The 1,094,313-nt window shown below is 42.5% G+C and overlaps 7 protein-coding genes across 10 annotated transcripts in view; all 7 read left to right on the forward strand.

Moving 5' to 3' along the window:
• Positions 1-21,925, forward strand: part of scly (selenocysteine lyase) — a 34,298-nt gene extending 12,373 nt beyond the window's left edge. Inside the window, exons 3-13 of the mRNA XM_034180687.1 lie at positions 1-14; positions 209-309; positions 4,589-4,766; positions 4,925-5,052; positions 9,284-9,439; positions 9,526-9,632; positions 9,728-9,764; positions 20,703-20,786; positions 21,219-21,318; positions 21,465-21,540; positions 21,629-21,925. The exon at positions 1-14 is cut by the window's left edge and continues 96 nt beyond it. Coding sequence (XP_034036578.1) covers positions 1-14; positions 209-309; positions 4,589-4,766; positions 4,925-5,052; positions 9,284-9,439; positions 9,526-9,632; positions 9,728-9,764; positions 20,703-20,786; positions 21,219-21,318; positions 21,465-21,540; positions 21,629-21,800 — 1,153 coding nt within the window. The 3' untranslated portion in view covers positions 21,801-21,925. The remainder of the gene's footprint in view (positions 15-208; positions 310-4,588; positions 4,767-4,924; positions 5,053-9,283; positions 9,440-9,525; positions 9,633-9,727; positions 9,765-20,702; positions 20,787-21,218; positions 21,319-21,464; positions 21,541-21,628) is intronic.
• Positions 21,926-22,054: 129 nt separating this feature from the next.
• On the forward strand, positions 22,055-106,280 carry LOC117519333 (espin-like protein). The gene is made up of 11 exons (XM_034180688.1): positions 22,055-22,751; positions 25,638-25,828; positions 31,491-31,677; positions 31,786-31,968; positions 32,056-32,187; positions 66,809-66,976; positions 80,082-80,232; positions 80,344-80,489; positions 80,572-80,736; positions 88,892-89,844; positions 105,736-106,280. The coding sequence occupies exons 1-11, from the start codon at positions 22,458-22,460 to the stop codon at positions 106,265-106,267; spliced, it is 3,102 nt and encodes a 1,033-aa protein (XP_034036579.1). The 5' UTR covers positions 22,055-22,457; the 3' UTR covers positions 106,268-106,280.
• Positions 106,281-110,990: 4,710 nt separating this feature from the next.
• Positions 110,991-122,380, forward strand: klhl30 (kelch-like family member 30). Of its 3 annotated transcripts, XM_034180691.1 has the most exons (9): positions 110,992-111,277; positions 111,625-111,763; positions 111,890-112,473; positions 112,553-112,745; positions 112,838-112,924; positions 113,049-113,204; positions 118,898-119,086; positions 120,961-121,106; positions 122,064-122,380. In XM_034180691.1, exons 2-9 carry the CDS (start codon positions 111,700-111,702, stop codon positions 122,310-122,312), a joined length of 1,668 nt encoding a protein of 555 aa, XP_034036582.1. In that variant the 5' UTR covers positions 110,992-111,277; positions 111,625-111,699; the 3' UTR covers positions 122,313-122,380. The 3 variants fall into 3 exon arrangements, with proteins under 3 accessions (XP_034036580.1, XP_034036582.1, XP_034036581.1); XM_034180689.1 differs by having other exon boundaries at positions 110,991-111,277; positions 111,625-112,473; XM_034180690.1 differs by having other exon boundaries at positions 111,625-112,473; positions 112,556-112,745.
• Positions 122,381-209,725: 87,345 nt separating this feature from the next.
• crocc2 (ciliary rootlet coiled-coil, rootletin family member 2) lies at positions 209,726-536,674 on the forward strand. The gene is made up of 35 exons (XM_034179233.1): positions 209,726-209,783; positions 210,029-210,144; positions 333,694-333,846; positions 333,948-334,031; positions 338,706-338,809; positions 342,736-342,867; positions 343,290-343,424; positions 349,610-349,816; positions 351,518-351,614; positions 352,989-353,078; positions 353,167-353,298; positions 370,550-370,749; positions 393,400-393,582; positions 394,027-394,171; positions 403,440-403,586; positions 403,662-403,892; positions 415,539-415,732; positions 417,471-417,598; positions 418,017-418,186; positions 418,272-418,451; positions 431,355-431,489; positions 471,970-472,113; positions 484,057-484,295; positions 489,768-489,927; positions 490,015-490,182; positions 491,492-491,876; positions 503,930-504,060; positions 514,694-514,814; positions 514,909-515,063; positions 515,164-515,604; positions 528,861-529,010; positions 529,081-529,281; positions 529,727-529,858; positions 532,345-532,524; positions 536,459-536,674. The coding sequence occupies exons 1-35, from the start codon at positions 209,726-209,728 to the stop codon at positions 536,513-536,515; spliced, it is 5,685 nt and encodes a 1,894-aa protein (XP_034035124.1). The 3' UTR covers positions 536,516-536,674.
• A 3,701-nt stretch (positions 536,675-540,375) lies between these two features.
• Positions 540,376-829,740, forward strand: sned1 (sushi, nidogen and EGF-like domains 1). The gene is made up of 34 exons (XM_034179234.1): positions 540,376-540,984; positions 611,513-611,800; positions 617,779-617,919; positions 618,029-618,191; positions 618,273-618,398; positions 618,647-618,760; positions 625,053-625,166; positions 634,716-634,829; positions 634,955-635,002; positions 638,854-638,946; positions 639,085-639,138; positions 661,572-661,754; positions 661,880-661,927; positions 665,782-665,874; positions 666,012-666,146; positions 693,480-693,599; positions 693,956-694,072; positions 700,811-700,954; positions 701,367-701,540; positions 701,686-701,799; positions 720,258-720,371; positions 720,488-720,604; positions 720,697-720,984; positions 721,082-721,265; positions 721,438-721,550; positions 763,982-764,260; positions 773,429-773,570; positions 773,671-773,753; positions 797,652-797,750; positions 800,417-800,536; positions 829,259-829,346; positions 829,423-829,502; positions 829,584-829,614; positions 829,693-829,740. The coding sequence occupies exons 1-33, from the start codon at positions 540,766-540,768 to the stop codon at positions 829,610-829,612; spliced, it is 4,338 nt and encodes a 1,445-aa protein (XP_034035125.1). The 5' UTR covers positions 540,376-540,765; the 3' UTR covers positions 829,613-829,614; positions 829,693-829,740.
• Positions 829,741-885,881: 56,141 nt separating this feature from the next.
• Positions 885,882-1,089,824, forward strand: ryk (receptor like tyrosine kinase). Its single transcript, XM_034180694.1, has 16 exons — positions 885,882-886,469; positions 954,061-954,182; positions 962,939-963,038; positions 963,503-963,634; positions 965,591-965,653; positions 972,764-972,905; positions 978,275-978,375; positions 990,596-990,604; positions 1,028,033-1,028,158; positions 1,045,607-1,045,693; positions 1,046,448-1,046,517; positions 1,046,982-1,047,114; positions 1,055,936-1,056,045; positions 1,077,852-1,078,011; positions 1,086,593-1,086,729; positions 1,088,910-1,089,824. Exons 1-16 carry the CDS (start codon positions 886,280-886,282, stop codon positions 1,089,019-1,089,021), a joined length of 1,794 nt encoding a protein of 597 aa, XP_034036585.1. The 5' UTR covers positions 885,882-886,279; the 3' UTR covers positions 1,089,022-1,089,824.
• Positions 1,006,342-1,019,113, forward strand: LOC117519335 (tyrosine-protein kinase RYK-like). Of its 2 annotated transcripts, none has more exons than XM_034180692.1 (3): positions 1,006,342-1,006,430; positions 1,013,503-1,013,644; positions 1,019,030-1,019,110. In XM_034180692.1, exons 1-3 carry the CDS (start codon positions 1,006,394-1,006,396, stop codon positions 1,019,091-1,019,093), a joined length of 243 nt encoding a protein of 80 aa, XP_034036583.1. In that variant the 5' UTR covers positions 1,006,342-1,006,393; the 3' UTR covers positions 1,019,094-1,019,110. The 2 variants fall into 2 exon arrangements, with proteins under 2 accessions (XP_034036583.1, XP_034036584.1); XM_034180693.1 differs by having other exon boundaries at positions 1,006,349-1,006,430; positions 1,013,506-1,013,644; positions 1,019,030-1,019,113.
• Positions 1,089,825-1,094,313: the final 4,489 nt, after the last annotated feature.

A 1,094,313-nucleotide genomic window follows, 5' to 3' on the forward strand; every position in this document is an offset into this window, starting at 1 on the left:
CAGCTATACTGCAGGTAAAAAAAAAAAACATAAAAAACTGAATTCTTTAAATTGTCATTGACTTGAATTTCATGTGGGCTATGGCATACAAAAGGAAGTTGTGTGTGTAATACTCTGGTGTTTGTTGGCTAATAAGTAGTTTTTTCCTTAAATGAGCTTTTTAAGCAGTCATTTTGATCATTATTTTTATGTTTTTATTTATTGCTAGGTACCAAGGCCAAATCAATCATTAATCATTCCAGAGAGAATGTAGCAAGAATGGTTGGAGGTAAAGCTGAAGATATTATTTTCACCTCAGGTGGAACAGAGGTACTCCTGCACCCAGTTGTCACTGTAGTAATTTTTTAAGAGCCAATTTTTCTTTTTTTTTCTCTCCTTTTTTTAATTCAGACAGATTATTATTCAAGGGTGATATATGACTCCCTCAGATTTGCTTGAATTTTTTTTTCGGTGGAAGGTCTATGGGTAGATGGAATAATCCGAAAATTGTAAGTCCCTAAACAAAACATTTTTTCTGCGGCCTCCAGAAGGGCCAGTTTGTTGAGAGCCAAAATTGGAATTTTTAAAAATTTGAGTTTTGAAGTTGAAATATTTCAGTGCACCAATGACTGCCCAGATTCATTTTCATTGGTATCAATCTGTGATAGGAGGAGTTCTGGAAAACTGCAAAAGTTTGGCAGGCAGTCGAGGGCACCACATATGGGTACTGTAAAACTCTACTTTTTGCTGAAGTGACGCTTATTTTTGAGGCATTTCTGGACTGTGCCCTCAACATCCCAAGCTAGTTCATGCATAATATGAATCCATTAGCAAGCCCAATACTATGCCACTTGAAATTAATGTGGGATAATGAAGGCACAAATGTCAAATTCTGTGTTTTTGTGGTTGCTTATCTCCATGCACCATCATCAGATTTGAATGATATCTTTTTAAACAGGCACCCCTGTATGTCTACTAACTGGTAGGAGTTTGTTTTTTTTTTATCTTCCATGAGTGCCAGAGTTTTCTGCTTTAATGTAAACTCTGTGCAAAATGTTTCAGTGAAGTAAATTATTGTCTGTGTGGTTAACATTGAAAACTGACCATGCACGTCGTGCCACCTTTTTTTTTTTTTTGCCCCACCACACATCAGCTGACAAGGAACATATTTAATAAATGACTAAAGGATAAGGGAAAAATAGACACAGACAAGTGGTTTATTCTTTATTTGTGAGGAAATCAGACATTTTATTGAAATGGCCATTCCAACAAACATAATTTTTGGAGTTTGTGCAAAGGCACACCCCTTCAGGTAGAATTATGCATGGAATGACCAGGGCACTCAGACATGTGACTGTGGTATGTTAAATTACACTGTCCGGATTGATCAACAGTCCAACGCTGGTAACTGTTGTTTAAAATGCATCGGCGCATTGTCTCTTGGTACTACATAGGGCACCGCAGTCTCGTTTGAACCCTGTGTGATGTCGCGGGAATTGACCACTTATGGGGACCTCTGTTCTCATTGTGCAGTATATACACAGCATGACATCACATGGACAAAAGGTGTGCTGGTTTGTTTTCGGCTGCAATCACAAAAGCATTCCAGAAAAGTGTTTTTTTTTCTTTTTTCGGTTCCCAGTGGAGAGAGGAAAATGAAGCGAGTGGGAGACGTGTCAGTAAGTGTTAGCCTACACAGCTAACCAGAGTAGCTACCTTCTTCGCTTGCAAAACCGCCTTGACATGTTTGTGCTCTGGGTCATAAACAAACTGCAACACATGTCCACTTTCCACCACATCATCACCTTTTCTTCGCATTTTCACTTTGTTTGCATGTAATTTTCCCAAAATATCACAGAAAATGTTTTTCCAAGAAAGATCAGAAATTACGTCATATGCGTCATATTTTACCCCTTTAGCGCCCACCCTCAAACGAGACTGCGGTGCCCTATTGTCTTTGGTAGTACTGTACTCAAGTTCATTTAATAAAATAAATGTTACCTGCAGAACTTTATGTAGAAACAAAATGTTCACTAAATGGTTAACTCCATGTTTGTTCAACCTGGGCTCCAAGTTATATGTTTTTGAGTTTATTATTTCACTTGAAGCAAAAATGATTTTAATTGGTGCAATGTAAATGGAGGTAAAAATATCCCCAGTGCAAAGAAACCTATAAAAAATGACCTATTGTGCAGTTTCCCCTCTGACCTTAAGTCCTGCTGCTTGCAAATTGATTGTTGATGAGGGGCTCATTCATTGTAAACATCTGTCATATTTAACATTAATCCGTGCTTGTTTCTTAAGGAACAAGTGTTTCTATGCATAACAGAGGTGGACTACACACAGAACACACAGCACATGAACTTTCGTCCTGTCCTAGGACATGTACTTCACTAAATCTAAATAACCTTTTCAGACAGACAATTTTACAGTTATCTGACATCGATGAGATGCTCGTTGATGTTGTAGGACATTTACTTCACTAAATTTCAAGAAACCTTTTAAAACAGATTATTTTACAGTGAGCTGATGTTGATGCGGTGCTGGTTCATGTTGAATAACATTTTCTTCACTCATTTCAAAGAAATTCTTAATTATTATTATTATTGCAAATAATTATTTTAAAACAGATCATTTTACAGTTTTCCTATGTTAATGAGAGTCCCATTCCTGTTGTAGAATGTTAACCTTATACAGTGCATCCGGAAAGTTTTCATAGCGCTTCACTTTTTCTTCATTTTTTTTATGTTGCAGCCCTATTCTGAAATGTATGAAATTCATTTTTTTTTTTTCCAACAAAATTGTACACACAATAACCCATAATAACAATGTGAAAAAAAAAATTGGGGGGATATTTTTGCAATTTAATTTATTAAAAATAAAAATACAGTGAAATAACATGTACATAAGTATTCACAGACTTTGCCATGAAGCTCGGGTGCATCCTGTATCCACTGATCACCCTTGGGATGTTTCTAAAGCTTAATTAGAGTCCAGCTGGGGTAAATTCAGTTGACTGGACATGATTTGGAAAGACACACACCTGTCTACAGTGTCTGACAGTGCATGTCAGATCACAAACCAAGCATGAAGTCCAAGGAATTGTCTGTAGACCTCTGACACAGGATAGTCTCGAGGCATAAATCTGGCAAATGTACAGAAACATTTCTGCCACTTTGAATGTCCCAATGAGCACAATGGCCTCCATCATTCATAAATGGAAGAAGTTCTAAGCCACCAGGACTCTTCTTAGAGCTTGCCACCCGTCTAAACTGAGCAAAGGGGCTTAGTCAGGGAGGTGATCATGAACCCGATGGTCACTCTGTCAGAGCTCCAGCATTCCTCTGTGGAGAGAGGAGAACCTTCCAGAAGGACAACTATCTCTGCAGCAACCCACCAATCAGGGCTGTTTAATAGAGTGGCCAGATGGAAGCAACTCCTTAGTAAAAGGCACATGGCAGCCCACCTGGAGTTTGTCAAATAAGGCACCTGAAGGACTCTCAGACCATGAGAAACAAAATGCTCTGGTCTGATGAGACAAAGATTGAACTCTTTGGCATGAATATCAGGCATCATGTCTCTGGGAAGCCAGGCACCATTCTTACAGTGAAGCATGGTGGTGGCAGCATCATGCTGTGGGGATGTTTTTCAGCAACAGGAACTGAGAGACTAGTCAGGATTGAGGGAAAGATGGACGCAGCAATGTACAGAGACATCCTGGATGAAAACCTGCTCCAGAGCGCTCTTGACCTCAGACTGGGGCAACGGTTCAGCTTTCAGCAGGACAGTGACCCTAAGGACACAGCCAAGATATCAAAGGAGTGGCTTCAGGACAACTCTGTGAATGTCCTTGAGTGATCCAGCCAGAGCCCAGACCTGAATCCAGTTGAACATCTCTGGAGAGATCTGAAAATGAATGTGCACTAATGCTCCCCATCCAACCTGATGGAGTTCAAAAGGTGCTGCAAAGAGGAATGGACCAAACTGCCCAAAGATAGGTGCGGCAACCTTGTGGCATCATATTCAAGTCGACTTGAGGCTGTAATTGCTGCCAAAAATACATTAAAGTATTGAGCAAAGGGTGTGAATGCTTATGTACATGTGATTTCATAGTTTTTTTTATTTTAAGAAATTTGTAAAACTTAAAAAAAAATCATGTTGTCATTATGGGGTGTTTTGAGTAGAATTTTGAGGGAAAAAATAATCTCCATTTTGAAATATGGCTAATGTAACAAAATGTGGAAAAAAATGAAGTGCTGTGAATACTTTCTGGATGCACTGTATATTGACTAGCTGTTTGGCCTGTGACAGTATTTTCCTAAAAAAAAAAAAACAGATTATAATCTGTTTTTTTTTTGTTTTTTTTGGCCTGAGTGAAACGATTAACCTAAAAACATGTAAAAAAAAAAAAAAATAGACTAGATTGAAAAATCCCACACCTCCCTTTTAACATAACACTAAATGTGATGAAAATCCACTGCCCAGTAGCTGAGATCCTCGCTCTGGACTGATGGATATACATACAAGTAGTTTTAATATCCGTTATGTTGCCTACTGTTTATTATGGATTAATAACTGTATTCTGACTGTAGCAGTGGTTTTCTTTCAGGCCAATAATCTTGTGCTCCACACTGCTGTGGAACACTTCAGGAGAAGCTCCAGGGACACAGACCAAGGTGATCTGCACCAGAATGGAGGTGCTGGACTTCCGCATATTATCACCTCAAATGTGGAGCATGATTCAGTCAAATTAGCAGCAGAGCACCTGCAGAGAGAAGGTTTGGCCGGTAGGAAAACATCTTGTACATATTTGGTCTGATTAATCTCAAAGTGCATTGGTTGCTTTGTTAAATTGTGTCAGGTAATTTGATGTTTCCACAATTTCTTGTTTGAAATTCCCCTTTTACTGAACGACATCTAAGTAGCCCACTATGTTTTTGCACAGATGTGACATTTGTGCCAGTCTGTAACATGACAGCTCGTGTTGAAGTGGAGGATGTTGTTGCTGTGATACGGCCTAACACTTGTCTCGTCTCCATCATGCTGGCCAACAATGAGACTGGAGTCATCATGGTATGAACAGAGAGAGGTCTGGAAAGCCGAAAATTCTGCCATTTTTATATTTTGCCTCAACAAGAAGCAGATAAAGGTTGTTGTAATGGCCATGTCTCATTGACTGTCTATAGCAGCATCTTCAAAATGCAGAAAGAACATTCAGTCAGACATTCAGTGGACAGTCCTCTCCAAACACATGTCATGTACAGGTCATAGGTATAAAACCATGGTCAAATCAGAGGTCATTGTTTAAAATACATTCTTCATTAGTTTGAAGAGAAAATAGAGGATATTAGGTCAAATATATCCCAGCATGCCCTAGTTCCATTGTTAGTTCTTGCTACTGATGTGGGTGCCATCTTTGATAAGATCTGAACTTACCGAATTTGCTGCTATTTCCACTGGGTTTGCTGATGAAACTTACGCTGAAAGCACACCCTGTCTTTTTGACACGAGCCAGTCTTAACTATTTAAGTACCTTTGGGCTACACTTGGGCCTGCTGTGTTGAAAATTATTAACCTGTCATTTGCCTCAGGTTCTGTTCCAAAACGCTTTAAATGTGCAGTGATTAAACCACTTAAGAAACCTAACCTGGATTCGGGTTTACTGAAAAACTATGAACAGATATGGAAATTGTCATTTTGTGTTAAAATCTTTGAGAAAGTAGTTTCACAGCAGCTTGTGGACCATCTCAATAACCTCTTTGATCCACTGCAGTCTACATTTAGAATGCATCATTCCATGGAAATAGCACTTAATAAAGCAGTGAATGATTTTCTGTTTGAAATGGATTCTGACTCCACTACAGCCCTGCTAGTGTGATATCTCAATGCTGCGTTTTACACGGTAAGTCATTGTATGCTACTGGATAGGCTTGAGAAGCACTTTGGGATTGCTAGTAATGTTCGAGCGTGATTGACACCCAACTTAACTGGTCAGTTTCATTGTGTTCTGTACAATAACATCACTTCAAATCTTGTTCCTATGAAATATGGGGTCCCACAAGGGTCCCTTTTAGGCCCCCTGCTTTTCTCCCTCTATATAGCACCCTTTGGGCAGTTATTGCAACATCATGGGATTACTTTTCACTGTTACGCTGACAGCACTCAGTTATATATACTGAAAACTGCATGTTATCTCACACACACACAAACACACACACACACACACACACACACACACACACACAAAGAATTTAGAGGACTGCCTGGCTTCAGTGAAAACCTGGATCTCTAGCAACTTTGGACAAGACCGAGATGATGGTCATTAGTCCTGTGAGGCACAGACATCAATTTGAACAGCTAATGCTAAACCGAGACTTGTGTGTTAAAAGTCACGGTGATAAAGTGAAAGACCTTGGGATGATCTTCGATCTCACACTGCCCTTTGAAATGCACATTACAGAACTGACTAGGACTGCTTTCTTCCAGCTCCATGATATTGTGAGGATTCATCTTATCCTGTCTATTGGTGATGCAGAGACTCTGATCCATGCCTTTGTCTCTTTTAGATTGGATTACTGCAATGTTCTATTCTCTGGGTTACCACAGTCTAGCATTAGAGGTCCTTAACTGGTTCAAAATGCTGCTGCTAGAACCTTGACTACAAGTAGAAGGTTTGACCATATAAACCAGATTTTGGCCTCCTTTCATTGGCTTCCTGACGCTGTGACGTTTGATGTTAAGGTTTTGCTACTAACTCACAAAATCCTTCATGAACTAGTGCCTCCCTACCTGGTTGACCTAATTAAACCTGATGTACCGGCCTACATTCTGCTTTCTTGGATGAACCTCGTGTAATTCTTTGCAAGTTTAAAAGAAGTCAGTAGGCCATAGAACTTTCTGTTGTTGTGCACTTTTTATATGGAACAACCTGTCTGCTCATATTAAACAGCCCAATTCCCTGGAGTCATTCAAGTCTAGATTCAAGACTCATCTGTTTTCCCTTTTGTATGGGTATGTATATTATCAAACCATTTTCCTCTCCCTTTAAATTATGCTATTAACAATGGGGCAGGTCTCAGCTTCATTATATCAAAATTCTGGGTCTGTTCGTGAAGTAAAGGGCCAACTGCCATTAATCACATTAGTATCCTTTCTGCTTCTCTGATTATTTACTGCTGTTAGCTCTGGCTGACTGATTCTCACCATCTGCTGGATGTTTGGATAACTACACACCCTCCCGAGATGGCTTGCCTGAAGGATACTGCAGAGAAACAACACTTCAAATTACCTTAAACATTTCTCAGATCTGGTCTGGACTTTGTTTTGTATGCTGTTTTTTCTGCATTGTACTTTGTTTCATGCACTCTTTTATTGTTAGAATGGCCAAAGCAGGGAGGCATCCCTTTGAGTCTGGTCTACTTGAGGTTTCTTCCTCAAAAAACATCAGTGGGAGTTCTTCCTTACCACTGTCACCTTTGTGCTTGCTGAAGCTCTATTGGTGGGCAAAATGTTTTATTGTTATTTACCCCCCAAATGATTGTGAGCGCAGTAACATTTGTGTGTAGCTTATTGTAACCAAACGTGGTATATATGCTTGGAAACCCAACTCCAAGAGCCCTTTTGAAGCAACCCATACTTCACTGTGGGTTCTTGTGCTCACTCTGTCATGTCTATTTCTTTATATCAAAGATGGAACTGTACCTCATGACTTATCTTATAAAATTCTGTAATTTTCTTGTACATAAAATGCCTTTACCAAAGTGTTAAATGCTCATATGCTATTGAATGTACAGTAGTGTTCAGAATAATAGTAGTGCTATGTGACTAAAAAGATTAATCCAGGTTTTGAGTATATTTCTTATTGTTACATGGGAAACAAGGTACCAGTACATTCAGTAGATTCTCACAAATCCAACAAGACCAAGCATTCATGATATGCACGCTCTTAAGGCTATGAAATGGGGCTATTAGTAAAAAAAGTAGAAAAGGGGGTGTTCACAATAATAGTAGTGTGGCATTCAGTCAGTGAGTTCATCAGTTTTGTTGAACAAACAGTTGTGAATCAGATGTCCCCTATTTAAGGATGAAGCCAGCACCCGTTGAACATGCTTTTCTCCTTGAAAGCCTGAGGACAATGGGAACGTTCAAGACATTGTTCAGAAGAACAGCGTAGTTTGATTAAAAAGTTGATTGTAGAGGGGGAAACCTATACGCAGGTGCAAAAAATTACAGGCTGTTCATCTACAATGATCTCCAATGCTTTAAAATGGACAAAAAAAAACAGAGACGCATGGAAGAAAATGGAAAACAACCATCAAAATGGATAGAAGAATAACCAGAATGGCAAAGGCTCACCCATTGATCAGCTCCAGGATGATCAAAGACAGTCTGGAGTTACCTGTAAGTGCTGTGACAGAAGACGCCTGTGTGAAGCTAATTTATTTGTAAGAATTCCCCGCAAAGTTCCTCTGTTAAATAAAAGATGTGCAGAAGAGGTTATAATTTGCCAAAGAACACACCAACTGGCCTAAAGAGAAATGGAGGAATATTTTGTGGACTGATGAGAGTAAAATTGTTCTTTTCGGGTCCAAGGGCCACAGTTTGTGAGATGACCCCCAAACTCTGAATTCAAGCCACAGTTCACAGTGAAGACAGTGAAGCATGGTGGTGCAAGCATCATGATATGGGCATGTTTCTCCTACTATGGTGTTGGGCTTATATATCGCATACCAGGTATCATGGATCAGTTTGGATATGTCAAAATACTTGAAGAGGTCATGTTGCCTTATGCTGAAGAGGACATGCCCTTGAAATGGGTGTTTCAACAAGACAATGACCCCAAGCACACTAATAAACGAGCAAAATCTTGGTTCCAAACCAACAAAATTAATCCCTCACAGATGTGAAGAAATCATGAAAAACTGTGGTTATACAACTAAATACTAGTTTAGTGATTCACAGGATTACTAAAAAAGCAGTTTGAACATAATAGTCTTGAGTTTGTAGCGTCAACAGCAGATGCTACTATTATTGTGAACACCCCCTTTTCTACTTTTTTTTAATAATAGCCCAATTTCATAGCCTTAAGAGTGTGCATATCATGAATGCTTGGTCTTGTTGGATTTGTGATAATCTACTGAATCTACTGGTACTTTGTTTCCCATGTAACAATAAGAAATATACTCAAAACCTGGATTAATCTTTTTAGTCACATAGCACTACTATTATTATGAACACTACTGTATGTACATTCTACTTTGCAAATCCGGTTTTCAAAAAATTTACATATTGTGTTTATTTTTAGCCCATCCAAGAGATCTGCCAGAGAATAAAATCTCTCAACAAGCAGCATCAGCGACTCAGGATCCTCCTCCACACTGACGCTGCCCAGGCTTTGGGCAAAATCAAAGTAGATGCCTGTGAGCTGGGTGTGGATTACCTTACTATTGTGGGACACAAGGTCAAAAGTCTGTTGTTTAAAAAAAAATGAAACAGAGTTTTTTGAAGAGAAAAAATTGTAATTTATAAGTTTTGTTCCCTTTTTAGTTCTGTGCACCACGGATTGGCGCCTTGTATGTGAATGGACCTGGTGCAAGAACACCATTATATCCCATGCTGTTTGGTGGTGGACAGGAGCGGAGCTTCAGGCCAGGGTAATGTTCTGTTCCATTAAAGTAATGAAGGCCAAAGCCATAAAGCTGAAAATTTAAGTATCAGAGTGTAATTTCTCTCTCCCTGAACCTTACAGCACAGAAAACACACCAATGATTGCTGGCCTAGGAATGGTAGGTCAACTGTTCCATAAACAAATTATTTGTTTGGAATCATTCATCAAGGAATGGTTCTTTTATTCAAAGATTTCTCTCTTCCTTTGTGAAAACTAAGACAAAAAATATCTTATGGAAAATGATCGCTATGGATCCTGGTGGTCAACAAGTATTACCTGTTCTTTGTAATTACACTGTTGTTGGTACGGAGTCTCTTTGTTGCATGTCTTTCTCACTGGCTCTGCAAACATTGAGGTGCAGTAAAGCATGACTCCAACCACTTAAGGCAAAAACTGACCAGAAACATTGTTCTGCAGAAATTATGAAAAATACACCTCAAGGTCAGGTTGTCCGAGTCGGATAACTTCCAATTTATAGTGTTGGTTTTTTTTTGTTTTGTTTTGTTTTTTGCAGCACTTGGATATGCCAGTTTAAAGGGTGATTTGATAGTTGGGCTAATCTCTGAGCTGAGTCTGGATATTTTCAAAAATGATTTTCTTTCATTTAGGTGAGCAGGGGTGGTGGCCAAGTGGTTAATGCGCTTGGTTTCAGTTCAGAAGGTTCCGGGTTCAAATCCCACCCCTGCCACATTTCTCCATGTAATGTGGAGTTGCGTCAGGAAGGGCATCCGGCGTAAAACTTGTGCCAATTCAACATGCAGATCCACCTTGGATTTGCTGTGGCGACCCCAAGTGCAAACAAGGGAGCAGCCGAAGGGACTTACTATTTTCTTTCATTTATGTGTGTCATGTTTGCTGTGACCATTTTGTGCCACTAGGTGATAGTGTTGCACAACTGACACCAGAATGAGAGAATAGGGCATGACTGTGTAATAGACAGTGAAGTGTCACTGATGCGTCAAACAGAGGCTTGTTAACCTGTCAGCAGTGAAATTTTAGTAAATGTTCTAATACAAGATAAACATCAAAACTAAGTTCTTAATATGTTTTAATGTTTGTTTACATAATTAATGTAGCATAAAAACAAGGTTAAAAAATAATGGGGTGCCATTGTAAGTTGTAATTTGCTTGGTTTGTCACAATAATGCAGTTCAGTAAGGATAAATGTCTGAAATTTGTGAATGCACTTGTTATTCCCCGCCCACTCAGTACCAAGCATCGGCAGGGCATGCTGACCCCCAAAATGTGAATCTGCTGCAAATCGTGAATTATCCGCAAACCATTAAGGAAAATGTACTCAAACAGTGACTATCCGCAAACCATTAATAATTTTGCTGCAAAACGTGAATGCAAGTCTCGCAAAATGTAAGTTGCAAAATGTGAAAATCATTCATGATAAATATTTTCTTTCCGTTTAAGTACTCAATAAATTTTGCTGAGTACAATATACTCTGCCGGGATATAATTTGGTGCCAGTCTAAATAGAGTAAAATACATTCTATTATAGAGTGAAATCAGCTCTACCGTCTGGTCAAATCAAGTGTTTCTACCCCAATAAAAGTTGATTTTCACTGTGATAGAGTTGATTTAGCACTGTGCTAGAGTATATTTAACTCGACTGGGGCGGTACACCTGTCAAACAGTAACAAAGTGTCCTAAGGTAAACTCAGAACAGAAACCTCCCATGGAGCGGAAGGGCTAAGGCTTACTTGATCTTGACTTTCAGTATGAATACAGACCATGAAAGCTGGGCCTTATGATCCTTCTGACGTTTTGGGTTTTAAGCAGGAGGTGTCAGAAAAGTTACCGAAAAGGGATAACTGGCTTGTGCCAGCCAAGCATTCATAGAGACGTCACTTTTTGATCCTTCGATGTTGACTCTTCCTATCATCATAAAGCTGAATTCACCAAACATTGGATTGTTCACCCACTAATACGGAACGTGAAAGAGTCTAACGCCCGTGAGAGTCGAGGGGTGGCACAAAGCCCCATGGTGCAATGAAAGTGAGAGGTGTGCAGTCATAGTCCCACAGATGGTAGCTTCACACCACTGGCTCCTCAGGCAAGCACACACAACAAATCATGAAGAAATTCATGCTTTGCGAGATTCCGTTCACATTTCGGGAGATATTTTTTCAGTATTTGCGTTGTGCGGATAATTCATGATTTGTAGCTGACTGACATTTTGGGGGTTAACAGGCATATACAGTGCTCGAGCACTGTATATACATACAGTGGGGTAAAAAACTAGTAAGTCCCTGACTGTGCAAGTTCCCCTACTTAGAAAGATGAGAGAGGTCTGTAATTTTCATCATAGGTACACTTCAACTATGAGAGACAAAATGAGAAAAATAAATCCAGGGAATAACATTGTAGAATTTTTAAAGAATTTATTTGTAAATTATGGTGGAAAATAAGTACAACCCCTGGCAAAAATTATGGAATCACCGGCCTCGGAGGATGTTCATTCAGTTGTTTAATTTTGTAGAAAAAAAGCAGATCACAGACATGACACAAAACTAAAGTCATTTCAAATGGCAACTTTCTGGCTTTAAGAAACACTATAAGAAATCAGGAAAAAAAATTGTGGCAGTCAGTATTATGGAATCATGAAAAACAAAAGAACGCTCCAACACATCACTAGTATTTTGTTGCACCACCTCTGGCTTTTATAACAGCTTGCAGTCTCTGAGGCATGGACTTAATGAGTGACAAACAGTACTCTTCATCAATCTGGCTCCAACTTTCTCTGATTGCTGTTGCCAGATCAGCTTTGCAGGTTGGTGCCTTGTCATGGACCATTTTCTTCAACTTCCACCAAAGATTTTCAATTGGATTAAGATCTGGACTGTTTGCAGGCCATGACATTGACCCTATGTGTCTTTTTGCAAGGAATGTTTTCACAGTTTTTGCTCTATGGCAAGATGCATTATCATCTTGAAAAATGATTTCATCATCCCCAAACATCCTTTCAATTGATGGGATAAGAAAAGTGTCTAAAATATCAATGTAAACTTGTGCATTTATTGATGATGTAATGACAGCCATCTCCCCAGTGCCATTACCTGACATGCAGCCCCATATCATCAATGACTGTGGAAATTTACATGTTCTCTTCAGGCAGTCATCTTTATAAATCTCATTGGAACGGCACCAAACAAAAGTTCCAGCATCATCACCTTGCCCAATGCAGATTCGAGATTCATCACTGAATATGACTTTCATCCAGTCATCCACAGTCCACGATTGCTTTTCCTTAGCCCATTGTAACCTTGTTTTTTTCTGTTTAGGTGTTAATGATGGCTTTCGTTTAGCTTTTCTGTATGTAAATCCCATTTCCTTTAGGTGGTTTCTTACAGTTCGGTCACAGACGTTGACTCCAGTTTCCTCCCATTGGTTCCTCATTTGTTTTGTTGTGCATTTTCGATTTTTGAGACATATTCCTTTAAGTTTTCTGTCTTGACGCTTTGATGTCTTCCTTGGTCTACCAGTATGTTTGCCTTTAACAACCTTCCCATGTTGTTTGTATTTGGTCCAGAGTTTAGACACAGCTGACTGTGAACAACCAACATCTTTTGCAACATTGCGTGATGATTTACCCTCTTAAGAGTTTGATAATCCTCTCCTTTGTTTCAATTGACATCTCTCGTGTTGGAGCCATGATTCATGTCAGTCCACTTGGTGCAACAGCTCTCTAAGGTGTGATCACTCCTTTTTAGATGCAGACTAACGAGCAGATCCGATTTGATGCAAGTGTTAGTTTTGGGGATGAAAATGTACAGGGTGATTCCATAATTTATTCCTCAGAATTGAGTGAGTCCATATTTTTTTTCCTCTGCTTGGTCTAAAAAAGTAACCATTACTGACTGCCATAATTTTTTTTTCTTGATTTCTTATAGTGTTTCTTAAAGGAAGAAAGTTGCCATTTGAAATGACTTTAGTTTTGTGTCACGTCTGTGATCTGCTTTTTTTCTACAAAATTAAACAAATGAATGAACATCCTCTGAGGCCGGTGATTCCATAATTATTGCCAGGGGTTGTATTTGGTCAATAACAAAAGTTCAACTTAATACTTTGTAACATAATCTTTGTTCTCAATGACAGAGGTCAAACATTTCCTGTAAGTTTTCACCAGGTTTGCACACACTGTAGCTGTAATTTTGGCCCATTCCTCCATGCAGATGTCCTCTATAGCAGTGATGTTTTGGGGCTGTCACTGGGCAACACGGATGTTCAACTCCCTCCACAAATTTTCTATGGGGTTGAGGTCTGGAGACTGGCTTGGCCACTCCAGGACCTTGAAACACTTTTTACAGAGCCACTCTTTCGTTGCCCGAGCAGTGTGTTTGGGATCATTGTCATGCTGGAAGACCCAGCCATGGTGCATCTTCAATGCCGTCACTGAAGGAAGGAGGTTTTGGCTTAAAATCTCATTATACATGGCCCCGTTGATTCTTCCCTTAACACGGATCAGTTGTCCTGTCCCCTTTGCAAAAAACAGCCCCAAAGCATGATGTTTCCACCCCCATGCTTCACAGTAGATATGGTGTTCTTGGGATGCAACTCAGCATTCTTCTTCCTCCAAATACAATGAGCTGAGTTTTTACCAAAAGGTTCTATTTTGGTTTCATCTGACCACATGAAAATTCAGTAAGGTATGTCTTATATATTATATTCCAATTCTAAGGTGGAACTATGCTAGTATATAAAGGTATATCTAACTATCTAAAAAGGAAGAGTAAAGTAGGAGAGTAGAAAAGAGTAGAGTAGAGCCACTAAGGTTCCTGGTCTTGAGAACCAGGGATGGTAGGTTGAAAAGCTTTTTTATCCCATGGGAACTCTCCCTACCCACCCAAGCGGCTCAAGAAAAAGGTATATATAATATAATAAATAATAAGACATAAGAAGGATAAGACATCACAGGAGAAGATTGTAGTATAGGTAATTTAGTATGTAGACTAGTAGTAAAATTAAATATAGTTAGTAGGCTAAGCTATAAATCTGGTATTTTATTGTAGAAACAGAAGCTTTGAGTGTGTGAGTGTACTGGTATCTATCTAAAGTAACTCTGTTAGCATACTATAGGGAAATAAAAAGTATAATCATTATGCTATCAAATGGAAACCTAAGAACTTAGGTACTACAACCCCTGGCAAAAATTATGGAATCACCGGCCTCGGAGGATGTTCATTCAGTTGTTTAATTTTGTAGAAAAAAGCAGATCACAGACATGACACAAAACTAAAGTCATTTCAAATGGCAACTTTCTGGCTTTAAGAAACACTATAAGAAATCAAGAAAAAAAGATTGTGGCAGTCAGTAACGGTTACTTTTTTAGACCAAGCAGAGGAAAAAAATATGGAATCACTCAATTCTGAGGAAAAAATTATGGAATCACCCTGTAAATTTTCATCCCCAAAACTAACACCTGCATCATATCAGATCTGCTCATTAGTCTGCATCTAAAAAGGAGTGAACACACCTTGGAGAGCTGTTGCACCAAGTAGACTGACATGAATCATGGCTCCAACACGAGAGATGTCAATTGAAAAAAAGGAGAGGATTATCAAACTCTTAAAAAAGGGTAAATCATCACGCAATGTTGCAAAAGATGTTGGTTGTTCACAGTCAGCTGTGTCTAAACTCTGGACCAAATACAAACAACATGGGAAGGTTGTTAAAGGCAAACATACTGGTAGACCAAGGAAGACATCAAAGCGTCAAGACAGAAAACTTAAAGCAATATGTCTCAAAAATCGAAAAATGTACAACAAAACAAATGAGGAACGAATGGGAGGAAACTGGAGTCAACGTCTGTGACCGAACTGTAAGAAACTGCCTAAAGGAAATGGGATTTACATACAGAAAAGCTAAACGAACGGCATCATTAACACCTAAACAGAAAAAAACAAGATTACAATGGGCTAAGGAAAAGCAATTGTGGACTGTGGATGACTGGATGAAAGTCATATTCAGTGATGAATCTCGAATCTGCATTGGGCAAGGTGATGATGCTGGAACTTTTGTTTGGTGCCTTTCCAATGAGATTTATAAAGATGACTGCCTGAAGAGAACATGTAAATTTCCACAGTCATTGATGATATGGGGCTGCATGTCAGGTAAAGGCACTGGGGAGATGGCTGTCATTACATCATCAATAAATGCACAAGTTTATGTTGATATTTTGGACAATTGAAAGGATGTTTGGGGATGATGAAATCATTTTTCAAGATGATAATGCATCTTGCCATAGAACAAAAACTGCAAAAACATTCCTTGCAAAAAGACACATAGGGTCAATGTCATGGCATAGGGTCAAGGTCAATGAGCAGATCTGATTTGATGCAGGTGTTAATTTGGGGGATGAAAATTTACAGGGTAATTCCATAATTTTTTCCTCAGAATTGAGTGATTCCATATTTTTTTCCTCTGCTTGGTCTAAAAAAGTAACTGTTACTGACTGCCACAATCTTTTTTTTCTTGATTTCTTATAGTGTTTCTTAAAGCCAGAAAGTTGCCATTTGAAATGACTTTAGTTTTGTGTCATGTCTGTGATCTGCTTTTTTTTCTACAAAATTAAACAACTGAATGAACATCCTCTGAGGCCGGTGATTCCATAATTTTTGCCAGGGGTTGTATATGTTGATATCTTTAAAGGAGCACATCAACTGATGAATCATTAAAAATCTACACCATGTAAAATAAAATTGTAAATAGCAAAAATAAGCTAGTTATTGTAGAAGAGCTAAATTAGCCGTTAATAAGCCAACCGTGTGTATAAAGTAAAGTAAAGTATAATAGCGTAGTTAAACCTACAGTAATGGTATTAACAAATACATATAAAATAAATGTGGACAAAAGTATGAGTTAATGTGGGTTATTAAACACAAAAGAACCAGCTATTTTGTAAGCTACGATGAACATTGCTATAGCCTGCTAGATAAGCTAACGTTAGCTGTTAGGTATAACTAATTGTACCCCACTCCTCCAATATTTACTTAAATATAATAATATTAAAAAGGGGGGAACAAGAAAAAGTAAAGTGTGTAGAAATGTATATGGAGACATAAGTACATATATTTGCAAAAAAGAGAAAAACGGTGGGCGTTTTAATGACCAAACCTGCAGCTGCCAGTGTTTTACACATTCTACCAGTCCTCTTCTGTATCATCCATATGCTCTCTGGCACACTTCAGGTAGGCCTGTACATGTACTGGCTTAAACAGGGGGACACACCTGGCACTGCAGGATTTGAGTCCCTTTCTGCGTAGTGTGTAGCCTTTGTTACTTTGATCCCAGCTCTCTGCAGGTCATTCATCAGGGCCCTCCGTGTAGTTCTGGGATTTTTGTTCACCGTTCTCATGATCATTTTGACCCCACGGGATGGATGGATGGATGGATGATGGATGGATGAGCTTTATTGTCATTGTCACTAAATGGACTGCATTTATATAGCGCTTTTCCATCTGCATCAGACGCTCAAAGCGCTTTACAATTATGCCTCACATTCACCCCGATGTCAGGGTGCTGCCATACAAGGCGCTCACTACACACCGGGAGCAATAGGGGATTAAGGACCTTGCCCAAGGGCCCTTAGTCATTACAAGTGCAACAACAATGAGATTACGTCCACACTCAAATTGCCACCGACAAGATACAGCAATTAATCCACAATTATTACTTGTTTACCGTAATAATGGCACACATCAGAATTAAGACAACACATATACATTTGACATTGTTTATGTGCACTAAACTTGAAACAGTCCGTTTTCTGAATTGAGGCTGTGAGTGTGTGGTAGCCGCTGCACCAGGAGTTGTGCCGCTGTCAGCTTGGGCGGAACGGGGACCTGCCACAGCTAAAACTGCGCAGCCCCCGGAGGGGAGAAGGGGTGGCATGAGCGGTGGCCGGGATGGGGTGTGTGATGGGGGCAAGAGGGGAGGTAGGGGGGAAAGTGGAGAGCATGCTTCAGTCTTTGTACATATGTGAGTCAGTTACTGTGCTTGTACTGGAGTTAGAGAGATAAGGAGGCAGCCAATGTTCCCCAAGGCCATAGGGATTCTTCTGGAGGAAAACAATGGGGCATTTTATCCTTCAAAGGCTGATAAGCCTGCCGTGTTTGTGGTTGAGCAGTGAAAAAACACTTTTACAGCTTCATATGAACAAACCAGATCCCAAATTATGAATATTCCCCGGTCTCTGAAATCTTCACCTTCTCCTGCAAGGTGCGCATTTGCTCTGAAATGTTGTCCAATTTGCATCTGAGTTCAAGGGTTAACGCAGTCTGAGAATGCATCACCGTGCCCAACTCATTAATCATGATGGACAAGCGAGGGGTCGTGGTTTTGGCGGCAGTCGTCTTGCCAATTTTCTGGTAGGTCAGGGCAGCACATAAGCCAGTAAGTACCAGCCATCCTACTGTGAAACCAAATATGAATAAATCCTTGACGTCCTCCACATAGAATCGTGCAAAGCATGCTACACGCCACATCTCCCAGGCATCGAGAACATAGCCCACAGGGTAAGTTCCATCTGGGCATGCAGGGTCCCCTGGCCCTGATCTTCTTGTAGAAAAAATGTGTCCAGCTGATTAATTCCAATATAGTTTGAAGAATTCACAGTCTGGTGAAGTAGGGACTTTGAAGGTTGGAGCAGAGATAGAGGAGAGAGGAGGAGATGCGGCCACCCTCGCCGGAATCCCAAGCTGATCATCTGCTTGGGACTCAAGGGATGACATCTTGCGTGGAGTCCCAGTTTGAGGGATATTATCAATGGTCAATGGTATGTGTTACATTTTCTTACAATTGCTCCCACAGTTGATTTATTCACACCAACTTGCTTGACTATTGTAGATTCACTCTTCCCAGCCTGGTGCAGGTCTACAATGTTCTTCCTGGTGTCCTTCCACAGCTCTTTTGTCTTGGCCATGGTTGAATTTGGAGTCTGATTGTTTGAGGCTGTGGACAAGTGTCTTTTATACAGATAACGAGTTCAAACAGATTCCATTAATACAGGTAACAGGTGGAGGACAGAAGAGCTTCTTAAAGAAGAAGTTACAGGTCTGTGAGAGCTAGAAATCTTGCGTGTTTGTGGGTGACCAAATACTTATATTCCACCATAATTTACAAATAAATCCTTTAAAAATGAAAAAAAAAAAATTATTTTATTTATTTTTTTAGAGTTTTGCAAATTTATTTAAAAAAAAAACACAAAACAAAGAAATCACACGTACATAAGTAATCACAGCCTTTGCCAAGAAGCACAAAACTGAGCTCAGGTGCATCCTTTTTTCCCACTGATCATCCTTGAGAGGTTTCTACAGCTTAATTAGAGTCCACCTGGGGTAAATTCAGTTGATTGCACATGATTTGGAAAGGAACACACCTGCCTACATATAAGGTCCCACAGTTGACAGTGCATGTCAGAGCACAAACCAAGCATGGAGTGAAAGGAATTGACTGTAGACCTCCGAGACAGGATTGTTTTGATGCACAAATCTGGGGAAGGGTACAGAAATATTTCTGCTTCTTTGAAGGTTCCAATGAGCACAGTGGCCTCCATCATCCATAAATGGAAGAAGTCAAGATCCACCAGGACTCTTCCTTAGAGCTGGCCGCCCTTTAGTGATCGAGGGAGAAGACCCTTAGGGAGGTGACTGAGACCTGATGGTCATTCTGTCAGTGCTCCATCTCTGCAGCAATCCACCAATCAGACCTGTATGGTAGAGCTGCCAGACAGAAGCCACTCCTCAGAAAAAGGCACATGGAAGCCCACCTGAAGTTTGCCAAAGGCACCTGAAGGTCTCTCAGACCATGAGAAACAGAATTCTCTGGTCTAATAAGACAAAGATTGAACACTTTGGTGTGAATGTCAGGCACCATGTTTGGAGGAAACCAGGCACCATCCCTACAGTGAAGCATGGTGGTGGCAGCATCATGCTGTGGGGATGTTTTTCAGCAGCAGGAACTGAGAGACTCGTCAGGATTGAGGGAAAGATGAATGCAGCAATGTACAGAGACATCCTGGATGAAAACCTGCTCCAGAGCACTCTTGACCTCAGTCTGGGGCAACATTTCATCTTTCAGCAGGACTATGACCCTAAGCACACAGCCAAGATATCAAAGGAGTGGCTACAAGACAAATCTGTGATGTGAAAGTCCTTGAGTGGCCCAGCCAGAGCCCAGACCTGAATCCAATTGAACATCTCTGGAGAGATCTGAAAATGGCTGTGCACCGACACTCCCCTTCCAACTGATGGGGCTTGAGAGGTGCTGCAAAGAGGAATGGGCAAAACTGCCCAAAGGTTGGTGTGCCAAGCTTGTGGCATCATACTCCAGAAGACTTGAGGCTGTAGTTGCTGCCAAAGGTGCATCAACAAAGTATGGAGCAAATGGTGTGAATACTTATGTGTGTGTGATTTCTTAGTTTTTTATTTTTAATAAATTTGCAAAACTTTTTTCATGTTGTCATTATGGGGTGTTGTGAGTAGAATTTTCAGGGGAAAATTAATTTCACTCCATTTTGGAATAAAGCTGTAACATAATAAAATGTGGAAAAAGTGAAGTGCTGTGAATACTTTCTGGATGCACTGTATACTAAAAATGAAATTAAGTTGACACACAACACATGATATTGGGTTCATGGTGTTTGCAATGAAGTAAATGTAAGGATCAGTGATTTGTCTTTTTGTTGTCGTTTTTTGTTGTTTGTTTGTTTTATTCCTCCCACATTTTCCATATCGTCCCTGTTTAGATATTTAGATATTTGTTGCTGTATCTCAAAGCCCTTGGCACATGCTTAGTCCTAAACAGGGAACAGTCACAGTTGCCAAAGGTGATATGATTTGAATGTTAATCAGGTCATGGGGTGAGTGAGTGCAGAATCATCATATTTTGAGGAATGGAGACTACATTACATGCAAAAAATGGAGAACCATACCCTACTTTTTCTGAGTCAGGTTCTAAACTTCTCAATCGGCCGTATTTCACTTCGAGATGGGTGGGGCGTTGGCTGTTCATGGCTTTTTGGTAGTTGATTGTGTCATTTATATGTTAGGCTGCTCAACTGGTGATGGCTAATCTGTCAGAATACGAATGCCATATGCGAAGTACCAGACACTATTTGGAAGAACGATTGAAGGTAAGCCAGATTTTATGTAGATTTACTTTTGATTTAAAAAAAAGTTGACGGTTTCTAAAGTTACACAGTAAAATAATAATGGGCATTTACAATGATTTTAATCATTGTAAATGCCCATTTTATCTGTGAACCATGTCAGTTGAATTTGTAAGTGTAATTATTTAAGGTGTAATTACAAATCATGAACTTGTCAAAAAATTCTATCACTGCTGGTCTGCGTGAGAAACTGAGTGTGTGACATGCAGCAGCTGCTTTACATTCAGAGTGACATACACACAAATGGTTCATTTTGCAGAAGTGGTATTTTTGACTCCAAATCTCAGTATTTACCTGATGATTGATCTGTTGTGTTTTGTACTGATTGAAAATGTGTATGGTATGACCCTTTATTCATTCAGGTGTATGTAAATTATTTAAATTTTATTTCGACAGGCAGTCTTCAAGGAGAAGATCCGCTTTAACAGCCATTACCCCAACTCTGATGTGCTTCCAAACACATGTAACATTTCCATCCTCGGCCCAGCGTTACAAGGTGATGCAATGATTCTGGACTACGTCTCATTTGACCTGCTGAGTCCAAAAGTGGCCTTTAACCCCACCGCAGTGTTTCATGACCTGCTCATGTCACTTTGTAAACTACAAAGGTTTTGAATGATTAATCTCTCTCTGCTGTTCCAGGCTGGAAGGTTTTGTCCAACTGTAAGAGGTTATTGGCCAGCGTTGGCGCTGCCTGCCACTCAGACCGTGGAAACAAGTAAGGAGTCATCTTTCACCTGTTGTGTTTGTGACATGAAATTGTGAATCAGTGAGTGACATAATGAGTCTGTTTATTTTTCCAATAGGCCATCCCACATCCTCTTGAACTGCGGCGTTCCCTCAGATGCAGCAGTGAATGCCTTGAGGCTGAGCGTGGGCAGGGGAACATCAAGAGCTGATGTGGATGTGGTTGTGGAGGACTTGAGGTGCGCTGTGCAAATTCTGGAAGAAATGGCTCGAACGCATTCATGTGAATAAAAAAGTTATTTCTGTAGTTCAAATTAGGATGTACAGAATTAAAATCTATCATCTATGGTGGTTGTGGTGTGAACTGATCATGTGAAATGGATGACATATTTAAAATAAATAAAGTGGGAAAACTAGTCATGACCTGATGATATTACACCCAGCATGCAAGTTTAGAATCACCCTCTTTTTTTAAATGTCAAATCAGTCGTTTTTAGTTCTAAATCAATTAATTTTTCTCACATATCCTCAACATCATGAAAATAAGACTAATTTTACAAAAATAGTGGAAATGATTGTAATCCACTGTTTGTCTGCCACTGCTTATGTTTCCATGCTGCTGTCTCTAGTGAAGCATGTGAACGTGTGCTGGCATATTGTCACTGCCACACAAAGGAGAGCAGGAGGCCACTAGTGCTGCGCCTCCACCCGTCTTTCATTACCTTTCTGTCTCACTGGCTCTGACCCCCTCCTCCTTTCTCCCCAACAGCTATGATGTGCAGCTGGCTGCTGCTCAGGTGTCACTTTTGTGCTTTGGGAGGAGACAGCAGGTGCACGTTTGTAATTGTAGCTATGAGAGTATGCTTGAAGTTGGGAGATGGTGAAATATTGGGATCCAAGAAGCTCCAGGGAAGCAGTTTTTCTGCTGTGCTCTCTTAGGCGCCAGTAATGACTCTTCATCCTGCCATCCTGGCAGCTAGATCGGGAGACCTTTCCACCCTGAGGGAGCTGGCATCTTCTGGTCACCTGTCATCTTCCATCAGTGATGCACAAGGTGCTGGCCCCGTGCACCATGCAGCACGATGTGGACGTCTGGAATGCCTGCGCCTTTTAGTGAGTGAGTTTGGGCTGGCGGGTGAAGCCCGGGCTTTGAACAGAGCCACACCAGCTCATGATGCAGCAGCTACAGGTCATATTCGAGAGCTGCAGTGGCTGGTGGAACAAGGTGGCTGTAAGACTTATGTAAGTATCCACTGAGACAAAAAGTGACTGAGATATCAAATCCCCTCATCCAGTACGTTTGAGTCTTTAGTTAGTTCGTTAAACCTGAATTGATCCAAGGCTGAGGTTATGTCACTAAAAACTTAGGGGCCTGTCCTATCATTTGTTATCAGCAAATTATACAGTAGTGTTCAGAATAATAGTAGTGCTCTGTGACTAAAAAGATTAATCCAGGTTTTTAGTATATTTCTTATTGTTACATGGGAAACAAGGTACCAGTAGATTCAGTAGATTCTCACAAATCCAACAAGACCAAGCATTCATGATATGCACACTCTTAAGGCTATGAAATTGGGCTATTAGTAAAAAAAAAAGTAGAAAAGGGGGTGTTCACAATAATAGTAGCATCTGCTGTTGACGCTACAAACTCAAAACTATTGTGTTCAAACTGTTTTTTTAGCAATCCTGTGAATCACAAAATTAGTATTTAGTTGTATAACCACAGTTTTTCATGATTTCACATCTGTGAGGCATTTTGTTGGTTTGGAACCAAGATTTTGCTCATTTACTAGTGTGCTTGGGGTCATTGTCTTGTTGAAACACCCATTTCAAGGGCATGTCCTCTTCAGCATAAGGCAACATGACCTCTTCAAGTATTTTGACATATCCAAACTGATCCATGATACCTGGTATGCAATATATAGGCCCAACACCATAGTAGGAGAAACATGCCCATATCATGATGCTTGCACCACCATGCTTCACTGTCTTCACTGTGAACTGTGGCTTGAATTCAGAGTTTGGGGGTCGTCTCACAAACTTTCTGCGGCCCTTGAACCCAAAAAGAACAATTTTACTCTCATCAGTCCACAAAATATTCCTCCATTTCTCTTTAGGCCAGTTGATGTGTTCTTTGGCAAATTGTAACCTCTTCTGCACGTCTTTTATTTAACAGAGGGACTTTGCGGGGGATTCTTGCAAATAAATTAGCTTCACACAGGCGTCTTCTAACTGTCACAGCACTTAACAGGTAAGTCCAGACTGTCTTTGATCATCTTGGAGCTGATCAATGGGCGAGCCTTTGCCATTCTGGTTATTCTTCTATCCATTTTGATTAGTGCAGCAGATAAGTGAATATTTACTGAGGGATCCTTCAAATGGTGATGCAACCACCAAATTTGGCACACATACTCCTTAGACATTACTCTTTTAAAAAATGCCGGGTACCCACGTGAACTTTCAATAGGCGGCCAAGAAGGGGTCAATTGAAGTATTACACAGGGGTCAAAATTTAAAAATGCTCCAATCATATTGAAAGGTATTCCACATTATTTGTCTGATCATAAAGATTCCAAAAAGGTATAGTTTGGACTATCTGTGAATGAATGTTCCGGAGTTATGGGGTAAAAACAGCAAGAACAGTGACAAAGGTCAATTTCAATTTGTACAGGGGTCAAAAGCTAAAGTTGCTCCAATTTTGGTAAAAGAGTAATGTCTAAGGAGTATGTGTGCCAAATTTGGTGCTTGCATCACCATTTGAAGCATTTTTTTCAGTTATCCGCTTCACTAGATGGTTGTTTTCCGTTTTCTTCCATGCGTCTGTTTTTTTGTCCAAATTAAAGCATTGGAGATCATTGTAGATGAACAGCCTATAATTTTTTGCACCTGCGTATAAGTTTTCCCCTCTACAATCAACTTTTTAATCAAACTACGCTGTTCTTCTGAACAATGTCTTGAACGTCCCATTTTCCTCAGGCTTTCAAAGAGAAAAGCATGTTCAACAGGTGCTGGCTTCATCCTTAAATAGGGGACACCTGAGTCACACCTGTTTGTTCCACAAAATTCAGGAACTCACTGACTGAATGCCACACTACTATTATTGTGAACACCCCCTTTTCTACTTTTTTTTACTAATCGCCCAATTTCATAGCCTTAAGAGTGTGCATATCATGAATGCTTGGGCTTGTTGGATTTGTGAGAATCTACTGAATGTACTGGTACCTTGTTTCCCATGTAACAATAAGAAATATACTCAAAACCTGGATTAATCTTTTTAGTCACATAGCACTACTACTATTCTGAACACTACTGTATGTTAATTTACTTGCTGTTGATTCATGTTATGTGTCGTTTAGATATGACGTGTTTACCTTCTTAGTGATTTCTTTAATGCCCCATTTACACCGGACTGAGACCCATATAAGACCTACAAGACTGACATGTTGTCAGCTCTCACAAGTCTTGGCTGGTCTCCAGTTTGATCTGTTATTTGCGTTTACACCAAGCGTGCATTGCGACTGATTTGTGCGAGTGAAAAACTTGTTAATGTCCGCGATCAGTGATGCAACTCCATGCAGAACCAATTGAGAGTCTTATTACGGCCAGTAGGATCAGATTGGGAGTGGTTTGGAACCTGTGAGAGATAACGAGACTGATTATAACACCCATTTATCCTTTAATTGGTCGCACAACTGCTGCGAGTGTTTTAAACAGTTCAATATACTTGTGTACCTGTTGGAGACCGATGGGTTGTGATGGAGTGTGATGGCGACCAGGAGGAATCTTTGTTCCGACCATGGAGACCCCACTGTGACCAGCCTCCAACCCCGGTGAGAGCTATTGAGAGTGACGGCGAGCAGAGGCCGTTTTTCGAATGCACATCGGTCGTGGACTTGGAGTAAATGTGGCGTTGGTTGTCTGATGCAGATTTGATTCATTTGCAGAACATGGCTTAAAATGTCTTTATTGTTTATCATTAAATTGCTAAAGACTCCAGCTGAGCTGACAGTCATAAGTCATGGTCTTCTTAAGAATCAATAGAAATGAAGCGTCTTGTTTCGTCTGTGAAGACTGCTTCCCTACAGTGTGTTGCATCCTTTTAACTTCCAATTTTGTGGATGATTCAAGGATAGGGATGCTGGTGGTGCCACTGTACTCCACCTGGCAGCGCGGTTTGGTTGTGTGGAGATCATAAAGTGGCTGCTTTCTGTTGGAGGAGTGGCTGAGGTGGAGACAGACTGTGGAGCTGTACCTGCTCACTATTCTGCTGCCAGCGGGGACCTCACCTGTTTAAAACTTCTTGTTCAACAAGCACCTGGGTATGTTGACAACAAACACCTGATAAACAGTCACATGCATAAATCCAGTATTTGGACAAGGACACAATTTTTGTAATTTCGCCTCACCACAGCACCACAGTGGATTTGAAATGAAGCAGTCAGTATGTTGTAATGTAGACCTACACCTCACGCAGACAAAAGTTTGGGGGCAAGGGGTAAACAGGAACCCTGCCCTTCTGTCAGGGAGACTTTTCAGCACAACTCTGAAAGCAGAATGTGGATTTCTGCATAACACACAGAGGCATGGGATAAGAAAAATCGTTTATGTTGACTTGGAAGAGTGTCCATGTTCACGTGATGGAAGCATCTTGGAGACCAAAATTTACCAATCATCAGTGGGGTCAGAACCAGTTTATGGTCTCCTTCCGAGTTGGTGCAGAGCAGCAGGGTCAATCTGTCCTTGGACTTGCACTTGATTCTTGTCTTACAGCAAGGGTAGTTGTAAGCAGCGCTGTGTAATAACGATCCCTCTCATCAACACTGTAAATCTGCAATGCTGACAAACTCTCTTCTTCAACCATGGCTTGAAGTTGAGGAAGAAATGCCTCAGCAGCTTTAGCATCCACTAACTGAATCTCCCCAGTGATGGTCTTCTTCACAATGGCGTGTTGTTTCTTCCAGCAGTGCAGCCACTCTCATGAATTTTTGCACTGAAGAACCTCCTATCACCTCACTGAGATGTTCAGCCTTGTACTGGATGATAGGGTCAGAGATGGGAATGCCCTCAGCACTGTGGCCTGTAAATCAGTTAAAGAGGGCCTTGTCCAGGGCTGGGTTCTACGTTTGGCAAACCCTCCTCCTTTTTAGCCCTTCATCACTGTCGACTTCTTGGACAAAACTCTTTAGATCGTCGTCGTCTTTCAGCCATCCACGGAAGGTTGACTCGGCCACCCCTTCTTCTTGACAAACTCTGGTTCTTAATTCAGCATCACAGACCCTCTGGATGATTCAAAGTTTTTCAGTAACAAATCTGGATGTGGCTTTCCTCTCTACATTCTTCCTGCAACTGGACAAGATGGCCACTTGTGCTCTTGCTTGCTTTAACAACCAACAACTTGCTTAAAATATTGTTTGCTTGCTTGCTTTAAAATCTTCGCTAAACTTGCTCGAGTTGATGTGGACGGTATGACAAAGAAACACTGATCTGATGCGGTTCAATTCCTCTCACACCTGAGGCACACTCGCACCCAAGGTGCTTGCACTCTTGCTTGCTTTAACAAACAACTTGCTTAAAGCCCCTTTCACACCTGGGCTAACGTAGAGTTGCGTATTGCGGCGTACCGACTATGCCGAGTTATGCAGCTCTAAGCAAGTTTAAGCAGCTCTCTGGACCCTCGAGTCACAGCTGGAGAACACTTAGTGTGTTTTGAAGGGCGGGACCTTACAACTGTACGCCATGAGGCGAGTGCGTGTGCCTGCTGTCCTCACGTGGAAATACATAAAAACATAGATCACTTTTGGCACAGGCTAGAGTGGTCACTCAGTGCGCACACCGGCAGGCTGCTCCATGTGAAAAGGACCATCTGATCATGTGAACACTCAGTTGGCGATCTGAATGTCACACCACCCATGTGAGCTGTGGTCCACATGATGCTGTGTCTCTCCTTCAGCGTGCTGCTCGCTGGACACACGTATGGGGCCAGCAGGTGTGGACATGATAAGTGCGCACTGCTTCATTCATGTCATTTCATGACTGTACATCTGTGACCATGGGTCATCTACAGAGGAACAGAAGGATCATACTTGTATTGTCCGCTCGATAAGAGGTATTCAATAAATTGTGGTGTTTTTATGAAGTGTGGTTTTTAGTTTTTTTCCCCACAACACTGATGTCTGCAGACAAAGGGAGGCGTGTCTCCCTGCAACCTGCAGCTGTTCAGATATCTGCGCTCACAAGTCACAGCCGGGGAGCACCTGTAGTGGCTGGTATAATATGACATCGCATAACTACACCGTGAAGCACGCATGTCAGCTTGCTGTCCTTACATGGGAATAAATTAACACATATCGCTTCAGCTGACCACGGCACCAGCGCACCACAATTTTGGTGAATATCATGCCATGCTGAGAATCACTGTGAGGCACGTCATTGTGGGATTTCCCCACATTGCAATAATTAAAACACATATCACATTTGCAAAGCGGTCACCAGCAGATCACTGCGCACTGGACACGCCATGCCGGCTGATGCGTTCATGAGACGGGACCCGGCTCTTCATGGGACGAGAGCCCGGCTGATGTCTTCATGAGCTGAGCACATTAGGTAATTCATGTGAAACATAAAAGGGAGAACAATAATCCACGTCATTTCAGTACATCCTGGCTAAACAGAGGCTAAGTCCGCTCTTTATAACAGGAAATAAGTATTATAAATTATGGTGTTTTATTAATTTTTTTGCTCCGCTGCTGTGTGCGCGACTTTCCACGTGCTCAGACTGTGTTCGTGCACGCGAACACGAGCGTCCACGAAACCGTCGCCGCAGTATCGTGTATGCCTGTCCAACCGTGTGTCGCTCCCGACAGGAAGTGGAATGTTTCGCGCTTCCCCATTTCGTTTTTTGTTCATGGATTTTCTTCCAGTTTCTGCGCCTTTCGTGTTATGTGTGAAGGGACCCTATTTGTGTTAGTGTCAATAATAAATAATTATACTTTTCTTTGTAAAGCAATTTCAGAGGAATTCAGAGTTGTGCAACAGAACCCATAATAGACACAACAGGTATATTAATATTAGATTAAAACTTAAAATCCTAAAAACTAGAAGTGAAGACATTGGAACGAAAAACAAAACAAAACAATACCTGGCAACCCTCAAAGGCTACATGCCTTAGAACAAAGTTAAGTTTTTGCCTTAAATTTTTTATCAGAAGTTGATTGCCTTACTTCAACTGGCAGAATGTTCTACAAAGTGATTTTCAGTACTTTGTATTTTTATTGTAGTATTTCAGCTAATTCTCACAGTGTTATGCTATTTTTAAAAATCCAAAACTGTTCCAGAATCAAATAATCTCTTCCTCGAGTCACCGCTCATCCCTGTACCAAGTTTTATTACAGTTTTACCTTTCATCATCACTTGGGCTTCTTTGCACATAAACTTTATTCACATCTTGAAATGTTTATTTTGCTTTAAGGAAAAAAAAATAAATAATTTTTGAATAATTGTATTTGTAGCAGGTGTGTATTGGAAAGCTTAAATTTACATGGTTAAACCCTTAAATATTTCTCTCTCCCATATCTTTTAACAATAACTTTATTTGTATAGCAATTTACAAAATGACCACTATTAAGTACTTTGTAACATCAGTACAACAGAACAATAAACACAGATTTTAAAACCCAAGAATTAAAAATGTTTAAAAAAATGTAGCCACTAAAAAAAACATTATTTTGCATGCTTTTTACTGGTACATGTTTAAAATACAAAAGCTAAAATGAGTACCAAAACAATGCATCATTCTTTAACTGCCAATAAACAAACAGCCCCTGAACCACTAGAATCCCTGCAGTCATGCAATATACACATGTGCCAAAAATGGTTTCTTTGTGGTTCATGTAATATGCAGAACAAAAAACAAACTAGGATCAAAAATCACAGTTTTTCACTTTCTCACCATGTACCATGATGATTCCAGCTGATCGTAGTGACATGTCATGCTGTGTTACTCATCAACATGTCAGTCTTTTAGAGGTCAGACTGAGACATTTTGTAACATTCAGTTTTTCATCCCAGATGGGCAAAGGGGAGTTTGTTGGTTTCTTATCAAAAACTGTTGAAGCCACATCTGAAATAAGTTTTGAATGAATGGATGAATTTAGTTGGCACACACAGGTCCAGAACAACAAAAACTTACAACAAAAGAGAGAAATTGTCCAACAATGCACCCATGTGCCCGAAAGGTGTAGGCAGAAGCAAAAGCTTGTAAATGCCTACCCCTTTAACTAAAATCAAAAATTACACATATGTATATAAAATTATACATATACCCATCATAACTACTACAAAGTATACATTGATCCATGAATTTGAATTTCAAAAAATACACAAACATGCAAGCAGGAGTGCACAACAAAATCAGAACACAATCAGTCACAAAACGACAGAATCAATAAACCTAGTTTAACATGCCACAGCAAGTAATCAAATAATTTTTATAGAGTCATTTAAAACCAGTCAAACCACAGTGATTTTATATTATCCAGGTAACCATTCAAAATATTTACACCTTTGACGGAAACACAATGACTTTTTACTTAGTTCGAATCTTTGGTTTCTGAAATAATAATGTTCCTTGTAAATTGTAACTGGAGTCCCTCATTTCAAACAGGTCCTGGATGTGTTGTGGCAGAATTCTGTTTTCACTTTGAACATAATTTGTATTTTAATGTAATCAATCAAGTCCCAAAATTTTAAAATATGCAAACGGACAAACAAAGGATTTGTTGGCTCACGATGAGGCTTTTTACTAATAATTCTTATAGCTTTCTTTTGAAGTAAAAATATGGGATTTGTGTTAGATTTGTAGGTGGTTCCCCAAACTTCAATATAGTAGGTCATCTACGGAACAAGTAATGAGTGATATAAAGTAACTGAGTGTTGGGGGAAGAAGTTTTGTGCTTTATACAAAATGGGAATGATCTTTGACATTTTAGATTTAACATAATTTATATGTGTTTTCCAACTTAAGTTATCATCAATAAAGAACCAAAGAAATGTAGTTTTGTTAACGATTTCAATTTCAACGCCGCGTATTTGTACATTTCTACATGCGTTCCTGGGCTTATTACCAAATATGATTCACTTTGTTTTAATAAAGTGAAGCAACAATTTGTTAGAATCAAAGTTGACTTTGGTATAGAACTGATTCAGCTAGTTTCTGGGGCTGATCTGGAGAAGACGACACATTCAGGTATTTTAGTTGGATAATTGATTTTATATATATATATATATATATATATATATATATATGAACACTGTTTTATTGAGATTTTACTCAGATACACTACCAGTACAATTCAACACCTTATCAAAAGTGCCAAAACATTATAGCGGTGCAACAGTCCAGTTCCATCCTGTGGCATACATTACCTAAGTATCTGTTGAATGCGTAGACAGAGCATCAAATTTAATAGAACTGTACTTAAAAAAAAAAAAAAAAAAGAAACACCAGAAAACCGACACGCATGCACTAAGAAACAAAATCCACAAAGCTTTCAGATGAAAGGTCCGTCATTGTTTCACATTGTGAAGCCATATAAGCCACCGTGAGAGGTTTATAACAGTTAATGCTCAGTCTTCTTCCACTAAATCCAGGTCTTTCACAAATAAAATAAATTGCCCCCAAATCTTCTCAAACAAGTCTGATTTCCCTCTCTGCATAGATGTTATTTTTTTTCCAACTGTAGAACTTGTAACATCTGCCTAATCCAACAGGTAACATTCGGTCTATACATTTTTTTCCAAAATAATGCGATCATTGTTTTGGCATTTAAAAGGCACAAATCTATCAATATTCTTTCATTTGGCATATACGTATGTGTGGCCCATATGTGTGACATGCATTGATAATATCTTACAAGAATTGGCAGCATTTATTATTATTTGTTGGGTTTGACGCTGATGAGCTGAGTGATACCTCTGGTACAGGTGTGTGAACCACCAAACAGGCATCGGTGCAACGCCTCTGTACCTGGCATGTCAGGAGGGACACCTGCACGTGGTGGAGTACCTTGTCAAGGACTGCAATGCTGACGTCCACCTCAGGGCCAATGATGGCATGACCTGTCTGCATGCTGCAGCCCACATGGGTCACCACGCTCTGGTGCATTGGCTGGTCTGTGCAGAGAAGCACAAACATTCAGAAAAGTTTCTGTTGCATTATTAAATAGTGCTTACTGTGTTTGTGTGTTCAGTCAACTCTTTTCTCTGTGTTCCCAAACAGGTGACTTCTACAGATGTTAGCCTGTTGTGCCAGGACAGAGATGGTGCAACTGCTCTGCACTTTGCTGCCAGCAGGGGGCATTATTGTATCTTGGAGATCCTGCTTCACATGGGTTCAAAGGTTGTGAAGGATTACTGGGGAGGAACTCCTCTTCATGATGCTGCAGAGAATGGAGAGCTGGAGGTTGGATATAAAAGGGGGGGGGAAATGTTGTTCACAAAGCAATGATTTATGTTGTTTACTGATCTGTTGTCTCATTTGTTCTGACAGTGCTGTAAATTGTTGTTGGCCTATCATTCAAACCCTTCAGACAGAGATATTGATGGGTTCACTGCAGCAGACCTGGCAGAGTACCACGGTCACTCTGAGTGTGCCAAATACCTCCGTGCCACAGAGGAACATGTAAGCTGTGCTTACCTATAGCAGAGCTTCTTTTTGTGTAAAGCCGTAGTTCATAGCCTCAGTGTTCATATATTGTTTTGACATAAAAATTCAAGCTGGAATGAGTAGTACAGTTAACCACAGACAACTGGAAGGGATTGAAGGGACAAAACTGAAGAAGCTTGAGCCTTACGTACCGACACATGCTGAACATTTAATTGCAGGGGTAATATCAGTTCAGTTTATTTTCACACGCACCAAATCATGGTATACATCATCCCAGAACTCTAAACATGTGCAAGGTCTAAACTTGACTCACCCTGTGAGCAAGCATAATTAGTGACTGGTAAGGAAAATTTCCCTCACCATTTCTTTGATTATAGGAAAAAACCGCAAGCTGAGCTGTGGCCGTACTAAAATTACAAACAAAAAGCACAACAAAAGATTGTTAGAACCTGTCAGGCATGTTGCACTTAAACAATAATATACAGTCAAGTTTTCACAATGATGGGATTGTTGAAAACACAGTCAGAAAGTGAAGGTTAGAATCAGTAAAATGACTGATGATTGTGATACCAAATCAGTCATTAAAATAGGATATCAAGACTTGAGCATTACATTTTCTTCTACTTTCACTTAGAATCTTAGACCCAATTGTAGAGATGAAAAATAACACTAATGCGGACATCATTTACTGAAACCATCTTGAGAGAGAGACTGAATGATATTCCACAATGTACAAATTTGAATATCGAGAACAACTTTAATAGTTTTTGTAAATTATTTCAGAAAGTCAAAAAATATATATGTATTCTAGATGCATTACATAAAACTAAAATGTTTCAAGCATTTTAATTCCAATTTTAATAATTATGGCCCTCCACTCCAAAATGGGGGGGGGGGTCCTCAAAATATTTAAATATTTCATAAAATGTATCCAAAAAATGATTTATAACACATAAGTGTTGAACTTGTGATAGGTATGTTCATTTATGGACTCAGTACTTGGGTGGGGTTCCTTTTGAATGAATTACTTCAGTGCAGTATGGCGTGGAGGCGATCAGCCTCTAGCACTGCTGAGGTGTTATGGAAGCCCAGAATGCTTTGATAGCAGCCTTAAGCTTGTCTGTATTGTTTGGTCTGGTGTCTTTCATTATACTCTTGGCAATACCCCATAGATTCTCAAGGTGGTTCAGGTCAGGCCGGTTGGCTGGCCCATCAAGTACAATAATACCATGGTCAGCAAACCAGTTACTTGTACTTTTGGCACAGTGGGCATGTGCCAAGTCCTGCTGGAAAAGAAAATTGACATCTCCATAAAGCTTGTCAACAGACTGTAGTGTGAAGTGCTGTAAAATCTCCTGGGAGAGGGATGCATTGACTTGAGAATTTTAAACACAGTGGACACTAACAGCAACACCAACAGGTGACATTTCAGCCCAAATCATCAGTGACTTTGGAAACTTCACACTGAACTTCAACAACTTCGATTCAGTGCCTCTCCACTCTTTCTCCAGACTCTGGGACCCTGATTAACAGCTAAAATGTTTAACTAAGTATTACTCTGGGCCTAAGTTTTACTATAGTTCTGGACTAAGTTTAATTGGTTGATGAACCATGTAAAGAGAAGTTGAGTTCATTTAACTTTTCTGCATAATTAAAGTGGGATGTGACGCAGTATCACTTTTTTATTTAATGTCTAACCTAGGCGTTACTGGGTCTGTTTGGGGTTCTACCTTCAAAATCAGGTCATTTAGGATGAGGGAAGCCAAAAATATGAAAATGATTAGAGCTCTTGTGGTTTGTAATCTTATCAAACAAACATGTAGGTTGTGATAGCAATTTTGTTTAAAGGCAAAGAAAAGGTGAAAAAGAAAATACAAATACAACACACATTAAACAGTACAACTACATTAGTGGGTGATCAGTAGGAGAAAATAGTAATCAACAAACCCTCTGGAATGCATCCCTGTGCATCAAAACCCCCATATTTTCTGGGGGCCTTGAGCAGACCCCCTACCAACAAAAGTCCATTTTCACTAAAAAGAACCCCCATTTTAGATCCTGGCTATAGGCCTGAGATTTTAATTTCTGTTGAATGAAGTAAAAGTGGGGGTGGTGGCCAAGTGGTTAGTGCACTTGGTTTCAGTGTGGAAGGTTCCCGGTTCAAACCCTGCCACATTTCTACATGTAATGTGGAGTTGCATCAAGAAGGGCTTCCGGCATAAAAATCGTGCTAAATCAACTTGCAGATACACCTCAGACGCAGCCGCCGCAACGCTCCGCCACAGGAAAAACACCTCGATTGGAAGCCTTAAGGAGAAGTTGGAACATGTCCTGCCTATTAAACAATTTCTCATATACTCACTCCACTGAAAGCCATCAAAAGCCGCCTGGATTTTACAAATGGTTATCAACACGGAGGTGTTTTTCCTGTGCCACCGCACCGCGTCGGCTGCGTCCCGACGCGCGGACCCGTCCGCACGTCTTTCATTAAAAAAATCTCCTTTAACAGTGGAATATCCGGATAAAATGCTGAAACCGACTTCTTCTGAAACTTCTCTGTTCTCTCACGACGTTCTGGATCAATAGAGCCTGAAATGTGGAGGTTTTCAGCTTGAACAGGCTGACGACGGCGGCTGAGAGCACTGAGCGACGTCTCGCACCATGAAAAGTCCTTAAAGCGACAGAATCACCTCAAAATCTCTCATCAGCCGTTAAAATTTTCACTGAAAACCATCTTAATTTTTCGAACCGTGTCCACTTCGATGTGTCTCACAGGTTTAGAAAAAATTTTGATCAAACAACGCGCCAGTCTCTCAGCAACGTCTCAGACAAAGGAATTCCGACGAGGGGCTGGACGACTCCTCCCACAAGGAGTGCTCACAGGCGAATGACGTCACCGACATGCGCACGAGTGTTCAAGCATGTCTGACGTAAAAACATATGAATGAAATACATATAGTTTTTGAAAAAAATAAAAAGGACCCTTACTTTATTGACAGCCCTCGTATATATATATATATATATATATATATATATATGTATATATATATATATATATATATATATATATACACTCAACAAAAATATAAACGCAACACTTTTGGTTTTGCTCCCATTTTGTATGAGATGAACTCAAAGATGTAAAACTTTTTCCACATACACAATATCGCCATTTCCCTCAAATATTGTTCACAAACCAGTCTAAATCTGTGATAGTGAGCACTTCTCCTTTGCTGAGCCTAATAATTCCCACCTCACAGGTGTGCCATATCAAGATGCTGATTAGACACCATGATTAGTGCACAGCTTGCCTAGACTGCCCACAATAAAGGCCACTCTGAAAGGTGCAGTTTTATCACAACAGCACAATGCCACAGATGTCGCAAGATTTGAGGGAGCGTGCAATTGGCATGCTGACAGCAGGAATGTCAACCAAGAGCTGTTGCTCATGTATTGAATGTCATTTCTCTACCATAAGCCGTCTCCAAAGGCGTTTCAGAGAATTTAGCAGTACATCCAACCAGCCTCACAACTGCAGACCACGTGTAAACCACACCAGCCCAGGACCTCCACATTCAGCATGTTCACCTCCAAGATCGTCTGAGACCAGCCACTCGGACAGCTGCTAAAACAATCGTTTGCAATAACAAAGAATTTCTGCACAAAACTGTCAGAAACCGTCTCAGGGAAGCTCATCTGCATGCTCGCATCCTCATCGGGTCTCGCCTGACTCCAGTTCGTCATCGTAACCAACTTGGGTGGGCAGAGCTCACATTCGCTGGCGTTCGGCACGTTGGAGAGGTGTTCTCTTCAACGGATGAATCCCAGTTTCACACTGTTCAGGGCAGATGGCAGACAGCGTGTGTGGCGTCGTGTGGGTGAGCGGTTTTTCTGATGTCAGTGTTGTGGATCAAGTGGCCCATGGTGGCGGTGGGTTATGGTATGGGCAGGCGTCTATTATGGACGAAGAACACAGGTGCATTTTATTGATGGCATTTTGAATGCACAGAGATACCGTGACGAGATCCTGAGGCCCATTGTTGTGCCATACATCCAAGAACATCAGCTCATGTTGCAGCAGGATAATGCACGGCCCCATGTTGCAAGGATCTGTACACAATTCTTGGAAGCTGAAAATGTCCCAGTTCTTGCATGGCCGGCATACTCACCAGGACATGTCACCCATTGAGCATGTTTGGGATGCTCTGGACCGGCGTATACGACAGCGTGTACCAGTTCCTGCCAATATCCAGCAACTTTCGCACAGCCATTGAAGAGGAAGTGGACCAACATTCCACAGGCCACAATTGACAACCTGAATCAACTCTATGTGAAGGAAATGTGTTGCACTGCCTGAGGGCAAATGGTGGGTCACACCAGATACTGACTGGTATCCCCCCCCCCCCCCCCCCCCAATAAAACAAAAACTGTACCTTTCAGAGTGGCCTTTTATTGTGGACAGTCCTAAGGCACACCTGTGCACTAATCATGGTGTCTAATCAGCATCTTGATATGGCACACCTGTGAGGTGGGATGGATTATCTCAGCAAAGGAGAAGTGCTCACTATCACAGATTTCGACTGGTTTGTGAACATTTTTTGAGGGAAATGGTGATATTGTGTATGTGGAAAAAGTTTTTAGATCTTTGAGTTCAGTCTCATACAAAATGGGAGCAAAACCAAAGTGTTGCGTTTATATTTTTTTTGAGTGTGTATATATCTATATATATATATATATATATATATATATATATATATATATATATATATATATATATATATATATATATATATATATATATATATGATTGTTGCTATTTAAAAAAAATTTTTTTTAAACATTTTGCTTTATAAGTAATGAGTCAAGAATATATAAAAATAACAAAAAAATAGCACTTTTTTCCACAAGTAAACAAAGCAACATGCTCATTGCTTACACTACAGAAGTAGCAGAAATGTTTGGGGAGGGGGATCCTGTCAGTGAAATGTTATGTGGATCTTTTAATGGGTTTATATACAAGATTTTTATTTATTTTTTTATTTTATTGGAGAGCAACAGTAGTTGGCACTGTTAACCCTGCATCAGTTCTCTCTGTCACAGTGTGTCTGTAACAGGAAATAATTTATTATTATGAATAATAATATTGATATATTACTTGGGTGAAATACTGTTAAAAATATAATTCAGGCTTGCAATGTATTAAAACTTTGAAATTGCGTGTGTTTAAAATAGAAGTAATAACAATAATAATAACAATCATAATAATGATAATAAATACATGTATTTATGTGACATATTCCAACCATATATACAAGTACTTACAAAACTAAAATGTTAAGAGTTTATAACACTTCTCTCCACCACCACACAAACCACCCAACCAAAACAGCTCTTTTGCAAAGTATTGTTCCTCATTCAGTGTATGGGGAACATATTAATTTAAATTTCTTTTTGGCTATCCTGTTTAATGTTACTTAAATGTAATCTCACTTGTGTCAATAGTTTTTCTGCTGGTGCACTATGCAGGTATTATGTTTGTTCTTTTTGTTTCCAATTGGCCACAGCTGCTAGATTGATTAAAAAAGACTTCAGATAGGAAATCAAGAACTGATTCCAGATGATAACAGTTTTAATTTTTTAAATCCATCACAATGATATTCCTCAGATGTTATCCTCTTATCAATGTCATCATGCATTTCCTGACTGATCTGTGTTGCAGATATGACATCATGACATCAAACTGACTGACATCAACTATACTGTTATGCTCATTAACACGTGCAGAATCCTCATTTACATACGACTGTCTATATCATGGTACTGCCCGCTATCAGTTCCATCTTTCTTTTAGTCAATCTAACACAAAACTCTCTCTACTCCAACATGAAAAAGTTTGGATTGCCCATGAAATTTAGCACTCAATATGTGGGATCTTAGTAAATCAGGCCCTAAATTTTACAAAGATCCCACATATTGAGTGATAAATTGCATGGACAATCCAGACTTTTGTGTGTTGGAGTTGGAGATCAGCCAAAGTTCAAAGATGTCAAAAATATTATCCAAAAAGCACATTTTACAAAATATCACTGCAAGTAGAAGGCCTTGTGAGATGATGTTCAACTCGTATCAATCAGTCAGTCATTTGTAATCAAATGGAATAGTGATGTTACAAAGACATTAAAGTTGTCCAGCCTTTCAAATTTCACAGAGCTGAAAAAATATAGTTTCTACAAAAGGCAAACATTTTAATTTAAGTTTCTTTTTGAAACGTGTTATAAAATTACAGCTCATTTTAAGGCCCCTTTACACATAGTCCGATTTTGGTTGAATTGCGCATAAAGTGTGCATGAAGCAGGAATTGTATGCAAAATGTGTAAAATCATAGCTGTATCCAACACCTCGTACACCCGTTGCTACAACTATTTGCGCACAGCAGCGGCTGAAAGACAGAAAGTGCACTGCGCAAACCCTTCGAACACTCTCGCAGCAGGTGTCGGCCAAATTCCAGGTGACACGCACGCACATCTAACACCACTCGCATGGCACTTAGAAAATGTGTGGCCAGTCGCACTTTAATATGACAACAGTCTGTAGACAATCACTGTTGGGCTGGATGTGAAATTTGTCTAAGTGCCCTCATGAGTGTGGCTGTGCAAACAGACACAGTGAGTTGGTGTGTGTGTGTTAAACTGATAGGAGGTGTGACTGCTGACAAGAGCAGCTGTGGGGAGCTGTGGATCTGGACATCAGGGCTGGAGAACACGTACTGTGTTTGGACAGACATGGACTAACAACTGCCCACTGTGATGCGCGTGTGTCTGCTTGCTGTCCTCACAGTGGACAAAAATAAAAACATATATCGCTGTGGCAACGGGCTACAGTGAGCGCGTGGACACACAGTGTGCACATTGACAGGCTGCCCCAGGTTGAAACGGACCATCAGATCATAACACACATTGGCCGATCTGACTGTCACATCACCCATGTGAGCTCTGTTCCACACAGTCCTGCGGTGCACTGTCCACAAGACGTGTGTCGGGCAGGACACGCCGCCAGCAGATGTGGACATGATCAGAGCACCCTGCTTCTCATTCATGTCATTTCATGACTGTACGTCTATGACCATGGGAACCATGGTTTCTACAGAGGAACAGGCGAATTACACTTGATAAGAGGGATTCAGTGAAATGCTTTAAATACGCCCATCTCTGTTGATTTCAGTCATTTTCCCGCAGTGTTTATAGGCCAGTGATGGTAGCTTAGAGGTAAAGTTTCGAGCTGGCAATCAGTAAAGTGCAGGTATGAATCCTGTGGGCGGCATGTATTTTTTTTTTCCTCAACAGCAACGCGATGTGATTCCACACGTACCAGCTGTTTTTTATTTATTCCACAGCAGCGGCGCAATGTAGTTCCACACATACCAGCTGGTTTTTATTTTTTATTTATTCCACAGCAGCGGTGCGATGTGGTCCACCTTGTCCCATGGAACTGTGTTCCATGCTCAAAAGACTGTGTTCCTGCTCGAAAGACACCATCGCGTGCATGAACTGTCGCACCGGGATCGTTCACGTCTGCCCGTCGCCGCAATGTTTCGTGGTTCGCTCATAGGAGCTGTTTTGCTGTGAGCCGCCCTGAGTTGTACTTATTTGCACTATGTGTGAAGGGGCCCTTAAGGAGGAGAGCATATTTAGCCTCGGGGGAACTCCATAGCAAATATTTTATTTTCCTTTTAACACTGTCTGCAAGAGGAAGTGTGTGTGCTCATGCATGTGGTTTTGAAAATGTTTATAAATGTTTGTCATAAAAATTCTCCAAAAGAACAGACAGAGTCTCCACTACCAGCTGCATCTAGCAGACACTGAGAGTCACTGGCTTCTCCTGCTGCCACTCAAAGCGACCGCACCCCAATTATACGGAACTTTATGGTTTAAAATGTCTTAAACTAAAAAGTTAGAAAAAAAAATTCACCCTCCTGTACAGTTGTCATGGAGGAGGAAACTGTATAGAAACTGTATAAAACTGTTTTTGTACCAGGCTGTAAACACGTTTATTTCTGCTGTAAAGGTGGACATATTAACACGGAGTCTTATGGGAAAGTGCTCTGTTTTGGAGCCAGCCTCAAGCAGCCAGTCAAGGAACTGCACTTTTCGCTTTGGCCTCTTTTCTATTGAACTCAGGTTGCTGATTGGTAATCAGTCATTTGGTAAAAAGTCAATCCAGTGGTAACCAAGTATACTTCAGTGACCTCGTACCAAAGACATCCTGTCATTGCCTTAAGTCGGTTGTTAAGTCTCACAACTTGGAGGAAGCAACAAGACCCAAAAGTCTTAGACCTTTGTTCTCCTGAAAAAGTATTGGCATTGACAGACACCTCTGTTCAATGACCTCATGACTTCAGAAGCTTTTCACAGGCACCAAGGCTGAGGACCGAGAGATAACAGCTGACTGCCAATATAACGGAATGTCTCAGATACACTTCTGATGACCGAGTCCAGGCAGTCTTTGGCAGCCTGGATCTTAGTCTTGAACCAGGACAATCATAAACCCCGAAATGACTACACTCAATAATGTGATTGGTGAATATTTTATTAAAACATTGTTTGTGCTGTTGTTGCATGTTCAAGTCGGGGGTCAGTTTACGAAAATATTTCTGAACGCCAGTGAATTTTGCTCTTGGCAACCTTTCATGATACATTATTTTTCTGTCTCTCATTCAAATGGCTGTATAATAATGGGACTACAATCACTGTAAATGGTCAACTTTGAGATGATGAAATTGTTTTTTTTTTTTCGTAGGAAGTGTCCTAAGTGGTCAGTTCTGGCGGTTGATTTGTTGAACCTGTCTGCCTCCAGGTTGTCGCTGTTTCTCTTTTTCACACTTTGCTCACTGCTTTTCATGCAGACAACACAACAACATACATAGAGCAACAAAAGCTGTGAGCCATAAATAAGTGAGCAGAGAAGAGCAGCAGTCATACATGAAGAGCCAGTGAGGCGTGGTGAATGATCTCCTGCAGAAATACTCCCCCCCCCAACAATAGAGAGCTAATTAGTGCAGGAGCCAATGCATCGTCGAATGTAGCCGGAGTCGCTGCCAGCTAGGAGCGTATCAGTTACCCCTCTCCAGCGGCTCAGGTGGTAAGCCCAGGGGCTGAGCCGGTTATGAGATCCACGATCTTAAGTTTCAGTGTTTTGGCCATTCTCATGCCTGGGACTGGCAACTCTATCCCTCTGTGGAGTTGGAAAGCAGGATGTCATTGGCTTCAAACACATGTTTGATTGTGCGTCATGTTTTTTTTTTCCAGTGGCTTTAAAGTGCAACAATTGTCACCTCTGTGTAATGTTGGTAGCACACAGGATGGAGAATCATGTTTCTTGGCAATCTGGGAGTTGAACAAAGGGGGTCATCTGACAGAGTATCTCTAATACCACATAACTGATTTAAGTCCTGCCCCATGATAGTCAAAGAACAGTCCTAATAAAGAGCTGTATCAGGAGTCATCGCTTTAATTACATTCCTCGACGTGTCTGACATTTGTAAATTGCTGCATAGCTCACAGGTTTCATTAGATCTAAAGTGTCAGTGAGATAATCTCATTTCCGAGCAGTGACCTAAATGGATCAGGATGCTGACCAGCAAGCTGCATGATTTGGCCTTTCTGAATGATTGGATTGTTGACAATGAGGTCAGGAGTCTCATCCTCATCTCAGTTCACACGAACAGCTGTAGTTAAATAAACAGAATGTGCTGTGAGGCTTACTTCACACACATTTGTAGTTTCAGCTGCTTATGCAGAGTAATCAGGCCAATATACCATTGTTGGACTAAGGTATTTTTAGAATTTTTGAACCCAGAAAACACATTGTTGTTCCATTTATCAGCAGTTCTTCAGAACATCATGTACGTTTTCCCCCCATCTTTTTCCCCTGGGAAACAAAACATTCTGTAATAGATTTAAAGTATCAGTACTGTTCAGTAATAGTATGATACAAGATAAAGGATCTTACAAAGACTGGCTGGATCTCATTTACTTGTTTGTCAGGCAATAAAAACATAATTGTTTCCATTTGTTAGCATGTTTCCATTTTTTAGACATGTCAGCCATGATGTACAACCCCAATTCTAATGAAGTTGGGATGTTGTGTAAAATGTAAATAAAAACAGAATACAATGATTTTTAATTCCTCTTCAACCTATATTCAATTGAATACACAAGACAAGATATTTAATGTTCAAACTGATAAACTTTATTGTTTTTGTGCAAATATTTGCTCATTTTGAAATGGATGCCTGCAACATGTTTCAAAAAAGCTGGGACAGTGGTATGTTTACCACTGTGTTACATCACCTTTCCTTCTAACAACACTCAATAAGCGTTTGGGAACTGAGGACACTAATTGTTGAAGCTTTGTAGGTGGATTCTTTCGCATTCTTGCTTGATGTACGACTTCAGTTATTCAACAGTCCGGGGTCTCCATTGTCGTATTTTGCGCTTCATAGTGCGCCGCATATTTTCAATGGGAGACAGGTCTGGACTGCAGGCAGGCCAGTCTAGTACCTGTACTCTTTTACTGCGAAGGCACACTGTTGTAACACGTACAGAATGTGGCTTGGCATTGTCTTGCTGAAATAAGCAGGGACGTCCCTGAAAATGACGTTGGTTGGATGGCAGCATGTGTTGCTCCAAAACCTGGATGTACCTTTCAGCATTGATGGTGCCATCACAGATGTGTAAGTTGCCCATGCCATGGGCAACTTACACACCCCCGTACCATCACATATGCTGGTAACAATCTGGATGGTCTTTTTCCTCTTTTGTCCAGAGGACACAGCATCCTTGATTTACAAAAACAATCTGAAATGTGGACTCATCAGACCACAGCATACTTTTCCACTTTGCCTCTTTGCATGCTAGAGTTTTAACTTGCACTTGTTGATGTAGCAACGAACTGTGTTAACTGACAATGGTTTTCTGAAGTGTTCCTGAGCCCACGCGGTAAGATCCTTTACATAATGATGTCGGTTTTTCATGCAGTGCTGCCTGAGGGATCAAAGGTCACGAGCATTCAATGTTGGTTTTTCGGCCTTGCCACTTACGTGTATAAAGTTCTCCAGATTCTCTGAATCTTCTGATTATATTATGGACTGTAGATGATGGAATCCCTAAATTCCTTGCAATAAACTGTTGGACTATTTTTTCACGCAGTTGTTCACAAAGTGGTGATCCTTGCCCCATTTTGCTTGTGAACAGCTGAGCCTTTTGGGGATGCTCCTTTTATACCCAATCATGACACTCACCTTTTTCCAATTAGGTGTTCTTTGAACATTCATCAACTTTCCCTGTCTTTTGTTGCCTTGTCCCAACTTTTTTGAAATGTGTTGCAGGCATCCATTTCAAAATGAGCAAATATTTGCACAAAAACAATAAAGTTTAACAGTTTGAAAATCATTGTATTCTGTTTTTATTTACATTTTACACAATGTCCCAACTTCACTGGAATTGGGGTTGTATATGTTGTTGTTTTTCAGTTTAAGTTGGAAAGATGAGTGTAAAAATAATTTTGACTGAGAAAACTTGTTTCACTTAAAATGGGAGCCTGTTGACCTTTTTTTGCTTCAGTGCATTATAAGATTTGTAATAAAAAAAAACAACCTAAGATTGCTTAGTGATGAAACCCCTGTTTAGTATACTGTAGTAACCAGGCGCAAGTTCAGGTGGGTGAAGATATTCTCCTGATGTTACAAGCAGTCTTTGCTTCCATTTGGGTGACAGATGACATTCTAGTTGATTGAAATAGAGGCAGTGTTGCCCCTCTCTGGAAAGGAAAGGGTGATTGTCTGGATCACTAATGTTACCTGCCTTGCCTGACACAGAGAGCACAGCTGCTTCTCCACAAGATTCAGTGCCTTATTTCCTACTCAACAACCAGAGCAGTCTTGACTTAGGCTCAAGGAGGCAATCTTGAGCACATCATATGAGGGGTGATTGAGAAGTTTTGAGCTTGACCCAGAAAAAGGAGGGCAGGGTTCTTTTTACATTTTGACTCACCAACATTTCTCAAGAGTGTGTGAAATTTTGACTGACTGGGTGCTATGTTGAGAAATGTTCATTTCTCAGAATGGAGAAATGGAGAACCACACCCTACTTTTTCTGGGTCAAGCTCGAAACTTCTTATTCACCCCTTGTAGCTCTGTAAGTACTCATGAATGCAAACGTGAGTTTCAACAGGGCATCTTTGCAGACTACTTTGACTTTCACAAAGTGTTTGACATTCTGATAATGTGTGTTATATCCTAATAAGTCCCTGGATATCATAGCTGACCTATACGCTGATACTGTCAGTGTTGTGCAAAGTGGAGGCAGAGTCTCTTGACTTCTTCTCCTTGAATTCTGTTTTTGTCAGGTATTTATTCTCCCTCCTATTCTGTTCAGTACTTGCATGGACTGGTTGTTGCGTTAACCAGTGGAGTAACTGAGAAAGATGATGTGGTCTTTGTGGAATTGGTGGATATCCTGATTACAGCACTTGAGAAGCTGAATGAGAAGTCTGAGTGTCTGGATTTGCATTTGCCCTGAATCAAGAGTGAAATCCAATCTTTCAGTGACTTCCTGGACTTAGCCATCAGTAATGCTGATGGGTTTGGAATGTACTCTTCCATGAGGACAGCTTGTGCTGTGGCTCACTCATGATGCGATGGATGGATGCTGGCCCTGCACCCTAGGGCGCTGGACTTGTATCACGAAGCCCTGCCTGTGGCCAATGACTACGTGCTTATTTCAGTAATGCACTTTGTTTTTGATGCTATTCTATTTTTTTCAGCTTGGTAAAAACTATAAAAACCTTGTAACTGTTAGAATGGCCTAGTCACCCCTCTGAGTTTGTCTGCTTGAGGTTTCTTCCTCAACATCATTAGAGGAAGTTTTTCCTTACCACTGTCGCCTGTGTGCTTGCTCTAGGGTTTTGACAAGGTTAGACTATGGCGTCAGATTGGCTATGGCCAGTACCAACCTCTGGTTCCCTCCCCCATAATACCAAAACCCTCCCCCAGGTTTCGCGTGAGACAGCAGAAATCCACTGCGCGTGAGCAGAAATCAACTTCAAGAGGGTGGAGGTGTGCTGGTCACATATTCCTCCTCGCTCGCAGGACCTTTTTCCTTGCTCAAGGAGCAGTTTCCTCTGAGTGCGCAAGCACACATAATTTACACGCTCGCAGTTAATATCTGCGCGTGTAAAATAATATAATACACCCGAATGCATGTTTTATCGCAAGAGTGGTTTTGGCACCGATCTGACGCCGTATTAGACCTTACTCGTGTGAAGCGCCTTGAGGCAGTTTTGTTGTGATTTGGCGCTATATAAATTGAAATTGAATTGATGGTGTAAAAAAAGTTGAAGAAACTTCCTGCAAAAGCCTATGGAATCTTGAAGATGCTGGACAGAGGTGTTTGCCAGGAGAACAAAACTTCCAACTCTTCATAGCCCCAGTGTTTACAGTCTCACTGTATGTGTTGTGTGGGCCGCCAGAAGAGGAGGTACTGCTGGCCCACCACCAGAGGGCGCCCTGCCTGAAGTGCGGGCTTCAGGCACGAGAGGGCGCTGCCGCCACAGACACAGCCGGGAGTGACAGCTGTTACTCATTACTTCCTGACAGCTGTCACCATTCTTCATCATCTCACTCCATAAAACCCAGATGTCATCTCCACCTCATCGCCGAGATATCATACTTCATTGGAGGTAATATCATCAGCCATTTGTGTTTATCTTAAGCTGTATATTGTGAGTGTTTGCAGGAGTACCAGTCCCTGAGTGAGTGCAGGACGGCACTCTTTTCCTCTGAGGGACTACTGTAAATACATCAGCATTCTGAGTGAGAGGTGGAGGTGGCATTCCCACCGTTGTTGTTACTGGGTGTACACACACCCACACTTGACTGTTCTCGCCAGCAGTACCAGATCCGACAGTCAGGGACGGTGATCACCTGGGAATTCAGGACTTGGTGGCTCCAGTATTCACCAGGTTCTGTGGCGGCGGAAATCGTGTGGTTCCGGCTCTTCTCAGGACAGACGTCTTCTATCCTCGAGCCTGCCCACACGTCACCTTTGTGGATTGACTGTAATTATATTCTGAGATTGTCTGTATATTCGTTGTGCACATTTCACAACATTAAATTGTTACTTTTTGGCTCATCTATTGGCCGTTCATTTGCGCCCCCTGTTGTGGGTCCGTGTCACTACACTTTCACAACAGTATGGTTGTGATACCTGTGAAACCTGGATGTTAACCACTGGTCTCAGATGTTAGGTCTCACTATAGAATCCCTGTGTACCACGTGACTTTCTTTGTGTCAGATGGGTGGCAACTTTGTGACACCCAGATGGAGTGTGCTATTTGGGGAGCATCCACTGCAACACATGATCCAGCAGATGGGTACCTCATTGCTGAGGACCGCAGTGACTGGACAAGGCCGAGGGGCTTCCGTATAACAGGAATTTGCAGACAGATATTGTAGATTGCTACTTTTGCGAAATAATGATAGATCATCTGTCTTCCAGGATCGAAAACAGTTCTGTGAGATGGTGGATATTGCATCCACCTGAACACATTGTGAGACCTGACCTGACCTTCCGGTAGTCAGGAGGATATGCTGATGTATTTTTATGTGTGGTGAAACAGAATAAAGGATAATGGATAACAAAGGATTCATAAAGGATTCCAGTTTCAGTCACCACTGTCGTAGGTCAGTGCAAATGTGCAAAGACATATATGAGAAATTGCTGACCTGAGGGAAAAATAAACACATACAGGATCAGTGGGATTTTTTTTTTTTATTCATTTATTTTTAATAAAGTCAGTTCCTCTACAACACAACTGTCATCTATTAATTATGTCAAGGCCATACAGTGTACAACCCCAAATTCCAATGAAGTTGGGACGTTGTGTAAAATGTAAATAAAAAAAGAATACAATGATTTGCAAATCGTCTTCAACCTATATTCAATTGAATACACCACAAAGACAACATATTTAATGTTGAAACTGATAAACTTTATTGTTTTTGTGCAAATTATTTGCTAATTTTGAAATGGATGCCTGCAACATGTTTCAAAAAAGCTGAGACAGTGGTATGTTTACCACTGTGTTACATCACATTTCCTTCTAACAACACTCACTAAGCATTTGGGAACTGAGGACACTGATTGTTGAAGCTTTGTAGGTGGAATTCTTTCCATTCTTGCTTGATGTACAACTTCAGTTGTTCAACAGTCCGGGGTCTCCATTGTATTTTGTACTTCATAATGCACCACACATTTTCAGTGGGCGACAGGTCTGGACTGCAGGCAGGCCAGTCTAGTACCCACACTCTTTTACTATGAAGCCACGCTGTTGTAACACGTGCAGAATGTGTCTTAGCATTGTCTTCCTGAAATAAGCAGGGACATCCCTGAAAAACACATTGCTTGGATGGTAGCATGTGTTGCTCAACACCTGGATGTACATTTCAGCATTGTTGGTGCCATCACAGATGTGTAAGTTGCCCATGCCATGGGCACTAACACACCCCCATACCATCACAGATGCTGGCTTTTGAACTTTGCGCTGGTAACAATCTGGATGGTGTTTTTCCTCTTTTGTCCGGAGGATACGACGTCCATGATTTCTAAAAACAATTTGAAATGTGGGCTCATTAGACCACAGCAAACTTTTCCACTTTGTGTCTGTCCATTTCAAATGAGCTTGGGCCCAAAGAAGGCGGCGGTGTTTCTGGATGTTGTTGATGTATGGCTTTCACTTTGCATGGTAGAGTTTTAACTTGCACTTGTCGATGCAGCGACGGACTGTATTAACTAACAATGGTTTTCTGAAGTGTTACTGAGACCACGCAGTAAGATCCTTTACACAATGATGTCTGTTTTTAATGCAGTGCTGCCTGAGCGATCGAAGGTCACGGGCATTCGATGTTGGTTTTCGGCCTTGCTGCTTATGTGCAGAAAGTTGTCCAGATTCTCTGAATCTTCTGATTATATTATGGACTGTAGAGGATGGAATCCCTAAATTCCTTGCAATTGAATGTTGAGAAACATTGTTCTTAAACTGTTGGACTATTTTTTCACATAGTTGTTCACAAAGTGGTGATCCTCGCCCCATCTTTGCTTGTGAACGGCTGAGCCTTTTGGGGATGCTCCTTTTATACCCAATCATGACACTCACAATTAGTGTCCTGAGTTCCCAAACGCTTATTGAGTGTTGTTAGAAGGAAAGGTGATGTAACACAGTGATAAACATACCACTGTCCCAGCTTTTTTTGAAATATGTTGCAGGCATCCATTTCAAAATTAGTAAATATTTGCACAAAAAAATAAAGTTTATCAGTTTGAACATTAAATATCTTGTCTCTGTGGTGTATTCAATTGAATATAGGTGGAGAGGCTTTCCAAATCATTGTATTCTGTTTTTATTCATGTTTTACACAACATCCCAACTTCAATGGAATTGGGGTTGTAGTTTCACCTGAGATTAAAAAATGCTATACTGTGTGTATTTCTTAATTTATGGAAATTAAGTCCAAGACTTATTCATTGACTTGGAAAAGTTAATGTGTCCATCCCCTAACCTTTATAAAGAAAACTGGCTGTAAAAGTGATAATTGCTTGTGTTTTACTAACCTATGCTTACAGATTACATTATTTTGGCTTTTAGATTTGCATTTAATTCATGTCATGTTGTGGCAGATTATTTTTGGTTTTATCTTAAAGGTGATATTTTTTTTAATAGAGACAAGATTGAGTTCTTTTTTAATGGCAGGAGAAAATTTAAATGTGTAAATTCTCAAGAATTAAGAAAATGCCATTTCATTTAATCATACCACTGGTCTTCAAACTGTCTCATGTGTTACACACAGACACTGCTGTCAGTGTCTTACATTAGCTGTGAAGCTTCTACCATCACGTTAAAATGATTGACACTTTTCCAAAGTCACATCACATTTGCACGTCATGCGAGGGCACTGTCGCAGAATAATCCCCGATATATTAGCTTCTTCTTTCAATCGAGGCCGAGTGGAAAAACCACTTGAATACACACGGATAAAATGTCTGTTTTCCACCTGCTTTGACAGTCTTCCGTTGATACCTCCTTTCTTCAACAACACGCCATTTGGTTTGTCCATGCATTAGTGACACTAGCGGCCATCCTATCCTTTCCCCTTAATTATTAACAGCATTCTCCGATCAGAGTTTATTGTTTATTGCCTGGTGGCCCTTGGTCTCTGGCAGAGATGCTGATGGTAGTGTCAAACGAGTGGTTGGTGATCCTGAGATAGTATCACGTCCTCAGTAACGGACTGGCTGTCTGGATGCCGGACGGTATGAGGCAGCGCTCCTGGACTTCAACTGTTAGCTGCACAGGGGGATTTTCACAAAGTCACGGTTAGAGCATTTGAAATTATTATTTATTTAATTGTTGTTAATGCTTTATATTCTCCCAGTGTTTGCCTTTACTTATTATGTTTTTTGGGTCATATGACCATATTTTGTTCTTTTGCCATTTGTGAACATGAAGGGTTAAATGGTGTAATAATTAGAGGAAAGAAAGGTTTTCTAAGTCCTGTACAAGCAGACATTTTGGCAGTATTTTCACTTTTACCCTAACGCTTTTACCAAACAGCTATATCCTTTTATGGCTGCCATGATATCGTAGGTATTTGGTAATTATTACAGACTGAATATAGCTCTTTTCTGGTTTTGTAAATCTTGCAACTTTCTTATACTCATTTCTTTTAAAACTGTCAGTAACATGAAGTAGAAGTATATGAGTGATTGTGTTGATTAGCTGCAGGAGGTGCGGCTATGCTGTGTTGCGTACGTGTATTTTCTGGAGAGCGTTGACTATTTACAGCTACTAGCCGTACATTCATTTACTCTCATGTACGAAACCTGAGAGTATTTTTACTTGTGAGTGGACATGTATTTACACTCTGCTTCTCACTGTGTACATTCCACATTGCACTGTATCTCCAAGAACATGATTTTTTCACATGGAAACGGGTTGTTTTGATGATTGATTCCAGAGCAGAGACTTAAAAGACATGCTTCCTAAATAAACAGTGTTCTGGAGTACTTTTAAGTCTCTTAGGACTTGGCTCACTGGGTCTGTGCATCGTGTTGTACGTCTGTCAGAGTGACAGCAGCGAATAGCTGTTTCTTAGCTCGTGTCTTCTAATCCGTTATGATCAGGGTTTTTGTGGGTGTAGGGGGAGGGAGAGTGGCTCCAGATCTGAGCTCAGTTTGGCCATCTATATCTGCGTGTCAAATGTGACGGGATGCTGATGAAAACCAAATGGTGCCTGTGGCCACTGGGTCTAATTAAATGCACACACGAGCAGCATTTCACTGCAGCTTTTAGGACACTGAACTGTTACGAGAAGGGTCACAAAGGCACTCGCTTTTCCCAAACCCCCTGTTTATCTATTTATGTATTGCACAACTTCTGGGAAGTTTATCCCTCCGCCTGTGTAGTGTCGCAGCATATTCGGCGCTGTTTGACATCAAAGTGCAGTGTGAGAGGAAATGGCACGGACCACCTTGTGCACACAAAGAGCACCGCATGCAGCAGCATATTACGCTTGCCTTTGATGTTTTGGTGACTAATCATGTCTTTGGAGAGCTGAATTTGATATGCATTCTGCATGGTGTGCATTAGGACAATACAGATTCATTAAAGAGGAGCTAAATGCTTCCATACATCCGACTTCCTTGGTGTGAAATGTTGCCAAACTCTTCAAAGCTGCTCTTGTTTTTGCCCTCTCACTGCGCATTCATTTAATATGCTCGAGTCAGTCTCTTACTTTCATTTTGTTATTCATTGAAATTATGTTTAAATACCCAATTTCATGTCACCTCCATTCTTAACACAATATAATAACCTGAAAAATACACGTTTCCCAAGTAAACCCAGCTTCAACAACATCCTAGTCCTGACTTACACTAAATTTAGTTTACAGTTATCATACCTGTGAGTTTTTAATGTTGAATAGCAGCAACTCTAAAATAAGCTTTTTACAGAGAATTATGCCCTTTCATTTTGAAGGGAAAACATGACCTAAATTAAATAACATGATCTATGTACCACTGAATGGATTGCATAGGTGTTCACACACCGGTACATGGAAATAACTTTTACAGCCAGTTGGCTTTGGACAGGTTGGGAGCAGTTACAACAACATTTCCAAGTCACCGAATATTTGTTGGAGGTCCTTAACTCAATTATAAAGAAAGTGAAACATGGTGGTACTTTGTAGTAAATCTGTGTATAGCAGACATCCTCAAAAAAGTTACCGTGCCTGACGGAAACAAAAATAGATGAAATCTAGGTTCCAGTTTCCAATGTGCTTTCAGACCAACTGCAGCTGAGATTTTACATTTCACATCAAGTCTTTTCTTGTTAACCCCCCCCCCCCCCCCCCCCCCCCCCCAACATGAAGCTGTATAACAGGTGATGCAACAGACAGAGGTTACACAGTTTCTCCAGTCACAGTCACAGTATCATATAACTCCTTCAGAGTTGTCATAGATGTGTTTTTGGCTTCCCTCACTAATCTTCTTCATGCAGAGTCCGTTTTGGAGAACAGCCTGCTCCAGATTGATTTACCATAAAGTACCACGGGGTTTGTATTTCTTACTGATTGATATAAATGATGGGGCACAGTGTATTATTGGTTAATACTGTTGCCTCATAGCAAGAAGGTCGTGGGATTGCTTCCCACCTGGGCCTTTCTGTGTGGAGTTTGCATGTTCTCCGCATGTTTGTGTGGGTTTCCTCTGGGTGCTCCAGCTTCCTCCCACTTCCAAAGACATGCAGAGTAGAAATTTGTGGTCCAGGGTGCAGCTTTTGTCTAAACGACAGACTGTAAATTAGATGTTCCATTCATTCATTGTTTTCAATGGCAGGATGACAGAAAATACCTCCACCAATGTGAAGCTGGCATCTCTTCAAGGCGATGGCGCAGCCTGTTAAAAGTTTTTATTTTTCAACTATTTTTGCCTGCTGCAGCGACAAACACAAACAGGGTGTTTTGTCTTTAATGATGGGGTAAGGTGGGCAGTAAGAAACAGAGTATTTAAGGCCAGAAACGCCCTGTTCTGTGTGCGCCCACTTGCCCTGTCTGTGCCTTTTGTTTTTGGATTTGTGTTCAGTCCTGTCCTTGTCTGTATATGGTTTATGTTCTGTCTGTTTCCCAAACCCCCTTTTGGTTTTCAGTGTGTGTGTATGCGTATGTATGTGTGTGGCCATGATTTGTGTCTGAGTCTTATGTGTGTGTGCGTGTATGGGTGTGCCCGTGGTTTGTGTCTGAGTCTTGTGTGCGAGTCTTCCATCATCTGTCATTCATATGGGTCCCAGTTATGTGTGTGTGTGTGTGTGTGTGTGTGTGTGTGTGTGTGTGTGTGTGTGTGTGTGTGTGTGTGTGTGTGTGTGTGTGTGTGTGTGTGTGTGTGTGTGTCTCCCGCTGATTGTCATCCATGTGATCAGTCTGCTGTCTGTGCATCTTTATGTTCCCCGGTTCCTAGTTCATCATGTCTTTGTGTTTTTGCTCCTGTTGTATTTTTGTTTCCCCCGTCTACAGTTCTCCATGTCGTTGAGGTTTTTACTAATCAGTTTCTTTATGTAGTTCTCTGTGACTTTTCACCTTGCACACTATTGAGTTCTACATTTATTGTTTGCATTTGTCTCTTGGTTTGTCATTTGATCAGTGTTTGAGTTGTTTATAATAACCTCCGCCAACTTTGGCGGAGGTTATGTTATCACTCCTGTTTGTTTCTTTGTTTGTCTGTTTGTGAACAGCCTGGAGCCCACAATTTGTCATATATCGTAATGAAATTTGTAATGAAGATTCATATCCTGATAATGAAGAAGTGATTCAATTTTCAAGGTCATAGTCAAAGGGCAAAGTCAGGAAAAATATTGGAAAAATCCCTATCTTTAACATTGAACAAATTTTCAGAAATTCATAACTGACAAAATAGATTAAATTTATTTCATATTTGAGAGCCATATGTAGGATGGTGTCTTTTATTGACTGACAAAGGTTGATCCAGATCTGATCCAGATTACAGATTTTGTGGCCATTTAAATTTACCAATGAAAACACATTTAATGTATATTTTACATTATATCTCAATCAAACTGGTAGTCACTATCGCCTGACAAAATTTGATCCGGATATGATCTGGATTGTGTATTTTGTGGTCATTTGAATTTAATATTTAAAAGCCCATTTGATATAGAATTTTGCATTATATCTCAATCAAAAGTGCCTCAATCACTCTCATTTGTGACAATGAGGTGCAGACCAGCACTCTCAATGACTAGACTGTTTGATCGGCATCTGATCCGTATTACGGATTTAGCAGATATTTGATTTTAATGTTGAAAACCCCTTTTGATCTATATTTTAACTTATGAAAAGCCACTTCTAACAGGACTTTGACCTTGAAATTTTTTTTCCAAAGTAAACAATTGTGGAATTAGAAACTAGTGTTGGCGGAGGTTTGTGCTCTATGAGCATGGTGTCAAATCAAATCAATTTTATTTATATAGCGCCAAATCACAACAAACAGTTGCCCCAAGGCGCTTTATATTGTAAGGCAAAAGCCATACAATAATTACAGAAAAACCCCAACGGTCAAAACGACCTCCTATGAGCAAGCACTTGGTGACAGTGGGAAGGAAAAACTCCCTTTTAACAGGAAGAAACCTCCAGCAGAACCAGGCTCAGGGAGGGGCAGTCTTCTGCTAGGACTGGTTGGGGCTGAGGGGAGAGAATCAGGAAAAAGACATGCTGTGGAAGAGAGCAGAGATCAATCACTAATGATTAAATGCAGAGTGGTGCATACAGAGCAAAAAGAGAAAGAAACAGTGCATCATGGGAACCCCCCAGCAGTCTAAGTCTATAGCAACATAACTAAGGGATGGTTCAGGGTCACCTGATCCAGCCCTAACTATAAGCTTTAGCAAAAAGGAAAGTTTTAAGCCTAATCTTAAAAGTAGAGAGGGTGTCTGTCTCCCTGATCTGAATTGGGAGCTGGTTCCACAGGAGAGGAGCCTGAAAGCTGAAGGCTCTGCCTCCCATTCTACTCTTACAAACCCTAGGAACTACAAGTAAGCCTGCAGTCTGAGAGCGAAGCGCTCTATTGGAGTGATATGGTACTAAGAGGTCCCTAAGATAAGATGGGACCTGATTATTCAAAACCTTATAAGTAAGAAGAAGAATTTTAAATTCTATTCTAGAATTAACAGGAAGCCAATGAAGAGAGGCCAATATGGGTGAAATATGCTCTCTCCTTCTAGTCCCCGTCAGTACTCTAGCTGCAGCATTTTGAATTAACTGAAGGCTTTTCAGGGAACTTTTAGGACAACCTGATAATAATGAATTACAATAGTCCAGCCTAGAGGAAATAAATGCATGAATTAGTTTTTCAGCATCACTCTGAGACAAGACCTTTCTAATTTAGAGATATTGCGCAAATGCAAAAAAGCAGTCCTACATATTTGCTTAATATGCGCATTGAAGGACATATCCTGATCAAAAACGACTCCAAGATTTCTCACAGTATTACTAGAGGTCAGGGTAATGCTATCCAGAGTAAGGATCTGGTTAGACACCATGTTTCTAAGATTTGTGGGGCCAAGTACAATAACTTCAGTTTTATCTGAATTTAAAAGCAGGAAATTAGAGGTCATCCATGTCTTTATGTCTTTTAGACATTCCTGCAGTTTAACTAATTGGTGTGTGTCCTCTGGCTTCATGGATAGATAAAGCTGGGTATCATCTGCGTAACAATGAAAATTTAAGCAATGGTTTCTAATGATACTGCCTAAGGGAAGCATGTATAAAGTGAATAAAATTGGTCCTAGCACAGAACCTTGTGGAACTCCATAATTAACCTTAGTCTGTGAAGAAGACTCCCTATTTACATGAACAAATTGTAATCTATTGGATAAATATGATTCAAACCACCGCTGCACAGTGCCTTTAATACCTATGGCATGCTCTAATCTCTGTAATAAAATTTTATGGTCAACAGTATCAAAAGCAGAACTGAGGTCTAACAGGACAAGCACAGAGATGAGTCCACTGTCTTAGGCCATAAGAACATAATTTGTAACCTTCACTAATGCTGTTTCTGTACTATGATGAATTCTAAAACCTGACTGAAACTCTTCAAATAGACCATTCCTCTGCAGATGATCAGTTAGCTGTTTTACAACTACCCTTTCAAGAATTTTTGAGAGAAAAGGAAGGTTGGAGATTGGCCTATAATTAGCTAAGATAGCTGGGTCAAGTGATGGCTTTTTAAGTAATGGTTTAATTACTGCCACCTTAATAGCCTGTGGTACATAGCCAACTAATAAAGATAGATTGATCATATTTAAGATCGAAGCATTAATTAATGGTAGGGCTTCCTTGAGCAGCCTGGTAGGAATGGGGTCTAATAGACATGTTGATGGTTTGGAGGAAGTAACTAATGAAAATAACTCAGACAGAACAATCGGAGAGAAAGAGTCTAACCAAATACCAGCATTACTGAAAGCAGCCAAAGATAACGATATGTCTTTGGGATGGTTATGAGTAATTTTTTCTCTAATAGTTAAAATTTTATTAGCAAAAAAGTCATGAAGTCATTACTAGTTAAAATTAAAGGAATACTTGGCTCAGTAGAGCTCTGACTCTTTGTCAGCCTGGCTACAGTGCTGAGAAGAAACCTGGGGTTGTTCTTATTTTCTTCAAATAGTGATGAGTAGTAAGATGTCCTAGCTTTACGGAGGGCTTTTTTATAGAGCAACAGACTCTTTTTCCAGGCTAAGTGAAGATCTTCTAAATTAGTGAGATGCCATTTCCTCTCCAACTTACGGGTCATCTGCTTTAAGCTGCAAGTTTGTGAGTTATACCACGGAGTCAGGCACTTCTGATTTGAGGCTCTCTTTTTCAGAGGAGCTGTGCTCAATGAGGATGTAAAACTATTGACAAGATAATCTATCTCACTCACAGAGTTTAGGTAGCTATTCTGCACTGTGTTGGTATATGGCATTGGTGAACATAACAAAGAAGGAATCATATCCTTAAACCTAGTTACAGCGCTTTCCGAAAGACTTCTACTGTAATGAAACTTATTCCCCACTGCTGGGTAGTCCATTAAAGTAAATGTAAATGTTATTAAGAAATGATCAGACAGAAGGGGGTTTTCAGGGAATACTGTTAAGTCTTCAATTTCCATACCATAAGTCAGAACAAGATCTAAAGTATGGTTAAAGTGGTGGGTGGACTCATTTACATTTTGAGTGAAGCCAACTGAGTCTAATAATAGATTAAATGTAGTGTTGAGGCTGTCATTCTCAGCATCTATGTGGATGTTAAAATTGCCCACTATAATTATCTTATCTGAGCTAAGCACTAAGTCAGACAAAAGGTCTGAAAATTCACAGAGAAACTCACAGTAACGACCAGGTGGACGATAGATAACAACAAATAAAACTGATTTTTGGGACTTCCAATTTAGATGGACAAGACTAAGAGTCAAGCTTTCAAATGAATTAAAGCTCTGTCTGGGTTTTTGATTAATTAATAAGCTGGAGTGAAAGATTGCTGCTAATCCTCCCCCTCGGCCCGTGCTACGAGCATTCTTTCAGTGTGACTCGGGGTTGTTGACTCATTTAAACTAACATATTCATCCAGGTTTCTGTAAGGCAGAATAAATCAATATGTTGATCAATTATTATATCATTTACTAACAGGGACTTAGAAGAGAGAGACCTAATGTTTAATAAACCACATTTAACTGTTTTAGTCTGTGGTGCAGTTGAAGGTGCTATATTATTTTTTCTTTTTGAATTTTTATGCTTAAATAGATTTTTACTGGTTGTTGGTGGTCTGGGAGCAGGCACCGTCTCTACGGGGATGGGGTATTGGGGGGATGGCAGGGGGAGAGAAGCTGCAGAGAGGTGTGTAAGACTACAACTCTGCTTCCTGGTCCCAACCCTGGATAGTCACGGTTTGGAGGGTTTAATAAAATTGACCAGATTTCTAGAAATGAGAGCTGCTCCATCCAAAGTGGGATGGATGCCGTCTCTCCTAACAAGACCAAGTTTTCCACAGAAGCTTTGCCAATTATTTATGAAGCCCACCTCATTTTTTGGACACCACTCAGACAGCCAGCAATTCAAGGAGAACATGCGGCTAAACATGTCACTCCCGGTCCGATTGGGGAGGGGCCCAGAGAAAACTACAGAGTCCGACATTGTTTTTGCAAAGTTACACACCGATTCAATGTTAATTTTAGTGACCTCCGATTGGCATAACCGGGTGTCATTACTGCCGATGTGAATTACAATCTTACCAAATTTACGCTTAGCCTTAGCCAGCAGTTTCAAATTTCCTTCAGTGTTGCCTGCTCTGGCCCCCGGAAGACAATTGACTATGGTTGCTGATGTCGCTAACTTCACATTTCTCAAAACAGAGTCGCCAATAACCAGACTTTGTTCCTCGGCGGGTGTGTCGCCGAGTGGGGAAAAACGGTTAGAGATGTGAACGGGTTGGTGGTGTATAGGGGGCTTCTGTTTAGGACTACGCTTCCTCCTGACAGTCACCCAGCCGGCCTGCTTTCCCGGCTCCTCGGGATCTGCTGGGGGACAGCTAACGGTGGCTAAGCTACCTTGGTCCGCACCAACTACAGGGGCCTGGCTAGCTGTAGGATTTTCCAAGGTGCAGAGCCGAATCTCCAATTCGCCCAGCCTGGCCTCCAAAGCTACGAATAAGCTTCACTTATTACAAGTACCATTGCTGCTAAAGGAGGCCGAGGAATAACTAAACATTCACACCCAGAGCAGAAAAGTGCGGGAGAGACAGGAGAAGCCACCATGCTAAACCGGCTAAGAGCTAGTAGCTGCGCTAAGCTAGCGGATTCCTAAAAACACACAAAGTGAATAATGTGTAAATAATTTAGAGGTGATTCAGCAGAGGGAGTGCTTTAGTTAAGGCACGTGAAGATTACACTGTGAAACAAATCCTTATCTAGTTATCTAGATCAATCTAACTACGCAGATTAAACAGCTAACAGATACAGCAAAACACTGCTGTGCTCCGGAACAGGAAGTGATACAATACCGCAGTGAGAGCCAACCACAAGTAGAGGTGTCCTAGTTTATTTATAGTGTTTTAGTTCCATGTTTTGTTTTGTTTTAGCATTTTTTCTTCTGGATGTTTTCATATCTGAGGTTTTGTTCAGGTTTTATTTTCCCCATATTGTTTGATGTCCATTTAGTCATCTTGTGCTCCTTTGGATTTCACGTGCACCTGTTGTTCATTAGTTCTTTTTACTTTTAAGCTGCCTCCGTTTGTTTGTTTGTTTGTTTGTTTGTCGGTCGATTAACGTTGTCTTTCATGTTTCATCGTGATATGTTCTCGTGATCCCTCCTGTGTTCTCTATGTTTCGTAAGTACCCCGTGTTGTTTATCGCACACCTTGTTTTCAGCTGTCGTTAGTTTGGTCCTCTCCTTCACACCTCCCGTTTGTTCTCCCCCCTCTGTTTACTATTGGACTCCTTTTTGTATTTATATTTCTGCACCTGCTTTGTTTGCATTTTGGTATATTCACGTGGATTATTAAAGCACCAGGGTTTTTTATTACCTGGCTGCCTGCTTATTGTGGTTCTATTTGACTCTGATTCCGCCCAAATTGTAAAACACCCAGGGCTATATCACATAAATGAGAACTATGAACTCTGATCTTTATTTCTTTCTATAGATTTTCTTTTGGATTCATGTCAAGTGATTGGCTTTGCCATAGTAGCTTTATTTTCATTTTCTGAAATCAACTAAGACTTTCCTTGGCTGTGTGTTTGGGATCATTGTTTTACTGAAATGTCCACCCTCATTTAATTTTTATCATCCTGGTAGATTTTTGTTAAGAATGTCTCTGTACATTTTTCCATTCATCCTTCCTTCCATTATATGAAGTTTGCCAGTGCCATATGCTTAAAAACAACCCCACGCGATGATGTTCCCACCTCTGTACTTCACTGTTGGTATGGTGTTTTGGGGGTGATGTGCAGTGCCATTTATGGTGTGTATTATGGCATCTAAAGAGTTCAGTTTTGGTCTCATCTGACCTGACCAGACTATATTCTCCCAGTATTTCATGGGCTTGTCTAAATGTTGTGCAGCAAACTTTAAACAAGCTTCAACATGCTTTTTCTTCAGCAGTGGAGTCTTGTGTGGTGAGCATGCATACAGGCCATGGTGGTTGAGTGCAATACTTATTGTTTTCTGTGAAACAATTGTACCTGCTAATTCCAGGTCTTTCTGAAGTGGTTCTTGGCTCTAGGACTGCTCTTGTGACAGGTCTTTTCATTCCTCTGTCAGAAATCTTGTGAGGAGCACCTGGTTGTGGTCGGTTTATGGTGAAATGGTGTTCTCTCCACTTTCAGATCATGGTCCCAACACAGGAACATTGCAGGAAGTTTAGAAATCTTTCTGTAACCAGCAACATCACTATGTTTTATAACAATAAGGTTGTGAAGATCTTGAGAGAACCATTTGCTTTTATCCATCATGAGATGTTCCTTGTGAGACACCTTTTTATAGGCCATCATTTTGGACTGAACCAGCTGATATTAATTTGCACTGAGAAGGTGCAGAATTACTTTCTAATTACTGATAGATTTCAGTTGGTGTCTTGGCTTTCTATGCTTAGTGCAATTGGTTTCAGTGTTGAAGGTTCCCAGTTCAAACCCCATGTAATGTGGAGTTGCATCAGGAAGGGCATCTGGCGTAAAACCTGTGCCAATTCAACATGCATCCACCTTGGATTTGCTGTGGTGACACCGAGTGCAAACAAGAGAGCATCCGAAGGGACTTATTTACCTTTCTCCAGGTGTTCAATCCTTTTTCCTGTGTAATTTCAAATCATTACACACAATTTATGGACATCTATCATTTGATTTCTCTGTATATGTGGCTTATTTGGGTTGTTGTCGACATCTGGTGAAAATTTCATGTCAATAGCAGCTTTAGAAATATATTTACTGAGAAGAATGGTGGCATGTTCAGGTCAGGTCCATCTGGATCTGCTCCTGGTAACCTGTAACCTGTCTCAGGGTCGGGCTATTGGCCATTAACCCTCTGGGGCTGACACCGTTGTATACGACAGCTAAGACCAAGCTTTACTAAATTATAAATAACTTTTTAATGATATGAGATACAAACTTGCTTTTTTTTTTGCTGAAAAGTTAACTCAGCGGACTTTCGAGCCAGCCATCGGCCATCTTTGTACTCCTCATAAAAGCTGTGTGATGACGTGCGCAATGTGAGTATCCAGTCGGAATTGGTTCACCATCACATGGTTTTACAAAATCCAATCGTAGGGCAGATTTACCTCACGTGAAAAGCCAAAGATTGTTTTCAGGAGTGATATGTTACTAGTTGGCCCATTTGAATAGCCCCCTGGGTGCTCCAATGAGTACATACTATTCCAATGCTCCCTGTGCCACTACACACAGCGAAAGTGAAAGCAGGAGCAGACCGAGAGCCTCTGATGACAATCTCACATGCTCAAACAAAGAGTGTGTAACTATCAGGATTGCTTCACTAGTTTGCATGTGAATGTTACTGGATAACTCTGTTGCTTTCTCTGCGTAAAGCACTCTTTACCATATCAATGGACAACAAAACGCATAGACCATTTTGTATATATTGTTCAAAATGTGCATTTGTGTTTATTGTTTGAACCTTTTGTTGTACAGTCTTTCACACAAGACCTCAAATTACCTTTATAAAGTGTCAAAACAGTTGTTTATTATAGTTTGCTGTGTGTTTTGAATAAATGTGTGTGGAAAATTATTTTTCGCTTTATCTTTATGCACCACTCTGCATTTAATCATTAGTGATCGATCTCTGCTCCTCTCCACAGCATGTCTTTTTCCTGGTTCTCTCCCTCAGCCCCAACCAGTCCCAGCAGAAGACTGCCCCTCCCTGAGCCTGGTTCTGCTGGAGGTTTCTTCCTGTTAAAAGGGAGTTTTTCCTTCCCACTGTAGCCAAGTGCTTGCTCACAGGGGGTCGTTTTGACCGTTGGGGTTTTACATAATTATTGTATGGCCTTGCCTTACAATATAAAGCGCCTTGGGGCAACTGTTTGTTGTGATTTGGCGCTATATAAAAAAAAAATTGATTGATTGATTGATCTTTTCCTTGCCTATTTTTTATTGTAAACCTTTATTACACTTATAAAACACAACAAAAACATATATATATTCTGGTAGCACAGGTTGTCCTGAAAAAAAAGAGACATAAAACTTCATTGTGGGATGCAGGGAGAGCTGTTAACAGCAATAATAAAACATTTATGCCAGGCAAGTGAACTGTCCAAAAAATACCGTCGGACCCCAGAGGGTTAACCGGGACCCCCGCCAGTTTCTCTAAGGGTTTCTGGTGAGGACCGTGGCTAGACACCCAGACAGAATTAAAACCAACATCTGTCAAAGGGCGCCGGATCAGGAGAGCAACGGCTGCCATCTAGCAACCTCCGCTGCCTTGCGGGTACCCGTCTATAGGAAGGCTTCAGGAGTCAACCTTGAGGAAAAATCTACGAGCTGAGGTCCTCATGGTCACCATCCCAGCTCGCTTTGCCATGGCAGATGAACGACGTCTGTAAAGGGTGGGGCCAGTACTGTGCACACTGCACTCCACCAAAAAGCTCCACTGTACAGACTCAAAGGTCACGTCCACATCTACGAACTATCAACCATTCCATGGCCTGTAGCGATGGGAAAGAGGCAAAAATGGCAGGTGGAAGATGACAATGGATGCTGCAGCCTCAATCCCGCATGCAAGCGGATCAGGATATTGGTCATCTTGATTGTTGACCTGAGATGACAATATCACCTGGCAGCACCCTGGATAACCTAGCAGCCTTCCTTAGGGCAGCACTGCTTGCACCACATGGAGAGGGGCCTAGAGAAGGTGGCCTAAACATAGCTTATCTTAAATTGACCCAGTTACCAACTGCAGTCAACAGGCATCTTCTCAAGCAGTCGAACAACAACAAAGAAGGAAAGGAACGCACCCTCCTCAAAGGGTGTAAAAGGATTGACACAGGCATAGTAGAACATCAGAACCATGCTAGACAAAGATGACAGCAGTCGCCCAGAACGTCATTCTGCCCTTATTGCATATGAGCAGTCATGGTTGAATATTTACATTGCTGCTCTCAGTGAAATCTGCTTCCCAGAGAAGGCTGTCTTCAAGAACAAGGTGCCAGATACACTCTCTACTGGTTGGGGGAAACTAACAACAGAAAAGCGCCTCTCTGGCATTGGCTTCATGGTCAGAAATTCTATCACCCTCAAATCATTTCCATGCACCTCCCACTGTGTAACCAACAGTGTGCTACAGTCTTCTGTGTGTACTCACAGACTCTTATCCTTTTCTGCAGGTTCTGCAGAAAAGGATAAGTTCTACTCAGACCTGCGCAGTCTCCTTCAAAGCACCCCTGCAGATGATAAGGTCATAAGGTCCTCAGCATGGTCAGCCAGTTGCATGAAGGTCAGAATGGTAAAGTTAGACTCAGTGGTGAGCTCTCAGGGCCCTTCTCAATTGTCAACGGAGTTAAACAGGGTTGTGTCGTGGGACCGACCCTCTTCACCATCTTCTTCAGCATGATACTTAAGTAAGCCACTGAGGACTTTGATGATGAAGATGCTGTCTACATCCACTATCACCTCAATGGCAGTCTATTCAACTTCAGGTGATTACAGGCCCATACAAAGACCCTGGAGCAACTGATCCATGACCTCCTCTTTGCCAATGAGGCTGCACTCATTGCCCACACAGAAAGAGCTTTGCAGCGGTTAACATCCTGCTTCGCAGAGGCTGCCTAGCTATTTGGGCTTGAGGTCTGCCTAAAGAAGACGGAAGTCCTCCACCAGCCAGCACCTCAGAAAGAATGCCCCTTCATATCACCATTGGTGAAACAGAACTTAAATCAGTCCAACAGTTCACCTACCTGGGGTGCACTGTTTCATCAAATGTCAAGATCGACAAGGAGATTAGTAACAGACTTGCCAAAGCAAACAGAGCATTCGGCAGATTGTACAAAGGGGTCTGGAACAACAGACACCTGAAAAAAGGCACAAAAATCAGAGTGTACAGAGCGGTGGGTCCCACCACACTACTCTATGGCTCTGAATCATGGGTATTTATTGCTATCACCTGCAACTTCTCAAGTGCTTCCATCAGCGCTGTCTCCACTCCATCCTCAAAATCTACTGGAGTGACTTCTTCAACAATGTCGAAGTCCTGGAGCAAACAAGGATTTCCAGCATTGAGGCCATGCTACTGAAGTCTCAGCTACCATGAGCAGGTCACCTCTTTAGAATGGAAGACCACCATCTGACTAAAATCGTTCTGTATATGGAAAGAAGAGGTACAAGGACTCCTTGAAAAGTCCCTTGGTGACTGCCACATGTTATGTGCCGACGCGGGTTGAGGAGCGGACCTGCGTCTGACTGAACCCAGCGCTAAATAACCAGAAAGCGGTTCCAAAAACAAAACCATTTTATTTTTCCCCTCTTGTGCAATAATTGTGTACAACATAAAATATGGTTTGTCTGGCGGAGTGAAGGACGGCGCGCTCTCCAGCGCCCAAAGGAATCGAAGCCCGGCGCTTCTGGACTCAAGTTCACCGCCAAACACCCCCCAGGTGGACACGACAAACTGACTCTGTGAAGGATAGAAGAGGTGAGGTAAGTAAACAGCTACAACTAATATCCCTCAAAGGCACACACTATCAGCAACACATTCAGGTCTGAATTTAAGCTTTATGTAAATGAGCAGCTTCTCACATCAGGTGGAGGATCATCAGTCCGCATGCCACAGCCGTGAGAAGCGAGCTGCACAATTCTCATCAATGTTCAAATATACTGCGTAACGAAATACCAAATTACTATTAACACTTATTCAGACAATCAATCACCTCTGATGTGTGCTGACAGCATGTGTCCCTCACCCGTCCTCCTTCACAGGCACGATGTCTCACAAACGAACGTCACAAGGTCGAGTTCCCGGCAATTCTGCTTGAATCACTCATGGCTTAAATGCAGAATGCCATCTCATTATCCGCTTCAGCTGAAAGTCTTTAAGTCTGCACGTGAGCATCATCCACAGGTGCTGCGAGTCATTAGGCCTGCACATGAACATCCTCCACAAGTGCAGCCAATAATGTTGATGAGGGTGAAGGATTCTTCTGCCAGCACCTTCTCCACAGACAAAAACCAGTTTGCATACCACCTGGAGAGCAAAGAAAAGAAAACAACACAAAAACATCCAGCCAAACCCCCCAACACACAACACCACATCAACCACCACCTTTGGTCAACCCTTGCTGCAAACAGCAAAGTCTGGCGTCACACTATCCACCAGGCTGTCTCCTCCTTTGAAGGCTCTCGCAGGGCTAGTTTAAAGAACAAGAGGCAGAGGAGAAAGAACCGCATGTCCTCAGCATCAAACCAGACTAGATCTCCTGCAGCTGCTGCGGCCGGACCTGCCTGTCCCGCATTGGCCTTGTCAGCCACGAGCATGCCTGTGGTCAACATGGACCACCCACTTGTTTAGGAAGCAAAGCCATGAAGATGAAGACTTGTACAAAAGTTGGGATGACATTGAAATTGCAAAAAAGACTAAAAAAGAATAAGTGGTATGTAAAAGTTTGGGCACCCCTGATGATTTCCATGAGAGGAAAATGCTCATAGGGTCATTACCAGGGCCCAAAAGATCATTGGTACTGGTTACCTTCTTCCCACGCTTGAAAAAATTCATAGCTTCTGCTGTCATCTAAAAGTCCATAACATCAAAAAGGACACTTGTCACTCAGATCATGCTCTGTTTGAACTGTTACCTTCAGGCAGACGCTACAGATCAATTAAAATGAGGATAAGCAGATTTAAGAACTGTTTTTATCCATCAACAATAGGTAAACTCAATACTGTTAGTATGTAAAGGGAAATGCAATAATGGCAATTGTGCAGTCAGTATGAATGTACACAGTAAAATCACCAGTGATAAACTAACACTGACCATGTTAAATTAACACTGCCAGTGTACATATGGTCCTACTCTGGTCAGAGGGGGACCATGTGTTTACTCAGTGTTAATTTAACACTGGTGATTTTACTGTGTATGTATGTGGGTTTGTGCTTCTATCAAACTGCTTTTATTTTTCTATTTTATTATTTCTTTATACTTTTATGCACTGACCAGATGGCTTTTCCAATATCATTTTACTTCTGACAATGACAATAAAGGTTATTCATTCATTCATAGCCACGACTTTGCAATGTGTGCCCAGAGCCTGGCTTTTGGACTTGTTGCTTTTAACAGTATGGATGGTCTTTTTCGTCTTCAGCATGGAGCTCACGGCGTCCATTCTTACACAAAAGAAATCTGAAATCCTGATTTATCTTACCACAATACATGTTTCCATTGTGTGATGGTCCAAGCCAGATGCCTTTGAGCCCAGAGACATTAATGTGGCTTCTGGACAAGGTGAACGTAAAGCTGTTTTTTTTTTTTTTTTTTTTTTTTTTTGCACAGTAAAGTTTTAAGTGGCATTTGTGAATGTACATCCATATTGCAATGCTTGGCAAAGATTAAAAAAAAATCCTCTGCCATGTGGCTATATCAGGTATTGATCAGTGATGCAGTGCCTGTTGTTTTATTGATCATGTGTTCACCTTAGGCTTCTATCTTTGCCCTTTATGTCCTGAAATTCCTCCAGATTACTGAAATTGTTTAATGATATTATGCACTGTAAATGGAAAAACATCCAAATGTCGTCCCATCTGTCTTTGAAGAACATTGTTTTTAAGTATTTTATTTTCTCATATATTTATTGACAAATGCTACCCATCTTTGCTCCTCAATGACTCAGCCAGGCATGGATGCTGCTTTTGTACCAGAACATGGTTACAATCACCTGTTGACATCACCTGTTGGAAATAGCATCATGATTACTACATTACTATTAACCCTAAATTGCCCAAGGTTTTTTGTAATGTGTTTCAGGCCTGAAATGCAGGAGTGGATGTATATTATTAAATTTCAGTGAAATTGACCATACAAAACATGAACTATCTTGACTTTACACTGTCTGCAATGAAGTAGAAATCAATGTAAATGTCAGAATCAGTTTTGTTTTCTTTCATTTGTGTTTTCCACACATCTCAACTTTTTCTGATTTGTACAAGTTTGTACAAGTTTTTACATTTACATTTTACATTTTTAGAATTTGATATGAAAAATTTTTTAAATCTATAAAAGCATGAAAACATGCAGTTTCCAGATCCACTGTGCCTTACATACTGCGCAACTTTTCTGAACAAAACACTGAAAATGATATATTTATTGTTTATTTATTTATTTATTTACAGCCAGTGGAAGGGAAAACACATTTCTCAGTTCTACCTCTGGATAATGGCATCAGTATTCAGCAGGCAAAAAAAAAAAAAACTCTCAAAAATGTATTTTTGTTCTAATCAAAACTAAGGAAATTAGCCCTTTTAGATACGAGTGTCTCTCTGATTTTTTGCAGACACTGTGTGGACATAACACCAGTGAGGTGATTATTTCAGCGGAGGAGGAAGTAAAGGTAAAGCCAGCTGTATCGTGGCAGTGCGACTGGAAGGACGACTACTACGGGTGCCTGAGTGGCTCATGCATAGACAGTCCCAGCAGTGACACTCCCATGGATCACTTAAAGGTAAACACAAACTTGTATTTTTAACATTTACTGTTGCTTAATCCCCCATCCCACATAGCAAGAATGTGCCGACACGGCAAATATTGCCATAATCCGATGCAGTCGGGAGGAAGGAGGTGCGGTCAGCCGTGTCAGAACGCATCTGGATTACCTCGTATGTAAACAACAGGTAGATGACACAGACTGTCGTCAGACGGCCATAAAAGGCGCTGTAGACTGCCTGATGTCCAAACGTCTGGATGGCAAACAAGGGACCGGACTGGGAGCAAGTGCTGTGTTCCTCACGCGCACGTGTTTGCGAGTGTGTAGTGCGCACATACACGTGGGGCTGCAGTTATCACTCAGCTGTGTGTGTGTGTGTGTGTGTGTGTGTGTGTGTGTGTGTGTGTGTGTGTGTGTGTGTGTGTGTGTGTGTGTGTGTGTGTGTGTGTGTGTATAAAACGCTGCATGAGCCAGTAAGTGCGCACGTGTGTCACTGGACAGCTTCGCTGAAAGTTTGCTGGCAGTTGGCCATGCTTTACAGGGAACATTCTTTTTTCTTGTTTGCTCACTTCAGGAGCACAATGCAACTCTGGACACCGCGATGGTTGGATTATCACATGGAATTAATTTTTTATTTTGGGTGAGAGGATTTTAACCACAGGCTGCGTCCTGGCTTCACATCCACGTCCGTGCTGTGAAACACTCCTGGACCGCTGTTAGAGGTGAGATTCATGTTTATTAATGCTGTCATGGCCTGGTACAGTTCCATGTCATATCTCCTACAGAGTTAGAAGCTGATCATATATTACAGCATGAGATCCGTTCAGCTCCGAGCCTGACAGGTGCAATGATGCATTACTGCGTACCATGGAGAGGGGCAGCTGCCCGTGTTATGATGGAGACAATATTTCACATTATTTAAGTTGTCCATGGGAAGGAATGGACAAATATCTGTACTGTAAGGTCTATTGTGGATATAACAGCCTGTTCAGATTTGCGGTGGTGTGCGCACAGTAGTACACGGTGCTTTCGATTTGATAGCCGCTGTTCACATTCACTGTACATGATGATAATTATAAATTATTATCATGATGAAGTGTGCCACATACATTTCAATAGTTCCTTTGTGCTCCGGGGGGGGGGGGGATTATTATGTGGCACGTGCAGGTCATACCGGCAGGCTGTGCTGTGGCAGGTGCATCTTGAGGTTCCCTCATATGCGCTCAAATCTATATGCAAATTGCAGTCAGATGGTGCTCAGACTGGACATGGATCGCTGCCAGATAGGTGTCCCATCGCAATGGCGCCCAGAGGGTTTTGAACATGTGCATCACACTTGGGGCCACCGGCCGATTTTGACAAACAGTGTGAACTTCTGCAGATGGCTGTCGGAATGTTTTGGAACTGAAATCTGACACTTTTCGGATGTGCGCCGATTTCTCATTCTCATGCCATTCTGCATGATTCTGGCTATGGTTGACGGAGGTATTACAGTTTCCTTCATCTGTTTGGTAGTTTTTGTTTTTGTAGAATTACTCCAAAATCAAGCAGGCTTTTTTTGTTGTTGTTGTTGTGGTGATGGGGTGAGGTAAAAGTACAACTAAATTTTTGCAGAGCTTACAAAAAATATGTAAAGTGATGAAATGTAAATCATTTTTTTTGCACTTCCAAAGTATTGCTCGCTAAGAAAGCAGGTATTATGATACTCTATGATTTGGTTGTTTTTTTTTTTTTTTACAGATCCTGGAATATATTCCAATTACACTGGTCAGCACAATTTTTCTTGCATGGAGTTTTTCAACAGATCTTGGGTAATTTGGGGGGAACTGAGTCCAAATCGGGTGTTAGCTTTTGCCAATTACATCACATTTTGAGATATGAAAAAAAAAATTATATTTTTGCTGAAAGTTAAAAAAATTACGTTGCATTTAAGCACCCATATATGGAATAATGTTTGCAGTGGAAGGCAGCTATTCCCTTTAGGGCCCGTTCACACATAGTGCAAATTTGGTTGAATTGCACATTAAGTGCAATTAAGTACGCATGAACATCTAACACCACTCACATGGCACTTAGAAAATGTGTGGCCATTCGCACGACTGGCATGACAACAGACTGCAGATAATCACTGTCGTACTCGCAGTGAAATTTGTCAAAGTGCCCCACGAGAATGGCTTTGGTGTGTGTGCTGAACTGACTGGAGGTGTGGCTATGACAGAAGCGGCTGTGTAAATCTGTCATTCTGGACATACCAGCTGGACAGTACTGTGTTTGGACGGACATGGACTAACAACTGACCACTGTGACGTGCATGTGTCTATTTGCTGTCATCAAGTGGACATAAATAAACACATATATCACTGTGGCGATGGGCTGCAGCAATTGAGCGTGCACGGCACGCACATGGACAGCCTGCCCCCAGGTTGAAACGGACCGTTAGATCATAACGCGCAGCAGGCGATCTGTCATGTCACCCAAGTGAGCACTGTTCCACATGATGCGGTGTCCTGCAGCACGCGATCCACAAGACACATGTCGGCAAGATGTAATAAAAAATAAAAATAGGTTATAAAAAAACTGCATTAGTAATAAATATGATAAAATAGTTATTGGTGATAATTAATTAATGCTTTGATGCGATAATAACTCGTTAACTTGCCCAGCCCTAATAATAGCAATAATTTATTCATTCATTCATTTGCTATACCTGATTATTCCAGTTAAGGGACACGTGAGGGCTGGAGTCTATTCCAGCGGTTAGAGAGGGAAAGGTGGGGTCCACCCTGGACAGGACGGCAGTCTGTGACAAGGCCACATGTAGATCGACAAAGGCATTCACACTTACAGCCAGTGTACAGTTTCCAATTCACCTAACCTGCAAAGAAAGGGGAGGAAGCCGGAGCACCCACAAGGAACTTGCACGAACACGGACAGAACGTGAAAACTCTACACAGAAAAGACCAGGTTGGAAGTGAACCCCAGACCTTGTTGCTGTAAGGCCACGTTGCCAAGGTTGGGTAGGATTACTTTGAAATGTAATCCAAAAGTAATCCAAATGTATATACATACATACATGTAATCCACATGTATTCTTTCAAAGTAATCCTACCCAACCTTGCACATTGCTAACCGCTAAGCTACTGTGCCCCATAATAACAATAATAATAATTTATTTTTGGTTTTGTATGTTAGAAATCTCTTTAAAAGTGAAGACAGAAAAAACAAACAGGGAGTGAGGGTGGCTTTTCACCCCTTACCTTTGTAGCTATGCACTACGTCAGCGCTCACGCCAGTACACGCGGTGCCTTTCGGCACGGCACACACACTGATCTGAAGGATCACAGCAAGAGCAGCACACCCATTTTGTCTTATTTTCCTGATATTTCTTCATAAATATCGAGATGCTGGACTAACTGAGCATGAGTAGTGCAGGGTGACGAAGCCTAGAGTGTTTTCTTTGCTCCGTTGATGCAAATATGCAACATTTTTAATTCTCAGGACTTTTATATTGATGAAACAATGTATTGCATATGGTGCTGTAACAGTAACACATTCATAACATGAATTTAAAATGCTTTCACAATACAGAATTACAATTTCTCAAATTTAGCTTTTCAACAGCACTGTCTTGCTTTTTCTCTCTTCCTTTTTTTCTTCTTTTTTTTCACTGGATACCTTCTCATCATTTTCTTTGATTACTTCTAAATCACTTGCAACAGGAGTAAGTGGAGTCAAGCCGCAAACTTTGCCCCGCTGTAGTTAAAGGGGCCGGCTGGGGCAAAGCAGTTGCTTACAGCACACTGTGCCTTTGTAAATGCGTATGTTAGTGAAATGCAACACAGATGCATCTTACTGTTGTCATATTATTATGTATTTTACCACAATGAATGTGTGTGTGAGAGTGAGTGAGATCTCTCTCTCTCTCTCTCACGCACACACATACTTCTCCTTTCGGTAAAATATACGGCTATTGACAACAGTAAGATGCAGCTGTGTTACATTTCAGTAACACACACACACACACACACACACACATTTGGCATGCCGTGTTTGTGGTATGATGAAATTCCAAAGCACATACACACGCAAGATGAGGTTTCTTTTTTCCTTCTTAAATTTGTGAATTTAACCTATCTATCACCAGTAACAGACTTGATGTAGTTTTCAGGATCCAGGTTTGGAGGTTCAGGGTCAAGAGAAGTATGGCAAAGAGCACATCTGAGGTTGGCTCATTGGAAGTTTTTGGAGGACTGGTGCTAAACTCTACTTGGTGTTACCAATTTTCCAAACATCACACCACCACACAGATGACATATCGTAAATGGACTGCATTTATATCGCGCTTCTCCATCTGCATCAGATGCTCAAAGCACTTTACAATAATGCCTCACATTCACCCCGATGTTAGGGTGCTGCCATACAAGGCACTCACTATACACCTGGAGCAACTAGGGGATTAAGGATCTTTCCCAAGGGCCCTTAGTGATTTTCTGGTCAGGCTGGGATTTGAAATGAGGATCCTCTGGTCACAAGCCAAACACTTTAACCACTAGATCATCACGTCTTTTGATGAATAACATGTAGGGAAGAATCTGTTGGCCTCCTCAATTACATCAACTCAAGATTATGCAGCTGCCAACCAGATTTCTAGGTATTAAGTGCTTTAATTTTGCCAATACCCCACACCAACAGAACGTGCTGTATCTCATCAATAGATGAGCTGGCAGTAGATGTGGCCCAGTAGAATCCTTATTACTAATTGTGGTGATGATGATGATGATGATGATGATGGAAGATCTTGCTTGGCTTGTGGCAGTCATGAATAAGTCATGAATAAGTCACATGCCAGATTCTACTGGTGGTAGAGATGCACGAGGAGTATCAACACATCATTATCATCTGAAATAACTTGAACACAAGAAGCTCCTTGAGATATCAGATGAACCATTTGTTGAACAATATTTACATCAGCTTTGTTGTGTGTTGTTCATAAATCATGTCTTGAATTGTGCCATTGTGATATAGGAACTGTATTTTGGCCTGTTAGTACTACAACCCCAATTCCAATGAAGTTAGGACTTTGTGTAAAATGTAAATAAAAACAGAATACAATGATTTGGAAATCCTCTTCAACCTATATTCAATTGAATACACCACAAAGACAAGATATTTAACTCTCTGGGGTCCGAGGGCATTTTTTTGGACAGTTCACTCGCCTGGCATAAATGTTTTATTATTGCTGTTAACAGCTCTCCCTGCATCCCACAATCAAGTTTTATGTCTCTTTTTTCAGGACAACCTGTGCTTTCAGAATATATATGTTTTTGTTGTGTTTCATAAGTGTAATAAAGGTTACACTTATTATTACTTATTACTTATTACTTAAATTAGTTCACCCTAAGGACAGGATCCCTAGTTATAAACAGAGCAATGTAGTGTATTCTGTCAGATGTCAGGAAAACTTCAACGAACACTACATGGGTGAGACTAAGCAACCTTTACACAAAAGGCTATACCAGCACCGCAGAGAGGGTGCCAGTGGACCTCAGTCTGCAGTTCTTCTCCACCTTAAAGACACTAACCACACGTTGAGGGACAAGGAAGTTAAAATATTAGCCAGAGAGAAGAAATGGTTTGAGAGAGGGGTCAAGGAGGCATTCTTTGTGAAACATTTGAAACCCAGCCTTAACCGGGGAGGGGGTCTGAGACATGCTTTATCCCCTGTTTACAATGGGGTACTCAGGTCAAAGCAGTTTCAGTCTTTTGTTCATGGTAATGACTCATTCATGTCATCAGCAGAGTCGTCAAGGGAGCAATCATGAGAGGGTCCGTCCCATCATTAGGAGGGACAGCTGCCCTGTCATTAGGAGGGTGCTAACTAGAGCACAATAGGTGCTAATTAGAGCTATTGTTTAGTCACTAGCCTATAGCAGTCTGCCTCTCGGTAGGAGGGGTCTGGTTAGGTTTAAAACTCCAACTTTTGTGACTTCTTGATGATTATTCTCTACAAGAGTCAAGACAGAAGTCAGACCACCAGAGCAAGAATTTTAGCTGAGGAAGCTTCTGCGATTTGAAGCGAAACATCCTCGCGTCAAGCAACCCAGTCCAGTCGAAGATTCAAGCTTCTCTACTATGGAAACCACCTGTACAACTGAGAGCCTACACAGAAACTCTTTGTTTGAGCACGTGAGATTGTCATCAGAGGCTCTCCGTGTGCTTCACTGATCGCTGTGTGTAATGGCACAGGGCACACTGAATATGTACTAAAAGTATGTACTCAATGGAGCACCCAGGGGGCTATTCAAACGGGCCAACTAGTAACGCATCACTGCTGAAAACGATCTTTGACTTTTCACGTTAGGTAAATCTGCCCTACGATTGGATTTTGGAAAACCATGTGACGGTGAACCAATTCCGATTGGACACTCACATTGCGCATGTCATCACACAGCTTCTATGAGGAGTACAAAGATGGCCGACGGCTGGCTCGAAAGTCCGCGGAGTTAACTTTTCAGCAAAAAAAAAAAAATTACGTTTCTATCTCATTTCATTAAAAAGTTATCTATAATTTAGTAAAGCTTGGTCTTAGCCATCGTATACGACGGCGTCGGCCCCAGACGGTTAATGTTCAAACTGATAAACTTTATTGTTTTTGTGCAAATATTGGCTTATTTTGAAATGGATGCCTGCAACACATTTCAAAACAGTTGGGACAGGGTAACAAAAGACTGGGAAAGTTGATGAATGCTCAAAGAACATCTAATTGGAAACAGGTGAGTGTCATGATTGGGTATAAAAGGAGCATCCCCAAAAGGCTCATCTGTTCACAAGCAAAGATGGGGCGAGGATCACCACTTTGTGAACAACTGTGTGAACAAATAGCAGTTTAAGAACAATGTATCTCAACATTCAATTGCAAGGAATTTAGGGATTTCATCATCTACAGTCCGTAATATAATCAGAAGATTCAGAGAATCTGGAGAACTTTCTACACTAAGCGGCAAGGCCGAAAACCAACATTGAATGCCTGCGACCTTTGATCCCTCAGGTGGCACTGCATTAAAAACTGACATCATTGTGTAAAGGATCTTACCACGTGGGCTCAGAAACACTTCAGAAAACTTTGTCAGTTAATACTTGTTATGGGCACCTTACACATCTGTGATGGCACCATCAGTGCTGAAAGGTACATCCTGGTTTTGGAGCAAAACATGCTGCCATCCAAGCAATGTCTTTTTCAGGGACGTCCCTGCTTATTTCAGTAAGACAATGCCAAGCCACATTCTGCACGTGTTACAACAGCATGGCTTCGTAGTAAAAGATTGCGGGTACTAGACTGGCCTGCCTGCAGTACAGACTTGTCAACCATTGAAAATGTGTGGCGCATTATGAAGCGCAAAATATGACAACGGAGACCCAGGACTGTTGAACAACTGAAGTCATACATCAAGCAAGAATGGGAAAGAATTCAATCAATCAGTCAATCAATCAATTTTTTTATATAGCGCCAAATCACAACAAACAGTTGCCCCAAGGCGCTTTATATTGTAAGGCAAGGCCATACAATAATTATGTAAAACCCCAACAGTCAAAACGACCCCCTGTGAGTAAGCACGTGGCTACAGTGGGAAGGAAAAGCTCCCTTTTAACAGGAAGAAACCTCTAGCAGAACCAGGCTCAGGGAGGGGCAGTCTTCTGCTGGGACTGGTTGGGGCTGAGGGAGAGAACCAGGAAAAAGACATGCTATGGAGGGGAGCAGAGATCGATCACTAATGATTAAATGCAGAGTGGTGCATACAGAGCAAAAAGAGAAAGAAACAGTGCATCATGGGAACCCCCCAGCAGTCTACGTCTATAGCAGCATAACTAAGGGATGGTTCAGGGTCACCTGATCCAGCCCTAACTATAAGCTTTAGCAAAAAGGAAAGTTTCCACCTACAAAGCTTCAACAATTCGTGTCCTCAGTTCCCAAATGCTTATTGAGTGTTGTTAGAAGGAAAGGTGATGTAACACAGTGGTAAACATACCACTGTCCCAGCTTTTTTGAAATGTGTTGCAGCCATCCATTTCAAAATGAGCATATATTTGCACAAAAACAATAAAGTTTATGTTTGAACATTAAATATCATGTCTTTGTAGTGTATTCAGTTGAATATAGGTTGAAGAGGATTTGCAAATCATTGTATTCTGTTTTTATTTACATTTTACACAATGTCCCAACTTCAATGGAATTGGGGTTGTAACTTTGCCTACATTGAAGGTGGTCCTGAAAGTGGTGGATATTCCCATATGTAGTCGCAAATCAATTTGATTAGTTCCAGCTTGTTCTGGGACACAGTCAACATGGCCTTCTGCGATGTAAGCAGTATTGTGAAGCTCGGCTGGTGTTTGTGACTTACCTTGGAACCTGCTGCGGCACACTCGGACCATAGCACTGTTCACTTATTATCTTCATACAGGACTGTATTAAAGAGCTCTAAGCCAAAGACAAAACGGGTAACATTATGGTCTAATGACAGCATTGAGACTCTAAAAGGTTGTTTTCTCAGTACAGACTGGAACATATTTCACAGCCAGGACCTTGACTGTGCTACAGAGGCAATTACAGACTATATTCATTTCTGTATTGAATGTGTTGTCATAAAAAAGGATGTTGTTATATATCCAAATAACAAACCCTTCATTACTAAGCAAATCAAAGACTGTATTAACAGAAAGAAAATTGCTTTTAAAACTCTTGATAAGGCTGCACTGATATCAGCACAAAAAGAACTTAATCAGCAATTGCGTGTAGCAAGGAGAAAACAGAAAGAGCTTTTAGAACTTAATATTTCAGACACCAAGAGAGTCTGGGATTCTATGAAGGCTATCACAAACATGAACCCTTATAAAAAGCATTTTATATCACTTGATGACTCCAAAATGGCCAGTGAGTTAAATGATTTTTATTTGAGATTTGAGACACATGATTTCTCTGAAAAGTGTAACAAGGAGCTGGACTCCCTACCCCCCTCTGATAATGCGTCACATAGACTGTGGATTGATCCACAACAGGTCAAACGTCTCTTTCAGCGTGCTCCGTTAAAAAAGGCTGCAGGGCCAGATGGGATTTCATCATTTTTGTTAAAAACATTTGCACAGGAGCTTACTGCAGCTTGGTGTCCTGTTTTTCAACAGTCTATAGACACCCATACAGTCCCTGCCCTGTGGAAACGTTCTATGATCATCCCGGTGCCCAAGAAGGCAAACCCCATCAAAGACAATGATTTTAGGCCCATAGCATTGACATCAGTTGTGATGAAATGTTTCGAGAAATACATTGTGAGCAGGCTGAAAATAGATGTAGATGGCAAATTAGATCCATTTCAGTTTGCTTACAGGTGAGGGCGATGCACAGATGATGCGATTTCCACCATCATGCATCTTGTTTTAAAACATCTTGATGACAAGTCATCATATGCCCGATTACTTTTTATTGACTTCAGCTCTGCCTTTAATGCGCTTCAGCCATACTTACTAATTCAGAAACTTAAAGCGTTGGATGTCAACCCGTCACTTATACGGTGGTTTCACTCTTTTTTGACAAACAGAACACAGTAGGTTAAGGTAAATTCTAGCCTGTCCCAAATCAAAGACATCAGTACTGGAGCACCACAGGGATGTGTGAGCTCACCTGTCCTTTTTACTTTATATACTAATGAGTGTTCAGCCAAGCACCCTGGGAACTATATTTTTAAATATTCAGACGACTCAGCACTTCTGTGCTTATACTTCAACAGAATGATGATTTGAATATCTATCATTCAGAGGTGAGGCAGTTTGTTGAGTGGTGTGATTCCAGTTACCTTACTTTAAATGTTAAAAAGACAGAGGAAGTCATTTTTGATCCAAAGTTAGTTGGCAATCACAACCCTGTAATTATACACCAGCAACCAATCACACAGGTGCAATTGTACAAATATCTTGGTGTCTGTATAGACAGTTCCCTTACATGGAACACTCATGTTGACTGGTTATGTTCCCGCTTGAATCAACGACTCTATTTTCTACGGCGTTTGCGTTTTAATGGAGTCGACCAAAAAATTATGTTACTGTTTTATCAGGCAGTTCTTGAAAGCATTCTAAGATATGGCATAACCACTTGGTTTGGGAACCTTCCTGTGTCCCTAAGATCAAAATTAAACTACCTTGTTCTCACAGCAATGAAAATCATTGGTTTGAAACAGTATAACAATCCTCAGTCAATTTTTGATCAGTGCGTGATGAAGCAAGCGGACAGAATTCTTTCTGACTCCTGCCATGTTCTGCACACGCAATACGAGTTGCTACCATCGGGCCGGTGTTTCAGAGTCCCCCATTGCAGACTGAATAGATATAGGAACTCTTTTGTTCCTATATCAATCATAGCCCTTAACAAATATCATAATAAACACCGCTAACAATCAGGCACATTAGGAGGTTTTAGTATTTGTATGTTTTTTAATTTATTTTATTCTTTATTTATGTATTTATTTATTTATTGTTATGAACTGTTTATGTCTTGTTCTGTATCTTTGTATGGGTCATGATTTTTGAGAAGTCCAAGACAAATTTCCCCATGGGGACATTAAAAGTATATATCTATCTATCTATCTTATAACATTCTTGATGTTGTGATAGTATTGATCAAAGACAAAGCAGGTATCTACATGATATGATCTTTATGATGCACAGCATCAGCTGCTTGAAGATCGATTATGGTAGCTTACAGCTGGACTTGTTCCTGGAAAGACCATTCATTACACAGCTCGCATGCTTGTCGATCAACATTGTTGAATGTGCTCTGGTTGGGACTACGATCAGCAGTTCTGCATTAGGCAGCTTTTTTCCATCGAGTGGGATTTTTTCGGTTCAGGTTTCAGTATCCACACTTCCCCACATATAAAACAATGGTCTTTGAAGCTGAATTCAAGTATGAGATCTACAAACTATTTTACTTCTGGTTCAGCTATTGTCTGACATACACAAGTTACAACCAACACAAATTACTGTAACGTGTGTGTGTGTGTGTTGGTGTTTACAAATAAATGTGCTTTTGTAAAATATGTCATTTTTTTTAATTTGTAAAAAAAAAAAAAAAAAAAGGCATTTGCAAAACCGAAAAACCTGTTTAAGTTGTGATTCAGGTCGACAGCCGTGTGTTGGTTTTTACATAGAATGAATGAATCAACCAGTCAGTGTGAGCAGAGGCTGAGTTTAACCATAATCCCTTTGGGCATTTTGTGTGTGTTAATGTTCAAAACTTCAGAATTAGTGCATTATTTTAAAAACAAAAGATATGTGTTATATTTTCATTTTGTACAAATGACAGCATTGACATTAATATAGTTATTCATTCAGATTAATTTGATTTCTAAATCAAAACCATAAATCAAACCTGCTTTCCTTTTCAAGATGTCTGCCTCACAGCTGGACCACTATATGCTGAGAAGGATAATGACTTTTGTTTTTGTTTTTTTGTTTGTTTGTTTTTTGTTTTGTTTTGTTTTTTTGTGGCAGCCTGGTAGCCAGGACCATTCTGTTGGGGTAGCAGCTCCTCTCAGCTGCTTGACTGCTGCAAAATACGTAGCAAACTGGAACCAATGTGTGATTTTAGGGTTTACAAATGTATTTCACTTTTACTAACTATGCAAAAAAATGTTAGTGGACTAACTTAGCAGAACTAAATTTAGTGGAAGCTAATTGGTCCACTGATGGTTTTTGAAGTTAGCTGGAAAGCTAATCCGCTAACAAAAAATTTAGCTTTGCTAATTAGCAGTTAGCCGATTAGTGGAACTGTGCCTACCACTGAAAATGATGTCCGATTGGCTTTTTCCAGCTACTGGGGTCCTCGACGCTCTGCATGCTAGATCATGCACAGAGAAATGGGCCACATGGCCAAAATGTCGGATCTGACACTCTCTCCCTCAGTAATCGCTCATTTGCTTCAAAGTAATTCCAGCGGTACCCGAGGTTCCTTCAAAGACACTTAATAACAAAGACATCCAGTCATCTCCTTAGGTCACTGGTTAGCGTCCAAGTCTCACATCCAAGACAGGCAGCACCAGGACCCTATCTACAACAATCTACAACACACAAGTATGCACTTTGAACTTACTCAGTCTTAAAACTAGTAGCACATTTCTCAAAATGTCCATTTTAACACAAAAATTAAGTAGACAGAGCAAATACTAACAGAGATGTATGGTAAAAAAAAAAAAAAAAACTTGATAATGGCACAGTGGCATCAAGTGGTTTTGAGATCTACAAGGTCCCTCCGACCAGAAACAACAATAAAATACTGGATGTACTCCAAATCCAACCCCAGCTGAAAAAGCCTATTCTGCAGCAGACTACTAGGGGGACATCCAGGGGCCTCTAATCTGAGTCCCTCCCAGATATTCAAGTTTCTCACATTGTCCCTGAGTATAGATCCAGATACATGATACACTGTCAAAGAGAGGTCTTCCGGAGCCGAGGCTGTGTGTGGAGGCGAGGGCCACTAGATCTAACTGATAGCGCTTCACCTCATGCACAGGCTCCGGCTCCTCCCCCCACAGTGAGGTGACGTTTGAGCCCAGAGCTAGCCAGTGCCACCTGGGTCTGGTCCGTCGAGGCCTTTGACTTTCACTGACACTCATGGGGCAGTGAACCCAACCCTAGCAATTCCCCCTGTGGGTGGTGAGCCCACTCGGTGGAGATGGGAAGTCCACGTTGCCTTTCGGGCTTTACTCAGCCAGGCTCCGTGGCAATCCCACCCACCAGGTGCTCGTTGACGAGCCCTCTGTCTAGGCCTGGCTCCAGACATGGGCTCTGGGCTTCCTCTGGGCTGGGTCACGTTTCCTCTGCCTCCTTTTTCCATGGAGTCATTGTGAACCATTCTTAGTCTGGCCACTCGCAATTTGATGTGACTGCCTGTTGTGTTTTCTGCTTTTGCTGTTGTTGTCTTAATTTGTAAGTGTTGCGGTCCCTATCAGCCACTGTAGGTTTGAGCCATGGTTGGGGGATGCACTCTAATGTAGCAAGTGTCCTTCTAGTTCTTCTGTATTTCATTTGATTTTTACAACCCACAGTCAAAGAAATTTGTCTTTATTTTGTCAATTAGCAACCACAAAGCGAGGAGGTGCCCCAGGCCAGATACCCTAAACCCTCTCCTGCACCTCCTCTGCCCTGCGGTTCATCTCCAGCCAACAAAACAGCCAAGCCATTGAAAACTGCTGTCACTAGAATACAACAGGTCCAAATGGCAACATCTGGTGAGATTTCTGTTTGTCTGAGCAGATGAAAAACTGTTTGAGTGTATTTGTCTAAAGAATATTGTGATGCAAAGTCATAGAAAGACTTTTTTATTAATGTTGTTATTAAAGGTTTCAGTCAGCGCAAAGCTCCAGAGACTGAGGTGAAAGTCCACGCAGAGAAGAAGATTTTGCCAGATGCAAACCTTCTTGGCAACATGAAGTCAATTACATCTTTGAAGCAATCAGGAATATCTGGTGCCTTCACTGGACAAGCCGTAAGCCTGTATTGTCAATCCTGACTGTTAGTTCTTCTCTTTTCTCCATAATATATTGATAAGGAAAATGCATTCTGTGCAGAATAAAATGGTTGTCTTGCCAACTGAGGAGGCCAACCTGTCCGATATTGACTATCTGGTGCCCACCCACGATGAGAAAGGTCGTCCCATTGCTGAGTGGAAGAGGCAAGTCATGGTTCGGCAGCTGCAGGCCAGGTTGTTGGACGAGGAGGATCAGAGAAGAAAGGTAACATTACTGTACGTTATACCATTTCTACCTGCACGTACGTGCAGCATTTCAACAGCATGTATGTGCAGTGATTGTAACCTTTAAATACATGGGTTTCTCCAAACTGCACAGTGAGCGGTGCACAGTTCTGAAACCCATTATTTTCAGTGGGGCAAAGCAACAGGTTTTGTTACTGCGAGTTGCTTCAATATGTATGTGCCACAACCGCTTGGCATTAGTGCAAACCAAATTTTGCTGTAGTATACTGTGATGAATACTCACACGGCCAATAGTTGTCAGGCACAGCAAGGAAGACAGCAAACCAAAGAAGCTGATGTGTGTGAGCAGAAAGAGCGCTCAAGCCAGTTTGACAAAGTGTAGTTTTATAAAGATTGTAAAAATCCATTCAAATATAGTCATCATTTGCTTTTTGTCCTTAAGGTTGAAGTTTGACTACAAATAAGTGTGTTTGAAGTAAGGAAACAGTGATCTGCAGACACCCATTAAGGTACAGTTTTATCATGGAAGGCAAAAGCGACTTTGGAAATCGTGTTCTTTACTATTTACAGTAGTGTTCAGAATAATAGTAGTGCTATGTGACTAAAAAGATTAATCCAGGTTTTGAATATATTTCTTATTGTTACATGTGAAACAAGGTACCAGTAGATTCAGTAGATTCTCACAAATCCAACAAGACCAAGCATTCATGATATGCACACTCTTAAGGCTATGAAATTGGGCTATTAGTAAAAAAAATAGAAAAGGGGGTGTTCACAATAATAGTAGTATCTGCTGTTGATGCTACAAACTCAAAACTATTATGTTCAAACTGCTTTTTTAGCAATCCTGTGAATCACTAAACTAGTATTTAGTTGTATAACCACAGTTTTTCATGATTTCTTCACATCTGCGAGGCATTAATTTTGTTGGTTTGGAACCAAGATTTTGCTCGTTTACTAGTGTACTTGGGGTCATTGTCTTGTTGAAACACCCATTTCAAGGGCACGTCCTCTTCAGCATAAGGCAACATGACCTCTTAAAGTATTTTGACATATCCAAAACTGATCCATGATACCTGGTATGGCATATACAACACCCTGGCAAAAATTATGGAATCACCGGCCTCGGAGGATGTTCATTCAGTTGTTTAATTTTGTAGAAAAAAAGCAGATCACAGACATGACACAAAACTAAAGTCATTTCAAATGGCAACTTTCTGGCTTTAAGAAACACTATAAGAAATCAGGAAAAAAAAATTGTGGCAGTCAGTAACGGTTACTTTTTTAGACCAAGCAGAGGAAAAAAAATATGGAATCACTCAATTCTGAGGAAAAAAATTATGGAATCATGAAAAACAAAAGAACGCTCCAGCACATCACTAGTATTTTGTTGCACCACCTCTGGCTTTTATAACAGCTTGCAGTCTCTGAGGCATGGACTTAATGAGTGACAAACAGTACTCTTCATCAATTTGGCTCCAACTTTCTCTGATTGCTGTTGCCAGATCAGCTTTGCAGGTTGGAGCCTTGTCATGGACCATTTTCTTCAACTTCCACCAAAGATTTTCAATTGGATTAAGATCCGGACTATTTGCAGGCCATGACATTGACCCTATGTGTCTTTTTGTAAGGAATGTTTTCACAGTTTTTGCTCTATGGCAAGATGCATTATCATCTTGAAAAATTATTTCATCATCCCCAAATATCCTTTCAATTGATGGGATAAGAAAAGTGTCCAAAATATCAGTGTAAACTTGTGCATTTATTGATGATGTAATGACAGCCATCTCCCCAGTGCCATTACCTGACATGCAGCCCCATATCATCGATGACTGTGGAAATTTACATGTTCTCTTCAGGCAGTCATCTTTATAAATCTCATTGGAATGGCACCAAACAAAAGTTCCAGCATCATCACCTTGCCCAATGCAGATTCGAGATTCATCACTGAATATGACTTTCATCCAGTCATCCACAGTCCACAATTGCTTTTCCTTAGCCCATTGTAACCTTGTTTTTTTACTGTTTAGGTGTTAATGGTGGCTTTCATTTAACTTTTCTGTATGTAAATCCCATTTCCTTTAGGCGGTTTCTTACAGTTTGGTCACAGACGTTGACTCCAGTTTCCTCCCATTCGTTCCTCATTTGTTTTGTTGTGCATTTTCGATTTTTGAGACATATTGCTTTAAGTTTTCTGTCTTGACGCTTTGACGCTTTCCTTGGTCTACCAGTATGTTTGCCTTTAACAACCTTCCCATGTTGTTTGTATTTGATCCAGAGTTTAGACACAGCTGACTGTGAACAACCAACATCTTTTGCAACATTGCGTGATGATTTACCCTCTTTTAAGAGTTTGATAATCCTCTCCTTTGTTTCAATTGACATCTCTCGTGTTGGAGCCATGATTCATATCAGTCCACTTGGTGCAACAGCTCTCCAAGGTGTGATCACTCCTTTTTAGATGCAGACTAACGAGCAGATCTGATTTGATGCAGGTGTTAGTTTTGGGGATGAAAATTTACAGGGTGATTCCATCATTTATTCCTCAGAATTGAGTGAGTCCATATTTTTTTCCCTCTTCTTGGTCTAAAAAAGTAACCGTTACTGACTGCCACAATTTTTTTTTCTTGATTTCTTATAGTGTTTCTTAAAGCCAGAAAGTTGCCATTTGAAATTACTTTAGTTTTGTGTCATGTCTGTGATCTGCTTTTTTTCTACAAAATTAAACAACTGAATGAACATCCTCCGAGGCCGGTGATTCCATAATTTTTGCCAGGGGTTGTATAGGCCCAACACCATAGTAGGAGAAACATGCCCCTATCACCATGCTTCACTGTCTTCACTGTGGCTTGAATTCAGAGTTTGCGGGTCGTCTCACAAACTGTCTGCGGCCCTTGGACCCAAAAAGAACAGTTTTACTCTCATCAGTCCACAAAATATTCCTCCATTTCTCTTTAGGCCAGTTGATGTGTTCTTTGGCAAATTGTAACCTCTTCTGCACATGTCTTTTATTTAACAGAGGGACTTTGCGGGGGATTCTTGCACATAACTTAGCTTCACACAGGCATCTTCTAACTGTCACAGCACTTACAGGTAACTCCAGACTGTCTTTGATCATCCTGGAGCTGATCAATGGGTGAGCCCTTGCCATTCTGGTTATTCTTCTATCCATTTTGATGGTTGTTTTCCGTTTTCTTCCACACGTCTGGTTTTTTTGTCCATTTTAAAGCATTGGAGATCATTGTAGATGAACAGCCTATAATTTTTTGCACCTGCGTATAAATTTTCCCCTCTCCAATCAACTTTTTAATCAAACTACGCTGTTCTTCTGAACAATGTCTTGAACATCCCATTTTCCTCAGGCTTTCAAAGAGAAAAGCATGTTCAACAGGTGCTGGCTTCATCCTTAAATAGGGGACACCTGATTCACAGTGGTGTAGTCTACGTGGAACGCAGGTAGACGCCGTCTACTCACCTAAAATGACCGGGAATTTCCGTCTACCCACTTCAAATTGCCCCGGGGAACGTGACAGTGTAAATAAAATAATTGACTAAAAATAAATTATTGACTGTAATTTTATTTTCTCCCTTTAAAAGACAGCCATCAGGCGTCCATCACTGCAGAGTGCACCGTATGTCCCACCCCCGCTCGCTCTGCTAGATAAGAGTTTTAAATTGGCTCATAGACAGATGGGGGCGGGGCTACCAGCTAATCAGCGCGAAAGCCGCACACAAACAAGAAGAATGCTGGAGAAAGTATCGATGGTGATTATTACCCGAAAAAATGAAAAGAAAACAGGCCTCGGTTTTAGATTTTTTTTTTTTTTTTTTTTCGAAAACGTCCACCTGCTGCTTCAGGGCCAATTGATGAAGTTTGCACCCTGAGTGGAGGAGATAAACCTTGCGCTGTCTGCATTGCTGGTAAGTGGGCTAGCCTACGACAGCTAGTTTTTTATTTGTTCACTAAGTTAATGGGCCTTTCACACTGAATACGTCAGATGCGTCAAAAAACGGTCTAAAAAGCATTATTTTCAATGAGACGCGTTGCTTTTTAGATGCTGATGGGAGCGCGCCTTGCCGCTTGTCGGCAGGCTGACGTGGACAAAGTTCAAGCCAATCCAACTTTCTGAGCTGTGACATACCTTTGCGTTGTCCAATAGGAACGACACGTCGGGCCAAAACACGGAAGACTAGTGGCAGAAACCACTGATCTGTACAAAATGGATCGGTACAGAAACCACTGATCTGTACAAAACAACCGTGTCACAGGACTGCTCATTTATGGAGCAGTTTTCTGAAGAAAAATCCGTGGAAATGTTTTTTGTTGTTGTTTGTTACCTCAGAATTTCTGATTACTGTTAAAAAAGTTTAGAACACTTGTAATTAAAATAGCTAAATAAATCCATAAATGGTTCTTTAGAAACCTTTCATCTGTAAATTAAAACCACCTGTTAATTCAGATCAGATAATTTCTTGTTTAACATAAGGAACCTCAGACATTTATTTTTAGACAAAATAACATGGAAATTTGTACTTTTTTTTTTAAGTCTGGTAGATTTTTTATATCTCATTTCAACCAGAAAAACAGACACTGTAAATAAATACAAATGTTTATTATAAATGCAACAGGAAATAATTTAACAATGACTGCAGTGATTGTAAAGTAGGATTTCTGTGACATAAACCTCTTGATGAATTTTTTTAATGGTCATTTCAACTTGTAATTTTGACAAAATATGTAATTGCCTTTTAATGTTGTTATCAGGACAGAGTCATTTCTAAAATATGAATTTGAGCACAATAAGTGGAGAGCTTCTACTTGTGCAAATGTCTTTTGACTTTGATTCGTGGACATTTTTAATGATCCGTTCATTTATTGTTAAAATATAAAATGAAACAGCTTTTTAAAAAAAATAATAGAGTTTTGCCGGTAATCTACAGATGTCTCTTGAGCTTGAGTCCCGTTGGCTATTGGATAGTGTAGTTTTAAAATGACTGGAATTGGTAAGTGGCATACTCTCAGTAGTTGCATGGTTGTCTTAGTTAGTTAGTTGGTTGTCTTCATACTATACTTTTGTGCCACTGATTTGGCCTACGATGTTTTTGTCATGGGTTGAAAAGGTTTCTGCAAAGTAAAGCATCTACCATATTTTCATTGTTGTATGTGAATTTTCTGGGAGCTAGCTTCTGTCCCGGCTTCTGTCCTTCAGCCTAGCTGCTGTTTTAGTGGAACTTAACGTATACTAATACTAGCTTGTTTATACTGGGTAGGTTTCCTTATGGACCACAAAGCCTACAGGTTCCAGTCCCCCGTCTGGACCTGGTGATGGACTGTCAACTTCAACAAAGATTGTGGTAGGAGGCGTGAGGCTCTGCAGCCAGTGCATGCTCATGTAGACCGGTGTGTTCTGTTTTGTTTTTGTTTATACGTCTAAACTGTCCACAAACAACGTGGGGCCATGCGGATTATATGAAGGGTGAATCTTGCAGCTGCTGAATTTGACAGTACAGGCTCATATACGATACTAAATAGAGGGAGGAAAAGTGAACTCTTGCAATATACAGTGGTCCCTCGCTATATCGCGGTTCACCTTTCGCGGTCTCACTGTTTCGCGGATTTTTTTTAGTGCAATTTTGCATGCTTCTTCTTTTTTTTAAACTGTCTGCTGTTGCAGCCAAAATCTGGCAACAGGTCCTCGCTGTTTTGATGCAGAGCGCTCCAGCAGCGAAGAAAAAACACGCGCATTGTGTTCTGCGTGTGTCTGTTTATAAGAATCTTCTCGCTCAGAAGAAAAAAAGAGCGCCAACAACTACCCATATCACTCGGAAAAAGACACCTGCCCCGAGGTGGAAAAACACGCTGCGGAGCGGCACCACGATGAAGGCGCAATCAGAGGAATACTGGTCAGTTACTATTAATAATTTCTTATGTGTCCAACCTCGTAGGTTGATCGTTAAAATTAAATTTGTTAGTTCTAAAAGCCATCATAATTATTTATAGGAAAACGTTCTATTTTTATTTCTCAAACAAATGTTTGGGCCTGAAAACAGGTTTTGATCTTTGGTTTCATTCTATAATACTGGACTTATTTTTCTACTAAGGTTTGAACTTTGAGAGTGTTTACACAGGAGAGAAAAGTGAGAAAATGTGTGTAGTGAAGGGTTTTACAGCCTTAAAACATCTATAATAATTGTAAAAAAATAACGCTGCTACTTCGCGGAATTCACCTATTGCGGGCTATTTTTAGAACGTAACTCCCGCGATAAAGGAGGGACCACTGTACTTAGTTGGGAGGCAATAATCTGCTCCTTATTATTGTTAAGAGAACTTTTCTTTCTTAATAACAAGGAGTCACAGTCACTTTTTTTTTTTGAGTGACTGTGACTTAAAGTTGTCTTATTTACTGTTAAACAATACACAGTAGCTTGCATATGATACTTTTGGCTGGATTTAAACAGTGTTTATTCCTGGTTTATGACCTGATTAAATTTCTTTGTTAAATTAGGTTTTCAGATGCCAAAAAATAAATGTATTTGATCTTTGTATTTTTTAATCACTCTTTTAGATTTACTGTTGTATACTGTATTTTGCAATTGGTGCAAATTACTTACTTACATTCTGACACATTTCTCACATTTATAGTGGCAAATATAGAATATAAATGATCAGATGGAAAGTATAGATCTATTTGTTGTTATGGTGTTAAAAATATTAATAACCGGGGGCGCAATGCACGAGGTTGATGACGGACAAAAAACACAGTCTACCACTTCAAAAATGTAGACTACACCCCTGCTGATTCACACCTGTTTGTTCCACAAAATTGACAAACTCACTGACTGAATGCCACACTACTATTATTGTGAACGCCCCCTTTTCTACTTTTTTTTACTAATAGCCCAGTTTCATAGCTTTAAGAGTGTGCATATCATGAATGCTTGGTCTTGTTGGATTTGTGAGAATCTACTGAATCTACTGGTACCTTGTTTCCCATGTAACAATAAGAAATATATTCAAAACCTGGATTCATCTTTTTAGTCACATAGCACTACTATTATTCTGAACACTACTGTATGTTATTTATGTTACTTGTATTATACTTGTGTTGTATCTTTATTTCTGCATAAAAGTTGAAACTCAATAAATATATTGGTTAAAAAGAAAAATAAATACAAAAGAACAACAATTTTCCCCATCCCTCAAATTTTCAAAAGTTCCGTACCGCAGACAATCCCCCACTTGCTGGCTTTGCTCCCTCGCCATCAGTATTGCCCTCACACTTATCCCTATACCCTCCGCCAAAGAAAAACCCTGTAAATATGTATTATCACAACAAACAGTTGCCCCAAGGCGCTTCATATTGTAAGGCAAAGCCATACAATAATTACGGAAAAGCCACAACTGTCAAAACGACCCCCTGTGAGCAAGCACTTGGCGACAGTGGGAAGGAAAAACTCCCTTTTAACAGGAAGAAACCTCCAGCAGAACCAGGCTTAGGGAGGGGCAGTCTTCTGCTGGGACTGGTTGGGGCTGAGGGAGAGAACCAGGAAAAAGACGTGCTGTGGAGGGAAGCAGAGATCAATCACTAATGATTAAATGCAGAGTGGTGCGTACAGAGCAAAAAGAGAAAGAAACACTCAGTGCATCATGGGAACCCCCCAGCAGTCTAAGTCTATAGCAGCATAACTAAGGGATGGTTCAGGGTCACCTGATCCAGCCCTAACTATAAGCTTTAGCAAAAAGGAAAGTTTTAAGCCTAATCTTAAAAGTAGAGAGGGTGTCTGTCTCCCTGATCCGAATTGGGAGCTGGTTCCAGAGGAGAGGAGCCTGAAAGCTGAAGGCTCTGCCTCCCATTCTACTCTTACAAACCCTAGGAACTACAAGTAAGCCTGCAGTCTCAGACACAAGACACTTTATTGTCTCCCAACGCATCTAGCTGTAAATGGGTTCCGGCCTTGGTTGGGGAAGTAACCTGTGATGGACTGGCATACTGCTAGGGGGAGTTACAGACATTTACACTACAGTATTCAGGGATAAACACTGGCCTCACGGGCTTCAGACCCTCTGTAGGATTTACTTCTACCTGGTGTAAATGATGTCCAAAATTGGGCAGCTGTCATATGAGCTATCACATTAGGTGCTTTTTTTTTTTTTTTTGCTTCTTCTCCTGCAGGAAAATGGGAGTAGATACAGCAACGTAAACTGGAGGTATTCTCAAGCTCACAATGCCATCCTCGGACCCTCTGGTGAGCTGCTGACTGAGGATGACCTCATCTACCTGGAAAAGCAAATTGCCAATGTTTCCATGCAGAGGAATTGTGAAGGATATGAGCTGGAACTTGCTCGTCTTGCTGAGGAGCTCAGGCACATCCTTCCAGCCCCCATCGTGAATATCACTGTCAATACTCAGTTCAGAAACTTTACAAGTCAGGTTCCTCTACCTCTGTGGTGCAGCCGTATCTCTAACATTGTGAAGAGCATGGCTCTCCTAATGACCAACCTTTCAGACCAGCCCTACTGCAAGATGCCCAACACCGAACTAATCAGTGTTTTTTCTCAAACACCAGAGAGACAAAATTCTACTAGAGGGCGCAGGGAGAGGATAAAAGATGAAATTCATCAGTTTGGCGTGTCTGTGAGGACTCTGAAGTCAAATTTTGAGAGTCAGAACTCACCTTTGACAGATGTTGCACATAACTCTCTCTTATTAAGTTCTTCCACACAGCTTGAGGATGGAAAGTCTGACCAACAGTGGAACAGTTCAGATCCAGCCCTAGAAACAGACCACAGTAGTCACTGTGGTACTGAATATGATGCAAAATTAGACAACGTACTTGAGACCACAAGCCTTAGAAAAGAGCGTATAGTTGTGCTGTTCTTAGGCCACTGGAAGAAATCAGCCTACAGTGTGACTGTGAAAAGCAAAAGTTCAGCAGAGAGGAAGAGCAGCAACCCAGTGATGGCTGACAACTCTGGACCAAATTGTACAGGCAGCATGGAGAGTGCCCAGTCCAAGATGATGAACAGTTCCTTGGGACATTTCTTCAAGCAGAGAAGTGCTGTCAACAAGATGTTGGGAAATTGGAGAAGTATGATCTCCAGTGTCCCATCCAGACAGATCCGCAGGTATGGATGGACAACTTTTTATGAATTTGTATCATAACTACTTAAGAACTAAAATTTTAGATTTGCTAAAGTAATTAGGTGGAGCAGGTAACAGAATATTTCAGGGCAATCTTTGAAATAGCGTTAAAAGCAGAAAAACTGGCCAAAAAATAAAAATATTCTAGGCAATACTCTTTTGAAAATGCCCTCTCAAATTTTCTACAGAAGAGATGGAGGACTTTATTTACATTTCTGTTAAGAATTACACAATGAACATTTAAACAGACAAAATACACAATTCGTTGAATAAAAAATATTTCAAAATATAAAACAGCCCAGGGTTTGGGATAAAATGTAAAGCTTTTAAAAAAAAACTTGTCAACTCGATTTTTGCAGTTGCATTTGTGATTTCTACACTGCTAATGTCAACGTTTAGCTCTTGTTTAATTGTCCTAGACTTCGAGCCTCTCAAGCATAATACTGCTGATCTTAGCAAGTTAAATGATAGCTTTGTTCTTAGCCAGTGGTTTACTATACTAGTTGTTTCTTGTCAGACAGTTTCAATGCAAGTTCAGCAATAAAGTGCTTAGCTTCTCTGCTGCTTCCCCAGTAAGGTGTGAAAACCAAAGGGCTGAAGGAACCACGCTCAACTCCTTTCACTTGTTGACTCTCACATTTTCTAAATGGCAGCCATTTTCCAAGATGGCTGCCATGCTTAATATAGAAACTCTTATCTGCAGTGGTGGGCACAGATAACCAAAAAATGAACTTCGATAACAGATAATCAGATAACTGAAAAGTTATCTTTGATAAAGATAAAATGATAAACCACCCAAAAATATATCAGAAGTTACAGATAACCGATAAATTCCAATATTGTCTCTGGTATATTTGCAACCACTAAAAAAATGAATTTGTGTTTTAACACCATAATAGCTTCTAGTAATATTAAAAGTGACAACAGACCCAAACAGTGAGGCCACACTTTAGTCTTTGAACATCCTGCCCCTGCAGCTCTTGTTTACTACACAGCTTCCAGCACAGAGGCACCCTGACAGCAGCCATAAAGCCAGCTCTCTATCAATCACAATGTTCCGGTCAGGCGGAGGTCTTGGCAGTGGCGGCTGTTGAAAAACAGTCTTGGTGGGGCTGCTGTGCCAATAGATTCCCTTGCCTTGTCCAGTACAGGCATTCAAGTGAACAGTCGGAAAATTACTACAATTCCACAATAATCATTTCATGTCCTTCTCAAAATCAGCAGTTTTACAGATAAAGTTAACCATTTACAGCTATATTAGGCCCCATTTCTACTTTGGAAAGGAACAGTATCAAATACAACACTCAAGTTCTTGAGCAAAGAACATTTTCACCATTTGACACACATAGTACACCAAACTGTACTGCACTGCCATTATCTTCAGACAAACAGATCCTGGGGTTCACAATGACACCGACCTTAACAAAATAGAAAATATCACCAAATTTACAGTCTTTAAAAACGTGGAAAAATTCTTCAATTGACAAAAGAACATTATGTACATACTACAATGTTCACACCACCTTCCGAGAGAGAGAGAGAGAGAGAGAATGTTTGTGTGTGTGTGTGTGTGTGTGTGTTCGTGTGTGAGAGAGAGAGAAAGTGTTCGTGTGTGAGAGAGAGAGAGAGAGAGAGAGAATGTTTGTGTGTGTGTGTGTGTGTGTGTGTGTGTGTGTGTGTGTGTGTGTGTGTTCGTGTGTGAGAGAGAGAGAAAGTGTTCGTGTGTGAGAGAGAGAGAGAGAGAGAGAGCGTGTGAGAGAGAGAGAGTGTGTGTGTGTGAGAGTGAGAGTGTGTGTGTGTGTGTGTGAGAGAGAGAGCGAGCGAGAGAAAATTAAGGTAATATTTTGCATGAACATTACTGAGTGGAATGGAGGCAAACTAAAGAAGCTAGAAAAACTTAAATAACTTGACTAACTAATAACACCAAAACCTTTAAATTAAATTGGTTAAAATTAATTAACAGTGTAGAGGACAAAGCAAATTAAGTATACAAAACCACTTAATTAAATGCGTTGCTAAACCTGGGTTTGTCTTACTATAAGTGTCTTGTGTGTACTCAGTGGCTGAGTTAGAATTTCTTTAAAAAACATGCAAATTGCTATTTTAGGGTTTTGTTTTGTTTTGTTTTGTTTTTAAACTGAGCAAATAATTTGTTTTAGAGTGTGGAATACTCCAAAGAATATTTCACTTCTGTGAACTGATCCTCATAACGTGTAAAGTGAAATCAAAATACCAGCATGGCTGCAGCTTTGAACACTGTTACAAACAGCCCCGGCCTCCCCTATTACCATTATAACTGGTCTGCTGTCCCAAAAAAGATCACAGCTTTGACCCCCTAAAACAAACAAAAACATCACTCATTCATTTTATCTTAAATTTTCATCCTCATTTCCACACCAGGAGCAACATTCGGGAATAAATCCGAGCAGCTCGTCAGCTCACCTGAACTGAAGTGGATCCAGAGGAGTCAGTCTGCAGCTGGCAGAGGTGGATGCGCTCCTTTCCACCCCGCAGTAAAGAGCGCAGATCAGCAGCCTCCGTGACGTGTGCACGCTGACAGTGTGAATGAAGCCTGACACGGTTTATAACGAGTCAGACAAACGACTCTCCTCCAACCGGGATGTGCAATTGTCATTAAACCACGAGAAAGATCTGATGTGCGCACCTCCATGCGCCTCCAAAAGGATCTCCGCGAAACTTTGGTGTCATTGATTTGATTAGTTTTGTCCCGTTTTAAACCTCTGAAGAATTCTTCAACTTACTCCAGCAAAACACACGGAGACAAAATAAAAATAAATAAATATAACCCAAACGTCGTCGTCACTATCATCTCTTCCTGACTGACTGACTGACTGACTGATTGACTGACAGCAGCAGCTGCAGCGTCACGTGTATCACTGACTGTAGCAATCTAACGTTCCCGCATTTTTGTAGCAAGGGCTAAAATTCCGGCGCCCCAAAGCCATTAATTTTGGCAATGTTGATTTGCCAAATATTTATTAATTTTCCCTAGCAACTACATACAATTGGTTATTTCGCTGCACTTCAAGGGCGCCTTGAATGACCGCCCAAGATGAGGAATGATACGTTCTCTGCTTCTGTCGGTGGAAATGCACTGTTGAATGAGAGTCAGTTGGAGGAAGTGTTGTTTTAATCATTCATATTACATGTAGGCACATACTATTAAGTAAAACTGACATTGATAATACTTTTTAAATATATATATATATATATATTATGACTTTTCCCCTCCACATCTAGGAGGGCAGCGCCCTAGTGCCCCCTATGGGCCAGCCACCACTGGGTCTTGGAAAATAAAGTCATGCTGACTTATGGTTTTGATTTATAAATCTGTCATTTGTACAAAGTTAAAATATAACATATATCTTTTAATGTTGAATAATGCACTAATTCTGAGGTTTTGTAACAAACACAGACAGATCGCAAAGGATTCTGGGTAAAAGTGCCTCTGCTAAACACTGATTGATTCAGTCATTCATTATGTAAACCAACACGTTAATGTGACGTGTGTCGTGTGTTGGTGTTTACAGATAAATGTGCTTTTGTAAAATATTCCATTTTTTATTTGTAAAAACAGACATTTTTATTGAGCCCTGGAAGTGTCATCGCAAAATGTTTTGCATGTGGAGAGAATGTGCACTCATTTTATTATATTGTGCTGTGCGCACGTTTGATGATGTTGTAAAACGTGCACTCAATTTTGTCTTGACACATAAATGTTTGCTTTACACTGTGCGAGTTTTGGCCCTTTTTCAGATGATTTTTCATTCGTGCGAGAATTTTTTGGACCGAGTTTCAGGTTAATCGCGCGTCCTGCATCGTGTAGTGTACATGGAGTAACAAGCTGCATTTAACATCTCACGACCACCTCCTGATTGCCGATCTTATGGTCGAATGAAAATGAAACCTGTTTGATATTATTCTGGTCGGCTGTCGTGAGGGTATCCTGCTGCTTAGGGGCTACAAGCGTCCAACCGCTCGCACTGTGCATGTGCAAACACAGCAGAGCTGTCTTGTAATGTTATTTTTTTTGTTGTTTTGTTTTTAAACTTAATTTGTAAAAAAAAAAAAAAAAGCCATTTGCAAAGCCAAAAAGTTGATTTGACAACCATCTGATATAAACGGGGTCAAAATAAGTAGAACACTGCCATCTACTGGTGCCCAGATGCTTAGTACTGAGGGCAAATACTGCCATGAACACTGCTGGCCAGTAGATGGCAGTAGAGGCCTGAAAAACTTGCCAAAACAAAATCCCAGATAATCCGTGTCTGCTACATTTAAGATGCGTGGAATTTAACAAACACAAATACAACGTCTATAAACCCAGAGAATATATTCATGAGAGTTTTAGGCACTAGAGTTTAATGCTGCTGTCTGTAGGAGCCTGAACAGAGCATCTGAAATGCATTTGTCCTGTCGTGAACATAATAAATTAGACTATCCTACCCATAATGCACTGCTGGGCACAGCATGTGCTCACTAAAACCTTAAAATTAGCACATTACTTTAAAACTAAAACATGGATCTGATATTTTCACTTTATAAAACGTCAGACATGACAGTAATTTTAAATAACTTGTCCAAAATTAGTTTGGTTAAAATTTGAACCATAAGTTAGAAATGTATGCCTCTGGATGACTTTGGTGATATTGCCAGCGTATCAGTATGGTGTTAAAGGAAATTATTTATTTATTTATTTATTTTTTGTGAGACCAGTTCTCTTTTGCCTGCAAAGGATAGAGTGGTTTCTTATGGAAACAGTTCTCTTCTGTTTGCAGAGGATAGAACTATGCATCTGTTAGGAAACTTTTAACAGGTAGGTGCTCAACTGATTTTAAATTTTAAAAGTGTTTGTCACTGTTCATCTTTGTTTACTATGTTATCTGTAAAAGTTATCGGACAATGTATCGGAAGATAATTAGTCCGATAATGGTTTTTAAAGTTATCTAAAAAGATAATCCGATAATGAAAACATTATCTTCGATAATTATCTGTTATCGGATTATCGGAACTGTGCCCATCACTGGTTATCTGTGATAAACATAAATGGACTGTTGAGGATCAGAGTATCAAATCACACCTTTTTAACCATGTAGAATCCAAATTTGGAATGCCACAAACAATTCCTCAGCTCAAGAAGCATTACTTCAGTATGACTGTTGTATACAGGTCTTTAGACCTAGGTTTGATTCCCATGTGCCGGCCTGTGTCCTTGTCATGACACTTTATCTGTGTCATTGCAGTCTAGCCAACTATAAATTGCTACCAGCCTTTGCTGTGGAAGTCTTTCTTGCTGTCCGTCTTGGTAGATGATGACTACTCCAGGTTGGGGTTTGGTTCGGGTACTGGGGTGTGTTTGCACAAGTGGCAAATAAGGTCAATTCTTGAATGGCAGGCTCAGCCACAGAAACTGCATGTGTAGAATTCAGGTTCCTGTACCTGTGGAAGTAACCTGTGATGGACTAACATCCTATTAATAGGGAGTTGTAGACTCTCAGCTACATCTTGCCATGATACACAGAGAGAAGCACTAGCCCGCTGACCCTCAGGGCCTATATAGTACTGACTTCTTCATGATCAAAAATCTACTTTTCGAGAGCAATGTCATCCAGTTTTGGTGTATGTGGCAGGATTCAATACAGTGGGGCAAATAAGTATTTGATCCACTGTTGATTTTGAAAGTTTTCCCACCTACAAAGAATGGAGAGATCTGTAATTTTTATCTAGGTACTCCTCAACTGTGACAGACAGAATCAGTACGTGCAGTTGTCCTGTCCCCTTTGCAGAAAAGCACCCCCAAAAATGATGTTTCCACCCCCATGCTTCATGGTTGGGATGGTGTTCTTGGGGTTCTTCTCATCCTTCAAACACAGCGAGTGGAGTTGATACCAAAAAGCTCTATTTTGGTCTCATTTGACCACATGACCTTCTCCCATGCCTCCTCTGGATCATCCAGATGGTCAGTGGTGGGCCTGGACATGTGCTGGCTTGAGCAAGGGGACCTCATGTGCCGTGTAGGATTTTAAACCATGACAGCATAGTGTGTTTCTAATGTAATCTTTGCGACTGTGGTCCCAGCTCTCTTCAGGTCATTGACCAGGTCATCCCATGTAGTTCTGGGCTTTCTCAGAATCATCCTTATTCCTTACCCCACGAGGTGAGATCTTTCATGGAGCTCCAGACTGAGGAAGATTGACAGTCATCTTGTGTTTCTTCTATCTTCTAATAATTACGCCAGCATTTGTTGTCTCCTCACCAAGCTGCCTGCTTATTGTTCTGTAGTCCATTCCAGCCTTGTGCATGTCTACAATTTTGTTCCTGGCGTCCTTTAACAGCTCTTTGGTCTTGGCCATGGTGGATATGTTGGAGTGTTGTGGACAGGTGTCTTTTATAAAGGTAACAAGTTCAAACAGGTACAGTTAATACAGGTAAAGAGTGCAGAATAAGAGGACTTCTTGAATGAATGAATGGATTTATTCAGCACACACACAAATCCGAAAGAACAGAAACATACAAATAACATGAATGTTATATAAAAGCCTGAGTCCGAAAGGGTGTGGGCAGAAGTAAAGCTTATCAACGCCCACCCCTGCTAGTACAAGTCCAACAATTATAACAGTCATAATAACATAAACACAAATTCACAACACACTACATATCAACACACAGACATACACTTCAATATTCAATTACACTTCAATTCATGTATAAGTATATTATGTATATATATATATATAAAGCGCCAAATCACAACAAACTTGGCCCAAGTCACTCCACTCAAATAAGGACCAACCTTGCCGACCCCTAGAGCAAGCACTAGGCAACTGTGGTGAGGAAAAACTCCCTCTTAGGAAGAAACCTCAAGCAGACCAGGCTCTTGGGGGTGACCCTCTGCTTGGGCCGTGCCATATCAAATCAAATCAAAATCAAATCAATTTTATTTATAAAGCGCCAAATCACAACAACAGTTGCCCCAAGGTGATATGCCCCATATATACCTATATATGTACATATATACATTAACATACATATATATATATATATATATATATATATATATATATATACACATTTATACACACACATATATCGTATACCTATATACATACCCACTAACACATAAATAAATAAATATATATATATATATATATATATATATATATACACACATACATTGATTGATTATTTATTTCAAGCTTTACAAAATAAGCTTTTCTTTCACATTTACATTTACCCACATTAGGTTGAAAGGAACAGGAAATACATACATACAAACATACATACGCGCGCATTTTGTTATATGGCTGGGGGGGCCGGGCTGCCGGTTTGTTTCTGTTTTTTTGGTTTTCCTCCCAGGTGGCGTGCGTTTGGGACTGAGTGGCTGTGTTGCTGAGGCTGTCAGGACCTCACCCTGATCACCTGCGACTCGTCAGGACTCACAGCTGTGGTGCATCTGGATGGATTGGAACATGTTGGCATTTAAGACTGGAGTGCACAGAGTGTATTTGCCAGAGACTCGACCTTGTGACCAGACGGGTGAGATCGTTGTCTCGGGAGCCATCTCATCAGCAGCGGATGCTGAGAACGTCCAGGTTTGATGCACAGTCTGTGAAAGAGGAGGGGGTGAGGTCTCACGCTCGTCAGCACACTTCCTGAGGTACGTTAGATTTTGTGACTAACAGTTATACAGTCAGTAAATGTGGTGTCCCTCACACCTTATTGTATTGAGCTGTTTGTTAGTCATGTATCAGCTTCCACTGCAGTGGAGTTTTGTGAACGGGATGTTCCATGCCTGCAGGTTGGGAAGCTGATCAGTAATCAAGCCAGGAAGTGTTTGCTGTTTGTACACCTTTAAGTGTTCTGTGTGTAGAGTGTGGACTCACATAATGGTTCCTTCTTTCACAGACTTGGTTGTTGCGGCCACCTGGGGGGTGTCGGCGGGGTCCTTGGGTCCGAAACAGCTTCTGGCTCCGGACCGTTAGCGCTGCTGGGAGCGCACCATGCCAGGCCGCACCTTTTTATCATATTATCACTGTTATGTATTAAATTCAGTTATCCTTTGAACCGTGCTCTGCTTATTTCATACTGGGTCCTTCAAACGCTGGTCGGTTCTCCGAGCTGCGTCCGACACATAACACATTTATCCCGAAAAGGAGTGGGAAGAAGACGAGCTTATTTAATCCCACCCCCAAACACCCATACATTATTATCACTACCGAGTGTGACCAATATTCCTTTTTTATTATTATGTAATTGATGTCATATATTAGTGATGAATATCTAGAATAATAATAATAATAATAAGAAGAAGAATTCCCACCATAATAGTTAGTAATAATGACAATAATAATATTATTATTGTCAGTCAATTTTTTTTATTGATATTGCTGGTGTCATTCCTTGAGTCATTTTCATATGTCAATAAGTTCCCCACATTTATTGAGAATGACTATTTAGAGAGAGAGAGAGAGAGAGAGAGAGACAGAATATATATATATATATATATATATATATATATATATATATATATACATACATACACAAAATACATGCATACACATACACACATATGTATCCAAATATGTTTCATTTATTTTATTATTTTATTAATTTTGTTACCTTAACTTTTTTTATTAATTTATTAATTTATTTATTGATGGATTGATTTTTCCTTCCCCTCCTTCCCCATTCATCTTGTGTGTGGTGCATTAAACAATGCAAAGTATTTTGTAAACCTGCTGCCAGAGAGGGGTCGCCCCCTGACACAGGTCCACCCTTTGCTGAATGTCCTAGGCTCTGCATTAAAAGACAAGGTTTTGGAGTCTGCTGGCAGAAGGGGGAGACCTTCGAGCAACAGACCACCACTTGCCGGCCCTGATCTGGTGATAGTGATGTAAGTGGGGGAAACAAGGAGGAAAGATAAAGAAAAGTATTTTTATGTATCAATAAATTTATATATGTACACATTTATATAAATGTAAATATAAATGTATATACATATACACATATATATACACACACACACACACACACACACATATATATATATATATATATATATGTGTGTGTGTGTGTGTGTGTGTGTATATATATATGTGTATATGTATATACACATATATATACACACACACACAAACATACATATATATATATATATATATATATATATATATATATATATATATATATATATATATATATATGCTTCTCAAAGAAAAAACTAACAGGTCTGTGAGAGACAGAATTCTTGCTGGTTGGTAGGTGTTCAAATACTTATTTCATGCAATAAAATGCAAATTAATTCCTTAAAAGTCATACAATGTTCTGATTTTTTTTTTTTTAAGATTCTGTCTCTCACAGTTGAAGTGTACCTACGATAAAAATTACAGACCTCTCCATTCTTTGTTGGTGGGAAAACTTGCAAAATTGACGGTGGATCAAATACTTATTTGCCTCACTGTATGTCAGAATGGCACCATTTTTTTCTTGAAAATTCAAGTGGTCGTGGGCTTTTTCAAAAAAGTAATGTCATAGGAGTGTTTTGTTTCTTGTAACAATGTTTTAAATATTATTTTGGGCTTTTTCTAAAGATTAATGAAAAAGGAGTATTTTGTTGCTTGTCCCAATGTTTGAAAGATTATTTGAGTTACCTGCTGCACTAGTTTACATTTTCTTAGTGTAAGATTCAGTTTTGCATTTTCTGTTGGTCTTATATTCTGATACACACACACACACACACATATCCATGTTTGTTTTATGTCCCATTTGCTTTGCATTATACAACCCCTGGCAAAAATTATGGAATGACCGGCCTCGGAGGATGTTCATTCAGTTGTTTAACTTTGTAGAAAAAAACTGGATGAAAGACTGGATGAAAGTCATATTCAGTGATGAATCTCGAATCTGCATTGGGCAAAGTGATGATGCTGGAACTTTTGTTTGGTGCCGTTCCAATGAGATTTATAAAGATGACTGCCTGAAGAGAACATGTAAATTTCCACAGTCATTGATGATATAGGGCTGCATGTCAGGTAAAGGCACTGGGGAGATGGCTGTCATTACATCATCAATAAATGCACAAGTTTACGTTGATATTTTGGACACTTTTCTTATCCCATCAATTGAAAGGATGTTTGGGGATGATGAAATCATTTTTCAAGATGATAATGCATCTTGCCATAGAGCAAAAACTGTGAAAACATTCCTTGCAAAAAGACACATAAGGTCAATGTCATGGCCTGCAAATAGTCCGGATCTTAATGCAATTGAAAATCTTTGGTGGAAGTTGAAGAAAATGGTCCATGACAAGGCTCCAACCTGCAAAGCTGATCTGGCAACAGCAATCAGAGAAAGTTGGAGCCAGATTGATGAAGAGTACTGTTTGTCACTCATTAAGTCCATGCCTCAGAGACTGCAAGCTGTTATAAAAGCCAGAGGTGGTGCAACAAAATACTAGTGATGTGTTGGAGCGTTCTTTTGTTTTTCATGATTCCATAATTTTTTCCTCAGAATTCACTGATTCCATATTTTTTTCCCTCTGCTTGGTCTAAAAAAGTAACTGTTACTGACTGCCACAATTTTTTTTTCCTGATTTCTTATAGTGTTTCTTAAAGCCAGAAAGTTGCCATTTGAAATGACTTTAGTTTTGTGTCATGTCTGTGATCTGCTTTTTTTTCTACAAAATTAAACAACTGAATGAACATCCTCCGAGGCCAGTGATTCCATAATTTTTGCCAGGGGTTGTATATCGCATACCAGGTATCATGGATCAGTTTGGATATGTCAGAATACTTTAAGAGGTCATGTTGCCTTATGCTGAAGAGGACATGCCCTTGAAATGGGTGTTTCAACAAGACAATGACCCCAAGTACACTAGTAAACGAGCAAAATCTTGGTTCCAAACCAACAAAATTAAAGCCTCGCATATGTGAAGAAATCATGAAAAACTGTGGTTATACAACTAAATACTAGTTTAGTGATTCACAGGATTGCTAAAAAAGCAGTTTGAACATAATAGTTTTGAGTTTGTAGCGTCAACAGCAGATGCTACTATTATTGTGAACACCCCCTTTTCTATTTTTTTTACTAATAGCCCAATTTCATAGCCTTAAGAGTGTGCATATCATGAATGCTTGGTCTTGTTGGATTTGTGAGAATCTACTGAATCTACTGGTACCTTGTTTCACATGTAACAATAAGAAATATATTCAAAACCTGAATTAATCTTTTTAGTCACATAGCACTACTATTATTCTGAACACTGCTGTAAATAGTAAAGAACATGATTTCCAAAGTTGCTTTTGCCTTCCATGATAAAACTGTACCTTAATGGGTGTCTGCAGATCATTCTTTCCTTACTTCAAACACACTTATTTGTAGTCAAACTTCAACCTTAAGGACAAAAAGCAAATGATCACTATATTTGAATGGATTTTTAGAATCTTTATAAAACTACACTTTGTCAAACTGGCTTGAGCGCTCTTTCTGCTCACACACATCAGCTTCTTCGGTTTGCTGTCTTCCTTGTTGTGCCTGACAACTATTGGCCGTGTGAGTATTCATCACAGTATACTACAGCAAAATTTGGTTTGCACTAATGCCAAGCGGTTGTGGCACATGCATATTGAAGCAACTCGCAGTAACAAAACCTGTTGCTTTGCCCCACTGAAAATAATGGGTTTCAGAACTGCGCACCGCTCACTGTGCAGTTTGGAGAAACCCATGTTTTACATCTTTGAGGAAAAAGACCAAAATTAACACACACAGTTAACAAATGTTTGTTGTAAAATTCCAACAGAACCTTAGGATTACAACTAAGGAACTAATGGAGAGGCATCCGAAAGAAATGTGTGCAAGTCGGATGAAAAGTTGTCTCAAACACAATGACGGTTTTTCAATAATGAGCAAAATATCGAAGTAAAATATTGGTACGAGAATAATCCTTGACTTATTGACTCTCGCTTCACTAAACGGTTTTTACCTGCAATTTCAGGCATGCACAGAAACACCTTTGACCTAACACTTGCACGCAGTAGTCAGTAAAAAATAGTGGTGTACATGGGTGTGCATTTGAAACAACAGTTGTTACTGAATTCCTCATGGTGGAGGGTTGTGCACCTGTGGACATTCATTGACAAATGCATGTTGTCTATGGCAACACCTGTGTGGATGTCAGTACAGTCAGGAGGTGAGTAAGCAGTTTTAAGGGCAAAAAGCCAGCAAGTCTGGTCATGCAGACTTGTTGCGGGCACCCCATAACAGTCACAGATGCACAGCATCAAGTGCAAGTGGAGAAGCTGCATTGTGCCCATCACTGTTTCAAGTAGAAAGATGAAATTCAGCTTGGGACTCCGACGAGGGCGGTCGCATCTCCTCTACTCTCCCTTATCTCTGCTCTCTGCTTTAACCTTCAAGTCCCTACTACTTAGAATTTTGAGAAAAGTGAAGGCTTACCTCCCAGCGTGTGATTTTGATCGAGTTATTCATTTGCTTATAACATCTCGTTTAGATTATTGTAACTCACTCTATTGTGGACTGGACCAGTTGTCTCTAAAGCATCTGCAGCAGGTTCAGAACGCTGCTGCACGACTGCTCACAGGGATGAGGAAACAAGAGCACATCACCCCTGTGTTAGCCTCGCTCCATTGGCTCCCAGTCTCATTTAGGATTGATTTTAAAATCCTGTTGCTTGTGTTCAAGTGTTTAAATGGTTTGGCTCCCGAATACCTCTCTGAGCATTTGACTCCTTATGTTCCGGTCAGATCAGTGAGGTCAGAAAGCCAGCTGTTATTAAATGTGCCCAGATCTCGATTAAAAACTCGAGGTGATCGGGCTTTTTCGGTGGCTGCGCCTAAACTCTGGAACAGTTTGCCTATGCACATCAGAGCTGCTCCATCTCTAGAGTCTTTTAAATCTGTTCTTAAGACTCATTTTTATGCTTTGGCTTTTAATACAATTTAAGCTGTGTGTGTCTGGTTTTATGTGTTTTTGTATATTTTGGAATTTTAATGCTCTGTTTTGGGGGTATGGTTTTTGATATTGTTTTTACTGTGAAGCACTTTGGGCAGCTGCTGTTGTTGTAAATGTGCTATATAAATAAAATTGACATTGACATTGACATCGACTTCACCAGACTATGAATTGAGTTTTTTGGATACTGGTTCTATTGAACTACTATTGGATTAACCATGGAATTGATCAGCTGGTCTCTGAATGCTATTGACACCATCTTTTCTCCAAGAAGGTCAGGACCGGGGGATCCTACCTGCCCAGATGGAATGTATCCTGCGGGCTATGTTCTCAACTCCTGGGGGTCTTGGCGTATTGCATGCTTGGCACCTTTCTCCATTGAGGATGTAGAGGATTTATTCCTATTTGGTCTTATGGTAGCAGGGCTGGTACTTTCTAGCTTATGTGCTGCCCTGATCTACCGGGAAAATTGGCAAGATGGTAGCATCAAGAACCACGGCTCCTCGCTTGTCTGTCATGATTACTGAGGTGGGCAAAGCAGTGCATTCTCAGACTGCGATGACTCTTGAACTCAGACGCAAATTGGATGACATCTTGGAGCAGATGCGTACCTTGCAGATGAAGATGAAGATTTCGGAGGCCGGGGAATATTCTTAATTTATAATTGGGAATATTCTTAATTCATAATTGGGATTTGGTTGTTCAAGTGAAGGTGTAAAAAGTGTTTTTCACTCCTCAAACCACAGCACGGCAGGCTTATCAGCCTGAAGGACAAATTACCCAACTGTTTTTCCTCCAGAGGAATGTCTTCAGGACTTGGTGATTATTTGGCTGTTTTCTTATCTCAACTCACAAAGACAATAAACTGTTTCACAGGACTGAAGCATGCCCCACTCCCTCTCCCCACCCCCCTCCTACCCCCCATCACACACACCCCACTCCGGGTTCTGCTCACGTTACCCTCTTCCCTTCTGCGGGGGCGGCGCGATTTTAGCTGCTGCTAACCCCCCCCCCCCAATCTGACAGTGGCACGTCTAAGGGTTGCTACGTGACCTTCACCCACTTGCCTCAATTTGGATAACAGACTTCTTCAAATTTAGTGCACATAAACAATGTCAAATGTGTATGTGCTGTCTTTAATTCTGATGTGTGCCATTATTATAGTAAACCAGTAATAATTGTGGACTAATTGTTGTCTGAGGTAACTGGAGTGTAAACATAATTTCTCCACTGTGAGATCAGTAAAGTATATCTCATCTCAAATGGTTGGGATTTCAAAAGAGCAAGTCCATTACATTATCCGTAATTTACTCAGTAAAAGAAAAGTGTACAAGATAGGGCCCACGGATGCTGACTTTTGAAATGAAACACAACTGAAAGCAAGTTTGTCATGAACTTCTGACTTCACATACACAGGATGTTGTCACTGGTGATGAGTCCCGGGTGCATCACTATGACCCAGAAAACAAGCAGCAGTCATTGGAGTACAGGCATAAGTAGTCACCTTGTCCAAAAGTTTCAAAGCTGACATGCTTTAAGCAGGTTTGTCCTGGAAAACACACAGTTCTTTAGATGCTCAGACACAGGAGTCAACAAACACGTCTCAAACTTCATGAGATCCTACAACACCAGCCATACAGTCTGGCTATTGTGCCCTCTGACTTTTTCCTTTTTCCCAAGCTGAAAACCTCTGGAGGAATACAGTTACACTAATGATGCAGAGGTATAAGCAGCTGTGCACCACTGGTGCTGGAAAGACACGTGATGTCTTTACTGACAGGATGCAAAAATCTGTCTGGTGTGGGCATGTGTGGAAAAGGAAGGCGGCTACTTGTAAAAGTAATGATCCTGCCTGACAGAGAACATTCCAAGCTTTAAGCAAATATACAATTCATTTGAGTATCAGATTAGATTAGATTAGATAGAACTTTATTGATCCCTTGGGATCAATAAAGTTTGGTGATTTGGCGCTATATAAAAAATAATTGAATTGAATTGAATTGAATTGGGAAGACTCCCTCAGGGAAATTGAAGTTCCAGCAGCATTGTATAGCAGCACACAGGGTAAGAAGCACACAGAGCATCAAAAGTGAAATTAAATAAACAATTTGCAAATGTAAATATAGATACACATACTGATCAATACTGGTTTACTGGCTAGTACTGTTCCTCTCTTTCCCGTCCTCTGTCTTCCTATTGCTCCTCCTCCCGCTGAGTGAGGAGTTGTACAGTCTGATGGCCTGAGAGACAAAAGAGGATTTCAGCCTGCTGGTCCTGCACTTAGGAAGGAGCCGTCTGTGGCTGTAGAGGCTCCTCTGGTTGCTGATGGCGGTGTGCAGAGGGTGACTGGCATTGTCCATTATGTCCAGCAGTTTATCCAGTGTTCTCTGCCACCGTCACCAGAGAGTCCAGCTTCATGCCAACCACAGAGCCAGCCCGTCTGATCAGTTCGTCCAACCTGGATCTTGCTTGTTATTGAAATAATCACGTAGGACACAGAACTTTACAGCTGACCCTTATAATATCACACACTTTTTAAAAGAGCACTTTTTAGTGGGTAAAATAGTGAAGAAGACTAAATTAATTTGCTGTTTTTTTTCTCCTTCCTACTTCTAAGCTAATTTCTAAAATGGATTGTGTTGCACACTTTTGAATGTGAAATGGCTTAAAAAAGACAATGGGAAGGCATTTCCTGTTTTTAGGCCGGACTCATTGCACCTTCCTTGACTGTAACATTACCATAATAAACAAATTTATTAAAAAAGGACGATGACACATTGCATAAGTAAATTAAGCTTGATAACAAAATGAGTTGTTTTAAAATATTCCTTCAAAATAAGTTTTTTTTATGAATATGTATTAAGCATGCAGCCTTGTATCAACAGGCTCCACAGGCAGCAGACACTCTACTCTCCAGAGCAGTTCCTGCCTCGTATTGATGGAGTACCAGTGGATTATGATAACCTGACCCTAGATCTCTTCATGCTGGGGTACTTTCACATCCTGGAACTGGAGCTGCCTGTGGATGAGCGTAAAATGAGGCACCTGCTGTGTTTTGAGGTGTTTGACCACATTGGGAGCTTTCCCTGGGAGCTGGTCAGAGACTTTCATAAAGCTGTCATACAGGACATTGAGGCTGGAAACCGAGAGTGGAAGGATGGCTTTGAGGACATCAAACTCAAGTTCTTTGGGAATGCAGTGAGTTACTCTGAATGTACGCCAGATGTGGAGAAGCACAGCCTTCCAGAAATTAGACAAGTCCCTAAAGTCATTGTTCAGACACCAACCCCTGATGAGGGGATGATGTACCCTGGAACTGACATCTCCAGTTTCAGTAATGAAGAGATTTGTAAATACATTGATCGTAGTTTTGCTTTTTGGAAGGAGAAAGAGGCAGAGATTTTTGATTTTGAGTAGTTAGTTGTCATTTATATATATATATATATATATATATATATATATATATATATATATATATATATATAAACTCTATTCTGCCTGCATTCATGGTAAATGTCCACCTGATGGCAATATTGCTCCATTTGAAGAACCTTGAGTGTAGGCTGCTGTGGGACACTGCCAGTGATGACCAACCTGTTGCTTATATTAGTAGATGTTTTGCAGTCAGTGACATTTTTGGCTTGGTGTTGAACTGCAGTACTTTAATGGATTCATTTCTGTGATGCAGTGTTTAACACTTAGATATGCTGAAAGTCTGTACCAAACACGAACATGGATTCTGAGAGGAATGTGTACTTTCTTTTGTTCAGATACTGTGTGATTGTATTTTTTTTTTTTTTTTGATATACTGAATTGTATTTAGACTGTTCTTGTGTATCTTTTAGTTTTAAGGCACTGATGCATTTCAAGAGATTTGATTTTTTGTTGCCTACCTTGTACTTGACAAAGTAATGTTTTGAAAAATACAGTGACGTGCAAGCATGCATTGAATTGGCAGCTGTACATTTGACCAATCAGCAGCCCTGACTGACATGGCCACAGATTACTGCTGCTTTTCATGTCTGTTTTTCCTCATCATTATTATCATTATTAGTAGTAGTAATACAAAAATAATTTAAGGTAATGATTGCCAACATGGCCAAGGGCCTGTGTCTCATTGGGAAGTCCACGTGTTCTAACAACCTTGCATCGCTCCTTCCACCATCCCATGGAACTGTTAATTTGTTGATTGGCTGATCTTCAAGGTCGTCATTACATTGCAGATAATCATCGGGACAAAGGCATTTTTTTAAAGTGTCAGTTTCTACCAACATGAACTGTGTAGAAACAATTCAGTTTGAAAGTTTGTAGCCAAGGTGTATTTAATCCTATGGCCTCGACTGTATGTCCGTTCAAATTTTTATTTTTATATGTATATTATATGCCACTGCTGGTGTAAACCTACATGCTTTGAGTAAAATGTCCAAAACAAGACTGACTTAATTTTTATGGACCTGATTGATATACTCATCAATTATTTAGTATAACTTGGTATAATTGTTTACAAATCCAAATCTGCAGTAACAAAATTAAAAAAAAAAGATTGAGGTGAAGTCACTTTTCCTATTCACGAAGCTTTTCTTAACTTCTTTTTTGTGGATCAGAATGAGTATTTGGAGAAGTAAAGGTGGGCCATTCAAATGCAAGAACATTGTCAGCTGTTAAGCATAATGGTAACATCTTTCTCTGAGGCTGGAAATAGTGCACTGAGAAAAGTGGACAGAATGACGGAGGATGGCTACCTGACTGTCTCAGTCGATCACCACCATCACCAAACTATGATTGGAGAAAGTGGCCAGTAACAGCATATGGATGTGAAGCCTGGACACTAAAGAAGGAGAAGGAGAAAGCTGCTGTGAATCTCACGGATGAAGCTCATGACCAATAAAACAAATTGGCATGATTACCACAGGATTCTTTAGCAGAAGTTCAAACCATCAGATATTTGAAATTTGTAAACAGTTGTTGTTCCACCAGGATTGTGACCCCAAACACATGGTTGTAGAATAATTAAGCAGTGCAACGTGAAGTTATTGGAGTGGCCTTCCAAAAGTCGTCACTTGAACCACTTTGGAAATCGATATACCCTCATGAAAAGTCAGGTCTGTGTGAGGAAATCAACTATATTTGAACTGTAAAAATTCTTGCATGAAGAATGTTCCAATTTGTCCAGAAGCTTTTTGATGGCTGCCACATTTGTGTGGTCAGTGTGAAACTAACTATGGGAAGGAGGAGAAGTACGTTCTATACAGACCCTGAGGCTCATTACTGCTGGTGTTTATTTCCAGATACTGTAGTGTGAAGCAAAAGAGAGTCTGTGACTCCCCGTGAATGGGGCTCTAGTCCATCACAGGTTATTATTTCCCCATCCACGGCTGATATCTGTTTACAGTTAGGTGGACTGGGACAATGGCAGTGAAATGTCTTGTCCAAGAACACAGATAGTGTGACCAGGAACCAAACCAGAGTCTATATATAGAAAGCTCAACTTCTATCCTACTGAGCTGCTGTGTCCTGTATTTACAGATAAGCCTAAATTAAAAGCAATTTGTGTGCCAAATATTTTTCTTCTTCTGTTAAATATGTACAGTCATTCTGCCCTAGAAAAACAACAGATCAAATAAATCATTGAAAGCCCAGTGGTGACAAGACATTTACTTCTAATGACGCCTGTTTATACTATGTGGGGAAAGATCATTTGCAAATACATCTACAATTGTATGCAAAAATTTGGGCACCCCTGATAATTTTCATGATTTTCCTTTATAAATCATTGGTTGTGTGGATCAGAAATTTCAGTTAAATATATCATATAGCAGACAAACATACTGATATTTGAGAAGTGAAATGAAATTTATAGTATTTACAGAAAGTGTGCAATAATTATTTAAACAAAATTAGGCAGGTGCATAAATTTGGGCACCCTTGTCATTTTATTGATTTTAATAGATTTAGCACTTATTATTGGAACACAAAATTGGTGTTGTGTGTGGGCCGCCAGAAGAGGAGGTACTGCTGGCCCACCACCAGTGGGCGCCCTGCCTGAAGTGCGGGCTTCAGGCACGAGAGGGCGCTGCCGCCACGGACACAGCCGGGGGTGACAGCTGTCACTCATTATCTCTTGACAGCTGTCACCCATCTACTCAACATCATCTCACTCCATAAAGACCAGACGTCATCTCCACCTCGTTGCCGAGATATCGTACTTCATTGGAGGTAATATACTCAGCCGTTTGTGTTTTACACATCAGTCTGTATATTGTGAGTCTTTGCAGGAGTACCTGTTATCCTCTGTCTGCGGGAGCTGATTGAGTGCTGGACTGCACTCTTTTCCCCTGAGGAATCACTGCGGTACTCAGCAAGATATTGAGTGAGAGGTGGAGGTGGCATTCCCACCGTTGTTGTTACGGGGTGTACACACACCCACACTTGACTGTCTTTGTTCTCGCCAGCAGTACCAGATCCGACAGTCGGGGACGGTGATCACCTGGGAATTCGGGACTTGGCGGCTCCAGTATTCACCAGGTTCGGTGGCGGCGGAAATCGTGTGGTTCCGGCTCTTCTCAGGACAGACGTCTTCTATCCTCGAGCCTGCCCACACGTCACCTTTGTGGATTGACTGTAATCATATTCTTAGATTGTCTGTATGTTCGTTGTGCTCCTTCACAACATTAAATTGTTAATTTTTGGCTCATCTATTGACCGTTCATTTGCGCCCCCTGTTGTGGGTCCGTGTCACTACACTTTCACAACAATTGGGTTTGGTAAGCTCATTGACCCTTGACCTCCATACACAGGTGAATCCAATCATGAGAAAGGGTATTTAAGGTTGCCATTTGCAAATGTTTCCCCTCTTTGCATCTCTTCTAATGAGTGGCAACATGGGTGTCTCTAAACAACTCTCAAATGACCTGAAAAAGATTGTTCAACATCATGGTTTAGGGGAAGGATACAAAAAAGCTATCTCAGAGATTTCAGCTGTCAGTTTCCACTGTGAGGAACATAGTGAGGAAATGGAAGACCACAGGCACAGTACTAGTTAATGCCCTGAAGTGGCAGGCCAAGAAAAGTCTCAGATAAGCTGAAGCGAAGGTGAGAACAGTCATAGTCAACCCACAGACCTGCTCCAAAGATCTACAACATGATCTTGCTGCAGATAGTGTCTCTGTGCATCGTTCAACTACACAGCGCACTTTGCACAAAGAGATGCTTTATGATGCTGTAATGTAGAGGAAGTCTTTTCTGCGTACATGCCACAAACAGAGTCACTTGAGGTATGCTAAATCACATTTGGACAAGCCAGCTTCATTTTGGAATAAGGTGCTGTGGACTGATGAAACTAAAATTGAGTTATTTGGACATAACAAGGGGCGGTATGCATGGTTGAAAAAGAACACAGCATTCCAAGAAAAACACTTGCTACCTACAGTAAAATTTGAAGGTGTTTCCATTATGCTGTGAGGCTGTGTAGCCAGTGCAGGTACTGGGAATCTTGTTAAAGTTGAGAGTCACATGGATTCTAGTCAATATCAGCAGATTCTTGAGGACAGTGTTCATGAATTAGTGACAAAGTTGAAGTTGCACCGGGGCTGGATCGTTTAACAAGACAACGACCCTAAACACTCAAAATCTGCTAAGACATTCATGCAGAGGAACAAGTTCAACGTTCTGGAATGGCCATCTCAGTCCCCAGACCTGAATAATATTGAAAATCTGTGGTGTGATTTTTAAGCAGGCTGTCCATGCTCGGAAACCAACAAACCTTAGATGTTTTGTAAAGAAGAATGGTCCAAAATACCTTCAAGCAGAATCCAGACTCTCATTTGAAGCTATTGGAGGCATTTAGAGGCTGTTATTTCTGCAAAAGGAAAATCTACTAAATATTGACTTTTTTTTTCTGTTGGGGTGCCCAAATGTATGCACCTGCCTAATTTTGTTTACAGAATTATTGCACACTTTCTGTAAATCCTATAAACTTCATTTCTCTTCTCAAATATCGCTGTGTTTGTCTGCTATATGATATATTTAACTGAAATTGCTGATCCAAACAACCAATGATTTATGAAGGAAAATCATGGAAATTATCAGGGGTGCCCAAACTTTTACATACAACTGTATTAATTAATAGATTCATTTATCAAAGTTAGAGATTCCTCCTTTTACATTGTCTGCAAACATTCAGAACTTCTAATAAAATGCTAAATTTGAGCCTTTAACGGCAGCTGCTGTGTGTTTGGAATCTGATTTCAGTAAAGCATCACCGTCAGTCCTAAAAATAACTGAGCGAATGGCAGGCAGTCTGTCCCAATGACACAGCAAAAACTTTTGGGCATGCTGTTTACTCCATGTTGATCCCATCAGCTGCTCGGCTACAGACGCACTTTTTACTGGAAGGATGAGCACTGGTTTCCATTCTCTGCTTCATTGGTGAGTGTGTTGTTTGGTCTTTACTTAATTTAATACTACTGATGACAGGAATTGTGGGTTGTTTTTGGGTTGAAAATGGTTTGTAGTCATCGTGAAGATTTTCATGTTCTGTTTTTAATAAGACACTACCATTGTCGCAGCTACAGGATTATTTATTTATTATTAAATGGAAACTCAAATGATGTGTTATGTACCCTGAACATTTTTGTTCCTTATGGAGTTTTCAAAAATTTTTTGTAAAGTATTTTGTAATGGGGACTTCATGGTAAGGTATGTACTAAAAAAGCAATACCTTTCAGGTTTTTACAAAGATTTCATCTGCACAAATGTTTTTATTTCATGTGCAGGTGAGCACTACGCTTGGTTGCTGATTATCGGATCAGTGCAAGACGGCTTGAACGGCATTTAAAAGATAGTTGACTATGGTACGTAATGTGGATGACCTGGACTTCTGCCTGTCCTCCCATCCTCAGAGCATCCTGGATGGTTTGCGTTCCCTCTGTTCTCACCCCAAACTAGTTGATGTCACGTTGAGCGCGGGTGGACGGGACTTCCCCTGTCACCGTGGTGTGTTGGCGCTCTGCAGCACGTACTTCCACTGCATGTTTTTAGGTGACTTTGTGGAGAGCATAGCTGCACGTGTGGAGCTTCACAGTGTTGATCCTGATATCCTGAGCTCCTTGCTGGACTTTGCCTACACAGGCAAACTAACAATCAACCAAAATAATGTGGAAGGTTTAATCCGCACATCTAGTCAGCTGCAGTTTCAGACGGTGAGAGCCGTCTGTAGCCGATACCTCCAGCACCAAATCGATGCAACCAACTGTTTAGGAATCCTTGAGTTTGGGGAGATCTACGGCTGTCCAGAGGTGGTAGCTAAAGCATGGGCTTTCCTCTTGGAGAATTTTGAGGGCGTACAGCAAGGTGAGGAGTTCCTTGAGTTAGAAAAAGACCGGTTGGTTGCCTGTTTGTCTAATGAAGGACTACAAATCCGGACAGAGTGCACTCGTGTAGAGGCCATCTTGAAATGGGTCAGGCACGATGCCGAGTCTCGGCTGTGCTACCTCCCTGACCTCCTGAACATGTCACACCTTGCTCTGCTCAGCTTGGATTATCTGGCTGACAAACTGCTGAAGGACAGTCTGATGCAGGCTTCTCCCGCCTGCAGGGCCGTGGTGGAAAGTATTCACAGAGAGGTCAGTGAGTTCACTAATTCTCCTGCTCACTGTTTTCTCTCTTAGTGTTATCTGCTATCAATGACTTTTGCTTTTCTAGAAGATGAATTTTGTGCCAGAATATATGGATCAAGTCAACTCTCAGAGTCCCCAACAGAACCTGCAAGAGGTTCTGTTTGTGATGGGAGGCCGTTCACTGGACGACTCCAATGACTCTGACGATGAAGACGAAGACCAGGACAGCGATCCAAGGCTGCCTCCTCAGAACTGTGGCTTCTACAACACCAAGACGAGTAAAAATATAATAAAGATGCACATTCTTTGGTGTCATTCTAAAATTTCTCATTTCATGTTGTGGATTATGCTTAAATCACCTCTTCTGCAGAGCAGTGGCATGTGCTGCCTAACTTCCCCAATCGTAACAAGTGGGGATACTCCATGGTCTCTCTCAACAATGATGTGTATGTAACAGGTGAGTCACACAGAACTATTGAATAGTAATGAGAAAAAAAAACTGTCAGATGAGAAGAGCACAGTTATCTTTGTGAAGAATGAAAAACATTTTCATACCGTTAACATTTTTTTTTCTGTGACAGGCGGCTCACGAGGTTCAAATACCAACACCTGGTCGACCACAGAGACCTGGAAGTTCATCACTCGAGAGGGGCGGTGGCTTACTGTGGCACCGATGCTCCGGCCTCGAACCAACCACACATGTGCAACGCTCAACGGAGAGATTTACGTCATTGGAGGTTAGAAAATATATTTATTTGTGACTGTGGTGCCTCAAAAGTAAAATACAATGGATTGCTGAAAAATCTCAGTGGCTGAGCTTCTCTTCAGGGGCATAGCACCATGCTCTACAGTTGATGTATAAGAATATGCTTGTTTGTTTGTGAAAACCAATTAAATGGGAGGCTTATGCGGACTGGGCAGCTCCTACATATGTTGTAAAAATAAGGGCTATATTGTAAATGTAACATGTTGTTTCTTTGTTTAAAAAAAAGAAGGAAACTTGGGAAGCTAATTGCAATATTTTTAAGAGGGTACATGACCCATTATTTTGCCTGTCTCCCCACCCAAAAACAATTATTGAACTATTATGATATATCACCACCACTGTGCCAGATGTGCAGAGACCTCCTTATTGTTAAGCAGGTGTTGACACACCTCCTTAGTTTGACGATATTGTGTCGTTCAGGAAATGTACATATAATTCTGGTCAAAATGGTTGCAAATGAATCCCTATGAGATCAGATTATATTTTTCATCAACCATAAACAGTTGCCAACAGGCAACTGTTTATGGTGTCAATCCTCAAGCCCTGGCCAATCGTGGCTTGTTATATGTCACAATGTAATTTATTTCAACTCCTCTATTAATTTTGCAAAAAGAAAGCAATTAATGAGCACTAATATACTCATAGAAACAGGGTTATCATTTCTGTACGTAGTAAATGGACAGGTGTGATGAGAAAGAATTATGGAACTTTATGGTCCATTTCTGCCCCTTAAATTCTTGGTTTGTACTGTCTCTTGTTTAATGAAATGTCTGAGGTGAGACCAATTACCTCAGGTATCAAAGTATTTTAAATATTTTGTCTTGTTCAAGAATACACTGCTGTATAACAATGAGGTACTTTCAATTTTTTGGTGATTCTTTGTACAATTTCTGGTTATTCTGTTACTAGATAGTGTCAACACACGGTAAATGCTGTGTGTCATACAGACAATAGCACTGTTGATTTCTCAAGTATAATCATTCATTCATTCATTTTCTGCCACTTATCCGGATCCGGGTCACAGTGGGAGTAGAACAAGAAACTCAATCCACACTTTCCTATACTTGCCCAAGTCCTCTAACTGTTCCTGGGCGATCCTAAGGCATTCCCAAGCCAGCTGGGAAGTATAATAATAATACTCTCCGGCATGTCCTGGGTCTTCCCTTGGACCCCACCCAGTGGGACCTGCCTGGAAGACCTTCCCAGGAGGCCTGGACATGTCTGAAGAAGGGCAGCGCCCGAAACGTCACTGGTGTCCAAATAAAGATTTTTGCATGGGAGCGCTCAGGCTGTGCAGATTTTTTTCTCAAAAGATATAGCTTGCCACAAAAGGCACCTGAAGGACTCTCAGACCATGAGAAACAAAATTCTCTGGTCTGATGAGACAAAGATTGAAGTCTTTGGTGTGAATACCAGGCATCATGTTTGGAGGAAACCAGGCACCATCCCTACAGTGAAGCATGGTGGTGGCAGCATCATGCTGTGGGGATGTTTTTCAGTAGCAGGAATTGGGAGACTAGTCAGGATTAAGGGAAAGATGAATGCAGCAATGTACAGAGACATCCTGGATGGAAACCTGCTCCAGAGCACTCTTGACCTCCGACTGGGGGACGGTTCCTCTTTCAGCAGGACAATGACCCTAAGCACACACCCAAGATATCAAAGGAGTGGCTTCAGGACAACTCTGTGAATGTCCTTGAATGGCCCAGCCAGAGCCCAGACCTGAATCCAATTGAACATCTCTGGAGAGATCTGAAAATGGCTGTGCACTGACACTCCTTATCCAACCTGATGGAGCTTGAGAAGCGCTGCAAAGAGGAATGGGCAAAACTGCCCAAAGACAGGTGCACCAAGCTTGTGGCATCATATTCAAGAAGACTTGAGGCTGTAACTGCTGCCAAAGGTGCATCAACAAAGTATTGAGCAAAGGGTGTGAATACTTAAACGTACAAGTGATTAATTACTTTGTTTGTTTTTTTTTGTGACCAATTTTTTATTTATTTAACTTTATAGCAAACAAAGCAACACCACGAACTAACAACATCGCCAAACAGAAATAAAACAAGCATAATAAACATACCCAAGCCCAATACAACCTCAGTAAAAATGGCACATCTGCACTCACAAAACATAACTCAAATTTTTGCCAACACATCACCAAAGGCCTCACATCAAAAAGTCTTTAAGGTCGGTCATTACTCGATTCCACAGAATGGTTCTTTCTTCCTTAGCATTGTGTAAATGTGCAGTAGACAACTCTGCTACATCTATAAAAGACAACACCCACTGACGGTGAGACAGAGAATGTGGGGGTTTCCACCTTTTTGCAACCATCTGCTTGGCAGCAGTTAGACCGGCCAGGAGGAACTTTTCTTGTGCTTTGCATAACTTAACTTGAGACATGAAAATTCAGTAAGGTATATCTTATATATTATATTCCAATTCTAAGGTAGAACCATGCCAGTATACAAAGGTATATCTAAATATCTAAAAAGGAAGAGTAAAATAGGAGAGTAGAAAAGAGTAGAGTAGAGCCACTTAGGTGCATGGTCTTGAGAACCAGGGATGGTAGGTTAAAAAGCTTTTTTATCCCATGGGGACTCTCCCTATCCACCCAAGCAGCTCAAGAAAAAGGTATATACGAGGTCTATTAGAAAACTAACCGGCAGTTTTATAAAAAAAAAAAAAAACTATATGGATTTGAATCACGTGCGATTACATCAGACATGCTTGAACCCTCGTGCGCATGCGTGAGTTTTTTTCACGCGTGTCGGTGATGTCATTCGCCTGTGGGCAGGCTTTGAGTGAGCACTGGTCCAGCCCTCTCGGCTGAAATCCTTCGTCTGAGATGCTGCTGGAGACGGCGCGCGTTGCTTTATCAAAATTCTTTCGGGACCTGTTAGGGATATCCGAGTGGACATTATTCAAGAAATTCAGGTGGTTCTCGGTGAAAAGTTTAACGGCTGATGAGAGATTGTGGAGTTTCTTTCGCTTTAAGGACAGCTCACAAAGCGGATCGGCGCGGCGCGGTCAGAGGTGGGGTACGTCTGGCTGTTTCAAGCTGAAAACTTCCACATTTCAGGCTCTGTTCACCCAGGTTGTCGTCAGAGAACAGAGAAGTTTCAGAAGACGTTGGCATGAGGAGTTTATGCGGACATTCCACTGTTAAAGGAGATTTTGTAATGAAAGAACGTGCGGGCAAATTTGCCGAGTCGGTTCCGTGACGACGACGCAAATCCGTCTGCGCCGCGACAGGAAAAACACCTCCGTGTTGAAAACCATTTGTAAAATTCAGGCGGCTTTTGATGGCTTTCAACAAGTGAGTATCTGAGAAATTGTTTAACAGCTGGGCATGTTCCAACTTGTCCGTTAAGGTTTCCAATGGAGGTGTTTTTCCTGTCGCGACCCCCCGCGGTCGGGTCTGGCCCAACATGCGAATCTGCCCGCACGTTCTTTCATTACAAAATCTCCTTTAACAGTGGAATGTCGGCATAAACTCCTCATGCCGACCTCTTCTGAAACTTCTCTGTTCTCTGACAACGACCTGGGTGAACAGAACCTGAAATATGGAAGTTTTCAGCTTGAAACAGCGAGACGCTGCCGCCTCGGAGCGCAGATCGCTGTCAGGTGCCGTGGGCCGTCCTTAAAGCGACACTACCAGACCAAAATCTCTCATCAGCTGTTAAAATTTTTACCGAAAACCAGCTGAATTTATCGAATGGTGTCCACTCAGTTGTGCCTTACAGTTTTTGAAAAAATTTTGATCAAACAAAGCAGCAGTCTCTGAGCCATTCCTAAACAATGAAAAAATCGACGAGAGGGTGGACGACTCCTCACTCAAAGACTGCCCACAGGCGAATGACGTAACCGACAGGCGTGAAAAAACTCTCGCATGCCCACGAGGGTTCAAGCATGTCTGATGTAATCACACGTGATTCAAATCCATATGGTTTTTGAAAAAAATAATAAGGTTGGATACTTTTCTAACAGACCTCGTATAATAGAATAAGTAATAAGACATAAGAAGGATAAGACATCACAGGAGAAGATTGTTATCAAACACAAAGGAACCAACTATTTTGTAAGCTACGATGAACGTTGCTAAGGCCGGCTAGATAAGCTAATGTTAGCTGTTAGGTATAACTAATTGTACCCCACTCCTCCAATATTTGCTTAAATATAATAATATTAAAAAGTTGGGAACAAGAAAAAGTAAAGCGTGTAGAAATGTAAGCAGGTATAAAAAATGTATTTACACTGAATACAAAAAGATACGTATGGTAATTTTATTTGTTAAGGCAGTGGTGTCCTAAGTATTCCAGAAAGGGCAGAGAGGGTGCAGGTTTTTTTTGCAGCCACTGACTCCAGCAGGTGATTTCTCTGATGAACTCATCCCGTCTGCTCAAAGTGATGTTAATCAGTGAAATCACCTGCTGGAGTCAGTGGCTGCAAAGAAAACCTGCACCCTCTTGGCCCTTTCTGGAAAAGTGATGACCTTTTCAGGAGACATAGTCAATCAGTGAAAATAAAAACTTGGTGGGTACTGAGTTCCCAATAGCACTTCAGTTTTCAGAGTCTACTGTGAGAGGATATAGAAACTTGCAAATACTAAGGGCCCTGTCCCACTGGCATACAAATTGGCCACGAATAAAGTGTTTTTATTACATCTGCTTTGCAGCTGATTTGCGGGCAATCTGTGAATGCATAACAAACACGTCACGTAAACCCAAAGTACTATATGTGGCAGAAAGCGACATACCTGCCAGTCAGTACCAGTCCAGCTGTGTAGATCCACAAAGACGTAATAGCTGCTGCGATTGGATCTCCTCCAGGACTTTTATTTAACACCAACAAAAGGAAGAGTTGCTGATTAGCCACAACTCACGCTGAAGTCTGTTTTCTGTGACACTCTCAAAAAAAAACAAAAAAAAAACAAAACACCATCTCACACCCCAAGCGGCTTACCCTCCCGCTCCCCAAACTCATGAACAGTTAACCCTCGCATGACAACATGAACAAACTCTGTGATCAACTTGTCCAAGTCCAGCACTTGCTCCAGAGCCTGTATTGTTGGTGTGAATAGTGATGCTGAAAGGAGCGAGTGCGCTTATTTTATGACCGCAATGCAGATGCTGTGCACGCGCAACACGTGCGCGATGCATTCATAATACACCCGTAATACTGCCATGATAATCTCAATGTGTCGGATCAGTTTCCTCACTACATGTGTTATATAACCATGATTGTTCATCATATATTTGCTATATATTATTAATATATCTATAATTCATACTGGGACATTTGTCATTTTTGGCCATTTTTGTTGCGGACGAACGCCTGCAATTTGTATACTCAATTCATGCACAATTAGTCCTCTCCCCAGTGGGACAGGGCCCTAAGCATGAAATGGTTGATGGATGGATGGACATGTACAATATAGCGCAATAATCTCCAGTGTATGGCTGTAAAATATTAACACAATTTTGTGCACCCCTCCTATTTTGACGATGCTCATAATTTAATTTAGGCCAATCAAATGTGACTTGGCTATCAACATGTCAGATATAGGAAGTTATAGCAGACATCTCAGTTTAAGTATAAGATGAGTGTATGTTCATAAGAACATAATCTAACCTTACGTTCCTTTTTTTATTACTATTTTAGGAACAACGTCGGACCGTGTCGAGGTTGAGCACTATGACCCTTACAGTGATTCGTGGGCTTTGGCATGTCCTGCCTTAAAATATGTGACAAACTTCACCGCTGCTGCTTCTCAAGGGAAACTCTATGTGATTGGCTCGTGTGCAGTGAAATACAACGCTTTGACCATGCAGTGCTACAACCCCGCCATAGGTAAGGAACCTCAAAGAACCACAAAACGGCTGTGAGATAAAAGCTCTTCTCTTCACATGTCTTCATTCTTTGAAGTGCAGCCAGGATTCATTTATCCATGTGTGAGAGATGTTTTTAAGACTCAGTGGTTCCCAGAGAGTGAGCAGACTCTCTGGGCAAGTGATGGTGGACTGCAAATACTGAATCTGATTGACATTGGAGCAATTAGTAAAATCTCTGATTCAAGACCCATCAGGTTTACAACAATGACTGACAGAAAAAAAAAAACCCAGCAGACAAAGGACAAGGAAAATAAAAAAAATATTACCGGTAATACACAGTGCTCAACAAGCAAGCATTAGTCAAACCAATTATAGGATTGGTCTAATGTTCTTGTTTGGTGCCTCATCACTGGTCACCTTGTACCAAGTTTTTTTTCTTAGTAACTTGTGCAAAGGAGAAAATAAATAAACAAACAACTAAAAAGGACAGCTCTGAGTATAGAAACAGCGCAATATGATCCTGAAGCTATGACTTTTTCCAAGAATGAAAGGGTTATCTGAGGAAATCTGAGGACACAAACCATCTGATACTTCATTAAGCATGGATGTTTCACTGCAAGTGGCATATGTGCTAATGCACATATAGACCCTGCACTGACAGAAGGCACACAGGTTTGTTTTGAGTGAACATCACAAATCGAAGTACTGACTAAACGTTTTGTATCATCCCTAGCCACACTGTGTACCTGTTCTTTAATTTCAGCTTCACTTACCAGTTCTGTTGTTATATATTTCATCTGTTTGTCCACATAATGGGCATCATGGTTGTCCTTGTGATTGCTCCTGTAGCTTAACTTATGAACTGGGCAGAGTGTAGTGACCAGCGCACAGTGCAGCCACTGCAGCAGTAGGAGCACAAACGGCACAAGTTCAACCACAGCAGGTGGCAGACATGTTGATGGGGTATTACATAGGCAAAGCAAGTTGTTTTTTCTATTGATATGGTGCAGCAATATTCACCATATGCAGGTGGATTTATCCTCAGTATATGTTCTTTTAATTTGGTGGCACCATTAAAGCATTTATTATTTTTGAGGTATTGTCTACACAGGCTGGCTAAGATGGATTAACTCACTCATCCGCTCACTCATTTGTCTTCATTTTTGCTATCCAAAGGCACCTTGACACTTGCACGAATTTGATCCCCGCACTGACATGCAATTTTGAATGTCAGCGAGTAAACTCATAAACTGTGCATGAAATGTGTGCGGCTGCGTGCTAGTGCACAAAGAAAATTTTGAAATGTTTGAAATGCATGAACTAGTCATTGACATTCCACAAACTATTTGAAAACACCGCGTGTCATTGCGTGTCACTGCGTGTCACTGCGCACAGGGCATCTGAACCTGAAATTAGATTATGAAGAGATGTTACACCTATAATAAACATAACTTTAATAAATATACATTATCTAACTCATAAGAAGGAATGAAAGTGCAGCTATTTTACTAATCCATTACAATATATATATTACAAATTATTACCTTTGAGACAAGATTCCAAATGCGTTCTCCACCACACGACGTGCACGGGACAGCCTGCAGCTGTAGATAATTTCTCTATGATTCTGGAAGCAATGAGAGAATGGTTTCTTCAGTCGAGTTCTGAGAGCAAATGGTTCATTGGTTACAAAAAGATATGGCACAGGCTTTATTTTATATAGTGTGGTGTCAAGTGGGACAAAGTGGGACACATTGGCACCATGAATTGCGCGGCAGTGCGGGGATCAAATTCGTGCAAGTGTCAAGGTGGCTTAAACCCAACAGTGTTAACAGCACTGGGAATAATATTTATTTTGACGTCATAATGTGTGTGTGTGTGTGTGTTTTCCAGATAACTGGAGCAGTATCTGCTCACCATTTATCCCAAAATATTTGTCCTCTCCTCGTTCCGTTTGTGTGGATGGGATTATATATGTGGTTGCAGACAACACTAAGAAAGTCTACTCCTATGATCCTGAGGCCAACATGTGGCAGAAGGTTGGTAAAGGAAACCAGTCGATGATTGTTGACAGCTATTGTAAAATAATAAACTGAGCAATTCCTCCATCACAACAATTAAAAATTAACTTGGATCATTTTGACACAAATTGACTATTGACTAGATTATAATACCTGTAAGCATAAAGACAGTAATGGTTACAGCAATCTGACATTGACATCAATGACCTTAACCTAAATGATTGCCATCTGGCTGACCTTGCCAGGGTAATTCTGGAATGCACCTAAGTTTGCACATTTTATCCAAATTGGGTTTGACATACCAAGTTCGACAGAAAAAGGCAAAAGGACCTGGGACAAATATGCCAACAGACCGGCAGACATAACCTTGATCCCAATAACTGACCTTTTGCAAATTTGAGCTTGCATGAGCAAAACTACAACTGACTTTCATATGTGTGAGAGGTTTGGAGGATTTTAGAATTCAAACTATAATTCAGTACCCCTAATTTTGAACATTGACCCCAATGATACTGGCCTTTGCCAAACCAACCCCTATAAGGACAATCATGGGGTTGACTGTCATCCACATATCAAGTTTGGTGGAAATCAGCTCAAAGACCAGTGAGACACATTGGGACAAGTGACCCTGACCTTTTCTGAAACAAACTTATGAAGGGTAATTTTGAGGTCAACCTACATGCACACAGCACGTTCAGTGGAAATTGGCCAAAGCACCTCAGAGTAGTGAAACAAACACACAAATATTTTTCAAATTATAATATGATTACAGTGTGAGGGTGAAAATATGTCCAAATAAATGACAAATCTATTATAGTAAATATGTAAGAACATCATGTTCATCAGTGTTGGAGGTGTTCTGTAAATACAATCAGTTATATAGATGGTATTTAACAGGAATAGTGGTAAGCTTGTATTGTTTTCCTGTTGAGTTCCTACTTAATCCGAGCACAGACCCACTGTGTTATCTCTCAGGTCCAGTTTCTTCACATGCTCCATGAATACGGTGGTCTGGTAACGCTGGACAGGAAGCTGTTTGTGACAGGAGGCCACTGGAAAGGTATGGAGGGTGACTATGGGGTGGAAGTGGAAGCATACAATCGAGTGTCCAACACCTGGGAAGTGGAGTCCTTCCTGCCAAGACTGTGGTTCTACAGTGGAGTCTGCACTGTCTTCTTAGACCCATTCCAGTGGCCTGAGCTTTTCTCCGTAGACTCAACGTGATGCCCTTCTATCCTGATGGACTTTATGCAGGGTTGAAGAGTTCACACGGACAAGGTCATGCTTTGTGTTGCAATACAAACAGGGTGTTAATCCCAGGACGTCATCGTCCCCCAGTATGGTGTTACATGATCCTCAGGTAATCCTGGTTTTTGTGGTGGTGCTTTGTGTAGCTGCTCCGTAGGTGGCTATCTTTGTACATGGTGTCATGTGAGATCTGAATTATTTTCTGTGCTACTGAATCTTTTTGGTTAATAATTAAGTCTTTGCAGGAACTAGAGTGATAGCTGATGATTATCTTCTAAAAATGTTTTGTTTTCACTCAGGGCTGTTGCTCAGGTGTGTGGATGGCGGTGTTTTTGTTTTTTTGTTTTTTTTGGCAGTGTTACTCAAAAATTCTTTTTGTTCATTTCCATAAAACCTGTCACACTGCTCAGTAAAATGAGGGGGAAAAGAAAAGAAAAAAGAAGCTAGAGGTGTTGGTGTTGATCTGGTGGATTCTAGCAAGTGTTTTTTTAATATTCAAATATTTATTATCTTTTCACACTCATGGTACATGGCATGCACAGAAAGATGCATTATGTATAGAAAATAAATTACAAGAATACATAGTCTGATCTAGGGGACAATGTTTTTAGTCATGTGGCTCTTCTACTTTCAGATAGTCCCAGAATGAGATGCTGTCTCTTTCGTTTCCACCCTCAGCTAACCTTCTTAGCATACATTCATATGAAACAGTTTCAGTCATTACATTGGCCCATTCTTGATTACTGGGTACGGTCAGAGTCTTCCAGTGTCTCAAAATAATTTGACAAGTTGTAATCAAGCTTACAGAAACCACTGAAAATTTTTTGAGACATTTGGAAGATAGCTTTTGGCTCCCAATAGACAAATCTCTGGACTGAGTGGTATATCTAAACCAAGCCAGCCACTTAAAATATATATGACCTTCTCTCAAAGAGGTGTGATGAGCGAGCAATCCCAAATACAATGAATAAAAGTTTCTCTTTCCTTCTACATTTCCAGCACAAATCATCGCCCAGCAGTTTCATTCTGAACATAGTCAAGTGTTAAAATTTGTTAAATTTAGGCATTGATGAGCAACTGGTTGTGGTTTCTAGATTGTTCCCTTGTGTCTTAATACAGTTGTATGCAAAAGTTTGGGCACTCCTGATAATTTTCATGATTTTCCTTTGTAAGTCACTGGTTGTCTGGATCAGAAATTTCAGTTAAATATATCATATAGCAGACAGAGTGATATTTGAGAAGTTAAATTAAGTTTATAGGATTTACAGAAAGTGTGTAATAATTATTTAAACAAAATTAGGCAAGTGCATAAATTTGGGCACCCCAGCAGAAAAAAATACATCAATACTTTGTAGATCCTCCTTTTGCAGAAATAACAGCCTCTAAATGCTTCCTATAGCTTCCAATGAGAGTCTAGATTCTGGTTGAAGGTATTTTGGACCATTCTTCTTTACAAAACATCTCAGGTTTGTTGGTTTCCGAGCATGGACAGCCCGTTTAAAATCACACCACAGATTTTCAATAATATTCAGGTCTGGGGACTAAGATGGCCATTCCAGAACATTGTAGTTGTTCCTCTGCATGAATGCCTTAGTAGATTTTGAGCAGTGTTTAGGGTCATTGTCTTGTTGAAAGATCCAGTGCAACTTCAACTTTGTCACCGATTCATAAACATTGTTCTCAAGAATCTGCTGATATTGACTGGAATCCATGTGACCCTCAACTTTAACAAGATTCCCAGTACCTGCACTGGCCACACAGCCACACAGCATGATGGAACCACCTCCAAATTTTACTGTAGGTAGGAGGTGTTTTTCTTGGAATGCTGTGTTCTTATTCAGCCATGCATACCGCCCCTTGTTATGTCTAAATAACTCAATTTTAGTTTCATCAGTCCACAGCACCTTATTCCAAAATGAAGCTGGCTTGTCCAAATGTGCTTTAGCATACCTCAAGCGACTCTGTTTGTGGTGTCTACGCAGAAAAGGCTTCCTCTGCATTTACAGCATCATACAGCATCTCTTTATGCAAAGTGCTGTTGGGAAAGTGTCAGTACACGGACCCACAACAGGGGGCGCAAATGAACGGACAATGAAGAAAGTCAAATAACAAGGCTTTACTGTTGTGAACACGCACAACAAATACAACAAATCACAATTTCGGTCTCAAGTTAAATTCCAACGGTGTCGTGTGGGCAGGCTCGACGATAGGAGACGTCTGTCCAAGACGAACCGGAACCACCCGATTTCCTCTGCCACCGAACCCCGGGAATACCGGAACCGCCAAGTCCCGAACTCCCAGGTGGTCTCTGCCTCCGCTCGTCGGATCCGGTACTGCTGGCGAGGAACAGACACAGTCAGACGTGGGTGCGGCTGCACCCAACAACACGTGGGGTGGAAAACACCACCTCCACCTCTAATCAGAAAACAACACTGTCTAGTAACTAGGATACTTATCAAATACGTTCCTTTCACAAATGATGAAGGGCTGGCTGAGTTCGTTACCTCCTTGGTAGAGCGATATCTCGGCAAATAAGGTGGAGATGCCGTCCTGCTGATATACCTCCTCAGTGATTGGGATCAGCTGTCTCCAGTGATAGATGACAGCTGTCATCCTGGCTGCTCCCGTAAGGCGGCAGCGCCCTCCGGTGCCTGGAGCCCGCACTCCAGGCAGGGCGCCCTCTAGTGGTGGTGGGCCAGCAGTACCTCCTCTTCAGCGGCCCACACAACAGGACCCCCCCCTCAACGGGCGCCTCCTGGCGCACGACCGGGTTTGTCAGGGTGGCGACGGTAGAAGTCGGCCAGGAGGGCTGGGTCCAGGATGAAGCCCTTCTTCACCCAGGAGCGTTCTTCGGGGCCGTACCCTTCCCAGTCCACCAGATACTGAAAACCCCGGCCCATCCGTCGGACGTCGAGGAGCCGGCGTACGGTCCAAGCCGGCCCTCCGTCGATGATCCGGGCAGGAGGTGGCGCCGGACCCGGAGTGCAGAGGGGTGAGGTGTGATGGGGTTTAATCCTGGAAACGTGGAATACTGGATGAATCCGCAGTGAGGCCGGAAGCTGGAGCCTCACTGCGGCGGGATTGATGACCTTGAGTATTTTGTACGGGCCGATGTATCGTTCTTGCAGTTTTGGGGAGTCCACTTGAAGGGGAATGTCCTTGGTGGACAACCACACTTCCTGCCCAGGACGATACGTGGGAGCCGGGGCCCGCCGCCGGTCTGCATGGTTCTTCGCCCTCGTCCGGGCCCTCCATCTCCTGGTTGGCCCGTTCTGCTTGTCCATTGGTCTGGGGGTGATACCCGGACGAGAGACTGACCGTGGCCCCCAGCTCCCGGCAAAAGCTCCTCCAAACATGCGAGGAGAACTGGGGACCGCGATCAGAGACGATGTCTGATGGTATCCCATGCAGACGGACGACGTGGTGGACTAGGAGGTCCGCTGTCTCCTGGGCCGTTGGTAGCTTCGGGAGGGCCACGAAGTGGGCCGCCTTGGAGAATCGGTCCACTATCGTGAGGATGACAGTGTTTCCCTGGGACGGCGGAAGACCCGTGACAAAATCCAGGCCGATGTGAGACCAGGGGCGATGAGGCACGGGCAGCGGCTGCAGCAACCCTGATGTCTTGCGGTGGTCGGCCTTGCCCCTGGCGCAGGTGGTGCAGGCCTGGATGTAACCCCGGACGTCGGCCTCCAGGGACGCCCACCAGAAGCGCTGCCGGACGACTGCCACGGTTCTTCGCACCCCAGGATGACAGGAGAGCTTAGAACCGTGACAGAAGTCCAAAACTGCAGCCCTGGCTTCTGGTGGGACGTAAAGTTTGTTCTTCGGTCCGGTTCCGGGGTCCGGGTCTCGTGTCAGGGCCTCCCGGACGGTCTTCTCCACGTCCCAGGTGAGGGCGGCCACGATAGCGGACTCCGGGATGATGGGATCCGGGGGATCCGACGGCTCCGTTTTGACCTCTTCTTCATGTACCCGGGACAAAGCATCCGATCTTTGATTTTTGGTCCCGGGACGGTAGGTGATCCGGAAGTCAAAACAGCCGAAGAACAGTGACCAGCTGGCTTGCCTGGGATTCAGCCGCTTGGCGATCCTGATATACTCCAGGTTCCGGTGGTCAGTGAAAACCGTGAATGGCACGGACGTTCCCTCCAACAGATGTCTCCACTCCTCAAGAGCCTCTTTCACCGCAAGGAGCTCTCGATTGCCGACGTCATAGTTCCGTTCGGCTGGGGTCAACCTGCGGGAAAAATAGGCACATGGGTGAAGGACCTTATCGGTCTTCCCGCTTTGGGACAGCACGGCTCCTATCCCTGAGTCCGAGGCGTCCACTTCAACCACTAACTGGCGACTAGGATCGGGCTGCACCAGAACAGGTGCAGACGAGAAGCGCCGTTTCAACTCCTTGAATGCGGCATCGCACCAATCCGACCAGGTGAAGGGGACTTTTGGTGAGGTCAGGGCTGTCAGGGGGCTAGCTACCTGACTGTAGCCCTTAATGAACCTCCTGTAGAAATTAGCAAAGCCTAGGAACTGTTGCAACTTCCTACGGCTTGTGGGTTGGGGCCAGTCTCTCACCGCCGCAACCTTGGCCGGATCAGGAGCGACGGAGTTGGAGGAGATGATGAACCCCAGGAAGGACAAAGAGGTGCGGTGGAACTCACACTTCTCGCCCTTCACAAACAGCCGGTTCTCCAACAACCGCTGCAGGACCTGACGTACATGCCGGACATGAGTCTCAGGATCCGGAGAAAAGATGAGCATATCGTCTAGATATACGAAGACGAACCGGTGCAGGAAATCCCGCAAGACATCATTAACTAATGCTTGGAACGTCGCGGGGGCGTTTGTGAGGCCGAACGGCATGACCAGGTACTCAAAGTGACCTAAGGGGGTGTTGAATGCCGTTTTCCACTCGTCTCCCTTCCGGATCCGAACCAGATGATACGCGTTTCTAAGATCGAGCTTGGTGAAAATTTGGGCTCCATGCAGGGGTGTGAACACCGAATCCAACAGGGGCAACGGGTATCGGTTGCAAACCGTGATCTCGTTCAGCCCCCTATAATCAATGCATGGACGGAGTCCGCCGTCTTTTTTGCCCACAAAAAAGAAACCTGCGCCCATCGGGGAGGTGGAATTCCGGATCAACCCGGCAGCTAAGGAGTCCCGGATGTAGGTCTCCATTGATTCGCGCTCAGGCCGGGAGAGGTTGTACAGCCTACTGGACGGAAACTCACTGCCCGGAACCAAATCAATGGCACAATCATACGGACGGTGGGGGGGAAGTGTGAGCGCCAGATCCTTGCTGAACACGTCGACAAGGTCGTGGTACTCCACCGGCACCGTCCCCAGATTGGGCGGGACTCTGACCTCCTCCTTAGCTTGGGAGCCGGGAGGAACCGAGGAACCTAAACACACCCGATGGCAGGTCTCGCTCCACTGAACCACTACCCCGGACGGCCAATCAATCCGGGGATTGTGCTTCAACATCCAGGGAAATCCTAAAACCACACGGGAGGTGGCCTGAGTCACAAAAAACTCGATCACCTCTCGGTGATTTCCCGACACCACCAGAGTTACAGGTGGTGTCTTATGCGTGATCGGAGGGAGTAGGGAGCCATCTAGTGCCTGAACCTGCACAGGCGAGGTAAGCGCCACCAGAGGGAGCCCTATCTCCCTAGCCCATCTGCTGTCCAGCAGATTCCCCTCAGAGCCCGTGTCCACCAGTGCTGGGGCCTTCAGGGTTACATCCTCATAAAAGATTGTAACTGGGAGTCGTGTGGCAATGTGGGTGTGTCCCACGTGAATGTCTCGGCCCACCCCTAGCCCAGTTTCTAGGGGCGGGCGTTGGAGTTTAACCGCTCGGGGCAGTCTCTCATATGGTGCTCTATTGCACCACAAACAAAACAAGCTCCATGGGCCCGTCTCCTCTGTGCATCTGGTGCCCTAAATGTTGCCCTACTCGTGTCCATAGCTTCGTCAGCAGGGGGAGCTGTGGCCCCACGGAGCGCAGGGGCCGTGGAGCGTGGGGAAGGCGGAGCGCGGTCGGAACCGGAAGGGAGAGGGACGGCGCGTGCCCGGCCACGCCCTTCGTCTCGTTCCCGCCGACGTTCTTCTAACCGGTTGTCTAACCGTATGACGAGATCGATGAGCCCATCTAAATCCCGCGGTTCGTCCTTAGCCACCAGGTGCTCCTTGAGAACCAAAGACAGTCCGTTTACAAAGGCGGCGTGGAGGGCAGTGCTATTCCAGCTGGACCTCGCAGCTGCAATGCGGAAGTCGACTGCATAGGCAGCTGCGCTCCGACGCCCCTGTCTCAATGACAGTAGCACGGTTGAAGCTGTCTCGCCCCTATTAGGGTGATCGAACACGGTTCTGAGCTCCCTTACAAACCCATCGTATGTCAGAAGGAGCCGTGAATTCTGCTCCCAGAGCGCTGTAGCCCAAGCGCGTGCCTCACCGCGAAGCAGGTTTATTACATAAGCTACTTTACTAGCATCGGTCGCGTACATGACGGGATGCTGTGCGAAGATGAGCGAGCACTGCATCAGAAAATCCGCGCACGTCTCCACACAGCCTCCGTACGGCTCTGGGGGGCTTATGTATGCTTCCGGGGAAGGTGGGAGAGGTCGTTGAACAACCAGTGGAACGTCTATGTTACGCACAGGGTCTACGGGAGGGAGAGCTGCTTCCACCTGCGCGGCGAGAGCCTCCACCCTGCGGTTCAGGAGGACGTTCTGCTCGGTCATCAAATCTAACCGAGTCGTGAAAGCGGTGAGGATCCGCTGCAACTCACCGATTACCCCTCCTGCGGACGCCTGCGCGTCCTGTTCTTCCATTGGCCGTTCAACAGCCGGTTGACGCCCCTCGGGATCCATGACGTTGGCCGAGATATCCTGTTGGGAAAGTGTCAGTACACGGACCCACAACAGGGGGCGCAAATGAACGGACAATGAAGAAAGTCAAATAACAAGGCTTTACTGTTGTGAACACGCACAACAAATACAACAAATCACAATTTCGGTCTCAAGTTAAATTCCAACGGTGTCGTGTGGGCAGGCTCGACGATAGGAGACGTCTGTCCAAGACGAACCGGAACCACCCGATTTCCTCTGCCACCGAACCCCGGGAATACCGGAACCGCCAAGTCCCGAACTCCCAGGTGGTCTCTGCCTCCGCTCGTCGGATCCGGTACTGCTGGCGAGGAACAGACACAGTCAGACGTGGGTGCGGCTGCACCCAACAACACGTGGGGTGGAAAACACCACCTCCACCTCTAATCAGAAAACAACACTGTCTAGTAACTAGGATACTTATCAAATATGTTCCTTTCACAAATGATGAAGGGCTGGCTGAGTTCGTTACCTCCTTGGTAGAGCGATATCTCGGCAAATGAGGTGGAGATGCTGTCCTGCTGATATACCTCCTCAGTGATTGGGATCAGCTGTCTCCAGTGATAGATGACAGCTGTCATCCTGGCTGCTCCCGTAAGGCGGCAGCGCCCTCCGGTGCCTGGAGCCCGCACTCCAGGCAGGGCGCCCTCTAGTGGTGGTGGGCCAGCAGTACCTCCTCTTCAGCGGCCCACACAACAAGTGCACTGTATAGTTGAACTATACACAGAGACACTATCTGCATCAAGATCATGTTGCAGGTCTTTGGAGCAGGTCTGTGGGTTGACTATGACTGTTCTCACCATCCTTTGCTTCAGCTTATCTGAGATTTTTCTTGCCCTGCCACTTCGGGCCTTAACTAGTACTGTGCCTGCAGTCTTCCATTTCCTCACTATGTTGCTCACAGTGGAAACTGCCAGCTGAAATCTCTGAGATAGCTTTTTGTATCCTTCCCCTAAACCATGATGTTGAACAATCTTTGTTTTCAGGTCATTTGAGAGTTGTTTAGAGGCTCCCATGTTGCCACTCATTAGAAGAGATGCAAAGAGGGGAAACATTTGCAAATCTCAACCTTAAATACCCTTTCTCATGATTGGATTCACCTGTGTAAGGAGCTTACCAAACCAATTTTGTGTTCCAATAATTAGTGCTTGTTGGGTTTGCACCCTGTTTTAAAGAAATGAGAGGCACAGACACTGTAAAGAAACCAGTCAGAGAGAGACAAATATATTTTATGCTCTGCGCAGAGGAGGAGGGCCAAGAGCGGGCAGTAGCAGCTTGTAAGTGGTCAGCTCCAAAGCTCTCCTAAAATCCCCTCCTCTGGCTCGGCTTTTTATTTAGTTCACCAACATGAGAAAAAACAAACAAGGACAGTCAGGGAGAGGTTACACATGAGTCATGTCTCCATGAGGGAGATAGCAAAGCAAGGTGGCAGCTGAAACCTTCCATTCCTGCGACATGAGCCTTGTGGCTCATCAAAAGCAGGATAAGGCACTTATGCAAAATGAAAAATAGTTTGCTCAATCATGAAGAATGCAGACAACAAGTCTTTCTTTTTAAAACCTCCTCTTCTCACAAAGAGGAAAAGTACACGTAGTCATAAAAGGAAACAAATAATATAAGCATGAACTATATAAAATAAATGATAATATAAGCATGAACTATATAAAATCCTTGACAGTGCTACATACCGTATATTCAAATCAACAAAAATGACAAGGGTGCCCAAATTTATGCACCTGCTCAATTTTGTTTAAATAATTATTGCACACTTTCTGTAGATACAAGAAACTTCATTTCACTTCTCAGATATAAGTGTGTTTGTCTGCTATGTGATATATTTAACTGAAATGTCTGATCCAGACAACCAATGATATATAAAAGAAAAATCATGAAAATTATCAGGGGTACCCAAACTATTGCATACAACTGTAAATCATGAAGTAGGGCATTTTTTTTTTCTTCTGAAGAATTGAATCAGTTTTTCAAAAACTAATCCACTGATTTCTGTCATACAAACATATTCCACGTGATAATCAAATTTTTGAGCAGACCCAGGTAAGGTTCTAGATTTCTTGCAGTGAAATATTTTGACAGGTGTGATGCATAATGAAGTAAATTTGCTGCAAACTCACAATGATATTATGATGCAAATTTCCACTAATAGTTCTGTGCCAAGGTTTTACATACCCACAGTTTTTGAGGGGAATGTGTGTGGTGTTTCTTTGTCTTAATAAAAATTATTTGAAATATAGTACAATTATTCACATACAACAAAATTCATGTGGGTAATTTAATACATCATTCAACAAATGAATCGCTGATTAAATAAAATAATAATTCTAAAGGTGAAAAGGAAAAAAATGTTTAATTCATTTGTAGGTGTACTACTTGATATGAAATAACAGAAGCACTTATTGCTGATGATCCCTCAGCAATAAGAGGAAGTGTCTATGGGTCTGGACCTATGAACGATCCTATCCATCTGCAGCTGTACTATATCCACCCTTAAAATGGTGCAAGTGGCTGTTTTAAGACCACAATTTCAAATCCCCCTTATTTGTTTTTGCGTCTTAATATGAACATTTTTACATTTTAATTTCTTTATTTAAACACTCCAATTCTCACAGTTTGAAACCTTGTCTGTACCTTAAAACCTTAGGGCCCTGTGCCACTGGCGTTTAGGAGGATTTGCATATGGATTGCACACAAAATTGGCCCATATTCGCCAAACATCCGCAATATCCGTGTAACATGCCTGTATGAGTCGGCCGTCATCCGAACACGCCCATGATCATCCGCAGAGGCACTCATGTCCACAGCCAGGATTTTTGAGCTGTTCAAAAATCTGGATGCAGATGACATCTGCCTTACATACTCCATATACGAGGTCTATTAGAAAAGAAACCGTCCTTTTTATTTTTTTCAAAAACTATATGGATTTGAATCACGTGCGATTACATCAGACAAGCTTGAACTCTCGTGCGCATGCATGAGTTTTTTCACGCCTGTCGGTTGCGTCATTCGCCTGTGGGCAGGCTTTGAGTGAGCACTGGTCCACCCCTCCTGTCGAAATTCCTTTGTCTGAGAACTTCCTGAGAGACTGGCGCTTTGCTTGATCAAACTTTTTCAGAAACTGTAAGGCACATCCAAGTGGACACCATTCGAGAAATTCAGACGGTTTTCGGTGAAAATTTTAATGGCTGATGAGAGATTAAGGAGTGTTACTATCGCTTTAAGGACAGCCCATGGCGCCGGACGGTGCGCCGCGCCCCGAGCCGCCGTCGTCAGCCTGTTTAGAGCTGAAAACTTCCAAATTTAAGCCTCTGTTGACCCAGGACGTCGTGAGAGAGCAGAGAGGTTTCAGAAGAGGTCGGGATCAGCAGTTTATCCGGACATTCCACTGTTAAAAGAGATTTGTAATGAAAGACGTGCGGACGGATTCGCGCGTCGGCACACAGCCGCTCATCGCATGGCGCCACAGAAAAACACCTCCGTGTTGATAACCATTCGTAAGATTCAGGCGGTTTTCGATGGCTTTCAGTCAAGTGAGTATCCAAGAAATTGTTTAACAGCTGGGCATGTTCTAACTTGTCCTGTGAGACTTCGAACGGAGGTGTTTTGCTGTGGCGCCACGCCATGAGCTGCTGGGTGCCGACGCGCGAATCCGTCCTCGCCAAAACGCGTCCTTACATAGGAATTACATGGCAACCTGTGGCTGCAGTCGCTCGCGTCGCCCCCGGTGAACGCGGAGAACGTAACTCCCGCGATAAACGAGGGACCACTGTACATCATTAAACAGGAATTTGTACTCTATCTGGATTTGGTGTGACTAGTGTTATTAGGCCTACAATACATGCCCAGTTTATTTTCGGTGTGGCGCACAGTGTTGTTCGCAAGCCCCCCCCTCTTTTTTTTTCTGCACCGGAGTCACCCATCCTCTGCGCTCCGGGACCTCCCACTTTACAAATTAAGCACTGATTGTGAGGAAGGTTTCCCAGAAGTGCCAAGGTTATTACGGTTGAGGACCGGGTTTAGATGTTTGATCCAAATGCAGGAAGCAGTAAGGCAGGCAGAGTGACTTAAGAGTTTATTCGACAAAAACAAGGAACTGCGCAGTTGAAGGACATAAACCAGTAGGACCAGACCATGAGGACTTGACTGATGGGACAGACAGGATAGACAAAGGGAATCTGACCGACGGGACAGACAGGGCAACAGGACAGGGACTGGAACCAGGGAAGTGAGCCTACGGACCTGCTGGAATTGGATGAACTGCTGGGGAGAATGAAAGGGCAGGTGAGGTAGTGCAGGTGCACTTAGCACACATCTAGAAATAAAAGACAAAGCTAAGCTCAAATAGCTCATTCTGAGTTTTTCAAATCAGCGTTCAGTTCATTCCGAATTTCAGTTCACAATCAAAGTCTCGGGTCATTCTGGATTTGAGTTTAGATCAAAGTTCAGGATCACGGTCTTAGTTCATTCAGGAGTTCTGTTCAGATCAAAGTACATTTCATTCAGGAGTTCAGATCAAAGTTCAGGATCAAAGTCTTTGTTCGTTCAGGATTTCAGTTCTACATGACACACCCCAAAGACATGCACAAAATTGCACATGTGGCAGACAGAAGGGGTCAGAGGACAGCTTCAAGTGCCAAGGCTTCATACAGGAGAGATAGAATTCTCCGGGTCACAGCCCTCAGCGAAAACCACAGCTACATTCACTGAAGAACTTAGCCGCTAGCGTGTGGATCCACTCCAGACTATTAGTCAATCTGATCACTGACGAAAAGGTGTTGTGCTATGTTTTTTTTTTTTTTTTTTTTTTTTTAATAATAGTCCATGCGTGCTTTGATCATTAACCCATCGGAATGTACGAGCCCAGCTCTTGGCGTCTGTGCTACCAAGGAAACATCAAACACAGCATTATGTGTCCATGGCAACGGCCCGGGAGCGTGTGGTCGCCTTAGCAACAAGGACTGGGACTTGCATAGAGAGGCGGCAGTCAAGTTCTGAGATTTTCTTAACTCTTGCCCACTTTTTTCCCCTCCGTGTAGCATCCAGTTTAGTTTAGCTTTCTTAATTGGTATAGTTTTGAAGACATGCGCGTCTGACTCCAGCTTTGCGTTCTGTGTATTTATTAGCATTAGGTTTATTAGCTGGTGCTCGTGCGCAGTGTTAGCTAGCTATACAGCAGTGTTTGTGTGGTGACTCAATATCAATGAGTTTTCATCGACAACAAGAACTGGGCTCACCTGGACTGGAAGATGTAATTCAGGTTAGTAATGTTAAAGATAATATCAGCATATCTTGGTTTACGTGTCAGGTGCACAAACCTCCTGCATGTGTTTTCATTTAAAGCTGATACATTGCTGTGATTTCAATATCACCTGAACCTGAGCTTGAAGACGAGTTTTTCTTTGGCCCTGCAGCCATATTTGAAGAAATCATTATGCATAAGGTGACAAAATGACCTTTGCAATCCAGTCTCCATATATCATGAACCACAACTGCATGATAACAATCACTGTACATTTCCCTGTTAATTTAAAGTAAACTGTTTTACACTGGCATATCCAACAGTACAGTATTACTGATAGCCTACTCAAATCTAAATGGATATCTTTCAAAATAGTTCACATTAATATACAAATGCAGTAAAAGTGTGTAATTATATCAGTAGGCTACAACAGATGAGTTAAACTGACCCATACATTACTACAATGCACATTGACTCAGTTAGTGCTCTTGCCATCCAAACAGAATATCCCCCGTTCAAGGCTGGTTTTGTCCGATTATCCTTGTACAGTTGGCATTGCATTAGAAGTCAAATCAACATATGTTCCCAAACAAAAACAGCTTGACCCCACACAAATGGAAGAAACGTAATGAAATCTCTGTAATTTTTTTCCTGCTTTTTTTTTAAATAAACACTTACTATGGCAACCATTGCTGTTTACTGTAATTTAATAGTGGGGCAATCCACTGTAATCTAAGGTGTTTCATGTTACTGTAGGCACACTGAACTAACAATACAGTAAAGTGACAGTATAAAGCTGGAAACTAACTGCCAGTAATTTACTGTAAATTAACAGGGATTAGAGTTCCCTATAGCCAGGTGGGGTTCAATTCAGTACTAAAAGTTAAAAATGTTCCAGTCCAGTCATGTTAATAAGTACACTCATTTTATCTGATCATAAAGATTCCACATGTGTATGGTTTGTTCTATCTACTGCTTAAAATAGAGTTTTGGGGTAAAAACAAAAGAAATTTTGACAAAAAACGTTTTTGGACACTGGTCAAAAATTAAAGTTGCTTTGTTGCTACTTTGTTACTAATTCTTGATTTCAAATTATTGGTTGAGTGTATATGATTTTTTTTAAGTCTTGCATAACCTATTGTGCTTTTGTGGTAAAATACATCACAATGGACATTTACCTTGTTTGTCCTTTACTTTGGTGACCAAACATTCACAGCAGTCAATACTGTTGCTTTAAAAAAAAATCCAATAAGGTCAACCAATAATTTGCATAATTTGTTACCAAAATTGGAGCAACTTTAATTTGTGACCGCTGTACAAACTGAAATTGGTCTTTGTTGTAGCTTTTACTCTGTAACCCAAAAAGTTATGGCAATTCATTATACCACTTACACCAATTAAGGGTCACGGGGTGGGGGGAGCTGGAGCCTATCCCAGCAATTATAGGGTGTGAGGCAGGGTACACCCTGGAAAGGACACCAGTCTCTTGCAGGGCCACATATAGACAGACTAACTCATTCACACCTGCACGACACCTATGGTCAAAAGATTCACATTCGCTTAACCTGCATGTCTTTGGACTTGAAAGGAAGCCAGAGCACCCGGAGAGAACCCACACAAACACAGGGAGAACATGCAAACTCCACGTGAAAAGGCTCCAGATAGAAAGTGATCCCACGACCTTGCTGTGTGGAAATAGTGCTAACCACTAAGCCAATGTCCCCTCAACTTTAGGGCATAGATAGTACAAACAGCACTTTTTGGAAACTTTATGCTAAGACATAAATGTAAAATATTTTTAAACATGGTTACAGCATTTTTACATTTTGTTCCCTGGCTATACCCATACATAGCTATCACTCTGGGAAGTATATCATCCATTTTTGTGTATGCTATAGTATCCTGAGGCTGAATTGTGTCATTTTGTTACCTTAAGCAACATTGAAAACAAGTCATGTGTGAATAGCAGACACTAGAGGGTGATGATACACCACCAGTCTTTGGAAAAACTGTTCAGATCATAAAATAAACAATGTTGTGAATAGCTTCAGTATTTGTGTGTGAAATTAAGTCAGTAATGCTCAGCAATGTGCAATTTAAAAGAAAAATAACAGCAGGATATTCAGTTATTTCCTACTTCCTCTTTAAATGTAATCCGTAGGCATTCTGCCAGAAGCATTCAAACACTGAGCAGCATGGGAGCAGGTGAGGGGCGGATAGATAATTAAAGGGCAAGTGAGCTTCATGATCACAGATCCACTCAGGAAAGCTGTTCCATTCCAATAGCTGGTTCATGGTTCCATTTCAGAGAACAAATATGGCATCTCAGGGTTCTGTCCAGTGAGGAGCCAGGCCTTGCTCACAAGCTGTTGTTGATTTAGAGAATCTGAGCAAGTATGGAAATTGTTCTATGAAATATTCAGTTTAATGAGAACAGTTATTAACATGGCAAATCAACTGCTGCATATGCTGAGTTCATATTCAGTTGTGTTATAAAAAGAAACCTCAGTGCGAGAACACACACCATAAATAAACTGGTTTATTTCAAGGTAAGGGGCTATGTTTTGGGAAGAGGAGATGCAGTTGTGGAATGAGGTTTAAAATCTGACAAAAGATAAAAATAGAATAAAAAGTTCTTTAAAAACATGTTTAAAATGTTTGAAAAGGGTGTAAAATGTGTGAAAGAATAGAAAGTTCTTTAAAAACATGTTTAAAATGTTTACAAAGGCTGTAAAATGTGTAAATGCATAGACAGTTCCTTAAAAACACACAAATACTTTAAAATGTGTCAAGATGTGTAAAAGAATAAAGAGAAATGCAAAGATGTTGAAATTGTGTGTGTGTGTGGGGGGGGCGGCAGCTATTCATTTGTTCTCTGAGGGAGGCTCACTCATTTTATGGTTAACTAGAAGCACCCAGAGAGTGCAAACCTCCACCAAGGCCATGGGGTCACTGACGCCATAACATCTACACGCCGTGGAATCATTGAACCTAAAAAAGTCTAACAATGATGTTTGCTCAGTAGTAAAAAAAGTTTCATCTGCTGTGACTGGATAGCATGTATCCTTAGCGCTTGGCATCACAGTTTATTGCAACTTGCACCTTTCCCAGAAGCTACTGTCATCTGAGCACTGATATTGATATTGCATGTGCTTATAGACAAAAACAAATAAGAGACAAAATTCAATTTATTATTCAACTAAACTGCAAATATATGAATTTTTTAACATTTATGAAACACTTCTCTAAACAAGGCCATAGGGTCACTGACCCTAAAGAGATTCCCTCCTTGGCACACCTCCGTTTCGGAGTGCCAGAGGAGTTGGGACATGCCTATCTCGGCTTTCAGTGCTTACCAGTCGAGTGAGTATTAGAGAAATTGTGGAGAGCTGGGCATGTCCCAACTTGTCCTCTGGCACTCCGAAACGGAGGTGTTCTTTGTCTCGCTTCATCAGCGAATCGGTCGTGACGCGCGAAGCCTCCACGCGGCTTTCCATGACAAAATCTCTTGTTAAAAGTGAAATCTGCCGGAAAATAGCTGATGTCCAGCTCTTGTGATAACCAGAGAAATTGCACACGATGGTCCCGGCTCCACACAGCCATCCGTTTAGAAATGATGTGGTGGTTTCTGCCTCTCGATGGCGGCTCGGAGCGCGGCGCGCCGTGCGCCATTGTGGGCCGTTCTTAAAGCTGTAGTAACACTCATTATTCTCTGTGAAGCCCGTAAAATTTTCACCGAAAGCCAGATAAATTTTTCGAATGGTTTCCAGCTGCCTGTCTCTAACAGTTTCTGAAAAAATTCTGATGGAAAAAAAGCCCAAATCATTCCGCCATTTCCTCGCAATGAAACAACGACGAGAGGGGTGGACCAGTGCTCACTCAAAGCCTGCCCACAGGCAAATGACGCAACCGACAGGCGTGGAAAAACTCACGCATGCGCACGAAGGTTCAAGCTTGGCTGACGTAAAAACATATGAATCAAATCCATATAGTTTTTGAAAAAAATAAAAAGGTCCGTTACTTTTCTCACAGGCCTCGTATATAGCACTTTTCCAACTGCATCAGACACTCAAAGCGCTTTACAAATAATGCCTCACGTTCACCCCGATGTGCGGGTGCTGCCGTACAAGGCATTCACTGCACACCGGGAGCAATGGGGGATTAAAGACCTTGCTCAAGGACCCTTAGTGATTTTCCAGTCATGCTGGGATTTGAACCGAGGATCTTCTGGTCTCAAGCCCAATGCCTGAACCACTAGACCATCACCTCCAGTGCCTTTGCTTCCAAGCAGAGCAAAGCAAAGACTTCATGGAGTGATGTTGCATGCACCTTGCTATTTCAGCGGGAAGTGGGAAGGTGGATTTCACACATGAAATTTAAAATTTTATAAATTCATCAAATTATCCATTTATAGCATATTTGCTGTATTATTTGAGACTTAGTATATTTTACACAATTTTGCTATGTAAATCATAGCAAACCATGTCACTTGCACTTTAAAGTGCATAATACATCCTGCAAAATGTGGTTTACAGCATTCCCAGGTTTGAGCCCATGCCTGGGTGACTTTTGCTACATGTTTCTGCCCATTTCCTGTCTCTCTTTCCATCCATCCATTTTCTATACCCACTTAATCCCACAGACTGTTGTTACATTCTCAGTGCACATGCTCAGTAGTGCATAACTAATTGTGAGCTCCCACCTCTGCCGTCGGCATGGGGTCGCATTGAGTACCTTTTCGTCCAAAACACTTACTGTATGAGGAGCGGCTCTTGCAGCTTATTCCATAGGGTGCTGTTTTACTATGATCGTCCATGATCCAAAAAAGTTCTAAAACAGGATGAAACCGCTCAATTTGACTTGCCTCTCAACAGGCTGTTTTACAAAGTGGGGAGCTGCACGCAACTATACATTGATGAGACAGAGGTGGAGAGGGTGAAACCTTCAAATTCCTTGGCACTCAGTGATGATCTCACCTGGGCTTACAATACCTGACAGATCATCAAGAAGTCCCGACAGAGACTGTCTTTACCGAGAAGACTGAGAAAATTTGGTATATCAGCCAAAATTCTTAGCAACTTCTACAGATGTACGAATGAGAGTGTCCTCACCACTGCCATCACACTCTGGTATGGTAACTGTACAGTCCACGACAGGAATGCTCTCCTGTGTGTGATTAAGACCTCACACTACATCTCTGATGGAACCTTCCCCTCACTGCAGAACATTTACCAAACCAGAGTCCTACTGTTGTAGTTCCGCCCAGCGGCCCGCCTGACCGTGGTTTTTGGGTATGCCATAGCTTTGGGTCTTCATTTGTTTCGTGGCGCTGGGATGTCTTACGTTGTGTATGTATTCAGTTGCTGGTGAATCCTCTTAGTATGATTATCATCTGTATGTGTTCATTTAGTGATTTTGTCTGTATAGGCTTATTTGTGCATGTCTGATGATGATCCCTGTCTGATCCCTGGTGGTCTGCGTTCTCCATGCGTCTTCCATTTGCACTCCTTCACGTGTTTGAGTTCCATATTGCTTGCCTGTTTAAGTTCATTGGTTTTTGTTCAGTTCTTATTGTTGCTGATTGGCTCTTTTTATGCGTTAGTTTAATTAAGATGTTTAGCTTGTGAGTATTCTCTTATGTTATTCCGTTTGCACTTTAGAATTCCACGATGGTGTTTCCTTTTGTATGCTTGGATTTATAGTTTGGTTTTTGACTTCTTCATGATGATACTTATGTTTTTTCTTTAAGTTAAGTTTTTTTTGCCATTAGTTTTTTGCCAGCTTTTTTGTGATCTCTTAGGGTAAGTGTACCCATTAAGCCCACCAAAATTTAAGTTTTGCTATTTTTCCTATATATTGACATAATCTGTAAGTGACCTAATTTGTTAAAGGGCAAGATTTACCTCTCATTTGAGTATTTAGTAATTAGTTTACGTACAATTCAAAAGACGTAATTAAGAAATTTTAAGGAAAAAGTCAAAAGTCTGGAATAGGCTTAATTGGTACCATGGTACCATGTGTGTTCCAAATAAGCCCTTAACATCATTTATTGATCAAAAAACATGTTTAATGCAATAATTAATGCATAAAATATAATTAATGCAATATATTTTGTAAATGACAGTGAAAATGTTTTTTTAAATCCCTTTTGAACAAGATCATCATCTGAACAAATGACATGCATGACAAACAGTGCAGTACACAACACAAAACAATGAATCAGTTAATTTAGTTTCATTTCAGGCACTTCAGGCAATTCAATTAAAAATAAATAGCAATATATTTATTAGATAACAGTGAAAATGTCTTTCAAAAAAAAATTTACATCTATATTTACATATTAAAATGTACATTTTATCTGTCTATATATCTGTCTGTCTATCTAGTAAAGTAGATCGGTATTTAACTTGTAGTAGAGGAAATTCTTTATTGAAATACATGAGGTTGGCTTAAGGCCCGGTCACATGGCACTTAACGAGGGGCAACAAAGCCCTAACAAAACAAGAAATCTAGACTTTGGCTCCCGTTGGCATCGCTTAACCTTCGTGCAGCTTCGTTCTTGCAGCCGGTGCTTTGTCAAGATTTTAAACTGTTGAAAAATTTGAATGAATGCCACCGAAAACCTCAAATCGTCCATATTTCATTTTGCTGTACTTCTTGATGGTTTTTTATCATTTGCTTAGTTTTTGTAACGTTAGCGTTTAGTTTGAGTTTGTTTGTAGGCACTTTTGTGGAGGAGCTGCAGCTCCTCCGCAGCGGTGCTGGTGTGTGCGGTGTGGGGCTTCTCCTGCTGTGTGCGAGTGCTGCCGTGGTCATGGCGTGGTGCTAGCTGCTCAGGAAGAATTTGTCGGCTTCTCCGTCAGCGCACGGCAGCCCATGATCATCAAGTGTGAAAAAAGGTCCAGCAGCAGTGGACACTCATGTGTGAACAGCTTTGATCCACACAGGTGTGACATATAAAAACAGAAAACCCAATGTGATTTCAAATGGCTGCATTGTTTTTTGAACGTTTGAGTCCCTAAATCAGTCCTTTTGTGTGTGCGCGTACGTGCGCTGCAACACATCCAAATACTGAATACATTCATCCAGAGTGAATCAGCTGGAGAGAAGGTGATGCATGCGCGTGTGTGTACGAGGTCTATTAGAAAAGTATCCGACCTTATTATTTTTTTCAAAAACCATATGGATTTGAATCACGTGTGATTGCGTCAGACAAGCTTGAACCCTCGTGCGCATGCGTGAGTTTTTCCACGCCTGTCGGTTGCATCATTTGCCTGTGAGCAGGCTTTGAGTGAGGAGTGGTCCAGCCCCCTCGGCGGATTTTCATTGTCAGGAAATGGCGGAATGATTTGGGCTTTTTTTCCATCAGAATTTTTTCAGAAACTGTTAGAGACTGGCAGCTGGAAACCATTAGAAAAATTTATCTGGCTTTCGGTGAAAATGTTACGGGCTTGGTAGAGAATAAGGAGTGTTACTACAGCTTTAAGGACGGCTTTAAGGACGGCTTTAAGGACGGCTTTAAGGACGCTCGGCGCGCAGCGCTCCGTGCTGCCATCGAGAGCCACAAACCACCGGATCATTTCTAAATGGATGGCTCTGTGGATTTCACTTTTAACAAGAGATTTTGTCATGGAAAGCTGAGCGGAGGCTTCGCGCATCACGACCGATTTGCTGATGGAGCGAGACAAAGGAACACCTCCGTTTTGGTCTCACAGGACGGCTTTGAGATGGCGTTCAGACAGCTGTTGGTGGTTTTTCCATCGAGTGATTATCCGAGAAATTGTGGATGTGCCTGGCCATGCCAGAACATGTCCCGTGAGGCTTCATCATGGTGTTGCTGTGCGCCTTGCGGCACCGCCGCGACGCGTGAAGCCTCCGCTCCTCTTTCCATGACAAAAACTCCTGTAACAGTGGAATGTGCCTTTCATTTCCAAACTGGATGCTGTGTTTTATCCAGGACATCGTCTGACTAGCACAGGAATTGTGAAAAGACGTGGACATCAGCACTTTTTCGGCACATTGAGACAGACCTGCGGAGGAATTCCGCGCATCGTGGCGGTGTCGCATGGCGCACAGCAACCTTGTGGTAAATGGAGAATGTCCACAAAATGTTCATAACAGCAAGCTGCACACTCAGTCACCCAACCAGTTTGGTGCTCTACATACCCTCCGAGGTCTTGAAGAAGGAACAGAGTTCAGAAGGGGCCCCCGGCAGCAGGCGGGTCATGAGGCTGGTCCATGTGAGGCTGAACAGAGTGGTCGTGAGGCCAGCTGTTGCTTGGTGAAGCTGGTGGCGAAGAATTGGAACCGCTGAGAGCATCCACCACAGACTCTTCAGGCTCAGCTGGAGCATCCCAGAGGTTGAAGGGACCAATATCTGCGTCTGACATGAAGGGGGCAGCACCTCGACTGGGGCCAGCGCGCCCAGGACGTGGAAGACTGGAAGACCCAGCTGTTGTCCAGTAGTCCTGGAGTAGTAAGGCTTTAGCTTGTTGTGATGAACAACCTTATCATTGGACCTTGGACGCTCAGCAACTTTCCCCAGGCCTTCTCTTGCCAACTGGTGGGCGAGCTCGAACCGTTCTCTGATACGGGTTATAGCCCAAAGCAGGAGCTGAAGTCAGTCGCCTTTTCAGTTCTTCGAATGCCTCCTGGCATTCAGGCGTCCAGTTGAAACATGCATACTTTTTTGTGAGCTCATGAAGTGGTTTGGCAATGGTGACAAAATTTTCAACAAATCGGCGGTAATAAGAAGCCAGGCCAACAAACAGCCGCACTTCTGAGACATTTTGAGGTGTGGGCCACTCCTTCACTTGCTGAACCTTCTCTGGGTCTGTGGCAATGCCTTCGGCAGAGACGATGTGCCCCAGGTAAACTACCTGCTCCTGAAAAAGGCAGCACTTAAATGGTTTTACCTTTAGCTTAGCTTTCCGGAGTCTGATAAACATTTGTTCCAACCGCTCCAGCATTTCAGTGCTGTCCCACCCCAGAACAATGATGTCATCAAGGTACACCAAGCATATCTCTCACTGCAATCCTACCAGAACACGATCCATTAATCTTTGGAATGTGGCTCGTGCATTGCAAAGTCCAAAGGGCATCATATTCCACTCAAACAGCCACTTGCGTGTGCAAAATGCGAGCCCTGGGAATCATCTCTACCTGCCAGTACCCTGATGTCCAACGTGCTGAAGTAGTTGGCGTTGGACAGTGTGTCCAGGGTATCCTGGATGCGTGGTAGTGGATAAGGGTCTTTAATAGTGCGCTTGTTAAAGGCCTGTAATTGACACATAGTCGGGGGCTCTGGTCTTTCTTTTTCACCATGACAATTGGTGCAGCCCAGCTGCTGTTGCTGGGTTGAGCTACACCAGCCTCCAGGCTTTGCTGCACCTCCTGGTCTGTTGTGGTCTGTTTGTCTGCTGCGGTCTGCTTAGTAACAATGTCTTGCTGCGTGATGTTGGTGCGGCCAAAGTCAGCGTGGCCTGTGGAGAAGACATCACTGTAGAACAGGGGTGGGCAACGAGGGCCGAGACACTGCAGGTTTTCCTTGCAACCAATCACCTCACCAGGTGGGTTGCTGATGAGCTTCTCCCCTGCACATAAACACCTGGTCATCAATGAAATCACCTGCTGAGACACCTGAACATTAATGAAATCACCTGCGAAGGTGACTGGTAGCAAGGAAAACCTGCAATGTCTCGGCCCTTAATGGCACATGATTGCCCACCCCTGCTGTAGAACGACAGCAGATGCGCCAGTTGATAGCGAGCATCCATTGACAGGCTGGAGCAACTCTCAGCATGCAGTGCCTGTAGGTGGCTGTGTACAGAGGTGTAATTCAAACCAACAGACTCATGCTTTCCTGGGATCTTTGGGGCACAAGTCTCCACATCCCCCAACACCTGTGCTGGCTGAAGGACCCCAGCCACAGCTCCTCTTCTTAAGGTGACTGGTGTGGCGCCAGGGTTGAAGACTCTGATCGGTATGCATGTGGTTCGCTGCGGCTGCACAACAGCATGGGCCACTAAAACCTGGTGCTTTCAGTGAAACCTTTCCCCGGGCTCAGCATCATGGCTCTACCGGAAGCACAGCGGAAGGTGTCAGGCACGACATACTCACATCATGACTCCAAAACTGTAGTGCTTGCCACTCGAACAAGATGTGCCCTGGATTGTTGACTGACATCAAACTGAGACACCTTTTCACCAAACAGGGTTATTTCTTTGCAGCCATAGTCCAAACAAGCCTGAGCCTGTTGCAGGAACGGGTGCCTCAGGATAACTTCAGTATTCTGGGCAGTGTCAGCCATAATAAAGTTCACTTGGGTGATTCTGCCTCCCATGTGGACAGGGAGGGTAACTTCCCCTAAGACAGACAAACCCTCAGGACCGATGCCCTGCAGAACCTCTGCGATAGAGGGCTGTATCGGGGGTCTGAGCTCAGGGGAGAGTGAATTGAAATGGTGCAGAGGCAAGACATTCCTCCATGCATTGGAGTCTAGCAGAGCACAGATTTCTAGTCCATGCACCATAATCTGCACACACATCTCATCTTCCTGACTTTTGGTAGAGTCCACCACCATGCTCATGTCAAGGACTGAGGGTATGCCGCCACTTGAAGTACTCAGTGGGGGTCTTCGAGAGGAATGGCAGTTTCTCTTAAATGTGCTACACCCGAGCATTTGTGGCAGATAACTTGACCAAAGTTCATCTTTTTATATTTGCTTTTGTTGGATTGCTGCTTCTGGTGGAAACTGGCTATCTCCACTGGCTGTTCACACACTGGTGCATTGGCAGTTTCATGTAGTGTAGCTGCTCGGGCTCCCTGTACTGCCAAACCGTGCCTTCTTGGCTGCATGAGTTGTGTGATTGTTCTAGCAGCTCTCCTGGTGGTCTCATACCGGTGTGCAATGCCGTACGCTCTCACCAGGGTGCAGGGCTGTTCCTCCAGCAGCTTTTGGACCAGCTCAGCATCTGCTAAAGCGTTGATAAAGATCTCTACACTGATGCAGTCCTGTTCCATCTCAGTGTGATCAGCATACATGATGGAGACCTTTTCATATATATAATCTCTGAGTGCATGCAAAGCTTCGCCCGGTCTCCTGAACCGCTGTCTCAGTTCAGTACCAATGGCTGCAGCGTGTTCTGAGCATGGACCATAAGTAGCTCCAATCTCCTCCACTATCCGCTGGTAGCCCCAGTAAGCAGACTTGGGGTTTTTGTGGACAATGGCACCAGAGTGGGGATTCTCTTTCTGTCCACAATGTTCACCATCACTACTGTCCATATTGTCATTTGGCACTGTATGCGGAAAAACAGCAGCATGGTGCAGAGCCAGCTAGCCTCAAGCTCTGTTTAATATTTTCACACAGGTCATATCCTCTGTTTTGTAAGATCGCTGTACCACGGGCTGCATGGTGCTGGTCACTGTGGGTTGACCCCTCATGACTGACCTGAGCACGCTGGAGAATACATGGCATAGCATGTAACATAGACTGTTCAGTGCACTTGATTTGTGTGGGAGTGGATCGTGTGCTTGTGCAACAGTTACAGTTCATTGGAGTGGAAGGGGTAATAAACTGGCCACCAGCAGTACAGGCAGGTGCTTGAATCAGGTTTTCCTCCATCCCACAAAATGCAGCTGAAGCTGGGGTGGAGGCTACATGTCGGGCACTACCACACGGGGGCTGAGGAAGGGCCATGAACTCATCACACACTCCCGTTTTCTCCTCCGTTGGTGCTATGAAGGGGTTGGTGTGTGTTGATGGTGGAGGAGTGAGCTGCCACGCTGCTGCGTGGGGTGGTGTGGATGTGTGGCTTCCCATTTCACGTGTGGCTAACGCTGGCTCCATGCTAGCCACAAAGTGGTTACTCCTGTATCTGTCACCAACTGCTTCATTAATAAAGTCTCTTTTAATATTAATTGTCTCTATCACATTCATGAAGAATGGGTTAGTGCCAACGTTTGAATGCAGTCCTTTCATATGTCCCTTATTCTCTGCGGGGACGCTGCCTCCGGGTGTCACCTTTTTATTTAATCGATGCTGCAACACCGTCTTTTCTCTTTTTTTTGTCAGAAACTCCCGTGTCATGCAGAATTAATCCCGGACGAGCCCCCAGTGTTACCTTCTTCCAGACTCTGGTTCTGGACCGTGGTAGACAGACCTCTGGTTTATATGTTGAATCCGTGGCTCGTTGCAGCTGGTAACTGGCTTATCGGTCCAGTTAACTCTGATGTGTGGAGGCCGACAGACTTGCATGCACAATGCAGCTTCTCACTTGAACTTGGACTTTATTTCCAAACTTCAGCAACACAGACACTCTACAGCTTCAGGCTGATAACTAGCTGTAACTTTTCGAGGTTAAGTAAGCACTCATAAAACTGATCGCTGCAGGCTGGACATGCACTTGCATCGCTGACGCCCAAAAAAAAAAAACCTGCTCCCCCACACACTGCTTAACAGAGGAGGTGCTTAAGAGCACTTCATTTCCCATAATGCAACATGGCTTTATGCATACACTACCCACAAGGCCTACCTCTTAAAGTGACAGGCTAAGCCTGTAACACAATGCTTTCCTTTCAAAATGTAAGATATGTTTACAAAACTATGCATGGAGCCTAATGGCCCAGTCACACGGCACTTAACGGATGGCAACGAAGCCCTGACGAAACAAGAAATCTGGACTTTTGTTGAGTTTCGATGGCATCATTTAACCTTCGCGCAGCTTCGTTCCTGCAGCTGGCGCTTCGTCAGGATTTTTAAACTGTTGAAAAATTTGAACGAAGGGCAACGAAAACCTCAATTCATCTGTGTTTTGTTTTGCTGTCATTCTTGACGTTTTTTAATCATTTGTTTAGTTTTTGTAACGTTATTGTTTAATTTGACTTCATTGGAGCAGCTGAATGTTTTCACACCGTGCAGAAGCTGGTTTGTGAGCGCTGAGTCTGCTGCTGCTTCATGAACCGTCGGAAATTACAGGGCAAACAGCCTGTTTTCTTGGATTTTTTTAATCTGTGTTGAAGGTCAGCTTCAATGGTCTCAGGCAACCTTACATAGGCCAGAATTAATCTTTTGTGTGGATATAATTAATTATTTTGCCACAAGCAACTGTTGAATTTGAAACAACAAAAAAGTTGTGTAATTTCTGACGGTACTTGAATGCAGCATTAGCAGCAGCAGCAGCTCTTGGGTGCGCTTATTATTTTTATTAAATATAACAATATGAGAGTAGGAATGATAATCCAGTCCTTCTGTACATGTGGCAACGGGTAGATGAATCAAAATGATGATATAAAGAGCTGTTCTGGAAGGCAGAATTCACGTTGTGGATCAGTGATCAGCTGGTGGAATAACTGCACATGTGAGTCAGTGCGCGCGTTCACACGCACTGATTAATTTACTGCTCTGATATATTCAATCATCTTTACACTTATATTTATATTTACTCTCCCTTTTGACAGTTTTCTGTTATAAATAAATATATATGGCTTAGAACATAATACAGTGATACAGCAGTGACCACGGCACACTTTTTTTTTTTTATTGTAGCAAGACGGAGCACGCAGCGTGTTGACAGACAGTGTGGATTCTGATGATGAAGGACATGATCCCTCTTTTGTTCTGGATGAGGAACCAAAGCAGGTGGTCCCACTGACATGCACACAGATCTCCACAGCTTCGGTTTGCAGTTTCTCCAGGACTCAGGCACTATGAGCTCCGTCCCAATGCTGAGTCCTGGAACTCAGAGATGCAGACACACTCTGCTGCAGCTGTGGCTCCAGGCACGTTTCATTAAAGCGTCGAGATCGTGAGCTTCGGTTTTGTTAAGTTCCTCTTTCGTCTCTTTTGCACTCTTGCTTCACAGACTGTTCGGTGATAAAGCTCTTTCGTCCACCTTTTCTCAACGAATTGTGACTTTTTTTTTACTTTTTCCCTTCGTTCAGGAATTGTTGTGTGCCGTGTGACTGGGCCATAAATATAGTTTGCATCAAACATTACAGCAGTGACTACTGTGCACACATTCAGAAATATAAAGTTTTTTGTCATTGAATATAAGCATGTGCTTGCTGAAGTTTACATTTATTTTGATGGGATGTACCATTTAAGCCCACCTGTAAACAAAAGTTAATTTATGAAATTAGTCAGCTCCACAGAACAGTTTGTGATGCATTTATATAAATATCAATGTTAAATGAATAAAAAAATGCTTACTATTTATATAATGAGATCAGCTATGTTTGCTAGTTCATAAAACTAATCTTTCCATTTGAAGGGAAATTGTTCTGTGCTAGGACCGATTTTATTCACTTTATACATGCTTCCCTTAGGCAGTATTATTAGAAAGCATTGCTTAAATTTTCATTGTTACACAGATGATACCCAGCTTTATCTACCAATAAAGCCAGAGGACACACACCAATTAGTTAAACTGCAGGAATGTCTTTCAGACATAAAGACATGGATGACCTCTAATTTCCTGCTTTTAAATTCAGATAAAACTGAAGTTATTGTACTTGGCCCCACAAATCTTAGAAACATGGTGTCTAACCAGATTGTTACTCTGGATGGCATTACCCTGACCTCCAGTAATACTGTGAGAAATCTTGGAGTCATTTTTGATCAGGATATGTCCTTCAGTGCGCATATTAAGCAAATATGTAGGACTGCTTTTTTGCATTTGCACAATATCTCTAAAATTAGAAAGGTCTCAGAGTGATGCTGAAAAGCTAATTCATGCATTTATTTCTTCTAGGCTGGACTATTGTAATTCATTATCAGGTTGTCCTAAAAGTTCCCTGAAAAGCCTTCAGTTAATTCAAAATGCTGCAGCTAGAGTACTGACAGGGACAAGAAGGAGAGAGCATATTTCACCCATATTGGCTTCTCTTCATTGGCTCCCTGTTAATTCTAGAATAGAATTTAAAATTCTTCTTCTTACTTATAAGGTTTTGAATAATCAGGTCCCTTCTTATCTTAGGGACCTCATAGTACCATATCACCCCAATAGAGCGCTTCGCTCTCAGACTGCAGGCTTACTTGTAGTTCCTAGGGTTTGTAAGAGTAGAATGGGAGGCAGAGCCTTCAGCTTTCAGGTTCCTCTCCTGTGGAACCAGCTCCAAAATTTGGATTAGGGAGACAGACACCCTCTCTACTTTTAAGATTAAGCTTAAAATTTTCCTTTTTGAAAAAGCTTATAGTTAGGGCTGGATCAGGTGACCCTGAACCATCCCTTAGTTATGCTGCTATAGACTTAGACTGCTGGGGGGTTTCCCATGATGCACCCAGTGTTTCTTTTTATTCACCTCTTTTTGCTCTGTATGCACCACTCTGCTTTTAATCATTGGTGATTGATCTCTGCTCTCTTCCACAGTATGTCTTTTTCCTGATTCTCTCCCCTCAGCCCCAACCAGTCCCAGCAGAAGACTGCCCCTCCCTGAGCCTGGTTCTGCTGGAGGTTTCTTCCTGTTAAAAGGGAGTTTTCCTTCCCACTGTCGCCAAGTGCTTGCTCATAGGGGGTCGTTTTGACCGTTGGGGTTTTTCTGTTGTGATTTGGCGCTATATAAATAAAATTGATTTGATTTGATATTTTCCTGTTTTGGTAAATTGACATCAAAGTTGAAAGTGGGCTTACAGGGTGCATGGGCTTAATGGGTACACTTACCCTACCTTTGACTTGTTTACTTGCTTACCTTTGTTTTATCCTTTTTTCACCTTCTTAGGCTGTTTGTTTTTTCCAACTTCCTGTTGTCAGTTGACCTTTGACCTCTGCACACACCTATCTTCCATTCACACATCAGTTCATTTTGCATTTAGCGCACACATCTGTTAGTTTGCCAAATGTTTCACTTTGTGCCTTGGTTTGTGAGTATTCCACATTTACCTGCTTAACATTTTGTATTCCTGCGTGCTCCCTTGTTTGCTGACCTATTTTTCTAAGTGACTGTTTGTACCTTGCTTGTATGTTATTTTGGACTCTTTTTGTCACGCCTTGTTTTAGCTTGTTGGGAAGTTTGGTCACACTGTGGACAATAAATTACCTGTGTGTTTTCACCTACCGCTTGCCTCATCACTGCCTGCATTGTGGTTTCAAGCTCTCCTTAGTTATAACCTTACACCTATGTAGGACATACAACCTCATCAGGGACAGTAAAACACCCCAACACTCACTCTTCACACTCCTACCATCATGCAGACTCTCCAGGAGTCTGACGTCCAGGACTACTAGACTGGGGAAGAGCTTCTACCCACAGGCTATTAGGCTTCTCAATAACTCTCTTACATACTGACCCTTCCACCAGCTGAATGACTGTAATTTCACTGTCATTCTTCTCCTCATCATTATTACTATCATCCTCAAAGTATTTATTATAATAAATGTTCACTATTTATGCATTCATGCACCTTATGACTCCTGCAGAGCAGGAAATGTTGCTTAACTACACAATATTGCCAATACTGCATAAGTTGCACATCCTCAAAATGGTGTGTATAATCGCTACCTTCTTTGGTCTAATAGTAAGTCCTTTTGGCTGCTCCCAAGTTTGCACTTGGGGTCGCCACAGCAGATCGAAGGTGGACCTGTATGTTGATTCTGGCACAATTTTTATGCCACTTGCCCTTCCTGGCGCAACTCCACATTATATGGAGAAATGTGGCAGGGTGTGGTTTGAAACCCTGAAACCAAGCACACTAACCACTTGGCTACAACCCCTGCCATCTTTCTTCAGTCTAATAATGTGCATTTTATAATGTGTGTGTTTTTTTTTTTTTAAATCAGTCCCAAGTTTGGTCCTCGAGATCTACCTTCCTGGCACTCATTTTTGTCTCCCTGCTCCAACACACCTGAATCCAATGAAAGGCTCATTGACAGACTTTTAATGAACCTTTCATTGGATTCAGGTGTGTTGGAGCAGGGAGACAATTAAAAGTGTCAGGAAGGTAGATCTCGAGGACTGAACTTGGGTACCCCTGTTTTAAATCATCTGATGTGAACTTTCTATGGGGTTGGGTATCGAGAATCGGTTCTTTTCGGGTATCGTTAAGAAATGATTCGATCCACCGACATCAATAGCCTTTTGCTTAATGACTCCCTTATTGGTCCTTCAGAGTGGCCGTTGTTTTAGAGGGTGTTTGTCAGGAAAATGATCATTTCTCTACGTTGATGACAGACTCTGCAACGGGTCTGCCTGTTTTTATTGTGCACATGACAATAAAACCGCTTTGCTCTTAAAAGTGTAGATCTAACAAACCGCCCAAAAACTAAAGTAATGAAGTGCACCCTTGGCCAGAAGTTCAGCTGCTGTCAGTGCAGCTTTTGCTGTTTCTAAATGCTTAAAAAATATTGAAAAGTGTTGCCAACTCCTTAGTAAGAAAACTAGCTTTCGGCTGTCCTAGAAGTTGCTAAATGACGTCATAGTCTAATGTGCATTATATGATGTCATAACAGATGTTCTAAGGAAAAAAGAATAACCTCGTGGGAGAGACAAAAAAGTAAAGTGAGTAAAAACACCTTAATAATATTTAGAACTAGAAGCACTCGGAGAGCGCAAACCTCTGCCAAGGCCATAGGGTCACTGACGTCACATGGAATGCCCTTTGGCAAAGAGACTTATTCCACGTCGTTTCACGCATCTACCGTCATGTTTCAGATTCAGTGGTTAAATCCTGAGATCTTCAGCAAATGTATTTATAAAGAGAAACTGTATGAACTACACAGGTTTTTTTTTTTATTTTCTAATAAGTTTATTAATTGATCAGAAAAAAGTGGTAAATTATTATTGTGTCGTTACTTAATTTTTGTTCAGCCTTTGTGACCCTTCTTCATGAAGTTCGATGCAAAAATGTTGAAATTGGCCCTATCCTGCAATGATAAAGAATCCTTAAAAAAATTACTGGATCTGGATCGTGTTATGGATCATTACCAAAATTTAATGACTTCTAAATTAGGCCAAGATACACCCCTGGTAAAAATTTCATTAAAATCTGTTGAGGATTTTTTGAGTAATCCTGCTAACAAACCAACCAACAAACGGATGCAATCGAAAACATAACCTCCTTGGCAGAGGTAGCTACAAAATAAACTTGATTCTTGGTTTGTTTATTTTGCAATTAAAATTGGCCATAACGTCTCAAGTCCAGACTGTGCAGCAAATGAAGTACATAGGCTGTTTGAGTGAGGTTTGCGATTCAGTGATCAGATCATTACAGCAGCATTGATTTAGGTGAGAATTTTTTTTGTTTTAGATCCCGCTCTAAAACAGGGCAGGATTAGCTGTGACAGCATCGCACATGCGTGATTCATTTACACTTTGAATGCACAGGAGTGTAGATCTCCCTCTGCTATGCTCTTAGTGCTTTGCAGTTGCTGCGGAGCACACCATGTACTGACTGCTTTGGGCGAGTGGGGACCTCATGGCAGCAACTGCTGCCACTTGGTGAGAACAAAGCCTGTAGATCAGTATGTGCTTTCACTTTTGAGTCGCCATACACCAGAAGAACTTGAACTTCAGGTGCCTTTTGGCAAACTCCAGACAGGCTGCCATGTACCTTTTACTAAGGAGTGGCTTACGTCTGGCTACTCTACCATACAGGCCTGATTGGTGGATTGCTGCAGAGATGGTTGTCCTTCTGGAAGGTTCTCCAAAGAGGAATGTTGGACCTCTGACAGAGTGACCATTGGGTTCTTGGTCACCTCCCTGACTAATGCCCTTCTTCCCTGATTGCTCAGTTTAGATGGGCGGCCAGCTCTAGGAAGAGTCCTGGTGAATCTGAACTTCTTCCATTTACAGATGATGGAGGCCACCGTGCTCACTGGGACCTTCAAAGCAGCAGAAATGTTTCTGTACCCTTCCCCAGATTTGTGCCTCGACTCAATCAAGTCTCAGAGGTCTACAGACAATCCCTTTGACTTCATGCTTGGTTTGTGCTCTCGCATGCATTGTCAACTGTGGGACCTTATATGTAGACAGATGTGTGTCTTTCCAAATTGTGTCCAATCAACTGAATTTACCCCAGGGGGAATACAGTTAAACTGTAGAAACGGGGTCACGTGATGGTGGCGAGGTGAAAGCAGCGTTCCGGTGGAGGCTCCCTGCCACATGGCCACTTTTTTAATATCCTGACAATCCGTTCAGCTATCTCCCGGTTTTTTTTCTGGATAACATGGGTTATGTCCTTGGAAACATTTTGGCCACAATCCTTTAACGATATGGGGAAACCTAGGAGGGCAAAAAAAAGCAAACAATGCGCCCTCGCGGGATGACTCAACTCAACATGGCGAAGGGCCTTCTCACTCCGATGCTAGCACAGCCGATGCTAACCTTGACACTGCCATGGCCAAGGCCTTTGAGATTATGACTGCAAACATAACTAAAGTAATTGACGATAAGCTTGGTCCATTGTCGGAAACTGTTCGTCAGCATTCCGAAGATATTAAAGCCGCAAACACACAGCTTGATGAGGCGGAGGCTAGGATATTAGCATCTGAAGATACGGTATTGACATATGAAGTGAGGATTGGAGCTTTGGAGAGGCAAGTCTGTGTTTTGTCTGAGAAGGCAGATATGGCCGAAAATTACAGCAGACGTCTGAATATTAGACTGGTTGGTCTGGCTGAAGGCACCGAGACGAGTCAACTGGTTGATTGCCTGGAGTCCTGGCTACCCCAGTTTCTCAACATACCAACAGATACAGGACGGATTCGGCTGGAGAGAGCTCACCAGGCACCTGGGCCAGACCCACCAGCTGGAAACCGTCCCCGGTCGTTACTGCTAGGCTTCCAGGTATTTCAAGATCAACAACGAGTGATGGAGGCAGCGCGCAGGGCGAGCCAGCGTGGCGCGCTTGTTTTCAACGGGTCTCGTCTTTTCTTCTATAATGATTTCTCCTCATCCATCATGAAGAAGCGAAAGGCATTTGATGTGGTCAAACGTAAGCTACAAGAGCGAGGAATATCCTATGGTATGTACTTTCCAGCCATGTTACAAGTCTCTCATAACAACAAAGAAAAAATGTACGTCCCCGGAGGAGGTTGTGGCATTCCTAAACTCTCTGACGGATAAAAGTATTTATGTGCCGTATAGTTTGTGTTCTGTATAGTGATTGTCTACATTCTATTGCTTAAGCCATGTGACGTAGCTAGCTACATTTGTAAACAACGCTATATTCTGCTTGAGATTAATGGTAACTTATGGTAGTGTTATCCCTATTATTTTAGGGAAAGACCCCACTATCTCTTGTTTGTCTATTGTTTTTGTTCTATGGTTCATTTGTTTGTTCTTTTTATCTGATTGTTGCTCAGCTGTGGGACATTTTTCATTTGGTTCATTTAGTATTTGACATTTTCTTCTTCCTATTTTTGACGTGTGTTATGTCAGTATTGGTGCTTTTTATTTTTTATTTATGACCAGGTCAAATATAAATGTAAAACTTTGTTCTTGGAATGTGAGAGGCTTACAGAAATCTGCCAAGAGAGCAGCGGTTTATTCTTTTGTAAGGAGGGAGGATATCTCTATTGCATTTCTTCAAGAAACTCATTTTAAAAATAAGGATACAGCTATATTTTGTTAAAGCTGGGTTGGTCAGATTTTTGCTACTTCTTATTCTTCTTACTCTAGAGGGGCCGCTATTTTAGTCAGCAAAAAATTACCTTTCACTGCTTCAGATTGTATAAAAGATAATTTAGGACGCTTTGTAAGGGTCACAGGGACACTTTTTGGCCAGAGTATTTTACTTTTAAATTTATATTGTCCTCCTGGATATTCACATGACTTTCTTTCAAAAGTTTTTTCTGACTTTGTAACTCTGACATCTGATCATTTAATAATTGCTGGTGATTTTAATTGCATTCTCGATCCCTACATTGATAGGCTCCCAGTGAATGGGTTGTCTCTGTCCAAACAGGCCAAGATGCTTTTCTCTTTAAGTCAAAATATGGGTTACTCTGATGTTTGGAGATGCTTACATACTACAGACTTGGAGTTTACATTCTTCTCTTCCCCTCATAAAAGTTATTCTAGACTTGATTACTTTTTTGTTCCTTCTGTAAATATTGGTCGAGTTGTGGCATGCTCCATCTGAAATATTATACTTTCTGATCATGCTCCTGTATTTATGACTTACAATATCGCCAATAACTTTCCCATGTCCAAATTTTGGAGATTTCCCTCTTTTTTTCTGAAAGATGACCATTTTATTTCTTATCTAGCTTCTGAATTAAAGATTTTCTTGGACGTTAATTCCAAGTCTACTGATGACCCCTCAATTCTTTGGGAGACCTGTAAGGCCTACTGTAGGGGACTCATTATTTCATTTATGGCATCCAGGAAGCAACAAAAAAATGAACATATTAACCATCTTGTTGTGTGTGGGCCGCTGAAGAGGAGGTACTGCTGGCCCACCACCACCAGAGGGCGCCCTGCCTGGAGTGCGGGCTCCAGGCACCAGAGGGCGCTGCCGCCTGATGAGAGCAGCCAGGGTGACAGCTGTCACCCATTACTGGACACAGCTGACTCCACTCAGCACGGAGGTATATCAGCAGGACAGCGTCTCCACCTCAGTGCCGAGTTATCGCCTTGAGTTTAAGGTAATCACCTCTGCAGCATATTCTGTGTTTTTGACAATACTTGATAAACCTTTCAGGACAGCGGACTACTGAAGGCCAAGTGTTTTGGATAAGTACTCACCTTTCCTGCTTCAGTGTAACAAGAGGTGGAGGCGGCTTCGCCCCTCTCCATCTACTGGGTGCGGTCGCATCCCTACCTGTGTGTTTGTGCTCTTTTCCGCCAGCAGTACCGGATCCGACGAGCGAAGGCAGTGGCCACCTGGGAATTCGGGACTTGGCGGTTCCAGTACTTCTGGGTTTCGGTGGCAGAGGAGATCTGGGTGGTTCCGGTTCGACTAGGACGGACGTCTCCTACCTTCGGGCCTGCCCACACGACACCAGCAGATTTCGGCTTACACCTCCAAATTGTTAATTGTTGAATTAGTTGTGCTCTTCTCACAACAGTAAAACTTGTTCTTACTTTTCTCCATTGTCCGTTCATTGCGCCCCCTGTTGTGGGTCCGTGTACCTACACTTTCACAACACATCTCCAATGTAGATTGACTGATATGGAGAGGAGATATATATATATCTTCTCCTAGCCCTGACCTATTACAAGAAATTTTAGCTTCAAGGGCAGCACTGAATACTCTGTTAATTGAAAAAGCAGAATATTCTCTGAAACTTGCGAAGCAAAAGCTCTATGAATCTGGAGATAAACCTGGTAAATACCTTGCAAGTCTTGTTAAAAAGCGATCAGCAGCTCAGATTATTGTCTCTGTCAGCGGTTTAGATGGGTCTAGGTATTTAGATACAAAATCTATTAATGCAGAATTTGCTTCTTTTTATTCAAATTTGTATCTGTCTGAGCAACCTCATAATGCGTTAGATCTCATGCATTCTTTTTTTCGGATATTATACTTCCACAGATTACTGTGGCCCAGAAACAGAGTCTGAATGCCCCAGTCACAAGAGAGGAGGCTCTTGCAGCACTGAAATCTATGCCGTCAGGGAAAGCCCCAGGGCCAGATGGATATGGTTATGACTATTATAAGACATTTGCTGACACTATTATAGACCCCTTATTAGCCATGTTGGACCACTCATTCACAACAGGTATCCTTCCTCTTTCTTTAAGAGAGGCAAACATCTCTTATTCTTAAGAGTAAAGACCCTGAAAAATGTACTTCCTACAGACCCATTTCTTTACTTAATTCAGATTTAAAATGACTTTCTAAAATTTTGGCATTATGTTTGGAAAAGGTGCTTCCTGATATTGTTTGTGAAGATCAGACTGGCTTTATCAAAGGACGTCACTCCTGTGATGAGACGTCTACTTAATATCATTCAACTATTCAGAGGCTCTACTGACCCAGCTTTAGTGATTTCTTTAGATGCTGAAAAAGTGTTTGATCGTGCAGAATGGTCATATTTATTTTTTGTCCTCACTAGGTTTGGCTTGGGTAATAATTTTCTTCGTTGGATTCAGATTCTGTATAATTCCCCGTCTGCAGCTGTCATTACAAATGGTTGTAATCTAATAGTTTTCCTCTTTTCCGAGGAAACAGGCAGGGCGATCCTTTAAGTCCTCTGCTTTTCAATCTGGCCATTGAGCCATTAGCACAAGCAATCAGACAGAATAAATTAATTTCAGGCATCTATGTCTAATCCACAGCTTTCTATTTTGAATCTAATTGATACCATAGCTTTGTTTAGTGAGTTTTCAGGTTATAAAATTAATTTTTCTAAATCAGAAGCAATGCCTCTTGGATCTTTATCATCAGTTCAACAACTGTCTTGTCATTTTCCTTTCCGCTGGTCACCGTCTGGATTTGTTTACCTGGGTATAACTATAACACCATTATTTGATTTGTTATATAAAGCTAATTACCCATGTCTCCTGGATGCCATAAAAGTAGATTTAGATAGGTGGGCTCCTCTACCCTTATCTTGGCTTGGGAGGATTTCCCTTATTAAAATGTATATTTTACCCAGGTTACTTTACCCTATGCAGATGATACCTCTATTATTAACAAAAAAGGTAATTAAATTGCTTGAAGGTTGGCTGAGCTCTTTTATCTGGAGTAAAAGAAAACCTAGATTAAAAATGTCTAAACTCCAAAAACCATGTTCAGATGGGGGTCTTGATATGCCTAATTTTAGACATTATCAGTTAGCAGTGCACTTGCGTGCAATTACACATTGGTTTAAGAATAATCCCACATCAGTATGGATTAATGTTGAATCTTCTCAGTGTAGTTGTCCCCTCTGGAATCTCCTTTTTATAAACAGTCCTATCAGAAATATGTACTAATCCCATTTCATTAAATACTGTTAAAGCTTGGAAAATGGTCCGCAAAATAGAGGGTAGTCATGAGCGCACTTCTCCTCTCACTCCAATTCTGGATAATCCTGATTTTTTTACCAGGCTGTAGGGATTTGGGTTTCAAACTTTGGACTGAGAAAGGCATCATAAACTAGGGGACCTTTTTGAGAATCAATGCTTATTGTCTTTTAATCAAGCCCAGCGAAAATTTGGACTACACAGATCAGATTTTTTTTAGATACTTGCAAGTTAGACATTTTATCACTCGAGACACAGCACTATTAAGTAATGAGATGTCTACTGTTGAGAATGCAATACTTCTTCATGGTGGTAAAAAAAAATCTCTCTCTTTGTATTTTACAACGCTATACTTTCCACTATTCCCTCTATGTCAGTTTTGGTCAAAAAGGCATGGGAAAGGGATATGGGCATTTTGATAGATCCTGAACTTTCATCCCTCTCTTCACTTTGTTGGAAATGTAAGACCGAAATCGGTGATTATTTTCATTGTATGTGGTCATGTTATCTTCATTAATTACTTCATCCAAACCATCAACATGTTTATTAGACCCCATTCCTGCCAGGCTGCTCAAGGAAGCCCTACCATTATTTAATGCTTCGATCTTAAATATGATCAATCTATCTTTGTTAGTTGGCTATGTACCACAGGCTTTTAAGGTGGCAGTAATTAAACCATTACTTAAAAAGCCATCACTTGACCCAGCTATCTTAGCTAATTATAGGCCAATCTCCAACCTTCCTTTTCTCTCAAAAATTCTTGAAAGGGTAGTTGTAAAACAGCTAACTGATCATCTGCAGAGGAATGGTCTATTTGAAGAGTTTCAGTCAGGTTTTAGAATTCATCATAGTACAGAAACAGCATTAGTGAAGGTTACAAATGATCTTCTTATGGCCTCGGACAGTGGACTCATCTCTGTGCTTGTTCTGTTAGACCTCAGTGCTGCTTTTGATACTGTTGATCATAAAATTTTATTACAGAGATTAGAGCATGCCATAGGTATTAAAGGCACTGCGCTGCGGTGGTTTGAATCATATTTGTCTAATAGATTACAGTTTGTTCATGTAAATGGGGAATCTTCTTCACAGACTAAAGTTAATTATGGAGTTCCACAAGGTTCTGTGCTAGGACCAATTTTATTCACTTTATACATGCTTCCCTTAGGCAGTATTATTAGACGGTATTGCTTAAATTTTCATTGTTACGCAGATGATACCCAGCTTTATCTATCCATGAAGCCAGAGGACACACACCAATTAGCTAAACTGCAGGATTGTCTTACAGACATAAAGACATGGATGACCTCTAATTTCCTGCTTTTAAACTCAGATAAAACTGAAGTTATTGTACTTGGCCCCACAAATCTTAGAAACATGGTGTCTAACCAGATCCTTACTCTGGATGGCATTACCCTGACCTCTAGTAATACTGTGAGAAATCTTGGAGTCATTTTTGATCAGGATATGTCATTCAAAGCACATATTAAACAAATATGTAGGACTGCTTTTTTGCATTTATGCAATATCTCTAAAATCAGAAAGGTCTTGTCTCAGAGTGATGCTGAAAAACTAATTCATGCATTTATTTCCTCTAGGCTGGACTATTGTAATTCATTATTATCAGGTTGTCCTAAAAGTTCCCTAAAAAGCCTTCAGTTAATTCAAAATGCTGCAGCTAGAGTACTGACGGGGACTAGCAGGAGAGAGCATATCTCACCCATATTGGCCTCTCTTCATTGGCTTCCTGTTAATTCTAGAATAGAACTTAAAATTCTTCTTCTTACTTATAAGGTTTTGAATAATCAGGTCCCATCTTATCTTAGGGACCTCGTAGTACCATATCACCCCATTAGAGCGCTTCGCTGTCAGACTGCAGGCTTACTTGTAGTTCCTAGGGTTTGTAAGAGTAGAATGGGAGCTCTGCCTCCCATTCTACTATTTCAGGCTCCTCTCCTGTGGAACCAGCTCCCAATTCAGATCAGGGAGACAGACACCCTCTCTACTTTTAAGATTAGGCTTAAAACTTTCCTTTTTGCTAAAGCTTATAGTTAGGGCTGGATCAGGTGACCCTGAACCATCCCTTAGTTATGCTGCTATAGACGTAGACTGCTGGGGGGTTCCCATGATGCACTGTTTCTTTCTCTTTTTGCTCTGTATGCACCACTCTGCATTTAATCATTAGTGATCGATCTCTGCTCCCCTCCACAGCATGTCTTTTTCCCGGTTTTCTCCCTCAGCCCCAACCAGTCCCAGCAGAAGACTGTCCCTCCCTGAGCCTGGTTCTGCTGGAGGTTTCTTCCTGTTAAAAGGGAGTTTTTCCTTCCCACTGTAGCCAAGTGCTGGGGTTTTACATAATTGTTGTATGGCCTTGCCTTACAATATAAAGCGCCTTGGGGCAACTGTTTGTTGTGATTTGGCGCTATATAAAAAAAAAATTGATTGATTGATTGATTGATGTTCGAAGATACAAAATTATTGGTTTGATGTTGCTAAGGACTTAGTCTCTATTTTTAAAATAGCCATACCCTTGGATCCCAAGTATTTTCTGCTCGGTCTCTCATATCCACATATAAATTCCAAGGGTAATTGACTATTCAGTCTTTTGACTCTTATTGCAAGAAAGAACATTTTACATTTCTGGATCAAGGACTTTGCTCCCACAAAGAGGTCACGGCACAATTTAATCTTAGAATGCTTCCCGAGTGAATATATTTCGTGCATGCTCAGTGGTTCTTCAGATACATTTTATTCTACCTGGATCCCATACTTAAAATTTATTGGTCCAGACTTGGCCTGTCTTATCATGAAAGGTCTATCCTCTCATTATTAGATGGTTTGTCATTTGACATAGTACACTGTATTGTTGAAGCCCCACTTGTTCTGTCTGAGCAACTGTGTTTGTTTAAAATAGAATAAAATGGAGAAAAAAAAGTTGTGATTAAAAAGCAAAAGGTTACAGCCTTGTTAAAAAAAAGAACAAATAAATAAAAAATAAAAATGCTGACAGAAGCATCAAATAAATGTAGAACTGTGAAAAAAAAACAAACTGTAGAAACATCTCAAGTATGATCAGTGGGATCAAGATGCACCTGAGTTCAATTTTAATCTTGATGGCAAAGGTTGTGAATACTTATGTACTACATGTGATTTCTTTTAACATTTTTAATTAACTTGCAAAATATGTCATTTTTTTCACATTGTCATTATGGGGTATTGGGTGTAGAATTCTGAGGAAAAAAATGTATTTCATCCATTTTGGACTAAGGCTGTAACACAACAAAATGTAGGAAAAATGAAGCGCTGTGAAAATTTTCTGGAAGCACTGTATTTCTGATGTATGACTTGATTGTACGGACAGATACTAAAAACTAAGACAAATTTGAGAGAAGTTTATGAGAATGTCCTTGATTGAGTTCCTTGTACTCTTGGAGGACATCTGCTGCAGACATTGATGCATTGCGGTGATTGTAGAAGGATAAACACCAAAATGTAACAGATTCTTCCTTATGAAAAAAACATTAATCCACCAAGTTTTACTAAGATTCATTATTTTATTTTATTCTGTATTTTGCTGACATGAACTCGGTTATTACACAAACACTAGCAAAAGCACACCAGCTGTTTTCTCCTGACTGCCTGCTTTGTTTGGAAGAGGTCTTCTTTGACTTCTGTCTGAGTTCTCCTCCTGAGCTGCCAGCTCCATCCGGAAGCTGGTGTCTTTCACTTCCAGCATTTTTTGGAAGTCAGCCTCCTTAGGCTTCATGTCTTTGTGGAAGTTGTCTTCTTTGGCTTCCGGGATTTCAAGTAATCTGGTGTCCTTTTCTTCAAGTTTTTTTAAAAACAAAATCTGCTTGATTTCATTCTCTTCCCTGCAGCTGTCGGCAAACATCTGCTTGGCTTCCATTTCTTTTATAATAATAGATGCTCATTTTATACCTGATCCTTGCTTATTGGATCATCCTGTGAAATTTGCATCTTCTGAGATTTTTTTTTTTTTCAACTTGATCCATTTTTCAAAAACAATAGAACAACAACAAAATCAAAACAGAAAAACAACAAACTGGAGATGGGTAGCTGGAGATCCACGCGACAGGGGAGGGGTCCACTCACATCCTGTTCAGTTTGTCCTGGAGCACAAGGGACTGGATGGTGTTGAAGGTACTCTATGTCCAGGAAGAGAATCCTTGCTGTGCCTTTTCCCTTATCCAGAAGCGAGTGGGCGTGGTGTAGCAGGTAGAGGATGGCATCCACACCAACACCTGCCCTATATGCAAACTGCAGACAGCCCTGGGTGTGTTGGACCTGGGGTTTGAGGAAGTCAAAGAAGAGCCGCGCCAACGTCTTCATCACGTGTGAAGTGAGTGTCATTCAGTCACTGGGCCAGATCTTCTTAGGAACTGGAACAATGCTTGAAATCTTCCAGAGGGTGGGCACTCTCCCTAGCTGCAGACTAAAGCCCCTTTCACACCGGGACTGCTCCCAGTTGCTCCCTATGGTGTCATGACAATGCAGGAATTTCTGCATCAGGTGCGCGCAGCAGGGGGCCGAGAGGAGGTGAGAACGCAGCCTGCAGGTTCTCTGCACAGAGAAGTCAGAGTGCACCGTCACTCTGACTTCTCTTCTGCTTGTTGTGCTGAGCTGCAGGGCTGCGCTCTGAGTTCTGTTATAGTTTATCTTTCCTCCCTTGACCGCAAGATGCACGCGCACGGACAGTCCTTTAGCAAATGTGGAGATTGTTGGAGTTCTACTTGATGTTGACATGTCCTGGACTTTTGTCCTTTTTTAACTGTGATGAGAGAGTGAGGAGAGAAAGGAACTAACTACCTGCAGACAATTTTTTTTTCTTTTCTTTCCTCCTTTGACCGTGAGATGCGCACGCGAGCGAACCGTCAAGCAATGCGGAGATGTCTGGAGTTCTACTTGATGTTGACATGTCCTGTCTCAGGACTTATGTCCTTTTTTTTTTTAACTGTGATGTGAGAGTTTGAGCAGAGACTTTTTTTTTTCTTTTAATTGTTCACATGTGCGCGTGTGAACGAACGTCCATGAGTGGACTCGAGATGTCCGGACTTTTTACTGGATATTTCTGGCAATCAGTCTGCATTTTTTTTTTCAGCATGTAGTTTTTACTGCATTGAGTACACGGTATAAAAACAATCCTGTGTGATTTATACTGCGGGAACAATGGAACACAGCAGGAATCATAACTTGGCTCCGAGTCACGCCGGGTAACGCCTCTTTGCCCCGGCTTGCGCTGGAACCACTTTCTTTCTGCGTTGAGCACAGGACGCCAAAAAAATTAAACAGGTTTAATTTTTCGGCGCCCGACTTGCTTCCTCCTTTGCGCTGTTGTGGCGCAGAGCTGCATCGTCTCGGCACCGAGTTGCTTCCACGCAGCGTCATCATAATGACGCATGGCGCAACTGGGCGCAACCGCGTCATCATAATGACGCACGGCGCAACTGGGAGCAGCCCCGGTGTGGAAGGGGCTTTAAGGTTGAAGATGCATTGCAACGGTTCTCCCAGTTCAGTCACGCAGATTTTCAGTAGACAGGGACACGCCTTGTCTAGGCCTGCCGCTTTCCTGGGCTTAAGCTTCCTCAGCTGTCCTCTGACCTGGTCCACAGTGATGTACGGAGGAGGTGGTATTGAAGTGTTGGGGGAGGAGAATTGGGCTGCTGCTGTGGTGTCTGGGGGTAGGTTGTGTTGAGGGAAGGAGGAGAGATGTGCTCAGTGAGGGAGAGGGTGGCGGGGCATGGACTGGTTGAACCGGTTGAAGAAGAAGTTGTTAAGTCCCTTCGCCCTCTCCGTTGTCCCCCTGTGTCTCTGGACTTTGTTTTAGGGCCTGTGATGGTTTTCACACCTTCCCAGACCTGCCTCAGGTTATTTTGTTTCAGCTTGTGCTCCAAATTTCTCCTGTAGCTGTCCTTTGCTTCCCTCATGCAGTTTCACCCCCCGCTGTGCTGCCTTCTTCTGCAGGCGAGCTTCTTCCTGTTGAGGACAGCACATGGTTTGGGTAACAGTGGACACTCTTGGATGAACCATTGTCTTATTGAACTATTTATAAAGGAAAGACAAAGATGGACAGAAAGATTTCTTTAATTGAAGAGCAATAAGTTTAATTGATTGTTGCTGCTGGTGTGTTGTGAATGACATCTGTGGCCTGGACCTATGAGCTTTGCTGGAATCTGCTTTATTCTGATTGTTTTGTTTGTTGTTTTTTGCTTGGTTGGTTGAGTGAGTTAATGTGGCTGGTTGTGCAGTCAGTTTTCAACCAACTCCATTAAAACCTGTTACACATAAAGTAAAATAAAAGTTCGAGATGACGTGTTTAACGCCCCTTCACACATAGCATGAATGAGGCAGAATGGTGCACGGAGGAGGATTTGGATGACGGTCGTGCAAATTCGACAGTCATGCAGATTCGAACTGCACTCGAACGCCTCATACAGCCATCTCGCAGCAGTCGGCACATCCGTTTGGCCACAGCCTTGGAAACCCAATCGAATGACAGTTGAGATACAGTTGTACCGCCATTCCACATTTGTACTGCAAGTCGGACCATTCAGACTGCAGACAGGCCGTGCGAAATGTTCAGCCACATCAAATCCTGGCTGAATATCGTGATCGAACCAGCCTTCGCACTACAGGCCAAATGAGGCAAATGGTGGGCAAATGCCCACTCGGCCAAAGTCGATGTGCAAGCCAAATACCTCCAACAGCAGTCGCAGTGCACTTACAACAGCCAGGCCCATTCATGTAGCTAGCTCAAATGTTATGCACATGACACCACAATCGAGGTGCAGTCAAGGTGGCGAAGGTTTGCAGGGCAGTCCAGGTGCAGTGTGACGGCTGGCCAGAGTGCGTTTGAGGGATATTCGCCGTGGTCAGGCGCGCCAAATCCTGCTGACATGTCCAGCTTGTGCCGTACGTGCATCCCCCACTGGATCCCGTTCAGGAAGCACATGTCATGTAAACTATCAGTGGGACGCATTTGTCATGTGATCTATCAGGTGGATTCATCTTTCCATTTATTTATTGCAATGCAATTTCTGTTATAAGGAATGAAAGCCGTCAAATGATCACGGCTCACGCATGCACACTGAGGCGAACGGATCATGTCAGCGCACATAGGAGCCCTGAAGCTGTCATTTGAATGAACTCGTCCTAGGGATTTCATCCAATCGTCTTCAGATTTGGTGCATATCATCATGACCCAATGCTGAGAAGTTTGTGAATGTAGGCGATGACTGGCATGAAGTTACGAGTAATGGCATCCATGTGACGGCATGCTGAATATCTACCCTTCGCCATGAAATTACATTCTTCCTTTTGATGGCCTTAATTTTGTCATATCATCATGAAAATTGATACACAGGTCAAGCATGACAACCTCTTACAATTCATAGGGGTGTTGCGAGGCATAATGTCTCAAGAGCGCCCCCTTGCAACTTTCAAAAACCACTTCCCTTTGGGTTTTTATTCATTAGGGACATGAAAATTGGTACACGTGTGACTTGCATGGACATACAAAAAAGTCTCTTGCACCGTTGGTTTACTCCAAACAGGAAGTTGGCCATTTTGAATTTTCGTGTAATTTTGGCTTTGATGAACCATCAACTTGTGATGGGTGCCCCCTAGTGGATGAACAATCAACTTGTCATAACTCCATCATGCATTACATGATTGACTTGAAACGTCACATGTGTGATGAGGGTCAGTCCCTGAACACACCTGGCCCCTCTGTTTGTGCACTGTCCACCCCCTAGTGGATGAACCATCAACTTCTCATAACTCCTTCAAGCATTGACTGATTTGGTTGAAACTTGAACTGTGTGATGAGTGTTCACCCAGTACGCACATGACTCCTGTGTTTCTGCTCTGAGCGCCCCTAGTGAATGAGCCATCAACTTGTCATAACTCGTTCATGCATTGACTGATTTTCTTGAAACTTCAACTGTGTGATGAGTGTCTGCCCCTGTACACACCTGCCCACATCTGGTCACAAGGGGACATGGTGGCCTGGGGAGGCGGTGGCATGGACACGAGGGCCCGTATATGACCGCTTGCAGTCCTAGTTACACTCAGAAATATAAATGCAACACTTTTGGTTTTACTCCCATTTTGTATGAGATGAACTCAAAGATCTAAAACTTTTTCCACATACACAATATCACCATTTCCCTCAAATATTGTTCACAAACCAGTCTAAATCTGTGATAGTGAGCACTTCTCCTTTGCTGAGATAATCCATCCCACCTCACAGGTGTGCCATACCAAGATACTGATTAGACACCATGATTAGTGCACAGGTGTGCCTTAGACTGTCCACAATAAAAGGCCACTCTGAAAGGTGCAGTTTTGTTTTATTGGGGGGGATACCAGTCAGTATCTGGTGTGACCACCATTTGCCTCATGCAGTGCAACACATCTCTTTCACATAGAGTTGATCAGGTCATCAATTGTGACCTGTGGAATGTTGGTCAATCAATCAATCAATCAATCAATTTTTTTATATAGCGCCAAATCACAACAAAGAGTTGCCCCAAGGCGCTTTATATTGTAAGGCAAGGCCATACAATAATTATGTAAAACCCCAATGGTCAAAACGACCCCCTGTGAGCAAGCACTTGGCTACAGTGGGAAGGAAAAACTTCCTTTTAACAGGAAGAAACCTCCAGCAGAACCAGGCTCAGGGAGGGGCAGTCTTCTGCTGGGACTGGTTGGGGCTGAGGGAGAGAACCAGGAAAAAGACATGCTGTGGAGGGGAGCAGAGATCGATCACTAATGATTAAATGCAGAGTGGTGCATACAGAGCTAAAAGAGAAAGAAACAGTGTATCATGGGAACCCCCCAGCAGTCTACGTCCATAGCAGCATAACTAAGGGATGGTTCAGGGTCACCTGATCCAGCCCTAACTATAAGCTTTAGCAAAAAGGAAAGGAAAGCGGAAAGAGGAGTGGACCTCTTCAATGGCTGTGCGAAGTTGCTGGATATTGCCAGGAACTGGTACACGCTGTCGTATACGCCGGTCCAGAGCATCCAAACATGCTCAATGGGTGACATGTCCGGTGAGTATGCCGGCCATGCAAGAACTGGGACATTTTCAGCTTCCAAGAATTGTGTACAGATCCTTGCAACATGGGGCTGTGCATTATCCTGCTGCAACATGAGGTGATGTTCTTGGATGTATGGCACAACAATGGGCCTCAGGATCTCGTCACGGTATCTCTGTGCATTCAAAATGCCATCAATAAAATGCACCTGTGTTCTTCGTCCATAACAGACGCCTGCCCATACCATAACCCCACCGCCACCATGGGCCACTCGATCCACAACATTGACATCAGAAAACCGCTCACCCACACGACGCCACACATGCTGTCTCCCATCTGCCCTGAACAGCGTGACCGGGATTCATCCGTGAAGAGAACACCTCTCCAACATGCCAAACGCCAGCGAATGTGAGCATTTACCCACTCAAGTTGGTTACGATGACGACCTGGAGTCAGGTCGAGACCCCGATGAGGACGGCGAGCATGCAGATGAGCTTCCCTGAGACGGTTTCTGACAGTTTGTGCAGAGATTCTTTGGTTATGCAAACCGATTGTTTCAGCAGCTGTCCGAGTGGCTGGTCTCAGACGATCTTGGAGGTGAACATGCTGGATGTGGAGGTCCTGGGCTGGTGTGGTTACACGTGGTCTGCGGTTGTGAGGCTGGTTGGATGTACTGCCAATTCTCTGAAACTCCTTTGGAGACGGCTTATGGTAGAGAAATGAACATTCAATACACGAGCAACAGCTCTGGTTGACATTCCTGCTGTCAGCATGCCAATTGCAAGCTCCCTCAAATCTTGCGACATCTGTGGCATTGTGCTGTGTGATAAAACTGCACCTTTCAGAGTGGCCTTTTATTGTGGGCAGTCTAAGGCACACCTGTGCACTAATCATGGTGTCTAATCAGCATCTTGGTATGGCACACCTGTGAGGTGGGATGGATTATCTCAGCAAAGGAGAAGTGCTCACTATCACAGATTTAGACTGGTTTGTGAACAATATTTGAGGGAAATGGTGATATTGTGTATGTAGAAAAAGTTTTAGATCTTTGAGTTCATCTCATACAAAATGGGAGCAAAACCAAAAGTGTTGCGTTTATATTTTTGTTGAGTGTATTATTATTATTATTCACACTTTTGAAATCCAAATTTCGGACCCTTCTCATGCTCATAAACTCTCCAAACTTTGCAAAGGCATTTGGCCGGATCGGAAATTCGATATTTAGGGGGTCGAGCACATCTTCGCAGCGAAATTGCGAAATAGCGGCCCCTACAATTTTTTTAAAAACCCTCCCCATTTGGGTTTTATTTTGTCGTAGTCTCACAAAATTCGGTACACATATTTACCATGCAGGGACGCACAAAAAGTCTGACGTCATGGTGAAAGGTTGACATGAAGTCATCCATTTTGATTCTAAGTTTCGATTTTGAGGTAATTTTTTTTTGCCATTTTTAGCCATTTACACTACTTTAAACAAACTCGTCCTAGGGATTTCATCCAGTCATCTTCAAATTTGGTACACATCGTCATGATCCCATGCTGATCAAAAGTTATCAAAAGAATTTCTGTGGTCAAAAGGCATGGCTGCTTGGGTTCGTCAAACTTTGGGGAGCGTTTTGGAGCACGCCGTTTCACTTAGAACGGCTGTCATGCCCACATACTTCATTGTAGATCCTTCAAACCTGCTAGACATGATGAGGGCTCTGCCCTGAACATCTGCATATATTAACTTCCCACCTAACGCATAGCGCCCGGTGGTAACAGGAAATGTCTTATTTTTACTTTAACAGGTACTGATGTCACAGAGTTAACCTCATCAACTTCATTCCACTCCTAAAACATGCAGAACAAGTTGGTGAACATAGGCGATGATCGCCACAAAGCTATGAGTAATGGCGTCCATGTTGCGGCGTGCCGAAGATCGACTCTTCGCCATGAAATTACATTCTTCCTTTTGACGGCTTTAATTTTGTCATATCATCATGAAAATTGATACACAGATCAAGCATGACAACCTCTAACAATTCATAGGGCATTGCCCATGGCCAGGGCAAAATGCCTCAATAGCGCCCCCTTGCAACATTCAAAAACCCCTCCCCATAGGGTTTTTTTTTTTTTGGAGTAGGGAGATGAAAATTGGTACACATATGTGAATTGCATAGATGTACAAAAGTCTCTTGCACTGTTCGTTTACTACAAACAGGAAGTCGGCCATTTTGGATTTTCGGGTCATTTTGGCTTGATTCCCACACGTATTTGAACGAACTCCTCCTAGGATTTTGTCCAATGCATTTCAAATTTCTTTCAGATCATCCAGAGAGTGTACTGATCAAAAATTATGAAAGATTTTTTCTATGTTGAAGTATATGGCTGCTATGGCGCCGCCATTTTGACGCTTCACTATGGAACATTATGCTTTAACAGATACTGATGTCACCTAGTTAAGCCCATCAACTTCATTCCCCTTCTCAAACATGCAGAACAAGTTGGTGAGCATACACGATGATCACCTTGAAGCCATGAGTCTGTGTGGCGGTGTGCCGAATATGACCCTTTGCCATGAAATTACGTTCTTCCTTTTGACATCTTTAATTTTGTCATGTCATTATGAAAATTGATACACAGGTCAAGCACGACAACCTCTTTCAGGTCATCGGGGCATCACCCATGGGTGGTGCAAAATGCCTCGATAGCGGCCCCTTGCAACGTTCAAAAACCCCTCCCCATTGGGTTTTTTTTCAGTTGGGAGATGAAAATTGGTACACGTGTGATTTGCATAGATGTACAAAAAAAGCTTCAAACATTATTGGTCTACTCCAAACAGGAAGTCGGCCATTTTCAATTTTCATGTCATTTTGGCATGATTGAACTCCTCCGAGGGATTTTGTCCAATGCACTTCAAATTTAAACCTAATAAGTTAGTGATTAGAGACCACTCATGCAAGAGGCATGATGTCAATATATGTGGCAGCAATACCGCGTGCGAGAACCAAATCCAGAGTGGGAGTGTAACACACATGCTACAGCATGCTGAGAATTTGTGCGTATAATGGAGCTGCATTCATTCTGTGTCACCTCCCATCCCGCGGGGGAAAACGTGTCCTTTAGGCCATTAATAATGTGATTCATGTGTTTGATTGTTCCAATTCTCTGGCCTGTATGTCTTTTGGAGCACTGGTCATGAATAGCACAACTCGTGCAAGTAAATCTGTGTCAGTCAGTTCTGAAAAATTGGGTGACTGTGTTAGAAGGCCACTCGTGAGGGAAGCCACCAAGACTCCCAGACATCTCTGAAGCAGTCATAGGCTGCGGTTGCAGAAACCCTGCATATAGTTAAACTTTGTTTATTGCATCACCAGTTATACAGCTTCTTGATGAGGTGTTATATAGGAAGATTTCATTAATCAAATGAACGTGACATTGCACTTCAGTTTCCCAGATAGCACATTGGAATCCAAGGCTAGATTTGATCTGTTTTCCTGTTTTACAGTCTTTATCTACTGCACCCCAACATGAAGCTGTGAGGCAACAGGCAAATGTTCCACCATTGCCAGTTTCTCCACTTGCATCCCCAGAAGCCTGTAATTCTTTTAGAGCTGTCATGGGTGTCTTGGTGGCTTTCCACACCTGTCTCCTTTCAGGAGGACGCACACTTTTTTGAGAGCTACCTACTTTACAGTTCTCCAGTACAGTTCCATCATGTATGTATTTCTTAATGACTAATGTGAATGAAATCCAAGACACATACGGTGATTTGTAGCTGTGTGTATATATACACACTAAATTGTCACAAGAAAACTGACTGTAAAAGTGATGATTTAATCCTTATATTTTGAATAAATTGCCCTTTCGGCAACTTTCTGCTTTGCTCGTTCGGAGTTGGCTGGCAGTTTAGCAAAGCGCTGGTCAGTAGTCGTCAGAGACCACTGCTCCCATCTTTTAGCTCCGGGTGATAGCGTAGCATGTGGGCTTGTGGATTTGAAGTGTTTCTGAAGTACTTGACTTTCATTTTGCAGATTTTGCACACTGTATAAGTCATGTCAAGCTCCTTACACAGCAAATAAAATCCAAAATGCGCCCAAACATTTGCCTTCAGCAAAGATGGTGCTGGCTGAATTAGCTCTTCGTCCGCCATGCTAAGCTACAGCCACTGAACTCTGCAGCGCACGAGTGTTTAAAGCACGCCGAACCACCCCCCCTCACGGCACAGGGAGATACAAGATAATTTATTGATCATATGCAGGTTAACACAGAGTCAGCAGTGCAATGAAATGCTTAGAATGAGAAGGACTGTTCAAACTCGCAGGAAGTACTAATAGCATGCAATATAAATACCGAAAATATAAGCATATGTAAAAAATAAATAATAATAATAATAATAATAATCAGCAGTAGTCAGGTTGTAGTATTGTTCATATTGCACATAGTATTATTGCACATGACACATTGCACAGCTATGAAGCAGGTTATTGCACAGGTAATAATGGTAAATGGACTGCATTTATATAGCGCTTTTCCATCTGTATCAGACGCTCAAAGCGCTTTACAATTATGCCTCACATTCACCCCGATGGCCTTGCCCAAGGGCCCTTAGTGATTTTCCAGTCAGGCGGGGATTTGAACCCATGATCTTCTGGAGTCAAGCCCAACACCTTAACCACTAGACCATCACCTCCCCCTTATCACTATTTGTAATAACAAATAGTAAAAACTGAGATGAGTTATGAAAGGTAAGGTGGTGACATACAAGATACAGTCACATTGATAACAGCAATAGATATATAGTGTTAAAGAAGTGGCTTAGTGCAGTGTTATTACCATAGTTCTGTGTTATTTAGAGTTCAGTAGTCTGACAGCCTGTGGATAGTAACTGTTCCTGAGTCTTTTGGTATGGGCTGGTAGACTCCTATACCTCCTGCCAGAGGGTAACAGTTCGAATAGTCCTTTTGCGGGGTGAGTGTGATCCTTAATGATGCTGTGTGCCTTACGTTGGCACCGGCTGTGGTAAATGTCCTGGATGGTGGGAAGACTGCTGCCAGCGAGGTCCTCAGCTGTGCACACCACCCTCTGCAGTGCTTTCTGACTCTGGCTGGTGCAGCTCCCGTACCACACTGTGAGGCAGCCCGTCAGCACACTCTCGATGATGCACCTGTAGAAGTTCGTGAGGATGGTGGTGTTCATGCCAAACCTCTTCAGCCTTCTCAGGAAACAGAGTCTCTGTCGGGCTTTCTTAACCACAGTGTCTGCATGCAAGGTCCAGGATAAGTCCTCGGTGATGTGGACGCCGAGGAACTTGAAGCTGCTGACCTGCTCAACCTCTGTGTTATTGATGTGGATGGGGGAGTGCTGACCTCCGCGCTGTCTCCTGAAGTCCACTATCATCTCCTTAGTTTTACTGACGTTCAGAGAGAGGTTATTCTCCTGGCACCAGCTGGTCAGTGATTTCACCTCATCTCTGTAGGCAGTCTCGTAGTTGTCAGTGATGAGGCCCAAGATGGTGGTGTCGTCAGCAAACTTGGGGATCACGTTAGAGCAGTGCTTGGCTGTACAGTCATACGTGAAGAGGGAGTAGAGAAGTGGACTGAGAACACAGCCCTGAGGAGCACCTGTGCTGAGGACAAGTGTGGAGGAGAGGTGTCTGACGATTCTCACCGCCTGTGGTCTGTTAGTGAGGAAGTCCAAGATCCAGCAGCATATGGACTTCTCCAGGCCTAGGGCAGTGAGCTTGGTGACCAGTTTGGAGGGGGTTATGGTGTTGAATGCTGAGCTGTAATCAATGAAGAGCATTCTCACATACGTATTCCTTCTCCAGATGGCTGAGGGAGGTGTGAACTGCCAGAGCAATGGCGTCCTCTGTCGACCTGTTTGCTCTGTATGCGAACTGCAGGGCGTCTAGGGTGTTGGGGAGGGAGGCACAGATATGTTTCTTAATGATCCGCTCAAAGCACTTCATGATGACAGATGTGAGTGCTATGGGCCGAAAGTCATTTAGGCAGGTTGCTGTGGGGGTCTTTGGGATAGGAACAACGGTGGAGGTCTTGAGGGTGGTGGGCACAATAGACAAGCTCAGTGACAGATTGAAGATGTTGGTAAACACCTCGGCGAGTTGGTCAGTGCAGACTCTCAGCACCCGTCCTGGGATGCCGTCGGGCCCAGGAGCCTTACCGGGGTTTACTTTCTTGAACGCCGGTCTCACTGTAGCTATGTCTATGTGGAGTGTGGTGTCCTCACTGTCCACATGTGGTTTGGTGACAGGTGTGGTGTTGTCTGCATCAAACTGGGCGTAGAAGGTGTTGAGCTCGTCCGGGAATGATACACTGGACATCTCCACAGACCTGCTCCTCCCCCTGTAGTCTGTGATGCAGTGGAGGCCATACCACACCTGCCGCGCGTCGTTGCTCTGTTGGGCAGATACGACCCTCTTCCTATACTCCCGCTGTGATGTTCGTACAGTCTTTCTGAGGTCGTACTTGGCTGCTTTGTAGGCCTCAGGGTCTCCAGAATTAAAGGCAGCGGTGCGTGCTTTGAGTTTGGCACGGCATGGGCCCGACCCATGGTTTCTGGTTAGGGTAGGTGCAGATGGTTTTTGGTACAATATCCTCAATGCACTTCCCTATATAACCAATGACAGTCTGTGTACTCGTTGAGGTCTCCCTCTGCTGAGTCAGCAAACATCTGCCAGTCGGTTGTCTCGAAGCAGTCCTGGAAAGCTTCGTCTGCTGCAGTGTCCCATTTGAATATTTCCCTAGGAACCGGTTTTTCCGTTTCTGTCTGTAGGCAGGAAGGAGGACCATGTTGTGGTCCGACTTGCCTAGAGCGGGGCGGAGGAGGGGTTTGTAGCTGTCCTTAAAGGGTGTATAGCAGTGGTCTAGGGTCTGATCTCCCCTGGTGGCCATAGTAATATGCTGATAGTATTTGGGCAATACTTTTTTCATGTTTGGTCGATTAAAGTCTCCCAAAATAATGAAAGCAGCATCGGGGTGTGTGTTTAAGTCCATTTATAATCCCATACAGCTCGTCCAGGGCTTGGGTTTTAATAGCCTCGGATGTAGTAGGTGGAATATACGCTACACAAGGTATCACTGAGCTGAATTCTCTGGGCAGATAAAAGAGCCTTACTTTAATGGTGAGTAACTCTAGGACTGGTGTACAATGAGACGCTAGGATACGAACGTCTGTGGCCCATGAGGAGTTATTCAAAGCACACACCCCCTCCGCCCAGCTTGCCTGAGTTTTTGGTCCGGTCCAGCCGATGAATGGTGAAGTTATCTGGTGTTAACAAGCCGTCAGGCATGTCTGGCTCCAGCCAGGTCTCGCTAAAGGCGTAAACACAACAGCTTCTAGTGTCCTGTTCACAGCTAATCCGTGCATGCAAATCGTCCATTTTATTCCTCAAAGACTGCATGTTGGCGAGGAGGATAGAGGGAAGCGGAGGTTTATTAAGTCTCTGTCGAGTTCTGCACAGAATACCGGCTCTTTTTCCTCTGTGTCTTTTTCTTTGTCCCGCGGCGTTGCGAAGAACAAAGAAACACGAGCCTGTTTAGGACCAGGGGCAGCATGTCCGCTGCGCCGTCCTTGAAGAGCGGCTCCTCTCCCGCTATAAAAACGTAAATCCAAAAGTGTTGCACGGTCATACTCTGTAGAACGCTGTAGTACGGAAGCCGTTGCCTGACAAACAGTACACTCAGCGAGTAAGCAATATTATGGTTAAAAAATGCTTTTAAAAAATCTATTCTTGGATATTTTGGATCGATTCAGAATCGTAATAAATTAGAATCGCGATTCGGACGTGAATCTTTTTTTTTTTTTTTTTTTTCCCCGACACCCCTAACATTGAGAATACACCATGAAATATCTTGGGTTCATAGTATCAACAATGAAACAGAAGTCAAGGTAAATGTAAGAATTGCAGTTTTTGCATTTTCCCTATTGTCCTAAGTTTTTATAATTTGCGGTTGTAAATCTTTACCCTTGTGGTTGTGGTATTACACATGGACCCTTGTGGTTGTGATATTACACGTGGTTGTGTATGATTATTGCTGCATTGACAACTCTAACTGTGGAAAAAAGTGTCCTGCTCCTCACTTTTCAGTTAGCCTCACATAAGTTTTCCTTTGTCACTTCATGATGGGACTGCAGCAATAATCAATTATTCACAGGTTTTTTTTAAATGAACATTCGACTTGTCTGTTATGAAAATGGCCAAATATTATAGCTCAGTGCGATGGCTTACTGGAACATTTAAGTGGATCTGTGCCATTGTCAGTGTAAAGTGACAAATTTACAGTCTTTTTTCACTAGGAGTTCTGTATTTTTTATCCTCACAGTTTAGCCTAAATCCGTCTGACATTGTCTGCACTGCTAAGTGATGGGGTGGGTGATTGGTGTGATTGTAGAAATCGGAGGATACTCTGCTCCATTCTGAAGGTGATGCAGGAGAGAGAACTCCATTACAAAGTGCTGGACATGAATCCCGTGTAACGCCTGTGTTTACGTGTGTCCGCCAGATCATCACCCGCAACCTGGCTGACCCACCTTCTGGTAAGGATGTTTGTGGATTTGAAGACCAAATCAATGAACATATCAGTTATCTAACCATGCAGTACCGTTGACACAAGGCTTTTTTTGTAGCTTGTAGCCCTCTTGTGTGCTTATCCTGATTTCTAATCCCAGGTGACAGCTGTGAGGACAGTGAGCAGGAGGAGGTCAGGTCACTGCGCGAGCAGGTGTCTCAGAGCCAGTCTGACCCTGACCAGCTACCAGTCACACAGGCCAGCATCAGTGAAAGGGTAGGTGAGAATGACATAGCTGCAACACGTTCTCAGGTCAGGGTCATATGCTGTGCAATACTGTTGACAGTCATTGACCTTGTGAACTGACAAGCTGTCACTTGTTGCTGGATGAATTTGTTAAGGAGCAAAAGTAGCAGCTAAGGTACAATGAAGCTGAACAGGAAGATTTTGAAGACAAAATTTTACTTGTGTTTAGGAACTCAGTGGAGCACATGTGCACGCCACAGCATGTGCTATTACGTAACATTCTTCTTCATTGGCTGCATCCATTAGGGGGGACCACTGCAGATCATCTATTTCAATCTCACCCCTTCCTCTGCATCTTCCTCTGTCAGACCTGTCCTCGTTTACCACATCCATAAACCTCCTCTTTGGCTTTCCTCTTCTCCTACTGCCTCATGGCTCCATCCTCAGCATCCTACTCCCTATCTACCCCAGGCCCCTTCTCTGCCTGTTCACACCATGTCTGTCTCACTTTGTCACTAAACCAGCCAATCTGTCCTCTCCCTCTGATATGTTCATTCCTGATCCTGCCCATCCAAATGGCATTATCTTCAGCTCTGTCTCCTGTGTTTTTCTTAGTGCCACCAGGTCTAAAGCATACAACGTAGCTGCTCACTACAGTCTTCTAAACTTCCCCTTCACTCTTGCTGTTAGTTCTACTGCAGCGGATCTTTCACCACTCGCACCAGATGCACCCGAGCTCTGTGCTCATTCCTGTGCAGACATTTTATCAGTACAGAACGTTAGTAAGTTCACAACACCGGGGGCATTTTCTCTTTTAGGCTGCCATGAAGCGTCGCTCTGGCTCGTAACACAGCTCAGAGAGGGAGGGCTCCGCCTCTTTTATTAATTCACACCAGCGCCGTAACCTTGCGCATAACAAAATAGTGCCACAATAACAGGTGGCAGACATCGCACAACACTTGCAAATGTCCTTTTGTCAGAAATCACTCCTGCCACCGTTCCCTATCTGCTCCACCCTGCCTGCACTCCTTTTCACCTCTCTATCACACTCTCCATTACTTTGGACAGTTGACCAAGTATTTAAACTCATCTACCTTCACCACTGCTACTCCACGACACTGCTACACCACTACTTGCAGCCACATTATTCCACCCTCCTCCCTTTCATTCATCCACGTGTTGCTCCTATACTGACTTTCATTCTCCATCTTTCCAGAGTATATATCTACTTCTTTAGTCTCATCTCAGCCTGCTCTGTACACTCTAAAAAGGAACTGCTCTCTCAATGAGAAAAAATGATGTAACAATTTGCATAGATTTTTTTAAAGTTATTTAAACTTTCAACTGAGTTAATGCTACAAGACTAGTTAAGTTGAAATAACTTAAAAAATCTCTGCACCTTTTTCTCATTGAGACAGCGGTTCATTTTTTTAGAGTGTACTCTCACTACAGATCACAAGGTCACCTGCAAACATCATAGTTTATGGCAGCCCAGTCTCGTTTTTTTTTTTTTTTTTGTGCTCACTATTAAACTCACTATTACTAACACTACTCCTACCCCCAACCTAAAGCCTAACCATAACCTAACCCTACCCTTTCCCTCAACCTTAACCATACCACCCTGATCCCCCCGCTTCACTTTTAATTTCGTGCAGCCATCACGGAATGTATTAGAATGAATGTGCTGCCGTGCATATTTCGTGCTGCTGAATCACGACATGCTGTGAGACTGCATTGTTCATGGAGACTCCTGCCTGGTCTCGTTCATCACCCTGTCAATCACTGTAAATGAGGTAGGGTTCAGTATTAATGGTCCTACTTCTGTTACTACTAATAATAATGATAATAAATAATGATGAATGTATATTTTTCAGTATACAAGTGGCACACACTGGGGATAAGTTGCAGGACTTCCCAAACTAATAAAAAAAACCCTGTTATGTAAAACATTGGTATGCAATACACATATACAGGTGGGTTTACAACACATTCAATATTCTTGTACACACAACAAAACTGAATTGAAAAAGATAAACAAAATTAAACATTATTTGAAGAATGCAACAATACCTTACAGCCTCACCGCTGCACCTCATTAAGGGTGATTCTTAGACTACGGGCACTTATGTCCTTTGATCATATTGTATGAAAAACAGAAAAAAGGGGACATTTCACACTTTTATAGTTATCTTTACAATGAAAGTGTGTTAAAGAATTTGTTCTAGTAGTCTATGATGGCTTTTTCAACCTTTTTTCAGCATCATTATATGCAAATATTGCCGTTTGTGCTTGTCCCACACCCAGACTTTGATCTTCAGTGATAAAAATGAATGGTAAAGAAACGTTTTTTCTAATGTTTTAAAATCTCTCTGAATAAAATATCAGTAAAATAATCAAAACATAATTGGGGTATTCAATGTATAGTAATAGGCTTTATTGTCATTGTACAAGTAATACAACGAAATTACCAGAGACTCATCACAGTGGCATAACAACACACACACATACCCATCGCAGACACACACACACAACACAATAATAGTCGCAATAAATAATACAGCCTTAAATATCAATGCATGATTAAACATAGTAAAACTAATAGGTTAAAAAAAATTATTGCACAGTCCCTACTCTGTATTGTCCCAATGTTGTCAGTGTAATTATAATTTATTTAAATGTTGTATGGCTCTAGGATAAAAACTATTCAAAAGTCTATTCGTATGTGTTTTATGGCTCTGTACCGCCTACCTGAGGGCATAAGGTTAAATATTTTTTGTCCAGGATGTGAAGAGTCTTAAAATGTTTTTGGCTCTGGAAAGGTATCGAGCACCTGCGACTTCTTCCAGGGAGGGAAGAGGACAGCCAATAATCTTCTGTGCTGTTTCCACCATCCTTTGTAGAGTCCTTTCTGCTGCTGTACAAGCTGCATACCAGACTGTGACTCCGTAGGTCAAGATGTTCTCGATGACAGCGTGGTAGAAGGACTTCATTACTGCTCTGCTGAGATGATGTTTCCTTAGGATTCTGAGAAAGTGAAGGCGTTGCGATGCCTTCTTGATTAAATCAGTTGTGTGCACTGTCCAAGAGAGTGTGTTTGTGATGTGTATACCCAAAAATTTATAGCTTTGAACAATTTCCACTGAGTCAACCTTTTATAAAGAGGGGCGAGTAATCGATCCTGTTCTTCCTGAAGTCTATTATCAATTCTTTGTTTATGTTCAAGTTGAGGTTGTTCGCAGAGCACCACCTTGTCAGACCTTGGACTTCCTTGCGATATGATGTCGCATCCCCCCCTGAGATGAGGCCAATACAGTTGTATCGTCTGCAAACCTATTGTGTTGGCTGTGGAAGCAGACGTGCAGTCAAATGTATATAAGGAATACAGCAGAGGCTTAGCACACAGCCTTGAGGGGAGCCCGTGCTGAGAGTCAGTGAAGAGGAAAAATGAGAACCAAGTTTAACAGACCTGGGGACGGTGTGTAAGGAAGTCCAGGACAGAGATGTGAAGAGAAGCCAAGATGGAGAAGTCTCCTGATAAGAATGTCTGGAATGATAGTATTGAATGCTGAACTATAATCAATGAACAGCATCCGGGCATACGTGTGACTTCGTTCCAGGTGCTGTAAAACTGTGTAAAGGACTGTATTTATGGCATCCTCAGTGGATCTATTTTGTCTATATGCAAACCGATGGATATCACATGATGGAGGAAGGTTGGCTTTTATATGCTGTGCTATCAGTCTCTCTAGGCATTTGGTAACCACGGGTGTGAGAGCAACAGGTCTATAATCATTCAAGTTCTTTATGTTGTGTTTTTTTGGGGTACTGGAATGAATTGTAGCTGTTTTAAGACAGGAGGGGACTGTGGCACTGGCAACATGATCAAGTATATTGCTACCCCTGGTGGGACACTTAACATACTGTATGAATCTTAGAAGAACTGTTTTCAAGCAAGCCTTGTTAAAGTCACCAGCTATGATATGTGTCCCTTCAGGGTACGCCTTTTGCTGGAGGGTGATGTCACACAGATAACTAGAGCTGTGCTCACGTTGGCCTCAGGTGGAATTGTAAACAGCAGTGATAACTACAGCAGAAAATTCCCTTGGTAAATAGAATGGTCTGAATAATACAGTCAAATTTTCTATATCTGATGAGCAATGTTTATTAATGACACGGCTCTGCGAGCACCAATCGTTATGTGTGTACATGCAGAGACCGCCTCCCCTCTTCTTACCAGAGCTGCTGTCCTGGTCCTGTCGGTAAAGCGTGCGGCTAACTAGCTGCACACTGGTGTCCGGGATCGATGGATGAAGCCAGGTCTCAGTATAAGCACATTGCAGTCCCGCACAGTCTTAGTGGCGATAAGGAGTTCCAATTCATCCACTTTGTGCACCAATGGACTGAGCGTTAAGAAGAAACAGACTGGGAAGCGGGGTTTTTGCGGTTGTCTCCGTAGCCGTGCTAATAGGCCCGAACGACATCCCCGCTTTCTCTTTCTGTCCCTCCTCCGCCTGCCACGTTTGGTCGAGCCACCATAATCCAGGGATTGTTGTCATACAACTGTTGTGATTTTTTTTTTTTTTTAAATGTAGTTGTCCCACACTATTGCCGTAATTTCCACCACAACACTGTAATGTCCCTTTAATCAGTTTGTATGAAAGATTGTTTGGGTAGTTCCTATGGAGATAAACAGTGACATCGGAGCACATGTATATAGCACCAACACAACAAACAGTTGCCCCAAGGCTTTATATTGTAAGGCAATGGTGTGGTGGAAATTACATTTACAAGGCCAATAGTGCCCGTAGTTAAAGATCACCCTAAGGGCCCCTTCACACGTAGTGCGAATGACATGAATGAGAAGCAGTTCGCCCGTCTCATTCATGTCCACATGCTTGGGTCTCCAACCAGCCAAACGTGCGTCTTGGGACAACGCACCGTGACGTGGGTGATGTGACAATGAGATCACCTGCTGGTGTTCTGATGTGATGGTCCGTTTCAACCTGGGAGCAGCCTGTCCATGTTGTGCCGTGCCGTCGCTTGCTGCAGCAGTCGCCACAGTATATATGCTTTTATTTATGTCCACTTGATAACGCAAACAGACACATGCACGTCACAGTGGGCAGTTGTTTGTCCATGTCCCTCCAACAGTACGGTGTCCAGCTGGAATGTCCAGATCCACAGCCGCTTGAGTGGGAGGACACACCTCCTGTCATCTCAGCACACAGGCCAAAGCTTGTGTGGACTTAGACAAATTTCTCTGCGAGTGGGACAGTGATTGTCTGCAGTCTGTTATCGTGCCAAGAGTGTGACTGGCCACACATTTTCTACGTGCCATGTGAGCGGTGTTAGATCTTCGCGTCACCTGGAATTGGCTGGCACCTGCCATGAGAGGGTGCAATGGGTTTGCACAGTGCACACTTTGTCTTTCAGGCGCTTATGTACGCAGATAGTTGTAACAACAGCTGTACGAGGCGTTGGAGGCAGGGACGACATTACACGGTTTGCACATGCTTCCTGGATCATGCACACTAAGTGTGCACTTTGTCCAAACTTCGCACTATGTGAAGGGGCCCTAAACTTGGTGACTGGTGTCCTCTCACTTGTTTTGTTGCATTGCTTGCAGGTGCATTCACTGAGCAGAAAATGTCTTACTTGAGTATACAAATAAAATTGAGCCAGATTCTGGCACCCCAGTTGTTAAAGGGATGACAGGTGGCAATTTAATTGGTTTATTTCATGTTGTACGTAAACATCTCTGATTATGTGCCCTGTACTGTGCCCTGTAAAGAATAAGTTGAGTTGGAGAAGACCTACATGCACTTGCACTGTGTACTTTACACCAGTGGTTCACAGCCTCTTTCTTCAAGTTACCCTACGTGTACCTAAGAAAGGCTGAACCTGCCCCCAAATGAAAAAGTGATTATTTTTTCAAAAAATAAATGCTAGGTTTCTCTGTTTCTTATTGTTGCTCTTTTAGTTTTGAGAACATCAGGAAAGATAAAACCTCAGGCACCCCTTTTGGTACTCTAGGGAGACTTGCACCCCACATTGGGAACCAGAGCCCCCACGTTGGGAACCAGGGCCTGAGACGACATGCCACAGTTCATCAAGCCAGGGCCCTATGAGATACTGGTTTTATCTCATTCTTTAACAGTTTTGCCTGATGATATTATCAGTATCTGATCAGGACAATTTTTTTCCTCGCTGGTTGGTGGAGAAGGTGTATTTTTATTGATGTAGTCTGCTTTAATGTTCGGAAATGCTCAGCTGGACCCTGATGTCTTAGTGATTAAGTATGGTGATAAATTAATTTTTTTGTATTAATTTCACAAAAAAATATTACACAACTGATGTGATTGCATAAAAAAAAAAATCTTTGAAAAAAAATATATATTTGTGTCCATGTTGATAAAATGTGATGGACTGGTGATATGCCCAAGGTGAACTGTGCCTCTATTAAAAAAGTACCATATTCGTGTATCGGCGCCCCCCGAGCATTCCACACAAAATTCTACCGGGGGGGGGGGGGGGGGTTGTACAAACTTGGCCAAATATTACATTTGTCAGGCTGCGCATTTCAATGTCTGATTTCCTCACAAATAAAGAGTAAAACACTCTCTGTGTCTGTTTTTGTCCTGTACTTTTGTCATTTATTAAACCAAGTTCCTTGTCAAGTGATGTCTCTTACTCTAAACTGCTTTTCATCTCGGCAGAAAAAAGTGATGTGACGTGCACAGTCAGTTTTCAGTATCAACCACTTGGACAATTATTTACTTCACTGACATATTTTCCATACTGTTTATATTAAAGCAGACACTGGCAGTCATGGAAGTTTCCTACCTGTTTAAATCCAGGTGACTCTGCAGTTAAATCTGTTTGATGCTGTCCGTGATTCCTGCTCATTAAGATAAAATGTCCATAAAACAGTGAAACATTCAGACTGTCGCTGTCAACATGTGAAGTCAGTTTCTCCATGTTCACATCCAGAAACACGACATGTGCATATGTCCTTCTCTATGACTTAAAATGGCAAACATCCAGGCAGCAGAGAGCGCTCCATCTGAACTTCCCCTTAAAGTTTTGAATACACAACATACACAAAACTTTCTGACAAAATTTGTGGACATCAGCTGAAGGATCTCTTTTACTGGATGCAAAAAGGCCGAGGTGGGACGAAGTCACCATCAAGTCATGAATCAGAAAGCCCCAAGTCAAGTCTCAAGTCATAATGACCACCATTTTTTGCAAGCTGACTTTAGACTTGACTTGCAGATTGATGACTCCAGAATGACTTGACAGTGACTTCTTCCACCTCTGGAAAAAGGTCTTCTGTTGGACAAAAACAATCAAACTAATAGTAGGCCTTCATTGCTTGCCTCTACTGGGGTTGGCTCTCACTGCGGTATTGTATCACTTCCTGTTCCGGAGCACAGCGGTGTTTTTCTGTATCTGTTAGCTGTTTAATCTGCGCCGTTAGATTGATCTAGTTATCTAGATTACGATTGTTTCCCAGTGTAATCTTTACGTGCCTTAACTAAAGCACTCCTTCTGCTGAATCACCTCTAAATTATTACACATTATTCACTTTGCGTGTTTTTAGGAATCCGCTAGCTTAGCGTAGCTACTAGCTCTTAGCCGATTTAGCATGGCGGCTTCTCCTGTCTCTCCCCGCACTTTTCTGCTCTGGGTGTGAAATGTTTAGTTATTCCTCGGCCTCCTTTAGCAGTAACGGTACTTGTAATAAGTGTAGCTTATTCGTAGCTTTGGAGGCCAGGCTGGGTGAATTGGAGACTCGGCTCCGCACCGTGGAAAATTCTACAGCTAGCCGGCCCCTGTAGTCGGTGCGGACCAAGGTAGCTTAGCCGCGTTAGTTACCCCCTGGCAGATCCCGAGCAGCCGGGAAAGCAGGCTGACTGGGTGACTGTGAGGAGGAAGCGTAGCCCTAAACAGAAGCCCCGTGTACACCGCCAACCGTTCACATCTCTAACCATTTTTTCCCCACTCGACGACACACCCGCCGAGGATCAAACTCTGGTTATTGGCGACTCTGTTTTGCGAAATGTGAAGTTAGCACCACCAGCAACCATAGTCAATTGTCTTCCGGGGGCCAGAGCAGGCGACATTGAAGGAAATTTGAAACTGCTGGCTAAGGCTAAGCGTAAATTTGGTAAGATTGTAATTCACGTCGGCAGTAATGACACCCGGTTACGCCAATCGGAGGTCACTAAAATTAACATTAAATCGGTGTGTAACTTTGCAAAAACATGTCGGACTCTGTAGTTTTCTCTGGGCACCTCCCCAATCAGACCGGGAGTGACATGTTTAGCCGCATGTTCTCCTTGAATTGCTGGCTGTCTGAGTGGTGTCCAAAAAATAGGTGGGCTTCATAGATAATTGGCAAAGCTTCTGGGGAAAACCTGGTCTTGTTAGGAGAGACGGCATCCATCCCACTTTGGATGGAGCAGCTCTCATTTCTAGAAATCTGGCAATTTTCTTAAATCCTCCAACCGTGACTATCCAGGGTTGGGACCAGGAAGCAGAGTTGTAGTCTTACACACCTCTCTGCAGCTTCTCTCCCCCTGCCATCCCCTCATTACCCCATCCCAGTAGAGACGGTGCCTGCTCCCAGACTACCAATAACCAGTAAAAATCTATTTAAGCATAAAATTAAAAAAGAAAAAAATAATATAGCACCTTCAACTGCACCACAGACTAAAACAGTTAAATGTGGTCTATTAAACATTAGGTCTCTCTCTTCTAAGTCCCTGTTGGTAAATGATAATAATTGATCAACATATTGATTTATTCTGCCTTACAGAAACCTGGTTACAGCAGGATGAATATGTTAGTTTAATGAGTCAACACCCCCGAGTCACACTAACTGTCAGAATACTGTAGCACGGGCCGGGGCGGAGGATTAGCAGCAATCTTCCATTCCAGCTTATTAATTATCACAAACCCAGACAGAGCTTTAATTCATTTGAAAGCTTGACTCTTAGTCTTGTCCATCCAAATTGGAAGTCCCAAAAACCAGTTTTATTTGTTATTATCTATCGTCCACCTGGTCGTTACTGTGAGTTTCTCTGTGAATTTTCAGACCTTTTGTCTGACTTAGTGCTTAGCTCAGATAAGATAATTATAGTGGGCGATTTTAACATCCACAAGATGCTGAGAATGACAGCCTCAACACTGCATTTAATCTATTATTAGACTGTATTGGCTTTGCTCAAAAGTAAATGAGTCCACCCACCACTTTAATCATATCTAGATCTTGTTCTGACTTATGGTATGGAAATAGAAGACTTAACAGTATTCCCTGAAAACTCCCTTCTGTCTGATCATTTCTTAATAACATTTACATTTACTCTGATGGACTACCCAGCAGTGGGGAATAAGTTTCATTACACTAGAAGTCTTTCAGAAAGCGCTGTAACTAGGTTTAAGGATATGATTCCTTCTTTATGTTCTCTAATGCCATATACCAACACAGTGCAGAGTAGCTACCTAAACTCTGTAAGTGAGATAGAGTATCTCGTCAATAGTTTTACATCCTCATTGAAGACAACTTTGGATGCTGTAGCTCCTCTAAAAAAGAGAGCTTTAAATCAGAAGTGCCTGACTCCGTGGTATAACTCACAAACTCGTAGCTTAAAGCAGATAACCCGTAAGTTGGAGAGGAAATGGCGTCTCACTAATTTAGAAGATCTTCACTTAGCCTGGAAAAAGAGTCTGTTGCTCTATAAAAAAGCCCTCCGTAAAGCTAGGACATCTTTCTACTCATCACTAATTGAAGAAAATAAGAACAACCCCAGGTTTCTTTTCAGCACTGTAGCCAGGCTGGCAAGAGTCAGAGCTCTATTGAGCTGAGTATTCCATTAACTTTAACTAGTAATGACTTCATGACTTTCTTTGCTAACAAAATTTTAACTATTAGAGAAAAAATACTCATAACCATCCCAAAGACGTATCGTTATCTTTGGCTGCTTTCAGTGATGCCGGTATTTGGTTAGACTCTTTCTCTCCGATTGTTCTGTCTGAGTTATTTTCATTAGTTGCTTCATCCAAACCATCAACATGTTTATTAGACCCCATTCCTACCAGGCTGCTCAAGGAAGCCCTACCATTATTTAATGCTTCGATCTTAATATGATCAATCTATCTTTGTTAGTTGGCTATGTACCACAGGCTTTTAAGGTGGCAGTAATTAAACATTACTTAAAAAAGCATCACTTGACCCAGCTATCTTAGCTAATTATAGGCCAAGCTCCAACCTTCCTTTTCTCTCAAAAATTCTTGAAAGGGTAGTTGGAAAACAGCTAACTGATCATCTGCAGAGGAATGGTCTATTTGAAGAGTTTCAGTCAGGTTTTAGAATTCATCATAGTACAGAAACAGCATTAGTGAAGGTTACAAATGATCTTCTTATGGCCTCGGACAGTGGACTCATCTCTGTGCTTGTTCTGTTAGACCTCAGTGCTGGTTTTGATACTGTTGACCATAAAATTTATTACAGAGATTAGAGCATGCCATAGGTATTAAAGGCACTGCGCTGCGGTGGTTTGAATCATATTTGTCTAGTAGATTACAATTTGTTCATGTAAATGGGGAATCTTCTCACAGACTAAGTTAATTATGAGTTCCACAAGGTTCTGTGCTAGGACCAATTTTATTCACTTTATACATGCTTCCCTTAGGCAGTATTATTAGACGGTATTGCTTAAATTTTCATTGTTACGCAGATGATACCCAGCTTATCTATCCATGAAGCCAGAGGACACACACCACTTAGCTAAACTGCAGGATTGTCTTACAGACAAAGACATGGATGACCTCTAATTTCCTGCTTTTAAACTCAGATAAAACTGAAGTTATTGTACTTGGCCCCACAAATCTTAGAAACATGGTGTCTAACCAGATCCTTACTCTGGATGGCATTATCCTGCCTCTAGTAATACTGTGAGAAATCTTGGAGTCATTTTTGATCAGGATATGTCATTCAAAGCGCATATTAAACAAATATGTAGGACTGCTTTTTTGCATTTACCGCAATATCTCTAAAATCAGAAAGGTCTTGTCTCAGAGTGATGCTGAAACACTAATTCTGCATTTATTTCCGCTAGGCTGGACTATTGTAATTCATTATTATCAGGTTGTCCTAAAAGTTCCCTAAAAAGCCTTCAGTTAATTCAAAATGCTGCAGCTAGAGTACTGACGGGGACTAGAAGGGAGAGAGCATATCTCACCCATATTGGCCTCTCTTCATTGGCTTCCTGTTAATTCTAGAATAGAATCTAAAATTCTTCTTCTTACTTATAAGGTTTTGAATAATCAGGTCCCATCTTATCTTAGGGACCTCGTAGTACCATATCACCCCAATAGAGCGCTTCGCTCTCAGACTGCAGGCTACTTGTAGTTCCTAGGGTTGTAAGAGTAGAATGGGAGGCAGAGCCTTCAGCTTTCAGGCTCCTCTCCTGTGGAACCAGCTCCCAATTCAGATCAGGGAGACAGACACCCTCTCTACTTTTAAGATAGGCTTAAAACTTCCTTTTTGCTAAAGCTTATAGTTAGGGCTGGGATCAAGGGTGACCCTGAACCATCCCTTAGTTATGCGCTATAGATGTAGACTGCTGGGGGTTCCCATGATGCACTGTTTCTTTCTCTTTTGCTCTGTATGCACCACTCTGCATTTAATCATTAGTGATCGATCTCTGCTCCCCTCCACAGCATGTCTTTTTCCTGGTTCTCTCCCTCAGCCCCACCAGTCCCAGCAGAGACTGCCCCTCCCTGAGCCTGGTTCTGCTGGAGGGTTTCTTCCTGTTAAAAGGGAGTTTTTCCTTCCCACTGTAGCCAAGTGCTTGCTCACAGGGGGTCGTTTTGACCGTTGGGGGTTTTACATAATTATTGGATGGCCTTGCCTTACAATATAACGCGCCTGGGGCAACTGTTTGTTGTGATTTGGCGCTATATAAAACAAATTGATTGATTGATTGATTGATTGATTGAGTGACGTGGGCTTGTCCAAAGCTAGCCACCTGGCTCAGAGGCACTTCCTCTTTCTTGCACAAGAGTCTCACAATAAGAGCACAGGTCAAACGGATGACGTCACATCAGACGCGGAACAGGCAAGAAAAACACTGAAACTCATTAGTATTTGCTTTTTACAATGTGTGAGGGACACAGAATTAATTTTACAACCCCAATTCGAATGAAGTTGGGACATTGTGTGAAATGTAAATAAAAACAATACAATGATTTGCAAATCCTGTTCAACGTATATGCAATTAAATACACCACAAAGACAAGACACTTAATGTTCAAACTGATAAACATTGTTTTCTGCAAATATTTGCTGATTTTGAAGTGAATGCCTGCAACACATTTAAAAAAAAAGCTGGGACGGGGCAACAAAAGACTCGGAAAGTTGATGAATGCTCAAAGAATACCTGTTTGGAACATTCCACAGGTGACCAGGTTAATTGGAAACAGGTGAGTGTCATGATTGGACATAAATGGAGCATCCCCAAAAGGTTCAGACGTTCACAAGCAAAGATGGGGCGAGGATCACCACTTTGTGAACAACTGCGTGGAAAAAAAAAAAAGTCCAACAGTTTAAGAACAATGTTCTCAATGTTCAATTGCAAGGAATTTAGGGATTTAATCATCTACAGTCCATAATATAATCAGAAGATTCAGAGAATCTGGAGGACTTTCTACATGTAAGCGGCAATGCCCGTGACCTTCGATCCCTCAGGCAGCACTGCATTAAAAACCGACATTGTGTAAAGAATCTTACCGCGTGAGCTCAGGAACACTTAAAAAACCATTGTCAGTTAACACAATTCGTCAATACATCTACAAGTGCAAGTTAAAACTCTACCATGCAAAGTGAAAGCCATACATCAACAACATCCAGCAACGCTGCCGCCTTCTCTGGGCCCGAGCTCATTTGAAATCGACAGACGCAAAGTGGAAAACTGTTGTGGTCTGATGAGTCCACATTTCAAATTGTTTTTGAAAATCATGGGCGTCATGTCCTCTGGACAAAAGAGGAAAAGACCATCCAGATTGTTACCAGCGCAAAGTTCAAAAGCCAGCATCTGTGATGGTATGGGGGTGTGTTAGTGCCCATGGCATGGGCAACTTACAGATCTGTGATGACACCATCAATGCTGAAAGTTACATCCAGGTTTTGGAGGAACACATGGCCATCCAAGCAACGTCTTTTTTAGCGACGTCCCTGCTTATTTCAGCAAGCCACATTCTGCACGTGTTACAACAGCATGGCTTTGTAGTAAGAGTGCAGGTACTAAACTGGCCTGCCTGCAGTCCAGACCTGTCACCCATGTGTGGCACATTACGAAGTGCATAATACAGCAGCAGAGACCCCAGACTGTTGAACAACTGAAGTCGTACATCAACCAAGAATGGGAAAGAATTCCACCTACAAAGCTTCAGCAATTAGTGTCCTCAGTTTCCAAACGCTTATTGAGTGTTAGAAGGAAAGGTGATGTAACACAGTGGTAAACATACCACTGTCCCAGCTTTTTGAAACGTGTTGCAGGCATCCATTTCAAAATCAGCAAATATTTGCACAAAAACAAGTTATTAGTTTGAACATTAAATGTCTTGTCTTTGTGGTGTATTCAACTGAATATAGGTTGAAGAGGTTTTGCAAATCATTGTATTCAGTTTTTATTTACATTTTACACAATGTCCCAACTTCATTGGAATTGGGGTTGTAGAAGGGTGTTTAATAATCTTTAATTTAAAAATAATTCATTTTGGGGGGTATTTAATAGGGGTGTGAGGATACACAAAATCATGGTTAGGTACATACCTCGCTTTTGAGGTCACGGTTCGGTTCATTTTCGGTACAGTATGGGAACAAGATGCAAAACAGAAATTTGCTTGTTTAAAACGATTGTAACATTATACAAACAGGAAAATAAAATTGTAAAGTTCTGCCTGTTAATAAATTAAATCTTCTCAGACAACAAATGTATGAAATATTATAAAAATATAAATTCCTCCTAAACAACTTTTAACGAAACCGTTCCACAAGTAAAGCACAGCACAATGGTTCCAGCATGAAGCCCTCTTCAATTTTATTCAACCTTCATATTTTTGCCAGAAAAATTTACTTGTTCAAAACTGTCACACTCTATAAGGAATTTTTCAATAGAATTAATGTTGAAGAATTCCTTTACTTTTGTAAAATTTATTTTATTTCGCTTTCTATTTATAATACTGTGAGTGTTGTGGTCTTAACTGCTTGTTTAATATATCTTAAGTTTTGAAAAAAAAAACATTGTGGCAGAGGCAAAAAAGTGAGTAAACCACCTTAAAAAATTTCGAACCACAAATAAACTTGATTCTTGGTTTGTTTATTTATTTGCCATTAAAAGTGGCCATCAATTATTAAAATAACACAACTTCAAGGCCGGGGCTTCTCAAAGTCTGGGGATTATTTAATCACAGCGCAGCAAACGAGGTCAGTATGCTGAGAGAGTCCAAGTGAGGTTTGTGAGTGGAGATGTCCCTCCGATCAGCACTTTACAGGCTGCTACAGGTAGTGGAGGAGGAGGAGATCCGCTGCCGCTCGGTGACAGAGACTTTCACTTTCAGTCACCAAACATTAGAAAAGTCTCTGGTAACACCTGGAAAAGTAGCAAGATTTGTCGCTAGTTGCTTTTGAGAAAAAAGTCACCAAGAGGGTTTGGAAAGTCTCGAGATTTAGCAAGAAAGTCACCAAGTTGGCAACATCGAATGTAAACACACGCAACGCGAACTCACCTGTGAACAGCCCTGTACCGAACCAGAGGTCCTGTACCGAAACGGTTCAATACAAATACATATATCGTTACACCCTTAGTGTTTAACCACTTACTCAAAAAAGGGGATGGGCTCATGCTGGCACTGGCCAAGACAGGAGACAAGAAACACGGAGTCTCCATGGACTGTGTGTTTGCAGATGACATTGTGATCTGTTGAGTAGAGAGCAGGTTGAGTCTAGCCTGGAGAGGTGGAGATATGCTGTGGAGAAAAAGGGAAGAAAGTCAGGAACAAGCCTGAGTACATCCAGCCAGTTTATTTATAGAGCACATTTAAAAACAACAAAGTTGCCCAAGCACTGTACAAGGACATAAAATCAATCATAAACCGATTGGCAACAATAAAAGTTTTAAAACAAAATCATCAACCCTCTAGTCAAAAGCCATAGCAACGTATGTTTTAAGACGAGATTTAAAAACTAGAGGGTGACTCCACCTGCCTGATACAGAGAGGCAGGTCATTCCACAATCTGGGACCAACACAGAAAAAGCTCTATCACCTCTATGTTTGAGGTTTGTCTGAGGAACTACAAGCAAATCTTGATCTCGTGACCTAAGAGAACGTGATGAGGAATAAGACACGAGCAGGTCAGACAGATACCGTGGAGCAAGATCATTAAGACATTTAAAAACAATAAAATTTTAAAATCAATACGATAGCGAACAGGCAGCCAGTGAAGGGAAAAAAGAATGGGCGAAACATGGTCATACCTCCGGGATCCAGTCAAAATATGGGCTGCAGCATTCTGGACCAGCTGCAGCCGTGCAACTGAGGCCTGGCTAATACCAGCGTACAGTGCATTACAATAATCCAGCCGAGTCATAAAAGCATGGATTAAAATCTCCAAGTGATGCCTTGAAAGTGAGGACTTAATCTTAGCTAGCTGCCTCAGATGAAAGAAACTTGCCTTCACAACAGCACTGATTTGTTTATCAAGCTTAAATCTTTATCCGTTCTCACACCAAGGTTGCAAACTGTAGATTTAATACATTGTGTCGTGTGTGAATGAGAGGGAACCTGGTGGAATAGTGCAGTTACAAGGAGTAGAAGTGGTGAAGGATGATGCGTTTACATACTTGGGGTCACCTGTCCAAAGGAAGGGAGAGTGTGGTAGAGAGGTGAAGAAGAGAGTGCAGGCAGGGTGGAGTGGATGGAGAAAAGTGGCAGGAGTGATTTGTGACTGAAGAAAATCAGCAAGAGTGACGGGGAAAGTCTGCAAGACAGCAGTGAGACCAGCTACAGTGGGGCCAAAAAGTATTTAGTCACCCTGATTGTGCAAGTTCTCCTACTTAAAAAAGAGAGAGGTCTGTAATTTTCATGAGGTATACTTCAACTGTGAGAGACAAAATGAGAAAAAAAAAAATCCAGGAAATCACATTGTAGGATTTTTAACGAATTTATTTGTAAATTGTGGTGGAAAATAAGTATTTGGTCAATAACAAAAGTTCAACTCAGTACTTTGTAACATAATCTTTGTTGGCAATGACAGAGGTCAAACGTGTCCTGTAAGTCTTCACCAGGTTTGCACACACTGCAACTGGTATTTTGGCCATTCCTCCATGCAGATCTCCTCTAGAGCAGTGATGTTTTGGGGCTGTTGCTGGGCAACACGGACTTTCCACTCCCTCAACAAATTTTCTATGGGATTGAGGTCTCGAGACTGGCTCGGCCACTCCAGGACCTTGAAATGCTTTTTACGGAGCCCTTCGTTGCCTGAGTGGTGTGTTTGGGATCATTGTCATGCTTGACGACCCAGCCACGTTGCATCTTCAATGCTCTCACTGATGGAAGGAGGTTTTGGCTTAAAATCTAACGATACATGGCCACGTTCATTCTTCCCTGAACATGGATCAGTCGTCCTGTCCCCTTTGCAGAAAAACAGCCCCAAAGCATGATATTTCGACAGCTTTAGTCAGACAGGAAAGATTGTTTTACCTGCTTTACATGTTTCGGCTACTTCCTGTAGCCTTCCTCAGAAGCGTCACAAGATGGGGAAGTGACGTGTCTTATAGGCTGCTACTTCTTGATTTGGCCAGACAGCAGGGGGAACTTACGCCCCCTACTGTCTGACGTCTTCTCCAGGACGTTATCCCATGTATGTGATAGGGTGTAGGCCCCCTCATCCCGATTCATGCTTCTTGGACCTCGCTTGCGGATCTCGATGGCCTCTGATCCAGCGATGGTATTTGTTGCTTTCAGCACGTATGACCGCTTCTGAGGAAGGCTACAGGAAGTAGCCGAAACATGTAAAGCAGGTAAAACAATCTTTCCTGTCTGACTAAAACTGTCGAAATAGTTAACTTAAGAAGACAGTATGAAATTTCACAATTGTTTATGAAAGTTTTGGACCAAGCGGTGTCAAGGCATGCCGGGTGCTGGAACATCAATTTTTAAAGTTAGCGCGGTACAAGAACCACCTACGTTTCCATCTGAGGTGCCGGGACGAGGGAATAATCCCGAGGAGTTTATACATCAGAAACCCGATAAAGACCAAGAACTCTGAGGACATCGTACGCAAAGCATGTAAGGCCCTGGTTAAAGAACAGATACGGATTATTACACACCATCACACAAATCAACGTAGACATCGAGGAACAAAAGCAGGATTTTAAACGCATCTACAATCAGGCATTCTCAAAACCGCACACGAAACAAACAATAAAATAGCTTTTTTGGATTTAAAAATACACCACAACAGACGGCGGTATCAAACTTAAAATACACAGGAAACCCACACATACGGACCAATATTTGCTCTGGACATCAGAACACAAGCTGTCAGTAGTCAGAACACTGTACAACCGGGCCACTATAGTCACAGATATACAGGACAGGGAAGAGGAGACACACTACACAATGCCAGTATCCACAATGGGCAATAGAAAAAGGTAAAAAACAGGTACAAAACACAGAAAAACACGTACAAAAGAAGAAAAAGAACACTCAACAAAAACAAACTGGCCATAGTCACACTGCCATATATCGGGGGGGGGGGGTCACTGAACGCATCCAAAGAGTCATGAAAAAATACACTATCAATACACCGGTCAAACCACACACCAAACTCAGACAGCTTTTAGTTAGGCCCAAGGACAAAATAAAACCAGAACACAAATGTGATGTATATATGAAATACCATGCAACAACACATACATTGGGGAGACAGGGAGACAATTTGGAACAAGGAAAAATGAACATCAAAAAGAATGTGAAAAAGAGACAGCCAATAGACAAACAAGAGCAATAAAAGAACAAGCCGAGCAGGAAATCTCAAATCAGCCATAGCTGACCATTGCAAGAGGAAAAAAATCACATCATGGACTGGACCAATGCCAGGGTCATACGTGCTGAAAGCAACAAATACCATCGCTGGATCAGAGAGGCCATCGAGATCCGCAAGCGAGGTCCAAGAAGCATGAATCGGGATGAGGGGGCCTACACCCTATCACATACATGGGATGCCGTCCTGGTGAAGACGTCAGACAGTAGGGGGCGTAAGTTCCCCCTGCTGTCTGGCCAAATCAAGAAGTAGCAGCCTATAAGACACTTCACTTCCCCATCTTGTGACGCTCTGAGGAAGGCTACAGGAAGTAGCCGAAACATGTAAAGCAGGTAAAACAATCTTTCCTGTCTGACTAAAAAACTGTTGAAATAGTTAACTTAAGAAGACAGTATGAAATTTCACAAATGTATAGTTGAGTTTTTACTAAAAAGTTCTATTTTGGTTTCATCTGACCACATGATATTCTCCCAATCTTCTGGATCATCCATATGCTCTCTGGCAAACTTCAGACAGGTCTGGACATGTACTGGCTTAAGCAGGGGGACATGCCTGACACTGCAGGATTTGAGTCCCTCTCTGCATAGTGTGTAGCTAGCCTTTGTTTATTTGGTCCCAGCTCTCTGCAGGTCATTCATCAGGTCCCTCCGTGGAGTTCTGGAATTTTTGTTCACCGTTCTCATGATCATTTTGACCCCACTGGAGCCCAGATTGAGGGAGATTATCAGTGATCTTTTATGTCTTCCATTTTCTTATAAATGCTCCCACAGTTGATTTATTCACACCAACCTGCTTGCTAATTGTAGATTCACTCTTCCCAGCCTGGTGCACATCTGCAATTTTTTTCCCTGGTGTCCTTCGACAGCTCTTTGGTCTTGGCCATGGTTGAGTTTGGAGTCTGACTGTTTGAGGCTGTGGACAGGTGTCTTTTATAAAGATAACGAGTTCAAACAGGTGCCATTAATACAGGTAACAGGTGGAGGACAGAAGAGCTTCTTAAAGAAGTTACAAGTCTGTGAGAGCCAGAAATCTTGCTTGTTTGTGGGTGACCAAATACTTATTTTCCACCATAATTTACAAATAAATTCTTTAAAAATCCTACAATTTGATTTCCTGGATTTTTTTTCTCATTTTGTCTGTCATAGTTGAAGTGTACCTCTCATGAAAATCACAGACCTCTCTCTTTTTTTTAAGTAGGAGAACTTGCATAATCAGGGTGTGATTAAATACTTTTTGGCCCCACCGTATGTTGTATGGCTTAGAGATGGTGGTGCTAACAAAAAGACAAGATACAGAGCTGGAGATGTTGCAGTTCTTTGGGAGTGATGAGAATGGACAGGAATAGGAATGGACAGCTCAGGTGGGACAGTTTGGAGACGTCAGAGAGGCGAGATTGAGATGGTTTGGACATGTGCAGAGGAGGGACCCAGAGTATATAGGGAGATGGATGCTGAAGGTGGAGCCACCAGGCAGGAGGAGAAGAGGGAGGTTTGTGGATGCGATGAGGAAGGACATGCAGATGGCTGGTGTGACAGAGGAAGATACAGAGGACAGAGTGAGATGGAAACAATTGATCTGCTGTAGTGACCCCTAATGAGAGCAGCCAAGAGCAGAGAAGAGAGAAACGCAAGCAGTCAATTGTCTTGAGTTTGAAAGTTGAGTATTCTCTTTTTTGTTTTTTTTTTTACATGATGTTGCGTTAACTGCAAAGGAATGGAATAAATATTAGATGAAATATCAGTACACCACTGTTTCACCAGGTAAAGTGCAGAATATAAAGAATTTCAAATGAATAGCTGTAACTTGGCTCAAACCCATCAGCTCAGGGCATGCATTTTCCTTTAATTAAAGTCTGTGGAATTGCAGTTTACAAATTACAGCAAGCACTGTAAGTACAAGTATCCATTTTATGTGGTTGTGTGTCCGGCAGCTCTGCAGGGTGTTTGTACGTGTAAATAAGAGGGAGTGGGGGGTTCATGAAGGGTCTCCTTGTGGTTGTTCAGGAAGACTCAGACCCCCTGTGCTCACAAGCGCTGGCGTCCCCTCATAACCCCAGCACCTCCCCCACAGTTTACCCTTCCATGTAGTGGCTGCTGTTTGGGGGAAAATGCTGAAGGTCACCGGCCTCCCCCAGAGACTGTTGAAGAAAAAGCTCATTTTTCACGGTGCACAAAGCAGCCATTTGTGATCACACTGCTCTCATTCTGTTGCGTAAATCTAATGAACTTCCACTGCTTACTTGACTCTTGGAACCTATTTTAAAACCAAGGCTATAAATATAACTGAACTTGGCAGGTATATATATATATATATATATATATATATATATATATATATATATATATATATATATATATATATATATATATAGCTGAGAGTTTTGGGGTGTAAAGGGTGCTAAATCAAAAAAAAAAAAAAGAAAGCTGAAGTTGTTGATAGATGTTTACACCAGTGATTTGCTCAGTGGGCAGTCATCCAACTACAGGGTCAGGAGGTTGAAGTTTGATTCCCCATGACTGTATCAGAGCATTGAACCACAATTACTGAACCAAACGGCAATCTGTCCAAGTTATAATAATAAGATCTGTGTGTGGAGCTACATAAAACAACCAGTGCAGAGCGGTTTGATGACTGTAAAGGTGACCATACACTGTGATTTGAGTCTGATTTTGGGCTGGATTCTGAACCATACATTGTGACAATGCTTATTTCACACTTACTGTGTGAGCAGACAACTCGCAGTTGACCATCGGACCGTACAGTGTGAGCAAATAAAGGACGAGCTTTGGCTTTACATTTATTCGTACAGTTAGAGTAGAAATTCACCAAAAACATAACTAAAATATCACAGTGTATGTCCAGCTGAAGTGGGGCTAAAGTGTCATTTTGTGGGGATGCAAAAACACACCACACAGCACATGCTCCTCAACCTTCAGGTCGGGGATCAACCTAAGCCGGGGATTGGATCAGCCTAATACTTCAGATTAAAAATTTGAAAGATTTGCTTGTTTTTGAGAAAACAAACAGAAATTAAGCTGTTAGAACAACAAAATGCCTTTTTTCCCCAGCAGCGTCTCAAAAGTCAAGAGGTTCACGATAAGGCTCCTGTTGTGACACGTCTGTTCCGTTGAAAGCTCCAATCTCATCCTTCTACTCATCTGTGTCAGAATTATTTGGCAGCTGTGCTGTAAATTAGTCTATGTCCTGGAGCCAAATGTACTGCTTTAGATGTGACAGGTATGCAGAGGTAGTGTGTTTTCAATACTTCCTCAGAATTTACTGCCAAAGGGGTTATATCATTACTTGCGTGTGCGTGTTGCCCTTGGAATCAACGGGCTCTAGATTTGGTAGTGTTTCTAAAATAGATTACTGACATTTTTCATGGGTGGTAGTAAATTATGCAAAGTTATATATATATATATGTATACATACTAGCTGGGGTACCCGGCGCTGCCCGGGTAAACCTGTTTTAGACATAAGCCAAATGTCAGTCATTTTAATCAAAACAATTGCCCAACATTTGTTTTTGTAATGCTGATGTCTTATAAATATAATAATTAATGGCTAAAGTTTGTCCAGCAGAACTATAAGAGGGGACCAAACTAAGTGGAGGTACTTGGTTAAAAGACAAACACATTCGAAGTCCTTTATGCAGACTTTGTTTTGCAATCAAATTTATAACAAAATTACACACAAGGTAGGTAACACTAAATGTAAATATCAATGAATCAAATTGAGGTAGTGGTGTATTCACTATTTTTACATTGTAAAAAATGAATGTATTCAGACAGGAAGGCAAACTGGGTTGTACAGGACAGTCAGGTGCTTAACAGTTGAGAACATAAAGTAGCTGAAGGAAGGGATTAAATCAAGGAAAGAATCTGCCTGGTCATACCCACAGCCTCAGCCTAAGCATGTTGTTGTTTTGCTGAGTGTGCTGTGGCTGTGCTGTGCTGAGTGTGGTGTAGAAAGGGAATAAATAAACAGAGATGGCCAACATATATACAGGGCTGGAAATTTGAATCTGCCTGGTCATACCCACAGCCAGCTGTTTTGGGGATAATTTTCAGTTCAACTTTTTAAAAAATGGTTCCAGTTTGTTCCCCATGTCATGAGGAGTCAGAAAGTTTTTAGGGCTACATATTATAATTTGAGAGTTTATCTCAGACAGACAGAAAGACAGACAGAAGTGGCATTAAAAGCACATGGTACAACACGGTATGGTCTTACATAAATAGCTATTTTGGGGGTAATTTTCAGTTCAACTTTTAAAAATGGTAGTTGTTCCCCATGTCATGAGCAACTCCATTAAAACCTGTTACACATAAAGTAAAATAAAAGTTCGAGATGACGTGTTTAAGCCCCTTCACACATAGCATGAATGAGGCAGAATGGTGCACGGAGGAGGATTTGGATGACGGTCGTGCAAATTCGACAGTCATGCAGATTCGAACTGCACTCGAACGCCTCATACAGCCATCTCGCAGCAGTCGGCACATCCGTTTGGCCACAGCCTTGGAAACCCAATCGAATGACAGTTGAGATACAGTTGTACCGCCATTCCACATTTGTACTGCAAGTCGGACCATTCAGACTGCAGACAGGCCGTGCGAAATGTTCAGCCACATCAAATCCTGGCTGAATATCGTGATCGAACCAGCCTTCGCACTACAGGCCAAATGAGGCAAATGGTGGGCAAATGCCCACTCGGCCAAAGTCGATGTGCAAGCCAAATACCTCCAACAGCAGTCGCAGTGCACTTACAACAGCCAGGCCCATTCATGTAGCTAGCTCAAATGTTATGCACATGACACCACAATCGAGGTGCAGTCAAGGTGGCGAAGGTTTGCAGGGCAGTCCAGGTGCAGTGTGACGGCTGGCCAGAGTGCGTTTGAGGGATATTCGCCGTGGTCAGGCGCGCCAAATCCTGCTGACATGTCCAGCTTGTGCCGTACGTGCATCCCCCACTGGATCCCGTTCAGGAAGCACATGTCATGTAAACTATCAGTGGGACGCATTTGTCATGTGATCTATCAGGTGGATTCATCTTTCCATTTATTTATTGCAATGCAATTTCTTATAAGGAATGAAAGCCGTCAAATGATCACGGCTCACGCATGCACACTGAGGCGAACGGATCATGTCAGCGCACATAGGAGCCCTGAAGCTGTCATTTGAATGAACTCGTCCTAGGGATTTCATCCAATCGTCTTCAGATTTGGTGCATATCATCATGACCCAATGCTGAGAAGTTTGTGAATGTAGGCGATGACTGGCATGAAGTTACGAGTAATGGCATCCATGTGACGGCATGCTGAATATCTACCCTTCGCCATGAAATTACATTCTTCCTTTTGATGGCCTTAATTTTGTCATATCATCATGAAAATTGATACACAGGTCAAGCATGACAACCTCTTACAATTCATAGGGGTGTTGCGAGGCATAATGTCTCAAGAGCGCCCCCTTGCAACTTTCAAAAACCACTTCCCTTTGGGTTTTATTCATTAGGGACATGAAAATTGGTACACGTGTGACTTGCATGGACATACAAAAAAGTCTCTTGCACCGTTGGTTTACTCCAAACAGGAAGTTGGCCATTTTGAATTTTCGTGTAATTTTGGCTTTGATGAACCATCAACTTGTGATGGGTGCCCCCTAGTGGATGAACAATCAACTTGTCATAACTCCATCATGCATTACATGATTGACTTGAAACGTCACATGTGTGATGAGGGTCAGTCCCTGAACACACCTGGCCCCTCTGTTTGTGCACTGTCCACCCCCTAGTGGATGAACCATCAACTTCTCATAACTCCTTCAAGCATTGACTGATTTGGTTGAAACTTGAACTGTGTGATGAGTGTTCACCCAGTACGCACATGACTCCTGTGTTTCTGCTCTGAGCGCCCCTAGTGAATGAGCCATCAACTTGTCATAACTCGTTCATGCATTGACTGATTTTCTTGAAACTTCAACTGTGTGATGAGTGTCTGCCCCTGTACACACCTGCCCACATCTGGTCACAAGGGGACATGGTGGCCTGGGGAGGCGGTGGCATGGACACGAGGGCCCGTATATGACCGCTTGCAGTCCTAGTTACACTCAGAAATATAAATGCAACACTTTTGGTTTTACTCCCATTTTGTATGAGATGAACTCAAAGATCTAAAACTTTTTCCACATACACAATATCACCATTTCCCTCAAATATTGTTCACAAACCAGTCTAAATCTGTGATAGTGAGCACTTCTCCTTTGCTGAGATAATCCATCCCACCTCACAGGTGTGCCATACCAAGATACTGATTAGACACCATGATTAGTGCACAGGTGTGCCTTAGACTGTCCACAATAAAAGGCCACTCTGAAAGGTGCAGTTTTGTTTTATTGGGGGGGATACCAGTCAGTATCTGGTGTGACCACCATTTGCCTCATGCAGTGCAACACATCTCTTTCACATAGAGTTGATCAGGTCATCAATTGTGACCTGTGGAATGTTGGTCAATCAATCAATCAATCAATCAATTTTTTTATATAGCGCCAAATCACAACAAAGAGTTGCCCCAAGGCGCTTTATATTGTAAGGCAAGGCCATACATAATTATGTAAAACCCCAATGGTCAAAACGACCCCCTGTGAGCAAGCACTTGGCTACAGTGGGAAGGAAAAACTTCCTTTTAACAGGAAGAAACCTCCAGCAGAACCAGGCTCAGGGAGGGGCAGTCTTCTGCTGGGACTGGTTGGGGCTGAGGGAGAGAACCAGGAAAAAGACATGCTGTGGAGGGGAGCAGAGATCGATCACTAATGATTAAATGCAGAGTGGTGCATACAGAGCTAAAAGAGAAAGAAACAGTGTATCATGGGAACCCCCCAGCAGTCTACGTCCATAGCAGCATAACTAAGGGATGGTTCAGGGTCACCTGATCCAGCCCTAACTATAAGCTTTAGCAAAAAGGAAAGGAAAGCGGAAAGAGGAGTGGACCTCTTCAATGGCTGTGCGAAGTTGCTGGATATTGCCAGGAACTGGTACACGCTGTCGTATACGCCGGTCCAGAGCATCCCAAACATGCTCAATGGGTGACATGTCCGGTGAGTATGCCGGCCATGCAAGAACTGGGACATTTTCAGCTTCCAAGAATTGTGTACAGATCCTTGCAACATGGGGCTGTGCATTATCCTGCTGCAACATGAGGTGATGTTCTTGGATGTATGGCACAACAATGGGCCTCAGGATCTCGTCACGGTATCTCTGTGCATTCAAAATGCCATCAATAAAATGCACCTGTGTTCTTCGTCCATAACAGACGCCTGCCCATACCATAACCCCACCGCCACCATGGGCCACTCGATCCACAACATTGACATCAGAAAACCGCTCACCCACACGACGCCACACATGCTGTCTCCCATCTGCCCTGGACAGTGTGAACCGGGATTCATCCGTGAAGAGAACACCTCTCCAACATGCCAAACGCCAGCGAATGTGAGCATTTACCCACTCAAGTTGGTTACGATGACGACCTGGAGTCAGGTCGAGACCCCGATGAGGACGGCGAGCATGCAGATGAGCTTCCCTGAGACGGTTTCTGACAGTTTGTGCAGAGATTCTTTGGTTATGCAAACCGATTGTTTCAGCAGCTGTCCGAGTGGCTGGTCTCAGACGATCTTGGAGGTGAACATGCTGGATGTGGAGGTCCTGGGCTGGTGTGGTTACACGTGGTCTGCGGTTGTGAGGCTGGTTGGATGTACTGCCAATTCTCTGAAACTCCTTTGGAGACGGCTTATGGTAGAGAAATGAACATTCAATACACGAGCAACAGCTCTGGTTGACATTCCTGCTGTCAGCATGCCAATTGCAAGCTCCCTCAAATCTTGCGACATCTGTGGCATTGTGCTGTGTGATAAAACTGCACCTTTCAGAGTGGCCTTTTATTGTGGGCAGTCTAAGGCACACCTGTGCACTAATCATGGTGTCTAATCAGCATCTTGGTATGGCACACCTGTGAGGTGGGATGGATTATCTCAGCAAAGGAGAAGTGCTCACTATCACAGATTTAGACTGGTTTGTGAACAATATTTGAGGGAAATGGTGATATTGTGTATGTAGAAAAAGTTTTAGATCTTTGAGTTCATCTCATACAAAATGGGAGCAAAACCAAAAGTGTTGCGTTTATATTTTGTTGAGTGTATTATTATTATTATTCACACTTTTGAAATCCAAATTTCGGACCCTTCTCATGCTCATAAACTCTCCAAACTTTGCAAAGGCATTTGGCCGGATCGGAAATTCGATATTTAGGGGGTCGAGCACATCTTCGCAGCGAAATTGCGAAATAGCGGCCCCTACAATTTTTTTAAAAACCCTCCCCATTTGGGTTTTATTTTGTCGTAGTCTCACAAAATTCGGTACACATTTACCATGCAGGGACGCACAAAAAGTCTGACGTCATGGTGAAAGGTTGACATGAAGTCATCCATTTTGATTCTAAGTTTCGATTTTGAGGTAATTTTTTTTTGCCATTTTTAGCCATTTACACTACTTTAAACAAACTCGTCCTAGGGATTTCATCCAGTCATCTTCAAATTTGGTACACTCGTCATGATCCCATGCTGATCAAAAGTTATCAAAAGAATTTCTGTGGTCAAAAGGCATGGCTGCTTGGGTTCGTCAAACTTTGGGGAGCGTTTTGGAGCACGCCGTTTCACTTAGAACGGCTGTCATGCCCACATACTTCATTGTAGATCCTTCAAACCTGCTAGACATGATGAGGGCTCTGCCCTGAACATCTGCATATATTAACTTCCCACCTAACGCATAGCGCCCCGGTGGTAACAGGAAATGTCTTATTTTTACTTTAACAGGTACTGATGTCACAGAGTTAACCTCATCAACTTCATTCCACTCCTAAAACATGCAGAACAAGTTGGTGAACATAGGCGATGATCGCCACAAAGCTATGAGTAATGGCGTCCATGTTGCGGCGTGCCGAAGATCGACTCTTCGCCATGAAATTACATTCTTCCTTTTGACGGCTTTAATTTTGTCATATCATCATGAAAATTGATACACAGATCAAGCATGACAACCTCTAACAATTCATAGGGCATTGCCCATGGCCAGGGCAAAATGCCTCAATAGCGCCCCCTTGCAACATTCAAAAACCCCTCCCCATAGGGTTTTTTTTTTTTTGGAGTAGGGAGATGAAAATTGGTACACATATGTGAATTGCATAGATGTACAAAAAGTCTCTTGCACTGTTCGTTTACTACAAACAGGAAGTCGGCCATTTTGGATTTTCGGGTCATTTTGGCTTGATTCCCACACGTATTTGAACGAACTCCTCCTAGGGATTTTGTCCAATGCATTTCAAATTTCTTTCAGATCATCCAGAGAGTGTACTGATCAAAAATTATGAAAAGATTTTTTCTATGTTGAAGTATATGGCTGCTATGGCGCCGCCATTTTGACGCTTCACTATGGAACATTATGCTTTAACAGATACTGATGTCACCTAGTTAAGCCCATCAACTTCATTCCCCTTCTCAAACATGCAGAACAAGTTGGTGAGCATACACGATGATCACCTTGAAGCCATGAGTCTGTGTGGCGGTGTGCCGAATATGACCCTTTGCCATGAAATTACGTTCTTCCTTTTGACATCTTTAATTTTGTCATGTCATTATGAAAATTGATACACAGGTCAAGCACGACAACCTCTTTCAGGTCATCGGGGCATCACCCATGGGTGGTGCAAAATGCCTCGATAGCGGCCCCTTGCAACGTTCAAAAACCCCTCCCCATTGGGTTTTTTTTTCAGTTGGGAGATGAAAATTGGTACACGTGTGATTTGCATAGATGTACAAAAAAGCTTCAAACATTATTGGTCTACTCCAAACAGGAAGTCGGCCATTTTCAATTTTCATGTCATTTTGGCATGATTGAACTCCTCCGAGGGATTTTGTCCAATGCACTTCAAATTTAAACCTAATAAGTTAGTGATTAGAGACCACTCATGCAAGAGGCATGATGTCAATATATGTGGCAGCAATACCGCGTGCGAGAACCAAATCCAGAGTGGGAGTGTAACACACATGCTACAGCATGCTGAGAATTTGTGCGTATAATGGAGCTGCATTCATTCTGTGTCACCTCCCATCCCGCGGGGGAAAACGTGTCCTTTAGGCCATTAATAATGTGATTCATGTGTTTGATTGTTCCAATTCTCTGGCCTGTATGTCTTTTGGAGCACTGGTCATGAATAGCACAACTCGTGCAAGTAAATCTGTGTCAGTCAGTTCTGAAAAATTGGGTGACTGTGTTAGAAGGCCACTCGTGAGGGAAGCCACCAAGACTCCCAGACATCTCTGAAGCAGTCATAGGCTGCGGTTGCAGAAACCCTGCATATAGTTAAACTTTGTTTATTGCATCACCAGTTATACAGCTTCTTGATGAGGTGTTATATAGGAAGATTTCATTAATCAAATGAACGTGACATTGCACTTCAGTTTCCCAGATAGCACATTGGAATCCAAGGCTAGATTTGATCTGTTTTCCTGTTTTACAGTCTTTATCTACTGCACCCCAACATGAAGCTGTGAGGCAACAGGCAAATGTTCCACCATTGCCAGTTTCTCCACTTGCATCCCCAGAAGCCTGTAATTCTTTTAGAGCTGTCATGGGTGTCTTGGTGGCTTTCCACACCTGTCTCCTTTCAGGAGGACGCACACTTTTTTGAGAGCTACCTACTTTACAGTTCTCCAGTACAGTTCCATCATGTATGTATTTCTTAATGACTAATGTGAATGAAATCCAAGACACATACGGTGATTTGTAGCTGTGTGTATATATACACACTAAATTGTCACAAGAAAACTGACTGTAAAAGTGATGATTTAATCCTTATATTTTGAATAAATTGCCCTTTCGGCAACTTTCTGCTTTGCTCGTTCGGAGTTGGCTGGCAGTTTAGCAAAGCGCTGGTCAGTAGTCGTCAGAGACCACTGCTCCCATCTTTTAGCTCCGGGTGATAGCGTAGCATGTGGCTTGTGGATTTGAAGTGTTTCTGAAGTACTTGACTTTCATTTTGCAGATTTTGCACACTGTATAAGTCATGTCAAGCTCCTTACACAGCAAATAAAATCCAAAATGCGCCCAAACATTTGCCTTCAGCAAAGATGGTGCTGGCTGAATTAGCTCTTCGTCCGCCATGCTAAGCTACAGCCACTGAACTCTGCAGCGCACGAGTGTTTAAAGCACGCCGAACCACCCCCCCTCACGGCACAGGGAGATACAAGATAATTTATTGATCATATGCAGGTTAACACAGAGTCAGCAGTGCAATGAAATGCTTAGAATGAGAAGGACTGTTCAAACTCGCAGGAAGTACTAATAGCATGCAATATAAATACCGAAAATATAAGCATATGTAAAAAATAAATAATAATAATAATAATAATAATCAGCAGTAGTCAGGTTGTAGTATTGTTCATATTGCACATAGTATTATTGCACATGACACATTGCACAGCTATGAAGCAGGTTATTGCACAGGTATAATGGTAAATGGACTGCATTTATATAGCGCTTTTCCATCTGTATCAGACGCTCAAAGCGCTTTACAATTATGCCTCACATTCACCCGATGGCCTTGCCCAAGGGCCCTTAGTGATTTTCCAGTCAGGGGGGATTTGAACCCATGATCTTCTGGAGTCAAGCCCAACACCTTAACCACTAGACCATCACCTCCCCCTTATCACTATTTGTAATAACAAATAGTAAAAACTGAGATGAGTTATGAAAGGTAAGGTGGTGACATACAAGATACAGTCACATTGATAACAGCAATAGATATATAGTGTTAAAGAAGTGGCTTAGTGTAGTGTTATTACCATAGTTCTGTGTTATTTAGAGTTCAGTAGTCTGACAGCCTGTGGATAGTAACTGTTCCTGAGTCTTTTGGTATGGGCTGGTAGACTCCTATACCTCCTGCCAGAGGGTAACAGTTCGAATAGTCCTTTTGCGGGGTGAGTGTGATCCTTAATGATGCTGTGTGCCTTACGTTGGCACCGGCTGTGGTAAATGTCCTGGATGGTGGGAAGACTGCTGCCAGCGAGGTCCTCAGCTGTGCACACCACCCTCTGCAGTGCTTTCTGACTCTGGCTGGTGCAGCTCCCGTACCACACTGTGAGGCAGCCCGTCAGCACACTCTCGATGATGCACCTGTAGAAGTTCGTGAGGATGGTGGTGTTCATGCCAAACCTCTTCAGCCTTCTCAGGAAGCAGAGTCTCTGTCGGGCTTTCTTAACCACAGTGTCTGCATGCAAGGTCCAGGATAAGTCCTCGGTGATGTGGACGCCGAGGAACTTGAAGCTGCTGACCTGCTCAACTCTGTGTTATTGATGTGGATGGGGGAGTGCTGACCTCCGCGCTGTCTCCTGAAGTCCACTATCATCTCCTTAGTTTTACTGACGTTCAGAGAGAGGTTATTCTCCTGGCACCAGCTGGTCAGTGATTTCACCTCATCTCTGTAGGCAGTCTCGTAGTTGTCAGTGATGAGGCCCAAGATGGTGGTGTCGTCAGCAAACTTGGGGATCACGTTAGAGCAGTGCTTGGCTGTACAGTCATACGTGAAGAGGGAGTAGAGAAGTGGACTGGAACACAGCCCTGAGGAGCACCTGTGCTGAGGACAAGTGTGGAGGAGAGGTGTCTGACGATTCTCACCGCCTGTGGTCTGTTAGTGAGGAAGTCCAAGATCCAGCAGCATATGGACTTCTCCAGGCCTAGGGCAGTGAGCTTGGTGACCAGTTTGGAGGGGGTTATGGTGTTGAATGCTGAGCTGTAATCAATGAAGAGCATTCTCACATACGTATTCCTTCTCCAGATGGCTGAGGGAGGTGTGAACTGCCAGAGCAATGGCGTCCTCTGTCGACCTGTTTGCTCTGTATGCGAACTGCAGGGCGTCTAGGGTGTTGGGGAGGGAGGCACAGATATGTTTCTTAATGATCCGCTCAAAGCACTTCATGATGACAGATGTGAGTGCTATGGGCCGAAAGTCATTTAGGCAGGTTGCTGTGGGGGTCTTTGGGATAGGAACAACGGTGGAGGTCTTGAGGGTGGTGGGCACAATAGACAAGCTCAGTGACAGATTGAAGATGTTGGTAAACACCTCGGCGAGTTGGTCAGTGCAGACTCTCAGCACCCGTCCTGGGATGCCGTCGGGCCCAGGAGCCTTACCGGGGTTTACTTTCTTGAACGCCGGTCTCACTGTAGCTATGTCTATGTGGAGTGTGGTGTCCTCACTGTCCACATGTGGTTTGGTGACAGGTGTGGTGTTGTCTGCATCAAACTGGGCGTAGAAGGTGTTGAGCTCGTCCGGGAATGATACACTGGACATCTCCACAGACCTGCTCCTCCCCCTGTAGTCTGTGATGCAGTGGAGGCCATACCACACCTGCCGCGCGTCGTTGCTCTGTTGGGCAGATACGACCCTCTTCCTATACTCCCGCTGTGATGTTCGTACAGTCTTTCTGAGGTCGTACTTGGCTGCTTTGTAGGCCTCAGGGTCTCCAGAATTAAAGGCAGCGGTGCGTGCTTTGAGTTTGGCACGGCATGGGCCCGACCCATGGTTTCTGGTTAGGGTAGGTGCAGATGGTTTTTGGTACAATATCCTCAATGCACTTCCCTATATAACCAATGACAGTCTGTGTACTCGTTGAGGTCTCCCTCTGCTGAGTCAGCAAACATCTGCCAGTCGGTTGTCTCGAAGCAGTCCTGGAAAGCTTCGTCTGCTGCAGTGTCCCATTTGAATATTTCCCTAGGAACCGGTTTTTCCGTTTCTGTCTGTAGGCAGGAAGGAGGACCATGTTGTGGTCCGACTTGCCTAGAGCGGGGCGGAGGGGGGTTTGTAGCTGTCCTTAAAGGGTGTATAGCAGTGGTCTAGGGCTGGATCTCCCTGGTGGCCATAGTAATATGTGATAGTATTTGGGCAATACTTTTTTTTCATGTTTGGTCGATTAAAGTCTCCCAAAATAATGAAAGCAGCATCGGGGTGTGTGTTTAAGTCCATTTATAATCCCATACAGCTCGTCCAGGGCTTGGGTTGTAATAGCCTCGGATGTAGTAGGTGGAATATACGCTACACAAGGTATCACTGAGCTGAATTCTCTGGGCAGATAAAAGAGCCTTACTTTAATGGTGAGTAACTCTAGGACTGGTGTACAATGAGACGCTAGGATACGAACGTCTGTGGCCCATGAGGAGTATTCAAAGCACACACCCCCTCCGCCCAGCTTGCCTGAGTTTTTGGTCCGGTCGCCGCCGATGAATGGTGAAGTTATCTGGTGTTAACAAGCCGTCAGGCATGTCTGGCTCCAGCCAGTCTCGCTAAAGGCGTAAACCACAACAGCTTCTAGTGTCCTGTTCACAGCTAATCCGTGCATGCAAATCGTCCATTTATTCCTCAAAGACTGCATGTTGGCGAGGAGGATAGAGGAAGCGGAGGTTTATTAAGTCTCTGTCGAGTTCTGCACAGAATACCGGCTCTTTTTCCTCTGTGTCTTTTTCTTTGTCCCGCGGCGTTGCGAAGAACAAAGAACACGAGCCTGTTTAGGACCAGGGGCAGCATGTCCGCTGCGCCGTCCTTGAAGAGCGGCTCCTCTCCCGCTATAAAAACGTAAATCCAAAAGTGTTGCACGGTCATACTCTGTAGAACGCTGTAGTACGGAAGCCGTTGCCTGACAAACAGTACACTCAGCGAGTAAGCATATTATGGTTAAAAAATGCTTTTAAAAAATCTATTCTTGGATATTTTGGATCGATTCAGAATCGTAATAATTAGAATCGCGATTCGGACGTGAATCTTTTTTTTTTTTTTTTTTCCCCGACACCCCTAACATTGAGAATACACCATGAAATATCTTGGGTTCATAGTATCAACAATGAAACAGAAGTCAAGGTAAATGTAGAATTGCAGTTTTTGCATTTTTCCCTATTGTCCTAAGTTTTTATAATTTGCGGTTGTAATCTTACCCTTGTGGTTGTGGTATTACACATGGACCCTTGTGGTGTGATATTACACGTGGTTGTGTATGATTATTGCTGCATTGACAACTCTAACTGTGGAAAAAAAGTGTCCTGCTCCTCACTTTTCAGTTAGCCTCACATAAGTTTTCCTTTGTCACTTCATGATGGGACTGCAGCAATAATCAATTATTCACAGGTTTTTTTTAAATGAACATTCGACTTGTCTGTTATGAAAATGGCCAAATATTATAGCTCAGTGCGATGGCTTACTGGAACATTTAAGTGATCTGTGCCATTGTCAGTGTAAAGTGACAAATTTACAGTCTTTTTTCACTAGGAGTTCTGTATTTTTTATCCTCACAGTTTAGCCTAAATCCGTCTGACATTGTCTGCACTGCTAAGTGATGGGGTGGGTGATTGGTGTGATTGTAGAAACGGAGGATACTCTGCTCCATTCTGAAGGTGATGCAGGAGAGAGAACTCCATTACAAAGTGCTGGACATGAATCCCGTGTAACGCCTGTGTTTACGTGTGTCCGCCAGATCATCACCCGCAACCTGGCTGACCACCTTCTGGTAAGGATGTTTGTGGATTTGAAGACCAAATCAATGAACATATCAGTTATCTAACCATGCAGTACCGTTGACACAAGGCTTTTTTTGTAGCTTGTAGCCCTCTTGTGTGCTTATCCTGATTTCTAATCCCAGGTGACAGCTGTGAGGACAGTGAGCAGGAGGAGGTCAGGTCACTGCGCGAGCAGGTGTCTCAGAGCCAGTCTGACCCTGACCAGCTACCAGTCACACAGGCCAGCATCAGTGAAAGGGTAGGTGAGAATGACATAGCTGCAACACGTTCTCAGGTCAGGGTCATATGCTGTGCAATACTGTTGACAGTCATTGACCTTGTGAACTGACAAGCTGTCACTTGTTGCTGGATGAATTTGTTAAGGAGCAAAAGTAGCAGCTAAGGTACAATGAAGCTGAACAGGAAGATTTTGAAGACAAAATTTTACTTGTGTTTAGGAACTCAGTGGAGCACATGTGCACGCCACAGCATGTGCTATTACGTAACATTCTTCTTCATTGGCTGCATCCATTAGGGGGGACCACTGCAGATCATCTATTTCAATCTCACCCCTTCCTCTGCATCTTCCTCTGTCAGACCTGTCCTCGTTTACCACATCCATAAACCTCCTCTTTGGCTTTCCTCTTCTCCTACTGCCTCATGGCTCCATCCTCAGCATCCTACTCCCTATCTACCCCAGGCCCCTTCTCTGCCTGTTCACACCATGTCTGTCTCACTTTGTCACTAAACCAGCCAATCTGTCCTCTCCCTCTGATATGTTCATTCCTGATCCTGCCCATCCAAATGGCATTATCTTCAGCTCTGTCTCCTGTGTTTTTCTTAGTGCCACCAGGTCTAAAGCATACAACGTAGCTGCTCACTACAGTCTTCTAAACTTCCCCTTCACTCTTGCTGTTAGTTCTACTGCAGCGGATCTTTCACCACTCGCACCAGATGCACCCGAGCTCTGTGCTCATTCCTGTGCAGACATTTTATCAGTACAGAACGTTAGTAAGTTCACAACACCGGGGGCATTTTCTCTTTTAGGCTGCCATGAAGCGTCGCTCTGGCTCGTAACACAGCTCAGAGAGGGAGGGCTCCGCCTCTTTTATTAATTCACACCAGCGCCGTAACCTTGCGCATAACAAAATAGTGCCACAATAACAGGTGGCAGACATCGCACAACACTTGCAAATGTCCTTTTGTCAGAATCACTCCTGCCACCGTTCCCTATCTGCTCCACCCTGCCTGCACTCCTTTTCACCTCTCTATCACACTCTCCATTACTTTGGACAGTTGACCAAGTATTTAAACTCATCTACCTTCACCACTGCTACTCCACGACACTGCTACACCACTACTTGCAGCCACATTATTCCACCCTCCTCCCTTTCATTCATCCACGTGTTGCTCCTATACTGACTTTCATTCTCCATCTTTCCAGAGTATATATCTACTTCTTTAGTCTCATCTCAGCCTGCTCTGTACACTCTAAAAAAGGAACTGCTCTCTCAATGAGAAAAAATGATGTAACAATTTGCATAGATTTTTTTAAAGTTATTTAAACTTTCAACTGAGTTAATGCTACAAGACTAGTTAAGTTGAAATAACTTAAAAAATCTCTGCACCTTTTTCTCATTGAGACAGCGGTTCATTTTTTTAGAGTGTACTCTCACTACAGATCACAAGGTCACCTGCAAACATCATAGTTTATGGCAGCCCAGTCTCGTTTTTTTTTTTTTTTTTTTGTGCTCACTATTAAACTCACTATTACTAACACTACTCCTACCCCCAACCTAAAGCCTAACCATAACCTAACCCTACCCTTTCCCTCAACCTTAACCATAACCACCCTGATCCCCCCGCTTCACTTTTAATTTCGTGCAGCCATCACGGAATGTATTAGAATGAATGTGCTGCCGTGCATATTTCGTGCTGCTGAATCACGACATGCTGTGAGACTGCATTGTTCATGGAGACTCCTGCCTGGTCTCGTTCATCACCCTGTCAATCACTGTAAATGAGGTAGGGTTCAGTATTAATGGTCCTACTTCTGTTACTACTAATAATAATGATAATAAATAATGATGAATGTATATTTTTCAGTATACAAGTGGCACACACTGGGGATAAGTTGCAGGACTTCCCAAACTAATAAAAAAACCCTGTTATGTAAAACATTGGTATGCAATACACATATACAGGTGGGTTTACAACACATTCAATATTCTTGTACACACAACAAAACTGAATTGAAAAAGATAAACAAAATTAAACATTATTTGAAGAATGCAACAATACCTTACAGCCTCACCGCTGCACCTCATTAAGGGGTGATTCTTAGACTACGGGCACTTATGTCCTTTGATCATATTGTATGAAAAACAGAAAAAAGGGGACATTTCACACTTTTATAGTTATCTTTACAATGAAAGTGTGTTAAGAAATTTGTTCTAGTAGTCTATGATGGCTTTTTCACCTTTTTTCAGCATCATTATATGCAAATATTGCCGTTTTGTGCTTGTCCCACACCCAGACTTTTGATCTTCAGTGATAAAAATGAATGGTAAAGAAACGTTTTTTCTAATGTTTTAAAATCTCTCTGAATAAAATATCAGTAAAATAATCAAAACATAATTGGGGTATTCAATGTAATAGTAATAGGCTTTATTGTCATTGTACAAGTAATACAACGAAATTACCAGAGACTCATCACAGTGGCATAACAACACACACACATACCCATCGCAGACACACACACACAACACAATAATAGTCGCAATAAATAATACAGCCTTAAATATCAATGCATGATTAAACATAGTAAAACTAATAGGTTAAAAAAAAATTATTGCACAGTCCCTACTCTGTATTGTCCCAATGTTGTCAGTGTAATTATAATTTATTTAAATGTTGTATGGCTCTAGGATAAAAACTATTCAAAAGTCTATTCGTATGTGTTTTTATGGCTCTGTACCGCCTGCCTGAGGGCATAAGGTTAAATATTTTTTGTCCAGGATGTGAAGAGTCTTAAAATGTTTTTGGCTCTGGAAAGGTATCGAGCACCTGCGACTTCTTCCAGGGAGGGAAGAGGACAGCCAATAATCTTCTGTGCTGTTTCCACCATCCTTTGTAGAGTCCTTTCTGCTGCTGTACAAGCTGCATACCAGACTGTGACTCCGTAGGTCAAGATGTTCTCGATGACAGCGTGGTAGAAGGACTTCATTACTGCTCTGCTGAGATGATGTTTCCTTAGGATTCTGAGAAAGTGAAGGCGTTGCGATGCCTTCTTGATTAAATCAGTTGTGTGCACTGTCCAAGAGAGTGTGTTTGTGATGTGTATACCCAAAAATTTATAGCTTTGAACAATTTCCACTGAGTCACCTTTTATAAAGAGGGGCGAGTAATCGATCCTGTTCTTCCTGAAGTCTATTATCAATTCTTTTGTTTATGTTCAAGTTGAGGTTGTTCGCAGAGCACCACCTTGTCAGACCTTGGACTTCCTTGCGATATGATGTCTCATCCCCCCCTGAGATGAGGCCAATAACAGTTGTATCGTCTGCAAACCTATTGTGTTGGCTGTGGAAGCAGACGTGCAGTCAAATGTATATAAGGAATACAGCAGAGGGCTTAGCACACAGCCTTGAGGGGAGCCCGTGCTGAGAGTCAGTGAAGAGGAAAAATGAGAACCAAGTTTAACAGACTGGGGACGGTGTGTAAGGAAGTCCAGGAACAGAGATGTGAAGAGAAGCCAAGATGGAGAAGTCTCCTGATAAGAATGTCTGGAATGATAGTATTGAATGCTGAACTATAATCAATGAACAGCATCCGGGCATACGTGTGACTTCGTTCCAGGTGCTGTAAAACTGTGTAAAGGACTGTATTTATGGCATCCTCAGTGGATCTATTTTGTCTATATGCAAACCGATGGATATCAAATGATGGAGGAAGGTTGGCTTTTATATGCTGTGCTATCAGTCTCTCTAGGCATTTGGTAACCACGGGTGTGAGAGCAACAGGTCTATAATCATTCAAGTTCTTTATGTTGTGTTTTTTGGGTACTGGAATGATTGTAGCTGTTTTAAGACAGGAGGGGACTGTGGCACTGGCAACATGATCAAGTATATTGCTACCCCTGGTGGGACACTTAACATACTGTATGAATCTTAGAAGAACTGTTTTCAAGCAAGCCTTGTTAAAGTCACCAGCTATGATATGTGTCCCTTCAGGGTACGCCTTTTGCTGGAGGGTGATGTCACACAGATAACTCAGAGCTGTGCTCACGTTGGCCTCAGGTGGAATGTAAACAGCAGTGATAACTACAGCAGAAAATTCCCTTGGTAAATAGAATGGTCTGAATAATACAGTCAAATTTTCTATATCTGATGAGCAATGTTTATTAATGACACGGCTCTGCGAGCACCAATCGTTATGTGTGTACATGCAGAGACCGCCTCCCCTCTTCTTACCAGAGCTGCTGTCCTGGTCCTGTCGGTAAAGCGTGCGGCTAACTAGCTGCACACTGGTGTCCGGGATCGATGGATGAAGCCAGGTCTCAGTTATAAGCACATTGCAGTCCCGCACAGTCTTAGTGGCGATAAGGAGTTCCAATTCATCCACTTTGTGCACAATGGACTGAGCGTTAAGAAGAAACAGACTGGGAAGCAGGGGTTTTTGCGGTTGTCTCCGTAGCCGTGCTAATAGGCCCGAACGACATCCCCGCTTTCTCTTTCTGTCCCTCCTCCGCCTGCCACGTTTGGTCGAGCCACCAATAATCCAGGGATTGTTGTCATACAACTGTTGTGATTTTTTTTTTTTTTTAAATGTAGTTGTCCCACACTATTGCCGTAATTTCCACCACAACACTGTAATGTCCCTTTAATCAGTTTGTATGAAAGATTGTTTGGGTAGTTCCTATGGAGATAAACAGTGACATCGGAGCACATGTATATAGCACCAAATCACAACAAACAGTTGCCCCAAGGCTTTTATATTGTAAGGCAATGGTGTGGTGGAAATTACATTTACAAGGCCAATAGTGCCCGTAGTTAAAGAATCACCCTAAGGGCCCCTTCACACGTAGTGCGAATGACATGAATGAGAAGCAGTTCGCCCGTCTCATTCATGTCCACATGCTTGCAGGTCTCCAACCAGCCAAACGTGCGTCTTGTGGACAACGCACCGTGACGTGGGTGATGTGACAATGAGATCACCTGCTGCGTGTTCTGATGTGATGGTCCGTTTCAACCTGGGAGCAGCCTGTCCATGTGTGTGCCGTGCCGTCGCTTGCTGCAGCACGTCGCCACAGTAATATATGCTTTTATTTATGTCCACTTGATAACAGCAAACAGACACATGCACGTCACAGTGGGCAGTTGTTTGTCCATGTCCCTCCAAACAGTACGTGGTGTCCAGCTGGAATGTCCAGATCCACAGCCGCTTGAGTGGGAGGACACACCTCCTGTCATCTCAGCACACAGGCCAAAGCTTGTGTGGGACTTAGACAAATTTCTCTGCGAGTGGGACAGTGATTGTCTGCAGTCTGTTATCGTGCCAAGAGTGTGACTGGCCACACATTTTCTACGTGCCATGTGAGCGGTGTTAGATCTTCGTGCGTCACCTGGAATTTGGCTGGCACCTGCCATGAGAGGGTGCAATGGGTTTGCACAGTGCACACTTTGTCTTTCAGGCGCTTATGTACGCAGATAGTTGTAACAACAGCTGTACGAGGCGTTGGAGGCAGGGACGACATTACACGGTTTGCACATGCTTCCTGGATCATGCACACTAAGTGTGCACTTTGTCCAAACTTCGCACTATGTGTGAAGGGGCCCTAAACTTTGGTGACTGGTGTCCTCTCACTTGTTTTGTTGCATTGCTTGCAGGTGCATTCACTGAGCAGAAAATGTCTTACTTGAGTATACAAATAAAATTGAGCCAGATTCTGGCACCCCAGTTGTTAAAGGGATGACAGGTGGCAATTTAATTGGTTTATTTCATGTTGTACGTAAACACATCTATGATTATGTGCCCTGTACTGTGCCCTGTAAAGAATAAAGTTGAGTTGGAGAAGACCTACATGCACTTGCACTGTGTACTTTACACCAGTGGTTCACAGCCTCTTTCTTCAAAGTTACCCTACGTGTACCTAAGAAAGGCTGAACCTGCCCCCAAATGAAAAAAGTGATTATTTTTTCAAAAAATAAATGCTAGGTTTCTCTGTTTTCTTATTGTTGCTCTTTTAGTTTTGAGAACATCAGGAAAGATAAAACCTCAGGCACCCCTTTTGGTACTCTAGGGGAGACTTGCACCCCACATTGGGAACCAGAGCCCCCACGTTGGGAACCAGGGCCTGAGACGACATGCCACAGTTCATCAAGCCAGGGCCCTATGAGATACTGGTTTTATCTCATTCTTTAACAGTTTTGCCTGATGATATTATCAGTATCTGATCAGGACAATTTTTTCCTCTGCTGGTTGGTGGAGAAGGTGTATTTTTATTGATGTAGTCTGCTTTAATGTTCGGAAATGCTCAGCTGGACCCTGATGTCTTAGTGATTAAGTATGGTGATAAATTAATTTTTTTGTATTAATTTCACAAAAAAATATTACACAACTGATGTGATTGCATAAAAAAAAAATCTTTGAAAAAAAATATATATTTGTGTCCATGTTGATAAAATGTGATGGACTGGTGATATGCCCAAGGTGAACTGTGCCTCTATTAAAAAAGTACCATATTCGTGTATCGGCGCCCCCCGAGCATTCCACACAAAATTCTACCTGGGGGGGGGGGGGGGGGGGTTTGTACAAACTTGGCCAAATATTACATTTGTCAGGCTGCGCATTTCAATGTCTGATTTCCTCACAAATAAAGAGTAAAACAGCTCTCTGTGTCTGTTTTTGTCCTGTACTTTTGTCATTTATTAAACAAGTTCCTTGTCAAGTGATGTCTCTTACTCTTAAACTGCTTTTTCATCTCGGCAGAAAAAAAGTGATGTGACGTGCACAGTCAGTTTTCAGTATCAACCACTTGGACAATTATTTACTTCACTGACATATTTTCCATACTGTTTATATTAAAGCAGAACACTGGCAGTCATGGAAGTTTCCTACCTGTTTAAATCCAGGTGACTCTGCAGTTAAATCTGTTTGATGCTGTCCGTGATTCCTGCTCATTAAGATAAAATGTCCATAAAACAGTGAAACATTCAGACTGTCGCTGTCAACATGTGAAGTCAGTTTTCTCCATGTTCACATCCAGAAACACGACATGTGCATATGTCCTTCTCTATGACTTAAAATGGCAAACATCCAGGCAGCAGAGAAGCGCTCCATCTGAACTTCCCCTTAAAGTTTTGAATACACACACATACACAAAACTTTCTGACAAAATTTGTGGACATCAGCTGACAAGGATCTCATTTTACTGGATGCAAAAAGGCCGAGGTGGGACGAAGTCACCATCAAGTCATGAATCAGAAAGCCCCAAGTCAAGTCTCAAGTCATAATGACCACCAATTTTTTGCAAGCTGACTTTAGACTTGACTTGCAGATTGATGACTCCAGAATGACTTGACAGTGACTTCTTCCCACCTCTGGAAAAAGGTCTTCTGTTGGACAAAAACAATCAAACTAATAGTAGTGCCTTCATTGCTTGCCTCTACTGGTGGTTGGCTCTCACTGCGGTATTGTATCACTTCCTGTTCCGGAGCACAGCGGTGTTTTTCTGTATCTGTTAGCTGTTTAATCTGCGCCGTTAGATTGATCTAGTTATCTAGATTACGATTTGTTTCCCAGTGTAATCTTTACGTGCCTTAACTAAAGCACTCCTTCTGCTGAATCACCTCTAAATTATTTACACATTATTCACTTTGCGTGTTTTTAGGAATCCGCTAGCTTAGCGTAGCTACTAGCTCTTAGCCGATTTAGCATGGCGGCTTCTCCTGTCTCTCCCGCACTTTTCTGCTCTGGGTGTGAAATGTTTAGTTATTCCTCGGCCTCCTTTAGCAGTAACGGTACTTGTAATAAGTGTAGCTTATTCGTAGCTTTGGAGGCCAGGCTGGGTGAATTGGAGACTCGGCTCCGCACCGTGGAAAATTCTACAGCTAGCCAGGCCCCTGTAGTCGGTGCGGACCAAGGTAGCTTAGCCGCCGTTAGTTACCCCCTGGCAGATCCCGAGCAGCCGGGAAAGCAGGCTGACTGGGTGACTGTGAGGAGGAAGCGTAGCCCTAAACAGAAGCCCCGTGTACACCGCCAACCCGTTCACATCTCTAACCATTTTTCCCCACTCGACGACACACCCGCCGAGGATCAAACTCTGGTTATTGGCGACTCTGTTTTGCGAAATGTGAAGTTAGCAACACCAGCAACCATAGTCAATTGTCTTCCGGGGGCCAGAGCAGGCGACATTGAAGGAAATTTGAAACTGCTGGCTAAGGCTAAGCGTAAATTTGGTAAGATTGTAATTCACGTCGGCAGTAATGACACCCGGTTACGCCAATCGGAGGTCACTAAAATTAACATTAAATCGGTGTGTAACTTTGCAAAAACAATGTCGGACTCTGTAGTTTTCTCTGGGCCCCTCCCCAATCAGACCGGGAGTGACATGTTTAGCCGCATGTTCTCCTTGAATTGCTGGCTGTCTGAGTGGTGTCCAAAAAATAAGGTGGGCTTCATAGATAATTGGCAAAGCTTCTGGGGAAAACCTGGTCTTGTTAGGAGAGACGGCATCCATCCCACTTTGGATGGAGCAGCTCTCATTTCTAGAAATCTGGCCAATTTTCTTAAATCCTCCAAACCGTGACTATCCAGGGTTGGGACCAGGAAGCAGAGTTGTAGTCTTACACACCTCTCTGCAGCTTCTCTCCCCCTGCCATCCCCTCATTACCCCATCCCAGTAGAGACGGTGCCTGCTCCCAGACTACCAATAACCAGTAAAAATCTATTTAAGCATAAAAATTAAAAAAGAAAAAATAATATAGCACCTTCAACTGCACCACAGACTAAAACAGTTAAATGTGGTCTATTAAACATTAGGTCTCTCTCTTCTAAGTCCCTGTTGGTAAATGATAATAATTGATCAACATATTGATTTATTCTGCCTTACAGAAACCTGGTTACAGCAGGATGAATATGTTAGTTTAAATGAGTCAACACCCCCGAGTCACACTAACTGTCAGAATACTTGTAGCACGGGCCGGGGCGGAGGATTAGCAGCAATCTTCCATTCCAGCTTATTAATTATCACAAACCCAGACAGAGCTTTAATTCATTTGAAAGCTTGACTCTTAGTCTTGTCCATCCAAATTGGAAGTCCCAAAAACCAGTTTTATTTGTTATTATCTATCGTCCACCTGGTCGTTACTGTGAGTTTCTCTGTGAATTTTCAGACCTTTTGTCTGACTTAGTGCTTAGCTCAGATAAGATAATTATAGTGGGCGATTTTAACATCCACACAGATGCTGAGAATGACAGCCTCAACACTGCATTTAATCTATTATTAGACTGTATTGGCTTTGCTCAAAAAGTAAATGAGTCCACCCACCACTTTAATCATATCTTAGATCTTGTTCTGACTTATGGTATGGAAATAGAAGACTTAACAGTATTCCCTGAAAACTCCCTTCTGTCTGATCATTTCTTAATAACATTTACATTTACTCTGATGGACTACCCAGCAGTGGGGAATAAGTTTCATTACACTAGAAGTCTTTCAGAAAGCGCTGTAACTAGGTTTAAGGATATGATTCCTTCTTTATGTTCTCTAATGCCATATACCAACACAGTGCAGAGTAGCTACCTAAACTCTGTAAGTGAGATAGAGTATCTCGTCAATAGTTTTACATCCTCATTGAAGACAACTTTGGATGCTGTAGCTCCTCTAAAAAAGAGAGCTTTAAATCAGAAGTGCCTGACTCCGTGGTATAACTCACAAACTCGTAGCTTAAAGCAGATAACCCGTAAGTTGGAGAGGAAATGGCGTCTCACTAATTTAGAAGATCTTCACTTAGCCTGGAAAAAGAGTCTGTTGCTCTATAAAAAAGCCCTCCGTAAAGCTAGGACATCTTTCTACTCATCACTAATTGAAGAAAATAAGAACAACCCCAGGTTTCTTTTCAGCACTGTAGCCAGGCTGGCAAAGAGTCAGAGCTCTATTGAGCTGAGTATTCCATTAACTTTAACTAGTAATGACTTCATGACTTTCTTTGCTAACAAAATTTTAACTATTAGAGAAAAAATTACTCATAACCATCCCAAAGACGTATCGTTATCTTTGGCTGCTTTCAGTGATGCCGGTATTTGGTTAGACTCTTTCTCTCCGATTGTTCTGTCTGAGTTATTTTCATTAGTTGCTTCATCCAAACCATCAACATGTTTATTAGACCCCATTCCTACCAGGCTGCTCAAGGAAGCCCTACCATTATTTAATGCTTCGATCTTAAATATGATCAATCTATCTTTGTTAGTTGGCTATGTACCACAGGCTTTTAAGGTGGCAGTAATTAAACCATTACTTAAAAAGCCATCACTTGACCCAGCTATCTTAGCTAATTATAGGCCAATCTCCAACCTTCCTTTTCTCTCAAAAATTCTTGAAAGGGTAGTTGTAAAACAGCTAACTGATCATCTGCAGAGGAATGGTCTATTTGAAGAGTTTCAGTCAGGTTTTAGAATTCATCATAGTACAGAAACAGCATTAGTGAAGGTTACAAATGATCTTCTTATGGCCTCGGACAGTGGACTCATCTCTGTGCTTGTTCTGTTAGACCTCAGTGCTGCTTTTGATACTGTTGACCATAAAATTTTATTACAGAGATTAGAGCATGCCATAGGTATTAAAGGCACTGCGCTGCGGTGGTTTGAATCATATTTGTCTAGTAGATTACAATTTGTTCATGTAAATGGGGAATCTTCTTCACAGACTAAAGTTAATTATGGAGTTCCACAAGGTTCTGTGCTAGGACCAATTTTATTCACTTTATACATGCTTCCCTTAGGCAGTATTATTAGACGGTATTGCTTAAATTTTCATTGTTACGCAGATGATACCCAGCTTTATCTATCCATGAAGCCAGAGGACACACCAATTAGCTAAACTGCAGGATTGTCTTACAGACAAAGACATGGATGACCTCTAATTTCCTGCTTTTAAACTCAGATAAAACTGAAGTTATTGTACTTGGCCCCACAAATCTTAGAAACATGGTGTCTAACCAGATCCTTACTCTGGATGGCATTATCCTGACCTCTAGTAATACTGTGAGAAATCTTGGAGTCATTTTTGATCAGGATATGTCATTCAAAGCGCATATTAAACAAATATGTAGGACTGCTTTTTTGCATTTACGCAATCTCTAAAATCAGAAAGGTCTTGTCTCAGAGTGATGCTGAAACACTAATTCATGCATTTATTTCCGCTAGGCTGGACTATTGTAATTCATTATTATCAGGTTGTCCTAAAAGTTCCCTAAAAAGCCTTCAGTTAATTCAAAATGCTGCAGCTAGAGTACTGACGGGGACTAGAAGGAGAGAGCATATCTCACCCATATTGGCCTCTCTTCATTGGCTTCCTGTTAATTCTAGAATAGAATCTAAAATTCTTCTTCTTACTTATAAGGTTTTGAATAATCAGGTCCCATCTTATCTTAGGGACCTCGTAGTACCATATCACCCCAATAGAGCGCTTCGCTCTCAGACTGCAGGCTTACTTGTAGTTCCTAGGGTTTGTAAGAGTAGAATGGGAGGCAGAGCCTTCAGCTTTCAGGCTCCTCTCCTGTGGAACCAGCTCCCAATTCAGATCAGGGAGACAGACACCCTCTCTACTTTTAAGATTAGGCTTAAAACTTTCCTTTTTGCTAAAGCTTATAGTTAGGGCTGGATCAGGTGACCCTGAACCATCCCTTAGTTATGCTGCTATAGATGTAGACTGCTGGGGGGTTCCCATGATGCACTGTTTCTTTCTCTTTTTGCTCTGTATGCACCACTCTGCATTTAATCATTAGTGATCGATCTCTGCTCCCCTCCACAGCATGTCTTTTTCCTGGTTCTCTCCCTCAGCCCCAACCAGTCCCAGCAGAAGACTGCCCCTCCCTGAGCCTGGTTCTGCTGGAGGTTTCTTCCTGTTAAAAGGGAGTTTTTCCTTCCCACTGTAGCCAAGTGCTTGCTCACAGGGGGTCGTTTTGACCGTTGGGGTTTTACATAATTATTGTATGGCCTTGCCTTACAATATAAAGCGCCTTGGGGCAACTGTTTGTTGTGATTTGGCGCTATATAAAAAAATTGATTGATTGATTGATTGATTGATTGAGTGACTTGGGCTTGTCCAAAGCTAGCCACCTTGTCAGAGCACTTCCTCTTTCTTGCACAAGAGTCTCACAATAAGAGCACAGGTCAAACGGATGACGTCACATCAGACGCGGAACAGGCAAGAAAAACACTGAAACTCATTAGTATTTGCTTTTTACAATGTGTTGAGGGACACAGAATTAATTTTACAACCCCAATTCGAATGAAGTTGGGACATTGTGTGAAATGTAAATAAAAACAATACAATGATTTGCAAATCCTGTTCAACGTATATGCAATTAAATACACCACAAAGACAAGACACTTAATGTTCAAACTGATAAACATTGTTTTTCTGCAAATATTTGCTGATTTTGAAGTGAATGCCTGCAACACATTTAAAAAAAAAGCTGGGACGGGGCAACAAAAGACTCGGAAAGTTGATGAATGCTCAAAGAATACCTGTTTGGAACATTCCACAGGTGACCAGGTTAATTGGAAACAGGTGAGTGTCATGATTGGACATAAATGGAGCATCCCCAAAAGGTTCAGACGTTCACAAGCAAAGATGGGGCGAGGATCACCACTTTGTGAACAACTGCGTGGAAAAAAAAAAAAAGTCCAACAGTTTAAGAACAATGTTTCTCAATGTTCAATTGCAAGGAATTTAGGGATTTAATCATCTACAGTCCATAATATAATCAGAAGATTCAGAGAATCTGGAGGACTTTCTACATGTAAGCGGCAATGCCCGTGACCTTCGATCCCTCAGGCAGCACTGCATTAAAAACCGACATTGTGTAAAGAATCTTACCGCGTGAGCTCAGGAACACTTAAAAAACCATTGTCAGTTAACACAATTCGTCAATACATCTACAAGTGCAAGTTAAAACTCTACCATGCAAAGTGAAAGCCATACATCAACAACATCCAGCAACGCTGCCGCCTTCTCTGGGCCCGAGCTCATTTGAAATCGACAGACGCAAAGTGGAAAACTGTTGTGGTCTGATGAGTCCACATTTCAAATTGTTTTTGAAAATCATGGGCGTCATGTCCTCTGGACAAAAGAGGAAATAGACCATCCAGATTGTTACCAGCGCAAAGTTCAAAAGCCAGCATCTGTGATGGTATGGGGGTGTGTTAGTGCCCATGGCATGGGCAACTTACAGATCTGTGATGACACCATCAATGCTGAAAGTTACATCCAGGTTTTGGAGGAACACATGCTGCCATCCAAGCAACGTCTTTTTTAGCGACGTCCCTGCTTATTTCAGCAAGCCACATTCTGCACGTGTTACAACAGCATGGCTTTGTAGTAAGAGTGCAGGTACTAAACTGGCCTGCCTGCAGTCCAGACCTGTCACCCATGTGTGGCACATTACGAAGTGCATAATACAGCAGCAGAGACCCCAGACTGTTGAACAACTGAAGTCGTACATCAACCAAGAATGGGAAAGAATTCCACCTACAAAGCTTCAGCAATTAGTGTCCTCAGTTTCCAAACGCTTATTGAGTGTTAGAAGGAAAGGTGATGTAACACAGTGGTAAACATACCACTGTCCCAGCTTTTTTGAAACGTGTTGCAGGCATCCATTTCAAAATCAGCAAATATTTGCACAAAAACAAGTTTATTAGTTTGAACATTAAATGTCTTGTCTTTGTGGTGTATTCAACTGAATATAGGTTGAAGAGGTTTTGCAAATCATTGTATTCAGTTTTTATTTACATTTTACACAATGTCCCAACTTCATTGGAATTGGGGTTGTAGAAGGGTGTTTAATAATCTTTAATTTAAAAATAATTCATTTTGGGTGGGTATTTAATAGGGGTGTGAGGATACACAAAAATCATGGTTAGGTACATACCTCGCTTTTGAGGTCACGGTTCGGTTCATTTTCGGTACAGTATGGGAACAAGATGCAAAACAGAAATTTGCTTGTTTAAAACGATTGTAACATTATACAAACAGGAAAATAAAATTGTAAAGTTCTGCCTGTTAATAAATTAAATCTTCTCAGACAACAAATGTATGAAATATTATAAAAATATAAATTCCTCCTAAACAACTTTTAACGAAACCGTTCCACAAGTAAAGCACAGCACAATGGTTCCAGCATGAAGCCCTCTTCAATTTTATTCAACCTTCATATTTTTGCCAGAAAAATTTACTTGTTCAAAACTGTCACACTCTATAAGGAATTTTTCAATAGAATTAATGTTGAAGAATTCCTTTACTTTTGTAAAATTTATTTTATTTCGCTTTCTATTTATAATACTGTGAGTGTTGTGGTCTTAACTGCTTGTTTAATATATCTTAAGTTTTGAAAAAAAAAAACATTGTGGCAGAGGCAAAAAAAGTGAGTAAAGCCACCTTAAAAATATTTCGAACCACAAATAAACTTGATTCTTGGTTTGTTTATTTATTTTGCCATTAAAAGTGGCCATCAATTATTAAAATAACACAACTTCAAGGCCGGGGCTTCTCAAAGTCTGGGGATTATTTAATCACAGCGCAGCAAACGAGGTCAGTATGCTGAGAGAGTCCAAGTGAGGTTTGTGAGTGGAGATGTCCCTCCGATCAGCACTTTACAGGCTGCTACAGGTAGTGGAGGAGGAGGAGATCCGCTGCCGCTCGGTGACAGAGACTTTCACTTTCAGTCACCAAACATTAGAAAAGTCTCTGGTAACACCTGGAAAAGTAGCAAGATTTGTCGCTAGTTGCTTTTGAGAAAAAAGTCACCAAGAGGGTTTGGAAAGTCTCGAGATTTAGCAAGAAAGTCACCAAGTTGGCAACATCGAATGTAAACACACGCAACGCGAACTCACCTGTGAACAGCCCTGTACCGAACCAGAGGTCCTGTACCGAAACGGTTCAATACAAATACATATATCGTTACACCCTTAGTGTTTAACCAACTTACTTCAAAAAAGGGGATGGGCTCATGCCTGGCACTGGGCCAAGACAGGAGACAAGAAACAGGAGTCTCCATGGACTGTGGTGTTTGCAGATGACATTGTGATCTGTTGAGTAGAGAGCAGGTTGAGTCTAGCCTGGAGAGGTGGAGATATGCTGTGGAGAAAAAGGGAAGAAAGTCAGGAACAAGCCTGAGTACATCCAGTCCAGTTTATTTATAGAGCACATTTAAAAACAACAAAGTTGCCCAAAGCACTGTACAATGACATAAAATCAATCAATAAACAGATTGGCAACAATAAAAGTTTTTAAAAACAAAATCATCAACCCTCTAGTCAAAAGCCATAGCAAAGTATGTTTTAAGACGAGATTTAAAAACTAGAGGTGACTCCACCTGCCTGATACAGAGAGGCAGGTCATTCCACAATCTGGGACCAACAACAGAAAAAGCTCTATCACCTCTATGTTTGAGGTTTGTCTGAGGAACTACAAGCAAATCTTGATCTCGTGACCTAAGAGAACGTGATGAGGAATAAGACACGAGCAGGTCAGACAGATACCGTGGAGCAAGATCATTAAGACATTTAAAAACAATAAAATTTTAAAATCAATACGATAGCGAACAGGCAGCCAGTGAAGGGAAAAAAGAATGGGCGAAACATGGTCATACCTCCGGGATCCAGTCAAAATATGGGCTGCAGCATTCTGGACCAGCTGCAGCCGTGCAACTGAGGCCTGGCTAATACCAGCGTACAGTGCATTACAATAATCCAGCCGAGTCATAAAAGCATGGATTAAAATCTCCAAGTGATGCCTTGAAAGTGAGGACTTAATCTTAGCTAGCTGCCTCAGATGAAAGAAACTTGCCTTCACAACAGCACTGATTTGTTTATCAAGCTTAAAATCTTTATCCGTTCTCACACCAAGGTTGCAAACTGTAGATTTAATACATTGTGTCGTGTGTGAATGAGAGGGAACCTGGTGGAATAGTGCAGTTACAAGGAGTAGAAGTGGTGAAGGATGATGCGTTTACATACTTGGGGTCACCTGTCCAAAGGAAGGGAGAGTGTGGTAGAGAGGTGAAGAAGAGAGTGCAGGCAGGGTGGAGTGGATGGAGAAAAGTGGCAGGAGTGATTTGTGACTGAAGAAAATCAGCAAGAGTGACGGGGAAAGTCTGCAAGACAGCAGTGAGACCAGCTACAGTGGGGCCAAAAAGTATTTAGTCAGCCCCTGATTGTGCAAGTTCTCCTACTTAAAAAAGAGAGAGGTCTGTAATTTTCATGAGGTATACTTCAACTGTGAGAGACAAAATGAGAAAAAAAAAAATCCAGGAAATCACATTGTAGGATTTTTAACGAATTTATTTGTAAATTGTGGTGGAAAATAAGTATTTGGTCAATAACAAAAGTTCAACTCAGTACTTTGTAACATAATCTTTGTTGGCAATGACAGAGGTCAAACGTGTCCTGTAAGTCTTCACCAGGTTTGCACACACTGCAACTGGTATTTTGGCCATTCCTCCATGCAGATCTCCTCTAGAGCAGTGATGTTTTGGGGCTGTTGCTGGGCAACACGGACTTTCCACTCCCTCAACAAATTTTCTATGGGATTGAGGTCTCGAGACTGGCTCGGCCACTCCAGGACCTTGAAATGCTTTTTACGGAGCCCTTCGTTGCCTGAGTGGTGTGTTTGGGATCATTGTCATGCTTGACGACCCAGCCACGTTGCATCTTCAATGCTCTCACTGATGGAAGGAGGTTTTGGCTTAAAATCTAACGATACATGGCCACGTTCATTCTTCCCTGAACATGGATCAGTCGTCCTGTCCCCTTTGCAGAAAAACAGCCCCAAAGCATGATATTTCGACAGCTTTAGTCAGACAGGAAAGATTGTTTTACCTGCTTTACATGTTTCGGCTACTTCCTGTAGCCTTCCTCAGAAGCGTCACAAGATGGGGAAGTGACGTGTCTTATAGGCTGCTACTTCTTGATTTGGCCAGACAGCAGGGGGAACTTACGCCCCCTACTGTCTGACGTCTTCTCCAGGACGTTATCCCATGTATGTGATAGGGTGTAGGCCCCCTCATCCCGATTCATGCTTCTTGGACCTCGCTTGCGGATCTCGATGGCCTCTGATCCAGCGATGGTATTTGTTGCTTTCAGCACGTATGACCGCTTCTGAGGAAGGCTACAGGAAGTAGCCGAAACATGTAAAGCAGGTAAAACAATCTTTCCTGTCTGACTAAAACTGTCGAAATAGTTAACTTAAGAAGACAGTATGAAATTTCACAATTGTTTATGAAAGTTTTGGACCAAGCGGTGTCAAGGCATGCCGGGTGCTGGAACATCAATTTTTAAAGTTAGCGCGGTACAAGAACCACCTACGCTTCCATCTGAGGTGCCGGGACGAGGGAATAATCCCGAGGAGTTTATACATCAGAAACCCGATAAAGACCAAGAACTCTGAGGACATCGTACGCAAAGCATGTAAGGCCCTGGTTAAAGAACAGATACGGATTATTACACACCATCACACAAATCAACGTAGACATCGAGGAACAAAAGCAGGATTTTAAACGCATCTACAATCAGGCATTCTCAAAACCGCACACGAAACAAACAATAAAATAGCTTTTTTGGATTTAAAAATACACCACAACAGACGGCGGTATCAAACTTAAAATACACAGGAAACCCACACATACGGACCAATATTTGCTCTGGACATCAGAACACAAGCTGTCAGTAGTCAGAACACTGTACAACCGGGCCACTATAGTCACAGATATACAGGACAGGGAAGAGGAGACACACATACACAATGCCAGTATCCACAATGGGCAATAGAAAAAGGTAAAAAACAGGTACAAAACACAGAAAAACACGTACAAAAGAAGAAAAAGAACACTCAACAAAAACAAACTGGCCATAGTCACACTGCCATATATCGGGGGGGGGGGGGTCACTGAACGCATCCAAAGAGTCATGAAAAAATACACTATCAATACACCGGTCAAACCACACACCAAACTCAGACAGCTTTTAGTTAGGCCCAAGGACAAAATAAAACCAGAACACAAATGTGATGTAATATATGAAATACCATGCAACAACACATACATTGGGGAGACAGGGAGACAATTTGGAACAAGGAAAAATGAACATCAAAAAGAATGTGAAAAAGAGACAGCCAATAGACAAACAAGAGCAATAAAAGAACAAGCCGAGCAGGAAAATCTCAAATCAGCCATAGCTGACCATTGCAAGAGGAAAAAAATCACATCATGGACTGGACCAATGCCAGGGTCATACGTGCTGAAAGCAACAAATACCATCGCTGGATCAGAGAGGCCATCGAGATCCGCAAGCGAGGTCCAAGAAGCATGAATCGGGATGAGGGGGCCTACACCCTATCACATACATGGGATGCCGTCCTGGTGAAGACGTCAGACAGTAGGGGGCGTAAGTTCCCCCTGCTGTCTGGCCAAATCAAGAAGTAGCAGCCTATAAGACACTTCACTTCCCCATCTTGTGACGCTTCTGAGGAAGGCTACAGGAAGTAGCCGAAACATGTAAAGCAGGTAAAACAATCTTTCCTGTCTGACTAAAAGAACTGTTGAAATAGTTAACTTAAGAAGACAGTATGAAATTTCACAAATGTATAGTTGAGTTTTTACTAAAAAGTTCTATTTTGGTTTCATCTGACCACATGATATTCTCCCAATCTTCTTCTGGATCATCCATATGCTCTCTGGCAAACTTCAGACAGGTCTGGACATGTACTGGCTTAAGCAGGGGGACATGCCTGACACTGCAGGATTTGAGTCCCTCTCTGCATAGTGTGTAGCTAGCCTTTGTTTATTTGGTCCCAGCTCTCTGCAGGTCATTCATCAGGTCCCTCCGTGGAGTTCTGGAATTTTTGTTCACCGTTCTCATGATCATTTTGACCCCACTGGAGCCCCAGATTGAGGGAGATTATCAGTGATCTTTTATGTCTTCCATTTTCTTATAAATGCTCCCACAGTTGATTTATTCACACCAACCTGCTTGCTAATTGTAGATTCACTCTTCCCAGCCTGGTGCACATCTGCAATTTTTTTCCCTGGTGTCCTTCGACAGCTCTTTGGTCTTGGCCATGGTTGAGTTTGGAGTCTGACTGTTTGAGGCTGTGGACAGGTGTCTTTTATAAAGATAACGAGTTCAAACAGGTGCCATTAATACAGGTAACAGGTGGAGGACAGAAGAGCTTCTTAAAGAAGTTACAAGTCTGTGAGAGCCAGAAATCTTGCTTGTTTGTGGGTGACCAAATACTTATTTTCCACCATAATTTACAAATAAATTCTTTAAAAATCCTACAATTTGATTTCCTGGATTTTTTTTCTCATTTTGTCTGTCATAGTTGAAGTGTACCTCTCATGAAAATCACAGACCTCTCTCTTTTTTTTTTAAGTAGGAGAACTTGCATAATCAGGGTGTGATTAAATACTTTTTGGCCCCACCGTATGTTGTATGGCTTAGAGATGGTGGTGCTAACAAAAAGACAAGATACAGAGCTGGAGATGTTGCAGTTCTCTTTGGGAGTGATGAGAATGGACAGGAATAGGAATGGACAGCTCAGGTGGGACAGTTTGGAGACGTCAGAGAGGCGAGATTGAGATGGTTTGGACATGTGCAGAGGAGGGACCCAGAGTATATAGGGAGATGGATGCTGAAGGTGGAGCCACCAGGCAGGAGGAGAAGAGGGAGGTTTGTGGATGCGATGAGGAAGGACATGCAGATGGCTGGTGTGACAGAGGAAGATACAGAGGACAGAGTGAGATGGAAACAATTGATCTGCTGTAGTGACCCCTAATGAGAGCAGCCAAGAGCAGAAGAAGAAGAAACGCAAGCAGTCAATTGTCTTGAGTTTGAAAGTTGAGTATTCTCTTTTTTGTTTTTTTTTTACATGATGTTGCGTTAACTGCAAAGGAATGGAATAAATATTAGATGAAATATCAGTACACCACTGTTTCACCAGGTAAAGTGCAGAATATAAAGAATTTCAAATGAATAGCTGTAACTTGGCTCAAACCCATCAGCTCAGGGCATGCATTTTCCTTTAATTAAAGTCTGTGGAATTGCAGTTTACAAATTACAGCAAGCACTGTAAGTACAAGTATCCATTTTATGTGGTTGTGTGTCCGGCAGCTCTGCAGGGTGTTTGTACGTGTAAATAAGAGGGAGTGGGGGGTTCATGAAGGGTCTCCTTGTGGTTTGTTCAGGAAGACTCAGACCCCCTGTGCTCACAAGCGCTGGCGTCTCCCCTCATAACCCCAGCACCTCCCCCACAGTTTACCCTTCCATGTAGTGGCTGCTGTTTGGGGGAAAATGCTGAAGGTCACCGGCCTCCTCCCCAGAGACTGTTGAAGAAAAAGCTCATTTTTCACGGTGCACAAAGCAGCCATTTGTGATCACACTGCTCTCATTCTGTTGCGTAAATCTAATGAACTTCCACTGCTTACTTGACTCTTGGAACCTATTTTAAAACCAAGGCTATAAATATAACTGAACTTGGCAGGTATATATATATATATATATATATATATATATATATATATATATATATATATATATATATATATATATATATAGCTGAGAGTTTTGGGTGTGTAAAGGGTGCTAAATCAAAAAAAAAAAAAGAAAGCTGAAGTTGTTGATAGATGTTTACACCAGTGATTTGCTCAGTGGGCAGTCATCCAACTACAGGGTCAGGAGGTTGAAGTTTGATTCCCCATGACTGTATCAGAGCATTGAACCACAATTACTGAACCAAACGGCAATCTGTCCAAGTTATAATAATAAGATCTGTGTGTGGAGCTACATATAAACAACCAGTGCAGAGCGGTTTGATGACTGTAAAGGTGACCATACACTGTGATTTGAGTCTGATTTTGGGCTGGATTCTGAACCATACATTGTGACAATGCTTATTTCACACTTACTGTGTGAGCAGACAACTCGCAGTTGACCATCGGACCGTACAGTGTGAGCAAATAAAGGACGAGCTTTGGCTTTACATTTATTCGTACAGTTAGAGTAGAAATTCACCAAAAACATAACTAAAATATCACAGTGTATGTCCAGCTGAAGTGAGGGGCTAAAGTGTCATTTTGTGGGGATGCAAAAACACACCACACAGCACATGCTCCTCAACCTTCAGGTCGGGGATCAACCTAAGCCGGGGATTGGATCAGCCTAATACTTCAGATTAAAAATTTGAAAGATTTGCTTGTTTTTGAGAAAACAAACAGAAATTAAGCTGTTAGAACAACAAAATGCCTTTTTTCCCCAGCAGCGTCTCAAAAGTCAAGAGGTTCACGATAAGGCTCCTGTTGTGACACGTCTGTTCCGTTGAAAGCTCCAATCTCATCCTTCTACTCATCTGTGTCAGAATTATTTGGCAGCTGTGCTGTAAATTAGTCTATGTCCTGGAGCCAAATGTACTGCTTTAGATGTGACAGGTATGCAGAGGTAGTGTGTTTTCAATACTTCCTCAGAATTTACTGCCAAAGGGGTTATATCATTACTTGCGTGTGCGTGTTGCCCTTGGAATCAACGGGCTCTAGATTTGGTAGTGTTTCTAAAATAGATTACTGACATTTTTCATGGGTGGTAGTAAATTATGCAAAGTTATATATATATATAATATGTATACATACTAGCTGGGGTACCCGGCGCTGCCCGGGTAAACCTGTTTTAGACATAAGCCAAATGTCAGTCATTTTAATCAAAACAATTGCCCAACATTTGTTTTTGTAATGCTGATGTCTTATAAATATAATAATTAATGGGCTAAAGTTTGTCCAGCAGAACTATAAGAGGTGGACCAAACTAAGTGGAGGTACTTGGTTAAAAGACAAACACATTCGAAGTCCTTTATGCAGACTTTGTTTTGCAATCAAATTTATAACAAAATTACACACAAGGTAGGTAACACTAAATGTAAATATCAATGAATCAAAATTGAGGTAGTGGTGTATTTCACTATTTTTACATTGTAAAAAAATGAATGTATTCAGACAGGAAGGCAAACTGGGTTGTACAGGACAGTCAGGTGCTTAACAGTTGAGAACATAAAGTAGCTGAAGGAAGGGATTAAATAAACAGATGGCCAACACATATACAGGGCAGGAAATTTGAATCTGCCTGGTCATACCCACAGCCTCAGCCTAAGCATGTTGTTGTTTTGCTGAGTGTGCTGTGGCTGTGCTGTGCTGAGTGTGGTGTAGAAAGGGAATAAATAAACAGAGATGGCCAACATATATACAGGGCTGGAAATTTGAATCTGCCTGGTCATACCCACAGCCAGCTGTTTTGGGGATAATTTTCAGTTCAACTTTTTAAAAAATGGTTCCAGTTTGTTCCCCATGTCATGAGGAGTCAGAAAGTTTTTAGGGCTACATATTATAATTTGAGAGTTTATCTCAGACAGACAGAAAGACAGACAGAAGTGGCAGCATTAAAAGCACATGGTACAACACGGTATGGTCTTACATAAATAGCTATTTTGGGGGTAATTTTCAGTTCAACTTTTTAAAAAATGGTACCAGTTTGTTCCCCATGTCATGAGGATTCAGAATATATATAGTTTTTAGGGCTGCATATTATAGTTTGGGAATTTATTCCAGACAGACTATATATATATATATATATATATATATATATATATATATATATATATATATATATATATATATATATATATATATATATGTCATGCTCTGTGGTTGCTTGTTTCTTCTGCCATGTTTGATGTTAGTATTAATTTGGTGATTGTCTTCTGTGTGCCTTCCCTGTCTATTGGTGCTGGGTGGTGGGCGTGGCATGCCCACTTCTGGATCCTTCTGCACAGGTGTTTCCTATCAGCAGCTCATCACCTAGGTGTATATAAGTCTCACTGGTTGCACTAGTTATTCGCTGTGAGTTGTGTGTTTTTTCCAAGTCCTGTTTCCACGTAGTGTGTCTGACCACCTGCCTGTTTGTACCGATCATGCTTTTGCCTGATGATCCTGCTTTGTTTGCTTGTTTTGGACTGCCTTATTGTGTACCGAACCCCACTGAATGACTCAGTAAACGCCTTTCTCAACCAGAGCTATCGTGTCGAGTCCTGCACTTGTGTCCAGCCGTTCCTGTCTGACGCTCCTGATAATATATATATATATATATATGAGGTCTATTAGAAAAGTATCCGACCTTATTATTTTTTTCAAAAACCATATGGATTTGAATCACGTGTGATTACATCAGACATGCTTGAACCCTCGTGGGCATGCAAGAGTTTTTTCACACCTGTCGGTTACGTCATTCGCCTGTGGGCAGTCTTTGAGTGAGGAGTGGTCCACCCTCTCGTCGATTTTTTCATTGTTTAGGAATGGCTCAGAGACTGCTGCTTTGTTTGATCAAATTTTTTTCAAAACTGTAAGGCACAACTGAGTGGACACCATTCGATAAATTCAGCTGGTTTTCGGTAAAAATTTTAACGGCTGATGAGAGATTTTGGTCTGGTAGTGTCGCCGTAGGGACGGTCCACGGCGCCTGACGGCGATCTGCGCTTCAAGGCGGCAGCGTCTCGCCGTTTCAAGTTGAAAACTTCCACATTTCAGGCTCTGTTGACCCAGGAAGTCGTCAGAGAACAGAGAACTTTCAGAAGAAGTCGGCATGAGGAGTTTATTCGGACATTCCATTGTTAACGGACATTTTGTAATGAAAGAACGTGCGGGCAGAGTCGCATGTCGGGCTGGACCCAACTGCGGGGGTTCGCGACAGGAAAAACACCTCCGTTGGAAACCTTAACGGGCAAGTTGGAACATGCCCAAGCTGTTAAACAATTTCTCAGTTACTCACTTGTTGAAAGCCATCAAAAGCCGCCTGAATTTTACAAATGGGTTTCAACACGGAGGTGTTTTTCCGTGACGACTCGGCGAATTTGCGCGCATGTGTTTCATTACAAAATGTCCTTAAACAGTGGAATGTCCGCATAAAGTCCTTATGCCAGCCTCTTCTGAATCTTCTCTGTTCTCTCACGACGTCCTGGGTGAATTAAGCCTTAAATTAGGATGTTTTCAGGTCGAAACAGGCCGACGACGGCGCCTGGAAGCGCTGCACGACGTCCCTCTGCGTGGGAAGTCCTTACACCGACAGAAACACCCCATAATCTCTCATCAGCCGTTAAACTTTTCACCGAAAACCAGCTTAATTTCTCGAATAGTGTCCACTCGGATATTCCTCACAGGTCCAGAAAAAATTTTGATAAAGCAACGCGCGCCGTCTCGAGCAGCGTGTGAAACAAAGGAATTCAGCCGAGAGGGCGGGACCACATCTCACTCAAGGCCTGCCCACAGGGAAATGATGTCACCGACGCGTGAAAAAACTCACGCATGCGCACAAGGGTTCAAGCATGATTGGTGTAATCGCATGTCATTCAAATCCATATAGTAAAAAATAAATAAATAAAAGGGTCGGTTTATTATCTAATAGACCTCGTATATATAATTTGACACCCCTTGCTGGAATGGCGTGTGAGTCCAGAAAGCAATTTTAAACATCCATTGTTTACTGTTAGCTCATATGTATAGTTTCTCCAAAAGTATTTGTCCCATCAACATTCTGTTTTTATCAGGACGTGGCACAAACTGGGTGCACACAAATGCAAACTCTCACTGCAGGTACTGTTAGAAGTAGATTTAATTGTCAGACAGGCAGGGATTCGGTACACAGGTGGTCCAGCAGCGAGGCAAAGGTAGCAAAAGACGAGAGACTGAGACGTGGTACAATAAACAGGCACAGGTCAAAAAACACGGTGTAAGGGCTGTCAGAGGCAAGGCAAAATCAAGGTCAAAAAACGAGGCAGAGTCAAAACACATGCAGGCAAACACAGAGCAAAGAACTGGGCTGGAAAGTGTACAAAGACAACGATCTGGCGATGAGCTGTGAGACTGTGAGGGCTTAAATAACTGGTGGTGTAATTAGTGAAACAAGATGCAGGTGTCAGTGAAAGTTCTGGAAGGGGGCGTGACTAGTGAACAAAGATATGCATGGGGCAAGATAGTGAAGGCAGGAAAACAGAGTGGAGAGATGAAAGAGACAAAGACATGTGAGTAGGTGCAAGAATGGAAGTGGATGAAAACACAGAGCAAAAAAAGTCATAGTGACAGACAAAGACACAAGAGCTGGTGCAGGGGCAATCAAAACAGAAACCATGGACAGAATAAAATGCAACTATAACCAGGATCAGGAACAGAACATGAACATGAGAACTGAAAACAAAACCTGACATTAAAGCATAACTGATGAGATGAGCAAAAATAAACTACTGACAAACAGAGAATAAACAAACCAGATGACTACAGAATAATGTAATTAATGAAACAAGATAACTGATAAACAGAAAGTGCAATAAATAACGAATTGAACCTAAACACAAAAGAAGCACTGAAAATAAATAGTAACAAAACCCTGTGACTAAAGCACAATATAATAAATGTGATAAACAGAATGAACCTAAGACTAAAGCAACTAAGGGACCAACAGTGAAAGTAAATAATGAACAATAAAGCAAAACTAAATACGTGGAGAATAAATGAACCAAAACCAAACATAACATGAACATGACAATGATAATAAGACATGGTACAGACGCTCAGAATATGGAAAAAAGGTCCAAAATCATAACAGCTGGCCCTAAAAGGGCCAGACCACGACAGTTTTGGCACCGTTCATCCTTGACCCAAAATACATAAGCATGCCAAATGACAAATGTCAGGTCTCCCTAGTTTCTGTGTGATCGAAGGTACACACATGCCTGCATACATGTACACAGAGGCCACTTGCATTTTAATATATAGATGATTTACTGCCCCTCTGGAATGGTGTGTGAGTCCAGAATTTAATTATAAACGTTCATTGTTGAACTTGAACGTATTTATTTGGCACACAACTCGTCAATAACAAAAACTGATACACAAGACAATTCCACAGTGACGTGTCACCAAAAAGGGGGTGAGCAGAAGCAAAGCTTATAAATGCCCACCCCATATATACATACATACATACATATGTACATATTACCAACCCCCAGAGCAAGTACACGGGCGACAGTGGTAAGGAAAAACTCCCTCTGATGTATTGAGGAAGAAACCTCAAGCAGACCAGACTCTAAGGGGTGACCCTCTACTTGGGCCATGCTACAAACACATTTAACAACACAAACTCAAATCCCATTATCATAAACATATCAAGTGAACACTGTGTCTTCGTCTACATACATATTTACATACATATACAGTATACATGTATACACACACCAACATACACCTACACATACATACATAATTACACACACACACACATATATACATATACAACCCCTGGCAATAATTATGGAATCACTGGCCTCAGAGGATGTTCATTCAGTTGTTTAATTTTGTAGAAAAAAAGCAGATCACAGACATGGCACAAAACAAAAGAACGCTCCAACACATCACTAGTATTTTGTTGCACCACCTCTGGCTTTTATAACAGCTTGCAGTCTCTGAGGCATGGACTTAATGAGTGACAAACAGTACTCTTCATCAATCTGGCTCCAACTTTCTCTGATTGCTGTTGCCAGATCAGCTTTGCAGGTTGGAGCCTTGTCATGGACCATTTTCTTCAACTTCCACCAAAGATTTTCAGTTGGATTAAGATCCGGACTATTTGCAGGCCATGACATTGACCCTATGTGTCTTTTTGCAAGGAATGTTTTCACAGTTTTTGCTCTATGGCAAGATGCATTATCATCTTGAAAAATGATTTCATCATCCCCAAACATCCTTTCAATTGATGGGATAAGAAAAGTGTCCAAAATATCAACGTAAACTTGTGCATTTATTTATGATGTAATGACAGCCATCTCCCCAGTGCCTTTACCTGACATGCAGCCCCATATCATCAATGACTGTGGAAATTTACATGTTCTCTTCAGGCAGTCATCTTTATAAATCTCATTGGAACGGCACCAAACAAAAGTTCCAGCATCATCACCTTGCCCAATGCAGATTCGAGATTCATCACTGAATATGACTTTCATCCAGTCATCTACAGTCCAAGATTGCTTTTCCTTAGCCCATTGTAACCTTGTTTTTTTTCTGTTTAGGTGTTAATGATGGCTTTCGTTTAGCTTTTCTGTATGTAAATCCCATTTCCTTTGGGCGGTTTCTTACAGTTCGGTCACAGACGTTGACTCCAGTTTCCTCCCATTCCTTCCTCATTTGTTTTGTTGTGCATTTTCAATTTTTGAGACATATTGCTTTAAGTTTTCTGTCTTGACGCTTTGATGTCTTCCTTGGTCTACCAGTATGTTTGCCTTTAACAACCTTCCCATGTTGTTTGTATTTGGTCCAGAGTTTAGACACAGCTGACTGTAAACAACCAAGTTAGTTAGTTTTGGGGATGAAAATTTACAGGGTGATTCCATAATTTATTCCTCAGAATTGAGTGAGTCCATATTTTTTTTTCCCTCTGCTTGGTCTAAAAAAGTAACCGTTACTGACTGCCACAATTTTTTTTCCTGATTTCTTATAGTGTTTCTTAAAGCCAGAAAGTTGCCATTTGAAATGACTTTAGTTTTGTGTCATGTCTGTGATCTGTTTTTTTTTCTACAAAATTAAACAACTAGGCCGGTGATTCCATAATTTTTGCCAGGGGTTGTATATACACATACGAGGTCTCTTAGATAATAAACCGACCCTTTTATTTATTTTTTTAACTATATGGATTTGAATGACATGCGATTACACCAATCATGCTTGAACCCTCGTGCGCATGCGTGAGTTTTTTCACGCGTGTCGGTGACGTCATTTCCCTGTGGGCAGGCCTTGAGTGAGATGTGGTCCCGCCCTCTCGGCTGAATTCCTTTGTTTCACACGCTGCTCGAGACGGCGCGCGTTGCTTTATCAAAATTTTTTCTGGACCTGTGAGGAATATCCGAGTGGACACTATTCGAGAAATTAAGCTGGTTTTCTGTGAAAGTTTAACGGCTGATGAGAGATTATGGGGTGTTTCTGTCGGTGTAAGGACTTCCCACGGAGCGGGACGTCCTGCAGCGCTTCCAGGCGATGTCGTCGGCCTCTTTCGAGCTGAAAACATCCTAATTTAAGGCTTAATTCACCCAGGACATCGTGAGAGAACAGAGAAGATTCAGAAGATTCAGAATTTATGCGGACATTCCACTGTTTAAGGACATTTTTTTAATGAAAGACGTACGCGCAAATTCGCCGAGTCATTTCCGTGACGACTCGGCAAATCTGTGTGCGCCGCGACAGGAAAAACACCTCCGTGTTGAAAACCATTTGTAGAATTCAGGCGGCTTTTAATGGCTTTTCAACAAGTGGTAACTGAGAATTGTTTAACAGCTTGGGCATGTTCCAACTTGTCCGTTAAGATTTCCAACGGAGGTGTTTTTCCTGCCGCGACCCCCCCCGTGGTCGGGTCCAGCCCGACATGCGACTCTGCCCGCACGTTCTTTCATTACAAAATGACCGTTAACAATGGAATGTCCGAATAAACTCCTCATGCCGACTTCTTCTGAAAGTTCTCTGTTCTCTGACGACTTACTGCGTCAACAGAGCCTGAAATGTGGAAGTTTTCAACTTGAAACGGCGAGACGCTGCCGCCTCGAAGCGCAGATCGCCATCAGGCGCCGTGGACCGTCCTTAAAGCGACACTACCAGACCAAAATCTCTCATCAGCCGTTAAAATTTTTACCGAAAACCAGCTGAATTTATTGAATGGTGTCCACTCAGTTGTGCCTTACAGTTTTGAAAAAAATTTTTATCAAACAAAGCAACAGTCTCTGAGCCATTCCTAAACAATGAAAAAAATCGACGAGCGGGTGGACGACTCCTCACTCAAAGACTGCCCACAGGCGAATGACGTAACCGACAGGCGTGAAAAAACTCTCGCATGCCCACGAGGGTTCAAGCATGTCTGATGTAATCACACGTGATTCAAAAACCATATGGATTTGAAAAAAATAATAAGGTCGGATACTTTTCTAATAGACCTTGTATATACACACATACATATATACATATATAGATATACATACACATACACAAATGAATGTTACTGAACAAGTTCACAATTACAACTGACAACACAAAACTCATCGTACTTCATTAGATACATATCTTGAAAACATCATTTTTTTATATTGATTTTTAAAGTGATTGATATTTGGACATCGTTTGAGTTCATCCATCAAGTTATTCCATAATCTAGGGCCACACATGGAGACACAGAAACCTTTCCTGGTCGTCCGAGCTCCAGCAATTTTAAAATGATAAATGAATTGTCCTTAATGCTCTTTTTTCAAGAATAAATAATGGTTGCAATGTAGTTTTGTAATTGTTGCCCCAAACTTCAGCACAATAATTCAAGTAGGGTGCATCCAATGAACAATAGAGTATGTAGTGCTCTGCAATCAAGAACATGCTTTACTTTATTTAATACTGCAATACATTTTGATACCTTCATTTGAATATGCTGAATATGAGCTTTCCAATTAATTTTTTCATCAATAATGACACCTAAAAACTTATTCTCTTTGACACGCTCTATGTTTACCCCATGTATATATAACTGAATTTGTATGTCTTTTTTATAATTTCCAAATATATAGATGGGCATCACATGCAGCATGATCATGTTAATTTCTCTTTCTGTTCTGAGATCTATATCAAGTGTGATTTTCTCAGTAGGCACATGAAACATTAACAAAATCAAATTGCAGCACACATTGCAGGCTGTGTTCTGCCTATGTGCAGTGTATGCTGGGATAGAATACAGTGCATACTTGACTCTGAACAAGATAACTGCAAGAGGATAGATGGGTGAAATTGGTAGCTAGCCATTTTTATGGGCAAACTCCTTTTTTACAAGACTGCTCACTGGACGATGTAGTCATGGCCTGAATGTAGCTTTTACCAGCTTAGTGAACTCAATAGCTCCATTTATTCACAAATCACATCACATGAAACCACAGTTGCCCTGGTATCTTGAAGACTTAGGAATCATAAGGAATGAGTGTTATTGTTCACCTTTCAGGTGGTGCCATTTATTCATGGTCACCACAGCGGATCTGAGGTAGATCTGTATGATTAAAAGGGTTAAGAAGAGGTCAGCAGACCACAGAGCTTTTTTGTCTCATGCACTTATTCTTTGAAACAGTTCACTCAGGTGAGATTAGACAGTGTGATTCTGTGGAAGCTTTTAAATGAAGATGAAAGAATCAGTTGTTCTTTCTAATCAAACAATCAGGAGTAACACTGATAACTGTCAGCATTATGCTTAGTGGTTGCTGTATATGTTGTCGTTTTTTAATTCTGTTTTTTTAATACCAGTAATGGAGTGCAATTATTGTTGTGAGGCAACATTTACTTGATTATTTACTTGAACTAAAAGTGCCATACAATTAAATTTTTATTATTGTATATATACAATCTATATTATTATATGTGAAGAGCTGTATGCAGTTCTTTGCAATTGCCTTTAGTTTTATTTAAACCACCTAGGAAGTGGTGCCCTCAAGGATGAAGAAGCAGATAATCAGAGAGGTCTGGTCAGGTCAGGTCTGGTAACATGTACTGGTGCCGTGCGTCATTGCATCCACCACAATATGGAACTGCCTAGGGTCCTGAATAACAACCACCCAGGCTGACAGCGGGTTCATCTCCACCTCTCAAATGTAACCATCTATCTGCCACATCTCAGTGAAATGTGAGCGTCCTCTTGACAATCACACAGGAAAATCAAGGTACCAGTGATCTTAGTCCTTAATCCCAAGCTGCTCCTGGTGTGTTGTTGAGCAGCTTGCACTGCAGCATCCTGACAACTCTGTGTGTGTGTATGTGTGTGTGCGTGTGTGCCTGCCTGCATGTGAATTCTTTTCTTATGCTTTCCCCAAAACATAATAGAGCTAAAACTCAGATTTCTAATCATCCTTCTCTTGGTTGGCAGAGGTAACATTGGGTGGTCAGTCTTACTCTCGCTGAGGAATGTACTCTCTGTATCTTCTAAATTCTATACATCTCAGGCATTGACATTAAGCTTTTTAGTGTACTTGTCCATAGGAAAAGTAACCCTGGCAGTTTACTTGTCCTATAGGAAAACCTGGTTGTCCAGACAAACGAGTGCCACAGGCACGAGCTGCGTGAAGTGTGCCAAAGGCACACGATACACGCGCCAATGGCGTGTGTCACCTTGGGGTGTCCAGGGGCATGCTACTGTGGAAGTACTGAAATTACACTTTTTCATAAATTGCTTCTCTCCTGTGTGGGTGGTAAAATTCAAATTTCAATGGTTTTAGATGCATTGAAAGCAAGAATAATAGACAAAAAAAAAAAAAAAAAAAAAAAAAAAATTACACTTATGTTGTAATATCAAAGTTCTTTCTTGTATTTTTCTGTCTGTGTTAAGAAAAACAACAACATTGAAAAGTTTAAAAATACATTAATATTTCATGAACATAGCATTTGCTCTCTTCTTTAAAAATGACACACTGTACCTTTAGTCCAGTTTTTCTGTCATGTTAACAGTTTAGCTTTTTTTCCAATATTTTTGAATGGAACTGCATACTTATTAAAAAAAAAAAAAAAAAAAAAAAAAACAGTATAACCCCTAATTATCTTGTTTGAACAAGAGCTAAATCTGGACTGATTTGATTGTCAAATCAGAATCAAATTTATTACCAAGTTCTCACATACAAGTAATTTGATCGTGTGTCATTGGTGCATAAACAACAATAATAAAAAGAAAATGAAAAAAAAAATCTGGAAGAAGTAAAGGAGTAAATTTGCTCTTTTAATGATGAAATCATGGATGAAAAACTTTCTGAATCAGTTTTTCACACTTTACTGTTTCACTGAAGCTGTGTGGTGAAGATCATTAATTAAAACTGCTTCGCTGCTAGGGATGGGTGTCGAGAACCGGTTCCTTTCGGGTATCGTTAAGAAATGATTCGATCCACCGACATCAATAAGCTTTGTGCTTAACGATTCTGTTATCGGTCCTTCAGAGTGGCCGTTGTTTTGGCGGGTGTTTGTCAGGAAAATGATCATTTCTCTACATTGATTACAGACCCTGCAGCGGGTTCTTAATCAACTTTTCTGCAGCGCGGCTTTGCTTTGAACCTTGAACCAATCGAAGCGTGGTTCGCAGATTGAAGCAATGCTCGGCCGATTGCTTCGTTTATTTCTTTCTTTCGCTTAATTTCCCCCCGCTAAAACCCTAAAGAGCATACGTCTGTGAGTATTATTTACCTTTTCTATGTTAAACCGACCTGTTATGTTCTTCTGAAACAGTTGATAGATGTATTTTATAACTTAAAAACGGGAGCGATGCTAACGCGTTAGCATGTCTATGGCATTTTCAATGTTAAAAGTTAGCATTTAGCAATTGCAGCCGTCATCACGTTCGGGTGCATTTGTTTTCAGATTGTAATATTCCTTAAATTTATTTTTGCTTATATATTAATAATCTAATGATTATTATATACAATTTTAGAGAAAGAGACAAAAAGAACCTGAATAGAAACACAACAGAAAATATATAATAGCAACTAACATAAATAAATAAATACATACAGAAATAAATGTTTCCTGTGAACACCGAGTGACTCTTACACCTCCATTTCATCCCTGCCTTATTTAAGTTTAATGACAGTTTGTTTCGGTCAAACCATATTTTCAGTTTGTTAATTTCTTCAGTGATTTCCTCCATCTGCCAAACTAGAAAACTGCTGCATCCTAGTAAGAGCAGAATACTACTGGAATGAATTTGAATAAGGAAAGTTGTATTTTTTTTTCCCTCATCTAAATGGATGCTGCACTCAGTCCATCCAGTTTATTGTCTGGAGTAGTCCCATATTGCATTTCAGAGCTTCTAGAATTCAAACATTTTCGTGCAGGTGGTGTTGGGGGGTAATTTTGGGTTTCAGCTTTTTTTGTTTTCACTACTTTCATCCCTGAATATGAGTTGTGATTCACTTTTGTGCGGATTAAAGTTACTAACTGGGACTCCTGTCTTGTTGCGAGAAAGAAACGAGAATCATCCTCCGTTCTGTTCACACGTCTGTCAAACATTGCGCGGCTCTCTGACAAGTCAAGATAGCATGATAGAATTCAGTCTGAATTAATAACTTCAAAGCGAAACAGTTTTGTTTATTTTTATTCATGTCCAGAGATCAAGGATACAGTGACTAATTTCATATTTATTTACTTTAAGACTCAAGGAAATACATAGAAAACCTGTAAAGCCTACTTTTAGTACAAAATTCACGAGATATCGATAAGGGAATCGATAAGGAATCGGATTGATAAGCAGAATCGATAATGGCATCGATATCGATAAAACCTTATCAATACCCATCCCTATTCGCTGCTTTTTACAGCATGTAGCGTCTGCTGTTCACACTTTTTCTCTCTCTCTCAGGGAATGAGAGTCTCTTCAAGGCTTTCAACTGTAAAATAAAGCCTATAAATGAATTTCTGGAGCTATGCAAGCAGATCCTGCTCTTTTTATCTGAAGACTTTGACAGAGTTTTTTTCCACTGTGCTCTCTGAGCTGCAGTCTGCTGGCGGGGGAGGGACGAGCGGGCAGTTCAGCACAAACAGCCTGGCTGGATTTTAGAAAACTACCTGAGAGCAGAGCAGAGTGTGACAGCGCTGTCATAACACTGATGGTGTGGCGCCCTTGTTCCATTGTCTGGGGAGAACCCTGTGACATCATGTTTTCCGATTGTCCGCTGCGTGGAGAGTGGCAGGAAAACCAAAGTCACTTTCTTGCGAGGTGCGAGACAGACGTGATGTAAATAAGAAAACAAAAAGGCGGGGTCAGGTATTTTGGTTCCGAGTGATGAAAATCAAGAATTTGAATGTTTTAAACCTAAATAAATTCCACTTGTCCGGTCAGACAACGATTTAGAGCTATTGCTTTTCCGATCACATTTTCCACTTGTTCCGGACAATCAGACAAGCGTTAATGTCGATGATAGCATCTTCATTGTTCTTGTATAATATATCTAATGATGAATCCATCCATTTTCTGAACCTGCTCATTCCAGTTAAGCGTTGCGGGTGCTGGAGCCTATATCTCTGTCAATAAATTGTGACTGCTCCAAAGTAGCCGTTTGGCATCCTGTGGTACCAATCAGTCCTTCAGACTAGCATGGCATCTTGTCCTGTCTTCAGCTTTTTTCTTAAGAATGTTCAGGTGTGATTTTGAGTGCAGGGGCCCTATGCTAGCTTGTTTGATACCCACTTGGATTATTTCTAGGAGGTTGGTGCAGTGTCATCCCTGTGCTGCTTGACATTTGTTGCTGCCGACAACTGCAAATTCCAGGGTTTTCTGGGCTGTTCATGGTCCATGTGGAGAACATGACCGAGCACTGAGCCCTTTGTTTGCTCACCTTCTTAGGCAATGGTTCACATTAGCATTTTTTTGTACAAAACTTTGTTGGAGAGGAGGCTTTTTGGCCAGCTGTGTCCTGTGATGATGTGAAGGTATTTGTAATGATGTGCATGTACTCTATTGAAGCTATAGCTTTTGTCATGGAACAGCTTTTGTAATTGTACATCATGATGGACACACAACAAGCATTGTACAGACATAGACATTCTTATGGAATTTTTGACCTGTGGTTCCAGAGCTTCCAGAGGGAGTGGAATGTGATGTCTTCCAAAGTGCAGCATGACTGTACATCTGCAGAGCGACAGAGAAGTGACACTAATGCTCTGCTCTTCTGCCACTATTCATTGGCATGGTTGGAGCCTATCCCAGCAGTCACTGGATGAGAGGTGGAGTCCATTCTGGAGAGGCCACCAGTGTTAGAATGTAATGGATACTCATTAAAAATAAAATAAAATAAATTTATTTTACTATTCATTATTTTTTATACCTGCTTACTTCAATCAAGGGTCATGGGTCATAGAGTGTGAGGCAGGGTACACCCTGTACAGGACACCGGTCTGTTGCAGAGTCATATTTTAATACTACTATATTTACTTCAGGTGTCTTTCTGAGCTCTGAGTAGCTGAAATAATGTCTCTTCTTTTGTTAAAAATAACTCTTGGTGAATGTAGATTATTTGACAGTCTTTAAATTCAGTATTTGTTCCAGTTGCACAATTGACATGTATGCTGCTTTGTAGAGCCAAAAGATCACTATCTTTTCCATGAGATGTATTTCTGAAGGTAACCTTTCAGCTGAAGCAAGCCCACCATGGAATGTTCAGCACTCTCTAAAATCGCATATTTCCATTTTGCTGTACTTCAGTCCCTTGGACCTGACAGAACACCATTGGTGTAATGCAGTCAGAGTCACGGCTGGACTCTGAAAACCTCTCACTCTGTCTCTTAAGTCAGCATGACGTCTGGAAATCCCAGTAAATTGTACCTGAACCAGCATAAACCCAGACACAGTTTGTTGAGTTGGGAGGCTTCAGGAAGTTAGAGAATGTTTAAGTGAATTCTGAACCTCTGTGTTGCTTTTGGAGCTCGGCCAGTGTGCAGTTTCTCAGCAGGAGACATCCATACCCTACTGCCTAAACACTTGGCTAGTTGCTGCACATAACTGCAGTGTTGTAGTGATTTGGATACAGATAAACTCTTTTTCTAAATGAGGGCCAGTACTCTCTCAGTTTGAGGACAACCTTCAGCCGTATTAATCTAAGCCCATTCATTGTGAGGGAATTTCAGTTACACCATTTGTGGCCAGCATTCAGGGCGCCAGAGAGTGTAAATGGCCAAACTGGCCCACATTTCACCTGATTGCTGCTGCAGATACTACAGATGAGTACTTTGGAGAGGTGGGTATTGTCTGCACGAGTCAAAAAAAAATCAATAAACACTGTTGTGAGCCACATCTAGAGATGGATCTCTCTCATTCTCTCTCTCTCTCACACACACACATGCACACCAACATTGCAAGATCAGGCATGTTTCAACATTGAATTTCTGAAAATAAAATAATACATGCATCTCAGTATTTACAGCACTTCACTTTTTCCACATTTTCTTATGTTACAACCTTATTCCAAAATGGAGTAAGTTTTTATCAAATGTACATAAGTATTCAAATGTGCGAGTATTTGTTGTCTTTCTGCTGCCTAATTCTGTTTGAGGTGCGTCTCCATCCAAAGGTGGGAGTGGGTGTCTTCTTCTGCAGGCCTTCCATCCTGTAAACCAGCATGGACTCCCAAAATTTCCTGTATATTTGTATTGTCAATTGTGTTTGTATCATGGCCCAAGAAGAGGATAACCCCTTTGAGTCTGCTCTGCTTGAGGTTTCTTCCTCAAATCATCAGAGAGAGTTTTTCTGTACCACTGTCACTTGTGTGCTTGCGATAGGGGTTGGTAAGTTTAGACTTTACTTGTGTGAAGGGCCTTGAGGCAGCTTTGTTGTGATTTAGCATTATATGAATGAAATAAATTGAAATTGAATTATTCACACCTTTTGCTCAATACTTCGTTGATGCAGGTTTGGCAGCAATTACTGTCTCAAGTCTTCTTGAATATGATGCCACATGCTTGTTGCAACTATCTTTGGGCAGTTTTGCTCATTCCTCTTTGCAGCACCTCTCAGAATCCATCAGGTTGGATGGGGAGTGTCGGTGCACAGCCATTTTCAGATCTCTCCAGAGATGTTCAATCAGATTCAGGTCTGGCCTCAGGCTGGGCCACTCAAGTACATTCACAGAGTTGTCCTGAAACTTTGGTATCTTGGCTGTGTGCTTAGGGTCATTGTCCTGCTGAGAGATGGACTGTCAGGCCAGTCTGAGATCAAGAGCACTCTGGAACAGGTTTTTATCCAGGATGTCTCTGTATATTGCTGCATTCATTTTTCTCTCAATCCTGACTAGTCTTCCATTTCCTGCCACTGAAAATAATCCCCACAGCATGATACTTCCACCAACATGCTTCATGTAGGGATGGTGCCTGGTTTCCTCCAAATATGATGCCTGGCTTTCACGTCAAAAAGTTCAATCTTTGTCTCATCAGACCAGAGAATTTTGTTTCTATGGTCTGAGAGTCCTTTCAGGTACATTTGACAAACTCCAGGCAGGCTGCCATGTGCCTTTTACTAAGGAGATGCTTCCGTCTGGTCACTCTACCATACAGGCCTAATTGGTGGGTTGCTGCACAGATGGTTGTCCTTCTGGAAGGTTCTCCTCTCTCCACAGAGGAATGCTGGAGCTCTGACAGAGTGACCTTCCGGATCTTGTTTACCTCCCTGACTAAGGCCCTTCTCCCCCAATCACTCAGTTTAGATGGGTGCCCACCCTTAGGAAGAGTCCTTGTGAATCCGAACTTCATCCATTTATGGATGATGGAGGTCACTGTGTTCATTGGGACCTTCAAAGCAGCAGAAATGTTTCTGTACCCTTCCCCAGATGTGTGCCTCGATACAATTCTGTCTCAGAGGTCTACAGACAATTCCTTTGATTTCATGCTTGGTTTGTGCTCTGACATGTACAGTCAACTGTGGGACCTTATATGTAGACAGGTTGTGTCTTTACAAATCATGTCCCATCAACTGAATTTACCCCAGGTGGACTCTGATTAGGCTGTCGAAACATCTCAAGGATGATCAGTGGAAACAGGATGCACCTGAGCTCAATTTTGAGCCTCATGGCAAAGGCTGTGAATACTATGTGCATGTGATTTTTGTGTTTTTTTTTAATTTTTCATGAATCTAAAAAAACAAAAAACAAAACATTTTTCACATTGTCATTATGGGGAATTATGTGTAGAATTTTGAGGGAAAAAAAAAAAGAATTTCATCCATTTTGGAATAAGGCTGGAACATAACAAAATGTGGAAAAAGTGCTGTGAATACTTTCCGAATGCACTGTATAGGCTCAGTATAGGTCAGAGGTTTGGAATATAACTTACGGGTTAATATGGTGAATGACCTGCGGCTGTACTTTGGTAGAGGGTATGCACAAAGGCTGACCTCACCTGTTTCATGAAAATGTGGTGAAAATGCTGAATGAAGCCCTATCACACAATGTTGAGAAAAGGGGTGAACAAAAAAGAAATTCCTGGATCTGCCCCAAAAAATGTAATAGAATCTTTCTTGGCCCATGTGCCACCTCTCCATCAAGTTTTAGGAAACTTTGGTACAGGTTTTTGAATATTTCTAGTGGCAAACAAACAACCATCAAACCAACAGACATCACTGAAAACATAACTAGTATATTACAGCTCTTTAAAAATCTGTTAATTCAGGCACTTCCATCTGATATAAGAGAAAGTCTCCCCCTGACCCTGAGTAGATGTTATGCTTGCTGAAGCTAGTGTTAATTTTGTCACATGTTTTTTAAATTTAGTCTTAATCTTTGTCTTTTTTACTTTTAGTGATATTTAGTCATTCACATATTTTTATTTTGTCATGTTTTAGTCAACAAAGAGTTTGTTAATTTAGTCTAGTTTTAGTCAAAAGAGAACTGAATATTTTTTATTTCATTTCAGTCTTGTTGATAAAAAAAAAAAACATTATTTCTGTGTTCAATATAGTGTTTCACACATCTCAAATACTGAATGTTATCATTACCTGACAAAATATACTTGAAGGTTTGTGGTGTTTTTTCCCAATATATTAATTCTGCAAGGCTTCCCGTCAGAGATACATTTGGTTTTCTTGTTGTAGGGACATAGGTCTTTTGAAATGAAACAGGTGTTGGATTTAATTATTTTATGTGCAAATTCAGAATTGGCTAGAAATTTGTTAAAGAAAAGCAGAATAAAATAAAACAAATTTCAAAATTTGTAATGTTTTTATCTATTGTAAGAGCCACAGTTTGACCCTATTTAATTTAAATATGGTACATACTTTATGTTTCATTTAGTTATATGCATTCATCATAAATAATGTTAAAAACAAATTGATATTGAATGGGTGCAGGGCTTGCTGTTCTGTTCAAAAATCTACACACAGTAACTTTAATCTGATCCTCAGCGAGATGATCAGTCACTTTAACACTATGAGACAGAGTGTAAATATAAACTCTTCATCAAATATTTGTCATTGACGCTGGATGTATTTACTCCGCAGCACATTTATTATTTATTTATTTATTGATTAGTCTTATGACAAATAATGCAATTAGTGCCGTTGTCTTCTTAAAAGCACAGTTATTAAACACAAACATGTTGGCTTTTAGGTTCCCAGTTTGTAAGAAAAATGCTAGTAATGGCCCGGTCACACAGCATACGATGATTCCTGAACAAAAGAAAAAGTAACAGTCACAAATCGTTGAGAAAAGGTGGACGAATGAGCCTTTGACTTTTCCCATCACCGAATAGCCTGCGAATCAAGAGCGCAAAAGGAATGAAAGGGGAACAAAATGAAACCGAAGCTAACGTTGATCTCCACGCTTTAAATGTCCTGCTCTGCGTTAAAGCTGCAAACAGAAAGCACGCGATCCTGCTCTGGTTCCTCGTCCAGAACAAAAGAGGGATCGTCTCTTCATCATCAGAATCCCCACTGTCTGGTTCAGACTGATGACATGCTGTGCGCTCTGTCTTGCTCCAATAAAAAAAAAAAAAGAAAGAAAAATCTGGTGTGCTGTGGTGGTTGCTGTATCACCTTATTACGTTACTAAGCCATACATATTGATTTATAACAGAAAACTGTCAAAAAGGGGAATACATATAAGTGTAAAGATGATTGAATATGTCAGAGCAGTAAATTGATCAGTCTGTGTGAACGCCGTGCATTGACTCCCCATGTGCAGTTATTTCCACCAGCTGCCACTGATCCATAACGTGAATTCTACCTTCCACAACAGCTCTTATATAATCTTCTGAATCATCTACCTGTTGTCACATGTACAGAAATATTGTTATATTTAATAAAAAATAATAAGCGCACGCAGGAGGTGATGGCTGCTGCTGACGCTGCGTTCCAGTACCGTCAGAAATTACAAGACTTTTTTGTTGTTTCAAATTCAGCAGTTGCTTGTGGCAGGAGCATGGTTTTCAAATTTTTTTGGTAAAATAACTCATTGTATCCACACAAAAGATTAATTCTGGCCTACATAAGGTGCCTGAGCCCAGTGAAGCTGACCCTCCCACCCAGATAAAAAAAATCCAAGCAAACAGGCTGAGGTTGCCCTGTAGTTTCTGACAGTAGATGAATGCAGCAGCAGTAGCAGCGCTCACCAAATGGCTTCTGCACTGTATGAAAACATTCAGCGAGTCGAACGAAGTCAAACTAAATGCTAACATTACAAAAACGAAGCAAACGATAAAATACTGTCAAGAATTTCAGCAAAGCAAAATACGAACGAATTGAGGTTTTCGGCGGCATTCGTTCAAATTTTTCAACAGTTTAAAAATCCTGACGAAGCGCCGGCTGCAGGAACAAAGCTGCGCGAAGGCTAAACAATGCCAATAAAAGTCAATGAAAGTCCAGATTTCTTGTTTCATTTGGGCTTCATTAAGTGCCGTGTGACTGGGCCTTTAAAGGTCTGCAGACTGGTATCCACTCTATTGGCCTTTTCAGATCTAGGCTTAAACACACAGCAAGATGACCCTTGTGTTGCCAACTTAGCGACTTTCTCGCTATACCTGGTGACTTTCCAAACCCTCTTGACGACTTATTTTCTCAGAAGTGACCAGCGACAAATCTAGGTGTTTGGCAACTCAAAGGTGAAAGCACGTATTGAGCTACAGTCTCTGTTTTTGCAGCGCCAAAGCACAGAACGGACAGAGAGCTACACTCTTGCATTCAAAGTGCAAATGAATCACACGCTTGTGATGCCACCCTTCTTCTTCTTCGGCGTTTAACAGCAGCCGGCATCCTTTTTGGTGCATTGCATTTGAATCAGGCCGCTAAAGCTGCACAAAATCCTCTTGATGAGTCCAGTGTCTTTCAAGTATTTAACCCCCCCCCCACACACACACACTTGACCCTTTGTCTAAGATATTTTCTACAGACATGTCTTTCAGGCCTATCCTTCTAAATTATGAGAGAAGCTATTGCCTTTCTCTGGAAATATTTATTACAATGCATGAAAACATGCTGCACTGTCTCTGGCTGATGACACTCTGATCCCGCCCTGTTTTAGAGTGAGATCTACAACAAAAAAATTCTTTTCTCACCTAAATCACTGCTGCTGCAATGATCTAATCATTGAATTGCACATGCACACCCAGCATTATAAAAGTAGGCAGCGTTTAACATTGAGATTAAGTGGGAACAGATGAATGAACATGTGATGGGAGAGCGTCGTGTTAATAAGCTGCCAATGCGGATATAGGCCTAATTAGTCTTCTGACTTTGAGAAGCCCTGGCCTTGAGAAGTTATTATTTTATTTTAAGATAAGATCAATTTTATTCATCCCACAGGCTTAAATACACACAGGGGTGATGACACAAATGCATGACAGGTGAGGATAAGACAATCAACCACAGCTCAGAAAGAAAACACAGGGAGAAGTTATCTCAAACATACAAGCACAGTCAGATCACCAAAATAAAAAGGGAAGAACAAACTACAGTTGAAACTGAAACAACACCATGATCAAAATAATCCCAGGGAAGATGCACAATAGCAAAGGAAACTAAATTGCAGAACAGTGACAAAATAACCAAAGATAGATACGGATACACAGACATGAAAGCTCCAAGAGACTTAGACTCTGACAGCAATAGGAACAGTCACCAGGGGGAGTCAGCCGCGGACAAACCAGGGAGGAACACTCAAGTGACACATTCAAAAACACATTATTACACAAAGGGTTACATGGATGATTGACACCGAAGGCAGAGGTTGGAGGCCAGTTCGGGGGCCAGCAAGGGCTGATGACAGAGTCCAGTGGGTGTGTGAGCGGTCATTGGAATCCACCGGCTGGGTCTGGGTGCCGACCATGAGGCCGGCAGGAGTTCCCAGCGGAGATGTTTGGGCAGCAGAAGTTCTTGGTGGAGTCCAGAGTGCAGCTGTGCGGTTACCCAGAGTTCACACCAAAGTCAGCAGTGTAGCAGCACGGTCCAGAGGAGTTCACCGCCATATCAGAGACTGAGACGAATGGGCTGGAGGAATGGCCTTTGCGGATGCCCCGCGGTGGCATCCTCAAAGGCGTGGGTGAATGGCCCCGTGGTAATGTCCCCAGAGGTGGGGCAGACAGCCCCATGGTGACGAATTCAGAGGCAATGTCCTCAGAGGCAGGAGCGGACAGTTCTGTCACGATGGCCTCTGAGGTGGTGGGTGGACAGTTCTGTGGTGACGTCCTCAGAGGTAGGGGGCGGATGGCCCCACTGTGACATCCTCAGAGGCGGGGACGGACGTCCTCTCTGCAACATCCTGCGCAAAAGGGGCGGACAGCCCCGCGATGATGGCGGTGGAGGTGGACAGCCCTACTGCGACATCCTCAGAGGCAGACAGCCTCACGGCGACGTCTTCAGAAGCAGAGACAGACAGGCTCACGGCGACATCTTCAGAAGCAGGGGCGGACAGCCCCACAGCAACATCTTCAGAAGCAGGGGCAGACGGCCCCTCTGTGACATCCTCTGCGACGTCCTCTGTGATATCTTTTCCTCCTGGCCCCGTCCAAGCCACAGGTGGTGTCAGGCGAGGACAGTGACCGAGGAGTATCGGCCAGTTCCGTCAGCTGTGGTGGTTCTGGGCCCACCGGCGGTTGGAGAGGTAGAAGTAGGTGGCTGGCAGCAGAGTGACTGCAACGATGGAGCAGAGGTCCCCGAGTCTGGGACAGAGGTGGGTGAGCCGGAGTGTAGACCAGACAGCAGGAAGGGGGGGAACTGCTGGGTTTTGAGAGTGCCATGGTGTTGACTGTTAACTGGTAATGGTAATATGTTGAATGGTAACTGGATCCGGCGTGAAGGTGGGAGACTGGAGTCTGCATAATATGTCTTGTATGAAAGAGGGGTAAGTGTGAAGAGATGTTAGGTTTGTGATCTGGGATCGTAGTGTTAACAGGGAGTCCTGAGCGGAGGCAATACATGACTACAGGAAGGTTATGTCTTTTATGGCGGCTGTGGCTGTTGTCTCTGGTATGCCAGTTGATCAGTCTTGGTTGTGTGTGCTTGCTGTGGGTGGAGTGGAAGGCTGAAAAGCAGGAGTGTGAATGACAGGAAGAAATTCACTGTCCTGGGGCTTGTGGCTAGCAAGCTGGGTCTGAGTCTCCTTAGTGTCTGGACCCTCATGGTCTAGGTTACGTGAGCGTAAATATACCTCTGGTTGATGCACCCAGTTGGGGAGGCTACCCCTATCAAAAATATCTTCTAAAGAAAATAACTCTGGGAACCAGAAAAGCCTTGAATTTGTATCTACCAATCCCAAGCTTGTTTCAAGAAACCTGCCAGCTTGCTCAGGGTGTAGCAGCTGTGATAACAATTAAAGGTTATATTCAACTTAGAAAAAATGAATTTGAAGTTGTTAATGCCCAGGGTGTTTGGCTGGTTCGTCCTGTTTTAACATTGTTTGATTGAACCCAATATGAAGGCAGCAACAAGATGAAAGGGTAGTTGCAAAAAACCAAGGTGTTTTAATGTTCTAAAGTGACAAACTCGCCAGACAGGTGACATGAAAGAACGTGGGAAAAACAGTCCAAAGAACACATGACAAAGGAGTCCAATCAGGGAGTCTACACAAACACTAAATACAGCTGCTACAAGAGGTGACAAGGTGACAGAGACTTAGACACTGACAACACTAGGAACAGTCTCCAGGGGAGTCAGAGGACAAGGACCAGTACAGGAAAAACCCAAACACAAAACCAAGGACAGACAAAAGGGGGAGGCAGAGGATATGACAGGCAGACAGGGATCAAACACAGACACCAACATTTGGGCACAGACAATAATGCCATAGAGAAAAAGAGAGAGGACTAAACACCAAACCATACACAAAAGGCACAGATGTAGCTAACAAACGCATACACACAGCATTGTGGACAAAAAAGAGATTTTATTTCAGTTTTTATTTCATGCAAACATTTTAGTCTCTTTCATCAACAGTAATGCATGTTAATTTTGTCTTTGTGTTTTAGAGCACTGACGTAGTATCGTCATTGTCTCATTTTCGTCTTGAAAAAAATGGTGGTTGATGAATGAATATACAGTGAGGAAAATAAATATTTGAACACCCTGCAGTTTTGCAAGTTCTCCCACTTAGAAATCATGGAGGGGTCTGAAATTTTCATTTTAGGTGCATGTCCACTGTGAGAGACATAATCTAAAAAAAAAAAAAATCCGGAAATCACAATGTATGATTTTTTTAATAATTTATTTGTATGTTACTGCTGCAAATAAGTATTTGAACACCTGTGAAAATCAATGTTAATATTTGGTACAGTAGCCTTTGTTTGCAATCACAGAGGTCAAATGTTTCCTGTAGTTTTTCACCAGGTTTGCACACACTGCAGCAGGGATTTTGGTCCACTCCTCCACATAGATCTTCTCTAGATCTTTCAGGTTTGGAGTTTCAGCTCCCTCCAAAGATTTTCTATTGAGTTCAGGTCTGGAGACTGGCCAGGCCACTCCAGGACCTTGAAACGCTTCTTACGGAGCCCCTTCTTAGTTGCCCTGGCTATATGTTTGGGGTCATTGTCATGCTGGAAGACCCAGCCATGATCCATCTTCAATGCTCTTACTGAGGGAAGGAGGTTGTTTGCCAAAATCTTGCAATACATGACCCCATCCATCCTCCCTTCAATGTGGTGCAGTCCCCTTTGCAGAAGAGCACCCCCAGAGTATGATGTTTCCACCCCCATGTTTCACGGTTGAGATGGTTTTCTTGGGGTTGTTCTCATCCTCTAAACATGGTAAGTGGAGTTGATTCCAAAAAGCTCTATTCTGGTCTCATCTGATCACATGACCTTCTCCCATGTCTCCTCTGGATCATCCAGATGGTCACTGGTGAACTTCAAACGGGCCTGGACATGTGCTGGCTTGAGCAGGGGGACCTTGCTGCCCTGCAGGATTTTAAACCATGACAGCATGATGTGTTACTAATGTAATCTTTGTGACTGTGGTCCCAGCTCTCTTCAGGTCATTGACCAGGTCCTCTTGTGTAGTTCTGAGCTTTCTCAGAATCATCCTTACCCCACAAAGTGAGATCTTGCATGGAATCCCAGACCGAGGGAGATTGACAGTCATCTTGTGTTTCTTCCACTTTCTAATAAATAATCATAACAGTTATTGTCTTCTACCAAGCTGCTTGCCTGTTGTCCTGTTGTCCTGTAGTCCATCGCAGCCTTGTGCATGTCTACAGTTTTGTCCCTGGTGTCCTTAGACAGCTCTTTGGTCTTGGCTATGGTGGACAGGTTGGAGTGTGATTGATTGAGTGTGTGAACAGGTGTCTTTTATACAGGTAACAAGTTCAAACAGGTGCAATTAATACAGGTAAAGAGTGCAGAATAAGAGGGTTTCTTAAAGAAAAATTAACAGGTCTGTGTGAGCCAGAATTCTTGCTGGTTGGTAGGTGTTCAAATATTTATTTGCAGCAGTAACATACAAATAAATTATTAAAAAAAATCATACATTGTGATTTCCGGATTTTTATTTTTATTTTATTTTTTATTTTTTGATTGTCTCTCACAGTGGACATGCACCTAAAATGAAAATTTCAGACCCCTCTATGATTTCTAAGTGGGAGAACTTGCAAAACCGCAGGGTGTTCAAATACTTATTTTCCTCACTGTATTTCATCTTGTCTCATCTGATGAAATTAACACTAGCTGAAGTCCAGAGGGCTGTGTCGAGCAGAGGGAGCAAACCAAGCCTTTTGTGGAGGCCCATATTATTTTTCAGGTTATCATGTGACCAAGGACAAAGTAGGCCTCGCTTTGTAGAAATCATGTGACTGTGACATTTTGTGATTCTGTGCAGTATGTAGAAGTGCTGGATGTATCATCACTTTTGTGACTTGAATCCTCACATTTGATTTGACAGCATCTTTTTAGAAGTGAAAATTTTTAATCAATCACTTCCAATTAATTAGAAAGGATTTTTATTTTGAAATGCAATATTAAGAAATAAATATGTATGTTCTTGGGGAGAGAACATAAACACTTCCTCATTGCACTAATATAAATTGCTGAATGTGAAGTGTATGTTGTGCCAGAAGGAGCTCTGTTGTCATGTTTGTTGTTATTATGAGTTGTGACTGCACCTCGTGTATGTAGAAATATTATTGTATAGTTCAACAAAGCAATACCCCCGTCTCTTCAAACACAATAAACCTTTTATTAACATTTTGTCTTCAGAGTTGATGTATTTAGTCAGGCAGATAGGTGAAAAAACTGTGGGTTTGTACATAGAAGCATAAAATTTGGCACATGTCTAGACCAAGTCTAGAAAGGAAATAGCTGTGGAAATAGCTGTGGAGCCACTTGAAATAAAGCCTGTGTCAGCTTTGGCAGCCATTTTCCAAAATGGCTGCCAAAAGGGCGTTGACATAAGAAAATTTATTTTATGATGAAACAATCATTATTAATTAGACAATCCAAATCATCCAAATAACACCCTTTAATGCTAAACCATGAACATAAAGTGTATAAAACATCCTTCCTCCTTAATTCCAGTGGGCGTACATTGGTGTAGGACTCAGGCAGCTGAGCCAGTGTCTTGGTAAATGCTGTCTCTTCAAGGATGCAGTGTTCCCTGCAATCAGTTTCAGCATTCTGGAGAGTGGGGTACTGGAACAAAGAGATTCCTGTGCCATGGAAGGAATCTGTTGCAGTCATAGAGCTGGGATTGTGGTCTATGTTATCAAGGGCTGCTGTTGTGAATAGCCCCTGGCGAAGATTGGGAGGACACACACACTGGTCTCAGTGGTACTGCTCACACACCCTGTTACCCATTGCTGTGGAGATTGCTATCACTTGGTCATAGGAGATGGATAACCCAAGGTCAAACAGTGTCTCCACCAGGTCACGCTTCCGTGTTCTGGCATGAACAGTGAGGCCAACATAGATAGGCAGTGGTGTTTCTCTTGCTTTGTTGTGGCGGACACCAGTACTCTCAACCCGTCGTCGAGCAGAGCTGTTGTACTGCAGAAGCTGTGCAACACTGAGGGATGCTTGGTGTGCACCACTGCTTGACTGTGACTGGGACTGGATGTCGGGACCATCAAGGATCATTGCTACAATTGCCAGCAGTGACTGCGGTACAGAATTGACCTGACACGCCTTATCAAAGGAGCCTGTGAATCCTGCCTGCAGCTGGAACATGGCTCGCCTCACAATCTTAGCTGATTGTGCCAGGCAGATGGCTTCATCATCAAAATCTTCCTTGCAGAGCTTATGCAGAGCAGCTCCCAGGTCTTTGTCAAAGGCCAGTAGTATGTCACGTCCTTCTTTGTGGGCTTTCAGATCTGGGAAGTGATTAAGAATGTGATTTTTAAGTTCAGTGCTGTGTGAACGGGTATCTTGCTGAACTCCAAGCTGCTGAAGCCGTGCAGAATACAGTTTAACAAGCTTGAACACTGGAGCTACATCTTCATCCATCCTCGCTTCATCGAAGTATGCCAGCAACTCGGCGAGAGCAATGCCTTTACTTATGTTGTCAGTTCTATTATGCTGTCCTTTCCTTGCTTCCTGTGTGGCTGTAGCTTTGTTGTAAAGTGCTACTAAACAACGCAGGTGGTATTTTGCATCTTGTGCTATCAAGTCCCCAGCACTGAGTTTGGCAAGAAGTCCCTGGTCTTGAAGTTCTTTGGCACATTTTCTAACCTTCTCGTTGAAACCAAAAGTGCCTGCCTTATGGAGTGTGTCTTTGTCATCCTTCCCACAGAAGAAACAGACATCTTTTGTCACTGCTTCATGTTTTGCAGTTTGCCAGGTGAACTTCTTGGAAGCACCTGAAGTCGATTCACTGGTATTCTCAGAATGTCTCCTTTCTGCTCGCTCTAGCCTTGAACTGTTGAATTTTGCTTGGCAGGATTTGTGCCACCTGGCCATGTGTTTCAACATGGTAGCTTCTACGCCTTCACCATCATCAAGGCAGCTGAGGTTAATTGGCATGGGCATAGCTTGCAGTTCATCAAAACGTATGAGGTTTCTTGACGTAGTAGCATACCCTTGACCAACACGAACATCAGTTCGTTTTGCTTTCAGCTGGGCGCTGCATTGTTTCTCGAGTTACTGCTTGGCAAAGACAGCACAATGTCCATTCGGTTACAGGCATCGTCTTCTGAGAGGGACCAGCCTGCTGTGGATCAACAAACTTATACACCTTGGTTTTCGACATGGCTGTCTGTGGACATGTACCATCACCAATTAAGCACCAACACCTACAATGGGGATGGTTAGAGGAAACCTGCAAAAAACAAGGGATTATTTGGATTATTAATTTGCGTAAATGTAAGGACCAGAATGTTCTTACCAATATCCTTATCCTAAGCACCAGATGTGTCAAACATTCCTCCTGCTTCACCTCGCTGGCGGTAAATTGTGACATTTTGCTCAGGCAGCATATATTTTCGACACAGCCAGACATATGATGGACCCACAATAGTCTTTGCATCATAAGGAAGAATCTAAGGTTAGATAGCAACCAGAGGAGTCTCTCATTGCATTATAAATTCTATTTTATTATTATTGCCTATGCTCATTAGTCGCCATTTTGAAAAATGCCTGCCAAAGCATACAGAGGCCTAATTCTCTGTGGCTCCATAGCTGAAAAGTTAATTAGGGCCATGGTCTAGGCATGTGCCAAATTTCATGCTCTATGTAAAAACCCACAATTCTTTGCTGGATTTCACATATCTGCTAGACTAATTGGAAACAGGAAAAATTGAGATGCACAAATATTTAAATGACTTTGTCAAGGGTTGAATTGTGATGGCGAGATGACTGAGACAAGCATGTCTAAAACTGCTCCTCTTGTAGGATGTTCCAAGTCTGTATCTAACAAAAGTGGTCCAAGGAAGGAAAAACAGGGAACCAGAGGCTGGGTTATGAGTGGTCCAGGCTCATTGATGGGCATGGAGAGCAAAGGCTGCATGGTGTGGTCCAAACCAACAGAAGAGCTACTGTAGCTCAAACTGCTGAAAAGGTTAATGTTCGTTCTGATAGAAAGATGTTAGAACACAGCACAGTGCCTCCATGAGTCAAGGCTGTTTTAATGGATGAAGGGGGACCTATGCAATATTAGGCAGGTGGTCACAATGTTATGGCTGATCTGTTATTCTGGTGTCAGAGAGCCAAAAATGGACCTGAGTGGTAACTGGCTGGAATAGGTTGATTCTGATACAGAATTTCTTCAGCTTTTCGGTGACAATATTTTTGTTGTTCTACTGTATCTGGAGGCTATCTTGGTGAAAAATCATTACCTTGGCAACAAAAATGTTCAAATGAAACAAATTTGTGAAATATAGTAATTTCAATATCTCCGTGCCTATTTATCCAATAGGCATGATTTTTGTGTCAGAATATATGTTAAACTGCGTTTACACATAACGACGGCAAGTCACGAATGCCACGAAATATACATTCTTGGCCACTGATCACAAATGTGATGATTCGGGGCAGAGGCGTCAGGTGTCCTCAGGAACTGCTGCAACCTGTTACCACGCGTTCCGATTAATGGCACGTATTGCTGGAGAATTATCAGGAACCATTACGCATGGTCAAGAATAATGTTCCGCGTTGTAGCGCATCGTTAAGTTCTGTCACGTTGTGAATGAGGTGACTTGTCCCCACACACACCCATATTCATCCATCCTCAAAATCTGGATTAATCCACAGCAGAAGAACTTTGTGATTGCATGCTTAGTTGGGCTCTGCGCCATGGAGTGGCGCAGAGAGGAGAAGCAGATGGAGAGAGCCAGATGTGTGGCTTCATGTGGCTCTCGTCTCACTCGTTTTCCCAAACATCAGGCACGTACAGCAGGTGAAACACCTCCAGGAGCGCGCTGAGGAGCATTGGAACGAGACTTTTAGCCGACTTGGCATCACTGTCCTTCTTCAGCATATTGCAGCAATGAAACTGAATGCGGTGCAGCAGGGTTTAATTGTGTGCATGTCAGAGAAGAATGCTGTCACACTGTATTAAGGATCATCACTAATCAAGACAGATCAACATGCTCAGTTGCGACCTCCATGACATGAGGCGAAATGAGGGCGGTACGTGACATTCGTGGAAGATTTTTTGACAGCCAAAAACATGCTCCACGAAAATCACAAATATCACACCCCAACACACACTATTAAGAAACCTATTCAGATGCGTTAAGTCACGTTAAGAATGTCAGGAGTGTGCCAAGAATGACGCAAATATGACATTTGTAATGCATCTTGCCTATTTGTAAATGCAGCATTACCAAGTGCTCACAATACAGCACTTGGTACTTGGTACAGTACTCACAATAGAGCAATACAGGTTGAGGTCAGAGGTCAACTTCATTTGCATATGGACCATTTTGTCACAAAATTGACCTTTCAGATCAAGAAGGTTGGTGACATCTCTTGCGTTACTTTGCCAGTCATGGATATTATCATAAAATACAAATGGTAGTTTATCATGGCAACCTTCCCCCCAAAAATGAGAACAAAACTGTGATGTAGATGCGACTGAATTACAACACATTACCATGGAAACAGTGAAGTTGACTTCTCCTCTCATGTACAGTACACCTGATTGCAAATTTGAGGCTCATCTTGTATCCGCCACAGAGATCAGTTAACATCATCTTCGATTAGAAGCATCTCAGAGGATCAGTACTTCAAATTGTATCAAGCCTACAGAAGTAACCACACTCTTCATTCTGAAACAACCCTCTTCTGGATTTCATATCTTGATATGACCTTGTTGATGTTTGATTTCATCAGGGGTTCCAGATTAGGAGATTGGCCACTTCACATAGAATGCTTGAAGAAGGTGATCATTTGGTTTCATGCATATGATCACCAATGGTACGCCAGATATGCATCCATTTAGTTGGCAGACATGATTCAGCTTCTGAAAACACACCCTGCCATCTATGCATACCTGATGGATGGTCAGTTTTCGGTCCAACGCTTATGCCAGAACTTCTCTCGTGTTCCCTGTGACCAGACTCTGGAGCAGACTCTCAACAAAGATTCAAAGACACGTGGTGGAATGAAGAATTCCTTACTCCTTTCTTGTCCAGTATCATAAGCATTAAGGATGTCATCTCTCACTGTGTTCGTTGCGTTCACTCCAGATGAGAGATGCACCAGCTCATGAGTTCCTGAAAATGGATTTCTCATCCCCTCAATTGCAGCCATTGCTCTCCTCACTTCCTCTTCATCATGCTTGATCCTGGTCGGTTCAGCCTCTTTGTACTTCTGACAGTCATTAGTTTCCTAATATCAGCCGCATGTTCCACAAATCTGGCCATGGAAGATGTATCTGCAGCTGTTAGAGCCCATGTCTGTCTGGCCTTTTCATTGGTTGAGAAACCAGTCATTCCACCACATGTCTTCAAAGGTAGGCCTGGAACAGAATTAGGTGTGAGTGACTTTTATACTCCATTGTGCTAGCATGGGACATTTTCTTAAATTCTGAAAAAAAAAAAAAGAAAAAAAACAACAACAACAAAAAAAACCCCAGTATCATTGTTGTGAGTATTATAGCTTGTACATACTTACACAGATCATTTGCCATCAGAGCAGCTATCCTAAACAAAAAGATCATTCCATGGTAACACACTCTCACACTGCAACACCCCACCACCACCATTTCCACTCCACTTGTTTGTTATCCCACATTGTGTGATTACCGTCAGTGACGATACATAAACAACTTTCACAATCAGCTGGGGTTCTTTCACAAAGCTGTTCAGGGAAGAGGGGCATGGGGTTTGTTGTTGATGTAGGACAGTAAGTTTTAGGCAGCTTGGGGGTGATGGACATCCGCTCCAGCTGTGTTTGGGAATCTGACAGATAGTGCACTCCATTAATTCCCTTTATTAAGCCTCTGGGTGCAGGCCAAGCCAGTGAAAATGTTTGCAGCTGTAACCCTTCACATGCTGGCTGGTCTGACTATGGCCAGATGTTTCACTGGGAGAGAGAATGAAGGCTGATGGCTTGGTTGCTGTAACTCTGTGTGGCTTAACAAGTATGACTCAAAGTTACAACATTAGGAGAGCTGTAATGTCAAAAGTATCAAGCAAATTTTAAACATAAAAAGTACATTAAAAAAAATTGTGAATTAATGTATCAATTCCCAAGAGGTGACATTAGGTCATTGGGAGAATTTTGTAATCACAACTCTGTCACTTAGATTGTATTTTGATTGACCACATGGGCAAGACAGCAAGATTTGGCCCAAACACCAAAGCTCTCACAAGGGCCTTGAAAATTATTCTCTTGTTGCTTGTTGGCAGATGAATGAAAGTGGGTTTATCCCTTGATGTTTGAAATATTTATCAGAAGAGACAACAGAAGGAGTGGCACAAATCATAAATATCAAGAAATATAAAAAGCTAATTCAAAGCACATTTAATGGGTTGAAAAATGGCTCATTGTGGAAACAACCACAGTGAGTTATACATAATGATTTTCAGAAATATAAAGTGAACCTGAGCAGCCATATGGAGGTCTAAGCGCCCTGGGGGAACTGTTGTTGTGATTTGGCGCTGTATAAATAAAATTGATTTGATTTGAATTGATTTAAACCTTAAAATGACAACAACAAAAAAAAGGCTGCTATTATATAAATTGCATATTTGAACAATACTGCAAAATATTACTTGATGCCGTCAAAGCATCGAGCTGCATTGAGACTGGGCTCAGTCCACATTCAGGACTCCACAGGCTATTTGAAAGTGATTACACTCTTAGGCAGGTCATAAATAGCGAAGGTGTTCAGTGAACACACTTCTGGGTCCCCAGTAAGACCTGAAAGCCCCTGAGTTTAGGCACATAGAAGAGTGGGATTAGAATCTTCTTTTTTTCCTTTTTAACAGTCACAAATGGATGGGTGTGTTGTGAAGAACAAATGAGTTCAAGTTTACTTGGAGATGGGGTTGATGAGATTTAATGATGCATGTTGCACAAGGACATGGTGGTGAAGCGAGGGTCAGCAGAACAGACTGTTATGGCGCCCTCTGGGGAGCTTCCTGCACGAAGCATAGCTAATCCACAGCAGCCCCCAGTCTTCAGCTTTACAGCTGACTGGGGAGAAACCATAAAAAAGGCATCCTCTGTGGTGAGTGGAGCAGGGGTGAGGTGTTCGCAACAAGCCCACACACTGCAGCTATGCACAAAAAAAGAGCAAACAACCCTCCTTATGAGGGCAGGGTGGGGACGTCAGGACTAGTGTGCCTAGATAGAGAGAGTGGAATCAACTCGGAACATGGCACCATTTTGGGACCAACTACGCTGAACTACTGAATGAACCTTTAATGTTTTCAACATTTTTTAAAATCATTGAACCACATACAGAAACAAATCCAGGTACAGGTGCTATCAAAATAAATAAAAAAATAGTTAAGCTATCAATTTTACATAAATTTACAATTTATGATGATCTATTTAATTAATTTAAAGCCTGATTTATGCAGCTGCAGATCTGTAACGCCATGTCATGCAATGACGTGCGTGACAGTTTAAAGTTCTCTGTCTCTGGATTCTGCTTTGTTTTGGACTAATTTGACCCTCAACAAGCTTTTCTTTCTACAATCATCACCTCCAAATCAAAGATAAGCTGTACATTTTACTCTTTTATTGACTTTGTGCTGTAAAGTTGCAGACTGTGAGCAAAAATCTGTTGTACAGAATGCATTATATACGGTGTTTATTATATGGGAAACAATAGAAAAACTTTGGGCCTTTTTTTGCCCGGTGACTGGGAATGTCGATGACGGTTTAGGTGAGTTTTACTGTACATGGGACTGAACAATAAATTTACCTCTCAAAGCTTTGTCGATGAAGTTGCTTCCATCCTATACAGCTGACTTTATTTTCCCAAATTTTTCTTCTGTTCAGATCTGAAGGGAATCTGTCAGCGGTGGGACAAAGTCACTGTCAAGTCATTCTCAAGTCATGAATCGGCAAGTCTCAAGTCAAGTCTCAAGTCAGGTTGCAAACAGTCGGTGATCATTATGATTTAAGACTTGACTTGTGACTTGATTTGAGACCTGAGACTTGCCGATTCATGACTTGAGAGTGATTTGCTAGTGACTTCGTCTCACATCTGGAATCTGTACATCTTGAAGCCCTTGCTGTGTCTATTTGTGCCTCTAAATGCACAGCAACCAAGCATTTTCAGCAAATAAATAAATAAAATAGCAGGTTTACATGTAGACCCAAGCTGGCACCATGAGTCGCGTGACCGATTTTTTTCGACTTGTCTTCTTGCCACTCTCTCTATCTAGGCACACTAGTCAGGACTTACCAAGGACACTTGCACAGTTGCAAACTCTTGCGAGACAAATAAGCAACTGCGGCTTCAAAAACAAGCCCAGTGTTGCTGCAGCCTGCCACAGACTTAACATATATTAAACTGAAACCATTTAGAGTTTGAAAAACAAAAAATAGAATTTATTTTGCCAGCTCATCCAACAGCAGCCCAGTATGCCTCCATAGGGAGCACAGGCTTTCGTTACACTCAATTCAAATGCTAATATGCCTATTTGTTCTGTAAATCAGAGCATACAGAGATATAACCAATGCATTTTTATATGCACGCACAAGCTTGCGTGCGTGTACCGAGCAGTTGCATTCCATCACGCAGTGAAGATGCTCTCATTCCCTGTAGTCTTTTGTCGAAATTCTGAAAATATGGCTTAACTTCTATGAAAATCTGTGATGGAAACTAAGCTGCTGTTGTGTTAATCACAAATTAATGAAATCCATTTACATGTAATGTTTGAGGTCAAAAATGTAGATTTGCTCATTATGGACATGAATGCCATGGCAGTGTTGAGTTTTCAGTCATTTCTTTAAACAGTTTGAAGAAAGACTGTACATCTTAAATAGAAAATACCCCCAAGAATTTGGAGCACAAATTTGAATTTGTTTTGGATTTCTTTTAATCAACACAAGGTCAAATATATACAGTACACATGACATACCAAATATTTAGATGAATGTCCATGAGTACACTTCACCATGACCAGGCATTTGTAGCAGTCATTAACAAGCTTCTTACAAGCTTCTTCTTTGGTTGGTTCAATTAAATTTGTTGGTTTCTTGGCAGTGCCAGGACCTTGGGAAGGCCATTCCAAAAGTTTCATTTTTGATTGTTTTACTCATTCCACAACCAGCTTTGATGTGTGTTTGGGGTCATTGTCCAGTTGGTATTATGCCCACGTTTAAACCATCTTGCTGATGGTTTAAGGTTTTGCTAAGAATTTTGATTTGGTCCTCCTTCCTAATTATGTTATTCACTTCCATGGCAACACAACAGCCCCAGAGCATGATGAGTGATGACAAAACCAATCTGAATACTTTGTTTCGAAATATTGTTCTGGGGTTTGTACTGAAAGGAATAAGTAATGTGTCTTTGCTAAATGGGGACTGATTATATTACCAATTCTTCTGAAATGTTCCACTTAATTTCCCCTCTCTGGTGAATTCAAACACATGGACTGTGATCACAGTGTTTTGATCAGTGGTGGAAGACATACTCAGATATTTTACAAAATATGAAGTAATAATGCCATGCTATAGAAATACTTACAGATAAAAATCCTGCATTGAAAATGTGACTTACAGAAATGCACATAAGTATTTGCATCAAGATACACTTAACATGCCAAAAGGAACAGAAGAGAAACAGTGCTAAATGATGGTATATATCAAAAATTAATATCAGTATTGTTGTTGCCTTGTTGGCTGCTCCCGTTTGTTTGGGGTAACCACAGGGGATACAGCCAGATCCGCATTGGTATTTGGCACGGGTTTCACACCGGATGCCTTTCCTGATGCAACTCCAGTTTTACCTGGAGAAAGACACACAACCCCTGGTGTTTTAAGAGGTCTCCCATCCAAGTATGCTTAGCTTCTGAGATTTGAGAGGATCAGGCTTACCCAGAGAAGACTGGCTACAGTTTCAGTAATGTAATCACATAAATCTATTCTAACAGCAGTGTTTTTATAACAATATAAAACCACTAACACATACACACTCACACACTTTTCCATTGGGAAAATGTGTCCAAACCTTTGACTGATTGTACATTTGACTGTACATTTTGTTGCTGTCGAATCTCCAAAATGGGGTTTATTGAACTTGAGGTAGTTATTGCTGCTAATAATATTTATTTCTTCACCACCTGTTTCATTTTTTTTCTACCAAATTTGTTCTCAGAAATAACACAATAACTCTGAACAAAGTAATTAAGACGTGGTTGTGATGATATACCCTCTTTATAAATTAATGTTATTTTCAACCCAGTACATTAATCTATGGGTTTGTGACAGGGGTACGAAAATGGGGCGTTTTTGATAATGGGGGCACAAATTCATTTCATGATGGGGCGCACAACATGTGGGGTGAAAGGGGGGGTTCTGGTGGGGTCATGGTTAATGTTTGGGGAGGGTACACACTTACGCTATGGTTATGGCTAGAGTTACGAGAAGGGGAAGATTATAAAAAACAAAATAATAAAATGTGTCACGAAAAAAAAGTGAGACCAGGCTGTTATTTTCTGCAGACATCTTTTGACAACATTGTAAGAGGAATCAAAAGGACCCTTATGTGTCATGAGAGGGCTCAACAAGGCCTGTCAGAACAGCAACCATTTACTTTAAAATATACTGGTCTATAATTCAGAAGGCATTGTCTATGGGCACTACATAATACACTCAACAAAAATATAAATGCAACACTTTTGGTTTTGCTCCCAGTTTGTATGAGATGAACTCAAAGATCTAAAACTTTTTCCACATACACAATATCACCATTTCCCTCAAATATTGTTCACAAACCAGTCTAAATCTGTGATAGTGAGCACTTCTCCTTTGCTGAGATAATCCATCCCACCTTCTCACTGTGGGGCAACAGTGCTAACCACTAAGCTACTGTGCCAGCTGAGAAACGATATGATGATAATGATGAAATATATTATATAAGAGAAAAAGTGAAGTTGGTTGCAAAGAAGATGTCTCCTCTGCAGTTGCATATCGCAAACTCAAAGGACACCACTCAAATACTTTTGAAATGATATTTAGGATGACACTATTTGTCAATATTAAAATTAAATTAGTAATAATATCTCTGAAAGGGCAGCACAGTGGATTAGTGCTTAGCACTGTTGCCTCACAGCGAGAAGGTCATGGGTTTGATTCCCACCTGTGGTCTTTCTGTGTGGAGTTTGCGTGTTCTCCCTGTGTTTGTGTGGGTTCTCTCTGGGTGCTCTTTTATATGCACGCACAAGCGTCTATAGACATGCAGGTTAGGTGTAAAATTGTCCATAGGTGTGCGTTCGGGTGTGACTATGTTTGTTTGTCTATATTTGGGCCTGCGATAGACTGGCGTCCTGTCCAGGGTGTACCCCGCCTCGCGCTCTATGACTGCTGGTATAGGCTCCAGCCCCCATGACCCTTAATTGGACTAAGAGATTGAAGACGAATGAGTGATCTCTAAAAAATTCACAGTATCTGACAAAGATTTAACATTTTTCAGCTGCAGCAAAACTTTTGCAGATTTCACTTGAAAATAGGGACATAAAATTTAACAGATTTCGTGAGGCAAAAGCCATCAACACAAAGTTTTTGATGAGAGTTCATTTTGGGTAAGCTAGTATACCAAGCTAGTGTACCAAATACTGTCAACATCAAAACTGTTTGGAATAATTTTGATAAAAGCTGGCACACATTTTTTATTTTATAACTTCATGCATCTGATTGTGGACTACACAAGACACATGCTGACATATGAAAAAAACAACCCAAAACAGTGGCCTGGGATTCATTATGATGATGTGTATTCCTGCCTAATCAAGATGCCACCGGATGCTTTTCAGTGGCATGTGCATATCTTTGTATAACTGCAAATGGCAGTCGTGTCTGTGGTGTGAGGAAAGTGTAGTTTTGTGATAAGGAAAACAAAAATTCAGAGATATTTCTTTTAAACTTCTGCATCTAATCTCAGATTTTTTTTTTTTGCTTTGCAAGTGGCCTCTATGTGCATGTATGCATGCATGGGTGTGTATGGCTTTGATCACAGAGAAACTGGGGAGAACTGACATTTGCCATTTGGTATGCTTATGTATTTTGGGTCAAGGATGAACACTGCGAAAATGAAAAGTTGATAGGAGTGCCTCACGGCTGGGAGTCACAGATCTGGCAACTTGCTTCCAGCAGAATATTTGCTGTTGTGGCGCTCTTCTAATCTCTACATGGTTGAATTAATTTGTTTACGAGGTCTGTTAGAAAAGTATCCAACCTTATTATTTTTTTCAAAAACCATATGGATTTGAATCACGTGTGATTGCGTCAGATAAGCTTGAACCCTCGTGCATGTGCGTGAGTTTTTCCACGCCTGTCGGTTGCGTCATTCGCCTGTGAGCAGGCTTTGAGTGAGGAGTGGTCCACCCCCTTGGTGGATTTTCATTGTCAGGAAATGGCGGAATTATTTGGGCTTTTTTCCATCAGAATTTTTTCAGAAAACTGTTAGAGACTGGCAGCTGGAAACCATTCGAAAAATTTATCTGGCTTTCGGTGAAAATTTTACGGGCTTCACAGAGAATAAGGACTGTTACTACAGCTTTAAGGACGGCTTTAAGGACACTCGGCGTGCCGCGCCGCCATCGAGAGCCACAAACCACCGGATCATTTCTAAACGGATGGCTCTGTGGAGCCGGGACCGTCATGTGCACTTTCTCTGGTTATCACAAGAGCTGGACATCAACCATTTTCCGGCAGATTTCACTTTTAACAAGAGATTTTGTCATAGAAAGCCGAGCAGAGGCTTCGCGCGTCACGACCGATTTGCTGATGGAGCGAAACAAAGGAACACCTCCGTTTTGGTCTCACAGGACGGCTTTGAGAAGGCGTTCAGACAGCTGTCGGTGGTTTTTCCATCGAGTGATTATCCGAGAAATTGTGGATGTGCCTGGACATGCCAGAACATGTCCCGTGAGGCTTCATCACGGCGTTGCTGTGTGCCAAAAACAATGTCGGACTCTGTAGTTTTCTCTGGGCCCCTCCCCAATCGGACCGGGAGTGACATGTTTAGCCGCATGTTCTCCCTGAATTGCTGGCTGTCTGAGTGGTGTCCAAAAAATGAGGTGGGCTTCATAGATAATTGGCAAAGCTTCTGGGGAAAACCTGGTCTTGTTAGGAGAGACGGCACTTTGGATGGAGCAGCTCTCATTTCTAGAAATCTGGCCAATTTTCTTAAATCCTCCAAACCGTGACTATCCAGGGTTGGGAGCAGGAAGCAGAGTTGTAGTCTTACACACCTCTCTGCAGCTTCTCTCCCCCTGCCATCCCCTCATTACCCCATCCCCGTAGAGACGGTGCCTGCTCCCAGACCACCAATAACCAGCAAAAATCTATTTAAGCATAAAAATTCAAAAAGAAAAAATAATATAGCACCTTCAACTGCACCACAGACTAAAACAGTTAAATGTGGTCTATTAAACATTAGGTCTCTCTCTTCTAAGTCCCTGTTAGTAAATGATATAATAATTGATCAACATATTGATTTATTCTGCCTTACAGAAACCTGGTTACAGCAGGATGAATATTTTAGTTTAAATGAGTCAACACCCCCGAGTCACACTAACTGCCAGAACGCTCATAGCACGGGCCGAGGCGGAGGATTAGCAGCAATCTTCCATTCCAGCTTATTAATTAATCAAAAACCCAGACAGAGCTTTAATTCATTTGAAAGCTTGACTCTTAGTCTTGTCCATCCAAATTGGAAGTCCCAAAAACCAGTTTTATTTGTTGTTATCTATCGTCCTCCTGGTCGTTACTGTGAGTTTCTCTGTGAATTTTCAGAACTTTTGTCTGACTTAGTGCTTAGCTCAGATAAGATAATTATAGTGGGCGATTTTAACATCCACACAGATGCTGAGAATGACAGCCTCACCACTGCATTTAATCTATTATTAGACTCAATTGGCTTTGCTCAAAATGTAAATGAGTCCACCCACCACTTTAATCATATCTTAGATCTTGTTCTGACTTATGGTATGGAAATTGAAGACTTAACAGTATTCCCTGAAAACTCCCTTCTGTTTGATCATTTCTTAATAACATTTACATTTACTCTGATGGACTACCCAGCAGTGGGGAATAAGTTTCATTACACTAGAAGTCTTTCAGAAAGCGCTGTAACTAGGTTTAAGGATATGATTCCTTCTTTATGTTCTCTAATGCCATATACCAACACAGTGCAGAGTAGCTACCTAAACTCTGTAAGTGAGATGGAGTATCTCGTCAATAGTTTTACATCCTCATTGAAGACAACTTTGGATGCTGTAGCTCCTCTGAAAAAGAGAGCTTTAAATCAGAAGTGCCTGACTCCGTGGTATAACTCACAAACTCGCAGTTTAAAGCAGATAACCCGTAAGTTGGAGAGGAAATGGCGTCTCACTAATTTAGAAAATCTTCACTTAGCCTGGAAAAAGAGTCTGTTGCTCTATAAAAAAGCCCTCCGTAAAGCTAGGACATCTTACTACTCATCACTAATTGAAGAAAATAAGAACAACCCCAGGTTTCTTTTCAGCACTGTAGCCAGGCTGACAAAGAGTCAGAGCTCTATTGAGCCGAGTATTCCTTTAACTTTAACTAGTAATGACTTCATGACTTTCTTTGCTAATAAAATTTTAACTATTAGAGAAAAAATTACTCATAACCATCCCAAAGACGTATCGTTATCTTTGGCTGCTTTCAGTGATGCCGGTATTTGGTTAGACTCTTTCTCTCAGATTGTTCTGTCTGAGTTATTTTCATTAGTTACTTCATCCAAACCATCAACATGTCTATTAGACCCCATTCCTACCAGGCTGCTCAAGGAAGCCCTACCATTATTTAGTGCTTCGATCTTAAATATGATCAATCTGTCTTTATTAGTTGGCTATGTACCACAGGTTTTTAAGGTGGCAGTAATTAAACCATTACTTAATAAGCCATCACTTGACCCAGCTATCTTAGCTAATTATAGGCCAATCTCCAACCTTCCTTTTCTCTCACAAATTCTTGAAAGGGTAGTTGTAAAACAGCTAACTGATCATCTGCAGAGGAATGGTCTATTTGAAGAGTTTCAGTCAGGTTTTAGAATTCATCATAGTACAGAAACAGCATTAGTGAAGGTTACAAATGATCTTCTTATGGCCTCAGACAGTGGACTCATCTCTGTGCTTGTTTTGTTAGACCTCAGTGCTGCTTTTGATACTGTTGACCATAAAATTCTATTACAGAGATTAGAGCATGCCATAGGTATTAAAGGCACTGCGCTGCGGTGGTTTGAATCATATTTATCTAATAGATTACAATTTGTTCATGTAAATGGGGAATCTTCTTCACAGACTAAGGTTAATTATGGAGTTCCACAAGGTTCTGTGCTAGGACCAATTTTATTCACTTTATACATGCTTCCCTTAGGCAGTATTATTAGACGGCATTGCTTAAATTTTCATTGTTACGCAGATGATACCCAGCTTTATCTATCCATGAAGCCAGAGGACACACACCAATTAGCTAAACTGCAGGATTGTCTTACAGACATAAGGACATGGATGACCTCTAATTTCCTGCTTTTAAACTCAGATAAAACTGAAGTTATTGTACTTGGCCCCACAAATCTTAGAAACATGGTGTCTAACCAGATCCTTACTCTGGATGGCATTACCCTGACCTCTAGTAATACTGTGAGAAATCTTGGAGTCATTTTTGATCAGGATATGTCATTCAAAGCGCATATTAAACAAATATGTAAGACTGCTTTTTTGCATTTACGCAGTATCTCTAAAATTAGAAAGGTCTTGTCTCAGAGTGATGCTGAAAAACTAATTCATGCATTTATTTCCTCTAGGCTGGACTATTGTAATTCATTATTATCAGGTTGTCTTAAAAGTTCCCTGAAAAGCCTTCAGTTAATTCAAAATGCTGCAGCTAGAGTACTGACGGGGACTAGAAGGAGAGAGCATATCTCACCCATATTGGCCTCTCTTCATTGGCTTCCTGTTAATTCTAGAATAGAATTTAAAATTCTTCTTCTTACTTATAAGGTTTTCAATAATCAGGTCCCATCTTATCTTAGGGACCTCATAGTACCATATCACCCCAATAGAGCACTTCGCTCTCAGACTGCAGGCTTACTTGTAGTTCCTAGGGTTTGTAAGAGTAGAATGGGAGGCAGAGCCTTCAGCTTTCAGGCTCCTCTCCTGTGGAACCAGCTCCCAATTCGGATCAGGGAGACAGACACCCTCTCTACTTTTAAGATTAGGCTTAAAACTTTCCTTTTTGCTAAAGCTTATAGTTAGGGCTGGATCAGGTGACCCTGAACCATCCCTTAGTTATGCTGCTATAGAGTTAGACTGCTGGGGCGTTCCCATGATGCACTGAGTGTTTCTTTCTCTTTTTGCTCTGTATGAGTTTTTCCTTCCCACTGTCGCCAAGTGCTTGCTCACAGGGGGTCGTTTTGACCATTGGGGTTTTTACGTAATTATTGTATGGCCTTGCCTTACAATATAAAGCGCCTTGGGGCAACTGTTTGTTGTGATTTGGCGCTATATAAATTAAATTGATTGATTGATTGTTTGCCATGCGGCACCGCCGCTACGCGTGAAGCCTCCGCTCCTCTTTCCATGACAAAAACTCCTGTAACAGTGGAATGTGCCGTTCATTTCCAAACTGGACGCTGTGTTTTATCCGGGACGTCGTCTGACTAGGACAGGAATTGTGAAAAGACGTGGACATCAGCACTTTTTCGGCACATTGAGACAGACGTGCGGAGGAATTCCACGTGTCGCGGTGGTTCCGCATGGCGCAAAGCAACGCCGTGATGAAGCCTCACAGGGTATGGCCAGGCACATCCACAATTTCTCGGATAATCACTCGATGGAAAAACCACCGACAGCTGTCTGAACGCCATCTCAGAGCCGTCCTGTGAGACCAAAACGGAGGTGTTCCTTTGTCTCGCTCCATCAGCAAATCGGTCGTGACGCGCGAAGCCTCCGCTCGGCTTTCCATGACAAAATCTCTTGTTAAAAGTGAAATCTGCCGGAAAATGGTTGATGTCCAGCTCTTGTGATAACCAGAGAAAGTGCACACGACGGTCCTGGCTCCACAGAGCCATCCGTTTAGAAATGATTCGGTGATTTGTGGCTCTCGATGGCGGCACGGAGCGCGGCGCGCGAGTGTCCTTAAAGCCGTCCTTAAAGCTGTAGTAACAGTCCTTATTCTCTGTGAAGGCTGTAAAATTTTCACCGAAAGCCAGATACATTTTTTGAATGGTTTCCAGCTGCCAGTCTCTAACAGTTTCTGAAAAAATTCTGATGGAAAAAAAGCCCAAATCATTCCACCATTTCCTGACAATGAAAATCCGCCAAGGGGGCTGGACCACTCCTCACTCAAAGCCTGCTCACAGGCGAATGACGCAACCGACAGGCATGCGCACGAGGGTTCAAGCTTGTCTGACGCATTCACACGTGATTCAAATCCATATGGTTTTTGAAAAAAAATAATAAGGTTGGATACTTTTCTAATAGACCTCGTATATGCTACTCTGGAACCACCCCTAAATTCAAACAGTCCAACTGTCAACCGCACTGAGGTCCTTAGTCTGGGTCTCATTAACATAAGATCACTGTTAGGGATGCATCGACACCACTTTTACCCAGACTGAGGACAAGTATGAGAATTTAGAATTGGGTACTCGTTGATACCGAGTACTGATATAAATACTTAATAATACCATTACAGTTTTATGATGACTTTGAAAATGTTTTATTCATCAGTTGTTCCTGACTTTAACATTTCATTTAAATCATATAACTTAACTTTTTGACTACAGCAAATTATGCTTTAACATTAACCGTGTGTTTCTTAAAAATAACTTAGTTTACTGATTACTCAATTTTAAACGTGACTAAGTCATATTACTAGTTGCTTTATTAATTACTTTCAGCAGCTGCTGACAACACCCCCTACTACCTCAACATGAAAATGATAACTACGTAGTTTCGCCAATACTCACTTTATACAAGGTCTGTTAGAAAAGTATTGGACCTTTTTTATTTTTTGCTAAAACCTGATGGATTTGAATCACATGTGCTTGCATGAGCCAACCTTGAACCTTCATGCGCATGCGTGAACTTTTTCACGCCTGTCGATTGCGTCATTTCATGGTAAGCAGCCTTTGTGTGGGACGTGTGCAGTGTGTTCGGCAGATTTTCATTTCAAGGAAAAAGACGGAACAACTGGAGCAGCGCCGCATCTAATTTTGCCAGAAACTGAGCGACAGCCAAGTGGAAACCATTCGGATGATTCAGACAGTTTTCGGTGACTTTTCAGTCGTGTGACTCTCTGAGAAATTGTGGAAGAGTTGGGCATGTCACAGCATGTCCTGTGAGACTTCCAACACGGAGGCGCTTTTGCGCCGCCGTCAGCAGCAGCATGAATTTCACCACCAATCTTTTCATGGCCAAATCTTCTGTCACAGTGGAATGTACCGAAAAACTGCTGATGTCCACCTCTTCCGCAGTTTCTCGGATAGTCACACGACGGTCCCGCATCACCACAGCATTCACTTTGGAAATGATCTGGTCATTTCAGCATGTTGACGGCCAACCAGAGCGTGGCTCGCTCTCCACCGTGTTGCGGACGTCTTTAAACCGGTTGTACCGCTCCTTAATCTGTGTGATGCCCAAAGCTTCGTCACCAAAAGCCGTCTGAATCTTCCGAATGGTTTCCACCTGGCTGTCGCCCAGTTTCTGGCAAAATTTGATGCGGCGCTGCTCCAGTCGTTCCGTCTTTTTCCTTGAAATGAAAATCCGCAGAGCGCACTGCACACGTCCCACACAAAGGCTGCTTACCAGGAAATTACGCAATCGACAGGCATGTAAAAGTTCACGTATGCGCACGAAGGTTCAAGGTTTGCTCATGCAAATGCAAGCACACGTGATTCAAATCCATCAGGTTTTTGCAAAAAATAAAAAGGTCCAATACTTTTCTAACAGACCTCGTAGTTACCCTTTCTTGACTTCAATCAACATAAATACTTGTTTTATAAAAATAAAATAAAGACATCTTTCTTGACCTTATATTTAAATGTTGACAGCACTATAACAGTAAAACTTACAATTTATAATCTACATTGTTTATAAATGTAACTATTAAATTCTTTCTAGCATTTAAATTCTTTCTCAACATTTTAATTATTAAAATTATTATTATTGTAGTATTAGTAGTAGTAGTATGAAAAATTGTCTTCAAAAGTGGACCTTTAATCTATGGGTGTGGAGGGAGAGGCATGCCCCCCCCCCATCTGGATTCGCCCCTGGATGGCCGTCTGAGCAGGAAGAATTGACAGCTTGTATTTATGGAAAAAGCACAACCAGATTAACAGGTAGGGAATTTTTTTTTTTACCTTTTTCAGCATTTTTTTTTAACATTATGTCATCCTCAGAAAGAGACTTTAGGCACATTTGGGTGGAAAAAACAAGTGTTAGCACTTGTTAATGCGTGCTGATCAGCTGTTTTTAGCGAGGACACACACGGAGCAACACAGAGTTTTAAAGAAAAAAAACGTAAAAATGTCTTAGTAAAGTTCAGTGCAGGTGTGCTGCCGTCACCGCACTTTGAAAGACAACTGTTTTCAACTTGGAGCTGCGCTGCAGAAAACAGGTGGAAAGCTCGCAGCATCAAATGCTTCGTGGGCGAAGTGGGCAGTTCTGTTGAACCGCAACGTCTGCCTTCCCACAAGCTGCTGATCGAACCACGATACAAACACAATGCATTGAGAGGTTGACATCATGCTGCTGTAAAGGGATATCGGTTGTGTAGTATCGGAGCAGTTTTATGATTACAAGTACAATCAAATACATACGGGATCGGGTCAATACGTGATACTGTCGACCCTGGGATTTAGTTATACGCTTAGACAACCGTTTAAACGAGCATCGTCGGGAGCAGGCCGGGGGGCGTGACCGGGCACGAGCCGTCCCTCCCCCTTCCGGTTCCGAAAAGGTGACGTTGTCCCCACGCTTCACTGCCAGAGAGCTCCATGTGGCTACAGCTCCCCCTGCTGAGGAGGCTATGGACACGAGCAGGGCCAAAGTGAAAACAAACATTAGACAAAGGAGGCTGGCCCGCGGGGAGTGTTTTATCTGCGGCTCTTGTGAGCACCGGCAGAAGGACTGCCCCAAACGGTCAAACTACAACGCCCATCCTTAGAAACTGGGCTAAGGGTGGGCCATAACACGCACGCGGGGAAACCCCGCAAATCTGCACGAATCCCAGTAACAATCCTTTGTGGGGATTTAACCCTTCACGCCCCAGCACTGGTAGACACGGGGTCGGAAGGGAATCTGCTGGATAGCAGATGGGCAAAGGAAGTAGGGCTCCCCCTGGTGGCTCTGCCGGCACCATTGCAGGTGCGAGCACTAGATGGCACCCTGCTTCCATTAATCACACATCAGACACAACAAGTGACTTTGGTTGTGTCTGGGAATCACAGGGAGGAGATCGTGTTCCATGTAACACCATCTACCTCCCGAGTGATTTTGGGCTTTCCATGGATGGTGAAGCACAATCCCCGGATAGATTGGCCGTCTGGGGTTGTGAGGCAGTGGAGCGAAACCTGCCACCGGGAGTGTTTAGGATCCTCGGTTCCTCCCGGCACTACGGCTAATGAGGAGGTCAAAGTCCCCCCCAATGTATCGGCGGTGCTAAAGGAGTACCATGATCTTGCTGACGTTTTCAGCAAAGATCTGGCGCTCACTCTTCCCCTGCACCGACTGTATGATTGTGCCATCGATTTGGTCCCGGGCGCTGAGTACCCGTCCAGTAGGTTGTACAACCTCTCAGGTCCGGAACGCGAATCAATGGAGACCTACATCCGGGACTCCTTAGCTGCCGGGCTGGTCCGGAACTCCACCTCCCCGATGGGTGCTGGTTTCTTTTTTGTGGGTAAAAAAGACGGCGGACTCCGTCCATGCATTGATTACAGAGGGCTGAACAAGATCACGGTTCGCAACCGATACCCATTACCTCTGTTGGATTCAGTGTTCACGCCCCTGCATGGAGCCCAAATTTTTACGAAATTGGATCTTAGAAACGCGTACCACCTGGTTCGGATCCGGAAGGGAGACGAATGGAAGACGGCATTCAACACCCCGTTAGGTCACTTTGAGTACCTGGTCATGCCGTTCGGCCTCACTAACGCCCCCGCGACGTTCCAAGCTTTGGTAAATGACGTCTTGCGGGACTTCCTGCATCGGTTCGTCTTCGTATATCTGGACGATATACTCATCTTTTCCCCGGACCCTGAGACCCATGTCCAGCATGTACGTCAGGTCCTACAGCGGTTGTTGGAGAACTGGCTGTTTGTGAAGGGCGAGAAGTGCGAGTTCCACCGCACTTCTTTGTCCTTCCTGGGGTTCATCATCTCCTCCAACTCCGTCGCCCCTGATCCGGCTAAGGTTGCGGCGGTGAGAGATTGGCCCCAACCAACAAGCCGCAGGAAACTACAGCAGTTCCTCGGCTTTGCAAATTTCTACAGGAGGTTCATTAAAGGTTACAGTCAGGTAGTTAGCCCCCTGACTGCCCTGACCTCCACCAAGGTCCCCTTCGCCTGGTCGGATCGGTGCGAAGCCGCGTTCCAGGAGTTGAAACGCCGGTTCTCGACTGCACCAGTTCTGGTGCAGCCTGATCCTGATCGCCAGTACATAGTAGAAGTGGACGCCTCTGACTCAGGGATAGGAGCCGTGCTGTCCCAGAGCGTGGAGGCTGATAAAGTTCTCTATCCTTGTGCCTTGTTTTCCCGCAGGTTGACCCCAGCTGAACGGAACTATGACGTCGGCAATCGGGAGCTCCTCGCGGTGAAGGAGGCTCTTGAAGAGTGGAGACACCTGCTGGAGGGGGCATCGTTGCCCTTCACGGTTTTCACGGACCATCGGAACCTGGAGTACATCCGGACCGCCAAGCGGCTGAACCCCAGGCAAGCCCGCTGGTCTCTGTTCTTCGGGCGCTTTGACTTCCAGATCACGTACCGCCCCGGGACCAAGAACCAAAAATCCGATGCATTGTCCCGGGTGCACGAAGAAGAAGCCAAAGCGGGGCTGTCGAACCCCACCGAGACCATCATCCCCGAGTCCACTGTCGTGGCCACCCTCACCTGGGACGTGGAGAAGACCGTCCGGGAGGCCCTGACAAGGAGCCCGGACCCGTGGACTGGCCCCAAGAACAGACTGTACGTCCCACCAGAGGCAAGAGCTGCCGTATTGGACTTCTGTCACGGGTCCAAGCTCTCCTGTCATCCCGGAGTGCGTAGGACCGTGGCAGTAGTCCAGCAGCGCTTCTGGTGGGCTTCCCTGGAAACCGACGTCCGGGACTACGTCCAGGACTGTACCATCTGCGCCAGGGGCAAGGCAGACCATCGGAGGACTACGGGACTCCTCCAACCCCTGCCGGTGCCTCATCGCCCCTGGTCTCACATCGGCCTGGACTTCATCACGGGCCTCCCGCCGTCCCTGGGCAACACCGTGATTCTCATGATAGTGGACCGGTTCTCCAAGGCGGCCCACTTCGTGGCCCTCCCGAAGCTCCCGACGGCCCAGGAGACAGCAGACCTCCTGGTCCACCACGTCATGCGGCTGCATGGGATACCATCGGACATCGTTTCAGATCGTGGTCCCCAGTTCTCTTCGCAGGTGTGGAAGAGTTTCTGTAAGGAGCTGGGGGCCACCGTGAGTCTCTCGTCCGGGTACCACCCCCAGACAAACGGCCAGGCAGAGCGGGCCAACCAGGAGCTGGAGCAGGCCCTTCGATGCGTCACCTCCGCGCATCCGGCGGCCTGGAGTCACCATCTGGCCTGGATCGAGTATGCCCATAACAGCCAAGTTTCGTCTGCTACCGGCCTCTCCCCTTTTGAGGCATGTTTGGGGTACCAGCCCCCATTGTTCCCGCTGGTGGAGGGAGAGGTCGGTGTGCCCTCGGTCCAGTCCCACCTCAGGAGGTGCCGCCGGGTGTGGCGGGCCGCCCGCTCTGCCCTGTTAAAGGCCCGGACGAGGGCCAAGGCCCATGCGGACCGCCGGCGTTCCCCGGCCCCCACATACCAGCCCGGGCAGGAGGTGTGGCTCTCGACCAAGGACATCCCTTTTTGTGTCGACTCCCCGAAGTTGAAGGACAGGTTCATCAACCCGGCCGCAGTGAAGCTTCAACTCCCGGCTTCACTGCGGATTCACCCTGTTTTTCCACGTTTCCCGTCTCAATCCACACCACACCTCGCCCCTCTGTACTCCGGGACCTACGCCGCCTCCTGCCCAGCTCATTGAAGGGGAGCCTGCCTGGACAGTCCGCAGGCTCCTGGATGTCCGTCGTAAGGGCCGGGGGTTCCAATATCTGGTGGACTGGGAGGGGTATGGACCTGAAGAACGCTCCTGGGTGAAGAGGAGCTTCATCCTGGACCCGGCCCTCCTGGCCGATTTCTACGCAAGACATCCGGACAAGCCTGGTCGGACGCCAGGAGGCCGCCCGTTGAGGGGGGGGTCCTGTTATGTGGGCCGCTGAAGAGGAGGTACTGCTGGCCCAACCACCACCAGAGGGCGCCCTGCTTGGAGTGCGGGCTCCAGCACGATGAGGCGCCAGACCTAGAAGAAGTGACAGCTGTCATTCATCCCCTGCACCAGCTGTCACTCGTTCATCATCACCATCATAAAAGCCGGACTGCAACTCCACCTTCTCGCCGAGAAATCGACTACCATTAAAAAGGTAATTTCTCTGCTGACAGACACTTTGTGTGTTTAACCTGAACTTCTGTTACAGCCGTTTTCCTGGAGTGTTTCCTTGTCTGAGGGATTGGCGTTTGGTGTGACAGCGACGGCTTCGCCTCACATCCCAACCCAGATAAGTGGTTAAACCAGGAGCTGTACGAGTGTGTGATTGGAGGTGGAGGAGCTCCCTCCTAACTGTGTATGGACTGTGAATTACTGAGTGTGCGGACTCACACTCATACATCATATCTCTGCTTTCTGCCAGCAGTACCAGGGTCGACAGCCGAAGACAGAGGCAACCTGGGGACTCGGGACTTGGCGGCTCCGGTGTTCTTCAGACCGTTGGTGGTGGAAGCCGTGTGGGACGCGGCTTCTCGCTCGTCAGGGGTCTTCTATCTTCGAGCCTGCCCACATGTCACCTGGTGTTTATTGACTGTGCAAATTTCTGTACATTTAGTTGTGTATTATCACAACATTAAATTGTTACCTTTTGGCTTACTCATTGTCCGTTCATTTGCGCCCCCCTGTTGTGGGTCCGTGCTACGACACCTTCCCAACATACGGATTCGTATTTCCACACCATAGGTGTACATTACCGTAATGTGTAAGTCTTAAAGTTTTTGAAAATATGACACTTTACTGTAAAGAAGGTATTAAGGAGCCCAACTGTTACTAAAAATGTTTTACCGAAGTCATCATGGCTTCTGCCAGTTTATGTTACTTTAGCGAAATGTCATTCATTACCGTAATGAACAGCTTTCATTACCACGTAATATAGAGGCCTGTTGCGGTAATGAAGGCTAATATTACGGTTATGTGTATGAACAGTATCTTTTTTGAAAAAAGAACAAATGTATTTTACATATTGTCATAAATATATAATTAATGCTCATTTATATTTCTTAATATGAAGAGCACAGGGAAGGGAACTTAAGAAAGGTGCATCGAGAGCCAGGGTGCAGAAACAGAAGATTTACAATGACCCAGAACTTCTACAGGAGTATAGGAGAAAGGAAAGGGAAAGGTAGGCCTAAATAAGGGGTGAAATGAACAGATTATTTTGTATGTGACAATTCCTAACCCTCTACAATGTGCTCACAAACATATACACACACACACACAGCTGGACAAACACACAGCAGATATAGTTCATGGAATGAGTACACAGACAACTTCACATTTATGATGTTGTAGAAATGGTGAACTTTAAAAACAAAATGGCTGCCCTATGAATCTGAAAGTTTGTGGGCGGGGCCTCTTAAGTAGTGCAATTCATATAACAAAAGTTGGTACAGTGAACAACTTCAGGGTAAATATGTAAAGAAACACACACACACATATACTCAACAAAAATATAAACGCAACACTTTTGGTTTTGCTCCCATTTTGCATGAGATTAACTCAAAGATCTAAAACTTTTTCCACATACACAATATCACCATTTCCCTCAAATATTGTTCACAAACCAGTCTAAATCTGTGATAGTGAGCACTTCTCCTTTGCTGAGATAATCCATCCCACCTCACAGGTGTGCCATATCAAGATGCTGATTAGACATTAGTGCACAGGTGTGCCTTAGACTGCCCACAATAAAAGGCCACTCTGAAAGGTGCAGTTTTGTTTTACTGGGGGGGGGAAACCAGTCAGTATCTGGTGTGACCACCATTTGCCTCATGCAGTGCAACACATCTCCTTCGCATCATCCATGAAGAGAACACCTCTCCAACGTGCCAAACGGCAGCGAATGTGAGAATTTGCCCACTCAAATCAGTTACAACGACGAACTGGAGTCAGGTCGAGACCCAGATGAGGATGACGAGCATGCAGATGAGCTTCCCTGAGACAGTTTCTGACAGTTTGTGCAGAAATTCTTTGGTTATGCAAACCGATTGTTCCAGCAGCTGTCCGAGTGGCTGGTCTCAGACAATCTTGGAGGTGAACATGCTGGATGTGGAGGTCCTGGGCTGGTGTGGTTACACGTGGTCTGCGGTTGTGAGGCTGGTTGGATGTACTGCCAAATTCTCTGAAACGCCTTTGGAGACGGCTTACGGTAGAGAAATGAACATTCAATACACGAGCAACAGCTCTGGTTGACATTCCTGCTGTCAGCATGCCAATTGCACGCTCCCTCAAATCTTGCGACATCTGTGGCATTGTGCTGCGTGATAAAACTGCACCTTTCAGAGTGGCCTTTTATTGTGGGCAGTCTAAGGCACACCTGTGCACTAATCATGGTGTCTATATCAGCATCTTGATATGGCACACCTGTGAGGTGGGATGGATTATCTCAGCAAAGGAGATGTGCTCACTATCACAGATTTAGACTGGTTTATGAACAATATTTGAGGAGAAATGGTGATATTGTATATGTGGAAAAGTTTTAGATCTTTGAGTTCATCTCATGCAAAATGGGAGCAAAACCAAAAGTGTTGCGTTTATATTTTTGTTGAGTGTATATACACACACAATCACTGTTGTAGTAGGCCTGTTCCAGTAAAATAGATGGTTGAAAGAGAGCCGTTTCACAAGTTGTCACTTTCATTGTAGTATTAATACTGGTAATTTATCTTAACAGATACCGAAAGCGAAAAGAAAGACGATTGCTAAAGGCAGCAGCAGAGCTGCCATCCAGACATCTACAGAAAGACAAAAATGAAGAGGGAATTCAAACAGATGTAATGAAAAGAAAAGAACCCTCCAAAGAATTATGAATGAAACCCCACCCTCAGATGAATCAGTTGATGTAAGTGCCGTCAACATTCATACATCCCCTGTCCCTCTCCTTTTGCGTCTTTCTTTTTTGACATTTTCTATTTGTATTATTTATTTGAGTGCAAATTACAATATAAGATAAGGTAATCTATCTTCATGTTCTGCAATCAAACTAAAAACTTATACTCCACAGCTTGTTGCATGAGCCCAGGAGGGTCAGATTGCTTCTGTAGTCACTCTTGTGACTACTTCTCCCACAAGGAGTTTGTCTTCACTCACAACGATACAGGGGAGTCTGAAGAGACCATCAAGGATGGAACATGGGTCCTTGTAGACTATGACAGAGAGCTCTATCCTGGCACTATAACACAGGCATGTTCAAGACCCCTCATAGAGCAGAAAACATAGTAGGGAGTTCAAAATATTAAATATTCAGGAAATATTCTTTTGTAAGTACAGATGCAGGTTCATACAGGGATGTGATGCCAAAGGTCAGGGTCATGACCACTTCATAATTCTTAATGAAAGTATGCTGGACAGCATCTTACACTTAGTGCTGTTGATGTTCATTATTTTGCTTTTTTCTTCAGATTGTCAGCGGTCAGTATAAAGTTGATACCATGAGCTGTGTAGGTGACAGATTTCTACTTCCCCTCTGTATAATTCCCTAGCGAAAAGATTTGATGATATATGGAAGACATCATAGAAATAATTTCTGAACCACTGCCTGCAACATCCTGTGCCAGGTACTTCAGTGTGGTACCAGAGATCTGGGCCAGGTACAGAAAAAAAATAATTAGAATTTTGATTTGACAGTGCTAAGTACTAATCAAATACTCATTGATTTTTGTACTTCACGTAATAAGTTTGTTATATTACCCTTTACAGTCTTCTTGCACACCCTAATAATTACCATAGTTTGTCATACATCAGGGGCTTGTACTATGAAGCGGGGTTACTGGCTTATCAGGGTAACTTCGGGAGTAAGTTGATGACGTGTGGAGTAACTTCCCGGTTAACCCGTACTACGAAAGGTGGATAGGTTTTGATCGAGGTATGCTGCCATGGCAATTTATGCTGTGTGCCAAACCTGCTCCGAGCAGGTTATGTCGGTTAGCTTGAGGTTTTCGCTTAACCACTCCCTTTATAAGTACCGTCCATCCACCTTCAATCACTCCGAAGACAATGCCGGCCTACCTGGATGATCCGCTTGATATTGGGGCACAAATTGTGAGGGGCTCTCTTCGCACGGCGAGGGTTTTTAAAGACCGCCAGAATCCGCTGACATACCCGGACGATATTCTCTATGAAAGATATAGATTCTCAGCCGAGGGAATTCATTATCTTTGTCAGCTGATCGGGCCAGAAGTCTGTAACATCACCCATCGTACACTGTAAAAAAAGACTGTTGTTTTTACAGGAAAACACTGGCAGCTGTGGTTACCAGGGAATTCCTGTAAAAAATACAGCAGTTAAATGTACAAAAAAAGAGAGCTCTTGTTTGTAGATTTAACAGTTCTTTTAATGTGAGTCAGCCGTGGTTCATTCACTGTAAATCCATATACATATTATGTCTGTAATGTTATCTACTGTGCTGCTGTATGTTTTACAGGAATTCCCTGGTAACCACAGCTGCCAGCGTTTTCTTGTAAAAACAAGTTTTTTTTTTACAGTGTATCAATGCCCTGACGATTGAGCAGATAATGTGCCTTGTGCCTATTTTGCCAGTGGACAATTTATGTATTCCATCGGTGATACTGAACATCTGAGCAAGAATACTGTACGTCATATGATTCGCAAGGTGGTACTTGCTCTATCTAAACTGTTGGATGCATTTGTCGTTTTCCTTGGCCATTTATCCGCAATGCAAATCAAAGAAGGGTTTTATGCAATCGCGGGTGATTACTAATATCAAAATAGGTCTAATGCATGTCCATTAATTAGGCGAAGTGGGGCTTATCAAGCTATGAATATAAACCTACCGTTCTGAAGGATGTTTTTATATTTCATCTTCACCTGCTGCCAGGTGCGTTTGGCACTGCTATTACATCTGAAATATTGACAGGATTAGGAATAGCAATCATACAGTCAAGGTAGCCTATTTAGGAAACATTAAATTAACCTAACATTTATTAGTAGGCCTATGCCCACTTCTGAATCGTGTTGCATCTGGGCGTAATTAATGAAAGAAGGTCATTTTTTTTTACACATATTAGACATTCCACAGGTTAATCATCTGTAACAGATTTGGGGAACAATTGAATTGTACTTACGCATTTACCCAATCAGCAATATGTTGCCAACAAGCCTGTCTTGCTTTATTGGCAGATAATGTGTTCGATTTCCCCCTTAACATTAATTTAAATTCCTCATAGCTCCGCATAATAATCGTGCATTCTTCTTCGGTAAAGTAAGATGACCGCGCCATCATTGAAAAATGGTGACGTGTGCTGCAACCTGCCCCTTTTATGTGAACGTGCACAAACTCCAATTAGGTTAACACAGGTTCACATCAACATTCAGCGTCGTAGTACCGATTAACACCACTTGAGAAAACCAGGTTTTGTCAACCCCGGTTTAAGAGGTTGACCCTGGGTTACATCTGAGTAAGTTAACCCCGCTTCGTAGTACAGGCCCCAGATGATTTGTAACCAAAGCACTTCCACACTGAAGCCTCTCCTGTCTTGAAAGTCACCCATCCATTTTGGAGTCGGGAGCTATGTTACTTACATCTATACTTGTCTGAAGTTGTCTTGAAAGAACTGTATTGTTCATGAATTCATAAATTGGAGTTTTCATTTTTGTTATGAGTAAGTGTTCTCTTTAATCTCTTTAAGTGTTCACTACCGAAACCTGATTATACATCATTATTCCGCAATGTGTGACATTTCATGATTTATTGAAATTATATAAATAAATTCTCTTTAATATTTAATTCATTAATAATATATGTCACAGCGTTCATGCTGTACTGGAACTGTTTTTTCAATGCAGTCCTTTAAAACAAAATCAGTATGAAAATGAATGTGAAAAACTGCTGAAATGTTACGGTGATGAAATAATTGTTTACATTAAAATGTTTGTATGTGTTAATAATAAAAAATGCAGGTGATACTTACTACTACCTTTAAGAATATTTATATGTTTGCCATCAATAAAAAGTAAAAAATATAATTTTGCTGTGTCATAGTGCTAATGAAATATGTGTTATGGTAATTAAATTTTTTCCTCCCAGTGTCTCTAAAAATGCCTCAAAAATGTGCACGTGGATTATAAATTCAAATTTAATAGTGAAATTAGATCATACGAGGTCTGCGAGAAAAATAACGTACCTTTTTATTTTTTCCAAAACTATATGGATTTGAAACCTCCGTGTTGATAACCATTTGTAAAACCAGGCGGCTTTGATGGCTTTCAGTAGAGTGAGTATCTGAGAAATTGTTTAAACAGCTAGACATGTTCCAACTTGTCCTTAAGGCTTCCAACGGAGGTGTTTCTCCTGTGGTGGCGCGCCGCGCCGGCTGCCTGCCGACACGCCAATCCGTCCGCACGTCTTTCATTACATTTCATTCATTCAATTCATTTCATTGAATTTCTCGAATGGTGTCCACTTCGATCTGCCTCACAGGTTCTCAAAAAATTTTGATAAAGCAAAGCGCCAGTCTCTCAGGAAGAAGTCAGACAAAGGAATTCCGACGAGGGGGGGTGGGCCACTCCTCACTCAAAGCCTGTCCACAGGCTAATACTAACCGACAGGGCGTGAAAAAACTCTCGCATGCCCACGAGGGTTCAAGGCTTGTCTGATGTAATTGCACGTGATTCAAATCCATATAGTTTTTGAAAAAAATAAAAAGGTCTGATACTTTTCTCACAGACCTCGTATTTAATATAAAGGTGGAAAAACATCATGTGTGTAATGGTTTCTGATTTTTGCTATGAGTTGTACCACCTTTATGAGAATCACCCTGTAGGTTTAAGCCAGGTTTATTACAGCTGTAAATGAGGCCTGCCCGCCGGCGTAAACATTTAGTCACATCCCTCATGATGCGAAGCAAGGCAGAGGTGTTGCTCTTATTTATAAATCTAGGTTTAATTTAATAGCTGTTGGGGGTCACAAATATAACCTCGTTTGAATATCTGATTCTCCGCTCTGGCCACGATGCTACATATTAGCAGGTCAGAATAATAAAAATCATCCGTATTAACTTGTCACTGTATGTAGGCCCCCTGGCCCATACTCTGAATTCTTAGATGAATTTGGTGCATTCATCTCTAACTTGTCCACTAGTGCAGATAACATTCTGATTATTGGTGACTTTAACATTCATATAATAAGCCTTCTGATCCCCTCTGCAAATCATTTATGGAAATTGTGGATGCATTAGGATTTCAGCAATGCACTCAGGATTTGACACACATTAGTGGAAATACCCTGAATTTGGTTCTCGCACATTGTATTGCTGTCATGAATATTAACATTTTGCCTCTTGCATCGGTGGTCTCTGATCACTCACTTATTAGGTTTACAGTGTCACTGCCATGTTTAGTGGAACAACAACCTTATTTATCACTGCGGCGATGCATCAACTCCTCAACTATGACTGAACCTGAAGCTAGACTGCGTGATATCTTAGCGTCACATTTGGAAAATGCACAATCAGTAGACAGTCTTATGATAGTTTAAACTCAGTGCTCAAAACTACACTCGACATGATTGCGCCACCTTTATTAAAAACAAGCCCCCCCCCCCCCCCCAAAAAAAAAACAGTCACCTTGGTTCATTGATTACTTGCATGACCTCAAAAATAAGGCTAGAGGTCTAGAACAGAAATGGCGTAGTTCAGAATTAGAAATATTCCACCTTGCGTGGCGTGATACTATCTTAGACTGTAAGCATGCACTACTGGCTACAAAGCAGACCTATTACTCTAATTTGATCAACAAAAACAAGCATAACTCCAAGTTCTTGTTTGACACAGTGGCAACACTTATTCATGGACAGCCACCTATAAGTTGCTACCTATAGGATTTCTTGGCTTACTTCGAGAAGAAAATAGACAACATTAGGTTAAACATATCCCAGCATGCCTTAACCCAGTTATTACGCACCGCTATTGAGGTGAGTGCCATTACTGAATTTACAGCATTTGATAGTATCTCACTAGGCATGTTGATAAAACTCGTAACGTCTACAAAAAGCACAACCTGCTTATTTGGTCCTATACCAACAAAACTGTTTAAGAGCCTGTGACCCACTCTTGGGCCAACTGTGCTGGAAATTATTAATCTCTCATTAACCTCTGGATCGATTCCTAAATGTTTCAAATCTGCAGTGATTAAACCATTACTTAAGAAATATAATCCTGACATTAGTGTATTGAAAAACTATCAGCCTATATCAAATCTATCATTTTGCTCTAAAATTCTGGAAAAAGTAGTGTCATGGCAGCTCGTGGACTATCTTACTGAGAATAATCTTTTTGAACCACTGCAGTCTGCTTTTAGAAAATATCATTCCACAGAGACAGCTCTCACTAAAGTGGTGAATGATCTTCTGCTTGGAATGGATTCGGACACCACAACAGTTCTTGTGCTGTTAGATCTTAGTGCTGCGTTTGATACCGCGGATCATCATATTCTACTCGATAGGCTGGAGAATCATTTTGGGATTACTGGGAGTGCCCTTGCCTGGTTGATGTCATACCTGACCAGTCGTTCTCACTGTGTTTTGTACAGTTACACTTTGTGACATGAAATTTGTGGTTCTACAGGAGTCTGTCTTAGTCCCCCTGCTTTTCTCCTTTTATATAGTACCCCTTCAGCACAAATCAGGAAGTACAGCCCCTGGCAAAAATTATGGAATCACCGGCCTCAGAGGATGTTCATTCAGTTGTTTAATTTTGTAGAAAAAAAACCAGATCACAGACATGACACAAAACTAAAGTCATTTCAAATGGCAACTGCGTCCTGCTCTGCATTCCAGGACTCTGCTCTGGGATGGAGCTCTGTAGCGCCTGAGTCGTGGAGAGGCTGCAGCGCGTGATCCGACCCACTGTGGAGATCTGTGTGCATTGTCGGTGGATCCACCTGCTCTGGTTGCTTGTTCACAATAAAAGAGGGATCATCTCTTTCATCATCAGATTCCTCACTGTCTGGTTCAGATTCTGATGACATGTTGCACGCTCTGTCTTGAGAGAGAGAAAGAGAGAGAGGTAGCACTGTCTCTCTCTGCCTTTTTTTCAAAACCCTGGTGTTTCTGATCACCATGCGCTGTGGCTGTGTGATCATATTGTCAGTCACATGCATGCACGTGGGTTTGATTACCATTTCTGATCACTCACGCACCGAGTACGTGGATCAGACATACATGCATGCGCGTCACCTTTTCTCCAGCTGATTCACTCTGGATGAATGCATTCAGTGTTTGGATGTGTTGTAGCGCATGTACATGCGTGCACAAAAGCAAGGCTCGACATAGCCATTTGCCTGCTGGTCCGGCACCGATTTGGCTCACTTTCGGCCCACTATGGGCCAGTACAATTTATCAAATGATGGCCTGCTCAGGCCACTACAAAAGTATGCAAAATTCTATTTATTTTACCATATTTACCATAGTCATATTTCTTCACATCTTCATGTCATTAAACTTCACCGAGTCTACCATGTTTGTTTTGGTCTCACACCACGCTCCATGCTCTTGCAGAATCTCACACACATTGAAATGTATGTTGTTGATGCGTGGAGCATGCATTTGCCCATTTCCGTCACCGGCAATGCTCATTAGCATGTTTGAATGCGCGGGAAGCTGCAGGAAATGAAGAAGAACAAGATGCAAATCTAACAGAACCGTTGAAATTCGAATTGAAACATGTTTAAACTACATCCACCCAAACCCGGACAACAACCAGGAAAGAGTTTTGCTGAAGGAATTGGCCAGAAGAGGAAGCTTAGTGATGATGAGTTAAGGGAGAGAGACAGGCTATATGAAAGAAACAAGAGGAAGAGAGGTTTTGTCTCAACCTGGCCACAGAAATGGCCGTGGTTTGGTCATGACGAAGAGATGAATGAGGTTTTCTGCCAAATCTGCAGGGCCTAACCATCGTATGCTGACAAGTAAGTAACGTATATGCTTGGTTCTGGTAGACACTGGCCGTTTTGAAGCTAGTTTAAAAGTCAAGCCAGCTTGCCTTTGTGGAAACCCCACGGTGACAACATTAGCCAAGGAGCCAAGCATAATTTTTTTTTTCAATTTTTAGATCTGTAACTCCAATCCAGACAAGGCATACTTTTTAGATTTGATGTGGACCTACATCTGTATTTTACATTTCTGACTGTGAATTAGCCAACTTTGAGGGTTGCTAAAAAACATGCCCTCTAAATTTTATGGGAGTCACTTGATTTTTTTAAACTTGAGAATGCCCTCTGATAAATTCTATTTTTTTTAAAACTTCATGGTCCATAGACTAGTTTGTTTTGTTTTTTTTCTGGATTGGTTTATATTATACAGGCAGTTTTATTTGGAGGATTTCAGGGTGGAATATCATGAACTCTCGCACGCAAAACCATGGGCCAGTGCTCCTACACTGTGGGCCACTAACTTCTAAATTCTACTGGCACTGTGGGGCTAATTGGTTTATGTAAAGCCCTGACAAAAGGACTGTCTCATACATAATTCAGCGACTGAAACGTTCAGAAAAGAATGCAGCCATTTGCGATCACACTGGGTTTTCTGTTTTCATATGTCACACCTCTGTGGATCAATGCTGTTCACACGCGAATGTCCGCTGCTACTGGAACTTTTTCACACTTGATGCTCAAAGTCATGCTTCTGTAAACTACTGCCTCGTTTGCACAAACTGAGGTGCAGTTCGCTCTGAAGCCCCTTTCACATTGGCGTATTCGTAGAGCTGCTCATTACAGCGTATTGTCTACACTGCAATGAGCAGCTCTCCGCCCACTTTACTTGGAGTTTTTTCTCAATACGCAGCAGTATGTTGAGTGCTACGCGTGTAGGACAGAAGAAATTAAACATGTTTAATTTTCTTCGGCGTACAGCACAGCATGGAACCTTCACACGAGTACACGCAGCACCGTGCTACTGTCCGCTACTGTGAGCCCACCCACGCTGCAACACTGTACTGCACACCATTTCACACCTCCCGCCGGGCTCCATTGTTCTTCTGGAGCTATCCGGTTGTTAAGCACTGACGTAACGCATCATGTAATAAATCTGTTTCCGGGTCCAAAGACCTCCAAGTTTACAATTAAATAGAGGTCCACCGATCATTATCGGCCGATCACGCCTTGATCGGTTTGATCGGTGATCGGCAAATTGCGCCAATCAAAAGGACCGATCACAACAGTGCACAGTTGTTTTGGGGGGTGTTTTGTCAGGAAAATGATAATTTCTCTACATTGATTACAGACCCTGCACCGGGTCCGTGATCAACTTTTCTGCAGCGCGGCTTTGCTCTGAACCTTGAACCAATCGAAGCAGTGCTTCGCAGATTGAAGCAATGCTTCGATCTGTCTTCGTTTATACTTTCTTTCTTTCGCTTAATTTTCCCCCGCAAAAACCCTAAAGAGCATACGTCTGTGAGTATATTTACCTTTTCTATGTTAAACCGACCTGTTATGGTCTTCTGAAACAGTTGATAGATGTATTTTATAACTTAAAAACGGGAGCGATGCTAACGTGTTAGCATGTCTATGGCATTTTCAATGTTAAAAGTTAGCATTACGCATTTGCAGCTGTCATCACATTCGGGTGCATTTGTTTTCAAAATGTAATATTTCTTAAATGTATTTTTGTTTATATATTAATAATCTAATGCTTATTATATACAATTTTAAAGAAAGAGACAAAAAGAACTTGAATAGAAAAACAACATAAAATATAGCAACTAACAATGAACATACATAAATAAATACATACATACAGAAATAAATAAATAAGTGTTTCCTGTGAACACCTAGTGTCTCTTACACCTCCATTTCATCCCTGTCTTATTTAAGTTTAATGACAGTTTGTTTTCTCCAGAACTATCTGCCAAACTAGAAAACTGCTGCATCCTAGTAAGAGCAGAATACTACTGGAATTAATTTTAATAAGGAAAGTTGTTTGTTTTTTCTCACCTAAATGGATGCTGCACTCACTTCAATTTATTGTCTGGAATAGTCCCAGATTGCATTTCAGAGCTTCTAGAATTCAAACATTTTCGTGTGGGTGGTGTTGGGGGGTAATTTTGGGTTTCAGCTTTTTTTGTTTTTCACCACTTTCATCCCTGAATATGTCAATCGTGAGTCATGTTTGTGCAGATTAAAGTTACTAACTGGGACTCCTGTCTTGTTGCGAGAAAGAAATGAGAATCGTCCTCCGTTCTGTTCATACAGCTCCAAACACTGCGCGGCTCTCTGATGAGTCAAGTTAGAATGATAGAGTCCAGTCTGAATTAATAACTTCAAAGTGAAACACCGTTTTGTTTATTTTTGTTTTTGCTGTCCTCTGTGACGTAAACTCATTTTGACTTCTGATATGAGCTGGACGGACAAGGAGAGCAGTCGCCATCATCTAATGTAGTCCATGTCCGTCCAGCTCATATCAGAAGTCAAAATGAGTCAAATGGCTCTGAGAGATCTAAATAGACTGCTGTGTAATGAATGGAACCACACTGCCATCTAGTGGATATCCAGTGTGCGTAAGTGTGTATTTGTGAATCAGTAGGCATTTGTTTGTGGATCTGTGGATTTCACGAAAAGAATGTCTCAAAATTACATCACAGAGGAAAGCGATGAATGCATGTAATTGGTGATCCACAAATGCTGAAACTCAATTCACAAATACAATTTCTAGTTTTACAAATGTAATTTTTTTTTTTTTTACAATTAAGTTTATATTTGCAAATACAAACATTATTTGCAAAGACCAATTTACAAATATGAAATTTGCATTTGTGGATATCTGAACACATTTGCAAATCAGTGATTATTTGTAGATCACCCTGTGTGCATTTACAAATATTAATGAGACAATTTTAACCCCATAGAATGAGGGCTGTATTTTACATTCTCATCATTCTGTAGGCTGTAACTTGAGCAACATGAAACATGGAAAAAAAAAAGCTTGCTGGTAGAATAAAGTCAGTAATAAAACAAAAGTTGGCAGTTTATTCTAGTGTCTTTATTTGAATGCATGTTTTTTGTTTTCATCATTAAGTGTTAATGCAATAATAGTCCTATACATTAGACCTATATTCTTATTTTGGGCATGATCCAAATATGTACTTGATCGGTATCGGCCGATCAAAATTTCAGTGATTGGGTGATCGGTGATCGGCCTAAAAAATCCTGATTGGTGCACCTCTACAATTAAAGTTACGTCTGTTTGATCCTTTTAAGGATTTACAGTTTAAGTTTAGTTTGTGTTTACAGTGTGCGCAAACCTCCGTCCTTAATAAAACTTTTTTCTTATTTTTTTTCATATTTTTTCATTTTTTTTTCATATTTTATTATGCACAGGTAAAATATACGTCTGTTTGTTAATAAAGAATTATTTATTACAATAAACAGGACATTAAAGTGCAAACTTCACTTTCTCCCCGAACGACATGAACAGGAAGTGATCGCAGCTCGCAGCAACTCCCACTGAAAATAATGGAAAAACAACCTGAGCCTCTGACATTTTTACATAAAACAAACGCCTTAACAACGTCGAAAAACCCAGTTAATATATCCAGGAGAGGTTTAGGCACAATATACAAAGAGTTTTATGTTGCAATGTTAATGCTGTTGTCTGTGTGCAACGGTGTAAGTGCAGCCTGATCAGATCGTCTCAGTGCAGTTCTCAATGTTAATGACAGCGCGCCTTTTTTGTTTGGAGCCGGAAGTTGAAAATCACATGATGCGTTCTGTCACACTTAACAACCGGACAAATACTGCAAGATCGTTGCTTCACTTTATTATACTGGACTCATTATATGAGGACTGTTCACCGTGTAGCAAAGCTGACTGTTGTCGTTTCATAAAAGTGCTCTGTCTCTTGCGCGCGCGCGCTCTCTCTCTCTCTCTCTCTCTCTCTCTGTGTCTGACCAGACTTGTGGCTTTAAAATGAAAGCGCTCTCCCTCACACTGTCTCTCTCTCTCTCTGTGTCTGACAACTCCTTAAAATAAAGCGCTCTCTCACGCGCACTGCTCTCCCCTCACTCTCTCTCTCTCTCTCTGTGTGTCTAGTCAGACCTGTGACTCTTTAAAATAAAAGAGCACTCGCTGCATGTCGGTGCGATCATCAGACAACCTGATCGATCAGGTCTGATCAAATCAGCGGACCTGATCGGAGCAACCGCAGGGTTTAAAAGTTTAAGAGTCACAGCATTTTGGTCAGGGCAGCCTTACCACAGCCAGACTCAGCACCATCTGGACACAATGAAAGTGATCCACCAAGACAAAAAAAATAAAATAATAATAATAATAATGTTAAATGACTGTTTTTGAGACGCACGACACCTGCAGTAGAAAACAGAGCGCACCTCCACAGAAGCAGAAAATAGCACTGAACTGGTTTAATAGCAGCATGGTACATGCGACTGTGTGCACACATTAAAATGCGAACACACGCAGACTGCAAGTATGATTGAACACGGAAAAAGGGCTGAGTAACGCGCATATTTCGGGCGTATTTAAGATGAAACACAATGCCGCCCTGAGCAGCTCTACGAATACGGCAATGTGAAAGAGGCTTGAGAAATAACACAGACGACACAAAAATGTTATTATGTCGTGTCGGCCCTCAGCAGCTCCATGGCAACGAGGCTGATCGTGCTCTTTCAAAGCCCCCCCCCCCCCCCCCCCCCCCCCCCCCCCCGCTGTGAACAAATACTCAGCCCACCATTATCACCTCCTCAAAACCTTTAAACTGTCAGATGCTGAAAGGGCCAGCAGGCTCTTCTGTCTATATGGGCTGGAGGACAGCAAGCCCTCCAGAGTTCATGGACAGAATGCTGCAACTACACTGGCCTGACCTTTTGTGCAGCAACTCTCTCCTCAGGTGCGCGCAGCGCTGGCTAACACCACAATCACGGACTGCCGTGCACTGAGGGAGGAGGCAGACAAATCGTTCCTGGCTGGCAGGCGAGCACCACAGCAGGACAGCAACCACACTCGCCCCATCACACACAGCAGCAGAAGCCCCACACCACACGCCAGCACCGCCCATGGAGGAGCTGCATCTCTCCTCTCCACAGCAGCGCTCACAAACCGGCTTCTGCACTGTATGAAAACATTCAGCTGGTTGAATGAAGTCGAACTAAATGCTAACATTACAAAAATAAGCAAATGATAAGAAACCGTCAAGAACGACAGCAAAGAAAAATACAGATGAATTGAGGTTTTCGGTGGTATTTGTTCAAATTTGTTGACAGTTTAAAAATCCTGACGAAGCGTCAACTGCAGGAACAAAGCTGTGCAAAGGTTAAATGATGCCAGCGAAAGTCAACGAAAATCCATATTTCTTGTTTCATTTGGACTTCGTTGTCCTTAGTTAGTGCTGTGTGACCGGGCCTTCAGATGAGCTGCTGAGCTCCGAAATAACGCATTTCGGACCAATTTTTAGGGGGGCACTGTTCGGTCTGCCACACCGGATCTCAGTACAAGAAACAGTGGCATTAATGACCATCAGGACCATGCGATAAGCAACAAGGCATCACAAGCAACTTGACAGGCTTGTCTGTCTTTATTTTTGTTATGGTTACTGTACAAGTTAAAAGATGCTAACATGTCCCAAAGACGGAGGTCCACTGGTTCTCACCTATATGTATCAGAACCCAAAATTTAAGAACTGAATATGTAGTAGTTTGGCATAGTGATTGGCACTGTTGCCTCACAGTGAGACACTCCCACATTCACCTCTCACCTACTCCTTCCTGTGTGGAGTTTGCATGTTCTCTCTGTGTTTGTGTGGGTTCCATATGGCTGCTCTGGTGAATTGTGAACTGGAAACTTTAAGTGTGAATGTGTTTGTCTATATGTGACCCTACAATAGACCAGCAGCTTGTCCAGGGTGTACCTTGCCTGTTGCACAGTGCAAACGGATATAGAAAATTAATATGCAGTAGTGTTCTGGAAATTTGTGAACTTGTTGTCTTCATTATACATGCCCTGCTAATTCCAGGGATAAAGGAAAGAGCAGGACATTTTTTATATAAATTTTAGCATTAAAGGTTCAGCTCTTTTGAGAAAACAGATTTTTACATCGATAAAAGTTCTGAGTTAACTAGGCAGGAGAAATCTAGATGTTTAATGAAATATGTGCTGGACTAGACTCCATCTTTCTTCAGTCTGAATAAATGAACAGGTTTCTGTAATGCTGCGTTCACATCGGGCGCGACGTGAGCGACAGCAGCGACAGGTTGCCATGTAATCCCTATGGAACGACGCATTTTGGCGCCAAGTCACGCAGCGCGACGCGATGGACGCAAATGAAGCGACGTGAGTGAAGCAATTTTGAGCAGTTGGCGCGTTTGTGGCGCGATATTGCGTCGCATCACGTCGCGTTGCCCTCCTCCCCAAGTTGAAAAATCTGAACTTTTTCGTCTCATCGTGCCACGATGACCAATCAGAGACTGAATATGTAGTGATGTGGAGATGTCTGGAGTTTTACATGCGCGCGTGAGTGAATCATCTGTGGAGAATATTTTATTAGTTAATAATACACAGATGTATAATAAAACAAATGGTGACTGGTTTCTAAACACAATTATGACAGACTTTTGGGGGGAAGAGTGAGCTGCAGCCCCACAGCAGGCAGCAGAGCTTCTTTTTTTTTTTTTAATTGTTTACGTGTGCGCGTGAACAGGACAGGAGGTCCTCAAACTGGGTCCCGCAGAGGTGGAAGGACCACTGAAAGCGGCCGTCATCCAGACGCAGCTCCTGCAGCAAATAATGATACTCCCTGTATTGGGAGCTTTCCACAACAACTCGCTCCGTAAAATCAAGGTCCGTCATGTTAACTTGACTGACAACCGGACCTGGTGAGCGGAATGGAAGCTCCTCCTATTTGATGACGCGCCGGGGCGAATTTTCACAGCAAAAGCAGAGCGACACACCGGGCGATGGAGGTGTGTCCGTCGCCACGCGACCCCCGTGAATTTGTAGTGTCTGATCGTGCCCGGTGTGAACAGACGCTACAAATTCAAGACTTTTCTGAAAATGTTGAGCTTAGTCTCTAATAGCTTCTGTTACATTTTAAAACAGAGCCATTTCAAAGTCTGGGCAACAATGAAAATGCTGGGTCTGATCTGGAATACATGCCATTATATTTGGCAGAGGATCTGAGTAAAGAGAAACTTTAATTTCTTTTTTTTCACATGGCAAAAAGGGGCCTTTCAGACCTTGGCAGAAATAATGTCTGAACATGAATTCTGTTCTGATATGTTCACACGTTTTCAAAAAGTGTCAAAAACAACCCTGGAAATTCAAAAATAACAAAGTGCTTCTGATTTTGAGGTCGACTGGATGTGGTGATTTTGGTTGTTCCAGGGGTTGACAACAATAATTATCAGATTTGATTATGTCAAATAATGCACCTTTTTGAAATTTGTATGGGCTTTGCAAAAGCCCAGTAGTCCGTGGGTCCAATCAAAATAAGGTTCTAGTCAAGGAGTTGTTGCACCACCTTGTAACTTTAGTTTGATGGTACCAGCATGTTCCCAGGTCATATAAGATAACATTTTCACTTGCTGTCATTTGCACAACCTAGCAGGTCATTTTGGCAAAAGCCTTTTGTAAGACAGGGTCAGTCAAAAAAGGATGTCTTTACATCAGATCAGGTAGAAAATGGACTTGGTTGTTCCAAAATGTTGAAAATGGTTGAATAGCCACAATACAGAGTGTATTGACAAAACTGAACCAGTAAACACTTATATTTTTTCAGTTTGTAAAAGTTACTTTTTCTGCCAAATTATGCCCAATTTTTCACATATTCAGTGCTAAAAGTGCAGAATAATTAGTTATTCCTAAAATAATTGTCATTCATTGTTTTCTTTCATCTGTATTATATTAGCCAAGTGGCCTCTGTGTACATTATGCATGCGTGGGTGCATGCGTGTGTATTGCTTCTATCATGGAGAAACTGGGGAGAGCTGACATTTGCCTTTTGGTATGCTTATGTATTTTGGGTCAAGGATGAAAGCTGTGGAAATGGAAAGTTGATAGGACTAATATTTTTGGAGAAATTAGCTAACAACAGTGAACCATGGACATTGTGGTGCATTGCACTATGGGAGTTACAAACATGCTGCTCAGGGCAAAAAAAAAAAATCACCATTGTTTGTTAAACAAACATAATTCAAGAAAAGTGCGGGTTTATGGATCAAAGGCCAAACCCATTCAAAACTACAAGAGGAGGATGACTATTTATAGAAAATCCTACGTGTCTAGTCTGCTGAGTCTCAATTTCTACTGCAGTGTTTGGATAAAAGGATCAGAATATGAAGTAAACCATTGTGGTAAGGAAAGATTTACCAGTTAATTTATGGTTCTGTTCTCACCCATGGCCGTAAAAGAACCTGAAAGAACAAGGTTGCGGATACAAGTAGCAGAAATTCCTCTGTTGGGTATCTGGACTTACATTCAGGGGCAGGGTGAGAAGCTCAAATATCTGGGAGGGACTCAAAGTAGAGCCACTGCTCCTACCGGCCGAAAGGAGCCAGCTGATGTGTTCTGGGCATCTGGTGAGGTTGCCCCTGATTGTTTCCCAAGGATGTCTTCCAGGCACATCCAACTGTGAGGACGTTCTGGGGTACACCCAGGATGCGCTGGATGGGATTATATTTCTCAGATGGCTTGGGAAGGCCTTGGGATTCCCCAGGAAGAGTTAAAGGAATTGGACATGATTAGGAATGTGTGGGATGAGTTGCTTGGTCGACTGCCCCCCACAATCTAGACTCAGATAAGCCTCAGAAAATGAATGAATGAACGAAAGCATAAATGCATCATCGTGCCTTGTATCACCATCGCAGGCTGGTGGGGGGAGGAAATGCTGCAACAAATATATGATGATATTATGTCAATATGGACCAAAATCTCTTCTAGTTTGTCAACACTGTTGTTCACTAATGCCATACAAGTTGATAGTCAATGAAGGTCTTATACCTGTTGTTTAGCAGTGAAGCAGAAGAACAACAACAACATTGACAGTCAACTTGTATGGACATAGTGGAGAGCGGCATCGCCAAGAAGTCCAAGTCATTTAAAAAAGTTTCTTTACATTTACTGAGGTAAATATGCACATTTGTACCTCTGTAGTGATCCTCTCCATGCTACCAGACCACTTCTAATAACCTATTTGCCTTTTAAACAGTGTCAAGAAGTGGTTTACTTTGAGGGTTTTAGCTTCCTTTGTGTAGCTGTTTAGCTCTTGACGGTGTTCATGTTCTAAGTCAATACTGAAAAGAGGGCCCAAGAAAAAAGGATTTTGGCAATTGAGACAATTGTAAAGGTGAAAGAGGGTCAAACCCACTCTTCTTCATCCTAGTTGATGAAGACCTCAACTTCTGAGTTTGCAGTTGATGGTAGATGATGAGTTCTAAGTTGACTGGCCAATCCAATTCTGACACATAATCTTCTGGCACACGGATGGTAGACATAGCAGCTCAGTGGATGGTGCAGCGGTGGTTTTAGCTTTGTGCAGCTTCCTCACTTGGGTTTAGCTTCTGCGATGAGCTTTGCCCACGGCCTCTGCAGCGTTCCTCGATGCTGCTATACCATGCAGAGCAGTCTTGTGCTAGGATTTCCCAGGAGGCTACATTGATGATGAGGGATTTCAGTGAAGGTTTCAAGGTATTCTTGAAAGGTTTCTTTTGTCCACCTCTTGAACATTTTCCCTGTGAGACCTCCCCATAAAGCAGGTGCTTTGGAATACACTGATTAGACATCTTGAGGACCACCCGGTCTGAGCTCTTATCAACATGATGTGCGCAGTTTCCATTTTGGCTCTGTCCAGGTCAGTATCTGGCACCTTGGTTTGCCACTTGAGCTTCATGATCTTTCTAAAGAAGGTGAGATGGAAACGGTTCAGCTGTCTGGCATGCCTCATATACACAGTCCATGTTTTACAGGAATATAGTGGTAGGAGTACTACTGCATGGTAGATTTCAGCTTTCATTAGGTACGCAAGGTGTACCTAAAGAGGTAGTTGGTGAGTGAATGTAGATACACTCATGTAGTAGTAAATATGGTGTGTAGTGGTGATATATTTGTGGTGCATTTATAAAGTACATGCTTGTTAGTAAAGCCTCAGCCCCACCGAATAATAAACCATGAATAATGAGCCACGCATGGGTGTGTCAGCGATTATTCAAAGAATGAGCCACGTTTTAAGCTATCATGTATCTGTTATGAAGAAGCCTGTATGTGCCTCTCTGTACCTCACATGTGCCACGTATCATCCTCTAGTGAGCCATGACCCACCTGTCATTTGAGCCCCGTCCAGCCTCGAGTGGCTCATGTTGCCGCATATGATCCACGTTAAGCCACATATGATCCATGTAGCGCCATGTAATGTGACATTGGTGCACGTTTAGGCATGGGTTTGGTCCAAACCTCCAGCCCTCCCACACTTGGTCCCTTTAAAATGTGGGTTTTCAATTCACAGCATCCATTCAAGATATTGTCACATTGTTTAAACTAAGTCCAAAAGAAGATACTCCTGCACAGTCCAGCCTGTGTGCGCATCCGTGCACCAGGCTGCAGTTCACCTGTGTTCCAGAGTCATTAAATACGCTTCTTGTCGCTGGCTTTATTTCTTCTGCGGCTCAACGGTGATCCAGCTTTTAACTTTGTGTTCATCCATTATTGTCTCCAAAATCACTCTTTTACGTGCTCGCGTTCTGTGTAAATGGCCATCTTCATTTTGACACTGGTGAGCCAACTTTTACTTTGTGTTCATCCATTAATGTCTGCAAAATCACTGTTTTGCGTGCTCGTGTTCTGTGTAGAATGCTCGTCTTGAGCGCCAGTCATTGTGTCAGTGTGCACACACAGCTCACCTGATCCATTATAACAAGATGTTAAATCTACCATAAACATACTTTTACAGCTGCTTGAACATGCAACAGTTTTACCAAACCAAACCATGACAATATAAACATTACAAATACTTACATTTTAGGCTGTTCCAAATATGTTCTCCACCTCAGCACATGAGAGAGACAGAGAGAGAGGAAAAGGAAGAGTCCTGATGAAACAGTCCTCTGTGATTCCAGAAGCAATGAGAGGTGTTTTCAGCTGCCAGTGATTAATCTGCTACAAAAGAATTATTTTATATGCAGCGTCCAGTGCACAAAGCAGGGGAATGGTCATGACGAAGTGCGCGAGAGGGCAGAGCCAAAATAGCCTGTCCTGTCCTCGTAGCTGCCAGGTGATCGGATAATGGGCTTTTAACAGTCTTGTCCTCACAACAAACATGCCTCTAAAATCCTTGTTTGTCCTCGTAGTACCTCGTACACAAACTGCACCACTCTGTTGTTGCTAAATTTTGAACTTCTTGAAATTAGTGCCACGTTCAGAGATGAGCCTCATTAGCCGAATATTCTGCCTCTAAGAGCCTCTCAGAGCCACTATTCTCCCACGATTGTTGAATAACTGGACTCGTACAAAAAAGAACATGCTACGTGGCTCATTATTCATCCTTCATTATTCGGTGGGATCAGGGCTTAAGTTGGTGTCACTGCTCTGGTTGTGGCAAAATACTTGAAAAGATGCATAATCACTAATGTTCAATACACAGCTGGTTCCAGGAGTTCCTCAATACACAGCTGCTGCAGTTTGTGTGTTTTGAACCCTCCGCCCATGTTGTTCCTCCCTTCTCAGTCTCTAAAGCTGTCACCTCAACAACGGGCAGTTCAAAGAAGCTTTTGTGCTCTGCAGATCCTCAGAGGAAAAACTCCAAAAGCCCAGAGCCAAATGCATGATGGCTGTTTCTGTAGTTTGTAGTATAAACCTCAGAAAGCACATTTGAAAATGTGTTAATAATGGTGGCAAAGTGGCCAGGTCCAGTGTGAAACAGTAAGACTATTGTCTTGGCTCTGTTGGAGCCTGCTGGAGAGATTAAGCACCCAAAGAAGAGATGAGGTACACAGGAGAGGAGGGAGGAAGGGGGTCGCAGGGTTGATTTGAACGGCTTGGATGGTGGTTTGGAGTATGTTGTAGGGGAGGGGGGCTCCCTTGCTCTCACTCTTTCTTCTTCCTTTTTTTTAAAAAAATGAAAAGTCGGCAAGGGCAGTTGGAGTGTGTTGTAGTGCTCTCGGGCCATGTGGTTTGTATTAGTGAGGACAGGGTGTCTGGCACCAGCATACAGAGTGGGTGGTGCAGTGGGAGTTTCGGTTGTGTGAGGTTGGGGTTACAGGACATTTGGATTTCAGATATGGGAGCGAATATTCGATTCCGCAATGAGAAAGACCAGTGCAGTATTCCATCCATGTGTTTAGACAAATCTGACAGATGAACACACAAACATACTGTTACTCACACCACCTTTATGTCTCTTCCAACTGTAACCCTAAAATAATTCTTTACTTCTCTTGATGATGTTTTGCCAAACAATTGCTGCCCTGTTCTTGTGAAAGACATATTTCCAAAATAACTAGCTGCGTTGGTGTCAGTACTTCTGATGAAGATGATGATTTGCAGTGAGTCTGAAAGCCAGTTCAGGAAGCCACCTTGAGTCATGAAGCCACATTCACATAGCCTACACCACACAGGGCTGAACATATCTAATGCCCTCTTCTCATGTGAGCTTTATGAAACTCTTGGTCTCTTAGGCTGCTGTAAATTAAACTGCCTGCAAGAAACATTGCTGCGTGCTTCTGCTTGTTGGCATTTAAATCTGCGCTGACATCCATGGGTAAGCCGTATATTCTTTAGGGGGAAGAAATTGTACCATCACTCCTCAAAATATCTGAAATATCTAATGCAGTGAATGACCAGGTCAGAACAAGGTTGTCAAATTATGTATTGTAATAAATAAAATTAAGAGCGGTCTCCTTTTTCCAATTTTTCATAGGCGATCATGTACATTTGTGGCGCCTCAAATAATCAGATACCCAATTGGGGCCTGACACTGGATGTAATTGTGATAAAGTAGCATTGCAGAATATTGTGACAAAAGTTTTAAATATGTTTAAAAAAATTATATAGGGATGAATTGTGATTTACAAAAAAATGAATAGTTAGATGTAAATGGGTCAGATTGGGGCAAGATCTTGTGTAAAAGTAGATGAAATGGACTTTAAAGTACAATATGCAGTAATCGGGACCTGTTGTTTGAGCAGAAGCTTCCTTTTGATCCTCTTCTGCAATGTGAAACCAATGAAAAGTGTGTTGCAGTCTTCAATCGAAGACAGTTCTGAGATATTAACATACACATTTTAGCTTTTTGGAAAAATGTGTTAAAACTGTGGAATTAGGGTTTAGCACATACAGTAAAACTCGCCTAAACTGTCATCGCATAAGCCAGATATTTACTCTTACTGGAGAAAAGCAAAAATCTTAGTGCTTTTGTATGGTTTTCCATGTAATAAACACCGTATATACTGGATTATATAATGATATATAAGGGATTTTCGCTCACCTTGAACAAAACGTCCCGTCGGATCGCATGGCATTGCAAGTTCAGCACGGACACTCACAGATTCGAGGAAAGTGCAACATAATGCTGCTTGTTGCTTGCACTGTAATATGGTGTTAAGTTTCACACATATCCCTAGATGTGATGAACCAAAGAGCCCTCTGCTTGGATGCGAACCCTCCCCGTGACATGCTCCTGCTAAATGACTGAGACCGCAAAAGGCTGTGATTTGTCACTTTTAGTTTTTTTTTTTTGCATGCGCCGGCGCCCCTTTCATGTTCAGTCTGCACCAGTTAAAGACGAGTTTACTCTCCTGCAAGACACAGGTCGTGCAAGTGCGTGAATCAAAGTCATGCTCGTGTCAGTGCACCTTAAGTTGCCGGTTTTTGAGTAGTATGAGAGGTCCTGCGACTTATACTCCGGTGTGACTTATATACAGAAAAAATCATGATTCAGGACCATGAATTTTCTTTACCATTGAAATGAGAAACACACCATTAACCCTCTGGGGCCGACACCGTCGTATACAACGACTGAGACCAAGTTTTACTAATTTATAAATAACGTTTTAATGATATGAGATAGAAACTTACTTTTTTTGCTGAAAAGTTAACTCTGCGGACTTTCGAGCAGCCGTCCACCATCTTTGTACTCCTCATAGAAGCTGTATGATGACGTGTGCAATGTGAGTGTCCAATCAGAATTGGTTCACCGTCACATGGTTTTCCAAAATCCAATTGTAGGGCAGATTTAACGCACGTGATAAACCAAAGATTGTTTTTTAGGAGTGATGTGTTACTAGTTGGCCCGTTTGAATAGCCCCCTCCAATGCACCCTGCGCCATTACGCACAGCGATCAGTGAAAGTGAGCAGGTGGAGGGCCTCTCATACAATCTCACATGCTCAAACAAAGAGTGTGTGAGTATCAGAATTGCTCCACTAGTCTGCCTGTGAGTGTTATTGGATAAGCCTGTGGCAAGCTCTCCGGCGTAAAGCATGGTTTACCATATCAATGGAGCGAGGGGGAGGGGCTGTTCCTCAGAGTATAAATGGGCCTCGAAGTGTGAAAGCTGCTTTCAGAGCAGGAGAGAATAAACACACAGTCAGCTTCATAGAAGTAGAAGTTTGTGATGTGACCTTTGTGTAATAGCAGACAGAAATTGCTTTGAGATGAAGACAAACAAAATGCATAGACCATTTTGTATATCTTGTTCAAAATGTGCATTTGTGTTTATTGTTTGAACCTATTTGTTGTACAGTCTTTCACACAAGACCTCAAATTACCTTTATAAAGTGTCAAAACAGTTGTTTATTATAGTTTGCTGTGTGTTTTGAATAAATGTGTGTGGAAAATTATTTTCCGCTTTATTTTTTCCTTTCTTGTTTCTGATTGTAAACCTTTATTACACTTATAAAACATCACTCTAGCATATATATTCTGAAAGTACAGTTCTGAAAAAAAGAGACATAGAACTTGATGGATGCAGGGAGAGCTGTTAACAGCAATAATAAAATATTTATGCCAGGCGAGTGAACTGTCCAAAAAATGCCCTCAGACTCCAGAGAGTTAAACTACCTTTTTTGTTTTAATAAATGAGTGAGGTGGAAGCTTGAATATTTTCAGCATGCTTTAATGTCGAGTTGGGTCACATTTAAAGCATTCTTTGTATGAGAGATCATAATGGCATTATTATTTAGGGAATAACCCTGTGGTGTCTGATGATTTGTGGATGTTCATGCTGGATTTTACAGAAAGTTTTACCACCAACACATTAGCGGTGCCGGTAAACCGGATATTTGCGACTGTAATCCAGCATGAACCTCTGCAAATCATCAGACACAACAGGATTATTCCCATTCTAATCCAGTTCTATCCTTTGCACAATTTATTTTTCTGTAAGTAATTCGGTCGGCGAATCGTTGTGAAAGGGTGTGGTCGGCTCATCACAGCTTACCTTTGCAACAGCGTCTTCATGCCAAATGGAAATTCTGTGAGCAGACCCACAGAATTCTCCATGTCGTCAGCTGCATTGAGTTAAATCCACAGTAAATCCATCAATCAATCCAGTTAAATCCATTAAATCCACACATTTCGGGATTGTCATTGCTGCACACATTTCTGTCGGTCTCAGGTGACGGCATCATCGACACCTGCACAGCAATGCGGTCAGGGGCGGAGTAACACATCAAATGTGAAATGGTTTTAATATTTTGCCACCGTCCATGCAATATTTTATGGTCTGAAATCTCACACCATTAACCAATCAGATTCGCGGAAATAATGTAATTGATTAGAATTTAAGCTTTTCCTCATGTCGGGCTCTAGATAAAATACAATTTGCAGTCATGGTTACTTCAAGCAAAGAGGTTACTTCAAGCAAAACAGCAAAGAGTGCTGTCTAGTGACCCAAAGAACTGTGCCGTAACAACGCACAGGAACAGATGTATTTGTTGTTTTTGACTGTTGTCACATCGTCTCTGTGGATAGGGTGCATTGTAAGCCGCACAACAGATTCACATCTGCTGCCGTCCTGTGTAAAGGGGGGCTAAATTACATTGTACATTCACGTCACATATGATCATCTGTTCAGCTGCTTAAAGAAGCAGTTTGTGCTTGTAACAAAAACATTAATTAGCTCTTAGCTTCTGATAATTCCGACATTAATTACCTCTGTAACTGTGCTCCTTATACCCCCGGCACACTAGACTAGAGCATGAGTAGCACGAATCCCGTACAAATTGACATTCGAACAGCATTTGTGCAATTCGAGCTGTATTCACGTGGCCAGAGCACATGCACTCTACATTTGTGATGTGCACGTGTTGGAAAACATTCGACCTACAGTAGAGTTGCATTTGTACGACATTCTATGGCAATTCATATGCACTTGAAACATTGAACTGCATTTGAGGGGCTGTACAAATTGTTGGAGTATGTTGAATCCTGGCCGAATGTCTCCCCATCACACTAGAGCAAGAATTGCACGAATGCCGTACGAATGGACAATCAAACAACAATGATGCAATTTGAGCTGGATTTGAATTCCTCGTACAGAATTTGTGTGGTACTTAGCAAATGTGCCATCCAGCATGAATGTAGAGAGCATGCACATCACTGTTGTGCTGCATTTGAACTTGGGAATATTCGAATGGCGTTTGAAGGGCAGTCGTACCCCATTCATGCTGTATGAGAGTGGCATACAAAATGGCAACCAACCAGCTTTCGGAGCAGTCTGATCGCATCAGCATGTCCCAGTTATGCCCCCGATTAGCTGCTCCCCCCCATCCGGTTCAGGGAGCGCAAAGGAAATATTGTAATGTGCAAAGTCACTTCCTTATTTACTTTCCACATCATCCAGCCTTTTCTCTTTCTCATTTTCTTCTTTCATCAGCTACTCACAATATTCCTTTCACCTTCTTAACAAACTCTCTTCACTTGTCACCACATTACCATCTGCATCCTTTACCACCCTAAACTGCTACCAGTTAAGTCCCTTTGTCTGGCCAATCGATATAGGTCCTTTTCTCCTTCCTTACTGTTTAACTTCATGTACAGCTTGCTATATGCCTTTTCCATAGCTTTTCCCACCTCTCTTTTCACCTTATGCCACATTTCCTTATACTCCTGTTGACTTTATTCATCTCTCCGACTATCCCAATTTTTTCCCAACCTGTTTCTCCTTGTTTTCCTATATGTTCATTCCACTACCACGTATCCTTGTGTTCCTGCCACCGTCCAGACGTCACACACAGTACCTTCCTAGCTATCTCACTCACCACATCTGCAATACTTTTCCACTTGTCCAAAATTGTTTCCACTAGAGGTGCACCGATCGATCGGGCACTGATCATTATCGCCGATCACGCCTTGATCGGTTTGATCGGTGATCGGCAAAATGCGCCGATCAAAAGGACCGATCACAACAGTGCAGGCAGTAGCGCATGGAGCGCTTGGTCCTGTCATGACACGCTTTCCTCTGTGATGTAAGCTCATTTTGACTTCTGATATGAGCTGGACGGACAAGGAGAGCAGTCGCCATCATCTAATGTAGTCCATGTCCGTCCAGCTCATACCAGAAGTCAAAATGAGTCAAATGGCTCTGAGAGATCTAAATAGACTGCTGTGTAATGAATGGTACCACACTGCCATCTAGTGGATATCCAGTGTGCGTGAGTGTGTATTTGTGAATCAGTAGGCATTTTGATTTTGCTTATTTTTCATATGAGTGTAGAGGTATAGAGAGTACAAAGAAGCTTTGTTCATTTGATCTGCTTATATTGTGAACTGCCTTGATACTGGAATTGACAACTAAGTTCGAAAAAAAAATAGATTGAATTGATTGATTGATTTGTTTGTGGATCTGTGGATTTCACGAAAAGAATGTCTCAAAATTACGTCACAGAGGAAAGTGATGAATGCATGTAACTGGTGATCCACAAATGCTGAAACTCAATTCACAAATACAATTTCCAGTTTTACAAATGTAATTTTTTTTTTTTTTTTTTTTACAAATTAAGTTTTATATTTGCAAATACAACATTATTTGCAAAGACCAATTTACAAGTTACAAATATGAAATTTGTATTTGTGGATATCTGAACACATTTGCAAATCAATGATTATTTGTAGATCACCCTGTGTGCATTTACAAATATTAATGAGACAATTTTAACCCCATAGATATTTTACATTCTCAACATATTCTCTGTAGGCTGTAACCTGAGCAACATGAAACATGAAAAAAAAGCTTGCTGGTAGAACAAAGTCAGTGTAATAAAACAAAAGTTGGCAGTTTATTCTAGTGTCTTTATTTGAATGCATGTTTTTTGTTTTCATGATTAAGTTTTAATGCAAAAATAGTCCTATACATTAGACCTATATTCTTATTTTGGGCATGATCCAAATATGTACTTGATCGGTATCGTCCTTGATCGGTATCGGCAGATCAAAGTTTCGGTGATCCTGATCGGTGCACCTCTAGTTCCTACTCCATGTAGCACCTGTCTCACCTGTTCACTGAATTTCACACAAGTCTTCCTCCTTCATCTTCCACCATCTGATCCTTTATTGAGCACTCACTCTCTTCCTCTTCTTCACCTCTAAAGTCATCCCACAAACCACCATCTGATGCTGTCTAGTGACACTCTCCCCTGCCATCACCTTACAGTCTCCAGTTTATTTTAGGTTGCATCACCTACAAAACATGTAGTCCACTTTCCTCCACTGTGCTCCTCCCTTTTCTTAAAGTAGGTATTCACCACAGCCATTTCCGTCCTTTTTTGCAAAGTCTACTATCATCTACCCTTCCACATTCCTGTCCTTGATACCATATCTACCCATTAATTCATCATCACCTCTGTTCCCTTCATTAACATGCTCATTGAAGTCTTCTCCAATCACCACTCTTTCATGCTTGGGAACACTCTCCACCACCTCATTTAACTCACTCCAGAAATCTTCCTTCTCCTTTCTGGAGAAGGCCCATCCTACCTGTTGGGCATATGCACTGATGATATTTTCCAGCTTCACACTCATCACCCTGTCACACACTTGCTTAACCTCCAACACACTCTAAGCATACTCTTCTTTTAAAATGACCCCAACACAATTTCTCTTCCTATCCACACAATGATACAACTTGAATCCACCACCTATGCTCCTGCTTTTACTTCCCTTCCACTTGATTTCTTGCACACACAATATGTCTACCTTCCTCCTCTCCATCTTGTCATGAAGATCACTTCCTTTACCAGTCATGCTGCCAACATTCCAAGTCCTGACTCTCTCTTCCACCCATCTAGATTTCCTCTTCTCCCGCTGTGTATGGATGGGTTCTCCTCCTATTCTTCTTCTTCACACAGCAGTAGTTTTAAAGACTTCAAGCTACATCTACATCATATATCTAAAATTTAATATCTTCTACTGGTGAGGTTACAGATTGCATTATGCCATTTCAAATAACGATTTTGTTTCCCTTCACTTTTTAACTTCTTTGGCAAGAGACTGAGGCTCACTTAAATTCTGTTGTAGTCATATGTTTGAACCTCTGTTTAAAAAGATGAAGCGTTCTTAAACTTGTTAACATAGGCAGCGCGGTGGCATTGTGGTTAGCTCCGTTGTCTCACAGCAAGGAGGTTGTGGTATGGTTTTCCACCTGGGGCTTTTCTGTGTGGAGTTTGCATGTTCTCCTCATGTTTGTGTGAGTCTCTCTGGTTGCCCCAGCTTCCTCCCAACATCCAAAAGACGTAGGTTAGGTGAATTGGAAACTAAATTGACCGTAGGTGTGCCTGCGGATGTGAATGTGTTTGTCTGTCTATATGTGGCCCTGCGATAAAGTGGCATCTTGTACAGGGTGTACCCTGCCTTACAACCCATGATTGCTGAGATAGGCTTCAGCCCTCCCAATGACCATAAATTGGAGTAAACAGGTATAGAAAATGAATGGATGGAAACTTAACATGCATGAGCAACCACTAGACAGTGTATGGGGCAGCAATCACTGATTCAGCTTCTCTTCTAATCACTGTTCAAGCTATGTTGTAAAATGTGAAGGATGTACATGTGTCCCTCTTAGGCTACTGAGTCAACATAATGCTGTAATATGGTGGCCTCTATTAGATATGAAAGGCTCATTCTAAGGTTCTGAAAGCAAGGGAGGTCATCCCTACAAACAGTTATTGTATAATGGTATGGATATTTCATGGGGTGAAACATGGAATGGTATGGTCCAGCATACACCCAATTAAATATTCATTCCATTGAAACAATGTAAAAACAGTCATTATTTGTTTTATATAATTGCTAAAATAGATGCTTGTCATTTGATATTATATTAATTTATAAACAACAGAAAAGGGACTTACAGTTTGGTGTGCTGTTTTGACATCAGCAGTCCAAAATGGACTCCAAGGAGTCCAGAATTGTTCTGTCAACTTCGAAAAACAGTTAGTCCATGATACTTACAAAAAAAAAAAAAAGAAGAGTTTGTGTACTTCCTCAGTCCAGCTAAAAATTGCATCAGAAATTTCATGCCTCCAGATGGCTGATGGCGTAGTGGATTTGTTTTGTGTGCGTGTGTGTGTGTGTTTGTGTAAGAAGAATTAGCACCATCAATTAGCGCCTTCAAATCATCACCTGCAAAAACTCCGCCATGTTTAGCTAAACACCACCCCACTAGTGTGTGCGTGGGCAGGGTTTGTAGCGTGTGATGGTACAAAACGTATGAAACCATAATTGCACGCTAAATGTATGTGTGTGTGTGTGTGTGTGTGTGTGTGTGTGTGTGTGTGTGTGTGTATATATGTTGGGAAAGTGTAGTGACACGGACCCACAACAGGGGGTGTAAATGAACGGACAATGGGTGAGCCAAAAATACAACACTTTACTGTTGTGAAATGTGCACAACGAAATACAGACAAATGCAGAATTTGAATTATAGTCAGATATACAAAGGTGACGTGTGGGCAGGCTCGAGGATAGGAGACAACCGTCCAGAGAAGAGCCGGGTCCCACACGATTTCCACTGCCACCGGATCTGGAGCACACTGGAGCCGCCAAGTCCCGAGTCCCCAGGTGGCCACCATCTCCAGCTGTCAGATCTGGTACTGCTCCACCTCCTGATCACAATTACATGCAGCGTCTGTGTGAGTTACTTATCCGGTGAGGAGCGAAATCCGTCGTCTCCTCCACAGTTCCACCGACTCAGCCTCCAGCTGCGGATAAACTCTACGTACGCCTGCAAACAATCTCAAGAGTAACACGTATACGTTGTAATACTGAATTACGGCTGAGAGTTTACCTATTGGTTGTAGATATCTCTGCAGCGAGGTGGAGTTGCTGCCCGGCTTTTATGGTGATGTGGTTGTGGTGAAGATGAGTGACAGCTGGTGCTGTTGATGAGTGACAGCTGTCACTCCCGGTTGCTCCGACGCCCTCTCATGCCTGAAGCCCGCAATTCAGGCAGGGCACCCTCTGGTCGTGGGCCAGCAGTACCTCCTCTTCAGCGGCCCACACAACATATATATTTACTCAACAAAAATATAAACGCAACACTTTTGGTTTTGCTCCCATTTTTTATGAGATGAACTCAAAGATCTAAAATTTTTTCCACATACACAATATCACCATTTCCCTCAAATATTGTTCACAAACCAGTCTAAATCTGTGATAGTGAGCACTTCTCCTTTGCTGAGATAATCCATCCCACCTCACAGGTGTGCCATATCAAGATGCTGATTAGACACCATGATTAGTGCACAGGTGTGCCTTAGACTGCCCACAATAAAAGGCCACTCTGAAAGGTGCAGGATTATCACACAGCACAATGCCACAGATGTCGCAAGGTTTGAGGGAGCGTGCAATTGGCATGCTGACAGCAGGAATGTCAACCAGAGCTGTTGCTCATGTATTGAATGTTCATTTCTCTACCATAAGCCGTCTCCAAAGACGTTTAAGAGAATTTGGCAGTACATCCAACCAGGCTCACAACCGCAGACCACGTGTAACCACACCAGCCCAGGACCTCCACATCCAGCATGTTCACCTCCAAGATCGTCTGAGACCAGCCACTCGGACAGCTGCTGAAACAATCGGTTTGCATAACCAAAGAATTTCTGCACAAACTGTTAGAAACCGTCTCAGGGAAGCTCATCTTCATGCTCGTCGTCCTCATCGGGGTCTCGACCTGACTCCAGTTCGTCGTCGTAACCGACTTGAGTGGGCAAATGCTCACATTCGCTGGCGTTTGGCACGTTGGAGAGGTGTTCTCTTCACGAATGAATCCCGGTTCACACTGTTCAGGGCAGATGGCAGACAGCGTGTGTGGCATCATGTGGGTGAGTGGTTTTCTGATGTCAATGTTGTGGATCAAGTGGCCCATGGTGGCGGTGGGGTTATGGTATGGGCAGGCATCTGTTATCAACGACGAACACGTGCATTTTATTGGTGGCATTTTGAATGCACAGAGATACCATGACGAGACCCTGAGGCCCATTGTTGTGCCACATCCAAGAACATCACCTCATGTTGCAGCAGGATAATGCACGGCCCCATGTTACAAGGATCTGTACACAATTCTTGGAAGCTGAAATGTCCCAGTTCTTGCATGGCCGGCATACTCACCGGACATGTCACCCATTGAGCATGTTTGGGATGCTCTGGACCGGCGTATACGACAGCGTGTACCAGTTCCTGCCAATATCCAGCAACTTCGCACAGCCATTGAAGAGGGTGGACCAGCATTCCACAGGCCACAATTGACAACCTAATCAACTCTATGCGAAGGAGATGTGTTGCACTGCATGAGGCAAATGGTGGTCACACCAGATACTGACTGGTATCCCCCCCCCCAATAAAACAAAACTGCACCTTTCAGAGTGGCCTTTTATTGTGGACAGTCTAAGGCACACCTGTGCACTAATCATGGTGTCTAATCAGCATCTTGATATGGCACACCTGTGAGGTGGGATGGATTATCTCAGCAAAGGAGAAGTGCTCACTATCACAGATTTAGACTGGTTTGTGAACAATATTTGAGGGAAATGGTGATATTGTGTATGTAGAAAAAGTTTTAGATCTTTGAGTTCATCTCATACAAAATGGGAGCAAAACCAAAAGTGTTGCGTTTATATTTTTGTTGACTGTGTGTGTATATATATATATATATATATATATATATATATATATATATATATACGAGGTCTATTAGAAAAGTATCCGACCTTATTATTTTTTCAAAAATCATATGGATTTGAATCACGTGTGATTACATCAGACACGCTTGAACCCTCGTGGGCATGCGAGAGTTTTTTCACGCCTGTCGGTTACATCATTCGCCTGTGGGCAGTCTTTGAGTGAGGAGTCGTCCACCCGCTCGTCGATTTTTTTCATTGTTTAGGAATGGCTCAGAGACTGTTGCTTTGTTTGATAAAATTTTTTTCAAAACTGTAAGGCACAACTGAGTGGACACCATTCAATAAATTCAGCTGGTTTTCGGTAAAAATTTTAACGGCTGATGAGAGATTTTGGTCTGGTGTCGCTTTAAGGACGGCCCACGGTGCCTGATGGCGATCTGCGCTTCGAGGCGGCAGCGTCTCGCCGTTTCAAGTTGAAAACTTCCACATTTCAGGCTCTGTTGACGCAGTAAGTCGTCAGAGAACTTTCAGAAAAAGTCGGCATGAGGAGTTTATTCGGACATTCCATTGTTAACGGTCATTTTGTAATGAAAGAACGTGCGGGCAGAGTCGCATGTCGGGCTGGACCCGACCGCGGGGGGTCGCGGCAGGAAAAACACCTCCTGTTGGAAATCTTAACGGGCAAGTTGGAACATGCCCAAGCTGTTAAACAATTTCTCAGTTACTCACTTGTTGAAAGCCATTAAAAGCCGCCTGAATTCTACAAATGGTTTTCAACACGGAGGTGTTTTTCCTGTCGCGGCGCACACAGATTTGCCGAGTCGTCACGGAAATGACTCGGCGAATTTGCGCGTACGTCTTTCATTAAAAAAATGTCCTTAAACAGTGGAATGTCCGCATAAATTCCTCATGCCGGCCTCTTCTGAATCTTCTCTGTTCTCTCACGATGTCCTGGGTGAATTAAGCCTTAAATTAGGATGTTATCAGCTCGAAACAGGCCGACGACAGCGCCTGGAAGCGCTGCAGGACGTCCCGCTCCATGGGAAGTCCTTACACCGACAGAAACACCCCATAATCTCTCATCAGCCGTTAAACTTTTCACAGAAAACCAGCTTAATTTCTCGAATAGTGTCCACTCGGATATTCCTCACAGGTCCAGAAAAAATTTTGATAAAGCAACGCGCGCCGTCTCGAGCAGCGTGTGAAACAAAGGAATTCAGCCGAGAGGGCGGGACCACATCTCACTCAAGGCCTGCCCACAGGGAAATGACGTCAGCGACACGCGTGAAAAATCTCACGCATGCGCACGAGGGTTCAAGCATGATTGGTGTAATCGCATGTCATTCAAATCCATATAGTTAATAAACCGACCCTTTTATTTTTTTTTTTATCTAAGAGACCCCGTATATATATATATATATATATATATATATATATATATATATATATATATACACGAGGTCTGTTAGAAAAGTAACGGACCTTTTTATTTTTTTCAAAAACTATATGGATTTGATTCATATGTTTTTACGTCAGCCAAGCTTGAACCTTCGTGCGCATGCGTGAGTTTTTCCACGGCTGTCGGTTGCGTCATTTGCCTGTGGGCAGGCTTTGAGTGAGCACTGCTCCACCCCTCTCGTCGTTGTTTCATTGTGAGGAAATGGCGGAATGATTTGGGCTTTTTTTCCATCAGAATTTTTTCAGAAACTGTTAGAGACAGGCAGCTGGAAACCATTCTAAAAATTTATCTGGCTTTTGGTGAAAATTTTACAGGCTTCACAGAGAATGAGTGTTATTACAGCTTTAAGGACGGCCCACAATGGCGCACGGTGCGCCGCACTCCGAGCCACCATTGAGAGGCAGAAACCACCACATCATTTCTAAATGGATGGCTGTGTGGAGCCGGGACCGTCATGTGCAATTTCTGTGGTTATCACAAGAGCTGGACATCAGCCATTTTCCATCAGATTTCACTTTTAACAAGAGATTTTGTCATGGAAAGCCGCGCGGAGGCTTCGCGCATTACGACCGATTCGCTGATGAAGCGAGACAAAGAACACCTCCGTTTTGGAGTGTTAGAGGACAAGTTGGGACATGCCTATCTCGGCTTTCAGTGCTTACCAGTCGAGTGAGTATAAGAGAAATTGTGGAGAGCTGGGCATGTCCCAACTATATATATATATATATATATATATATATATATATATATATATATATATATATATATATATATATATATATATATATATATATATATATATATATATATATATATATATATATATATATATATATATATATATATATATATATATATAATATATACTATTTCTACCTCATTTTCTTATTTTATTGTACTGTTACAAGTATTATTATTATTGCTTATCCTTGCACACGCTGTTTGATGAGCATTTCCTCTACTTGCACCCATCTTCTGTGTTTTTTAAGAGCTGACGTAACGTGAATTTCTTCTCTGTGAGATCAATAAAGTTTTATCTCATCTTAAATGCGACACAACACAAATGGGACAAATAATCCATGTCAAGTGGCATACAAAGCACCAATTAAATGACAAGGATCCACTCAGCCATTATATAAACACTAATACGAGTGAAGCAGTGCGAAGCTGGCTCATGGTACACTGTCGCCCAAACAGGAAGCGCCAAATTCTTAATCCATAGTGAAACAGGAAATGTCAAATGTCAGACACTTCCTGCTTCAAACACTTCATGCTCTGTTTGTTGTGTGTTGGGGGGGTGTGGCTGGACATTTTGGTGTTCTTTTCTTTTCTCTGCTCTCCAGGTGGTATGAAAACTGATTTGTCTGTGGAGAAGGTGCTGACAGAAGAGTCCTTCACCCTCATCAACATTATGTGCAGCACCTGTGGATGGTGCTCACATGCAACCTTAAAGACTTTCAGCTGAAGCAGATAATTGGATGGCGTTCTGCATTTAAGCCATGTGTGATTCAAGCAGAATTGCCGGGAACTCGACCTTGTGATGTTTGTTTGTGAGACGCTGAGGACCGCGCCTGGGTTTGACACATCGAGCCTGTGAAGCAGGAAGGGTGAGGGACACATGCTGTCAGCACACATCAGAGGTGATTAATTGTTTGACTACTTGTTGACAGTAACTTGGTATTTTGTTACACAGTATATTTGAATTGTGATGAGAATTGTGCAGCTTGCTTCTCACTGCTGTGGCGTGCGGACAAGTGATCCTCCACCTGTTGTGAGAAGCTGCTCATTTGCATAAAGTTTAAAATACAGACCTGAATGTGTTGCTGATAGTGTGTGTCTTTTGAAGGATATTAGTTGTAACTGCTGACTTACCTCACCTCTTCTATCCTTCGCAGAGAGTAGGTTTGTCGTGTCCACCTGGGGGGTGTTTGGCGGTAACAGTTAGTCCAGAAGCGCCGGGCTTCGATCCTTTTGGGCGCTGGAGAGCATGCCATTCTTCACTCCACCAGAATGACGCTGTTTTAGTTTCTACACTTTATTATGCACCAGAGTGTGAAAAAATAAATTGTTTTTGTTATTGGAACCGCTTTCTGGTTATTTTAGCGCTGGGTTCCGTCAGACGCAGGTCCGCTCCTCAACCCGCGTCGACACATAACACTGTTGGCTTATTAGTGCAGCAGATAACTGAAACAGTCCTTCAAATGGTGATACAAGCATCAAATTCAGCACAAATGCAGCTTAGACAATACACTTTTAAATAAACCGACTGGCCACTTGAAGTTTCAATAGGCAGCCAGGTAGGGGTCAACTGAAGAATTACACAGGGGTCAAAATTTAAAAATGTGCCAGTCAAATTAAAAACTACATCATGTTACTTGTCTGATTGTATAGATTCCAAAAAGATATAGTGTGGACTATCTATGACTGAATGTTATGGAGTTTTGGGGTAAAACGGCAAGAATGGTGACAAAGTGTTGTGTGGGCTGCCAGAAGAGGAGGTACTGCTGGCCCACCACCAGAGGGCGCCCTGCCTGAAGTGCGGGCTTCAGGCATGAGAGGGCGCTGCCGCCCCACAAGAGCGGCCGGGGTGACAGCTGTCACTCATCGGCTATGACAGCTGTCACCAATCATCTACTCCTCACCCCTGATAAAAGCAGGACGACACCTCCACCACGTCGCCGAGATATCGTCCTACCAAGGAGGTAGTATTCTCAGCCGTTTTTGACTGTGCCGTTCGCACAAGTTCTCTCTTTTCTGAGTGTTGTAGGAGTTCCTGTCTACTACTGCCAGCTGGGAGCTGGGTTTGTGGTTAATGGAGGAGTGACGTCTTCACCCCTCACTCCAAACCGGCTAAGTAGTACTTTTCAGGCTCTTCACGAACTGTGTTTTTTGGTGTTAAGGTGGAGGTGTTTTTCCCACCTGACTAGTAGAAGACGAACTTGCTGACTGTTTTTTGCTCTTCGCCAGCAGTACCAGATACAACACGCAGAGACGGTGGCCACCTGGGGTACTCGGGACTTGGCGGCTCCAGTATTCTCCTGGTTCGGTGGCGGAGGAAATCGTGTGGTTCCGGTTCTTCTCCAGACGGACGTCTCCTATCGTCGAGCCTGCCCACACGACACCTTGATTGATTGACTTTGTATTCATTCTAAAAATCTGCTGTGTGTAGTTGTGGCATTCACAACAGTAAAGTGTTCATATTTGGCTTCTTCTATTGTCCGTTCATTTGCGCCCCCTGTTGTGGGTCCGTGTCACTACACTTTCACAACAGGATATCTCGGCCAGCATCATGGACTCCGAGGGGCGTCACCCAGCAGTTGAACAGCCAATGGGAGAGCAGGGTGCACAGGCGTCTGCAGGAGGCGTGATTGGTGAGTTGCAGCACATCCTCACCGCCTTTACTGCTCGGTTGGATCAGATGACCGAGCAAAACATCCTCCTGAACCGCAGGGTGGAGGCTCTCTCCGGTGGCAGCGAGCGCTCAGGGCGCTGCTGCAGCTCCTCCTCCTGCCGACCCTGTGCAGGATATAAACGTTCCATTGGTCGTTCAACGACCCCTCCCACCTTCCCCTGAAGCATACATAAGCCCCCCAGAGCCGTACGGGGGTTGTGTGGAGACATGCGCGGACTTTCTTATGCAGTGTTCGCTCGTCTTTGCACAACGTCCCGTCATGTACGCGTCTGATGCTAGTAAAATAGCTTATGTGATTAATCTGCTTCGGGGAGAGGCACGCGCTTGGGCTACGGCGCTTTGGGAGCAAAATTCATGGCTCCTTCGTACGTACACTGGGTTTGTGAGGGAGTTCAAAACCATGTTTGACCACCCTAACAGGGGAGAGACCGCTTCAACTGTGCTGCTGTCAATAAGACAGGGACGCCGGAGCGCAGCCGCTTATGCAGTCGACTTCCGCATTGCGGCTGCGAGGTCCGGCTGGAATAATGCTGCGCTCCGCGCCGCTTTCGTAAACGGACTGTCGTCGGTCCTGAAGGAGCACCTGGTGGCCAAGGACGAACCGCGGGAATTAGATGGGCTTATCGACCTCGTTATACGGTTAGACAATCGGTTGGAGGAACACCGTCGGGAACGAGATGAGGGGCGTGGCCGGGCACGCGCCGTCCCTCTTCCTTCCGGGTCCGAAAAAGGTCCGCCCTTCCCACGCCCCACGGCCTCTACACCCCGTGTGGCTACAGCTCCCCCTGCTGACGAAGCTATGGACACGAGCAGGGCCACATTCAGACCACCGAATAGACAGAGGAGGCTCCCCCGCGGGGCGTGCTTTGTTTGCGGCTCAATTGAGCATCAATTGAGAGACTGCCCCGAACGGTTAAACACCAACGCCCGCCCCTAGAAACTGGGCTTAGGGTGGGCCAAGAAATGCACGTGGGACACACACATATTTCCACACGACTCCCAGTTACAATCCTTAGCGGGGATTTAACCCTTCAGGCCCCAGCACTGGTAGACACAGGGTCAGAAGGGAATCTGCTAGACAGCAGATGGGCCAGGGAGGTAGGGCTCCCTCTGGTGGCACTTCCTTCGCCATTGCAGGTGCGAGCACTGGATGGCACCCTACTCCCTTTAATCACACACAGGACACAACCAGTAACTCTGGTGGTGTCAGGGAATCATCGGGAGGAGATAGAGTTTTTTGTGACTCCCTCTACCTCCCGTGTGATTCTGGGGTTCCCATGGATGTTGAAACACAATCCCCGGATTGATTGGCCGTCCGGGGTGGTGGTTCAGTGGAGCGAGACCTGCCATCGGGTGTGTTTAGGATCCTCGGTCCCTCCCGGTTCCCAGGCTAAGGAGCAGGTCAAAGTCTCTCCCAATCTGTCGGCTGTGCCGGTTGAGTACCACGATCTTGCTGACGTTTTCAGCAAGGATCTGGCACTCACCCTTCCCCCGCACCGTCCGTACGATTGTGCCATCGATTTGATTCCAGGCGTGGAGTTCCCGTCCAGCAGGCTGTACACCCTCTCACGACCTGAGCGCGAATCGATGGAGACCTACATCCGGGACTCCTTAGCTGCCGGGCTGATCCGGAACTCCACCTCCCCGATGGGAGCAGGTTTCTTTTTTGTGGGCAAGAAAGATGGCGGTCTTCGTCCATGCATTGATTATCAGGGGCTGAACGAGATCACGGTTCACAACCGATACCCGTTGCCTTTGTTAGATTCGGTGTTCACCCCCCTGCATGGAGCCAAAATATTCACAAAGCTGGATCTTAGGAACGCATATCACCTGGTTCGGGTCCGGAAGGGAGACTAGTGGAAGACGGCATTCAACACCCCGTTAGGTCATTTTGACTACCTGGTCATGCCGTTCGGCCTCACTAACGCCCCCGTGACGTTCCAAGCTTTGGTAAATGACGTCTTGCGGGACTTTCTGCACCGATTCGTCTTCGTATAGCTGGACGATTGTTGTGTGTTGGGGGGGGTTTGGCTGGACATTTTGGTGTTCTTTTCTTTTCTTTGCTCTCCAGGTGGTATGCAAACTGGTTTTTTTTTTTGTCTGTGGAGAAGGTGTTGGCAGAAGAGTCCTTCACCCTCATCAGCGTGATATGCAGCACCTGTGGATGATGCTCACGTGCAACCTTAAAGACTTTCAGCTGAGGCAGATAATGAGATGGCATTCTGCATTTAAACCATGTGTGATTCAAGCAGAATTGCCGGGAACTCGACCTTGTGATGTTCGTTTGTGAGACGCTGAGGACCGCGCCTGGGTTTGACACTTCGTGCCTGTGAAGGAGGACGGGTGAGGGACACATGCTGTCAGCACACATCAGAGGTGATTGATTGTCTGAATAAGTGTTAATAGTAATTTGGTATTTTGTTACGCAGTGTATTTGAACATTGATGAGAATTGTGCAGCTTGCTTCTCACGGCCGTGGCGTGCGGACAGATGATCCTCCACCTGTTGTGAGAGGCTGCTCATTTACATAAAGCTTAAATTCAGACCTGAATGTGTTGCTGATAGTGTGTGCCTTTGAAGGATATTAGTTGTAGCTGTTGACTTACCTCACCTCTTCTATCCTTCGCAGAGTAGGTTTGTCGTGTCCACCTGGGGGGTGTTTTGCGGTGAATGTGAGTCCAGAAGCGCCAGGGCTTCGATCCCTTTGGGCGCTGGAGAGTGCGCCGTCCTTCACTCTGCCAGATAAACGCACTTTTTGTTGTACACTGAGTATTGCACAAGAAGGGGAAAATAAAATTGTTTTGTTTTTTCTGGAACCGCTTTCTGGTTATTTAGCGCTGGGTTCAGTCAGACGCAGGTCCGCTCCTCAATCCGCGTCGGCACATAACAACGATATACTCATTTTTTCTCCGGACCCTGAGACTCATGTACGGCATGTACGTCAGGTCCTGCAGCGGTTGTTGGAGAACCGGCTGTTTGTGACGGGCGAGAAGTGTGAGTTCCACCGCACCTCTTTGTTCTTCCTGGGGTTTATCATCTCCTCCAACTCCGTCGCTCCGGATCCGGCCAAGGTCGCGGCGGTGAGAGACTGGCCCCAACCTACGAGCCGGAGGAAGCTGCAACAGTTCCTCGGCTTCGCAAATTTTTACAGGAGGTTCTTTAAGGGCTATAGTCAGGTAGTTAGCCCCCTGACAGCCCTGACCTCACCAAAGATCCCCTTCACCTGGTCGGATCGGTGCGATGCAGCGTTCAGGGAGTTGAAACCGTGTTGGTGCAGCCCGATCCCAGTCGCCAGTTTGTGGTTGAAGTGGACGCCTCTGACTCAGGGATAGGAGCCGTGCTATCCCAGAGTGGAGGGAACGATAAGGTTCTTCACCCGTGTGCCTATTTTTCCCACAGGTTGACCCCAGCAGAACGGAACTATGACGTGGGCAATCGAGAACTCCTAGCGGTGAAAGAGGCTCTTGAGGAGTGGAGACATCTGTTGGAGGGAGCATCAGTGCCATTCACGGTTTTTACTGACCACCGGAACCTGGAGTATATCAGGACCGCCAAGCGGCTGAACCCCAGGCAAGCCCGCTGGTCACTGTTCTTCGGCCGTTTTGACTTCCAGATCACCTACCGCCCCGGGACCAAGAACCAGAGGTCGGATGCCTTGTCCCGGGTGCATGAAAATGAAGTCAAAACTGAGCTGTCGGATCCACCGGAACCCATCGTACCGGAGTCCGCTATCATGGCCACCCTTACCTGGGATGTGGAGAAGACCATCTGGGAGGCCCTGGCACGGAGCCCGGACCCCGGAACAGGGCCAAAGAACAAACTGTACGTCCCACCAGAGACCATGGCTGCCGTCCTGGACTTCTGTCACAGTTCCAAGCTCTCCTGCCACCCAGGGGTGCGAAGGACCGTGGCAGTGGTCCGGCAGCGCTTCTGGTGGGCGTCCCTGGAGGCTGACATCCGGGAATACATCCAGGCCTGCACCACCTGCGCCAGGGGCAAGGCGGACCACCAAAAGGCACAGGGACTCCTTCAGCCGCTTCCTGTGCCTCATCGCCCCTGGTCCCACATCGGTCTGGATTTCGTCACGGGCCTCCCGCCGTCCCGGGGGCACACCACCATCCTCATGATAGTGGACCGGTTCTCCAAGGCGGCCCACTTCGTGGCCCTCCCGAAGCTCCCGTCGGCCCAGGAGACAGCGGACCTCCTGGTCCACCATGTCGTACGTCTGCATGGGATACCAACAGACATCGTCTCAGATCGTGGTCCCCAGTTTTCCTCGCAGGTTTGGAGGAGTTTCTGCCGGGAGCTGGGGGCCACCGTGAGCCTCTCGTCTGGGTATCACCCACAGACCAACGGACAGGCTGAACGGGCTAAGCAAGAGCTGGAGCAGGCCCTGCGCTGTACTACATCCGCACACCCGACGGCTTGGAGTGAACACCTGGCCTGGATTGAGTATGCGCATAACAGTCAAGTGTCCTCTGCCACCGGCCTCTCCCCATTCGAGGTGTGTCTGGGGTACCAGCCCCCTTTGTTTCCTGTGGTGGAGGGAGAGGTCGGTGTGCCCTCGGTCAAGGCCCACCTGCGGAGATGCCGTCGGGTGTGGCGCACCGCCCGTTCGGCCTTGTTGAGGGCCCGGACGAGGGCGAAGACCCATGCAGACCGTCGACGGTCCCCGGCCCCCGCATATCAGCCCGGGCAGGAGGTGTGGCTATCTACGAGGGACATCCCCCTCCGGGTCGAGTCCCCCAATCTCCAGGACAGGTACATTGGGCCCTTTAAAATCCTCAAGGTACTCAGTCCCGCCGCAGTGAGGCTCCAACTCCCGGCCTCACTGCGGATCCATCTGGTATTTCATGTGTCAAGACTGAAACCGCATCACAGCTCACCCCTCTGTACACCCTTGCCCGGCGCTGCCTCCTGCCCGTATCATCGATGTGGAGCCGGCTTGAACTGTACGCCGGCTCCTGGACGTCCGTCGAATGGGCCGGGGTTTCCAGTATTTGGTGGATTGGGAGGGGTATGGACCCGAAGAACGCTCCTGGGTGAAGAGGAGCTTCATCCTGGACCCGGCCCTCCTGGCCGATTTTCACCGTCGCCACCCGGACAAGCCTGGTCGGGCGCCCGTTGGGGGGGGGGGGGTGCTGTTGTGTGGGCCGCCAGAAGAGGAGGTACTGCTGGCCCACCACCAGAGGGCGCCCTGCCTGAAGTGCGGGCTTCAGGCACGAGAGGGCGCTGCCGCCCCACAAGAGCGGCCGGGGTGACAGCTGTCACTCATCGGCTATGACAGCTGTCACCAATCATCTACTCCTCACCCCTGATAAAAGCAGGACGACACCTCCACCACGTCGCCGAGATATCGTTCTACCAAGGAGGTAATATTCTCAGCCGTTCTTGACTGTGCCGTTCGCACAAGTTCTCTCTTTTCTGAGTGTTGTAGGAGTTCCTGTCTACTACTGCCAGCTGGGAGCTGGGTTTGTGGTTAATGGAGGAGTGACGTCTTCACCCCTCACTCCAAACCGGCTAAGTAGTACTTTTCAGGCTCTTCACGAACTGTGTTTTCTGGTGTTAAGGTGGAGGTGTTTTTCCCACCTGACTAGTAGAAGACGAACTTGCTGACTGTTTTTTGCTCTTCGCCAGCAGTACCAGATCCGACACGCGGAGACGGTGGCCACCTGGGGTACTCGGGACTTGGCGGCTCCAGTATTCTCCTGGTTCGGTGGCGGAGGAAATCGTGTGGTTCCGGTTCTTCTCCAGACGGACGTCTCCTATCGTCGAGCCTGCCCACACGACATCTTGATTGATTGACTTTGTATTCATTCTAAAAATCTGCTGTGTGTAGTTGTGGCATTCACAACAGTAAAGTGTTCATATTTGACTTTTTCTATTGTCCGTTCATTTGCGCCCCCTGTTGTGGGTCCGTGTCACTACACTTTCACAACTCAAAGGTCAATTTCAGTTTGTAAAGGGGTCAAAAGGTAAAGAGTTGCTCCAATTTTGGTAAAAAGTGATGTAAATTATTGGTTTAGTAAAATAGCATTAATAAATGGAATTGTTTTGACAGTGCTGAATGCTTGGTCTCCAGAGTAAAGGTCAAACAAGGTCAGTGTCCATTGAATTCTATGGCATGTGTCATATCAAATCAAATCAGTTTTATTTATATAGCGCCAAATCATAACAAACAGTTGCCCCAAGGCCCTTATATTGTAAGGCAAAAGCCATACAATAATTACAGAAAAACCCCAACGGTCAAAACGACCCCCTGTGAGCAAGCACTTGGCGACAGTGGGAAGGAAAAACTCCCTTTTAACAGGAAGAAACCTCCAGCAGAACCAGGCTCAGGGAGGGGCAATCTTCTGCTGGGACTGGTTGGGGCTGAGGGGAGAGAATCAGGAAAAAGACATGCTGTGGAAGACAGCAGAGATCAATCACTAATGATTAAATGCAGAGTGGTGCATACAGAGCAAAAAGAGAAAGAAACACTCAGTGCATCATGGGAACCCCCCAGCAGTCTGTCTATAGCAGCATAACTAAGGGATGGTTCAGGGTCACCTGATCCAGCCCTAACTATAAGCTTTAGCAAAAAGGAAAGTTTTAAGCCTAATCTTAAAAGTAGAGAGCGTGTCTGTCTCCCTGATCTGAATTGGGAGCTGGTTCCACAGCAGAGGAGCCTGAAAGCTGAAGGCTCTGCCTCCCATTCTACTCTTACAAACCCTAGGAACTACAAGTAAGCCTGCAGTCTGAGAGCGAAGCGCTCTATTGGGGTGATATGGTACTATGAGGTCCCTAAGATAAGATGGGACCTGATTATTCAAAACCTTATCAGTAAGAAGAAGAATTTTAAAGAAGAGAACCAGCTTGACCCAGCTAAGACAGCTCGGTCAAGTGATGGCTTTTTAAGTAATGGTTTAATTACTGCCACCTTAAAAGCCTGTGGTACATAGCCAACTAATAAAGATAGATTGATCATATTTAAGATCGAAGCATTAATTAATGGTAGGGCTTCCTTGAGCAGCCTGGTAGGAATGGGGTCCAATAGACATGTTGATGGTTTGGAGGAAGTAACTAATGAAAATAACTCAGACAGAACAATCGGAGAGAAAGAGTCTAAACAAATACCAGCATTACTGAAAGCAGCCAAAGATAACGATATTTCTTTGGGATGGTTATGAGTAATTTTTTCTCTAATAGTTAAAATTTTATTAGCAAAGAAAGTCATGAAGTCATTACTAGTTAAAGTTAAAGGAATACTCGGCTCAATAGAGCTCTGACTCTTTGTCAGCCTGGCTACAGTGCTGAAAAGAAACCTGGGGTTGTTCTTATTTTCTTCAATTAGTGATGAGTAGTAAGATGTCCTAGCTTTACGGAGGGCTTTTTTATAGAGCAACAGACTCTTTTTCCAGGCTAAGTGAAGATCTTCTAAATTAGTGAGATGCCATTTCCTCTCCAATGTATGGGTTATCTGCTTTAAGCTGCAAGTTTGAGTTATACCACAGAGTCAGGCACTTCTGATTTAAGGTTCTCTTTTTCAGAGGAGCTACAGCATCCAAAGTTGTGCTCAATGAGGATGTAAAACTATTGACGAGATAATCTATCTCACTCACAGAGTTTAGGTAGCTACTCTGCACTGTGTTGGTATATGGCATTGGAGAACATAACAAAGAAGGAATCATATCCTTAAACCTAGTTACAGCGCTTTCCGAAAGACTTCTACTGTAATGAAACTTATTCCCCACTGCTGGGTAGTCCATTAAAGTAAATGTAAATGTCATTAAGAAATAATCAGACAGAAGGGGGTTTTCAGGGAATACTGTTTTCCGGCAGATTTCACTTTTAACAAGAAATTTTGTCATGGAAAGCCGAGCGGAGGCTTCGCGCGTCATGATGGAATCGCTACTGGAGCGAGACAAAATCACCATGCCGCAACGCCACGACGCGCGAAGCCTCCGCTCCTCTTTCCATGACAAAAACCTGTAACAGTGGAATGTGCTGTTCATTTCCAAACTGGACGCTGTGTTTTATCTGGGACGTCGTCTGACTAGCACAGGAATTGTGAGAAGACGTGGACATCAGCACTTTTTCGGCACATTGCGGAGGAATTCCGCGCGTCGTGGCGGTGCCACGTGGTGCAAAGCAACGCCGTGATGAAGCCTCACAGGACATGTTCTGGCATGTCCAGGCACATCCACAATTTCTCGGATAATCACTCGATTGAAAAACCACCGACAGCTGTCTAAACGCCATCTCAAAGCCGTCCTGTGAGACCAAAACGGATGTGGTTTTGTCTCGCTCCAGTAGTGAATCCATCGTGACGCGCGAAGCCTCCGCTCGGCTTTCCATGACAAAATCTCTTGTTAAAAGTGAAATCTGCCGGAAAATGGTTGATGTCCAGCTCTTGTGATAATCAGAGAAATGGCACACGATGGTCACGGATCCAGACAGCCATCCGTTTAGAAATGAAATGGTTGTTCAGCCTGTCGATGGCGGCTTCGGAGCGCGGCGCGCCCCTCAGCCGCTGGGGGCCGTCCTTAAAGCGACAGTAACACTCCTTATTCTCTACCAAGCCCGTAACATTTTCACCGAAAGCCAGATAAATTTTTCTAATGGTTTCCAGCTGCCCGTCTCTAACAATTTCTGAAAAAATTCTGATGGAAAAAAAGCCCAAATCATTCCGCCATTTCCTGGCAATGAAACGACGACGAGGGTGCTGGACCACTCCTCACTGAAAGCCTGCTCACAGGCGAATGACGCAACCGACAGGCGTGGAAAAACTCACGCATGCGCACGAGGGTTCAAGCTTGTCTGACGCAATCACACGTGATTCAAATCCATATGGTTTTTGAAAAAAAATAATAAGGTCGTATACTTTTCTAATAGACCTCGTATGAAGCCCACCTCATGTTACCCTGTAACATGAACTAAGCATGACACATGATGTAAACTGTTACTTTTTAAAACCCGATTAACTCAACCAATAATTTGCATAATTTTTTTACCAAAACTGGAGCAACTTTAACTTTTGACTCCTGTACAAACTGAAACTTACCTTTGTCACCATTCTTGCTGCTTTTACCTCATAACTCCATAACATTCAGTTACAGATAGTCCAAACTATACCTTTTTGGAATCTTTATCATCAGGCAAATAATGTGATGTAGTTTTCTATATGATTGGAGCATCTTTTAACTTTGACCCCTGTGTAACTCTTCAATTGACCCCTACCTGGCCGCCTATTGAAAATTCAAGTGGCCAGTCGGTTTTTTGAAAAGAGTTCATGTCTATGGATTTGTGCCGAATTTGATGCTTGTATCCCCATTTCCAGGATTCCACTCTAAATATTCTCTTATCTGCTGCACTAGATGTAAGCAGCCCAGTCTCACGTTTTTTTTTTCATGCTCCCATCATGAAATGAGTCAAATTTTCGTGACTGGGTTTTTTTTTTAAACTCACTATTAATAACCCTACTCCTACCCCCAACCCTAACCTTAACCACCCCCGACTCCCCTGCTTCACTTTTAAGTTTGTGCAGCCATCACGGAATGAATTAGAATGAATTTGTGCTGCCGTGACGAAAATGAGATGCTTTTCATCACAATATCATGAACCAATAGATTCATGTATATTTCGTGCTGCTGAATCACGATTTGCTGTGAGACCAGGTTGTATGTAAAATGCTGGGCCTCAGTGTTTCTCAATTGCCCTCAAAAGTTTTGGAACACTTGGTATTTCACACATTTTAATTTGTTTATTCCATTTCAAATACATTTTTTTTTCTAAAATTATCTTCCTTAACTCAGACTGAAAGCAAATCTCTACAACTTGATATAAATTAATTAAAAATTTAAAATCCAGTTTTCTGATGAAGTGGTGTAGAGGAGGATTTTCTTAAAAAGAAGACCTGAAGGTTCAGCTACAATTTGATAGAAAGTACATCTGAGTTGAAAGCCTAGATTTGATGTTTTGGTGAAAGAAACTATTGTATTTCTTTATAATTGATGTAAATAAAGTCCAAGACATATTCAATGACTTGGAAATGTTCATGTTCTATCCCCTGACTTGTCTAAAGAAAACTGGCAATAAAAGTAATTATTATTTACAGGTATTATCCAGTTTTAGAGATTTGCTTTCAGTTTGAGTTTGAGGAAGATAATCTCATAAATTTTAATTCTTTATTTTTGTGTATTTCTTGTATTTAAAATGACATAAACAAATAAAAATGTGTGAAATTCCAAGTGTTCCAATACTTTTGGAGGGCACAGTATCCTAACCTTATGATGAGTGCAAAATGAGTATGGTTATTATTACTGTATTGTTTAAGAATGTTTAATTTTCACTGTTGCTGCACTTTGTGTCAAATCATAGTCATATCGTATATCATGTTGATATGACAGTATTGAGATACGATAATTTGGCCATATTGTACAGCACTACTGTCAACTAGCTGAAAACTTTGAATATTAATTTACATCTACATAAAAAAATGCTTAAAGTGGCAGGGGGTTAAGAGGGCTTTAATTAGGGGGGTCAGCTAAAAGGCAAAATAAGGGAAATGCTTAAAAAGGTGGGGGGAAGCTGAAAGGTTTTAACCATGCTGATGCTCCCCTGAAGAATTTACTCAAAAAAAAGTCTGAAGGACCTAAATGACATGGTGAGATCCTGAAGAGCTTTGCTCGTTCATGTCCATGACATACATATTAAACAAATGGTTATGAATGCTCTATTCTCTTTCTGCTAAAAAAAAAAAAAAAAAAAAAAAATAATAAATAAATATTAAATAAAAGCTCCAACAAATAATGAATGTTTCTCCATTCTTTTAATGGAACGAATATTTAATTCGGTGAAACATGGAACGTGTGTTCGTTCCATCTTCCACCTCATTAAATATCTGGATGTGGACCTATATATATATATATATATATATATATGTATATATATATACATATATATATATACGAGGTCTATTAGGAAAGTATCCGACCTTATTATTTTTTTAAAAAACCATATGGATTTGAATCACGTGTGATTGCGTCAGACAAGGTTGAACCTACATGCGCATGCGTGAGTTTTTTCATGCATGTCAGTTGCATCATTCGCCTGTGAGCAGGCTTTGAGTGAGGTGTGGTCCACCGCTCTCGTCTATTTTTTATTGCGAATAAATGTCTGAATGATTTGGAGCTTTGCTGCATCAATTTTTTTCCAGAAACTGTGAGAGACCTCCAGGTGGACACCGTTCGTTAAATTAATATGGCTTTCAGGGACGATTTTATGGGGATTAAACAGTTTACGGAGTGTTACTGCCGCTTTAAGGACTGCCCACAACTCCTGAGAGCGCGGTGGAGCCGCTTCTCTTTGCATGACAAAAACTCCTGTAACAGTGAAATATGCTGTTCATTTTTAAACTGGACGCTGTCTTGATCCGGTATGTCATCTGACTAGCACAGGAATTGTGAAAAGACGTGGACATCAGCACTTTTTCGGCACATTAAGACAGATGTGCGGAGCTGCATGGCGCAAAGAAACGCCGTGATGAAGCCTCACAGGACATGTTTGGGCAATCGGATATTCACACGACTGGAAAGCAACCGGAATCCGTCTGAAATCCGTCCTGTGAGACCAACACGGAGGTGGTTTTGTGCCGCGTAATGAACGGCACCGTGGCGCATCCCTCCGGTTCTTTTTCCATGAAAAAAAACTCCTGTAACGGTGGAATGTGCCGATAAAGTGCTGATGTCCACATCTTCTGCCTTTTTGTGAAAGTCATACGAGGTCCCGGATCAACAAAGCTTTCACGTTGGAAATGATCTGTTGTTCCAGCGGCGTGTCAGCCTGTCGATGGGGGCTGGGAGCGCGCCGCGCTCTCAGGAGTTGTGGGCAGTCCTTAAAGCGGCAGTAACACTCCGAACAGTGTCCACCTGGAGGTCTCTCATAGTTTCTGGAAAAACATTGATGCAGCAAAGCTCCAAATCGTTCAGACATTTATTCGCAATAAAAAATAGACAAGAGGGGTGGACCACACCTCACTCAAAGCCTGCTCACAGGCAAATGACGCAACCGACAGGCATGAAAAAACTCACGCATGCGCACGAGGGTTCAAGCTTGTCTGACGCAATCACACGTGATTCAAATCCATATGGTTTTTTAAAAAAATAATAAGGTCGGATACTTTTCTAATAGACCTTGTATATACGTGTATGTATTGGCATGGCTATAATATATATATATATATATAACATAACAAAAGAAAAGCCTTTATTCATCCCTCAATGGGGAAATTTCAGTGTCACATCGCAGCATAGAACAGTAGGAATAGAAGGGCATGCAACAAAACAACAAGCATCTCTCAAAAACAAGAACCAAAAAAAGCACTGAGTGCCGGGTAAAGCTGAGGCTACCATTGTTCAGTTCAATGCTGCACTGCCGGGATGATATACACCGTCAGGGTGTGAGAGTGATCAGGTAAAATGACTTCAGCGTGAAATGTACGACAAGTTACTCTGATATTTACAATATGGGCAGGTCAAATATAAGTAATATATATATGTAATATGTAGTGTAATATATGTAAAGTGACTTGAGTGCACCATAATTTAAATTATTGCACTAATAAATGTGACATGATTATTGTCCTGGTTGCTATGGTTACTACAGTACTAGCATTGATCATTGTATAGTCTGACAGCAGCCGGGAGAAACGATCTACGGAATCTCTCCCTCACACAGCGAGGGTGGATGAGTCTGTCACTGAAACTGCTCTCCAAAGCAGACAGAATGTCCAGTAGGGGGTGACACTCGTGGTCCAGCATGGATTTAAGTTTAGCCAGGACCGTCCTGTCCCCCACCTCCTGCACAGAGTCCAGAGGACAGCCCAGGACAGAGCAGGATTTCCTGATGATCTTATCCAGTCTTTTCCTGTCCCTCTCTGTGATGCTGCTGTTCCAGCAGACCACAACGTACAGGATGGCAGATGCCACCATAGAGTCATAGAAGGTCCTCGGGAGTGGCCCCCTCACTCCAAAAGACCTCAGCCTCCTCAGGAGGTAGTGGCGGCTCTGACCCTTCCTGTAAAGTGCATCCATGTTGTGAGTCCAGTCCAGTTTGTTGTTCAGATGAACACCCAGGTACTTATAAGAGTCCACTCTCTCAATGTCCCTTCCCTGGATGTTCACTGGGGGGAGTGTAGTGGGCGGCGTCTGAAGTCCACCACCATCTCCTTGGTCTTCCCTGCATTGGTGAGGAGGTGGTTCCTCTGACACCAGTCCACAAAGTCCTGCGTTAGTCCTCTGTACTCCGCGTCATCATCGTCCATAATAAGTCCAATGAGGGCGGAGTCATCAGAGAACTTCTGCAGGACACAGCTGTCCGTGTTGTGTCTGAAGTCTGCAGTGTAAAGAGTGAAGAGGAAGGGCGCGAGGACCGTCCCCTGGGGGGCCCCCACACTGCAGGTCAGGTCAGACACGCAGTTCTTGGTCCTCACAAACTGGGGCCGGTTTGTGAGGTAGTCCAGGACCCACTCAGCCAGATCCTCGTCCACTCCTGCAATCACCAGCTTGTACCTCAGGAGCCACGGCTGGATGGTGTTGAAAGCGCTGGAGAAGTCAAAGAAAAGAATCCTCACAGCGCTGCTGGGCCTCTCCAGGTGGGAGAGTGAGCGGTGCAGCAGGGAGATGATGGCGTCCTCCACTCTGATGCCAGGCCGGTAAGCAAACTGCTGTGGGTCCATAGCAGAGCTCACCATGGAGCGGAGGTGACACAGGATGAGGCGCTCTAGGGTCTTCATCAGGTGGGATGTAAGTGCCACTGGCCTGAAGCTGTTGAGGTCCTTGGTGTGCGGTGTTTTGGGCACTGGGACCACACATGACGTTTTCCAGAGGTGTGGCACCGTCCTCAGCTTCAGGCTCAGGTTGAAGACCCGCTCCATGACCCCACACAGCTCATCTGCGCAGGATTTGAGGAGCCTCGGGCTGATCTTGTCTGTGCCTGCTGCCTTTTTGCTCTTTAGTCTCTTCAGCTGACTCCTGACCTGATCTGCCATGAAGAGTCGAGAGCAGGTGGGGGGGAAGGTAGTGGTGGAGGAGGGGGAGGAGGTCTGGCTGGTGCCGGGATGCGTATTGGGAATGAAGCAGTCTGTGGTGGCTGTGTGAGCGGAGGTATAAGGAGGGGGAGGGGGGATACCGGGCAGAAGCACCGAAGACAGAGCAGGGGGAGGAGGAGGAGGGGTTGTGTCAAACCTCAGGAAGTGTATATATATATATATATATATATATATATATATATATATATATACGAGGTCTGTCCGTAAAGTATAGGTCCTTTTTATTTTTTTCAAAAACTATATGGATTTCATTCGTATGTTTTTACGTCAGACATGCTTGAACCCTCGTGCGCATGCGTGAGTTTTTCCACGCCTGTCGGTGACGTCATTCGCCTGTGAGCACTCCTTGTGGGAGGAGTCGTCCAGCCCCTCGTCGGAATTCCTTTGTCTGAGAAGTTGCTGAGAGACTGGCGCTTTGTTTGATCAAAATTTTTTCTAAACCTGTGAGACACATCGAAGTGGACATGGTTCGAAAAATTAAGCTGGTCTTCAGTGAAAATTTTAACAGCTGATGAGAGATTTTGAGGTGATACTGTCGCTTTAAGGACTTCCCACGGTGCGAGACGTCACGCAGCGCTCTCACGCGGCGTCATCAGCCTGTTTCAAGCTTAAAACCTCCACATTTCAGGCTCTATTGATCCAGGACGTCGTGAGAGAACAGAGAAGTTTCAGAAGAAGTCGGTTTCAGCATTTTATCCGGATATTCCACTGTTAAAGGAGATTTTTTTAATGAAAGACGTGCGGGCGGATTGCAGCGTCGGCTCGCAGCCGCCGCGACGCTCCGCCACAGGAAAAACACCTCTGTTGGAAGCCTTGAGGACACGTTGGAACATCTCCAGCTGATAAACAATTTCTCATATACTCACTCCACTGAAAGCCATCAAAAGCCAACTGGATTTTGCAAATGGTTATCAACACGGAGGTGTTTTTCCTGTGCCGCCGCGCCGCGTCGGCTGCGTCCCGACGCGCGGACCCGTCCGCACGTCTTTCATTAAAGAAATCTCCTTTAACAGTGGAATATCCAGATAAAATGCTGAAACCGACTTCTTCTGAAACTTCTCTGTTCTCTCACGACGTCCTGGATCAATAGAGCCTGAAATGTGGAGGTTTTAAGCTTGAAACAGGCTGATGACGCTGCCTGAGAGCGCTGCACGACGTCTTGCACCGTGAAAAGTCCTTAAAGCGACAGAATCACCTCAAAATCTCTCATCAGCTGTTAAAATTTTCACTGAAAACCAGCTTAATTTTTCGAACCGTGTCCACTTCGATGTGTCTCACAGGTTTAGAAAAATTTTTGATCAAACAAAGCGCCAGTCTCTCAGCAACTTCTCAGACAAAGGAATTCCGACGAGGGGCTGGACGACTCCTCCCACAAGGAGTGCTCACAGGCGAATGACGTCACCGACAGGCATGGAAAAACTCACGCATGCGCACGAGGGTGCAAGCATGTCTGACGTAAAAACATATGAATGAAATCCATATAGTTTTTGAAAAAAATAAAAAGGACCTATACTTTATGGACAGCCCTCGTATATATATATATATGTGTGTGTATGTATGTATGTATTGGCATGGCTATAAGAAACACATTGTGCGAGGCTCTCATGCATTTGATTTCTGCCATACACGGTAAAGTAGACAGATGTAAAATGCTATTATTATATGTAAGATTTACTCCAGAGCTGTTACAGTGCAAATACAGAACAGACTGCTCACACACTGCACACACTTATGTGTAAAATACACTGTAATGTAAAATCTCTCACCACAAGCTGGAACAGATAGTAAAGGTGGAGTCAGCAGTGGACTCAGAGCAGGCTAGCCCATCACCAGGACAAGTCCCGAACCAGGATAAGACTTACAGGCAACGACTGCAGTTCTACCAGGAGGCCCAGCAGAGACAAGCACAACTTGTTCAAAAGCTGCAAATGAAGGTAAGTACATACAGACTTCAGGAATCATAAATCTGTTCATATAAAACCTAATGCTGATTTGGCTTGACTGTGTGCTGTACCTTGTGTTTGTGTCATGCCAGGTTCTTCAGTACAAGAACAGATGTGGAGAACTCGAAGAGCAGGTGCTGCAGAAAACCTCAGAATCTGACAAGCTGAGACTGTTGGCAAGTCAAGATTTTTCAACACATTAAAAAATCATTCGGGTGTACCTTAAGTTAAAAAGAAAGTCTTGAAGTTACACAAGAGAAGCCTTTCTCAATACTTGGTCCATGGACTGCTGATGGTTTGTGTGAGACCCATAGTGGTCCATGAGTATGTATATTGGTAAATTTATCACATTTTAAATTAACATCGTATTCTAACTTAAAATTGTGTCTCAAACTATTTAAAAGGGACTCTAAAATGTAATCGATAGTAAGAGCATACAGTAGCATACAGTGCATCCAGAAAGTATTCACAGTGCTTCACTTTTTCCACATTTTGTTATGTTACAGCCTTATTCCAGAATGGAGTAAATTCACTTTTTCCCCTCAAAATTCTACTCACAACACCCCTTAATGACAACATGAAAAAGGTTTTTTTTTTTCTTTCTAAATGTATATAAAAAAAAAACTAAGAAATTATGTACATAAGTATTCACAGCCTTTGCTCAATACTTTGTTGATGCACCTTTGGCAGCAGTTACAGACTCATGTCTTCTTGAATATGATGTCACAACCTTGGCGCGCCTATCTTTGGGCAGTTTTGCCCGTTTGGACATAAACTACCAGTCAAAAGTTTGGGCACATTTTCCCATTCAATTGGAAATGTGGATTAACATTGTATGTCATCCCCCAAACCAACCTCGGTCCTGTTTTGGTCACTTGTTTGAATGCATTAAACATCAGCAAAATGCATGGTGCATATATTGAAAACACTGACTGCCGAATAAATAAATAAATAACCACTATTTCATTGCCCATGGGGAGCCACGGGCTCTAGATTGGGTAGTGTTTTCAAGGGTGGTAATAAATTGTGTAGTTTCTATAATGAGTTGGAATGGCATGTGAGTTCAGAATGTTTTGAGAACCTTAGACCTCAACTGTTTTTAGAAAAGACCTCAACCGTTTTATTTCCTATTAATTACACTCAACAAAAATATAAACGCAACACTTTTGGTTTTGCTCCCACTTTGTATGAGATGAACTCAAAGATCTAAAACTTTTTCCACATACACAATATCACCATTTCCCTCAAATATTGTTCACAAACCAGTCTAAATCTGTTATAGTGAGCACTTCTCCTTTGCTGAGATAATCCATCCCACCTCACAGGTGTGCCATATCAAGATGTTGATTAGACACCATGATTAGTGCACAGGTGTGCCTTAGACTGTCCACAATAAAAGGCCACTCTGAAAGGTGCAGTTTTGTTTTATTGGGGGGGGGATACCAGTCAGTATCTGGTGTGACCACCATTTGCCTCATGCAGTGCAACACGTCTCCTTCGCATAGAGTTGATCAGGTTGTCAATTGTGGAATGTTGGTCCACTCCTCTTCAATGGCTGTGCGAAGTTGCTGGATATTGGCAGGAACTGGTACACGCTGTCGTATACGCCGGTCCAGAGCATCCCAAACATGCTCAATGGGTGACATGTCCGGTGAGTATGCCGGCCATGCAAGAACTGGGACATTTTCAGCTTCCAAGAATTGTGTACAGATCCTTGCAACATGGGGCCGTGCATTATCCTGCTGCAACATGAGGTGATGTTCTTGGATGTATGGCACAACAATGGGCCTCAGGATCTCGTCATGGTATCTCTGTGCATTCAAAATGCCATCAATAAAACGCACCTGTGTTCTTCGTCCATAACAGACGCCTGCCCATACCATAACCCCACCGCCACCATGGGCCACTTGATACACAACATTGACATCAGAAAACCGCTCACCCACACGACGCCACCCACTCTGTCTGCCATCTGCCCTGGACAGTGTGAACCGGGATTCATCCATGAAGAGAACACCTCTCCAACGTGCCAAACACCAGCGAATGTGAGCATTTGCCCACTCAAGTCGGTTACGACGACGAACTGGAATAAGGTCGAGACCCCGATGAGAACGACGAGCATGCAGATGAGCTTTCCTGACACGGTTTCTGACAGTTTGTGCAGAAATTCTTTGGTTATGCAAACCGATTGTTTCAGCAGCTGTCCGAGTGGCTGGTCTCAGGCGATCTTGGAGGTGAACATGCTGGATGTGGAGGTCCTGGGCTGGTGTGGTTACACGTGGTCTGCGGTTGTGAGGCTGGTTGGATGTACTGCCAAATTCTCTGAAATGCCTTTGGAGACGGCTTATGGTAGAGAAATAAACATTCAACACACGAGCAACAGCTCTGGTTGACATTCCTGCTGTCAGCATGCCAATTGCACGCTCCCTCAAATCTTGCGACATCTGTGGCATTGTGCTGTGTGATAAAACTGCACCTTTCAGAGTGGCCTTTTATTGTGGGCAGTCTAAGGCACACCTGTGCACTAATCATGGTGTCTACTCAGCATCTTGATATGGCACACCTGTGAGGTAGGATGGATTATCTCAGCAAAGGAGAAGTGCTCACTATCACAGATTTAGACTGGTTTGTGAACAATATTTGAGGGAAATGGTGATATTGTGTATGTGGAAAAAGTTTTAGATCTTTGAGTTCATCTCATACAAAATGGGAGCAAAACCAAAAGTGTTGCGTTTATATTTTTGTTGAGTGTACGTAATTTTTTTATGCTAATTTACTCTCCTAAGGGCCCCTTCACACATAGCACAATTAAGTATGAATCAGGTTGAATCATGGTGAAACAGCCCGAATGAGCAAACCCCGAAAACAACAAGCTGACATCAGGAGGGACGCATGGTCGGGCAGGCGTGAACATTCTCGCTGCAACTGTTTTGTGCACGTGTTTGCACAAAACCATCGCAGTGGGAACACAGTGTGAGCAGCTGGAGCATGTGGCACCACATCGTGCCACTGCTGTGGAAAAAAAAAAAAACACACACACCATAAAAAAACGCCACAATGTCCAATATTTAATCCTTCTCATCAAACGAACAATACAAGTATGATCCTTCTGTTCCTCTGTATATGACCCATGGTCGTAGACATCAAGTCATGAAACGACATGAATGAAGCAGTGTGCTCTTATTACGTCTTATTATGTCCAGCCGCGTGTATAAATAATTACTACAATAACTACAAACACATTTACATAACAAATAACCAAAATAAATAATCACAGAGCAAAGAAAAGGAGAGTGACACTTGGATTGGCATGTCTGCGCGAGCCGCTGTTCTTGAGATCTCTGGACCTGGACGTCACAGCTGGAGAACACATACCATGTTTTGAAGGACGTGACCTTTCAACTGTCCTCCATGATGCGCGTGTGTGTGCTTGCTGTTCTCAAATGGAATTACATAAAAACATATCACCTTTGTGCCAGAGACAGTGGTGGAAGACATTAAACGCACTACACTTTTCACTCATGGTAAAGGCAACGTGACACTTAACTATACTAACTAAACCAACTGAACTACAAAACGCAATAAATCAATAACACTAACAACACTGTTAAAGTAACATGAACCACAATAACATTTAAAACCCCCAAAACCCTGAACTCCCATTCGCCCTATCATGATATCCTATAATCCCTTGTGTGCCAGAGAGTCACTGCAGGGTAAACAACATAGAGAATCCACATGACAATAATTTCAAATGAACATTATAATACCAAAATGGAATTTTTTATACTTTTCATCACGTTAATAAAAGACTGCATGCATGAGACCCTGAAAACTTGCTAAAACAAATATTCCAAATATTCTGTGCCTGCTACATTTAACCTGCGTGGATCTTCGTGAACGGAAACCGAATTTCAGACATCTTATATATATTACTCTGGAACAAACAGCACAAACAATGTTGTAAAGGTCAATAAGCAGGACGTTAAAGAGCAAACTTCAGTTTCCCCCAGAATGACATGAACAGGAAGCGATTGCAGCTCACAACGATTCCCATTGAAAATAACGGAGGAACAACCTGAGCTTCTCACATTTGCATAAAACAAACAGAATAACAACGTCTATAAACCCAAATAATATATTCAGAGGAGTTTTAGGCACAATATACAAAGAGTTTTATGTTGCAATGTTAATGCTGTTGTCCCTGTCCAACAGTTAAATTGCAGCCTTATTAGACCTTATCAGCATTTTTTGATGTTAATGACATCTCACAGAGTGACGAACTCTCCAAAATGTGGGATTTGAAACCTCAATAGGGCAAATGGTGAATTGCAGCACAAGTCCATTGTTCACTGTTGTTAGCTAATATCGGTAATTTCTCCAAAAATATTGGTCCTATCAACTTTCTATTTTTGCAGTATTCATCCTTGACCCAAAATACACAAGCATACCAAACGGCAAATGTCAGCTCGCCCCAATTTCTCCGTAGCCATACATACGCATGCACGCACGCACGCACACTTGACTAATATAATTTAATTTAACCTGTATTTCACTAAGTTAGTCTGGACAATTATAAAGTTTTCAATTCACCTAAACTGCATGCCTTTAGATGTGGGAGGAAGCCGGAACACCCGGAGCGAACCCACGCAAACATGGGGAGAACATGCAAACAGATTCCTACCTGTGGCGACACAGAAAGGCCACAGGTAGGAATCAATCCCATGACCTTCTTGCTGTGAGACAACAGTACTAACCACTAAGCCACTGTGCTGCCCATATAATTCATGTAGTTTTGGTAAATATTAAATGCTTGCCAGAATACATGTGTTATGTGTTTGTGTGTTTAGCTGCAGACCCATCTGGACTCAACCAAGCGGCAGCTTACGACAGAGAAGGACCTCAGCGTGGCCGTCCACAGCAAATCCTGCCAGCTGCAGGAGGAACAGAAGAGGTGCGAAATAACTGGTAGCATGCAGAGCAGGTAGCCAGGGCTCCCAAAACATTACAGAAACAGTTTATGTAGTCATCGGCAATAAATATTCCAGTGTTTTCAAAAAAATATGCAATGTTTGGAGTGTGGAAATCATATAACATGTCACAGCAAAGGAGTCACTATTTGGATGCAGAGTCAGAGTCATAAATTCAAGCAGAAGGCTTTCAGAAATTTGCTCCTGTTTTTCTTTTTTCAGTTTGCACCAGTTATCTTCTGTGAAATGTGTTGCAGCAGTTTGACAGTTAAAGGTCATATCACACTCCAGTCAACACTACTTTATAAAAAATTATATTCCAGATTATGAGTCATTACTTCCAACTTTTTAACTTGTGCGAGCCCTAGTGTAGATAAAAAATAAAATTAGCCAGCATCTGAAAAATGCACACAGATTCAGAGCTATTTTTAGCCATAAAAGTGGCGTAATCTCAGGTGCTGAGCATTGGCTGCCTCAAGGTCAGTCCACCTGTGTCCACTTCATGACTTACACCAGTACACACAGTCAGTCTGGGTTGCTTTTTGTCTCCAAATGTAATATGGTTTTAATATGACTTTAATTTGTCTTTCAAATCAAATTCTTGTATTCTGCATCCAACATCATCTCCGCCTCTTTGTAAGCCGTGGTGTATTCAGAAAAAACAAAACATTGTATACATCTCACTCACTCTTACTCACCTTCAACCACTTAACTGGGATCGGGTTGTGGGGCACACATCTCAATAAGACTGAATAATGATTACATACCGTGAAAGTGGTGTCTCTGCTTTCACTTCTGCTGTGTTTGGACACAAAGCCTTGTAGAATTATTCTTCCACTGTATGGCCCTGTCATTTTTTCACAGGAAAACAGTGTTTCTCTACCAGAAGCCGGCTCCAGCTATCGGTTTATCCCAGCTTGGCCAATAACACAAATGCTAAAGCTGGTTCACGTCTGGCTCTCCTGTTAAGAGTGGTCACTCATTGTCATGTTCTGTCCGATTCTGTGATCACAGAAGTGGCTTCCTCAGAGAGACTTATCGGGTTCATGCACGTAGCAACTCAGCTTAGCATGGCACGACATGGTGGCGCAATCCACATACACAGCCAGTTCCACGCTTTCGGGAGAGGAAACATGCTTTGTTTAGAATTTTCTCCCACAGGAAATTAAAGGATAAAGTCTGTGGTTAGATCCATGTTTTGAAGACCATTCTCATGCTGTGCTGGCCTTCACTTTTGCTGTTTGTCCAAGATGCACTATTTAAAAAAAAGCACTTTCACTTTCCTCCTCAACTCAAAATATTATCTTTGGAAAATCTGTCCACCAAATGAACAACAGGAGCCATTTTAGGGCATCCTTGTAAAACACAGTTCTCATAAAACACACATATTTTAACTATTTTGACATATTCACCGCCAAGGCCACAAAACCACTGATTTCACACTGTAAAAAAATCAGTTTTTACTCAGTCATTTCAAGATAGTATCTTGAGAGGTATGGCCTGACATGATGTCATCAAAGTTCACATTCCTCACAGCTTGATGTTGCTGACCGTTTATCAGTATCAGGTGAAATCAGGCTAATTTCCTCATATTTATGACTTAATTTCTCAAGACATATGGCACCAAAAATAAAATGCATTATTATATGGCTGTGACGCTTTGTGCGCTCTGATTGGCTGATTACCGGTGGGATATTTTCCCATATCAGACTGTTACCATGACAATCGGTCCGTAACACGTATTTTCGTTACAAACCAGGACACTAAAAACACAAAATCCCAGTCGGACATGAACATACTCCATAAATATCTAATCAGTATCAGAAAAAAACACACAGATTGAAAGCTTACCAGCTAACGATTGGACCATCTGTTAAGCTAGTGGAGGTGAACAAAGCAATTTGGACAATACTGTAATTTTGAGTGTTTATATATATATAAATAGCCATATAATAAATGAATTATTAACCTTGCTTGCTCGGTCTGTACGGTGATATCAGACCTCTGTGTTTCTCGCTGCACTCGGTCTGTACTGTCAACACCTCAGTCTGATATGTACAGACCTCGGTTAATAATCCTTTAATACATCAGTATTTTCATATTTCTTTTTTTTTTATTTTGAATAGTCAGTTCATTTACCATTTTATTACGTCCTTGGTGGCCATAATAAAATCATTGACGTTTATTTATTTATTTGTCTGTCTTTTAGCAGGGTTACATCAAAACTACTGCACGGGTTTTGACAAAATTTTTGCCACAGATAGATATTAGGCCATGGAAGACTCCATAAAATTTTGGAGGTGATCTGGATCCAGATCTGGATTCTGGATCAAGATTTCACTTTATATAGGCTTTGAGGAATCACGTCAAAACTACTTCATTGATTCGCACCAAATATGCACCACAGATACATATTAGGGCATGGAAGACTGCACTGAATTTTGGAGGTGATTCAGACCCGATTGGCGGACGTCATAAATCTGTGATTGTTCTTGTTTGCTAGTGATACACACGTTAAATGAGATGGGCTACTATTCAAACTTCAGCTGACATATGAATTTTATTATAATTGGTCAGACGTTACTGTCGCTATATGAACTGCATGAATGTGCAAAGGTGACTGATAAAACCATATAGTGAAAGTTGCAGAAATCAAATTATTTTATAAAGTTAACACATAATCAAAGGTATTACTTTCTGAGAAACCCACATTTGTTTTAATTTATAAGTTAATGAAAAAAGTGCCTGTGTTTGACAGAAACATCAACACAATTCATCTGATCAGTGACAACAAAAAAAGAAAAATAGCTGAGATCACCATTTCAGCTGGAAAAGAGGCCTGTGATCAACAGAAAATGTTCCTTTTGTGAGGGTTATGGTCAACAAATTACACCAAAAATTCATCACTTCGGCCCCTTAAGGCTTCACTGTCCCAAAACAATCTGTGAAGGTTTCTCTTGCTGTGACTGGAATTTGTAAAAGAAGTCAGTGAATAGCATCTGTCCGGTCATTTTCAAACATGACATACAACAGTGGTTGTATGTCAGTTTTCAGAAACGTTCCCTGCAGTTCAGTTTTTTTTTTTTTGGGGGGGGGGGGGGGGGTTGTGCCTGGGCTACAGGGAAAAGCAGAACCTGGCCTTGAAAGACTATCTTCACATTCAGTTTGTCAGAACAAATTGTTAGTGCCACTTTGACTCTCATCTCCAAAACATTTTACCGAGGCTTCACATCAACTGTGGGCATCTGTCACAGATGCATCATTTTAATGCTCTGTGATTTATAGAGTTATGGAACTTTATTTGAAGAGCCCAAGAAAGAACATCCTCCATGTCCTGTTCATTTGTTTTTCTGCCTTGAGGTAGCAATGACTGCAAGTTCCATTTGTATAAACTAAGTCGAAGGTAAAGATAGAATCCAAAAACCAAACAAAACAAAGAAATGACTGATTTGAATATTGCTGTGATTATTGTGCCTCTCTTTCCCTGGTGCTCAAATCCTGTAAAACCTAATATCATCCCATACATGGAAACATGGGTTTGGCTCCCTCTCAAAGAGATGCTGTAACTAAACATGGAAATGTGCCATGCTTTACTGTAACAGAGTGCATGTGGCATATGAGAATGACGTAAACATTTTTGCAAATGACTCTACAAGCAGATCTGATTGAAATGAAATCTAAATTTATTCAGAATTCATAAAACTGTCACATATTTTTACCCTGTAAATGTGGTTGGAAAGAATGTCTCTAAAGCTCACGTTATTACAAAAGTAAGAATGATATACTGTCTACATGAATGATGGCGTTCAGGCCCTGCGGGACGGTGGAAGGAAATAGCCATGGCATTATTTGTCAGGTGTGATGCGCTCAGCGGTGTCTGACTGTCGTAAGCTGTGATATTTCCTTCCAGATGTGCCAGCCTCAGCCAAGTCAACTCCGTACTGCGGCAACAATTGCAGCAGGCAACCACGGTCACCCACGGGCTGCCGGAGAGTTTGTGGAAAGCCCGTGAAGAGTTGAGTGATACCCGACTGCGGAGACAGCAAGAGGTGAGAAAGAACACAAAAACATGAAGTGAGTTGGAAAAGCAGCAGAGAAAGCTGAATCATTTTCTCTGTGGAGATTGTGCAATTAAACTCCTGTTGGGTTCACATGGGGTAGGAATTCTATTCATAGCCAGTTTCATCAGTTCATTCCCATTCCCTGTTCATTTCATTGTTATGATTTTTGAGTTGTTGTTTCCTGTGAAAACATTCCAACTACTGAGGGGGAGGAAAACTTTGTGCAAACAATTTGCTGTTCATGCTGTAAATGGGCCACATCTGTTGATTCAGGGAAATCCAATTATTTGTGTGCACACCACTATGTGTCCCAATGTTTTGATATTAGATCTGTTTGGGATCACAATAAAATTTGCTGCACAATAAAAATGTGCTGAAACAGGGTCTCACACGCACCCTTCAGTTCCCTTGTTGCTGGCTTCTCTCTGCAGATGGGTAACTCTTGGTTGAGTCACAAACAGGCTCGTGTCAGAGCACTGTGGCGCCAGGCTGACTCCCTACGGACTGCTTTCACCCATCTAAGGACTTTCACTGACAGGTGAGCATGGCACACTGCCATATTCCTTTGGGCAAGCTAGAATTCCACAAAAGCCTCACCTCTTTTATGACTCACACTCAGAACTGTAACCACCATCAAAGCAGCAAAGGTCAACAGTGGCGCCTGTCCCCCTGCACATTGTTTCCTCAATGGAGGACAGATACCTTAACATGCCTCTGCTCACTGTTAAAATTATCCATCATTACATCATTCCTGTAAGACCTGGTTTCTACTGTATGTTGTTAACCCACTCTTGGTATTGGTGGATCATAATTAAGTTTAGCAGCAATTATTCAGGTAATAGATAACTGTGATCATGTCAAAGCTGCACTGTAACTTCAGTTTCTGTATATAGTACCAAATCATGACATCAGTAATCTCAAAGTATTATACACGAGAGTGATCTCTACCTTATCCAATCCAAGAACATGTACATGGTGAGAAAATTCTTTCCATTTTTAGAGGAAGAAACCTCAAGCAAACCAAACTCTGTGGGGTATTCATCTGCTGTAGCCATTTTATCAAGACAGAAGACAAGGCATGAAACAAGATTAATGGAACATGAAATAAGTTCTAACAAGAAAGTTGTAACTCAGACAACCAATACCACAATATAACTGTGTGCAGTGGTGGATGACATAAATGATTACAGAACAAGATGTTGATCAGAGTAACAGAGTACGTACAGTCTTTGTCTACTGATGCAAGATCTTAAGGCCGTGTCACACCTTGACGATTTAGCCTACGTATGCCGACCGTATTAAAAATGCTGGCACACGCTGGCATACGTCTTATAAATTAAAGCAGCTGTCACACAACCAGCGTATGCCGACAGCCCCGTTTCCACCCAGTGGTTGGGGTCGGTACTGCACAGTGTGGTGTGGGTGAGAAACGGAGTAATTTAACATTATTTTATTTTTTTATTTTCATTTTTTATCTTGGTGGACCATTTTTATTGTGTACAGAATGTTGAGTGGATTGGCTGTGGTAAACACTGCAGTGAATGAATGAAGTGCTGTCTCTTTAAATGTTTAAAGTGCTGTTGACTGCTGATCAGGTCTGCTGATCAGGTCATCACAGACCTGGATAATGATGTGATGCTGTGATGATTTCAGCTTTTTAAGCGCCAGTTGACCGTGATCAAGTGTGATCTGAATGAAGTGCTGATCTATCGGTGTGGTGATCACTGACAGCGATGGAGCTTTCAGTGTTTAAACAGCACATTAATCAGACATGACCACACCTGATCGATCAGGTTGTCTGATGATCACACCGACAGCGACAACGCTTTAAAGAGTTACAGAGTTAAAGAGTTATCCTCTGAAAAACGCACCTGGAGCAGAAAAACCCCTGAAGGACTTGCTTTAAAACGTTACGATTCCAGCCATGAATTAAAGTATTTTCAGATGTCATTTTCAAAAATAAGGAGCTTTATGTGGATTCATGTCCATCTGTGATAGTGAATTGGGCTGAAATGAACAGGTCAGATTTACTCCGTATGTGAATGAAACAGTCGATCTGCATGAGGACTGCAGCTTTCAGCCAGTCAGTGGCCAGCATTAATGGTTGTATTTAGACTTAGGAGTAACTTACAAGAAACGTGTGCCAACAATCACATAACTTACATACAGCTTATGTCCTGCATGTGCAGGACGTATGAGTCACACGCTGGCACTCGCCGAAAATTTTCAGCATACCCAACATTTTTTAAGGAGCTCAGCTTATTAGGATGTACATCAGCGAGCTTAAGCATGTTTCAGCGTACTCTTAACTTATAAAAACTTATTTTATAACTTATAACTTTATAACTTATTAGACTTATGCCAGCATTTTTTAATATGATTGGCTTACGCTTGCTAAATCGTCAAGGTTTGACAGGGCCTTCAGTCATTCAGAGATATTTAAAAAGTTTTACATTTCAACAGGAGACACTTCAACATGTCCTATGTTTTCTGAAATATAAGTCATTTTTTTTATTATTTTAGTTACACCAGTGTCACTTGTATACCAAAAAAAATCACATTTGTTGTTGTTGGTGTTGTTATTCATAACTATTTACGTAGGGCTTTCTGAGGAATCAACACACTAAACAAAAGAATCTCCAGTAATAATAAAACAATGCACAAAAATGCCAAATTAATCCTCTGGAGTCGAATGACGCGCCCTCTAGTAAAAAGGTCACATGACCTAATTAAGCGGATGTGACACTCACTCTGCTGCACTCTGAGGCTCCCTTTAAATGTGTTTTGAATGTGGAGACTTCAACCTTTATAGCACTTTTTAAATTTTGTTAATAGGCCTAGTATAACTTGAGTTATGAGTATTTTTTACACTATGCGTTTTCATGAATATTATTATCATTTTTCACTGCACGTTTATGTACACACACACAGCCAAAAGGATCATTTCCTTCTCTACTGCAGCAGCAACAGTGGTGGGAATGAATATGACTCCTTCTTCCTCATTGGTTGGCTTCTGAAATTTTCCACCAATCAGAAGTCACTAACCCCACGTGGGGTAAGTGAACACATGTGTTTGATCACAGCCCACCCAGGCTGCGCGGGTCTGATTGTGTGTACGTTTCCTCTTTGTTACTGGTGGGAAGCATGTGTGGTTAGTGTTTTGTTGTTTGGGTTTTTTTGTAAAAATGAGGTGTTTTATGAATGTGGAGCAAGCACTTCAGTTATTTTTTGAACTGGAGGAAGACGGAGCGTGCAGCGCATCGTCAGAGTCTGGAAGTGAGGATTCTGGTCATGAAAGAGATGATCCCTCTTCTGTTCTGGAGGAACAACCAAAGCAGGTGGATCCACCAACATGCACACAAAGATCTGAAGAGAGGGTTGGAGCCTGCGCTTTTGTTTCCAGATCCAAATCTCTGCTCGGACATGCAGCAGAGACACACCCCAGCGCTGACTGCTGGAACACAAAGGATCCAGACACTGGTTCAACAGTATGCAGATTTCAGCCTCAGAGAACACCAGGAGTCTAGGTTGATACGCTTTCCACCCTAAGTCCAAAAGACCTTTTTTTTGTTTTTTGCAACTGACACAATGAGAACAATTTGCACCAACACCAATAAAATTGCTGCAAAAAACAAGGCATTCTGGGAAAAAATACAACTGGACAGAAATTGAAATGGAAGATCTGTACAATTTTTTTGGACTTCTGATATACATGTCATTGGTGTCACTGCCAAGTCTCCAGGACTACTGGAAACAAAGTCATATTTTGCCTGTGCCCTTTCCAGCGAAAGTAATGTCCAGATACAGATTTAGATCGATATTCTGGAACACCCACCTAAGTGATCTAGGTGAGGATGCAGAAAATGATAGAAAAAAAGGGAATAACAGGTCATGACAAACTGTTTCGAGTCAGGCCTCTTTATGATGACATCCTCAGTGCCTGCCAGGCTTATTACCACCTGAGGAGGGAGTTGGCAGTGGATGAAAGGATGGTGGTGACGAAGGCAAAAACTGGAATGACTCAATATTTGAAGGACAAGCCAACAAAATGGGGCATGATTTTTTTGTGTTGGCTGTTTCAAGTAATGGCTACACACTCAAGTTCACCATTTACACTGGCAAGACTATGACCACAAGTGAGCACGGGCTGTCGTATGATGAGGTCATGAACCTGATCCAGCCATCCTCGCTTGGTATTGGGTACCACATTTATATGGACAATTTTTACGCGAGTTCCAAACTGTTCATGTGCCTGGCTAACATGAAGTTTGGGGCATGTGGCACATACAGGGAGAACGGACGAGGATGCCCCAGAGGGAGGGCAAATGCTGTCACAAAAAAATCTGAAAGAGGATCTATAAGATTGATAAGAGAGGGGCCTCTGGTGTTTTGTAAAGTGGATGGACACACAGGAGGTGTCTGTGTGCTCCACCGTCCATCGGGTGAGACAGTGAGGAGAAGGGTGAACGATGAGGTGGATGGATGCTGGATGGTGAAAGACATTCCCTGTCCTACCCCAGTGTTGGCTTAGAATAAAAACATGGGTGGAGTCGACCTATCTGACCAGCTCATCCAGCCATCAGAAAACTGCATGCTGGTATAGGACAGTTTTGGTGCACTTCCTTGACATTGCAACAACAAATGCATTCATCTTGCATTGTGAGATCAGCAGTGTCAAGCAAGTGCAGCCCATGACACACAAGGACTTTATGGTGGAGCTGGTGTGTCAACTGTGTGGCACAGGTGTCCCACAGAACAGGAGCCAGAACCACAGACACAGATTATTGCCAAAAAGCCACAAAAGGCAGATTGAGGTGCCAATGGTGCCTTCATGTGGGCAACAAGAGAACACACCGTGGAATTGTCAAGACTGCAATGTGCCCCTCTGTATTGTGTTGGACAGGAATTGTTTGTTTTTTTTGAGTGGCACAAATAGTTTAGCATGTCCTACACTACATTGTACATATGTTTTTGAAATTTACCATTTATATTTACATTCTAAATCTTATTTTGACATCTGATTGTTTTCTAAATAGTTTAGCATGTCCTGCACTACATTGTACATATGTTTTTTAAATTTACCATTTATATTTACATTCTAAATCTTATTTTGACATCTGATTGTTTTCTAAATAGTTTAGCATTAGCATTTCCTGCAGTATATGTTTTTGAAATGTACAATTTATATTTACATTCTAAATCTTATTTTGACATCTGATTGTTTTCTAAATAGTTTAGCATGTCCTGCACTACATTGTAAATATGTTTTTGAAATTTACCATTTATATTTCTAAATCTTATTTTGACATCTGATTGTTTTCTAAATAGTTTAGCATTAGCATTTCCTGCACTATATTTGCACATATGTTTTTGAAATTCTAAATCGTATTGTGAAATCTGACTGTTTTGTAAATAATTGTACAAACGCCTGAAGCATTTCCTGCATTTATGTAAATAGTTGTATTTAACTTTGTTTTTTGTTTTTTTTGCTACATTTGTACATATGTTTTTGAAATTTACAAGTTATGTTTACATTTGAAGTTATGAAAATGGTTCGTTAAGCACGTTTGTGGTTTTCACATTAAAAAAACTAACTTTTTTCTGTTCGGATTTTATTTTTTTGTGTGATTTTAGGTTCACTGTGTTAATAGAGTAGGTCAGAATGAATGAAAAACTGGAAAGTCACACAGGTGAGATTATGCTGAAAAAAATGACATCAAGTAAGGCCAGGTAAACACTTTTTAAAGGTAAATTATAAAGGTAAAACCAAAAGTAGTCAAAAACGGGTAATTATACCCTGGACTCCAGTGGGTTATAGAATAGATGAAAAAATGAATTGGACTCATTTTTAGTGTAGTGTTTCCAATGCTGCGGGTCAGCAATCTGCATCAAATAACATCCAGTATGTTGTCCACCAAGGTGGCAGGGTGGATAAGTGGTTAGTACTGTTTCATCACAGCAAGGTCATGGGATTGCTTGTACCTGGTCCTTTCTGTGTGGAGTTTGCATGTTCTCCCCGTGTTCGTGTGGGATCTCTCCAAGTGCACCAGCTTCCTCCCACTTCCAAAGACATGTATGTTAGGTGAATTGGAATCTTTAAAAATTGTCCAGGTCTCCCTTGTAAAAGAGATCTTGAATTCAATTTGACTAACCTGATTAAATAAAGGTTAAAAGAAACAGAAACATCTGCATGTGTGCAGAAACATCCACCATTAAATTGACCATATGTGTGCATGTGATAGTGTGTTTATACGTGACCCTGTGAAACTGGCACCCTATCCACACCCTGTGACTGCTGAGATAGGCTCCAGCCCCCCGTGACCCTTGATTGGAGTAAGCGGGTATAGAAAATGAACAAATGTTGTCCATCACACATTTATGCGTCCATCTTATTTATTTTTTTTAATTTAAAAGTTACTAAGTAACAGCACATGCTGTGGTGTGTACATGTGCTACATGGAGCTCTTGTACGTTATTAAACCTGTCCTCAGGGAAACATGTTAAAAACTGAGTTCCACACAAACACACACAAAAAAAAACCTGCAACTTTCTCTGATGTAAGCTATACTTTGGAAAATACAGTATATCTATCCTTTTCAAATTCAAACACACTGCTTTTTAACTGGTTAGACCAGACTTAACTGGTTTGCTACAGCTGTACATTTGAAAACAGCATATCACTCAGATACATTCTGTGAACTGCAATGCATGTCTTTTCCACAGAACTTTGTCTGAGATGCGCGTAGAATGTGTCGCTGCCAGCCAACAGCTCCACATTGCCTGCATGAACCTAGAGGCCAGAGCATCTCAGGAGAGCTCCTCAAGCAGTGTGGAGATGTCATCACTGGAGAAACAGCTGAAAGACAAACTCAAGGAGACCATGCAGCTTCAGGGTCGCTGGGATTCAGAGAAAATCGAGCTTAACTCCAGGTAAAATTATGTCCAAATATTTCAACTCTCATGATACACACACAAGGAACCTGCTTCTTGTGAGGTTTGCTTTGTGCAGCTAAAGGTTTCATATGGCAACATCATATGGAAACTGATATCTAACAGTGAGCAGAAACAAAACATAACAATAATAAAACATAACCAAGCAGAAGAAATCAAAAAACTAAAATACAAATCCCAGTACCTAAGACAAAAATAAACATGGAACTCAAAAGTGTACAAAGTCCAACATCTGGGAAAACTAACATGAAGAACTAAGAACACATAAAGAGGACAAAAGAAGCAGTCAATAATCAAACTATAACAGGAACTGCAAAATAAGCAAAACTAAATCAAGGAACATGAGCAGAAAATAATCCTAATACTCAAAACTGAACAGAGTGCCAACTGGAGGACAAAACGAGAAACCTAATAAACACACGATGAAGACTGATGACAAAAACAGAGACACGGACAGGTGACGGACCATAGGATGACAACCACGGATGAATGGCAGAGACAGGGGAGAGAGTGCACAAAGACTACTGACAGAAGACAAAGGCAATTAACAGCTGAACCAGGACAAGGACTAACCACAGAGACAGACAGGGTACAGGACACTGAGGACACTAACACAGACATGGACAGAGCATACCACAATAGTCACATGTTGCACAGAAAGCATCACATGGCTTTCTAAAATACTTGACACAGAATGTGGAAACAAAGTAAAAGAAAAAGAGCTTCTTAAATGTTATAATAGATGACATTATGGGAATACTGGATTAAAAAAACAACAATGAAATACCAACATTTAGTGGTACTTACCTGTCTGCTGCCATGGCATTTGAAATCATAGTTCTCATGAAAGTCTGTCTACAATGACACATAGCAAGATGAGAAAACCCTGCAGTGGCATTCAATCACTCAAGGGAAATAGTGTCGTTTCACAGTTGTTTTTTATTAAAATTCTGAAAATATCACTTAACTTTTGCACAAATCTCTAATGGAAACCCAGTTATTGGCTCCACCAAAAGAGTCAAAAAAGCAAAGTGAGGTGGTGTGGCCAAAAATTCTATTGTCCACTTTTGGGTTCTATACAACAAGCTTTAAATCACTAATAACTGATCAGGATTATACAGTGGAAAAAGCACCAACAAAAATGGAGAAATTCTTTATTGGGGTTCATTTAGAGTACAGCCATTTCATAATTGCAGAATTCAAATTAGTCTCATTGAAAAACATACAAAAAATTCATCTCAAATGGAAACCCAGGCAGTTAGGCTTTGATCATTAAAATGATCGCTCACCACACTGCGCCACATTGCGTCATCGCCTGTGTACTTTAGCCAGAAGATATCAGGAATGCCAGAAGCCTTTGTATTTTGGATTATACTGCCTTTGATATTATCAAAAGTTATCATGAGGGATTATCTCTGTTATTCTATGCAGAGAATGTGATAGTGTTGATGGCGTAGTACTTGTCAGTCCTGTCTTTTTGGTGTGTCTGAGAGCTCCAGGTAAGGTGTGTGTGTGTGTGTGTGTGTGTGTGTGTGTGTGTGTGTGTGTGTGTGTGTGTGTGTGTGTGTGTGTGTGTGTGTGTGTGTGTGTGTGTGTGTGTGTGTGTGTGTGTGTGTGTGTGTGTCTTTTGATTTGGTTCTCCATCTTATAACTTACTTGAATGTGTGTTCATGTATCTAGGATTCTGGAACTGACTGACACTGTGAAACACCTCAGGATCCAGATCAGTGAGAAAGATGTGAGCTTCAAAGCCATGCAGATCAGCCTGGATAAGATGGTGGGAACTCAGATATTGTGTTTCAGGGGTTGTGCATTTGTGGGTGGCTGTAGAGACAGTCTGTGTGTAGTCTGCAGCTAAGGGCCTGGTCCCACTGGGGAGAGGATTAATTGCGCATGAATTGAGTACACAAATTACGGGCATTCGTTGTCGTCTGCAACAAAAATGGCCAAAAATGACAAATGTCCCAGTATGAATTACGGATATATTAATAATATATAGTGAATATATGATGAACAATCACGGTTTTTTAAAGAATGTAGTGAGGAAACGGATCCGACGCATTGCGATAATCACGGCAGTATTCCGGGTGTATTATGAACAGTGATGCCGATAACGCGTTACTCTAATCTGACCACTTTTTTTAGTAACGAGTAATCTAACGCATTAATCTTTCCAAATCAGTAATCAGATTAAAATTACTTCTCCAAGTCACTGTGCGTTACTATTATTTTTGCATTGTGGGTGGATAGCAGCATTAAACTTGGTCTGTGGGCAGGAGGTCAGGGTTTGACTGAACTTTAAGCGAGCTGCGAGCTTTTCATCCGTGGTTTTTTGCAGCAGCTACGACTCGTCCAGACCTCTTAAAGCGCGGTGACAACTGCACACCTGCACTGAGCTTTGCAAAGACATTTTTATGCTTTTTTTTCTCCGAGCCACTCCGTATCTGCTGCTAAAAACAGCTGATCCTCCGTGACGCGTCAACAGCTAACACTATTTTCCACTCAAATGCACCTAAACTCTCTTTCTGAGGACCACATGATGTGAAAACAATAAAACTTTCTTACCTGTAAATCTGGTCATGTTTCCTGCATAAATAAATGTTATCCATTCTTTGTGCTCAAACGCCAAAGCAGGGGTGAATCCAGATGGAATGGGGGTGTGGGGCAAGGATGTGCCCCTCCCACAACACCCCTAGATTAAAGATCCAATTTTGAAGCCTTTTTTTTACAACTACTAATACTACTTAAAGTAAGCCAAGCTGCAAATCCCTGTCAGTTGCGGATATCAGCAGATAACGGCGAATATACAGTGCATAGATTGAGTATGTATTGTGTATGTATGGAGTATGTAAGGCGGATGTCATTCACAACCAAAATTTTGTGCAGCTCAAAAATCCTGGTAACGGAAAAATGTGCCTCTGCGGATAATTGCGGACGTGTGCGGGTGTGGGCCGACTCATACCAGCATGTTTCACGCATATTGCGGATGTTAAGCGAATATGAGCTAATTTTGTGCGCAATCCATACGCAAATCTTCCTAAATGTCAGTGGGACCGGGCCCTAAGAGACTTTCTTGTGTACTAGCTTCAGTCTGGAGAATATCACATGTGCTGTGTGTGTTCTTATCTGATTTTAATGGTTTCCTGATCAGGAGGCAAGAAGAGCTGAAGAAAAATTGGAGACGGAGGTCCTCCAGGCAGAGATCCAAGCTTTCCAAAATATTTTATACCATGTGGAACAGGTCAGAAAAGACCAAAGCATTAAAATACATTGTGTAATTAATCTCACATATAAGACAACTAATCCTTTCACACTCCTTTATTCTTTAGCTGGTTGAAGGTGAGGCTGATAGCAGCAACAGCTCTGACTGTTTGTCCTCTCCGTGCCATGGCCAGTCACTGAGGAACTCCACTCTGAAAGCTGTGCATAGCGCTCTCGCCAAGCACCAGAAAGAATCCCAGGTCAGCCTTACTAATATGGTCAAAAACTGACATACACTCATTAATAGGGATGGAGGTTTGCTGGAGGTTTCTTCCTGTTAAAAGGGAGTTTTTCCTTCCCACTGTAGCCAAGTGCTTGCTCACAGGGGGTCGTTTTGACCGTTGGGGTTTTACATCATTATTGTATGGCCTTGCCTTACAATATAAAGCGCCTTGGGGCAACTGTTTGTTGTGATTTGGCGCTATATAAAAAAAAAAATTGAATTGATTGATTGATTGATGGGTATTGAGAAGATTTTATTGATATCGATGCCATTATTGGTTCCGCTTATCTATCCAATTCCTTATCGGATAGATAATGGATTTAAGCCATTTCATAGCAGAGTCTGCGTTACTTAAGGTTTTTAACATTTTCCTTGCATGTGACGCAGGTAACTCTGTTATCGTGGTTTTGCTGGATCTAATGGCTGCCTTTGACATGGTTGACCACAGTATTTTATTATCTCGGCTACATCACTTGATGGGCATTGGTGGTACTGTGCTTGAATGGTTTGGGTCCTATCTGACAGATAGGTCATTTTCTGTGTATGTCGATGGCTTTGAATCTTTTGTAGTTCCTTTGGCGTGGGGTATCCCACAGGGCTCTATTTTGGGGCCTCTGTTGTTTTCTTTTTATTTACTGCCTCTGGGAACTATTCCCAGAAGACATGGGATCTTATTTCACTGCTATGCAGATGATTGCCAGATTTATTTGCCAGTGGCCCACAGGGATGGTCAGTCTTTAAAACAGCTCCTGGCATGTTTAGAAGATATTAAAGCCTGGCTTGCCCAGAATTTTCTAAGTTTTAATGAAAAGGAAACAGAGGTGGTGGTTTTTGGACCTAGTACGCTTTGTGAGTCCTCCTCTGTTGTTTTGGGACCCCTGGAGGCATATTTTAAAAATTAAGTTATTCTTAATCTTGGTTTTAAGATGGTTTGTGATCTTAAATTGGACAGTCAAATTGCAGCAGTGGTGAAATCTGGTTTTTAACACTTGTGACGTTTGACAACATGAAACCTTTTCTTTCCAGACAACATTTTGAGATGGTCATTCATGCTTTTGTATCATCTCATCATTCAATAGTTGCTGGTTCATTTTAGGGTCCATTTCAATCAATCAATCAATCAATTTTTTTTTTTTATATAGCGCCACATCACAACAAACAGTTGCCCCAAGGCGCTTTATATTGTAAGGCAAGGCCATACAATAATTAAGTAAAACCCCAACGGTCAAAACGACCCCCTGTGAGCAAGCACTTGGCTACAGTGGGAAGGAAAAACTCTCTTTTAACAGGAAGAAACCTCCAGCAGAACCAGGCTCAGGGAGGGGCAGTCTTCTGCTGGGACTGGTTGGGGCTGAGGGAGAGAACCAGGAAAAAGACATGCTGTGGAGGGGAGCAGAGATCGATCACTAATGATTAAATGCAGAGTGGTGCATACAGAGCAAAAAGAGAAATAAACAGTGCATCATGGGAACCCCCCAGCAGTCTACGTCTATAGCAGCATAACTAAGGGATGGTTCAGGGTCACCTGATCCAGCCCTAACTATAAGCTTTAGCAAAAAGGAAAGTTTTAAGCCTAATCTTAAAAGTAGAGAGGGTGTCTGTCTCCCTGATCTGAATTGGGAGCTGGTTCCACAGGAGAGGAGCCTGAAAGCTGAAGGCTCTGCCTCCCATTCTACTCTTACAAACCCTAGGAACTACAAGTAAGCCTGCAGTCTGAGAGCGAAGCACTCTATTGGGGTGATATGGTACTACAAGGTCCCTAAGATAAGATGGGACCTGATTATTCAAAACATTATAAGTAAGAAGAAGAATTTTAAATTCTATTCTAGAATTAACAGGAAGCCAATGAAGAGAGGCCAATATGGGTGAGATATGCTCTCTCCTTCTAGTCCCCGTTAGTACTCTAGCTGCAGCATTTTGAATTAACTGAAGGCTTTTTAGGGAACTTTTAGGACAACCTGATAATAATGAATTACAATAGTCCAGCCTAGAGGAAATAAATGCATGAATTAGTTTTTCAGCATCACTCTGAGACAAGACCTTTCTAATTTTAGAGATATTGCGTAAATGCAAAAAAGCAGTCCTACATATTTGTTTAATATGCGCTTTGAATGACATATCCTGATCAAAAATGACTCCAAGATTTCTCACAGTATTACTAGAGGTCAGGGTAATGCCATCCAGAGTAAGGATCTGGTTAGACACCATGTTTCTAAGATTTGTGGGGCCAAGTACAATAACTTCAGTTTTATCTGAGTTTAAAAGCAGGAAATTAGAGGTCATCCATGTCTTTATGTCTGTAAGACAATCCTGCAGTTTAGCTAATTGGTGTGTGTCCTCTGGCTTCATGGATAGATAAAGCTGGGTATCATCTGCGTAACAATGAAAATTTAAGCAATACCGTCTAATAATACTGCCTAAGGGAAGCATGTATAAAGTGAATAAAATTGGTCCTAGCACAGAACCTTGTGGAACTCCATAATTAACTTTAGTCTGTGAAGAAGATTCCCCATTTACATGAACAAATTGTAATCTATTAGACAAATATGATTCAAAGCACCGCAGCGCAGTGCCTTTAATACCTATGACATGCTCTAATCTCTGTAATAAAATTTTATGGTCAACAGTATCAAAAGCAGCACTGAGGTCTAACAGAACAAGCACAGAGATGAGACCACTGTCCGAGGCCATAAGAAGATCATTTGTAACCTTCACTAATGCTGTTTCTGTACTATGATGAATTCTAAAACCTGACTGAAACTCTTCAAATAGACCATTCCTCTGCAGATGATCAGTTAGCTGTTTTACAACTACCCTTTCAAGAATTTTTGAGAGAAGAGAGATTGGCCTATAATTAGCAAAGATAGCTGGGTCAAGTGATGGCTTTTTAAGTAATGGTTTAATTACTGCCACCTTAAAAGCCTGTGGTACATAGCCAACTAACAAAGATAGATTGATCATATTTAAGATTGAAGCATTAAATAATGGTAGGGCTTCCTTGAGCAGCCTGGTAGGAATGGGGTCTAATAAACATGTTGATGGTTTGGATGAAGTAACTAATGAAAATAACTCAGACAGGACAATCGGAGAGAAAGAGTCTAACCAAATACCGGCATCACTGAAAGCAGCCAAAGATAACGATACGTCTTTGGGATGGTTATGAGTAATTTTTTCTCTAATAGTTAAAATGTTGTTAGCAAAGAAAGTCATGAAGTCATTACTAGTTAAAGTTAATGGAATACTCAGCTCAATAGAGCTCTGACTCTTTGTCAGCCTGGCTACAGTGCTGAAAAGAAACCTGGGGTTGTTCTTATTTTCTTCAATTAGTGATGAGTAGAAAGAAAGTCTCTCCATGGTCTCGCTCCATCATACCTCTCTGGGCTTCTTCGGCCTTATGTACCTAGTCCAGGGGTGCCCAAGTTCGGTCCCTGAGATCTACCTTCCTGACACTCTTAGTTGTCTCCCTGCTCTAACACACCTGAATCCAATGAAAGGCCCATTAAAAGCCTGCTAACGAGTCTTTCATTGGATTCAGGTGTGTTGGAACAGGGAGACAACTAAGAGTGTCAGGAAGATAGATCTCAAGGACCGAACTTGGGCACCCCTGACCTAGTCGGGCTTTCAGGTCGGCTGACCAGCCATCCCTGCTGGTGCGCAGGTCAAAGAGAAACTCAGAGGGGCCAGGGTTTTCTCTGTTGTTGCTCCCAAACTATGGAAATTTGCCTCTGGGTGTTAGGGAGGCACCCTCGTTGGCCATTTTTAAAGTTTGTTTAAAAACCTATTTTTATTCCTTGGCTTTTGGCACAAACGAGGCTTCGTTTGATAATGTTTTAAGTTGCATTTTACTAATTGTTATTTGCATTTTATTGTATGTTAACTTGTCTCATGTTTTGAGTGTACAGCACTTTGTGTCAGCGCTGGCTGTCTTAAGGTACTTTATAAATAAAGCTGGTATGGTATCTTTGATAAAGATAAAATTATAAACCACCCAAAAATGTATCGGAAGGTACAGATAACCGATAAATTCCAGTATTGTCTGTGGTACACTTGCAACTACTAACAAGCTGATTTTGAGTTTTAACACCACGATCGCTTCTGAGAGCATCAAAAGCGACAACAGACCTAAACAATGAGCCCGCACTTCTGTCTTTCAACATCTTGCCCCCTGCTGGAATCCCCTGTTTACTACATGGCTTCCGGCACAGAAGCAAGCTGAGAGGAGCCATGAAACTGAACTCTACTCAATCACAATGCTCCTGTCAGGCTGAGGTCTTGGAAAATAAAGCAATGCTGAGTTATGGCTTGGTTTATAAATAAAATGAATACTGATAGAATAAGTCCATTAATGTCAATTCTGTCATTTGTACAAAGTTAAAATATAACATATATCTTTTAATGTTGAATAATGCACTAATTCTGAAGTTTTGTAACAAACACAGACAGCTCGCAAAGGATTCTGGGTAAAATATGCCTCCGCTAAACACTGATTGGTTGAGTCATTCATTATGTAAACCAACACGTTAATGTGATGTGTGTTGTGTGTTGGTGTTTACAGAAAAATGTGATTTTGTAAAATATTCCATTTTTTATTTGTAAAAATAGGCATTTTCAAAAAAAAAACAAAAATAGCCAAGTTGTAATTAGATAACCGTCTGATATAACCGGTGTCAAAATAAATAGAACACTGCCATGATCAACTGGTGCCAGTGCGAGTTTTGGCCTTTTTTCAGTTGATTTTTTATTGGTGCGAGAATTTTTTGGATCGCACCGAGTTTCAGGTTAATCGAGTGTCCTGCATCGTTTAGTATACATGGAGTAACGAGCTGCGTTTAACAGCTCACGACCACCTCTCGCACTGTGCCTGTGCAAACACCGCAGACCTGTCTTGTAATGTTTTTTTGTTTTTTTTTGGTTTTTTTTACTTTGATGTCTCCCATCGAGAGTTTTTGTAAATTAAGTTTGAAAAAAAAAGCTTCTGTTTATGTTTTGCTTCTGGAAACACGTGTGGTTTTTGAACATACTATGTGTGTGAGAACATAAATCATGCGCTTTTACACCGTGTGGTTCTGTGGTACACTTTGAGCTGGAACTGAATACAGTGATTGAAAATATCAGCCCAGCTTCAGTTTGAATACTGCATGAACACTACTGGCCAGTAGATGGCAGTAGAGACTTGCCAAAACAAAATTCCAGATAATCTGTGTCTGCTGCTACTCTGCTACGGTTAAGATGAGTGGAATTTAAGAAATGCAAACACAATAAGTATAAACCCAGAGAATATATTCACAAGAGTTTTAGGCACTAAAGTTTAATGCTGTTATCCGTTGAGCATGATCAGAGTGTCTCAAATGCATTTTTCATGTCGTGAAAGTACTGAGATTATCCTATACCCATAATGCACCTGAAGACAGCATGTTCACACTAAAACCTTAAAAATTAGCGCATTACTTTAAAACGAAAACATATATATGATATTTACATTTTATAAAACTTCAGACATGACATTAATTTAAATAACTTGTCGGAAATTAGTTTGGTTAAAATTTGAGCCATAAGTTAAAACTCTGTGCCTCTGGGTGACTTGGGTGATATTGCCGTCATATCAGTATGGGGTTAAAAGAAATTAGTTTTTTTTTGTGACCAGTTCTCCTTTGCCTGCAGAGGATAGAGCGGTTTCTTCTAGAAGCAGCTCTCCTGTTTTTGCAGAGGGTAGAACTACACATCTGCTACAAAACATTTAACAGGTAGGTGTTCAACTGATTTTAAATTTTATAAGAGTTTGTAGCTGTTCAGCTTTGCTTACCACGTTAACGGCCTAAAAATTATAAGATAATTAGTCTGATAATGGTTTTCAAAGTTATCTGAAAAGATAATCCGATAATGAAAACATTATCTTCGATAATTATCGGTTATCGGATTATCGGAACTATGCCCACCACTGGGTATGGTATCGATTCCCTTATCAATACCTCCTGTGAATTTTCTGTGTTCTAAAAGTAGGCTTTACAGGTTTTCTATGTCAGTAACAATTTATTGCGTCTTAAAGTAAATAAATATGAAATTTGTTACTGGATCCTTGATCTCTGGACATAAATAGAAATAAACAAAATCTGTAGGTTTTCTGAAAATCTTTTCCTTTCAGATATTAATGAGACAACTTTAACTCCATTGCCTCTGAGCTGAGCTCTCGCAAACGGCTGCGCTGCAAGTCAACATCAATGTAATTCATAAAGAACGTAGGGCATCTCATTTTGGGAGGAAAACAATTGTTTTAGTCTGTTTTGGGGCCAATTTTGTTTTTGCTCTATGTTTTCCCTTTGGGAAAGATTATCCAGGAGTTTGTTGGAGTTTCTTGTCATTTATTTGCTGATGACATCCAAATTTACTGCTCATTCAAAGCCCCTGAGATCCAGAAATTGGACTCTCTACTGAACTGCCTTGAGAAAATAAAACAATGGCTTGGTGCAAATTCACTGCAGTTAAATTCGGATAAAACCGAGGTGCTGGTGGTTGCCCCCGATTATGTCATTCCGGGGATTAAACAGTATTTAGGTCTTTTGAGCTCATGTGCAAAATCTAGCCTGAGAAACCTAGGTGAGTCACTTGAGCATCATTCCAAGCAGCTAACCAAAAACTGTTTCTACCAGCTGAGGAAGATTTCCAAACTCAGATCAGTTGTTTCAAAAGATGATCTTGAGTTGATTATTCATGCCTTTGTATCTTCTCGTTTGGACTACTGCAACAGTTTGTTTTCCTGTCTGAACAAAAAGGAGCTGTCCCGTCTGCAGCAGGTCCAAAATTCTGCAGCAAGGCTGCTGTCTCGCTCAAGCAGAAGGACTCATATCTCTCCTGTTTTAAAGTCTCTTCATTGGCTCCCAGTGTCATTGCGTTTCCATTTTAAGATCCTAGTGTTGACTTTTAGAGCTTTGCATGGCTAGGCTCCCTCCTACATTAGAGACCTGTTATGTCCCTACGCTCCCGCTCGGAGCCTGAGGTCAGTGGATCAGAACCTTCTGAGGGTCCCTCGTACCCTCAGGAGATCGCTCTTTCCAGGCCGTTGCACCAAGGCTCTGGAATAATCTCCCTTTGTCTCTTCGTTTGCTGGACTCTGTCGATGTTTTTAAGAGCAAACTTAAAACCCTTCTGTTTCTCCAGGCATTCAGTCCTTAGTAGCGAAAGGGCTGTTTTATGACCACTTTATTGTGATGTACATTGTCTTTTATTCTCAGAATTTTTATTTGTGTTTTTTGTGAAGCACCTTGTGACTTTCCTTGTCTGTGAAATGTGCTATATAAATAAACATTACTTACTTACTTACTTACTTGTAGTTTGTTGTCTGTATTATAACATTTGGAAAGAGGTGTCATTTGATTTAAAACTGTGATTTGCTTTGAATTTATTAATTCCGACCGGATTCTAACTTCCTAACTTGATTCGGCAGAGAGCGGTGGAGCATTTGGAGCTGTGCGAATGGAACAGAGGACGATTCTCGTTTCTTGCTCGCAACAAGACAAGAGTCCCATTTAGTAACTTTAATCCGCACAAAATTGACTCACAGTTGACATCTTTAAATGGCTTTGAAAGGAGTTAAGAAGCGGACTTGCTGCTTCTGAAAAGCAGCGAAGCAGAGAACCAACGAAGCAGCGGGTCAGAGCACTTCTTTGTTGCTTCAAGCTTCAAGTGGAGCTGCTGCAGAAGCGGTTGATTGTAGACCACATTAGTAAAGCATTTCTCAAATTATCATTTTCCTGGCAAGCACCCTCACAAACAACGGCCGCTCTGAAGGACCGATAAATCAAATCAAATCAATTTCATTTATATAGCGCCAAATCACAACAAACAGTTGCCCCAAGGTGCTTCATATTGTAAGGCAAAGCCATACAATAATTACGGAAAAACCCCAACTGTCAAAACGACCCCCTGTGAGCAAGCACTTGCCGACAGTGGGAACGAAAAACTCCCTTTTAACAGGAAGAAACCTCCAGCAGAACCAGGCTCAGGGAGGGGCAGTCTTCTGCTGGGACTGGTTGGGGCTGAGGGAAAGAACCAGGAAAAAGACATGCTGTGGAGGGGAGCAGAGATCAGTCACTAATGATTAAATGCAGAGTGGTGCATTTATATAGCAGCATAACTAAGGGATGGTTCAGGGTCACCTGATCCAGCCCTAACTATAAGCTTTAGCAAAAGGGAAAGTTTTAAGCCTAATCTTAAAAGTAGAGAGGGTGTCTGTCTCCCTGATCCGAATTGGGAGCTGGTTCCAGAGGAGAGGAGCCTGAAAGCTGAAGGCTCTGCCTCCCATTCTACTCTTACAAACCCTAGGAACTACAAGTAAGCCTGCAGTCTGAGAGCGAAGCGCTCTATTGGGGTGATATGGTACTAAGAGGTCCCTAAGATAAGATGGGACCTGATTATTCAAAACCTTATAAGCAAGAAGAAGAATTTTAAATTCTATTCTAGAATTAACAGAAAGCCAATGAAGAGAGGCCAATATGGGTGAGATATGCTCTCTCCTTGTAGTCCCTGTCAGTACTCTAGCTGCAGTATTTTGAATTAACTGAAGGCTTTTCCGGGAACTTTTAGGACAACCTGATAATAATGAATTACAATAGTCCAGCCTAGAGGAAATAAATGCATGAATTAGTTTTTCAGCATCACTGTGAGACAAGACCTTTCTAATTTTAGAGATATTGCGCAAATGCAAAAAAGCAGTCCTACATATTTGTTTAATATGCGCATTGAATGACATATCCTGATCAAAAATGACTCCAAAATTTCTCACAGTATTACTAGAGGTCAGGGTAATGCCATCCAGAGTAAGGATCTGGTTAGACACCATGTTTCTAAGATTTATGGGGCCAAGTACAATAACTTCAGTTTTATCTGAGTTTAAAAGCGAGAAATTAGAGGTCATCCATGTCTTTATGTCTGTAAGACAATCCTGCAGTTTAGCTAATTGGTGTGTGTCCTCTGGCTTCATGGATAGATAAAGCTGAGTATCATCTGCGTAACAATGAAAATTTAAGCAATGCTTTCTAATAATACTGCCTAAGGGAAGCATGTATAAAGTGAATAAAATTGGTCCTAGCACAGAACCTTGTGGAACTCCATAATTAACCTTAGTCTGTGAAGAAGATTCCCCATTTACATGAACAAATTGTAATCTATTAGATAAATATGATACAAATCACCGCAGCGCAGTGCCTTTAATACCTATGGCATGCTCTAATCTCTATAATAAAATTTTATGGTCAACAGTATCAAAAGCAGCACTGAGGTCTAACAGAACAAGCACAGAGATGAGTCCACTGTCTGAGGCCATAAGAAGATCATTTGTAACCTTCACTAATGCTGTTTCTGTACTATGATGAATTCTAAACCCTGACTGAAACTCTTCAAATAGACCATTCCTCTGCAGATGATCAGTTAGCTGTTTTACAACTACCCTTTCAAGAATTTTTGAGAGAAAAGGAAGGTTGGAGATTGGCCTATAATTAGCTAAGATAGCTGGGTCGAGTGATGGATTTTTAAGTAATGGTTTAATTACTGCCACCTTAAAAGCCTGTGGTACATAGCCAACTAATAAAGACAGATTGATCATATTTAAGATCGAAGCATTAATTAATGGTAGGGCTTCCTTGAGCAGCCTGGTAGGAATGGGGTCTAATAGACATGTTGATGGTTTGGAGGAAGTAATTAATGAAAATAACTCAGACAGAACAATCGGAGAGAAAGAGTCTAACCAAATACCGGCATCACTGAAAGCAGCCAAAGATAACGATATGTCTTTGGGATGGTTATGAGTAATTTTTTCTCTAATAGTTAAAATTTTATTAGCAAAGAAAGTCATGAAGTCATTACTAGTTAAAGTTAAAGGAATACTCAGCTCAATAGAGCTCTGACTCTTTGTCAGCCTGGCTACAGTGCTGAAAAGAAACCTGGGGTTGTTCTTATTTTCTTCAATTAGTGATGAGTAGTAAGATGTCCTAGCTTTACGGAGGGCTTTTTTTTATAGAGCAACAGACTGTTTTTCCAGGCTAAGTGAAGATCTTCTAAATTAGTGAGACACCATTTCCTCTCCAACTTACAGGTTATCTGCTTTAAGCTGCGAGTTTGTGAGTTATACCACGGAGTCAGGCACTTCTGATTTAAGGCTCTCTTTTTCAGAGGAGCTACAGCATCCAAAGTTGTGCTCAATGAGGATGTAAAACTATTGACGAGATAATCTATCTCACTCACAGAGTTTAGGTAGCTACTCTGCACTGTGTTGGTATATGGCATTGGAGAACATAAAGAAGGAATCATATCCTTAAACCTAGTTACAGCGCTTTCTGAAAGACTTCTACTGTAATGAAACTTATTCCCCACTGCTGGGTAGTCCATCAGAGTAAATGTAAATGTTATTAAGAAATAATCAGACAGAAGGGGGTTTTCAGGGAATACTGTTAAGCCTCCAATTTCCATACCATAGGTCAGAACAAGATCTAAGGTATGATTAAAGTGGTGGGTGGACTCATTTACATTTTGAGCAAAGCCAGTCGAGTCTAACAATAGATTAAATGCAGTGTTGAGGCTGTCATTCTCAGCATCTGTGTGGATGTTAAAATCGCCCACTATAATTATCTTATCTGAGCTAAGCACTAAGTCAGACAAAAGGTCTGAAAATTCACAGAGAAACTCACAGTAACGACCAGGTGGACGATAGATAACAACAAATAAAACTGGTTTTTGGGACTTCCAATTTGGATGGACAAGACTAAGAGACAAGCTTTCAAATGAATTAAAGCTCTGTCTGGGTTTTTGATTAATTAACAAGCTGGAGTGGAAGATTGCTGCTAATCCTCCGCCTCGGCCCGTGCTACGAGCGTTCTGGCAGTTAGTGTGACTCGGGGGTGTTGACTCATTTAAACTAATATATTCATCCTGCTGTAACCAGGTTTCTGTAAGGCAGAATAAATCAATATGTTGATCAATTATTATATCATTTACTAACAGGGACTTAGAAGAGAGAGATCTAATGTTTAATAGACCACATTTAACTGTTTTAGTCTGTGGTGCAGTTGAAGGTGCTATATTATTTTTTCTTTTTGAATTTTTATGCTTAAATAGATTTTTGCTGGTTATTGGTGGTCTGGGAGCAGGCACCGTCTCTACGGGGATGGGGTAATGAGGGGATGGCAGGGGGAGAGAAGCTGCAGAGAGGTGTGTAAGACTACAACTCTGCTTCCTGGTCCCAACCCTGGATAGTCACGGTTTGGAAGATTTAAGAAAATTGGCCAGATTTCTAGAAATGAGAGCTGCTCCATCCAAAGTGGGATGAATGCCGTCTCTCCTAACAAGACCAGGTTTTCCCCAGAAGCTTTGCCAATTATCTATGAAGCCCACCTCATTTTTTGGACACCACTCAGACAGCCAGCAATTCATGGAGAACATGCGGCTAAACATGTCACTTTTGCAAAGTTACACACCGATTCTAATATTAATTTTAGTGACCTCCAATTGGCGTAACCGGGTGTCATTACTGCCGACGTGAATTACAATCTTACCAAATTTACGCTTAGCCTTAGCCACCAGTAGAGGCCTTGCTTACCTCTACTGGTGGTTGGCTCTCACTGCGGTATTGTATCACTTCCTGTTCCGCAGCACAGTGGTGTTTTGCTGTATCTGTTAGCTGTTTAATCTGCGCAGTTAGATTGATCTAGTTAACTAGATAATGATTTGTTTCACAGTGTAATCTTCACGTGCCTTAACTAAAGCACTCCCTCTGCTGAATCACCTCTAAATTATTTACACATTATTCACTTCGTGTGTTTTTAGGAATCCGCTAGCTTAGCGCAGCTACTAGCTCTTAGCCGGTTTACCATGGCGGCTTCTCCTGTCTCTCCCGCACTTTTCTGCTCTGGGTGTGAAATGTTTAGTTATTCCTCGGCCTCCTTTAGCAGTAATGGTACTTGTAATAAGTGTAGCTTATTCGTAGCTTTGGAGGCCAGGCTGGGCGAATTGGAGACTCGGCTCCGCACCTTGGAAAATCCTACAGCTAGCCAGGCCCCTGTAGTTGGTGCGGACCAAGGTAGCTTAGCCGCCGTTAGTTCCCCTCCGGCAGATCCCGAGCAGCCGGGAAAGCAGGCCGACTGGGTGACTGTGAGGAGGAAGCGTAGTCCTAAACAGAAGCCCCGTGTACACCGCCAACCCGTTCACATTTCTAACCGTTTTTCCCCACTCGGCGACACACCCACCGAGGATCAAACTCTGGTTATTGGCGACTCTGCTTTGAGAAATGTGAAGTTAGCGACACCAGCAACCATAGTCAATTGTCTTCCGGGGGCCAGAGCAGGCGACATTGAAGGAAATTTGAAACTGCTGGCTAAGGCTAAGCGTAAATTTGGTAAGATTGTAATTCACGTCGGCAGTAATGACACCCGGTAATGCCAATTGGAGGTCACTACCACCCGAGTCTCCAATTCACCCAGCCTGGCCTCCAAAGCTACGAATAAGCTATACTTATTACAAGTACCATTACTGCTAAAGGAGGCCGAGGAATAACTAAACATTTCACACCCAGAGCAGAAAAGTGCGGGAGAGACAGGAGAAGCCGCCATGCTAAACCAGCTAAGAGCTAGTAGCTGCGCTAAGCTAGCGGATTCCTAAAAACACGCAAAGTGAATAATGTGTAAATAATTTAGAGGTGATTCAGCAGAGGGAGTGCTTTAGTTAAGGCACGTGAAGATTACACTGTGAAACAAATTATCTAGTTAACTAGATCAATCTAACTGCGCAGATTAAACAGCTAACATATACAGCAAAACACCGCTGTGCTCCGGAACAGGAAGTGATACAATACTGCAGTGAGAGCCAACCACCAGTAGAGGCAGAATAAGCCGAAGAAAAGACTTGTCCCACTGAAGGTCTCCAGTGGGATAAGGGAATTGTGAAGCAAAAAGGCTATTGATGTCGGTGGGTCGAATCATTTCTTAACGATTCTCGAAAAGAACCAGTTCTCGATACCCAAACCTACTCATCAGAAACATGAACAAGGTATTTTTTTGAAGATTTCTTTGAGCTGTTTTTTTTCTGAGCCAGAATGATTATACATCTGTTGAAGAAAAATATTTGCATGCATAGGTTTTAATGTATTTGGGAATTTTAAAACTCAGCATGTGGTAGCACAGTGGCATAGTTGTTAGCACTGTTGCTTCACAGCAAGAAGGTGTTGGGATCCCTTCCTGTCTGGCCCTTTTTGTGTGGAGTTTGCATGTTGTTACCATGTTCATGTGGGTTCCCTCCGGGTGCTCTGGCTTCCTCCCAGTTCCAAAGGCATGCAGGTTAGGTGAATTGGAAACTTTAAATGTCTTTGTCTATCTGTGGCCCTGCAATAGGCTGGCACCCTGTCCAGGGTGTACCCTGCCTCTCACTCAGTGCCCACTGGGATAGGCTCCAGCTCCCCCGTAACCCTTAATTGGAAAAACCAGGTTTTGAATATGAATGAATAAATGAATAAAATCAGCACTAGTGTTGGGAAAGTGTAAGTACACGGACCCACAACAGGGTGCGCAAATGAACGGACAATGGAATAGGTCAAATAACACACTTTACTGTTGTGAATATGCACAACAAGTACAACAGATTACAATAATGGACAAAGTCAGATTCACACAGGTGTCGTGTGGGCAGGCTCGAAGATAGGAGACGCCTCTCCAAAGTAGAACCGGAACCACACGGTTTCCTCCGCCACCAGACCCCGGGAATACTGGAGCCGCCAAGTCCCGAATTCCCAGGTGGCCACTGCCTCCGCGTGTCGGACCTGGTACTGCTGGCGAGGAATAAAGAACAATTAAAGGAGGGCGCGTTCGCACCCAGGAATCCGAACGGCAGGTAAGCTGCCTCCACCTCTCGTTGGAAAGTTCTCTCAGAGTAATGCACAAAGTCACAAAGATCACTGTCAAACAGTTAGCTGAGTACATTACCTTCTCGGTAGAAACGATATCACGGCAAAGAGGTGGAGACGTCGTCCTGCTGATATACTCCTGCCGATCAGATGATTGGTAACAGCTGTTGCAGGTGATGCGTGACAGCTGTCACCCTGGCTGCTCCTGTGAGGCGGCTGCACCCTCTGGTGCCTGGAGCCCGCACTCCAGACAGGGCGCCCTCTGGTGGTGGGCCAGCAGTACCTCCTCTTCTGGCGGCCCACACAACAACTAGGTCAAAAGTATTTCATGCATCGAGCATGGCTTGTATGCTAGTAATGTGAGTGAGCTTATCTGCATTTTTCAGATACAATAACATGATAATACAGATATTGGGTAACGTTCAGTTGTTGTTTGACTGATTTTAAAAGCATCTATTATGAGATGTCCTAGGATATTTTACCCCCCACCCCAATATCTTGCCAAAACATGCACGCGTACATGGCATTTATAATCATTAATCTTTTTTTTTCTTTAAGTGTCATAATAAAATTAACTATCACTTAAATCAAATTATACTAAAATCAATTATATGATATAAAATTGTATCAAAATATTTTATATCATACATATTTTTATCTATATAGTAATAACATTTTATGATTACATTAGTAGTAAATAGATTTTTGCAGGGTAGAGAAGGGTCTGTTCCAGGGACTTTTCAAGAGTGTCCTGGCAAAGAAGCAGGGCAGCGTTATAGTATACATACGAGGTCTGTTAGAAAAGTATCTGACCTTTTTATTTTTTTCAAAACAGTGCTCACTCAAAGCCTGCCCACAGGCGAATGACGCAACCGACAGGCGTGAAAAAACTCACGCATGCGCACGAAGGTTCAAGCTTGTCTGATGCAAGTGCAGATGATTCAAATCCATATAGTTTTTGAAAAAAATAAAAAAGTCGGATAGTTTACTCACAGACCTCGTATAGTACACTTTTACCTACACAGTTACATTTACATCGAAAACAGACACTTGATTGAGATAATCCAATCAGGTAAAACATCTACAGGTCAGAGACTTTGTTTCAAGACCTATTAGGGAGTGATCTAAAAGTGTTAAGTGGCACTAGCTCTTCAGTCTATACTCATCAGACCACAGCACACTTTTCGGCCTTGCCAGCAGTCTGGAGGCTGTTAGCAGGAAGTGGTGCGAGCGCGCGACAAGATGTTCAAACTGATAGACTTTATTGTTTTTGTGCAATATTTGCTCATTTTGAAATGGATGCTTGCAACACTTTGCAAAAAAGCTGGGACAGGGGCACCAAAAGACTGGGAAAGTTGATGAATGCTCAAAGAACACCTGTTTGGAAAATTCCACAGGTGAACAGGTTAATTGGAAACACATGAGTGCCATGATTGGGTATAAAAGGAGCATCCCCAAAAGGCTTAGCTGTTCACAAGCAAAGATGGGGTGAGGATCATCACTTTGTGAACAACTATGTGACAAAAATAGTCCAACAGTTTAAGAACAATGTTTCTCAACGTTCAATTTAGGAATTCCATCATCTACAGTCCATAATATAATCAGAAGATTCAGAGAATCTGGAGAACTTTCTACACGTTTAGCGGCAAGACCGAAAACCAACACTAAATGCCCGTCCTTCGATCCCTCAGGCGGCACTGCATTAAAAACCAACTTCATTGTGTAAAGGATCTTACCATGTGGGCTCAGGAACACTTCTGTTGTCAGTTAACACAGTTCGTCACTATATCTACAAGTTAAAGGGTCCCTGCCACGCCATGATGTTTTTACATATTCTTGAAGAATAAAAAAGCTATTTCCACATGCTGTCTTTGTTTTTTTACCATAAAATTACACTGAACAAGGATTTAGACTTTTCGTTACCCATATGAGAATTTGTATTTACCGCCTCCAAGCTTGACTTACTTTATCACTGCGACGGATGTGACGTCATGTGAGTAAAGTTGTCGAAGCGAGGCTCTGTTTACCAGTACAGCAGACATGGATAGTGAAGGCATAGTGAGCAATTATAGCGAAGATTTAAGTGACATATCGATTGTTTTTGAAGAAGATGAGGAAGTTTCTGATAAAGTACTTACAAACAGGACTACTAGATAGAGATGAACAATATGTGTGACTGAAACAATCAACTGGCAAATGAAACAACGAAAAGGTGCGGCTTATAAATGAGCTCAACTAATTAACCACAGATGCAAAATCAGTGAAAACAGAAGAGAAAATCAAGGAGTACCAAGAGATAACTTAAACTGACATCACAAGGTGTGTGGAAATAAAACCTGATCAAGAAATATAAAACCAAAACAACATACACAAAATACAAAAACAAAGACAGAACAAAAAGACAACATGAAGCAATTAACAACTCAAACCAAGATCACAAACTAATATTATTCTAATATTGCATTTGTAAGACAAATGCAAACAATGAATAAATACCTCAAAATAGAACAGAATGTAACCCTGAAAATTTACATAAAAACAGGGACCCATACAGATGACAACAAGCAGATGGCGAACCATACACACACCCACACACAAAACACAGACAAGGGTCAGAGGCACATCCACACACACCCCAAATGCAGGGCACACTCACATACACCAGGCTCAACCACGAACAGGGGAAGACACAGCACATGCACTCACAAAAAAGGCACAGAGACAAATAAATACACAAAGCCCGGACCAACACACAGAGGGACAGCAAATCCCCCGGACCAACACTTGTAGCCCACTTTCTAGACATGACTGTGTGTGGTGGCTCTTGATGCACTAAATCCAGCATCAGTCCACTCCTTTTGAAGCCTCCCTATGTTCTTGAATTAGCTTTGCTTGACAATCTTCACAAGGCTGTGGTCATCCCTGTTTCTTGTGTATCTTTTCCTACCACACTTTTCCCTTCCATTCAATTTTCCATGAATATGCTTTGATACAGCACTCTATGAACAGCCAGCCCTTTCAGCAATTACCTTCTGTGGCTTAGCCTCCTTGTGGCGGGGGTAATTAGTGTCTTCTGAATAATTGTCAAATCAACAGCCTTCCTCTTGATTATGTTTGTGTCTATAAACCAAACTGTGAGAGTCATGGTATTTATACTGCAAACCTGAAAAGAATTATTCTAATATTTAAAGTTTTTTTGTATTTACTAGAGTTATAGGCTTTCATTTTTTTAGATGCACTAGTATTTTGTAGCAACAATGCATTTAAAACTGTATAGTGATATTTCTTCTCAGTATCTTAAACAACAAATGAACAACCATTTATGTACTTTCTATGCAAACTATAGGACCTGAGAAAGCATTTGGATGCTGCCTTGGAGGAAGTAAATGCATTGTGTAATCACCTACAAGAGCGAGACAGTGAGAGGAAAGAGCTGGAACAGAAGATCCAAGAAGTAAAGAGAGAAAGTGAGGAGATCAGAAAGACCCTGGACAAAAACCTCTGTGAAAATAAGATGTGTCACAGCTCACTGGAGCTGATTTCCAGGTACAACCGGATTGTGTTGTTATACATTGCATTTACTTTTATATTTATTTATTTATACTTATTTATTCAGTTTATTGTAGTTTGGGTTTGGGTTTATTTATTGTCATCACTACTGAAGTTCAGGGACAAGATCGCCTTAAATAAGGATTAGTTAGATTTTTTTCTATAAAGTGGGAACGGCTTATGAAGGATACACATTAAACAGTTGATGAAAAATATAGAGGAAAACACAAATGCTTTCACATTGTGTGTATTCATTTGGAGAAGGCTTATGATTGAGTACATTGTAAGCTTTGGGGGTGCATGATGGAAAAAGCGATACCAGAGAAGTGTGTAAGGATCATTCAGGGCATGTATGAGGGGAGTGAGAACTTGGATCAGATGCAGTATATGAGTAACAGACAAGATCCTAAGTTAACGAAGGTCTGTAATCAGGCTCTTCTTTAAGCCATTATGTTTTTGAGGTGGTTACAGGTGTGCTGACTTTTGGGAGTAAAGATCAGTCCCTGTGATACATGCTTTTTGCAGATGGCATGTTGTGCAACACTAGAAGAAGCACATAGTGTGTAAGGAAGACGGGGTCTAAAGATTAATAGGAGTAAGAAAATTGAACCCAAATGCAGATGACAGACTCAGCTTGTTTGTTACAAGTCTCAACCTCCAGCTGTCTGAAATGAAGCAAGTTTAGAAGTGAAAAATCTTACAGTTCCTTGGCCAAGAGGGAGCCACTTCCCACAGAAGCCCAAAATGTCCAACTTTATAGCAGAAATAAACATACAGGATGATACAAAAAAAAGAAAAAAGTTTCTATAGTAATTTCCCCCCTCATGATAACTGTACTGGGAGTTAATTTTTTATACCTCCTATAACAATAAATTAATATCACTTGAACATATTTTATGCCAGAAATTGTGAATAATTTGGTGGATGGTCACTTTGAGTGACAGGTAGTGTATGCCCTGAGCCGGGTCTCCAGAGCCCCACTGGCAGAGACCACTAGCAGTGGCTGTTAGCTTCTGTGGACCAATCACGTTTGCCCTTTTTGAGCATTTTATTTACATCAAGTATTTTGGTTGAGTGTAATTTTCATGTTTTGTTTTTTGTTGTTGTTGTTTTTTGGTTTATCTTGGTCATGTTAGCTTTAGTGTTATGCCACAGTTACTGAGGCAATAAGGTGATCATAATTTTTAATACGAAACTACCCACTATTAAAACCACAGCCCAGTGCACAAAATATCTTTTATTAAAACACTCAAACCCATGTTAGTCTGTTAGCCTTAGTTTGTTGGGTAACCCTGATAGGGGCATGTTCGGGCTGCATTCATCCTGCCCAGGTCACACAGGATTTTGCTCACACTCCAACTCTTTATCCATTTTTGGGTTGGTTGGGATTTAAACAGAGTAAGTACTGCCAACATGGAGACACCCAGAGCCACACTATGGCACTTAAGAAAGCCTATGGGTGATGCCAGGGAGGGTTTGTGGAGTATATACACAGTACATACAGTCTGTGGTTTGACAGTGATTCATGCAAATGGACGTAGGGTCCTGTGTGTCCTTGTACTTTGATCAAGAGTTAAACCATTATAGCTTTGAGTTTGACCTTTCAGGATCACCCAAGTCAAAACTAATGTAACTCTTCTTCTTGCAACAGTGCCAAGCACTAATTCAGTTCATATTCAGATCACTTTATTTATCCCCAAGGGGTAATTTTAAAAAGGCATGACACTAGCTTGGAACACTTTAAAAAAGTAGCATACACACAGTACACAACCATCAACAATACACAGGCAATGGAACCACATGCTGCCTCCATGACTTTATATTAGTATATAATAGTGAACACAGCTGTATGGGTGATGAAGGTACATCACTTCCATTTTAGTAGCGCAGTAATATTGTTGGCCCATTGTTGTATTTCAATCCACAAATGTGTAAATAAAATCTGTGTATGTGTAACCAGATCCACAAATGTTTTAAAAAAAATCTCTATGTAACCAGGTCCACAAATGTGTCAAAAAAAAAAAAAAAAAATACAAATATCAATGCGTGTGTAACTGTGTGTTTGTGAATACTGGCCATTCGATTGGATGTGTTCTTACACGGGACGTTTGCTACACTTCTGCTACGGAAGATCCACAAATCCGTGCAGCAATTTGTACCTGTGTGGGGACTCGCCTGTGTGCCTCTCTGGCTATCCAGCTTCATACCACCAGGGTCACAAGCACCAATGATATCAGTCACCGCTACCATTTTAAGCCTGGCCAGGCCCTTTGAGGGCGTGTTTTTTATTTTTTCCCCTGTGTTTCAGAGACCAGTAACTTGGATGGCTCTTCTTGTGTCTTTTAATTTGAAATAAACACAAGAATAAAAATGGTAATAATAAGAAAATGTTGACAGATCCTTTCAGCCAGCTGCACATCAAGATCCGTGTAATTCACAAAGAACGGAGGATGTCTCATTGTGGGGAAAACTGGTTTTGGTCTCTTGTGGAACGTTTGGAAAGAGGTGTCATTTGATTTTAAACGGCGATTTGCTTTGAAGTTATTGATTCCGTAGAATATAATACTATTTGTGTTAACATTTTTTAACATTTGCAGACCTGGTTACACATTTGTGGATCTGGTTACACACACGTTTTTATTTTTTATTTTTTTATACATTTGTGGATCCGGTTACACACACAAAGATTTTTTACACATTTGTGGACTTGGTTACACATTTGTGGATCTGGTTACACGCACAGATTTTTTTTTTTTTTTACACATTTGTGGACTTGGTTACACATTTGTGGATCTGGTTACACGCACAGATTTTTTTTTTTTTTTACACATTTGTGGACTTGGTTACACATTTGTGGATCTCGTTACACACAGATTTTTTTTACACATTTGTGGATCTGATTACACATTTGTGAATCTGGTTACACACAGATTATTTTTTACAGATTTGTGGCCATGGTTATACGTTTGTGGATCAGGTTACACACACACACACATTTTGTTTTACATATTTTTGGATCCAGTTACACATTTTTGTATCTTGTTACACAGAGATTTTTTATTTATTTATTTTTTTTTAACACATTTGTGGATCTGGTTACACACACACTTTTACAGATTTGTGAATATGGTTACACATTTGTGCATTTGGTTACACACACACACAGATTTTTTTCTTTTTTACACATTTGTGGATCAGGTTACACACACACAGATTTTGTTTTACATATTTTTGGATCCAGTTACTTACATTTTTGTATCTAGTTACACACACACAGATTTTTTTTTTTTTTTACACATTTGTGGATCTGGTTACACACACACACTTTTACAGATTTGTGAACATGGTTATACATTTGTGCATTTGGTTACACACACATATACACGCATGCGCGCACACACACACACACACACAGATTTTGTTTTAGGGGAGGTGATGGTCTAGTGGTTAAGGTGTTGGGCTTGAGACCAGAAGATCCTCGGTTCAAATCCCAGCATCACTGAAGGCCCTTGAGCAAGGTCTTTAATTCCCTGTTGCACCCGGTGTGTAGTGAGCGCCTTATATGGCAGCAACCTCACATCGGGGTGAATGTGAGGCATTATTTGTAAAGTGCTTTGAGCTTCTGATGCAGATGGAAAAGCGCAATATCAATGCAGTCCATTTTACATATTTTTGGATCTGGTTACACATTTGTAGATCTTGTTACACACATTGATTTTTTCACAGATTTGTGGATCTGGTCACACACACAGAATTTTTCACAAATTTGTGGATCTGGTTATACAGACAGATTTTTACTTTTTTGTGTATTTGTGGATCTGGTTACACATTTGTGGATCTCGTTACACACTTTTTTTTACACATTTGTGGATCTCGTTACACATTTTTTTTACACATTTGTGGATCTCGTTACACACACATTTTTTTACACATTTGTGGATCTTGTTACACACACATTTTTTTTACACATTTGTGGATCTGGTTACACACACGTTTTTATTTTTTATTTTTTTATACATTTGTGGATCCGGTTACACACACAAAGATTTTTTACACATTTGTGGACTTGGTTACACATTTGTGGATCTGGTTACACGCACAGATTTTTTTTTTTACACATTTGTGGACTTGGTTACACATTTGTGGATCTCGTTACACACAGATTTTTTTTACACATTTGTGGATCTGATTACACATTTGTGAATCTGGTTACACACACAGATTATTTTTTACAGATTTGTGGCCATGGTTATACGTTTGTGGATCAGGTTACACACACACACATTTTGTTTTACATATTTTTGGATCCAGTTACACATTTTTGTATCTTGTTACACAGAGATTTTTTATTTATTTATTTATTTTTTTTACACATTTGTGGATCTGGTTACACACACACTTTTACAGATTTGTGAATATGGTTACACATTTGTGCATTTGGTTACACACACACACACAGATTTTTTTCTTTTTTACACATTTGTGGATCAGGTTACACACACACAGATTTTGTTTTACATATTTTTGGATCCAGTTACTTACATTTTTGTATCTAGTTACACACACACAGATTTTTTTTTTTTTTTACACATTTGTGGATCTGGTTACACACACACACTTTTACAGATTTGTGAACATGGTTATACATTTGTGCATTTGGTTACACACACATATACACGCACGCGCGCGCGCACACACACACACACAGATTTTGTTTTAGGGGAGGTGATGGTCTAGTGGTTAAGGTGTTGGGCTTGAGACCAGAAGATCCTCGGTTCAAATCCCAGCATCACTGAAGGCCCTTGAGCAAGGTCTTTAATTCCCTGTTGCACCCGGTGTGTAGTGAGCGCCTTATATGGCAGCAACCTCACATCGGGGTGAATGTGAGGCATTATTTGTAAAGTGCTTTGAGCTTCTGATGCAGATGGAAAAGCGCAATATCAATGCAGTCCATTTTACATATTTTTGGATCTGGTTACACATTTGTAGATCTTGTTACACACATTGATTTTTTTCACAGATTTGTGGATCTGGTCACACACAGAATTTTTCACAAATTTGTGGATCTGGTTATACAGACAGATTTTTACTTTTTTGTGTATTTGTGGATCTGGTTACACATTTGTGGATCTCGTTACACACACTTTTTTTTACACATTTGTGGATCTCGTTACACACACATTTTTTTTACACATTTGTGGATCTCGTTACACACACATTTTTTTTACACATTTGTGGATCTTATTACACACATTTTTTTTACACATTTGTGGATCTGGTTACACACAGATTTTTTTTTTTTTTTTACACATTTGTGGATCGAAATACACATTTGCAAATACTTTTGATACAATAATGTAGCAAAAGTAACACTAATTCCCAGAGGGGCAACCATAATGAAATGAGTAATATTGATGCATTGATGTAAGTAGCAGCAGGAGTGACATAGAGTGGTTTGATCTTTTTCAGGATGGGCTGAAATTTTCAACAGTGTGACATAAAATTACAGTGATAATCTACCAGGCAATGCTCTTAAATCCTGATAAGCTGTGTGTAATCTTGTGATGGTAGGGAGCAAGGAAAACCTGCACCATGCTGGCTTTTCATGACATACTGTCATCAAGCCTTGATTTAGAGTATAATTTTACTTACATCAGATGAAATGTGCAGCACAAGTGTAATTTGAATGTGGTCTGCAAAATTTATTCCTGCTCTGTATCAGGATGGTCTATGAATTTGCTGCCACTGCCATGGCAGGAAGGAGTGGGGAGCTCCAGTGAGGTAACAGCTGACAGGTGACGGTAGTAAACAGTGTACTGACAGTAAATGGTAGATTGTGAGGAGCTGACAGCAGATGATAGGGAAACAGCAGACAGCAAAGAGTGGGCACCAGGTGCTGAGACAAGCTGATGGCTGTCAAAGCCAGTGGTGAGTACACTGAAGAGAGATGGCAGCAAAGAGCTCACAGTAGGTGATGCCAATGATGAGTAGACTTGGAACAACACATGGAACTTAAACTACATAAAACTTTGAATTTAATTGAATTTATTAAACACCCATGCATAACAGAAATTCACTCATATACAAACAACCAAACACATAATAGAAAAGTCAAAGGTGAAAAGAAATATAAGAAAACAAACACTATACATGGTGCCTAAAGGCGTAGCGAGAACCAGTGTTTATCAACGCCTACACCCCTGTATAAAGTCAAATCAAACCAGGCATTTATGCCTGATCATAGATGTTTATATCCAAACACAATCTGATCAACAGCAGCATATAGAGAAAAGAAGTCAAATATTTCTCCAGGCAGCTCCCAAAACAAACTAAAAAACAAAGGTTCCAGTATAACAGCATCTACAACCCCAATTTCAATGAAGCTGGGACATTGTGTGAAATGTAAATAAAAACAGAATACAATAATTTACAAATCGAATACACCACAAAGACAAGATACTTAACATTCAAACTGATGGACGTTTTTGTTTTTGTGCAAATATTTGCTCATTTTGAAATGGATGCCTGCAACACATTTCAAAAAAGCTGGGAAAGTGGTATGTTTACCACTGTGTTACATCACCTTTCCTTCTAAGAACACTCAATAAGTGTTTGGGACCTGGGGACACTAATTGTTGAAGCTTTGTAGGTGGAATTCTTTCCCATTCTTGCTTGATGTATGAATTCAGTTGTTCAACAGTCCGGGGTCTCTGTTGTATTTTGCGCTTCATAATGCGCCACACATTTTCAATGAGCGACAGGTTTGGACTGCAGGCAGGCCAGTCTAGTACCCGCCCGCACTCTTTTGCTACAAAGCCACGCTGTTGTAACACGTGCAGAATGTGGCTTGGCATCGTCTTGCTGAAATAAGGGATGTCCCTGAAAAAGACGTTGCTTGGATGGTAGCATGTGTTGCTCCAAAACCTGGATGTACCTTTCAGCATTGATGGTGCCGTCACAGATGTGTAAGTTGTCCATGACATGGGCACTAACACACCCCCATACCATCACAGATGCTGGCTTTTGAACTTTGCGCTGGTAACAATCTGGATGGTCTTTTTCCTCTTTTCTTCGGAGGACATGACACCCATGATTTCCAAAAACAATTTGAAATGTGGACTCATCAGACCACAGCACACTTTTCCACTTTGCGTCTGTCCATTTCAAATGAGCTCGGGCCGAGAGAAGGCGGTGGCGTTTCTGGATGTTGTTGATGTATGGCTTTCACTTTGTATGGTAGAGTTTTAACTTGCACTTGTAGATGTAGCGACGAACTGTGTTAACTTACAATGGTTTTCTGAAGTGTTTCTGAGCCCACGCGGTAAGATCCTTTACACAGTGATGTCAGTTTTTAATGCAGTGCTGGCTGAGGGATCGAAGGTCATGGGCATTCCGTGTTGGTTTTCGGCCTTGCCGCTTACGTGTAGAAAGTTCTCCAGATTCTCTGAATCTTCTGATTATATTATATACTGTAGATGATGGAATCCCTAAATTCCTTGCAATTGAACATTGAGAAACATTGTTCTTAAACTGCTGGACTATTTTTTTCATGCAGTTGTTCATAAAATGGTGATCCTCACCCCATGTTTGCTTGTGAACAGCTGAGCCTTTTGGGGAAGCTCCTTTTATACCCAGTCAGTCACTCACAATTCGTGTCCTCAGTTCTCAAATGCTTATTGAGTGTTGTTAGAAGGAAAGGTGATGTAACACAGTGGTAAACATACCACTGTCCAAGCTTTTTTGAAACATGCTGCAAGCATCCATTTAAAAAAAAAAATTTGCACATAAACAATAAAGTCTATCAGTTTGAACATTAAATATCTTGTCTTCGTGGTGTATTCAATTGAATATAGGTTGAAGAGGATTTGCAAATTATTGTATTCTGTTTTATTTACATTTCACACAGCGTCCCACTTTCATTGATATTGGGGTTGTAGATGAATGTGGTTGTGTTATATGTACAAGGTATGTTTACCACTGTGTTACATCACCTCTCCTTCTAACAAGCATTTAGGAACTGAGGACACTCATTGTGAGTCTCATGATTGGGTCGTGCTAGTTGTGCTAGCGCCAGCCATTTTATAATAATACGAACCCCTTAAATGATACATTCCTTCTCTCTGCGTAAAATGTTCTTGAATTCTGAAAGGTAATTGTTTATCTTTCACTTTATGCATAACTGAACAGTCTTAAATGAAATCATATCATAAAGTTTTAATATCTTTGATTTAATAAACCAGGGATTGGTATGATACTGAAATCCTGAATTGTGAATTAATCTTAATGCTTTTTTGAAGGATTAACAATGGTTGTAATGTAGTTTTATAGTTATTACCCCAAACTTCAGCACATTAAGTCATGTAAGGTGCAGTCAATGCACAATACAGGGTGTATACACAATACAGATTTACCATCTAGAATGCACTTTGGCTTATTTAATTCTGCAATACTTTTAAAAACTTTCTTTTGGATATGTTGAATATGCACTTTCCAGTTAATTCTGTCATCAATAATTACAGCTAAAAACGTATTCTCCTTGACACAATCTATATTTACCCCAAATATATTTAACTGTATTTGTACATCCTGTTTATAATTTCCAGATAACATCATTTTAGTTTTAGACCAATTTAATGACAATTTGGTCATGTCAAACCAACTCTTCATATTTATCATTTAATTTCTCAAATCAAACAATAATTTCTGCAAATTCTCTCCAGAACAAAATAGGTTTGTGTCATCAACAAAGAGAACTACTTTAAACACATTGGAAACTTCACATAAATCATTAATATATAAAATAAATCATTTTGGCCCCTGCACAGAGCCCTGGGGAACCCCGCAAACGATGCCCAGATATGCAGAACAGCAGTGCCAGATTTCAGCAAACTGCTTCCAGTTTTGCAAATAACTTTTAATCCAGTTCAGAGCCACTCCTCTAATCCCATAAAGTTCCAACTTTTGAAATAATATGTTATGATTGATTGTGTCAAAAGACTTTCTTAAGTCAATAAATAGACCTATTACTAATTTCCTTTGGTCCACATGTTTATTGATCTCTTCGATGCATTGCACAAAGCCAAAGCAGTGGACCTTTTCGCTTTGAACCCATATTGGCAGTCATCAAGCAGGTTGTGTAGTTCAGTAAATCTATCCAGTCTGTTATTGTAAAGTTTTTCCAGTATCTTAGAAAATTGTGACAATCAAGACACAGGCCTGTAGTTACTAAAAAGATGTTTGTCACCAGATTTATATAAAGGTATCACCTTTACCACTTTCATACCACTTGGAACAATTCCCATTTGAAACAATTTATTTTATATATATATATATATATATATATATATATATATATGCTAATGGTTTAGCAATTTCTGTAATTATCTGCTTTACTAAGGTCATATGTACATCATTTGACTTTTTACTTTTACATGTGCTGAGTAATATAATAATTTCCCTCTCATCAACTGCGCCAAGAAACATTGTATATGGATTTCTCTCAATTAATTGCTGGTTTGCCCACGTAGTGTGTGGAATGTCAGCTGCCAAATCTAGCCCAACATTAGCAAAAAATTGCAAAAATAAAATAGAATGTTTTCCAAAGTATGATTTATTTTTTTTACAGTTTCGCATAACGGTTGTTATTTATTTTTATAGTACTTATATTTAATCTCAGCCTCTCTTGATTTACTTCTAATAAACTCTCTATATAACATATTTTTCTTCTTACACGCCTTTTGCAGTCCCTTTGTTATCCATGGGTGGGTCTTATACTTGTTATTTCCACTGCAATGTAGAATTGGACAATTTTTGTTATGTATATATCAAGAAATATTTTTTTAATTCGACATATGCTAAATTAGCATCATTCTCCGTGTAAATGGAATTCCAATCCTGCAGACGTAAATCATTTTTTAGGGCGGTAATAGCTTTTTCAGATAGCAACCGTTTTCGATATTGCATTTTCTCCTTCCATTTAGTATTCAAATTCAGCTCCGTTACTATAAAAATTGGTAAGTGGTCACTGATATCATTGATGAATAAACCACTTATTGTTTTGGTGTCGGTATCATTTGTAAGTATATTATCAATAAGGGTAGTTGACTGAGAAGTTATTCTTGAAAGCCTAGTAGTTTTTGGATATAAATTTAAGCTGCACAAGGTATTAATGAAATCATCTGTCACTTTATTTTAATGCTGATTTAAAAGATCAATATTTATATCTCCAAAGACAAGTATTCGCATATTACCCATCTGTGAAAAATATTTCTCTATCTAATTTTGAAATTCTTCCATTTTTGAGCCAGGTGCTCCATAAATACAACTAATAATTATATTTTTACCTATTCCCAAATATATTTCAATTGTGATACATTCCAAAAGATTTTCTACGGCTGTTGTCACTTGATCATTGATTTTGTATTTAAGCCTTTTATCAACATACAATACTACTCCACCCCCTCTATTATATCTATTCAGATGATTGAATTCATAACCCTCCAATTCATAATTTGAATCGTCAACTTCAGCAAGCCAAGTTTCCGTTATAGCAATTATATTGAAAGGTTGGTAGAATTGTTTTAAATAGTCTTTAATACTCCCAAAATTCTTGTACAAACTCCTACTGTTAAAGTGGATTATTGAGAACTTCCCATCCCATATAGTGCACTTATTGTATTGTTCCTCAGTATAATACTGGCAATTACTATTTACAGAAGAATAAAAATGATTGTCTCGGTCTATCTCATATTCCCAATCTTGAATATGATGTTCAGTATACTGAAAAGGTTGTAATTCTTGTACAGAAATAAATTCAAAAGGACCAGCTTTCATCATAAAATAAAAGCACAGTTAACATCAGACTCCAACATAATGTAAACATAGGCATACTATGGAAATCATTGCCCCCAATTAATTCTACCCATGTTCATGTTCATGTCCCATGACTACCCAGGGTTGGGACCAGGAAGCAGAGTTGTAGTCTTACACACCTCTCTGCAGCTTCTCTCCCCCTGCCATCCCCCCAATACCCCATCCCCGTAAAGACGGTGCCTGCTCCCAGACCACCAACAACCAGTAAAAATCTATTTAAGCATTAAAAATTCAAAAAGAAAAAATAATATAGCACCTTCAACTGCACCACAGACTAAAACAGTTAAATGTGGTCTATTAAACATTAGGTCTCTCTCTTCTAAGTCCCTGTTTGTAATGATATAATAATTGATCAACATATTGATTTATTCTGCCTTACAGAAACCTGGTTGCAGCAGGATGAATATGTTAGTTTAAATGAGTCAACACCCCCGAGTCACACTAACTGTCAGAATGCTTGTAGCACAGGCTGAGGGGGAGGATTAGCAGCAATCTTCCACTCCAGCTTATTAATTAATCAAAAACCCAGACAGAGCTTTAATTCATTTGAAAGCTTGACTTTTAGTCTTGTCCATCCAAATTGGAAGTCCCAAAAACCAGTTTTATTTGTTGTTATCTATCGTCCACCTGGTCGTTACTGTGAGTTTCTCTGTGAATTTTCAGACCTTTTGTCTGATTTAGTGCTTAGCTCAGATAAGATAATTATAGTGGGCGATTTTAACATCCACATAGATGCTGAGAATGACAGCCTCAACACTGCATTTAATCTATTATTAGACTCAATTGGCTTTGCTCAAAATGTAAATGAGTCCACCCACCACTTTAATCATACCTTAGATCTTGTTCTGACTTATGGTATGGAAATTGAAGACTTAACAGTATTCCCTGAAAACCCCCTTCTGTCTGATCATTTCTTAATAACATTTACATTCACTTTAATGGACTACCCAGCAGTGGGGAATAAGTTTCATTACAGTAGAAGTCTTTCGGAAAGCACTGTAACTAGGTTTAAGGATATGATTCCTTCTTTGTTATGTTCTCCAATGCCATATACCAACACAGTGCAGAGTAGCTACCTAAACTCTGTGAGTGAGATAGATTATCTCGTCAATAGTTTTACATCCTCATTGAGCACAACTTTGGATGCTGTAGCTCCTCTGAAAAAGAGAGCCTTAAATCAGAAGTGCCTGACTCAGTGGTATAACTCACAAACTCGCAGCTTAAAGCAGATAACCCATAAGTTGGAGAGGAAATGGCATCTCACTAATTTAGAAGATCTTCACTTAGCCTGGAAACAGAGTCTGTTGCTCTATAAAAAAGCCCTCCGTAAAGCTAGGACATCTTACTACTCATCACTAATCGAAGAAAATAAGAACAACCCCAGGTTTCTTTTCAGCACTGTAGCCAGGCTGACAAAGAGTCAGAGCTCTATTGAGCCGAGTATTCCTTTAACTTTAACTAGTAATGACTTCATGACTTTCTTTGCTAATAAAATTTTAACTATTAGAGAACAAATTACTCATAACCATCCCAAAGACATATCGTTATCTTTGGCTGCTTTCAGTAATGCTGATATTTGGTTAGACTCTTTCTCTCCGATTGTTCTGTCTGCGTTATTTTCATTAGTTACTTCCTCCAAACCATCAACATGTCTATTAGACCCCATTCCTGCCAGGCTGCTCAAGGAAGCCCTACCATTAATTAATGCTTCAATCTTAAATATGATCAATCTATCTTTATTAGTTGGCTATGTACCACAGGCTTTTACGGTGGCAGTAATTAAACCATTACTTAAAAAGCCATCACTTGACCCAGCTATCTTAGCTAATTATAGGCCAGTCTCCAGCCTTCCTTTTCTCTCAAAAATTCTTGAAAGGGTAGTTGTAAAACAGCTAACTGATCATCTGCAGAGGAATGGTCTATTTGAAGAGTTTCAGTCAGGTTTCAGAATTCATCATAGTACAGAAACAGCATTAGTGAAGGTTACAAATGATCTTCTTATGGCCTCAGACAGTGGACTCATCTCTGTGCTTGTCCTGTTAGACCTCAGTGCTGATTTTGATACTGTTGACCATAAAATTTTATTACAGAGATTAGAGCATGCCATAGGTATTAAAGGCACTGCGCTGCGGTGGTTTGAATCATATTTATCTAATAGATTACAATTTGTTCATGTAAATGGGGAGTCTTCTTCACAGCCTAAGGTTAATTATGGAGGTCCACAAGGTTCTGTGCTAGGACCAATTTTATTCACTTTATACATGCTTCCCTTAGGCAGTATTATTAGAAAGCATTGCTTAAATTTTCATTGTTACGCAGATGATACCCAGCTTTATCTATCCATGAAGCCAGAGGACACACACCAATTAGTTAAACTGCAGGAATGTCTTACAGACATAAAGACATGGATGACCTCTAATTTCCTGCTTTTAAATTCAGATAAAACTGAAGTTATTGTACTTGGCCCCACAAATCTTAGAAAATGGTGTCTAACCAGATCCTTACTCTGGATGGCATTACCCTGACCTCTAGTAATACTGTGAGAAATCTTGGAATCGTTTTTGATCAGGATATGTCCTTCAGTGCGCATATTAAGCAAATATGTAGGACTGCTTTTTTACATTTGCGCAATATCTCTAAAATTAGAAAGGTCTTGTCTCAGAGTGATGCTGAAAAACAAATTCATGCATTTATTTCCTCTAGGCTGGACTATTGTAATTCATTATTATCAGGTTGTCCTAAAAGTTCCCTGAAAAGCCTTCAGTTAATTCAAAATGCTGCAGCTAGAGTACTGACGGGGACTAGAAGGAGAGAGCATATTTCACCCATATTGGCCTCTCTTCATTGGCTTCCTGTTAATTCTAGAATAGAATTTAAAATTCTTATTCTTACTTATAAGGTTTTGAATAATCAGGTCCCATCTTTTCTTAGGGACCTCTTAGTACCATATCACCCCAATAGAGTGCTTCGCTCTCAGACTGCAGGCTTACTTGTAGTTCCTAGGGTTTTTAAGAGTAGAATGGGAGGCAGAGCCTTCAGCTTTCAGGCTCCTCTCCTGTGGAACCAGCTCCCAATTCGGATCAGGGAGACAGACACCCTCTCTACTTTTAAGATTAGGCTTAAAACTTTTCTTTTTGCTAAAGCTTATAGTTAGGGCTGGATCAGGTGACCCTGAACCATCCCTTATGCTGCTATAGACTTTGACTGCTGGGGGGTTCCCATGATGCACTGAGTGTTTCTTTCTCTTTTTGCTCTGTATGCACCACTCTGCATTTAATCATTAGTGATTGATCTCTGCTGTCTTCCACAGCATGTCTTTTTCCTGATTCTCTCCCCTCAGCCCCAACCAGTCCCAGCAGAAGACTGCCCCTCCCTGAGCCTGGTTCTGCTGGAGGTTTCTTCCTGTTAAAAGGGAGTTTTTCCTTCCCACTGTCGCCAAGTGCTTGCTCATAGGGGGTCGTTTTGACCGTTGGGGTTTTTCTGTAATTATTGTATGGCTTTTGCCTTGCAATATAAAGTGCCTTGGGGCAACTGTTGTTGTGATTTGGCGCTATATAAATAAAATTGATTTGATTTGATTTGATTGTTTTAACAACACAAACATAATCGTTATTAAACTTACAAATACCCATCATTTAAATCTTTCCAAATCCGAATGTTCTCTAATCACTATAACTGTAGCTTCCTCTGGTGCTCCATTTGACTTAATCATCACTTTACATTTTCTTGTCCAAATCACCTGAATTTTCTGTTGCTTCTGGAGGATTCTACTAGCTTCTCTTGCTGTATCAGCATTTTTCTTCAAGTGTTCATTAACATACACATTTGTTCCTCTCAACTTCCTGGCCTGCCTCAACAAATCATTCTTAATTTTTCTGTTCACATCTTGATCATAATGGTTGGTTTGGTCTTGTTATCCTTCTTTGGTAATGAGTGACAATCTGCAATGTCACTGTTATTAATGTGGATGTCCTTTGATGAAAAAAAAATTTATGATCTGCTGCTCCAGGGAAAGTGTTTCTTCCTGTGTTTCATCCATAGTTCCAGCGCTGTTAGCTACTACTCTGGCGTATGATTGATGCCTAGTGTTCAGTCCTGTTACAATAACATCATCCATTGTAGAGTACTGTTCCAACTCGTCCACTCGTTTTTCCAAAAATCTAATTTTGTTGTCTTTTTCTTGCATCAATTTTCTCAGCTCACATACCTCCTTCAACAAACCCAGTAATTCATTCTGTTTTTTAACCACACCACTCAGTTCTTTCGACATATAGTTCAGAGACTGTTTTATCTGTTGTGCCCTTTAAAGGGCCCAACAGAGCGAAGAAGCAAAGCAAAAAAATAAGATATGAGAGAGTTAGAGGAACAACAAAAGTAGATGGCATGTATATCTATCTATCTATCTATCTATCTGTCTATCTATCTATCTATCTATCTATCTATCTATTTTTAATATATCTATATCTATCTATCTATCTGTCTATTTTTAATATATCTATATCTATCTATCTATCTCTCTCTCTCTCTCTGTATATATATATATATATATATATAGCACAGGAGAGTACTGTATGTTAAATGGAAGTGTGAGCGAAGAAAGAGGAATAGTCTCCATTGGACGTTGATGATAAGGAAAAGGAGCTGAGCGCAGAAGAGATTCAGGACCAGACTATTCACCAGCTGCATTTACATAGACATTATTTTATTAGATTAATGTCTAAAAAAACAGTCAGTCAAAATGGACTCTTGCTGAGCAACGAACTAGGAGGAAGGAGCAACAGCGGCAGTCTCAGCAGGCATCACAGTACAAGTGCAACAAATGCAACAGAGATTGTTATTTGCGCATTGGACTGATAAGTCATTCGCACAGGTGCAGATAGAACCAAAAGAGAAAAATTTCCTGTATATTTGTATTGTCAATTGTGTTGGTAGCATGTCCCAAGTAGAGGGTCACCCTTTTGAGTCTGGTCTGCTTGAGTTTTCTTCTTCAAATCATCGGAGGGAGTTTTTTCTTACCACTATCGCCTGTGTGCTTGCTCTTGGGGTTGGTAAGGTTAGACCTTACTTGTGTGAAGCACCTTCAGGCAGCTTTGTTATGATTTGGTGCTATATAAATGAAATAAATTGACAATGATTGGAAAAAGTGTATAAAAAAACAAACAAACAAAAAGCAAAAAAATAAACTGGATGCTACGCCATCGTTTCCCACATACGGACAGATGCCGGGGGGGGGGGGATTTTATTAGATTAATATTCTGATCTTTGATTAAGACTTCTCAATAAGACACTGTCATGTAAAGAGCATTTTCTGATTACCTTAAAGCCATGTTTGCTCCACATGCACGGCTATTTGATTACAAGCATGACCCACGATGTGGTAGTGGCACATTCAGTCTACACAGATTTATCTGTGGTCACGAGTACCTGATACTGGTGGTAGGTAAGTGTATGACTGTTGGCACACTTGGTTGCATGTTTGGTCATCATGATGATCATTATTGATGCTGGGCCTAGTCTTAGGAACCAGAGAACAATCATTCAACCAATCACACAGCTTGATATTGCGAGGGCTGCAGCCGTAGTCATCCATTCACAAGCTATTGTACAGAACAACACTTTGCAATGACATTTATGGCTTTGAAAAAGGAAACGATTAGGAGATGGGAAAGCTGCATGTCTGCTGAAAACTCCCCAAAGGTGAATGGAGAGGGTTATGACCAAAGTGACAGTGAGATAGGTAAAGTTTAAATTCGTGAAGACTTTCACACAGCACCACCAACACAAACCATAAAAACGATCATCAATATTCTGATAAAGATTTCAGCAATAGTGGAAAAATAGCACCTGGCACTGGTTATGGTGCTGAAGGTGAACAGCTCGTTGACCTGCAGAGTAAGAGTACTCTCAGTGTTTGTGCCATTACAGTCTTGCACTTGTGTGTCTGGTGCAAGTTCCAAAATAGCCCTGTGGTGCAAAAAACTGATTCCAGTTTCTGAGCTGGCCTTACTGACCATAAGGTCGTACCTGGTGTGGGAGTGCCCTATTCCTTATTGTGGGTTTGTTTGGGCTCGGTTTATTTATTTGTCTCTGTGCCTTTTATGTGAGTGTGTGTGTGTGCGTGTGGTGTGGTTCCCTTGGTTTCTTGGTGTATGTCTGTGTGCGCGCACCTTGCGTCTGATGTGTGTGTGTTTGGGGGGGGGGGCGCTTCCAGTCTGTGTTTGGTATGTGTGTGTCTGGTGCGTGTGCTCTCCTGGTGTCTGTGTCCATGTTTGTTGGTGCTTGTCATCAGTATGTATTTCTGTCATGTCCTTTCTTGCAGTGTGTGTGCGCGATCCACATTGCGTCTGTCTGAGGTATGAGTCTGTCTCTATCATGCGTGTAAAAATATCTGTGGTGTTCGCTCCCCTGGGTGTGTGTGTGTGTCTTGTCGTCCGTTCCGGGTCATTATGTTTTCTCCGCCCACTGATCTTTTATTATTCATGCTGTTCAGTCCTTATGTGTTTCTTAGGTTTATCATGTGTTTCCCATTTCACTCGGCCCCAGTTTGTATTCCGTGTTTAATTTCCATACATATGCTTGATTTAGGTTTCGGGGTTTTTTTTTTTGCATTGTTCATTTATTTGATCCATGTTTGAGTTAGTCATCCAGTTGTCTGTGTTCCACGGTTGATGTTCTGTTTTGTGCACTTTGTTTTTGTTCATATCTCGTGATCAGGTTTTATTTTCCCCTCACCTTGTGTTATTCCATTTTACTTTGTATCTGTATCTGTGTGTTCCTTTATTTTCTCTTGTTGCCTGGCTTTTCTGTTCTCACTTATGTTACACCTGTTGTTAATTAGTTGAGTTGTATTTAAGCTGCACGTGTACATTTGTCATTTGGCAATCGGTTGTTTCTGTCTCACATCCTGTCAGTAAATGTGTTGCATCCTGCTGTATTTTTTGACAGTCCTTTGGTTATTCCCTCATTTGGTTTCTGACATTGTCTTTTGATGTTTTGGATTCTTAGTCACGTGGAATTGCCCTATCACAATTATCATATCACTGTCAATTTGGAATATTCAAGCCCCTTGGTTTTTGTCCATCACTCCTGTTTCCTGGCTATTTGCGTTTGGGGTCCTATTTGACTCATTGTAGCGCTTACCATAACAGAATCGATCGGCCAAAGAATGGACCCTGCAGACAACCTCCCCAACCTTCTCTCCTTGAAAAAATTTTGTGAACTGAGACTTTTGTAGCCTTGTTTTCAATGCTGTTATTCTAAGAAAAAGAAGAACGATTTTGAAAGACAGGCCTGGGACCTAATCAAGTCACAACACTGGGTGTTGGATTCATTCTCGGAACTGTATGCCCTGGTGGGCTTATTCAAGCAGGGCCAGCTTCTCGAATGAGTGTATCACCCTGAGGAGCATCGGCGGCCATAACACTGTAAGCAATCAGAAGCTGTGGGGACACACCCCAGCCTGCTTAGCCCAAACAGGACAGTGAACATATTCCGGACATATCCACATCTGAACATAACTCACCACCTTTACCCACCACCTTGGACCTGCAAACTCCCAAGCTGTGACCAACCTTACCCTTCTGGATCAACTCATGTCCTTCACTCAGGAACTCCTGTCTCTGGATCTGGCGTCCCTTCACACCCACACATCCATTCTGAGAAAACTGTTGCATAAACTCCAGTCACCCTCTGTCTTGCCAGATGAAGCCACCGTGTCACTTTTCTTATCTATGTTCAGCCTGATATTCAACATCCTAAAATCAGCTCTTCCTCCGCCTTCCGTGTTGCAGCCATGTGCACACTTATCTATGTCGGACTCCACATCAACGGCTCAACCCGCACTCCAGGCACCTCCGCAGCCGGCTCCGCTCGCACTTCACCAGCTACCGGTGGTCTCCACTTCACCACAGCTGGCAGGTCTGGCCATTTCTCACGAGTTGCCACCCTCTCTGGATGTCTCCTCTGGCTCTGGCAGCTCCAGGAGAAGAAAGAGGAAAGGCCGCACAAAGGCCAACGTAGGAGAGCCCCAACCAGCTGCTTTTGGGATTTCAGTTCCCTCACTGGTGCCTGTCTTTGGGTCAGTTGAAGAGGAGACATATGGCCCCTCAACAGAACCACCTCATGGCTCCGGGGTGGTCATGGGAAACAGTAACTGCTGTGTTTTGTTTTGTAGGCCCATGTGCGAGTCTAACAGCACATTGATGGAGGAGGTGGAAGCCTGAAGATGTCACTGGGGGTTCCCCATTCCTGCCTCTGACGACACTGTGAAAGAGCAGCCCACCTCCGCTCCTGTAGTCATCACCGACGGGTTCTCTGTCCTGGCCCTTGATGACGTAGGGGAGAGCAACCCACTTCTGCTCCAGAGGACACCACCGAGTGGTCATCGATTCTATCCCCCGATGACATCCCGGAGGAGCCACCGGGCTCCTCAGCAGAACCGCCTCTGGGCTCTGAGGAGGGGGTGGGGTTTTCTAATGCATGTGACATGTTTGACAGGTCAGTGAGCAGGGCCAGTGGCAGGTCAGTGGATGCGTGGGAGAAGTCCTGCTCCAGATGACATCACAGAGGGGTCCATCATTCTGATCTCTGATGGCGCTACTGAGGAGGAGGCTACCTCTGTAGCCTATGATGTCCATGGGGACTGGTCTGGCCATGTAGACAAAGACATCACTGCAGGCCCAGTCATCTCGGCAAGGGATGACATCTCCAGGGAGCCCTCAGCCCCCACATCACAGCATGTTGATGCAGACCCAGCCACTTTCGCAGATGACAACGTCACTCTCCTATTTTACTCTTTCTTTTTAGATATTTAGATATACCTTTGTATACTGGCCTAGTTCCACCATAGAATTGGAATATAATATATAAGATATACCTTACTGAATTTTCATTGAGCAGTTGGCGCTCTCATATGAAGATGTTGACGTGAACCGAGCCGCCTCCGCAGACAACTACATCACTGGCGAACAGTCAATCCCTGCACCTGAGGATGTCTATGTGATGGGGCTTCCTGCCACCATGCTGGAGGACATCACAGCGGGTGCAGCCATCCCTGACATGGTGGAGAACACCGGTGGGCAGTGCGGCTACCCTGCTGATTCTGTTAGGAAATCCAGGGGATCACATGGTCACACTTCTGCCACCGCCGAGGATGCCACCTAGCCAAACAGTCAGAATCCTGTGCTCAGCTCCAGCCTGCCAAGAGGCCAGACTTCCATGCCCTGCTCCAGCTCGCCACACAGCCAGACTCCTGTGCTCAGCTCCAGCCTGCCAAGCAGCCAGACTCTCCACATGGCCAGATTCCCATGCTCAACTTCTGCTGGACGCCCAGCCAGCCATCAATCTCTGCTTGGTACAATACTCTGTTGTTGACTCGTTATTGCCTGGGTGGTTTGCCCTGGTTTGGGGGTGTGCCCGCCGTTCCAGCCCTCACCTGGTGGGTCTTTATGGTAGTTGGGGTTTTTGTTAGGGTCTGTGTTTGGTGTCCCCGTATGTGTTCCATGTTTGTTGTTGTTGTTTTGTTTTTTTTGTAGTGCTGTTGGTTTGGGGGGGGGGGGTTGTGTTGGGCTGTCGGGGCCAGCCCTTGGGTGAGGGGTACTGTTGTGGGCGTGGCCTGTTGTGGGGTGGTTTGGGCTTGGCTTATTTATTTGTCTCTGTGCCTTTTATGCGAGTGCGTGTGTGGTGTGTCACCCTGCTTCGTTGTTGGGCCTGGTGTGTGTGTGTGTGTGTGTGTGTGTGTGTGTGTGTGTGTGTGTGTGTGTGTGTGTGTGTGTGTGTGTGTACGTGCCCTGCGTCTGGTGTGTGGGGAGCACGCCCCCGATCCTTGTTTGGTATGTGTGTGTGTCTGGTGCATGTGCGCTCCTGGTGTCTGTGTATTCCGTGTCTGTCGGTGCTTGTCATTCGTGTATATTTCTGTCATGTCCTTTCTTGTGTGTGTGTGTGTGTGTGTGTGTGTGTGTGTGCGCGCACGCGCGCGCGATTTGTCTGTCTGGAGTATGGGTCTGCCTTTGCATGTGTGTGCGTGGGCTTGCCCTGTCACAGTTGTCATGTCACTGTCACTTTGGAATACCCTTGGTTTTGTCCGTCACTCCCGTTTCCTCGCTGCTTGCATTTGGGGACCTATTTGACGCAATGTAGCATTTACCGTAACAGTACAGCTGGTGGTGCCACCAAACGTCAGGTGGCACTTCCATGCTGACTTATGCAACAATTTGTTCCATGATGATGCAGTTCTGGTTGTGCCATGATGCAAGAATGGTGGTAGAACCTTGTGATCTCATTATTGAAATGGATTGCAGACATGTAAACACCTTAATCAGACTATGGCCTGCTACTGGGGCTTTAACAGCATTTTGTAAATCATAGAGGGCATGATGTAGCTGTGGGTTATTAATTAGACGACTGCTCTCTAACATGTAAACAGGAATATAGTTGGAATATCCTTTAAACATCTCATGTAAAAACAATAATCTAAAGCTGGTCATTAATCAGATTGTTGTTGTCCATGTAAACATAGTCATTTTTCTTTTTTCTTTTTTTTTTTCTTTAATATTTATTTCATTCATTTAAAAGAAAAACAGAAAAGCAAAAAACAAAAGCACCACAATACCAGAATGAAAAGGAGCAGAAAGAAGAACAAGTCTTATGATTTCTGCCCCTTTTAACAATACAATCTTTCAATATACAGCATCATAGTCAACATTATTTAACAGATTGCATTTCTTTAACTTGTCACATACCACTGACCCATTTCATAATTATGACCATTAATTAATAGATTACATCACTGACAGGTTACATTTAAACTTAAGACACTCCAAACATTATTAACAGTTTACTTTTTCTTTTTTTTTTTGACTTTCTTGCAGCCCACTGACTTACTTCATAGTTTCATACTTACTTAATACATCTAATTTAATATGTTTTTTAAATAATTTAAGCGACCTTAATTCTTTAATTTCTTTATTAAGATTGTTCCATAATTTGACACCATTTACTGCAATACTCCTTTCCTTTACTTTGGTTCTAAATCTTGGTTTTTTAAAGACTTCTATTCCTTTCAATTTATAACTACTTACTCTTTTTTCAAACATATTTTGAATGTTTGTTGGTAAAGTATTTTTATTAACTTGGTACATCGTTTGTAATATTTTCAAATCAACTAAATCATGAAATTTAAGTACCCTATACTTAATAAACAATGGATTAGATGAATCTCTAAAACCACTGTTACTAATCACTTTTAAAGCTCTTTTCTGCAAAATAAATAAAGGTTGTATATAGGTTGTATATGTTGATCCCCAGATTTCTACACAGTAAGTTAAATATGGGACAATCAATGAATTGTACAATGTTAATAAACCATAACTATTTAATGAATATTTTACTTTATGCAAAACAGCAATGGCTTTCGCTATTTTTCCTTTTATGTAATTTATGTGTGACTTCCATGTAAGATCTTCATCAATCATGACTCCTAAAAATTTCATTTCTTTTACCCTTTGTATATCCATTCCATCTATTTGTAATGACACATTATTTTCTTTCGCTCTATCATTAAACAATATGAAATTTGTCTTATTAATATTTAGTGACAATCTGTTTATATCAAACCAATGTTTAACTTTTTCATTGACACCACAGGTGAGTAAAACATTAAGAGAAAAATAATTATCATCATCATTAGATGTGTATTGTGTGTCATTTTTGGTGTAGTAATTGTGAAAATAAGTAGATGATTACTCTGCCATGACTGAACTTGACGCACTGTGTCAGTGAGAAGAGCAACCTGGAGAAGCTGCTGTCAGGATTGCAGCAGGAGGTCGACACTCAGCACGCTGAACTGGAAGTTCTGAGGAGGTCATCACTGGACCTCCACAGACAGAAAGATCTCCTCAGGCAGCAAAAAGAAGATCTGGAGATGCAGCTGGCAGGCCAGTGTGCAGAGGCACAAAGGAGGTACGGTACTGTACAAGCATAAGGATGGCATTATACAACACGCATACCGTCACCCGTGATTGTGTTCTAACTGTGTTTGTTTACTCTTCATATCAATAACACATGTCAGTTGCCGACTAACAATGCATCCAGATGACGTTTAAATGAAACTTTAGATGGTTCACATTGCATTACAACACTCATGCAAGAAGGATACTTTTTCCTCATTGTGAAGTTTTTAAATGCTGAAAAAAATTTGATTAACTGAGAATTGGAGCAGGACATGCAATCTCGAAAGCAAGTAACATCTTTAGTTTTCTGGTCTTTGACGCAAGCATTTCTCCATGTTTCAAAGTGAGGATAGATTTGAGGAATTGTTGACATAAATAAACTGTTTATATATGGTATGGAGGGAACAGTGTAAAAGCCATGTCATTTATGTGATGTATTTTGTATGTTTTTCAGTGAGAGGAGTTTGGAGGAGCTAGAACAAAAGCACTCCGATCTGCACAGGGAGCTTGTGACAGTAAAGGAAGCATTGAATCAAATTACCCTGCAAAAGGAGGTGTTGGAGGATGACAAGGCCAGCCTTTCTCTGGCTTTCAGCAAGGTAGATTACTAGTTAACGCACCACGGCACCTGATATTAGTGGAATTTGTCTGAAGTTGTAAATCCTTTAGTCCATGGCTGCCCAAAATATGCTCCTGGAGGTCACCTGTTCTGCATGCAGAGCAGTGGCCCTTCAGGAACAGATTAGCTCAGCCCTGATTTAATCCATGAGCACACAGTCAATTTTGACCTAAGCAGTACCACTTAAGGGTACTAAAAAACACTTACAGTCCAGCCTCAGTAGACCATACCCTACACAAAAAATGTATGGTGGCCATCCCAAGATGGCAGCTATAGCCGGGTGTAGGGGTCAGTATAAATTGGCACAGCATTTAAAATGCTTCAGTCATATCAGTGAGGTATGCCACATTATTATATGCCTGCGACACTACGCGCACTCTGATTGGCTGATTACCGGTCTGATATGGGAAAATATCAGACCAGTTTCCATGACAGTCAGTCCGCAACGTGTATTTTCTTTACAAACTAGGAAGCTAAAAATGCGATTAGCAAAAGCAAGTTGGACATGAACGTACTCCATAAATATCTCAACAGCATCGAAAAAAAAAAAACTACACAGATTGAAGCTTACCAGCTAACGACTAGATCATCTGTTAGCAAGTTCTTTATGGAGGTGAAGAAAGCAAATGAGCTCAACACCGTCAGCAGCATATTCAGGCGATACTGTAAGTTTGCGTATTTATATGTTTAACAGCCATATAATAAACGAATTATTAACCTTGCTTGCTTGGTTAATAATCCTTTATTATTTTTCTGATCAGATTCCAAAACCTTCTCATTCTCGTCATAGATGTCCTAACTTCATCCTTACTAATTGTTTGCACTTCCTGATTTACTCTCTCCACATCATCCAGCCCTCTTTCTCATTTCTTTCATGCATTAGCTGCTCAAAATACTCCATCCACCTACTCAACACACTCTCTTCGCTTCTCACCACATTTCCATTTGCATTCTTTATCACCCCAGTCGGCTTCAAAACCCTTGCAGCCCAATCCCTCTGTCTGATCAATCAGTACTGTAAGGATCTGCTCCGGCCCAGGGTTCATGTCTGGGTTTTTCCCTTATTTGGTCTAGGCTTCCACTGAGGGTTTTATAGTTTTGCTTTTCATATTGTTATATGTTGTCATGTAAGTCTTGGTTTGGTTCTGTTTGTTTCTGTGCTTTGTGTAATGCTTCTGTTACCGGTTTTATTCTGTGTATCATTTATTTATGGTTTAGTCATTCATTGCATTACCTAATCCCTGGTTTTGATTTGTTCATCATTATTCTGTCAATAGTTTGTTTTGTCATGTTTAGTGTATTCACTTCCTGTGTCACATCCTCTCTTTTTAGTTATCACTGGTTTTCCACTCCTCGACTCGCCACCTTAGTTTTAGTTTCGTCCCCTCTGTTTTGTTCGTGTTTATTATGGTTAGTCAAGCACGTCACATTTTGCACCGTTGGTTTTTCTGTCATTTAATTATCTTGCCCCAGTTCACTTTGCTTTTTGCCTTACTGCACTCTCTTGCACTTACCTTTGTCTTCCCTGGTCACACCCCCTTCCAGCACTCTCTGCACACCTGTTCCTCATTTCAGACTCTGATTCTTCCACTAGTATTTAAGCCCTCACAGTCCCTCGCCAGATTGTTGCATGTTGCACTTTCCAACCTCACGCCTTTGTCCTGTTTTGCCTCGTAATATTTCTGACCTTGCCTGTGTTACCGACTTCCGCCTCGTCTTATCCCTGAACGCTGCTCGTTTTTGACTTTGCCTCTGCCTCAGCCCTGTGAACTCCTGTCGCCATGTATTTGGAACTGTGCTTGTTTTTTGGACTCCACCTCAGCTTGCTACCTGCCTGTACCTCCACTACGTTGACTGATTTCCTGTGTACCGAACCTATTGCCAGCTTACCAGATAAAGTTATTTTTTCTTACTCCAACACCTGTGTCTGTGAGTCTGCATTTGCCTCCTACAACTTTCAGGGTCAAGCCACCACGAACCATGACAGAACAATCTGGCCAGTACCTGAGGCAGCGGACTCAGATCCTGATCTGAACTTTACCAGAATTAAAGAGATCTTCGCTGACATAAGATTTTTTTTCACCTGTTTCCTCCACATCTACATCCCATGGGAAAAGTTTGACTACCTGGAGCAAGCTTGGGAAGTCATTGAAGCAAATACCTGGCTCTACAGCCTCTTCCCTGACGTAGAAGATCTGGACAATTTGTTTACTGCAGAGAGGCTGCCTGACTGGGTGAAGCAACCTGAGCTATATCTGCAGTCCACTTGCCCACCATGCGATGACGACACTGAGTGGGTTGACTTAGATGAGGATTCCTCATCTGAGACAGAGGAGTCATCACTCCAGCAGAGGGCAGAATTTCTCTTCAAAATACGAGGTCTGTCAATAAAGTATCGGACCATTGGCTGGGAAAAAAAAAACTGGCTTACCTGGAGGGTTGGAAACCTAATCACCCTCGAAGTACTCTCCTTGGGACTCCACACACTTCTCCCAGTGGTGTCGCCACTGTTGGAAGCATTCCAAGAAAGCCTTTTTCGCGATGGTGCACAGCTCCGCCATCGTCACAGCCATGATGGCCTCTCTTGTCTCAAACCGCGTTCCTTTTAATGGTATTTTAAGTTTTGGGAAGAGCCAGAAGTCGCAAGGGGCCATGTCAGGAGAGTAAGGCGCCTGTTGAACCACCGGAGTCTGGTTTTTGGTCAAATAAGTCTGAATTAAATGAGAGGAATGAGCTGGCGCGTTGTCGTGGTGGCGGCGCCAATTTCCTCTGGCCCACAACTCCGGTCTCTTGCGCCGCACACCATCACGTAGACGACAGAGGACATCCGTGTAATACTCCTTTGTTATTGTTTGACCCTGTGGTGCGTACTCGTGTACCACACCACGGGAGTAAAAAAAAACAGTCAGCATTACCTTGATGTTGCTGCGCACTTGGCGCGCCTTCTTCGGTCTTGGCGACGTGGAATGCTTCCACTGTGACGACTGGAATTTGGTTTCCGGGTCGTACCCGTACACCCAGGACTCATCACCGGTGATTATGGTGTCCATAAAGCTGGGATCAGTGTGAATGGAGTCCAGCATGCCCTGTGAGACTTCGACATGATGTTGCTTTTGCTCCGCCGTCAGCAATTTTGGCACGAACATCGCCGCCACTCGTTTCATGCCCAAATCTTCCGTCACGATGGAATGTGCCGAAGTCCTGTTAATGTCCACCTCCTCCGCTATTTCGCGGACAGTCACACGACGATCCCGCATAACCACAGCGTGCACTTTTGGAAACGATCTCGTCATTTCGGCTCATTGACGGCCGACCGGAGCGCGGCTCGCTCTCCACCATTACGCGCCCGTCTTTAAACCGGTTGTACCACTCCTTAATCCGTGTGCTGCTCATGGCTTCATCTCCGAAAGCCGTTTGGATTTTTCGAATCATTTCTGCCTGGCTGTAGCCAAGTTTCTGGCAGAATTTAATGCAGTAGCGCTGCTCCAAGCATTCAGCCATTTTTTCACAAGAAAAAATCCGACGAGGGGGGTGGAGCACTCCTCCCACAAGCCGTGCTCACAGGCGAATGACGTCACCGACAGGCATGGAAAAACTCACGCATGCGCACGAGGGTTCAACCTTGGCTGATGTAATCACACGTGATTCAAATCCATATAATTAAAAAAAAAATAAAAAGGACCATTACTTTATTGACAGACCTCGTACAGGACTTATTTTTTTAATTCAGAGACAGTTCAGGTGAGTGGAACAAGCAGCGCATTATTTCTGCTTTAGAACTCCTTCTACATGCTGCACCCAAAATGGTAACTGCCTTCCCAGAGTTAAAACATATCAAAACTCTTTTTAACCAAGGTCGGCTTCCTACCTGTGTTGAAGATCCAATGGACTACTTGTTTGAATCAGAGAACTATGACACCTGTCTGGACACGCCCCGCTTCATCATGCTGTCGGCCGAAGCAGTCACGCCTCCTCAGCCGTCCACACCTCCCACGTCCTGCCTGCCTCCAATTCCTGCTCCACGAAGTCTGTTCAGACGGGAACCCACGGAGCTGAATCTGTCCAAAGAACCAGATCCAGCACCATTTCCGGTCCCGCCTCATCTGGTCCCTGTGCCCACACCTCGGAAGCTCCGGGTGCCATCGCGCCAGCCTGCTGCCACTACGACTTCCTCGCCCACGGGAATGAAGGTTCCCAACTTGCCTGACCTCTCTGCTGAGGACATGTCTCTCCTGGTGCCCACAGAGCCATCGGGCAAGACCTCGTCACCTCAGCCCTCGGTCGCACCAGCCGTGACATCACTGGAGCAAGCGGAGAGACACACACGCCCACAGAGGTTTCTCTGACACACACACTCCAGAAGCCAGCTGAACAGCCTGCATCACCACAGCTCGTCACGCCTGAGTTTCAAACAACTGTGCCAACGTCACTGGCGTCACATACGGCGCGCACTCCATTCCAGACTCAACCAGCGACGTCCGATGTTCTCACGGTGCACTTGCTGCCACCATCAATGGCCACGTTACTCCAGGAAGCAGCAGTACGCCCTGTTTCTCAGCCTTCAGCGAAGACAGCTGATTCTGCCGCCGTGCGTGCCAGGCCACGATCTCCATTTCCGTCAGTTCAGCATGCAGCAGCGCGCACAGCTTCTCAGCCTTCAACGAAGACAGCTGATTCTGCCGCCGTGTGCGCCAGGCCATGATCTCCAGTCCCGTCAGCTTAGCATGCAGTAGCGTGCACAGCTTCTCAGCCTTCAGTGAAGACAGCTGATTCTGCCGCCATGCGCACCAGGCCACGATCACCAGTCCTGTCAGTCCAGCATGCAGAAGCGCGCACAGCTTCTCAGTCTTCAGTGAAGTCAGCTGCATCTGACAAGGCGTGCGCTTTTCCACACACGACTGCAGAGCCAGCCGGGTCGGCTATGGCGCGTCCGACACAGGACATCCCTTCATCACTTACGTCTCTCCTCAGATCTTCAGAGTTCTTCCCAACGAGAACTGTTGCTGCCGTAATCAGCGGAACTGAGAGTTTTTTGTTATTTCTCCTAATCATGCTTTCCCATTTTCAGTGCCCTTTAGGAAGACTGTTTGGTGACTTGTTTCTGGACAATATGGGGCTCCTGCATTTCTTTGGTGTTAAGTATTTCTTAGCTTATCGGTTGTCATTTGTTACAAAGTTTGCTTAAAACATGAGTTCTCTCAATATCTGTATTTCTTTTGGGACCTGGTTAGCTCCCCAGGTGAAATTGCTTTACTGTCAGTTTTTCATGGTTCCACGTCTGCAAATTTTGGCAAGTTTCTCCGTTCATTAGGTTCCCGTTTCTGGCAAGTAATGCTCTTCTGGTTGTTTTGGCTTGGTAAGCAGTTTTGTGTTTTGAATCTTGTTCCGGATTGGTCCCTACATGCTAACATTACCCTGCTAGTAGCAAACATGCTATTGTTGTGGTGGTTTCTTGAATTCATGTCTCCCTGGTCCCCACTCGGTTCACGTTCGGCATGGATCATCCCTCCAGGTCCTTTTGCATCGAATGCCACTCTTGGTTCTATTCATCAAGTTTCAATTATTGATCATCCTCTATGTAAGTTTGGTTCTTTTTTGCACCTTTTGCCTTTTATTTGTTTATGTAGCAGTACTTTGCGTTTATATTCTCTCCATGGTTCCCATAAAACTTCTGTCCAATGGTTGTTTCTTGTTTTGTTTGTCCTTATTTCACAGTGTTCCTTTACATGTGGTTCCCTTTCTGGTTCCCTCGCTTTCCTAGCTCTGCATAGGATTTTTGTTCAGTGGAGTTCCTTTTTATTTCATTCCTCCCTTACTTTTTTTGCCAGGACTTTCACTTTTGGCAATCCTCTACATTCATGGTTTTGGTTTTCAGGCATAGTTGTTTTTGGTGTTCTTTGGGTTCTATTTTTGATGTCTATCGTCTGTTTGTCTTCCCCTCTGTCCTTTTGTTGGGTTGTTGCTGTTGGTTCTTTTTTCTTGTTGTGTTCCCTGGATTGTGCAGGATGTACCCATGCAAGTCCTCACCCCCCTTCGTTCCTTGTTCAGGTTTATTAGTCTTTCCTGTTTGATCGCTGCTGTTATGCTGGAGAAGATTTTTCTCGCTACCACGTCCCGCCTTATCCCTGATCCCAGTTTTGTCTCTGTTCCCGTGCGTCCCTCAGGGGAACCCCTGGTCTCCACCTTGCTCCCTGTTGGGCATTATGGTCAGATTGTTGCATGTTGCACTTTCCAGCCTCATGTCTTTGTCCTGTTTTGCCTCGTAATATTTCTGACCTTGCCTGTGTTACCGACTTCCGCCTCGTCTTATCTCTGAACTCTGCTAGTTTTTGACTTTGCCTCTGCCTCAGCCCTGTGAACTCCTGTCGCCGTGTATTTGGAACTGTGCTTGTTTTTTGGACTCCGCCTCAGCTTGCTCCCTGCCCGTACCTCCACTACGTTGACTGATTTCCTGTGTACCGAACCTATTGCCAGCTTACCAGATAAAGTTATTTTTTCTTACTCCAACACCTGTGTCTGTGAGTCTGCATTTGCCTCCTACAACTTTCAGGGTCAAGCCACCACGAACCATGACAAGTACAAGTTCTTTTCTCCTGCTTTAGTGTTCAACTTCATCTACAGCTCACAATACGAGGTCTATTAGAAAAGTATCCGACCTTATTTAAAAAAAAAACATATGGATTTGAATCACGTGTGCTTGCGTGAGCCAACCTTGAACCTTCATGCGCATGCGTGATTTTTTTCACGCCTGTCGGTTGCATCATTCGCCTGTGAGCAGGCTTTGAGTGAGGAGTGAGACTGCCGCTTTGCTTGATCAAATTTTTTTTAGAAACTGTGAGGCTGTTCTGGCATGTCCAGGCTCGTCCACAATTTCTTGGATAATCACTCGACTGAAAAACCACCGACAGCTGTCTGAACGCCATCTCAAAGCCGTCCTGTGAGACCAAAACGGAGGTGGTTTTGTGTCGGTCCAGCAGCAAATCCATTGTGATGCGCGAAGCCTCCGCTCCTTTCCATGACAAAATCTCTTGTTAAAAGTGAAATCTGCAGGAAAATAGTTGATGTCCAGCTCTTGTGATAACCAGAGAAATTGCACACGATGGTCATGGATCCACAGAGCGATCCGTTTAGAAATGAAATGGTCGCTCAGCCTGTCGATGGCAGCTGGAGCACAGCGCGCCCCACAGCTGCTGTGGACCGTCCTTAAAGGGACAGTAACATCCCTTAATGTCTTTGAAGCCCATAAAATTTTCACCAAAAACCACCTGAATTTCTCGAATGGTGTCCACATGAATGTGCCTCACAGTTTCTAAAAAAAATTTGATCAAGCAAAGCGGCAGTCTCTCAGCCATTTCTCTGACAATGAAAATCCACCGAGGGGGTGGACCACTCCTCACTCAAAGCCTGCTCACAGGCGAATGACGCAATCGACAGGCGTGAAAAAAATCACGCATGCGCATGAAGGTTCAAGGTTGGCTCACGCAAGCACACGCGATTCAAATCCATATGGTTTTTTTTTTTTTAAATAAGGTCGGATACTTTTCTAATAGACCTCGTATGCCTTCTCCTTCACTTTCGTCACTTCTCCTTTCACCTCATCATGCATCTTTATTCCATTGCTAAGTCTCCTTCTCTTCCTTCCACTGTCCAGATGTTGCACACAGTACCTTCCTAGTTGTCTCCCTTACCATGTCTGCAGTACTTTTCCTGTTGTCCAAAATCACCACTCAATCCTGTTTCCCCTCCTCTCTGAATTGCACATGACAGCTTTCCTCCTTCACCTTCCACCATCTGATCCTTGGTTCAGCTTTCTCTCTTATTCTTCTTCTTCAGCTCCAAAGTCATTCTACAAACCACAGTGCAATGGTGTCTAGCTACACTCTCCCCTGCCACCACCTTACGATCTCAGATTTTTCAGGTTGCATCTCATAAAACATAGAACATAGAATGTAGTCCACCTTTGTGCACCTTCCTCCACTCTTACATGTCACCCTGTGCTCCTCCTTGTTCTTAAAATAACTTTTCACAACAGCCACTTCCATCCTGTTTTTTTTTTTCTTTTTTCAAAATGTTCCACCATCTGCCCTTCCACAGCCCTTTCCTTAATAGGATATTGTCCCATTACTTCCTCGTCACTTCTGTTCCCTTCACCAACATGCCACTGAATTCTGCTCCAGTCACTACTCATTTATGCTCTCTACCACCTCATCTAACTCACTCTAGGAATCTTCTTTTTCCTTCATCTCACAACCTACTTGCATTATGCATTGAAGACATTCATCATCACTCCTTCAATTTTCAACTTCACACTCATCACCCTTCACTTAATTTCCAGCACACACTTAATATACTTTTCCACTAGAATGACCCCAGCACCATTTCTCCGCCAATCTACATCATGATACAACAGTTTGTGTCCATGTAAGATGCTCCTGACCTTACATCCCTTCCACTTGGTCTCTTGAACAGACATTATGTCTACCTTTCTATTCTCCCATCATGTCAGCCAGTTCCTCCCTTTACCATTCATACTGCCAACATTCAAAGTCCCAACTCACTTTGACACTTCTAACTTTCCTCTTCTCCCCGTGCTTTTGGAGATATTCTCTGCCTGTTCTTCTTCTTTGTCCAACAGTAGCCCAATGTCTGGTGGCACCCTGTTGGACAATAATTCCAGTGGCGGCTATTGTTAACCATGGCCTCAACCAATCCAGTATATAAGTTCAGTTTGTGATCTTCATGTTTGATTTTGGCAACTTTTACAAAGGATGGCTCCTGACGCAACCCTACTCATTTTTTATGGGCTTGGGTCCAGCACTCAGAATGTACTGGCTGTGCAATCCATGTGGCTGAAATTTGACAAAATTGATGAAAATTGGTGGACACCTCTCCTCCTTCTATCGACCTCATTTATCCGGGCTTAGGACCGGCACTCAGAATGTACTGGCTGCAAACCCCATGTGACTGAGTTTAACTTTTGACCCCTGCACAAACTGAAATTGACCTTTGTCACCACTTTAGATGTTTTTACCCCATAGCTCCATAACATTCAAATTTTGACCACTGTGTAATCTTTCATTGACCCCTACCTGGCTATAGCTATAGCTACCACCCTGGAATAGCCGCCATGCATTCTTGTGTTGGCCATGGTACAATACTTTGGATTGTGAGCATTGCTTTGTCCCCTTAAGTGGTACCAAAAAAAAACTGCTTGGCCCATGTACTACTTCTAATTGATGATGCCATAGCTGGAGACCCACAGTGCTATCCAGGAATTAGCTCTCACCAAGCTGCAGAATGAGGAGGCTGCACTGAGAGATTCCTTGGCTAAAATGGCGAGCCTGAGTGAGGGCTTAGCCAAAGACAAGGTGGAGTTGAACCGTATTCTGCTGCAGGTCAGTATGTGTCAAGTGGAACACTGATGTGGTGACACTGCTCTTGCTGTAATGAAACTTTTGTTTTGTTTTCAGACAGAAGGTGAGAAGGCAGAATTCAGTGAGCGCAGACGGGAAGCTGAGGTTGAGCGGGCAGCAGCCAGAGAGGAGACAGCATGGGTGCAACAGGAGATGATCAATTTGCTCACTCAGAAACAGGTTTTGGAGAACTTTAACACTCATTTTCAAGAGCTCTGCCAGAAGCTTGAGTCGGAGCTGAATCGGGTGCAGAAGGAGAACACTCAGACCCTGCAACAGCACTCACAGGTCAGGGGCTCCTACCCCCAAAGTTCCCTTTCAGGTTCTCACCTCACACCTCCTACCACATGGGAGAACAATGTTGGTGCTATTAATAGCTTTCAGCAGGTTTACAGAGCTTGTTGTCACATTAAAATCATGGCTACATCTGCCCTGTTGTGCTCTTTTTCTTCCTGTGCAATATGGAGACAAGGTTCAATCCTGCTGTGTTTTTTATGACTAACTTGGGACATTAACAAGCAAGAGATCTTCATGAGTAAAACGTGAACTGGAAAAGATAAATAGATAGACATATAATATCTAGTGGGGGGCTTAGCAAAAAAATCCAATAAATTAACAGCTAAAGTATTCCCAGCCATCCCTCACCAGATTCACATCTCCCTGCTTTGTCTCCAAAGAATGAAAGGAATTCTTTTCTGTTTTATTATCTGTTCTCAGTCTGAAACTGGGATATCCCTGCTAAAATGTTCCAAACCTATAGTAAACAATCTGACAAATGAAATCCAAACATTTGAAATAACATATCTGTAAAAATATATCAGCTGTGTATGAAAGAGGCCTGGGAGTGGCTTATGTTTTAGTCTCTTGTTGGACTCCTGTCACACCATAACATTCATGTGATTCACATTTTTTAACAGAAAAGACAGAAAATAATCATGCAATGTTTAGCTGGTGTGAGTTCATTTGTGTTTGATTTAACATCAAATCACCATGACTGTTTTTTTAAGCATGCTATTGCTGTGGACTATTAGAAATCATAGTGATCCAATTTAACTCTCAGAACTTTGACTCTTGTCTGTGGCAGAACAATAATGTCAGGGAAATACCAGGCTTTCACAATTGAGTTATGATGGTTTTCTCATCAAACCAGGAGAATCAACCCTGGAATGTGACACCATTATTTTATATAATATGTGATCATACACCAACTGACAGAAGAGGGCAGAGGTTTTGTGATCACTCCTGTCTTTCAGTACTGTATATCATAAATGATTACATGGATTTTGATTAGATTTTGTGGTGGAAGGACCCTTAGTTCAAGGAAGAGTAAATTAAATTTTACCTAGATTTGTGTTTTCCCCTTTTTTGTCTTTCATTGACATTGCCAGACAACTTTTCCCTTTATTACTTTAATAACAGTTAAATTTTTGTATTATGTTTGTTTTGAGTTTACATTCAATTTAACAGCTAAATGCTTACAGATGTGACTATGGGGATACAGAATTCTGAATGACTGCCCTTGTTACTTAATGTAATGTCCCTCACCGGTATTTTTTTTCCACTGTAAATCACATGATGGATTTCAGGTGAAGCTCAGGAGATGTTATTTTTTCTCATCTTGGTACTTTCAAGCAAGTTGATTTGGGTCACTAACTGCTGAAGGTTTATTTCTTTGTAAAAAATATACTGTAAAAAAATCTCTTGGTTTTATGGTTAAAAAACAAACAACAAAAGCAGCCAAAACAAACAAACAAAAAAAACTGACAACTGTGGTTGCCAGAACTATTCTGTACAAAATACAGTAAAAATGCATAAATACCTTTACAGAACAGCTTTACATTACATTATATGGTATAAAGCTGTTGTGATTTACAAATATTAGATATTAAAGCAATACATCCAACACCAATTTTTATTTTTTGCTAAATTAATATTCATTCATTCATTTATTTTCTATACCCACTTACTCCAGTCAAGGGTCACACGGGCCTGGAGCCTCTCCCAGCAGTCATAGGGTGTGAGGCGGGGTACACTCTGGAGAGGACACCAGTTTATCACATGGCTAAATTAATATTATCATGCTGTTTTTAAACTAGCCATTTCTGTAGAACTGAAATGGAGTTGTTATTTATTGTGCTTTGAAACCCATTTGCTCCAATTTTGCTGCAGGACACCACCAGGTTTTATACGTTTTTTTTTTTTTTTTTGAGCACTACTCCTGCTCTGGGCAGCATTGCACCTGGTTTATTTTTCTCTTGAGAGACAAGTACACTTACTGTTTTCACCACTGTGCTGTCACACAAGAAGAACTACTCTGGACATATAATGAATTGTATATCAACATATTTTTACTGTTTTTTTCCAAAGTATGTTAATATGAGGAGCTCTGGAAAAAATCATGACTGTTTAGAATTGACAAAGATATATATCAAGAATAGAAAAAGAAGTGTTTTCAAGATAAATTGGTTGATAAACTTAAAACCACAATAACAACAAAAAAGTAATGTCGGGCTCCATATGTACAGTTGTAAATAAATAATGTCCATAAGTAAACTTTAAATAAGTTAATAACTTTGGAATGTGTCCACTATGCCAGATTGTTTCAGGCAGCTGTCAAGGTTCCAAAGGTCAGCATCTCACTGGGCGTGACTGTTGGAGAGTTGTTGAAGATGTGAATTAGCGACCAAACATGCAAATGAGTGACAGATTCACAATTTCACTGAAACGGTACAAATGACATGTTCAATTCAATTTAAGTAATTTTATTTATATAGCCCCAAATCACAACGATGCTGCCTCAAGACGCTTCTCACAGGTAATGTCAAACCTTACTAACTCCACCGAGCAAGCACACAGGCAGCAGTGGTAAGGAAAAACTCCCCCTGACGATAATGAGGGAGAAACCTCAAGCAGAACAGACTCGGGTAGGGTTGCCAACTCTCTGAAAAATAAATAAGGGACACCTGAGTGATGGGCTGACCGGCCCATGGAAATATAGACTGGAATGGACATGCGCGCCTCTATTAGCGTCACTCAGGACAGGAAGGCGCCATTACTAAGGGTGGAAATGTGCAGCTCATCAATAATAAACTGACTGCTTTTTTTGCACTAGCGTCACTATTTCTTAATGGATTTTAATAAATGTAGGCTTGTTTCAAAGCCCTTTGAAAGCTCTTTCCAATGCACCTATGCATGTGTGGGTGAAAAAAAAAAACTTTCATGTAAAATGCAGAAATTTGGGGAAATTACGACAAACTGTGCCGGTTTTCTCGCTCTATTGTCGCTATTTGTTAACAGATTTTAATAAAAGTAGGCTTGTTTTAAAGCCCTTTCATTGCTCTTTCTGATGAACCCATACATGTCTAGGTAGAAAAAATGTTTTATGTAAAGTGTGGAAATTTGTGGAAAATATTCCATTCTGTTCATTTACTGTGATTTTTTTTTTTTCCTGTCATCATAATTCTCAATGGATTTTTATAAATGAAGCCTTGTAAGTTGTATTCATGCTAATTAAAAGGTCTAACGAACCCATACATGTCTGGATAAAAAAATCCTTATGTATTAAAATATTAATCTGAAGTATGCCTTGCCATTGTGCTCATTTACCTTGCTGCTTTTTCCACTGTAATATTACTGCTAGTTTTTTAATGACAACAACATATATATGATTTTTACTAACATTTTATTACAAGTAGATATAAAGCCATTCAGAATTTATGACTTTTGACCCTCAGTCAGGGTAAAAAGTACCTCTTCCATCCCCTCCAACCACACTGTTAAAATTTAAATGCCTCCTGTGACCACCATGTACATATCATATTAAACAACAGCTGCAAGTATATATATAGACATAAATATATTTAAACATTTTTGTTTCCGCATGTGAATGCAGCTTAATGAAAAGAACTTACGGCGTTGCGTTATAGTCTCAGTATATTGACATTAAATTGCGGCATAACGACTTTAAAATAGACAATTGTTTTACATAATTACATTAAGGCTCTTGTACAGTTCATTTTAGTATTGGAGAATTTGTTTTTGTGGTTCGTGCAGTTGATGGTGAAGCACTGGCTGCCTTTTTTCTCCTCATATCGCTTCTGTTTAACAGGATCAAGGTCTCTCTCCACCCTCAGGCACGCCGCTAGTCACGTGACGTCCATTCCAGTCTCTATTTCCATTGACCGGCCAACTGACCATTGCCTTCACCCTTCCCAGCGTGTGTGTGAAATGATTTTTAACCATTTGACTATTGACTTGACCCTGAATTTAAGTAGATGCACACATGCATTTGTTATGATATGAACATGCGGAAAACAAATTATTATTTAGCAATTTATTTTTAGTGCAAAATAAATTTTCACTTACAATTTCAATATGAGCATCCTGTCCTGCTTCAAAGTATAAAAAATATGTCTTGTTATAAAAGTGTATAAATTAACAAAAAAAAAAAAAATCATCCAAAACAATGTAACAGTGAAAGTCTGAAAAAGTAAACAATACTTACAATACGTATAGCTGTTGTCGTGCACCTTTTCCCATTTGCCCAAGTATTTTTGCTTTCTTTTTTGTTTTGTTTTTTTCGAGGAGGAGTAACGACGTTACAGGCATTGCTGTTCGTAGGCGTATCTGCAGTACTGTCAGATACTCATTTTTGTCTCCATTCACTCACAATGACGTTTCATCCATCATCAACCTCTCACAAAGTTCTCTCACGATTCTTGCACATTATGAGTCACAGAGACTACAATCAGAGGGCTTTACGACCCTTGCGTCAGCTCTGCGAGTACTTGGCGAGGACCTTTGTCACCTTGCAAAATTCAAACTGTTGGAAATTCAGGTGACATCTGAGTGACACCTTGCGACTCATGCGAGGGGATGGTACCACTCAAGGAATGTTGCGTGAAATCTTGCAAAATCCCTCGCAAATGCATTCCCAAGCTGACACAGCCCAGTGAGATAGTAACCTAAGTAACGGGGTAGGGGGTAGGCAAAGATAATGACACACAACTGCACAATGCGGGCTAGACTGTCTCTGAAGGACAGATCTGTGTAGAACAGAGCCTTAGAAGGATGCAGCCCCAGAATTGGGCCACGGCACAGTGTAAATGTTATTTGGGATAAACAGGGTAACCTCACTTATCATTGCACTTTAGCTTTTGCATTTGCTCCAGTAGTTAGTTTCTATATCATGTCATACAAATAATGAATGTTTATGAGTTCAGTGGTATGAATATTTCGAATTAAATATACGTTGCATTCAATAAATGAAAAAATATTCATTATTTGTTTTATGTATCGGCTAAAATAGATCCTTGTCATTTGATATTTTATTAATATTTATATAATGACTGAGTGGATCCTCGTCATTTAATTGTTGGCTTGTATGTCACATGACATGGATTATTTGTACCATTTGCCATTGTGTTTTATTTACCGTGCAATAGTTCTTTTTAGTGTGCAATTTTGGTGCTATATGAAATATGCTATTGCACGCCCAACTGCCGCGCATGTTCACACTACTGATGACTATTTGAAGGAGCTAATTGATGCTGCTAATTCTTCTAACACAAAAAAAACATCCACTACACTGTAAGCCGCCTGGACGCAAGAGCTGTTAGGATAAAAGCTGGACAAATTTCTGACATGATTTTTTGCTTGACTGAGGAACTACACAAAGTCTTGTTTTTATTTTTTGGAAGTACACAAACTCATTGCACGGTATCACAGACTAACTATTTTTCCAAGATGACTGAGAACAATTCTGGACTCCTATTAAAAGTTTATGTTGGACTGTTGACGTCAAAGCAGCAGTGGAACACCGAAATGTAAGTCCCTTTTCTGTTGTTTATAAATTAATAAACTATTAAATGACAAGGATCTGTTTTAGCCGTTATATAGGACAAATAATGAATGTTTTTTAATTCTTTCAATGGAACCGATATTTAATTCTGTGAGAGCTGGAATGTACCGTTCAACTCGGCTTCGCTCCGTTGAATGGAACATTCCATCTTTCACCTCATGAAATATTTGTTCCACTGACAGTGTTGTGAAAAGTAACTTTGACAAGTTACTTTTTTAGTTACTTTATACAGTTGCTTTATGCAGTTACTTCATTAGCAGCATTATGCAATTACTTTATTAGAATCTGCAGAAAACTTGCAACTAATAAGTAATGTAACTAATAAGGTAACGAGTAATGTAACTTGGTTACTCATAAGATTGAGCAATCAGCAAAGTAACTCATCAGCAAAGTAACTAATAGTTACTTTGCTGAGTACTAAATCTTAAAAATAACCAAATTAGATTATGAGTAACTTTATTAATTACATTCAGCAGCTGCCGACAAGGTGTCCGCAGCTGCTAATGAACTAACTGTATGAAGTAACTGTAAAATATAACTGTATAAATTAACTAATGAAGTAACTTTCCAAAGTTACTTTCCCCAACACTGACCACTGAACTCATAAACATTCATTATTTGTAAAATAAACATTAAAAACGGGACTTACATTTTGGTGTGCATCACTGGTGCTTTGACGTCAACAGTCCAACATGAACTTTAAATAGGAGTCCAAAATTGTTCTCAGTCAACTTGCAAAAACAGTCACATATTTCATGTATTTCTGACAATGTAGTCTGTGATGCTGTGCACTGACTTCGTGTACTTCCTCAGTCCAGCAAAAAATCACGTCAGAAATTTGTCCAGCTCTTCTTCCTAACTTCATCCTAACAGCTCTTCATGCCTCTAGACAGCTTATGGTGTAGTAGATTTGTTTTTTGTTGTTGTTGTTTTGTTTGTTTGTGTTTTTTTTTTTGTGATAGAAGAATTAGCACCGTCAATTTGCTCCTTCAATCATTGTACATCAGCAAAACAAACTCCGCTGTGTTTAGCTAAACGCACCAAAACTGCACGCTAAAAAAGAACTATTGCACAGTCAATGAAACGCAATGGCAAATGATGCGAATAATCCATGTCACGTGGCATACAAGCCACCAGTCAAATGACAATGATCTACTCAGTCGTTATAGAAAAGCAAATGTTTGAGGAGTATATAGGAATGGCCCTGTCTGTCCATCTCTCCATGAGTCCCATAAGTGCAACGCCTTCTAAATTGGTTTTTGGATCTCAGTGAAACTTTGCACAATGGTATTGCACCATATGAAGATGTGCATGAAGGAAATGTTTTCCAGTTCAAGATCTTCGAGGGGAGATAATTGGACTTTTGGTGTTGTTTAAAAAAATACTTATAACATGAACCTAACTTGGCCAATTTGTTAATTCAAGTATTTGAGCATGAGGCATTAGCTACCACTGATATATAATACATTCAGACAGCGAGAGCATATGCTGTGGAATTCCATGTTGGAATATGAGTTAGACCTTTGTAAAATGTTTGGCTGTTACTTCTCAACCCTTTACCATTTTGTTATAAAACACATACACAAATCCTTTTGCTTTTCACACTTCTGCTCACGGAATTTTTGGACCACACTGCATCTGCTTTCAGCAACACATACAGGTACATCTTGTGGAATTAGAATATCATTGAAAAGTAATTCAATTCAAAAAATTAAACTCATATAGATTCATTACACGTAGAGTCAAATCAAATCAATTTTATTTATATAGCACCAAATCACAACAAACAGTTGCCCCAAGGCACTTTATATTGTAAGGCAAAAGCCATACAATAATTACAGAAAAACCCCAAAGGTCAAAACGACCCCCTCTGAGCAAGCACTTGGCGACAGTGGGAAGGAAAAACTCCCTTTTAACAGGAAGAAACCTCCCGCAGAACCAGGCTCAGGGAGGGGCAGTCTTCTGCTGGGACTGGTTGGGGCTGAGGGGAGAGAATCAGGAAAAAGACATGCTGTGGAAGAGAGCAGAGGTCAATCACTAATGATTAAATGCAGAGTGGTGCATACAGAGCAAAAAGAGAAAGAAGCACTCGGTGCATCATGGGAACCCCCCAGCAGTCAAAGTCTATAGCAGCATAACTAAGGGATGATTCAGGGTCACCTGATCCAGCCCTAACTATAAGCTTTAGCAAAAAGGAAAGTTTTAAGCCTAATCTTAAAAGTAGAGAGGGTGTCTGTCTCCCTGATCTGAATTGGGAGCTGGTTCCACAGGAGAGGAGCCTGAAAGCTGAAGGCTCTGCCTCCCATTCTACTCTTAAAAACCCTAGGAACTACAAGTTAGCTTGCAGTCTGAGAGCGAAGCGCTCTATTGGGGTGATATGGTACTATGAGGTCCCTAAGATAAGATGAGACCTGATTATTCAAAACCTTATAAGTAAGAAGAAGAATTTTAAATTCTATTCTAGAATTAACAGGAAGCCAATGAAGAGAGGCCAATATGGGTGAAATATGCTCTCTCCTTCTAGTCCCTGTCAGTACTCTAGCTGCAGAATTTTGAATTAACTGAAGGCTTTTCAGGGAACTTTTAGGACAACCTGATAATAATGAATTACAATAGTCCAGCCTAGAGGAAATAAATGCATGAATTAGTTTTCCAGCATCGCTGTGAGACCTTTCTAATTTTAGAGATATTGCGCAAATGCAAAAAAGCAGTCCTACATATTAATATGTGCATTGAAGGACATATCGTGATCACAAAGACTCCAAGATTTCTCACAGTATTACTAGAGGTCAGGGTAATGCCATCCAGAGTAAGGATAGGATAGAGTGATATATTTCAAGCGTTTATAGCTTTTAATTTTGATCATTATGGCAGCCGTTCTGCTCTGTGTAAGCCGATTCCATCAGATCTCAGAAGCTAAGCAGTGCGGCATCTGGTTCGTACTTGGATCGGTGACCTCTTTGGAACACCAGCAGCTGTGTGTGTTTCTCCAGGTAACACTGGAATTGCGTCAGGAAGGGCATCTGGCATAAAACCTGTGCCGAATACCAATGCGGATCTGGCTCTATCTGCTGTGGCGACCCCAAACAAAATGGACAACAACAACAATTTTGATGATTATGTCTTACAGCTAATCAAAACCCAAAATTCAGCAGCTCAGAAAATTAGAAGTGATCAGTGCACTTGGTTTCAGTGCGGAAGGTTCCCAGTTCAAACCTCACCCCTGCCACATTTCTCCATGTAATGTAGAGTTGTGTCAGGAAGGACATCTGGTTTAAAACCTGTGCCAACTCAACATGCAGAGCCACCTTGGATCTGCTGTGGTAACCCCAAGTGAAAACAGGGAGCAGCCGAAGGGACTTACTGACATAAGACCAACAAAAAAAGGATTTTAATTTTTAATGTTGGCCTCCTGAAATGTATGTCCATGTACTGTACAGTATATGCCCTCACTACTTGGTTGGGACTCCTTTGGCATGAATTACTGCATCAATACGGCATGACACAGAGGCGATCAGCCTGTGGCACTGCTGAGGTGTCAGGGAAGCCCAGGTTGCTTTGATAGCAGCCTTCAGCTCATCTGCATTGTCGTGCCTAGTGTCAGTCATTTTCCGTAATTATTGTATGGCTTTGCCTTACAATATAAAGCGCCTTGGGGCAACTGTTTGTTGTGATTTGGCGCTATATAAATAAAACTGATTGATTGATTGATTGATTCCTCTTGACAATGCACCATAGATTCTCTATGGGGTTGAAATCGGGCAAATTTGCTAGCCAATCAAGCACAGTGATACCATAGCCATTAAACCAGGTATTGGTGCTTTTGGCACTGTGGCCAGGTGCCAAGCCCAGCTGAAAAATGAAATCACCATCTCCATAAAGCTTGTCAGCAGAAGGAAGCATGAAGTGCTCTAAAATGTCCTGGTAGATGGCTGCGCTGACTTTGGACTTGATAAAACACAGTGGACCAATACCAGCAGATGACATGACACCCCAAATCATCACTCACTGTGGAAATTTCACACTGGACCTCAAGCAGTTTGGATTCTGTGCCTCTTTCTCCAGACTCTGAGACTTTGATTTCCAAATGAAATGCAAAATTAACTTTCATTTGAAAAGAGGACTTTGAATCACTGAACAACAATCCAGTCCTTTTTCTCCTTAGCCCAGGTAAGATGCTTTAGATGTTGTTGCTGGTTCAAGAGTGACACAAGTTATTTAACATTTGTAGCCCATGTCCTGGATACTGACTCCAGCCAGAGCCCACTCCTTGTGAATCTCCCCCAAATTCTGGAATGGGCTTTGCTTCACAATCCTCTCAAGGCTGCAGTTGTGCCTGTTGCTTGTGCTCCTTTTCATACTACACTGTTTCCTTCCACTCAACTTTCCATTAATATACGTGGAGACAGCATTCTGTGAAAAGCCAGCTTCTTTGGCAATGACCTTTTGTGGCTTATCCTCCTTATGGAGGGTGTCAATGACTCTTCTGGACAACTGTCAAATCAGCAGTCTTCCCCATGATTTTGTCGCCTACTGAACCAGACTGAGAGACCGTTTAAAGGCTCAAGCAACCGGTTGCCTGAACCTGTAAATGGTCTGTATTTTGAGTTATTTAACTGATTAGAGTTTGACACCATGTGTCTAGTAGAATATTGAATTTGTTTCACAATATTCTTATTTTCTGAGTTACTTTATTAGCTGTAAGCCATCATCATCAAAAATAGATGCTTGAAATACGAGGTCTATTAGAAAAGTATCCGACCTTATTATTTTTTTCAAAAACCATATGGATTTGAATCACGTGTGATTGCGTCAGACAAGCTTGAACCCTCGTGCGCATGCGTGAGTTTTTTCACGCCTGTCGGTTGCGTCATTTGCCTGTGAGCAGGCTTTGAGTGAGGAGTGGTCCAGCCCTCTCGTTGGATTTTCATTGTCAGGAAATGAATGATTTGGGCTTTTTTTCCATCAGAATTTTTTCAGAAACTGTTAGAGACTGGCAGCTGGAAACCATTAGAAAAATTTATCTGGCTTTCGGTGAAAATGTTACGGGCTTGGTAGAGAATAAGGAGTGTTACTGTCGCTTTAAGGACGGCCCCCAGCAGCTGTGGGGCATGCCGCGCTCCGAAGCCACCATCGACAGGCTGAGCGACCATTTCATTTCTAAACGGATGGCTGTCTGGATCCGTGACCATCGTGTGCCATTTCTCTGGTTATCACAAGAGCTGGACATCAACGATTTTCCAGCAGATTTCACTTTTAACAAGAGATTTTGTCATGGAAAGCCGAGCAGAGGCTTCGCGCGTCACGATGGATTCGCTACTGGAGCGAGACAAAACCACCTCCGTTTTGGTCTCACAGGACGGCTTTGAGATGGCGTTCAGACAGTTGTCGGTGATTGCGTGGTTTTTCCATCAAGTGATTATCCGAGAAATTGTGGATGTGCCTGGACATGCCAGAACATGTCCCGTGAGGCTTCATCACGGCGTTGCTTTGCGCCATGCAGCACCGCCACGACGCGCGGAATTCCTCCGCACGTCTGTCTCAATGTGCCAAAAAAGTGCTGATGTCCACGTCTTTTCACAATTCCTGTGCTAGTCAGACGACGTCCCGGATAAAACACAGCGTCCAGTTTGGAAATTAATGGCACATTCCACTGTTACAGGAGTTTTTGTCATGGAAAGAGGAGCGGAGGCTTCGCGCGTCGCGGCGGTGCCGCATGGCGCACAGCAACGGGACATGTTCTGGCATGTCCAGGCACATCCACAATTTCTCGGATAATCACTCGATGGAAAAACCACGCAATCACACGTGATTCAAATCCATATGGTTTTTGAAAAAAATAATAATGTCGGATACTTTTCTAATAGACCTCGTATATCACTGTGCAATGAATCTATATGAGTATCACTTTTTGAATTGAATTACTGAAATAAGTTAACTTTTCAATGATATTCTAAATTATTATTATAATAATTGTATAATTATTGCGATGTACCTGTACATTAAATTCGTTACATGACAGTATTTTTTATGTATTTATTTTTATGTATGGTATTATTTATGTGTGTCTCCAGGTCAACAGACAAATGCAAAGTGTTTCGAAGGAGCTGTGTGCATGCAAGAAGGAGCTGGAGATGCAGGTCACAGCCCTAAAGAGAGCTATCAATGACAGGGAAGAGCTGTCCAAGGACAAGGCCATTCTGGATGTCAAGCTGATCTCTGCTGAAGGAAGAGCCTGTGGTCTCACACAGGAACTGGTTGCACTAAGGTGTGTGTCTGGTCTGACCCTGTGAAATTCTTGGTGATCATTTCAGATTAAACACCAATGTCCCCAGTTTGTGGTCACAAACTGGAATAAACTGGTACCTGCTTTCATGTGTTGAGGTTGGCATTAGGCACGGACTGATTTGGTAAAATCTCCAGATGATTGCTGATATTTGATACCTGATCAGCTACATGTGTGGTGCAAAAACTCCAATCAGGACCTGAAACAGGATGTAACAGGTATTAATAGGTGGTAAAAGTACTGTTATAGGTCAGTAGACAGTGGTTCTTTGTTGTGATGGAATCCATACCATTAAGGTAGAATATCTTAAACGAACAATCTCCTCATCTCTCTCTCTCTCTCTCTCTCTCTCTCTCTCTCGCTCGCTCTTGCTCTCTTTCACAACAACCAGCATTCTACAGCTTTGCAAAAATTAGTTTTTTCAAAGCCATAGAATGCTCGTCATAGTGAATACTGTGAGTGCTTGACTCACTATTTAAGAATAAAGTAATGCAGTTTGAACCATGTTGACTCTGAAACTAAGTTTGGCTTTAACTGATTTATTGTTAACACCAGAAATTTTAAAAAATGAAGTCATTGTGATAGGCATATACTTGTTTATATTTCTTCTTATTCAGCTGGTAACTGTTCAGCGAGTCTGCTCTGTGTATGCCTGATCACATCAGCTCTCAGAAGGTAAGCAGACTAGGTTCTGACTTGGCTGGAAGGAGGCTTCGGAAGACCAGAGGCTGTGTGTTTCTCTCTGTAGTACAGAATTGGCAAATGCAGGATCTTGGTGCAGCTCTGGACAGGATCCATTGCAGTGACCCTATACAAAAGTGGGAGGGGGAGGCAGCTGAAAGACAAACAATAACATGCTAGCACTTGAAAGCAGGAAATGTACCATTGTTAAAGCATTAATATCCATATACATTGTAATCATTTATTATTTACAGCAGGTGCTCAGACTGGCTGGTAGATGGCCATTGTTTTTATGGTGAGTGGGGCTTTGGGTCCATTGAATTTTTTACCCAGGAACATCCCTGTACGCCTGTAAATTATTAAATGCTTTGTGGGAAGTCCACTTTGTCACTTTTTGACCTGCTTCACAATATTTACTGACCGAGCTTTTCCACACCAGCCTGATCACTGCACTCATTGCAGCGGGGTGAAATTGACTGGGCACCGTAGTCAATGTGGTGAATTGAAGACTTATCCTTCGCTGACTGGTTTAAATCTTCTCAGGAAATATACATCCATATTTCCATGAAAAGCATGCCACACTGGTCGGGAGAAGACAGTTTTCAGTTGTTAACAGTTACATTTATCTTTGCGGAAAAGTTTTGTTATAACCGCCGTACCCAGAAGCTCTCATGTCACTGTCTGCTTTCAAAATCATTAACCTGTTGTATACTAATATGACACACAATTTTAGACTGCTATTGAAATACATCATACCTGATTTCCCCATTTTTGGAATCAGGTACGAAATTGGGGCTAAAATTCTGCAGTGGGCGACCAGCTTTAGTTGCACCAACTGCCAGTATCCATTGAAGTTTTTTTTTTTTTTACTTCTTTGGGAAATTCTTCTTTTTGAAGTCTCATGTGAAAGGACTCTTTAAGTAACATGGTTTTATTTGGAACCTGTACTTGTGATGGATCATGGATTTTATGACCTTCTACACCTTGTGGTTCAAAGGTCTTTTTTCACAGCTCCAACCACTTTTCCTCTTTGTTCCAGGGTGGAGAAGGAGTCCCTGGAGGCAGCTCTGTTTGAAAGCCAGGAGTTGGTGTCAACACTGGAGTCTCAGTACGCAAGAATAGAAGGGGACAGGCGCAGTTTGCTCCTGGCTAATGAGGCCTTGACGCGTGAGTAGTCCCCTCCCTCAGAGACCCCACAGTCCTCCATGCCAAGCCTCCTGGTTGAGAAGCTTTTCTAATAGCCCACATGAGATCCATATTTCATTTGTGAGCTCTGCAGCAGCTGGGCTGTGGGATTGCTGGAGCTGCTTTTTCAGCTGACCAGCATCCCACTGCATCATGAAAACACACATCTGGTTCACATAAGCACTGTTAAGCTAGCACGTTCCACACGAAGATCTGGATAACTGCCATCTATTAGCAAGAATTACAAGACAATTTAACTGATTCATAATCATCCTGTAGGCTGGCAAAGGTTTCCAACTCAAATTGGGATTAAGTGTGGGAATAAATATGAGAAAACTGTGCAAATTGTAAGATTTTCCACTCAGACATTTTGGGGATTTGGGTTCATTTTGATGTCTAGATGAAACTGCTCAGATGCATGCTGATGCTGAAAAGCAGACTGCAGAAGCAACACAAGATCGATGTAACATGGAGGAGAAACTAGCTCAGATGGAGAGGAATGCTCTGCTGGCCATGAAAGACAAAGAGCAAAGTCACAGAGAGCAGCTGGAAAGTGAACACAAACATATGGTAGAATGTGACACACACATTGACACAGTCAAATCAGATGGTGTAGCTCACTGTGAAAGCATCAGGTGTGTGTATCATCTGACAGGAGCAGCAGTGTGCAGAACTGAGGATTGAACGGGAGCAGGCTGAGGAGCAGCTGCGGAGGCAGTTTGAGGAGCTGCGTGTGCGCAGCCAGACAGAGCTGCAGCAGGTGCAAAACAAACTAACCAGGCTGCAGCAGGATTGCAACCAGAAACTCCTGCAGGCGGAAAGTGAAAAGCAGCAGGTGTGGTGCAGATGGCATGAGGTTATGCTGTTATTATTGTTATTCGTGAATAGGTTATACAACGCATCCATAAAGTATTCATAGTGCTTCATTTTCCACATATTGTCATGTTACAGCCTTATTCCACAATGGATGAAATCTTTTTTTTTTTTCTCAAAATTCTACACACAATACCCCATAATGACAATGTGAAAAAGTTTTTTTTTAATTTTTGCAAATTTATTAAAAATAAAAAAACTAAGAAATCACATGTACATAATGTTGGGAAAGTGTAGGAACACGGACCCACAACAGGGGGCGCAAATGAACGGACAATGGAGTAAGTCAAAATAACAACGCTTTACTGTTGTGAATGTGCACAACGAATACAACCAATTACAGAAATGGACAAAAGTCAATACACAAAGGTGTCGTGTGGGCAGGCTCGAAGATAGGAGACGCCTCTCCAAGGTAAGACCGGAACCACACGGCTTCCTCCGCCACAGGACCCCGGGAATACTGGAGCCGCCAAGTCCCGAACTCCCAGGTGGCCACTGCCTCCGCGTGTCGGACCTGGTACTGCTGGCGAGGGAAAAAGAACAGTTAGATGGGGGCGCGTTTGCACCCAGAACTCCGAACGGCAGGAAAGGTACCTCCACCTCTCGTTGGAACAGTAAACCAATAACTAGCTCAGTCAAAACTGTGTACTCAGTAGGCTTTGATATGTTACCTCTCTGGTAGAAACGATATCTCGGCAATGAGGTGGAGATGCCGTCCTGCTGATATACCCCACTGATGATTGCCGTCAGCTGTCTCAGGTGATGGGTGACAGCTGTCACCGAGGCTGCTCCCGTGAGGCGGCGGCGCCCTCTGGTGCCTGGAGCCCGCACTCCAGGCAGGGCGCCCTCTGGTGATGGTGGGCCAGCAGTACCTCCTCTTCAGTGGCCCACACAACAGGACCCCCCCCTCAACGGGCGCCTCCTGGCGCCCGACCGGGCTTGTCCGGGTGGCGACAGTAGAAGTCGGCCAGGAGGGCCGGGTCCAGGATGAAGCTCTTCTTCACCCAGGAGCGTTCTTCGGGACCGTACCCCTCCCAGTCCACCAGATATTGAAAGCCCCGGCCCATCCGTCGGACGTCCAACAACCGGCGCACTGTCCAAGCCGGCTCGCCATCGATGATCCGGGCAGGAGGTGGTGCCGGACCGGGTGTACAGAGGGGCGAGGTGTGATGGGGCTTGATTTTTGACACATGAAATACTGGATGGATCCGCAGTGAGGCTGGAAGCCGAAGCCTCACTGCGGCGGGATTGATGACCTTGAGAATTTTAAACGGACCTATGTACCTGTCTTGGAGTTTTGGGGAGGCCACTTGCAGTGGAATGTCCTTGGTGGACAACCACACTTCCTGCCCGGGGCGATACGTAGGGGCCGGGGTCCGCCGCCGGTCTGCATGGGTCTTCGCCCTCATCCGGGCCTTCAGCAAAGCAGAACGGGCGGCACGCCACACCCGACGGCACTTCCGCAGGTGGGCCTGGACCGAGGGCACACCGACCTCTCCCTCAACCACCGGGAACAACGGGGGCTGATACCCCAAACACACCTCAAAGGGGGAGAGGCCGGTGGCTGATGACACTTGACTGTTGTGGGCGTACTCGATCCAGGCCAGATGAGTACTCCAGGCCGCCGGGTGCGCGGCTGTCACACAACGCAGTGTTTGCTCCATTTCTTGATTGGCCCGCTCTGCTTGCCCGTTGGTCTGGGGGTGATACCCGGACGAGAGACTGACCGTGGCCCCCAGTTCCCGGCAAAAGCTCCTCCAGACATGCGAGGAGAACTGGGGACCGCGATCGGAGACGATGTCTGATGGTATCCCATGCAGGCGGACGACGTGGTGGACCAGGAGGTCCGCTGTCTCCTGGGCCGTTGGTAGCTTCGGGAGGGCCACGAAGTGGGCCGCCTTGGAGAATCGGTCCACTATCGTGAGGATCACGGTGTTTCCCTGGGACGGCGGGAGGCCCGTGACAAAATCCAGGCCGATGTGGGACCAGGGGCGATGAGGCACGGGCAGCGGCTGTAGCAGTCCCGGAGCCTTGCGATGGTCGGCCTTGCCCCTGGCACAGGTGGTGCAGGCCTGGATATAATCCCGGACGTCGGCCTCCAGGGACGCCCACCAGAAGCGCTGCCGGACAACTGCCACGGTTCTTCGCACCCCTGGATGACAGGAGAGCTTAGAGTTGTGACAGAAGTCCAGGACTGCAGCCCTTGCCTCTGGTGGGACGTAAAGTCTGTTCTTTGGTCCAGCCCCGGGGTCCGGGCTTCGTGCCAGGGCCTCCCGGACGGTTCTCTCTACGTCCCAGGTGAGGGTGGCCACGATAGTGGACTCCGGGATGATGGGTTCCGGTGGATCCGACAACTCCGCCTTGACCTCGTCTTCGTGTACCCGGGACAAGGCATCCGACTTCTGGTTCTTGGTCCCGGGCCGGTAGGTGATGCGGAAGTCAAAACGGCCGAAGAACAGTGACCAGCGGGCTTGCCTGGGATTCAGCCGCCTGGCGGTCCTGATATATTCCAGGTTCCGGTGGTCAGTGAAAACCGTGAATGGCACGGACGTTCCCTCCAACAGGTGTCTCCACTCTTCAAGAGCCTCTTTCACCGCAAGGAGTTCTCGGTTGCCGACGTCATAGTTCCGTTCAGCCGGGGTCAACCTGCGGGAAAAATAGGCACACGGATGAAGGACCTTATCGGTCTTCCCACTCTGGGACAGCACAGCTCCTATCCCTGAGTCCGAGGCGTCCACCTCAACCACTAACTGGCAACTAGGATCGGGCTGCACCAGAACGGGTGCAGACGAGAAGCGCCGTTTCAACTCCTTGAACGCGGCATCGCAACGATCCGACCAGGTGAAGGGGACTTTTGGTGAGGTCAGGGCTGTCAGGGGGCTAACAACCTGGCTGTAGCCCTTAATGAACCTCCTGTAGAAATTTGCAAAGCCGAGGAACTGTTGCAGCTTCCTACGGCTTGTGGGTTGGGGCCAGTCTCTCACCGCTGCAACCTTGGCCGGATCAGGAGCGACGGAGTTGGGGGAGATGATGAACCCCAGGAAGGACAAAGAGGTGCGGTGAAACCCACACTTCTCGCCCTTAACAAACAGCCGGTTCTCCAATAACCGCTGCAGGACCTGACGTACATGTCGGACATGAGTCTCAGGATCCGGAGAAAAGATGAGTATGTCGTCTAGATATACGAAGACGAATCGGTGCAGGAAGTCCCGCAAGACATCATTAACCAATGCTTGGAACGTCGCGGGAACATTTGTAAGACCGAACGGCATGACCAGGTACTCAAAATGACCCAACGGGGTGTTAAATGCCGTCTTCCACTCGTCTCCCTTCCGGATCCGAACCAGGTGATACGCATTCCTAAGATCAAGCTTGGTGAATATCTTGGCTCCATGCAGGGGCGTGAACACCGAATCCAACAAGGGTAAGGGGTATCGGTTACGAACCGTGACTTCGTTCAGCCCCCTGTAATCAATGCATGGACGTAATCCGCCATCCTTTTTCCCCACAAAAAAGAAACCCGCACCCATCGGGGAGGTGGAATTCCGGATCAACCCGGCAGCCAAAGAGTCCCGGATGTAGGTCTCCATTGATTCGCGTTCAGGTCGTGAGAGGTTGTACAGCCTGCTGGACGGGAACTCAACGCCTGGAACCAAATCAATGGCACAATCATACGGGCGGTGCGGGGGAAGGGTGAGTGCCAGATCCTTGCTGAACACCTCCGCAAGGTCATGGTACTGCACCGGCACCGTCCCTAGATTGGGCGGGGCTCTGACCTCCTCCCTGGCCTGGGAACCGGGAGGAACCGAGGAACCTAAACATACCCGATGGCAGGTCTCGCTCCACTGGACCACTACCCCGGACGGCCAATCGATCCGGGGATTGTGTTTCAACATCCAGGGAAAACCTAAAATCACACGGGAGGTGGCCGGAGTCACAAAAAACTCGATCTCCTCCCGGTGATTCCCCGACACCACCAGAGTTACTGGTGGTGTCTTGTGAGTGATTGGAGGGAGTAGGGAGCCATCTAGTGCCCGTACCTGCACAGGCGAGGTAAGTGCCACCAGAGGGAACCCTATCTCCCTGGCCCATTTGCTATCAAGCAAATTCCCTTCTGAGCCCGTGTCCACCAGTGCTGGGGCCTTCAGGGTTAAATCCTCATAAAGGATTGTAACTGGGAGTCGTGTGGCGATGTGGGTGTGTCCCACGTGCACGTCTCGGCCCCCCCCTAGCCCAGTGTCTAGGGGCGGGCGTTGGTGTTTAACCGCTCGGGGCAGTCTCGTACCTGATGCTCAATCGAGCCACAAACAAAACACGCTCCGCGGGCCAGCCTCCTCTGTGTGGCCGGTGCCCTAAATGTTGCCCTACTCGTGTCCATAGCTTCGTCAGCAGGGGGAGCTGTGATCGCACGGAGCGCAGGGGCCGTGGAGCGTGGGGAGGGCGGAACGCGGTTGGAACCGGAAGGGAGAGGGACGACGTGTGCCTGGCCACGCCCTTCGTCTCGTTCCCGACGGCGCTCATTTAACCGATTGTCTAATCGTATGACAAGATCGATAAGCCCATCCAAATCCCGCGGTTCGTCCTTAGCCACCAGGTGCTCCTTGAGGACCAATGACAGTCCGTTTACGAAGGCGGCGCGGAGGGCAGTGTTATTCCAGCCGGACCTCGCAGCCGCGATGCGGAAGTCGACTGCATAGGCAGCTGCGCTCCGGCGCCCCTGTCTCATTGACAGCAGCACGGCTGAAGCGGTCTCTCCTCTATTAGGGTGATCGAACACTGTTCTGAGCTCCCTCACAAACCCATCATATGTCAGAAGGAGCCGTGAACTTTGCTCCCAGAGCGCTGTAGCCCCAGTGCGTGCCTCACCACGAAGCAGATTTATCACATAAGCTACTTTGCTAGCGTCGGTCGCGTACATGACGGGACGCTGTGCGAAGACGAGCGAACACTGCATAAGGAAATCCGCGCACGTCTCCACACAGCCTCCGTACGGCTCCGGGGGGCTTATGTATGCTTCAGGGGATGGTGGGGGGGGTCGTTGGACAACCAGTGGAACGTCGCTGTCACGCACAGGGTCTACGGGAGGGAGAGCCGCAGCGGCGCCCGGAGGGCGCGCTTCCACCTGCGCGGCGAGAGCCTCCACCCTGCGGTTCAGGAGGGCGTTCTGCTCGGCCATCAAGTCTAACCGAGTCGTGAAAGCGGTGAGGATCCGCTGCAACTCACCGATTACCCCTCCTGTGGACGCCTGTGTGCCTTGTTCTTCCATTGGCCGTTCAACAGCCGGTTGACGCCCCTCGGGATCCATGACGCTGGCCGAGATATCCTGTTGGGAAAGTGTAGGAACACAAACCCACAACAGGGGGCGCAAATGAACGGACAATGGAGTAAGTCAAAATAACAACGCTTTACTGTTGTGAATGTGCACAACGAATACAACCAATTACAGAAATGGACAAAAGTCAATACACAAAGGTGTCGTGTGGGCAGGCTCGAAGATAGGAGACGCCTCTCCAAGGTAAGACCGGAACCACACGGCTTCCTCCGCCACAGGACCCCGGGAATACTGGAGCCGCCAAGTCCCGAACTCCCAGGTGGCCACTGCCTCCGCGTGTCGGACCTGGTACTGCTGGCGAGGGAAAAAGAACAGTTAGATGGGGGTGCGTTTGCACCCAGAACTCCGAACGGCAGGAAAGGTACCTCCACCTCTCGTTGGAACAGTAAACCAATAACTAGCTCAGTCAAAACTGTGTACTCAGTAGGCTTTGATATGTTACCTCTCTGGTAGAAACGATATCTCGGCAATGAGGTGGAGATGCCGTCCTGCTGATATACCCCACTGATGATTGCCGTCAGCTGTCTCAGGTGATGGGTGACAGCTGTCACCGAGGCTGCTCCCGTGAGGCGGCGGCGCCCTCTGGTGCCTGGAGCCCGCACTCCAGGCAGGGCGCCCTCTGGTGATGGTGGGCCAGCAGTACCTCCTCTTCAGCGGCCCACACAACACATAAGTTGTTATGATTTAACTACAGAAGGTTGAACCCACAATGCAGGCAGCGATGAGGCAAGCTTTATGTGCAAACACTGTGGCAATTTATTGTCCAAATAGTGGCCAAACTTCCAAACAAGGGCAAAAACAAGGCATGGCAAGAGGGTCCAAAATAAACACCCGAGCAAAGTTCAAACAGTGTCAGTGGGAAAATGAGTCATCACTCAAGCGATCACACAGAAGCACAAATAGCTAGCAGGCAAATTCTGAACACTCACAATCCAAGGAAGTAATGTGAAACAGCTGGCAAACTCACAGGGACAGAGGTGTGGCTTAAATGCAAAATGAACTAATGAGTAAATGAAAGACAGGTGTGTGAAAAAGTCAAAGGTCAAGTGACAACAAAAAGGTGGCATCTGTAGGTGAGTCAAGGATAAAACATAATAATTAAACTTCATGAAATATGTCAAAAACAACAGAACTAAAATGTAGATCCAAACACTCCAAAGAAAAAAATTAAGAACTCAAGAGTCTAAACAGTGTAACATAAGGAAATACTAGATAAACATCTCAAATAAACTAACACATAAAAAGAGGCGATCAAATAAGAACTGAACAAAAACCAAGGGACTCAAACAGGAAAGCAATGTGGAACTCAGGAGTGCATAACTGGCAACAGAGGAAACAACTAACACATGAAAAGGAACAATCATGAATTTAACAACAAAGAGAACTGAACCATATCCAAAAACTACATCCAGAAACATAAACACAAAACACTGTGGAAGTGAGGAGTGGCAGAGTAGCCAAACCAAGTGAACAAAACACAATGAACCCAAGGAACACATGCGACAAAACACAGGCCAAGGATGGAACACAGATGCAGCAGAAAGACCAAGGACAAGTACAAAGGATGACCCACAAAAGGACACACATGTATGACAAGCAATGACAGGGGACAGGACACTAACTAACACTAAGACACAGACATGAAAGCAGGACCGGGAGCACACGCACACGCACACACAACATAAGTATTCACAGCCTTTGCCATGAAGCTCAAAATTGAGCTCAGGTGCATCCTGTTTCTACTGATTATCCTTGAGATGTTTCTACAGCTTAATTGAGGTCTACATGGGGTAAATTCAGTTGATTGGACATGATTTGGAAAGGCATACATCTGTCTACATATAAGGTCCCACAATAGACGGTGTATTTCAGAGCACAAAACAAGCATGACCTCTGAGACAGGATTGTCTCGAGGCACAAATCTGGGGAAGGGTACAGAAACAGTTCTGCTGCTTGGAAGGCCCCAATGAGCACAATGGCCTTCATCATCTGTAAATGGAAGAAGTTTGGATCCACCAGGACTCTTCCTGGAGCTGGCCAACCATCTAAACTGAGCGATTGGGGAGAAGGACCTTAGTCAGGGAGGTGAACAAGAACTTGATGGTCACTCTGTCAGAGCTCCAGCAATCCTCTGTGCAGAGCGGAGAACCTTCCAGAAGGACAACCATCTCTGCAGCCATCCACCAATCTGCCTTGTATGGTAGAGTGGCCAGACGGAAGCCACTCCTTAGTAAAAGGCACATGACAACCCACATGGAGTAACATAAAGGACTTTCAGACCATGAGAAACAAAATTCTCTGGTCTGATAAGACAAAGATTGACCACGTTGGTGTCAATTAAACACCTGGCCTTGAATAGGGACCTGTGTCATTTAATGGCCGGGTCAAAACTTTGTCTGAAAAAAGCAAATGCCTGCCTTCTAAGCACCGGGCCTGATTTTTGATTCTACAACTCCGTAACTCTGTGGCCATGCAATGACTTCAACGTGGGCATGACCCTTTCGAAGTTCTCCGTCACATTGGTGTGTGTTGTAATACAATTTATTGCTGGAATAGTAGGAGATGCGATGTGGACAACAAGGCAGGACTTTCTTTCCATCTGCCCCACCACTGTCCCTGGTATATATGCAGTCTATGGTTGCTGGTCATTTTTTTTCTCCCTTTTTCTGGAACAGTTTCTCCCTCAACAACCTCCACTTCTTTATACAATCATCAACTTCCAAACTCATTATATGCAATTTCCCTCCATGAATTGCGGGTCATTTGAGCGTCTCTGTAGTTTTTCAACTCTGTGTCGTAAAGTTAGTCGTATTTGCAGACTTTTCTGCAAAACGTTCCTCTATTTGTTCCATGATCAAAATGTAATCAGCATGCACACTGCAAAAACTTTTAAAATATGACAGGAGAGAAAGGAGTGAAACTGGAGAAGTAACCAATCACAGCTCTTGCAGTCTCTGTTGTTACGTGTAGTTTAAATTTTTGGGAGGTGCACATCACGCTACGGAGATGGCCTTGGAGAGCGTATGCAGTGATGCAGAGGGCACTGATCTAAAGCGGTTGTCTTTGGTTCGCCACACCCAGGGATATGCATGAAAACTAACACCATATTACAGTCCAGGCAGCAAACAGCATTTTGTCAATAATTTCTGGCCTTGAATAAAGGCCTGCCTTGTTTAGGCGCTGGGCCTGAGCATAGTTTGAAAAAAATAAATGCTGAAGAGTTAAATTAAGGAAATACGGTAGTCAGGATTGAGCTAAAGATGACTGCAGCAATGTACAGAGACACCCTGGGTGAAAACCTGCTCCAGAGCACTCTTTATCTCCGACTGGGGAAATGGTTCATCTTTCAGCAGGACAATGACCCTAAGCATGCAGCCGAGATATCAAAGGAGTGACTTCAGGACAACTCTGAATGTCCTTGACTGGCTCAGCCAGAGCTCAGACCTGAATCTGATTGACCATCTCTGGAGAGATCTGAAAATGTCTGTGCACCAACGCTCTCCATCCAACCTGATAGAGCTTGAAATGTGCTACAAAGAGGAAAGAGCAAAACTGCCCAAAGATAGATGCGCCAAGCTTGTGGCATCATATTCAAGAAGACTTGGTTAGAGTGGGAGGTGTCTGGAACTCGATGTGATGTGGCAGCAAAGGTTGTGGGACCCAAATGCAAAAACTCACAGACAATGGAATTGAAATTGAAAGGCTTTATCGGTCAAAAAATGAGCTTGGATTCGGTACACAGTTAGGCAGTCATGGATGCAGAGGTACAAATAGTCAGCAGGCCAGGGCGTCGTCAAAAAGGCAGGCTCAGGTCTTTAACACAAGCAGACAAAGTACGTGGGCAGCAGCAAGACGAGGTCACAAAACAGAGCTGGGTCAGTACACGGCAAAACAAGGCAGAGCTATGAAAAGACTGGTACGAGGACTGTGAAAATCAACGAACTGGCGGGGCTTGAGTGAAGACAGAGAGTTTAAATAACCAAGGTGGAAATGAGGAAAGTGAGAACAGGTGTGTTGGAAGAACCAGGAAGAGGGCCTGGCAAACAGAAGAAACAGAAAAGTTCAGGTGGGCGTGACTTAGTGCAAAAATACTGAACAGCAAAAACCAAAAGGTAATTCTGATGAAGAAAAAACAGAAATTAACAAAATGCAGAGACAAGTGCAATGAGACAGAGATGAAAGAAAACAGAAAAAAACAACTAAACATCATGACATGCAAACAGAAAGAAATGACCCCAAAAACTAGTACATGTTAAAGTGGACAGACCTGCCAGAATATAAAAGACTAAGACAAAACTAGAACGGAACTGACCATGGCTAGAGTATAAAAACTAACAAGAACAAAATGGCAAACAAACCCACAGACTACAGAATAACAGATAATGCCTAAAATGACTAAACAGAAGACTAAGTGATAAACTGAAAACAAAAGCAGAGACAAAAGTAAACTTCACAGAAAAGGCCAGACTAAAGCATAATACAAGAAATTAAATAAACAGAACAAAACCAAGACTGAAGTGAAAACTAAGGTAACAATTAATGAAAACAATGTGGCAAAACAGCTACTAAGACAAAACTACACAATACATGAATGATGAATAGAAAACAAAACCAATGAAAACATGAACATGGCAGGAATGCAAATACAGATGTACAGAACAAGAAAGCAAAGATCAATGAAAAAGTCATAACAGAAAGCACATCAAGGGCAGGACCATGACAGGAGGAAAGAGTAAGATTAGGTTATGGTTAAGGTTAGGGTTGGGGTAGGAGTAGGGTTAGGAATAGTGACTTAAAAAAAACACAGTCACAGAAATTTGACTCATTTCGTCACGGGAGCACAAAAAAACATGACACTGGGCTGCTGTAACATAACAAAATGTGGAAAAAGTGAATATGCACTGTACAAATGGACAGAAAAGTGGAAGTAGTGTGCTACCAATCATGTTTTTGGTTGGTACATGGGTCATGCAATATGAGGTCATAGTACAGACTGTCTGATTTAATTTGAGGTTGTTACATGCAAATAATGGTTGAATACAGGGATTACAGCAATTTTTGTGTGTGCCCCCCTTTTTAATTGGACCAATAGTAATTGGAAAGTTGGTTGCCATGCTGTTTTGCAGGTGTGTGTTATTACCCTGTGCATTGATGCGATGTCTGTATGTGAACAAAATCCTATATACAGTATAACCTTATGTGTGTGTGTGTGCGTACGGGTTCATAGCCCATATATGGGCAGAACAATTGAGATCTGAACACTGACAAGCTCAGCTAACAGGCTAACCTTGGTTCTGGTTTTTATTAAATCATATTTTTGCAGTGCTGAGCTGTGGTTCTCATAACGGTTTTACATTGGTGTGGCTAATAAAAATTTTGGTCCCCTTATTTCCTCAGTAATCATGGATGAACTTAACCTAATGTCCTCAAGATACTAGCTACTAGATAGGTACTACAAATGCAAATACCATTAGCATCTTACCAATAAGCTCAGCTAAGAGGATAACTTCTGTTTGAGTGTTTATTGCATGATATTTTGAGGGACTGAACAGTGGTTCTCATAATGGTTTTTCTTTGGTGTGAGCATTAAAATTATTCATTCATTCACCTTCTACCGCTTAGTCCAATTAAGAGTCACGGGGGGCTGGAGCCTATCCCAGCAGCCATAGAGTGCAAGGCGGGGTACACCCAGGACAGGATGCCAGTCGCAGGGCCACAAACAGACAAACAAACACAGACACACCCACACACACACCTACAGACAATTTAAAGATTCCAATCCACCTAACCCGCATGTCTTTGGATGTGGGAGGAAACCGGAGCACCCGGAGAAAACCCATGCAAACACGCCGAGAACATGCAAACTCCACACTGAAAGGCCACGGGAATTGAACCCACAACCTTCTCGCTGTGAGGCAACAGTGCTAACCACTAAGCCACTGTGCTGCCCAGCATTAAAATTATGACCCACTTATTTCCTCACTAATTGTGGATTAACAGCCTAATGGCTTGAGGCATCTGACACCTGCTACACATGATAACACCGTTAGCATACAAAATTACATCACATGATATTTTCACTCAATGCAAATAATGGTGCACACACAGCACTGGAGTTACGTATGTGATCAAATTTTCATGTTCGAGTCAAAACTCGAGCAGCTGCATTCTGGACGATCTGCAAACCTGAAAACAAAGCATTACAAAAATCTATTCTGGATGAAGCAAACCATGGATCAATACCTCCGCATCAGCCAAAGATAAAATTGGTCTGATCTTTGCAAAATTTTGCAAATGATCCAAGTGCCAATCTTATCACCTCTTTAATATGTGCATCAAACGACTCATCAACACACCAAGATTCCAGTCTCACTGCACTGAATCATGCAGTCACCCAGAGAAATAGTAAATTACTCAAGTTTCAGTTTTGGTGGCCCAATGACCATCATCCCAGTCTTGCTTGAATTTGAAAAATGAAAGTTAGTTGACATTCTACTCCTCACAGCAACTAAATAGGCCTAATTTTTGCTCAGAGTAGCACTGTTAGTCCCATCTCCTACAGATACAGATACAACTACAAGAGGCAGATACAACTACAAATCATCAGCGTAACAATGAAAGTTCAGCCCAAAGCCACGAGTGATCTTACCCAACTGAGCTACATACAGGGAACATAACAATGGGCTAAGAACTGAACCCTGAGGGACACCAAGCCACTGGAAAATCAGATGAGACATTGTTGACAACACACTGGGATCGGCCCAATAAATATGACCTCAGCCACGAGATAACTGTACCACAGATACCAAAATAATTCTCATGTCTGTTCAATAGAACACCATGATCCATCATATCAAATACAGCGCTACGATCCAATAACAATAACACTTATGCAGAGTTTGATTCCAAATTAGTTAATAAACCATTTACCACCTTAACATGCATGGTGTGCATCAGCCCTCTGATGCCTTTCTTTCCATCATCATTTCATTGACAAGTCAGCAGATAAAAGGGCTGCAGTTTATTTTAAATGGTATATACTTCTTAAAGTTCAGATTGGTGAGGGAAGCTACAGTACACCTTGATAACACTGGGATTACAAGCATCAGTGACTGTGATTTGAGGGAATGAGCATACAAAAGCTTTGGCCTCTTGCTTCACTACTCATAGCTTCAATGGGTCAGGGAAAGCTAGTGAACCAAAATGTTGATTCAGGATTCTCCAAAAGCAAATGGAAGACTCTGTCCTAAATTTCACTTTTCTTAAGTTATTGTTCAAATACATATGGGCCTAACTGCAATGTAAAAGTATATAGTTCAGTAATTAGAGAGCTTTTTTTTGTCTGTACAGCTCAGAAACATCATTATATTTCTCACTGTCTATTCAAACACCATGTGTCTCGTCTGTATCCTGGTCAGTCCCTGAACTCTCAGTGAAAGTCTGACAGTGATGTACTTTGATCTGGAGCCAAGCAGACTTCTTTTCATGAGGTGTATTGCACATAACCGTGGCATTGTAATTGGATGTGCCCAGGCTTTATCCCAGAAGGAAGCAGAAAACTTTGGCCTGACAGAGAAGCTGGCAGCCCTGCAGCAGGACTTGGCATTAGCAGGCATGGAGGTGGAGTGCACGCAGAGGGATGCATTGAACAAACAGCAGCAGGACAAGGTAGAAACATTGTGCATCTGGTAACTTTCTATACTTATATACTGTTCTGCCTACTGTCCTTGTCAGACTTATTTTTATTTTTCTGCTCCTGTCTGTGTGTATCACTATAGGCTGAGTTGCAGTCGAGAATATATACAATTTTAATGTTACAACAAAATGTGGTTGGTTTTCTTTTCACCTCATTTTAAAAGGAAACAATGCAAACAACAGACAGTGACCACAAATGTCACAAAAACAGAGTTCATTATAGAAATAGTGACAAAAATAAACAGTGCTCACTGTATGCAGGGTTAGCCATAAATTAGAAAATATACTGAAAAACTGCATGAGGAGCTGCATAAATGTACACTGTGTGCACGATTAGGCAATTTGTGTTCCTTTCATTCATTCATTCACTTTCTATACCCGCTTATTCCAATTAAGGGTCACGGGGAGCTGGAGCCTATCCCAGCGGTCATTGGCGGAGAGTTGGAATACACCTTGGACAGGATGCTAGTTTATCATAGGGCCACATATAGACAGACCAACACATTTACACTCACCCTTACACATTCACACACCTACGGTCAATTTAAAGTGTCCACTTGACCTAACCTGCAGGTCTCTGGAAGTGGAAAGAAGATGGAGCACCAGGAGGGATCCCACACAAACAGGGGAGAACTTGGAAACTCCACACAGAAAGGACCAGGTTAGAAGTGAACCTGAAACCTTCTTGCTGTGAGGCAACACTGTTAAAAGACGAAGCCACTGTGCTGCCCTGGATTACTGTGTTGTACAACTAAAGGAAAAACAACTTTTTCCCATCTCTGTTATGTGTCGGACGCAGCCCGGAGAACCGACCAGCGTTTGAAGGACCCAGTATAAAATAAGCAGAGCATGGTACAAAGGATAACAGAGTTTAATAAACATAACAGTGATGTGATAAATATAACAAAAGAGTGCGCGGTCTGGCATGGTGGATTACGGTGTGCTCCCAGCAGCACTAACGGTCCGGAGCCAGAACCAGTTCGGACCCAAGGACCCCGCCGACACCCCCCAGGTGGCCGCGACAAACCGAGTCTGTGAATGAAGAAATCATCATGTGAGTCCACACTCCACACACAGAGAGACCGCTCAAAGGTGTACAAACAGCAAACACTTCCTGGCTTAATTACCAATCAGCTTCCCACCCTGCAGGCATGGAACACCCTGTTCACAAATTCACTGCAGTGGAAGCTGATTAAAACGACTAACATAACAGCTCAATATAATAAGGTGTGAGGGACACCACATTTACTGACTGTACAAATGTTAGTCACAAAACCTGACATACCTCAGGAAGTGTGCTGACGAGCGTGAGACCTCACCCTCTCCTCTTTCACAGACCATGCATCAAACCTGGACGTTCTCTGCATCCACTGATGATGAGATGGCTCTCGAGACGACGATCTCACCCGTCTGGTCACAAGGTTGAGTCTCTGGCAAATACACACTGTGTACTCCAGACTTAAATGCCACCATGTTCCAATCCGTGTAGATGCACCACAGCTGTGAGTCCTGATGAGCCGCAGGTGATCAGCCTCAGGTGATCAGGGTGAGGTCCTGGTAACTCAGCCACACAGCCACTCAGTCCCAAATGCGCACCACCTGGAAGGAAGACCAAAAGACAGAAACAGAAGACCAACAAAAGCCAGCCAGGCACGCCAGCCACAACAATCTCACCTGTTTATTTTCATTTATTAGAGTAAGTATAACAAATAAACACATTTTAAAAATATTCAGTGACTAATATTGGGACTCCGATGAGGGCGGTCGCATCTCCTTCACTCTCCCTTATCTCTGTTCTCTGCTTTAACCTTCAAGTCCCTACTTCACCAGACTGTGAATTTCTCAAATTATATTGGATACTGGATCTATTGGACTACTATTGGATTAACCATAGAATTGATCAGCTGGTCTCTGAATGCTATTGTCACCATTTTTTCTACAAGAAGGTCAGGACCGGGGGATCCTACCTGCCCAGATGGAATGCATCCTGCGGGCTATGTTCTCAACTCCTGGAGTTCCTGGCGTGTGGCATGCTTGGCGCGTTTCTCTGTTGAGGATTTATTCATTTTTGGTCTTATGGTAGCAGGGCTGGTACTTTTTGGCTTATGTGCTGCCCTGATCTACCGGAAAATTGGCAAGACAGCGTCATCAAGAACCACGGCCCCTCGCTTGTCCATCATGATTAACAAGGTTGGCAAGGCAGTGAATTCTCAGACTGCGATGACTCTTGAACTCAGGCGCAAATTGGATGACATCTTGGAGCAGATGTGCGCCTTGCAGTTGAAGTTGAAGATTTCAGAAGCCAGTGAATATTCTTAATTCATAATTGGGAATATTCTTAATTCATAATTGGGATTTGGTTGTTCAAGTGAAATTGTTAAAAGTGTTTTTCACTGCTCAAACCACAAAACTACAGGCTTATTAAGCCTGCAGGTCAAATTGCCCGACTGTTTTCCCTCCAGAGGAATTTCTTCGGCCTGGGGATCATTTGGCTGTTTCTTATCTCAACTCACAAATACAATAAACTGCTTTTCACAGGACTGAAGCATGCTCCATTCCCTCCCCCGCCCCCCCCCATCCCCCATCAAACACTCCCCACTCCGGCGTCTGCTCACGTCATTCCTTTCCCCTTCTGCGGGGATGGTGCAGTTTTAGCTGCAGCCCCCATTCCTCCCCCCAAGCTGACGGCGGCGCATCTCAGGGTTGCTGTGTGGCCTTCACCCACTTGCCTCAATTCGGATAACGGACTTCTTCAAGCTTAGCGCACATAAACAATGTCAAATGTGTATGTGCTGTCTTTAATTCTGATGTGTGCCATTATTACGGTAAACAAGTAATAATTGTGGACTAATTGCTGTCTGGGGTAACTGGAGTGTAAACATAATGTCTCCACTGTGAAATCAATAAAGTATATCTCATCTCATCTCATCTCATGTAGCCACCCTTCTTTTCAGTAACTGCCATGATCTTTCCATCCATGGAGTCTGTCAGTTTGTTGATGTCAGTTTTTCAAATGTTGTTCAAGGAGATGTATTTTTTCCCCTCCCTGTATATCTCATGTTTAAGAAGAGCCCACAAGATCTCAATAGTGCTTCAGTCAGGCGAGGAAAGGGGCCATGTCATTACTCTGTCATCTTTGAGGCCTTTGCTGGCTAGACAAACAGTGGTGTACTTGGATGCATGTGATGGAGCAGCTGCATCCTGCATAAAAATCATGGCCTTCTGGAATGATGATGACTGTTTGCTGTAGCACTGCTTGAAGAAAGTATCAGCAACCACATGCGGCATCTGTCAGAAACAGTGCACATCAAGACCTGGCCTGTTCAGTCATCTACGCATCAACCAGTTGACCAAGAGGGATTGTCACGATGATGACAGTGAGGAGTGAGCCAGCTCATCTATCAAGAGTCACTCTCATTTCATCTTTTCATCAGGATAATGGGTTCCCGGTATTGTCACATTTAGTCCTTCTGAAATCTTTTGCAGTTAATTTGCATCTGTTCTTCATTCCTTTCTTTCCACACCTATTGTTGACTATTTGCAAAGGTATTTGATTGTTCAGTGATCGGGTCTCAGTAGCTTGACCATTCCAAGTGTGTTGCATTGTTCTGACAGGAATTTTGCAATTTTTGATCTTTCAGTGTCTGTTGAGCTTCATTTTTGTCCCATTTTAGCTGAGCTAAAGAAGCTGTCTAACAATTATGCACATCTTGATGTAGGGTGTTAATCACTATAAGCCACACCCTCCCTCATTACACAAATATATATCACCTGAGAATGCTTAAATCCAATAAGCATTCAGGATTATATAGCTTGGAGTTACCAAATATGCATTGAAATTGTCACTGAATGACATACCTTTGTGGCAGGGCCACAGTGGGCGGGGTTCAAACACCAAATTGCTCATACTTGAGAACAAGGCTCTACTAGGTCAACCAAAGGGAGACTCCCCACTAGCCAAACTAGTAGGAACATCTTTTCAATCTGGACTTCACCATGGTACAAAATTATATTAAGGCTAGTATCTCACTGTGCTTGTCACACCCTACGAACAGCATCTGCTGGGAAATTCACACAGTTCAGCACAAGGTTCACTCACCATTCACTGACCCCTTGCCTCACTTGCGGGGTGGCGCTTGCATATAGCATGCTTTTTGACCAGACCAAAAAATGTGCACGATAAACTCCTTCACTAAATCGTCAGTCGTGCACCTTGTATCCCTCACCGCTTAGTCTCTCCAACTCAGAATATGCGCAACATGTGAGACAACTTGTGAGGAGTTGACACATGTTTCCTTTTATATGATTGTGGAGGAACAGCAATTCTGGAAGTGGCCAGAAGTGTTCAGCAGCCTCCAGCCACCTGGCTTTGCAGCCGGCTGACACCCACCGGCTGTGCATGCGAGTGAACAGGCTGGATGCGTCTTGTCCTGCCACAGACGAGCTGCTCAAACCAGACTATTATGTTTACATCTTTTTCTGAGGACACAAGTGAAAATTAAGTTTATTGCGGTGGGCTGGTGGCGACCCTTGTGCATGTGAGGACAGCGTGCTGGATGGACAATGTCAGCACCAGAGTGCTTCATTCTTTTATTTTATTTTTGCTAAGGACCACATTGGAAATAACTTTAAGGTTCAGATACTTCATGCACGCATGGACAGCATGGTACCTGTGCATCCTGTCCCACCACAGAGGAGCACAGAAGTTTTATGTGCATCCCCCCTGTGAACACACAGTCCGGCTGTGCATGCACACTGGACTGTGTGTTCACAGGGGGGCCACAGAACCGGATTTCCTGTGTTTTTGTCTTTTTATTTATTTACTTTTCTGAGAACTGCAATCTAATGCTGCTGGACCACCTGCAGCCTTGGTGTACGCAGGAATAGCGGGCTACACCTGAGAAGAATGCGGACAAGGCGATCTGGATTTATTATTATTTTCATTGTCTGTGAGGACGTCGACGTAACTTGAGAGACACAGCTGCTGGACAAAATTCTTTAAGTCCATGAGTGGCTGTTCACAATTTTGTTATTGGTTTTTTAATTATTATTTGTTATTACTTATTTATTTATTCATTGTTTTCAGAACTTTTTCTGTCTAAAGTCCAGGAAATTTGTACAGCCTCTTTCACATAATAGCAGTGTAATAGTCCACATCCATCCTGAGCACTATGTGTGCAACCGTCATCATTTCAGCCATGTTACTGGCACTGAACATCCATGAGAGTGCCGCACAGCATTTGTTCTCTTACACTCCACCAAGACGCTGTGGGTCATGAGAGAGGACAAAACGTTATGTCTAGTTTCTCCAAATGTATAACTGCTTTAGAGTTGTCTGTGTGTCTTGGCGGCTTGCCTCACGAGTGTCCTACTTGCATGGTGACTAATTTTGGAGATCTGCCTACTCCAAACAGATGTACCATACAGTACCATACTATTTGTGATTCTTCATGGTTAAGTCAGTGAAGAAGGTCCTGGGTTTGCTTCCAATTTGGTCCTTTCTGAGTGGACTTTACATGTTTTCAAGTTTGCGTGGGTTCCCTACAGATGCTCTGGTGTTGTGTGTTGGGGGGGTGTGGCTGGACGTTTTGGTGTTCTTTTCTTTTCTTTGCTCTCCAGGTGGTATGCAAACTGATTTATTGTCTGTGGAGGAGGTGCTGGCAGAAGAGTCCTTCACCCTCATCAACGTAATGTGCAGCACCTGTGGATGGTGCTCACGTGCAACCTTAAAGACTTTCAGCTGAAGCAGATAATGAGATAGCATTCTGCATTTAAGCCATGTGTGATTCAAGCAGAATTGCCGGGAACTCGACCTTGTGACGTTCGTTTGTGAGACGCTGAGGACCGCGCCTGGGTTTGACACATCGTGCCTGTGAAGGAGGACGGGTGAGGGACACATGCTGTCAGCACACATCAGAGGTGATTGATTGTCTGAATAATCGTTAACAGTAACTTGGTATTTTGTTACGCAGTATATTTGAACATTGATGAGAATTGTGCAGCTCGCTTCTCACTGCCGTGGCGTGCGGACTGATGATCCTCCACCTGTTGTGAGAAGCTGCTCATTTACATAAAGCTTAAATTCAGACCTGAATGTGTTGCTGATAGTGTGTGCCTTTGAAGGATATTAGTTGTAGCTGCTGACTTAGCTCACCTTTTCTATCCTTCGCAGAGTCGGTTTGTCGTGTCCACCTGGGGGTGTTTGGTGGTGAACGTGGGTCCAGAAGCGCCGGGCTTCGATCCTTTTGGGCGCTGGAGAGCGTGCCGTCCTTCACTCCACCAGACTGATGCAGTTTACGTTGGTACACTTTGTATTGCACAGAAGGGGGAAAAATAAAATTGTTTTGTTATTGGAACCGCTTTCTGGTTGTTTTAGCGCTGGGTTCCGTCAGACGCAGGTCCGCTCCTCAACCCGCGTCGACACATAACAGTAGTTCCCGGCCATTCCAAAATGGACCCAGCGGCAGAGGCGGTTCCGTTTGCCGAAAGAGTTCAAGAACACTTGGAGAAAATATGGGAGCAATTACAGCATCTCGCAAACCAAATTAAACAAACAGACGCCCGTGTTATGGAGCTTGCAGCGCAAGCCGTTCCGCTTCCTGCTGCTCCAGCTGCGGCACCATCGATACCGGTGCAGATAACTCCGTCCCCCAGAGATTCAGCGTCCGAACCGATTGTTTGTCATCCGGAGCCTTATGCGGGAGACGTTGAAGCCTGTGCTTCGTTTTTGATGCAGTGTTCTCTGGTTTTTGCTCAGCGACCGGCTTCCTTCTCTTCTGATGGTAGCCGTGTCTCATATGTGACAAATTTGCTCCGAGGTGACGCCTTAGTTTGGGTCACTGCGTTGTGGAGTAATAACTCGCCATTGTTAGGATCCTTTAAGGATTTCTCCCGGGAGTTCCGACCGTTTTTTGACCATCCGGTGAAAACGAATACCATTGCCCAACAGTTGCTGAATCTCAGGCAGGGGAGGCGGAGTGCGGCGGAGTATTCCGTGGATTTCCGGATTTTTCTGCTCAGTCCGGTTGGAATGCCGCAGCTTTACGAGGAGTGTTTGTGGATGGTTTAAATGAGTCATTAAAAGACGAGCTAGCAGTCCGGGACGAGCCAAACGATTTAGATGAGCTAATATCTTTGGTGATTCGTCTAGATGATCGGATGAAGGAGCGTGGACGCGAGAGAGGGCGGCCATCAGAACGGGTGTTTTCGTCTCGGGGCTTTCCCCGACACAGATCTGGGCTGCCTCTTCTTCACCCCACTGAGACTCCTCCGACGGGACCTCTGGCTCTTCTTGCAGATGAGCCCATGCAGCTCGGACGAGCTGAAGCCGCTATATTGCCCCGTCATATAAGCGTCAAGAAAAATAGTGGTGATGTCTCTCCAGGTGTTCTGGGACAGGCAAAATAATACACACACACAAAAAAAAAAAAGTGTTTGGGCTAATGTTTTTTTTCTGAAAGGGGTTATGAATTGTTTGGGGAGTCAGAGGCGTTTCTGGTGGAGTGAACGACAGGCGGTTCGAGGCCCGTCTGGACTGAGTTGATCGTTGGTTTTTATTATTAGTATTTAGGTATTTTCTGTTTGGGTTTAGGGTCGTTTTGTTTTGTTGTTTTTTATTTCCCTACTTCCCTAACCCCAACCTTACTCGCCCCAAGACCGTTCGTCTTGGGGGTTGTGGGGTGGTGCAGGTTGGTCACGCTGAGCGTTCTCAGAAGACCTCTGCACCTAGGGGGGTTGTTAGGGGCGTTTTTTCTGGTTTGGTTAGGGCCCGGTTCCACTCCAGCCTCGGTGGGCCTTTGTACCGTTTGTCATTGGTGTTGCCGGGGTGTGGTGCAGCGGGAACATACCTCAGTCGGAGGGGTGGGCCGATCTGTTGCCGTTCGCCATTTCGGTAGTTCCACCCCTCCCGATAGGCTGGGGTATGGTCGGGTTGAGACACCGGACGTATTTTCGGTTTTCCGCTGCGCCTTGGGGTTGGGGCCGGGTTAGTTTTTCCTGTTCCCTTCCCCGGCTTGATATTTTGTGCCGTTCGCCTAAATTGAGCCGCCGAAAGGCTCTGGGAGGGATCTGGGGTCTTTCGGGGTGCTGGGGAAGGTAACAGGGTTTATCGGTTGTTTTTATTTGCCCCCGGGGTTGTTTAATGTAGTCCTCCGGGGGTTAGAATTTTGTGTTTTTTGTTTCCTTCCAGGTTCCACCTCCAGGGTTGATGGGACGGTCCTCTGGGGGGAATTGGCTTGTGGGGCCGACTGGCCAAGTGTGGCCGGGTCTGGGGTTCCTGGGTTGTGGGGAGGGTGCCTCCTGGGGTTTGATGGTACGGTCCTCTGGGGGGCGCCGTTGCTCCATGTGTACCTGGGGACCTCTGTGGGATTCCGGCTTTGGCTATTCCTCCTGGAACTGGCGGTAAAGGCCTTCTGGGGGGTGTTGGGCTCTGCAGGTCGTTTTGGGGGGGTTGTTTGTTATTTTTCTTTATGCATTTACGTTTGTATTGTGTTTGTGGGGGTGTGTTGGGTTTTTGCATTTGGGAGTTTTTCTTTTCTTCCCGGGGTTGGATGGGACGGTCCCCTGGGGAGGTTTTGGGTGGGTTTTATGTTTTTCTTGTATGTTGGGTTGTATTAGGGACTGTTTTGGGGTTTTTGTTGATGCCAGCCGGCCTTCCAGCTGTGGTGCCCTGTCCTGCTGTCTGTGGTGGACCTTGGGAGCGTTACGCTGTCTGCTTCTTGACGAGGACCCCGGAGGGAGGTGCTGTTCTCGGACCTGGCCTGTTCGGTCGCCGGGAGACTTCCCGTTAAAGGGGGGGTACTGTTGTGTGTTGGGGGGGTGTGGCTGGATGTTTTGGTGTTCTTTTCTTTTCTTTGCTCTCCAGGTGGTATGCAAACTGATTTATTGTCTGTGGAGGAGGTGCTGGCAGAAGAGTCCTTCACCCTCATCAACGTAATGTGCAGCACCTGTGGATGGTGCTCACGTGCAACCTTAAAGACTTTCAGCTGAAGCAGATAATGAGATGGCGTTCTGCATTTAAGCCATGTGTGATTCAAGCAGAATTGCCGGGAACTCGACCTTGTGACGTTCGTTTGTGAGACGCTGAGGACCGCGCCTGAGTTTGACACATCGTGCCTGTGAAGGAGGACGGGTGAGGGACACATGCTGTCAGCACACATCAGAGGTGATTGATTGTCTGAATAATCGTTAACAGTAACTTGGTATTTTGTTACGCAGTATATTTGAACATTGATGAGAATTGTGCAGCTCGCTTCTCACTGTCGTGGCGTGCGGACTGATGATCCTCCACCTGTTGTGAGAAGCTGCTCATTTACATAAAGCTTAAATTCAGACCTGAATGTGTTGCTGATAGTGTGTGCCTTTGAAGGATATTAGTTGTAGCTGCTGACTTACCTCACCTTTTCTATCCTTCGCAGAGTCGGTTTGTCATGTCCACCTGGGGGGTGTTTGGCGGTGAACGTGGGTCCAGAAGCGCCGAGCTTCGATCCTTTTGGGCGCTGGAGAGCGTGCCGTCCTTCACTCCACCAGACTGACGCAGTTTACATTGGTACACTTTATATTGCACAGAAGGGGGAAAAATAAAATTGTTTTGTTATTGGAACCGCTTTCTGGTTGTTTTAGCGCTGGGTTCCGTCAGACGCAGGTCCGCTCCTCAACCCGCGTCGACACATAACACTCTGGTTTCCTGTCACTTCCAACTACATTCAGGTTAGGAGTATTCGTGACTTTAAATTGACCGTAGTTGTGAGTAAAAGTGTGAATGTGTTTGCCTGTCTATATAGGTCAGCCCTGTGGTAAGTTGGATCCTGTCCAGAGTGTACCCTGTCTCCTTCCCAGAGAACACTGAGATAGGGTGCATCCTCACATGTGTCATGATCTCTGTCTGTCTGCCCTTATCCTCTGCAACCCCCTTGTGACAGTTCCTGGTGTTATTATTTGGAGTTCCCTGTGGGTTTTCATGTCTGTGTCTGTCTTTTTCTTTTGCTTCCCTCTTATGTCCATCCTGGGTTTAGTTTGATTATTTATTGCAGTTTTGTTCCCTTATGTGTATAATTTATAAATTGTTTCCCCTGTGCCAACTCAACTACTTGTTTGAGTTGCCTTTATGTATGTTGTTACTCCCAGTGTCTTTGATACACTTCCTGTCTTATTTCGGTGGTCCCAGTTTCCTTGTGCGTTTTGGTTAACTTCCTGTGACCTTTCCAAAGCTGTTTCCAATTAGTGGTTACCCTCACCTGTTTTCCATCTGTGTGATTACCTTCTGTGTGTATTTATACCCCTGTGTTCCTCCCGTGTGGCTTGAGTGTTTGTACTTTGTTGCTTTCTTCTTGCCATTACTTCTAGTGTTTCTCAGTGAGTGTCTTCTTCTTGTTGACATTTGTGAATGTTTGACATAGCTTGCTGTTTGGACACTTTTGCTGTTAATTGGCTCTCGTGTTTTTGGACCATTCGCTGCCTCTCTGACCGCGCTCCTGCCTATCCCCTCACGGACACTGTTGCCAGTTGTGGACTACGCTCCTGTGTACTGACCTTTGACCCTTCCTACATGAGTCATTAAAGACTGAGTTTTTGAACTTGCTGGTGCACATTCTGATCACATGGAATGTAAATCATGCATTATTTTTTCAGTGTGGTTCCCCCTGTCACCCACATGGCTGGCCCTCGGATGTTTTTTGTTTGTCCCACTTGTTGTTTTGGTGCGTTTGTGTGTGTGTGTGCCTGCCTTCTGGCACCCTCCGCCCTCCCTGCTTGTGGTCTGGTGTTTGTGCCCGCCATCCAGGTCCCTCTGCCCTCCCCATTCCTGTTTCCTGTGTCTTCTGCCCGTTTTGTTTTTCGGTGTCTGGTGCCACTTCTCTGACCGCTCTCCTGCCTATCCCCTCACGGACACTGTTGCCAGTTTTGGACTGCTCGCCTGTGTACTGACCTTTGACCATTCCCATGTGAGTCATTAAAGACTGTTTTTAAACATGATGGTGTTTTCTCTGCATTGGAGTCTGATCTGTTCTTCCACTCATGACAATGTGACCCTTAACAGGCATGTGGGTTTAGTAAATGGAAGAATGACAGGATCTGGGAAATGTTCATGTATCCCTCCCTTGACCTGATTCGAGAGAAAACTGGCTGTAAAAGTGATGATTTACTCTAAATTCATCAATGCCTGCCAATGTCACACATACATTTTATATACACTCAACAAAAATATAAACGCAACACTTTTGGTTTTGCTCCCATTTTGTATGAGATGAACTCAAAGATCTAAAACTTTTTCCACATACACAATATCAACATTTCCATCAAATATTGATCACAAACCAGTCTAAATCTGTGATAGTGAGCACTTCTCCTTTGCTGAGATAATCCATCCCACCTCAGGTGTGCCATATCAAGATGCTGATTAGACACCATGATTAGTGCACAGGTGTGCCTTAGACTGTCCACAATAAAAGGCCACTCTGAAAGGTGCAGTTTGTTTTATTGGGGGGGGATACCAGTCAGTATCTGGTGTGACCACCATTTGCCTCATGCAGTGCAACACATCTCCTTCGCATAGAGTTGATCAGGTTGTCAATTGTGGCCTGTGGAATGTTGGTCCACTCCTCTTCAATGGCTGTGCGAAGTTGCTGGATATTGGCAGGAACTGGTACACACTGTCGTATACGTCGGTCCAGAGCATCCCAAACATGCTCAATGGGTGACATGTCCGGTGAGTATGCCGGCCATGCAAGAACTGGGACATTTTCAACTTCCAAGAATTGTGTACAGATCCTTGCAACATGGGCCGTGCATTATCCTGCTGCAACATGAGGTGATGTTCTTGGATGTTGGCACAACAATGAGCCTCAGGATCTCATCACGGTATCTCTGTGCATTCAAAATGCCATCAATAAAATGCACCTGTGTTCTTAGTCCATAACAGACGCCTGCCCATACCATAACCCCACCACCACCGTGGGCCACTCGATCCACAACATTGACATCAGAAAACCGCTCACCCACACGACGCCACACACGCTGTCTGCCATCTGCCCTGGACAGTGTGAACCGGGATTCATCCGTGAACAGAACACCTCTCCAACGTGCCAAACGCCAGCGAATGTGAGCATTTGCCCACTCAAGTCGGTTACGACGACGAACTGGAGTCAGGTCGAGACCCCGATGAGGACGACGAGCATGCAGATGAGCTTCCCTGAGACGGTTTCTGACAGTTTGTGCAGAAATTCTTTGGTTATGCAAACCGATTGATTCAGCAGCTGTCCGAGTGGCTGGTCTCAGACGATCTTGGAGGTAAACATGCTGGATGTGGAGGTCCTGGGCTGGTGTGGTTACACGTGGTCTGCGGTTGTGAGGCTGGTTGGATGTACTGCCAAATTCTCTGAAACGCCTTTGGAGACGGCTTATGGTAGAGAAATGAACATTCAATACATGAGCAACATCTCTGGTTGACATTCCTGCTGTCAGCATGGCAATTGCGCGCTCCCTCAACTCTTGCGACATCTGTGGCATTGTGCTGTGTGATAAAACTGCACCTTTCAGAGTGGCCTTTTATTGTGGACAGTCTAAGACACACCTGTGCACTAATCATGGTGTCTAATCAGCATCTTGATATGGCACACCTGTGAGGTGGGATGGATTATCTCAGCAAAGGAGAAGTGCTCACTATTACAGATTTAGACTGGTTTGTGAACAATATTTGAGGGAAATGGTGATATTGTGTATGTGGAAAAAGTTTTAGATCTTTGAGTTCATCTCATACAAAATGGGAGCAAAACCAAAAGTGTTGCGTTTATATTTTTGTTGAGTGTATATATATATATATATATATATATATATATATATATATATATACACATATATATACACACACATACAAGGTCTATTAGAAAAGTATCCGACCTTATTATTTTTTTCAAAAACCATATGGATTTGAATCACGTGTGATTACATCAGACATGCTTGAACCCTCGTGGGCATGCGAGAGAGTCGCCCACCCTCTCGTCGATTTTTTTCATTGTTTAGGAATGGCTCAGAGACTGCTGCTTTGTTTGATCAAATTTTTTAAAAACTGTAAGGCACAACTGAGTGGACACCATTCGATAAATTCAGCTGGTTTTCGGTAAAAATTTTAATGGCTGATGAGAGATTTTGGTCTGGTAGTGTCGCCGTAAGGACAGCCCACGGTGCCTGACGGCGATCTGCACTTCGAGGCTGCAGCGTCTCGCAGTTTCAAGTTAAAAATTTACACATTTCAGGCTCTGTTGACCCAGGAAGTCATCAGAGAACAGAGAACTTTCAGAAGAAGTCGGCATGAGGAGTTTATTCGGACATTCCATTGTTAACGGACATTTTTTAATGAAAGAACGTGCGGGCAGAGTCGCATGTCGGGCCGGACCCGACCGCGGGGGTTCGCGACAGGAAAAACACCTCCGTTGGAAATCTTAACGGACAAGTTGGAACATGCCCAAGCTGTTAAACAATTTCTCAGTTACTCACTTGTTGAAAGCCACCAAAAGCCGCCTGAATTTTACAAATGGTTTTCAACACGGAGGTGTTTTTCCTGTCGCGGCGCACACAGATTCACTGAGTCCTCACGGAAACGACTTGGCGAATTTGCGCACACGTCTTTCATTACAAAATGTCCTTAAACAGTAGAATGTCTGCATAAAGTCCTCATGCCGGCCTCTTCTGAATCTTCTCTGTTCTCTCACGACGTCCTGGGTGAATTAAGCCTTAAATTAGAATGTTTTCAGGTCGAAACAGGCCGAGGACGGCGCCTGGAAGCGCTGCGCGACGTCCCGCTCCGTGGGAAGTCCTTACACCGACAGAAACACCCCATAATCTCTCATCAGCCGTTAAACTTTTCACCGAAAACCAGCTTAATTTCTCGAATAGTGTCCACTCGGATATTCCTCACAGGTCCAGAAAAAATTTTGATAAAGCAACGCGCGCCATGTCGAGCAGCGTGTGAAACAAAGGAATTCAGCCGAGAGGGCGGGACCACATCTCACTCAAGGCCTGCCCACAGGGAAATGACGTCACCGACACGTGTGAAAAAAACTCACGCATGCGCACGAGGGTTCAAGCATGATTGGTGTAATCGCACGTCATTCAAATCCATATAGTTGTTCAAAATGTCAAATGTGACAAAATCTTTTGGGCCATATGTTGCTCTTGTTCCACTAATAAAATAAAGGATCTGTGCCAAATTTTATTGTAATCGGACATTGTTTAGGGGTCCCCCACAAAGCAACAATTTTCCCCAAACAAGCAATGTAGTAATCCAGTAATTCCAGTAATGTTCTCCTCTGGGTGACCAGTCAACCACCACTTTTTGTGATTAGAAGCCATCACATGTACCTGTAAAAGAAAAATAATGGCATCAGAGTCTTCCCCTGTTAGGGTGATGTTGCCTTGCCAGCGGAGAAGGAGGAAAATGTGTCACTCTGGGGGACCTCTTAATCTTATCTGATTGAGTTCCAATTTGGTCTGCACCTATAAAACCCCAAGTGGATCAAAAACAATATGTGGCCCAAAGTCTCTCACAACTTCTACTTTTCACTATATAACATGAACAGCCCTAATATACGAGGCCTGTCCATAAAGTATCGTACCTTTTTATTTTTTTTTAAACTATATGGATTTGATTCATATGTTTTCACGTCAGACAAGCTTGAACCCTTGTGCGCATGTGTGAGTTTTTCCACGCCTGTCGGTGACGTCATTCGCCTGTGAGCACGCCTTGTGGAAGGAGTGGTCCCGCCCCGTCGTCGGATTTTCATTGTCTGGAAATGGCGGAATGATTTGGGGTTTTTTTCCATCAGAATTTTTTCAGAAGCTGTTAGAGACTGGCACCTGGAAACTATTCGAAAAATGTATCTGGCTTTCGGTGAAAATTTTACGGGCTTCACAGAGAATAAGGTCTGTTAGTACAGCTTTAAGGATCCCTTTAAGGACTCTCAGCGCGCCGTGCTCTGAACTGCGACGACACGGCACAAGCCACCGGACCATTTCTGAGCTGATGGCTCTGTGGATACGAGGCTGTCGTGTGCTCTTTCTCTGGTTATCACAAGAGCTGGACATCAACCATTTTCCGTCAGATTTCACTTTTAACAAGAGATTTTGTCATGGAAAGCCGCACGGAGGCTTCGCGCATCACGACCGATTCGCTTTGGAAGCGAGACAAAGGAACACCTCCGTTTCGGCATGTCATGTGTCTTGTGCTTTATACAAAAATCTCCATCATGTCCAAGAGCTGTCCCAAATAATCCCCACTACAAAACACAGTCATATCATCAGCAAATAAAATACAACTCACAATTTGAAAACCAAACATACATCATTAATATATAAAAGAAACAACAACGGCCCACCCCACATTTAATCTTCAAAAATTGATAATTTATCCCACCAATAAGGACACACTGGTACCTGTTGTGTAAATAGCTAGCTATGCAGTCATGTACCAGTCCTCTGATGCCATACTTCTGTAATTTATCCAATTGTAAAGTGTGAGCTATAGTGTCAAATGCTTTCTGTAGTTATTCTCGATTGCAGTTGTAATTTGTTCAACAAAGTCAATTAAAGCCAATATTCTTTCTAAATCCATATTGCTGTTCACTGAGTATATGGTGTTTAGTTATAAAATCATTTATCCTCTTTACAAATACCTCTTCCAGAATTTTTGAAAATTGTGGTAACAATGAGATTGGCCTGTAGTTTGAAAATACATGTTTGTCACCAGATTTGAACAGCGGTATCATTTTACTTATTTTCATTTTGGAAGGAAATTTCCCACTCATTAATGACAATTTACAAATATGCTAAAACTTTAGCAATACAATCAATACTATTCTTTATCAAAAACATATCAAAATTGTAACTTTTGATTTTTTTTTATTTTTGAATCCAGAATTGTATTAATTGTTTTACTGTCGTCCAAAGAACATGTTTTAGAGGAGAGACTTGAATTTGCTATGTTTTTACCCACATTAACAAAATAATCATTAAAATGATCTGCCATAGCTTTATTTTCTTTCATGATTATCTCAGTATTTGTGTAAAAATAAGCTGGATAATCTTTAACAACTTTTTCTTTTTAATGGTTTCATTTCAAAGCTTCCAAGTGCCTTTAATATTGGCTTTATTTTTTCCAGTAAATCACCAGAGTACTGCTTCTTAAAAGATCTCATAATGTTAATGTATTTTCAGAAATCTTATATTTTCTGAAAGAAAATATGAGATATACAAATATTTTTTTCTTTTTACATGCATTCTGAAGTCCCTTTGTGACCCAAGATTTATGTCACATGCGTTCTAAATGTCATGTCTGTCTGACAGGACACGCATGTTGGGCTGTGAGGTCTGTGAGCAGTGCTCTGTGGGACAAGCCAACAGTGTGACAAATACGCCACTTTCAGTCATGTATCAGCAGAAATACACCATAACAAACACCGTTTGGTCAGATATCACAGCGATTTTTCTCTTTTTAAAAAATATGTTTCTCTGCTTCTTGATTTTAGCCCTTTCACGCTTCTGTTAAAAGACAGTGATTGTAGCGCAGTGGTAAAGTTTCCGTCTGGTAATCAGAGCTTATGGTTTCAAATCACGTGAGTGGCATTTATTTTTTAATTAACCAGTGTTATTTAACTGTGGGGTTCTGTATTGCCTCCCCTTTTATTTATTATTTATATCAAACCAGTGATATTCACTAATTATACAGCTGTTTTTTATTTTATTTTCAGTGGCACAATGTGGTGGAGCTCCTCGCACTGTGTTCCTGCTCGCGTGACACCGTCGCGTGCATGACACCGTCGCACCAGGATTGTGCACACCTGCTCATTGGCTCAGTGTTTTCGTGGTTGCTCCTACAAGCTGTTCCACTGTGAGTCACCCTGATTTGTACTTATTCGTACTACATATGAAGGGGCCCTAACATCTGTTAATATATTGTCGATAAGTGTCGATGTATTCCTAGTTATCCTAGTTGGATGTGCAATCACTGAATACAATTCCATACAAAGCACATAATTTATAAATTCCTTTATTTGTAACTGACTATTAGGATTTAGGAAATCTATATTAAAGTCTCCACAAACAAATAATAGCTTATTATTTTGAATTGTGTTGTACATTTCTATCAGTTTATCCACAAAAATATTTGTTTGATCCAGGAGCTCAATAAATACAGCTTATAATTATGTTTTTGATTTTTCAGATTTAATTTCCACTGTAACATTTTCCAAAAAAATGACATACTTTGAATAATTTCACTTTGATTTGAACTAACATACAACCCAAGTTCCAATGAAGTTGGGACATTGTGTAAAAGGTAAATAAAAATAGAATACAATTATTTGCAAATCCTCTTCAACCTATATTCAATTGAATATACCACGAAGACAAGATATTTAATGTTCAAGCTGATAAACTTTGTTGTTTTTGTGCAAATATTTGCTCATCTTGAAATGGATGCCTGCAACACGTTTCAGAAAAGTTGGGACGAGGCAACAAAAGACTGGGAAAGTTGATGAATGCTCAAAGAACACCTAATTGGAAACAGGTGAGTGTCATGATTGGGTATAAAAGGAGCATCCCCAAAAGACTCAGCCATTCACAAGCAAAGATGCGGCAAGGATCACCACTTTGTGAACAACTGCATGAAAAAAAGTCCAACAGTTTAAGAACAGTGTTTCTCAACATTCAGTTGCAAGGAATTTAGGGATTCCATCATCTACAGTCCATAATATAATCAGAAGATTCAGAGAATCTGGAGAACTTTCTACACATAAGCGGCAAGGCCGAAAACCAACATTGAATGCCCGTGACCTTTGATCCCTCAGGCGGCACTGCATTAAAAACCAACATCATTGTATAAAGAATCTTACAGTGTGGGCTCAGGAACACTTCAGAAAACCATTGTCAGTTAACACAGTTCGTCGCTACATCTACAAGTGCAAGTTAAAACTCTACCATGCAAAGCGAAAGCCATACATCAACAACATCCAGAAATGCCGCCGCCTTCTCTGGGCCTGAGCTCATTTGAAATGGACAGATGCAAAGTGGAAAAGTGTGCTGTGGTCTGATGAGTCCACACTTCAAATTGTTTTTGGAAATCATGGTCGTTGTGTCCTCTGGACAAAAGAGGAAAAAGGCCATCCAGATTGTTACCAACACAAAGTTCAAAAGCCAGCATCTGTGATGGTATGGGGGTGTGTTAGTGCCCATGGCATGGGCAACTTACAAATCTGTGCTGGCACCATTAATGCTTAAAGGTACATCCAGGTTTTGAAGCAAGCCATCCAAGCAACGTCTTTTTCAGGGACGTCCCTGCTTATTTCAGCAAGACAGTGCCAAGCCACATTCTGTGTTGTGAAAGTGTAGGAACACGGACCCACAACAGGGGCGCAAATGAACGGACAATGAAGGAAGTCAAATAACAACACTTTACTGTTGTGAAAAAACACAACCAACACGCCGAATGTGAAATTTAACAGTCAGTCAATTACAAGGGTGACGTGTGGGCAGGCTCAAAGATAAGAGACGTCCGTCCAAAGCAGAACCGGAACCACACGATTTCCTCCGCCACCGAACCAAGGGAATACTGGAGCCGCCAAGTCCCGAACACCCAGGTGGCCACTACCTCCGCTTGTCGGATCTGGTACTGCTGGCGAGGAACAAAAACAGTTAGATGTGGGTGCGTGTGCACCCAGCAACACGTATGGTGGGAATGCCACCTCCACCTCTCGTCGAAAAAAGAAACAGAATATCTGCTGTCCAACACACACAAGCAATAGATATTCCTGTCAGAGAATCAACACAGTCAGCTGAGATCGTTACCTCCTTGGTAGAGCGATATCTCAGCAGAGAAGTGGAGATGACGTCTTGCAGATATACCGCTGCGGATCAGATGATTGGTAACAGCTGTCGTAGGTGACAGCTGTCACCCCGGCTGCTCCTGTGAGATGGCATCGCCCTCTGGTGCCTGGAGCCCGCACTCCAGGCAGGGTGCCCTCTGGTGGTGGTGGGCCAGCAGTACCTCCTCTTCAGCGGCCCACACAACATTCTGCACGTGTTACAACAGTGTGGCTTTGTAGTAAAAGAGTGCAGGTACTAGACTGGCCTGCCTGCAGTCCAAACCTGTTGCCCATTGAAAATGTGTGGTACATTATGAAGCGCAAAATACAAAAATGGAGACCCCGGACTGTTGAACAACTGAAGTCATACATCAAGCAAGAATGGAATGAATTCCACCTTCAACAGTGGTGTAGTCTACATTTTTGAAGTGGGTAGACTGTTTTTTGTCCGTCATCAACCTCGTGCATTGCGCCTCCGGTTATTAACATTTTTAACACCATAACACCAAATAGATCTATACTTTCCATCTGATCATTTATATTCTATATTTGCCACTATAAATGTGAGAAATGTGTCAGAATGTAAGTAATTTGCACCAATTGCAAAATACAGTATACAACAGTAAATCTAAAAGAGTGATTAAAAAATACAAAGATCAAATACATTTATTTTTTGGCATCTGAAAACCTAATTTAACAAAGAAATTTAATCAGGTCATAAACCAGGAATAAACAATGTTTAAATCTAGCCAAAAGTATCATATGCAAGCTACTGTGTATTGTTTAACAGTAAATAAGACAACTTTAAGTCACAGTCACTCAAAAAAAAAGTGACTGTGACTCCTTGTTATTAAGAAAGAAAAGTTCCGCAGCGTGTTTTTCCACCTCGGGGCAGGTGTCTTTTTCCGAGTGATATGGGTAGTTGTTGGCGCTCTTTTTTCTTCTGAGCGAGAAGATTCTTATAAACAGACACACGCAGAACACAATGCGCGTGTTTTTTCTTCGCTGCTGGAGCGCTCTGCATCAAAACAGCGAGTGTAGTCTCTGGACCTGTTGCCAGATTTTGGCTGCAACTAAGCACAGCTGACAGTTAAAAAAAAGAAGAAGTATGCAAAATTGCACTGAAAAAATCAGCAAAACAGCGAGACCGCGAAAGGTGAACCGCGATATAGCGAGGGACCACTGTATATTGCAAGAGTTCACTTTTCCTCCCTCTATTTAGTATCGTATATGAGCCTGTACTGTCAAATTCAGCAGCTGCAAGATTCACCCTTCATATAATCCGCATGGCCCCACGTTGTTTGTGGACAGTTTAGACGCATAAAGAAAAACAAAACAGAACACACCGGCAGTGGTGGCTGGTGAAAAACAGTCTTGGTGGGGCTGCTGTGCCAATAGATTCCCTTGCCTTGTCCAGTACAGGCATTCAAGTGAACAGTAGGAAAATTACTACAATTCCACAATAATCATTTCATGTCCTTCTCAAAATCAGCAGGTTTACAGATAAAGTTAACCATTTACAGCTATATTAGGCCACATTTCTACTTTGGAAAGGAACAGTATCAAATACAACACTCAAGTTCTTGAGCAAAGAACATTTCACCATTTGACACCAATTACACACATAGTACACCAAACTGTACTGCACTGCCATTATCTTCAGACAAACAGATCCTGGGGTTCACAATGACACCGACCTTAACAAAATAGAAAATATCACCAAATTTACACACTTTCAAAATATGGAAAAATTCTTCAATTGACAAAAGAACATTATGTACATACTACAATGTTCACACCACCTTCCGAGAGAGAGAGAGAGAGAGAGAGAGAGAGAGAGAGAGAGAAAAAATGTTTGTGTGTGTGTGTGTGTGTGTGTGTGTGTGTGTGTGTGTGTGTGTGTGTGTGTGTGAGAGAGAGAGAGCAAGAGAGAGAGAGAGAAAGTGTTCGTGTGTGAGAGAGAGAGCATGTTAGAGTGAGAGAGAGAGAGAGAGAGAGAGAGTGTGTGAGAGTGAGAGTGTGTGTGTGTGTGTGTGTGTGTGTGTGTGTGTGTGTGTGTGTGTGTGTGTGTGTGTGTGTGTGTGTGTGTGTGTGTGTGTGTGTGTGTGTGTGTGTGTGTGTGTGTGTGTGTGAGAGAGCGCGAGAGAAAATTAAGGTAATATTTTGCATGAACATTACTGAGTGGAATGGAGGCAAACTAAAGAAGCTAGAAAAACTTAAATAACTTGACTAACTAATAACACCAAAACCTTTAAATTAAATTGGTTAAAATTAATTAACAGTGTAGAGGACAAAGCAAATTAAGTATACAAAACCACTTAATTAAATGCGTTGCTAAACCTGTGTTTGTCTTACTATTATCAGGGTTGTCAGAAAAAGAAGGATGGAGACAAATGCAGGACTCGACTACGTAACTCTGATTCAAGGAGGCTTTTACTGAAAGGCTTAGCTGGGTTCGGTACACAGAGAGGCAGTCCAAGAGAAGCAAACAGATCCTAAACATCAGGCAATGGCGTGGTCAAAAATACAGGCAGGTGGTCAAAACACAAGGTGGAAGCAGGACTTAGAAAGAGCAAGGTACAGAGCTAGAAGCGATGGCACAGGGCACAACGATCAGGCAAAAAACCGGTGCAACCAGTGGTGTTTAAATACTCCCAGTGCAGAAAGACCCAGAACAAGGCGTGACCCAACCAAAGTGAACCGACCCCCCCAAGCTCAAAGAAGGCAGCCAAGAGAAATACGGACCAGAAAACCCAAGCAAAGCACACCCAGCCAGAAAAGGTACATAATCCAAAACCAAAACCCAACCACACAATAGAGGATAAACACAATACATGACAGGACCCCCCTCAACGGCCGACCCCTGACGGCCCAGGGGACTCAGGATGACGAGCGTGGAAGTCCGTGATCAGTCCAGGATCCAAAACAAAACGAGAGGGGATCCATGAGCGTTTATTCAGGCCCATAACCCTCCAGTCCACCAAATACTGCACCCCCCTCCCACGTCGCCGAGACCCCACGAGGCGCCTCACCGTAAAAGCCGGCCCCCCGTCCACAAACCGGGCGGAAGGCGGGGGAACGGCCGGAGGGCACAGGAAACTGGACCGAGCAGGCTTGACATGGCTGGAAGGTGGGATGTATCCTCATAGACCGGGGCAGATGCAGACGTACCGAGACCGGATTAACAACCTTTGCGATGGTGAATGGCCCCACAAACCTGGGAGCAAGCTTCCTCGGCAGGCCACGGATGGGCAGATGCCGGGTGGAGAGCCAAACTTGTTGCCCTGGGGAGTATATTGGTTCCTGAGTACTCCTCCTGTCGGCCGCCTCTTTGTAGGTCGCCGAAGAACGTAGCAATGTCCATCGGGCCCGCTCCCAGGTTCGGCGACAGCGGAGGACTAGGGAGAGGGCTGAGGGCACCCTGGAGGTTAAGTCTGTAGAAGAGAACAAAGAAGATTGATACCCATGTGATACGTGGATTGGAGAGTAGCCGGAAGAAGCCGATGGCAAACAGTTGTGTGCGAGCTCTATCCATACTAACTGAGATGACCAGGAAGCCGGGTGCTGTGAGGCGAGAATACTTAGTCCCTTTTCTAACTCCTGATTGACCCTCTCCGCCTGTCCATTAGCCTGAGGGTGATACCCGGAGGTGAGGCTGGAGGTGACTCCCAGGAATCGACAAAACCCCCCCCAAAATTGTGAGACAAACTGCGGCCCTCAATCAGACACTATGTCCTGTGGAAAACTGTGTAATCTGAACACGTGGTTTAACAAGGCCTCTGTGGTTTCTTTGGCTATGCAGCTTCGGTAGCGGTACAAAATGGGCCATCTTGGATAGACGATCTACCACAGTAAGAATTACTGTATGTCCCTTGGAAGGAGGCAACCCGGTAACAAAGTCCACGGAGATGTGTGACCATTGGTCGGGTGGGGACGGGTAACGGATGGAGCTTGCCGGTTGGTGATCGGTTGGAAGATTTGTGTATTACATGCCCCAACATATTCCGTTACATCGGAGAGCAAACGAGGCCACCAAAACCTTTCCCGGATGATTGTGGCTGTCTTTTCAATTCCTGGATGGCAAGCGAAACGGCTGCTATGTGCCCAACAAATTACTTCCCCCCTGAGAACCTCTGGCACGTACAGCCTCCCTGGAGGGCAGTCCTGAGGTACAGGAATGCTGTGCGTTGCGGACTGAACTTTGGTCTCAATGTCCCAGGTAAGAACCAAAAGGATGCAGGATGCAGGCAGGATGGACCCTGGTTCTGCCAATTCATCTGATGGTTCTTCCCGTCGAGAGAGAGCATCGGGTTTACCATTTTTTGTTCCGGGCCGGTATGATAATACGAAGTTAAAACAACTAAAGAAAATAGACCATCTAGCCCAGGGGTAGGCAACCTGTTCCAGAAAGAGCCATGAGGGTGCAGGTTTTCTTTGCAGCCACTGACTCCACCAGGTGATTTCACTGATTAACTGATTCCATCTGCTCAAAGTGATATTAATCAGTAAAATCACCTGGTGGAGTCAGTGGCTGCAAAGAAAACCTGCACCCTCATGGCTCTTTCTGGAACAGGTTGCCTACCCCTGATCTAGCCTGTCTGGAATTGAGTCGTTTCGCTGAGCACAGATATTCTAGATTCTTATGATCGGTCCACACCAAAAATGGTACTTGTGCCCCTTCCAACCAGTGGCGCCACTCATCCAAGGCCACTTTAACCTCCAACAGTTCGCGGTCGCCAATGTGATAATTACGCTCCGCCGGAGTCAATTTACGGGACAAAAACACACAGGGATGTAATTTCTTATCAGTGGGATGGATCTGAGACAAGATAGCTCCGATCCCCACATCGGAAGCGTCCACTTCGACCACAAACTGTTGGGCGGGGTCAGGGAGGAGCAACACAGGGGCTATTGTAAAGCTTTTCTTTAGGACCTGAAATGCTTCCTCACACTCCGGTGTCCAGCAAAAGGGCTGGAGCGATGAGGTAACATTATGCAGAGGAGCAGCTACCGAACTGAAATTTCTATGAACTTCTGGTAAAAGTTTGCAAATCCTAGAAACCTTTGGACCTCCTTGCGATCCTTTGGGGTTGTCCAATCACGCACTGCGGCTACCTTAGCTGGGTCCATCCGGATTGACCCTGGTGCAATAGTGAATCCTAGAAATGATACGGTGGACTTGTGAAATTCACATTTTTCTGCTTTTACGAATAACTGATTGCGTAACAGGGTCTCAAGCACTGTACGCACATGTCGAGAGTGTGTTTCTGCATCCGGGGAAAAAATCCGAATATCATCAAGATACACAAACACAAACTTATTTAGAAAATCTTGTAACACGTCATTGATCAGGTTCTGAAATACTGCAGGTGCATTGGTTAAGCCAAAGGGCATGACTAAATATTCATAATGGCCAGTGGGAGTATTGAAACTGGTCTTCCATTCATCTCCCTGTCTGATCCGCACTAAATGATAGGCATTGCGGAGATCGAGCTTGGTGAAGATTGTGGCGCCCTCTAGTAGTTCACACGTGGAATTAGTGGCAGGGGATAACGGTTTTTAACAGTGACGTTGTTTAGCCCGCGATAGTCAATACAGGGACGGAGTGACTTATCTTTCTTTTCTACAAAGAAAAACCCCGCGGGGGGACTCATGCCCGGAAGTAGCTCAATAGCACAGTCATAAGCACAGTGTGGTGGCAGCGACTTTGCCTCCAGGCGGGGCCCCAGGAAGTGATTCGTCCATCGGACCAGTTTACTTGTGGACTGTGTATTTTTAACCAGGGATGCCCCACAATGGCGGAGTGAGTCATTTTATCAAATACATGAAAGCTTATCGTTTCTGAATGGGTACCGGCTATGATCAACTGAACTGATTGAGTGCGGTGGGTGATGTGACCCAACACATGACCATCCACGGCATGCATTACCAGCGGCCGTGAGAGACGGTACAGCTTAAGGTGTAAAGACCTGGCGAGAGAAGATTGCACTAAATTTGCGTCAGAACCTGAATCAATAAATATTGGAACAGAGCATGATGAATGATCGGAAATTAAACTGGCCGTGATCACGTTTTGAGGAGTAACAGAAGTAATAGAATTTTTACTCACCCGGCGTACCCGTTTTGACCGCACGGGGGCACCCCTGGCTTGGCACTCAGTGACCACATGACCCGCCTGACCACAATAGAAACACAATCCCTGGTCTCTCCGGCGCTGCCGCTCCTCGGTGGTCAGCCGGGTATGTCCCAGCTGCTCTTCTGAAGCTGCGTGAGACGAGCTGGAGCTGGAAGCAGGAAGCAGGAAGCAGAGGACCTGACGTGATGAGCGGACGAAGATTCCGAGTGCTGGGACGAGGCGCACACATCGTCGTCGGGGCAGGTCCGCCAGCCGGCGATCGGTGCAGATGGCTAGTGCGATAAGCTCATCCAGTTATTCCGGGAGATCGACAGCTATCAGCTGATCCTGGATCTGCGTCGATAGGCCTTGGAAGAACACGCCATGGAGTGCGGCCGGGTTCCACTCGCTCTTCGCCGCGAGAATGCGGAAATCAATGGTGTAGTCAGCGACACGTCTGTTTCCCTGCCGAAGACCCATCAGGGAACGGGCTGCCTCACGGCCCGGTGACGTATGCTGGAAGACCTGGAGGAGTGCGGTCTTGAACGCCTGGAGCGATCCACACGCCGGAGACTGCTTGCTCCACTCTGCCGAGGCCCACGCTGCTGCCCGGCCGCTGAGGTGAGTTATGATGAATGCTATCTTCGTCCTGTCGGACGGAAACATTGCTGACATTAACTCGAAGTGCAGGTCGCATTGTGTAAGGAAGGGCTTGACGTCTCCAGATTCTCCGGAGAAATGCTCAGGTCGAGACAGCTGGTTGCAGACGACAGGGGCAGCTGTAGGTACCGGCGGGGCAGCACTCGGTCTTGTCGGCGGCTGGTTGGTAGAGGCCGAGGCGGACGGAGCCTGAGGAGTCAGGGAGGTTATAAGCTGGTTGATCTGTGTGCTCACTGAGGACATGAAGGCGTCCTGTCTCTTGGCCAGGTCAGAGATTCCGGTGCTTAAGGCGGTGATGCGGTCCTCTTGTTCTGCCAGCTGGCGGCTATGGTGATGAACAGCTGACTGGAACGGGTTCGAGTCCGCTGTCTCCATTGTGGGCCTGATCGTTTTATCAGGGTTGTCAGAAAAAGAAGGCTGGAGACAAATGCAGGACTCGACTACGTAGCTCTGGTTCAAGGAGGCGTTTACTGAAAGGCTTAGCTGGGTTCGGTACACAGAGAGGCAGTCCAAGAGAAGCAAACAGATCCGAAACATCAGGCAATGGCGTGGGCAAAAATACAGGCAGGTGGTCAAAACACAAGGTGGAAGCAGGACTTAGAAAGAGCAAGGTACAGAGCTAGAAGCGATGGCACAGGGCACAACGATCAGGCAAAAAACCGGTGCAACCAGTGGTGTTTAAATACTCCCAGTGATAAGTGCAGAAAGACCCAGAACAAGGTGTGACGCAACCAAAGTGAACCGCCCCCCACCAAGCTCAAAGAAGGCAGCCAAGAGAAATACGGACCAGAAAACCCAAGCAAAGCACACCCAGCCAGAAAAGCAACATAATCCAAAACCAAAACCCAACCACACAATAGAGGATAAACACAATACATGACAACTATAAGTGTCTTGTGTGTACTCAGTGACTGAGTTAGAATTTCTTAAAAAAAAACATGCAAATTGCTATTTTAGGGTTTTGTTTTGTTTTGTTTTGTTTTTAAACTGAGCAAATAATTTGTTTTAGAGTGTGGAATACTCCAAAGAATATTTCACTTCTGTGAACTGATCCTCATAACGTGTAAAGTGAAATCAAAATACCAGCATGGCTGCACCTTTGAACACTGTTACAAACAGCCCCGGCCTCCCCTATTACCATTATAACTGGTCTGCTGTCCCAAAAAAGATCACAGCTTTGACCCCCTAAAACAAACAAAAAAACATCACTCATTCGTTTTATCTGAAATTTTCATCCTCGTTTCCACACCAGGAGCAACATTCGGGAATAAATCCGAGCAGCTCGTCAGCTCACCTGAGCTGAAGTGGATCCAGAGGAGTCAGTCCACAGCTGGCAGAGGTGGATGCGCTCCTTTCCACCCCGCAGTAAAGAGCGCAGATCAGCAGCCTCCGTGACGTGTGCACGCTGACAGTGTGAATGAAGCCTAACATGGTTTATCACGAGTCAGATAAGCGACTCTCCTCCAACCGGGATGTGCAGTTGTCATTAAACCACGAGAAAGATCTGATGTGCGCACCTCCATGCGCCTCCAAAAGGATCCCCGCGAAACATCGATTTGATTAGTTTTGTCCCGTTTTAAACCTCCGAAGAGTTCTTCAACTTACTCCAGCAAAACACACGGAGACAAAATAAAAATAAATAAATATAACCCAAACGTTTTCATCACCATCATCTCTTCCTGACTGACTGACAGCAGCAGCTGCAGCGTCACGTATATCACTGACTGTAGCAATCTAACGTTCCCGCATTTTTGTAGCAAGGGCTAAAATTCCGGCGCCCCAAAGCCATTAATTTTGGCAGTGTTGATTTGCCAAATATTTATTAATTTTCCCTAGCAACTACATACAATTGGTTATTTTGCTGCACTTCAAGGGCACTTTGAATGATCGCCCAACACGAGGAATGATACGTTCTCTGCTTCTGTCGGTGGAAATGCACTGTTGAATGAGAGTCAGTAGGAGGAAGTGTTGTTTTAATCATTCATATTACATGTAGGCACATACTATTAAGTAAAACTGACATTGATAATACTTTTTAAATATATATATTATGACTTTTCCCCTCCACATCTAGGAGGGCAGCGCCCTAGCGCCCCCTATGGGCCAGCCGCCACTGCACACCGGTTTACATGAGCATGCACTGGCTGCAGAGCCTCACGCCTCCTACCACAATCTCTGTTGAAGTTGACAGTCCATCACCAGGTCCAGACAGGGGACTGGAACCTGTAGGCTTTGTGGTCCATAAGGAAACCTACCCAGTATAAACAAGCTAGTATTAGTATACGTCAAGTTCCATTAAAACAGCAGCTAGGCTGAAGGACAGAAGCCGGGACAGAAGCTAGCTCCCAGAAATTTCACATACAACAATGAAAATATGGTAGATGCTTTACTTTGCAGAAACCTTTTCAACCCATGACAAAAACATCGTAGGCCAAATCAGTGGCACAAAAGTATAGTATGAAGACAACCAACTAACTAACTAAGACAACCATGCAACTACTGAGAGTATGCCACTTACCAATTCCAGTCATTTTAAAACTACACTATCCAACAGCCAACGGGACTCAAGCTCAAGAGACATCTGTAGATTACCGGCAAAACTCTATTATTTTTTAAAAAGCTGTTTCATTTTATATTTTAACAATAAATGAACGGATCATTAAAAATGTCCACGAATCAAAGTCAAAAGACATTTGCACAAGTATAAGCTCTCCACTTATTGTGCTCAAATTCATATTTTAGAAATATGAATTTCCCCTCATTACCCCATCCCCGTAGAGACGGTGCCTGCTCCCAGACTACCAATAACCAGCAAAAATCTATTTAAGCATAAAAATTCAAAAAGAAAAAATAATATAGCACCTTCAACTGCACCACAGACTAAAACAGTTAAATGTGGTCTATTAAACATTAGGTCTCTCTCTTCTAAGTCCCTGTTGGTAAATGATATAATAATTGATCAACATATTGATTTATTCTGCCTAACAGAAACCTGGTTACAGCAGGATGAATATGTTAGTTTAAATGAGTCAACACCCCCGAGTCACACTAACTGTCAGAACGCTCGTAGCACGGGCCGGGGCGGTGGATTAGCAGCAATCTTCCATTCCAGCTTATTAATTAATCAAAAACCCAGACAGAGCTTTAATTCATTTGAAAGCTTGTCTCTTAGTCTTGTCCATCCAAATTGGAAGTCCCAAAAACCTGTTTTATTTGTTATTATCTATCGTCCACCTGGTCGTTACTGTGAGTTTCTCTGTGAATTTTCAGACCTTTTGTCTGACTTAGTGCTTAGCTCAGATAAGATAATTATAGTGGGCGATTTTAACATCCACACAGATGCTGAGAATGACAGCCTCAACACTGCATTTAATCTATTATTAGACTCTATTGGCTTTGCTCAAAAAGTAAATGAGTCCACCCACCACTTTAATCATATCTTAGATCTTGTTCTGACTTATGGTATGGAAATAGAAGACTTAACAGTATTCCCTGAAAACTCCCTTCTGTCTGATCATTTCTTAATAACATTTACATTTACTCTGATGGACTACCCAGCAGTAGGGAATAAGTTTCATTACACTAGAAGTCTTTCAGAAAGCGCTGTAACTAGGTTTAAGGATATGATTCCTTCTTTATGTTCTCTAATGCCATATAACAACACAGTGCAGAGTAGCTACCTAAACTCTGTAAGGGAGATAGAGTATCTCGTCAATAGTTTTACATCCTCATTGAAGACAACTTTGGATGCTGTAGCTCCTCTGAAAAAGAGAGCTTTAAATCAGAAGTGTCTGACTCCGTGATATAACTCACAAACTCGTAGCTTAAAGCAGATAACCCGTAAGTTGGAGAGGAAATGGCGTCTCACTAATTTAGAAGATCTTCACTTAGCCTGGAAAAAGAGTCTGTTGCTCTATAAAAAAGCCCTCCGTAAAGCTAGGACATCTTTCTACTCATCACTAATTGAAGAAAATAAGAACAACCCCAGGTTTCTTTTCAGCACTGTAGCCAGGCTGACAACGAGTCAGAGCTCTATTGAGCTGAGTATTCCATTAACTTTAACTAGTAATGACTTCATGACTTTCTTTGCTAACAAAATTTTAACTATTAGAGAAAAAATTACTCATAACCATCCCAAAGACGTATCGTTATCTTTGGCTGCTTTCAGTAATGCCGGTATTTGGTTAGACTCTTTCTCTCCGATTGTTCTGTCTGAGTTATTTTCATTAGTTACTTCATCCAAACCATCAACATGTTTATTAGACCCCATTCCTACCAGGCTGCTCAAGGAAGCCCTACCATTATTTAATGCTTCGATCTTAAATATGATCAATCTATCTTTGTTAGTTGGCTATGTACCACAGGCTTTTAAGGTGGCAGTAATTAAACCATTACTTAAAAAGCCATCACTTGACCCAGCTATCTTAGCTAATTATAGGCCAATCTCCAACCTTCCTTTTCTCTCAAAAATTCTTGAAAGGGTAGTTGTAAAACAGCTAACTGATCATCTGCAGAGGAATGGTCTATTTGAAGAGTTTCAGTCAGGTTTTAGAATTCATCATAGTACAGAAACAGCATTAGTGAAGGTTACAAATGATCTTCTTATGGCCTCGGACAGTGGACTCATCTCTGTGCTTGTTCTGTTAGACCTCAGTGCTGCTTTTGATACTGTTGACCATAAAATTTTATTACAGAGATTAGAGCATGCCATAGGTATTAAAGGCACTGCGCTGCGGTGGTTTGAATCATATTTGTCTAATAGATTACAATTTGTTCATGTAAATGGGGAATCTTCTTCACAGACTAAAGTTAATTATGGAGTTCCACAAGGTTCTGTGCTAGGACCAATTTTATTCACTTTATACATGCTTCCTTTAGGCAGTATTATTAGACGGTATTGCTTAAATTTTCATTGTTACGCAGATGATACCCAGCTTTATCTATCCATGAAGCCAGAGGACACACACCAATTAGCTAAACTGCAGGATTGTCTTACAGACATAAAGACATGGATGACCTCTAATTTCCTGCTTTTAAACTCAGATAAAACTGAAGTTATTGTACTTGGCCCCACAAATCTTAGAAACATGGTGTCTAACCAGATCCTTACTCTGGATGGCATTACCCTGACCTCTAGTAATACTGTGAGAAATCTTGGAGTCATTTTTGATCAGGATATGTCATTCAAAGCGCATATTAAACAAATATGTAGGACTGCTTTTTTGCATTTACGCAATATCTCTAAAATCAGAAAGGTCTTGTCTCAGAGTGATGCTGAAAAACTAATTCATGCATTTATTTCCTCTAGGCTGGACTATTGTAATTAATTATTATCAGGTTGTCCTTAAAGTTCCCTAAAAAGCCTTCAGTTAATTCAAAATGCTGCAGCTAGAGTGCTGACGGGGACTAGAAGGAGAGAGCATATCTCACCCATATTGGCCTCTCTTCATTGGCTTCCTGTTAATTCTAGAATAGAATTTAAAATTCTTCTTCTTACTTATAAGGTTTTGAATAATCAGGTCCCATCTTATCTTAGGGACCTCGTAGTACCATATCACCCCAATAGAGCGCTTCGCTCTCAGACTGCAGGCTTACTTGTAGTTCCTAGGGTTTGTAAGAGTAGAATGGGAGGCAGAGCCTTCAGCTTTCAGGCTCCTCTCCTGTGGAACCAGCTCCCAATTCAGATCAGGGAGACAGACACCCTCTCTACTTTTAAGATTAGGCTTAAAACTTTCCTTTTTGCTAAAGCTTATAGTTAGGGCTGGATCAGGTGACCCTGAACCATCCCTTAGTTATGCTGCTATAGACGTAGACTGCTGGGGGGTTCCCATGATGCACTGTTTCTTTCTCTTTTTGCTCTGTATGCACCACTCTGCATTTAATCATTAGTGATCGATCTCTGCTCCCCTCCACAGCATGTCTTTTTCCTGGTTCTCTCCCTCAGCCCCAACCAGTCCCAGCAGAAGACTGCCCCTCCCTGAGCCTGGTTCTGCTGGAGGTTTCTTCCTGTTAAAAGGGAGTTTTTCCTTCCCACTGTAGCCAAGTGCTTGCTCACAGGGGGTCGTTTTGACCGTTGGGGTTTTATATCATTATTGTATGGCCTTGCCTTACAATATAAAGCGCCTTGGGGCAACTGTTTGTTGTGATTTGGCGCTATATAAAAAAAAATTGATTGATTGATTGATTGATAACAACATTAAAAGGCAATTACATATTTTGTCAAAATTACAAGTTGAAATGACCATTAAAAAAAATTCATCAAGAGGTTTATGTCACAGAAATCCTACTTTACAATCACTGCAGTCATTGTTAAATTATTTCCTGTTGCATTTATAATAAACAATTGTATTTATTTACAGTGTCTGTTTTTCTGGTTGAAATGAGATATAAATAATCTACCAGACTTTAAAAAAAAAAGTACAAATTTCCATGTTATTTTGTCTAAAAATAAATGTCCGCATTCCTTATGTTAAACAAGAAATTATGTAATCGTAAATAACAGGTGGTTTTAATTTACAGATGAAAGGTTTCTAAAGAACCATTTATGGATTTATTTAGCTATTTTAATTACAAGTGTTCTAAACTTTTTTAACAGTAATCAGAAATTCTGAGGTAACAAACAACAACAAAAAACATTTCCAAGGATTTTTCTTCAGAAAACTGCTCCATAAATGAGCAGTCCTGTGACACGTGTGTTTTGTACAGATCAGTGGTTTATTTCTACACCGGTCCATTTTATACAGATCAATGGTTTCTGCCACTAGTCTTCCGTGTTTTGGCCCGACGCGTCATTCCTATTGGACAACGCAAAGGTACGTCTGAGCTCAGAAAGTTGGATTGGCTTGAACTTTGTCCACATCAGCCTGCCGACAAGCGGCAATGTGCGCTCCCGTCAGCATCTAAAAAGCAACGCGCCTCATTGAAAATAATGCTTTTTAGACCGTTTTTTGACGCATCTGACGTATTCAGTGTGAAAGGCCCATTAGCTTAGTGAACAAATAAAAAACTAGCTGTCGTAGGCTAGCCCACTTACCAGCAATGCAGACAGCGCCAGGTTTATCTCCTCCACTCAGGGTGCAAACTTCATCAATCGGCCCTGAAGCAGCAGGTGGACGTTTTCGAAAAAAAAAAATCTAAAACCGAGGCCTGTTTTCTTTTCATTTTTTCGGGGTAATAATCACCATCGATACTTTCTCCAGCATTCTTCTTGTTTGTGTGCGGCTTTCGCACTGATTAGCTGGTAGCCCTGCCCCTATCTGTCTGTGAGCCAATTAAAACTCTTATCTAGCAGAGCGAGCGGGGGTGGGACATACGGTGCACTCTGCAGTGATGGACGCCTGATGGCTGTCTTTTAAAGGGAGAAAATAAAATTACAGTCAATAAGCGCTTATTTTATTTACACTGTCACGTTCCCTGGGGCAATTTGAAGTGGGTAGAAGGAAATTCCCGGTCATTTTAGGTGAGTAGACGGCGTCTACCTGCGTTCCATGTAGACTACACCACTGACCTACAAAGCTTCAACAGTTAGTGTCCTCAGTTCCCAAACACTTATTGAGTGTTGTTAGAAGGAAAGGTGATGTAACACAGTGGTAAACATACCACTGTCCCAGCTTTTTTGAAAGGTGTTGCAGGCATCCATTTCAAAATGAGCAAATATTTGCACAAAAACAATAACGTTTATCAGTTTGAACATTGAAAATCTTGTCTTTGTGGTGTATTCAATTGAATATAGGTTGAAGAGGATTTGCAAATCATTGTATTCTGTTTTTATTTACATTTTATACAACGTCCCAACTTTTTTGGAATTGAGGTTGTAAAGTGCTACACCACTGCCCTGTTTTTTAAATCCTGTTTGTAGGAGAAAAAAAAAAATCATATCCCTCAAGCTGGACAATGTCAACTTGCTCATCTTTTAACCAAGTCTCAGTAATTGCAATAACTGAAAAATGTTTATTGGAAATTTTTAAACAGTCCTGAATTTTTGAAAAGTTCTTGGAAAGACTTCTGCTATTAAAATGTATAATGGAGAATGTCCCATTTGTCAAAGAACAATCCTTAGGGCCCCTTCACCCAAAGTGCGAATTTGGTCGAATTGCGCATTAAGTGTGCATGAAGCAGGAATCGTATGCAAACCGTGTAGTTTCGTAGCTGCCTCTAATGCTTCGTACACCTGTTGGATCAAATATTTGCACACACCAGCGACTGAAAGACAGAGTGTGTGCTGTGCGAGCCCATCGAACCCTCTCGCAGCAGGTGTTGGCCATATTCCAGCTAACACACATGAACATCTAACACCACTTGCATTGCACTGTGACCATTCGCACTCTTGGCACGACAACAGACTGCAGACAATCACTGTCATACTCCCAGTGAAATTTGTCTAAGTGCCCCACAAGTGTGGCTTTGGTGCGTGCGCGGAACTGACAAGAGGTGTGGCTATGACAGAAGCGGCTGTGGTCATCTGTCATTCTGGACATCCCAGCTGGACAATACTGTGTTTGGACGGACATGGACTAACAACTGACTACTGTGACGCATGTGTGTCTGTTTGCTGTCATCAAGTGGACATAAATAAACACATATATTACTGTGGCAAAGTGCTGCAGCAAGCAAGCGCGGGTGCGCACGGTGCGCACATGGATAAGCTGCCCCCAGATTGAAATGGACCATTAGATCATAACACGCAGCAAGCGATCTGACTGTCACATCACCCACGTGAGCTCTATTCCACATGACGCAGTGTCCTGCGGCGCGTCATCCACAAGACACACATGTCGGCAGGACATGCGCCAGCAGATGTGGACATGAATGAGATGAGCGAACTGCTTCTCATTCATGTCATTTCATGACTGTACATCAGTGACCATGGATCATCTACAGAGGAACAGACGGATCATATTTGTATTGCCCGCTTGATGAAAGTGATCATTTTTATTTTTTTTAAATGCTTCCATGTGCTTCCTGATATGAAGCAGTGTTCAGCACCTTTTATAGGACAGCGATGGTGGTTCACTTGGTAAAGTTTCTGACTGCAATCAGAGCTTTTGGAAGGCGCGGGTTTGAATCCTGTGGGTGACATGTATTATTTATTTATTTATTTCCAGCTGCATGATGTGTAACCACATCGCGCAGCTGCTGGGGAAAAACTGCTGTGTTTCTGCGTGCACAGAACCGTTGCAGCATGTATTTTTTTATTGTAATTTTTTTGTTCTTCACACCAGCTGCATGATGCACGATGTGTAACCACATCGTGCAGCTGGTGGTACTGCGTTCCAGCATGTCCGAACCATCGCACCAGCATCGTGCACTCCTGCCCGTCAACGCGATGTTTTCAATCAATCAATCAATCAATCAAACTTTATTTATAGAGCACTTTTCATACAATTAAATGCAACACAGAGTGCTTCACAAAGTAAAAACAGTACCGTTGAACTACCATCGACCCACGTAAAAACCTCAACCGTCAAAAAAAAAAAAAATCCACGTCGTACACACCACCACTCACCACTGACACACACATTAAAAGAATAAGAGAATAAAAGGCAATAACAATTTAAACAGGATGATAATGATAAATTAACATTAATTAAAAGCTAAACTAAAAAGATGAGTCTTGAGCCTATTTTTAAAAACTTGAACATTCACTGCAGCCCTGAGTCCCTCCGGCAGACTATTCCAGAGACGAGGACCGTAAAACTGAAAAGACGTCTCGCCATGAGTGTGTGTTGTGACTTTGGGATTGACTGACAGTCTGCTGCCAGAGGAGCGCAGAGAGCGTGAGGGTTCATATGGTAAAAGCAATTCTGAAAGATAAGAAGGGCCAAGACATTTGATGAATATCATCAGTGCATATGCCCCACAGGTAGGTTGTGAGATGAAGGAGAAAGAAGATTTCTGGAGTGTGTTAGATGAGGTGGTGGAGAGTGTGCCCAAGCATGAAAGAGTGGTGATAGGAGCAGACTTCAATGGGCATGTTGGTGAAGGGAACAGAGGTGATGAGGAAGTAATGGGTAGATATGGTATCAAGGATAGGAATGGGGAAGGACAGATGGTAGTTGATTTTGCAAAAAGGATGGAAATGGCTGTGGTGAATACCTACTTTAAGAAAAGGGAGGAGCACAGGGTAACATATGAGTGGAGGAAGGTGCACACAGGTGGACTACATTCTTTATAGGAGATGCAAGCTAAAATAAATCACAGACTGTAAGGTGGTAGCAGGAGAGAGTGTCACTAGACAGCATAGGATGGTTGTTTGTAGGATGACTTTAGAGGTAAAGAAGAAGAAGAGAGTGAGAGCTCAACAAAGGATCAGATGGTGGCAGCTGAAGGAGGAAGACTGTTGTGTGAAATTTAACGAGCAGGTGAGAAAAGCACTGGTTGGAGGGGAAGCAATTTTGGACAACTGGAAAAGTACTGCAGATGTGGTGAGGGAGACAGCTAGGGCAGTACTGGGTATGACATCTGGACAGTGGAAGGAAGACAAGGAGACTTGGTGGTGGAATGAAGAGGTCCAGGAAAGCATAAGGAGAAAGAGGTTGGCAAAAAAGTTTTGGGATAGTCGGAGAGATGAAGAAAGTAGACAGGAGTACAAGGAGATGGGGTGTAAGGCGAAAAGAGAAGTGGCAAAAGCAAAGGAAAAGGCATATTGCAAGCTGTACAAGAAGTTGAATAGTAAGGAAGGAGAAAAGGACTTGTACCGATTGGCCAGACAAAGGGACAGAGCTGGAAAGGATGTGCAGCAGGTTAGGGTGGTAAAGATGCACATGGTAATGTGCTGACAAGTGAGGAGTGTGTGCTGAGAAGGTGGAGGGAATATTTTGAAGAGCTGATGAATAAAGAAAATGAGCAAGAGAAAAGGCTGGATGATGTGGTGAGAGTAAATCAGGAAGTACAAGAGATTAGCAAGGAAGAAGTGAGGGCTGCTTTGAAGAGGATGAAAAGTGGAAAGGCAGTTGGTCCAGATGACATTCCAGTGGAGAGATGGCAGTAGAGTTTCTAACCAGATTGTTTAATAAAATCTTAGAAAGTGAGAGGATGCCTGAGGAGTGGAGACGAAGTGTGCTGGTTCCTATTTTCAAGAACAAGGGTGATGTGCAGAGCTGCAGTAACTACAGAGGCATAAAGCTGATCAGCCACAGCATGAAGTTATGGGAAAGAGTAGTAGAAGCTAGGCTTAGAAAACAGGTGAAGATCTGTGAGCAGCAATATGGTTTCATGCCGAGAAAGAGCACTACAGATGCAATGTTTGCTGTGAGAATACTGTTGGAAAAGTACAGAGAAGGACAGAAAGAGTTACATTGTGTGTTTGTGGACTTAGAAAAAGCTTATGATAGGGTGCCAAGAGAAGAGTTGTTGTATTGTATGAGGAAGTCTGGAGTGACAGAGAAGTATGTTAGGGTAGTGCAGGACATGTACAAGAATAGTGTGACAGCGGTGAGATGCGCAGTCGGAATGACAGACTCATTCAAGGTGGAGGTGGGATTACACCAAGGATCAGCTCTGAGTCCTTTCTTGTTTGCAGTGGTGATTGACAGGTTGACGGATGAGATCAGACAGGAGTCCCCATGGACTATGATGTTTGCAGATGATATTGTGATCTGTAGTGAGAGTAGAGAGCAAGTTGAGTCTAGTCTTGAGAAGTGGAGATATGCTTTGGAGAGAAGGGGAATGAAAGTCAGTAGAAGCAAGACTGAGTACATGTGTGTGAATGGGAGGGAGCCCAGTGGAATAGTGCAGTTACAAGGAGTAGAAGTGGTGAAAGTAGATGAGTTTAAATATTTGGGGTCAGCTGTTCAAAGTAATGGAGAGTGTGGTAGAGAGGTGAAGAAGAGAGTGCAGGCAGGGTGGAGTGGGTGGAGAAAGGTGGCAGGAGTGATTTGTGACCGAAGAATATCAGCAAGAGTGAAGGGGAAAGTTTACAAAACAGTAGTGAGACCAGCTATGCTGTACGGCTTAGAGATGGTGGCACTAACAAAAAGACAGGAGGCAGAGCTGAAGATGTTGAGATTCTCTTTGGGAGTGACAAGAATGGACAAGATTAGGAATGAACATATCAGAGGGACAGCTCAGGTGGGACGGTTTGGAGACAAAGTCAAAGAGGCGAGATTGAGATGGTTTGGACATGTGCAGAGGAGGGACCCAGGGTATATAGGGAGAAGGATGCTGAGGATGGATCCACCAGGCAGGAGGAGAAGAGGGAAACCAAAGAGGAGGTTCATGGATGTGCTGAGAGAGGACATGCAGGTGGTTGGTGTGACAGAGGAAGATACAGAGGACAGGGTGAGATGGAAACGATTGATCTGCTGTGGCGACCCCTAATGGGAACAGCCGAAAGACAAAGAAGAAGAAGAAGAAGTTTAATGTGTGGAATAAAAGTCAGCTCAGAGTCTAAAATTACACCCAAGTTTCTCACTTGTGGACATGAATTAAAAGAAAGTGACTGAAGTTTTGGTAAAAGTTTCATTCTCAGGGCCTCAGGACCAATAATTAAAACTTCGGTGTTGTCCTGGTTGAGCTGGAGAAAGTTTTCTGCCATCCAGTATTCGATATCTGAGATACAGTTAAAAAGTGTGTCCACTGGTGTTGTGTCATCAGGAGACACAGAGACATACAGCTGTGTATCTTCTGCGTAGCTGTGAAAGCTAACTCCGTCTCCTGATGACACAATCAAGCGGGAGCATATACAGGTTAAAAATGACTGGTCCCGAACCCTGGGGCACACCACATGTGACGTCATGAATATGAGAAGAGCAGGTATCGAGACTTACCATAAAAGTCCTGTCTGTAAGATACAAAGTAAACCATTTGTACACAGTACCAGAGAGGCCGATGTTCTTTAAACGAGCTAAAAGGACAGTGTGGTCCAGTGTATCAAAAGCTGCGCTCAGATCCAATAGAACCAGCACTGTCAACTTCTTAGAATCAAAATTTAATCTAAAATCATTTAATATCTTTAAAAGGGCTGTCTCGGTGCTGTGGTTCACCCTAAATTCTGACTGAAATTGCTCTAGGACATTGTGGAAATTAATAAAATCACTAAGCTGAATAAAAGCGAGTTTTTCTAAAATTTTACTTAAAAATGGTCAATTGGACACCGGTCTAAAATTGTTAAAATCACTGGAATCTAAATTGCTCTTCTTCAGCAGGGGCCTCACCACCACCCCTTTAAATGCAGCAGGAAAGACCCCCATTTGAAGAGAGCAATTCATGATGCTTAAAAGCTCATCTCTAAAAGATCCATAAAAGAATTTTAAAAACTTTGTTGGGATCGGATCTAAATCACATATGGTGGGCTTCACTGAGGAGAAAACCTTATCAAGCGTCTCAGCATTGACCAGGACAAAACTGTCCAGACTTTCCTCTGGTTTAGGCAGACACTCAGATGCATTTAAAACCATATTACTCTGTGAGGATAAGATGTTACATCTGATAGTGTTCACCTTCCTCCTGAAGTGGTCTGCAAACTTCTCATACATTGAGTCTGTGACATTAGAAAAGGACTTGTTAAAATCCGGATTAAGAAGAGTTTCAATAGTTGAAAATAAGATTTTAGGATTATTTTTATGACTGTTAATTAAGCTTGAGAAGTATTGGTTGCGTGATTTCCTAATTTCAGTGTTATAAATTTTTAGTTGTTCTGCAAATATTTGATAGTTTATTTTAATTTTGTTTTTTCTCCATCTCCTTTCCACCACCTTGCAATTTCTCTTTAATTTTTTAAGTTCTTCGGATTGCCAAGGGGGTTTTGGTTTTTTGGAAGTATGTTTTATTTTGAGAGGGGCAACTGTATTCAGAGCAAACTTTAATTTGCTATTAAAATTTTCAAGAATAAAATCACAGGGGGTGGGTAAAACAATAGCAGAAGACTGATCTAAAACCTCTTTAAAATGAGCAGCCACTTCCGGAGTAAAATGACATCTCCTCACAGTTCTCACGGGGGCCCTCCTCTGTAAATCACAGGTGATGTTAAAAAATACACAGAAATGATCAGACACAGCTAAGTCACAAATAGAGGACACACTCCCGGAGAGACCTAGCGTGATCACAAGGTCCAGGATGTGCCCCCTGCCGTGACTCGGCCGTGTGACATGTTGAGTAAAATCCATACAGTCCAATACGTATGTTTAAAAACTTAACAGTGATTGGATCTGAAGGATTATCCATATGTATGTTAAAATCACCAGTTAAAATTATCCTGTCATAAGAACTATGTAAATTGGTTAAAAATTCTGAAAACTCATTAATAAAATCACCAGAATTTTTGGGTGGCTGATAAATAGTAATAGATAAAATTGTGGGGTTGCCAAAAACAATTGCATGATATTCAAAACTTGTGAATTGTTAAAAAAAAAAAATAGGTTTGGTGGCCAAGGTGTTTGTTATGATAGATGCTGTGCCACCTCCCCTTTTAGCACCCCTAGTAGAATAAAAAGAACTATAGTTCTGAGGAAGGACCTCAGTGAGAACTGCACCTGCATCTGCACCCAGCCAAGTTTTAGTTAAAAATAAACAAGTTTTTTATCTAAAAGCAGGTCATTAACAATAAAAGTCTTATTTGAAAGTGAGCGGATATTTAAAAGGGCCATATTTAATATTATTGGAGTAGAATGGATTGTTGGATGTGGTGGAATATATTTAGATAATGATTTTAGATTATTATGTTTGAATGAAGATTTGTGAGAGTTTGACTAGACCGTTCTGTGATAATGACTGGGATGTGGTGAATGCGGTTTGTTCGAGAGGTGGTGCTGATAATGCTTTATGTTTTTTTGTTAACATAATCCAAATTACTGTGGCTTTAAATTTGGTCTTGATTTGTATATTTCAGAGTGTCATAGCAGCCCTTCAGTCTGAACTTGACAACTTAAAAGCCCGATTTGAGGATTCTTTGAGCTCCCATGACAATGAAAAGAAGAGTCTCACTGACCAGGTCAAAGAGCTGAACCAACAGAAGGAACTTGCCCAAAATAAGGTGAGGGCACTTGTCAGTCAGTTTTTCAGGAGATTCAAGCAGCACTAATGCAGCCTGGTAAATAATAATAATAATTGTTATGTGTTATTCTTGTATGTAAAAATGTAAACTGCCTTCAAACATGGACCTTTAAAGGGAGGGGAGTGGGAGCCCTTCAACCTAAAAAAAAAAAAAAAAAAAAAAAAAAACAGCCACAACAATTTGAAAAAAGTTATTGGTGACACTTTATATTAACTGCACACTATAAAGCATTAGTAAAGCATTTATAAAGTGTAAATAAATGCTTAAATAACTACTTGTAAAACATTTACAAAGCATTCTTTTTATTAGCTACTCATTGGTAATAACGTAAATAGATGGCTTCTAATTATTAATAACAAAATTTGTAATGTCTTTATAAAACATTTAGAAATGATTTTAAGTCTCTATAAACATTTAAGAAAAGTTGCTCATTAATAGTTCATCATTTACAAACATAAACTCAGACACTATTTATTAGTGATTAAAAATACTTTACAAATAAAATTTTTATTGTCTTTACATTTTTTCCTCACAAATTATTAAGCCTTTACTAAGCATTAATAAACCATTAGTTGATGCTCAATGTATCAGTTATAACATTTGCAAAGATTGCATTAATGTCTTTTCCTTATTCCTCAATACTTTATGTATCATTTGTTAATAATCTACAAGGCTCAAGTCTCTTTCCCCATCACTATAAGTATGCAGTTTTAAAGACTTTATCTATGTATGAATTCTTCATTCAATTATGAATAAGCCTTAACTGAGCATTACTTAAGCATTTGTAATATTCTTGTGGTGATTAAATTTGTTTTATAAGTCACTTGTGTATGCTTAATATATATTTTAATCACAATATCAAACAGTTGACCAATTCACTTTTATATGTCCATTTATAAATGCTTATCAATGCATTAGTAAATTTAAAAATACTGTTATAAAACCATTACAAGCTCTTAGTAAAGTATTTGTTGTGAGCCTAACTAAAATGATAGTTAAATTTGCATTTTTAACTCATTTGTAGATGCTAATTACATATTATACTCAGAGTCACCAACAGTTGACCAATTCACTTTTGTATGTCCATTTATAAATGCTTATCAATGCATTCGTAAACTTAAAAATACTATTATAAAACCTTTACAAACTGCTAGTAAAGTATTTAGTGTGAGCTCAACTAAAATGACAGATAAATTTGCATTATAACTCATTCATAGATGCTATTTATATGTGTTACGCAGCGTCACCAACAGTTGACCAATTCACTTTTATATATCCATTCATAAATACTTATCAACGCATATTTTGTTTTGAGGAGTTGGTACGGCAGTATTTGACGAGGAGTACGGGTTCATTCATTGCGAAATGTTAAAGTGTTCTTTGGTTAGTAGGTGGTGTCGATTTGCGAGTAATTGAGCCGGCATTAGTTGCTAACCAACAGCTAAACGTGGGTTCAGAATGGGTCGCCATTAGCTGCTAAGCGATTGCGGCTAATCGGCTAACTGCTCTTAACAAAGTAATGAGGTTTTACATCCAACGATATAAATTCACATTGATCAAACAATAGCATTTCAGATGGAAAGAAAGCGTCCGCTTGATGATTTTCAACCTTAGAATACGTTAAGCACTTAGATTTGGTACGACAATGGTTAGCCAGTGCAGCTTACACGCATAGCCGATTAACCATCGTTTTCAGTGAAGTGTCCGCTGGAAGTGTGTGTGAGAACGCCAGTGATTAAGCAACATTCATCCATACGGTCTGAAAAATGGTTAAAACTAGTTTTGCATTTTAATCTTTCTCCTCTGACGTTCGTCATCAATGAGAACAGAAACAGGAAGTGTCGTAGGACATCTGCCTCGCCATTTTAATTTGTTGAACAATTGTGTGAGCAGTTACCATCTGTCTGCAATATAGTATCATTTGCACTGGATATTGCAGCCATTTGTTGGCGAGGTAACTAAAATCACATCTTATTTGGTTTGAGAAACAATAGGTTTATATTCCTAGAAACAATTGGGTGCTTAAAATTAAGAAATGTAATTAATAAAACATAAAATAAATAAATGATTGGGTGCTAAAAATTAAGAAATTGAAAATAATAATAATAATAATAATAATAAATTAATTAAAAAATAAAATAATAATATTAATAATAAAAATAAAAAAGATGGCACTGGGAAAACACTCAATATGAGGACCTCCTTAACCGGAGGTACAGTATTTGAGAGAGCTAAAAAGGAAAAGAGGATAGAATTAGAGAGCAGAGAGCCGATAACAGCTAAAAGAACAGAAGATGAATGTGATGAAAAAATAATAGGTGCAGAGAGAAGTCGTTATTGTGGGATTTTTAAATGGTTTATAGAGAATTAAAAAATAATTTATAAATGTTTAATAAAGACATTACATATTTTGTTATTAATAATAATTATTAAGTGTTTCTGTTCTTACAAATAAGTAGCTAATAAAAAAGAATGCTTAATAATTTGCACGAAAAAAATGTAAAGACAATAAGAATATGATTTGTAAAGTATTTTATCACTAATGAATAATGTCTGATTTTACGTTTATAAATGTTGAACTATTAATGATCAACTTTTCTTGAATGGTTTATAGAGAATTAAAAAAACATTTATAAATGTTTTATAAAGACATTACATATTTTGTTATTAATAATTATTAAGCCATCTATTTATGTTCTTACCAACGAGTAGCTAATAAAAAGAATGTTTTGTAAATGTTTTACAAGTAGTTATTTAAGCATTTCCTTACAGTTTAGAAATGCTTTACTAATGCTTTATAGCATGCAGTTAATATAAAGTATTACCAAGGTATTTATTTTTTTGTGGAAGTCACTCCCTGACTGGCCTGTGAGAAGGTATATCACACATGCCATCCATCAGAAACAGAGGTGGGATGCATTTTAAGCAAAGGAGAATTAAATGTTTGGTAACACTGGTACCATGTCGGCACTGAGTGCAGAAGGGAGACTGATGTCCTGCCGGATACACAAGTTGTGCAGTTTCAAAGAGAAAAACTTACCGGGTGAACTAACAAATGTATTTCTGTAGAATGTTTTGTTGTCAGGTTTGTTTTGTTGTCAGTGTGTAATGACCAAGTAAATGTGCATGCACATATGTTACAGTGTTGAGGCCAGGTATAATGTGCACTTGCCCTAGTGAATCTGCCACAAAATATATAGAGGAAACATTGCCAAAAGTATTTCTGTTATCACCGATCTCCCTTCTTAGCTAGGCTATTAGTGAACACTTATTTGTTGTAATTACTGCACACACATGGACTTGCTCCAACTACATCTTTCTCTTTCTCTCTTTCTATACACTATCTATCTGATCTTTTGAGTGCCTTCATCAACAGGGTGCTTTATAAGGTTACCCTAAAAACCCCACAACTTGTTTTGTATTTTTTTCACCAGTGATTCCACTATCACAGCATGTGAGTCACGTGTGGCTTTTTAATAATGTCGCCGATCAAAACAATGAAAATCTACAAGTTCCACACATTCAGTTCCAGTTCAGTTCCAGTTCAGTTCCACGCATGCAGTTCCAGTGAAACTGCAAGTTTTTACATACAATGAAAAGGAATGTTACACAGGAGAGCCACTTCTTACGTGTTTTTGTGTACAGCAGGTCTAATTCTCAGTACATCACACAACCCAATCTCATGACAAAGTTTGTGATGGCGTCATGCATAGTGAGTTAATATATTAGTTTGTGTTACCATCATGAAATGGGGTAGAGTTTCATGACGGTATCGTGAAATTTGGGGCAACACGGTGGGGGCCATTGGAGTTATGGTTAGGGTGACGGTTAGGGTTAAAATTAGTGAGCAAAGAGCGATTCCATCACAAAAATGTAATACATTTTGTGACTGTACCATTTAAAAACAACTTGAGACTGGGCTGCATCACAGCACCAGAGCCAACAGGAGAGACAGGGGTATGGGCCACTAAAGCACCACTTACACCTGACTGCATTTGCAGGTGTTTTTCAGCATAAAGCAGTACTTACATCTGCCGTAGTGCGCTAATGTTTTGCATTGTAATGGGCCAATTAACAATTGGTGCACCATCAGTTCAGGTCTTGCCTGGCTGCATTTGGCATCAAGTCCTCTCAAACAACCACTCAGCAAATGTCAGGAGCGGTCCTTTTTTTCTTATGCTTGTTCAGACTTCCCACGCCTCGGCTTGGCCCATGTTTGACTCGGTGTGCTGCTTGGCATGGCTCGGCCAAATTAGGGAATATCAGTTAAAGTCATTCTGGGAGCTCAGCCAGACTCCCTGCCATACTGGCTTGATCGGTGCAGGCTAGGCACAACTTGGCATCCAGTTTTCATGCGAAACATGGAAAAAATTAGCTCAGGACACCAAGTGTACACCAAGTTTGTCTGCAATGATTACAAGATATATGGGCTGTATCTGGTTGCCCTGTGCTCTTCACTGTCACATGCACAGAGTTCCAGGAAGGGTTAGCCAGTTTTCTTCAGTCCCGAACCTGTTGTCCCGTGGACATTTATGTCTGACACCAGTATTGGGGTGAATCTGGCAAGAACTTCTGATACTAGGGTGCAGCAGGTGGTGCATCATAATCATGTGATCAGATCTCAACCATTTGTATAAATCATTCTTTACCCTTAAACTAATTCTGGCAACTGCACTGAACAAAATCAATCCATTATAAAATACTGATTGATACAGACTTGTCTTTTTTTGGTCTGTAACATTTGATCCATACAGAAGTAAGTGAAATAATAAAACTTTAACTGGATTTTTTTTTTTTTTTAAATGGCTACAACATTTACACATCACAGAGTAAAACAGACGGCCAAAGGTGTTGTGTCACAGATGGATAGCACACTGCAGCCATGTTTGGCTTGGCATGGTGAGGGAAGTCTTAGATATACCTTTAATGGCAGATGGAGTTTGTACCAATTAGTAACAGCATGAGGGAGAGCCATTTACTAAGGCCTCTGTTGATGTTGGCGAGTGCCACAGAGCTTTACTAGCATCAGTGTGCCATTAGGTGCTGAGTTTGTGGAGCCAAATTCTAGGAGGAGGGACACTCCACCCTGAAGACACCCACTCAGCTCCATCCCTCTTGTCCTTCTCTCTCACTCGCTCTCCCCACATTGCCCTTAATATAAACAGAGACTCAAATTTTGGCCCAATGTTATACTTTACCGAGCCAAATGAGTGTCATAAATCTAATGTCTCGGGGTTGTTTGAGGTCAGGATTCCAGGCACAAGGTCGTTGGGCGTTTTAGTGAAATAACAAGCTCACCATCACCTCATTAGAAATGCAGGGTTGTGTGGGCCTCACCATGCCTGGTTTTAAATGTTTGGTTTCCCTGGAAAAGGGGTAATGTTTATCTGTGTGAAACCTTTTGATTTAAATTTTATATATATATATATATATACATACATATATATATGTTTAAAAAGAACAAGTTGAAATAAGGCTCATCTTGTGTTGTTAGTCATGTCACAGTGTGTTGGATGAAGTTGTGCTGAGGCAGAGCAGAAAGGTCTGAAGGTTTGGTCAGCCCTCCCTGTCATATTTTAAACCAGTCTACAGTCACGCAGTCAAGTTTGGCCACCACCTCTCCCCATTTACCCCGCTGATTATTTTCACTAATCCCATCTCAGGATTCTCATGTCACAAAGCAGGAGTGAGAATGTGTGACAAAAAGCAAGCATCGCATGAAAGAGAAGAGAGAGGGCGAAGGGGAGGACACAGTCCCTGGTACAAAAATACAAAAAAATCAAAGTTTGACTTAACCCCTTGTGTAAATAAGCTGATGGAGGAGTGTTTATTTTCTCCTCTGCAGCAGCGAGAGGCTGGCTCCACTGGGACTACAGGTCCCCCTCGCTCATCCACATAACACAACACTCCTGCCCTCCACTTCTCTGCCCTTCTCCTCTACTCTCCACCCCAAAAGTCAGATAAAACAAAGTATAACTGGCAAGCTCTGGGCTGGCTTGTTTTTTTCTCATATTAGACTTTATGAGAAGGAACCATCTTGTGTGGCCTCTGACCATAGCACTCCTCATCATCATCATCTTACTCCTCATCCCACCCCCCACCCCCAAGGCTGCTCTGTATCATGCAGCTTTCGGTGGATTCTGCACACTGCGAGCTGCAGTAAGGAGATGAGAAGAGACAGCACCTGGCAACAAGCCCAAATGGCTCTTATCCATTGCCCAGATAAGCTCTGTCCTCCCTATTTCTCCTGCTACGTACAACATGTTGTCATGAAACAAAATACAGGTCATATAATATCATGAAAGTGTGCACATGGTGTTGTGTTTAGCTTTTGAAACATCCATCCATTTTCTGAATCCACTTATTCCATTTAAGAGTCACAGGGTGGGGTGGTGGGGGAGGGAACCCACACAAACACGGAGAGAACATGCAAACAAAAAGCTCAAATTTAGTATTTGATTCAAAATCAAGCCCGTCATGCATGGGTCAACTTGATTTTGTCTCTTGAGTTTTTATGTATTTTAAAGTCATGAGTTGTTTTTTTGTTTTATTGACTCACCGTACATTTGAGACACATTTAAAGCTGAAAATGGCTTCTTTCACTGTCTGGTGTGTTCATTAATTTTTCAACAGCTATACCCATCCATTAATTTTCTGCACCGGCTTATTCTAGTTTAGGGTCACGACGGAGGTGGAGACTATCCCAGCAGTCATTGGGAGGGAGGTAGGATACACCCTAGACAGGCTGCCAGTCTAGCACGGGGCTCTACATGAAAAAAAATCCTGTATGTTACCAAATAAAGCCTGGATTTAGTTGTTACTTGAAAACACACCTGATAACTTTTTAAAATGGTGCATAGTGATGTGCAGGGCATAGTCTGTAATAGGCTTAAAAGCCCTGCTCCTGGAGATCACCTGCCCAGCATGTAGACCTGCTACAACCACAGCTGACTAATCAACTCTGCCATTTTTATCTGCTGATTGGCTGAGCACATATGGGACTATTATTTTAGCAAAAGTATTTGAAAATGTGTATTTCAGTCCGTGTGTGTAGTATATGTAACCACATCCACAAATGTGTAAAAAAAACAAAACAAATCAGTGTGTGTGTGTGTGTGTGTATTTCGATCTGTGTACAGCGATTTGTACATGTGTAGAGACTTGTCTGTGTGCCTCCGTGGCTATACAGCTTCACACTACTAGGGGCACAAGCACCAGTGATATCGGTCCAATCTAGTGGCCTGATTTTTCCTTTTTGAAAAAGTAGACGCAGCAACAACGCGTCTGGACATGCAGAGGGGGCGACGATTTCTACATCACTGTCTGGCTTTTCCAGCGTCCGGTGAATAATGCAGACAATTACCATGATGGATTTGTGGAAGGAAATAGCGAAACACTCAGTCTGCACATCATAATCACAAGATTAGGAACAAAAAGCAGAAGAACAAGTGATCTCAAATATGAATGTCAGCCTACAAACTTTATTCAGGAGCAATAGAGTTCAGACAAACTGAGGAGCCTACAGGCTATTATAGTGTGATGTAGCGTGAACTAGCACTGAAAAAACAATAGACTTGTGTTTAAAGGGACTGTCACACTTTGACAATTTAGTCAGCATATGCCGGCTTATAAAAAATTTGGCAAATACGCTGGATACTTCAAATACCTTGTATTTTATTTTATATTTTATGCTGCTGTCAATTTAACCAGCGTATGCCGACATATCAGAAATGCTGCCATTAATGCCATGATACGTTAGCTCAGTAAGTTCTGTGGTCATCCGGAACACATCAAATACATCTAAATATCTCAATATGCGTTTTAGATAAGTTTGATATAAGATAAACATAGGTTCAAAGTATGTTACTCAGATTATAAATAAGTATTGGATATGCTAGATATTATCTCAGTGTATTTCATCTTATGAGTAACTTACAAGTAACATGAGTGAACAATCACATAACCCACCTACAACTTATGACCCATAAGCCCCTTTCTCACCAGGCCTGCGTAGCGTTGCATTGTGCTGTGTATCTATCACGCAGGAATTGCTATGTATGTTGCGCGCAGGGGGAAGATTTGGTCCACCTCTCCTTCTTCTGTGGTTTTGGCCCACCTCTTCTTCTGTGGTTTTGAAGCTTCACTGCCAGCAAAGTTCAGCAGAGTCCATCAGGATGAATAAAATCTAGCAATGTAGGTATGTACTAATAAAAAGCCTAAAGGATTTTTCGCCAGACTGGTGTAGGGTAGCATACAATTGAGGAGGCATGGTGTACAGTAGTGCAGTGTTATGTAGACTTGTATAGAGTGGAGGATTGTTGCATAGACGTGCGTAGAACACTGCATCCAGTGCTCTATGCCGAATGTTCGTGAAAAAATTAAACGTTTAATCTTTTTGCATCCATTTTGCAGACTCCTTTACATCCCTGAGCATAGGCTTGGTGTAGGGCTGCGTAAGCTCGGCGTAGATGGTACACCGCATTACGCAATTCTACATTGGCCTGGTGTGAAAGGGGCTATACACTGGCATGTATTGAAAATATTGTGCACGCACAAACGTTTTCGACGACCTCTCCATACTACAACATACACCAGCGTGCTTCAGCATGCTCTTAACGTATACAAAATTTCCCCATAACTTATTAAACGTACGCCAGTATGTTCGCCAAATTTTTAATACGTCGGCATAAGCAGGCTAAATCATAAAGGTGTGACAGGGCCATAAGGTGTAGTATTGTTGAGTATTTTTAAATACCAATTTATATTTAACTAGTTGTCACATTTTAAATGTACACAAGTGCATGTTTGTAGTTTTTGTTTTGAATTAATGTGTGGCTAATCAACTTCCCATGTGGCTAATTGAAATTGCCACTACTTAGCCACAGTGGCGAAGAGTTTTGATTCCCTGAGAGAACCCTGACTTTGACTCTGTGAATGGGCTTCAAGGCATTTGGTGGAATTTCAGCAGTTAATATGGCCCTTAACACTTCAGAAATCACAATGCTGCTTTTGTCAGCATAATCAGAAAATCCAAGAGAAGCAGTTACACTGGCAACAGCTTCACAATAATAATTCCAAAATCCTGATCCTTTTGGAACGATTGTAAGCAAACATAGTACTAGTTGATCTTTGTTGGCTCTGTCCATTAAATGCTTTTTCTAGAATGATGCATGATATTTTATTTATTTATTTATTTACTTTGAAAATTTTAATCAGGATTTCTTATTGTTGATATGTGTCCATGGTTCATAATTTCACTATGTTTTTACTGTGCCAAAATCTTCAATGTAGGTTTTGATACAAATATGCCAACCTCATGATGGTTGTTCTTGATTTGGTTAGCTGTTAAATGGTATGTGGAGTGCATTTTTTTTATGTTTTTTTCCATCTGATACAGATACTCATACCACTTTACAATTATGCCTCATTTCCACTCATTCATATACTGGTGCCAGTGTGCTGCAGTGCAATGTGGTCAGCTGCACACTGGGAGCAACTTCGGGATTAAGCAACTTGCTCAAGGGCACTGTAGTCATTTCTGTCTGATCTGGGAATTGAACCTATGACTGTCTGGTTACAAACCCACTTTTATAACCTGCCCCGACCTTCACTGACAGTAAATGGAGCATTGAGATGATTTAAGTGTCAGTGCCATTGAAAGTTTAAGGGACTGGACTGTCTGCTAACCATGAGCTGGTCCACTCTCTTTGCCCTGGACACTGAGTTCAGTCATATCGGTCTTTGCATGTTTGGTCATTTCTTTGCTGTACCTTGTTTATTTGACTTTTTGTTGTTGATAGGAGGGGATGGTGCGCTTGTTTTCAGTGTGGAAGTTTCCCTTTTCAAAACCCACCCCTGCCCATTCTCAGTGTAATGTGCAGTTGTCAGAAAGGCAGAGGTGGGACGAAGTCACTGTCAAGTCATTCTCAAGTCAATGTGCAGGTCCCAAGTCAAGTCTCAAGTCAGCTTGCAAACAATTGGTAGTCATTATGACTTGTGACTTGACCACCAATTGTTTGCAATCTGACTTGGGACTTTACTTGAGACTTGACTTGTGACTTGAGACTTGCCGATTCATGACTTGAGAATGACTTGACAGTGACTTCGTCCCACCTCTGCTGTGAAATATAATAAGTTGACTTTACAAAAAAAAAATATGCAAACTTGCTGCCTTAAAAAAGTAATTTATGTTAGCTTAAATGGACTGCATTTATATAGCTCTTTTCCATCTGCATCAGATGCTCAAAGCACTTTTGCTGGTCTAGTGGTTAAATTAATCAAATTTGATTAACTTAATTGGCTTAAATTTTTCAACTTGATTAACTTAATTATTGTGACTGTGCAGTACTCAAATTAATTTAAATAATTTGATAATAGTAACTTGTTCATTTTTATTTAGCAGTACTCAAATAACCTTAAAAACCTAGATTATAGTGACTTGCTTATTTTGAGTTTGCATACTGAAATAAATTAGATTACAGTAACATATTTACTGTGAGCATCCAGTACTCAAGTGACAGCTTAATTCTCTTTAGTTTTGCTCATTCATCATACTCAGGTCAACTTAATTTTTCTGAACCTACAGCGGAAGCTACAGCTAACCACTAACTTCTAATATTGACTCCGGTACACTGTCAGCTACTGACAAGCCAGTTTTGTGTGTAAGCACCGCCAACGCTTATGAGTAAAATCAAAGCCGATCACAAACCCAACACCAACAATGAGCCAGAGCTTCTGTCTTTGAGCGCCCTGCCCACTGCTGTAATTTACTGTCATTTACTTTCAACAGGGAACAGTACTGACGTGTCACAGAAGACATTAAAAGCAAAGCAGTTTTGACTTATGGTTTTGATTTATAAACCAACTAATTCCAGACAGTTTATCAACGAGTGAAAAACAGGTTGGACAGAGCACTGTAGTCCAAACATGGGCTCACCATAGGTGTGTGTGGGTGGGAATGTGCAAAGTAAAAATTAATTTGTATGTTAGCATTTACATTGGAGAGGTTTCTTCCTACAATTAAAAAAGGCTCAAGGGAGTTTTTTCCTTACCACTGTTGGCATCATGCTTGTTCTGGGGGCTAGGTAAACTTAGACTTTACCCTTGTAGTGACATATGGGGATTTGACACAGTATAAGTAAATTGAATTGAATTGAATTGAATTGGTCCAACGCTATCTCCACAGTGGTGGACTTGAAGCACTAAAGTGGTTCCTTTTCACCAGAGAACGAACTTCTCAATGTTTTCCATGTGCTTGTGTGCATTTTGGTGTTTCTGAGCTCATTAGTCCATTCTTTCTTTTTCGGGATGTACTGAATTGTCAATAAGGCAACACCTCATGTTTTGCTATGGCTCTGATGGTTTGATTCTCTGGCAATAATAGCTCTTTGACAGTTAGCAGCAACAGACTCCAAAACAAATGTAACATTTGAAATAATCTCAAGACCTTTTATCTAATGGGTTGTCAGTGACATAATGTGGGAATAACATACGCCCAGCCATGAAACAGCTGGGCAGCCTGTTGTCTCCTTGCTTTTAAATCTTTTAAAACTAGAACTACATCCTATCACTGCTGCAGTTCTTATGCCTTTCATCCAGTTTTGATGTAAATACCCTTTACACTTAAGTCTCATGTTTATTGTTTGCATTCCATTGTGCTACTATAAATTACTGAAGAAAAAAAACTAAATAATAACTAAATAAATTGTCACTGTCCAAAAATGGTAAATGGTAAATGGACTGCATTTATATAGCGCTTTTCCATCTGCATCAGAGGCTCAAAGCGCTTTACAATAATGGTGATCATCTCTTACTTAATCCCTACATCCTGCAACTCTACAAACCTTTAATTACATTTAATGAGGGTGAGTATATGTGGTGTTTAATATTGTGACCTTTCTTATGTGCAATCTGGAAATAAAGGTCAAGGCTCTGCGTCAGCAGTTACAAGAGGCAGAGGAAGGACTAATGAAAGGGCAACAAGAGTTGACTGATTCTCACAGGAAGCTCCAGGAGTTCGTACAACAGAGAGACAAGCAACGAAAAGAAGTTCTGGACCTGAGAAGGCTCCTGGGAAATGAGACCAGAGAGAATGAGGCCTTTCAGTCTTCTAATCAGGAGCTAAGGGCTTTCATCAGGCGGGCAGAGAGTGACAACAACAGGTACTGTCACACACACATACACATACATACATAAAGGGCTACATCTGTCTGTCTGTCTGTTCTGGATAACCTCCCAACCTATAATATGTAGCCCTAAAAACTATATATATTCTGAATCCTCATGACATGGGGAACAAACTGGTACCATTTTTTTAAAAGTTCAACTGAAAATTATGCCCAAAATAGCCATTTATGTAAGACCATACAGTGTTGTACCATGTGCGATAAACTTCCAAACTATAATATGTAGCCCTAAAAACTGTACATATTCGGAATCCTCATGACATGGGGAACACACTGGTACCATTTTTTTTAAAAGTTGAACTGAAAATTACGCCCAAAATAGCCGGCTGTGGGTATGACCAGGTAAAATCCACAAACAGGACGTGCCACTCAGGCCTATTGTATGTAGCACAGATTCCATCACTTACAATTTGGCCAAGCACCTCAAGTGGATTTTGGCTCCTCTAGTGGGTAACTCAGACCACCATGTGGAGAACACACAAGATATTGTGAACAAGATCAAGGACCTTCAGCTGGAGGCAGATGTAGCTATGGTGTCATTCGATGTGACATCGTTGTTTACCTGCATCCCCACTGCTGAGGCCGTCACAGCTGTGAGGCAGAGGCTGCTGGAGGACACGTCTCTACTTGAAAGGACAAAACCTACACCAGACCACATCTGCCAACTCTTGGAGATCTGTCTTAACACCACTTATTTCCAGTTTAGGGGGAATTACTACAGGCAGATCCATGGTTGTGCGATGGGGTCTGCAGTATACCCCATTGTGGCCAATCTGTACATGCAGCTAGTGGAGAAGAGAGCCTTGGCGTCGTTCACGGGCATCTCTCCCAGTCACTGGTTCAAGTATGTCGATGACACATGGGTTAGAATCAAGCAACAGGAAGTGGAGGCCTTTAAGGTGCGTTTACACATAAGCAAGACGCGTTACGAATGTCATTTTTCTGTCATTCGTGACACATTCCTGGCATTCTTAATGTGACTTAACGCATCTGAATAGGTTTCTTAATAGTGCGTGTTGGTGCGTGATATTCTTGATATTCGTGGAGCATGTTTTTGCCTGTCAAAAAATCTTCCACGAATGTCACACACCACCCTCATTTTGTCTCACGCCGTGGAGGTCGCAACTGAGCGTATTGATCCCTCTTGATGAGTATTGTTCCTTAATAGAACGTGACAACGTTCATAGTGGTTCCTGTGATGGTTCTTGGAGCCAAAACTGTCACGCGTTATTACGAAGTGACACGGAAACTGTCAAGTTTTGACACGACTTGTAACGCGGCGTCACATTTCACTGCGCGCCACGACGGATCAATTTTCTGTCATGTGCGCACAATTAAACTCGGCTTCAAATGTCGGTCCACAGTTCCTGCTGAAGCTCCTCAGGATGCTCCTGCAGGTGTTCCACCTGCTGTAACCGATGAGCGGGAGAACGAGTCTGAACCAGAGGAGCGAGAGTGGACTCAAGTGCAGCCAGACATCTCTGCACCTCCTCCAGTTCGGCGGAGGAAGAAGCGTGCGCACAATTAAACCCTGCGCTGCACAACATTGTTTGATTGCTGACACCAAGTCGGCTAAAAGTCAAATTTCAGTGCTCTTCAGCGCTCCTGCAGGTGTTCCACCTGCTGCATGTGCCTGATTTTTGGAAAAATGCGCCAGACGAGAGCCGCATGAAGCCACACATCTGGCGCTGTCCTTTTCCTCCTCTCTGCGCCACTCCATGGCACAGAGCCCAACTACGCATGCAGTCACAAAGTTCTTCTGAAAAACTGGAGCGATCTGAATTCGGTTGGATGAATATAGGTGTGTGTGTGGAGACAATTCACCTCGTTCACAACGTGACAGAACTTAATGATGTGCTGTTGCGCGTGTGTAATGGTTCCTGATAATTCTCCGGCAATGTGCCATTAATCGTAACGTATGGTAACAGGTTGCAGCAGTTCCTGAGGACACCTGATGCCTCTGCCCCGAATAATCACATTCGTGATCAGCGGCCAAGAATGTGTACTTCGTGGCATTCGTGACTTGTCGTTGTTATGTGTAAACGTAGCATTACAGAGCACATCAACTTGATGGACTCCAATATCAAGTTCACACATGAGGATGCCAGAAACAACCATTTAGCCTTCTTGGACTGTGATGTAACGATTGAAGAGAACAGGCAGCTCCAGACAGGGATTTACAGAAAACCCACTCACACTGACCAATATCTGCTCTTTGGCTCAAACTACCCCCTTGAACACAAGCTTGGGGTGATCAGGACTCTTCAACACAGAGCCCTACAGGTGCCCACAACTACAGAGGGAACGGCTAAAGAACAACATGTACGGAAACCCCTCACATTATGTGGGTACCCACGACGGTCCCTAGATAAAGTGCAGAAGTCCCAAAGAACAAAGAGACCAGACAGACAGGAGACGGAGCCAAGAAGAAGAGGAGTGTCTCTCCCTTATTTAGCAGGAGTAGGGGAAAACTACAGAGGATCTTCAGACATTACAAAATCCCAGTTTACTTTAAACCTGTTAACACCTTGAGACAGAAATTAGTTCAACCTAAGGACAGGATCCCTAGTTACAAACAAAGCAATGTAATGTATTCTGTCAGATGTCAGAAAAACTGTAACGAACACTACATAGGTGAGACGAAGCAGCCGTTGCACAAAAGGTTATACCAGCACCGCAGAGAGGGCACCAGTGGACCTCAGTCTGCAGTTCATCTCCACCTTAAAGACACATGTTTGAGGACAAGGAAGTTAAAATCTTAGCCAGAGAAAAGAAATGGTTGGGGAGTGAAGGAAGTGAAGGAAGTGGAGTGAAGGAAGCATTGTATGTCAAACAGTTGAAGCCCAGCCTTAACCGGGGAGGGGGTCTGAGACATGTTTTGTCCCCTGTTTACAATGGGGTACTCAGGTCAAAGCAGTTTCAGTCTTTTGTAAATGGTAATGAGTAATTCACGTCGTCAGGAGAGTCATCAGGAGAGGCGTCAGTCCCATCCTTAGGAGGGACAGCTGCCCTGGCATTAGGAGGGTGCTAACTAGATCACTATAAGTGCTAATTAGAGAAATTGTTAGTCACTAGCCAGTAGCAGTCTGCCTCTCGGTAGGAGGGGTCTGGTTAGGTTTAAACTCCAGCTTTTGCTGGCTTCTGTTATTCTTCTCTACAAGAGTCAAGACAGAAGTCAGACTACCAGAGCAAGAAATTTAGCTGAGGAAGCTTCTGCGATTACAAGCGAAACGTCCTTGCGTCAAGCTACCCACTCCAGTCAAAGATTCACGCTTCTCTACTATAAAAACAAATGTTGGGCAATTGTTTTGATTAAAATGATTGGCATTTGGCTTAGGTCTAAAACAGGTTCAGTCGGGCAGCGTCGGGTACCCCAGCTAATATATATATATATATATATATATATATGTGTATATATATATATATATATATCTATGTGTATATATATATATACGAGGTCTGTCCGTAAAGTATAGGTCCTTTTTATTTTTTTCAAAAACTATATGGATTTCATTCATATGTTTTTACGTCAGACATGCTTGAACCCTCGTGCGCATGCGTGAGTTTTTCCATGCCTGTCGGTGACGTCATTCGCCTGTGAGCACTCCTTGTGGGAGGAGTCGTCCAGCCCTCGTCGGAATTCCTTTGTCTGAGAAGTTGCTGAGAGACTGGCGCTTTGTTTGATCAAAATTTTTTCTAAACCTGTGAGACACATCGAAGTGGACATGGTTCGAAAAATTAAGCTGGTTTTCAGTGAAAATTTTAACAGCTGATGAGAGATTTTGAGGTGATTCTGTCGCTTTAAGGACTTTTCACGGTGCGAGACGTCGTGCAGCGCTCTCAGGCACCATCATCAGCCTGTTTCAAGCTTAAAACCTCCACATTTCAGGCTCTATTGATCCAGGACGTCGTGAGAGAACAGAGATGTTTCAGAAGAAGTCGGTACCTGTGCACCTAAAACAGGTGATCTCAATAATTAGCCTGCCTGAACAGTTGAACTAATTACAATGAGCTGGTTTATTAGGAAGATGGAACAAATATGTGACTGGACTATTACTTTCTGAAGCCAGTGTTTTCCACCTCTGCACACAGGACTGATTTCCAGGAGCTCAATGACTGGACTTGTACAATCCAAAATCAGAAAAAGTTGGGGCAGTGTGAAAAAAAGACACACACACCCCCCACACACACACACAGGGCTAGTAATGAAGTAAAATAATAATAATGTTATTTCAAACATGTGATGTAGTGATTGTCATCATGATTTGGTAAAAAAGCAGTATCCATGAAAGTCTCATTCTTTTAGGAGTAAAGATGGGCAGAAGATCTCCAGTTTCTCAACAAATGTGTTCTTCAAATATTTAAGAACAATGTTGCTCAAAGAAAGATTTTAAGGGATTTGCATATTTAGCCCTCTGCACTGCATAATATTATTAAATGATTCAAGGAATCTTTATGAATTTCTGTGGATAAAGACCAAGGACAGAAGCCTAAGCTGAATGCCTGTGATCTCCAGTCTCTCAGGCAGCACTGCATCAAGAACCTTCATTCATCAATAGCTGATATAACTATGAGGGTAAGGGATTACTTTGGGAAACATTTGGCAAGTATTACAATACAGAGTAACATTCACAAATGCCACTTAAAACTTCACTGTCCAAAAAAAAGAAGTTTCATGTTAACCTTGGTTAACCTTGCCCATTAGTGGCATTCAGTAATTCACAAAGCATCTGGGTTGGACCACAGTGGAAACATGCATTGTGGTCTTTTTTTTTTTTTTTGGTTGGTTGGTTGGTTGGTTGGTTGGTTGTTTTTTTTTTTTTTAAAGAAATGGACACCATGTGCTCCAGACCAAAGATGAAAAGAACCATCCAGACTATTACCAGCAACAAATTCATTTCTGTTATGGTATGTGGTTTTGTTTTGACAAGGATAATTTACACTTCTGTGATGTACATTGAGATTTTAGAGTAATATATGATGCATTTAAGACGACATCTTTTCCAGGTGCATCCATGCATTTTTCAACAAGACAAAACCACATTCTGCACACATTACAAAGACATGGCTGTGGAAGAAGAGGGTACAGTTACTGGACTGACTTCCTACAGGCATGACCTGTCCCCAGTAGAGAATGTGTGGGGGATTTTGAAATGAAAAAAATGTAACGACCATGACCCCATACTGTTGCACACCTTCATATGTGTTTGCAGGAAGAATGGGACAGAATAAAGCATGAAACACATCATTTGATATCCTCAATGCCAAAACATCTTTAAAGAGTAGTGAGAACTACGAGAACTCGTAATGCCAACATTGCAAATTAGTAAATGCGTTGGCCCATGCGTGTGCGCATTTGTGGTAGGGGATTTTCAATACTGTCCCAACTTTTTATGATTTTTGAATGTAAAACAGGGAGAAATGACTTTGTATGTTCATTGTTTTAAGTTTGAGACGAGCTGTGGAGGAGAAGGAACAGAAAGTGACCATCCTTGAGGAAAGTAACAGTTCACTGGTCGAAGAGGCAAACACTCTCAGAAGTAGCATGAGAGGATTGGAGAAGTCTCACCTCCAAGCACACAGAGAGCTGCAGGAGCTGCGCAGACAGGTGAAGGCTTTCTGAGGCGCTTTCCATCTTATTTCTTTGCATCAAAGCTTTGCAGCCATGTCATATGTGCCATGTTAATGTGAACAGATAAAGATGCTTGAACGTGAGAACAGCCAACAGAAACAGGACCTTCAAGAGCTGCAGGCTCAGGTGTGTCAGGAGGAGCAGAAAGAGGAGGAGGCACGTCACGAAGCCTTCAGTCTGAAGCAGAGAGTGCTGGAGTGCGAGGCTGGCAGAGATGCAGCACTGAATGAGGTAAAATGCCTCCAGGAAGTCATGTGTTAGTTAAGTGCCATAGCAAACTTTTCACCTTTGCAAACATATTTGGCAAATACTTACAATACCCATGCAGGGATGAACACAGACCACAGGAGAGTGTGTTCCATCATAACACCAAATTGTTGAATCTTTTAGGAATAAAACAGAAGTTTATGTTTTATTTTTTGACTCAGACCTTTTCTATATTCCAAACTTTATGTATCAGATGATCACTGTTGGGAAGGTTACTTTTAAAATGTAATACGTTACAGATTACTAGTTACTTTGTTAAAAATGTAAGATTTTACTTATTATAAATTTTATTTTCTTTCTGACAAATGTTTTAAACTGGTCAGTAAAGCTTAAAAAATATTAAAAATTGAAATTTAAACCTGGCAGTGTCAACTTTGCAACACTTATTACTGTCAAACGTTTACCCTCCTTGTTGGAAGTCTTTTGTGACTTTTTTATGAGTTTTATGACTTCATCATGACACTCATACCAATCAATCACAAATATTTAATATCTCCTTTCTAGCCCTATTGGTTGCAGAGATATAGCAGAAAATATGTTTTTCACACAGTATTTTTGTGCACCTCAACCATAACCTTTGTCTGATCCTCTCCAAACATTAATCATCTCAAGGTATTTGCCAAAGTAATATTCACACCAAGTTTGGTGAAAATCTGCCCTTTTCAAACTTTTTTTTAAGTTATGTTGTTCACAGACAAACACACACACACACACACACAATTACAATACCCTGCTCTGCTGCTGCCAAGGGTAGAACGTACAGTGATATAAATGTTGCAGCTAAAACAACCATATATTGTCCAGTGTTCACCATGAGAGATGAGTAAAATGCCTACCAAGTGTCTGAGCATCAGAAAAAACTTCTTTATAGCAGTTGACCCTCGAGTTACCTCTGAGGAGTTAATTTTCCATCTGATTTTTTCCCCCAACATTCATGCAATGAACATTTCCAAACTCTAGGTTGGTACCATTCCTATTAATTCATTTGCGAGAAAACTGGACAAACATATGCAACTTAAAACAAGAAAGATTCCACAGAGCTGGTATTTCATCATAGGTCAAAATAACTGTATACCTTATTTTGCATTCCACATCCTATTTCACTCAACTCAGGTAAAGACAAATAACTTCCCTAGTTTCTATACACAGTAAATTCACCAGTGTAAAAATAACACTGGCAGTATTAATTTAACACTGGTGATTTTACTGTGTACAAATGTACCAACATTTTAACACAGTGTGACCCCTAAGTCTCGGGTGTTTGTTTATGGAGGTTGCAGGTTTGCAGCATCGTGTGGTGCAGCTGGAAAAAAGAGAGAATCAGAACTTAGAACAGCTGCAGCAAAGAAAGGCTCACCTACAGCAGACTGACCAGAAGTTCAGAGAAACCACTGCCCAGCTGGAGGGGGCGCTGGAGGATTCGAGAGGTCACGTCAGAGAACTCACTGTGCGAGCAAGCCTTTCCGAGGTCAAGGCCAAGGGCTTGGAAGATCAGCTCGGCCTGTGTGAAACAGTGTGTCGAGACCTGGAGCTGAAGTTGGCTGGGTTATATTCAGCTGTGCGCCACGCTGTGGGCATCAGTCGGGCACAGCTTTCACCCACATCTCGGTCTCGTACACGGTCTCCTTCTCCCTGGAGAGCTCAGCTGCAAATGAAAGGTAAACTTAGAAATGTTTGCATAACGTATTTAGTTTGTTATAAAATAAAAGCTTCTTTGGAAATGTGCAAAAGTTGCTCTGCATTCAAAAATTCTTAAAGCAGCACTTTTAGGTCATCTTATCAGTCTTCTGATGATTCATTAATTTTCTATACCTGCTTATTCCATTTAAGGGTCACAGCAGGGGGGGGCTTTCCCAGCAGTCATTTAGCAAGAGGTTGGATGCACCCTGGACAGGCCGCCAGTCCATCGCAGATTATATTTATCATAATCATTGAAAGTCATTCGATCACAGCCAGTCTGCTCTGTGTAAGCCTGATCCTGCCAGATCTCATTAGTTATGTAGAGTGGGTCCTGATTTGTACTTGTGTGGAAGATGTCTTAGGAAGACCAGGGGCTGTGTCTCTTTCTCTAGGTAAAACTGGAGTTGCGTCAGGAAGGGCATCCAGCATAAAACTTGTGCAAAAGCACAATGCAGATCTGCGTTGGATCTGCTGAGGCAACCCTGAACACAAACCGGAGCAGCCAAATGTCAAACAACAAACTGAGAGTCATTCGATCAAATACCATCATATTTTAAGAAAACATGATGAGTTAGCCTACTCCGGGTAGGGAATGCGGTCTTGCTCCAAGTGAAGGAGTTCAAGTACCTTGGGTCTTGTTCACGAGTGAGGGGACAATGAAGCATGAGATTGGTCAGAGAATTGGTGCAGCAGGGGCGGTATTGCATTCACTCTGCTGTACTGTTGTAACAAAAAGGGAGTTGAGCCAAAAGGCGAAGCTCTCAATCTACTGGTCAGTCTTTGTTCCTACTGTCACCTATGGTCATGAGGGTTGGGTCAAGACCGAAAGAGCTAGTTTGCAGGTACTAGTGGCTGAAATGGGCTTCCTTCAGAGGGTGGCTGGTGTCTTCCTTAGAGACTGGGTGAGAAGCTCTGTCATCCGTGGGGAGCTCGGAGTAGAGCCGCGGCTTTGTGTTTAAAGTAGCCAGCTGAGGTGGTTCTGGCATCTGGTAAGGATGCCCCCTGGGTGCCTGCCTCGAGAAGTGTTCAAGGCACGTCCATCTGGAAGAAGACCCGAAGAAGACCCAGGACTAGGTGGAGAGTATGTATCTCCACACTGGCCTGGGATCCCCCGGTCAGAGGTGGTTAATGTGGCACGGGAAAGGAAGTCTGGGGTTCCCTGTTGGAGCTGTTGCTCCCATGACCTGATCCCGGATAAGCGGTTGAAGATGAGTGAATGATGACGAGTTTGGAATTCCAACATGCAGAGTGGAAAAAATAACTCGTATGACTATGTAAGAAAGTAATGACAAAAAAAAAAAATATCCAGGGCAGTCATTTATCAGCAGTGCACGTGAACAAAAATGTGCATATTGCCTTTTCAGAACAAAGTGTGACATTCATCGAGAAGTACTTATATTTAAAAACATACTTGAAGGTATGCAAACACTCAAGCATGCCGACACACAGCAGTTTAAGTTAGGATAACATACTGTCCACCATACAGAGAAAGGAGTGTTACACTGGGATCGATTAATAAACAATGAAGAGTAAATACATTGCATACATGGGTGATTCTTTAACTACGGGCACTATTGGCCTTGTAAATGTAATTTCCACCACACCATTGCCTTACAATATAAAGCGCCTTGGGGCAACTGTTTGTTGTGATTTGATGCTATATACATGTGCTCTGATGTCACTGTTTATCTCCATAGAAACTACCCAAACAATCTTTCATACAAACTGTTTAAAGGGACATTACAGTGTTGTGGTGGAGATTACGGCAATAGTGTGGGACAACTACATTTTGTTTAAAAAAATCACAACAGTTGTATGACATTGAATACCCCAATTATGTTTTTATTATTTTACTGATATTTTATTCAGAGATATTTTAAAGCATTAGGAAAAACATTTCTTTACCATTCATTTTTATCATTGAAGATCAAAAGTCTGGGTGTGGGACAAGCACAAAACGGCAATATTTGCATATAATGATGCTGAAAAAAGGTGAAAAAGTCATCATAGACTACTAGAACAAATTTCTTAACACACTTTCGTTGTAAAGATAACTATAAAAGTGTGAAATTTCCCATTTTTTCTGTTTTTCATACAGTATGATCAAAGGACATAATAAGTGCCCATAGTCTAAGAATCACCCACATAGTGTATTCATCTATTATGAAATTTTGAACGTGCAATCCACCATCAGTTTCATCATAGTGCTGTGAAATATACAAACAGGGAAATGTGACTATTTAAATGACTGAGTGCCTTATAAAGAGAGTGTAATGTAAGGGAGAAGGGAATTTAGTGAACTTGTTAGTTTTCTTTTGGCTGCTCCCATTGGTTCGTGATCACCAAAGTGGATAACCCACATGGATCCATGATGTGATTTTTTACAAGGGAGAAGTTTTACAAGGGATGCACCTTCCTGCAATTCCAGCTCAACAATTAGATAAAACCTACTTAATGTGCATATTTTAGTAAAACCTGTGAAACAATATAAAAAGCTGCCCTGATGTCTCTCCATTTTGCAAAAAGGATGGAAATGGTTGTCATGAATACTTATTTTAAGAAGAAAGATGTGCACTGAATGATATGTGTAAGAGTGGAGGAAGGTTCACACACTACATTTTATGTAAGTGATGCAACTGAACAGAAATTGGAGACTAAGGTGGGGGCAGGGAAGAGCGTAGCTAGACAGCATCGGATGGTGGTTTGTGGTTTGTAGGGTGACTTTGGAGGTGAAGAGAAAGTGAGTGAGAGCGGAACCGGTGATCAGATAGTAGAAGTTAAGGAGGCAGACTGTCATGTGAATTTCAGGGAGCAGCTGGATATGAAGTGATTCTGGACAACCACCTTAGATATGGTGAGGTGAGAAAGCCAGGAAGGTACTGGGTGTGACATCTGGACAGTGGAAGGAAGACAAAGAAACTTGGTGGAATTAGGATGTACAGAAAAGTATAAGGAGAAAAAGGTTGGTGAAAAAGAATTGGGAAAGTTGGAGAAATGATGAAAGTTCACAGGAGTATAAAGGCACATGAAGTTTAATACTAATCAGATTGTTTAAGTGAGAAGATGCCTAATCAGTGGATAAGAAGTGTGCTGGTTCCGATTTTTAAGAACAAGGGTAATGTGCATAGCTGCAGTAACTATAGAGGCATAAAGTTGATCAGCAACAGCATGAAGTTATGGGAAAGAGTAGTGAAAGCTAGGCTTAGAAAATAAGTCAAGATCTGTGAGTAGCAATATGACTTCATGCTGAGAAAGAGCACGACAATGCAGTGTTTATTCTGAGTGTGCTGATGAAGTATGGAGAAGGCCTGAAGGTCTTGCATTGTGTGTGTTTTTGGAATTAGATAAAACATAAGACAGGGTGCCAAGAGAAGAGCTGTGGTTTTGTTGAAGAAATCTGAAGTGGGAGAGAAGTATTCGCACCTGGTGCAGGATGTGTACAAGGACAGTGTGACAACTTTGAGATGCTCAGTTTGAATGACAAACGCATTCAAGGTGGAGGTGATATTACATCAAGATGGATGAGACAGGAATCTCTGTAGACTCTGATGTCTGCAGATGTACTGAGAGTAGAGACCAGGTTGAGATGAACCTGTAGAGGTGGAGATACACTCAGGAAAGACAGAAAATGAAAGTCAGTAGGAACAAGACTTAGTACATGTGCATGAATGAAGGCGAGCCTGGTGGAATAATGCAGTAACAAGGAGTAGAGGTGGTTAAGGTAGATGAGTTTCAGTTTCTTGGAGTCAACTATCCAAAGTAATGGAGAGTGTGTTAGAGAGGTGAAGAAGAGAGTACAGATAGGGCGGAGTGGGTGGAGAAAGGTGGCAGGAGTGATTTGTGAGAGAAGGATATCTGCAAGAGTGGAGGGGAAAGCCTGTAGTGAGACCAGCTATGAGACAGGGTGCCAAGAGAAGAGCTGTGGTTTTGTTGAAGAAATCTGAAGTGGGAGAGAAGTATTCGCACCTGGTGCAGGATGTGTACAAGGACAGTGTGACAACTTTGAGATGCTCAGTTTGAATGACAAACGCATTCAAGGTGGAGGTGATATTACATCAAGATGGATGAGACAGGAATCTCTGTAGACTCTGATGTCTGCAGATGTACTGAGAGTAGAGACCAGGTTGAGATGAACCTGTAGAGGTGGAGATACACTCAGGAAAGACAGAAAATTAAAGTCAGTAGGAACAAGACTTAGTACATGTGCGTGAATGAAGGCGAGCCTGGTGGAATAATGCAGTAACAAGGAGTAGAGGTGGTTAAGGTAGATGAGTTTCAGTTTCTTGGAGTCAACTATCCAAAGTAATGGAGAGTGCATTAGAGAGGTGAAGAAGAGAGTACAGATAGGGCGGAGTGGGTGGAGAAAGGTGGCAGGAGTGATTTGTGAGAGAAGGATATCTGCAAGAGTGGAGGGGAAAGCCTGTAGTGAGACCAGCTATGTTGTATGGCTTACAGACAGTGGCACTAAAAAACAACAGGAGACAGAGCTGGAGGTACAGTTTAGTTTGGGAGTGATCAAGATTGGCAGGATTAGAAATGAACATATTAGAGGGACAGGTCAGGCAGGAAAGTTTGGAGACAAGGTCAGAGAGGTCAGTTTGAGATGGTTTGGACATGTACAGTTGAGGGACTCAGAGTATATAGGGAGAAGAATACTGAGGATGGGGCCACCAGGCAGGAGGAGCACAGGGAGGCCAAAGAGGAGGCTTATTGATGTGGTAAAGGAGGATGGGGTGGCAGAGGAAGATGCAGAGAGCGGGGTGAGATGTATGATCACTTGTGGGAACACATTGCAAGAACAGCTGAAAGACGTTCTGTTAGGGCCCCTTCATACATAGTGCGAATTTGGTCGAATTGCGCATGAAGCAGGAAATCGTATGCAAAATGTGTAAAATCGTAGCTGCCTCTAATGCCTTGTACACCTGTTGCTACAACTATTTGCGCACACCAGCAGCTGAAAGACAGAGTGTGCACTGTGTGAGTCCATCGAGCCCTCTCACGGCAGGTGTCAGCCAAATCCCAGCTGACACACACGAACATCTAACACCGCTCACATGGCACTTAGAAAATGTGTGGCCATTCAGATTATCCTCACGAAAACAGTCAGCAGACAATCACTGTCGAGCTGGATGTGAAATTTGTCTAAGTGCCCCATGAATGTGGAGTTGCAAAAAGCCACACATGTGGTGCATGTGTCTCGTACGTGTGCACATGTCCGCCCCACTCCCCCAACACATCTGACGTGCCGGGGTGGGGGGGGGGGGGGGCACACTTACATAAAATGCTTATATGTATGTACAGATGTGATCACATGGGGGCCGGACAGCGAGGTCTGATCTCACACAGCACAGGGAGGAGCCTGTCAGCTGACCACAACACAATGACAGCTGGATGACAGCTCAGTGCACACATTACAAACACAGAAACCACCGCCAGGACAGTTATATAAATAATTATGACAATACCTACATACGCAATTACATAACAAGTAACGAAAATGAATGACCACATAACACAGAGAGTGACATGTTGGTCTGGGCACTGAACGGACAGGGGGCATGTCTGCTCACAGCTACAGCTCTAAAGATCTCTGCTCCTGGACATCCCAGCTTGAGAACACGTTCTGTGCTTGGAAGGACATGAACTGACAACATTCCTCCATGAGGTGTGTGCCTCTGCCTGCCGTCCTCACATGAAAAAATATAAAACTCCTTTTGCCTTTGCGCTGGGCTGCAGCAGCTGCACACAGCGTACCTCCTCCATGTCTTTGTTGATTTCAGACATTTTCTGCACTGATTACAGGGCAGCGATGGTAGCGCAGTGGTAACGTTTCTGTCTGGTAATCAGAGCTTATGGGTTCGAATCCCATGAGTGACTTTTTTTTTTAACCTGGGTTATTTAACCGCGGGGTTCTGTATTGTGTCAACCTTTCATGTATTATTTATATCAACCCAGTGATATTCATTAATTATGCAGCTGGTTTTTATTTTATTGTTGTCCACATCAGCAGTGTGATGTGGTGCAGCTGCTCGCACTGTGTTCCTGCTCGAAAAACACTGTTGCACTGGGATCATGCACGCCTGCCCTTTGGCGCGATGTTGTCGTGGTTTGCTCATACGAGCTGTTTTGCCGGGAGTCGCCCTGAGTTGTACGTATTCGTACTATGTGTGAAGGGGCCCTTAGCAGTGTGCTTCCCAGGCAGTGAAGAATTACTTTGCCCTCCACCTGTTGCATTAAAATCCCTATTGTAGAACATAGGTTTTCTTAAATGTACACATACATATCTATCTATCTATCTATCTATCTATCTATCTATCTATCTATCTATCTATCTATCTATCTATCTATCTATCTATCTATCTATCTATCTATCTATCTATCTATCTGTCTGTCTGTCTGTCACACTTATTTATTTAAATAAGAGTAATTTTGGCTTTTAGATTTTTATTTATTTTTATTCATGATGTAGAGATTGCTTTTCATGGTGAGTTTAAAGGGCATAATTTTAGAAATTTTAATATGCAAAGCCTGAATTGTTGCTTTGTTTTTTGATGTCCTAAAAAATTTCGAGCATATAAAAGCTCAAAGGGGCAAACACGTTTTCACATCACTGTATATATACTTTTGTAGGTTTTGTATGTACTGTAATTAACTGCTCTGCACTTGTGAAACCATTCCTGAGGGATCCCAGAAGTGTCACTTGCTTTGCTTCTTATTTGATATTCAAAACTTCTTTGTTCTGTGTCTGACAGGATAGTGCAGCAGATAACTGAAACAATCGTGCAAATGGTGATACAAGCAACAAAGTTGGCACAAATACTCCTTAGACATTACTGTTTTTAAAAAAAAATACTTGAATTTTCAGTAGGCGGCCAGGTAGGGGTTAATTGAAGAATTACACAGGGGTCACAATTAAAAATGCTCAAATCATTTTGAAAACTACACCACATTATTTGTCTGATTGTAAAGATTCCAAAAGGTACAGTTTGGACTATCTATGACTGAATGATCAGGAGTTATGGGGTAAAAATAGCAAAAATGGTGACAAAGGTCAGTTTCAGTTTGTACAGGGGTCAAAACTTAAAGTTCCTTCAATTTTGGTAAAAAAGTGATGCAAATTATTGATTGAGCTAATAGGATTAATAAATGGAATAGTTTTGATTGTGTTGAATGTTTGGTCTCCAAAGTAAAGGTCAAACAAGGTCAACGTCCATTGGATTCTATGACATGTGACATATGTTACCCTGTAACATGATAACTAAGCATGAGACATGGTCCAAACTATTCATTTTAAAACCCTGTTAAGTCAACTAATAATTTGTATAATTTTTTACCAAAATTGGAGCAACTTTAACTTTTCACCACATGCATCATGCATCTGTCTACACAAGTGGTGTCTGAATACTGGGGAGGTGATGGTCAAATGGTTAAAGTGGTGATCTTATGACCAGAGGTTTCCGAGTTCATATCTCGTCAAGACAGGAAAATCCCTGATTTCTGCTGCCTCATGATGGCAATGCACCAACAACTGCTTCAGAATGTAACTTGCAATGATATTTGCTGAGTACTGCTTGGCACTCAAGCCCAAAATCCTAGTGCAGCAGCAAAGAGAATATTTAGAGCAAAATCATGCAAATGGTGATACAAGCACCAAAGGTGGCACAAATACTCCTTAGACATTACTCTTTTGAAAGACCACCGCCAGGTGGTCTTTCAAAAGAGTAATGTCAAGAGTATTGGCACATGAGCACAGATGTTATTTCTATCTCCTGCATCCACGTCCTTTGCTTCATGATACTATTTGTGCTCATGTGTGTGGTTTCTCCATCACCAGAAGGCATTAGCACCTTAAATCAATTAAACTTGGTGTAAAGTACAGCACTGTTGTGTGCTGTGCAAAGAGTACAACAGTCATTCATGTATTATGTAAGTAGTTTCACAACGCACATACGCAGTGCCTGCAAATATACCCTTCACACATAGCACAAATAAGTACAACTCAGGGCGGCTAACAGCTCGTATGAGCGAACCATAAAAACATCGCGCTGACAGGCAGGCATGCACGAAGCCACTGCGACAGTTCATGCATGAGGGAACACAGTGTGAGCAGCTGCACCACATTTGCGCTGCTGATGTGGAGAACAATTAAATAAAAACCAGCTGTATAATTAGTGAATATCACTGGGTTGATATAAACAATACATAAAAGAGGACGCAATACAGAACCCCACGGTTAAATAACCCTGGTTAAAAAAAAATGCCACTCACAGGATTCAAACCTGTAAGCACTGATTACCAGACGGAAACCTTACCACTGCGCTGCCATCGCTGGAGTATAATCGGTGTGGAAAAATGCCTGAAATCAACAAAGACATGGAGGAGGTGTTATGTGCAGCCGCTGCAGTCCGGCGCAAAGGCAAAACGTGATGACAGCAGGCAGAGACACAAGCCTCATGGAGAAATATTGTAAGTTCATGTCCTTCCAAACGCGCAATGTGTTCTCAGGGGAGGTGATGGTCTAGCGGTTAAGCTTGGGCTTCAGACCAGAGGCTCCTTGGTTCAAATCCCAGCCTGACTGGAAAATCACTAAGGGCCCTTGGGCAAGGTCCTTAATCCCCTAGTTGCTCCCGGTGTGTAGTGGGCACCTTGCATGGCAGCAGCCTCACATCAGGGTGAATGTGAGGCATTTGATGTGTAAAGCGCTTTGAGCGTCTGATGCAGATGGAAAAGTGCTATATAAATGCAGTCCATTTACCATATTTCTCAAGCTGGTATGTCCAGGAGCAGAGATCTTTACAACTGCAGCTGTAAGCACACACGCTTCCCTGTCCGTTCAGCACCCAGACCAACATGTCATTCTCTGTTACGTGGTCATTCATTTTCTTTATTTGTTATGTCATTGCGTATGTAGGTCTTGTCGTTATTATTTATATAACTGTCCTGGCAGTGGTTTCTGTGTTTGTAATCTGTGCACTGAGCTGTCAACCAGCTGCCAGTGTGTTGTGATCAGCTGACAGGCCCCTCCCCGTGCTGTGTGCGATCAGACCTCGCTGTCAAGTGTGCCTTGTGCCCCCCCCCTTGTGTGTGACACACACGTGCGAGACACATGCACCACATGTGTGGCTTTTTGCAACTCCACACTCATGGGACACAGAAAATTTTCACATCCAGCTCGACAGTGATCGTCTGCTGACTGTTTTTGTGATGATAGTGTGAATGGCCCCACAATTTCTAAGTGCCAAACGAGTGGTGTTAGATGTTTGTTGTGTCAGCTGGATTTTGGCCAACACCTGCCGGGAGAGGGTTCAATGGATTCTCACAGCGCACACTCTGTCTTTCAGCTGCTGCTGTGCACAAATAATTGTAACAACAGGTGTACGAGGCGTTAGAAGCAGCTACGATTTTACATGTTTTTCATACCATTCCTACTTCATGACCACATTCATACTATGTGTGAAGGGGCCCTTAAGAAGAGGTAAAGAAAAAAAACAGTGTGAGAGGAGAGGAGGGAGAGCAGAGCACATTTTACAAGAACTTTCTAATACTCCAGTTTAAAGGGAATGACAGGTGCCACTCTGATTAGTTGATACTATGTTTGCATGACAACACATCTTTGAGTAATGAACCCATTAAATTTGTGCCAAGTGCCCGGCTTTGCTCCCATATTTCCTGTTGCTTAAAGAGCAATGTGCGCTTGTACATACCCCGAATGAAACAATGTGTTTCGTATCTATCGCCAGTGATTTCTCCATATTGCTGCGTCTGACAATTTGACTTAAGGGTAAGACTAAATGTCATTTAGGGTGGGTCTTTCTATAAATAAAATTTCACATGTATCAACACAGTGGTGTGAGAGGTGTCTGATTTATCAGGGCTGAATTTCTAGTGTCGTATTGTAGTATCTGGGTTTGCAGTTGTCTTGGACTAAGACTAATATCCAGGCTTTTAATGACTTCCTGGACTCAGCATTTGGAGTCACGAGGTCACTGAACAGAGGTCTCTGGCGATGCTGATACCTTTGCAGAAGAATGAAGATCTAAGTATTTAGGGTGCTGGTGCTTCCTGTCTTACTGTATGGTTGTGGAGTGACAGAAGAAATTTTAAAGGTATGCACTTCCAGCTAATTAGAGATCATGTGTAGGACGAAATCTGAGAAAATGTCAGTTTAGCAATGATGGATTACTTCTTGGTGGAGAGATTTTTAGGCTGTGTTATTCCTCTCTTTATGGCAGATGATGACACATTTCCGTCTAGAAAGTCCCTTCGGATGCTCCCTTGTTTTTACTCGAGGTTGCCACAGCAGATCTGAGGTGAATCTGCATGTTGAATTGGCACAAGTTTTACACCAGATGCCCTTCCTGACACAACTCCACATTACATGAAGAAATAGGCAGATGTGGAGTTTGAACCAGGGACCTTCTGTACTGAAACCAAGCGCACTGATGCCTCCAAATCCTTCATCACTTCTTCAGCTGCCATCCTGCGGTTCTTTTAGACCTTTTGGACCGTTGTTTGTTAATCACTTGGTGTTCTGAGTGTTATGAAGGCTTGAAGGGTCTCGAGTGTCTTATTTTTTCATAAAGTAAGTTCTGGCATCTTAAATCTTTTAGAGATGGCTCCCAAGGAGGAGCCTGACTTGTGGAAATCCAGTTTTTCTCCAGGTGCTTTGGTTTAGATTTTTTTTTGTTTTCTGCCTGCTCTTAAATGTAGGAAGGTACTTGTTCTACAGATAGGTCCTTAATTACAACCACATAGTGCCTCAATTAATCCCCAGTTCTGCCAACAAGTCATTCAGAAGCTTTTAAAAATCATTATATCAATTTCCAGAATCTTCTGAAATGTTTCATGCTGTTTAAAGAGGTAACCAACTTGGAGTTTGTAAACCTTTGCCCACTGCAGAATCTGACATAGTGGATACAAATTTAAATAAATATTTCTTTTAAATTATATTTAAATAACTTAAAATGGAAACAAGGTAGTCATTCTAATATTTCTATGCATCAAAGATTTTAAAAACTGCAAATAAATTGAAATAAAGCAACACGCTGTAGTCCATGGTGTTTCTATGAAACAAGTGGAGATCAATCAATCAATCAAGAATCAATCAAGGAAAGTAAATAGGTCAAATACAGGAACACCCTCCTGCCTGATACACATATTAAAACTAAAACTAAATCAGGCAAAAAGTCATGGTAAAAGAAAATAACAATAAATTGGTCTAAAATTTAAGACCTTTCTATTCTATAAAAGTTAAGACCTTTCTATTCTCAGTTGTCTATGGTTATTGATTGTGGGTAATTTTTTTTAATCTTAATGCTTTAAGTTAGTTTTTTAATGCATGCTTTGTTTTTATTCCTTCCTTTTTCACTACTTTGTTTCAAATGCTGATGCTTTATTGTATTTTAGAATGTGAAACACTTTCTATGTTTGAAAGTAATATACAGCTATTATTATTATTATTATTATTATTATTATTATTATTATTTCTACTACTACTATGCTATCAGAGCTAATTTTATTTCACAGTAGGCCTAGGCCAAAAGCGTGCACTATGAATCACTGCATGATACAGAACTGCAGCATTATGGAAATCTTATGGTCATAATTATTCTAAGGTAGAACTGTCAGGTTTATTGACTGTATAAAAAGTTGTACTGCACGTTTAAATACATTCAGAGGGTAAAACATTTCTTGTGCCTCAGAAGTAACTGATTGAGCATCGTGGTGATCATGATGAGTAAAATTTGAGAAGCATACACTGGCGTTAAGTTATTAATTGTGGTTCATGTAGATTGATATGTGTTGTGTTCTATACCCCCCCCCCACCCCCACCCAGTTGCCCTGAAATAATAGGTTAATGGGGACAATCATGAATAAATAAATAAATTAAATGCACTGTTAGAATGCTGTGAGTATTATAAGTAAACATTTCCCATAATCCTCTCTGCTCCTAGCAAATGTATTAATGTGTGTGTGTGTGTGTGTGTGCGTGCGTGCGTGCGTGCGTGCGTGCGCGTGCATGTGTGTGTAGGGGGCAGCAATGTGACAGTTGGAACTGCACTGCCACAGTCTCCTGGTGAGGATGAAGATCTGGATGTGGACTCTGTGTACATGTCCCTCCAGGAATTCTATCAGGAACTCCAGGACACACAGCGAATCAGGGTATTATTGAATTTTATCTTATTAAAGTGATTACTCTTGCATTCAGTTAAGTGCATGCACTGGAAAAAAGAGGGGGGGCAAGTTTACTTTAAAAAAACAAACAAAAACTTTGTTACAATTTCCACACAAAAATTCTAAATAAATTTAAGTAGGTATATTCTCTGGGTTTAACTAAATGCTACTCATTTATCATATCTAATAAAGGAGGACTTTTTGGAGTGGTTTCTGATCTTAGAAGAGACTCTCCAAATGTGAGGCATCACATTTACCATCACCTCATTCTTCCTGACAGGATTTACATTCACTTTGGGTGTCAGCTCCAACAAATTTGAGTTTGGCAGTAACACTCTAGTTTTGCCAAAGGTTTACACTTATCTTTTTCAAGTTCCAGGTGTGGTTTCAAGACAGTGGCTCTTGGTAGAGCCAATTGTCCATTAGTTGAGATGTTGGTTTGTCTAAGTTTGGAAAAAGTTACACAGATAAATAATAAAAGAAAAAGGGATCTTTGAAAAAAGAAAACCTGTCTTTATTAAGGGCCCCTTCACACATAATATGATTGAAGTTGACTAGTGCACGAAGGAGGAGTTGCATGCCATTAGTGAAAAATCGGAGGTCCCTCCAACGCCTTGTTCACCTGTTGCTACAATTATTCGCACTCATCAGTGGCTGAAAGACAGAGTACCCTGTGAGAGCCCATTCGATCCCTCTCGCAGCAGGTGTCGGCCAGTTGACACACGCGAACAACGAACACCGTTCACTTGACACTTAGAAAATGTGTGGCCATTCGCGCTGTCAGTACGAAAATAATGAGCAGACAATCACTTTCAAACTGGATGTGAAATTTATCTAAGTGCCACCACGAGTATGGCATTGCAAAAAGCCACACATGTGGTGCATGTGTCTCGCACCCCCCCTCCCCCCGCTACCCCTACACGTGGGGGGGGGCACGCTTGCATAAAATGTTTATATGTATGTACAGACAGGAATACACGCGAGGCCGAACAGCCAGGTCAGAGCGCTACTGACCAGAGACAAAAATGACTGGTCAGCGCACAGGATGTGTCACAGTTCAAACACAGAGACCACAGCCAGGACAGGTATATTAATAAGTACTACACTACCTACATACACAATTACATAACAGATAACTAAAAAATAATGATCACATAACAGAGAGTGACACGTTGATGTGTGCAATGAACTGACAGGGGGCGTGTCCGCCGACATCTGCAGCTGTTGAGAGCTGTGGTTCTGGACGTCCCAGCTGGGCAACACGTACCGTGTTTGGACGGACATGACCTAACAACTGTCCACTGTGACGTGCGTGTGTCTGCTTGCTTTCCTCACGTGGACATACATAAAAACATAAATTGCTGTTGCGACGGGCTGCAGCGAGCAAACACACGGCGCGCACATTCAGAGACTGCCCCAGGTGAAACAGACTGTCAGATCATAACACCCAGCGGCTGATCTGAATGTCGCATCACCCATGTGAGCTCTGTTCTAGGGCTGAAACGATTCATTGAGTAATTCAAATAATTCGATTACAAAAAATGTTCGAGGCAAATTCTTTGCCTCGAGGCTTCTTTTAAAGCTGTAGTACATACGCCAGGCCTGTATGTGGCACTGTAACGCTCCCACAAAAAACACAGAAGAAGACCATAGCGCTAATCAATGTAGCAGACGATGCTACAAGTTTGCAAAGCCACACGCCGAGTAAAATAAAGCATTTTAAAAGAAAGGGTCTGCGCGGATCGTCTGAAATGGACTTATTGCGCATTTAAAGTGAAGCAGTGTGTTTGCATATATTTTTTTTAAAAAGACACGTTTTGCTCCACTAGCCATTCTCCACCTCCGCAGATGAAGTGAAAGGACGTGCACTTAAAATGAGTCATGTTTAATGATTAAAAAAAAGCTTTAATTCAGATTTGGTAAAAGTTTTTATCAACAGGCAGCTTTTGTGGAAACGCTGCAATCCACAGCCATTTTTCAAAGGCTGTGTTATTCGCCAAGTATCCACAGAAAACAAAGAATTTGACTTTGGTTTGAGCTACACTCTGTACAGCATGTATAAATATACAGTAGTGTTCAGAATAATAGTAGTGCTATGTGACTAAAAACATTAATCCAGGTTCTGAGTATATTTCTTATTGTTACATGGGAAACAAGGTACCAGTAGATTCAGTAGATTCTCACAAATCCAACAAGACCAAGCATTCATGATATGCACACTCCTGAGGCTATGAAACTGGGCTATTAGTAAAAAAGTAGAAAAGGGGGTGTTCACAATAATAGTAGTGTGGCATTCAGTCAGTGAGTTCGTCAGTTTTGTGGAACAAACAGGTGTGAATCAGGTGTCCCCTATTTAAGGTTGAAGCCAGCACCTGTTGAACATGCTTTTCTCTTTGAAAGCCTGAGGAAAATGGGATGTTCTGTTCTGTGGGCCGCTGAAGAGGAGGTACTGCTGGCCCACCACCACAAGATGGCGCCCTGCTTGAAGTGCGGGCTTCAAGCACGAGAGGGTGTCGGAGCGACCAGGAGTGACAGCTGTCACTCATCATCCGTACCAGCTATCACTCATACACTACTCATCACCACCACCATAAAGGCCGGACTGCAACTCCACCTCCCCACCGAGAAATCAGCTACCATTCAGGTAATATTCTCTGCTGCACTTAACACTGACTAATAGTCTGAACTTCTTTGCAGCTGTTTTCCTGTGAGTGTTGCCTTATCTGTGGGATTGGCATTTGGTGTGATCAGCGACGGCTTTGCTTCACACCCCAACCAGATAAGTGGTTAGACAGGAGCTGCACGAGTGTGTGATTGGAGGTGGAGGTTTTCCCTCCTAACTGTATACAGACTGTGGGATTACTGAGTGTGCGAACTCACACTCATCAGGACTGTCTCTGTTCTCTGCCAGCAGTACCGGGTCTGACTGCTGAAGACAGCGGCCACCTTGGGCGCAGGGCTTGGCGGCTCCGGTGTTCTTCAGCTCCATTGGGGGTGGAAGCTGTGTGGGATCCGGCTCTTCTCTCGCCAGGCGTCTTCTATCGTCGAGCCTGCCCACACGTCACCTGGTGTATAATTGACAGTCCACCATATTGTTATTGTCTGTACGTCGTTGTGCGATTCACAACATTAAATTGTTACTTTTGGCTTATCCATTGTCCGTTCATTAACGCCCCCTGTTGTGGGTCCGTGTCACGACACTTTCACAACAGGATTTCTCGGCCAGCGTCATGGATCCCGAGGGGTGTCAACCATCGCTTGAACAGCCAATGGAAGAGCGAGGTGCACAGGCGCCAGCAGGAGGCGTGTTGGGTGAGCTGCAGCACATCTTAACCGCCTTTACCGCTCGGTTGGACTTAGTTACCGAGCAGAGCAGTGTTCTCAATCGTAGGATGGAGGCTCTCACCGCCCAGGTGGAAGCGCATGCTCAGGGCGCTGCTGCAGCACCTCCTCCTGCTGACCGTGTGCCAGAAACGGACATTCCGCTGGTCGTTCAACGAACCCCCCCACCGTCCCCTGAAGCATACATAAGCCCTCCAGAGCCGTATGGAGGCTGTGTGGAGACGTGCGCGGACTTCTTGATGCAGTGCTCGCTCGTCTTTTCACAGCGTCCCGTCATGTACGCGTCAGACGCTAGCCGGGTGGCTTACGTTATAAATTTGCTTCGAGGAGAGGCACGCGCCTGGGCTACGGCGCTTTGGGAGCAGAATTCACGGCTCCTAACGGTTTACACTGAGTTTGTGAGGGAGTTCCGACAGGTGTTCGACCACCCTCATAGAGGCGAGACCGCTTCAAGCGTGCTGCTGTCGATACGGCAGGGGCGTCGGAGCGCAGCAAAGTATGCAGTCGACTTCCGCATCGCGGCAGCGCGAGCCGGCTGGAATGCTGTTGCGCTCCGCGCCGCCTTTGTAAACGGACTGTCTCTGGTCCTTAAGGAGCACCTGGTGGCGAAGGATGAGCCGCGGGATTTAGATGGGCTTATCGACCTGGTTATACGGTTAGACAACTGATTAACAGAACACCGACGGGAGCGAGACGAAGGGCGTGGTCAGGCACAAGCCGTCCCTCTTCCTCCCGGGTCCGAAAGGGAGCCGACTTCCCCACGCTCCGCTGCCAGGGCTCTCCACGTGACGACAGCTCCCCCTGCTGATGTTGCTAGGGAAACGAGCAGGGCCAAAAAGCGATCAGATCAGAGACAAAGGAGGCTGATCCGTGGAGAGTGTTTTCTCTGCAGCTCTACCGAGCACACACAGAGAGAATGCCCCAAACGGTCAAAACAGCAGCACTCGTCCTTAGAGACTGGGCTAAGGGTGGGTCACAACACCCACGTGGGGAGACCCCGACGATCTGCACGTATCCCAGTCACGATCCTGAGTGGGGATCTAACCCTTCACGCCCCAGCACTGGTGGACACGGGGTCGGAGGGGAATCTGCTGGATAGCAGATGGGCAAAGGAGGTTGGGCTCCCTCTAGTGGCCTTACCGTCACCATTGTCGGTGCAGGCACTAGATGGCACCCTTCTTCCACTAATCACACACCAGACACAGCCAGTGACATTGGTGGTGTCTGGGAATCACAGGGAGGAGATTGTGTTTTATGTAACACCTTCTACCTCCCGAGTGATTTTGGGTTTTCCATGGGTGTTAAAACACAATCCCCGGATTGATTGGTCGTCTGGGGTTGTGGTTCAGTGGAGCGAAACCTGCCACCGGGAGTGTTTAGGATCCTCGGTTCCACCCGGTGTGACAGCTAAGGAGGAGGTTTTAGTCCCCCCAATCTGGCGGCGGTGCCAGCCGAGTACCACGACCTTGCTGACGTCTTCAGGAAGGATCTGGCACTCACGCTGCCCCCGCACCGTCCGTATGATTGTGCCATTGATTTGATACCGGGTGCTGAGTACCCGTCCAGCAGGCTGTACAACCTCTCACGTCCGGAACACGAATCAATGGAGACCTACATCCGGGACTCGTTAGCTGCCGGGTTGATCCGGAACTCCACCTCCCCGATGGGTGCTGGTTTCTTTTTTGTGGGCAAGAAGGACGGCGGACTCCATCCATGCATTGATTACAGAGGGCTGAACGAGATCACGGTTCGCAACCGATACCCGTTACCTCTGTTGGATTCAGTGTTCACGCCCCTGCATGGAGCCCAAATTTTCACGAAATTGGATCTTAGGAATGCTTATCACCTGGTTCGGATCCGGGAGGGAGACGAGTGGAAGACGGCATTTAACACCCCGTTAGGTCACTTTGAGTACCTGGTCATGCCGTTCGGCCTCACCAATGCGCCTGCGACATTCCAAGCATTGGTTAATGACGTCTTGCGGGACTTCCTGCATCGGTTTGTCTTCGTATATCTAGACGATATACTCATCTTTTCTCCGGATCCTGAGACCCATGTCAAGCATGTACATCAGGTCCTACAGCGGTTGTTGGAGAACCGGCTGTTTGTGAAGGGCGAGAAGTGCGAGTTCCACCGCACTTCTTTGTCCTTCCTGGGGTTCATAATCTCCTCCAACTCCGTTGCCCCTGATCCGGCCAAGGTTGCGGCGGTGAGAGATTGGCCCCAACCAACGAACCGTAGGAAACTACAACAGTTCCTCGGTTTTGCAAATTTCTGCCGGAGGTTCATCAAGGGCTACAGTCAGGTAGTTAGCCCCCTGACAGCCCTGACCTCCACAAAAGTCCCCTTCACCTGGTCGGATCGGTGCAAAGCCGCATTTAGGGAGTTGAAACGCCGGTTCTCGACTGCACCGGTTCTGGTGCAGCCCGATCCCAAGCGCCAGTTTGTTGTTGAAGTGGATGCCTCTGACTCAGGGATAGGAGCCGTGCTATCCCAGAGCGGGGAGTCCGACAAGGTTCTCCATCCATGTGCCTACTTTTCCCGCAGGTTGACCCCAGCTGAACGGAACTATGACATCGGCAGTCGGGAACTTCTTGCGGTGAAGGAGGCTCTTGAGGAGTGGAGACACCTGTTGGAGGGAGCATCGGTACCATTTACGGTTTTCACGGACCATCGGAACCTGGAGTACATCCGGACCGCGAAGCGTCTGAACCCCAGGCAAGCCCGCTGGTCGCTGTTCTTCGGGCGTTTTGACTTCCGGATCACCTACCGCCCCGGGACAAAAAACCAATGATCTGACGCCCTGTCCCGGGTGCATAAAGAGGAGGTCAAGACCGAGCCGTCAGACCCCCCTGATACCATCATCCCCGAGTCCACTGTCGTGGCCACCCTTACCTGGGACGTGGAGAAGACCGCCAGGGAGGCCCTGACACGGAGCCCGGACCCGGGGACAGGTCCGAAGGACAAGTTGTACGTCCCACCAGAGGCCAGGGCTGCGGTCCTTGACTTCTGTCACGGTTCCAAGCTCTCCTGTCATCCAGGGGTGCGAAGGACCGTGGTAGTGGTCCGGCAGCGCTTCTGGTGGGCGTCTATGGAAGCCGACGTCCGGGAGTATGTCCAGGCCTGCACCACCTGTGCCAGGGGCAAAGCCGACCACCACAAGGCCCAAGGCCTCCTCCAGCCTCTGCCCGTGCCTCGTCGCCCCTGGTCTCATATTGGCCTGGACTTTGTCACGGGCCTCCCGCCGTCCCAGGGCAACACCACCATCTTAACGATAGTGGACTGGTTCTCCAAGGCGGCCCACTTCGTGGCCCTCCCGAAGCTCCCGACAGCCCAGGAGACTGCAGACCTCCTGGTCCACCACGTCGTGCGTCTGCATGGGATTCCATCAGGCATTGTCTCGGATCGTGGTCCTCAGTTCTCCTCCCAGGTCTGGAGGAGTTTCTGCAGGGAACTGGGGGCCACCGTCAGTCTCTCGTCTGGGTACCACCCCCAGACGAACGGGCAGGCAGAGCGGACGAACCAGGAACTGGAGCAGGCCCTCCGCTGCGTGACCTCCACGCACCCGACGGCCTGGAGTGACCATCTGGCCTGGATCGAGTACACTCATAATAGCCAAGTCTCATCTGCCACCGGCCTCTCCCCATTTGAGGTGTGTTTGGGGTACCAGCCCCCATTGTTTCCGCTAGTGGAGGGAGAGGTCAGGGTGCCCTCGGTCCAGGCCCATCTGAGGAAGTGCCGTCGGGTGTGGCGTACCGCCCGCTCTGCCCTGCTCAGAGCCCGGACGAGGGCTAAGGCCCATGCAGACCGCTGGCATTCCCCGGCACCTGCATACCAGCCCGGGCAGGAGGTCTGGCTATCCACTAAGGACATCCCCCTGCAGGTGGAATCCAACAAACTAAAGGACAGGTACATCGGACCATTTCCCATACTCAAAGTCCTCAGTCCGGCCAGGAGGCGCCCGTTGAGGGGGGGGTCCTGTTGTGTGGGCCGCTGAAGAGGAGGTACTGCTGGCCCACCATCACAAGATGGCGCCCTGCTTGAAGTGCGGGCTTCAAGCACGAGAGGGCGTCGGAGCGACCAGGAGTGACAGCTGTCACTCATCATCCGTACCAGCTGTCACTCATCCACTACTCATCACCACCACCATAAAGGCCGGATTGCAACTCCACCTCCCTGCCGAGAAATCAGCTACCATTCAGGTAATATTCTCTGCTGCACTTAACACTGACTAATAGTCTGAACTTCTTTGCAGCCGTTTTCCTGTGAATGTTGCCTTATCTGTGGGATTGGCATTTGGTGTGATCAGCGACGGCTTCGCTTCACACCCCAACCAGATAAGTGGTTAGACAGGAGCTGCACGAGTGTGTGATTGGAGGTGGAGGTTTTCCCTCCTAACTGTATACAGACTGTGGGATTACTGAGTGTGCGAACTCACACTCATCAGGACTGTCTCTGTTCTCTGCCAGCAGTACCGGGTCTGACTGCTGAAGACAGCGGCCACCTTGGGCGCAGGGCTTGGCGGCTTCGGTGTTCTTCAGCTCCGTTGGTGGTGGAAGCTGTGTGGGATCCGGCTCTTCTCTCGCCAGGCGTCTTCTATCGTCGAGCCTGCCCACACGTCACCTGGTGTATAATTAACAGTCCACCATATTGTTATTGTCTGTACGTCGTTGTGCGATTCACAACATTAAATTGTTACTTTTGGCTAATCCATTGTCCGTTCATTAACGCCCCCTGTTGTGGGTCCGTGTCACGGCACTTTCACAACACGTTCAAGACATTGTTCAGAAGAACAGTGTAGTTTGATTCAAAAGTTGATTGGAGAGGGGGAAACTTATACGCAGGTGCAAAAAATTATAGGCTGTTCATCTACAATGATCTCCAATGCTTTAAAATGGACACAAAAAAAAAACAGAGACGCGTGGAAGAAAACGGAAAACAACCATCAAAATGGATACAAGAATAACCAGAATGGCAAAGGCTCACCCATTGATCAGCTCCAGGATGATCAAAGACAGTCTGGAGGTACCTGTAAGTGCTGTGACAGTTAGAAGATGCCTGTGTGAAGCTAATTTATTTGCAAGAATCCCCTGCAAAATCCCTCTGTTAAATAAAAGACATGTGCAGAAGAGGTTACAATTTGCCAAAGAACACATCAACTGGCTTAAAGAGAAATGGAGGAATATTTTGTGGACTGATGAGAGTAAAATTGTTCTTTTTCGGTCCAAGGGCCACAGACAGTTTGTGAGACGACCCCCAAACTCTGAATTCTAGCCTCAGTTCACATTGAAGACAGTGAAGCATGGTGGTGCAAGCATCATGATATGGGCATGTTTCTCCTACTATGGTGTTGGGCCTATATATCGCATACCAGGTATCATGGATCAGTTTGGATATGTCAGAATACTTGAAGAGGTCATGTTGCCTTATACTGAAGAGGACATTCCCTTGAAATGGGTGTTTCAACAAGACAATGACCCCAAGCACACTTGTAAACGAGCAAAATCTTGGTTCCAAACCAACAAAATTAATGCCTCACAGATGTGAAGAAATCATGAAAAACTGTGGTTATACAACTAAATATTAGTTTAGTGATTCACAGGATTGCTAAAAAAGCAGTTTGAACATAATAGTTTTGAGTTTGTAGCGTCAACAGCAGATGCTACTATTATTGTGAACACCCCCTTTTCTACCTTTTTTACTAATAGCCCAGTTTCATAGCCTCAGGAGTGTGCATATCATGAATGCTTGGTCTTGTTGGATTTGTGAGAATCTACTGAATCTACTGGTACCTTGTTTCCCATGTAACAATAAGAAATATACTCAAACCCTGGATTAATCTTTTTAGTCGCATAGCACTACTATTATTCTGAACACTACTGTACACTAAACACTGAATAAATCTCAGTAATAAAAAGTGCAAATGAAATGTGCAATAAGAAGGAAAAAAGCACACTGAAGATTTCACAGACTGCCTGGGCTTATGGTTTGGCAATGCTCTAAAAACTATTAATATGAAAAAAATGAATAACCCAGCAAAACAGAGAGAGGGAATACCCTAAACTTAAAAATCTGCATATGGCACAGAAACATTGTGCCACTGCTTTAGGGAGAGCCCTGCCACTACTGATATTGTTTAAAAATACAAAGGTACTTTTTATCCGATTAATCGATAAAATAATCGATAGAATATTTGATTCCAAAAACATTCGATCGCTGCAGCCCTAGTCTGTTCCCCATGATGCGGTATCTGTCCTGCAGCGCGCCGTCCACAGGACATACATGTCAGGCCGGACACGTGTGGAACTGGCTGGCTGGACACACCAGCTAGACACACCAGGCAAGCAGATGCAGACATGATAAGAGTGCACTGCTTCATTAATGTCATTTTATGACTGTACGTCTATGACCATGACGGTTCATACGTACTTGTATTGTCCACTTGATAAGAGGGATTCAATAAAATGTGGCGTTTTTTTATGGTGTCTTTTTTTATTTATTTATTTATTTTTTTTATGTTTATCTCCTTGTTGATTTCAGGCATTTTACACAACTTTTATAGGACAGTGATGGTAGCGCAATGGTAAAGTTTCTGGCTGGCAATCAGAGCTTTTGCAAATTGCAGGTTTGAATCCTGTGGGTGGCATGTATTTTTATTTTTCCACAGCATCTGCGCAATGTAGTTACACATGTTCCAGCTGCTCGCACTGTGTTCCCGCTGTGACCATCACAGCAGGATCGTTCACACCTGCCCGACCATGTGTCCCTCCCAACGTCAGCTCGATGTATCATGGTTCGCTCATACAAGCTGTTTCACTGTCATTCACCCTGATTTGTACTTATTCGTACTATGAGTGAAGGGGCCCTAAGTCTGACATACTTTTGAAGTAAGTAATGATGCAACATTTACTGAAAAAACAGCAGCAAATGCCCAGTTAAATATACTTGGACTTTGTCTGTGGAAAGTGTGACCCAAGTTTGTTTGTTTGTTTTTAAGTACTTTTAAATTTCACTCCACATTCTTTCATTGTAACAGCATCCCTAAGTTCTATTATTTAATTAATTTTTTATTATATTATTATTATTTAACTAGGATTTGGGGTTCTATTTGGGGTTTGAAATTTTATGATGCCCCTTTAACTGAAATCATGCACAAAGACATAATCCGCAGTCCTTCTGACTGAAAATTATTTTAGATTTTCTGAAACCCACATCCTTCATTAAATGAATGGGTATTGGCTATTCTGCACTTGATAAAACTGTGAACCTGTTTCTGCAGGATGAAGCAAAAGCTCACAGTGTCGGCCTTAGTCATCAAGTCACAGAGCTGCAACAACACCAGACTAAGTTACTGATCCAGCTGCAACAACTACAGAAAACTTTAAAGGAATCAGATGAGGGTAATGGAGACAGCGCATTAACTAACCGTGCAGTAATTAGCTGTTTTTAAGTGTGTTCTCTAATACAGCATATTTACTGTGAATGTTCTTCCAGGAAAACAGAAGTTGGCACAACAGTTGCATGGGGTTCAGGCTTCCCTTTCCATGCAGGAGGAAGCAGCACATCATGCAGAGAGGGAGAAGATTAACCTTAAGGAGGAGGTGTCTCAACTGAAGACGAGCTTGCGCGCTGCTAAGGCTGAGTCCAAGGCGTCAAAAGTACATTAAAAGACCAAAATATATTTACATTCAGAGAAATACTTAACAAGATCTTTGACACCTGAAAAATTACTGTGCCACATTTTTATAGGACAGGCTGGAGCTACTGCAGGGCCTAGAATTACATGCAGATGCACAACAACAGAAGCTCAAGGACACTTTGGACGCAGCAGACAGCAGAGTGAATCATCTGGAGCTGTCCAAGCGCACCCTGGAGGGTGAGCTGCAGCGGGCTCAGCTGAGGGCGGCAGAGCTGGAATCAACAGTGGGGGCACTGCAGGACAGATTAACAGAGCTAAGGAGGAAGCTCAGTGACAGCGAGGAGCGCTGTGCAGCTCTGAGGGTCAATGAGGAAAGGCTGGCCATGTTACTGGTTCGAGCCGAGCAGCGTGAGAGCCAGCTGAGAGACCAGGTCCACAAATTATCAGCCGCAATCGGTGACAGTAGGGCCAGTACAGGAGCTCTGCAGGAGCAGATGACGCAGCTGCAGATGACCCTAAATGGCAGTGAGAAGGACCGGCAGCTGCTGCAGGTACACTCAGCTAAATGCAACAGAAATGACCCAGATGCACACAAAAGTCCATCCAGGAAGACCACTTATTCTCTTCTGTTACATACAACATTTGAATCACATAATGAGATAAATACTTCAATCACTGTGTTTGCATGTACTTTGTAGCAACAATCAGGCCTGTAGTTGAATAGCAACATTGTGTTTGTTATTTTGCTTCTGTACACTACCACAATGGGATTGAAATGAAACAAGATGTGCTTGTCGTGTACACTTTCAGCTTTATTTAAAGAATTTAACAAAAATATTATATTATATTAACTGTTTGGAGTTCTGGTCAGTTTTATACATAATATCTCTATTTTCAAAGGCCATCAGTAATTGAACAGACTAAATACAGATATTACAGTTGTATGCAAAAGTTTAGGCACCCCTGATCATTTTCATGATTTTCTTTTTTAAATCTTTGGTTGTCTGGATGAGAAATTGCAGTTAAATATATCATATAGCAGACAAACACACTGATATTTGAGAAGTGAAATGAAGTTTCTAGTGTTTACAGAAAGTGTGCAATAATTATTTAAACAAAATGAGGCAGGTGCATAAATTTGGGCACCCTTGTCATTTTATCGATTTGTATACATTTAGCACTATTTATTGGAACACAAATCTGGTTTGGTAAGCTCCTTGACCTTTGACCTCCTTACACAGGTGACTCCAATCGTGAGAAAGGGTATTTAAGGTGGCCATTTACAAATGTTTCTCCTCTTTGCAACTCTTCTAATGGGTGGCAACATGGGAGCCTCTAAACAACTCTCAAATGACCTGAAAACAAAGATTGTTCAACATCATGTTTTAGGGCAGTGGTGTCCAAACTATTCCAGAAAGGGCCGAGAGGGTGCAGGTTTTCTTTGCAGCCACTGACTCCAGCAGGTGATTTCACTGATGAACTCATCCCTGATGAACGCAGCCTTTTCTGCGTACACCCCACAAACAGAGTTGCTTGAGGTATGCTAAAGCACATTTAGACAAGCCAGCTTCATTTTAGAATATGGTGCTGTGGACTGATGAAACTGAAATTGAGTTATTTGGACATAACAAGGGGCGGTATGCATGGCTGAAAAAGAGCACAGCATTCCAGGAAAAACACCTACAGTAAAATTTGGAGGTGGTTCCATCATGCTGTGGGGCTGCATGGCCAGTGCCAGGTACTGGGAATCTTGTTAAAGTTGAGGGTCACATGGATTCCAGTCAATATCAGCAGATTCTTGAGAGCAATGTTCATGAATCAGTGACAAAGTTAAAGTTGCGCCGGGGTTGGATCTTTCAACAAGACAACGACCGTAAACACTGCTCAAAATATACTAAGGTATTCATGCAGAGGAACAAGTACAACGTTCTGGAATGACCATCTCAGTCCCCAGAGATGATTATTATTGAAAATCTGTGGTGTGACTTTAAGTGGGCTGTCCATGCTCAGAAACCAACAAACCCGAGATTTTTTTTCAAGAAGAATGGTCCAAAATACCTTCAGTCAGAATCCAGACTCTCATTAGAAGCTATAGGAAGTGTTTAGAGGCTGTTATTTCTGCAACAGGAGGATCTACTAAATATTGATGTATTTTTTCTGTTGGGGTGCCCAAATTTATGCACGTGCCTAATTTTGTTTAAAGAATTATTGCACACTTTCTGTAAATCCTATAAACTTCATTTCCCTTCTCAAATATCACTGTTTTTGTCTGTTATATGATATATTTAACTGAAATTGCTGATCCAAACAACCAATGATTTATAAAGGAAAATCGACCGAAATGGGTTTCTTTAGGAGGGTGGTTGGTGTCTCCCTTAGAGATAGGTTGAGAAGCTCGTTAATCCATGAGGGGCTCGGAGTAGAGCCGCTGCTCCTTCGCATTGAAAGGAGCCAGCTGAGGTGGTTTTGGCATCTAGAAAGGATGCCCCCTGGGCACCTCCCTAATGAGGTGTTCCAGGCACCGCCATCCAATGGTTTGCCTACTCTGGGTAGTGTATGCAGTCTTGCCCCAATTGAAGGAGTTCAAGTACCTTGTTGTTCACGAGTGAGGGGACAATGGAGCATGAGATTGGCAGGAGAATCGGCGCAGCAGTGGCGGTGTTTCATTCACTCTGCCGTACTGTTATGATGAAAAGGGAGCTGAGCCAAAAGGTGAAGCTCTCGATCTACTGGTCAATCTTCGTTGATACTGCTGCTCCTTCTCGTTGAAAGGAGCCAGCTGAGGTAGATTTGGACATCTGGTAAGGATGCCTCCTGGGCACCTGGGAGGAGAACCTGGGGAAGACCCAGGACTAGGTGGAGAGATTATATCTCCATGCTAGCCTGGGAACGCCTTGGGATACCCCAGTCAGAGTTGGTCAGTGTGGCCCGTGAAAGGGAAGTCTGCGGTCCCCTACTGGAGCTGTTGCCCCACGACCAGATCCCAGATACGCGGTTGAAAATGAATGAGCGATGAGCGTGTAATGATTTAATGCCAGTTAAGTGTTGTATTCGTATTACTACTAATACGAATCCGCACCTTGGAAAATCCTACAGCTAGCCAGGCCCCTGTAGTCGGTGCGGACCAAGGTAGCTTAGCCGCTGTTAGGTGTCCCCCAGCGGATCCCGAGCAGCCGGGAAAGCAGGCCGGCTGGGTGACTGTGAGGAGGAAGCGTAGTCCTAAACAGAAGCCCCCTGTACACCACCAACCCGTTCACATCTCTAACCGTTTTTCCCCACTCGGCGACACACCCACCGAGGAACAAACTCTGGTTATTGGCGACTCTGTTTTGAGAAATGTGAAGTTAGCGACACCAGCAACCATAGTCAATTGTCTTCCGGGGGCCAGAGCAGGCGACATTGAAGGAAATTTGAAACTGCTGGCTAAGGCTAAGCGTAAATTCGGTAAGATTGTAATTCACGTCGGCAGTAATGACACCCGGTTACGCCAATCGGAGGTCACTAAAATTAACATTGAATCGGTGTGTAACTTTGCAAAAACAATGTCGGACTCTGTAGTTTTCTCTGGGCCCCTCCCCAATCGGACCGGAGTAACATGTTTAGCCGCATGTTCTCCTTGAATTGCTGGCTGTATGAGTGGTGTCCAAAAAATGAGGTGGGCTTCATAGATAATTGGCAAAGCTTCTGGGGAAAACCTGGTCTTGTTAGGAGAGACGGCATCCATCCCACTTTGGATGGAGCAGCTCTCATTTCTAGAAATCTGGCCAATTTTATTAAACCCTCCAAACCGTGACTACCCAGGGTTGGGACCAGGAAGCAGAGTTGTAGTCTTACACACCTCTCTGCAGCTTCTCTCCCCCTGCCATCCCCCCAATACCCCATCCCCGTAGAGACGGTGCCTGCTCCCAGACCACCAACAACCAGTAAAAATCTATTTAAGCATAAAAATTCAAAAAGAAAAAATAATATAGCACCTTCAACTGCACCACAGACTAAAACAGTTAAATGTGGTCTATTAAACATTAGGTCTCTCTCTTCTAAGTCCCGTTAGTAAATGATATAATAATTGATCAACATATTGGTTTCTTCTGCCTTATAGAAACCTGGTTACAGCAGGATGAATATGTTAGTTTAAATGAGTCAACTCCCCTGAGTCACACTAACTGTCAGAATGCTCGTAGCACGGGCCGAGGGGGAGGATTAGCAGCAATCTTCCACTCCAGCTTATTAATTAATCAAAAACCCAGACAGAGCTTTAATTCATTTGAAAGCTTGACTCTTAGTCTTGTCCATCCAAATCGGAAGTCCCAAAAAACAGTTTTATTTGTTGTTATCTATCGTCCACCTGGACGTTACTGTGAGTTTCTCTGTGAATTTTCAGACCTTTTGTCTGACTTAGTGCTTAGCTCAGATAAGATAATTATAGTGGGCGATTTTAACATCCACACAGATGCTGAGAAAGACAGCCTCAACACTGCATTTAATCTATTATTAGACTCAATTGGCTTTTCTCAAAATGTAAATGAGTCTACTCACCACTTTAATCATACTTTAGATCTTGTTTTGACTTATGGTATGGAAATTGAAGACTTAACAGTATTCCCTGAAAACCCCCTTCTGTCTGATCATTTCTTAATAACATTTACATTTACTGGACTACCCAGCAGTGGGAAATAAGTTTCATTACAGTAGAAGTCTTTCGGAAAGCGCTGTAACTAGGTTTAAGGATATGATTCCTTTCTTTGTTATGTTCTCCAATGCCATATACCAACACAGTGCAGAGTAGCTACCTAAACTCTGTGAGTGAGATAGATTATCTCGTCAATAGTTTTACATCCTCATTGAGCACAGCTTTGGTTGCTGTAGCGCCTCTGAAAAAGAGAGCCTTAAATTAGAAGTGCCTGACTCCATGGTATAACTCACAAACTCGCAGCTTAAAGCAGATAACCCGTAAGTTGGAGAGGAAATGGCGTCTCACTAATTTAGAAGATCTTCACTTAGCCTGGAAAAAGAGTCTGTTGCTCTATAAAAAAGCCCTCCGTAAAGCTAGGACATCTTACTACTCATCGCTATTTGAAGAAAATAAGAACAACCCCAGGTTTCTTTTCAGCACTGTTGCCAGGCTGACAAAAGAGTCAGAGCTCTATTGAGCCGAGTGTTGGGGAAAGTGTAGTGACACGGACCCACAACAGGGGGCGCAAATGAACGGTCAATAGATGAGCCAAAAGGTAACAATTTAATGTTGTGAATGTGCACAACAATGATACAGACAATCACAGAATCTGACAGCAGTCAATACACCAAGGTGACGTGTGGGCAGGCTCGAGGATAGAAGACGTCTGTCCTGATAAGAGCCGGAACCACACGATTTCCACCGCCACAGAACCCGGAGAATACTGGAGCCGCCAAGTCCCGAATTCCCAGGTGATCACCGTCCCCGACTGTCGGATCTGGTACTGCTGGCGAGGAGCACAAACAGTGAGATGTGGGTGTGTGCACACACCCAGTAACAAAAACAGTCAGAAGGTGGAAAGTCACCTCCACCTCTAATCACACACACGTGCAGCTCCTGTCAACCACTTATCTGGTTGGGGGGTGAAGCGAAGCCGTCGCTGATCACACCAAACGCCAATCCCACAGATAAGGAAACATTTACAGGAAAATGGCTGCAAAGAAGTTCAGACTGTTAGTCAATGTTTTCAGTTTAGCAGAGAATTACCTTCACAGGTAGATGATATCTTGGCAGCGAGGTGGAGATGACATCCGGCTTTTATGGAGTGATGAAATGATGGGTGACAGCTGTCATGAGTTGATGTGTGACAGCTGTCACTCCCGGTTGTGTCCGTGGCGGCAGCGCCCTCTCGTGCCTGAAGCCCGCACTTCAGGCAGGGCGCCCTCTGGTGGTGGGCCAGCAGTACCTCCTCTTCTGGCGGCCCACACAACACCGAGTATTCCTTTAACTTTAACTAGTGACTTTCTATGCTAATAAAATTTTAACTATTAGAGAAAAAATTACTCATAAGCATCCCAAAGACATATCGTTATCTTTGGCTGCTTTCAGTAATGCTGGTATTTGTTTAGACTCTTTCTCTCTGATTGTTCTGTCTGAGTTATTTTCATTAGTCACTTCCTCCAAACCATCAACATGTCTGTTAGACCCCATTCCTACCAGGCTGCTCAAGGAAGCCCTACCATTAATTAATGCTTCGATCTTAAATATGATCAATCTATCTTTATTAGTTGGCTATGTACCACAGGCTTTTAAGGTGGCAGTAATTAAACCATTACCTAAAAAGCCATCACTTGACCCAGCTATCTTAGCTAATTATAGGCCAATCTCCAACCTTCCTTTTCTCTCAAAAATTCTTGAAAGGGTAGTTGTAAAACAGCTAACTGATCATCTGCAGAGGAATGGTCTATTTGAAGAGTTTCAGTCTGGCTTCAGAATTCATCATAGTACAGAAACAGCATTAGTGAAGGTTACAAATGATCTTCTTATGACCTCAGACAGTGGACTCATCTCTGAGCTTGTCCTGTTAGACTTCAGTGCTGCATTTGATACTGTTGACCATAAAATTTTATTACAGAGATTAGACCATGCCATAGGTATTAAAGGCACTGCGCTGCGGTGGTTTGAATCATATTTATCTAATAGATTACAATTTGTTCATGTAAATGGGGAGTCTTCTTCACAGACTAAGGTTAATTATGGAGTTCCACAAGGTTCTGTGCTAGGACCAATTTTATTCACTTTATACATGCTTCCTTTAGGCAGTATTATTAGAAAGCATTGCTTAAATTTTCATTGTTATGCAGATGATACCCAGCTTTATCTATCCATGAAGCCAGAGGACACACACCAATTAGTTAAACTGCAGGAATGTCTTACAGACATAAAGACATGGATGACCTCTAATTTCCTGTTTTTAAATTCAGATCAAACTGAAGTTATTGTACTTGGCCCCACAAATCTTAGAAACATGGTGTCTAACCAGATCCTTTCTCTGGATGGCATTACCCTGACCTCTAGTAATACTGTGAGAAATCTTGGAGTCATTTTTGATCATGATATGTCCTTCAATACGCATATTAAGCAAATATGTAGGACTGCTTTTTTACATTTGCGCAATATATCTAAAATTAGTAAGGTCTTGTCTCAGAGTGATGCTGAAAAACTAACTCATGCATTTATTTCCTCTAGGCTGGACTATTGTAATTCATTATTATCAGGTTGTCCTAAAAGTTCCCTGAAAAGACTTCAGTTAATTCAAAATGCTGCAGCTAGAGTACTCACGGGGACTAGAAGGAGAGAGCATATTTCACCCATATTGGCCTCTCTTCATTGGCTTCCTGTTAATTCTAGAATAGAATTTAAAATTCTTCTTCTTACTTATAAGGGTTTGAATAATCAGGTCCCATCTTATCTTAGGGACCTCTTAGTACCATATCACCCCAATAGAGCGCTTCGCTCTCAGACTGCAGGCTTACTTGTAGTTCCTAGGGTTTTTAAGAGTAGAATGGGAGGCAGAGCCTTCAGCTTTCAGGCTCCTCTCCTGTGGAACCAGCTCCCAATTCGGATCAGGGAGACAGACACCCTCTCTACTTTTAAGATTAAGCTTAAAACTTTCCTTTTTGCTAAAGCTTATAGTTAGGGCTGGATCAGGTGACCCTGAACCATCCCTTAGTTATGCTGCTATAGACTTAGACTGCTGGGGGGTTCCCATGATGCACTGAGTGTTTCTTTCTCTTTTTGCTCTGTATGCACCACTCTGCATTTACTCATTAGTGATTGATCTCTGCTGTCTTCCACAGCATGTCTTTTTTCTGATTCTCTCCCCTCAGCCCCAACCAGTCCCAGCAGAAGACTGCCTCTCCCTGAGCCTGGTTCTGCTGGAGGTTTCTTCCTGTTAAAAGGGAGTTTTTCCTTCCCACTGTCGCTTGCTCATAGGGGGTCATTTTGACCGTTGGGGTTTTTCTGTGATTATTGTATGGCTTTTGCCTTGCAATATAAAGCGCCTTGGGGCAACTGTTGTTGTGATTTGGCGCTATATAAATAAAATTGATTTGATTTGATTTGACTACTAGATGTGGTAAATTGAATGTTGAGCTTAACCTTTTTAGAGCTTAACCTTTTTAGAGTTCCTATCAAATTTTATAGTCCAACTCAGCCACATGGGGTGTGCAGCCAGTACATTCTGAGTGCCGGTCCCAAGCCTGGATAAATGAGGAGAGTTGCGTCTGGAAGGGCATCCGGCGTAAAACAAGCCATCCCAACTATGCAGACTAAGAATCGAATTTCCATATCGGGTCGAGGCCCGGGTTAACAACGTCCGACACCGGTGCTGTTGCCCAACAGGGTGCCGGTGGAAATTGAGCTACTGCTAGGCGAAGACAACGAAGAAGAGGAGGAGAACGTTTCCTCAAACAGCGGGAGAAGAAGAAAACTAGAAGGGTGGAAATGAGAGTGGGGACTTTGAATGTTGGTAGTATGACTGGTAAAGGGAGAGAGCTGGCTGATATGATGGAGAGGAGAAAGGTAGACATATTGTGTGTGCAAGAGACCAAGTGGAAGGGAAGTAAGAGCAGGAGCATAGGCGGTGGGTACAAGTTGTTGTACCATGGTGAGGACAGGAAGAGAAGTGGTGTTGGGGTCATTTTAAAGGAAGAGTACATTAAAAGTGTGTTGGAGGTTCAGCGAGTGTCTGACAGGGTGATGAGTGTGAAGTTGGAAATTGAAGGGGTGATGATGAATATCATCAGTGCATATGCCCACAGGTAGGTTGTGAGATGAAGGAGAAAAAAGATTTCTGGAGTGTGTTTTATGAGGTGGTGGAGAGTGTGCCCAAGCATGAATGAGTGGTGATAGCAGCAGACTTCAATGGGCATGTTGGTGAAGAGAACAGATGTGATGAGGAAGTAATGGGTAGATATGGTATCAAGGATAGGAATGGGGAAGGACAGATGGTAATTGATTTTGCAAAAAGGATGGAAATGGCTGTGGTGAACACCTACTTTAAGAAAAGGGAGGAGCACAGGGTAACATATAAGAGTGGAGGAAGGTGCACACAGGTAGACTACATTCTTTATAGGAGATGCAAGCTAAAAGAAATCAGAGACTGTAAGGTGGTGGCAGGAGAGAGTGTTGTTAGACAGCATAGGATGGTTGTTTGTAGGATGACTTTAGAGGTAAGGAAGAAGAAGAGAGTGAGAGCTCAACAAAGGATCAGATGGTGGAAGCTGGAGGAAGACTGTTGTGTGAAATTTAGCGAGCAGGTGAGAGAAGCACTGGTTGGAGGGGAAGCAATTTTGGACAACTGGAAAAGTACTGCAGATGTGGTGAGGGAGACGGCTAGGACAGTACTGGGTATGACATCTGGACAGTGGAAGGAAGACAAGGAGACTTGGTGGTGGAATGAAGAGGTCCAGGAAAGCATAAGGAGAAAGAGGTTGGCAAAAAAGTTTTGGGATAGTCGGAGAGATGAAGAAAGTAGATAGGAGTACAAGGAGATGCAGCCTAAGGCGAAAAGAGAAGTGGCAAAAGTGAAGGAAAAGGCATATTGCGAGCTGTACAAGAAATTGAATAGTAAGGAAGGAGAAAAGGACTTGTACCGACTGGCGAGACAAAGGGACAGAGCTGGAAAGGATGTGCAGCAGGTTAGGGTGGTAAAAGATGCACATGGTAATGTGCTGACAAGTGAGGAGTGTCTGCTGAGAAGGTGGAGGGAATATATTGAAGAGCTGATGAATGAAGAAAATGAGCAAAAGAAAAGGCTGGATGATGTGGTGAGAGTGATTCAGGGGAGTGCAAACAAGGGAGCAGCAGTTGGTCCAGATGACATTCCAGTAGAGGCATGGAAATGTTGAGGAGAGATGGTAGTGGAGATTCTAACCAGATTGTTTAATAAAATCTTGGAAAGTGAGAGGATGCCTGAGGAGTGGAGACGAAGTGTGCTGGTTCCTATTTTCAAGAACAAGGGTGATGTGCAGAGCTGCAGTAACTACAGAGGCATAAAGCTGATCAGCCACAGCATGAAGTTATGGGAAAGAGTAGTAGAAGCTAGGCTTAGAAAACAGGTGAAGATCTGTGAGCAGCAATATGGTTTCATGCCGAGAAAGAGCACTGCAGATGCAATGTTTGTGTTGTGAAAGTGACGTGACACGGACCCACAACAGGGGGCGTTAATGAACGGACAATGGATAAGCCAAAAAGTAACAATTTAATGTTGTGAATCGCACAACAACGTACAGACAATAACAATATGGTGGACTGTCAATCATACACCAGGTGACGTGTGGGCAGGCTCGACGATAGAAGACGCCTGGAGAGAGAAGAGCTGGATCCCCACACAGTTTCCACCACCAACGGAGCTGAAGAACACCGTAGCCGCCAAGCCCTGCACCCCAGGTGGCCGCTGTCTTCAGCAGTCAGACCCGGTACTGCTGGCAGAGAACAGAGACAGTCCAGATGAGTGTGAGTTCGCACACTCAGTAATCCCACAGTCTGTATTAAGTAAAAGAGGGAAAACCTCCACCTCCAATCACACACACTCGTGCAGCTCCTGGTCAACCACTTATCTGAGTTGGGGTGTGAGGCGAAGCCGTCGCTGTCACACCAAACGCCAATCCTCCAGATAAGGAAACACTCCAGGAAAATGGCTGCAAATAGAAGTTCAGGTTAAACACACACAGTGTCAGTCAGCAGAGAAATTACCTGAATGGTAGTTGATTTCTCGGCGAGGAGGTGGAGTTGCAGTCCGGTCTTTGTAGTGGTGGTGATGGGTGACAGCTTGTGTTGATTGATGACAGCTGTCACCTCCAGCAAAGCCGACGCCCTCTCGTGCTTGAAGCCCGCACTTCAAGCAGGATGCCATCTTGTGGTGGTGGGCCAGCAGTACCTCCTCTTCAGCGGCCCACACAACAGTTTGCTCTGAGAATACTGTTGGAGAAGTACAGAGAAGGCCAGAAAGAGTTACATTGTGTGTTTGTGGACTTAGAAAAAGCTTATGATAGAGTCCCAAGAGAAGAGCTGTGGTATTGTATGAGGAAGTCTGGAGTGGCAGAGAAGTATGTTAGGGTAGTGCAGGACAAGAAGTGTGACAGCGGTGAGATGTGCAGTAGGAATGACAGACTCATTCAAGATGGAGGTGGGATTACACAAAGGATCAGCTCTGAGTGCTTTCTTGTTTGCAGTGGTGATGGACAGGTTGACGGATGAGATCAGACAGGAGTCCCCATGGACTATGATGTTTGCAGATGACATTGTGATCTGCAGTGAGAGTAGAGAGCAAGTTGAGTCTAGTCTGGAGAGGTGGAGATATGCTTTGGAGAGAAGGGGAATGAAAGTCAGTAGAAGCAAGACTGAGTACATGTGTGTGAATGGGAGGGAGCCCAGTGGAATAGTGCAGTTACAAGGAGTAGAAGTGGTGAAAGTAGATGAGTTTAAATATTTGGGGTCAACTGTTCAAAGTAATGGAGAATGTGGTAAAGAGGTGAAAAAGAGAGTGCAGGCAGGGTGGAGTGGGTGGAGAAAGGTGGCAGGAGTGATTTGTGACCGAAGAATATCAGCAAGAGTGAAGGGGAAAGTTTACAAGACAGTAGTGAGACCAGCTATGTTGTATGGTTTAATGACGGTGGCACTAACAAAAAGACAGGAGGCCGAGCTGGAGGTGGCAGAGCTGAAGATGTTGGGATTCTCTTTGGGAGTGACAAGAATGGACAAGATTAGGAATGAACATATCAGGGGGACAGCTCAGGTGGGACAGTTTGGAGACAAAGTCAGAGAGGTGAGATTGAGATGGTTTGGACATGTGCAGAGAAGGGACCCAGGGTATATAGGGAGAAGGATGCTGATGATGGAGACACCAGGCAGGAGGAGAAGAGGGAGGCCAAAGAAGAGGTTTATGGATGTGCTGAGGGAGGACATGCAGGTGGTTGGTGTGACAGAGGAAGATACAGAGGACAGGGTGAGATGGAAACGATTGATCTGCTGTGGTGACCCCTAACAGGAACAGCCGAAAGACAAAGAAGAAGAAGAAGATCAAATTTTATAGTCCATAATGAATGTTTTATTTGTACAAAGCTAAAAAAAATATTTTCAAGTAAGTACTTTTAAGTTCAACAACTTTTTTCTGAAAAGATTAAGATGCCAGATGGTGTAAATTCAAGGGCGGACAACAGTTAAGATGTAATTAAGATTCAACATTTCATTCTCAAAACATTGTGTAAAACAGAAAGGCGGTCAGCTGCAGCCCTGGCGGTTTTGTGACTGGTAACATACCATATTCTGATAAATGCCCCAGGGGTGTGAAATTTTCATGAAGGGAGGCGTTTATTGATGGTCATTTGTGTACACATGCATGCAGGCTGTACACAGTACGTACGTGCGTCCTGCACACAAGAGAAGCAGCCTCTTGCACAATTACACAATTACATGCAAAAATGTTGCTACTTGGCAGTGTTCAAACTAAAAGTTGTGACAGAAGCAAAAGAGAAGGGGAAGCACAATGCCGGTCAGATTTTCCTAGTCAAAATCCGTCCGTTAGTGGTGTAGGAGCAAGGATGAGTTTGCAACCCTGGTCAAAACAGCAAAATGGATGCCTGGGGGGGATTGCTGGCATTCGTGTGACAGGGAAGGATCTGAAATAGAAGGCACTGCGGCTACATAAGCAACATGGAAACCAGAACAGACTTGGTGAGATTTCATGGCAATGAGGTAGGACTATTTCATTTTCATTTTACTCTCTCAGGAATTCACAATTTCACTACGTACAATGTGTCAAAAAAAAGGGGGGGGGGTGCTTTTATTAGAGAGGGAGTGTTTATTAGAGTAAATATGGTAATCTGTATGATGTCCTTGCCTGTTGGTAGCAACACATTGGGAAATTCAGCCTTCTGCTTATAATTCATAATCCACACCAACTAATGTCTTTCTAGCCTGCGATCTTTTAACAGATGTATTCAGAGCCATGGCTCACCTATAAACATAAACCCTAATGTGATATATCACATTTAAATTAAGATGATTTCTCCTATATCTTAAATCTTTCTTTGCTGATTGAGGACCATGTGACTCTGGTTCTGTGATGTGCAAGGTACCACAGTGACAGCTCCTAACCTGAAATACTCTGCAAAGGCAAATGTAAGGATACATGGGTTTTTCTGTATTTTGTTGGTGCAAACCTTATGGGGGTATGTGCAGTAACTGCACAAGCGAGCTTGAAAATCCTCTGAGAATTTCTCAGGAGAACTTTCTGGCTTTAAACTGACACTGGCAGCTGGCTGTAAAAAGAAGCAAATAAAAGTCTGAAAAGCAGAGGCAGTATTTGTCCTTGATTTTGTCAAAGGAACAAGAAGCAGAGTTTGATGCATACGTAAGTGCAGATAGGGCAACGTGGTGACTTAGTGGTTAGCACTGTTGCCTCACAGCAAGAATGTCATGGGGTCGATTCCCACCTGTGACGATTATGTGTGAAGTTTGCATGTTCTTCCCGTGTTTGCATGGGTTTCCTCTGGGTGCTCTGGTTTCCTCCCACATTTAAAGACAAGCAGATTAGGTGAATTGTAAACTTTAAATTGTTTGTAGGTGTGCGTGGGGGTGTGAATGTGTTTGTTTGTCTATAAGTGGCCCTGTGACAGACTGGCGTCCTGTCCAGGGTGTACCCCGCCTATGACTGCTGGGATAGGCTCCAGCACCTCGTGACCCTTAATTAGAGTAAATGGTTGAAGTTGAGTGAGTGGATGAGTAAGTGCAAATACAGTTGTGTTGTTGAAAGTGATCGTCTCACTGTATGATGTGTGTGTCACTCAGGAACACCTGGATAAAACACGAGATGCCCTTTCAGACATGCAGAGGCTGAACCACACACTTACAAACAGTACACAAAGCCTTCAAAGGGCCCAAGAAGACTTGGAGTTAAAATACACTGAGCTGGAAAAACACAACAAGATGCTAAAGGAGGTGAGTGACTTTGAAGTAAATGCATAAATAAACGTGGATGACGGTGGACTCATTTGTGTGGATGATTCAGAAGCTGAAGGAGCAGCAGGAGGCTGAACTGCAGGCGCGGGAGAGCTCCCAGTACCTGCACAGAGACAAGGAGAGACTCCAAGGGGAGTGTGCTGTCCTGCAGAACTCCTTAAAAAAGCTGCAGAGTGAGAGAGCCCATGTGGAGAAGGTGCTGGCACGCCTGGGGAAAGACAAAACTGCACTCAGGGCGGCGCTGGAGAAGGTGAGTCGTTGCTGTCACCATCTTCTTTTTGATCCTGGAGTTTGTAACATTGAACAACTACTGCTCAGACCTGAAAACTCAATGAAGAAGCCAAACCACAAATATAATTAAAAACATCTTAATGGGATATAAAAACTGCTGGAGGCTGATGTGTGTAATGAAGCCAGGACTGAAGTAATTGATATTCAGTCAGAAGTCATACAACCACATTTTGGAGCGCCTGAAGACGAGCAGTTGCCCAAGACACATAAATACACAGTTATATGAATCAGGGTGAGAGCAAATGGTCGGGATAATTTGCTGTTTTATTATCCTGTAATAGGTGTCATGGTGTCAAGTGGGACATGAGAGCTGAGACATCTGCTCCACACATTACAGAATGGAACGAGTGCAGAACAATCATGGTAAAGTGATTCATATTATGTCACCCTCGTGCTGCTGTCAGGTGGAGCTGGACAGGCTGAGGAGGGAGGAGGAGGTGGTCGCAGGAGCACGAGAAAAGGAGCATTTGGAGCAGAAAGTCTGCAGACTGGAGCAGGAGCTGCACGAAAAGCACAATAAACTTCACACTCTACAGGTGAGATTCCAGGATTATAGTGTGGCACAGCTCAGAGGTCACACTATTGAGCCCAGGTGTACACTTTCTCTCCACCTTTGCAAAAGTTACTCTTACATTTACCTTTCATAAAATTTGCCAGTTAGGGTGAATAGCAAGCCAAAATTGACCAGTTTTTGAACAGAGACTATAAGAGTTAACAAGTTAAATTTTTGTTAATGTATATTTGTGGTGAAAGACATTTCCATAATGTTTTAATTTCAAAGATTGTGACTTTTGCTGTTTTCAAGTAATTTTTATTAATATTTGTAGTGTTTATTATCCTATTACATTCTAATTTATTGATTTTCATGTCACTGTGAAGCACAAAGAGGCTATTGCAATGGCCATTTCAGTCGAATAGACTCTCACAACACAGGTTATGTCAAGGTCGTAGGGCTACGGTCAAAGTCAAGGCAGAGGTCATTGTCTAAAGTACATGAATGAGCTCAGGAATTGGATGAGATATTGAAGCATGATTTTCTGCAGAGCCCTCTGCTCTCTGAGGGCTAACAAATGTATCGTGACATCACTGTGTGGCAGTGATGTCACCTGATGACCTCACACGAAGTAGGAAAATTAGAGGTGAGGTACTGCAGTCACCGGGATGCCTTGCTTTGCTTTACTAATCAGTTCCAGTGATTATTCCAATGAAGATGAAGCCTGTGCTTACCGCAAGATCACAAGTGTAGTTGTAAAACAGCTAACTGATCACCTGCAGAGGAATGGTCTATTTGAAGAGTTTCAGTCAGGTTTTAGAATTCATCATAGTACAGAAACAGCATTAGTGAAGGTTACAAATGATCTTCTTATGGCTTCGGACAGTGGACTTATCTCTGTGCTTGTTCTGTTGGACCTCAGTGCTGCTTTTGATACTGTTGACCATAAAATTTTATTACAGAGATTAGAGCATGTCATAGGTATTAAGGGCAGTGCGCTGCGGTGGTTTGAATCATATTTGTCTAATAGATTACAGTTTGTTCATGTAAATGGGGAATCTTCTTCACAGACTGAAGTTAATTATGGAGTTCCACAAGGTTCTGTGCTAGGACCAATTTTGTTCACTTTGTACATGCTTCCCTTGGGCAGTATTATTAGACGGTATTGCTTAAATTTTCATTGTTACGCAGATGATACCCAGCTTTATCTATCCATGAAGCCAGAGGATACACACCAATTAGCTAAACTGCAGGATTGTCTTACAGACATAAAGACATGGATGACCTCTAATTTCCTGCTTTTAAACTCAGATAAAACTGAAGTTATTGTACTTGGCCCCACAAATCTTAGAAGCATGGTGTCTAACCAGATCGTTACTCTGGATGGCATTTCCCTGATCTCTAGTAATACTGTGAGAAATCTTGGAGTCATTTTTGATCAGGATATGTCATTCAAAGCGCATATTAAACAAATATGTAGGACTGCCTTTTTGCATTTACGCAATATCTCTAAAATCAGAAAGGTCTTGTCTCAGAGTGATGCTGAAAAACTAATTCATGCATTTATTTCCTCTAGGCTGGACTATTGTAATTCATTATTATCAGGTTGTCCTAAAAGTTCCCTAAAAAGCCTTCAGTTGGTTCAGAATGCTGCAGCTAGAGTACTGACGGGGACTAGCAGGAGAGAGCATATCTCACCCGTGTTGGCCTCTCTTCATTGGCTTCCTGTTAATTCTAGAATAGAATTTAAAATTCTTCTTCTTACTTATAAGGTTTTGAATAATCAGGTCCCATCTTATCTTAGGGACCTCGTAGTACCATATTACCCCATTAGAGCGCTTCGCTCTCAGACTGCGGGCTTACTTGTGGTTCCTAGGGTTTGTAAGAGTAGAATGGGAGGCAGAGCCTTCAGCTTTCAGGCTCCTCTCCTGTGGAACCAGCTCCCAATTCAGATCAGGGAGACAGATACCCTCTCTACTTTTAAGATTAGGCTTAAAACTTTCCTTTTCGCTAAGGCTTATAGTTAGGGCTGGATCGGGTGACCCTGGACCATCCCTTGGTTATGTTGCTTTAGACGTAGACTGTGGGGGGTTCCCATGATGCACTGTTTCTTTCTCTTTTTGCTCCGTATGCATCACTCTGCATTTAATCATTAGTGATCGATCTCTGCCCCCCTTCTCGGCATGTCTTTTTCCTGGTTCTTTCCCTCAGCCCCAACCAGTCTCAGCAGAAGACTGCCCCTCCCTGAGCCTGGCTCTGCTGGAGGTTTCTTCCTGTTAAAAGGGAGTTTTTCCTTCCCACTGTGGCCAAGTGCTTGCTCATAGGGGGTCGTTTTGACCGTTGGGGTTTTTCATATTTATTGTATGGCCTTGCCTTACAATGTGGAGCGCCTTGGGGCAACTGTTTGTTGTGATTTGGTGCTATATAAGAAAAAAGTTGATTGATTGATTGAAGTGTGATATCTGTTATGTACCTCTGCAAGCAGCATAAACAATAAAGAAGATCTAAATGTATTGGCTCTGTCTTTAGGTTCAGATCTCCCAGTTAGAGCGCTGTCATGCACAACAATTACTGGAGGTGATAGCACATCATCAGCAGGAGTTGGATTTGGAGACAAATCGTCTGAGAGACAATCAGATCCAAGTGGAGCAGGCCATAGAGAAGAGGGAGAAGGCTCACCGCCAGAGGGTCAAATGCCTGGAGGATCAGGTACTATAGCAGGGAGCTCCTTAGCCATTGCCACGTCACATATGGTGAATGTGAATGAATGCACAATCTCGTGTGCCTAGTTTGCTTGTGAATCTCCACAGTGGTGAAGATAAAAATCGCCTTAAAAATTCTGGTATTACTAGTGGCACAAATGATGATTTCTGCCCCGCTTTGTTGCATGGAAAAGGCCATTTGGTTAGAGCTGCACTCTGAATTAAGTTATTTTCAAAGGCTATATGCACTGTGCACTGCAGCTATATGCCCCATGACCGCAAATTTTATTGAGGAGCAGCAGAGAGTCTGAGTAAGGGCCCTGTCACACGGCGATTGGTGGACGAAGGATAAAAAGTCGCAAATCGTCGAGAAAAGGTGAATGAAAGATCCTGCACCTTTCCCAACACTGAAAAGCCTGCGAATCAAGAGTGAAAAAAGGAACAAAACAAAATTAACAAAAGAAAAACAAAGCGAATGTCGACCTTGACACTTTAAACAAAATTCACGATGACGTGACCAAAAGCGGGTATTAAACGGAGCGCAGCCAGTTTTGTCCTCATGTCCGCAGTACTTGAGGTGCAGAATTTTGTTTGTCATGACAACAGGTGAGAGATTTTGTTTGTCTTCACAATGTGTGTGCACACGCAGGCCAGCCACAAACAGCTGGAACATGTGGAAATAGTTAAAGTAGTTGATAAAATGTACGTAACGCTATTGTTTCTGTATGAAAACGTTTTTTTCATCCCACACATGGATGATTCATTAGCAATACAAGGATGTTTCGTTGAGCTTGTCAAGGCTTTAGTTATACTGATTCGTTCAGATATCGTCAACGTTTGTTCAACACATCGGACTTGGGAGGTTGAAGGACATCAGAACGAAACTCAAATGAAATGCTAACGTCAAGGAAACGATAAGAAACCATCAAGAAAGAAAGCAAAACAAAATATGGACGAATTGAGGTTGTCGTCAGTATTAGTTAAAATTTTTCAACAGTTTAAAAATTCTGACGAAGCACCAGCTGCAGGAATGAAGCTGGATGAAGGTTAAATGATGTCAATCAGGATTTCTTGTTTCGTTTGGGCTTTGTTGTCCTTCGTTAGTGCTGTGTGACCGGGGCTGAAGGCACAGAGTCGCCTACAGTCAAAAAACAGGGTTGTGACAGCACACAGAATTCACAGTTCAGTATGTTTTCCATGCTTTGGAAATAAGATACACAACATTAAAGATATTTTGCTTATGTCCTTTAGGCTAGTGGTTGACTGAAAAGTCTTTCTGGATTGTTACAAAATCTAATGCTTCAAAAATAAATTCAATTTTTCTCTTTGTGATAGACTTTTTAGCAGATGCAATTAATACTCCATTTATACTTGAGTTTTTAAATACAACTGTTTATATTTAATGAGTTGTCAAAACTTTGAATGTGCACGATTAAATATTAGCATTTTTTTTTTCATTGTGTGGCTAATCAACCTCCCATGTGGCTAATTATGTCCGCCAAAGACACAATAAAATCACTGGCATTTATTTATTTATTTGTCTGTCTGTCTGTCTGTTAGCAAGATTACATTAAAACTACTGCACGGATTTTGGCAAAATGTTCACCACAGATAGATATTAGGCCAAGGAAGATATGGAAGTTGGGACATTGTGTGAAATGTAAATAAAAAAGGAAATACAATGATTTGCAAATTGTCTTCAACCTATATTCAATTGAATACACCACAAAGACAAGATATTTAATGTTCAAACTGAGAGACTTTTTTGTTTTTGTGCAAATATTTGCTCATTTTGAAATGGATGCCTGCAACGCATTTCAAAAAAGCTGGGACGGGGCAACAAAAGACTGGGAAAGTTGATGAATGTTCAAAGAAGACCTGTTTGGAACATTCCACAGGTGAACAGGTTAATTGGAAACAGGTGAGTGTCATGATTGGGTTTAAAAGGAGCATCCCCAAAAGGCTCAGCCATTCAAAAGCAAAGATGGGGTGAGGATCACTACTTTGTGAACAACTGTGTGGAAAAAAATAGTCCAACAGTTTAAGAACTTAAGAACTTTCTCAACATTCAATTGCAGGGAATTTAGGGATTCCATCATCTACATTCCATAATATAATCAAAAGATTCAGAGAATCTGGAGAATTTTCTACACGTAAGCGACAAGGCCGAAAACCAACATTGAATGCCCGTGACCTTTGATCCCTCAGGCGGCACTGCATTAAAAACCAACATCATTGTGTAAAGGATCTTATTGCGTGGGCTCAGTAACACTTCAGAAAACCATTGTCAGTTAACACAGTTCGTCGCTACATCTACAAGTGCAAGTTAAAACTCTACCATGCAAAGTGAAAGCCATACATCAACAACATCCAGAAATGCCACCGCCTTCCCTGGGCCTGAGCTCATTTGATATGGACACACGCAAAGTGGAAAAGTGTGCTGTGGTCTGATGAGTCCACATTTCAAATTGTTTTTGGAAATCATGTTGTGAAAGTGTAGTGACACGGACCCACAATAGGGGGTGCAAATGAACGGTCAATAGATGAGCCAAAAGGTAACAATTTAATGTTGTGAAACGTGCACAACGAACATACAGACAATCTCAGAATATAATTACAGTCAAATTACAAAGGTGACGTGTGGGCAGGCTCGAGGATAGAAGACGTCTGTCCTGAGAAGAGCCGGAACCACACGATTTCCGCCCCCACAGAACCTGGTGAATACTGGAGCCGCCAAGTCCCGAATTCCCAGGTGATCACCGTCCCTGACTGTCGGATCTGGTACTGCTGGCGAAGAACAAAGACAGTCAAGTGTGGGTGTGTGTACACCCAGTAACAACAGCGGTGGGAATGCCACCTCCACCTCTCACTCAATATGTTGCAGCGGTCTCAGATGAAAAGGAGCGCCGTCTTGCACAGCCTCCGCAAAAACGACCAGTTCTCCTGCAAACACTCACAGTAACAGATTTATAAATCTCACAAAAAGGCTGAGAGTATTACCTCCAATGAAGTATGATATCTCGGCGATGAGGTGGAGATGACGTCTGGTCTTTATGGAGTGCGATGATGAAGAATGTGTGACAGCTGTCAGGAATTAATGAGTGACAGCTGTCACTCCCGGCTGTGTCCGTGGCGGCAGCGCCCTCTCGTGCCTGAAGCCCGCACGTCAGGCAGGGCGCCCTTTGGTGGTGGGCCAGCAGTACATCCTCTTCTGGCGGCCCACACAACAAATCATGGACGTCATGTCCTCCGGACAAAAGAGGAAAGAGGCTATCCAGATTGTTACCAGTCCCAAACGCTTATTGAGTGTTGTCAGAAGGAAAGGTGATGTAACACAGTGGTAAACATACCACTGTCCCAGCTTTTTTGAAACGTGTTGCAGACATCCATTTCAAAATGAGCAAATATTTGCACAAAAACAATAAAGTTTATCAGTTTGAACATTAAATATCTTGTCTTTGTGGTGTATTCAATTGAATATAGGTTGAAGAGGATTTGCAAATCATTGTATTCTGTTTTTATGTACATTTTACACAACATCCCAACTTCATTGGAATTGGGGTTGTAGATATTAGGGCATGGAAGACTCCACTGAATTTTGGAGGTGATCCAGATCTGGATTCTGGATCAATTTTCACTTTTAAGGATTACGTCAAAACTGCTTCACAGATTCTCACCAAATTTGCACCACAGATACATATTAGGGCATGGAAGACTCCATCCAATTTTGGAGGTGATCCAGATCCGGATTGGTGGATGTCAGAAATGTCTGATTGTTGAAATTGCCGCCAATTAGCCATAGTGGCTAACAGTTGTTGAACCTCAGAGAGAACCCCACTATGGTTGTAAGCTCTGACATTTGTACAAATAATCATTTGCTTCCTTTCTTCAGAGGAATCTGTTTTGCTGTGCTGACTTCTGTGTTTGTGTGATTTCTATAGTTGCTGACTCTGACAGAGCAGTTTGATCAGGAGATGAGAAGACGACAGACATATTGAGTCAGATGCTGCGGCCTGGTGTGTAAGCAGAGTCTCTTTCGCAAAAGCACATAGTGCCTCTGGCTTCCACGTTTGCTGTTCTTTTGGCAGCTGCCAAGCATACACACCACTTTTTCATGCGGACATGTGCATGCCGGATTACATTAATCTATGGGAAAATTCAACAACAACAAACAAAGGCCGTTTTGTTTGTAAGTGGACTGGATGTGCCAAATTGTTTTAAGGATTTCCTCTGGCTCACGACAGCTAATGTGTTTTAGACTGTTTATGCTGTGTCATTTTTCCAGGAAACAATGTGATGAAAAGTTTCCCTGGTTGGTGCTGTATTCTAGTTTTAAAGGACCATACTGGCTAGTTTAATGTTTTATTTTTCTTTTGAAATATACATTAGTTTACATGTTGTTGACAACAACAATTTTCCAAACTGTGTAACTGGAAAAATACAGTTAAAAACATAATTTCCCTACATTGCCTTTAGTTCATTCTTGTACTCCATTAAAAAACTCATAAAAGAAAATGCCTGTCAGCCCCCCCCCCCCCCAATTTATGCAAATTAAAATAAATAATAAAATAGTCGTATGTTGTCTGGATCCATCTCCATTCAGCGTGTATACTGTAATAACTGTCAAACTTGGATTTATGCCATCCATCCATCCATCCATCCATTTTATGAATATGCTTATTCCAGTTAAGGGTGACTGGGGAGCTGGAACCAGTCTCAGCAGTCCTTGGGTGAGATGTGAGGTACACGCCGTTCAAAATATAAATGTAACTCTTTTGTTTTCGGTCAGAAGATTTAAGACTTCTTCTATGCAAGCAAAAGGTTTATTTCCCCCAAATTTGTTCAAATCAGTATTAGTGAGCACCTTCACCTTTGCCAGCATAATCCATCCACTGTCATGACATGCCTCACATGATGTGATACAAAAAGTTAAGCAGGATATTTGATGTATATTCCTTTGAATTTCTGCATACATGCACAACTCATGTTTCACATTTAACATTCACAAACACGTGTGTGTTTCGGTTTAGTGTTAGCATTACAAGAAGAAGAAAAAGACAATTTATCACTTGCCTTCCAGCAATACGTAGGTGGGATATGTACGACTTATCCTCAAAAATGCATATGACTATGTACAAATTTGTGTTCATTACTTTTTGTACATTTTACTTCAAATTTTTCATGAGAATATCAAGATTCTGATTAAACATTGCCTGATTATTAAACTGGTGTACCTTTGACTAGTCACAAGGCCACTCTAAAAAGTAAAATTGATCTTAGAAGATCTTTATTTCGTGAAAAAACTGGATGTTGTCTGGAGTTGGGAAACTGGTTGGAAAAAAACATTTGAGGCAGCTTATGGTAATGCAGTGAGCATTTAGTTCACAGGCATGTTATGTGCGGAATAAAGCTGCACATTTGAGTGTGGCCTTTTATTGTGATCAGGCCAAGGCACATCTAAGTAGTAATCCTGCTGTTTAATCTGCTTCTTTATATGCTACACCTTTTAGATGGATGGGTTATTTTGGCAAAGGTGGTTTGCTGACAAACAGATTTTAAACAAATTTGTGAACAAAATTTGAGAGAAATAAGTCATCTGTGTGCATGGAAGACATCTCAAATACAGCAAATTATCTAAAATGAGAACAAAAGCAAGTGTTGTATTTATGTTTTTGCTGTGTATGATTTTTAAATAAATTCATATAATTTTTGATTGAATCAATGCTTGATTAATGTTTGACCTTCTGTGTTTAGATTCAAAATATGATCACAATGTAGGTAAATGCATTTGAAACATTTGTAATTTTACACCACAGAGTGTGACCCCACCAGTTATTGGCACAGCTAACCTAAAAGTTAGCTTTGATAACCGCTGCTCTGCTGACTGCAAAGTTAACCGTGATAAAGCTAAACCCATAAACCGCTAAAAATATTTAAACGTTGAAGCTTAAAGACTGAGGTTCCCAAAAAGGTTTAGCATGTTAAAATCAGATGATAATCACGATGTACAAAAATGATTACATCAACAAATGCTTTTTAGCAGTAGTTTTCATTCAACATATAGTTTACTTACAGTACAGGAAGTATTAAAGGAATAAGAAATATATTTATAAAAAAAAATACACATGGAAAATAAATATAATAATTAATTAATTTATTTATTTATTTATTCTGGCTTGACCTCCTGCTCTTCCATGTCCTCCGGGTGTTGCTTGTTAACTTTACACAGTCTGTCAGTTTTACTTAAAGGATTAGTGTACAAGCTACAACAGGAACAAACCCGTGTGACTATGAAAAATTGATGTTCATTAGTTACCTGTTTGCTGGTTAGCTGAATTGTGTCCACACTGGAGCTCTCCATGTTTTGGCATGGAGATTTTGAAAAATGATTCCTTCTGCAGCATCTCTCCGTCTCCTCCCACAGACCACCTCCTTGGACATACCTCACAGATCCATCAGGAATTGAGATAGGAACCTCTGTGACATATGTCACGGAGTTCTCAAACAAACTGTTTCAGACCTAAATTTTGCTTAGAGTTTGGACATGAATATCCTTTGCATCATGAACTTTGAAGATGTTTAACAAGAATCTCCAACAGTAAGCCCCCTTTGGTTGCACTAAAACTCCAAAATATCACAAATTAGAAAAAAATAAAAATCACCCAAACAGACATCTTGTTTGCTGTGAGTTTTATGACTGTTTTAAATGTTAGCCAGTTGATTTTAACTGCGTACCGGAATGAGCTAAACCCAAAAGGACCCAGGAGAGTTAGTAATAAAGTCACAGTTCCAGTAATAAGATTTGGAAAGTGTTTTGCCAGTAACGTCATGTGTATGCAACTGTATATTTTGTGCTCAAACATAAAAATGACTGCTACGGTCCTTTAATTGTTTGTGTACTCGTTTGTCAGCTGCTGATTTGCCACTGTTATATGACATAAGCAGTGTTTATGTAAGCTAATAAGAATTTTAGACCACATATTTACAGTAAGTGATTGTAGCTTTTCTTTGATTTTAATGTTTGTGATTGTTGCAGATTGTCACAGAGCCTCTATTCATTTGTTTCAATCTGAGCTGTATTTTCAGTCACTATTAGTGTACAATGGTTGTTTTTAATAAAACTGGGTGTATCCAAACACAGTCATACACATTTTTCACAAAGAAGATGAAATATTCATTTTGCTGGCTGCACAACTTTGTTATGGAAAACATGTAGTCAGTGTATACACTGAAGTTCATGGCATGTCAGTTGTGGAGTTTGGTTTGCACCATTAAAAGGTTTTGTGGATTTTTTTGTTGTTTTTGTTTTGGGTGGGAGCATGACCTTCAGTGTCTGTTGCCAGTGTTTTCACTCCCCGACATCATTGCAGGCTGTGAGGTCTGTGATGATTATCATTCTTAGAAAGTTTTACTGGAAATCATTTGGTTATCCTTTGAGTCCTGAGATAATGTGTGGTCTTCCCTTTGCTGATTCCAAACCACCAACACTTGCGGTTTCATCCACATGTGCACCTACATTGTTCAAGGGTGTTAAAAACAAGCATCCCAGCTTACTTACACTTGGATTTCGTCAGCAGTGCACATGCATGTCGTCTGATTACGCCTCTGTAAATATGCTCAGTAGGAGTGCTGTGGAATGAGGAAAATCATGTCAGAGTTTCTTTAAAGCAGCTCTTTGATTATCATAGATCCGCCCAGTGGTTATCCAGTTACCAGTTTCTTTTCACCTATTGGCTGCACGCAGCTAATTATGCAAGGTAGTGAATCCCTGTGGGGAAGGTGGGGCCAAAACTGAAAGAACTCCTTTGGCACACAGAATAGAGCTTTTATTGAGGATCTTTCTAAGATGACCATCAGGGGCAAAATCTTTAGATTGTTTTAATATATATAGATACAGTATATATATATCTCTCAGCTGAATCACACTGCTCTTCCTCTTAAATTCCTTCAATTTAATTTCAGTGAGACAGATTCAGCAGCAAGCAGAATGCAAGGAATCTCCACTATTCCCCTGTCTCACACAAGAAACCCAGTGCATTACTGAAGGAGAAAGAGAGAGAGAAAGAGAGAGAGAGAGAGAGGGAAAGAGAGGGCAGAGCAAGCGAACAGTCAGAGGAGGATTCAGATTGCTGTGGTTGAGAGGAGGAACGTACGGTCTTGTCTTGTTCTGCTTTCTTTGCCTCAGGTGTGCGCTCCTCCCTCCCCTGTGCGGTGCCTGCTGTCAGGTCCATCCCGGGTGGCTGAGGCCATGGTGTTGGTGCTGCGAGCCTTGCTGCCCTGTGTCTGCACCCTGCTGTCCCTGGAGCTGCTGCCTGGGGTGGAACCCACTGTTCCCCTGGAGGACTTCTACCCCTTTGGACAGGACGAGGGGGACTGCCAGACCATCGCTCAGGACGACGGGGGCTCTGGACTCGTACAGATTGCTGTTGCGTTCCCCTTCTTTGGAGACAGGCACACAGGACTTTATGTGAGTAAAAAACATGCAGCTGTTGAGAAAGTTGAGTTGTTTTCCTGAAGGATGTGCACGCACATGGCAGTTAGCACGAGTCTCAGTGACCTTCAGCACACTATGTTTGTTTGTAGCCATATACGTGTCATAATTCTCTGTGACATACTCTTCACTTTACCTCTCACATACTGAGGCAGCGTGAGTGATAAACTATTAGCAGAACAGTGAAACGCTCCCTCCTAAGAAGTGCACAAGGAGCTGTGAAAGGAAATGACAGTTTGTGTTCATAGTGTTGCTGCGGAGCATCTGTGAGGAGTAAAATATGTGCACAGAGAGAGTGAGAGAGAGAAACAGTGCTCATGGGAAGGAGCTGAATGGCTTGACAAGCATTTTCGCACACCACAGTAAAACACACTTTGATCTGCCTTTGTCATGTATTGGTTCAGTTCCAGCACATGGAAAGGCAGAACTGCTTTAAATCAACACCACCTGTTGTGGTTATGCATCCGAATGCTTTCCCGGTCCATGCACCGAGCCCCGCCTGCCTGCTCCCTGTCCAAGCCAGGGGAGGCTGAGGTACCATGGCAACACTGGGCAAGGTCAAAGGTCATCTCTGTAATCTAAGCATCCAGAGAGTGAGGTCAGTCTCCCAGTGTAGAAATTCTCAGCGCTCTTTTGACTTCACTCACAGTGACAGACAGTGGCGTGGTGGTGATAACTGATAACACTTTGAGTGTTCTCTGGTCAAGTTATGAACTCTGTAATCTTTCACAGTCGCTAAGCATCTCAGACAGGTTATTACTTTGTTGTCCTGATTATATCTCACATCAAATGATCAGGGGATGGATTAAAAAAAATCACATTGTGAAATGTGCGAGTTGCAATTTATGATGTCCTGACGTTGACTCTGCTTCTCTTTGGACTGTAATTCTGTAGTCATGCATGGCATAACAGATTATGGCAGGCCCTGGAAATTATAGTCACGCTCATTTTAAATGCTTCACCTGAATCTATTAAACATCTGCTGTAAAACACACAAGCCACATGGTGATCTCTGCCACCACACGGCTGCTGAGAGAAGCTAATATTTCAGTGAGCACTAACGGGCAAATTCATATGAATAGCTTCTCCCAGGAGTTTGTTCCAGGCCTCTGGGCTGCTGCCACATGGAAGCTGTTGAATCAAACTGATTTTAAATGCTTCTTGGGCGCTGCCTTCCTTTATTATCATAACTGATTCTGTTTAACAGCTCATACGCTCACAGCTGCTCCTGTTGAAGACTTCGCTTCCTGCAGCATGATTAGAATTCACTGACATTCATTTTTTTTTAGATTACGTGATTAACAAACAAAACAGTGGCTCAAAAAGGACAAGAATTTGTGTAAACTGAAACCAGTTTCACCACTCCACTAAAGTCCACATTAGAGGTTGGGAACCTGATAACACCCTCAGAAAGTGCACGACACACATTAAAACCAAGTAATAAATGCTTTTATACCCTCTCCACACAAAAACCCTGTGTGTGCGTGCAAGTGTGTGTGTGTGTAAGCCGAAGGGCTTATAAATAAGAACTAGAGGCTGCATTCACACTGAGTCTTGTCCCAGCAAGGAGGCGTGGTCGCCATTTTAATTTAACTTAAATTAAACTTAGTGAGAAGCGCCCATAGATGCTCAAATAGTCTCATCAAGAAACAGGTGGAATATACTGGAAAGCTGGGCATGTTAGCAAAGCCACAAATGGAGAAAGAAGGGAGACAACATTTCCTTCCATAAGTAAGTGGTTTTGGTTTTTCTTGTCACTGTCTGTGACATTTGGTCGATAAACAGGTGTATGTTGCCTGCCATGTCTGTGTCGTTTCTGTACACGGACCATTAACTCTTCACTTATGTCTAGTTGATATTTTCCCCTGCTAGACTGATGTCTAGTTAAAATACTTGTCATTAGTGATTAAAATTGTTCGATAACACCACCATTTTTAAAAAAAATTTGCATCTTAAAATAACTGAGCCGCTGCTCAGAGATTAAAATGACCAGCGCTGTGCCACTCAGTCACAGCCTCACACAGAGATGTGCACACACACCACTGACTTCATGAATGAAACTCAGTCAATAAAGGATAATTGTGTAAAAGTGTGATGTATATAAATGTGTTGTAATGGTTTTAGGAGCCGCGCTGCGCTGAACACAGCAGCAGCTGCACATATCCATTCCATGTAACTTTCAACACTAATATTTGGGAATGTGTAGGTGTCAGAGTAAGTTTAATACTTTCCTTACATAATCTAATGTTAATTAATTATACTGGCTCGATATCCAGGTCAATGCACGTATTTTGCTAGTGTTTTTCTGAGTGTGTTCAGTCGCGAATCCGCATTGAAAATGCATTAACATCTGGGCACTTTGTCAGTATTTTGATAGGAGGTGTCATGTCGCTGTCCATGAAGTGACATTCGTGTTTAGTAGGCAGCACTGGGAGACTGGACCCGAGTTCTCATATATAACCTCTTTGGTGTAAGCACAACTCCTAAACTGCTTTGTGGATTTCACTGAAACTTCAGACCATATGAAGATTTGCAAGAAGGAAAATAATTCTGGGAGATATATAGTGAGGGCTGCCGTCCTCCATGTATAGTGAGGGCTGCAGCCAGTCTGCTGTGTATGAGCCTGATCTTGTCAGATTTCAGAAGCTAAGCAGAGTGGGTCCTGGTTAGTACTTGTATGGGAGACCTCTTCAGAAGACCAGTGGCTGTGTGTCTTTCTCTGGGTAAAAGCTGGAGTTACGTTATGAAGGCCATCTGACGTAAATCTTTGGTGACCCTGACCAGAGCAGCCACAAGACAAACAGCATGTACAGTTAGGTGTTGTCTCCAAGCAGTTAAGTGCACTTGTTTCCAGTGTGGAAGGTTCCCAGTTCAAGGTCACCCCTGCCCATTCTCTCCATGTAATGTGGAGTTATGTCAGATAGGACATCCGGTGTGAAACTTGTGCCAAATCAACATGGAGAGCCACCTTGGATTTTCTGTGGCGACTCCGAGTGAAACAAGGAAGAAGCTGAAGGAACTTACCTTTTTTGTTTAATTCAGGTATTTCACCACAAAACATTGAGTACCACTGACATGTAATACATGCAAGCAACTCGTATGGCAGAGTGTGCTGATAGTGCTGGTAATGGTTGGGGGGGATTATGTCAAGTTGTTCGCAGATCTCTAGTCAGAAGCTGTATTTGTCTACATCAGTAACAGTCGTAAGACAAAACTTATTAATTTCTAATGATCAAGTCACATACACAAAGAAGACAAGAAGAAGTACGTCCTGTATATAGAGGCCCTGATGCTCATTGGTACCGGTGGTTATACCCAGACACAAGTTATTTCCCCAGGTAAGGCAGTACCAATTTACAGCTGAGTGGACTCAGACATTACAGTGGGGTCTTATACAAGGACACAGACAGGGTCACCGGGAAACTCAAAGTTTGATTTTAAGTATAAAGACAAAATGTTCTAGCCTACACCAAGTAAAGGCCCCCTGACACTTGCACAACTTTGATCCACGCACTTGCACGCACACCGTTGTGACGATCCCACCCGCTGTGTTCCCAGCTGGACGCCACTCTTTGTTCCATTGGCTGCCACACACTGTGTGCTGGATGCTGCATCTGTAAAATAATTATTTTGTAGCGGATTAATCATTTTCTCTGCGAGTTGGCTGTTGAAAACAGCTCTAATTGCAGCTTTATTCGCGCGCGTGCACGCACGCACTGTAGGACCGGGAGAAGGCATTTGGAACCATCTAAAAAGGTCATTATTTGTCATGTTTATTTTGTAATAGCTTGATAAAACAGTTGCATGTTCTTTCCTTCTTGTGTGCAGCTGTAAAACGATGTTTGTGATAGATTTAACATCTCGTTATAATTGTTCAAATGAGCTGTGCTGTAATGCGGTGCGCTGACACCATCACTCGCACTGTTCACTTCTTGTTTACTCGACTTAATGAGCTGCATGTAGTGTTGTTGAGTAGATTTTGGAATGTTGCACGACATTTATGCGTGAAAGACGTTTTCAACATTTCAAAATTCTCTTTGCGCAATTGCACGCGTCGGTGCCCTTCTCACATTCAGTCTACACCCGTTAACGACGAGTTTGCTCTCCTGCACGACACAGTGCATGCAAGTGTGTGTATCACAGTCGTGCAAGTGTCAGGGGGCCTTAAGAACCACTGAAAATGTGTGGGAGACAGAACGCATCCCTTAAGGGGATGGTCTAATTATTTTTTCTTTTCTTTTCAACATGCTCCTATGTATTTATGTAGACCTAGATATGTCAAAAACATTGTTTTTCAACAGTTTATTAACATTACTTCAGAAACATTGAACAAAGTAAAATAAACACTCAGTCAGTGCTTTAACGTTTCCCTTAATCCCCCTGGTGCCCCCTGCGCTTCCAAGAATGCACCACGGCACCAGAAGAGTTCCGGGGTCTCACAGTGCATGTAAACAGTGGCAAGCGAGGATGTAGATGGCATTGATTTAGGGAGTTCACAGGTGATTATGATGATAACACGTTCTCCCAAGTTAAGAGGGTTATCTAGAGGAGGTGTAGCATCTGTGATGGACTTCTGCTGTGCCCCAATGTTGTCTTGTTGTCCATACTTCATGAGGTTGGTTTACGCTGTGCCCTGAACCGGAGCGCTGCTGAAACCGACCTCTCTGGTGAGTCACGGACCACGAGATGGCGCAAGATTCTCAACGGCTAAACAGCGAATTGAAAATAAAATATGTTTTGTATTTTCTGGAGTATGAGTCGCCCCTGCGAGTATGAGTCGCACTGCTTAAAAAAAATTTTAAATGCCTCTTGAAGAGGAAACACCCAAATACAAGTCGTACCGGAGTATAAATCACACTTGAGTATAAGTTGCACCTATTGGAGTCTATTCCAGCAGTCATAGGGCGACAGGCAGGGTACACCTTGGACAGTAAGCCAGTCTATCACAGGGCTAAATTGTCATTATAATTATTGCTATCAATAATGATTGTGTGATTTTTCAGTATATAAGTTGGACTCGAGTATAAGTAGCAGGACCTCCCAAACTGGTTAAAAAAAAAACTCCAGAAAATACAGTAAGTGCTAACAATAGACTAGAACCAAATGATGAATTGAAGAGTGTGAGCATCAAGGCTGATACCCACTGTTTAAAGATTTAATTTTGTTTATCCCAGTGTGTCAGATATGATATACTTTAATCCATTTTGTATTGCTGCAAAATGACTAATTCACCCAAATAAAAAAGCGCATAAACAAAATAAACAGTGCAAATTAGGCATGTGAATCTCATCACTGACAATGATTTGATACACCCTTCGATACACTACCAGGGATACTAGACTTACATGATGATACTGATGATTCTGTGTGATACGATGCGATGCGATTCACCCCTGTTCCCAATTCGATGTGATTAGGTATGTATTTGATGGCGATTCAGTTGCTCACAATGCGATACGATGCAATTTTCATGCAATGCGATTAATGATAGGTATCGAAAAGATTTTAGCAATATCGATGTCATTATCAATTCCGCTTATCGATCCAATTCTTCATCGATTCCCTTATCATTGCCTCCTGTGAATTTTCTGTGTACTAAAAGGGGGCTTTACAGGTTTTCTATGTCAACAACATTTTATTGAGTCTTAAAGTAAATAAATATGAAATTGGTCACTGGATCTCTGGACATAAATAAAAATCAATAAAATGTGTACATGGCTACTGGATCCTTGATCTCTGGACATGAATAGAAATAAATAAAATCTGTAGTTTTTGTCAAAAGCATTTCCTTTCAGATATTACTGTCACAAATGTAAATCCATAGTCTCTGAGCTGAGCTCTTCAGCCGGTTGCGCTGCACGCCAGGATGTAATTAATAAAAAATGGAGGATGTCTCATTTTTGGAATAAAAACCCCGGATTTGGTTGGGTATAGTTCTATTGTTTGTATTATAATGTTTGGAAAGTGGTGATTTTAAACGGCGCTTCGCTCTGAAGTTATTAATTCCGACCGAAATCTCTGCGGCTCTTTGGAGCTGTGCACTTAGTCCCACAAAACAGAGGATATTATCATTATTATTTCCTTTACTTGATGGACAACTTCAGTTTATGTACAGGCTTGTGCTCACGCCAGTGGACTTGCCGCTTCTGAAAACCAGTGAAGCAGAGAACCAGTGAACAGCTGGTCGAAACGCTGCTTTGTTGCTTCAGGCTTCAAGCTTCAAGCAGACCCACTGCAGTCTGCAATCAACATAGAGAAATAATCACTTTCTCGATAAACACCCTCAAAAACAATGGCCGCTCTGGTGTCCCAAACCATCCGTGGTGCATTCAATGTGCTTTGGAAAAAAAATCAATGCAAGCAGACAGCTAGCGATGCAACATGATTCAGCCCGTCAATTGACTCAATGCACACTGAATGAATTGATGCACTCGCATTGCGCACGTTTGTATCTAGATACCAATTCGTATCGATTAATCTCCACATGCCGAGTGCAAATGTATATGTAACTTTAAATATGTGTCAGTTAAGCTGTTAAAATGAAAAAGAAACTTGGCAGATCTGTCTGTCCATCTTGCACTCCATCCTACCCCCACCCATGAACATGAGGTGCTGATCCTCATCCCAGTCACATTCAGCCTTAAATGTTCCCAGTGCACATTTGAGGTCACTGTCTGATGAAGTCAAAATGACCACATTATCCACAAAAAGCAGACATAAAGCTTTAAGGTCATCAACTTGGATACTCTCCAATCCCTGACTGCACCTTGAAATCCTGTCCATGAAAATCACAAACTGGACTAGTGATTGAGGGGCAGTCCTGACAGAGTCCAACACTCAATGGGAACAGGTCTGATGGGGACACAGCTACTACTTTATTCATATGGAGACCGGATCATGTGCTGCAGCAGTCCTGGTACCCCATAGTCCCACAACACCTCAACAAGACACCTCTGGGGACCTAGTCATGCCTTTTACAAGCCCCAAAACACATATAGACTGGTTTTGGTTCTGCGAAAGAATTTTCCGCTTTTAGTAGATCTAGTATTCTCGTAGTATCACATCATTTAGTATTTATCAGAATAGGTCATCCAAAAAGGCACTATTCAATTCTTTTTTTCCTTTTTTCCTTCTAAAGTATCATATGCAGTTCATTCATTCATTCATTCATTTACTATATCCATTTATTCCATTAAGGGTCATGGGGTGCTGGAGCCTATCCCAGCTGTCATCGGCTGAGAGGCAGGGTGCATGCTGAACAGGCCACCAGTCTATCACAGAACCACATTCAGATAAAGAAACACATCCACACTTTCACTCACACTTGCAATCAATTTAGAGTCATTGTTTCATCTAACCTGCATGTCTTTGAAAGTGAGAGGAAGCGAGAGCACCCGACAGCAGTAGCCGTTTTGGGTATGGGCAAACCGGGGAGTCCCCCGAGGCGGCATTTATGGAGGACGGCAGCTGTGGTACAGTGGGCACGAGTACTTTAAAAAAAATCATCTGCACCGCAAAGCGGTTTACTTGTCACTGTGTGTGGAATTGGCCAATTGGCACCCCCTGCAGCTGCACAGACACCATTGCTTGATGAGAAGCAGTGTGAGAAAGGGGAGGGGCACCCGGGGGACAGTTCACTTCTAGGTTTCTGTAATGGAAGGGATGGGGGGGGCTAAAGTAACTTAGTGGGCTAAAGTTGGTTACACCTCAACTTTCTTCCAAATAACGCACATCTCATTCACTCACTCATCTTCAACTGCTTATCTGGGATCGGGGCGCAGGGGCAGCAGCGGACCCCAGATTTCTCTTTCCTGGGCCACACTGACCACCTCCGACTGGGGAGGTGGTTCCTGAGGTGTTCCCAGGCCAGTGTGGAGATATAACCAGTGTGGAGATATAATCTCTGCACCTACTCCAAGGTTTTCCCCGGGTTCTCCACCCAGATTGATATGCCTGGAACACCTCCCTAGGGAGGCGCCCAGGAGGCATCCTTATCAGATGCCCAAATCCACCTCAGCTGGCTGCTTTCAATGCGAAACATCAGCAGCTTTACTCCGAGCTCCCCACGGATGACCGAACTTCTCACCCTATCTCTAAGGGAGACAGCAGCCACCCTCCTAAGGAAGCCCATTTCAGCCATTTGTACCCATGATCTACAATTGTATGCAAAGGTTTGGGCACCCCTGATAATTTTCCTGATTTTCCTTTATAAATCATTGGTTGTCTGGATCAGAAATTTCAGTTATATCATATAGCAGACAAACACACTGATATTTGAGAAGTGAAATGTTTCTAGTATTTACAGAAAGTGTGCAATAATTATCTAAACAAAATTAGGCAGGTGCATAAATTTGGGAACCCTTGTCATTTTATTGATTTGGATACATTTAGCATGAATTATTGGAACACAAAATTGGTTTGGTAAGCTCATTGACCACCTATACAGCGCACTTTGCACAAAGAGATGCTGTATGATGCTGTAATGCAGAGGAAGCCTTTTTCTGCATACACGCCACAAACAGAGTCACTTGAGGTATGCTAAAGCACATTTGGACAAGCCAGCTTCATTTTGGAATAAGGTGCTGTGGAGTGATGAAACTAAAACTGAGTTATTTGGACATAACAAGGGGCGGTATGCATGGCTGAAAAAGACCACAGCATTCCAAGAAAAACACTTGCTACCTACAGTAAAATTTAGAGGTGGTTCCATCATGCTGTGTGGCTGTGTGGCTAGTGCAGGTACTGGGAATCTTGTTAAAGTTGAGGGTCACATGGATTCCAGTCAATATCAGCAGATTCCTGAGAACAATATTCATGAATCAGTGACAAAGTTGAAATAGCGCCGGGGCTGGATCTTTCAACAAGACAACGATCCTAAACACTGCTCAAAATTTACTAAGGCATTCATGCAGAGGAACAAGTACAACGTTCTGAAATGGCCATCTCAGTCCCCAGACCTAAATTTTATTGAAAATCTGTGGTGTGATTTTAAGAGGACTGTCCATGCTTGGAAACCAACAAACCTGAGATGTTTTGTAAACATGAATGGCCCAAAATACCTTCAATCAGAATCCAGACTCTCCTTGGAAGCTATAGGAAGAGTTTAGAGGCTGTTATTTCTGCAAATAAATGGTACAGTGGAGTAAAAAAGTATTTAGTCCATCCATGATTGCGCAAGTTCTCTGACTTAGAAAGATGAGAGAAGTCTGTAATTTTCAACACAGGTACACTTCAACTATGAGAGACAAAATGAGAAAAAAAATCCAGGAAATCAAATTGTAGGATTTTGAAAGAATTTATTTGTAAATTATGGTGGAAAATAAGTATTTGTTCACCCACAAACAAGCAAGATTTCTGGCTCTCACAGACCTGTAACTTCTTCATTAAGAAGCTCTTCTGTCCTCCACCTGTTACCTGTATTAATGGCACCTGTTTGAACTTGTTATCTGTATAAAAGACACTTATCCACAGCCTCAAACAGTCAGACTCCAAACTCAACCACGGCCAAGACCAAAGAGCTGTCGAAGGACACCAGAAAGAAAATTGTAGACCTGCAGCAGTCTGGGAAGAGTGAATCTACAAGAGTCAAGCAGGGTGATGTGAATAAATCAACTGTGGGAGCAATTGGAAGAAAATGAAAGACATACAAGACCATTGATAATCTCCCTTGATCTGGGGCTCTACGCAAGACATCATCCCGTGGGGTCAAAATGATCATGAGAACGGTGAACAAAAAGACCAGAACTACATGGAGGGACCTGATGAATGACCTGCAGAGAGCTGGGACCACAGTAACAAAGGCAACACACTACGCAGAGAGGGACTCAAATCTTGCAGTGCCAGGCGTGTGCCCCTGCTTAAGCCAGTACATGCCCAGGCCCGTCTGAAGTTTGCCAGATGATCCAGAAGAGGATTAGAAGAATATCATGTGGTCAGCTGAAAACAAAATAGGTCTGGAGTGGCCTTGCCAGTCTCCAGACCTCAACCCCATAGAAAATTTGTGGAGGGAGTTGAAAGTCCGTGTTGCCCAGCGACAGCCCCAAAACATCACTGCTCTAGAGGAGATCTGCATGGAGGAATGGGCCAAAATACCAGCTACAGTGTGTGCAAACCTAGTGAAGACTTACAGGAAATGTTTGACCTCTGTCATTGCCAACAAAGTTTATGTTGCAAAGTATTGAGTTGAACTTTTGTTATTGACCGAATACTTATTTTCCACCATAATTTACAAATAAATTCTTTAAAAATCTTACAGTGTAATATCCTGGATTTTTTTTTTTTTTTTTCATTTTGTCTCTCACAGTTAAAGTGTATGTTGAAAATTACAGACCTCTCTCATCTTTCTAAGTAGGATAACTTGCACAATCAGGGACTGACTAAATACTTTTTTACCCCACTGTAAATAAATGAGCTGCATTTATATAGCGCTTTTCCATCTGCATCAGACGCTCAAAGCACTTTACAAATAATGCCTCACATTCACCCCGATGTGAGGGTGCTGCCATACAAGGTACTCACTACACACCGGGAGCAATTAAAGACCTTGCCCAAGTGCCCTAAAGCCGTGGTCACGACCCACCGTACTTGCACATGCGTGCAGTCTACTTGCAAAAACGTGGGCTAAATTTGGAGATCCGTACTTCGTAAGTACTGCCTCAGTACGAATTTAGGAGCACGCAGACATGCCGTAGAGGTTTTAGTGCATGCAGAATTTTCGCTGCGGTCAGGCTGCGGATTCACCAGCAGTACAGATGACGCACGTTGTGAGTACTGCCTCAGTACGGATTCAAAGCAGCACATTTTCATTCAATTACTATTGAATTAACCAAATCAGTACGTAGGCAGTACGGATTTGGAGGCCGACAGACTTGCATGTACAACGCAGCTTCTCACTTTAACTTGGACTTTATTTCCAAATGTCAGCAACACACACTCCACAGCTTCAGTCTGTTAACTAGCTGTAACTTTTCGAGGCAAGTAAACACTCGTACAACTGACCGCTGCAGGCTGGACATACTCATGCATCGCCGATGCCGAAAAACACCTGCCGCTCCGGTCCCGCTCATAAAAAAAGAAAAGCGACACCCCCCCCCCCCCCCCCAACACACACACACACACATACACTGCATTACTGTCATCTCTCTTTATCGTTACACTCCTAGAGACGTGCGTTGAACATACTCCCTCCCTCCTCTTGCTACTGCCTCCGTATGTTTTCAAATAAACGTAGTGGCCGTGGCATCCGCAGAAAAAAAAACACGGTGGGTTGTGACCGGGGCTTTAGTGATTTTCCAGTCAGGCTGGGATTTGAACTGAGGATCTTCTAGTCTCAAGCCCAACGCCTTAACCACAAGACCATCACATGACTTCTAATACTGTGTTTTACTGCTTTTGAAAGATTATGACAGTGTTTCAGGTTTTATTTTTTTATTCATTCATTTTTCATGGGTTCTTATGTGTTTGTGATCCTTGAATTTACCCAGCAGCGAAAAGTGAAAGTGAAACTGGTTTATCAGAAGTCGACAGTGTAATCTGATGTGACCGCATCCAAATCAATACTAATACAGTAGTGTTCAGAATAATAGTAGTGCTGTGTGACTAAAAAGATTAATCCAGGTTTTGAGTACACAAGTATTTCTTATTGTTACATGGGAAACAAGGTACCAGTAGATTCAGTAGATTCTCACAAATCCAACAAGACCAAGCATTCATGATATGCACACTCCTAAGGCTATGAAATTGGGCTATTAGTAAAAAAAAAAAGTAGAAAAGGGGGTGTTCACAATAATAGTAGCATCTGCTGTTGACGCTACACACTCAAAACTATTATGTTCAAACTACTTTTTTAGCAATCCTGTGAATCACTAAACTAGTATTTTGTTGTATAACCATAGTTTTTCATGATTTCTTCACATCTGCGAGGCATTAATTTTGTTGGTTTGGAACCAAGATTTTGTTTGTTTACTAGTGTGCTTGGGGTTATTGTCTTGTTGAAACACCCATTTCAAGGGCATGTCCTCTTCAGCATAAGGCAACATGACCTCTTCAAGTATTTTGACATATCCAAACTGATCCATGATACCTGCTATGCAATACAACCCCTGGCAAAAATTATGGAATCACCGGCCTCGGAGGATGTTCATTCAGTTGTTTAATTTTGTAGAAAAAAAGCAGATCACAGACATAAAACTAAAGACATTTCAAATGGCAACTTTCTGGCTTTAAGAAACACTATAAGAAATCAAGAAAAAAAAAATTGTGGCAGTCAGTAACGGTTACTTTTTTAGACCAAGCAGAGGGAAAAAAATATGGACTCACTCAATTCTGAGGAAAAAATTATGGAATCATGAAAAACAAAAGAACGCTCCAACACATCAGTAGTATTTTGTTGCACCACCTCTGGCTTTTATAACAGCTTGCAGTCTCTGAGGCATGGACTTAATGAGTGTCAAACAGTACTCTTCATCAATCTGGCTCCAACTTTCTCTGATTGCTGTTGCCAGATCAGCTTTGCAGGTTGGAGCCTTGTCATGGACCATTTTCTTCAACTTCCACCAAAGATTTTCAATTGGATTAAGATCCGGACTATTTGCAGGCCATGACATTGACCCTATGTGTCATTTTGCAAGGAATGTTTTCACAGTTTTTGCTCTATGGCAAGATGCATTATCATCTTGAAAAATGATTTCATCATCCCCAAACATCCCTTCAATTGATGGGATAAGAAAAGTGTCCAAAATGTCAACGTAAACTTGTGCATTTATTGATGATGTAATGACAGCCATCTCCCCAGTGCCTTTACCTGACATGCAGCCCCATATCATCAATGACAGTGGAAATTTACATGTTCTCTTCAGGCAATCATCTTTATAAATCTCATTGGAACGGCACCAAACAAAAGTTCCAGCATCATCACCTTGCCCAATGCTGATTCGAGATTCATCACTGAATATGACTTTCATCCAGTCATCCACAGTCCACGATTGCTTTTCCTTAGCCCATTGTAACCTTGTTTTTTTCTGTTTAGGTGTTAATAATGGCTTTCGTTTAGCTTTTCTGTATGTAAATCCCATTTCCTTTAGGCGGTTTCTTACAGTTCGGTCACAGACGTTGACTCCAGTTTCCTCCCATTCATTCCTCATTTGTTTTGTTGTGCATTTTCGATTTTTGAGACATATTGCTTTAAGTTTTCTGTCTTGACGCTTTGATGTCTTCCTTGGTCTACCAGTATGTTTGCCTTTAACAACCTTCCCATGTTGTTTGTATTTGGTCCAGAGTTTAGACACAGCTGACTGTGAACAACCAACATCTTTTGCAACATTGCGTGATGATTTACCCTCTTTTAAGAGTTTGATAATCCTCTCCTTTGTTTCAATTGACATCTCTTGTGTTGGAGCCATGATTCATGTCAGTCCACTTGGTGCAACAGCTCTCCAAGGTGTGATCACTCCTTTTTAGATGCAGACTAATGAGCAGATCTGATTTGATGCAGGTGTTAGTTTTGGGGATGAAAATTTACAGGGTGATTCCATAATTTATTCCTCAGAATTGAGTGAGAACATATTTTTTACCTCTGCTTGGTCTAAAAAAGTAACCGTTACTGACTGCCACAATTTTTTTTTCTTGATTTCTTAGTGTTTCTTAAAGCCAGAAAGTTGCCATTTGAAATGACTTTAGTTTTGTGTCATGTCTGTGATCTGCTTTTTTCTACAAAATTAAACAACTGAGAAAACATCCTCCAAGGCTGGTGATTCAATAATTATTGCCAGGGGTTGTATATAGGCCCAACACCATAGTAGGAGAAACATGCCCATATCATGATTCTTGCACCACGATGCTTCACTGTCTTCACTGTGAACTGTGGCTTGAATTCAGAGTTTGGGGGTCGTCTCACAAACTGTCTGCGTCCCTTGGACCCAAAAAGAACAGTTTTACTCTTATCAGTCCACAAAATATTCCTCCATTTCTCTTTAGGCCAGTTGGTGTGTTCTTTGGCAAATTGTAACCTCTTCTGCACATGTCTTTTATTTAACAGAGGGACTTTGCAGGGGATTCTTGCAAATAAATTAGCTTCACACAGGCATCTTCTAACTGTCACAGCACATACAGGTAACTCCAGACTGTCTTTGATCGTCCTGGAGCTGATCAATGGGTGAGCTTTTGCCATTCTGGTTATTCTTCTATCCATTTTGATGGTTGTTTTCCATTTTCTTCCACGCATCTGTTTTTTTTTTTGTCCATTTTAAAGCATTGGAGATCATTGTAGATGAACAGCCTATAATTTTTTGCACCTGCATATAAGTTTCCCCCTCTCCAATCAACTTTTTAATCAAACTACGCTGTTCTTCTGAACAGTGTCTTGAACGTCCCATTTTCCTCAGGCTTTCAAAGAGAAAAGCATGTTCTACAGGTGCTGGCTTCATCCTTAAATAGGGGACACCTGATTCACACCTGTTTTTTCCACAAAATTGATGAACTCACTGACTGAATGCCACACTACTATTATTGTGAACACCCCCTTTTCTACTTTTTTTTACTAATAGCCCAATTTCATAGCCTTAAGAGTGTGCATATCATGAATGCTTGGTCTTGTTGGATTTGTGAGAATCTACTGAATCTACTGGTACCTTGTTTCCCATGTAACAATAAGAAATATACTCAGAACCTGGATTAATCTTTTTAGTCACATAGCACTACTATTATTCTGAACACTACTGTAGTTATTGGTTATCTGTAATAAAGATATTTTTTTTAGCATTTTATCCGTTTAGTGTCATAAAAGATAACTTTTCAGTTATCGGATTAATGTTTATCAAAGCTAACTTTTTGGTTAGCGGTGCCCACCACTGGGTATATGATATATTTAACTGAAATTGCTGATCCAAACAACCAATGATTTATAATGGAAAATCATGGAAATCATCAGGGGTACCCAAACTTTTACATACAACTGTAGTTCTTTCAGTGATGACCCAACCCTCATGACCATAGGTGAGAGTATGAACCGCCCTTGCTGCGCCGATTTTCCGGCCAGTCTCACGCTCCATTATCCCCTCATCTGTGAATAAGACCCCGAGGTACTTAAACTCCTTCACTTGAGGCAAGACTGCATTCCCTACCCGGAGTAGGCAAACCATCGGTTTCCTGCTGAGAACCATGGTCTCAGATGTAGAGGTGGGGATCCTCATCCCAGCCGCTTCGCACTTGGCTGCAAACTGATCCAATGAGTGTTGGAAGTCACAAGCCAATAAAGCCAACAGGACCGCATTATCTACAAAAAGCAGCAATGAGATCCTGAGCCCACCAAACAGGAAACCCTCCCCTCTCTGACTAAGCCTTGATATCCTGTTCATGAATATCACAAACAGAATTGGTGACAAGTTGCAGCCCTGGCGGAGGCCAAACCCCACCGGAAATGAGTCTGACTTACTACCGAGCACCCGAACACAGACCTCACTATTTGAGTACAGAGATTGAAAAGGCACCTGAAAAGGCACCCCTCACTCCATACCTCCGCAGCACCTCCCACAGTATCTCCCGGAGTACTCGATCATACGCCTTCTCTAAGTCCAGAAAACAATGTAGACTGGATGGACATACTCCCAGGCACTCTCGAGGATCCTTGTGAGAGTGAAGAGCTGATTGGTTGTTCCACAACCAGGATGGAACCCCCATTGTTCCTCTTTAGTCAGAGGTTTGACTATCGGCTGAACCCTCCTTTCCAGCACCCTGGAGTAGACTTTACCAGGGAGGCTGCATAGTGTGATGCCCCTGTATTTGGCACACACGCTCTGGTCCCCTTTTTTTAAATATAGGGACCGTTAGCCCAGTTTGCCACTTCTTAGACACTGTCCCAGACCTCAACGCAATGTTGAAGAGACGCCTCATCCAAGACAGTCCCTCCACACCTAGAGCCTTCAGCATTTCTGGATGGATCTCATCTACCTCTGCAGCCTTGCCACTGTGGAGTTGTTTGACTGCCTCAGTGACTTCCACCAGGGAAATTGATGATAATCTTCCATCAGCTTCCAGCTCTGCCCCTACTCTAGAGGCTGCTCCAGTCTGATGCAGGAGTTCCTCAAAGTGTTCCTTCCAGCAGCAGATTACATCCTCAGTTGAGGTAAACAGAATCCCATCCTTACTGTAGACAGCTTGGATAGTTCCTCATTTTCCCCTCCTGAGGTGTCTCACGGTCCGCCAGAAGCTCCTTGGTGCCAACCGAAAGTCCTTCTCCATGGTTGCTCCAAACTCCTCCCACACCCGCTGCTTTGCCTTCCCCACAGCAGAGGCTGCCGCCCTTCAGGCCTGTTGTTACCTTGCATCTGCCTCCGGAGTCCTCAGAGATAACATATCCCAGAAGGACTCCTTCTTCAGTAGGAAGACTCTCATTCATAATCTTATAAATACAGACCTATAATTTCTGCACGTTTTTATGAATTGTGTGAAATGGGTAATAAAAATAGATAATACAAAACAATTATGTGGTCACCCAGGTGAATTGATTTAGTCTTGGCTTCTGGTCGTGAGTGAGGCAGGTGGGTAGAAAACGGCCAAAGCCATCAGGTGCCCAATTTTGAAAAAAAAATAAAAGAAGAAAAGGAGAAACCAGCAAAGGATAAAGGTATGCAACCATCTTCTCTCTCTAAGATTTTGGTATCCATGTTATGAATGAAGGGCTAATGCTAATTGGTGGTGTAACATGTTTCTTAGCCTTGTTGCTATGATGCTTGCTAAGTTGGTATGCTTATACAATAATAATTTGGTCTTAACAAACACTACATCTAATTTCACCATAAGATTGTACTCAAAAGGATCAGAGAAATTGTCAGGCTTTTTAAATTTCTTATTTTACACACTGCTAAATGGCATAAACTGGACTTTGTTAGAGGGATGCACTTTACTAATAATAATCATTTTAAATTATTTATGATGTGAGCTAAATTGGTTGAAGCTGAGTTGCAGGTAAATAAAATAATTTGTTATCTAGTGCAAACATAATTTTCTGTTATTTTTGGGTGGATATTTTAATGGCGAAATCTCAAATATTAAAGTCGTAATGAGTGTAAAATTAACACATGCTTCAATGGAAGAATGGCTCATGTTTGCAACAAAACTGTTACAATGTCAGTTGTTATTTGTATCCATAATTTGGGTTAACGTTACGTCCTGTAATTAGCCAACACAATTTTGATAACTGTAGGTAGTTTCAAAGATGAACATTTGCTGTTTGCTACAATTCTATTTTGTGACAAAGCATAGGTTAAACAGTCATAACTAAAAGTGTGACAAGCATAGAATTCAAGGCAGTAACCAAGGAGCTAATTGTTACTGTTGTGAAAGTGTAGGAACACGGACCCACAACAGGGGGCGCAAATAAACGGACAATGGAGGAGTCAAATAACACTGCTTTTACTGTTGTGAAACAGGCACAACAAACACAACAGACTACAATCTCGAAATTGAGTCCAATTACAGCGGTGTCGTGTGGGCAGGCTCGACGATAGGAGACCTCTGTCCAAGTCGAACCGGAACCAACCCGATTTCCTCTGCCACCGAACCCCGGGAATACTGGAGCCGCCAAGTCCCGAACTCCCAGGTGGCCACTGCCTCCGCTCGTGGGATCCGGTACTGCTGGCAAGGAACAGAAACAGTCAGGTGTGGGCGCGGCTGCACCCAGCAACACGTAAGGTGGAAACACCACCTCCACCTCTAATCACAAAACAACACTGAAGTGTAGGAATATGTGTACTTATCCAAACACGTCCAATATGGTCTTCAGTGTCCTAAGCACAAGCAACAAAGTGTTACGTCTCTGAATGAAACAACTGGCTGAGTTCGTTACCTCTTTGATTGAGCGATATCTCGGCAATGAGGTGGAGATGCCATCCAGCTGATATACCCCTCCGCTGATGGATGACAGCTGTCTCAGTTGATAGGTGACAGCTGTCACCTTGGCTGCTCCTGTCAGGCGGCAGCGCCCTCTGGTGCCTGGAGCCCGCACTCCAGGCAGGGTGCCCTCTGGTGGTGGTGGGCCAGCAGTACCTCCTCTTCAGCGGCCCACACAACAGGACCCCCCCCTCAACGGGCGCCTCCTGGTGCCCGACCGGGCTTGTCCGGGTGGCGGCGGTAAAAGTCGGCCAGGAGGGCCGGGTCCAGGATGAAGCTCTTCTTTACCCAGGAGCGTTCTTCGGGGCCGTACCCCTCCCAGTCCACCAGGTATTGAAAACCCCGGCCCATCCGTCGGACATCCAAAAGCCGACGCACTGTCCAAGCCGGCTCGCCATCGATGATCCGGGCAGGAGGTGGTGCCGGACCGGGAGTACAGAGGGGCGAGGTGTGATATGGTTTGAGCTTTGAGACGTGGAACACGGGATGGATCCGCAGTGAGGCCGGAAGCTGAAGCCTCACTGCGGCGGGATTGATGACTTTGAGGATTTTGTAGGGTCCTATGTAGGGTCCTCCCCCTACAAGGCCACTTGTCGGGGGATGTCCTTTGTGGACAACCACACCTCCTGCCCGGGGCGATACGTTGGGGCCGGGGTCCGCCGCCGGTCTGCATGGGTCTTCGCCCTCATCCGGGCCTTCAACAAAGCAGAACGGGCAGCACGCCACACCCGACGGCACTTCCGCAGGTGAGCCTGGACCGAGGGCACACCGACCTCTCCCTCAACCACCGGAAACAATGGGGGCTGATACCCCAAACTCACCTCAAAAGGGGAGAGGCCAGTGGCTGATGACACTTGACTGTTGTGGGCGTACTCGATCCAGGCCAGATGAGTACTCCAGGCCGCCGGGTGCGCGGCTGTCACACAACGTAAGGTCTGCTCCATCTCTTGATTGGCCCGTTCTGCTTGCCCGTTGGTTTGGGGGTGATACCCGGACGAGAGACTGACCGTGGCCCCCAGTTCCCGGCAGAAGCTCCTCCAGACTTGCGAGGAGAACTGGGGACCGCGATCGGAGACGATGTCTGATGGTATCCCATGCAGCCGGACGACGTGGTGGACCAGGAGGTCCGCTGTCTCCTGGGCCGTTGGGAGCTTCGGGAGGGCCACGAAGTGGGCCGCCTTGGAGAATCGGTCCACTATCGTGAGGATGACGGTGTTTCCCTGGGACGGCGGGAGGCCCGTGACAAAATCCAGGCCGATGTGAGACCAGGGGCGATGAGGCACGGGCAGCGGCTGTAGCAGTCCCGATGTCTTGCGGTGGTCGGCCTTGCCCCTGGCGCAGGTGGTACAGGCCTGGATGTAACCCCGGACGTCGGCCTCCAGGGATGCCCACCAGAAGCGCTGCCGGACGACTGCCACGGTTCTTCGCACCCCAGGATGACAGGAGAGCTTAGAACCGTGACAGAAGTCCAGAACTGCAGCCCTGGCTTCTGGTGGGACGTAGAGTTTGTTCTTCGGTCCGGTTCTGGGGTCCGGGTCTCGTGTCAGGGCCTCCCGGACGGTCTTCTCCACGTCCCAGGTGAGGGCGGTTACGATAGCGGACTCCGGGATGATGGGATCCGGGGGATCCGACGACTCCGTTTTGACCTCATCTTCATGTACCCGGGACAAGGCATCCGGTCTTTGATTTTTGGTCCCGGGACGGTAGGTGATCCGGAAGTCAAAACGGCCGAAGAACAGTGACCAGCGGGCTTGCCTGGGATTCAGCCGCTTGGTGGTCCTGATATACTCCAGGTTCCGGTGGTCAGTGAAAACCGTGAATGGCACGGACGTTCCCTCCAACAGATGTCTCCACTCCTGAAGAGCCTCTTTCACCGCAAGGAGCTCTCGATTGCCGACGTCATAGTTCCGTTCGGCTGGGGTCAACCTGCGGGAAAAATAGGCACACGGGTGAAGGACCTTATCGGTCTTCCCGCTCTGGGACAGCACGGCTCCTATCCCTGAGTCCGAGGCGTCCACTTCAACCACTAACTGGCGACTAGGATCGGGCTGCACCAGAGCAGGTGCAGACGAGAAGCGCCGTTTCAACTCCTTGAACGCGGCCTCGCAACGATCCGACCAGGTGAAGGGGACTTTTGGTGAGGTCAGGGCTGTCAGGGGGCTAACTACCTGACTGTAGCCCTTAATGAACCTCCTGTAGAAATTAGCAAAGCCTAGGAACTGTTGCAACTTCCTACGGCTTGTGGGTTGGGGCCAGTCTCTCACCGCCGCAACCTTGGCCGGATCAGGAGCGACGGAGTTGGAGGAGATAATGAACCCCAAGAAGGACAAAGACATGCGGTGGAACTCACACTTCTTGCCCTTCACAAACAGCCGGTTCTCCAACAACCGCTGCAGGACCTGACGTACATGCTGGACATGGGTCTTAGGGTCCGGAGAAAAGATGAGTATATCGTCTAGATATACGAAGACGAACCGGTGCTGGAAATCCCGCAAGACATCGTTAACCAACGCTTGGAAAGTCGCGGGAGCGTTTGTGAGACCGAACGGCATGACCAGGTACTCAAAGTGACCTAAGGGGGTGTTAAATGCCGTCTTCCACTCGTCTCCCTTCCGGATCCGAACCAGGTGGTACGCATTTCTAAGATCGAGCTTGGTGAAAATCTGGGCTCCATGCAGGGGTGTGAACACTGAATCCAACAGGGGCAACGGGTATCGGTTGCGAACCGTGATCTCGTTCAACCCCCTATAATCAATGCATGGACGAAGTCCGCCATCTTTTTTGCCCACAAAAAAGAAACCTGCGCCCATCGGGGAGGTGGAATTCTGGATCAACCCGGCAGCTAACGAGTCCCGGATGTAGGTCTCCATTGATTCGCGCTCAGGCCGTGAGAGGTTGTACAGCCTACTGGACGGGAACTCACTGCCCGGAACCAAATCAATGGCACAATCATACGGACGGTGGGGGGGAAGAGTGAGAGCCAGATCCTTGCTGAACACGTCGACAAGGTCGTGGTACTCCACCGGTACCGTCCCCAGATTGGGCGGGACTCTGACCTCCTCCTTAGCTCGGGAGCCGGGAGGAACCGAGGAACCTAGACACACCCGATGGCAGGTCTCGCTCCACTGAACCACTACCCCGGACGGCCAATCAATCCGGGGATTGTGCTTCAACATCCAGGGAAATCCTAAAACCACACGGGAGGTGGCCTGAGTCACAAAAAACTCGATCACCTCCCGGTGATTTCCTGACACCACCAGAGTTACAGGTGGTGTCTTATGCGTGATCGGAGGGAGTAGGGAGCCATCTAGTGCCCGAACCTGTACAGGCGAGGTAAGCGGCACCAGAGGGAGCCCTATCTCCCTGGCCCATCTGCTGTCCAACAGATTCCCCTCAGAGCCCGTGTCCACCAGTGCTGGGGCCTTCAGGGTTGAGTCCTCATAAAGGATCGTGACTGGGAGTCGTGTGGCAATGTGGGTGTGTCCCACGTGAATGTCTCGGCCCACCCCTAGCCCAGTCTCTAGGGGCGTGGCGTTGGGGTTTAACCGCTCGGGGCAGTCTCTCATATGGTGCTCTATCGCACCACAAACAAAACAAGCTCCGTGGGCCCGTCTCCTCTGTGCGTCTGGTGCCCTAAACGTTGCCCTACTCGTGTCCATAGCTTCGTCAGCAGGGGGAGCTGTGGCCCCACGGAGCGCAGGGGCCGTGGAGCGTGGGGAAGGCGGAGCGCGGTCGGAACCGGAAGGGAGAGGGACGGCGCGTGCCCGGCCACGCCCTTCGTCTCGTTCCTGCCGACGTTCTTCTAACCGGTTGTCTAACCGTATGACAAGATCGATGAGCCCATCTAAATCCCGCGGTTCGTCCTTAGCCACCAGGTGCTCCTTAAGAACCAATGACAGTCCGTTTACAAAGGCGGCGCGGAGGGCAGCGCTATTCCAGCCGGACCTCGCAGCCGCGATGCGGAAGTCGACTGCATAGGCAGCTGCGCTCCGACGCCCCTGTCTCATCGACAGTAGCACAGTTGAAGCGGTTTCTCCTCTATTGGGGTGATCGAACACGGTTCTGAACTCCCTCACAAACCCATCATATGTCTGAAGGAGCCGTGACTTTTGCTCCCAGAGCGCTGTAGCCCAAGCGCGTGCCTCGCCGCGAAGCAGGTTTATTACATAAGCTACCTTGCTAGCATCAGTCGCGTACATAACTGGACGCTGTGCGAAGACGAGCGAACACTGCATAAGGAAATCCGCGCACGTCTCCACACAGCCTCCGTACGGCTCTGGGGGGCTTATGTATGCTTCCGGGGAAGGTGGGAGGGGTCGTTGAACGACCAGTGGAACGTCAATGTTACGCACAGGGTCTACGGGAGGGAGAGCCGCAGCGGCGCCCGGAGGGCGCGCTTCCACCTGCGCGGCGAGAGCCTCCACCCTGCGGTTCAGGAGGACATTCTGCTTGGTCATTAAATCTAACCGAGTCGTGAAAGCGGTGAGGATCCGCTGCAACTCACCGATCACCCCTCCCGCGGACGCCTGCGCGCCCTGTTCTTCCATTGGCCGTTCAACAGCCGGTTGACGCCCCTCGGGATCCATGACGCTGGCCGAGATATCCTGTTGTGAAAGTGTAGGAACATGGACCCACAACAGGGGGCGCAAATGAACGGACAATGGAGGAGTCAAATAACACTGCTTTTACTGTTGTGAAACAGGCACAACAAACACAACAGACTACAATCTCGAAATTGAGTCCAATTACAGCGGTGTCGTGTGGGCAGGCTCGACGATAGGAGACCTCTGTCCAAGTCGAACCGGAACCAACCCGATTTCCTCTGCCACCGAACCCCGGGAGTACTGGAGCCGCCAAGTCCCGAACTCCCAGGTGGCCACTGCCTCCGCTCGTCGGATCCGGTACTGCTGGCGAGGAACAGAAACAGTCAGGTGTGGGCGCGGCTGCACCCAGCAACACGTAAGGTGGAAACACCACCTCCACCTCTAATCACAAAACAACACTGAAGTGTAGGAATATGTGTACTTATCCATACACGTCCAATATGGTCTTCAGTGTCCTAAGCACAAGCAACAAAGTATTACGTCTCTGAATGAAACAACTGGCTGAGTTCGTTACCTCTTTGATTGAGCGATATCTCGGCAATGAGGTGGAGATGCCATCCAGCTGATATACCCCTCCGCTGATGGATGACAGCTGTCTCAGTTGATAGGTGACAGCTGTCACCTTGGCTGCTCCTGTCAGCCGGCAGCGCCCTCTGGTGCCTGGAGCCCGCACTCCAGGCAGGGCGCCCTCTGGTGGTGGTGGGCCAGCAGTACCTCCTCTTCAGCGGCCCACACAACAGTTACTCCCTGAAAGATAGATTAATATGGCATCTCATGACAGACATTTAGCATGTCGGGGCATGGTTATTCAAATTTGCAATTCATGGATGTTTTGTGTAAGAGTTACATTGTAGCCTGTGGTCTTTTGATGTCAATTCCAATTGCAATTTCAGGGGCACTTCTAAAATATTAATAATAATAATAATTTTAAAAATGGCTGTGCAAAATTTTGTGGGTTTTGTATGGGGAGAGGGGGTGGTCGGACAACCACCACTGCCTGGAGGGAAACCCCACACAGAAAGGACCAGCTAGGAAGCGATGCCATGCCCTTCTCACTGTGAGGGCACAGTCCTAAACACTAGGTCACCATCCCATATTTTGTTTCTAATATTTTTTTAAATATTGGTATTATAACTAGTCTTCTTGTACTTTTACAAAACGGATCATACCTGGCATACTGTGATAAACAGAATTAAATAATTTAATATAGTGAGAATCAGCCTTGAGGCTCATACGATTCAGTTATTTTATTTAGTTCTAGTCTGTTTGTATATTTGGTTCTAGTGTTTATATATTTTACTCAGTGACTGGTTTTATACATTTTTTCCACTGTTCTTTGACGAAATGTTAATATGTTTTAGGTGTGCATAAATGTCTATGAGCAAAACTAAACAAAATTTTACCTACCATTAGAAATAATGTCATTGCATATGTAACTTTGTAATAACTCTGTTCAAGCTTAAGCTTAAACTCTGACACCAAAGTTTTAATATTATTAAAAACTGGTACCAAGATTCTTTCTTCTTTTCTGCCTGCAGTCCAGATTTATTTATTTAATTATTTATTTTTTGTAGGGACCATTCCATTGATTTTTTTTTTTTTTTTGCCTTCTTTGAAACAGATGACACCAGAAAGTGACAGCTGTGATAAGACGGTCTACTCCCATAGTGTATGATTAAGCTTGGCATACAGCTGGAAGTTTGATAAGAAGCGCATAAGCACTGAATATACATATAATTTATTTATTTTTGGGGGGTGGGGGGGGCGAGGTAAACAGATGTAATAAAAAAGTTGGAATGTAATGTTTTCAAGATGGATAAATGTATTCCACTGCCTAAACTGCTGCTGCCAAGGAAGTGGCTCAACTCCTGTTCCAACATGTTTTTCACATGCATGCCATCAAACAGATACTGGACCCCGTCTTAAACCCGGTATAAAGTAGCACAAATCACGGTGTGAGTGTCAGTTTCCAACCGACACACTTGTCATTTTTCCACCAGTCCACATTCCTCAAAATTATAACATCACTTGTGCTCATATGGACTTGTTGATTTAAAAATGAGGTGTGGTCAAGTACAGAGCTGGCACATTGAGATCATCCATTACCTGAAAGTGTTTGCAACTCATACCACCAAAAGCTGCTTTAATGCCCACACCGTCTATCACTGTACAAAGAATGTAACAGTCAGATATTTACAACATATGGAGACTTTTTCTGTAGATGTTGTTGGCATCTATCTGCAAGTGTGTATTAATATGACAGCATATTATGGCTACTCCAGGTAAAGGAAAAAAACTGGAAAAAGCTCTCTCTCACTTTCTCTCTTTGCATAACTTACTTAAGAATAGTAAATTGAATTAAACCATTAAATAGCAACATGTGCTTGGACACGCCTCAAATGGATTTGCACCATCTGTGCAGTTCATCTTTGCATCCGCCATTAAAATAGGGCCCATTGTGTCTGACCTGGACCATCAGTTTACCACTGCCTGTGTGAATGAGTTCTGCTCAATGAAAATTTGCCTTCTCTGTTCCATCCTAAAATTAAGGTATATGGAAACTGCACTTCAGTGCATTACATACCTGACCCCGTCCTTCTAGTCCCAGCAGCTGCTCTGGGTGAAGTCTGTGCACAGCTCCCTTAACTGTCCTGGTGTCAACATCTCTCCATTTCAGTGCACTTATGGTTTCCAACTACCACTGTTCCTGAAGCAGCAGAAGGAGGCCTGTGTTACTTTCATTCACTGCTGTTGATCAGGGCCCCTTCACACATAGCATGAATAAGTAGGAATCAGGGCAAATCATGGCGAAACACCCGAATGAGCGAACTCCAAAAACATCGATCCAACGTGGGGAGGGACACATGGTTGGGCAGGCGTGAACAATCCCACTGCAACGGTTTCGTGCGTGCTCATGCACGAACACAGTGCAAGTAGCTGGAACATGTGGAACCACATCGTGCCCCTTATGTGAAGATAAAAAAACAAAAACCAGCTGGAACATGTGGAATCACATCATGCCGATGCTGCAGAGATTAAAAAAAAAATACATCTGGAATGTGTGGAACCACATCACACCGCTTATGTGGAGATTAAAAAAACAAAACAGCTGGAATGTGTGGAACCACATCTCACCGCTGCTGTGGAGATAAAAAAAAAAAAAAAACCAGCTGGAACGTGTGGAACCACATCACGCGCTGCTGTGGAGAAACAACTACATACCATAAAAAAATTGCAATATCCAATATTTAATCCCTCTTATCGAGTGGACAATATAAGTATGATTCCTCTGTGCCTCTGTATATGACCCATGGCCTAGATGCACTGACATGACATGACATGAATGAAGCAGTGCGCTCTTATGATGTCCAGCCGGGTATATAAATAGTTATTACAATAACAGGGCATTGATAGATTAGATGTTGGTGTTGGGAAAGTGAATGCACGGACCCATGTTAGGGGGCGTAAATGAGCGGTCAATAGGAATTCCAATAAATAACAATTTATTATGCAAAAGTGCAAACAGAAGACGAATATGCTGAGTCCATTTAATAACAAAATGGTGACACGTGGGCAGGCCCAAGGGTAGGAGACACCTAGCCAGAGAAGAGCCGGAACCCACAAAATTCCACCGCCAGCCGGAGGCCTGCAATACACCAGAGCTGCCAAGTCCTGGTCCCCCAGGTGGCCACCACTTGAGGCTGTCAGACCGGTACTGCTGGCAGGAGCAAAAACAGGTTAAGGTGGGTGTGTGTACACCCAGCAAACAGCACACAGTTATCCTCTTGGAGGAATAAATCCAGATACTCCCAGAGTGCACAGGAAAAACTGGAGGACGTGCAGTGTCAAATGTTATACTCAGTAAGTCAGAAGTGAGGAGTGGAGACGTCAACTCCTCCAAACTTCCCACAAACTCGGTTACAAGCTGCAAGTATAAGTCACAACTGCAAAGACTTCAGTAACAATGAATGTGCGTACGGCACAAAACAGCTGAGTCGGTTTACCTGTGTGGTAAGCTGATAACTCGGCAGAGTTATGGTGTCTCTCCCAGGCATTTATGGATGAGGTGATGATGATGGGAATCAGCTGTCAGCCTAACGGTGACCTGAAAAAGCCAGTGTGCCCTCTAGAGCCCAAAAAATGCCAAAATGGCTGGGTGCCATCTGGTGGTGGGCCAGCAGTACCTCCTCTTTGGCGGCCCACACAACAGGATCTCCCCCTCAACGGGCGCCTCCTGGCACACGATCTGGCTTGTCAGGGTGTTCCCGATAGAAATCCGCCAGGAGGGCGGGATCCAAAATGAAGCTCCTCTTCACCCAGGAACGTTCTTCTGGACCATAACTCTCCCAGTCTACCAAGTATTGGTACCCCCGACCCCTCCGACGTACATCAAGGAGTTTCTTGACCGTCCACGCGGGTTCTCCGTCGATGATGTGGGCAGGAGGCGGTGCCGGTCCGGGGGTGCAGAGGTCAGATGTGTGGTACAGCTTGATCCTGGAAACATGAAAAACTGGGTGTATCCGCAGTGAAGCTGGGAACTGGCGCTTCACGGCGGCCGGGCTGATCACCTTGAGGATCTTGGAAGGTCCGATGAAACGGTCAGTCAACTTGGGGGAGTCCGTTTGCAGAGGGATGTTTTTGGTTAAGAGCAAAACCTCCTGCCCAGGCTGATATGCTGGGGCCGGGGCTTGTCGGCGGTCTGCATGGTCCTTAGCCTGCGTCTGGGCCTTCAGGAGAGCAGAGCGGGCTTTCTTCCACACCCGACGGCATCTCCTGAGATGGGCCTGGACCGAGGGCACCTCGACCTCTCCCTCGACAGCCGGAAACAATGGGGGCTGGTACCCCAAACAGACCTTGAACGGGGAGAGGCCGGTAGATGATGAGATTTGGCTCTTGTGTGCATACTCGATCCAGGCCAGATGTTGACTCCAGGCCGTCGGGTGCGCTGAGGTGACACATCTCAATGCTTGCTCCAGGTCCTGGTTGGCCCGCTCTGCTTGACCGTTAGTCTGAGGGTGGTACCCGGACGACAGGCTCACCGTGGCCCCCAGCTCCCTACAGAAGCTCCTCCAGACCTGCGAGGAGAACTGACGACCATGGTCAGATACTATGTCAGTCGGGATACCATGCAGACGCACGACGTGGTAGACCAGGAGGTCTGCAGTCTCCTGGGCTGTCGGGAGCTTCGGGAGGGCCACGAAGTGGGCCACCTTGGAGAACCGGTCCACTATCGTCATGATGACCATCTTTCCCTGAGAAGCAGGGAGACCCATGACGAAATCCACTCCGATGTGCGACCAGGGGCGACGAGGCACAGGCAATGGCTGGAGGAGTCCTGTCTCCAGCTGATGTGAAGCCTTGCCCCTGGCGCAGGTGGTACAAGCCCGGATGTAGTCCCTGGTGTCGGCTTCGACTGACAGCCACCAGAACCGCTGCCGGACCACTGCCACGGTTCTTCGCACCCCCGGATGGCAGGAGAGCTTGGAACCGTGACAGAAGTCCAATACGGCAGTCCGAGCGTCTGGTGGCATGTACAGCCTGTTGGGAGGACCACCTCCGGGATCCGGATGACGTTTCAGGACCTCCCTGACCACACCCTCCACGTCCCATGTGAGGGCTGCGACGATAGTGGATTCCAGTAAGATGGTGTCCGGTGGGTCCAACAGCCTTGCTCCAACTTCCTCTTCATGCACCCGGGACAGTGCGTCAGACCGGATGTTCTTGGTCCCGGGGCGGTAGGTGATCTTGAAGTTGAAGCGTCCGAAAAACAGTGACCATCGGGCTTGCCTGGGCTTCAGACGCTTAGCGGTCTGGATGTATTCCAGGTTCCGATGGTCAGTGAGAACCACAAATGGGACCACAGCTCCCTCCAACAGATGTCTCCACTTCTCAAGGGCCTGTTTCACCGCCAGGAGTTCCCGATTCCCAACATCATAGTTCCGTTCTGCGGGGGTTAACCTGCGGGAGTAGTAAGCACAGGGGTGGAGAACACTATCAGACTCCCTGCTCTGGGACAGCACGGCTCCTATCCCTGAGTCAGAGTCATCCACTTCAACATAGTAGAGAAGCTTTAATCTTCGACTGGACTGGTTTGCTTGACGCGAGGACGTTTCGCTTCAAATTGAATTAAAGACACTAACCACACGTTTGAGGACAAGGAAGTTAAAATATTAGCCAGACAGAAGAAATGGTTTGAGAGAGGGGTCAAGGAGGCATTCTTTGTGAAACATTTGAAACCTAGCCTAAACCGGGGAGGGGGTCTGAGACACGCTTTATCCCCTGTTTACAATGGGGTACTCAGATCAAAGCAGTTTCAGTCTTTTGTTAATCGTAATGAGTCATTCACGTCATCAGCAGAGTCGTCAAGGGAGCCATCAGGAGAGGGACAGCTGCACTGTCATTAGGAGGGTGCTAACTAGAGCACAATAGGTGCTAATTAGAGCTATTGTTTAGTCACCAGCCTATAGCAGTCTGCCTCTCAGTAGGAGTGGTCTGGTTAGGTTTAAAACTCCAGCTTTTGTGACTTCTTGATTATTCTTCTCTACAAGAGTCAAGACAGAAGTCAGACCACCAGAGCAAGAATTTTAGCTGAGGAAGCTTCTGTGATTTGAAGTGAAACATCCTCGCGTCAAGCAACCCAGTCCAGTCGAAGATTCAAGCTTCTCTACTATGGAAACCACCTGGACAACTGAGAGCCTACACAGAAACATCCACTTCAACAATAAACTGGTGGTTAGGATCGGGCTGCACCAGACCGGGTGCAGTCAAAAACCGGTGTTTCAACTCCCTAAACGCGGCTTCACACCGATCCGACCAGGTGAAGGGGACCTTTGTGGAGGTCAGGGCTGTAAGGGGGCCGACTACCTGACTATAGCCCTTAATGAACCTCCTGTAGAAGTTGGCGAACCCTAGGAACTGTTGCAGCTTCCTACGATTTACCGGTTGGGGCCAATCTCTCACCGCAGCTACCTTAGCCGGATCGGGTGCGACGGAGTTGGAGGAGATAATGAACCCCAAGAAGGACAGAGAGGTGCGGTGGAACTCGCACTTCTCGGCCTTCACGAACAGCCGGTTCTCCAATAACCGCTGAAGGACCTGACGGACATGCTTAACATGAGTCTCAGGATCCTGGGAGAAGATGAGGATATCGTCTAGATATACGAAGACGAATCGGTGCAGGAAATCCCGCAGAACGTTGTTAACCAAAGCTTGAAACGTCGCGGGGGCGTTGGTGAGGCTGAACGGCATGACCAGGTACTCAAAGTGACCTAAGGGGGTGTTAAATGCCGTCTTCCATTCGTCTCCCTTCCGTATCCGAACCAGATGGTAAGCATTCCTAAGATCCACTTTTGTGAATATTTTGGCTCCATGCAGGGGCGTGGACACTGAATCCAATAGAGGTAATGGGTATCGGTTGCGAACCGTGATCTCGTTCAGCCCTCTATAATCAATGCATGGATGGAGACCGCCATCCTTCTTGCCCATAAAAAAGAAACCTGCACCTAACGGGGATGAAGAATTTCAGATTAGCCCGGCAGCTAATGAGTCCCGGATGTAGGTCTCCACTGATTCGCGTTCAGGACGTGAGAGGTTGTACAGCCTGCTAGACGGATACTCAGCGCCTGGAACCAAATCAATGGCATGATCATACAGTTGGTGAGGGGGCAGGTTGAGTGCCAGATCCTTGCTGAAGACGTCAGCAAGGTCATGATACTCAGCCGGCACCTCCGTGAGATTGGGGGGACTCTGACCTCCTCTTTAACTTCGTCGCCAGGTGGCACCGAGGATCTCAAACACTCCCGGTGGCAGGTTTCGCTCCATTGAGCCACAACCCCAGATGGCCAATCAATCCGGGGATTGTGTTTTATCATCCATGGATAACCCAAAATAACTCTGGAGGTAGAAGGTGTTACATAAAACACAATCTCGTCCCTGTGATTACCAGAGAAAACCAAGGAGAGGGACAGCGTGCACCCGACCACGCCCTTCGTCTCGCTCCCGCTTGAATTCCTCAAGCCGATTGTCTAAGCGTATAACCAGATCAATAAGCCCATCTAAATCCCGCGGCTGATCCTTAGCCACCAGATGCTCCTTTAGGGCCGGAGACAGCCCGTTTACAAAGGCAGCGCAGAGTGAGCCTGCATTCCCACCTGACCTGATTGCGTAATCAGCTGCACTCCGCCGTCCCTGTCTCATTGACAGCAGCATATTTGAAGCGGCCTCACCTCTGTTGGGATGATCGAATACCAGTCGAAACTCCCTTATAAACTCAGTATAAGTAGAGAGGACCTGTAATTCTCATTCCCAGAGCACCATACCCCAGGCACATGCTCTGCCCCGAAGTAAATTAATTACGTAAGCCACCCGGCTGTGCTGAGACGCGTACATAACGGGCCGTTGTGAAAAAACGAGCACGCACTGCATCAGGAAGTCCACGCACATTTCAACAAAACCACCGTACGGTTCCAGGGGACTTATGTAAGCTTCGGGCGATGAGGGGGGGGGGACCTCTGAACGACCACTGGATTAACTCTGTATGGCGGCTGATCCACTGGAGGGGGAGCGGCTGCAGCCGTGCCTGGCACGCGCGCATCTACCTGTGCGGTGAGAGCCTCCATCCAACGGCTGAGGTGAGTGTCCTGCTCAGTTAATAAATCCAACCAAGCAGTGAGGTTAGACCGAATGTGCTGCAGCTCACCCAGCAATCCTCCTGGTGGATCCTGCGCACCCTGCACTTCCTTTGATCGGTCAGTAGGTGGTAAACGCCCCTCGGAGTCCATGACGTGGCCAAGTAATCCTGTTGGGAAAGTGAATGCACGAACCTACTTTAGGGTGCGTAAATGAGCGGTCAATAGGAATTCCAATAAATAACAATTTATTATGCAAAAGTGCAAACAGAAGACGAATATGCTGAGTCCAATTAATAACAAAATGGTGACACGTGGGCAGGCCCGAGGGTAGGAGACGCCTGTCCAGAGAAGAGCCGGAACCCACGAAGTTCCACCGCCAGCCGGAGGCCTGCAATACACCAGAGCCGCCAAGTCCTGGTCCCCCAGATGGCCACCGCTCGAGGCTGTCAGACCAGTACTGCTGGCAGGAGCAAAAACAAGTTAAGGTGGGTGTGTGTACACCCAGCAAACAGTCAGCAACTCACAGTTATCCTCTTGGAGGAATAAATCCAGATACTCCCAGAGTGCAGAGAAAAAACTGGAGGACGTACAGTGTCAAATGTTATACTCAGTAAGTCAGAAGTGAGGAGTGGAGACGCCAACTCCTCCAAACTTCCCACAAACTCGGCTACAAGCCGCAAGTATAAGTCACAACTGCAAAGACTTCAGTAACAATGAATGTGCGTACGGCACAAAACAGCTGAGTCGGTTTACCTGTGTGGTAAGCTGATAACTTGGCAGAGTTATGTTGTCTCTCCCAGGCTTTTATGGATGAGGTGATGATGATGGGAATCAGCTGTCAGCCTAACGGTGACCTGAAAAAGCCAGTGCGCCGTCTAGAGCCCAAAAAAAATGCCAAAATGGCAGGGCGCCATCTGATGGTGGGCCAGCAGTACCTCCTCTTCGGCAGCCCACACAGCAGTTGGTATATAATTAGTGGAAATCACTGGGTTGATATAAATAATAAATAAAAGGAGACCTAATACAGAACCCTGCAGTTAAATAACCCTGGTTAAATAAAAAATAAAAGACCCTCACAGGATTCAAACATCCAATTTCTGACTAACAGACAGAAACATTACCACTATTCTACAATCAAATCAAATCAAATCAATTTTATTTATATAGCGCCAAATCACAACAACAGTTGCCCCAAGGCGCTTTATATTGCAAGGCAAAAGCAATACAATAATTACAAAAAAACCCCAACGGTCAAAACGACCCCCTATGAGCAAGCACTTGGCGACAGTGGGAAGGAAAAACTCCCTTTTAACAGGAAGAAACCTCCAGCAGAACCAGGCTCAGGGAGGAGCAGTCTTCTGCTGGGACTGGCTGGGGCTGAGGGGAGAGAATCAGGAAAAAGACATGCTGTGGAAGACAGCAGAGATCAATCACTAATGATTAAATGCAGAGTGGTGCATACAGAGCAAGGGACAGGGCAGGACAACCTGATAATAATGAATTACAAAGTCCAGCCTAGAGGAAATAAATGCATGAATTAGTTTTTCAGCATCACTCTGAGACAAAACCTTTCTAATTTTAGAGATATTGCGCAAATGTAAAAAAGCAGTCCTTCATATTTGCTTAATATGTGCATTGAAGGACATATCCTGATCAAAAATGACTCCAAGATTTCTCACAGTATTACTAGAGGTCAGGGTAATGCCATCCAGAGTAAGGATCTGGTTAGACACCATGTTTCTAAGATTTGTGGGGCCAAGTACAATAACTTCAGTTTTATCTGAATTTAAAAGCAGGAAATTAGAGGTCATCCATGTCTTTATGTCTGTAAGACATTCCTGCAGTTTAACTAATTGGTGTGTGTCCTCTGGCTTCATGGATAGATAAAGCTGGGTATCATCTGCGTAACAATGAAAATTTAAGCAATGCTTTCTAATAATACTACCTAAGGGAAGCATCTACAACCCCTGGCAAAAATTATGGAATCACCAGCCTCGGAGGATGTTAATTCAGTTGTTTAATTTTGTAGAAAAAAAGCAGATCACAGACATGACACAAAACTAAAGTCATTTCAAATGGCAACTTTCTGGCTTTAAGAAACACTATAAGAAATCAAGAAAAAAAGATTGTGGCAGTCAGTAACGGTTACTTTTTTAGACCAAGCAGAGGAAAAAAATATGGAATCACTCAATTCTGAGGAAAAAATTATGGAATCACCCTGTAAATTTTCATCCCCCAAATTAACACCTGCCTCATATCAGATCTGCTCGTTAGTCTGCATCTAAAAAGGAGTGATCACACCTTGGAGAGCTGTTGCACCAAGTGGACTGACATGAATCATGGCTCCAACACGAGAGATGTCAATTGAAACAAAGGAGAGGATTATCAAACTCTTAAAAGAGAGTAAATCATCACGCAATGTTGCAAAAGATGTTGGTTGTTCACAGTCAGCTGTGTCTAAACTCTGGACCAAATACAAACAACATGGGAAGGTTGTTAAAGGCAAACATACTGGTAGACCAAGGAAGACATCAAAGTGTCAAGACAGAAAACTTAAAGCAATATGTCTCAAAAATCGAAAAATGTACAACAAAACAAATGAGAAACGAATGGGAGGAAACTGGAGTCAACGTCTGTGACCGAACTGTAAGAAACCGCCTAAAGGAAATGGGATTTACATACAGAAAAGCTAAACAAAAGGCATCATTAACACCTAAACAGAAAAAAACAAGGTTACAATGGGCTAAGGAAAAGCAATTGTGGACTGTGGATGACTGGATGAAAGTCATATTCAGTGATGAATCTCGAATCTGCATTGGGCAAGGTGATGATGCTGGAACTTTTGTTTGGTGCCTTTCCAATGAGATTTATAAAGATGACTGCCTGAAGAGAACATGTAAATTTCCACAGTCATTGATGATATGGGGCTGCATGTCAGGTAAAGGCACTGGGGAGATGGCTGTCATTACATCATCAATAAATGCACAAGTTTATGTTGATATTTTGGACAATTGAAAGGTTGTTTGAGGATGATTAAATCATTTTTCAAGATGATAATGCATCTTGCCATAGAGCAAAAACTGCAAAAACATTCCTTGCAAAAAGACACATAGGGTCAATGTCATGGCATAGGGTCAATGTCAATGAGCAGATCTGATTTGATGCAGGTGTTAATTTGGGGGATGAAAATTTACAGGGTGATTGCATAATTTTTCCTCAGAATTGAGTGATTCCATATTTTTTTCCTCTGCTTGGTCTAAAAAAGTAACCGTTACTGACTGCCACAATCTTTTTTTCTTGATTTCTTATAGTGTTTCTTAAAGCCAGAAAGTTGCCATTTGAAATGACTTTAGTTTTGTGTCATGTCTGTGATCTGCTTTTTTTCTACAAAATTAAACAACTGAATGAACATCCTCTGAGGCCGGTGATTCCATAATTTTTGCCAGGGATTGTATAAAGTGAATAAAATTGGTCCTAGCACAGAACCTTGTGGAACTCCATAATTAACCTTAGTTTGTGAAGAAGACTCCCCATTTACATGAGCAAATTGTAATCTGTTAGATAAATATGATTCAAACCACTGCAGCACAGTGCCTTTAATATCTATGGCATGCTCTAATCTCTGTAATAAAATTTTATGGTCAACAGTATCAAAAGCAGCACTGAGGTCTAACAGGACAAGCACAGAGATGAGTCCACTGTCTGAGGCCATAAGAAGATCATTTGTAACCTTCACTAATGCTGTTTCTGTACTATGATGAATTCTGAAACCTGACTGAAACTCTTTAAATAGACCATTCCTCTGCAGATGATCAGTTAGCTGTTTTACAACTACCCTTTCAAGAATTTTTGAGAGAAAAGGAAGGTTGGAGATTGGCCTATAATTAGCTAAGATAGCTGGGTCAAGTGATGGCTTTTTAGGTAATGGTTTAATTACTGCCACCTTAAAAGCCTGTGGTACATAGCCAACTAATAAAGATAGATTTATCATATTTAGGATTGAAGCATTAATTAATGGTAGGGCTTCCTTGAGCAGCCTGGTAGGAATGGGGTCTAATAGACATGTTGATGGTTTGGAGGAAGTGACTAATGAAAATAACTCAGACAGAACAATCGGAGAGAAAGAGTCTAACCAAATACCAGCATTACTGAAAGCAGCCAAAGATAACGATATGTCTTTGGGATGCTTATGAGTAATTTTTTTCTCTAATAGTTAAAATTTTATTAGCAAAGAAAGTCATGAAGTCATTACTAGTTAAAGTTAAAGGAATACTCGGTTCAATAGAGCTCTGACTCTTTGTCAGCCTGGCTACAGTGCTGAAAAGAAACCTGGGGTTGTTCTTATTTTCTTCAATTAGTGATGAGTAGTAAGATGTCCTAGCTTTACGGAGGGCTTTTTTTTTTTTCCAATTTTTATTTATGCAGTTTTCAAGAACAATAGGAACAAATTGAGAACACTCACACACCCATTAGAGAGAGAGAAAAAAAAAAGGGGGGGGGAGGGGGGGCGACGGTAGGGTTACATTATGGTCGAGAGCATGCGGTTTTATACATGAGTCTTATAGGTTAACCATTTCTTCCACCTTTGGTTAAAAATTGGTACTTGCAGCCTTGAATGGTGAGTAATTCTTTCCATCTCAAAGATTCCCTCCATAATCTCTTTCCATTGCATCAGTGTTAAAGTGGTGTTTCTCAGCCAGTTCTTTGTGATGGTTTTCTTGCTTGCAATCAACATCACTTTATAAAGATAAATATCTTCTGCCCGTAAAACCTTCTCAGAGGTTAAACCCAAGTACATACTCTGAAAGTCATTAGGAATCTTGTAGCCGAGTATATCCTCCATTTCTTTAGCTATGGATTCCAAAAAGGGTCTGAGAATAGGGCATGTCCAAAAAATATGAGAATGACCGGCACTCGAACTACCACAGAGTCTCCAGCACTGTTGAGGAGATTTGAGCTGCTTACTTTTGATAAGTGGTGAAATAAAATATCTTATTATATTTTTCCAGCCGAATTCCCTCCATTGTCTAGAGGCGGTTGTAGTATGCTGGAAAAGGCAGACAGAATGCCAATCATCCTCTGACAAATTGAGTTGTAACTCAGATTCCCACTTTTTTTTTTGACATACATTGAGTCAGTTCCATTGGAGTTTTGCAAACATTTATACAATTTCGAAATAATTTTTGAAGGCAATGTTCTATATGCACCAGTTATCATCTCAATTAATTCACTGCTTTCTTGTGAAAGATGAGGCCTAATTTCAGAGTTATAAAAATGTCTTAATTGAAAATATCTAAATAAGTCAGTGTCATCTAGGACAAACTCCTTTTTTAAATGGGAAAAAGATTTAAAAACTCTTCCTTTGATTAATGTGGTCACGGCTGTGATTCCCCTATCAATCCACCTTTTGAATGTACAGTCTAGTTGACCACTTCTAAAGTTGGGAGAAAGAGAAGGCCATGTCAATAATTTACTGTCTCCTTCTAATTTGAATTTGTTTATTGTATCCCACCAAATTTTAATAAAGAATTCAATTATTGGATTCTTTTCTTTGGGCTGTGGGCTGGCTTTGTCACCCAGTCTTGATTGAGGTATACATGTGTCATAATTAGTTTGATACTTTTCCATTTAGAACTAAATTCCGGAGAACACCAAAAAACAATATATCTTAATTGGGCTGCTAGAAAAAATTCTTTAAAATTTGGAAGGGCGAGTCCTCCTTTATTTTTACCCAGTTGAAGGGTTTTATACCTCACCCTAGGTTTTGCTCCCTTCCAAATAAAACTGCTCACTAGTTTGTCCCATTTTACAAATTGTGTATCTGGTATTTGGATTGGTAAAGAGATGAAAAGATATAATAGACGGGGCAAAACATTCATTTTAATTACCTCAATTCTGGAACTAAAGTCCAAAATTGAGTTTGTCCATTTTGTCAAGTCTCTGTATATTACCTTATTTATTTTGTCGTAGTTAGCCTGAAATAATGTTTTATCTTCTCTGGTCAGATAAATCCCTAAATATTCGATTTGTTCTGAGTCCCAATTAAGATTATATTTTTGTCTGATATATTCAACTGGTTTGTAATTGATACAGAGAACCTGAGTCTTAGTAATATTTAATTTGTAACCTGATTTTCTTCCATAATCTTTTAGGGTTTTTATCAAGTTGGGAAATGTTTGATCAGGATTTCGGAGATATACTATTATGTCATCCGCAAAAAGACTAAATAATAAATAAGGCAAAGAGAGCAGGGCTTAAACAACAACCCTGTCTAGTGCCCCTAAAAAGCTCAAATCTCTCTGTCAAGTCACCATTTATTTTAATTCTTGCCATTGGTTTATAATATAGGGCTTGTATGCACTTAATAATATCGTTACAGAATCCGAATCTTTTCAAGACTGCAAATAAGAATCTCCAACACACTCTATCAAATGCCTTTTCAGCGTCAAGGCTTACTAAGGCTAATGGTATATTTTGTTTCTTGGCCTCATGAATTATGTGTAGAGTACGTCGAATATTGTCTTGAGTTTGCCTTCCTTTTATAAATCCTGTCTGGTCTTCGTCTATTATATCAGGAAGGAAAGTCTCTATTCTTCTTGCTATTATGGAAGTAAATAATTTATAGTCTACATTCAATATAGAAATTGGGCGATATAACTCACAGTATTCCTTATTTTTCTTTTCTTTTAGTATAACTGATATGACTGTCTCTCCATGATGGAGGACATTTTGCGTGTTTAAGTGTCCAATTAAATGAGTCTAACATTAAGGGAGTTAAGTCGTCTTTAAAAACTTTGTACCATTCGTTAGGATAACCATCACTCCCTGGAGTTTTATTACTTTTTAACGTATTAATTGTCTTGTCCAGTTCTTCCTTAGTTATGGGTCTAGATAGTGTCTTATTCTGAGTTGTACCTATGTTGGGGAGGTCTAATTTAGCCAAGAAATCCTCAACTTCTTTTCCATCTACTTGATCTGGTTGATCATATAGAGATTTAAAATAGATTTGAAAGATTTTTTTAATTTCTTCTGGGTCACTGTTAATTTCTCTAGTATGTGGATCTCGGATCTTATAGATCACATTTCTCAATTTTTGAGATCTTAAACGTTTTGCCAATAATCTTGTCGCTTTCGGGCCTGATTCGTAAAAGGTTTGTTTAATGAATTTTAATTTTCTCCCTATTTCTTCTTTCACCAGATTTGACAGTTGGTATCTTATATCTTTTAGGCATTTAGCTAAGGCTTCACTTTTGTCGAAATGTTGTTTTTTTTCATATTCCCTCAATTTTTCTTCTAATTTGGTCTGATTAAGAACTTTCATTTTGTTAATATGAGCCGTTCTAGAAATCAAATTGCCTCGCATAACAGCTTTGACAGTGTCCCATATTATTATGGGCTCTATTTGATCGTCTTTGTTAACTATAATGCAATCTTGAATTTCTTTTTTAATTTCTTGTACAACCTTTTCATTACTGAGGATGTTTGTGTTCATCTTCCATAATGTTGTCCTGTTTTGATTCTTTAAATGGATTGTTAAATGTATAGAATTATGATCTGATATATCTGCTACTCCTATTCTGCAGTCTTTAACTCTGTGTCTGTCAACGGTGTTCATTAAGAAAAAGTCAATCCGGGAGTGCACCTTATGAGCTGCTGAGTAATGGGTATAGTCTTTGTCTTGGGGGTGAAGATCTCTCCACACGTCTATAAGTGCCGCCTCCGCTATTAACTTTTTAAGATTTTTTGTTCTATTATTTTTATATATTTTGGTGCTAGTTGAATCCTTGGCATGGTTTAGGACAGTATTCCAATCCCCTCCACTTATTAGTATACCCTCGGTCTTTGTAGTGATCTTGTTATATAATAGTTGAAAAAATTTCTGATCTCCTTCTGGAGGTGCATATACGTTAACTAAAGTGACAATGACATTATCAATCTTTCCTTTGACCATCACATATCTCCCATCTTTATCACAGTCTTCCTCCACCAGTTTAAAATTTTTCAGAGTTAGTTATAAGAGTAATTACTCCTCTTCTTCTGTTATTTTTATAGGAGCAAAAAAAAGAGTTTTTGTAGCCCATCTTTTTAAATTTCTCATGTTCTGCTTTTGACAGGTGGGTTTCTTGGAGGAAAATCACCTGCGCTTTGTACCTTCTTATGTTTGTTAATAGTCTGCTCCTCTTAATTGGATTACCAAGGCCGTTTATATTAATTGAAACTATTTTTAATTCACTCCCCCCGCTCATATAAGCTGTATATCATAATAATAAGCCCCACACTAAAACTGAACCTTAGAACAAGAACAACAAGAACATAATTATTTAAACAGAAAAAATAATAATAATACTTCTGACTTCCATCCGGTGGATTATATATCTCTTCCACCTCGACCCCGTTGGAAGGTCCAGAGCTAATCTCCCCGAAGAGGGAGTGCCCTATACAAGGTTGGAGTGACATAAACATCTCAAACCTGAGTGTCCAACGTTATAGCGCCATCTCCTGGTGTCCTCTCTCCAATTCCAAAGTTTGAGGGGGCCGCCGAATTTATATGTTTAGCCATCTGAGGAAAATAGCTTCTTATTAATCTCGTTCCTCGTCGTTTCTTTGGAACTCCTTCAGCTTGTCCTTTGCTCTTCGCGCTGCTGCTGACGCATCTTCTTTTGACTTCTGCCCCACATACTGCCACCCCTGGAGTTTTTGAAGCCAGAATTGCGCGTCGTCTTCTTTATTTGCGGCGGGAACCTCCACCTCAAACCCGCGTCTCCTCAGCTCGAGCCCGGCTTCTCGCGCCGTACTGTATGTTCGCACACCGTCGTCCCAGTGGATGCGTATGCTTGTATACGGAGTTTGAAAGCGTATTCCCTGCTCCTTCAACGCCTTCTTTACCTGCTGGTATTCCTTGCACTTTTGAACCGTCTCCAATGCGTAATCGTGATCAAAAAAGACACTTATGCCGTTAGACTGGATTCTCTTTTTCCATGCTTCTTTGAGGATCATTTCTTTAGTGGTGAATTCCTGGAAATGAACTATAATGGTTCTTGGGAAAGCACTGGGACGCTTTGCTGGGATGCGGTGCGCACGCTGTATTTTTAAATCCAGGTCTGTCGATAACTGTAACTCTCGTTTTAGAAAATCTGAGATAAATTGTACCATTGATTTCGGGCGTTCCCACTCGTCTACTCCAAAGATCCTGATGTTGTTTCTGCGGGATCTCGACTCCAATTCAGTTAGTTTGTCTTGAAGCCGCTTTTATCGCTTCAAACTCTCGGTCATAGCTTGGGTCAGATCTAGTGTCGCGTCCTCCACACATCCCACTCGGGTCTCCGCTTCCTCAACTCTTTCTGACAGACCTCTCACATCCTCAGTCATTGAATCGAGTTTGCCGCTCAATTCTTGCTGTAAGATGTTGATATCTTGAGTCAGGCACTTCTGATTTAAGGCTCTCTTTTTCAGAGGAGCTACAGCATCCAAAGTTGTACTCAGTGAGGATGTAAAACTATTGACGAGATAATCTATCTCACTCACAGAGTTTAGGTAGCTACTCTGCACTGTGTTGGTATATGGCATTGGAGAACATAACAAAGAAAGGAATCATATCCTTAAACCTAGTTACAGCGCTTTCCGAAAGACTTCTACTGTAATGAAACTTATTCCCCACTGCTGGGTAGTCCATTAAAGTAAATGTAAATGTTATTAAGAAATTATCAGACAGAAGGGGGTTTTCAGGGAATACTGTTAAGTCTTCAATTTCCATACCATAAGTCAAAACAAGTTCTAAAGTATGATTAAAAGCCAATTGAGTCTAATAATAGATTAAATGCAGTGTTGAGGCTGTCATTCTCAGCATCTATGTGGATGTTAAAATCACCCACTATAATTATCTTATCTGAGCTAAGCACTAAGTCAGACAAAAGGTCTGAAAATTCACAGAGAAACTCACAGTAACGACCAGGTGGACAATAGATAACAACAAATAAAACAGTTTTTTGGGACTTCCAATTTGGATGGACAAGACTAAGAGTCAAGCTTTCAAATGAATTAAAGCTCTGTCTGGGTTTTTGATTAATTAATAAGCTGGAGTGGAAGATTGCTGCTAATCCTCCCCCTCGGCCCGTTCTACGAGCATTCTGACAGTTAGTGTGACTCGGGGGTGTTGACTCATTTAAACTAACATATTCATCCTGCTGTAACCAGGTTTCTGTAAGGCAGAATAAATCAATATGTTGATCAATTATTATATCATTTACTAACAGGGACTTAGAAGAGAGAGACCTAATGTTTAATAGACCACATTTAACTGTTTTAGTCTGTGGTGCAGTTGAAGGTGCTATATTATTTTTTCTTTTTGAATTTTTATGCTTAAATAGATTTTTACTGGTTGTTGGTGGTCTGGGAGCAGGCACCGTCACTACGGGGATGGGGTATTGGGGGGATGGCAGGGGGAGAGAAGCTGCAGAGAGGTGTGTAAGACTACAACTCTGCTTCCTGGTCCCAACCCTGGGTAGTCACGGCTTGGAGGGTTTAATAAAATTGGCCAGATTTCTAGAGATGAGAGCTGCTCCATCCAAAGTGGGATGGATGCCGTCTCTCCTAACAAGACCAGGTTTTCCCCAGAAGCTTTGCCAATTATCTATGAAGCCCACCTCATTTTTTGGACACCACTCAGACAGCCAGCAATTCAAGGAGAACATGCAGCTAAACATGTCACTCCCGGTCTGATTGGGGAGGGGCCCAGAGAAAACTACAGAGTCCGACATTGTTTTTGCAAAGTTACACACCGATTCAATGTTAATTTTAGTGACCTCCGACTGGCGTATCTGGGTGTCATTACTGCCGACGTGAATTACAGTCTTACCTAATTTACGCTTAGCCTTAGCCAGCAGTTTCAAATTTCCTTCAATGTCGCCTGCTCTGGCCCCCGGAAGACAATTGACTATGGTTGCTGGTGTCGCTAACTTCACATTTCTCAAAACAGAGTTGCCAGTAACCAGAGTTTGATCCTCGGCGGGTGTGTCGCCAAGTGGGGAAAAATGGTTAGAGATGTGAACGGGTTGGTGGTGTACAGGGGGCTTCTGTTTAGGAATACGCTTCCTCCTCACAGTCACCCAGCCAGCCTGCTTTCCCGGCTGCTCGGGATCCGCTGGGGGACAGCTAACGGTGGCTAAGCTACCTTGGTCCGCACCGACTACAGGGCCCTGGCTAGCTGTAGGATTTTCCAAGGTGCGGAGCTGAGTCTCCAATTCGCCCAGCCTGGCCTCCAAAGCTACGAATAAGCTACACTTATTACAAGTACCATTACTGCTAAAGGAGGCCGAGGAATAACTAAACATTTCACACCCAGAGCTGAGAAGTTCGGAAGAGACAGGAGAAGCCGCCATGGTAAACCGGCTAAGAGCTAGTAGCTGCGCTAAGCTAGCGGATTCCTAAAAACACACAAAGTGAATAATGTGTAAATAATTTAGAGGTGATTCAGCAGAAGGAGTGCTTTAGTTAAGGCACGTGAAGATTACACTGTGAAACAAATCGTTATCTAGTTATCTAGAGCAATCTAACTACGCAGATTAAACAGCTAACAGATACAGCAAAACACCGCTGTGCTCCCTAACAGGAAGTGATACAATACCGCAGTGAGAGCCAACCACCAGTCTACAATCACTGTCTTATAACAGAAGCGTGAAATGCTTAAAATCAACAAGGAGATAAACATATGTTTTCAAAAAAGAGAAATTAGACCATGTATGGACATGCATGTCGGACTGGCCCGCAGCCTGCCGAGGTGCGCTGTGTGTGGCCGCTGCAGCCTGGAGCAAAGGCGACAGATGTTTTATGTAATTCCACGTGAGGACAGCAGGCAGGCACACGTGCCTCATCACGAAGCACAGTTGTAAGTTCATATCCTTCAAAACACGGTACGTGTTCCCCAGCTGGGACGTCCAGGAGCTGCTGTTGGCAGACATGCCCTCCTGTCTGTTCAGCGCCCAGAACAGGATTTCACTCTCTGTTTCTGTGTTATGTGGTCATTCATTTTAGTTATTTGTTATGCAATTGTGTATATAGGGGTTAGGGTTCAGACGTGGCTGTCCAGCCCCCATGTGATCATGTCTGTACCTACATATCAGCATTTTACTATCTTACTATTTTACTATTTTGCTTTCTATGGAAAAGTGTCCAGAACAATGAAGCCATGATTTTGTTATGCAACCCTATTCCCATGGCTAAAGCTGATAGGGCCACAACCCTATCAATCAAACCCTTTACTAGTCTATTGGTCAAATATTGTTTGGAAATAGCCCCAACACACACACACACACACACACACACACTACCAACCACCCCGGAAGAATCTTCATTGAAAAGTGACAGTGGTTCAGTTTAGCTTAAAAGCAAACTTTCACTTTTGTTGGTTTTTATTCATGATTGTGGTATTATAAAATAACATGTTTGGTTTACTGGTGGTTGGCTCTCACTGCGGTATTGTATCACTTCCTGTTCCGGAGCACAGCGGTGTTTTGCTGTATCTGTTAGCTGTTTAATCTGCGCAGTTAGATTGATCTAGTTATCTAGATTACGATTTGTTTCCCAGTGTAATCTTTACGTGCCTTAACTAAAGCACTCCTTCTGCTGAATCACCTCTAAATTATTTACACATTATTCACTTTACGTGTTTTTAGGAATCCGCTAGCTTAGCGTAGCTACTAGCTCTTAGCCGATTTAGCATGGCGGCTTCTCCTGTCTCTCCTGCACTTTTCTGCTCTGGGTGTGAAATGTTTAGTTATTCCTCGGCCTCCTTTAGCAGTAACGGTACTTGTAATAAGTGTAGCTTATTCGTAGCTTTGGAGGCCAGGCTGGGCGAATTGGAGACTCGGCTCCGCACCGTGGAAAATTCTACAGCTAGCCAGGCCCCTGTAGTCGGTGCGGACCAAGGTAGCTTAGCCGCCGTTAGTTACCCCCTGGCAGATCCCGAGCAGCCGGGAAAGCAGGCCGACTGGGTGACTGTGAGGAGGAAGCGTAGTCCTAAACAGAAGCCCCGTGTACACCGCCAACCCGTTCACATCTCTAACCGTTTTTCCCCACTCGACGACACACCCGCCGAGGATCAAACTCTGGTTATTGGCAACTCTGTTTTGCGAAATGTGAAGTTAGCGACACCAGCAACCATAGTCAATTGTCTTCCGGGGACCAGAGCAGGCGACATTGAAGGAAATTTGAAACTGCTGGCTAAGGCTAAGCGTAAATTTGGTAAGATTGTAATTCACGTCGGCAGTAATGACACCCGGTTACGCCAATCGGAGGTCACTAAAATTAACATTGAATCGGTGTGTAACTTTGCAAAAACAATGTCGGACTCTGTAGTTTTCTCTGGGCCCCTCCCCAATCAGACCGGGAGTGACATGTTTAGCCGCATGTTCTCCTTGAATTGCTGGCTGTCTGAGTGGTGTCCAAAAAATGAGGTGGGCTTCATAGATAATTGGCAAAGCTTCTGGGGAAAACCTGGTCTTGTTAGGAGAGACGGCATCCATCCCACTTTGGATGGAGCAGCTCTCATTTCTAGAAATTTGGCCAATTTTCTTAAGTCCTCCAAACCGTGACTATCCAGGGTTGGGACCAGGAAGCAGAGTTGTAGTCTTACACACCTCTCTGCAGCTTCTCTCCCCCTGCCATCCCCTCATTACCCCATCCCCGTAGAGACGGTGCCTGCTCCCAGACTACCAATAACCAGCAAAAATCTATTTAAGCATAAAAATTCAAAAAGAAAAAATAATATAGCACCTTCAACTGCACCACAGACTAAAACAGTTAAATGTGGTCTATTAAACATTAGGTCTCTCTCTTCTAAGTCCCTGTTGGTAAATGATATAATAATTGATCAACATATTGATTTATTCTGCCTTACAGAAACCTGGTTACAGCAGGATGAATATGTTAGTTTAAATGAGTCATCACCCCCGAGTCACACTAACTGTCAGAATGCTCATAGCACGGGCCGAGGCGGAGGATTAGCAGCAATCTTCCATTCCAGCTTATTAATTAATCAAAAACCCAGACAGAGCTTTAATTCATTTGAAAGCTTGACTCTTAGTCTTGTCCATCCAAATTGGAAGTCCCAAAAACCAGTTTTATTTGTTATTATCTATCGTCCACCTGGTCGTTACTGTGAGTTTCTCTGTGAATTTTCAGACCTTTTGTCTGACTTAGTGCTTAGCTCAGATAAGATAATTATAGTGGGCGATTTTAACATCCACACAGATGCTGAGAATGACAGCCTCAACACTGCATTTAATCTATTATTAGACTCTATTGGCTTTGCTCAAAAAGTAAATGAGTCCACCCACCACTTTAATCATATCTTAGATCTTGTTCTGACTTATGGTATGGAAATAGAAGACTTAACAGTATTCCCTGAAAACTCCCGTCGGTCTGATCATTTCTTAGTAACATTTACATTTACTCTGATGGACTACCCAGCAGTGGGGAATAAGTTTCATTACACTAGAAGTCTTTCAGAAGGCGCTGTAACTAGGTTTAAGGATATGATTCCTTCTTTATGTTCTCTAATGCCATATACCAACACAGTGCAGAGTAGCTACCTAAACTCTGTAAGTGGGATAGAGTATCTCGTCAATAGTTTTACATCCTCATTGAAGACAACTTTGGATGCTGTAGCTCCTCTAAAAAAGAGAGCTTTAAATCAGAAGTGCCTGACTCCGTGGTATAACTCACAAACTCGTAGCTTAAAGCAGATAACCCGTACGTTGGAGAGGAAATGGCATCTCACTAATTTAGAAAATCTTCACTTAGCCTGGAAAAAGAGTCTGTTGCTCTATAAAAAGCCCTCCGTAAAGCTAGGACATCTTTCTACTCATCACTAATTGAAGAAAATAAGAACAACCCCAGATTTCTTTTCAGCACTGTAGCCAGGCTGACAAAGAGTCAGAGCTCTATTGAGCTGAGTATTCCATTAACTTTAACTAGTAATGACTTCATGACTTTCTTTGCTAACAAAATTTTAACTTTTAGAGAAAAAATTACTCATAACCATCCCAAAGACATATCGTTATCTTTGGCTGCTTTCAGTGATGCCGGTATTTGGTTAGACTCTTTCTCTCCGATTGTTCTGTCTGAGTTATTTTCATTAGTTACTTCATCCAAACCATCAACATGTTTATTAGACCCCATTCCTACCAGGCTGCTCAAGGAAGCCCTACCATTATTTAATGCTTCGATCTTAAATATGATCAATCTATCTTTGTTAGTTGGCTATGTACCACAGGCTTTTAAGGTGGCAGTAATTAAACCATTACTTAAAAAGCCATCACTTGACCCAGCTATCTTAGCTAATTATAGGCCAATCTCCAACCTTCCTTTTCTCTCAAAAATTCTTGAAAGGGTAGTTGTAAAACAGCTAACTGATCATCTGCAGAGGAATGGTCTATTTGAAGAGTTTCAGTCAGGTTTTAGAATTCATCATAGTACAGAAACAGCATTAGTGAAGGTTACAAATGATCTTCTTATGGCCTCGGACAGTGGACTCATCTCTGTGCTTGTTCTGTTAGACCTCAGTGCTGCTTTTGATACTGTTGACCATAAAATTTTATTACAGAGATTAGAGCATGCCATAGGTATTAAAGGCACTGCACTGCGGTGGTTTGAATCATATTTGTCTAATAGATTACAATTTGTTCATGTAAATGGGGAATCTTCTTCACAGACTAAAGTTAATTATGGAGTTCCACAAGGTTCTGTGCTAGGACCAATTTTATTAACTTTATACATGCTTCCCTTAGGCAGTATTATTAGACGGTATTGCTTAAATTTTCATTGTTACGCAGATGATACCCAGCTTTATCTATCCATGAAGCCAGAGGACACACACCAATTAGCTAAACTGCAGGATTGTCTTACAGACATAAAGACATGGATGACCTCTAATTTCCTGCTTTTAAACTCAGATAAAACTGAAGTTATTGTACTTGGCCCCACAAATCTTAGAAACATGGTGTCTAACCAGATCCTTACTCTGGATGGCGTTACCCTGACCTCTAGTAATACTGTGAGAAATCTTGGAGTCATTTTTGATCAGGATATGTCATTCAAAGCGCATATTAAACAAATATGTAGGACTGCTTTTTTGCATTTACGCAATATCTCTAAAATCAGAAAGGTCTTGTCTCAGAGTGATGCTGAAAAACTAATTCATGCATTTATTTCCTCTAGGCTGGACTATTGTAATTCATTATTATCAGGTTGTCCTAAAAGTTCCCTAAAAAGCCTTCAGTTAATTCAAAATGCTGCAGCTAGAGTACTGACGGGGACTAGAAGGAGAGAGCATATCTCACCCATATTGGCCTCTCTTCATTGGCTTCCTGTTAATTCTAGAATAGAATTTAAAATTCTTCTTCTTACTTATAAGGTTTTGAATAATCAGGTCCCATCTTATCTTAGGGACCTCGTAGTACCATATCACCCCAATAGAGCGCTTCGCTCTCAGACTGCAGGCTTACTTGTAGTTCCTAGGGTTTGTAAGAGTAGAATGGGAGGCAGAGCCTTCAGCTTTCAGGCTCCTCTCCTGTGGAACCAGCTCCCAATTCAGATCAGGGAGACAGACACCCTCTCTACTTTTAAGATTAGGCTTAAAACTTTCCTTTTTGCTAAAGCTTATAGTTAGGGCTGGATCAGGTGACCCTGAACCATCCCTTAGTTATGCTGCTATAGACGTAGACTGGTGGGGGGTTCCCATGATGCACTGTTTCTTTCTCTTTTTGCTCTGTATGCACCACTCTGCATTTAATCATTAGTGATCGATCTCTGCTCCCCTCCACAGCATGTCTTTTTCCTGGTTCTCTCCCTCAGCCCCAACCAGTCCCAGCAGAAGACTGCCCCTCCCTGAGCCTGGTTCTGCTGGAGGTTTCTTCCTGTTAAAAGGGAGTTTTTCCTTCCCACTGTAGCCAAGTGCTTGCTCACAGGGGGTCGTTTTGACCGTTGGGGTTTTACATAATTATTGTATGGCCTTGCCTTACAATATAAAGCGCCTTGGGGCAACTGTTTGTTGTGATTTGGCGCTATATAAAAAAATTGATTGATTGATTGATTCAATTCACGAGAACCAAAGATGTCAAACTTTATATTCACATTTTGTTGAGTACATCACAACGTGACTTGTTTTTGAGCTTGCCCACAGGCTGCTCTGGGTTTAATGGGTTGACGAGCAAACATAAGTGCATACAGGGAGATAAAAGAGATAAAACATCTGAATTATGGCCAACCTCTCCATTGGTTGGCAGAGATGATACTGGCATTGTCCCATGGTGAAGGTGTCCACTCTCTAAGTGCTCTTCTATTTTGTTTACAGTGGTCTCTGATGTCACATCAGCAGATCCTGCTGCTTAATTTTGTGCTTCAGTAGTCCCATGATTGTCTCATGGTAACCTTTGTTATGGTTTTTCTCTGGACATTTCCCAAGTTGCTGGGATCTCCTGCTGTCCTCCCCCAACTCCTCCCTTGCTGCAGATAACAGGCAGAGGTCTTCACCCTGGGACTGTCCAGCTGTTTTATCTGAGAAAGAACCAATCATTTTAACACAACCCATATGTATGTGCAAAGCATCCTTGGTCTTAAAAACAATACAGTACATGAATAATCTGCTTTTTGAAAAACCGTGAACATCCACAGTGGAAAAATTCAAGCTTTAATGTTTCATTTTTTTTTTTTTGTATTACTTATGTTTGAATGAATCAAAATATATATTTGTAAATCTGTCCGTTACCTTTTGACATATTTATCTTGGCCGCAGACAAACAGCTACGACCGCATAATCTCCTCTCGCCTCTTGTTAGTTGGTACAGATAACAGTGTCAACAGATATTGTGAAAGCTACAGAATAAGTGCTCTCCTCACAGACTGTACATCTACTAGTTGTCATCTGCTGTCTGTTATCTGGCACAGGAGAGCAACCTGAACCCAACCCATCACAACCACCAGCAAAAAAGAAGGTCCGGGGGTGAAGGCCAAGTCAAGTGGCCAAAGGCATGTGACAAGACACTATGGAAGGAGGTCAATACTAATCTCTGCAACACCGTGGAAGGGATCAAAGGTACAGACATGAAGAAGTTGCAAAGAATGGGTTGTCTAATCTATGCCTATGGAGAGGAACAGTTCGGAATGGTTGAAGGCAAACAAGCTACTCTGCTCATTCCCATTAAGTCCAGAAGGCAGACAGAAATAGGCCGCTTCGTCAAGGAGAGAAGGCAGCTGAAGAAGCAACGGAGGAAGGAGGGGATAAACCTGCTTCATGAAGAAATTCAGAGCAGGCTTACAACACTTAGGAGAGCTGAAAACCTTCTGAGGAAGTAAAGAAGGAAGGAGCAAACAACATCACACTTCTACAAAGATCTCTTCGAATTTGTGAAAATTCTGTTCACGAAAAAGAGTGGACATCCCTCAGTGTCAAAGGATGACCTGGAAGAACACCTGAAAGGTTCATGCACGGATGATCCACACCGGGAAGAAGTCACGCTCCTACGTGACATGTAACCAGTCAATCCACCAGAGCACGAACTAGATATCAGTCCACCTAGGTGGAGTGAAGTGGACAAAACCATGCGTAGAGCAAGAGCTGTATCATCTCCATATCTCAACAGAGTTCCAAACAGGCTCTACAAAAATGCACCAGATGTCCTGTGATTCCTCTGGAAGCTGATGAGAGTTGTGTGGCAAAAGAAGGAGACGCCAATGTCCTGACGGAGGGCTGGAGGTATCCTTATCCCTAAGGAAAATGACTCACCAGAGATCAGCCAGTTCAGAAATATAAGGCTTCTAAATGTCAGGGAAAAACCTTTAGTGTGGTCACTCACAGGTTGGCAGGTTACCTGCAAAGAAACAACCTGGCTAACACTTTAATCCAGAAAGCAGGCATAATCAGGCTTCTCCGGTTGTGTGGAACATGCCAGTGTCATCTGGCATCAGATCCAGGTTGCCAAGAAGGAGCGCACGGATCTCCATTTGATGTTCCTGGATCTCATGAATGCTTTTGGCTCAATCCCTCACAACCTCCTGTGGACAGCCTTTAACTACGTCAGGATCCCAGCAGCTCTCACATCCCTTATCAAGGCCTACTTCCAGGGCATCCAGCTCTGCTTGACAACAGCAGAGTACACTATTCGTTTTGTGAATTGTTTTGTAAATTGTGTCGGTAGTATGGCCCAAGCAGAGGGCCGCCCCTTTGAGTCTGGTCTGCTTGAGGTGTCTTCCTCAAATCATCAGAGGGAGTTTTTCCTTACCACTGTCGCCTGTGTGCTTGCTCTGGGGGACGGTAAGGTTAGACCTTACTTGTGTGAAGCACCTTGAGGCAACTTTGTTGTGATTTGGCCCTATATAAATTAAAATAAATTGAAAATTGAAAATACACTACAGCATGGCAACACCGGGATGTGGGAATCATGGTTGGCTGCACCATCTCCTGGCCTTCACTTTTGCTATGGAGGTCATCATCTGGGCCTCTCGATGGGTGGTTGACGGACAGTGGATAAAGCAAGTGCTGAAGCTGCCACTGGTGACAGCCTACATGGATGACCTCGCAACACGCACCAAAACTAAGGCTAGCACTGTACAGCTACTTAGAAAGCTAAAGGAAACCATAGAACTGGCTCATATGAAGATCAAACCAAGCAAGTCCAGAACCATCTCCATCGTCAAGGGGAAACTGTCAGAACACCGCTCCCACATTGGAGAGGAACCCATTCCAATGGTCTCTGAGAAGTCTATGAAGAGCCTAAGTCATTGGTACGATGCCTTCCTCAAAGACAAAGAGCAAGTACAACAGCTCAGGAAGGAGTTTGCCAGTGGCCTGGAGATCATCGATAGAACTCTGCTTCCTGGCAAGCTGAGGCTCTGGTGCATGCAGTACGGACCACTTCGACATCTTGTGGCCGCTTATCCTTTACAAAGGTCCACTCTCAAATTTGGAAAAGCTGGAGAGACTGATTAACTCAAATGTTTTGGAAGTAGCTTGGCCTTCCCAGGTGTTTCAGCAGCATTTGCCTATACGGCAAAGGGGCATTACTCTTGCACATTTCCAGTCTAGCAGTGGAGTACAAGTGTCCCAAAGTCAGACTGGAGATGATCTATTTGTAGCCAAAACTGCCCCCATCCTGGCCACTGGGAGGAGATGGGCCCCATTGGCTGCAACTGACCAGGCAAAGGTCAGACACAGACACACAGACCTTGTGGGCAGTGGGTGTGCAGCAGGAGAAGAGTGGTTTTGGTAGTGGGGTCAGTACACCAGCGTGGATCAAGGTCACACCATTTGAGAGACTCAAGCTGGTGGTCCAGGAGGTACATCGTCAAGAGGAAGCAGCAAGGTGCGCACAAGCTGTGGTGCAGGTAAATCAAGGGCAGTGGATGACATGGGAAGGAGTGGAGAAGAGGAAGCTCTCCTGGACAGAACTGTGAGAGATTGAGGCATTCAAGGCAAGCTTTACCCTCAGGGGTGCCTACGATGTCCTGCCTTTTTCTGCAAGCATAAGTGAGTGGTATGGCGAAGACCCCACATGCCCTCTATGTCCGAGTCCAGCAACACTGAAACACATCTTGGTGGGATGCAAGACCGGCCTCACCCAAGGCCACACAGCCAGGTGTTAAAGCGTCTTGCAGCAGTGCTGGAATTTCGGTGGACAAGCATGAACGCCCTTCCTCCCCCGCCATCCCATTGGCAACCAACACCATTTTTCCATGAGGGTGAGGAACAAAGCAGCCTTGTTAAGACCAGACAGTGGTCAGCTGGGCAGAACATGGGAGTGTAAGGTGCCTGCAGACTTGGGCAAGAAACTCTGCTTCCAAACTGATATCACATCCTCCAACGTATGACCACACCTTGTTCTGTGCTCAGCCTCGCTCAAGCTCATCTACATCATCGAGCTCACGGTGCCCTGGGAGAGAGAAGTGGAGGAGTCCTACAAACGGAAGAAAGCTGAACTTGCAGCCGATGTGCAACAACAAGGCTGGAAAGTGAAGGCACACCCAGTGGAAGTGGACTGCAGAAGGTTCGTAGCCACTTCAACATCCATGCTACTCAGGGAGATGGGAGGCCCACCGGACCTCTCCAGGGCTGCTGAGAAGGGGAGCCAGTGGCTGTGGATGAAGAGAAATGATTCTGACTGGGCCTTCAAGTGAATTGTTGGCATCTAGGGAGTGAACCTGGGATGCTGGAATTCACTGCTGAACCCTTTGGAGGTGTCGTGGGCCTATCAGTGAAGCACGCAAGAAAAAGGGCACCTACTTGACAACCGAAAGGATGCCATCACACAACTGACCACCCCACAATCTCATTAGTGCCTTAAGTATTGTTTGTGTGTGTGTGTTTTTAGGGATAGCAACATCTAGTCCTACACAACAGAGTCTTGAAGGTTAGGGCCCCATCATAATCTACAGCACATGTTCTAAAATACATAGTGTAAGTGCATTTGGGGCATGTCCAACTCCACTTTACTGTTTATAAAGTGCATAATGTCAACACAACATCGATCACTGGCTGTAAAGCGGTTGTATTTAGTCACTTAATTAGTCATGGGTCTGCTGTTTTTGGCATAACTTGACATAAACATGTCATCTGTCATCCCCTTTAAGAGCTGCTGTTTGTTGGAACATAGCACACTGCTGTTTAGACAGTGGCCTGACGTGAGAACTTTTGTGGTGGATTAACAGATCTGTGCATAAATTGTCAAAGTGCATGACAGGTGAATAGCCATGAGGCAGTAAAGCAGTAAGGGAAATATTTTATTTTCCATTAGTGTTTAGTTTTGCTTCATTCAGAGGAAAACATACTCCAAACACAACTTGTTTTGTATATCTCAAAAAAAAAAAAAAACTAGATGGATGATCAAATCTAAAACATAAAAATGTTTGTGATTTCTTGGTATGAATGGAGCATGGTGGCTTAAGCCCCATTTACACATAGAAGGTAAGAGCTCCCAGAAGCGTCCCGGAAGAGTTTTTGGCCGTCTTAAGGATCAAACGCCGTTGTTAACGCCATTGCTAGGGGGCGTGGCTTAGTTCCAGCTTTACTGGGAATCGTCGAAAAAATTATTCAACATGTCGAATAATTCCGGGAGCGCTCCCGGAGAATTTGCGTGACAACGGAGACAACGCGAACAATGGCATTTGATACTTTTTAATCGCTGTTTCATCCTGCCCCTTCCTGTAGTGCCGCAGTTTACACCGCCGTAATTGGCGGCCGGCGTTGTATCCCTAACCAACGGCGTGTAAAACGGCGACAGAGGCAGACAAAACGGCGGCGCTAGCGAACAGTATGCCGTTCTACATGCCACCGCGTTCCAAACGGCTGATGGGCGGCGGTCAGTATAAAAACGCTAGCGCGCTGCATGCAGGCCTCTCACTCGCGGCCAGCTCCAGATATTTTTGCAGAGAAGCTCCAGTATGCCTCCTAAAAGAAAGTTGGCAGCGGCAAGGACTTAAAGAAGAGGAAACCAAGAGGTCTGGTTCAGAAGCAGAGGCGAGGCCTGTGGTGGAGACGGAGCAACACGTTGAGGAGGGGGAAAGGAAGGAGAAGAAAAGGCTGAGGATGATCTCCCTTCCCCTGCAGTGATAGAGGCATGTATTCCTGCTGCTTCAGCCTATTATACTCTGGGGGCGGTGCCTCTATGCAAATGATCCTGGAGTAACGCAGGATTTGCCTGGATAAAAACCTGGGTATTAACCAGTGGTACACAGGGCATTATCGGCGGCAGCAGAACACCGCCGTTCTCACGCACATCTTAACCTGTGATTGTAAAGGATGGAACTGGGTATTAACCCCAGTTGCCTGACGTGTGCCGGATGCTACGGTGTCAAAACGGCGCTTTATTCGGCGGATTTAGCGGCGTTTTATCCGCGTATTTGCGGATAGTACGGCGGTCAAAACACCGGCGAAATGCTCCGCCCCTTTCCACCGCAAAAACAGCCGGAACTACCGCGAAATTCGGTCTACGTACTACTCGCCGACAAAACCGTCTATGTGTAAATGGGGTTTAAGTGGTTAGCACTGTTGGCTCACAGCAAAACGGTCATGGTATTGATTCCCACCTGTAGCCTTTCTGTGTGGAGTTTGCATGTTCTCCCTGTGTTTGTGTGGGTTCCCTTCGGGTGCTTGGCTTCCTCCCACATCCAAAGACCTACAGGTTAGGTGGGTTGGAAACTTTAAATTGTCTGTAGGTGTGCATGTGGGTGTGAATGTGTTTGTTTGTCTATATGTGGCTCTGTGACAGACTGGTGTCCTGCCAGGGTGTACCCCACCTCATGCCCTATGACTGATGGTATAGGCTCCAGCTCCCCGTGACCCTTAATTGGAGTAAGCGGTTGAAACTGAGTGAGTGAGTGGTATGAATGGATTCATAATTAAGTCACACAAAAGTCATATGATGAAGTCATACACAGTCAGAAACACTTTAATATCTTACTGTATAAATCAACCCAGTCTCACAGCAAGTCGTGATTCAGCAGCACGAAATATACAATAATATATTGGTTTGTGATATTGTGATGAAAAGCACCTCATTTTCATCACGGCAGCACAAATTCATTCTAATTCACTCCGTGATGGCTGCATGAAATTAAAAGAAGCGGGGGGTCGGGTGGTTATGGTTAGGGGAAGGACTAGGGTTAGGTTATGGTTAAGGTTAGGTTTGGGGGTAGGACTAGGGTTAGTAATAGTGAGTTTAAAAAAAACCCGTCACGAGAAAAATGTGAGACTGGGCTGTATAAATAGCTGTAAAACTCAAATTTCGGACCAGGTTGTTGATGATCTTGGCACAGTTGATTTTTACTGCCTGTTTGTTGTGATTTGGCGCTATACAAGAAAAAAGTTGATTGATTGATTGATATGCTCCAACACTGTGCCTTGCGACACTTTACTGAGCATAAGTAATCTGGCTATTTAAAGAACGTGGGTGCCGAGCGTGAAAACTAGCAATGAGACTTGCACTGTGCACTGCTTTCTGCTTGGTGGAAGATTGGGCTCTAAGTGTATGTGCCATCTCATTCGCCCAATTTCACCCAACACTGTGTCTGCATGTGTATGGCCCAAAGTGATGAACCCACCACTCATCCTAGTTTCCAAATTGATCAGTAAAATTAGTTTAATCTACTTAAACACACTCGATTTTTCATCAACACAACCAGACTGATGCAGTAAGGAGTCAGATGGGAGTAGGAAGCTTCGCCACTCCGAGTTGTTTTGTCAGGATATTCACGCCTCTCATGTCAGATGCCAACAGCAGTAGCTGTGTATCAAATCATCCATCACCATGTGATGAACATAATCAGCATTTTCCTCAGCAGATGATGTTGAGGCCTCCCACATATGGATTCTTCTTCATCCGTATGTGGCTAATGAGAAAAAGAAATGTTTATTTTCTCAACTATTCCCTACCTCCAACTCTTAAATTCTTCTATTCTTGGCCTGAAAACAAACAACCTAGTTCGTCATGCTCACAACTGAAATAAATCACCAACAGACTGATGCATACCTTGCATGCTCTGCACTCTGAGATACAAGTTTATATTATGAATTATGAGTGATTATTGCCAGCAGTACAGGTGGTGAGCTTCAAGGGACTCCACATGGTCGAATAAGTATTTTTGAACATTTATAATATGTATGTCGCAGACATGAACGGGCGAAGCTCCTCAGCATCTCACCATGTCATTTAGGTCCTTCAGACTTTTTCAGTAAGTGCTTGTGAGGAGCATATGCATGGCTAAAAATCTTAAGCTTCTGGGGGGCTTTGCCCCCCAACTACAGCCCTCATAACCCCCTGCCACTTTCAGCATTTTCTTTATTTGCATTCTCACATGCCTGGAAAAAGAGTCCTCACCATCTCATTTAGGTCTGTGACACTTTATTTTCAGTAAATATGCTGGGAGCATAATCATGTCAAAAACCTTCTGCCCGAAAGTAATCCTCACCATATAATTTGGGTCCTTCAAACTTTTTTTCAGTAAATGCTTCTGAGGAGCATATGCATGGCTAAAAATCTTCAGCCTCTGGGATGCTTCACCCCTTGGGCCCCCCAACTACGCCCCTCTTAACCCCCTGCCACTTTAAGCATTTTTTATGTTGATATAAATTCAGATTCTAACTTTTCAAGCTACTTCACAGTAGGGCTGCACAATATGGCCAAATTAAGTGAACTTTCAAGTCTTCTTTTTAAGAAAAACCTTCCCTGCACCACTCCATCAGGAAGCTGTGTTTTATATTTTTAATTAATTTATATCAAGTTGTAGAGATTTGCTATCAGTCTGAGGTTAAGGAAGATCATTTTAAACATTAGAAAAAGGCTGTTTACTCACCAATATAACGAGGAGTCTCTTCTACTAAGTTGGATTACAACTTTTTGTGGAACACAGCACCAGTTACTGTGCAGGATGGACCTAGCAGTCAATATGTGTAACCAATTTCAAAATGGCTCTTTTCAACCAGACGTGGTGCCGTGACATGTCAGTCATCCGGTTGGCACCAGGGGTGTCCAATCAGATTTCAGGGGAGTTCAGTGCAACCTAGCCCGACAACCAGCCTGAATTGGGCCGGATGCTGGCCACCATTTAGGAGTAGGAATTCCGACTCCTAAATGACCAATAGGAGAGCAGCGCTTGCGCCACACCCCCAAACTTAGCCAAAGTGAGGCTGACCAACACTGACGTCAGCATCTCGCCCACCAACCAATCACAGGCTCGGAGAGAGAGAGATGGGTGTCCGGCCTAATTCAGGCTGGTTGTCGGACTAAGTGCAACCCAGCTACAGCCATGCCAGGAAGTGTTAAACATTTGACATTTCCTGTTTCACTGTGGGCTCAAAATTTGGCACTTCCTGTTTCAGTCTGAACTTACCACCGAATTCCCATGAGATTCCACGAGATCACGTCCACTGTCAATCCAGGAAATGTTTGACATTTGACATTTCCTGTTTCACCGTGGACTCAAAATTTGGCACTTCTTGTTTGGGACTCCCTGTACCATGAGCGAGCTTCACGCCACTGCGCATCGCTTTGCTCGTATTATGACTTCTTTGTGATGTCATTTTCACGTCACTACACCAGCTGATCACTATTGGTCAGTATGAGCTTTTTATCAAATCTCTTATCCACATTTGTAGCAGATATATAACGGTAAAAGAGCTTGTTGGACTATGTTTTGCTTGACCTTGACCTTTGACCAATGTGTTCCAGAAGTTAATCGTCTGGAGGCACAAACCCAAGTAATATTCCCACCAAGTTTGATGAAATGATGTCCAGCTGTTTTTTTAGTTATTTTATTCACACACACACACACACACACACACACACACACACACACACACACACACACACACACACACACACACACACACAGCAGTGATTACAAGACAGTGTTCATGCTGCAGTAATAAATGGATAATAAATGCATGGCAGTTTTAACTGAAGTACTGTCACACCCTCATCAGCAGGCTACGTCCACGTGAACAAAAATGAAAAAAAAAAAAGGAATTTCATCCATTCATCCTGGGATTTAAAAAAAAATCCCATCACACAAGAACTGTTTAAAACAAATCTCCATCCACATGAAAGCACAAAATACATTGTAAAGTGCTGTCAAGAGCATACAAAAGCAACAGGTGATGATGTAACGCTAACCATATAGCCAAGTTGGCCAATGAGAAACCTGGAAAAAAGACAAAAGCTCTGTTTTCCTTGTCGATATGTAAATAAACACTGAAAGGTGGTGGGGGGGACGCAGGATGCTGGAACCTATCCCAGCAGTCATAGGGTCTGAGGCAGGGTACACCCTGGACAGGACGCCAGTCTGTCGCAGGTTAGTTTAATATGTTTGCTTTATTAAACACATTTCTTGGCAGTTGAATGTAGTAACCAAAACCTCCACATGACTTCTGTTCCTGACTGGACTTCAGATAAAAGTGAGCTTCAGTAACAGGCTACAAAGACAGACTGTAGCCCCATCAATTAATAGAACTTTCCTTTTTGACAAGTTAACAGTTTCTTGAGTTGATCCATGGACACATTTCCTTTAGAGATTTGCTTTGGCTTAACTTAATTCTGATGAAAGATTATTTTGGTCTATAAATTGTGTGGCTCCAAAGAAAACCACCCAAGCAAAACTGTGAATATATCCAGCGTAGAATTCCTGAAAAACAACAGGAGCTTTGTGTGGTGAAATGCTGCCATTAAAAGTCAGAGAGGGGAACACAGAGCGAGAGATGCTTCTTACAAGGTCGAGTGATGACACCTCTGTGTTGTGCTTTAGACATGTTACAGTGTAGCAGCTATGAACCCATTTAGGCTTTTTGAGCTGAAATCGTCGGACACAAAGTGAGACGATGTTAAGCTTAAATTCCTGTAAAGGTCATTTTCATGTCAAAATAATCCTTTAAAAATTAAGAAGGAAGAAATACACTTGTTTAAACCGTTTCAGATGTTGCAAGAAATGGGATTAGATGATTAAACAAATTCCAGTAATGGAGTATGAACTTTTTCTTCTGTTCAGCATGATTTCCTACACTAATCTCTCTGTAAGATGTGTGCCGGCCAGACCGCTGCCACCACACATCTCTCATTAGTGGGCATGTGGGTGTTGAAAGTTTGTATTTTATGTACGTCCTATCGCTCATCCTGCCTCTCTTCTTTTCCCTGTGGTATCTGATGGCGCTCTGGCTGACCCCCGGACGCTGTCTTCTTTTTCCCCACATCAGCCACGTTCTCACCACATCATGCTGATGCAGAGGGGAAGGCTGTGGTCGGGCAATTAACTGAGCTGCTGTGCCGTGCCAAACAAAACTTCCTCTGCTGTTTTTACAGCAGAGTCCTCCAAATTATGGTTTTCGTGCATGCAGGGAGGAGAGCTTGGCCATGGCTTTGTCACACTGTCACATACACAGCCTCAGATGGAGAGATGCAACGTTCAGAACAGGATCAGCAATATCATGGGCTGAAACTCCCATGTTGAACTTAAATACCTTTTGAATAAACTCCTTTCATGTGACTAGCTTCTTGGAAAACGTTCTTCTCTGCACAGGTTCAGCAGTCGGTTTCACTAGCTGATGTATGACATAAAGACTCTCTACACACAGGCAGCTTAATGTTATTTCAGAATCTGTCAGTGGAATCAGCAACCACAGTAACTGTGCCAAGTTCCTTTTCGTGTAAATTCAGCTCTTCCAGCAACATTTCCCTTCCTCCGCTGTCATACCCCTTTCTCTTAAATAACCCCCACTGTTCTGACATATTCAGCATCTCTAATTTAAACCTGTCTCTGTTTTGACTTTTTGCAGCTTGCAGCACCTGTCGACCAACTAAATCTATAAATTTTATAATTGCACAAACACCCAGCATCAAACATTACATTTGGTTTTCTCAGGAGCTGGTGTTTCTCCATGCCGTGCAGCTGCACTGCTGACCGTGCATTAGTCATAAAGGAGATATTGTATGTGCACAAGGAGAGGATGAATTAATTTATTTGCTGTTGGTAAATGTCTGTGGCTTTGCAGGACCTGAATGCCCTTCCTGGTACCATGACTTTGCAGGTGCATGGGCACTAAAAGCTGAGAAGTTTTCTCAGCTGCTGTCATTTCACACGATAAAGGTGGTGACTGTTTGCTGCACGGAAAAAGCAAACAACCATTATGGTCGAGTCTGCTTGAAGGTCAGGCTGCATCTGCTTGTCCAGTTTTTCTTCTTTTCCTCAGCATTCCTATTTGAAGACTAATCCTGATCCTAAACAAGATACAGAAGTTAAACAAATATGTTAACACGAATAATTCTTCAGGGCAGCACAGTGACTTAGTGGTTAGCACTGTTGCCTCACAGTGAGAAGGTCATGGGTTCGATTCCCACCTTTGGCCTTTCTGTGTGGAGTTTGCATGTTCTCCCCGTGTTTGCGTGGATTCTCTCCGGGTGCTACGGCCTCCTCCGACATCCAAAGACATGCAGGTTAGGTGGATTGGAAACTTTTAAATTGTCCGTAGGTGTGCATGGGTGTGAATGTGTTTGCTTGTCTATATGTGGCTCTGCGACAGACTGGCATCCTCTCCAGGGTGTACCCCGCATTGTGCTCTATGACTCCTGGAATAGGCTTCAGCTCCCCACAACCCTTAATTTGACTAAACGGTTGAAGATGAGTGTGTGTGTGTGTGTGTGTGTGTGTGTGTGTGTGTGTGTGTGTGTGTGTGTGTGTGTGTGTGTGTGTGTGTGTGTGTGTGTGTGTGTGTGTGTGTGTGTGTGTGTGTGTGTGTGTGTGTGTTTGAATAATTCTACAGCCTTGGGCCATAATCCTGAAAGTGACTGTGTCACACTATCACCTAGGGTGGCAAAACATACCACTAGTTAGGTATACGAGGTCTATTAGAAAAGTATCCGACCTTATTATTTTTTCAAAAACCATATGGATTTGAATCACGTGTGATTACATCAGACATGCTTGAACCCTCGTGGGCATGCGAGAGTTTTTTCACGCCTGTCGGTTACGTCATTCGCCTGTGGGCAGTCTTTGAGTGAGGAGTCGTCCACACGCTCGTCGATTTTTTTCATTGTTTAGGAATGGCTCAGAGACTGTTGCTTTGTTTGATAAAAATGTTTTCAAAACTGTAAGGCACAACTGAGTGGACACCATTCAATAAATTCAGCTGGTTTTCGGTAAAAATTTTAACGGCTGATGAGAGATTTTGGTCTGGTAGTGTCGCTTTAAAGACGGTCCACGGCGCCTGACGGCGATCTGCGCTTCGAGGCGGCAGCGTCTCGCCGTTTCAAGTTGAAAACTTCCACATTTCAGGCTCTGTTGATGCAGTAAGTCGTCAGAGAACAGAGAACTTTCAGAAGAAGTCGGCATGAGGAGTTTATTCGGACATTCCATTGTTAACGGTCATTTTGTAATGAAAGAACGTGCGGGCAGAGTCGCATGTCGGGCTGGACCCAACCGCGGGGGGTCGCGGCAGGAAAAACACCTCCGTTGGAAATCTTAACGGGCAAGTTGGAACATGCCCAAGCTGTTAAACAATTTCTCAGTTACTCTCTTGTTGAAAGCCATCAAAAGTCGCCTGAATTTTACAAATGGTCTTCAACACGGAGGTGTTTTTCTGGTCGCGGCGCACACAGATTTGCGTCGTCGTCACGGAAACGACTCGGCGAATTTGCGCGCACGTTCTTTCATTACAAAATGACCTTTAACAGTGGAATGTCCACATAAACTCCTCATGCCGGCCTCTTCTGAATCTTCTCTGTTCTCTCACGACGTCCTGGGTCAACAGAACCTTAAATTAGGATGATTTCAGCTCGAAACAGCCAGACAACGTCGCCTGGGAGCGCTGCGCGACGTCCCGCTCCGTGGGAAGTCCTTACACCGACAGAAACACCCCATAATCTCTCATCAGCCGTTAAACTTTTCACAGAAAACCAGCTTAATTTCTCGAATAGTGTCCACTCGGATATTCCTCACAGGTCCAGAAAAAATTTTGATAAAGCAACGCGCGCCGTCTCGAGCAGCGTGTGAAACAAAGGAATTCAGCCGAGAGGGCGGGACCACATCTCACTCAAGGCCTGCCCACAGGGAAATGACGTCACCGACACGCGTGAAAAAACTCACGCATGCGCACGAGGGTTCAAGCATGATTGGTGTAATCGCATGTCATTCAAATCCATATAGTTAAAAAAAAAAATAAAAGGGTCGGTTTATTATCTAAGAGACCTCGTATATCCCTAGTTAATATTTTTGTATGGTGGCCATCACCCAGCTCCAGGTAGGAGTCCATTGGAGGATTACACAGGGGTCAGCATTTAAAAATGCTCCAGTCAAACTGAAAACTATACCAAGATTCCAAAAAGGTATACTTTGGGCTATCTATGACTGAATATGATAGAGTTATAGGCAGGAGTGAGATGGGGGGGCAGCAAACATTGGGACAGGGGTCAAGGTCAGTTTGTAACAGTTAAAGTTACTCCAATTTGTGGAAAAAGTGATGCAAATTATTGGTTAAGTTAATAGAGTTCTAAAATGGAAAAATTTTCACCATCTGTCATGCTTAGTTATCATGTTGCAGGGTAACCTGTTATATGTCATAGAATCCATTGGTCATTGACCTTGTTTGGCCTTTGCTGTGCAGACCAAGCATTCAACACAGTCAAAACTGTTTCATCTAATTTAATTTAGGCAAAGCCTTGGACCGAACATGGACATAGGTTGATGTAAATTTTCAAGACTTTCAACAAAATATTTATTGAAATGGGCAGAGACAACATCAAACACAACCTGAGCTCAAACTCAAATAAATTTGATAAGAGAAATATATTGGCAGGAAACATGTATTCTTAATGCTGTGTGTTATTTTCACACTGACACTAATATTCTGCCTCCGATTTAAAGAATATTGTGGATTCTCAATCACAGACAACAGCCGACATAAATCTGAGTGGAGCGCTAAGCGGCCAATTTCAGCACAACACATTACTTACACTCACCAAAAATATAAACGCAACACTTTTGGTTTTGCTCCCATTTTGTATGAGATGAACTCAAAGATCTAAAACTTTTTCCACATACACAATATCACCATTTCCCTCAAATATTGTTCACAAACCAGTCTAAATCTGTGATAGTGAGCACTTCTCCTTTGCTGAGATAATCCATCCCACGTCACAGGTGTGCCATACCAAGATGCTGATTAGACACCATGATTAGTGCACAGGTGTGCCTTAGACTGCCCACAATAAAAGGCCACTCTGAAAGGTGCAGTTTTATCACACAGCACAATGCCACAGATGTCGCAAGATTTGATGGAGCGTGCAATTGGCATGCTGACAGCAGGAATGTCAACCAGAGCTGTTGCTCGTGTATTGAATGTTCATTTCTCTACCATAAGCCATCTCCAAAGGCATTTCAGAGAATTTGGCAGTACATCCAACCAGCCTCACAACCGCAGACCACGTGTAACCACACCAGCCCAGGACCTCCACATCCAGCATGTTCACCTCCAAGATCGTCTGAGACCAGCCACTCGGACAGCGGCTGAAACAATCGGTTTGCATAACCAAAGAATTTCTGCACAAACTGTCAAAAACCATCTCAGGGAAGCTCATCTGCATGCTCGTGGTCCTCATCGGGGTCTCGACCTGACTCCAGTTCGTCGTCGTAACCGACTTGAGTGGGCAAATGCTCACATTCGCTGGCGTTTGGCACGTTGGAGAGGTGTTCTCTTCACTGATGATGCGAAGGAGATGTGTTGCACTGCATGAGGCATATGGTGGTCACACCAGATACTGACTGGTATCCCCCCTCAATAACACAAAACTGCACCTTTCAGAGTGGCCTTTTATTGTGGGCAGTCTAAGGCACACCTGTGCACTAATCATGGTGTCTAATCAGCATCTTGATATGGCACACCTGTGAGGTGGGATGGATTATCTCAGCAAAGGAGAAGTGCTCACTATCACAGATTTCGACTGGTTTGTGAACAATATTTGAGGGAAATGGTGATATTGTGTATGTGGAAAAAGTTTTAGATCTTTGAGTTCATCTCATACAAAATGGGAGCAAAACCAAAAGTGTTGCGTTTATATTTTTGTTGAGTATACTTTGAAATCTAAGATGTGTTTTCTGTCTGTTGACTCCACATCTGGGTCTTAGCAACATGCTTAGCAATACCGGCTGGTGTGACAATAATTAAGCTGGGTGCATTGTTTAAGTAGCAGACAGTAAAATTACATGCTGACAGGTGGTTCGGTTAGGACACAAATGCAAGACTCACAACTCCGCGGCCCCCACTCCTACATTGGAGGCATCAACTTCCACAACGAACTGTCGTGCGGGGTCAGGGAGGAGCAGCAGGAGGGCCGCTGTGAAGCAATTTTTTAGGAGTCGGAATGCCTCATCACATTCTGGCGACCAGACAAATGGGCGGAGGGATGAGGTGATAGCATGCAGGGGAGCAGCAACTGTACTGAATCCTTGAATAAATTTGCGATAAAAATTAGCAAAACCTAAAAAATCGCTGCACCTCATTACGGGAGGTGGGAACCGCCCATTCTTGCACTGCCGCCACCTTTGCGGGATCCATCTTAATCTCCCCTGCGGAAATTACAAACCTAAAAAGGATTTATGAAACTCACATTTTTCTGCTTTCGCAAACAGGCCATTTTGCAATAATATTTGTAACACTTGGCAAACGTGGCGGAGAAAATGAGGATATCATCCAGGTAGACAAAAACAAACTTATTCAGGAAGTCTCGTAGCACATCATTAACCAAGTTTTGGAATACTGCGGGCGCGTTCGTGAGTCCAAATGGCATCACAAGATATTCATAGTGACTGGAGGGTGTGTTAAAGGCCGTCTTCCATTCATCACCTTGTTTTATTCTTACCAAATGATATGCGTTTTGCAAGTCGAGCTTAGTAAAACTTTGGCTCCTTCCAACAACTCAAACGCGGAAGAGATTAGAGGCAACGGGTAACGATTTTTTTTACTGTGACCTTATTCAAACCGCGGTAATCGATGCAGGAACGGAATGTTTTATGCTTCTTTTCCACAAAGAAGAAACCTGCCCCTGCCGGAGATGAAGATGAGCGTATTAACCCTTCCGCTAAGGACTCCTGTATGTACTCATTCATAGCGCAGCGTTCTGGTGCAGATAGGAAAAATAGCTTTCCTCGAGGTGGAGTCGCCCCAGGGAGAAGCTCAATGGCACAGTCATAACTGCGGTGCGGTGGTAATGATTTAGCTTTTGCTTTACTAAAAACAGCTGCGAGATCATGGTATCACTTGGGGACCCCAGTAAGATTCGGGTTGATTCCCTGCGAACTACAGACAGTTTTTGGCAAACATACATTGATACATGATGGACTCCAAGAAATAATCTCGCCTTTCACCCAATCGAAGTTAGGTCCATGGCGTTGTAGCCAGGGGTGCCCCAGAATGATCGGGTGAGTCATATTATCCATTATATGAAAGCTGATTGATTCAGAGTGAGAGTGGGAAATTAGCATTTTGACAGACTGAGTGCGGTGAGTGATTTGACCAAGCACGTGACCATCCAAGGCACGTACCACAGGAGGCGAGGGAGCTTAAACGTCTTAAGGTGAAGGAGCCTGGCAAGAGAGGACAAGATCAAATTGGCATCAGAACCAGAATCTACAAAAGCAGATATGTCTATGGCTGAATGGTCAGATGTTAATTTGGCTGGGATTATATTTTGAGTAGAAACAGAGGCGATGGAATTAAGACTCACCTGTACCTCGGATCTTGGCCGCACGGTGGCACCCCTGGCTTGACAATTGGAAATGAAGTGTCCTAAATGTCCACAGTAAAAGCAGAGGCCGTCCTCACGGCAGCGCTGTCGCTCCGTTTGTGACAGGCACATTCTCCCCAGCTGCATTGGCTCCTCTGAACTGTGTGGTGGGGGGTCAGGCCGAGTGTGAGTGGAGGAGGAGGAGTAACGGGCTGGAGGCCTCTCCGTCGGGTGGTCGGGATTGCGGTTTGCTTGCCGTGGACGGTCCTGCAGACGGCGGTCAGTACGAAAGGCCAGTGCTATTAATTCATCTAGATCATCCGGCAAGTCGGTGGCTATTAATTGATCCTGGATGTCAGCAGACAGACCCTGGAAAAAAACATAGAGGAGGGCCGCTGGGTTTCATTTACTCGGCTGCGAGAATGCGAAAGTCGATCGCGTAGTCTGTTACCCGGTGGCTGCCCTGCCTCAGCCTCATGAGGGAGTGCGCTGCCTCGCATCCTGGAGCTGTGTGCTGGAAAACTTGTTGGAGAGCTGTGGTAAACGCCGGGAGAGAAGCACAGGCGGGAGATTGTCGGCTCCACTCCGCTGTTGCCCAGGCAGCCGCTCGACTGGAAAGGTGAGTGATCATATACGCAATCTTTGTTCTGTCTGTCGGTAACATGGGGGACATTAGCTTGAAGTGGAGCTCACACTGTGTAATAAACGGTCTGACGTCGCCGGATTCACCAGAGAAACATTCCGGTTGCAACAGTTGGTTACAGAGCACTCGGGCTGATGCAGGAATCAGTGCGGCTGCTAACGGCCCCAGTGAAGGTGGGCTGGAGACCCCGGTGGCCGCGTCCGACGAAGCCTGAGGACTGAGTTGCGCCAGAAGCTGACTCATCTGCACGCTGACTGTGGACATGAATGTGTCCTGGCGTTTAGCAAGTTCGTTAAACCCAGAACTCAGCTTAGCGAGCTGGTCTTCCTGCTGCGCGAGTTGCTGGCTGTGGTGTCGCACCGCCAGCTGAAAGGGGTCTGAGCCTGCTGTGTCCATCGTTGGCCAGATTGATCTGACAGGTGGTTCAGTTAGGACACAAATGCAAGACTCACAAACACAGCTCTGGTTGACAAACTTTAGTGGTGTGACAAGCAGTGGTCGGTACACAGGTAGACAGTCCAGAAAACACAGCAGCAGTATTATTATCATCAGGCTTAATCGTGGTCGGAACAAATGGGCAGGAGGTCGAATACACTATGAGGCAGGCATGACTATGGAACACAAACGAGAGCTGGAAAGAAGGCACAGGGCGCATCAATCTGGCAAAGAAACAAAGCAGAATGAGCAGTATATATGCACCCCAGTGATGAGCTGAAAATTGAGAACAGGTGAGCGTGAAAAGCACCAGAAAGGGGGGCGTGACCTGGGAGAGAGAGAGACAGACACGCCCACCACCAAGAAAGGCAGAAAGACCTAAACAGAAAAGAATCCAACAAGAAGATAAACAAAAGAGAAGACAGCCTACAGACAAAAACAGATTACAACCAAGAAAGAAAAGCAGATCAAACACACCCCCTGACACATGCAAGTTTTTTACATTTTAGCCACTGTTTTTGTTTTTTTGAAATGCCTGGGCAATGCGAGGCAGTGAGTTGTACCAAGAAAGTGACAAAGAAAATTCAATTCCATCACGAAATTAAAAACAAAACAGAATGCAAAATTTGGGCAAGCATGGCCCTCCTCGGCACAGGCCAGTATTTCATAAGGCATAATGATGACACACCAAGAGGATTATGCATCTGGCCATTGTGTTGGATCATTTTTCCATCATCCAGCTTCAAGTTGGTACTGATGAGATGCCAGTGCTGCTGCTGCTAATTTGGGTTGATATTCCTCCCAGTTGAAATTATCCAAGTCCTCTGTTGAAGGCCACAGTGAGGCCCCAACAACAGAAATATAACTAAATTCAAACAAATAACTTAAATCTGGAATTCAAGAGCAAATACCACTCACAAATACACAATGTATCTCTATGGTGAAACATGTTGACAGTCGCGTATTGTCTGATCTGATGTGGAAGCAAACCAGAAGTGATGTTGCCATGACCAAATCAATTCTTCCCCCACACTATTTTAGATCACATCATGTAACCATTCAAAATGGTGGCGCCCTTCTGTTCTAGAGGTCCTCATGGTGGATGAAGCGGATACTGATCTGACACAGAAGCAAACCAGAAGTGACTTGCTGTGACCAAATCAATTATTCTGCCACTCTATTTTACCAAACATCGAGTGACTCACTTGATGTTCAGTATTAATCATATTACCTCAACCAATAATTTGCATCACTTTTGACCAAAATTGGAGCAACTTCAACTTTTGACCCCTGTACAAACTGAAATTGACCTTTGTCACAATTTTTACTGTTTTTACACCGTAACTCCATAGATAGTCCAAACTATATAATTTGGAATCCTTGTGATCAGACAAAATAATGTGGTATAATTCTCAATATGATCAGAGCATTTTTAAATGTTAACCCCTATGTAATCCTTCATGACTCCTATCTGGGTATGTTTTGGACAACTGGAAAAGTAACAAAGGATCAGATGGTGGAAGCTAAAGGAGGAAGACTGTTGTGTGAAATTCACTGAGCAGGTGAGAGAGGCACTGGATGAAGGGGAAGCAATTTTGGACAACTGGAAAATACTGCAGATGTGGTGATGGAGACAGCTAGGAAGGTACTGTGGCTTCTGGACAGTGGAAGGAAGACAAAGAGACTTGGTGGTGGAACGAAGATGCCCAGGAAAACATAAGGAGAAAGAGGTTGGCACAAAAGAATTGGGATAGTCTTAGAGATGAAGAAAGTAGACAGAAGTACAAGGAGATGTGACATAAGGTGAAAAGAGACGTGGCAAAAGCTAAGGAAAAGGCATATTGCAAGCTGTACAAAGAGTTGAATAGTAAGGAAGAGAAAAGGACTTGTACTGATTGGCCAGACAAAGGAAAGGATGTGCAGCAGGTTAGGGTGGTAAAAGATGCAAAAGATAATGTGCTAAGTGAGGAGAGTGTGTTGAGAAGGTGGAGGGAATATTTTGAGGACCTGATGAATGAAGAACATGAGAGAGAAAAAGGCTGGATGATGTGGAGAGGTTAAATCAGGAAGTACCAGAGATTAGTAAAGATGAAGTAAGGACAGCTATGAAGATCGGCAAGGCAGTCTGTCCAGATAACATTCCAGTGGAGGCATGGAAATGTCTAGGAGAGATGGCAGTGGAGTTTCTAACCCAATTGTTTAATAAAAATTTGGAAAGTAAGAGGATACCTGAGGAGTGGAGATGAAGTGTGCTGGTTCCTATTTTTAAGAACATGGGTGATTTGCAGTAACTACAGAGGCATAAAGTTGATCAGCCACAGCATGATGTTATGGGAAAGAGTAGTAGAAGCTAGGCTTAGAAAACAGGTGAAGATCTTTGAGCAGCTATATGGTTTCATGCCGAGAAAGCACTACAAAAGCAATGTTTGCTCCGAGAACACTAACCATGAGTGAAAAAAGTTTTTGTGTTATCATTAATATTCTCTGAAAAAATGGCCAAAAAAAAAAAAAAAAAAAATTCTGCCAGGGTATGGCAATTTTTGAGCACAACTATATGAAGAGGATGAAAAGTGGAAAGGCAGTTGGTCCGGATGACATTCCAGTCGAGGCATGCAAACATCTAGAAGAGATGGCAGTGGAGTTTCTAACCAGATTGTTTAATAAAATCTTGGAAAGTGAGAGGAGCCTGAGAGGTTGCCGGATGAGATCAGACATGAGTCTTCATGAACTATGATGTTTGCAGATGACATTGTGATCTGTAGTGAGAGAAGAGAGCAAGTTGAGTCTAGCCTGGAAAGTTGAAGATATGCTGTGGAGAGAAGGGGAATGAAAGTCAGTAGGAGCAAGACTGAGTACATGTGTGTGAATGAGAGGGAGCCCAGTGGAATAGTGCAGTTACAAGGAGTAGAAGTGGTGAAAGTAGATGAGGTTAAATACTTGGGGTCAACTGACCAAAGTAATGGAGAGTGTGGTAGAGAGGTGAAGAAGGGGTGGAGTGGGTGAAGGCAGGGTGGAGTGGGTGCAGGCAGGGTGGAGTGGGTGAAGAAAGATGGCAGGAGTGATTTGTGACTGATGAGTATCAGCAAGAGTGAAGGGAAAGTCTGCAAGACAGTAGTGAGACCAGCTTTGTTGTACGGCTTAGAGACGGTGGCACTAACAAAAAGACAAGAGACAGAGCTGGAGATGGCAGAGCTGAAGACGTTGCAATTCTCTTTGAGAGTGACGAGAATGGACAGGATTAGGAATGAACATATCAGAGGGACAGGTCAGGTGGCACAGTTTGGAGATAAAGTCAGAGAGGTGAGATTGAGATGGTTTGAACATGTGCAGAGGAGGGACACAGAGCATACAGAGAGAAGGATGCTGAGGATGGAGTCACCGGGCAGGAGGAGAAGAGGGAGGCCAAAGAGGAGGTTTATGGATGTGTTGATGGAGGACATGCAGGTGGTTGGTGGGACAGAGGAAGATACAGAGGACAGGGTGAGATGGAAATGACTGATCTGCTGTGGTGACCCCTAACAGGAGCAGATGAAAGAAGAAGACTCTTACCTGGCTGCAGCTCCCACCCTGGTATGGATGTCATACATTTTTCAAGTCTTTATAAATAGGTGACCAAAGACCAAAATGCCATATCAAATGTTTTGAACCATGGGTGGTCGTGACCAATCTGTCTGGGCCACAGACTATGTTCTAAAGCCCGTTTTACATTTGGGATGAAAAACATTCTATTCTGGCATTATGTGTGGAGAAAAAAAATGTGGAAAAGCTAGAAATACAGGTCACTTGTTTGTGGGTGAAGTGTGGAAAAAAAACACAGTGGATGATTTCCAGAATGCTTGACATTGCAACTTGATTTAATATGATTTCAGAAACATGATGCAAAAAATGCATGAACAAAGTGACACAGAAATTCTACATGACAGAACCTCAGGTGTAACTGTCAAATCTCTGCCATTTTCAGGTTGATTGCCATCTGTAAATGTACTCAGCTCAAGGTAAGAAAGTGTTTCTGAATAAGGAACTGAAGATGTTAACATCTGTCCCTCTCATCAGGTTAACAACAATGGCTTGGTATCTTTCCTGAGGGAGGTCTCTCAGTTCACACCTGTCGCATTTCCGATCGCTGGTGACAGGAGGGTTGTGGCACCATTCTGGGCTGATGTGGACAACCGTCGAGCAGGGAGGGTGTTCTACAGAGAGAGCAAAAACCATTCTGTCCTCGAGAGGGCCTCTGCAGATGTCAGGATGTACTTTTCAGAATTTTCCAGCTTCAATGCTACTTGGGTCCTCATCTCTACATGGCACCAAGTTACTTTTTTTGGAGGCAACTCCCTCACACCGGTACAATTCACACTTCACTCCATCTTCTCTACCAAGTGGTTACTGCTGAAAGAGGGTTATACATGCTGTAATCTACTGTGCTGGGCCATCTACCCTGCCTTCAGATTATATACGTGGTGTGTCCATAAAGTAATGGTCCTTTTTATTTTTTTTAAAAACTATATGGATTTCATTCATATGTTTTTACGTCAGACATGCTTGAACCCTCATGCGCATGCGTGAGTTTTTCCACGCCTGTCGGTGACATCATTCACCTGTGAGCACGCCTTGTGGAAGGAGTGGTCCCGCCCCCTCGTCGGATTTTCATTGTCTGGAAATGGCGGAATGAAAAGGACTTTTTTTTCCATCAGAATTTTTTCAGAAGTTGTTAGAGACTGGCCCCTGGAAACCATTCGAAAAAATTATCTGGCTTTTGGTGAAACTTTTACGGGCTTCACAGAGAATAAGGACTTTAACTACAGCTTTAAGGACCCCTTTAAGGATGGTCGGTGCGCCGCGCTCCGAGCTGCGACGTCACGGCACAAACCACTGGATCATTTCTAAGCTGATGGCTCTGGATACGAGACCGTCGTGTGCTCTTTCTCTGGTTATCACAAGAGCTGGACATCAGCCATTTTCCGGCAGATTTCACTTTTAACAAGAGATATTGTCATGGAAAGCTGTGCGGAGGCTTCACGCGTCACGACCGATTCGCTGATGAAGCGAGACAAAGGAACACCTCCGTTTTGGAGTGTTAGAGGACAAGTTTGGACATATGAATGAAATCCATATAGTTTTTAAAAAAAATAAAAAGGACCATTACTTTATGGACACACCACGTAAACCTTGTGTGTTTCTATACATCTATTTTTATATGTACGTCTTTGTCCAGCTTGAAGAGGCTGAATTGTATCCAAAAATGTTTTGGGTAAGAGGCAGGGTCTCCAAATTATGAAGACCCTGTCTTCAGGGTTCACCAATACCCAAGGATTATCTTTTCTTTGAATACCTTTGTATCCTGAAGGCAGGATCTCCATAATTTAGACAACTTTTATTCATGACAAACAAGTGATGTCTTCTTCTTCTTTTCCCAAATCTGTGTGGAATTGATGTGTCCTTTTGACTTTTTCCACACAGTCTATTCCTGCTCATCCTCTCAACTCACCCTCGTGTCAATCAAGTGTTCCTTTAGTCTATCCCTCCAGCTCCATTTCACTACTCTATCCATGCAACTCCATAGAATTAAATGGGCACATGCTGTGATTCTGTAATTTATTATTTTGTCCAGATTCACAACTCCACACATTAATCTTGGCATTCTCATTTGGGGTTCTCCCAAGCCTATTCTGCACTCCCTTCAGTGCCCATGTCTCAGCCTCATACATTATTGCTGCTTTTTCCACTGTCTTGCACATCTGATGTTTAACCTTTGCCTTAATTCTTCAGTCACACACCACCCTTGACACTCTCTTCCAGTTGTTCCATCTGGATCTAGACTGTACTCGCCAGAGTCTATAGACATTTACTTATCTTAGTATTATGTGAGTGGGCTGTCAGATACATAAAGTAAAACTAGCATATATAATGGATTCAGGTGGACCAGTGAATTTTGTCCGTCCAAACGAAATCCAGTATACAGTGAGGAAAATAAGTACGTATTTGAACACCCTGCGATTTTGCAAGTTCTCCCACTTAGAAATCATGGAGAGGTCTGAAGTTTTCATTATGGTGCATGTCCACTGTGAGAGACATAATCTAAAAAAAATCCGGAAATCACAATGTATGATTTTTTTTAATAATTTATTGGTATGTCACTGCTGCAAATAAGTATTTGAACACCTACCAACCAGCAAGAATTCTGGCTCTCACAGACCTGTTAATTTTTCTTTAAGAAGCCCTCTTATTCTGCACTCTTTACCTGTATTAATTGCACCTGTTTGAACTTGTTACCTCTATAAAAGACATCTGTTCACACAATCAATCAATCACACTCCAACCTGTCCATCATAGCCAAGAACAAAGAGCTGTCTAAGGACACCAGGGACAAAACTGTAGACCTGCACAAGGCTGGGATGGACTACAGGACAACAGGTAAGCAGCTTGGTAGAAGACAACAATTGTTATGGTTGTTTATTAGAAAGTGGAAGAAACACAAGATGACTGTCAGTTTCCCTCGGTCTGGGATTCCATGCAAGATCTCACTTTGTGGGGCAAGGATGATTCTGAGAAAGCACAGAACTACACAGGAGGACCTGGTCAATGACCTAAAGAGAGCTGGGACCACAGTCACAAAGATTACATTAGTAACACATGATGCTGTCATGGTTTAAAATCCTGCAGGGCAGCAAGGTCCTCCTGCTCAAGCCAGCACATGTCCAGGCCCATTTGAAGTTCACCAGTGACCATCTGGATGATCCAGAGGAGGCATGGGAGAAGGTCATGTGGTCAGATGAGACCAGAATAGAGCTTTTTGGAATCAACTCCACTTACCATGTTTAGAGGATGAGAACAACCCCAAGAAAACCACCCCAACCGTGAATCATGGGGGTGGAAACATCATACTCTGGGGCTGCTCTTCTGCAAAGGGGACAGGACAACTGCACCGTATTGAAGGGAGGATGGATGGGGTCATGTATTGCGAAATTTTGGCAAACAACCTCCTTCCCTCAGTAAGAGCATTGAAGATGGGTCATGGCTGGGTCTTCCAGCATGACAATGACCCCAAACACATAACCAGGGCAACTAAGGAGGGGCTCCGTAAGAAGCATTTCAAGGTCCTGGAGTGGCCTGGCCAGTCTCCAGACCTGAACTCAATAGAAAATCTTTGGAGGGAGCTGAAACTCCAAAGCTGAAAGATTTGGAGAAGATCTGTATGGAGGAGTGGACCAAAATCCCTGCTGCAGTGTGTTAAAACATGGTGAAAAGCTACAGGAAACATTTGACCTCTGTAATTGCAAACAAAGGCTACTGTACCAAATATTAACATTGATTTTCACAGGTGTTGAAATACTTATTTGCAGCAGTAACATACAAAGAAATAATTTTAAAAATCATACATTGTGATTTCCGGATTATTTCTTTTTTTTAGATTATGTCTCTCACAGTGGACATGCACCTAAGATGAAAATTTCAGACCCCTCCATGATTTCTAAGTGGGAGAACTTGCAAAATCACAGGGTGTTCAAATACTTATTTTCCTCACTGTATGTATAAAACAGATGTATAAAATCTGCTACATGTATAATCTGCTATATGTATAAAATGGACAAAATCCACTATATGCATAAAACAAACAAAATCTGTTATATGTATGTAATGGATTAGTTACAGTCAGGAGGCACCGAACAATCTACGGGGAATCCGCAGCACCACTTTGGCTTACGTATTCTTTTGAATAAATGCCTTAAATTGAATAGGGGTCTTCCTTATTTATTGCCTGGGTCAAAACTTCGTCTGAAAAAATAAGCGCCTGCCTTAACAGCCCCTTCACACATAGTGCGATGTTTGGACGGCGTTTGGATGAAAACAGCGAAACAGCGCAAAACAGTTCGAAATTAGCGCACAAAATATAGTGCCGACAGGCAGGTGTGCACGAACCCGGTGCAAGAGTTCATGCATGCGCCGTGTCCGTCGAGCAGGAACAATGTCAGGTACACCACATGGCGCTGCTTATGTGGAAGAAATAAAAACCAGCTGGTACGTTTGGAACCACATTGCACCACTTATGTGGAATAAATAAAAAAATAAATAAAAACCAGCTGGTACCTGTGGGACCATATCGTGCCGCTTATGTGGAATAATTAAAAAGAAAAAAAAAAACACATCACCCGGGACTCGAACTCACACCTTTCAAAACCTCTGATTCTCAGTCAGAGACTTTACCACTGAGCTACAGAACTGTTCTTTGAAAGCTGAGGGAAGCTGCCTCATATCAGGAAGGACATGGAAGTACTACAAAAAATTTTAATCCCACACCATATAAAAACACCGCACTTATCAAGCGAGCAATACACATATGATCAGTCTGTTCCTCTGGTGATGACCCATGGTCACAGACATACAGTCATGAAATGACATGAATGAGAAGCAGTGCTCTGATGTCCACATCTACTGGTCAGGTGCATCCAGTCGGCTGTGCGCATGTTCTGCCCAACACGCATATCTCATGGATGGCACACCACAGTACAGACACCACATCATGTGGAACCAAGCTCACGTGGGTGACGTGACGGTCAGATCGGCCGCTGCATGTTCTGATCTGATGGTCCGTTTCAACCTGGGGGGCTGTCAGTGTTCGCTCTGTGCGCATGATCGCTTGCTGCAGCTTGTCGCCACCACGTCGGTATATGTTTTTATTTATGTCCACGTAAATACAGCAATAAGACACATGCACCTCACAATGGATGGTTGTTTAGTCCATGACTGTCCAAACACAGTAGGTGTTGTGTTGCTGGAATGTCCAGAATGACAGATCACCACAGGTGCTTCTGTCGGAAGCCACGCCTCCCGTGATTGGCGAGCACACACCCACGTGTCAGTGTGTGTGTGTGTGTTTGTGTGTGTGTGTGTTTGCAAAGTCACACTCGTGGGGAACTCGGTGTTGTCGTACCAAGAGTGCGACTGGCCACGCATTTTCTAAGTGCCATGTGAGCAGTGTTAGGTGTTTGTGCATGTCACCTGGAATTTGGCCAGCACCTGCCGCAAGAGGGTGCGATGCGTTCGCACAGCACACACTTTGTCTTTCAGGCGCTTGTCTGCGCAAATAGTTGTAGCATCAGGTGTACGAGGCATTGGCGGCAGGGACGGCATTACATGGTTTGCACACGATTCCTGCATCATGCGCACTAAGTGTACACTTCGTTTAAACTTCGCACTATGTTTGAAGGGGCCCTAAATAAGGCCCGGGCTTTATGTGCATTAAAACGGATGACATTTAGTCGAGTCACTCTTTTTTTCTAAGTCTGCTGCAGAGTGGTACCTTAAAATCCTGAAGCCTGATTTATGCTTCTACAACTTTTTAACTCTGTGACCTTGCAGTAACATCGACGTGTGTGTGTGACCCTTTAAAGTTCTCCATCACGTTGGTGGGTGTCTTAATGCAGTTTGCTGAGGTTTGCTGCAGGAACAGTGGATTTTTCTGGATCAATTTGTCCCTCAATGAGCTTCACTTCTTTATACAATCATCAACCTCCAAACCAATGTAACTTGCAGGTCATTTGAGCGTCTTTGTAGTTTTTCGACTCTGTGTTGTAAAATTGGTCATATTTGCAGACTTTTCTGCCAAGTGTTCCTCTATTTCATCCATGTTCGAAATGTAATCAGCGTGGGCACAGCAAAACCCTTAAAAGATGACGGGAGAGGAAAGAGTGAAAGCGAAAATGTGACCAATCACAGCCTTTGTTGTCTCCGTCATTTAGCAGCTGCACATCGGGCTACGGAGAGGGTTCACAGCCATGCAGAGGGCTCTGATCTAAAGTGGTTGTCTTTTGTTCGTCACACCCAGAGATATCTGTGTGAAACTTAACATAACATTACAGTGCAGGCAGCACGCAGCATTTTGTTAATAATCGCTGACCTTGAATAAAGGCCTGCCTCGTTTAGGTGCCGAGTCCGAGCACGACTTGAACAAAAATCAGTGCTGGAGCTTTTAATCAGGGAAATATGGTATCCAGTTTCCTCGAATCAACTAGTGTCAGTGCTGAACTTCATTTTGTACCTCTGTTGCGACCGGACACACCCAGACTGCTCTATCCAGTACACGTGAGGGGTTTTTAATGGAAATGCATTGCGATGGGACGGGACGTTTTGTGAGCGAAAATCCGTTATACAAAATCCATATATGCGGTGTTTATTACATGGAAAGCCATATAAAAACATTGGGACTTTTGCTTTTGTCCGGTTAGTGCGAATATCCAATTTATACAATGACAATTTAGGTGAGTTTTACTGTATTATTATGTCACGCAATGGTTTAACTGAGCCTCTTGCTCTGTATGCAGGTAAATACTTTTCAAGTGGTGCTCATTACAGATGAGGACCTCTCCTTCACCATATTCCAGTACAATAATATCACCTGGACCACAGGCATGCATGCCAGCAGTGGAGGGGACCTGGCTGGGTTGGGGGGGATCGCAGCACAGGTAAGATCACATGCGGAAAACTGCCATGCCCCAGAAATGGAATTTATATTATCTTATCCAGGCAAAGATCCAGACTTATTTTTAGAGAGCCTTGTTATTCTCTTCTCAGGCAGGTTTCAATGCAGGTGATGGAAAACGTTATTTCAACATCCCTGGGTCTCGCACATCCGATGTGGTGGATGTGGAGGGAACCACTAACGTGGGCTTCCCGGGTAGATGGGTGTTCCGTATCGATAATGCACATGTGGAAGTGGGTGGCTGCAACAACTCAGGTGAGACCCACTTGTGTGTGATTTCAAAGCCAGTTTGCAGTCTTACAGTTACGGATTCATGTTACGTTGATGTTTCTGTAGCGTCCGTATGCCCACACTTGCGACCTTGTCTGAATGGAGGCCAGTGCATCGATGATTGTATCACAGGAAATCCCTCGTTCACATGCTCCTGTTTGGCGGGTTTCACGGGTCGGACATGCCAGATTGGTGAGTTCCAATCTGTTTTGTTTCAACTCTTTCTTCACATCTGACATTGGGCTGGAAAAGTAATGTCAAATTTAATCAAATCAAATTTCACCTTATTTGCCAAAGTGAAAAAAGGATATTTCCTTTGGATCCACAAGATCTTAATTTCTGTATCAGCTTTTCAACAGTCTCGTTCCTTCTTTACAAGCATTCATTCTTGTAATTAGAAAGTCATACTGCCTCTTTTGCATCCATCCGTGTCTCTGTAGATGTCAATGAATGTGCCTCATATCCCTGTCAGAACGGAGGGACTTGTAAAGACCAGATTAATAGTTTCATCTGTCAGTGTCCATCTGGATACACTGGGATTCGGTGTGAAACAGGTAAAAAAATACAAATTACCTCAAAAATGGTATCCATTTCTCTATTTTGTGTAAAATCATGTAGACATGTGCATGTAAACGCACAGTATTTTCTGGAATGTATGTCACACTGGAGTGTACCACCTGTCCAAAAATATGTCATGAAGTAAAAAAACATATACATCACATCGGCCTATAAGTTGCATATATTTTTGAAATGTGGTGCTACTGCTTGGTGCAACAAAAAGCACAATTAATTTCATCGACACATTATTTAGCATTCAAACACCACATTAACAAGCAGAAATTACCAGGCTAATTGATGTTCTTATCAAGCAGAAATTACTGCTTCTTCTTATCACTGAACAGAGGAAAACATAAATGAGCTAAATGTGTGGATGTTTACCTCACTAAAAATAAATAGACCTTTTTTTAAAACTCTTTATACTTTTTTAAAAATGTTGTAGTTAGCTTACCGTAGCCTAGCTGCCGTGAATGTTGTTCTGGCTGTGCCACAAAGTGAAAGCAAGTGGAGTGCCGAGTAGTATGAAGGTTACTCCCTTTCTCTGTCTAAAAGCACAATCTTTCAGTTGTAGAGTGTGCTTTATTAATTTATCTCATTCTCTTATGCCGCGTTCACACCGAGCGCGATGCGAGCGACAGCAACGACAGGTTGTCATGTAATCCCTATGGAATGATGCGTTTTGGCGCCAAGTCTGCAGCACAATGCGATGGACGCGAATGAAGTGACGCGAGTGAAGCAATTTTGAGCGATTGGCGCATTTGTGGCGCAATATTGCGTCGCATGATGTCGCGTTGCCCTCCTCCCTAAGTTGGAAAATTTGAACTTTTTTGTCTCGTCGCGCCGCGATGACCTATCAGGGACTGAATATGTAGTGACATGGAGATGTCTAGAGTTTGACTGAAGATGTGAACATGTCCTGTCTCTAGTAGCAGCCTGTGAGCATGACTTATGTCCCTTTTGTCCTTTATTTCACAATTATGACAGAGTTTTTGGAGCGAGCAGCAGCACCACAGCAAGTGGAGCAGAGTTTCTTTATCTTTTCATTTTACGTGCGCGCGCAAGCGAATCATCCATGGAGATTATTTTACTTATTAACTACACAGATGTATAATAAAACAAATGGTGACTGGTTTCTAAACACAATTAGGACAGAGTTTTTGGGGAAGAGTGAGGAGCAGCCCCGCAGCAAGCAGCGGAGTTTTTTTTTTTTTGTGCGTGCGTGAACGGAACAGGAGGTCCTCAAACTGGGTCCCGCAGAGGTGGAAGGACTGCTGAAAGCAGTCGTCATCCAGACGCAGCTCCTGCAGCAAATAATGATACTCCCCGAATTGGGAACGTCTCATGACGTTTGTCAGCTTTCCACAACAACTCGCTCCGTGTGATCAAGGTCCGGAGCCGGCGAGTGGAATGGAAGCTCCTCCTATTTGATGACTCACCGGGGCAAATTTTCGCAGGAAAAGCAGAGCGACACACCGGGCGATGGTGGAGCTTCCGTCGTCACACGACCCCCACGACCCGAACCAATGTGAGCGCAGCATTAAACCCAGCACGTCCTTCTCATCCAGATCTTCTTCTTCTTGTTTTACGGTGGTTGGCATTTAGCTTAATGTTGCATTATTACCACCCAGAGGTGGGAAAACCCCAGCTTCAGTGAATAAAAGGCCAGTCATGTATTGCTTCTACCTGTGCGGCTAAAACAAGGTGATTTCACAGATTAGCTCCTCTACCTGCCTGAAGAGTTGAACTAATTAGAATCAGCTGGTTTATTGGGTGGATAGAATAAATATGTAGTAGGACTTTCAAGTCTCATTCAGGTCAGCATACAGGATCAAAAATATGTGTTACGCTAAAAAAGCATAACTTATATTCTGGAAAATACAGTGCTGAACCAGAAGGTGAGACTTTTGATTTACCAGTCATTTTATGCTCTTGTCCTCACCTAAGGGGGCTTACACTCTGGGACAGGGTGAAACGCTTGAAATGAAATGATGGTTCTGAAATGATGGTTCTAGGTCCAGTGAGACATCGGCATAAATTTGACCAGCTAACGCTTAGTCTAGGCCCATGTGTCACACATTACGCTGACAAAGTGAGGAACCTTGCGGTAATTTTTGATCCTACATTGTCCTTTGACGTCCACATTAGAGATATTACAAGGACTGCTTTCTTCCACATGTGAAATATAGTGATGATTCCTCCCATGTTGTCTATGGCTGATGCTGAGACCCTGATTCATGTGTTTATCTCTTCTAGATTGGACTACTGCAATGTTCTATTTTCTGGTTTACCACAGTCCAGCATTTAGGGGTCTCCAATTGGTTCCAAATGCTGCTGCCAGACTTTTGACACGAAGCAGAAAGTTTTACGACATTACACCCATTTTGACATCTCTTCACTGACTTCCTGTTCCTGTGAGATCACATTTTAAGGTTCTGCTACTAGCCTATAAAATTGTTCACGGACTGGCACCTCCCTACCTAGCTGACCTAATTAAACCCTATGTACCGGCCCGGGCTTTGCATTCTCAGGGTGCAGGGCTACTTTGTGTACCTAGGGTGAATAAAAAGTCTGTGGGTCACAGAGCTTTCTCTTATCGTGGCCCTGTTCTGTGGAAGGATCTCCCTGCATCAATAAAACAGTCAGATTCTGTAGAGACTTTCAAGACCAGACTTAAGATGCATTTATTCTCCCTCTCGTATGGCTAGCACACTGTCATGGTGTGGTACCATGCTTCCTATCCTTGTAAATTAATTTTAATAGCAACGGAACAGGTATCAGCCTCAACACTATCTAAATTTTGGGTCTGTGAGTGAAGCATAGGGCTAGTGGCCGGCAATCACCTTAGTATTTCTTCTGTTTTACTTGTTGCTTGATACTGACAAATTATGCTGTATTTGTTGTCTTTCTGATGCCTAATTCTGTTTTTTTCTCTCTGTTTGAGGTGTAGCTCCATCCAGAGATGGGTGTGGTGTCTGTTTCAGAAACCCTCCTGTCCTGTGCACTGGCAACATTTCCTGTATATTCCTTTTATGAATTGTTTTGTAATTTGTGTCTGTAGCATGGACCAAGCAGAGAGTCACCCCTTTGAGTCTGGTCTGCTTGAGGTTTCTTCCTCAGGGGGAGTTTTTCCTTACCACTGTTGCCTGTGTGCTTGCTCTGGGAGTTGGTAAGGTCAGACCTTACTTGTGTGAAGTGCCTTGAGGCAGCTTTGTTGTGATATGGCACTATATAAATTAAAATAAATTGAAATTGAAATAAATTCAAGCTTGACAATCCGGGAGAGACTCAGAGTAGAGCCACTGCTTCTTTGCATCGAATGGAGCCAGCTGAGGTGGTTCGGGCATCTGGTGAGGATGCCCCCTGTTTGTCTTCCTCTGGACATCTTCTAGGCATGTCCATCGGGGAGGCAGCCCCGGGGAAGATCCAAGACACGTTGAAGGGATTCTGTGTGCTAGCTGGCTTGGGAATGCCTGAGAATCCCCCAGAAAGAGTTATCCAGGACTTGGCCAAGTGTAGGGAAGTGTGGGTTGTGTCTGGCTACCAGGACCCAGACTCGGATAAGCAGCAGAAAATGAATGAATGTGATTGGCTTCCTCAGTTTGTGATGCACCAAATGGGTCTTGTCAATGCTTGTTAGAAAGACAAATGTCAGGAACATGTGACATAAGCTGCTTCATTAGTCCATAGTCCAGTGAATTAATAAAGAGCAGTTGTTTATATAATTCCTTGAACTGAAACAATATATAAGTACAAAGATTGTAGAATATTAATGTGTGTATACAAATTTATTTTGCTTAGGACCATCCCAGCAGATCTGCATGTTGGTTTGGCACAAATTTTCCACCATATTCCATTCTTGAAGCAACCTCAGATGTACATGGACAATGGGACATGGGTGGCCTTGAAAAATTAAAATGTATTTGAGTTATTACAATAATTTCATGTCAGTGTGATCATTAGTCGATGTCCAGCAATTTCTTACTTTTAAAATCGGGCAAGACTAATATGATGGTCTTGGTCCAGTAAGATATCTGCATCAGTTTGGTCAATTAACTCTTAACCTAGATTTGTGTGTCATACATCATACTGACAAAGTCAGGAACCTTGGAGTGATTTTTGACCCCACATTGTCCTTTGATTTAGACAGAGATAATATGAGGACTGATTTCTTCCACCTGTGAAACATAGCGAAGATTAGTCCCATCCTGTCAATGGCTGATGCAGAGACCCTGACCTACGCATTTGTTTCCTCTAGATTGGACTTCTGCAATGCTCTATTTTCTGGTTTAATACAGTCCAACATTAGGGGTCTCCAACTGGTTCAAAATACAGCTGCCATACTCTTCACAGGAAGTAGAAAATTCAACCACATCACACCCATTTTGGTGTCTATTCACTGGTTTCCAGTCTCTGTGAGGTCAGATTTTAAGGTTCTGTGATTAACTTATAAAATTATACATGGACTCTGCATTATCAGGGTGCAGGACTACTTTGTGTCCATAGGGTAAATAAAAAGTCTCTTATTTTTCTCTTATTGTGCACCTGTTTTGTTTTGTGGAATGATGTCCCTGCGTCAAGCTTAGGGCTCGTGGCCGGCGATCACCTTTGTAATTTCTCTGTTTTCCTGTTGATTTACCGTTGATGAATTATACCTTAGGTGTAGTTTTTTTTCCGACTGACCAATTCTCCTCTTTTTCTCTCTGTCTGAAGTACGAACAATGGACGGGTCTGAACTGAAGGGCCCGGACGGACTGTGAGGTGGAGGGCCTGAGGCAGGCACTGCATGCTGCAGTCTGCTTTTGCGAGGACAACCCCTGCCTGTGGTGCTGACGCCTGTTTGGACTTCTCATCTTCTTTATATTATTATGTTCTTTGTTTTTCTATTTTCTGTTTCTTCAGCTTTGTAACACTTTGCAAAACTTGTAACTGTTAGAATGGCCTAAGCAGTGGGTCACCCCTTTGAGTCTTGTCTGCTTGAGGTTTCTTCCTCAATATCATCCGAGGGAGTTTTTCCTTACCACTGCCACCTGTGTGCTTGCTCTCGGGGTTGATAAGGTTAGACCTTACTTGTGTGAAGCGCCTTGAGGCAGCTTGTTGTGATTTGGCGCTATATGAATAAATGTAAGTTAAGTGCCTTTCATATTGGTGTGTACCAGCCAGTGCACCTACAAAGAAATACATCATTATTATTATTACTATAATTATGATGATGATGATGGTTATTTAATATAATATTATCATTATTATTATTATTATGGTTTACAGTAATTCAATTCTTTAATGGAATTTAAAAACACTCACTCACTCATCTTCAACCGCTTATTCAAGGTGGGGTCATACAGGGCTGAACCCTATCCCAGCAGGGTGTGAGGCAGGGTACACCCTGGATAGGATGCCAGTTTCTTTTGCCCTTGGTGCACCCAGTGGTTCCGATCTCACTATGTGCTGAGAGTCAGTCAGTCTGTGAGTCAGTCATTGACTCAGTCATGTGACATTTCACTGGTGAGCAAGAGTACTCAAGTTGTACTGGCCTGATTGTCACCAAACATGGTATATGCATTATGCGTAGTGACCCCAAGAAGTCTATTAATTTTGGTGTCAAAAGGTCAAAGGTCCAGGTCACTGAAGCATACTTTGTAAAACTTTTGTGTGTGCCATAACTTCTTTTTAACGGCCCGATTGGTATACTGTCCCAGAGAAACCTATTGACTTTGGACTCAAAGGTCAAAATCACAGAACTTTATTATTTAAAAGTCTTCTGCATCACTTGTCAGTAGTATGCTTATCAAAATTTGCCCAGCGCACCGTAGGTTAGTGCAACCTACGGATTTGTTTGTTGAGTTTAAAGATGCTTCAAATTATATTTTTCATTGATTCAATAGTGAACAAATAAATGAGTATTGTAATTGTGTTGCACTTAAAACATTTGCAGTGTTGGACAAGAAAAGTGGTTCATTGTGTAAATGCTTGTGAATTGAACTTGAAACAGGTTGATTCAGTCAGATATTTCTGCTCATCTGCACTGGTGTCCTTCTCGTTTTAATGCATTGATAGTGCAATTATGAGTAATTACAATTTTTGTCAACATTTCCAAATAAAATAAAATGTAAATGATTGGTTTTCATGCCCATGAACTTTCTGTACCACTTCCCACAGTCAGGCCTGTGGAGATGTAGCAGAGCTCTAATACTTTTCACAGCCAGCAGTACATACTTGCGGGGGCGGGGTTGTGCGCAGTGTTTGGGATATATTAATCAGCTGAGTAAATATTCTATGTATGTGTTGCAGATATTGATGAGTGCAACGACAGACCATGCCTGAATAACGGGCTGTGTGTCCAGAGTTCTGGCAGCTTCAGCTGTGTCTGTGATCCAGGTTTCACTGGTGTCCACTGTGAGACAGGTGAGCACAGGATAATAAGCATCTCCCTCCACAGGAAACATTTTCTGCTCATTTCTACATCAGACTCAGGCTGCTGGCACAGTTCAAACTCGATAACTGCCTCTAAGTGTGTTGGAATCAGTCTGCAACTATTTTTTTTTTATGGGTTACAGACCACAGTGAGAAAGTTTACTGAAGCCAAATCATATTTCAAAAAAACCATTCCTAACCTCGGAATCTAATCAGTTGTGATTGACTGTTGATGAAATGCGAACCCCCTGAGAATTAAATGATCAAACTGTGCACAGTCCATTAAACCTTTTTTTTTTTTTTGGATGAGATTGGATTCCTCTTAACCTTCTAAACCCTTCAATCCGCCAGTGGGTTTGAAAGGCAAGTTTTCTTTTTTAAAAATCGGCAAAGTTACACAGTTTATTACAGCAAGATATTGCCATCATGAAATTTAAGTGGGCCTTGACCTAACTGTGTGCACCAAAGGATTCTATCAGTAAAAGTAACCAAGCTAAAAGTGCAACTGACATGACTTTTTATTTTTACCTTCGCCAACAAAGTTGGAGGAGGTTAAGGCTCCTTCACTCATAACACGAATTATGCCGAATGGCACACAAAGGAGGATTTGAATGGCACTTGTGAAAAATTGGAGCCGCACTTGAACGCCTCATACAGCAGTCGACACAACCATTCAGCCACACCACCTGTACTCCACATTCATGTCGTGCTCGTGCTGGAAACCCAATCGAACGGCAATCAGAATGAGGTTGTACTGCCATCTGACCATGGTCACAACATTCGTACAGCATGTCGTATGACAATCAGACCATTCAGACCGCGGTCAAAGGGCTGCATAAAATCATCGGCCATGTCGAACCCTGTCCGAATGTCGTGATTGAGCCAGCCTTCACACCAGCAGCCAAATGAGGGGGAATGGTGGGCAAATGCCCATTTGCCCCACACTCGGCCACGGTCGAGATGCCACCCATGAACTTCCAACAGCTGTCGTGGGGCACTTAGAAAATGCGGACCACTGTCGAGGTGAGGTCGAGGTGGGAACAGGTCAAAGGGTGGTCAGTGTGTCGTGTCCACTCCCCTGAGCACCACAAATGGCGTGCCAGTGTGTTGTGCCCCCTCAAGAACCTTGAATGATGTGCAAGTGTGTCGTATCCCCCTCCCCTGAGCACCACACATGGCGTGCAAGTGTACCTTGCCCTCCATCTAACATTGACACGCAATCGCAATGTTCACATGGCCCGTCCATCATGTGGACATTTGTTGACAGCATGACACACTGGTGTGGACAGTGACAGTGAGCCCATTCATGTAAGCGCTGCTCTGGATGTCAGCGCAGGCAGGGGCCCTGAAGCTCTCAGATGATCATGGCTCACACGTGCTCACTAAGGCAATTAGAACATGTTGCACCGTAAGTAAATAGTTTATTTGCGTAATTGTTCTGAATGAAAGCTAGCATGGGCACATTTGGGCATGTGGGCATTCAAATATGTTTTTTGTTGTAATTATTATCATTATTATTATCTTTTTTCCCAACAACCCGATCACGGGCAAGCAGTTGAAGATGAGTGATTATCCTTTTTGTTTCTTGATGGTGAAACTAGAGCTTCTTAACATGCCCTTGATTGTCTCCCTGTGTTCAGTATTTGTCAGTATTCTCTTTAACATCAGTGTATGTGCGCTGCTTCCACTTCATGTTTACTCCGGTTGGCAGGGTACCAATTAAAATATCCCTGTATTTCTCCATGACATTTACTTCACTTACTTCATTTACTCCATCTGTAGCTCACACTCGGTTGAATTCCTTTTGTTATAGGAAGCACTGTGAGAATTATGTTTTTGATTTCTCCAGTGTTTTCAATACCATACAGCTGGTTCTTCTGAGGGACAAGCTGAAGATCACAGGTGTGGACCCTCGCCTCTCATCTTGGATCTTAGACTACTTCACAGAATACCACAGTACATGAGGGCTAGGGACTGTGTGTCTGACATGGTCATCTGCAGCACCGGAGCCCCGCAAGGAACCACCTTGGCTCCTTTTCTCTTCACCCTCTACACTGCAGACTTCATGTCACCTGTCACCGGCAGAAGTTGTCTTGTGACTCTGTAATCATTGGCCTCATCACTGATGAGAATGACAGAGTACACCGGAGTGACCCAAGACTTTGTGGATTAGTGTCAGCGGGACCACCTCCACATCAAAACCAAAGAGCTAGTAGTGGATTTCCACAGGCACAGGTGCTCTCCACTGACACCAGTAAAGATCCAGGGAAGAGGTATTGAGATAGTGGTTTCTTACAAATACTTGGGTGTTCACCTAAACAATAAACTGGACTGGTCAAACAACACTACTGCACTTTATAAGAAAAACCAGAGGAGACTCTACCTGCTGAGGCGACTCAGGTCCTTTGGAATGCAAGGGGTGCTCCTGAGGACCTTCTTTGTCTCTGTAGTGGCATGAGCCATTTTTTACAGAGTGTTGTGCTGGAGCAGCAATATCACAAGTGCTGAGAGGAGACAACATGACAAAGTGATTAGGAAGGCCAGCTCTGCCCTGAGAAGTCCCCTGGACTCAGTGCAGGAGGTGGGAGAAAGGCAGATGATGGCTAAGCTGTCATCCCTGCTGGAGAACACCTCCCACCCTATACGTGACATCCTGACTGCACTGGAAGCTCCTTCAGTGACAGGCTGCTCCACCCAAGGTGCATGAAGGAGCGATACCGCAGGTCGTTTCTTCCTGCTGTTGTCAGACTCCATAACCAGCACTGTTCCCAGTAGACCACTCAGATCACTCAAATCATTAATATTGTTAGAGTAGCAATTTTTCAATACAGTACTTCATATTCTGTGCAATAATCCCGCAACATCACTAGAATACTCATGTGCAGTATTAGGAAACATTCTTTCTGCTTGTATGTAGTGTAATCTATTCTACTGTATATATTGTTATTCCGTACAGAGCTTGACTTCTGTATTTTGGTAATTATTTTTCTTTTACCTTATTTTTGCATACTTGCACTGTTGTTCTGTGACTGTTGCTGTGCTGGTGTAACATCATAAATTTCCCCATTGTGGGATTATTGAAGGATTATCTTATGTTACCTACAACCCCAATTCCAATGAAGTTGGGACATTGTGTAAAATGTAAATAAAAACAGAATACAATGATTTGCAAATCCTCTTCAACCTATATTCAATCGAATACACCACAAAGACAAGATATTTAATGTTCAAACTGATAAACTTTATTGTTTATGTGCAAATATTTGCTCATTTTGAAATGGATGCCTGTAACACGTTTCAAAAAAGCTGGGACAGTGGTATGTTTACCACTGTGTTACATCACCTTTCCTTCTAACAACACTCAATAAGCGTTTGGGAACTGAGGACACTAATTGTTGAAGCTTTGTAGGTGAAATTCTTTCCTTTTCTTGCTTGATGTACGACTTCAGTTGTTCAACAGTCCGGGGTCTCCATTGTCATATTTTGCGCTTCATAATGCACCACACATTTTCAATGGGCGACAGGTCGGGACTGCAGGCAGGCCAGTCTAGTACCTGCACTCTTTTACTATGAAGCCACACTGTTGTAACACTTGCAGACTGTGGCTTGGCATTGTCTTGCTGAAATAAGCAGGGATGTCCCTGAAAAAGATGTTGCTTGAATGGCAGCATGTGTTGCTCCAAAACCTGGATGTACCTTTCAGCATTCATGGTGCCATCACAAGATGTGTAAGTTACACTAACACACCCCCATACCATCACAGATGCTGGCTTTTGAACTTTGTGCTGGCAACAATCTGGATGGTCTTTTTCCTCTTTTGTCCAGAGGACACAACAGCAATGATTTCCAAAAACAATTTGAAATGTGGACTCATCAGACCACAGCACACTTTTCCACTTTGTGTCTGTTGATTTCAAATGAGCTCGGGCCCAGAGAAGGTGTTTCTGGATGTTGCTGATTTATGGCTTTCACTTTGCATGGTAGAGTTTTAACTTGCACTTGTAGATGTAGCGACGAACTGTGTTAACTGACAATGTTTATTTTTGCAAATTAATAAAAATAATAAACTAAGAAATCACATGTACATAGGTATTCACACCTTTTGCTCAATACTTTGTTGATGCAACTTTGGCAGCAATTACAGCCTCAAGTCATCTTGAAAATGATGCAATGAGGTTGGTGCACCTTTCTTTGGGTAGGTTGTCCATTCCTCTTTGCAGCACCTCTCAAGCTCCATCAGGTTGGATTGGGAGCATCGGTGCACAGCCATTTTCAGATCTCCCCAGAGATGTTCAATTGGATTCAGGTCTGGGCTCTGGATGGGCCACTCAAAGACATTCACAGAGTTATCCAGAAGCCACTCCTTTGATATCTTGGCTGTGTGCTTGGGGTCTTTGTCCTGCTGAACGATGAACCGTTGCCCCAGTCAAGAGAGCTCTGGAGCAGGTTTTCATGTAGGATCAATGGATCAATGAAGATAAAGGAATGGATTTTGAACTGGATGGATGTGAATTTAATTGTGTAAACAGAAAAAATAAGAGTGGAGGAGGAGTGGCTGTGTATGTGGATAAGAACATGGATTATAAAATAGTAGACAATATGACAACTGTGATTGATAACTTATTAGAATGTATAACTATTGAAATATGTGAAGAAAAAAGCAAAAATGTATTAGTCAGCTGTATATATAGAGCACCAGGATCTAGTATTGAAACATTCACTGACTGTATGGAAAAAACATTCTCAAAAACTAATCAAAAAACTGTGTTCATTTGTGGTGACTTAAATATTGATCTGCTCAATCCAAATAAGCATAAAATAACAGATAAATTTATCAGTATAATGTACAGTATGAGTTTATATCCAAAAATCACCAGGCCAAGCAGAATTACATCCCATAGTGCCACCTTAATTGATAATATATTCAGCAATGATATTGAGAATAACACTGAGTGGATTATTAATCAATGACATTAGTGATCATCTACCAGTTTTCATCGTTTATAATAGAAACCATCGGCGGAATCAGCCAGAGGAGAAAATAAAATACAGGCGAGTGCGGACAGAGGAAAACATGAAACCACTAAAGAAGGATTTACAGGAGCAAAACTGGAAAGGTATACAAGTGAAAGTGATGTTGATAGTGCATATGAACTTTTTTACAATATTTACATCATTATATGATAAAAATTGTCCAATTAAACAAGACTACAGAAAACAAAAAATCCAAGCTCGACCATGGATGACAAAAGGGTTACAAAATGCATGTAATAAGAAAATACACTGTATAGAGAATTCATAAACTAAAGACTAAAGAGGCAGAAAATAGATATAAGAAATACAAAAATAGATTAACTAATATTATACGGGTATGTAGGAAGGCATATTATAGTAACATATTATATAATAACAAAAACAATATTAAAGGAATATGGGATATATTAAATAGCATTATCAAAAATGGTAATAAAAAACAGAGTTACCCTCAGTATTTCATGATAATAATGTCAAGAAGGAAAATAAGGATGAGGTAGTCAACGGTTTAATAATTTTTTTGTAAATATTGGACCAAGCTTGGCAGAAAAATTCCCGATTCCCAACCTGAGGATCTGGGATAATAATCTCATAGAAAGAAATCCCTGTTCAATGTTCCTCACAGCAGTGGATGGAAATGAAATTATAGACATTGTGAATAATTGTAAATATAAAAACATCTAACGATTTAAATGAAATGATATGGTGGTGGTAAAACAGGTCATGAATGGATTGTAGAACCATTAACATACATCTGTAACTTATCATTTCAAACCGGTAAATTTCCCAATCAAATGAAAATAGCTAAGGTTGTGCCGCTGTATAAGACTGGGGATAGACACCACTTCACAAATTATAGACCTGTTTCTTTGCTTCCACAATTTTCCAATTATTAGAAAAGTTATTCAATAATAGATTAGACAAATTCATAAATAAACATAAATTACTTACTGATAGTCAATATGGATTCAGAGCACATAGTTCAACATCACTTGCATTAATAGAATCAGTTGAGGAGATACAACGCCATAGACCACAAATTACATTCAGTTGGAATATTTATAGACCTTAAAAAGGCTTTTGATAAATTAATCATGACATATAATCAATAAACTTGAACAGTATGGGATTAGGGGGTTGGTGTTGCACTGGGTGAGAAGCTACTTAAGTAACAGAAAACAGTTTGTGAAGTTGGGGGAATATACATCATCATGCTGGGACAATGCTTGTGGCGTCCCACAGGGGTCAGTATTGGGTCCAAAACTGTTTCTAATTTATATAAATGATATTGTCAATGTTTCCAAAATATTAAAATTAGTATTATTTGCAGATGACACAAGCATTTTTTTGTTCAGGGGGGGATTTGAGGAGTTACTGAGGAGGATCAGTATAGAAATGGGAAAATTGAAAATATGGTTTGACAGAAACAAATTATCATTAAACTTAAGTAAAACAAAATACATGTTATTTGGCTATTGTAATACAGACATGCAGGTTTCAGTTACAAGTCGAGGGGGTAGATATTGAAAGGGTACATGAAAATAAGTTTCTGGGGGTGATAATAGATGATAAGATAAACTGGAAGACTCATATAAAACATATACAAAGTAAACTGTCAAGAAGCATTTCAGTTCCTAAACAAAGCGAAACACATTCTGGACCACAACTCACTCCGCATTCTTTACTGCTCACTGGTTTTACCATATTTACAGTACTGTGCAGAGGTATGGGTAATACTTATAAAGGTACAACACAATCACTATCAGTAATGCAGGAAAGAGCTATAAGAATTATTCATAATACTGGCTATAGAGATCATACAAATCCACTATTTTTACAATCCAAATTCTTAAAATTCACAGACTTGGTTCATTTTCAACAGTACAATTGTGTATAAAGCAATAAACAATTTACTTCCAGCAAATATTAAAAATATGTTTTTTAACAGATCAGGGGATTACAGTCTGAGGGGGAAATTTAATTTAAAGCATCAGTGGGCACGAACAACATTAAAAGGTTTCTGTATTCTGTCTGTGGGGTGAGGATGTGGAACAGATTGGGAAGTGGGGCTCAAGCAATGTCCAAGCATGAACCAGTTCAAACAGCGGTACAAAAATATGTTTTTTTTTCTGGGTATAGGGAGGAGGAAGGGTAATGAGGGTTAGGGTGTTTTTGTTTTTTGCTTCGGCTTGTAAATATCTAGTATTTTGTCTGTAAGTAGGTAGGTGTAGGTGTCTATTTATGTTTGTGTATGTATATGTGGTATATATGTATATGTTGTAATATGTGTATGTATATGTGTATGTATGTTGATGTGTGTATGTATATATGTATGTGTTATGTGTATATATATGTATATATATATATATATATATATTGATATCGGTTTTAGGTGTGTAGGAATCTATGTGTATATGTGGCAAAGGGTATTACTGGTTGTGGGGAAGAAGGGTAGGGATAAATAAGCTGATGCTTCACCCTACTCCTTTTCGGACATGTTGGGTACACAGTAGGAACTTTTTTGTTGTTGTCTTTACTGATCTATCTTGTAATTGTTGTTGTATCAAATGTCGAATAAACAGTTTTCATTCATTCATTCATTCATTCATTCATTCATTCATTCATTCAGGATGTCTCTGTACATTGCTGCATTAATCTTTCCTTCAACCCTGACTAGTTTCCCAGTTCCTGCCGCTGAAAAACATCACACAGCATGATGCTGCCACCACCACACTTCACTGTAGGGATGGTGTCTGGTTTCCTTCTCCTTCAATCTTTGTCTCATCAGACCAGAGGAATTTTGTTTCTCATGGTCTGAATCCTTCAGGTGCCTTTTGAGAAACTCCAGGCAGGACCATGTGCTCTTTTACTCAGGAGTGGCTTCTGTCTGGCCACTCTACCATACAGGCCTGATGGTGGACTGCTGCAGAGATGGTTGCCCTTCTGGAAGGTTCTCCTCTCTCCACAGAGGAATGGAGCACTGACAGAGTGACCATCAGGTTCTTTGTCACCTCCCTGTCTAAGGCCCTTCTTTGCCAATCGCTTAGTTTAGATGGGCGCTAGGAAGAGTCCTGGTGGATCCGAACTTTTTCCATTTATGGTCATTGGGACCTCAAAGCAGCAGAAATGTTTCTGTACCATTCCTCAGATTTGTGTCTTGATACAATCATGTCTTGGAGGTCTACAGACAATTCCTTGACTTCATGCTTAGTTTGCTCCAACCTGCGCTGTGAGCTGTGGGACCTTATATGTAGACAGGTGTGTGCTTTTCAAAATCACATCCAATCAACTGAATTTACTCCAGGTGGACTACAATTAAGCTGTAGAAACATCTCAAGAAGGATCAGTGGAAACAGAATGCACCTGAACTCAATTTTGAGCTCATGACAAAGGCTGTGAATACTTATGTAGAGTGTTCTTAGTTTGTTATATTATTTTTAATAAATTTGCAAAAATTAAAAAAACCCTACTTTTTCACATTGTCATTATGGGGATATCATGTAGAATTTTGAGGAAAAACCTTATTTAATCCGTTTTGGAATCACGCTGTAATATTAATTTTTAAAATTTAACCAGGTTAGTTCCATTGAGATCAAGACCACTTTTGCAAGGGAGATCTGGGCACTTATAAAGTTTCCAATTCACCTAACCTGTTTAACTTTAAATGTGGGTGGAAACTGGAGTACCCAGAGGAAACCCATGCAAACACAGGGAGAACATGCAAACTCCACACAGAAATGCTACAGGTGGTAAACGAACCCATGACCTTCTTGCTGTGAGGCAGCAGTGCTAACCACTAAGCCACCGTGCTGCTTGCTCCACAAAATGTGGAAAAAAATGAAGCGCTGTGAATGCTTTCCGGATGCACCGTATTACTTATGCAAACAGCAATCATGTGACATGGAAGAGGTCCTTCAGCAGATTCACTGCACTGGTCTCAAGTCACTCAGTACATGCAAACAATTTTGATCCCCACAAGCAGCTTTGACAAGAACGATGGAACTATCACTCAATGTCTGAAAACTCATATGAGAAGACAGCACTGCAGTACAGCAATTGTGCACACAAGTGCTGCAAAATTGTTGTACATATATGTAGATTCCATCTTTTTAGAATTTTTGTAATTGTGTTGAAATTTTGTAAATGCTTAAATTATCAGAGAAGTTGACCATACATTTTTCTTTTATATTTACATCATTATAATTGTGTTATACTGCACAAAAGACATGTTTGAGGTCTATCGACCTCCAGCCAAGATTATACAGGACTTACTTGCAGGTGCAGTGAAAATGGAGCCCACAGTGAGAGTAAATGTGACAGGAGCAAAAACAAAAAGGTCAGAAACTGCCGAGGTTAATACCAGACATCTGCTCAATGATACCAGAAGGAAACTTTAGCGCTTTAATCCAGCTCAATGTCTTATTACACAACAACCAGTTGCTGTTCCTGAATGTGAAGCTATATTGTCCAAGCTGCTTAATTGGTTGTACTTCTTTGATCCTCCAGATATTAATGAATGTGAGTCTCAGCCTTGTCTGAATGGAGGAGAATGCATCCATCAAGTGACCAACTTCACCTGTATTTGTCCTGCTCCCTTCACTGGAGCACTGTGTGAAACAGGTGACTCCAGCAGTTTCCTCCTGTCTTTGGAGAAATCCTAAATCACAATGCAAGCACATGCCTGTTTTACTTTATTATCATGTGCTGAAGTCATGGCTAAGACTCCTTCTGTTGTCCCTGTTCAGAGTTTGTGGAGCCACAGGTCAATTCAACTGAGGCAAAAAACCAAACAGGTAAATGGAATACAACATCAGCCACATTTCACAAACTTTCACACAATGTTTGTTTGTTGTATTGCATTTTTTCACCATTTACAGTATTGTGTGATGAGGAAGGTTGCAAACAGCACCAGATTAATGAATATGTACAGCAGTGTGGGAATCTACAGGGTGACTCTGACCAAAGAGCCCACTGCAAACATAAACATAAACTGAAGGAGTATGTAGAAGCATTTCCCTGTGATAGACTGTGTCCTGTCCATGGTGTACCTCGCTTCTTGCCCTTTGACTGCTGGGATGGGCTCCAAAGGATTTCAGTGAAACTTCACACAACACCCATAGGGTGATGTGCATGAAGGAAATAATTCCAGTCCAACGTCAGCAAGAGGAGATACCGTATTTTCCAGAGTATGTGTCAGTTTTTACTAGTTTTGGAGGTCCTGTGTCTTATACTCCACTGTGATTTATATACAGAAAGATCATGCATTTCATGATAACAATAATAATAATAATAACAACAACAATAATAACAATAATGAGTGTGTTGCCCGTGGAGATCCACAAGATCTAGATTGGGTAGTGTTTATAAAATAGGTAGCTGAAGTTTTTCAAGAGTGGTAATAAATTATGCAAAGCTTCTATAATGAGTTGGAATGGCGTATGAGTCCAGAATGTTTTTAGAACCTTAGACCTCAACAGTTTTTAGAAGAACTCAATCCTTTTTTTTCCTGTTAATTATGTCATTTTTATGTTAATTTATTATCTTTGTGTATTATAAATTGTTTAGGTTCTTGTTATCATATACACACACTATATTATTATCATCATTATCATCATCATTATTATTTATTTTTACCTCCATTTTGTCATTTGATTTTAAATGGACCACAATAGAAATGAGTGTTTTCACTTTCTTGTGTCATCCATGTATTTTTTAACGTATTTACAATTATATTATGTACTTACATTGAACTTACTATATTTTTACCCTGTATAATGATGGCATATGCCACCTTGGCATATTCCATCATTATACAGGGTAATGATGGCATATATACATTTATATACATATATACACATATACGAACTTTGTTCTTGTTAGACAGATAGCATATAGTGCATGAGTGAATGTGGTATGCGTGTGTGAACAACACCTGCTCTTCCCGATCAGCCTGAACTTACTAAATAACAATCACAATCGCACTCTTGTACGCACGCACTCACACTTTTTATATCAAGATGATTTACTGCCCCCTGCTGGAATGGCATATTAGTCCATAATGTAATTAGCAGCATTAGCTAATAGCCATAGTTTCTCCATAAATATTAGTCCAATCAATGTTCTGTTATGGCAGCATTCATCCTTGACCCAAAATACATAAGCACACCAACAGAAAATGGCAGCTATCTTTGGTTTCCATGATCAAAGTTATACGCACACACGCACGGAGAGGTTTCTTGTCTTTTCCACATTCTGCCACAAGCTGGTACTTCTATTTTTTCAACACAGAAACGGTGGCAGAAGACATCAAACGCAATACACATTTCACTCATGGTACTGTCACACACAACATAGCACTTAACTCAGTCATGGTAACAGCAACATGATACTAAACTAAACTGCTAAACCAATTGAACTACAAAAACACCTAAATCAATAATGCTAATACACTGTAACTAACATGAATCACAATAACAACATTTAAAACCCTGAACTCCCATGATATATTGCAGCACAGTATCCATTGTTTACTGGTTAGCTAAAATCACTAATTTCTCAAAAAACGTTTGTCCTAACAACTTTCTGTCTTCACAGCATTCATCCTTGACCCAAAATACGCATACAGAGGCCACTTGGCTATTTTATATATATAAAATACCTTTATATAGGGATTTTCAAGGAATCAATGCACTAAAGAAGAGAAACTCCAGTAATAAAAGTACACTACAACAATGCACAAAAACCCCAGATAACAGAGCTGATAAAAATATGAAATGGACTCACATTTTTATTGTAGTGTTTCCAACACTGTGGGTCTGCATCATGTGTTCTTCTGTGTCAAATAACATCCAATATGTTGTTCAAAGCTCATTTATTTGTCCATCTTGCTTAATTTTGAAATTTAAAAGCCTTTATGTTAATTAACAGCCCATGCTGTGGTGTGCATTCGCTATACTGGGTTGCTGTCATTCAAACTCAAACCCAGGGAAACATTGTATCACCAAATGAGTTCCACATACAGAAACAAATATGCGACTTGTACTCTACAGAATACGGTAATTGGAATTTTATGTTTAATTGATTTAATTGATGTATCACATATTTACCTCTTAAGTGCAGTGCTTCCTAAACTACTTGCTAGACCTTATTGAAATTTCAGATAGTGGTCCACACCATATAAAGATCAGCATGTAGGAAAATCATTGTAGTCTGACATTGTCAAGGGGATGTATACCTGGACTTTTGTTGTTGTTCTTAAAACATCATTAATTACATCTACAGAGGGTGACCATGTTAATTTAGGTATTTCACCACAGTAGCTTTACTATCATGAGTAGCGAGTTTGGCAGGGTGGGGTGGGGTATCATTTTCTTAAGTTGTTCTGGAGTAGCTGTGAGATTCCACAGGATTTGGACCTCTGCCCTGCAAGAGGTAGGTCTTCAATGAAGCTTTGTTGTAATATTAAAACTGACATGGTCCTGCCCCGTTACTACAGACGCACAGGGAACATCAGTGGCTTGATGTTGTAAATAATTGTTTTATAGCACATTTATTAGCTAACAACAAGAGGAAGTGTTTTGTCTTTGTCTAGACTTAAGAAGGCCTGTTTATGAGTCAAGTGGGTGTTTGGTATTCAGGTCATTTGTTCAGACAAAGATGTTGAAATATTTACACTTCAGCACGGTTACTTGCTTTCTGGAAATTGGCCATGGCACCACAATCATAGGTGTGTTTTCCAGTGCAGCTGCTGCCTGCATAGCCATAGGGCAGTTTATATACAAAGTGATGCCCTTTCCTAATACTTAACACCTTCCTTTCTTACAACTATATTAAATCATTCTGCATTACACTTTATGTAAATATGTTTAAAGAAATAAGTAACTAGCTAATTTAGACTCCCACGTGAGGTTAGGGTCACCCTGTGATTATGGTTTGTGCATGGTTTCATGTTTTACCACAGTCTCTTAGTTGTAATTGAGCTGCTGCCCGTGCACACTCCTACTTACCACTGAGCTGAAATAACTATCATTGTTTATGCAGGTTGTCTCCAATCTCTCAAATACTTTCCTGCCTGGCTCACTTGGAAGGCATTGTGGGGGGGGACTATGATCTTCCAAGGAAGAGAAAGCCTTGGGTCTCACTTGTGCCTAATCAGGTTCTCAGATCAAGGCTTAGGCCTCACAGGTGGTCAATGAAAGTGGTTCTTGGGAATTAACAGTCCATTAATTGCCCTCAGGCCCATACATTTAGGTCACAAATATGCTCCATATCATCAGAAAAATAAGAGCCTCCACTGAGCTGCCACGACTTCAAAGAGCAGACATTTAGCTGTGATATGGCCGCTTCCTTTGATCCGCTGCTGCAATTAGGAAGGAGAGGAAAATAAAAAAACATTCTTACAATTTGTAAGGAGCGGATGTGCAGCATGCTGACTGCTAATGTTCTGTTCCTGTGAACTTTGCTGGAAAGATAAGGAAAGAGAAATGACAGTAATTGTTTACAGTGTAGCAGACAAAAGACAACATATGGTGTGCATGCTGACCATATAGTCATTCTGCTTATGTTTACATTTTGGCCATTATTGAAGACTTAATAGAAATCCTATCCATACTTTTTTTGAGTGTGTTGTTCTCATTCTGTGCAGAGGCATGTCTTTGTCAGAATGGGGGTGTCTGTGTAGACATCAATGGGACGTGTGAATGCCCCTCGGGCTACACGGGACTCTACTGTCAGTTAGGTGAGTATATTTTAATACTGTGTCCTTCTACCTGGCCTTTTGGGTTGTCTAAGAAAGTTATTTGATGAAGGCAGTTTCAGCTGTTTAAAGCGGGTCTTCTGAGGTTATGGATCTGTTTTTCAATATTTGTGTCCTCAGAGGTAACCCAGACGCCATGCAGTAACAGCCGGCCGTGCCCTGATGGATGGCCGTGTTGGAATATGGAGGAGCCTACCTGTGTACCTGTCAGACTGCAGCAGCAGAGCTCAATCATAAGGACTTCTATTCTTATGGTAGAGCCTTAGACAGGGAGCAAACATCACTTACTACAGTTGAAAAACACATTTACAGTAGTGTTCAGAATAATAGTAGTGCTATGTGACTTAAAAAGATTAATCCAGGTTTTGAGTATATTTTCTTATTGTTACATGGGAAACAAGGTACCAGTAGATTCAGTAGATTCTCACAAATCCAACAAGACCAAGCATTCATGATATGCACACTCTTAAGGCTAGAAATTGGGCTATTAGTAAAAAGTAAAAAAAGTAGAAAAGGGGGTGTTCACAATAATAGTAGTGTGGCATTCAGTCAGTGAGTTTGTCAATTTTGTGGAACAAACAGGTGTGAATCAGGTGTCCCCTATTTAAGGATGAAGCCAGCACCTGTTGAACATGCTTTCCACTTTGAAAGCCTGAGGAAAATGGGACGTTCAAGACATTGTTCAGAAGAACAGTGTAGTTTGATTAAAAAGTTGATTGGAGAGGGAAAAACTTATACGCAGGTGCAAAAAATTATAGGCTGCTCATCTACAATGACCTCCACTGCTTTAAATGGACAAAAAAAAAAACAGAAACGCGTGGAAGAAAATGGAAAACAACCATCAAAATGGATAGAGAATAACCAGAATGGCAAAGGCTCACCCATTGATCAGCTCCAGGATGATCAAAGACAGTCTGGAGTTACCTGTAAGTGCTGTGACCAACCGCGTGCTGGGTAATCGGGAGAGTCGGGAGTTTTTCCCGGTGGGCTGGTCCACCTGGGGCCGTTGTGAGGGGGTGTTAATATAGCATACATATATGACCACCACTAATAGGCTACACAGCAAGACTGCTGTATTCCTTAAAGAGAAGACATTAAGTGTTATAAATGTTTTACAATCATGAAAATTCACAAGAAAATAACTTAAGACTGCTTCTTTTGCAACGCTGTTATCTTTTCCAAAGCCTAAGGTAGGGACATACCATTCACGTTTAACACCCCTATGCATTTGTTACAGTTAGTTTAGTCCATTCAAGCCCTGTGTGCTGAGATGGGACTTGCGCTACTAGCAAGTATAAGAGGAGTGGCCCGTGAGTGAAAAGATGGACAGAAAAAGGTCAGGTGGAGCTGAAAAAGCTAGATTAAGAAAAAGAAAAGCTTTGGAGGAAGATGCTGCCAAGTGTGCAAAGCTCACAGATATTTTTTCAAGAAGACAGAGCGAAGAGGAAAATCGTAAATGGGGCCGGGCATAACAGGCTACATGCCTGTTGATGCCAGGATGGTCAGCCGTATCAACATTTGCTAGTACAGTACCACCTCTTCCAGCTACTTCAGACTTCACTGAGTTGGCTGGGTATATACGGTACGATATTTTCAATCGTTGTACTTGGCTCCAGCTCAAACTGTGCGACAAAACCGCAGGGTTTAAAAGTTCAGAGCGCAACGATTCATGGTCTCACACTGTAGGGCCCGATGCTCTGATGCGATCTGACTGTTCCACCTTGTATGTTCAAAAACCACACGTCGGGATCGCGTTCTTTTTTTAACAAAAAATGTATTTCATGCCTATCAGCGTGCACAGTGAGTGAAATCAGGTGGGGAGACTGAATGTATATGCGCGCGCGTTTGCACACACAGCAGACAGCAACATGATTCATGAGAGGACGGTAAAAAAAGAAAACATAAACATTCATAACAGATGTTGGTACTTACACTGCTGTATAAATAAACTATATTTCATACGGAGTGTTACAGTGCGCAAGGTGTAGCAACTTATTCCTCATCTGTCGTAAATCCTGTTGTGTGTGTGTGTGTGCGCGCGCGCATATACGTTCAGTCTCCCACCTGATTCCACTCACTGATAGGCATGAACTTTAATTATATTAGGTTATTGCGAGGGAACGCAATTTTAAAAAAACACAAGACTTTACATGAGATCACTGTTTCCTCTCTCCGGTGTTTGCACATGCACAGTGCGCGACGTAATCAGCGCGTAGACGCTTGTAGCGCTGCTTCAACAGCGCGGAACCCTCACGAGTCACGACGGCCGACCAAAATAACGAACAGGTTTGATTTTCATCCGACCATATGATTCCCCATCGGGAGGTGGTCGTGAGATAAACGCAGCTTGTTACTCCATGTAGACTGCACGACGCAGGACGCACGATTAAGCTGAAACTCGGCGCGATCCAAAAAATTCTCGCACGAGTGAAAAATCGTCTGAAAAAGGGCCAAAAATCGCACAGTGTAAGCCCAGGTGGTGCACTGGTGAGTTAACAATACCGTTCTTGTTTTAACTAACTAACTTTTTCTTTCTATTATAAGCCACCCAATTTTCACAGTCAGTCAGCACATAAATGCTGGATTTAAATGCCACAGCAGAACTCTTATTATCTCTGTGCGCTGGTGGTTTGTGGGCGGGTTGGATATGAAACTCCCGGGCTGAAAAATGTTCCCAGCATGCCCCTGGCTGTGACAGTTAGAAGACGCCTGTGTGAAGCTAATTTATTTGCAAGAATCCCCCGCAAAGTCCCTCTGTTAAATAAAAGACATGTGCAGAAGAGGTTACAATTTGCCAAAGAACACATCAACTGGCCTAAAGAGAAATGGAGGAATATTTTGTGGACTGATGAGAGTAAAATTGTTCTTTTTGGGTCCAAGGGCCGCAGACAGTTTGTGAGATGACCCCCAAACTCTGAATTCAAGCCACAGTTCACAGTGAAGACAGTGAAGCATGGTGGTGCAAGCATCATGATATGGGCATGTTTCTCCTACTATGGTGTTGGGCCTATATATCGCATACCAAGTATCATGGATCAGTTTGGATATGTCAGAATACTTGAAGAGGTCATGTTGCCTTATGCTGAAGAGGACATGCCCTTGAATGGGTGTTTCAACAAGACAATGACCCCAAGCACACTAGTAAACGAGCAAAATCTTGGTTCCAAACCAACTAAATTAATGCCTCGCGGGTGTGAAGAAATCATGAAAAACTGTGGTTATACAACTAAATACTAGTTTAGTGATTCACGGGATTGCTAAAAAAAGCAGTTTGAACATAATAGTTTTGAGTTTGTAGTGTCAACAGCAGATGCTACTATTATTGTGAACACCCCCTTTTCTACTTTTTTTTTACTAATAGCCCAATTTCATAGCCTTAAGAGTGTGCATATCATGAGTCCTTGGTCTTGTTGGATTTTTGAGAATCTACTGAATCTACTGGTACCTTGTTTGCCATGTAACAATAAGAAATATACTCAAAACCTGGATTAATCTTTTTAGTCACATAGCACTACTATTATTCTGAACATTACTGTATTAAAAAGGGAAGTTTTTAATTAATTATTGGTGTTACTTGCAGTCTCGTAGTGTTTGAGAATGGTTTTGATTTTGAGACCTGTGTTAAAGTCACATTTTGAAGGTCTCAGTCTTTTTACTCAGTCTTGCTCTGTCTCGGACACTGAGCACTTGAGATTTTATTTCAAAATAAGTCAAGTGGAGACAAGTGGAGATATCACTAAATTACATGTAGTCAGACCAATGAATGCGTGACTTATTTGGATTAGTTATCCATCCATACATCCATCCATCCATCCATCCATCCGTTTTCCATAGCTGCTTACTCCAATTAAGGGTCACAGGGGCGGCTGGAACCTATCCCAGCAGTCATTGGATGTGAGGCGGGGTACACCCTGGACAGGACACCAGTCTGTCGTTAGGCCACATATAGACAGACAAACACATTCATATGTGCACACACAGACCTGCGAACAATTTAAACTTTCCAATTCACCTAACGTGCATGTCTTTGGATGTGGGAGGAAGCCGGAGCACCTGGAGGGAACCCACGTAAACACGGGGAGAACATGCAAACTTCACACAGAAAGGCCACGGATAGGAATCGTTCCCATTACCTTCTTGCTGTGAGGCAACACTGCTAACCACTAAGCCACCATGCTGCCTAGATGTCTTATGTTACTTTGAAAAAATATTTGAGATAGTTAAACTTCCCTGGGCAGCTCACACATCAATTCAAATCAAACTTAAATATGGGTCATTCCATATGAACTCAACAAAGTCCAGAAATCGCCCACAGTCACCGACTTTTGCCTCAGCCACCATTCAGGGTGCAGTCGTCCTGGCCTGCCGGAACCTGTCCACTGATTCTGGAGACCTCTGTGCCAAACAGACGTGAAAGGCCTCCATCTTCAGCCTGAAGGCTTCCTTTACCACCAGTGGGTTCTTGGTTTGCCGCCACAACAAGCACTAACAACCTTCTGGCCACAGCTCAAAGCAGCTCAATAGGAGGCCTTGAACATGGACCATCCTGCTTCTGTGTCCCTGACTTCCCTGGGAGAAGTTTCTTTGGGGGTGTGAGTTGAAGGCCACCTGGACAGGCTCTTCCACTAAATGTTTCCAGAAAACCCTCACCGCACATTTAGGTCTTCCAGGTCGGCTCGGTGGCTTACCCCATCATCTGACTTTCCTCATGACCAGGTGGTGATTGGTTGACAGCTCTGCCCGTCTCTTCACCCAAGTGTCCAAGACACACAGTCACAGGTCTGATGACATGATTACAAAATCAATCATCGACCTTTGACCTAGGATACTCTGGTACATGTATGGCATGTGGCACCCTTAATTAAGAGTGTGTTGGAGGTTATGTCTGACAGGGTGATGAGTGCAAAGTTGGAAATTGAAGGGTTGATGATGAATGTATGAGTGCATATGCCCCGCATGTAGGTTGTAAGATGAAGAAGAAAAGATTTCTTGAGGGAGTTGAATGAGGTGGTGGAGAGTGTACTCAATCATGAAAGAGTGGATTGAAGCAGACTTCAATGGCATGTTGATGAACGGAAAGTCCACATTCCTCATATTTAACCGCTTATCAAAGATCAGGTTGCAGGGGCTAACAGCTCTAGCAGGGGACCCCAGACTTCCCTGTCCCGTGCCACATTGACCACCTCTGACTGGGGATCCTGAGGTGTTCCCAGGTCAGTGGGGAGATATAATCCCTCCACCTAGTCCTGGGTCTTCCCCAGGGTCTCCTCCCAAGTAGATGTGCCTGGAACATCTCTCGAGGAAGGTGCCCAGGAGGCATCCTAACCAGATGCCTGAACCACCTCAGCTGGCTCCTTTCAACGCGAAGGAGCAGTAGCTCTACTCCGAGCCCCCACGGATGACCGAACTTCTCACCCTATCTCTAAGGGAGACACCAGCCACCCTCCTAAGGAAGCCCATTGTACCCGTGATCTAGTTCTTTCGGTCATGACCCAACCCTCATGACCATAGGTGAGAGTAGGAACAAAGATTGACCAGTAGATCGAGAGCTTCGCCTTTTGGCTCAGCTCCCTTTTCGTCACAACAGCACGGTAGAGCAAATGCAACACCGCCCCTGCTGCGCCGATTCCCCGGCCAGTCTCACGCTCCATTGTCCCCTCACTTGTGAACAAGACCCCGAGGTACTTGATCTCCTTCACTTGGGGCAAGACCGTATTCCCTACCCGGACTAGGCAATCCATCGGTTTCCTGCTGAGAACCAAGGCCTCAGATTTAGAGGTGCTGATCCTCATCCCAGCTGCTTCACACTCGGCTGCGAACCGATCCAGTGAGTGTTGGAGGTCACCGGGCAATGAAGCCAACAGAACCACATCATCTGCAAAAAGCAGTGATGAGACCCTGAGCCCACCAAACTGGAAACCCTCCTCCGCCCGACTACGCCTCCATATCCTGTCTATGAATATCACAAACAGGATTGATGACAAGGCGCAGTCCTGGCAGAGGCCATCCCCACAAGAACGAGTCCAACTTACTGCAGAGCACCTGAACACAGCTCGGGCTTTCAGAGTACAGAGATTGGATGGCCCCGAGAAGGGAACCCCTCACTCCATATCCCACAGCACCTCCCACAGTATCTCCCGGAGTACCCGATCATACGCCTTCTCCGAGTCCACAAAACATGTAGACTGGATGGGCATACTCCCATGCACCCTCCAGGATCCTTGTGAGAGTGAAGAGCTGGTCGGTTGTTCTACAACCAGGACAGACCCGCATTGTTCACTCTCTGGTCCCCCTTTTTAAATATGGGGACCACCACCCCAATTTGCCACTCTTTAGGCACTGGTCCCAGACCTCAACACAATATTGAAGAGACATCTCATCCAAGACAATCCCTCCACACCCAGACCCTTCAGCATTTCTGGACGGATCTCATCAACCCCCAGGGCCTTGCCACTGTGGAGTTGTTTGACTACCTTAGTGACTTCTACCAGAGAAATTGATGAAAATCCTCCATCAGCTGCCAGCTCTGCCCCTACTATAGAGGGCGCTCCAGTCTGACACAGGAGTTCCTCAAAATGTTCCTTCCAGTACCAGACTACATCCTCAGTTGAGGTCAACAGAGTCCCATCCCTACTTTGGACAGCTTGGATGGTTCCCGTTTTCCCCTCCTGAGGTGCCTCACGATCCGCACCTTGGTGCCGACCGAAAGTCCTTCTCTATGGTTGCTCCGAACCCCTCCCACACCCGCTGCTTTGCCTCCCCCACAGCAGAGGCTGCTGCCCTTCGGGCTTGTCAGTACCTTGCAACTGCCTCCAGAGTCCTCCAAGATAACATATCCCGGAAGGACTCCTTCTTCAGTCGGTCGGCTTCCCTGACCACCGGTGTCCACCAATGTTGTTCGAGGGTTGCCGCCACTTGAGGCACCTAAGACCTTCAGGCCAGAGCTCCCTGCTGCAGCTTCAGCAATGAAAGCTTTTAACATTGCCCATTCTGGTTTAATGCCCCCCAACCTCCACAGGGATGCTAGAAAAGCTCTGCCGGAGGTGTGAGTTGAAGATCTGTTACACAGTGGGCTCTCCACATTCCTAGTTCATCCGCACTACCCGTTTGGGCTTACCAGGTCTGTCCAAAGTCCTCCTCATCCTCTGATCTAACTCAATACCAGGTGGTGATCATTTGACAGCTCTGCCCTCTCTTCACCCCAGTGTCCATAACATGCGACCTCAGAACAGATGATACAATCACAAAATTGATCATCGATTTTCAGCCTAGGGTACACTTATGAGCATCCTTATGTTCGAACATGGTGTTCTTTATGGACAGTCTGTGACTAGCACAGAAGTCCAATAACAAACGACCATTCAGGTTTTAGATCATGGAGCGTGTTCCTCCAATCATGCCTTTCCAGGTGTCTCTGTCATTGCCCACGTATGCATTGAAGTCCCCCAGCAGAACAATTGAGTCCCCCACCGGAGCCCCATACAGGACTGCATTCAGCGACACCAAGAAGGCTGAATACCCCCAACTGCTGTTCTGCATAGGCACACACAACATTCAGAGTTTTCCCCCCACCACCTGAAGGTGCAGGGAGGTGGCCCTCCCACCTACAGGGGTAACTCCAACGTAGCAGTGCTCAGCTGGGGACTTGTCAGTATCCCCACACCCTGGGCAACTCCAGAGAAGAATAAGGTCCAACCTCTGTCAAGGAGAGTGGTTCCGGAGCTGAGGCTGTGCGTGGAGGTGAGGCCCACCAGATCTAACTGGTGTCACTCCACCTTTCTCCTTCCCCCACAACGAGGTGATGTTCCACACCCCCAGAGCTAGCCCCTGCCACCCGGGTCTGGTCTGCCGAGGCCCTTGACTTTCACTGCCCCCATGGGACACACACCGACACCATCGGTTCCCCGTGCGGGTGGTGAGCCCACAGGGTGGACATTCAAAAGGTACAGTCATTTGCAAAAGTTTAATGCCACCCATGCAAACTGGAGTTTCCCCCACAAAATTGGACCAATATATTCTTACAGCAAACAAAATTATTTTGGAAATCATTTTGTATTGAAATTCACTATGAGCTGTACAGCTTTCTTTCGTATGGAGTGAAAATGGTCCATTCCTTTAGTATTTAGTGTGTCCACCTTTGCTTTGGATCACGGCTTGGATGCGACGAGGCATGCTGTCTATCAGGGAAGCACAATATTCTGGAGTCATTTCCTTCGTCCAAACCTCCTTAATTGCTGTCCTCGATGCTCCAGCATTAGCTGGCTGCTTTTCTGCAGCTTTATCTTTCATGCAGGTCCAAAGATTTCTATAGGATTAAGATCCGGGCTGTTGCCTGGCCATTCCAATGTATGCACCTCATTTTTTTCTGAGGAAGTCTGAAGCGATCTTAGATCTGTGGCAAGATGCACCGTCATGCATGAAAATTTCATTCTGATGCACTTCCATGTGAAGTTTTAATTTCTCTTCTGGCAGCGTTGTGTACCTGGGTCCATTCATTGTGGTGCCTAGGTCAAGAAAATGAAGTCCAGCTGTTTTTTTGCTCATTGCACCCCAGATCATTTGACTTGGAGGGTGTTTCATGGTAGATATTGTGTACCTTTCATTGAACCTTTGTCCTACTGGTCTTCGCACATGTCGCTTTTGGACAACAAACTGCTGCAGCAGCGATTCATCAGAAAATAGGACTTTAGCCCAATCTTCTACTGTCCAATCTTTGTGTTTCTTTGCAGACATAAGTCTTTTCTTTTTCATGGTCGGTGTCCCTCAGCTTGGCAGCAGGTTTATATGATTTTAATCTGAATTCTTGGCTCAAATGACGTGAAATGGTGCTGATGCTGACTTCAATGCCATGATTTAGCAGATTGGCTCGAATCTTCTTGCAGGAACTACTTGGTGACCTGATTACTGACCTTCGAACAATGTGGCCCTCCCTTGGGGTGGTTTGCGAGGTCTCCCAGAATGGTGTTTGTCACCATAACTTTCATTGTTCTTGTATTTTTCGATTGCACAGTGTAAAGCAGGTCTGCTGAAAGGTTCTCAGCTATCTTTCGTTCAGAAAACCCTTCTTGGTGCAGAATTGCATTTTGCCCTCTTTTAACAGTTGACAATGATGTTTTTTTGCCCATAATTTGGATAGTCCAAAATTTAAACAATCAAAGAAATGTAGACTTAAGAAGACCTGTTCAATAGAAAAGTCACCAGTTATGTGATGACGCTCTCTGACGGGCCCTACAGCCAGGCCTGGCTCCAGGTGGGGGCCCTGGGCTTCCTCCAGGTCGGGTCACATTTCCTCTGTCTTGTTTTGTCATGGTGTCTTATGAACCATTCTTAGTGTGATCTCTCGCCTGAGACCAATTTGCCATGGGAGACCCTACCAGGAGCACAAAGTCTCCAGACAACACAGCTCTCAGGTTCATAGCAGCACACAAAGCTCTCCACCACGATAAGGTGATGGTTCTTGGAGAGGGAACAGAAAGTCAAAAGTCAACATTAAATTCAGCTTTATTGTCAATGCCATAGGTACCGACACACAGGAATGGAACTGCAGTACTCTGTGAGGCCCAGAGTGCAAATGATACAAATAATAAAAAGGCTAAAAGAAATTTAAAAATCAGCAAGAGCAGAGGTGATGAGGAAGTAATGATATCAAGGAGAGGATGGTGAAAGGGCAAATGGTAGCAGATTTTGCAAAAAGGTTGGAAATGGATGTAGTGAATACTTACTTTAAGAAAAGAAGAGCATAGAGTGACATACAAGAGTAGAGGAAGGTGTACACAGGTGAACTATATTCTTTGTAGGAGATGCAATCCAAAATAAATTTGTGACTCTAATGTGGTGGCAGGGGAGAGTGTAGCTAGACAGCATCGGAACAAGAAGAGAAAGAGGATCAACAAAGGATCAGATGGTGGAAGATGAAGGAGGACTGTTGTGTGAAATTAAGGAAGGGGATGAGACAGGCACTGGATGGAGGTGAAATGTTTTTTGGACAACTGGAAAAGTACTGCAGATGTGAGGAAGAAATCTACGAAGGTGCTACAGTGCCTACAGTCGTATAGAGGAGGATTTTCTTTCACCAAAACATCAAATCTTGGCTTGCATCTCAGATGTACCTTCTGGCAAATTGTAGCTGAACTTTTTAAGTCTTTTTTTTATGAAAATTCTCCTTCATGTTGAAGTGGTATCGAGCAGGATTTGATGGTTTGGTTAAAGAAAATCTTCCTCTAACCACTTCATCATGAGGCTGTATAACTGGGGATACAAAATGCAAAACATGCACTATGCACAATTTCTCCAGTCACAGCCAGAGAAGCCTATAACTTCTCCTGGGTTGTCTGGGTGTCTTGGTGGCTCATCCGCTGTCACCACTTCTACGCCTTGTTACCACACTATTTCACTGGGCTCCTCTCATTCACACACATGTACTCAGTCTTGCTCCAACTGATTTTCATTCCCCTTCTCTTCAGAGCATATCTCCACCTCTCCAGGCCAAACTCAACCTGCTTTCTACTCTTAGTACAGATCATAACGTCATCTGCAAACATCATAGTCCATGGAGATTTCTGTCTGATCTCATCTGTCAACCTGTCCATCACCATTGTGAACAAGAAAAGACTCAGAGCTGATCCTTGGTGTAATCCTATCGCCACCTTAAATGAGGCTGTCATTCCTACTGCACAGCTCACTGTTGTCACACTATCCTTGTACATGTCCTGCACTACCCTCACATACTTCTCTGCCACTCCAGACTTCCTCAAACAATACCACAGTTCTTCTCTTGGCACCCTGTCATAAGCTTTCTCTAAATCCACAAACACAGAATGTAACTCCTTCTGGCATTCTCTGTACTTCTGCAGTATTCTCAGGGCAAACATTGCATCGGTAGTGCTCTTTCTCGGCATAAAACCATATTACTGCTCACAGATCTTCACCTGTGTTCTAGGCCTAGCTTCTACTACTCTTTCCCATAACTTTATGCTGTGGTTGACCACCTTTGTAGTTACAACAGCTCTGCACATCACCTGGTTCTTAAAAATAGGAACCAGCCTAATCCAGTCCCCAATCTTCAGGCATCCTCTCACTACACTGCCATCTTCCCTAGACATTTCCATGCCTCCCCCGGAATGTCATCTGGACCAACTGTTTTTCCACTCTTCATCCTGCTTTACATCATATAGCCTTTTCTCTCTCATTTTCTTCATTCATCAGTTCCTCAAAATATTCCCTCCACCTTCTCAACACACTCTCCTTGCTTGTCAGCATGTTATCATGTGCATCTTTTACCACCCTAACCTGCTGTACATCCTTTCCAGCTCTGTCCCTTTGTCCGGCCAATCGGTATAGGTCCATTTTTCCTTATTCACTATTCAGCTTCTTGCTCGCATTATGCCTTTTCCTTAGCTTCTGCCACTTCTCTTTTTGCCTTACGCCACATCTCCTTGTACTCCTGTCTACTTTCTTCATCTCTCAGACTATCCAGAAACTTTTTCGCCAACCTCTTTTTCATTATGCTTTCATGGACATCTTTGTTCCACCACCAAGTCTCCTTGTCTTTCTTCCGCTGTCAAGATGTCACACCCAGTACCTTCCTAGGTGTCTCCCTCACCACATCTGCAGTACTTTTCCAGTTGTCCAAAATTGCTTCCCCTTCATCCAGTGCCTCTCTCACCTGGGGCTTCATGTACAAATTTCATGTGGCTTTCCTACTAAAACACTGGCGTAAGCAGAAAAATATTCATTTGTATCAAAGTGTGCGTAGGCATAGATCCATGCACGTTCCACTTGTACATCCCGCTGAACATGGAATTCAGGTTGGAACCAAACTCCTCCCTGGCCACACCCCATTTAAATATGCTATTTCATGTAAATAGGCCCTTTGAGCAGGGATTTCCCACGCCGTCATATCAGACAACATGAACACAGAAAAGAAATTATACTATAGATGACTGGAACTCACATGGAGATACTCAGGGAGTTTATTTGGTACGTTGTTAAACGGATTAATCAAGAAACTGGAAAAATGTTCATGGGAGCTATGGAGTGTGTGTGTGAGGTTGACACGCAGAACAGCGTGCACACACTGACATTAAAAAGGTGAGGCGCTCCTTCGCTGACAGTGTGACATTCACAATTTACACATGCATTTATTGACAAATACTGAACACAGGAAGTCTGTTCAGAAGCTCTGCAGCTCACCATCAAGCAAAAAAAAAAAAAAAAGGAATAATAAAACATATTTGAATGCGCACATGCCCAAATGTGCCTGCGCTGGTTTTCATTCGTAACAGTTGGATGAATAAACTATTTAACCACCATGCAGCCCTTCATCGCGTGCCTTGCCAGCCTCTAGCCTGATGCACATTTGCGCATCACATATGATTTTAACATTGATGGAATGAAAATGTTTCCTATTAACAAAAACAAATTTATCATGACTTTATAGCAATATGTGTGCAGTCAATAGCTCCGATTACATTAGAGAAACAAGCTCTCACTGCAAAATGCAGTGTAATGTTGTCCCTGGATAACATTTGGGTGATTGAGTTTCACACAGGGGAGGTGATGGTCTAGTGGTTAAAGCGTTGGGATCTCCAGAGGATCCTTGGTTAAAATCCCAGCCTGACAGGAAAATCACTAAGGGCCCTAAGGCAAGGTCCTTAATCCCCTAGTTGCTCCCGGTGTGTAGTCAGCACCTCGTATGCCTTATATGGCAGCACCCTCACATCGGGGTGAGGGTAATGTGAGGCATTATTGTAAAGCACTTTGAGTGTCTGATGCAGAAGGAAAGCGCTATGCAGTGGTCCCTGTTTATCGCGGAGTTACGTTCTAAAAATAGCCCGCGATAGGCGAAATCCACGATAGTCAGCGTTATTTTTACAATTATATAGATGTTTTAAGGCTGTAAACCCCTCACACACTTTATACACTTTTCTCAAACAGGCATTAACATTTTCTCACTTTTCTCTCCTGTGTAAACACTCTCAAAGTTCAAACCTTAGTAGAAAAATAAGAAAAGTATTATAGAATGAAACTTGTTTTCAGGCCCAAACATTTGTTTGACAAATAAAAATAGAACGCTTTCCGATAAATAATTATGATGGCTTTTAGAACTAACGAATTTAATTTTAACAATCAACCTACGAGGTTGGACACATAAGAAATTATTAATAGTGACTGACCAGTATTTCACAGTTCCTCTGACCGCACCTCTGTGTCCTGGCACCGCTCCACTGTCGCGTCTTTTCCACTGAGTCAAACCTCAGTGCAAGTGTCTTTTTCCGAGTGAAGAACACAGTTATGGGTAGTTGTTGGCGCTCTTTTTCTTCTGGGCGTGAAGATTCTTATAAACAAACACACGCAGAACACAATGCACGTGCTCTTTTTTCGCTCACTGCCTCCGGTGTTACTGTTGCAGTACGGATGCGGGACCCGCAAAGAAGCCAAGTCATTAAAAAGATCTCTCAGTGGCCACGGAGCTCTGCGGCTGCGGTTACCGAGACCATGCAGCGCTGCGGATTTTTCCGCAAGAATTCTAAACCTTGCGAGCTGCTGGAGCACTCTGCATCAAAACAGCGAGCGTAGTCTCTGCACCTGTTGCCAGATTTTGGCGGCGTTTACCGAGCCCGCAGATTTGGTAAGCGCATCAGAGGCAGTGAGAGCAATTGCGGTGATGCCGACCGGCCCACCTGATGAGGACACAGAACACAATGCGCTGTTTAAAAAAAAAAGAAGAAGCATGCAAAATTGCACACAAAAAAAAATCCGCGAAACTGCGAGGCCGGGAAAGGTGAACCGCGATATAGCGAGGGACCACTGTATACCATTTACTATTTCACACAGCTGGCATGGCTCGGCATGGCAAGGTTGACTGGCTCACACTGATACGCCTGACAACCCCTGGCTCCCCACCGTATTGCACTCTGGGCCTGCCGTGGTTCTGCGCACAACTCCAGTAGCAGTGACCTTGATAATTGATGTCATCTGATGATGAATTATATCATTTGCAGGTAAATCGTTGCATTCCCTGAATACTTACTCATGTCGGATTGCACCGTTTACAAGGTCCTCTGACAGCGCTAATGCAGCCACTTTGCGCATGCTTTTATATTCATCCATATATTTGCAACATGTGGTGTGGCATACCTGATGTGCACATCACTCCGATGGCTTATTGTTTTCACACTATTAGTGGTTCCCTGCATCACCTGTACGTGTTGGAGGTGGCACAATAGCTGTAGAAACGTGCGTACGCCAGCCAGGATTTTTGCTTCATACATCGCACATTTCCACTGTCATTTCATTTTTGATACATCTGAACATGAGCGTGGAGAGAGACGTATGCCACATGATTGTGCGTGCGCACGCTTTGTACACAAGGCCCCTGCTCACTGAATTTCACACAACAGTCTTTCTCCTTCACCTTACACCATCTGATCCTTTGTTGAGCTCTGACTGTCTAACTCTTCTTTACCTATAAAGTCATCATAGAAACCATCATCCTACACATCCTGCCTCCACCTAATTTCTTTTAGCTTGCATCTCCTACAAATAATGTAGTCCACCTGTGTGCACCTTCTTCCATTTTTACGTCACCCTGTGCTGTAGGTATTCATTACAACCACTTCCATCCTTTTTGCAAAATCAACTACCATCTGTCCTTTACTTCCTCATCACCTCTGTTCCCTTTGCCAACATGCCCATTGAAGTCTGCTCTTATCACCACTCTTTCATGGTACACTCTCCACCACCTCATTTAACACACTCCAGAAATCTTCTTTCTCCTCATCTCACAACCTATCTGTGGGCATATGCACTGATGATATTCATCATCATCCCTTCAATTTCCCACTTCACACTCACCACTCTGTCAGACACTCACTTAACCTCCAACACACTCTTAACATACTCTTCCTTTAAAATGATCCCAGCCTCATTTCTCTTCCTATCCACACCATGATACAACAACTTGAACCCACCGCCTATGTTCCTGCTCCTACTTCCCTTCCACTTGGTCTCTTGCACACACAAAATGTCGACCTTTCTCCTCTCTGTCATGTCAGCCAGCTCTCCCTTTACCAGTCATACTGCCAACATTCAAATTCTCACTCTCACTTCCACTGTTCTTTTTCCTGTTTTCCCACTGTCTGTGGACATGTTTTCCTCCTCCTCTTCTTCACCCAGCAGTAGCCCAATTTCCACCAGCACCCTGATGGGCAACAGCAGTGTTGGCTGGTCGGGTTTCAACCGATCCGGTATGGAAATTCAATTTCTCATCAATCAATCAATTCAATCAATTTTTTTTATATAGCGCCAAATCACAACAAACAGTTGCCCCAAGGCGCTTTATATTGCAAGGCAAGGCCATACAAATATTAAAACCCCAACAGTCAAAACGACCCCCTGTGAGCAAGCACTTGGCTACAGTGGGAAGGAAAAACTCCCTTTTAACAGGAAGAACCTCCAGCAGAACCAGGCTCAGGGAGGGGCAGTCTTCTGCTGGGACTGGTTGGGGCTGAGGGAGAGAACCAGGAAAAAGACATGCTGTGGAGGGAGCAGAGATCGATCACTAATGATTAAATGCAGAGTGGTGCATACAGAGCAAAAAGAGAAAGAAAGTGCATCATGGGAACCCCCAGCAGTCTACGTCTATAGCAGCATAACTAAGGGATGGTTCAGGGTCACCTGATCCAGCCCTAACTATAAGCTTTAGCAAAAGGAAAGTTTTAAGCCTAATCTTAAAAGTAGAGAGGGTGTCTGTCTCCCTGATCTGAATTGGGAGCTGGTTCCACAGGAGAGGAGCCTGAAAGCTGAAAGCTCTGCCTCCCATTCTACTCTTACAAACCCTAGGAACTACAAGTAAGCCTGCAGTCTGAGAGCGAAGCGCTCTATTGGGGTGATATGGTACTACGAGGTCCCTAAGATAGATGGGACCTGATTATTCAAAACCTTATAAGTAAGAAGAATTTGAAATTCTATTCTAGAATTCAGGAAGCCAATGAAGAGAGGCCAATATGGGTGAGATATGCTCTCTCCTTCTAGTCCCCGTCAGTACTCTAGCTGCAGCATTTTGAATTAACTGAAGGCTTTTAGGAAACTTTTAGGACAACCTGATAATAATGAATTACAATAGTCCAGCCTAGAGGAAATAAATGCATGAATTAGTTTTTCAGCATCACTCTGAGACAAGACCTTTCTGATTTTAGAGATATTGCGTAAATGCAAAAAAGCAGTCCTACATATTTGTTTAATATGCGCTTTGAATGACATATCCTGATCAAAATGACTCCAAGATTTCTCACAGTATTACTAGAGGTCAGGGTAATGCCATCCAGAGTAAGGATCTGGTTAGACACCATGTTTCTAAGATTTGTGGGGCCAAGTACAATAACTTCAGTTTTATCTGAGTTTAAAAGCAGGAAATTAGAGGTCATCCATGTCTTTATGTCTGTAAGACAATCCTGCAGTTTAGCTAATTGGTGTGTGTCCTCTGGCTTCATGGATAGATAAAGCTGGGTATCATCTGCGTAACAATGAAAATTTAAGCAATACCGTCTAATAATACTGCCTAAGGGAAGCATGTATAAAGTGAATAAATTGGTCCTAGCACAGAACCTTGTGGAACTCCATAATTAACTTTAGTCTGTGAAGAAGATTCCCCATTTACATGAACAAATTGTAATCTATTAGACAAATATGATTCAAACCACCGCAGCGCAGTGCCTTTAATACCTATGGCATGCTCTAATCTCTGTAATAAAATTTTATGGTCAACAGTATCAAAAGCAACACTGAGGTCTAACAGAACATCAGCATGGTTGGGTTGCCTTGTTTTACATCAGATGCCCTTCATGACGAAACCCTCATTTATCTGTGCTTGGGACCGGCACTCAGAATGTACTGGCTGCACACATTTGTCTACATAATTGTACATATCTTACAAACATTTGCTCAAAAAAAAAAAAAAAAAAAAAAAAATCAGCTTGTTTTCTCACCTCCTTCATGTTGAATGTTTTTTTTTTTTTTAAGTTGACCTTTTTTGTCTTGTGACCACAAATGTCAAACATGGAATGTCTATTTTTTACATATATTCCTTCTCCAACTCAGACAAAAGTGGACAGTACCTATTCTCTAACTAGTCTTAAATTGGTGACTAGAGCACCGCACTCGTACAGCACAAACCTCCTCCAACACTAGTTTCCAATTCCACAAGAAGTGGGTTGTCAGGAGTGTTTTTAGTTCATGCACGTGAATCAAAGTTTTTTGTTATGTTGTCAGGTTTCATTTTTTTTCACCTTTTTCAATTGCTAATTTTCAATGGTAATCTTTGCTATGCACAATTTGTCCTTGCGTTTTGGCATTTGGTTTCCGACTGATAACTGGAAGATAAGCAAATGGGCTTAAAATTGAAACCTCCATCCAATTTTGGTGGTGTAGGTAAATCCATAACAGAAGAATGACAGTGATTGAGGCACTTTTGATTGAGATAAAATGCAAAATGTACACCAAATGGGCTTTTCAATAATATGTATTTGTTGCGGACATGAACAAGCAAAGCTCTTCAGCATCTCACCAGTCATTTCCGGTTTGTGGCTTCATCTACCTTTGGTATGTGGCTTTTTATGACAGTGTTGTCCAGTTTGTGGCTTTTTCCCCTAATGGGCAGATTTTTTGTGCTATTTCCGGTTTGTGCCTTCATCTACTATAAAGTGAGCTTTGCGCCGCTGTATTGCTTGTATTAAATTCAAAAAGACAAAAACCACAGTCATATCCGGATGAAAATTTGTCAGGTGATAGTGAGTGCCAGTCTGCACCTCACTGTCAAATATGGCAGTGATTAGGGAACATTTGATTAATATACATTAAACTAGCTCGTTGCCTGTGGGGAGGCACAGGCTTTAGATTGGGTAGTGTTTATAAAATAAGTAGCTGACATTTTTCAAGGGTGGTAATAAATTAAGCAAAGCTGGTATAATGAGTTAGAATGGCGTGTGAGTCCAGAATGTTTTTAGAACCTTAGACCTCAACAATGTTTAGAAGAGAAACTCAACCCGTTTATTTCCTGTTAATTATGTTATTTTTTAAATGTTAATTTATTGTCTTCATGTATTTATAAATTGTTTAGGTTCTTGTTATCATATACACACTATTATTATTATCATTATCAGTATTATTATTATTATTATTATTACTACAGTACTTCTATTTTGTCATTTGATTTTAAATGGACCACACTGGAGATAAGTGTTTTCACTTTCTTGCAATATAAAGATGATTTACCACCCCCTGCTGGAATGGCATATTATTCCAGAATGTAATTAGCAGCGTTAGCAAATATCCATAGTTTTTCAAACTATCAAAATACAGAAGCATAATGCGCAGCAAATGTCCACTGTTCCCAGTCACACACCTGCAGAGCTTTTTGTTTTTTCCTACATTTTGCTGGAAGCAGGTGCTTTTAATTTATACATACACACAAACAGAGATGGTGGCTGCTGCAAGCATATGCTTTTAATTTTTACACATTTACAAACAGAGGTGGCGGAAGACATCGAAAGCAATACTTTTTCACTCATGGTAATGGTAATGCCAAATGTCAGCTGTCCTCAGTTTGTCCATGATCGAAGATATACACACACGCACGGAGAGGTTCTTGTCTTTTCTGCATTCTGCCACAAGCAGATGCTTCTATTTTTAGGCAGAGAGACAGTGGTGAAAGACATTAAACACAGTACACATTTCACTCATGGTACCGGCAACATGACACTTACTAAACTAACTGACTAAACCAACTGAGCTAAAAAAAAAAACCCTAAATCAATAACACTAACAACACTGTTAAACTAACATGAACCACAATAACATTTAAAACCTCAAAACCCTATGGCCTTGAAAATTAATTCAGTTTTTGCCTATCAGGATATGAATAGTCTGTGAAAATTTCAAAACGATGTATGAAAAATAAATTTCCCCAATCAATGAAAATAGCTAAGGTTGTGCCGCTGTATAAGACTGGGGATAGACACCACTTCACAAATTATAGACCTGTTTCTTTGCTTCCACAATTTTCCAAATTATTAGAAAAGTTATTCAATAATAGATTAGACAAATTCATAAATAAACATAAATTACTTACTGATAGTCAATATGGATTCAGAGCACATAGTTCAACATCACTTGCATTAATAGAATCAGTTGAGGAGATTACAAACGCCATAGACCACAAATTACATTCAGTTGGAATATTTTAGACCTTAAAAAGGCTTTTGATACAATTAATCATGACATATTAATCAATAAACTTGAACAGTATGGGATTAGGGGGTTGGTGTTGCACTGGGTGAGAAGCTACTTAAGTAACAGAAAACAGTTTGTGAAGTTGGGGGAATATACATCATCATGCTTGGACAATGCTTGTGGCGTCCCACAGGGGTCAGTATTGGGTCCAAAACTGTTTCTAATTTATATAAATGATATTGTCAATGTTTCCAAAATATTAAAATGTATTATTTGCAGATGACACAAGCATTTTTGTTCAGGGGGGGATTTGCAGGAGTTACTGAGGAGGATCAGTATAGAAATGGGAAAATTGAAAATATGGTTTGACAGAAACAAATTATCATTAAACTTAAGTAAAACAAAATACATGTTATTTGGCTATTGTAATACAGACATGCAGGTTCAGTTACAAGTCGAGGGGGTAGATATTGAAAGGGTACATGAAAATAAGTTTCTGGGGGTGATAATAGATGATAAGATAAACTGGAAGACTCATATAAAACATATACAAAGTAAACTGTCAAGAAGCATTTCAGTTCTAAACAAAGCGAAACACATTCTGGACCACAACTCACTCCGCATTCTTTACTGCTCACTGGTTTTACCATATTTACAGTACTGTGCAGAGGTATGGGGTAATACTTATAAAGGTACAACACAATCACTATCAGTAATGCAGAAAGAGCTATAAGAATTATTCATAATACTGGCTATAGAGATCATACAAATCCACTATTTTTACAATCCAAATTCTTAAAATTCACAGACTTGGTTCATTTTCAAACAGTACAAATTGTGTATAAAGCAATAAACAATTTACTTCCAGCAAATATTAAAAATATGTTTTTTAACAGATCAGGGGATTACAGTCTGAGGGGGAAATTTAATTTAAAGCATCAGTGGGCACGAACAACATTAAAAGGTTTCTGTATTTCTGTCTGTGGGGTGAGGATGTGGAACAGATTGGGAGTGGGGCTCAAGCAATGTCCAAGCATGAACCAGTTCAAACAGCGGTACAAAAATATGTTTTTTTTCTGGGTATAGGGAGGAGGAAGGGTAATGAGGGTTAGGGTGTTTTTTGTTTTTGCTTCGGCTTGTAATATATAGTATTTTGTATGTAAGTAGGTATGTGTAGGTGTATATTTATGTTTGTGTATGTATATGTGTATATATGTATATGTGTATATATGTGTATGTATATGTGTATGTATGTTGATGTGTGTATGTATATATGTATGTGTATGTGTATATATATGTATATATATATATATATATATATTGATATCGGTTTAGGTGTAGGAATCTATGTGTATGTGGCAAAGGGTATTACTGGTTGTGGGAAGAAGGGGTAGGGATAAATAAGCTGATGCTTCACCCTACTCCTTTTCGGACATGTTGGGTACACAGTAGGAACTTTTTTGTTGTTGTCTTTACTGATCTATCTTGTAATTGTTGTTGTATCAAATGTTCGAAATAAACAGTTTTCATTCATTCATTCATTCATTCATTCATTCATTCAGGATGTCTCTGTACATTGCTGCATTAATCTTTCCTTCAACCCTGACTAGTTTCCCAGTTCCTGCCGCTGAAAAACATCACACAGCATGATGCTGCCACCACCACACTTCACTGTAGGGATGGTGTCTGGTTTCCTTCTCCTTCAATCTTTGTCTCATCAGACCAGAGAATTTTGTTTCTCATGGTCTGAATCCTTCAGGTGCCTTTTGAGAAACTCCAGGCAGGCTACCATGTGCTCTTTTACTCAGGAGTGGCTTCTGTCTGGCCACTCTACCATACAGGCCTGATTGGTGGACTGCTGCAGAGATGGTTGCCCTTCTGGAAGGTTCTCCTCTCTCCACAGAGGAATGGAGCACTGACAGAGTGACCATCAGGTTCTTTGTCACCTCCCTGTCTAAGGCCCTTCTTTGCCAATCGCTTAGTTTAGATGGGCGCTAGGAAGAGTCCTGGTGGATCCGAACTTTTTCCATTTATGGTCATTGGGACCTTCAAAGCAGCAGAAATGTTTCTGTACCCTTCCTCAGATTTGTGTCTTGATACAATCATGTCTTGGAGGTCTACAGACAATTCCTTTGACTTCATGCTTAGTTTTGCTCCAACCTGCGCTGTGAGCTGTGGGACCTTATATGTAGACAGGTGTGTGCTTTTCAAAATCACATCCAATCAACTGAATTTACTCCAGGTGGACTACAATTAAGCTGTAGAAACATCTCAAGAAGGATCAGTGGAAACAGAATGCACCTGAACTCAATTTTGAGCTTCATGACAAAGGCTGTGAATACTTATGTACGAGTGTTCTTAGTTTGTTATTATTATTTTTAATAAATTTGCAAAAATTAAAAAAAACCCTACTTTTTCACATTGTCATTATGGGGTATCATGTAGAATTTTGAGGAAAAACCTTATTTACTCCGTTTTGGAATCACGCTGTAATATTAATTTTTAAAATTTAACCAGGTTAGTTCCATTGAGATCAAGACCACTTTTGCAAGGGAGATCTGGGCACTTATAAAGTTTCCAATTCACCTAACCTGTTTAACTTTAAATGTGGGTGGAAACTGGAGTACCCAGAGGAAACCCATGCAAACACAGGGAGAACATGCAAACTCCACACAGAAATGCTACAGGTGGTAAACGAACCCATGACCTTCTTGCTGTGAGGCAGCAGTGCTAACCACTAAGCCACCGTGCTGCTTGCTCCACAAAATGTGGAAAAAAATGAAGCGCTGTGAATGCTTTCCGGATGCACCGTATTACTTATGCAAACAGCAATCATGTGACATGGAAGAGGTCCTTCAGCAGATTCACTGCACTGGTCTCAAGTCACTCAGTACATGCAAACAATTTTGATCCCCACAAGCAGCTTTGACAAGAACGATGGAACTATCACTCAATGTCTGAAAACTCATATGAGAAGACAGCACTGCAGTACAGCAATTGTGCACACAAGTGCTGCAAAATTGTTGTACATATATGTAGATTCCATCTTTTTAGAATTTTTGTAATTGTGTTGAAATTTTGTAAATGCTTAAATTATCAGAGAAGTTGACCATACATTTTTCTTTTATATTTACATCATTATAATTGTGTTATACTGCACAAAAGACATGTTTGAGGTCTATCGACCTCCAGCCAAGATTATACAGGACTTACTTGCAGGTGCAGTGAAAATGGAGCCCACAGTGAGAGTAAATGTGACAGGAGCAAAAACAAAAGGTCAGAAACTGCCGAGGTTAATACCAGACATCTGCTCAATGATACCAGAAGGAAACTTTAGCGCTTTAATCCAGCTCAATGTCTTATTACACAACAACCAGTTGCTGTTCCTGAATGTGAAGCTATATTGTCCAAGCTGCTTAATTGGTTGTACTTCTTTGATCCTCCAGATATTAATGAATGTGAGTCTCAGCCTTGTCTGAATGGAGGAGAATGCATCCATCAAGTGACCAACTTCACCTGTATTTGTCCTGCTCCCTTCACTGGAGCACTGTGTGAAACAGGTGACTCCAGCAGTTTCCTCCTGTCTTTGGAGAAATCCTAAATCACAATGCAAGCACATGCCTGTTTTACTTTATTATCATGTGCTCAAGTCATGGCTAAGACTCCTTCTGTTGTCCCCGTTCAGAGTTTGTGGAGCCACAGGTCAATTCAACTGAGGCAAAAAACCAAACAGGTAAATGGAATACAACATCAGCCACATTTCACAAACTTTCACACAATGTTTGTTTGTTGTATTGCATTTTTTCACCATTTACAGTATTGTGTGATGAGGAAGGTTGCAAACAGCACCAGATTAATGAATATGTACAGCAGTGTGGGAATCTACAGGGTGACTCTGACCAAAGAGCCCACTGCAAACATAAACATAAACTGAAGGAGTATGTAGAAGCATTTCCCTGTGATAGACTGTGTCCTGTCCATGGTGTACCTCGCTTCTTGCCCTTTGACTGCTGGGATGGGCTCCAAAGGATTTCAGTGAAACTTCACACAACACCATAGGGTGATGTGCATGAAGGAAAATAATTCCAGTCCAACGTCAGCAAGAGGAGATACCGTATTTTCCAGAGTATGTGTCAGTTTTTTACTAGTTTTGGAGGTCCTGTGTCTTATACTCCACTGTGATTTATATACAGAAAGATCATGCATTTCATGATAACAATAATAATAATAATAACAACAATAATAACAATAATGAGTGTGTTGCCCGTGGAGATCCACAAGATCTAGATTGGGTAGTGTTTATAAAATAGGTAGCTGAAGTTTTTCAAGAGTGGTAATAAATTATGCAAAGCTTCTATAATGAGTTGGAATGGCGTATGAGTCCAGAATGTTTTTAGAACCTTAGACCTCAACAGTTTTTAGAAGAACTCAATCCTTTTTTTTCCTGTTAATTATGTCATTTTTTATGTTAATTTATTATCTTTGTGTATTTATAAATTGTTTAGGTTCTTGTTATCATATACACACACTATTATTATTATCATCATTATCATCATCATTATTATTTTATTTTTACCTCCATTTGTCATTTGATTTTAAATGGACCACAATAGAAATGAGTGTTTTCACTTTCTTGTGTCATCCATGTATTTTTTAACGTATTTACAATTATATTATGTACTTACATTGAACTTACTATATTTTTACCCTGTATAATGATGGCATATGCCACCTTGGCATATTCCATCATTATACAGGGTAATGATGGCATATATACATTTATATACATATATACACATATACGAACTTTGTTCTTGTTAGACAGATAGCATATAGTGCATGAGTGAATGTGGTATGCGTGTGTGAACAACACCTGCTCTTCCCGATCAGCCTGAACTTACTAAATAAAATCACAATCGCACTCTTGTACGCACGCACTCACACTTTTTATATCAAGATGATTTACTGCCCCCTGCTGGAATGGCATATTAGTCCATAATGTAATTAGCAGCATTAGCTAATAGCCATAGTTTCTCCATAAATATTAGTCCAATCAATGTTCTGTTATGGCAGCATTCATCCTTGACCCAAAATACATAAGCACACCAAACAGAAAATGGCAGCTATCTTTGGTTTGCCCATGATCAAAGTTATACGCACACACGCACGGAGAGGTTCTTGTCTTTTCCACATTCTGCCACAAGCTGGTACTTCTATTTTTCAACACAGAAACGGTGGCAGAAGACATCAAACGCAATACACATTTCACTCATGGTACTGTCACACACAACATAGCACTTAACTCAGTCATGGTAACAGCAACATGATACTAAACTAAACTGCTAAACCAATTGAACTACAAAAACACCTAAATCAATAATGCTAATAACACTGTTAAACTAACATGAATCACAATAACAACATTTAAAACCCTGAACTCCCATGATATATTGCAGCACAGTATCCATTGTTTACTGGTTAGCTAAAATCACTAATTTCTCAAAAAACGTTTGTCCTAACAATCTTCTGTCTTCACAGCATCATCCTGACCCAAAATACGCATACAGAGGCCACTTGGCTATTTTATATATATAAAATACCTTTATATAGGGATTTTCAAGGAATCAATGCACTAAAGGAAGAGAAACTCCAGTAATAAAAGTACACTACACCAATGCACAAAAACCCCAGATAACCAGATCTGATAAAAATATGAATGGACTCACATTTTTATTGTAGTGTTTCAACACTGTGGGTCTGCATCATGTGTTCTTCTGTGTCAAATAACATCCAATATGTTGTTCAAGCTCATTTATTTGTCCATCTTGCTTAATTTTGAAATTTTAAAGCCTTTATGTTAATTAACAGCCCATGCTGTGGTGTGCATTCGCTATACTGGGTTGCTGTCATTCAAACTCAAACCAGGGAAACATGTATCACCAATGAGTTCCAACATACAGAAACAAATATGCGACTTGTACTCTAAGAATACGGTAATTGGAAATTTTATGTTTAATTGATTTAATTGATGTATCACATATTTACCTCTTAAGTGCAGTGCTTCCTAAACTACTTGCTAGACCTTATTGAAATTTCAGATAGTGGTCCACACCATATAAAGATCAGCATGTAGGAAAATCATTGTAGTCTGACATGTCAAGGGGATGTATACCTGGACTTTTGTGTGTTCTTAAAACATCATTAATTACATCTACAGAGGGTGACCATGTTAATTTAGGTATTTCACCACAGTAGCTTTACTATCATGAGTAGCGAGTTTGGCAGGGTGGGGTGGGGTATCATTTTCTTAAGTTGTTCTGGAGTAGCTGTGAGATTCCACAGGATTTTGGACCTCTGCCCTGCAAGAGGTAGGTCTTCAATGAAGCTTTGTTGTAATTATTAAAACTGACATGGTCCTGCCCCGTTTACTACAGACGCACAGGGAACATCAGTGGCTTGATGTTGTAAATAATTGTTTTATAGCACATTTTATTAGCTAACCAACAAGAGGAAGTGTTTTGTCTTTGTCTAGACTTAAGAAGGCCTGTTTATGAGTCAAGTGGGTGTTTGGTATTCAGGTCATTTGTTCAGACAAAGATGTTGAAATATTTACACTTCAGCACGGTTACTTGCTTTCTGGAAATTGGCCATGGCACCACAATCATAGGTGTGTTTTCCAGTGCAGCTGCTGCCTGCATAGCCATAGGGCAGTTTATATACAAAGTGATGCCCTTTCCTAATACTTAACACCTTCCTTTCTTACAACTATATTAAATCATTCTGCATTACACTTTATGTAAATATGTTTAAAGAAATAAGTAACTAGCTAATTTAGACTCCCACGTGAGGTTAGGGTCACCCTGTGATTATGGTTTGTGCATGGTTTCATGTTTTTACCACAGTCTCTTTAGTTGTAATTGAGCTGCTGCCCGTGCACACTCCTACTTACCACTGAGCTGAAATAACTATCATTGTTTATGCAGGTTGTCTCCAATCTCTCAAATACTTTCCTGCCTGGCTCACTTGGAAGGCATTGTGGGGGGGACTATGATCTTCCAAGGAAGAGAAAGCCTTGGGTCTCACTTGTGCCTAATCAGGTTCTCAGATCAAAGGCTTAGGCCTCACAGGTGGTCAATGAAAGTGGTTCTTGGGAATTAACAGTCCATTAATTGCCCTCAGGCCCATACATTTAGGTCACAAAATATGCTCCATATCATCAGAAAAATAAGAGCCTCCACTGAGCTGCCACGACTTCAAAGAGCAGACATTTAGCTGTGATATGGCCGCTTCCTTTGATCCGCTGCTGCAATTAGGAAGGAGAGGAAAATAAAAAACATTCTTACAATTTGTAAGGAGCGGATGTGCAGCATGCTGACTGCTAATGTTCTGTTCCTGTGAACTTTGCTGGAAAGATTAAGGAAAGAGAAATGACAGTAATTGTTTACAGTGTAGCAGACAAAAGACAACATATGGTGTGCATGCTGACCATATAGTCATTCTGCTTATGTTTACATTTTGGCCATTATTGAAGACTTAATAGAAATCCTATCCATACTTTTTTGAGTGTGTTGTTCTCATTCTGTGCAGAGGCATGTCTTTGTCAGAATGGGGGTGTCTGTGTAGACATCAATGGGACGTGTGAATGCCCCTCGGGCTACACGGGACTCTACTGTCAGTTAGGTGAGTATATTTTAATACTGTGTCCTTCTACCTGGCCTTTGGGTTGTCTAAGAAAGTTATTTGATGAAGGCAGTTTCAGCTGTTTAAAGCGGGTCTTCTGAGGTTATGGATCTGTTTTTCAATATTTGTGTCCTCAGAGGTAACCCAGACGCCATGCAGTAACAGCCGGCCGTGCCCTGATGGATGGCCGTGTTTGGAATATGGAGGAGCCTACCTGTGTACCTGTCAGACTGCAGCAGCAGAGCTCAATCATAAGGACTTCTATTCTTATGGTAAGAGCCTTAGACAGGGAGCAAACATCACTTACTACAGTGAAAAACAACATTTACAGTAGTGTTCAGAATAATAGTAGTGCTATGTGACTAAAAAGATTAATCCAGGTTTTGAGTATATTTCTTATTGTTACATGGGAAACAAGGTACCAGTAGATTCAGTAGATTCTCACAAATCCAACAAGACCAAGCATTCATGATATGCACACTCTTAAGGCTATGAAATTGGGCTATTAGTAAAAAGTAAAAAAAAGTAGAAAAGGGGGTGTTCACAATAATAGTAGTGTGGCATTCAGTCAGTGAGTTTGTCAATTTTGTGGAACAAACAGGTGTGAATCAGGTGTCCCCTATTAAGGATGAAGCCAGCACCTGTTGAACATGCTTTCCCACTTTGAAAGCCTGAGGAAAATGGGACGTTCAAGACATTGTTCAGAAGAACAGTGTAGTTTGATTAAAAAGTTGATTGGAGAGGGAAAAACTTATACGCAGGTGCAAAAAATTATAGGCTGCTCATCTACAATGACCTCCAATGCTTTAAATGGACAAAAAAAAAAAACAGAAACGCGTGGAAGAAAATGGAAAACAACCATCAAAATGGATAGAAGAATAACCAGAATGGCAAAGGCTCACCCATTGATCAGCTCCAGGATGATCAAAGACAGTCTGGAGTTACCTGTAAGTGCTGTGACCAACCGCGTGCTGGGTAATCGGGAGAGTCGGGAGTTTTCCCGGTGGGCTGGTCCAACCTGGGGCCGTTGTGAGGGGGTGTTAATATATGCATACATATATGACCACCACTAATAGGCTACACAGCAAGACTGCTGTATCTTAAAGAGAAGACATTAAGTGTTATAAATGTTTTACAATCATGAAAATTCACAAGAAAATAACTTAAGACTGCTTCTTTTGCAACGCTGTTATCTTTTCCAAAGCCTAAGGTAGGGACATACCATTCCACGTTTAACACCCCTATGCATTTGTTACAGTTAGTTTAGTCCATTCAAGCCCTGTGTGCTGAGATGGGACTTGCGCTACTAGCAAGTATAAGAGGAGTGGCCCGTGAGTGAAAAGATGGACAGAAAAAGGTCAGGTGGAGCTGAAAAAGCTAGATTAAGAAAAAGAAAAGCTTTGGAGGAAGATGCTGCCAAGTGTGCAAAGCTCACAGATATTTTTTCAAGAAGACAGAGCGAAGAGGAAAATCGTAAATGGGGCCGGGCATAACAGGCTACATGCCTGTTGATGCCAGGATGTCAGCCGTATCAACATTTGTAGTACAGTACCACCTCTTCCAGCTACTTACAGACTTCACTGAGTTGGCTGGGTATATACGGTACGATATTTTCAATCGTTGTACTTGGCTCCAGCTCAAACTGTGCGACAAAACCGCAGGGTTTAAAAGTTCAGAGCGCACGATTCATGGTCTCACACTGTAGGGCCCGATGCTCTGATGCGATCTGACTGTTCACATTGTATGTTCAAAAACCACACGTCGGGATCGCGTTTCTTTTTTAAAAAAAAATGTATTTCATGCCTATCAGCGTGCACAGTGAGTGAAATCAGGTGGGGAGACTGAATGTATATGCGCGCGCGTTTGCACACACAGCAGACAGCAACATGATTCATGAGAGGACGGTAAAAAAAGAAAACATAAACATTCATAACAGATGTTGGTACTTACACTGCTGTATAAATAAACTATATTTCATACGGAGTGTTACAGTTGCGCAAGGTGTAGCAACTTATTTCCTCATCTGTCGTAAATCCTGTTGTGTGTGTGTGTGTGCGCGCGCGCATATACGTTTAGTCTCCCACCACCTGATTCCACTCACTGATAGGCATGAACTTTAATATTATATTAGGTTATTGCGAGGGAACGCAATTTAAAAAAAACACAAGACTTTACATGAGATCACTGTTTCCTCTCTCCGGTGTTTGCACATGCACAGTGCGCGACGTAATCAGCGCGTAGACGCTTGTAGCGCTGCTTCAACAGCGCGGAACCCTCACGATTCACGACGGCCGACCAATACGAAACAGGTTTGATTTTCATCCGACCATATGATCCCCATCGGGAGGTGGTCGTGAGATCAAACGCAGCTTGTTACTCCATGTAGACTGCACGACGCAGGACGCACGATTAAGCTGAAACTCGGCTTGCGATCCAAAAAATTCTCGCAACGGTGAAAAATCGTCTGTAAAAAGGGCCAAAATCGCACAGTGTAAGCCCAGGTGGTGCACTGGTGAGTTACAATACCGTTCTGTTTTAACTAACTAACCTTTTTCTTTCTATTATAAGCCACCCACATTTTCACAGTCAGTCAAGCACATAAATGCTGGATTTAAATGCCACAGGCAGAAACTATATTATCTCTGTGCGCTGGTGGGTTGTGGGCGGGTTTGATATGAAACTCCCGGGCTGAAAAATGTTCCCAGCATGCCCCTGGCTGTGACAGTTAGAAGACGCCTGTGTGAAGCTAATTTATTTGCAAGAATCCCCCGCAAAGTCCCTCTGTTAAATAAAAGACATGTGCAGAAGAGGTTACAATTTGCCAAAGAACACATCAACTGGCCTCTAAGAGAAATGGAGGAATATTTTGTGGACGATGAGAGTAAAATTGTTCTTTTTGGGTCCAAGGGCCGCAGACAGTTTGTGAGATGACCCCAAACTCTGAATTCAAGCCACAGTTCACAGTGAAGACAGTGAAGCATGGTGGTGCAAGCATCATGATATGGGCATGTTTCTCCTACTATGGTGTTGGGCCTATATATCGCATACCAGGTATCATGGATCAGTTTGGATATGTCAGAATACTTGAAGAGGTCATGTTGCCTTATGCTGAAGAGGACATGCCCTTGAATGGGTGTTTCAACAAGACAATGACCCCAAGCACACTAGTAAACGAGCAAAATCTTGGTTCCAAACCAACTAAATTAATGCCTCGCGGGTGTGAAGAAATCATGAAAAACTGTGGTTATACAACTAAATACTAGTTATGATTCACGGGGATTGCTAAAAAAAGCAGTTTGAACATAATAGGTTTTGAGTTGTAGTGTCAACAGCAGATGCTACTATTATTGTGAACACCCCCTTTTCTACTTTTTTTTTTACTAATAGCCCAATTTCATAGCCTTAAGAGTGTGCATATCATGAGTCCTTGGTCTTGTTGGATTTTTGAGAATCTACTGAATCTACTGGTACCTTGTTTGCCATGTAACAATAAGAAATATACTCAAAACCTGGATTAATCTTTTTAGTCACATAGCACTACTATTATTCTGAACATTACTGTATTAAAAAGGGAAGTTTTTAATTAATTATTGGTGTTACTTGCAGTCTCGTAGTGTTTGAGAATGGTTTTGATTTTGAGACCTGTGTTAAAGTCACATTTTGAAGGTCTCAGTCTTTTTACTCAGTCTTGCTCTGTCTCGGACACTGAGCACTTGAGATTTTATTTCAAATAAGTCAAGTGGAGGACAAGTGGAGATATCACTAATTACATGTAGTCAGACCAATGAATGCGTGACTTATTGGATAGTATCCCATCCATACATCCATCCATCCATCCATCCATCCGTTTTCCATAGCTGCTTACTCCAATTAAGGGTCACAGGGGCGGCTGGAACCTATCCCAGCAGTCATTGGATGTGAGGCGGGGTACACTCCTGGACAGGACACCAGTCTGTCGTTAGGCCACATATAGACAGACAAACACATTCATATGTGCAACACACAGACCTGGCGAACAATTTAAACTTTCCATTCACCTAACGTGCATGTCTTTGGATGTGGGAGGAAGCCGGAGCACCTGGAGGGAACCCACGTAAACACGGGTGAGAACATGCAAACTTCACACAGAAAGGCCACGGATAGGAATCGTTCCCATTACCTTCTTGCTGGTGAGGCCACACTGCTAACCACTAAGCCACCATGCTGCCTCGATGTCTTATGTTACTTGAAAAAATATTTGAGATAGTTAAACTTCCCTGGGCAGCTCACAAATCAATTCAATCAAACTTAATATGGGTCATTCCATATGAACTCAACAAAGTCCAGAAATCGCCCACAGTCACCGACTTTTGCCTCAGCCACCATTCAGGGTGCAGTCGTCCTGGCCTGCCGGAACCTGTCCACTGATTCTGGAGACCTCTGTGCCAAACAGACGTGAAAGGCCTCCATCTCAGCCTGAAGGAGTCCTTTACCACCAGGGGGTTCTTGGTTTGCCGCCACAAAAGCACTAACAACCTTCTGGCACAGCTCAAAGCAGCTAATAGGAGGCCTTGAACATGGACCATCCTGCTTCTGTGTCCCTGACTTCCCTGGAGAAGTTTCTTTGGGGGTGTGAGTTGAAGGCCACCTGGACAGGCTCTTCCACTAAATGTTTCCAGAAAACCCTCACCGCACATTTAGGTCTTCCAGGTCGGCTCGGTGGCTTACCCCATCATCTGGACTTTCCTCATGACCAGGTGGTGATTGGTTGACAGCTCTGCCCGTCTCTTCACCCAAGTGTCCAAGACACACAGTCACAGGTCTGATGACATGATTACAAAATCAATCATCGACCTTTGACCTAGGATACTCTGGTACATGTATGGCATGTGGCACCCTTAATTAAGAGTGTGTTGGAGGTTATGTCTGACAGGGTGATGAGTGCAAAGTTGGAAATTGAAGGGTTGATGATGAATGTTATGAGTGCATATGCCCCGCATGTAGGTTGTAAGATGAAGAAGAAAAGATTTCTTGAGGGAGTTGAATGAGGTGGTGGAGAGTGTACTCAATCATGAAAGAGTGGTAATTGAAGCAGACTTCAATGGCATGTTGATGAACGGAAAGTCCACATTCCTCATATTTAACCGCTTATCAAAGATCAGGTTGCAGGGGCTAACAGCTCTAGCAGGGGACCCCAGACTTCCCTGTCCCGTGCCACATTGACCACCTCTGACTGGGGATCCTGAGGTGTTCCCAGGTCAGTGGGGAGATATAATCCCTCCACCTAGTCCTGGGTCTTCCCCAGGGTCTCCTCCCAAGTAGATGTGCCTGGAACATCTCTCGAGGAAGGTGCCCAGGAGGCATCCTAACCAGATGCCTGAACCACCTCAGCTGGCTCCTTTCAACGCGAAGGAGCAGTAGCTCTACTCCGAGCCCCCCACGGATGACCGAACTTCTCACCCTATCTCTAAGGGAGACACCAGCCACCCTCCTAAGGAAGCCCATTGTACCCGTGATCTAGTTCTTTCGGTCATGACCCAACCCTCATGACCATAGGTGAGAGTAGGAACAAAGATTGACCAGTAGATCGAGAGCTTCGCCTTTTGGCTCAGCTCCCTTTTCGTCACAACAGCACGGTAGAGCAAATGCAACACCGCCCCTGCTGCGCCGATTCCCCGGCCAGTCTCACGCTCCATTGTCCCCTCACTGTGAACAAGACCCCGAGGTACTTGATCTCCTTCACTTGGGGCAAGACCGTATTCCCTACCCGGACTAGGCAATCCATCGGTTTCCTGCTGAGAACCAAGGCCTCAGATTTAGAGGTGCTGATCCTCATCCCAGCTGCTTCACACTCGGCTGCGAACCGATCCAGTGAGTGTTGGAGGTCACCGGGCAATGAAGCCAACAGAACCACATCATCTGCAAAAAGCAGTGATGAGACCCTGAGCCCACCAAACTGGAAACCCTCCTCCGCCCGACTACGCCTCCATATCCTGTCTATGAATATCACAAACAGGATTGATGACAAGGCGCAGTCCTGGCAGAGGCCATCCCCCACAAGAACGAGTCCAACTTACTGCAGAGCACCTGAACACAGCTCGGGCTTTCAGAGTACAGAGATTGGATGGCCCCGAGAAGGGAACCCCTCACTCCATATCCCACAGCACCTCCCACAGTATCTCCCGGAGTACCCGATCATACGCCTTCTCCGAGTCCACAAAACACATGTAGACTGGATGGGCATACTCCCATGCACCCTCCAGGATCCTTGTGAGAGTGAAGAGCTGGTCGGTTGTTCTACAACCAGGACAGAACCCGCATTGTTCACTCTCTGGTCCCCCTTTTTAAATATGGGGACCACCACCCCAATTTGCCACTCTTTAGGCACTGTCCCAGACCTCAACACAATATTGAAGAGACATCTCATCCAAGACAATCCCTCCACACCCAGACCCTTCAGCATTTCTGGACGGATCTCATCAACCCCCAGGGCCTTGCCACTGTGGAGTTGTTTGACTACCTTAGTGACTTCTACCAGAGAAATTGATGAAAATCCTCCATCAGCTGCCAGCTCTGCCCCTACTATAGAGGGCGCTCCAGTCTGACACAGGAGTTCCTCAAAATGTTCCTTCCAGTACCAGACTACATCCTCAGTTGAGGTCAACAGAGTCCCATCCCTACTTTGGACAGCTTGGATGGTTCCCGTTTTCCCCTCCTGAGGTGCCTCACGATCCGCACCTTGGTGCCGACCGAAAGTCCTTCTCTATGGTTGCTCCGAACCCCTCCCACACCCCGCTGCTTTGCCTCCCCCACAGCAGAGGCTGCTGCCCTTCGGGCTTGTCAGTACCTTGCAACTGCCTCCAGAGTCCTCCAAGATACATATCCCGGAAGGACTCCTTCTTCAGTCGGTCGGCTTCCCTGACCACCGGTGTCCACCAATGTTGTTCGAGGGTTGCCGCCACTTGAGGCACCTAAGACCTTCAGGCCAGAGCTCCCTGCTGCAGCTTCAGCAATGAAAGCTTTTAACATTGCCCATTCTGGTTTAATGCCCCCCAACCTCCACAGGGATGCTAGAAAAGCTCTGCCGGAGGTGTGAGTTGAAGATCTGTTACACAGTGGGCTCCTCCAGACATTCCTAGTTCATCCGCACTACCCGTTTGGGCTTACCAGGTCTGTCCAAAGTCCTCCTCATCCTCTGATCTAACTCAATACCAGGTGGTGATCATTTGACAGCTCTGCCCTCTCTTCACCCCAGTGTCCATAACATGCGACCTCAGAACAGATGATACAATCACAAAATTGATCATCGATTTTCAGCCTAGGGTACACTTATGAGCATCCTTATGTTCGAACATGGTGTTCTTTATGGACAGTCTGTGACTAGCACAGAAGTCCAATAACAAACGACCATTCAGGTTTTAGATCATGGAGCGTGTTCCTCCCAATCATGCCTTTCCAGGTGTCTCTGTCATTGCCCACGTATGCATTGAAGTCCCCCAGCAGAACAATTGAGTCCCCCACCGGAGCCCCATACAGGACTGCATTCAGCGACACCAAGAAGGCTGAATACCCCCAACTGCTGTTCAGTGCATAGGCACACACAACATTCAGAGTTTTCCCCCCACCACCTGAAGGTGCAGGGAGGTGACCCTCCCACCTACAGGGGTAAACTCCAACGTAGCAGTGCTCAGCTGGGGACTTGTCAGTATCCCCACACCCTGGGCAACTCCAGAGAAGAATAAGGTCCAACCTCTGTCAAGGAGAGTGGTTCCGGAGCTGAGGCTGTGCGTGGAGGTGAGGCCCACCAGATCTAACTGGTGTCACTCCACCTTTCTCCTTCCCCCACAACGAGGTGATGTTCCACACCCCCAGAGCTAGCCCCTGCCACCCGGGTCTGGTCTGCCGAGGCCCTTGACTTTCACTGCCCCCCATGGGACAGCACACCCGACACCATCGGTTCCCCGTGCGGGTGGTGAGCCCACAGGGTGGACATTCAAAAGGTACAGTCATTTGCAAAAGTTTAATGCCACCCATGCAAACTGGAGTTTCCCCCACAAAATTGGACCAATATATTCTTACAGCAAACAAAATTATTTTGGAAATCATTTTGTATTGAAATTCACTATGAGCTGTACAGCTTTCTTTCGTATGGAGTGAAAATGGTCCATTCCTTTAGTATTTAGTGTGTCCACCTTTGCTTTGGATCACGGCTTGGATGCGACGAGGCATGCTGTCTATCAGGGAAGCACAATATTCTGGAGTCATTTCCTTCGTCCAAACCTCCTTAATTGCTGTCCTCGATGCTCCAGCATTAGCTGGCTGCTTTTCTGCAGCTTTATCTTTCATGCAGGTCCAAAGATTCTATAGGATTAAGATCCGGGCTGTTGCCTGGCCATTCCAATGTATGCACCTCATTTTTTTCTGAGGAAGTCTGAAGCGATCTTAGATCTGTGGCAAGATGCACCGTCATGCATGAAAATTTCATTCTGATGCACTTCCATGTGAAGTTTTAATTTCTCTTCTGGCAGCGTTGTGTACCTGGGTCCATTCATTGTGGTGCCTAGGTCAAGAAAATGAAGTCCAGCTGTTTTTTTGCTCATTGCACCCCAGATCATTTGACTTGGAGGGTGTTTCATGGTAGATATTCTGTACCTTTCCTTGAACCTTTGTCCTACTGGTCTTCGCACATGTCGCCTTTTGGACAACAAACTGCTGCAGCAGCGATTCATCAGAAAATAGGACTTTAGCCCAATCTTCTACTGTCCAATCTTTGTGTTTCTTTGCAGACATAAGTCCTTTTCTTTTTCATGGTCTGTGTCCCTCAGCTTGGCAGCAGGTTTATATGATTTTAATCTGAATTCTTGGCTCAAATGACGTGAAATGGTGCTGATGCTGACTTCAATGCCATGATTTAGCAGATTGGCTCGAATCTTCTTGCAGGAACTACTTGGTGACCTGATTACTGACCTTCGAACAATGTGGCCCTCCCTTGGGGTGGTTTGCGAGGTCTCCCAGAATGGTGTTTGTCACCATAACTTTCATTGTTCTTGTATTTTTCGATTGCACAGTGTAAAGCAGGTCTGCTGAAAGGTTCTCAGCTATCTTTCGTTCAGAAAACCCTTCTTGGTGCAGAATTGCATTTTGCCCTCTTTTAAACAGTTGACAATGATGTTTTTTGCCCATAATTTGGATAGTCCAAAATTTAAACAATCAAAGAAATGTAGACTTAAGAAGACCTGTTCAATAGAAAAGTCACCAGTTATGTGATGACGCTCTCTGACGGGCCCTACAGCCAGGCCTGGCTCCAGGTGGGGGCCCTGGGCTTCCTCCAGGTCGGGTCACATTTCCTCTGTCTTGTTTTGTCATGGTGTCTTATGAACCATTCTTAGTGTGATCTCTCGCCTGAGACCAATTTGCCATGGGAGACCCTACCAGGAGCACAAAGTCTCCAGACAACACAGCTCTCAGGTTCATAGCAGCACACAAAGCTCTCCACCACGATAAGGTGATGGTTCTTGGAGAGGGAACAGAAAGTCAAAAGTCAACATTAAATTCAGCTTTATTGTCAATGCCATAGGTACCGGACATACACAGGAATGGAACTGCAGTACTCTGTGAGGCCCAGAGTGCAAATGATACAAATAATAAAAAGGCTAAAAGAAATTTAAAAATCAGCAAGAGCAGAGGTGATGAGGAAGTAATGATATCAAGGAGAGGATGGTGAAAGGGCAAATGGTAGCAGATTTGCAAAAAGGTTGGGAAATGGATGTAGTGAATACTTACTTTAAGAAAAGAAGAGCATAGAGTGACATACAAGAGTAGAGGAAGGTTACACAGGTGAACTATATTCTTTGTAGGAGATGCAATTCCAAAATAAATTTGTGACTCTAATGTGGTTGCAGGGAGAGTGTAGCTAGACAGCATCGGAACAAGAAAGAGAAAGAGGATCAACAAAGGATCAGATGGTGGAAGATGAAGGAGGACTGTTGTGTGAAATTAAGGAAGGGGATGAGACAGGCACTGGATGGAGGTGAATGTTTTTTGGACAACTGGAAAAGTACTGCAGATGTGCAGGAGAAATCTACGAAGGTGCTACAGTGCCTACAGTCGTATAGAGGAGGATTTTCTTTCACCAAAACATCAAATCTTGGCTTGCATCTCAGATGTACCTTCTGGCAAAATTGTAGCTGAACTTTTTAAGTCTTTTTTTTATGAAAATTCTCCTTCATGTTGAAGTGGTATCGAGCAGGATTTGATGGTTTGGTTAAAGAAAATCTTCCTCTACCACTTCATCATGAGGCTGTATAACTGGGGATACAAAATGCAAACATGCACTATGCACAATTTCTCCAGTCACAGCCAGAGAAGCCTATAACTTCTCCTGGGTTGTCTGGGTGTCTTGGTGGCTCATCCGCTGTCACCACTTCTACGCCTTGTTACCACACTATTTCACTGGGCTCCCTCTCATTCACACACACATGTACTCAGTCTTGCTCCAACTGATTTTCATTCCCCTTCTCTTCAGAGCATATCTCCACCTCTCCAGGCCAAACTCAACCTGCTTTCTACTCTTAGTACAGATCATAACGTCATCTGCAAACATCATAGTCCATGGAGATTTCTGTCTGATCTCATCTGTCAACCTGTCCATCACCATTGTGAACAGAAAAGACTCAGAGCTGATCCTTGGTGTAAATCCTATCGCCACCTTAAATGAGCGCTGTCATTCCTACTGCACAGCTCACTGTTGTCACACTATCCTTGTACATGTCCTGCACTACCCTCACATACTTCTCTGCCACTCCAGACTTCTCAAACAATACCACAGTGTCTTCTCTTGGCACCCTGTTCATAAGCTTCTCTAATCCCAAACACAGAATTAACTCCTTCTGGGCATTCTCTGTACTTCTGCAGTATTCTCAGGGCAAACATTGCATCGTAGTGCTCTTTCTCGGCATAAAACCATATTACTGCTCACAGATCTTCACCTGTGTTCTAGGCCTAGCTTCTACTACTCTTTCCATAACTTTGTGCTGTGGTTGACCACCTTTGTAGTTACAACAGCTCTGCACATCACCTGGTTCTTAAAAATAGGAACCAGCCTAATCCAGTCCCCAATCTTCAGGCATCCTCTCACTACACTGCATCTTCCCTAGACATTTCCATGCCTCCCCCGGAATGTCATCTGGACCAACTGTTTTCCACTCTTCATCCTGCTTTACATCATACAGCCTTTTCTCTCTCATTTTCTTCATTCATCATTCCTCAAATATTCCCTCCACCTTCTCAACACACTCTCCTTGCTTGTCAGCATGTTCTCATGTGCATCTTTTACCACCCTAACCTGCTGTACATCCTTTCCAGCTCTGTCCCTTGTCCGGCCAATCGGTATAGGTCCATTTTCCTTATTCACTATTCAGCTTCTTGCTCGCATTATGCCTTTTCCTTAGCTTCTGCCACTTCTCTTTTTGCCTTACGCCACATCTCCTTGTACTCCTGTCTACTTTCTTCATCTCTCAGACTATCCAGAAACTTTTTCGCCAACCTCTTTTTCATTATCTTTCATGGACATCTTTGTTCCACCACCAAGTCTCCTTGTCTTTCTTCCGCTGTCAAGATGTCACACCCAGTACCTTCCTAGGTGTCTCCCTCACCACATCTGCAGTACTTTTCCACGTTGTCCAACAATTTGCTTTCCCTCCCTTCATCCAGTGCCTCTCTCACCTGGGGCTCATGTACAAATTTCATGTGGCTTTCCTACTAAAACACTGGCGTAAGCAGAAAAATATTCATTTGTATCAAAGTGTGCGTAGGCATAGATTCCATGCACGTTCCACTTGTACATCCCGCTGAACATGGAATTCAGGTTGTAACCAAACTCCTCCCTGCCACACCCCATTTAAATATGCTATTTCATGTAAATAGGCCCTTTGAGCAGGGATTCCCACGCCGTCATATCAGACACATGAACACAGAAAAGAAATTATACTATAGATGACTGGAACTCACATGGAGATCTCCAGGGAGTTTATTTGGTACGTTGTTAAACGGATTAATCAAGAAACTGGAAAAATGTTCATGGGAGCTATGGAGTGTGTGTGTGAGGTTGACACGCAGAACAGCGTGCACACACTGACATTAAAAAGGTGAGGCGCTCCTTCGCTGACAGTGTGACATTCACAATTTACACATGCATTTATTGACAAATACTGAACACAGGAGGTCTGTTCAGAAGCTCTGCAGCTCACCATCAAGCAAAAAAAAAAAAAAAAGGAATAATAAAACATATTTGAATGCGCACATGCCCAATGTGCCTGCGCTGGGTTTTCATTCGTAACAGTTGGATGAATAAACTATTTAACCACCATGCAGCCCTTCATCGCGTGCCTTGCCAGCCTCTAGCCTGATGCACATTTGCGCATCACATATGATTTTAACATTGATGGAATGAAAATGTTTCCTATTAACAAAAACAAATTTATCATGACTTTATAGCAATATGTGTGCAGTCAATAGCTCCGATTACATTAGAGAAACAAGCTCTCACTGCAAAATGCAGTGTAATGTTGTCCCTGGATAACATTTGGGTGATTGAGTTTCACACAGGGGAGGTGATGGTCTAGTGGTTAAAGCGTTGGGATCTCCAGAGGATCCTTGGTTAAAATCCCAGCCTGACAGGAAAATCACTAAGGGCCCTAAGGCAAGGTCCTTAATCCCCTAGTTGCTCCCGGTGTGTAGTCAGCACCTCGTATGCCTTATATGGCAGCACCCTCACATCGGGGTGAGGGTCATGTGAGGCATTATTGTAAAGCACTTTGAGTGTCTGATGCAGAAGGAAAGCGCTATGCAGTGGTCCCTTGTTTATCGCGGGAGTTACGTTCTAAAAATAGCCCGCGATAGGCGAAATCCACGAAGTAGTCAGCGTTATTTTTTACAATTATTATAGATGTTTTAAGGCTGTAAAACCCCTCACTACACACTTTATACACTTTTCTCAAACAGGCATTAACATTTTCTCACTTTTCTCTCCTGTGTAAACACTCTCAAAGTTCAAACCTTAGTAGAAAAATAAGAAAAGTATTATAGAATGAAACTTGTTTTCAGGCCCAAACATTTGTTTGACAAATAAAAATAGAACGCTTTCCGATAAATAATTATGATGGCTTTTAGAACTAACGAATTTAATTTTAACAATCAACCTACGAGGTTGGACACATAAGAAATTATTAATAGTGACTGACCAGTATTTCACAGTTCCTCTGACCGCACCTCTGTGTCCTGGCACCGCTCCACTGTCGCGTCTTTTCCACTGAGTCAAACCTCAGTGCAAGTGTCTTTTTCCGAGTGAAGAACACAGTTATGGGTAGTTGTTGGCGCTCTTTTTTCTTCTGGGCGTGAAGATTCTTTATAAACAAACACACGCAGAACACAATGCACGTGCTCTTTTTTCGCTCACTGCCTCCGGTGTTACTGTTGCAGTACGGATGCGGGACCCGCAAAGAAGCCAAGTCATTAAAAAGATCTCTCAGTGGCCACGGAGCTCTGCGGCTGCGGTTACCGAGACCATGCAGCGCTGCGGATTTTTCCGCAAGAATTCTAAACCTTGCGAGCTGCTGGAGCACTCTGCATCAAAACAGCGAGCGTAGTCTCTGCACCTGTTGCCAGATTTTGGCGGCGTTTACCGAGCCCGCAGATTTGGTAAGCGCATCAGAGGCAGTGAGAGCAATTGCGGTGATGCCGACCGGCCCACCTGATGAGGACACAGAACACAATGCGCTGTTTAAAAAAAAAAGAAGAAGCATGCAAAATTGCACACAAAAAAAAATCCGCGAAACTGCGAGGCCGGGAAAGGTGAACCGCGATATAGCGAGGGACCACTGTATACCATTTACTATTTCACAACAGCTGGCATGGCTCGGCATGGCAAGGTTGACTGGCTCACACTGATACGCCTGACAACCCCTGGCTCCCCACCGTATTGCACTCTGGGCCTGCCGTGGTTCTGCGCACAACTCCAGTAGCAGTGACCTTGATAATTGATGTCATCTGATGAGTGAATTATTATCATTTGCAGGTAAATCGTTGCATTCCCTGAATACTTACTCATGTCGGATTGCACCGTTACAAGGTCCTCTGACAGCGCTATGCAGCCACTTTGCGCATGCTTTTATATTCATCCATATATTGCAAACATGTGGGTGTGGCATACCTCTGATGTGCACATCACTCCGATGGCTTATTGTTTTCACACTATTAGTGGTTCCCTGCATCACCTGTACGTGTTGGAGGTGGCACAATAGCTGTAGAAACGTGCGTACGCCAGCCAGGATTTTTGCTTCATACAATCGCACATTTCCACTGTCATTTCATTTTTGATACATCTGAACATGAGCGTGGAGAGAGACGTTATGCCACATGATTGTGCGTGCGCACGGCTTTGTACACAAGGCCCCTGCTCACTGAATTTCACACAACAGTCTTTCTCCTTCACCTTACACCATCTGATCCTTTGTTGAGCTCTGACTGTCTAACTCTTCTTTACCTATAAAGTCATCATAGAAACCATCATCCTACACATCCTGCCTCCACCTAATTTCTTTTAGCTTGCATCTCCTACAAATAATGTAGTCCACCTGTGTGCACCTTCTTCCATTTTTATACGTCACCCTGTGCTGTAGGTATTCATTACAACCACTTCCATCCTTTTTGCAAAATCAACTACCATCTGTCCTTTACTTCCTCATCACCTCTGTTCCCTTTGCCAACATGCCCATTGAAGTCTGCTCTTATCACCACTCTTTCATGGTACACTCTCCACCACCTCATTTAACACACTCCAGAAATCTTCTTTCTCCTTCATCTCACAACCTATCTGTGGGGCATATGCACTGATGATATTCATCATCATCCCTTCAATTTCCCACTTCACACTCACCACTCTGTCAGACACTCACTTAACCTCCAACACACTCTTAACATACTCTTCCTTTAAAATGATCCCAGCCTCATTTCTCTTCCTATCCACACCATGATACAACAACTTGAACCCACCGCCTATGTTCCTGCTCCTACTTCCCTTCCACTTGGTCTCTTGCACACACAAAATGTCGACCTTTCTCCTCTCTGTCATGTCAGCCAGCTCTCCCTTTACCAGTCATACTGCCAACATTCAAATTCTCACTCTCACTTCCACTGTTCTTTTTCCTGTTTTCCCACTGTCTGTGGACATGTTTTCCTCCTCCTCTTCTTCACCCAGCAGTAGCCCAATTTCCACCAGCACCCTGATGGGCAACAGCAGTGTTGGCTGGTCGGGTTTCAACCGATCCGGTATGGAAATTCAATTTCTCATCATCAATCAATTCAATCAATTTTTTTATATAGCGCCAAATCACAACAAACAGTTGCCCCAAGGCGCTTTATATTGCAAGGCAAGGCCATACAATAATTATGTAAAACCCCAACCGTCAAAACGACCCCCTGTGAGCAGCAATTGGCTACAGTGGGAAGGAAAAACTCCCTTTTAACAGGAAGAAACCTCCAGCAGAACCGGGCTCAGGAGGGGGCAGTCTTCTGCTGGGACTGGTTGGGGCTGAGGGAGAGAACCAGGAAAAAGACATGCTGTGGAGGGGAGCAGAGATCGATCACTAATGATTAAATGCAGAGTGGTGCATACAGAGCAAAAAGAGAAAGAAACAGTGCATCATGGGAACCCCCAGCAGTCTACGTCTATAGCAGCATAACTAAGGGATGGTTCAGGGTCACCTGATCCAGCCCTAACTATAAGCTTTAGCAAAAGGAAAGTTTTAAGCCTAATCTTAAAAGTAGAGAGGGTGTCTGTCTCCCTGATCTGAATTGGGAGCTGGTTCCACAGGAGAGGAGCCTGAAAGCTGAAAGCTCTGCCTCCCATTCTACTCTTACAAACCCTAGGAACTACAAGTAAGCCTGCAGTCTGAGAGCGAAGCCGCTCTATTGGGGTGATATGGTACTACGAGGTCCCTAAGATAAGATGGGACCTGATTATTCAAAACCTTATAAGTAAGAAGAATTTGAAATTCTATTCTAGAATTAACAGGAAGCAATGAAGAGAGGCCAATATGGGTGAGATATGCTCTTTCCTTCTAGTCCCCGTCAGTACTCTAGCTGCAGCATTTTGAATTAACTGAAGGCTTTTTAGGAAACTTTAGGACAACCTGATAATAATGAATTACAATAGTCCAGCCTAGAGGAAATAAATGCATGAATTAGTTTTTCCAGCATCACTCTGAGACAAGACCTTTCTGATTTTAGAGATATTGCGTAAATGCAAAAAGCAGTCCTACATATTTGTTTAATATGCGCTTTGAATGACATATCCTGATCAAAATGACTCCAAGATTTCTCACAGTATTACTAGAGGTCAGGGTAATGCCATCCAGAGTAAGGATCTGTTAGACACCATGTTTCTAAGATTTGTGGGGCCAAGTACAATAACTTCAGTTTTATCTGAGTTTAAAAGCAGGAAATTAGAGGTCATCCATGTCTTTATGTCTGTAAGACAATCCTGCAGTTTAGCTAATTGGTGTGTGTCCTCTGGCTTCATGGATAGATAAGCTGGGTATCATCTGCGTAACATGAAAATTTAAGCAATACCGTCTACATAATACTGCCTAAGGGAAGCATGTATAAAGTGAATAAAATTGGTCCTAGCACAGAACCTTGTGGAACTCCATAATTAACTTTAGTCTGTGAAGAGATTCCCCATTTACATGAACAAATTGTAATCTATTAGACAAATATGATTCAAAACCACCGCAGCGCAGTGCCTTTAATACCTATGGCATGCTCTAATCTCTGTAATAAAATTTTATGGTCAACAGTATCAAAAGCAACACTGAGGTCTAACAGAACATCAGCATGGTTGGGTTGCCTTGTTTTACATCAGATGCCCTTCATGACGAAACCCTCATTTATCTGTGCTTGGGACCGGCACTCAGAATGTACTGGCTGCACACATTTGTCTACATAATTGTACATATCTTACAAACATTTGCTCAAAAAAAAAAAAAAAAAAAAAAAATCAGCTTGTTTTCTCACCTCCTTCATGTTGAATGTTTTTTTTTTTTTTTAAGTTGACCTTTTTTGTCTTGTGACCACAAATGTCAAACATGGAATGTCTATTTTTTACATATATTCCTTCTCCAACTCAGACAAAAGTGGACAGTACCTATTCTCTAACTAGTCTTAAATTGGTGACTAGAGCACCGCACTCGTACAGCACAAACCTCCTCCAACACTAGTTTCCAATTCCACAAGAAGTGGGTTGTCAGGAGTGTTTTTAGTTCATGCACGTGAATCAAAGTTTTTTGTTATGTTGTCAGGTTTCATTTTTTTTTCACCTTTTTCAATTGCTAATTTTCAATGGTAATCTTTGCTATGCACAATTTGTCCTTGCGTTTTGGCATTTGGTTTCCGACTGATAACTGGAAGATAAGCAAATGGGCTTAAAATTGAAACCTCCATCCAATTTTGGTGGTGTAGGTAAATCCATAACAGAAGAATGACAGTGATTGAGGCACTTTTGATTGAGATAAAATGCAAAATGTACACCAAATGGGCTTTTCAATAATATGTATTTGTTGCGGACATGAACAAGCAAAGCTCTTCAGCATCTCACCAATGTCATTTCCGGTTTGTGGCTTCATCTACCTTTGGTATGTGGCTTTTTATGACAGTGTTGTCCAGTTTGTGGCTTTTTCCCCTAATGGGCAGATTTTTTGTGCTATTTCCGGTTTGTGCCTTCATCTACTATAAAGTGAGCTTTGCCGCCGCTGTATTGCTTGTATTAAATTCAAAAAGACAAAAACCACAGTCATATCCGATGAAAATTTGTCAGTGATAGTGAGTGCCAGTCTGCAACCTCACTGTCAAATATGGCAGTGATTAGGGAACATTTGATTAATATACATTAAACTAGCTCGTTGCCTGTGGGGAGGCACAGGCTTTAGATTGGGTAGTGTTTATAAAATAAGTAGCTGACATTTTTCAAGGGTGGTAATAAATTAAGCAAAGCTGGTATAATGAGTTAGAATGGCGTGTGAGTCCAGAATGTTTTTAGAACCTTAGACCTCAACAATGTTTAGAAGAGAAACTCAACCCGTTTATTTCCTGTTAATTATGTTATTTTTTAAAATGTTAATTTATTGTCTTCATGTATTTATAAATTGTTTAGGTTCTTGTTATCATATACACACTATTATTATTATCATTATCAGTATTATTATTATTATTATTATTACTACAGTACTTCTATTTTGTCATTTGATTTTTAAATGGACCACACTGGAGATAAGTGTTTTCACTTTCTTGCAATATAAAGATGATTTACCACCCCCTGCTGGAATGGCATATTATTCCAGAATGTAATTAGCAGCGTTAGCAAATATCCATAGTTTTTCAAACTATCAAAATACAGAAGCATAATGCGCAGCAAATGTCCACTGTTCCCAGTCACACACCTGCAGAGCTTTTTGTTTTTTCCTACATTTTGCTGGAAGCAGGTGCTTTTAATTTATACATACACACAAACAGAGATGGTGGCTGCTGCAAGCATATGCTTTAATTTTTACACATTTACAAACAGAGGTGGCGGAAGACATCGAAAGCAATACTTTTTCACTCATGGTAATGGTAATGCCAAATGTCAGCTGTCCTCAGTTTGTCCATGATCGAAGATATACACACACGCACGGAGAGGTTCTTGTCTTTTCTGCATTCTGCCACAAGCAGATGCTTCTATTTTTAGGCAGAGAGACAGTGGTGAAAGACATTAAACACAGTACACATTTCACTCATGGTACCGGCAACATGACACTTAACTAAACTGACTAAACCAACTGAGCTAAAAAAAAAAAACCCTAAATCAATAACACTAACAACACTGTTAAACTAACATGAACCACAATAACATTTAAAACCTCAAAACCCTATGGCCTTGAAAATAATTCAGTTTTTGCCTATCAGGATATGAATAGTCTGTGAAAATTTCAAAACGATGTATGAAAAATTGTGGGCTCCATGCTGTTCACAAACAGACAAACAGGGGAAAAGCGGAGGTAATAGTATGGAGAACTGAGTACTATATTGGTAAAACATATGAGTTCATAGTCCAAATGAGTGTTGTGTCATGAAGAGCAAGGTCATAAAACCTTGCCCTTTATCCTTAGAGTTCAGATGTAAATGCAACACATATTGTGTTCTGGAATGGCACCCAGCAGGCATTTTGATAACTAGAAGTAGGCCATGAGATAGGTCCAGTCTTTCACTGCTTCATGAAGTTGATGAGCACATTGCTGTCTTCATCAGACCTCTCAACAGTGGAACCTATAAACCATTCATGATGCATGAAACATATTTTCCTGCCTGTAATTCAGTGATATCCACCTCAGATGCTGGATGCTCTCTGCCAGCAACAGTAAAATGAACACCAGCTGATTATCCTTTTCATTTTCAAAGAGTTTGTTGAAATTGGGATAAAGGAATGGTGGGACCTTGTAGAGAATGAAAATGCTCATTAGCTTATTCCTTAAAATATTGTGACTCCCTGCAGTGTGACAGCGGCAGCAGGATGAAAGAGGTCGACATTTGAAAAAATATTTAAATATGAAGGAGGTGAGAAAACAAGGTGATGTTTTTTTGCTTGAATGATTGTAAGACTATGACCATGAGTATGCTTGCTTGCAAAATACAGACACAAACAGCACCCACTAAATTTCCTTTTGACCTTGATAAATTATGTTGCATGTGCAAACCTCAACTGTTTGCATGTTCCCTCCCAGAATTTTCTGCACTCGCATGAACAAACTCCAAATTGCATATGTAGAAAGGCAAACGTGCAAAACGGACAATATGTGGTATTTGGCACATTTGAAAGATGCAGTCCTCAATGTATTATCTTAGTAAATCATCATGCAGGTGTATTTGTGAGTGCAATGGCATTTGCTCAAATTTTTACACACAAACTGTTGTGTGTGGGCCGCCAGAAGAGGAGGTACTGCTGGCCCACCACCAGTGGGCGCCCTGCCTGAAGTGCGGGCTTCAGGCACGAGAGGGCGCTGCCGCCACGGACACAGCTGGGGGTGACAGCTGTCACTCATTATCTCTTGACAGCTGTCACCCATCTACTCAACATCATCTCACTCCATAAAGACCAGACGTCATCTCCACCTCGTTGCCGAGATATCGTACTTCATTGGAGGTAATATCCTCAGCCGTTTGTGTGGTACAATATAATTTGTATATTGTGAGTGTTTGCAGGAGTACCGGTACCTCTGTCGGTGGAAGCTGAGAGAGTGTTGGACGGCACTCTTTTCCTCTGAGGAATCACTGCGGTACTCTGCAACATATTGAATGAGAGGTGGAGGTGGCATTCCCACCGTTGTTGTTACGGGGTGTACACACACCCACACTTGACTGTCTTTGTTCTCGCCAGCAGTACCAGATCCGACAGTCGGGGACGGTGATCACCTGGGAATTCGGGACTTGGCGGCTCCAGTATTCACCAGGTTCGGTGGCGGCGGAAATCGTGTGGTTCCGGCTCTTCTCAGGACAGACGTCTTCTATCCTCGAGCCTGCCCACACGTCACCTTTGTGGATTGACTGTAATCATATTCTGAGATTGTCTATATGTTCGTTGTGCTCCTTCACAACATTAAATTGTTAATTTTTGGCTCATCTATTGACCGTTCATTTGCGCCCCCTGTTGTGGGTCCGTGTCACTACACTTTCACAACAGGATATCTCGGCCAGCGTCATGGACTCCGAGGGGCGTCACCCGGCTGTTGAACGACCAATGGGAGAGCAGGGAGCGCAGGCGTCTGCAGGAGGCGTGATTGGTGAACTGCAGCACATTCTCACCGCCTTTATGGCTCAGTTGGATCAAATGACCGAGCAAAACATCCTCCTGAACCGCAGGGTGGAGGCTCTCTTCGCGCAGGTGGCGGCGAGCGCTCAGGGCGCTGCTGCAGCTCCTCCTCCTGCCGACCCTGTGCAGGATATGAAACGCACAGGGCCAAAATGAGGAGGCTGATCCGCGGGGAGTGTTTTCTCTGCAGCTCAAAGGAGCACACACAGAAAAACTGCCCCAAACGGCCACAACAACAACCGCCCTCAGAGACTGGGCTAAGGGGGGGTCAAAACATTCACGTGAGACACACAGATTGCCACACGACTCCCAGTTACAATCCTGAGCGGGGATTTAACCCTTCAAGCCCCAGCACTGGTGGACACGGGGTCAGAAGGGAATTTGCTAGACAGCAGATGGGCAAGGGAGGTAGGGCTCCCTCTGGTGGCGCTTCCTTCGCTATTGCAGTTGCGGGCACTAGATGGCACCCTCCTCCCTTTAATCACACACAAGACACAACCAGTAACTCTGGTGGTGTCTGGAAACCATCGGGAGGAGATTGAGTTTTTTGTAACTCCTTCTACCTCCCGCGTGATTTTGGGCTTCCCATGGATGTTGAAGCACAATCCCCGGATTGATTGGCCGTCTGGGGTGGTGGTTCAGTGGAGCGAAACCTGCCATCGGGTGTGTTTAGGATCCTCGGTTCCTCCCGGTTTACAGGCTAAGGAGGAGGTCAAAGTCCCTCCCAATCTGACGGCAGTGCCGGTTGAGTACCACGATCTTGCTGACGTCTTCAGCAAGGATCTGGCACTCACCCTTCCCCGCACTGTCCGTATGATGTGCCATTGATTTGGTTCCAGGCACTGAGTTCCCGTCCAGCAGGCTGTACAACCTCTCACGACCTGAGCGCGAATCAATGGAGACGTACATCCAGGACTCATTAGCTGCCGGGCTGATCCGGAACTCCACCTCCCCGATGGGGGCAGGTTTCTTTTTTGTGGGCAAGAAAGATGGCGGACTCCGTCCATGCATTGATTACAGGGGGCTGAATGAGATTACGGTTCGCAACCGATACCCGTTGCCATTGTTGGATTCCGTGTTCACCCCCCTGCATGGAGCCAAAATCTTTACTAAGCTGGATCTTAGAAATGCGTATCACCTGGTTCTGATCCGGAAGGGAGACGAATGGAAGACGGCATTTAACACCCCGTTAGGTCACTTTGAGTACCTGGTCATGCCGTTCGGCCTCACCAACGCCCCCGCGACGTTCCAAGCCTTGGTTAACGACGTCTTGCGGGACTTCCTGCACCGATTCGTCTTCGTATATCTGGACGATATTCTCATCTTTTCTCCGGATCCTGAGACCCATGTCCAGCATGTACGTCAGGTCCTGCAGCGGTTGTTAGAGAACCAACTGTTTGTGAAGGGCGAGAAGTGCGAGTTTCACCGCACGTCTTTGTCCTTCCTGGGGTTTATCATCTCCTCTAACTCTGTCGCCCCTGATCCAGCCAAGGTTGCGGCGGTGAGAGATTGGCCCCAACCAACAAGCCGTAGGAAGCTGCAACAGTTCCTCGGCTTCGCTAATTTCTATAGGAGGTTTATTAAGGGCTACAGTCAGGTAGTTAGCCCCCTGACAGCCCTGACCTCTCCAAAAGTCCCCTTCACCTGGTCGGATCGGTGCGAAGCCGCGTTCAAGGAGTTGAAACGACAGTTCTCTACTGCGCCAGTTTTGGTGCAGCCCGACCCTAGCCGCCAGTTCGTGGTTGAAGTGGACGCCTCTGACTCAGGGATAGGAGCTGTGCTATCCCAGAGCGGAGAGACTGATAAGGTTCTTCACCCGTGTGCCTACTTTTCACGCAGGTTGACACCGGCTGAACGGAACTATGACATCGGCAATCGAGAACTCCTTGCGGTGAAAGAGGCTCTTGAGGAGTGGAGACACCTGTTGGAGGGAGCGTCTGTGCCGTTCACGGTTTTCACTGACCATCGGAACCTGGAGTATATCAGGACCGCCAAGCGGCTGAACCCCAGGCAAGCCCGCTGGTCACTGTTCTTCGGGCGTTTTGACTTCCGGATCACCTATCGCCCCGGGACCAAGAACCAGAGGTCGGATGCCTTGTCCCGGGTACACGAAGAGGAGGTCAAAACTGCACTGTCGGATCCACCGGAGCCCATCCTGCCTGAGTCCACTATCGTGGCCACCCTCACCTGGGACGTGGAGAAGATCGTCCGGGAGGCCCTGGCACGGAGCCCGGACCCAGGAACAGGTCCGAAGAACCGGTTGTACGTCCCACCAGAGGCCAGAGCTGCAGTCTTGGACTTCTGTCATGGTTCCAAGCTCTCCTGTCATCCGGGGGTGCGAAGGACCGTGGCAGTTGTCCGGCAGCGCTTCTGGTGGGCGTCTATGGAGGCCGACGTTCGGGAGTACATCCAGGCCTGCACCACCTGTGCCAGGGGCAAGGCAGACCATAAAAGGTCCCAACAGCCCAGGAGACAGCAGACCTCCTGGTCCACCACGTCGTCCGTCTGCATGGGATACCCACCGACATCGTCTCATATCGTGGTCCCCAGTTCTCCTCACACGTCTGGAGGAGCTTCTGCCGGGAACTGGGGGCTACTGTGAGCTTCTCGTCCGGGTATCATCCGCAGACCAATGGACAGGCAGAACGGGCCAATCAGGAATTGGAGCAAGCTCTACGCTGTGTGACATCCGCACACCCGACGGCCTGGAGTAAACATCTGGCCTGGATCGAGTATGCGCATAACAGCCAGGTGTCCTCTGCCACTGGCCTCTCCCCATTTGAGGTGTGTTTGGGGTATCAGCCCCCGTTGTTTCCCGTGGTGGAGGGAGAGGTCGGTGTGCCCTCGGTCCAGGCCCACCTGCGGAAGTGCCGTCGGGTGTGGCGCTCCGCCCGTTCTGCCTTGTTGAAGGCCCGGACGAGGGCGAAGACCCATGCAGACCTCCGGCGATCCCCGGCCCCTGCTTACCAGCCCGGGCAGGAGGTGTGGCTTTCCACGAAGGACATCCCCCTCCAGGTGGACTCCCCGAAACTTCAGGACAGATATATCGGACCATTCAAGATCCTCAAAGTCCTCAGTCCTGCCGCAGTGAAGCTCCAACTCCCGGCTTCACTGCGGATCCATCCGGTTTTTCACGTGTCACGAATCAAACCTCACCACACCTCACCCCTCTGTGCTCCCGGACCGGCGCCGCCTCCTGCTCGGATCATCGACGGGGAGCCGGCTTGGATGGTGCGCCGGCTCCTGGACGTCCGTCGGATGGGCCAGGGGTTCCAGTACTTGGTGGACTGGGAGGGGTATGGACCTGAAGAACGCTCCTGGGTGAAGAGGAGCTTCATCCTGGATCCGGCCCTCCTGGCCGACTTCTACCACCGTCACCCGAACGCCTCCTGGCGCCCGTTGAGGGGGGGATCCTGTTGTGTGTGGGCCGCCAGAAGAGGAGGTATTGCTGGCCCACCACCAGTGGGCGCCCTGCCTGAAGTGCGGGCTTCAGGCACGAGAGGGCGCTGCCGCCACGGACACAGCCGGGGGTGACAGCTGTCACTCATTATCTCTTGACAGCTGTCACCCATCTACTCAACATCATCTCACTCCATAAAGACCAGACGTCATCTCCACCTCGTTGCCGAGATATCGTACTTCATTGGAGGTAATATCCTCAGCCGTTTGTGTGGTACAATATAATTTGTATATTGTGAGTGTTTGCAGGAGTACCGGTACCTCTGTTGGTGGAAGCTGAGAGAGTGCTGGACGGCACTCTTTTCCTCTGAGGAATCACTGCGGTACTCTGCAACATATTGAGTGAGAGGTGGAGGTGGCATTCCCATCGTTGTTGTTACGGGGTGTACACACACCCACACTTGACTGTCTTTGTTCTCGCCAGCAGTACCAGATCCGACAGTCGGGGACGGTGATCACCTGGGAATTCGGGACTTGGCGGCTCCAGTATTCACCGGGTTCGGTGGCGGCGGAAATCGTGTGGTTCCGGCTCTTCTCAGGACAGACGTCTTCTATCCTCGAGCCTGCCCACATGTCACCTTTGTGGATTGACTGTAATCATATTCTGAGATTGTCTGTATGTTCGATGTGCTCCTTCACAACATTAAATTGTTAATTTTGGCTCATCTATTGACCGTTCATTTGCGCCCCCTGTTGTGGGTCCGTGTCACTACACCTTCACAACACAAACGTTTAGTAAATCACCCATTTAATTTATTGTTTCAAAAAAGAAAAGTAAACTGTTTTGCTGTGAATAATTATTTGATACATTTTGTTCTAAATGATGGTTTCTAGGTGAAAAATTTGTCACTCAAAATTGTATTATGATCAAATACAGTAAAGTATGTAAAAGGAGTGTTAAATAAAGGTTCATTTAAACTCTTATACCCCTGTCACACATAGCCAGAATCACGCAGAATGGTGTCAGGATGACGAATCGGCGCACATGCAAAAAGTGTCGGGTTTCAGTTCCAAAACGTTCGGACAGCCATCTGCAGAAGTCCACACAAGTTGGTCAAAATCGGCTTGCGATGCACATGCTCAAAACCCTCCGGGAGCCGTTGAGATGGCACACCTATACAGCGGTGGTCCATGTGCAATCTGAGGACCATCTGACCACAATTTACATATTCTGATGGTGGAAAATCAGGATCCGAAACGATTTGAGGGCATATGAGGGAACCTCGAGATGGATCTAGCACAGCAAAGCCTGCCGGTATGACCTGCATGTGCCACGTATAATAATGTTCACCACCCCGGAGTGCAAAGGAACTGTTGAGATGTATGTAGCATGCTTCATTATGATAGTAATTATGAATTATTATCATGTACAGTGAATGTGAACAGCGGCTATCAAACTGAAAGCACTGTGCGCTACTGTGCACACGCCGCCGCAAATCTGAACAGGCACAGTAAACCTTACAGTACAGATATTTGCCCATTCCTTCCCATGGGCAATGTAATTAATTTGAACTATTGTCCCCTTCATAATTGTATATAACAAGGGCAGTAGGGCTGTTCATGTTATATAGTGAAAAAATAAAAGTTGTGAGAGACTTCGGGCCACATGTTTTTGTTCCACTTGGGGTTTTATAGGTGCAGACCAAATTTGAACTCAGTCAGATAAGATTTAGAGGTCCCCCAGAGTGACACATTTTCCTCTCCCTCCACTGGCAAGGCAACATCACCCTAACGGGAGAAGACTCTGATGCCATTATTTTTTCTTTTACAGGTACATGTGATGGCTTATAATCACAAAAAGTAGTGATTGATTGGTCACCCAGAGGAGAACATTACTGGAATTACTGGATGACTACATTGCTTGTTTGGGGAAAATTGTTGCTTTATGGGGGACCCCTAAACAGTGTCCGATTACACATAAAATTAGGCACAGATCTTTTATTTTATTAGTGGAACAAGAAAAACATGCGGCCCAAAAGATTTTGTAACATTTGACATTTTGAACACCTCTCTGTGGTGCGCAGTAATGCGTCAATGCATGCATCAGGCTTGGAGCTGAATGGATCTCACACTGTAATATATGATCAGCTTCTAACTCTGTAGGAGATATGACGTGGAACTGTTGTGTCAGGCTGTGACAGTATTAATAAACATGAATCTCACCTCCAACAACAGCCCAGGAGTGTTTCACAGTGCAGATGTGGTCGTGGAGCCGGGGCCGCAGCCTGTGGTTAAAATCCTCTCACCCAAAATAAAAAATAAATCCCATGTGATAATCCAACCATTGCAGTGTCCAGAGTTGCATTGTGCTCCTGAACTGAGCAAAAAAGAAAATAAAGTTCACTGGAAAGTCTCCGTCTGACACAGGGGACAGACAGCATGGCCCACTGCCAGCAAACTTTCAGCGAAGCTGTCCAGTGGCGCGCGCGTACTTACTGGCTCATGCAACATTATGCATACACATACACACACAGACATGCGGCTGAGTGATATTTGCAGCCCCACACGTGCATGGAGCGCACGTGCACCACGCACACACGCGCACTGCACACTTCCAGGTCATTAGTGCCTTTTATTCCACAATCTGTGTCTTCTGTGACCATGCTCTTGATGTAAGTTAGGGGGCAATCACTTTTTGTATGTACATGGTCATCACCCAAGAGCAGCATCACTCTGAAAGTACCTCCTGTTGAACGTTTTGTAATATATAAACTTAGTAATATAAATATCTAAATACATATTAACTCACCAGCAGCTAAGATTATTTTTCGGATCCAGATCTTCTTGGTTAGACCTCTGGGTGAGTTTAGTGCAGTGTTTGGAAAAAGTGATCAGAATGACACTGGACAGCAGTAACCGTGTTCATGTGTGTGACTACATTACTATAGAAACTGATGTGGGTAAGAGGCAAAAAAGGATTGTTACATGGAAGCACAGATCAGATATGAGCACTTGCTATGTATAATGTACTCAGTTAATCAGTGAGATCAGATTTGAATCAGATATGAAATAAATCTGATTTGTACTGGCAGTCTGAACAAAGCCAGAGTCTTGGTATTGTCTCAGTCTTGATATAGTCTGGTCTCATTCATGACTTGGGTTGGCTCAGATGGTACTGACAACAACACTGATCTCCTGTACACTTGTATCCACTTTGTTTATTCCCACATAATTTGCAGTTTTCAAAATTTGGATCAAGTGTTTGGATACATTTTGACAGGATTATCCTTTCTAGTAGAACACAGTCAAGTTTTGGTGTGTTTTTCAGTACAGCCCCAATCGGTTTGCGACTCCTCTCCATGTCTGAATGGAGGCTACTGCGACGAGCAGGATGGAGGCTACTCTTGTGAATGCAAATACGGATACTGGGGCAAGCACTGTGAAAAAGGTAACAGAATTCAAACACAGTACCTTCACATAAATATTCATAAATTCTGTGATAAAAATATAGTGTATAAGAAAATGAAATCAGTGACAACTGTCTTTGTGTTGTTATGTACTGTGTAGTCATGACTTTGATGTAGTCAGCAAGCTTCCATATTTAATTTTTGTTTGAGAATGTTTACACAGTTCAAATGAGATTTTCTCTTGTTTCAATGATAAAGAAAAAATAAGTAAAATAAATGCTAGTTTTTGATCAAAATGTCTGTATGCCTAAAGGTTTTTCAAAGTGCTGTATTTTATGTGCTTGTGGGCTAGAGTGGGTCCTGCTTCACAAATGCCCTCCTCCCTGTCCCCTTTCAGTAAGACTCAATACCTGTGCTTCTGGTCCCTGCCGTAATGGAGGCTCCTGTAAGGAGGAGTCAGGGGGCTACCGCTGTGCATGTCCGTACAGATTCACTGGAAAACACTGTGAAGTGGGTGAGTGCAACCTAAACATTCTCAGCACTTGAAGCATGTATGTGTGAATGAAGCAAGGCTTCGGGTTTTACCTTTCAGTATAAGAGGTTCAGGTCAGTCATCAGACAGCATCACCTCAGATTATATCTGTAAATATTAGTGCAGCTGTTGGAAATTTTACTGCTGTGTTTCTTACAGTGGTGGTTAGCTTTGGTAGAAAGTAACCACCACTGTGTTTTTGGAGCTGTGATTCATGCACAGGCACTGGCATTACCAGTCACAGCTTCATGGTGGAGTGCAACAGAGAAGGATTTTCACACAAAAAAAAAAACGTATGAAATGTAGGGTCAAGGCATGCATATTCAGGCATGCACATAACTGGCGCACTTGCATACTAGTAATACAGTCCATCCAGAAAGTATTCATAGTGCTTCACTGATTCCACACTTTTTTAATGTTACAGTCTTATTCCAAAATGTATGAAATACATTTTTTTTCTCAACATTCTACACACCATACCCCGTAATGACAATATGAAAAAGTTTTTTTTTTTTTTTTTTTTATTTTTGCAAATTTATTAAAAATGAAAAAACTATGAAATCACACAACCTTTGCCATGAAGCTCAGTTGCCTCCTGTTTCCACTGATCATCTGCAACTTAATTGGAGTCTGCCTGGGGTAAATTCAGTTGATTGGGCATGATTTGGAAAAGCACACACACCTGTCTACATATAAGGTCCCACAGTTGACAGTGCATGTCAGCGCACAAACCAAGCATGAAGTCAAAGGAATTGTCTGTAGACCTCTGAGAAGGGGAGGGGACAGAAACATTTCCGCTGGTTTGAAGGTCCCACTGAGCACAGTGGCCTCCATCATCCATAAATGGAAGAAGTTTGGATCTACCAAGACTCTTCCTAGAGCTGGCCACCCATCTAAACTGAGCAGTCAGGGGAGAAGAACCTTAGTCAGGGAGGTGACCAAGAACCTGATGGTGACTCCGTCAGAGCTCCAGCATTCCTTTGTGGAGAACCTTGGAGAAGGACAACCATCTCTGCAGCAATCTACCAATCACGCCTGTATGATAGTGGCCAGACAGAAGCCACTCCTTAATAAAAGGGACATGGCAGCCCACCTGGAGTTTGCCAAAAGGCACCTGACGGACTCTCAGACCATGAGAAATAAAATTCTCTGGTCTGATGAGACAGAGATTGAACTTTTTGACATGAATGCCAGGCATCATGTTTGGAGGAAACCAGGTACCATCCCTACAGTGAAGAATGGTGGTGGCAGCATCATGCTCTGGGGATGTTTTTCAGTGGCAGGAACTGGGAGACTAGTCAGGATTGAGGGAAAGATTAATGCAGCCATGTACAGAAACATCCTGGATGACCCTAAGCACACAGCCAAGATATCAAAGGAGTGGCTTCAGGACAACTCTGTGAATGTCCTTGAGCAGGCCAGCCAGAGCCCAGACCCGAATCCGATTGAACATCTCTGGAGAGATCTGAAAATGGCTGTGCACCAACACTCCCCATCCAACCTGATGGAGCTTGAGAGGTGCTGCAAAGAGGAATGGGCAAAACTGGCCAGTGATAGGTGCACCAAGCTTGTGGCATCATATTCAGGAAGACCTGAGGCTGTAATTGCTTCCAAAGGTGCATCAACAAAGTATTGAGCAAAGGTTGTGAATACTTATGTATATGTGATTCCTTCATTGATTTTATTTTTTAATAAATATGCAAAAAAATATATATATATAAAAGTTTTTGTATGTTGTCATTATGGGGTGTTGTGAGTAGAAGTTTGAGGAGAAAAAATAAATTTGCTCCATACTGGAATAAAGTGAAGCGACAAAACGTGAAAAAGGTGAAGCATTGTGAATATTTTCCAGATGTACTGTAAAAGATGCGCAACAGAAAATACAGAGGGAAGCGCTTTTCCTACAATGTTTTCATCACTTTCTTCATGAGAAATGATTTGCACACCTGCCCATGTGCCTTCTGCACAACTAGCTGAAATTTCATGTCTTCTTTTTAAGAAAACTGTCTACTCCGAACAGATTTATCATACATTACCATACTGTTCTATTTCTGAATGACTGATTTAAATGAAGTCCAAGACATATTCCATGACTTTGTATATCCATCCACTGACTTGTGTAAAGAAAAGTGGCTGTAAAAGTGGTGATTTGTATTACAAAATAATCCATAGTTTTAGTTTGTTCAGTTACTTATGGTCTCTGAAATTGGAAGCACTATAATACAAATTGCTTAATACAAGTTAATACAAATTGCTTTCATTCCTAAATGTGATCATTTTCTGAGATCCCTTGAGTTAATGTTGAAAGTCTACACTGCAATCACATTGTGATCATTTAATTTTAACTCCACTGTGATGGTGTATAGATGCCAAAAAAAATAAAATTATATCTTTGTCCAAATACTTGTACACCTGAGTGAATTTCCAGATGTGGTTTTAGTTCATCTTTACATCACTTTTCCGGTTTGTTATGACTGCAGCGTACAGGAATGTGCAATTTACGCAAAAATTTCAGTCACACTTTTTCATTTGAGGTCATGTTAATGTTATGGGCCAGTTCCATTTTTTTTTCCATTTTTTTCTGTGAAATTTCTAGCCAACTTTCACTTATTTTGTTGTGAAAGTTTCATCCAAGGTAGTGAAATATTTATTTGAGAAGTCTGCAAATATTTTGTATCAACTTGAGCATTTTGTTACTTGAATTTTCATCAAGCACAGCTGACCTTTGAGGTGACTGAAATAACCTACTACTAATATACTAACCAGCCATGTCACACAATCAAATGGATATCGATCTCAACCATACATAATATAAACTGTTCTGAAAACAGACTGAAACTGAGATGTGCTTAATAGAACTGCTTGCCCCAGAGCAGAGAACCACACAGGTAGGTAATAGTAAGTACTTACCTACAACAGTTGAACAGATCATCTTTTGGCAAAAGGAGAGCAGTCCAACTAAACACAGCACACTTGGAGTAATGTCAAATGAGTAATCCACATAAAAAGGTAAAAGGTCAGGGTACACACACTGGGCCTCATGTATCAAAGTTGCGCACTTGTGGCGTAAATTTACGGTGTAAATTTGAAGTACACCAAAGTTGCCGTGACATGTATCAAGCAGTGCGCACCTGCCAATTTCCGGCGTACGCCTGACGTGACCTTGATAAATGCGGCAGGTGAAAACAATCGTAATTATAATAAACACACCCATAAATATTCAGACTCCGCTTCAGACACACCCTCATTTTACGACATGGAAGCCAGGAAGACGGCAAAGAAAAAGAACTCCACCAATCACGACGTGTGCCAATAGAGCGTCAAAAGCGGCCGTTGAATTAATTGTTTTGTAGTATAATCAAAAAAGTGTTACAGTGGTCCCTCGTTTATCACGGGAGTTACGTTCTAAAAATAGCCCATAATACGCGAAACCGCAACGTAGTCAGCGTTACTTTTTACAATTATTATAGACGTTTCAAAGCTGTAAAACCACTTTATACACTTTTCTCACTTTTCTCTCGTGTGTAAACACTCTCAAAGTTCAAACCTTAGTAGAAAAATAAGACCAAACTGTTTTCAGGCCCAAACATTTGTTTGAGAAATAAAAATAGAATGTTTTCCTATAAATAATTATGATGGGTTTTAGAACTAACGAATTTAATTTTAATGATCAATGTACGAGGTTGGACACATAAGAAATTATTAATAGTGACTGACCAGTATTTCACAGATCGCGCCTCTGCGTCCTGACGCCGCGCCTTTTTCCACTCACACCTGGCTGCAGGTGTGTTTCCGAGTGACAAACACAGTTATGAGTAGTTGTTGGCGCTCTTTTTTCTTCTGGGCGAGAAGATTCTTATAAACAGACACGCAGAACACAGAACACTGTAAAAAAAAAAAAAAAGGGCATGCAAAATTGGACTAAATACTCCGCGAGACTGCGAGGCCGTGAAAGGTGAACCGCGTTATAGCGAGGGACCACTGTATTCTCTTTTCACATGTCAATAATTCTTGACATGTGGATATTTGCTCGCCCCAATTAATAAGACACGCCTAATTTGTCAGATTTCTTTATTTTTTAAATGTATTTCTTTATTTATTTTATAGTGACAAACGAATGGAGACGACAAAACCTGATTGTAGCACGGGTGAAGGGAATGACAACACTACAGTTGTAATTATCAATTTCATAGTCTAAAACGATCACACCACATGAAGTTAAGCTCAGCGCTGCTCTGGCTCCAGGCTCTGGAGAAAAAGGCGAGCAGCACTTTCTTTGCAGTCAGCGCTGTGGCCACGGATCGTGCTTGAGACCAACAATTTGTATTGATTATTATGTAGTATAATCAGGAAAGTGTTATTTATTTAACATATGCATTGATTTGTATAATGGCACTGTTTATCATGTTGATCATTTACATTTTTATGTGAATTCCAGTGCTGGTTCATTTTGGTGTATAATTTACACCACCTCTCAACCTGGTGTATATTTTCAGCGCAGCGTATGCCAACGACCACATTGATAAATGCCAAGTAGCGCAGCCGTTTTGGCGTACACCCCATATACGCTCAAATATCGCCGTACGCACGTTGATACATGAGGCCCACTGAAAGCAGTTCGCATGACAGAAATGTTCATATGGGAATGAGAATTAGGCAATCCAGGAAAAGATGCACCAAGTCAAAATACAGTTCATAAATATATCAGCAAACTGTGTCCAATGACTGCTCAGGAAACATGAGGAGAGTACAACAGTCAGCAACAGTTAGGCAAAAATGGAGACGAGACGAGAGAAGACGAGGATGGGAGCTTGACTTTCTGGCACTGGAATAAGGGACTGTGGTCAGCTAATAGTGTGTGATTCAGTGAACAGACAAATGAGCTCCCGTGTGAACTGGAAGACTGAGTACCCTTGAAGAGGAAGAAAAGTTGCAAGAATTGTGCTGTGCAGGTGTGACATTAAGCCCTGGTTCCACCGAATAATGAGCATGTTTTTGTTTTTTGGTATGAGTCCAGTTACTTAACAATCGTGGGAGAATGGTGGCTCTGAGAGGCAGAATATTCAGCTAATGAGGCTCATCTATGAGTGTGGCGCTAATTTCAAGAAGTTCAAACTTTAACAACAGCGTGGGGCAGTTTTTAGACGAGGTACTACGAGGACAAACAAGGATTTTTGAAGCAGGTTTGTAGTGAGCACAAGGCTGTTAAAAGCCCATTATCTGAGCACCTGGCGGCTACGAGGACAGGACAGGTGAGTTGGGACAGGCTATTTTGAACAGCCCTCTCGTACACTAAAATCCCACCTGGTTTGTGCACCGGACACTGTATATAAAATAATTATTTTGTAGTGGATGACACAGGAGCATGCCACACAGTTGTCAATTCAGTGTTTGTACAGTACATTTTATCTAACAGTGGATTAATCATTTTCTGTCAGTTTGGATGCTGAAAACACCGCAAATCACTTCTGGAATCACAGAGGACCGTTTCATTCTGAGCTTTTTTCCTCTCTCTCTGGCTCATGCACTGAGGTGGAGAACATATTTGGAACAGCCTAAAAGATAATTATTCGTAATGTTTTAATTGCTTGGTAAAACAGTTTCATGTTCATTCCTTCTTTATAAGCAGCTGTAAAAGTATGTTTCTGATAGATTTAACATCTTGTTATAATGGATCAGATGAGGCGCACTCTGTGGGCACTGACGCAATGATTTGCACCCAAGACTAGCATTTATGCAGAATGCAAGCGGCCGAGCCTGCAAAAGAGCGATTTTGCAGACAATAATGGATGAACACAAAGTTAAAAGTTGGATCAACAGTGTCAAAATGACTGTAAGCAGCAGAAGCAATAAAGCCAACGAGAAGAAGTACAGAGGCAACTGTCCAGGAACCCATGGTTTGGTTCTAGCGGGTCTGGTTATGGATGTGTTTTGTGTTGTGTTTTTTTTTTTTTTTTTTCTGAGAAGTGAGCCACACAGTTGCGGACATATATAATTAAAGCGGCCTCTCATTGTGGTGTCTTTTTTTTTTTGGTCACAGAGAGCTGGGTGAATACACACAACTGCTGCATTTAATGACTCTGGAACTGCAGTCTGACACACGGATACGCACACAGGTTGGACTGTACAGGAGTGTCTTTTTTTCAGAGTGCATTTAAAAAATGTGACATCATCTTGAATGGATGCTGTGAATTGAAAACCCACATTTTAAAGGGACCAAATGTGGGAAGACTGGAGGTTTGGACCAAACCCATGCCTAAATGTGCACCAACATCACGTTACATGGTGCTACATGGATCATATGGCGACACAAGACATTCGAGGCTGGACAGGGTTAAAATGACAGATCAATCGTGGCTCATTGGAGGCTGATACCTGGCACATGCGAGGTACTTAGAGGCACATAGAATGTTCTTCATTGGGGATACGTGATAGATTTATACGTGGATCACTATTCGATAATCACTGGCAAATCCATACGTGGCTCATTATTCATGGCTTTATTTGGTGGGACCAAGGCTTTACAGATTTTTCTGTGTGATGATGAGCTCCACACTGACTGACCAATGGCCACAGCAGCCGCAAGAACTCACTGCATCACCACGCTTCCTGTCCCACCTATTTTGTGAGTTCATGGATCAAGTTTGTGTTGCCAAAGCCTCATGTAACTGAAACAAATACCCTATGAAATGTAATGCTCAGTGTGTGTTGTTTCTCCAGGGAAACCTGACCCCTGTGCCTCCAGCCCCTGTCTGAACGGAGGGACGTGTTTTCACTACATCGGAAAGTATAAATGTGAATGCACGGAGGCCTTCAGCGGCAGACACTGCGAGATAAACAGGAGTTCAACACATACCTCAGCAGGTGAGCAGACTGTGTCACCACATAGTGAAGCCCAAATCACACCTCACTACTGAGGATTCTGCAATGGGGATTGTAGTCCAGATGGCTCAGGAGCAGGGGATCTCCTGCTGAGGGGAGAGCTGTGGGCCATTCATCTGTTAGAGGAGATAATCTGAGCGGTGTTGCCACACAGGAGGAACACATTTCAACATAGATATTGGAAGCCTGCATCAACGGAATAAAAACTTTATTAAACCTGATGACTCATGTCGATAAACTCCACTGGCATGCCGGGAGGTAATTTTAGAAGAACAAAAACAGAAAACCTGCATGGAATGCGCCTCTGCAGTAAGTCAGCGCTGAAGGAGCAGCAGACCTTGGTGTTTGTGAGCTTGTATTACTGTTTGTGTAAAATAGTTTGTATTCATTTCAGAGACGGGCTGTGGGCCGCCTCCACAAGTGAAGCATGCAGAGGTCCAGTTCTCCTCGACAACATCGGGATCTGTGGCTCTTTATATTTGCCACTCAGGCTTCACGTCTGTTCCCAGAGCCACCCAGAGCATCTGTGGTATTCAGGGAGCCTGGAGCCAGCCGCCTGTCTGTGAAGGTCTGTAACACACACCAGCTCAGGAACACACTGTTACAGAACAAAATGTTATCACTCAGAGAAAACACACACATGCAAATTGAGTACACTGATCCTACTCAATTTATAATATGCTATAAAAAAAAGTCATTTTCCGCCATTACAGAGGTCAACGAGTGTCTGTCACAGCCTTGTCTCAATGGGGGTACGTGTCGAGACCAGGTTGCATACTTCCTGTGTGAATGTGACGACGGCTTTACTGGAAACCGCTGTCAAACAGGTACAACAATTCTCTCAGGTCTCACTAAATAAGATGACAGGCTGTGAACCCTGGATATCTTTAGTAAATATCTACATTCATGCAGTATACAGCAGAAGTGAGTACAGTATAATTCACATATAATGAATTCAGGTGGACCAACGAATTTTGTCCGTTATTAAAATCACATATACAGTTGTATGAAAATGTTTGGGCACCCCTGATAATTTTCATGATTTTCCTTTATAAATCATTGGTTGTCTGGATCAGAAATTTCAGTTAAATATATCATATAGCAGATGAACACACTGATATTTGAGAAGTGAAATGAAGTTTCTAATATTTACAGAAAGCGTGCAATAATTATCCATCCATCCATTTTCTTCCGCTTTATCCGGAGTCGGGTCGCGGGGGCAGCAGCTCAAGCAAAGCCGCCCAGACCTCCCGATCCACACACACCTCCTCCAGCTCCTCCGGGGGAACCCCAAGGTGTTCCCAAGCCAGCCGAGAGATGTAGTCCCTCCAGCGTGTCCTGGGTCTTCCCCGGGGCCTCCTCCCAGTGGGATGTGCCCGGAACACCTCTCCAGCGAGGCGTCCAGGGGGCATCCGGAAAAGATGCCCGAGCCACCTCAACTGACTCCTTTCGACGTGGAGGAGCAGCGGCTCGACTCCGAGCTCCTCCTGAGTGACCGAGCTCCTCACCCTATCTCTAAGGGAGCGCCCAGCCACCCTGCGGAGGAAACTCATCTCGGCCGCTTGTACTCGCGATCTCGTTCTTTCGGTCATGAGCCAAATCTCATGACCATAGGTGAGGATCGGAACGTAGATCGATCGGTAAATCGAGAGCTTTGCCCCCCTACTCAGCTCTCTCTTCACCACGACGGTCCGATACAGCGACCGCATCACTGCAGATGCTGCACCGATCCGTCTGTCGATCTCACGCTCCATCCGTCCCTCATTCATGAACAAGACCCGAGATACTTAAACTCCTCCACTTGAGGCAAGGACACTCCACCGACCTGAAGAGGGCAAAGCACCTTTTTCCGGTCGAGAACCATGGCCTCGGATTTGGAGGTGCTGATTTTCATCCCGGACGCTTCACACTCGGCTGCAAACCGCCCCAGTGCACGCTGAAGGTCCTGATTTGACGAAGCCAACAGAACCACATCGTCCGCAAACAGCAGAGACGAGATTCTGTGGTTCCCAAACCAGACCCCCTCTACACCCTGGCTGCGCCTAGAAATTCTGTCCATAAAAATAATGAACAGAACCGGTGACAAAGGGCAGCCCTGGCGGAGGCCAACGTGCACTGGAAACAGGTTTGACTTACTACTGGCAATGCGAACCAAGCTCCTGCTGTGGTTGTACAGGGACCGGATAGCCCTTAGCAAAGGACCCCGTACTCCCGGAGCACTCCCCACAGGGTGCGCCGAGGGACACGGTCGAATGCCTTCTCCAGATCCACAAAACACATGTGGACTGGTTGGGCAAACTCCCATGAACCCTCGAGCACCCGATGGAGCGTGTAGAGCTGGTCCATTGTGCTGCGACCAGGACGAAAGCCACACTGCTCCTCCTGCATCCGAGGTTCAACCATCGGTCGAAAACTCCTGTCCAGTACTCTGGAATAGACCTTACCGGGGAGGCTGAGGAGTGTGATCCCCCTATAGTTGGAACACACCCTCCGGTCCCCCTTCTTAAACAGAGGGACCACCACCCCGGTCTGCCAATCCAGAGGCACTGACCCGATCACCACGCGATGTTGCAGAGGCGTGTCAGCCAAGACAGCCCCACAACATCCAGAGACTTAAGGTACTCAGGATGGATTTCATCCACCCCAGGAGCCTTGCCACCGAGGAGCTTTCTAACCACCTCGGTGACTTCGGCCTGGGTAATGGATGAGTCCGCCTCCAAGTCCCCAGTCTCTGCTTCCTCTTCGGAAGACGTGGCGATGGGATTGAGGAGATCCTCGAAGTACTCCTTCCACCGCCCGACAACATCCCTAGTCAGGGTCAACTGATGTTGTTGTGCAATAATTATTTAAACAAAATTAGGCAGGTGCATAAATTTGGGCACCCATGTAATTTTAAAGATTTGAATACATTTAGCACTAATTATTGGAACACAAAATTGGTTTGGTAAGCTCATTGACCCTTGACCTCCTTACACAGGTGAATCCAGTCATGATAAAGGGTCTTTAAGGTGGCCATTTGCAAATGTTTCCCCTCTTTGCATCTCTTCTAATGAGTGGTAACATGGGAGCTTCTAACCAACTCTCAAATGACCTGAAAACAAAGATTGTTCAACATCATGGTTAAGGGAAAGAATATAAAAAGCTATCTCAGAGATTTCAGCTGTCAGCTTCCACTGTGAGGAACATAGTGAGGAAATGGAAGACCACAGGCACATTACTATATAGTTAAGGCCCGAAGTGGCAGGCCAAGAAAAATCTCAGATAAGCTGAAGCGAAGGATGGTGAGAACAGTCATAGTCAACCCACAGACCTGCTCCAAAGACCTACAACATGATCTTGCTGCAGTGTCTCTGTGCATCATTCAACTATACAGCACACTTTGCACAAAGAGATGCTGTAATGCAGAGGAAGCCTTTTATGCGTACACGCCACAAACAGAGTCACTTGAGGTATGCTAAAGCACATTTAGATAAGCCAGCTTCATTTTGGAATAAGGTGCTGTGGACTGATAAAACTAAAACTGAGTTATTTGGACATAACAAGCGGCGGTATTCATGGCTGAAAAAGAACACAGCACTCCAAGGCTTGCAGCCTACAGTAAAATTTGGAGGTGGTTCCATCATGCTGTGTGGCCAGTGCAGGTCCTGGGAATCTTGTTAAAGTTGAGGGTCACATGGATTCCAGTCAATATCAGCAGATTCCTGAGAACAATATTCATGAATCAGTGACAAAGTTGAAATAGCGCCGGGGCTGGATCTTTCAACAAGACAACGACCCTAAACGCTGCTCAAAATTTACTAAGGCATTCATGCAGAGGAACAAGTACAACGTTCTGGAATGGCTATCTCAGTCCACAGACCTGAATATTATTGAAAATCTGTGGTGTGATTTTAAGTGGGCTGTCCATGCTCACAAACCAACAAACCTGAGATGTTTTGTAAAGACGAATGGTCCAGAATCCAGACTCCCATTGGAAGCTATAGGAAGCATTTAGAGGCTGTTATTTCTGCAAAAGGAGGCTCTACTAAATATTGATGCATTTTATCTGTTGGTGTGCCCAAATGTATGCATCTACCTAATTTATGCATCTACCTAATTTTGTTTAAAGAATTATTGCACACTTTCTGTAAATCGGATATATTTAACTGAAATTACTGATCCAGACAACCAATGATTTAGAAAGGAAAATCATGGAAATCATCAGGGGTGACCAAACTTTTACATACAACTGTATGTATAAAAAACACGGACAAGATATGCTATTTGTATAAAATTGACAAAATCCGTTGTATGTATAAATCAGTTTTTCTAAGTCCGCTGCAGAGTGGTACCTTAAAATCCTAAAGCCTGATTTATGCTTCTGCAACTCTGTAACTCTGTGGCCATGCAATGATGTTGATGTGTGCGTGACCCTTTAAACTTCTCCTTCACGTCTTTATGCAATTTACCACAGGAACAGTGTCTTTTTTTTCTGGATTCATTTCTCTCTCAAGGAGCTCCACTTCTTTATGTAATCATCAACCGCCAAACCAATGATATGCTACATACAATTTTCCTCCATGAATTGCGGGTCATTTGGCCGTCTTTTTCTGATTCTGTGTTGTAAAGTTGGTCATATTTGTGGACTTTTCTGCCAAACATATTTGATCCATGATCAAAATGTAATCACTGTGTGCATTGCAAAAACTTGTAAAATATAAAATAAAAGAGGAAGGAGTGAAAAGTTAAAAGTGACAAATCGCAGCCATTTAGCTGGTGGACATCAGGCTCCAGGGAGGGTTCACAGCCAGGCTGAGGACTGTGAACTAAAGTGGTTTGGTTCGTCACACCCAGGGATATGTGTGAAACTTAACACCACATTACAGTGCAGGCAGCAAGCAGCATTTTGTTAACCTGTTTTTCCCCACTGGCAACAACTGTTGCTGGTGTGTCACTGTCATTTTCTATAAATCTGGGCATAAACGGGTTCATAATCACCGGCCTTGAATTGCACCCTGCCTCGTTTAGGTGGCGGGTCTGAGCACAACTTGAAAAAATAAACGCCCGGGCTTTTAATCAAAGACATACGATACCCACTTTTCTCAAATTGGCAAGTGTTAGTGCTGAACTTCATTTTGTACCTGTTGTTACTGGGCTCATCGAGACTGCTCTGTCCAAGACATGGGAGGAGTTTTTAATGGAAATGCATTGCAATCAGACAGGGCATTTTGTTTGATGTGAGTGAAAATTCATTATATAAAATCTGTTATACAGTGTTTGTTTTATGGAAAACCATACAAAAGCATTGGGACTTTTGCTTTTGTCCAGTGAGTGTGAATATCCAGTTTATATGATGACTGTTTAGGTGAGTTTTACTGTACTCCCATAAACTGTATATACTGTACACTGGAAAAACATTCCATAAAGTCAACCACAGGTTTTCTGAAGAGCTCAAATTGAGTGGCTCCAAATATCATCTTGGCATTGCTTAACTCCAGGCCACCCCTTAAATGGGTAAAAAGGTGGAGCGTGGACAAGCTTGAATATGCCCCCAAAGTTACAAAACAAGGTAAAGTTAACAGGCTAATCTTGGTTCAGATGTTTTATGAATTCAGATTCTATCAGTCAGATATCGGGACATTGGTCACGTGATCTGCAGCAGGCCGTCATCGCCATTTTAAAGTAAGTAAAAAGGAAGCCAATTCTTTGTCTTCTGTAGTATTTCAATCAGTTCTAATCCGGTAAATGTGCCAAAAGGGTGCTGTGTTGCTGGCTGTACAGTCAATTAAATACAAAATTATGGCCTAAAGCTGTGCACAAAGTAACACTGTCACCCGTTTTGAAAACATTCACATTTAATCGGTAAAATGCTCTCACTCGTAAAATAAACGTAGCATACCGCAAGTTAAACTTCGTCAAAGCCATTTAAAGATATAAATCGTGATAGTGCAGTGGATAAGCAGAAAAATACTTCAGTTTGTTAAAGAATCATAAAATTTGGTACAATTGCTCATTAAGATCCACTCTTTTGAAAAGTTTGGATAGCCACACAAAATTTCAATATGGCTGCCGATTGTACCAATTTCGGTACATTTAGCTGACACTGAACCCCATGCTGAGTTTCACAGCAGTGAAGTCACCAGTGTGCCCTGGTTGTGCGCCGATATTCACTCCTTTAAATATATCACTAACACCACCATCTAAATTGTACATAGACATGAATTAATAGCCACAAAGGTATGTATTCCAATGACTTACATTGAGCATTCTCACATTTAAACTTTTATGAAAAGAGTTTTTTTTTTTTTTTGGTTTCGACTGAAATATGAGAAACGACAAAGGATTTTCATTGGAATTGGGGTTGTATTTTCCTGATAAAATCAATTTATCTTCCTCATTAACATGTTTTTTTTTTGTGGGGCAGCCACCTCTCAGACCTGGACTGGATCATTTATCTCCCACTTTACTGGTTCATAAAATAAAAATAATCATAATGTCCTCTGTTTTGTGGGACTTGACTCATTCCTTCAAATGCTGCCGGCGATGAAGGTCGTGATGTACTTGGGTGCAGGTGAATGAAGTGATTTATAGGTAAGGAGGAGGATTTTGTAGCTGATGCGTTTTTTGACTGGGAGCCAGTGGAGTTTCTTGAGGATGGGGGTGATGTGCTGCCAGTGCTTGGTGTGAGTTAGCACCCTGGCAGCTGAGTTCTGGACATACTGCAATCTCTCGTAGGCCTTGTTGAGCAGCCCAGACAGGACGCCATTACAGTAGTCCAGATGGGAGGTGATGAAGGCATGGATGAGTATTTCAGTGACTGAGTCTGCAAGTGACGTCCAGAGTGAAATGTTGCGCAAGAGGAAGAAGGCAGATTTGGTGATGCTTTTGATATGGGAACTGAATGAGAGTGTTGAGTTCAGAATGACACCCAGGTTCCGCACTTTGGATGTTGGAGAGGCAGTGCAGCCATCAGTGACCAGGGTGAGGTCTTCAACCTTCTTGAGCAGTGGTGCTGGGGCCACCACCATGAGCTCCATCGTGTTGGTGTTTTTCAGTACCTTGGTGGTCATCCAAGTTTTGATATCCTGCAGACAGTTGTTGAGCTGGTGAGAGTTGTGAGAAGGGCTTGGTGCTGATATACAATTGGGTGTCATCAGCATAACAGTGAAAACTAAGTCAATGGTTGTGGATGATCTGACCAAGGGGGAGCAAGTAGATGGTAAAGAGGAGGGGCCCAAGAACAGATCCCTGGGGGATGCCATGGTTCACTGCTGCTATGGTAGAGTTGAAGAGTGATGTATTGTTTTCGCTTAGAGAGGTAGGACTGGAACCAGGATAGTGCAGTGTCCGTAAGGCCGATGAGCTTGGAGAGATGAGAGAGGAGAAGGTAATGGGAAACGGTATTGAAGTCAGCGGAGAGATCTAGAAGGACGAGGATGAGACAAGACCATTATCTGCAGCAATCAGGAGGTCATTTGTGATTTTGATGAAGGCAGTGCTATGATGGGGTCTGAAGCTGGATTGGAGAGGTTCAAAGAGCTCATGGTGGGACATGTGGTGTTGTAGCTGGGCAGCCACTGCTCTTTCCAAGATCTTACTCAGGAATGGAAGGTTGGAGATCGGGCGGTAGTTGTTGGGGTCATCTGTTTTTTTGAGAGTTGGAATCACACCCGCCAACTTAAAGCTGGGGGGTACCACACCAGAGCTAAGTGAGGCTAAGGGTCCAAAAAACAGCATTTTTAGTTTTAGAAGTGTTTTAGAGGGACCAGCCACTGATGTCACGGTGTCGCTCTACTCTGATTGGTTGTCACCTCCACCACTCAAAACAAAAAACGGAACAAATTGAAACAGAATGTGACTTTTTAACCTCTTACAATACACCAAGGTTAGCCATCTTTGAACTTGTCCAAGGTCTGTGTTTCAATAATGTTCCCTGTGAATTTGAAGGCTCTGGGAGTAATAGGACTGGATCTACACTGAGCACAGACAGACAGATGGACGGACGCAAAGTCTTTGCAATGCCTGATGGCCATATTTGATGGCCTCAGGTTTAAAAAAAAAAAAAAAAAAAATCACTCCACAGTACAATTGTCAGAAAATGGAAAACTAGGTACAGAAACCAAAGCTCCTGTTTTGTACCTGACAACCTGACAGTTTTGGAGCCAAACACAAGTGACCATTTAAGGAACCGCAAGATTTGGCACTTCCACATTGGTTTCTTTCCTCGGCACCGGAGGTTGAAGCATTGTATCCCCCTGTGTAGTATAACTTAAGAATCAACATACTCAAAATGAATTGTGTTTACTTTGGTAAGTAGCGTTTCCTCTTATACTACTAAATACTATATATATTAAAAATACAGGCCTCAAAGAAGAAACTCAGTGCAGCAAAAGTCAAGTGTGCATATCTTTTAATATAGCACATATAAAAATAAATAAAATAAAATCACTTTCACACGAGGACATTTCCAATTCAATAAATATATCTGAGATTTAAATCAGTTAGTCATAAATACAAACAATAAGGAAGTGTCGGGAAATGTTTAGAGCAGGCACACTTCAAAAACACTGATATTAAGCAATTCAGTGAGGGAATCTTCCAAGGCACAGAGGTTGTGATGAAAGATTTCCAGATATTCCTGGATTTTCATGTTTTCAGCTGTACAGTACAAGCTGTGTCAGAATTGTATAATACAACTTTATTGCCCCTAGAGGGCGGAAGACCAGTTACAAAATCTAAGGTAATGTGTGACCAGGGATGAGTAGGTACAGGCAGAGGCATTAATAAAGCAGCAGACAGACTGTTAGACGACTTGTGAGTGGCACACATTTGACAAGCATTGACATAATCAGTTACATCCTTTAACAAACCAGGCCACCAAAATCTCTGCTGAATTACAAACCGTTTTCTTCATACCTGGGTGGCAGGAGAAGCGACTGTCATGTCCCCATCTGATTACGTTCCCCATGAGTGCAGCAGGGACGAAAAGCTTGCCGCTGGGACAACCGGGAGGAACCGGGGCATCACCTGCAGCTGACTAGACCTTTGACTCAATGCCCAGGTTAAAGCTGAAACAAAACAGGACACTGGCAGAATAGTTCCCGGATTGGTCAGTGCGTCAACTGGATCGCTTTGACGAGATAACGCATCCGGTTTTTGGAGTTCGGCCAATATGAGAGCACGAAGTTGAAACAGCTGAAAAAGATAGCCCACCTAGCCTGATTGAAACATTGAAACACTTGGCAGTTCGCAGATACTCTAGCTTTTTGTGATCTGTATAAACCAAAAAAGGTGTTTGTGCCCCCTTCAACCAGTGGCGCCACTCCTCCAAGGCCACTTTTACCACCAACAGTTCTTGGTCCCTGATACTGTAGTTTTGCTCTGCTGTGGAGAGCTTTTTGACAAATAGGCTCATGGATGCAGCCTATCGTCAGAGGGCTTACTTTGCAAGATGACCGCACCCACACCAATATCAGAAGCATCGACCTCAACCATGAACTGTCGAGCGGGGACAGGGAAGAGCAGCATGGGGGCCACAATAAAGTGTTTCTTTAGGACCCTAAAAGCCTTGTCACACCCTAGCATCAATGGTTGGAACAACAACGTGACCTCATGTAACAGGGCTGCAATTGTACTGAAGTTACGCATGAATTTTCAATAGAAATTGGCAAAGCCCAGGAATCTCTGAACCTCCTTCCGCGAGGAGGAACCATCCAGTCACGCACAGCCGCAACCTTTTCAGGGTCCATCTTTATCTCCCTCTGCTATCACAAATCCCAGAAAGAAACTGTAGGCTTGTGAAATTCACATTTTTCGGCTGTTACGAAAAGGTAATGGTGCAACAAGGTCTGAAGTACGGTGCGAACATGGCTGGTGTGGGTTTCTGGGGCGGGAGAGAAAATAAGAATGTCATCCAGGCACACAAAGACAAATTAATTTGAGGCTGAAAGGCATAACTAAATACTCTTAGTGTCCTGAAGGAGTGTTAAAAACGGTTTTCCATTTATCTCCTTGTTTAATCCTGACTAAATGATAAGCATTGTGAAGTTCGAGTTTGGTGAAAATTTTGGCTCCTTCCAATAACTCGAACGCTGAGGAGACGAGTGGCAGTGGATAACGATTCTTAACTGTAATGTGATTAAGCTCACGATAATCGATGCAAGGAAGAAGCGACTTGGCCTTGTTCTCTATGAAAAAGAACCCTGTCCCTGCGGGCGACAACGAAGGTTGAATCAAACCAGCCACCAATGATTCATGACAGTGAAAAGAGCTTTCCCCGAGGTGGGCTTACCCCAGGGAGGAGCTTGATCACACAATCATCTTCCCGGTGAGGCAGTAACAACTTAGCTTTGCTTTTACTAAATACGGGTGCTAAGTCATGGTAGCATGGTGGCACCCCCACGAGATCCCTGTTAGAATCTGGCTGAGAATGAATAGGTTTTAACAGACAGGTATCTTTACAGGCTGGTCCTCAAGAAACAATTTCACTTTTAGACCAATTGAAATTGGGACCGTGTTGTTACAACCAGGGGTGCCCAATATTGTCAGGTGAGTCATATTTTCAAATACATGAAAACTGATTGAATGAGTGGTTTTCTGACACTATCATTCTGACAGACTGAGTTCAATGAGGAATGCAACTCAATTCATGACCATCAACAGCATGCACCACCAGAGGACACGAGAGCTTAAACAGCGTAAGGTGCATTGACCTGGCAAGAGAGGACAACATCAAGTTAATATCAAAACCAAAATCAACAAAAGCTGAGATCAACTGACGAATGATCAGAGATTAATTTATCCAGAATTAAGTTTTGTGCTGGGGATGGAATAATAGAATTTTTATTCACCCAGAATTCTGATTTAGGCCGCACAGTGGCACCCCTGGCCTGACAATTGGTTATCAAGTGACCTGAGTGTTCACAGTAAAAACAGCGGGTGCGGCCCAGCTGCATGGGCTCTTTGGTGCTGCGACGTGGAGATTCAGCTCCAATGTGGCTGGAGGAGGACGAAGGACGGGATGGCGTGGCGCAGCATTGGTCGGAGCTGCTCAGTGGGGACGATGCTGTAGATGTTGGTCGATCCGAATGGCCAGGACTGCGGAGAGGTCTTTGGCTATGAGCTGGTCCTGGATGTTGTCTGACAGGCCCTGGAAGAAGATGTCTAGGAGTACCGCTGGGTCCCATTGGCTTTTAGCCACCAGAATGCGGAAGTCTGTGGCGTAGTCTGTGACTTGGCGGCCGCCCTGCTTAAGCCTCATCAGGGTACGTGCAGCTTCACGCCCCACGGACGTGGGTTCAAACACCTGTTGTAAAGCAGTGGCGAAAGCCGGAAGAGAAGCACAGGTGGCGGATTGATGACCCCATTCTGCTGTTGCCCACACTGCAGCACGACCAGTCAGGTGAATTATCATGAATGCTATCTTCGTCCTGACGGATGTAAACATTGATGACATGAGCTTGAAATGCAACTCACACTGAGTTATTAAAGTGACAAAGTGACAAAGTTTTTTATTCGGCACACAAAATATTCGAATAGAAAAAAATGAACAATTCCACAAACAAACACAGACAAAACTAGTGAGTCCGAAAGGGTGTGGGCTGAAGCAAAGCTTATTAGCGCCCACCCCTGCTAGTACAAGTCCAACAATTCTAATCAGTCATATTTACATAAATATAAATTCACTACTACATGTCGACACACAGACATACACATCAATATACTATTCACTTATAATTATATTTATATAGTACCAGATCACAAGAAAGTCGAATCAAGGCACTTTACGCCAGTAAGGACTAACCTTACCAACCCCCAGAGCAAGCACTAGGCAGCTGTGGTGAGGAAAAACTCCCTATAAGGAAGAAACCTCAAGCAGACCAGGCTCTTGGGGGTAACCCTCTGCTTGGGCTGTGCCATATATACCTATATACATACGTATATACTTTACAAACATAAATATATACATACATATACACAGTCACTTATATACATATACACCTACCCATATCTATATATCTACATACGCATATACATACCCACACATTCAAATATACAATAAGTCCCACTTATAAATTGAACATTCCATATAAATCAAATTATATTTGCTTCTTTATGATACTTAGACATGATGTCCTTTTTGAGTAGTTTCTTAAATCTTACTAAGGTACTACTCATTCTAACCTCTGTTGAACATTTGTTCCATTTCCTCACCCCAACCACAGACACACAAAAACCCTTTACATTTGTTCTTACTGGTGGTTTCATAAAAATTGCACAACCTCTTAAACTATATCTGGATTCCCTCAATCGGAACAGACTCTGAACATGTCTCGGTAAGGCTTGGTTTTTCGCTCGAAATAAAGTTTGAATTGTAATGTAATCGACCAAATCAATGAATTTTAATAAATTTAAAGACACAAATAGAGAATGAGTTGGTTCACGATATTGTTTATTGCAGATGATTCGTATGGCTCGTTTTTGCAAAAGGAATATTGGATTGGTATTTGATTTGTAAGTGTTTCCCCATGACTCAACACAATATGTCATATATGGTACCAACAGAGAATGATATAAAGTAAGTAACCCTTCTTGCGGCAGTAGGTCTTTGGCTTTATACAAAATGACTATAGTTTTTGACAATTTTGATTTCACATAATTTATATGTGGTTTCCAGCTAAGTTTATTATCAATTATAACACCTAAAAATTTATTCTCTGTTACTAACTCAATTTCCTTATTGTTTATAGTTAAATTTTTACATTTGGGTGCCTGTTTATTTCCAAATATAATACATTTAGTTTTCCCAAGGTTGAGTGACAACTTATTAGCGTCAAACCAAACCTTAAATTTTTCCAGTTCTTTCTCCACTATGTCCAGAAGCTGTTCAAGATTTTCACCGCTACAGAACACAGTTGTATCATCCGCAAAAAGGACACATCTCAGTGAACTCGACACCCAACTTATATCATTTATATAGATTATAAACAACAAAGGACCCAGCACTGAGCCCTGCGGCACCCCACATGTGACATCCCTGAGTTCAGAATTTGTATTATTGAATTGAACATACTGAAATCTGCCTTGTAAATAACTAGCTATCCATTCATATGCCAGACCTCTGATTCCATATTTCTGCAGTTTACTTAATAGTACTCCATGGTTAATTGTGTCAAACACTTTCTGTAAATAAAAAAAAACACCTATTGTGTATTGTTTATTGTCAATTGCAGTTGCTATACTTTCCACAAAGTCCATCAAAGCATGTGATGTAGTTCGAGACCTTCTGAATCCATATTGTTCTTCACAAATGATGTTATGCTTCAGTAAATAATCATTTAATCTTTTAGCAAATATTTTTTCCAAAATTTTGGAAAATTGTGGCAGGAGTGATATAGGTCTATAATTAAAAAAAATGTGTGTTTGTCACCAGTTTTAAACAGAGGAATTACTTTGGCTATTTTCATTTGAGAAGGAAATTTACCAGTACTTAGTGACATATTGCAAATATAATTGAACGGTTTTACTATACAATCAATAACTTAAATACAGCTATGTCCAAATTATTAAAATCAGTCGATTTCTTACTTTTTGAACCATGAACCAGAATAAGTATTTCCCTTTCATGAGTACCACCAATGAACATTGAAACAGATTTGTTAAACGTTGAATTATTTACCCAGAAGTTATTAGTTGATGAGTCAATTTTACTGGCAAGATTTTTACCCACATTAACGAAGTATTCATTAAAGTGTTAAGCAATAGACTCGTCGTTATCAATCGTGATGTAGTTGTTACTCTGAAAAAATGAAGGATAATCTCTAGTTACTCTATTCTTTTTTACTATTTCATTTAATATGTTCCATGTGTTTTTGATGTTATTTCTATTTTTGACAAGTAACTCATTATAATATGTTTTTTTACTGAGTCTCATGATATTGATTAACTTATTCTTATATGTTTTATACTTACTTTCAGCTTCCTTAGTTCGTAGTTTTATGAATTGTTTATATAGTACGTTTTTCTTTTTACATGCCCTCTGAAGTCCCTTAGTTATCCATGGTTTGTTGCTATATTGATTTCTATATATTTTGTCAACAAATGGACAGTGTTTATTATACAAACTGGAAAAAATGGAAATGAAAGCATCATATGACCTGTCAACATCATCAACAAAAACATCTGACCAATTCTGACTTGATAAATCCTCCCTTAAATTATCAATTGTTTCAGGTGTTACTTTTCTACTCATGAATTTGATATTGCTTCGATACATACAACAACCCTCCAATGCAAAGACTGAGAAAACTGGCAAGTGATCACTGATATCACTGACCAGTAGTCCCCCACTAAGATTACCGGATATAACGTTAGTTAAAATATTGTCAATGAGAGTTGTTGTATCCATAGTTATTCTGCTAGGATGAATGATGGTTGCAAACAGTCCTAAACAGTACAAGGTGTTTATAAATGAGGTAATTTGTGGATGATTGTGAGGGTTTAAAAAATCTATATTGAAATCTCCACAGACAAATAAATGCTTATTTCTGGTGATTTTGTTGTACATTCCTAACATAATGTCTTCAAAGGTGTCAATATTTGTCCCAGGAGCTCTGTAAATGCAACTAACAACTATGTTTTTGGAGTTTATAGATGTAATTTCTATGGTAACACATTCCATGATGTTGTCCACTGTAAATGACATGTTGTTAATGAGTTTACAGTTATAATCTGACCTTACAAACAATGCAACGCCTCCGCCCCTTCTCGTCTGCCTATTAACCAGGAACAATTCATAACCATCAAGATATACCAGATCTTTATTATCCTCATTTAACCATGTTTCTGAAATTGCAATAACTGAAAAAACGTTTTTTTTGGATGTTTTCAAACAATCATTAATAGTGGACAGATTACGAGAAAGACTTCTGCTGTTGAAATGTATAATTGAAAATCTTCATCATTGATTTTATAATTTTTGAATTGTTCTTCTGTAAAATATTTGCACTGTCTCACAATATTCTCACTGAAAAAGGTATCAGGATCATTTTCAGATTCGAAGGGGTGGTTAGCAGAGTTATTATAATTAAATGTATCTAGACAGAGCTCCTGGGCAGAAATAAACAGATCATTATCCTTAGTCATTATGTCTCTCTTGTCTCCGGGTGTAGATGATGTGGATGAGTGGGTTGCTCCAGTCTGCATCATGGTGCTGTGATGTGTTTGAGTCCTCATACCTATTGTTCATATTTGTCCAGCTCCTTGATGTTCCTTATTGCCATAACCTTTGCTTGTTCTGGTGATCCGTTCAGTTTGATGAATATTTTACAGTTTGAAGTCCATGTGTGCTGGATTTTTCCCTGTTTCTTTAAGAAGCGTGCTTTCCTGGCGATGTCGGCATTCCGTTTGGTGAGATGTTCATTGATGAATACGTTTGTCCCTTTCAGTTTTCTTCCTTGTTTTAACAGTGCTGTTTTGTGTTTTCTGTTGATGAATCTCATGATGACGGTTCATTTATCACCGTCATTTCTCCGGGGCAGAGGGTGGCACGCTTCAATGTTATTTAATTCCATTTCTATACCTTTAGATAGGAGGAAATCAGTAACCTGTTTTTCCACAGAGCTGACCTCCTGTTCACTGGGCTCCCCTCCGCTCTCATCTGTTACCGCCCGTGCGTAGGACCGTGGTTTGATGTGAAGACCTGTGATGATGACGTCGTTAATTCTGGTGTACTGCTCCAATTCAGCCACTCTATTTTCCAGCTGCACCAGATGCCGGTCTTTCTCGGCGTTCTGGAGCCGTAATGCCTTCACCTCCTCCACCAGATCCATGATTGATTTCTGTTGCTGCTTCACAACAGAAATCTCCTCTGATAGAAAGTCCAGAGATTTTTTAATATCGTCACCTTCCTCCGCTGTCAGAACCTTCTTAGGCTCCATGGTCGGCTTATGAGCAGCTTGTCGATCGCCGATGTTAACAGCCTGCGTTGTTTGTCACCGGGATGGATCTGCAGTGCGCTGGTGCCGCGCGGCCTCGGTGTTTCCGCGCTGATGGATCCGCGGTGGCTGCATGAGGCCTCGGGGAAGCGGCACTCGTGACGCGCGGCTTTAATGACGCAGCGCGCGGCCTCAGTGAATTCACCACGTTGAGCCTCGGACGTTGTTGCCGTCCAGTCGCGGGGCTAAGTTGCCAGTTGAGGTGGTATTCCCACTGTCCGGGTTGGCAAACACCGGCGTGGCAGATGGCAACTACAAACACCACCTCAGAAAACTCAGGTACAAACTTTGCAGCTCGCTCTGACGACACGCAGCTGAATCATGTCAACTGAACCATAAAGAATCTATATGAGTCAAGAAATTTTGATTAATTATTAATTTAAAAAGTTATGATTTAAAAAAAAATATTTTGACAATATATTATGTACATTGTCAGTTGGCAGACAGGCTTGATAAGCCTGAAGGTCTTATCAAGCCTGAAGGTCAAATTGCCCGACTGTTTTCCTCCAGAGGAATTTCTTCGGCCTGGGGATCATTTGGCTGTTTCTTATCTCAACTCACAAAGACAATAAACTGCTTTTCACAGGACTGAAGCATGCTCCATTAAATCCCCCCACCCCCCTCCTATCCCCCATCAACACTCCCCACTCCGGCACCTGCTCACATCACTCCTTTCCCCTTCTGCAGGGGCGGTGCAGTTTTAGCTGCAGCCCCCGTTCCTCCCCCCAAGCCGACGCCGGCGCATCTCAGGGTTGCTGTGTGGCCTTCACCCACTTGCCTCAATTCGGATAACAGACTTCTTCAAACTTAGTGCACATAAACAATGTCAAATGTGTATGTGCTGTCCTTAATTCTGATGTGAGCCATTATTACGGTAAACAAGTAATAATTGTGGACTAATTGTTGCCTGAGGTAACTGGAGTGTAAACATAATTTCTGCACTGTGAGATCAATAAAGTATATCTTTTATCTCATCTATTATGCATTCTTAACAGCATTTATTTTGCAAAAAATTAAAAATGACTACTTCTGTTGTACCAAAAGTAAAACAATTTTGTTCTTGTTTTTAAAGTTCTGTTTAATTTTCTTTCATATGCTTCAGCATTTATGATGTTTATAGCAGGAGAATATATGTGAAAACACACAGAACTGCGGGACTCACATGAATCGCATATCTGCTTAAAGCTTGGAATGTTCTCGATCAGGCAGTGTCATTACTTTTCCACGTAGTCACCTTCCGTTTAAAAACACTTGCACCAACACCAGTCCTTACCAAAAGTTCATGACCAGGTGAGGACAGGACCATAAATCAACAGGAAAATTGAAACATTATATGCCTTGCTAATTCCTCTATCAATCTCATGCTCCAAATTACCCCACTCTGAACAAGATCCTGAGATACTTAAATTCCTCCATCTGGGGCAATAACTCTCCCCTGACCCTGAGGGGGCAATCAAACCCTTTCCGATAGACCATTGTCTCAGATTTGAAGATACCGATTCTCACCTCAGTTGCCTCGCACTCAGCCTCAAACTTGCTCAGTGTTCATTGGAAGTCACTGTCTCATGAAACCAACAGAAAAACATCATGTATAAAAAGCAGAGATGCAACTCCAATGTCACCAAACTGGACACCCTCCAAGCCCTGACAGAATCCAACACCCACCAGAAACAGGTCCGATGTAATGCCGAGAATGCTAACACAGCTCCTAGCTTGGTCATACAGAGACCGGATTGTGCAATGCAGCAGTTCCAGTACTCCATACTCCTGCAATGCCCCCCCACAGGCCACCTCAAGGGACTCGTATGCCTTTTCCAAGTCCACAATACACATGTAGACTGGTTGCTCATACTCCCATGATCATTATCATATACCCACAAGGGTAAAGAGCTGGTTCACTGTTCAACAACCAGGACAGAACTTGCATTGCTCCTCCTCAATCTGAGGTTTGATTAATAGCCTAGGTCTCCTCTCTTAGTAGCCTGGCATAAGCTTTCACAGGGATGCTGAAATGTGTGATTTCTCTATAATTGGAATCCCCTCTCTGCTCCCCTTTTTTAAAGATGTGGGCCACTGCCCCACTTTGCCAATCCAGAGGCTCTTGCCCAGCTTTCCATACAGCATTGTATAAGTGTGTCAGCAATGACAGCCCAACAATATCCAGAGCCTTCAGCATCTCGAGATGAGTCTTGTCTACCAAGCAATTTTTTGGCTACCTCTGTAACTTCTGCTCGGACGATGGCACCAGAACCTCCCAAGTCTTCCATCTCTGCCTCCTCAATGCAGGGCATGTCAGTAGGGTTGAGGAGATCCTCAAAGTGTTCTTTCCATCGCCTGACAATATCTTCAGTCCAGTTTAGCAGCTGTCCACCCTTGCTGAACACAGCCTGGGTTAGGAACTGCCTCCCTTTCCTGAGTCGCCTGAAAGATTAACAGAACTGCTTTGAGGCTGACAAACTCATTCCCCATGGCCTCTCCAAACTCCTCCCAGTCCCACGTTTTTGCCTCACCCGCCGCTGGCAACCCCCTCTCTGGATCACCACCTTATCATGGTGCAGGGGGTTTGTGTGCTCATGGGAGATGTGTTCTCTGGAAGGGCCACCCTTGGCAAATTGGTGCCAGGTAAAGAGACAGCCAAGGGGCAATTCAAAAAGACCCGCTACGATTGACAAACGTAGGAATGGAGTCAGCGCGCCCAGATTAAAGAGACCGGGGCCTCCTTCTGGGGCCAGGCCTGGGGTGGAGCTTGCAAGCGAACATCTGGTGGCTGGGTCTAAAGCCCTGGGACTCGGTTGAGCTCAGGCCAAAGAAACAACATGGTGTCACCACGCACAGGGAGAGTGTAACAGCTCTGGTGCACTATTTTTTGGGCAGTGGACACATGGTGGACAAATGCGCACATGGACCATCAATTCCAGTTGAGTGTTTTTACATATTGGTCAAAAAAAATTTTTGTCTCAAACATTTAACTTTGTTGCTTAGCAAATATAATGAACATGTATTGTTTTATTCCCAGATCCCTTGTACAAATATGATAATTTGTTTTTACACTTTTCTATGCTGTGATTTTGATCACTCTTTAAAAAATAAAATAAATGGTTCTTAAAGCATCTATGAAACATTGCCAACAGGCATTGGCTGTTAACATTAAGCATCACTGATTCAAAATACATTTATTGGTGAAGTTGTGCTTAATTTATGATTACATAATTTAAGCCTACTTGAAATCACTGACTAGAAATTATGTTGGCACCCCTTTTAAGAAAAATAATCACTTGTACTGCTTGTTCTGCCACTGTTTTTGTGTGTAGAAGCAGACGGGTGTGAGTCCAACCCCTGTCTAAATGGAGGTGTGTGTCGGGGTTACAGAAGGAATATTTTGTGCCTGTGCAAAGAAGGTTTCTTTGGAGAGCGCTGTGAGATCTGTAAGTAACTTTGTACCGCCTCATTAGGCGGCTAATGCTGTAAACTAATCACTTCACAGAACATGCTGTTGTGATGTGAGCTGCTGCACTGACTCAGTAACTTTGTCACCTCCAAGTGGAGAATCCCTGTGTACTACAGCCTTGTGGAAACCGCGGCCTCTGCAGGAGTGACAGGAGAGGAAACTACAACTGTGTCTGCAGGATCGGCCACACGGGCAAAGACTGTGAGAAAGGTCAGTCGGGCTTGTGCTCTTTGTCATTTTCCTCACTCTGTCAGCTCGTCGTTTAATGCATTGATGTGATCTGCGGTTGTCACTGTTCTCAGACCTCTTGCCTCCCTCTGGGCTCCACGTGCTGCGTGTGGAGGAGAACGAAGTGGAGCTGCGCTGGGATGAGCCGCAGCCCTCGCACAGCCTGATCAGCGGGTTTGCCGTCACCTACGCTCCCCTGGGCCGCAGCAATCGCAAAACAGACTTCCTGGACAGGCAGCAGTCCACCCACATCATGCGAGGCCTCATACCCGGCCTGTTGTACAACATCTCCACCTTCTCCATCAAACGCAACACCAACAGCAACGACATCAGCCAGCCTGCCACCGCACTCATACGCACCAGTGAGCACTCTCCGATAGCCGCTGGAAAGTGCTGATGATGGAGCTGTGAGTCTGCGCGTCTGTGTTTGTGTGACTTTTCTTGTTATTTTTTTGACAGGACCACGGCAGGTTGAGCAGCTGGAGGTGGTGAACGTGTCTTCCTCTCAGGTTTGGCTGCGCTGGCTGGTTCAGGCCGCTCGCCATGCAGCTGTAAGCCGGGTTCATGTGTCTCTACTGCCTTCAGATGGGAGCAAGGCTCGAACCGTCATCCTTAACACCAGCACTACAGAGCACACCTTCAGGTCAGAACAACCGAGACACACGTCATACCTGTACACAGGGGCAACATCACTTACTTCCACCAGGTGGTGATGTTGGACAGCTGTACTTGAATTAATGCACATTTTGACCACTTTCTTGCCAAACGTCCAGATGTTGTTATTGGTTGCTGCTGTGCCTGTTTGTGTTCCACAGTTCATTACTTCCTGGTCACATGTACACGGTTGATGCGTTGACTCAAAGTGGAATCGGACCAGATGAGTTTCCATCCACCAGCCACTCAGCTGGACCCCTGCAGTTCTGGACGAGTATGTGTCACAATCGTTTAACACAGTGTAATTACATGATTATAATAACTACATGCAAAAAAAAATATGAATGCATTATGTGTCCACATAGATGCATAACAGGATCTTAAAACTGTCAAAGATATTCACCAAATCATGTACATTTTCATTTAAATATATGTGGTTTGTTTATAATTATTCACCTTTATGGCTGACGGTAATCACAAATCTATATTTTTCCACTAATACCGTCAAAGTCTCAGTCATTCACTCAGAGCAGACACGGGGCAGAGTTTGCCAAATACATGATCAGCTAATTTGGAGTTCCATGTGCTTGGTATTGTGGGTGATGTCAAAGGTCAGTGCAGACGAACAAAGCTAGCAATCAGATATTGACATCTGATTGACTGCAGTTCTTCTGCTCAACACAACAGGATTATGGTGCACTATATGTATACAGTCAGCCTCATTCATGTAAGGATTGTATACACACATTTCTTCTTCAACTTCCATGTATGTAACAAAAGCTTTTGTTTCTATATATATTGTTGTTCACCTTTTGGCTGTCACAGTGGATCCAGTAAACTGAATATGTCTTGGACATATTTTAGCAAATTTGCCAGACAGCACATAGGAGACTCAAGCCTAGATTTGATTGGTTTTCTTGCATAAAAATCCTTCACTGTGCCACTTCCATTGTGAAGCTGTATAACTGGTGATGCAACATAGTACAAAAGTTTCACTGCCCAGTGTCTCAAATCATAGCCACAGAAGCTGAGGACTCCTTCAGAGCTGTCATAGATGTCTTGGTGGCTTTCCTCACTAGTCTCCTTCTTGCACGGTCAGTTATTTTTTTCAGAACTGCCTACTTCAGACAGATTTACCACATAGTACCATATGGTTGCATTTCTTAATGATTCATGTAAATGAAGTCCAAGAACTGGCTATAAAAGTGATTATTTGTGTATCAAGTGACTCTCACTCTTGCGAGGTTTGACAAGCAGTTTTCCCCCACTTGAACAGGTAGCTTGAAGGAAAGTCCATCAGTGACCAAGACTCAGCTTTTTCTTTTCTTTCCTTTAATTTTGAAAAGTCATCAAGGCCAAGCACAAGTGAAAAACCCTTTAAATACAAACACAAATAGAAAGTTAAAGAAACTGTAACCTATGAAATCATAATAAATCAACATAACCACAAATCAGATACTTAATTTTTAAACTACTAAAAATTTAGCTTAAAAATAAGTAGAAAATACCCACATTTAAAGCATCCCAAATAAACTAAATACATCTTAAACCACTGTTCAATATTATACAATTATTTGATGAGGTGTACCTGTGATTATGTGGACCTGGTCAGGATGGGGTTCACTGAAGCCTTGGCCGAGGTGAACCCTGTCTAGCTTCCACGATTTTAGCTTCCATGTAAAATCGACCGAGTACTCCGTCAAGCATCCGTCTGTCATAAGTTTCAAAGTTGGGGACATGTCCCTTTTCAGTGACGTACTTGCGAAACAGGTTGGCTGTTGACTATGTATTTCTGCGGGTGTTCTTCGCATCTTTATTCACTTTATACATGTTTCCCTTAGGCAGTATTATTAGACGGCATTGCTTAAATTTTCATTGTTACGCAGATGATACCCAGCTTTATCTATCCATGAAGCCAGAGGACACACACCAATTAGCTAAACTGCAGGATTGTCTTACAGACATAAAGACTTGGATGACCTCTAATTTCCTGCTTTTAAACTCAGATAAAACTGAAGTTATTGTACTTGGCCCCACAAATCTTAGAAACATGGTGTCTAAGCAGATCCTTACTCTGGATGGCATTACTCTGACCGCTAGTAATACTGTGAGAAATCTTGGAGTCATTTTTGATCAGGATATGTCATTCAATGTGCATATTAAACAAATATGTAGGACTGCTTTTTTGCATTTGCAAATTAGAAAGGTCTTGTCTCACGCTGAAAAACTAATTCATGCATTTATTTCCTCTAGGCTGGACTATTGTAATTCATTATTATCAGGTTGTCCTAAAAGTTTCCTGAAAAGCCTTCAGTTAATTCAAAATGCTGCAGCTAGAGTACTGACAGGGACTGGAAGGAGAGAGCATATCTCACCCATATTGGCCTCTCTTCATTGGCTTCCTGTTAATTCTAGAATAGAATTAACAGGAAGCTGGGGCTGAGGGAGAGAACCAGGAAAAAGACATGCTGTGGAGGGGAGCAGAGATCGATCACTAATGATTAAATGCAGAGTGGTGCATACAGAGCAAAAAGAGAAAGAAACACTCAGTGCATCATGGGAACCCCCCAGCAGTCTAAGTCTATAGCAGCATAACTAAGGGATGGTTCAGGGTCACCTGATCCAGCCCTAACTATAAGCTTTAGCAAAAAGGAAAGTTTTAAGCCTAATCTTAAAAGTCCCAGTCTCCCTGATCTGAATTGGGAGCTGGTTCCACAGGAGAGGAGCCTGAAAGCTGAAGGCTCTGCCTCCCATTCTACTCTTACAAACCCTAGGAACTACAAGTAAGCCTGCAGTCTGAGAGCGAAGCGCTCTATTGGGGTGATATGGTACTATGAGGTCCCTAAGATAAGATGGGACCTGATTATTCAAAACCTTATAAGTAAGAAGAATAATTTTAAATTCTATTCTAGAATTAACAGGAAGCCAATGAAGAGAGGCCAATATGGGTTCATGTTGGATTACTGATGTCAGAGTAGCAGTGATGCACCAAAGCTGGACAAATTTCTGACGTGATTTTTCACATCAAAAATTATTGCAACACAAACTTTTTTGGGGGAGGTACACAAAGTCAGTGCAGTGACGTACCAAAATGTAAGCCCCTTTTCTGTTGTTTATAAATTAATATAATATCAAATGACAAGGATCTATTTTAGCTGTTATATAAAAATAAATAATGAATGTTTTTATATTCTTTCAATGGTACAAATATTTCGTCGAGGTGAAAGCTGGAACATTCGTCTCTTTGAATGGTATGTTGCAGCTTTCATCAAATTAAATTTTCATACAACCCCAATTCCAGTGAAGTTGGGATGTAAATAAAAACAGAATACAATGATTTGCAAATCCTCTTCAACCTATATTCAATTAAATACACCACAAAGACAAGATACTCAATGTTCAAACTGATAAACTTTATTGTTTTGTGCAAATATTTGCTCATTTTGAAATAGATGCCTGCAACACGTTTCAAAAATGCTGGGACAGTGGTATGTTTACCACTGTGTTACATCACCTTTCCTTCTAACAACACTCAATAAGCGTTTGGAAAATGAGGACACTAATTGCTGAAGCTTTGTAGGTGGAATACTTTCCCATTCTTGCTTGATGTACGACTTCAGTTGCTCAACAGTCTGGGGTCTGCCTTGTCATATTTTACGCTTCATAATGCGCCACACATTTTCAATGGGCGACGGGTCTGGACTGCAGGCAGGCCAGTCTAGTACCTGCACTCTTTTACTACAAAGCCACGCTGTTGTAACACGTGCAGAATGTGGCTTGGCATTGTCTTGCTGAAATAAGCAAGGACGTCCCTGAAAAAGACGTTGCTTGGATGGCAGCATGTGTTGCTCCAAAACCTGGATGTACCTTTCAGCATTGATGGTGCCATCACAGATGTGTAAGTTGTCCATGCCATGGGCACTAACACACCCCCATACCATCACAGATGCTGGCTTTTGAACTTTGCGCTGGTAACAGTCTGGATGGTCTTTTTCCTCTTTTGTCCGGCGAACACGACGTCCATGATTTCCAAAAACAATTTGAAATGTGGACTCATCAGACCACAGCACACTTTTCCACTTTGTGTCTGTCCATTTCAAATGAGCTTGGGCTCAGAGAAGGTGGTAACGTTTCTGGATGTTGTTGATGTATGGCTTTCACTTTGCATGATAGAGTTTTAACTTGCACTTGTAGATGTATCAACAAACTGTGTTAACTGACAATGGTTTTCTGAAGTGTTCCTGAGCCCACGCGGTAAGATCCTTTACACAATGATGTCGGTTTTTAATGCAGGTCTGCCTGAGGGATCGAAGGTAACGGGCATTCAGTGTTGGTTTTTGGCCTTGCCACTTATGTGTAGAAAGTTCTCTAGATTCTCTGAATCTTCTGATTATATTATGGACTGTAGATGATGGAACCCCTAAATTCCTTGCAATTAAATGTTGAGAAACATTGTTCTTAAACTGTTGGACAATTTTTTCATGCAGTTGTTCATAAAGTGGTGATCCTAGCCCCATCTTTACTTGTGAATAGCTGAGCCTTTTGGGGGACGTTCCCTTTATACCCAATCATGACACTCACCTGTTTCCAATTAACCTGTTCAATGTTCCAAACAGGTGTTCTTTGAGCATTCATCAACTTTCCCAGTGTTTTGTTGCCCCTGTCCCAGCTTTTTTGGAATGTGTTGCAAGCATCCATTTCAAAATGAGCAAATATTTGCACAAAAACAAAAAAGGCTATCGGTTTGAACATTAAATATCTTGTCTTAGTGGTGTATTCATTTGAATATAGGTTGAAGAGGATTTGCAAATCATTGTGTTCTTTTTTATTTACATTTCACACAACGTCCAAACTTCATTAGAAGTGGGGTGGCACCATTGAACTCAAACATTCACTATTTGTATATTAACCTTACAACTTTAGCAGCTTTTAACTTTGGTAAAGATACAGATCAGCTTTATTAATCCCAAAGGAAATTATTTTGCCAGAGTACAGAAACAGTAAACAGTTTAGGTGAGCAGACTCGCCTCCAAAAAGGCCCTAAAATGGAGATACCTTGCACAGTCTTATAACAAGACAAATTAGGTATCAAATTGTTTGCTTGGATGTCAAGTTTATGAAAATGGCTCTTATACTCTTCCTGTCCTAACAAGTCATTTTAACCCCTTGTTTGTGATATAACAAAAACATGTTATAATGCGGTTCCTTTGAAATTCCAATTAACTATATCAGTTTTCTGTGCAGATGCTTGAATAAAATCAACAAATATATGCTAAGTGAGAGGTATACAGCACATTTCAACTTCAATATTTGAAAAAAATATAACACTTTATGGGCTTGGCCTCTGTTTTTGCCCAAGAAGGGGGCGTTGGTTGCTACTGGTATAGGGATAAGCTTTGGTGCCCCCCCCCCCCCCCCTATCTTTAAAAACAAAATTTTTTTCAGTTAATTCTGATTGGTGTTGAACTCTATGGAGATAGTTAAAACCTCTTGGAAATAATTCTAGTCATTTTAACCTGTTCTGTGTGAAGGGGTCTTTATTTTGACCTTAGTCTGTTTTCATGTACATTTCAGAAAGTATCCCAGACTACATATTGTGTAATATCATCCTTGAGCTACAGGTTTTATTAGGGAAGTGAAGGTAAGCCTAATTATTGGAATTTTGATGTTATGCTTGATTTGTTTTTATGATTTCCATCTTAAATCAGTATCAGTACTAATAATAAAGCAATTTGTTTCTGAAATACACAAATTTCATTGTAGTTTTGTTCCTTCCAAGTTTTGTTCCTTCCAAGAATTTTAAACATAAAAGAACAAGACAGTCCCAATGTGAAGAATGTAACAGTAATGCTAACTACTTTCTTAATCTGAAGATTTGAGTGGAACCCTGGGAGAGGATCATTTCACTGCTTTGACCGCAGTCGCTTTCTTTGATCCAAGCTATAAGTACAGGTAACAACTCAACTGAAGGAAATCATAATACAAAATATGCACAATACAAATGCACACAATGGCATGTGGATCATGGAGGTGGACTAACAGTTACTGGGATACCACTCTAATTTTTGGATGGCCATAATCAGAATGTTCATTTGAGCCAATAATTGCTAAGGAAACCGTTGTGACTTGGGCATTGTGAGGGAATGAGATGCACCTTGTGCATGTGGCTGAAAACCAATGAACCCAAATTCAGAAACCATGTGGATATTCTTAATTTGTGATATATCAATATTCTGCAATGGGTACCTCCACCCCACCACCCAGGTGTCATGGTGGTAGATTGTCCTCTGAAATGCACATCTGACTGGCAAATTTTGCCAGTATGACACTAAATTAGCTGAATTGACAGTCTGGTTTCACTCACAGAAAATCGACCAAACAGAATGTTTCAACCGCCCTCACAGAATTTTGAAATAGCAATGTAGCTTTGGTATGTTGTGCTGAGGGGGTTAATATGAGGTCTGAGTTCATTATTCTGGTTACAACAGATTTTTTTTTAAAACTCAACACCCATCTGTACAAAAATGAACCAATATTGCTCTGATGGAAGCTCAGCCAAGTTCTGGTTGGACCAGGACCTCACCTATCTGCTGAAGCAAACCCCTCTATTTCGGCTGAAATGGTTCCCCAGACCCCTAAAAATGTCTTTGTATTGTCGATCAGAACAACAGTATAGGTCTTAAACAAAGATTGTGATTTTGGTGCAATATTTCCATAATAGATATACATATATTGAAATCAATCTTAAATTTTCTTTGTGTTTTTGGTATGTGTTTTGATGTGGTGTTTTTGGATTTTAACAAAGGGTTAAAATCACGTTAGCACAGGAGTTCATTAGTATAAGATCCATTTGCATGACTGACATCCTAACGAACAATTTGATACCAATTTCATCTTGTTATAAGACTAAATGCAAGTTATGCCAAAAATCTGGGCCTTCCCCCTTGTTTTACAGGCCTTCCCACAGCTGGAAAGCACATCCCTTCAGCACTCTGGGGCTGAGTCTGTCTGGGCCCACAGCCTTTCCAGGACACAGGCAACTAAATTCTCCCATCCTCAGCAGTGATGTGATGGGAGAGGATAGAGAGAGCCCCGGTTGATATGGGACGCAGAAGGGCTGAAGTGTCTGGGCAGGAGCAAGCAGAGGCATCGAAGAGAATGAGGGAGTAGTGTAGGGAAGGGAGTGAGCGCAGGTTGGTGAGAGGAGGGGGCGGTAATAATTGGGGTGTGAGGTGAGTTCACAGGGGAGGGGGAGCAATGAGAGATGCTGGGGGAAGGGTGGGAGGAGCCAGTGAGCCAAACCTGTTGAAAAACAGGTTTGGCTCACTGGCCTCTTGTAGGTCTCCTTCCATCATCTGGTCCACCTTCTTACCATTACCAGTGATGGTTCTCAACCAACTCCATACCTCCCTCATGTTGTGGTGCTAGAGCTTGTTCTCCAGCTTCCTCCTGTACCTGTCCTTCCCCTTTGCCATCTTCTCCCTCAGTTCAAGTTTCACCCCCTCTTCAGCTCCTCTCTGTCTCCACTCCTAAATGCAGCCTTCTTCCTGTTCAGTGTTGCCTTGATATCCTTGGTCACCCACAGCTTGTTATTGGGGTAATGGCGCACAGTCTTGGTTGGGATGATTTTGGCTGTACACAAGTTGATATCATCAGTTATGCAGTCAGTAATGCTTTCAATGTCACCCCCAGCGCATCACAGGGCACACCCCAGTCGGTCACCTCAAAACATTCATGAAGACTTCTCCGTACCATTCTGGTGGTCACAGGTTGCCACCAAACTGCAGGAATGTAGAGGGGCACTAAATAGACCAGGGGCCACATGTACAAAGCGTGCATATGCACAAAAACGTGGCGTACGTCTGTCTCCATGCTAATGTTCAGATATATCAAAAGTGAAATGTCCAGTGCGTCATGCAAAAATCTTGCCAATGATGACACGTAGAGGTGATGCTAGGAACTGTTAGTGTAAAAATATGAAGTCAGAGTGATGTGCACACCAGAGACACACTTATGAACAATTATGCTGAATTACATGAACACGTGTTTGCAATTATACAGGTGATCATAAAAGCATGCAAAGTCATGTGTAAAATAGCACTAACAATAGCTGCGTTAGCGTTGTTAGGAGATCTTGTAAATGGTGCAATCCGTGGTGAGCGTGAATTCAGGAAATGCAAGGATTTATTTGCAAATGACGATAATTGGCTCATAAGCCGATTTCGATTACCAAGGCCAGTGTTACTGGAGTTACTGGCCCAGAGAACAAAACGGCGAGGAGCCAGGGGTTGTCTGTGCCCACACAGGGGCTGACCATGCTGGGCGTCCTGGCAACAGGAGCATTCTCGCGCGAGTTCGCTGATCAGTCAGGAGCATGCCAGTCAACCTTGAGCGAGCCATGCCAGCTGTGTGGGACAGAATCATCTGATTGTCATGCAGGTACATCGTATTCCAACATTAAAGCACAATTTGCAGCGAGAGCCTGGTTCCCTAATGTAATTGGGGAAACATATTACTGTAAAGACGCCATTGCATGATGAATTTGTTTTTGTTAATAGGAAACATTTTTATTCAAATTATAAGGGATTGCCAAATGCATCTAACTAACATTGTGGCTAGGTAGTCTGGTTCAACACATGACTCATTCATCCTGATTAACAGCATGGTTGGAGCAGCCCAGTCTCATGCATTTTTTTCATGCTCCCATCATGAAATGAGTGACATTTCCGTGATGCGTTTTTTATTTTCCCATTTCTAACCCTAACACCTTCTCCTAACATAACTGTCTCCCTTGCCCTAACCCTAACCCCCCTGTGTCACCCTGCAATTCGTGCCCTCATCTGGCATGTGTGCGATGATGAGTAAATAGTTTATTCGCGCAATTGTTCCCGAATGAACCCAGTGTAGACACATTTGGACGTGTGCGCATTCAAATGTTTTTTATTATTTTTGTTTCTTGATGGTGAAGCTAGAGCTTTACAAGCCCCCTACTGTCTCCCTGTGTTCAGTATTTGTCAATAAACGTGTGTATATAGATGTGATGTCACACTGTCAGCCGCACCTCACTGTCTGTATCTTCAGTGTGTGTGCGTGCTGCTTCCGCTTTATGTTTATTCTGGTTGACAGGGTACCATATAAGATATCCATGCATATCTCTACTCCAGTCACGTCATCTGTAGTTCACACTGTTAAATTCCTTTTCTTTCCATGATCATTCTGGACAGGGAGGGGAATCCCCAGGTACCAGGGCCTATTTAAATACATTTGCATATTTAAATAGTGACTGGGTTTTGACGTACACCATGTTTCAGTAGGAAATTCACGCAAGTCTTTGTACACGAGGCCCCAGGTTATGGTCCCCTTTACCGAGCACGGGGAGGGCTGTGCACTGTATGCTTCCTTGACATTAACATACAGCAGTTCTATAGTTTTACAATCTACAAACTGCTTGAAAGTGGGAAGGGATGTTGAAAGGATAACATGGTTAAAATCCCCAGAGATGGCAATGAAAGCACTGGGGTGTAGGGTCTGCAGCCTCGCTGTCGCAGAGGTGATGACGTCACTGGCCTGTGACACGTCTACCACCAGTGGGAGGTAAACAATGAGGATGAAAACTAATAATGACGAAGAGACTCACAGCCAACAGTTCAATGACTGGGTTACACACACACACACACACACACTCCTTCACCAAAACATGTCCAGGATTGCACCACTTGTTCATGTAGACAGTGTATCCTCCACTTTCTTTTTGCCACTGTCAGGGCAGCTCCGGTCCCCTCACACCAACTCTCTACAGAGTCCCATATGTCGTCACACAGCCATGTCTCCCTGAAGCACAAAACTGAGGCCTCACAAAACACACCGTTGCTCCTCATGTGTGATGTTAATTTGTCCATTTTGTTCACTAACAATCTTACATTCCCCATCCCAGTGGAAGGAAGATATGGCCGATATCTCCTCTTCCTTTGCCACCATCTCCTCCCAGCTCTACATGCCTGGTATTTCCTCTGCAGTTCTTTAGGGATATCATGTCCTTCCCCATTCGGGCAACTGTGTCGGAGCACCATCAACTGGTCTCTTGTGTAAACATAGGAGCCCTGGTGCTGCTCCACCGTGGCTGGGACCAGTCTCGAGAAAAGTACTCTGAACACCAGAAAAACAATAAATAGCGAGTAAAGCAGAATGTATTCACTGGCCAGTAATTAGTAACAAAAGAAAAGTAGAGGAAGAAAAATAAATAGTAAGAAGTAGTTTAAAAGGCAGGACAACGAGGAGCAACTCTGGCAGGCAGCTGTCCATAATAGTGCCAGGAAAAAAAAACAACAACAAACATACACACAATATCACATTATACTTTACCCTTTTAAACTTTTAAAATACACTACAAGCTTTAGTCCTGCAGTCTTCTTTTTCCAAGTCCAGACTCTCCAACCATTTCTCTCACACACTGCATACTCCCCAGTATCCTGTGAGTGTCAGCTTCCAAACTCCCCTGATCACCAGATCATTCCCAACTGGTGCAATCAACCAGCTGCCTTCAGGCTGGGAGACACACCCAGACGTGAAGCACTCAGGCAAAGAGGGCATCGCCTGCAGCTCAGCTCAACATTGTGTGCACAATGACCTTTATATGTAGTATGTACAATTACTTCTTCTTTCAGCAGCTCCTATTAGGGGTCGTCACAGCAGGTCATCAGTTTCCATCTCACCCTATCCTCTGTCTACATCTTCATCTGCCATGCCAACCACCTGCATGCCCTCCCTCATGTTCTCCCCAGTAAATACATTGCAAAATGGGGGTCGACCGACCACTAATTGCAATAGTTTTCCCAATTGCTGCATCTTGTACAAATCTTCAAGAACAATATCAAAAGTATAGACAAATCTAACAATGGGAATATTTCTTAAAATTGTCTGAGACACCCACTCTCGAGCCTTATCTCATTTTATTGAATCAAATTAACCATATAGTGATGAGTTAAAACAGAAATGACTTTTATAAGCATGATTTTGTCTGAGAAAATATGTATCTTTTAATAAATGCTATCTTTTTGTATAATTTTCATATATTTTGCATTTTTATGTACAATTATTTAGTGTTTATTATTATTAATTTTTAATGTATAATTACATGAAACTCTTGAGTGTTTCATCATCGCTGAACCACAGTTAAACTGATGCTAAGTTATACACCTTAGGTATATCATTTGTAAGGCATACACAATTAATACAAAATGGTGTTCACGTAAATTTCTCAAGCTGTCTTCTGTAGATTGCATGGTTCTGGATGCTGGATACACATCTCATGGTTGCTTAATTTCTTTGATATCATTCTTGATGAGTTTGGTGGCTGTTTTTATTATTTCACATTACTTGTCAAAACATTCTTCCTTTGATTTTATGTTAAAAACATGCAATATCTGGAATGCTGTACCTGTCAGGGTGAGTACATTTTTGTTTGCCTCCAGTTTCTGTAATGACAATTTCCTTTTCAATGTGGGTTTTTAAAATTCATTTTTCATGTGACTGAATCCATATGCATCACCCTCATCAATGCAGTCCTCCTTCATTTTCATAATCAAGTCTGTGACAATCTTCTGTTCATCATCATTTTCCTTCGGATATTCAGTAACTGTCAGATCTGCTTCCTTGGATGACCTCTTTTGTCTCTCGCAATAATATTGGCATTGATGTACACTGAAAAACATTTGACCAATGGTTACTTAATAAAACTGTGGCAACAAAGTGACACATAATATAACTTAATAGATTATAAGTTCTACCATTTTGATTAAACTGTATTGAATACATGAAATAAACTTAATGTCAATGTCAATTTTATTTATATAGCACATTTACAATAACAGCAACTGCCCAAAGTGCTTCACAGTAAAAACAATATCAAAAACCATACCACAAAAAAAAAGCATTAAAATTCCAAAATATACAAGGGCACATAAGACCAGACACACACACAGCTTAAATTGTATTAAAAGCCAAAGCATAAAAATGAGTCTTAAGAACAGATTTAAAAGACTGTAGAGATGGAGCAGCTCTGATGTGCAAAGGCAAACTGTTCCAAAGTTTAGGCGCAGCCACCGAAAAAAACAAACACAAATTAAGTACATGTTCATTAAAGCAACAGCCAAATGATGAGTTATATCGCCAAAATATATCTGGCACAAATCTGGTTTGAAGCGGGAACTTTCTGCACTGAACCCAAGCATACGTTGTAATGTAGCACATTGTTGCTTAATTCAAAATGTTTACATTATTGTTCCAATTTATTTGTACCTAAAATAATTGTTCAATTTTAAGTTTTAATTTGGATCACAGAACTTTATATCTAGTCAATAATATTGAATGTCATTTTGTTGCCATAGATTTTCTGTCTTATTTACACAATATACTGACCAAACGTAGGTACAGGACGCTGTCACAAGATGTTGCAGTGGTGGTGGCCAAGTGGTTAGTGTGCTAGGTTTCAGCGTGGAAGGTTCCTGCTTCAAACCCTATACCTGACACATTGCTACTAAATATTTATTGGCAATATAACTCATCATTTGGCAAGCAATTACTACATCCAACGCTTTTTAACTGTTGCTTTTATTAACATGTACTTAATTACTTTGTTTGCCTTTAGTTAATGTTTTCAATACTTTTTAATCAAGATTGTAGAACTTAAAAATCTATTCAGTTGTATTATGTGTCACTTTGTTGCCACAATTTTTGTTGTAACCATTGGTCTAATTTTTTTCACTGTCATCTCTGCAGCATTTAGTATGCACCTTCTGACAAACAGAAACAGACAGCAATTCTTCATAGCCTCGTTGTGTTAATGTCACTGTCTCTTTGTTATCACGTAGAGGTTTTCCACAGAACACAGAGATATTCATTTGGACTGAATATGTTTCTGACTACCATCAAAATAAACTCTTTTTAGATGCCAAAACTTGAATTTACCATAACATTTACAAGAAAAAAGGACCCAGTAAGTCATCACATAAGCATTTTCAATGAAATATCTTGTGTTTAAAACAATTTGTATTGAATGTGGGCAGTAACAATGTTCAAATCCCTTCTGACGAGTGAAATGAAATTTGAAATCAGCGAAGAGATTAGAGATCTTTTCAACAGCCAAACTCTGAGAGCAAATGATTAATCCGCTCCGAAATAATTATTTTATATACGCATTATCCAGTGGAACACAGCGGGTGGCATTGGCACAATGAATTGCGTGGCAGTGCCGGGGTTAAATGTGTGCAAGTGTCAAGGCACTAATAATGAGCCCAAAGAAGTTTTTCCTGAAGGAAATATTATCAAGTGTGTTGCATATTGTTATTATGCCTTAAAAAATATCTTTCCATCAATAGAAGTTTCTATACTTTTACTATGTTATTTCAGTGGTCCCTCCAAATCAAATGCACAAATTAAACTACACAAATTAGTGATAGGTACATCTGTATCTTTACTGGAATGTCAGCACATCCATAAACCTATTCTTTGGCCTCCCTCTTCCCCTCCTGTCTGATGGCTCCATCCTCAGCATCTTTCTCCCTATGTACCCTCAGCCCACCTCTGCACATGTCCAAAACATCTCAGTTTTTGTTGGGAAGGTGTCGTAACACGGACCCGCAACAAGGGGGCGCAAATGAACGGACAATGGATAAGACAAAGAGTAACAATTTAATGTTGTGAAACGCACAACTGGATACAGACAAAAATATAATGCCAATTAAACACAAGGTGACGTGCGGGCAGGCTCGAAGATAGGAGACCTCTGACGATCGAAGTGCCGGGACCCACACAGCTTCCACCACCAACGGCCTGAAGAACACCGGAGCCGCCAAGTCCTGAGTCCCCAGGTGGTCACCGTCTTCTGTTGCAGACCCTGGTACTGCTTAGACGGTAGCTGATTTCTCGGCGAGGAGGTGGAGTAATAATCCGGCTTTTGTAGGGACGGTGGTGATTGGTCACAGCTGGTGTAAATGAGTGACAGCTGTCACTCTCTGTTGTCTCGGCGCCCTCTCATGCTTGAAGCCCGCACTCCAAGCAGGGCGCCGACTGGTGGTGGTGGGCCAGCAGTACCTCCTCTTCAGCGGCCCACACAACAGTTTTGCCCCTCTGACTTTATTTCCAGTCCATCCTACCTGTGTTGTCCCCCTTTTTATGTTCATTCCAAATCCTAATTTTGGTGATAAACAGAACTTTGATATGGCAATGGAACTTGATGTCAAAGAGAATGTCATCCTCGTCACTCCCTAAAAAATTGCAACATTCAACAGCTGTGACACCTTCAGCTCTGCCTCCTGTCTTTTTGTAAGCACCACCTTCTCAAAGCCGTACAACATAGCTGCTGTCTTTTAAACGTTCCTGTTCACTCTTGTAGATATCCTTCTGTCACAAATCACTCCTGCCACCTTTCTCCACCCACTCCACCCTGCCAGCACTATCTTCTTCACCTCTCTACCACACTCTCCATTACTTTGGACAGTTGACCCCAAGTATTTAAACTCATCTGCCTTCGCCACCTTTACTCCTTGCACGCACATTATTCCACCATCCTCCCTCTCTTTCATCCACATGTACTCGCTCCGGCTGACTTTCATTCCCCTTCTCTCCAGAGCGTATTTCCACATCTCCAAACTCATCTCAACCTGCTCTCTACTCTTACTACAGATCACAATGTCATCTGCAAACATCATAGTCCATGGATACTCCTGTCTGATGTCATCTGTCAACATGTCACCACTACAAACAAGAAAGGGCTGAGTGGATCTTTGATCTAATCCCACCTCCATCTTGAATGCATCTGTCATTCCTACTATGCATCTCATCGTTGTTACACTTTCTTTGCACATATGCTGCACTACCCTCACATACTTCTCTGCCACTTCAGACTTCCTCATGCAATACCACAACTCTTCTTTTGGCACCCTGTCATAAACTTTCTCGAAATCCACAAACACACAATGCAGTTCCTTCTGGCCTTCTCTATACTTGTCCTTCAGTATTCTCAGAGCAAACATTGCACCTGTAATGTTCTTTGTCTGCATGAAACCATATTGCTGCTTACAGATCTTTTCTTTTCTGACCCTAGCTTCCACTACTCTTTCAATAACTTCATGCTGTGGCTGATCAACTTTATGCCTTTGTAGTTACTGCAGCTTTGCACATCATCCTTAAAAACTGGAGCCAGCACACTCCTTCTCCTGTCCTCAGGCATCCTCTTACTTTCCAAGCTTTTCTTAAGCAGTCTGGTTGAAAACTCTACCACCATCTCTCCTAAACATCTCCATGCCTCTACTGGAATTTCACCAGGCATGTAACCAACATTCAAATTCCTGATCCTCACTTCCACCCTTTAAAATTTTTTTCTCTTCCGCTCCTATCAAAAAGCCTGATCTGGCAACTTGCTTCCAACGTGCTGAATTGACGCCCTTGTAATTACAACAAGGTTGTTTTTGTCTCTTTATTTCTGTTTAACATTTCTTTTAGTTTTTAAGTGCATCTATTGTGAATCTTATTTAACTAACTTTGTCCTGTTGTGAATCTTAGGAGTGGTTAGCCTATCACTAGTGGTTAGCTTGCGCTAGCTTGGCTACACGTTTTTTTGTAATTGTTTCTTTCATTACTATTTCCAATCTAATGCTTCTGTTAGTTTTTTAGTGTAACTGCTATGAATTTTAGCTCATTATTTTACTCCTGTGTGATTCTTAGTGTCACGAAGCGGACGTGTTACCTTCAGTTGTCAAAACAATTGGAATTCATGATTAAACATGATAGGTTGGACTTCTGACATCACCCTGTAAATTTCACCCAGGAAATTCTCCAATTTGAATAATTCTAACTCAAGACATGCAGAAAAGGGGACTCACCTGTTGCCTGATGCGGAGTAGTGTTGTAAACAGGAACCCCAATCATGCTTCTGAGACACCGGCAGCGTACGCAACAAATCATGAAGACTTCTATTAAAATGCTCACAGTGCCCATTCCCAGATGATTGGTATGGCGTAGTACGGGACTTCTCTATGCCATAAAAGCCACACAACTGCTGGATCACTAGACTCTCAAAACTTTGTCCCTGGTCAGAATGTATCCTAACCAGAACCCCAAACCTTGAGAACCACTCCGTAACCAAAACTTGAGCTACCATAGCAGCTCGCTGGTCACGAGTAGGGACTGCCCACGTGTACTTACTAAAGATGTCAGTCATCACCAGAACGTCTTCTACTCCATCATGACTAGGGTCTAAAACAGTAAAATCAATGGCAAGAATCTGATTAAGCCGGGATGCCAACAGGTGTCCCATAGCCACTGGTTGATTCACCTTGGAGGATGCTGACTGGAGAGGGCATCAGTGTTCTTATTGCTATGACCTGAGCGATACTTAACTTCAAAATCAAACGAGGCAAGCTGCACTGCCCAACACTGCTCAGTGGCTCCGAGCCTTGGGGATGACAAATGACTCAATGGATTGTTGTCAGTATACACAATGCACTTATGGCCCAACAGGTATTCCCTGAACTTCTCAGTCATTGCCAACTTGAGTGCCAAAAACTCCAACTTCATGGAGCTGTAATTCACCATGTTACACTCAGTGGGCCTTAACCCACGGCTCGCAGAGGTGATCGGCCTATCTTGACCATCCTGTTACTGGGACAATACTACTCCCAGCCCCCCATAGCTAGCGTCCACCTCCAAAACAAATGGAAGATTAAAATCAGCATATGCCAGCACAGGTACGGAGATAAGTTTAGCTTTCAGTGCCTCAAAGCTACGGCCACACTCTGTCCAATGACCCAAAACCGGCTGTTTCGCCCGACTGGGCTTCACCCCAGCCAACTCTGCTACCAGCTTATGCAGGGGTGCTGCCAACCTTGCAAAACCCTCTACAAACCAGCAGTAGTAGCTGTCTAAGCCCAAAAAAAGAACACAGTTCTGAAAGTGTGGCTGGAGCCGTCCAATGGGCAACCACCTGCACTTTACCAGGGTCGGTGGCAACACCCTTATCAGAGATGACATGCCCCAAATAACGTACTTCCTGCTAGAAAAAGGCACACTTTTTGAGTTTCTCCTTTAACCCCTCGTGCTACAAACGCTCCAGTACCACCCTCAACCTGTCCAGATGTTGCTCAGTGGTAGAGGAAAAAAAACACAATGTCATCCATATACAGCAATAAAGACAGACACTGCTGGTCACCAAAAATCCTCTGCATCAATCTCTGAAAGGTACCAGGAGTGTTACACAGCCCAAAGGGTATACGGTTCCACTCAAACAAACCAAAAGGCGTGCAAAAGGCCCTGTTTTGGTGATCAGCCTCCACCACAGGAACCTGGTTATACCCACTGTCCAGATCCATAGTAGAAAACCAATGAGCACCAGTGAGGGCATCCAAGGACTCATCAGTCCGAGGCAAAGGAAAGGCATCCTTCCTGGTTTTTCCATTCAGGAGCCTGTAGTCCACACACATACGCAAACTGCCGTCCTTCTTCTTAACCAGCACAATAGGAGAGGCATAGAGACTGCTACTCTTCCTAATAACTTGTGCACCAAGCAGCTGATTGATGTGATCTTTAGCCAACTCATACTCAGATGCAGGAATTCTGCAGTACCGCTGTCGCACCGGAACATCATCCAAGAGCGGAATCTCATGATATGAGGTCAATACAACCCAGATCCTCATTTTGGGCTGAAAAAAACAGAACAAAACTGACCCAACAATGATCTCACCTTACCTTGTACCTCCAAAGGTAAGTGACCCAACTACAAGGCTGCACTGATGGAGAAACGGACTGCGAGGCAACTATAGCCTCCACCGGGGGCACCTCAGCAACTCCCGCAGGCAAACTCACAACACTCACCTCCTCTAAAGTGCCAATCATAGCCCGGGGGCATAGCCACATATCCACAGACCTCACATTCACCACCGGAATGTAGGCTGTACCCCTTTCCACCTGCACCAATGCATGAGATGCCAACAGTCCAGCAGGCATGCCACACTCCACCGGCTCAAACAGGGCCACCCCACCAGAATACCGCTATGTGCATGTGGCCTTGACAAACTTCATCACACCTTCCGGGATCTGACAAGCCTCTCGCCCATGAACGTTAACCTTCCCTGCTCCTCGATCAACAATACCACTAACTTCATGACACTTCTGAAATGCCTGCGTGACATGCTCAGGGGCTTCAGCCACTGCTGGCGAATCAAACAGGGAAACCCCGTGCTACCCAAAAAGTTCCCCATAATACCTGCAGATGACATTCATCCCCAGGATCCCGGGAACCTGCGGAGACACACCAGGCAAGTCTTTTACCACCAAGATGCCTCACGCTGCCACCAGCTTACCGCCAAAGCTCCACATCCAACTCCAAATAACCCAGGTAAGGGATGGCTAAGCCATTAGCTGCTTTAAGCTGTAGCCAATGACAGGATTTCAACCACTACAAACCCCATGGCTCAAACTGTTGATGAAAAAGAGACCCTGTGTCTATCAGACAAGGGATCACAATTCCCCCCATGCTCACCCCTAAATGAGGACACGATAACACAAGCCTGGATACTACCTTGTCACCTGTCCTAAATGACTTGCCAGTAACTTGCCCCCCCCCATAGACTGTGGCTCCACAGCTCGGTGGGCACTAGTTTCCTGACCCCTGGGCGATGCGAGAGGGTCTATTTAATGAAGAAGCCGACAAAGAGGGTTGACTGCGGGCCATCACCTGAACTCCATCACACTCCCTGGCAAAGTGAACCTGCTTTCTAGCAGCGCCTGCAAACTATACAACCCTGGGGAACTAGTTGGCGAGACCGCTCAGAATCCCGCAAACAGGAAATACTCTGAGTCAGCAGATTCAACTGCTCCTGCTGCAACTGGAGCATCTCCCTTACTTCCCATAGTTCTGAGGCCTGAAAAGAACTAGCCTCCACCTGGCCACTGCCCTGAGTACCCACAACAGACTGAATGGAAGAATCACTACCCTTCATACCTCCAGGTAAACCCTCTCGTTCCCACCTAACTGCCTCACCCCAACCTCCAGCAAGGTAGCGGTAGGCTGCCGGCGCACAAACTGCTTCAACTCGCGACAAAGTGACCCATCAAGCACAAACTCTACAAACTGATCTCATAACAAAACCTCTGCATGTGGGATACCATTAGGTGAGCGCTGCTTAACAGATGCCATCAGGCCTATCATTGCCAATGGAAAACCCCAATAGAGTCTCTCCCTCACGTTGTCGGCAGGAGAAAATGGCCCCTTGAAGTGTTACATAATATTCTGTACACCCATACAGCTCCTGTAATACCCCGATGACCTTTTGCTAAATCTGAACGCTCTTCACTGGAACGGTGCTGAATTTCCTCACGTGCCTCCCTCTCCAAATGATCAAAATAAAAAATGCCTAGTCAGCTTCAGACATGTGACAGGCTCTCACACAGGCTTGCATCTCCTCCAGCCATTCAGCCAACCCCATGCCTGTCCTTCTCCTAAACATTGGACATTTTCTGTCTCGGGCAATCAGTTTCTCCATTACTGGAACACTGCCATGAGAGGACTTATTAGACAAGGGCTCTGTACTCGGGCCAGGCACTGCCTCAGCCTGTTCCTGTTTCAGCCTCTCATTTTCCATCCTCAGCTGAGTGACTAACTCTCTCAGCTCCTGCATTTCCTCCACCATCATACCACCTGAGACTTTCCCACAATAAAAGGTGAGACCAGAATAAAAGGGGGAAAACCCACAGAAGCCAACTGCTGCCTTGCCCTGAAAAAAAAAAGACAAGTTAACACACACAAAAAACATTACTTCACCAGAACACCTCTCTGCTTTCAATTTACAATCCCACTTCTGACACCAAATGTGGCCAAGTGAACATGTTACCTTCAATTGTCAAAACAACTGGAAATCATAAATAAACATGATAGGTTGGACTTCTGACACCACCGTGGGAATTTCACCCAGGGAATTCTCCAATTTGAGTAACTGCAGCTCAAGACACGCAGGATCATTGCAAATGAGAGAGAGCAGGTGGTTCACAATACAAAGAAAGATTTATTGATAGAGTTAATAATAACACTATTTAAAATGACAATTTCTTAATACTAATTAAAAAGAAAAAATAAACAAATCCCGAGTGGACGGCACAGATGTCAGTTCCCTTAACGGACCATTCGATAGTGCCAAAGCGCCGCACAGGTCATCCAGTGAAAAGCCTCTCAGCTGCACCTCAGGGCAAAGCAGCAGTGACTGCCTTCCATGACTTGGGCTATTATCACCCCACTACAGTCCTACAAATTACACAAGTAGACATGAGTGACATAAATGGCTGAACGAGGAAGCTAAGCCACCCTACTTACTACATACTGGTCTGTCAGCCCCAAATGACACAGAATCACCACGGCAATGGAGTGTCGCACAGCCTGCCGCCACCAAACATACATTAGCGCGCACCCAATGACAGCTCCTACAGAGGTCTCTAAACAACAAAACCATTCACATAAACACTCAGCAAAACATGCACCAACAGCCCGCAGCTGTGGCTGGCCCCTACCTGTCCTCACGGGAACACGGAATTGAACACGTCCATACACCTGCAATCAATCTCCAGTGAGTGAGAGAGAGAAGAGTGCACTCTGTCATCTTTTACACAAACACTCTCTTGCAGCAATTGGCTGCACTCAACCCACCAGCTGAAAATAATTAAAGTCATCTATCTTGCTACATTAGGAAGGGTTAGCATTTTGCTAGCAGTTAGCTTGCACTAGTGAGGCTGGCTTTTTTAAAATGTTTCTTTTACTACTGTTACTACCAGTCTAACACTTCTGTTAGTTTTCCAGTGTAAATGCTGTGAATTGTAGCTCATTATTCTATTCCTGTGTGACTCTTAGGAGTGGTTAGATTAGCATTTTCATTAGCATTTAGTTTGGCTTCACTCTTGAATTTTCTGATGCACAAAGCACACTGCTTTAAACTTTACATTAACCCTATGCAATGCTGGCAGAGGGGGTGGCTCTCTTAGAGAGCTGTGTCCGTAAGCGAGAACAGCTTCTTAGTTCAGTGGAGTTGGATGTGACGGTCACTCCAAACAAGGTTAGTGTTGGGCCAGCTAGCTTGCCTATTAGCATTAGCATAGAATCGCTAGCTGTGGATGATGGCTTTCGGACCGGGTTAGGTGGAGGAAGTCACGTAGGGCTTGTTGCCCGGTTGCGGTACCCCAATCACATTTGCCACTGCGAACTGTGAACCGGTTTTCTCCCTTGGATGTGCTTGTTAGTCCTTTGAGCCTATGGGTGACTTCCACTCCTTTCTCCAGGCCAAAATGCCAGGCTGTAGTGATAGGGGATTCCTTCACTCACAAAGTCAGGTTACAAATGCCAGCTAACTTTAAATGTATTCCTGGGGCCAGAGCTCCTGACATTAACTCTCATCTCAGGGTGCTGATGCTGCAGAAGGGTAGACAGACAAAGGAACATGACACTAGATATAGCCACATAATTATTCACGTTGGCACCAGTGATGTCAGGATGAAGCACTCCAAGGTCACAAAAATGGACAGAGGATTGTGACCTTGCCGAAAGATGTGTTGGCATCAATTAATAGTCTCTGGCCCCCTCCCGGGGTAATGATGAGGCATTTAGCAGGCTGACATCTTTAAATAGATAGCTGGTGCAATTTTGTAGACAGTAAGGATTTCAGTTGATTGATAACTGGACTTTGTTTTGGCGCCCCCGTGGCTTGGTGATGCCGGACAACCTTCACCCTACTGGGGAAGGCGCCACCATCTTGTCTGCAAACATAGATAGAGCTCAACAGGGTAACATTAGGACTTTACAGCAGGCCACGGAGCAGGTGATTAGAGATCCTGCAAGGCTTATGATGAATGTGGGCGTGGAATCCATTAGGTTAACAGGGAAATTAGTGCAGAAAATCCACTATGGTGATAGTGCAGTTTATGTGGTAGGGAGGGAAATCTGTCCAGTTGAGTCTGTGACCTGTCTCTGCAAATGTGTCTGTAAAAGTCACAGAGGGATATGCTTTGCAAACGTAATACCCATTACTACACTGGATGACTTTGAAATTGAGGATGGCCCGCTGGCTGTTCCAGCAATATCAAATATTTTGGCTTTGCTGCCTACAAACCGTGTGGAATGTCTCAAAACGAAACCTACTTCCAGGCATCTTATATATGCTACTCTGGAACCACCCCTAAATCCAAACAATCAAACTGTCAACCCCACTGAGGTCCTTAGTGTGAGTCTCATTAATATTAGATCACTCTCCTCAAAATCATTGCTGATTAATGACCTAATTATGGATCATCACTTAGATATGATTGGGTTATGTGAAACCTGGCTTAAACCTACAGCTGTCCTCCCCTTAAATGAGGCCTGCCCACCGGCATACACATTTAGTCACGTCCCTTGTGTTGCGAAGCAAGGTGGGGGTGTTGCACTTATTTTTAAATCTAGGTTTAGTTTATTAGCTATTGAGGGTCATAAATATAATTCATTTAAACATCTGATTCTCCACTCTGCCCATGATGCTACATATTGCAAAGGTCACAAGAATAAAAATCAGCCGTATTACTTTGTTACTGTATATAGGCCCCCTGGCCCATACTCTGAATTCCTAGATGATTTTGGTGCACTGTTAAACTGAACACTCCATTTTAATACAATAATTAAGTTAATGTAACTCAAACTTTGAAAAAAGTTATAGTCACTCATTTCCATTAATTAAACTAACTCAAAAATGAATTGTTGTCATAACAACTCAGTTCCTGTAAGTGCATTTAAAGTTTTGGGGCATTTAAGTGTTGGTGATGTATTTCCAGTGCACTCCATTCACTCATTTTAATTGAGTTGATGTAACGGAGGCCAGCAGGTGTCACTGTGCATGTAGTTAATAAACCTCACGCTCAACAGCTCAAAAGAATTCTCTGGTCACAAGGCCAGAGCCCTGGGTTTGAGCCTTCTGGTTAGAGAGTCTGACTTCATGCCGGAGATTGTGAGTTTGCGTCCCAAGGGAAGCGAATGGGCAGAGTCATAACAATACAACACAACGCAGAGTCAACAAGTAAACCAAAGAATGCATCAAAAAATCTAATCCAAAATGTAATGCAAATTTTTAGGCAGAAATTTGTCACTTTTTTATTGAAAAACATGAACTAGATTTACACAAGTTTAATTAACTATAAATTGTTAAGTTACTAAAACTTTAACAATTCAATTTTTTAAAATTATTTTCTAAAACTTTAACAATTCAATTTTTGAAAATTATTTTATTTAAGTTGGCAAACTCAAATGGTTTAAGGCAGTCGGTTTCCTCAAATGGTTTGAGTTCAACTAACTCATTGAGTTTTACAGTGTGAGTTTATCTCAAACTTGTTAACTACTGCAGATAACATTCTAATTATTGGTGATTTCAATATTCATATTAATAAGCCTTCTTGTCCCCTCTGCAAATCATTTATGGAAATTATGGATGTATTAGGATTCCAGCAATACATTCAGGATTCAACGCACATTCGTGGAAATACCCTGGATTTGTTTCTCGCATGTGGTATTGCTGTCAACATTAAGGGTATCAAGTCTTCAATGTCTCAAATCAAATCAAATCAATTTTATTTATATAGCGCCAAATCACAACAGACAGTTGCCCCAAGGCGCTTTATATTGTAAGGCTGTTGGGTATTTTCTCCTCCAAACATTCTTAAAACCTTTGATAAGACAAACAGAGTCAAGAAACACCAGTGAGACAGAAAGTCAAATTAATCACGCGCGGAGTGCGGCCAGGCTGTACACCAAGGCTACACTAAAGTCTGGCCTGTATCCCGCTCTTTTTATTAGAGATGCCCTCATTACATCATAAAACTTGTCCTAAGGGGGGGGGGGGACAACGCGAGACAAGTTTCTTCCCGTAACATAAACACATACGTCAATAAGCGCAGCTGTAAGGAAAAACAGTTTCTTTCTTTTACTCTTATCGTCGGAGGTCAGCACATCTCGTTCGTCTGTTGCAGTTATCAGCTGTTGTGCATCTGCCTGGAGTGTCCTGGTCTTCACGCTAAGCATCACATCACAACAGTCAAAACAACCTTCAGGTCTATTACTCCCAGTTCATGACTGACCCCGTCATGCTTCACTCCCAGTCGTTAGCGGCTACAAAAACAAGTTGTATAATAATAATAATAAGTACATCCAGCTCCTCATTCCCAGTTCAGATTGACCCCAGCATGCTAAAACAAGGTTGAATAACACGTACATTCTCGGGGTCAGGTGCAAACAGCACAACACCGTTCTCATCAGAAAGAAGACAAAAGGTACAAATGTTTAACAGTGATAACATATATATAAATCTTTAACATTCCCCTCCTGTTTATCACCTGTTAACATACAGTAGTAGTTATCACCTAGCTTAGCACTTCTTTTTGAGATTTTCACTAAGAGGTTCATCATGGTATGTTCTATAGGCTTACACCCCAGAGGTGATGTCATCATTGTCACCATCATCGGTGTCTGGGTCATCATACTTTCATTGGTCTGGGTACAGGTCATGGGAGTCATCGTCCTCCTCGGTGTCGTCTTGCCCCAGGAGTGGATATGATGCTGGTCCCCCTCCTGGTCCTGGACTTATTGCTGTGGTTATCATTCTATTTACAAGGCCTCGGAGACATGGAATACAACAACATCCACACAATGTTAGAATTGCAGCAAATACTGCTATAGACACTAATAGTGAAGAAATCAAAGACCTCCATCTTCCCATCCCTTCCAGCCACCAATCCCAGCCTTCGGTGTTTACTCCACTGTGCTCTTTCATCTTCCTGTTCAACGTTCTCAGCCCGTCAATGGCTTGAGTGAGACTGCCGTCTGCAGCCGTGTTGTTGGGAATGAATGTGCAGCATTGTTCTCCGAACATGGCACAAACACCTCCTTTCTCCGCCAACAACATATCCAGAGCAATACGATTCTGGAAGGCCATAAGGGACGTGGCTTCTAACTGTGAATGGACAGCCTTAAATCCTTCCTCAGTCCAATTTCCTAATTTCTGTACATTGTAGTGGATGTAGTTTATTCTGTCCACGTTTTTATTAATTGAACACCACCAACAGATGGAAGATTCGAATCCAGCTGCTATTTGATCAACCAGTTTATACTCGTCAGGCACTCCTCTGGGGACTCCTATTGCGTCAATATATGTTGGATTTCCTACTCCTTTCCACTCTCTTTTTACTCTATGTCTGGCTATGCCTTTCTGCCAATCTTCAGGAATAAGAGAGGCTGCATATGTCGTAACGTCTTCAGGGGTCATGGGTATGGCTTTAACTGGTAACAATAATGATATTAATGCACAATAACCTGACACATTTCGTGGCAGTCTGTCAAAGATTCTGTTATCACCACACCACCACCATACATCACTCCTACCGACAGGTTTGAATGTGGGAGTACTATGGACCACATTCTTACACCAGGCAGTGTGGCTTAAGCTACCCAAAGTCTTACTTGTCCCTGTCAAGTGTACACATGTATGGTTAGCATGCCCAACTTTGTTTGAAAATAAAGGTTTGATCTTAGTCAATTTGGTCAATGGATAGATCTTGTCCCACTTAGAACATTTGTTGTTTGCTGCAATGTATGTCTGTGTCATAACCGTCAGCAGACAGTCTTTGGGTAATGCTGCCGGTATTACCTGTAATATAGGTCTGGGTCCCATACATACAACACAGTCCTTCTTTGCTGCTAGTCCTGCTTGTTCTGCCATTAAAAGCCAATTGTTATTTTGTCCACTAATTCCTGTAGTTACTAGGAACCAGTCATCTGCCTTCATGTCTTTTGTGCCTTGTACGGACATCCCCTTTGCTTGTATGGGCACCCCCTTTGACGTACTTAATTCGGTCAATATTGGTTGCTGTACTCTATCTGTTTCACAGAGGAAAAAATGGAAATACGGATCTTTTCCTTGTTTGTATACCCAAAGGAGGAACAACCAACAGTCTCCCTCTATATCAGGTGGGAATATGGTTCCTTTTTCTGTGGTATTCACCACTATAGACAGCTTATCATCTGTTTGATACATTTTGAGAATTTGACTCTGGTACTTAGCCCACTCGGTTTGTGCCCATCTTGGTGTCCATCTACTCCATTCATCGGCTACCAACGTTTCCCATCTCTTATCTTGTTGATCATTGGTCATATACCATGAGAAACTATTTCCGTAATTAGTCCCTCTGTCACCATCCCCACCATCCCATATTCCATGGGTAAGAGCACTATATGGTACAGAGATGACCACAGAAGCTTTTCTAGGAATGCAGGCTTGTATACCAAATCGGTACGCATTGTTCCTATCACAGCTATGTACTGTGGCATTTATTATTGGACTGGGGTCTTCGTTACTTCTTTTTGGTCTCTGCAATCTGCGGAGGTGATCCTTATTATCATGTCCCGTGCTTATGGCTTTTAATAATAAGCCCAATCCGAAAAAGAAAAGTAGCATAACAAGGACTGTCCATGGGGTCCAGAAACCCTCGTTCTTTTGTTTTTTTTCTTTCGCCATTTCTGCACACTACAGCACACCTATGTTCAGAACAGTGGCTTCTTAATGTCTTCTGCTAGCTTTCGTGTCTAACCTGGATCTTAACACCAAGCTCACACACTATTACTAGTCTTGTCCTACTGTTCTTACTGTTTGTCTGTGTCTGCAGAAATGACTTTCTTACAGTGAGTCAAATGAATCCATGTACTTCTTTCCCCCATTTTCAAGGCTGTGGGTGTTGTGAGTAGTACTTGATGGGGCCCTTCCCATTTAGGTGAATGCCAGTGTTTTCTCTTGATGCTTCTTATCAACACCCAGTCTCCAGGTACCACTTTAGGGTCCTCCTGTGGAGAAATGGGATCATCAGTGTTTGGAACTCTCCCTCGTTGTCCTTCTAACATTTTTCTCATGTAATCCGCCAAATTGGCTTCCTCAGGTACATCCCAAATTTGCCCATAATATGGCAATCGATATTTTCTGCCAAACAATGTTTCATACGGTGTCAACCCCATGGTACTAGTTATGTTTATATACATTTTTACCAAATCTACACAATGTGTCCATGGTCTGCCTGTTTCCTCCATTGTCTTTCTAAGTCTGTTTTTTACTGTTCCATTCATCCTTTCCACTAATCCGGCGCTTTGTGAATGATAAGCACAATGATTTTTGAGATTGACCTGTAGCGCTTCTCCTACGTATTGCACTATTGTATTAACAAAATGCGCTCCATTATCTGAATAGACTGTTTCTGGTATTCCAAATCATGGAATGATGTCTTTGCACAATGCCTTAGCCACTGTAAGTGCATCTGCATGTTTTGTAGGGAACAATTCTACCCATTTTGAGAAGGCATCAATTATGACTAAACAAAATTCCTTCCCTTCATGTTTACTCAGCTGTATATAATCCATATGAATCACTTGAAAGGGATATTGTGGTGTTGGAAATTTGCCTCTTTGGGGTCTCAAATTGCCTTGTGAGTTGTGTTTTGCACATATCATGCATGCTCTACAATGCTGTTTTGCATATGCATCGAACCCATAAAGACAAAAAATAGATTGCAATTGCGATATCATACCCCCTGATGAGACATGCGTCACGCCATGGCTCATAATAGCTGCCCATTTAAACATATTTTTTGGCAATATGGGTTTCTTTTGTGGTCATACGTACAAATCATTTGCATACGTAGCCCCTTTAGTTATCCACATTTGTTTTTCTCTGTCAGTTGCCTGCTGTTGAATGTCAGCAAGCAGTGTATGACCTAAATGCAAATCTGGAGTAGTGTCCTGTACAACAAAAATAGAAGAAGCTGCTGCTGCCTCTTTTGCTGCTCTGTCAGCAAAATCATTTCCTTTTGAAATACTGTCAGAGCCTTTGGTGTGAGCCGCACATTTGCATATAGCAATTTGTTTAGGCAATTTCACAGCCTTCAGTAGTGCAGTTAGGAGTGTGGCATGAGTCACTGGCTTTCCAGATGATGTCACCATTCCACGCTCTTCCCACAGTTTTGCAAACACATGCACTGTGCTGAAAGCGTACTGGCTGTCTGTATAAATTGTTACAGCCGTACCTTTAAACAGATAGCAAGCTGCAGTTAAAGCAACTAATTCAGCTGCTTGTGCTGAAAATGACGATGGCAATGAAGCAGAATCCAATACTTCTGAATTTGTGACAACAGCATATCCAGATTGTGTTTGTCCGTAAGCGTTTTTAGTGGAAGAACCATCCGCATACACAATTGTACTGTTTGGGATGGGTGTGTCCTGGAGGTCTGGGCGTGCTTTCGTACAGACCGTAGCTACATCAAGACAATTGTGCGGCTCACCATCCTCAGGTAAAGGTATCAATGTGGATGGATTCAATGTTGTACAGCGCTCTACCGTAAGATGTGGTTGTGATAATAGCAAGGACATACACGAAAGATGTCTTGCTGGGGACAAAAGGCTCATGTTTGTCTGCAACAGAAGTGCAGAAACTGCATGTGGAACTTTCAGTGTCAACTGATGGAATAGAACAACATTACTGCTACTTTGAACAGCCATAGAGGCTGCAACAACAGCCTGTACGCATGGTGGTAAAGCACTTGCTACTGCATCCAATTTAGATGAGTAGTAGGCAACTGGCCTCAATTTTGAGCCATATACTTGAACCAAAACACTAGTCATGAACTTATTCTTACAATCAACTGTTTGAATGAATGGTTTACTATAATCTGGTAGTGCCAAAACTGTGGATGACACTAATGTTCGTTTTACTTTTACAAAAGCTTCCTCAGCTTCTTTGTTCCATTCCAACACGGTTGACATTGAAATATCATCCTTGTACATCAAATCAGAAAGTGGACTAGTCAATTCTGCATAGCAGGGAATCCATGCCCTGCAGTAATTAGTCAGTCCAAGAAATGACATCATCTGCTTTTTGGTTTGTGGTTTTGGAGCGTGCAAAATTGCTTCCTTCCTGTCAGACAGGATAGTACGCCCTGTGGCTGATAATTCATGTCCTAAATATTTTACTTTATCCCTACACAACTGAACTTTGTTTTTACTCACTTTGTGGCCATTATCAAATAAGAAACATAATAATGCTACTGTGTCAGTTATGCAGTTTTCTCGTGTGTCAGAGGCAATCAAAATGTCATCAACATACACCAATAGTTGGCTATCTGCCGGTGGAACGAAATTGGCTAAACATGCTGACATGACTTGAGAATAAATAGTTGGGCTCTCTGCGTAACCCTGCGGTAATCTGGTGAATGTATATCGTTGTCCTTTAAAGGTAAAAGCAAACCAGAATTGACTATCTGGATGAACTGGCACAGAGAAAAATGCATTACTTATGTCAATTACTGAGAAACTATTAGAATTTGGTCTCAGCGAATTTAACAAGGTGTGTGGATCTGGGACACATGGTGCTCTTTTAATCACAGCAGCATTTACTGCCTGCAGATCTTGAATCATTCTCCACCCTACTGAGGGCGGAGCCTTTTTTACAGGAAATATGGGTGTGTTACATTGTGAATCTGGACATGGCACTATTACTCCTGCTGTTAATAAATTCTCTACTACTGGCCTGATTCCTTCAATTGCATCAGGTTTCAATGGATACTGTCTTACACATGGTCTGTATTCTGTTTTTGGTCTTATAACTACAGGTTGTGCATTTTTTATCAGGCCTACGTCTGAAGGACCTGTTGTCCACAATCCTGATGGTACAGAAGAGAGAAGATCATCCTCTTCAGGACTCAACTGAAACACTCAGGATTGTGAAGTGGACACATCAATGTGTGTTCCAGCTGTCAGCACCAATGAGACATTAACTGGCACTTTATACAATTTAGGTGATGGACTGAACTCCGTTCGTGGTCCAACTCTGCTCCAATCAGTGGCTGACAAAGCTGTTATGACTGTCAGTCCCAATTCTTGCCATTCCGTCAAATATGGCTTACAAAGTGACACATGTAATGGCATACCTGTAAATCTCAATTTTAAAATGTCTTCAGTGGCACCTGTCACTGTTATGACAGCTGTTGAGTTGCCATCATGAATCAAATCGGTCATTGTCAGCTTCACAGGTGAAACGTTTTTCAATTTAGTTTCATAGTCACCATCCGGACCTGGAGGATCTTTATGCCACATTGTGACATGCAGGTCAGGTGGTGACATCTGTTGTTCAGGATTTTTTAGTAGGGCTGTCGCTTGCAAGACGACATCTTTACCCCATCCTGCAGCATCTTCTTCTGAAATGTCAAATGTATAGTAATAGTGGAATGTGGGGTCATCGCTTTCTTCTCTTACCATGTTAACGCCTCCTGTGCGTTCAACAACTAATTTCCCTTGTTCCACAATTATGGACAAGCCCAATGCAGTCAATCCGTCTCGTCCTAAAAGGTTTAACTGGACATTGTGGCATGTTCAACACTGACATAGTACATGTCAGGCCAAATGGATCTGTCACGTTATGGGTTTAGTGATAGGGACGTCTGATGTTTGTCCATTTGCAGAGCGAACCCTAAAGATTTCGTTGCTTAATTGATGGACAGGTATGTTGTCATTAATGTGGTTCTACATGCTCCTGTATCACAAAGGAATGTCACTGGTCGTCCATTTACCAACAAAGTCACTTCTGGTTTTGGTACCGGATTTCCCAGTAAGGCACACAGATCCATATCACAATCAGACTGCCTATCTGATGTGGAATCATGGATTATGGATTCTAGTCATTGTGGATACTGTGGCTGCGGAGGATTATTCCGTTGTGGAATTCCTCCTGCTGCTCCCTCAGTAGGTGGATTCGGACAATTTCTATACATATGTCCCTCTCTCCCACAGTTCCAACAAATCAGGGGACCACGTGGTGGCCCTCCCTGTCTGTGCTGCTGTTGTGGTTGCCATGGTCCTTGACGTTGTGGCTGTCCACCTTGTCTGTTTTGCCATGGCTTTGGGGGCGTTTGCACTGCTTCTGCTGTCTTAAGTTACCCTGTTGGTAATATATTTCATCATCTCCGTGTGCTACATACACTCCTTTGTTGCTGTTTCCTGTCTTTTTCTGCTTTAAGACTTCTTCTGCATGACAGCAGTGTGTATGTGTTTCTTCCAATGTGCCTGTAGGCAATCCAATCCAATGTTTCTGTATCCAAGCTTTTATATCCTTATTGGAATGTTGGATCAGAGCGTTTTTCAATTGTTGTTCATACACTGGTGTTCCTGGCAATATGCCACTATGGACCCTAAATACACTCTCAAATCAGCATCTAAACTCTGTCCATGGTTCTCCTTCTTTCTGTGTTGTCCTGGTAATTTCAGTGTAATTTATTTTTGGTCCTAACACACCTTTTGCTCGTGTAATCATAGCTTCCACTCTTGTTTTCAAGACTAGATCATCATGTGGCAACGGTACGCCATCCTGGTCTGCAGGATTCCAGTCTCCGCGTATCTGACTCCATTTAGGGCCACATGCTTTCATCCACACCTGTTGGACTTCAGGTCCACTAAGGTGGTAAGAATTTCTAATGTTTTCTATATCCTGCATAAATCCCTCAATATCGACATGTGGCGATGGTATCATGTCGACTGCTGCTTTGATACCATCAGCATTCCATGTTCGATATACGAGCATGGTTGATCGCTGTCCTGCTGTTCCTGCACGAGGATTTGGTACTTCTATCATAGGATAGGCACCTCCCTGGTCACTGTGTTCCACCATGGGAGGGGCTGTAGGCACTTTTGCTTGACTGCGTGTTTCTGGTTTTTCATTTTTTACCTTAGGTTTTACTGCCAAATCATACTGTGGTGGCGGTACATCGTCATCCTCTGGTAGAGGAGATAAAGGTGTTGTTGTCACCAACGATCCAGCCGGCGGTGGTTGTTGAGGCTGTTCTGGTTCTCTGTGCTGAATTATCACATCTTCTTCTGCCTTACCTACAGCTTTCTTTTTCCTTGCTTTCTCTAATCGTCGCTTCTCTGCTCCCTTCTGTCTGTTCTCTGCTTCCTCCTCCCAAAATGCCACTAAATCTGCCCCTACTTTCTGCATCTTTTTCTCATCACCTTTATGTTTCTGTTCTAACTCCTTCTTTAGCTTCTGTATGCTGATCAGGTTCAGTCGTCCGTCAAAGTCATGTTATTTATCCAGGTCTCCAATTTCTTTGTTGCTTTTGGATTTTTTGCTTCCATAAATTTCCAGTCGTCAGTTGATAAATTTTCCTTATTTTTAGACGTCTTACCCCCCATTTTTATTATCCCTTGTTATAATTTGGACTTCAGACGGGGGCACACCTAGGGTGTTCTAAATCTGAAGTTTTCACACTTTCTTTGGACGTGACAATTAATTTGCCGTCGTGTGGTTGATTCCTTTCACCTCCCCGTAGGAAGCGGAATCACTTGCCTTCGCATCCACACACGGTTGTCACTAACGTTGTCCAAAGTATTACACTTTCACACAGTTATTTACACTTACACAAAACACTATTTACACATAGAAACACTTTTAATAATCATACGCGTATTCTTATGCCAGGGGAGCTCGCCCTCCCGTGAAATTTAACTAATGTCCTGCATTAGGGGACTCCGCCGTCCCTGCCGAATTTAACTGCTTTTTTACAGTGCACGTATTTCTACCCGGGATTTCCTTTACGTATTAAAACAGAGGAGTCCGTACCCTCCTTCCGGAATTTAACTACGGGCGTCCCTCGCAACCGTAGAGGAGTCCGCCCTCCTCGCGGATTTTAACTGCTTTGCATTAACAGACGATTCCACGCCATCGCTTACGGAGTTTAACTGTTTTATGTGATCACTTTTATCCCCTACCGGTACGCGTATATAAACAGAGGAGTCCGCACCCTCCTTACAGAGTTTAACTGTGTTTCATTAACAGACGATTCTGTATCATCGCTTGCAGAATTTAACTGTTTTATGTGATCTGATCACCACTCACTCAGTACTGTTTACAAAGAAATTTTACTCACTGACTCGACTTCCTGTCTGTCTTCTTCGGGAAAATCTCGTCAACCAGACGATGCCAACGGTGGTCGACAATTGCAGACACGATCAATCGATCGGACCTTGGCCAAGGATTTACGGTCCTTGGCCAAGCCATACAATAATTACGTAAAAACCCCAATGGTCAAAACGACCCCCTGTGAGCAAGCACTTGGCGACAGTGGGAAGGAAAAACTCCCTTTTAACAGGAAGAAACCTCCAGCAGAACCAGGCTCAGGGAGGGGCAGTCTTCTGCTGGGACTGGTTGGGGCTGAGGGAGAGAACCAGGAAAAAGACATGCTGTGGAGGGGAGCAGAGATCAATCACTAATGATTAAATGCAGAGTGGTGCATACAGAGCAAAAGAGAAAGAAACAGTGCATCATGGGAACCCCCCAGCAGTCTACGTCTATAGCAGCATAACTAAGGGATGGTTCAGGGTCACCTGATCCAGCCCTAACTATAAGCTTTAGCAAAAAGGAAAGTTTTAAGCCTAATCTTAAAAGTAGAGAGGGTGTCTGTCTCCCTGATCTGAATTGGGAGCTGGTTCCACAGGAGAGGAGCCTGAAAGCTGAAGGCTCTGCCTCCCATTCTACTCTTACAAACCCTAGGAACTACAAGTAAGCCTGCAGTCTGAGAGCGAAGCGCTCTATTGGGGTGATATGGTACTACGAGGTCCCTAAGATAAGATGGGACCTGATTATTCAAACCTTATAAGTAAGAAGAAGAATTTTAAATTCTATTCTAGAATTAACAGGAAGCCAATGAAGAGAGGCCAATATGGGTGAGATATGCTCTCTCCTTCTAGTCCCCGTTAGTACTCTAGCTGCAGCATTTTGAATTAACTGAAGGCTTTTTAGGGAACTTTTAGGACAACCTGATAATAATGAATTACAATAGTCCAGCCTAGAGGAAATAAATGCATGAATTAGTTTTTCAGCATCACTCTGAGACAAGACCTTTCTAATTTTAGAGATATTGCGTAAATGCAAAAAAAGCAGTCCTACATATTTGTTTAATATGCGCATTGAATGACATATCCTGATCAAAAATGACTCCAAGATTTCTCACAGTATTACTAGAGGTCAGGGTAATGCCATCCAGAGTAATGATCTGGTTAGACACCATGTTTCTAAGATTTGTGTGGGCCAAGTACAATAACTTCAGTTTTATCTGAGTTTAAAAGCAGGAAATTAGAGGTCATCCATGTCTTTATGTCTGTAAGACAATCCTGCAGTTTAGCTAATTGGTGTGTGTCCTCTGGCTTCATGGATAGATAAAGCTGGGTATCATCTGCGTAACAATGAAAATTTAAGCAATATCGTCTAATAATACTGCCTAAGGGAAGCATGTATAAAGTGAATAAAATTGGTCCTAGCACAGAACCTTGTGGAACTCCATAATTAACTTTAGTCTGTGAAGAAGATTCCCCATTTACATGAACAAATTGTAATCTATCAGACAAATATGATTCAAACCACCGCAGCGCAGTGCCTTTAATACCTATGGCATGCTCTAATCTCTGTAATAAAATTTTATGGTCAACAGTATCAAAAGCAGCACTGAGGTCTAACAGAACAAGCACAGAGGTGAGTCCACTGTCCGAGGCCATAAGAAGATCATTTGTAACCTTCACTAATGCTGTTTCTGTACTATGATGAATTCTAAAACCTGACTGAAACTCTTCAAATAGACCATTCCTCTGCAGATGATCAGTTAGCTGTTTTACAACTACCCTTTCAAGAATTTTTGAGAGAAAAGGAAGGTTGGAGATTGGCCTATAATTAGCTAAGATAGCTGGGTCAAGTGATGGCTTTTTAAGTAATGGTTTAATTACTGCCACCTTAAAAGCCTGTGGTACATAGCCAACTAACAAAGATAGATTGATCATATTTAAGATCGAAGCATTAAATAATGGTAGGGCTTCCTTGAGCAGCCTGGTAGGAATGGGGTCTAATAGACATGTTGATGGTTTGGATGAAGTAACTAATGAAAATAACTCAGACAGAACAATCGGAGAGAAAGAGTCTAACCAAATACCGGCATCACTGAAAGCAGCCAAAGATAACGATACGTCTTTGGGATGGTTATGAGTAATTTTTTCTCTAATAGTTAAAATTTTGTTAGCAAAGAAAGTCATGAAGTCATTACTAGTTAAAGTTAATGGAATACTCAGCTCAATAGAGCTCTGACTCTTTGTCAGCCTGGCTACAGTGCTGAAAAGAAACCTGGGGTTGTTCTTATTTTCTTCAATTAGTGATGAGTAGAAAGATGTCCTAGCTTTACGGAGGGCTTTTTTTATAGAGCAACAGACTCTTTTTCCAGGCTAAGTGAAGATCTTCTAAATTAGTGAGACGCCATTTCCTCTCCAACTTACGGGTTATCTGCTTTAAGCTACGAGTCTGTGAGTTATACCACGGAGTCAGGCACTTCTGATTTAAAGCTCTCTTTTTCAGAGGAGCTACAGCATCCAAAGTTGTCTTCAATGAGGATGTAAAACTATTGATGAGATACTCTATCTCACTTACAGAGTTTAGGTAGCTACTCTGCACTGTGTTGGTATATGGCATTAGAGAACATAAAGAAGGAATCATATCCTTAAACCTAGTTACAGCGCTTTCTGAAAGACTTCTAGTGTAATGAAACTTATTCCCCACTGCTGGGTAGTCCATCAGAGTAAATGTAAATGTTATTAAGAAATGATCAGACAGAAGGGAGTTTTGAGGGAATACTGTTAAGTCTTCTATTTCCATACCATAAGTCAGAACAAGATCTAAGATATGATTAAAGTGGTGGGTGGACTCATTTACATTTTGAGCAAAGCCAATAGAGTCTAATAATAGATTAAATGCAGTGTTGAGGCTGTTATTCTCAGCATCTGTGTGGATGTTAAAATCGCCCACTATAATTATCTTATCTGAGCTAAGCACTAAGTCAGACAAAAGGTCTGAAAATTCACAGAGAAACTCACAGTAACGACCAGGTGGACGATAGATAATAACAAATAAAACTGGTTTTTGGACTTCCAATTTGGATGGACAAGACTAAGAGTCAAGCTTTCAAATGAATTAAAGCTCTGTCTGGGTTTTTGATTAATTAATAAGCTGGAATGGAAGATTGCTGCTAATCCTCCGCCTCGGCCCGTGCTACGAGCATTCTGACAGTTAGTGTGACTCGGGGGTGTTGACTCATTTAAACTAACATATTCATCCTGCTGTAACCAGGTTTCTGTAAGGCAGAATAAATCAATATGTTGATCAATTATTATATCATTTACCAACAGGGACTTAGAAGAGAGAGACCTAATGTTTAATAGACCACATTTAACTGTTTTAGTCTGTGGTGCAGTTGAAGGTGCCATATTATTTTTTCTTTTTGAATTTTTATGCTTAAATAGATTTTTGCTGGTTATTGGTGGTCTGGGAGCAGACACCGTCTCTACAGGGATGGGGTAATGAGGGGATGGCAGGGGGAGAGAAGCTGCAGAGAGTTGTGTAAGACTACAACTCTGCATCCTGGTCCCAACCCTGGATAGTCACGGTTTGGAGGATTTAAGAAAATTGGCCAGATTTCTAGAAATGAGAGCTGCTCCATCCAAAGTGGGATGGATGCCATCTCTCCTAACAAGACCAGGTTTTCCCCAGAAGCTTTGCCAATTATCTATGAAGCCCACCTCGTTTTTTGGACACCACTCAGACAGCCAGCAATTCAAGGAGAACATGCGGCTAAACATGTCACTCCCGGTCCGATTGGGGAGGGGCCCAGAGAAAACTACAGAGTCCGACATTGTTTTTGCAAAGTTACACACCGATTCAATGTTAATTTTAGTGACCTCCGATTGGCGTAACCGGGTGTCATTACTGCCGACGTGAATTACAATGTTACCAAATTTACGCTTAGCCTTAGCCAGCAGTTTCAAATTTCCTTCAGTGTCGCCTGCTCTGGCCCCCGGAAGACAAATGACTATGGTTGCTGGTGTCGCTAACTTCACATTTCTCAAAACAGAGTCGCCAATAACCAGAGTTTGATCCTCAGCGGGTGTGTCGCCGAGTGGGGAAAAATGGTTAGAAATGTGAACGGGTTGGCGGTGTACACGGGGCTTCTGTTTAGGGCTACGCTTCCTCCTCACAGTCACCCAGTCGGCCTGCTTTCCCGGCTGCTCGGGATCTGCCAGAGGGGAACTAACGGCGGCTAAGCTACGTTGGTCCGCACCGACTACAGGGGCCTGGTTAGCTGTAGAATTTTCCACGGTGCGGAGCCGAGTCTCCAATTCGCCCAGCCTGGCCTCCAAAGCTATGAATAAGCTACACTTATTACAAGTACCGTTACTGCTAAAGGAGGCCGAGGAATAACTAAACATTTCACACCCAGAGCAGAAAAGTGCAGGAGAGACAGGAGAAGCCGCCATGCTAAACCGGCTAAGAGCTAGTAGGTGCGCTAAGCTAGCGGATTCCTAAAAACACGCAAAGTGAATAATGTGTAAATAATTTAGAGGTGATTCAGCAGAAGGAGTGCTTTAGTTAAGGCATGTGAAGATTACACTGTGAAACAAATCGTTATCTAGTTAACTAGCTCAATCTAACTGCGCAGATTAAACAGCTAACAGATGCAGCAAAACACCGCTGTGCTCCGGAGCAGGAAGTGATACAATACCGCAGTTTAGAGTCGGGGTCACTAGGCAGTGGTGGGCTTGCAGGGCTGGCTGTGGCACAGCGGTGTGCCATGGCCACCCACGGTAGTCTGTCACCTGCCGTCTCTTACCCTGCTTTTAATGCAACACTTCATCTTTGCACACTTAGGGGGTCGTACACAGCAAGGGAGATTAATTGTAACAACTATGGGGCGGTTGGTAGGTAGGGTGAGTGTGGCGCGTGGCCCCGGGTGGCTGTGGATGTCTGGGGCTCTGGGGTAGGGGGTCTGCCTCCCCAGTTCTGGCAGCTGCTGGGGGGATGGGGGGGTCGTGGTCTCCGCGGGATGGGTCTTGCTCGGGCGGTTTCCTGGTCATGGGCTTTGGTGGCTGGGGTGGGATTCGGGTTGGGGGGTAGGTTGGGGGTGGGGGGGGGCTTGGGGATATTGCTGGCTGCGCTGGGGGCCTGGCTGTCATGGGGCCTTGTGCTCTTCCTGGCCCCAGGGTCGGGCCTTGCCTCTTGTCTGGGGGCTGGGCCCCGCACTCATGTGGCTCAGTGGTCCCTACCTTGTGCTTTGGATTTGGTTGTGGTGGCTCCTTTGCTCCCCATCCTTGCCGCCGCTTGCTCCCGCCCTCGGGGGCCGTGGCCCGGGTGGCATGGTTCTGGGGCTTCCCCTAATGGTGGGCCCATGCCAGCACCCTGTGTGCTTCCCTCGGGTGTGGGGTGGCTCCCTGCGAACCTGTGGGGGGGGTGCTGTAGGGGCTGCGTTCCGGCGCCGTCAGGCCACTCCCCTGTTGGTTTGCTGTGCTGCCGGTGGCTGCAGGGGCTGCCTTTCCTGGCCCCCATGCCCTTCTGCTGCCCCTTTTTGCCTGGCTCCCACGGGGCCCTGCATCCTGGACCCACTTCCATCGTCGCTCGCGGCCGGCCGTGTGGCTTCTGACGTGTCGGAGTGGTCCATGTCATATGGTAAGGTTCTGTACTCTTGTCTTGGCCCAACATAACCAGCCACAGTAGTGATCAGATATTTAGCTGTGATCTGGGTCTCTGTGTGTGGATGGTCGCGTGTTTGTGGCCGTCACCACAATTCGGTTTTTGGGTGCTCTTAAGAGGATTAACACTATGGTGTTCTGGATTAGGGTATGGATGCTCACTAATTAGACAGCAGACTGTTGCTGTCACTGTTTATTCATGTGTGGTTGTTTGTCATGGTATGTCATATGGTTGGGGCCCCGTTTTCTCGGTGTCTCACGTCACAATTATTGTCTTCACCACTTGTCTCTCGTTCTTGTCTGTCTTTGTGTTGTTTTGATGGTCGGCCCTTCCTGATAGAAGCTGTCAGTTGGCTTTGAGTAGGATGTTATAGGCTGATCGGGAAGGGCGGATGGGGGTCACACACACACACCACATTCACTCATGCACTACATACCTTATGTCTTGCAAGAATAAATTGCATATATGCGTATTAATGTTCATAAATGGTTCTGCCAGTGTGGCATTTACCATTACTATATATGCAGACAGGGGAAAAAAAAAATAATCTGAAAAAGGGCCAAAACTCACACAGTGTAAAGCCAACATTTATGTGTTAAGACAATATTGAGTGCACGTTTTACAACATCATCAAACGTGCACACGGCACTAATAAAATGAGCGCACATTCTCTCCACATGCAAAACATTTTACAATGACACTTCCAGGGCTCCGTAGAAATGCCTGTTTTTACAAATAAAAAATGGAATAGTTTACAAAAGCACATTTATCTGTAAACACCAACACACGACACACATGACATTAACGTGTTGGTTTACATAATGAATGACTGAACCAATCAGTGTTTAGCAGAGGCACTTTTACCCAGAATCCTTTGTGATCTGTTTGTGTTTGTTCCAAAACCTCAGAATTAGTGCATTATTCAACATTAAAAGATATATGTTATATTTTAACTTTGTACAAATGACAGAATTGACATTAATGGAGTTATTCTATCAGTATTCACACCAAACCATAAGTCAGCATGACTTTATTTTCCAAGACCACCGCCTGACCGGAGCATTGTGATTGGTAGAGAACTGGCTTTGTGGCTGCTTTTAGCTTGCTGCTGTGCTATAAGCCGTGTAGTAAACAAGAGCTTCCAGCAGGAGGCAGCATGTTCAAACATAGAAGGCTCATTGTTTGGGTCTTTTGATGCTTCTAAAAGTGGTTGTGGTGTTAAAACTCAAATTCAACTTGTTAATAGTTGCAAATGTACCAGAGACAATACTAGAATTTATCGGTTATCAGTTATCTGTAACTTCCGATACATTTTTGTATCGGAATTCCACCTCGTGTGGCGCGATGCTATCTAAGACTAGCATGCACTACTGGCTACAAAACAGGCCTATTACTCTGATTTGATCAACAAAAACAAGCATAAATCAAAGTTCGTGTTTGACATGATGGCAACACTTATTCATGGACAACCACCTATAAGTCCCTCTCCTTTTACATCACAAGTTTTCTTGGATTACTTCGAGAAGAAAATAGATGACATTAGGTTCAACATATCCCAGCATGCCTTAACCCAGCCACTACACCCTGCTATTTTAAATTTTTTCAATTTCAGTTTATTTTCCTTTATATAGCGCCAAATCACAACAGAGTTGCCTCAAGGCACTTCACACAGGTAAGGTCTAACCTTACCAACCCCCAGAGCAACAGTGGTAAACTCCCTCTGAGGAACAAACCTCAAGCAGACCAGACTCAAAGTGACCCTCTGCTTGGGCCATGCTACAAACATAAATTACAGAAACAATTCACAGAACAATTCACGGACGAATATACAAGAATTGCTGTTGGTGTACAGGACAGGAGGGTCGCCAGCACAAATACAACTCCCAACTCTGGATGGAACTACACCTTAAACAGAGAAAAAAAAACAGAATCAGGCATCAGAAAGACAAAAAAATACTGTATAATTTGCCAGCATTAATCAGCAAGAAAAACAGAAGAAATACAAAGGTGATCGCCGGCTGCTAGCCCTAAGCTTCACTAAAAGACCCAGAATTTAGGTAAAGTTGAGGCCGCAGCCCGCTCCAATTACTAATAACATGAATTAAGAGAGTAAAAAGCGTAAAACAAAACTGTACCAGTATGCTAGCCATATGAAAGGGAAAAGAAGTACATCTTAATTCTGGACTTGAAAGTCTGCACAGAATCTGATTGTTTTATTGACGCCGGGAGACCATTCCACAGAACAGGGGCATGATAAGAGAAAGCTCTGTGACCCGCAGACTTCTTATTCACCCTAGGGACACAAAGTAGTCTTGCACTCTGAGAACGTAAAGCCCGGGCCGGTATGTAAGGTTTAATTAGGTCAGCTAGGTAGGGAGGTGCCAGTCCATGAATAATTTTATAGGTTAGTAGCAGAACCTTAAAATCTGATCTCACTGGGACAGGAAGCCAGTGAAGAGATGCCAAAATGGGTGTAATGTGGTCAAACTTTCTGCTTCGTGTCAAAAGTCTGGCTGCAGCATTTTGAACCAGTTGGAGAGCCCTAATGCTAGACTGCGGTAAACCAGAAAATAGAACATTGCAGTAGTCCAATCTAGAAGAGATGAATGCATGGATCAGGGTCTCAGCATCAGCCATAGACAGGATGGGACGAATCTTCACTATATTTCGCAGGTGGAAGAAAGCAGTCCTAGTAATGTTTCTAATATGGAGGCCAAAGGACAACGAAGGATCAAAAATTACCCCAAGGTTCCTCACTTTGTCAGTGTGATGTATGACACTCGAGCCTAGGCTGAATGTTAACTGGTCAAATTGATGCCGATGTCTCACTGGACCAAGAACCATCATTTCAGTCTTATCAGAGTTTAAAAGTAGGAAGTTTCTAGACATCCAACTTCTCACTGCTGCAAGGCAATCTTCTAAGGATTTTATGGGAACGGGATTACCAGCAGTTATCGGCATATATAACTGAGTATCATCTGCGTAGCAGTGAAAGGTAATCCCAAAACGCCGCAATATGTGCCCAAGGGGTGCTATATAAAGGGAGAAAAGCAGGGGGCCTAAGGCAGACCCCTGTTTAACCCCAAATTTCATGTCACTAAGGTTAGAGGTAGTGTTACTGTACAAAACACAGTGAGAACGACGGTCAAGTATGACGTCAGCCATGCAAGGGCACTCCCAGTAATCCCAAAATGATTTTCCAGCCTATCAAGTAGAATATGATGATCCACAGTATCAAATGCAGCACTGAGATCTAACAGCAACAGAACCGTAGTGGTGACCAAATCCATTGTAAGCAGAAGATCATTCACCACTTTAGTGAGAGCCGTCTCTGTGGAATGATATTTTCTAAAAGCAGACTGCAGTGGCTCAAAGAGATTATTCTCAGTAAGAGTTCTTCCTTTACCACTGTTGCCTGTGTGCTTGCTCTTAGGGTTTGATAAGGTTAGACTTTACTTGTGTGAAGCGCCTTGAGGCAACTTTATTGTGATTTGATGCTATATAAATGAAAATAAATTCAAATAAATTGAAATTTCCTCCGGATACATTTGCCTCCTCTCAAAAAAAAATGGAAGGACTGTGTTCAAAAATGACATTAATACCTAATGGTTAATTTGATTTTTTTTTTTTTAAGCTGAAAGTCTACACTACAAGCAGATCGTGATTGCGCGGTTCTATCTCCGTCCACAATATTACAAAAAAAAAGTCATTTTTCAACTACTTATGGTCAGGTCAGATCTGAAAGCATGCACTGGTATCACTTGTTGCCACATCCACTGCACTATGGAACCACTTTGACTCCTGGACGGCAACTACCCAGGCAGACATCTGGTCCATCCCCACCTCTTGAAAGTACTCATCTATCAGCCACAGCCAGGTGAAACATGGTCATCCTCTTGACCTTCTCCAACCACTGGCATCCACATGGCCAAATTATCGTAGCTGTCATTCCCAAACAGACCTGACTGTAAATTGCCAGTTTAAGACATCTTTTTAAAAAAATCAAATGGAGCACTTTTCATATGAAACACGAAATAGTGTGTGACCATCTGTGTGATTTCCACAGGGCCACTTCCCCCACAAAACATCTCCCTGTCACACGTGACCACTAACTCAGCACTGATCACCTGGAGTCGCCACCCAAGAAACATCCCAGATGGCTTTGTGGTCAATGTGACTAGGGGGTTGAATACCAGGAGCCGCTTCCTGCCCAGTGGGAAATTAGGATCGTACACACTGCGTGAGCTGACGCCAGGACAGCACTACTATGTGGCTCTGACATCTGTCATGAGCACAGGACAGGAGCAGATCCACAGCATACCTCAGCACTTGGCCTTCACCACTTGTGAGTCCCTGATGAAAAAATATTTCCACACATTAATTTTTCTATATAAACCTGGTTTCAAAGGATCTATGAGTTATTTATATCTTGTGCCAGACCCCTGAAAGTGGGCACTATCAACCAACCTCAGGTGTAAAACTTCCCACCCGTAGTTTACTAGGTGTATATATATATATTGAATTGAATAAGCTTTATTGTCATTGTATAAAAAACACAATGAAATGTCGTTCGGCAACACCCCTGTGCAGCAGCTCCCTCACAGATAAATTACAATATACAATAGACTATCACATATAAAATATATAGTCTGTTAAAAACTCAGTATAAATAAGATAATGAATATTAAATACATATTTTAAAGAATAAAACAGTGGAGGGAATATCCGGTGCAATAATAAAAACAGTGCAGTGTAATCCCCAGTGCGATACAAGTAGTCAATATTCTTCTAAAAGTCTTTTCACAGCCATTGGGAAAAAGCTGTCCTTCAGTCTGTTTGTGCAGGCTCGGATAACCCGGAGCCTGCCAGACGGGAGGATGGAGAAGAGGGAGTGTCCCGGATGGTAGGGATCATATATATATATATATATATATATATATATATATATATATATATATATATATATATATATATATATATATATATATATATATATATATATATATATATATATGAGGTCTGTGATAAAAGTAACAGACTTATTATTTTTTTCAAAAACCATATGGATTTGAATCGCGTGTGATTACATCAGACATGCTTGAACCCTCGTGGGCATGCGAGAGTTTTTTCACGCCTGTCGGTTATGTCATTCGCCTGTGGGCAGTCTTTGAGTGAGGAGTCGCCCACCCTCTGGTCGTTTTTTCATTGTTTATGAATAGCTCAGAGACTGCTGCTTTGTTTGATCAAATTTTTTTCAAAACTGTAAGGCACAACTGAGTGGACACCATTCGATAAATTCAGCTGGTTTTCGGTAAAAATTTTAACGGCTGATGAGAGATTTTGGTCTGGTAGTGTCGCTTTAAGGACGGCCCACGGCGCCTGACGGCGATCTGCGCTTCAAGGCGTCAGCGTCTCACAATTTCAAGTTGAAAACTTCCACATTTCAGGCTCTGTTGACCCAGGAAGTCGTCAGAGAACAGAGAACTTGCAGAAGAAGTCGGCATGAGGAGTTTATTCGGACATTCCATTGTTAACGGACATTTTGTAATGAAAGAACGTGCGGGCAGAGTCGCACGTCAGGCCGGACCCGACCGCGGGGGGTCGTGAGAGGAAAAACACCACCGTTGGAAACCTTAAGGGGCAAGTTGGAACATGCCCAATGTTGTGTGGGCCGCTGAAGAGGAGGTACTGCTGGCCCACCACCACCAGATGGCGCCCTGCTTGGAGTGCGGGCTTCAAGCACGAGAGGGCGCCGGAGCCACTGGGAGTGACAGCTGTCGCTCTTCATCAGCACCAGCTGTCACTCATTCAACCCATCACCATCACCATAAAGGCCGGACTGCAATTCCACCTCCTCGCCGAGAAATCATCTACCATACAGGTAATTTTCTCTGCTAAACCGAAAACACTGACTAATAGTCTGAACTTCTTTGCAGCCGTTTTCCTGTGGTGATTGCCTTATCTGTGGAATTGGCGTTTGGTGTGATCAGCGACGGCTTCGCTTCACACCCCAACCAGATAAGTGATTAGACAGGAGCTGCACGAGTGTGTTATTGGAGGTGGAGGTTCTCCCTCCTAACTGAACACAGACTGTGGGATTACTGAGTGTGCGTACTCACACTCATCAAACTGTTTCTGTTCTCTGCCAGCAGTACCGGGTCTGACTGCTGAAGACAGTGGCCACCTGGGGCGCAGGGCTTGGCGGCTCCGGTGTTCTTCAGATCCGTTGGTGGTGGAAGCTGTGTGGGTTCCGGCTCTTCTATCACCAGACGTCTTCTATCTTCGAGCCTGCCACACGCCACCTTGTGTATGATTGACATTCTGCAATATTGTTATTGTCTGTACTTCGTTGTGCGCTTCACAACATTAAATTGTTACTTTTTGGCTTATCCATTGTCCGTTCATTAACGCCCCCTGTTGTGGGTCCGTGTCACGACACCTTCCCAACACCCAAGCTGTTAAACAATTTCTCAGTTACTCACTTGTTGAAAGCCATCAAAAGCCGCATGAATTTTACAAATGGTTTTCAACACGGAGGTGTTTTTCCTGTCGCGGCTCACACAGATTCACCGAGTCGTCACGGAAACAACTCGGCGAATTTGCGTGCACGTCTTTCATTACAAAATGTCCTTAAACAGTGGAATGTCCGCATAAACTCCTCATGCCGGCCTCTTCTGAATCTTCTCTGTTCTCTCACGACGTCCTGGGTGAATTAAGCCTTAAATTAGAATGTTTTCAGGTCAAAACAGGCCGACGACGGCGCCTGGAAACGCTGCGTGACGTCCCGCTCCGTGGGAAGTCCTTACAGCGACAGAAACATCCCATAATCTCTCATCAGCCGTTAAACTTTTCACCGAAAACCAGCTTAATTTCTCCAATAGCGTCCACTCGGATATCCCTCACAGGTCCAGAAAAAATGTTGAGAAAGCAACGCGCGCCGTCTGCAGCGGCTATTCAGACAAAGAGATTCCGACGGGCAGGGTGGAGCACTCCTCAGTCAAGGCCTGCCCACAGGCGAATGACGTCACCGACACGCGTGAAAAAACTCACGCATGCGCACGAGGGTTCAAGCATGTCTGACGTAAAAACATATGAATCAAATCCATTTATTTTTTGAAAAAAATAAAAAGGACCGCTTTTTTCATCACAGACCTCGTATATATATATATATATATATATATATATATATATGTAGAAGCGTCCAGCCCCTCTCCAGAAGTTGGGTACCAGAGCCCAAGCTGTGCGTGGAGGTGAGCCCGACTATCTCTAGTCGGTATCTCTCAACCTCCCGCACAAGCTCAGGCTCCTTCCCCCCTAGCGAGGTGACATTCCACGTACCAACGGCTGTGAGCATGGACCGGGCCGCCAGGCCACCCGCCCTCGACCGCCACCCAATACTCTCTGCACCCGACCCCCATGGCCCCCTCTGCAGGTGGTGAACCCACAGGAGGGCGGGCTCACGTCACTCTTTCGGGCTGAGCCCGGCCGGGCCCCGTGGGCTAAGGCCCAATCACCAGGCGCTCGCGTGCGAGCCCCAACCCCAGGCCTGGCTCCAGGGTGGGACCCCGGCTCCGCCATACCGGGCGAAGTCACGGTCCTTGATCTTTTACTGGTCATGGAGGTTCTGAACTGCCCTTAGTCTGACCCGTCACCTGTCATCCGAGGCCATGGTTCTCGACCGGAAAAAGGTGCTTTGCCCTCTTCAGGTCGGTGGAGTGTCCTTGCTTCAAGTGGAAGAGTTTAAGTATCTCGGGGTCTTGTTCACGAGTGAGGGACGGATGGAGCGTGAGATCGATAGACGGATCGGTGCAGCATCTGCAGTGATGCGGTCGGTGTATTGGACCGTTGTGGTGAAGAGAGAGCTGAGTAGGGGGTCAAAGCTCTCGATTTACCGATCGATCTACGTTCCGATCCTCACCTATGGTCATGAGATTTGGCTCATGACCGAAAGAACGAGATCGCGAGTACAAGCAGCCGAGATGAGTTTCCTCCGCAGGGTGCCTGGGCGCTCCCTTAGAGATAGGGTGAGGAGCTCGGTCACTCGGGAGGAGCTCGGAGTCGAGCCGCTGCTCCTCCACGTCGAAAGGAGTCAGTTGAGGTGGCACTGGCATCTTTTCCGGATGCCCCCTGGACGCCTCGCTGGAGAGGTGTTCCGGGCACGTCCCACTGGGAGGAGGCCCCGGGGAAGACCCAGGACACGCTGGAAGGACTACATCTCTCGGCTGGCTTTGGAACGCCTTGGGGTTCCCCCGGAGGAGCTGGAGGAGGTGTGTGTGGATCGGGAGGTCTGGGCGGCTTTGCTTGAGCTGCTGCCCCCGCGACCCGACTCCAGATAAAGCGGAAGAAAATGGATGGATGGATGTATATATATATATATATATGTGTGTGTGTGTGTGTGTGTGTGTGTGTATGTATGTATGTATGTATGTATTCCTAGTTAATATTCATGGATAGTCATCATTGCAGGGTAGTTGCTCAAGCCAGGTAGGGCTCAATGATGGATTACACAGTGATCAACATTTGAAAATACTCCACCTGTACTGAAAAATATACCACATTATTTGTCTGACTATAAACATTCAAAAAATATAGTTTGGACTATCAGTGACTCAATGTTATGTTGTTTGTTGTACAGATACAACGGTATGTTGTTTTGGGGTAAAAACAGCAAAACTAGTGATAAAAGTCAATTTAATTTTGTACCGGGTCAAAAGTTAAAGTTGCACCAGTTTTGGTAAAAAGTGATGCAAATTATTGGTTGAGTTAATGGGGTTCTAAAAAGGAATAGTTTGTACCATCTGGCATGTTTCTTTATCATGTTACGGGGTAGCATAATGCCATACAGTATGCCGTACAATCCAATGGCCCTCAATCTTATTTAACCATTGCTTTGGAGACCAAACATTCAGCATAGTCAAAACTGTTCCATTTATTATTCCTAACCCTAACCCTATTAGCAAAAACAATAATTTGCATCGTTTTTTTTTTTACCAAAATTGGAACAACTTTAACTTTTCACCACTGTATAAACTGAAATTGACATTTCTCATCATTTTTGCTGTTTTTAACCCATAACTCTATAAAATTCAATCATAGATAGTCCAAACTATACCTTTTGGAATCCGTATGATCAGACAAATAATGTGGTATACTTCTCAATATGAACAGAGCATTTTTAAATTTTGATCCCTGAGTAATCCTTCATTGACCCCTACCTGGCTATAGCAGTTGTGTGCCTCGATGGGGTGGCGACATGACGAATCGAAAAAACAAACAAACAAACAAAAAAAAAACGGTCATGTGACTCATGGTGCTATCTTGGGTTCAAAATAGCATTCACTGTTAATCTGTCTGCATGTAAATCCAGCTATTTTATTTATTTATTCGCTGAAAATGCCAGGTTGCTGTGCGTTTGGATGCATAAATAGACAAAGCACAGGCTTCAAGATTTACAGATTCCCTTTAGATCCGAACAGAAGAAAAATTTGGTCAAGTAAAGTCAGCCGTGTGGGATGGAAGCTGGATGGAAATCGTCAAAGCTTTGAGAGGTACAACCCCAATTCCAGTGAAGTTCGAACATTGTGTAAAATGTAAATAAAACAGAATACAATGATTTCCAAATCCTCTTCAACCTATATTCAATTGAACACACTACAAAGAAAAAAATATTTAATGTTCAAACTGGTAAACTTTACTGTTTTGTGCAAACATTTGCTCATTATGAAATGGATGCCTGCAACACGTTTCAAAAAAGCTGGGACAATGGTATGTTTACCACTGTGTTACATCACCTTTCCTTCTAACAACACTCAATAAGTGTTTGGGAACTGAGGACACTAATTGTTGAAGCTTTGTAGGTGGAATTCATTCTTGCTTGATGTACGACTTCAGTTGTTCAACAGTCCGGGGTCTCCATTGTTGTATTTTGCGCTTCATAATGCGCCACACATTTTCAATGGGCGACAAGTCTGGACTGCAGGCAGGCCAGTCTAGTACCTGCACTCTTTTACTATGAAGCCACGCTGTTGTAACACATGCAGAATGTGTCTTGGAATTGTCTTGCTGAAATAAGCAGGGACGTCCCTGAAAATGACGTTGCTTGGATGGCAGCATGTGTTGCTCCAAAACCTGTATGTACCTTTCAGCATTGATGGTGCCATCACAGATGTGTAAGTTGTCCATGCCATGGGCACTAACACACCCCCATACCATCACAGATGCTGGCTTTTGAACTTTGTGCTGGTAACAGTCTGGATGGTCTTTTTCCTCTTTTGTCTGGAGAACACGACATCCATGATTTCCAAAAACAATTTGAAATGTGGACTCATCAGACCACAGCACACTTTTCCACTTTGCGTCTGTCCATTTCAAATAAGCTCGGGCCCAGAGAAGGCAGCAGTGTTTCTGGATGTTGTTGATGTATGGCTTTCACTTTGCATGATAGAGTTTTAACTTGCACTTGTAGATGTAGCGATGAACTGTGTTAACTGACGATGGTTTTCTGAAGTGTTCCTGAGCCCATGTGGTAAGATCCTTGGCACTCAGTGTTGGTTTTCGGCCTTGCCGCTTACGTGTAGAAACGTCTGCAGATTGTCTGAATCTTCTGATTATATTATGGACTGTAGATAATGGAATCCCTAAATTCCTTGCAAATGAACATTGAGAAACATTGTTCTTAAACTGTTGGACTATTTTTTCACACAGTTGTTCACACAGTGGTGATCCTCGCCCCATCTTTGCTTGTGAATGGCTGAGACTTTTGGGGATGCTCCTTTTATACCCAATCATGATACTCATCTGTTTCAAATTAACTTGTTCACCTGAGGAATGTTCCAAACAGGTGTTCTTTGAGCATTCATCAACCAGGCTTTTGTTGCCCCTGTCCCAGCTTTTTTGAAACTTGTTGCAGGCATCCATTTCAAAATGAGAAAATATTTGCACAAAAACAAAATAGTCTATCAGTGTGAACAAAATATCTTGTCTTTGTGGTGTATTCAATTGAATATAGGTTGAAGAGGATTTGTAAATCATCGCATTGCTTTTTATTTACATTTTACACAACATCCCAACTTTATTGGAACTGGGGTTGTAAATTTATTGTTCATTCCCATGTACAATAAAACTCACCTAAACCGTCATCGTATAAACCAGATATTTGCAGTCACCGGACAAAAAAGTCCAGAAGTTTTTGTATTGTTTTTCATGTAATAAACACCGTATATAACGGATTTTGTACAGCGGATTTTCGCTCACATTGGATAAAATGTCCCGTCCAATCAGAATGTATTTCCATTAAAAACCCCTTGCATGTGGGACTGGAGTCATTTTTGTAATTAAAATCCCAAGTGTTTATTTTTTCACACATGCTCAGACTCTGAGCCACAGCCTGGATGTGCACCTGTTAAATTAGATACAGCAAAAGGCTGTGATTTGACACGCTGCTGCTTTCAAACCTTTGTCTGCCATCATATTATAACAGTTTTTATAGTGCTCACACTGATAAATTACAGCACAAAGCCGGTAAAAGAGGAAAATGTACAGCTTACCTTTGATTTGGAGGTGATGATTGTACAACCCCTGGCAAAAATTATGGAATCACCGGCCTCGGAGGATGTTCATTCAGTTGTTTAATTTTGTAGAAAAAAAGCAGATCACAGACATGACACAAAACTAAAGTAATTTCAAATGGCAACTTTCTGGATTTAAGAAACACTATAAGAAATCAAGAAAAAAGATTGTGGCAGTCAGTAACGGTTACTTTTTTAGACCAAGCAGAGGAAAAAAATATGGAATCACTCAATTCTGAGGAAAAAATTATGGAATCACCCTGTAAATTTTCATCCCCAAAACTAACACCTGCATCAAATCAAATCTGCTCGTTAGTCTGCATCTAAAAAGGAGTGATCACACCTTGGAGAGCTGTTGCACCAAGTGGACTGATATGAATCATGGCTCCAACACGAGAGATGTCAATTGAAACAAAGGAGAGGATTATCAAACTCTTAAAAGAGAGTAAATCATCATGCAATGTTGCAAAAGATGTTGGTTGTTCACAGTCAGCTGTGTCTAAACTCTGGACAAAATACAAACAACATGAGAAGGTTGTTAAAGGCAAACATACTGGTAGACCAAGGAAGACATCAAAGCGTCAAGACAGAAAACTTAAAGCAATATGTCTCAAAAATTGAAAAATGCACAGCAAAACAAATGAGGAACGAATGGGAGGAAACTGGAGTCAACGTCTGTGACCGAACTGTAAGAAACCGCCTAAAGGAAATGGGATTTACATACAGAAAAGCTAAACGAAAGCCATTATTAACACCTAAACAGAAAAAAACAAGGTTACAATGGGCTAAGGAAAAGCAATCGTGGACTGTGGATGACTGGATGAAAGTCATATTCAGTGATCTCCAATCTGCATTGGGCAAGGTGATGATGCTGGAACTTTTGTTTGGTGCCGTTCCAATGAGATTTATAAAGATGACTGCCTGAAGAGAACATGTAAATTTCCACAGTCATTGATGATATGGGGCTGCATGTCAGGTAAAGGCACTGGGGAGATGGCTGTCATTACATCATCAATAAATGCACAAGTTTACATTGATATTTTGGACAATTGAAAGGATGTTTGGGGATGATGAAATCATTTTTCAAGATGATAATGCATCTAGCCATAGAGCAAAAACTGCGAAAACATTCCTTGCAGAAAGACACATAGGGTCAATGTCATGGCACAGGGTCAATATCAACGAGCAGATCTGATTTGATGCAGGTGTTAGTTTTGGGGATGAAAATTTACAGGGTGATTCCATAATTTTTTCCTCAGAATTGAATGATTCCATATTTTTTTCCTCTGCTTGGTCTAAAAAGTAACCGTTACTGACTGCCATAATATTTTTTTCTTGATTTCTTATAGTGTTTCTTAAAGCCAGAAAGTTGACATTTGAAATGTCTTTAGTTTTGTGTCATGTCTGTGATCTGCTTTTTTTCTACAAAATTAAACAACTGAATGAACATCTTCCGAGGCCGGTGATTCCATAATTTTTGCCAGGGGTTGTAGAAAGGAAAGCTTGTTGAGGGTCAAATTAGTCCAGAGTAAAGCATAAACCAGAGACGGAAAACTTTAAAACTGCCACGCACGTCATTGCATGACACAGAGTTACAGGCTTTAAATGAGTTATAAATCATCATAAATTGCAAATTTACCTAAATTTGATAGCTTAACTACGCGTATTTTAATATTTATTTTGATAGTACCTGTACCCGGATGTGTTGCTGTATGTGGTTAAATGATTTTAAAAAATGCTGAAAACATTAAACGTTCATTCAGTAGTTCAGCGCAGTTGGGCCCAAAATGGTGCCATGTTCTGAGTTGATGCCCCTCTTTCTATCAAGGCACACTATATATCAGGCACCCAGTCCTTATAGAAAAGTGACCAAAATGCCTTACTGAATGAAGAAAAAGACATTTGATTTTTCTAAATTAAAAATTTATATGCTTGATTTTACCAAGTATCACTTGAGGCCAGATCAGGGAGGAGGGAGAGGCCAGCAGTGACAGCCCAGCAGGCTCAGTCTGGACAAACACTAACCCCGTCTCAACCTCAGGATGGTGGAGGCACATCAGAAACAGGGAACTCAGAGGAATTACCCAGGTACAAGTACCACAGTGATGATACGTTTTGTTTGCCTGAGGTGCATCTCTGGCATCAGCTGTCAGTATGAAGCTGCGTTCATTTGAGGTTTTTTCTGCAGATACACAGAACTAGTTGATAGACGGGGAAAGATAACAGCGAAGTTCACACAGCTTCCTCGAAAAGCCATTCGACATCGTACAAGTAAGTACAAGCTTAATAACACTTTACTTCCAAAGCAGCTCTCACTCAAGAAATGCAGCTCAGAGCAGTTTATACTCAGATAAAAATGACAACATTTATAGAAACGGATACAATTAAATTTCATTCAAATAAAAAAAAAGAGGTAAGAGGGCGAAACATTGTCGATAAAATGGTTAAAATCTTTACAAAGTGGAATCTACAAGACCCTTGGTGAAACCAGTGCTGCCAGAGCTGCAACGTCTACTGTAGTTTGCCCTCCATTTATAATGGTGCGTTTACACATAACGACAGCAAGTCACGAATACCACAGAGTATACATTCTTGGCCACTGATCACGAACGTGATGATTTGGGGCACAGGCCTCAGGTGTCCTCAGGAACTGCTGCAACCTGTTACCACGCGTTACAATTACTGGCACCTGTTGCTGGCGAATTATCAGGAACCATTATGCATGGTCAAGAATAATGATCTCTGCTGTTCTGCGCTATCGTGTGTAACAGCGCATCCTTATGTTCTGTCACATTGTGAATGAGGCGAATTGTCTCCACACACACACACACACACACACACACATATTCATACATCAGCTGCTGAACAATTCAGAACACTCCAGTTTGCTCCTCAAAATACACAGCAGAAGAACTTTATGACTGCATGCTTAATTGGGCTCTGTGCCATGGAGTGGTGCAGAAAGGAGGAGGAGACAGAGAGAGTACCTGCAGGAGCGCGCTGAGGAGCACTGGAATGAGACTTTTAGCCAACTTGACGTCACTGTAATTCTTCAGCATAATGCAGCAATGAAATTGAATGCGGCACATGAGGGTTTAATTGTGCGCACGTCAGAGAAGAATGCTGTCACGCTGTATTAAGGATCACCACTAATCAAGACGGATCAACACACTCAGTTGCGACCTCCATGACATGAGGTGAAATGAGTGTGGTGCGTGACATTTGTGGAAGATTTTTTGAAAGCCAAAAACATACTCCATGAAAATCATGAATATCACACACCAACATGCATTATTAAGAAACCTATTCAGATGCATTAAGTCACGTGAAGAATGTCAGGAGTGTGCCAACAATGCCGCAAATTTGACATTCGTAACGCATCTTGCCTATGTGTAAACGCACCATTAGAACTCTCCAGTGTTCCCTTATGATAGAAAAATTATATTTTGCTAAATTTAACTCTAGGGTGTTATCCCTGTCAGGATGTAGCATTGCACCACTGAGGGTCTCCCTGAAAGTACTGGAACAACAAGGTTGTTTGAGTTGTGTTTACTCTACAAGGAATACATTTGGGTTTGGGACATAAGGTCACTGTGAGCAGACTGTCCGTTTTTATGTCCTGGTATTTACATCTGCATGTGTTTACCAGTGTAGAATATGGCAAGTTTTGCACCAGACCACCCTTGTTTAAGGGGTGGGGCGGGGGGCAATAATAAGTCCATTAAACCTATGGCTCATTGATGTCACCAAATTGTTGATTCTTTCTTTTGTCCTTCATTTCTTGCAGCCTCTTTCTTTTGTTGTTTGTTCTGAGAGGTTTTTCCCTTCAGGTATCACTTGAGGTGGTGAAATGCTGATTGTCTGGGATTCATAATGCTGCTGCTAGTGTCTTAACTCGGAGAAGAAAGTTTGATTGCATCTATTTTCACAGCTCTGCTGTCCCTTCACTGGCTTCCTGTTCATGCAAGGTCTGTCTTTAAGGGCCCAGTCACACAGCGATTGCTAGATGGATAAAAAGTCAGAAAGTCACAAATCGTCGAGAAAAGGTGGACAAATGATCCTGCACCTTCCCCATCACTGAAAACCCTGTGACTCAAGAGTGAAGAAAGGAACTAAATTAAACCAAAACTAACGAAAGAAAAACAAAGCGAACATCAACCTTGACACTTTAAACAAAATCAAAACGAAACTTTCACAATGATGTGACCGAAAGCGGGTATAAAACCAAGCAGGTGCAGGATTTTGTTTGTCTTGACAACAGGTCAGAGATTTTGTTTGTCTTCACAACAACATGTCTGCACATGCAGGCCAGCCACAAATGGCTGAAACGTGTAAATAGTTAAAGTAGTTGATTAAATATTCATAACACTATTCTTTCTGTATGAAAATGTTGCATTTTCGTCCCAAACATGGATGATTCATTAGCTATTAAAGGATGTTTCGATCAGCTCGTCAAAGCTTTAGTTATTGATTCTTCAGATATCATCAACCTTTGTTCAACACATCGGACTTGGGAGGTTGAACGACATTGGAACGAAACTCAAATGAAACGCTAACATTACGAAAAACTAAGAAAAAAAATGATAAGAAACCATCAAGAAAGAAAGCAAAATGAAATACAGATGAATTGCGGGTGTTGTTGGTATTAGTTCAAATTTTCAACAGTTTAAAAATTCGGACAAAGCGCCAGCTGCAGTAACAAAGCTGGACGAAGGTTAAACAATGGCTCCGAAAGTCAACAAAAGTCCAGATTTCTTGTTTTGTTTGGGCTTCGTTGTCCTTTGTTAGTGCAGTGTAACTGGGGCTTAAGGTTTTGTTATTAACAAATAAAATTCTTCATAGACTAGCGCCCTCATAGTTGGTTGATTTACTTAAGTCTGCGGCATCTCCATCACAGTGCAGCTTAGCGATGATGACACAGCGTGCATCTCCCAGTTTCTTGGGTGCAAGCGCACGGTGTGAGCGGTCAACTTTTATGTCCTGGTCCATTTGCAGAGCTTCTTTGATATTTTTGGAGTCCTCGTGGGGCTGGCGGTGTTCGGCTGTTCTTCAACGCTGACTAGACGGATGTTTCCGTTTCCGTGCCTCATTCTCCCCTCTATGTCCTTACTCTTGTCTCATATTTTCACTAACTCGCTCTGGAATTCAGTCACAGTAGTCTGGAACATAGTTACCTCATCAGACCATGTTGACAATATACCTCTCACGTCATCATAAACATGCTTATTTAGGGTCTGCTCCTTTCTCTGCCCATGACCAAGGCAGAGTCTACATCTGGAGTTCGTCCCGAGGTGCCGGACTGTGGTTGCCCACTGCTCCTAATGGTTGGATTGTGTTTAACTTTAATTAAGATGGGTTAAATGGAGAGGACAAGTTTCCATGTACATATGTATATACGTGCAATAACAATAAAGTTTCTATTCTATTCTATTCTGTTCTATTCTATTCTTTTCTATTCTTCAATGTCCATTTCCATAGAGGTGATTTCTGCTCGTATTGCGGTGGCTTTTTCATCTTGTATGGCCTTAATGTCAGCCTTTAGAGCGTTGAAATATTTAGACAGTGCCCTCCATATGTGCTCTCTTATGATTTTGGAAATATCACCTCGTATAGAGGCTAAAATCTCAGCTTTTACTTCCTCAATCATGGGTTTTAGATCTTTGTCTTCAGGAGAGTGCTGCCTTGTGGACCTGGTGTTAGCTGCTAGCTGTGATCTGCTCCCATCATACTTGAATTTACAAAGTTTATCCGCCATTAGCGAAGAATGTGTGGTGTTATTTATCTCTTTGCAGCTATAGTAGTAGTAGTAGCAGTAGCAGCTTATTTGTCATCTCAACTATGCACAGCAATACGAGGTCTGTTAGAAAACTATCCGACCTTTTTATTTTTTGCAAAAACCATATGGATTTGAATCACGTGTGATTGCATCAGCCAAGCTTGAACCTTCGTGCGCATGCATGAGTTTTTTCACGCCTGTCAGTTGCATCATTCGCCTGTGAGCACGCTTTGTGTGAGCAGTGGTCCACCCCTCTCGTCGGATTTTTATTGCGAATAAAATGTCTGACGATTTGGAGCTTTGCTGCATCAAATTTTTCCAGAAACTGTGAGAGACCTCCAGGTGGACACCATTCGGAAAATTCAGATGGCTTTCACGGACGATTTTATGGGGATTACACAGATTAAGGAGTGCCCCAGCCGGTTTAAAGACCGCCCACAGCGGCTGAGAGCGTGGCGCACTCAAGCGCCGATCGACAGGCTGAAACCCCGCTGAAACAACCAGATCAATTCCAAAGTGAAGGCTTTGTTGATCCAGGACGTCGTCTGACTTCCACAGAAATGGCAGAAGACATGCACATCAGCACTTTTTAGGTACATTCCACTGTTACAGGAGTTTTTTTCATGGAAAGAGAAGCGGAGGAATGCGCCACAGAGCCGCGAATGGCGCGGGACAAAAGCACCTCCGTGTTGGTCTCACAGGACGGCTTTCAGATGGCTTTCAGACGGTTTTCGGTGGCTTTTCAGTCGTGTGACTATCCGAGAAATTGTGGATGAGCTGGACATGCCAGAACATGTCCTGTGAGGCTTCATCACGGCGTTGCTTTGCACCATGCGGCTCCATCCCGACGCGCGGAATTCCTCCGCTCCTCTTTCCATGACAAAAACTCCTGTAACAGTGGAATGTCCCGTTCATTTCCAAACTGAACGCTGTGTTGATCCGGGATGTCGTCTGACTACCACAGAAATTGCGGAAGACGTGGACATCAGCACTTTTTCGGCACACTGAGACAGACGTGTGGAGGAATTCCGCGCGTCGGGACAGAGCCGCATGGCGCAAAGCAACGCTGTGATGAAGCCTCACAGGACATGTTCTGGCATGTCCAGCTCATCCACAATTTCTCGGATAGTCACACGACTGAAAAGCCACTGAAAGCCGCCTGAAAGCCATCTGAAAGCCATCCTGTGAGACCAACACGGAGGTGCTTTTGTCCCGTGCCATGAGCGGCTCTGTGGCGCATTCCTCCGCTCCTCTTTCCGTGACAAAAACTCCTGTAACAGTGGAACGTGCCAAAAAAGTGCTGATGTCCACGTCTTCTGCCATTTCTGTGGAAGTCAGACGACGTCCCGGATCAACAAAGCCTTCACTTTGGAAATGATCTGGTTGTTTCAGCGGGGTTTCAGCCTGTCGATCGGCGCTCGGAGTGCGCCGCGGGCGGTCTTTAAACCGGCTGGAGCACTCATTAATCTGTGTAATCCCCATACAATCGTCCCTGAAAGCCATCTGAATTTTCCGAATGGTGTCCATCTGGAGGTCTCTCACAGTTTCTGGAAAAACTTGATGCAGCAAAGCTCCAAATTGTTCAGACATTTTATTCGCAATAAAAATCCGACGAGGGGGTGGACCACTGCTCACACAAAGCCTGCTCACAGGCAAATGACGCAACCGACAGGCGTGAAAAAACTCACGCATGCGCACAAAGGTTCAAGCTTGGCTGATGCAATCACACGTGATTCAAATCCATATGGTTTTTGCAAAAAATAAAAAGGTCGGATAGTTTTCTAACAGACCTCGTATACAGTACACAGCGAAGCGAAACACTGTTTCTCCAGGACCAAGGTGCCACATAAAAACAACAAAAATTCCAACAAGAGCACGTCTGCAGCAACATACACGCTGATGCAAAGTGACCCACAACAGACACAAGTACGATCACCAAATACACAAGCACTACAAGCACACAAGACCACTACAACAACTGCCATACGCAAACAGATTTAAAATCACTAAAAAAGTCACAATGTATATAGTTATTCAGACCAGACTATGATTATTGAGGAGTCTAATAGCTTGGGAAAGAAACTGTTACATAGTCTGGATGTAATCAATCAATCAATCAATCAACTTTTTTCTTATATAGCGCCAAATCACAACAAACAGTTGCCCCAAGGCGCTCCACATTGCAAGGCAAGGCGATGTAAGGGCCTGAACACTTCAGTACCTTTTTCCGGATGGTAGAAGACTGAAGAGAGGGTGTGTGTGAGGGGTCTCTGCCTGCACACAGCCCTGTGGGGCCCCAGTGCTCAGTGTGGTGGTGCTGGAGATGTTTTGTTTGATCCAGACTGACTGAGGCCTCCCAGTCAGAAAATCCAGGATCCAATTACAGAGGGAAGGGTTCAGGCCGAGTAGGTTCAACTTTCCGATCAGATGCTGGGGAATAATAGTATTGAATGCAGAACTGAAGTCTGTAATCAGCATTCGAACATAAGTGTCCTTATTATCCAGGTGAGTGAGCGCCAAGTGAAGGGTAGTAGATATAGCGCAGTCCGTTGAGTGGTTGGCACGGTAAGCAAACTGCAAAGGATCTAATGAAGGAGGCAACAGGGACTTGATGTCTCTCGAAGCACTTCATGATGATAGATGTCAATGCAATTGGAAGGTAGTCATGGAGGCAAGACACTGGAGACTTCTTTGGCACTGGTATGATGGTAATTGCCTTGAGACATGTTGGGATGGTGGCACTGCTCAGGGAAATATTGAAGATATCAGTGAAGACATCTGTCAGCTGGTCCGCACATTCCCTGAGCACTCTACCAGGAGTGTTGTATGGTCCAGCAGCTTTCTGTGGGTCAACTCTGCATAGAGTTTTCCTCATGTCAACTGCTGTAAGACGTAACACCTGATCATTGGGAGAAGGGGTGGACTTCCTCACTGGCACGCCGTTCTGTGTCTCAAACTGAGCGTAGAAGTCATTGAGTGCATCTGGAAGGGAGGCATCACTGTCACAAACAAGTGATGTTGCTCTGTAGTTGGTGATAGCCTGGATGCCCTGCCACATGCACCACATGTCACTGCTGTCTCTGAATTGACTGTGGATGCTCCGACCGTGTGCGCGCTTTGTCTTTCTGAAGGCCTGGGACAGTTTGGCCCTTGCTTTTCTTAAGACCACCTTGTCTCCTGCTTTGAAGGAAGAATCTCTGGCTTACAGCAGAGCACGCAACTCTGCAGTCATCCACGGCTTCCGGTTGGGATGTGTGATGATTGTCTTGGACAGTCACATTGTCTGTGCACTTGCTGATGTAGGTGTTCACAGATGAAGTGTAGTCCTCCAGGACCATAATGTTGCCATAGGTTGCAGCCTCCCTAAACATTTGCCAGTCAGTATACTCAAAACAGTCCTGAAGAGCAGAGATGGCTCCCAGTGGCCAGATTTTCACCTGCTTCAGGACCAGCCTCAATCATCTGACAAGTGGTCTATATGCCAGAATTAACATAACAGAGATGTGATCTGAGTATCCGAGATCAATCAATCAATTTTACTTATATAGCGCCAAATCACAAGAAACAGTTGCCCCAAGGCGCTTTATATTGTAAGGCAAGGCCATACAATAATTACGTAAAAACCCCAATGGTCAAAACGACCCCCTGTGAGCAAGCACTTGGTGACAGTGGGAAGGAAAAACTCCCTTTTAACAGGAAGAAACCTCCAGCAGAACCAGGCTCAGGGAGGGGCAGTCTTCTGCTGGGACTGGTTGGGGCTGAGGGAGAGAACCAGGAAAAAGACATGCTGTGGAGGGGAGCAGAGATCAATCACTAATGATTAAATGCAGAGTGGTGCATACAGAGCAAAAAGAGAAAGAAACACTCAGTGCATCATGGGAACCCCCCAGCAGTCTAAGTCTATAGCAGCATAACTAAGGGATGGTTCAGGGTCACCCGATCCAGCCCTAACTATAAGCTTTAGCAAAAAGGAAAGTTTTAAGCCTAATCTTAAAAGTAGAGAGGGTGTCTGTCTCCCTGATCCGAATTGGGAGCTGGTTCCACAGGAGAGGAGCCTGAAAGCTGAAGGCTCTGTTGTATGGCTGGGGGGCCTGGCTGCCTTTTTGTTTCTGTCTTTTGTTTTTCCTTCCAGGTGGCTTGCATTTGGGACTGAGTGGCTGTGTTGCTGAGGTTATCAGGACCTCACCCTGATCACCTGCGGCTCGTCAGGACTCACAGCTGAGGTGCATCTATATGGATTGGAACATGGTGGCATTTAAGACTGGAGTATACAGTGTGTATTTGCCAGAGACTCGACCTTGTGACCAGACGGGTGAGATCGTCGTCTCGGGAGCCATCTCATCATCAATGGATGCAGAGAACGTCCAGGGTTTGATGCATGGTCTGTGAAAGAGGAGGGGGTGAGGTCTCACGCTCGTCAGCACACTTCCTGAGGTACGTTAGATTTTGTGACTAACATTTATACAGTCAGTAAATGTGGTGTCCCTCACACCTTTATTATATTGAGCTGTATGTTAGTCATGTATCGGCTTCCACTGCAGTGGAGTTTTGTGAACTGGATGTTCCATGCCTGCAGGTTGGGAAGCTGATTAGTAATTAAGCCAGGAAGTGTTTGCTGTTTGTACACCTTTAAGTGTTCTCTCTGTGTGTAGAGTGTGGACTCACACAATGGTTCCTTCTTTCACAGACTCGGTTTGTTGCGGCCACCTGGGGGGTGTCGGCGGGGTCCTTGGGTCCGAACAGCTTCTGGCTCCGGACCGTTAGCGCTGCTGGGAGCGCACCACGCCAGACCACACTTTCTTTTGTTATTTTTTGAATCACTGTTATGTATTAAATTCAGTTAGCCTTTGTACCGTGCTCTGCTTATTTCATACTGGGTCCTTCAAACGCTGGTCGGTTCTCCGAGCTGCGTCCGACACATAACAGGCTCTGCCTCCCATTCTACTCTTACAAACCCTAGGAACTACAAGTAAGCCTGCAGTCTGAGAGCAAAGCGCTCTATTGGGTGATATGGTACTATGAGGTCCCTAAGATAAGATGGGACCTGATTATTCAAAACCTTATAAGTAAGAAGAAGAATTTTAAATTATATTCTAGAATTAACAGGAAGCCAATGAAGAGAGGCCAATATGGGTGAGATATGCTCTCTCCTTCTAGTTCCCGTCAGTACTCTAGCTGCAGCATTTTGAATTAACTGAAGGCTTTTCAGGGAACTTTTAGGACAACCTGATAATAATGAATTACAATAGTCCAGCCTAGAGGAAAAAATGCATGAATTAGTTTTTCAGCATCACTCTGAGACAAGACCTTTCTAATTTTAGAGATATTGTGTAAATGCAAAAAAGCAGTCTTACATATTTGTTTAATATGCGCTTTGAATGACATATCCTGATCAAAAATGCCTCCAAGATTTCTCACAGTATTACTAGAGGTCAGAGTAATGCCATCCAGAGTAAGGATCCGGCTAGACACCATGTTTCTAAGATTTGTGGGGCCAATTACAATAACTTCAGTTTTATCTGAGTTTAAAAGCAGGAAATTAGAGGTCATCCATGTCCTTATGTCTGTAAGACAATCCTGCAGTTTAGCTAATTGTTGTGTGTTCTCTGGCTTCATGGATAGATAAAGCTGGGTATCATCTGCGTAACAATGAAAATTTAAGCAATGCCGTCTAATAATACTGCCTAAGGGAAGCATGTATAAAGTGAATAAAATTGGTCCTAGCACAGAACCTTGTGGAACTCCATAATTAACCTTAGTCTGTGAAGAAGATTCCCCATTTACATGAACAAATTGTAATCTATTAGATAAATATGATTCAAACCACCACAGCGCAGTGCCTTTAATACCTATGGCATGCTCTAATCTCTGTAATAAAATTTTATGGTCAACAGTATCAAAAGCAGCACTGAGGTCTAACAGAACAAGCACAGAGATGAGTCCACTGTCTGAGGCCATAAGAAGATCATTTGTAACCTTCACTAATGCTGTTTCTGTACTATGATGAATTCTAAAACCTGACTGAAACTCTTCAAATAGACCATTCCTCTGCAGATGATCAGTTAGCTGTTTTACAACTACCCTTTCAAGAATTTTTGAGAGAAAAGGAAGGCTGGAGATTGGCCTATAATTAGCTAAGATAGCTGGGTCAAGTGATGGCTTTTTAAGTAATGGTTTAATTACTGCCACCTTAAAAGCCTGTGGTACATAGCCAACTAATAAAGATAGATTGATCATATTTAAGATCGAAGCATTAAATAATGGTAGGGCTTCCTTGAGCAGCCTGGTAGGAATGGGGTCTAATAGACATGTTGATGGTTTGGATGAAGTAACTAATGAAAATAACTCACACAGAACAATCTGAGAGAAAGAGTCTAACCAAATACCGGCATCACTGAAAGCAGCCAAAGATAACGATACGTCTTTGGGATGGTTATGAGTAATTTTTTCTCTAATAGTTAAAATTTTATTAGCAAAGAAAGTCATGAAGTCATTACTAGTTAAAGTTAAAGGAATACTCGGCTCAATAGAGCTCTGACTCTTTGTCAGCCTGGCTACAGTGCTGAAAAGAAACCTGGGGTTGTTCTTATTTTCTTCAATTAGTGATGAGTAGTAAGATGTCCTAGCTTTATGGAGGGCTTTTTTTATAGAGCAACAGACTCTTTTTCCAGGCAGGTTTCTTCCTGTTAAAAGGGAGTTTTTCCTTCCCACTGTCGCCAAGTGCTTGCTCATAGGGGGTCGTTTTGACCGTTGGGGTTTTTACGTAATTACTGTATGGCCTTGCCTTACAATATAAAGCTCCTTGGGGAAACGGTTTGTTGTGATTTGGCGCTATATAAATAAAATTGATTGATTGATTGATAGAGCAACAGACTCTTTTTCCAGGCTAAGTGAAGATCTTCTAAATTAGTGAGACGCCATTTCCTCTCCAGCTTATGGGTTATCTGCTTTAAGCTGCGAGTTTGTGAGTTATACCACGGAGTCAGGCACTTCTGATTTAAAGCTCTCTTTTTCAGAGGAGCTACAGCATCCAAAGTTGTCTTCAATGAGGATGTAAAACTATTGACGAGATACTCTATCTCACTTACAGAGTTTAGGTAGCTACTCTGCACTGTGTTGGTATATGGCATTAGAGAACATAAAGAAGGAATCATATCCTTAAACCTAGTTACAGCGCTTTCTGAAAGACTTCTAGTGTAATGAAACTTATTCCCCACTGCTGGGTAGTCCATCAGAGTAAATGTAAATGTTATTAAGAAATGATCAGACAGAAGGGAGTTTTCAGGGAATACTGTTAAGTCTTCAATTTCCATACCATAAGTCAGAACAAGATCTAAGATATGATTAAAGTGGTGGGTGGACTCATTTACATTTTGAGCAAAGCCAATTGAGTCTAATAATAGATTAAATGCAGTGTTGAGGCTGTCATTCTCAGCATCTGTGTGGATATCACCTGCTCTTGCTTGCCTCTACTGGTGGTTGGCTCTCATTGCTGTATTGTATCACTTCCTGTTCCGGAGCACAGCGGTGTTTTTCTGTATCTGTTAGCTGTTTAATCTGCGCAGTTAGATTGATCTAGTTATCTAGATTACGATTCGTTTCCCAGTGTAATCTTTACGTGCCTTAACTAAAGCACTCCTTCTGCTGAATCACCTCTAAATTATTTACACATTATTCACTTTGCGTGTTTTTAGGAATCCGCTAGCTTAGCGTAGCTACTAGCTCTTAGCCGATTTAGCATGGCGGCTTCTCCTGTCTCTCCCGCACTTTTCTGCTCTGGGTGTGAAATGTTTAGTTATTCCTCGGCCTCCTTTAGCAGTAACGGTACTTGTAATAAGTGTAGCTTATTCGTAGCTTTGGAGGCCAGGCTGGGCGAATTGGAGACTCGGCTCCGCACCGTGGAAAATTCTACAGCTAGCCAGGCGCCTGTAGTCGGTGCGGACCAAGGTAGCTTAGCCGCCGTTAGTTACCCCCTGGCAGATCCCGAGCAGCCGGGAAAGCAGGCTGACTGGGTGACTGTGAGGAGGAAGCGTAGCCCTAAACAGAAGCCCTGTGTACACCGCCAACCCGTTCACATCTCTAACCGTTTTTCCCCACTCGACGACACACCCGCCGAGGATCAAACTCTGGTTATTGGCGACTCTGTTTTGAGAAATGTGAAGTTAGCAACACCAGCAACCATAGTCAGTTGTCTTCCGGGGGCCAGAGCAGGCAACACTGAAGGAAATTTGAAACTGCTGGCTAAGGCTAAGCGTAAATTTGGTAAGATTGTAATTCACGTCGGCAGTAATGACACCCGGTTACGCCAATCGGAGGTCACTAAAATTAACATTAAATCGGTGTGTAACTTTGCAAAAACAATGTCGGACTCTGTAGTTTTCTCTGGGCCCCTCCCCAATCGGACCGGGAGTGACATGTTTAGCCGCATGTTCTCCTTGAATTGCTGGCTGTCTGAGTGGTGTCCAAAAAATGAGGTGGGCTTCATAGATAATTGGCATGGTGGCATTTAAGACTGGAGTATACAGTGTGTATTTGCCAGAGACTCGACCTTGTGACCAGACGGGTGAGATCGTCGTCTCGGGAGCCATCTCATCATCAGTGGATGCAGAGAACGTCCAGGGTTTGATGCATGGTCTGTGAAAGAGGAGGGGGTGAGGTCTCACGCTCGTCAGCACACTTCCTGAGGTACGTTAGATTTTGTGACTAACATTTATACAGTCAGTAAATGTGGTGTCCCTCACACCTTTATTATATTGAGCTGTATGTTAGTCATGTATCGGCTTCCACTGCAGTGGAGTTTTGTGAACTGGATGTTCCATGCCTGCAGGTTGGGAAGCTGATTAGTAATCAAGCCAGGAAGTGTTTGCTGTTTGTACACCTTTAAGTGTTCTCTCTGTGTGTAGAGTGTGGACTCACACAATGGTTCCTTCTTTCACAGACTCGGTTTGTTGCGGCCACCTGGGGGGTGTCGGCGGGGTCCTTGGGTCCGAACAGCTTCTGGCTCCGGACCGTTAGCGCTGCTGGGAGCGCACCACGCCAGACCACACTTTCTTTTGTTATTTTTTGAATCACTGTTATGTAGTAAATTCAGTTAGCCTTTGTACCGTGCTCTGCTTATTTCATACTGGGTCCTTCAAACGCTGGTCGGTTCTCCGAGCTGCGTCCGACACATAACAGGCTCTGCCTCCCATTCTACTCTTACAAACCCTAGGAACTACAAGTAAGCCTGCAGTCTGAGAGCAAAGCGCTCTATTGGGTGATATGGTACTATGAGGTCCCTAAGATAAGATGGGACCTGATTATTCAAAACCTTATAAGTAAGAAGAAGAATTTTAAATTATATTCTAGAATTAACAGGAAGCCAATGAAGAGAGGCCAATATGGGTGAGATATGCTCTCTCCTTCTAGTTCCCGTCAGTACTCTAGCTGCAGCATTTTGAATTAACTGAAGGCTTTTCAGGGAACTTTTAGGACAAGCTGATAATAATGAATTACAATAGTCCAGCCTAGAGGAAAAAATGCATGAATTAGTTTTTCAGCATCACTCTGAGACAAGACCTTTCTAATTTTAGAGATATTGTGTAAATGCAAAAAAGCAGTCTTACATATTTGTTTAATATGCGCTTTGAATGACATATCCTGATCAAAAATGCCTCCAAGATTTCTCACAGTATTACTAGAGGTCAGAGTAATGCCATCCAGAGTAAGGATCTGGCTAGACACCATGTTTCTAAGATTTGTGGGGCCAATTACAATAACTTCAGTTTTATCTGAGTTTAAAAGCAGGAAATTAGAGGTCATCCATGTCCTTAAAGCAGGAAATTAGAGGTCATCCATGTCCTTATGTCTGTAAGACAATCCTGCAGTTTAGCTAATTGGTGTGTGTTCTCTGGCTTCATGGATAGATAAAGCTGGGTATCATCTGCGTAACAATGAAAATTTAAGCAATGCCGTCTAATAATACTGCCTAAGGGAAGCATGTATAAAGTGAATAAAATTGGTCCTAGCACAGAACCTTGTGGAACTCCATAATTAACCTTAGTCTGTGAAGAAGATTCCCCATTTACATGAACAAATTGTAATCTATTAGATAAATATGATTCAAACCACCACAGCGCAGTGCCTTTAATACCTATGGCATGCTCTAATCTCTGTAATAAAATTTTATGGTCAACAGTATCAAAAGCAGCACTGAGGTCTAACAGAACAAGCACAGAGATGAGTCCACTGTCTGAGGCCATAAGAAGATCATTTGTAACCTTCACTAATGCTGTTTCTGTACTATGATGAATTCTAAAACCTGACTGAAACTCTTCAAATAGACCATTCCTCTGCAGATGATCAGTTAGCTGTTTTACAACTACCCTTTCAAGAATTTTTGAGAGAAAAGGAAGGCTGGACATTGGCCTATAATTAGCTAAGATAGCTGGGTCAAGTGATGGCTTTTTAAGTAATGGTTTAATTACTGCCACCTTAAAAGCCTGTGGTACATAGCCAACTAATAAAGATAGATTGATCATATTTAAGATCGAAGCATTAAATAATGGTAGGGCTTCCTTGAGCAGCCTGGTAGGAATGGGGTCTAATAGACATGTTGATGGTTTGGATGAAGTAACTAATGAAAATAACTCACACAGAACAATCTGAGAGAAAGAGTCTAACCAAATACCGGCATCACTGAAAGCAGCCAAAGATAACGATACGTCTTTGGGATGGTTATGAGTAATTTTTTCTCTAATAGTTAAAATTTTATTAGCAAAGAAAGTCATGAAGTCATTACTAGTTAAAGTTAAAGGAATACTCGGCTCAATAGAGCTCTGACTCTTTGTCAGCCTGGCTACAGTGCTGAAAAGAAACCTGGGTTGTTCTTATTTTCTTCAATTAGTGATGAGTAGTAAGATGTCCTAGCTTTATGGAGGGCTTTTTTTTATAGAGCAACAGACTCTTTTTCCAGGCAGGTTTCTTCCTGTTAAAAGGGAGTTTTTCCTTCCCACTGTCGCCAAGTGCTTGCTCATAGGGGGTCGTTTTGACCGTTGGGGTTTTTACGTAATTACTGTATGGCCTTGCCTTACAATATAAAGCTCCTTGGGGAAACGGTTTGTTGTGATTTGGCGCTATATAAATAAAATTGATTGATTGATTGATAGAGCAACAGACTCTTTTTCCAGGCTAAGTGAAGATCTTCTAAATTAGTGAGACGCCATTTCCTCTCCAGCTTATGGGTTATCTGCTTTAAGCTGCGAGTTTGTGAGTTATACCACGGAGTCAGGCACTTCTGATTTAAAGCTCTCTTTTTCAGAGGAGCTACAGCATCCAAAGTTGTCTTCAATGAGGATGTAAAACTTTTGACGAGATACTCTATCTCACTTACAGAGTTTAGGTAGCTACTCTGCACTGTGTTGGTATATGGCATTAGAGAACATAAAGAAGGAATCATATCCTTAAACCTAGTTACAGCGCTTTCTGAAAGACTTCTAGTGTAATGAAACTTATTCCCCACTGCTGGGTAGTCCATCAGAGTAAATGTAAATGTTATTAAGAAATGATCAGACAGAAGGGAGTTTTCAGGGAATACTGTTAAGTCTTCAATTTCCATACCATAAGTCAGAACAAGATCTAAGATATGATTAAAGTGGTGGGTGGACTCATTTACATTTTGAGCAAAGCCAATTGAGTCTAATAATAGATTAAATGCAGTGTTGAGGCTGTCATTCTCAGCATCTGTGTGGATATCACCTGCTCTTGCTTGCCTCTACTGGTGGTTGGCTCTCATTGCGGTATTGTATCACTTCCTGTTCCGGAGCACAGCTGTGTTTTTCTGTATCTGTTAGCTGTTTAATCTGCGCAGTTAGATTGATCTAGTTATCTAGATTACGATTCGTTTCCCAGTGTAATCTTTATGTGCCTTAACTAAAGCACTCCTTCTGCTGAATCACCTCTAAATTATTTACACATTATTCACTTTGCGTGTTTTTAGGAATCCGCTAGCTTAGCGTAGCTACTAGCTCTTAGCCGATTTAGCATGGCGGCTTCTCCTGTCTCTCCCGCACTTTTCTGCTCTGGGTGTGAAATGTTTAGTTATTCCTCGGCCTCCTTTAGCAGTAACGGTACTTGTAATAAGTGTAGCTTATTCGTAGCTTTGGAGGCCAGGCTGGGCGAATTGGAGACTCGGCTCCGCACCGTGGAAAATTCTACAGCTAGCCAGGCGCCTGTAGTCGGTGCGGACCAAGGTAGCTTAGCCGCCGTTAGTTACCCCCTGGCAGATCCCGAGCAGCCGGGAAAGCAGGCTGACTGGGTGACTGTGAGGAGGAAGCGTAGCCCTAAACAGAAGCCCCGTGTACACCGCCAACCCGTTCACATCTCTAACCGTTTTTCCCCACTCGACGACACACCCGCCGAGGATCAAACTCTGGTTATTGGCGACTCTGTTTTGAGAAATGTGAAGTTAGCAACACCAGCAACCATAGTCAGTTGTCTTCCGGGGGCCAGAGCAGGCAACACTGAAGGAAATTTGAAACTGCTGGCTAAGGCTAAGCGTAAATTTGGTAAGATTGTAATTCACGTCGGCAGTAATGACACCCGGTTACGCCAATCGGAGGTCACTAAAATTAACATTAAATCGGTGTGTAACTTTGCAAAAACAATGTCGGACTCTGTAGTTTTCTCTGGGCCCCTCCCCAATCGGACCGGGAGTGACATGTTTAGCCGCATGTTCTCCTTGAATTGCTGGCTGTCTGAGTGGTGTCCAAAAAATGAGGTGGGCTTCATAGATAATTGGCAAAGCTTCTGGGGAAAACCTGGTCTTGTTAGGAGAGACGGCATCCATCCCACTTTGGATGGAGCAGCTCTCATTTCTAGAAATCTGGCCAATTTTCTTAAATCCTCCAAACCGTGACTATCCAGGGTTGGGACCAGGAAGCAGAGTTGTAGTCTTACACACCTCTCTGCAGCTTCTCTCCCCCTGCCATCCCCTCATTACCCCATCCCCGTAGAGACGGTGCCTGCTCCCAGACTACCAATAACCAGCAAAAATCTATTTAAGCATAAAAATTCAAAAAGAAAAAATAATATAGCACCTTCAACTGCACCACAGACTAAAACAGTTAAATGTGGTCTATTAAACATTAGGTCTCTCTCTTCTAAGTCCCTGTTGGTAAATGATATAATAATTGATCAACATATTGATTTATTCTGCCTTACAGAAACCTGGTTACAGCAGGATGAATATGTTAGTTTAAATGAGTCAACACCCCCGAGTCACACTAACTGTCAGAATGCGCGTAGCACGGGCCGAGGCGGAGGATTAGCAGCAATCTTCCATTCCAGCTTATTAATTAATCAAAAACCCAGACAGAGCTTTAATTCATTTGAAAGCTTGACTCTTAGTCTTGTCCATCCAAATTGGAAGTCCCAAAAACCAGTTTTATTTGTTATTATCTATCGTCCACCTGGTCGTTACTGTGAGTTTCTCTGTGAATTTTCAGACCTTTTGTCTGACTTAGTGCTTAGCTCAGATAAGATAATTATAGTGGGCGATTTTAACATCCACACAGATGCTGAGAATGACAGCCTCAACACTGCATTTAATCTATTATTAGACTCTATTGGCTTTGCTCAAAAAGTAAATGAGTCCACCCACCACTTTAATCATATCTTAGATCTTGTTCTGACTTATGGTATGGAAATAGAAGACTTAACAGTATTCCCTGAAAACTCCCTTCTGTCTGATCATTTCTTAATAACATTTACATTTACTCTGATGGACTACCCAGCAGTGGGGAATAAGTTTCATTACACTAGAAGTCTTTCAGAAAGCGCTGTAACTAGGTTTAAGGATATGATTCCTTCTTTATGTTCTCTAATGCCATATACCAACACAGTGCAGAGTAGCTACCTAAACTCTGTAAGTGAGATAGAGTATCTCGTCAATAGTTTTACATCCTCATTGAAGACAACTTTGGATGCTGTAGCTCCTCTAAAAAAGAGAGCTTTAAATCAGAAGTGCCTGACTCCGTGGTATAACTCACAAACTCGTAGCTTAAAGCAGATAACCCGTAAGTTGGAGACGAAATGGCGTCTCACTAACTTAAAAGATCTTCACTTAGCCTGGAAAAAGAGTCTGTTGCTCTATAAAAAAGCCCTCCGTAAAGCTAGGACATCTTTCTACTCATCACTAATTGAAGAAAATAAGAACAACCCCAGGTTCATGACTTTCTTTGCTAACAAAAATTTAACTATTAGAGAAAAAATTACTCATAACCATCCCAAAGACGTATCGTTATCTTTGGCTGCTTTCAGTGATGCCGGTATTTGGTTAGACTCTTTCTCTCCGATTGTTCTGTCCGAGTTATTTTCATTAGTTACTTCATCCAAACCATCAACATGTTTATTAGAACCCATTCCTACCAGGCTGCTCAAGGAAGCCCTACCATTATTTAATGCTTCGATCTTAAATATGATCAATCTATCTTTGTTAGTTGGCTATGTACCACAGGCTTTTAAGGTGGCAGTAATTAAACCATTACTTAAAAAGCCATCACTTGACCCATGTTATGTGTCGGATGCAGCCCGGAGAATCGACCAGCGTTTGAAGGACCCAGTATAAAATAAGCAGAGCACGGTACAAAGGATAACAGGGTTTAATAAACATAACAGTGATGTGAAAAAATACAAACAAATAAGTGCGCGGTCTGGCGTGGCGGATTTGCGGTGTGCTCCCAGCAGCACCAAACGGTCCGGAGCCAGAACCAGTTCGGACCCAAGGACCCCGCCGACACCCCCCCAGGTGGCCGCAACAAACCGAGTCTGTGAAAGAAGAAATCATCATGTGAGTCCACACTCAACACACAGAGGGACCGCTCAAAGGTGTACAAACAGGAAACACTTCCTGGCTTAATTACTAATCAGCTTCCCACCCTGCAGGCATGGAACACCCTGTTCCAACTTAAGAGCTTAACGGTAATGGAAGCTGATTAAACGACTACATACAGCTCAATATAATAAGGTGTGAGGGACACCACATTTACTGACTGTATAAATGTTAGTCACAAAATCTAACGTACCTCAGGAAGTGTGCTGACGAGCGTGAGACCTCACCCCCTCCTCTTTCACAGACCATGCATCAAACCTGGACGTTCTCTGCATCCACTGATGATGAGATGGCTCTTGAGACGACGATCTCACCCATCTGGTCACAAGGTCGAGTCTCTGGCAAATACACACTGTGTACTCCAGTCTTAAATGCCACCATGTTCCAATCCATGTAGATGCACCACAGCTGTGAGTCCTGACGAGCCGCAGGTGATCAGGGTGAGGTCCTGATAAACTCAGCTACACAGCCACTCAGTCCCAAATGCGCACCACCTGGAAGGAAAACCAAAAGACAGAAACAAAAGACACACAAAAGCCAGCCAGGCACGCCAGCCACAACAACCCAGCTATCTTAGCTAATTATAGGCCAATCTCCAACCTTCCTTTTCTCTCAAAAATTCTTGAAAGGGTAGTTGTAAAACAGCTAACTGATCATCTGCAGAGGAATGGTCTATTTGAAGAGTTTCAGTTAGGTTTTAGAATTCATCATAGTACAGAAACAGCATTAGTGAAGGTTACAAATGATCTTCTTATGGCCTCGGACAGTGGACTCATCTCTGTGCTTGTTCTGTTAGACCTCAGTGCTGCTTTTGATACTGTTGACCATAAAATTTTATTACAGAGATTAGAGCATGCCATAGGTATTAAAGGCACTGCGCTGCGGTGGTTTGAATCATATTTGTCTAATAGATTACAATTTGTTCATGTAAATGGGGAATCTTCTTCACAGACTAAAGTTAATTATGGAGTTCCACAAGGTTCTGTGCTAGGACCAATTTTATTCACTTTATACATGCTTCCCTTAGGCAGTATTATTAGACGGTATTGCTTAAATTTTCATTGTTACGCAGATGATACCCAGCTTTATCTATCCATGAAGCCAGAGGACACACACCAATTAGCTAAACTGCAGGATTGTCTTACAGACATAAAGACATGGATGACCTCTAATTTCCTGCTTTTAAACTCAGATAAAACTGAAGTTATTGTACTTGGCCCCACAAATCTTAGAAACACGGTGTCTAACCAGATCCTTACTCTGGATGGCATTACCCTGACCTCTAGTAATACTGTGAGAAATCTTGGAGTCATTTTTGATCAGGATATGTCATTCAAAGCGCATATTAAACAAATATGTAGGACTGCTTTTTTGCATTTACGCAATATCTCTAAAATCAGAAAGGTCTTGTCTCAGAGTGATGCTGAAAAACTAATTCATGCATTTATTTCCTCTAGGCTGGACTATTGTAATTCATTATTATCAGGTTGTCCTAAAAGTTCCCTAAAAAGCCTTCAGTTAATTCAAAATGCTGCAGCTAGAGTACTGACGGGGACTAGAAGGAGAGAGCATATCTCACCCATATTGGCCTCTCTTCATTGGCTTCCTGTTAATTCTAGAATAGAATTTAAAATTCTTCTTCTTACTTATAAGGTTTTGAATAATCAGGTCCCATCTTATCTTAGGGACCTCGTAGTACCATATCACCCCAATAGAGCGCTTCGCTCTCAGACTGCAGGCTTACTTGTAGTTCCTAGGGTTTGTAAGAGTAGAATGGGAGGCAGAGCCTTCAGCTTTCAGGCTCCTCTCCTGTGGAACCAGCTCCCAATTCAGATCAGGGAGACAGACACCCTCTCTACTTTTAAGATTAGGCTTAAAACTTTCCTTTTTGCTAAAGCTTATAGTTAGGGCTGGATCAAGTGACCCTGAACCATCCCTTAGTTATGCTGCTATAGACGTAGACTGCTGGGGGGTTCCCATGATGCACTGTTTCTTTCTCTTTTTGCTCTGTATGCACCACTCTGCATTTAATCATTAGTGATCGATCTCTGCTCCCCTCCACAGCATGTCTTTTTCCTGGTTCTCTCCCTCAGCCCCAACCAGTCTCAGCAGAAGACTGCCCCTCCCTGAGCCTGGTTCTGCTGGAGGTTTCTTCCTGTTAAAAGGGAGTTTTTCCTTCCCACTGTAGCCAAGTGCTTGCTCACTTGGGGTCGTTTTGACCGTTGGGGTTTTACATAATTATTGTATGGCCTTGCCTTACAATATAAAGCGCCTTGGGGCAACTGTTTGTTGTGATTTGGCGCTATATAAAAAAATTGATTGATTGATTGATTGATGTTAAAATCGCCCACTATAATTATCTTATCTGAGCTAAGCACTAAGTCAGACAAAAGTTCTGAAAATTCACAGAGAAACTCACAGTAACGACCAGGAGGACGATAGATAACAACAAATAAAACTGGTTTTTGGGACTTCCAATTTGGATGGACAAGACTAAGAGTCAAGCTTTCAAATGAATTAAAGCTCTGTCTGGGTTTTTGATTAATTAATAAGCTGGAATGGAAGATTGCTGCTAATCCTCCGCCTCGGCCCGGATGGGGGTGGGGCTCTGCCCGGTATGCACTGGGAATGTTTGTATAAAGCTGGTCCAGCATGTTCGCTGCTCTCCTAGCAAAGTTCACATATTGATGGAACTTAGGGAGAACTGACTTGAGATTCCATCAGGTTGTGTGTCTTGCAGTCCACTAATAGCGCTATGCAGGGCACAGAGCGCATCTTTAGCTTGAACACCAGGTGGAATTTAGACACTGAAAATCAGTACTGTGGTAAATTCCCTCGGTAAATAAAAAGGTCTACACCTGACAATCATAAACTCCACCAGAGATGAGCAATAACTAGAGACTAATACAGAGTTTCCACACCATTCTGTGTTGATGTAAACACACAGTCCTCCACCGCGAGACTTACCACACAGAGCTGAGTTTCTGTCGGCACAAAACAAGGCTAATCCATCTAGCTGAATGGCGGCGGCGGGAACTCTGTCGCTCAGCCACGTCTCCGTGAAAACAAAGACACAGCAGTCTCTAGATTCTCGTTGATCGTGAGACACTGCTACTTTACCGAAATAAATTAAATAGCACCATAAACAATGAGTTACGAGGGACGCTATGCAGTGTCGGCTTGCTACAGAAATCAGGACCCCATGAAGGCTGCAGCTGAAGGAGGGAGCACCGGAAGCAGTGTGCAAGATCACAAAAGTGCGGTAAGCGGGCTGGCGTTTGTGCTAGGCTAACAACAAAGCCAACTCAGCCGGCTCTCCCGTCCATCCTGCTCTCAAATGTTTGCTCCCTGGAGAATACACTGGACTGTATACGGCTTCGCAGTTAAACTAACCATTGAATTTAGGTCGTGTTTTGTAACAAAAAGTCATTAATTGAAAAAAATTCAGAGATCTTCAGGCTCTGAAATACATGTCACTACTCCATCTTGGCTCGCTCACACCCTCCTCAGGGATCTGGGTTTGTTGTGTGTTCCGAGGGTGAAGAAGAAGTCAGCTGGTTATAGGGTCTTTTCTTACTCGGCACCTTTTATGGAACAGTTTGCCAATTGAGATAAGACAGTGTGATTCTGTGGACTCATCTAAATCTAAACTGAAGACTTATCAGTTTTCTGTTTATAACTGACACTGACTTAGTGGTTCTGATTTGCACTTTGCACCCCTTGTTTTAATTTGTGAATTTTATTTTATTGAATTTTATTGTTCATTATTATATGGTATGTGATTTTGCCAACTCCTGATTGGCCCATTCGCTACTTTGGCCCGCTTCGAGTTGCGTCGTGCGTCGTCATGATGATGCCGTGTACACAGTGCAGTAAAAACTAAGCAGAAAAAAAAAAAACGCTGCTGGCTGCAGCAGGTCTTCTCTCACAAATGTGTTTAAATACAGTCCATAAAAGTCCTGCTCACAGACTGATTGCCAGAGACAGGACATGTCAACGTCCAGTAAAAAGTCCGGACATCTCCAGTCCACTCACGGACGATTCGTTTGTGTGTGCACATGTGAGCAATTAAAAGAAAAAAAAGGCTGCCTGTGCTCCTCGCTCTCCGCAAACTCTCTCATCACTGTGTTAAAGAAAGGACATAATTCCTGCTCACAGACTGATTGCCAGAGACAGGACATGTCCACATCAAGTATAACTCCAGACATCTCCACATTTACTCACAGACGGTTCGTTCACTCACGTGCGCATGCACATCTCGTGGTCAAAGTAGGAAAGATAAACTATAACAGAACTCAGAGTGCAGACCTGCAGCTCAGCACAAGAACAAATATAAACTAGAAGATAAATCAGAGTGCACAGTCTATCTGCAGCGCGCACCTGACACAGACATTCCTGCGTCGTCATGACACCACCGGAAGCTCGAGGCAGCCCTGGGCTGAAAGGGGCTTTAGAGATTGTGCTCATGAAGTATTTTGGACCTGTTGGTGCAATACGACAGTAATAATAAACAGCTGAAACTTGAGATTGATTTTTCAGTTTTAGTATGTTTACCATATAATAAAACAGTTACAGACTTTTGATTTCGGTGTACCCATGATTATGCGGACCTCATCAAAAGTCTACAATTATATATTGTATCAATTTTACTTTCATTGCTGTTAGTTGTAAAAAAATCTCTTGTATTTTGTACTGTTTTCTGTTGATGTTTTACACTGTTGTTGTTGCCAGAGTGGATGTTGCCCAACTGAGTTGGGTCCACTCTTTTGACCCTGCTCTTGTGAAGTGTCTTGAGACGATGCATTGTGATTTGGTGCTATACAAATAAACTGCTGCCATCTGCTGCTACCATCACAAGATACAACAAGATTAGCGAGCCTTTTCTAGAAGCTCCCAGAGCCACACTGGCACTACCTCCACCATGTTTTACAGAATAAGTTGGACAACCCCAAATCAGAAAAAGTTGGGACGCTATGCAAAATGCAAATAAAAAAAATGCCCTGCAGTGATTCTTACATTTACTTTGGTAATTTTTAGTGTAAACCTGACATATTCCATGTTTTCATTGCTGGTATCAGTATATCAGATTATTTTTGCAAAAACAAATGAATTGCCCTTGTTGTTTCATTACTTTCTGAAGGGACTATAGAAACCCTCATTCCTCAGTTTGATGCCAGTCTCATTTCATGTAACTGTTTTTTTGATCGATGGATAATGTTTTATTATTTCCCCCCACATGAATCAGCAGTGACACTTTTCAGCACAATGACCTGTGCTCCCCTGGGTTGGCTGTGCGCTCCACAGTTTCAGAATCACTATAATGCTTTGTAATCCAAATAGGAGCCAGTCCTCAAACACATTTAGAGGTTTCACTATTTTTAAAAATATCTAATGGCTAGGATCAGTTAAATGATCCTTTGGGTTTTCTGAGCAAGTATTTGTAGTTTACTTTTCTGCTTCCTTTGTTAACATTACAGCCATGATGTTTTACTCTGTTTCATAAAAACAAATATTTACATCACAGAACCTGATCCACCAATTAGATTAGAGAGGATGGAAGAAACAACAAACAAAATCAGCCTTGCACTGGAGATTCAAGAGGAAGGCTTAAGAACAAAGCCGGGTGAGTGTTCACTGAGTCACACAGTGCTTTTGTTAATTTTGCAGTTTGATCCAAGAGATGGTACATCTGCCCAAGTCACTGAATCTAGCTGACAATGCATGCATGCGCGTGCGCGCGCACACACACACACACACACACACACACACACACACACACACACACACACACACACACACACACCAACAACAACGACAGAAAACGAAAACACAAAACCATCACTCTGTGGAATTGTGTCGTTAGTGTCAGAAATATGGTGTGAAGGAACTTCCCACAGAAACGCGCACATAATTTAGTTAAATTAATTAAAATGGAAGTACTGTAAGAACTAGGAGTATTAAGCTGCTCTCATACCTTGTTGACTTTGCTGAGCAGCAAGTGGAGTTGTCGAACGGTCAAAGTGCAGTCTGACCGCAGTCTGACTGTGTTCTAAATATTCTCACAGAGTCAAAACAGCTTTTGGAACAGTCTGACTATGCTTGAGAGACATTCGCCATGGTCAGGCACATCAAATCCTGTCGGCATGTCCCAATTGTGCCACGGATGAGCCGTACGTGCACCTCAACTGGATCCCATTTGGGGTGTGCAGAGGAAATATTGTGTGCAATGTCTGTGGCATGCATTCATCGTGTGAACTAGATGTGAACATTGCGCAGTTAAATCGAAAGCACAGTGTGTCATTGCAAATCGATGCCTCTCAGAGCCGCGGAGCAGTGCGCACATCTGAACGGGATGTTGTATCCATAATAAACCTTATATTACAGATACATTGTCATTCCCTATCATAAGTTAGACAATGTATGTGAAATATTATGATCATCATAACTGTAAGACCACGAGCAGATGCGCCCTGCTGCTGCCCCATGGCAACTTAGTGCGTTTCAGAGGTTCAGCACAGCGCAGCACAGGACAGCTGAACTGTGTGGCACAGCTGTAATGTACATATTATGAAATGTACACCATCAAACCCTTTAGGAGAAATGATGTTCCAACTGTATTGCTAAGCCATTACAATATAAATAAAATAGAAAATCACCTTTGGAATGGCTCCAGAGGCATCTCACAGCACAGGGTCACCACAGCCTGTGATAACATTCCTGTCATCCTGGGAGCGCCGTGAGATGATGGTACATGCCTCGTCCACAACGAAATATATATCCGGTGTGATTTACCGTCCAGTGGCGCAATGCATGCCACCCAGCTGGATAGCGGGACGCCCCACTGGGCGTTAGGGCATGTTCCAGTGGCGCAATGCGTGCCACCCAGCTGGACGCCCCACTGGGCATTAGCGCATGTAACACACAATCACAAAGTTCAGACTGTACATCATGTGAAGTGGTAACTGATTGGCAGGACACACGTGTTAACCACAGTGTGGTCATCTCATGGACATAATATCCTGGAGAGGGGAAAGACGTAAGGCTGTATCATCTGATGGCTCCGCAGTGCATGCGTGAGCTCATACCATGTGATCGCCCCAATGTGCGTGTGTGAGCTCATATCGTCTGATGGCTCCACAGCTCGTGCGTGAGCTCATATCATCTGATGGCTCCACAGCTCATGTGTGAGCTCATACCATGTGATCGCTCCGATGTGCGTGTGTGAGCTCATATCATCTGATGGCTCCACAGCTCTTGCTTGAGCTCATACCATGTGATTGCCCCGCTGTGCATGCATGAGCCCATATCATCTGATGGCTCCACAGCTCATGTGTGAGTTTATATCAACTGATCACCCCGCTGCGCGTGCGTGAGCGCATATCATCTGATCACTTTGCTGCTCATATGTGAATCCATCTGGACAGCGGAGCATCCCGCTGTCCACTAAACAGCTGATTTTCTGGAGAGTAAGAGAGAGAGAGAGAGAGCGAAGGAGGAGAGAGAGGGTGCACATGTGACAGAGTGCAGCCATTGTGTAATGCTTTAATGTCAGAACCTCCCTTACCTCTCTTCTGGATTCCATATTCCATCCAATATATGGACTGATGTGTGTAAGCCAGGATCCCCTGATCATGGGTGTACTGCAGTGCACCGTGGACTGGTGGCTATTACCAATAATAATGGCCATGGGTGTGCACGTCGGTGATCTGATGACCGTAATAATCTAATCACACATGCATTCACGACAGTGATGCGATAGTCAGGGGACCCTGGTTTACATGTAATCAGTTCATGGGTTGGATGTCATCTGAATTATAGCAGTAAGACACGGCAGGTCTTCAAAAGATAGCAGACCACAGCGCTCACTCTGCCACGTCCCTCCCCTTGCTTGCCTTCCACCCAGACTTTGGGTGGCAATCAGACTGCACTCGCACGACATTCAAGTGCATTCTTGATATTCTTACTGCATTCTGACAGCATTCTGGGTATTCATACTGTGTTCCAACTACATTTGAACTGCATTTGTAAGCATATGCACGGGATGTGCATGAATCAGTCGAGGCGGGATCCGCCCACATTCTAAGTAGTCGCACGACATTCGTACACAGCTGTCCAAATGTCTATCCCTCCCGACTGCGCCTTGAAGTTTGGCTTTTTTTCCCATTCGGCCTGATTTGGCTTCATTTGTGCTGATTTGTGCTAAATATGACGGAGCCCTAAAGAAGAAAGTGAGGGTGAAATCTTGCAGGCTGTGCTGGTATACTGTTAACAGCAGCTGTTGTGTTTTAGAGTTCCCCCATCAGGACTGCCGCAGTCTGCCATGTCAGAATGGTGGTACATGTGTGAATGGAGGCGATTCCTTTGTCTGTGACTGCACAGATGGCTTCAAGGGAAGACAGTGCGAACTCTGTAAGTTTATGTGCTTCTTCCTTTCATGCACACCATTGAACACTGAAAAGCCATTTTTTAGTAAATATTTTAGTCACATATTCTGCTGATGTTTTTCAGGAGTTACAAAAGTATTTTAAACACATGGCTTTTTGCACAAATAGATTTTTGCTCACTTAAGCCAGCAAGAAAGAGAAGCTTGTGTTGATGTCATGTGTCACCATGTATCACTGCCAGTGGTGGGCACAGTTCAGTTAATCCGATAACAGTTATCAAAGCTAATGTTTTTGCTAGCGGATTAGCTTTTCAGATAAGTTTTAAAACCATCGTCGGACCAATTATATTCCGATAACTTTCAGTCCGATAACATTTTATTTTGAGGGTAAAGTGAGCAAAGTTTGATGGTAAAAAAAATTGTAAACCCTAAAATCAAACATTTTAGTCCATCTGTTGTGTGTTTGTAGCATTATTGTAGTATTATTTATGCAGTTGAATCCCACTGAAACTAACAGGTAAGAATTTATATACTCAACAAAAATATAAACGCAACACTTTTGGTTTTGCTCCCATTTTGTATGAGATGAACTCAAAGATCTAAAACTTTTTCCACATACACAATATCACCATTTCCCTCAAATATTGTTCACAAACCAGTCGAAATCTGTGATAGTGAGCACTTCTCCTTTGCTGAGATAATCCATCCCACCTCACAGGTGTGCCATACGAAGATGCTGATTAGACACCATGATTAGTGCACAGGTGTGCCTTAGACTGCCCACAATAAAAGGCCACTCTGAAAGGTGCAGTTTTGTTTTATTGGGGGGGGGATACCAGTCAGTATCTGGTGTGACCACCATATGCCTCATGCAGTGCAACACATCTCCTTCGCATCATCCGTGAAGAGAACACCTCTCCAACGTGCCAAACACCAGCGAATGTGAGCATTTGCCCACTCAAGTCGGTTACGACGACGAACTGGAGTCAGGTCGAGACCCCGATGAGGACCACGAGCATGCAGATGAGCTTCCCTGAGACGATTTCTGACAGTTTGTGCAGAAATTCTTTGGTTATGCAAACCGATTGTTTCAGCAGCTGTCCGAGTGGCTGGTCTCAGACGATCTTGGAGGTGAACATGCTGGATGTGGAGGTCCTGGGCTGGTGTGGTTACACGTGGTCTGCAGTTGTGAGGCTGGTTGGATGTACTGCCAAATTCTCTGAAACGCCTTTGGAGATGGCTCATGGTAGAGAAATGAACATTCAATACACGAGCAACAGCTCTGGTTGACATTCCTGCTGTCAGCATGCCAATTGCACGCTCCCTCAAATCTTGCGACATCTGTGGCATTGTGCTGTGTGATAAAACTGCAGCTTTCAGAGTGGCCTTTTATTGTGGGCAGTCTAAGGCACACCTGTGCACTAATCATGGTGTCTAATCAGCATCTTGGTATGGCACACCTGTGACGTGGGAAGGATTATCTTAGCAAAGGAGAAGTGCTCACTATCACAGATTTAGACTGGTTTGTGAACAATATTTGAGGGAAATGGTGATATTGTGTATGTGGAAAAAGTTTTAGATCTTTGAGTTCATCTCATACAAAATGGGAGCAAAACCAAAAGTGTTGCGTTTATATTTTTGTTGAGTGTATGTCTTTTACTCTGCCAATCAATGCATTAATGGACGTATTTAAGTTGTTGAAGCCACAGGGTTCAAAGCGTGTGAAAAAAGCAGCAGCTTTTTAGTTCATAAATGATGGAGTATCTAATATCGAGATAAACTGTGAGTTCTAATACTGTGTTTTACTGCTTTTGAAAGATGATGACAGTGTTTGGGGTTTTATTTTTTTTTAATTCATTTATTTTTCGTGCATTCTTATGTGTTTGTGAACCTTGAATTTACCCAGCAGCAAAACGTGAAAATGAAATTGGTTTATCAGAAGCTGACAGTCTAATCTGATGTGGCTACGTCCGAGACAATACTACAACCCCAATTCCAGTGAAGTTGGGATGTTGTGTAAAATGTAAATAAAAACAGAATACAATGATTTGCAAATCCTCTTCAACGTATATTCAATTGAATACACCACAAAGACAAAATATTTAATGCTCAAACTGATAAACTTTATTGTTTTTGTGCAAATATTTGCTCATTTTGAAATGGATGCAACATGCCTGCAACATGTTTCAAAAAAGCTTTGACAGTGGTATGTTTACCACTATGTTACATCACCTTTCCTTCTAACAACACTCAATAAGCATTTGGGAACTGAGGACACTAATTGTTGAAGCTTTGTAGGTGAAATTCTTTCCCATTCTTGCTTGATGTATGACTTCAGTTGTTCAACAGTCCGGGGTCTCCGTTGTCATATTTTGCGCTTCATAATGCGCCACATATTTTCAATGGGCGACAGGTCTGGACTGCAGGCAGGCCAGTCTAGTACCCGCACTCTTTTACTACGAAGCTACGCTGCTGTAACACGTGCAGAATGTGGCTTGGCATTGTCTTCCTGAAATAAGCAGGGACGTCCCTGAAAAAGACGTTGCTTGGATGGCAGCATGTGTTGCTCCAAAACCTGGATGTACCTTTCGGCATTGATGGTGCCATCACAGATGTGTAAGTTGCCCATGTAATGGGCACTAACACACCCCCATACCATCACAGATGCTGGCTTTTGAACTTTGCGCTGGTAACAGTCTGAATGGTCTTTTTCCTCTTTTGTCCGGAGGACACGACGTCCATGATTTCCAAAAACAATTTTAAATGTGGACTCATCAGACCACAGCATACTTTTCCACTTTGCGTCTGTCCATTTCAAATGAGCTCAGGCCCAGAGAAGGTGGCTACGTTTCTGGATGTTGTTGATGTATGGCTTTCGCTTTGCATGGGAGAGTTTTAACTTGCACTTGTAGATGTAGCGACGAACTGTGTTAACTGACAGTGGTTTTCTGAAGTGTTCCTGAGCCCACGTGATAAGATCCTTTACACAATGATGTTGATTTATTTAATGCAGTGCCGCCTGAGGGATCGAAGGTCACGGGCATTCAATGTTGGTTTTTGGCCTTGCCGCTTACGTGTAGAAAATTCTCCAGATTCTCTGAATCTTCTGATTATATTATGGACTGTAGATGATGGAATCCCTAAATTCCTTGCAATTGAACGTTGAGAAACATTGTTCTTAAACCGTTGGACTATTTTTTTCCACGCAGTTGTTCACAACCCGGACCTATCGCCCCATCTTTGCTTGTGAATGGTTGAGCCTTTCAGGGATGCTCCTTTTATACCCAATCATGACACTCACCTGTTTCCAATTAGGTGTTCTTTGAGCATTCATCAAATTTCCCAGTCTTTTGTTGCCCTGTCCCAACTTTTTTGAAATGTGTTGCAGGCATCCATTTTAAAATGTGCAAATATTTGCACAAAAACAATCAAGTTTATCAGTTTGAACATTAAATATCTTGTCTTTGTGGTGTATTCAATTGTGAATATACCGGTAGGTTGAAGAGGATTTGCAAATCATTGTATTCTGTTTTTATTTACATTTTACACAACGTCTCAACGTCATTGGAATCGGGGTTGTAAAAATTATCGGTTATCTGTAATAAAAATTTTTTTTTTAGCAGTTTATCGGTTTAACGTCATTAAAGATAACTTTTCAGTTCTCGAATTAAAAGTTATCGAAGCTAGCTTTTTGGTTAGCTTTGCCCACCACTGATCACTACATAGGTGATTAATGGATGTCTCATTTTCCTCTTCCAGTTACAGCGCTCCTCAGCACTGAGCTAACTGCATGTCATGTCATTGCACACAGAAGCACATCAAATGGCCATAATATTGTATTGTTAGGGTTTGAGTTTTGTTTGGTTTTCTGTTTTATTTTGTTCTTTTGTTCTGTTATTTATTTTTGCATTTCATTCATTTTGGTTTGTTTATTCTCTTGCTGGGTTTTTCTGCTTGGGTCTGTCTGTTTCTCTTGTCTCTCTCTTGGTTCTTGGTGATGGGTGTTTCCCTCTCTCTGGCTACACCCTGGTTCTGGTGCTTTCTATGCACACCTGTTTCTAATTTGCTGATTACCACCTGGGGTTATATAAGCTCACTGGGCGTGCTTGTCCCTCGCCAGTTTGTCATGACATGTGCCTTCATTCCAGCTCTGTTCCTGCTTTCATATTCCTGCCTGCCTCACAGTGTGTACCTGACCTCCAGCCTGTTGCCTTGACCAAGCCTTTTAGCTGATGTTCTTTGTACTGCTGGTTTTTCTGGACTGCTTACTCGTGTACCGGCCTCTGCTATCCACCTCATTAAAGCCTTCACTAAACCAGAGCTGTTTGTACGAGCCGTGCATTTGTGTCCTGCAACTCCTGACCATCCAACCTGATACATAGGTGATGTTTCCTCATAATGGTACTATGTCAATTGTAATGTAAGTTTTATTTATATAGCACATTTACACAGCCAATGGCCTCCCAAAATATTTAAAAGAAAAATAGGCACAACAATACAAATACACTCAACAAAAATATAAACGCAACACTTTGATATTTAGAAGGGGCCTTCAAAAGCAGATATACCTGACCATCATCAGCGAAGCAGTGAAAAGAATATCAATCTTCCTAAAACTCAACCCCAGGAGTAGCAAATAGAGGGAGAACAATAAAGGGCCAAGAACTGACCCCTGGGGGACTCCACAGGTCAGAGTGGCCACTGAGGATCACTAAAATTAAGATAATTAAAAAACATTTAAAAGTGCAGTATCAGTGCTGTGAAGAGGCTTAAAACCAGGTTGGAACAATTCACAAATATTTGCCCCTTTTAGAAACTCTTGAAGCTGGTTAAGAACAACTTTCTCTAAAGTCTTAGAAATAGAAGGGAGTTTTGAAATTATCCCGAAATTAGACAAAACCAGGGGATCCAAATTTTTCTTTTTCAAAAGAGGATGCTTGAAGGAGGATGGAACACATCCAGAGCTTAGACACTGATTATTAAGCAGCAAAATAAAAGTCTCAACTGAGCTAAAAACCTCTTTAAACAAAAGAGATGGAATGCTATTGCATGGGCAGTTCGCAGAATCAGAATCGAATTTATTGCCTTGTATGTTCTCACATACAAGGGATTTGATCTGGCGTTGTTGGTGCCGTAAGCACATACAAGAAAAAAGAAAACACTTCTGTAAGAAGTAAAAGAGTCAAATAGGCAAAACTATGTTCACTGTAAGGGCCCCTTCACACACAATATGATTCATGACAGTGAAATGGGACTGTGCAAAAGCATGTGATTGGTGTGCAGATGTACAGTACAGTACATTTCAGTGCAGGGACGACCCATCTGTACTTTGTGGAAGTGGGGAGGGGGGGCAGGGTAAATGGAGGTCTCTGGCATTATTTATTAGTCTAGCTGCAGATGGAAAGAAGCTGTTTTTCTGTCTTTAGGTTTTGGTCCTGGTGGACTTCAGCCATCTGCCACAGGGGAGGGTGACAAAAAGTTTGTGTCCTGGGTAATAAAATGTGATGTAGTGCCCTGCTGATGTTGCTGGCTAACATTAGTGTTAGGACATAATTAAATGTTGAAATGACGAAATAAAAAAATGATTTCATCATGAGATTGATGTCACGTTGAGAAATCCTAATTAACAGACACTGCAGTCATTGTTGCATCATCTCTTGTTGTGTTTATAATCAATATTTATATTTATTTATAGTGTCTTTTTTTCCTGGTTGAAATGCAGATATGAATGAATGAATGACCATGGTTTCTTATGTTAATCAAGAATTTATCTTATCTGAAACAACAACAACAAATACGTTATGGTTTTAATTTGCAGATGAACAAAGATTTCTAAAGAACCCCCTTGTTGTGTGTTGGGGGGTGTGGCTGGATGTTTTGGTGTTCTTTTCTTTTCTTTGCTCTTCAGGTGGCATGGAAACTGATTCTTCTGTGGAGAAGGTGCTGGCTGAAGAGTCCTCACCCTCATCAACATCATGTGAAGCACCTGTGACTGGTGCTCACATGCAACCTTAAAGACTTTCAGCTGAAGCAGATAATTGGATGGCGTTCTGCATTTAAGGCATGTGTGATTCAAGCAGAACTGCCGGGAACTCGACCTTGTGATGTTCGTTTGTGAGACGCTGAGGACCGCGCCTGGGTTTGACACATCGAGCCCGTGAAGCAAGGAAGGGTGAGGACACATGCTGTCAGCACACATCAAAGGTGATTAAGTGTTTGACTAATTGTTGATAGTAACTTGGTGTTTTGTTACACAGTATACTTGAATTGTGATGAGAATTGTGCAGCTTGCTTCTCACTGCTGTGGCGTGCGGATAAGTGATCCTCCACCTGTTGTGAGAAGCTGCTCATTTGCATAAAGTTAAAAAGATACAGACCTGAATGTGTTGCTGATAGCGTGTGTCTTTTGAAAGTTATTGTTGTAACTGCTGACTTACCTCACCTCTTCTTTGCTTCACAGAGAGTCAGTTTGTCGTGTCCACCTGGGGAGTGTTTGGTGGTGGTAGTGGGTCCAGGAGCGCCGGGCTTTGATCCTTGCGGGCGCTGGAGAGCGTACCAACAGTCACTCCACCAGAAGGACGCTATTTTTGTTTTTTACACCTTTTAAACACAGCGGGTGAAATAAATATATTGTTTTTGGAACCGCTTTTCTGGTTATTTGTAGCGCTGGGTTCCGTCTGACGCAGGTCCGCTCCTCAACCCGCGTCGACACATAACAGTAGTTCCCGGCAATTCCATAATGGACCCAGCGGCAGAGGCGGTTCCTTTTGCCGAAAAAGTTCAAGAACACTTGGAGAAAATATGGAAGCAATTACAGCATCTCGCAAACCAAATTAAACAAACAGACGCCCGTGTTACGGAGCTTGCAGCGCAAGCCGTTCTGCTTCATGCTGCTCCAGCTGCGGCATCATCGATACTAGTGCAGATAACTCCGTCACCCAGAGATTCGGCGTCCGAACCGATTGTTTGTCGTCCGGAGCCTTGTGCGGTGATGCAATCAATCAATTCAATCAATTTTTTTATATAGCGCCAAATCACAACAAACAGTTGCCCCAAGGCGCTTTATATTGGAAGGCAAGGCCATACAATAATTATGTAAAACCCCAACGGTCAAAACGACCCCCTGTGAGCAAGCACTTGGCTACAGTGGGAAGGAAAAACTCCCTTTTAACAGGAAGAAACCTCCAGCAGAACCAGGCTCAGGGAGGGGCAGTCTTCTGCTGGGACTGGTTGGGGCTGAGGGAGAGAACCAGGAAAAAGACATGCTGTGGAGGGGAGCAGAGATCGATCACTAATGATTAAATGCAGAGTGGTGCATACAGAGCAAAAAGAGAAAGAAACAGTGCATCATGGGAACCCCCCAGCAGTCTACGTCTATAGCAGCATAACTAAGGGATGGTTCAGGGTCACCTGATCCAGCCCTAACTATAAGCTTTAGCAAAAAGGAAAGTTTTAAGCCTAATCTTAAAAGTAGAGAGGGTGTCTGTCTCCCTGATCTGAATTGGGAGCTGGTTCCACAGGAGAGGAGCCTGAAAGCTGAAGGCTCTGCCTCCCATTCTACTCTTACAAACCCTAGGAACTACAAGTAAGCCTGCAGTCTGAGAGCGAAGCGCTCTATTGGGGTGATATGGTACTACGAGGTCCCTAAGATAAGATGGGACCTGATTATTCAAAACCTTATAAGTAAGAAGAAGAATTTTAAATTCTATTCTAGAATTAACAGGAAGCCAATGAAGAGAGGCCAATATGGGTGAGATATGCTCTCTCCTTCTAGTCCCCGTCAGTACTCTAGCTGCAGCATTTTGAATTAACTGAAGGCTTTTTAGGGAACTTTTAGGACAACCTGATAATAATGAATTACAATAGTCCAGCCTAGAGGAAATAAATGCATGAATTAGTTTTTCAGCATCACTCTGAGACAAGACCTTTCTGATTTTAGAGATATTGCGTAAATGCAAAAAAAGCAGTCCTACATATTTGTTTAATATGCGCTTTGAATGACATATCCTGATCAAAAATGACTCCAAGATTTCTCACAGTATTACTAGAGGTCAGGGTAATGCCATCCACAGTAAGGATCTGGTTAGACACCATGTTTCTAAGATTTGTGGGGCCAAGTACAATAACTTCAGTTTTATCTGAGTTTAAAAGCAGGAAATTAGAGGTCATCCATGTCTTTATGTCTGTAAGACAATCCTGCAGTTTAGCTAATTGGTGTGTGTCCTCTGGCTTCATGGATAGATAAAGCTGGGTATCATCTGCGTAACAATTGAAAATTTAAGCAATACCGTCTAATAATACTGCCTAAGGGAAGCATGTATAAAGTGAATAAAATTGGTCCTAGCACAGAACCTTGTGGAACTCCATAATTAACTTTAGTCTGTGAAGAAGATTCCCCATTTACATGAACAAATTGTAATCTATTAGACAAATATGATTCAAACCACCGCAGCGCAGTGCCTTTAATACCTATGGCATGCTCTAATCTCTGTAATAAAATTTTATGGTCAACAGTATCAAAAGCAGCACTGAGGTCTAACAGAACAAGCACAGAGATGAGGCCACTGTCCGAGGCCATAAGAAGATCATTTGTAACCTGTTTCTGTACTATGATGAATTCTAAAACCTGACTGAAACTCTTCAAATAGACCATTCCTCTGCAGATGATCAGTTAGCTGTTTTACAACTACTGTCATTCTCAGCATCTGTGTGGATGTTAAAATCGCCCACTATAATGATCTTATCTGAGCTAAGCACTAAGTCAGACAAAAGGTCTGAAAATTCACAGAGAAACTCACAGTAACGACCAGGTGGACGATAGATAATAACAAATAAAACTGGTTTTTGGGACTTCCAATTTGGATGGACAAGACTAAGAGTCAAGCTTTCAAATGAATTAAAGCTCTGTCTGGGTTTTTGATTAATTAATAAGCTGGAATGGAAGATTGCTGCTAATCCTCCGCCCCAGCCCGTGCTACGAGCATTCTGACAGTTAGTGTGACTCGGGGGTGTTGACTCATTTAAACTAACATATTCATCCTGCTGTAACCAGGTTTCTGTAAGGCAGAATAAATCAATATGTTGATCAATTATTATATCATTTACCAACAGGGACTTAGAAGAGAGAGACCTAATGTTTAATAGACCACATTTAACTGTTTTAGTCTGTGGTGCAGTTGAAGGTGCTATATTATTTTTTCTTTTTGAATTTTTATGCTTAAATAGATTTTGCTGGTTATTGGTAGTCTGGGAGCAGGCACCGTCTCTACGGGGATGGGGTAATGAGGGGATGGCAGGGGAGAGAAGCTGCAGAGAGGTGTGTAAGACTACAACTCTGCTTCCTGGTCCCAACCCTGGATAGTCACGGTTTGGAGGATTTAAGAAAATTGGCCAGATTTCTAGAAATGAGAGCTGCTCCATCCAAAGTGGGATGGATGCCGTCTCTCCTAACAAGACCAGGTTTTCCCCAGAAGCTTTGCCAATTATCTATGAAGCCCACCTCATTTTTTGGACACCACTCAGACAGCCAGCAATTCAAGGAGAACATGCGGCTAAACATGTCACTCCCGGTCTGATTGGGGAGGGGCCCAGAGAAAACTACAGAGTCCGACATTGTTTTTGCAAAGTTACACACCGATTTAATGTTAATTTTAGTGACCTCCGATTGGCGTAACCGGGTGTCATTACTGCCGACGTGAATTACAATCTTACCAAATTTACGTTTAGCCTTAGCCAGCAGTTTCAAATTTCCTTCAATGTCGCCTGTTCTGGCCCCCGGAAGACAATTGACTATGGTTGCTGGTGTCGCTAACTTCACATTTTCGCAAAACAGAGTCGCCAATAACCAGAGTTTGATCCTCGGCGGGTGTGTCGTCGAGTGGGAAAAACGGTTAGAGATGTGAACGGGTTGGCGGTGTACACAGGGCTTCTGTTTAGAACTACGCTTCCTCCTCACAGTCACCCAGTCAGCCTGCTTTCCCGGCTGCTCGGGATCTGCCAGGGGGTAACTAACGGTGGCTAAGCTACCTTGGTCTGCACCGACTACAGGGGCCTGGCTAGCTGTAGAATTTTCCACAGTGCGGAGCCGAGTCTCCAATTCGCCTAGCCTGGCCTCCAAAGCTACGAATAAGCTACACTTATTACAAGTACCGTTACTGCTAAAGGAGGCCGAGGAATAACTAAACATTTCACACCCAGAGCAGAAAGTGCGGGAGAGACAGGAGAAGCCGCCATGCTAAATCGGCTAAGAGCTAGTAGCTACGCTAAGCTAGCGGATTCCTAAAAACACGCAAAGTGAATAATGTGTAAATAATTTAGAGGTGATTCAGCAGAAGGAGTGCTTTAGTTAAGGCACGTAAAGATTACACTGGGAAACAAATCGTAATCTAGATAACTAGATCAATCTAACTGCGCAGATTAAACAGCTAACAGATACAGAAAAACACCGCTGTGCTCCGGAACAGGAAGTGATACAATACCGCAGTGAGAGCCAACCACCAGTAGAGGCAAGCCTGTTCCGGGGGTCCTGCAATGTTCTCTGGTTTCTGCTCAGTCAGGTTGGAGTGCCGCAGCTTTACGAGGAATGTTTGTAGATGGGATAAATGAGTCATTAAAAGACGAGCCGGCAGTCCGTGACGAGCCAAACGATTTAGATGAGCTAATATCGTTGGTGATTCGTCTAGATGATCGGATGAGGGAGCGTGGACGCGGGGGAGGACGCCCATCAGAGCGGGTTTTTTCGTCTCGGGCCGCCTCTTCTTCGCCCCACTGAGGCTCCTCCGACGGGACCTCTGGCTCCTCCTGTTGACGAGCCCATGCAGCTCGGACGAGCAGAGATTCCTGTATTGCCCCGACACGTAAGCGTCAAGAGAAATAATGGTGATGTATCTCCAAGTGTTCTGGGACAGGCAAAATAACACACATAAAAAAAAAAAATCTAGCACGAGTAAATGTTTTGTTTTCTTTAAATAGGGGTTATAATTGTATGGGGAGTCAGAGGCGTATCTGGTGGAGTGATTGTTATGCGGTTAGAAGTCCGCCTGGGCTCACTTAATCGTTAATTTTTTTATGTGTTTTTAGGTATTTTCTGTTTGGGTTGTTGGGTCGTTTTATTTTGTTTTTTATTTCTCTACATCCCTAACCCCAACCTCACTTGCCCCAAGACCGTTTGTCCTGTGGGTTGTGGGGTGGTGCAGGTTGGTCACGCTGAGCATTCTCAGAAGACCTCTGCACCTAGGGGGGGGGGTGTTAGAGGCGTTTTTTTGGTTTGGTTAGGGCCCGGTTCCACTCCAGCCTCGTTGAGCCTTTGTACCGTTCGTCATTGGTGTTGCCGGGGTGTGGTGCAGCGGAGACTTACCTCGGTCGGAGGGGTGGGCCGATCTGTTGCCGTTCGCCATTTCGGTAGTTCCACCCCTCCCGAGAGGCTGGGGTATGGTCGAGTTGGGGCACCGGACGCATTTCCGGTTCTCTGCTGCGCCTTGGGGTTGGAGCTGGGTTAGTTTTTTCCTGTTCCCTTCTCCGGCTTAATATTTTGAGCCGTTCGCCAAAATTGAGCCGCCGAAGGGCTCTGGGAGGGACCTGGGGTCTTTCGGGGTGCCGGGGAGAGTAACAGGGTTTATGGTCGTTTTATATCCCCCCGGGGTTGTTTTTGGTAGTCCTCCGGGGGTTGATTTTTGATTTTGTTCTGTTTCCTTCCGGGTTCCACCTCCAGGGTTGATGGGATGGTCCTCTGGGGGGGAATTGGCTTGGGGCCAACTAGCCAAGTGTGACCGGGTCTGGGGTTCCGGGGTTGTGGGGAGGGCATCTCCTGGGGTTGATGGTACGGTCCTCTGGGGGGCGCCGTTTGCTCCATGTACACCTGGGGACCTTTGTGGGATTATGGTTCTGGCTGTTCCTCCTGGAACTGGCGATGAAGGCCTTCTGGGGGGGGTTGGGCTCTGCAGGTCATTCTGGGGGGGTTGTTTGTTATTTTTCTTTTATGCATTTACGTTTGTATTGTGTTTGTGGGGCTGTGTTGGGTTTTTGCGTTTGGGAGTTTTTCTTTTCTTCCCGGGGTTTGATGGGACGGTCCCCTGGGGAGGTTTTGGGTGGGTTTTATGTTTTTTCTGTGTGTTGACTTGTACTGGGGAATGTTTTGGGGCTTTTGTTGATGCCAGCCGGCCTTCCAGCTGCGGTGCCTGTCCTGCTGTCTGTGGTGGACCTTAGGAGCGTGGTGCTGTCTGCTTCCTGACGTGGACCCCCGGAGGGAGGTGCTGTTCTCAGGCCTGGTCTGTTCGGTCGCCGGGAGGCTTCCCGTTGATGGGGGGGTACTGTTGTGTGTTGGGGGGTGTGACTGGATGTTTTGGTGTTCTTTTCTTTGCTCTTCAGGTGGCATGGAAACTGATTCTTCTGTGGAGAAGGTGCTGGCTGAAGAGTCCTCACCTTCATCAACATCATGTGAAGCACCTGTGACTGGTGCTCACATGCAACCTTAAAGACTTTCAGCTGAAGCAGATAATTGGATGGCGTTCTGCATTTAAGGCATGTGTGATTCAAGCAGAACTGCCGGGAACTCGACCTTGTGATGTTCGTTTGTGAGACGCTGAGGACCGCGCCTGGGTTTGACACATCGAGCCCGTGAAGCAAGGAAGGGTGAGGACACATGCTGTCAGCACACATCAAAGGTGATTAAGTGTTTGACTAATTGTTGATAGTAACTTGGTGTTTTGTTACACAGTATACTTGAATTGTGATGAGAATTGTGCAGCTTGCTTCTCACTGCTGTGGCGTGCGGATAAGTGATCCTCCACCTGTTGTGAGAAGCTGCTCATTTGCATAAAGTTAAAAAGATACAGACCTGAATGTGTTGCTGATAGCGTGTGTCTTTTGAAAGTTATTGTTGTAACTGCTGACTTACCTCACCTCTTCTTTGCTTCACAGAGAATCAGTTTGTCGTGTCCACCTGGGGAGTGTTTGGTGGTGGTAGTGGGTCCAGGAGCGCCGGGCTTTGATCCTTGCGGGCGCTGGAGAGCGTACCAACAGTCACTCCACCAGAAGGACGCTATTTTTGTTTTTACACCTTTTAAACACAGCGGGTGAAATAAATATATTTTTGGAACCGCTTTTCTGGTTATTTGTAGCGCTGGGTTCCGTCTGACGCAGGTCCGCTCCTCAACCCGCGTCGACAAATAACACCCCTTTTTTTTACTTAAAACTATTTTAAGTTTTGTAATGTTAGAATTTTTTTACTTCAAAATGTACAGTAATCAAATTAATCTTGAGGTAAAAACATTTTTTAAGGATTTTCTTCAGAAAACTGCACTGTATACACATTTCTGCACTCTGTCATCTTCTATGTTTTTGCCTAATGCCTCGTTTCTATTGGACGCATGAAGCTACGTCACAGCATGCAGCGTTGAAAGTTGGATGAAATATGAGATTGTTGTGAACATTTTGATATGCAGCATGAGCATTATACTGAAAGGTATTATAAAAGGGAAATAACTGAAAATATGGTGAAATCGAGAAAATACTGTGGGACACCAGAGGGTTAAATATATCCAGTGTTTCATACAGTAAACAGATTAATATATGTTTTAATGATAAACTTTTAAACTCGTGTCTGGAGAAACTTTGCATTTGTCACATTGTAAATGGGTCACTGGGAGGAGGGAATTAACAGTATAACCTCTGCAGCTTTTCATCATGTAAACTGACATATAGAGACAGGTTTTGGCTCTGTGCAGATGCCTGGGTTCTTAAAAGCTGCAGACACGCTCCACTGACAGTTGACCCGCCTGACATTTATGGATAGTGTGGTTAAGCTACAGCTTTGGGGCATGAATGTAGAACATAATAAGCGTCTCTGAATGCACTAAGCACCACGTGATCTGCACTCAGCTATGTTCCTGGAAAAAACCACTACACTTATCATCCAAAGTTTTATCTGGACATACTTGGTGACTAATTGTTGATAGTAACTTGGTGTTTTGTTACACAGTATACTTGAATTGTGATGAGAATTGTGCAGCTTGCTTCTCACTGCTGTGGCGTGCGGATAAGTGATCCTCCACCTGTTGTGAGAAGCTGCTCATTTGCATAAAGTTAAAAAGATACAGACCTGAATGTGTTGCTGATAGCGTGTGTCTTTTGAAAGTTATTGTTGTAACTGCTGACTTACCTCACCTCTTCTTTGCTTCACAGAGAGTCAGTTTGTCGTGTCCACCTGGGGAGTGTTTGGTGGTGGTAGTGGGTCCAGGAGCGCCGGGCTTTGATCCTTGCGGGCGCTGGAGAGCGTACCAACAGTCACTCCACCAGAAGGACGCTATTTTTGTTTTTACACCTTTTAAACACAGCGGGTGAAATAAATATATTGTTTTTGGAACCGCTTTTCTGGTTATTTGTAGCGCTGGGTTCCGTCTGACGCAGGTCCGCTCCTCAACCCGCGTCGACACATAACAGTAGTTCCCGGCAATTCCATAATGGACCCAGCGGCAGAGGCGGTTCCTTTTGCCGAAAAAGTTCAAGAACACTTGGAGAAAATATGGAAGCAATTACAGCATCTCGCAAACCAAATTAAACAAACAGACGCCCGTGTTACGGAGCTTGCAGCGCAAGCCGTTCTGCTTCATGCTGCTCCAGCTGCGGCATCATTGATACTAGTGCAGATAACTCCGTCACCCAGAGATTCGGCGTCCGAACCGATTGTTTGTCGTCCGGAGCCTTGTGCGGTGATGCAATCAATCAATTCAATCAATTTTTTTATATAGCGCCAAATCACAACAAACAGTTGCCCCAAGGCGCTTTATATTGGAAGGCAAGGCCATACAATAATTATGTAAAACCCCAACGGTCAAAACGACCCCCTGTGAGCAAGCACTTGGCTACAGTGGGAAGGAAAAACTCCCTTTTAACAGGAAGAAACCTCCAGCAGAACCAGGCTCAGGGAGGGGCAGTCTTCTGCTGGGACTGGTTGGGGCTGAGGGAGAGAACCAGGAAAAAGACATGCTGTGGAGGGGAGCAGAGATCGATCACTAATGATTAAATGCAGAGTGGTGCATATAGAGCAAAAAGAGAAAGAAACAGTGCATCATGGGAACCCCCCAGCAGTCTACGTCTATAGCAGCATAACTAAGGGATGGTTCAGGGTCACCTGATCCAGCCCTAACTATAAGCTTTAGCAAAAAGGAAAGTTTTAAGCCTAATCTTAAAGTAGAGAGGGTGTCTGTCTCCCTGATCTGAATTGGGAGCTGGTTCCACAGGAGAGGAGCCTGAAAGCTGAAGGCTCTGCCTCCCATTCTACTCTTACAAACCCTAGGAACTACAAGTAAGCCTGCAGTCTGAGAGCGAAGCGCTCTATTGGGGTGATATGGTACTACGAGGTCCCTAAGATAAGATGGGACCTGATTATTCAAAACCTTATAAGTAAGAAGAAGAATTTTAAATTCTATTCTAGAATTAACAGGAAGCCAATGAAGAGAGGCCAATATGGGTGAGATATGCTCTCTCCTTCTAGTCCCCGTCAGTACTCTAGCTGCAGCATTTTGAATTAACTGAAGGCTTTTTAGGGAACTTTTAGGACAACCTGATAATAATGAATTACAATAGTCCAGCCTAGAGGAAATAAATGCATGAATTAGTTTTTCAGCATCACTCTGAGACAAGACCTTTCTGATTTTAGAGATATTGCGTAAATGCAAAAAAGCAGTCCTACATATTTGTTTAATATGCGCTTTGAATGACATATCCTGATCAAAAATGACTCCAAGATTTCTCACAGTATTACTAGAGGTCAGGGTAATGCCATCCACAGTAAGGATCTGGTTAGACACCATGTTTCTAAGATTTGTGGGGCCAAGTACAATAACTTCAGTTTTATCTGAGTTTAAAAGCAGGAAATTAGAGGTCATCCATGTCTTTATGTCTGTAAGACAATCCTGCAGTTTAGCTAATTGGTGTGTGTCCTCTGGCTTCATGGATAGATAAAGCTGGGTATCATCTGCGTAACAATGAAAATTTAAGCAATACCGTCTAATAATACTGCCTAAGGGAAGCATGTATAAAGTGAATAAAATTGGTCCTAGCACAGAACCTTGTGGAACTCCATAATTAACTTTAGTCTGTGAAGAAGATTCCCCATTTACATGAACAAATTGTAATCTATTAGACAAATATGATTCAAACCACCGCAGCGCAGTGCCTTTAATACCTATGGCATGCTCTAATCTCTGTAATAAAATTTTATGGTCAACAGTATCAAAAGCAGCACTGAGGTCTAACAGAACAAGCACAGAGATGAGGCCACTGTCCGAGGCCATAAGAAGATCATTTGTAACCTGTTTCTGTACTATGATGAATTCTAAAACCTGACTGAAACTCTTCAAATAGACCATTCCTCTGCAGATGATCAGTTAGCTGTTTTACAACTACTGTCATTCTCAGCATCTGTGTGGATGTTAAAATCGCCCACTATAATGATCTTATCTGAGCTAAGCACTAAGTCAGACAAAAGGTCTGAAAATTCACAGAGAAACTCACAGTAACGACCAGGTGGACGATAGATAATAACAAATAAAACTGGTTTTTGGGACTTCCAATTTGGATGGACAAGACTAAGAGTCAAGCTTTCAAATGAATTAAAGCTCTGTCTGGGTTTTTGATTAATTAATAAGCTGGAATGGAAGATTGCTGCTAATCCTCCGCCCCAGCCCGTGCTACGAGCATTCTGACAGTTAGTGTGACTCGGGGGTGTTGACTCATTTAAACTAACATATTCATCCTGCTGTAACCAGGTTTCTGTAAGGCAGAATAAATCAATATGTTGATCAATTATTATATCATTTACCAACAGGGACTTAGAAGAGAGAGACCTAATGTTTAATAGACCACATTTAACTGTTTTAGTCTGTGGTGCAGTTGAAGGTGCTATATTATTTTTTCTTTTTGAATTTTTATGCTTAAATAGATTTTTGCTGGTTATTGGTAGTCTGGGAGCAGGCACCGTCTCTACGGGGATGGGGTAATGAGGGGATGGCAGGGGAGAGAAGCTGCAGAGAGGTGTGTAAGACTACAACTCTGCTTCCTGGTCCCAACCCTGGATAGTCACGGTTTGGAGGATTTAAGAAAATTGGCCAGATTTCTAGAAATGAGAGCTGCTCCATCCAAAGTGGGATGGATGCCGTCTCTCCTAACAAGACCAGGTTTTCCCCAGAAGCTTTGCCAATTATCTATGAAGCCCACCTCATTTTTGGACACCACTCAGACAGCCAGCAATTCAAGGAGAACATGCGGCTAAACATGTCACTCCCGGTCTGATTGGGGAGGGGCCCAGAGAAAACTACAGAGTCCGACATTGTTTTTGCAAAGTTACACACCGATTTAATGTTAATTTTAGTGACCTCCGATTGGCGTAACCGGGTGTCATTACTGCCGACGTGAATTACAATCTTACCAAATTTACGTTTAGCCTTAGCCAGCAGTTTCAAATTTCCTTCAATGTCGCCTGTTCTGGCCCCCGGAAGACAATTGACTATGGTTGCTGGTGTCGCTAACTTCACATTTCGCAAAACAGAGTCGCCAATAACCAGAGTTTGATCCTCGGCGGGTGTGTCGTCGAGTGGGGAAAAACGGTTAGAGATGTGAACGGGTTGGCGGTGTACACAGGGCTTCTGTTTAGAACTACGCTTCCTCCTCACAGTCACCCAGTCAGCCTGCTTTCCCGGCTGCTCGGGATCTGCCAGGGGGTAACTAACGGTGGCTAAGCTACCTTGGTCTGCACCGACTACAGGGGCCTGGCTAGCTGTAGAATTTTCCACAGTGCGGAGCCGAGTCTCCAATTCGCCTAGCCTGGCCTCCAAAGCTACGAATAAGCTACACTTATTACAAGTACCGTTACTGCTAAAGGAGGCCGAGGAATAACTAAACATTTCACACCCAGAGCAGAAAAGTGCGGGAGAGACAGGAGAAGCCGCCATGCTAAATCGGCTAAGAGCTAGTAGCTACGCTAAGCTAGCGGATTCCTAAAAACACGCAAAGTGAATAATGTGTAAATAATTTAGAGGTGATTCAGCAGAAGGAGTGCTTTAGTTAAGGCACGTAAAGATTACACTGGGAAACAAATCGTAATCTAGATAACTAGATCAATCTAACTGCGCAGATTAAACAGCTAACAGATACAGAAAAACACCGCTGTGCTCCGGAACAGGAAGTGATACAATACCGCAGTGAGAGCCAACCACCAGTAGAGGCAAGCCTGTTCCGGGGGTCCTGCAATGTTCTCTGGTTTCTGCTCAGTCAGGTTGGAGTGCCGCAGCTTTACGAGGAATGTTTGTAGATGGGATAAATGAGTCATTAAAAGACGAGCCGGCAGTCCGTGACGAGCCAAACGATTTAGATGAGCTAATATCGTTGGTGATTCGTCTAGATGATCGGATGAGGGAGCGTGGACGCGGGGGAGGACGCCCATCAGAGCGGGTTTTTTCGTCTCGGGCCGCCTCTTCTTCGCCCCACTGAGGCTCCTCCGACGGGACCTCTGGCTCCTCCTGTTGACGAGCCCATGCAGCTCGGACGAGCAGAGATTCCTGTATTGCCCCGACACGTAAGCGTCAAGAGAAATAATGGTGATGTATCTCCAAGTGTTCTGGGACAGGCAAAATAACACACATAAAAAAAAAAAATCTAGCACGAGTAAATGTTTTGTTTTCTTTAAATAGGGGTTATAATTGTATGGGGAGTCAGAGGCGTATCTGGTGGAGTGATTGTTATGCGGTTAGAAGTCCGCCTGGGCTCACTTAATCGTTAATTTTTTTATGTGTTTTTAGGTATTTTCTGTTTGGGTTGTTGGGTCGTTTTATTTTGTTTTTTATTTCTCTACATCCCTAACCCCAACCTCACTTGCCCCAAGACCGTTTGTCCTGTGGGTTGTGGGGTGGTGCAGGTTGGTCACGCTGAGCATTCTCAGAAGACCTCTGCACCTAGGGGGGGGGGTGTTAGAGGCGTTTTTTTGGTTTGGTTAGGGCCGGTTCCACTCCAGCCTCGTTGAGCCTTTGTACCGTTCGTCATTGGTGTTGCCGGGGTGTGGTGCAGCGGAGACTTACCTCGGTCGGAGGGGTGGGCCGATCTGTTGCCGTTCGCCATTTCGGTAGTTCCACCCCTCCCGAGAGGCTGGGGTATGGTCGAGTTGGGGCACCGGACGCATTTCCGGTTCTCTGCTGCGCCTTGGGGTTGGAGCTGGGTTAGTTTTTTCCTGTTCCCTTCTCCGGCTTAATATTTTGAGCCGTTCGCCAAAATTGAGCCGCCGAAGGGCTCTGGGAGGGACCTGGGGTCTTTCGGGGTGCCGGGGAGAGTAACAGGGTTTATGGTCGTTTTATATCCCCCCGGGGTTGTTTTTGGTAGTCCTCCGGGGGTTGATTTTTGATTTTGTTCTGTTTCCTTCCGGGTTCCACCTCCAGGGTGATGGGATGGTCCTCTGGGGGGGAATTGGCTTGGGGCCAACTAGCCAAGTGTGACCGAGTCTGGGGTTCCGGGGTTGTGGGGAGGGCATCTCCTGGGGTTGATGGTACGGTCCTCTGGGGGGCGCCGTTTGCTCCATGTACACCTGGGGACCTTTGTGGGATTATGGTTCTGGCTGTTCCTCCTGGAACTGGCGATGAAGGCCTTCTGGGGGGGGGTGGGCTCTGCAGGTCATTCTGGGGGGGTTGTTTGTTATTTTTCTTTTATGCATTTACGTTTGTATTGTGTTTGTGGGGCTGTGTTGGGTTTTTGCGTTTGGGAGTTTTTCTTTTCTTCCCGGGGTTTGATGGGACGGTCCCCTGGGGAGGTTTTGGGTGGGTTTTATGTTTTTTCTGTGTGTTGACTTGTACTGGGGAATGTTTTGGGGCTTTTGTTGATGCCAGCCGGCCTTCCAGCTGCGGTGCCTGTCCTGCTGTCTGTGGTGGACCTTAGGAGCGTGGTGCTGTCTGCTTCCTGACGTGGACCCCCGGAGGGAGGTGCTGTTCTCAGGCCTGGTCTGTTCGGTCGCCGGGAGGCTTCCCGTTGATGGGGGGGTACTGTTGTGTGTTGGGGGGTGTGACTGGATGTTTTGGTGTTCTTTTCTTTGCTCTTCAGGTGGCATGGAAACTGATTCTTCTGTGGAGAAGGTGCTGGCTGAAGAGTCCTCACCTTCATCAACATCATGTGAAGCACCTGTGACTGGTGCTCACATGCAACCTTAAAGACTTTCAGCTGAAGCAGATAATTGGATGGCGTTCTGCATTTAAGGCATGTGTGATTCAAGCAGAACTGCCGGGAACTCGACCTTGTGATGTTCGTTTGTGAGACGCTGAGGACCGCGCCTGGGTTTGACACATCGAGCCCGTGAAGCAAGGAAGGGTGAGGACACATGCTGTCAGCACACATCAAAGGTGATTAAGTGTTTGACTAATTGTTGATAGTAACTTGGTGTTTTGTTACACAGTATACTTGAATTGTGATGAGAATTGTGCAGCTTGCTTCTCACTGCTGTGGCGTGCGGATAAGTGATCCTCCACCTGTTGTGAGAAGCTGCTCATTTGCATAAAGTTAAAAAGATACAGACCTGAATGTGTTGCTGATAGCGTGTGTCTTTTGAAAGTTATTGTTGTAACTGCTGACTTACCTCACCTCTTCTTTGCTTCACAGAGAATCAGTTTGTCGTGTCCACCTGGGGAGTGTTTGGTGGTGGTAGTGGGTCCAGGAGCGCCGGGCTTTGATCCTTGCGGGCGCTGGAGAGCGTACCAACAGTCACTCCACCAGAAGGACGCTATTTTTGTTTTTACACCTTTTAAACACAGCGGGTGAAATAAATATATTTTTGGAACCGCTTTTCTGGTTATTTGTAGCGCTGGGTTCCGTCTGACGCAGGTCCGCTCCTCAACCCGCGTCGACAAATAACACCCCTTTTTTTACTTAAAACTATTTTAAGTTTTGTAATGTTAGAATTTTTTTACTTCAAAATGTACAGTAATCAAATTAATCTTGAGGTAAAAACATTTTTTAAGGATTTTCTTCAGAAAACTGCACTGTATACACATTTCTGCACTCTGTCATCTTCTATGTTTTTGCCTAATGCCTCGTTTCTATTGGACGCATGAAGCTACGTCACAGCATGCAGCGTTGAAAGTTGGATGAAATATGAGATTGTTGTGAACATTTTGATATGCAGCATGAGCATTATACTGAAAGGTATTATAAAAGGGAAATAACTGAAAATATGGTGAAATCGAGAAAATACTGTGGGACACCAGAGGGTTAAATATATCCAGTGTTTCATACAGTAAACAGATTAATATATGTTTTAATGATAAACTTTTAAACTCGTGTCTGGAGAAACTTTGCATTTGTCACATTGTAAATGGGTCACTGGGAGGAGGGAATTAACAGTATAACCTCTGCAGCTTTTCATCATGTAAACTGACATATAGAGACAGGTTTTGGCTCTGTGCAGATGCCTGGGTTCTTAAAAGCTGCAGACACGCTCCACTGACAGTTGACCCGCCTGACATTTATGGATAGTGTGGTTAAGCTACAGCTTTGGGGCATGAATGTAGAACATAATAAGCGTCTCTGAATGCACTAAGCACCACGTGATCTGCACTCAGCTATGTTCCTGGAAAAAACCACTACACTTATCATCCAAAGTTTTATCTGGACATACTTGGTGTATATGATTGGGGTCTGTTTATATTCTGTAGTATCACTCTCTGTTCTCAAGTTACTCTTGTTCACCATTAGTTTTTTATCTCTGTCACAACTGTCTGTATTTTACTCTCATGTGAGTTACAAGAGTCATACGATTAAGAATTCATACAATTTCTAACACTGCAACAGACTATTTTGCTGTTTTTTGTGTCTAATTTTGGCACAAACATTGACAATAACAACAGTCACAGTGGCATATAACAGCAATGAAGGTGGCAACCACAACAATAAATATAATGAAATGCTAAAATACCCTCGGCTGTATGAGCATAAAAATAGGAAACAGAACGTGACCTTTTGACCTCTTAAAATAGGTGAAGGTTAGCCATCTTTGAACTTGTCCAGGGTCTGTGTCCCAAGAATGCTCCCTGTGAATTTCAAGACCCTGGCAGTAATAGGACTGGACTTATACTGAGAACAGACAGAAAGATGGATGGACAGGCGCAAAGTCTTTGCAATACCCAATGGCCATATTTTGTCCTTAGGTAAAAACATGAAACAGTGCTTACTGAAGGAGGTGGTAAAAAACGTTGTGGGGACATTCATGTTCACAGCGGCAGGAGCTGCTGCCCATCTCATCAGCTGCATAGCGTGCACACACACACACACACACACACACACACACACACACACACACACACACACACACACACACACACACACACACACACACACACACACACAAGTAAGTAAGAAAGCAGAGCTTACCTTTTACCATAGTTAGAAAGTATACTTATCATCATCATCATCATAATCATACATCATCCAAACTCATCCCTGTATCATCCATTTCCATAAATTTCATCTGTCCTGTCCAAAATCGTGTCCTAAATCAACTTTTCCATCACTTTTTGCATTGACAATTTCTACGTCGCTTTCAAAACACTGGCGGCTTATCACTTCCAGGTCAAGTTTACCATGAATGACCTTTGGATGTACATGATTCATTGTGCATGCTGAGATAGCGACTTCACTTATTGACCAAGAGACCATTTTCCTCACCACTGAGGGATTGCAATGACGATGAGGAATGTTGTTATAATTCCAGTGCAAATCTCTAGATACAGTAGTGTTCAGAATAATAGTAGTGCTATGTGACTAAAAAGATTAATCCAGGTTTTGAGTATATTTCTTATTGTTACATGGGAAACAAGGTACCAGTAGATTCAATAGATTCTCACAAATCCAACAAGACCAAGCATTCATGATATGCACACTCTTAAGGCTATGAAATTGGGCTATTAGTAAAAAAAAAAAGTAGAAAAGGGGGTGTTCACAATAATAGTAGAGTGGCATTCAGTCAGTGAGTTCGTCAGTTTTGTGGAACAAACAGGTGTGAATCAGGTGTCCCCTATTTAAGGATGAAGCCAGCACCTGTTGAACATGCTTTTCTCTTTGAAAACCTGAGGAAAATGGGATGTTCAAGACATTGTTCAGAAGAACAGCGTAGTTTGATTAAAAAGTTGATTGGAGAGGGGAAAACTTACACGCAGGTGCAAAAAAATTATAGGTTGTTCATCTACAATGATCTCCAATGCTTTAAAATGGACAAAAAACAAGAGACGCGTGGAAGAAAACGGAAAACAACCATCAAAATGGATAGAAGAATAACCAGAATGGCAAAGGGTCACCCATTGATCAGCTCCAGGATGATCAAAGACAGTCTGGAGTTACTTGTAAGTGCTGTGACAGTTAGAAGACACCTGTGTGAAGCTAATTTATTTGCAAGAATCCCCCGCAAAGTCCCTCTGTTAAATAAAAGACGTGCAGAAGAGGTTACAATTTGCCAAAGAACGCATCAACTGGCCTAAAGAGAAATGGAGGAATATGTTGTGGACTGATGAGAGTAAAATTGTTCTTTTTGGGTCCAAGAGCCGCAGACAGTTTGTGAGACGACCCCCAAACTCTGAATTCAAGCCACAGTTCACAGTGAAGACAGTGAAGCATGGTGGTGCAAGCATCATGATATGGGCATGTTTCTCCTACTATGGTGTTGGGCCTATATATCACATACCAGGTATCATGGATCAGTTTGGATATATCAAAATACTTGAAGAGGTCTTGTTGCCTTATGCTGAAGAGGACATGCCCTTGAAATGGGTGTTTCAACAAGACAATGACCCCAAGCACACTAGTAAACAAGCAAAATCTTGGTTCCAAACCAACAAAATGAATGCCTCGCAGATGTGAAGAAATCATGAAAAACTGTGGTTATACAACTAAATACTAGTTTAGTGATTCACAGGATTGCTAAAAAAAAGCCATTTGAACATAATAGTTTTGAGTTTGTAGCGTCAACAGCAGATGCTACTATTATTGTGAACACCCCCTTTTCTACTTTTTTTTTTTTTAACTTATCGCCCAATTTCATAGCCTTAAGAGTGTGCATATCATGAATGCTTGGTCTGGTTGGATTTGTGAGAATCTACTGAATCTACTGGTACCTTGTTTCCCATGTAACAATAAGAAATATATTCAAAACCTGGATTAATCTTTTTAGTCACATAGCACTACTATTATTCTGAACACTACTGTAAATGTAAGTATCTCTGAGAAATGTAGCACATCCTCTGCCACAAGCCAACAAAAAATACAAAAAATTATGCACAGTACAGGACAAATGTTTTAGGCACATTTATTGCATCAAAAAAGCTCTCCCTTCTTGACCAAAAAAAAAAAAAAATCCCTGCTGAATGGTGTTTCTGAACACTCTATTTAGCAACAAGTGTCTCAGCTTCATACATTTATACCAGACCATGATTCAGCAAGGTGTAACAAAGGTGATCACTTTTTTAGCCACAGACATTTCAAATGTTCTCTGTTACTTGTCATCATAATGTCATAGCATCACATTCAATACAAGTGCAAATTAATAGAAACAGTTTACAAAATTTATTTTCTGTGTGGTAAATTTTGTGGTAAAATATGTACCAAAATGTAGGAAATGGCACCTAAAAATTAAAACATTTTGGGGAGGAGGGGCACTCATTCGCAAATCCCCATGACATGTGACATATGTTTTCCCATAACGTGATAACTAAGCATAATACATGGTCCAAACTATATCTTTTTAAAACCCCATTAACTCAACCAATAATTTGCATCACTTTTGACCAAAATTTGAGCAACTTTAACTTTTGACCACGGTACAAACTGAAACTGACCTGTTTTTACCCCATAACTCCATAACATTCAGTCATAGATAGTCCAGACTATACCTTTTTGTAATCTTTTGATCAGGCAAATACTGTGGTATAGTTTTCAATATGATTGGAGCATCTTTTAATTTTGACACCTGTGTAATTCTTCAATTGACCCCTAACTGGCTGCCTATTGAAAATTCAAAGAGCCAATCAGTTTTTTTCAAAAGAGGAATGTCTAAGGAATATTTGTGCAAATTTGATGCTTGTATCACCATTTGCAGGATTTCGCTCTAAATATTCTCTTATCTGCTGCACTAAAGCAGGTGCTTGTATTTTTACACACCCAAAAACAGAGACGTGGCGGAAGACATCAAATGCACTACACTTTTCACTGTTGGTAACGCTAACATGACACTTAACTGACTAAACCAGTTGAACTATAAAAATACAATAAATCAATAACACTAATAACACTGTTAACATGAAGCACAATAACATTTAAAACTCCAAACCCTGAACTCCCATGGTGCATTGCAGCACAACATCCATTGTTCACTGTTGTTAGCTAATATTGCTAATTTATCCAAAAATATTAGTCTTATCAACTTTTGGTTTTTGCAGCATTCATCCTTGACCCAAAATACATAAGCATACCAAACAACAAATGTCAGCCCTCCCCAGTTTCTTCGTGATCAAAGCCATACACACGCACACAGAGGCAGCTTGGCTATTATAATATAGATGTCACACCCCGTATGTAAAACTATATGTGTGCCAAGTTTGGCTAAATTCTGAGGTACCACTTGGACAGGAGATAGACATATACAGTGGCTTGCAAAAGCCCCTTGGTGTTTCACGTGTTTTAATTTGTTTATGCCATTTCAAATACAAAGCATCAATCAGGCTTCTCAATATAATTCCTTAAACTCAAACTCAACCAAATCTCTACAACTGTGGCAGTGATTGGAGAATTTGTGCATATATGTTTTACATCTTGCATCACCAGTTATACAGCTTCATGATGAAGTGGTATAGAGGAGGGTTTTCTTAAAAATAAGACCTGAAAGTTCAGCTACAATTTGCCAAAAGGTATCTCTGAGATGCAAGCCTAGATTTGATCTGTTTTGGTGAAAGTAAACCTTTCTTAGGATGTCCAGGAAATTGCCGCTTCAGTGACGTTCTGGTGTAGCTGGTGGATGACACAGTGAGTCCTATTGGGACATCAATAGCCTGTGTCACTCCCCACGTCAAAATATATGTGTACCAACTTTGGCTCAATTCCAAGGTATCGTTTGGATGGGAGATGCACACACACACACACACACACACACACACACACACACACACACACACACACACACACACACACACACAGTTTTCTCTTAATATATAGATTTCCCTTGAGTTGTGGGCAAGGCCTCATAGTTGCTCGCTCCCACAGCTACAGTAAGCGTCATGTGTAGAGTGCTCCAGCCAATGAACCCTCAAGGTCAAGGCAAACCAAGTCCTGGAAAAATGGGCCTTAAAGAATATGTTGCACATTTTTTAATGTCCCAATTAGCAAAACAACGTAAAAGTTCTCATGATTGTGAGTCTCTCCACACACATGTGCTAATAATTAGTGATCGCTGATGTATTTTGTTCCTCTCACTCTGAGTGTTAGCAGGTGCATTTCCAGAAAACCTCTCACTCTGCAATTCTCAGCATTTCTCAGCGTGTGCACTCTAAAACACTGCAGCTGTGTTATGTCCACTATCTACCTCTCTTTGTAAGAGGTCTTACAAATTTTGGATGTTGAACTCAACTTTACAAGTTGAGTTGAGTTGTAAAGTTGAGTTCAACATCCAAAACTCATAAGAGCTCTTCACGTAAATAGAGGTAGCGGACATAGCTAAATGCAGCTGCAGTGTTTTAGAGTGTGACGTACATTTTAGAATGAGCAGAAACATCCCGATGACTGACAGACAGAGGAATACGAAGCTGCTCCATTCTAAAATGAAACTTCTGAGGTTTCATTTGAAAGAGATGGCTCGGATTTACAGAGTATTTACAGACAGGAGATAACACACTTCACCCCAAAGCTCTTAACTTGTTCAGAGTGTTGGATTTTGGAACCTAAATTGTGGTGATGCGCTGTTTGTGTGGATGCTGTTTTACTGAAGCTGTGTACATGGATGTGGGGACATCTCCATGATGCTGTTTTCTACAGACCTCCTGACACGAAGATGGATTTGCTAGATTGGAAAAAGTCAGAACACATTATTTTCAGGAGTTAATGGACTTAAACGTGCCACAATCGTGACAGAACTAAAGGCGGAGCTGCAGCCTGCGATCTCACATGCGTGCGTGGGGGCATTGATCGTGTGGAGTTTACATTTGGAAATAAATCTACTACTGGGTGAGTCTGGCATGTTCCCTTTTTGTGTTTTGTGGCAAGCTTCTTTTTTTTTTACTGAGTGTGAATTTGGAGCTGGAATGTGTGTGTGTGCATGCTATGCAGCTGATGAGATGGGCAGCAGCTCCTGCCACTGTGAACATGAATGTCTCCATGACATTTTTTCCCCGGCAGCAGATGTATTTTTTTTTAGATTTTATTGAAAAGAACACTCATAATTAATCGTGCACAAAGCTGAGCCTCGAGCAGAGATTGTTATTGACAACATGTGTTCATGGCTCATGGCCGCAGGTGCACTAAACCTCAGAACTGCTGCTTTTACCGTGACTGCATCAAAATGAACAGTCTTCACTTAACAATGAGTCATCATAACACAACATCACACTTATGTCAACTTTGGAATTAATCTGTGCCTCAGTTCTTAATGTTAACAGCTGCATTCCATTGAAACATATGCTGGGATGCTTCTAATAGCTACGCAACCCAGTCTCACGGATTGTTGTGATTCAGCAGCGCAAAATACGTTAATCTATTGGTTTGTCATATTGTCACGAAAAGTGCAAAATTTTCGTCACAGCAGCACAAATTCATTCTGTGATGGCTGCACATAATTAAAAGTGCAGTGGGGGAGGGCGGGGGTAGTTATGGTTAGGGTTAGGGGAAGGAGTAGGGTTAGGTTATGGTTCAAGGTTAGGGTTGGGGTAGGAGTAGGGTTAGTAATAGTGAGTTAAAAAAACACCCGCCTCGAAATTTGAATCATTTCGTGACAGGAAGACGAAGAAAAGCGTGAGACTGGGCTGTAGCTAAGTCACCTGTCGGAAACACACGAGTACTCACAAGTTTTCGGAAGTCTCCGTAGCTGTTTACTGCAAACTTTGAAACCGGTCCCAGGAGTGCACAAAGTAATCTTGGTGGACCATTGATGGCCACTAACAGCCTAAATCTAAATTGTTATGATTTCGATGCGACATGTCCTTTAAGGTGCTTTAAGGCCAAGGCCAAGCAATGGGTTGATCCATTATAATTTGTCTGGTATCATAAATTAATGGATCATCACATAAAACCAACCACACCAGGGGTTTTTAATGCCTGCTGTCATAAAGTCTGTTATAAACAAGCAATTCACATCAGTGCAACACATTTTAAACAATTTTCAAAGCTTCCTGAATTATAGATCATAGAGATACATTAGATTACAAAACCAAGATATAATTCTGGATCGATCAGACTCGACTTTAATTCCACTCTGTAAACACATAGTGAAATGTCAGCTTTGTGTTGATGAAGCTGCATGTACAGAGACAGTGGACATACGCTTATCCCTCTTAAGTACATTTGTTCACCAAAACATCCAGCGTCAGATTGTTTAAACATTCCTTTCCTAAAACCATCCATCACCTTGAGACAGAGAGAAGATCCCGGTCCCACATGACTCCTAAACCATGCAGCAGATCTTCCTGGAGGACAGGGTGTGCAAACTATTCATTCCTCATGTTGTGTGTGTCCGCTGTTTGCAGCATGCCAGCGGCTGCCGCACCCGTGCACCCGCCTCTACTCAGAAACAAAGAGTGTGCCTGTGTGGGAGGATGGTGTGTGCCATTATCTGTAAGTGAACTCCTGCTGTGCAGCTGCATCACTCTTTAAACTGCGCAAGCTGACGCGGTCCCTTCACTGCTCACAGGTACAAACGGATGTATAAAGTGCAACAAGATGTTTGCTATCGGGAGGTCTGTGAGCCTGTGCTGCCCAAGAAGAATCAGAGTGAGTGCACAAAGCAAGCCCACAGTACCTCACAACACTCTGTATGCACTTCTTTTCACATGCCTGTCTTTACTCTGTCAGCAGTCAGAAGAACAAACAGACAACAATAAAGGTTTGTTGACAGGACTCATGAAATGAAAATAAAATCCACTGCTGGTTCAACGATAATCCTTTTATTCTTTTTTAATAGATCATGTGGATTATGATGAAAGGACTGTCATCGCTGCCATGTGAAAAACAAGTCATACTCCTAAATTCAACTTTGGCTTTTAGAATTGACTTGAACCAGCTGATTCCTGATGATTTTGTGCTGTGAGACCCTCGCAGACGTCGCGTTCTGACGGCTCTGGAAGGACGCCAGTTAATGAAATTTAATACGACCAAAATCATTTATCCTTTGTGACGTTGGATGATTGATTTCTTTGATTTATGAGAACACATGCAGAATGCAAACAGTAATGGTGAGCAGTCCACTAAGACTTTATATACCTCATTTCCACATCTGTGCTGACACATTAGCAGAGGTTTATATTTGTGATTCAGCTGTAGGTTTGCCCCTCAGGGAAATAACTGTAGACTATTTTCAGTCTTTTTCCTTCCAACCATCTATGATTTCCTTACAAAAACACACATCTTTTTGTGAAAGCAAATAATCCTGATTGGTGTCAGATGGGTTTTTTTTTAAATCTGTGTATTAGCAGGCTTCAGATCTTGCTATTCTGTAAATAATGTTCATAGGCCATTTTGTAGCGTGAATATTTTAATAATAAAATGTTAAAACATTTTACTGCTGTTGGTTCATATTTGAAAGAGAAATGTGATTTCTAAACTGGGAGCACATATGGCCAAAGTTTTGCTCTCCTTTTTTGCAGAGTTTTTGTTGCGAAAGTGAATGCACGGACCCACGCCAGGGGGTGTAAATGAACGGTAAATAGGAATTCCAAATAAATAATTTATTCTGCAAATGGGCAACAACACTTACATATGCTTTTAGACAGTCAATCCAAAACGGTGACGCGTGGGCAGGCCCGAGGGTAGGAGACGCCTATCCAGAGAAGAGCCGGAACCCACGAAGTTCCACCACCAACGGAGACCTGCAATACACCAGAGCCGCCAAGCCCTGATTCCCCAGGTGGCCACCTCTTCAGGCTGTCAGACCCGGTACTGCTGGCAGGAACAAAACAGGTTAAGGTGGGTGTGTGTACACCCAGCAAACAGTCAGCAACTCACAGATATCCTCCTGAAGGAATAAATCCTGATACTCCCAGAGTGCAGAGGAAAACTGGAGAACGTGCAGTGTCAATGGTTATACTTAGCAAGTAAGAAGTTAGGAGTGGAGACGCCAACTCCTCCAACTTCCACAAGCTCAGCTACAAGCCGCAAGTATAAGTCACAACTGCAAAGACTTCAGTAACAATGAATGTGCTTATGGCACAAAACGGCTGAGTAGGTTTACCTGTATGGTAAGCTGATAACTCGGCAGAGTAGTGGTGTCTCTCCCAGGCTTTTATAGATGAGATGATGATGAGTTTAGATGACTGACAGCTGATACGGTGCACCTGGTGGATCCACCTGGCCAGTGCGCCCTCTGGTGCCTGAAACCTGCCAACAGGCAGGGGGCCCTCTGGTGGTGGGCCAGCAGTACCTCCTCTTTGGCGGCCCACACAACAGGACCTCCCCCTCAACGGGTGACTCCTGGCGCCCGACCCAGCTGGTTGGGGTGCCGCCGGTAAAAATCCGCCAGGAGGACGGGATCCAAGATGAAGCTCCTCTTCACCCAGGAGCATTCTTCTGGGCCATATCCCTCCCAGTCTACCAGGTATTGGTACCCCCGACCCCTCCGACGTACATCGAGGAGTTTCCTTACAGTCCATGCCGGTTCGCCGTTGATGATGCGGGCAGGAGGCGGCGCCGGTCCGGGGGTGCAGAGGTCCGAAGTGTGGTATGGTTTGATCTTAGAGACATGGAACACCGGATGTATCCGCAGTGAAGCTGGAGCTTCACTGCGGCGGGGCTGATGACTTTGAGGATTTTGTATGGTCCGATGAACCGGTCAGTAAGCTTTGGGGAGTCCGTGTGCAGAGGTATGTTCTTTGTCGACAGCCAAACCTCCTGCCCGGGCTGATAAGCTGGGGCCGGGGCTCGTCGGCGGTCTGCATGGACCTTAGCCCGCGTCCGGGCTCTCAAGAGAGCAGAGCGGGCTGTCTTCCACACCCGAAGGCATCTCCTGAGGTGAGCCTGGACCGAGGGCACCTCGACCTCTCCCTCCACGGCAGGAAACAATGGGGGCTGGTACCCCAAACAGACCTCAAAGGGGGAGAGGCCGGTAGATGACGTGATCTGGAGGTTGTGGGCGTACTCGATCCAGGCCAGATGTTGACTCCAGGCTGTCGGGTGCGCGGAGGTAAAACACCTTAAAGCCTGTTCCAAGTCCTGGTTGGCCCGGTGTGCTTGACCGTTGGTCTGGGGGTGGTACCCGGACGACAGGCTCACCGTGGCCCCCAGCTCCCTACAGAAACTCCTCCAGACTTGCGAGGAGAACTGAGGACCACGGTCCGATACGATGTCAGTGGGGATACCATGCAGACGCACGACGTGGTAGACCAGGAGGTCTGCAGTCTCCTGGGCAGTCGGGAGTTTCGGGAGGGACACGAAGTGGGCCACCTTGGAAAACCGGTCGACTATCATCAAGATGACAGTCTTCCCCTGGGACGCAGGGAGGCCCGTGACGAAGTCCAGGCCGATGTGGGACCAGGGGCGACGAGGCACGGGCAAAGGCTGGAGGAGCCCCTTCTCAGGTTGGTGAACTGCCTTGCCCCTGGCACAGATGGTAGAGGCCCGGACGTAGTCCCTGGTGTCGGCTTCGACTGATGCCCACCAGAACCGCTGCCGGACCACTGCCATGGTTCTTTGCACCCCAGATGGCAGGAGAGCTTGGAACAGTGACAGAAGTCCAATACGGCAGTCCGAGCATCTGGTGGGACGTACAGCCTGTTGGGTGGTCCACCTCTGGGATCTGGGTGTCGCATCAGGGCCTCCCTGACCACTTCCTCCACGTCCCACGTGAGGGTGGCGATGACAGTGGAATCCGGAATGATGGTGTCTGGTGGGTCCAACAGCCTTGCTCCAATTTCCTCTTCATGCACCCTGACAGGGCGTCAGACCGAAGGTTTTTGGTCCCGGGGCGATACGTGATCTTGAAATTGAAGCGTCCGAAGAACAGTGACCATCAGACTTGTCTGGGATTCAGACGATTAGCGGTCTGGATGTATTCCAGGTTGCGATGGTCAGTGAGAACCACAAATGGGACCACAGCTCCCTCCAACAGATGTCTCCACTCCTCAAGGGCTTCTTTCACCACCAGGAGTTCCCGATTGCCAACGTCATAGTTCCGCTCAGCGGGGGTTAACCTGCGGGAGAAGTAAGCACAAGGGTGGAGAACACTATCGGACTCCCTGCTCTGGGACAGCACGGCTCCTATCCCTGAGTCAGAGGCATCCACTTCAACAATAAACTGGCGACTAGGATCAGGCTGCACCAGAACTGGTGCAGTCGAAAACCGGTGTTTCAACTCCCTAAACGCGGCTTCGCACCAATCCGACCAGGTGAAGGGGACTTTTGTGGAGGTCAGGGCTGTAAGGGGACCAACTACCTGACTATAGCCCTTCATGAACCTCCTGTAAAAATTGGCGAACCTTTTGGAACTGTTGCAGCTTCCTACGGTTTACCGGTTGGGGCCAATCTCTTACCGCCGCTACCTTAGCCGGATCGGGTGCGACGGAGTTGGAGGAGATGATAAACCCCAGGAAGGACAAAGAAGTGCAGTGGAACTCAAACTTCTCACCCTTCACAAACAGCCGGTTCTCCAACAACCGCTGCAGGACCTGACGGACATGCTTAACATGAGTCTCGGAGTCCGGGGAGAAGATGAGGATATCGTCTAGATATACGAAGACGAATCGGTGCAGGAAGTCCCGCAGAACGTCATTAACCAACGTTGGAACGTTGCGGGGGCGCTGGTGAGGCCGAACGGCATGACCAGGTACTCAAAGTGACCTAAAGGGGTGTTAAATGCTGTCTTCCATTTGTCTCCCTTCCGTTTCCGAACCAGATGATAAGCATTTCTGAGAGCAAGTTTTGTGAAAATTTTGGCTCCATGCAGGGGCGTGAACACTGAATCCAATAGAGGTAACGGGTATCAGCTGCGAACCATGATCTCATTCAGCCCTCTATAATCAATGCATGGACGGATCCGCCGTCCTTCTTGCCCACAAAAAAGAAACCTGCACCTAATGGGGATGAAGAATTTTGGATTAGCCCAGCAGCTAAAGAGTCCCGGATGTAGGTCTCCATTGATTCGCGCTCAGGACGTGAGAGGTTGTACAGCCTGCTGGACGGATACTCAGCGCCTGGAACCAAATCAATGGCACAATCATACGGCCGGTGCGGGAGCAGGGTGAGTGCCAGATCTTTGCTGAAAACGTCAGCAAGATCATGATACTCACCCGGCACCGTCGTGAGATTGGGGGGGACTCGGACCTCCTCTTTAACAGCATCGCCAGGTGGCACCGAGGATCTTAAACACTCCCGGTGGCAGGTTTCATTCCATTGAGCCACAACCCCAGACGGCCAATCGATCCGGGGATTTTACTTCACCATCCATGCAAATCCCAAAATAATCCTGGAAGTAGAAGGTGTTACAAAGAACACAATCTCCTCCCTGTGATTTCCAGAGACAACCAAAGTTAAAGGCTGTGTCTGGTGTGTGATTTCTGGTAGTAGGGTGCCATCTAGTGCCCACACCTTCAATGGTGAAGGAACGGCCACCAGAGGGAGCCCTACCTCCTTAGCCCACCTACTGTCCAGTAGGTTCCCTTCCGACCCCATGTCAATCAGTGCTGGAGCGGTAAGGGTTAAATCCCCACAGAGGATTGTGACTGGGAGTCGTGCTCATTTTCGTGGAATGCCCGCGTGTGTATTATGGCTCACCCTTAACCCAGTCTCTAAGGGCAAGCGTTGGTGTTTAACCGTTTGTGGCAGTTTCTCTGCACATGGCCACTCGAGCCGCAGTAAAAACATTCTCCACGGGCCAGCCTCCTCTGTCTGTCATTAGATTTCACTTTAGCCCTGCTTGTGTCCATAGCTTCGTCAGCAGGGGGAGCTGGTGCTACGCGGAAAGCCCTGGCTTTGGAGCGGGGTGAGGACAGCGCTGCTTCAGACCTGGAAGGTAGAGGGACGACGCGCGCCCGGCCACGTCCTTCGTCTCGCTCCCGTTTATGTTCCTCTAACCGATTGTCTAAATGGATAACCAGATCTATCAGCCCATCTAAATCCCACGAGCCATGAGTCTTGCTCCCAGAGCGCCATAGCCCAGGCGCGTGCCTCGCCTCGAAGTAAATTTATAACATAAGCCACCCGGCTGTGGTCTGACGCGTACATCACGGGGCGCTGTGCAAAGACGAGTGAGCACTGCATCAAGAAGTCCGCGCACGTCTCGACACAACCCCCGTACGGTTCCGGGGGGCTAATGTAAGCTTCAGGTGACGGGAGGGGGGGCGCTGAACGACTACTGGATTTTCCCTGTTTAGTGACAGGTCCGCAGGAGGAGTGACTGCAGCCGCGCCTGGCGCGAGCGCCTCCACCTGAGTGGTGAGAGCCTCCATCCTACGGCTGAGGTGAATATTCTGCTCGGTTAATAAATCCAACCAAGCAGTGAGGTTGGTGAGAATGTGCTGCAGCTCACCCAACGCACCTCCTGCTGGAGCCTGCACATCTTGCATCTCCACTGGCTGTTCACTCAGTGGCAAACGCCCCTCGGAGTCCATGACGTGGCCGAGTTATCCTGTTGCGAAAGTGAATGCACGGACCCACGCCAGGGGGCGTAAATGAACGGTCAATAGGAATTCCAAATAAATAACAATTTATTCTGCAAATGGGCAACAACACTTAAATATGCTTTTAGACAGTCAATCCAAAACGGTGACACGTGGGCAGGCCCGAGGGTAGGAGATGCCTATCCAGAGAAGAGCCGGAACCCACGAAGTTCCACCACCAACGGAGACCTGCAATACACCAGAGCTGCCAAGTCCTGATTCCCCACGTGGCCACCGCTCCAGGCTGTCAGACCCGGTTCTGCTGGCAGGAACAAAACAGATGTTAGGAGTGGAGACGCCAACTCCTCCAACTTCCACAAACTCGGCTACAAGCTGCAAGTATAAGTCACAACTGCAAAGACTTCAGTAACAATGAATGTGCGTACGGCACAAAATGGCTGAGTAGGTTTACCTGTATGGTAAGCTGATAACTCGGCAGAGTAGTGGTGTCTCTCCCAGGCTTTTATAGATGAGATGATGATGAGTTTAGATGACTGACAGCTGATACGGTGCTCCACCTGGCCAGTGCGCCCTCTGGTGCCTGAAACCTGCCAACAGGCAGGGCGCCCTCTGGTGCCTGAAACCTGCCAATAGGCAGGGCGCCCTCTGGTGGTGGGCCAGCAGTACCTCCTCTTCGGCGGCCCACACAACAGTTTTGAAACTTATTATCCTGTGCGTCGGCAGTGATGTCAAAAGTACACACATTTGTTACTTAAGTAGAAGTATAGATACTGCAGTTTAAAAAACACTGGTAAAAGTTGAAGTATCAACTTGACCTCTTTACTCAAGTAAAAGTGAAAAAGTATGTGCTCCAAAACCTACTTAAAGTATAAAATTATAAAGTAACCTTAAAAAAAAAAAAAAAGGTAGATGCCACTATATTAATTGAAAGCTTAATTAAAAACTGATTTGTTCTACATGTGGCCCAAGACCAGAACCCAAAATTACCCCCCAACACCACCTGCACGAAAATGTTTCAATTCTAGAAGCTCTGAAATGCAATCTGGGACTATTCCATACAATAAACTGCAGTGAGTGCAGCATCCATTTAGTGAAGGAAAAAAACAACACAACAAAAAAAACACAACTTTCGTATTCAAATTCATTCCAGTAGTATTCTGCTCTTACTAGGATGCAGCAGTTTTCTAGTTTGGCAGATAGTTCTGGAGAAAATCACTGAAGAACTAACACATTGAAAATATGGTTTGACCGAAACAAACTGTCATTAAATAAGACAGGGATGAACTGGAGGTGTAAGAGTCACTAGGTGTTCACAGGAAACACTTATTTATGTATGTATGTATTTATTTATGTATGTTCATTGCTTTTATATTTTCTGTTGTGTTTCTATTCGGGTTATTTTTGCCTCTTTCTCTAAAATTGTATAGAATAATCATTAGATTATTAATTTATAAACAAAAATAAATGTAAGAAATATTACAATTTGAAAACAAATGCACCCGAACGTGATGACGGCTGCAACTGCTTAATGCTAAGTTTTAACATTGAAAATGCCATAGACATGCTAACGCGTTAGCGTCGCTCCCGTTTTTAAGTTATAAAATACATCTATCAACTGTTTCAGAAGACCATAACAGGTCGGTTTAACATAGAAAAGGTAAATAATACTCACAGAAGTATGCTCTTTAGAGTTTTAGCGGGGGGAAAATTAAGCGAAATTAAGCGAAAGAAAGAAAGAATAAACGAAGCAATAGGTCGAAGCATTGCTTCAATCTGCGAACCACTGCTTCGATTGGTTCACGGTTCAAAGCAAAGCCGTGCTGCAGAAAAGTGATTACAGGCGCACATGACGTGATATATATATATATATATATATATATATATATATATATATATATATATATATATATATATATATATATATATTACACACACATTAAACTGAAGCCAAGAGTAACGAGGCTGTTTGTTTTAAAATGTAAGGAATAGATAGTACAGATACTTGTGTGAAAATGTAATGAGTAGAAGTCAGAAGTAGGCAAGAAAAATAAGTAATGGAGTAAAGTATAGATACCTAAAAAGTGTACTTAAGTACAGTAATGAAGTATTTGTACTTTGTTACTTGACACCTCTGTACATCGGCAAGTGGCAATAGCAAGGCCGTGTGTGTGTTTGGACAAGATGACTCAAAAGAGGCTGGACAATTTCCTTCAAACGCGGAGGGAATATTGAATGCACATTTAGAGTCGATTAGTTTTACTAGTTGGTTAAGGTCAAGGAAAACATGGTCCCCAAAAACAGCTTTTTTGGTCTATCTGAACAACCAAGGGGCCTAAATGGATAATCTCAAGCATATATTGATTAGAAAAATATTTGTGATTGATTGGTATGAATGACTTCATAATGAAGTCATTTGATGAAGTCATTACAGACGTGTATATTTACTTGTACATTTATATTGTGTGTAGAGTGTGCTGGTATGCATCAGCCACGGGTGTCGGACTGGGCGGGTAAAGGTACTATGTACCCAGGGCCCAGAGCATGGGGGGCCCACAAAAAACTGGCATTAAATACATTTTTGTGTTGCATGTTATTAATGTCCATACAATTGATGTTGTAAAAGGATATAAATAGAATGAATGTATAAATGTTGCAAAACATAATTCTGCTGTAACAATAATATTGAAAGATCTCTGAGGGCCCTTCCACCCCTGCACAGTTGTACAATGGTTTAGTCCAGGCCAGCACGCTGCCACACACACACACACACACACACACACACACACACACACAACACACACACACACACACACACACACACCACACACACACACACACACACACGCACACACATCCCAAATGGGATCTCACAGAAAGAGGTGTTTAGTAGTGATGAAACAACTAACCGATTTAATCAATTATTAAAATAGTTGTCAACTAATTTAGTCATCAATTAGTGTTAAATAACTTGTTTTACCGCAAATGGTTCGTTCTTCCGTATAAATCAACCTTTTCTGCAGCGCGGTTTTGCTTTGAACCTTGAACCAATCGAAGTAGTGATTCACAGATCAAAGCAGTGCTTCAATTGGTGCTTGTTGGTTCAGTGTTTTATTTCGCTTAATCTTAATTTTTCCCCACTAAACCCCAAAGAGCATATGTCTGTGAGTAATATTTACCTTTTCATGTTAATCTGACCTGTTATGGTCTTCTGAAACAGTTGATAGATGTATTTATTAACTTAAAAACAGGACCGACGCTAACACGTTCACGTCTAGGGCGTTTTCAATGTTGAAGTTAGCATTAAGCTGTTGCAGCTGTCAGCACATTTGTTTTCTGCTAATAATTCATGGCTCAGCATTTGTTGTAAAAGAGTCAGATGTATTACAAATTGTAATATTTATTACAATAATATATAATATTTATTATTAAAAATAATATTTTATTAGCTTAAGCGTAGCTACTAGCTCTTAGCCGATTTAGCATGGCGGCTTCTCCTGTCTCTCCCGCACTTTTCTGCTCTGGGTGTGAAATGTTTAGTTATTCCTCGGCCTCCTTTAGCAGTAACGGTACTTGTAATAAGTGTAGCTTATTCGTAGCTTTGGAGGCCAGGCTGGGCGAATTGGAGACTCGGCTTCCGCACCGTGGAAAATTCTACAGCTAGCCAGGCCCCTGTAGTCGGTGCGGACCAAGGTAGCTTAGCCGCCGTTAGTTACCCCCTGGCAGATCCCGAGCAGCCGGGAAAGCAGGCTGACTGGGTGACTGTGAGGAGGAAGCGTAGCCCTAAACGAAGCCCCGTGTACACCGCCAACCCGTTCACAATCTCTAACCGTTTTTCCCCACTCGACGACACACCGCCCGAGGATCAAACTCTGGTTATTGGCGACTCTGTTTGCGAAATGTGAAGTTAGCGACACCAGCAACCATAGTCAATTGTCTTCCGGGGGCCAGAGCAGGCGACATGAAGGAAATTTGAAACTGCTGGCTAAGGCTAAGCGTAAATTTGGTAAGATTGTAATTCACGTCGGCAGTAATGACACCCGGTTACGCCAATCGGAGGTCACTAAAATTAACATTAAATCGGTGTGTAACTTTGCAAAAACAATGTCGGACTCTGTAGTTTTCTCTGGGCCCCTCCCCAATCAGACCGGGAGTGACATGTGTAGCTGCATGTTCTCCTTGAATTGCTGGCTGTCTGAGTGGTGTCCAAAAATGAGGTGGGCTTCATAGATAATTGGCAAAGCTTCTGGGGAAAACCTGGTCTTGTTAGGAGAGACGGCATCCATCCCACTTGGATGGAGCAGCTCTCATTCTAGAAATCTGGCCAATTTTCTTAAATCCTCCAAACCGTGACTATCCAGGGTTGGGACCAGGAAGCAGAGTTGTAGTCTTACACACCTCTCTGCAGCTTCTCTCCCCCTGCCATCCCCTCATTACCCCATCCCCGTAGAGACGGTGCCTGCTCCCAGACTACCAATAACCAGCAAAAATCTATTAAGCATAAAATTCAAAAAGAAAAAATAATATAGCACCTTCAACTGCACCACAGACTAAAACAGTTAAATGTGGTCTATTAAACATTAGGTCTCTCTCTTCTAAGTCCCTGTTGGTAAATGATATAATAATTGATCAACATATTGATTTATTCTGCCTTACAGAAACCTGGTTACAGCAGGATGAATATGTTAGTTTAAATGAGTCAACACCCCCGAGTCACACTAACTGTCAGAATGCTCGTAGCACGGGCCGGGGCGGAGGATTAGCAGCAATCTTCCATTCCAGCTTATTAATTAATCAAAAACCCAGACAGAGCTTTAATTCATTTGAAAAGCTTGACTCTTAGTCTTGTCCATCCAAATTGGAAGTCCCAAAAACCAGTTTTATTTGTTATTATCTATCGTCCACCTGGTCGTTACTGTGAGTTTCTCTGTGAATTTTCAGACCTTTTGTCTGACTTAGTGCTTAGCTCAGATAAGATAATTATAGTGGGCGATTTTAACATCACACAGATGCTGAGAATGACAGCCTCAACACTGCATTTAATCTATTATTAGACTCTATTGGCTTTGCTCAAAAAGTAATGAGTCCACCCACCACTTTAATCATATCTTAGATCTTGTTCTGACTTATGGTATGGAAATAGAAGACTTAACAGTATTCCCTGAAAACTCCCTTCTGTCTGATCATTTCTTATAACATTTACATTTACTCTGATGGACTACCCAGCAGTGGGGAATAAGTTTCATTACACTAGAAGTCTTTCAGAAAGCGCTGTAACTAGGTTTAAGGATATGATTCCTTCTTTATGTTCTCTAATGCCATATACCAACACAGTGCAGAGTAGCTACCTAAACTCTGTAAGTGAGATAGAGTATCTCGTCAATAGTTTTACATCCTCATTGAAGACAACTTTGGATGCTGTAGCTCCTCTAAAAAAGAGAGCTTTAAATCAGAAGTGCCTGACTCTGTGGTATAACTCACAAACTCGTAGCTTAAAGCAGATAACCCGTAAGTTGGAGAGGAAATGGCGTCTCACTAATTTAGAAGATCTTCACTTAGCCTGGAAAAAGAGTCTGTTGCTCTATAAAAAAAGCCCTCCGTAAAGCTAGGACATCTTTCTACTCATCACTAATTGAAGAAATAAGAACAACCCCAGGTTTCTTTTCAGCACTGTAGCCAGGCTGACAAAGAGTCAGAGCTCTATTGAGCTGAGTATTCCATTAACTTTAACTAGTAATGACTTCATGACTTTCTTTGCTAACAAAATTTTAACTATTAGAGAAAAAATTACTCATAATCATCCCAAAGACGTATCGTTATCTTTGGCTGCTTTCAGTGATGCCAGTATTTGGTTAGACTCTTTCTCTCCGATTGTTCTGTCTGAGTTATTTTCATTAGTTACTTCATCCAAACCATCAACATGTTTATTAGACCCCATTCCTACCAGGCTGCTCAAGGAAGCCCTACCATTATTTAATGCTTCAATCTTAAATATGATCAATCTATCTTTGTTAGTTGGCTATGTACCACAGGCTTTTAAGGTGGCAGTAATTAAACCATTACTTAAAAAGCCATCACTGGACCCAGCTATCTTAGCTAATTATAGGCAATCTCCAACCTTCCTTTTCTCTCAAAATTCTTGAAAGGGTAGTTGTAAACAGCTAACTGATCATCTGCAGAGGAATGGTCTATTTGAAGAGTTTCAGTCAGGTTTTAGAATTCATCATAGTACAGAAACAGCATTAGTGAAGGTTACAAATGATCTTCTTATGGCCTCGGACAGTGGACTCATCTCTGTGCTTGTTCTGTTAGACCTCAGTGCTGCTTTTGATACTGTTGACCATAAAATTTTATTACAGAGATTAGAGCATGCCATAGGTATTAAGGCACTGCGCTGCGGTGGTTTGAATCATATTTGTCTAATAGATTACAATTTGTTCATGTAAATGGGGAATCTTCTTCACAGACTAAGTTAATTATGGAGTTCCACAAGGGTTCTGTGCTAGGACCAATTTATTCACTTTATACATGCTTCCTTAGGCAGTATTATTAGACGGTATTGCTTAAATTTTCATTGTTACGCAGATGATACCCAGCTTTATCTATCCATGAAGCCAGAGGACACACACCAATTAACTAAACTGCAGGATGTCTTACAGACATAAAGACATGGATGACCTCTAATTTCCTGCTTTTAACTCAGATAAACTGAAGTTATTGACTTGGCCCCACAAATCTTAGAAACATGGTGTCTACCAGATCCTTACTCTGGATGGCATTACCCTGACCTCTAGTAATACTGTGAGAAATGTTGGAGTCATTTTTGATCAGGATATGTCATTCAAAGCGCATATTAAACAATATGTAGGACTGCTTTTTTGCATTTACGCAATATCTCTAAATCAGAAAGGTCTTGTCTCAGAGTGATGCTGAAAAACTAATTCATGCATTTATTTCCTCTAGGCTGGACTATTGTAATCATTATTATCAGGTTGTCCTAAAAGTTCCCTAAAAAGCCTTCAGTTAATTCAAAATGCTGCAGCTAGAGTACTGACGGGGACTACAAGGAGAGAGCATATCTCACCCATATTGGCCTCTCTTCATTGGCTTCCTGTTAATTCTAGAATAGAATTTAAAATTCTTCTTCTTACTTATAAGGTTTTGAATAATCAGGTCCCATCTTATCTTAGGGACCTCGTAGTACCATATCACCCCAATAGAGCACTTCGCTCTCAGACTGCAGGCTTACTTGTAGTTCCTAGGGTTTGTAAGAGTAGAATGGGAGGCAGAGCCTTCAGCTTTCAGGCTCCTCTCCTGTGGAACCAGCTCCCAATTCAGATCAGGGAGACAGACACCCTCTCTACTTTTAAGATTAGGCTTAAAACTTTCCTTTTTGCTAAAGCTTATAGTTAGGGCTGGATCGGTGACCCTGAACCATCCCTTAGTTATGCTGCTATAGACGTAGACTGCTGGGGGGTTCCCATGATGCACTGTTTCTTTCTCTTTTTGCTCTGTATGCACCACTCTGCATTTAATCATTAGTGATCGATCTCTGCTCCCCTCCACAGCATGTTTTTCCTGGTTCTCTCCCTCAGCCGCAACCAGTCCCAGCAGAAGACTGCCCCTCCCTGAGCCTGGTTCTGCTGGAGGTTCTTCCTGTTAAAGGAGTTTTTCCTTCCCACTGTAGCCAAGTGCTTGCTCACAGGGGGTCGTTTTGACCGTTGGGGTTTTACATAATTATTGTATGGCCTTGCCTTACAATATAAAGCGCCTTGGGGCAACTGTTTGTTGTGATTTGGCGCTATATAAAAAAAATTGATTGATTGATTGAATAATAATAATAGCTACAACAACAATAATAGTAATAATTACTAATAATGCCACAATACAGTTTTAGAGAAATGGACAAAAAGAATCTGATAAAACAAAACAGAAAAGATTAAACCAACTAACATTGAACATAAATAAATACACTCAACAAAAATATAAACGCAACTTTTTGGTTTTGCTCCCATTTTGTATGAGATGAACTCAAAGATCTAAAACTTTTTCCACAACACAATATCACCATTTCCCTCAAATATTGTTCACAAACCAGTCTAAATCTGTGATAGTGAGCACTTCTCCTTTGCTGAGATAATCCATCCCACCTCACAGGTGTGCCATATCAAGATGCTGATTAGACACCATGATTAGTGCACAGTGTGCCTTAGACTGTCCACAATAAAAGGCCACTCTGAAAGGTGCAGTTTTATCACACAGCACAATGCCACAGATGTCGCAAGATTTGAGGGAGCGTGCTGGGCTGACAGCAGGAATGTCAACCAGAGCTGTTGCTCGTGTATTGAATGTTCATTTCTCTACCATAAGCCGTCTCCAAAGGCGTTTCAGAGAATTTGGCAGTACATCCAACCAGCCTCACAACCGCAGACCACGTGTAACCACACCAGCCCAGGACCTCCACATCCAGCATGTTCACCTCCAAGATCGTCTGAGACCAGCCACTCGGACAGCTGCTGAAACAATCGGTTTGCATAATCATGGTGTCTAATCAGCATCTTGATATGGCACACCTGTGAGGTGGGATGGATTATCTCAGCAAAGGAGAAGTGCTCACTATCACAGATTTAGACTGGTTTGTGAACAATATTTGAGGGAAATGGTGATATTGTGTATGTGGAAAAAGTTTTAGATCTTTGAGTTCATCTCATACAAAATGGGAGCAAAACCAAAAGTGTTGCCTTTATATTTTTGTTGAGTGTAAATATAGAAATAACTGTTTCCTGTGAACACATAGTGACTCTTAAACCTCCACTTCATCCCTGTTTTAAGTTTAATGACAATTTGTTTTGGTCAAACCACATCTAAGCTGTGTTTTTACACAAGAAAAAAATAAAATGCAGTAAACTGCACATTTGTGTCTTTTTTCATGAAAATATCTTATTAAATATAACATATTACACTTTAGTTAGGCCTTTAAAATACTTTTGTGGACTTTTGCTGTAATATGTTGTCAGTGGTTGAGATAGTTGCTGTAGGCAACTAAAAATGCTCATAATCGGGTGAAACCTGATAGAAATCTCTGTGGTGTGTCGGTGATGTATGTATGTGCAAAATAATACAAAACACTACTCCAGGTATGTTTTTGACGAGAATATAACATCATAACTTTGTTACGAGGTCAAACGTTGATGTTGCGTCCGGATTTCAAAAAAGAGAAAAAAGGACAGGGAAAGAAAACTAAATGAGGGAAAGCAGCTGCTAACCAAATTCTTTGAAAAGAGAGGTGAGCTTGAAAGCTAGCTATATTGAGTTGGAGGGTCTGGGGGACCAAATTCCACCATTTTCTAGAAAAATGGTGAAATTTGGTGCATTCCTGTGCATTTTAACAGACGGGAATGCACCAAATTGCACAATTTTTCTAGAAAATGGTGCAGTTTGGTCCCCGAGACCCCCAACTCAATATTGCTCCCCCAACTTTAAAAAGGGTTCTGACTCCCAGGTGTGATCTAAGGTATACATGATTTAGACCTGGTTTGACTACGCATTAGAAATTTGGTGTTTGCGTTAACAAAAAAGAACATAACAGTGTGTGTGTACGTGTGTGTGTGTGTGTGTGTGGGGGGGGTCTTCAATATGGCTAGTACCTAGGGGCCAGAATTTGGTGCTACGCCCCTGGCATCAGCCCTCTGATGCCTTTCATTACTTATTAAAAATGCAAGCCAAAGAAAAAACAGCAGCCACATTCTTTGTAAATATTCCATTTCATTCTTCTGTCATGCAATAAGAGTTTTGTTGTGAGCTGGTGGTGTTCCCGGAAGAGATGGAAATCCTTTTTACCGATGTTTGCTTGAAGGTGTTGTCATTTGTCCCTGATCCTAAGAGGGCATCTCTCCCTTATAAAACCATATACGAGGTCTGTCAATAAAGTATAGGTCCTTTTTATTTTTTTTCAAAAACTATATGGATTTCATTCATATGTTTTTACGTCAGACATGCTTGAACCCTCGTGCGCATGCGTGAGTTTTTCCACGCCTGTCGGTGAAGTCATTCGCCTGTGAGCACTCCTTGTGGGAGGAGTCGTCCAGCCCCTCTTCGGAATTCCTTTGTCTGAGAAGTTGCTGAGAGACTGGCGCTTTGTTTGATCAAAATTTTTTCTAAACCTGTGAGACACATCGAAGTGGACACGGTTCGAAAAATTAAGCTGGTTTTTGGTGAACATTTTAACGGCTGATGAGAGATTTTGAGGTGATACTGTCGCTTTAAGGACTTCCCACACAGCGGGATGTCGCGCAGCGGTCCCAGGCGCCGTCGTCAGCCTGTTTCAAGCTGAAAATCTCCACATTTCAGGCTCTATTGATCCAGGACGTCGTGAGAGAACAGAGAAGTTTCAGAAGAAGTCGGTTTCAGCATTTTATCCGGATATTCCACTGTTAAAGGAGATTTTTTTAATGAAAGACGTGCGGACGGGTCCGGCGCGGTGCGGCGGCACAGGAAAAACACCTCTGTGTTGATAACCATTTGTTAAAATCCAGGCGGCTTTTGATGGCTTTCAGTGGAGTGAGTATATGAGAAATTGTTTAACAGTTGGACATGTTCCAACTTGTCCTTAAGGCTTCCAACAGAGGTGTTTTTCCTGTGGCGGAGCGTCGGGCGGCTGCGAGCCGACGCTGCAATCCATCCGCACGTCTTTCATTAAAAAAATCTCTAACAGTGGAATATCCGGATAAAATGCTGAAACCGACTTCTTCTGAAACTTCTCTGTTCTCTCACGACGTCCTGGATCAATAGAGCCTGAGATGTGGAGGTTTTCAGCTTGAAACAGGCTGACGACGGCGCCTGAGAGCGCTGCGTGACATCCCGCTCTGTGGGAAGTCCTTAAAGCAACAGTATCACCTCAAAATCTCTCATCAGCCGTTAAAATTTTCACCGAAAACCAGCTTAATTTTTCGAACCGTGTCCACTTCGATGTGCCTCACAGGTTTAGAAAAAATTTTGATCAAACAAAGCGCCAGTCTCTCAGCAACTTCTCAGACAAAGGAATTCCGACGAGGGGCTGGACGACTCCTCCCACAAGGAGTGCACAGGCGAATGACGTCCGACAGGCGTGGAAAAACTCACGCATGCGCATGAGGGTTCAAGCATGTCTGACGTAAAAACATATGAATAAAATCCATATAGCTTTTGAAAAAAATAAAAAGGACCTATACTTTATTGACAGCCCTCGTATATCTAGATTCAGTGACTATGATATGACTCAGGAATGATGCCTTTTTATTATGAAACGATTCACTTTGATGTTATTCAATTCATTGTGATACAATTCTTTGTTTAATGTAGACATTAATTTTACATGGATTAGAATTAGAATTAGAACAGTAAGTAAGTAAGTACATTTTATTTCTGTAGCACCTTTCACAGCCCAGTCTCACTTTTTTTTTTTTTTTTTTTATCATGCTTCCGTCACAAAGTGATTCAAATTTTTGTGACAGGGTTTTTTTTTAACTCACTATTACTAACCCTACTCCATCCCCCAACCCTAACCATAACCACCCGACCCCTCCCCACTTCACTTTTAATTTCTTGCAGCCATCACGGAATAAATTAGAATGAATTTGTGCTGCCGTGATGAAAATGTGGCACTTTCTGTGACAATATAATGAACCAATAGATTAATGTATATTTTGTGCTGCTGAATCACGACATGCCGTGAGAGTGGGTTGCCTTTCACAGATAAGTGCTTCACAAAGCAAACAAGTAAAATACAAAATACAGAGAAGGTACATTTAAAAAATATTTAAAACAGAAAAACACAATAAAAAGAATAAAACAATGGGATGAGGATACAATAATCAATGAACTGGCACTGGCTGACAAAACACATAAGGCTTAAATAACACAGGTGGTAATTACAGAAAACATCCACATGAAAAGAATAAAGGAAAAAACTGAGAAGTGAACAACAAGACAACAAAGGCTGAACAGAAACTAGAACGGCACTCAACACATAGCTAAAGTATGCTAAACAGAAAATAAACCCAGTGACTGAAGTAAAACAGACCGATGATCAAAAAACGGGTCAAAAGGGATCAGTGAAAGGGGACACTGACAGATAAGGGCCAAAACAAGACATGAGCCCAGGATAGGGCAGAACTATGACACTCTGAATGAAATTTGAGCAGCAAAAATAACGTGGCCCCATTTTTAATACAACTTTGCAGAGGGAAAGCTGTTTTCTCCACACCTTGTAGGAGAGAATAAAGTGGTTGTTGCAGAGGTCAAAAGATGCTGTGTAGTTCACACAGGTGTCTTTTGTAGGTTGTGTCATCAGTGAGACTGCACATCTGTTTCTAACTTGACATAATTACTAACTGTGTACTATTTGTAGATGACATTACATGCTGTGAGAACAGTAGTTCTTCTACTTGTAGTTTCCCTGTTCTACCACTAGATGTTATACAGACACAGTCAGAGATGTGTTCACATTTACACACATTCTAAAAGTTGGAAAATTTCTGTCAAAATGTTCATACGCATGGTTTAAGCACAAATCTAAGCATAACTTAACAAACTATTTGATAAATAAGGTTGATAAATAAGGCACCTGGCCTTTTTTCTATCTCAAAGGAATTGACACAATGCTTGTCTCAGGATTTAAGTTATTGTTTTAAAAAACAAAAATAACCAAATTAAGATCTAAATGACTGCCAGAATTTGTCAAACATTTCAAAGTCTTGGGTTTTCATTATTATGTCCTTCCAATGAAGATTAATACATGAGGACACACTCAATATAGTCAAGTCCAAAAGTATTTGGACAGTTTTTCTTTTTTTAGCCTCTCAATTTCAGTGTCAATTTATTTAATTTCATATAGCGTCAGATCAACACAAAACTGCCTCAAAGTGCTTCGCAAGAGTAAGGTCTAACCTGACCAACCCCAAGAGCAAGCACACAGGTGACAGAGGTAAGGAAAAACTCCCTCTGATGATACTGAGGAAGAAACCTTAAGCAGACCATTATAACTAAAAGGTTTTTTAAAACATTTTACAAAGCTGAAGAAACGGAACACAGGAAATCAAAGCAACATCAAAAACAAGGTGCATTTGTTAAGATGACTACACAAACATTTATGCTGCAGGCAGGGGGTCATCCAGCACCCTGTGGTCCAGTGCCAGCATTCATCCATCATGCTGTCAGTGGGCCTGTCAAACCTCCAAACGCAGACTGCAGTGTGCTGCATCAGCTTCAAGCATGGCATCTCATGGCCAGTCCAGCGCCCTGTGGTTTGCAGCTGTCAGTCTTGTGTGATGACAAAAACTGCACCTAAGGTATAATTCACCGGTAAATCAACAGGAAAGCAGAGAGAATACTAAGGTGATTGCTGGTCACTAGCCCAAAGTTTCACTAACAAACCCCAAAATTTAGATGAAGTGAGGCTGAGACCTGTTCCGTTGCTAATAAAATAATTTAAAGGGATAAGAAGCATAGCAGCCTACTATGCTTGAGGGAGAATAAACGTGTCTTAAGTCTGGATTTTATGTCTCTACAGAATCAGTGTTTTATCTCCAGAGGGAGATAATTCCACAAAATAGGGGCACGATAAGAGAAGCTCTGTGGCCCGCGATTTTCATTCACCCACGGGGCACAAAGCAGTCCTGCACCCTGAGAACGAAGAGCCTGGGCCGGTACGTAGGGTTAAATTAGGTCAGGTAAGGACTGAGGTGCTAGTCCATGAATAATTTCATAGATTAATAACAGAACCATAAAATAAGACCTCACAGTGACAGGAAGCCAGCAAAGAGATGCCAAAATGGGTGTAATGTGGTTGAACTTTCTGTCAAGATTCTGGCAGCAGCATTTTGAACCAAGGGGCGACCCCAACTGTGATAAACCAGAAAATACAACATTGTAGCAGTCCAGTCTAGAAGAGACAAATGCATGGATAAGTGTCTCTGCATCAGCCATAGACAGGATGGGATGAATCTGGTGGAAGAAAGCAGTCCTTGTATAATATCTCTAAGGTGTATGCCAAAGGGATCAAAAATCACCCCAAGAGATGTATGCAAAAAAGTTAAAAGTGACCTTATAAGGTGGAAAGATCTGCCAATATCTTGGATGGGTAAAATTAATCTGTTAAAATGAATGTTTTTCCTAGAATTTTATATCCGTTGCAAATTTAACATATATTTGACAAAGAAGAATGTTAGGGAGATTGAAAGAGACTTCTTGGGTTTTATTTGGAAGGGTAAAAAACCTAGGTTGAAACTGAGTGTCTTAAAATTGTCAAAAGAGAAAGGTGGACTGACCTTTCCTGATATCAGGATGTATGGCTGGGCTTGTCCCCGAATTGTAAGAGAGTGGATACAGGCTTACTTAAATGGGGGTATAGACCCTCTTGAAGCATGGTCATGTGCTCCATATAATCTCTTAGGAGACCTTACATCCAAGAATATTACAGCAGAGGTGCGTTGTAAACCCTCCTGATAAATACAGTTAAAATTTGGCAAGATACGTCTTCGTATGTTGGGAGGAAGGGTTGCTTTTCACTTCTGTCACTCTTTTAAATAATCAAATGTTTCTTCCTGGAGTAAGTAACGCAATGTTTGCTGATGGTATGGACAAGGTCTTCGCATTGCAAAGGATCTTTTCAGTGAAAATGACAGTCTCATGTCTTTTATACAGGTGAAGGGTGCTTTTGGCCTCTCTAATAATGCCTTTTTTGCATATTTACAAGTTTGGCACTTTATAAATAGCCATGTAAAATCTTTGCATAAGGATGAACCATTGCTAAATCCACTTGAGAGTTTTGTCTACATTCAAAATTACAAAGGGGTTTATTTCTCGATTTTATAGTGTGTTACTTAAATTTACTAGGGATAGTGTGGAGAAACTTGTTAAGAGATGGGAGGAGGATATCAGTCTTTCTTACAGTGAAGTGGACTGGCATATAACCCCTTATGTTTTGAATAAATTTGACTCTTCCAGATCTTCTTCATGTCTAAAGTGCAATCAGACTCCGGGTACATATATTCATTGTTTCTGGTCGTGTCCTAAAATATCAAGATTTTGGTTCCTGGTAGCAAAGGAGATTGGTGCAATTTTGAAATGTAAAATCTTTTTGGACCCCGGTCAGTTTTTCTTAGGACTGCCAGCTAAAACGACATACTTCAACGCTAAATTACTCAAGAAGTTTCTCTCTTTGGCTAGGAAATGTATCCTGAATAAGTGGATAATGGACAAACCTCCTACAGTCACAGAGTGGTATAATGAAATTTTTCGAGTTATGCCAATGGAAAGAATAAGCACAAAACTGAGGGGCAATGACATCTTGTTTACAGAAATGTGGCAGCCTCTTTTTGATACCTTCCCAGGAACCTTAGAGACACTATTGTTAAAGGCTCTTGGACATTGACCGGAAGGTTTTGCTTTGCGGTGTGATGCCCGTGTCTACTTTAACTGTTGTGTTTTGTTTTTATTTTACGCCCTCTGTGTTTCTGTTATGTAACTTTTCTTTAAGTTATAGTGAGGAAAATAAGTATTTGAACACCCTGCGATTTTGCAAGTTCTCCCACTTAGAAATCATGGAGGGATCTGAAATATTCATCTTAGGTCCACTGTGAGAGACATAATCTAAAAAAAAAAAAAAAAAAAAAAATCCGGAAATCACAATGTATGATTTTTTAAATCATTTATTTGTATGTTACTGCTGCAAATATGTATTTGAACACCTGTGAAAATCAATGTTAATATTTGGTACAGTAGCCTTTGTTTGCAATTACAGAGGTCAACGTTTCCTGTAGTTTTTCACCAGGTTTGCACACACTGCAGCAGGGATTTTGGCCCATTCCTCCACACAGATCTTCTCTACATCAGCTAGGTTACTGGGCTGTCGCTGAGAAACACGGAGTTTGAGCTCCCTCCAAAGATTTTCTATTGGGTTTAGGTCTGGAGATTGGCTAGGCCACTTCAGAACCTTGATATGCTTCTTATGGAGCCACTCCTTGGTTATCTTGGCTGTGTGCTTCGGGTCATTGTCATGTTGGAACCCATCCACGACCCATCTTCAATGCTCTAACTGAGGGAGGTTGTTCCCCAAAATCTCGCAATACATGGCCCCAGTCATCCTCTCCTTAATACAGTGCAGTCGTCCTGTCCCATGTGCAGAAAAACGCCCCCAAAGCATGATGCTTCCACCCCCATGTTTTTGGGATGGTACTCAGCATTCTTCTTTCTCCAAACACAGCGAGTGGAATTAAGACCAAAAAGTTCTATTTTGGTCTCATCTGACCACATAACTTTCTCCCATGACTCCTCTGGATCATCCAAATGGTCATGGGCAAACTTAAGACGGGCCTGGACGTGTGCTGATTTACGCTGGGGAACCTCCCGTGCCATGCATGATATTAACCCATGACGTCTTCGTGTATTACCCACAGTAACCTTGGAAACAGTGGTGCCAGCTCTCTTCAGGTCATTGACCAGCTCCTCCCGTGCAGTTCTGGGCTGATTCCTCACCTTTCTTAGCATCATTGATAGGCCACGAGGTGGGATCTTGCATGTAGCCCCAGTCCAAGGGAGATTGACAGTCATGTTTATCTTCTTCCATTCTCTAATAATTGCTCCAACAGTTGATCTTTTTCACCAAGCTGCTTGGCAATTGCCCTGTAGCCCTTTCCAGTCTTGTGGAGGTCTACAATTTTGTCTCTGGTCTTTGGACAGCTCTTTGGTCTTAGCCATGTTAGTAGTTGGAGTCTTACTGATTGATTGTGTGGGGTGGAAAGGTGTCTTTATGCAGCTAACCTCAAATAGGTGCTTCTAATTTGGAATAATAAGTGGAGTGGAGGTGGACTTTTGAGGGCTAGAATTTCTTCTGATTGGCAGGTGTTCAAATACTTATTTGCAGCAGTAACATCCAAATAAATTATTTAAAAAAAATCATACATTGTGATTTCTGGATTTTTTTTTAGATTATGTCTCTCACAGTGGACATGCACCTAAGATGGAAATATCAGACCCCTCCATGATTTCTGAGTGGGAGAACTTGCAAAATCGCAGGGTATTCAAATACTATTTTCCTCACTGTACTTCCTATATAGTCTGATCAGTGTTGATGACATTTCTGTTTGTTCTTGTTCATGTTAAAAAACAAATAAAATTTCATGACAAAAAAAAAAAAAAAATCACCCCAAGGTTCCTCACTTTGTCAGTGTGATGTATGATACACAAACCTAGGTTAAGCGTTAGCTGGTCAAACTCATGCTGATGTCTCACTGGACAAACAACCATCATTTCGGTTTAAAAGTAAGAGATTGCTGGACATCCAGCTTTTCACTGACGCAAGGCAATCCTCTAAGGACTTCATGTGTACAAGATTACCAGCAGTTATTGGCACGTACAATTGAGTTTCATCACCAATGCAATGAAAGGTAGTCCCAAAACACCAGAGTTTTGTGCTGTTGTGAAATTACATCTTAATTTAATAATTTGGGATTAATAGTAGCTCACACAGAGGCACCAATAATATAAGGACAATTATTTTAATATTAGTATTCAGCATGCCTCACAAAGGGCACCACAGTAATATGTAGTGAGTGGAATTATCAAAATCCTAAATTGGACTGGGCCTCATTCAATGGGTCACCAAAATAATTAACATTTTAAGATTTAATAATTATTTGAATCAAAGGGGTGGACCAGAAATGCAAAGGAATTTGAATATTAAGATTTATTCATCTAAGGTCCTCTTTGGAGGGGCTCAGGTTAAGTCCACCACATTAGTGAAGCAATATTTAATTAGAATAATATTTAATTAACCTCAGGGCACCACCCAGGTTTTGAAGGACTGGGAGCCTTGATTTAAACATTAATTAATTAGTCTCAAATGTGAAAGTCATGAATTCTACGATACACTTGGCCAAGAGTTTCCATCTGACACAATGGACCACAGCAGAAATATTTACATTTTACTTACAAATGAACAGTTTATTGGCATTTGAGTCTGGACAGTGATTAAATAAGTTCATTTTTGGACACATTTGGCTACTCATGAGACATTGAAAGAAAGCAGTGGAATAAAGCTTAAGGAATTAAGTAAATACATCTGATTTGAATTTAGTGATGAATTTTGCAGCCAATTATTAAGAAAATTATTAATAAATATATAAATATGTTTAAAGCCACTTTGCACCCATTAACAACAAACCCATTTGCTAGAACCTTTGAACGGAGTCACTTAGCTGATCCTTGAAAAGATTAAACGATCCGATTGGCGTCGATCGTGGATGGGCCTGGTTCGGCCTGCCTTTGCTTGGGTCAGGGGTAACCACAGGTTCCCCGGTGATCCCAAAGCATTACAAGTGAAATAACACCCAGTGAAATAATATCAAATTCAATAAATCTAGGTAATGTATTAGTGATGGAACCCACCTCAATAACAGGGTGTAGTGGCCAGACTAAGCCATGCTGGAATATATTAACCTAATGTCATCTATTTTCTTCTCAAAGTAATCTAACAAATCTTGGGATGTAAATGGAGAGCAACTTGCATGTGGTTGTCCATGAATAAGTGTTGCTTCCATGTCAAACAGAAACTTTGAATTATGTCTTTTTTTTTGTTAATCAGAGTTGTAGGCCCCTTTGTAACCAGTAATACATGCTTATAGTATAGAATAGCATTGCTCCATGCAAGGTGGAATACTTCTAGTTTGAACTATGTCATTTTCATTCTAGACCTCTAGACCTATGTTCGAGGCCACGTAAGTAATCACTTAACCAAGGCGAGTGTATTTTTTAATGTAGGTGGAGCAATCATGTCGTGCAGCTGTGACCACTGAATTTAAACTGTCCACAAGACTATCTACTGAATGATCATTTCCGAAAGTGACGCTAAAATATCAGGCAGTCTGGTTCCAAGTTCAGTTGTAATTGAAGAGTTGATGTGTCACTGATGATAAATAAGGTTCTTGTTCCAGTAAACATGGCAACAAGACTGTAACTTAATAAGTGAGTGATCTGAGACCACTGATGCAAGAGGCATGATGTCAATATTTGTGACAGTGATACCGCGAACAAGGACCAAATCCAGGGTATTTCCACTAGTGTGTATCGAACCCTTAATGCATTGCTGGAATCCTAATACAATACTGTATAATGTCCATGGATGATTTGCAGAGGGTGTCAGAAGGCTGATTTATAATCAGAAGAACCTGGTTTACATGATTCAGTTCATAGGTTGGATGTCTTTCGAAATCCAGAAGAGAGAACGGCACATCTTGAAAAAAGAGCATATGACAGTGCTCGCTCTGCCCCACCCCCCTTGATTGCCTTCCAACCAGACTTTGAGAACTGCACTTGTACATCATTCGAAGTGCCTTCTAATATTTCGACTGCATTCCAGGTATTCCTATGGTGTTCCCATTACATTTGAACTGCATTGGAAAGCTAATGCACAGGTAAGGTGCAAGAATCATTCTGGGCGGGTTCGGCCCATATTCTGAGTATTCGAACGGCGTTCTTACACAGCTGTCGGAATATCTGTCCCTCCCAAATGTGGCTGGAACTGAGGTTTTTTCCCCTTTCCGCCTGATTGTGCTTGATTCCTACTCATTCGTATTAATTGTGAGAGGCCCTTTTTAGAAGAGCGCCGTTCAATCCAGTCATCAAGGAGGCAGTCTGTACAAGGCCTCTGGCTTGAGAACTGAATGGGCCTGGTTACCAGGCGACCACCACAATGGAGATGAAATTAAACAATCAAGACGTGCTTGTAAGCTGGGATGGGCTCTAGCGCCCCCTCCGTGATCCTTAATTGGAGTAAGATGATATAGAAAATGGATGGATGGAAAATGTGCTTGTAGTGTAGACAAAACTATTACTTTAACCATTTAGGAATGACAGCCTTTTTATGTATAGTACTTTCATTTTCAGATGCTATAAGCAATTAGACAAACTAACTGTGATGTCTATTGTTAACAAATCATTACTTTTACAGCTAATTTATTTAGCCAAGCACATGATGGGCATATGATTGGCATGACAGAAAAAGATGCAGAGGACAGGGTTGATCTGCTGTGGTGCCCCCTAACGCGGGCAGCTGGAAGAAGTAATTAGACACACTACATGAAACTTACTGTTCATAAAAGTCATCACTAGCTTAGACCTATCCATGTGAAGCACCTTGGGGGGACCTTGTTGTGATTTGGTGCTGTACAAATTAAAGAACTGAATTTATTGAAAGTTGTCTCAAAATATTCAACTTGGATGAATTTATCAAGTGTATGAAACATTCTGATGTGTTGGGGCACAATGCCCATAGAAATACCTACAAACCTGGATGAAATTCTTTATCCCTCAAAATTCTACAACAATACCCATAATGACAAGGTGATATTTTTTTATTGTTACACACACACACACACACACACACAACACACCCACACACACACACCCACACACACACAACACACACCACACACACACACACAGATATATAGACACACACACAGTGGCTTGCAAAAGTATTCAGCCCCTTGATATTCCATGCATTTTAAATTGTCTATGGCATTTCAAATAGAAAAAGTAAATCAGGCTTCTCATAAGTAATTAACCCCTTTGGTAAAATACCTTTAAATAATCAGTTTAATTGCCAGTTCTTCAGACGTTCCTGGAATGCATTCAGTTAAACTGTCTTTGATAATTTCCCATCAGCACCCCGGGGTGGGGGTGGGGGTTAGAAGTGAGGCTGAGCTTCTCTATAAAGTCTGTGTGTGTGTGTGTGTGAATGAAAACCAGTGAAATAAAGTAACAATTCAGTGCAATTTCTACAGTATGTCACACAATATGGATCATTTGTCCCATTTGGAATTGTGTTCCATTTACTATGCAAATTTGGTTCCATTTACCGTGCAAATTTGACTCCATTTACCCTGCAATTTTGGTTCTATTTACCATGCAAATTTGGTTCCATTTACCATGCAAATTTGGTTCCATTTACAGTGCAAATTTGGTTTCATATGTTTTGTACCATTGCATGGCACCAACCACCACACACACTCACACGAGCAGTGGCAGCGCTTATCTTAAAAACAAACTTGGCAGGGCTTGTTTTATTAACAGTGCTCATTCTGGTAACACAAAATTGAGTTCGCCAACGGTCCTCTGGAGGCATCTGTAGTATACGATGGGACGTCTCTACCTGAAGCACAAGCGCTATTGGATTGGATTAAGAGCTCTACAAATTTCTGTAGCAATTTTTCACTGGACTGAGGAAAGCAGATGGCATCAGGTATGAACTACATCATCAGGATTATTAGGCGTTATATAAAAAAAATATTTTTTTTTTTCATTCTGTGAAAGCTGGAACATTCCATCTTTCATCGAATGAAATATTCTTCATCATTTGTATCTTAGGATCATCACCTCAAATTCACGTTGGACTTGTTTTTCTGCTACTTTTAACCCAACTCGGAAATTTCACATAACTTCATACCTGGAATGACATGTTTTGTCCAGAAAAAAAGTAATATGTTATGGCAATATTTTACTACCTTACTAGTTTGGAGGAGTCATGATATACTAATCTGATTAACACTTTGAAATCCTTTTTTTTTTTTTTTTTTTTATACTTTATTTTTTTTTAGACAACTGCTACGTCCGATTACACGTAAAGGCACCACTCTACTCACGCAGTTCCAGAGTGGAGGAAAAAACAGTAGGAGAAGGAGTAATGCTAGTTTACCACTTTAAGTAACTTTTTACTCCACAAGACTCAACGTGGTTCGTCGTGGATATATCCGGAGTTTAATTAATGTGCTTGAAAAAGATATTAGAGTGCTGAACGGCAGTCTGCCCGCGGGCTGAAGTTACCCTGCTCCGGCTAACTTAGCCTGTTGTCGTTAGCACCAAAAGGACAAAAAAAGCAGGCTGGTGGAGAAGAAGTTACCGCTCAAAGTGGACTCGGATACTTAATAATGTCGCCACCCGGGGTAAGCTTCACAGACGGATGAGAACGGTATTGGCCACGGAAGAACACCGAGGAGGACAGCGAGCCAGACGACCACCGCTATGTCGGGGCGGACTCCCGGCGCTGAGAGCCGCGGCTGGCCGCACTCGGTGCCGTGGAGGCTCGGAGGCTTCTTCTTCCTCCTGTTGCTCGAAGGCTCCGGCTGCTTGTCCAACCCAGGCGGCGACAACAGCAACGATCAGCCCAGTGTCAACGTCTACATGAGTGTGGATGAGGTCAAGAAGCTTTTGGGTAAGCACGGCCTGTGTGTTTTTCTAACTTTAAGAGCAGCGTGTCTCCTATTTGTCCCAAATAATCACCTAAATATTTCACCTGAAATAGCACTCATTCTTTAGTTATAAAATGTCATCACAAATGTACGTCACCTCAGCCCAACGTCTCATTTTGTTTGACTAATTGATAAATTAATGACTGGTGATTAAAAAGCTTGTGGATATACTTTGGACATGCAGACCAAATTTGATGATTTTGGTCAGTGACAAAAGTAGTTGTTTTGGTCCTGGATGTTTTGTACCACTTATAGAGGGATTATAGTAAACTTGGCCTCGTTACATCTGAGGAAATATGAGTGTTTTCTGTGATTTGGATCTGATACAGAACAACTCATTGCAGGAGAGAATGCCAGAGGAATAGTGTAAGTGTGGCTGTCTATAAGGAGAAGGGAGTTCTGTCTGACTGGAAACTATGGATCATACTGATGTCTCTCTTACTCACACATATATACACAGAGGTTCCTTCGCCATTCCACCAACAAGCCCACTCCCAAGTCTTTTTTTTTAAATCTCGTCCGATACCCACTTGTACCTTTTGCCTATTTCTGCTCAAAAACAAGCACAAACATGATATACATAACCCAGGACAGTCAGTGAATGAATACAGTGATCTTCACATAGTGACAATTTCATGATATGTCATTTTTGGTGAGTAATCGACGTGAGTGTGCGATTTCGTTTGGCTATAGTAACCAGTGAACTCGTCCAATCCTAGTATATCCAATGCATTTGATTAGTAAGTAAGTCCCTTGGGCTGCTCCCTTGTTTTTGCACTCAAGGTTGTCACAGCAAATCCGAGGTGGATCTGCATGTTGAATTGGCACAAGTTTTACACCAGATTCCCTTCCTGACAGAACTTCACATTACATGGAGAAATGTGGCGGGGGTGGGGTTTGAACCGGGATCCTTCCGCACTGAAACCAAGTGCACTAACCGCTTGGTCCCACCCCTGCTTACAAGTGCATTTGATTGCTCACATGAATTCCTTTCATCATTAATTACTTCTTTATGGCAAATGATCTAGCTTCGTGGATGATAGCACACAAAAATAGCATAGAACAGTGGTGACCAAAGTATTCCAGAAAGGGCTGAGTGGGTGCAGGTTTTCCTTGCAGGCAGTGACTCCAGCAGGGGATTTCACAGATGAACTCATCCCACCTACTGTAAGGGATATAATCAGTTAAATCACCTGCTGAAGTCAGTGGCTGCAAGGTAAACTTGCCACTGGCATAGAAGTACATTTGAAGCCTTTTAGTTTTAAAAAGAGTCCGCCATTTTGTTTATTTGCAGTAGCATCAGTTTAGTTGATGCTCTTCAACTCCAGCACAGTTCGGGCACCATAACATTTCCGATCATTAATCAAATGCCGTTTTTTTTTTTTTTCTTTCTGGAGAGACCAAGAAAAACTTTCACATTTTTATGTTAATGATAAATGACTTCTTCACAACTAACATAACCCTAATTTATAGAGAGCAGCCCACTTCAACTATTTAAATTTTTATAGGAATGAAATAAATCAGTTCTATTTTTAATGACGCATCATGAAATCATCATTGCGTGAAGATCATTTTATTCATTCATTGACTGTCCTAGGTTATGAATGTGTTTGTGAGACTGGAAATGTTAAATATTTACATCTAATTTTTTATTTCCTCCTTTCCAAAATCTTTAAAAGAGACCTGCATTGAAAAAAATGCAGTCAGATTTTTTGAACAAAAAATTACTTACATTTACACATGAGATCCTTCTGAATGTAGTAAAGTAAATCTGCAAGCCCAGATCTGTCATTCAACGGAGAAATCTTCATTTGAAAATGACAAATTTACAGCTAACATTTAGCCCTCCGCAAATTGTCCCTCTCATCATGGACGCTGCCGAGACGTCACGGACAAGACCCTCTCCCAGCATGCATTGCGCCATTTGTAATTTGTGGATTTACATCAGTTTGCATCTGCACCTTTTTCTTGTCTTATACGGAAGGATCTACTTTTTTTAAAACAAGGGGTGGTGGCCAAGTGGTTAATGCGCTTGGTTTCAGTTCAGAAGGTCCCGGGTTCAAATCCCACCCCTGCCACATTTCCCCATGTAATGTGGAGTTGCGTCAGGAAGGGCATCCGGCGTAAAACTTGTGCCAATTCAACATGCAGATCCACCTTGGATTTGCTGTGGCGACCCCAAGTGCAAACAAGGGAGCAGCCGAAGGGACTTACTTATATTGTCTTGCGGCACGTTTGGTGAGTACACATTTCTTTATTTGTGCTTGAAAATTATTTTGGGGGACTTTTTCATACGCCCGTTTGATTGAGTGGTGTCGCAATGAAAATCTGTCTTTCGCCATCGTGGGATATGGAGGCGAGACCCGCAAAGAATCCCAGTCATTAAAAATATATAAACCTCCCTCAGCGTCCATGGAGCTCTGGGGCTCCGATTGCCAAGACGTGCGGTGCTGTGGATTTTGCCACAAGAAGTCTGTCCTTGCAGCAACAGGTGTACCGGCCGCTTCGCATTAAAACAGCGAGCATAGCGGAGGCAGAGAGCGGGAGAGGAAGAACGGCGCCCGCTGTCGTTGTCGTTGCTGATCTGAGCACACAGATCTGTATCTCACATTCATTGCAGCTTACTTTTGGATGTTGAAACCAGGACGTGTATAAGTAACATTACTAACAGATAAAATCAATTTCAGTGCAGGATCGGGCTGAAGGCCGGAGCGCGTCGTCTTGTCCCTGACGTCATGGAAATGATACGGCTGTACAAACTGTTTTCACGGAGGGCTAAATTTTAGCTTCAAATTTGTCATTTTTAAACGAAGATTTCTCCGCTGAATTACAAATTTGGGTTTACAGATTTACTTTACTGCATTCACAAGGGTCTCATAAATACATATCAGCTATTTCCTTCTGAAATCTGACCACATTTATTTCAGTGCAGGTCTACTTTAAAAATATAATATCTTTTGAACAAATTGGTGAGCCAATTATTAAGTAAGCTGCTTCTTATAAATTCGTTTTTACATTTGTAATCACAGAAATCAGTACCATTAATGTAAAGTTGTCTCATAGCTAGAAGGGATATTGGGGAGCTTTCATAATCTGTTTATATTTGTTCTGGGTACAGTTGATTTTAAATTTGTCACAGAATTCAGTATGATGTCAAATATATCCATTATCATCCATAAAGTGGGCCAAAGCCCACACTCCTCTGGAGAACTATTCAGAGATAAAAAGTGATTTTTGTTAACTGATACAGTTGCTGGTCATATAATTAGAATATCATGAAAAAGTTTATTTATTTCAGCAATTCCATTCAAAAAGTGAAACTTGTATATTATATTCATTCATTACACACAGACTGATATATTTCAAGTGTTTATTTCTTTTAATTTTGATGGTTATAATTGACAACAAATGAAAACCCTAAATTCAGTATCTCAGAAAATTAGAATATTGTGAAAAGGTTGAATATTGAAGACACCTGGTGGCACATTCTAATCAGCTAATTAACTCAAAACACCTGCAGAGGCCTTTAACTGGTCTCAGTCTAGTTCTGTAGGCTACACAATCATGGAAGACTGCTGACTTGACGTCTTGCCTGGGCTAAAGACAAAAAGGACTGGACTGCTGTTGAGTGGTCTAAAGTTATGTTCTCTGATGAAAGTAAATTTTGCATTTTCTTTGGAAATCAAGGTCCCAGAGTCTGGAGGAAGAGAGGAGAGCACAGAATCCATGTTGCTTGAGGTCCAGTGTAAAGTTTCCACAGTCAGTGATGGTTTGGGGTGCCATGTCATCTGCTGGTGTTGGTCTACTGTGTTTTCTGAGGTCCAAGGTCAACGCAGCCATCTACCAGGAAGTTGTAGAGCACTTCATGCTTCCTGCTGCTGACCAACTTTATGGAAATGCAGATTTAATTTTCCAACAGGACTTGGCACCTGCACACAGTGCCAAAGCTACCAGTACCTGCTTTAAGGACCATGGTATCCCTGTTCTTAATTGGCCAGCAAAATCGCCCGACCTTTACCCCATAGAAAATCTGTGGGGTATTGTAAAGAGGAAGATGCGACATGCCAGATCCAACAATGCAGAAGAGCTGAAGGCCACTATCAGAGCAACTTGGGCTCTCATACCACCTGAGAAATCCTTTTCTTTTGTATTGGCCTTAAGTAATATTCAAATTTTCTGAGATACTGATTTGGGGTTTTCATTAGTTGTCAGTTATAATCATCAAAATTAAAAGAAATAAACACTTGAAATATATCAGTCTGTATGTAATGAATGAATATAAAATACAAGTTATACTTTATGAATGTAATTACTGAGATAAATCAACTTTTTCATGATATTGTAATTATATGACCAGCACCTGTATATGTATTGTTCCACACTGATGTATCGTGTGCTGTGAAGTTGTTTGAATACAAGTTTCCAATACAGAAGGACCTGTTGGTGAAAATCTGAAAGTTTCAGAGGGAGTTTTTTTAAGGTCAAAAATCACATCTTAAGAGAAAATCCAGTCCATCTGCTTGTTCAGAAATTAGATGGGGAATGTCACCCTGCTCAGAGTGCTGCTCTCATTGGACTGACATCTCTATTTTGGCATTGTGGGATAGCTCGCCCAGAGATTGAGCTCACCGGACTACTTTCGCGAAACTGCTCAGCGTGCCACTCTCGTTGGAGCGACAGCACACAGAATGTGTCTCTTCCCAGAAAGATCTCTTTCAGTGCAGCTTCTTGTTCTAACTTTAACACGAAGTTAACATCCAAGTCTTTCATCGCCAACTGTAAATGGGATTCAAAACATTCCAGTCGTATCTTTCTGAACTCTACTGCATCAAACTCCATCATGCCAATGTTTACAATGCTCATAAACTTTTAAGTTTCTTAAATATTTATTATGGCCACGCTTAAAACTTAAGTTCTCTTTATACAACCCCTGGCAAAAATTATGGAATCACCGGCCTCTGAGGATGTTCATTCAGTTGTTTAATTTTGTAGAAAAAAGTAGATCACAGACATGACACAAAACTACAGTCATTTCAAATGGCAACTTCCTGGCTTTAAGAAACACTATAAGAAATCAGGAAAAAAAAATTGTGGCAGTCAGTAACGGTTACTTTTTTAGACCAAGCAGAGGGGAAAAAATATGGAATCACTCAATTCTGAGGAAAAAATTATGGAATCGTGAAAAAGAAAAGAACGCTACAACACATCACTAGTATTTTTTGCACCACCTCTGGCTTTTATAACAGCTTGCATTCTCTAAGGCATGGACTTAATGAGTGACAAACAGTACTCTTCATCAATCTGGCTCCAACTTTCTCTGATGGCTGTTGCCAGATCAGCTTTGCAGGTTGGAGCCTTGTCATGGACCATTTTCTTCAACTTCCACCAAAGATTTTCAATTGGATTAAGATCCGGACTATTTGCAGGCCATGACATTGACCCTATGTGTCTTTTTGCAAGGAATGTTTTCACAGTTTTTGCTCTATGGCAAGATGCATTATCATCTTGAAAAATGATTTCATCATCCCCAAACATCCTTTCAATTGATGGGATAAGAAAAGTGTCCAAAATATCAGCGTAGACTTGTGCGTTTATTGATGATGTAATGACAGCCATCTCCCCAGTGCCTTTACCCGACATGCAGCCCCATATCATCAATGACTGTGGAAATTTACATGTTCTCTTCAGGCAGTCATCTTATAAATCTCATTGGAACGGCACCAAACAAAAGTTCCAGCATCATCACCTTGCCCAATGCAGATTCGAGATTCATCACTGAATATGACTTTCATCCAGTCATCCACAGTCCATGATTGCTTTTCCTTAGCCCATTGTAACCTTGTTTTTTCTGTTTAGGTGTTAATGATGGCTTTCGTTTAGCTTTTCTGTATGTAAATCCCATTTCCTTTAGGTGGTTTCTTACAGTTCGGTCATAGACGTTGACTCCAGTTTCCTCCCATTCGTTCCTCATTTGTTTTGTTGTGCATTTTCGATTTTTGAGACATATTGCTTTAAGTTTTCTGTCTTGACGCTTTGATGTCTTCCTTGGTCTACCAGTATGTTTGCCTTTAACAACCTTCCCATGCTGTTTGCATTTGGTCCAGAGTTTAGACACAGCTGACTGTGAACAACCAACATCTTTTGCAACATTGCGTGATGATTTACCCTCTTTTAAGAGTTTGATAATCTTCTCCTTTGTTTCAATTGACATCTTTCGTGTTGGAGCCATGATTCATATCAGTGCACTTGGTGCAACAGCTCTCCAAGGTGTGATCACTCCTTTTTAGATGCAGACTAACGAGCAGATCTGATTTGATGCAGGTGTTAGTTTTGGGGATGAAAATTTACAGGGTGATTCCATAATTTATTCCTCAGAATTGAGTGAGTCCATATTTTTTTTCCCTCTGCTTGGTCTAAAAAAGTAACCGTTACTGACTGCCACAATTTTTTTTTGTTAACTCAGTGGCAAACGCCCTCGGAGTCCATGACGTGGCCGAGTTATCCTGTTGCGAAAGTGAATGCACGGACCCACGCCAGGGGGCGTAAATGAACGGTCAATAGGAATTCCAAATAAATAACAATTTATTCTGCAAATGGGCAACAACACTTAAATATGCTTTTAGACAGTCAATCCAAAACGGTGACACGTGGGCAGGCCCGAGGGTAGGAGATGCCTATCCAGAGAAGAGCCGGAACCCACGAAGTTCCACCACCAACGGAGACCTGCAATACACCAGAGCTGCCAAGTCCTGATTCCCCACGTGGCCACCGCTCCAGGCTGTCAGACCCGGTTCTGCTGGCAGGAACAAAACAGATGTTAGGAGTGGAGACGCCAACTCCTCCAACTTCCACAAACTCGGCTACAAGCTGCAAGTATAAGTCACAACTGCAAAGACTTCAGTAACAATGAATGTGCGTACGGCACAAAATGGCTGAGTAGGTTTACCTGTATGGTAAGCTGATAACTCGGCAGAGTAGTGGTGTCTCTCCCAGGCTTTTATAGATGAGATGATGATGAGTTTAGATGACTGACAGCTGATACGGTGCTCCACCTGGCCAGTGCGCCCTCTGGTGCCTGAAACCTGCCAACAGGCAGGGCGCCCTCTGGTGCCTGAAACCTGCCAATAGGCAGGGCGCCCTCTGGTGGTGGGCCAGCAGTACCTCTTCGGCGGCCCACACAACAGTTTTGAAACTTATTATCCTGTGCGTCGGCAGTGATGTCAAAAGTACACACATTTGTTACTTAAGTAGAAGTATAGATACTGCAGTTTAAAAACACTGGTAAAAGTTGAAGTATCAACTTGACCTCTTTACTCAAGTAAAAGTGAAAAAGTATGTGCTCCAAAACCTACTTAAAGTATAAAATTATAAAGTAACCTTAAAAAAAAAAAAAAGGTAGATGCCACTATATTAATTGAAAGCTTAATTTAAAAACTGATTTGTTCTACATGTGGCCCAAGACCCAGAACCCAAAACCCAAAATTACCCCCCAACACCACCTGCACGAAAATGTTTCAATTCTAGAAGCTCTGAAATGCAATCTGGGACTATTCCATACAATAAACTGCAGTGAGTGCAGCATCCATTTAGTGAAGGAAAAAACAACAACAACAAAAAAACACAACTTTCGTTATTCAAATTCATTCCAGTAGTATTCTGCTCTTACTAGGATGCAGCAGTTTTCTAGTTTGGCAGATAGTTCTGGAGAAAATCACTGAAGAAACTAACACATTGAAAATATGGTTTGACCGAAACAAACTGTCATTAAATAAGACAGGGATGAACTGGAGGTGTAAGAGTCACTAGGTGTTCACAGGAAACACTTATTTATGTATGTATGTATTTATTTATGTATGTTCATTGCTTTTATATTTTCTGTTGTGTTTCTATTCGGGTTATTTTTGCCTCTTTCTCTAAAATTGTATAGAATAATCATTAGATTATTAATTTATAAACAAAATAAATGTAAGAAATATTACAATTTGAAAACAAATGCACCCGAACGTGATGACGGCTGCAACTGCTTAATGCTAAGTTTTAACATTGAAAATGCCATAGACATGCTAACGCGTTAGCGTCGCTCCCGTTTTTAAGTTATAAAATACATCTATCAACTGTTTCAGAAGACCATAACAGGTCGGTTTAACATAGAAAAGGTAAATAATACTCACAGAAGTATGCTCTTTAGAGTTTTAGCGGGGGGAAAATTAAGCGAAATTAAGCGAAAGAAAGAAAGAATAAACGAAGCAATAGGTCGAAGCATTGCTTCAATCTGCGAACCACTGCTTCGATTGGTTCACGGTTCAAAGCAAAGCCGTGCTGCAGAAAAGTTGATTACAGGCGCACATGACGTGATATATATATATATATATATATATATATATATATATATATATATATATATATATATACACACATTAAACTGAAGCCAAGAGTAACGAGGCTGTTTGTTTTAAAAATGTAAGGAATAGATAGTACAGATACTTGTGTGAAAATGTAATGAGTAGAAGTCAGAAGTAGGCAGAAAAATAAGTAATGGAGTAAAGTATAGATACCTAAAAAGTGTACTTAAGTACAGTAATGAAGTATTTGTACTTTGTTACTTGACACCTCTGTACATCGGCAAAGTGGCAATAGCAAGGCCGTGTGTGTGTTTGGACAAGATGACTCAAAAGAGGCTGGACAATTTCCTTCAAACGCGGAGGGAATATTGAATGCACATTTAGAGTCGATTAGTTTTACTAGTTTGGTTAAGGTCAAGGAAAACATGGTCCCCAAAAACAGCTTTTTTGGTCTATCTGAACAACCAAGGGGCCTAAATGGATAATCTCAAGCATATATTGATTAGAAAAATATTTGTGATTGATTGGTATGAATGACTTCATAATGAAGTCATTTGATGAAGTCATTACAGACGTGTATATTTACTTGTACATTTATATTGTGTGTAGAGTGTGCTGGTATGCATCAGCCACGGGTGTCCGACTGGGGGGTAAAGGTACTATGTACCCAGGGCCCAGAGCATGGGGGGCCCACAAAAAACTGGCATTAAATACATTTTTGTGTTGCATGTTATTAATGTCCATACAATTGATGTTGTAAAAGGATATAAATAGAATGAATGTATAAATGTTGCAAAACATAATTCTGCTGTAACAATAATATTGAAAGATCTCTGAGGGCCCTTCCACCCCTGCACAGTTGTACAATGGTTTAGTCCAGGCCAGCACGGTGCCACACACACACACACCCACACACACACACCACACACACACACACACACACACACACAAACACACACACACACACACACACACACATCCCAAATGGGATCTCACAGAAAGAGGTGTTTAGTAGTGATGAAACAACTAACCGATTTAATCAATTATTAAAATAGTTGTCAACTAATTTAGTCATCAATTAGTTGTTAAATAACTTTGTTTTACCGCAAATGGTTCGTTTCTTCCGTATAAATCAACCTTTTCTGCAGCGCGGTTTTGCTTTGAACCTTGAACCAATCGAAGTAGTGATTCACAGATCAAAGCAGTGCTTCAATTTGGTGCTTTGTTGGTTCAGTGTTTTATTTCGCTTAATCTTAATTTTTCCCCACTAAAACCCCAAAGAGCATATGTCTGTGAGTAATATTTACCTTTTCATGTTAATCTGACCTGTTATGGTCTTCTGAAACAGTTGATAGATGTATTTTATAACTTAAAAACAGGACCGACGCTAACACGTTCACGTCTATGGCGTTTTCAATGTTGAAGTTAGCATTAAGCTGTTGCAGCTGTCAGCACATTTGTTTTCTGCATAATAATTCATGGCTCAGCATTTGTTGTAAAAGAGTCAGATGTATTACAAATTGTAATATTTTATTACAATAATATATAATATTTTATTATTAAAATATAATATTTTATTAGCTTAGCGTAGCTACTAGCTCTTAGCCGATTTAGCATGGCGGCTTCTCCTGTCTCTCCCGCACTTTTCTGCTCTGGGTGTGAAATGTTTAGTTATTCCTCGGCCTCCTTTAGCAGTAACGGTACTTGTAATAAGTGTAGCTTATTCGTAGCTTTGGAGGCCAGGCTGGGCGAATTGGAGACTCGGCTCCGCACCGTGGAAAATTCTACAGCTAGCCAGGCCCCTGTAGTCGGTGCGGACCAAGGTAGCTTAGCCGCCGTTAGTTACCCCCTGGCAGATCCCGAGCAGCCGGGAAAGCAGGCTGACTGGGTGACTGTGAGGAGGAAGCGTAGCCCTAAACAGAAGCCCCGTGTACACCGCCAACCCGTTCACATCTCTAACCGTTTTTCCCCACTCGACGACACACCCGCCGAGGATCAAACTCTGGTTATTGGCGACTCTGTTTTGCGAAATGTGAAGTTAGCGACACCAGCAACCATAGTCAATTGTCTTCCGGGGGCCAGAGCAGGCGACATTGAAGGAAATTTGAAACTGCTGGCTAAGGCTAAGCGTAAATTTGGTAAGATTGTAATTCACGTCGGCAGTAATGACACCCGGTTACGCCAATCGGAGGTCACTAAAATTAACATTAAATCGGTGTGTAACTTTGCAAAAACAATGTCGGACTCTGTAGTTTTCTCTGGGCCCCTCCCCAATCAGACCGGGAGTGACATGTGTAGCGCACTGGTCTCCTTGAATTGCTGGCTGTCTGAGTGGTGTCCCAAAAATGAGGTGGGCTTCATAGATAATTGCGCAAAGCTTCTGGGGAAAAACCTGGTCTTGTTAGAGAGACGGCATCCATCCCACTTTGGATGGAGCAGCTCTCATTGCTAGAAATCTGTGCCATTTTCTTAATCCCCAAACCGTGACTATCCAGGTTGGGCCCAGGAAGCAGGTTGTAGTCTTACACACCTCTCTGCAAGCTTCTCTCCCCCTGCTCCCCCCCGCCATCCCCTCAGTACCCCATCCCCGTAGAGACGGTGCCTGCTCCCAGACTACCAATAACCAGCAAAATCTATTTAACATAAAAATTCAAAAGAAAAAAATACATAGCACCTTCAACTGCACCACAGACTAAAACAGTTAAATGTGGTCTATTAAACATTAGGTCTCTCTCTTCTAAGTCCCTGTTGGTAAATGATATAATAAGTGAGCAACATATTGATTTATTCTGCCTTACAGAAACCTGGTTACAGCAGGATGAATATGTTAGTTTAAATGAGTCAACACCCCCGAGTCACACTAACTGTCAGAATGCTCGTAGCACGGGCCGGGGCGGAGGATTAGCAGCAATCTTCCATTCCAGCTTATTATTAATCAAAAACCCAGACAGAGCTTTAATTCATTTGAAAGCTTGACTCTTAGTCTTGTCCATCCAAATTGGAAGTCCCAAAAACCAGTTTATTTGTTATTATCTATCGTCCACCTGGTCGTTACTGTGAGTTTCTCTGTGAATTTTCAGACCTTTTGTCTGACTTAGTGCTTAGCTCAGATAAGATAATTATAGTGGGCGATTTAACATCCACACAGATGCTGAGAATGACAGGCCTCAACACTGCATTTAATCTATTATTAGACTCTATTGGCTTTGCTCAAAAAGTAAATGAGTCCACCCACCACTTTAATCATATCTTAGATTCTTGTTCTGACTTATGGTATGGAAATAGAAGACTTAACAGTATTCCCTGAAAACTCCCTTCTGTCTGATCATTTCTTAATAACATTTACATTTACTCTGATGGACTACCCAGCAGTGGGGAATAAGTTTCATTACACTAGAAGTCTTTCAGAAAGCGCTGTAACTAGGTTTAAGGATATGATTCCTTCTTTATGTTCTCTAATGCCATATACCAACACAGTGCAGAGTAGCTACCTAACTCTGTAAGTGAGATAGAGTATCTCGTCAATAGTTTTACATCCTCATTGAAGGACAACTTTGGATGCTGTAGCTCCTCTAAAAAGAGAGCTTTAAATCAGAAGTCCTGACTCTGTGGTATAACTCACAAACTCGTAGCTTAAAGCGATAACCCGTAAGTTGGAGAGGAAAGGGCGTCTCACTAATTTAGAAGATCTTCACTTAGCCTGGAAAAAGAGTCTGTTGCTCTATAAAAAAAGCCCTCCGTAAAGCTAGGACATCTTTCTACTCATCACTAATTGAAGAAATAAGAACAACCCCAGGTTTCTTTTCAGCACTGTAGCCAGGCTGACAAAGAGTCAGAGCTCTATTGAGCTGAGTATTCCATTAACTTTAACTAGTAATGACTTCATGACTTTCTTTGCTAACAAAATTTTAACTATTAGAGAAAAAATTACTCATAATCATCCCAAAGACGTATCGTTATCTTGGCTGCTTTCAGTGATGCCAGTATTTGGTTAGACTCTTTCTCTCCGATTGTTCTGTCTGAGTTATTTTCATTAGTTACTTCATCCAAACCATCAACATGTTTATTAGACCCCATTCCTACCAGGCTGCTCAAGGAGCCCTACCATTATTTAATGCTTCAATCTTAAATATGATCAATCTATCTTTGTTAGTTGGCTATGTACCACAGGCTTTTAAGGTGGCAGTAATTAAACCATTACTTAAAAAGCCATCACTTGACCCAGCTATCTTAGCTAATTATAGGCCAATCTCCAACCTTCCTTTTCTCTCAAAAATTCTTGAAAGGGTAGTTGTAAACAGCTAACTGATCATCTGCAGAGGAATGGTCTATTTGAAGAGTTTCAGTCAGGTTTTAGAATTCATCATAGTACAGAAACAGCATTAGTGAAGGTTACAATGATCTTCTTATGGCCTCGGACAGTGGACTCATCTCTGTGCTTGTTCTGTTAGACCTCAGTGCTGCTTTTGATACTGTTGACCATAAAATTTTATTACAGAGATTAGAGCATGCCATAGGTAGTAAAGGCACTGCGCTGCGGTGGTTTGAATCATATTTGTCTAATAGATTACAATTTGTTCATGTAAATGGGGAATCTTCTTCACAGACTAAAGTTAATTATGGAGTTCCACAAGGTTCTGTGCTAGGACCAATTTTATTCACTTTATACATGCTTCCCTTAGGCAGTATTATTAGACGGTATTGCTTAAATTTTCATTGTTACGCAGATGATACCCAGCTTTATCTATCCATGAAGCCAGAGGACACACACCAATTAACTAAACTGCAGGATTGTCTTACAGACATAAAGACATGGATGACCTCTAATTTCCTGCTTTTAAACTCAGATAAAACTGAAGTTATTGACTTGGCCCCACAAATCTTAGAAACATGGTGTCTAACCAGATCCTTACTCTGGATGGCATTACCCTGACCTCTAGTAATACTGTGAGAAATGTTGGAGTCATTTTTGATCAGGATATGTCATTCAAAGCGCATATTAAACAAATATGTAGGACTGCTTTTTTGCATTTACGCAATATCTCTAAAATCAGAAAGGTCTTGTCTCAGAGTGATGCTGAAAAACTAATTCATGCATTTATTTCCTCTAGGCTGGACTATTGTAATTCATTATTATCAGGTTGTCCTAAAAGTTCCCTAAAAAGCCTTCAGTTAATTCAAAATGCTGCAGCTAGAGTACTGACGGGGACTACAAGGAGAGAGCATATCTCACCCATATTGGCCTCTCTTCATTGGCTTCCTGTTAATTCTAGAATAGAATTTAAAATTCTTCTTCTTACTTATAAGGTTTTGAATAATCAGGTCCCATCTTATCTTAGGGACCTCGTAGTACCATATCACCCCAATAGAGCACTTCGCTCTCAGACTGCAGGCTTACTTGTAGTTCCTAGGGTTTGTAAGAGTAGAATGGAGGCAGAGCCTTCAGCTTTCAGGCTCCTCTCCTGTGGAACCAGCTCCCAATTCAGATCAGGGAGACAGACACCCTCTCTACTTTTAAGATTAGGCTTAAAACTTTCCTTTTTGCTAAAGCTTATAGTTAGGGCTGGATCAGGTGACCCTGAACCATCCCTTAGTTATGCTGCTATAGACGTAGACTGCTGGGGGGTTCCCATGATGCACTGTTTCTTTCTCTTTTTGCTCTGTATGCACCACTCTGCATTTAATCATTAGTGATCGATCTCTGCTCCCCTCCACAGCATGTCTTTTTCCTGGTTCTCTCCCTCAGCCCCAACCAGTCCCAGCAGAAGACTGCCCCTCCCTGAGCCTGGTTCTGCTGGAGGTTTCTTCCTGTTAAAAGGGAGTTTTTCCTTCCCACTGTAGCCAAGTGCTTGCTCACAGGGGGTCGTTTTGACCGTTGGGGTTTTACATAATTATTGTATGGCCTTGCCTTACAATATAAAGCGCCTTGGGGCAACTGTTTGTTGTGATTTGGCGCTATATAAATAAATTGATTGATTGATTGAATAATAATAATAGCTACAACAACAATAATAGTAATAATTACTAATAATGCCACAATACAGTTTTAGAGAAATGGACAAAAAGAATCTGATAAAACAAAACAGAAAAGATTAAACCAACTAACATTGAACATAAATAAATACACTCAACAAAAATATAAACGCAACATTTTTGGTTTTGCTCCCATTTTGTATGAGATGAACTCAAAGATCTAAAACTTTTTCCACATACACAATATCACCATTTCCCTCAAATATTGTTCACAAACCAGTCTAAATCTGTGATAGTGAGCACTTCTCCTTTGCTGAGATAATCCATCCCACCTCACAGGTGTGCCATATCAAGATGCTGATTAGACACCATGATTAGTGCACAGGTGTGCCTTAGACTGTCCACAATAAAAGGCCACTCTGAAAGGTGCAGTTTTATCACACAGCACAATGCCACAGATGTCGCAAGATTTGAGGGAGCGTGCAATTGGCATGCTGACAGCAGGAATGTCAACCAGAGCTGTTGCTCGTGTATTGAATGTTCATTTCTCTACCATAAGCCGTCTCCAAAGGCGTTTCAGAGAATTTGGCAGTACATCCAACCAGCCTCACAACCGCAGACCACGTGTAACCACACCAGCCCAGGACCTCCACATCCAGCATGTTCACCTCCAAGATCGTCTGAGACCAGCCACTCGGACAGCTGCTGAAACAATCGGTTTGCATAATCATGGTGTCTAATCAGCATCTTGATATGGCACACCTGTGAGGTGGGATGGATTATCTCAGCAAAGGAGAAGTGCTCACTATCACAGATTTAGACTGGTTTGTGAACAATATTTGAGGGAAATGGTGATATTGTGTATGTGGAAAAAGTTTTAGATCTTTGAGTTCATCTCATACAAAATGGGAGCAAAACCAAAAGTGTTGCCTTTATATTTTTGTTGAGTGTAAATATAGAAATAACTGTTTCCTGTGAACACATAGTGACTCTTAAACCTCCACTTCATCCCTGTTTTAAGTTTAATGACAATTTGTTTTGGTCAAACCACATCTAAGCTGTGTTTTTACACAAGAAAAAAATAAAATGCAGTAAACTGCACATTTGTGTCTTTTTTCATGAAAATATCTTATTAAATATAACATATTACACTTTAGTTAGGCCTTTAAAATACTTTTGTGGACTTTTGCTGTAATATGTTGTCAGTGGTTGAGATAGTTGCTGTAGGCAACTAAAAATGCTCATAATCGGGTGAAACCTGATAGAAATCTCTGTGGTGTGTCGGTGATGTATGTATGTGCAAAATAATACAAAACACTACTCCAGGTATGTTTTTGACGAGAATATAACATCATAACTTTGTTACGAGGTCAAACGTTGATGTTGCGTCCGGATTTCAAAAAAGAGAAAAAAGGACAGGGAAAGAAAACTAAATGAGGGAAAGCAGCTGCTAACCAAATTCTTTGAAAAGAGAGGTGAGCTTGAAAGCTAGCTATATTGAGTTGGAGGGTCTGGGGGACCAAATTCCACCATTTTCTAGAAAAATGGTGAAATTTGGTGCATTCCTGTGCATTTTAACAGACGGGAATGCACCAAATTGCACAATTTTTCTAGAAAATGGTGCAGTTTGGTCCCCGAGACCCCCAACTCAATATTGCTCCCCAACTTTAAAAAGGGTTCTGACTCCCAGGTGTGATCTAAGGTATACATGATTTAGACCTGGTTTGACTACGCATTAGAAATTTGGTGTTTGCGTTAACAAAAAGAACATAACAGTGTGTGTGTACGGTGTGTGTGTGTGGTGTGTTGGGGGGGGGTCTTCAATATGGCTAGTACCTAGGGGCCAGAATTTGGTGCTACGCCCCTGGCATCAGCCCTCTGATGCCTTTCATTACTTATTAAAAATGCAAGCCAAAGAAAAAACAGCAGCCACATTCTTTGTAAATATTCCATTTCATTCTTCTGTCATGCAATAAGAGTTTGTTGTGAGCTGGTGGTGTTCCCGGAAGAGATGGAAATCCTTTTTACCGATGTTTGCTTGAAGGTGTTGTCATTTGTCCCTGATCCTAAGAGGGCATCTCTCCCTTATAAAACCATATACGAGGTCTGTCAATAAGTATAGGTCCTTTTTATTTTTTTTCAAAAACTATATGGATTTCATTCATATGTTTTACGTCAGACATGCTTGAACCCTCGTGCGCATGCGTGAGTTTTTCCACGCCTGTCGGTGAAGTCATTCGCCTGTGAGCACTCCTTGTGGGAGGAGTCGTCCAGCCCCTCTTCGGAATTCCTTTGTCTGAGAAGTTGCTGAGAGACTGGCGCTTTGTTTGATCAAATTTTTTCTAAACCTGTGAGACACATCGAAGTGGACACGGTTCGAAAAATTAAGCTGGTTTTTGGTGAACATTTTAACGGCTGATGAGAGATTTTGAGGTGATACTGTCGCTTTAAGGACTTCCCACACAGCGGATGTCGCGCAGCGGTCCCAGGCGCCGTCGTCAGCCTGTTTCAAGCTGAAAATCTCCACATTTCAGGCTCTATTGATCCAGGACGTCGTGAGAGAACAGAGAGTTTCAGAAGAAGTCGGTTTCAGCATTTTATATCCGGATATTCCACTGTTAAAGGAGATTTTTTTAATGAAAGACGTGCGGACGGGTCCGGCGCGGTGCGGCGGCACAGGAAAAACACCTCTGTGTTGATAACCATTTGTTAAAATCCAGGCGGCTTTTGATGGCTTTCAGTGGAGTGAGTATATGAGAAATTGTTTAACAGTTGGACATGTTCCAACTTGTCCTTAAGGCTTCCAACAGAGGTGTTTTTCCTGTGGCGGAGCGTCGGGGCGGCTGCGAGCCGACGCTGCAATCCATCCGCACGTCTTTCATTAAAAAAATCTCTAACAGTGGAATATCCGGATAAAATGCTGAAACCGACTTCTTCTGAAACTTCTCTGTTCTCTCACGACGTCCTGGATCAATAGAGCCTGAGATGTGGAGGTTTTCAGCTTGAAACAGGCTGACGACGGCGCCTGAGAGCGCTGCGTGACATCCCGCTCTGTGGGAAGTCCTTAAAGCAACAGTATCACCTCAAAATCTCTCATCAGCCGTTAAAATTTTCACCGAAAACCAGCTTAATTTTTCGAACCGTGTCCACTTCGATGTGCCTCACAGGTTTAGAAAAAATTTTGATCAAACAAAGCGCCAGTCTCTCAGCAACTTCTCAGACAAAGGAATTCCGACGAGGGGCTGGACGACTCCTCCCACAAGGAGTGCTCACAGGCGAATGACTTCACCGACAGGCGTGGAAAAACTCACGCATGCGCATGAGGGTTCAAGCATGTCTGACGTAAAAACATATGAATAAAATCCATATAGCTTTTGAAAAAAATAAAAAGGACCTATACTTTATTGACAGCCCTCGTATATCTAGATTCAGTGACTATGATATGACTCAGGAATGATGCCTTTTTATTATGAAACGATTCACTTTGATGTTATTCAATTCATTGTGATACAATTCTTTGTTTAATGTAGACATTAATTTTACATGGATTAGAATTAGAATTAGAACAGTAAGTAAGTAAGTACATTTTATTTCTGTAGCACCTTTCACAGCCCAGTCTCACTTTTTTTTTTTTTTTGTTTTTTTATCATGCTTCCGTCACAAAGTGATTCAAATTTTTGTGACAGGGTTTTTTTTTTAACTCACTATTACTAACCCTACTCCATCCCCCAACCCTAACCATAACCACCCGACCCCTCCCCACTTCACTTTTAATTTCTTGCAGCCATCACGGAATAAATTAGAATGAATTTGTGCTGCCGTGATGAAAATGTGGCACTTTCTGTGACAATATAATGAACCAATAGATTAATGTATATTTTGTGCTGCTGAATCACGACATGCCGTGAGAGTGGGTTGCCTTTCACAGATAAGTGCTTCACAAAGCAAACAAGTAAAATACACAAAATACAGAGAAGGTACATTTAAAAAATATATTTTAAAACAGAAAAACACAATAAAAAGAATAAAACAATGGGATGAGGATACAATAATCAATGAACTGGCACTGGCTGACAAAACACATAAGGCTTAAATAACACAGGTGGTAATTACAGAAAACATCCACATGAAAAGAATAAAGGAAAAAACTGAGAAGTGAACAACAAGACAACAAAGGCTGAACAGAAACTAGAACGGCACTCAACACATAGCTAAAGTATGCTAAACAGAAAATAAACCCGTGACTGAAGTAAACAGACCGATGATCAAAAAACGGGTCAAAAGGGATCAGTGAAAGGGGACACTGACAGATAAGGGCCAAAACAAGACATGAGCCCAGGATAGGGCAGAACTATGACACTCTGAATGAAATTTGAGCAGCAAAAATAACGTGGCCCCATTTTTAATACAACTTTGCAGAGGGAAAGCTGTTTTCTCCACACCTTGTAGGAGAGAATAAAGTGGTTGTTGCAGAGGTCAAAAGATGCTGTGTAGTTCACACAGGTGTCTTTTGTAGGTTGTGTCATCAGTGAGACTGCACATCTGTTTCTAACTTGACATAATTACTAACTGTGTACTATTTGTAGATGACATTACATGCTGTGAGAACAGTAGTTCTTCTACTTGTAGTTTCCCTGTTCTACCACTAGATGTTATACAGACACAGTCAGAGATGTGTCACATTTACACACATTCTAAAAGTTGGAAAATTTCTGTCAAAATGTTCATACGCATGGTTTAAGCACAAATCTAAGCATAACTTAACAAACTATTTGATAAATAAGGTTGATAAATAAGGCACCTGGCCTTTTTTCTATCTCAAAGGAATTGACACAATGCTTGTCTCAGGATTTAAGTTATTGTTTTAAAAAACAAAAATAACCAAATTAAGATCTAAATGACTGCCAGAATTTGTCAAACATTTCAAAGTCTTGGGTTTTCATTATTATGTCCTTCCAATGAAGATTAATACATGAGGACACACTCAATATAGTCAAGTCCAAAAGTATTTGGACAGTCTTTTTCTTTTTTTAGCCTCTCAATTTCAGTGTCAATTTATTTAATTTCATATAGCGTCAGATCAACACAAAACTGCCTCAAAGTGCTTCGCAAGAGTAAGGTCTAACCTGACCAACCCCAAGAGCAAGCACACAGGTGACAGAGGTAAGGAAAAACTCCCTCTGATGATACTGAGGAAGAAACCTTAAGCAGACCATTATAACTAAAAGGTTTTTTAAAACATTTTACAAAGCTGAAGAAACGGAACACAGGAAATCAAAGCAACATCAAAAACAAGGTGCATTTGTTAAGATGACTACACAAACATTTATGCTGCAGGCAGGGGGTCATCCAGCACCCTGTGGTCCAGTGCCAGCATTCATCCATCATGCTGTCAGTGGGCCTGTCAAACCTCCAAACGCAGACTGCAGTGTGCTGCATCAGCTTCAAGCATGGCATCTCATGGCCAGTCCAGCGCCCTGTGGTTTGCAGCTGTCAGTCTTGTGTGATGACAAAAACTGCACCTAAGGTATAATTCACCGGCAGTAAATCAACAGGAAAGCAGAGAGAATACTAAGGTGATTGCTGGTCACTAGCCCAAAGTTTCACTAACAAACCCCAAAATTTAGATGAAGTGAGGCTGAGACCTGTTCCGTTGCTAATAAAATTAATTTAAAGGGATAAGAAGCATAGCAGCCTACTATGCTTGAGGGAGAATAAACGTGTCTTAAGTCTGGATTTTAATGTCTCTACAGAATCAGATTGTTTTATCTCCAGAGGGAGATAATTCCACAAAATAGGGGCACGATAAGAGAAGGCTCTGTGGCCCGCAGACTTTTCATTCACCCAAGGGGCACAAAGCAGTCCTGCACCCTGAGAACGAAGAGCCTGGGCCGGTACGTAGGGTTAAATTAGGTCAGGTAAGGACTGAGGTGCTAGTCCATGAATAATTTCATAGATTAATAACAGAACCATAAAATAAGACCTCACAGTGACAGGAAGCCAGCAAAGAGATGCCAAAATGGGTGTAATGTGGTTGAACTTTCTGTCAAGATTCTGGCAGCAGCATTTTGAACCAAGGGGCGACCCCAACTGTGATAAACCAGAAAATACAACATTGTAGCAGTCCAGTCTAGAAGAGACAAATGCATGGATAAGTGTCTCTGCATCAGCCATAGACAGGATGGGATGAATCTGGTGGAAGAAAGCAGTCCTTGTATAATATCTCTAAGGTGTATGCCAAAGGGATCAAAAATCACCCCAAGAGATGTATGCAAAAAAGTTAAAAGTGACCTTATAAGGTGGAAAGATCTGCCAATATCTTGGATGGGTAAAATTAATCTGTTAAAAATGAATGTTTTTCCTAGAATTTTATATCCGTTGCAAATTTAACATATATATTTGACAAAGAAGAATGTTAGGGAGATTGAAAGAGACTTCTTGGGTTTTATTTGGAAGGGTAAAAAACCTAGGTTGAAACTGAGTGTCTTAAAATTGTCAAAAGAGAAAGGTGGACTGACCTTTCCTGATATCAGGATGTATGGCTGGGCTTGTCACGGCCGAATTGTAAGAGAGTGGATACAGGCTTACTTAAATGGGGGTATAGACCCTCTTGAAGCATGGTCATGTGCTCCATATAATCTCTTAGGAGACCTTACATCCAAGAATATTACAGCAGAGGTGCGTTGTAAACCCCTCCTGATAAATACAGTTAAAATTTGGCAAGATACGTCTTCGTATGTTGGGAGGAAGGGTTGCTTTTCACTTCTGTCACCTCTTTTAAATAATCAAATGTTTCTTCCTGGAGTAAGTAACGCAATGTTTGCTGATTGGTATGGACAAGGTCTTCGCATTGCAAAGGATCTTTTCAGTGAAAATGACAGTCTCATGTCTTTTATACAGGTGAAGGGTGCTTTTGGCCTCTCTAATAATGCCTTTTTTGCATATTTACAAGTTTGGCACTTTATAAATAGCCATGTAAAATCTTTGCATAAGGATGAACCATTGCTAAATCCACTTGAGAGTTTTGTCTACATTCAAAATTACAAAGGGGTTTATTTCTCGATTTTATAGTGTGTTACTTAAATTTACTAGGGATAGTGTGGAGAACTTGTTAAGAGATGGGAGGAGGATATCAGTCTTTCTTACAGTGAAGTGGACTGGCATATAACCCCTTATGTTTTGAATAAATTTGACTCTTCCAGATCTTCTTCATGTCTAAAGTGCAATCAGACTCCGGGTACATATATTCATTGTTTCTGGTCGTGTCCTAAAATATCAAGATTTTGGTTCCTGGTAGCAAAGGAGATTGGTGCAATTTTGAAATGTAAAATCTTTTTGGACCCCGGTCAGTTTTTCTTAGGACTGCCAGCTAAAACGACATACTTCAACGCTAAATTACTCAAGAAGTTTCTCTCTTTGGCTAGGAAATGTATCCTGAATAAGTGGATAATGGACAAACCTCCTACAGTCACAGAGTGGTATAATGAAATTTTTCGAGTTATGCCAATGGAAAGAATAAGCACAAAACTGAGGGGCAATGACATCTTGTTTACAGAAATGTGGCAGCCTCTTTTTGATACCTTCCCAGGAACCTTAGAGACACTATTGTTAAAGGCTCTTGGACATTGACCGGAAGGTTTTGCTTTGCGGTGTGATGCCCGTGTCTACTTTAACTGTTGTGTTTTGTTTTATTTTACGCCCTCTGTGTTTCTGTTATGTAACTTTTCTTTAAGTTATAGTGAGGAAAATAAGTATTTGAACACCCTGCGATTTTGCAAGTTCTCCCACTTAGAAATCATGGAGGGATCTGAAATATTCATCTTAGGTCCACTGTGAGAGACATAATCTAAAAAAAAAAAAAAAAAAAAAAATCCGGAAATCACAATGTATGATTTTTTAAATCATTTATTTGTATGTTACTGCTGCAAATATGTATTTGAACACCTGTGAAAATCAATGTTAATATTTGGTACAGTAGCCTTTGTTTGCAATTACAGAGGTCAAACGTTTCCTGTAGTTTTTCACCAGGTTTGCACACACTGCAGCAGGGATTTTGGCCCATTCCTCCACACAGATCTTCTCTACATCAGCTAGGTTACTGGGCTGTCGCTGAGAAACACGGAGTTTGAGCTCCCTCCAAAGATTTTCTATTGGGTTTAGGTCTGGAGATTGGCTAGGCCACTTCAGAACCTTGATATGCTTCTTATGGAGCCACTCCTTGGTTATCTTGGCTGTGTGCTTCGGGTCATTGTCATGTTGGAAGACCCATCCACGACCCATCTTCAATGCTCTAACTGAGGGAGGTTGTTCCCCAAAATCTCGCAATACATGGCCCCAGTCATCCTCTCCTTAATACAGTGCAGTCGTCCTGTCCCATGTGCAGAAAAACGCCCCCAAAGCATGATGCTTCCACCCCCATGTTTTTGGGATGGTACTCAGCATTCTTCTTTCTCCAAACACAGCGAGTGGAATTAAGACCAAAAAGTTCTATTTTGGTCTCATCTGACCACATAACTTTCTCCCATGACTCCTCTGGATCATCCAAATGGTCATGGGCAAACTTAAGACGGGCCTGGACGTGTGCTGATTTACGCTGGGGAACCTCCCGTGCCATGCATGATATTAACCCATGACGTCTTCGTGTATTACCCACAGTAACCTTGGAAACAGTGGTGCCAGCTCTCTTCAGGTCATTGACCAGCTCCTCCCGTGCAGTTCTGGGCTGATTCCTCACCTTTCTTAGCATCATTGATAGGCCACGAGGTGGGATCTTGCATGTAGCCCCAGTCCAAGGGAGATTGACAGTCATGTTTATCTTCTTCCATTCTCTAATAATTGCTCCAACAGTTGATCTTTTTTCACCAAGCTGCTTGGCAATTGCCCTGTAGCCCTTTCCAGTCTTGTGGAGGTCTACAATTTTGTCTCTGGTGTCTTTGGACAGCTCTTTGGTCTTAGCCATGTTAGTAGTTGGAGTCTTACTGATTGATTGTGTGGGGTGGAAAGGTGTCTTTATGCAGCTAACAACCTCAAATAGGTGCTTCTAATTTGGAATAATAAGTGGAGTGGAGGTGGACTTTTGAGGGCTAGAATTTCTTCTGATTGGCAGGTGTTCAAATACTTATTTGCAGCAGTAACATCCAAATAAATTATTTAAAAAAAATCATACATTGTGATTTCTGGATTTTTTTTTAGATTATGTCTCTCACAGTGGACATGCACCTAAGATGGAAATATCAGACCCCTCCATGATTTCTGAGTGGGAGAACTTGCAAAATCGCAGGGTATTCAAATACTTATTTTCCTCACTGTACTTCCTATATAGTCTGATCAGTGTTGATGACATTTCTGTTTGTTCTTGTTCATGTTAAAAAACAAATAAAATTTCATGACAAAAAAAAAAAAAAAATCACCCCAAGGTTCCTCACTTTGTCAGTGTGATGTATGATACACAAACCTAGGTTAAGCGTTAGCTGGTCAAACTCATGCTGATGTCTCACTGGACAAACAACCATCATTTCGGTTTAAAAGTAAGAGATTGCTGGACATCCAGCTTTTCACTGACGCAAGGCAATCCTCTAAGGACTTCATGTGTACAAGATTACCAGCAGTTATTGGCACGTACAATTGAGTTTCATCACCAATGCAATGAAAGGTAGTCCCAAAACACCAGAGTTTGTGCTGTTGTGAAATTACATCACTTAATTTAATAATTTGGGATTAATAGTAGCTCACACAGAGGCACCAATAATATAAGGACAATTATTTTAATATTTAGTATTCAGCATGCCTCACAAAGGGCACCACAGTAATATGTAGTGAGTGGAATTATCAAAATCCTAAATTGGACTGGGCCTCATTCAATGGGTCACCAAAATAATTAACATTTTTAAGATTTAATAATTATTTGAATCAAAGGGGTGGACCAGAAATGCAAAGGAATTTGAATATTAAGATTTATTCATCTAAGGTCCTCTTTGGAGGGGCTCAGGTTAAGTCACACCACATTAGTGAAGCAATATTTAATTAGAATAATATTTAATTAACCTCAGGGCACCACCCAGGTTTTGAAGGACTGGGAGCCTTGATTTAAACATTAATTAATTAGTCTCAAATGTGAAAGTCATGAATTCTACGATACACTTGGCCAAGAGTTTCCATCTGACACAATGGACCACAGCAGAAATATTTACATTTTACTTACAAATGAACAGTTTATTGGCATTTTGAGTCTGGACAGTGATTAAATAAGTTCATTTTTGGACACATTTGGCTACTCATGAGACATTGAAAGAAAGCAGTGGAATAAAGCTTAAGGAATTAAGTAAATACATCTGATTTGAATTTAGTGATGAATTTTGCAGCCAATTATTATTAAGAAAATTATTAAATAAATATATAAATATGTTTAAAGCCACTTTGCACCCATTAACAACAAAACCCATTTGCTAGAACCTTTGAACGGAGTCACTTAGCTGATCCTTGAAAAGATTAAACGATCCGATTGGCGTCGATCGTGGATGGGCCTGGTTCGGCCTGCCTTTGCTTGGGTCAGGGGTAACCACAGGTCTCCCCGGTGATCCCAAAGCATTACAAGTGAAATAACACCCAGTGAAATAATATCAAATTCAATAAATCTAGGTAATGTATTAGTGATGGAACCCACCTCAATAACAGGGTGTAGTGGCCAGACTAAGCCATGCTGGAATATATTTAACCTAATGTCATCTATTTTCTTCTCAAAGTAATCTAACAAATCTTGGGATGTAAATGGAGAGCAACTTGCATGTGGTTGTCCATGAATAAGTGTTGCTTCCATGTCAAACAGAAACTTTGAATTATGTCTTTTTTTTTGTTAATCAGAGTTGTAGGCCCACTTTGTAACCAGTAATACATGCTTATAGTATAGAATAGCATTGCTCCATGCAAGGTGGAATACTTCTAGTTTTGAACTATGTCATTTTCATTCTAGACCTCTAGACCTATGTTCGAGGCCACGTAAGTAATCACTTAACCAAGGCGAGTGTATTTTTTTTAATGTAGGTGGAGCAATCATGTCGAGTGCAGCTGTGACCACTGAATTTAAACTGTCCACAAGACTATCTACTGAATGATCATTTTCCGAAAGTGACGCTAAAATATCAGGCAGTCTGGTTCCAAGTTCAGTTGTAATTGAAGAGTTGATGTGTCACTGTGATGATAAATAAGGTTCTTGTTCCAGTAAACATGGCAACAAGACTGTAAACTTAATAAGTGAGTGATCTGAGACCACTGATGCAAGAGGCATGATGTCAATATTTGTGACAGTGATACCGCGAACAAGGACCAAATCCAGGGTATTTCCACTAGTGTGTATCGAACCCTTAATGCATTGCTGGAATCCTAATACATATACTGTATAATGTCCATGGATGATTTGCAGAGGGTGTCAGAAGGCTGATTTATAATCAGAAGAACCTGGTTTACATGATTTCAGTTCATAGGTTGGATGTCTTTCGAAATCCAGAAGAGAGAAACGGCACATCTTGAAAAAAGAGCATATGACAGTGCTCGCTCTGCCCCACCCCTCCCTTGATTGCCTTCCAACCAGACTTTGAGAACTGCACTTGTACATCATTCGAAGTGCCTTCTTAATATTTCGACTGCATTCCAGGTATTCCTATGGTGTTCCCATTACATTTGAACTGCATTGGAAAGCTAATGCACAGGTAAGGTGCAAGAATCATTCTGGGCGGGTTCGGCCCATATTCTGAGTATTCGAACGGCGTTCTTACACAGCTGTCGGAATATCTGTCCCTCCCAAATGTGGCTGGAACTGAGGTTTTTTCCCCTTTCCGCCTGATTGTGCTTGATTCCTACTCATTCGTATTAATTGTGACAGGCCCTTTAATTAGAAGAGCGCCGTTCAATCCAGTCATCAAGGAGGCAGTCTGTACAAGAAAAGCCTCTGGCTTGAGAACTGAATGGGCCTGGTTTACCAGGCGACCACCACAATGGAGATGAAATTAAACAATCAAGACGTGCTTGTAACTGCTGGGATGGGCTCTAGCGCCCCCTCCGTGATCCTTAATTGGAGTAAGATGATATAGAAAATGGATGGATGGAAAATGTGCTTGTAGTGTAGACAAAACTATTACTTTAACCATTTAGGAATGACAGCCTTTTTTATGTATAGTACTTTCATTTTCAGATGCTATAAGCAATTAGACAAACTAACTGTGATGTCTATTGTTAACACAAATCATTACTTTTACAGCTAATTTTATTTAGCCAAGTCACATGATGGGCATATGATTGGCATGACAGAAAAAGATGCAGAGGACAGGGTTGATCTGCTGTGGTGCCCCCTAACGCGGGCAGCTGGAAGAAGTAATTAGACACACTACATGAAACTTACTGTTCATAAAAGTCATCACTAGCTTAGACCTTATCCATGTGAAGCACCTTGGGGTGACCTTGTTGTGATTTGGTGCTGTACAAATTAAATGAACTGAATTTAATTGAACCAGTTGTCTCAAAATATTCAACTTGGATGAATTTATCAAGTGTATGAAACATTCTGATGTGTTGAGGGGCACAATGCCCATAGAAATACCTACAATACCTGGATGAAATTCATTTTATCCCTCAAAATTCTACACACAATACCCCATAATGACAATGTGATATTTTTTTTTATTTTTACACACACACACACACACACACACACACACACACACACACACACACACACACACACACACACACACACACACACACACACATATATATATAGACACACACACAGTGGCTTGCAAAAGTATTCAGCCCCTTGATATTCCATGCATTTTAAATTGTCTATGGCATTTCAAATAGAAAAAGTAAATCAGGCTTCTCATAAGTAATTAACCCCTTTGGTAAAATACCTTTAAATAATCAGTTTAATTGCCAGTTCTTCAGACGTTCCTGGAATGCATTCAGTTAAACTGTCTTTGATAATTTCCCATCAGCACCCCGGGGTGGGGGTGGGGGTTAGAAGTGAGGCTGAGCTTCTCTATAAAGTCTGTGTGTGTGTGTGTGTGAATGAAAACCAGTGAAATAAAGTAACAATTCAGTGCAATTTCTACAGTATGTCACACAATATGGATCATTTGTCCCATTTGGAATTGTGTTCCATTTACTATGCAAATTTGGTTCCATTTACCGTGCAAATTTGACTCCATTTACCCTGCAATTTTGGTTCTATTTACCATGCAAATTTGGTTCCATTTACCATGCAAATTTGGTTCCATTTACAGTGCAAATTTGGTTTCATATGTTTTGTACCATTGCATGGCACCAACCACCACACACACTCACACGAGCAGTGGCAGCGCTTATCTTAAAAACAAACTTGGCAGGGCTTGTTTTATTAACAGTGCTCATTCTGGTAACACAAAATTGAGTTCGCCAACGGTCCTCTGGAGGCATCTGTAGTATACGATGGGACGTCTCTACCTGAAGCACAAGCGCTATTGGATTGGATTAAGAGCTCTACAAATTTCTGTAGCAATTTTTCACTGGACTGAGGAAAGCAGATGGCATCAGGTATGAACTACATCATCAGGATTATTAGGCGTTATATAAAAAAAATATTTTTTTTTTTTCATTCTGTGAAAGCTGGAACATTCCATCTTTCATCGAATGAAATATTCTTCATCATTTGTATCTTAGGATCATCACCTCAAATTCACGTTGGACTTGTTTTTCTGCTACTTTTAACCCAACTCGGAAATTTCACATAACTTCATACCTGGAATGACATGTTTTGTCCAGAAAAAAAAGTAATATGTTATGGCAATATTTTACTACCTTACTAGTTTGGAGGAGTCATGATATACTAATCTGATTAACACTTTGAAATCCTTTTTTTTTTTTTTTTTTTTTATACTTTATTTTTTTTTAGACAACTGCTACGTCCGATTACACGTAAAGGCACCACTCTACTCACGCAGTTCCAGAGTGGAGGAAAAAACAGTAGGAGAAGGAGTAATGCTAGTTTACCACTTTAAGTAACTTTTTACTCCACAAGACTCAACGTGGTTCGTCGTGGATATATCCGGAGTTTAATTAATGTGCTTGAAAAAGATATTAGAGTGCTGAACGGCAGTCTGCCCGCGGGCTGAAGTTACCCTGCTCCGGCTAACTTAGCCTGTTGTCGTTAGCACCAAAAGGACAAAAAAAGCAGGCTGGTGGAGAAGAAGTTACCGCTCAAAGTGGACTCGGATACTTAATAATGTCGCCACCCGGGGTAAGCTTCACAGACGGATGAGAACGGTATTGGCCACGGAAGAACACCGAGGAGGACAGCGAGCCAGACGACCACCGCTATGTCGGGGCGGACTCCCGGCGCTGAGAGCCGCGGCTGGCCGCACTCGGTGCCGTGGAGGCTCGGAGGCTTCTTCTTCCTCCTGTTGCTCGAAGGCTCCGGCTGCTTGTCCAACCCAGGCGGCGACAACAGCAACGATCAGCCCAGTGTCAACGTCTACATGAGTGTGGATGAGGTCAAGAAGCTTTTGGGTAAGCACGGCCTGTGTGTTTTCTAACTTTAAGAGCAGCGTGTCTCCTATTTGTCCCAAATAATCACCTAAATATTTCACCTGAAATAGCACTCATTCTTTAGTTATAAAATGTCATCACAAATGTACGTCACCTCAGCCCAACGTCTCATTTTGTTTGACTAATTGATAAATTAATGACTGGTGATTAAAAAGCTTGTGGATATACTTTGGACATGCAGACCAAATTTGATGATTTTGGTCAGTGACAAAAGTAGTTGTTTTGGTCCTGGATGTTTTGTACCACTTATAGAGGGATTATAGTAAACTTGGCCTCGTTACATCTGAGGAAATATGAGTGTTTTCTGTGATTTGGATCTGATACAGAACAACTCATTGCAGGAGAGAATGCCAGAGGAATAGTGTAAGTGTGGCTGTCTATAAGGAGAAGGGAGTTCTGTCTGACTGGAAACTATGGATCATACTGATGTCTCTCTTACTCACACATATATACACAGAGGTTCCTTCGCCATTCCACCAACAAGCCCACTCCCAAGTCTTTTTTTTTAAATCTCGTCCGATACCCACTTGTACCTTTTGCCTATTTCTGCTCAAAAACAAGCACAAACATGATATACATAACCCAGGACAGTCAGTGAATGAATACAGTGATCTTCACATAGTGACAATTTCATGATATGTCATTTTTGGTGAGTAATCGACGTGAGTGTGCGATTTCGTGGTTGGCTATAGTAACCAGTGAACTCGTCCAATCCTAGTATATCCAATGCATTTGATTAGTAAGTAAGTCCCTTGGGCTGCTCCCTTGTTTTTGCACTCAAGGTTGTCACAGCAAATCCGAGGTGGATCTGCATGTTGAATTGGCACAAGTTTTACACCAGATTCCCTTCCTGACAGAACTTCACATTACATGGAGAAATGTGGCGGGGGGTGGGGTTTGAACCGGGATCCTTCCGCACTGAAACCAAGTGCACTAACCGCTTGGTCCCACCCCTGCTTACAAGTGCATTTGATTGCTCACATGAATTCCTTTCATCATTAATTACTTCTTTATGGCAAATGATCTAGCTTCGTGGATGATAGCACACAAAAATATAGCATAGAACAGTGGTGACCAAAGTATTCCAGAAAGGGCTGAGTGGGTGCAGGTTTTCCTTGCAGGCAGTGACTCCAGCAGGGGATTTCACAGATGAACTCATCCCACCTACTGTAAGGGATATAATCAGTTAAATCACCTGCTGAAGTCAGTGGCTGCAAGGTAAACTTGCCACTGGCATAGAAGTACATTTGAAGCCTTTTAGTTTTAAAAAGAGTCCGCCATTTTGTTTATTTGCAGTAGCATCAGTTTAGTTGATGCTCTTCAACTCCAGCACAGTTCGGGCACCATAACATTTCCGATCATTAATCAAATGCCGTTTTTTTTTTTTTTTTCTTTCTGGAGAGACCAAGAAAAACTTTCACATTTTTATGTTAATGATAAATGACTTCTTCACAACTAACATAACCCTAATTTATAGAGAGCAGCCCACTTCAACTATTTAAATTTTTATAGGAATGAAATAAATCAGTTCTATTTTTAATGACGCATCATGAAATCATCATTGCGTGAAGATCATTTTATTCATTCATTGACTGTCCTAGGTTATGAATGTGTTTGTGAGACTGGAAATGTTAAATATTTACATCTAATTTTTTATTTCCTCCTTTCCAAAATCTTTAAAAGAGACCTGCATTGAAAAAAATGCAGTCAGATTTTTTGAACAAAAAATTACTTACATTTACACATGAGATCCTTCTGAATGTAGTAAAGTAAATCTGCAAGCCCAGATCTGTCATTCAACGGAGAAATCTTCATTTGAAAATGACAAATTTACAGCTAACATTTAGCCCTCCGCAAATTGTCCCTCTCATCATGGACGCTGCCGAGACGTCACGGACAAGACCCTCTCCCAGCATGCATTGCGCCATTTGTAATTTGTGGATTTACATCAGTTTGCATCTGCACCTTTTTCTTGTCTTATACGGAAGGATCTACTTTTTTTAAAACAAGGGGTGGTGGCCAAGTGGTTAATGCGCTTGGTTTCAGTTCAGAAGGTCCCGGGTTCAAATCCCACCCCTGCCACATTTCCCCATGTAATGTGGAGTTGCGTCAGGAAGGGCATCCGGCGTAAAACTTGTGCCAATTCAACATGCAGATCCACCTTGGATTTGCTGTGGCGACCCCAAGTGCAAACAAGGGAGCAGCCGAAGGGACTTACTTATATTGTCTTGCGGCACGTTTGGTGAGTACACATTTCTTTTATTTGTGCTTGAAAATTATTTTGGGGGACTTTTTCATACGCCCGTTTGATTGAGTGGTGTCGCAATGAAAATCTGTCTTTCGCCATCGTGGGATATGGAGGCGAGACCCGCAAAGAATCCCAGTCATTAAAAATATATAAACCTCCCTCAGCGTCCATGGAGCTCTGGGGCTCCGATTGCCAAGACGTGCGGTGCTGTGGATTTTGCCACAAGAAGTCTGTCCTTGCAGCAACAGGTGTACCGGCCGCTTCGCATTAAAACAGCGAGCATAGCGGAGGCAGAGAGCGGGAGAGGAAGAACGGCGCCCGCTGTCGTTGTCGTTGCTGATCTGAGCACACAGATCTGTATCTCACATTCATTGCAGCTTACTTTTGGATGTTGAAACCAGGACGTGTATAAGTAACATTACTAACAGATAAAATCAATTTCAGTGCAGGATCGGGCTGAAGGCCGGAGCGCGTCGTCTTGTCCCTGACGTCATGGAAATGATACGGCTGTACAAACTGTTTTCACGGAGGGCTAAATTTTAGCTTCAAATTTGTCATTTTTAAACGAAGATTTCTCCGCTGAATTACAAATTTGGGTTTACAGATTTACTTTACTGCATTCACAAGGGTCTCATAAATACATATCAGCTATTTCCTTCTGAAATCTGACCACATTTATTTCAGTGCAGGTCTACTTTAAAAATATAATATCTTTTGAACAAATTGGTGAGCCAATTATTAAGTAAGCTGCTTCTTATAAATTCGTTTTTACATTTGTAATCACAGAAATCAGTACCATTAATGTAAAGTTGTCTCATAGCTAGAAGGGATATTGGGGAGCTTTCATAATCTGTTTATATTTGTTCTGGGTACAGTTGATTTTAAATTTGTCACAGAATTCAGTATGATGTCAAATATATCCATTATCATCCATAAAGTGGGCCAAAGCCCACACTCCTCTGGAGAACTATTCAGAGATAAAAAGTGATTTTTGTTAACTGATACAGTTGCTGGTCATATAATTAGAATATCATGAAAAAGTTTATTTATTTCAGCAATTCCATTCAAAAAGTGAAACTTGTATATTATATTCATTCATTACACACAGACTGATATATTTCAAGTGTTTATTTCTTTTAATTTTGATGGTTATAATTGACAACAAATGAAAACCCTAAATTCAGTATCTCAGAAAATTAGAATATTGTGAAAAGGTTGAATATTGAAGACACCTGGTGGCACATTCTAATCAGCTAATTAACTCAAAACACCTGCAGAGGCCTTTAACTGGTCTCAGTCTAGTTCTGTAGGCTACACAATCATGGAAGACTGCTGACTTGACGTCTTGCCTGGGCTAAAGACAAAAGGACTGGACTGCTGTTGAGTGGTCTAAAGTTATGTTCTCTGATGAAAGTAAATTTTGCATTTTCTTTGGAAATCAAGGTCCCAGAGTCTGGAGGAAGAGAGGAGAGGCACAGAATCCATGTTGCTTGAGGTCCAGTGTAAAGTTTCCACAGTCAGTGATGGTTTGGGGTGCCATGTCATCTGCTGGTGTTGGTCTACTGTGTTTTCTGAGGTCCAAGGTCAACGCAGCCATCTACCAGGAAGTTGTAGAGCACTTCATGCTTCCTGCTGCTGACCAACTTTATGGAAATGCAGATTTAATTTTCCAACAGGACTTGGCACCTGCACACAGTGCCAAAGCTACCAGTACCTGCTTTAAGGACCATGGTATCCCTGTTCTTAATTGGCCAGCAAAATCGCCCGACCTTTACCCCATAGAAAATCTGTGGGGTATTGTAAAGAGGAAGATGCGACATGCCAGATCCAACAATGCAGAAGAGCTGAAGGCCACTATCAGAGCAACTTGGGCTCTCATACCACCTGAGAAATCCTTTTCTTTTGTATTGGCCTTAAGTAATATTCAAATTTTCTGAGATACTGATTTGGGGTTTTCATTAGTTGTCAGTTATAATCATCAAAATTAAAAGAAATAAACACTTGAAATATATCAGTCTGTATGTAATGAATGAATATAAAATACAAGTTATACTTTATGAATGTAATTACTGAGATAAATCAACTTTTTCATGATATTGTAATTATATGACCAGCACCTGTATATGTATTGTTCCACACTGATGTATCGTGTGCTGTGAAGTTGTTTGAATACAAGTTTCCAATACAGAAGGACCTGTTGGTGAAAATCTGAAAGTTTCAGAGGGAGTTTTTTTAAGGTCAAAAATCACATCTTAAGAGAAAATCCAGTCCATCTGCTTGTTCAGAAATTAGATGGGGAATGTCACCCTGCTCAGAGTGCTGCTCTCATTGGACTGACATCTCTATTTTGGCATTGTGGGATAGCTCGCCCAGAGATTGAGCTCACCGGACTACTTTCGCGAAACTGCTCAGCGTGCCACTCTCGTTGGAGCGACAGCACACAGAATGTGTCTCTTCCCAGAAAGATCTCTTTCAGTGCAGCTTCTTGTTCTAACTTTAACACGAAGTTAACATCCAAGTCTTTCATCGCCAACTGTAAATGGGATTCAAAACATTCCAGTCGTATCTTTCTGAACTCTACTGCATCAAACTCCATCATGCCAATGTTTACAATGCTCATAAACTTTTAAGTTTCTTAAATATTTATTATGGCCACGCTTAAAACTTAAGTTCTCTTTATACAACCCCTGGCAAAAATTATGGAATCACCGGCCTCTGAGGATGTTCATTCAGTTGTTTAATTTTGTAGAAAAAAAGTAGATCACAGACATGACACAAAACTACAGTCATTTCAAATGGCAACTTCCTGGCTTTAAGAAACACTATAAGAAATCAGGAAAAAAAAATTGTGGCAGTCAGTAACGGTTACTTTTTTAGACCAAGCAGAGGGGAAAAAATATGGAATCACTCAATTCTGAGGAAAAAATTATGGAATCGTGAAAAAGAAAAGAACGCTACAACACATCACTAGTATTTTGTTGCACCACCTCTGGCTTTTATAACAGCTTGCATTCTCTAAGGCATGGACTTAATGAGTGACAAACAGTACTCTTCATCAATCTGGCTCCAACTTTCTCTGATGGCTGTTGCCAGATCAGCTTTGCAGGTTGGAGCCTTGTCATGGACCATTTTCTTCAACTTCCACCAAAGATTTTCAATTGGATTAAGATCCGGACTATTTGCAGGCCATGACATTGACCCTATGTGTCTTTTTGCAAGGAATGTTTTCACAGTTTTTGCTCTATGGCAAGATGCATTATCATCTTGAAAAATGATTTCATCATCCCCAAACATCCTTTCAATTGATGGGATAAGAAAAGTGTCCAAAATATCAGCGTAGACTTGTGCGTTTATTGATGATGTAATGACAGCCATCTCCCCAGTGCCTTTACCCGACATGCAGCCCCATATCATCAATGACTGTGGAAATTTACATGTTCTCTTCAGGCAGTCATCTTTATAAATCTCATTGGAACGGCACCAAACAAAAGTTCCAGCATCATCACCTTGCCCAATGCAGATTCGAGATTCATCACTGAATATGACTTTCATCCAGTCATCCACAGTCCACGATTGCTTTTCCTTAGCCCATTGTAACCTTGTTTTTTTCTGTTTAGGTGTTAATGATGGCTTTCGTTTAGCTTTTCTGTATGTAAATCCCATTTCCTTTAGGTGGTTTCTTACAGTTCGGTCACAGACGTTGACTCCAGTTTCCTCCCATTCGTTCCTCATTTGTTTTGTTGTGCATTTTCGATTTTTGAGACATATTGCTTTAAGTTTTCTGTCTTGACGCTTTGATGTCTTCCTTGGTCTACCAGTATGTTTGCCTTTAACAACCTTCCCATGCTGTTTGCATTTGGTCCAGAGTTTAGACACAGCTGACTGTGAACAACCAACATCTTTTGCAACATTGCGTGATGATTTACCCTCTTTTAAGAGTTTGATAATCTTCTCCTTTGTTTCAATTGACATCTTTCGTGTTGGAGCCATGATTCATATCAGTGCACTTGGTGCAACAGCTCTCCAAGGTGTGATCACTCCTTTTTAGATGCAGACTAACGAGCAGATCTGATTTGATGCAGGTGTTAGTTTTGGGGATGAAAATTTACAGGGTGATTCCATAATTTATTCCTCAGAATTGAGTGAGTCCATATTTTTTTTCCCTCTGCTTGGTCTAAAAAAGTAACCGTTACTGACTGCCACAATTTTTTTTTCCTGATTTCTTATAGTGTTTCTTAAAGCCAGAAAGTTGCCATTTGAAATGACTTTAGTTTTGTGTCATGTCTGTGATCTGCTTTTTTTCTACAAAATTAAACAACTGAATGAACATCCTCCAAGGCTGGTGATTCCATAATTTTTGCCAGGGGTTGTAATTTTATTCCTGGTAAATTTTAGAATTGATTTTGATGAGATATACTCTTATCTCACAGGAATATATCACAATTATTTGGGAACTACTTTTTGCGCAGGAATTCATCAAGCACATCAGTCGCGTACTAACACAGAATCCCCAGAAACTGTGGAAAGTTGTTTGGCCATAACGAGAGTGTCCACTTTTAGCTTGTCATAAGCTAAGCTAGTGGCGCTCGTGAGCATGTGGGGGAATGTAAGACCATAAACATTGTTGACTGCTGATTTGGCGCTAGATGTCAGTATAACGGTGTGGTGCCGTTGTTCCATTGTCTGCGGGAGAACCCTGTGTGTGTGTGTGTGTGTGTGTGTGTGTGTGTGTGTAGGGTGGTCCTTATTTTGCAAAATTTTGAAATTTAATATTCTGACCTAGAGCTGAAACAACTAATCGAGTTAATCGATTAAAATCGATTATTAAAATAGTTGTCAACTAATTTAGTCATCGATTAGTTACTAAATAACTTTGTTTTACTGCAAATGTTTCATTTCTTCCGTATAATCAACCGAGCTTTGCTTTGAATCTTGAACCAAGTGAGTGCTTCGAGCTGCTGCTTCGTTGGTTTCATTTGTTTTATTTCGCTTTATGGGAATATTTACCTTTTTTATGTTAAACTGACCTGTTATGTTCTTCTGAAACAGTTGATAGATGTATTTTATGCTAACGCCGATGCTAACGCGTTAGCATGTTTGTGGCGTTTTTAGTGTTAAAGTTAGCATTAAGCTGCTGGCATTTCAGCATGTTTGTGCATTTGTTTTCTGTATAATAATTAATGGCTCAGCGTTTGTTGTCGTAAAAGAGTCAAATGTATTACACATTATAATTTTTTTCAATTTATTTTTATTTATATATTAATAATAATAGCAACAATAATAATAGTAATAATAACTAATAATGCTACAATACAATTTTAGAGAAAGAGACATGAGTCACATGCATCATTGTGAAATGACCACATAGTTTACAAGTTATACAGAGAATGTTGCACATATAATGAGTCAGGCTACAGTTTTTGATTTAGGTTTTATGGTTAACTGGTTATGCTAATTTTTGCAGCAACAAAAATAACATTTATATGTTTCAGTGTTTTATGGCAACTCAGCACTTTGATAAAGCAATGCCATTTGAAATTATTTGTGTTCTTTATTATAAACTGTTTTCTTTATTTTATATTTCAACAGCAAAGGGACATTTGACGATTTGTTGATTTTCAAGTATTTTAAGTTTTCAAATAATGTTCTGTTGTTAAATAAAGAGATGGAAGGAGAGAAAAATTTTTTCCTGGCACATTTTAAAAAATTCTCCGCTAATCCAATTAATCATGTCGAAACCCCATCAGATTCATCAATGATCCAAATAATCGTTTGTTGCAGCCCTATTCTGACCCCCTGAATAGGTTCCAGTTGTTGAGAAAACGCACACACTCATCTTCAACCGCTTAGTCCAATTAAGGGTCGCCGTGGTCTGGAATCTATCCCAGCAGTCAGAGTGCAAGGCAGAGTACACCCAGGACAGGACGCCAGTCTGTCACAGGGCCACAGACATAAAAACAAACACATTCACACCCACTCGCACACCTACGGACAATTTAAGATTCCAGTCTGCCTAACCTGCATGTCTTTGGATGTGGGAGGAAACCGGAGCACCCAATTTTTAGAAGTAGCCCAGAAGCTTTGAAATTTTGCTATTGCATTGCTGTATAACGCTATACTAACTAAAGCTTGAAAATCACCTGTGAATTTTTAAGTGAACGGCAGGAGGATTCACCTGGACTTTTGATATGTTGTTTAGGATGGGTTGGAGCACCGTTAAGTTTGAATTTGTATGGCTTCCAGTGGCAGGTCCGCAGTGTCTTCTAACACCTCTCAAAGCCATTTAAAAATGTCAATCGTGAGTCAGCTTTGTGTGGATTAAAGTCACAAACTGGGACTCTTGTCTTGTTGCGGGCAAGAAACGTCCAACGTTCCACACTGGAGTTTTACGCGATGGTTCTCTGACGTGAGCACCAGCCGTGCGTAAACTGAAGTTGTCCATCAGGTAAATGAAATAATAATAATGATAAGAATGTCCTTTGCTTTGTGGGACTAAGTGCACAGCTTCAAAGAGCTGCACAGTCTGAATGAATAGCTTGAGAGCAAATCTTCGTTTTAGATTTTGTTTGTTTATTTCTATTTCTGTCCAGAGATGTAGGATCCACCATGTACATCGAGGGTCCAGTGGCTATGTACAGATTTTATTGATTTTTATTTATCTCCAGAAATCAAGGATCCAGTGTCCAGAAAACCTGTCAAGCTTACTTTTAGTACACAGAAAATTCACAAGAGGTATTGATAAGGGAATTGATAAAGAATGGGATCGATAAGTGGAATTGATAGTGGCATCGATATCCATAAAATCTTATCAATACTCATCATTAATCTTATTGCACCAAATCACATCATATCGCACTGTGAGGAATTGAATCGGCATCAAATACATATCAAATGGCATGGAATTGGGAACAGGGGTGAATCGTATCGTAATGTATTGAGATACGTTTCAATTCATTGTCAGTAATAAGATTCACATGCCTAACGTACACAGAGGCCACTTGGCTTTTAACCCTCTGGGGCTGACGCCGTCATATACGACAGCTAAGACCAAGCGTTACTAAATTATAAATAACTTTTGAATGATATGAGATAGAAACTTTTTTTTTTTTGCTGAAAAGTTAACTCCACGGACTTTTGAGCCAGCTATTGGCCATCTTTGTACTCCTCATAGAAGCTTTGTGATGACGTGCGCAATGTGAGTGTCCAATCGGAGTTGGTTCACCGTCACATGGTTTTCCAAAATCCAATCGTAGGGCAGATTTACCTCACGTGAAAAGCCAAAAATTGTTTTCAGGAGTGATGTGTTGCTAGTCGGCCCGTTTGAATAGCCCCCTGGGTGCTCCAGTGAATACATAATATTAGTACATACTCAGTGTGCCCTGCGCCATTACGCACAGCGATCAGTGAAAGCAGGAGCACACAGAGAGCCTCTTACGACAATCTCACATGCTCAAAGAGTGTGTAACTATCAGGATTGCTCCACTAGTTTGCATGTGAATGTTACTGGATAACTCTGTTGCTTTCTCTACGTAAAGCACTGTTTACCATATGAATGGACAACAAAACGCATAGACCATTTTGTATATATTGTTCAAAATGTGCATTAGTGTTTATTGTTTGAACCTTTTGCTGTACAGTCTTTCTCATAAGACCTGAAATTACCTTTAAAAGTGTCAAAACAGTTGTTTATTATAGTTTGCTTTGTGTTTTGAATAAATGTGTGTGGAAAATTATTTTTCGCTCTCTTTTTTTCCTTGCCTGTTTTTGATTGTAAACCTTTATTACACTTATAAAACACAACAAAAACATATATATTCTGAAAACACAGGCTGTCCTGAAAAAAAGAGGCATAAAACGTGATTGGGGGGATGCAGGGAGAGCTGTTAACAGCAATAATAAAACATTTATGCCAGGCGAGTGAACTGTCCAAAAAATGCCCTCAGACCCCAGAGGGTTAATGTATAGATGATTTACTGCCCCCTTCTGGAATGGTGTGTGTTGAGTCCAGAATGTAATTATAAATGTCCATTGTTCAACTGTTGTTACCTAATGTCCCCAATTTCTCCAAAAATATTCGTTTTATCAACTTTCTGTTTTTATTCCGTTCATCCTTGACCCAAAACACATAAGCATACCAAACGGCAAATGTCAGGTCACCCTAGTTTCTCTGTGATCAAAGTCATAGACAGGCATGCACGCATACACATGTACACAGAGGCCACTTGTCTTTTCAATGAGGTTCTCCACAGATATTTTTAGTATAGCAGTGCTGTTGGCAATTATCATCTGGGGGAGTAGGTCCTCCAGAGGAGGAAGCTCTAACATGTTGACTGTTTCAAGTACAAATTGAACTTCAACCTTCAGTCTTCTCAAAATATACAACTTAAGAGACATAAGAAAATCTTCAACACAGAGTTGTTCTTATGATATAATGTTATTTATTGCATAATACATAACAATCTATACTCAAACTCTGGAATTAACTTTATTAGACTATGATATTTTTACCTTTTTGCATACTTGTTTTCAAAGCAGGGGTGGTGGCCAAGTGGTTAGTGCACTTGGTTTCAGTGTGGACATGTAATGTGAAGTTGCGTCAGGAAGGGCATCTGGCGTAAAACCTGTGCCAGTTCAATATGCAGATCCACCCTGACTCTGCTGTGGCAAACCCGAGTGCAAACAAGGGAGCAGCCGACAGGACTTGCTTACTTAAATCCATCTTTTCAAAATATTGGACAATCAGGTACTTACGCTCACAGTAACATCAAAATCATGAGCTGACAATGTTTGTTGAAACTAAAACAGTAGATTTGAATGAAGAATGCTCAGGCAGTAATGTCAATTCTTATTTTATTCATCTTGGCCCAGTTGTTGCAAGCTGACTCAAAGCCGAATGTTTCTGCCTCATCTCCTTCAGTAGAAATCATAATTGACCGCAATGACAATAAGTGGATATATGGGCGCCACTTTCTTGTATTCATAATTGTATTACACTGGTCAACACTTTTTTTTTTCTGCATGGAGTATTTCAAAGGATTTCTGGTAATTTGGGGGTACTGAATCCGAATCTGTTGTTAGTTTTTGCCAATCACATAAGATTTTTGAGATACAGATTTTTTTTTTTTTTTTTGTACCAGTGTTATGTACTTACATTGAACTTACTAATACATACACACTGTGATGCATGTGTTCCTGTTTTATTATTCAGACACAAGTACAAGTGAATTCGTGCAGCACAGCCAGTGTTAACACGCATCAGTATATGGTGAACATAAAGTAGAAAGAAGCTGCAGATGTGAGCCTGACCTTTTTTTTGCTGGAGTGGTAATAATCCAATCATGACTCAGTCTGAAGCTGCACTTAGACAGTTTTAACAGGTGCGTGGGGGGGGGGCAATAGCCCTCCGTGTTTCAGAATTTGTGAATGATAGCTACACTGGTGCAAATATGACTGTTGCTGAGCTGTTAAACAATGTATTGGAACTTTTTCGATCTCTGCTCCCCTCCACAGCATGTCTTTTTCCTGGTTCTCTCCCTCAGCCCCAACCAGTCCCAGCAGAAGACTGCCCCTCCCTGAGCCTGGTTCTGCTGGAGGTTTCTTCCTGTTAAAAGGGAGTTTTTCCTTCCCACTGTAGCCAAGTGCTTGCTCACAGGGGGTCGTTTTGACCGTTGGGGTTTTACATAATTATTGTATGGCCTTGCCTTACAATATAAAGCGCCTTGGGGCAACTGTTTGTTGTGATTTGGCGCTATATAAAAAAAATTGATTGATTGATTGAACTAAATTCATTATGGATCATTACAAATACTTTGATTAGTGAAGTACCAGTTAGTCATACAGGGAGAGGAGAAAAATAAATCCTGCAATGAGAGAGAGAGAGAGTGGGAAAAACAATGAATCAGTAGCCTTTTTGTAATTGAATTGTGCTGTGTGCTGATCAAATACTGACTGTTCACCTCACAGACGATGCCAGAGGAAGCGCACGTGTGAATCAAATTCCTGGTAACTGACTAATCAAAAAAACGTCTTTATCGGGCTGATTCTTATCAGATTCAATCAGAGTTTGCATCCGTTTGTCAACAGGGCACACAGTGGATTTATCATTGTGACTTTTGATAAAATCCTGGCAGTAGAGAGACTGCAATGCCAACTCAAGATCTCGTTCCATTGAGTTCTGTTTGTGAGCTTGGGACCCCGAGATTTCATCCTCTCGGCTGCGAGAGTTGGGGTAATTCACTTCCGGTCATCTGCCAGCAATAACAGCAGATGCACTTGTAAAGGACACTTTCTGCATGTTTTCTGCCGTGGCTTCAACAAGTTATCCCCTTGAAGTATGTTCAAAGTGTAGCTTGAATGAAGTTCTTGTTGATTTTAAATTGTATTCAGGACAACACTTGCTAATATTATTGACAAGAGCATGTAGACGGTCAGCAACTGTGGCGGAAATCACAGTCAATGATCATTTACTCATAAAACGTGTATAAAAATACAATAATGTCCACATCATTTGTCATTTAAAAAAGCATCATAGTAAAACTCATAAATATAAACTTATAAAAGTCATAAGTAGCACAGTAAAAGTCATCAAACACCATAATAAAACCATCAGTTGATAAAAATCAAACACCATAAATAATCACAGTATTCCTTTGAAGTAATAACATTTGGAGCGTTTACCACATGATGAGGGAGGCTGTTCCACAAAGTTACAACTAAATATAAAATATTTTCTTGAGTCATATCTGATTATTTGCACCTCAAAAATGTGAGTGTCACTTCTCAAGGATGACACAGGTGACAGGAGACCACCAGCTGACTCTTGGAAGCTGAATCGAGCAGTTCTCAGTCTGGCAATGTGGACAGCCATGTTCCCTCAGATAAAATAGTATTTAGAGTAAAACAAAATTAGCAGTATTTACAGAATTGATTGAGCTAATTTTGTCAAATCAATATAAACACAGAAAGGTGAATATATCAATGATACACAGATGACACAATAAAACAAATTCTTATTTCCACTGTGGTCCATGTGAGGCTAAAACGTGACACTGAGGAGCTCGATTAAACATGTAAAGATTGCAAAGACATTATAATATCATCAATTAATGTAAGCAACTAATGTAAGTAGCAATAAGTGTGTAGTTTATATATAAATGAATAGCAAGTGTATCCCTGTAAAAGTGTAGACAACAAATTTAGCACCACTTTTTGGACAAGAAAATAATGGACAAGATGATGAGCTCATCTTTTGGACCAGAAATCACATTAAAAAATAAAAATAAATAAAAATGTGACGTGATCCTCTTCCTTAGCTGACTGAATAAACTTAACTTTAACTGTCTTTTAAAACTTGTCTTGTTGCTAATTGACTGCAAGATCTATATTTTATATAAGATATATTTTAGCTGAATAGTTCCCCTTTCAGCCTAGCCGGTTGTTTCCAAACCCTCGCAGCAATCAATAACAGCGCGGCACCGATGCATTTTTATTTTGAGAGCATCGTGACTTTGTGAGCGATAATCGGGGCAGATACAAAATGTAAGGCTCGGTAAATTATTCAGATTAATTGATCAAAACCTTTAACTTTATTTTGTGATTGATATTGTGGATTCCCAGCAGAAATTGGAGTTTATAATACCTGTGAACGAAGCGCTGGCTGCAGAGCAAAAGATCGGAAGTGAAGAACCCAAACTCCTCTCGCGCATGCGCGGCACAACCTCAGCCCCCGAGATCAGAAGTTGGCGTTCCATCTCTCTACTTCTCCGATTTTTAATGGGCATGCACTGCCCTTTCACTCAGTGACTCCCCCCACTAACGCATTCAAACAAACGTAGTTATCACTTAGCAAATCGGATTGATGCAAAATTGATGCAAAATTCACACTTATGTGAATTTTGCAAATAGCCTGCAGTTCACCTGCATGTCGATCCATGGCGGCTGGTCCGTATGGCTCTGATCCACACTGGCACCATACCATATGCTATCATTTATGAATGCATTTAAATTAAATTTATGTAAGCAGTATTAAGCACATAAATATACCAATATCACAATACGTATTGAGCATCGGGCATCCAATGATGTATGTATCAAGTTTTGGGAGCAGTCATTCATAATTCAATTGTATGCTGGCTTGGTTGTATGTCATAGTTGTGTGCACTGGTCTGACATGGGCTAATGACATTTACCTCGAGATGCTGATGCAGTCTACATAGTTAATTTCAGGTTTTGAGATGTGTTGAGGATGTGGTTTTGAAAGCAGTCATTTACGAGGCAAGTACCTCTGCATAGTCTAATGAAGGGGTAGATGTGTTTGTGCATGATGTCTTTGGGATGCAAATGTGTGTCACATGTGATTATGCTTTCGCTCATACTTTGCTTGGTCTGAACCTTCAGACTTTTTAGTTTGGTCCAAACTAAAATAGCAGGTGTGAAAGCTGCCTTGTACCATGGTTTGGATCAAAGAACCAAAATTTGGTCTTTACTAAAAGAGGTGGTTTTTGACTGGATCAAACTGAACCATGATCTGATGCATTTGCATTAGGGTTGGGCGATATTGACCTTAGCCTTTATCACGATAAATTTTACAATGTATCACGATAACGATAAAATAACGATAGCCTGGTAATAAAAAAATAAAAAGTTGAACCATGTAAATAAATACACTCATATCTAAATGTAAAGTGCATTTATTTATGCAAAACATGACCAGTGCAAAGTAAGCAGAGCAAAATGAGCAACATGTAAAATGCTAAACTTTCTGTAAACTTAAATTTAACAGTTTCCAACAGTTAGAAAGGTGCAAAACAAGCAATATGTAAATCATGCTGGACCTTCTAAACATGAACTTAACACGAGTTTCAAAGTTATTGCTTGGTTTAAAGATTTTTGGTTAAGAAAACCAACGTATTAACTGTGCTCGGTTTTAGTAGCATTCTTTGACAAGTTACCACATTACCACCAGAGCTGTTATGGCCTGGTTTAAAGATTTTTGGTTAAGAAAATGTCAAGTGACTTTTGATTTCCAAATTAATGGGTATTTAATGTTTTTTATTATGTATTCTGCATTATTCTGCATGTTGACAAAAAAGTTATAGCCTGGTGAGTATCCTTGTTGGCCTGGCGGCCTGTTTGGCGTATTATCCTGCAAAGGAAACACTGTTTCTGATATTACGACATGTGCGGTGTGAGCGAAAACAAGGTCTGAGTTACTTGCATACATGAAACATAGGCACCAAAAATGTTCTTTACATTTCTGACAAAAGCCAAAATGTCTACTGCAAAAAAGGTTTCTCAAGGATATGATGCAGTAACAAAGAAATCCGAGGAAAAGTAAACGTTTAGGCCAGGGGTCTGTGGTCTGCCAGGAAGGGTAGAGGGTTTGAGTTGCTCTAAAATGCATTTTCCTGCATTTTTAAGCAATAAATTTAAGAAATTTAAGAGAGACAGTGATGAGAAGATTTGAGAAAATTTTCTGAAACACAGGAGTCCTAGTAATGCTGCACAATTAATTAAATTTTCAGTCATCACAAAATGAGCACAATGAACACATTGCAAACAAGAGCAATCAGATTTCTGATGTCCACCGGTTCCGGATCACGTCCAAAATTCGGTGCTGTCTTCCATGCCCTATATCAGGGGTGGGCTATTATTTTTTGCAAAGGGCCAAATGAGAAACAGAAAATATTGTGGAGGGCCGGGCCAGAATGCTAAACTCAAGTCTGAACAATAATAATTTTATTTCTATATAAAAAGCAGTAAATAGTAAGGGTGTAACGGTACATGCATTTGTATTAAACTGTTTTGGTACGGGACGTTCGGTTCGGTACAGGGCTGTTCACGGGTGAGTTCACATTGCGTGTGCTTACATTCAGTATTGTCAACTTAGCAACTTTCTTGCTAAATCTGGCGGCTTTCCAAACCCTCCTGACGACTTATTTTCTCAAAAGCGACTAGCGACAAATCTAGCTGCTTTTCCTGGCGTTAGCGGAGACTTTCCTGATGTTTGGTGACTGAAAGTGAAAGTCTCTGTTGTCACTGAGTGGCAGCGGGTCTCCTCCTCCTCTGCAGCGTTGCCTGCAGCAGCCTGTCTGTAAAGCGCTGAGCGGAGGGATATCTACAGTCCTCCTCACTCGGACTCGCTCAGCCTACTGACCTTGTTTGCTGCGCTGTGATTAAATAGTCCCCAGACTTTGAGATGCCTTGAAGTTATTTAATTTTAATGAGTGATGGCCAATTTTAATGGCAAAATAAATAAACAAACCAAGAATCAAGTTTATTTGTGGTTCTAAATATTTTCAAGGTGGTTTTACTCACTTTTTGCCTCTCCTACAATGTTTTTGTTTTCAAAACTTTATTTAAAAAGATATATTAACAAACATTAAATGAACAGTTAACAGAAAGAGATAGAAAATAAAATAAATTGTACAAAAGTAAAGGGATTCTTTGACATTAATTCTCTTAAACAAATCCCTTATAAAGTGTGACAGTTGAATACAATTGAACAGGGCTTCATGCTGGAACCATTATGCTGCTCTTTACTTGTGGAAAGGTTTTGTTAAAAGCTGTTTACGAGGAATGTATTTTTTTTTTATAATATTTCATACATTTGTTGATTATTTGAGAACATTTATTTAACTTATTACCAGTCAGCACTTTGCAGTTATTTTATTTTCCTGTTTGTATAATGTTACAATAAATTGTTGGTTTAAACAACAAACAAATTTAGGCTTTGCATTTTGTTCCCATACTGTACCGAAAATGAACCGAACCGTGACCTCAGAACCGAGGTACGTACCGATTTTTGTGTATCGTTACACCCCTAGTAAATAGCGTTGTTTTGACAATTTTTAGTGTAGCGGTGCTGTTGGCAACGCTTCCACTCAGTGTCCTATCCAACCTTGTGTCCTGAAGCCCTAAGACAAAAATATTTTAGTACTGTTTCTGGTCTGATTCTGTGCTGAATTGTTGATTAGTTAAATTTATCTAAAATGTTTGTGTTTCATTGACACAATGTATGTTACGAATGTGCAATGAACTTATTTGGAAAAAAAAAAAAGAATGTACAGAAAGACAGTTTAAAATGTGGGAGATTCTAGACTTTTTTAAACACATTTCCCCTGCATAATTTTCAATTTGAAAAGTTTGAATTCCCAAGTCACAATATCACTAGGCTGAGGGCATTCACTTCAGAGTGTGAAAATCTCACCTTGTCCTTGTGATTCAGATTTTGACACCCGTCTATATCATCAGAAAATAAAATAGAAACAGAAAAAAGGTCCAGCATTCCTCCCCAAGTCAGCAGGTGCATTTCTGGAAAACGTCTTATTACTCTGCATTTGTCGGCATTTCTCAGCATGTGTTGTACATTTTAGGAAAAGCAGAAACATCCCGATGGCTGACAGACAGTGAAGCGAACACTGCTTCATCCGATAACGAGGCTTCTGAGCTTTCATTTGAAAGTGAAGGTTCGGATTTACAGAGGCTGTACAGAGAGACAGGAGGTGACATACTTCACCCCAAAACTCTTAATTTTATTCAGAATCTGTGTTGCTGGACACAAACAGCCCCGCCGTGAGCGCGCATGCGGATGTCTCCATGACATTTTTTGGTGGAGCGGACTTTGGAAATCACAAGTGGATGACTGTTCAGGTTTTTCTTCCTTCTTCTCACTGGAGCTGGTAGGGTTTATTTTTATTTTACTTTGAGAGTCTGTCTTGACGTGAGACTACGAGGTCTGTTAGAAAAGTATCGGACCTTTTTATTTTTTGCAAAAATTATATGGATTTGAATCATGTGCGCTTGCATCAGCCAAGCTTGAACCTTCGTGCGCATGCGTGAGTTTTTTCACGCCTGTCGGTTGCGTCATTCACCTGTGGGCAGGCTTTGAGTGAGCACTGGTCCACCCCTCTCGTTGGATTTTCATTGTCAGGAAAATGTCTGAATGGCTGGAGCAGAGCTGCATCAAATTTTTCAAGAAACTGTGTGAGACAGCCAGGTGGAAACCATTTGGAAAATTCAGATGGCTTTTGGTGAAAATCATATGGGCATCACACAGATTAAGGAGCATTACAACCGGATTAAAGACGGCCCACAGCGGCTGAGGGCGCGCCGCGCTTTGAGCAGCCATCGACAGGCTGAAATGACCAGATCATTTCTAAAGTGAAGACTGTGTTGATCCGGGACGTCGTGTGACTACCAGAGAAATGGCAGAAAAGGTGGACATCAGCCATTTCTCGTCAGATTCCACTGTTACAGGAGATTTTGTAATGAAAGACGTGCAGAGGCATTCGCGTGTCGGGAGAAGCCGCAATGGTGGAGAACAAAAGCAAGTCCGTGTTGGAAATCTCACGGGACATGTTGTGACATGCCCAGCTCTCCACCATTTCTCAGATGCTCACTCGACTAAAAAGCCACCGAAAGCCGTCTGAATCTTCTGAATGGTGGAAGACCTAACACCAGTGCACGCTGAGAAGTTTTTTTGTAAGGAGTGCTGTTGGAAACACTTGGAAATTTTATGATTTCAGTGTCACATGTCCTTTAAAACATAGAAGAATGGAAATAATGCACATCACTATCCAACCCCAACATCTCAAAGTGTGTCTCGGTACCTGAATAATTTCGAATTCCGTTCTGCCGCTTTCTTCGTAAAAACCTCCCTGTTCACTGTCACAGAGGCTGCATCGTTCTTAGCCTCTGATTGGATCAATCCCACAGCATACAGGGTTGATTGAGTCAGCTGTGCACCTGCCTCCTTATACTCGGAGCCGGCGTGCCTCCTCCCCAGACGCCGTGACAATCGCTGCGGCCCGCACGGACTGTGGTCCCCCCAATCCGAAACAAAAAATGCGGAGATTGTACTCTGATCATCTGGCTTCATGTATCATTTGCATTTTGTCATGGTTTGTGTCATCTGGATGTAAACAGGATAAAATAAAGAGCTAAAGTTGTTTACGTGAAATTTCCCGCAAAAGCGGATTTGCGTTCCATTAGATTCCCACTAAAACATCATGAGATGACACCACACTATAGCAGTGCCAGATGGCAGTATAACGACTTCCACTCCATTGTCTGGGGAGAACCCTGATTTCATTCTTTAATTTCCAGGCATTTACAGGCCAGTCCGGGTCAACCAAAGGACCAGATACGGCCTGCGGGCTGTAAAATGCCCAGGTGTGCCCTAATATCTATCTGTGGTGCAAATTTGGTGAGAATCCGTGAAGTAGTTTTGATGTAATCTTTAAAAGACTATGTAAAGTGAAATCTTGATCCAGAATTCTGTTCAAGATCCGGATTACCTCCCAAATTCAATGGCGTCTTCCATGCCCTAATATCTATCTGTGATGCAAATTTGGTGAGAATCTGTGAAGTAGTTTTGATGTAATCCTTAAAAGCCTACAAAGTGAAACTTGATCCAGAATCTGGATCCGGATCCAGCTCACCTACAAAATTTAATGACGTTTTCAATGGCGTAATATGTATATGTGGTGCAGATTTGGTGAGAATCTGTTAAGTTGTTTTGACGTAAAACTTCAAACCTATATAAAATTAAATCCTGACCCAGAATCTGGATCTGGATCATCTCCAAAATTCAGTGGAGTCTTTTGTGCCCTCATATCTGTCTGTGGTGCAAATTTGGTGAGAAATCTGTGAAGTAGTTTTGATGTAATCTTTTAAAGCCTATATAAAGTGAAATCTTGATCCAGATCTGAATCCGGCTCACCTCCAAAATTCAGTGGAGTCTTCCATGGCCTAATATGTAACTGTGGTGAAAATTTTGTCAAACCCGTGCAGCAGTTTTGACAGAATTCTGCTAACAGGAATCTTTCAAAGCCTATATACGATGAAACCTGATCCGGATCACCTCCAAAATTTAATAGAGTCTTTCAATGGCCTAATATCTATGTGTGTTGAAAATTTTCCATGCAGTAGTTTTGATGTAGCCTAATCCTGCTAACAGACAGACAGACAGACAAATAAATAAACATCAATGATTTTATAACCTCCTTGGCAGACATAATTATGGACGATGTCAGTCACCCTCTGCACACAGTCATGAGCAAATGCATAACGGCTCAGTGGATCCTAGTCATTTGATTGGTGCTTTGTATGTCACATGACATGGATTATTTGTACCGCTGTTGCATTTAGAGTGCAATTTGGTTCCATACGTTTGGTACCATGGTACACTGCGAACCCCGCCCACTAGAGTGGGCGGCATTTAGCTAAACGTGCAGAGTTTATTTTGCTGATGGACGACGATTTGAAAGAGCTAATTGACGGTGCTAACTCTTCTAACACACACAAATCACTGTGCTTTTTTAATGCTGGTTTATGGATTCTTTTTTCTTAACTAACAGATCTCAGCGGGTTAGAGTCAGTGATGTTTTATCTGATGCTCTTATTTCTTCCACTGGTTCACCACAGGGTTGTGTCCTTTCACCTCTTTTATTTGTTCTATATACTAACATGTGTCAAAGTCAACATCAAGGACGACTTATTGTTAAATTTGCTGATGATTCTGTCAATGTCTTTTTTAATTTCAGATTATAAAGACCATGGCCCTGTGGTGTCAGATTTTATCAGCTGGTGTAAATTGTCCTTTTTAGATATCAATGTGAACAGAGCTAAAGAGATGATAACTGATTTTAGGAAAAAGCAGGATGACATTTCTCCTGTAGTTATTAATGGACTGGCTGGGGAAGTTGTACAGAACTATAAATACCTTGGAACCTTTACTGACAGTGGATTAACCTTTGAGCATTAGATTGGACAGGTATGTAAGAAAGCTCACCAACGCGTGCATTTTTACTGTAAACTCAGGCATTTTAATGTGGACAGCACTTTTATGAAGATGTTTTATTGAATCTGTTCTTACCTTTTCTTTTATCTTCTGGTATGGGGTTTTAGCTTTGAAAAACAAAAACATCTGCATCGTATTGTAAATGAGTGCAACAAGATTGCTGGCGTTTTCTTAAACAACCTGCCATCTATATATAAAAACAGATCCATTAAGAAGGCGAGGTCGATCTTGGATGATCCCAGTCACCCCTTGTACCCTGAGTTCAAAATGCTTCCATCTGGTCATAGATTTATGTCCAAGAGATGTAAGACCAATAGGTACAACAACTCTTTTATTCCCATTGTCACTAAATTTTTAAACACTATCACGAGTGGTTTTTAAGTAGGTTTTCTTATTATTTTATGTTGTGTTATTATGTTTACTGTTTGAGTGTTCATGCCATATTTATGATCATGTTATGTTTATGTATGTATGAATGTGTTCTACTACTGGCTGCACAACAAATTGCCCCCGAGGGGTTCATAAAGACACCTTGATACCTTGGAAGTCATCCTGAGGCATGAAGAGCTGTTACGAGGACGTTAGAATGAAGTACACAAAGTCAGATACGAGGTCTGTTAGAAAACTATCCGACCTTTTTATTTTTTGCAAAAACCATATGGTTTTGAATCACGTGTGATTGCATCAGCCAAGCTTGAACCTTCGTGCACATGGTTGCGGTTGCGTCATTCACCTGTGAGCAGGCTTTTTGTGAGCAGTGGTCCAGCCCCCTCATCGGATTTTTATTGCAACTAAAATGTCTGAACGATTTGGAACTTTGCTGCATCAAATTTTTCCAGAAACTGAGAGACAGCCAGGTCAGAATATTCAGATGGCTTTCAGGGACAATTTTATGGGGATCACACAGATTAAGGAGTGTTACAGCCGGTTTAAAGACCGCCCACAGCGACTGAGGACGCGCTGCACTCCGAGCGCCGATCGACAGGCTGAAACGACTAGATCATTTCCAAAGTGAAGGCTGTGTTGATCCGGGACTTCGTCTGACTACCACAGAAATGGCAGAAGACGTGGACATCAGCACTTTTTCGGAACATTCCACTGTTACAGGAGTTTTTGTCATGGAAAGAGGAGCGGAGGAATGTGTCAGAGCCGCGAATGGCGCGGGACAAAAGCACCTCCGTGTTGGTCTCACAGGACGGCTTTCAGACAGCTTTCGGTGGCTTTTCAGTCGTGTGACTATCCGAGAAATTGTGGATGAGCTGGACATGCCAGAACGTGTCCTGTGAGGCTTCATCACAGCGTTGCTTTACGTGAATTCCTCCCCTCCTCTTTCCATGACAAAAACTCCTGTAACAGTGGAATGTGCCGTTCATTTCCAAACTGAACGCCGTGTTGATCCGGGACGTCGTCTGACTACCAGAGAAATTGCAGAAGACGTGGACATCAGCACTTTTTCGGCACATTGAGACAGACGGGACGGAGCCGCATGGCGCAAAGCAACGCTGTGATGAAGCCTCACAGGACATGTTCTGGCATGTCCAGCTCATCCACAATTTCTTGGTTAGTCACACGACTGAAAAGCCACCGAAAGCCGTCTGAAAGCCGTCCTGTGAGACCAACACGGAGGTGCTTTTGTCCCGCGCCATTCGCGGCTCTGGCGCATTCCTCTGCTCCTCTTTCCATGACAAAAACTCCTGTAACAGTGGAATGTGCCGAAAAAGTGCTGATGTCCACGTCTTCTGCCATTTCTGTGGAAGTCAGACGAAGTCCCGGATCAACACAGCCTTCACTTTGGAAATGATCTGGTCGATTCAGCCTGTCGATCGGTGCGCGGAGTGCGGCGCGCCCTCAGCCGCTGTGGGCGGTCTTTATACCGGCTGTAACACTCCTTAATCTGTGTGATCCCCATAAAATCGTCCCTGAAAGCCATCTGAATTTTCCGAAAGGTGTCCACCTGGCTGTCTCTCACAGTTTCTGGAAACATTTGATGCAGCAAAGCTCCAAATCGTTCAGACATTTTAGTCGCAATAAAAATCCGACGAGGGGGCTGGACCACTGCTCACACAAAGCCTGCTCACAGGCGAATGACGCAACCGACAGGCGTGAAAAAACTCACACATGCGCACGAAGGTTCATGCTTAGCTGATGCAATCACACATGATTCAAATCCATATGGTTTTTGCAAAAAAACCATATGGTCGGATAGTTTTCTAACAGACCTCGTACACCAAAATATAAGTTCCTTTTCTGTTGTTTGTAAATTAATATAATATAAAATTATAAGGATCTGTTTTAGACATTATATAAATCAAGTAATGAATGTTTTTACATTCTTTCAATGGAACAAATATTTAATTCTTTGATAGCTGGAACTTACCATTCATACCATTTGGTATGTTCCAGCTTTCACCTCATGAAATATGAGGTCTGTTAGAAAACTATCCGACTTTTTAATTTTTTTCAAAAACTATATGGATTTGAATCATGTGCGCTTGCATCAGCCAAGCTTGAACCTTCGTGCGCATGCATGAGTTTTTTCATGCCTGTCGGTTGCATCATTCTCCTGTGGGCAGGCTTTGAGTGAGCACTGGTCCACCCCCCTCGTTGGATTTTCATTGTCAGGGAAATGGCTGAGCGATTGGAGCAGCACTGAATCAAATTTTTCCAGAAACTGTGAGAGACAGCCAGGTGGAAACCATTGGGAAGATTCAGACGGCTTTCGGTGAGGATACTCTGGGCGTCACACAGATTAAGGACCATTACAACCGGATTAAAGGCGGCCCACAGCGACGGAGGGTGCGCCACACTCCGAGCGGCCATCGACAGGCTGAAACGACCAGATCATTTCCAAAGTGAAGGCTGTGTTGATCCGGGACATCGTCTGACTACTAGAGAAATTGCAGAAGAGGTGTACATCAGCACGTTTGTGGCACATTCCGTTGTTACAGCAGATTTTGTAATGAAAGACGTGCGGAGGAATTCACGCGTCGGGACGGAGCCGTGTAATGGCGCACAACAAAAAACATGTCTGTGTTGGAAACCATTCGGAAGATTTAGACGGCTTTCTGTGGCTTTTCAGTCGAGTGAGTATCAGAGAAATTGTGTAACAGCTGGGCATGTCACAACTTGTCCTGTGAGACTTTCAATTGTGTAACAGCTGGGCATGTCACAACTTGTCCTGTGAGACTTTCAAGTACACTGTGTAAAAACAATCCTGCGTGATTTATACTGCGGGAACAGTGGAATACAGCAGGAATCATAAATTGGCTTCCGAGTCACGCCGGGTAACACCTCTTTGCCCCGAGTTGCTCCTCTTTGCCCCAACTTGCGCTGGAACCACTTCCTTTCTGCGTCGAGCACAGGACGCCAAAAAAATTAAACAGGTTAAATTTTTCGGCGCCCGACTTGCTTCCTCCTTTGCGCCTCTCGCGCTGTTGTGGCGCCAAGCTGCATCATCTCGGCACTGAGTTGCTTCCATGTAGCGCTATAATGACGCACGGCGCAACTGGGAGCAACCGGGAGCACCCCCGGTGTGAAAGTGGTTTTAACAAACTGAAAAACGCCTTTGTCCCTCAGGCTATCAAACTGTACAGCTCCTCCCCCCTCACTTGCGGGGAGGAGGAGTGATAGGAACATGAGGACAGGCACAAGCGGAGCAGTTGTAGCCAGTAAACCAGTAGTGAGCAGTATTTCTGGTATTTATGAGTAAATTGTTTTTTACTTTCACTTTTGATACTCTGTGTGCTTCTTACCCTGTGTGCTGCTATACAATGCTGCTGGAACCTCAGTTTCCCGGAGGGAGTCTTTCCAAGGGATCAATAAAGTTCAATCTAATCCAAAACACTGCAGAAGGTACAATGAATAAGAAAAATGATTTTAGTTGCACAAACTATGACATGAGATAAAATGTTTTTTACAGACCAGAGTGGGAAGCCGGTCAGAGGAATTCAACATTTGAGTTTTTTGGTGAAACTGGTATGTCAAGGCAAATGGAAGAGCCAGAATAGTACATTCTTTGATTTTTCAAAAGGTGGGCATTGATTACCAGTACATTTAAGGATTTTTATTCATTTATTTATTTATTTTTTGAAAAGTGAGAGCCTGAAGATTCCGACAAGAAAGAGGATTTACTTGCACAACGTCTGCAACAAAGCAACCAAACACCACTTGGGTTAGTGCAGGGCTCTCCCCAAGCAATGGAAAAATGGTGCTGCGCCATCACAGTATGATTTCAGTGCCATCATCCAGATTTTAAAATTTAAGGTGTTCCCACTCTGTTTTCTCAGGAAATGATTTATTTTCAAGTTTCAGAGATTTCTGGGACCGTAAGTGCCGGTGGGCGGTGAAATTGTCAGTCAATCAGGATGTGAAAAACTGAGCTATGAGTGCACCATTGATAAATCCGCTGTGCACTTTGCTGATGAACACATGAAAACGCTAATAGATTCTGATAAAAATGAGCTGGATAAAGGCATTGTTTTTTTTTGTTGAGTTGTTAAACTTGATTAACTTACTTAAATTGTGCGTCCTTTCGCTTCCTCTCCAAGGTGAAGAGCAGACAGTGGACCAAAACACAGAGAGGTGCGTTTTTAAAAATACACGAACACACTGTGCTACTTTAAATATGAAATAAGTCTATTTCAGATGATCAGTGCTGGTTCTCTTTGTCTTAAAGGGTTTTTTTTCTTTTTTTAGTGTGCTGCTTTAGAAAATTGTAGTTTCTGATGCTACACCGATTAGCTCCTTACAATGGTTATGCGCATGCTTTACGTCTTCTCCGTTCTCCAACATCCGTTTTTTTCTTCTTTTTTCAAATCCGTTTCAAGCCTCATTCATAGGTAGTTTGAAGTGTGATTCAAACCCATTTTAGTCTGAATGCTGAGATCAATTTTCTGCTGCATTTTGTGGCTTTTCATGCCACATATGGGCTGTGATGACTGATTTCTGTTGGGGGTGGGGGGGACGACACCTTGCAGGCATAGACACATGTACCATATTTACTGGAGTTTAGGTCACACTGGAATACAAGTCACATTGGTCCAAAAATGCCTTTGGGGGGGGTGGTTATAAGCTGCACTGAAGTATAAGTCACATTTATCACTTCATGCAAGAAGAAACAAAATTGATTAAAATCTTGTATTATTCATCTATGGGGCACACATGGTGTTAATGAGCAAAGCTAATGAGCTCATTAATGTCACTATAAGGGCACAAAATGGGAGTAAACTGCTTCTTTCAGCCACTGAGCAGACGATCATATGTGAGGTAAACGTACCACGCAATTAGGGCTGTAACGATTAGTTGAGTAACTCGAATAATTCGATTACAAAAAATGTTCGAGTCAAATTCTGTGCCTCGAAGCTTTAACGTTGTAGTACATATGCCAGGCTTGTGTGTGGTGCTGCAACGTCCTCAGAAAAAAAAAAAAACAGAAGAAGACTAGAGCACAACAGCTAATCAATTCAATTTCAATTTGTTTATTTTCATTTATATAGCGCCAAATCACAACAGAGTTGCCTCAAAGCGCTTCACACAGGTAAGGTCTAACCTTACCAACCCCCAGAGCAACAGTGGTAAGGAAAAACTCCCTCTGAGGAAGAAACCTCAAGCAGACCAGACTCAAAGGGGTGACCCTCTGCTTGGGCCATGCTACAAACATAAATTACAGAACAATTCACAGAACAATTCACGGACGAATATACAAGAAATGCTATTGGCGCACAGGACAGGAGGATCGCCAACACGAATACAACTCCCATCTCTGGATGGGGCTGCACCTTAAACAGAGAGGAAAAAAACAGAATCAGGCATCAGAAAGACAAAAAAAATACTGTATAATTTGCCAGCATTAAACAAGAAAAACAGAGAAATACTAAGATGATTGCTGGCCACTAGCCCTAAACTTCACTAAAAGACCCAGAATTTAGGTAAAGTTGAGGCCGCGGCCCCCTCCAATTACTAATAAATGAATTAAAAGAGTAAAAAGCGTAAAACAAAACTGTACCAGTATGCTAGCCATATGAAAGGGAAAATAAGTGCGTCTTAAGTCTGGACTTGAAAGTTTCCACAGAATTTGACTGTTTTATTGACGCAGGGAGATCATTCCACAGAACAGGGGCACGATAAGAGAAAGCTCTGTGACCCGCAGACTTCTTATTCACCTTAGGGACACAAAGTAGTCCTGCACCCTGAGAACGTAAAGCCTGGGCCGGTACGTAAGGTTTAATTACGTCAGCTAGGTAGGGAGGTGCCAGTCCATGAATAATTTTATAGGTTAGTAGCAGAACCTTAAAATCTGATCTCACTGGGACAGGAAGCCAGTGAAGGGATGCCAAAATGGGTGTAACGTGGTCGAACTTTCTGCTTCGTGTCAAAAGTCTGGCTGCAGCATTTTGAACCAATTGGAGACCCCTAATGCTAGACTGCAGTAAACCAGAAAATAGAACATTGCGGTAGTCCAATCTAGAAGAGATAAATGCATGGATCAGGGTCTCAGCATCAGCCATAGACAGGATGGGACGAATCTTCGCTATATTTCGCAGGTGGAAGAAAGCAGTCCTAGTAATATCTCTAATGTGTAGGCCAAAGGACAACGAAGGATCAAAAATTAGGAACCCCAAGGTTCCTCACTTTGTCAGTGTGATGTATGACACACGAGCCGAGGCTGAGCGTTAACTGGTCAAATTGATGCCGATGTCTCACTGGACCAAGAACCATCATTTCAGTCTTATCAGAGTTTAAAAGTAGGACGTTTCTAGACATCCAGCTTCTCACTGCTGCAAGGCAATCTTCTAAGGATTTTATGGGAACGAGATTACCAGCAGTTATCAGCATGTATAACTGAGTATCATCTGCATAGCAGTGAAAGGTAATCCCAAAACACCGCAATATGTGCCCAAGGGGTGCTATATAAAGGGAGAAAAGCAGAGGGCCTAAGACAGACCCCTGTGGAACCCCAAATTTCATTTCACTAAGGTTAGAGGTAGTGTTACTGTACAAAACAGTGAGAACGACTGGTCAAGTATGATGTCAGCCATGCAAGGGCACTCCCAGTAATCCCAAGATGATTTTCCAGCCTATCAAGTAGAATATGATGATCCACTGTATCAAATGCAGCACTGAGATCTAACAGCAACAGAACCGTAGTGGTGTCCGAATCCATTGTAAGCAGAAGATCATTCACCACTTTAGTGAAAGCTGTCTCTGTGGAATGATATTTTTTAAAAGCAGACTGCAGTGGCTCAAAGAGATTATTCTCAGTAAGATAGTCTACGAGCTGCCGTGACACCACTTTTTCCAGAATTTTAGAGAAAAATGATAGATTTGATATCGGCCGATAGTTTGTCAATACACTAGGGTCAAGATTAGGTTTCTTAAGTAATGGTTTAATCACTGCAGATTTGAAACATTTAGGAACAGATCCAGAAGTTAAAGAAAGATTAATCATTTCCAGCACAGTCGGCCCAAGAGTGGGCCACACATCCTTAAACAGTTTTGTTGCTATAGGATCAAATAAACAGGTTGTGCTTTTTGTTGACATTACGAGTTTTGTCAGCATGCCTAGTGAGATACTGTCAAATTCTGTAAATCTAGGTAATACCTCAGTAGTAGCGCCCACATCAGTAGCAGGGTGTAGTGGCTGGATTAAGGCATGCCGGGATATGTTTAACCTGATGTCTTCTATTTTCTTCCCAAAGTAATCCAGGAAATCTTGTGCTGTAAAAGGAGAGCGAACTACAGGTGGTTGTCCATGCAAAAGTGTTGCCACCGTGTCGAACAAGAACTTTGAGTTATGCTTGTTTTATTGATCAAATCAGAGTAGTAAGTCCTCTTTGTACCCAATAATGCATGCTTATAGTCTAAGATAGCATCACGCCATGCAAGGTGAAATACTTCTAATCTTGAATGATGCCATTTCCGTTCTAGACCTCTTACTTTATGCTTCAGGTCACGCAGATAATCATTGAAACAAGGTCACTGTGATTTGGGGGAGCGCGGTTTTAACACAGGTGGTGCAATCCTGTGGATAGTTTAAACTCAGTGCTCAAAACTACACTCGACATGTCTGTCTATTGACTGGGTATTTGTCATATATGAAGCTAAGACATCAGGCAGTCTAGCTTCGAGTTCAGTCTTAGTTGAGGAGTTGATGCATCGCCGTAATGATATATAAGGTTGTTGTTCCACTAAACACGGCAGCGAAACTGTAAACTTAATAATTGAGTGATCAGACACCACTGATGTAAGAGGCATGATGTCAATATTCATGACAGCAATACCACGTGTGAGAACCAGATCCAGGGTATTTCCACTAATGTGCGTTGAATCCCGAATGCATTGCCGGAATCCTAATGCATCCACAATTTCCATAAATGATTTGCAGAGGGGATCAGAAGGCTTATTTATATGAATGTTAAAGTCACCAATGATCAGAATGTTATCTACACTAGTTGACAAGTTAGAGATGAACGCACCAAATTCATCTAAGAATTCAGAATATGGGCCAGGAGGCCTATATACAGTGACAAAGTAATACGACTGATTTTTATTCTTCTGACCTTGGCAATGTCTAATATCCTGAGCAGAGCGGAGAATCAGATGCTTAAACGAGTGATATTTGTAACCCCCAATAGCGAATAAGCTAAACCTAGATTTATAAATAATAGCAACACCCCCACCTTGCTTTGCATCACGAGGGACGTGACTAAATGTATAGGCCTCATTTAAGGGGAGGACAGCTGTAGGTTTAAGCCAGGTTTCACATAGCCCAATCATATCTAAGTGATGATCAGTAATTAGATCATTGATCAACAATGATTTTGAGGACAGTGATCTTATGTTAATGAGACCCAGTCTAAGGACCTCAGTGGGGTTGACAGTTGAACTGTTTGGGTTTAGGGGTAGTTCCAGAGTAGTATATATAAGATGCCTAGAAGTAGGTTTAGGTTTAAGACATTCCACGCGCATTGTAGGTAGCAGACACGAAATCTTTGCTATTGCTGGAACAACCACTGGGCCATCCTCAATTTCAACATCATCCAATATAGTAATGGGTATTAAGTTTGGAAAGCATATCCCTCTATGATTTTTATGGACATGACTACAGAAGCAGGCCACATTCTCAACTTGTTGAAATTCCCTCCCTGGCAAATAAACTGCACTATCACCATAGTGGATTTTCTGCGCTAAATTCCCCGCTAAGCTAATGGATTCCACATCCACATTTGTCATAAGCCTTGCAGGGTCTCTAATCACCTGCTCCGTGGCCTGCTGTAGATTCCTAATCTTACCCTCCCTCTAGAGCTCTATGTTCGCAGACAAGATGTCGGCGCCTTCCCCAGTAGGGTGGAGGCCGTCCAGCATCAGCAAGCCATGGCAGCCCCAGAACGAAGGCCAGTTATCAATAAAGCTAAAGCCTTGCTGTCTACAAAACTGCGTCAGCCACCTATTTAACGATTTCAGCCTGCTAAACGCCTCATCAGTACCCCGAGAGGGGAGGGGACCAGAGACTATTAATTGATGCCGACACATCTTTCTGGCAAGGTCACAAGTCCTCTCTATGTCCATTTTTGTGACCTCTGAGTGCTTCATCCTGATATCATTGATGCCAACGTGAATAACTATGTGACTATATCTCATGTCATGTTCCTTTGTCTGTCTTCCCTTTTGCAGCGTCAGTACCCTAAGATGAGATGCAATGTCGGGATCTCTGGCCCCAGGAATACATTTAACGTCAGCCGGCGTCTGTAACCTGACTTTGCGGGTGATACAATCCTCTATCACTAAAGTCCGGTGTTTCGGCCTGGAGACAGGAGTGGAAGTCACTTGTGGGCTCAGAGAATTCACATCTGGCAAATCCAAGGGGGAGAACCGATTCACAGTTCGCACTGGCGAGTGTGATCGGGCTGCCACAACCGGGCACCAAGCCCCACGGGGCTTCCTCCGCCTAACCACAGTCTGAAAGCCGTCCTCCACAGCCGGCGTTTCTAAGCTGATGCTAATGGGCTTGCTAGCCGGCCCAACACTAACCTCATCTGGAGTGCCCGTAACATCTAACTCCACTGTGCTAAGAAGCTGCTCTAACTTACGGACATGGCTCTCTAAGAGAGCCACCCTATCTTCCACGCAGGATTTACGGAGGTTGTAAAGTAGAATTAGTAGTGTACTTTGTGCTCTGAGAAATTCAAGAATGTAGCCAAGCAAACACGAGCTAACCAATAATGGATAAGTTAACCACTCCTAAGGCTCACACAGACGCAAATAAATTTATTAAAATTCACAGCAGTTACACTGAAAAACTAACAGAAGTATTATCCATCCATCCATTTTCTTCCGCTTTATCCGGAGTCGGGTCGCGGGGGCAGCAGCTCAAGCAAAGCCGCCCAGACCTCCCGATCCACACACACCTCCCCCAGCTCCTCCGGGGGAACCCCAAGGCAAGATAACAGTATGAAAGTGTATGGTACATCTGTATCAAATTGGCAATTCTTAAAAACTGAGTGACCATGCAAGAAGGAGATATGTGAGGGAAGCCACCAAGGCTTCAATGACAACTTAAGACGTTATAAACGTCTGTGGATGTGATTGCAGAAACACAATGCAACAATAATTGTTGCTTCACCAGTTAGTTATGCGGCTTCATGGTGGAATGACACAGAAGATTTTTTTTTTTTTAACCTTCTTGACATGTTCTATTCAAATCTGACAACTAAAACACTCATAAATATTGTGTTTTAAGTTGCACTTGATCATATAAAACTGATGATCACCACTTTTATTGAATTTTGTGTGGTTTAGTTAACCTTGTTACACCTGTGGTGTTCCTGGTCAGAAGTGACAGAAGTACACATCTCTTTCCTGTGCTTATGTGTCCATCCTCCCACGTAACCACCTTCTTAATGAAACAATGTATCATAACATTACACAGACTACACAGGTAAATATAAACCCAATTCTTCTGTGCTTTTGTGCGTCCAAACCCCATGTGAACCACACCTTCCAGACCAGGGCTCTTCAACTCATTCCAGAACGGACAGAGAGGGTGCAGGTTTTCTTTGCAACCACACACTCCACCAGGTGATTTCACTGATTAACATCACTTTGAGCAGATGGAATCAGTTAATCAGTGAAATCACATAGTAAAGTGTGTGGTTGCAAAGAAAACCTACACCCTCTTGGCCCTTTCTGGAATGAGTTGAATGCCCCTGTTCCAGACCAATCAATGTGTCATGTCTTTACACAGACCACCAAAATATAGCTTGATGTTTGCCTTGTAGTCCTTTTACTCTGAGCACAATGAGTGGGCGACCTGACCAGGCGGTTTGCTATCAGAGAGGCTCTGGACCAGAACAAGATGAAGAGGGAACTGAAGTTGAACCAGAGATAGATGAGGATGTCTTGTAAGTGGAAGACGACACCGATTTTTATCCAGGCTTTGAGGAGACTGACCAGTCAATGGGTGGAGAGGAACAGGCACCTGAAGAACAGGCACCTGAGGAGACATTCCAGTTCAAGAGTGGAGACTTGCTCTGGTCTTCAGCCCTCAGGATGGAGGTGGTAGAGCAAGAGTGGGAAACATCATAAAGACGCCAGGGCCAACATGGTGTGCAACATCTCGTGTGGCTAAGATAAGATAATCCTTTAATAGTTCCACGGCGGAAAAATTTACAACACTACAGCAGCGTAGGGACAGTCACAGAACAAAAGTGCAAGTATCCAAAAATACGTTTGCTCCATATTCACAAAATGTGTTTGCCAGTGGGCAGGCGTCATTTAAGGGGAGGACAGCTGTAGGTTTAAGCCAGGTTTCACATAACCCAATCATATCTAAGTGATGATCCATAATTAGATTATTAACAGTGATTTTGAGGATAGTGATCTTATGTTAATGAGACCCAGACTAAGGACCTCAGTGGGGTTGACAGTTGGCCTGTTTGGATTTAGGGGTGGTTCCAGAGTTGTATATATTAGATGCCTGGAAGTATGAGACAGTTGTAGGTAGCAGACACAAAATCTTTGACATTGCTGGAACAGCCAACAGGTCATCCTCAATTTCAACATCATCCAATGTAGTAATGGGTATTAACACAACTTCATGTTGGAGAGTTTGGTCTTTGGTTTTCCATTTCTTTTCTTTTTTTACATTACATGTTCTTTTTGGAATACATTTTCAGTGCCTATTTGTATTTTCACTGCAGTTATTTGTGTTAACTCGGAGACATTGTTCACAGCTAAAAAGAGTATTAAAAAAAAGGTGGTGATTAATGGTTTTGTGTTAATTTAAGAGCAGTTAAAACAGACTGGTCAAATTTGACTGGGAGCACTAAAGAACGGGGTGGGATGGGGGGGTGAACACGGCAGAAGGACTAAAAAGATGATGTGAAATGTCAGCTACGGTTTGATAGAAGGCACATGGTAGATGCAGGCCAAGATTTAATCCATTTTGTTGGTTGAAAATCTTTCTCTTTCTTCACTCGTGTCCTCCTTGCACAGTCACTAGATTTTTCAGAACTGCCTCTTCCACACATATTTGTCATACTGCTTGTATGTCTTGAATATTGATGTAAATGAAGTCCAAGACATATTTAGTGACTTGAAAATGTTTATGTATCCTCCCCTGATTGTCTCAAGAAACTGGCCATAACAATGATAATGTGGTTGTGCAGCTTATGCTGGTGTTGACCTATTTCACCTTAGTTTTCCGTTCCTTCTGTCCATTTGATGGCTCACGCATTACTTTGAGGATTGTTATCTTTGTGGAAAGTAGGCATTCAGAGTATCCGTTTTCTTGTCTGTGCCCTTAACTGAGAATTTTTGGAGCTCGGTCAGAATGCTCATACTGATTTTTTTTTTTTTTTTTTTTTTTAATAGTTAAAGCTCAAAATTTCAATCAAGATTTGCAGTTCAAACCCAGAGACATCCAGTTCATTAAAATACCCAGAGTTTTTCCAGTAGTTGTCTGCTTGTGTGAAGTTGAGAATCTGTTTAAACCTGGCAACACGACTATTTCTTTGTTGTACTCCATAACACTGACAAGTTCAAGCTCAGATTTTAAACTTGGAATAGGGACAATTCCAAGAATATGATACTGTTTTTCTTTTTCTTTCTTCTTTCTCCTCCTACTGTTCCATTATGTTGAAGTGATCAGTTGGGCTTAATTCATCTGTTTTTGCATACAGCAAAGCAAATAACCAAGTGGGAAACACCGCGGTATTGTGAAAAACCATGTGCATTTCAGCTAACTAGTCTTTTACCTGGCTTTTAAGAAATTAAAAACAAGCAGGGTGTTTGCAGAGTGAGGATAAAAAGAAGCTTGTCCGCACTAAGAACTTAGTGATTGGTAGCAGCATTTGTGACATTATGTAATTCTTCAAACGCTGCACTGGATAAGAGAATCTGAAAAACAGTGACACTGATGTGTTTTCTGCTTTCAAGCTAAAGTTAGATTTTTTTTTTTTGGTCTGTGTGTAGCCCCAGTAATTTGTTTATTTTGCTCCCCCCACCCCAAATAGTACTTGGCGGACCAGAAATAATTCCTCTATCAACTTATTGTTCAATATGGATTGGGCATTTGAGTCTGTCTGATATGAACTACTTGCAGATAAATCGGTATTGGCATTTTATCATCATCATGGCATTACTTCACAAATGAAGATTATGAAGGTAGTGGTCAGGATTTGATGTCACAGTGTCTCTGTTCTTCCTCCTGTGTCTTTTGTCCTCAATGGTGGCTCTGTGGGAGTCTTTGAAGGAGGATACAGCATGGATGATGGTGTGACGCCAGGCATCACTGTTCGCATCTAGGGCGGATCATTGGCGATGGCCGATGTGACAAGCAATGAGGGATTTCTTAAAACAGTCTTTTCTTCTGTGCTCCAGTTATGATGGCCAGTGGACAGCACATCGTGCAGCATGTTCTTGTCTTCAACTTTGGTGAAGTAATTTGATGTTGACGATTGTGCGGAGGCAGTGCTGGTGGAAACGCTCGAGGAGTTATGGGTGGTAACTCATGACTCAGAACCATACAGGAGGGTGGTAAGGACAATGGCTCTGTACACACTGATCTTGGTGGCCTTTTTTAGGTTTTTGTTGTTCCACATTCATTTATAAAGTCTGGCAAATACACTATTTGCCTTTGCCAGCCTGTTATCAGTTCCCCTGTCTATCTTGGCATCCGATAAGATGACTCACCCTAGGTAGGTGAACTCTTGGACTGTTTGAAGTTCACTCTTGCCAGTGGTGAGAGGTGAGGACGGTACTCCTCCTGGGGTCCAGGCTGATTGAGGACCTCCGTGTTCTTCAAGCTGATTTTCAGCCTAAAGAGCTGAGCAGCCTCTGTGAAGCATGAAGTGATCCGCTGCAAGGCTGCCTTTGAGTGGGCATCGGGCATTCCTGTGAGCACTTAGGGCCATAATCCGGAAGTGGAAATGACATAATTTCACCATTAACCAGCCACTACCAGGTGCTCCGCGCGAGATTTCTGACAGAGTGAAAACATTTATCAGAGGAATTGTTCAAGAGCCAAGGACCACTTGTGGAGAGTTTCAGAAAGACATGGAATTAGCAGATACCACTGTTTCAAAGAAAACCATAAGTAATGTACTCAACCGCCATCGCCCGTATGCATGCTCACCATGCAAGACTCCATTGCTGAAGAAAAAGTATGTTGAAGCTCATTTAAAGTTTGCTGCACAACATTTAGACAAGCCTATGAAATACTGGGAGAATATAATCTGGTCAGATGAGACCAAAATTGAACTCTTTGAATGCCATAATACACACCATGTTTGAAGGTCAAATGGCACTGCGCATCACCCCAAAAACACCATACCAATAGTGAAGTTTGGAGGTGGGAACATCATGGTGTGGGGTTGTTTTTCAGCATCCGGCACTGACAAACTTAGTATAATTGAAGAAAGGAGGAATGGAAAAATGTACAGACACATTCTTTATAAAAATCTGCTGCCATATGCCAGGATGATAAAGACGCACCAAGGGTGGGCATTTCAGCAAGACGATGATCGCAAACACACAGCCAAGGAAACTCTCTGTTGATTCCGTGAATAAAAATAAAGCTGCCAGAATGGCCAATTCAATAGAAGATCTATGGCAAAAACTAAAACTCAAGAGCTCATAGAAGAGGTCCACAGAACCTTCAAGATTTGACGACTGTAAATGGACTGCATTTATATAGCGCTTTTCCATCTGCATCAGATGCTCAAAGCGCTTTATAATTATGCCTCACATTCACCCCGATGTCAGGGTGCTGCCATACAAGGTGCTCACTACACCCTGGGAGCAATAGGTTATTAAAGGCCTTGCCCAAGGGCCTTTAGTGATTTTTTTCCAGTCAGGCGGGGATTTGAACCCATGATCTTCTGGACTCAAGCCCAACACCTTAACCACTAGACCATCACCTCCCCCAACTGACGACTGTGTGGAAGAATGGGCCAGAATCACACCTCACCAATACATGCGACTAGTTTTTCCATACAGGAGGCATCTTGAAGCCATCATTACCAACAAAGGCTTTTGTACAAAGTATTAAATAAATTTCAGTAAAGCTTGGGTCCCACCAAATAATAAACCATGAATAATGAGCCACGCATGGGTGTGTCAGCGATTATTTGAAGAATGATCCACCTTTTAAACCGTCACGTATCCACTACTAAGGTGCCTCTCTGTACCTCGCATGTGCCAGGTATCAGCCTCTAGTGAGCCACGACCGACCTGTCACTTGAGCCCCGTCCAGCCTCGAGTAGCTCATGTCGCCGCATATGATCCACATAAAGTCACATATGATCCATGTAGCGCCATGATGATGTGACGTTGGTGCACGTTTAGGCATGGGTTTGGTCCAAACCTCCAGCCCTCCCACACTTGGTCCCTTTTAAAGTGTGGGTTTTCAGTTCATAGTAGCATTTAAAGATGTCACATTTTTTTAAACTCAGTCCAAAAATGGACGCTCCAGTACAGTCCAACGGGTGTGTGCCGCGTGCCAGGCTGCTGTTCACCTGTAATGCATCAGACCAGCTAGAACCGAACAAGGGGTTCCTGAACAGTCGCCTCTGTGGTCCTCGCTGGCTTCCTTTCCATCTGCGGTTCGCTGGCTTGATTTCTTCTGTGGCTTTAAACAGTCATTTTCACACTGTGATCCCAATTTTAACTTTGTGTTCATCCATTTATTTCTGCAAAATTGCAGAAATAAATGCGCAATATTATTTTCCGTGTGTCATTCCATCTGATTACATTTAACTTAATTTCTGTATTTATTTGTTTTGGTTTCTTTGCATGCATTGATTACTTTGATTATCAACAACTGGTGAAAATTTTGCCTATTCACCATATTCAGCCCCACCCACTTTTACAACAGAGACATTTCTGTTTTGTCTTAGGACTTCCTCTGAGCGGTGTTTTCTGTGTACAACAATGGAAGTCATTCCATGGGTAGAAACAAAAACCTTTTTGAAAAGCTCAAAGGGAACAACTCTGGCTCACCCAACGGTCATAACAGAGTGGGAAGATGACATGAAAAAGTGGCCCTCGATTATTTTTAATCACTTTGTGTTGTCACTCGGTTTGGCTATGAGGAACTAGGACCTTTGCCCCGTGCAGCTCGTATAAAAGCGCGATCAAGTTAAAATACTACCCAACAAGTAGTACCACGTAATGCCAAGATTACATAACGTTAATATACGTATGGTGGTGTTTAATTTATTTCATGCAGTGCTTGGTTGTATCAAACACCAGAAAATTAGTAAATTAGATAGCAGCTAATGCTACACATCTTACCTGTTTGTCTCACTTGCATCCGCTGTGGCTTCTTCAATGGAACGTTGTGTAGCCCAACCATTTCTCTGGGTAAAGATCCAGTGGTGTGGGGTTTTTCCTCCATAAAATGAAAAGAACAGACATGGGGACGTTTGGGTGGATTTTTCAAATTCAGCGCCTTTAGCCAGCACCGGAGATCCTCGTCTTTCAGTGGAGGAGGGAACAAGTTAAATGCTGGTGGTCCACAGCACTGGGATCTCTCCTTTCCGAAACATTGTTCTGAAAGCAATAGTTTCCTCTTATTCCAGTTGTTGTGGCACTCACGAACTGAACAATTAATGCTGCTCATGTTTGGACACTTCTAGTGTACTGTGTTCCTACGTAGCTAATCATCAACGCAGTGGCAAACCGGAAGTTGCTTGACACAATGGAGCTGCCCACCCTGACTTCCTGAATTAGGTGAATAGCACCTTTATATTTACTGAGAAAATGTTGACGTGTCCCATACTTATTTTACCCGCTGTACAAAAGTAGGGTTGGGTATCGAGAACCGGTTCTTTTCGGGAATCGTTAAAAATGATTCGATCCACCGATATCTATCAATCAATCATTCAATGAATTTTTTTATATAGCGCCAAATCACAACAAACAGTTGCCCCAAGGCGCTTTATAATGTAAGGCAAGGCCATACAATAATTATGTAAAACCCCAACGGTCAAAACGACCCCCTGTGAGCAAGCACTTGGCTACAGTGGGAAGGAAAAACTCCCTTTTAACAGGAAGAAACCTCCAGCAGAACCAGGCTCAGGGAGGGGCAGTCTTCTGCTGGGACTGGTTGGGGCTGAGGGAGAGAACCAGGAAAAAGACATGCTGTGGAGGGGAGCAGAGATCGATCACTAATGATTAAATGCAGAGTGGTGCATACAGAGCAAAAAGAGAAAGAAACAGTGCATCATGGGAACCCCCCAGCAGTCTACGTCTATAGCAGCATAACTAAGGGATGGTTCAGGGTCACCTGATCCAGCCCTAACTATAAGCTTTAGCAAAAAGGAAAGTTTTAAGCCTAATCTTAAAAGTAGAGAGGGTGTCTGTCTCCCTGAGCTGAATTGGGAGCTGGTTCCACAGGAGAGGAGCCTGAAAGCTGAAGGCTCTGCCTCCCATTCTACTCTTACAAACCCTAGGAACTACAAGTAAGCCTGCAGTCTGAGAGTGAAGCGCTCTATTGGGGTGATATGGTACTACGAGGTCCCTAAGATAAGATGGGACCTGATTATTCAAAACCTTATAAGTAAGAAGAAGAATTTTAAATTCTATTCTAGAATTAACAGGAAGCCAATGAAGAGAGGCCAATATGGGTGAGATATGCTCTCTCCTTCTAGTCCCCGTCAGTACTCTAGCTGCAGCATTTTGAATTAACTGAAGGCTTTTTAGGGAACTTTTAGGACAACCTGATAATAATGAATTACAATAGTCCAGCCTAGAGGAAATAAATGCATTAATTAGTTTTTCAGCATCACTCTGAGACAAGACCTTTCTGATTTTAGAGATATTGCGTAAATGCAAAAAAGCAGTCCTACATATTTGTTTAATATGCGCTTTGAATGACATATCCTGGTCAAAAATGACTCCAAGATTTCTCACAGTATTACTAGAGGTCAGGGTAATGCCATCCAGAGTAAGGATCTGGTTAGACACCATGTTTCTAAGATTTGTGGGGCCAAGTCAATAACTTCAGTTTTATCTGAGTTTAAAAGCAGGAAATTAGAGGTCATCCATGTCTTTATGTCTGTAAGACAATCCTGCAGTTTAGCTAATTGGTGTGTGTCCTCTGGCTTCATGGATTGATAAAGCTGGGTATCATCTGCGTAACAATGAAAATTTAAGCAATACCGTCTAATAATACTGCCTAAGGGAAGCATGTATAAAGTGAATAAAATTGGTCCTAGCACAGAACCTTGTGGAACTCCATAATTAACCTTAGTCTGTGAAGAAGATTCCCCATTTACATGAACAAATTGTAATCTATTAGACAAATATGATTCAAACCACCGCAGTGCAGTGCCTTTAATACCTATGGCATGCTCTAATCTCTGTAATAAAATTTTATGGTCAGCAGTATCAAAAGCAGCACTGAGGTCTAACAGAACAAGCACAGAGATGAGTCCACTGTCCGAGGCCATAAGAAGATCATTTGTAACCTTCACTAATGCTGTTTCTGTACTATGATGAATTCTAAAACCTGACTGAAACTCTTCAAATAGACCATTCCTCTGCAGATGATCAGTTAGCTGTTTTACAACTACCCTTTCAAGAATTTTTGAGAGAAAAGGAAGGTTGGAGATTGGCCTATAATTAGCTAAGATAGCTGGGTCAAGTGATGGCTTTTTAAGTAATGGTTTAATTACTGCCACCTTAAAAGCCTGTGGTACATAGCCAACTAACAAAGATAGATTGATCATATTTAAGATCGAAGCATTAAATAATGGTAGGGCTTCCTTGAGCAGCCTGGTAGGAATGGGGTCTAATAAACATGTTGATGGTTTGGATGAAGTAACTAATGAAAATAACTCAGACAGAACAATCGGAGAGAAAGAGTCTAACCAAATACCGGCATCACTGAAAGCAGCCAAAGATAACGATACATCTTTGGGATGGTTATGAGTAATTTTTCTCTAATAGTTAAAATTTTGTTAGCAAAGAAAGTCATGAAGTCATTACTAGTTAAAGTTAATGGAATACTCAGCTCAATAGAGCTCTGACTCTTTGTCAGCCTGGCTACAGTGCTGAAAAGAAACCTGGGGTTGTTCTTATTTTCTTCAATTAGTGATGAGTAGAAAGATGTCCTAGCTTTATGGAGGGCTTTTTTATAGAGCAACAGACTCTTTTTCCAGGCTAAGTGAAGATCTTCTAAATTAGTGAGATGCCATTTCCTCTCCAACTTACGGGTTATCTGCTTTAAGCTATGAGTTTGTGAGTTATACCACGGAGTCAGGCACTTCTGATTTAAAGCTCTCTTTTTTAGAGGAGCTACAGCATCCAAAGTTGTCTTCAATGTGGGACTGGTTGGGGCTGAGGGAGAGAACCAGGAAAAAGACATGCTGTGGAGGGGAGCAGAGATCGATCACTAATGATTAAATGCAGAGTGGTGCATACAGAGCAAAAAGAGAAAGAAACAGTGCATCATGGGAACCCCCCAGCAGTCTACGTCTATAGCAGCATAACTAAGGGATGGTTCAGGGTCACCTGATCCAGCCCTAACTATAAGCTTTAGCAAAAAGGAAAGTTTTAAGCCTAATCTTAAAAGTAGAGAGGGTGTCTGTCTCCCTGAGCTGAATTGGGAGCTGGTTCCACAGGAGAGGAGCCTGAAAGCTGAAGGCTCTGCCTCCCATTCTACTCTTACAAACCCTAGGAACTACAAGTAAGCCTGCAGTCTGAGAGTGAAGCGCTCTATTGGGGTGATATGGTACTACGAGGTCCCTAAGATAAGATGGGACCTGATTATTCAAAACCTTATAAGTAAGAAGAAGAATTTTAAATTCTATTCTAGAATTAACAGGAAGCCAATGAAGAGAGGCCAATATGGGTGAGATATGCTCTCTCCTTCTAGTCCCCGTCAGTACTCTAGCTGCAGCATTTTGAATTAACTGAAGGCTTTTTAGGGAACTTTTAGGACAACCTGATAATAATGAATTACAATAGTCCAGCCTAGAGGAAATAAATGCATTAATTAGTTTTTCAGCATCACTCTGAGACAAGACCTTTCTGATTTTAGAGATATTGCGTAAATGCAAAAAAGCAGTCCTACATATTTGTTTAATATGCGCTTTGAATGACATATCCTGATCAAAAATGACTCCAAGATTTCTCACAGTATTACTAGAGGTCAGGGTAATGCCATCCAGAGTAAGGATCTGGTTAGACACCATGTTTCTAAGATTTGTGGGGCCAAGTCAATAACTTCAGTTTTATCTGAGTTTAAAAGCAGGAAATTAGAGGTCATCCATGTCTTTATGTCTGTAAGACAATCCTGCAGTTTAGCTAATTGGTGTGTGTCCTCTGGCTTCATGGATTGATAAAGCTGGGTATCATCTGCGTAACAATGAAAATTTAAGCAATACCGTCTAATAATACTGCCTAAGGGAAGCATGTATAAAGTGAATAAAATTGGTCCTAGCACAGAACCTTGTGGAACTCCATAATTAACCTTAGTCTGTGAAGAAGATTCCCCATTTACATGAACAAATTGTAATCTATTAGACAAATATGATTCAAACCACCGCAGTGCAGTGCCTTTAATACCTATGGCATGCTCTAATCTCTGTAATAAAATTTTATGGTCAGCAGTATCAAAAGCAGCACTGAGGTCTAACAGAACAAGCACAGAGATGAGTCCACTGTCCGAGGCCATAAGAAGATCATTTGTAACCTTCACTAATGCTGTTTCTGTACTATGATGAATTCTAAAACCTGACTGAAACTCTTCAAATAGACCATTCCTCTGCAGATGATCAGTTAGCTGTTTTACAACTACCCTTTCAAGAATTTTTGAGAGAAAAGGAAGGTTGGAGATTGGCCTATAATTAGCTAAGATAGCTGGGTCAAGTGATGGCTTTTTAAGTAATGGTTTAATTACTGCCACCTTAAAAGCCTGTGGTACATAGCCAACTAACAAAGATAGATTGATCATATTTAAGATCGAAGCATTAAATAATGGTAGGGCTTCCTTGAGCAGCCTGGTAGGAATGGGGTCTAATAAACATGTTGATGGTTTGGATGAAGTAACTAATGAAAATAACTCAGACAGAACAATCGGAGAGAAAGAGTCTAACCAAATACCGGCATCACTGAAAGCAGCCAAAGATAACGATACATCTTTGGGATGGTTATGAGTAATTTTTTCTCTAATAGTTAAAATTTTGTTAGCAAAGAAAGTCATGAAGTCATTACTAGTTAAAGTTAATGGAATACTCAGCTCAATAGAGATCTGACTCTTTGTCAGCCTGGCTACAGTGCTGAAAAGAAACCTGGGGTTGTCCTTATTTTCTTCAATTAGTGATGAGTAGAAAGATGTCCTAGCTTTATGGAGGGCTTTTTTATAGAGCAACAGACTCTTTTTCCAGGCTAAGTGAAGATCTTCTAAATTAGTGAGATGCCATTTCCTCTCCAACTTACGGGTTATCTGCTTTAAGCTATGAGTTTGTGAGTTATACCACGGAGTCAGGCACTTCTGATTTAAAGCTCTCTTTTTTAGAGGAGCTACAGCATCCAAAGTTGTCTTCAATGAGGATGTAAAACTATTGACGAGATACTCTATCTCACTTACAGAGTTTAGGTAGCTACTCTGCACTGTGTTGGTATATGGCATTAGAGAACATAAAGAAGGAATCATATCCTTAAACCTAGTTACAGCGCTTTCTGAAAGACTTCTAGTGTAATGAAACTTATTCCCCACTGCTGGGTAGTCCATCAGAGTAAATGTAAATGTTATTAAGAAATGATCAGACAGAAGGGAGTTTTCAGGGAATACTGTTAAGTCTTCTATTTCCATACCATAAGTCAGAACAAGATCTAAGATATGATTAAAGTGGTGGGTGGACTCATTTACTTTTTGAGCAAAGCCAATAGAGTCTAATAATAGATTAAATGCAGTGTTGAGGCTGTCATTCTCAGCATCTGTGTGGATGTTAAAATCGCCCACTATAATTATCTTATCTGAGCTAAGCACTAAGTCAGACAAAAGGTCTGAAAATTCACAGAGAAACTCAGTAACGACCAGGTGGACGATAGATAATAACAAATAAAACTGGTTTTTGGGACTTCCAATTTGGATGGACAAGACTAAGAGTCAAGCTTTCAAATGAATTAAAGCTCTGTCTGGGTTTTTGATTAATTAATAAGCTGGAATGGAAGATTGCTGCTAATCCTCTGCCCCGGCCCGTGCTACGAGCATTCTGACAGTTAGTGTGACTCGGGGGTGTTGACTCATTTAAACTAACATATTCATCCTGCTGTAACCAGGTTTCTGTAAGGCAGAATAAATCAGTATGTTGATCAATTATTATATCATTTACCAACAGGGACTTAGAAGAGAGAGACCTAATGTTTAATAGACCACATTTAACTGTTTTAGTCTGTGGTGCAGTTGAAGGTGCTATATTATTTTTTCTTTTTGAATTTTTATGCTTAAATAGATTTTTGCTGGTTATTGGTAGTCTGGGAGCAGGCACCGTCTCTACGGGGATGGGGTAATGAGGGGATGGCAGGGGGAGAGAAGCTGCAGAGAGGTGTGTAAGACTACAACTCTGCTTAACGATTCCCTTATCGGTCATTCAGAGCAGTCATTGTTTTTGAGGGTGTTTGTTGGGAAAATGATAATTTCTCTACATTGATTACAGACCCTGCAGTGGTTCTGTAATCAACCGCTTCTGCAGCGCGACTCCACTTTGAAGCGTGTACCAATGAAGCAGTGCTTTGATCCGCTTACTTGTTGGTTATTTGATTCACTGCTCTTCAGAAGCGGCAAGTCCGCTTCTTACCCTCTCTCAAAGCCATTAAAATATGTCAGTCGTGAGTTACGTTTGTGTGGATTAAAGTCACTAACTGGGACTCTTGTCTTGTTGCAGTCAAGAAACGAGAATCGTCGTTTGTTCTGTTGGCACAGTCCGGTCGGAATTAATAACTTCAAAACAAATTGCTGCTTTAAATAAAATGACACCTCTTTCCAAATGCTGTAATACAGACAATCAATCAATTTTTTTTTTATATAGCGCCAAATCACAACAAACAGTTGCCCCAATGCGCTTTACATTGTAAGGCAAGGCCACACAATAACCATGTAAAACCCCAACGGTCAAAACGACCCCCTGTGAGCAAGCACAGGGGGTCGTTTTGTCGTTTCAGTCGACAGTAAACTACAATCGACTGATTTTTTTTTCCTTTTTTTTTTTTTTCCTCCCAAAATGAGACATCCTGCATTCTTTGAGTTACATCCTGATGTGCAGCACGGCCAGCTTCAAGAGCTCAGCTCAGACGTATGGAAAGACATTCATGACAATAATGTCTGAAAGGAAATGCTTTTGAGAAAAACTGCAGATTGTTTATTTCTGTTTATGTCCAGAGATCAAGGATCCACCATGTAGAGTTTATTATGTCCAGAGTTTAAGGATCCAGTGGCCAATTTCATATTTATTTACCTTAAGACTCAATAAAATTTTGTTGACATAGAACACCTGTAAAGCCTACTTTTAGTACACAAAAAATTCACAAGAGGTATCGATAAGGGAATCTGATCGATAAGCGGAATCGATAATGGTATCAATAGCGATAAAATCTCATCAGTACCCATCCCTATACATTACAGGGTTCGAGTTAACTCCACCCGTTTTAAAAAACAGTATGAATATAAAAAGGATGTGGATTTTACCTACATTTAGCATCCTGTGGACACGAAATGTCTCCCGACGTATGTGCAGGTTATCAACATAGTACTGCTCAATAAAGATATGTGGGATGAATGGTATGTAGAGCCTGTCGATATGGATTCTGTTTAGATCAGATTTTGTCGTCATTGCTTAAAAGTCAGTTCTGGAAGAACCTTCCAGTAAAAGTGGGTAAATATCTAACCCGAATTCTGACAGAAGCATTTTGATGGCTACCAGAAGCATTTGTTCATGGTGAAATTAGTCAGGGAGCATGTGTAAGTATGTAAAGTCCCATGGGATTTTTGAGCCGACTCCGGATAAAGCGGAAGAAAATGGATGGATGGATGGATGGGATTTTTGAAAGCAAATATACCATCCACGTATCTTGATAGGACCTTAGATAATGTAAAAACAACAACAAACAAACAAACAAACAAACAAAAAAAACTTGTTGGGAATTTAAGGTATTGTTTGTTAGTGAGTATGGCCTACATGACAAAGAATGTAATTTCCAAGACTTTTGGTACATTTCGCGACTGCAGTTGTTGAATACGACTTGTAAACACTGCCATGGCTGTACATTTTGTTTTGTTTTTGTTCAAAATCCATGTTGCATTCTTGGTTCAAACTTGTCCTTCACACAATGTATTCTATAATTATTGACATAAATATTCACAGCTATGTCATCAGTGTATTGAAGATTACCATAATCATAAAAATGTGATATTTTAGTACATTACAGGTTAACCAGATAGTAAAACTGCCATATATCTGAAATATATGCAGAGAAAAGTCTGATTGCATTTTTCCTGAAATCCTGTAAACTGGTGGTGGCACTAACATTTCATCTGGTGCATCTGATCATTTTTTTAACTGCTTGTGTAATGGAGAGCCAGGCTAAGTTGGACGTGCCAACTACCAAGGTAGCAAGATATGATACAGACTTCTCACTTTGCATTATTTCCATCCATCCATCCATCCATTTTCTTCCGCTTTATCCGGAGTCGGGTCGCGAGGGCAGCAGCTCAAGCAAAGCTGCTTTGAACTTTGCATTATTTATCCAAGAAAAACAGATGAACTGCTTGTGGAGAAGCCTGCAGCACAAGACAAAGTCTTGGAATTTATAAGGGAATGGGGGAAAACATGGTGATGCAGATCATCCTGAAATTAGCAGGTGCCTTGGTAGTTTAAAAGCTCAAGATACTGAGTCTCAGACAGCTTCATGGCACCGAAAATGCTATCAGGTAACAGTTCATACAGGCATGTGCAAGAGAGCCAAGGAAAGGTATGATAAACAACTAGCTGCCAGGGAAGGGCCCAGCAGAAGGTGCTCATCTGATAGCCAACTGTCTTATCGTAGTACTTTTACGTGCTCAGCATCAGCTCCATATGACAAAAACTAAAGTTTCTTTTGTGAATATGGAGCATTGTACAACAGTCCACTACACATGGTTGCAACAGAAAATGCTGCTCTAACACTCCAAAAAAAAAAAAAAAAAAAAAAAAGCAGTTGAAAAAGTGGCAGTGAGAAGCTCAGAGTGAGGTTGTGTACAGGAATCAGTCTGGAAGACGCCCATGCCATTGACATAAAATACCACAAGAGTGTGTTCACAGTGCTGGGCATCAAAACCAGATAACTTCAATTCAAGTTTCAGAAACAGATAAAATGCATTTTTCAAAGACGTTATTGGCCTTATTGTTTTGCCACTGCTCCTAGGAATCTGTCAAGACAAATTCAGGTGGCTGGTGTGTTTAATAGTTCCACAGTGAGCATTAATTGACCCAAAAATACAATGGTTTTTCCAAAATAATGTAACATCTTTGATATAATGTAAATTCAGCTGGACAGAAATAAGATGTACACCTATTAATCATTAGGAAACATCATATTTTCAGCATCCTTATTGTTTCTAGTTTCCATTGATATATGTATGACATGTGGTACTTTCGGGGCAATTACAGCTGGTCCGTCCTGTTTTTCTTCAATGAAGCATAATGCAAAAATACCAAAATTTACTGTACACACAGGTCACCTTGCATTTAGTGGATAAAAAACACATGTTAAAACTTGTTGAAGTACTCAAAACACCTATTGGTTGATTGAAATAGTTGACAAAAAGAACAACTTTTCATTAGATTTTTGGAATTTTATACTGTAGTCCTTTTTATTTTGAGCATATTTTTTCCGTCCCACAGTGTCCGGCCATAACGCTACATGTTGCTCCTCACTGTGGGAAGATTAAAAAAAATGTTGACCTAAGTGTGATGAAGACTTACCCACAAGGATATTCTATAATGACATCCATGAAAAAAATTCAAGTGGTTAAATCCCCACAACCAATGAACCATTTCCGTCCCACAAAATGTCCGCCTGTCACACATTTGGTACTGTACATTATTTGTATGGAAAAGGTATCATTTGTATGTATAATTTTTGCATAGTCACAGTGTTTACAACAGATATTTGTGCATTTTTCACAAATTGCATTTACTTCTGCATGACAACAGATCTCTTAAGGCTCATTGATTTTGTTCTTTTTATGATATTGGAGATCATTTTTTTTCATTCATTGCCAGTTTGCATAGATGAAGGTGACATTTTTTTTACTCAAATCAGAATTTGTGAAGATTTATTATTCACACATATTTAACTTTGGGATATTGAAGGTTTCAGAGATGGAAATCATCATTTTGGTCCTACAGTGTCCGTCCATCCCATGTACAGTCGGGAGCTCAGTCTAATATTATTAGTCATTATAAGTAACCTGTCTTTTCGTGTATACACACACGTAGTTCGGTGAGTTAAGTCACTGTAATATCACTCCGCTATATATATATATATATATATATATATATATATATATATATATATATATATATATATATATATAAAAAATATGCTATTCTAAATAAATGTTCATATTCTATTCAATGATCTTTACTTATTACTTGTGATATTTTTCTGTTTAGAATGAATTAAATGGGAAGATTTGTATCTATGAACAAGCCGGCCAGACCCCCCCCGAAGAGTATCTGTAGCTGTCGCTCACTACTACACTAACCAGATTTCACACTGCCAACTTTTTTTTTTTTATTATTCTTGAGGGACCCATTGAGCAAGAAATGGGGTTTGTTCACTTTCACCACCAAATTCCCATAGAATTCTAGATGCTCCCTGACTAAACTGGCTCAAGGATACTCTGGCAAATATGTGAGACGTATGTGTTTTTGATATTTTGCACCAGATTCTGTTGTGAAGTTTTGGTAATGTTCAAAACCCCAGCTGAGCCCTGCTGGCTCAGCTGTGTACAAGTTTATTGTTTATAGTTTATTCAGCTGTCTACAAGTACAGTTTATTATAAACATCTTGTTGCTTGGAACCATGGGACTGTACTCAACGCCAAGGTGCTCTGAGAACACTGTATAAAATAACATTTACAAAAGTTTCAGCATCTGCTGAAGCCGAGCAGTAGTCCAAACGATTTTATTATCAATGTAAAACAGCATTACTACAGACTTCTTTGATCAGTTAGGCCCTTTGGTATTTCTCCCATTTTAACTTGTTTATTCCTTTTCAGATACAAAAAGTAAATCAGGCTTATTAATATAAAAATTTCTAAAATTATCTTCCTCAAAGCAAATCTCTACAATTTGATATAAATTAATTAAAAATATAAAATCCAAGATGATGGGTTGCATAAGTAATCAGCCCCTTTGGTATAATATCTCTAAATCAGTTTTATTGTCAGTTTTCTTCAGACAAGTGGGGGGATGGATACATGGACATTTCCAAGTCACTGAATTTGTGTTGGACTTTATTTACATCCGTTATGAAGAAATACAAATAGTATGGCACTCTATGGTAAATCTTTGTGGAGGAGACAGTTCTCAAAAACTGATTGAGTCTGCAAAAAGAAGAGTGAGGAAAGCCACCAAGACAACCAGACAACCCAGAAGATGTTATAGACTTCTGTGGCTGTGACTGGAGAAATTGTGCATAGTGCATTTTGCATCACCAGTTACACAGCTTCATGATGAAGTGGTATAGAAGAGGATTTTGTTTAAAAGAAGACCTGAAAGTTCAGCGACAGTTTGCCAGAAGGTACATCTGAGATGCAAGCCTCGATTTGATGTTTTGGTGAAATAAAATCCAGGGAGCTAGTTGGTACTAGTCATGTTAAGCTACCCTTTGTCTTGTGTCTACAATTTGCATATGAAATGTAGACATACTGTAATATGATTTTCTTTGTATTTTAGATAGATTTCCATGGAAGGAGTAGATATAACCCTGCATTCACTTCATGATTATGAGAAATATCCGATCCCAGATCGGTATTGGGTTCCGTGAGAGAGCTCACTTCCGCAGTGTTCTAGCTGCAGTTAGCGGCACATTTCTGCATGGCTCTCGGGTTCAAATTGTCTGTTCGAGCCTGGATCTTATGAAAAATTAACTGAATTTTTGCTGAAATTGTGTGCTTAAAAAGTTAGCCACGTCACTGTCCAGAGGCTGTCAAACACTATGAAAAGGCAGCTCAGCATGCAGCCGAGGATTAGCTGAACAGAGATCCTGTCTGCTAAAAAGGGGAAAAAAGTGTCCATTAAAGTCCTGCGTGAGTGTTGCTGATAATACATTTATTTTACAGTTGAAAGGCTTTGTGTTTCCAAAAAGTTCAGTTTGCGCAGCACGAAAACAGTGAGAGAAAGAAAAAGCGAGAGACAGACAGGCAGAGAATGAGAGAGAGACAGAGAACTTAATTTTTAATTTTTACTCTAACACTTGCTTTGACATAGGGCTGCACGATTTTGGAAAATAATCTATTTGCGATTTTTCTCCTCAATATTGCGATTTAATATGCGGTTATTTTTCCCCTTCTTATGCATTAAAAAAACCACACACACGCACACACAACAGAATTAATGAATCCGTTTCATAATAAACATTATATTTTTTTAAACTGCAAACAACACAATGCAACACAACAACAATGCAAACAAACTGACTTTACTTGTTCAACTTTAGTTTTATGTAAGCCTATGTAGGTCTACTCTTTTTAAACACTGAACTTTAAACACTGAACCTTATAGATTTATAACAATCTATAAATAAATACAATTACAGGTATAAAACAAATAAAGCTTACTGATCTCAACGTGGTGTTGCCTCGTGAGGTAGCAACTGTAGCAAGGCAGGTTCTGCACAATACCTGACGCTGCGCTGCATCTTCATTTTTAAAGCCAAAATAATTCCACACAACTGACGTGCTGCCCCTCTTTGGTTCCAAACTTTGAGCTGTGTCCGCTTCTGTCAAGCCTGAAGCCATTGTACAACAGGTTAGCGCAGTGCTACTGCTAACTACACGTTGTGGCTGCTTTCTTTGCTCGGCTTGCACTCAAATCTCGTGCGTTACGTGATCACGTTTCAAATCGCGTCCTTTGCGATTAGGAAATCTCGTTCTATGATATCGCGATATTATCGTAAATGCGATTAATCGTTCAGCCCTACTTTGACAATGTAAACATGTCTCCCATATCATTAAAGCTCCACTGAAATTGAAAATTGAGAAGAACAGACATACAGGTGGAGAGAGAGCGATGTCAGATGTCAGATTAAAACACAGTTACTAAAGTTATTCTTTGCTGAATGTTGATAGAGAGTTCTTTCTTGTTAATAAGGATACAGTGTTATACAGAGGTGTACTTATAACAATTTTATGGACAAATGATACTATTTATAGTCACGGCAGAGACTGAGGGGTGTTTTCTTCTTCCTAGGTGGAGTTTAACAGAAAATAATTGAGAAGCACTGTCTTAGATGCACCTTCTGGCAAATTGTAGCTGAACTTTCAGGTCTCCTGTTTAAGAAACTCCTCACATAAAATCAACAATAATGATGATAATAATAATATTAAAGCAGACAGAGCTCTGGTATCAGATCGGAAAAGTATTGGTGTCTGCAGATATTCAAATTCAGGTATCGGGATCAGATCGGAAGTGAAAAACTGTGGATCAGTGCATCCTTAGTGTGAACCAGCTGCAGCAGCTCTGCGTGAAGCAGAGAGCTTGTTTGGAAAACTGGGCATTTTTGACAGCTTTGAGCAAGTCGTCCACTGCTTTTTTGCCATCTTTTTCAAAAATTTACCATCCAAATGAACGCTGGACGGCTTCTTGTCTAAAATTCAGTTGTAATCTCCAAATGGCTGTTATTTAAAGCACAAGTTTGGAAAACATCGCCAGACTTGTCGAACACTCTTAATAACGAGACCAACAAGATTTTTAACTAGATAGCAGTCTAGACCTAAAAATCTAGACCTAGGTCAAAAGTTAATGGTCCGTCTCCTCGGACCAGTGGATTTCTCTACCCCTGGATCAAATAAATGCGTGGGCATGCCTGCAATTATGTTAAAGCCATGAAACAACAAAAATGTCACTGAACAATGAGGAAAAACCAGGAATTATTTGTGCCTGACTGGACAACCGTCATTAAAATATCACTGCCCAAACCTTTACTTCAAGCAAAGCTCACTGTTGACAAGGGCTGGGTATCGAGAAGCGGTTCTTCTTGGGTATCGTTGAGAAATGATTCGATCCACCGACATCAATGACCTTTTTGCTTAATGATTCCCTTATCAGTCCTTCAGAGCGGCCGTTGTTTTTGGGGGTGTTTTTCGGGAAAATGATCATGTCTGAACGTTGATTACAGAACCCCTGCAGGGTCCTGTAATCAACCGTTTCTGCAGCGCAGCTCTTCTTTGAAGCTTGAACCAATGAAGCATTGTTCCGACCGCTGATTTGTTGGTTCTTTGTTTTATTTCGCTTTATCTTAAGTTTTTCCCCACTAAAACCCCAAAGAGCATATGTCTGTGAGTAATATTTACCTTTTTTATGTTAAACTGACCTGTTATAGTCTTCTGAAAAATACATAGATGTATTTTATAACTTAAAAACAGGACCGATGCTAATGCATTAGCATGTCTGTGGCATTTTCAGTGTTAAAGTTAGCATTAAGCTGTTCACATTTCAGCATGTTTGTGTGCATTTGTTTTCTGTATACTAATCTTTCTGTATACTAACGCTCAGCGTTTGTTGTCGTAAAAGAGTCAAATGTATTACAAATTGTAATATTTTTTTAAATTTATTTTTGTTTGTATATTTTGAAGAGCTGATAAATGAAGAAAATGAGTGAGAGAAAAGGCTGGATGATGTGGTGAGAGTAAGTCAGGAAGTACAAGAGATTAATAAGGAAGAAGTGAGGGCTGCTATGAAGAGGATGAAGAGTGGAAAGGCAGTTGGTCCAGATGACATTCCAGTGAAGGCATGGAAATGTCTAGGAGAGTTGGCAGTGGAGTTTCTAACCAGATTGTTTAATAAAATCTTGGAAAGTGAGAAGATGCCTGAGGAGTGGAGATGAAGTGTGCTGGTTCCTATTTTCAAGAACAAGGGTGATGTGCAGAGCTGCAGTAACTACAGAAGCATAAAGTTGATCAGCCACAGCATGAAGTTATGGGAAAGAATAGAAGCAAGGCTTAGAAAACAGGTGAAGATCTGTGAGCAGCAATATGGTTTCATGCAGAGAAAGAGCACTACAGATGCAGTGTTTGCTCTGAGAATACTGTTGGAGAAGTACAGAGAAGGCCAGAAAGAGTTACATTGTGTGTTTGTGGACTTAGAAAAAGCTTATGATAGGGTGCCAAGAGAAGAGCTGTGGTATTGTATGAGGAAGTCTGGAGTGGCAGAGAAGTATGTTAGGGTAGTGCAGGACATGTACAAGAATAGTGTGACAGCAGTGAGATGCGCAGTCAGAATGACACTCATTCAAGGTGGAGGTGGGATTACACCAAGAATCAGCTCTTGTCCTTTCTTGTTCGCAGTGGTGATGGACAGGTTGATGGATGAGATCAGACAGGAGTCCCCATGGACTATGATGTTTGCAGATCTGTAGTGAGAGTAGAGAGCAAGTTGAGTCTAGTCTGGAGAGGTGGAGATATGCTTTGGAGAGAAGGGGAATGAAAGTCAGTAGAAGCAAGACTGAGTACATGTGTGTGAACGAGAGGGAGCCCAGTGGAATAGTGCAGTTACAAGGAGTAGAAGTCGTGAAAGTAGATGAGTTTAAATATTTGGGGTCAACTGTTCAAAGTAATGGAGAATGTGGTAACGAGGTGAAAAAGAGAGTGCAGGCAGGGTGGAGTGGGTGGAGAAAGGTGGCAGGAGTGATTTGTGACTGAAGAATATCAGCAAGAGTGAAGGGGAAAGTTTACAAGACAGTAGTGAGACCAGCTATGTTGTACGGCTTAGAGACGGTGGCACTAACAAAAAGACAGGCGGCAGAGCTGGAGGTGGCAGAGCTGAAGATGTTGAGATTCTTTTGGGAGTGACAAGAATGGACAAGATTAGGAATGAACATATCAGAGTGACAGCTCAGGTGGAACAGTTTGGAGACAAAGTCAGAGAAGCGAGTTTGAGATGGTTTGGAAATGTGCAGAGGAGGGACCCAGGGTATATAGGGAAAAGGATGCTGAGGATGGATCCACCAGGCAGGAGGAGAAGAGGGAGGCCAAAGAGGAGGTTTATGAATGTGCTGAGGGAGGACATGCAGGTGGTTGGTGTGACAGAGGAAGATACAGAGGACAGGGTGAGATGGAAACAATTGATCTGCTGTGCTAACCCCTAATGGGAACAGCTGAAAGACAAAGAAGAAAGAAGAAGATTATTAATAATAATAGCAACAACAACAATAATAGTAATAACTAAAAATGCTACAATACAATTTTAGAGAAAGGACAAAAAGAACTTCATTAAAAACACAACAGAAAATGTAAAACCAACTAACAATGAACATAAATAAATAGAAATAAATAACTGTTTCCTGTGAACATCTAGTGATTCTTACACCTCCACTTCATCCCTGTCTTATTTAAGTTTAATGACAATTTTTTGGTCAAACCATATTTTCAATGTGTTAATTTCTTCAGTGATTTCCTCCAGAACTATCTGCCAAGCTAGAAAACTGCTGCATCCTAGTAAGAGCAGAATACTACTGGAATGAATTTGAATAAGGAAAGTTGTTTTTTTTTCCTCACTAAATGAATGCTGCACTCATTGCAGTTTATTGTCTGGAATAGTCCCAGATTGCATTTCAGAGCTTCTACAACCCCTGGCAATAATTATGGAATCACCGGTCTCAGAGGATGTTCCTTCAGTTGTTTAGTTTTGTAGAAAAAAAAGCAGATCACAGACATGACACAAAACTAAAGTCATTTCAAATGGCAACTTTCTGGCTTTAAGAAACACTGTAAGAAATCAGGAAAAAAAAATTGTAGCAGTCAGTAACGGTTACTTTTTTAGACCAAGCAGAGGGAAAAAATATGGACTCACTCAATTCTGAGGAAAAAATTATGGAATCACCCTGTAAACTTTCATCCCCAAAACTAACACCTGCATCAAATCAGATCTGCTCGTTAGTCTGCATCTGAAAAGGAGTGATCACACCTTGGAGAGCTGTTGCACCAAGTGGACTGACATAAATCATGGCTCCAACACGAGAGATGTCAATTGAAACAAAGGATAGGATTATCAAACTCTTAAAAGAGGGTTGTTCACAGTCAGCTGTGTCTAAACTCTGGACCAACTACAAACAACATGGGAAGGTTGTTAAAGGCATTCATACTGGTAGACCAAGGAAGCCATCAAAGCATCAAGACAGAAAACTTAAAGCAATATGTCTCAAAAATCGAAAATGCACAACAAAACAAATGAGGAACGAATGGGAGGAAACTGGAGTCAACGTCTGTGACCGAACTGTAAGAAACTGCCTAAAGGAAATGGGATGTACATACAGAAAAGCTAAACGAAAGCCATCATTAACACCTAAACAGAAGAAAACAAGGTTACAATGGGCTAAGCAAAAGCAATCGTGGACTGTGGATGACTGGATGAAAGTCATATTCAGTGATGAATCTCGAATCTGCACTGGGCAAGGTGATGATGCTGGAACTTTTGTTTGGTGCCGTTCCAATGAGATTTATAAAGATGACTGCTTGAAGAGAACATGTAAATTTCCACAGTCATTGATGATATGGGGCTGCATGTCAGGTAAAGGCACTGGGGAGATGGCTGTCATTACATCATCAATAAATGCACAAGTTTACGTTGATATGTTGGACACTTTTCTTATTCCATCAATTGAAAGGATGTTTGGGGATGATGAAATCATTTTTCAAGATGATAATGCATCTTGCCATAGAGCAAAAACTGTGAAAATATTCCTTGCAAAAAGACACATAGGGTCAATGTCATGGCCTGCAAATAGTCCGGATCTTAATCCAATTGAAAATCTTTGGTGGAAGTTGAAGAAAATGGTCCATGACAAGGCTCCAACCTGCAAAGCTGATCTGGCAACAGCAATCAGAGAAAGTTGGAGCCAGATTGATAAAGAGTACTGTTTGTCACTCATTAAGTCCATGCCTCAGAGACTGCAAGTTGTTATAAAAGCCAGAGGTGGTGCAACAAAATACTAGTGATGTGTTGGAGTGTTTTGTTTTTCATGATTTCATAATTTTTTTCCTCAGAATTGAGTGATTCCATATTTTTTCCCTCTGCTTGATCTAAAAAAGTAACCGTTACTGACTGCCACAATTTTTTTTTCCTGATTTCTTATAGTGTTTCTTAAAGCCTGAAAGTTGCCATTTGAAATGACTTTTGTTTTGTGTCATGTCTGTGATCTGCTTTTTTTCTACAAAATTAAACAACTGAATGAACATCCTCCGAGGCTGGTGATTCCATAATTTTTGCCAGGGGTTGTAGAATTCAAACATTTTCATGCAGGTGGTGTGGGGCAATTTTGGGTTTCAGCTTTTTTTTGTTTTTCACCACTTTCATCCCTGAATATGTGAAATTGTGAGTCACTTTTGTGCAGATTAAAGTCACTAACTGGGAGTCCTGTCTTGTTGCGAGAAAGAAACGAGAATTGTCCTCCGTTCTGTTCACACAGCTCCAAACACTGCGCGGCTCGTGCCGAGTCAAGTTAGAACAATAGAATCCAGTCGGAATTAAGAACTTCAAAGCGAAACACTGTTTTGTTTCTTTTTATTTATGTCCAGAGATCAAGGATACAGTGACCAATTTCATATTTATTTACTTTAAGACTCAATGAAATACATAGAAAACCTGTAAAGCCTACTTTTAGTACAAAATTTACAAGAGGTATCAATAAGGGAATCAATAAGCAATCGGATCGATAAGCAGAATCGATAATGGCATCGATATCGATAAAATCTTATCAGTACCCATCCCTAGTCATAACACAACATCACACTTATGTAAACTTTACAATTAATCTACGGCTCCATGCTTAACGTTAGCAGCGACATTCCTTTCAAGCGCACACTGACACATTTTCCTCAAAACTACCCAAATGCTGTTGGAAACACTCGGAAAAATGAGTACTCAGGAGTCTTTTGTTTTCAGCAGTCTCCGTAGATGTTTGTTGTGAATGCCGTATACTTTGAAACCAGTCTCAGAATGTCCTTTAAAGCACACGCACACCTACGGACAATTTAAAGATTCCAATCCACCTAACCCGCATGTTTTTGGATGTGGGAGGAAACCGGAGCACCCAGAGGAAACCCACTCAAACACGGGGAGAACATGCAAACTCCACACAGAAAGGCCACAGGCGGGAAACGGACCCATGATCTTTCGCTATGAGACAATAGTGCTAACCACTAATCCACTGTGCTGTCCTATTAAAGTACACCTTTATGCTAAATATGAATGAAATTGGTCATGTGGTTCTTGAGATATCGCACTTACAAGGTTGGCAATAACAATATCTTGAATAGCTCACTGTGACTCTGAAATTGGCCCCAAGGTCACCGCAATCAGCTGGTTTTGGGGGAATCACCCAAGTACACCCTTATGCAAAATATGAATGAAATTGGTCAACAGGTTCTTGCGATATCGTACTAACAAGAGAAGATGGACAAACGGACAGACATGCTGATCTGTATGTCACTCGTGTTTCATACCAAGGGGATAAAAAATCCATAATTATCCCATCAGCCTCTCACTGAAAATTGTACATCCAGTCTGTCGCTGTCATGAACTCAGTTTTCTCCGTGTTCACATCCAGAAGCATTGTGTGTTCTCTCTGGGTCCCACTCTCTCACACTCCAAATGTACAGGCAGGGAAGCTCTCAGTTTTATCTCCCCTCAAAGTTTTGAATATGCACAAAACTTTCTGATGGACAACAGCTGACAAGGAACTTATTTTGCGGATGAAAAAAGTACTTTTGCCTGACAAAAACTAGCAAACTGATAGTATCAGGACCTTATACTGGTATTTTTCCTTGAGAAGTCACCATGTGACTAGGACTACAAAGCTAGCCATTGTCATGGAACACTTCCTGTTTCTTGCACAAGAGTTTCAAAATAAGAACACAGGTCAAAGGGATGACATCATCACAAGTCAGAGGCGGAGCAGACAAGAAAACATTGTGAAAACTCATTATTTTTTGCATTTTACAATGTGTTGGGGGGGTCACAGAATCAATTTCTTCAAGGTGGGCACATAATAAACTTTAAAAAACAATTTAATTTTGGGTTGGTGTTAATCCAATTTTCTTCAAAAAGGCGGGTGTGTTTATGCACAACCCTGAGCCCTCAGATGCGTGAATACGGTATATACATATCTCTCTATTCCTGCATTTATGGCCTGTAACATTCTAAAAAAAAAAAAAAGTTGGGATGGGGTCAATTATTCTAAATATAAGGATTAAATAATCTTTAAGGATTAAATAATCTACCACTTTTCTCCATGTAATGTGGATTTGTATCAGGAAGGGCATCCGTCGTACAACGTGCCAATTCAACATGTAGATCCACCTCGGATATGCTGGGGCAACCTTGAGTGAAAACCAGGGAACAGCTGAAGGAACGTACTTATAAGTCCCTATATATATATAAGTCCCTGTATGTGTATCTCTTTTTTCAGGCAGCAGCGTAATGGGTTGTTACGCTGTTTTAGTACTGACGAGAACTCTGAATATTCCTGATTCCACGCCACTCTTATCATAGCCTGTTAGCCTGTGAATCAGCTGCCTGACAGCTGTTGGGCAACCACTTCTACAACAAAACATATCTGTTTATGACACAACAAGCTTTTGTTTATGTCAGGCAATAACCAAACGGAATGTTTTAGCTTTCCACTGAGAGAACCCATATTCACAACTCCAGAATGGCAAAACTGCAACAGCAGAAATGTGATCATAAACAGGATTCCTGGTTAGTTAGTGGTCACACGAGGACTTGGAGAACCATTTGGCTTCTTATTTGTAACCACAGACACAGACTAACTAATGTGCAATGGTGGAAGACTCCATGAAGTAATGGAGAATGCCAACATTACTCCAGCACAGTAAAGTGGCAGCATGTGATGTTTTGAGGGATTATTTCCTGCTGGATTCCATTCCTCTCTGCTGGTGTCAAGAGCCACGACATAACGTATCACCTGGACTGATGTAAAAACACACATAGAAATGAGGACATGTAGAAATGAGGAACAGAGTGAAAATTAAATCAAAGATAAGATACCACATTACCATTGAATAAAGAATCCACCTTCAAATTATATGTATATATGTGTGTATATGTGTATATATATGTGTGTGTGTGTGTGTGTGTGTGTACATACATACATACATACATGCATACGAGGTCTATTAGAAAAGTATCTGACCTTATTATTTTTTTCAAAAACCATATGGATTTGAATCACGTGTGATTGCATCAGACAAGCTTGAACCCTCGTGCGCATGCGTGAGTTTTTTCACGCCTGTCGGTTGCGTCATTCACCTGTGAGCAGGCTTTGAGTGAAGAGTGGTCCACCCCCTCGGCGGATTTTCATTGTCAGGAAATGGCGGAATGATTTGGGCTTTTTTCCATCAGAATTTTTTCAGAAACTTAGAGACTGGCAGCTGGAAACCATTTGAAAAATTTATCTGGCTTTCGGTGAAAATTTTACGGGCTTCACAGAGAATAAGGACTGTTACTACAGCTTTAAGGACGGCTTTAAGGACACTCGGCGTGCCACGCTCCGTGCCACCATCGAGAGCCACAAACCACCGGATCATTTCTAAACGGTTGGCTCTGTGGAGCCGGGACCATCGTGTGCCATTTCTCTGGTTATCACAAGAGCTGGACATGAACCATTTTCTGGCAGATTTCACTTTTAACAAGAGATTTTGTCATGGAAAGCCGAGCGCAGGCTTCGCGCATCACGATGGATTCACTCGCTACTGGAGCGAGACAAAACCACCTCCGTTTTGGTCTCACAGGACGGCTTTGAGATGGCGTTCAGACAGCTGTCTGTGTTTTTTCCATCGAGTGATTATCCGAGAAATTGTGGATGTGCCTGGACATGCCAGAACATGTCCCCTGAGGCTTCATCACGGCGTTGCTTTGCCGATGCGCGGAATTCCTCCGCATGTCTGTCTCAATGTGCCGAAAAAGTGCTGATGTCCACGTCTTTTCACAATTCCTGTGCTAGTCAGACGACGTCCCGGATAAAACACAGCGTCCAGTTTGGAAATGAATGGCACATTCCACTGTTACAGGAGTTTTTGTCATGGAAAGAGGAGCGGAGGCTTTGCGCGTCGCAGCGGTGCCGCATGGCGCACATCAACGCCATGATAAAGCCTCACGGGACATGTCTCTCTTGTGATAACCAGAGAAATGGCACACGACGGTCCCGGCTCCACAGAGCCATCCGTTTAGAAATGATCCGGTGGTTTGTGGCTCTCGATGGCGGCATGAAGCACCGAGCGTCCTTAAAGCTGTCCTTAAAGCTGTAGTAACACTCCTTATTCTCTGTGAAGCCCGTAAAATTTTCACCGAAAGCCAGATACATTTTTCGAATGGTTTCCAGCTGCCAGTCTCTAACAGTTTCTGAAAAAATTCTGATGGAAAAAAAGCCCAAATCATTCCGCCATTTCCTGACAATGAAAATCCGCCGAGGGGGTGGACCACTCCTCACTCAAAGCCTGCTCACAGGCGAATGATGCAACCGACAGGCATGGAAAAACTTGCGCATGCGCACGAGGGTTCAAGCTTGTCTGACGCAATCACACATGATTTAAATCCATATGGTTTTTGAAAAAATAATAAGGTCAGATACTTTTCTAATAGACCTCGTACACACACCCGTTACCCAATCCAGGATAAGAATAGAACATCTTTATTGTCACTGTGCATACAAGTACAAAATTTCAAAAGTACAAACACACCTCAAGATGTATGTGAACACATAATCCATAAATACTTAAATGATACTAAATCATTAAAAGTTTTTTAGTCCATTCGCACCCAACAGCAGTTGCATAGAAAGGGTTATTTCACATCAGTGTTTAATGCACAATAGGGCTGCCACAAATAACTATTTTGATAATCAACCAGTCACTGATTATTTTTGCAATAAGATTTTTTTTCAGCTTATGTACTTAATGAAACTTTGTAGAAATGGGGGAAATTTGTCATTTATAGCAGAACAACAGATTTTAGTTAAGAGCCCGATAGCTGAACGAAGGAAAAAAAGTCACAAATCAGCGAGAAAAGGTGGACGAATGATCCTGCACTTCTCCCATCACCGAAAAACCTGTGAATCAAGAGTGCATAACGGAAACAAAACCGAAACTAACAAAAGAAAAACTAAGCGAACGCTGACCTCGACGCTTTAAACAAAACGTTCCACAAACGGCTGGAACATGCGTGTGTGCAACGCAAGTTACATCCACAAACGGCTTGAATGGGCGTATGCACAGTTGTTTGTGGCTGTAACGTGTATTCACGCGCACGGCTGTTTCAGCTGTTTGTCACTGGAATGTGCGTAAATAGTTAAAGTAGTTGATAAAATGTTCTTGCTGCTATTGTTACTGCATGGCAACGTTGCTTTTCGTCCCACACATGTGGACAAGTCACATTCAGCTCATTGGATCTTTAGTTCTTGATCCGTTCGGATATCATCAGCGTTCGTGCAAAACATCAGACTTGGGAGGTTGGACGAAGTTCGACAACAGTCAAACGGAACGATGTTGGGACAGGAACTACGCAAACAATGAGGAACTGTGAAGACAGAAAGCAAAACGGAGTAGGGACGAACTGAAGTTGTTGTCAGGATTCGTTCACATTTTTCAACAGTTTGAAAATTCTGACGAAGCGGCAGGTACAGGAACGAAGCTGGTTGAGGGTTAAACAATGTCTCCAAAATTCAACGCAAGTCCAGATTTCTTGTTTCGTTTTGGCTTTGGTGTCCTCCTTAGTGCCGTGTGACCGGGTCTTAATGTCGCCTCAGTGTTGATAAATTAAACTCAGTTGCAAGGAACACTGACAGCGTGCCTTTCACAGTAAAAGTATTTGATGGGATGCTGGCATTAAATGTTTCATTGTGAAATGATGCAAGCAACATGAGCTATCTGATGTTGTTTAATGTTGCTACCAGAAACATCAGTGAGCCATACTTGATATTATTTGCAAACAAATGTGAAAAGAATACACAAACTCACTGCTGTTCTCACAACACATTCTCCTGCAGTGTGTTTGTTTTCTCACTTTACCCTAACATTGAAGTTACAGCTCTTGGTCAGAGATGCCACAAAGAGCTACATCTTGGAAGTACAAATGTTACAATGTCAAAATAAAGGTTTAATGTAAAAGAAAAAAAAAAAGAAAAAAAAAAGGGTTTGAAAATTAATCCCAAAAATTTTCATAAAGGATGCACAAAGACACTTTGAAAGCATCCCTCAAGCTTTGTGGCATTACGTATACATCCTGGGAAAAGTCAGCTGAGGACTGTCTTGCCTGGCACGCCCTCTTAATATCTGGTGTGACTGCCTTCGAGGAGAGGCGCATCAGAGAGAAAGAACTATGTCGGCAGAGAAGGAAAAACACTGATAGTTCCACCTCCACCCTTGCCTCAGGCCCGCTCATCCCAGTTCTTATAAGTCATGGTCATATTGGCAGCTGAAGGACGAACATCAGTTATCATTTTGGAAAGGTGTGTGAGTCCAGAATGTTTTTTAGAACATTAGACGTCAACAGTTTTTAGAAGAACTCAACCCTGATAATTACATAATTTTTTAATCTTAATTTACTGTCTGAATGTATTTATCAATTGTTTAGGTTCTTGTTATCATATACACTCCATTATTATTTACCATTATTAGGGCCCGAGCGACGACAAAGTCATCCGACGAGGACCCTTTTGAAATTGTGCTGTTTATTATTATTATTATCATCATCATCATCATCAGGGCCAGAGTGACGACAGTCGTCCTATGAGGACACTATTATAATCACGCTGTTTTATTATTATTATTCCCACTTTTCAAGCCCCAATTTCGCCCCTTTCCCATGCTCAAAAACTCACCAGACTTTGCAAAGTCATTCGGCCGGATCCGAAATTCAATTTTTGGGGGGTTATGCACATGCTTGCAGTGCAATGGCGCCCCCTACCAATTTTCAAAATACCCTCCCCATTGGGGATTTTATGTCATAGCCATACAAATTTTGGAACACATATTTCCCATGGTGGGACACACAAAAAAGTCTCTTAACGTCATGGTGAAATGTTGACAGGAATTCAGCCGTTATGATTTGAAGTTTCGATTTTGAGGTAATTTTTGCCATTTTTGGCCCTTTCCACTCTTTACATTTGAATGAACTCGTCCTAGGGATTTCATCCAATCATCTTCAAATTTGGTACACATCATCATGACCCCATGCTGATCAAAAGTCACTTTGGCGAGCGTTTCAGAGCACGCCTTTCACTTCAAACAGGTGTCACGCCCACATACTTCATCGTAGATCCTTCAGTCTTGCTGGACATGATGAGGGCTCCGCCCTGAACATCCCCATATATTAACTTCCCACCTAACACCCCCGGTGGTAACAGGAAATGCCCTATTTATACTTTAACAGGTACTGATGTCACATAGTTAATGCAATCAACTTCAATCCACTTCTAAAACATGCAGAACAAGTTGGTGAACGCACATGATGATGACTGTGAAGCTACGCGTAATAGCATCTGTGTGACGGCGTGCCAAATGTCTATCCTTTGTTATGAAATTACGGTCTTCCTTTTGATGGCTTTAATTTTGTCATATCATCATGAAAATTGATACACAGGTCAAGAGTGACAACCTCTTACATGTAATAGGGGCGTCGCAAAATGCCTCTATAGCGCCCCCTTGTAACTTTCAAAAACCCCTCCCCATAGGTTTTTTTTTTTTTTTTTGTTGGAGAAGGGAGATGGAAATTCATCCACGTGTGACTTGTGACAAAAAGTCTATTGCACCATTGGTCTACTCCAAACAGGAAGTCAACCATTTTGAATTTTCATGTCATTTTGGCATGATTTCCATACGTTGTATTTGAACAAACTCCTCCTAGGGATTTTGTCCAGTGCACTTCAAATTTCTGTCAGATCATCCAGAGACTATACTGATCAAAAGTTATTAAAAGCTTTTTTCTATGTTGAAGGGTGTGGCCACTATGGTGCTGCCATTTTGACCCTTCGCCATGGAACATCAAATCATGACGACTCCTTCATGCTTTGTCTGACTGACTTGAAACTTCACATGTGTGATGAGGGTTGGCACCTGAACACACCTGCCCCCTATTTGTGCTTTGAGCACCCCATAGTGGATGAACCATCAACTTGTCATAACTCCTCCATGCATTGACTGATTTGCTTAAAACTTGAACTGTGTGATGAGTGTCCGCCCCGCTGCACAAATCTGAACATGCTCTGAGTATATTTTAACTGTACTTGATCTCAAATACTATCAATAATTCCGACAGATGATGACAAAAACTCAGCAGCACTATATGACTACAGATATGTGAACACACACACACACACACTGACCTTATGTATGACTCAACCATCCATCCTAGTGAAAACCCCAAGAAATATTTAATGTGCATAGTGTGCTCAAACAAATACGTCACTCCCTCTGTCTTCCTGCCTTCCTTTCTTAACTCCAAACAGAAAGCAACAACCAAATGAATGAATGAACATTTATTTATTTGGAAGTAACTCTTTAATGACAATTTGTTCATTTCAGTGACATTTTCGTTCTCAGTTTCAACGCACAGCCATCAAGCTCTCACACAATCCCACAATCGCCACTGAACCATACTGCAAGCCCACCATGGTGGCACGGAGTCACCGTAGAAAGGGGATGTGGTGGCCCAGGGAGGCAGTGGCGCGGGGGACGCGAGAACCCATCCATGACTACTTGCAGTCCTAGTTATTATCATTATTATTATTATTATTGTCTTGTATTATTACTTCTATTTTGTCATTTCATTTAAAAATGGACCACAATGGAAATACGTTTTTCACTTTCCTGTGTCATCCATGTTTTTTTTTTTAAGTATTTACAATTATATTATGCACTTACATTGAACTTACTAAATAAATGCAGGCTTTTAATATATAGATGATTTACCACCCCCTGCTGGAATGCCGTGTGAGTCCAGAATGTAATTCTCAACATCCGTTGTTCAGTGTTGTGAGCCAATATCCCTAATTTCTTCAAAAATATTACTCCCATCAACGTTCGGTTTTGGCAGCGCTCATCCTTGACCTAAAATACATAAGCATACCAAACGGCAAATCTCAGCTCTCTCCAGTTTATTCTTGATCGAAATTATATATATATACACACACACACACACACACAGAGCATTTTGTCTTTTCTGCATTCTGCCGCAAGCAGGTGGTTTTAGTTTTACACACCCACAAACAGAGAAGGTGGAGGAAGACATCAAATGCACTACACGTCTCACTCATGGTAACAGCAACATGACACTTAACTAAACTGACTAAACCAATTGAACTACAAACACACAATAAATCAATGAGACTAACAACACTGTTAAACTGACATGAACGACAATAACATTTTAAACTCCAAAACTCCAAACTTCCATGGTACACTGCAGCATAACATCCACTGTTCACAGTTGTGAGTTAATATTGATAATTTCACAGAGAAAATTCTTGGGATGCAGACCTGGGACAAGTTCAAAGATGGCTAACCTTGACGTATTTTAAGAGGTTAAAAAGTCACATTCTGTTTGAATCTGTTCTCCTTTGTTTTTGAGTGGTGGGGGATGACAGCCAATCAGAGTAGATCTGCACCACGATGTCAGTGGCTTGTCTCTTCAAAACCGCTTTGCTTTGTGTTTATATGCATGTCTCTCATATATTATTTAAAAGCTTGCGAGAAATAAACACTTCTAAAAACGCCATTTTTGAAACCTAGTAACACCTCTAAACTTATTTCACGGATGTTAGCATGGTGGCATCACAGGCTGGTAGCTAGCTGCAAAACTATTTTGTTTGTGTGTAAGCATATCCTCTTTGTCATATATTATGTAAAAGCTAGTGATAAATAAACACTTCTAAAACTGAAAACACAATTTTTGTAACCTGATCACACATTTTGCAGCATGAGCGTGCATGCTAACTTATGTTAACTCAAAGCTAACTTCCTGTGGAGTTAAATTTGTTTCATTAATACCAGCAAATGCACAGAGGGTGAGCTGCAAATATTCCTTGATTTGCGAAACTTCCATTTTTTGTCAAAAGCTCTTGTACATGCACATGCAAAGCCTCGTGCAGACGCTGTTAAAACATACAGTGAGGAAAATACGTATTGGAACACCCTGCGATTTTGCAAGTTCTCCCACTTAGGGGAGAACTTGCAAAATCATCTTAGGTGCATGTCCACAGGGTGTTCAAATACTTATTTCTCACTGTATATCCCATGTCAGGCACAGTCCTGCGGTTTGCCACACACCTGTGAACTGACTGGTCAGCGCGGAGCACAGCCGTGTGCTCAACACTTCGCTGTGCTGTGTCCAGGAGCACAGTGCTGACAGTCCGTCATGTGTGGGAGACGCATGTCCATCCTGCCGCCGCAATGTCCTGGTCAGAGGTCAGTGCGCACAAGGGAGCAAGTGTATGAGTGAGTGAGTGAGTGACAGCACTCGGCGCATCCATCCGCCAGTCTGGGCACTTTATTTATGTATCTCGTACAGTGTGACAGCAGTCCGTGTCTCTGTTGTATGACAACATTGGGACTGAGTTGTGTGGGTGTGCACAACTCAGTCCGGACTGGACGGCTGTCCGACTGTCTGTCCCTCCCGACTGTACCTTGAGGTTCCGGTTGATTCTGCCTGATTCCTGCACATTCTTGTTAAGTGTGACAGGGGTCTTAAGATAAAAATACAAAAATGTTCTTGCATGAGGCTCAAGTGTACAGTGTCAAAATTTGTAAATAATGACATGCCAGTAAGCCTATGTAAGTTTTGGACTTGCATAGACTGTGCTGTAAATTACACCCTTCCCATTCCTGAGAATGTTTGAAGCCAGTGTGACCACATTCTGTGTGCCAGACCTCTGAGTCTGCCCTAGGGGTTTTGGGGAGCCTGAGCACATTCTTCATTTCTGTTTTAACTCGATACACAGACAGGCAGAACCCACTCTGTCAGATGCAGCCTTCAACCACTGATAGCACTGCCTCAGGCCAAACTGGGGAGTTCACTGTTTGACTTGTATGAATTTTTAAGATGCCTTTTAATGTAGTGTTAGCAAGAGCTGGGGGGGAGGGCGGCGGCAAAATACAAAGTAGATTTAGGTTTCACTGTGTTACAGCACATGATAATAAAAACCCTCATCTGTTTCTGATGCTGATTTACACCAGCGTTTTCAAGGAATTATTGCACGGCCTGTGGATGGTGCTGGATTTCTTTTTAATCTGTATTTATTCATTGATACATCAGGGATTCCAGTCCCTTCCATTTTTTGTGAATAGAAAATAGAAGTCATATTTGAATAGTGTTTCACTTGTGAGTCTTGATGTTTTTAATTTTGGCTAAGTTCTCAAGTGCTTACAGATGTGTTTCGTCCATCTGTTATTGATCAGATACTTAAAATGTGAGTTTGGAACTCCTCTTTACAAGTGGGTCTTTTTGGTCTTTTCAGCTAATTTAGTGTGTGTGTGTGTGTGTGTGTGTGTGTGTGTGTGTGTGTGTGTGTGTGTGTGTGTGTGTGTGTGTGTGTGTGTGTGTGTGTGTGTGTGTGTGAGAGAGAGAGAGAGACTGCTTGCAGATGAGATCTTTTGTTGTGAAATGAAGGCTTTTATGTGCAGTATAATGTCTCTTTCTTTTCGATTTAAAGTATGTTTTAGAAGATGATCTCTGCATGTTCTCATCAGGTACATTTTTATGTGTGCCGTCTTCCCACAGGCCTGGATGCGGAGCTTTATTATGTGCGAGATGATGTGGTGAATCATTGTGCGCTCTCCTTCATGCTGCCTGTACCCAGTGAGACCAACAGCTTACACTTCACATGGCATTCCAAGAAAAAGGTACAACACTACAATAAACACATTAGATGAATTCTCTCAGCACATGCAAGCTAGTGTAGAGATGAATTTGGGGATCCTGAGAGTGGCGTTATGTGTACTAACCTGGTCATCCACAGATTGCCAAAGCATGCAGTTGTTAGCATTTGAAGCACAACACCATCCAGTCTTGTAATAATGGATGTAAATAATGCACTCTTTTGCCATTCTCCATTACGATGTTGTCACCTCAGTCAAGATCAGGGGTCAAACTGTGTCTCACTTTTGGGAAAATTTCTAAGTTACTGAATTATTCCAATTTTTTCATGAAAGTTGGTCATGATGTCGAGGATGATTGTGCATAGTTTTGTTGGATAAACTGTTTTCGTTGTCCTTTTACAGGGTATTGAATACCACTAAGTTTACCATGTCATGGACTGTACAGATGGATATGTTGTTATTTTTAGAATTGTTCAACAAGGAATATGCTAAAATATATATTTGAACCTGGGTTACGTTTCCCAAAGTAAGTATTTAGTATTCTTCTTTGAACTCTCTTTTCTTTGGCTCATGTTTAATTTCCTCTTTCTCTTTGTGTCCTTGATTTGTCCTTCTTCTTAGCTTCTTCATATGCCCTTTTGTTTTGTTTTGTTTCAACTGTACAAACTGGTGCATTTGGCTGATGATTTCTTTCTAGTATTTTCTTTCATGGCTGTCTGCAAAAAAACTCTTGGTTAATCCCATCACCACATCTAGTGTTAATATTGATCCCCTATTGTCTGCATCATTTCTATCTAGTGTTAACCCTCGTGAGTCGAATGACACGCCCTCTCGTCAAAAGCCCCACGACCTAATTGAGTGGACATAGCACACAATCAGCTCCACTCTGAGGGTCTGTTTGAATGTGTTTTGAACATGGAAACTTCAACCACCAAACCACTTTTTAAATTTTGTTAATAGGCCAAATATAATTTGAATTATGATTAATAATTTATGCAAGGTCTTTTTTTTGGGGGGGGGGGGATAATATTCTCATATTCGCTGTGCATTTTGCAGACAGCTGCAGCAAAATGACTCATTTCCTCCTTTCAGCTGGAAGAGCAAGAGGGTTGTAAACCCTCTCTCCTGCCGCTGCTCAGGGAGTCCTGATGTAAGGGATGTTAGCATTGGTGAAAAAACAGAAGCTAACCAATCACATCCACCAACTCCACATGGGTTTGATGACATTGCACAGACCCCACGTGTGTGTGTGTGTGTGTGTGTGTGTGCGCTTTGTGATCGGGACTTTCTTCCGTGTCTCTCTCTCTGCGACAGCAAACAGGTAAAAACAGTACACACATTTTTCTTTCACTGGTGTAAAATATATTTTTTAATATATATATAAAATATATTACCAAATAAACTGACTCCCAATCCACGTAATTTGGTTGCTGAGCGAAGGGAAATTGTAGTTTCGTGCGGAGCAAAAAGCAGAAAACGATCCGCTTTGAAAGTTGTATGATATTTGCCATGCTTGGAGTGTGTTTTAGTGTGTGTGTGTGTGTGTGTGTGGTGGAGTGTTTTAGCTTGTGTAGTTAGTGGGTGGTGTAGTTTTTTTTATTTTAGTGCATGAAAATAATCAAGCGTCTTGGAACAGCGCGTAAAGTCTTTCTTTTTTTTTTTTGAACTGCATGAAGACAATCGAACCGCAGAGCGCGCATCAAAGGCTGAAACAGAGCCTAATCAATCTGATGTTGAAGTGGACTTTATTGTTCTGGTCTGGCCGAACGAGAGCAGGTGGATTCACCGATCTGTGTGCACAGATCAGCTCAGTGGATCGGACCGCGCGCTTCTCCTTCCTTCTGCGAGTCTTGCAGCAGAGCAGGGTGGAGACACACACTGCCACAACACTAAGCAGGCTCCAGGGGCGGAGAACACAGAAGTTGAGGTGAAGACACCCCCCATATAGTCCAAAACACCTTTTTCTATATATATTTTTTTTTTTTTGTTGGTTTTTGTTTGTTTTTTGTTTTGCTTTGTTTTGGCCACTAACACAGCCAGGACAGTCTGTACCAATACCAATAAAAATGTTACAAAACAAGGAATTAGGGAAAAATACACATGGATATTGAGGTGGAATATCTATACAAATTTTTGGAGCTTCTGATGTGCATTGAACAGGAATTGTTTTTATGAGTGGCACAAATATAATTTGTGTGGCATCTTATTGCATGTAAATAGCCACAAACAATGCCTGAAGTGTTTCCTCCATTTTAATGTGAATTGTTGTATATAGCTTTGTTTATACTACATTTTTACATATATTTTTGAACTTTACTACTTATATTTACATTCTAAGATGTGAAAATGGTTCGTTAAAAATATTTCTGGTTTTCACAGTAAAAAAACAAACTTTTTTCCTGATTCGAATTTTATGTTTTGGGCTGAATAAATGGGTTACTGTTTTAATGCAGTATGTCGGAAAAACTGTAAAGTTACACAGGTGAGGTTGTGCTGACAAAAATGACACTAAACAAGGCCATGTAAACAGTTTTTAAGGTAAATTATGAAGGTAAAATCAAAAGTAGTCAAAACGCCCAAAAACAGCCAAGACTCCAGAGGGTTAATATTTATCTAGTAGTGTCTGCATCATTCCTGTTTGATATTTCTAATATATATATATATATATATATATAATATTAGTTCAGTGTTGAGCCATTATCAGGCATTAAAATGCAAATTAAATAATATACATCCCTGCCTACCTTATTTTAATAATTCAACAAGTTGTATCAAGCAAAAGAAATGCGATAAATACAAAAACAGAGAAAGACTGCACAGATTGCATGTTCAAAGCCCTATATTTTGTATCATGTGAAATAATAATTCAGTTTTGGGTGGTTGTGTAATCTTGGAACACCTCTATTAATCACACAAACTCAAAATTACGTTGTTACAAGTAGTAATGTGTCAAATGTGCTTTATTGCTTCGGTCACACTTTTTATTAAACCCACATTGTGTAGACCTTATTTCTAGCATGACAAACATTCATTTACTGCTAAGAGGTTGAAACATTCTGATTCACTGGTTGTCCGGAAGGGTTCTGGGAATTACTGCCGTTCGCCATTAACCCTCTGGGGCTGACACCATCATATACGACGGCCTGGACCAAGCATTACTAAATTGTAAATAACTTGTAAATTGTATTTCAGCTTTTAGCTCATACCTTTTTTGTTAAGGGTCCAAAAAAGAACATTTTATTCATTTAAAAAAAAAAAATAAATAAATTTGGCTGATTTATCGGCTATCGGCAAATCAGCCAATTTATTGATTATCTGCATTTTTTTTTTCATCCAAATATCGTTATCGGCATTGGCCTCAAAAAATCCATATCAGTCGGGTTCTAGTTTGGATGCACAAATGACACAGCAAGGGCTTCAAGATGGACAGATTCCCCTCAGATCCAAACAGAAGAAACATTTGGGAAAATAAAGTCAGCCGTGTGGGATGGAAGCCGACATTATCAAAGCCTTGCGTGGTAAATTTATTGTTCTGTCCCATGTTCAGTAATGTACAGTAAAACTCACCTAAACAGTCATCATACAAACCAAATATTTGCAGTGACCGGACAAAAAAAGTCACAAATTTTTTGTATTGTTTTTGTATTGCACCTGTTAAATCAGACACAGCAAAAGGCTGTGATTTGACACTTTTCTGCTTTCACGCCTTCGTCTGCCATCATATTTTAGTAGCTTTTGCAGTGCGCACTCCGATTACAAATGGATCCGCAACTTTACAGCACGAAGTTGGAAAAAGAGGAAAATGTACAGCTTACCTTTGAATTGGTGGTGATGATTGTAGAAAGAAAAGCTTGTTGAGGGTCAAATTAGTCCAGAATAAAGTATAATCCAAAGATGGAGAACTTTAAAACTGTCACACGTCATTTGCATGACACAGTTACAGACCTGCAAAACCATAAATCAGGCTTTAAATGAATCAAATAAATCATTATAAATTATGTAAATATGATAGTTTAACTATTTTTATATTTATTTTGATAGTACCTGTACCTGGATGTGCTGCTGTATGTGATAATGATTTAAAAAAAAATGTTGAAAACATAAAAGGTTCATTCAGTAGTTCAGCGCAGTTGGAACCAAAATGGTGCCATGTTCTGAGTTGATGCCACTCTCTCAATTAAGGCACTCGAAGTGCCACACTGTTATCCTGCCATCTAGTGCTGCTATAGTGTAGTGTCATCTCATGATATTTCCGTTGGAGACTTGGTGGGAATCTAACGGCACACAAATCCGCTTTTGCGGTAAATTTCACATAAACAACTTCAGCTCTTTATTTTATCCTGTTTACATCCAGATGACAAAAACCATGACAAATGCAAACGTTACATGAAGCCAGATGATCAGAGGACGATCTCTGCATTTTTTGTTTCGTCTTGGCGGGACCACAGCCCGTGTGAGGCACAGCGGTCGCCGCGCGGTCTGGGGAGGAGGCACGCCGGCTCCTAGCGTACAGAAGCAGGTGCACAGCCGACTCAATCAACGCTGTCTGCTGTGGGATCGATCCGATCAGAGGCTAAGAAGGATGCGGCCTCTGTAACAGTGAACAGGGAGGCTTTTATGACAAAAATGACAGAACGGAATTCAAAATTATTCAAGTACACAGACACACTTTGAGATTATGCTGCTGGATAGCGGCATGCATTATTTCCATTCTCCTGTGTTTTAAAGGACACGTCGCACTGAAATCATAACATTTCCAAGTGTTCCCGACAGCGTTTCTTAGAGGAAAATGTCTCAGCGCGCACTTGAATGAAATGCTGCTCACGTTAAAAATAGAACCTCAGATTAATTACAAAGTTTACATATGGGTGATATTATGTTATATGACTCGTTTTTTTTAAGTGATAACTGTTAATTTTGATGCAGTCACAGTAAAAGGAGTCGCTTTCCACTATGCAAAAACTTAGTGCGCGTGCACATCGCGTGAGTGCAGCGCATGCTGCTCCATTACAGAACAGTCTCACATCAAGATAGACACTCAAAGTAAAATTAAAATAAAGCCTACCAGCTCCACTGAGAAGATGAAGAAGAAAAAAAAACCTGAACAGTCATCCACTTGTGATTTCCAAAGTCCTCACCACCAAAAAAACAACGTCAGGGAGATATACCGTGTGCACGCTCACGGCAGGGCTAAAATAGTGTCCAGCGACACAGATTGGAAAAATTAAGAGTTTTGGGGTGAAGTGTGTCGCCTCCTGTCTCTCTGTATAGCCTCTGTAAATCCGAACCTTCAATTTCGAATGAAAACTCAGAAGCTTTGTTATCAGATGAAGCAGTGTTCGTTTCACTTTCTGTCAGCCATCGGGATGTTTCTGCTTTTCCTAAAATGTACATCACATGCTGAGAAATGCTGACAAATGCAGACTAATAAGACGTTTTCCAGAAATGCACCTGCTGACTCGGGGAGGAAAGCTATACCTTTTGTTTTCTATTTTTTTATTTTGTTTTGTTTTTGACAATATAGACGGGTGTCAAAATCTGAATCACAGCAACAAGATGAGATTTTCACACTCTGAAGTGAATGCCCTCAGCCTGGTGATATTGTGACTTTGGAATTCAAACTTCAAAACTGAAAATTATGCAGGGGAAATGTGTAAAAAAAAAAAAAAAAAGTCTAGAATCTCCCACCTTTTAAATTGTCTTTCTGTACATTCTTTTTTCTTTCAAATAAGTTCATTGCACATTCGTGACATACAGTGTGTCAATGAAACACAAACATTTTAGATAAATTTAACTAATCAACAATTCAGCACAGAATCAGACCAGAAACAGTACTAAAAGATTTTCATTTTTGTCTTAGGGCTTCAGGAACACAAGGTTAGATAGGACACCGAGTAGAAGCCTTGTGCACGGTTATAGTTCCCAACAGCACCACTACACTAAAAATTTCTAATCAGAACATCGAACAGTTTGTCAGAACAATGCTATTTACTGCTTTTTATATAGGAATAAAATTATTATTGTGCAGACTTGAGTTCAGCCTTTTGGCCCGGCCCTCCACAATATTTTCTGTTTCTCATTTACACCTTTGCAAAAAATGATTGCCCACCCCTGCTGTAGAGTGTCACGGACTGTACAGGATTTTTTTTGTTAACATCACCAAACTGTGAGAGTCATTAGCAAACAGTGGCCTGTGATTTATGTTCAGACACTATGTATCCGCTCAAGTAAACTGCAAATGAAAGAGGAGAATATTTGCTTCAAAGCATAGTCTAGAAACCTGATATCTGCTTTTTAACAGGACATTACTGTGGCAAATTCAAAAACCTGCAACTTCCCCATGAGACAGCATAATGTAAACTTTACCTGCATTTACAAGCACAATTGGGTATGTACTCGTATATCATGATGGAAATACGATATTTCACCCTGCAAAAGTTCAACATGGGGAATGTGATATTCTGTAACAACTTGAGGCTCACAACATGCCAAACACTTGCATCAAGAATGATTTGTGCTTTATACCAACAAAAATAGAATGTTTGACCTCTGATCTCGACTGAGGTGTATGGAAACACTATGGAGTATGGTGTAGAGCAGGGGTGCCCAACCTTTTTTGAACCGATATCTACTTTTAAAGTCGACAGTGTATTGCGATCTACCTCATTAAAGTAAATGTGCATGGTGGAAAAGAATAAGCACAAGTAGGCCCGTGACTGACCTCAAGTTGGAAAAGTTGTTCCCTGCCTTAGTGGGACTTCTGGCCCCAAGAGAAGGAAGCTGGTTTCTCATAGTCCGGACATTAGGAGCTGAGTGGAGCTGTAAGCAGGCACTCAGACACTCTCTGCCTGCATTAGAGTCCAGATTTGAACATTCATGTCATGTCAGGTGTTGCTCTGGATTTGAGCTCAGTGTTATTTTTCAGTGTGAGGTCCAAGAGTGATGCCACTTTGGACGATATACAGTCCACATCTATATTTTCCCCAAATGGAAAACAGAGAAAACTGACAATAGGCTCTTTGGATGCAAAGTCAGTGAAGCGCCTGTCAAATTCTGACAAGATGCTCTGCACATGATCATCATAACGTGCACTCTTCGGCTCCATGGTCTTTGTCCTGGTGCTTAAGTTCTGTGTCCATGTGTGGAAAGTTCTGCAGGTCTCATTGTTGCAACCTGCTTGATACCACATGTAATATGCTTTTAAACTTGCTTTCAAATCCAAAAGCTGTGCATATTCAGCATGGTTTGAACGTTTCAGAAATTGTTTAATTTCAGGCAGAAGACTCAGCAGTTGTGGCGGGAGCGTGTTTTTTTTTTTTTTTAATTTTTATTTTTGTTAAATTAGTTCTTTGCATCCACACAAAAGATTAATTCTGGCCTATATAAGTTGCCTGAGCCCAGTGTAGCAGACCCCTCACCCACATAAAAAAAAATGATGGTTTAGGTGAGTTTTACTGTACATTGGACTGAACTTACCTCGCAAAGCTTGGATGATGATGTCGGCTTCCATCCCACACAGCTGACTTTATTTTCCCAAATGTTTCTTCTGTTCGGATCTGAAGGGAATCTGTACATCTTGAAGCCCTTGCTGTGTCTATTTGTGCATCCAAACACACAACAACCCATCCCATCATTTTCAGCGAATAAATAAATAAAATAGCTGGATTTCCATGCAGACAGATTAACAGCGAACGTTATTTTGATCCCAAGATGGCACCGTGAGTCACGTGACTGATTTTTTTTTTTTTTTTTTTTGACTCGACATGTCACCACTCTCTCTATCTAGACACACTAATATGGTGGACACAAGTTAGCTCTGCTGATGGACGGGCTACTTTAGGATCAGGATATCCCGGAAGTAATGTTGCATTGAATTCTCCTGTACTCTTAAACATCAACTTGGACCTGAACAATTGACCTGCAGTTTATTTGTGGTTACAATTTTCTCTGAATTTCTTGTTTTGTTTTGGCAGTCTTCAAACAGTGCTGCTTGAAAGTCTGTGAACCTCTTGAGTTTTTACATGTTTGAAATTTGTTAGGACAAAAACAGGATCAAATTTCCATAATTATGCCCTTTCAACTCACAGTGAAAATGAATCTCTACATTATGAATTAAAAGGAATAAAACTCTAAAAACCAAAATGATGGTGTGAATAAGTATGTGCACCCTTTAGTATAACACCTATTAACCATCACTTTTACAGCCAGTCTTCTTCAGACAATGAATGAATGAATGCATAAACATTTCCAAGACACTAATTATGTTTTGGACTTTATTTACATTAGTTATGAACAATTGCAAACAGTGTGGTAAGTCTGTGAAGCAGACAGTTCTCAAAAACTGAGTGCCCATACAAGAAGGAGATTCGTTAGGAAAGCCACCAAAACACCCAGACAACCTTGAAGAAGTTATAGGCTTCTATGGCTGCAGTGGTTAATACACTTGGTTTCAGAGCAGAAGGTTCCTGGTTCAAACCCCACCCCTGCCCATTCTCCATGTAATTTGGAGTTGCTTCAGGAATGGCATCCGAGGTAAAATCTGTGCCAAATCAACATACAGACTCACCTTGTATCTGCTGTGGTGACCCCAAGTGAAAACAAGGGAGCAGCCCAGGGGGCTTACTTTTTACTCATAGCTACATAGTGGGCTGGAGCAGAGAAGAATTTCCTTTCAATAAAACAGATCAATACTGAATGAGTGAGTGACTAAAAAAATAAAAATTCCATATAGACCCAGCGTGCCAGTGCTGACAGGTTTCATTCACTGTTCTGTGTTACAGGTCGAATACCAGCTTGGTTTCCAAGTGGAGAACCCTGTTGCTGTGAACCAGCCGCAGAGCAACATCTCCAGCCAGGGCGAGGTTCCCAGCGTTCCCTCTGGTTGGTCATGTGTTCTTACCATAACACGTACTCTCTGGGCTTTTTACATGGTGCTGAAGTTATTAGAGGTTCACAAATGCTGTCATTTCACTGAAACTGTTTAATCTGACTTTGGAAGGGTTTGTGTGGGAACTCGATAGGATGAGGCAACATTCTGAGACCTGATGAGGGACTTTGTGGCTCACTGGCTTTGTTCAGGAAATAAGTGTTGAAAGACAATCCACAATACTCTTATCATGCCTCCCACACGCAGTGAAGCTTGTCCCTGGAGGAATTATGTTATGAATTATGTTGCACTTCTCTCCAAAATGAAGTTTTAGTAGGTTTATGTTTCATGGATTTCAACCTCAGAGATAATGGAAAGTGATTTTTCCAGGACACCTCTTTTGGGGAATATTTATATTGCTAATATTCAGCGTGTGAAATGTCTTGATTGTTTTAAACTTGACATCGCATTTTCACAGTCTTTAGAGTGGACCTCTTCTGTTCTGGCAAGGTCGATGGAGAGGCTGTTTTGACAGTACAGCTTAGTCTGAGCGTCAGTGCCAACAACTACACAGTGCTCAACTTCAAGAGGAGGAAAATGTGCTACAAAAGTAAGTTTCCAAGCTAAAGCATGGTGAGAAATAAAGTAGTAGTGCATCTTATCACTTGAGAATATTTAGATGTTTTTCACACAATATCATCATCACTGAAAGCTTGTGACCAGAAGGTCATACACATTCAAGGTCCCAATTGAACTGGAAATCACTACGGTGCTCTTGAGTACACACATCCTGTACGTGTGTGTGAGATGTAAAATTTCTACAGAAGTTTGGATCCACCAAGACTCTTCCTAGAGGTAGCTGCCCATCTAAACTGAGCGATTGGGAGAGAAGGGCCTTAGTCAGGGAGCCAGCCATCTCTGCAGCAATCCACCAATCAGGCCTGTGTGGTAGATTGGCCAAAGGGAAGCCACTCCTCTGTAAAAGACACATAGCATCCCACCTGGAGTTTGCCAAAAGGCACCCGAAGGACTCTCAGACCATGAGAAACAATATTCTCTGGTCTGATAAGACAAAGATTAAACTCATTGGTGTGAATGCCAGACCTCTTGTTTGGAGGAAACCAGGCACCATCCCTTATGCAGACATGTAGAGACATCCTGGATGAAAACCTGCTCCAGAGCGCTTTTGACCTCAGACTGGGGCAACTGTTCATCTTTTAGCAAGACAGTGACCCTCAGAACACAGACAAGATATCAAAAGAGTGGCTTCAGGACAACTCTGTGAATGTCCTTGAGTGGTCCAGCCAAAGCGTAGACCTGAATCCATTTGGCTGTTCACCGATGATCTCCATCCAACCTGATTGAGTTTGAGAGGTGCTGCAAAGAGGAATGGACAAAACTGTCCAAAGATAGGTGCACCAAGATTGTGGCATCATATTCAAGAAGACGTGAGGCTGTAATTGCTGCCAAAGGTGCATCAACAAAGTATTGAGCAAAGTTTGTGAATTCTTATGTACATGTAATTTCTTAGTTTTTTTATTTGTAATAAATTACCAAAAAAAAAAATGTTTTCCATGTTGTCATTATGGGGTATTATGAGTAGAATTTTGAGGGGAAAAATGAATGTAACATAACAAAATGTGGAAAAAGTGCAGTGCTGTGAATACTTTCCAGATGCACCGTACTCGTTACCTGTGGACATTCTTAACGCTATTTCTTGAGATGATATTATTTGATATTATGTTGATCATAAATCATGTGACCACTCAGTCACTTGCTGCTATGGTAATTCCTTTCCCCGGCTTAGGTATGATTTAAAGATCTTAAGTGTTTGCACTGATTGGCACTTGGAGATTGAGAGTCTGCAGTTTGAAAGGATGAATGAATTCTCTGGAAGTGGTCAGTGCAATCTTTAAGCCTGGCTAAAATCATCCCAGAGGGGCGGTACTTCATGGTACATAAATTCATACTGACTGGACGATGATTCAGAAGCAGGACAAACTCTGCAGACTGGTGTGAGACAATGTGACAGAAAAATTCCCTACTCTGTTTTTCCCCTTTCTCCTCTGGTGGCGCATCGCACAATTGCCCTTATTAAAAAGTCACCACTGTCCAGCACCTGGATTTGCATCAGTGCTGTATTTTCTGCCACTTAAATGACACTGTTGTCTGACAGGCGCCAAATTGACTTGCCCCCTCTGCAAAACGTTTCACATCCACTTTCAGAATTAGGCCAATATGTTGACTCATTTACCAGCGATAGTTTGATGCAAGTATAATTTATAAATCTGCAGCTTTGGGTTTAAAGTTTGAGGTGTGAATGTTGAGGGCATTGGGAAAATAATTTACAAATTTACATGAATAGCAATTCTTGCCAAAATAAGCTGTTGTTTCTTAAAGAGTTTAATTTATGTGATGAATTTGCAACCAGCAATTCCAAAATGACTTAGTTTCTGTTTGTGTGTTTGTGAAAACAACTTCTTAGTGACAACCAGTAAAAGCCTACAGTTCTGTGACTGAATTGGCTGTATTGTTAATGTAATTCTTCCTGTCTTCTTTTCAACAGGAATAGATTCAGACCAAAAGATCCCCATGTTCTCCAATCATAGCACACTTTCCAGGCCTGAAAGTAAGTACCTGATCCACATCTTGTTCTATCACAGAGTCTCAATCACAGAAATACTTGAAGGCTGTATATGTACAGACAGTTCTTTAAAAATGCCTCAGGTACAGCTGTGAATGAACTCTTCCCACCCAATAAGGATTCAGATCTCAAAGAGATTTATTTGCTTCTTGAAGTGTACCTCCACTCGCCGCACACACGAGAGATTGAGCTGGCATCTTACTCATCCTCTGTTGCTGTGACACTGGCCTCACAAAGTGTAAGTGGGTTGCCTTCCTTCTGCCTGGATAGGTCTGTGGATCCTGGGGTCTCCCTGAAGATGCTTTTAGCGAGGTGATGACAAAAACAGACAGTGGACTGTGCGCACAGCCTCTTCCTTAATGCTGAGTGAAGGCTGTGGTGCATTATGTTTCTCACTTTGCCTGGATCTCTTACGTTGGCTTCGTTGTGCTCCCTCTATAACACAGACTTGCCTTTATCCTATTGCAATGCTACATCCAAGGGGAGGGGGGCCCAAAAATAACTTCATTTGAGTTATAGATGGTGACAGACAAATTGGCAGCTCTTAGCCACTGTGGCTCATGCCTCACATGTTGTGAAATGGCTTGGACTTTCATTCTACAATTTTATGTTTTGTTGTGCCCAGACATTGTTCTCAGTGTGTCATATTCTACAACCCCTGGCAATAATTATGGAATCACCGGCCTCGGAGGATGTTCATTCAGTTGTTTAATTTTGTAAAAAAAAAAGCAGATAACAGACATGACACAAAACTAAAGTCATTTCAAATGGCAACTTTCTGGCTTTAAGAAACACTATAAGAAATCAGGAAAAAAAAAAATTTGTGGCAGTCAGTAACGGTTACTTTTTTAGACCAAGCAGAGGGAAAAAAATATGGACTCACTCAATTCTGAGGAAAAAATTATGGAATCACCCTGTAAATTTTCATCCCCAAAACTAACACTTGCATCAAATCAGATCTGCTCGTTAGTCTGCATCTAAAAAGGAGTGATCACACCTTGGAGAGCTGTTGCACCAAGTGGACTGACATGAATCATGGCTCCAACACGAGAGATGTCAATTGAAACAAAGGAGAGGATTATCAAACTCTTAAAAGAGGGCAAATCATCATGCAATGTTGCAAAAGATGTTGGTTGTTCACAGTCAGCTGTGTCTAAACTCTGGACCAAATACAAACAACATGGGAAGATTGTTAAAGGCAAACATACTGGTAGACCAAGGAAGACATCAAAGCGTCAAGACAGAAAACTTAAAGCAATATGTCTCAACAATCGAAAATGCACAACAAAACAAATGAGGAACGAATGGGAGGAAACTGGAGTCAACGTCTGTGACCGAACTGTAAGAAACCGCCTAAAGGAAATGGGATTTACATACAGAAAAGCTGAACAAAAGCCATCATTAACACCTAAACAGAAAAAAAACAAGGTTACAATGGGCTAAGAAAAAGCAATTGTGTACTGTGGATGACTGGATGAAAGTCATATTCAGTGATGAATCTCGAATCTGCACTGGGCAAGGTGATGATGCTGGAACTTTTGTTTGGTGCACTTTTCTTATCCCATCAATTGAAAGGATGTTTGGGGATGATGAAATCATTTTTCAAGATGATAATGCATCTTGCCAGAGCAAAAACTGTGAAAACATTCCTTGCAAAAAGACACATAGGGTCAATGTCATGGCCTGCAAATACAACCCCTGGCAAAAATTATGGAATCACCGGCCTCAGAGGATGTTCATTCAGTTGTTTAATTTTGTAGAAAAAAAGCAGATCACAGACATGACACAAAACTAAAGTCATTTCAAATGGCAACTTTCTGGCTTTAAGAAACACTATAAGAAATCAAGAAAAAAAGATTGTGGCAGTCAGTAACGGTTACTTTTTTAGACCAAACAGAGGAAAAAAATATGGAATCACTCAATTCTGAGGAAAAAATTATGGAATCACCCTGTAAATTTTCATCCCCCAAATTAACACCTGCATCAAATCAGATCTGCTCATTGACATTGACCCTATGTGTCTTTTTGCAAGGAATGTTTTTGCAGTTTTTGCTCTATGGCAAGATGCATTATCATCTTGAAAAATGATTTCATCATCCCCAAACATCCTTTCAATTGTCCAAAATATCAACATAAACTTGTGCATTTATTGTGATGTAATGACAGCCATCTCCCCAGTGCCTTTACCTGACATGCAGCCCCATATCATCAATGACTGTGGAAATTTACATGTTCTCTTCAGGCAGTCATCTTTATAAATCTCATTGGAAAGGCACCAAACAAAAGTTCCAGCATCATCACCTTGCTCAATGCAGATTCGAGATTCATCACTGAATATGACTTTCATCCAGTCATCCACAGTCCACAATTGCTTTTCCTTAGCCCATTGTAACCTTGTTTTTTTTCTGTTTAGGTGTTAATGATGCCTTTCGTTTAGCTTTTCTGTATGTAAATCCCATTTCCTTTAGGCGGTTTCTTACAGTTCAGTCACAGATGTTGACTCCAGTTTCCTCCCATTCGTTCCTCATTTGTTGTGTTGTACATTTTTTGATTTTTGAGACATATTGCTTTAAGTTTTCTGTCTTGACGCTTTGATGTCTTCCTTGGTCTACCAGTATGTTTGCCTTTAACAACCTTCCCATGTTGTTTGTATTTGGTCCAGAGTTTAGACACAGCTGACTGTGAACAACCAACATCTTTTGCAACATTGCTTGATGATTTACTCTCTTTTAAGAGTTTGATAATCCTCTCCTTTGTTTCAATTGACATCTCTCGTGTTGGAGCCATGATTCATGTCAGTCCACTTGGTGCAACAGCTCTCCAAGGTGTGTTCACTCCTTTTTAGATGCAGACTAACGAGCAGATCTGATATGATGCAGGTGTTAGTTTTGGGGATGAAAATTTACAGGGTGATTCCATAATTTTTTCCTCAGAATTGAGTGATTCCATATTTTTTTCCTCTGCTTGGTTTAAAAAAGTAACCGTTACTGACTGCCACAATCTTTTTTTTTCTTGATTTCTTATAGTATTTCTTAAAGCCAGAAAGTTGCCATTTGAAATGACTTTAGTTTTGTGTCATGTCTGTGATCTGCTTTTTTTTCTACAAAATTAAACAACTGAATGAACATCCTCCGAGGCCGGTGATTCCATAATTTTTGCCAGGGGTTGTATATATTGGCTTGGACTTTCATCATATTATTTCTCTTAATCTCTGTCTATTGAGTCAGGACTGGATGATATATATATATATATATATATATATATATATATATATATATATATATATATATATATTTTACACTGAGTGATGAAGTGTCAGATTGCAACACATCCTCACCCTGCCATTTCCAAGCATACAGTTCAGTCTGAAAGTATTTTGCCACATGGCATTTCACACATTTTAATTTGTTTTTGCCATTTCAAATGCAAAAACTACAAAGAAATAAAAGTTTCTAAAATTATCTTCCTTAAACTCAAACTCATAGCAAATCTCTACAACTTGATATAAATGAATTAAAAATATAAAAACCAAGATGATGGGGTACAAAAATAATCGGCCTCTTTGGTATAATACCTGTAAATAATCACTTTAATTGCCAGTTTTCTTCAGACAAGTCAGGGGATGGATACATGAACATTTCCCAGTCATTGAATATGTCTTGGAATTTATTTACATCAGTTATGAAGAAATACAAACTCTATGGCACTCTATGGTAAATCTGTGTGGAGTAGACAGTTATCAAAAACTGAGTGACTGTGCTAGAAAGAGAAGAGTGAGGAAAACCACCAAGACACCAAAACAACTCTGAAGAAGTTATAGGCTTCTGTGGCTGTGATTGGAGAAATTGTGCATAGTGCATGTTTTGCATTTTGTGTCCCCAGTTACACAGTTTCATGATGAAGTGTTGAGGAGGATTTTCATAAAAAGAAGACCTGAAAGCACAATTACAATTTGCCAAGATGCAAGCCTAGATTTGATGTTTTGCAGAAAGAAAATCCTCATCTTGGCTTTTATATTTTTAATTAATGTATATCAAGTTGTACAGATTTGCTTTGAGTTTGAGATAATTTTAGATTTTTTTTAGTTTTTGTATTTGAAATGGCATATACAAATTAAAATGCGTGAAATACCAAGTAGCCAAATACTTTTGGACTGAACTGAATGTTCATGCGTGTGCTTGAACCACGTGAACGAACATTCTTGTCACTGAAACAGACATGCAACATACTGAAGGCAGCAGGGTTGCTTGGTCACAATAGAGATAAAAGCTTTTCTGTAGGAGCAGATTGGACAGACTCTAAAAGTTGCTGGTGACCTATGTCACACACAGGCATTAACAGTGATGAAAGTTTTCTGGAAATTCCTGGAAATCTTGGTTTTTACTTGCGTGGTGAACGTTTCCGGATTAGTTTTGATAAGATACGTCAGAATCCATTAATGCTCCACACCCAAGCAGTTGGTGGCGTTAATGCACTGTGTTGGTTTGCAAACCACCGATAAACTCAAAAAAAAAAAAGGGTTAATTTTGCTTTCCTGGCCCACCTTGGATTTAGTCTATGGTTTGTCTTTCACGATGTCACAGTGAATATTAAGTCTCACATTTTCACGTCCTGATCTGAGACTGAAGAATAATGTTAAGCGGCGCCGCTTATCCACACAGCAGCGAATGAGAGACAGTTACAAATTTTACCGTGAACTCCATGTCATGTTGAAATGACAAAGCAAATGGATGACACATTGTTCTGCTGCATGAATAGGATTTAAAGTTCATCATGAATAAATTCAAATGGGGCTGGTTCAACCAGAAAAGGACTAAAACACCGACCAGTTTTTTTTTATCATCATTTATACAGAAAAGTGTTTGATTTTATTATATCATGTTTTTGATGGAATTTGTTGTCAGTTGATGTTATTAAAGTTATTTCACAGAAATCAAACTCGGCCTTTGGGATGACATTACTTCAAACTGTCTCCATGGAAACATGATATTTTTGGCTGCTAAATCTGCATTTTCTGGTTTCTTCTCTTACATGGGTGTGAAATATTCATGTGGAGGAAAATAGGATAAACATTTAACATGTTTGTAGAAGTCAAATATTGATGTGAAAAATGTTTGTGCATCATTTTGCACGACATTTAAATTGTGAGTATCCCAGAAATGCTGACGTCAGCACTGGATGGAAAAACCTGTGTTACATTGTTTTCTATTTATAGAAGTGAATAGGAATGTAACTTAGACCCAAATCAGTGTTCCTGAGAACTGTTATATTGGCCACTTAATGAACAGTAGATGCAGCTTTACTTTTATCAAATTTTATTTTAGTTTATTTTAAGACACTATCACTTGTTATAAAAGCACAGATTGCTGAAGGCAAATGTTTAGATAAATGTAGAGGAAGAACAGTAACAGTCCAATGCAAACATGTCATCTTATCAAATAGTAATATCAAAATATTCCAATGTGACAGGCTGTGTATGTTAGTTTTGTCACCTTGTCAATATGGGAAAATGGTCTTTTCACGCAACTTGTATTGTGACGATACAAGTTGTGTGAAAAGACTGACCCAACAAAAAAAAAAAAAATAGAATTTTTTTTGAGATTTTTTTTTTTAGTGGCTAAATAATAGACCTGAAAATGCACCAGAATGCATCTGAGATTTCAAGTCTTGGACAAACTAAATGTAAGTATTATTAATACAAATCATCACTTTTACAGTTTGCTTTGCACTCATTCTTTACTCAAACATTTCCAAGTCATCAAATATGTCTTTACATCAGTCTTCTTGGAATACAAACAGTATGGTAAGTCTGAACTAGGGAGTTCTCAAAAATGAATGCCTGAGCAAGAAGAAGACTAGTGAGGGAAGCCAACAAGACACCCACAACAACTCTTACAGGTTTATGAGGTTGTGAATGGAGAAATTGCACAGTGCAACTTTTATCTGTTGTATCACCCTCTACACAGCTTCATGGTGGAGTGGAACAGAGAATGATTTTTATACAAGGAAACTGGATCAAAACTAAATTTGAGTCCCCATGTGCTTTCTGGCAAGCTAGCTGAAATTTCAGTTCTTTTCAATAAAATTCTTCTGTGTTGCACTTCACTAGGAAGCTGCGTAAGGTGATGGAACAGACAAAAAGTTTTGTCTGTTGCAAAAGCATTGGTGGGCTTGCACCCAGGACCCAGTGCTAATTATTGCACCGCAGTGCTAATGTACTTTTATTTGCAGTGTTAATGATGTCTTCCCATATATAGTTCTCTCATATATATCAGTTAGGCAGCGATGCCCAACCAACAGGTCACGGACCACTACCAGGCTGTGGATTATTTGGTACCAGGCTGCACAGATTTTTTAAATAATTTTATTTTATTGACATTACGCTGGAGGGTATTTTATTTTGTAAAAATGATCACTTCCATTCCCAAATTTGACGCAGTTGCAGTTTTCTCAAGCTTGCAAGCTAACGCAAACTTTGCATGTGTGGATTACTTGGGTTGTTACCCACATCTTGTGAAATTTCATGTCAATAGCACTTTTATAAATATATTTACTGAGAAATGTGGTGACATGTTTAATACTTATTTTACCTGCTGTATATTGTCTTTATTGCCCAGCCCTACTTCACTATTGATTAGTGAGAATGGTGACTTGCTCTGTGGTAGATGAATGTATGTGATACGATCTAATTGTGACTGACTGATATGCTCTGACTTTGTCTGTGAAAGTGATTTATTGTGGCAGAGGAATTTTAGAATATTGTGTAATTGTAATATTGTAATATTGTGTCATTGTTAATTTATTTCATGTACACAGGGACTGCGGATGGAAATTAGCTACTTAGCTATAATCTGGTGCAACTCATCTCTGTCTCATTGAGCTTAATGATGCTGTACATTGTCCCTTAAATAATCTAATAAACTAAACTATTACATGTGAGGCCTGACACACACGGTGTCTAATGCTGAAATTGATATATTGTGCATTAATGCAGCATTGATGGAATTTTGTATGCAGCACTGATGTACTGATCAGTTTTCTTGATGTGGCTGCTTTGCTGTGTCTGGTCGTCAACTTATGCTCTGTTTTCTCCAGTAGATGGCGGGTCCACCCCCACCACCTCCACCCAGGTCTTCTACATCAGTGTAAGCGTCTGCTGCATTGTTATCTTCCTTGTGGCCATAATCCTGGCTATCCTACACCTGCACAGCATGAAGAGAGTGGAGATGGAGGACAGGTTTGCAAATATGTATTCTGTTGTTTGTACTGTTTTCACAGAATGTGGTTTGTGCTGCAGTCAGCTGAGCTGAATCCATTGAAATAGAAGCCTATGAAAAGCAGCACCTGTGTAACAGATTTCAAGCCTTCTACCTGTCGCATGTGACGTAATGTTAATCGTGCTGCTAACTGAACAGAAAAAGTAGCTCCTCCCCACATTGAAAAATATATTATACTACAACCTGCGTTTTAGGTTTTCTGTTACACAGATTTTATAATTTCTCCAGGAACCTTTTTTTTTTCTTTTGTAGCCATCAACCAATTTCATTTACATATTAAAGTTCTCGGTCGCTACAACATATTTCCGTTGATTGGGCTGCTAATAGGCAGGTTTCATGCTGACTGTCCTGATGAAAAATCAAGGCTGGACCCAAGATATAAAATGATTTGCTTTCAAACCACAGTGCGGTGATGATACAGTGAGCAGAGTTTTGCATACATATTTTTAAACGTTTCTTTCAAAGTCTACTCTGAGTGTCCACACTGTGGTTAAATTAAAAACACAGCTGCAAGACCCGTGCCGCATAACAACAAACACTAACACTTTTCCCCTCAAAATATGCAGAAAATCCCTCTGAGGATGACATAACATAAAATGTACTCATAAAACCTTCTTACCCTTTCCACATAAATACACAAATTCTTGATCGTTCCTGATATAGACTGGTTCCTGCTCAGGGACTGTAAACCAGGGGTGGGTCCAGACAGAAAGACGGTGCTGGGGTGGGAGTGGGGGACGTGCCCTCCAAACATTCCCTTGATTAAAGGTCCACTTTTGAAGACATTTTTCACACTACTGCTACTTATTATAATAAGTGATGATGATAATTTTAACAACTACAATCATTAATACTGTGGGCCTAGGTTTTACTATAGTTCTACACTAAGTGTAGTTGATGAGTCATATAAAAATATGCTTAGTTAATTTAGTGTTTCTGCATAACTAAAGTGGGATGTGAAGCAGTATTTTTTTTTTTTTTTTTTTTTTTTGTAATGTCTATCCTTGGGCATCACTGGGTCTGTTTGGGGTTCTAGCTTTACAGTCAAGTCAGTTAGGCTTAGGGTTGGGTATCGAGAGCCGGTTCTTTTCAGGTATCGTTAAGAAATCATTCAATCCACCGATATCAGTAGCCTTTGTGATTAACGATTCCCTTATTGGTCTTTCAGAGCAGCCGTTGTTTTTGAGTGTGTTTGTTGGGAAAATGATCATTCCTCTACATTGCTAACACCCTTCAGCGGGTCTGTAATCAACCATTTCTGCAGCGCGACTCCACTTTGAAGCGTGAACCAGTGAAGCAGTGCTTTGATCCACTGGCTTGTTGGTTCTTTGATTCGCTGCTTTTCAGAAGCGCCAAGTCTGCTTCTTAACCCCTCTCAAAGCCATTAAAATATCGTGAGTCGCTTTTGTGTGGATTAAAGTCACTAACTGGGACTCTTGTCTTGTTGCAGTCAAGAAACCAGAATCGTCCTCCATTCCGTTGGCACAGCTTCAAATGCTGCGTGGCTCTCTGCCGAGATAGAGTCCGGCCAGAATTAATAACTTAAAAATGAATTGCCTCTTTAAATAAAATGACACCTCTTTACAAACGTTGTAAAACAAGAAATTACAATCGACTAAAATGTTTTTTCATCCCAAAATGGGATGTGCTGCATTCTTTATGAGTTACATCCTGACGTGCAGCACAGCCAGCTGTAAGAGCTCACCTCGGATATATGGAAAGATATTCATGCCAATAATGTCTGAAAGGAAATGCTTTTGACGAAAACTACAGATTTGTGTATTCCTATTTATGTCCAGAGTTTAAGGATCCAGTAACCAATTTCACATTTATTTACTTTGTCTCAATAAAATGTTGTTCAGTTTCAATTCAATTTCAATTTAATCATCTTATAATGCGCCAAATCACAACAAAAGCCGTCTCAAGGCGCATCGCACAGAACAGTTAAACATAAAAAATTTAAATAAGTAAAAAGAAAAAAATTCAAATACATACTTAAAAACTGAAGTAAAAGAATAAACATGAAAAAATAAAAACTATTCATAAGAAAGAGAATTAAAAATGGGTTTTAAGTCTCGACTTAAAAATGTCCACGGACTTCGACTGCCTCACACTCGCATTAAGACCGTTCCACAGAGCAGGTGCACGATAAGAAAAGCTCTTTGACCCGCAGACATAGAAAACCTGTAAAGTCTACTTTTAGTACACAAAAAGTTCACAAAAGGTATCGATAAGGCAATCGATAAGGAATCGGATTGATAAGCGGAATTGATAATGGTATCGATATCAATAAAATCTTATTGATACCCATCCCTAGTTAGGATAAGGAAAGACACAAATATGAAACTGATTATGGCTCTGTGGTTTGTAATCTTATCAAACAAACATATAGGTTGTGATACCAATTTTGGTTAAAAGCAAAGAAGAAGTGCAAAGGAAAATACAAATACAACATGCATTAAGCAGTACAACTACTTTGGGGGGGGTCATCGGGGTGAGACAACAGTCATCAAAAACCCTCCAGAATGCATCAAAAACCCAAACATTTCTTGAGCAGACCCCCAGCCGATAAAAGTCCATTTTCATAAAAAAGTCCCCCCCTACAACACACACACACACACACACACACACACACACACACACACACACACACACACACACACACACAATTTCAGATCCTGGCTACAGGCTTGAGATTTTTATTGGTATTGTCCCCTTAAAATGTGGTTATCCTGAAGTTTTTTGTAATTTATTTTTTATTAGCATTTCGTGTCAAATATAAACACAACATACTATCACCACTGTGTGTTCATCATCCTTATACTATCAACATCAATTTACAATCATTTTAAAAGCACACATACCCCAACACAAAATGCTGTAAAGCAATATTAGAGAGAAAAAAAAAACCAAACAGAACCAAAACAATTAGGAAGTAGATTGTTGTTACAACTTAACTAATTATCTGACAAAACAAAATCAGGCCTATGAGATGTTACATAGTGGATCCATTTTATCCAGTGTGAGGTAAACTGTTCCAATTTGTAGTTGATACACACTGTTATCTTTTCCATATTGTAAATGTCCATTGTAATGTTCATCCATCCAGTTAAAGTTGGACTTTTCTGTAATAACCATTTTCTGATTAATGCCTTTTTAGCTGCGACCAACAAAATATTCAATAAATGTCTTTTTTTTTTCTTTTTTTTTTTTTTTACAATTTCTGAGGTAAATTTCCAAAATATATAATGTTCATCTTGAGAGGCATTACATCCTTAAAAATGTCTTGTAGAGCCATGTGTATTTCTCTCCAGACGTCCTTGATAACCAGGCATAACCTAAAGTATTTAAATAATGTGTAGGTTAAAGTATTTTATAATATGTTGCTGCAGTAGAAAAGAGCAGCAATGGTTAGTGAGTAAAATATAATCTTGTTCAGTAGGAGAACAATTTGCTGTTTTCTTAGCTGTCACCACCTTGTTTTACCTCAAACGCTAAGATGCAATCACAATAGTTTCTCTAAAAAGGTAGACAGTGAACATTTTATGATTTGGCTGTGGTTAAAAAATAAATTTATTTATTTATTTGTTTTTCTCCAAAAAGTACAATAAGAATCTGTTAAAAGTACCGGACTGATAAGCAGTATCGCTAAAAATGGTGGTGCTATTAAAATCTTAATGAAACCTATCTGTAAATAATTGGAGGTATCTGATAGTATAGTGGAGGTGAACATACAAATTTACCTCTAAATACAAAGAACCTTTTTTAAATATTAAATTTCCAATTATACAGTTAGCCACTTACCTTATCTTTATAAAGTCAAGCATTTGTGTTGTTGACTGAAACATTACAACTCAATTGTTGATGATGTTTTAATTTCTCTTGTAAACAGAAGACCAACAAAAGTGTTTGCATTCTAACTCATTACTGCACCAATTAAAATAATTTTTATCCTCAGTGAAAAGATTAAAGTAGACCTGCATTGAAATAAATGCAGTCAGATCTTTGGACCAAAAAATGACTTATATTTACACATAAGATCCTTCTGAATGTAGTAAAGTAAATCTGCAAGCCCAGATCTGTCATTCAACGGAGAAATCTTCATTTAAAAATGACAAATTTACAGCTAAAATTTAGCCCTCCGCAAAACTGTCATCACATCCAGGAAGCTGCCGAGACGTCAGGGAAAAGACCCTATCCCAGCATGCATTGCGTGCGCCAACTGTAATTTGTGGATTTACGTCAGTTTGCATCTGCACCTTTTTCTTGTCTTATACGGAAGGATCTACTTTTTTTAAAACTTCATATTGTCTTGCGGCACGTTTGAGTACACATTTCTTTTATTTGTGCTTGAAAATTATTTTGGGGGACTTTTGCATGCGCCCGTTTGACTGAGTGGTGTCGCATTGAAAATCTACTGTCTTTAGCCTCCGGTGTTACCGTCGCGGGGTACGGAGGCGGGACCCGCAAAGAATCCAAGTCATTAAAAAGATATAAACCTCTCTCAGTGGCCACGGAGCTCTGCAGCTCCAATTACCGAGACGTGCGGCACTGCGGAAAGTCTGTCCTTGCAGCAAAAGGTGTCACCATCCACTCCGCAGCAAAACAGCGGGCGTAGTCTCTGGACTTTTGCCAAGTTGGCTGCACCTCCATTCAGTAGACAGGGACGTGGTGCCGGCTGCACAGCAGACACTGGGGCGATGTGAGTGGCCCGCTTCGGCGTTGACCGAGCACGCAGACTCAGTAAGCGCAGCGGAGGCAGAGAGCGAGGCGTCGGGGAAGAACGTCGCCCGCTGTCGATGTCGCCACTGATCTGAGCATGCAGAGCTGTATCTCACATTCATTGCAGCTTACTTTTGGATGCTGAAACCAGGATGTGTATAACAGTAACATTACTAACAGATAAAATCAATTTCAGTGCGGGATCGGACTGAAGGCGCGAGTGCTCCGTCTTCTCCCGAACGTCACTGAAATGACCCGGATGTACAAACAGTTTTTGCTGAGGGCCAAATTTTAGCTGCAAATTTGTCATTTTTAAATGAAGATTTCTCTGCTGAATTACAAATTTGGGCTTGCAGATTTATACTGCATTCATAAGGGTCTTATAAATACATATCAGCTATTTCTTTCTGAGATCTGACCACATTTATTTCAATGCAGGTCTACTTTAACTTAAAAACATCTAAAAGTAGAGCCCAGGTGGAAAAATGTTCCTCTAGACGTGTTAAGGTGATTAGCATTCCCTTTGGGCTAAGGGTTTGATTTTTGTCTGTAATTAGTACTGTACTCCGTGAGTAACTGCAGTTTGTTCTGACTCTTTGTGTTTCAGTGTGAGTGACAGTGGAAGTTCACAGGGCCTGTCTCAGCCGTCCACCCAGACCACACAGTACCTGAGGGCTGACACTCCAAATAATGCCACTCCTGTCACCAGTGAGATATTTTATTTCTTAAACTTGAATATAAAATGAACCAAAGGACCATTGGGAAATGCATGAGCAAGATGCTACATCAGGTCATGTTGTTTTGTTTTTACCAAACCCCAATATCTATCAAAAATCAGGCACACCCAGAACAAATAGTTGCAGTTCCTTGAATAGCTGCTTGAGGCTGGGTCCAAAAGCAAAGCAGATTGTCATATTAAAATGTCCCAGCTTTAGAGGACAAAAAAAAGCCATGTACAGTGCCTGGTAGGCCTACACAACATGAGGAAAACCTGTCATGTGCAGTATCAGTGTGGAATGTTGCAATGACAATGTGACTTGCGATAAATTAACAAATATTTGATAACTGTACAAGCGGTAAATGTTTTTAAATAAATCCCTAGTTTAAGATGTTTTTAATCAATGAAGTTAAAAACAAGAGCTCAAAAATAACGCAGACTATGAACAACCTTCTGTGTAACCAAAATAAAAGCTGAAGAGGACAAAGCTCGACACCTTAGGGACACTTGATTTTGTTTTTGTTTGTTTCCTCTTGCCATAATGTGCATACTTGATGCATGAATTGATTGTGAATGACCTGCGTTTGATTGGAGTCACCTCCAGACTTCTTTGTGACTTTGACACTGTCTGTGTAGGAACACCGTGAGGAATTCTGACTATATTTTGTGTGCAGCTGCTGAGCAGTTAGAGAAGTGGTGGTGATGCTGCCACTAAGGTGTGTCACAGCTTAAACCCAGTTTAAGCTGTGAAGCAGGTCCGCTGCTCTGCTTAAACTACAAAACATAAATTATCAAGAACAGGTGTTGACTGATTCCAGCTTCTCTCTTACGAGTCTTCACATTAACTCTTACTTGCATCTTGTTTTGGGAACCCCTGAAAAATCTGACTAACTGATGTTCTGCCTGATTATCATCATATGAGCTGCTGTTGCCCCCTTGTGGATACTACCCACCTCTTGCTGTGAAATTTGTCCTGCTTGCACAATGTGTTTATCTGCACAATCTACCTGTTTGGGTTTGGGTTACTATTAAATCACTTTTCATCTCCTTTTCTCTTCTCCTCATTAGATAATCACCCTGGTTCTGCTCCCATACTCCAGCTTGCTGCCACCTCATTTCAAAACCCCGGTGTTCCCTCTCATGAAACCAAAAGTAAGTTCCAGTGAGTAAAAAGCAGAATCTAGCACTGAGGCGGCACGGTGGCTTAGTGGTTAGCACTGTTGCCTCATAGCAACTTTCTATGGAGTTTGCGTATTCTGCCTGAGTTTGCGTGGGTTCCTTCCGGGTGCTGTGGCTTTCTCACACTTCAAAAAACATGCAGGTTAGGTGAAATGGAAACTTTAAATTGACCATAGGTCTGCGTGCGAGTGCAAATGTGTTTGTCCCCCTATACGCGGCCCTGTGATAGACTGGTGTCCTGTGTATGGTGTAACCTGCGTCTCACCCTGTGTTTGCTGGAATAGGCTCCATCTTTGGTTTGTCAGCTTGCTCACACTTAAGGTACTTTGACACGTGCACAAATTTGATCCCCACACTGGCATCTGTAATAAACATAACTTTACAGATACATGATCTAACTCATAAGAAGGAATGACCAGTATGGCCAGAAGTTTGATTAAAATCTTACATTAATCAGTAAAATATCTGTGTGTGATTGGTGTAAGTGCTTTGATGATAAAGTCACAAAGAAGTCATAATATGAAGCCATCCATCCATTTTCTAAACCCGCTTATTCTGGTTAATGGTCGCGGGGTGGCTGGAGCTGATCCCAGCGGTCTTTGGGTGAGAGATGAGGTTCACTCTGGACAGGCCATCAGCCCGTTGCAGGGCCGACACATACGCAGACAGCCACATTAACACTTACACCTACTGTCACTTTTGAGTCACCAGTTCACCAAACCTGCATGCCTTTGGGAGGGGGATGAAGCCGGAGCCCCCGGAGGGAACCCACACAAACATGGGACGGACATGCAAACTCCACACAGAAAGGGCCATGTCAGAAATGAACCTGGGATCTTCTGTTGATGGAGATGTATGTTTTTCTTTCTTTATTCTCTAGTTTAACCTCTAGGTGGCAGCAGTGACCAGTCCTAGATTGGTATTTCCTCCTGGATGCACATTATATAAATTCATCTTGTTTCTTTAACTGCTCTAAAGTGTGCAGTTTATTACTCTTGTGTGGTGCCATGAAAGGGTTGTGTTCAACACTTTTTTTTTTTTTTTTTTTTTTGAGAAACTCTAGGAAACTTTGTGTGTAATCACACTTATGAGTTCAAAGACACACAGCTAGTGACTGTGAGAAAGTAGGGAGTGTATGTAATGGAAATTTTATATTGAATAACCCTGTAAGTCGAGCTGATTCATTCTCGTGTTTGTGGGCTGCTTTGCATTGTGTCCTTAAGTCAATAAATCTGGGTGATAACAAATTACAGGAAAATTCTGAAAAGAGGAAAGCAACAAATGTAAATGCTGGTATGATGTCAGTCCATTTGACCTTTTAGCAGGTTGATTCAAATCAACTCAATGTTGTTCTTGGTGATCATTTTGACCATATGATGAACATTTCTATTGTGGGTGAAATGGTTATATCCAGGATTGGGCACAAGAGCTCACCGATTGGTTTGATGAGTAAGATATGAATCATATGCTGTGGAGTAACACATTCACCGCAGTGTCGTAGCTCCAAATGCACGGCCGAAAGGAAAGTGTGCAGACAGGAACTCAATTCTTGATGGCACAAACTGATACATTACATCTGGTTTGAAAGCATTCTGGAGGGAATCTATGGCCCAATGTTACTTTGAGACCTCAGTTTATTTGATGACTGTGAACCCAAAGAAGTGGATAACTGACCTGAGGTGCTCACACTGTACATTTCGCAACCTTCCCCTGGATGAGCTCAGTGACTATGTGCCTGTAGCCACATCACTTCCTCTTTCTTTTTGGATTACTCTCCCTCTCAGTCACCAAATGCCACTGAGAGCAGCCAGTTAGCTCATAGGTTGCTCCAAGCTGTGTTTAACAAAAAGGATGTGTTCTTAGGATGTGATGCAAGCATCCCTCTGGTTGCCCAGAAACGATACATCAGTTTACCAAGGAGCACTGCACTGATTTTGGAGTTGGCTTTTAATCTCGTTGTACATTGTATAATGACAATAAAAGGCATTCTATTCTATTCTATCTATTCTAGCACACCCCAAGGATGACCTCTTATTTGTCTGACTTGTCAGATACTCCCCTGGACCTCACAGTGAGCCAGAGACAGGGAATGTCAATCAGACTGTGTGCTCAACCTCTCCAGCAGGAATTCTTCCTGTCCAGCAGCATCATCTAAGTCAGGATGAACAGAAGCTCCAGAACAGCAGAGGTCTAAATGTTGTTGAAACACTGCTTTGGATGCTGTTCTCAGCTCACTTTGCCCAGCCCACTGTTCTACTTGACCAAATCTTAAGCTGGCACCGAGCTAAAATGGCTGTCTGTGTAATCACAGACCTGTTTCTGTGACTGTTATTCTGAGAACAGCAACTCTTCTTACTGTTTGATTAATCATCAAGATCACAGCATTCATAATGCACCATCGAGGAGACTCAAAGTCCAATTGTCAGATCCATCTCTACCCTTGAAACAACTGTAGAAGGAAATGCCTCATGGCTCAAACTGTTGCTGTATTCAGAAGAGGTTCAAAGGACACTCACTGCCACTTTATTAGATACACATGTTCAGATGCTCGTTAACACAAATACAGTTGTATGCAAACGTTTGAGCACCCCTGAATGATTCCATGATTTTCCTTTATAAGTCATTAGTTGTTTGGATCAGAAATGTCAGTTAATATATCATATAGGAGACAAACACAGTGATATTTGAGAAGTGAAATTAAGATTATAGGATTTACAGAAGTAAAGTAAAGTAAAAGGAGGAGAGCATATCTCACCCATATTGGCCTCTCTTCATTGGCTTCCTGTAATTCTAGAATAGAATTTAAAATTCTCTTTCTTACTTATAAGGTTTTGAATAATCAGGTTCCCATCTTATCTTAGGGACCTTGTAGTACCATATCACCCCAATAGAGCGCTTCGCTCTCAGACTGCAGGCTTACTTGTAGTTCCTAGGGTTTGTAAGAGTAGAACGGGAGGCAGAGCCTTCAGCTTTTCAGGCTCCTCTCCTGTGGAACCAGCTCCCAATTCAGATCAGGGAGACAGACACCCTCTCTACTTTTAAGATTAGGCTTAAAACTTTCCTTTTGCTAAAGCTTATAGTTAGGGTTGGATCAGGTGACCCTGAACCATCCCTTAGTTATGCTGCTATAGACTTAGACTGCTGGGGGGTTCCCATGATGCACTGTTTCTTTCTATTCACCTCTTTTTGCTCTGTATGCACCACTCTGCATTTAATCATTAATTATTGATCTCTGCTCCCCTCCACAGCATGTCTTTTTCCTGGTTCTCTCCCTCAGCCCCAACCAGTCCCAGCAGAAGACTGCCCCTCCCTGAGCCTGGTTCTGCTGGAGGTTTCTTCCTGTTAAAAGGGAGTTTTTCCTTCCCACTGTCGCCAAGTGCTTGCTCATAGGGGGTCGTTTTGACCGTTGGGGTTTTTCTGTGATTATTGTATGGCTTTTGCCTTGCAATATGAAGCGCCTTGGGGCAACTGTTTGTTGTGATTTGGCGCTATATAAATTAAATTGATTTGATTTGATTTAAATCAAAATTAGGCAGGTGCATAAATTTGGGCACCCCAACAGAAAAAAAAATATCATTATTTAGTAGATCCTCCTTTTGCAGAAATAACAGCCTCTAAACATGTCCTATAGCTTCCAATGAGAGTCTGGATTCTGGTTGAAGGTATTTTGGACCATTCTTCTTAACAAAACATCTCAGGTTTGTTGGTTTCTGAGCATGGACAGCCCGCTTAAAATCACACCACAGATTTTCAATTAGAGGTGCACCGATCAGGATTTTTTAGGCCGATCACTGAAATTTTGATCGGCCGATACTGATCAAGGCCGATACCGATCAAGTACACATTTGGATCATGCCCAAAATAAGAATATAGGTCTAATGTATAGGACTATTTTTGCATTAAAACTTAATGATGAAAACAAAAAACATGCATTCAAATAAAGACACTAGAATAAACTGCCAACTTTTGTTTTATTACACTGACTTTGTTCTACCAGCAAGCTTTTTTCCATGTTTCATGTTGCTCAGGTTACAGCCTACATAAAGAATGTAGAGAATGTAAAATACAGCCCTCATTCTATGGGGTTAAAAACACAGAGTGATCTACAAATAATCATTGATTTGCAAATGTGCTCTGATATTCACAAATGCAAATTTCATATTTGTAACTTGTAAATTGGCCTTTGCAAACAATGTTGTATTTGCAAATATAAAAATTAATTTGTAAAAAAAATAAATTACATTTGTAAAACTGGAAATTGTATTTGTGAATTGAGTTTCAGCATTTGTGGATCACCAATTACATGCATTCATCGCTTTCTTCTGTGACGTAATTTTGAAACATTCTTTTCACGAAATCCACAGATCCACAGACAAATGCCTACTGATTCAGAAACAGTCACTCACACTGGATATCCACTAGATGGCAGTGTGGTTCCATTCATTACACAGCAGTCTATTTAGATCTCTCAGAGCCAGGCTGGTGGCAGAGGCAAATAAACTCCATGATTTTAGAGGATATTTCTTTTTGTTTCTTACCATCTTTGCTGTATGGTTGCTGCCGCTGTAGTGTCTCTGTAACTGAAGGTTGTGCAAATTGTTTGTTCTTTGTCGGGTCCGGCTTCTGCTCTGCTCGAGAGCTAGCCGTTTTTTGAAACTCCTGGTATTTTGTCGAGTCACAACTCTTCAAATGTCTAATTAGGTTTGTAGTATTGGAGGTTTTTGGGTTTACTCCTCCTCGAGGGATAGCCTTGTCGCAAGTGTTGCAAATAGCAAATTTCGTGTCTATTTTTGACACCGGAAAAAAAAAGTCCAAACCGGCGAAGCCATTTTGAAACTACATGCTCTTGGCTGGGCGTGTCATGACAGGACCAAGGGCTCCCTGCGCTATGCCTGCACTGTTGTTATGGTCCTTTTGATCGGCCCATTTTGCCGATCACCGATCACATCGATCAAGGCGTGATCGGCCGATAATGATCGGTGGCCGATCGATCTGTGACCTTTATTTTCAATATTCTTCAGGTCTGGGGACTGATGGCCATTCCAGAATGTTGTACTTGTTCCTCTGGATGAATGCCCAGCGATTTTTGAACAGTGAAAGATCCAGGCCCCGACGCAACTCTTCAACTTGTCATGATTCATAAACATTGTTCTCAAGAATCTGATGGTATTGACTGGAATCCATGTCAACTTAACAAGATTCCCAGTACCTGCATGGCCACACAGCTGCACAGCATGATGGAACCACCTCCAAATTTTAATGTAGGTAGCAAGTGTTTTTTTCTTGGAATGCGTGTTCTTTTTCAGCATGTATACCGCTCACTTGTTATGTCCAAATAACTCAAATTTTTGTTTTCATCAGTCCACAGCACCTTATTCTGAAATGAAGCTGGCTTGTCCAAATGTGCTTTAGCATGCCTCAAGTGACTCTGTGGTGTGTACGCAGAAACGGCTCTTCTGCCTTACAGCATCATACAGCATCTCTTTGTGCAAAGTACGCTGTCTAGTTGAACGATGCACAGAGGACACTATCTGCCCATGAAGATCACATCTTCGCTTCAGCTTATCTGAGATTTTTCTGGCCTGCCACTCGGGCCTTAACTAGTACTGTGCCTGCGGCTTCCATTTCTCACTATGTTCCTCACAGTGGCAAACTGACAGCTCTGAAATTCACGAGATAGCTTTTTGTATCCTTCCCCCTATACCATGATGTTGAACAATCTTTGTTTCCAGATAATTTGAGAGCTGTTTAGAGGCTCCATGTTGCCACTCAAAGAAGGGAAACATTTGCAAAGGCCCATCTTAATACCCTTTCTCATGATTTGATTCCACCTGTGTAAGGAGGCCAAAGGTCAGTGAGCTTACCAACCAATTTTGTGGTCCAGTAGTGCTACATGTATTCAAATCAATAAAATGACAAGGGTGCCCAATTTTGTTTAAATAATTATTGCACACTTTCTGTAAATACTATAAACTTCATTTCACTTCTCAAATATCAGTGTGTTCATCTGCTATATGATATATTTAACTGAAATTTCTGCTCTAGACATAAAAAAGAAAATCATGAAAATTATCAGGGGTGCCCAAACTATTGCATACAACTGTAGCTAATCTGCCAATCACATGGCAGCAACTCAATGTATTTGGGTATCTAAACATGGTGAAGACAACTTACTTTAGTTCAGACAAAGCATCAGAATGGGGAAGAAAGTTTATTTACGTGACTTTGAACTGGTATGGTTGTTGGTGCCTGACAAGCTGGTCTGAGTATTTCAGAAACAACTGATCTACTGGGATTTTCACACACAACCATCTCTAGGGTTTTACAGAGAATGGTCTGAAAAAAAGACGAGCTGTCCACTGAGTGGAAGCTGTGTTGACAAAATGCCTTGTTGATGTCAGAGGAGAATGGGTTGAATGCATGATGCCATCAATGTCAGTGTTTCAGTGATGAAACCAAAGATGAATTTCCGCTTTGTGGGCAAAAGGTTTTCGTATCGTATCGCTATGTAAATATGGACCATTATCTCTGAGGACTGATTCTAACACCTTGTTGAATCTATGCATGAAGAATTAAGGTGGTTCTGAAGACAAAAGGGGGTCCAACCTGGTGTCGCAGACCAAAGGTCCGCCCCTAAAAATTGGTCCGCACTGCCTCCACTGGGCATGCATCATTTCGGAGCTCTGAGACAGCGTCTCTTCACCCAAAGCGAGCAAATGGATTAATGGGATTATTAACCATACATGACAAGATAAAACCTCTCAAATCATTCTAAAGTCAGTTTTAAGCAGAAACGAGGCGATTCTTGGTGACGCTTTGAAATGACCGACGCGCAGTGAACGCATCAGCTAGCAGCTCGTGTAGCTACGGTGTTCTAATCTCTTCCTCTGTCTTTTCTGATGAAATAATGCTGAATTTATGTGGAAATCTTTGTTTTATAAAAGCTTCAGATATCTGTCACTGAGATAGATGATGACTGGAGTGCTGTTTTAAGCAGAAACGAGGTGAAAATCAGTGAACCGCAGCTAATGATGCATGTGCAGTGAAGGTAGGGCGGACCAATTTTTAGGGTGGACTGTTCGGTCTGTGACAGCGGCACTAGCAAAAAAGTGGCCAGTCAATGTAGAAAGCTTACCAATTATTTGCCCTAAGAGGCTCTGCTGCATTTCCTGCCAAACTTTGCCTGCAGTCAGATCAAGAATGCCTTTTGTTTATTTGCATCCTCTCCTCTGTCATCCAAATATACCTCAGTACACGCTTCCTCCTCTATCTTGTGCCCCTGCTCTTTTATCGGGAGTAACATCCATAACCAGATCATAACAGACGAACACCTGTGGGAGGTTTGGTCAGGTTTGGTCCAACATGTTTCCACAGTACTCTCCACCAGAACACCAAATGAGTGTATATTGTTTGAAAGAATGGTGTTCCATCCCTCCAGCAGCGATCCAAAGACTTGTAGAATTAATGCCAAGGCAGATTGAAGCTGTTCTGGTGACTTGTGGTGGTGCCCACACCTTACTAAGATAATGTTGTTTTTTTCCTTTAATTTGTCTCACTTCTGTATATTTGCAGCATCAGTTGGTTGTCATCAGTGTTGAAAGTCAGCATTTGACTTTCAGTTATAGAGTGATTGCATTCTCAGTTTTTGTTTCAAATCTAACTTGTGTATCCATTTGAGTCACTGTGCCTTTTAACATGAGTCTGTGTTTTTATCTGTCCCAGGTTACCCAACTCTCCGCATAGAGAAGAACGACCTGAGGAGCGTCACTCTAACAGAAGCCAAAGCCAAGGTGAAAGACATTGCCATTTCACGGGAGAGAGTCACCCTGAGAGATGTCTTGCATGAAGGTATTTGCCATACTTTTTTAAATCTTACCTTTTTTCTGCAGAAGCATCTGAACATTAGTGTCATTTTTCATCACACGATTCCGTTTACAAAAACAACAACAACAAAAAAATCTAACAACAATAGTAAGACTCTGACCATGCTTTCATGGAACCAGGATCTTATCTGTTTTAGAATATGACAATTAGGTGTCATAGGAGCGAGTGAAGCAGAATCCAAAATGGCCTCTTGCAGCCACCATGGAAATTTAGCAGGTGTGGGTTGGGCGGGGGGAGTGTGGATAGGGTGGTGCTATTGTGCCATCTCTCATGAGGAATTTTTTTTAGATCCGTCTTGTTATTCCCTTCCCTAAGAACAGAAGTGACCATATTTTGCTTTTGGCTATAAATCAATCTATATGCAAAGCCGCAGACAACAAATATTTTTTGTGTGAATTACATACAATTTCAGTTAAATGTATTATATTTTACAGAAATTTAATTTCTAATCTATAATGAAATTTCAATATAATAAAAGCACTTGCCGAAGTGGGCCAAATAAAGGAAAGGTGGATCACGTGTGCCCTGTGGGTTTGTAGATAAGAATATTTTCGTAACCCTTGTTACTCATGTACACATCTTTTGCTACCAGGCTCCACTGGGACTTGTTTTAAACATTGTAATTTACACAAAACTACAACTTCTTATTAAACTAAACAAATAAATTGACAATCACCTTTGCAGTGGAAGTGACATGCATCATGTATGTCTTTTTTTCTTTTTCTTTTTATAAAATTTCTCACAAACTTACAGCTGATGCTTCCAGCTCAAAAGCTGTTCAAAAACCTTCAAACACACACAGAACTATATCACTATAGAAGTATTAGTCATTTAATATATAAATATTTTAATTTTTATAGCACAGTGGCTTAGTGGTTAGCACTGTTACATCACAGTGAGAAGGTCGTGGGATCCATTCCCACCTGTGGCCTTTCTGTGTGGAGTTTCCATGTCCACCCTGTGTTTGCGTGGGTTCTCTTCGGGTACTCCGGCTTCCTCCCACATCCAGAGACATGCAGGTTAGGTGGATTGGAAACTTTAATTGTGCGTGTGGGTGTGAATGTGTTAGTTTGTCTCTTGTGACAAGGCCATATTCCCTACCCGGAGTAGGCAGTCCATCAGTTTCCTGCTGAGAACCGTGGCCTCAGATTTAGAGGTGCTGATCCTCATCCCAGCCGTTTCATACTCAGCTGCGAACCGATCCAGTGAGTGTTGGAGGTCACTGGCCGATGAAGGCAACAGGACCACATCTACAGAAAGCAGTGATGAGACCCTGAGCCCACCAAACTGGAAACCCTCCTCCCCTTGACTACGCCTCGATATCCTGTCCATGAATATAACAAACAGGATTGGTGACAAGTCGTAGCCCTGGCGGAGGCCAACCTCCACCGGAAACGAGTCTGACTTAGTGCCAAGTACCCGAACACATCTCTCACTTTGCGAGTACACAGATCGAATGGCCCTGAGAAGGGATCCCCTCATTCCATACTCTCGCAGCACCTCCCACAGTATCTCCCAGGGTATCCGATCATACGCCTTCTCCAAGTCCACAAAACACATGTAGACTGGGTGGGCATACTCCCAGGCACCCGCCAGGATCCTTGTGAGAGTAAAGAGCTGGTCGGTTGTTCCACGACCAGGACGGAACCCGCATTGTTCCTCTTCAGTCAGAGGTTCGACTATCGGCCGAACCCTCCTTTCCAGCTAGAGTAGACTTTACCAGGAGGCTGGGTAGTGTGATGCCCCTTTAATTGGCACGCATTCTCTGTTCTCCATTTTTTAATATGGGGACCACCACCCCAGTTTGCCGCTCCTTAGGCACTGTCCCAGATCTCAATGCAGTGTTGAAGAGACGTCTCATCCAAGACAATCTCTCCACACCCAGAGCCTTCAGCATTTCTGGATGGCTTTCATCAACCTCTGGGGCCTTGCCACTGCGGAGTTGTTTGACTACCTCAGTGACTTCCACCAGGGAAACTGATCCTCCATCAGCTTCCAGCTCTGCCCGTACAATAGAGGGCGCTCCTGTCTGATGCAGGAGTTCCTGAAAGTGTTCCTTCCAGCACCAGATTACATCCTTAATTGAAAGCAACAGAGTCCCATCCTTACTGTTGACAGCTTGGATGGTTCCCTGTTTTCCCCTCCTGAGGTGCCTCACGGTCTGCCAGAAGCACCTTGGTGCTGACCGAAAGTCCTTCTCCATGGTTGCTCTGAACACCTCACACACCTTCTGCTTTGCCTTGCAAGTGCCTCCAGAGTCCTCAGAGATAATAAATCCTGGAAGGACTCCTTCAGTCGGACAGTTTCCCTGACCACCGGTGTCCACCATGGTGTTCAAGGGGTGCCACCCCTTGAAGCACCTAAGACCTTCAGGCCACAGCTCCCCGCTGCAGCTTCAGCAATGGAAGCTTTGAACCTTGCCCATTCTGGTTCAGTGCCCCCAACCTCCACAGGGTTGCCAAAGAAGCTCTGCCGGAGGTGTAAGTTGCATTTTTTTTGGCAAACAGCCTCTAGTTCCTGTAAATTCCTGGGGTGTCTTGCATGAATGCACGTTTAAGATCTCCCCCAGACTGACTCAATGATATTGAGGTCAGGAGACTGAGATGGCCACTCCAGAACCTTTACTTTGTTTGACAGTAAATGGCTTCACACAACCACTAACCATGAGTGAAAAAAACATTTTTGTGTTATCATTCATATTTGTGAAAAATGGGCAAAAAAAAAAAATCAAAAATTTTGGCAGCGTATGTAAACCTTTGAGCACAACTGTGGGTGTGTGTGTGTGTGTGTGTGTGTGTGTGTGTGTGTGTGTGTGTGTGTGTGTGTGTGTGTGTTGTGTACGACGTCTGTTAGAAAAGTATCCGACCTTTTTATTTTTTTCAAAAACTATATGGATTTGAATCATGTGCGCTTGCATCAGACAAGCTTGAACCTTCGTGCGCATGCGTGAGTTTTTTCATGCCTGTCGGTTGCGTCATTCACCTGTGGGCAGGCTTTGAGTGAGCACTGGTCCACCCCCCTCGTCAGATTTTTATTGTTTAGGAATGGCGGAGCGACTGCCGCTTTGTTCCATGAAAATGTTTTCAGAAACTCTGCCAGACAGCCAGATGGAAACCATTTAGAAGATTCAGATGGCTTTCGGTGAAGATTCTATCGGTATCACACGGATTAAGGACCATTAAAACTGGATTAAAAAGGGCCCATGGCGGCGAGGGCGCACCACACCCCGAGCGGCCATCGACAGGCTAGAACGAGCAGATCACTTCCAAATTTAAGGCTCTGTTGATGCAGGACATCATGTGACAAGCAGAGAAGTTTCAGAAGAGGTCGGGGTCAGCACTTTATCGGCACATTCCACTGTTAAAGGAGATTTTGTAATGAAAGATGTGCGGACGGATTCGTGCTTCGCGACGCAGTCCGCTCATGGCGCGGGACAAACAACACCTCCGTGTTGGAAGTCTCACAGGACAAGTTGGAACATGCCCAGCTGTTAAACAATTTCTCTCGGATACTCACTCGACTGAAAAGCCACCGAAAAGCCGTCTGAATCTTCCAAATGGTTTCCATCTGGCTGTCTGGCAGAGTTTCTGAAAACATTTTCATGGAACAAAGCGGCAGTCGCTCCGCCATTCCTAAACAATAAAAATCTGACGAGGGGGTGGACCAGTGCTCACTCAAAGCCTGCCCACAGGTGAATGACGCAACCGACAGGCATGAAAAAACTCACGCATGCGCACGAAGGTTCAAGCTTGTCTGATGCAAGCGCACATGATTCAAATCCATATAGTTTTTGAAAAAAATAAAAAAGGTCGGATAGTTTTCTCACAGACCTCGCATGTGTATATGTATATATGTATATATATATGTGTATGTGTATATATGTGTATATATATGTATATGTGTATATATACACTCAACAAAAATATAAACGCAACACTTTTGGTTTTGCTCCCATTTTGTATGAGATGAACTCAAAGATCTAAAACTTTTTCCACATACACAATATCACCATTTCCCTCAAATATTGTTCACAAACCAGTCTAAATCTGTGATAGTGAGCACTTCTCCTTTGCTGAGATAATCCATCCACCTCACAGGTGTGCCATACCAAGATGCTGATTAGGCACCATGATTAGTGCACAGGTGTGCCTTAGACTGCCCACAATAAAAGGCCACTCTGAAAGGTGCAGTTTTATCACACAGCACAATGCCACAGATGTCGCAAGATTTGAGGGAGCGTGCAATTGGCATGCTGACAGCAGGAATGTCAACCAGAGCTGTTGCTCGTGTATTGAATGTTCATTTCTCTACCATAAGCCGTCTCCAAAGGCGTTTCAGAGAATTTGGCAGTACATCCAACCAGCCTCACAACCGCAGACCACGTGTAACCACACCAGCCAGGACCTCCACATCCAGCATGTTCACCTCCAAGATCGTCTGAGACCAGCCACTCGGACAGCTGCTGAAACAATCGGTTTGCATAACCAAAGAATTTCTGCACAAACTGTCAGAAACTGTCTCAGGGAAGCTCATCTCCATGCTCGTCGTCCTCAACGATGTCTCGACCTGACTCCAGTTTGTCGTCGTAACCGACTTGAGTGTTCAAATGCTCACATTCGCTGGCGTTTGGCACGTTGGAGAGGTGTTCTCTTCACGGATGAATCCCGGTTCACACTGTCCAGGGCAGATGGCAGACAGCGTGTGTGACGTCGTGTGGGTGAACGGTTTTCTGATGTCAATGTTGTGGATCGAGTGGCCCATGGTGGCGGTGGGGTTATGGTATGGGCAGGCATCTGTTATGGACGAAGAACACAGGTGCATTTTATTGATGGCATTTTGAATGCACAGAGATACCGTGACGAGATCCTGAAGCCCATTGTTGTGCCATACATCCAAGAACATCACCTCATGTTGCAGCAGGATAATGCACGGCCCCATGTTGCAAGGATCTGTACACAATTCTTGGAAGCTGAAAATGTCTCAGTTCTTGCATGGCCGGCATACTCACCAGACACGTCACCCATTGAGCATGTTTGGGATGCTCTGGACCGGCGTATACGACAGCGTGTACCAGTTCCTGCCAATATCCAGCAACTTCGCACAGCCATTGAAGAGGAGTGGACCAACATTCCACAGGTTAAAATTGACAACCTGATCAACTCTATGCGATCTATACTGACTGGTATCCCCCCCCAATAAAACAAAACTGCACCTTTCAGAGTGGCCTTTTATTGTGGACAGTCTAAGGCACACCTGTGCACTATCATGGTGTCTAATCAGCATTTTGGTATGGCACACCTGTGAGGTGGGATGGATTATCTCAGCAAAGGAGAAGTGCTCACTATCACAGATTTAGACTGGTTTGTGAACAATATTTGAGGGAAATTGTGATATTGTGTATGTGGAAAAAGTTTTAGATCTTTGAGTTCATCTCATACAAAATGGGAGCAAAACCAAAAGTGTTGCGTTTATATTTTTGTTGAGTATATATATATATATATATATATATATATATATATATATATATATATATATAAAATATAGTGGTGCGCACAGTTCTGATAATCTGCTAACTGCTAATTAGCGAAACTAACTTTTTTGTTAGCTGATTAGCTTTTCAGCTAACTTTGAAAACTGTCATCGGACCAATTAACCTCTGTTAAACTTAGTTCCGATAACTTTTAGACCACTAACATATTTTTGCAGGCATAGTGAATGAAGCTTAACAGTTAAAAACATTTGTAAAGCCTGAAATCATGCATTTTAGTGCCTGCCTGTTATGTGTTAATGCTCAAAGAACACCTGTTTGGAACATTCCACAGGTGAAGAGGTTAATTGGAAACAGGTGAGTGTCATGATTGGGTATAAAGGGAGCATCCCCAAAAGGCTCAGCCGTTCACAAGCAAAGATGGGGCAAGGATCACCACTTTGTGAACAACTGCATGAAAAAATAGTCCAACAGTTGAAGAACAATGTTCTCAATGTTCACTTGCAAGGAATTTAGGAATTCCATCATCTACAGTCCATAATATAATCAGAAGATTCAGAGAAACTGGAGAACCTTCTACATGTAAGCGGCAAGGCCGATAACCAACATTGAATGCCCGTGACCTTCGATACTCAGGTGGCATTGCAGTGGAAAAGTGGAAAAGCGTGCTGTGGTCTGAGTCCACATTTCGAATTATTTTGGAAATTATGGACGTCGTGGCCTCCGGACAAAAGAGGAAAAAGACCATCCAGATTGTTACCAGCGTGAAGTTCAAAAGCCAGCATGTGTGATGGTATGGGGGTGTGTTAGTGCCCATGGCATGGGCAACTTACACATCTGTGATGGCACCATAAATGTTGAAAGGTACATCCAGGTTTTGGAGCAACACATGCTGCCATCCAAGCAACGTCTTTTTCTGGGACGTCCCTGCTTATTTCAGCAAGACGATGCCAAGCCACATTCTGCACGTGTTACAACAGCGTGGCTTCGTAGTAAAAGAGTGCAGGTACTAGACTGGCCTGCCTGCAGTCCAGACCTGTTGCCCATTCAAAATGTGTGGCGCATTATGAAGCGCAAATACGACAACAGAGACCCTGGACTGTTGAACAACTGGAGTCGTACATCAAGCAAGAATGGGAAAGAATTCCACCTACAAAGCTTCAACAGTTAGTGTCCTCAGTTCCCAAACGCTTATTGAGTGTTGTTAGAAGGAAAGGTGATGTAACCAGTGGTAAACATACCACTGTCTCAGCTTTTTTGAAATGTGTTACAGGCAGCCATTTCAAAATGAGTAATATTTGCACAAAAACAGTGTGAACATTAAATATCTTGTCTTTATGGTGTATTCAATTGAATATAGGTTGAAGAGGATTTGCAAATCATTGTGTTCTGTTTTTATTACATTTTACACAACGTCCCAACTTCATTGGAATTAGGGTTGTAAATGAAATTTTTATTTCATACCTGTCAGTCATATCTTGACCTCTGTAACTAGTATTATTGCAAGAGCAGAAAGGGCTCTGATAACATCTGGCATAGAAATCTGAAAGTTCCAGAAAAATATTTTGTATTCAGATCAACATATATATATTAACACATCAGCTGAGATTATTTTAAATATATCACAGTGTTATGACAACATTTATACAGTGAGACAAATAAGTATTTGATCCACTGTTGCAAGTTTCCTCACTGTAACAGTTTGTTAGACTATAAAAAATTTACAGTATTGACCTTCTGGAATTGAAGCCATTACTGCAGTTTTCATGCCAAAAGACAATCGTCAGACAACAATTGCCTTTTGGCATGAATTTACTGTGAGTTTTAATGCCAAAAGGCAATCATCACACAGCAAATTCCTTTGTTGTCTAACGATTGCCTTTTGGTTTGAAATGTAGAGTAACTGCTTCTATTCCAGAAGGTCTATACTTGAAATCATCATATGTTACGATTGTAATAGGTAATTGTAGAGTACGTCACTGAGGAGGTGGCAGCAGTATGTTTAATCAGTTGAAATTATTTTAATTATATTATTTAATTATATTTATAATTATAAATTATATGAATAAATAAACATTTTTTATTTGTTTTTGCGTGGTTTTCCATTGATGTTGCCCTGCAGGCTACAAGATTGTATGACATTCAGCTGAAAGGTGTCACAACATGAACCATGTCCACGTGTTCTATTTTGTTTATGTTAAACATCATATACGAGTTTTAATAATTAACGTAGTTATTAGTAAATAACGTAGTTTTAATAATTATAGCAGAGTTGATAGCAGATTGTTGCACATGGAATATATTTTTAAAGACTAGATTACTATCACAGCTATCACAGTTCTGCATACTTTCAGGAGTAGCTGTGAACATGAGAATTATTCAATGTCATCTGTTTTGTATAATGAATAAGGCCCATTAATGAAAAGTCTAATTTAAAAATACCATTAATTGAAACCCCACCCTTTCCCTAACATTCGTAAACTTAGGCTTAAAGCTTGAATTGATTTTATGGAACTGGTATCTTGATTGGCTTCTTACAGGGCTTGTCAAAATCATGGTGACATGCGGGAACTTGAAAACAAAAACTTAGATATACTTAAAATGTTAAAAACGTTTTCCACCAAGCATATTTCCTTGGTCCATTGGAAATGTGTTTGTGTACAGGTTTTTGAGCATCTATAGTAACTGTTTGAAATTACCTTCGTCATACATTGGTGTGTGTGTGTGTGTGTGTAAGAAATAGTAGCTATGTACACCAGTTTAATGTACAAAATCTAAATTTCCATAATATACACTCAATCCAAATGACATCATTTGTTTGTGAACAACAATAAACATGCATTTTTACAGTTGATTACATGAAATTGCCCGTTGTGAAGTAATATACATCAGGTACATGTTAAAAATTCAAAGAACCGCTGAACAGCATGCTTTAGTTTGTCAGGAGATGCCTCAAGTCCACAGTTTGCCCCCCAAAAAAATAAGTAAAAACAAGTTAAGATCAGAAAGTATTTGTAGCATATGCTGCTCTTTCCCCTTTAAATGAATTCTTGTTGAAATGGTATTCACTACTTAGCAGATTATCTGACTAATGGGACAGAAGATTTGGGAGAACAATACTGTTTTTCTTAATTATCAACCTTATGATCAATTAATAATGTCAGTGTCTAAAACCAATCAGGGGACTACGCTTTCTAAATGAAGCATAACACTCTGATGGCCCGCTGTCTACTTTGCATTCTGTTTGATAATGGTTTAAGAAGAGCATTATGTGCTTACCTTTGTGAATAAGTAGATTTAACATCCAGCTGCTGCAAAGATGTTCATGAGCTTCATGTAATTTGTACTTTCTAAACAGCAACATGTTGGCACAGAGGCCAAAAACCAGATTTTTTTAAACTGCCCCAGTTTGTAAGAGCAGGAATTTATCTGCATCTTCTGCATCCTTCTGCATCCTTCATCCATTCATGAGCTGCTGTCATCTACATTCCCCAAAAAAATTCTACCTAGCACTGCCATTTAACTTCTCCTGGTTGTATCCCTTTTCTTTGTTTTTCACTTTTTTCACTGCTTTAAGTTTTCTGTCTTGACGCTTTGATGTCTTCCTTGGTCTACCAGTATGTTTGCCTTTAACAACCTTCCCATGTTGTTTGTATTGGTCCAGAGTTTATACACAGCTGACTGTGAACAACCAACATCTTTGCAACATTGCGTGATGATTTACCCTCTTTTAAGAGTTTGATAATCCTCTCCTTTGTAATAATTCATTTTTATTTGTAATAAAAATAATTTTACAGGGTGATTCCATAATTTATTCCTCAGAATTGAGTCCATATTTTTTCCCTCTGCTTGGTCTAAAAAAGTAACCGTTACTGACTGCCACAATTTTTTTTCTTCCTGATTTCTTATAGTGTTTCTTAAAGCCAGAACGTTGCCATTTGAAATGACTTTAGTTTTGTGTCATGTCTGTGATCTGCTTTTTTTTCTACAAAATTAAACAACTGAATGAACATCCTCTGAGGCCGGTGATTCCATAATTATTGCCAGGGGTTGTAGTTGCTAGGGACTGTTATGTCAGGTAACACCTGTTTATATCTGTGGTTAACTGCTTTGTCAACATTATCTTCTGGCTCCTTTTTTTCAGCAGCATACAAATTGCAGATAACATACAACATTAACCACAAGAACAACACATATCTGTTGAAGAATCTGTTTCTGGGATTTGATTTCTACCATAAACTACATTATCGGCTTGGGGTGATTAGGACACTATACCACAAGGCTGAAAAAATTCCAATGAATGTGTAATCCATCACCATGGAAGGTGAGCATCTGAAGTTTGTGGATATCCACATTGGGCTTTTGTGGAGTTGGCAACTAGATCCAGCAAAGCAAGAACAGACACATCAATTCAAGACAAGAGAATCTTATCTGTTATGTTGTTGGAACATCTAAGAAGCTTGAGAAACTTTGTAATACACAACATTCCTGCTTTCCTCAAACCCATGAACACGCTGTGATAGATTCCTGTACAGACAAAGGATCAGACTCAATATCACAAGTAGTGTATGCTGTTTGTGCTCTTTGGTGCAGTGATGATGATGGTTCAGACATCAATGTTAGTGTAAAATAAACAGCCACTGCGCAAATGCATGACGTAGCACCAAGCATCAAACTTTGATCACATCAGATGAAGCCAACCCATAAGTGCAGTTCCTTCCCACAGGACTCAGTGTTAAAGCGGTCAGCTTTAGAGCAGAAATAAACAGGTTTACACGCTTGTACAAAAATGGTTTTGGTTTCTATAGATGGTTTTCTCCTTCATGAACGCTTATGATTTTTTTTTTCTGACGTCTTAGTTTAAGACATTTAAGTCATGAAGTTCTGTAAATTTGGGAGTGTGGCAATTTGAAGCAACAGTAGCTGAGGCCCAGTGTCTCTTGTAGAATCCTTTAGTGCAGAGGTTGCTCAGTAGTGTACGGCTGTGTCTGTTGGAGTATTTTATTACAAACGTGGAATAATATGACTTATTGTGTAGTGAAACTTCCTAATGGATCATCTGAGATGTTTCTGTTGTGTTACTTGCCTGAGTGAATTCTTGTCACATTTAATGTTGCACGTTAACAGCGTTAGCACTTTTAGCAGCTGTCGGTAGTGTTTATCCAATAGGTCCACTTATGCATGATTACTGAGAGAATAAGCAACTCATAACTTTCAATGTACACACCAAAGTAAATCATTAGAAGAACCACTGTGCACTCCCCAATCACATGATTTAATAACTCCAGAACCCAAAGCTAAGTCCTTCGGACTCAAAGAGAGGAGCGGATTCATGTGTCTTTCTCGCATACAGAACCATGTGTTGCTCCACCCATTTCTGCATTAATGAGGTTATTGTACTGCTGCTGTCAACATGGCAATGCCCAGAACATGGCCACACATGGGCTTCATATCAGTTGTTCCAGGTCTGTATAGAAATCCAGTGGGTGACATCATGCAGGCTTTGTCCAGAATATGTGCAGTCTATGCCCAGCACAGAAGGAACAACACCTTGAGTCAGGGGAGGTCTAATGCCCAATGTCCATATAGTGCTATTTTTCTGAGTGGCAGTGTCCATCCATCCATTTTCTTCCACTTTATCCGGAGTCGGGTCGCAGGGGCAGCAGCTCCAGCAAAGCCCCCCAGACCTCCCGATCCACACACACCTCCCAAAGCTCCTCCGGGGGAACCCCAAGGCATTCCCAAGCCAGCCGAGAGATGTAGTCCCTCCAGCGTGTCCTGGGTCTTCCCCGGGGCCTCCTCCCAATGGGACGTGCCCGGAACACCTCTCCAGCAGAGGCGTCCAGGGGGCATCCGGAAAAGATGCCCGAGCCACCTCAACTGATTCCTTTCGACGTGGAGGAGCAGCGGCTCGACTCCGAGCTCCTCCCGAGTGACCGAGCTCCTCACCCTATCTCTAAGGGAGCGCCCAGCCACCCTGCGGAGGAAACTCATCTCGGCCGCTTGTACTCGCGATCTCCTTCTTTCGGTCATGACTATAGATGAGGATCAGAACTTAGATCGATCAGTAAATCGAGAACTTTGCCCCCCTACTCAGCTCTCTCTTCACCACGACGGTCCGATACAGCGACCGCATCACTGCAGATGCTGCACCCATCCGTCTATCAATCTCACACTCCATCCGTCCCTCACTCGTGAACAAGACCCCGAGATACTTGAGGCAAGGACACGCCACCGACCTGAAGAGGGCAAAGCACCTTTTTCCGGTCAAGAACCATGGCCTCGGATTTGGAGGTGCTGATTTTCATCCCGGACACTTCACACCGGCGGCTGCAAACCTCCACAGTGCACGCTGAAGGTCCTGATTTGACGAAGCCAACAGAACCACATCGTCCGCAAACAGCAGAGACGAGATTCTGTGGTTCCCAAACCAGACCCCCTCTACACCCTGGCTGCGCCTAAAAATTCTGTCCATAAAAATAATGAACAGAACCGGTGACAAAGGGCAGCCCTGGGGGAGGCCAACGTGCACTGGAAACAGGTTTGACTTACTACCGGCAATGCGAACCAAGCTCCTGCTGTGGTTGTACAGGGACCGGATAGCCCTTAGCAATGGACCCCGGACCCCGTACTCCGGAGCACCCCCCCACAGGGTGCCCCGAGGGACATGGTTGAACGCCTTCTCCGGATCCACAAAACACATGTGGACTGGTTGGGCGAACTCCCATGAACCCTCGAGCACCCGATGGAGCGTGTAGAGCTGGTCCAGTGTGCCGCGACCAGGACGAAAACCACACTGCTCCTCCTGAATCCGAGTTTCAACCATCGGTCGAATTCTCCTCTCCAGTACTCTGGAATAGACCCTACCGGGGAGGCTGAGGAGTGTGATCCCCCTATAGTTGGAACACACCCTCCGGTCCCCTTCTTAAACAGAGGGACCACCACCCCGGTCTGCCAATCCAGAGGCACTGTCTCCGATCACCACGCAATGTTGCAGAGGCGTGTCAGCCAAGACAGTCCCACAACATCCAGAGACTTAAGGTACTCAGGACGGATTTCATCCACCCCAGGAGCCTTGCCACTGAGGAGCTTTCTAACCACCGGTGACTTCGGCCTGGGTAATGGATGAGTCCGCCTCTGAGTCCCCAGTCTCTGCTTCCTCTTCGGAAGACGTGACGATGGGATTGAGGAGATCCTTGAAGTATTCCTTCCACCGCCTGACAACATCCCCAGTCAGGGTCAACAGCTCCCCACCCGCACAGTAAACAGTGCGGGTGGAGAGCTGCTTCCACCTCCTGAGGCGTCGGACGGTTTGCCAGAATCTCTTCGAGGCTGACCGATAGTCATCCTTCATGGCCTCCCCGAACTCCTCCCAGACCCGCGTTTTTGCCTCTGCGACCGCACGGGCTGCGGCACGCTTGGCCTGCCGGTACCTGTCAGCTTCCTCCGGGGTCCCACCTACCAACAAAGATAAGTAGGACTCCTTCTTCAGCTTGACAGCATCCCTTACTTCCCACTTCCCGCGTCCACCGGGTTCGGGGATTGCCACCGCGACAGGCACCAGAAGCCTTGTGACCACAGCTACGAGCGGCCGCATTGACAATGGAGGTGGAGAACATGATCCACTCGGACTCCATGTCTCCATCCTCCTCCGGGATCTGGGATCTCTTTCCCGGAGGTGGGAGTTGAAGACCTCGCTGACAGAGGGTTCCGCCAGTCGTTCCTAGCAGACCCTCACGATACGTTTGGGCCTGCCAGGTCTGACCGACTTCCTCCCTCCCAGCAGATCCAACTCACCACCAGGTGGTGATCGGTCGACAGCTCTGCCCCTCTCTTCACTCGAGTGTCCGAGACACGTGGCCGAAGGTCAGATGATACGACTACAAAGTCGATCATCGACCTCCGGCTCAGTGTGTCCTGGTGCCACGTGCACTTATGGACATCCTTGTGCTCGAACATGGTGTGATGGACAAACTGTGACTAGCACAGAAGTCCAACAACTGAACACCACTCGGGTTCAGATCGGGGAGACCGTGCTTCCCGATCACCCCCCTCCAGGTCTCACTGTCACCCCCCACGTGGGCGTTGAAATCCCCCAGGAGAACAATGGAGTCCCCAGTCGGAGCGCTATCTAGTACTCCTACCAGGGACTCCAGGAAGGTCGGGTACTCTGCACTCCTGCTCGACCTGTAGGCCGAGACAGTGGTGAGAGACATGTCCCCGACCCGAAGGCGTAGGGAAGCGACCCTCTCGTTCACTGGAGTGAACTCCAACACATGGCGACTGAGCTGAGAGACAACAAGCTCTCCGCCTCTCCCCGTGGGCAATGCCAGAAAAATGAAGCATCCAGCCCCTCTCCAGGAGTTGGGTACCAGAGCCCAAGCTGTGCGTGGAGGTGAGCCTGACTATCTATAGTCGGTATCTCTCAACCTCCCGCACAAGCTCAGGCTCCTTCCCCCCCAGCGAGGTGACATTCCACGTCCCAATAGCCAGGGGCTGTGAGCATGGACCGGGCCGCCGGGCCACCCGCCCTCGACTGCCACCCAATCCTCTCTGCACCCGACCCCCATGGCCCCCTCTGCAGGTGGTGAACCCACAGGAGTGAGTGGCAGTGTCTTTCTGAACTTTTCAGAAAGGTGATTTTGATATAATTGCAGCGCCTTTTCAGACAACCAATCAGATGAAGTAAAACCTTTCACCATCACGTAAGGAGGTTTTTGCTGTTTGTGTCTACAGTTAGCTGCTTTCTAAAAATCTATCATCAACAAAGAGACAAAAAAAAAACTAATCTGGGATAGCTGATTGGACAGATGCCGTGTTCCTGCTGAGGGTGAGTGCTTTTTAATCATCATACATTATAAGTTGCTAGCTGTTTATTGTATATTATATGATACTTCACACATGCGTCATGGACAGCACATCTTGAAGACCATCAAAAACTCTTAATTTCTGTAAACGTTTGGAAATGGCACTTCCAGAGTAGGGTGGTGCCCCCTGCCGTCTTCTGGTGTGGCATTGTTTCTTTGTCAATGCTTTACACCAGGGGTGTCCAAACTTTTTTTAGTGAGGGCCAAATACAGAAAAATAAACAAAGGGCCGGGCCACACACTAGGTGACATATTGTGTATTTCTAACTCACCTATAACGTGAAGAACATTGCACTCAGTGGGAGCAGTGATGCTGTCCTTTGGATTAAAGGATGGCTGACATGTCAGGAGAAAGTTTGGTGGTTGAGACACGAAAGACTTCACAGAGATGGCTATCAGTCATTCTGGTCTCAGTCTGCTTTTGTTCTGATTTAACCGAAAATGTTTGTTCACATATGTATGTTGAGCCGAACAGGCTCATCATTCTTTTTGCATGGCGTCTCATCAGAGGAAACTTGGCGTTATCCAAACTCTAATAGAATTCAGGGAGGGAGAGAAGCTGATGTTGACTCTTCAGAGAATCATCACATTGCATTTCAATCAGTTCTAACTGCAGACTCTCTTCCCTTCTTCTGCATCCACCAGGAAGGGGGTCGAGAACAGCTTGATTTGTTTTTCAATGACAGAAAAATCTTGGAAACGCTGGTTGAATTCTGTCACAAGAGATGCAATCACAGAACGTTTCTCCTTTTTAGCAGAAAGGTCGGCCTTTGGAAAAGCAGACTTGATTCAGACAGCGCCGGGAAGTGTGCAGCATTAAAGCCTCGTAGTTGTGTCGCAAACAGGCGGAGCTTTACACAGAAGGCTTTCATGTGCGCATACAGGTGTGGTACCAGCTATTCTTTGCCTTGTAGGTTCTTGCTCAGTGATTCAGATGATGTGTAAGATCAACTAAAAATGCCAGGTCTGCCAGCCACAGAGGGTCACTTAGTTCATGAAGAAGTCGGCCCTTCTCTTTTAGAAGCTGGTCGATTTCTGATCTCAGCGAATAAAACCGTTGCAGCACAGAGCCGCGGCTGAGCCAGCGCACATCAGAGTGGTAGAGTACATCCCCTTTTCAGCATCCACATCAGATAGGAAAGCCTGAAATTCTCTGTGGTACAGTCCTCTAGCTCGAATTATGTTGACAGTTTTTACAACAGTGTTCATCACATCACCCAGCTGGACAGTCTTGGCACACAGTGCTTCTTGGTGGATTATACAGTGCATCCTAACAGCCTCACCTCCGCTCTCTTTTACCTTGGCGCACACTAATGATGCCATTCCTTTGCGCTCGCCCGTCATGGCCGGAGCTCCATCCGTTGTTACTCCACAGAGCTTGTCCCATTTAAGCCCCATCTTTTCAACTGCCTCTGACACAGCTTCAAAAATCTTTTCCCGTCGTCGTGCCTTTTAGGCTCATCATATCAAGCAGTTCCTCCATACAGCAAAATGATCATCTACTTCCCTCAAAAAAATTAACAGTTGCGCGGTGTCTGTGGCATCTGTGCTCTCATCGCATGCTATCGAGTAAAAATCAAAAGCACAAGCTTTGTCTCTCAGCTGAAGTTTCAAGTTAGCTGACAAGTCCTCGATTCTCTGCACCACTGTATTTCTGGATAAGCTCACATTGTTGAAATCCGCACTTTTTCTGGGCACATTATTTCTGTGACTTTGATGAGGCACTGCTTTATGACTTCATAACTTGTTGTTGTGGCGTTTTCCTCTATTTTGTTAGCACGAAAAAAAAAATTGCTGTTGAGCTTGCAGGCTAGCTGCCATTTGCTTGACTTTCTGTGTTCGTTCGGCACCGGTGTACGATGTGTAGCTCTGATGTTTGGTCTCATAGTGCCGACGGACATTATACTCTTTCATCACAGCAACATCTTCATTACAAATCAAACAGACACACTTTCCGTTGATTTCTTTGAAGAAATACTCATTTTCCCACCGTGTTTGAAATCTTCTACATTCACTTGCTATTTTGCATTTCTTCAGTGCTGCCATTTCTTCTTCTTCGGTGCTGTAAGTTTTTCTTCGCTTAATTTCGTTTCTGTGGCTGGCTAGATGGAGCCAGCGGCTGGCTCCATCTAGTGTTCAAACTGAGAAGTGCAACAAAGTTGAGCTCAAGCTTCTTGTGCGGGCCATATTCATTATATTTTCAGAATTTGCTGCGGGCCAATAAAACTGAACGGCCCGTGGGCCGTAGTTTGGACACCCCTGCTTTACACCATGCAGCATAGCATGAGTGTCAGTACAAGCTTTAATCAAAGTGTTTCAGGTCTGTGTGCCAGAACTGTCCACATATGTCAGGCACTGCATACACAGTTATGATAGGTTTAACAAAAAGGTACCGTTGGAATTCTGTAGAAAGAATGATCGAATAATGGCCATTTACGTAACGTATGAGCTCGTGTCTGAGACGAGCTGAATTTGCAATGAGGTTGGTGTTGTTGAGAGCTAGCAGGTCCAGACAGGATGAGATGGTAGGGGTGGAGGGAGACACTTAAACACTAACCCTGTTGTTAGGCTTCATCTCTGCTCCTGTTGAAACATAAGATAAGGTTAGCCTCAGGGCTCGGATTTTGTTTTTTTTTACTGCTTTCTAAGTTTATTTTGATAGTTTATGTTCTTAAGCGGCATTTAGCTTCATTTAACCTGGAGCGTTTGGGTGACAGTTTAGACAAAGAAGCTGATGAACGTGCTCACTTGGCTTTTCCACATCATGTGTTTCTGAATTGCTCTCTGTAATGAAAGGTCCTCTGAGCTCCGGTGAATTGCTTCTGTCAGTGAAACCGTTTTACCCCATTGGAAAACAGAGCATTTTTATTTAAAGAAACAACATGCTTGTCCACTTGTCTCCAGCAGCCATCTCTGCAGCAATCCACCAATCAGGCCTGTGTGGTAGATTGGCCAAAGGGAAGCCACTCCTCTGTAAAAGACACATAGCATCCCACCTGGAGTTTGCCAAAAGGCACCCGAAGGACTCTCAGACCATGAGAAACAATATTCTCTGGTCTGATAAGACAAAGATTAAACTCATTGGTGTGAATGCCAGACCTCTTGTTTGGAGGAAACCAGGCACCATCCCTTATGCAGACATGTAGAGACATCCTGGATGAAAACCTGCTCCAGAGCGCTTTTGACCTCAGACTGGGGCAACTGTTCATCTTTTAGCAAGACAGTGACCCTCAGAACACAGACAAGATATCAAAAGAGTGGCTTCAGGACAACTCTGTGAATGTCCTTGAGTGGTCCAGCCAAAGCGTAGACCTGAATCCATTTGGCTGTTCACCGATGATCTCCATCCAACCTGATTGAGTTTGAGAGGTGCTGCAAAGAGGAATGGACAAAACTGTCCAAAGATAGGTGCACCAAAATTGTGGCATCATATTCAAGAAGACGTGAGGCTGTAATTGCTGCCAAAGGTGCATCAACAAAGTATTGAGCAAAGTTTGTGAATTCTTATGTACATGTAATTTCTTAGTTTTTTTATTTGTAATAAATTACCAAAAAAAAAATGTTTTCCATGTTGTCATTATGGGGTATTATGAGTAGAATTTTGAGGGGAAAAATGAATGTAACATAACAAAATGTGGAAAAAGTGCAGTGCTGTGAATACTTTCCAGATGCACCGTACTCGTTACCTGTGGACATTCTTAACGCTATTTCTTGAGATGATATTATTTGATATTATGTTGATCATAAATCATGTGACCACTCAGTCACTTGCTGCTATGGTAATTCCTTTCCCCGGCTTAGGTATGATTTAAAGATCTTAAGTGTTTGCACTGATTGGCACTTGGAGATTGAGAGTCTGCAGTTTGAAAGGATGAATGAATTCTCTGGAAGTGGTCAGTGCAATCTTTAAGCCTGGCTAAAATCATCCCAGAGGGGCGGTACTTCATGGTACATAAATTCATACTGACTGGACGATGATTCAGAAGCAGGACAAACTCTGCAGACTGGTGTGAGACAATGTGACAGAAAAATTCCCTACTCTGTTTTTCCCCTTTCTCCTTCTGGTGGCGCATCGCACAATTGCCCTTATTAAAAAGTCACCACTGTCCAGCACCTGGATTTGCATCAGTGCTGTATTTTCTGCCACTTAAATGACACTGTTGTCTGACAGGCGCCAAATTGACTTGCCCCCCTCTGCAAAACGTTTCACATCCACTTTCAGAATTAGGCCAATATGTTGACTCATTTACCAGCGATAGTTTGATGCAAGTATAATTTATAAATCTGCAGCTTTGGGTTTTAAAGTTTGAGGTGTGAATGTTGAGGGCATTGGGAAAATAATTTACAAATTTACATGAATAGCAATTCTTGCCAAAATAAGCTGTTGTTTCTTAAAGAGTTTAATTTATGTGATGAATTTGCAACCAGCAATTCCAAAATGACTTAGTTTCTGTTTTGTGTGTTTGTGAAAACAACTTCTTAGTGACAACCAGTAAAAGCCTACAGTTCTGTGACTGAATTGGCTGTATTGTTAATGTAATTCTTCCTGTCTTCTTTTCAACAGGAATAGATTCAGACCAAAAGATCCCCATGTTCTCCAATCATAGCACACTTTCCAGGCCTGAAAGTAAGTACCTGATCCACATCTTGTTCTATCACAGAGTCTCAATCACAGAAATACTTGAAGGCTGTATATGTACAGACAGTTCTTTAAAAATGCCTCAGGTACAGCTGTGAATGAACTCTTCCCACCCAATAAGGATTCAGATCTCAAAGAGATTTATTTGCTTCTTGAGTGTACCTCCACTCGCCGCACACACGAGAGATTGAGCTGGCATCTTACTCATCCTCTGTTGCTGTGACACTGGCCTCACAAAGTGTAAGTGGGTTGCCCTTCCTTCTGCCTGGATAGGTCTGTGGATCCTGGGGTCTCCCTGAAGATGCTTTTTAGCGAGGGTGATGACAAAAACAGACAGTGGACTGTGCGCACAGCCTCTTCCTTAATGCTGAGTGAAGGCTGTGGTGCATTATGTTTCTCACTTTGCCTGGATCTCTTACGTTGGCTTCGTTGTGCTCCCTCTATAACACAGACTTGCCTTTATCCTATTGCAATGCTACATCCAAGGGGAGGGGGGCCCAAAATAACTTCATTTGAGTTATAGATGGTGACAGACAACTTGGCAGCTCTTAGCCACTGTGGCTCATGCCTCACATGTTGTGAAATGGCTTGGACTTTCATTCTACAATTTTATGTTTTGTTGTGCCCAGACATTGTTCTCAGTGTGTCATATTCTACAACCCTGGCAATAATTATGGAATCACGGCCTCGGAGGATGTTCATTCAGTTGTTTAATTTTGTAAAAAAAAAAGCAGATAACAGACATGACACAAAACTAAAGTCATTTCAAATGGCAACTTTCTGGCTTTAAGAAACACTATAAGAAATCAGGAAAAAAAAAATTTGTGGCAGTCAGTAACGGTTACTTTTTTAGACCAAGCAGAGGGAAAAAAATATGGACTCACTCAATTCTGAGGAAAAAATTATGGAATCACCCTGTAAATTTTCATCCCCAAAACTAACACTTGCATCAAATCAGATCTGCTCGTTAGTCTGCATCTAAAAAGGAGTGATCACACCTTGGAGAGCTGTTGCACCAAGTGGACTGACATGAATCATGGCTCCAACACGAGAGATGTCAATTGAAACAAGGAGAGGATTATCAAACTCTTAAAAGAGGGCAAATCATCATGCAATGTTGCAAAAGATGTTGGTTGTTCACAGTCAGCTGTGTCTAAACTCTGGACCAAATACAAACAACATGGGAAGATTGTTAAAGGCAAACATACTGGTAGACCAAGGAAGACATCAAAGCGTCAAGACAGAAAACTTAAAGCAATATGTCTCAACAATCGAAAATGCACAACAAAACAAATGAGGAACGAATGGGAGGAAACTGGAGTCAACGTCTGTGACCGAACTGTAAGAAACCGCCTAAAGGAAATGGGATTTACATACAGAAAAGCTGAACAAAAGCCATCATTAACACCTAAACAGAAAAAAAACAAGGTTACAATGGGCTAAGAAAAAGCAATTGTGTACTGTGGATGACTGGATGAAAGTCATATTCAGTGATGAATCTCGAATCTGCACTGGGCAAGGTGATGATGCTGGAACTTTTGTTTGGTGCACTTTTCTTATCCCATCAATTGAAAGGATGTTTGGGGATGATGAAATCATTTTTCAAGATGATAATGCATCTTGCCAGAGCAAAAACTGTGAAAACATTCCTTGCAAAAAGACACATAGGGTCAATGTCATGGCCTGCAAATACAACCCCTGGCAAAAATTATGGAATCACCGGCCTCAGAGGATGTTCATTCAGTTGTTTAATTTTGTAGAAAAAAAGCAGATCACAGACATGACACAAAACTAAAGTCATTTCAAATGGCAACTTTCTGGCTTTAAGAAACACTATAAGAAATCAAGAAAAAAGATTGTGGCAGTCAGTAACGGTTACTTTTTTAGACCAAACAGAGGAAAAAAATATGGAATCACTCAATTCTGAGGAAAAATTATGGAATCACCCTGTAAATTTCATCCCCCAAATTAACACCTGCATCAAATCAGATCTGCTCATTGACATTGACCCTATGTGTCTTTTTCAAGGAATGTTTTTGCAGTTTTTGCTCTATGGCAAGATGCATTATCATCTTGAAAAATGATTTCATCATCCCCAAACATCCTTTCAATTGTCCAAAATATCAACATAAACTTGTGCATTTATTGTGATGTAATGACAGCCATCTCCCCAGTGCCTTTACCTGACATGCAGCCCCATATCATCAATGACTGTGGAAATTTACATGTTCTCTTCAGGCAGTCATCTTTATAAATCTCATTGGAAAGGCACCAACAAAAGTTCCAGCATCATCACCTTGCTCAATGCAGATTCGAGATTCATCACTGAATATGACTTTCATCCAGTCATCCACAGTCCACAATTGCTTTTCCTTAGCCCATTGTAACCTTGTTTTTTTTCTGTTTAGGTGTTAATGATGCCTTTCGTTTAGCTTTTCTGTATGTAAATCCCATTTCCTTTAGGCGGTTTCTTACAGTTCAGTCACAGATGTTGACTCCAGTTTCCTCCCATTCGTTCCTCATTTGTTGTGTTGTACATTTTTTGATTTTTGAGACATATTGCTTTAAGTTTTCTGTCTTGACGCTTTGATGTCTTCCTTGGTCTACCAGTATGTTTGCCTTTAACAACCTTCCCATGTTGTTTGTATTTGGTCCAGAGTTTAGACACAGCTGACTGTGAACAACCAACATCTTTTGCAACATTGCTTGATGATTTACTCTCTTTTAAGAGTTTGATAATCCTCTCCTTTGTTTCAATTGACATCTCTCGTGTTGGAGCCATGATTCATGTCAGTCCACTTGGTGCAACAGCTCTCCAAGGTGTGTTCACTCCTTTTTAGATGCAGACTAACGAGCAGATCTGATATGATGCAGGTGTTAGTTTTGGGGATGAAAATTTACAGGGTGATTCCATAATTTTTTCCTCAGAATTGAGTGATTCCATATTTTTTTCCTCTGCTTGGTTTAAAAAAGTAACCGTTACTGACTGCCACAATCTTTTTTTTTCTTGATTTCTTATAGTATTTCTTAAAGCCAGAAAGTTGCCATTTGAAATGACTTTAGTTTTGTGTCATGTCTGTGATCTGCTTTTTTTTCTACAAAATTAAACAACTGAATGAACATCCTCCGAGGCCGGTGATTCCATAATTTTTGCCAGGGGTTGTATATATTGGCTTGGACTTTCATCATATTATTTCTCTTAATCTCTGTCTATTGAGTCAGGGACTGGATGATATATATATATATATATATATATATATATATTTTACACTGAGTGATGAAGTGTCAGATTGCAACACATCCTCACCCTGCCATTTCCAAGCATACAGTTCAGTCTGAAAGTATTTTGCCACATGGCATTTCACACATTTTAATTTGTTTTTGCCATTTCAAATGCAAAAACTACAAAGAAATAAAAGTTTCTAAAATTATCTTCCTTAAACTCAAACTCATAGCAAATCTCTACAACTTGATATAAATGAATTAAAAATATAAAAACCAAGATGATGGGGTACAAAAATAATCGGCCTCTTTGGTATAATACCTGTAAATAATCACTTTAATTGCCAGTTTTCTTCAGACAAGTCAGGGGATGGATACATGAACATTTCCCAGTCATTGAATATGTCTTGGAATTTATTTACATCAGTTATGAAGAAATACAAACTCTATGGCACTCTATGGTAAATCTGTGTGGAGTAGACAGTTATCAAAAACTGAGTGACTGTGCTAGAAAGAGAAGAGTGAGGAAAACCACCAAGACACCAAAACAACTCTGAAGAAGTTATAGGCTTCTGTGGCTGTGATTGGAGAAATTGTGCATAGTGCATGTTTTGCATTTTGTGTCCCCAGTTACACAGTTTCATGATGAAGTGTTGAGGAGGATTTTCATAAAAAGAAGACCTGAAGCACAATTACAATTTGCCAAGATGCAAGCCTAGATTTGATGTTTTGCAGAAAGAAAATCCTCATCTTGGCTTTTATATTTTTAATTAATGTATATCAAGTTGTACAGATTTGCTTTGAGTTTGAGATAATTTTAGATTTTTTTTAGTTTTTGTATTTGAAATGGCATATACAAATTAAAATGCGTGAAATACCAAGTAGCCAAATACTTTTGGACTGAACTGAATGTTCATGCGTGTGCTTGAACCACGTGAACGAACATTCTTGTCACTGAAACAGACATGCAACATACTGAAGGCAGCAGGGTTGCTTGGTCACAATAGAGATAAAAGCTTTTCTGTAGGAGCAGATTGGACAGACTCTAAAAGTTGCTGGTGACCTATGTCACACACAGGCATTAACAGTGATGAAAGTTTTCTGGAAATTCCTGGAAATCTTGGTTTTTACTTGCGTGGTGAACGTTTCCGGATTAGTTTTGATAAGATACGTCAGAATCCATTAATGCTCCACACCCAAGCAGTTGGTGGCGTTAATGCACTGTGTTGGTTTGCAAACCACCGATAAACTCAAAAAAAAAAAAGGGTTAATTTTGCTTTCCTGGCCCACCTTGGATTTAGTCTATGGTTTGTCTTTCACGATGTCACAGTGAATATTAAGTCTCACATTTCACGTCCTGATCTGAGACTGAAGAATAATGTTAAGCGGCGCCGCTTATCCACACAGCAGCGAATGAGAGACAGTTACAAATTTTACCGTGAACTCCATGTCATGTTGAAATGACAAAGCAAATGGATGACACATTGTTCTGCTGCATGAATAGGATTTAAAGTTCATCATGAATAAATTCAAATGGGGCTGGTTCAACCAGAAAAGGACTAAAACACCGACCAGTTTTTTTTTATCATCATTTATACAGAAAAGTGTTTGATTTTATTATATCATGTTTTTGATGGAATTTGTTGTCAGTTGATGTTATTAAAGTTATTTCACAGAAATCAAACTCGGCCTTTGGGATGACATTACTTCAAACTGTCTCCATGGAAACATGATATTTTGGCTGCTAAATCTGCATTTTCTGGTTTCTTCTCTTACATGGGTGTGAAATATTCATGTGGAGGAAAATAGGATAAACATTTAACATGTTTGTAGAAGTCAAATATTGATGTGAAAATGTTTGTGCATCATTTGCACGACATTTAAATTGTGAGTATCCCAGAAATGCTGACGTCAGCACTGGATGGAAAAACCTGTGTTACATTGTTTTCTATTTATAGAAGTGAATAGGAATGTAACTTAGACCCAAATCAGTGTTCCTGAGAACTGTTATATTGGCCACTTAATGAACAGTAGATGCAGCTTTACTTTTATCAAATTTTATTTTAGTTTATTTTAAGACACTATCACTTGTTATAAAAGCACAGATTGCTGAAGGCAAATGTTTAGATAAATGTAGAGGAAGAACAGTAACAGTCCAATGCAAACATGTCATCTTATCAAATAGTAATATCAAAATATTCCAATGTGACAGGCTGTGTATGTTAGTTTTGTCACCTTGTCAATATGGGAAAATGGTCTTTTCACGCAACTTGTATTGTGACGATACAAGTTGTGTGAAAAGACTGACCCAACAAAAAAAAAAAAAAATAGAATTTTTTTTGAGATTTTTTTTTTAGTGGCTAAATAATAGACCTGAAAATGCACCAGAATGCATCTGAGATTTCAAGTCTTGGACAAACTAAATGTAAGTATTATTAATACAAATCATCACTTTTACAGTTTGCTTTGCACTCATTCTTTACTCAAACATTTCCAAGTCATCAAATATGTCTTTACATCAGTCTTCTTGGAATACAAACAGTATGGTAAGTCTGAACTAGGGAGTTCTCAAAAATGAATGCCTGAGCAAGAAGAAGACTAGTGAGGGAAGCCAACAAGACACCCACAACAACTCTTACAGGTTTATGAGGTTGTGAATGGAGAAATTGCACAGTGCAACTTTTATCTGTTGTATCACCCTCTACACAGCTTCATGGTGGAGTGGAACAGAGAATGATTTTTATACAAGGAAACTGGATCAAAACTAAATTTGAGTCCCCATGTGCTTTCTGGCAAGCTAGCTGAAATTTCAGTTCTTTTCAATAAAATTCTTCTGTGTTGCACTTCACTAGGAAGCTGCGTAAGGTGATGGAACAGACAAAAAGTTTTGTCTGTTGCAAAAGCATTGGTGGGCTTGCACCCAGGACCCAGTGCTAATTATTGCACCGCAGTGCTAATGTACTTTTATTTGCAGTGTTAATGATGTCTTCCCATATATAGTTCTCTCATATATATCAGTTAGGCAGCGATGCCCAACCAACAGGTCACGGACCACTACCAGGCTGTGGATTATTTGGTACCAGGCTGCACAGATTTTTTAAATAATTTTATTTTATTGACATTACGCTGGAGGGTATTTTATTTTGTAAAAATGATCACTTCCATTCCCAAATTTGACGCAGTTGCAGTTTTCTCAAGCTTGCAAGCTAACGCAAACTTTGCATGTGTGGATTACTTGGGTTGTTACCCACATCTTGTGAAATTTCATGTCAATAGCACTTTTATAAATATATTTACTGAGAAATGTGGTGACATGTTTAATACTTATTTTACCTGCTGTATATTGTCTTTATTGCCCAGCCCTACTTCACTATTGATTAGTGAGAATGGTGACTTGCTCTGTGGTAGATGAATGTATGTGATACGATCTAATTGTGACTGACTGATATGCTCTGACTTTGTCTGTGAAAGTGATTTATTGTGGCAGAGGAATTTTAGAATATTGTGTAATTGTAATATTGTAATATTGTGTCATTGTTAATTTATTTCATGTACACAGGGACTGCGGATGGAAATTAGCTACTTAGCTATAATCTGGTGCAACTCATCTCTGTCTCATTGAGCTTAATGATGCTGTACATTGTCCCTTAAATAATCTAATAAACTAAACTATTACATGTGAGGCCTGACACACACGGTGTCTAATGCTGAAATTGATATATTGTGCATTAATGCAGCATTGATGGAATTTTGTATGCAGCACTGATGTACTGATCAGTTTTCTTGATGTGGCTGCTTTGCTGTGTCTGGTCGTCAACTTATGCTCTGTTTTCTCCAGTAGATGGCGGGTCCACCCCCACCACCTCCACCCAGGTCTTCTACATCAGTGTAAGCGTCTGCTGCATTGTTATCTTCCTTGTGGCCATAATCCTGGCTATCCTACACCTGCACAGCATGAAGAGAGTGGAGATGGAGGACAGGTTTGCAAATATGTATTCTGTTGTTTGTACTGTTTTCACAGAATGTGGTTTGTGCTGCAGTCAGCTGAGCTGAATCCATTGAAATAGAAGCCTATGAAAAGCAGCACCTGTGTAACAGATTTCAAGCCTTCTACCTGTCGCATGTGACGTAATGTTAATCGTGCTGCTAACTGAACAGAAAAAGTAGCTCCTCCCCACATTGAAAAATATATTATACTACAACCTGCGTTTTAGGTTTTCTGTTACACAGATTTTATAATTTCTCCAGGAACCTTTTTTTTTTTCTTTTGTAGCCATCAACCAATTTCATTTACATATTAAAGTTCTCGGTCGCTACAACATATTTCCGTTGATTGGGCTGCTAATAGGCAGGTTTCATGCTGACTGTCCTGATGAAAAATCAAGGCTGGACCCAAGATATAAAATGATTTGCTTTCAAACCACAGTGCGGTGATGATACAGTGAGCAGAGTTTTGCATACATATTTTTAAACGTTTCTTTCAAAGTCTACTCTGAGTGTCCACACTGTGGTTAAATTAAAAACACAGCTGCAAGACCCGTGCCGCATAACAACAAACACTAACACTTTTCCCCTCAAAATATGCAGAAAATCCCTCTGAGGATGACATAACATAAAATGTACTCATAAAACCTTCTTACCCTTTCCACATAAATACACAAATTCTTGATCGTTCCTGATATAGACTGGTTCCTGCTCAGGGACTGTAAACCAGGGGTGGGTCCAGACAGAAAGACGGTGCTGGGGTGGGAGTGGGGGACGTGCCCTCCAAACATTCCCTTGATTAAAGGTCCACTTTTGAAGACATTTTTCACACTACTGCTACTTATTATAATAAGTGATGATGATAATTTTAACAACTACAATCATTAATACTGTGGGCCTAGGTTTTACTATAGTTCTACACTAAGTGTAGTTGATGAGTCATATAAAAATATGCTTAGTTAATTTAGTGTTTCTGCATAACTAAAGTGGGATGTGAAGCAGTATTTTTTTTTTTTTTTTTTTTTTGTAATGTCTATCCTTGGGCATCACTGGGTCTGTTTGGGGTTCTAGCTTTACAGTCAAGTCAGTTAGGCTTAGGGTTGGGTATCGAGAGCCGGTTCTTTTCAGGTATCGTTAAGAAATCATTCAATCCACCGATATCAGTAGCCTTTGTGATTAACGATTCCCTTATTGGTCTTTCAGAGCAGCCGTTGTTTTTGAGTGTGTTTGTTGGGAAAATGATCATTCCTCTACATTGCTAACACCCTTCAGCGGGTCTGTAATCAACCATTTCTGCAGCGCGACTCCACTTTGAAGCGTGAACCAGTGAAGCAGTGCTTTGATCCACTGGCTTGTTGGTTCTTTGATTCGCTGCTTTTCAGAAGCGCCAAGTCTGCTTCTTAACCCCTCTCAAAGCCATTAAAATATCGTGAGTCGCTTTTGTGTGGATTAAAGTCACTAACTGGGACTCTTGTCTTGTTGCAGTCAAGAAACCAGAATCGTCCTCCATTCCGTTGGCACAGCTTCAAATGCTGCGTGGCTCTCTGCCGAGATAGAGTCCGGCCAGAATTAATAACTTAAAATGAATTGCCTCTTTAAATAAAATGACACCTCTTTACAAACGTTGTAAAACAAGAAATTACAATCGACTAAAATGTTTTTTCATCCCAAAATGGGATGTGCTGCATTCTTTATGAGTTACATCCTGACGTGCAGCACAGCCAGCTGTAAGAGCTCACCTCGGATATATGGAAAGATATTCATGCCAATAATGTCTGAAAGGAAATGCTTTTGACGAAAACTACAGATTTTGTGTATTCCTATTTATGTCCAGAGTTTAAGGATCCAGTAACCAATTTCACATTTATTTACTTTGTCTCAATAAAATGTTGTTCAGTTTCAATTCAATTTCAATTTAATCATCTTATAATGCGCCAAATCACAACAAAAGCCGTCTCAAGGCGCATCGCACAGAACAGTTAAACATAAAAAATTTAAATAAGTAAAAAGAAAAAAAATTCAAATACATACTTAAAAACTGAAGTAAAAGAATAAAACATGAAAAAATAAAAACTATTCATAAGAAAGAGAATTAAAAATGGGTTTTAAGTCTCGACTTAAAAATGTCCACGGACTTCGACTGCCTCACACTCGCATTAAGACCGTTCCACAGAGCAGGTGCACGATAAGAAAAAGCTCTTTGACCCGCAGACATAGAAAACCTGTAAAGTCTACTTTTAGTACACAAAAAGTTCACAAAAGGTATCGATAAGGCAATCGATAAGGAATCGGATTGATAAGCGGAATTGATAATGGTATCGATATCAATAAAATCTTATTGATACCCATCCCTAGTTAGGATAAGGAAAGACACAAATATGAAACTGATTATGGCTCTTGTGGTTTGTAATCTTATCAAACAAACATATAGGTTGTGATACCAATTTTGGTTAAAAGCAAAGAAGAAGTGCAAAGGAAAATACAAATACAACATGCATTAAGCAGTACAACTACTTTGGGGGGGGGTCATCGGGGTGAGACAACAGTCATCAAAAACCCTCCAGAATGCATCAAAAACCCAAACATTTCTTGAGCAGACCCCCAGCCGATAAAAGTCCATTTTCATAAAAAAGTCCCCCCTACACACACACACACACACACACACACACACACACACACACACACACACACACACACACACACACACACACACACACACAATTTCAGATCCTGGCTACAGGCTTGAGATTTTTATTGGTATTGTCCCCTTAAAATGTGGTTATCCTGAAGTTTTTTGTAATTTATTTTTTATTAGCATTTCGTGTCAAATATAAACACAACATACTATCACCACTGTGTGTTCATCATCCTTATACTATCAACATCAATTTACAATCATTTTAAAAGCACACATACCCCAACACAAAATGCTGTAAAGCAATATTAGAGAGAAAAAAAAACCAAACAGAACCAAAACAATTAGGAAGTAGATTGTTGTTACAACTTAACTAATTATCTGACAAAACAAAATCAGGCCTATGAGATGTTACATAGTGGATCCATTTTATCCAGTGTGAGGTAAACTGTTCCAATTTGTAGTTGATACACACTGTTATCTTTTCCATATTGTAAATGTCCATTGTAATGTTCATCCATCCAGTTAAAGTTGGACTTTTCTGTAATAACCATTTTCTGATTAATGCCTTTTTAGCTGCGACCAACAAAATATTCAATAAATGTCTTTTTTTTTTCTTTTTTTTTTTTTTTACAATTTCTGAGGTAAATTTCCAAAATATATAATGTTCATCTTGAGAGGCATTACATCCTTAAAAATGTCTTGTAGAGCCATGTGTATTTCTCTCCAGACGTCCTTGATAACCAGGCATAACCTAAAGTATTTAAATAATGTGTAGGTTAAAGTATTTTATAATATGTTGCTGCAGTAGAAAAGAGCAGCAATGGTTAGTGAGTAAATATAATCTTGTTCAGTAGGAGAACAATTTGCTGTTTTCTTAGCTGTCACCACCTTGTTTTACCTCAAACGCTAAGATGCAATCACAATAGTTTCTCTAAAAAGGTAGACAGTGAACATTTTATGATTTGGCTGTGGTTAAAAATAAATTTATTTATTTATTTGTTTTTCTCCAAAAAGTACAATAAGAATCTGTTAAAAGTACCGGACTGATAAGCAGTATCGCTAAAAATGGTGGTGCTATTAAAATCTTAATGAAACCTATCTGTAAATAATTGGAGGTATCTGATAGTATAGTGGAGGTGAACATACAAATTTACCTCTAAATACAAAGAACCTTTTTTAAATATTAAATTTCCAATTATACAGTTAGCCACTTACCTTATCTTTATAAAGTCAAGCATTTGTGTTGTTGACTGAAACATTACAACTCAATTGTTGATGATGTTTTAATTTCTCTTGTAAACAGAAGACCAACAAAAGTGTTTGCATTCTAACTCATTACTGCACCAATTAAAATAATTTTTATCCTCGGTGAAAAGATTAAAGTAGACCTGCATTGAAATAAATGCAGTCAGATCTTTGGACCAAAAAATGACTTATATTTACACATAAGATCCTTCTGAATGTAGTAAAGTAAATCTGCAAGCCCAGATCTGTCATTCAACGGAGAAATCTTCATTTAAAAATGACAAATTTACAGCTAAAATTTAGCCCTCCGCAAAACTGTCATCACATCCAGGAAGCTGCCGAGACGTCAGGGAAAAGACCCTATCCCAGCATGCATTGCGTGCGCCAACTGTAATTTGTGGATTTACGTCAGTTTGCATCTGCACCTTTTTCTTGTCTTATACGGAAGGATCTACTTTTTTTAAAACTTCATATTGTCTTGCGGCACGTTTGAGTACACATTTCTTTATTTGTGCTTGAAAATTATTTTGGGGGACTTTTGCATGCGCCCGTTTGACTGAGTGGTGTCGCATTGAAAATCTACTGTCTTTAGCCTCCGGTGTTACCGTCGCGGGGTACGGAGGCGGGACCCGCAAAGAATCCAAGTCATTAAAAAGATATAAACCTCTCTCAGTGGCCACCGGAGCTCTGCAGCTCCAATTACCGAGACGTGCGGCACTGCGGAAAGTCTGTCCTTGCAGCAAAAGGTGTCACCATCCACTCCGCAGCAAAACAGCGGGCGTAGTCTCTGGACTTTTGCCAAGTTGGCTGCACCTCCATTCAGTAGACAGGGACGTTGGTGCCGGCTGCCAGCAGACACTGGGGCGATGTGAGTGGCCCGCTTCGGCGTTTTGACCCGAGCACGCAGACTCAGTAAGCGCAGCGGAGGCAGAGAGCGAGGGCGTCGGGAAGAACGTCGCCCGCTGTCGATGTCGCCACTGATCTGAGCATGCAGAGCTGTATCTCACATTCATTGCAGCTTACTTTGGATGCTGAAACCAGGATGTGTATAACAGTAACATTACTAACAGATAAAATCAATTTTCCAGTGCGGGATCGGGACTGAAGGCGGCGAGTGCTCCGTCTTCTCACCGAACGTCACTGAAATGACCCGATGTACAAACAGTTTTTGCTGAGGGCCAAATTTTAGCTGCAAATTTGTATTTTTAAATGAAGATTTCTCTGCTGAATTACAAATTTGGGCTTGCAGATTTATACTGCCTTCATAAGGTCTTATAAATACATATCAGCTATTTCTTTCTGAGATCTGACCACATTTATTCAATGCAGGTCTACTTTAACTTAAAAACATCTAAAAGTAGAGCCAGGTGGAAAAATGTTCCTCTAGACGTGTTAAGTGATAGCATTCCCTTTTGGGCTAAGGGTTTTGATTTTTGTCTGTAATTAGTACTGTACTCCGTGAGTAAACTGCAGTTTGTTCTGACTCTTTGTGTTTCAGTGTGAGTGACAGTGGAAGTTCACAGGGCCGTCTCAGCCGTCCACCCAGACCACACAGTACCTGAGGGCTGACACTCCAAATAATGCCACTCCTGTCACCAGTGAGATATTTATTCTTAAACTTGAATATAAAATGAACCAAAGGACCATTGGAAATGCTTCATGAGCAAGATGCTACATCAGGTCATGTTGTTTTGTTTTTACCAAACCCCAATATCTATCAAAATCAGGCACACCAGAACAAATAGTTGCAGTCCTGAATAGCTGCTTGAGGCTGGGTCCAAACGACAAGCAGATTGTCATATTAAATGTCCCAGCTTAGAGGAACAAAAAAGCCATGTACAGTGCCTGGTCGGCCTACACAACATGAGGAAAACCTGTCATGTGCAGTATCAGTGTGGAATGTTGCAATGACAATGTGACTTGCGATAAATTAACAAATATTTGATAACTGTACAAGCGGTAAATGTTTTTAAATAAATCCCTAGTTTAAGATGTTTTTAATCAATGAAGTTAAAAACAAGAGCTCAAAAATAACGCAGACTATGAACAACCTTCTGTGTAACCAAATAAAAGCTGAAGAGGACAAAGCTCGACACCTTAGGGACACTTGATTTTGTTTTTGTTTGTTTCCTCTTGCCATATGTGCATACTTGAGCATGAATTGATTGTGAATGACCTGCGTTTGATTGGAGTCACCTCCAGACTTCTTTGTGACTTTGACACTGTCTGTGTAGGAACACCGTGAGGAATTCTGACTATATTTTGTGTGCAGCTGCTGAGCAGTTAGAGAAGTGGTGGTGATGCTGCCACTAAGGTGTGTCACAGCTTAAACCCAGTTTAAGCTGTGAAGCAGGTCCGCTGCTCTGCTTAAACTACAAAACATAAATTATCAAGAACAGGTGTTGACTGATTCCAGCTTCTCTCTTACGAGTCTTCACATTAACTCTTACTTGCATCTTGTTTGGGAACCCTGAAAATCTGACTAACTGATGTTCTGCCTGATTATCATCATATGAGCTGCTGTTGCCCCCTTGTGGATACTACCCACCTCTTGCTGTGAAATTTGTCCTGCTTGCACAATGTGTTTATCTGCACAATCTACCTGTTTGGGTTTGGGTTACTATTAAATCACTTTTCATCTCCTTTTCTCTTCTCCTCATTAGATAATCACCCTGGTTCTGCTCCCATACTCCAGCTTGCTGCCACCTCATTTCAAAACCCCGGTGTTCCCTCTCATGAAACCAAAAGTAAGTTCCAGTGAGTAAAAAGCAGAATCTAGCACTGAGGCGGCACGGTGGCTTAGTGGTTAGCACTGTTGCCTCATAGCAACTTTCTATGGAGGTTTGCGTATCTGCCTGAGTTTGCGTGGGTTCCTTCCGGGTGCTGTGGCTTTCTCACACTTCAAAAAACATGCAGGTTAGGTGAAATGGAAACTTTAAATTGACCATAGGTCTGCGTGCGAGTGCCAAATGTGTTTGTCCCCCTATACGCGGCCTGTGATAGACTGGTGTCCTGTGTATGTGTAACCTGCGTCTCACCCTGTGTTTGCTGGAATAGGCTCCATCTTTGGTTGTCAGCTTGCTCACACTTAAGGTACTTTGACACGTGCACAAATTTGATCCCCACACTGGCATCTGTAATAAACATACTTTACAGATACATGATCTAACTCATAAGAAGGAATGACCAGTATGGCAGAAGTTTTGATTTAAAATCTTACATTAATCAGTAAAATATCTGTGTGTGATTGGTGTAAGTGCTTTGATGATAAAGTCACAAAGAAGTCATAATATGAAGCCATCCATCCATTTTCTAAACCCGCTTATTCTGGTTAATGGTCGCGGGGTGGCTGGAGCTGATCCCAGCGGTCTTTGGGTGAGAGATGAGGTTCACTCTGGACAGGCCATCAGCCCGTTGCAGGGCCGACACATACGCAGACAGCCACATTAACACTTACACCTACTGTCACTTTTGAGTCACCAGTTCACCAAACCTGCATGCCTTTGGGAGGGGGATGAAGCCGGAGCCCCCGGAGGGAACCCACACAAACATGGGACGGACATGCAAACTCCACACAGAAAGGGCCATGTCAGAAATGAACCTGGGATCTTCTGTTGATGGAGATGTATGTTTTCTTTCTTTATTCTCTAGTTTAACCTCTAGGTGGCAGCAGTGACCAGTCCTAGATTGGTATTTCCTCCTGGATGCACATTATATAAATTCATCTTGTTTCTTTAACTGCTCTAAAGTGTGCAGTTTATTACTCTTGTGTGGTGCCATGAAAGGGTTGTGTTCAAACACTTTTTTTTTTTTTTTTTTTTTTGAGAAACTCTAGGAAACTTTGTGTGTAATCACACTTATGAGTTCAAAGACACACAGCTAGTGACTGTGAGAAAGTAGGGAGTGTATGTAATGGAAATTTTATATTGAATAACCCTGTAAGTCGAGCTGATTCATTCTCGTGTTTGTGGGCTGCTTTGCATTGTGTCCTTAAGTCAATAAATCTGGGTGATAACAAATTACAGGAAAATTCTGAAAAGAGGAAAGCAACAAATGTAAATGCTGGTATGATGTCAGTCCATTTGACCTTTTAGCAGGTTGATTCAAATCAACTCAATGTTGTTCTTGGTGATCATTTTGACCATATGATGAAACATTTCTATTGTGGGTGAAATGGTTATATCCAGGATTGGGCACAAGAGCTCACCGATTGGTTTGATGAGTAAGATATGAATCATATGCTGTGGAGTAACACATTCACCGCAGTGTCGTAGCTCCAAATGCACGGCCGAAAGGAAAGTGTGCAGACAGGAACTCAATTCTTGATGGCACAAACTGATACATTACATCTGGTTTGAAAGCATTCTGGAGGGAATCTATGGCCCAATGTTACTTTGAGACCTCAGTTTATTTGATGACTGTGAACCCAAAGAAGTGGATAACTGACCTGAGGTGCTCACACTGTACATTTCGCAACCTTCCCCTGGATGAGCTCAGTGACTATGTGCCTGTAGCCACATCACTTCCTCTTTCTTTTTGGATTACTCTCCCTCTCAGTCACCAAATGCCACTGAGAGCAGCCAGTTAGCTCATAGGTTGCTCCAAGCTGTGTTTAACAAAAAGGATGTGTTCTTAGGATGTGATGCAAGCATCCCTCTGGTTGCCCAGAAACGATACATCAGTTTACCAAGGAGCACTGCACTGATTTTGGAGTTGGCTTTTAATCTCGTTGTACATTGTATAATGACAATAAAAGGCATTCTATTCTATTCTATCTATTCTAGCACACCCCAAGGATGACCTCTTATTTGTCTGACTTGTCAGATACTCCCCTGGACCTCACAGTGAGCCAGAGACAGGGAATGTCAATCAGACTGTGTGCTCAACCTCTCCAGCAGGAATTCTTCCTGTCCAGCAGCATCATCTAAGTCAGGATGAACAGAAGCTCCAGAACAGCAGAGGTCTAAATGTTGTTGAAACACTGCTTTGGATGCTGTTCTCAGCTCACTTTGCCCAGCCCACTGTTCTACTTGACCAAATCCTTAAGCTGGCACACGAGCTAAAATGGCTGTCTGTGTAATCACAGACCTGTTTCTGTGACTGTTATTCTGAGAACAGCAACTCTTCTTACTGTTTGATTAATCATCAAGATCACAGCATCATAATGCACCATCGAGGAGACTCAAAGTCCAATTGTCAGATCCATCTCTACCCTTGAAACAAATGTAGAAGGGAAATGCCTCATGGCTCAAACTGTTGCTGTATTCAGAGAGGTTCAAAGGACACTCACCTGCCACTTTATTAGATACACATGTTCAGATGCTCGTTAACACAAATACAGTTGTATGCAAACGTTTGAGCACCCCTGATGATTTCCATGATTTTCCTTTATAAGTCATTAGTTGTTTGGATCAGAAATGTCAGTTAAATATATCATATAGGAGACAAACACAGTGATATTTGAGAAGTGAAATTAAGATTATAGGATTTACAGAAAGTAAAGTAAAAGTAAAAGGAGAGAGCATATCTCACCCATATTGGCCTCTCTTCATTGGCTTCCTGTTAATTCTAGAATAGAATTTAAAATTCTTCTTCTTACTTATAAGGTTTTGAATAATCAGGTCCCATCTTATCTTAGGGACCTTGTAGTACCATATCACCCCAATAGAGCGCTTCGCTCTCAGACTGCAGGCTTACTTGTAGTTCCTAGGGTTTGTAAGAGTAGAACGGGAGGCAGAGCCTTCAGCTTTTCAGGCTCCTCTCCTGTGGAACCAGCTCCCAATTCAGATCAGGGAGACAGACACCCTCTCTACTTTTAAGATTAGGCTTAAAACTTTCCTTTTTGCTAAAGCTTATAGTTAGGGTTGGATCAGGTGACCCTGAACCATCCCTTAGTTATGCTGCTATAGACTTAGACTGCTGGGGGGTTCCCATGATGCACTGTTTCTTTCTATTCACCTCTTTTTGCTCTGTATGCACCACTCTGCATTTAATCATTAATTATTGATCTCTGCTCCCCTCCACAGCATGTCTTTTTCCTGGTTCTCTCCCTCAGCCCCAACCAGTCCCAGCAGAAGACTGCCCTCCCTGAGCCTGGTTCTGCTGGAGGTTTCTTCCTGTTAAAGGGAGTTTTTCCTTCCCACTGTCGCCAAGTGCTTGCTCATAGGGGGTCGTTTTGACCGTTGGGGTTTTTCTGTGATTATTGTATGGCTTTGCCTTGCAATATGAAGCGCCTTGGGGCAACTGTTTGTTGTGATTTGGCGCTATATAAATTAAATTGATTTGATTTGATTTAAATCAAAATTAGGCAGGTGCATAAATTTGGGCACCCCAACAGAAAAAAAAATATCATTATTTAGTAGATCCTCCTTTTGCAGAAATAACAGCCTCTAAACATGTCCTATAGCTTCCAATGAGAGTCTGGATTCTGGTTGAAGGTATTTTGGACCATTCTTCTTAACAAAACATCTCAGGTTTGTTGGTTTCTGAGCATGGACAGCCCGCTTAAAATCACACCACAGATTTTCAATTAGAGGTGCACCGATCAGGATTTTTTAGGCCGATCACTGAAATTTTGATCGGCCGATACTGATCAAGGCCGATACCGATCAAGTACACATTTGGATCATGCCCAAAATAAGAATATAGGTCTAATGTATAGGACTATTTTTGCATTAAAACTTAATGATGAAAACAAAAAACATGCATTCAAATAAAGACACTAGAATAAACTGCCAACTTTTGTTTTATTACACTGACTTTGTTCTACCAGCAAGCTTTTTTCCATGTTTCATGTTGCTCAGGTTACAGCCTACATAAAGAATGTAGAGAATGTAAAATACAGCCCTCATTCTATGGGGTTAAAAACACAGAGTGATCTACAAATAATCATTGATTTGCAAATGTGCTCTGATATTCACAAATGCAAATTTCATATTTGTAACTTGTAAATTGGCCTTTGCAAACAATGTTGTATTTGCAAATATAAAATTAATTTGTAAAAAAAATAAATTACATTTGTAAAACTGGAAATTGTATTTGTGAATTGAGTTTCAGCATTTGTGGATCACCAATTACATGCATTCATCGCTTTCTTCTGTGACGTAATTTTGAAACATTCTTTTCACGAAATCCACAGATCCACAGACAAATGCCTACTGATTCAGAAACAGTCACTCACACTGGATATCCACTAGATGGCAGTGTGGTTCCATTCATTACACAGCAGTCTATTTAGATCTCTCAGAGCCAGGCTGGTGGCAGAGGCAAATAAACTCCATGATTTTAGAGGATATTTCTTTTTGTTTCTTACCATCTTTGCTGTATGGTTGCTGCCGCTGTAGTGTCTCTGTAACTGAAGGTTGTGCAAATTGTTTGTTCTTTGTCGGGTCCGGCTTCTGCTCTGCTCGAGAGCTAGCCGTTTTTTGAAACTCCTGGTATTTTGTCGAGTCACAACTCTTCAAATGTCTAATTAGGTTTGTAGTATTGGAGGTTTTTGGGTTTACTCCTCCTCGAGGGATAGCCTTGTCGCAAGTGTTGCAAATAGCAAATTTCGTGTCTATTTTTGACACCGGAAAAAAAAGTCCAAACCGGCGAAGCCATTTTGAAACTACATGCTCTTGGCTGGGCGTGTCATGACAGGACCAAGGGCTCCCTGCGCTACTGCCTGCACTGTTGTTATTGGTCCTTTTGATCGGCCCATTTTGCCGATCACCGATCACATCGATCAAGGCGTGATCGGCCGATAATGATCGGTGGCCGATCGATCGGTGCACCTTTATTTTCAATATTATTCAGGTCTGGGGACTGATGGCCATTCCAGAATGTTGTACTTGTTCCTCTGCATGAATGCCCCAGTCGATTTTGAACAGTTGAAAGATCCAGCCCCGACGCAACTTCAACTTTGTCACTGATTCATAAACATTGTTCTCAAGAATCTGCTGGTATTGACTGGAATCCATGTCAACTTTAACAAGATTCCCAGTACCTGCACTGGCCACACAGCTGCACAGCATGATGGAACCACCTCCAAATTTTAATGTAGGTAGCAAGTGTTTTTCTTGGAATGCTGTGTTCTTTTTCAGCCATGTATACCGCCCCTTGTTATGTCCAAATAACTCAATTTTTGTTTCATCAGTCCACAGCACCTTATTCTGAAATGAAGCTGGCTTGTCCAAATGTGCTTTAGCATGCCTCAAGTGACTCTGTGGTGTGTACGCAGAAAAGGCTTCTTCTGCATTACAGCATCATACAGCATCTCTTTGTGCAAAGTACGCTGTATAGTTGAACGATGCACAGAGACACTATCTGCATGAAGATCACATCTTCGCTTCAGCTTATCTGAGATTTTTCTTGGCCTGCCACTTCGGGCCTTAACTAGTACTGTGCCTGCGGTCTTCCATTTCCTCACTATGTTCCTCACAGTGGAAACTGACAGCTGAAATTCACTGAGATAGCTTTTTGTATCCTTCCCCTATACCATGATGTTGAACAATCTTTGTTTCCAGATAATTTGAGAGCTGTTTAGAGGCTCCCATGTTGCCACTCAAAGAAGGGAAACATTTGCAAAGGCCCATCTTAAATACCCTTTCTCATGATTTGATTCACCTGTGTAAGGAGGCCAAAGGTCAGTGAGCTTACCAAACCAATTTTGTGGTCCAGTAGTGCTACATGTATTCAAATCAATAAAATGACAAGGGTGCCCAATTTTGTTTAAATAATTATTGCACACTTTCTGTAAATACTATAAACTTCATTTCACTTCTCAAATATCAGTGTGTTCATCTGCTATATGATATATTTAACTGAAATTTCTGCTCTAGACATAAAAAAGAAAATCATGAAAATTATCAGGGGTGCCCAAACTATTGCATACAACTGTAGCTAATCTGCCAATCACATGGCAGCAACTCAATGTATTTGGGTATCTAAACATGGTGAAGACAACTTACTTTAGTTCAGACAAAGCATCAGAATGGGGAAGAAAGTTTATTTACGTGACTTTGAAACTGGTATGGTTGTTGGTGCCTGACAAGCTGGTCTGAGTATTTCAGAAACAACTGATCTACTGGGATTTTCACACACAACCATCTCTAGGGTTTTACAGAGAATGGTCTGAAAAAAAGACGAGCTGTCCACTGAGTGGAAGCTGTGTTGACAAAAATGCCTTGTTGATGTCAGAGGAGAATGGGTTGAATGCATGATGCCATCAATGTCAGTGTTTCAGTGATGAAACCAAAGATGAATTTCCGCTTTGTGGGCAAAAGGTTTTCGTATCGTATCGCTATGTAAATATGGACCATTATCTCTGAGGACTGATTCTAACACCTTGTTGAATCTATGCCATGAAGAATTAAGGTGGTTCTGAAGACAAAAGGGGGTCCAACCTGGTGTCGCAGACCAAAGGTCCGCCCCTAAAAATTGGTCCGCACTGCCTCCACTGGGCATGCATCATTTCGGAGCTCTGAGACAGCGTCTCTTCACCCAAAGCGAGCAAATGGATTAATGGGATTATTAACCATACATGACAAGATAAAACCTCTCAAATCATTCTAAAGTCAGTTTTAAGCAGAAACGAGGCGATTCTTGGTGACGCTTTGAAATGACCGACGCGCAGTGAACGCATCAGCTAGCAGCTCGTGTAGCTACGGTGTTCTAATCTCTTCCTCTGTCTTTTCTGATGAAATAATGCTGAATTTATGTGGAAATCTTTGTTTTATAAAAGCTTCAGATATCTGTCACTGAGATAGATGATGACTGGAGTGCTGTTTTAAGCAGAAACGAGGTGAAAATCAGTGAACCGCAGCTAATGATGCATGTGCAGTGAAGGTAGGGCGGACCAATTTTTAGGGTGGACTGTTCGGTCTGTGACAGCGGCACTAGCAAAAAAGTGGCCAGTCAATGTAGAAAGCTTACCAATTATTTGCCCTAAGAGGCTCTGCTGCATTTCCTGCCAAACTTTGCCTGCAGTCAGATCAAGAATGCCTTTTGTTTATTTGCATCCTCTCCTCTGTCATCCAAATATACCTCAGTACACGCTTCCTCCTCTATCTTGTGCCCCTGCTCTTTTATCGGGAGTAACATCCATAACCAGATCATAACAGACGAACACCTGTGGGAGGTTTGGTCAGGTTTGGTCCAACATGTTCCACAGTACTCTCCACCAGAACACCAAATGAGTGTATATTGTTTGAAAGAATGGTGTTCCATCCCTCCAGCAGCGATCCAAAGACTTGTAGAATTAATGCCAAGGCAGATTGAAGCTGTTCTGGTGACTTGTGGTGGTGCCCACACCTTACTAAGATAATGTTGTTTTTTTCCTTTAATTTGTCTCACTTCTGTATATTTGCAGCATCAGTTGGTTGTCATCAGTGTTGAAAGTCAGCATTTGACTTTCAGTTATAGAGTGATTGCATTCTCAGTTTTTGTTTCAAATCTAACTTGTGTATCCATTTGAGTCACTGTGCCTTTTAACATGAGTCTGTGTTTTTATCTGTCCCAGGTTACCCAACTCTCCGCATAGAGAAGAACGACCTGAGGAGCGTCACTCTAACAGAAGCCAAAGCCAAGGTGAAAGACATTGCCATTTCACGGGAGAGAGTCACCCTGAGAGATGTCTTGCATGAAGGTATTTTGCCATACTTTTTTAAATCTTACCTTTTTTCTGCAGAAGCATCTGAACATTAGTGTCATTTTTCATCACACGATTCCGTTTACAAAAACAACAACAACAAAAAATCTAACAACAATAGTAAGACTCTGACAATGCTTTCATGGAACCAGGATATTATCTGTTTTAGAATATGACAATTAGGTGTCATAGGAGCGAGTGAAGCAGAATCCAAAATGGCCTCTTGCAGCCCCCATGGAAAATTTTAGCAGGTGTGGGTTGGGCGGGGGAGTGTGGGTAGGGTGGTGCTATTGTGCCATCTCTCATGAGGAATTTTTTTTAGATCCGTCTTTGTTATTCCCTTCCCTTAAGAACAGAAGTGACCATATTTTTGCTTTTGGCTATAAATCAATCTATATGCAAAGCCGCAGACAACAAATATTTTTTGTGTGAATTACATACAATTTCAGTTAAATGTATTATATTTTACAGAAAATTTAATTTCTAAATCTATAATGAAATTTCAATATAATAAAAGCACTTGCCGAAGTGGGCCAAAATAAAGGAAAGGTGGATCACGTGTGCCCTGTGGGTTTGTAGATAAGAATATTTTCGTAACCCTTGTTACTCATGTACACATCTTTTGCTACCAGGCTCCACTGGGACTTGTTTTAAACATTGTAATTTACACAAAACTACAACTTCTTATTAAACTAAACAAAATAAATTGACAATCACCTTTGCAGTGGAAGTGACATGCATCATGTATGTCTTTTTTCTTTTTCTTTTTATAAAATTTCTCACAAACTTACAGCTGATGCTTCCAGCTCAAAAGCTGTTCAAAAACCTTCAAACACACACAGAACTATATCACTATAGAAGTATTAGTCATTTAATATATAAATATTTTAATTTTTATAGCACAGTGGCTTAGTGGTTAGCACTGTTACATCACAGTGAGAAGGTCGTGGGATCCATTCCCACCTGTGGCCTTTCTGTGTGGAGTTTCCATGTCCACCCTGTGTTTGCGTGGGTTCTCTTCGGGTACTCCGGCTTCCTCCCACATCCAGAGACATGCAGGTTAGGTGGATTGGAAACTTTAAATTGTGCGTGTGGGTGTGAATGTGTTAGTTTGTCTCTTGTGACAAGGCCATATTCCCTACCCGGAGTAGGCAGTCCATCAGTTTCCTGCTGAGAACCGTGGCCTCAGATTTAGAGGTGCTGATCCTCATCCCAGCCGTTTCATACTCAGCTGCGAACCGATCCAGTGAGTGTTGGAGGTCACTGGCCGATGAAGGCAACAGGACCACATCTACAGAAAGCAGTGATGAGACCCTGAGCCCACCAAACTGGAAACCCTCCTCCCCTTGACTACGCCTCGATATCCTGTCCATGAATATAACAAACAGGATTGGTGACAAGTCGTAGCCCTGGCGGAGGCCAACCTCCACCGGAAACGAGTCTGACTTAGTGCCAAGTACCCGGACACATCTCTCACTTTGCGAGTACACAGATCGAATGGCCCTGAGAAGGGATCCCCTCATTCCATACTCTCGCAGCACCTCCCACAGTATCTCCCAGGGTATCCGATCATACGCCTTCTCCAAGTCCACAAAACACATGTAGACTGGGTGGGCATACTCCCAGGCACCCGCCAGGATCCTTGTGAGAGTAAAGAGCTGGTCGGTTGTTCCACGACCAGGACGGAACCCGCATTGTTCCTCTTCAGTCAGAGGTTCGACTATCGGCCGAACCCTCCTTTCCAGCTAGAGTAGACTTTACCAGGGAGGCTGGGTAGTGTGATGCCCCTTTAATTGGCACGCATTCTCTGTTCTCCATTTTTTAATATGGGGACCACCACCCCAGTTTGCCGCTCCTTAGGCACTGTCCCAGATCTCAATGCAGTGTTGAAGAGACGTCTCATCCAAGACAATCTCTCCACACCCAGAGCCTTCAGCATTTCTGGATGGCTTTCATCAACCTCTGGGGCCTTGCCACTGCGGAGTTGTTTGACTACCTCAGTGACTTCCACCAGGGAAACTGATCCTCCATCAGCTTCCAGCTCTGCCCGTACAATAGAGGGCGCTCCTGTCTGATGCAGGAGTTCCTGAAAGTGTTCCTTCCAGCACCAGATTACATCCTTAATTGAAAGCAACAGAGTCCCATCCTTACTGTTGACAGCTTGGATGGTTCCCTGTTTTCCCCTCCTGAGGTGCCTCACGGTCTGCCAGAAGCACCTTGGTGCTGACCGAAAGTCCTTCTCCATGGTTGCTCTGAACACCTCACACACCTTCTGCTTTGCCTTGCAAGTGCCTCCAGAGTCCTCAGAGATAATAAATCCTGGAAGGACTCCTTCAGTCGGACAGTTTCCCTGACCACCGGTGTCCACCATGGTGTTCAAGGGGTGCCACCCCTTGAAGCACCTAAGACCTTCAGGCCACAGCTCCCCGCTGCAGCTTCAGCAATGGAAGCTTTGAACCTTGCCCATTCTGGTTCAGTGCCCCCAACCTCCACAGGGTTGCCAAAGAAGCTCTGCCGGAGGTGTAAGTTGCATTTTTTTTGGCAAACAGCCTCTAGTTCCTGTAAATTCCTGGGGTGTCTTGCATGAATGCACGTTTAAGATCTCCCCAGACTGACTCAATGATATTGAGGTCAGGAGACTGAGATGGCCACTCCAGAACCTTTACTTTGTTTGACAGTAAATGGCTTCACACAACCACTAACCATGAGTGAAAAAAACATTTTTGTGTTATCATTCATATTTGTGAAAAATGGGCAAAAAAAAAAAATCAAAAATTTTGGCAGCGTATGTAAACCTTTGAGCACAACTGTGTGTGTGTGTGTGTGTGTGTGTGTGTGTGTGTGTGTGTGTGTGTGTGTGTGTGTACGACGTCTGTTAGAAAAGTATCCGACCTTTTTATTTTTTTCAAAAACTATATGGATTTGAATCATGTGCGCTTGCATCAGACAAGCTTGAACCTTCGTGCGCATGCGTGAGTTTTTTCATGCCTGTCGGTTGCGTCATTCACCTGTGGGCAGGCTTTGAGTGAGCACTGGTCCACCCCCCTCGTCAGATTTTTATTGTTTAGGAATGGCGGAGCGACTGCCGCTTTGTTCCATGAAAATGTTTTCAGAAACTCTGCCAGACAGCCAGATGGAAACCATTTAGAAGATTCAGATGGCTTTCGGTGAAGATTCTATCGGTATCACACGGATTAAGGACCATTAAAACTGGATTAAAAAGGGCCCATGGCGGCGGAGGGCGCACCACACCCCGAGCGGCCATCGACAGGCTAGAACGAGCAGATCACTTCCAAATTTAAGGCTCTGTTGATGCAGGACATCATGTGACAAGCAGAGAAGTTTCAGAAGAGGTCGGGGTCAGCACTTTATCGGCACATTCCACTGTTAAAGGAGATTTTGTAATGAAAGATGTGCGGACGGATTCGTGCTTCGCGACGCAGCCGCTCATGGCGCGGGACAAACAACACCTCCGTGTTGGAAGTCTCACAGGACAAGTTGGAACATGCCCAGCTGTTAAACAATTTCTCGGATACTCACTCGACTGAAAAGCCACCGAAAGCCGTCTGAATCTTCCAAATGGTTTCCATCTGGCTGTCTGGCAGAGTTTCTGAAAACATTTTCATGGAACAAAGCGGCAGTCGCTCCGCCATTCCTAAACAATAAAAATCTGACGAGGGGGGTGGACCAGTGCTCACTCAAAGCCTGCCCACAGGTGAATGACGCAACCGACAGGCATGAAAAAACTCACGCATGCGCACGAAGGTTCAAGCTTGTCTGATGCAAGCGCACATGATTCAAATCCATATAGTTTTTGAAAAAAATAAAAAGGTCGGATAGTTTTCTCACAGACCTCGCATATGTTTATGTATATATGTATATATATATGTGTATTTGTATATATGTGTATATATATGTATATATGTGTATATATACACTCAACAAAAATATAAACGCAACACTTTTGGTTTTGCTCCCATTTTGTATGAGATGAACTCAAAGATCTAAAACTTTTTCCACATACACAATATCACCATTTCCCTCAAATATTGTTCACAAACCAGTCTAAATCTGTGATAGTGAGCACTTCTCCTTTGCTGAGATAATCCATCCCACCTCACAGGTGTGCCATACCAAGATGCTGATTAGGCACCATGATTAGTGCACAGGTGTGCCTTAGACTGCCCACAATAAAAGGCCACTCTGAAAGGTGCAGTTTTATCACACAGCACAATGCCACAGATGTCGCAAGATTTGAGGGAGCGTGCAATTGGCATGCTGACAGCAGGAATGTCAACCAGAGCTGTTGCTCGTGTATTGAATGTTCATTTCTCTACCATAAGCCGTCTCCAAAGGCGTTTCAGAGAATTTGGCAGTACATCCAACCAGCCTCACAACCGCAGACCACGTGTAACCACACCAGCCCAGGACCTCCACATCCAGCATGTTCACCTCCAAGATCGTCTGAGACCAGCCACTCGGACAGCTGCTGAAACAATCGGTTTGCATAACCAAAGAATTTCTGCACAAACTGTCAGAAACTGTCTCAGGGAAGCTCATCTCCATGCTCGTCGTCCTCAACGATGTCTCGACCTGACTCCAGTTTGTCGTCGTAACCGACTTGAGTGTTCAAATGCTCACATTCGCTGGCGTTTGGCACGTTGGAGAGGTGTTCTCTTCACGGATGAATCCCGGTTCACACTGTCCAGGGCAGATGGCAGACAGCGTGTGTGACGTCGTGTGGGTGAACGGTTTTCTGATGTCAATGTTGTGGATCGAGTGGCCCATGGTGGCGGTGGGGTTATGGTATGGGCAGGCATCTGTTATGGACGAAGAACACAGGTGCATTTTATTGATGGCATTTTGAATGCACAGAGATACCGTGACGAGATCCTGAAGCCCATTGTTGTGCCATACATCCAAGAACATCACCTCATGTTGCAGCAGGATAATGCACGGCCCCATGTTGCAAGGATCTGTACACAATTCTTGGAAGCTGAAAATGTCTCAGTTCTTGCATGGCCGGCATACTCACCAGACACGTCACCCATTGAGCATGTTTGGGATGCTCTGGACCGGCGTATACGACAGCGTGTACCAGTTCCTGCCAATATCCAGCAACTTCGCACAGCCATTGAAGAGGAGTGGACCAACATTCCACAGGTTAAAATTGACAACCTGATCAACTCTATGCGATCTATACTGACTGGTATCCCCCCCCAATAAAACAAAACTGCACCTTTCAGAGTGGCCTTTTATTGTGGACAGTCTAAGGCACACCTGTGCACTAATCATGGTGTCTAATCAGCATCTTGATATGGCACACCTGTGAGGTGGGATGGATTATCTCAGCAAAGGAGAAGTGCTCACTATCACAGATTTAGACTGGTTTGTGAACAATATTTGAGGGAAATGGTGATATTGTGTATGTGGAAAAAGTTTTAGATCTTTGAGTTCATCTCATACAAAATGGGAGCAAAACCAAAAGTGTTGCGTTTATATTTTTGTTGAGTATATATATATATATATATATATATATATATATAAAATATAGTGGTGCGCACAGTTCTGATAATCTGCTAACTGCTAATTAGCGAAACTAACTTTTTTGTTAGCTGATTAGCTTTTCAGCTAACTTTGAAAACTGTCATCGGACCAATTAACCTCTGTTAAACTTAGTTCCGATAACTTTTAGACCACTAACATATTTTTGCAGGCATAGTGAATGAAGCTTAACAGTTAAAAACATTTGTAAAGCCTGAAATCATGCATTTTAGTGCCTGCCTGTTATGTGTTCATGCTCAAAGAACACCTGTTTGGAACATTCCACAGGTGAAGAGGTTAATTGGAAACAGGTGAGTGTCATGATTGGGTATAAAGGGAGCATCCCCAAAAGGCTCAGCCGTTCACAAGCAAAGATGGGGCAAGGATCACCACTTTGTGAACAACTGCATGAAAAAATAGTCCAACAGTTGAAGAACAATGTTTCTCAATGTTCACTTGCAAGGAATTTAGGAATTCCATCATCTACAGTCCATAATATAATCAGAAGATTCAGAGAAACTGGAGAACCTTCTACATGTAAGCGGCAAGGCCGATAACCGACATTGAATGCCCGTGACCTTCGATACTCAGGTGGCATTGCAGTGGAAAAGTGGAAAAGCGTGCTGTGGTCTGAGTCCACATTTCGAATTATTTTTGGAAATTATGGACGTCGTGGCCTCCGGACAAAAGAGGAAAAAGACCATCCAGATTGTTACCAGCGTGAAGTTCAAAAGCCAGCATGTGTGATGGTATGGGGGTGTGTTAGTGCCCATGGCATGGGCAACTTACACATCTGTGATGGCACCATAAATGTTGAAAAGTACATCCAGGTTTTGGAGCAACACATGCTGCCATCCAAGCAACGTCTTTTTCTGGGACGTCCCTGCTTATTTCAGCAAGACGATGCCAAGCCACATTCTGCACGTGTTACAACAGCGTGGCTTCGTAGTAAAAGAGTGCAGGTACTAGACTGGCCTGCCTGCAGTCCAGACCTGTTGCCCATTCAAAATGTGTGGCGCATTATGAAGCGCAAAATACGACAACAGAGACCCTGGACTGTTGAACAACTGGAGTCGTACATCAAGCAAGAATGGGAAAGAATTCCACCTACAAAGCTTCAACAGTTAGTGTCCTCAGTTCCCAAACGCTTATTGAGTGTTGTTAGAAGGAAAGGTGATGTAACCCAGTGGTAAACATACCACTGTCTCAGCTTTTTTGAAATGTGTTACAGGCAGCCATTTCAAAATGAGTAAATATTTGCACAAAAACAGTGTGAACATTAAATATCTTGTCTTTATGGTGTATTCAATTGAATATAGGTTGAAGAGGATTTGCAAATCATTGTGTTCTGTTTTTATTTACATTTTACACAACGTCCCAACTTCATTGGAATTAGGGTTGTAAATGAAATTTTTATTTCATACCTGTCAGTCATATCTTGACCTCTGTAACTAGTATTATTGCAAGAGCAGAAAGGGCTCTGATAACATCTGGCATAGAAATCTGAAAGTTCCAGAAAAATATTTTGTATTCAGATCAACATATATATATTAACACATCAGCTGAGATTATTTTAAATATATCACAGTGTTATGACAACATTTATACAGTGAGACAAATAAGTATTTGATCCACTGTTGCAAGTTTCCTCACTGTAACAGTTTGTTAGACTATAAAAAATTTACAGTATTGACCTTCTGGAATTGAAGCCATTACTGCAGTTTTCATGCCAAAAGACAATCGTCAGACAACAATTGCCTTTTGGCATGAATTTACTGTGAGTTTTAATGCCAAAAGGCAATCATCACACAGCAAATTCCTTTGTTGTCTAACGATTGCCTTTTGGTTTGAAATGTAGAGTAACTGCTTCTATTCCAGAAGGTCTATACTTGAAATCATCATATGTTACGATTGTAATAGGTAATTGTAGAGTACGTCACTGAGGAGGTGGCAGCAGTATGTTTAATCAGTTGAAATTATTTTAATTATATTATTTTAATTATATTTATAATTATAAAATTATATGAATAAATAAACATTTTTTATTTGTTTTTGCGTGGTTTTCCATTGATGTTGCCCTGCAGGCTACAAGATTGTATGACATTCAGCTGAAAGGTGTCACAACATGAACCATGTCCACGTGTTCTATTTTGTTTATGTTAAACATCATATACGAGTTTTAATAATTAACGTAGTTATTAGTAAATAACGTAGTTTTAATAATTATAGCAGAGTTGATAGCAGATTGTTGCACATGGAATATATTTTTAAAGACTAGATTACTATCACAGCTATCACAGTTCTGCATACTTTCAGGAGTAGCTTGTGAACATGAGAATTATTCAATGTCATCTGTTTTGTATAATGAATAAAGGCCCATTAATGAAAAGTCTAATTTAAAATACCATTAATTGAAACCCCACCCTTTCCCTAACATTCGTAAACTTAGGCTTAAAGCTTGAATTGATTTTATGGAACTGGTATCTTGATTGGCTTCTTACAGGGCTTGTCAAAATCATGGTGACATGCGGGAACTTGAAAACAAAAACTTAGATATACTTAAAATGTTAAAAACGTTTTCACCAAGCATATTTCCTTGGTCCATTGGAAATGTGTTTGTGTACAGGTTTTTGAGCATCTATAGTAACTGTTTGAAATTACCTTCGTCATACATTGGTGTGTGTGTGTGTGTGTGTAAGAAATAGTAGCTATGTACACCAGTTTAATGTACAAAAATCTAAATTTCCAATAATATACACTCAATCCAAATGACATCATTTGTTTGTGAACAACAATAAACATGCATTTTTACAGTTGATTACATGAAATGCCCGTTGTTGAAGTAATATACATCAGGTACATGTTAAAAATTCAAAGAACCGCTGAACAGCATGCTTTAGTTTGTCAGGAGATGCCTCAAGTCCACAGTTTGCCCCCCCAAAAAATAAGTAAAAACAAGTTAAGATCAGAAAGTATTTGTAGCATATGCTGCTCTTTCCCCTTTAAATGAATTCTTGTTGAAATGGTATTTCACTACTTAGCAGATTATCTGACTAATGGGACAGAAGATTTGGGAGAACAATACTGTTTTTCTTAATTATCAACCTTATGATCAATTAATAATGTCAGTGTCTAAAACCAATCAGGGGACTACGCTACTTTCTAAATGAAGCATAACACTCTGATGGCCCGCTGTCTACTTTGCATTCTGTTTGATAATGGTTTAAGAAGAGCATTATGTGCTTACCTTTGTGAATAAGTAGATTTAACATCCAGCTGCTGCAAAGATGTTCATGAGCTTCATGTAATTTGTACTTTCTAAACAGCAACATGTTGGCACAGAGGCCAAAAACCAGATTTTTTTTAAACTGCCCCAGTTTGTAAGAGCAGGAATTTATCTGCATCTTCTGCATCCTTCTGCATCCTTCATCCATTCATGAGCTGCTGTCATCTACATTTCCCCAAAAAATTCTACCTAGCACTGCCATTTAACTTCTCCTGGTTGTATCCCTTTTCTTTGTTTTTCACTTTTTTTCACTGCTTTAAGTTTTCTGTCTTGACGCTTTGATGTCTTCCTTGGTCTACCAGTATGTTTGCCTTTAACAACCTTCCCATGTTGTTTGTATTTGGTCCAGAGTTTATACACAGCTGACTGTGAACAACCAACATCTTTTGCAACATTGCGTGATGATTTACCCTCTTTTAAGAGTTTGATAATCCTCTCCTTTGTAATAATTCATTTTTATTTGTAATAAAAATAATTTTACAGGGTGATTCCATAATTTATTCCTCAGAATTGAGTCCATATTTTTTCCCTCTGCTTGGTCTAAAAAAGTAACCGTTACTGACTGCCACAATTTTTTTCTTCCTGATTTCTTATAGTGTTTCTTAAAGCCAGAACGTTGCCATTTGAAATGACTTTAGTTTTGTGTCATGTCTGATCTGCTTTTTTTTCTACAAAATTAAACAACTGAATGAACATCCTCTGAGGCCGGTGATTCCATAATTATTGCCAGGGGTTGTAGTTGCTAGGGACTGTTATGTCAGGTAACACCTGTTTATATCTGTGGTTAACTGCTTTGTCAACATTATCTTCTTGGCTCCTTTTTTTTCAGCAGCATACAAATTGCAGATAACATACAACATTAACCAACAAGAACAACACATATCTGTTGAAGAATCTGTTTCTGGGATTTGATTTCTACCATAAACTACATTATCGGCTTGGGGTGATTAGGACACTATACCACAAGGCTGAAAAATTCCAATGAGTGTGTAATCCATCACCATGGAAGGTGAGCATCTGAAGTTTTGTGGATATCCACATTGGGCTTTTGTGGAGTTGGCAACTAGATCCAGCAAAGCAAGAACAGACGCATCAATTCAAGACAAGAGAATCTTATCTGTTATGTTGTTGGAACATCTAAGAAGCTTGAGAAACTTTGTAATACACAACATTCCTGCTTTCCTCAAACCCATGAACACGCTGTGATAGATTCCTGTACAGACAAAGGATCAGACTCAATATCACAAGTAGTGTAGTGCTGTTTGTGCTCTTTGGTGCAGTGATGATGATGGTTCAGACATCAATGTTAGTGTAAATAAACAGCCACTGCGCAAATGCATGACGTAGCACCAAGCATCAAACTTTGATCACATCAGATGAAGCCAACCCATAAGTGCAGTTCCTTCCCACAGGACTCAGTGTTAAAGCGGTCAGCTTTAGAGCAGAAATAAACAGGTTTACACGCTTGTACAAAAAATGGTTTTGGTTTCTATAGATGGTTTTCTCCTTCATGAACGCTTATGAATTTTTTTTTTCTGACGTCTTAGTTTAAGACATTTTAAGTCATGAAGTTCTGTAAATTTGGGAGTGTGGCAATTTGAGCAACAGTAGCTGAGCCCAGTGTCTCTTGTAGAATCCTTTAGTGCAGAGGTTGCTCAGTAGTGTACGGCTGTGTCTGTTTGGAGTATTTTATTACAAACGTGGAATAATATGACTTATTGTGCAGTGAAACGTCCTAATGGATCATCTGAGATGTTTCTGTTGTGTTACTTGCGCTGAGTGAAATTCTTGTCACATTTAATGTTGCACGTTAACAGCGTTAGCACTTTTAGCAGCTGTCGGTAGTTTTATCCAATAGGTCCACTTAATGCATGATTACTGAGAGAATAAGCAACTCATAACTTTCAATGTACACACCAAAGTAAATCATTAGAAGAACCACTGTGCACTCCCCAATCATATGATTTAATAAACTCCAGAACCAAAGCTAAGTCCTTCGGACTCAAAGAGAGGAGCGGATTCATGTGTCTTTTCTCGCATACAGAACCATGTGTGCTCCACCCATTTCTGCATTAATGAGGTTTATTGTACTGCTGCTGTCAACATGGCAATGCCCAGAACATGGCCCACACATGGGCTTCATATCAGTTGTTCCAGGTCTATATAGAAATCCAGTGGGTGACATCATGCAGGCTTTGTCCAGAATATGTGCAGTCTATGCCCAGCACAGAAGGAACAACACCTTGAGTCAGGGGAGATCTAATGCCCAATGTCCATATAGTGCTATTTTTCTGAGTGGCAGTGTCCATCCATCCATTTTCTTCCACTTTATCCGGAGTCGGGTCGCAGGGGCAGCAGCTCCAGCAAAGCCCCCCAGACCTCCCGATCCACACACACCTCCCAAAGCTCCTCCGGGGGAACCCCAAGGCATTCCCAAGCCAGCCGAGAGATGTAGTCCCTCCAGCGTGTCCTGGGTCTTCCCCGGGGCCTCTTCCCAATGGGACGTGCCCGGAACACCTCTCCAGCAGAGGCGTCCAGGGGGCATCCGGAAAAGATGCCCGAGCCACCTCAACTGATTCCTTTCGACGTGGAGGAGCAGCGGCTCGACTCCGAGCTCCTCCCGAGTGACCGAGCTCCTCACCCTATCTCTAAGGGAGCGCCCAGCCACCCTGCGGAGGAAACTCATCTCGGCCGCTTGTACTCGCGATCTCCTTCTTTCGGTCATGAGCCAAATCTCATGACTATAGATGAGGATCAGAACTTAGATCGATCAGTAAATCGAGAACTTTGCCCCCCTACTCAGCTCTCTCTTCACCACGACGGTCCGATACAGCGACCGCATCACTGCAGATGCTGCACCCATCCGTCTATCAATCTCACACTCCATCCGTCCCTCACTCGTGAACAAGACCCCGAGATACTTGAGGCAAGGACACGCCACCGACCTGAAGAGGGCAAAGCACCTTTTTCCGGTCAAGAACCATGGCCTCGGATTTGGAGGTGCTGATTTTCATCCCGGACACTTCACACTCGGCTGCAAACCTCCACAGTGCACGCTGAAGGTCCTGATTTGACGAAGCCAACAGAACCACATCGTCCGCAAACAGCAGAGACGAGATTCTGTGGTTCCCAAACCAGACCCCCTCTACACCCTGGCTGCGCCTAAAAATTCTGTCCATAAAAATAATGAACAGAACCGGTGACAAAGGGCAGCCCTGGGGGAGGCCAACGTGCACTGGAAACAGGTTTGACTTACTACCGGCAATGCGAACCAAGCTCCTGCTGTGGTTGTACAGGGACCGGATAGCCCTTAGCAATGGACCCCGGACCCCGTACTCCTGGAGCACCCCCCCACAGGGTGCCCCGAGGGACATGGTTGAACGCCTTCTCCAGATCCACAAAACACATGTGGACTGGTTGGGCGAACTCCCATGAACCCTCGAGCACCCGATGGAGCGTGTAGAGCTGGTCCAGTGTGCCGCGACCAGGACGAAAACCACACTGCTCCTCCTGAATCCGAGTTTCGACCATCGGTCGAATTCTCCTCTCCAGTACTCTGGAATAGACCCTACCGGGGAGGCTGAGGAGTGTGATCCCCCTATAGTTGGAACACACCCTCCGGTCCCCCTTCTTAAACAGAGGGACCACCACCCCGGTCTGCCAATCCAGAGGCACTGTCTCCGATCACCACGCAATGTTGCAGAGGCGTGTCAGCCAAGACAGTCCCACAACATCCAGAGACTTAAGGTACTCAGGACGGATTTCATCCACCCCAGGAGCCTTGCCACTGAGGAGCTTTCTAACCACCTCGGTGACTTCGGCCTGGGTAATGGATGAGTCCGCCTCTGAGTCCCCAGTCTCTGCTTCCTCTTCGGAAGACGTGACGATGGGATTGAGGAGATCCTTGAAGTATTCCTTCCACCGCCTGACAACATCCCCAGTCAGGGTCAACAGCTCCCCACCCGCACAGTAAACAGTGCGGGTGGAGAGCTGCTTCCACCTCCTGAGGCGTCGGACGGTTTGCCAGAATCTCTTCGAGGCTGACCGATAGTCATCCTTCATGGCCTCCCCGAACTCCTCCCAGACCCGCGTTTTTGCCTCTGCGACCGCACGGGCTGCGGCACGCTTGGCCTGCCGGTACCTGTCAGCTTCCTCCGGGGTCCCACCTACCAACAAAGATAAGTAGGACTCCTTCTTCAGCTTGACAGCATCCCTTACTTCCCGCGTCCACCACCGGGTTCGGGGATTGCCGCCGCGACAGGCACCAGAAGCCTTGTGACCACAGCTACGAGCGGCCGCATTGACAATGGAGGTGGAGAACATGATCCACTCGGACTCCATGTCTCCATCCTCCTCCGGGATCTGGGATCTCTTTCCCGGAGGTGGGAGTTGAAGACCTCGCTGACAGAGGGTTCCGCCAGTCGTTCCTAGCAGACCCTCATGATACGTTTGGGCCTGCCAGGTCTGACCGACTTCCTCCCCTCCCAGCAGATCCAACTCACCACCAGGTGGTGATCGGTCGACAGCTCTGCCCCTCTCTTCACTCGAGTGTCCGAGACACGTGGCCGAAGGTCAGATGATACGACTACAAAGTCGATCATCGACCTCCGGCTCAGTGTGTCCTGGTGCCACGTGCACTTATGGACATCCTTGTGCTCGAACATGGTGTTCGTGATGGACAAACTGTGACTAGCACAGAAGTCCAACAACTGAACACCACTCGGGTTCAGATCGGGGAGACCGTGCTTCCCGATCACCCCCCTCCAGGTCTCACTGTCACCGCCCACGTGGGCGTTGAAATCCCCCAGGAGAACAATGGAGTCCCCAGTCGGAGCGCTATCTAGTACTCCTACCAGGGACTCCAGGAAGGTCGGGTACTCTGCACTCCTGCTCGACCTGTAGGCCGAGACAGTGGTGAGAGACATGTCCCCGACCCGAAGGCGTAGGGAAGCGACCCTCTCGTTCACTGGAGTGAACTCCAACACATGGCGACTGAGCTGAGGAGCAACAAGCTCTCCGCCTCTCCCCGTGGGCAATGCCAGAAAAATGAAGCATCCAGCCCCTCTCCAGGAGTTGGGTACCAGAGCCCAAGCTGTGCGTGGAGGTGAGCCTGACTATCTATAGTCGGTATCTCTCAACCTCCCGCACAAGCTCAGGCTCCTTCCCCCCCAGCGAGGTGACATTCCACGTCCCAATAGCCAGGGGCTGTGAGCATGGACCGGGCCGCCGGGCCACCCGCCCTCGACTGCCACCCAATCCTCTCTGCACCCGACCCCCATGGCCCCCTCTGCAGGTGGTGAACCCACAGGAGTGAGTGGCAGTGTCTTTCTGAACTTTTCAGAAAGGTGATTTTGATATAATTGCAGCGCCTTTTCAGACAACCAATCAGATGAAGTAAAACCTTTCACCATCACGTAAGGAGGTTTTTGCTGTTTGTGTCTACAGTTAGCTGCTTTCTAAAAATCTATCAATATCAAAAGAGACAAAAAAAAAAACTAATCTGGGATAGCTGATTGGACAGATGCCGTGTTCCTGCTGAGGGTGAGTGCTTTTTAATCATCATACATTATAAGTTGCTAGCTGTTTATTGTATATTATATGATACTTCACACATGCGTCATGGACAGCACATCTTGAAGACCATCAAAAACTCTTAATTTCTGTAAACGTTTGGAAATGGCACTTCCAGAGTAGGGTGGTGCCCCCTGCCGTCTTCTGGTGTGGCATTGTTTCTTTTGTCAATGCTTTACACCAGGGGTGTCCAAACTTTTTTTAGTGAGGGCCAAATACAGAAAAATAAACAAAGGGCCGGGCCACACACTAGGTGACATATTGTGTATTTCTAACTCACCTATAACGTGAAGAACATTGCACTCAGTGGGAGCAGTGATGCTGTCCTTTGGATTAAAGGATGGCTGACATGTCAGGAGAAAGTTTGGTGGTTGAGACACGAAAGACTTCACAGAGATGGCTATCAGTCATTCTGGTTCTCAGTCTGCTTTTGTTCTGATTTAACCGAAAATGTTTGTTCACATATGTATGTTGAGCCGAACAGGCTCATCATTCTTTTTGCATGGCGTCTCATCAGAGGAAACTTGGCGTTATCCAAACTCTAATAGAATTCAGGGAGGGAGAGAAGCTGATGTTGACTCTTCAGAGAATCATCACATTGCATTTCAATCAGTTCTAACTGCAGACTCTCTTCCACTTCTTCTGCATCCACCAGGAAGGGGGTCGAGAACAGCTTGATTTGTTTTTCAATGACAGAAAAATCTTGGAAACGCTGGTTGAATTCTGTCACGAGAGATGCAATCACAGACACGTTTCTCCTTTTTAGCAGAAAGGTCGGCCTTTGGAAAAGCAGACTTGATTTCAGACAGCGCCGGGAAGTGTGCAGCATTAAAGCCTCGTAGTTGTGTCGCAAACAGGCGGAGCTTTACACAGAAGGCTTTCATGTGCGCATACAGGTGTGGTACCAGCTATTCTTTGCCTTGTAGGTTCTTGCTCAGTGTATTCAGATGATGTGTAAGATCAACTAAAAATGCCAGGTCTGCCAGCCACAGAGGGTCACTTAGTTCATGAAGAAGTCGGCCCTTCTCTTTTAGAAGCTGGTCGATTTCTGATCTCAGCGAATAAAACCGTTGCAGCACAGAGCCGCGGCTGAGCCAGCGCACATCAGAGTGGTAGAGTACATCCCCTTATTCAGCATCCACATCAGATAGGAAAGCCTGAAATTCTCTGTGGTACAGTCCTCTAGCTCGAATTATGTTGACAGTTTTTACAACAGTGTTCATCACATCACCCAGCTGGACAGTCTTGGCACACAGTGCTTCTTGGTGGATTATACAGTGCATCCTAACAGCCTCACCTCCGCTCTCTTTTACCTTGGCGCACACTAATGATGCCATTCCTTTGCACTCGCCCGTCATGGCCGGAGCTCCATCCGTTGTTACTCCACAGAGCTTGTCCCATTTAAGCCCCATCTTTTCAACTGCCTCTGACACAGCTTCAAAAATCTTTTCCCGTCGTCGTGCCTTTTAGGCTCATCATATCAAGCAGTTCCTCCATACAGCAAAAATGATCATCTACTTCCCTCAAAAAAATTAACAGTTGCGCGGTGTCTGTGGCATCTGTGCTCTCATCGCATGCTATCGAGTAAAAATCAAAAGCACAAGCTTTGTCTCTCAGCTGAAGTTTCAAGTTAGCTGACAAGTCCTCGATTCTCTGCACCACTGTATTTCTGGATAAGCTCACATTGTTGAAATCCGGCACTTTTTCTGGGCACATTATTTCTGTGACTTTGATGAGGCACTGCTTTATGACTTCATAACTTGTTGTTGTGGCGTTTTCCTCTATTTTGTTAGCACGAAAAAAAAAATTGCTGTTGAGCTTGCAGGCTAGCTGCCATTTGCTTGACTTTCTGTGTTCGTTCGGCACCGGTGTACGATGTGTAGCTCTGATGTTTGGTCTCATAGTGCCGACGGACATTATACTCTTTCATCACAGCAACATCTTCATTACAAATCAAACAGACATACTTTCCGTTGATTTCTTTGAAGAAATACTCATTTTCCCACCGTGTTTGAAATCTTCTACATTCACTTGCTATTTTGCATTTCTTCAGTGCTGCCATTTCTTCTTCTTCGGTGCTGTAAGTTTTTCTTCGCTTAATTTCGTTTCTGTGGCTGGCTAGATGGAGCCAGCGGCTGGCTCCATCTAGTGTTCAAACTGAGAAGTGCAACAAAGTTGAGCTCAAGCTTCTTGTGCGGGCCATATTCAGTTATATTTTCAGAATTTGCTGCGGGCCAATAAAAACTGAACGGCCCGTGGGCCGTAGTTTGGACACCCCTGCTTTACACCATGCAGCATAGCATGAGTGTCAGTACAAGCTTTAATCAAAGTGTTTCAGGTCTGTGTGCCAGAACTGTCCACATATGTCAGGCACTGCATACACAGTTATGATAGGTTTAACAAAAAGGTACCGTTGGAATTCTGTAGAAAGAATGATCGAATAATGGCCATTTACGTAACGTATGAGCTCGTGTCTGAGACGAGCTGAATTTGCAATGAGGTTGGTGTTGTTGAGAGCTAGCAGGTCCAGACAGGATGAGATGGTAGGGGTGGAGGGAGACACTTAAACACTAACCCTGTTGTTAGGCTTCATCTCTGCTCCTGTTGAAACATAAGATAAGGTTAGCCTCAGGGCTCGGATTTTGTTTTTTTTTACTGCTTTCTAAGTTTATTTTGATAGTTTATGTTCTTAAGCGGCATTTAGCTTCATTTAACCTGGAGCGTTTGGGTGACAGTTTAGACAAAGAAGCTGATGAACGTGCTCACTTGGCTTTTCCACATCATGTGTTTCTGAATTGCTCTCTGTAATGAAAGGTCCTCTGAGCTCCGGTGAATTGCTTCTGTCAGTGAAACCGTTTTACCCCATTGGAAAACAGAGCATTTTTATTTAAAGAAACAACATGCTTGTCCACTTGTCTCCACAGTGCAGACAGACATAGCAGCCAGGGAGTGAGGTGGCATTTAGCTTCTTGAATGTGATGCCTCTGGTGTTGTCTCTGCTGCCCTTTTCATTAAATGTAGAAACCTGTGGCTTCTCTTTAAAGGCACATTCGGTCGAATCTTTCATGGTGTGCTGTTGGATGAAAAAGACCCCAGCAAGGAAAAGCAAGTTTTCGTGAAGACTGTGAAAGGTATACACCCTGTACTGATTAACAAAATGAAAAGTAACTGCGTGCGTGTGTGGTATTAGTCGGGAATGTGAGAGGAACACATGGTTTTTAAAATATCACCAGTGTGCCCATGAGTTCTTTGATCATGTGGTAGTCTTTCTGACAGAAACATAGAAGTCCTGCTGCATGTAAGCCTTTTAACCGCTGTGTGTCTGCCGTCTCTGCAAGTTGCCCTCTGACCTTCATTTTCATGTATTTACTCAGGGAGGGGTGGACACCACTCCAACAATATCCTCATGCCAGTCTTTGCTTTTAAGAGGAATTTCTCTCTCAGCCCCATGTGCCTTTTGAAAAGTAAACAATATTGCTTTCCATAAGCATGAAATTATGGTAAAGCTGCATACACAGATTAAAAAAAAACATCTGACTACAGTAATCTTTAAAAAAAAAAACACTTTTCCTTCTAGTTTTAACAGTGTAAACAAAGACTGTTCCCCCCTCCTGCTTTCATATAAGCGCAACTGAAACATGACAGTGTGGGCTTTTATTTTTTAATGGCCAAGCTGTTTGATTTCTAAATCACATTCAGCATATCACTGAATGGAGGAACTGTAAGGCGTAATCACTAACTGCTTTGTGGAGTGCAAGCAGCTACGGATTATTTTTTTTTTTTTTTAGGTCTAAGTTGAATTTTCCTTGTGTGATAAAGTTAGAAGGCATTGAGATAAAGTTTCTCTTATCTTGGATTCATTCACTCTTTCATAAATTTCCTCAGATCATGCATCTGAGGTGCAGGTGACAATGATGTTGACTGAAAGTTGCAAGCTTCGTGGCCTTCACCATCGGTAAGTCTGAGAAAACACAAGTCACTCTACAGTGCTGCAGATGGTATCTCTCATCAGTGATGTAATATTGGTTTCTGAACTGGAAACTTTGGCCTGTTTCTTTTGTTTGTGCATCAGAGCATTTCCTTGATGAAGTAAGCAAAGAAATTCATGGGAAAAAAATTATTTTTGAGACTGTATCTACAGCTTGCTTATGATAAATTAATTAGGAAACTACACCTGCATTGGTTTTGCAAATTTTGCCCCATATTCATCAAGATCCTTGACATTTCAGCGTAGTTTCTTCCTGTGGAAAAGGTTGTCGTCATAATCACAGCCCACACCTTCCTCTTTCTTCAGGTTTACTGTCACTTCCTGTTCCAGTGTTTGGCAAACAGTCTCTGTCATAAACAACAACATTATGCTGTTCATTATCCTCGACTAATTTGTTCCCTCCCTCTCTCTCTCTGTCTGTCCACATTTAGGAACTTGCTGCCCATTAGTCATGTTTGTATAGAGGATGGAGAGAAGCCCATGGTCCTGCTGCCGTTTATGGCTTGGGGGAATCTAAAGCTGTTTCTGCGTCAGTGTAAGCTGGCTGAGGCCAATAACCCACAGGTGAGTCTTCAATTCGGCAAAAGAAGAAATGCATTAAAGAAAATACTTCCAGTCCGACATCTTCAATGTAAGATCATTGAACTTTGTTGTTTAATTGAATCATCATATGCTGTTGACCTCTTAAATGCAACTCCTCCATAAACCATCAAAAAATGGTAGCACACTACGTGGAAATGTGTATGAAAAAAAATAAATTTGGCCCAACATCTTTAAGGGGTGAGAATTGAGCTTTTAATTTATTTATTTATTCATTGCTTCACTTGTTAAAAAAAAAAACAATATCAAAAATGTTACAAAAACAGAGCAGTTAAAATCCAAATAAACAAAAGACAAAAATAAAACCAGACACAAACAGCTTACGTTGTATTAAAAGCCAAAGCAAAAAGATATGTCTTAAGAGCAGATTTAAAAGACTCTAAAGTTGAAGCAGCTCTGATGTTGAAAGGCAAACTATTCCACTGTTTGGGCGCAGCTACCAAAAGGCCCGATCACCTCAAGTCTTTAATCGAGATCTGGGCACATTTAATAAAAGCTGGTTTTCAGACCTCGCTGATCTGACTGGTACATACAGAGTCAGAAACTCAGAGATGTATTCAGGAGCCAACCCATTTAGACACTTAAACACAAACAACACAATCTTAAAATCAATCCTAAATGGGACAGGGAGCCAATGGAGCGAGACAAGCACAGCGGTAATATGCTCCCGCTTCCTTGTCCCTGTGAGCAGTCGTGCAGCAGCATTCTGGACTTGCTGCAGACGCTTTAGAGAGGACTGGTCCAGCCCACAGTAGAGCGAGATACAGTAATTCAAACGAGATGTTATGAACAAATGAATAACTCGCTCAAAAACACAAGCTGGAAGATAGGTCTTTACTTAAGATTCTGAGTTGGTAAAAACTGGCCTTAACCACAGAATTAATTTGCTTGTTCATTTTAAAGGAACTGTCAAAAATTACCCCTAAGTTTCTAACAGAGTCATGTATGTAGGGAGACAAAGGACCAAGCACATCAGTCGAGCCAGCAGACAATATAGGACCAAAAACAACAATTTCAGTTTTTTTCTCATTGAGAATTAAAAGGTTTTGGGCCAACAAAGTTTTTCCTTTCTGCAGACAGTTTACCAAAATAGCAACAGAATTCGAGGGGAATTTGAGTGGCAAATAAATCTGCAGGTCATCTGCATAAAAATGAAAGGCCATGTTGTACTTTGAAAGTATGGTGAAAAGTGGCAACATATAAAGTGAAAAAAGTGTGGGGCTTAAAACAGAGCCCTGTGGAACACCACAGTTTAAGGGTGCCAAACCGGGCTGGTGAGGCTCAAGATACACAGAGAAACTTCAGCCTCTAAGATAAGATTTGAACCAGTCCAGTGCCACGCTTTTAAAACCAGCATAATGCTCCAAATGGGACAGTAAGATACAGTGGTATCAAAAGCTGCTGTCAGATCTAACAAAAATTAAATCCCAGAGCAACCAGAGTCAACAATTAAAAGAAGATCATTTAAAACTTTTAAAAGTGTAGTGTACAAAGAGATTTGAAGCCAGACTGAAATTTTTCAAAGATGCCATTAGAGTCCGGATGAGACTGCAATTGATTGTGAACAATTTTCTCAGTGATTTTATAAATATAAATATACTGATGGCATTGGTTACGGAAGGATTTCCTAAAATATGAATTTTCCATTGAGCACTGTTTTGGCCACAATCCGGAAGTGGAAAGAACATCATTTCACCATAAACTGGCCATAACCAGGTGAGGTGTGAAAATAGTTATCAGAAGAGTTGTCTAAGAGCCAAGAACCACTTGTGGAGAGCTTCAGAAAAACCTGAAATTAGAAGGTATAATTTTTTTTTTGTGAATTGTGAATCTTATTTAACTAAATTTCTCCTGTTGTAAATCCAAGGAGTGGTTAGCATTTTACTAGCAGTTAGCTTGCACTAGCTCAGCTACACATTTTTTTGTAATCATTTTTTATTACTGTTACCAGTCTAATACTTCTGATAGATTTTTAAGTGTAACTGCTGTGAGTTTTAGCTAATTATTTTCCTCCTATGTGATTCTTAGGAGTGGTTAGCATTTTGCTAGTGGTTAGCTTGCGCTAGCAAGGTCTGCTTTTTTTAATAGTTTCTTTTACTACTGTTTCTACCAGTCTAATACCTCTGTTAGTTTTTAGTGTAACTCCTGTGAATTGTAGTTCATTATTCTATTCCTGTGTGAATCTTAGGAGTGGTTAGCATTTTCATTAGTGGTTAGCTCACGCTAACTTGGCTACACTCTTGAATTATCTGGTGCACAAAGTACACTGCTTTACACTTTCCATTAATCCTGCGCGATTCTGGCAGAGAGGGTGGCTCTTTTAGAGAGGGCTGTGTCCATAAGCTAGAACAGCTTCTTAGTTCAGTGGAGTTAGATGTTACGGGCACTCCAGACAAGGTTAGTGTTGGGTCAGCTAGCGTGCCTGTTAGCATTAGCCTAGAATCACTGGCTGTGAATGACAGCTTTCGGATCGTGGTTAGGCAGAGGAAGTCACGTAGGGCTTGGTGCCCGGTTGTGGTACCCCGATCACACTCACCGCTGCAAACTGTGAGCCGGTCTTCTCCCTTGGATGTGCCTTTTAGTTTTTTGAACCCACTCCTATCTCCAGGCCGAAACGCCGGGCTTTAGTGATAGGGGATTCCGTCACTCGCAAAGTCAGGTTATAGACGCCAGCTGACATTAAATCTATTCTTGGGGCCAGAGCTCACGACATTGCCTCTCATCTCAGGGTGCTGATGTTGCAGAAGGGTAGACAGACAAAGGAACATGGCACTAGATATTGCCACATAGTTATTCACGTCAGCGCCAATGATGTCAGGATGAAGCACTCCTAGGTCACAAAAATGGACATAGAGAGGACTTGTGACCTTGCCAGAAAGACATGTCAGCATCAATTAATAGTCTCTGGCTCCCTCCCATCCTGGGGTAATGATGAGTTTGGCAGGCTGACAACGTTAAATAGGTGGCTGATGCAATTTTGTAGACAGCAAGGCTTTAGTTTTAATGATAACTGGCCTTTGTTTTGGGGCTGCCGTGGCTTGCTGATGCTGAACGGCCTTCACCTTACTAGGGAAGGAGCTGCCATTTTGTCTGCGAACAAAGATAGAGCTCTACAGGGAGGGTAACATTAGGACTTTACAGAAGGCCACGGAGCAGGTGATTAGAGACCCCACAAAGCTTTTGACTAATGTGGATGTGGAATCCATTAGCTTAGCGGGGAAATTAGTGCAGAAAATCCACTATGATGATAGTGCAATTTATGTGGTAGGGAGGGAAATTCATCCAGTTGAGACTGTGGTCTGTCTCTGCCGACGTGTCCATAAAAATCATAGAGGGATATGCTTGGCAAACTTAACGCCCATTACTACAACCCCTGAAAATAATTATGGAATCACCAGCCTCGGAGGATGTTCGTTCAGTTGTTTAATTTTGTAGAAAAAAGCAGATCACAGACATGACACAAAACTAAAGTAATTTCAAATGGCAACTTTCTGGCTTTAAGAAACACTATAAGAAATCAGGAAAAGTAATTGTGGCAGTCAGTAACGGTTACTTTTTTAGACCAAGCAGAGGGAAAAAAATATGGACTCACTCAATTCTGAGGAATAAATTATGGAATCACCCTGTAAATTTTCATCCCCAAAACTAACACCTGCATCAAATCAGATCTGCTCATTAGTCTGCATCTAAAAAGGAGTGATCACACATGTAATGACAGATGGCTGTCATTACATCATCAATAAATGCACAAGTTTATGTTGATATTTTGGACACTTTTCTTATCCCATCAATTGAAAGGATTTTTGGGGATGATGAAATCATTTTTCAAAATGATAATGCATCTTGCCATAGAGCAAAAACTGTGAAAACATTCCTTGCAAAAAGACACATAGGGTCAATGTCATGGCCTGCAAATAGTCCTGATCTTAATCCAATTGAAAATCTTTGGTGGAAGTTGAAGAAAATGGTCCATGACAAGGCTCCAACCTGCAAAGCTGATCTGGCAACAGCAATCAGAGAAAGTTGGAGCCAGATTGATGAAGAGTACTGTTTGTCACCCATTAAGTCCATGCCTCAGAGACTGTAAGCTGTTATAAAAGCCAGAGGTGGTGCAGCAAAATACTTGTGATGTATTGGAGTGTTCTTTTGTTTTTCATGATTCCATAATTTTTCCTCAGAATTGAGTGATTCCATATTTTTTTCCCTCTGCTTGGTCTAAAAAAGTAACCGTTACTGACTGCCACAATTTTTTTTTCCTGATTTCTTATAGTGTTTCTTAAAGCCAGAAAGTTGCCATTTGAAATGACTTTAGTTTTGTGTCATGTCTGTGATCTGCTTTTTTTTCTACAAAATTAAACAACTGAATAAACATCCTCCAAGGCCAGGGGTTGTACATTGGATGTCGTTGAAATTCAAGATGGCTGTTCAGCAATATCAAACATTTTGTGTTTGGTACCGACAAACCACGTGGAATGTCTTAAACCTAAACCTACTTCCAGGCATCTTATATATGCTACTCTGGAACCAACTTTAAATCCAGCCAGTCCAACTGTCAACCCCACTGAGGTCCTATTAACATAATGCATCAAAATCAAAGGTGACGTGTGGGCAGGCTCGAGGATAGAAGACGTCTGTCCTGAGAAGAGCCGGAACCACACGATTTCCGCCCCCACAGAACCTGGTGAATACTGGAGCCGCCAAGTCCCGAATTCCCAGGTGATCACCGTCCCCGACTGTCGGATCTGGTACTGCTGGCGAAGAACAAAGACAGTCAAGTGTGGGTGTGTGTACACCCAGTAACAACAGCGGTGGGAATGCCACCTCCACCTCTCACTCAGTATGTTGCAGAGTACCGCAGTGATTCCTCAGGGGAAAAGAGTGCCGTCCTGCACTCACTCAGCCTCCACAGAAAAAGGAACCGGTACTCCTGCAAACACTCACAATATACCTATATATTGCAAAAGAGACAAACGGCTGAGGATATTACCTCCAATGAAGTATGATATCTCGGCGATGAGGTGGAGATGACGTCTGGTCTTTATGGAGTGCGATGATGAAGAATGTGTGACAGCTGTCAGGAATTAATGAGTGACAGCTGTCACTCCCGCCTGTGTCCGTGGCGGCAGCGCCCTCTCGTGCCTGAAGCCCGCACTTCAGGCAGGGCGCCCTTTGGTGGTGGGCCAGCAATACATCCTCTTCTGGCGGCCCACACAACAATAGGGAGTCTTTCCTTACCACTGTTGCCTTTGTGCTTGCTCTAGGGGTTGGTAAGGTTAGACCTTACTTGTGTGAAGCGCCTTGAGGCAGCTTTATTGTGATTTGGCACTATATAAATGAAAATAAGTTGAAAATTGAAATAACTGAATGTACCAAGACATTCTTGATTTAAAAAAAAAAAAAAAAAAAAAAAAAAAAAAAAAAAAAAAAAAAAAAAAAAAAAAATGTCCTGCCATGTATCGGAATGATCCAGTGAGGATGGACATTTCAGCAAGATAATGATCCCAAACCCACAGCCACACAAGAAACTCTTAGTTCATTTCAGAGAATGAAAATAAAGTTGCTAGAATGGCCCAGCCAATCACCTGACTTGAATCGAATAGAAAATCTTTGAAAAGAACTAAAGATCAGAGTTAAAAGAAGAGATCCACAGAACCTTCAAGATTTGAAGACTGTGTGCAAGAATGGGCCAAAATCACACCTCAGCAATGCGTGTGACTACTTTCTTCATACAGGAGCCATCTTGAAGTCATCATTACCAACAAAGGCTTTTGTACAAAGTATTAAAGAAATTTCAGTAAGCCTGTTCAATACATTTCTCCCTGTGTCATTCAATTTTATTACACATAACTTGTTCTGTACTTTGATTTCTTTGTATGTGTGGATTACTTGGGTTGTTACCAACAACTGGTGAAAATTTCATGTCAATAGCAGCTTTATATATATATATATATATATATATATATATATATATATATACATATATATATATATATATTTTTTTTTTTTTTCTTCAGTACACTGTGATCAAGAACTATTTCATCAGGAAGTCAAATAATTTGTTGCAGGGTCCATGAACAAGAGCATCATAATATGACTCAGATTATCACAGCAAAAATAAGTTTTGTTTTTTGAATGCCTGCAGTGAAAATGATGCCATCCACAGTTCACAGGTTAGTTAAACAAGGCTCATCTCTGAGCGTGGTGCTAATTTCAAGAAGTTCAAAATTTAGCAACAATAGCGCGTGATGATCACGAGGTACTATGACGACAAACGAGGATGTTAGAGGCATGTTCGTGGTGAATACGAGGCTGTTAGAGACCCATTATCCGAGTACCTGGTGACTACGAGGACAGTACAGGCTACGTGCAACAGAGCAGGTTCCACTCTGAAAGCCCTTGTCGCCTTTTTTTTAAACATCTGTTTCCTGGATTTCCTTCAGAAGAACATCGTATCTGTGGCTCATTATTCAAATAATCACTGAAATTTCTGACAAATCTATATGTGTGGTTCTGGGCCCACATTTGTTTGTAATTTCTATGCTGCCACTGAGACAGATTAGTAAATGTTGTCTGCTTCTCTCACCACGCTTGCACTGAAGATGTCCAGTTATAATGTTCTGGTCATTTTAGGAGGTTATCTTGGTTTTGTTAAAAATGGGAATAATTTCACTGTTGAATTGTCAAAATAGAAGTTGTAATGAAGATGTAATTTTCAGCATTGATAGCTTTATATCACTTCAGTCAGGTTGCATTAGCTTCAATTTATATTCATTATTTATGAAATATTGGTCTCTCTCTCTCTCTCTCTCTCTCTCTAATCAACTTAGTATCTCTACATTGGAGTCTGTTGTGCCTGTTTAGATTTTCTTTCTTTATGGGGCCTTGTTCAAGTCTGAAGCGTCACTTGAAAGATGGTAGGTGGTCCGAAAGGGTGCTGCTGTAAGACTTTGGATCAGAACCAGCAGCAGATCTCTCATTCATCCATGCACTGGCTGCCGGTAAAATACAGTATAGAATTTGTTGTTCTACTTCTTACATATAAAGCTCTCCAAAATCAGTCTACTCGTTACATTGGTGAGCTCTTGACCCTGTATTGCACAGTAAGGACAATTGGATCTTCTCACTGTCTCTGCACCTTACTGGCTTAATACATATTGAAATACATATTAACAGCGTAACCTTAGGCTCGTAGCATGGCAGCACGTACAGATTCTGGCCACCATAGGGTAGAAAATGAAGTACGTTGAAATATGTAATGTAATATACCATTTTAAAGTGTACTGTCTGGAGTATTAACCTGTGAAGTTTCAGAGCTTAATACTTGCTCAGTGTGGAGACACAGCTGAATCGACATTCAGAGCGCCTCGCCACGGGCAAAAGAAAAAAAATGCATTTTGATGATTATTGGACCATACTTGACTAGTCTACTTCCTTAAAACTAATACTCCTCCAACAGCATGTCCGTATTTCTGGGCCAGTGCAAGATGTATAAAAATGTGACCTACACAAAAACTCGATGTACAGCAACTGAGAGAGATTTGTTGGCCCTGTTAGCTACTGCTCAAAGTGTTCAAACCAAGATATATTGTGAGCGCCAAACAACAGTGCGCTCCAACTCATGACATAGTTCCAAGCTGGTTCTCTAACAACTGGAATGTTATGGAGCGTGACGTACACAGATCGTGACGCACCATGTCTGTGCATCATTAATGAACCTGATATCAAATGCATTCAAAGAAATAGATGACTAAATAGTAACTACATCTTAACTAGTGACATTCCATCAACAGCTGCCCTGCGTCATTGGTATGTCATCTCTGGGGTGTAAGTTTTTGTGACGTACATAAATGAGTGTACATGTTCCCTTGCAACAAGCCCTTACTAAGCTGGCACCAAATTGGAGAGAAAAGCTGCTTCTGTTCCACTGTTTCATGTGAAAACAGATTATGTTGTCTTTGTTGTCATCAACACTATGTCCCATTTATTTGGAAGTGTTTCCACAGTTAGGATTGTTGATGAAATCTTGATGTTCATGCTCAAGGCAGAGATTTTTATTCCCTAAGTAAAGACAATCGGACTATTGTACCAGTTAACCCCAGGGAGTATTTGAAGCACTTGGCAACGTCACAGTGAAGAGCTAACCAATCAGTCAGCAGTGAAGTACCCATCTATCAACTATTGCAAGATGGAGCTTGTCATTCTTTTGCATGAATCAAAACCCCTCTATAAAGTTTAAGGTCACGTATCACCGTCTTCACTCTCAGTAATCTCATTATGAACTTTTGGCAGTTGTAGGAGACAGAGGAATTAAGTTGTGCTGTTGCAATAATCATCAAGCTATAAATCAGAAACATTTCACACCAGCAGTGAAAACTTGTCTGGAAGATGATGAGTGAGTGCAGCACTACACTGTGCCATTCATTCAAAAAGGCAACATCTACTTTTGGAGCTAAATCAGAGAGAATGCAAACTTTGCTACAGTTGCCATTTCTGCACAGTGGATTCAGAAAGCATGAATAAGCTACACTTCACTGTGTCCTTAAAAGTATTTTCTGTGTTACCACGGCTGTGTTTTGCCCCATATTGCATACTTTAACTAATTTACGGAATGTCCCACTGCCTGTCGAATGTGGGTGCAGCTCCCACCTTTGACCTTTGGTACTTATTGTTTGGGGCATCCTGGTGCAAAGGAAATTTGAACACCATGCCCCATTAAAAACCTACTTGTTTTTCTCCGTCTCTACTGTTCGTGTGCACATTATTCCTGTCTGTCATTTCCTTTCAGGCGGTCTCTCAGCAAGACCTGGTTTATATGGCCATCCAGATCGCATGCGGAATGAGCTATCTAGCTCGGAGAGAGGTCATACACAAAGACCTCGCTGCCAGAAACTGTGTGTAAGTGTCCATGACTCACCTTTCTTGTATTTATTTCCATTGTTTTCACTGAATTTTCCGTAACCTTGGTTTAGCGATTAATTCCATTTACCGGGAAACTCCAGTGTATGTGCTGCTTTGGTTCTTGGTTGCTCCCCGGTATATGCTGCTTTGGTTCTTGGTTGCTCCCCGGTATGTGCTGCTTTGGGTCTTGGTTGCTCCCCGGTATGTGCTGCTTTGGGTCTTGGTTGCTCCCCGGTATGTGCTGCTTTGGGTCTTGGTTGCTCCCCGGTATGTGCTGCTTTGGGTCTTGGTTGCTCCCCGGTATGTGCTGCTTTGGGTCTTCGTTGCTCCCCGGTATGTGCTGCTTTGGGTCTTGGTTGCTCCCCGGTATGTGCTGCTTTGGGTCTTGGTTGCTCCCCGGTATGTGCTGCTTTGGGTCTTGGTTGCTTTGTTAGCACACAATGGAACAAACTGATTTTCACCTGGCATTCAAACCAGTTTTGGGCTATATCACAAAAAGGATGGAGCTAAGAAATTTTAATTGGTATCAACAAAGGGCTTGGATAGCAAAGAGGTAAATAAGTGGTGGGTTTTAGCTGACTTGGCATCACTGTCCTTCTTCAGTATACCACAGCAATGAAACTGAATGCGGTGCAGCAGGGTTTAATTGTGCACACGTCAGAGAAGAACGCTGTCACGCACTATTAAGGATCACCACTAATCAAGACGGATCAACACACACATGAGGTGAAATGAGGGTGGTGCGTGACATTTGTGGAAGATTTTTTTGACAGCCAAAAACATGCTCCATGAAAATCATGAATATCACGTACCAACATGCACTATTAAGAAACCTATTCAGATGCATTAAGTCACATTAAGAATGTCAGGAATGTGCCAAGAATGACACAAATATTACATTCATAATACGTCCCGCCAATGTGTAAGCGCAGCATTGGCAACCTAAAGTCATGAAGCTGCCAATAGCAGCTACAAATGCTAACACTGTTAAATGGTAAATGGACTGCATTTATATAGCGCTTTTCCATCTGCATCAGACACTCAAAGCGCTTTACACATCAATGCCTCACATTCACCCCGATGTCAGGGTGCTGCCATACAAGGTGCCCACTACACACCGGGAGCAATAGGGGATTAAAGGCCTTGCCCAAGGGCCCTTAGTGATTTTCCAGTCAGGCTGGGATTTGAACCCAGGATCTTCTGGTCTCAAGCCCAACACCTTAACCACTAGACCATCACCTCCCCCAAAGCATTAAAAAAATACATCCTACAATAATATTGCACTCATCGCAAATATTAGATAATCTGTTCAGAGAGTTAACCACACTACAAGCTATATTATTATAGTTATTTGTCATAAAATGTTAACCAAAAAGCAGGTGTTCACTGAGCAACTGGAGCAACAATACGTGGGCCAAAAAAATATCAACACATGAGCTGTCACTCAAAGAAGAACTCGGCTTTAGTGAACAAGAGAATGAACATGATGATGATGGTGTCTGAAAGACGGTCAATAAATATTGAAATTGTACCACTGTCTTTGATCATGTATTTTGATTTAATTTCTTCAGCTTGCTTGAACAGAGTCTTCAGCAACAGTACATTCAAAGATGACAACAATAACCATTATTTTTCCCACAAAAAAATAATAACACCCATGGCCAGTTTTTAGTGTTCTTCAAGCTGTTTTTTTCTCTGAGTAATATTATATGGTCACTGCAGTTATTTTATTTAGTTATTTATTTGTCTCCAATGGGTATTCCTGCTAGTAACTCAAACACAATAAATGCTTTCATCCTGTACCTCACCCATATAAAAATTGCATAATGAAGATGAGCTGATTAGCTGCTGTTGAACTTTGATGACGGCTGGGATTGGCTGCAGCCCCCCCATGACCTTTGATTGGAGTAAGCGGTTAAAGAAAATGGATGGCGCGTGAATGTGCATCCATATCAAATTATGATTTTTCATATTTAAAGGCTACACTCAGCATGTAGAGCAAGTAGCTGAGTAGATAAGGAGCTGGTCTGGCTATATGTAGCCTTGTTTGAATTCCGCTCATGCTCCCTGTGTGTGTCCTGTCAGATGTCAGTGAAATATTGTGTCCTCACAGTCTACCCAGTTGTAAATGGGTAACATTTGAGAGTGGCCTTTTTTTGTGGCCAGCCTAAGGCACATCTGTGCAATAATCATCCTGTCTAATTAGCATCTTGATATGCTACACCTGTGAGGTGGGATGGATTATCTCAGCAAAGCAGAAGTGCTCACCAACACAGATTTACAGATTTGTGAACAATATTTGAGAGAAATAGGTCTTTTGTGTATGTAGAAAATGTTTTAGAACTTTGAGTTCAGCTCATGAAAAATGGGAGTGAAAACAAAAGTGTTGCATTTAGATTTTTGTTCAGTATACGTAAGCATTGATTTCTAGATTATGTATGAGCTGATGCAATCCCCAAAACAAACATTTGCGGTTCACCTCACTGGGGCTCTACAGAAAACTCGTGGGGAGCGAAATGGTTTCTGTGTGTGCAGATTGTCCTCTTAAAATTTGTTTTGACCATAGAAGTAGAGAGACTGAAATGGCAACTCAAGATCTCCTTCCATTGAGTTCTGTTTGTCAAGGGCGCAATTTAGAACTAGAAATTGGGGGGGGGGGGGGGGCAACATGCGAGGCCCGCAGGCCGGGTGTCTGGGGGCCGCTTTAGGCTCCCAGAAGCCAACGGTTTCTAGATAAGCTCAGATGCATACATCCAGAACAGTAATTTTTTTTTTTTATTATTATCTTTTTATTGGAAATACATATTATAATATATTCATGTACCAATACAACCATGTTTTAACATGTTATAACATAAACTTGGATCTTCCTGTAGTTGCATTGGAGTTTCTTATTTTGAATGTTCGTGTTAGCCGTATGGCTGGTCCATTTCCTTTTTGTTTTAACACCCTAGCGGGTAAAGAGGAGGGAAGGGAGAAAGAACAGAACATATACAGTTGAACTTTTTACATCCAGAGGGGTTGTACAATAACAGTCAAAGATACTTAGAATACTTCTCAAAAAATATGTGCAGTGCTTCAGTTTTCATTCAGTTATATTAGTCATTGAGATACTGCTAAGGATTTGAGATAAAAAAAAAAGTGTAACTCATAATAAATGAGAGGTTATCATTCCCTTAGTTCACTATCTTGACAAAGTCTGGTCTTCGGGGTCTAATAAAGTGCACCCATCCTTTCCAGTTTTTCATAAAAGTGTCCATCTTTAAATTCAAAGAGAAAGTAACCTTTTCCAAAATATATATTTCAATTGTCACATCTATCCAGTTATTAAGTGTAGGTCCGTTTTGGAGTTTCCATCTTTTAGTTAAAGCCTTTTTCCCTGCCGCCAGCAACACTCCTAACAGATATTTATCTTTAGCCATCAGTCTTGGTGGAATAATTCCCAAGTACATGGTTTTAAAGTCGAAGGGTATCCATGTATTAAGGACCTTCTGTGTTGCATTATGTACATCTTTCCAATAATTTTGTATGTTTGGACAGTCCCAAAACACATGGTAGTGGTTTGCAATCTGACATCCACATCCTCGCCAGCAAAGAGCAGTATTATTATCATTTTGGTGTACCTTCATGACTGGGGTGATGAAATATCGTATTATGTTTTTCCAACAAAATTCTTTCCATGTATGAGATTTTGTAGTTTTCCATTGAAATGTACAGATGTCCTCCCATTCTTTATCTGTTATTGTTATATTTCCCTCCCTTTCCCATTTAGCTTGTATATATTTTGTTTGTAGTTTTTAAATTCTGTAGACTCTTATATAATCTGGAAATAATTCCTCTCTTTATATTCGATTTATATGCATCAATGAACAGTTGGACAAATGGTTTACTGGCCTCTCTACCATCCCTGTTTTTTATTTTCTGGTTGTAGTAATGTCGCAATTGGAGGTATCTGTAGAAATCTTGTTTTTGTAGTGAAAAACTATCCTTCATACTTTGAAAGCTCATAAGGGTATCTTTCTGTACAATATTACACATTGATGTAATGCCTTTTTCATTCCAAGCTCTAAATCTATCATCAAATCTGTTTGGTGTAAAGTCCGAGTCAAAGGCACACCAACTTAGAATTCTAACCTCCTCATTCAGTTTATATTTTCTAGTTAACGATTTCCAAATTTTGAGAGTGGAGTTCACCCATGGATTTTCGAGTCTATCTGTATATTGTTGTAAGTTTGTACCAGACCGCATTCAATATCTTTCCATTGTGCCTCATAGGAGGGGTCGCACCACCAGATCAGCGCCCTCACCTGTGCCGAAACATATTTTTCCAAACATGGTAGGCCCCATCCCCCTTTTTGTTTAGACAGTTGTAGCATTTGTATCGTATTCTGGGTTTCTTGCCTTGCCATATAAATCTTGATATTATTTTGTCCCATTCTCCAGTTTGCTTTCTTGTAATTAATATTGGTAACGTTTGAAATAGATAGAGGAATCTCTGTAATATATTAATTTTTATTGTTTCAATTCTTGCACTCAAACGTAAGATGGGTATAAGATTCCACCTCCTAAGATTCTCCTTAATCTTACATAATAAGGGTTTATAGTGTTTTTCGTAAAGTTTTGTCAAGTCTTTAGGTAGGTTTACTCCTAAATATCTGAAGGATTCCGTTTTCCATCTTAGAGGGTATTTTTCTTTCAATTTTTCACTTGGACTGAAATTATATACTAAAGTTTCAGTTTTGTTAACATTTAATTTATATCCCTACATAGAACCTATATTGTTTAGGAAAGTCAGAACCTCTGGTAAAGATGTTTCGGGGTCCTTGAGATATAGAAGGACATCATCTGCATAGCATGCTATTTTATGTTCAGTTTTGTTGACATATATTCCCTTAATTTTAGTATTCTGTCTAATATATTGGGCTAACGGTTCTAGAAATAATGCAAAGAGGAGTGGAGACCAGGCACATCCCTGCCTCACTCCTCTCTCGAAAATGAGTGGTGTGGATAGGTAACCGTTTATTTTAATTCTTGCCGTAGGGTTATTGTAGATAGCTTTGATGGTGTTTATCATCATTTCATTAAAGCCGAATTTAATTAGAAATTTAAAGAGGTATTGCCGGCTAACAGAGTCAAAGGCCTTTTCTGCGTCCAGACTCAGAATTAGGGCCTTTATCGTATGTTGTTTAATATGGTTCATAATATGGAGGGTGCGCCTTATATTATCTTGTGAGTCGTGCGTGTATAAAGCCTGTCTGATCATTATGGATTAAGGTGGGTAGCATTTTTTCCATTCTTTGAGCCATTATCGATGTGTATATACGGTAGTCCACGTTAAGTATCGAAATTGGTCTGTACGATCCGCACTCGAGTTTGTCTTTCCCCTCTTTATGTATGAGGGAAATAATGGCTTCTTTCCAAGACGGTGGAGTCTCGGCTTTTTTCAGTGCCCAATTACATGCAGGTAGCAATATAGGTATGAGCTCTGCCTTAAAGGTCTTATACCATTCGGTTGTAAATCCATCCCCACCTGGTGATTTATTGCTTTTGAGTCTATTTATTGCATCTGATAATTCTTTTATCGTTATTTCTGTACTTAGGATTTTATTTTGTTCTTCTGTCATAACTGGTAGATCTAGAGATTCCAGAAATGAGTCAATCTGATCTTCTTGAGCCTCTGTTGTTCTGGAATAGAGTCGTTTGTAAAATAATTCAAAAACTGTTTCGATCTGTTCTTGTTTGCTTTCGATACTATTTTTCTGTGGGTTTCGAATTTTATATATCATATTGTTCGCGTATTGTTTTTTCACCTTCCAAGCTAATAATTTTGTGAATTTAGGTCCATTTTCATAAAATCTTTGTCTAGTGAAAAGCATTCGCTTTTCAATTTCTTGTGTATACATTAGATTAATTTCATTTCTAACTTTTTTCAATTTTTGTAGTGTATATGAATCTTGAGTTAATGCATGGTAGCTTTCCAACTGCTTTAGTTGTTTTTGTAAATCAAGCAATTTTCTTTGATTTAATTTCTTTTTGAACGAGGACATTGCAATAATTTTGCCCCTTAATACCGCCTTTGCTGCATCCCATACCATAGGTGGTGAAGTTTCTCCATTAGTATTTTCCTTTATATACATTTGAATTTCATTTATCATTTGTTTCTTGAATAGTGGGTCATTGAGAAGGCTGGAATTAAAACGCCATGTTGCATTCCTCCTACGGCTTTCCAGATTAAGGGTGAGGTATATTGGGGCATGATCACTTAGGTCTATTGTGCCAATTTCTGAGTCTACAACCCTTGATTTATCCCGGGCAAATATGATGAAATAGTCAATTCTAGTGTATACCGAGTGGGGAGTGGAAAAGTGTGTATATTGTTTGGTAGAGGGGAACATATCCCTCCATATGTCAATTAGTCCTACTTCATTCACCAATTCTTTAAATTTCCTACTTATTGCTCTAGAGGCATATGAGGGGTTTGATACGTCTAGCTTTGGTTGTAGATGTAGGTTTAAGTCTCCTCCACATATTAAGACCCCCTTTGATTGACTCACTATCTTGTCAAAAATTTCCCTATAGAACAAAAAATTAGTTCCAGGAGGGGCGTATATATTCAGTAGGGTAACCTCTGTCCCTTCTAGTATGCCTCTAACCAGGATAAATCTGCCTTCCTTATCTTTTTGAGTATATGTGTGTTGAAAAGCCAGCTTGTTGGAAAGTAGAATAGCAACACCTCTCTTGTGTTTAGCTTTGTATGATGAAAAGAAAATGTTTGAGAAACCCATTCTTCTTAATTTCTCATGTTCTGCATCATCTAGGTGCGTCTCTTGTAGATATACAATTTGTGCTTTCTCTTTTTTCATTTTCGATAGTATCTTACTGCGTTTCACTGCATTTAGTATTCCATTCACATTGAAAGAAGTACATTTCAGTTTTTGATTAGCCATTTCCTTTCTTATGTAAGATCAAAAGGTCATAACTGTGTGCTACCGATTTTCCCTCTGGTGAACTGATGAAAAACACAAGTAAATATATAACTAAAGCAGCTACTAATATTGAACAAGCTGAACAAATACAGAACATTGGCTTCAAAAAAAAGGAATTTGTTAAATAATCCCTTAAATAGCCATAATGTGTCTGGTTTTAGAGGGAATGCCTCTTTCAACACCTGTAGGTAGAGGGCCCTCTTTAGGAGTCTAGACCATAAGACATCCATTGTCTTTGAGTGGTTATTGTCTACCTCCGACTCATTTTAATATTTTTTTTTTCTTTTTTCCTTTTTTTTCTTTCTTTTTTTGAGGAGATGAGGGGGAAGGGAAGGGCGAACATATCTGTGACCTGTTTATCTATTCCTATTAAGGAGAGTATGGTCTTTCTCTAGGTCAGTAATACATTGTTCCTTATCGCAGCCTTTGTTTTCAATCAGATTATTTTAAGAGTTTGGGGTAGGTGGAAATAAATGTTTCTCATTTTCCTATCTCTTCTTATGTTTCTTTCTTTCCCTTTAAATCCTTTTAAGTGTTTTTAAGAGGAAGTCTGTCGTCTGAAGGTCTGCAGCTTTTCTCTGATGTCGATATTCCGTGGTGAACCTCTGGTGTGCGCCGCTTGTCCTCCCGTTGTGCGCCAGGGGTTCTGGTTCAGTTTCTCAAGTGGATCTTCTGGTGGGGGGACTGCTTTGACTGGGAAGCCCCTGGTCTCCATGTCGCTCGTGGCTTCACTGATCGTGTGGTAGAGTCGTGTCCCCTCCTCATAGAAGACCCGTAGTTTGGCAGGATATGGTGTCTGCAAGCGGATCTTCTTCACTTTTAACATTCGTTTCACATCGTTGTATTCCTTTCTCTTATTCAGAATGGCCGAAGGGTAGTCATGGTCGAAGTAGATTCTCTGATTGTCCAAAAGGATTTCCTTCTTTTCCCATGCTCTGTGTAGAACTTCTTCTTTTGCTTTGTATCCGTGGAAATTAATTACAATCGATCGAGGTCTGCCTGCAGCGGCGGGTTTCATAACCAGCGCTCTGTGTGCTCTTTCAATATGGAGTTCGGTGGTCAGTGGAAAATCCAGCTTTTCTCGGAGAAGCGTTTCAATGAAAGTTACCATCGAGTTTCCCTCTTTTCCTTCTGGTACATTGTACAATCTGACATTTTCCCTTCTCACTCTCCCCTCCTGATTGATTAGTTTCTCTTCATGCTGCTGCTGGATCTTTAGCATGTTTCTTATCACTTCCTCCGCTGCTAGCAGCCTAGTTTCGGCGCTGTCAATGCGCATCTCCGCTTCTTCAATCCTCTGGTTTGTTTTGTTAATCTCATCTTTTATTTCGACTAATTGCTGACCATTCTCTTTTCGGAACTCTAAAATTTCTTGAAGGATTCGTTCCATATTCACCTTTGGTCTTTCGGTGCTTTTTTGCCGTCTGCCATCTTTAGCATTAGCACCCGCCTCGGCAGCTTGTCTTTCCTCCTCATTTTCATAAAATTCCACTGCGTTTTTCGTACTTTTTGTCCTCATCTCCATCGTTGCGCCGCTATTCAATTGTTTTGGTATATTCTTGTGGTTATTTTCAGGTTAGCAGGGCGTTTTTATATTCTGGTCGGAGGAGATCGTGTTTTACTCTGCCATCTCGGTGGTGGCGGAACCGGAAGCCCAGAACAGTAATTTTAATGTTTTGAGAAGACCATAAAGTGGACACCATTTGAATTATGCAATTTGAAACTGTGGATATAAATACTTTATTCTGAGAATAGCCAGCACTGATTTTATTAACATCCTGGTGTAAATAAGGTGTCAACACGTGTAGAACTCAAAAAGAATGATAGGTTGAGTTTTCATTGAAAACAACTGCAATGTGGTAAAATGTATTCATAAATATGAAAGAACAGGCTCTTAATAATTATTAACTATCACATACTGTATATTTTTCTCAAGATTTGTTTTTGCATAAGTTTGAAAAAACAACAGATCATAAGTTTAGGATAAATTACTTATCATGAATAAAATTTTTGAAGTGTCACTAATGACAACACTCATACTGAACATAATTTCACTTGCATAGACTGATTTTGGAGATCAAGCAATAATAGCAGATGGGCTTTCTGGGGTCCCAGATAGCTTTTCTTATTTCCTTTTCTATCTTTCAGAATTTAGTAAATTAGCATATGGTCTATTGATACTTATGTGTAGACACTAGTCCCTAGAGGCAACTATTTTTGGTTTCAAATCTGGGAAAATGCAGTCCCAGAAAATTCTGAATGTGACAAACAAGACACAGGTGTTGTAAACAAGTCAGTGCTGCTAAAAATACAAACTTCCAGAAACAGATACTATTCTGACATGGTTTAGCACATAAGACTGGCATAGCATGTTTCAAGTACACACATATATGTCAGAAGGGGGGGCATACCATATTCTGTCCCCCCTGTCCCCCACCAAATTGCGCCCATGCTGTTTGTGAGCTCGCAACCCCGAGATTTCAGCCACTCAGCCGCGAGAGTTGGGGTAATTCACTTCCGGTCGTCTGCCAGCAGTAACACCAGCTGCGTTTTTAAAGCACAGTTTCTGCATGTTTTCTTGCGTTTTCTGCCGTGGCTTCAACAAGTTATCCTCTTGAAGTAAGTTCAAAGTGTAGCTTGAATGAAGTTCTTGTTGATTTTAAGTCATATTCAGAACAAAACTTGCTCACATATTGATTTATTCTGCCTTACAGAAACCTGGTTACAGCAGGATGAATATGTTAGTTTAAATGAGTCAACACCCCCGAGTCACACTAACTGCCAGAACGCTCGTAGCACGGGCCGAGGCGGAGGATTAGCAGCAATCTTCCATTCCAGCTTATTAATTAATCAAAAACCCAAACAGAGCTTTAATTCATTTGAAAGCTTGACTCTTAGTCTTGTCCATCCAAATTGGAAGTCCCAAAAACCAGTTTTATTTGTTGTTATCTATCGTCCACCTGGTCGTTACTGTGAGTTTCTCTGTGAATTTTCGGACCTTTTGTCTGACTTAGTGCTTAGCTCAGATAAGATAATTATAGTGGGCGATTTTAACATCCACACAGATGCTGAGAATGACAGTCTCAACTCTGCATTTAATCTATTGTTAGACTCGATTGGCTTTGCTCAAAATGTAAATGAGTCCACCCACCACTTTAATCATACCTTAGATCTTGTTCTGACTTATGGTATGGAAATTGAAGACTTAACAGTATTCCCTGAAAACCCCCTTCTGTCTGATCATTTCTTAATAACATTTACATTTACTCTGATGGACTACCCAGCAGTGGGGAATAAGTTTCATTACAGTAGAAGTCTTTCAGAAAGCGCTGTAACTAGGTTTAAGGATATGATTCCTTTTTTATGTTGTCCAATTCCATATACCAACACAGGGCAGAGTAGCTACCTAAACTCTGTGAGTGAGATAGATTATCTCGTCATTAGTTTTATATCCTCATTGAGTACAACTTTGGATGCTGTAGCTCCTCTGCAAAAGAGAGCCTTAAATCAGAAGTGCCTGACTCCGTGGTATAACTCACAAACTCGCAGCTTAAAGCAGATAACCCGTAAGTTGGAGAGGAAATGGCGTCTCACTAATTTAGAAGATCTTCTCTTAGCCTGGAAAAAGAGTCTGTTGCTCTATAAAAAAAAAAAAGCCCTCCGTAAAGCTAGGACATCTTACTACTCATCACTAATTGAAGAAAATAACAGCCCCAGGTTTCTTTTCAGCACTGTAGCCAGGCTGACAGAGTCAGAGCTCTATTGAGCCGAGTATTCCTTTAACTTTAACTAGTAATGACTTCATGACTTTTTTGCTAATAAAATTTTAACTATTAGAGAAAAAATTACTCATAACCATCCCAAAGACATATCGTTCTCTTTGGCTGCTTTCAGTGATGCCGGTATTTGGTTAGACTCTTTCTCTCCGAATGTTCTGTCTGAGTTATTTTCATTAGTTACTTCCTCCAAACCATCAACATGTCAATTAGACCCCATTCCTACCAGGCTGCTCAAGGAAGCCCTACCATTAATTAATGCTGCGATCTTAAATATGATCAGTCTATCTTTATTAGTTGGCTATATACCACAGGCTTTTAAGGTGGCAGTAATTAAACCATTACTTAAAAAGCCATCACTTGACCCAGCTATCTTAGCCAATTATAGGCCAATCTCCAACCTTCCTTTTCTCTCAAAAATTCTTGAAAGGGTAGTTGTAAAACAGCTAACTGATCATCTGCATAGGAATGGTCTATTTGAAGAGTTTCAGTCAGGGTTTAGAATTCATCATAGTACAGAAACAGCATTAGTAAAGGTTACAAATGATCTTCCTATGGCCTCAGACAGTGGACTCATCTCTGTGCTTGTTCTGTTAGACCTCAGTGCTGCTTTTGATACTGTTTACCATAAACTTTTATTACAGAGATTAGAGCATGCCATAGGTATTAAAGGCACTGCGCTGCGGTGGTTTGAATCATATTTATCTAATAGATTACAATTTGTTCATGTAAATGGGGAATCTTCTTCACAGACTAAAGTTAATTATGGAGTTCCACAAGGTTCTGTGCTAGGACCAATTTTATTCACTTTATACATGCTTCCCTTAGGCAGTATTATTAGACAGCATTGCTTAAATTTTCATTGTTAAGCAGATGGTACCCAGCTTTATCTATCCATGAAGCCAGAGGACACACACCAATTAGCTAAACTGCAGGATTGTCTTACAGACATAAAGACATGGATGACCTCTAATTTCCTGCTTTTAAACTCAGATAAAACTGAAGTTATTGTACTTGGCCCCACAAATCTTAGAAACATGGTGTCTAACCAGATCCTTACTCTGGATGACATTACCCTGACCTCTAGTAATACTGTGAGAAATCTTGGAGTCATTTTTGATCAGGATATGTCATTCAATGCGCATATTAAACAAATATGTAGGACTGCTTTTTTGCATTTGCGCAATATCTCTAAAATTAGAAAGGTCTTGTCTGAGTGATGCTGAAAAACTAATTCATGCATTTATTTCCTCTAGGCTGGACTATTGTAATTCATTATTATCAGGTTGTCCTAAAAGTTCCCTGAAAAGCCTTCAGTTAATTCAAAATGCTGCAGCTAGAGTACTGACGGGGACTAGAAGGAGAGAGCATATTTCACCCATATTGGCCTCTCTTCATTGGCTTCCTGTTAATTCTAGAATAGAATTTAAAATTCTTCTTCTTACTTATAAGGTTTTGAATAATCAGGTCCCATCTTATCTTGGGGACCTCATAGTACCATATCACCCCAATAGAGCGCTTCACTCTCAGACTGCAGGCTTACTTGTAGTTCCTAGGGTTTTTAAGAGTAGAATGGGAGGCAGAGCCTTCAGCTTTCAGGCTCCTCTCCTGTGGAACCAGCTCCCAAGTCGGATCAGGGAGACAGACACCCTCTCTACTTTTAAGATTAGGCTTAAAACTTTCCTTTTTGCTAAAGCTTATAGTTAAGGCTGGATCAGGTGACCCTGAACCATCCCTTGGTTATGCTGCTATAGACTTAGACTGCTGGGGGGTTCCCATGATGCACTGAGTGTTTCTTTCTCTTTTTGCTCTGTATGCACCACTCTGCATTTAATCATTAGTGATTGATCTCTGCTCCCCTCCACAGCATGTCTTTTTCCTGGTTCTCTCCCTCAGCCCCAACCAGTCCCAGCAGAAGACTGCCCCTCCCTGAGCCTGGTTCTGCTGGAGGTTTCTTCCTGTTAAAAGGGAGTTTTTCCTTCCCACTGTCGCCAAGTGCTTGCTCACAGGGGGTCGTTTTGACCATTGGGGTTTTTCCGTAATTATTGTATGGCTTTGCCTTACAATATAAAGCGCCTTGGGGCAACTGTTTGTTGTGATTTGGCGCTATATAAATAAAATTGATTTGATTTGATTTAATATTATTGATAAAAGCATGTAGACTGTCAGCAACTGGTGGAAAATCACTGTCAGTAATCATTAATTATTCATAAAACGTGTAACAATACAATAAAAGCACACATCATTCATCATTTAAAAAAGCATCATAGTAAAACTCAAATATAACCATATAAAACTGAGAAATAGCACCGTAAAAGTCATCAAACACCATAATACAATCGTCAATCAACAAAAAAATCAAACACCGTAAAATAATCACAGTATTCCTTTGAAGTAATAACAGTTGGAGCAAATCACAATGTATGATTTATATATATATATATATATATATATATATATATATATATATATATATAATTTATTTGTATGTTACTGCTGCAAATACGTATTTGAACACCTGTGAAAATCAATGTTAATATTTGGTACAGTAGCCTTTGTTTGGAATTACAGAGGTCAAATATTTCCTGTTGTTTTTCACCATGTTTGCACACACTGCAGCAGGGATTTTGATCCACTCCTCCATACAGATCTTCTCTAGATCTTTCAGGTTTGGAGTTTCAGCTCCCTCCAAAGATTTTCTATTGAGTTCAGGTCTGGAGACTGGCCAGGCCACTCCAGAACCTTGGAATGCTTCTTACAGAGCCCCTCCTTAGTTTCCCTGGCTGTGTTTGGGGTCATTGTCATGCTGGAAGACCCAGCCATGACCCATCTTCAATGCTCTTACTGGAGGGAAGGAGGTTGTTTGCCAAAATCTCGCAATACATTAGCCCATCCATCCTCCCTTCAATACGGTGCAGTCATCCTGTCCCCTTTGCAGAAGAGCACCCCCAGAGTATGATGTTTCCACCCCCATGCTTCACGGTTAGGATGGTTTTCTTGGGGTTGTTCTCATCCTCTAAACATGGTAAGTGGAGTTGATTCCAAAAAGCTTTATTCTGGTCTCATCTGACCACATGACCTTCTCCCATGCCTCCTCTGGATCATCCAGAAGGTCACTGGTGAACTTCAAACGGGCGTGGACATGTGCTGGCTTGAACAGGGGGACCTTGCTGCCCTGCAGGATTTTAAACCATGACAGCATCATGTGTTACTAATGTAATCTTTGTGACTGTGGTCCCAGCTCTCTTCAGGTCATTGACCAGGTCCTCCTGTGTAGTTATGAGCTTTCTCTGAATCATCCTTACCCCACAAAGTGAGATCTTGCATGGAATCCCAGACCGAGGGAGATTGACAGTCATCGAGTGTTTCTTCCACTTTCTAATAAATAATCATAACAGTTGTTGTCTTCTACCAAGCTGCTTGCCTGTTGTCCTGTAGTCCATCCCAGCCTTGTGCAGGTATATAGTTTTGTCCCTGGTGTCCTTAGACAGCTCTTTGGTCTTGGCTATGGTGGACAGGTTGGAGTGTGATTGATTGAGTGTGTGAACAGGTGTCTTTTATACAGGTAACAAGTTCAAACAGGTGCAATTAATTCAGATAGAGTGCAGAATAAGAGGGCTTCTTAAAGAAAAATTAACAGGTCTGTGAGAGCCAGAATTCTTGCTGGTTTGTAGGTGTTCAAATACTTATTTGCAGCAGTAACATACAAATAAATTATTAAAAAAACAGTGGACAAGCAGTTAAGACGAAAATTTCAGACCCCTCCATGATTTCTAAGTGGGAGAACTTGCAAAATCGCAGGGTGTTCAAATACTTATTTTCCTCACTATATATATGAAGAAATATTGGCTGGCATCAATCTTGGAGATCCTGATATTGTTCCAGAAGAATCACATTCTTTTGCTGAACAACAAAACTCATTAAGAACAATTCACATTTTATTTTCAGTCATAAATTATTTTGATATCACTGAGGTATCACACAGTCAATACAGTGAAATATGCATCATTTATTTCAGTCCACACAAATCAAATATGAGGCATCATGAAGGACCTGACACCTGCCTTCAGTTTCTATCAAGCTGTCAAAACTGTGGAAAAATCACCAGCAAGCCCAGCGGGTTTGTATGTTACATAGTTTAAATTGACATGAAAGTTTAATGGTAAATGGACTGCATTTATATAGCGGTTTTCCATCTGCATCAGACACTCAAAGCACTTTACAGTTATACCTCACATTCACCCCGATGTCAGGGTGCTGTCATACAAGGCGCTCACTACACACCGGGAGCAATAGGGGATTAAAGGCCTTGCCCAAGGGCCCTTAGTGATTTTCCAGTCAGGCATGGATTTGAACCCATGATCTTCTGGACTCATGCCCAACACCTTAACCACTAGACCATCACCTCCCCCTTAGTTTAGTACTTTCGGAAACTGCACATTCCAAGTTGTTGCTTCATGAAGAGGTCAGGATATCTGGGATCAGCCGTGAGGCCTCACAGGTGACACTCTACCAGACGGCGGCTGACAGGAGGACGCAGGTGACAGGAGACCACCAACTGACTGCTGTATGCTGAGTCGAGCAGTTCTCAGTCTGGCAATGTGGACAGCCGTGTTCCCTCAGATGAAATAGTATTTAGAGTAAAACAAAAATCATCAGTATTTACAGAATTGATTGAGTTAATTTTGTCAAATCTATATAATCACAGAAAAGTGAATATATCAATGATACACAGATAGATGACACAATAAAACAAATGCTTATTTCCACTGTGGTCCATGTGAGGCTAAAACGTGACACTGAGGAGCTCGATTGAACACGTAAAGATTGCAAAGACATTGTTGGGGAAAGTGTAGTGACACGGACCCACAACAGGGGGTGCAAATGAACGGTCAATAGATGAGCCAAAAGGTAACAATTTAATGTTGTGAATGTGCACAACGATTATATAGACAATCACAGAATCTGATAGCAGTCAATACACCAAGGTGACGTGTGGGCAGGCTCGAGGATAGAAGACGTCTGTCCTGAGAAGAGCCGGGACCATAAGATTTCCACCGCCACAGAACCTGGTGAATACTGGAGCCGCCAAGTCCCGAATTCCCAGGTGATCACCGTCCCCGACTGTCGGATCTGGTACTGCTGGCGAGGAGCACAAACAGTGATATGTGGGTGTGTGCACACCCAGTAACAAAAACAGTCGAAAGTCACCTCCACCTCTAATCACACACTCGTGCAGCTCCTGTTACACCACTTATCTGGTTTGGGTGTGAAGCGAAGCCGTCGCTGTTCACACCACGCCAATCCAGCAGATAAGGCACACTACAGGAAAGCGGCTGCAAAAAGAGTTCAGACTGACAGTTTTAGATACAGCAGAGAATATTACCTTCACAGGTAGATGATATCTCGGCAGTGGGGTGGAGATGACGTCCGGTCTTTATGGAGTGAGATGATGTAGTGTAGATGGGTGACAGCTGTCAAGAGATAATGAGTGACAGCTGTCACCCCCGGCTGTGTCCGTGGCGGCAGCGCCCTCTTATGCCTGAAGCCCGCACTTCAGGCAGGGCGCCCTCTGGTGGTGGGCCAGCAGTACCTCCTCTTCTGGCGTCCCACACAACAGGACCCCCCCCTCAACGGGCGCCTCCTGGCGCCCAACCAGGCTTGTCCGGGTGACGGCGGTAGAAATCGGCCAGGAGGGCCGGATCCAGGATGAAGCTCCTCTTCACCCAGGAGCGTTCTTCGGGTCCATACCCCTCCCAGTCCACCAAATACTGGAACCCCCGGCCCACCCGACGGACGTCCAGGAGCCGGCGCACCGTCCAAGCCGGCTCCCCGTCGATGATCCGGGCAGGAGGCGGCGCCGGTCCGGGAGCACAGGGGTGAGGTGTGGTGAGGTTTGATCCTTGACACATGAAAGACCGGGTGGATCCGCAGTGAAGCCCGGAGTTGGAGCTTCACTGCGGCAAGACTGAGGATTTTGAGGCTCTTGTATGGCCCAATATACCTGTCCTTGAGTCTCAGGGAGTCCACCTGGAGGGGGATGTCCTTCGTGGATAGCCACACCTTCTGCCCAGGCTGGTAAGCAGGGGCCGGGGATCGCCGGCGGTCTGCATGGGTCTTCGCCCTCGTCCGGGCCTTCAACAAGGCAGAACGGGCGGAGCGCCACACCCGACGGCACTTCCGCAGGTGGGCCTGGACCGAGGGCACACCGACCTCTCCCTCCACCACGGGAAACAATGGGGGCTGATACCCCAAACACACCTCAAATGGGGAGAGGCCGGTGGCAGAGGACACCTGGCTGTTATGCGCATACTCGATCCAGGCCAGATGTTCACTCCAGGCCGTCGGGTGTGCGGACGTCACACAGCGCAGGGCTTGCTCCAATTCCTGATTGGCCCGTTCTGCCTGTCCATTGGTCTGCGGGTGATACCCGGATGAGAGGCTCACAGTGGCCCCCAGTTCCCGGCAGAAGCTCCTCCAGACGTGTGAGGAGAACTGGGGACCATCAGAGACGATGTCGGTAGGTATCCCATGCAGACGGACGACGTGGTGGACCAGGAGGTCTGCAGTCTCCAGGGCCGTGGGGAGCTTCGGGAGGGCCACGAAGTGGGCTGCCTTGGAGAACCGGTCCACTATCGTGAAGATGGTCGTCATGCGCTGGAACGGCGGGAGGCCCGTGACAAAATCCAGACCGATGTGGGACCAGGGGCGATGAGGCACAGGAAGTGGCTGAAGACGTCCCTGTGCCTTCTGATGGTCTGCCTTGCCCCTGGCACAGGTGGTGCAGGCCTGGATATATCCCCAGACGTCGGCCTCCAGGGACGCCCAGCAGAAGCGCTGCCGGACCACTGCCACGGTCCTTCGCACCCCCGGATGACAGGAGAGCTTAGAACCGTGACAGAAATCCAAGACAGCAGCTCTTGCCTCTGGTGGGACATAGAGTCTGTTCTTCGGCCCTGTTCCGGGGTCCGGGCTCCATGCCAGGGCCTCCCGGATGGTCTTCTCCACGTCCCAGGTGAGGGTAGCCACAATAGTGGACTCCGGAATGATGGGCTCCGGTGGATCCGACAGCTCAGTCTTGACTTCGTCTTCATGCACCCGGGACAATGCATCCGATCTCTGGTTCTTGGTCCCAGGGCGGTAGGTGATTCGGAAGTCAAAACGCCCGAAGAACAGTGACAAGCGGGCTTGCCTGGGGTTCAGCCGCTTGGCGGTCCTGATATACTCCAGGTTCCGATGGTCAGTGAAAACCATGAAAGGCACAGACGATCCCTCCAACAGGTGTCTCCACTCTTCAAGAGCCTCTTTCACCGCAAGGAGTTCTCGATTGCCGACGTCATAGTTCCGTTCAGCTGGGGTCAACCTGCGAGAAAAGTAGGCACACGGGTGAAGAACCTTATCGATCTCTCCGCTCTGGGATAGCACGGCTCCTATTCTTGAGTCAGAGGCATCCACTTCAACCACAAACTGGCGGCTAGGGTCGGGCTGCACCAGAACTGGTGCAGACGAGAACCGGCGTTTCAACTCCTTGAACGCAGCTTCGCACCGATCCGACCAGGTGAAGGGGACTTTTGGAGAGGTCAGGGCTGTCAGGGGGCTAACTACCTGACTGTAGCCCTTAATAAACCTCCTATAGAAATTTGCAAAGCCGAGGAACTGTTGCAGCTTCCTACGGCTTGTTGGTTGGGGCCAATCTCTCACCGCCGCAACCTTGGCCGGATCAGGGGCGACAGAGTTGGAGGAGATGATGTACCCCAGGAAGGACAAAGAGGTGCGGTGAAACTCACACTTCTCGCCCTTCACAAACAGCCGGTTCTCCAACAACCGCTGCAGGACCTGACGTACATGCTGGACATGAGTCTCAGGGTCCGGGAAAAAGATGAGTATGTCATCCAGATATACGAAGACGAATCGGTGCAGGAAGTCCCGCAAGACGTCATTTACCAATGCTTGGAATGTCGTGGGGGCGTTAGTGAGGCCGAACGGCATGACCAGGTACTCAAAATGACCTAATGGGGTGTTGAATGCCGTCTTCCATTCGTCTCCCTTCCGGATCCGAACCAGGTGGTACGCATTCCTAAGGTCCAATTTGGTGAAAATTTGGGCTCCATGCAGGGGCGTGAACACTGAATCCAACAAGGATAAAGGGTATCGATTACGAACCGTTATGTCGTTCAGCCCCCTGTAATCAATGCATGGACGGAGTCCGCCATCTTTGTTGCTCACAAAAAAGAAACCTGCACCCATCTGGGAGGTGGAATTCCGGATCAACCCGGCAGCTAATTAGTCCCAGATGTAGGTCTCCATTGATTCGCGCTCAGGACATGAGAGATTGTACAGCCTGCTGGACGGGAACTCAACGCCCGGGACCAAATCAATGGCACAATCGTACGGACGGTGCGGGGGAAGGGTGAGCGCCAGATCCTTGCTGAAGACGTCAGCAAGATCGTGGTACTCAACCGGCACCGCCGTCAGATTGGGAGGGACTTTAACCTCCTCATTATCATTTACACCGGGAGGAACCGAGGATCCTAAACAATTCCGGTGGCAGGTTTTGCTCCACTGAGCCACAACCCCAGACGGCCAATCAATCCGGGGATTGTGTTTAATCATCCATGGGAAGCCCAAAATCACGCGGGAGGTAGGAGTTACAAAAAACTCAATCTCCTCCCGGTGATTCCTAGACACTACCAGGGTTACAGGTAGTGTCTTGTGTGTGATAAATGGAAGAAGAGTGCCATCTAGTGCTCGCACCCTCACTGGCGAAGAAAGCGCCACCAGAGGGAGCCCTACCTCCCTTGCCCATCTGCTATCCAGCAGATTCCCTTCTGACCCCGTGTCCACCAGTGCTGGGGCTTGAAGGGTTAAATCCCCGCTCAGGATTGTAACTGGGAGTCGTGTTGAAAGATGTGTATGACCCACGTGAATGTTTTGACCCCCCCCTCAGCCCAGTCTCTAAGGGCGGGCGTTTGTGTTTTGACCGTTTGAGGCAGTCTCTCTGCTGATGCTCGCTCGAGCCGCAGATAAATCACTCCCCGCGGACCAGCCTCCTCTGTCTGAATGTGGCCCTGCTCGTGTCCCTAGCATCGTCAGCAGGGTGAGCTGTAGCCACACGGAGCGCTGTGGCTGTGGAGCGTGGGGAAGACGGCTCCCTTTCGGACCCGGGAGGAAGAGGGACGGCTTGTGCCTTACCACGCCCTTCGCCTCGCTCCCGTCGGCGTTCTTCTAACTGATTGTCCAATCGTATAACCAAATCGATAAGCTCAGCCAAATCCCGCGGTTCCTCCTTAGCCACCAGGTGCTCCTTCAGGACCGACGACAGTCCATTTATGAAGGCGGCGCGGAGCGCAGTCATATTCCAGTCGGATCTCGCAGCCGTGATGCGGAAGTCGACTGCATATTCGGCTGCGCTCCGGCGCCCCTGTCTCATTGACAGCAGCACGGTAGACGCGGTTTCGCCTCTGTTAGGGTGATCAAAAACAGTTCTGAGCTCCCCCACAAACCCAGTATAAGAGGCAAGGAGCCGTGAACTTTGTTCCCAAAGCGCTGTAGCCCAAGCGCGTGCCTCACCTCGAAGCAAATTTATCATGTAAGCCACCTTGCTGGCATCAGACGTGTACATCACGTGACGCTGTGCAAAGACGAGCGAACACTGCATAAGAAAGTCCGCGCACGTCTCCACACAACCTCCGTACGGCTCTGGGGGGCTTATGTATGCTTCAGGGGATGGAGGGGGGGTCGTTGAATGACCAGTGGAATGTCTGTATTCGGCACCGGGTCGGCAGGAGGAGGGGCTGCAGTAGCGCCCTGAGCGCACCCTTCCACCTGCGCGGTGAGAGCCTCCATCCTGCGATTAAGGATGATGTTTTGCTCGGTCATCAGGTCCATCCGAGCGGTAAAGGCGGTGAGGATGTGCTGCAACTCACCAATCATGCCTCCAGCCGACGCCTGTGCACCCTGCTCTTCCATTGGCTGTCCAACAGATGGTTGACGCCCCTTGGGATCCATGATGTTGGCCGAGATATCCTGTTGGGGAAAGTGTAGTGACACGGACCCACAACAGGGGGCGCAAATGAACGGTCAATAGATGAGCCAAAAGGTAACAATTTAATGTTGTGAATGTGCACAACGATTATACAGACAATCACAGAATCTGATAGCAGTCAATACACCAAGGTGACGTGTGGGCAGGCTCGAGGATAGAAGACGTCTGTCCTGAAAAGAGCCGGGACCACACGATTTCCACCGCCACAGAACCTGGTGAATACTGGAGCCGCCAAGTCCCTAATTCCCAGGTGATCACCGTCCCCGACTGTCGGATCTGGTACTGCTGGCGAGGAGCACAAACAGTGAGATGTGGGTGTGCACACACCCAGTAACAAAAACAGTCAGAAGGTGGAAAGTCACCTCCACCTCTAATCACACACTCGTGCAGCTCCTGTTACACCACTTATCTGGTTTGGGTGTGAAGCGAAGCTGTAGTCCCTCCAGCGTGATCTGGGTCTTCCCCGGGGTCTCCTCCCGATCGGGCGTGCCCGGAACACCTCTCCAGCGAGGCATCCAGGGGGCATCCAGAAAAGATGCCCGATTCACCTCAGCTGGCTCCTTTCAACGTGGAGGAGCAGCGGCTCGACACCGATCAAAACCTTTAACCTTATTTTGTGATGTTTGATATTGTCACTTCCCAGCAGAATATTGGAGTTTCTAATACCTGTGAACGAAGCTCTGGCCGGAAGTAAAGAACCCAAACTCCTCTCGTACATGTGCGGCACAACCTCAGCCCCCGAGATCAGAAGTTGGCGTTCCATCTCTCTACTTCTATGTTTTGACTGAACTGAAAACATCATAGTGCAGTTAGTTCCTCTTTCTTTCCTATTTTTTATCCTTCTACAATTGTTACATTAATTTTGTACTACTGCTGTGAGGTCACACATTACAGTTTGTTGCAGATGAGTATAAACTTCACCCTTTCTAACCCTGAATTCTGAGTGTATCTCTAGTTAGCAAATAAAGATGCATCTTTGTCGTTTCCCCTTTACAGCATTGACGACAACATGCAGGTGAAGATCACAGACAATGCTCTTGCCCGTGACCTATTTCCCATGGATTACCACTGTCTGGGGGATAATGAGAACAGACCTGTTCGCTGGATGGCCCTGGAAAGCCTACTCAACAACGACTTCTCCAGTGCCAGTGATGTGGTGAGAAAAACACAATGTTTAGTTCTTGTATCGTGATAATAAAAAGTTTTCTATTTGTGTTCAGTATGTGCAAAGAGCACACAGAGCAAATTTCACTCCAGGTGTACATCTGATGCAGATTTTCATGTCGTGTCCACCTTGTGTAAGGAGCAAGTTTCACTTAGAGATGCACTGACCCACAATTTTTCACTTCCAATTCAATTCCGATACCTAACTTTGGATATCTGCCGATACGATACTATTCCGATACCAGAGCATTAATATTCTTATTGTCATTGTTGATTTTATTTGAGGATATTTTGTATTCCCAGTTATACAGCTTTATGATGAAGTGTTTAGAGGAGGATTTTCTTTAAAAGGACACCTGAAAGTTCAGCTACAATTTGCCGGAAGGTACATCTAAGATGCAAGCCTAGATTTGATCTTTCGGTGAAAGAATGAAATACTTTTATTTATGCTTATACACTTTTATAGACTTGTCTTTATAGACTTAAAAGAGAAAAGACAGCGTTCTCTCTCTCTCTCTCGCTCTCTCTCTCTCAATTCAAAAGCTTTATTGAAATGGGAAATGGATTTATGTAGCACTTTTCTCTCTGCATCAGAAAGAAAGCACTTAACAAATAATGCTTCACATACACCCCGATGTCAGGGTGCTGTCATACAAGATACTCACTACACACCAGGAGCAACTAAGGGATTAAGGACCTTGCCCAAAGGCCCTTAGTGATTTCCCGGTCAGGCTGGGATTTGAACTGAGGATCTTCTGGTCTCAAGCCTAACGCTTTAACCACTAGACCATCAGCTCTTCTAAAGTGGGAAATGAGAAAATGGGAAACATATGTTTACATTTTCAAAGCAAGTGTTAGAGTAAAAATTAAGTCCTCTCTCTCTCTCTCTCTCTCTCTCTCTCTCTCTCTCTCTCTCTCTCTCTCTCTCTCTCTCTCTCTCTCTCTCTCTCTCTCTCTCTCTCTCTCTCTCTCTCTCTCAATTCAAAAGCTTTATTGAAATGGGAAATGGACTGCATTTATGTAGCACTTTTCTCTCTGCATCAGAAAGAAAGCACTTAATAAATAATGCTTCACATACACCCCGATGTCAGGGTGCTGTCATACAAGATACTCACTACACACCAGGAGCAACTAGGGGATTAAGGACCTTGCCCAAGGGCCCTTAGTGATTTCCCGGTCAGGCTGGGATTTGAACTGAGGATCTTCTGGTCTCAAGCCTAACGCTTTAACCACTAGACCATCAGCTCTTCTAAAGTGGGAAATGAGAAAATTGAAAACATATGTTTACATTTTCAAAGCAAGTGTTAGAGTAAAAATTAAGTCCTGTCTCTCTCTCTCAATTCACTTTCAGTTGAAACATATGTTTACATTGTCAAAGCAAGTGTTAGAGCAACAAAAAGCAAAAATGAAAAATTAAGTGTTAGAGCAACAAAAAGCAAAAATGAAAAATTAAGTCCTCTCTCTCTCTCTGTCTCTTTCCCTCTTGTGCACTCTCTCTCGCTCTCACTCTCTGCTCGCTCTCGCTCTCTCTGCTCTCTCTCTCGCTCACTTGTCTGCTCGCTGTTTTCCTGGTACAACCCCTGGCAAAAATTGTGGAATCACCGGCCTCGGAGGATGTTCATTCAGTTGTTAAATTTTGTAGGAAAAAAGCAGATCACAGACATGACACAAAACTAAAGTCATTTCAAATGGCAACTTTCTGGCTTTAAGAAACACTATAAGAAATCAGGAAAAAAAAATTATGGCAGTCAGTAACGGTTACTTTTTAGACCAAACAGAGGGAAAAAAATATGCACTCACTCAATTCTCAGGAAAAAATTATGGAATCATGAAAAACAGAAGAACGCTCCAAGTCATCACAAGTATTTTGTTGCACCACCTCTGGCTTTTATAACAGCTTGCAGTCTCTGAGGCATGGACTTAATGAGTGACAAACAGTACTCTTCATCAATCTGGCTCCAACTTTCTCTGATTGCTGTTGCCAGATCAGCTTTGCAGGTTGGAGCCTTGTCATGGACCATTTTCTTCAACTTCCACCAAAGATTTTCATTTGGATTAAGATCCGGACTATTTGCAGGCCATGACATTGACTCTGTCTTTTTGCAAGGATTGTTTTCACAGTTTTTGCTCTATGGCAAGATGCATTATCATCTTGAAAAATGATTTCATCATCCCCAAACATCCTTTCAATTGATGGGATAAGTGTCCAAAATATCAACGTAAACTTGTGCATTTATTGATGATGTAATGACAGCCATCTCCCCAGTGCCTTTACCTGACATGCAGCTCCATATCATCAATGACTGTCTGAAGAGAACATGTAAATTTCCACATTCATCTTTATAAATCTCATTGGAACGGCACCAAACAAAAGTTCCAGCATCATCACCTTGCCCAAGGCAGATTCGAGATTCATCACTGAATATGACTTTCATCCAGTCATCCACAGTCCACGATTGCTTTTCCTTAGCCCATTGTAACCTTGTTTTTTTCTGTTTAGGTGTTAATGATGGCTTTCATTTAGCTTTTCTGTATGTAAATCCCATTTCCTTTAGGCGGTTTCTTACAGTTCGGTCACAGACGTTGACTCCACTTTCCTCCCATTCGTTCATTTGTTTTGTTGTGCATTTTCGATTTTTGAGATATATTGCTTTAAGTTTTCTTTCTTGACACTTTAATGTCTTCCTTGGTCTACCAGTATGTTTGCCTTTAACAACTTTCCCATGTTGTTTGTATTTGGTCCAGAGTTTAGACACAGCTGACTGTGAACAACCAACGTCTTTTGCAACATTGTGTGATGATTTACCCTCTTTTAAGAGTTTGATAATCCTCTCCTTTGTTTCAATTGACATCTCTCGTGTTGGAGCCATGATTCATGTCAGTCCACTTGGTGCAACAGCTCTCCAAGGTGTGATCACTCCTTTTTAGATGCAGACTAATGAGCAGATCTGATTTGATGCAGGTGTTAGTTTTGGGGATGAAAATTTACAGGGTGATTCCATAATTTATTCCTCAGAATTGAGTGAGTCCATATTTTTTTCCCTCTGCTTGGTCTAAAAAAGTAACCGTTACTGACTGCCACAATTTTTTTCCCTGATTTCTTATAGTGTTTCTTAAAGCCAGAAAGTTGCCATTTCAAATGACTTTAGTTTTGTGTCATGTCTATGATCTGCTTTTTTTCTACAAAATTAAACAACTGAATGAACATCCTCCGAGGCTGGTGATTCCATAATTATTGCCAGGGGTTGTAAGAGAAAACTTGGAACTTTTTGGAAACTTGAAGCCTTTCAACTGTAAAATAAACCAGAAGTTTCTAAATGTACCATCAGCTACATGCACTCTGGCTTAATATTGATGGATTTTGATGAAGTTTTTTTTTCTCATTAAGCAGATAGGCCCAGTATTTTTACTGTTACCAGTTATTTTTTGTAATTTAGACATCCTAAGCTTTCTAATGCTACCAAATTTATAGGATGGTGGGGGGCGTTGTGCATGCGGGACCATGTTGGCCCATGGCTTAATGATTCTACTTTCATTTAGCAGAGTGTGCAATGTATAGACCTAACTTTAGTGCTACTACAAAAAAATCCCCCTCAAACATGGGATGTGCAGTTTTTGTCATATTTTTTCTGAAAACGCGATACAATATGATGCTTTAGACATGAGATATTCGATAAGTATCACAATATTCCTACATTTATGAGCTTCAAGCTGGTTGGCCTTTGGGTTTTTATGCCCCGTTGGCCAAGTGCCCGAAGGGGGATTATGTTATGGCGACTTCTTTCTTTCTGTCAGTCAGTCAGTCCTCAAGTCTGTCTGTCTGTCTGTCTCTCCCTCTAAGGGTATAAGCAGTGGTGGGCACAGATAACCAAAAAATTAACTTCGATAACAGATAATCAGATAACTGAAAAGTTATCTTTGATAAAGATAAACCAATAAACCACCCAAAAATGTATCGGAAGTTACAGATAATCGATAAACTCCAGTATTGACTCGGGTACACATGCAGTTACTAAGAAGCTGAAATTGACTTTTAACACGATCGCTTTTGAAATCATCAAAAGCGACAAAAGACCCAAAGAATGAGCCAGTATTTCCATATTTGGCCATGCTGCTCCCAGTAGGAAGCTGCACTGAAGAATCCTGAGAGCACTCACAAAATGAGCTCTCTACTAATTGCAATGCTCCCTTCAGGCGGAGGTCTTGAAAAATAGTCATACTAACTTATGGTTTTGTGAAAATACTGATAGAATAACTCCATTAATGTCAATTCTGTCAATTGTACAAAGTTAAAATATAACATATATCTTTTAATGTTGAATAATGCACTAATTCTGAGGTTTTGTAACAAACACAGACTGCAAAGCATTCTGGGTAAAAGTGCCTCTGCTAAACACTGATTGGTTCAGTCATTCATTATGTAAACCAACACGTTAATGTGATGTGTGTTGGTTTAAAGATAAATGTGCTTTTGTAAAATATTCCATTTTTATTTGTAAAAACAGGCATTTTTACGGCGCCCTGGAAGTGTCATCGCAAAATGTTTTGCATGTGGAGAGAATGTTTGATGATGTGCGTACGTTTTATGATGTTGAAAAACGTGCACTCAGTATTAGTAAGTAAGTAAATTTATTTATATAGTGCCTTTCACAGACATACCGTATTTTCCGGACTATAAGTCGCACTTTTTTACATGTTTTGGCCGGGGGTGCGACCTATACTCCGGTGCGACTTATAAATGAAAAATATACCGGTAGGATCTCAATTAATTTACTGTAACAAAACAATTTTACGTGACAGAGTCGATCTATGTTTTAAAATGGCCACCGGAAAAGGAAATGCAATGCATCATGGGCACTGTAGTATGACGGCCATCCTATAGTTCACGCTGGTCGCGATAACCAATCAGAGAACAGAACTTTGGATGCGTATTCCTCACCTCACCCACAGCGTGTGAAGCTGACGAACACGGTGCTTGCTGTTATTCCGGCATGGCAAACAGAACAGCTTCAACCCTTGGATATCAATGTGAGCAGAGTGTTTAAGTTGACGCTGAGAGCTGCGTGGGAGCATTGGGTGAGCGACGGCGGAGGATTAGCGTGTGCACTTGGAAGGAGCTGGCGTCGATGATTGTGAAAAGCGTTTGAAGCAGACGAACATGGTGTTTATTCCGGGACGGCTAACAAAACAGCTTCAACCCTTGGATATCAGTGTGAGCAGAGTTGATGCTGAGAGCTGCATGGGAGCACTGAGCGACGGCGGAGGATTAGCGTCTGCACTTGGAAGGAGCTGGATCGACACCGCTGGGTGGTCATGAGCTGCGCAGGTAGGTGCTGCATGGTTCGGCTCGCAATGTGGTCCGCAAAATACAAACATATCCGTAGGTAAAATGCAGCTCACGAGAGGGCACTCGAGGCTTGTGTGACTGTTCCTGCGACTTCTGACTACCATAGAAAAATAAAAATGTTAACGTTACTGATAACATAACAAGACAACGGAGAAGGCCCGAAAAAATGCTACCAAAAAGAAAATCATACTCTGCAGATTACAAGTTGCGACTGGTGAAATATGCATCCGAAAACGGTAGCCGTCACAATATTATCATCTGAACTTTTCATGTTAACATACCTGTATGTCCATGGGACTTATAGTCCAGTGGACCTTATTTATGGTTTATTTTTCTTTATAATGGATAAAGTGGCTGGTGCGACTTATACTCCGGTGCGACTTATTTATGGTTTATTTTTCTTTATAATGGATAAAGTGGCTGGTGCGACTTATACTCCGGTGCGACTTATAGTCCGGAAAATACGGTAAGTCACAAAGCACTTCACAGGTTAAAATGCAATAATAAAAACATAGATAAAACAAAGGACAAGGTTAACAATTGTCAGTTCTGAATTAATACATAATAAATACACATAAATGTTGGCTTTACACTGTGCGTGTTTTGGCCATTTTTCAGATGATTTTTCATGAGTTTCAGGTTAATCGCGCGTCCTGCATCGTGTAGTGGAGTAACAAGCTTTAACACCTCACGACCACCTCCTGCTGCTGAAGAGCTACAAAGCATCCAACCGCAGAGCTGTCTTGTAATGTTTTTTGTTGTTTTGTTTTTAAACTTAATTTGTAAAATTGTAAGATAATCCGTCTGCTACATTTAAGATGCGTGGAATTTAAATGCAAATACAATAACGTCTATAAACCCAGAGAATATATTCACGAGAGTTTTAGGCACTAGAGTTTAATGCTGTTGTCCGTGGAGCCTGAACAGAGTGTCTGAAATGCATTTGTCCTGTCGTGAACGTCTGAGATTACCCTATGCTACCCATAATGCATTGCTGCCGGCCGGGCACAGCATGTGCTCACAAAACCTTAAAAATTAGCACATTACTTTAAAACGAAAACATATATCTGATATTTTCACTTTATAAAACTTCAGACATGACAGTAATTTTAAATAACTTGTCCAAAATGAGTAAGTTAAAATTTGAACCATAAGTTAAAAATGTATGCCTCTGAATGACTTGGGTGATATTGCGGTTATATCAGTATGGTGTTAAAGGAAATGATTTTTTTGGGGGGGGGGGTTACCAGTTCTCTTTTACCTACAAAGGATAGAGTGGTTACTTCTGAAAACAGCTCTCTTCTGTTCGCAGAGGGTAGAACAATATACCTGTTAGGAAACTTTTAATGGGTAGGTCTCAACTGTTTTAAGTTTTGAAAATGTTTTTCACTGTTCAGCTTGGTTTACTACGTTATCGGTCTAAAAGTTATCGGTCGGCAATTCAACGGAAGATAATTAGTCCGATGATGGTTTTTAAAGTTATCTAAAAAGATAATCCGATAATGAAAACATTATCCTTGATAATTATCTGTTATAGGATTATTGGAAGTGTGCCCACCACTGGGTATAAGTATTCTGAAGTCAACTCCTGTCACACTTTTAGGATGAATTTCATGTAACTTGGTACAAATCCTTGTTATGCATATGGTAATATTGTACATGATTAACACAGAGTTATGGCTCTTGATTAACAAACGTAGTCACTGCCATCTTCATGCGTTAGTGCCTGCATTCTGAAATCAACTTCTCTCACATTTTTTGGAGGAATTTCTGAGAACTTTGTACAGTTCCTTGAAATGTTTTCAGAATGTTGCAAGTGCTTGTACCAAAGCAGCATTTGCCAGCAGCGGATATTGTGCTCTCAGAGCGCTTTTAATATTTAAGTCATAAAAATAATTTTCTTTGGCGCCACTATAATTTATTCCTTAGCATTTAAATAAGGGATTCATAATGTTGCCAATGTGATCAAAATTTGCACTGTCTGGAAACGATTTGAATTTCAACCCACTTGGGTTACCCTTGCTAGAAATCCTCTCACCCCTGAATTCACCATCTAAATAGCAATAGGCCAGTTGGGGGCGTGCCCACAACACATCAATGGTTAATTGACTAAATCCACTTTTCACCCTGTGCCCCACTTTGCACTCAGATTACATGTTGTGTAAGTAGTAAAGTGGAGTTCAGCACACCCCAAATGCAGTTGCACTATGCACTTTAGACCATAGATTGTCAAGACAGGTCCCAGTGTCTCTGTTTTAAGAGAGGGTAAATATTAGTGTCTGTGTGACATAGATCTCAAAGCAGGAAATGGCAGCAGTTGCATTCACAGCATTCTGAGGAACCTGTTGATGGTGTCCATGGCAGCGTGTTCCCTCTTTCCTGTCTGAGAATAATAGAGGGAAAGCTGTGGAGACAGTCTGGAGGCTTAAAAGATCTTTAGGGAGTCTACACAGGCAGATGGCACCTCCACCCCTCCACATTCCTCTTATGGTCATGGAGCTTTGTGGCAATCACCACTTGTACTGAAGAGAAGCTGGCATAAACAGCCAGCTTATCTTGAGGGGAAGTCCAGACGAATACCTAGAACTGCGTAACATCATGGCTGCCTGTGCACTTGAGTATGGAGCATGCAAATAAACGAAACCATCTGCCAGCACTTACAGACTATGGATGGGAAGTGTACAGTCAGTTTTGTCTGCCATGACGTTCACTTCCATTCAAGGTCTTGTGTCATTCCAACAGAGGTGATGACACACAGTGACTCATTTTTTATTTGACTGTTCAGATGTTGTCTTTGCTCAGTTTGTCTAATCTTTTTGGTTGCAACCCCAGTCCACTGAATTTATTGTATTACTAACTCTTACAACTGTGACGGAAATGCGTCTATTCCTTGTTCTTCTTGGGAGTTCACAGCAAAGGTCAGCGTAACACATGGCACAGTGGCCTGGCAGGAGCAAGAACACAAACTCGACTTTAACATACCACCCCATTTTATTTTTAGTCTCTCAACCTATTTTGCAACACTTTATATTCAGTATAAATGTTCAACATTGCTTCCTTGTATTGTTTCTGGGGAACATTTTGTAGTTAAATTCATATCTGCAACGTTGGCTTTTTGAACTGTGGAAAGAAATGTTGGTCTGTTTATCATGTAACTTGTGAATGACACATGGATAGTTGGCACTGTGGAGCCCGTCTCAGTGTTGTTAACATGTTGTGTCCACAGTGGGCCTTTGGCGTCACCCTGTGGGAACTGATGACTCTGGGACAGACCCCCTATGTCGACATTGATCCCTTCGAGATGTCTGCTTACCTCAAGGATGGCTACAGAATAGCACAACCAATCAATTGTCCAGATGAACTGTACGTAGACTCACAGTACCTCACCCACACAGCATACTGCATATATATATATATTAGGGGTCGACCGATATCAGCTGGGCTGATTATCGGCAGCGATATACAGTATTTTTGCAGATGTCTGTATCAGCCATTTATACCGGTGTCACCGACTGAACGATCCCCTCTAAAAATTGGTCCGACCTGTCTTCACTGTGCCTTCACTGCACATGCGTCTGAGACTGACTGAGTCTGACTTTCTACACCCAAAGAGATCAAAGGGAATAATATGATTATTAACCTTCAGATGACAAAATAAAACCTCCTACATCATTCTAAAGTCAGTTTTAAGCAGAAACAAGGCCGTTTTGAGCAGAAACGAGGCTATAATCACTAAGTCACTGCTGACGCTCCGAAATGACGTAAACGCAGCAGCAGCACATCAGACTCAGACGTGCTGCTGTGGTGCTCTGACTGGTCCACCGTCTTTTATTGTGAAATATGCTGAATTTATGTGGAAATGATTGTTGTACAAAAGCTTCAGCCATCTGTGACTGAGATAGATGATGACTGGAGTGAAGTTTTAAGCAGAAACCAGGTGATAATCGATGAATCACTGCTGATGCTCAGAAATGACACATGCCCAGTGAAGGCAGAGTGGACCAACACTGGCTGCCATGCCAGTTTATTTTTGCAGTGCTGCATGTAGCGACTCACTGGTCACAAAGTTCCACCTTCACGCCTACATTTTTTAAAAAGAGATCCCCATTCAGTGACTTTAATGTTGAGGGAAGCATCATCTAAACCTATTCAAGTACTAGAAGATATTCAGGTGGATTTAAAAAGACATAAGACACATGACTGAAAAATGTTCCTATATTTTATTTTGTTCAACAAAGAGCTGAGTGACTGCCAGTGTGTCGTTACAGTGTTGTTTCTGACTCAGAGATGGCACAGGGGTCTTAATTTTACTGTTTTGCTGAAAATTCAAATGTGGCACCAGTATGCAGCTTACATCTCATCCAAGTTTAGATACCCAAGTTATTTTTCATGAGTGAATTTGTAAACTGTAATCCCATAATATATATTTGTAAATACTGTATTTTGTATTTGTTGACAAGTTGGTCCTCATAAGTCTATCAGTTTAGTACAGGATGTACTTTATGCTTTTCAAAGAAAGTAAAGGAAAAAAATCCCCAATATTTTATATGGTGCATCCAGAAAGTATTCAAAGTGCTTCACTTTTCTACATTTTGTCATGTTACAACCTTATTCCAAAATGGAGTATATTCATTTTTCCCTCAAAATTCTACTCACAACACCCTATAATGACAACATAAAGTTTTATTGACGTTTTTGCAAATTTATTTAAAAAAAACAACTAAGAAATCACGTGTACGTAACTATTCACACCCTTTGCTCAGTACTCTATTGATGCACCTTTGGTAGCAATTACAGTTTTAAATCTTCTTGAATATGATGCCACAAGCTTGGTGCAGCTATCTTTGGGCAGTTTTGCCCATTCCTCTTTGCAGCACCTCTTAAGCTCCATCAGGTTGGATGGGGAGCGTTGGTGCACAGACATTTTCAGATCTCTCCAGAGATGCTCAATCAGATTCAGGTCTGAGTTCTGGTTGGACCACAAAGAACATTTGCAGAGTTGTCCACCACCATGCTTCACTGCAGGGATGGTATCTGGTTTCCTTCAAACATGACACCTGGCATTCACGCCAAAGAGTTCAATCTTTGTCTCAGAGGCTCAATTGGATATTCAAGGAACAGCAGTTTTTTCCAATTCTGGGTCAGCCTTGTATTTCATGGCCAGAGGTTGAGACTTGGTGTATCTCACTAATGTCTATGGAACACTGCCAGTACTGTTTACTGTATTGATTTGGTGCATCAAAGTTCACAAGTGTCTCATCAGTTTGTTCTCATTGTATGCCCTTTTAATTTGATGACGAGTTACAAGATGAGATTTATTTTTTATTAGCAAACAGGAAAGCACGAGATTAATTTATCTGTTCACTCAGATATATGCATCAGAGAAAGTCTTGTTTTAAAAAAGGGTACATCTTGAGATGACTACCATTGATGTATTTGTGTCTAAGAGACACACACACACACTTCTCGCCCACGTGTTACGTGGTTTTGTGGCGCTCTGCAGTTTCTTGCTTGCTTGTTAATCATTGCTTTTTGATTTGCAGCTTTGCAGTAATGGCGTGTTGCTGGGCTCTGGACCCCGAGGAGAGGCCAAAGTTTCAGCAGCTCGTGCAGTGCCTGACGGAGTTCCACGCGGCTTTAGGAGCGTATGTGTGAAGGCGAGCAGCGACGCCAAGGCCGCATGCCGGACCGCTTGTGAGGAGTGAAATTGTGTCTTATCACAGGAGAGCAACCTTGTACAGTTCTTTGGAGTTTTTATCTAATTACCTTTTTCCTGCACTGGTGTGACGGTTTTTTGCTGCAGCTGTATTGTTTTATATGCTTTGACAAACGTTGTAATTACAGCGCTGTCCCTTTGCCAAGACAGGATCTCAGAGCGTCTTTTACAAAGACTCTTTGTGCCACTCAGACCTTTCTGACAGCCTGTCTTTACACACAGTATTTTCTACACTTTCCTCATTTACTCGAGCTGTGTGTAAAGTTTTTTGTTTGTTTGTTTTCAAGTAATTCTGCAGCAGAATGATCATAGGTACTGAAGCAGACTTGAGCACGTGGACAGAGTTTCTTCAGCTGGAGCCTGGTGCAGATCTGGTTTTTAGTATTTGTTCCTGGACCTCTTTGAATGGTACTTAATGGGTTTTTCTTTTCTACTGACTGGCTGTGAAAATGATGGCCTGAGGTGACACGGAGGCCACCGTCTGGATCCTTCTATGGACGAATGCTGGACACCTTCTCTTCCTCCCTCCTACCTTTGTTTCCAGACAGGGTTTGTCATCCTCTTCTGTTTTCTGAGCTTTGTTGCTCATCAGAACAACTCTTTGGAATGTTCACACCTCCTGAGGCTCAGCACTGCCAGTCTTCCTCTCACACCTCAGATTTTATGGTCACTGTATGTTGAATTACAGCTGTAAAGTGCTTCCTGTCTTCATATCCACAAATTAAATGGAGATTTTTAAACACCAAACGTCTTCCTGCTCTGGGTTCTCGTGTGGTGGTTTTATTTCTTTGTCAAACTGTCTTGGTATCTGAATTCATGTGAAGATGTTTTGAAAAACCAAGCAGTCGCTGTCATGCTATCTACAGTAGTGTTCAGAATAATAGTAGTGCTATGAGAGTAAAAAGATTAATCCAGGTTTTCAGTATATTTCTTATTGTTACATGGGAAACAAGGTACCAGTAGATTCAGTAGAGTCTCACAAATCCAACAAGACCAAGCATTCATGATATGCACACTCTTAAGGCTATGAAATTGGTCTATTAGTAAAAGAAGAAAAAAAAAAAGTAGAAAAGGGGGTGTTCACAATAATAGTAGCATCTGTTGTTGATGCTACAAACTCAAAACTATTATGTTCAAACTGCTTTTTTAGCAATCCTGTGAATCACTAAACTAGTATTTAGTTGTATAACCACAGTTTTTCATGATTTCTTCACATCTGCGAGGCATTAATTTTGTTGGTGTGGAACCAAGATTTTGCTCATTAACTTGTGTGCTTGGGGTCATTGTCTTGTTGAAACACCCATTTCAAGGGCATGTCCTCTTCAGCATAAGGCAACATGACCTCTTCAAGTATTTTGACATATCCAAACTGATCCATGATACCTGGTATGCGATATATAGGCCCAACACAATAGTAGGAGAAACATGCCCATATCATGATGCTTGCACCACCATGCTTCACTGTCTTCACTGTGAACTGTGGCTTGAATTCAGAGTTTGGGGGTCGTCTCACAAACTGTCTGCGGCCCTTGGACCCAAAAAGAACAATTTTACTCTCATCAGTCCACAAAATATTCCTCCATTTCTCTTTAGGCCAGTTGATGTGTTCTTTGGCAAATTGTAACCTCTTCTGCACGTCTTTTATTTAACAGAGGGACTTTGCGGGGGATTCTTGCAAATAAATTAGCTTCACACAGGCGTCTTAGCCAAACATCCATCCTTCCATCCATTTTCTTCCGCTTTATCTGGAGTCGGGTCGCGGGGGCAGCAGCTCAAGCAAAGCCGCCCAGACCTCCCGATCCACACACACCTCCTCCAGCTCCTCCGGGGGAACCCCAAGGCGTTCCCAAGCCAGCCGAGAGATGTAGTCCCTCCAGCGTGTCCTGGGTCTTCCCCGGGGGCCTCCTCCCAGTGGGCATCCGGAAAAGATGCCCGAGCCACCTCAACTGACTCCTTTCGACGTGGAGGAGCAGCGGCTCGACTCTGAGCTCCTCCCGAGTGACCGAGCTCCTCACCCTATCTCTAAGGGAGCGCCCAGCCACCCTGCGGAGGAAACTCATCTCGGCCGCTAGTACTCGCGATCTCGTTCTTTTGGTCATGAGCCAAATCTCATGACCATAGGTGAGGATTGGAACGTAGATCGATCGGTAAATCGAGAGCTTTGCCCCCCTACTCAGCTCTCTCTTCACCACGACGGTCCAATACAGCGACCGCATCACTGCAGATGCTGCACCGATCCGTCTATCGATCTCACGCTCCATCCGTCCCTCACTCATGAACAAGACCCCGAGATACTTAAACTCCTCCACTTGAGGCGAGGACACTCCACCGACCTGAAGAGGGCAAAGCACCTTTTTCCGGTCGAGAACCATGGCCTCGGATTTGGAGGTGCTGATTTTCATCCCGGGCGCTTCACACTCGGCTGCAAACCGCCCCAGTGCACACTGAAGGTCCTGATTTGATGAAGCCAACAGAACCACATCGACAGCGAACCAAGCTCCTGCTGCGGTCATACAGGGACCGGATAGCCCTTAGCAAAGGACCCCGTACTCCTGGAGCACTCCCCACAGGGTGCGCCGAGGGACACGGTCGAATGCCTTCTCCAGATCCACAAAACACATGTGGACTGGTTGGGCAAACTCCCATGAACCCTCGAGCACCCGATGGAGTGTGTAGAGCTGGTCCAGTGTGCCGCCACCAGGACGAAAACCACACTGCTCCTCCTGAATCTGAGGTTCAACCATCGGTCGAATTCTCCTTTCCAGTACTCTGGAATAGACCTTACCTGGGAGGCTGAGGAGTGTGATCCCCCTATAGTTGGAACACACCCTCTGGTCCCCCTTCTTAAACAGAGGGACCACCACCCCGGTCTGCCAATCCAGAGGCACTGTCCCCGATCGCCATGCGATGTTGCAGAGGCGTGTCAGCCAAGACAGCCCCACAACATCCAGAGACTTAAGGTACTCAGGACGGATTTCATCCACCCCAGGAGCCTTGCCACTGAGGAGCTTTCTAACCACCTCGGTGACTTCGGCCTGGGTAATGGATGAGTCCGCCTCTGAGTCCCCAGTCTCTGCTTCCTCTTCGGAAGACGTGACGATGGGATTGAGGAGATCCTCGAAGTACTCCTTCCACTGCCCGACAACATCCCCAGTCAGGGTCAGCAGCTCCCCACCCGCACCGTAAACAGTGCTGGTGGAGAGCTGCTTCCGCGTCCTGAGGCGTCAGACGGTTTGCCAGAATCTCTTCGAGGCCGACCGATAGTCCTCCTCCATAGCCTCCCCGAACTCCTCCCAGACCCGAGTTTTTGCCTCTGCGGCCGCACGGGCTGCGGCACGCTTGGCCTGCCGGTACCTGTCAGCTGCCTCTGGGGTCCCACCTACCAACAAAGATAATTAGGACTCCTTCTTCAGCTTGATGGCATCCCTTACTTCCGGTGTCCACCACCGGGTTCGGGGATTGCCGCCGCGACAGGCACCAGAGACCTTGCGACCACAGCTACGAGCAGCTGCATCGACAATGGAGGTGGAGAACATGGTCCACTCGGACTCCATGTCTCCAACCTCCCCTGGGATCTGGGATCTCTCTCCCGGAGGTGAGAGTTGAAGACCTCGCTGACAGAGGGTGCTGACAGAGGGTTCCGCCAGTCATTCCCAGCAGACCCTCACGATACGTTTGGGCCTGCCAGGTCTTACCGGCTTCCTACCCTCCCAGCAGATCCAACTCACCACCAGGTGGTGATCAGTCGACAGCTCTGCCCCTCTCTTCACTCGAGTGTCCGAGACACGTGGCCGAAGGTCAGATGATACGACTACAAAGTCAATCATCGACCTCCGGCTCAGGGTGTCCTGGTGCCACGTGCACTTATGGACACTCTTGTGCTCGAACATGGTGTTCGTGATGGACAAACTGTGACTAGCACAGAAGTCCAACAACTGAACACCACTCGGGTTCAGATCGGGGAGGCCGTGCTTCCCGATCACCCCCCTCCAGGTCTCACTGTCGCCGCCCACGTGGGCGTTGAAATCCCCCAGGAGAACAGTGGAGTCCCCAGTCGGAGCGCTATCTAGTACCCCTCCCAGGGACTCCAGGAAGGTCGGGTACTCTGCACTGTTGCTCGGCCCGTAGGCCGAGACAACCGTGAGAGACCTGTCCCCGACCCGAAGGCGTAGGGACGCGACCCTCTCGTTCACCGGAGTGAACTCCAACACTTGGCGACTGAGCTGGGGAGCAATAAGCAATGTGACCCCAGCTCTCCGCCTCTTCCCGTGGGTGACGCCAGAAAAATGAAGCGTCCAGCCCCTCTCCAGGAGTTGGGTACCAGAGCCCAACCTGTGCATGGAGGTGAGCCCGACTATCTCTAGTCGGTATCTCTACCTCCTGCACAAGCTCAGGCTCCTTCCCCCCTAGCGAGGTGACATTCCACGTCCCAACAGCCAGGGGCTGTGAGCATGGATCGGGCTGCCGGGCCACCCGCCCTCGACCGCCACCCAATCCTCTCTGCACACGACCCCCATGGCCCCCTTTGCAGTTGGTGAACCCACAGGAGGGCGGGCCCACGTCACTCTTTCGGGCTGAGCTCGGCGGGGCCCCATGGGCTAAGGCCCAACCACCAGGCGCTCGCGCGCGAGCCCCAACCCCAGGCCTGGCTCCGCCATACCGGGCGACGTCACGGTCCTTGATCTTTTACTGGTCATGGAGGTTCTGAACTGCCCTTAGTCTAGCCAAGCACTTACAGGTAACTCCAGACTGTCTTTGATCATCCTGGAGCTGATCAATGGGTGAGCCTTTGCCGTTCTGGTTATTCTTATATCCATTTTGATGGTTCTTTTCCGTTTTCTTCCACGCGTCTCGTTTTTTTTTTTTTTTTTGTCCATTTTAAAGCATTGGAGATCATTGTAGATGAACAGCCTATAATTTTTTGCACCTGCGTATAAGTTTTCCCCTCTCCAATCAACTCTTTAATCAAACTACGCTGTTCTTCTGAACAATGTCTTGAACGTCACATTTTCCTCAGGCTTTCAAAGAGAAAAGCATGTTCAACAGGTGCTGGCTTCATCCTTACATAGGGGACACCTGATTCACACCTGTTTGTTCCACAAAATTGCCAAACTCACTGACTGAATTCCACACTACTATTATTGTGAACACCCCCTTTTCTACTTTTTTTTTTTTTTTTTTTACAAATAGCCCAATTTCATAGCCTTAAGAGTGTGCATATCGTGAATGCT

Source organism: Thalassophryne amazonica, chromosome 10 (assembly GCF_902500255.1).
Source record: "Thalassophryne amazonica chromosome 10, fThaAma1.1, whole genome shotgun sequence".
Taxonomy (NCBI): Eukaryota; Metazoa; Chordata; class Actinopteri; order Batrachoidiformes; family Batrachoididae; genus Thalassophryne; species Thalassophryne amazonica.

Excerpts from the sequence above, each read along its gene's own strand:
- sned1 (XM_034179234.1), top strand. The coding sequence starts at position 540,766 with ATGGTGTTGGTGCTGCGAGCCTTGCTGCCCTGTGTCTGCACCCTGCTG. Across the intron at positions 694,073-700,810 it reads TGGAAAACACTGTGAAGTGG|GGAAACCTGACCCCTGTGCC; the intron begins GTGAGTGCAACC and ends TTGTTTCTCCAG. Across the intron at positions 721,266-721,437 it reads ACTACAGAGCACACCTTCAG|TTCATTACTTCCTGGTCACA; the intron begins GTCAGAACAACC and ends TGTGTTCCACAG.
- ryk (XM_034180694.1), top strand. The coding sequence starts at position 886,280 with ATGTCGGGGCGGACTCCCGGCGCTGAGAGCCGCGGCTGGCCGCACTCG. Across the intron at positions 963,039-963,502 it reads GGTTCCCAGCGTTCCCTCTG|TCTTTAGAGTGGACCTCTTC; the intron begins GTTGGTCATGTG and ends GCATTTTCACAG. Across the intron at positions 963,635-965,590 it reads GAGGAAAATGTGCTACAAAA|GAATAGATTCAGACCAAAAG; the intron begins GTAAGTTTCCAA and ends TCTTTTCAACAG.
- LOC117519335 (XM_034180692.1), top strand. The coding sequence starts at position 1,006,394 with ATGTTCTCCAATCATAGCACACTTTCCAGGCCTGAAA. Across the intron at positions 1,006,431-1,013,502 it reads CACACTTTCCAGGCCTGAAA|TAGATGGCGGGTCCACCCCC; the intron begins GTAAGTACCTGA and ends TGTTTTCTCCAG. Across the intron at positions 1,013,645-1,019,029 it reads AGAGTGGAGATGGAGGACAG|TGTGAGTGACAGTGGAAGTT; the intron begins GTTTGCAAATAT and ends TTTGTGTTTCAG.
- crocc2 (XM_034179233.1), top strand. The coding sequence starts at position 209,726 with ATGGGGTGGGTGATTGGTGTGATTGTAGAAACGGAGGATACTCTGCTC. Across the intron at positions 353,079-353,166 it reads TTTTATACCATGTGGAACAG|CTGGTTGAAGGTGAGGCTGA; the intron begins GTCAGAAAAGAC and ends TTTATTCTTTAG. Across the intron at positions 415,733-417,470 it reads CAGGAACTGGTTGCACTAAG|GGTGGAGAAGGAGTCCCTGG; the intron begins GTGTGTGTCTGG and ends TCTTTGTTCCAG.
- klhl30 (XM_034180689.1), top strand. The coding sequence starts at position 111,700 with ATGGTACGTAATGTGGATGACCTGGACTTCTGCCTGTCCTCCCATCCT. Across the intron at positions 113,205-118,897 it reads AGAGATTTACGTCATTGGAG|GAACAACGTCGGACCGTGTC; the intron begins GTTAGAAAATAT and ends TTACTATTTTAG. Across the intron at positions 119,087-120,960 it reads GTGCTACAACCCCGCCATAG|ATAACTGGAGCAGTATCTGC; the intron begins GTAAGGAACCTC and ends TGTGTTTTCCAG.
- LOC117519333 (XM_034180688.1), top strand. The coding sequence starts at position 22,458 with ATGACTCTTCATCCTGCCATCCTGGCAGCTAGATCGGGAGACCTTTCC. Across the intron at positions 22,752-25,637 it reads AAGGTGGCTGTAAGACTTAT|GATAGGGATGCTGGTGGTGC; the intron begins GTAAGTATCCAC and ends GGATGATTCAAG. Across the intron at positions 31,969-32,055 it reads CAGAGAATGGAGAGCTGGAG|TGCTGTAAATTGTTGTTGGC; the intron begins GTTGGATATAAA and ends TTGTTCTGACAG.